Below are 1026662 nucleotides of genomic sequence, written 5' to 3'. Positions count from 1 at the left end.
CAGCTGTGGTTTATTAAAAGGAAGTTTGTAGCCCTTGTGGTTGCAGAGAAAAGCTTGGATATGTGACTCGTGCAGAGGACAAGTACAAGTGAACTCCAAATTTATTATTTTAAAGATCTCGTGCTTTTTAAGCCAAACTCATTTTTTGAGGGCTGACTCACGATCTTTGAATGCTTGGGGTAGCACTACTGGAGGTGTTTACTGCTATGCAATGTTGCATAGCCCATCTTCTGGTAACTTGTTTATACATCCGTCAGCCAGTGCTGCTGCTGATTTTGCAACAAGGTGCAATTATAGATCAAAACAGCTGTTTTTCCAGTGAGCTGGAGGGCAAGATGATATAAGGAATCTCTGCCCATTCCCTCTGTGCTCCCTCCAATTTATTTTAATTGTGCTCTGATGTGCTAAGCCAGCAATGTTCTGTTTCCTTCCCAGCTGCTTTCGCAACAGCAGTGAACACATCACTGAAGTGACCTGGCTCCCTGGAAAGGATCGTAGCCTTCTGCCAACAGGTCTCTGTGCTAAGCTGACTGCAACTTGGAGGAGGCAAGGAAAAGCAGAAATGAGGCTTTTTCCGCTTTTTGCCTTCTTGCTGATAGTTGCGTAAATATTTCTTTCTGGTTTGTTGATTTCATATTGAACAACATCGGTTACCCGCTGAGCCACCTCTTTGCTGTATCAGCAGCCAAATCCAGGGTAACTTTGCTGCAAAAACTACACTGATTTCCAGAAGAACTGAGCGGAGGGTGCGCGACACGGCTGAAAATCGTGCATACCTGCATCAGAAGTTGTTTTTTCCTTTGTCTTTGACCTCCCTTCTCCACACCACTCTGCTAACTGCCTCGCAAGGAGGAAGTAGTCTGAGTTTCCATGATACTGCAAAGAGAGAAAAAAAGAAACACCTGCTGTAAGGTATTCATTTGGCTTCATACCATAGTACCTGACTGCATGTGAGCCACACTGCCTTCTGCTCACGTGTGTAAAAAAGATAGAGCTTGTTTCTGATATCCCTTAGTCCATAAATAATACTATGAAAGTCAGTTGGATCACATGGCAAGTAAAGTGCTACCTAATCTGAATAAGGGTGTCAGAGTCTGCCGCTCAGTGTGTAATTACTGTGCCTGCCTTATTATGTGTGCCACCAGAGCATATTGGTCACATATTCGGTACATTTTTAAAGGGCTTTTGGAAATTTTGTCCTTCAAGGTGACCTGAAAAGAACCAAATTCTTTTTTCCTTTTCAGGATGTGAAAAGGATCCTAAGAGGTAAGTTTCCCCTCTGCATGTTTTTTATTTTAGAATAAAAGATCACACCATGTCTTCCTTATCTTTTTTTCTGAAAGACTCTTCAGGGTACCAGAGAACTGAACAGAATCAGTCCTCAGTTGGCGTGGAAAGAGGAGGGGGGAAGTGTTTGAATCACAAAGAGAACTTTTCTCCCAAAGCTCAGTTAGGTCTTTGAGCTAAATGGGTGTGAACAAAAAACAAGGTATTTTAAACAGTCTAGCTAAAAATCCCTTCCCCTCTCAATTGCTCAGATTTCAGTCTCTTATCACTTGTCAGAATCCCTCTAGTTCTCTAATCATCCACAAGGCCAACCATCCAGAGCAGATTAGACAAGACCTGATATGATTAATGTTAAAAACAATCCCCAACCAAGCCCAGACTTTCTCTCCTCCCAGACAACCCACTTGTCAGGCCTTCTTCATGCATCTGAGAGGGAAAAAACAAACCACCCCCGACCTAACTGTCACCTTTAGAGTAATTTGGAGGTATTTGGGACTCAGCTGTGTTGGGGCTTTGCAGTTTTGCGTCTCACCTCCAGGTGGAGGTATACAGTAGCTGATTATCTGCATTTTTAGAGATGTCACCTTGTGAAATAAGGCTGTGTACACAGAGCAGTCCATGCAAAAAACCAACCAACCGACCAACCATCGAAAAAAGCTGCTACAGAATCAGGGCTGTTTAAATAATTATTTCCCAGTGCACAAAGAGATGCTCTGTAATAAAGAGTGGAACAGTTAATAGAATGAGTTTTGTTCAGTTAACACATTCTCTGTTCCAAATCAAAACACATTTCAAATAACAAAGGAAAGCCTAATCCCTGGTAAAACAAAACAGCTACTTCTATGCAACATGATTTTATTACTTCCAGGTTTCTAGTGAAGTCATTAAAACCACCTATGGTTTAATATAAGGGCCGTAAAGTGTAACTACTAGCGGTGACCAGCTTAGCATGGCTTCTTTTGTATGGAGGGACACAGCTCTCAGCTAAGGACATTTCCTATAGTCTCACCAACAGAAGGGTGGGGAGCAACTCTCAGACAAAAGCTGGACCAGATATCAGATCCCATTCAGCTTCAGGTGGATGTGGGGTCCAGGGCAGCCTGGGGGATTAGCTGGAGACCTGGTGCCAGCAGCAGCGAGCGACCTGGCCCCAGCCCGCCCCACCTCTTCCAGCCCTTACTCCACCCCTTCCCCCAAGCCCCTGCCCCGCCTCTTCCCACCCCTGCTCCACATCCTGCCCCATTCCACCCCTTCCCCCAACACCCGCCCCACCTCTTTCTGGCTTCTACCCCGTCCCTCGAGCAACGGACTCCTTAGGCAATCATGGAGACTTTGAAGTAAACCTATTTCCTAAGCATCACTGGTAATTAACTACGCAGATTAACATAAGGCAATTTATCCATTAACCAGTTTAACACAAACTTTAAAGAGACATATAGACAATGACATTATTTCACCCAAGATTCATCTAAATGTTACTATTCCATTTTGATCTCTGAATCAATAGCTATAGTGACAGAAAGAAAAGGAGTATTTGTGGCACCTTAGAGACTAACAAATTTATTGGAGCATAAGCTTTCATGAGCTATAGTTCACTTCATCGGATGCATGCAGTGGAAAATACAGTGGAGAGATTTATATACACAGAGAACACGAAACAATGAGTGTTACCATACACACTGTAACAAGAGTGATCAGGTTTCAGAGTAGCAGCCGTGTTAGTCTGTATTCGCAAAAAGAAAAGGAGTACTTGTGGCACCTTAGAGACTAACAAATTTATTAGAGCATAAGCTTTCGTGAACTGTAGCTCACGAAAGCTTATGCTCTAATAAATTTGTTAGTCTCTAAGGTGCCACAAGTACTCCTTTTCTTTTTTTTAAGAGTGATCAGGTAAGGTGAGCTATTACCGGCAGGAGAGCGGGAGGGGGAACCTTTTGTAGTGATAATCAAGGTGGGCCATTTCCAGCAGTTGACAAGAACATGTGAGGATAGTGACAGACAGGAACTGTCTATTTACATAGGTAACATCTAACCAGATATAAGTAAACACATAAAATTAGTATCACCTTTAATTCTCTAACAACACAGGTTTGCATTTCAAAGTTCTAGCCTATCTAACATGGAATGGCCCTAATTACCATTTACATACTTTTCTAACATGTCTCTGAAGGTTGAATCTGGGTAATTTATCCTGCAGAATGCTTAAGCCTTTCTGGCCTTGCATCACACTTCGTATAACATTTGTTGCAATTATATAACGGTGGTAGCAACGGTGATTTGCCTGGTCATACTCTAATCAGATAAAGTCACAGGGCCGTGTGCCCAGTTAGCAGCACGGCAGAGTTCCTGTCACCTGCTTTACCTTCACACTTGTGCTCGCTGGCATAGAATACAGGTTGCTGATAGGCCTTGGAGCACCATAAAGCACTGGAATCCTCTTACATATGCCTTAAAAGAATAATCCCATTAAACAAATGCCTTTTCTCCCCATCACACCAAAACACCGAGGAGAGAGTGGCGAGGATCCAACACCTCTAAGAGGCTGAGCTCCTTAAAGAGCTAATAGCAATTAGAGATGGGAAAGAGACTTAATAGGCCCCATCCTTCCGGCCAACACAGGATTATTTCCCAAGGCTATGTGCAGCCCAGCTGCAAATGACTCAAGCAATGGAGATTTCCACCACTTCCTTTAGTCAGACTGTTCCATGGTCGCATGGATCTCGCTGGACCAGATTGTGACAACCTTACAGCATGAAGTTGTATCTCATCCTGCAAGAACTCTGAGTGATATTAAGCGAGCTACTCACAGGGCTTGCTATTCAACGAGCAAGGGATGGTCAGGCGTAAGTCTTTGGAAAAGTTATCTGCTCTTCAGCCTAAATTAGAGCTGCGTGGCAAACGCCAGGATTTCAAAACTCGTTTTGTTCTGAATCAGAAACAAATTTTGCAATGTCCTATAAAATGAAATTTCAGAAAAAAACCCTCATTTGAGGTAGATTTCAATGTTATCAAAATAAAACGTTTCACTGTTTGGCTTCAGTTTGGACATGTCATTTTTTTACAGCGTAAAATAAAAAATCAGAAGGAAAACTTGTTGCAAAACAAACAAACAAATAAAAAAAACCACATTTTGACCTTATCAAAATGCTCCCCCTCCCCCGAATGTTTTTCCTATCCACACATTCCTGAACGAACTTTTGATTTCAACAAAACAGCACCGTCCAGCTGAAAATGTTCAGCCAGTTCTGCTAAATATTTGTATGCTCATCTGACTCGCCAAAGGGGACTAGCCTTCAACAATTCTCTCTCCTTAGTGTTTATACGTATCCTTTAAATGCTGCTGACAGGCATATCCCACTTTAGCTATGGTTCAGCCATGCTCATTGTATTTAGTTCTTATCGATCTTTCCTCGTATCTCAGTCCTTCCCACTCCTTACCCATTGCAATCAGCTATCTAATTTGACATCTATGGTTACTCTCTAGGTTTTTTGTAGCCTCACCATTCTCCTACTTTTGCTCTCCCATCGAGACGCTGTGATTTGGATTATTTTTTCCCCTGGGTTATGTTAGTTTGTCTTTTTTCCAGGCTGAATCACATTTCATTTCTTGCTCATATTTTTAACAACTTCTGGGTCCTCTACAAACCATTGCCCCCTTCTGTGCACCAAAGATAAAGGGGAAAACAATGTGAATTCAAAAGCGCTTTTAAAACATGACAGTTACACCAACCCAGAGCCGGCACTAGGCATAAATTGCTTAGGGTCCTGAGCAGCTCAAGCCCCCCCCCTTTGCTTTTTATTATGTGTTGTGCGTGGGGGGAACCCCACCCAAATATTCCTGATTAGGGCCCCCAATAGGCTAGCACTGTCTCTGCACCAGCCTCTGACTATGCAGCCACTTAGAGCCCAATCTTTCTCACACTTACTACAGATTATACTCCTACGGTGAGTTGTCTGGTTGCCTTCAAGAATCTTATTGCTGCTCATTAGTATTTGTACTTAAGGAGACAAATGAAGCCCTGGCATGAAATCATTAAAGTTACACCCATTTACAGCCGGGATATGATTTTTATGCTGGTCTAATCCACGGATGCGTGACATTCTACCAGCCCTCTACCAGCCTGTTTGGGGTTGGAGTTCCCCAAATAGCCCTCCCAATATATAAAATCCCAGTCCTTCTTAAACAGTCGGCGTTCATTAAAGCGAACTACAACTATAGATACAAATAAACAGGTTCCACGCAGCTTGAGTTCTAGTTTTGCCTCACTTGTTTACCAAGCAACCACACCTTGTCTGGAGCTCTGTAAAGGACACCGAGATATCTAGTGGCTGATACTATATTACATCTCAGATCCTTCATGCAAGTTTGACAGGCCCCCACGCTTCGCAGCCTGGGTGTGGGTTTGACAGGGTCTCTCCCAGGTCAGTGCTTGCTTGCTCCCAAGACTCATCAGTGCAGGTTTGATAGGCTCTTGGCAGAGTGCTCCTGCTAGACCTTAGTGGGTGCTTCCCTAAGGAGGTTTTAGGAACTCTCCATATGGCCTTGAGAGAGATACCATGTTCTCCGTGTTATTTTGGGGAGTGCCTTCCAATACCGCATGGGCTTAAATTTCAGATATGGCTCTGAGATGCCCAGCTGGGCCCTCCCCTCTTCCCTTTGCCCAGTCCCCATCCTCTCTGCTCACATCCAAGTGAAGTAACTGCCAGGAAGGACTGGTACATTCGCCTGGACATGCAACATCACAAACTGGAGTTTCACCTTGTGTTCACAGCCTGCTCTGATTATTTATCTGCTCAAGTGGCGGAGGGGCAAGGTACAAAGGACAACATGTGCCCCCAGTGAAATGGAATAAAACAAACACAGGCAGGGATGGGGGAGAGGAAAGCCGGTGTAGCCTTATGGAGAGGAGAACTCTCTGCACTGACACGGGGAATGGTTTCTGGGCCTAGAACTGCAGGTTGCAATGCACCTGGTCTGACTCCCAACTTTGTCCTGTTGGATGGTACGGTTGCAGATGCTGCATCGGAAGAAGTGGGTTTTTTTTTTACCCATGAAAGCTTATGCCCAAATAAGTCGGACTCCACTTTGTTTTTGTGGATACAGACCAACAGGGCTACCCCACTGTGGTTCTGCATGGACACTGAAAAGGATGTGGTGACTTACCTCCAACTAACTCTGTAGCACAGACCAGACCCTAGTGCGACAGCAGGCCCACTGGCATCAGTCCCCCAAGGTGTGAAGCACTTTGGAATTTAACCTGGGCCGGTGGGCACCAAAACTGCCTGTGGGCGGAGAAACAGATGCGGAAACCTTGTGTGTGTCTTTGGAGAGTAAGGGGCTGAGATACTACAGTGACAAGTGTGGAAAAAGGAGGAGTGCATTGAGACGGGTCAGAAGGAACTGCCCTAAGAATTACCTATCCAACCCCCCAAAGAATTACCTATCCAACCTCTGCCATCCCCCAATTCAGCTAAAAATGGGACCTGGATGCGAACTGGGGCTGGTTTTCTCCAAAACCCAGTGCGTCAGAATACCCCCCCCCCCTTCTATCCCTACCTCCATGTGCTGGGGGTACAGACCCCACCCAGTGGCAGGCAGGGGAAGGGTTAATCCCCACCTTGGAGCACCGGTGCTGGAACTAGGGGGGCGCACCCCTGGCCTGAAGTGGTTTCCATCATATCCAGGGTTTACAGTTTGGTTCAATGGCTCTCAGAGTCCCCACTATAAAAATGGTTCCAGCGCCCCCGGCTTCCAGGCTGGAGGAAGGAGGGGGCCGTTGCCTGCCTAGAGTGCAGGGCTGGGCCGGCTGTGGGGGATTCATTAACCCCTAGTCGCCTTGTTGTCAGCGGGCTGGTGCTGAGAGCTGCCCTCTAGCAAGCGGGGGAAGGGGACCTGCTGCTGCTGGGAGTTTTCGTCCCCTTGGGCATTTGGCTGCGGGCAGCCACGTGTTGGAGGGAGGCTGGGGTTGCGGGAAGCCGGGGTGTGACATGCGGGCAAAGCCCCATTTACAGCGGGCTTTAAAGTCGAGCCAGCCCCTGGCCCAGGCTCGCCTCGGGGCGGTGGAGGGGAGCTGCAGGCTGAACAAAGCGCGGGGCGCGGCCGGGGTCCCCCCCTCTCCCTCCGGCCCAGGCACCGCGCTTCCCCGCCGCAGGACCTGGAGCCCGGCCGCCGGGTGCATCAGCGGGGGCCGGGCCAGGCGTCCCGCCAGCCTGCGGAGCCCAGCCGCGCCCTCCCGTCCGGGGTCCAGCCGCGGAGCGGATCCGAGCAGCCTTTGGGAGCCAGGTGAGTGGCGAGCGCCGCCCGGCCAAGGCGGAGACCTGCAGCCCGGCCCCACCTGCTCCTGGGGGGCCCGGTCAGTGGCTGGAGTAGGGCGGGGGGCCGAGATCCCTGGGCTCTATTCCTGGCTCTGCCCCCCTCCTTGGGGGAGCCCCTTCGCGGCCGTGCCTTGATTTCCCCTTTCCTGCAAAATGGGGGGGAGGGGTGCTGGCAAGCGTCCAAGATTCCTGCCTGAAAGGGCGCATGCCAATGGAAAGTCCGAACTCCCAGCATTTGCTGGGGCCCCCCTGGCAAGGCAGGGGGTTAGTGGTCCCCGGCCACCTTGGCTCTGGCATTGCCAGGGCCGAGCAGTCCCTCCTCCGGGGAAGGTGATGGAAGTGAGTGGCACCTGCTAAGGCTGGAGAGAGCTTGAGCGGCACCTCTCTCTTAGGCTGCCCTTGGGCACCACCGCCAGCTGCTCTGAGTGGGGCAGGGGAAGACCCTGGGGAGGTGTATTTGTGTGGGGCATAAGCACAGCACTCAAGCACGGCTGCATAGGAAGCATTAGACCAGGGACACGTGCGTGTGACCATTCTGAAAGGCCCTTTGCTGGAGCTCACTTCTTGGGGTGGTGGGTGAGATAGAAGCGGGCGACTGGTCGGTGTACGTGGTCTCCTTGGTGGCTTCTCTTTCCAATGATGAGGCAGCTCAGTCCGGCCGCCTTGAAACTCCTGGGTAGAAAAAGGTCCAGCAAAGCAGTGTCCAAGGAGTCTGGGCTCTGCCCAGTTAAGGCTGTTGGAGTTGAGGGTTTTGGGCTACATCTAGTGACCTCTCCGCTCCTCTGAGAGGGTTCGAGTTGTTGGCATTGGGCAGCGTGGGTGTGTCCTGCCCACTGTCCCCGTTCCCAGCCCAGTGATCCCGTACCAGTTGATAGCTGTTATAGAAAGGAGAAGAAATCCAGGCATTTGGCTGTGGGCAGCCACGTGTTGGAGGGAGGCTGGGGCTGCCGGAAGCCGGGGTGTGACATGCTGGCAGAGCCCCGTTTACAGTGGGCTTTAAAGTCGAGCCAGCCCCTGGCCCAGGCTCGCCTTGGGGCGGTGGAGGGGAGCTGCAGACTGAACAAAGCGCGGGGCGCAAAAGCACCGTCCACTGGAGGGCTCTCTAGCCTCCACACTAGGCAAGAAGCCTCCCCCCCCCCCGCCCCACACACACCCTACCCAGTTGTGTAGGGATTTCTTCCAACTGGGATTCTGCCCCATTGTGCAGTCTCATTCCCTGGCCTGAAGGGACCGTGCATGCAGTTCCCAGTTCAAGATGTAGCTTTACCTCCCATGCCCTGCTCTGTGACTGATTGCACAGGGGTGTGACTACAGGCATTCACGTATAGGATCACTTTACACCCTCTAACTTACTCTGTCATTTTGTGATTGCTCACCTTGCACAGACACTGGACACGGCTATGTCCCTTCCCGGCTTTCACGTACTAGCTGCAAGTGGTTGGGTTTATGTTCCCCGTGCTAGAAGAGGCTTATTGAGAATGTCTCTGTTCCTATTACCCATTAAACCGGGTGAAAGGGAGTGGCATCAGCTCCCACCAGATGAGGTGTGAAGGAAGCACCCGTGGAGCAGGCTAAGTTTAGAGCTGCACCCTCAGGGGAGGGCACAGTCTCCTATTGTGGCCTGATCCTGCCAAGGAGTGAGTGCTCCCTGAGTTTTGTCTGCATAACACTGGAGCCCCTAGGAGTTGAGGTCAGAGACACACAGGGTTGGGCTGTATGGTGCTGAATTTTAGGGGATGCTATTTGTAAATAAGTTCTGTTGTGGTGGGCTCTGGAGTATCCTTTTTCCTCCCTGTGAGAAACCTGGCTCTGACCTTCCAAATACACTCCTGGCTCTGTCCTGTTTGTCTCTCTGGAGATGAAAGAACCCTTCATAAGTGACCGGCAACAAGCAAGGGGTTAAAATCCTGCCTAAAGGCAGCCAGAAGCCCTGCAGCTGCTGCTTCCACCCATCTGCCAGTTAGGCTTAATAAGGCAGTGGCAATCCCTTAGGGGAAATGTGGGCAAGGCTAATTGGTGGCAGCAGATGCACCATTGCCTGGAATGCTGGGAATATAAATCAGCAGCAAGGGGAGTGTGCCCACCCCAGGAGCAAATTGGAAGGATTGGGAGGGGTACACACCCTCCTCTCCCTCTGTGGCTTTGATCCAGAGCTGTGGGAAGCTCTGGGCTTTGTATGGAGATCACATAAGATGCTTCTGTTGGAAGCTTCCATGTAGATGCGTTGGACACGTTTCTACATTCCAATGGAAAATGGTACCCCCTGCGGTGGGATCTCGGACTCCCCGGTGCAGGTCCCCCGACTAAACAGACACGCCAGTCTGCTTGTCTCATGCCTACATACAGATAGAGCCCTGCAAATCTGCTTCATATCCATGGATAGTGGACTGGATGCAGATACAACCGCACAGGGCTCTACTTGCTGGCGGTGCCTGGCCCACGGTATCTGGCTCAGGCAGCCTGGGGGGTGCAGCGTGCTCAGGACCGGTGGCTGGGCGGCTGGTTGGAATCGGGGCTGTCCAGTACCTGCTTGCTGTGTCGCTTCCTGTCCAGCAGCTTGGGCCCCCTGGGCAGTGCCAGCATCCCCACCATGGCCCAGCACACTGGCAGCGCTCCTGGACCCAGCCCGCTGGCTCTGGGGCAGCAGGGCCTGCCCCCGGCCTGGGGAATTGGAGAGGGTGGGACCCCAGCACCTTACCCCTCCACCCGAGTGTGATGCAACACACACTGCTGAGGCATTCGTTCCTCACTGGAAGAATCACTTCTATGTGATGGTGGAGCCCTGGGGGTGGCAGCTTCGTTACAATGAGAGCTGGGTACAGTAGTTGAGTAGCAAACCGCTTATCTGGCAAATTTCATTCCTCCTTATTTGCACACATGACATTTAAATACTTCACGTCCCATGGATTTGTTTGTTCAAGGCTCTTTGACAAATGGCTTATGCAAACAGGGTCGCGGGTGCCGCGCGGTAATTGATCATTTTAGTTACATGCATTGTTTTGCCACCCTGATTGGTGGACTCCTCCTAGACAAGAACTTTCAAGATGGCTGCAGGAGGGCTTGCACTGGTGCAAATGTGCACAAGAACGATTAACGCTGCCCCACGGGCGCTGCAAATTCCTGAATGAAAGTTTGTCGGTGCAAACGGTGATGAGAAGCAAACAGTGGCGCCGCAGAGACCCTGGGTTATTGTCTGAATGTTGGAAGAGTCTTGCTGTATTAGCCAAGCTCCTGTTAGGATATTAACGGGAAGGCTGGACAGAACCCCGCAGAGTGCTCTCTGCTCCCGCTATCTGATGAGGAAGAATTTAAAGTGGTTCTTTAAGGCCGAACAAAACAATTAGCCCTGAGCTGAATTGCATCATTTGGTGCATGGGGAATATTCCATGGGCCTGTGGTGGTTTTATTTAATTAGTGCTGAGCAAGAACATGAACTAGCCTGGCCTGCAGATCCCCTCTTGCCAAGGGGAGTAGATGTCTCTCTTCAGCTTCCGAGACAGAGCATCAGCCTCACCCCACTGGAGTGCTGCTTTGTTTTGAGAGAAGAAAACAAGGATTCAAAGAATCCTTGCCTCTGTTGAAGGGAGCAATTCTGCCCAGTGAGCCCAGATGCTCAGGGGAGCCGAGGCCCCTTTGTGCGGCTCTGGCAAAGCAGAGGGATCGCAGAGTAAGTGAAATCTGTCCCCTAGGGATGGGTGGTGTGCCGGGGCTCTCCAGACAGTGTAGAGCTGGTGCAAACTCGACACTGGCTCAGCTCCCAGCATAGAGCTTGGTGGAGTATCCGGTACCTGGAATGCCCTATACTATGGCTCTTCTGCTTCCCAGGGACCACATGGGGCCATGGAAAGTAGTGTTTTAGAGGGAGTAGGCTCAGGGCTGTTCCAGCTTACACTGGAGGGGAGTCAGGAAGCATGGGAGTGGCCTTAAAGTCCCTGTAACCCCCACCACTTCTGCAAGTACAGGACCAGGGTAACTGACAATCAGGCCTTACTATTTGTTCACTTGATTTGCCTTGGTGCAGCCATATGGAAATGGTCACGTTGTACATGATGCATTTAGAGTGTTATGAACATGTCTAATTTTCCAGCTGATTAAAATCCAGGAAGTGTGGCGCCGTGTACTCAAAGCCGTTTCAATGCGCTTAACATATTGTGTCACAGTATCTATCTTAACTAGCAGGGAAACCAGCTCGCTTAATGGTTTTAAAGTGATTTAGCACTGCCGTGACAGGCAAGGTGATGGCCTGTTCCATCCGTGCTGTGAGTGCAGTGCAGGCTCCTCGACATGACTGGTCTGTCTGGGCGATGGGATACTTTGTCCTCATGTTGGGGCAAGTTGCAAATGGAAGAGACCTCTGTCCCCACCCAGCTCCCATTGAAGCCCAAGGCAGAACTCCCTATTGACTGCAATGAGAGCAGGATTGCTTGGACCCATGCCTCCCTTTACCACCTGTGAGACGGTTCTGTCCTTGGCCTCTGCCAGGTTCCTGCTGTGACAGCTTCTTGCGACAGGTTCCAGAGTAGCAGCCGTGTTTGTCTGTATTCGCAAAAAGAAAAGGAGGACTTGTGGCACCTTAGAGACTAACACATTTATTTGAGCATAAGCTTTTGTGAGCTACAGCTCACTTCAAGCTTATGCTCAAATAAATTTGTTAGTCTCTTCGCTTCTTGTGAGCCTCCTGACCTAGAGGCTGCCGGAGAATCAGCACCCGTCATCAGCTGATAATGTCTCCTCCTGGTCACTAGTGACCTAAGCTGAACCCTGGGGCAGATAGCTTTATATCCCATTACCAGCCTCCCATCTAACTCTTGCAGGAACAGTTCTGAGCCACATGCAGAGTTCTGGACCATTAAATATCCCCCCTCTTCCATGTAGCAAAGGCAGCCCTCCTTCCCAATGTCTGCTGCCCCTAAAGACAAGACCTAGACTTTTCCTCCCAGTAGGAGCGAGGTCTCGGGGACGCTTAGTTATTTGTTTGCATTCAGCATGTATGGGTAGCACAACCCTGCAAGGAATTCTCTCCCAGCCAGCTTCAATACTCCCAAAGGGAGGCGAGTCTTGTTGATGCTGCTGCATTGCTCTAATGAAGCATGAGCGGCTGGTCTCACATCAGCCAGTGCCTCAGAAAACTCTCCAAGTTCTGTTTGAAAAACTATTCTGCTTTCCTGGATTTTTCTGCTACGCAGGCTAGATATATTTGTAAGTTTCCCTTTCTGAAACGGTGGGGTTTTGTCTTCCCCATACCATAAAGCAAAGAGATGCTGCTTTTTAACAGGCCGGGAGCTGTCAACATCAGGACATACTAAAACAGTAATATTGTGGTAGTATCTAGCGCCCTCAATTAACATGAGCCCCTGTTGTGCTACGTGTTGTACAGACACAAAGTGACCGTCCCTGCCCCAGAGAGCTTGTAATAGTCACCTTAGGGATTTAAGGAGTTAGGCAGAGAATATAAAATGATTCATCATGCTGGAAACATCTGACACCCCTGCCCCCACCCACTATCTCCTAGGCTGTGGAATAACCTCCCTACGAATGAGGAAAAGACCAGGAAAGGTGCAGACCAGGGAACAATCCTGCATGGATAGACTGGATGATCAACAGGTCTCTGTACCTCTAATCTCTACCTTTTACAAGTCTCACGAGAGCCATCTCGTCCAGAAGCTTCTCTGAACCTCTGGGATCTTCTAAGCCACTCTTTGGAAATCTACTTTCTCAGGCAAAAGTTACTGGAAGCCTCGTGTCCCTTAATATAGAAGAATGTTCAGAACTTTGTGCCGTCTTCCATTTCCATGAGGCAGGTGGCTCCTGGTCTCTCCCATTTAGAGAACAAACCAACCAGCTGCTGCGGCTACACAGAGTTGAGCAGCAATTAACAATTAAGTCCTCGAGGCCAGCCCACAGGTGTGTAGATTCTTTAGGCCAGGGGTAGGCAAACTTTTTGGCCCGAGGGCCAAATCGGGGTTGCAAAACTATATGGAGGGCTGGGTAGGGAAGGCTGTGCCTCCCCAAACAGCCTGGCCCCTGCCCCCTATCTGCCCCCTGACTGCCCCTCTCAGAATCCCCCCACCCATCCAATCACTGCTCCTTGTTCCCTGACTGCCCCCTCCTGGGACCCCCACCCCTAACCGCCCCCCTGGGAGCCATCCCCTATCCAACTGCTCCCTGTCCCCTGACTGCCCCCTCCCGGGACCCCACCCCCATCCAACCCCCCCTTCTCCTTGTCCCCTGACTGCCCCGAACCTTATCCACACCTCCACCCCCTGACAGCCCCCCTCGGGACTCCCATGCCCTATCCAACCGCTCTCTGTTCCCCGTTCCCTGACCACCACCACCCCGAACCTCTGTCCCATCCAACCACCTCCTGCTCCCTGTCCCCTGACTGCCCCCCGCTCCCTTACCACGCTGGAGCCAGCCACACCGCTGCACTGCCCGGCAGGAGTGGTGGGCCAGAGCGCTGGCGGCACGGTGCGCTGAGGCTGCAAGGAGGGGCTGGGAGCTCAGGAGCTGGGCAGGACTGTCTTGCGGGCCATAGTTTGCCCACCTCTGCTTTAGATGGATCCCAACAGTAGCCCAAAGGTGGGCAAGCATGGGATATAGGCTGTGGGGAAGCTTCAGGAAACAAAGGACTCACTGGACATATTTCTGAATCCATGGCCCTTGCAATAAAAGTCTACACTTACCCTCAGACTCCTGGGACCTGCATGTCCATACAGCAAAGAAAAACCCACGGCTGGCCCATGCCAACCAACTCAGGCTTGCAGGCCTCGGGCTGCAGGGCTGTTGAATTGCAATGTAGACTTCTGGGCTTAGGCTGGAGCATGGTCTTTAGGACCCTTTGGGGCGGGAGGATCCCAAAGCTCAGGCTCCATCCCAAGCCTAGACATCTACACAGCAATGAAACAGCCCCACATCCCAAGCCTTGCGAGCCTGAGTCGGACAGCTCGGGCCAGATGTGGGTTTTTCTTTGCTGGCTAGATGTACCCTGAGAGATGTGCAGCTTGGGCAACTTTGGTCCCAAAGAAGACTAGATAGAGAAATCAAGGAACTTCTACCCACGCGGTGAGACTGCATCCACTGAGACGCTACATTGTAAAGCTGAAGCTTTGCGAGATGCCCATTGCTGTTTCTACACTAGAAGCAGAGCTGCCAGCGATTGTGGGGGTTCTCTGCCTTGAGGCTGATTAATCCCACAACAAAACTTCACCCCTGATTTGCAAAACCTAAGCTGTACAAGCTGGTTTGGGCAAAATCCAAACCACCTGGGCTTAGTCTCTTTCTGATCCTTTCAGATCCCAACTCAGGCGGGGAAGCCAGGGTCAGTTCACGTGGTTTTACATTTGGAAGTGGCAATGTGCAGAACAAATGCTTGATTCAAATACGCCCTTCACTTAATCACAAGTTGTGTTGTCAGCCTACTATTACCAGCATCAACACTAAGCTGACATGGATGGAGGGTCTCAACATTTGAGACACATGGACATCCAAATCTGTGCCCTGTCCCAACTCTGGCAAGCAACTTCCTCTCTTAAGCAGCCACCTTCAAATATCCTCATTCCTCTCCAGAATGATCCATCCCCAGCCCCTTGATAGGGAGGAGGCAGGTTGTTCCAGTGAATAAGGCTCTAGGCTGGAATCCAGGATATTTGGTTCTATTTTAGCTCTGATGCTAGCTGCCATCTGACCTTGGGCAAGTCCCTTCCCTGTGTTGTGCCTTGTCAGCTTAGATCGCAGGGCCTTCAGGGAAGGGACTGCTGTTTACTAGGTGTATGTTCCCTGCCTAGCACAGCGTGGCCCTGATCTCAACTGGGGGCTCCCAGTGCTATTGTAATACAAATGTCTCCCCTCTCGCCAAGGCAGGTGAGTTTCCTGCTGGCCCCTTAAGCAGCTGCGCTGTGTTGTTAGCAGTACTTGCGTTTATAAAGCCCTTAAATAGTCCAATGTCAGTCACTTCCTGTTGACTTCAGTGGGCGCTTAGGTGCTCAGCAGTGGCGGAAAGCTGAGGCTTGTGTGTGGCACAGAGAGGCTTGTTGCGTGCAGGTTCCAAGCTGCCTGAATAGGGGGATCAGGCACTGAACTGCTGTCCCCACTTTGGCCCCTGGAGTGCAGGTGGTGGCCGGTGCCAACTTATTTCCTTCACCTTCATGCCTGCTGCTGGAGTGGGAGCTAAGGCAAATCCGAGAGGAGCCCCGTCCCAATGCCCACCTGCTTTCTTTTTTTTTGATGGCAGCCCTTGCCATGCCTAGACGTAGACCGTCCAGCCCTACGCCTGCCATTTGGACACCTGCTGTCTCAGGGGAGGAGCACAGCAGCTCTGTAATCACCACACAGCAACGCTGCCAGTTTAGGAGGGAAGTGGAGGAATGCTAGATCCTACATTCCCAACCTGGAGTCTGCCCAAGACCTTTACGGCTTTTGCCCCTCGTGTTCAGATGGTACATAACAGGATGGAAACTTGGCAGGGACGAGGGTGGTGGTGGTTGCAGGATAGGTAGGGAAATCAGATGTTGTTCTCTGCAAGAAATCCAATGCTGGTAGGAGCATCCGAGAGGCAGGAAGCGAGAGACCATCCCTTCCCTAGAGGAAGCTGCTCCATGAAATATTGATAGGATTCGCACACAGCAGCCTCTGGAATGGTGTGAGCTGCATTGCAGAGCTCAGAGCCCCGCAGCAGCGCGAAGCCAGGGGTTGTTGGATCTCCGAGGAGAAGCTTCTTTTGTAAAACTCATTTATGCCAGGGGATTCCATGCTGGCCTCCACCCTGCTGGAGGAAAGCGGCCCCTACCCCTCCACCCCCATCGGCACCCTTGTTCCTAGCTCTGCGACTCACCACACGGTGACAGTTCAAGAACTGAAGTGGCTGGGAACTCTCTTCTACACAGCGGATGAGGGACTGGTGGGAGCTTGAGGGACCAGGTCACTTGGGGGTAGCAGTGGGATCCACTGCTTCCCACCTTCCAGAAAGCTGAAGCTGATGGCGACTAAGAGCTCCCACTGCCCGAGTTAGCTGCCATCTCTTGTCTTCCTCCTGAGACAGGCCTCAGCACTTGGAGGGGGTTTCTATGCCTGTGCCTTCTCCACTAGAAATACACTGAGACAAATCTTTAAAATAAGATTCAGCCCCTACCAAAACAAGACACGCCACTGCTCATTCTCCTGCTGGGGAGAGCGCGAGAGAACATGTGATGTGCAGTTACGTTGCTTAATGTGATCCTGGAAGGCACTCTGATACCACAGTGATGAGCATGGGATAAGAATATGTATAACTTGTTCGGTTTGCTCCAGGGGGCATCATTGGTTAAGAACAGAGGCTCTGCGCGGGTGTTAGACCTTGTGGCCCTTTTCACATGAAGGAGGGGTCCTTGGCCAACATAATTCTTCTTGCAGTGCTGGGTAACATGCCACACCTCCTGGGCAGACAGCTGGGGCATTGAACTGATTCCCGCTTCTACTGGGACATCGGTAGCTACCCAGGGCCTGGGTAGTTGACGGTGTACTGTATGCTGTAGCCATCTGAACCTTCGTGTCCATTGCAGGGATAACATCAGGCCCTCCTACTCCAGAAGCCCAGGCCCTTGCCGCTCGTGCTAGAGAAGAACTTCCTTTAGCAGTATAGGGGCTATGAAGCAGTTCTGATTCAATCCAGTCCAGAGCAGCAGTGCCTACGTGCACACCAGCCAGTTCATTAGTGTAGAGTTTGCAAAGCATTAGACACAATGAAGATGAGAGTTGCTGAACTATTTAACATTTCCTCCCCTCTGTGCAGTGGGAGAGCATTTGTGTGATAAGATCAGTCTCAGGAGCAGCTTTAAGGATGCACAAAACCAATGGCCAAGGGACCCAAACAACCCCCGCCCTTCCCATTCACGAGAGGGTGCCCCAGTTTGCAGGACCATGGGCTTGAAGGGGGTATGTGTATGTGGGGGGGGTCTGAATAGAAAGGGAGTGAGGACAGTGAGTGAAGGAGCGGGGAGGAGGGCAGAGATGAGGCCCTCCAAAAGCAGACCTGCTGAGATGCCCCCAAACTCAACCCCTCCTCCTGCGAGCCCCAAATTCGGCGCTGCTGTCCCCTTTGCTGACACAGGTGAAGTCCCAGCCAGTTTACATCTTCAAGCTAGTGAAACCACAGACCAGTTGCTTTACTGGGGGAGCTTGACCTTGTGTGATGGGTGCTGGTTATTTAGACGTATTAGGCATGATTGTTCCATTGTTACTTTGTCATTGAAGGGATTAGCCCAGCAACTGGAGATGTTGCAGTGGGGGTGGAAGGCGGGTGGGCAGCAGAAGTCTTCCTGAGATTAAACACCTCTCCCCCACAAGCAAGACCACCCCAGCTACTGCAGGGTCCTGCGGATGGGCCATGGAGAACCAATCCGAGTAGCAGAACCAATGCACCCATTGCATTATTTCTAGTAGAGTGGCAGCTGGGGCTCACCGTGTGCTAGGCACAGTATGGCAGTAGTCCCTGGCCTCTAGAACGTAGTCTAAGGGCCACAGACAAGGGGCAGGCCTGCCCACGGCCACGTAGCAGGGCCGTGATTAGAACCCGGGTCTGACTCCCAGTCTGCTGGCCCGTAGCCTCTGCACACGTGAGCCATTGTAAAAGGCAGGTTCCGCGGCCAGAGTGAGGCCAGATCGTATGCTGCCTGCTAGAGGGATGCCATTTCGGAGCCTTCTCTTCTCCATTTGATTGGCTGCCCCACAACTCCGCCCCGACGCTGAGGCTTCTCTGCCAGCGGCCGGTTTGTAACGAATGTTTCTGGAGACTGATGGAGCGTTTGATGCTGCGACTGAGCCCAGGGAGGCTCGTGCAATGGGCACGTCTTTTATGGAAGCAGGTCATGAATAAATAACCATGCACGTGACTCAGATGGCACATGGAAACCGCTCCGCATGCCTCATGGTGCCTCAGAGCTGGAGATTGCACGCACTCTCATGACGCAATCAATAATCACCTTCTCTGTCGTCTCCACTCAGAGTGCACTGAGACCCTCCTTACAGCCCTTCGGAGCGAATTATTTATTGATCCCGATTGCAGCTTCCATTAGGCCCAGTGTTCTTTGCCTTGCCTTTGCCCAAGGATGGAGAACACAGCGCTGGCTGAGGAGGAACACAGCTCGGCAAAAAGCACAGGCTTCCCGTACTGCCTGTTTTCCCAGCTCCAAGCAAGGCCCTAAATCCAGCGTGTGGCTTGGAAACCGCTTCACGATGCTCAGCCCTTAGAGTCAGACAGGGCCTGAAGTATCAAAGGAAGTCAATCTTAAAGAGGCTTCTGCTAAGAGAGCAGTGGCTTAATTTTCCAATATCATGTGATACGTCTATGTTCCAAGGCATCACCCGCTGTATGCACAGACTTTGTTGAACCAGGGAAGAGCAGGATTTATGCAAATGTTTGATGGGGAGAGGGCTTCCTCACTTTATTTTGTTCCGCCATGGAGCTGAAATAGCCACTTCTTTGCACCCTGTAACAGACTGCTGGAGTCTCTGCCGCAGACAGACCGTGGGCTTTGTGGCTGCCATAGTGGTAAATCCACATACACATGCTGATGGAGCTAAGGCAGGGGCAGGCAAACTTTTTGGCCTGAGGGCCGCATCGGGTTTCTGAAATTGTATGGAGGGTCAGTAATGGGAGGCTATGCCTCCCCAAATAGCTAGACATGGCCCGGCCCCCGTCCCATATCCGAACCCACCCCCGCTTCTTGCCCCCTGGCAGGACCCCCCCAGGACTCCTGCCCCATCCACCCCCCTGCTCTCTGTCCCCTGGAGTCCGTGCCCCTAACTGCCCCCTGCCGCCCCATCCAACTCCCCCCTCTCCTTCCTGACTGGCCCCCCCCGAGTCCCCTGCCCCCATTCAACCATCCTGTTCCCCGCCTTCTGACTTCCTCAACCCCCTATCCACACCCCCACCCCGACCGCTGGCGGAGCAGTGAGCTGAGGCTGCGGGGGCAGGGGAAACAGCGGGGGAAGGGCCAGGGGCTAGCCTCCCAAATCAGGAGCTCAGGGGCTGGGCAGGACGGTCCCGCGGGCAGTAGTTTGCCCACCTCTGAGCTAAAGCATATGGAAACATGAGCCAATCCCTGCATTCCTGATCTGCAGCTCATCTTTCCTTTCCGAGCTTCGCAGAAACCAGTTTGGCCAGGAGGCTAACATCTCACATTAGCGGTAATAAGAAAAGGAGTACTTGTGGCACCTTAGAGACTAACAAATTTATTAGAGCATAAGCTTTCGTGAGCTACAGCTCACTTCATCGGATGCATTTTCATGAAGTGAGCTGTAGCTCACGAAAGCTTATGCTCTAATAAATTTGTTAGTCTCTAAGGTGCCACAAGTACTCCTTTTCTTTTTGCGAATACAGACTAACACGGCTGCTACTCTGAAATTAGCGGTAATGGAAGCCTCCCTTCGGTCCACTAGCTGGATTCCATCCTCATTCCAGCATTAAGGAGAATGAGTTGCTATAGGAACAGAGAGCTCTCAGTCCCTGGCCATTTTCACACCAGAGATCCAGGATGTGCTCTGCTCATCCACTGAGCAATGAAGTCAGATAGACTCAGGCCCGTGGTGGACAGCGAGCATAACTGTGGACACAGCAAGAGCAGCACAGTTGCAAAGCGGATCAAAAGTGCGCTCATGCTTCTGTCCCTGTCTGTTTACATACAGCATCCACTGCTTTCCCAACCCGACGCGACTCCAGATATTTCCAGATAGACCTAATGGTTCAGGCAAGTCCAATGGCCCATGAAGCTATTTGGGACAGAATAAGAGGACTACAGGAAGGGTTCAGAAGAGACGAAGGCACCATCAGTCTTGGGCAAGATTCAGATCTAGACAGTGGTTAACGATGGCCCTGGATAAGCATTGAATTGGGCGAGTCACATAAGTGGGTACTTCTTAATTAGCCTCTTGCAAGAGTAATGGATCATGGAATATGGGCATGGGTCAGAAGAGCTGTGGCCAAGGCAGAATGCCGGGAGAGAAAAGTGAAGTAACACCATCTCCCAGGTAGTAACAGTGTCTCCAACCCAAGAGCTCACAAGTCATGAGTTCTCCCCTGCTCCCAAGTCGTGATGGGCGTAACAAATATGAGATTTAATTCATTTTAAGATCTTTATATCTGCTCTCTGGTTTTGAGCTTTTTTTTGCAGGGATGGTGGTGGTCACATTTTCAAGCTTTTCACTGCAAGCAGAGGGTAGATTCCCACCGCAGTCCTTGTTTTAAGAAATCCAAGAAAATCCATTGGGTTGCCCTTAATTCCCTTGGGCAATACCATTCCAACCGCTAATAGATCTCAATTGCCAGGGATCAATTCCATAATTGTCTGTTTAAATGGTCCTTCAGATGATTTTAATCCAGTCCTACTCCTTGTTACATGAAGTGGCTGGATGTCCTGCTTGGGCATAGTTGGAGAAACAGCTGCTGGCTATTGGGAGAAGCTATTTCTTGGGTCAGTCCAGGGGAGAAGCTATACTCAGCCCTGCATTCAAGAGGCTGAAATACAAAGCCTGGGTATATGCCGGCATTACCCGTGTTTCAACACGGCAGTGAAGAGAGGGTTGTGACTCAGTCCTGTCATCATGGCTTAATCTTGTATTTGTGGATAGAGTATTAGTAATTGATGCTTTTGCCTGGGTGGCAGCATGAGTCCCATGTGATCCGGCCGCCCCCAGGGCTATTTTTGGTAGTGTATACGGAGTGGGCTAACAGCAGATACTGCTTGATATCTCTGCAGGGGAATCGTTCCAACAGGCTCTGACTCCCAGCTTCAAGAAGGGAGATTTTTCTTTGATAAGTTAGGAACAGCTTGGGGAGGGAAGAGTAAGGGAGCATTCATAAACTGCTATGCTGCTTCCGTGGATTTTAGACTCGTAGTCTGTACAACACTGATTTGAGGGAGAGCGAAAATCGGGCATGTTACGCCTGGACTTAGATTCCCTGCCAGTCTAGTCCTGTTTCCAGCTGCCTCTCCCCTCCCTTTTTGGAAGTAAATTCTCACAACCCAATCCAGCATCCTCTGCCTAGTCCCCTGCACTGCAACACTGGAATTAGCAACGGGCACCATCATTTGCATCCTCCCATTCAATTGGGTGGCACTCTTTGCATGATTTGGAGGCCACCCAATTAGATGGCAGCATGCAAACTGCAGGCTCTGCTCTTGTTTCCATGTCCAAAGTTTGATACTCCAGCAGAGCAGCACAACTGTCCCAGATTTAAGTTGCTTAATAATTTCAGATGGATTTTAAATGCTTCTTTTGGGGAAAGGCGCTGACTGAAACACAGGGCCAAAAATCTGCAGTCCTTTCTTAAGCTTCTATTGCAGTTTTGCTCAAGAAAGGATAATGATTTTGGAATCACACACACACACACACACACACACACACACACACACACACACACACACACACACACACACACACACACACACACACACACACACACACACACACACACACACACACTCCCTCCCCCCCTCTTACTTTTTAGGTAGAAGAAACCACTATAGCTTGTATTAGAGAAGATTATTTTCCATAAAAATTAAATTAAGGATCTGACTGAAACAAGTTTCATGCACCCAATTTGTGAGCAATTAAATGTGCAGGACTGGTCATTGCACTTGCAGGTTTTTAATTCATCTACATTCAGTTATTCACCTTGTTGCACAGTTAATTGCTTGCTCAAATTTGCTGAGCAATTGTTCATCTAACTTTAAAAAAAAAAAAAAAAAAGAAAAATCAGGTCTGAAGGTGTCCAAATGGGGTTTGTTGGACAGGGTTCTGGAAAACTCAAACTAATGTGGGCTCATGAGTTTTCACACACAATCAATGTTTCTTAACTTCTAATCTAAGACATTCTTTACCTCACATTAAGAAATGGCAAGGATCACGGACTAATAGTTCTTAAAAGATACGTCTACATTGCAATTAAAAGCTTGTGGCTGGCCTGGGCCACTTGACTCAGGCTCACGGGGCTTGGGCTAAAAGGCTGTTTAATTGCGATGTAGATATCTGGGCTCAGGTTTCAGCCTGAACCCAAACAACTACACCACAGCTCAACAGCCCTTTAACCAAAGCCCCGCAAGCCCGAGTCAGCAGGCATGGGCCAGCTGCTGGTGTCTACTTGCAGTGAAGATGTACCCAGAGCTTTCTATTTTCATTCAAATTCTGAGATTCCCCCCCCCCCAGGGTTTGCACTATTCTGGTGCTCGGACAGTGTTCTGGATCCCCCCCAGCTTCAGTGACCCATATGGGCATTTTAGAACCCTGAAAAAAATACCTGTTCCAAATTTTAGGATTTTGTCCCAAGTCTCTTGCATTGAATCCTACCATCTGTCTGATCTATGGACGCTGAATTTACGCTCATGCTACAAAGGTCTCACCACTTACCTTGCCCAATAAAGAGGGGCCCAAACAAAACCCCACAATATGGATGTTGCATTCCTCTGTGGGTAGATACTTAAATAGTCATGGGGAGGGTGGGAGAGCGAGAGACTGATTCTGTAGTCCAGCAGTAAGGGCATCCCCAGGAAGATAGAAGAACCTGGGTCCAGTCCCTCCGCTCCAACTATTCCTTCATTGTGTATCCACAGTGGAACAGAGAGAGGCTGAGGGATCCCTGCATCAGAACATCCCATAGCTCAGTGGTTACCCCAGCCACCTGAGAGGTAGGAGAGTTCTGTTCAAACTTTTTCTCCCCTCTCTGCCCGATGGGGGAATTGAACCTGGCTCGCCCACATCCCAGGTGGGCATGCTTACCGCTGAGCTAAAAGTTATATGGTGGCCTTTTCCTCCTGCTGGATTTTGAATAGGACCCAATCCACTCTGTGGCCTCTGGGCATGCTAACTGGATCAGGCCCCACAAACAACTCAGGCATTTGTCTACCAATCTTCCCCCAGTTCATGAATTGCTGTGGGGCTCAGTGGGGAGATAGGTGCCCAGACACCTAGAGGGAGGCTGCAGTGCATGTGCCCAGAGGCAGGAACAAAGACGCCAAGGGAACAAATACTTAGCTGCTGAAGGAGTTTAGGTGCCCCCGGGGGTCGGCGGGAGTTCTGTGGATTGCAATGGAGACAAAACTGGGACATAGGCATCTAAGTCCAGGGCTTAGGCACCTAAATCCATTTGTGGATTTGGCCATAGTCTCTCTGTCCCTCAATTTCCATCTGTAAAATGGGGCTAATAATACTTCCTGTGTCGGTCTTGTCTATTTAGATTTAGAAGATCTTTGTGGCCAAGAATCTGTTACGTGTATGTACAGCACCTAGCGCCATGGGCCCTGATCTCAGCTGGAGCTGGTAGGCACTGCTGGAATACAGATAATTACTATTAAGACAGCAGGAGGTCTAAAGCAAATGATCAGAGCTTTCTTACTGCCACCCATCCCAACTAGTGATCAGCTTATTCTGCAGCAGGAAGATTTAGGGGAAAAAAACAACTTTCAAACTCAAAAAGTAGTTAAGCTCTGAAACAGGCTTCCAAGAGAGGTGGTGGAATCCCCCTCATTGGAGGTCTTTAAGAACAGGTTGGAAAAAAACCTGTCGGGGATGGTCTAGGTTTACGTGGCCCTGCCTCAGCACAGGGGGCTGGACTCTGTGACCTCTCGAGGCCCCGCATTTCTATGATGGTGCTTCTTCTAGGATCACCATCCACCACCTTTTGTTCAGCTTTGCTTTCTTCTTGTCCTGAACCAGGCACTTCAGCTCCAACGTAGCCCATCAAAAACGGAGGCCCTGAGCAGCCATATTCAGCTCAGGTTCCAGATTGTCCCAAGTTTTTGGAAACTGGCTCTGGTGCTTTCACGTGCCCCCCATTATAAAGGGTTAAGGGCTGGATGTGGGGGTCAGAATCCAGGTTCGCCAAAGATTGGGAGTATTTGGCTTTCAGCCCCATGCCTAGTTACAATGTTGTGCTATTACAGACCCCAAACAATGCCTTTGCATCCTGACGGGAGTGAGGGAGAGAAGTGGGACCCCAAACCATGGATTATGAGGAATAAGGGGAGAGGGAGGGAAGAGATGACATAGTAAAGAACCATCCTCCCCACCCACTCAAAAAAAAATTGCTTGTGAAATAACGGTGATGACTGGTCCCCACATGCCTTGCATCTCACTTCTGAATTTCTTGCCTACCCCTGCTTTTGGCTGTGAGGAGAATTGGGTCAGGGAGGTAACCATGGAGATGCTTAAGCAAAGTCTACAGCTCCGCTCCTGTCTCTCTCCAGAAACCTTTAAAGATTAACTAGATTGTCGTCTCCTCGCACTAGGGATGGGATTTTGGGTTTGAATCATTTGGGGCAGATTTCTTTTTTAGGGGAGGGGGAAGGAAGAGGTGGTGTTTGTGTGTTTTGGAGAAGAAACAGGGGGGTCTTTTATTCCTGTTATACCTGGACACCGTTGTCGGACTCCTCTGTTTGGTAAGATGCATCATTTTTTCTTATTACCCCTTTTCCTTAAAGGTGTGTGCATGGGAGGAAGGAGAGTAGGGAGTAATAGCCCCGTTTCTCTTTTCAGGAGCATTTGCAGAGGTGAATATTTAATCAAATGCAACAGAGAATTAATTTTTCCGGACAATTGTGCCGTTGCATGTTGTCCATCTGCTAAAGCACATATAGGGATATTTCTTTCCATCTCTCTGTGGGTCTGTGTGTGTTTCTATTAAAGTGACAGATCAGCAGGAGAAATGCTACTGACATGACATGTTTCTTTCATTTTGATTGCCCTTATTTGATTTCCTGCTATTCCATATGTCCTGAAGCAATTTTGCCAACAAAAGCCCTAGCACTGATTCCAGTCTGTGCAGAGAAATGGAGCTCGTTTACTGGAGAACTTCTCAAAATGCTTTATTTTTCTCAACTGTAAGAATGGTGAAGGTCACTGATAAGCAACCACATTAGGTTCTACAAGCTTGGTATCCATCTCCTCTCTTTTCTTCTCCCTACCCTTCACTGTCTTAGAGCAGCGATTCATGGCAGAGAAGGAAGGAAGCTTTAACGTAATCTAATCACTGATTGAGCATTGCAGTAATTTACTCTAAGAACGTTTAGTATTTTGCAATAAAATAAATAAAAATAGGAGAGAGAAAGGAAATTGGAAATTGCCTTGCAACCCCCTGCTTGGTTAAAGTGAGTGTGTGAGAGAGAGGGGGCACAAACCCCCTAAGTGCTGCAGATTTTGGACCAAGGATACTCTTGTGGTAATATGTTACATTTGACATGTTGGTACCAGTCAGAGCCTATAGCTTCTGTGTATGCCCCCCAGCTACTTGGGATATGTTCTGTAACCAAGCTTGTCTTGGTACAGCAGACAGCACGTCCTTCCAGTTCCCACCCCTGACTACTCGTTCTCCGAGGGAGCCGTAAGAAGATGGGGAGAATGGACGGAGGTGAAATTAACAGGGTAACGAATACCCTTCCTTTAAGCTCAGTAATACAAGAGCATGCTTTCCTTGTCCTTTGTCACAGATTATTCTTTGTGTGCTGTATTGCAAGTGATCCTATTAGCTGTAATGATCTAATTTGTGACCACCGGAGTTTAGCAATTCTCAGTGGTGGAGGAAGAGCAACGTAGGGAAAACAGCAGCAGGATCCTGTGTTTTTTCTGGCTTTATAACTATTAAGGATACTTAGCTTTTTAGCTGTAGTTCTCTTAGGAATGATGAAATGGAGGTAAAAGGGAACCTTAGAACCCCCTCATTTATCTTCCGAACTCAGTTTTGAGCCGATGCCCCAGCATGTTGCTAAGGGGCACTGTGTTCCCAGGGGTACCCCTCTCAAATGACATTAAAAATTATGACTCTGTGTGTGTGTGTGTATATATACACATGTGCACGTGAAAAAGCTAGGGTGTTGCCCTTGTTAAATTCCAGTTGGGTGATTGCATTCTGCCTTCCCAAATTTTCCGCTGCAGTATCAGTTAATACTGTATTGTTTACTTCCTGTCCTAACTGAGGTCCCAATCCAGCAAAGGCTCACATGTATGCTTAACTTGAAGTACATGAGTAGTTCCCATTGAAGTATTTACAGGATCAGGGCCTGGTTTTTGTCATATTGCTCCTGGGTGCTGTTAAACAGCTATTACACTCCACACCAGAAGCAGTTGCAGTTCAGTGGCAGGTAAAATTATCCATATTTTTTATAGGAATTTGAGATCATGAGATTTATATACACAAGATTTATAATTGAGGAGTTTGTTTCTGTTTAGTGCGGAGAGAGAACAGTCTCATAGTTTCAGAAAAATTCAAGCTCTTCCAATCCCCTACATGGGAACACTTCCATGCCACTGTAGCTAGGCATCACTTCTGTTGTGCATTATTATTCCAATTTTACAGATGGGGAAATCAAGGCACAGAAAGGGGAAGCAACATGCCAAAGGCAACAGAGGGAGCCAATGTTGACACTGGGATCAGAGTACTATTCTCCTAGTGCTTTAACTACCCAACTGAAGTGCTTCCCTGTTCTAGAAATATTAGAGAATTATTTGGCTTGCTGTAGCCCCTAGGAGCCCCATGCCTGGTCCAGGACCCTGTGGTGCTGGGTGCTGAACAAACACAATGAAAGGACTGTGCCTGCCCCAGAGAGCTCAGGGTGATTCTCCCAGAGCCATGGTTGAAGCCCCATCGCTGGTAAATAACAGCCGACCTCCATCTCCGTGATTGGTAGAGCTGTATTAGATAACTGGTGAGTATTTGCAAAAAGAAAAGGAGTACTTGTGGCACCTTAGAGACTAAAATTCATTTGAGCATAAGCTTTTGTGAGCTACAGCCACTCTACAAAGGAGAAAGCTCACAAAAGCTTATGCTCAAATAAATTTTAGTCTCTAAGGTGCCACAAGTACTCCTTTTCTTTTTGCAAATACAGACTAACACGGCTTCTACTCTGAAACCTAGTGAGTATTTGAACATCCAAGGCTTGAGTGAAAGTATCTGCCAATCCCCAACATTTTACATAGTTTAGCATGAATGATTGCTCACCTGAAGTGTCCTATCAAGAAGTGCGTTGTTCTCTTATGGAAAAATGTCTGCCATCCCAGTATGGACAGAGAAAATGTCATTCGGTGTTTGTATGGGACCTAGTACAATGGGGTCCTGGTGGTCCATGACTAGGGCTCGTAGGTGCTATAACACAAATAATTAATAGTGCTGTGTGACCGCAGTGGACACACACATCTGGCCTATTCCCTACCAGATGACTGAAGAGAATAGTTCGTGAACAGTCTCTGGGTTGAAAATTCTTGATACAAATTACATAGTAACTAATGAACAGTCTGAAGAAGATCAGCATCGATTCACTAAGGAACAAGGGGGGTAGGGGGGGAATGAACATATATTCATTGTGCCTGACCCAGCAAAAACACTTAAGTATGTGCTTAACTAAGCACAGGATGCCCCCCAAGGACCGCACTGGAGCTACTCCCCATGTCAAAAACAAAGCCCACAGTTAAGTGCTGTGCAAGATTGGGGCCTTCACAAAGAATTCAATGAGCTCTGCTCAAGGCATTTAAATCCCTGGGAAATAAGCCAGCAGGCAACAATCCTGCACTGGCCCCCTGGGGAATGGGCTAATTTGGCCACCTAGGTCTCTTCCATCTCCGATTTCTATGCTCCAGTAAAATGAAGGGTTTGTAAACCTCCAGAACAGGGCAAGGAGAGCCCATCAGGATCTAGCCATCCCAATATCCTCTTTAACATGGGTGATGCCACCCAATTTCAGGCACGATCCATTGTGCTCCTTCAGCATTGCCAGGAAAAGAGGCCATCTGCAAAGCAGTTACTGCTCCCCAGAGGGGAAACTAATGACTCGGCAGCAGCACCTGACAGTCTTGAAGCTTCCTGAAGTCCTGAATTGTAGATTTCCTTCCCTGGCAGCAGCTGTTGCCCCTTCCCCCCCAGAACCCCAGCTGGGGAGGTGTCAGGACACAGGCACTGGGGCAGCAAGCCCCCTTTTTAAAAAGCTGTGACTGGGTGTCAGATCATGTCCTTGCCATGTAGGTTTCAAAGGAATGGGAAGCTGTAAGGCAGAACCCTCCAAAGGCTTTCAAGGCTGTGGCCATTCCAGGCTGCATGGCAGCCAGAATCTCTGTGTGTTGGACCCAGAAACCCAGTCCAAGGTTTACCTGCCACTCTACAAAGGAGAAAGCTGAGCTGATGAAGTCTGCACTGGTGCCAGACAGGTAAAGGGCTCCCCCATCTGCTGAATTAACGTGCAGAGAAGAGACAAACCCGGTCTGGAGTTCTGCGGTCTGGGCTGTCTCCCAATCAAGTCAGTTCTGAAATAAGTAGCGCCGCTGGGTTGAATTCTGCTCTTGCTTACACCAGTAATTTTACCTCTGAGTTACACCTGTATAGTAGGGAGGACTTTGGCCCTCTAGTTTGCACATACAAAGTACCTTTTATCCATCTTATCTTAAAGAGGTTTGCAAAGGAGCACCACTATTTTACAGAGGGGGAAACAGAAGCACAGAGAGAGAAAGTGACTTGCTCCAGATCACATGGTGGGTCAGTGGCAGAGTTGGGGATAGAGCCCAGCCCTTTGCTCTGGCCAGTGGCTGGGTTGCCTTCTCTGTTTCCATAGTGGGTATTGCCTGTAAGTTTGAAGGGATTTTTGACTGAGAAATTGCAGGTGAGAAGTTTATAAGCAGCAGCTTGTTTTTCAAGGGTCTTGAATATGGTCATTTCAGAGTTATCCTCTTTTTTGTCATGTCTGAAGGCTTATTGATAGTAATCCTTAGCAATGATAGAGCAACTGTCTTCTGAGGATCTCAAAGCACTTTGCAAACCTTCTGCTCATGGTATCAGGATGGGAAATGTTTGTAATAACATTTGCATATAGAGTTGTTGCTAGACCTGAATGAATAATTGATTCGGGGGTCAAGCTATAAAAATCTGGGGAAAAAATGTTTTGGTTTGAACTGAAACTAATTTTTCTAGGTCCCCCCCCCATTGAAAAATAAAAATCATTTTGGGTCAACCGAACCATTTTATTAGACACAAAATGAATTTCTCATTTGCAGTCATTTTCAGCTCATTCATCCCTCTTTTTAGCTGGCTAAATTTCTAAATGAAATGCTGTTTCAAAATGAAAAGGAGTACTTGTGGCACCTTAGAGACTAAAATTTATTTGAGCCTAAGCTTTCGTGAGCTACAGCTCACTTCATCGGATGCATTACTGTATGATGTATGCTGTAGCTCACGAAAGCTTATGCTCAAATAAATTTGTTAGTTTCTAAGGTGCCACAAGTACTCCTTTTCTTTTTGTGAATACAGACTAACATGGCTGCTACTCTGAAACCTGTTTCAAAATGAAAAATCATTTCAAAATGAAAGGTTTCAACTTTGCCAGAAACTACTCACCAGCTGCAGAGACTGTCCTAGATTGAGGCAACTTGGATATGGGGGGGGGGAGGGACAGGGTTGAGTCAAGGATGATGCCCAGGTCATGGGCCTGCATGTGGTGCTGTCCATAGCTTTACCTGGAGTTCATCTTGCAGATTGTCTAGGAACTAAATGTAATGGGAGCTCCTTGGCATAAAGGGGAGGGAGAATCTGGCCCTGGAGCAATAAACCTCATGGCTAGGTAGCTCATTGTTGAGTCTCAGGGCTCTGAGGTGCAGAGGGTCTAGTAACCTGGGAGCTGGCTCTAAATAAAAGGGCAGGATTGAAGCTGAACCTGGGAGAAGGAGATGGAGGTGGATTGGGAAGTGCAAAAGGCAGAACCAGTAGCAGCGGTGCACATGGGAGGGAGCTTACGCAGGGCCTTGAAAAGGAGATGGAGTAACTCCATCTATCCATGGGAGGAGATGGTGGTCCAGTGCAGGGATTCCACTGGGGCAGAGGGCAGGCTCAGAAGGGGATCTTTGTAGAGGCATTTTGGGTAGGATTGGGGGGTGGGGAAAGGCCAGGAGATGAGCCTGAACACATTTGCTCATTTTGTGCCAACTGAGGAACCTCCAATAAAAGGGGACCTCTTGTTTGTGATGACCTGTGGTAGCCCCCAGAATCTGCACCCTATACGTTTCCCTAGTGCAGCAGTTCTCAGCCTCTCATATCCCATGATCCTTTGTTACAACGAACCAGAGTTTCAGGACCACTCTCCCAGCTAGTTATAAAGAAAGGGAGGTTGAAGTTGGGAGCCCATATCCTCCACTACTTACTAGCTACAGACCTGATCCAAAACCCGTTGAAGTCACCGGAAAGACGTCCACCAATTTCAGTGGGCTCTGGCTCTGGCCTGCCATTCATCTGTAAGGTCAGAAGACGTAAAAGTCATATTACAGGGCACTTGTAAAACTGACATTTTTATTTGAAAGATCTCATTTTGTGCATTATGTTCTCCTTCAATTTTACCCTGGTGCTAAGTATTGCTTTGGCAGTTATGGTCTGCTTAGCAAACAGCGCCCCTGCCATGCACATCTGTAGAGAAGGGGAGGAAAAACAACTCGCTAACCTGTTTTTGTGTGCGTCTAATGGGTTAATAGTCTGACTTGCTGCTAAATCTGCTTGCTGTTAGCTCCGGGCTCCTTTAAAAAAGGGAATCAGGAAAGGTCTGCTTATCCAAATTTCCCTGGGGTTGGCTGAGTCTTAGAGTTGAGCATGTACCCTTTAGTGGCATTTGCATTTCTTTAAACTCTACATGAAACTTCTCTACAAAGCCTGTGTTTAGAAAGTGTCTCACCACATGTCTAACAGAGAGGAGGTACCCTAACACGGAAGCATGCTGAGTCAGAACCCACAGGCTCTAGTCCCACCTCTGATATGGATGACCTTACCCTCCATGTGCCTCAGTTTCCCCAAATAGGAAAATGAAGATGATCCTTATCTCACAGGGTGAGATGAGGATGAGCTGACTAATGCATCTGAAGCACTGTTGAGATACTCAAATGGAATTTGCCTATCAGAGGGCTAATAAAGAATAATTAGTTAACTGGAGTCAAAAGCACATCCTGGCTCTGCCACTGATGTGCTGTATGTCCATGGACAAATCACTGGCCCTCTCTGTGCTCCTGTTTCCCTTCCCACCCTTTGTCTTTAGGTTCCATGTTCTTGGGGCAGGCATTGCCTCTCACTACATGTCTACACAGTGGGCCCTGCTGTTCAAATAGGTACAATAAGAAGAGTAGGCCCCTGCCCCATCAAACAGGCTATAGTTCCAATGAAATAATGCACTTGCCATTTGCTGTGCAAGTTGTGTATCCTGTTGGCATAACAGCCGGACACCCAGGACTAGGGTCCAGTCTCAGTTACTTCCAATTTATCCCAGTGGTGTTTTCTCTGGGGGTGTGACCAAGAGCAGAATCTGGTGCCCAGTCTAAAATCCCTATAGTATCTTGCAAAAAATAAAATGAAATGAAATTGCCTTGACATTACTAACCACAGCTGGGCAGTACCTTAGTCTCCCGTCTCTCCACTGATGCAGCATTCCAAGCAGTAGAGCAATCCCAGAGGACCACAAGCAGGCATAAAGTCAGCACTTGCTTAGAGCTACTGAATGAAACACCAGCATTGCTTCTTGCAACAGCTGGGCAGGGTAGACAATGAGAAATCTCTCACCCATGTCTTGACCAAGCCTGCCTCTGCTGTACACCCCCAAAGGAGAGATGCAGCATCTGCTTTAGACATAAAATAGAATGGCTAATTCTGTGTCATTCTAACTAGGTCTGACTATTTTTTGATCCTAATATATTTGTTGGCTTGGAATTCACATTTCTAAATGCCATTGCTAGCTCTAGTATCCCGTTGACATGTGGGAGATCCTTAGTTTGTAGTAAGGACCGAGGACACACAGGTACTTGGATACCATGGTGACGAGCAGGTGATAAGAAACCACGCAGCTGAAGTCAATGAGGGCTCAACTCTTGTGAAAAATCAGGGCACAGACCTCTAAATTTGGCACCCGAAAGGAGGCTGGGATTAAGTGACTCACCCAAGATCATGCAAAGAGTCAGTGGCAAAGCTGGGAGCAGCACGCAGCCCTCCCCCGTGCCTTAACCACAAGCCTCTTCCACGAGGACATGTCCTCTGACAGCCCTACTCACTTCAGTGCGGTCGCATAGGCCTGACGGAGGGCAGAACAGGGCCTGTGCAGGGGACAACTGAACTTGGTTTGGCTAAACTCCCACAACGGAGCCTGGAGGTCAACACAACGAATTCGGCTGACATGGATGCAGCCAGAAGAATGCTGTTACCCCTACGAGCCAGCTGTCTGTCCCCTTGAGGAGTAACCCATCTACTTTCCCTCCCCCTGCCCCCGTCCTTGAATCTTCAAGCCGTCACATAAAGTCCCCTCGGGAAGAGCCTTTTATTACTCGCTGAAAGCGCCAGGGGCAGGATCAGGCTTTGTTCTGCGTCTGACTCTGACCAGCGCCCGGCACAATGGGGTTCTGGGCCATGACCGAGGCTCCTATGGGCTGTTGTGATCCAAACCATTCTAGGAAGGTGGCAGCAGGCAGGTGCGGTGAGGGACTAGCAGAGAAAGCATTAACAGGGAAGCTTCCTCCCCCCCACACACCCCCCCACTCTGTGTGAAATCTCTTCAGCACAGAGCTTGGAGATCCTGTGACACTGAGTCAGTGGCTGGGGGGGGGGGAGAGGCAGTTTACATGCCCGTGTTCCTCTTCCACCCGTGTTTCAGGCACGTGGCCAGCATCGCTTCCCAAGCAAACCCTTTAATCTCTTGCCTGCGCCTACTGGAAGGGCAGCAGGCTGGGGGTGGAAAATAGCAGCCAGAAGGTAAATATTGAAATGCTGCCATGCTCCAGGAGCGGGCTCTAATTAACGATATTATGACTAATCGCCCAGCTTGTCTGCGAACCTATTTACATCCCTTTATAATTGATAAATGTGCGAGTTCATGCAGAGCGGTGTGACAGCCCAGCCCCCCCTCCTCCCCCAGCTCCCCGTAAGGTCTCATTAGCCCGGCAGGCAGATGCAGGGAGCACCGGCAGGGTCGCCCCTCTCAACTGCCACCCACGCACTTCTGGCTCTGCACGGGGAGGAGCCAGGCAGGCAGGCGTGGAAGTGGTTTTATTTGCCGGGGTGGAAACCTGTGTCCTTGCAGCACCTATGCCACTAACGAGCCAGGCAGCCGCGAGGGAAGGCGCAAAGGCCCAGAGCCAGGGAGGGATTTAGGCGTTTTGTGCGGAGCTGCACATGCTCAAAGCTTGCCTTCCGGATCGGGCCCTGCAGGCGAGGGAGGACAGGGAATGTCTGCCTCCACGGCTTTGAGGACGCTGGGGCTGAGGCGGGAAGGAAGCCTGAGGCAGCAGCACCCACACCTAGAGGTGGAAACTTTGGTACCTAGGGGGAACTTTGACAGCCGAATGAGTTTAGGCACCAGTTGCGTGGAAGCTTTGTGGATCCTAGTGGCACCCAAATCTTGGACTTAGGCATCTAAGTGGATCCGGGCGCAAGTATCTCTCTGAAGCAGCAATTCTGAACAACTGATCCATGGACCAGCACCAATCCCTGAGATCGCCCTGACACAGTATAGGAAGGCAGCAAGCTGCTCTCTGGTATTGAAAGGTTGAGAAATGCTGATCTAAAGTATTTATCTGGCTTCCATCCCTATAGTATCTGGGTACCTCATCCTATCCCTCTGGACAAGGGAAGCAATAATAGTACAGATAGGGAAACTGAGGCACAGAATGGCTAAGTGACTTGGCCAAGTCTGTGGCAGAGCTGGGACTTGAACCAAGGTCTCCCCATGTCTTAGGCTTGTGCTCTAGCCCCTGGGCTATCCTGTCTCTATTACAGTAGAACTTAAAGGCCCCAAATGAGATTGGGAGCCCATTGTGGTGGGCACACATGGATCACGAGAGACTTTTCCTGCCCCAAACAGCTCGAACTATACAGGCTGGAAAGCTGTGGGGGGAGACGGGAACTGAGGCACAGAGAAGGGAAGTGATATGCCTTGGGCCACCCAGCAGATCAGTGGCAGTGCTGGGCACTGAAATCCTGTCTCCACTCTGTGGTCCTCTGCCTGCACCATGCTGCCACGTCAGTCAGCTATAAAACACAGGACCATTATCAGGGGTGTAAACTGGTGCAGTCAGTTGTCATTGATGGTCAAGGCAGAGATTGCTAAGGCACTAGGGGATCTGGATGCTCTGTTCCCATTAATTGTAATGGCAAATGGATGTCCAAGTGCTTTCATGCAGCTTTGAAAAATCTCTGCTTGTGTTGGCTGCTGCCCTCTGAATTACCTCCAGTTTGTCAGTCTCTTGGTCAATGAGGTGCCCGGGACTCAACAGGTGCAGACGGGCCTATGCCAAATGCAGGGGGCTGCGGAGTTCCCTCTGCTGGGATTTTGCCTTTTCACATGCGCAGCCCAAAGGATCATCAGCTTGTATTGCTGCATATCCCTTGCAAATGAGGATCTGGAGTGCAGACTCTAATGGCCAAGAGACCCCTAGGTATCTCCCTTCTATTAAATATGGGATTTTACCCCAGATGTAGCATATACTGCACTGCAAACAATGCACTGCCAGATGTGTAATTAACAGTGAGAAATTATGGGCCAGATCCTCCGCTGGTTTCAATCCAGCTATGCCAATTTACTTCAATGGCACAAGGCCAACTGACACTAACAGAGTTGTTTCAGAGTAGCAGCCGTGTTAGTCTGTATTCGCAAAAAGAAAAGGAGTACTTGTGGCACCTTAGAGACTAACAAATTTATTAGAGCATAAGCTTTCGTGAGCTACAGCTCACTGCTCTAATAAATTTGTTAGTCTCTAAGGTGCCACAAGTACTCCTTTTCTTTTAACAGAGTTGTGGGCATCATTTTGGCAAACCCACTTGCAATACTCAGTTATGTAGCAGAGATGGGGAAGGGTGATGGGGCAAAACAGAACCATTTACCCTATCTCTGAGCCTGGATAATTTGGAATAAATTTAGATAATTTGGAACCTGGATCTTGAGGACGGGGGGCCAGGGTGGTTTGTTTGCTTCTGAGTTTGTCCTGGAAAGTAAATGTCTAATCCAACCACAATACAGGTCTACTGAGGGTCTGGTCCATATTATTCACTGACCATGTAACTGGGAGTAATAGCTGGCCCCCAGTGTGTAGGAGATAAAACAATTAGAGGGTGTAAGTCGAAGCAAGATTGTTACTTTAAATTTACACCTTTTCCTGCCCCGGGCACAGAAATTATAACAACTCACAGACTGCTGATTCGCCATTGCCCTGCACCTGGTCTCATCATTCACACCAGCACAAAGCAGATCTAAGACCCAGGCATGCTGATTTGGTAGCATTTTACCCTCACGGATGTAAATGCCAACACAAGGTGCAGGGTACTAGTGAATCAGTCCATAGAGTCCATTACACCCACTTCCCATTATTCCCGAGTGGTGCACCACTGACCCAGCCAAGCCAAGTTATTGTTCTGCTCCTCGGCAAAAGACAGGATCAGCTCCTCAAAGGAAAATAAAGAAAGTTGCTGAGAAAATCAAATGCTGGCAGTCAGCACTAAATCGGCTCACTGTGGCTGAAACTGCGGCTTACAACAAATACAGCTGCTCTGGGTAGGTCTATGGAACTGGGATAGAGCGCGACTGGGTACTGGGGGCACCTGTATCTCTCCACTCGCCAGCATGCCCAGTCGCTTTCATCCTATCCCATTTGCGGCTGCTTCTCTTGAGAGAGAAACATTTTTCCAGACGCTGCCTCTCTCTATTATTATAAAGTGGCTTCACTTGGCAGGGAGTTAATAATTTACCTTTCCCTGGAAGATGGATGCTTCCATCCCCTCGGAGTTTAAATATTCATGGGGCGAAAGAAATATCCATTAGGCTCTCTGGCTGCCATTTCATACCTTCCTCAAACCCCCTGGCTTTGTGAATGGAAAGCCAGGCTAGGAACAGGCTGAAGGCAGCATGGCATTGGGGATAGGGTGTTGGGTTGGGAATCAGGGGACCTGGGTTTTCTTCCCAGTTCTGCCACTGTCTTTGCTGCATCATTGTGGTCATATCACTGCCCCAATCTGTGCCTCAGTTTCCTTATCTGTAAGATACTGACCCCACCTTTCTAAGCCTCCGAGGGAGACTGGATGGTTTAAGGGATTAGTAAACTGTAAAATAAGGAGCTATTTCAGATGAGATTCATAGTATTAAGCCAGAAGGGGGACCACTGTGATAATCTCATCTGACCTCCTCTATAGCACAGACTGTAGGATTAACTCCTGTTTGAACTAAAGCAGATTTTAGAAATAGATCTGATCTGGATGTAAAAGTGGCCAGTGATTGGGAACCCAACAAGCTCATGGTAAATTGTCCCAGTAGTTAACTACCTGTGTCAAAAATGTGCACCTAATTTGGCTTCAACTTGCAGCCCTTGGATCTTATTATACCTTTGGCTGCTAGATTAAAGACAATCTCCCTCCCCCCCCACCTTGCAACAAATGTTGGTTCTCCATAGAGGTACCGGTACACTATGATCCAAGTCATGCCTTAACTTTCTCTTTGATAAACTAAATAGATGGAGCTTCTTGAGTCTCTCACGAGAAGTCATGTCTTCCATTCCTATAATTATTCTCGTGACCCTTTTCTGGACCGTCTCCAGCTTTTCAATATCCTTCTTGAAGTAGGGACACCGGCTCTGAACACAGTACTCCAGTAGCCGTCACACCATTGCCAAAAAGAGAGGTAATAGAACCTCTCTATTCCTACTTGGTATTCCTGTTTATACATGCAAGGATTGGATTAGCCCTTTTGGGTACAAGGTTACTGCAGGCAGTGGCGTTCAGCTGATTATCCACTATGATCTCAAAGTCTTTTTCATGTCACTGCTTCCCAAGATAGAGCCCCCCATCCTATTGGGGGTGACCAAATTCCACAACCTCCTAATGTGGACGAATCTATGGAAAATGAGATCTCACCACAAAAACCACCCCTCCACCCCGGGCAGGGTTAGCGGAGAGGCCCAGGAAGGAGTGAGCTTTAGAAACAAGGAGCTCCTCTTTGCCCCTTAGGGGCAAATCTTCCAAAATAGTAGGCAATGTAGGGGGCTGGGAAGGGGAGATAGCTGCCCATGTCATGCACATTCTGGAGAGAACGAGGACATTAGGCTCCAGGGCTGTTGTGTGGTGCTTTTCACCAATGGGAAAGTGAGTTTGGGGTGAAATTCACCTGTGTGCAGAAGGGCCAGAACAAGGCCTATGCACCATACAAGTCTATTTTGAGGGCTCAGTGTAGGTGCTGGGGCCAAGTGCCGAGTCCTCTGCGCAGGGGGTGAATTTCACCCTCAAGAGAAATTAAGGGGTGTCATATCTGCTGCATGAACTCAAATAACAACCAATCTGATCTATCTGCTCCAACTCAAGGGGTATGTCCATGGGTGTCAACGGGACAGGTTTGGGCTTGGGCTTGCAACCAAAACATCACATTCCTAGGTAGCACCACTTTGTGGATTCTTGACTTCTCACTCGCCCCCTTCAAATATTGTGGCGCGAATCGCCAGGTGGCACTGTAATATTGTCTTACAGGTTCTTTTTGCGGAGGTGTGAGCACTGCTCAGTCTTGGCAGACATGCTATGCGGTTAGTCTTTTGATGGATTTTCTCTTTGGGGGAGCAGTTGCAAGCAGCAAGGCAGGAGTTTGCTCTCTGCCCTTATCTGTCTCACTGGAGTTGAGTCTTTGGGGCAGAGTTGTTCCCTGGGAACTAGATATTGGTATTGGGCTGAGATTGGTGGATGAAGGAGTTGCCTGCATGCAGTTTGTGACCATCTCTGTCCAAGGACTGGTGCATATAGGGTGAACAAACAAGTTTCACTACAAATACACCCGGACACACTGATTTCTCCTCCAATGGGAAACTGGGCTGCAAGATTGAAAACATCTGAGACCACTCAGAGGGGGGTGACAAGATCTGTACCGGAGTGCAAAGCAAAGCTCCAAGCTCAGGGACCAATCCTGCCGTCCTCTCTTAGTTTGCTGCAGTATCAACACCGTATCTCCCAAATGTTGTCAGCTCAGCATTAAGTTAGTGATTTTCTAAAAACAACGTGGCCCAGATCCTGATCCTATTACAATGGGGGGAGGAAGGGTAACTCAATGGAAGGCATCATTTCTCCAGCGTAAATAACAGCAGCATTTGGACCAAAATATGCTGTTCTCCTTGTGTATTCATGTGCATCTTTGCGATTGCAGCTCCAAAAGTTAATTAAAACAGCAAAGATGTTCACTGCACCTGTGCAAAGACCCATTTAATCAATCAATTACCACTGTGTAATTCGGTTTTTTCTTTGAAGTCTGGCTGTATGCAACATTTCAAGTTATTAGGATTTGAGCAATTCACGAATGATCAATATGTCACAGTAGCAGCCTGAAGCCCCAACTGAGACCGAAGCTCCCCTGTGCTAGGCACAGTGCACACACACAGCCCCAAAGAACTTACAGTCCATGCAGACCAGACAGACAAGTGACAGGAGAAAGGTGCTTTTGAAAGCTTTACCCAATAATTCTGCCTAAGTACCACTTTCAAAAGTGATTTAGGAGCCAAAGTTTTAGTTAAAGTCCATGGTATTTAGACTCCCAAGTCACTTAGATGCTTTTGAAAATTTTCCTTATCGTCTCTGATTTACAGATGGGGAAAAGGGGACCCGAGATTAAATGACTCACCCATGGTCACACAGGGAATCTGTGGCAGAGCCAGCAGTTTAACTCAGGTCTCCTGAGTTCCAGTCTAGTGCCTTAAGCACAAAACCATCCTTCCTGTCTTCCATGAAGCAAAAATAGTCTTTGGATAACTGTAATCCAGCCTCCCCTCCATCCTCATACACCCCAGTGACAGCTCAGAAATGGCCAGAAGGATTTTCCTCAAACTTTGATAAGATTTCCTTTTGGGCTAAGTTCCAACATGGAAAGTTACAGCCCGGAGAGTAAATTTTTAATTCTCAGAAAGTTATGAGCCACTGAAACCGGTGGGTCCTAATGCAAACTGCACCAAAACCCTGGGCCCCAATCCTGCAATCGGATCTGCACGGGCTGGCTCCTGAACTCATGTTATTCCTGATGATTTCACTGGGTCTCTGTAGGATCTGCTTGTGGGGATCCAACTGCAAGATCAGGGCCTCCGTTAAAGCCGTCATGCACATATACTCATTATTTCGCATACCCCTCCTCCCCGCATGACTCCACCTAGCTCAGCCACTGAAAGCTGTTAGCTGGTTTGAACACTAGGGCTGGCTTAGCTCATCAGCCCAGCGTGGATTAAATTTAATAGTGTCTGGTAGATGGCATTTGTCACAGAAATATTAAAGCACGGAGCAGTACATGTGGAGGGGATTTTTAGTCAAGCGAGATGGTTGCATTTTCAAGCAGTAATTGGTGTTTCTTTATGTATTAGGAGGGTTGGGGGATTATTATTTTGTGTGTGCGCTGGTCTGGTCTTGATAATTAAAGCCAGCCTCTGCCATTGCCTACCTCCTTCCTCTCTGACCTCTGGGGGTGAATTTGGAGAATGGTGGTACTTATGAACGTGAGGAATTGGCTAGAGGCAGCAATTAACCAGGAAGGTCTGTGGTACCTTCCTCTCCCGCACCCCCTCAAGGTCCACTGACGTCCTGACCTGTAGCCCCCTGCTGTTCCAGCTCTCTTCCCCCCCCCCCCCCCCAAATGCACCTCATGCCTGACTTGTAGCCTATCTGCTATTCATAGATACTAAGGTCAGAAGGGACTATTCTGATCATCTAGTCTGACCTCCTGCACAATGCAGGCCACAGAATTTCACCCACCCACTCCTGTGAAAAACCTCTCACCTATGTCTGAGCTATTGAAGTCTTCAAATCGTGGTTTAAAGACTTCAAGGAGCAGAGAATCCTCCAGCAAGTGACCTGTGCCCCATGCTACAAAGGACAGTGAAAAACCTCCAGGGCCTCTTCCAATCTGCCCTGGAGGAAAATTCCTTCCTGACCCCAAAAATGGTGATCAGCTAAACCCTGAGCATATGGGCAAGATTCACCTACCAGATACTACAGAAAAATACTATTCCAGTACTGGGCTCCTCCCCGGCCATGCCCCTCACTCTGCCGTGGCACTCTTTGCTTTTCCAGCCCCCAGACCACCTCCAAGTATTAATTCCTGCAGTTGGGTGCTTTGGGCAACCCTCCAGGGGCTAGACCAAGACAACGGCACTCGTTTCCCCTGTGATGCAAGACAGTGGAGTGGTGCCCAAGTCTCCAGAGATGAAAGGCTCACATTTCTAAGCCACCCTCCCTCATAAACCTCCCTGATTACTGAATTTCTGTCCGCCTACACGGCCCTGAAGAGGGCTCGGAAAGACGGGTCTGGAACTTCCAGGCTGTGAGATGCAGACTGCTATAGAGGTGCTCAAAGGAAGCTGGTGCAGCACGGATGGGTTGCTGTGATCAGTGTGCCCTGGGCAGCAGAGGTTAAGGGGAAAGGAAGTGGTGTTTCCCAGTCAGCTCTCCATGACCAGCACAGCAGCAGCAGGTCACACCTGCCTTTGCAGTGTCCATTTGTGTTAAGCCAGGAGCAAAGACCCAGGGGTGGGGACTTGTGCACAAGGCTTCACAGCACACTTCAGTCAGTCGTGGCTCCCTGCAAATACTGTTGTCAGACCAGAACTCCCCACCTCCCCAAAAAACCCATTAGCAAAACCGACATGCTTTCCACAAATGCGCACACATGAGTTGCCTCCTGTCCTACTGAAATGTAGCTCCTTATCATAGAATATCAGGGTTGGAAGGGACCTCAGGAGGCATCTAGTCCAACCCTCTGCTCAAAGCAGGACCAACCCCAACTAAATCATCCCAGCCAGGGCTTTGTCAACCCTGGCCTTAAAAACCTCTAAGGAAGGAGATTCCACCACCTCCCTAGGTAACCCATTCCAGGGCTTCACCACCCTCCTAGTGAAAAAGTTTTTCCTAATATCCAACCTAAACCTCCCCCACTGCAACTTGAGACCATTGCTCCTCGTTCTGTCATTCTGGTGTGGAACAAGGCGACTGGTTTATCAGTGCACAGTAACTATACCACTTTTTTTTTTTTGGCGGGGGAGGTGTTGCAGACATGAAGCAGGATGCAATTTGGCCAGGACACTGGGTTAACAGCAGAATCTGTGGGGTCAGGAGGATTACAAGAGTCCATTAGTGATGGCTAGTTGTCAGGGCCTTGGTTTTGCTTCTTGCTCAAAAGACAAATATAGAGGCTGCACGGAGGTAAACTCTCTGAGCCTGGGAATTTCTTGTTTACAGCCTCCCTGAATCTTGGCCTGAGCCCCAGCTTCATCCCCCTGGCATGCTGGGGCCCAGCCTGGTAACAAGCCAAGGTGTACTTGGCGCGGGGCTGGCAGTTCTCACTGAAGTTGCAGAAAGCCACTTCCCCATATTGCAGGTTTTCATTCTCCCCTGACAATTTCTGTTGCAAAGCCGCTGCGTCTAAACAAGCTCTCACACGCATACAGTCCCTTGCTCACCCCCTGCTAGCCCCGTGCAGGCTCCTTCAGCCAGTGCTAGGCTTCCCTCCCCACATCTGCAACACTGAAGGTGATGGCATCATAACACCCTGAGCTGGGGGGGGGGCAGATTCACACTGTCCCCTTAAACCTAAGCCAGAGCCTGTTGGGAGGCAGCTGTAGGGAAGTTAAGAGGCAAAAAATCCCAAATCCTGGCCCACTTCCCCCACCGCCCAAAATGCTGGGCCACACCCCAGCTCCAGCTCTGTTTTTTGAGCCTATGGGCTGGACTAGCAGCTGCAGCCCCTGTGAAATGGGGCTGCACCGGGTAGGTTTTTTGCACATCCCTGATATGATGCTCCCGCTCCCTTCCGAGCTGTGTCGTGCTGATGTCACTCTCTGAATCTGAGCTGACGCCCCTGGGCCAGCGTAACTGATTTTCCTTTGCACAGTCAGGTGTCTTTCTGCCAAACAGACCGGGGGCAGGGGGATGCCCCTGGGCTGCAGCCTGCCCTCCCCAATACTTGGAACAACCAGGCTGCTGCCTGAGTGGAGAGCACATAACAGACTTTCCCCTTTGTCTCCTTTTCCTCTTCCTGCAGCTGACCCCACCCAGGAACCCGCCCAAGACAGAGAGTGACTAGCTGACCATGTTTAACGGGGAGACTAGTTCCTCCTCGGCTAAAAATGTGGTCCGCAGCTCCAGCATCAGCGGCGAGATGTACAACGTCGAGAAGAGCAATGGGGGCAACCCGGACTCGGCCAGCATCACCTCCAACAAGAAGAGGCGCTCTAGCCTTGGGGCCAAGATGGTGGCTATCGTGGGGCTGTCCCAGTGGAGCAAGAGCACCCTGCAACTCAACCAGCCTGGTAAGAGCGGGAGATTTGTGCTCGCTGGAGGCAATGCGTCAGGAGATCCCGCACTTCCTGCCCGGCACCTTGTGTATCCTTGACTGCAACTCTGCACTGGGCACAGTCCCGTCACTCACACCCAGCTCGGGATCAGCTGCTGGCACAGGGCACGCAAACTACGCTATCATTACAGCTAGCGCATGTCCCTGGCACCTGCCCTTCCTTCCCTCTGCCAGAGTAGTGCTCAACTGCTGTGTGTTTAATGAGGGGAAATCCTGCTCGGTTCTGTCCCCTCTGACCTCGGTCACTGTATCCATGGGGGTGATGCAGGAGGGATGCTGGAGAATGGACCCAACTCACCATTTCCTCTTGGTCACCGTTGGCCCAAACAGCTGTGGCTTTCGCACCTGTCCTTGCAAAGGGCTGAGAGACGTGTGGTGGGAACTGAGGGTTCTGGGGACATTCTAGATCCAGCATCTTAGAGCCGGATCTAAACCCCATTGAAACAAATGGAAAATCTTTCCATGTACTTCAGTGTATTTTGGATCAGGCCCCTTGTCCCTTCTGCTCTAATCCCATTGCATGAGACTGGGGGTAAAATTTTCAAAGAGTGTGTCTAAGGGAAAGATGTCCCTGGTCACAGAAGGAGGTGGGGCACCAAACTCCCATTGATTTTCAGTAGCATGAGGTGTCTAACTGCCCTTTGTGCCATTGAAAAGCCTTCCCCAAAGTGATTTAGGAGCCTACGTTACATTGACTTTCACAGAAATTTAAGTGCCTGAATGCCTAAGTCACTTTTGAAAATTGGACCTATAGTCCCAATCCTCCAAGGTATTTAGGCACCCAACTCATATGGAGAACAATTTAGGTGCCTAAACACCTTTGAAAAATCAGACCGTTAGGCTCTTTTGAAAGTTTAACACCCCCTCTCACCCCTCAGCACCATCATTAGTAGCTCTGCCTCCTTGGTCTGTTGCAAGTGAGCTTGAAATGAAAGGGAAGAATGAATTGGATGGAAGAAGCTAGGGACATTTCCCTCAAACCCTTCCAGAACCTACACTGGAAAAAAAATTAAATGAAACTTCCCACTCGCATTAAAGATCATGATAAATCTGTCCAAACAGCCTCTCCTTCCAGCTGTGGGACATTGAATGGAGACTACATGCAGGTCACTGGTTTTTAAAACCATATGATAATGTAGACAGATCCAGTGTCGGGAAAGTCTGGAACTCTTACCATTGTTGGTATTAAAACCAAGCTGGGGATTGTTGGAGGCTTAGAGTTATGGTTACACACAAAAGTTGTACCACTTTAACTATCTCGGCATTGCTAAAGCAGTAGCTCCCTGCAGCGTGAACATAGTTGCGTGGGCATAGAGGCGCCTTCTGTTGGTATAGGCTATTCCCCTAAATGTACCAGTTTAAGGCGTCTTTATAACAGCACAATTGCATCCACACTAGTTGTGGCATTGATCTAGCTATTTCGGTAAAGGGCCAGGGAAGGTGCAGACCAGGTTATGTCATCTAAATGGGATCAGGGCTCCAGTGTTCTATGCCAATGGCTCTCAATCTTTCCAGATGACTGTACCCCTTTCAGGAGTCTGATTTGTCTTGTGTACCCCCAAGTTTCACCTCACTTAAAAACTACTTGCTTAGAAAATCAGACATAAAAATACAAAAAAGTGTCACAGCCCACTATTACTGAAACATTTCTCATTTTTACGGTATAATTATAAAATATATCAATTAGAATATAAATATTGTACTTGTATGTCAGTGTATTTTGTGTAGAGTAGTATAAACAAGTCATGGTCTGTATGAAATTTTAGTTTGCACTGACTTCACTAGTGCTTTTTAATGTAGCCTGCTGTAAAACTAGGCAAATATCTAGATGAGTTGATGTAGCCCGTGGAAGACCTCTGTGTAACCCCAGGGGTACGTGTACCCCTGCTTGAGAACCACTGTTCTAGGCGCTGTACAGAGTAAAAAGACAACTCCTAGTCCAAAGAGCACTACTCACATTAGCTCTGACGAGTTTTGTGCCCCATAATTAAAGCTGCATTTCTGTTGAAAGCTAACTTTTCTCCAAAGGCCTCTAAAATTCCCATGCAGAGACAAATTGCCTATGAAATTGCTATGGAGCATTAGGAGCTGGGGTAGAGTTTATGCTGCAGATTGGAACCCCTTGACCAAACGACTCAGATAAATTTTGGGCCAGATCCTGGGATGTTTGCCCTTTGAGGGTGGGACAACCCTGTAGAAGTCAGTGGGAGTGTTGCCAGCATAAGCCCGGAGTAAATTGCTCAGGATCTGGCTCTCTGCATCTAGTTGTTTCTCCATGAAACCTTCATATAAAAGGTGCTAGTGGGAGGAAGATGCTAATTCAGAGAAAGCACTAGTCAAATATTGTGGCTACAGGAATTTTTAAGTGCTTGAAATAGATCTTTAAAAGAAGCTGGCGAGCCCATCTTAGCCCTGGCATTTTCTCGGAGTTATTGCTTTTTAATTTTGGTGGTTGTTGGCATTTCATGGTTCAGTAAAGTGTGTTATAGAGGGAGAAGGTGTTAATTTAGAGCCAGCAAGCCTTGCACATCTGAGATGCTTCTGAAGGGTTATAATTATTCTAGAAAGCTAAGCAAAGAGCATCCAAAAAACAAAGCTGGGCAAAACTCCACCCAGAGACAACAGACTCCATACCTTCTCGGGTCCCCTAGGACTGAGTGAGAGACAGTCTAATCCATGCAACAAAACAAATGGTCTGGAAGCAACTGACTCTAAAGGCAGCGCCCGTTCCCAAAACAAATAGGGGCTCAATTTTTCACCGATGTCCTAAACTGAAAAATTTGTCAGTGCATCTGTGCTCCACCCATAGAGCAAAGAGCCAACACGCAGCATCAGCACCACTTAAACCCCTGCCCCCCCCACAAGCCCTATTTTGAGGGGAGACTGAAATGGCGCAGAGACCTTGTGCGGGCCCCTCATTTGGGGGTGAATTCCTCCACAGTCACAGGCTTTGTGTGCCTAACTATGGGTCTCTTGAATGCAGAATGGATGCGCTTGCAACTTTGGCGGACAATTCTCAAGGCCCGCTGAACCATGCAGCCCTGCGGGAGCCTTCCAAATGGGTAGATCTGAACCGGTGATACGCACACATGCCACCCTTCCTGAATAGCAGGTGCCATTTCACAGATGGACTCTGCAAGGTGGGAAAAAAAGCTGCAATTGACTGTGAAAGTCAGTAAACAGGCTGGGGCGTGGGTGTGCTCCGAGAGAGCCAGCCCTTTTCCAATAGACCGGCTCCTTCAAAAGGACCAGTTTATACTGGTCCAGAATAGGCCTGCCCGCTGCAGGAGCAAGGTGAGAGTGTTCGGAGGAGCCTGCAGCCCTGAGCACACTGTCGCTTTCAGCACCATGGATAAGACTCAGTGACACAGGGCTTAGCAAGTTAGGCAGGCGGAGGTGTTTGCAGGCTCTACTGTAGAGAGCTTCTGGGAGGGCTGCTGGAGACCTAGGTCCAGATCCTTATGGGTATTTAGGCTTATGGAGCCAGGCCCTGCTCCCTAGGAAGAGGGTTGGGTTGGTGGGGCCCATGTGCAGAGAGGGTCACCAGTGGGAGGCTCACAACCAACCTAGGCAGCAGGATCATACTGTGGAGGTGATTTGGGTTGGCACCTGGCCTATTTGTCCTAGTGTGTGCACCTGTCTTTCCCATGCATGCACACAATCTCTATGGAGCAATAGATCTCTCTGCCTGCCTGGCAGACCCCACTCCCTTCCCCACCCCTACAATCTCTTTGTTCTAGCCCTTCCAGCAGGGAAATCTCTTCGTGGAGAACCTGGCCTGAAATTCCTTTACAAGAAAACGTAAAAGTCACAGGACTGACTGGATTAAGAGGAGCTCAATTGTCGTGGTTTTCTCCCCTAACATCCAGGGAGCTGTCTATTAGAAACCACCACTCTTTGGGCTTAGTCCAGCACCCACATCAGAAAGCCATGCCACACCTGGCACTATCCTGAGCCCCCTGATTGGCAGCTTCAGAGGAGCCAAGGGTCATGGAGAATGGCCTGACCTCCTGGGCAGGGGAGGGCTGTGGAGTAGTTTCACTCCTGCTACCTGGGTTTTACCTGCTCTGGGCTGGAGAGAAGACATCACTATCCAGGAGTGTTGATTCAGTACCTTTCTCCAGCACTACAAGTTCTCTACACCACACCCTGCTGCTGGGGTTTTTCCTTTAAGCCCCAAGGGTGCAAGAAATTGGGGGGCAGGAAGGCTGTGGATGCCTTTACTGGCATCCTGATAGTATAACTGGCTCTGTTGATAATAAAAAGCTTTAATCTTTCTGAGCACATCACAAATCTTAATGCAGATATCCCCACAGCACCTCTGTGCAGTAGAGAAAGGCCATTATCTGAGAGACTTGGCCAAGATCATGTAGAGGGAGTTTGTTGTCAGAGGATGAACTTGAACCCAGGTCTCCCAACTCCTAGGCTAGTTCTCTAACCATTGGGCCATCCTCCTTCTGCTTGTTTGACAGGGCAAATCTCAAATCTAGTAACGGGGCCAGGGGAACAGGCTTGGCGGGATGCACACAGCTGGAGAACCTGTTCTGCATTGATCGCTCTCTCAGAAATGCTATAGCAGAAACAGAGGACAATTCGGGTTGGGCATCATAAATGGGCAAGACTTGCCTAGGAGGAGGCTGAAAATAAAATTGGGGCTGTTTATGGCTGAGAGAGGAAACAAAGCTATTGAATCCTTTTCTCCTCTGCTGAGATTGCCATGAAAGGGACCCACTGGAGCTTTGCAACAGGAATACTTGGAGCTAGGCTGAGATCCTAGCAACTCATTTCAGATGAGAGGGTGGATCTGACAGCAACAACTTTTACTCTCCCAGCCTGAGCTGGGTTTGATCTTGCAACCTGAGTGAGAAATAGTTCTCTTGTTCGTAATTCCCCAGCTCAGCCAGGCTCCTAAACTAACCCCCTGACCACAGGGTTTGAGAGTCCAACTCTCAAGTCCAGTTTTGAATATGGGCAGTAGGACTAGCTCATGTCCCTCCTGATGAGCCACTGAGCTGTAATTGAGGGATTTCCTCTTCCCCTATTTACTGGGGGAAATTCTCTGGGCTGGGTGGTGCAGAAGGGCCAACTAGATGATCATAAATGATCCCTGAGAGCTGTAAAAAAAAATATCTATGAAACTTCAACACAACTCAGGCTGAAGCCTTTTAGTCTGTTTCTTAGCCCAATTCCGCTTAAAAACTGCTTAGTTTAAAACAAAATGAAATAGGCCCTCAAAAAAAAATGATGAGTTCCTGCATCCCATTGCTCATAGTGACTAGCACTCGCTCATGGGTGCATTCCCACAGGAATCAAGGGTGCTACGTATAAGTATGAACCCATGGGAGTAAGGGTTGCAAAACCTGGCCCTAAGTTAGTAGGATGAACGTGATCCATTCCAGGCAGCAGCCATGGTGCATCTCCAAACGCACACTAGACAGAAATCAAGTTGTCGGGAATGACAGTTCCTGGCTGCCTCTCTCATCTGTTCTATTCCCTGCCATCCATCCCACTGCCTGCATCCTCCTGCTGACGCCTTCTGACCCTTGGCTCTAGCCAGGATGTAATTGGGTGGAGAAAGGGAGATTTAGCTGATCAATTAGTGTATATATATGCAAAAAGAAAAGGAGTACCCGTGGCACCTTAGAGACTAAAATTTATTAGAGCATAAGCTTTCGTGAGCTACAGCTCACTTCATCGGATGCATTTGGTGGAAAAAGCAGAGGAGAGATTTATATACACACACACACACACAGAGAACATGAAACATGTGTGTGTGTGTATATAAATCTCTCCTCTGCTTTTTCCACCAAATGCATCCGATGAAGTGAGCTGTAGCTCACAAAAGCTTATGCTCTAATAAGTTTGTTAGTCTCTAAGGTGCCACGGGTACTCCTTTTCTTTTTGCAAATACAGACTAACACGGCTGCTACTCTGAAACCTGTATATATATGAGCAGAGTTATATGGTATTCCTGAGTGTATATATATATCCTTGAGTATATATATATATATATATATATATATATCCCTGCATCACAGGCACCAACCCTCTGCTATACTTCAAGGGAGATAATTATGGGTAATGAAATGTACCAATCCAGGCTGGAGATGTTTCAAATGCCAGAATAGCAACAGGTGGCCTGGGAAAGAGATTGTCCTCCTGCATTTGTTTGCTCATAGGAGCTCTAATTCAACTAAACAAAACCCCCATAATCTCCAAGTCCCCTTCCACAGCTTTACCCATCCCACTGCCTCCTCCCCAACTAATTTCAGAGGTGTCAGGGAGCAGGGGGTCCAGAACACAACAGTAAAACCAAGGCCAAGGATTGTGAACCTGCCTGCTTACAGCGAGGACTAGCAGGCTACAACTCAGCTGGTTCATTAAGTTACTTCTGCCCAGCTCTGCCTGATTTGGGAGCAAAGTCTTTCAAATAAAGAAAACTTGAAACAAAAACCTTCATAACAAAGGGTTCTTTTCTTCCCTTTGGTACCTCAGCAGGGCTGCAGCTTTCCAGGGTTCCTCCATAGCTTGAGCCCAAGTTGGTCTGGACTCTGTCTCTATTCTCCTGGCTCAGGAGAGACTAACCAACAATTCTCTCCACCACCATAAGGGGGACAGGCCAACTATATACCGCTCTGCTTCCCAGAATTTGCCCTGATTGACAGAGAGAGAGAGAAGCCTTGCCCCACCCCACACTAAAAGGCTCCTAGTCTTGGGCTCTAAAAGGAACAGTGGCCTATTTTTTCCCCAGATGCCAACTGTTATCCCTGGATCATTTCCTCTCTCCCAGCATCTGCCTCTGTTGTTCCCTCAGCCTCTGCTTGCCCCAGAATGCCTGAAACATGGTAACCTGGCCCCAAGACATCCCCATTTTGCCTTAAAGGGCAAGCATACCCCATTTCTCAATGCCCTACTCATTTTAGGTAGGAACCTCTAGCTTCCTATTGATGTCTGTGGGATTTGTGGGTGATTGGCACCTCTGAAAGTCAGTTCACTTTTATTTAGGTGCTTACATTTGGAGTTAGGAGCCTAACATTGGGTACCCAAGTTAAAACAGAAAGTTGGCCTCACTTTATATTAGAGCTAGTCCATAGAGAGTGAGTATTTCCAGAGACAACTTTTTAAATGAAAGATTTTCCCTGTTTTTCCAGGTTTTTTTTCATAAATTTTTTTCCATCTTTTTAATGGAAAAACTGAATTTTGGGGGTAAAAAATCAGAATATTTCAAAGGAATTTTTTTTTCACAAAGATTTCATCCCATCCCCCTTATACTGTATATATATAAAAAAGCCTTTTTTAAAATAGTCAGAAAAGTGTGTGAGTTGAAAAATGTCACCAAGCTGTACTTCTAAGAAAGACCAGACACATGGGGCCTGGTTCCTAACAAAGACCCTGGCTTGGGGGGCATTTATTTAGAAAGGAAGGATGGGCTAGTGGTTCGAGTGTTGGACTGGGACTAGTGTCAGTTGCTTATTCTGCCAGACTTCCAGCGGGACCCTAGACTCCATTCCCAATCAGTCACTGGGGAGAATTGCATTGTCGTACCTCACAAGGGTGTGGTGAGCCTCAATCCATTAGAGAGAGTGAGGTGCTCATTCACTATGATAAGGGGGCCGGAGAAAGCGTAGAAAGTGATTTATCAAAGCTGCCCGTCTCACTCCAGACAAAGAAAATGAACCTAAAACCCCAGGTACAGCCTGAGTTCATTCCCACCAAATGGACTTGTCAAATCCAGGTCCGCCTCAGTTTGCAGGAGAAAGATGGCCAGGGAACCCCATCTGTCTTTGTCCAGCTGAGGGGAGGCCCCCTCTGTTAGGATAACAGGACCTAGCTGCTCTTCCAGGCTTCCCTCTGGGTATTATTTGTATTTCAGTCATGCCTAGAAGCCTCCCTCAAGATCAGGGCCCCATTGTGCTGCTGGGGAGGAGGTGGAGAACTCGGGGCTCCTGACTTCCATGCTAGTGCCCAATCCACTAGGGCAAGCCAAGAGAAGCTGCTCTGCTTTTTTAATCCCAGCCAGAGGCCTCTCCTTTCATACCCTGCAGGGTTTGAGCTGAGCAGTTGGGCCCGGTGTGGGGCTGGCCCCCTGTGAGCCAGTGCTCCCCCCAGGACAGTGGCTGACACTTTCCCAGTGAGTGGGTGATGCAGATTGTTTGTGGGCAGGTGGTATGCGGACATAGGCCCATGCTTATTGTCTAGTCATGGGAGCTGAATCATGAATTAGCGGCATACAGGTACTGCCATATCAGATCAGCCCAGTGTCTCGTCTAGTTTCCTGCCTCTGACATTGGCCAATGCCTTGCGCTTTAGAGGAAAACAAAAAAGGGAAACAATCTCTTTCCACTCCTAGTCCTATAATGCATCTGGCTAGTGGTGCAATGCAGTATATGGGAGGGGGAGGGCAGGTTCCTTCCTGACCCTGGCAGCAATCATTGTAGGCCCTGAAGCATGAAACTGGTTTGGCCTGATCATTATCTTTACTTGTGTAGATACAAATAGTAATGGTTCAAAATATGGAAGGGTGCATGGTCTAAAGAGCAGAGTAGGAGCCAGGGTTCTGCTGTGACCAGGTTTAGGAGACCCTGAGTGGTGGTTCCAGGCAGCTCAGGCTGAGCACGTCAGCCTGGGAAGCAGAAGACCAGAAAGCACCACTGGTCTGTCTGTGTCCAGCAGCCTCTGCTGAGAGGCCCCTATAATCATTACAACCACATCCTGGTCTCCTCTGTGCTACAGGTTCTCTTCCAGGCTCTGCTACTGACTCACAGTGTGACCTTGGGCAAATCACATCCCATTCAGTGCCTCAGTTTCCCCATCTGTAAAAGGGGGATAGTGGTACCAATCTATTTCTCAGAGAGATTGTGAGGCTCAGTTTGCGCCTGTTCGTGAAGAGCTTTGAGACTCGGCTGAAAGGTGCATCGAATTAATGTGGTGGGGTGTGGGGCTGTGTGTCTTGTGGGGACAGACAGACAGACTTGGGGGGGGGGATCAGCCATTGGGCAGGGAGATGGAGGAGGGCATGTTGGTTTTCATTTGCTCAGTACACAGAACTGTCCACGTGTCCTTGGGCCTGGTTCTCTCCCACTGGCTCTGAGTAACTGGAGCCCAGCGCAGAACCGGCTAAGGGTCACGCCCCCTCCCCCCATGCACCCATTGGGTTCACTGCAGTCGGGGCAAATTCAGCCCCACTGAGGCTGCAGTACAGCTGGCCACCTTGCACCCCTTGGGTGGCCGCACAGCCATGGCCTCTTGCCCCCGGGAAGGGGCCCTCCTTTCCTTGCCGAAGAGGAGGCTTCGCAGCCCCCCCCCAACCCCCCCATGTACTTTTTTCCTCTGGCTGGGACAGGGGCCCAGGTGCCTGATGAATCACTGGCCCACCCTGCGGGTGGCTGAGGGACGCCAAAGCGAATTAGCATCAGCGCGGGGAAGGCAGAGCGTGAACCAGCTCGGGGGGGGGGGGGGGTTGGCGGGAGAGGGGAAGGGTTGCCATGGTAACCTGTGACTGGACCATGAAGGTGGTGGGGGGAGCACATGTAAAATGCTGATCAGACATCATCTGGGAGCACGCGGGGCCGCGGGAGTGCCAGTGGGGAACGGCGCACCAGCCGCCTGGCCTGGCCTGGCTTTCAGCCACCGCAGCTTCATCGGGCTTGCTCCTGATTAGCCCCACCTGGCCACCTTGCTTTTTTCTTTTGCGGGGGTCTCGCTCGCCCTCTCTTCCCCTCTCCTCTGCCTCAGGCTGCAGGAGCTAAGGGAAAACTGAGCCCCAACCCCTCCGCCCCTTTCCTGCCCCTTCTCCTGAGGCTTGGGCAGCGAGGCGTCCCTGCAGCTGGGGAGGCCAGAGATCAAATCCCCTGCCGCTGTAACCCCATTTGCACCAGCAGAATATGGGGTCTGGGAGTCTGAGGCAGCCAGGCTCGCGCGGGCTAGCGAGCCTAAAAACGGCAGCATGGGTGTCGCAGCTCGGGTGCAGCTCAGGAGCTCAAGCCCCCCCACCCCGCCCCGCCCCACCCTCTGGATCTGAGCTCAGGTGGCTCCAGCAGAGGCAAAACCTGACGTTCCTCTCTCCAGCTTACAATTCTGCAGCCCTGTGACACCTTCCGGCCACGGATCCTCCCACCCACCGTCGCGTTCCCCTACTCCTCGCCGCCAAGGGCCTCGTAACCCCACTGCAGTGAAACCGGAGTCTCCTGGACCTTCACCAGCTCGCTACGCTTCCCGTTAACAAAGCCCGACTCTCCTCCCGCGCCCAGTAGGGGCACCCCACCCCAACCAGCTCGGCTGCCGGTCCAGGGGCAGGGCTGCCCGATAGGTCGCGGGACATGGCAGAAGAGCAGCGGATGTGCCCATCACGCTGAGACGAAGCGTCATTTTCTCCCTGAGGTTCCAGCCATTCCTCGGAGGGCGTTTTGCTTTGTGTTGTTCCTGCCCCGCCTCTCAAACGTGCTGAAGCATGTGAATAATCCATGGGTCGGAACGGGGCTGTTCCCTGCGAGTAAGGGAGGGTGAATCAGACTCTTCGCTTTTTCCACCCAAGGAGTTCAGCACTTTCGAGACCCGGATTGATTTCAGTTCTCACTAACTCCCGGTGTGGTAGGAAAGGACAACCACCCCCATGAGATAGATGGGGAAACTGAGTCACAGGGTGGTGCAGTGACTTACCCCAGGTCATGTGCCGAGTCAGTGGCCGGATCCCGGATTCCCAGCTGCCTGCTTTGCTACACCCTGCTTCCTTCCATCTCGCATTCAGGGTACGTGGCCCCATCAGGCTGCTGATTGCTTGTGGCTGTTGAGCTGCAGGAGGGCTACGCATGTGAGTTGGGCACAGGGAGGCGGCTCTCTAGGGCTCCGTGAGTTCCCAAGGGCGCGGCGGAGTGAGAAGCCAGTATAACAGAGGAATCCCAGCATGTATAGGGCTATGCCAGCTATATGCCTAGCCCAGCCCTGCAGCTGCCACAACAGCAAAAGACTCACCACCCCGGGACACCTCACTGGGTGTGCATGATGCCGCCTTGCCCAGGCAGAGGGCAGGGGTGTGGCAGCCAGGAGGAATGATGCAGGCAATCGTCCCGTGTGCCTGCATGCGTGTTCTCCCTGGCATCCTCTGGCTCTGGCAAACAATACGAATCAAGAGCCTCAGCTGAGCTCAGCGGACCAAAACAAGGATGCACTGGTTGTCTACGCCAGGGGTAAAGGCTTGGCACCCGCCGCCTGCGCTGGGGCGAATTTCACCCCAGATGAAAGGATAAGAGCACCCCCTGCCCCCAGCCAAAGTCAAAAGAGCTGTGGCATAAATGCAGGGCCCAGCCTTTCCAGACCACCCCTCCCTGCCAGCACCTGTGACCCCCGCTGGATAGCGAGCTGCCCAAGCCATCCAGCCCGAAAAAGCAGAGCAGAGCAAGCAGCCCCTGGGTGGCTGCTCCCATGTTGGCCTGATGGCCTCTCAGAGCTGGATAAGGATCCAGCCATATCCAGTTCCAAATGAGGGGTGCCACCACTTGCAGAGCCAGCGCTCCCGGCCCTGCTGCATCAATAAGTTTTCTCAGTTGCTCCTCCTCTCTCTTGCGTTTCCAATCGATCCATGTTCCTGCCTCTCTTGAACCCAAATCCATCCCAGCAGGGAGGAGACTCTGGGGCTGGCTGTAGGGGGTCCCACTGCATTGCAGACAAAATTACCATGGCAACACTTGCCAGGAAGATGCTGCACAGAGGCAGAGTCAAGCTGGAAGGGAAGGGGGTGGGGGGAAATGAAATCAGCTCCAGGCTTCTTTGGGGTGTCCTCTCCCATCTCCCTCTCTGGCCCCGCTGCAGGCACTGGCTTCCACTCCCCTCCTCCTTTAAGAGTTTACCGGGGAGAACTGGCTCTACATTTGCTTCATCTCAAAATAAAATAAAACTGTCATCCAGGGAACAAGATTCCCCCATATTCAGTGCTGGCAGGGAACAGGGGACCCAGGTTCGATAACAGTCCCCTTCTCCAGCCTTGCAAAATTGCTCTGACAGCTGGCCAACCCAGGTATAAAAATCTCTTCACCTACCCTTTGCCTTGGTGACAGTGGAAAATTGAATGGTGTTTGACTTGCCCATCAAAAGGAGTTACTAGCCCCGGGCAAGTAGAATTTTGCAAGGTATCGGGCTCCGGAACCTATGTCTATGTCTGTTTATTTATGAGATGGATCTGAACCTTTGCTGAGACTGGGAAATGTTCCCCCGTGTTTTGGTGTCTTTGCTCTTCTGCATGCTTGGGGTTCAGGTGCTAGACTGGAGTGGTTTGGATCAAGGCTTTCAGTTCAGCCCAATATACTCACCATTTGCAAAGTTTAGACCTGGATTTCGGACAGGATTTCAGACACTCCTCCAGCTCCAGCAATTTGGTTTGGATTCAGCTCAGCTTTTGCCCAACACCAAAGTGTCTGGGAGTTTAGTGCAGCATCTGAACCAGACTGGGGACTTTTGGAAGGGTCCCATAAAACTCCAGGTGGTTGGGAAAAGCCCTCGACTGTAAGTGGGTTCAACCCAGCAGCCAAAGAGCTACATCTCCACAGAGACAAACTGGATCCATTAGATCGGCTGCGGGATGCATGGAGGATGCTCCTAGCTGCATTCTAAGTTGGGGGCATTTAAATATAGCCCCGTTTATTTTGGAATCTCAATCAGTTTGTATGAGACTCCCCAGGGCTCGACTCACAGGAAGTGCAGAGTAGACGCTGGGCTTGTGTGAAGTTGTCACACTTGAGCTGGGTTTGGAGGTCTTAGCTCAGCCTCTGGTCAATATACCAAGAGAGTGACTGATGGGTGCTTTAGGGATGAAGGGGTGAAGCCCGCCGGGAATAGGAAGAGTACAGCGCTGGTGTGGCCACACATATCCTCACAAGCAAGCCTATGATGGAGACAGACTGGAGGAAAGGTCTGTGTATTCTAGTGCACTGGTTCTCAACCAGGGGCCTGGGGCCCCCTGGGGGGCCGTGAGCAGGTTTCAGGGGGTCCGCCAAGCAGGATCGGCGTTAGATTTGCTGGGGCCCAGAACAGAAAGCCGAAGCTTCATCACATGGGGCTGAAGCCCAGGGCCCCGAGATCTGCCACCTGGGGTTAAAGCCAAATTCTGAGCAACTTAGCTTCACGGGGCCCCCTATGGCATGGGGCCCTGCACAATTGCCCTGCTGGCTACCCCCTAATGCTGGCCCTGGCTTTTATATGCAGAAAACAGGTGTTGTGGCAAAGTTGGGCTGTGGCGTTTTAACAACATGTTGGGGGGGGGAGGGGCACAGAAAGAAAAAGGTTGAGAAGCCCTGCTCTAGTGCATGTATAAAAGGGACAGCAGTCAGAAGTGCAGACACCTGGTGCAGAGCTTCCTGCTCATTGCTCCAGGTGAGAGAGGTTAGTTAATGATGCCTTCACTGATTGGCAGACCGGGAGGAGGCTCCCTGGGACTGGAGGGTCAATGCTGGGGTCAGACAGGGAGGGGGGCTCTGTGGGGATAGGGCAAGTGTGGATGGGGCCCGTGCTGGGCTCACGTTTGCTCACGCAGCGACACCTTTCTCGGTGAAGAGGCGAGTGAGCACATGAAAATCAGCCCGGATGGCTTTTTTTTTTTTTTTTTTTTTTGGCAAAGGTTGCATAAATCCCAGTGAATAATTTATCAAAGGCCCAAGAGCAGCGTGCTGGGAGATGGGGATCAGAATCTTGTGGTGGAGGTCTCACTGTGTGGAGTTCTTTGATTCTTTCATCTGCTATAAAGTGCCCCCCTCCCTTAGGGTCTGTAGGGCAGAGAGCATTTCCCATTGGACAGAGCAGCCGCCCCCCACTCCCTCTCTCCGCCGGAGAAGGAAAAGGTCAGTTGTAAAGGGCAGGTAAACAGCAGATCTGAAGCATCTCAGCTTGAGCGTGATATTTCAGGGGAGCATTATCCATCATGTAACTGGCAGAGAGCTACAGCTCTCCTGCTGGGGAAGGGACAGGCAGGTGGGAGCCAGCGTTTGCCCGTCTCACTCCTTGGCAACATTACCTGCTGTGTTCCACCAGCCAGCCAAGCGACTGGGTGCTCCTGGGAGTGAATTCCATCTCCTGCTTGCTACTTAGGAACCCGGGCAGTGCCAGGCTGCATCAGACCTGGGCCCCATGGCTCTGATTGCCCAGTACCAGCTGCTTTAGAGGAATCATAGAAATGTAGGTCTGGAACGGACCCTGAGAAGTCATCTAGTCAAGCTCCCTGTGCTGAGGCAGGGCCGAGTATTATCTCGCCCATCCCTGACAGGTGCTTGTCTAACCTGTTCTTAAAAACCTCCAGAGAGGGAGATTCCACGACCTCCTGAGGGAATTTGTTCCAGCTCTTAACTACCATGACAGTTGGGAAGTTTTTCCTAATGTCCAACCTAAACCGCCCTTGCTGCAATTTAAACCCATTGCTTCTGGTCCTATCCTCAGAGGTAGAGGAGGACAATTTATCACCTTCTTCTTTAGAGCAACCTTTTCCCTACTTGAAGACTATTATCATGTGTGTCTCCTCCTCCCCACCCCGTCTTCTCTTCTCCGGACTAAAAGACCCAATCTTTCCTCGTAGGTCATGTTTTCTAGACCTTTCATCATTTTTGTTGCTCTCCTCTGGACTTTCTCCAATTTGTCCCCATCGTTCCCAAAGTGCTGCTTACAGTGCTGAGGGGAGTGGAAGAATTACTTCTCGCATCTTGCTTACCACACGCCTCCTCATACAAGGCACAAGAAGCCTCTAGTGGATAATTCCGTGCTAATCTGCCCCCAGGAGAAGCTCCTTTCCAAGGCCCAACCGGCAGAGATTGGCCCATGTCCCCAAGCAGGATGTTCACATCCCTTCCAAACAACTTGCTTTTACCCCTCAAATGTACCTGTGGGTACTCTCGCTAGCCATGGAAACACCCGTCCTTTGGTTTAATCCTGCTGAGCCCCTGGTCCTCAGTTATTTGACTCTGTTTGAGGTTTTTATACTGTGCTCATCTCCATGGCATCTGAGTGCCCTAGGCTCTGGCAGTGCAGCGAGAGAGGGGATGAGTATCTGCTGTGGGTGGTTGATTTGTTCATTGCTTCCTTCCTAGAGGGAAATTGCATGTGGATTTAGGGGTTTTTTTTTTTTTAAATGACAATTGTTATTTGTTTGCTGGGAGGAGCAAAGGCGGGTTGCACTAGGAGCAGAAAGTGGCGAGCTCTGAAGTGGTTCCTGGTTGCTGGGGGAGTGCGTTCCAGTCCTGGAGGAGCCCCCAAGGAAATTTGGTCTCCTGCACAAATGAGCGTTACCGTTTTGCCATGCAGTTCCCTTGGGTCGGAGGAGCAGAGCTGTATTACAGTTGCACCTCCAGGCCCCAGCCAGGGACGGGGCCCTAGGCACTGTACAAACGCCATCCCTGCTGCAAAGAGACATCTGCCGCTTTGTATCAGAGCTCAAAGTATTTGGCAATCAATTAACCCTAAACCTCACCTCAGAGGGGGCTATGGTCCTCCTCACTTTAGAGATGGGGAAACTGAGGGGGTAGTGACTTGCCTGAGGTTGATGACAGAGCTGCAGCTAGAACCCAGGAATTCTGTCTTGCTATGCTCCTGCTCTAACCACTAGACACAACATCCCTCATGACACCACCTGGGGTGCCTGTCCCAGTAGGGTGGTGTCATGTTGCATGCCCATGTACCATCAAGCCCTGAAGGACGAGGATGCGGGTGCAAGGAGCATTGTGCTGATTGCTCTCTGACATCTTGCTGTCCAGGAGGGGGAGTTTCTTTAGTTCCCAGCCTACGATTCCCCAGCCCGGCTTATCTGTGTGTTTGCTTCCAGATGGCGGCCCAAAGAAACCGCGCAGTACCATCCGGCGGAGCACGGAAACTGGCATCGCTGTGGAGATGAGGAACAGGGTTACCCGGCAGGGCAGCCGGGAATCGACCGACGGCAGCACCAACAGTAATAGCTCCGATGGCACGTAAGGCCCAGGGCGCGGGGTGACCGGCCCTTCACTGCATGGGACCAGAGGGGTGGAGAGCAGGGCACAATCCGAGCACCCAGACTGATCCAGCGAGGCACAGAAGCCCAGCTGCAGTTCTCCTTTTGGAGGCGACACTCAGGCTGTCCCAGTGGGTTGGAGGAAGCATGTACTGCCCTGAGGCTGCTCTCCTCACAGAGGGGGAGGATGCTGGCAGCTCTGCTGTTCTCCCACGGGGCACAGCTTCAGAGTAGGACTAATGTCAGCTCTTCTGGTGCCCCAAATCAGACCGAGCCACTGGGCCCCCAGGTGGTGTGCTGAGCCAGAGCTCTTGGTCCTGGCTGTCATCTGTGCCCATCAGTATCAAGCCAATGCTCTCTGACAGAGCCTCACGACCCCTTGGAGTGATGATTGCCCGGCTTTCAAGCACCCCAGATCCCTAGGCACAGAGTGTCAGATCAGTCTGGAGGTTCCTCGTGCTGAGTTCACAGGGTCCTGTAGAAATCGGAGGTAGCGATGGTCCATTGGGGGCTGTCTCCTCCAGGGCAGGGTTGTTCCCTGTAGAGTCTTCTGTGCTTTGTCCAGCCGCATTTCTAATCTGTATGCGGTGGGTAGCCTACCAGTACCCTGGGAGGGTCCGTTCCGCAGCTGATGCCACTGTCAGGAAATGGTAAGGGAGGTTTGGTTAATTCATGTTCACTCCATGCTTTGAGATCCTCGCGCAAGGCACATTATCTCTGTGCAAAAAACTATCGGCTGGGAAATTCAGTGCTACCCGGGGGCTTGTCTCACCCATACTGTCCCGTCTCCTCTCTCCCCCCCAACCTTTATCTCAGATTCATTTTCCCCATGACCCGGCTGGGAGCCGAGAGCCAGTTCAGTGACTTTTTAGACGGGCTCGGGCCGGCGCAGATAGTTGGCCGGCAGACACTGGCGACGCCTCCGATGGGTGAGTGCTCACAGCTGGAGCGGGTGGCCCAGCCAAAGGGAAGAGGGGAAGTTGTTACACTGGATTAGGCTCCAAACCCTGTGCCTGGCCTGTGTCTCCTAGTGGATGGAGTTGAACAGCCGGATCTCACTGTAGGACTTCTGGTGACTGGCACCAAGGTCAGGATCAGGCCCTGACCCTGCCTCCCACGGGTTAAGGGAAGTGGGTGTCTGTGACCTGCCTGGTAGGAGCTGGGCTGGAGCTGGGGGGCTGATGCATGCTTTCTCAGTGAAGAGGCGAGTTAGCACATGAAAATAAGCATGGATTGCTCTCCAGGGCCTGAAGCGAGATTTTAATTTCACAGCTGTGCCCCACAACAAAGGAGGGACCCAGCCCAAAACAACAGACAGGAAGGCCCGATGGGGTTCATTTCTCTCACTGGGTCAGGTTGGGATTTGAAAGGGACCAAAGGGGGCTAGGAACCAAAATCCCAGTTTTATAACCTGCCTCAAGATCAGCCATTGCCAGGGTCACTGACAAACCAGCAGCGGTGCAGGAAGGGCAGCAAGATGTCCGGGCTAGAACACAGGTGCCACAGGACAGACAGGTGGCCCCTTTGGGTACGGAAGAGAGTGCAGATTTCGGGTATACATGTGGCAATGCCCAGATACTGCAGAGAGACCCGTCTTACCCCAGTGAAGTGTTCCATAGCTGGGATTTCTCTTGAGATGTTAAGCTGGGAGGATCACTGTGCTAGGACAATTGCAACTGCAAATAAGGTGAATACCGGCCTTATTCTGTATAAAAGAAAATGATTCTTTCACCTTGAGTGAAGTAGGCCCTTTTCTCTATAAGCCCCTGTCTTAAGTTCCACAGTGCCTTTGAGTCCTAAGGATCCCACAGCCTATACGCAGCAGCCCCGCAATGCAGCCACCTCTGCCGGGGAGGGCAAAGAGGGCAGAAAGCATTCTTCAGAACAGTGGTGGGGTGATTTTTGAGGAAGGGCAGTGGAACAAAACTCCTTCCCCAGATTCAGCAGATCTTTTATGTACGTACAGAACAGACAGGCCTTTGATTTAATTTGAAAGAACAAGGGTGGGGGGGTGTATGTGTGTGTGAAATTTCACATTTTCACTCCCCCTCCCCGTTTTCTTTTAAATCAAAATTCCCATTCAAGATTTTTGCCCCAGATTTTGAATGTTCAAAATACAGCTGGTGGAAAAGTTCTAAAGACCAGTAGTTGGCATGGTGCCTGTTTTCCACCTCAGCAGGATGAAGGGTCGAGCTGAGCTGGGTGGGGTGGGAAGGGGAGGAAGAGGTGTTTCACGCCTAATGTTTGGAAGGTGAAACCCTCCCCTCCCTGGTTTTAAAAAAAAAAGAAAACACACCATGAACAAACTGACCCTGATTCTGCTTTCGCTGAGCCTGGTGTAAATCCGAAGTAACCCTTTTAAAGTCAATTGAGTGTCACTGGTGGGAGGGAGATCCGAATCAGACCGGCTGCATTTAAAGTACTTTCCTGGCTTTTCTATAGCAAGTTTGGGGCCGGAGGGAGAAAGGAGGCATTTTTCTTTTCCTTAAGGCCATTCATGTGGTCAGTGTTTCTCAATGCCCACTGCGTGGACCCATGCAGGTCCCTAAGGTCTCCCTGACACGGTTTAGGAAGGCAGCAAGCCAGACCCTGGTATCGAAGAGGTTGAGAAACACTAGGATAGGTGACACCCCCAAACCATAACTTCCCCTCCACCCTGGGGTTTTTCAAGAGATGAGACCCTGCTTTGCTCTCAGCTCATTCTTTGTCCTCATCATCCCATTCCTTATGGTGTCCCCTGCTCCGAGTCAGACGCGTTTCTGAAATGCAAAGTGTGTCTGAGAATTTCCAAGTTCATCTTGTTTCTCTTAAACTCCGGCGTGCCACCAACAGCCCCCCGTCCCCTTGCGCTGCCCCCCACTCCCTCCCCTGGGCCGCGCCGGTGCGACGGGTGCAGGCTGTAGGCCTGTCACACACCGGTGGAGCGACGGGGACCTACCTCCGTGCACATCCCAAGGGCTGTACCTGCTGGGACTGCTGCGGACGACGTAAGTGGGAGATCGAATCCGTGTTGTGAGCTTAAAACAACAAAAAAAAGTTCATTTTCTTTTGTTTTCCTTCTGGTTTTTCTTTCTTTCTCCGTGGTCGTTTCTGTTGTTCATGTCGTTCTGGGCTTTGCCAGCCGAGTTGCCACATCCTCACACCACCAAGCTGAGAAATCACATAGTCTTTGCTTTCCCTTTTTCTTTAACAAACCCAGCCATTTCCCACCCCCTCCACCCCCCCGCAACCACTGTCATGGTATTTCGTTTTTCTCCTTTGGTGCCTAATGCTTGAGAACACGCTTTCCTCAGCTGCCCTCTGCTGGCCAGCTTTTTAGAAGAGGGTGGGGGAGAGGTATCTGGGTGGAGAACTTACTAACTTACTTCCTGACGGAGGGAAGATTCAGGGTTTGTAAACAGAGGGCTGGGGCTTATCCCTGGAGATGCTACTGTAAAGTGTATGACATGGAATCAGGGGCATGCCAAGGGCCCATCAGAAATATCTTTGAGCCCGGCCCAAAAAGACACGGACCATCTCTAGGGTTGCTTTCATGGGACTCAAAAAGGGCTGGAGGAACTGCATTAGAGGCAGGGAAATCGCCCACCCCACATCTGAAGGGAACTAGTTGCTGGGTACTCAACCAGGCTTGGGCCCACAAGGACACACAATGTACTGAAGCTAGAATAGAGATGAAACCCATGCTCTCTCCACCTCCTCAACTTCTTGGGGCAGCCCTAGTACGTACATGCCATGCTGAGGAACTCCCCTTCCCAAGGCACGGCTCTGCTTAATCCTAGCATATTCACCCTCTGGCAAGGGGAAAGCTCCCAAAGGGCTGATTCAGGGTTCAGAGAGGGCGTATCTCAAAATGGCCTGACAGATACAAAAGTACATGGACAACTAATCGAGTTGTTGGAAAAGCAGGAGGAAAAAGCTCTCTCTTAAACCAAGGAAGCCTCATTTTTAAAATGCTACAGCCGGATTTCCAGAGGGTACAACTCAACTGAAGTTGTGGACGCAGAGCCAGCCATTGATGTCTCACTAAGTTGTCCCAGTACCCTGACAGCACGCTCATACTGGCACTCAGGTGCATAAAGCCCATTGCATGTCGCTCTTCTCTGAATTCTCTCCAGTTTCCATGTCATTCTGGTAACAAGATGCCCAGAATTGAGTTCCGGGTCCTAGACACATTCCCATCAAAGCTCCCTTGATGAAGGGGTTAGATGACTCTCCTGTGATGTCCTGTCTTCTCATCAGCTTCACATTCTTGTTGCTTTCATTTTGCTGTCCCCGCCACCCCCTGTTGCAGCTGTTTTAAAACACTGGGTGCTCTGGGACTTGCTCTGCAGTGCCCCGATGCGTTAGAACAGGGTCCTCAGAGCAAGGGAGCAGAGGACAGTGGAAGCCCCAGGCCAGTAGGCAGGCGAGTAAAGGAACGATATGGATGCTAACTCGGGGACGGCCATTTGTCCCCGGCACAGGATGGGACCCCTGAGTCTCACCTCTCCCCTTCTGTCCTAGGTGATGTCCACATTGGGATGATCGATAGGAGTGGGCAGCTGGAGGTGGAGGTGATTCAGGCCAGGGGCCTCACCCCAAAGCTGGGTTCCAAGTCCATCCCTGGTAGGTATCCATGCCAACAAGCCTTAAGGAAGAGCCAGTGGAATCCAGAAGCTTTGGGAAGGTGTGCGGTGGGGGTGGAGTGGTATGGGAAGGAGTTAATGCCTCTATTTTGCTCTCGATAGTGTTGCTTTATGATACACCCCAATAACAGGCAGATGCCGCCCCATCCCTTGGGGCTCCCCCTCCAGTCATGCTATGGTTAGTCCCTTGAGTCTGGCTCTGCCTGGAGTGGGCAGCAGAGGGTCTGGCTGGCTGAGTGCACCGGTGTTTCACCACTGCAGAGCCAGGCACTAACACACAATAACCCCCGTGACAGGGGGCAGTTAAGGTTGTTTGACAACCCACACACCTAACACAAAACCTACCCAACAAGGAAGTGAAAAGTCAAAGCTCACAGCACAGCACAGCCCCTCTCCTCCGTGAGAATGCACCACAATACAGCAGGATGCCAATAATTCAGCACCCCTTCCCGAAATTCCTGCTGCCCATTCCCCCCCCCGCCCCACCAAACAGACCAGACGTCCCTCACCCATCCCTTCTGCATAGCTCTGGGAAACTACGAAACACACACACAGGGCTTGGGGAGGGAGTCCTGGCAGGCCAGCATCCTTGCGGGAGGCAGAGCTCTGGTTGAGGTGTGTTCCTGGCAGTGCTTGCCTTAGAATCACAGAATATCAGGGTTGGAAGGGACCACAGAAGGTCATCTAGTCCAACCCCCTGCTCAAAGCAGGACCAATCCCCAATTTTTGCCCCAGATCCCTAAATGGCCCCCTCAAGGATTGAACTCACAACCCTGGGTTTAGCAGGCCAATGCTCAAACCACTGAGCTATCCCTCCCCGCCTTGGTTTCTCCCGCTGCAGATGAGGCCCATTGCCCAGGTGGTTCTGCTGATGATCGTCACAGCCGGTTTGCATCTGTGCTTCTCTCTCTTTTTCAATGCAGCGACTTATGTAAAAGTTTATCTGCTGGAGAATGGGACCTGCCTGGCCAAGAAGAAGACCAAGATGGCCAAGAAGACTTGGGACCCTTTCTACCAGCAGGCGCTGCTCTTTGACGAGGGCCCACAGGGCAGAGTTTTGCAGGTGAAGTAATCCCTTTTCAAGGGGAGGTGGACAAAAACCACTTCTTAAAGGGAAAGTTGAGGAAATGCCCCCAGCAGCAGGTGCCAGATCCCCTCTATTCATTGGCTGTAAAAAGACCCAGTCAAACATCTGGTCTTTGACTGGGGGAGCAGATCCATGAACACTTCATTTGAGGGAAAGGGGAGGGAACTAGGAGTCTAGATTCCTGGGTTCCGTCCCAACTCTGCCCCTCACTTACTTCCTGACCATGGGAAGTCCCTTCCCCTTTCTGTGTCGCTCCTTGGCACCAAGGGGCAATAGTTCCTGCTGTATCATACAGGGGCATGCGGAGACCTCATTCATAGAGGTTTGTAAAGTGCTTTGAGATCCTGGGATGGAAGGGACTTTTGACCTTTCCCTTGATCAAGTTGCTCGTGGGTACACACATGGCATCATTTACCTTAGTGCCCACACCTTATCAGTGGCCAGGATGGCTGTGCGCTGAGGTGCGACATCAGCATCCAACTGGGTGAGCATTAGGCTGAGTGAGGGAGAGCTCAAATATTGAAGATACTGAGATCCTGTGGGTCCCATTGGAATTGCAGGTACCCAGCGCTTCAGCGTGGCAGGTCTTGAACTGTATGCGTTCATATTATAATAGTGCCTCATCCAAAGGCAGGGCCTGTACAGACCGGGCACCACACGGACACTAAGAGATGTTCCTCGCTCAGAAACGGCAGGCAGCACCTTGCAGCCAAGATCTCACATTGTTTTACAATCGTTTCTCAGTGGGGTAACATCTTCACAACATCCCTGTGACATTAAGGCTATAATGCCCCATTTTGCAGTTCGGTAACTTGAGGCAGAGAGAGGCTGAGAGACTTGGTCATGGCTGCACAATATAAGGAGTCAGTGTCAGAGATCGGAATATAGCACCCCCATTGTCTTCATTTTAAAATTCATTGCTCATGCCCCTAGCTCAGATCCCCCCTCAGAATAAGACCAGACGCCTTTCTGGTGTGACGCACCTGGCTTCCCCCAGGTAAGTGCTGGGGGACGGGAGAAGAGTCCCAAGGTTTATATGATGCATGGAGCCCAGTCTGGGACAGGTTCAATTTAGCTAATGAGGGTTCTTCCTTGTAGGTGATTGTCTGGGGAGATTATGGCCGCATGGACCACAAGTGCTTCATGGGAATGGCGCAGATTGTCCTGGAAGAACTGGATCTCTCCAACATGGTCACAGGCTGGTACAAACTCTTCCCCACTTCCTCGCTGGCGGACTCCACCATCGGCCCTCTGACGCGTCGCCTCTCCCAGTCCTCTCTAGAGAGCTCCACAAGTCCTTCTTGCCCCTAAGGGTCAGGACTCAGGGCGGGGGTGGGAGGGAGGGAAGGAAACAAGCTGGCCTACCAAAACGTTCGGTGGAACGGCTGTAAATATTCTGTGTCTGGTTTTGTTTTGTTTTTTTCCCTCCCTGAAACGAGCTGCTCTCGACATGTTCTTCGCCAGCTGCAATGTTCCACCACGCAGGCAGGGGACTTTAAACGAGAGGGGAAGGGGGCGGGAAGGAGAAACAAGAACAAACTTGTGATGCAGAACAAGCGACGTGACTGACCAACAACCGATCCCAAGACTGTTACCGCATCTCATCGAGTCATATTCAGAAAGGAGTCAAACTAAGGACCGTATTTTTCATCTGAACAGCTGGCGGGAGCGTCTTGGATCCGATTCATTCAATCCCACTGCAAGTAGCATGTTAACTCTATTTTGTTTTGCCTCCGTTTTGTTTTCCTGATCATTGGGAAAAAAATAGCTTTTTTTTAAAAAACAAACAAACAAGAAAAATGAATATATTCAGCACTACTACTTTTTTTAACGGAATGTAGCATCTTATGATATTATGTAGCCTGCCATGTGCTAATTTAAAACACATTCTCTCTCTGCAATATCTAGGAGGGACACTCTCCCTACCGACAGGAACCATCCGCCAGTCACTTGCTGTTTTGGTAGATTCTTAACACAAATCTTGCAAGGTTGAGCAAGCAATCTGTTGGTCACTTTTTTTCTTGGTAGCATGTAGCCTGTGACAAATGACTCTGCCAAAGCAGTAGGGGAAGAAAAAGGTGCATTTGACCTGACTGTTATTTAAGTGTGTTATGGTTCTGACTTGATGTTCCACTCCCAAAGTGTAATAGATACCATGCCTCATACAACAGTTCCAACTAGGAGGAGGTGATGCAAAGGGAAGATTGCAATGATGGTTGAATTGAACTCCTAGTCAGTCTCATCTTTGCTCATTCACCCCCATGCGAGGTCCAACTTGTAGCTGAAAGGTTTCCATGCTCCATTACTGCATTTCAGGGAGCAAACAGAGGGTTTGTCAGAACATATACAGCCCATAATCAGAAAGAAGGGCTGAATGCACCTTTTCCCAACCCTCGATTCATTGGTATGCTGCAGGGAAACATCTCAGTTGTACCCACTGTGGATCTGGCGTAAGGGTGACGGATAGGTTACAAAACAAACTAGATGTTTTGAATTTATTACGATGAGTGTTGTTTTTGTTTTGTTTTGTTTTGTTTTGTTTTTAAAGCAGCATTCTGGTTCCCAAAGAGGACCAGTTCTTGTAGCAAAACCGAGAATTATGGAAGCTTTTTATGAAGGTGCCTAATGAAATTTGCCGAAAATACTCAGGGGAGACACCACTAGAAACTGCGGTTTCTTCATTAAAAAATAAATAAAAATTACACAATGACTGTCCTGAAGGATCAGTTTCCAAAACCAAGAGGTGGACAAGTGGTCAGACTGGAAAAAGACATGAGATTAATGGGGTATTTCTACCTAGCAGATATCTCTGACCTTCAGTCTTTAATACCAACTAACCAAAATCAAGGTTGAGTGTTTGTTTTTATTAGTATTGATTGGCAAAAAGAGAATTTCACAATGCACAGAGCACAAGGAATATCCTATGGTTCCTCTTGCATTGCTAGCAAGGATGAGCCAGCAAGAAATTATTACCGCAAAGAAACAAAAAAAGTAAACCTGAAGGGTAAGAACTTTGCTATGAAACCATCCCCTCCACAAAATGGAAACTGCCAGTCGGCAATGTACTTACTCTTTGGTGGCAGTCTTATGACACACAACCACCATCAAGATTTCAGCAACTTTGTGTCAAGGAATTTCAGCTGCTATAAATGTACATTGAATTTGCAACTTCACCAAACCAAAATATCTTGGGGTCACTGAGCGGGGACCAGGCTGGATTCTGCTTATTACAGATAGAGATAGGTCTGTTTGCTCCGCAGTCCCCAGGATCTCATGTTTTTCTTCCAAGGAACCAGAGCCTGGTCTGCTATGGTGGAGGAGTGATTGTTCAGTACAAGCAATATACACTGATTTCCAAGTTCAGACTTAAAGGCGGTCCTGCTGGTCCACTGTACGGTTTTACCTTAGAGACGGAGTGGGTTATTTGAGGAGGCCCATTTTGTGCCCGGCTTATTGGAACTGGAAGAAGGTGATGACACGAATTTAGGTTCCTTCCAGAGCATGATCCTGTTACCTGATGTCCACCTTGGCTAGCTGGACTCGGTTTCTTTGCTCCTGAGTGCTGGATTTTTGAATATGTAGGAGGGCAGGTGTCTGAAGAGGACAAGCTTTCAAGGAAGTGATCTTCTCCTTCAGATGAACATCATCTCTGCTTTTGCTTTGGCCACTCAAGTTTTAGAAGGGAAAAAAAAAGGACAACCCAGCCTTTCTTTGCTGGACAAATTAGCAGGTCTGATTTGAGTTGGAAGTTGAGCTGAGCATTGAGAGGCCAGCTTGGACACAGTATGAAAGCTTGTTAGATGTCTTGTTCATTAACTTGGACTCAAGTAAGCAGGTTCTTTCCCTTTCCTTCAACACACATCATGCTGTCTCTAAATATCTGAGTTAGTACCGTAGCTTCACAAACAAACAAACAACCCATTATTTTCAGAACCAATGGAAGGGATGTGGCAACTTCAACCCCAACCAACTCTTAGCATAATACTTTGCTGAAGATAAAGTGGGGACGTCTGCAGAGACTTTTCCCAGGATAGCACTCTAAGGCCACCTAGAACAAAGACAATTGGGGTTGTATATCCACAACAGCGTACAAATCGTACAGTCTCCAATACGGTCTGCCACTCTCATGTGAGCAGTAGCTGGAAAAATCTACTCATGTTGATGTGTGGAAAATCCAGTGCCAGAACAAAAGAACTGTAATCTGAAGGACATGCTCGGATTCTCTGGGGAACAACCTGGACACTCCTGAGTGTTTGGGGTTTTTTTTATTATTATTATTAATAAACATTCTATGCTTTGGAAGATAACAATGTAACTAGAATCAGAACAAATTTCACCCCGGATTCCTTTTCAGTATAAACTGAAGTCTTGCTGCTAGGCAGTAACTCTGAAAAGCAAAGCACATGGATTCGAGGGAATGATTCTTTCTGCTCCCCAAGATGGGTTGGCATAGCAAAGCCACCATGCTGAGGACTTCAGATGGCTGCCATCGTCCTCTACACAAACTGTAGCCCCATCAAATCTTTTGTTGCTTCACTCTCAGCGCTGCCTGGCCAGCCCAACCCCTGGACCTCATTTACATTGGGGGACTTGTAGAGGGACAGGGCAAGTTTTAATTTGGGTTGCAAAAAAAAAAAAAAAAGACAATACTCAAGTATCGTGTTTACACTGTGACGTCAGCTCCTTTTTTATTTTCTTACACATGAGATCCAGTGTCAGACATTTCCCTCACTCAGACAAAAAAACACTCAGTCCGAGCTGCTTTTCTACACGCTACATAAAAGTCCCTACAGACCTAATAGAGAACAAAGTTTCAGCTGAGGGGAGCAGGAGGAAATGTTCTACTGCAAAAGGGCATTTCTTGTCTGTTACGTGGTTTATGATGGCTGGCTGCAAGCATTACTCATCAGTTACTCATTGCACTCTCTCCCCATCATTTCTTTGGTCAGGAAAGGAACCTCAAACCCACCCACATGCCTCTACTGCCCAGGGGCACTGCTGAGGAGGGCATTTGCAGACTGTCTGTTTTAGTCTGGGCATAACCAGTGCCCATGCCCCCCCAAAAAGGGGGGGCCAGATGTGAGGATAATAAATACTTAGGACTTCTCGCTGAGCTCACGTACACCAGGAATGAGTTGGCAGAAGTCAGTGGGGTTACATATTAATGCAAGTGAGATCAGAATCCAACCCCAGACATCCTGGTGGAGTTAAAAGGATAAGCGTGGCCCAGAATGTTTCCCCTTTGAGGTCTGGTGCTAAAAACCTGCAACGAAGTCCAAGCAAAACCAGTTATAGCCATGTAACGCGGCGGGAGCACTGCATCGTCTTGATGTATAACTAAATTGCTGGAAGCTAGAGACAGGCCTGATGTAGCAAATTTAGATCGGGAAAGTTTTGGTCCCTGAGTCCAGGAAACTGGCTCAGGCCCTTCTCACCTGGAAATTAGCTCCAACTTAGCCTGAAGCATTCCCACAACTGCTGGGGCTTGCTCCAAGCTCGTAACAAAACATGAAGCTTTTCATGCAGCTTCAGCTTTTGTTGCACACGTTTCACGTGGCCTTCTTGCGAGCCGAGGGCATTATTACACTGAAAGGCCAGAGCTCGTGCTATGGCTCTGAAGGCACCTGTAACCATGAGAAAGAAAGCACACCCAGATGTGATGACAAGCACTGGCTCACCCCACTGCTGCTGGAAGATGCTGCAAAACACCAGTATGTCCAAAAACATATACTCAATGCATGGGCCAGTGTAGCAGGTGATTTCTGTCCAGCATACCTGGTACATAAGGCAGTAGCAAACAGGGAGGAATGGCCTGACAACCATCACAGTTCTGTCAGCTTCATGGTATTCTAAAAGGGAATGAAGAATTGGGGGGGGGGGTCATCCAGCTGCTCTGCAGTTGCGTTTCTAAGTCCATGAAGCTGTACCAGAAAAAGCCATAGGCAGCTGAGATTAGACTAAGTGCTTCCTGTACAGGTATCTACCCCAGATCTCCGCCCCCCTCTCTGACATCAGGAACAAATGTGTCACCTGGGGCACGCTTCTATAGATGAAGCTGATTGGTTTTCAAAGACTGCGACGAAGCCATTGGTCAAAGGAGTTGGGTCTGGGTTACCTTTGCTGATAGGAGGAATCCCATTCTGTTGAGTGTCTTGGAAACTTGTTTGGTTTTAGCATTGAGTTGACATGACAAAGCCACAGCATGTGTGTTTTTCTAATGCACTTATAATTACCTTTGTATTACTGAAAAGGGTGTTGGCATACCCAGGAGCAGAGGAGGGCCTTGAACGGTACAAAGCCATCTATATAAACAGCACTGGCTTTACTGATTCAGGCTTAAATAATCCACCTCTGCTCGACTCTTACAAACCGCGTACAACTTTTGTGGATTGGTGGGGCAGTTTGTGGAATACGCACTCGTATGCTTCCTCTGAGGAATGTGTTTAACTGTGCTAGAAAATACCAGCATTTGAAGGGTTAAACAAGAGCTTTCAGCCACCATGCCGCTTGGTGGTTGCATTGGAAGCACAGAAGGACACCTTCTACATCACAGAGGGCAGAAAGACATCCCCTGCTTTCCAAAGGCTTCTGTAACAGCTGTTTCAGTTGACAGCCCGTTTCACAAGGGCGAGCATAGGAAGAAGCAGTAGGGGCTAAACCAGTTGTTAGAGGGTCACGGTGTGCTAGAAAAGTTTGACTGATTGTAGGGAAGCCTGCCCGGGGTGGCGGGGAGGGGGAAGAATCTGCTTTACATGTAATTTGGAAGCATGTGTGGCAGCTAGGAAATAAAACAGGTGTGCTAGAGACCTGAAATTAGAACCTTCACCACCGCAGTGTAGAAAGGAAATTATGTAAAATAGAATCTTAAGCGGTCACACCTATAACAACTGTTCTCTGTGAAATCAATTACACCAATCAGCATCAGCCTGGGCCCAAGACTTGGAAAAGCAGGTTCTTAAGGCGAGATCTGAGAACTGAGGAAAAGTTTTGTAAACGTTTGTCTCACTATTAGAGTAAAGCTGTCGTGTCTTTAAAAAAAAAAAAGTCTTAGATCTTGTCTAGTGTATTTCCCTGGATCCTGGAAGGTAACATAGTAGCATCACAAAGCTGTAGAACTTCAGTATGGACACTACTTATGCCGATGGGAGGGGTTCTCCCATTGCTGCAATTAATCCACTTCCCCAAGAGGTGGTAGCTGGGTCAACAGATGAATTCTTCAGTCGATCTGGCATTGTCTACACCAGGAGTTAGGTTGGCATAGCTACATCTCTCAGGAGTGTGGATTTTTCACATCCGAGAGATGCAGCTATGCCACTGTAAGCTGCCAGCGTAGACCACCCCCCAAAAAAGCAACTCACAGTTTGGCTACAAGCACAAGACCCAATGACTGGTGCAGGCTCTCTACCCTTTCAGAACTCAGATCATTGGTATACCTCATGTTTTTATAATCAGGGTTTAGCACACAGTCTTGTATTCTGGATGGGTTTTTTATTTTAAATGTTGGTGACGAAGGCTTGCTTGTAGTAGGTCTGGTCCTTGCTTTGATTGTCAAACTAGTGATTGCTGAGCTAAATGGGAAATGATGCAAGAAGCAGGAAGGTTTTCAGGACTGTTAGAATTCAGCTAGATAGTACACCATCACTGCAAAGCTGGTTTTAATTTCTCTTCCTTTCATCTACCTGGGCATCTCTAAAAGGTGTAGCCAACCCTGCATCTTATCCAGAAGGCTGCTGCTTAACTTGGCATACAAGGATGTTAGAGAAATACTGCTTCTCTGCCTAATGAGATCTCCCCCCACCTTTTTTTAAATAAAAAGGGCCAGGCGTGAAGTCAGTATGTCTCCGATGTGAAAATGAAGGCACTCAAGTAGCCATTGAGAAGCGAGGGTTTTGCTGGGATCTTGCTCCATCATTGCAGCATTTGCATTTAGTTCAGATGGAAAAAGGAAGTCTCAGAAACATGCAAAAAGGGGTTTTATTGAGCTCTGAAGAGTGTTAGCAAATGACTTGGTTGTTTCTAAAGGGATTACTGTCAATTCCTGGATATTGACAAGACTTCCTAGCACTTGCGAGAAAGGTGGATTTTTGTCTTATGTTTATTGCAAGGAACTTGATGCAATGTTTTCTGATGCCAGAGATGGCATCTTATTTTCTCGGGTTGTAGCTGCACTACCCTAATCTGTAACCGACTGGCCAGGTGTTCTGGCATCGAATGCCTCTCGGACGTTAGCACTTTGATGTTGGTGGCCTTGTTTTTCTTAGAAAAGGGCTTGATCTTTTCATGCAGTTAAAGCTAAATAAATTTCCCCCATCGTGTTGTCCCACTCCCCACTTCAAACAAAATATTGACTCTAACAAAGCACATGGAGCACTACAGCCGTGTCCAGCACCCACTGAGTCTGTCATTAATGGCCAGAGTTTATAGCTTGACTATAAAAACCTGCCACCGGGGGGGGGGGGGGGGGAAGAGTTGCTCGAGCAGCCCTGATGCAGAATTAAAGTCAGTCTTTGACATTTGGCTATTTTAAAGCTACAGCAATTAAGAAAGAGGGTGGAGTTTTCAGAAAGACCCAAGGCCCAGATCCCCCAAAGGTATTTAGGTATCTAACTCCTATTGAAGTTAGTGGGCATTAGGCACATAGGTACTTTTGAGGATTGGGGCTTACTTCACATAGGAGCGCCAATCCCCTCAAAAGTCAATGGAATTTATATTTCGAAGTTGCCAAGGTCTTTTGGAAAAGCAGATGTTCACTTTCAGCTCCTACAATATTTTCAACTTGTAGCCATATAGGCCATCCATTTAAATCTGGTCTGGGCTCTTAATTTAAAAAGCAAGCAAGGGATAGAGATTCAAAGGGCCAGTAGCACACACTGGCAACAAGGAGAGAGTTTTCATTGAGGGGGGTCCAAAATTAAACACTCTTAAGCAGACCAGGTGGTATCTTAGAGCGCTTCCTAATGCCCAAGAGCCCTGCCTGTACAGCTAGTCATTGCTTTAGAAAGTTGAAAAGAAAACAAGCTTTTGTTGTTTAGGTAGGTGAAGCATTATTTGGTTTATAGAGGTATAGGGTGAATCAGTACCACCTTATATTCAGATTATCTAAACCTGTACTGCACCAGTTGTAACAGATGGTTTGGATCACGGACACCAATATGAGCATTATGTACGGACAGCCCAAACACCATCTCCTGAACTCAGTACAGTAATAGAAGGGGTTAGTGGTCCACTTGCAATTGGCACTCCACGGTTTAAGAGGTTAGGCATGCCTCAAATGCCTATTAACCATGATTTAAGAACTGTACAGAAGCTTTTTAAAAGCAACAGGCATCTTGATTAAATGGCAGATGGCACAAAGGACATACACCCTATTTTTCATCTGAAAGTCAGAACAGGTATGCAGTCTGTAACAGAACCTACTGCCCCTCTTCAGTGCTGGGATGGCTTTATTTTGATAGGGAAGAACTAATTTGCTAAAATCAGATAAGTAGGCAACAGGTTTGGGGATTCCTTACTAAATTAATCAGTCTTATTGGTTTTATAGTTTTGAAATAAGCTGTCTCTTAATGACAGATTCATAACAGCAACTTTGTATTGAAATAAATTCACAGAAGGGGTGAATTACTGATTTTAACCCCAATTCCATTGTTTAAGACAAGGGGATGGGCCTAAGATGGGTACTCAAGAAAGGTAATAGATTAAAAAAGCAAATGGCAATTTTATACCTGTGCTATGTAATGTTTTATATGTGTGTGGTCTTTCCTAACGTAAAACTCTTGTATTTTTGTGGTTTATATGCAGCAGGACTGATGGATTTGAGGGTGCACGTTATTTTGTAAAATATTCTTAGCCAATTTGCAAAGAAGAAACAAAAATAAGATGTTCATATTCTTCATTGGCTTGTACCTGCATGTACAGTATTTGGGCAGCAAGTAAAGATGATTAAAGTCAGTTTGAAAACCTCTTTGCTTCACCTACATTTGGGCTGCAGAACCTTTCATATAGGAAACTCCCTTAACCTTTGACTTCCAACTACATGTTTGAGGCTGTTTGCTAGATTCAAAAAAGTGAGCTGAATTCTGCAAGACTCTTGATACAAAGTATGGATTTGCTACTGCTGTTTTTGAAATGGTCACCATTGTTTGATGCACAAGCTTAATGGCCACAGTTCAGAGGAAAAGAAAATGCAATGCAATGCTGGACATGGTATACTATTCATCTCTCAACAGCGATGGCAGAGAATACTTTAGTGGATTGGGAAAAAAAACATATGCAAGTGACTAAGAACACTATATAGCAAGGTAGATTTCTTCCTCACCAAGCCATTGTTCCGGTAGCACCCTAAGGCATGAGAACTGAAACCACTCAAAGTTCTCATCTGGAATAACTGCATATTCTTATCAAGGTATTTGCCTTTATTATCCAATACCAGAAAAGTATTTCATTTCGTATCCATGTCATTTAGGTTAGGTGACCCCTTTGGTTCTTGTACTACAGGATAAAGAAAGTTTCAAGAGTTTGCCTTCACTACATTTTATACATTTTCTGATGCCGTTTCTCATTTTCCACAAACCTTATGCTATCAGCACAACAGGCTCTGCACCGACCCTGCTTCTGTAGAAACACCCTGAAATTTAGGCTATTTTTCATTTCTACTGTATATATGTGCAGTTGACTAAATACAGAAGCAGCAACTGCTGACCGAAGTGGATGATTTCACTTCGCATTCTCCACCTGCCACTTCCTAGGTGCAGAGAATTTGACACCCTGCCATCTACAAGTTTAATAAAAATATTAGTTCAGGATGTTTTCCTACAAGGGGTCCTTGCTCTGGAACATTTCGCCACAATAGGAGTGCATGCATTATCCATGAATCTACATGACTGACCAGCAAAAATGTAAAACAAGTTTTGCAAATTCAGTGTGTCAATTTCATCTGCAAAAGACATAGTAGCACTGTTGACAAACTGAGCAGAGATGTAATTTAAAGATCACCTAAATTTATCCATTCTTGAGAAGTTGTGGGAAACCAGATTCTTTAAGATTTATTAAGATATTAAAAACTTATCAGAGGATCTGGTCACAGCATTATAACCCGACAGTTAAGACTGCTGTATGGCGGAGAGAACAGAATTGTGTGTACAGTGTTCAAGTTTTATTTGCCTTGCTGTATGCACAATTTAGTTAAGATAGATGGATTTTAGTTAACCAGGTGCAAACACTGTTGATTTGCAAGTCACTTTTAATTAAAAAAGTTCAAATTTGCATGTAGACAAGTCCTTAGAATCCTGGGCCAGATAAGCAGTACAGTTGTGTTCTAGTCTAATAAAGTGGACATGTTCCCATGGACTAAAGGGAGAGCAAACATTTGATTAGGTATCTGACCCCTGAACCCAGAGGTGATTAACTCGTTGTATCACTGATGATTTGACAGATTCCAAATGAAATATTTAAGAGCCAAAAAAAATATAAAGTCAACTGATGTTTCACTGCAATCTTTTATTAAGGAATTTACATATACACAGGATAAAGTAAACCAAGTATGTCTCACTTTTTTGCTCACGCTGATGAAATCTTTCAAATGTATGCTTTCTAGTGAGGTGGCTGTGAAGGACAAGAAAAACCTGCCCCCTCGCCCCTCCTTCCATGCTTCGGTATCAGAATGTCAAGAGAAAGCTGGGAATGGGGACTACACAAGAACAAAACAGATATGAAAAAAGTATAAATTAGAATGTCATGGTAATTTTAAAAGTGTAAGAAATACTTGTGATGGGCTCTTGGCCCTCTATAAATTAATTATCTTGGTTAGTTCATTAAAAGATTTTTTTTGTTTTAAATTACATCAACACCACAGATTAGACAGAAAAAGCCACTCTGAAGAAGTGCAAAGTTTCACATTCCAAACACAGTGTGTGTCCCATCTTGTGTGACACTCCTGTTTGGTTCCAGGAGGGGTCTTCAACATGACTTTGGTTCCAATGAAGATTGACTAGACAAGCACAGAGAGGCCTCAGCTCGAAAGAACGCCACAGCAAGAGAGAAGAACAGAGGTGGCAAGATTTAGGTTGGATTAAAATCCAGCTCCTCAGGGGCTTTCCCTTAGCAAACAAAAACCCACCAATACAATTTTCTTTAAATCCAACTCCCAAAAGCCCGATGTGAACGTAATTCACAGCTACCTCAATTATCCCTCCCCTGAGATGCCAAGGAGAAGGGGGAGACCGTGACCCCAAGAGCATTTGCATTTCACCGTGCTTAATGCAGGAGTTGAAAGTGGTGTTCTGGTCACCGAGATTTCCCTGTGGTTTTGACAGTGAAAGGAAGAGATGGGTCTCAGTTATGGGGAACTGAAAGACTCAGGCTGAACAGAGAGCCAGAAACAAACCCTGAATGTCTCATGGAGCAGTTTTAAAACAGAACAAAGGCAAAAAAAAAAAAAAAAAAAAAAAAAAAAAAAAAAAAAAAAGTGGTCATAATACTGGGGAGGAAGAGGGTTATTTCCACATCTGAGAGCTGAGGGTTTGATTGGTTCCCTGAGCACTTCCTCCGCCCATTGACTGTCCATATCCCATCATGCCATTAGCTCCATAAAAGTTCATCCCAGCCATCTGCTGGGTCATCTGAGAAGGAAAGGAGACAAGCCAGGTCAGGGAAACCATTCTAACACAGCAGGAAAAAAAAAAAGAAAGAAAGAAAGAAAGAAAATCTAGACCCCAGGCCAGGAAAGCACTTGGTACAGGCTTAAAGTTCAGCACATGGGATAGTCCTATTGACTTTTATGGGACTAAAGCACAGACTTCACATTAAGTACGTGCTGGGGATCCAAGCCTTAGAGGGGGAAAAGCCGTGTAACCAAAAGGTAGGTAAGGAGTCTGGTTCTTGCTGCTTGACAAGTCGCTTGCCAGAGACTGCTGAAGTGACAGCTCAATCTAATGTATTTTGCTGAAACGAAAGGCCAAAGACAAGGCAACAGTCTCATTTCCTACGGTATCCTAGAGGCCTGTTACATACAATCTAATTAGAGCCAGATTGAAAACACACCCTATTTATCCCAGTACAGAAGCATCATACCCTGCCAACTTCTTATGAAGTCAGAAATAAGACAGGCAATGAGGCTTAGAGTATAAGCATGCAGGAAGATTCATCTAGAGCCAGCTCCCCTCTTTGCAGTTCTGGGTGACGTGGTAGTCATGGAATAACTCTCGCCTGTGCCTTGTGGCATCTAGGCCACACAGAGTTGTGAGAACTTTCCAATGGCAGCAATTCAGTCTGCTCATGTAACACCTCCTATTCCAGCCCTGGGTTAAATGACTGAGCTCTGCCCTGGAGCACGTTTATTTCAGTTCTGAGGTTTGGTGGGCAGGGTTTTACCAAACTGCACAATGGTTTTGCAATTTGGACCACTACAGAGAAAGCTCTGATGCTAAGGAGGACACGACAAGTGATTAGAATGGGGCTTAGCTGCCAAGACTCCTGGCTCTCCCAGTGTCCTAAGATACCCTGGGCAAGTTATAGCCTTTCCATCCCTCCGTCTGCCCATCTCCAAGAAGGGATCCACCTTCCAGGCTGCTGCCATCATTCATTTCGTATTTGTGAAGCATTTTAAGATCCTCGGAAGAAAGGCAAATACTAAACCTTGATTCGAGCAGGAACAAATCCTTCTCACCTGCGCAATGTTCCACTGAAGCTGCTGAGCTGGCTGCACACCATACACTGGCTGTGGAACCGTGGCCATGCCAGCAACATACCCGGCCTGCTGTGCTGACATCATTCCATTGGGGACGCCAATGACAGCTGTCTGCATGCCACCCACGTATCCAGCTGGGATAGCCATGGGGCTCACCATCCCTGGAGCTCCTGGTTGTGCCATCATTCCTACTGGCGGGGCCATCATGCCTCCAGGCATGCTGCTGGGTGGGGCAACACCTGGAAAGCCAGTGTACGCTGGAGGGTATGCCATCGGAGCTGGGGCCATGAACATTGCTCCTGGAATAGGGAAGAAGGTAAGTGGTCATAGGGGGGGAAAAAAAACTCTCAACGCTGATTTTTGGGAAACTGGGATTTGGCTGACACATGCCTTGAGCACAATTGCCACACACTTATTTGGTATTGCAAGAACTGAAATAGGTCCTTTTAAAAGAAATATAGGGCTGGCCGACTGCTAGTATTCTGCAGACTGGAGTTCCAGTTCTGGTCCATTACTCCCCAGGCCAACAAACGCAACGTAGATGCAGCATATTCAAACCCTGGGACAAGTCCCTCCGATCACCATGACTCCTGAGCAGGAGGCAGTGCACCAACTGGATCCAAATGTAATCTGTCCTCTGCCAGGAGACTGGCAGTTCTGGGGAGGAGGGGGGTATTAAAGCATGCAAAACAGGATGAATAAAACTCAAGGACTAGAAGACGCAAGAAATCAACAGGGGAGGAAGAGGTATCCATGGACAAAAAGGCTCCTCTTGCTAACTCTGAAGGAGCTAAATTGCAATTGCACTTCAGTATTGTCACTGCATAGCGATACCCTTGCTAGAACGAGGAGACATCATGAGCATTTTAAATGCAAATATCAAGAACAGGGGTATAAGACCTACTTGGAGGACAGGGCAGAATTCCCCTGTAATTACTGCCCATGGACGGCAGTATAAGGTGGTCTACATACAATTCTCAACACTGCAGAAATCCACAAGGTCAAAGGGAAGTCTGCACACAGATCAAGGGGCCCGTATGCACAAACTAAACTGGGGGTTATTATTCAGGACCTTATCTCACTCAGTAAGGATCAGTTGAGAAATATGTTCCCCTTCAAAGCCACTGCTCTATCTGCTTGGTTTCTTTCCCTCCTTTTGTGAGTCTCTAGCTCTTCCCTCCATTTCCTTCCCTAAAACACAATTCCCACCTACTGGTGGGCATCCCTCAAGCCCTTCCCCATTCCACCCACTAAAAGGATCAGCAAGTGAATACCTAATGCTGGCAGTGAAGTAGAGTTGACACTGAGATTAACAGAAGACAAGGAGTCCATCCCCTAAAGCTGCCTGAAGATATCACTGCATTGGCTCACACCTGAAAGGTTTTCTTCACAACCATGAGAGCTAGATTTTTATTTAAAAAAAAAGAAAGGAATCTGGACAGTCCAAATACATTCTGCAGGCTACATAAATACACCGTGCAGGCCAGAGCGAGCCCATAGATTGTACATTTTACACCCCAAAACAAAAAGGAATTCCTCAAGGAATACGTGCTCTCTTGTAACAGGTCTCATTAATCCAAAAAGATTGCACTAGAAGGAATTCAAATCTGTCAGTTTAAAGCTCTCAGGACATCCCAATCAGTGGAAGAAACTTTTAGCTCATTCCCTCCTTCCCCGACAATATGCAGTACCTTGGGCAGGCATCTGGGGTGTCTGAGAACCATACAGGGAAAGAATAGAGTCTTTAGAGAGTTGTTTCTTTCCCGTTTCCTCCACTTTACTTCCTGGCTCAGGAAAAAGGTTCAGGTTTTCAGGAACAGACCCAGCGCTTCCAGCTGTTGGCATAGAGCCAGTGACCTGGGGAGAAAAAAAAGACGACCGTGACAGGCTCATCTTTGTGAACACTGAGGATGAAAACATGCAGGCCTTCTCCATGCTCAATGTAGTCACCTAACAGTGTTTGGGGAAGTCTATGACCACACACTACTCACCTTGGAGTCAGAGAGTGAGTTAGATTCCACAGAACCAAAGAGATCTAGATCCTTCTCTAAACTGCTGCTGGGTCTTCCATTTGGGACAGTGCTGGTCACAGGAGCATCTGAGAGACATTTAAAGGTTAGATGCCTAATATGGCTGCCAGCTGAGGTAAGGTGGCAAGTGGTCCGCCAAATAAGCTGCCCTGTGCAGGGACTGCAGATTAAGGTGGAGCCCTACATGACCCAAGCGGCCCACTGCTTGGCTCTTTGCTTTGCTTCCCCACCCAGTGCAGCAAAATTCCTTTTGGTACAAAAAGCATCCTGCCGTATGCTGAGCCACTGCCACCCTTCCTGAAACCCAAAGCAGCAGGCACGGGTGGAAGCAAATCACTGCTGCAAACATTGTTTTGCTACCGTAGCACAGCTGCTGCGCAGAGGACAGCACATGAATATTTCTGCTACAACGTCAAGTGCTGGAGCTACATTAGGTGCACTGGAGGGCTTTGCTTTGGCTACTCTTGGGAGTTACATTTCCCTCATTCACTTGCAGCAGGAAATAAGCACTACAAGTCTTATTAGAACTCACGTTTCTATTCAGACCCCTTCACAAACCACCATCTGCGGCATTCAGAGGCACATTCTGCCCTGAACTTGATTAGGAATCACTGAAGCATGGGTTTTTAGCACTACCGTTTGCCACCCTGAGAGAATCTTACGCTGGCAGGAGTGCCTCATGCACAAAGCTATTCAAAGGTAACCTGCAAAACATTTTTTAAAACCTGAACCACAATAGACTCGTGCACCAAAGAGCAAGAGTAGGAGTGCTCTGCTGGTGCATAGGGCCATACGATGTCAGTTTTAGGTGGCATATTGTTACTGGGATAAATTTTCGCAGGGAGGATTATACCCCTCTGGGATAGAAAGTTGACTTGTTTAGTTTCACTTATATTTAAATTCCTAAAGAATCAAACTGCTTGGAAATCTAAAATTACATCCATAGGCTACCTCTATGCTCCAAAGGACATCACAAAAGATGGCATCTTTAAAAGGAAAAATGTTTGTGTGCTGAATGCCCTAGATACCAGGTAATTTCCATAGCTGTAATCCTCACCCACTGTAATATAGCATGCTAAAGTGGATTAAAGGATTTTTATTTAATTTGAATTAAATACAGTTTCCTTTTAAAATAAAATATTTAAAATTAAATATCAAATTATGACAACCCATATTAAGGCCTAAACTTATATTAGGTCTATTCAAGTCAATTACATAAAAATATTCAATGTTTACTGCTGAAATTTTAAAGAAACTGAAACCACTGAACTGGTAAAAGTCACTGGCTAAGTAATTGGAACCAGAGTTGGCTAAGTCCACTTTTGACAGAAGTATCCTCTTCTGCAGGTACAGAGAATATTTTTTTCACTGCAGTTAATTTAGTTCAACTAGTTCCTGGAAAGTTGAGAAACTGACTGGGATTTTAAAAAAAAGCACGAAAAAGCAGTTCCCCAGCCCCACCCCTTCTAATCTATGAAGAGAAGAGGATGGGAGCTACTAGTTTTTAAATCTTTAAGGCCATGACGACCAGACACACTGCTCAATACACTGATGACAGATATGACCTTTGTTAAATAAATCAGTTATATAAAACAACCTTAAAATGTGCTGGATAATTTTTTTCTAATAAAATGTAAAAAATTAAGAATCTGAATAAATGTTTGTTAAGCTGCAATTGTTTAAATAAGTGCGTATGCTTAAATGCTCATAGATATAATGTAGCCTCCCGGTTAGCAAACAGTACCAAATTTAGTGTAACGGCTACATTTAATTGCAAGTCAACATGTTTGAATGGTATCAACCAATAGGAATCAACCTCTTTATGAAAATAACTGAAGTGCAGACGCAAAACAAGATTACAACTGATGATTTAAATTGAAATTTCCAGCGAGCAGATTTAAATCACTGATTGCAATCAGGATTTGAATCAATCCACCCTGGGATAGCTACCACCTCCTCAGAGCACTATTGGCAAGTACCTTTAAGAGCCTAAAGTCAAAGAGACTCTTCCTGCATCATGTCATGTCCGATTTTCCAGTTAGAAAGTTCCCTTCACCTTAGGGATTGGTGGGAGAAGTGAGCTTTTAAGGCTGCTCTAACCCAGAGAGACAGCAAGTATTCACTGAAACAGGAAGGTGCACTCATTCCTAGAGGCCATTCAACTATTTACTTCCAAAAAGGTTGTTTGTTTTCCCCCTCTTTTTGGGGGGGAGGCGCGGTAGAGAAGAGAGAAAAAGAAAAGTGTAATTTAGATTGCCTTCTAGATTGCCTTACTAGACTATATCCCCAAAGGATTATGGGCTTTAGCAGCTGCCACCTATCTATGTGCACCACATTTAAGACCATTCTGTACTACTCAATACTTTTCAGAGAGTCACATGCTTTGGAACATTCTCTTACCAAGTCCTAGCAAGTCCATTACAGGTTCAGTAGATTTAGGGGGACTTTTTCTTGGTGGCTGCATTTCATCTTTCTTTTGTGGCTTTAAAAAAAAAAAAAATATTAAAACTCAGAAATCTTGCAGTTGTTGTTCAAACCTTCTACTTAACCTTTGTGGAAAAGTATAAGGATTCTGGGCTTGAATTATGACTGCATTGATCCAGTTCAAATTGACAGGGTTACACACTTTGAAAACTGCAGTTAAAGCAGTGGTGAGTCAGGCTCAGTTTCCTACAAAATCAAGTAAATGAATCTGAGTGCTGTGTTTGTATCTTGAACTGGGATATCTCTTCTGCCATACTCAAGCGAAGTCTAATACACAATAATACTAGACAAAAGTCGTTAGATCTAGTTACTTATCTAAAGAGGAAAGATAGGGCTGAATCTCTAATCACTGCTGACAGAGATCCCTGGACAGCTCAGAGTCCCATATACTTTATACATTTTATAAAAATCAGCCACAAGGGAACTTAAAGCTTCCCAGCATTTGCCCCTTCTACTCTAAACTATTACCAGATGAGATATGATATTACAAGATTTGCATGTTCACATATGAAGTATCTTCAGAAGACCCTGAGCAGGCTCAGAGAACCATTCTCGTATTATGAGGTTTAGTGTGAACACTAGGATTTTCTGAAACATATCCCATCCCAAACCTCCAGAGTATCGTCTTGCATTTCCCATCTTGAAGTTAATGGGAAGGACAGTCAAGACACACAGCTTATCTTGACAAGAAAGCTACATATTTGTGAACACTTGCCCAGTACGCACTCTGAACTTCAGCTGATAACCCATGCTCCAACTATACTCCCGCATCTATGTATGCAACTTATCATTTAAGTGACAGGCATTATCGCTTAAGAACAAGCATCAGGACTGACAGCCAAAGATGGAGTTTGACTACTTGCTTCTGCTATTCTGTTTGCTTGTGTCCTGGAAGTAATTGCAATAGTGTTAAGATTCAAGTGGAGGAGAATTTACCCTAAATTGGAAAAGGATTAGTCTTATGTTTTCAGTTTCCATTACTGAATATATATGTAGGTTTTATCATCAAACTAAGTGGCTTGTGGTATACCAAGAACCACTATAAATTCAGTTTATTAGCTAGTAAAATGCAGTTAGCCAGATGGGAGAAGAAAAGACTAGGTCCCTTGAAAAAGTCATTGTGGGGTTACACAAAATTAGATGTCACATGCCTTTACTGTAAAGAAGGGAGCTAGAATTTACTATATGCTTATTGGGGGTACAAAAACAAGGATTTCATTGTTTTGAGCAAAGTAAACTGATCCAGGAGAAACAAGCAGCCCTTATTTGGAGATGAAGCACTACAAAAAGACTGGTTTCAGAGTAGCAGCCGTGTTAGTCTGTATTCGCAAAAAGAAAAGGAGTACTTGTGGCACCTTAGAGACTAACAAATTTATTAGAGCATAAGCTTTCGTGAGCTACAGCTCACTTCATCGGATGCATTTGGTGGAAAAAACAGAGGAGAGATTTATATACACACACACACAGAGAACATGAAACAATGGGTTTATCATACACACTGTAAGGAGAGTGATCACTTAAGATAAGCCATCACCAACAGCAGGGGGGGAAGGAGGAAAACCTTTCATGGTGACAAGCAGGTAGGCTAATTCCAGCAGTTAACAAGAATATCAGAGGAACAGTGGGGGGTGGGGTGGGAGGGAGAAATACCATGGGGAAATAGTTTTACTTTGTGTAATGACTCATCCATTCCCAGTCTCTATTCAAGCCTAAGTTAATTGTATCCAGTTTGCAAATTAATTCCAATTCTGCAGTCTCTCGTTGGAGTCTGTTTTTGAAGCTTTTTTGTTGAAGGATAGCCACTCTTAGGTCTGTGATCGAGTGACCAGAGAGATTGAAGTGTTCTCCAACTGGTTTTTGAATGTTATAATTCTTGACGTCTGATTTGTGTCCATTCATTCTTTTACGTAGAGACTGTCCAGTTTGGCCAATGTACATGGCAGAGGGGCATTGCTGGCACATGATGGCATATATCACATTGGTAGATGCGCAGGTGAACGAGCCTCTGATAGTGTGGCTGATGTGATTAGGCCCCATGATGGTATCCCCTGAATAGATATGTGGACAGAGTTGGCAACGGGCTTTGTTGCAAGGATAGGTTCCTGGGTTAGTGGTTCTGTTGTGTGGTGTGTGGTTGCTGGTGAGTATTTGCTTCAGATTGGGGGGCTGTCTGTAAGCAAGGACTGGTCTGTCTCCCAAGATCTGAGAGAGCGATGGCTCGTCCTTCAGGATAGGTTGTAGATCCTTGATGATGCGTTGGAGGGGTTTTAGTTGGGGGCTGAAGGTGATGGCTAGTGGCGTTCTGTTGTTTTCTTTGTTGGGCCTGTCCTGTAGTAGGTGACTTCTGGGTACTCTTCTGGCTCTGTCAATCTGTTTCTTCACTTCAGCAGGTGGGTACTGTAGTTGTAGGAATGCATGATAGAGATCTTGTAGGTGTTTGTCTCTGTCTGAGGGGTTGGAGCAAATGCGGTTATATCGTAGCGCTTGGCTGTAGACAATGGATCGAGTGGTATGATCTGGATGAAAGCTAGAGGCATGTAGGTAGGAATAGCGGTCAGTAGGTTTCCGATATAGGGTGGTGTTTATGTGACCATCGCTTATTAGCACCGTAGTGTCCAGGAAGTGGATCTCTTGTGTGGACTGGTCCAGGCTGAGGTTGATGGTGGGATGGAAATTGTTGAAATCATGGTGGAATTCCTCAAGAGCTTCTTTTCCATGGGTCCAGATGATGAAGATGTCATCAATGTAGCGCAAGTAGAGTAGGGGCATTAGGGAACGAGAGCTGAGGAAGCGTTGTTCTAAGTCAGCCATAAAAATGTTGGCATACTGTGGGGCCATGCGGGTACCCATCGCAGTGCCGCTGATTTGAAGGTATACATTGTCACCAAATGTGAAATAGTTATGGGTCAGGACAAAGTCACAAAGTTCTGCCACCAGGTTAGCCGTGACAGTATCGGGGATACTGTTCCTGACGGCTTGTAGTCCATCTTTGTGTGGACTCTCCTTACAGTGTGTATGATAAACCCATTGTTTCATGTTCTCTGTGTGTGTGTGTATATAAATCTCTCCTCTGTTTTTTCCACCAAATGCATCCGATGAAGTGAGCTGTAGCTCACGAAAGCTTATGCTCTAATAAATTTGTTAGTCTCTAAGGTGCCACAAGTACTCCTTTTCTTTTTACAAAAAGACTAATTTCTTATTGTTAAACTAGGGTTTGAAGGCATCAACACAGGGCTATAGTCAATAGATAAACCATGACAAGACAGGAATGGGAGAGAGGAGACAAACAGCATCCCAGGGTTGGAGAACATAGAAATGGCAACTGGGATTGAAAGCTCTGTAAATTGTGGGGGGGGGGGGGAGAATGAACCCCTCTAAGCAACTGGCATTGGCCTGTTATAGACAAGACACTGGAATACACAGAGCACCAGCGTGATTCAGTGTATTAACTTCTTAATAGGAAGAGACCAGAAAAATCTCATGTTTCCATAGTAAGCTGTACCATCTCTACTACACTTGAAAAACACCTGTATCTTTCCAGATAGACCTTTACAATTGACCCATGACCATACTTTTTGCCTCACCATTTTCACTTTCTCAAAGATAACAGGTTCCAGTTTCTTCTCTGACGCTGACTCAGTATTCCTTTTCCATTTGTCATCTTTTTCTTTCTGTACAAAGAATCAAACAGAAGTGAGGGTCAAAGCTCAGGCCATAGTAATGGGGAAGTTAAAATAAAAATAGAAATAGAGTTTTTCCAAGCAAGTTTGTAATGAACTGCACCTTTTACCAACATGAAAAGTAGAGGCTAGTTAGATAACTACTTTGGCTTATAAACACCTCCCCTTAGCCAGCAACCAATTTTCCCCAGTGCCTTGGTTAATGGCAAAACTGGTTTTACACTATGTGTACATATGGTAATTTAGAGCTGTAACAGAGGATACAACCGCAGAATGGCCATGAGATAGTCCCTGCTTTTGGAGAATGAGTAGAGTTCCAAATAGTTAATAGTTCCCAATGAGAGAAATACTTCCAAAAAGTCTGTGACCCTATTGAAATTACAATTTACTCAGCTGCAGGTTGAGGAATAAATCAAGACGGCCAGTCCTATACATTTGTCAGTTGATGGTTTTGGAGACAATTTTATAACAACAAGTAAATTCAGGATAAGACAGATATCAGGTCCGTGTTTACAAGCTTATGATTGGTCTTCTACACAAGTTCTTAGGAATTAGAGACTAACCCTAAGAGCACTGATGTCAAGACTTCGATCCATGTATTTCTTCTTTTCATATTTGTCTCTGATAAAGCCCTCCACGGCTCTGCAAGAGGCTGGTTAAGGATGAATGACTCAAAAGCTGAAGCTGTCTATGTAGACGCATGTTAAATAGTTCTACAAAACACTTTGTGACCACAAAATAATGGCAGTTTTAGGAAGTTCTCTTGCAACAGTAATTTTAATTTTTGTTCCTTTAAATTAGTGTCAAAGCTGGCACAAATCATTCTGAGATACGGGATCCCATGTGTCTGAAGGTCTGTCTACACAACAAAAAAACTCAGAGCTAACTCGGGCTTGCACGGCTTAGGCTGCAGGCTGTTTCACTGCAATGTAGACTTCCAGGCTCGGGTTGGAGCCTGGGCTCTAGGACCCTGCAAGGTGGGAGAGTCCCAGAGCCCAGGCTCCAGCCTGAAAGTCAACACAGCAATGAAACAGCCTGAGCCCTATGAGCCCAAATCGGCTGGCACAGGCAGGTATCTAGTTGCTGTATAGACAAAACACTGCAGACAGGCTCCTAGGGTATCTTTTATATTACAAACGGGCCATTGAGCAACAATCCTGCTTCTCGCTCTATTTTCAGCGCTATGCCCCTGCAGCCTAGAAGACCTTCTCTAAACTTAAAATGTTCAGACATTTTCAAAAGACACCAAACACGTGCAGCTCCCACCAGCTTCAGTGGGATCTCAGAGTGCTTGGTGCTTTTGAAAGTCAACCTTTCAGTTTGTTAGCGAACTGACAAGGCATATGCCATGCAAGAGCTTCAAGTTATAAGAATTAAGTAAAACCAGTCTGTTACACTCTACAGAGCTTAGCAAGGATCACTCAGAGCTCTTCCATTGAAGACAGTAATGTACCAAATCTGAAGCATTGCACAGAGGGTGCCTAGCTAGGAACTTGTTTTCAGGGCTGACACTCAGGCACAAAGATGAGCAGTTGCCCTCTTTGTAGAGAAGCTTTTTATGTTTTTAAGTCTCCTATATTCCCAAGTAGCAAGGAAAGAAAGGATGCTGGTCTGTCTGAGGCCGTCTGAAGCTCTCTGGCAGGTAGGCTTCATAGAGACGATTCGCCTTTCTGTTTCCCATCTCCTGCATACACTGCAATTCAAAAGAGATTGTAAGCCATTTGTTTCAGCATACGAAAGTTCTGTCATACAGACCTATGGTGCAAGGCCGCCCTCCAAGAGTCTTAAGCTCCTCTGTTAAACTAGCAGAAGTATTTTTAGACAGAGCTTTGAAGCCTGTTCCGTGCCTTTGCAGCAGACTGAAAACCCAAATATTGAGAGAGCTCAACATCACTTAACTGGAATAAACTGAGCCTTAAACTTTTGAGCAGCCAGAAGACCCTGTGGATTTAAAGCTTCCTTGCACAGAAGGTGCATGAGGGATGTTTTCATCCTTGGGGGAATTTCATACTCAGAACATACAGAAGAGAAAACTCCATCAAGTCAGACAGTGTATCCCCTGAGCAGTGCAAGACTGGTCCTTTCATCTCCAAGACTCACCATTTTCCTTGGGAGACTATTCTGTATCTCAAAGCCTGACTGGTAACATTTTCCGATAGTCAACCTACACTTTTTATCCCATGCCATTGCTCTAGTTCCACCCCAAGTAGTTCTCCCTCACCAGTATTTACACGCTTCCATGTATTAGGGTTGTGCCCATCTTGCCTCCTGCTCTTTAGCTGTCTGTATGCCATGTGATACATATAGTGCTTATGTCTTTCCTTAAGACAGTCTTTCTAGGTTGGAGGCCTTACAAGCAAAGGCATTATAAAGTCTTAGAAATAAGCTTTGAGATCCCAATTAAAGGAAAAATAGCTATAAGACTTGAGAATTATCTAATGCTAGAGTTTATGAGTGAGAACAAGAGCCGGTTGAGCAGAGGATTCCTATTGCAACAGCTGTTAGCCTCCAGGGCTAACCAAACTCAAACACCACACCGGCGCATAGGGGTGCATTTGTGCTAGGGCAATGAGCCACCTTTTCAGGCTTGGCTAATTTGTGATCTCCCTTTTGTACAGCCCAAAGTAGGTGAGGCAGATCCAGCAACTAAAACCAGAGACAAGTGCATGCTTATCTAAGCAAAAAGAAAAGGAGTACTTGTGGCACCTTAGAGACTAACTAGACTAACAAATTTAAATTTGTTAGTCTAAGGTGCCACAAGTACTCCTTTTCTTTTTGTGAATACAGACTAACACGGCTGCTACTCTGAAACTTATCTAAGCAGTTACTTGTTTCAGACAAATGTTTTATCAATATAACCAGAGCCTGTTTCTAACTCAGGGAAGTCTGTCACTCTCCTACAGGCCATTATTTTAGTCAGTCAGCACAGTGTTGTGTGTTTTTTTTAAACTTTATAGGGAGGAAAGCTTTGGTGATCATTTTAAAGAAGGCTTTCACTCTCCTTCCACTGGACTCTCTCAGACAATTTAACATGTATTTTAAGATTTACTGAATCCTATTCTGCCAGAGCAACAGTTCTGTTCACATTATATAGTCCAGTTCCATTTTTACTTGTATCTGTGCTTGAGTCCACTGGTCGAGATTGACAGATTTCACCCTGGATATGTGAACTCCTAGATTCCGGTGGATCCCAGCACAGCGAATACAAATGAACACGCCAATATTCCAGGATGCCCATCGTGGCCCTGCAAAAGGACATCAAAAGAGGTAGTCATGCACACGTTCATAAATCCCTATGGCCACGAACAATCTCTTATGAGAAACTGCACCAAGTGAACTGTGGATTGATTATTTTGCATTTTCATCTCGAATGGAAATTGGGATTAGACACTAGCAGTGTGTTCTCTTAAAAAAAAAAAAAAAAAAAGAGGTCCAAGTGCAAGACTTAGGGAACAAATGTTTTATGTTTCCTCCTTCCCCCTCCAATCTGGGTTATTTGTATAACAAAACAGAACGCTCTCAAAGTGAAACCAGAATAATCCCGGGGTGCAGAGAGAGGATGCACAGCAAGAACATCCTTTCGCTTAATCCCCATTCTTTTTAAGTGACCTTTTTGATATCGTGCAGCTAGTGTCCAGCCACTAGACCTGTACTGGAGGGTGGTTTCAAAATCTCAAGTTTGGCATGGAGCAAGACAGTTAATGTTACTGGCAATGTTACCTAAGAGCCAGATTTCGCTATCAGACTATGCCAGACAAACACCACTGCTCAAAGATGAGCTGCACTTAGCGTTTGAGTTATTTGACCTGAAGACAAGAACATGACTACAAGTCTTCCTCTACTCCTGGAAAGAAACAAAATGTATTGTACGAGATATAGTCATGTTGCTCAGGTTACAGCAGATGACGAATACAGAACAGTAGTTTATTTTTTCTCCTGATTCCAATAGCCTAACTGATTCTCCACCTTCGGCAGAGTGAATGTTAGGATTGTGATCTGAGAGAGAAGTCGATACACAGTTTACTCTTCAGTCTTTAGACAGTTTTGATTTCAGATGCAAGGTTAACATGCAGCTTTCAACAGACAGGAGAGCTCCAAGGTTTGGAGGAAGGGAGGTCATGCTGGGAAAAAACAAGGGAAAGCTTTACAAGTTGAATTTCACTCATTGTAAACTAGAACATTAATCTTTCTGTGAAATAAGCATGGAGATACATTGCCAAGTGAAATACAGAGCTTTGTGAACTACTACTCATCGCCACCAGGTGGCACACTACTGTTCCCATCCCAACTCCTCTCCAGAAAGATTAGCATTTGAAGTTTCTGACCATCACTGCCAGCATGAAGTGATCAGGCCAGTTTCAAGGCATGAACAACTGGAAATAACCTTCCTTTGTTGAGCACAGCCAGTTCTCCAAAATCCACAGATGGACTTGACCCAAGTTTCAAAGGCCTGCTGAATATTTACAAAAGCCTAGCTAGCCTATAGCTAGTTTGGTTTGCAAACTGTAACTCATGCAATGTAAATTCACACACAATATCAAGGCTGGCAGGCCAAAAAAGTGATCAACTGATACAGACATGCATTGGAGTACTTAGAGTAGATACCCATACACTTAGTAATAACACCTGCTCAAGAAACACAGGAGTAGATAGAAGGCAATAAGGGAAAGTTGTGTAATTTTAGAAAGCAGAAGAAGTGTTCAAGACTTGCATGTACAGTTGTGTGCCAATGTAGATACTTTACTATTTAAAACCTTTTATTTTTCCTCCCCTTCTGGTACTTCTAGTCACGCTAATGCTCTTCAAAACTGAAGAAAAGTTAAGGTCGGGCATACAACCAGTGCTACACCTTGGATCAAACTCAATACCCTCCCTTCCCTCCTGAGAGTTTTCATATCTATCAGATTTATTTGAGACAGAATGTATAAATAAGAATTGGAAGTTTAAAAAAAATCAGTTGAAAAATCAGGATTCTGAATGGAAAGACATTCCATGTTTAGAACAGACTAAATTTAGGATTTGTCTTTTAATCGGACCAACTGCTGTTGCTGAATAGGAGACAAGCTTGAGGTCTGAAGAGCTCTGTATAGCTCAAAAGCTTGTCTCTTACCAACAGAAGTTGGGCCAATAAAAGATATTACCCTCGCCCACAGCGTCTAATATCCTGGGACCAACAAAGCTACAACAATGCTGAAAACAAATTTAGGACTATCATACAAAGTTTATTGGCCTGCCCTACATCAAAATGATGGATGCAATACAAAATCTGGTATTTTACTTGCTCATTAAAGAAAAAGTCTGCAAAAATGTCTCCTTGCCCTGGCCAAGCAGAGCTATGCTAGATATAATGGAAGGTATCTTCCACTAAAAAGTGGCCAGATTAGCACCTAACAGATGACAGCTCTCTGAAGAGCTCTCTAAAGTAGTTTCCACTTGGAATTAAATGAAGCATACAGAAGTAGATCAGTGAGCCATTCACTGGACAACTATAAAGCGTTTGATTTCCCATTCCGCACCCCTGCAGGAAAACAAAAAAGTAGGCCTCATATACACTAACTGTTTTATTGGCCTGTCTGAAAGGGGAGAGTTTTTTGTTTTGTTTTTAAACAAACACCTATGCTTGTATAAGCCACTTATTTCGCTTTGCCAAAACTGGAATAAATACCACTACAAGCACTTTTATATAGGGCATAACAGCACCTACACCAGGGGAGTTTGCTGCTTTTAACTGTGACAACATAGTAGCAAAACTTAAGTTTAGACAACGTCATATACGCCCTATCCCCCAGCAGCTGCTAGCCCCCTTTCAATGCTTTAGAGAAAATGCAAGTTATAGGTGTGTGCAAAACATGGTTGCCATTTTCCAGACAGAGGTAGGCAGAGTTCCTGCCCTGAAGAGCAGACAGTTTTAGTCACTGAACGCCTTCATTTAGAAAACTGCAGCGTACACTTTTGGATAAGAGGCTCAACTCCATCAAGGTATCTGTTCAGGGACAGGGTAATTAACTCCCTTGCACCTGGTTAGAAAGCAGGACCTGAAAGGTCAGCGGAGATTCAGGAAGAAGCTTGTCAGAGGAAGGGGAACTCACGGAGAAAAATCCTTCAGAAGATGGAATTTCTCACCATTGTTAGGTAGAGTCGGCCTTCAGGGTTAGCAGCATTTCCTTATTCTCTGGCCTCCCCATGGCCACACACTGATTGTTCGTTATCCTGCTTGGTTGACAGCAATCAATATGGAGGAGTTTACCCCACAGAGAATAGTCTGAGAACCACATATGAAGAAAGGAAAGCTAATTTTTCAGCTGACATCATACGGTTTAATCAAAGTTCCAAGGACAATGAGTAGGAAATCTCTAGTCTACAATACCATTGCTCTCTTAACTGCCTCTTTAAAAAGGCCATTTCTGGACTTCACATCCCAACTCAAAAAGTAGCTCCTGAGGAACCCCTCAATGTGAAGCAAAGTGGCTTTTGACACCCAATAGCCATCACACAATAATGGCATAGAAGGACCTACAGTGCACGATGGATATATTATTCGGGAAGGAAAGCCCACAACCACTTTGCAGTAGGTAAGTATTCTGGTATCAGAGAAAGAGGCACTCAGGTAAGTGATTTGCCGAAGGTGTTACAGTAGTCAGCAGTAAAACTAGGAAGACTGCAATCCCAGTGCCCAGTTGCCAGATTTACAAGTGCCTCTTATTTAATAAAAACTGTCCCATTTATAGATTTCATTTTTCTGTCTCATTTCAGACAGTTCTAATTTAGGGACTAACTTTGTTCAACTGAGGTAACTACCAATAATTTTTCAGGGTTATACTTAAGTTAAACTTAAACCCTAGGCTATATTTAGTGTTTATAGGACTAAAAGGATTAATAATAAACTAGATACTACATCAGGGGCCATACTAACCTCTAGTTACTGTGTCCCATGGAGCTAGTTAAGGCCATTTCACCTTCTACACAATTATACCAGATGAGAACAGAGTGCTCTTGTTGGCAGTACCATGAGCAGTGATCTATGTCCCTCACTCATTTTTTGTGTTTCATTTAGGAGGTAGGATCAGAAACAGATAGGACTGGGTATTAAAATGACAGCCGTCTGCCACCATATTCTGAGTTCCAAGCTCAGGAAAAATCCAGAACACATACAGAGTTAAAAGTTTAGAAGCATTTTCTGCTAATTGACATTTTCTAAATTAATACTTAAGCTATAAAAATCCTGTTAGTTGCCAATATTTTTGCTTGGTAGCAGCAGATGCTGTCCTCTGAGGTAACAGACTTGTTTCTCCTATTTGTTGCTAAGAGCACAGAAACTAACAATGAAATGAGATGAGAAAGAGAAGCAAATGAAATGTCAGAGGGGAAAAAAAAATGCAGATCAAAAAAGCAAAGCAGAAACGTTACAAAGACGTTCTACTTTTTAGAACGAAGACTAACATTTTGATTCAAATGCATTGTTAGGAACCTTGATGCTCCAATACTATTGTGATGGAGTTACAAGCATACACGGACATCCCAAACACACGATACCTAAATATTTTATCAAACATCCATTCCATTTTTCCTCCAGCCCTATGAGGATGTTACATCCAGATAATGTTAACTCTTCAAAGAGAAGGAAGATGATTTTGCTCCCCTTGGGCAGAAAGGGCAACACTGTAAACTGAGAGGCTGCAGTGTGCAGGAGGAACTGTCTGCTTAAAGAGCTGTGATGGGTTGACACAGGCAAGGCTCAGTACAATGGAAAAAGTAACTATAAAAATAAAGCATTAGTGATTGGGAGAACACAAGCATCAGCCTATCAATAGCAATTAAAGGGCAGCTTAGACTTGCACAATTGAAGCAGCAGCCACACAGCAAAGTATAAAGTGCCAAAGGATATTAAAGTTAGTGTCAATCAGTACCCTTCCTTCTCAGGTAGTAAGGAACATGGAAGGAATTACATGACTTCTTGCTTGGGAGAGTCCTTGTGTTAGCAACAAGGCCAAGTTTAGGTTGTTCTGAACAGCCTACCCTTTACAAAATGCTGGGCAAAGTCCAGCTGTTCAAACAAAATGGAGTATGAATATGCAAGACTAAGTATATTGCCCTCCACATCCTCACTGATCCTTCAATTGCAACAGTCACTACTTACTCTTTAAAGGGTAATAAAGGTTTTTGTTTTGATGTTTCTAATTTCCATGACATACTTAGCTTTGCAAACATTTGGGGCTAAGGTTAGCACACTAATGTAAATACAAACAAGTCATACTTCCCCATGCAGATTTTTGTAATCATGGGATTTTAAAAAAAAAAAAAAAAAGAGGAAGTTGTTCACATGAAACATCCAGCTCCGAAAAAATGGTGCAAGAGAATATTGTTTATATTCTGTACTTCTAGCCAATTTCAAGAGTGCTGCTGCTGTTTATGCAACTTGATTAGATCTGCAAAAGCGCCTTTATAAACTGGTTCAGAGAATATTACAGAACAGAATTAGGTCCTAGAAGAATTTAGTTTTTAGGAAACTAGAGGATGCAAAGTTAAAACTATCCTAGTGACCTGCAATTTCAGTTGGGACCTTAATGCAAGAGGCATAGGATTAGATAGGTTATGAACAACGAAATTAAGACGTATGCTATTTTGGGATAACGCTTTGCTTCTTCTATCTTAAACAACTTTTTTGGGGGAAAATGCAAAATCTCAGCCCTGGAAGCTTTTGTCAATGTAGCCACAAAAATTGCTGAAGTAGTGGTATGCCTCTCCTTCAGCCTTTATCCACCCAAATGCTTCCTACTAATTGCTCCGTGTGCAGTTTGCCGACCACTATCCTAACTTTTTGGCCTAAGGGCCACATCTGGGTATGGAAATTGTATGGTGGGCCATGAATGCTCACAAAATTGGGGTTGGGGTGCAGGAGGGGGTGAGGGCTCTGGCTGGGGGTGCAGGCTCTTGGGTGAGGACGAGGGGTTCAGAGGACGAGAGGGGGATCAGGACTGGGGCAGGCTCCAGGTGGCGCTTGCCTCAAGTGGCTCCCGGAAGCAGTGGCATGTCCCCCCTCCAGCACTTACGTTACGTTCCTGGCCAATGGGAGCTGCGGGGACAGTCCCAAGTTAGGAGTTGGAGCATTAGGTAAGAGGCCACATTTTATCCTGTCTACACCTGTAGAATCCCATTGTTTTCACCAGAACTACAGAAGACACTAAAGGTAGAATTTGACCTAGCGTATTTATCGCAAAAGCCCTTTAAAAACCAAAATTAGTAAGAAACAAGTTTGACTTGCCAAATAATTGAAGAACATTGAAAGAAATGGTTCACATGAATCATTCAGATGGACAGAAAACAGAGCGATCAACACTATTGTAAACATAGGTCCCTGCAGGTTGGCAAAATTACAGCCACCAGATGGCTGTAAAACTTTTAAGATCTTAATGAGCACCTGCTCTCTTGTGCACAAAGTTACAAGCTGGCGGCACTATCATCTAGTATTATACAAGGAAGCCTGGTGCCATGATCAACTTTTATTTAGCGTTTTGAGTAACTTTAGTGTTCACAGATGTGATGGACTTGGCACCTGTTAGAGCCAGGCATACTCCACTCAGATGCTGACTAGGTTTCCCCAAATACTATCCTGCATGACCTCACACATGTCCCTGGACTCTCCTAAATGGAGGCTGCTAATTGTTGGGAGATGGACAAAGAATTAAGGGGAAATTGGCAACTTGGCATTATGCTGATTAGGGAAAGGGAACTGGATCAAAATGGAGCGAGATGGCTAAAGGAAGCCAGTCCATACCCTTTTAATCATGCCTACGCCCCCTCCCATGACAGCTGGGAATACCAGAGGGCCTCATTCTTGACCCAGGGATGGGTTGCATGGAAAGCCACCTCTAGGAGTGAACTGTAGGTCTCTATAGTTCATTCAGTCCTTGGCAATCCCAGAAGAGGGCACCACAGAACCCAATTAGTCCTAGGTGTGAAGGGGCATGTGGACCACTAGAGTGGCCAAGTTTCCCATAGGATAAAGAGCTACTACTAGTGGCATAGATTTGAAGCCTTAACCTAGAGGGTTAAAGGCTCCATGTTCCTTTACTAGTCTTATCAGCCAGTGCCCAACCTTCATCAAAATAAATATTGACTGCAAATTAAGAGTTGTGCCAGTTTTATATTAAAAAACCCTAACTCCAACACCCTCCTTCACACACAAGAAAACACCGAAGCACTATCCAAGTGAACTGCTTGTATGTAGCACTTTTCCAGAAGGCTCCTTAAAAAAACAAAAAACCCTCTTTAAAAGCTCCCTAGCTAGTTAAGTTTCATACACATTTTACTGGTTTTTATCATTTGCTACACACACGGAGAATGCCATTTGAGGGAATTTTCATTTTAAAATCCTAGAGGGATTCACTTTTTGCCCTCCTCTATTCAGCACATGGCATTTTGGCTCAAGCTGCTTATGCAAGCTTCCTCTGTAATAACCCTGAAGGCATTTATGAATAAGCAGAAATTGACTGCAGAGAAGGGGAGGGGGAGAGGGAGGATGAGGTAAAATAGATGCTTTCATGGGACAGGAAGGAGAGAGCTTAGCTATTCAACTCCTAATGAAACAATCTCTGTGCGCACAATTGTTCAACTTGCCAGCTCCCTGCCTGCAATTACTCCAGCAAAAGCCCAGCTGTAAGAGGGAAATGTGCTGCAAGGACTGAATGATCCATGCCAATGCTATTGCATGTGTTGGCCTAAGACATTCTGCAAGCATCTCGCTCAACAGTATGTGTGGGAGAGACTATATGGGAAATTGTGCAGGCAGCGGGATAGATCCCAGTAAGACGACACCCACATCAACTAGTACAAGACATCACTGGTAGCCAGCGGGAAACTTTCCCTTGAGCTAGAACTGAGAATAAATTCCCCTTCCCTGCTTTCCAGTCAGCCAACTGATGAACAGAAAGTTTTTTATTTTGTTTTTTTTTTAAAAAAGCCCCCAATACTTTCCACTGACTTATAATTTCTCTTCTGGAAATGATATTGCGTAAGAGGACTGACTGGAATTCACTCCCTTCAGGGGAAGTCATGATATTACGGATTGGAGCTTCCTCTTGGTTTCCCCACCTCACACATGCAGACACTCACTTTGCACCAGTCTGGTATGCTATACAATTCTGCCCAAGGATTGAGAAATCTGTCACTGTTCTACAAGGACAGTCAATGCAGTCTCACCAGCTTCCCACAAAGGCACTAGATGATTAAACTATGTCCTTAATGCAAGCCCATTAGAATTTAGGAGTCACCCTACCTTAACTGAAAGAAACACACTTATACAAGTCCCTCCCCCATCTATGGATAGGTGGTTTGACGAATGATGTGACCCATGGTAAATTGAGGTAGTGACACTTAAAATCCAGATATTGTAGAGTCAGAACTGGAAGGGACCTCAAGAGGTCATCTAGTCCAGTTCCCTGCCACTATGCATCTCAGCTCCTGTCTTCTCTTGCACAAAAAGTGAACTTGCTGTTATATGAGGAAGCAAAAAGCAGAAGAGTCCCTGTTGACAATGTGGTGAGCCAGGGATACTTTGCAGACTGAACAATAGGGCCATTCAGGAAGCTGGCTAAAACATCTAGAAGCTTGGCTTTAAGAAGCCATGTTGAGGAGCTCTCTTCCTTCGCAGGTCAACTTCAAAAGGATTTTATTTTTTAAACTGCACAATTGTCACAAAATTTACCTACTGGCACAAACAGCATCTCCCAACCCTTAGCAGGATGATACAAGACAATGAGATTTTACTCAACCATCAAAAGTTGTTCCAGGTGCTAACACTTTGGAGCACTGCCTTAAACCAACTAATTGAGGAATGACTAGTTTACTAGCAGCATGAACTCTTTGTTCCACCCCAAATATTGTGTAGGGAGCCTAGGCATCTAACTCAGACTTTGTGAATCCCAGTGACTTCCTAGACACTTAAAATGTTATGCTGAGTGTTGCGGTGCTTAGCCATGCCTAAGTTCCTTTGCTTACAACAGCTTAGATTTACAAGTGTGTCATTCACTATACTTTAACACATTTATTCAGTTTCTTAACTTGTGTTTGTTAAACTACAAAATTCCTTAAGTGCACAGATGTATTTTCCTGGTTAGTAAAGAAAGTACCAAGTTTAGTTGCAAATCAACATACTTTAATAGTTATGCCCAGGAGAATGAACCTCTTTAAGAAAACTAAGTACAAATGCAAAATGAGATTTAAGAAACCCAATGATTTAAATCAGATTTTAATCCTCCCTGGGTGGATCTAATGTCAAGAAGGGCTAATGGGGAGAGTTGGGCAACATAAGAACAAGATTCAGGGCTTGTCTGTGGAATTTATAGTATGCGCCAGCGGGATCTATACAGGCCAGTTAGAATGTGCACCAACATGTTGTGCACTAATCCCCACCACAGAGCTGTGCGTTACTGCACTGTGTAGATGAGTGGTAACATTTCAGAGACGTGGTTTTCTATGGACTAGTTGTTTATGCAGCATGAAGAACACTAAGCAAGTCTCATTTCTAGACCAGATTCTTGTTTGCACATCTATCATGTTTCACACCTTGTTGACATAAGGGGCAAGATTTGGGAAGAACAGCTACTAATTTTAAGGTATATCAGAAGTTCTCTGCTGTTTATTACATACATCCTAGGTACTCCACTACCATCCCCTCCACCAAAGAAAATTCTTCACAGAAGTTCCATGGAGTTCAGATTTGTTGGCGTTAACACAACAGTTGGTTGAAAGTAACGTTCCCTGGTAACGTGAGACATAGTGGTAACATTCTGTCATGAAGAGCTCAGCCCACGACTACAATTTTTGCAGAATCAGAAATATTACAAGAACTCTGCTCCACTGACTTATTCTTTATCGCACCGTTATGTATTTAATCTTAGCAGGACAGTGGAGCTGCCAAGTAGTAATTGTCTTCCTAAAACAATTGCTAGTACAGCCCGGACTCTCCCCCCTCAGGATACATTCACATGGTCATGTCCAATAACGGATCAGATTTTGTATAATTGAAGGTCTCAAGCAGATAGAGCCAATGACATGGTTTATAAAGAGAATCTTGGTAACTGGTGGAATTTGTCCTTGTTTCAAAACTGAAAGAGACAGGTAAGAAGCTGACAATCACCCAGGGGTTAGCGACGCTAGAGAATTTAGTTGATAGGGGTTATGCATTTTTTCCACCTCAGAAGAGACTTTAAAAATTTTAGACCAAAAGAAGTGACTAAATTAGTGGAGAAGTTGGATTAAGCTGCACTCATATTTCAACACTTCTGCTTCATTTACTTGTTAAGTGGCAATAGTTCTGGCTCTTCTCAAGTATTTGTGCATTTGGTATTGTATACTGCGATCTACTGAAGCTATGCACTAGTCCTCTAGCATCACTATATAGGGATTCAAGCACTCAGAAGTACACCTCTCTGGAAAGATTTTCAGCAGCTCACAGGTGTCTAGCACTCCCCACACACCTGTAGTTGTCACATGTGGGTTTGGAGGTGGTTAGCAGAACTGAGCCAGACAGGTTCTTTTCCTTGCTGTTGGAAGTGGATAGAAGCAAGAAGGGGCTGTTGCAATACAGATATTTCTTGGTAAAGATCTCTGCTGTATTAAGAATGTAGTTTCTTCCTTTGATTTTAACTCTCATCCAATGCAGCCTTCCTATATGGACTTCATCAATAAAGTCAGCCCTTCCGTCAGTCACTCCAGCTCTGAAGACACCACATTGTTGGTGTGTGTTTGAATTCAGATTTTAGGGCACTGAGGCTGTTCAAAGACTTCTTCCTGTTCCTTCCCCTTGTTCCTGCTCTGGGTCCCCCCACCAGAGCTTCTGCCCATCCCCTTGCTCTGCATCTCCTCTGATCCCCCACCCCCTTTCTTCACCCCTCTGCAGTCAAGTCAGGTTTCTTCCTCTCCTGCTGTGTGCAAGCAGGAGTAGCAAGGACAGCAGATGAGAGGCTCTCCCTGCTCAGTTCTGGTGCCCAGAACCACAGCTGTCCCTAGCTACTTGGAAGGGCAACAGCCAGCCAAGTCTAGCTCAGCCTCTGCAGCACCAGGTTGGAGCATTCTCAGTTATTCTGTGGAGACAGGCACGAACAATCAGTCTGTGCATAGGAGCTGCTCAGTATAAACAGAATCAGAATTCACCTGCCAAACTCTAGCAAGTTTCTACTGAGCCTGCGGGCAGTTTTCAAGGTGACAGCAAAAGGCACAGACACCAGGGACCTGTCAAGTTTCATACCCTTGCTTCAAAGCGTGAAATTGCTAGAGCTTCTCAACGAAAGTGGATTTTAATTTTTTTTTTTTTTTTAAAAACATGAGCAAAGTGTATTTCCCTAATATTGTTCTTGGAAACAGCTCAAATGTTTTAGCTAGAATTTCCCAGCAAAAAAGTCAGCCTTAGGCAGACATTTACTGAGAAAGTTCAGCAAAATTGTTTAAGTTTGGCAAAGTTACCAGCAACTGAAAACATGTATAATGGAAAGCACTGTGAAACTAACAGGGGTTGGTACCAGTTTCACCTATAAATATAGGACTTGGTCACTAATCAGAGGGGAGAAAGATATTACAGCATGTTCCAGGGTCAGTTTCGTTCCAGGCCCTTTTTTCCCCATCCTAAATTTCAAGGGACATACGAGATAACTGCTGTTTCTGATCAGTCTCCCCTTCCAGACTAGGGTTATGGAGTTAGTTTTTGTTCTCTCTTTAGTGTCAATAACCTACTTGTATTAAGATGAATTATCTTTAAAGAGCAAAGATGTTGGTGAGATCAACACCTTCACAAAACCAAAACCACAGTCTGACATCTCAACTAATTTGTTTGTTACTACAGTAACCAACCACTATTTGTACTTAAATTGCAGTGCAAGTTTCCTGAAACCAAGCAGAGTAGTGTATTTTTACAAAAACTGGGCACTCGGTCCTTTGTAAAACTGAGCATCACTGGATTTATATCGTAATTAAACGTTGTATGACGATTACTTTAGCTATCAACATCCCCCATTTTACAGATGGAAAAAACAGTCTCAGTGACTTGCCCAAAGTCAAAGTTAGAGACAGAGATAAGATTAGAAGGCAGCATGTTTCTCTCTAGATATCCACTGCTCAGTGCATTTTCTCACACCTGCCTCTATTTCTTCTCCCCTAGATTTGCATAATTAATGCACCTGTATGCAGCACAGAGATGTTCCAGGCTCCCAGGTCTCCACACCTCATTTCTGAATAATGCCGCTGCTGCTGCTGCTGCTGCTGCTGCTATCTCAAACATTCCTCTCACCATGCACAGCTATTTCCAAAATAGTTTCCCCTCGAATGCTGATCTTTCCATACCCTGGCAACTACAATGACAGCCATTCCAACATTCTCTTGGACCCATATTTGCTGCTGGCTGTTCAAACACAAGAGTAAAGCAGACCTGTCGTTATAGTTGTGTCCCCACCAATACTGACAAGTCTCTTTAGCGTACAGTGGCAGTTGTTAGAATAGTAAATGCTGTTGAAAAAGGATTCTAAGAACCCTTTTCCTACAGAATGATCTTGATCAGATTTAGCTTCATCTGGAAGAGGACAGTGTGTTCACACGAGTTGTATTGCTGTACCTAAACCACTATTAGACCTATTTCATTCTGTTGCAAAAAATGCTCAGTAGGCCACCATAGAACTGCAGAGTTTACCTAATTTTAAAGTTTACCATGACTGGATTTGCTATTTTTCTTCCCATTTCTAACCCTACCACTTACTGTGATCGTAGAAGCAGCAGAAGCATAAAAGAGGAAAACACATTCTTGATTTTTCTGTTTAAGATGCTGCAATTTCAAAGGCAGAAGTACATTACAAAAATGTCATGCAGGGAGACTTACTGAATACACCAGTATGTACCCTATACACATCAAGATCAGATATCCTCTTTCCACTTTGTAGATGTTATGGGTTTAAATTAATCCAAGAACTCTTCACCAGTTTCAAGCATAACATGTTGTAAGAATTCAAAAGAGAATGTTAACTCTCACTGCAGGCAGCTGTAATTGTAGGCAGGCAGTGCAGATCACTGCATCTGCTATTTAGTTCTGTGTAAAGGTCTGCTGACGCAAGTCTTAACACACAGGAGAAAACTCTGCAGGGCTTATCCAGTGCCTCATCATGCAAACAAGTAGCATTTAAAGACTGTTCTTAGGGAACCATAGGTTAGTTCTCTCTTCATCACAAGCAGCTATTACACAGGGCAATTTAAAGAGAAAACACCATGCACATTGCCCTTACTGAAAGAGGAAGCTCAACTGTGATTCAAGCAAGTTTAGACAGTGGTTTAGTAGGGAAATTCCATTATTCAATAAAATCCCGACATATTTAACATTAACCGTTGTTTGGCAGAGTGAGAAAAACTTAGATAAAAACCTGTTTGCATTTCTTGTTGTATGTTAAGCCCTCTTCTTCATACGTGTCACCAAACATTCACCACTCTTGCTCCACCCATGCTTTGGGCCACTGTCTTGCCTTCTTTGTCTTCCTAGCTCGACGGCTTCTCCCCTCATCCAATGCCTCTAACAGCCTCTCAACTAGTGTTCACCAGATTCCATCCCTTTCTTTCAAAAGCTATTTGAACTACTTATTCCATGAGTCATTCTAGTTATGACAATGATGTACTTGTTTTCTAGCTTCATATTGTTTTCCTGCCTTGCACCTGCTCTAGATTCAGCTTTTTAGAAGGACTGGTAACTTGTTTACCACATTTCACCTATTACAATGCTGTATCTAAAATCCAACACTGGTTTCCTGTACTTCACAATATCTTCTCAATTGCGGCGCTTTCGGCATGGGAAGTTAATTAGTCCTTTTACCTTTATTACAAGCACTACTTGATATATTTAGAATTTAGATATTTTTAAATCTTACTTTTCATACACTTCTCGGCTTGTGAGTACAGGGTTATCAGTTTCTTTTCCTTATTCTTGTATATTAGCACAATATTTCTATTGCTAACACTGCAAGGCAATGTTTAAATACAAGAGTGAAGCTCTTTGAAATATTAGAAAGCAGTGAACATTTCTCCATTAGTGAGGCTTAGAAAAAAAAATACTTACCATTAATTTCAGCCCAATAACTTGACGGTCATTTTAGAAGCAATATGGAGATCATTATAAGCTAAGTATGTCCATTGAATTCCAGTAGCTAATATCAAATACTAAGGACAGAAAGAAGCAAGATCTTTCAAGACAGACTTTGCAAGTTAAGTGCAGCTTTTAACCAACACCTTTAACGTTCTGCATTTGTACAGCACATTTAATCAGCACTGTATGTACTTAAAAGTCCCCAAGAAAAAACCTCTGTATTGCAATTCTGGATGAGGAAATACTGAGAACAGAGAAACCCTGACCTAGCTCTGTATGTAGATCTATTTTATGTCAGAGTCAAGAAATAACGCACAAGTACAAATTTTTTGCATCTAATTGGCAATGAGTTATACGAAAGGGTTGGACTTCAAAATGGAACTCATGGCAGAGCTCCCATAACACACAGGGGAGGGATACTCAGACAAACCAAAGGAGGAGTGCGGGGCAACCTTAAACTGATGAGTGGATGCAGGAGAAGTTGCATAATGGTCATCGCTGGGGTACTCCACTGTGGAGGAACCTGCAGTTCTGCCATCAACGATACTGGATCCAAGGAGCCTGTGGGAAAGACGGGGACTGGAAGAGTAGAGGGGAAGAGTTTGGGAGAGGGAAGAGAGTCAAATACAGTATCTTCATGTTGTAAAAATTCAGAGAGTTAGAAATGCATAGCAGCTCCTTGGTTAATTTAACAGCAATTCTCAGTGCCCACATTTACCACCTATAATAGTTGGAGACAATTAACATGGGCTAGTTTAAAACAAAAAAGTTTCCAGTCCATTCAAATCATGGAGTCTGTATCATTGCCCAGATTGAGACCTCCCTCACACACTTGTACTTCACAAATTTACAGTTGTGGCATTAAATAGCTTTCTTATCCACACATATCCCAACCCATTCAATATCTCCGTTGGTCAACGTGTTTTGTCTGCGTAGGCAGGTCATGCCATACAACTCAGCTCTCTAATAACGATAACAAAACAACTATTTCCCAGAATGCCCACAGCAACAGCAGCAGTGCACAACAGATGGAAGAAACCTCACCTGATGGTTGGGGAATGTTTTAATGACTCATTCATCAAAAAATTATATACATGTACACACACTTAAAAGAATGACAACCTCACAGTTGCAATACAACTGGAGTGAAAAATGTTTCTTCCCATGGTTCCAATCTGGCAGTCCAGTAAGGAGAGACAGCTTTGAGTAAAATCCCACACACTTGGTTGGGAAGCAGATCACAGCCTGTTTTGGCAGCATCCTTTTTACATAAGTATACCCAGCTGTCATTCATGCAGCAAGATGAGAAGAAATCATGAGAAACCAGGCTTTTTGGGGCAGAGCCATGTGTACACCACCAAGTTGAGGCTACAGTCCAGAATGGGGCCTTTGATAATCAATATTAGGCATTGAGGTCATGCCTAATAGCTGCAGGTATGTAGCCACTAAACCCAGTGACCTAAAGAAAGTGTTAGCAAGATAGAATCTACCATTAATCTTGTGATTTGGTATCTATAGCATGTCATGATCAATAATTATAAGTCTGATATTATGATCTCATGTCACCAGAGCCCACACATTTGTTTAGACAGAAGCAACCTCATTCCCAAGCTTCTGCTGCCAGAAAACACAGCCAAGCTTTACTTTAAAAGAAGGGTGTATCTTGTTCGCTCCTCTCCCCAGATTGTCTAATTTGATTCAGATTAAAAAGTACTCCATATATGTATACACGGCAAAAAAACCCCACAGCTGAGAGTCTCGGAGCCCGGGTCCTCTGATTCAGGTTTTCGCTACGGGGCCAACGATAGCAGTGCAGACTTTCCTGCTCAGGCTGGACTGTGGGCTTTGAAATCTGGCATGGAGGCTGGGTCTCAGAGTCCAGGGCCCAACCTAAGCAGAAACATCTACATAGCCCCATAGCACAAGCCTGAGTTAACTGATCTGGCCTCTGAGGCTAGGTTTACACTACAACTTACTTCGGTATAACTTATGTTGCTCAGAGGTGTGAAGAAGTTGTCCCCCCCGAGTAATACAAGTTACATCAACCTAAGCGCCAGCGTGGACAGTGCTACATCGGCCGCTTGCGCAGGTGAATTTATTATGCCAACAGGAGAGCTTAGAATGTCTTCACCAGACGCAATGCAGCGGTGCCGCTGCATCAATGTAGCGTGTCTAGTGTAGACTAGCCCCGAGACTTGCTGCAGTAGGGTTTTGTGTTTTTCAGTGTAGAAGTACCTCATTCTTCTCACAACTGTAGACATTAAGCAGCATTTTGTAACTTTTTTCTATCCCACACTGCAAAGCTTTTGCTTAATTTCCTCTCAGTTCTCCAAAACTGGACATCTGCAACCACTGCCTGCAGTGTTTATCAGCTCAAGGCAGCTTCAGCTCTTCAAACCTCTCCCCATTTTCACCACAGAGATGATCCTCTTCCCTCCATAGAACCAGGACCAAGCATTATAGTTCTAAAAAGCTATCCACAATTCCCAATCTTTGGAGTATCTCTAAATATAACAGATCATGTTTGCTCACACTTTAGGCCAGTGCATCTTCTCAACAAGCATGTTCTCTCTATCATGCTCAGACTCTGCTAGCTAAAGCTTGTGTTCCAGTACTTGAGTTCTCCAGGGGCTAGGGGTGGGGAACAGATCAGAAGAGGTGCTGATAATGTCTTCAACCGCTCTTTTGGAAAAAGAAAAAAAATTGAGAACAAAGATTTCTATGTAATCCATAAACCTCAGTAGTTTGAATTTGAGAGACAGTGAAGGAGAAGCTAAGCAGCATAAAGTTTGCCCTTTCAGAGATTTCTACGACCAAGATACCACTAAATAGAATACTACATGGCCTGAAAGGGGAGGGACAGTTGCGTTTTATCCCCACTGATTGAACACTATTGCAGCCAGAGACCTAAACTTTTTTGTAAAGCATGAGAGTGAATAGGGCCTTGGTGTTATGATCATGTCATTCAGACCTCCTCCAAGCAGTGTGGTAGAAGAGACAGTGCCTTGTCTACACCCGCACTCCCACTCTTGGTCTGACCAGTGGATCTGCACAAGAATAGGAGATCTTCCAGAGAGTTTAAGATGGACAACTAATGGGTTCCTCACTTGTGCTCTCGGGGGTTTTCAGACTAAAGCAGGGGCTCGCCGGAACTACTTGATCACTTCTTGAAGGAAGGCCAGATTCATGAGAGAGTATCAAGGAAAACTTTGCTCTCTGGGACACTAGAAGGAGTCTGACTAGGATGCAATCATGCTATGATTGGGGCCTATGCACGAAGTCACTGGGGAGGCGATACATTTCTCTAAAGTGTTTGCCCACGGAAGCATGCCATCCTGCTCATTAGAACAAAATGGTGTGCACCCCACCTCTCAGGTACTGTGTATCTATAGTGATAGGCACTACCCAGACAAGTGGTGACAGATATTACACCCCATGTTGGTACGGGATGTAGTATTTTACCTGTGTCCTATTAAGGCACAAAATGAGTAGAGGTTCTGAATCAAGCAAACTTGGCTTAATCTCTTGCATGAAATGCATCTCTTCACCAGGAAAACAAATACTATCACTCTCTGCAGACCTAAAACTTTTTAGACAGGCAAAGAGGTATGCCTACTATTCTGAAAGGAGGCATTTCCTGTCCACAACAGGCAGAAAAACAGGGTTAGAATCCTCAAGACAAACCACCGTGTTTAAAAAGTTGTAGGTATCCTTTGGGATATGGTGTTATAGAAATCTAAGTTGTTCTTAGCACAGTTGTGCTTCTAGTGTGGATAGGACCAAAACACTGATGTTACTGAGAATGGAGGTTATTATTGACATCCCAAGTAGCTCTTTTCTGCTGACTGAAGTTAAGGAAGAGGTGGGTACACAACAGGACTCCAGGTGAACCAAACAGCTATTTTGCAGCATTGGGATGTCATTCAGTTCTTATTTCTTTCCTACTTCTACGGAAAGAGGGCATGACAACTCACAATCCAACTTGTAGAGTGATGTCATCTGAAACATCTCACAGAACTGGAAGTGTGGTTGTCAGCTGAACACTATCTTGTAAAGGAGCTAGATACAGCCTAAGTAGCACTAAATTGCAAGAAGCCAGTAAGCTGAGCATAAAAGCAAAGAGACGGGAAACTAAAGTGTAGTGTTATATGCCCACAAATACTTTTTATGGTAGTTTATCTGGCTAGAAAGAAAATTTTCCCCCTCCTCCCCCAAATCAGTGAACAATCTTCCCTTTCATTCCTTAGTCATCTTTCCTGGACTCCATCTCAACATCTAAGTGTTGCACATCTCCCAAATGAAGGATGTTGCACTGAATTGGTCGACAAGGAAAATGAGCACAAAAATGCCCCTAAGTCTCAGGTTTAATGTGAAAGTATAATCTAATGGGAATCTTGATAAATTACTTTCCGCAAAACTGCCATTTTCAGCGACAACTGCTGCAGGTCAGCAGTAATGGCTACCAATGGAAGAATTTATTTAATCTTGAAGGGGATACAGAATTTGTCAGCTAGAAACTAAAACAAGATTTTTACCACCCTCACAACTGGGCAATATGTATTCATGCATCGCACAAGTTCAATTAATATTCTTCTAATCATATCAAAATGTCATGGTGCAAGATTCTCCATTCGCTTGCACTCTATTTGAGTGCTTTCATGGAACAGAAGTCAGACTTGCAACTGATTAGAAGCATACAAAATAGCCTACTGTACTTAAGACCAGGTAAGTCTTTCTACCAAAACAATCAGTATGTTACAAGGAGAGAAGTAAACCCTACAGAGGAGTTAGAATACACCAGCTGGTCTTTTCTCATTAGAAGTCATTTTTACTTAAGAGCTTTAAATTACCTACACAGAAGAGGTGTGTGTCAAACAAAAAGTGTTTTTTATGCTGCGCAAACATTAAAGGCCTACTCCCACTGAAGGGGAATTCAGCAGACCTCAATATCATCAGGCCTTAGGTTAGTTTCTGCAGCAAGTGCCTGATGGTAAAAAACGGTGATGAGCAACCACAATTTCAACACAGTGAAATTGTGGGAGCCCCATGCTTCATGAGCAGGCCTTAACAGTGGCAACAGAAAGAAAGATATACAGTTACAGAAATGTAATACAGCCTATGCCTGGCTGGCAGTGTTCACAGAAATACCCAATAACCACAAAGGAAGTGTGTTTGGCTAAAGAGAACTATGGACTTCTTCACTTAGGGTTCATGAGAACTGAGGCTCCCTCCACCCTTTCACTGTTAGTACAAATGACAATTCTGTTGCAGAAACAGCAGCTACCATTCAACGCAACAGAAAACTGGTTCAATCTTGATCAATTTAAGTTTGTTCATTTACAAAAAGCTTCTTCCTGTCTCATGACTGATTTCACATTACCAAGTAACTCACCATCTTTGGTAATAATGTTGGACTGTAAAAACCTCACTTCCTGCACATCAGTGTAGCTGGAATTGTAACATTCCAGCTATCTACAAACAGGATAGGCAGACACTTTAAAAAAAAAAATCACACTTATCCAGGAGTCTTCTCTGCTGGGACAGCTTGTTTGTTTATACATTAACAGGAGAAAGTACCAATCCTCATTGTTCAAAATGCAATTATGAGATCTAAGAATAGCTTTTAGATGCCCAGTTTTATTTAACAGCTGAAATATACATCTAAGATCTAGCAAATGGGACAATGACCTCTACCCCCTAAGAAAAAGAAAAAAAGGCCACATTCAGCTTACATGTCAACTCTCCCCCCCCCATATATAATTGGAATATAAAACACTTCTTTAAGTTGTGCCATCTTCTCTCCAAAATGTGCAGCTTCATCCATTTGTGCAGTTTGCTACAGCTCCAATACACTCAAAACCAAAGATATGGATCACTTCAACCCAAATACCTCCCACAAGAAAATAAAGCAGTACTTGTAGAAATGCAAAATTATTGTTCTACTCATTTTCTCCACAGATCACAAAAGTGCTCTTTACAATTGTTAATTAGGCCTCAGACTGATCAGATATACACAAATATCATCCCTCTGTAGAATGGAGATAGAGAGGCAGAAAGGTATAGCGATTAACCCAAGATCAGTTATTGGCATAACTGGGAACAGAATCCAGATTCCAACCCTCTACAGAAATTCATTAGACAAACATTCCAAGAACCACAAGGCATGTGTCCTTAAGTTACTGTCCTAGCAAAAAATAGCACAGAGGGCACAGAACAATAGGCCATGTGAAAATACACGGATATGCAAGAGGATGAGTAGGGGAGAAGCTGTTGCCTTTTTGCATTTGATTGGTTTGCCTTTGCACTTTTGAAATCAGATCTTTAACAGTTTATTGCTCTCCTACAAGAGTACTTAAAAGAAAACTAAAAAAAACCCCACCACATTGAACATACTATCTGGAGCCATTGCAATGTGATATTCTTCCAATGACACTTAATCAGCTCTAGGGCTATTTCATAAAAGGTCCATTTCCATTCAGGTACACACAGGATCCTACTATTATGTGCTTCTTCAGACATTATCCCATGCCCATGCCACAGCTCCAATTTAAAGTTAGAGTCTGAAGGAAGACAATAGATGATATGCTTTGGCTGAGAATGTTTTGCAAAGTTATGTAATCTAGTTTTTAAAGTTTCCCTTAAAGATAATTTTATCTAGCAAAAGTCCAGTTCACACACAGGGTTAAGTGTTTGCAAGTTGTCAGTATTTGAAATTCAGCCACCATTTACTCAGGGTGTTTGAGGAGTCCTTACAGACAGATTTTAGCTATATTTTCTATTCAACTCGTTTGCCAAACAACATGAACAGCAGAGCTACAAAATTCTGTTTCTCAGGAAACAATCACAGAAATGGCATCTGACTCTTGACTGTAGTGACACTAGCGTAGGCCACTGTAATTCAGGATTTATTAGCTAACCACAGCATGAAGTTTTGCTAAAACCAAGCAGCTTTTAGTGCCAACACTCTTCCCAATTGAACTGGAAGCATCCATTGCGGTATGAAGGAGAAACTAAGAAGAAATTGGGGAGAAGTTTCCAACCCACACACTTACACAAACTGGGCAGAGTAGCAGCCGTGTTAGTCTGTATTTGCAAAAAGAAAAGAAGTACTTGTGGCACCTTAGAGACTAACAAATTTATTAGAGCATAAGCTTTCGTGAGCTACAGCTCACTTCATCGGATGCATCCGATGAAGTGAGCTGTAGCTCACGAAAGCTTACGCTCTAATAAATTTGTTAGTCTCTAAGGTGCCACAAGTACTTCTTTTCTTTTTACAAACTGGGCAGGTATTGCTCCTTTGTTTGCACTAAACTGGTATTTAGCATCTGCTCAAGAGGATTGAATACATTTTCGAATACACAGCAACAGCCCTAGACTACAAGATTTTAGACCTCAAACTGTCACATATTGAGATGTTATGAAGTTTTCAATAGCATTTCATCTTTCTACCCTCATCCTCAAGAGCAGAGGGTAGAAAACCTCCACTGAAAGTGCACCATCTACCTGCTTCCCTCAAAAAACTCTTTAAAGAGCTTTCATTAATAAGAGTAAGGTAACAGATGGAAGCCTGGCTTAGTGACAATGCGTGTTCCAAAATATCATGGAGTGCAAATAAAGTTAGCACTTTAGGATTGACTCCTTATGTTGAACACCTGTGTTATCAGAAAGCGTGTCAGGTGATAATGAGATTCAGTTGATGTCCAACATCCACCACAAATGAATCTCACCTCCGCTGTCAAGGAAAGCGTGTGGCACCGCCATGGAAGCCTCATTTTCCCCTGACGAGGGCTGGGTTGTCAGAAAACTCCGACAAGACAAGACTTTTTTGGCCTACTCAAAACCAATCCCACACATTCCAGAAGTAAATTCCCTCCACGCCCCAAGGCCTCCTTGATCAAGCGCTGATGTATGATGTCTTGTTCAACAACCTTCCCTCGACAATGGCTTGTATGTCAGCATGCAAATGAGTTCATGCCTCTTCATCTAGCAACCTACAGCATTTATAAATACACCAGCTGCTGAATGCTAAGTTGTAAAGTTGCCCGGTTGACACGGTTACATAATCACCGCAGCGAGCCACCCCTAGACAGATGTTCTTTCTACGGAGGCCAACAATAAGCTAGTGACTTTTCAACCGTCCCCCCACTTCCTGAGCCAGGGATCATTTTCACAACCTGCTTGCTTCCCCTTTCCCCATTCAAGAGGCCACCTGCACCCAGATACCATGTGTGACTCAGAGACGACAAGAGGGGGACCCGGCACAAGACATCACCCCATTACAGACACCCCCCCCCCAAAAAAAAAAGAGAGAACAGGGAACCCGCTAAGAAAGTCACAACCCATGCTGCCCTGGGCAACACCCACAGACACAGCCCTTTTCTTCTGGATTGCAAACCAACCCCCCCCCCCAATAACCTCTGCAGGTACAAGCCCTAAAGCGCCCCCCCCACACACACATACACCCCCTCAGCCCCTTCCCAGGGGACCAGTACCAGCCAGATGCCCTCGCACGCCCCCAGCCCAGCTACCGGCGGGGGGGGGCCCTGAGCATGCCCCCCCCCGCCCCGCCCCGCCCCGCCCCGCCCCCGCTTACCTTTGGCCTGGCAGTCGGCACAGTACTTGTTCTCCTCCTCCAGCAGCAGGCTGGCCAGGACGGCCTGGTACCGGTCCACGTCCCGCACCGACTTGCCCGTCATCGCGGGGGGGCGGGGGACGGACCCTGCTCCCCACCCCCCAGAAATAAACCGCCCCCGGGGCCCCTGTAAGGGTGGGTCGCCCCTCAGCGCTCGCTCGGGATCCCGCCCCCAGGCCCTCCTGAGGGGGGAGAGGCGGCGGCGGGGCCCGGGCGCTCGGGTCTCCGGGAGGCGCCTCAGGCTCAGCCGCTTCCTCTTTCCGGCCGCAGCGAGCGGGGCGGGGGAGGGGAGGGGAGGGGACGAAGGGGGCGGGGCAACGTGCCAGGCCGCGCCCCCTTGAGCCGCCGCCGCCGCCGCGCGTCACGCCGCGGCGGACCAACCGCGAGCCAATCAGGGGACGGGACGGAAGCCGGGGACGGGGGCAGGTCACGTGACTGAGGCCGGGGGAAGGGGCCGGAGGGATGGAAAGATGCGGGACGGAGGGGGTGGGGGGCAAGAGGAGGGGGAGGAGGTATGGGGGATGGGGAGGGGTTGGGGGAGGAGGTATGGGGGATGGAGAGGGTGGGGGGAAGGGGAGGAGAGTGGAGGGGATGGGGGGTGGGGGGGAAGAGGAGGGGGAGGAGGTATGGGGGATGGGGAAGGGGAGGAGAGTGGAGGGGATGGGGGGTGGCGGGGAAGAGGAGGGGAGGAGGTATGGGGGATGGAGAGGGGGTGGGGGGAAGGGGAGGAGAGTGGAAGGGATGGGGGGTGGGGGGGAAGAGGAGGGGGAGGAGGTATGGGGGATGGAGAGGGGGTGGGGGGAAGGGGAGGGGATGGAGGGGATGGGGAGAGGAGGATGGAGAGGAGGTATGGGGGATGGGGAGGAGGTATGGGGGGATGAAGAGGGGATGGAGGGAAGGAGAGAAGAGTGGAGGGGACGGAGGGGGTGGCGGGGAAGAGGATGGGGAGGAGGTATGGGGGATGGAGAGGGGGTGGGGGGAAGAGGATGGGGAGGAGGTATGGGGGATGGAGAGGGGTTGGGGGAGGAGGTATGGGGGATGGAGAGGGGGTGGGGGGAAGGGGAGGAGAGTGGAGGGGATGGAGGGGATGGGGAGAGGAGGATGGAGAGGAGGTATGGGGGATGGGGAGGGGGTGGGGGGAAGGGGAGGAGAGTGGAGGGGGCGGGGAAGAGGAAGGGAGGAGGTATGGGGGATGGAGAGGGGGTGGGGGGAAGGGGAGGAGAGTGGAGGGGATGGGGGGGTGGCGGGGAAGAGGAGGGGAGGAGGTATGGGGGATGGAGAGGGGGTGGGGGAAGGGGAGGGGATGGAGGGGATGGGGAGAGGAGGATGGAGAGGAGGTATGGGGGATGGGGAGGGGTTGGGGGAGGAGGTATGGGGGATGGGGAGGGGGTGGGGGGAAGGGGAGGAGAGTGGAGGGGATGGGGGGGTGGCGGGGAAGAGGATGGGGAGGAGGTATGGGGGATGGAGAGGGGGTGGGGGGAAGAGGATGGGGAGGAGGTATGGGAAATGGAGAGTGGGTGGGGGGAAGGGGAGTAGAGTGGAGGGGACGGAGGGGGTGAGGAGGGGGGATGGAGGGAGGTAGCAGGAGGGGGATGATGGAGCGGGAGGCTATAAAGGGGAGGGAGGGAGGGAGGACAGGAGGAGGGGAGGGGGTGGATGGAAGGAAGGAAGGGAGCAGGAGCAGGGACAGGGACAGGACTTTATGCAGACTCTCAGGGGAGTTATCACACAAACCCAGATCGCTTTCAACCTAGCCAGGACTTTGCCCTGAACTCTTTGGCAGTGTCTCTCATCTGACTTTCCGTGCCCAAGGGCTCTGCTCCCTCTTGGACAATGTATCTATTGATGTAAGGGGAAAGGCCAAGGTTTTAATTTCCTGAAAGCCAGGCTGTTTATTAACACAACTGTATCTCTCTAATTGCCCCATACATTCACAACTACCTGGGACGTTATGGCTAGATCGGGGCAACAGGTTGGCCACTGTATACACAAATTTTCAGCAACATGTAAGTCCCTTTAACAATACTGGGGGGAGGGGTTTATGCATGTACCTGTAGGAAAGGAAGATAAATGCCACTCAAGCTGGAAATGCAGTGAGATAAAACAAGCAGAATGTCAGGTTCAGCTTCTCCACAGCTTTGCCACTGACTCAAGTGGCTGACAAATCTCAGAAAAGAATCAGATCAAATGGGGAAAGAAGTGTCCTAGTTTAAATACAAGGTAAAAATAACTAGAGAGAAAAATGACAGGTTTCAGAGTAGCAGCCGTGTTAGTCTGTATTCACAAAAAGAAAAGGAGTACTTGTGGCACCTTAGAGACTAACAAATTTATTTGAGCATAAGCTTTCGTGAGCTACATCCAATGAAGTGAGTTGTAGCTCACGAAAACTTATGCTCAAATAAATTTGTTAGTCTCTAAGGTGCCACAAGTACTCCTTTTCTTTTTAGAGAGAAAAAGATTTAGTTGAGGCTTTTTAACAAGGACATGTGTATTATAAACACAGGCTTCCCAAATCCCTGAGGCCTCATCTGGAGGTGCTAAGTGGAGTAATTAAGCAACCACACTATGTAAAAAGTTGTGATCAACTGAACAGTGGTTTTGGGGAGAAAATGTAAGCCGCATGCAACAGTCTATGAGACATTTCAAATTACATGACGCTTCCTAAAGTGACACTCCAATCCCAAACACTTACATGTACATAGCAATATCTATGGAATTCTGTTTGCACTGGCACAAAATAAATAAAAATCACAACTGGATGATGAGCTTTAGGCCTCAGTTTTCAGTGCTGTGAAAACAAGGTGTCCTTAATACTAAAGTCTTGTAAATGCAAAGAACACCCACTTTTTTGTTTGTATGAATGAAAACACTTCAATGCAACCAAAACATTATAGCTATACTAGTGCACAAGTGAAACTGACTGGAAACTAATACAGTGAAATTAACTTGTCCTTTCCATTGCTGAAATGCAAAGAGTAAACAGCAAGAATGAAAAGTGAAATTTTAAACTTGCTCCCCAGTTTCATTTAAGTTAGCTAGTTGGGCAAACCACTTCACATAGAGTCATGCAAGAGCCCATAGTTTCTCCAGTTAGTCATGGGGTCAGCAGATAGATTTTCAAAGGCACTGTGGGAATGACTTTTAGTGCGAGCTGGGTTTGTGACTGCCCTTTTTGCCTTTGAAAATCTTCCCCTCAAAGGCTAATTACCTTTAAGAGTTACTCAGAACTATCATAACCAGTCATGCCCGGTATCTAGGTGTAACCCTGCAAAGATCAAAGGCTTTCTGACACTTGAACCACAGTACAAACAACGCCGTTGAATAATACAGGAGAGCCACTAAGAACTATGGCCCAGATTTTCAGATGGTGTAAATCAGCATAGCTCCAATGACTTCAGACCTGTCTTATATCTGTGTAACTCTACTGACTGTCATGGAGTTACTCTTAATTTACACCACTTTCAGTAAGAGGAGAATTAGGCCCAATGATTTCTGGGAGACTAGTGGATGTGATTCAGAGTATTAATGAGTGTTAATTTGGTCCAGGCTTGTTGAAGTGCTTTGTTGTTGATATTACTCAAATACACAAAACCTCACAGAGGAGGGAGCTGGGAAGGAATCACCAGGATGAATCACCAATGAATTCCCAAAACACACTCTGCATGTGATACTTGAGATGGTGCATTCTAGGCGGTGAATTTAAAGGGGGTCTGGATGTTAAAGTAAAAAGCAAGACTTAGATACCAGGGGGACCTAGACTCTAGGGAGGCTGGCTATAAAATGGGCAAGGATCAAAAACGGAAAGGGCAGTTAATTATGGACAGTTCCTTTCATCCAGGGAATTCGTGGCATTTTGCAAAAGCCCATTGCACTCATTTGAGGAATTGTTATCCCCATTTCATAGCTGGATAAACTGAGGGATAATGACTTGCTGAGTCTCACACAGTGAGTCATAGGTAGAGCTGGGAATCTGATCCAGGAGTCCTGCTTCTCAGAGTTGAGTGCTCTAATCAATAGCCAACACTCCTTCCTTTTAGAAGACAGGATACTAGTCCCCTTAAAGCAGGCAGTTTTTTATGCTAGAGGACACGGTGAGGACTCAGTTTCATTTATTCCCCCCTCTCCTTTTCTTAGCTCTCTTAAGCAACAAAGGGCCTGATTTTCCTCTCACTTACACTGGTGTCAACCAGGAGTAACTCCACCACAGCCAATAGAGTCTCACTGGTGCAGGTGAGAGGAGAATCTGGCCTTAAGTGGGGACTGTGGTGCTGAATGAACACAGAGACACACAGCAGAGAAAATAGGCTCCATTCTGTCACAGGTGTGTCTTTATTCGATGAAATTAACTCACTATGAAGTGAATGGACAGTCCTGTACTTAGTGACACTGAAGATTTAGTCTGTGGCTCTTTTGGTTTTCTTGTTTTGCCTTAGAGAGTCACAGCTGGTTTTAACTAGTTTGGATTTGTGAGGTCTAATTATCCTCAGGACTTCCCTCTTGCATTGGCTTCCTTCTGGTGGAATATGGCCTAGCGAGACAAGGGAGAGGTTGACAGACCCCAAGTTTTGACCTACTTATTGCTTCTATGAGTCTATGACCTAGTGTGAGATTTGAATACAGGAGGGTCGAGTGTGCTGACTTTGCAAATGAGAAACTCTCTCACTGAAGCCAGTAGGAATTGCTGGTATGCTGCAAAAAGAAAAGGAGTACTTGTGGCACCTTAGAGACTAACAAATTTGTTAGAGCATAAGCTTTTCTTTTTGCGAATACAGACTAACACGGCTGCTACTCTGAAACCTGGTATGCTGCGTGAGTGTATTAAGACCCAGGATCTCTGGATTGCAGATAAGGATGCTGTTGGCTGTGCAACACTGACCTTTAAAGAGCCACTGTCTTAGATGCTATTGAATGCAATGAAGAAGGGAGGTTTAATAATTGACGAGGTTACCAGCAACAGCAGACAACTGGACTTGATGACCCAGGAGGTCCCTTCCACTCCTGTGTTCCTATGTTCTATGGCCCATCCTCAAAGGTTTCTAACTGCACTCAGGTGCCCTGCTCTCTGCTGTGTAACCAATGCTGCACCAACTATAAAGCCCATGGTAAGAACAGCACCTTCTAGAGTGCTACAGGAATATTGCTGTTGACAAGTAGACAGCTCAGTATTTTCTCTCCAATATTGGCCAACAATAAATAATGCCTCCAAAATAGGTGACTTCTCCCTGCAAAATGCATACAGAGAATTGTGCAACAGTCATCACCATGAAGGGAAATTTCTTCCCAATACCAGATGGGGATCGGCGCCTCTGATGACTGCAAAAGGAACTCGTCATGGGAATATCTGGTGTACTGAGTGGAGACAGTGTGGTTGGACAGAAGCGCCTTGTTTCAGAAACTAAAAGACTAGACATCTATGAATAAGTTAGTAGGAAAAGCATCTTCTTGCTTCAAGGTATTAGCCGAGGTTAGGAAGAAAATATCCACTGCAGCATTGCAGTTACGTGCAAGCATTTGGTATTGCTTACTCTCAGGATACCAGAACAGATGAGCCCACTGCTCTGTTTAATAACATGGATCTCAAACTCTTATTCTAGCTGTTTGACTAGGTACTTATATGGCCCCCACTTCCATAATAAGCAAGCAACCTTCAAACATTTATCCTCACTGCACTATCATGAGGTAGGGAATTATTACTATTCCCTCTTTACAAATGAAGAACTGAGGCCCAGAGACACTAAGTGACTCGCCCAAGGTCACCCAGGAGTCTGCGGCGGAGCCATACATTGATCTCCTGAGTTTCACCCAGTTCCTGTACCCCACATCTGTCCATCCTTTTTCAGCTGATCTCAGATGTTCTCTGGGAAACAGCAGTTAAAAGATGATCCCCACTTTCCATGCTGCTCAAAGTAAATAATTCATTGGAAACGCAGCTCAGTCTCCAGGATAATCTTGTCAGTTGATTTCAGCATGCGCTGAACCTTTAGCTGCACACCTTTGATTGCCAGAGATATCAGCGGGGTCTCTAAAACAATGCAGTGCTTGTTTAAACGGCCCAAATCTGGCATGCCAATAAACAGTGCCGGTTGGATGGGACCAGTGGCTTTGTAATGGGAAATTCTAGGGGGGAGACTCTTTAGCTGCCCACAGTGCAAGTTTTTCAGTTGGGACCATATGACAAGAGATTTAACAGCACAAGTGATCTCCTGGAGCCTAGCAGGTAGTTTTTCTCAGACAGGGAAACTGCAGAGCGGGGTGACCCTCCCAATTCATGTACAGAAACAGTTGCTTTGCTTTCTGCTGCCCTCTACCGTTCCCTTTCCCCTCTGCATGGTTCTGTCCTTGTCTTGGCATGCTGCTACCAAGGGCCAGATTCAGAGTTGGTGTCAAGCCACATCCCTCCATTGGTTTTGATTTCCACCACCTGAGCATCTGGTCCTTAATCTCCCAAGGGCCGTATGCTCTCCTCTGTCACGCAGCATGGAAAGGACCACGGAGAATGCCAAAATGTGGTTGAAAACTGTGGGAAAGGGGACTAGCAATAGAAGATATAGTACTGCTAAGTCCGTCTCTGCAACATCAAAAGGAGGTCAAGTGCAACAAAGTGCATTCCCATCCCTTGTAATGTAATGTAGGGTGGAACTTTTTTCACCGAGGGCTGGAATTTTAGGAGGTGCTGCACGCTTGCGCTGTGCAAGGTTGCACAATAACTTTGCTGTCACCAGGTCTCCTCCCTTCCCCCACTTTCCTTGTCTCCCCACCTGGTGCATCTTTGCCATAAGCTACATCTAGCTTTTGGGGGCAGGGACTGTCTTTTTACTCAGCATCTGTACAGCGCCTAGCGCAATGGGCCCCCAACTTGATTGGTGGCGTTACCGTAATACAAAATAATAACTGTTGTTTGTATTCCAAAAGGGCCTAGAGGCTCCGAATAAGGTCAGGGCCCCATTGTGCTAGGTGCTGTATAAACACTTAGCAAGAGACTGTTCCTGCCCCAGAGAGCGTTCAATATAAATAAATAAGGCAGGGAAAGGGCGGGAGGGGAAATATAGGCACCGAGAGGTGACATGACTTGCCCAAAGTCAGAGGCAGAGCCAGGAATATTCAGGTCTCTGAATAATTAATACATAACATAATTTAAATTTGAGACTTGCAACCTTCCCCCATCCCAGCATCTTCCTTTGATTAGGACAATAAGCCATCCACTGAGGGCTCCCAATTAAGTGACTTCTATTGCTATGAGCTACCCACTGTGGTTAGTAATTAGCTGCACCACTGACTTCCAACAGAGGCCAGTTCTGTGATGTTGAATTAAACTTTTGAATTTGTTGGGCAATCACCCCTTGTTTCTGTGTATAGACCCTAAAGGGAAAGGGGCCATAGTAACACTTAAGGTAGATAGAGAAGATTATACCCCATCTCCCCACTGCACTGACCAGTTCATGCATATTTTGTTTCCCAGTGCTAGTCTTTTTCAAAAGCTGGCTTGCTAACAACAAATATTCTGATTACAGTGACCAGTGCAACCTTTGAAGGTGAACAGCAAAGTGCCAAAACACACATAAACGGCTTAAGATTCTGGATCAATAGCAGAGTGTGTGCACAGACTGCAAAGCTAAACACTCACATCCTCACAAAACCCCTTTTAAAATAAAATATTCCTCCTTTGTTTACCTGCAACAGGCTGAATTTTGGCAGGTGAGTAATCAAGGGGAGTGTGATCTAGTGGTCAGAGTAAGAGACTGAGAAATTAGATTGGTTCTGTTGCTGACTCTGGCAAGGGGTGCAGAGTGGAGAATGAGAGAGATCTCTTTTTGTATTAGTAGCATATGTGCCTCAGTTTACCTGCTTGATATTATTCCATCTGACTACATGGTGTTCAATCAAAAGAGGGAAATGAACCAATGACAAAGATACCTCCAGAGAGATTACCAAGTGTCCTTAAGACGACAATGAGGGAGCTATTAATCAGGAAATGTCTACCTACCTGGCTCCAGCCAGGTGTACAGATTTATTTTCCCAAGACCAGAATTTAGGATCAAAGGACACGAAACCATTAAAAACCTCCGCCTACAGAGGAAGTTAGGGAGTAGCTGCTGGAAGTGACACTGGTCAGAGAATGCAACAGCACAGGTTGCCTCTCCCAGCTCAGAGGTGGAGGTAGCTGGGTTAAGTGAAACTTACCAAAACTTAAAGAAAGGATAAAGTTAGGTGAGACCAGATGCATCCAGACTTTTGTTGTTTTAACCCTTTCCTCTGCTTGCTATGTACCTTTTGGTGAATAAACAATATGTTTGTTTGGAAGAAGTTGTGGTTGGGTCACTTTAACCAACAGCGAGTCCCAGGCTCCCGGAGAGAAGTTTTCTTGCAGTTGCCAAATACAGCTGGGCCTATCGTGTTCTCATATTTGGGAAATGGGTTGGAACCCAGAGATCCAGTCCAAGAGGGGTTGAATTGCGGTGTTCCACCAGAGAAAGCGGAAGGAAGCCACACCAGCCATCCAAACAGTGCACTTAAGAGGAATTGCAAAGAAGTCTAAAACACAGTTCACCTGTAACGATGGCATGTGGCCTAATCGTTGGAACTAATTATGTGCTGTGTAAAAAGATATTCTGTTGATCGGTTTTTAATGTTAGCAGGTATAATTACTCTTGGGTAAGCCAGAAGTAGTTCTCACTACTGCCAGCCCCAAGCATTCAAAATCCTGAGTCTGGCCCCCCAAAATCGTGAGATGGTCTTAAAAGTCATGAGATTGTTTTTTTTAAAATAATAAATGTTGGGTTCTGTTTCTTTATGTTCTGTTTTTTGAGTCTTAAGTTACTCGAGTGCATGTTTCCCAACTTTTCTCTGGAACCATCAGGGTAGAAATCCTTTTTTTTTTTTTTTTTTTTTTTTTTGCACAAAAGGAGAGATCTGAGGGTCTCAGGACTGCAGCAGCTGAGGCTTTAAGGAAAACACTGACGACCACAAGCATTAGGATAAAATCATGAGAGTTCACAACACTGACTTCCACTGCACTTAGGACCTGGGAATTTGGGGCAGGCTGCTGGTTGTGGTGGATCTTTGGCCAGACCCAATTCCATGTCTCCATGCGCAGCAAGAGTGTGTAGCCAAGTGCTGGGCTACTCTGAGCACCTCAGCTAGATAAACCCCCCTGCTGGTGTAATGGCTAGGCCTGCCGCGCTCTCTCTCTCTCACACACACACACATGTACACGCATGCGCGCGCGCGATTGAAGCAGGGAGCTTCAGAGCTTAAAGAGAAAAAGAGCATAGGCAAGTCCAGCATGAGCCAAAGCACCACAGATCGTGGCTGTAACAACTCATATGCTTTACGGATCAGCACCGACCAGGACTTGTAACACAACTCATCAGTGGGTTACACAGGCACCCTGTGAGATCTGTGATGAGCACATTCTTTCTACAGAAATTGGCCCATCTCTTCCTTTCTACTCGGAGCATGAGGTCTGGGTGAATTCCTAGCATAGCTTCTCTCCTTCCTTTCCCTACATCACTCAGAATCCAATGAGGAATTTCTCAATGACTTTCTGGCAGCCTTCCCAATGGAGAGGCCTCTGCTATTTTAGTCCCCAGGAAGTCTGTTTTCTTACTGATTCCATCTGGACAGTCAGTGGCTCAATGTGTCTGTGGCAGATGGGTCCAACAGGCAGCTTTCAGGTCTGAAACTGGTTCGGAGGGCGAGTGTTAGATTAGAAGTGAGATCAGGAGTGAGCGATTGGGTTCAGATTAGACATTGTGCAGATGCCCAGAGGGACAGAAACCTGCTAGATACACTGACCTCGTGGGCGTTTCACTGTCTTGGAACAACATCTTGTGCGTGAACTGCAGTTCTTGGGACGTGTCAGCCCCATCTGAACCAGAACCAGGAAAAAAGGGCTCCCCTGTTCAACCCACAATGAAACCAACAGGGCAGATTAAAATCTGGGGATTTGGACCTGATCACCACTGAAATTCAAAGGGGGTGGAATCTGAACTGTGGCCCATTTCTAGATAATATGGATTTTTGTGGATTGGACAGACTCATCAGGAACCAGTTTTACATGTCAGCCAAAAGATAGCAGGTGCTGCAGCCCCACATTGAGGTCAGCACTGACTCAGAGGGGAGAGCACCCCTTTTCTGGAGTCACACACCCCCCAATCATGAGGAGAGATCACGCCTCAGCTCAGCATTGATACCGACAAGAGATCACCCCCTATTTAGTCCTCCCCACTGCTTCCGCAGAATTGGGACCAGCACTTACTCCAAGGCAGGAGTCACTCTTCCCGCTCCCTGGAGCACTCACATGCCTCTTACAGATCTCCCATCCAAGGGCCAAACAAGGCCCAACCTGCTTAGCAGGTATCTGTCAGTGTGATGCTATACAAACACCACCTTAGCCAGCAGCCTTAGCTGTGAATTTTCTGTCTAAGCTGTAGGCTTCTTTCACAGCCCTTGTGCTATTTTACAGCCTTTTTATACCAGTGACTCTCATTCAATTTGAAAGCACAAGATCTCGGCTAGACTCTTTCCCCTGGCCTGCCCTGCCTGGAAGAAATTCACCTTCACCTGAGCCATGAACTAGAGCTAGTTCCCGGGGTCTCATGTGACAGAGGAGGGCGTGAAGGGGACTCCCAGCCAATCTCTCTGCCCTCACCTAGGAAGCTGCTCCATATTAATGAGTCTGCCCCACCTTCTCTCCTCCTCCAGGCTATTGCAAAAGTCTGTCCAGCTGTTGGATTTGCAAGCTTCTGCATTTGAGGGCTGGCTGGCTTTACCTGGACTTTCAGCTAGCAGAAGGGGAAACTGCCCTGCTTCTGAGCTAGCCAGAAGCCCTTACCATGGCTAACTGCTTTGGTAGCCTAAAACTCTGCCTTCTCCTCCAAACCATCTGCCTATGCCTGGCTCAGCTTGTAAGTGTTCTCCTTTATATCCTTATGCTTTGAATGTATCAGGGTTGGGCTGGGGGGCTGGAGAACTGTCCACTGTCTGCACCCCATTGTAAAACATTGAGCTCTTTGTCAAATTGCTTGCAATGCTGAGCTGCTTTCTGATTCTTTGCCTTCTCTTATTTTTCTATGAGCTTTTAGCGAGTTTCCCATTCCGGCAGTGCTTAGCCCAGGGAAAATCCAGGGGACGCCCAGGGAAAATCCAGGGGACTCCCAGGGGGAATCCAGAGCCCCCATACCCCGAAATAACCTCTAAATACTTGAAACCATTTTCATCTCTGTTGGGAGGCTGAGGGGGCCCTGGAGAAAGGGAGCGCCTGTGTTGGCACCTGAATGGCACGGTTCTTTTGGAGATTTTCAGACTCACAAGGTTCTCTTTCATTCACCATCTGTGTCTTTTGCCTCCTGTCCCCTCGGGGCCATGCCTGCATGTTTCTGGTTAGGTGGACTCCTGCTGCAATTGAGCCGCTGCAGAACTGCTTGGTGTCAGCCGGACTCGGGGAGGAGGGCTGCGTTCATTAGCAACTGCTAGGGAAGGGTTTGAATAGAAGGATTTGCAGAGAAGCAGCAGGCCTTTGTAGGTCCCTGGATAATTGTGAAGAGGGATAATGGGGATAAAGCCCTAGCAGGGATGAAGCCAGGTTGGGGATATTCTCTCCCCCACCCTCATCCCCCTTAACGATTTTTGGAAGCATCATACAACCTGGGGCATTCTAAAGAGAAGGAAGGTGCTCCTTGGTAGTGTCTTTAGGCACCAGAGATAAGCTAGCCCTGCTAGGGGATGGGTTAGTAATGGAAGGAAATACTCCCTCTGCCCCCAATTTGAGTGCTACAAAGGGACACCCCTGCTGAGCTCTTACCCCCAAGACTAGCTTTTTTTTTTTTTGGACAACAAAAAAAAATGAAAATTAGTATTTTTTTAAGTGGAAGTGTCATTTTCCAAAGAAAGGTTCCAAGCCGTGAGTGGGAGAGAAGACGGGACAGAGATGAACAGGGCCGCTCTGAATGAAGCTCTCCCTTGACAGAGAGCTGGAGCACACAGTTGCTTGCACAGAAGAGGCTTGCGGTGGATGCACAGTGGTTTGTAGTAGCCTGGGACCAAGCTGAATCCACTACAAGGGGCGGACTTGAGTCCACAACAGCGCCTAGGGCTTGGGAGCCCTCAAAACAAAGAAGCATTTGGCAAGGACAAAGGTGCCTATTCATTGGGTGCTTCCAGGAAACTTTGCTCTCTCCTGCTGGCTGGCTGCTATTTATGTATAAGGAGCAATGCTGAGCTTTTTTCTTTTTCTTTCTAACAAACGTACAGAACCAACTGGCCTCTTCCCTTTAGAATAAATAAGCACTGACGAGTGAAGAACAAAGCCCCAAGCTGTTGCTGGCCATGTCAGATGCAACCAGCCCGTCTGATTTTTATTTCCATGAATCCCTGAATTCCATCTCTGCTTTTCATCTCTCTTTCCTTAGCATGCCCCAAGAGAGGAGCAGGGATTTATTTGTGGAATTCCTACCACAAAAGCCTCAAGGCTGCAGATGAGGCTGCTTCTGTAAAGATCCCTATTCTTGACACGGGCTAAATAGCATGTTGTGAGATTGCAAAGATACTTTGGAACGTGCCTTAAGTGTTTCACCAAGGGGCTGGCACAATTAAGTCCCCTAGCAGAGTTTAAGACTGTGAGATTTGCAAAATTGCCCAAGGGATTTGGACACTCCATTCCCTTTAAAATTATTGGGACTGGGGCATCTAAATCCCCATAGCAACTTTGGATAGTTCAGCCTGAATCTTTAACTCTGGATCAACTAAGGTGAGCTGCAAAAACAGAGGCTACTTTAAAGCACATCCTTAAGATCGAAGTTGCCTTTTGGAAGTGGGATGGGTGGGTGGAAGCATGATTCTGATCTCAGACACACACACCGCTGTAATTCCACTGGTTTCCATGGAGTTACTCCTGATTTACCCCCGTGTGTCTGCTCAGAGTCAGGTTCTGGGTTTCACTCTATAGAGGAGAAAACGCAAACCCTGGCTGGGCTGTTCGAGAACAAGGAGCAGAATCAGGGACCAGCTTGCTTAGACACTATCCCTGGCCTGCCCATTCATCCCTATATAAACCCCAGCTATGGGAGAGAAGCCTCGTGCCTGCTTCCTTTGCCAGTCAGAACAAAATTGCTCCTGGATGGGCTGTTTTGCAAGGGCAGCTCTGGACGGGGAGAAGCAGCTGTTGCTTTCCAGGCCCTGGGCTGTCTGCTGTGTGTCTCGGGGAAGGGGTCCCCATGGCACAGAATTGTTCGCATGGCTGACGGTTGGAGCTTTACACCAGGCCTCCCTGTCGCTCTGAGCGCCCCGCCACCCTGCTAACTGTGATCTGAAGTCCAGATGTCTCTCCGGGTTAGCAGGGCCCTGAGCTCTCCACTTGAGGCATTCTCCTGACCAGGAACGTGCGCTTCTCTTTCCTTTTCCGCAGCAAGGTCCTCCAGGAGAGCCTGGCCCCCGGGGGCCCCCGGGTCCGCCAGGAGTGCCAGGATCCGACGGCACTGATGTGAGTACACAGCTCAGGAGCCAGAGCAAGGGATGGGGGGAAGGAGGGGGGCAGGGACAAAGAGGGGCATTGTGTCAGGGTACATAGTTGCACTTCCCAGCTGTGGCCAGCAGAGGGCGGAGGTGTGCATAGTCTGTGTGCTGAACCCCTGGTCTCTGTGTGCGGTAGGATGGGGCTCCTTCTGCAAAGATCCCTCCTCTCCTAATTTAGGGCCCCACTTGGCTCCAGTTAAGTCCATGATAAAATTCCCCATAGCAGCAGAATTGGGCTTGACATGCACACCTCCGCAGAGTCAGCCTTTGTCATGCCACTGGGCTGGCTGCAGGAGTCACTGGGTGATGTTTTCTGGCTTGTGGTATGCAGGAGGTCAGGATCATGGGGAACAAAGGAGTGGATGGGACCCCCTGGCTCATCCAGCCCTCTGCCATCACAGGCCCCCCGGCCATGTAATTCTATTCATGAAATTACCAAGCTTCGTCCTGAAACTAACCAGGTTAGTTTTCTTGTGGCTTTCACATCTATGGGTCTCTGCAACTAGCAGGGAGCTGCTGTTTTGCCTAGTGGTGGAAATAAAAGGCACAGACCCTCTTAAACTCGGAGAACCCAAACCCCTTCATTCCAACAATGCAGGGCAGGTCAGGGAAGAGAAACGGGAACAGTTATATTTTAACCCTCTCATTGCCAGCTCTTCTAGATTCGCCAGCATGCAGCTGCCTCTTTCCGTGTGTTTGTGCAGCGAGCAGTGCAACAGGACCCTGGTCCTGATTGGGGCCTCTGAGTTCTGTTGCAATACAGATAAAAATAAGGGCATCCACCATTGTGTCCTAAAGAGACACAAGGGCTCAGCATCGTCTTTCTTTGTCCGTTTCAGAGTAGTCTGGGCAAGAGTTGTCCCTTCTGAAGTCACTAGACTGTAGATCTGCAAAGGCTGTTTTTTCTGGGATACAAATTGATAGCCAGGAGGGACAGACTTGTCTCCAAGGGCCAGATTCAAGGGTCTTTAGATGCCTAAAAGTGCAGCTAGTCACCCGGTGAGATTTTTTTCAAAAGCATCTTGAAATCAATGGGAGTTAAGGGATTTTCCCAATCCCATTAGATGCTTATCTGCACCTTTAGGCGCCAAAATACCTTTGCAAATCTGGTTCAGAATGGTTAATAATTAAAATAATAACTGTATTTGCAAAGCCCCTCTTCCCCTGCTCCCTGGAGCCCTGGCCAAATCGCTCAGGGCGCTGTCAGAAATGAGTAAAATGTCTCTGAAATGTACCGAAAAGCAACAAGCCTGGAGTAAAGCCATCTGCATCAAGTGCCAAGCAAAGGGCCCGATCCTGAGGCTCCCCCACTCAGGCGGCTCCTGTCAATTTCAGAGGGAGGGTTTTGTGGGATTGAGCCCAAACATGAGAAGTGCAGAGGGTATCTTAAGGGAGGAAGAAGGGGTGGAGGGAAAGGGTCTACACGTGGCTCCTGCAGGGAGCATGATTGCAAATGCTGTTGCGGGAGACAGAAAGGGTTCATCTGGGGTTTGAAAGTGCAGGGGAAGGGATCGGGGCATTTGGAGCAATGGGGTGATTGCCTTCTCACTGGGGATGCAGTGGTGAGGTTTCTGAAGGGCGTGCGGTGCCTGAGGCTTTCCACCCGAGGCTCAGGGAGGGTTCCTGGAAGATAGACCAGGCCTGTAAGTCATCAAGAACTGACCTGTTCTCTGGGCCCAGCCCCTCCAGAGAGACGCACCGTCTGCAGTGTGGGATTTTGGTGCTATTTATACACTGAATGTAGCTGTGGCCTTCTCCTTGGGACCCACCCCCTGGAAGCTGGAAGCCAGGGTGGGGGAGGAGAGTAATGGCTTTTGATGAGCTGTCTCTCTTCCAAAATCCTGTGGAGCATTTGGACCAAGCCTGCTCTAGTCTCGACAGGCTGAATGCGGCCTGATTTGGGTGGTGAGCGTCATCTCCAGACCAGTGTGATCATGTGAAGCCCATGAAGGCTTCTTCTCATCTCGGGCAGCTAGGTAACCATGTAGTGCTGCTTAGGGCTAGCTCATCGGAGGGCTAATGATGCACCTTTCTTGGCAGGTTTAGAGAACCTGAGGCCTCCTGAGGGCTCTTTGCAGAACTGAAAGTCTGTTTCTCTTTTTGGGGCCCCAGCAGGAGTGGGTGAGAGGGGCTGGTTCAGACATTCAGAGGCCTGGTGCCTGTTGCTGCCATCCCTTAAAGCAGGACTGAAGTACTAAACTTCGCTTCGTTCCAATGCAGGCAGCCCCCTTGAACTAGCCAGCCCAGATCAAATCTGTGTTTGCCCCAGTGTCCTCGTGTTTAACACACCGGCCCTTGGGTGAGAAATACGAGTGAAGCCTGGGTTGTGAGGCGCCTTGTTACCTCGTCAGACAGGCCACATTCCAACTTCGGTCATTCTGCACCCCCTGAATTCCTCCCCCTGGTTTCAACTGACTAGAGCTTTCTTCTCACCCGGTCCTAAGCTGGTGCATTGTGTTCTGTTCCACAGCTGCCACATTCCATCCCAGAGGTGGCTGCCCTTCAAGGCAGGGTGGAGCAATCCCTTTAGGCCAGCAATTCCCAAACTAGCCCACAGTATGGCTCCCCTCTTAAAGTTAAGATACTCTTGAGCATGAATCCTGGTTCTAATCCCCGAGGCACCCAGAGACCTTGGTTGCAGAGCAGAGGGATATTAGAGCAGCATGCGGAGAAACCCTGGAGACAAACCTGCTTTACTGCAATGGGCAGGTGGTGCAGCTGGGATACACCCCCCTAGCTTGTATGTGCTTAGTTCCTCTCTCTAGTTGCAGCATTTGGGACCAACTCTCCCCTCCTGGCCTGCTGCTCCAACCTCTCCAGCTCACTTTGCCCTTCAGTTCCATCCCCTCCCCGTGCGTTCATTGCTCCTCCTCCGTCAGTTTTTGAATGACTCTTAAATGGGATCCTGTTTGAATTTTACACCGAAGAAGCAGCTCGGCAGCAGACCTGAGTCCCTGTGTGGTAACCCAGATGGGGAGAGGAAGCTGTTTGGAGACTGACACCTGCCTGGATAGAAATCTTCCAGCAGGGCAGATCTGCCTCCAGTCTTGGGGGTTGACGATTCTCCGCTGTGGCGGAGAAGGCACCTGGATGTGCTCCGCAGACCATCCATCCGGCACTCAGGAATGGAAGGCTCTGCAGATTCTTGGCTGTTTATAACGATCTCTTGTTTCCCTAGGGTGACAAAGGCCCGCCAGGCGCTGCTGGGACCCCGGTGAGTGTGCCACCAGCTCTCTGACATGCTTTGATTTCCATGCCTTTTCAGGACATTGACTTTAATTTTTCCCAATGTCTATTTTAAAGGGCTCCAAGGGGGAACCAGGCGTTCCAGGTCCGGATGGGCCCCCCGGGAAGCCAGGCATTGATGTGAGTACAATCCCTTTCTCTTCTTACGGCTGCTTACTAGATTACAGAGTTGCCTCCCATTCTGCACCTTTGATTAGTTGCTCCAGACTCCCCTGTTCACGGCTGTGCTTCGTGAACTTAGCCCTCGTCCTGAGCTTCCAGATCCCATCCCATCCTCAGGGATCCCGTTGTGTGCATGGGATGCAGGGGCTGGAGTCACAGATCCGCCTGGCTTATATATGAATATTCACAAACTGGATTCCAACCGCAAGGCTAAAAGGAAGAGGGTCCTGATGGGAAATGTAGTCTTTAAGGTAGAAGAAACAGCTGATCTCAGAGGAGGAAATGATCCTTCCTTCATGTGTCGGGGCAGGAGGAGGGGCGATGGGGATAAAAAGTGTGTGGGGGGGGTTGAACATTGTCGGAGGGGGAGTTGTTGGTGTCTGGAGCACCTCCCATAGGCCAGTGAGTAGACAGAGGACTTGTCTGGGGAGCAGAGACTTGTCTTGGCTCCCGCCTGTATGACCTGTGGAGGGGAGACCCACAGAAAAGGGAACGTGCGTAGAATGGCTGAGCCCGACGGAGAGCCCCAGGGGCCATCAAATAGGCGGCGTCAGGGCTCTCTGAAACAGCCCTCGTCCCAAAGGTGGGAGGGCCGGCTCGAGAAACAAGTAGCCCAGAGGGTGCTTTATGTTTCCAGCCTTGCTCAGATTATGCAAAGGCAGATGTTTGTCCACAATGCTCCGCTCGTGTGCTTCAGCACCCAGCCGAAGCCTCCCTGCTGCTCCAGTCATTCACCCGCTCACAGCTCTGCCAATGCTCCGTCCCAACCTGCAGCAGCACGAACCTGTTGCTAGTCCACGCCTGCCTCCTCACCCACCTCAGCTCTGCCCAGGCACCTGGGTCCTGTTGTGACGGCCCCCTGCTATTGCAGCCCTGGGCTCCCTCCTCCCCAGCTCTGCCAATACACCTCAATCCTGTCCTGCAGTCCCCTCCACGGTTCCATTCCTGGCCTGCCCTCTCATTTCTGCCATGCCCCTCGGTCCTGCCTTGCAACATCTGCTGCTGTTGTAGCTCTGAGAGCTGACCAGAGGTGGCAAGCTGTGCTGTGCAGTGCAGTGTGTTTACAGCCTGGGGAGATAACCGCTGACCCCCCCTGAACCCGTTCGGGAATTGGAGCAGGATCAGAGCACAGTGAAAGTGGAGAGGAATGGCTGGTGCATCCGCTCACGGGGCCAGCTCGTCCCTTTGTGCTAGACCCTGTGTGGGGCCCTGCTCGGTGGTTCTGAAGTGATGCAGCCACCTCATCTGAGGCCCCAGATCATTACAGGGAGATCAGAGGGCTGGGAATTCTCCAGCTGAAGGTCTTTAATCTGAGTGGGATCTTAGGCTATCTCTGATTTCTGGCAGCAGGATGAGGAGGAATTTGGCTGGGACTTATTCTACTGAATCTGAGCCTATTATTGCACTCAGCACTGTTTGTTATTAACTCTGTCGTGAGCCAGAAAGGCCCTTTAGAGACCCGAGAGGCGTCTTCTTACGCAGAGTTGCTTCCCACAGTCCAGCGGGGGCTCAGCCCTGCAAGCTGCTAAAATCCTTTGGACCCCATTCTGTTGCCTCCAAATCCCTTTGCACAGAAGCTCACGGTGTCCCTATTTGCAATGAGAAATCCAGGCTGACTGGAAGCTTCTCAGGCTGCTGCTGGTTACCAGTCTACCCGCCCCAATCCACCTGCTCCCTAAAAGGGCACATGGCCTCATGAGTTCCCCGTACAGGGCCTGGTCTCACTGAAATCAGACATCAGTGAGCATTGGATCAGGGTCAGAAACCCCCAGAACATAGAGGCACCAGGTACCAAGCCAGCCTACAACGCATATTTCTCTAACCACAGCTGCTGTGATAGGCCCTGATTTGGATCTCGTTTACTCCAGTGTAAATCCACCGGAGTCACTCCCAATTTACACTGGTGTAAATGAGATCAGAAGCCATCCCATAGGCTTTGTCTGCACTGGCAAAAATGAGATCTCTAATTCTCCAGCAGGACGGCTCCTGAGTGATAGCATCAGTAGGAATTGTAGTGTAGACAGGGCTCAGGGGTGCACCCACATTTTTATCACTGGGTTTTGGGGCTCACAGGGGCTGTTCATAATAACTGCAGGGTTTGTGGCTTTAAAAATGCTTTAAGGACTGAAGGAAAAGTGTGTATGTGGAGGGTGTGCACCTGTTTGCATGGTGTCTGTGTGTAGAGTGCGTCTAAATACAGGGATGGATGTGCTGGGGAGGTGGGTGTATCTATGTGTCTGAGAGCATGTTGATGTTTTATGCTGTGAGCAGGGCTGAGGGTGTTTGGGGCAGAGGGGAGATGGCTGGTATTAAGATATGTGCATTGAGGTGTTTGATTGAACTTGGAGGGGTACTGAGGGGAGTATGTTGATGGGGGGCAGGATAAGTAGCTAGCAGGGGGGTGTGGGTGAATGTACGGCCTGTTGTCTGAGCATGGGGTGTCAAGGGGTGTTTTGAGTTTGAAGCGTGGGTATGTATCTCCAGAGGGCAGTTGTGTTTGTGACTGAGAGGCAGAGCTACACAGACAATTACAGACAGGCAGAAACAAACACAGTTAAAGTATACAGTCCTATATATATATACATATATTTTGCAATTGGAAGCAATTTCTTAAACCTGTTGACTTCAATTCATGCCTTCAATAATAAATGAATAGAATAATAAACCTTATTACAACAATGTTTTATTCATCCAGACTAATTCTCCCACTGCAGATTTCAATTATTAGAATAAAATAGAAAAGAATTGGGCTGAATAGAGAGTCTTTCATATTCACTATGTAAGGGTGCTTTACAAAGAGCTAGGAATTAGACCTTGCAAAGAGTGTAGCTCAAACAGTCAGGGGTGGGTATGAAAACCTCCTCAGAGTGAGCCAGATTCAGATCTCAGTGGCCCATGCTGGTGTAAATCTGGAGTCACTCCAGATTTACATTGGTGTAACTGAGATGTGACTATGCATATTATTACATCTGTCATGTGACTCTGGGTGGATAACTAATCTATCTGTCCCATCTCATTGCAGTATCTGAACACCAAGTTAATGTTTATCTCAATAACAACGGACACTTGATTTGATTATTTTTCTAACTTTTATTTTATACCATTTTCGTTCCCTGTTGACTGCGGAGGAGTGGGGACCTTTGGAGCTGGGCTGGTTTCTTTACTCTGAGGACCTGATCCTGAAACCCTCAATCCCGTAAATAATCCTTGCTCACCCAAGGAAGGATTTGCTCCCAGAAGGGTTGCAGGATGGACCTCTAGTTTGTAACTTCCTCTCACCTGCCCTAGTTGCTCATTGAAATTTAATTCTCTGGTCTCACTGACTGTTATATCCCATCTCTCTTAATAAATAGGAGCTCCCCACTCGTCTGAAAACACACACACGAGTTATAAGGAATTCTGTCTCAGCAAGAGACTAACAGCCTCATTTTCAATACAGGAATGATGTGATGGCAAGTCATTTGCTGTGCGTTGTGTTTCTCTTCCTGATCCTGCAGCCCTCACACAGGGGAATAAATTCCTGCAAGCAAGACTCCAATCTCATTCCTAAAGTGGTATAAATCCAGAGTAACTCCACTGATTTATACTGACGTAAAGGTGGTTAGAATTTGGCGCAATGATTTCACTGGGATTACTCACATGACTGACACCTGTAAGCCAAGCCTGCTCATGTTTGATGCCTTCTTTGATGTGGACAAATATCCGCTAAGGTCTCAGTGCGGGATGCAATAGAGGAACTCCCACGTGGGATGGGAATACAGCACTCCCGAGGGCAAAGTCCCTTCTCTGAGACCTGTCCCACTGAGCTTGTGTCATGGGCAAATGCCAAAAAAGCTGAAATCTGTGGCCATGTCAACAGTACGTGGCACTGCAGCTGGGCTGCTGTACTGGTGTAGCGTAGACATTTCCTGCATTGATGGATGGGTTTTTTTTGTTGTTGCTGTAATTAATCTACCTCTCCGAGAGGCAGTAGCTGGCTTGATGGAAGAATCCTTCTCTCTGCCTAGCTGTGTCTACCACTGGGGTCCGGTCAACATAACTGCAGTGCTCAGGGCACGAGGGAGTAGCTAGTCTAATTTTGTCTAAATTTGTCTAATTTTGGCTTGAAAAGAAGGAAGGCTTGATGGGTAGCAGCAGTGGCATTGCTAAGAGGCAGGACAGTGGTTTATTCCCTGTGTTTCGTGGCACCACAACTTAGATCTAGGGCAAAAGCAACATTTCAACGTTTGCTGCCTCTTGTCTTCAGAACAGATGGACGAGCCCTTAGTAGCTCGTTAATAACCCAGCAAACCAGGTGGCTAAAACTACCCCAGCATAAATCCAGTTGCATGGAGAGCCCTACGGAATGGAAAGTGACAGGGAAGAGGGTCTAATAATGAGAATGACTGTCTGCCATCTCTCCTCCCACAGGGCCTGACTGGCGCAAAGGGGGAACCAGGGCCACTCGGGAGACCAGGGACTAAAGTAAGTAACTGGGGCTCTCGAGCTCCAACTCCAGCGCTGTCTTGTCCCGCCCTCCCAGAGGAGATGGGCGCAGAAGGGGGAGTTGGTGGGGGTGGTGAGGCCTGTTGGGTGGATGCCCAGTTTAGCCATGTGCTGGGGTCAGGGAATATTTGGAATCTAGTCAGGTGTGTCCAGGCCCTCAACGGGTGTAAAATGGTGCAGCCTCACGGATTTCAGCTTTGCCTCAGGCTAGGATCCTGGGCTGAGACCAACATGAAGGTGAGATAAGAAGCCACCCTACTCATTGCACCGAGAAGGCCCAGTCAGGATCGGGCTCCATTGCCCAGCCCTGTACGTGCCCAGAGTAGGAGATGTCCCTGGGGGTGAGCTTTGGTGCTCCCAAGAACAAGGGCTTGATTGGGCCAGTGAGATGTGGACACGCTTCCTGAAATGAGCGGAGAGTCTCATTGGTGCCAATGGGAGCTGAATCCGATCCAGAGTGAGACTAATCCTCCACTCCTGTGCACTATTAATTATGATTACAATAGCCGCTAGGTACCCTAGTGCTAGCCACTGAGCAGGACCCATGGGCTAGGCCCTTTGTAAACACACAACAAAAAGACAGTCCCTGCCCCAAAGAGCCAACCGTCTGCACAGCCCTGCTGAAGCCAATGAAGTGCTGCTGATTTCCGCCCATGGAGTGAGCCTGGATGCACATTTTAAAATGAATCTCCCCTGCCCCCCATGTCCCATTTCCCACCCTGACCTAACATTGACTCTCTTCTTCTGCCCTGCTAGGGCCAGCCTGGACTGCCAGGGCCACCGGGACTCCCCGTGAGTATCAGCTTCTGCCACATCAGCTGGTCAAAGAAGTCTATTGTTGTTGTCGTCGCCTAGTGGCCTGAGAGTAGGAGCCGGGGAACACTTGGGTTCTAATCCCAGGCTCACTTCGTAAGCGTGGGCAAGCCAACAAACCCCTCGGTGCCTCAGTTTCCCCCATGGATAGGCTCACACGGGCCCACCTCGCCAGAGAAAGGATTGCGACAGGCTTCCCTACGCTCCCCTCTCCCTGTGCCTCACCCCTGAGCTTAGAATGAGAGGGGATTTCAGTGTCCATGGCCCTTCCAGTCTCTGGCCTGCCTGCTGAGAGGGCCAGCCAGAGGGCTCGCCAGTGCTAGTGCCCGTCAGAGGGTTGGTTTTGTGCTGTGAGCCCTTGTCTCCCGGAAACCAGGCTGAGACCCCCAGCTGGTTCTTGCAGCAGAGGTGGCTAGCTGGCCCCTGTTGCTCTGTGGAGGTCGTAGAGGCCACACAAGCTGTCCAGACCTCTGTGGTTTTGTCGACTAAACACTCTTCCCCCATCACTAACGTGGCCTTCGTTGAGGGAGATCCCACTGCCACTACCGCCCTGCTCCATGAGCTGGTGCCTTATGAGCTGTCCAAACCTCCGGCATCTTTCGACAGACATCCCCGGGGGGGGGGGGGTCCACCACAGCTGTCCCCTGCAGTGCCCCCAGTTTGGCAAGAACATTGGAAGCCCCCGGTACCTCTGAGATCCATGCATGGAGGGACCCTCAGCATACAGATCTCCCCCTCCAGCAAGGAATAGGGGGCTGTAGGGAAGGTCAAGGAGCAGGCAAGCCAGAAGAAATGTATATTGTTCCCACTCTCGCCCTGTAGAGAGTTCCCCCCAGAAAATTAACACAGTCTTGGGCTGTGTTTGGTCTGAGAGGAAGGATGTCCCAGTGGCTAGGGTGTTAGCCTAGGATGAAGGAGACCTGGCTTCCATTCTCCGCTCTGTCACTGACTCTCTGTGTGATCTTGGGCAAGTCACATAGTCCTTCTGTGCCTCACTTTACCATGTGTAAAGTGGAGACGATAGCCCTGCCCTACTTCTCAGGGGTGTAGGGAGGGTAAATACATTGAGGGCAAGGTGCTCAGATGTTATGAAGGGGGTCAGCTGAGTACTGAAGCTAGCAATTGTACTTCCTGCGTAGTGGCAGGTCAATGAAGTTGAAGCCAGTGGAATTGCTCTGTAATGGGGAGCAGGGTGTGCCCATGTCCTTTGCTCTCTATAGAGTGAGAACCAGAATCTGACCCCCCCATGGAGTCACTGTGTCTCCCCCAACCCCGGGTGGGCAAAGTGGTGGTTGTGTTTTCTCAGCTATTGGCTCTGAGTCAGAGAATTTCAGCCCATTGTAACTTTCTTTTTGTTTCAGGGCCCTGGATTGTCGGGACCTCCTGTAAGTGCCGTGCTGCCAGGGCTTGGTTTGTGTCTTTGGCTGGGACGGGGTGGGGCAGAGAGTTTTAAGTAAAAAATTCTCAGCAGCTTGTGAGTGGGGAATTTATCTGCTCAGGGGTGGGAGAGATAGCTCAGTGGTTTGAGCATTGCCCTGCTAAACCCAGGGTTGGGAGTTCAATCTTTGAGGGGGCCATTTAGGGATCTGGGGCAAAAATTGGGGATTGGTCCTGCTTTGAGCAAGGGGTTGGACTAGATGACTTCCTGAGGTCCCTTCCAACCCTGATATTCTATGATTCTATGACTCCCATTAGCATCAATCCAGTGCTGTGGCTCTCCCCGGCCGTGGGAAAGATTTAACCCCCCGGTGTCTTAGTCTGGCCCTGCACATTAATACTGGAGTGGATCTAAGGATCAGAGATGAGTCCCAGGAAACAATGTAAATACAGTCACGTTAACGCTCTCACTGCCGGCCCATTATTATTCCCCTAAAACCAGAGCAGGGCAAGTATATGGCTGCTGCATTCAGCAGCAGATTGCCCCGTATTCCCATTCTACCCTGGGCAGGTACAGGATACATTTAGCATCACAGCAGCCTAAGTTCCACCCTGAGGTAACCTGTTGCCCCAGTAGCAGAGCAGGTGCTATCTACCTGCCTGGTCTGATTCCACATAGAAGGCACACCTACCGGCAAGCGCCCGAAGTGACCCTAATACATTCATTCTTAGGCAAAGGGCTTAAATCTTCTTGTGCAACAAGCACTTTGCTCTGATGAAAGATCCGCCTGGCTAATGGATATTGTTTCCCTATCATCAGCACATTTTGAATCCACCACGTGTGTAATGAAATGACTGTCCTCCTTTTTCCAAGGGGCCTGCGAGGGGGTTCAGGATTGGACTTCCTGGTGAATCGGAGTCTTGGGCCCTAAGGTGAGGAAGCACCTATCTGCGCATGCACCGGCTTGTTTCCTCTGACCCTACCTAGGGATGAGCCAGATTCTCAAAGGTCAGTTCCGGCTGCAGGAGCTCAGCCCCCTGATGGAAACACACCGTTATGGAAAGACTTCTACTGGTGACAGCCCTCTCAAATAGCTGGCTTCAGGGGGCTACTTGCTTGCTGTTCAGCAAGTTACTGCTTCAGTTCAAGAAGTAGGGGCAGCTGCATTTGCTGCTGAAAGTCATGGGTTCAAGCCCCATGAATGACTGAATTAGTGCAATCTCCATGCTATGTAGCCCCTCAGGGATACTGCATTGTTCTCCCTGACCTACTCTCTTAGTAATTGCAGCCTTTTGCATGTTAACTTTATTTTGGGGTTGCTTCTTTTCAGGGTGAACCTGGACCTGATGGACCACGAGGCCCCCCAGGTCTCCCTGGGAAACCTGTGAGTGTTAACCCATCTCCCTTGGAATTTCTCATCTGAGGTCCTTGAGTGAAGGGTGGATTAGGGGAGAGTCCTTGATCCATGGCCCCAGGATTGGACAGAACCATATGCATCAGAAAGGTCCAAATCAGAACTGCAAAGTGGCGGTTAAGAGCCTGATCAGGGAGGACTCAGCACCCCCGATCAGGCCTGTAATGCACTGCTGAACCCTGCTCAGCATCCACCTGCATGGGGTGGAGATGACCTGAGCTAATCAAGGCTCATGTTCGGGGTGTAAAGCTGATCTCTATGAGGGTCAGGAAGGAAATGTCCCCGTGCGCAGTCCCTCTGGAACCTCAGAAATTGTGCACTGCCTTAGACAGGCTGCTAGAGTCTTTGTGGAGTGGTGAGGAGCAGGATACCTGGCTAGACTTTTAGCTGGTATGAAGGGAGGTGGGTTAATGGATGAGATGGGCCAGTGTTTGGGGCTAGGTCTGATTAAACCCTCTTCATTTAACTGTGGACAAATCACAGCAAGGTCTGGTTTTAGCCAGTCAGCTATCAAGGTTAATATTTGGGCTTGGGCTAGATGTGAGCTTCATGGTTTCCTAAGGGACTATTTGCAGATGGAAATGCTCCAAGGGCTGTAGCCTGGGCCAATGGTGGGCAACTGGCAGCCAGGACTCCTGGGTTCTATTTCCTGCTCTGACAACACAGGGTATCTTATGGTTAGAGCAGGACAGGACTCCCAGCTTCTATTCCCAGCTTTGCCGATGACTCAACTGTCTGACCCTGGGCATGTCGCTTCCCTGCTCTGTGCCCTCAGTTTCCCCATCTATAAAGGAGGGTGCCGTGTTTACCCACCTCTGTAAGCTGTTTTGAGATTAAAATGCTGTGTATTGTTACTGTTACGTTAGGGTGCCTGATGGTTTTATTTCATTCCAGGGCCCCCCAGGACACATCCAAGGGCTGGAAGGCAGTGCTGATTTCTTGGTAAGCACTGCAGTTACATTAGGCTTTAACAGGACCCTCCCAGTGTACAGCAGCTGGGAGCCATTCCTGGGAAATGCCTTAACACGTGTCATTTGGTAGCAGTGAAGAGATGTTTTGTAGCAACTTCTAGTGCTCAGACCCCTTCAGAGATGCGATGTTCCTGCGCTGGCTGCCCCACTTTGAAACACCTGTGCTGCTGGGAGCCAAGGTGACACTCACTGGGCCATCCGCATGTGCAGCCTTTGGGCCTCATCCTGGTCTGATCTCTGGGAGCAAATTGTATCTGCCAGCTCCTGCCTTTCCCTTCATGTGCCATATGCAGACGGTTGCCCTTTGGACTGGTGTATATACAGAGCCGAGCTTCCCTTTGGGGCTGGCATGTAGTGCCAGGTCCCTTTTGGGCTGCTCATAGAACCAGGTCAGGCCCTGCTGTGGGGGCTGACAGTGCGACTGGTCCCCTGGGGTGGGTTTACAGAGCCATGTCTGTCCCTACAGAGCCAGCTCTGAGTTGCCCCAGTGGCATGGGCTGTCCCCAGTCCTTTAGTCGCTGGCAGGTGGCTGGTTATACAGCTCGGGTGTCCCTGTTGTAACCCGGCAGTGGCTCCCTGCCTTCCTTCTTGTCTTCACTAGGGTGGGCCTCCTCTGACCTGCAGGCAGACCCATGCCATGCACAGGGGGAAAATGTTTACTTCCTGGGGGGTATTTCTCATGGTGACTGCCTGGCTCTCTTTGCACATCCCCAGCCCTGTTATTGACTCATGGCTAGGTCTCTCCAAGGGTCCCAGTCCGATTGTCAGTGAAGTCAATGGCAGGATTTCTTGTTGATTTCAGTGGGAGGCGGATCAACGATTGGAGAGTGTGTGATGGCAGGTCTACCGCTCTGAGGGTGAGGGCTGTGGATCTGTGGCTCAGACTTCCCCTACCCCCCCCCCCCCAGCCTGGGATCGCCCCCACCTCACTGGTCACCTCCTACTCTGCATTCTGCTTGTGATTTCACGGAGCAGCACAGACCCCCCCGGAAGGAGACAAGCAGGGAGCGTCTCTCCAGAGCAGCAGGCAGGCTCAGTCACGGGGGCGGAAGGACGTGCAGAGCATTTGCTTTGTGCTGTGCTAATAATACAGAGCGAGGAAGGCCTGGAATTAAATGCCTGCAAGAGGCAAGTGACTCTGCAATTTCCCTCAAGAGCTTTATTGTGCCAGCCCAGCAGCCCTGCTCCAATCATGCGAAGCCCCAATGCTGGGCGCACCGCAACTGCCACTTCTCTACAGCCTAATACTGTTTTCTGATTAAAACAAGCCACTTTTCTTTCTCCCACCCACTAGTGTCCAACCAACTGCCCGCCAGGGCCCAAAGGCCCCCAGGGACTTCAGGGACTGAAGGTAAGGTAACAACACCCCTGACCCAGGTTTGAACCGGGGACCTCAACGCATCAGCCTTGAGTTTTTGAGCTCTTATTTGTATTATTGCAGCACCTATGTGCCCGCGTTGTGGACCAGGACCCCAGTGAGCTAGGTGCTGTATGGACATAAAGGGTCTGCTTCTCTCTTAGCTTGGAGACCATAGCGGATGCATAAACTGCTATCCAGGATCTGGCCCCTAGCAGGCTAGCGTGTTACACTGAGGACACAGGCTTGGGGACCTCCCCTTCACACTCCTGCCAGCCCCCACCTCCAAATCGGAGAGCAGCTTCCAAAGGGTCCAGTGCTTCTGTCAGGCTCCCCAAGCCCGGCTTGCTTTGCACAGCCCCCTCCTGGCATATGTGCTGGAACTAGAGGTGCAGGGGTGCTGCTGTGCCCCCTGGCTTGAAGTAGTAACAACAACCCAAATTACATGGTTTCTGCCTTCAGCATCCCCACTATATAAATGGTTGCAGCACCTCCGCCTCCTGGGCTGGGTAAAAGAGTCTCCCGGGGGTGAGCTGTCTACTGCTGTCCTCTGTGGTCCTTGGCTGCCCTCTGTCTTCCTCGTGGATGGAAGGACATGGTGGGCTGCAGCAGAAAAATGCCCACCTTAGCTTCTGCCAGTGTGCAAACGCCCTGTGGTACCTGCCCATGCGTGCGTGATACCCCACAGCTGGGGGATTTACAGGGCAGACGCTGAGTGCGCCGCCGGGGGAACCATTTGAGTGCGGGACTCGGGGGAGCCTTAATTGCCATCTCTTTTCTCCTTTAGGGACACAAAGGCCGCCCCGGTGCCCTCGGGGAATCTGGCAGACAGGGCAGGCCGGTGAGTACAGCTCCCCTTGCCGGGCGTCCCAGTCAGATGGAGAAGGGTTGGGGTGCGGGGGAGGGAGGACGGGAAGGAGCAATCTCTGCTCTGTCCTGTGTGGAGATGAGATGGGGGGTCTGGAGGGAGAGAGACCGAAGGATGGAGAAAGGAAGGATGGGTGAGGAGGCAGTGAGGAGAAAAAGCACCAGGAGAGAAGACAGAGAGAGAGAGAGAGAGAGAGAGGGAAGGGGATACTGGGGATTAGGAGGAATAAGAGTGATAGGGGAAAGAGGGGGGTCCCTGCCCCCAGGCTTGCATCAGGAGGGGCAGTAAATGGAGCTGGAGGTTCCCATAGTGTGTCCCAGGCTGCCTGCTCTCCCAGCGCTGAGTGGCTGCTTGGGGACTGGTCTCCATCCTCCCCAGGGTATTCAAATCCCATCCCCCATCACCATCCCTCCCAGGGTCCCGCACGCAGGGATAGAGGGGCTCTGGGCAGTTTAGACCACAACAGCCAGGGTTCGGAGCCAGCTCGCGGAGCCTTTCCTGCACTGACGTCTCTCCTTTCTCCTGCTCCCCACAGGGCCTCACGGGCGACATGGGCATTTCCGGAGAACAAGGCATCCCCGGCCCTCCAGTAATGTATTTACTGTTCTTATCGCTTGGTGCTTTTGACCTAGATTCATGACCCAGGGGATTCCTTTATTTGTCACATTAGGTGTTTAGGGAATGCCCCCCACCAGTCCCTCCTCTGAGTCCAGCACAGCATAGCTCCCCATGGCCCAGCTGCTCCCCACAGTCTGACCCATCTCACTGTTAGGGGGGTTAGTCTGCCTCAGTCTCCCTTGGCCCTCTGGGGCAGTGCTGAGGGATTCTGCAGCCTATTCAAGTCCTGGGATGCAAGGTGGAGCCAACAAAAGCCCCACCCCCTGAGAGGGCAGGGCCACAGAAGCCAGAACTTCGCTGATTACAGGAGACAAAGGGTGAAAAAATGAGGATGTCATTCATGGGGACAGAGCAAGGGATCCCACGAGGACAGTAACCACAGCGCCCATGGCCATGAGAAGGAATCGAAGGAGTCAGGATAGGGCCCAGAGGAACTCTGCAAACCAGGGACTGGAAAAAAGGCAACAGCCACAGAGAGCTTCCCCCATCCAGTTTCCTCCTCCTGGACGGGCATTTGGCCATGCTGGCCAGTGCCAGGAGGGACTGAAGACGTCTCGAGCAGCTCTGGAGTCCGAAGTCTTCTATTTACACCCAGCACAGTGAGAACAGGCGAGGTTCCCACACAGAGTGTCACCGAAACACCTCCAACCCCGCCCTAGGGAAAGGATGTCTGGCTCTGAGGCCGGTGCAGTCCTTGGTCTCCCTGCTGAGCCTACCACGAAGGGGATAAATGAAAGAAGCCAAGGGATAGGCACTGGGCTAGGAGTCAGGACATCTGGGTTTTATTCATGGCTCTGCCGCTTGCGGGCAGTGGTTACCCTCGGCAAGTCTCTTCCTCCCTCTGAGCCTCATTGTCCACCCACTGTAACGTAAGGGGATAAATGATACTGACTCTGCTGTGTAAAGTGCATTGAGCTCTATGGATAAATGGTGCTGTATAGAAGCGATGTGTTATTAGTGCTTCGCTGTTCCAACAAGGAGCCAGGTTCCTTTCTTATTATTTCATCTCCCACTCGTTTTATCCAAGCTGCTGAATAGTAATGCCGTCTGTTCGCTGCCAGTCCAGGACAGATCTGAGCCAGTGTCTTGGCAGTGACAGGCTTTGTAGCCAACTATTCACCGCTCCGGGGCCATCTAGTTTGCTTTTCCTTGATTAAATTAGTGTGATCCAGTTCTGATCTCAGATATGCTGCTGTAAGTCCCTTGAAGTTAATGGAGGTGCTCTGGATTTATGCCAGCGTAACAGAGATCAGAATCTGGCTCTGTGTCTTACAATCATGCTAATGTGGTGAGCCGTGAATATGGAAAGCGGTTGTTACTTTGGGCTTCCCGTTCAGACACAGCCTCAAACGAGTGGAGAGATGGGAAGACTTGAGAGGGCAAATACGTTCCCTCAGGAGGCATGAATACAACACGGTGATTCATCAGAACTTGAGAGGACTCTGCCTTCCCCCTCTAACCAGTGAGGCAGATGGAAGTAAAATGCGTCTCAGAGCCAGCTGATAACGTATTGCTCCCAATGTAGCACATTCACGTTTGTCATTGTGCTGCACACCACCGCCACGGCATATTCTCCTGCTCCAAATGTACAGAGTCCTGCCACTTTCATTAAAGGAGAATCTCTGGCTGCGGTATAGGTCCTCTGACACACAGCTGAGATGTTCTGATTCCACCCAGTAGAGGGCAGTGGTGCATATGGCCAGCAGCCTGTGCATTGCAATATGTTTCCCTGCATCCAATCACCTCTGCAAATCCTTTATACAACCCTTCCTTTCCTAAAACTTGTGGGTTGTTTTTTTTTTTTTTTTTTTTTTTTTTTTTTTTTTAGCAAGCAAATTCCTCTCACTACCTGTGTAGAGAAGACAGGAATGTATCATCCTGGTTATGTTGTTTATAACCAGGGAAGAAATGTGCATGAACAGCTTGTATTTTATATGACCAGTAAATGGAAAAATCAATAGGCTCAATTTTCCAGCTATAGTGTGGGGGGTTTTATAATCTCCCATGAAATTGATTGGGAACAGTGATTCGCCAGAGAGGTGGGGTCTGAGCACAGATCTGAGAGCCAGGAACTCCTGGGTTCTGCCTCTGATCCTGGCACTGATTCCCTCTGTAAGCTTGGGGAAGTTGCAAATCCTCTCTATGCCTCAGTTTCCCCCAATCAAAAATGGGGATAACACCTACTCTCAGTGGGGTTGGGAGGACTGATTAATTCATGATTAACTAGCACTTTGAAGAGGAAAAGTAATTAATGGCCAAATCCTTCAGTCCTGAAGCAGGTGAAATCCCTCTGAAATCAAGTGGGAGCTTTGCTGAAGTAAGGACTACAAGCTCAGATCCATTAATAATAATAAACTGATGGCCAGGAAGGGGCATGGGTGGAAATTGGCAGCACTTGCAGGGAGGGGAGGACTCAGCCAGTGTTTCATAACTAGCACTAAAATAGTATTTTCCAATAACACTTCTAAAAAGAATCACTTTATTCCTGGGAGGAGGTTTTCCGCAGAGAGACGCCCTGTTTTGGGTACAAGATCTGACCAATTCTGACTAATCCTGCTTCTCCTCTTGCTTTGATAGGGTCCTCAGGGCCTGAGAGGTTACCCTGGTATGACGGGAGCAAAGGGCCAGACGGTAAGGATGCCAGGGAGGTGTTAAACAACTCCCATGCTTTGCTCTAAGGAATAGAGCCCTAGGGATGGAATGGGGTCTGGTGGTTAGAGCAGGGTGATTGGTTCTGGGAGTCAGGGCTCTGCTTGCTCTGGGAGGGGCATGTGATCTAGTAGTCAGAAGAGGGGACTTGGAGTCATGACTGTTGGTTTCTGTTCCCAGGTCTGCCGCTGATCTGCTGTTTTGCCTTGGTCAAATCCCGTTGCACTATGTGCCTCAGTTTCCCAATCTGTAAAATGAGGGTAATGACCCTGACCCATAGCAGGGGGTGTGACACAGAGTATTATCATCATCATCATTGCTTGTTTCTGAACTCCCAGCCTTCAATACCCTAGTGAGCATCACTGACATCCATGTTTGAGAGCATCAGGGGAAGGGAATTCACACACTGACCTGGCTCCTATGTGCTTGGGAAGGACAGTTCATAACATGTCAGTAATCTATACTTGTGCTCTGCTTTTCAGGGTCCCCGTGGCTATAAAGGAATGGTTGGGTCTATCGGAGCTGCTGGCAGGCTGGTAAGTCCTTTCCCCTCTCTTCCTGGGCTGCTGCAATGATTGCATGTATGTGTTGGATCACGTCCCACCTTGCATCCATGGGGAGCGTCTGTGTCGCCCTGTCTGACTCGTAGAGAGCCCTGTTGTTATCCTTCCAAAGGGTAGATCCTACCATGGTGAGTGAAAGCTCTGGGCACCCATGCAGAATAAAACCGAGATTCCCAGCCTGGAAAAGCAAGGCCGAGTGCGTTTCCTGACATCATCGACTGCCCCCAAAGTGCCAATTTCTTCCAGAGTATCCAGCGCAGCAGCAGCCCCTGTCCCAGTGAAGCGTCTATGAGTCAAACCCTTCTCAGCTGCATCTGTGCAAACCCTTTGAATCCACTGGCCTAAATAGGAGCAACATTCATCCCCATCTGTGTACGTTGTTACAAGGGGGATGAGTTTAAATAAACAGGCTGCAGTGTGGCCTAGTGGATGGAGCACCAGCCTGGGGACTCAGGACACCAGGGTTCTCTTCCTGGCTCTGCCTCTGGCCTGCTGGGTGATCTTGGACAAATTGCTTCTGTGCCTCAGTTTCCCCATCTGTAAAATGGAGGCGATGGTATTGACTTCCTTTGGAGATCGGCTGATGAAAACTGTCTTGGTCTTGTTGTTAAATACAAACCCTTGCTCTAGCTGATCCGCAGTTTTGTGGCTGAGGCTCTTCTCTCCCCTTTGGATCCCTCCTGCTCACCTGGCGTTGTCTATGCTCCGGGATGGATTGTGAGGTGGGGTAGGCCTGTGGCATGGAACAGCCCTGTTAAGCCTTTGTGTATTTCCCTTCTCCCGTAGGGCAAGGAAGGCCCGAAGGGGCCACCTGGTGGAGCCGGCGAGAAGGGAGACATCGTAAGTTAACTGTTTCATTGATGCGTGGACAGGTACGGTCCTAGAGGGAAGCAGTTTAATGCCTGCGCTGTTTCCCTGGCGTGCGCTGAGCCGCCCTTAAATTTTACCCCCATGCAGGGTGTGCTCCGTGCACAGGTTTCTGCATTGGGTTTAAAAGGCAGGTATGGTGGCCATGCATTATGCCCAGGTCATATTTCACATCCCTGGAAGTGCTTTAAACCCAGAGCGCTTCATGCTTCTGTTCCATGCTTCACCTGTGGGTAGATGTACCCCAGCCCTGGTGTTCCAGACCTGTTCCTCACACATGGCTCTGCCAAATGCCCTGTCCTAACCCACGGTCCCCCTTGCTATCGCAGTCTGGGCTCCCCCAAACAGCTCTGCCAGTGCACTCCCAACCCTGAGCTGCTATTCCCATCAAGCCCCTCTCCCGAGCAGAGTGGCGGATCGTTTGAAGATATGGATGAACATCCAGCAGGGACTCCTCTGCCATTCCTAAGCCCAGCTCATTTCACAAGCCAGGTGATAGCCCTGATTCCATATCTTCTGGGTGGAGGGTCAGTTAACGTACCGGACACAGGCAACATGTAACTCGGTGGCCAGACTTGACTCCAGGACAAGAAAGGAAACGGTCTCTGTCAGGAAGTTGGTGGCTTCACATAGCTTTCCAAAAGCTGCTGAGTGCATTCCCTGAATGGAGAGGCTGTCGCAGCTCTGAACCCCTCCGGCCCTTCCCAATACCTCTACAACCCAGAAATGGGGCAGAAATGGACTGGAAGGACTGCAGATTGCAGTGCCCCTGCCCTGCCCCCCCAGCCCATTCCCTCAGCCTGATTCAAGGTCTTCACCCACAGCCACAGTGTGACCAGAAATGCCATCCACTCAGATCCCATGCAAACAGGATTAGGGGATTAGAGGACCCCCGGGGGTAAAGTCCAGACAACGGAAGAATCAAAATAAGGATTTGTGTGTTTGAAATTGCTCCAAGTCACCTGACTTCCTTCACTGCCACCCTAAGCCCTGCCTGTGCAGGTAGCTTGGGAATGCCATGAATTGCAGCTCTCAGATATTCAGTTTCCTATTCTTGCAGTCACGGAGGCTTCAGCCTCCAAGTGGGTGGGTGGGCGGGCTGGGAGAATCGTTAGCCACCTAGCCCCAAATCTGGTCCAGTCTCCCCTGCTTTCTCACCCACTGTGACCCAGCTGTGCTGTGATACCTCCCTTTGATTCCGCACGAGTTAACACTCCCCCTAAAGATAGGGCGCAGAACCCCCAACCTGATCCACTATTGTGTGCTGATGTCCCCAGAGCCAAGAGGGATGGTAAAATAATACTTATTCTCCTTTTTTTTTTTTTTTTTTTTAGGGTGCCCGTGGCTTCAGGGGTCCCAGGGAGCAATGGGGCCCAAAGGGGATAATGTAAGTACAGCTGTCTCTGGATTTAGGCGAGAGCCTTACCAAGAGCATCTTGCACCCCTGCATTTGTCCTCTGCTCCGTGCTGGGCAAGGGCCTGGCAGAGATGTTCCTGCCCTTATGGCTGCCCCAGCTGCTCTGGATTCAGGGGTGAAGCTCCTCAGTCAGACCTGATTTGCTTCTTTCCCAAGGGGTTAGGGGTTCCCCCTTCCCACCTGTCCCTCCACTCCCCCTTCCTCACAACCTGCAGCCACTTGCATCTCTTTGTTTGAGCTGCCCTCTGTCCTGTCCCCTCCCTGCGAGCTGCCACGAGGGGCGGAGAGGACTGCTATAAGATGGTGTGGCCACATCGCATCCAAAGGGCATCAGTCCCATGGCATCTGTCCCCATCTCCTCTTCATGGTCCGCCTGGCTTCTTCCATTGGGAGGCTCTGCCACTTCTGGGCTTCCATCAAATTTGTCCTAACCTGCACCTCCCCTCCACCCCCCCAGCAACTTTCTCATTGACTGTTCCTTCTCCTTTGCAGGACTCCCTGCTCGATGGTAAGACGCACCCCCGGCATCCCAGTGTGAAGTGAGAGGGCCAGGAGGGATTGTGGGAGATGGTTGAGGACCAGGATGTCTCCATCGCTCCTCCCTACTTCCCAGTGTCTCTCTTTCCCCTTCCATATCAGACAGTTAATTTCCCCTTCTCCTTGTTAGAGTCCCTGTGGCTGGGATCAGGCAGTCCCCGACCCCCTCTTCTCTTGCCTTCAGTCTGCCATGACAGTGGGGACCGAACGTGCACCGCAGGCCGTTGAGTGCTTGCTGGAAACCCTTTCCGAGTAGCAGCCATGTTAGCCTGTATCCGCAAAAAGACAGAGGACATTGTGGCACCTAGAGACTACACATTTTATTTGAGCCTAAGCTGTTGTGAGCTACAGCCCACTTCATCGGATACATTCGGTGGAAACCAGGGGCGCTTGGCTGGCACAGCAGGGCACTGCTACTCCTGGCTGCAGCCTGGGCCAGGATTGCCTCATCTTTGACCTTGATGGGTGCCGGGGGGGTTGCCATCATCGGATGGAGTCTGATGCGGCACATGGATGGTTCCCAGGAGAGCACCCCCAATTGGTGACCTCAGATTGGGGTCACGGCAGGTGGGGTTGGGTGTTTATAGGGACCCAGAGTTTTTCTGGGTTGCTGGGAGTGCCCATGCCACCTCCTCTGTGGGGCCATTTCAAGTGAGGGACACTCTTATAACTGCCACTGCATGCTCCTGCATTGCAAACTCTCCCATCTTGGGGTGCTCTCCCCTCATCCTGCTTGGAGCAGCAGAAGCTCTCGGGCCCTATCCCCAAATCAGCCCAGGTGCGCTGTGCTCCGCCAGCCCCTGATTGCCTCCAATTGCTTTGTTCTTTGCTGCCTCCCAGTAACGACTTGTCATGTCCCTTGCAGGGGAACGCAGGGCAGCCCGGCCGCCCTGGGTCACCGGGCCACCGAGGATTAGCCGTAAGTATCTGAGCACAAGAGCTATCCCTAGTGAGACATTTCACTTGGGGCTGACGTCCCGTAACTGCTTCCCTGCTGCTGAATGTGCTTGGTATGCCAGGTAATGCATCTCTCCAGTGTTGCCCTGGGCATTAGTGTTGTACAGGATGCAGCAGCACTGAAGGACCGGCAGTGAAATGGTTAATCTGGAATCTCTTTTAACTACAAATCAACCGAAGCTGCCAATTTTGGACCCAGATCTGATCTTTCCCTAATCCAGCGGTGCTCAAATACGGCCCACGTCTTGTCTGAACTCCCACCTGAATGGTTACTCCATCTCTTCCGGTGCAGATGTTGGCGTAGTTGATAGTTGGAATTCCACTTGTTTCATTGTCCTGAGATTTCAGTCCCATCATTCTTCCTGCTTCACCTTCCTCAGACCTCTGTGCACTTTGATCCTGAGTCTGCTCTCACTTACACTCAGTGTAAACGAAGACTAACTCTGCCAAAGTTAGTGTAAAACTGATGTAAGTCAGATCAGAAGGCACTGACCTCAGTGGACTCACTCCTCATTCACACACAGTGTAAGTGAGAGCAGAATCAGGTCTCAGTGGAGTTATTCTGATTTACATGTCTGTGATAGGAGACTTAAGCCCTTGGTTGAGACTAGCTCAAAATTTGGCCTTGAATTTTGAACAGGGGTAAACTGGTTGAAGTCTATGTCCAGAACTCAAACCAAACGTTTCTAGAAGTCCAAAAAAGTTCAATTTAACTTTTTCATCCTCCTTTTTTGCCAATACTTTGGTACTTCTGGATGACGTTGGGGACTGGAAGCAGACGTGGAAAGATGCGATGAGAGAGAACCTTTCTTGTGACATCTGTGGCCCATTCTGTTCCACCTTTATCAAAAGGCCACCTGGATTTTGTTGGTCCCTGGTTGTCCAAGACAGGATTCATTGTACAGGAAGGCTGGTCTCAGAAGATTTCAGCTCAAGAGGTTTAGAGAAGACTCTGAACTTTTGATCTTATTCAACCCAAGCCTTCTGAGATTTGCCTGTCCCTATGTTTGGCTTCTCATTATCTTTTGCCAGCTTTTGGCTTCTACACCCTGTGTACTCTATACATTAATCCAATCCTTAATTCTGTGGGGGGCTGGACTAGGTGACCTCTTGAGCCTTCATTTCTATGAGTCTGTGATTCCTGGAGGCTGTAATAACCCTGTTGCCCTGCAGGCTGAATTCTATTGACCACGCTGAGCTCCTGTAAATCTCACACTTCCCTTCCTTCAAGGGGGATCTCGGAGCTGCCATGACTGTGTCTCAGGAACTGCCGATCCAAAATGCACGTTACATACAGGCGGTCACTAATACAGGCAGTCACTAATCTGGTTTTGTTTCCCCAGGGTTTGCCAGGCCAACCTGGGGCCAAAGGTGGCCCAGGAGTTAAGGTGGGTGAAAAGAGCCTCCTATGTAGCGTACTGGTACTGTCACCCTCTCTTCAAATGATATGCCCATCTGTATGGTCTCTGCAAGTTACATCTGTACACTTCTGGAGAATGTGATGGCATCCTTTATGCACATGGGAACAAATCGACCAGTAAATATAAATACAACCCTGCTGCAAATATCCTTGTCCTAGCTCATCGCTTGGACCATGTCACCCCTTCATTGGTTCCCCCTTCTCCATCACCTCCAACATTACTTGTATTTGGCCTCACAGCCTATCCCTACCTATCTTTCATCTCGTATACTACTGAGCTGTCAATTTCTACCTCCAATCTGGCCCATGCTGCCAGCCTCCATCTGCCACTTGTTACATTTCCAACCAAGCCCCTTTGTGTTTACTCCCATGCTGCTCCTCCCACTGAGGAAGAGCTCCCCTGTGAACACCTGCAAAATTACCTCATTATCTTCCCTTGGATCCCTGCTTAAAACTCTCCTTTGCCTTAATGGCTACAAAATCTTTGCAATGATTAAGCCACGGGTGTGCTGAGCCCACCGCCTGTCATGGTTGTCTCATTGTTTCCTTGGGTTCCCCTCTTTGTCGGTCTGCCACTTGTCTTATGCTTAGACTGTAAACTCTTCTGTTCTGTGTCTGTGCAGCTCCTAGCACAATGGGGCCCTGCTCCATGACTGGGGCTTCTAGCCAGTAACAAGATACAAATAATAATACATACAATGAATCTTGTCTCTGGCTCATTGACAGGGTGAACCAGGTGCCCGTGGCCTTCCAGGAATCACCGGAGCCCCTGGGAAAATTGTAAGTAAAGAGACTCCGTCTGTTTATCCCTGTGACTCTCTGGCTCCCGTCCCATCAGCGCACGAGGGCGCTCTCGTCCGTCTTTGCTCGTGTTCGTTTTTCTTTGTCTCTCTATTAAGTTGACAACAAAATTGGATGCTTCCATCCCCACCCCCTTTTGCCCCCTCCTTCACTATTTGCAAAAGATCTGGAGCTGTGGCTGTGGCTTTGGCTGCATCTCCAACCCCTGTGTGTCGGTCCCAGGGGCTGAGGTAAAGCCATGGGGGAGGCAGGGTGTACAGTGGCTTTTTTTTTTTTTAATCCTACACCAACTTATAAAAAGAATGTCAGATCGAGGTCCAGTGCCATGTTCTCTGTTACCCTGAGCCCCGTGGGCCCTGCCCAGCCCCAGTGCCAAATTCTGTGACCCAGAAGCCCCTGTGGCCTGGTCATAGATCCAGTTTAGCATTCCCTGATGCTCTGAATTAAACAGGGTGAATTAAAGGTCTGGCTTTGCTGAAAATGGCAGTGCAGCTGGCAAGGAGGGGCAGAGGGAAGTCACAGAATGCCACCCCCCCCACCATGTGATTTGCCTGTGGAAAGCACCCAAGGGCAAATGATTGCATCTGAGTACCAAGAGAGGTGATAGGCAGCTGCCACCCCTGTGTAACTCCAGCAGATCTCTAGCTGAGTGGCAGGAGGCAATGCTATTCTAACACAGTCCAATAGTCAGACCCTGCTCTGGATTCTTTTCTTAGGGTGAACTTGGAGCTCCGGGTGAGCCAGGGCCACAAGGTGTCCCCGGGGTGAAGGTAAGTCTAGAAAGTCGCAAGGGAATGTGAGCCAGAGTTCCTGAGTTCTCTGCTGGCTTTGGCAGGAAGTGTCATGTTGCGTAAGAGAATAATAGTTAGACCAGGAACGAGGATTCCTGGGTTCTATTCCTCGATCTGTGTGGGAATGAGTTTGAGTGTTTAGACAATGGAAGTCGGGACTCCTGGGTTCGATCCTTGGCAAGTCCCTGCCCCATCCATGCCTCAGTTTCCCTGTCTGTAAACTGGGTCTAACCCATACCCCTTCACATGGGGGTAATGAGGTTTAATCCATTAATGTTTGTACCTTGCTTTGAGAGCTGCAGATGAAAGGGACTCTAGAAGGGCAAACATTTTTACAGTGTCTGGCAGCCATGCAACCTGGGGGAGTCCCTGCATCTGGGATCTGCCTGTGGGAAGAGTGGGACCAGAATGGGGAAAGGGCAATAGCTGAGGGCATTGCAAGCACAGGTGTGGAACCCAGCCTGCTCATGCAAACTCGCCCCATCTCCCCCTCCTACAGCCTTTCCCCAGAGTGCCCAGGCCTGGGGAAAGGGGAAGGCAAGCTGGAGTGAACCCTGTGTTTGTGGGATGCCAAGTAGCATCCCTGCACCCTCTCCTGGGTATTTAGGAGGGTGCTGTGGGGGTGGGGGTGTAGGCAACAGGGGTGCAGGCAAAGGAGGGTTGCGTGGAAGGCGGGGATGAAGTGATGTGGAGAGAGAAGCCAGGTGGTGCAAGAAGGGCGCAGACAGCCCTGGCTATTCCAATTGGTTCTGTTTTCTTTCCTCACTGCAGGGCGATCGGGGAGAGCGGGGCCCGGTGGGTCCCCAGGGCCTCCAGGGGAAAGTGGTGAGTGTGGCTTTGATGCGTTTTGTGCTGCGGTGTTGAGATCCGAGCCAGAACCTGGAAAGGAAACGCCCTTTACCCTTCCTCCTTCCCGACCCGGGTATCCCCAGCAAAATCCTAGTGTCCAGGGCTCGAGCTCAGGGAGCCGCTTTTCGGAACCCCCCGGATGCCTCAGGGCTGGGGATTGCACTGCTTGGATCGGGTTGGTAGCCAAAGAAGGGTCATCATAGGACACAGTGGGCGTCCCCAGTCAGGTCTGCTGAGATCACCAGTGGAAGGGAGGTTTCTTACCACTCGCTGCAAGGCCAGTGTAGCGGCAGAAGGGCCTGCAAAGTGAATGGCCAGCAAAGCCGCTCTCCGGATTTGGGGTCCAGAATCAGCAGAGCAGGTAGAGTCCAGCTCGGTTTGCAGCTCCCAGGCTGGGCTGGGCACTTCGGTATCTCCGTATCGTTTGGAAGCTGCAGAGGTTTCCCCTGCATTGCTCAGAGGGAGAAGAAATCGGCAGTGTGACCCTGGCACATCTCTGATGGTGGTCTGCACTGCAATTACCTTCCAAGGCTGTTTGCCAAGGTAGGAGTTGGGCATGTTCCCAGTGAATCCCTCAATGCCACACACATCCTGCTTGTCCCTGCCCAGCACACGTGCACTATGCTGCACACAGGAGCACAGGGTGGATGGGGACCCAGATGCTGAAGCATGGCAGTTAAGCTACTTATGGAAGGGAGGAACGCGTTAGCAGGAAGGGGTTAATCCTATGTCTCCTATCATAATCCACCCACATCTTGCCCCTAGGCACTCATACCCCTAGATGGTGTGGGCTACAAGTTAGTGCACTGGACTAGGACTCAGGAGCTCTGGGTTCCATTCATGGCCTTCTCGGTGACCCTCAGCAAGTCACAGCCCCGCTCTGTGCCTCGTTTTCCCCATCTGGGGATGCTGCTGCTGATCTGCATAACTTGTTTTGAGATGTTCTGATGCTAAGTGCTGTTTAAGAGCTAGGGGTCGTGACTAGTATTTTATGCCCCCAGCACAGGAGAGCAAGGAAGCCAGACATGCAATGGACTCGTGACTTCCTATGGCTCTGGGCAGGGGGCTGCGCTTTGTGGTTATCCACACTTGTGCCTACATGTAGGTGCCAAGTAGCACTCGGAGATGTGCTGGAGGGCAGCACCCAGATTGGCTTCTCTGCAGCACACAGATGTTTTGCATGTGCCACGGAAGACCCATGCCTGGAAAGGTTTGGCCTTTGCACACCAGGGTGCATTTTGAAAGAACCAGCATGTGCACTAATTGGGAGGGAGGCATAAATTTGGCTCAGACCCCAGGATGATCCCCCCTCTTCCCCCATGAGCAGTTTAACAAGAAGGAGCGACTGAGCCAGCCCCGCCCCTGCTGCGAGTGGCCAGACAGGGTGAGGGGATTAGGCAGCAGGAGAGAATTTAACGGCCCACAGGAACCGACTGTGTGTTTTCAACCAAAGCGGGGAGTGGTCTCCTCCCCAGCCCAGAGAGACAAGGACACACAGCAGGGAGTGTGTTTTTCTGCTCTTGGGCAGTTTATAACTGCAGGGTGGGCTCTAAAGCACCCCCCCCTCCTTTTTCTGAGATAAATCATTTGGGAGCAAGAGCGTCCCCTGCTGGAGGACAGACTCCATCCCTGCTCTTCTCCCTGTGGGGTTTAACAGAGACTGTAAGAAAAGGCTATTTTGGGAGAGCAGAAGAGACCTTCCCATTTCCTGGGCTCATCTCAAAGACACATGTTGAATAGGATACTCTGTTTAAATGGGGCTACGGCTGTTAAATGATTGACAGGGAACCACAGTGTCCTGCAGCTGCTAGGATCCACGGCCCGGAAATGAGAGTTAGGTGCTAAAGGCCTGTGAGGATCTGGGCTTCATCGCTTTGCTTGATCCGGGAAGACCCAGGATCATGCTGTAAATGCCCAGCCAGCCGGAGCTTGGGTGACTCTAAGAGGGAGGCCGAAGGATCTTCTCCCTCTCAGCATGCAAGAGGCAAAGAAAACACAGGCCATGCCACTCACAGGGGTCTCTCCTCCTGTCAATGGTCACTAGAGGGTGAACACATGCATGGAGGGGTGGATTAGCCTCCCCTGGGCACATCAGTGTGTGGGGCTGTGTTCATGGGAGTTACATGTGCACGCGGAAAGGAGAGCAGTCCCCTTGGAGTTCTGTGCCTGAGGTTTCCACAAACACATCGTGGTACAGACTGATGGGCTCCCTATGTCTGGGCAGCATCTGGGACACGCTGCACTGGGTGCAGGAGGCCCTGCTTTACTGCTCCCACCAGCGCAAGGGGGAAAGTTGGGTTAGGGGGTCCAGTGGCTCTGCACTCTAGAATACACTCATTCATTCACTGTCTACCTTGCTGTAGCCTCAACATAGCTGCACCCAATTCAAATGAATAGCCACAAATTACTCTTGGCCCTGTTCTAGTCACCAGAGCTGCCACCCCCCTTCCCACTGAAGGTCTGTGTCTTTCCTACTGCTGGTTTCACCCACATTCTTCTTCTTTCTTCTTTCTAGGGATCGAAAGGTGAGCAAGGTCCTCCAGGGATCCCAGGGCCACAGGGCCTACCAGGTGTCAAAGGAGACAAGGTAATATCATGAAATTCCTTATTGGGGGCAAGACGGTGATGAGGGCTGAGGCTAAGAGCAAAGCTTAGAAGGGAGATGAGATCCATGAGATCCATATGGGACCTCCCCATGAAGATTTAATCTGTCAGCAAAAATTGAGATTACAGTGATGGGGACTGTAGAAACCCTGTAGATAGATACAGTGAATGTGGTGAGTGGGTGGATGCAGCTGATGGATGAATAGATGGATACTGTGGGAATGGGAATATCTGTGGCCCGAGGATATGCTTTCCCGGCGCAGGTGAAGGCTGGGCTCAGATCCCAGCGCCAGCAGTTCTTCCTCTCTTTGCATCCTGCGGTTTGACGGGCTGGGTCGGCTGTCCTGCCTCATGCAGTGGAATGGCAATGAACTTGCCCAGGCAGTCCTTTACAGTCACATTTTAGCTCAGCTCATCCCTGATTTACGAGCCCAGTCAGGAAAATGGAGGCTTGATCCTAAACCAGCTGGAGTCACGGGAAAGTTTCCCATTGGCTGCAGTGGGCTTTGCGTGGTTCAGGTACATACACACCGAAGTGGCTTAAAATGTGAGCGCAAATGAATGCTGAGGTAGCCCTGAGCCTGCAGTTGTTTGAACCCACAAACATGGAGACCCAGTGAAGACCTGGCTGAAAAGTTGGCCCCAAGGCCCAGTTTTAATGGAAGGAGTAAGTGGCTTTATTGACAACATTCAGGCTGGCTAGATAGCTAGGAGGAACCAGCCAAAGCACTTGGTCTGGTATAACCCAGGAGGGAGATTTTAGAGAGGCTGTTATTTTGGTTGTCCAAAGTCCTGGTTAGAAAGATGTTGAGCGATCTTTCTGCCCCCCACGTAGTGTGTGACCACCCCCACCCCCATTCTGCCTCTAATGCAAAACACCGATGGTGCGACAAACCTTGTCTTCTTGGGTGAAGACACAGCTGTGGCATCCCCGGTCCTGATTGTTCTCTGCTCTCTTGTCTAGGGCTCCCCAGGAAAAATTGGATCCAAAGGTGACATCGTAAGTAATTGACCTTCTTACTGCTCTGGGAAGCTGACTCTGTTGGGGTTGGGACTGTGGGCTGGAGAGATACCAGCCAGTGTGTTTCCCAGGTGGGGAGCGCATTTGTAATGACCTTTTCTAGAACAACCTGAGCAATCCATAGCTCAGTGGCTTGGATCCCGTGTCACCATCATTGTGTGTTAAATCCTAAGTGGCTCCCTGGAAGTGTGGCTCTTAGCTGTGTATCATGCTGGGGTTCCTGGAGCCTTTAATACAATACATGCAAACTCGGCAGCAAACCCAAGAGCCTAGCCAGTTTGCAGGATTCACTTGGCGTTGCTGAGCATTGAGCAGAAATTAACTCTGTTCCCACCAATTGTATCCCAGCATGCACTGAGTCTCATGTAAAATCCTCTCTGGGAGTTAGTTTAAAGTCTTGGTCAGGAAAAGGAAGGGCACAAGGGTTTAGGACCTGCCACACTGGCATTGGGTCATCAACTTCTGGTGTTCTCCCAACAGTGACTGGTACCAGATGCTTCAGAGGATGCATCTGGCCAATTATTCAGTGCTGCACCTGGGGGTGGACATTTTCCTTCCTGACCACTGTGATGCTTGACTTTCTCCCTACTGTCTGAGGTGTTGCCTATCACAACATGGCTAATCCTTGAGCTAGACCCATGGAATAGTTTCCATTTCTTTATAAGCTTCACGCAGGGCCAGGCTTTTAAACACTGGCCTCTGGTTTGCTGCTCATTTTATGGGTGCAGCAAATTATTGACTGTAATGTCGGTATTTTAGATCTCCAGCGACTTGATTGTATCCACAAATCAGGCACTTGCCCAATTCAGTGACCTAGAGCGTCTGCAAACGATTGGAAATGCAAAATTGCAGGCCTCAAGCCAGAGACTTGGTTAAGCTGAAAAGATGGCCCTGGATGCATGACTGAGATTGTTCTCACCAGGGTGGGAGGGAGAGGAGGAGGAATCGCATGGACTGACTTGGTTTTCCTTCCCTCTAGGGAGACCCTGGTGTGGAAGGCCTTCCCGGGGAGAAGGGGGAGAAGGTAAGGTACCCTCTGGACAAGGCTTCCTCCTGGCCTGTGTGTGTGTGTGTGTGTGTGTGTGATGCCATCATGATACACCAACATTACTGAGCCATGCCACAGCACACATTGCTACACCAGAATGCAGCATCCTGATGTTACATTGGCCCCACAGGCTGCTTTAGGGTATGGCAGCATTTCCGGAGGCTCCCTCTTGAAATCTAGAGGATCCTTCAACACTCAGGGCAGATGCTGACCCAGTTGCTGCCCTGGTACTATTCAATATTCTCATTAATGACTTGGATAATGGAGTGGAGAGTATGCTTATAAACGCTGCGGATGACAGCAAGCTGGGAGGGGTTGCTAGCACTTTCGAGGACAGGATTGGAGTTTGAAAGGACCTTGACAAAGTGGAGAACTGGTCTGATATCAACAAGATGAAATTCAGTGAAGAAAAGTGCAAAGTACTCCACTTAGGAAGGAAATATCAAATGCACAATTACAAAATGGAAACTAGCTAGCTAGGTGATAGTACTGCTGAAAATGATCTGGGGGTTCTAGAAGATCACAAATCGAATATGAGCCAAGAGTGTGATGCTGTTGCAAAAAAGGCAAATATCATTCTGGGATGTATTAACAGCAGTGTCGGAGGTAAGACACAGGAGGTGAGGCCTCGGCTGGAGTCCTGTGTCCAGTTGTGGGTGCCTGACTTTAGGAAAGATGTGGACAAATTGGAAAGAGTCTGGAGGTGGGCAACAAAGATGCTAACATGTTTAGGAAACCTGACCTATGAGGAAAGGTTAAAAAAAGACAGAGGCGGGACCTGATAACTGCTATAGAGAGGATGGTGATCAATTGTCTTATCTCCAGTGACAGGGAGAACAAGAAGTAACGGGCTGAATTTGCAGCAAGGGAAATTTGTTAGATCTGAGGAAAAACTTTCCAGCTCTCAGGAGGTTATGGAATCCTCGTCATTGGAGGTTTTTGAGAACAGCTTAGGCAAACACCTGTCCGGGAAGGTCCAGGTTCACCTGGTCCTTCCTCAACACAGGAGGCTGGACTTGATGACTTCTTGAGGTTCCTTTCAGCCCGACACACTCATGGTTCTGTGATCTCTCCGGGGAGGGTGCTGAGCGGTAACACAAGGGCTCATGGCTGTATCTGCCAACCACATTCCCTTTCTCCTCTATTCCTAGGGGGAGTCAGGCGAGCCAGGACCAAAGGGTCAGGTGAGTAACTGTGAATTTAGGAGTTAACAACTCGCCGCCCCTCCGCTCTCAGCTTCCCTCCGGATAGCCCTTCATGGCTCATTCGATCACTGGATGGAGTCTGTGTGGGTTGGTGGGGGTCAGGCAGGAACTCTTCTCTCCCTGTAATTGTTCTAAGAGATTCCGAAAACTGGGCAATTATGAGGAACCAGGATGGACTCAGCATGGCATGATCCTGTTTCGGTTCCATGGGCCAAGCTTCTTAGTGGTCTGTGGATGATCCCAGTCCAGGGCCATCCCACATCACCAGCCGAAGCTGCTGAAAGATCCATAGGCAGTTGATGTCCAGGTCCCACTGGAGAGAGGCCTGTGTTGCATAAACCTCCTTGCTGGAACTTCAGCAGAGAGGCCAAGGGCCGAAGGGGCAAAGGCGTCTGAGCTCCAGGCTGGGTCCTTTTGGGTCAGGGTTGAGAAACATGTCAGCAGAGGTTGGTTTGGGGGAAGTGTGTCTCTCATGTAGACACACAGAAGACGTCATGCTTCAGGCTGGCACTTCTTGGGAGCTGTAGATTCACAGGGACAGGAGAAGAATAAGCCTAGACACCTGATTTCATGAAACCAGCTGTTCTAAAGAATAGAAGGCCCGATCCTCAGCTGATGTGAATGGGCATAATTCTGTGGAACTCAGTGAAGCTTCATGGATTGATGCCAGCTGAGGACTGGACCCAAGTCCTGTGTGTTTTGCTCTCTGGTGGGAGTGTGAATATGTTTCTGCTAGCGAGAGAGAGACCTCAGCCACCATATTCAGACCAGGATCCAAATGCCCCCCACAGTCAGCTTCAGGCTTTTAGGCCAGCCTGTTGTACAGCCAGCTATCAAATCTGGATTCCCCTAAAGTGCTGACCTTTAGGATTGGCTCCCTCTTTAGCGTCCAGACCAATTGGCCTGAGATTATCCTGTTGCTGACCCCCTCCCTCTGTGTGCATCGCAGCAAGGTGTCCACGGTGAGCCTGGCTTTACTGGCCCCACTGGGGACGCAGGGTCACCTGGCGTGAGAGGTTACCCAGGACCCCCAGGCCCTCGAGGGCTCAACGGAGAGCGCGGTGTGCCAGGAATGCCTGGGCAGCAAGGCGTGCTGGTGAGTAACTCCCTGTCCCATACCCTGGTGGGGCCCCCTGCATGTCCCAGGGTGAAATGTGCCTGAAATCCATAGGGCCATCATTGAGATTAACCCCCTGGTCCCCTGGTGGGGATGGGGTGTAAGAGGACGGTGGTGGTGGTGGGTGGGGAGATGCAATGAAACCAGCCAGAGCTTTGTCTCATCATTTAGCTCTACAAAGGGGGGCGGGATCTGGGCCTGACCCCGCTCCACTGACATGAATAGCCAGAGCTTCACTGACATCAGTGGACCAGGAGCAGCTGCTGCTTGGCCACAGGTACAGGCTGGAGAGCCCGAAGCAGTAGGAGCCAGGCAGGTAGGTATCTTTACTAGGATTTAGGCAACCGTGCCCTCTTGAGGCCAATACCGAGCACTGCAAGGACAGGCCCAGCTGGCTGAGTCATTGGGTTACTGGAGAGATCACCAGGGTCGGACTCCCCCCCCCTCGCCCCATGTCTCTTGAGCAAATGCTCAAATGCTGGTTTTATGTGGAAGGACTAACTCCGGGAAGGCTGGGGAGTTGTGTTTCCACCTGACAATGTGAGCTGGTGCCAAAGGTTTAGCTGCTGTTTGACTTGAGGCTCCCTCTTTCCATAGGCAGTGGGTTAAAACTTGCTTCTGGTAATAATAATAGCAGCTATTATGGATAGTACAGGCCCCTTTGGACGGAGGGGAAGGGGCTTTCTGGTGTACAGGCCTAGTCAATAGGGTTAAACAAGGGATACGTTTCCTCCTCCCTGCCATGTGCACATGTTCAGAGCACCTTAGAAATGTCTGTTTATTGTTGCTCTGGGTGGATCTGGGGCTTGCCCCTTAGCTTAGGGCTTCTCAGCCTTTTCCATATCACGTCCCCATTTCCACCACTGGATCTCCATTGCATTCAGCAGCATGAGATGGACAGGGTGGTCATGATCCCTGACACCTGCTTGGGATCCCCAGGTAGAGACCTCCCCCTCCCTAGCTAGCAGCAGGTCATTCAAGGGGCAGTGATAGTGGCATGGAGCCAGGTTTCCACTGCGCAATGCTCCTCACCAATAGGTGTGTTCGGTTCTATTCGTAGCCAAGCACGTGGCATGTAGTGTGTAGGACACATGACTGGTTTGCCAGCCACTGCATCTCTGGGCTTGCAGTTACAAGCCCCCCACCCAGACCCTGAACGCACACAAATTCCCTACAGCTGAAACCTATGTGAACAAAGAGGGGGGTTGGGGAATGGCCGGGGAAGTCCTTGTGGGCCCAGTGGAGAAATCCTGTGTTAGAATACTACAGCCCTGCTAGGGGAAATGATCCGGCTGCTGGATTACCAGGCTCCAGAACAATAGCAAACCCTCTTGATCATGTTAGTGGGGGCAGCCTAGCCAGTGGGGCGCCCCATGCAATGTGACTGAACTCGCATCACCAGGTAGGGTGGGGTTGGCTCTGCAGCGAGCAGCTGGGAAAGAGCACTAGTCTCTGTTTATCAGGCAGCCGAATCTCTGAGCGTCTCTCCTGTCTCCTGCTCTCAGGGCCGGGATGCTGGGGACCAGCATATTGTTGACGTGGTCTTGAAGATGCTGCAAGGTGAGTAGAAGCATGGGCCTCACCCCCTCCCACCCTGACATGGGGAACCCCAGCTGAGCCCCCCGCCACAATGCTCCCTGCGTCTGCCTTACAGAGCAGCTGGCAGAGCTGGCAGTGAGCGCCAAGAGAGCAGCACTGGGCGGAGCAGGCGTGTGATGGGGCCGCCTGGGCCCCCAGGTCCCCCTGGACTCACCTGGTGAACAAGGCCCACATGGGCACGCTGGACCCCGCGGCATCCCGGGTATTCTAGGAGCCCCGGGGCAGATCGGCAATACCGGACCCAAAGGTGAGTGAGGCACCAGCACTGCTGCCTTGAGACGGGGGATCATTGGGGATCAGAGGGAAGGGCTGCCTCTTCGTGCCCCCTCCTCTCCTGATTAGAAACTGCTGTTGCAAATAAACATTGACAAATTTGGCCATTTTCCCCCCAAATTTTATTTTTTTTTTTTTTTGCTAAAACACTTTTCATTCCCCCCCCCCCAAGTTGTACTTTGTTTATATAGTCCCCAATGGGCATTTTTGATTGGTCAGCGTAGTCACGTGATGGGATTTTCAAAACCATTTCTCCCCCCCGAATGACCCCTGTATATTCTGCTAGCTGGACCCTGGATCTTACTTTGCTGTCTCTGTGTAGACTCAGGCTCCCTTGGGACAAACATGCACACGCATGGGCTGACTTCTCCTCTTCCTTCTCGGCATCCCATCGTCACTGAGTTCTCTTCTGGCCCTGCACAATTGCTGCCTCCCAGGTCCTCTCCTTGGACACATTAAGCCATCACTTTTACGCTGCAGTCACAACAAATCTCCCCCTTTTTCACGCAGGGAAACGAGGGGAGAAAGGAGAGCGTGGCGAGGTCGGGCGTGGACATCAGGGTATGCCGGGGCCTCCAGGCATCCCAGGTAGGCTCGTTGCTGAACTCTGACATCCCCTATTCTGATGTTTGGGAGTGGAAGGTGAAGAGGACAGAGGCTACTCCCTGTGGCATAGACACATTCTCTGTCCTGATCAGTGGCACCCCCAGCTGTTGCAGTCCTGGACTCCCTTCATGCCTCTCTGCCACTGCCCCTCCATCCTTATTCACATTCCTGACCCCTAGTTATCCCAGTCCTGGGCCCCCAACAGCTCTGCCAATGTACCACAGTCCTGACCAGCAGCCCCTCTACTATTCCCATCCTCAGGCCCCCTCACACAGTTCTATGGATGAACCCCGGTCCTGACAAACTCATTGACAACAGCCAGTAACTGCCTGTCCTCCCAGCTCAGCAGACATTGTCTTCTTGCTCAGGGCAGGGCTCAGGTATAGGAACCTGTGAGGCCTCCAATGGGAAGATGTCAAGATACTTGGTTGCTTAAAACTTCACTTGATGTTTATGGCTAACAATCCCCTGACCAGTGAGAGAGTCCCAGAGCCTGACTCCCCCCCCCCCCCCCCCGCCCCGGCAGGAAGTTCATTGATTTCAGTGGGAGTTAATTGTACCCTGCCTGGGAAGAACTGGACACTTTCCCTAAGTGCAGCCCAATCCGAAGGCTAGTGAGAATCTTTGCATTGACTTCAGTGGGCTTTTGAGTCAGGTGAGAGGGACCTGTCCTGGAATATACACCACTGGACACTGAGTGTTTCCTCTCATTCTAGGTCTCCCTGGCATTTCTGGACATGCCATCAATGGCAAAGATGGAGATCGAGGGTCCCCTGGAATCCCTGGAGAAGCAGGCCGGCCTGGTTTACCTGGGCCTGCTGGTCTTCCTGGATTCTGCGAGCTGGCTGCCTGCTTAGGAGCCTCTGCATTCACCTCAGGGCGCCTGACCGAACCAGGCACCATCAAGGGGCCTTCGTACTGAGCGACATGTGCCAGCAGTCTTGGGGAAAATGAAAACGGGAACTTTTATAGACCAAGCTGGCAACACATCATCAAGACATGGCCAGGCCGGGGCTGGGAACCAAAGAAATGGGGAACTCCGAACACATGAAAACAAGATAGATGATACGCCTATATGCTTGGGTATCATAACAATCCACGCTCTTCTGGTATGAAGACGGCACTTGGCCAACCTGAGAAAACCCAAACAAGGGGAATAAAAGGCACCAATGGGGATTTAATTATAAATGCTCAGATACCTTGGATTGTGGCAGGGGAAAGATCCAGAGGAACAAAGGAGTGGGGGGAGAAGGGGTGGTTTACGCCAATATTTTGTATTTAGTATTAGGGTCCATTAATTACCTCATTATGATTTTCCACACCCTTCTAAAGTAAATAAATGGCCTTTTATTAATATTCTCTTATTCTTTGATGTTATATTTGGAGGGGAGGAGGGTTTATTGTTGTGTCTGTCCTTTTTTGGTGCTATTTTTAAAAGACAAAATAATTGTGGTTTAATATTTAACTGAATCGCCAGATCAATGTCAGGCGTGCCCCGAGCTGTAAATCTTTGTAAAATAGGATTGTTTTATAAATAAGAATGAATAAAAAAGACCAACTTTTAAAAAAACAAATGGACAATAAAATCAAGATGGAACGTTAATGAACTTAATCAATGCGTTGATTTCTTTGAACAAAATAGGGGTTTGTTGGTTTGTTTTTTAAACAAAACAAAACACAACTGTTTTGTTATTACTGCTATTTTATTATTATTTTTGGTGGGTGCCTACAGGGTTAAATACCATCCCTGTTGAAATTATTCCAGCCTCTTGATTAACTTCATTAACAAGAGTTATTTATTTTGTGTGTGTTGGGGAGATGGTGTGGCTCTTTTTGTGTGTGTGTGTGTGTGTGTGTGTGTGTGTGTGAGAGAGAGAGAGAGGTTGAGTTTCAGGAGCTGTCCAAGGTGCCGACCCAAAAGAGTCTCAAATTCCAAGTGGCAATACTGTTTATATTTGATACCCTGTGTGTTAGACTGTAATAAACTTGCACAGCTGTCCACAAAATAAAGGTAATTGATGGAATTATTTTTTGTTGGATTTAGATGGGCAGAAGTTTAATTTTTTTTGTTTCTAGTCCTAATTTTCCCTGTTATTAAGTTGATTCTTGTGCTGGTGACAGATCCCTGGAGACTAAAGTCCTCCCTTCATCCAGAACAACTACAGAGTCTTGGCATCAGCCAGGCATGCTCTGTTCACACTGCCCCACCACTGTCCCTCAGCTGCAGGGATCATCTCTAGGAGAGAAAGGGCCATGCAATCTCCATGACCCATTCAATGACTGGTCTTGCTCCCTTAAAAAAATAATTAAGGTACAAGGCCCAGATATGACAAGGTATTTAAGCACCTAACTCCCATTGAAATCAATGGTCACTTCCTTCTTACCCTGTCTCGGAGTTTATCTGGCTCCCATTCACATCTCTTCAACATCAGTGGATTTAATCCCACAACCCGACTGGGATGTCAGGAAGCATTATTAGCTTAAATGGACAGATAGGGGACCAGGGCACTGAGAGATTAAATGATTTGCCCAAGGTCATGCAGAGAGCCTGTAGCAGAACCAAGGCTCAACCCCCTGTCTCCCACAGACCACGCTGGTGCTGCAGGCACCAGACCATCCAGCACTTGACAATGTTGGCTCTAAACTAAAAGGAAAACAAGTTATCATGTCCGGCACATGGAGTAGCCTAACCCATGCTGGCCTGAGCAGCTGTACATTCGCCCTCTCAAAGTCTGTGCCTTCCGTTATTTAACCCTCTAGAGCCCTGGGGGATGTGGCTGGTATGTGCGATGCTACGCTCAGCACAGTCCGGGAGTGTTTTATACACACCATTTGTATGCATTGTCCATCTGGCTCACCGCTTTCATTAGTCGCAAACCCAAAGCACAGAGCATGAATCCAGACTTTTCCCGAAGTTTGGGGGTATCTGCATGTGTCCCTGGTTCCCATCAGCTGTTCTGTCTATGGTAAAAGCATTGACCAGGCCCCTTCAAAGGATCAGGCGGCAAATGACTGACAGGCAGATGTGGGCAAGTGAGACTGTCGGGGGAACAATGTAGGTGACAGGAAGCAACGTGGTGCACAGGGAGAGCAATGCTGACAGGAAGCAACGTGGTGCACAGGGAGAGCAATGCTGGCAGTACACCTGCTACAGAACAACACAGCTCCTCACATCCTGCAATCTGCCTCCTCACACCTGGGACATCCTGGTGTTAAAAATACCTCGGCCTCGGGGCCTGAATGAGCTCCTGGGAGGGACATCAGCACTTCTTTGGACCGGCTCTCCTAGCTCACAGCCACCAGGGGGCAGTGCTGGCCTTCTCTAGCTGTCTCTGCCTGTAGGTTCCCTGGCACAAACCCAGCACAAGCTGAAGGTGATGGAAAGTCTCTTGCTATGTGAAAGCTGCTCAGTGATGAGGTTGTCAGGTCTCAGTCCAGTCGCCTGTGGATGGGTGTCAACGTCGCACAAAACACCCACTAGACCTGCTTTCCTTTCCCCTTCCCCCACCCACGCTGCAGCAATCCGAGCAGAGAGGCTATGGAGGGAGTGAGCCCAGACCCCTAGCTCCCCTCTCGCCCCGTGCAGGAGGTGGGCAGGGAGGAGGTATGCTGACGGACCAGTGAACTGAGCACGGCTGTAGACGTGACTCTACAGGGACTCACCCTGCACCAGTCTTTGGCTAAAAAAATATGAGCAAAAAGAAATTGCCTCTGGGGCTGTGCGTGGGAGGCAGGTGCAAGTGTCAGGAAATGGCAAAGGCTGTAATTTCAGTGCATCTCTATGTACAGTCTCTGTCTCCAGCTAGGTGATTAGCTACACACACAGGCAGAGCTATTACCTAGTAGGAATAGAGGGAAGACCACTGATAGCCAGGGTGACAGCCAGTTACCCAAGGCAAACCTGGATGATCATTGAGTAGATCTAGAGCTAGGCTCCTGCACAGGGAGCTGCGCTGGGAGACAGGGAGAAAGACAGGAACAGGCAAAATATCTCTGGGGCGGGAGAAGGTGCATGCCCCCTAGCAGATGCCTGTTCTATAGGGGTGCTCAGGGCTCCCCAACAGCTGAAGCATTAGGGTCAGGGTGGAGTTATGGCTCTGCCCCCAGCCCTTCCCAGACACACTCTCCTTCTGTTGGTGCAGCACCAGATAGCTGCCTCGGCCCTGCAAAGGGGCCAAAATGAGGCCCTGTTCCATTCAAGCCCTGTGGGACGTAAGTGATGCCCAGGCCTTGGTTGGGGCATGGCACCCCTCAGGGAATGAAGCCTTCAAAGGTGAGCTCTAAAGCTGAAAGCTCTCTTGAGTACCTAGTTGATAAGGCACTAGAATGGGTATCAGGAGACCTGCATTCTAGTCTACACTTGGCCACTGAGCTACTACAAGATCTTGGGTGAGTGCTTGCATGTATGTGCACCCACTTATAAGATAAAGACCTGCTGGTGTTGCTATCCAACAGAATTATTCCTGTAGCTCAGTGGTGGTGTGGCTGTTTTCTGCTAGGGGAGTGCCTAGGTTCAAATCCAGAAAGTGGCTGATAGAGGGGTTTGCAACAGAGTCTGGTGGACCTTTTAACAGCAGGCCCCACCACCAAACCTTTCATTTGGCTGACCCAAGTGAATTCTGGGAGATGTAGTCCCCAAGGGAAATGATGTGAGTGGTAGACCCATATCATGTGATCGCAGGAGCATGTGACTGACAGGCTATATAAATAGCTTCCTGGGACAGAGAAAGGAGCAGATCTCTCTGAGGTAGGGGAAGATTTAGACTATGGACTCTCCCATGAGTGAACTGGGAAAAAGGGCAAGGTGAGAGAAAGGTTTCCCAGGGAGGAGTTAGGCATCTGTGGCAAAAGGCCTGGGGTAGTACAGGGGTGTGTAGTGTTGTTGATTCCAAGCATTCAAAAATCTTGAGCTTGAAAAGAAAAAGACATTGTGGGCTCATTTTATTTAGTTTCTGAGCCTTTAGGCTGCATTCAGGTCACATTTTCAAGCTTCCTGCTGCATTCAGGAGGGCTAGGAATTTACCTCTCTCTTTAAAAGAGAGAAGGGGCTTTTGGGTAATCTCCTGACTCCAGGAGCCTGGGCTTTGAGAAGAAGACCAAATATCATGAGACTTGGTATGGGAGTGAGGCCTGCAGTTGGCCACTTGTATTTCTTTAGGGGCCACAAGAGTGGGGCTTAGGGCTGGGAGGAAATCTTTAAAAGACTTTTACTGAAAAGAGGGTGTTGTGGGGGGGTTGGTTGTTTTTTTCATAAAATTCTTTGGAGGAAAAAATAAGTCTTCCTTTCTTGACCAGATCCAGTCCCAGCAGGGGTGGGAAGAACCCCCCTCCATCCCCTTTGCTGACCAGGCTATAGTCCTGGGGAAGGAACGTCGGACAATGCGAACCCTGCACCAACTGTCTTAAGGAGCTGCCCCGCCTCGGGCAGGGTGATGGGGCTATCCTGGGTTGTGCCTGGAGTGCTGGAAGGTAAGGACTCTCTAGCTTGGTTGGAGAGTCAATTTCCTCTACTAGGAGGGAAATTTAAGCATCTCCTAACCCTACCTCACAGGCAGATAGGAGGCTGGAGAGGTAAGAACCAGTTGCAGGGTTGCCAGACAAGCACAGGTAGTGAGCATTGAATTCACATAAAGAGTTGGGTAAAGAGTTCCCTACAAGTCTATTCATGATGAGTTACCTTGGCCAGCTGGGATTTTGCCTTAAACTCTCTGTTGCACGGAGACCTCTTTATACCACAGTGGCAGCATAAAGGGACCTTAATATAACTTCTGCCCACTTTGTACTGCCAGGGTGGGGGAAAGGGGCATTGGCATGAAAGAACTGAGACCCTAATTTCTTAGTGTCCAAGACCTGCCTTTCTCCCTAAGGAGCAGCTGGATTGAACAGGGTAGAATTGCTGTAGGAAAGCTGCTGGGTGCCATTCACCAATCTGGAGTTCAGCTGAGCCCTCTTGCTGTGAGGAGTGCTGGAAAACTCTTGGCAATGCTGGGGAGAGCTACTGATCTTTTAATAGTTAAAAAAGAGACCTGTGACTCTAACCAGACCTGCCGCTGTCTCGCTATTTACATGGTCAAATGAAAGCTCTGTAATGGAAGGTTTGGGGCTGCAAGGAAACTAAAAATTGATATTTTTTTTATTAGTAAAGTGTGGCTTAAATTTGTCAAGGTAACAAATCTAGTCAAGCTGTAGAGGTCACGCTTAAAAAGATGCATGGTCCCCTTTGAAAGGCAACTAAAACCATTCTGATTGATTTGTACAGGTGCTTAGATCCCCACACACAGAGCATGTCCAACTAAATTCTCCTTTCCAAGTCTGGTGCCATCATTATGTAACATGTGAGTCACGCAGCGCAGGGGTGTCAAACTGTTTTGGAGGGGAAGGACAAATTGCATGTTTAATTATGGGCTGAGGTATAAACTCAGAGCTGCTACTTTCTACTCCCCATGGCAGAATGCGCATAGGAGGCTTGCAAAGAGACCCAGGTGTGTGGAGATGAGTATAGAGGGTGTGTGTGTTGGCCTCTATGTAGCGACTAAATCCCACCTCCCCTTCATATGTGTTGAGGGGATGAATGAATGCTCACAAAGTGCTCTGAGATCCTCAGATGCAGGTCGCTGGAAAGAATGTGAAGAGTTACTAATAAGCTCAGCCGATGGATGGGAACAGGAAGAAAGAGTGTGGGAGTGAATGATCAAAACACGTCTCACGTCAGCACATGCAATCCAAAAAGCTCTTGTTCCTGTTGGAATTGTATAACATGCCCAGAGGAGTACAGTGTGGGGTTCCCGCCCCCTGCCCAATGTGCTCATCAGAGCAGTGTCTCCCCCCCCGCAAGTTCCTTCATCTCAGTTTAGCCTGGATTCATCTTCCCCAGGCTGTGCGAAGGCTTCTCCTCAACTAAATTAATTCTGTTTTTCATATCAAATCACAGACCCGCTTCCAAGAGCCTTTCACAAACTGCATCCCCATGCCTTATTATGTCCAATCATCCAACTTTAATAGGACTCTCCCTTTTTATATGAAAGGTGGAAGTTAATTTTAAATATTTTATTTGTAAGACAAAATTTAATCAAGAAATTAAGCAGCCTGAATACTAATTAGGGTCTGGACTCAATGCACCTCCACCAAGTCGCAAATAAGATCAAATCTGTCTTCCTCATCAGAGCCCTCATAAATATTCATCAAACAAATAGAAGATTGGATGCCATTAAAGAGAGGAGAGAGATTGAAATCGGAATATTTCTGTGGAGTTGAAAGGGTTGGATGACATCCAAGCTTTGCCCCAAATAATAATTCATTGCTATGAGGAGGATAAAAAATGGGCCTGTCAAATGCCTGTTGTCTTGGCTTTTGGACAAATCAGAGAGCTATCCTAACTTTTTCAGCCTGCTCCTTAATAAAAATGGACAGTTTGAATAAACTGTTAGGAATATTAATCTTTGTGTCCCAGCGGGGATGGTGGATGAGAGACAATGGATGAGTTGCCCAAGCGTAGAGCATTACAGCTTAAAGTTGGGACCTAGATTTTGGTGCGTCTAGACCCACTTGACTGGATTCACCCATCAATTTTGTGTGTGTCAAAACACTACCAAATCAGAATGGTCCATCTTGCGCTCTTTGCTCTAATGTAAATGACTGTAAAGGCAACAGACTCAGGCCTAGGGTCCTGGTTGGTTTGGTTTTTTGGGGGAAAGCAGGGCACATAAGTGCTTTAGTGTACATGTGACGAGGTGCTGGGCAAAGGGTTGCTGATTCAGCCCTCTGTCATGCCAGCTCCCATTTATGGGGATAGATTAGAGCTGGCTGGAGATACTGGTCCCTAATTAAGGAGGTAGAGAGAGCTGCTGCCTAATTAGAGTGGGGCTGTATAAAAGCCTCAGGGGGAAGGAAGCCAGGGGGGAGCAGAAAGAAAGGGAAAAGGCAGGGAGTGGAAGCAAGGAGGTAGTTCTTCCCTCCCGCCTGCCTGCCTGCAGATGATGAAGGGCCAACTGTATATGATGAAACAGTGGTGGGAACAAGCCTGTGAATAAACTGCACTGGTGGATACTAACCCCAGGGTCTCAGAATGACTTTGTGGACTTGGCAGAGGCAGGAGCCAAGGGGGCTCTGCTTCAGTACATCACTGCCTTGTACTGGATACAATCAAAACTACTTGCCTGTGTGCCATGATTTGCATGTGACCCAGGATCTCTTAACAGCTAATGGAGTTTCTCTATTAGCTCACATGGCAAGGGCCAGTGACTTTGGAGCTGGAAGGTCTGAGGTCTGTTCTTGTAAAGGCCCAAGGAGCTATGTAGAGACAAACAACTGTAGCCTCTGGCCACAGATTTGTTACAATAGAGGTCAGGATGTAGGGTGGTGAAGTATCTTTTCTTGGACAATTCTCTGGATGCTGTGGTGTGTGGAGACTGACACCCCCAAAGTTAAACTGGGAAACATTCTTTCCACTTGTTGATTTTTCACATGCTCTGGGGAACTGTTTTCCGCCTTCACTTTGAAAAAATGTGAACCCTGCAATTCTTAAAATATCAACCCTTCTCAGATTCTGAGCCACGTCAAAAGTGACTTAAACTGTCAGCTAAATAACTATGCGAGGGCTGATTCCTGGGCTGGAAGGTTTGCTCTGTGAGGTGTCCTCCTTCATGGTAACATGACTAGCTGTTAGCAAGGTGCCCCTTGCATAGGAGGTATCGGGATTCATATTAATACCACTCTCCCTCCTGCACAGGGCTGCACAATAAGAGCAAATGAACATAAAAGGAAGAGGGGAAAGGATTATTTCTCTGGGGGGAATCTCTGGGGCTTTAGTAAGGAGTTGTGGGTCAAGAACAAAAGCCTAAATTGTTCTGGCCTAGTTAATGTGTTATTGCAGTAATAATATCTAGCTATTCCATAGCACTATTTCAAAAGCACTTTACAAAGAAGAGTATCCTTAACCCTGTTTTACACTTGTGGGCACCAGGAGGAGAAGTGACTTGCCTAAGGTCACCCAGCAGGCCAGTGGCAGAGCTGGGAATAGAACCCAGGTCTCCTGAGTCCTAGGCCAGTGCTCTAGCCAACACTGCCTCTCAGTGGATTCAGCACTGTACAAATAGACAGTACATGATAGCCCCTGCCCCAAAGAGCTTCCAATCTAAAAGCAAAGACATCTCTGCTGGTAGAGACCATGAGCTAGCTGAGGTGGGAGAAGCGGGCCCTCAAATAGGGCTGACTAGGAAACAATTTTTTTTTTCTTTAAAGCTTTTTCTAAAATTGAATAAATTGTAAAAGCGGTGTCATGTTGAACAGCTTTGATGAACACATGAGACCAGCTGTAGCTGTAACACTAAGCAGATGTGTGCAATTCTTTCTGAATCTCTTGCCCTGTGCAGTAAGGAAGGGTTCTATGATATGTGTGATCTGTATCTCGAAGCATTCCTAGAAGGACCATGGGATCTTGAGCAGTCTTGCCCTTTAAATCTCCGCCAGCATTTCCCAGAGATGCACTCATTAAAAGACAAGGCATGCTGAGGGTTTACAGAACTGCCTTGTCAGTCAGTTGTGGAGGCCTGGGGTGGGGGAGAATCAGGCTCCAATCATGACATTTTGCAATTCCAAGTGAGGATTTAGAGACAGGGATTGTTTAGTTTGCAAAATACTGTGGCGGTGCGGACAAGATGCTGATATCAACAGACCTCTCAAGGTGCCAAGAAATCTGCGGGTGACACCGGTCCATGACACAGCCCTTCATCCCTTTGGTCAGGAGTAGTCTCCCAATGTACCTGATATCACCGGGGGTGGGGGGAGACCACTCCATGTTTGAAGAGCAACTTGTGGCACTTTACATGTTTGTTCCCTTCCCTAATCATCCTTTGCTGCCTTGCCTGAGGGCGGCAGGGGTTGGAGTTAAAAGTTGAAAAGTCACTGACGTTTTAGTGGGAGCTTTAGAACAACTTAAAAAAAAACAAACAAAAACCCCACCCCAGGACTTTGGCCTTTCAGATCAATGTTGTAAATATATAGGGCCAGACAATGCTCAGATCAGTGCAGATATGGGGAAAGGTAGAAGGGGGCTGATGCTGTAGAACAGTCGTTTGCATCAGTGCAGAACACTATGGAACCAGAATTTTGCCGCCACTTTGTACTAGTGTAAATGACTGCACTGGATACAACGTAACAATGCATTGGGCCCAGAGGAGTCTTGGCTCCATTCGTCTCCCTAGCTAGGTACGAACACGGGTCTGGAGCTTCCTCACACACACACAGAGGAGGTCTAATAGTGGCAATAGGACCAGCAAATCTGACTGAGTAGAGTTGGATGACGTGCTGCTGACCCCAACTGACCTGCTTGGAACAAGGTTTAATTACAATTAGCTGGATGCTACTTGTCCTAGTCTGTGCTGCCATCGGTCCCATAGCAACGGATCTACCGGGCCCTTCACACTGGCCACCAAGCAGATGTCACATCCTACGTACCATAACATTCTTCCAAACTGCTCTGGGGTCTAAACAGGCCACCTAGTGGTGGCATTTCCCTAATATAAGATAGTTACCTCTAGTACAGCTGGTATTCAGCGTGCTAGAGAAGTGAAACCCCTCCTGGTGCTAGTCTTGGCCACCATCAGCATGTTGACAGGTTTCAGAGTAGCAGCCATGTTAGTCTGTATTCGCAAAAAGAAAAGGAAAACTTTTCCACCAAATGCATCCGATGAAGTGAGCTGTAGCTCACGAAAGCTTATGCTCTAATAAATTTGTTAGTCTCTAAGGTGCCACAAGTACTCCTTTCCATCAGCATGTTGTGTTCTGCTCCTTCTGCTTTTTCTCTTGTCTTCCTGCTCCCCAGGGCAGTTTGAGCTTAATTACCCCCGACCGAGGCCAGGCTGCCGAGGAAATGTGTGAGAAGTCGCCTGACACGCTGGTTGCTGTTGGCTGGTTCTTTGAACTTTGGAAATGACCTTGCTGCTGGTGGTAAGTGTTAGCCAGTGCAGTGCTTGGAGCAGCTCTGGGTAGAGCTGATAGGAGGAAGTCATTTATGGGGTCTAAGAGTGGATTCCTGCTGCAGCCCCTGGATGAAGAAGAATTGTATCTGGATTCCTGGCCTTGCCCAGCATGGGTCATGGCTGTAGCCCATAGTTGGTGTAGTTCAGGATTGGGTATGGGGTATCCCTTAGCATGTAGGTCTTGGATGCAGCCCCTGGCTGCAGTAGAACCTATAATTTAGATTCTTAGCTCTTTGGGGCAGGGTGTGACTTGTACAACCCCTAGCACTGCGGGGTCCCGGTCCATGACTGGGCTAGCAGCATTACTGCAATACAAATAATAAATAACACGATAGCAGCATTTGTCCAGATCTGTGCCAGATAAAGCACCGTTCCTATTGTGATAGCCTGAGAGATGCCAGCATGGTGTCTCCCTCATGCGTGCATGATGGGCCTCCAACTAGGTCATGATAGAGGTTGTATATTTAAAGGGCACTATCCTGCAAGGTGCTGAGTGTCCTAAATTCCCATGGGTGCTGTGAGGAATCTGGGGATGAGAGAGAACCCAAGAGCTCCAAGCCAGAGGAAAGTGACCTCTTGGTGGCACTCCAGTGTGTGTCCTCCACTGTTGTTTGGGCACCCAGAACTGGGCAACTTTTAGAGGAGACAATGCCGAGAAATGAACCAACATGGTCACTGATCAAACAAACAGAGGTGCATCAGGAAGCATGTCAGAGTGAGGCAGGGGAAGCAACCTTCTCCTGGGACCAGCGACACCCCAGTTGAGCTGCTGATTTCTGCAGAGCTACCGGTGAAAGGTATTAATTGCAGTGGCTGCTGAGCCTGGAGTTAAGCAAAGGGAAGCTCTACCTTCAGCTGTTAATCTTGCCTTTAACAGGTCCAGCCAGTAAAGCTCCACACGGCAATCCCAATTAAAGCCGGGTTCTTGCAGCCTTACAAGTCTGAGGCTGGTGAGGCCAGTGTCTGGGAAGATTAGACTTTAATTAAAGCTCCAGCAAAGCACCTGTCTAGGTCTCAGTCTCTTCTTTCCTTCCTATGCGTGCTTGTAGTTCACATTGTAGGTTCTCTTCATAGCCTTTGTAGATCCAGCCCCCAGTGTTCTTATGCTTTGGAACATAGGAGCTGCCCTACCGGATCAGATCCACCTAGTCCAGTATCCAGGCTTTGGTGGTGCTGACCACTACCTGCTTCTGAGGAACCTGTCCCTGGGAACAGTCATAGAATTCAAGGCCAGAAGGGACCACCAGATCACCTTACCTGACCTCCTCATGTATAACACAAGCCACTATATGCTACCCAGCCACTCCACCTTAGCTTTGCCCCAAAGTGTGACAGCTCTCAGGAGGCTAAACTGTTCTCCACCACAGATGGAGAGCAGGGGAGACTAAGGTGCACCAATGCCTGTGCAGGGGCAAGGAATTGATTTAATGAGACCCCCACTCTCTTCCTGACATCTGTTAAAGGTTGGCTCCTGCCTTGAAGCACAAGGGTTTCAATCTCTAGTCAAACTCTTGGGGACTTGGTGGGGTGTGTGTTTTGTTTTTAAATCCTCACTGATCTAACCCTGCATATTCTCGTTATCCATGTATATGTACAATCCTTCTTTGACTCCTCCTGGCCTCTTGGCTTCAGAGCCCTCTTGGCTGCTTGTCTGCTCTATTGCACCAGAGAACCTAGTGTGAGTTTAAAAAAAAAAATAGGACATGATTTTAAAACTAAACTTCAAGGGAACCACCTTGAGTTTTGGGTTTTAACCTTTCCCCTCTGCTGTTTGTGAACCCTAGCGCAGGAGAGCCAGTCAATAAAACTTAGTTGTGCTCTGAAGGACTGCGTCCACAGTGGGAGCAGTTTATTGTTCTTGGAATCCCAATACACTATCCTGGCAAATGGCTCCTAGAGCTGATACGGCTTGTATTGGCAAAGCCGGGCATTGTGCCAGTTGAGTTAAAACCACCACAGGGTTGCCAATTAGCCCCATTATTTACTGGCCATCTCGAGCTTTTTTGGTGTTTCTCTTAAAACCCCAGCTTCTGGAGTTATGGCTCTGTCACAAAGACAAGCTTGAAAATGCATCTCCCAAAGGCTCCAAAACCAGAAAGTAACAAGTCCCAACATTTATTTATATATACTTTCAATCTCTTGATTATTTTGTGGCCCAACTCCTGATTTTTTTTGGATGCTTGGGGAGTGACAACACAGCTGGTCGAATCAAATGATTGTCTCTCTGCTTGGCTGTGCCCTGTTTCCTCTGATGCTCTGTGCTGCAGGTGAAAACATCATGCCCATCTTGAGAGTAAGAGATGGGAAATAAGAACAGTTTTTTGCAGTGGGGGGGAAGGGGAATCAGTATGTGGTGCAAAGAAAAAGATCTCAGCCATGTCCCCCATTTATTTATGTATTTATCGATCTAACTGGACACTCCGTGGGGAGAAAAGCCTTGTATCAACCTCATCACCTGCAAGGTAACCTTGGGAGAATCTTATTGCCAAATTATAGCTGGGCATAGTCAAAACCCATAAACAGCATGGCTCCATTTTGCCTTGCTCCTCCAAGAGAGGAGAGTCAGCTGCATAGGGTTTAAAATTCCTTGCCTTAGTTAGGGACGAGCGCCTGGAATATTTGAACTGATTTCCTTAACTTGTGCCCTTTCTTTACTTTTTTGTCTTCCGCTCAGGTCACGTCTACGCTTGACTTCTGCCAACCAGCTCTGTTGGTGTGGGGTGCGGCAAGGTGTGATTGCTGACCGACAGAACCCTGTAGTATAGACGCAGCTCTAACGGCCCATCCACCTTATTGGTTCTCTCTGCACAGCTGTCCATGTTGATGTTAGCTGCTGCAGTGATGGCCACTGGTAATAAGAACTGGGAGCGGTAGATAGCTGGCAGAAGCATTCACCTCTTTCTGAGTTTGCTGCAGAATCAGGATCCCGTGTCCCTTTGCATGTAACTGCCAGCTTTAACTAAGACCAAAATTGGCAACAGGCTGTCAGATTCCATTTGAAAACATTCAGAACAGATGGCTCCCTTTCTGAAAAACCGCAACTCGGAGAAATGTGCTTTTTGAATATGGAGACAGCTGCTAGGTCTGAATGAACCAACCAGCTCTGTTTGGGTATGAAAAGTCCCCTTAATGTCTCATTTGTCACTGTTTGTTTGCTCCTCCCCATCTGAGATGAGAAGTGAGTGTTGGGCTTGTATCTCCTTCTGGCTATAAGGGCCCTGTCCCCCTTTAGTGACTGAAGTCCATATTGCTGCAGTAAAGCTTTTTAGCTTCCTAAGTGTTTCTGTTGCATCTCTTCTGTTCAGGGGGCAACTTGGGTGCTATGTCCAGGGACACAGACTGTCTGGGGGGAGTAGAGACCAGCCAGATGCAGGCAGTTGTGCTTCTAACAAAGAAAATAACCTCCTACCCAGAAGTGCCAGGCTCTTGTTTAGTTGCCCATGAAAAAATTCCTGGTCTTCTCTAGGAATTGGAGGGCCAAGAGCTTTATGGTTTTAACTTGTCAGGCTGAGACCTTTCTTACTTTTCACCCAGCCCACTGATGAGTTGCCATCAGAGAGTAGTGCATTCTGGCCAAGTCTGGATTGGAGCCAGTAACCCAGAGGAGAGGGCTCTGATTTCAAACCTCCTGGAAACTCCAGTCACCCAAGGGTTAATGTATTATTTTCCATTGTGGTTGAGTACCTTGGAAGGAAGGGGGAGGCTGTTCTGAGCTGAGAAACAAACCCAATGAAAGAACAGGAAATCAAGGCAGATGCTCCCTGTGTCTGAAGAACCTTAGTAGCCATATTCCTGGCAGGCCTGTCCAGCCTTCTTAGAAAAGTTGCAGTTTTTATTCTTTCACTTCTCTTGCTCTGTCTCTTTTGAAAGCTGTGTGTGTGGGAAGCCCAGTTTCTGAAGCCCTGAGTAACTGTGGGGGCCCTGATTACTGGCAGTCAGGGCTGCCGCATGGGACTGAAGTTTGCATTTTGGCCAAGTACCACTTGATCCACTCAAGGGCCATTGTTCTGTCTGAATGCACCGGTAACACTACCTCGGCCCATCCCAGGCAGGAGGCGAAGGAAACCATTTGCCTTCCTATGCGGAACTGTACGTAGAATCAAGACTTTTCCCTCACTGAGTTAGGAGAAGAGAAATCCACTGTCGGTATATAATGATCACTGGAGGGGTTGCCAAGGGGAACCCCCCCAACATAACTTCTGTCCGGTCTTTTAGCAGCGCCATCACCATAGTATCTGAGCATGCAATAACTAAACAACTAGCCAGGTGCATTACGGGTCTTTCCCTTCCTTGAAACATCAACTATTGGCCAGAGACAGGACATTACAATTGTTGGACCAAGTATGGCAAGCCCCAAATGTGTACAAATGTTAATTAAACCCTCCACATCCCCCTATTAGGTACAATAGGTAAAGGATAGGTGTATATGTACTCCAATAACCAGTAATATGCAGTCACCTCTGGAGTGGAGTGTGGCACCTGTTATAAACAGTACAAAACAATGCTACCCAACAGCTAGGATGGGACACAAAGCAGGAGGGGAGAATATCATACCAAATTGAACCTGCGCAGGGAACGGACTCAGGCAAAATACATTTACTCTGACAGAAATTGAGCTAGGACCCCTGGGTTCACTCCCTGCTCTTATGAGGACTGCCTTTAGTAGACAAAGTTCATTGTAAATCAGGAGCTTGGCTTGGCACCCCATCTCAAAGACATCAGGCTCAGCGACAGAGGGGACTGAGACTCTGGCCTCACTTTGTGTTAGGGTGACCAGATAGCAAGCGTGAAAAATCGGGCTGGGGGAGGTGAGGGATAATAGGTGCCTATATAAGGAAAAAGCGCCAGAAATTGGGACTGTCCCTATAAAATTGAGACATCTAGTCACCTTACTTTGTGAGGCATAGAGCATCTTAGCACCTTTCTTGGCCTTTTGCCTCAGAGGGAAGAAGACCACTGCATAAGCACTCGGGCATAGCTGGCCCCCTGGGAGAAGCTGATATTTTGAGGCCCTATCCTTGAGTTTATGATTTCTAGGATGACTTTAGGGCCAGATTTTCCAGGTTCGGTTCAGTGGCTACACAAGACCCTAGCCAAAGCCTAGCTGCTGAGCTCACACAGCAAGGTGTCCTTTCCTCCGAGGGAACGTTTCCCTTCTTGCAGGGATCTTCCGGATCGCTTTTGACAGCAGCACAAGACCGGCTGTGAGACCAGGGGTATGTGGGTGGCTGTGGGCAGAAGGCTCTGGCTTTTGCAGGGAGGGGCTGATCCAGCTCGTGTTGCAGTGAACAGAAAGATGAGTGTTGTTTCTGGCTCTGGGTGGGGAAACGTAGCCGGAAATGGGGGTACGGAAGGATGGAGGATGTGTATGGGTGGTGAGATGGGCGCTATCTTGACATGAATAATTCAAGGGGCTCAGATAAAGTTTCCTAGTGCAAGCTAATGTATTGATTGGACCAAATTGCCTCCCTAACCCTAAAGGAGGTAAAAATGAGCTAATCACCGTTTGTTCTCTCTTGATAGATGATTAACCACAAATTAGAATATTAAACAGAGGACTCTGGGTATGTAAATTAATGGCTGAGAACTAAGTTAATTAACTGAAAAAAGAAAAGGAGTACTGGTGGCACCTTAGAGACTAACAAATTTATTAGAGCATAAGCTTTCGTGAGCTACAGCTCTGAGCTGTAGCTCACGAAAGCTTATGCTCTAATAAATTTGTTAGTCTCTAAGGTGCCACCAGTACTCCTTTCCTTTTTGCGAATACAGACTAACACGGCTGCTACTCTGAAACCCTTAATTAACTGAGAAGCCATAAAACTGGCTTATTTTTATCCTCAGATTATTGTTCAATTTTTTTTTTTAAAAAAGGGTTTATTTTAGAAATTGCTTTTTTTTTTTTCCCTTCAGGTCATGACCATGAGCAATATTCATAGCTGCGCCAGCTGCAATGGGGCAATTAAATCTCATGCTTCAGGGCCTGGCATTGATAAGGATCAGGAAGGAAGACTGCCTTCATCTGTCCGACATTGCACAATAGACTAGGGGAAGCTGTTTTCCAAGGTGCTGAGAACCTGCATCTCCCATTGACTGACTGTCATTGGAGCAAAGGGTGCTCAGCATTTCTGAAAATCAGGCCCTAAGTGATTGTCAGGAGTTGGTGAGGATTGTGAAGAGAGCTTATCTTTCGCTGTAGTCTTGGGGATTGGAGGCAACTGGGCTAGATAGATCAGTAATCTCAATAAATGCCCTTTTAATATTAATGATCACCACATGCTGGCTAGTAGCCAGGATGGGCAGGGATGGTGTCCCTAGCCTCTGTTTGCCATGGGGGATGGATCACTTGATTCCCTGTTCTATTCATTCCCTCTGAAGCACCTGGCATTGGCCACTGGGCTAGATGGACCCTTGGTCTGATGCAGTATGGTTGTTATGTTCTCCTTCTGCAACGGGCATGACGGTCTGGAGATTCCTGCCTACACTGGGAGCTAAATATTATCATCTTGAGTGTGCTGTTGATGACTTCATTCTGGGCATTAGTTTGGAGCACTCAGAACTGGGGTCGTTGGTTAATTTTGGCTGCTAAGCTGTTCTCTTGCAAAGCACTCAGAACACTGACTGACCCTACCCAAACAATTCCCAGTTCAGGGCTGTCAATTGATTCTGGGCTCCTGCCCATTTTAAAAATAAAAACTGTAATAAATCATCTTCATCTGGCTGGGATGTTTGTGCAGTCCACGCCCATCTGCCTTGGTATGGGCGTGAGAGTTTGAATGTACTTCCAATGTAAAAGACTGAGTTTGGGTCTAGTTATGGAAAGGGACAAAAAAGTGACAAGACCCTCCTAAATGGAAGAAGGCAGGTATATGATGTGAGGAAGGCCCAGGCTTCAGAGAATCACCTTTGCTAATAGCATATTCATTTAAATTTACATGGTGAGCATGGCTGATAATATAATGCCGGGAAATCTTATTAGAGGCAGAAGTGAAGGGGTTGGGGTGGGGAATGAATGTGAGCTTTGGGCATCTGTTGCAAAAAGAAAAGAGACATGCACAATTTCTAGCTTGTTATAAAACCTGGCTCTAGCCAAAGGAAGCATGATTGCATGTTTAAGGCACTGGGTGAGGAGTCAGGGGAAAGGGGATTCAATTCCTGGCTTTGCCAATGACTTGCCGTGTGACTTTGGGCAAGACACTTCATCTCTCGGCACCACCCTCTGCTTGTAGGTGGTCTGTGTTGCCCGGGGCAGGGACGCTCCGTTGCTCTACCTACAGCACCAACCCATAGGACCCTGATCACTGTTGAGATCTGCGGGCAGTACTGGAATAGGAATAAACTTCCCAGACAGAGCGTGGGTGTGTAATAAACAGCTGCTTGCAGATCGACAGCTCCATGAAAGGGACTGAATGCAGGACTCCCAAGTGCTGAACACCCAAGTCTCTACTGCTTGAACTAAAGGAAAACCCCTTTATCTGTGAGAATGCAGTAGGCTGTTAGTCTAGCGTCAGCCACTAAGGGGAGCCACAATCACACTATATTACAAGAAGAAGGGCAGTTCTGCTGAGTGATATGATGCAGCGTGTTCCTTCTGCCTGGGTGGAATTTGGCCAGTTTGATAGCCATTAGACCTTTAGGTCTGGCTTTTTGCAGGAATAAAAGGCAGGCATTGAGGAGCACCAAGATGCATGCAAAAGCTGCATGAAAACTCTTCTGCACTAAACAAAGATTCATAGATACTAAGGTCAGAAGGGACCATTCTGATCATCTAGTCTGACCTCCTGCACAGCGCAGGCCACAGAATCTCACCCACCCACTCCTATGAAAAACCTCACCCATGTCTGAGCTATTGAAGTCCTTAAATCATGGTTTAAAGACTTCAAGGAGCAGAGAAACCTCCCTCAAGTCAACCATGCCCCATGCTACAGAGGAAGGCAAAAAACCTCCAGGGCCTCTCCAATCTGCCCTGGAGGAAAATTCCTTCCCGACCCCAAATATGGCAATCAGCTAAACCTGAGCATATGGGCAAGATTCACTAGCCAGATACTACAGAAAATTCTTTCCTGGGTAACTCAGATCCCATCCATCTAATATCTAATAAAGAGGTAGGTGCTATGCACGCTCACGATGCTTGTGATGTTAAAGGATGATGAGACTGTGTGTAGCACATGCAGCAGTCCCCTCTGCATGTGGCATCGGACTTGCATGCTGACCTTTGCACTCTGCACATGTGCCCCTTTGCACCTGTGAGGCAGGTGTCATCCATCCAACTTTGCATGGGTGCAGTCGTGGGGTGTGTATGATCCAGGCCTCTGTGCTGCATGCAATGCTTGCAAAGTTAAGCCATGTCGTTTGACTTGGGTGCTTTTTAATTGCATGAGATTGCTCTAAGCCAGATGCACCAGGAAACACACCACGCAGCTAGGAAGCAGCTCTTTGTGAGCAGCCTCTCTCTCGGATTTCAATTAACAGTACCAACTGCAGCGAGGTGGCGCAGGGCCATGGGCATAGTGAGTGCTCTCTTGAGTGTGCACACTCCTCCTTTGAAGGGGTCCTAATGTGCTCCTCTGTCACACAATAAAGGGGGAAGAATAATGCTGACAAAAAGCTGATTTAATTATTGGAATTGTTCTGATTACAGCCTGCAAACACTGTTATCTTGTAATTATTGCTAAGAACATGCCATTAGTACATGATTAAACACAAAGTCTTGTGGGCTTTTGTCTGATTGTCTGATGCCTTACGAACTTAATTAGTTCGTGCTGATAGGAAGCAACTGGGAAGATGGAGAGAGGCAACCACGCTACAAGGCGCAGGGTCTCTTCCTGAGAGACCTGGAGTAGGAGGTCTGCCTCAGCATGAAGGACATCTCCTTAGCTAGGCTCCCAAAGGAGTCTCTTTATCACTAATTAATAATAGCTTCTTTCATCTGAAGATCTCAGATCTATTTAGGTTCTCCTGCTGCGCTTGCCCCTGGAGCATTAAAGCACTTGGGGCCGAATCCTCAGCTGCGGTAAGCCAATATAGCTTCCGCTGACTTCAGTGGAGTTGCGCCAATTTGCAATCTAGCCCCACTGCCAGAGAGGGGCTCTCCCTGGCTTCAACACGTTTGGAAGGTGCTTAGCGCCTCTCTGGATTTGGCCTTCCCGAATTACATTAGCACCTTCAGGCCTCAATCTAGATAAGAGTCCTGTTCCTGTCAGAGACTGGAGCAGAACCTGAGCTGCAGGCCAGTGCTGTACCCATTGGGCTATACTGCCTCCTGTTTGTTTAAAGTCCTCCCCCTTGTAATAACATACCCAGAGTGGGATGAATGTTGTTCCCATTTAGGCCCTTGAATTCAAAAGGTTTGCACAGGGTGCAGCTGAGCAACGGATTTGACCCAGAGGCTTTTCACTGGGACAGGGGCTGCTGCTGTGCTGAATCCTCTGGAAGAAATTGGCACTTCGAGGGCAGTCAATGGTGCCAGGAAACGCACTCAGCCTTGCTTTTCCGGGCTGGGATTGTGGTTTTATTCTGCACGGGTATCCCTGAGCTTTCATTCACCATGGTCGGGCCTACCCCTTGGGAGATAACACGGGCGCGCTCTGCAAGTCAGACTAGCCTGCAAAAAGTTGCAGTTCTGCCTCCTAGCTCAGTGCCACACAATGGGTCAGAATCATGCCCACCCCCCGCAGATGAGAGGGGAAGGGATCCGGCTCATGGTCACACAGCATGTGAGTGAGAGGTGGGTAAAGACTCCAAGTCTGTTGTACATCTGCGATAGGATCAAATTAGTTCATTGGAAAGTGGCTTGGATTCAGTTCTCCTCTCACGTTGGTTTGATGCTGATGTCACTCTCCCGACTGTGGGGGGAATGACTCCTGACGTACCCTGGGATAGTCAGATTCTTATTCATAAAGGTACAACATTCTTTTCAAACAACTGTTCTGCACTGCTCTTCACTCTGCAACCCAAGGCAGCTAAACCCAGCCAGGCCTAGCCCATCCCTTCCCTGTCCTCCACGACACCGAGACCAGAATCATCCAGGAAATGCTTTATTTTCTTCCAGGAAACGCTAATCGCTTTCTGCATAGGGACCTCTCAACCCCTCTCGCGTGCCGTCGGCCTGACATGGTGACAAGGGCATGCAAACTCATCCTGACGTTTCATTAGCAGAATTAATTCACAGCCTAATTCTCCACCCGTGTTGAGAAATCAAACCTTCCATCAGACGGTGCCCTGGGACCCTCCCTGTCCGGGCCCTGAGGCTTGGGTCTGAGCATGTTATAAATGCCCAGCCTGGTTCTGAATGATAATAGACTTAGAGGAAAGGCTTGGAAAGCTGGTTCTCTATCATTTGCTTATTGCAATACACACACCAGTGCTTTTCAAATGGCCCAGGGGTGGTGCGATCCAGCGAACGGGGCACTAGACTGGAACTCACCTGGATTCTAGTCCCCACTCACTGACCTCCTCTGTGACCTTGCTTCCCCTCTCGTCTTTGTCTCTTTTGGTTGTAAGCTACTGTCTGTGCCTAGAGCAGTCATCTTGCTTGGAGGCCCCCTAGGTACTACGGTCATACAAATAATTAATAATAATGAAGGGAGTCCTGGGGCAGGCCCCTACTGTCCATTAGGAGAGATTGTAGGTGCCCTGATCAGGAACCAGCTGTATGTTCTGTGTTTGTACAGCTCCTAGCACGGTAGGGTCTTGGTCCACAAGTGGGGCTTCTAGGCACTGCCATACTACAGATACTGAATAATAACTGAGCCCCACAAAACACCTGGGGATTTTCATCCTACATCCTCATTCATCTAGTTGGAAAAAAGAATTCTGCTGCAATTGGTTTTAAGCCCTTGGAATGATTCTGTGATGGAGCAAAAGGATAAGGTGGCCTTGCGCAAACAGCCCTGAGTCAAGAGACTGGGATTCTGTTCCCACTTCTGCTGTTAACTTTCTGAGTAAGTGGCTGTAGCCTTTGTGTCGTTTCCCCATCTTTCCCCATTCCCCAGGATGGTAAGATTTGCCCCTCTATTTAGTAGGGGAGTTGAGAAGCTAAATTAATGTTTGTAAAGTACATCCTGGCCCTGATCGCAAGTCATTGGAAGTCTTTCCACTGACTTTTCTATGGGCCTCTGAGTCAGGGTCTAGTATACTTGGATGGAAGGTGCTATATAAATGCAAATTCTCTATCTACATACTGTGTGAAATCCTGCCTCCTTTGAAGTCAGTGACATAATTCCCAATGTCTTTCAATGGAGTCAGAATGTCACCCAGGGTATTTAGGAAGCATAGATCACTGCAGCATCTAGACAACATTTTAACATTCAGTTCCACTCTGCCAACTACCGAGCTGGCTTCTGAATTCATCCATGTTGCTCTAGGCCTTTCCCTGGGGCAGGTGGTGTAATCTGGTTTTCCCATCCTTTCTGCACTGCATGGCTTCATAAAAGAGGTGTGTGTGTGAGAGAGAGAGAAACAAATTAGCCCCATGAAAGGCAAAGGAAAAAGGGGAAATACTTTGGAAATGGATCTCTTAACCCAGCCCAAGCTCACTAAAGCATCCATGAATAAAATATGAAAAGAACGAATTTATAATGGATCATAAACATTTAATCCCCTTACGTGGCACATATATATATTTATATACAGCCACACAGCCTGCAGAGCCTCTAGTTATGGAAGCCCAAGCCTGGATAAACAGGTTTGTGCTCTTGTGACTACAAATTGGCTGGTTCTCTTCCTAACAGAGGCCAGTGGGGTGGGGATCAAGGTCTGCATGAGGGTGTAGAATTGGATTTCAGCAGGTCCCAAGGCACCAAAGTCTCATGAGCTGTGCCCGGGAAAGAGCAGCTCCAGATTAATCTAGATTTCGGGCCCATATCTGAACCACAGATGGCAAATTGGCTCTTTCACAGTTTTGAATCTAGCCTGAGACCAAGACAATGCAATAGGATTAAGCTGAGAGCATAGTGAGCAATGGATCCTGTATGCAGAGCAATGCTGGAGTTACACTTGGTCCATGCAGGGGGCAGCTGGACGGTGCAGACGACACTGGCCTTTTCTGGACCTTCCTCACACGAGGTCACTCTTCTGTCCCTGTCATCCAGATCCGAGGCTTTGGCTGGGTGAGATTATTCGGCCGTGGGTGGCGGCTTACCAGTGGATGCCCTTTTCCCCTCTCCAGGAGCAAGGAGCTCCTCTCAGCTGGCTCGTGAGCCCCTGGTTCAGGGACTATGGATGGCAGCTTCACCTCCCAAGCCCTCCCTTGCTGAGGGGTCCCTGGGCCGGCGCTTTTCACCTCAGTGCACCTGTAATGAAGGGTAATTCCTAATCATTTCTGGCTAATGGAGGCTCTGAGGGCCAGGGCTGCTGATGGACGCCTGCCTTGATTGGAGGTGACACCGAACGCCGCCGGGGCCCGCGGCGGAAACGATTCCCAGGCAAACGTTGCTCAGAGGAGCTGCTGGCAGCTGCTCCGTTCAGAGAAAACGTGGCTCCATAGGACCAGCTGCCCCTGCATTGGGCCTGAGAGCTCTGCAGGGTCCTTAGCCACAGTGAGGGGCAGTCACCGGGCCATAGGGATCAGTGTTAGCGGCAGGGAGGGGCTTTATTTGAGACTGCGGTGTGCCTAGAGCTCCTATGGTAACAGGGAGGTGGGACTGACTCTGGCAGGGAGCAAGTTACCACCTCTTGCAACCTGGATATTCCAGCCATAGGCCCCAACCTAGCTCTGCTGATGCACCTCCGTCCTGATGTGCAACTCACCCCCCTACCCCTCCCAGCTGTTCCCGTCCCAGCTCCCCCACACAGCTCAACTAATGCACCTGAACCAGCGTTTAGTCCCCATTCTGTGCCTCGGCTTTGTATTTCCAAGGGATTTTTGTGCTTCCAGGACACTTTCTGTCAGTGTTCCTGTCACTCTGGCTGCCCCAGGCTGTGCAATACCTGGCAGGAAATCTACAGCCTGTTCTGTTGCATGGCTTAAGAAATGGGAAAGGCAGGAGTGATTCCAGTGGATGCTCATTTTGCTGGGTTGCATTTTTAAACCAGTTCTCTCTCGGTTTCTCTGAAGCTTTGGGTGCGCCCCTCCTCCTGCCCAACCTCTTTTTGAGTGGAGGAATCGCTGACCCTCACCCGATTGCATTTAGAGCCAAATTTTCACCTGCTTGAAATCAGTATAGCCCCGTGGGCTTAATGGCGCTATGTCAGTTTACAGCAGTGGAAGATCTGGCCCATAGCGTTGATGTCTGTGTCTGTAGCACAGGGAAACTTTGTAGTCCTCCGCATACCCTGCCCTGCTCCTAGCATGGGATGCAACTCACCAGTACCAACCTCGAACCCTGAGAACCCTGCTTCTCTTTCAGTACTTAGCCAGAGACCTTGCTATGGGAGGTGGGGGGTCTCCCAGGTCCAGTGTGGCACTATGCAGAGCCCCTCCTTCCCCCTCCCCTCCCCCTGGGTCTTTCAGGCAGAAAGAGGGGTGAGAATTTCCCATTCTGCAAAAAGGAGATATTGCAAAGCAGATGCTTAGTGCTGCAGCCCTCATGCTGGCAAAATTACCATTGACTCCTAATCATTCTCATTGATGGACCTAGTGAACTGTATTCCTGATCCCTGGGAAACCCATTGTGCCACTGGATTTCAAGGGTGCTAGGCAGCAGCCACATCACTCAGCGCTTGGCTCTGCAGTTCTGATACAGGCAAAATTCCCATGGGTTCTTCAGCCATTCACCTATCCATCCATTCACCTGGCTGCCGAAGGCATCTCTGTGTCTACATGGTGTGCGTCTCACACCTGAATGCTGTCACCTCTCCATCCATCCATCCCCCTCATTTGGTGAATGATGTCCTTGGCAGCTCAGTGAAAAGTGCACCGGGACAGACATGCTCCCCCTCCCCCAATCTGATGCTGTTTCCGTGCTCTCTGTTGGGACAAGGAGTCATTAGCCTCCCAGACTAATCCTAGGAGATATGTTCATGTTGCTAGCTGTCACCTCGCTGGAACCGGCGGGACACGGGACCTCTCTGAATGACACATACTCAGGGCCTTCAAGGCAAATAATGTCTCTTTGCATCCATGTAAACTGGAGAGTTGTAGTCTGATTTCGGCATCTAGGGTTTCAGCAGCTAGCACATGTTGGGATTTGAGCAGCAATATTGGTGCTGCGGTCAGGGATACCTGCACCAAAGTGTAGATCTGGAGCTACCCAGTCATAGTGGAATCACACCAATTTTATATCAGTCTAAGGGAGAGCAGGATCAGGCCACTGTATATTTTGAGGCCAGATCCATAGCTGGTATAAATTTGGCATAGCTCCTTTGGCTTTAATGGAGCCATGATGGTTTACGCCATACGAGGATCTGCCTCATATCGTGCCCTTTTTTCATATAGCATGTGAACAATGGACTAATTCTCTTCGACTTGCACCAGTTCCACATTAGTGCAGATTCAGGAGTTACTCCTGATTTTTACCCCTATGTAAACATAAATAGAGAATTGAGCCCAATGTGTAGAGTAGGCTCGTTCTGTCACAGTTTGGAGTACCGCCAAGGCAGTGCATTTGGCAGTCCAACAGGTCTGGTAGACTCTTTGGTGGGATCTTGGGCAGACTGTGGTAACCTGTCCTCCTGGAATTCAAGCAGTGTAATGTGGGAAGCCAAGATAACAATGAAAATCCAAAGGACAGATTTATCAAAGCAAAAATGGCTGAAGGGCTATCCCCGGAGTGGATTCTGATCTAGATAGGTAGAGGCTGGGATGACTTGGTTGGGAGACGTGGGTATTCAGTAACCAACAGGACCAATTGATCCCTGGTGTTTAACCCCGGGCTTCAGTGGAATTACACCAGGAATGAGCCTAGGCTTGCTTGTGGCTTACACCTCCCTGTACTCACTGCTGAATTTGGCCCTCCAGTTTCCATTCCAAGTAAACTTTTTTTGCACCAGATTTTGCAAATCTGGAGTTGCTGCATTGACTTCAGCAGAGTGACTCCGGATTTATTTCAGGGTAACTGAGAACTGAATCTGGTCTCCTGGTAGTAAAAGAATAATGGAATGTGAAACACAAAAAATCTATAAGGGGTAAGTAGAATTGTCTCAGTCGAAATCTGAGAACCAGATTCACAGCTCGTGTAAATCAGTGTGGCCCTATTGTCTTTGGCAGTGGTCTGCTGACTGACACAGCTGAGGACCTGGTCCTTAGTTCCCAAGAGGAGCTAGCATCTCTTTTAAGAGATGATTTCTATTGGAATCATCTTGCTCCCATCAGAAAGCTTTGTGGATGACAAATCCATTTAGATGGCTCCCTGAAAATGATTTTTCTAATCTGCATGGGAGGTACCTGTTCCTTTCTTTCCTTCTTCATTCTCTGTCATGCAGGAAAAGAGAGAAAATCCCCTGATGATTTGCTGTTTCTAGAGTCCTGTTCAACATGAGCAAATCAATACAGCAAAGTGTACAATGTGATTCTAGGGTCTGAATAAACAAGGCCTCAGACAATTTAGCCAGGTGCCTGTCATGTCCAGACACCTGTGGCAGGAGCGGGGGCGGATTAGAGTTTGAAATGAAACTGAAAGGTCTCTTTGCAGAAGTTAATTACACCTCTACATGTGTCATTCCTTTCCCCCTTTTTGTGCTGCATTGTGTTTCCTCGGATCAGGTGCAATTTTGGCTGGATCAGGAAGGAGGTGCCTAGATTTTTATTTGTGGCCACCAAACTTTGTGTAAAGGGAGGTGGGAGCAAGGCTAGTGGAGAGGAGAGAACTGTCCTCCTCAGGGAAGGCTAGGCTTAGTGCTGACATCATCCAAGCTGGACTGAGACTTCACCATGATGCTTACAACCAGGAATAGTTCTGGTTGGAAACAGCACTGCCTGGACGATGGGGTCCTGGAGTGGCGACCAGGAGCCCTGGTTTCTATGCCCAGCTATCCCACTGGCTTGCTGCTTAAGCTTTGGCAAGCAACTTCCTTTCTCTATGCCTCAATGTCTTCATCTGTAAAACAGGGAAAATGATCCTTACGTGGGTAAAACACTTTGAGATCTGTGACTGGCAAGAGCTAAGTGTTATCGAAGACAGGCCTGAGTTGCAACATTTGGTTCTGGATGGCAATCTACCCTTGAGTTCCAAAGTGTTTGGATCAGGGTGGCTTTGGTTCCGTTCCATTTCTAGTTGTAGTCTGACTGGTCCATCACTGATTTGCAGTAAGAAAATGGAAGAGGTCACAATTCAAAGGTTACGAATGGAGAGCATCAGTGAGGCTATATTTTATAATGCCACACACCAAGCACTTGTCTTGCTCAAGCAATGTGTATTATGCAGCCGAGCAGTCAAGTGAGCAATAGAACTGTGAATTATACCAACAAGAGGTATTTTTGTTAAACAGAAACAGTTCTTCTGCGCCAGCATGGAACAGATGAAAGAGAAAGCATTTAACTGCCTCTCTCTCTCTCTCTCAAGGGTCCCTCTTCTCTAGGAAAGTTACTCACAGTCAGCTGTGGAAGAATACATCCCCTGGATTCTGTCCCTGCCTCTACCACTAATTTGCTCAGTGATCTGGAGTTAGTTGCTTACCCTCTGTGTATTGCAGAGGTGCCGTAAATGTTAGTTCATCAATGTTTGCAAAGCATTTTGAGATCCTCAGAAGAACATCGCAGTGTAACTGCAAAGTATTATTAAAGCCCCAGACAAGCTGCCAGTCCCCACGCCCCAACTGTTGCCATATCATATTTCTCATTGATGGAATTAGCAAAGCTGAACTCTCTCAGCCTGATCAATAGCCTTAATAATTGCATCAGGGTCATGTCAGCTTTTATTTCCCAGGGTGCTTTCTCCAAGAGAAATTCAGTTTATAAAGTAAAATAAAAAGCTATAGGGCTGCTAGCATTCAACATGGCTCGTGTTCTGAAAGGAGACTTTGGGCAGTATTGAGTGGTGGGAGCATGAATGGACATGCCGGGGTCTGCAATAAATCAGGAGACCCATTCTTATGAAGGACCCTTTCAAGTGTAGTAACCCTGTGAAGGTTCTGAAGCATCAGTCATAGGAGTTCTTTGCTACCCGTAGACTTGAAGGCCAGAAGGAACCATCGTGATCATCTAGTCTGATCTCCATCACGTCTCCGGCCACTGAACCCCAACCACCCACTCGTTTAATAGGCCTATAACCTCTGGCTGAATTACTGACGTCCTCAAATATTGATTTAAAGGCTTCCAGTTTCAGGGAATCCACTGTTTCCTCTAGTTCAAACCATCAAGTTACCCGTGCCCCACGCTGCAGAGGAAGGTGAAACTTCCCCCAGCGTCTCGGCCAATCTGACCCGCAGGAAAATTCTCTCTTAACCCCAATTATGGTGATCAGCTAGGCCCTGAGCATGTGGGCGAGACCCACCAACGAGAGCACCTGGGAAAGAATTTGCTGGAGTAACTTGGAGTCCTCCCCATCTAGTGTCCCAACTCTGGCCATGGAGAGGTTTGCTAATAGTAGTCGCGGATGGGCCGTGAGCTGACTTAGCACTTAGATTCTATAGTGGTGGGTGCCTCAGACATACCTATGATGGACAGACAGACAGATGGTTAACGACTGGATAGTTAATATAGCGCCTCTTAATGTCTCTTATTGCTGGGATGCCTTCCAGTTTAAACCCCCATGTACCTCCCTCCCACACAAACCCTGGCTTCCAACCAGGTTCAAAGTTGCCTTTGCACTTGACAGGCCTTTCCTTTCGACACGTGAAAGGTATGCTGTTCTGTTAACAGAATGAAGTAGGACATCCTTAGTCATCAAGTTCAGTCCCCGACAGGCACCCCTGTCATACAATCCTGCTCATAAACATATCAAATGACTTCTTAAAACTATTTAGGTTGTTTGCCCTCCCACTACTCCAATTGGGAGACCTTCCCAGAACCTGCCGCCTCCTCTGATGGTTAGAAACCTTCTAATTGCCAGCCTAGCCTTATTCATTGCTTCAGCGTGAAGTTACTGCTAGCGAAAGATACCAGATAACAGCCCTGGAGACAGAAGCCCCCTAGCCATCTGTAAAATCATAGCCTGAAGCCATGAAAGCCTCCCACTTATGTACTCAAGCATGACCTCCACACACCAGCTTTATGGTTAAGAAGATGACCCACTCTTTATGGCCCATTCAGTCCTTGGCCCTTTGATGCGACTGTCAGTAAAGGGACCAGTTCGTGCCAGCTGTCCTGATGGCTTTGAGGCAATGGATCCTGCTCCTACTAGGAGAGACACACTACTTATTTCACGAAAAGGCACGTTGGTTACCATTCTACTGGGCAGAAGTTCCACAGTTGAGTTGACTGAAAGATGAAAAGCTCCAGAACCCCTTCCCCCACATCACAAGCCATTCAGTCTCCCATAAGTTGAGTAGGATGTGTTTCCATGTACTTGGCTTTCTTTTGTCGCATGGGGTCATATCCTCAGCGAGTATAAATGACTGCAAGGGAGTGTCACCGATTTACACCACCTGAGGGCTGGCCCATGGTGTTTCAGGCATGAAAGTAACAAAAATAACAATTCTTGCTTGAAATTTCTTAGCAGAATTGCACCATACAAAGGGGTCAGTTGCTGGGTGTTGTCCTCTTTCCCATTCTATCCAAGCAAATGGCCCCAGTTGAGAATGTCTATAGGTAGACAGTGGTTATTACGGGAATACTGGAATATCGGATGATATGGTCATTATATTTCAAAGCTGTAAAACAGCCTCCATAAGCTACTCAAGCTTCAAAAGTCTAATTCCACAAAGGAGCCCTGTATTTACCGGTCACACTTTTAAATTCTGTGTGTAACGTAAAGGATTTGATTGTGATTTAATAATGGGAGTGATTGTCTGCTAAGAGCATGCTAGTTCGTTATTAGAGACCTATTTATGGAGGCTTAACAAGCTTTGTTCCGCTAAATCCTCCTTCAGCCCCATAGAAATAGAGTTCCAAACCAGTCAAATATCACAGAGCTGAAATCTCCCATTCTGCTGATTGCTTAAAGCAGTGGGGATCCAGTTTGCTCAGCAGACGGCTCTGAATGTTGGCTTGGTGGGGAGTCATCTGTGCCAGAGAAAGAAGACTTGATTTGAAATTTAAGGGTTCTGATTCAAACATTTCTTACCCTCCACCTTCTGGTACGGAGTATGGAGCAGGTGGTGCCGCCATTGCATGGGAGCCTGAGACTAGTATACAGTTTGGTGTTACTTTGCAAACTATAGTCTGATTCTCCTTCCAGGGCAAATCAGGAGTAACTCCATTGCCATAAGCCTGGTCAGCTAGCTATGTACAATGACAGATATCTGTGCATAGAGATATATAGGCATGTGGGGCAATACATAAGCATGTATGACGGTCCATACGAACAATGATAGGGTGATAGATAGGTATGTGCAGGGCTCGATGGGTATATGGTGATGGATAGACACAGCAATGGCTACAAGGCAAAGGAGTGGCTGGTGACAGTGCCATTGCGTTTGTGTTTAGATTAAACAGAGGTTGGCACTGAGAGAAGCCAGCTCCTTGCGGTGCCAGAGCTTCTGATCTGGCAGAACAAAAGCAGGATTAGGAAGTGCCGTGTGAGTGGCTTGATTAATAAGTGAAGGCTTCTCTCCGCGTCTGGCAGGAGGACTCAGTGCAGTTGGAGTTCTGCTAAAGGCTGTTCAGCGCTCAGTCAACGGCCCTAATCCCCTCTCTCAACAGGCCCCCGGCATTGTCTGGGGGTTGCAGGGCCCTGAATCCACACTTGAAACTTTCCATGTGTATTATTAATCCTTGCTTCCATTGCTGCAGAGATGGATTTAATATGGGTAATTATGATTTGCAAGAGAACAGCTACTCCAGCTGCAAATGGTGCCAGCAGTTTGCTCTCTTTGCAACATTAGCCCTGGACACCAAGATATATGGGGCTTTTTGTTTTAGCCAAGACTAAGGTTCTTTAGCGCTGCCTCGGGCAGGAGCCATCTATTGATGGTATCTTCTAGCAGCCTCATTGTAAAGCCAGTGCCACTGCAGAACTAGCACCTCTTCTGCCTTTTAAAGCAATAGCTCCTTTCCAGGGGCAATTCCCCTTCCAGTTGTGCATGAGCAGACCCCAGAGCCAGTGCATACAGGAAGAGGGAGTGGCTCCATCTCCCTAGCCTGCTCCAACCTCTCTGGAGCCGGGGGTATTCCCTCTAAGTGTTCTTGGCAGCAACTGGATTGCTAAACCAGGGCTTCTCTGCCTCGGAGTGCCACCATCCCCTGGGGCTTATGAGAAGTGAGTGCACCCAGACCACTTAGGGATGTTTGATTTCGCCACCAGAGCTGGGCCTGGGTGACAGCTTCAGTTGCACCAGCTGGGTGCTGTAGGATTCAGTGGTGTGGCTGATTCAGCAGAGGATGTGTCTGTCTTTGGGTCTCCCCAGCAGCTGGGCATCTGCTGCCTAGTGCAGGTGGACAGGAGTGCTAGCGCCGAGCAAGCGTGCTAAAATTAGCCATTTGGCTGCAGTGGCATGAATGGTGGCTCAGGTTGGCCACCCGAGTACATACCCAGGCATCATGTGGCACTGCTCTTTTTAGCATGTGAGACACTCTTTGAAATCAATTCTGAACCAAGCAGGGAGCCGTGCTGCTAGAGCTGCCATTTTGGGATGAGATGTGAAACTGAGGTCACTCGTAGTCCTTGAAGATCCCATGGACTTTTTCTGCAAGACAAAGGGATTTTAGCCCTGTTGCCCTGACTCATGTTGTCTGCGAAGAGACAATCTGCTGTCCTAAACTCCTCCAGCCATTGCGATCAGATGTGTGAAGTTCTTCTTTCCTGCCTTAATTTGGCTACAGAGGTGGTTGCATTTCAGTGACAGGCCCATTGATTCTAGTCCATTTGCAAAATGCTATGGGGTTCTTCTAAAGACATGGTGTTAAGGAGGGTAAGTCACTATCCCAGAGCTGGCAACAATGGTAACAGACGCTAGCCAATGTTGTCACATGTTTGAGTTTAACAATCAAGATTGTGGAGACAAAATACAAGGAAAGCCCTAACTGATGAACACCTCCCTACATCTCTGCTCTTCTTCCATGAGTTATGGCCACTGCTGGTCCATCCCTCCTGGCTCATTTCCCCAGCACCAGCAAGCCTGAGTCATTTTTTCCTGCAGGGTGATTTACTTTTATTGCTAAGAGAGTGTCCTCCAAGACAGAAAATCATCTCTGCTCGTTGCTCCGCAAGATTTTGTTTCAAATCCAGCCCCGTATCTCTCTCTTTACTTTCAAGGCAGTATTTTCTGCTTTGCAGCTTGAAAAATGGTAGTGCTTGGCATTAACTTCCATGTGGGAAAGGGTCAGGTCTGCTGAATTTTTCAGCTCAAAGGTTTTTTTTTGTTTTTGTTTTTTTGAAGAAAAACAAACCGTTTTTGCAAACTTCGAAATGTTCTTCATTTCTGCATTTTTAAATTCAGATTTCCAGTTTAAAATGTAAGCTAATAATACTAATTAAATTAATAATGGGCCAAATGGAAGAAAAATGGTTCAAAATTTCTCAAAAGGACACATTTCAATTGAGCTGGGCCAAAATAATTTTTCAGATTTTCTGTTGGTGAAAATTTTCAAGATTTTGACTTTTCGTCCCGATTTGGGACAGGATTTTTTTCCCATAATCTTAAAAATGTTTGCAGGATGTGCAATGTGGCTTTCCATTCTGTCTGTCTCAAAAGGTGAGGGGGAATTCAGACTTCATGTCCCATTCAGTCTTAGGCGTCTGCTCAGATACCAGTCTGAGTTTGTTTTTTTGCTAGGGGATTATGCCACAAGACACTACCCCAAGTATCCCACCCTTCCATTTTCATTCCCTAAGTGTGGTTTGTTTTGTGTTTTACTCTTCCAGGAAGCGAGAAAAGAGGATTTTATGAGACCGTTCAATCTTCATTTACTGCCACTTATCATTTTAATGGCAATTCCAGTGCATTAAGAAAGAGTTGGCATTAAGTGTAATACAGTGTCTTTCAGTAACTGCTTCTTGCCCAGTGGAGCCTAAGGAATATTTGGTATGAGTTTCTGCTGTCGGTCTAGGTTGTTCTCTGCCCCATGCAATCACCATAATAGCTGAGGAGCTGCAGTGTGCCAGCTGGAGAAGGGATTGTGGTGCCCAGAGCTGTAATAATGGATAGTGAAGAATCAGGCAAGAGTGTATCAGCTAGTTGTATCTGAACAACAAGTGGCGTGTGTGTTGTGATGATACTTCCTTTCACGCAACTTGTGTCTGTATTGCCTTGTTCCCGCACCGGTCAAGTCATTGACTTGAGTGAACATAGGGTCAAGCCTGTAGATTGTAAACTCTTCAGGATGGGCCTATCTCTGACTTTGTGTTTGTTCAGTACCTGGCACAATGAGGCTCATTTCTTAGTTGGAGCCTCTCGGGGCTACTGTTATATAAATAATAATGCAGCAAGTTTCTAGAGTGATTTAGTGGTCAGAGCAGTGGTCTGGAAATCAAAACTCTTCGCTCTGCAGTGGTCTCAGTTTGGGCCTAGTCAGTAACATAAGCATCATAAGAATTAGCTGTGTTCGAGTGGATGGGGGTTGTGAGACCTAGTGAGCATTGTAAAGTGCTTTGAGATCCTTAGATGGGAGGTGCTTGAGAAAAACAAAGCATGGTGTCAGTGGGGGAAAATCCAACTGCACAAAGCTGCAGATTCACACCCCAAAACAACACAACTTTCCATTCAAATTAGTTGTTTCCCAGTGTAAAGGAAACCACAAAATAGTCTCTCAAAAGTGGAGATAGGTAAATTGTGGAGAGTAGATCAGGCAGAGATTGAATCTGACTGAATACTCCCAAAGTTTGGACCTGAAGGTTTGGTTTGGCCCCTCTCTGATCTATTTGGCTCAGGATCTGGCTTGAAGGTTTCACACATCTTAGGCCCATCTCTTCTGAAGTCTCCAAAGAAATTCTCCAGCGTGGAGTATTAATAGGCAAAGTGCTAAAGATTTGGTGGTTGAAATGAATCCTTCACTATTCATCTGTTTATATGGGATGAATTTCAGTGGATCAGCTATGCAGTGGATCAGTGTAAAACCCGTGCACCACTTTCCTCTTGCTTACCCCTTCCAGGGTCTATTTCATCTGTATGCTTTACCCAAACCACTTGAGTCTGTAAAACAAGACTGAGAATCTCAAGGTAACAGGCTCTGTCGGCATGAGATTCTTGGTCCTTCACAGTGGCTAAGCTAGAAATACAAGGCAAACACCTTCTCTCTCATGGTATTTCAGCCCTTTTGCTGCTGGCCAGGAACTGGGAGAACATTGAGGCAGAGACATTGGAAAACAAGCTTAAATAAACAGTTCAGACCCTTCTAAAAGGTCCTGAACTGAGGGGGGACAGTGCCGGAAAGGGATGGTACTTGAGAATGAATGCTGCAAGAGGTTTGGTGGTGTGGTCAAGGCACAAACTAAGTATCCAGCTCTCTCCTAGATTTTCTGTGACTTTTTACACAGCACACGAGCCATGATCCACAGCAATCTGAAATTAAATGGAGTCTTTTCATTGACTTCAATGGGCTTTGACACAAGTCTTCAATCTCTCTGAGTTTGGTTGGCTGTCTCTCAGGTAGTGATGATAGCCCTTCCATTCCTCACAGGATGGTTGCTTGTGAGAATAAATTCATTCATGTTTGGGAGGTGCTTGGTACTACAGTGGTGGGCACTGGAGATCCATTAAAGATCCATTAAAGTCAGCATTTTTCAAGGAGTGGGAAGTAGAGTGGGCAAATAATGGGTTTTTGGGTTTGCTGGCAATTTCACAAATATATATAAATTTTTCATTGTTTTGGGTTTAAACGAAAACTGAAATTCCTTGAAATTTTCAGCAAACCAGAAAGTGAAAAAAATTGTTTTGGGTCAAACAAAAGGTTTTGTTTCAATTTAGATTATTTTAAAATATATTTGATTAAAAAAAAATCAAAGGAAATGTTGAAATGAAAAGTCGTTTCAAGCAGAAAAATCAAAACTGTTCTTAACATTGAAACAAAATGTTTTTATTTTATTTTATTTTTTTTTTCAGCTGAAACAATGGGGCAAAATCGACACGCATTCAAAAACCGGTTTGGTGTCTCCAAATCTGCATTTTTCGCTTAAAAACAACAACAACAACGTTGTGTGTGGAAAATTTTTGCCCAGCTCCAGTGGTGAGTAGAAAGGCCAACCTAGTAGAGTTTTGATTCTCATCAATTTATCTCCATCCTACTTTGGCTGGTTTGACGAGCAGCATGATTAACCGCAGCTGAAGATTGTGAGAAGATAAATATTTGCAGCAACATAGAAATGTTGCAATTGCTTGGGTGGGGTGAGGGAGGAGGAAGCAGCAGCAGCAAAACAAAATAACTGCCCCCCCCCCCCGCTCATTTCTTTTCTAGTCTGGGTGATTATTACCGGCTCAGACCCAGGCCCCAGAGATTAAACATGCCATTTAAACAGAAAATTGCAAACAAACTCAAAGCAAATGAGCTTCTCAACCTGAAATTTAGTTTAGATTAAGGGAAGAGGTGGAGTACAAATGCTGCATCTCCTAAAGGAACCTGGCATCTTCTGGGGGCCATTGAGTTAAACATCTGCACTGAATTCTAGTCTCGCTGTGTAGAATCAGCTGAGCCATCTGATTAGTGGCTGATGTTAGAGCTGGGCAAAATAGCGTGTGATTTTGTTTTTTGTGTGCGGCACCTGTAAATTTCTAGGGGTGTTTGTTTCAAATGCAGCACGAGGGGAAACTCTCCCAAAGAGTCAGATCCCCAGCTGGTGCACATCCTCCTGGTTCCATTGACTTCACTGTAATTACTGGCCTAGAGAATTTACTTCTGTACGTTCTTGCATTGTTTCCCTTAATCTCAACCAAAAACCATTTGGGCAGAAAGGATAGACAGCTTCAGCGGCACAGGAGCTAGCAAACAGAGCTCTAAACAGGGAAGTTTGAGTGGGAGTTCTGTTGGAGGAGAAGGTAGTTGTACTTGGTTTTGTATTTTTAGTATTTGTATTTGTGTGTGTGTGTGTAGGGGTTTTGTGCTGGGAGAGCAGCTGAGCCTGATTAGGGGGTGGGGCTTTGTGCTGAGAGAGCAGCTGAGCCCTGCCTAGGGGGTGGGGCTTCTGACTAGGGGCCCTATAAAGGTAGCCAGCCAGTCAGGCAGTGGCACAGGAGCTAGCAAACAGAGCTCTAAACAGGGGAGTTTGGATTGTGGTGCTTGTTTGGGGTTTGCTTTTGCTGGGGGGTTGTGGTCTTTTTGGTGTGGCTTGTGTTTCCCAGATTAACAGGACTTAGGTGGGAAGGAGATGACAGATACAGAGGCAGCTGTGGGAGTGACTCCTGCAGTGAAAGACGCATTGAGGATGACTGGATGTGGAAGCTGTGGTATGTACATGATCCTGGAGGGGGGAACCGGTAAGAGTTTTTTCTGCACGAAATGCCGTCTGATAGAGCTGATGGAGGAAAAGATCCGAGGTTTGGAGATGCAGGTGGAAAGTCTGGTTGAGTTTAGGAAGGGTTTTGAGCAGATGATGGAGCAAAGATATGAGGTATCTGAAGGGAAAAGCTCAGACTCTCGGATGGAAGCAGGGCTGGGGAATTTTGAGGAGAGACTGGGTGAGGAAAGTGGTCAGTGGAAACATGTGACTCAAAGAACCAGGCAGAGAAAAAGACGGGCTAGTGAAGGAGAAATAGAGCTTAGGAACAGGTTTGCAGAGTTGGAAAATGAAGAAGGGGCTCAGCAGGTACTTGTTGAAGGTGGAAGGGTAAGGAAGAAGAGAAGAGAGGCTAGTCCTATAGAAAAAGGGGAAGAGTCAAGGGAGACTACACCAAATATGAGCCCCAGGAGGATACAGGATGGGTTGAAGAAGATTGTAAGGGAAAATAGGAATGGAAAGAACTTGCAGCCAGAGGGAACAGGGGAGAGACTGGAGAATAGCACCGTCACCAAGAAAAGGCAGGTCTATGTGATCGGGGACTCTTTATTGAGAAGAATAGACAGGCCTGTAACTAGAGCTGATCCTGAGAATAGAAGAGTGTGCTGTCTTCCGGGTGCTAAGATACGGGATGTAGACCTGAGGTTGAAAAGGATCCTAAAGGGAGCGGGAAAGAATCCCCTAATTATCCTTCATGTGGGAACAAATGATACGGCTAGATTTCTCGCTGGAAAGTATTAAGGGAGACTATGCTAGGCTGGGGAAGACGCTTAAGGAAATTGAGGCTCAGGTGATCTTTAGCGGGATCCTTCCTGTTCCTAGAGAAGGGCAACAAAGGTCTGACAAGATTATGACTGTCAACAGATGGCTTAGGCAGTGGTGCTATAAGGAGGGCTTTGGGATGTATGACCACTGGGAGGCATTCACGGACAGAGGTCAGTTCTCTCGGGATGGACTTCATCTCAGTAGGGAAGGAAATAGACTTCTAGGATCGAGGCTGGCACAACTGATAAAGAGAGCTTTAAACTAGGAATTGGGGGGAGATGGATGGGAGATGTCCAGAAAATCTCCACGCCAGATTTTAGCATTGAGAGGGAAGAAGATGAAGTAAGAATGGATACAGCCGTGGGTAGGAGAATGTATATAAGGAGTGAGGGCGGTGTGGATACTAGTCTAATAGGTTATACTGGCTGTAGAATGACTGTGCCTAATAGGGTACAAAATGTGAGCGAGGCCAAACAGCAAAAATTAAGATGTTTGTACACCAATGTGAGGAGTCTAGGTAACAAAATGGAGGAACTAGAGCTACTGGTGCAGGAAGTGAAACCAGATATTATAGGGATAACAGAAACATGGTGGAATAGTAGTCATGACTGGACTACAGGTATTGAAGGGTATGTGCTCTTTAGGAAAGACAGAAACAAAGGTAAAGGGGGTGGAGTAGCATTGTATATCAATGATGAGGTAGAATGTAAAGAAATAAGAAGCGATGCAATGGATAAGACAGAGTCTGTCTGGGCAAAAATTACATTGGGGAAGAAAACTAGTAAAGCCTCTCCTACGATAGTGCTTGGGGTGTGCTATAGACCTCCGGGATCTAATTTGGATATGGATAGAGCCCTTTTTAATGTCTTTAATAAAGTAAATACTAATGGAAACTGCGTGATCATGGGAGACTTTAACTTCCCAGATATAGACTGGAGGACCAGTGCTAGTAATAATAATAGGGCTCAGATTTTCCTAGATGTGATACCTGATGGATTCCTTCATCAAGTAGTTGCTGAACCGACTAGAGAGGATGCCATTTTAGATTTAATTTTGGTGAGTAGCGAGGACCTCATAGAAGAAATGGTTGTAGGGGACAATCTTGGCTCAAGTGATCATGAGCTAATTCGGTTCAAACTAAATGGAAGGATTAACAAAAATAAATCTGCAACTAGGGTTTTTGATTTCAAAAGGGCTGACTTTCAAAAATTGAGGAAATTAGTTAGGGAAGTGGATTGGACTGAAGAATTTATGGATCTAAAGGTAGAGGAGGCCTGGGATTACTTTAAATCAAAACTGCAGAAGCTATCGGAAGCCTGTATCCCAAGAAAGGGGAAAAAATTCATAGGAAGGAGTTGTAGACCAAGCTGGATGAGCAAGCATCTTAGAGAGGTGATTAAGAAGAAGCAGAAAGCATACAGGGAGTGGAAGATGGGAGGGATCAACAAGGAAAGCTACCTAATTGAGGTCAGAACATGTAGGGATCAAGTGAGACAGGCTAAAAGTCGAGTAGAGTTGGACCTTGCAAAGGGAATTAAAACCAATAGTAAAAGGTTCTATAGCCATATAAATAAGAAGAAAACTAAAAGGGAAGAAGTGGGGCCGCTTAACACTGAGGATGGAGTGGAGGTTAAAGATAATCTAGGCATGGCCCAATATCTAAACAAATACTTTGCCTCAGTCTTTAATAAGGCTAAAGAGGATCTTGGGGATAATGGTAGCATGACAAATGGGAAGGAGGATATAGAGGTAGATATTACCATATCAGAGGTAGAAGCGAAACTGAAACAGCTTAATGGGACTAAATCGGGGGGCCCAGATAATCTTCATCCAAGAATATTAAAGGAATTGGCACCTGAAATTGCAAGCCCATTAGCAAGAATTTTTAATGAATCTGTAAACTCAGGAATAGTACCGAATGATTGGAGAATTGCTAATAGAGTTCCTATTTTTAAGAAAGGAAAAAAAGTGATCCGGGTAACTACAGGCCAGTTAGTTTGACATCTGTAGTATGCAAGGTCCTGGAAAAAATTTTGAAGGAGAAATTAGTTAAGGACATTGAAGTCAATGGTAAATGGGACAAAATACAACATGGTTTTACAAAAGGTAGAGCGTGCCAAACCAACCTGATCTCCTTTTTTGAAAAAGTAACAGATTTTTTAGCTAAAGGAAATGCAGTGGATCTAATTTACCTAGATTTCAGTAAGGCATTTGATACCGTGCCACATGGGGAATTATTAGTTAAATTGGAGAAGATGGGGATCAATATGAACATCAAAAGGTGGATAAGGAATTGGTTAAAGGGGAGACTGCAACGGGTCCTACTGAAAGGCGAACTGTCAGGTTGGAGGGAGGTTACCAGTGGAGTTCCTCAGGGATCGGTTTTGGGACCAATCTTATTTAATCTTTTTATTACTGACCTTGGCACAAAAAGTGGGAGTGTGCTAATAAAGTCTGCAGATGATACAAAGCTGGGAGGTATTGCCAATTCGGAGAAGGATCGGGATATTATACAGGAGGATCTGGATGACCTTGTAAACTGGAGTAATAGTAATAGGATGAAATTTAATAGTGAGAAGTGTAAGGTTATGCATTTAGGGATTAATAACAAGAATTTTAGCTATAAGTTGGGGACGCATCAATTAGAAGTAACGGAAGAGGAGAAGGACCTTGGAGTATTGGTTGATCATAGGATGACTATGAGCTGCCAATGTGATATGGCTGTGAAAAAAGCTAATGCGGTTTTGGGATGCATCAGGAGAGGCATTTCCAGTAGGATAAGGAGGTTTTAGTACTGTTATACAAGGCACTGGTGAGACCTCACCTAGAATACTGTGTGCAGTTCTGGTCTCCCATGTTTAAAAAAGGATGAATTCAAACTGGAGCAGGTACAGAGAAGGGCTACTAGGATGATCCGAGGAATGGAAAACTTGTCTCATGAAAGGAGACTTAAGGAGCTTGGCTTGTTTAGCCTAACTAAAAGAAGGTTGAGGGGAGATATGATTGCTCTCTATAAATATATCAGAGGGATACATACAGGAGAGGGAGAGGAATTATTTAAGCTCAGCACCAAATTTATTATTATTGGCACCAAAGAACAAATGGGTATAAACTGGCCACCAGGAAGTTTAGACTTGAAATCAGACGAAGGTTTTTAACCATCAGAGGAGTGAAGTTTTGGAATAGCCTTCCAAGGGAAGCAGTGGGGGCAAAAGATCTATCTGGCTTTAAGATTCTACTCGATAAGTTTATGGAGGAGATGGTATGATGGGATAATGGGATTTTGGTAAGTAATTGATCTTTAAATATTCAGGGTAAATAGGCCAAATCCCCTGAGATGGGATATTAGATGGATGGGATCTGAGTTACTATAGAAAATTCTTTCCTGGGTATCTGGCTGGTGAATCTTGCCCATGTGCTCAGGGTTTAGCTGATTGCCATATTTGGGGTCGGGAAGGAATTTTCCTCCAGGGCAGATTGGAGAGGCCCTGGAGGTTTTTCGCCTTCCTCTGTAGCATGGGGCATGGTTGACTTGAGGGAGGCTTCTCTGCTCCTTGAAGTCTTTGAACCATGATTTAAGGACTTCAATAGCTCAGACATGGGTGAGGTTTTTCATAGGAGTGGGTGGGTGAGATTCTGTGGCCTGCGCTGTGCAGGAGGTCGGACTAGATGATCAGAATGGTCCCTTCTGACCTTAGTATCTATGAATCTGCACTGAATTCTAGTCTCGCTGCGTAGAATCAGCTGAGCCATCTGATTAGTGGCTGATGTTAGAGCTGGGCAAAATAGCGTGTGATTTTGTTTTTTGTGTGCGGCACCTGTAAATTTCTAGGGGTGTTTGTTTCCCAGCGGGGACAGCAGAGCAGCTCACAGCAGGAGTTTGCCTGGGACTGGTAAGTATCCGAGTGTGTGTGTTTGCTTGCTGAGGAAGTATCCGAGCGTGTGTTTGCTGGGAGGGCAGGGAGAGAGCCTGAGTGAGTGTCTGATTGGCTGCTAGCCTGCAGGGGGCGGGCATTAGGGTGTCTGTGTGTTTGCGTCAGGGAAGCCTGGCTGTTTGAAAATAGCCAGAGCCTCGCGAACCAGCTGAGCAGCGGGGACAGCAGAGCAGCTCACAGCAGGAGTTTGCCTGGGAGTTCGCCTGGAGTGAGCCCATTGAGGCTTACATCTTGCCAACGTCTCTGAGGAAGCTCATAGTAGGTAGGTGATATGGAAGGGGGGGGTTCAGCTGTTGTGACCTGCACTGGATGTGCCATGTTTGTCTTTCTTCCACAGGACAGAAGCGACTTTGTCTGTACAAAGTGCAAGCTGGTCTCCATATTGGAAGAGAAGATTGAAGGTCTGGAGCAACAGGTAACGACCCTGCGTTGTATACGAGAGACTGAGGATTTTCTGGACCAAACTCAGGATAGCCTTCTAGGGGCACAAAGCTCTAAAGATATAGAGCAGGTTGCACAGAGGAGCCAAGAGGCCAGTGAAGAAGCTTGGCAACATGTGACCTCCAGAAGAGGTAAGCGGAATGTCCGGGTTCCAGTAACACAGACACAGGTAACTAACCGCTTTCATGTTCTCTCCACAGGTACCAATGCGGAGAGTGGACCAGATGATATGTCTGGGGGGAGAAAGCAGAAGGAGACCCCGCTGGTTGGGAGGCATGAGATGCGATGTCCTGAGGTTGGGGGTTCCACGACCACCACTCCCAAGAGGAGAAGGCGGGTGGTGGTGGTCGGGGACTCTCTCCTCCGGGGGACTGAGTCATCTATCTGCCGCCCTGACCGGGAAAACCGAGAAGTCTGCTGCTTGCCAGGGGCTAAGATTCGTGATGTGACAGAGAGACTGCCGAGACTCATCAAGCCCTCGGATCGCTACCCCTTCCTGCTTCTCCACGTGGGCACCAATGACACTGCCAAGAATGACCTTGAGCGGATCACTGCGGACTACGTGGCTCTGGGAAGAAGGATAAAGGAGTTGGAGGCGCAAGTGGTGTTCTCGTCCATCCTCCCCGTGGAAGGAAAAGGCCTGGGTAGGGACCGTCGAATCGTGGAGGTCAACGAATGGCTACGCAGGTGGTGTCGGAGAGAAGGCTTTGGATTCTTTGACCATGGGATGGTGTTCCATGAAGGAGGAGTGCTGGGCAGAGACGGGCTCCATCTTACGAAGAGAGGGAAGAACATCTTTGCCAGCAGGCTGGCTAACCTAGTGAGGAGGGCTTTAAACTAGGTTCACCAGGGGAAGGAGACCAAAGCCCTGAGGTAAGTGGGAAAGCGGGATACCGGGAGGAAGCACAGGCAGGAATGTCTGAGAGGGGAGGGCTCCTGCCTCATACTGGGAATGAGGGGCGATCAACAGGTTATCTCAAGTGCTTATATACAAATGCACAAAGCCTTGGAAACAAGCAGGGAGAACTGGAGGTCCTGGTGATGTCAAGGAATTATGACGTGATTGGAATAACACAGACTTGGTGGGATAACTCACATGACTGGAGTACAGTCATGGATGGTTATAAACTGTTCAGGAAGGACAGGCAGGGCAGAAAAGGTGGGGGAGTAGCACTGTATGTAAGGGAGCAGTATGACTGCTCAGAGCTCCGGTATGAAACTGTGGAAAAACCTGAGTGTCTCTGGATTAAGTTTAGAAGTGTGTGCAACAAGAGTGATGTCATGGTGGGAGTCTGCTATAGACCACCGGACCAGGGGGATGAGGTGGATGAGGCTTTCTTCCGGCAACTCACGGAAGCTACTAGATCGCATGCCCTGATTCTCATGGGTGACTTTAATTTTCCTGATATCTGCTGGGAGAGCAATACAGCGGTGCATAGACAATCCAGGAAGTTTTTGGAAAGCGTAGGGGACAATTTCCTGGTGCAAGTGCTAGGGGAGCCAACTAGGGGGAGCGCTTTTCTTGACCTGCTGCTCACAAACCGGGTAGAATTAGTGGGGGAAGCAAAAGTGGATGGGAATCTGGGAGGCAGTGACCATGAGTTGGTTGAGTTCAGGATCCTGACGCAGGGAAGAAAGGTAAGCAGCAGGATACGGACCCTGGACTTCAGGAAAGCAGACTTTGACTCCCTCAGGGAACAGATGGCCAGGATCCCCTGGGGGACTAACATGAAAGGGAAGGGAGTCCAGGAGAGCTGGCTGTATTTCAAGGAATCCCTGTTGAGGTTACAGGGACAAACCATCCCGATGAGTCGAAAGAATAGTAAATATGGCAGGCGACCAGCTTGGCTTAATGGTGAAATCCTAGCGGATCTTAAACATAAAAAAGAAGCTTACAAGAAGTGGAAGGTTGGACATATGACCAGGGAAGAGTATAAAAATATTGCTCGGGCATGTAGGAAAGATATCAGGAGGGCCAAATCGCACCTGGAGCTGCAGCTAGCAAGAGATGTCAAGAGTAACAAGAAGGGTTTCTTCAGGTATGTTGGCAACAAGAAGAAAGCCAAGGAAAGTGTGGGCCCCTTACTGAATGAGGGAGGCAAGCTAGTGACAGAGGATGTGGAAAAAGCTAATGTACTCAATGCTTTTTTTGCCTCTGTTTTCACTAACAAGGTCAGCTCCCAGACTGCTGTGCTGGGCAACACAAAATGGGGAAGAGATGGCCAGCCCTCTGTAGAGATAGAGGTGGTTAGGGACTATTTAGAAAAGCTGGACGTGCACAAGTCCATGGGGCCGGACGAATTGCATCCGAGAGTGCTGAAGGAATTGGCGGCTGTGATTGCAGAGCCCTTGGCCATTATCTTTGAAAACTCGTGGCGAACGGGGGAAGTCCCGGATGACTGGAAAAAGGCTAATGTAGTGCCCATCTTTAAAAAAGGGAAGAAGGAGGATCCTGGGAACTACAGGCCGGTCAGCCTCACCTCAGTCCCTGGAAAAATCATGGAGCAGGTCCTCAAAGAATCAATCCTGAAGCACTTAGAGGAGAGGAAAGTGATCAGGAACAGTCAGCATGGATTCACCAAGGGAAGGTCATGCCTGACTAATCTAATCGCCTTTTATGATGAGATTACTGGTTCTGTGGATGAAGGGAAAGCAGTGGATGTATTGTTTCTTGACTTTAGCAAAGCTTTTGACACGGTCTCCCACAGCATTCTTGTCAGCAAGTTAAGGAAGTATGGGCTGGATGAATGCACTATAAGGTGGGTAGAAAGCTGGCTAGATTGTCGGGCTCAACGGGTAGTGATCAATGGCTCCATGTCTAGTTGGCAGCCGGTGTCAAGTGGAGTGCCCCAGGGGTCGGTCCTGGGGCCCGTTTTGTTCAATATCTTCATAAATGATCTGGAAGATGGTGTGGATTGCACTCTCAGCAAATTTGCGGATGATACTAAACTGGGAGGAGTGGTAGATACGCTGGAGGGGAGGGATAGGATACAGAAGGACCTAGACAAATTGGAGGATTGGGCCAAAAGAAATCTAATGAGGTTCAATAAGGATAAGTGCAGGGTCCTGCACTTAGGATGGAAGAATCCAATGCACCGCTACAGACTAGGGACCGAATGGCTCGGCAGCAGTTCTGCGGAAAAGGACCTAGGGGTGACAGTGGACGAGAAGCTGGATATGAGTCAGCAGTGTGCCCTTGTTGCCAAGAAGGCCAATGGCATTTTGGGATGTATAAGTAGGGGCATAGCGAGCAGATCGAGGGACGTGATCGTTCCCCTCTATTCGACACTGGTGAGGCCTCATCTGGAGTACTGTGTCCAGTTTTGGGCCCCACACTACAGGAAGGATGTGGATAAATTGGAAAGAGTACAACGAAGGGCAACGAAAATGATTAGGGGTCTAGAGCACATGACTTATGAGGAGAGGCTGAGGGAGCTGGGATTGTTTAGTCTGCAGAAGAGAAGAATGAGGGGGGATTTGATAGCTGCTTTCAACTACCTGAAAGGGGGTTTCAAAGAGGATGGCTCTAGACTGTTCTCAATGGTAGCAGATGACAGAACGAGGAGTAATGGTCTCAAGTTGCAATGGGGGAGGTTTAGATTGGATATTAGGAAAAACTTTTTCACTAAGAGGGTGGTGAAACACTGGAATGCGTTACCTAGGGAGGTGGTAGAATCTCCTTCCTTAGAGGTTTTTAAGGTCAGGCTTGACAAAGCCCTGGCTGGGATGATTTAACTGGGACTTGGTCCTGCTTTGAGCAGGGGGTTGGACTAGATGACCTTCTGGGGTCCCTTCCAACCCTGATATTCTATGAATTCTATGAATTCTATGAAATGCAGCACGAGGGGAAACTCTCCCAAAGAGTCAGATCCCCAGCTGGTGCACATCCTCCTGGTTCCATTGACTTCACTGTAATTACTGGCCTAGAGAATTTACTTCTGTACGTTCTTGCATTGTTTCCCTTAATCTCAACCAAAAACCATTTGGGCAGAAAGGATTATGGCTGAAGAAACGCAAAAAGTATGTATGCACGAATGTCTGGGAGATTGCATATAAATTGTATGTGCAGTATTGCCAAGGCCAAGCAGTCAAAGATAATACATCAACCCCCAAAATCATGAGATTAGCTTCAAAATCGCGAGGTTTTTAAACAACTATCCATTATGGATTATTTTTATTTACCTCCTGGATTCTCTTAGCCTTTACAGTGGATTCAGTCACATTTCAAATTTTTCTCTGTACCTAGAAGGGCTAGAAACTTACTTTAAAAAAATAAATCAAGCAAGCCGAGACTCTGATGTCATCACTCCAGGAGCTGGGACTTGAAGAAAAGCACCAGATAACATGAGATTTGCAATTAAATGGCCGGAGTTGGCGACCCTGTGTGTGTATGGGTGAATGCAAGAACAGCTGTGTATGGGAAAGGTGCCTATGGAAGGAGGGAGGTTCTGCTCATGGTGTGGGTCTGTCTGAGAGTTGATAGGGGAGCCAAAGTGGTCCTGAGGCTGGGGAACAAGCCCTGGGTTCTACTCTGAGCCCTGTCTTGCGGTATCAGCTTTAGCAAGTCACTACCCCTCTTGGTGCCTCAGTTTCCCCATTTGTGAATGGGGAACATACCACCCAGTTTCTTTTGTAAAACACTGTGAGGTCTGTGGGAGGAAAGTGGTAGGTGAAGGCTAGGCATTACAATGTGGAGGCATTTGTACAGGATGCTGATTTAGGGGACTGTGAGCCTGGGGAGGGGTCATCTGTGCATTGGTGCAGATGGAACCGACCATGCAGTTAGGCTCTGCCCATTTATTTTTCAATGCACATTTGTTTTACGGTGGTGCTCACTAGTGGCACCCTGCAACAGGACAGGGCACCTCCTGGTCAGTTCCCCACCCTTTTCCACATCTGAGCTGCTTCCTAATGACACCCTGCTTCTGAGGCTGCCATGTAGCAAAGGAAATCTGGATTCTCTCTCCTTCAGCTCCTTGGACACTAGGTGGGGAAAGAGAACTGTGAATGTAGCACGCTGGCCCTGCTGGTCCAGACAATCAGCTCTTCCAAAGCACAGAGTCATGCCTGGCCTCATATGACAATCCAAGGCATGCAAGCCCCTGGAGTCATTCGGGAATAGCTATTCCGCTTTAAATTCACACCCTACCTTAACCCTAATTAACTTTCAAGGCTACACAAGCCCTGTGGGAGCAGAGGAGCAAGAAGTTGGGTGCTTCATCAGTGTGAGCGGCTGAGATAATATTGGTGAGATTGCGTGCATCTCCAAAGCAGCATATAGCCCGGGAAGGTATTATTAATGCTATCATCACTGCTCATGCACCTCAACACAGCTCAGGAAGACCGAGCGCGCACGGAACAGAGAGGAGACCTGATGTTCTGGGAGCGTCCCCAATGGAGCATGCCTGGCATGGGGTGAGACCAGATTTCCTTTAAGGAGAAGTACCTAGTGAACACAGAAGAGGTGGAAAGCGGACAGGTGCATGTTTGCAGGGAGAGCTCACCTGGAATATGCACTCTCTAAAGGGGCCAGTTGTGAGACACCGGTAGTGAATCCTCACTTAGAAACCACTCAGAGCGGGGAACTCTCCCAGCAAGTGTGCATCTGAAACATCTGAATCCCAGAGACAGCTGGAGAGAGCACACCCTGATCTCTGAGGCAGCTGCCACATCCCAGTAAGGTCCTTTCACCCTGTCTCCTGACACCATATGAGAGGCTGCACCTGCTCCTGGGATGACTAAGTTGTAGACTCTGCTCCCCTGGCATCGCTGTGGGGACGAGCCAGCTCTGTGCCGCTCCCTTGCTGCTCCAGTTCTTCACTAGGAGAAACGTACCAGCTCTAGAGAAGCAGAAACGGCAATGGACATTTAAAAGGAAGCTTAATTCAGATGCAAGACTCCATCGTGTGTCCATGATGCCAATTAGTGATGGTTTTAGCAATCTCTGTGCCTTAATCCCTCTTGGCCTGCTGGGGAGACGGGGCCATCTGCTGCAGCATTGAGACAACTTGATCACACTGACATTCTCTGTGCCTCCGCAGCTATGGATTTGTCAGCATGGCTGCTATAAACCCACCTCTTCTCCCTTCCAGGGTGAAACTTCGCATGGTTGGGAGGCAGAACTAAGGACAAGATGGAGTTGGCAGGCAGGAGAAAAAAAATCAGACCAGAAAAATAACTCCAAGTTGCAGATCACCAATTTTAGATGCTTTTTTCTTGGCTCCAACACCCCACCCAGTTTATTGTAAAAGCAAAGATAGGTGAATTGGTTGGGCTCATGCATGAAGCTTCTGAGTGCTTTAGTGTAGCATAGATAATAACAGCAAGCCGCCTGTACTGGAACGCAAACCAAATCTTTGTGGTGGTTTGAGAAAAGGAACTTAAAAAAAATCAGTTGGTTTTCACCTAGCAATTTCACCTGGCTTTGGATTTATTTATCCAATCAGCAGTCACAGAAGATGGAATTCAGCCCTCTGCAGGGAAATAAAGCTAGGGAGCGGGGAAAAAGCTAGGGAGCACTTAAGTGCTACTAAGATAATAAGAACAGCACCTAGCACAATGGGGTCCTGCTCTCATTTGGGGCCCCATAGGTGCTACTATAATAATTAATAATCAATCATACATAGTGGTTTATTGATACATTTCTTCTTTCCATGCCCATGTACATTGTGTACATCGCTAGTAACTATATAACTCTCATTCACCGTATGGCAAACTAAAGAGAGTTTCTGTATGTGTCCTGGTATATAGGTTTTATTTTCACATAAAGATGCTTTGACACTGCTCCCTGAGGGGTCTCAGTTTCCCATCTCAACTCACAGACTTCCTCCCGTCCCACTTTAGATCCCAACACATAATTATGTATTTCATTCTGAAGGCACCAGCCTGACTTTCTTTTATGCCTTCAGAACTTGTTTCCCTGACATGAAATATGTATCTCCTTTTTATTTTATGATTTGTTAGAAAAATGAATAAATAAGAGAGGTGCTAAGTCCATTCTCAGAGATGTGAATTACTCACTCTATTCCATATTGACTTTGCACAATTTAATATTTTCCTTCCTGCTTAAACCAGCTCTTTAGGCAATGGTGAAATGCAACTACAGGTGGGGATAGAAAATTCATTTTGATTCTTAAAACCATAGGATTTTTAAATAGACTTTGGCAAGGCTTGGGAGCATTATTTTTCAGCCCCTTCGAATTACAAAAGCAGCACAGAAGCTCTCAGGCTCTGCTCAGTAACCTGTAGGAAAGTGAGTCATGATATTTTTTTATTAAAACACACACATCCGCACAGACGTATACTTGTGCAGCCACATGCTTACAAATGTGTGTGCACACACAACTATACAAGTATTTCATGCACATACATTCTTAAATGTAAATCTGTGTGCTGACACACTCCTACACATATTCCACATACTTCCATGTACACACACAATATACCCACAGTTAACACACACCTGTACACAAATACTGAAATATGCATACATATATAGACAGACAGATCCGTGCATTCCACATATTATTATTTTATTTATTATTTGTATTACCATGGCGCCTAGAAGCCCCAATCATGGACTAGGGTCCCATTGTGCTAGGTGCTGTACAAACACAGAACAAAAAGCTGCTCCTTGCCCCAAAGACCTTACAATCTAAGTATAAGACCAGAGGCCACAGGTGGATACAGACAGGCTGACAAGGGAGCACGAGGAAAGAATGAGACAGTCCTGGTCAGCATGATGGGCGGTGGTTTCCACCGCTTAGCTGTTAAGTTTTTTGTCATTATCCCGGCAAAGGAAAGTTTTAAGGAGCAATTTGAAGGGGGGTGAGGTAGCTCTGCAGATATTTTTGGGGCACTCCTCCCAGGCTAGAAGGGCAGCAAGGGAAGTGCTTGTTTGAAAATGTAACAAATGGACGATGGAGGCTGGCATCATGGGCTGATAGCAGATGGGAGTGGACATCTTGGTAGTGAATGAGAGATGATGCATGTACATTCGCACTTGGACAAGAGCGTGCGCACATGGACAGATACATTCACATATTCCACATCCATGTCAATCTTTAAATACACATCCATATTTAGATGCATATGAATGCACCGTCCCCCCCCCCCCCCAAAAAAAAAACCAACCAACCAAACACTGGCCAAGTTTCGTCTTGAGAAAAGAAGTCTGAGGGAGGACCTGATAAGTCTTCAAATATGTTAAGGGCTGTTGTAAAGAGGATGGTGATCAATTGTTCTCCATGTCCACTAGACAAGAAGTAATGGTTAATCCGCAGCAAGGGAGATTTAGGTTAGACATTGGGGAAATGTTTTAATTAGAAGGGTAGCTAAGCTCTGGAATAAGTTTCCAAGGGAGGTTGTAGAAACCTGACCACTGAGAGTCTTTAAGAAAAGGCTGGACAAACCTCTGTCAAGGCTGGTCTAGGTTTACTTGGTCCTGCCTCAGTGCAGGGGCTTGGACTTGATGACCTCTCAAGGTCACTTCCAGCCCTGCATTTCTTTGATTCTCCATCCCCAATATCCATACTCACACAAACACATATGCTTCACAGACCCACCCACCCACATCCTCTGAAATTCAGGAGCAAGGGCTGCCCAGCAGTAAAGAGCGGTGAGATGTTTTACAGTATTTCCTCCTTTTTATGACTCTTTCTCTATCTTCTAACACACTGAACTATGAAATTAAGAGACTGAATGGCAGGTGAGTGAACTCGTGTCATTAGAATCTCTCCTGAGCTATCAAAGATGTTTACCAAAGTTAGGAGACCTAGAAAATTCCCAACTAAATTCCTTAGCTTATTTGATAAAAACAGTCGGTTACTTTCTAAATTGTCCCCCTCCCCTATTCATGTTTTACTTTCCAAGGTTCCTAACACCAGAAACTTGAAAATGATTTTTCTCCCTGCCCATTTGGTGTTTCTCTCTTTGCAAAGTGAGCTGCACTTCCTGCTTTTCCAGTCCTGGGCTCCTCCTACATAACTGTGCCAATGCCCCTCCGTACTGCCTGGCAGAATCCCTTACTATTCCATCCCCGGGCTTTCACCACTGTTCTGCCAATACACCCCAATCCTGATCCGCAGCAACTCTTGCTCTTCTAGTTTTGCACTTCTCCTTAGCAGAAATTGCCAGTACAGGTCCGTATTTGGTATTGGTTTGCTAATATGGCCATTCTCTTGGTCCAACGAGTTGAGCTGAGACCACTTTTAATTTGTGATCTGACCTGGCAAAAATGCATGTGAAGTAACAGATTCACTCATCATCCATTTTTAAATCACACGTTCTCCCAGCTCTCTGTTCTCAATGTGATATCTTAGTGGATTTCCTAGTTTCCTCTCTCCCATCTAATGATGGATTTCAAATGCATCCACCACAGTAGCATCTAGGCTCAAAGCATGAGGCATCATTAAAGGAATCATTACTTTGAGCATAGATGATCATTTGCACAGAAACAGTATGTGTCATGTGAGGCCCTCAAAGTGCACTGCAAATCTGGATGAGCATATTTATCCCCAGTTTTGCAAATGGAGAAACTGAGGCACTGTGGGTGTGTGGTGGTGGGGAAGTGACTGCACGAACACCTGGCTTGTTCTGCTGGTTTGTCTAGTTGTCTGGCTCTTTTCTGGCTGGCAGGCGGATATTGTGACCTAATTTCCCTCCTGCCAACATTAATGTCCTACTGATACAAGTGTTGGGGTTGGTCCTGCTCCTAATACAGGTTTTTGCCTTGACTGTAGTAGGGGGTAGAATCAACCCTTGTGAATGCATCTTCTGCCTTTTGCTTTCTTTGGTCCTGTTGCATAAATAGCACAGAATATCCAGCCATTGGCTGAAGAGCCCCAGGTAGATGATTCTGCCTCGCTGCTGCTGGAGCAAAGGGCTCATTGATTAGCTGCTCAAAAGGTCGGTGTGATGCTGAAGATGGGCGGAGCCTAGCTCCTAAGTTGTAACCCCCCCTTGAACTGTGGGGAAAGTCAGATGCTGGTGGGGGGTTGAACTTCATAGGTTGGCCCCAACTCAACTGGAGACAGCCCTCCCAGAGCTCAGTTGGTGGAAGGATTGTCCAGTGGTTAGGGTCCTAGCCTGGGGCTCAGGTGACCAGGATTCAATTCCCTGTTTTACCAGAGGCTTCTTGTGAGAAACTGGGCAAGTCACAGGGTCTCACTGTGCCTCAGTTCCCCATCTGGGTTAATTGCATTTCCTCACCTCACAGGCCAAGGTAAAGATTGTGAGTTGCTCAGGTACCATATTCATGGGGGCCAGATATGTACTTGAGGTAGGTATTCATGCATGTCATTTCATGTGACTTATGTCGGACTTGGAGGTGGGTCTCCAGAAGGGCAAAGCCCATCCCCGTGGAAACACCAGTTTCCACCCATGGATTCACTGTCTGTCCGCTGGAATGGTTTACTTTCCATGGAACTCTCCTCCCTGTTAACTTTGCGCCGGGGCATTCTGCTGTGAGCAGAAGGAATAAGTTAAGTTTCTCATTAATAATTGAAACCTGCTGAGTGATGCAAGGAAGTGCTTTGTGCTAGGGGAGATGTCAGCCGCTCAGCACTGAATTTCTCCTGCCCTGCTTTCTCCTTCCAGTCATAACAATTAGGGTTAGACATTGCACACTCCCTTTTGGAACATCATTCCCCTAGGAGACAGGGTAATAGCAGGCAGCCTGCCCTCCTGTACAGGCTGTTATTACCGCTTATCTGCAGATGCAGCCTTGCACACAGCGAGCGGCAAGTTAAGCTCCGTTGATGGGACTTGTACAGTGCCACACCAATCAAAGAAAGGTGGGCGAAGGGAAAGCAATCTTTCTTTGTAGACACTGCTGTGTCCTTCATCACAGTAGTGTCTGCGCTCCTGGTTAGTGTTCTCTGCCATAAGTTTTACTGACCCATCGTTGGCCAATGGTTCCTCCTGGAACTTCACTGCGAAGATCATGATCTTCTACTGTTTGTGATACAGGAGTAATTCCGTTAGCTGGCAGCTGCAGTAGACTTTTATCCACTTATGTAAAGCAGCTATTAGAGGAGGACAAAGAACCCACACTCCCCTAGTGTGGCTTGCAAGAGAACATAGTATATTAGGTATACTTGGTCCTTGCCTCAGCTTGGGAGGATGCACTAGATGACCTCTCGAGGTCTGCTCCAGCCCTACGATTCTGGGATAGTTTAGTGGTTCTAGTCGTTCTGGGTTCTGTTCTTGGTTCTGTCTCTTGGCTTCTTTTGGTCTCCATTCACCCAGCTGTAGAATGGTTCTAATAATGCTTACCAGCTTTGGGTTGAGAGTGTGAGGCTCTTTTAATTCATGATGGGAAAGCACTTTGAGCTCCTTGGCCAAAAGGGGCTGCCAAAGGGCAGAGTGTTATGTTACACCACTGACAGCTAGAACTTCAGCAGCTCTCCTGAACAGAGCCTATGGGAAAAGCTGATTTTACTCCCCTTAACTCTGAAAAGTCTTCTGTGCCCACCAAGCCCCCAGGACCTTACCAGGGCAGGGAAGTGTTGTGCATCATTATAATTTCTACAAAGGAAAAAAAAGTCAACCCTCATGTTGTGATCCCAGTCACAACACATCCTGCATTGCAGATGTCTTTGACATTCCTTTGTCTTTGACCTCATACCCAAATACACTGTCCCCTGGGTGTCAATTGCTTAGGCAAAATGCGGTGTGCCACTGAGCAATACACTCCCAGCTGTTCCTAGTGCCTGCTGGGCTTGGAGTAGCTTCCTGTACACTGCAGGGTTCATTGCAATATAGAATTGTTGTCATTTACCCCTCAGTTTCTCCATTTGTCTCACGCTAGTCTCAGATCAGCTGCTGCTTCTCAGCTTTGGTCTCCTGATTTGTATTTTTAACAAGAAGCAACTTATACTGGGCTAAAGGGCATCGTTAAAAACTCCTGCAAGGAACCTAAGTAAACAGATCCGTAAATATCTCCATCCCTACGCTGCTCAACTTGCCGCTGCAGATGTTTATGGCCGCTAGAACTCCTGTTGGTCCCTTTCAGTGTATACATATTTAATGGAAAATCAGGTCTTAAATCCTGTATCTCTTGGCCAACCATGTGCAAACCTTGTCTTTAGCTGAATAAAGATGAAATTTGTCTCCAGTCAGCAGAGAAGGAAAGACCAGCATCTCCAGTTTTATTAAAGTGCCATTAGGTCAGTCCCTTCAGTGATCCCAGGGTATGAACTATTAATTCCTTTTAAATGGAAAGCAGGGTGATGGCTAAGAAACCATTTGGACATGTGGCTTCCTTGACAAACTCTGGACTTGCTCCTGCATGGCACTGTTCCCATTGATGTCAGTGGGAGACGTAATCTAATCTATCTATGATACCTTGCTAAGGCACCTAAATAACTAGCCTGTTTTTCAGAAGTGCAGAGCAATTGCATCTCCCATTGAGGTCAGTGGTAGCTGAAAGCACTCAGCACACCTGAACTTCAGGTCACTTATTTTAAGAATCTAACTTTATTCATCCAAGTCTGGGCCTAGGGGACTTGTCCAAGGAACTTCCACAGGGAATCCATGGCCAGTTTGGGACTGGAAGCCAGCACCAGAAAGCCCGAACTTCAGCACCAAGCTTTGGAAAGCCTCCTTGCTCTGCCTTTTCCAAGCCCTTACCATCTCCGGCAAGCATGTGCCGGTGGCGACGGCCTCAGAAAAACACCACCTGGTGAGCACAGGTTTCCTCAGCCCCATGACGTGGATAATGGGCGCATTACCAACTCCATTTCCCCCAATTGTTCACCTGCACATATGTCTAAGTATATCATCCTGGCAACCTGTAATTTTGTGCTTTGAGAGGAGCTGCTAAAGCCGATATTTACTGGCCTCTGAGTTTTTTTGCACATTTACACAGCAAATTATACACCTCTCAGCTGTATGTAGGGTGCCATTAGGCTATTATTTCCATTTCATTAGAAGAGCAGTGAGGCTCCAGCTTGTTGGGAGACAGGTTACTGAGTCACAAGCAGACGCTTCCACTGTGTTGTTTTTCTTTCTGCCCCTTTTCTGGTTCTGACACGTGGAGAAGCAGCTGCCTGGTTGTATTCATTTAGTTAGTTTTTAGAGACCCACAAAATAAATACATTGAATTGGAATCTGGGATAAAGGCACTCATTGCAGCTCCATCCTGAAGGCTGAGTTAAAATTTGCACTTTAAGCAGGGATTCATACTCTAGATCTGTGGCCCTCAACCTTTCCAGATAACTGTACCCCTTTCAGGAGTCTGATTTGTCGTGCATACCCCCAAGTTACACCTCACTTAAAAACTACTTACTTACAAAATCAGACATAAAAATACAAGTGTGTCACAGAGCACTTACTAAAAATTGCTGACTTTCTCCTTTTTACCATATAATTCTAAAAATAATTCAAGTGGAATACAAATATTGTACTTACATTTCAGAGTAGATTATATGGAGCAGTGTAAAGAAGTCGCTGTCTGTATGAAATTTTAGTTTGTACTGACTTAGCTAGTGCTTTTTGTGTAGCCTGTTGTAAAACTAGGCAAATATCTGAATGAGTTGAAGTACCCCTGGAAGACCTCTGCATACCCCAGGATACATGTACTCCTAGCTGAGAACCACTGCTCTGTATTATGCATGAATAAAAAAGCGTGGCCTCCCCAAACTCACAACACTTAGCTCTCTGTGTATAGAATCAGTTTTCGGAGAATTTACAATTTAATCCATTAATGAGCTAAAATTATTTTAGGTGTGGAGTTTTTGATTGTATTCCAGTAAAACCTGGAGACCCCAGTTGAAATCTAGGACCCTTTTTGCTAGGCATTGGACATACATAAGGGTACAGGTTGGGTAGACAGACATGCACTAGCTCAGACTAGCCACCCTAGAACATGTCCAGGGGTCCAGGCAGGTTTGTACTCAGACAGCAAGCCTGAGTCACCCATGCTTCCCTTGGCTATAAGGCTATTTTTAGAGGGGTAAGCTCGAGCACAGCTAGCATGTGTCCGCCTACCCAAGCTCCCAGCTGCAGTGTAAACATACCCCAAGAAGCAGTCCGGTGCCTCCCCTGAAGAGCAAACAGTCTAAACAGAGCTGCCAGACCCAGGAATTCTCTTTCCCCATTGTGCAGGTGGAGAATTCCAGAGATGAGAAGGGACTTGCTTGTGGTCAAGCAGGGAGTCTGGGAGGGAACCAGGCACTGAACTGAGATCTCCTGAGGGCTAATCCAGTGTCTTAACCCCCCGACCAGAGTTACCACAGCTAGCCTTGCTTTCTGTCCTGAGAGCCTGTTCCCCCATGCCCTTTTCATCATCCAGGCTTCTCTGCCTCCATTCTTGCGCAGCCCCCTGGGTCAAGTACTATATCCTGTTCCTCTGCTGTCTTCTAGTGGGATACACTAGGATACACTAGAATTCAGGCCCAATCTCCTTCCCAGGGGGCCCACCGTCACACCTGGACAAGAGCGTGTGTCTTAAACTGGCTCAGCCTTGGAGACCGGTATTCTGTCATAATAAAAGACACAGACTGCAAGAGCTGCATGGGTAATGGCTCTTTAATTTCTTCCCTCAAAAGGATTTCACTTTGCAATGTCACTTAGGGGGTAGCTCTCCCACTCACTTACTCCCTCTCCTTCTTCTCATTCTATCCTCCTCTCTTTACCCTTCATCCTTTCCCTTTTCTCCTCTGCCTCTCTCGCCTCTCAGTTCCCATCTCCTCTTTGTTATGTTGCTTTCTGGATTAGTGGCTGCACTGTACTTATCAAGTGGAGTGGGTCAGGGGAGTGAAAGGGAGTGTTATATTCCAGGAATTCTGGACCTCTCCGGTGCGCTGCTAAATCGTCCATGATCCATGCATCTGCAGCCACCGCGTTCGTGATACCAGCAGAGCTAGAAGAGGTGTAGCCACACACACTGCAGAATGCCTTCCAATTTACTGTGCAACAGGAAATGGTTCCCTACTCATCCTCCACCCTGGAGTCAAAATCTGAGCAAGGAATGGTGGAGAACCAAATCCATGGAGCACTGAGTTTTAGCAGGGACTGACTTCCTTTCCTTTGTGTGTCTCCAATATGAGAGCAGCTCCCACTTCCTGTGCCTTATCTGTGAACCTTCCTCGCCTCCTTAGTGACCAAAGCTTCCAATCGGGTCTGTCCAAAAACAAATATCCAATCTACTGCAGCCACAGGAAGCTCCTGTACCTTGGATGCTGTTGTCCAGCAGTCTTGAATGCTGGCCTGAGGGATGAATACTTTTAGAGTGTCCTACTTCACTGCATTGATAATAACACACCTGAACCCGTGGCTGTAGGATCCTGGTCATCCAAAGTTAAACCATAGAGCAAAGAGGTCAATAGCTGAAAAGAGGAACTAGAGGAGACACCTGCAGAACAATGGAGCCACCTGCACTTCCATTCTCCAGGGATTCTCTCCTCTTCTGCTAAACCCCAATGTTCCAGCCTGAGGAGGTCAGCGTGACTGGAACACCAAGGAAGGTGGGCCTGCAGAAGCCTCCACTCTATCCGAGCAGCGAGCGAGACAGATTTATCCAGGGTCTGCATCAGCTTCTACCAGCAAGGGAAAGTCCACCCTGCAACAGAGCCCCCAATCTGCCCTTTCCTAGGAGTGAATTTCTCCACATTCTCCTGCCCTCCCTGGGTGTGAGTTTAGTTTAACTCTCCTTTGAGCTTTCACCTCTAGTCTTGGCCTCCTCTAGCAGCATGGGCTGGCAGCTCCCCAGCTATTAGCTGGAAGGTGCTTTGGAGCATTTTCCTCCACTCGGTGGCATAGTCTTTGGAGACTGTCTGCTGCAGTTGACGCACATCGCACATCGGAGGGGATGTTTTTGAAGCTCTAAATGGCTTCATTTGAATGTATCTTTTTTTTTTTAATGAGCTCTGATCAAAGGGCCTGGAACAAGCAGGTTAATCAGTTTTTTGCATGTGGAGAGCGATGTAGAGACACAAATTGCATTGTCGATGGCCCCACATTTGCATTAGAATTACCCTCTTTTGCCAGCACACCCGCCCGTGCACACACATTTACAGATACTCACTCCACTTACCAACACCATCATCTAGGTTAGATCTCATACGCATTAGAAACCCGCACAGACACACACACAATATGTGGGCACAGTACGCTCAAGACACTCGCAAGCAGTCATAGACACCAAAGCTGTGTCCCATAAACAAAAGCAGAAAGTTGATATTACATCACGGTGCTGGTTAGGGTGGGATTTGTGGTGCTGCTAATGGAGGATGAAGGGGAATTGATTTGATAATCTGCTACCCCAGCTAGGAGCCACACACTGTCCTTGACCCACTCTCAACATTGCATGGGTTCCACACACCGATCAAAGGCTATACGCCATGGCAATGTTTGACATGGCAAATCTTGGAGTCACCAGTGGGGTCTGGATTAGCCAGGTGCCACAGTGGTGGGCGAGGCGTAGAAACCTGAATGTAGCAGAGCTGGGCATTTTACTACCAAGTCTGTGTTCATATAGGATCTTATGTCTGACTATCTCAAGGCGCTTTGCAAAGATTAACTGACTGAAGTCCAACACCAGGCCAGTTTTACAAAAGGGCCAGCTGTGATACAGAGAGGGAAACAGATTGTCCTGAGGTGAGCCAGGAGTCCTGGCTTCAACATACCCCCTTCCTTTCTCAAAGTGAAGTTGATGTAAATGTTTGTAAGCTTTGCCTACAAAAAGGTGGCAAATGCACAATCGTCAGATGTTGGCAGCACTTGTCTCTTGGCTGGGGCCCTGCTAAGCTGGGGCCCATTCTCACCCCTAGAGGCTAGAACAGCCGTTGCATATCTCCAGTAAAATGGACTATTTTTTTTTAATCCGTTGCTGATGAGCATTGTTCAGGTACAATCCGTTCCACCGCCTCCTAGTCACCAATGCAGCAGAAGTGGCCGTTGGAAGATTGATAAACAGGGTTTACCTCGGGGGAGACTTGAGGATGTTTTAATGGAAAAAGCTCTCCCTCGGAATGGCTTCTCAAGCAGCTGCCAAGTGGAGCTGACAGGGAGATAACGCAGAAGAATTTAGCAGACAAAACAAGCGGAGATCCTTTTGAGAGCTGGCGGGTTTTGTTCCAGAGCAGGGGCTCTATTTAAACAGAGCTTTCAGCAGCACAAAAGGAGCCAGCAGTTCCACTTACACTTGAGGGGTGGGTGGGTCATCCCAGCCAACCTGTTCATTAATCAGCGTGTTCACCCCTCACCCAGCTATGCCGAGAGGGGGTTGAACCGAGAAGTTGCTGTGGCGAAAATGATATTATATTTTTCTATTATCTGTCTTATGGTAGCTTCGAGAAGCTCCAGCCGAGATCAGGGCCTTGTGCTAGCGAGAGCCAGTTAGGAAATAGTTTTTGTTCCCATGAAAATGTTTGAGGAAAACTAAAAAGTTTTCATTTTTGTACAAAATTTTCTTCAAGCATTTCTGAGTTTTCCATAAAAAAACAAATAACCAAAACAACCAAACCCTCCCACACTCAAGATTATTTTGTGTGTGTGTGTGGGAGGACGGGGTTCGCGAAACCTCCCTAACATCTTTTTTTTAAATGAAACCCAAAATAGACCACAGGAAATGGACATTTCTTGCTGAAATTTCCATTTTGATGAAAAAAATCATTTTTTCATAGAAAACAAATGTTTCAAACCAAAAAAACATGTTATCCAGTTGTAGTGCTAGGCACTGCATGTACACATACGGCATGTCTTCACTTCAATCAGGGTTATGGGGATAGATATTAGAAAGCTGGGAAAGATTCAAAGGAAAATGCAAACTTCTCAAAAAACAAGGTTTTTGCAAGAGCTACGAATTGTGGGATTTGAGGAAATTCTGTTGTCCAACCTACTTTTTTTTTTTTTTTTTTTTTTAGTTTTTTAAACAAAGCATACCATTCTGTGAGAGGGAAGTGCTTTTGAAATTTTAAAATTCACCCTTTCCTTCAGGCAAAGATCTATTTACATGAAAAGAAGATGCATTTTCATTTCAGTGGGCAAATAGCACATCTCAAGTTTGCACAATGATGAAATATTTTGCGATTAAAGGGCTCTGGTGTTTGACAAGAATCTAAGGTTTATCTAATCTATCTGTCTGTCTATCTATCCCCAGAGCTCCCTCTATTTATCTCTCTGTCTATTCTTCTACGATACATATTACATCCAAAAAACTAAGTTTAAAGAAAGTTATTTAAGTTGCAAAGTCAAGCATTTGCAAGTGAGGAAATACCAGATTTACAGCCTCCGCACCCTTATTTCTGTCCCCGTGTACATCTAAATTATGCAGTGATCATAATGCTTGCATACAAGGGGAAACTGAGAAACAACATTGCTAAGGCTATGTCTATGCTCTGCTGTCGTCTGGACTATGGGGGTGTCAACTGCAGAGTGCATGAAACTGTTACACACTATCTGGCCCATGTGGATGCTGCTGCCACCAACTAAAAGGTGCCTAGTTTACATAAATGTCCTTACAGGACTAAGTGACTTGTTCAAAAGCATGCAGCAAATCAGGGGCAGAGCTGCGAACAGAACCCAGGACTCCTGACTCTGATTCCAGCAGCTTTATCCAGTAGATAACACTTCTTATATGGACTCCATTGGTAATCCTCCCCCCCCCCCATGAAAATCAGATTAAAATGCTGCGTACAGAGACTCTGGTGACGTTCACAGGACTGCAGATTACCACAGTTCTCTGCAGAATACTTCCCATCCCAGGAAAACTGTTCATGAAAATATAATAAGCACCCAAGAAGGCAGCTGCTCCAATTATCACTGTGGTTAGACAAAGCAGCAGCAAACCCTTTGCCTTATGGCCCTGCAGTTTCCCGTCCCCCAGGGGTTTTCTGGATGGGTTTCTCTTTGCTGCAGCACTTGATTCTTTCCAGCTAGTGAAGAAAAAATGTCTTGGTATCCTCCCCTGCCTCTCACGCACTTACACATGTGGAGTCACAGACAACAACCCAAGCGAGGGCAGTTGGCAGCTGCTAATTGGCGCCAAGTTTACTCAAAGCAGAGTCTAGTTTGGGATGCAAACACCGGCAAATCCTTGGATAGAGTGGGTGTTAGAGCCGAGGTTGTATAACAACTGGGCTTCATGTTGGTTTCAGGCAGAAATAGGCCCATTGCATATACTTGCAATTAACCCTTTGCCAGTTGCAGGCCTCACTGTGAGCAGCCTGATTGAGTGGACACGGCATTGGGCTGGGAGACCCAGGCACCTGGTTCTATTCCCAAGTTGGGCATTGACTTGCTGCATGAGCTTGAGCCAGTCACTTCAGTTCTCTGGGCCTCTGCTTCCCCTCCCACTCTTAAAGTTTGCCCTAACTATTTAATTTGTAAGCTCTTCCAGGCAGGGATTGCTTCTCAAGTGATGTCTATGCAACAAAAGCTGGGCACAGCCCAGCCGACCTGAGTCAGCTTGAATCCAGCTACCGTAACAATAGCTGCAAACAAAATGCAGCGTGGGCTTCCGCACAGAGACTACAAGGCCAGCACGGACCCAGGGTTCACTAGCCCGCTCAGAAGCCGGCAGTGCCCTTTCTTCCCTGCTATAGTAACCCGCGCCAGCTGGATTCAGCCTGGGTAGGTTGGCCCATGTACGGTTTTTGCTGTACAGACGTAGTCTTTTGCTGTGTGCCTGGCACAATGGGGCCTATTGTCAGCTGGCTTTGTCAGCTCTAGGCACTAATACACCTAGATAACAATAACAATAATGGTTAAGATTTTCAAAGCCAGCCAGGGGTGCTGGCAGGGCAGCCATTAGATGCATACTGTGTGCTTAAATCCCTTAGACAATCATTTCAACCACATATGCTCTGCTAAGGTTTAAGGAAAGGAGGCGATGGGGTGTGCGCACTTACAAGCTGCACATATATCTTTGGCAGGTCGAAGCAATCATTCAGTGCAGCTAGAAGTGCTTAGGGTGCCCAGCATGGCACCTGCCACCCCTTCTGATGGGTGCACGCAATCCCAGGGACATGGTTGGGGGCAGCGCCCACAAAGGCGACAGAAAGGCGGTGCTAGATGACCACTGCTTTGGAGAAACGGAACCCCGGCTAGGAGTCACGCTGTGCCGAGCCAAACCAGCGCTGTGCCCCCTACAGGCTAACTCTTGCTATTGCATTGCAGGATCAAGTCGTTAGTTGGGTGGGCAATTGGAAAAGCAGAAAGGTTCAGAGAGTTAATATCATCCAGGAGTGGCTGGATTCCATAATGAGATCTCCATGCTAGCTGGGATTACGTCTCCCAATCTGGTAAAAGCCAGGGTTTTATCCTCTCTTTGATAGGCAGCCTTTTCTCTCTCTGCTGTTTTAGCAATGAACTTCCCGCCCACTCTCATTGTATTTTATCATCAGGAAATCAGTGTAGGGAGAAGGCTATTTTAAACACTGTGTTAACATACAAAGGTAAAAACTGAATGCCCTGCAAAAGCGGCATAAATATGAAGAAAAATACCAGTGCATTAATGCTAATTGGAAACAGTGAGGGCTCCACTTACACAATTTGAATATGCATCCATTGAACAAAGAATTAATGGAACCTTCTTTCTTTTTTTTAAGCAGCCCCCACGTCGCTTCCATCCTCAATATTGTTAAAATGTTTTACATTTCAAGAATAATTGTCTGCGTGTGGAGTGGAATTAACCCTTGAGTCACCAGATCACTTCATACTATTATTAATTAATTTATTAATAGATGCTTCACAGAAACAAACAAACAGAAGGCCTAGAATGTTTACAACTTCATTTCAGCAGGACCTAGTGAGGGAGGTTCAAACATGGACTCAAAAGGGAGAAGTGGAAAGGAAGAACACGGTTAAAGCAATAAGATGGTTCTGTTACTCAATAAGGCTCTTGTATGCTTAAAATTAACTACATGCTGAGGTGTTTAGCTGAATGGGAATCTATGGTATTTACAGGTAAAGAGCTCTTCTGGTCACGTGACAAAGATTAAGTTGCTTAGTCTCTCTGTGTGTCTCAGTTTCCCATTTGTAAAAGGAGGCTAATGATGTTTCCTTTCTCCTTTTGTCTGTCTTGTCTCTTTAAATAAGTTCTTCAACGCGGGGGCTGTTCCTTGCGATGTATGTGTACAGGGCCTAGCGTACTGGGCCCCTGATCTGTGCTGGGGTCTCTGGAAACTGTTGTAACATACCTACATAATCATGAAAAGCCAAAAGTATGCCTCAGCAGAGTTGTGTGAGATATCTGCCCAGCACCTGCTCCGGAAAAGCAAGGCACACCTCTGAATGTTTCAGGGCCCAGGATGGCCAAACCTGCCTCTCTTTGCCTTCCATCAGCAGTACCCTTGGCTCCATGTCTAGATGCAGACAAAGAGAGAGAGAGAGCAGGGAATATGGCACACGCTGGCCTCTTCCCCTTTCACCTTTGTGGATTCAGTGTTCAAGGAGCCAAGTACAGAGACACCAGCAGATGATGGTTTCCAGCCAAGTGAGATGTGCTTATTTATCGCTTGATACTGGTACTGAGATGGCCTCCTGGATCTCATTATAACTGACATAGCGAGCGGATTTCATGAGCTGAAATTATTCCAGTTGAGCTGGGTCCCCTATCCTAGCCCAAGCTGCTGGCTTTGCCTTTGTGTGCACTTCTGTTCCTTCCACTCTAACAGCATGGCCTCTTGTCTCCCCTCTTTCCTCGCTGGGCTCTGGCTGCACTTATCTAATGCGACAGGTGAGGCTACCAAGGAATAATAAATCAAAATGCACAAAGTCTCCGAAATTGTTATCCAAAATGGTTACATGATCACAGTCTTTTGGGCTCCACTTTTCTCCCTTATCACTCCTGACTCTCCCATTTAAGGGTGCTGGATCAAGCGCTTATTTTATCAATCTTTTTTTTCCCCCTCCTTCTGTCCTTTTCTGTCACAAGCAGAAGCATCGGCAATTGCCAGACCAGCTCCGTGAAACATTTTGATTTTGAAACCCCCTTCCCCCGACTCAGAGAACCAGGCCCTGCATTCCTAGAGCCTAAAGTGCTTCACAAACGTGGCGGCTAAGAATTATAACCTCCCATTTGACAGATGGGGAACCAGAGGCAATGAGAGGGGAAGTAATTTGCCCAAGGTCACACAGTGAGTCACCGGCAGAATCAGGCCTGATTCTCTTCTCACTCCAGATTTATGCTGGTAAAACTCCAGTGATTTAATGGAGTAACTCCTGCTTTACATCAGCATAAGCGGGGCACCGAGGCTCCATGTACTAACTCCAAGTCCTCTGGACAACAGCTGCCACATGCATATCTACCATGGCTTGGGTAGCAGCCAGTCCATCATCTCCAATGAGGGGCTTTCTCAGCTCATGCTACCACTCTGAACTGTCTGCTGACGCAATAGAAATTCTGCTGAAATCTAGCTTTACTTTCTGTTGAAACCCAATTGCCTTGTGTGTGCATGTGGGCTTCTAATAGTTTAAGGAGCTGAAGCTGCTCCTGGTATTGTTAAATTACCTTATGTGACCCTGAGGTCTAAGTATTCAATTAAAATCACTGTATACATTACTGCATATGCTAATGGTGATGGAACAGGTTCAATAGACTATTAAAGCCTCTGAAGGCATCAATGGCAGAGTTCAAATGGGCTCCTTATAAGTAATAAAATACTAGCTCAATCTGGAGTATAGGTGATAATGAAGATTTAAAGAGAAACACCTTTGCAGGGGGGAAAAATGGAGGGATTTTGGAAATAATGAGCAACGCATGAATAAACTATGAGTGGAGTGGGCAGAAAAGTGGGTTATGATGTTATAAAGTGCCCTAATTTAATTAAGGTGCCGAACAGAGCTGTCTTGAGCCTTGCAGGTTTTTTGTCTAGTGGACCATTGGCTTCCTTTCATGGGGGTTCACAACCTGCATGTTTACTTTTGCATCACAATTTCTAATCAAGCCTGAAAATATCTTAAAGCACAACTCCAGTGGAAACAGATGAGTTTTAGAACAAATCAAGGAGCTTATAATGGGCTGAGTTGACACCCCAGAAGTACAGAAAGGATTGCCATGCCAGGTCAGACTGCAGATCCATCTAGTCCAGTATCCTGTCTCTGACTGGGGCCAGAGGGAAGTGCAGGATACCAGGTAGTAGGAAATTACAGAATAGCCTGTCCACAGGGCAAGCTTTTCCTAAGCTCCACTGAACTTTGTGGAGAGAGGGAGTGGGGGAGGGGGAGTAGTGGAGAGGGAAGGGTCCAGAACCTGGATCTAGATCCACATTTTGGGGCTTCTGCCCAATTTTAGCGTTAACAGGAAACTGCAGAATTACTTCAGGTTTGCTTGAAACTGCCCCAGGTTTATGTGAAAGACTCATGCCACAATTTCAAAAGTGACTAGTGATTTTGGGCTTCCTGCTTGGAGACCCCTTAGAGGGGTCTGATTTTCAGAGGGCGGGTGTTGAAGAGCTGGTCACTTTAAAGTGTCTCAAGTCAGGCACTGAAATCACTAGTCACTTCTGAAAGTCTTGGCCTTCGTTCTGTCCAGGACTATCACAAAAGATGTGAGCCCATTACCAGCGGACAGGTAAGAACGCAGACACCAGCCACTACTTATTCCTGTAGCAGGTGCATCTCACATACATCACAGAGTTGTTCTGGGTGGGATACTCTGATATGAATGACCTGAACCTCCCGTATCTGTGAAACTGGGCTAGCAGGCACATGATGATAATGCTTCCTATTGGCATTTACTAGGTTTTTCTGGTCATTCAAGGACCACTCCCTGGTGGTATTTTGGTACTTTTACTTCTGGTCCTGGTGGGAAACTGAAAATGCAAAGTCACACAGCAAACACCTGTGCAATACAAGGCAACTTTATTTTGTATCCTGTCTCCTGTGACCTGCATCCTAATCTGAGATGGGTCTGAACCACCCCATTCAGAGTTGAATCCTGGTCTGGATCTGAACTTGAAAATGTGGAGCGTCGGGATAGGTGTGGGGTTTCTGCGAAGTGCAGGCTGCAGCTCTTTAAGCTGCATTTGTGCGGAAAGATGCAATGTGCAGGAGGCTTGGCCAAAGCACTGAAGAATATGCTGCAGAGAATAATCCAGAGATGAGCTAGAGGTGTCCACTTGTGTCCCTGCTTAGACGCAGATCGTGGAGTTTATGCAGAACCTGCTTAAATCGTGGCTGTGAAACTGGAGTGTGGAAGATGTAACTACGAGCATGACTGACCATGTCTGCTGTGTGTCAGTAGGCACCTGGAACTCTCAGATCCCTGGCCCAGAATGAATAAGGACCCAAAACCCAAGATAGATTCTCTGGAGGAAATCCTGGTGGTGGTTCCAAAGTCCTGGTCAGGAACAAGGAGGGGGGTATTTTCAAGTTATCGCACATAATGGTTATAATTAACCTGGAATGAGAGCTTCAGCTCGTGTAAATCAGCAAAATTCTGCTGGAGTCATTGGAGTGATGTGGACTGAAAGATCTGGCTTTAGGTCTTTCCCATCGCTGATTACTTTGATTCTCCGAGTTGTTTTGGGATGATTTTGTTGTACAGAGACTCAGATGAAATATTCCATCACTTCTGTCATCTCCTCTTGAAAACATGATTAGATTTCAGCCACCCACACTAATTTCTCTCTTCCACACACAGAGCTTTTTTCTTTGCAATCACAGCTCTAATTCTTTTCTTTTCTGTTCCTTGTTTGATTTCCCTCCAACTCCAGAGCCCCAACCGCACAGCTGGGATTTCAAAGGCCATTTTGCTGCTCACTACATGTCTAGTATCTTGAGGCCTCTGATGGGACCGTAACTAGGAGAAAGAAGGAAAGGAAAGGAAAGATGTTTGAATATAGGATAAGGAATCTTCAGGCTTTAATTGTCTCGAGTGTTATAAATGGGGCAGAACCAGTAAATTTCCGGTGTAGGACTTTTTAAAAAAGAACTTTTATGAAACTTGCACTGCATCTTGAGTGGGATGTAAAAAAACCAGGCCCTCTTCGGACAGGCCTGGATGTTAAAGCTTCTCCTTGTACCCAAGACCATTTCAGGGGGAAGCCAGACTACTTCTAATGGGCTGAGCAGCAGATGTGACTTCAAGATGTCAAAAGCTGTAGGTAGAAACAGTGCTTAATTCAGTCCAGCAGAGCATGATGGGCCCCATCACATATTGTTAATATTTACACTTCCTGGGAAGAATAAGATAATCCAGCGAGGGTCAGTGTCTTAGCAATCAGCTCATCTCTCTTCCCCACCCTGCCCACTAGCTCTGCTTCCCTTCTGCAGCCAGCTGATTCCTGGCCAATACAATCTCCACACCCTTCCCCTTGCTAATGCCTTACATGGGGAGGGGAGGGCAGAGTTTCCAGGCATCTCACCAAGCCAGGTTTGTCTGCATCTAAGCTCTTTGAAGCTGGTGTCACTACCTGGAATGTGTTGAAAAGAGCGAGAGCGAGCGAGCAAGGAAGGCATTTGGAGCCCACTCGAAAGGCACAGATGGTGTTTATCTGTCAGGAGCAACCCAAGCCCAAATTCTGCTGCCTGTATTCCTGAATTCTAATCATGTCCCTGGCAATCTGCTGAATTTTCCAAGTGGGACCCACACGCTGGGACCGGAGCGCAGCCTTGTCTGTGGGTTTGATATCCATTTTCACAGTTCTGTCTGGACCAAGATACATTTGTGGGTGCTTGGGCCAAACTTTAAGACAGTCCCTAACTGTCAGGGATGCTTTGTGTGAATGTGAATATTTGCTTGAGTAGCTGTTGGATCCAAACTGGAATTGAACAGCTCTGGTTCATTTCTGTGTCCTGGGTTGTGCTGATTGACTCAGCCTTGGGCCCCCGTTGCACTGAGACATCCCTTGCCTGCTGAAAACACACCCTCAAACTGCCATTATTCATCATTCAAATGCCACTACTCCCTTGCAAGGCAGAACAGACTCTTAGGCTTTAAGGTCAGAAGGGCCTATCGTGATCAGCTAGTCCGACCTCTTGCACATCGCAGGTCACAGAACCTCGCCCATCGGCTCCTGTAACAGACTCCTATCCTCTGGCTGAGTTACTGAAGTCCTCAGATCAGGACTTAAAGACTTCAAGTTATAGAGAATCCATTATTTACTGTAGTTCAAACCTGCGAGTGAGCCAGACAGCAGGGGAAAAAAAGCCCAAGGTCTCTGCCAATCTGACCAGGGAGTAAATTCCTTCCTGACCCCGAATATGGTGATCAGTTAGACCCTGAGCATCAGTGTTCAGAGAGTGTAATTCAGGAGCCTCTGGGCTGTGCAGCAAGTCATGAAACTGCAGTATTTTTCAAGTGGGTTAAAAGGGGCTGCTGAGGATGGCGGCTATGAATCCAACGCATAAGGTGAAGGCCTGCCCTAAGCTTGGGACTCAGCAACTCTAGCAGTAAACAGGCTTGTAAAGTTTCCAGCGGAGCTGCAGTGTGAAGACTTAACTCCCTTCCATGTCTCAGGCAAGACGCCAGATTCCAGCTGCCTTGCCCTCGCTGCTGTCCTGGGACACTGGTGTCCATCACCCTGGGTGTTGAGTTTCAGCAAGAGGGTAGGACTGAAACGAGAACTGCACCTGAGCTGGGAATAACGACCGGAAGCTTTGACTGCCGGCCCTTTGCAGCGAGATTTCTCTCCTCGCAGCCCTCCGCTCGAGTCCCGCATTCCTCAAAACATTGCCCAGCCACACGTCTCCATCTCTCACTCGGGGGGCTCAGTGGACGGCAATATAATCTGACAGACCGCAGCTGGGAGCCTCCCCCGGAGCCCACACCAAGCAGGGATGCTAAGATTTGGGCAAAGCAAAAAATGGGACCCTTGCCACCGCAGGCATCAATGCCGTGCCCTGGGAAGAGATGGGACACATTTTTTCCTGGATGGCAGGCACCAGTGACCTGGGCTGGAGAGCAGAGAGAGCCGCCAAGGTTCATGACAGTTCCACGGTGCAGGACAGATTGCCAGACAGGGATGTATGGCTCCCAGCAGTTTACACATTGCACCGAAGTGTTTAGAGAGTTAATGCCAACGGACTGGGCAGAGCGGCGGGAGCAATAGGTGAGGCAATGTGGGTGACGTCTTTCCTACCGCAGCTGCAAACCCGATTGCCTTTTCCCCGGGGGCATCACCCTGGAAATCAAAGGCCTTGACTTTCAGTTATATTAAGGTCCCATGATATCACTCTGACAGTGTAAAGAGCTTTTAGAGGGGCAGAAATAGCGCCCCCCCGAGAATATCCTCTGTGTTGTGAATCTCCTTCATGGTGCAGAGCTGGTGCTCTCCACTGATGCTGCACCTAGGTCCTGGTGTCTGGAGTATGTGCTGCTACAGTTAAGTTCTGCTCTCCTAAACCCAGAAGGCAGCAGAGCAGAAGTTAGAGTAGCCCCAAGACTGCTCTCACTCACACCAGGGCCTGACACAGTCCCAGAATGCAGGGAGCACACAGGTGGCTTGAAGCAAACTTATCCTCCCCTCCCCTGGCTCCCATCCTTACCCTACATGCAGGAATGACATTGTGAAGAATTGTGCACAAAGCATAGCCGTGGACAGATGCCGTGCTCCTCTTCTATGGTACTAATGCCCTTCGGGCTGTGAAAGGCCCAGCTTGTAACACCAGCTTGTTAGATCTGAAACAATGTGTCCTCTGGACAGCCTGGCTGCAATAATACATATCGAACGGGCTTTGACAGTGTCCCTTTGAGATCTCTTTCCGGTGTTTCACTTTCAGACATCTCCCTGCAGAAACTGGCGCTATCCCGCACTGCCTCGCCTGTTCCTCTTCCCTCTTGAGGAATGTATTGGGTTCTTGGGCTAGCTTTCCATGGTGACTTATTGGAAAGCCCTTTCCACGTGGGCCCGAGCTCGTGTTTACCTGTTTACTCCAGTGGAGCATGAACGTGGCTGTGTTTTGCCAAGACAACCAGGCAGTGGGAGTGCAGCCCACGTTCAGACCCCATGCTGTGTGTGCTATTTCACTGGGTCTAAGGGGCTTGGGGATCAGGTATCGGTTCATCTCTTTAAGAAACGGCCGTTGTGTTGCAATGGAGAGGACGAGGGCACAGAGAACCATGTGAACAAGAATCTACCTCTGTCCCTGTATTTTTTATTGCACCAACCACAAAGCAATAATTTAGAAACGTATTTAAGCTGGCACTTTCTGTTGCTGCAGCAGAGAGTGTTTCTGCTCTGCCCAATCTGCTCCACGGAAGCACTGTTGTCTAGAGCCAGGACTCTAGGGTTCTCAGCCCTGTCACTAACTCACCGTGGGAATGTCTACATTGCTATAAAACACCCCCAGCTGGTCCACGTGAGCTGACTAGGGCTATAAAATTGCAGTGTAGACGTTCGGGGTTGGGCTGGAGCCTGAGCCCTGGGACCCCGCAAGGGGAGAGGGACCCAGAGGCTGGGCTCCGGACCAAACCTGAATGTCTACACTGCAGTTTTACAGCCCCACAGCCCAAGCCCAAGTCAACTGACTCAGGCCAGGGTGTGGGTGTTTAATTGCAGGGTAGACACATCCTTGATCTTGGGTAAGTCACTTCAGCCCAGATCCTCAAAGGTATTTAGGCTCCATTGATTTCAATGGATGTTAGATATCTAAATATCTTTGCAGACGTGGGCCTTCCCCTCTCTGTGCCTCAGTTTCCTTGTTTGTAAAAGGGGATAATAATATAACCTATCTCACAGAGGGTGGTTAGGAGAATGAATGAATGTTTGAAAGCACTCTGAGATGCTCATGTGGCAAGCACTAGAGAAAAGGTCAAGTTTTATGATTGTTTCTGAGCTCTTTGGTGTTTAGGAACATAGGATTTGCCAAACCAGATCAAACCGGCAGTTCATCAAGTCTGGTATCCTGTAGCTGACAGAAGCCAATGCCAGCTGTTTCAGAAGAAGAAATCCTGCAGCTGTGGGATAACCTGCCACCAGTGAGAATTTCTTGCTAACCCCACCAGTTAGAGGTTGACTGACTAGTAAAGAGCGGCTCATAGTTAGTCTTCATAACCATGTGTTCCTAGTACTATCCTTCCCTACCCCTTATCACTTGTTTGCTTCCCCTACTTGCCTCTCACTATGTGTCTGCAGAGCACCCAATACAACAGGCTACTCTGATCCTGAATGAGGCCTCTGGTTGCTATTGCAATACAAACAAATCATAATAATTTATAAAGCCCTTGGACAAAGCCTGGGGGAGATTCCTGGAGCCGAGTCCTCCATTGGCTGTACAAGTTAATAGGATGATGATGATTTCCCGTGCTTTTCAAAGAAAGCTGTCACCAGTATTTCACAGCTGGTTGAAGGCGTATTCCAGATGGCTCCACTTGCAATTGCCAATCAAATATTTGTTAATAACCATCTGATAGACAACACCTTGAGAGTAGGGCACTGCAAGTCAAAACTCCTGGGTTCTAGTCATGATTACTTGCTAGCTGTGCAGATCTCTGTGTGACTCTGACTACCCATCTGTAGGTTATAGGGCCGGTTAATCTTCATAAAACATTGTGAGAGCCCTGGTGAGAAAGTGCTGTAACTGCAAAACATTATGATTATTATTTATTATTATTCAATTATTGCTGTAACTACAAAACATTATTATTTATTATTATTCAGTTATTCCTATTAATAAGGCAGGGGGCTGCAGGAGGGCATAAGGCCCATGTTCCAGGAAGAATGACTGAGCATTGCGGAACGAAATGTGCCAGATGTTCTTTTTGAACCACTTGGAGTCTCATTTCGTTACTGCCCATTTAATAAACCCTTGTATCACGTTGCTGAGTCTCTCTTATGGTTTCAGTGAGGCCAATGACACAAAATTGATGCAGTCACAGCCAGATCCCAAGATTTTAAAAAAATTTTTTTTAGCTAACTGGAGAACATTCAGAACAGAGTCAACAAACACAATTGATAGACCAGAGACAGGTTTATGAGAGGAGATTAAAAAAACGAAGGGCCTGATTCTCAGCTGCTTTAAATAGGTATTGCTCCATCCATGGAGCTGTGCCAATTTTATACCATCTGAGGATCTGGAGCTAAATGTTTAGCCATATCAGACGATGACTAGAGAGTGGCTGCGATAAACATCTGCAGTTATCAGTTCAAACTTTCTCCCAAGGTGTGCAACTGCTTATAGGGATCCTCCTTCAAGGCTACCCAACCCACACCCTAGATACTCTTTCCCTCGAGAACCCCTCCCACTCCCTTAAATCCAAGTGGGGTAAGAACCAGCTGCTTCATTGACTCAGCCGAGCCCACTTCACCTCTTCCCCAGTAGGATCAACATATGCTAATAGGGTGGGGGCATTTCAGGCTAACACTGTTAGCCTGGGGAGTGGTGAAATCTTCAGCATTAGAATAATCTGAAACCAGGCCAAGCCTGGAGAATATACTGCAGGGAACAATCCTTTGTTGACCAAGGATCATTAGATGATTGTAAACAGGTGGAGTGGTTCAGCACAAAACATATCTCTATAATCAGCAAGGTCTTTTCCTCCAGGGAACAATGTTTATAGCAGCAAAGTAGGGGGATAAATGCAGAAACAATAAACAGAAAATTTCTCACCTTGGGGTTCAACTGAGACCTATGGTCCTGGCTATGGAGTCTGTGATGCTGTGTTTACTTGCAGCATATTATTCAACTGATAGTTATCTGTGTGTGTTGCACAGTGGGCATATAGTGTGGTCCCTGGTAAAGAAGACAGAAAAGCTGGAATTCAAGCTATGTGGAAGCCTGTAGCTAATTCTTTGTTAAACGCCACCTGTTAAAGAAGATCTGAAATTCCACACATCATGACAGGGCCTGACTTCCGCAAAAGCTTCTATCTCCTATTTTTAACCCAGCGACCAATTTACAGTCCTTCCCCACTTGCTTGTTCCAGGGGAAGGAAAGTTGAGCTAAGACTCACCCTTAGGTCAGTGGGGACCAGATAGCACCTCTGCAGACCTTTCCATCCTTTTACTTTGGTGGCCCCAAAGGTGTGCCACCTCCTCTCCTCACCCGGCAGGTGCTCTGCTCATTGCATTGTGCACTGTGCAATGCAGGGGCATGTTGCTTTGAAAGCAGAATGCTCCCTGAGTCGCTTGATGGGCATTTGCATAACACACTCAGACAGCACAATGTCACCTAAGGTTACACATCAGCAGTGCACTTCTTCCCCCAGGTAGTCTTACAGGGAGGGGTTAACACATTTTTAAATTAGTTCCATATACAAAAAAGGGGGCAGATGTTTCCTGCTTATAAATGAAATAATGTTGTTTGTGCCTCCTCACGTCTGTTTGCTGTAGAACTAATTAGATGCCATAAGCGGAACCTCAGCAGATGCCAGGAATGGGTTCTAATCAAGGAGAGGTGCTGTTGCACAGGAAGGCCCCTTGCTGGTGAGAGGGGGCAGAGGAGAAGTCAGGGACATTTCAAGAAGGCCCAGCTCTCTGGCTGGTTTCCACACGAGCCTGAGTTCTTGGCACTGCTCCAAATTAAGGAATTTCTGGACCTGATTCTGTTCTCACTTACACTGAACTCACTCCATTGATTTCAAAGGAGTTACCTTGGTTTGAGTGAGAACAGAATCATGCCCTCTCTGGGATTTTACTCTCTGCCCGTTGCAATCATTTGCAGAAGGAACTGCTGGAAGATGGAAGCTGCCTGTCTTTCTGTGGCACTGCAGATGAGGGGTTTTTGTCTAGTGCTTAGAGGAAGTGACACGTTGTCAGGGTTCCTGGGTCCTCTTTTTGCCTATGCTATTGGCCCAGGGTTCGAGGAAATCAGTTTAATCTCTCTGGGCCTCAGGTTTTCATTCTGTACAATGGGTACAATAATTCCACCCTCTCTTACAGGGTGACACATAGTAGTCTTTTGGGCTTTTGGGATCTCCATATCGCCAACCCTAAGCACTCAAAATCATGAGTCAGCAAATCATGAGTTTGGCTTAAAAATCATGAGATTTTAAAAAATAATTTTGGAGTCATTGTTCTTTGTCTCCTACTTTCTGAGCTTTTTGGGTGTGCTCAAGTCAAGTTTTCAAGCTTTACTCCACAACTATTTCCTTAAAATTTCCTTAAAAAAAATGGAAGCTGAGATTTTCACGACTCCAGGAGCGGGGGATTTAAGAAAAAAAAAATCACTGAATAAGGTGAGACTCGCAATAAAATCATGAGAGCTGGCACCAATGTGCATCTTCCATCCATCTGAGTGTAACATTATTAAACCAGGATATGTCATGTTATTCACCCAGTCCTTTACCAACTAAGGTCTACATTTTCAAAGTTGACTGGTGTATATTAATTGCCTCAGTTTTGGGAAATCCAACTTGAAACACCAAGAGGGCTAAGTTCCAGAAGGGCTGAGTTTCAGAGCGGTGAGCACCTGGCCCCTCGAAAACGGAGACATGCAAAATCACTGGTCACTTTTGCCACATTTAGGCCTAGACACCTACAGGTGATGCACATCAACCCACTGAGAACAGCTGGAAAAGTGCATTGTTTTGTTTTGTTGTATATTATAGATCTTGTAGTGAAAGGAACTGCAGGAGCTAATCAATGTATCAATATCCAGCTGTTCCTTAGATTCTTCCTCAGGCTGCTCTTGGTCTGTCTTCACTAGTTCTGGTTTTGCTGTTAGCCATCAGCAGAGGGAGGCAAGGCAAACACCTAAGTTTGTTCTTGCAATTGACATTGGTGTGGAACTGGATGAGAACATAAACATAATTAAGAGCAGAAAGCAGATTTGTAAGTCAATGCCTTCTGAAAGGTCAGCAGTGCCAACAGGTATTGTTTTTCTACAAAGCATTGTAGACTAGCTCCATCTAGGTACTGAAGAAGAGCTGTGCTTAAGCTCAAAAGCTTGTCTCTCTCACCCGCAGACATTGGTCCAATACAAGATTTTATCTCCCTCACCTGGTCTCTCTGAATACTTCTGTGGCACCCAGGCCAATCAAACATGAGCGCCTCGCAAACATTAATGAATTCACAACCTGCCAGTGAGTTAAGGAAGTAGTATCAGCCCAGCCACAGAGGTTGTTTAAAAAAATATTGAGGCCTTGTGCTACTGTTTGTCTGTCTGCCAGTGTCCACCTTTTGTCTCACGTTTAGATCATAAGCTCTTTGGGGCAGGGACCATTTTTAACCCATGGTGAGGATCTAGCTAGCTAGTTTCTTACAGTGGGGCCCATGATAAGAGTAGCTAAGCATTGTTTTCCTATTGTGTTCCTATACAGTGTGTGTGCACGCGTGCTTCTGACAATACTTGACAAGTGCGCTGGTGGACAGCTTGAGTGCATTGATCTGAACTCAGCCATCTCAAGATTGCCCAGGACTGGCAGTGAACTGCTACAGACGTGCTTTCAAGGTAACTGGCTAATGGTAGAAGCTGGGGGAAAAAATCCACTATATGCATCCCCATAGCCTCAATTGTACCATAGAACCATGCTTTGGGTGACAAACCTTTCCACGTAGCAGGATATTCTATTATGCAGCCAATGGCTGGCCAGCAAAGCTTTATTTTATTTGGCTGTAAAAGAAAATTAAACCAGAACAATCCTAGGTTAAAACATCCATCAGGTTCCCAAAAAACTTGTTCTAAAAACTCTGCAAACGCTCAGGCTGACTTCCTGGTCCTCTCAACTCCTGCGCCTCTGGGCACTGTCCCTGTCAGGCTGATCCTCCTTGCTTTCATAGGCCTCTCTACACAACCTGTAGAATTGGTGACTCCCACTTTGGAAGAGTAGATCACTTTGGATCTATGCTTTACAAACCCTGAAGAGCATTTGGGGTTTTAGGCCGTCTGGGGAGATGCTGTGGGAGATTTTGATGATTGGTTTCTAGAGCCGGGGAAAGCTTTCTGCTGTTTGTCAGCTTGTTTTTGTCTTTGAATCATTTCACGGCAGTCAGGGAAGAACTGGAGCTGACAGAGAGCGAAGAGCAGTGACATTGGTTCCTGGAGGCAGTGTGGTCAAGTGGACAGGAACCTGGCCTTGTAGTTAGAACTGACTCTGCCACTGACCTACTGTGTGACCTGGGGCAGGTCACTTCCCCCACTCTGTGCCTCAGTTTCCTCTCCCACATGCTGTTTAGATTGTATGTTTTTTAGGGGAGATGGGGCCATCTCTTACTCTGTGTATGAGCAGCACCTAGCGCAGTGGGGATCCAGTCTCAGTTGGGGCCTCTAGGGGCTAGCAAAATACAAACGAGAAATAATAATTACAAAGTTACAGGGACAGAAGCCATAGGCCTGCCTTCCGCACTGGCATGAGGCAGAAACCCCTGGCAGTGGGTTTAATGATTGAGGCAGTGGGTTTAATGAATGGCAGAGCAGAGCTTGGGAAATCAGGATTCTTCTGCCATGGTGCAGTTAATCATTGACTCTCCTTAGGGCCTGGACTGAAAGAGAGTTATTCCCTTGTAGCTTGGGCTTTGGGCTGCTCAATCATTTCTCGGCTGCCGTGCACAGACACAGAACGGGGGAAACAGTCCAAGTTCTTCAGAGCAGGATCATCAATAATGCACTAGTAATATAACCTTCAACTTTCTCAGAGACTCCAGTCATTCACCTGTCAGTGGAACCTATTTATCCAGAGAAGCAAGCGCTCTGCTGGGGAAGCTGGACTTGCTATAAAGTTATAGGTGGCGAGCAAACTTTCCGTGTATGGTGTCGCGTGACTCTCCTTCACTTGCCAACATGCTCCCTCTGTCCTTGTGTTGCTTTTCTCTCCTACTTTTGGGCACTCATAATGAGCAGGGCACCCATCTGATGTGCCTACATGCCCACTGTCTGAGTTGGGCAAGCAGCTTCCCATTTAGGTGGCCAAGTCTGAAGACAGGGTTACCCACATTCAGTTCAGGGTCTGTGTCCAACTACTTGTATCTACCTGAGTGTGAGCTGAGCAAGAAGGTCTGGGTCCTTCTCTACCGATACTATTCTGGGCAAGAGGCCAGTATGTGAGTGGCTTTCTGTCTTCAGGGTCTCACTCTGTTCCCTCTCTAGTTCCAGGACAGGGCTGGTGGAGGGGATGAGAAGCTGTGCTCAAAAGCCAGTTGCATTGAATAAAAATGCATCATGCACTCAGCTGCTGCTAGGAGAGGAATCTGACAGTTCTACTCTAGCCTTTGCAACTCCATGTCTTTTCAGAGGAAACGATTTCACCTTGGAGAGGTGACAGGCCTGGCTGATAGTCCTTTGCACTGACAGGTTTTAGGGCTTTCACATCTCTAAATCTCCAGGCTCTTTGCAAAGATAGAGTCACAATGTCTAAGGCCAGAAGGGACCAACCGATGATCTTATCTGATCTCCTGTATATCACGGGCTACCACCACTGCCCAGCACCCTACACGAAACCCAAATTAGAACCTTCAGGAGACTAAGCTATTATGTGCCACAGGCAGAGAATAGAAAGGACTGAGGCACATCAGTGTCTGAGACCTCCACATCAGAATGGAAATGATGCATCTGTATCATTACCCCCAATTACACAGATGGGGAAACTGAGGCACTGAATGGGGAAGTGACTTGACTAAGGTCATATTGAGAGTTAGTGCCGGAGTTGGAAATGGAACCAAGGAGTCTTAGTGCCCAGGACTCTTCCTTAGACCACCTTCCCTCCTTTCATAGAACGGAAGTGGGGCATTATGGAGGGTGTTGGGGAGTCTGATGAAAATTCCATTTTCCCCTACTTGTAATGAAGGGTCAACCCAGGCAGGCAGCTCTTTGTAGGCAATGGAGAGCCAGACAGGCGGCACCAACTCCGGGAGCCCAGCATTATAAGGTCAAGGCTCAGGTGCTTGAGAAGTGAGGGAATTAGATTCTCTTCTGCTCTCTGTTGCTCATGGCTACCAGGGCAAACTCCAACTCACCCTGGGAACGTGACCCTCTATACAGCTGTCCTGTTGAGCACAGCACAACATTCCTGCTGCTTGTCTTAGCTGCCGGTGCAATGGATTGTATCTTCACCCTGTCGCCTTCCACCCCCAGCTCCGTCTATTCCCAGCACACTACTTAATAATTTCCTGTCTGCTTCTCTTCTGAAGCAGTGAATAATGAATAATAAACTAAAGTCATTGGCTACAAGCTGGAAGGGGGGAAAAATTGCTGATAGTAACCTGGGAAGCCCAGCTCACATTTCTGAATGAGACCGTGGCTAGCCAAGCGGGTCTCCTGGGGACAGATCTATTTAAAGCCACTCAATGCCATCAGAATCCCAGCAGAGGGTAAAAAGAGCTGGTCAGAGGACACAGGGGACAGTGGTACAGCTCGTCTGTGCATTTGTGCACCGGCCCAGTATGTGGCCCTATAAATGCGCAGTTGTCTCCATTCCCCAATGCAGTTTGCAGCCGAGGAACAGCAGCCAGGGAAATACCCTCAGATCCCATCAATCCCCAGCTTTAATGCTTACCTGATCCAGTTTATACTAACATTGCAGTTGGTTTTGCAATGTTATGCAAGCCAATACCAGTCACATCCATAGTCATACTTCACGGGCCGTGCTGGTCACTAGAGGGGTCAGGAAGGAATTTTTCTTCTCTGTGCAACAGGAGCGAATGTGTTCGAGGCAGCTATCATCAGGATAAACCTTCCTCTGAAGCATCAGGTATTCCACTTCTGGGGTGCAGGATACCAGTTTTGATAGACCAGTGGTTTGATCCATAGTGACTAATTGTCATAAGTGTATGAATAGTTATCAAATCCTCTTTGTTTCCACTGAAGCATTCCTGAAGAAGAAAGACACTGCTGTAACCTTCAAGCCAAAAAGCATATCAGTTTATTGCCCCTAAATGCTCTGCAATAGCCTAAACCTTCCTCACTTGGTAGGCTACAGTTTACCAACCAGCCATACAAAAATGTCTCCATGGGGGGTCCTCTGCAACTCCAATAAAGGGGTCGGTGTGACCTCAGAATGTGGGAGGAGTCAGGGCAAAGCTGAAATCCTAACCTGGGGAAAACAAAGTAGAGGGAAGTTTCAGACTCAGTGTTTCATGTTAAATTATTTACGATTCAATCATTATAATCCCATGGAAATAGAGGATATGATAATATAGTGCAGTGGTTCTCAACCTTTCCAGACTACTGTACCCCTTTCAGGAGTCTGATTTGTCCTGTGTACCCACAAGTTTTGCTTCACTTAAAAACGACTTGCTTTCAAAATCAGACAAAAATACAAGTGTCACAGTGCACTAGTACTGAAAAATTGCTGACTTTCTCATTTTTACCATATCATTATAAAATAAATGGATTGGAATATAAATATTATACTTACATTTCAGTGTATAGTATATAGAGCAGTATAAACAAGTCATTGTATGAAATTTTAGTTTGTACTGACTTCGCTAGTGCTTTTTATGTAGCTTGTTGTAAAACTAGGCAAATCTCTAGATGAGTTGATGTACCCCCTGGAAGACCTCTGCATGTACCCCTGATTGAAAACCACTGATACAGTGTTACCAGAGTTGGGCTCACACCACGTTCTGCTTCAGCACTAGAGCTATTTGCAAGAGTAGTTTTCCCATTCCATGAAAGTTTAAGATTAACAAAAAAAATTCCACCCCAAATTTGGACAAAAAGTTGAAATCTCGACAATTTTCACAAACCAACAATCTGGGGGTGGGGATGGAATTTGGATCAGGTCAATTAAGAGGTTTAATTTCAATAATTTTGAAATATTTTGAAACAAAAATGTGGTTTCAAACCAATAGCATGAAACTTTTGTTTCACAAATGATGAAATCAGATGTGTTGACAACTTCAAAACTTCTCACTCTTTTCAACTCAAAGGAGGAAATTTGTCAAAACAGGTTCTTCCTTGTTCTGATGATTCAGCATTTTCCGATGAAAACACGTCTGTCTGAAAATTCCCTGACTACCTCTAACTGGGTCGGGTTCAAAATCCAGCGCCGACGTTTGTGTCTCGGTCCCATCTCTACTTTTAAATTTAAAACCTAAAATTCTATTTTTGTTCCTCAACATTAAAAATTAAGTGTTCCGGTACCCAGCAACGGGAGCAGCTAGAAACACTGAATGAAGAGATGTAAGATGTAGATCACAGTATTACCAACCCCACAATCATAAGATTGGGGTAAAAATCATAAGATTTAAGGAAAATAATGAATTAGGGTTCTTTGTATTTGTCTTCTGGTTTGTGTCTTCAGGGGACACCCAGCTCACATTGATCAACTTTCCTCCACAGCCATAGGGCTAGAAACTTTAAAAAAAAACAAACCCGAAAGCCGAGATTCTTACCTGATTACTTGGCTTCTGTCGCTGGGGCTGTAACAAAAACACTAAACCATCATGAGAATCGTGATAAAAATCCTGAGATTTGGCAACATAGGACCCATGAGATTTTGTGACCCAGAGGACCCCGCCCATAGTAGAGAGACACAGCATTGAATGTGCAGGCAGAATTTCTGAGCTCCTGGCAGTCTTCAGCTGTAACAGCATACAACAGCAACAAAAATTGCCCAGGCCCACCCATTGCAGGTGGACCCTGCAGGGGTAGCCAAGCCACTGAAATGTTTCTCTTTCTCCAGAATGAGGTGGAAATTTCTGCATGAAAACCAGACCCATTGGCTCAGTTTTTGGTGCATGGCTGAGGGAGGCAAGCAGAAGCTGCTTAAATATCAATAGCGCAGCAATAGGGCGAGTGGCATGAGCCTAAGGTCAGGGATGGCCACGTTTGCCCTCTGGGAGCTAGACTCTATAACAGGCCCTCAGCCATTTGGTTTGCTGGATACTTAGACTTTCACAATATTACAATTTGATTTGATATTAGTATTAGCAGGGGTGCCCCACTTGAGAGCAGGGCCCATGGTGCTGTACACACACAAAGGTGCTGGAACTAGGGGTGCTGCCACACCCCATGGCTTGAAGTAGTAATAACAATCCAGATATGTGGTTTCCACCTTCCGCACCCCCACTATAAAAAATTGTTCCAGCACCACTGCACGCATGTGCACACAGAAGAAATTCCCCGAAGAGCTTGCAATCTAAATAGACAAAATGGACAATGGATAGGAGAAAGGAGGAATTCCCATTGTACAGATAGGGAAAGCGAGGCCGAGCGAGAGAAAAGCAACTTGCCCAAGATCCCATAATAAATTGGTGACCAGAAGCAGGAAATGTACTCTGATCTCCTGATGCAGTGCACTGCCTTAACCACAAGGCCATTCTGCCTCTCTAGTTCTTGCCCACAGTTACTTAGCGATTCCACAGTGTAGTTAGGAATTGAACTAACCGCTCTGGAGACCCAGTCTAATGCCTTGGCCACAAGACCGGCCTTCTTGGAAAAACAACTCTCCATGCTCTAGAGAGGAAGGAAGGGGCATAGACGGGGAGAACAGAGATGCTTCCGGCCAAGATCCTGCATCTTGGCAGGGGGGTTAGACGAGATGACCTCTGTGGTCCCTTCCAACCCTATGGTTGAGATGGAGGGAGCTGACGGAGCAGAGCAGCACAGGGGAGGGCAGTCTGAAGTGCAGGAGCCGGCTCTTGCGTCTGCGTGGCACGAAGGGACAGAAAGGCAGTGGAGGCTGGAGAAGTGAGGCGGGAGAAGAGGATGCTGGGTAGGTTGGTGCAAACCCATGGGGAGATTTTGACTGTCATCTGTGCAGAGACATGGCAGAGGCCGTAGAGCAGGAAGGAGAAGTAGCTAAGGCGAGAGACACGATGCTCATCCCCCCGCCCATGCCCAGCACCGCGCACACATGTAGCTGGCACGAGCACACGGAGCCTGATGGCTGGGATGGGGGACAGCCACAGCCGAGGGATGCTTAGCAACATGACGGTTATCGGTGCTGGCAGCAGGCTGGAGAGGAACAGATGGGAGGGAGCAGCATGCACTGCACCTCCTGTCCCCGATTCCTCCTAAAATAGATGCTATAGGAAAAAGTTTACTCTCCAAAGGCACGTGGTGGGTGGGCTGGGGCCAAGGCAGAAAAGGGCAGAAGTTTGGAAACACTGTGCCTTGAAGGGCGTAAAGGTGTTACTGAAAGCTCAGAGCCTCCTTAAGAGCGTGAAGGGAGAGTGAAAGCCGCAGTGTGGGAGAGATGAAGGGGGCTCCCAGCTGGGTAGAGCAGTAGCCAGCACAGCTCCGAGGTGATAAGGAGATAGGGCTGCACAGACGCTCCTTTATGGGGCCTGGCCTGGCCCGGCCCAAGCAGCAGGTGTGGATGGGGGAGGGATCTATTTAATATATCCCATCTATAATAGTTTTCCATCAGCGGGCAGGATGGGATTAAAGGTTAGCCAGCAAGCAGCCTAGTCTCCATGGACCACAAACAGAGCAGTGGCAGGCTGAGTAACAATGTGAATGGAAGACCTTCCTGGAAAACCCAGACTGCTATGGGAAGTGCTGTTAGAGAGTGTGATTCCCACATGGTGCAGCTCTTCCTTTGGAGACTTCCGGGCAAGCACACCAACATGGTGGTGCTAAGGGAAGATGGGGGCTGGAGGCGCTGACTTTAAAGATCTGACCACTTCAGATCCTCGAAGCTTCCATACAATGCCTCAGATGCTTTCCAAATATATATATCTTGAATTGGAGCAAGTGCTGAAAGGATCGTGAATGGCAGGAGAAGTGGGTTCGCAGATTCACATAGAGGGAAGGAGACTCACATGGCCATGAATGGCAGGAGAGGCAGCCACTAGAGAGTCTGTCCCTTAAGGGGAAGGATGACCCAGTGGTTAGGGCACTTGCCTGACACTGAGAAGTTGCAGGATCAGATCCCTGCTCAGCCACAGTCTGCATGTGTAACCTTGGGCAGCTCACTAAGGGTCTGTCCACACTGCAGTGTGAGCCCAGGTTAGAACTCAAGTTAGTAAACCCTGGGTTTGTTAACCTAGGTCTTGAGCATCTACACTCATTTGTAATCCCAGGTTAGGAATTGTTGAAAGCTGGGTCTCCAGCACCTATGCTGCATTATGTGGTCCTAAGTCCAACCACTCATATTCCAGACGGCCTAGCGCCCTCCCCAAATATGGCCACTCTAGCCCTTTGTTCATGGTGTAGTGTGGGAAAGCTTGATTGTCCACCAAACTTGACTGTCCAAAGGAAAAAGAAAGTCAGCTCGTGGGATACTTTTGGCAGACTCCCAAAGTATGAGTGCAATGGGGCTGCATCTATACTGCAAAGCAATAGGGCTGGAACCCTGGCTTGACTCAGGCTCAGACCCTCCACCCCCATAGGTTCCTGGGACTCTGAGCAACACAGCCTTCAGCCCGGGTCATACAAGTCTGCCTGGAACCCTGGGTACTTACACAGGCAGCAAGCTCATGCTTCTGGAGCTTTATGGCTCTGGTACCTGAGCTAGCGAGATTAAAGCTAATTTAGGTCCCTCCACATGAGCTGCAGCCACACCTAGCGACTGCCGCACAACTCTACCCCAAGCCTCTCGGTGCCTCGGTTCCCCATGTATAGAACAGGGATAATAGCACCGCCCCACCTCCCAGGAGTGTGTGAGGATAAATACACTAGAGTGTGAGGTGCTAGAATAAGAAAAGACATGCCCCTCACTTTGTGAATGGTTGAGCTCGCTGCACGAACACAACACATAAAAGAAAACCCCCTAAAGGTTCAAAGTTTTGTTTCCAATCAGAAAAGCCCCCCCCTGTTCTTTGTCTCCCTGCAGCGAATAAGGTGCCTAACCAGCTATTTATAATAAACTAATCTGCACTGTTTAAAATTTGCATGAGGATGTTACAGGGATTGAGTAGGAATCATCTATCACTTAAATTACATTTCTAACCAGGAAGATGTTGGACAGGTTGGGGGGGGGGAGGGCAGGGGGGAGAGACCACTCAAAATTCTCTCTACATTTTTATATCCATTTCATTTTATAGAGCTGAGATGTCATCAAATTCTGCCCTCTTCCCCAGTAGTCTTAGAATCAAGTCTCTATATGGGTGTTCTCCATTCACCCCCCTTTTGGGGCACAAAAGAAGAGCCCCAGACCAACCCATGTTTGCTACAGTTGAAGTGTTTGCCCTCACCGCAGCCTCTTCTGTCTATTACAGTAGCACCTTGAGGCCCGAAACTGAGATTGGGGCCCCATTATGCTAGGTGCTGTACATACACATAGCGAGAGACAGTCGCTGCCCCAGAATCCTTAATAGTGGTTTGCCATCTTTTAACTAAGTCCTTCTGCTTCTGGGCACAAACTAACCCATAACTGTTAGGGGTCGGGAAGAAATTGCTTCTGTCAAGTTATACAATAATTATCTACTTCAGGGTTTCTTGTATCTTCCTCTGAAGATGGGACTGGGGAATAATAGAGATCGGATAGTAGACTAGATGGACCATTGGTCTGATGCATATGGCAGTTCCTACCTTCCTTTTTTAATATATGGCTTCACTAGGCCTAAGGACACTGGAAAGCAAAGCTCTGGCGTGTGTATTGTTCCACACAACATGTCGCTGGCCTCATTTGAGAGCGTGCAGAAAGCTATTTACAATAACAAAGTGACTGGGCAAACTGCACTCATGACAGTCAAGTGCCTCATCTGGGGCTGCAGTTCAGGCACCCGGCAGCTTCTCCCTGCCATTAGATCTATTTCTGCCTCTGGTGAGGGAGCCGACCCCGGGCAGGCGGGGTCTGATTTAATGTGTCCATTCAAGGCTTGTGGCTGGCTTGGTGCTCATGGGAGTGGTGGATATGCCTAAATAGATGGAACAGCTCCCATCCTCATTACATGTCTGAGATTCATTTGCATAACGTCTAATAAGTTCCCTGGGCCTTTTTGATACTTGGGCAAAGTCCTGGTCCCTCTGAAGTCAGTGGGAGTTTTACCCAGACCATCAATGGGGCCCAAGGTTTCAGCCTGGGTCTTGTTAAGTCTGGGGTTTAGCTAAAATTGTTTTCAATTCCCCCTCTGCCCCTTACAATATTTTGTTTCCAGGGAAATTTAGTTTAAAAACCAAGTATTTCTACAACTAGCTAGAAACCTGAGCTCTAAGGACCCTGAGCCAGCTCCTCAGCTGGTGTCAGTCAATGTAGCTCCCTTGCGCTCTGCTTTGAAGCGGATTTTTGTTCTACTTCCAGGACTTCAGGGGAAGGGGCAGTTAAATACCCCACCCCAAGCAGCAGCCTAGATCCCATGTTTTGCTAAAGCTAGACAGAACCCAAACCTAAAAAACTCGTGTCAAGTCCCCTCTGAAAGCAGGCAAGCCCCAGCCTGTAGCCCTGAACAGCCATAACTTTGGGAGGTGTCTGAATCCTGATCTGATTTTACAAATATTTCAGTTATCTTCATCTTCGGCAGAACCAAAACTCAGGTCCAAATACCTGGTGGAGGAGCAATTCACCAGCCAGCACACCCCCCTCTTGCAGTCTCTCCTCCTTTGGCACTCCCGCACTGACAGGTACTCCAGCTCAGCAGTGGTCGGCTTCTTCTTGTGACTCGGCCCTCTAGCTGGATTACATAGTCCCAAGCCTTGCAGGGTACCCAGATGCTAAACTAAATGCAAAGGAACAAACTCGTCCATCCCTCCTGGGCCCAATCCTTAGCACCCAATCCTAGCCACACTTCTGGGCCCTGCAAAGTTCTTTCCCATTCTGCTGTGAAGTGCTACCTCCCTGGGGTTTTCCCCTGGAGGCCTGGCTCCTACCAAGCCACTGACCCTCAAGGCTTCTTCCCTACAGGCCCTTCCCCTAGGCTGGATTTTCCAGCTCCACCCTTCTCCCACAGGCACCTGCCTTTGGCTCGGTCTTGTCTTAGGGCCACTTCAGGAACTTTCTTCACCCCTGCTGCCCTCTCCCTTCAGGGCAATCTCATGGTCTAAGGATGCTCCTGAAGCTCCTCCATAGCTGACCACCACCCAGGATTTCTTCCCTGGAGGTCCTGCCTTTTAGCAGGACTCACTGCTGGAGCTTGCTGTCCTCTACTAGCTGCTCCATATCTCACTGTGCTCCACTCTCTACTGCCTAGAGAAAAAACTACTAGAGTCTTTCCCTGTGTCCCTGCAGCCCTCCTTTTATGTGGGGCTTCCTCTCTTTATAGTAAGCCCCCAGCTGGGATCCATCTTTCACTAGGCTTGGACCAGCTTCCAGGTGCAATCGGGGGCACTTATTGAGCTCGTCAGGTTCTGTAACCCTTTCAAGGCCAGTGTGTGTGGGAGCAGAGGGGGGACATCAAAATCTGGATCTGAATTTAATGGTTTGAGCTCACTTCTAGTTTGTTCCCAGAATCCAGCCTCTGTGATCTTAGAGTGGCATCTACGTGCAATCAAACAAATTCTCCCACTTCTAGGTCCAAGGCCACTACTTATAGCCCACTCTCTAGGGGAAAATGACTTCACTGAAGCCAGTGCTGGGGGAGCCTCATCCAGTTCAGAGGTTTGGCTAACCACTCTCTGATGGGTTTCCATTCGAGCTGGAAATATCACGCAAACAGAATCTCATAGGACATTGCCGCCATGCCCTACTAGAGCCGTCAAGTACAGTGGTGTGCAGTGTGGCTTTATGTGTTTTAGCAGGTAGCTGTATTATTTTTTAAGACCCTCACAAAAGGTTCAGGCTGAGGGTAGGAGTAGCAAGTGACAGTGCAGGGTGGTTCTTATTTTAACCCAGATCCTGAATTGAAACTCTGCCTATTTCTAACACCTCAGACTAGCCCAGTTGTTTGGAAGGAGGTGTTATGAGTGAGAATGGAATATTTAACTTTAAAGGCAGGAACTGCTTTTTGAGCCTTTTTGTTTTAAAGAAATGCTTGGTTCAGAATCAATTTTTCTCCCTTAAAAATGCACTCACCTGAAAACTCGCCCAACTTCCAGTAACCCCAGGTTTCGACCATGTTAGGCTGGAGAGACACTCTGGGATGTTTTAGGGTCCTCATTTGCCTGACCAATTAGATGCCTTCTGGAAGATGTTTTAGTCAAACACAAGTGACTGGGTTCAATGCAGGAGGAACTGGGTGAAATCCTATAGCTGGTGTTATGCAGGGGGTCAGAGCAGATGAACTAATAGTCCATCCTGCTTTTGAGATAAACCCTAACCTCAACCCATTCCTCTCACCTTGCACCTGTGTGTCTCCTGACCTCTTTCCTACACCACCACTGGGGACTCTGCCCTGTGTGACCCCTTTCCCATTGGGGGCCTGATGGGGAGGGAATTCCTAGGGCAGTAAAATTATTATTTAAATATTTGTAGAGCTGGTAGAAAAATGGGAAAACATGCATCAATTAGCCCAACATGAGATTTTGTGTTGGAAAAAAGCCCAAACTTTTTGATATATAAGTTTCTAAATTCACAAAAACATTTATTTTTGTATAGGACCAGGTCCTATTCCCTTATTACATGAGATGTCTTAAAGCCTTCACTTGAGAGGCAGGGTGAGCCAGTGGCAAACGTACTAGCCTGGGAGACTGGCTCTGCCACTGATCTGCTATATTAATCTTGGTCAAGTCACTTTCACCACAAGTCTTTATCTGTTTAGACTGTAAACTCTTCAGGGCAGGGCATGTCACCTACTATGATCTTGCCAAACTTTATAACTGAAGGACTGAATTTAAACCAATATACTTACTTTGGTGCAAACCTCTGTCCTATTTTGGTATGAGTGGCTTTTTCAGTTTAGTTTAAGTAGCCTGGAAACAGGTTTAAGTTAAATTGAAATAACGGTGTTTGCACAGAGCTTAGCACCAGTTTAACTATATTGGTTTCAAAACTGATTTAAATTAAGCCAGTGCAACTTTCTCATGTAGACAAGGCATGAGTGTCTGAACAGTGCCTGGCATAATGGGGCTCTGAGCTTATCTGGGACCTCCAGGCCAGAGTGAACTATAATATCTGACTGAGTAGCTCACAACATTTATTTAAGTGAGTGATCTATGTAGAGACATGGTTCTACGCTCTGCTCCCTCAGTACAGGGGTGGGTAGCATTGACTGCAATGTTCATTTCACTCATCTCCTTCTGCTCTCATCCTTCCTTTTCCTTCTTATCCCCATTCTCCTTATCCCCAATTCCAAGTGTAGTGATTTTTTTGTGGGTGCAAATGCCCTGGGAACGGTTTACCTCCTCTTGGCTGGCTTTGTCTTCTTCTGCATGGAAGCTTTGGTCCCGGTTCATTCCGTTTGACTGTGGCAAAGTTGTTTAATCTCCCAGTTGCTGCAGCTTTCTCACCCTCCCCTGCTCTTCCAGGTCAATCACTGAGGTGAAGCAGACAGCAAGAGCAGGCTACGCGGGGCTGTGTCAACTATTATCTTAAGAAGTCAGGCGAGCGTCAAGGCCGCTTGGCATATGCATTTTAAATTGGCCTAAAAATTACTTGGCTATGGACTTAATGAAGTGTTAATGTATGAAAATCTCTCATTAAAAAGCAAAACTGGAGGCTTTTGATGGCTGGATGGCTGGACTCTGAACTGAGACCAATTAGATATGCAAAATTTTCTTGAGACCTCTGCTTCTCTGCCTGTCAAATAGCTTTGTTTCAAAGCTACCTTGCTTCTTTTCTGTTTTCTTAAAGGCATCAAGTTGAAGAGAGAGTGCCGTGGAAAATACAGATTTTTGCTATTGCACCAGGCATTGCCATCCTTCTCTTCAAACACAGCCTTGGGTTTTATTTGTGGCCTTTTGTTTTTAGCTTTGGGTGTAAATTGGGGTCTCTTTAGTCTTGGAGGTGATCTGCAAAGGAAAACAAATAATTAGATTTATGCCACTTGTGGTTCCTCATGCAGGATAAAGGCAGTTTGAAATGTTTGGTTAATTTCTTTCTACTTGGATTTTTAGCATTATAATTTGTAACAGCCGGCCAGGTAGTCTCAGACATGAGAGCAGCACAGAGGGAAGACTGATCAAAAAGAAGGATAGCTCAGCAGTTAGGGTACTAAGTCTAGGCATTGGAAGACCTGGGTTCAATTCTCTGCTTTGCTACAGGCTTGCAGTGTGACCCCGGCTGAGACACTTGTCCCCTCTGTGATAACAGCACTGCCCTAACACACAGCGGTATGGGGAAGATAAATATGATCCAGACTATGTGGCACTTGGATACTTTGGTAACAGGGGCCATGTAAGCCTCTGAAGTAGAGGAGGAAATTTGCACAGCAGACTCAGGTGCATCCTGGCTCTGATACTCACCCAGAGCTCATGTCACCAGTGAATAGCTCCACCCCGGCTGAGGTGGGAGCTTTGAGGATGAATGGCCATGATGCTGGTGCTCCATTGAGCCCATCCTGACAAACAGCCTAAGGACCTCAGTCGCAGACACAAACTTCTCGCGTCCAACCTGAAGGGAGATCCCCTCCCAGCTCTGCTCTTAAAGGGCCATGAGGTCCCAGTAGCACAGAGCTCTTTTCATGTTCATGGAAGGGTGGCAGCTGCAGGTGGAATATGAAACAGGGTCCTGTCTTGTCCCACACCGCCCCTCCCCACCCCTTGTGAATAATTTATCCCCACCATCCCGGATAGAAAATGAATGGGAAAGTGCTATTGTTCAGCATGTTTTTATGTTCTGCTGCCCAGAGAGGAAAATGGCACATTTACTTTTAGTAGCCATAATAAAACACACTCTGAAATCCTCCCTCATCAATATTCAAGCCGCTTAGGCCACTAGTGTTAGCTGCACAGCTGCAGATAATTGAAGGCCATAGCTACAGCGCTCCATGGGGGACTCCATCCACTTCTGCTGGTGGCTTGTGAGGACCTGCCTGGAGATTTTCTCTACAGCTGTCTCCTCCTCGTCCTCCTTCCAGTCAGGGGGAGAGAACCCCCGACTAGGGCACAAGCAGCAAACACGCGTGATAAACAATGGAGGCATCAGGCGATGTAAATGAAAATAAAGAGGTAGAGGATATAAGGCTGGGAAATAAAATAATGATTCTTCTCCAGCATGCCCCACCAGTGAGGTGCTTTGCAAACGTTGTTATGCGTATTACACTTGCCCTCCAGTGAGGTACTCCCAAAGAATAAGAAAGAGGCTCAGCCCTGAAGAGCATCCACTCTAAGGGCATGTCTACCCTACAAAATTAAGTTGACCTAACTCATGTCAGCATGCTTGTCTACCCTTTGCTCCTTGGGCTAGCTGTGCACATCCTCACCAGGAGCACTTGCACCGATTGAACTGTCGCTGTGGGGCATTGTGGGATGGCTTCTGAGAGACAGCAACAGTTGATGTAAGCAACACAGTGTCTACATTGACACTGCTTCAATCTCACGACATTGGCATTGACTCTACACCTCTTGTGGAGGTGGAGTTATTAAGTCGGTGTAGCGGGTGAGTTACACTGGTGGGAGCGAAATTTTAGTGTGGACACTTACATAGTTAGGTCCACATAAGCTGCCTTGCATCGACTTAGCTCTGTAGAGTAGACCAGGCCTAAATAAGCAAGGGTGGAGGCAATAGCTGCTCTTATTCCCATTTTACAGATGGGGAAGCTGAGGCAGAGAGGTTGAGACTAAGCTTTTCAAAAGTGATTAGTGATCTCAGCTACCCAACTTGAGACCAAGTGGCCTGAAGTAAGAGAGTGGGAGTTCAGCTGGGCACCCAAAATCACTAGCCACTTTTGAAAAGCTTGGCCTAAGTGACTTGACCAAGGTCACATGGGATTCAGTGGCAAAGCAAGAAAATGAAGTCAGATTTCCTGAGTCCCAAGCTAGTGCATTAACTACAAAATCATAATCATAGAAATCAGAACTGTAGGAACGAAAGGCCGAGAGGCCATCTATTCCTGTCCCCTGCACCGAGGCAGGACTAAGTATTATTTAAACCAGTGAGTCTCAACCTATTTACCATTGTGGGCCACATCCGATACTACCTGTATGGCCCTGAGGATTTCACATGGGCTGCAACTCTGTGCTGATTGGGCTGCAAGCGCCCTTGGGCTGCAGGTTGAGAACCACTGATCTAAACCATCCCTGACAGGTGTTTGTCTAACCTGTTCTTCAAAACCTCCAATGACAGAGATTCCACAACCACCTTAGGTGATTTGTTCCAGTGTTTACCTACCCTGACAGTCGGGAAGCTTTTCCTAATGTCTAACCTAAATCTCCCTTGCTGCAATTGAAGCCCATTACTTCTTGTCCTGTCTTCAGACCCCTCTCTCTTCCCGCATTGGGTAGGCGGACATTATGCTCCCTTTTTTGCATATGGGGCAAGTGAGAAGTGGGAGAAGTGAGTGACTCTCCCATGTCACACAATGAGTCTGTGGCAGAGCTGGGAATAGAACCCAGGAGACTGAGGGTGAACACCTGACCCCATGGAAGTCGATGGTAAAATGCCCACTGACTCCAACCAGGCCAGGATTTCACCCTCACTGTGCTCAGGCCGTACGAGCATGCTGCCAAATAGCTCAGTGAAGTAATGTCCATCTCTACCGGGAGCCCAGCAAGGAACAGCTACTGAATGAACCAATAATAATTAATGAACAGATAGGGGCATTTATTTGGGTTGGGCTAACACTGGGATGTTTGGATCCCAATTCAGGTCTGACCCCAAACGTTCCTCAAATTTGACGGCAAATGGATTCCATGGTTCTGGATCAGGAGCATTTCAAAGAGAAGCTGGGTTTGCTACAGTTTGGATCTGGCTCTGAATCGGCTCCCTTGTTGAGCTGCGGCCTAGCAGTAAAAGTGGGTTGGGCAGAAGAGGTCTGAGGGGAGCTCAGGGCTGGAACAGCTCAGATGCTTTGCAGAAATCCAGTTCTGTCTATCTCTGGCAATTATGAAGCACCCATCACCACAGTATCAAGACACTAATACTGCCTGGAATAACAGCTGGGTGGAGTGATTGGTACACAGGCAAGATAATGCAAGGGAAGCTTGCACAGCATCGTCTCATAATGCTCCTGCTTCTGCAGACTGTTGCATTAGTCCCTCAGTTTCCTGAGTTTGAAATTCACGCCGAGAAAAGTTAAAAGGAAGCCACCGTATCTGGGAACTGCACAGATCTGTGAATTCAGCTTCCAAGCTGGTGCAGGTACTGAGGCTCTCTCACGTCAAGCAGCGTATCGAAGGCTGTGGGAGAGTTGGCGTGGCTTCTGGGAAGTGAGAGCAAGTTCCAACCCCGGAGTAATCAGAACTGGGGCCTTTCTAGCGAGACTGTCAGCAGCTATAATTCACCTGCATTTCAGAAAGGCTGCTGGTACTGCCTCACAAGAATGATTGATCTGTAAGCTCAGCAGAAGGAGGCGGGAAGGGGGAACTGCCAGAGCAGATTCAAAATGGTCTCAGGGAGAACTGGGGTGAGGGAGGCATTTAGATGAAGCCAGTGACTCCAAAAGTTCCTGGCTGAGAAACAGGAAATTGGGCCCCTGAGCAGGTTGACTCAGTTTCTGTTTATTCTTTTCTATCCAGGGAGCTGCATGGCCCAATGGTTAGGGCACGAGCCTCGGACTTGAAAGACTTGGCTTCAATTCCCTGTTCAGCCATAGACTTTCTGCTTGACATTGGGTGAGTCACTTAGTCTCTCGGTGACTCGGTTTCCCCATCTGTACACCAGGGATAACAGCACTGCCCTGCCTCACAAGAGTGTGGTAAGGATAAATGCATTAAGGAGTTACTCAGCATTATAGTGATGGGGTCCAGGTAGATGGCATAGAGAGATCTGCTCTTGTATGGTTGAATCTTTACTACAGTCAGTGTCGCTAGGCCATGCTGCTGTTCTCACGCTGCTATAGATCAGTGCAGTTACGCTGGTGTAAAACAGACAGACTCCTGGAACCATTCTTCTGTGAAGTGGCTCTTTGGTTTTTAATGGCTGGAGGCTGTGGCTGAGATTAGTGTCTGTCCAAGAGTTGGTGCATCAGTGCATGTGGGTGTCTGAGTGCAACCGTGCTGGTGAGCATCTCTGTGAGCACATGTCCCTCCATGTGACTGGCTAGACATGTGTATTTCTCTGTGTGTTGGGGGGGCTGTTTCTCTGGGCAGCTCTGCCAGTCCTTGCACCTGTCTGTTGTGCTGTTTCTCTGCGTTTTGGGTCTCAGTTGCTATTCTCCACCCCTCCCAGGGTACTGTCCAACTCTAGGCACTAGTCTGGGGAAATATCCACCTGCCAGGGTGCTGCAGGGCCCAGCGGATAGTGAGGGGAGATTCTGCCTCTGCTCTAGATCTACCTGACTTTGGCTGGCACTAAGAGGCTCTTCGAATCCCTCCATGCTCTGACACAAGGTCCCCTCTGACACAAGGTCTGACCATGACACAAGGTCCCCTCGCCACACTGGCTGGTGGGAAGAGTAACCAAGATTTAGTCGGTTCCCCTCCGTTTTTATGTGACGATCCTCTCAGGACTGGGGCGAAGAAAGAAAACACCATCCATCGTGATTATCAATCCGTGCGGATGGATGCGTCAGGCCTTGAGCCTGCCGCCGCCTCGGGAAGCCTGCCAAAGGGTGGGGAGAAGTAGGGGAGGACTGTTTGCTCCACCAGCACTGGTGAGACCAATGCACTCCAGCTACACAGGCAGAAATATGCATGCCGGCGGAACAGACTGCCAGGTCCCTGCAGATGGCAGCAGCTCCACACGTTTGCCTTTCTCCTCACACCCCTAACTGAAGGTCTGAGCAGAGCTGGCCCGGCTCCTGTCATGTAGGCATGGGCTCCCCCTGCTCCTTTCCTTAAAGAGCACAATCCTGATCCTCAAGCTGCTTTGAGCTCATTACGCCTACAAGGGAGAAACTTCCCTTTGAATGAGTGCTGCCAAGCCTGCAAAGGGCTCCATGGCATCTCTAGGACACACCTCCAGTGTCACACTCAGACCTGCACCCCAACACATACTGACATGCACACAGACTCACACAGCCCCCCCCAACACACACCGGCACCAACAGAGACTCACATTCGTCCACACCTAGACCAATACTACAGACGCCCACTCCCACACATACACATGTGCCAATGTAGACTCCCATACACACACACACAGAGGCATAGATATCATCTCCCTCATACACACCCCAATGTGCACACACACACATACCTTTAAGCAGAAACTCATCCCTGCACACACACCCGTTTACATTTACACACTCAAAAACAGCCCAACACACAAACGTGCTCCTGGATCCTCTCTTTCTGACACATCCATCAGCACATGAGCTGTCACACCCACCCACACCCACACACAATTCAATTCAATACCACCTTGTTGCCATGACAACTGTTGCTAAGGTGTAAAAGAGGCAGACTTGTCAGGTATGTCAGTAGCAAGTAGGGTCTGCCCAGGACGGAGCTTCATGAGGTATTTGGGATTTGAGCTGTTTCTACTTGTCACCGGTGTCCTCTCCTGAGCCAGTGGCAAGTTGCTGTGGAGGACGATCCCATGATTGGCTACCTCCCACCAAAATAGACTGATGTCCTAAATCCTGATCTGCCGCCCCCACTGCTATTTCAGTCCTGGGGGCCCAACTCGGCTGATGCATGCACTTTTCTCTTGGCCAGCACCATTCTCCTCACTTGCTGTCCCTTACTCTCTCTCCGCCTCCTGGAAAAAGATTTAACCAAGTCGATTGCCTTTATCTCACGCACGGCAATAGATATTACAGATCCTACAGCCAGGAGACCCAAATTAAGAAATATTCTTGAGACAAGCAAGTTATTTAAAGCCTAATTCAATTAACTTACCGCTTTCTATACTGGTTAAAGGTGTAAAAATACTATTCCTTGACAGTAACAAGCCCGTGTTCAACAAGCTGATGCCAAACCTCTACAGCAGAGATAAAATGAGAGGCCCTAGTGTCTGGAGTTATAAAAGCACGTGCATGATAAATAAAGTCTGGCCTGGAAATAGCAGCCTGAAGAATATTTGTTGCCTTGAGCTGAAAGGAAGACACGTTATGTGGGGGGTAGCCGTAACTAGCATCCAGCACAATTAAACTCCGGGAGTAAATAATGACTTGCACAAGGACAGCAACCCCATTGAAGTGAATGGGCCTGATTCTCCTGGCTCACTGGCATAAATCAGGAGTAGGCCCATAATGTCAAAGGGAATTGCATTTGATCAGCACCTCAGGATCCTTCCTGTTCCTAGAGAAGGGCAACAAAGGTCTGACAAGATTATGACTGTCAACAGATGGCTTAGGCAGTGGTGCTATAAGGAGGGCTTTGGGATGTATGGCCACTGGGAGGCATTCACGGACAGAGATCAATTCTCTCGGGATGGACTTCATCTGAGTAGGGAAGGAAATAGACTTCTAGGATCGAGGCTGGCACAACTGATAAAGAGAGCTTTAAACTAGGAATTGGGGGGAGATGGATGGGAGATGTCCAGAAAATCTCCATGCCAGATTTTAGCATTGAGAGGGAAGAAGATGAAGTAAGAAAGGATACAGCCATGGGTAGGAGAATGTATATAAGGAGCGCGGGCGGTGTGGATACTAGTCTAATAGGTTATACTGGCTGTAGAATGACTGTGCCTAATAGGGTACAAAATGTGAGCGAGTCCAAACAGCAAAAATTAAGATGTTTGTACACCAATGCGAGGAGTCTAGGTAACAAAATGGAGGAACTAGAGCTACTGGTGCAGGAAGTGAAACCAGATATTATAGGGATAACAGAAACATGGTGGAATAGTAGTCATGACTGGACTACAGGTATTGAAGGGTATGTGCTCTTTAGGAAAGACAGAAACAAAGGTAAAGGGGGTGGAGTAGCATTGTATATCAGTGATGAGGTAGAATGTAAAGAAATAAGAAGCGATGCAATGGATAAGACAGAGTCTGTCTGGGCAAAAATTACATTGGGGAAGAAAACTAGTAAAGCCTCTCCTACGATAGTGCTTGGGGTGTGCTATAGACCTCCGGGATCTAATTTGGATATGGATAGAGCCCTTTTTAATGTCTTTAATCAAGTAAATACTAATGGAAACTGCGTGATCATGGGAGACTTTAACTTCCCAGATATAGACTGGAGGACCAGTGCTAGTAATAATAATAGGGCTCAGATTTTCCTAGATGCGATAGCTGATAGATTCCTTCATCAAGTAGTTGCTGAAACGACTAGAGGGGATGCCATTTTAGATTTAATTTTGGTGAGTAGCGAGGACCTCATAGAAGAAATGGTTGTAGGGGACAATCTTGGCTCAAGTGATCATGAGCTAATTCAGTTCAAACTAAATGGAAGGATTAACAAAAATAAATCTGCTACTAGGGTTTTTGATTTCAAAAGGGCTGACTTTCAAAAATTAAGGAAATTAGTTAGGGAAGTGGATTGGACTGAAGAACTTATGGATCTAAAGGTAGAGGAGGCCTGGGATTACTTTAAATCAAAACTGCAGAAGCTATCGGAAGCCTGTATCCCAAGAAAGGGGAAAAAATTCATAGGAAGGAGTTGTAGACCAAGCTGGATGAGCAAGCATCTTAGAGAGGTGATTATGAAGAAGCAGAAAGCTTACAGGGAGTGGAAGATGGGAGGGATCAGCAAGGAAAGCTACCTAATTGAGGTCAGAAGATGTAGGGATAAAGTGAGAGAGGCTAAAAGTCGAGTAGAGTTGGACCTTGCAAAGGGAATTAAAACCAATAGTAAAAGGTTCTATAGCCATATAAATAAGAAGAAAACTAAGAAGGAAGAAGTGGGGCCGCTTAACACTGAGGATGGAGCGGAGGTTAAAGATAATCTAGGCATGGCCCAATATCTAAACAAATACTTTGCCTCAGTCTTTAATAAGGCTAAAGAGGATCTTGGGGATAATGGTAGCATGACAAATGGGAAGGAGGATATAGAGGTAGATATTACCATATCAGAGGTAGAAGCGAAACTGAAACAGCTTAATGGGACTAAATCGGGGGGCCCAGATAATCTTCATCCAAGAATATTAAAGGAATTGGCACCTGAAATTGCAAGCCCATTAGCAAGAATTTTTAATGAATCTGTAAACTCAGGAATAGTACCGAATGATTGGAGAATTGCTAATATAGTTCCTATTTTTAAGAAAGGAAAAAAAAGTGATCGGGTAACTACAGGCCAGTTAGTTTGACATCTGTAGTATGCAAGGTCCTGGAAAAAATTTTGAAGGAGAAATTAGTTAAGGACATTGAAGTCAATGGTAAATGGAACAAAATACAACATGGTTTTACAAAAGGTAGATCGTGCCAAACCAACCTGATCTCCTTTTTTTAAAAAGTAACAGATTTTTTAGATAAAGGAAATGCAGTGGATCTAATTTACCTAGATTTCAGTAAGGCATTTGATACCGTGCCACATGGGGAATTATTAGTTAAATTGGAGAAGTTGGGGATCAATATGAACATCAGAAGGTGGATAAGGAATTGGTTAAAGGGGAGACTGCAACGGGTCCTACTGAAAGGCGAACTGTCAGGTTGGAGGGAGGTTACCAGTGGAGTTCCTCAGGGATCGGTTTTGGGACCAATCTTATTTAATCTTTTTATTACTGACCTTGGCACAAAAAGTGGGAGTGTGCTAATAAAGTTTGCAGATGATACAAAGCTGGGAGGTATTGCCAATTCGGAGAAGGATCGGGATATTATACAGGAGGATCTGGATGACCTTGTAAACTGGAGTAATAGTAATAAGATGAAATTTAATAGTGAGAAGTGTAAGGTTATGCATTTAGGGATTAATAACAAGAATTTTAGTTATAAGTTGGGGACGCATCAATTAGAAGTAACGGAAGAGGAGAAGGACCTTGGAGTATTGGTTGATCATAGGATGACTATGAGCTGCCAATGTGATATGGCTGTGAAAAAAGCTAATGCGGTTTTGGGATGCATCAGGAGAGGCATTTCCAGTAGGGATAAGGAGGTTTTAGTACCGTTATACAAGGCACTGGTGAGACCTCACCTAGAATACTGTGTGCAGTTCTGGTCTCCCATGTTTAAAAAGGATGAATTCAAACTGGAGCAGGTACAGAGAAGGGCTACTAGGATGATCCGAGGAATGGAAAACTTGTCTTATGAAAGGAGACTTAAGGAGCTTGGCTTGTTTAGCCTAACTAAAAGAAGGTTGAGGGGAGATATGATTGCTCTCTATAAATATATCAGAGGGATAAATATAGGAGAGGGAGAGGAATTATTTAAGCTCAGCACCAGTGTGGACACAAGAACAAATGGGTATAAACTGGCCACCAGGAAGTTTAGACTTGAAATCAGACGAAGGTTTTTAACCATCAGAGGAGTGAAGTTTTTGAATAACCTTCCAAGGGAAGCAGTGGGGGCAAAAGATCTATCTGGTTTTAAGATTCTACTCGATAAGTTTATGGAGGAGATGGTATGATGGGATAATGGGATTTTGGTAAGTAATTGATCTTTAAATATTCAGGGTAAATAGGCCAAATCCCCTGAGATGGGATATTAGATGGATGGGATCTGATTTACTATAGAAAATTCTTTCCTGGGTATCTGGCTGGTGAATCTTGCCCATGTGCTCAGGGTTTAGCTGATTGCCATATTTGGGGTCGGGAAGGAATTTTCCTCCAGGGCAGATTGGAGAGGCCCTGGAGGTTTTTTTGCCTTCCTCTGTAGCATGGGGCATGGTTGACTTGAGGGAGGCTTCTCTGCTCCTTGAAGTTTTGAACCATGATTTAAGGACTTCAATAGCTCAGACATGGGTGAGGTTTTTCATAGGAGTGGGTGGGTGAGATTCTGTGGCCTGCGCTGTGCAGGAGGTCGGACTAGATGATCAGAATGGTCCCTTCTGACCTTAGTATCTATGTATCTATGAATCTATGAATCTAGGATCAGGCCCCAACTAAAGGCATGTCTATGCTGCAATCTCTGGGTGTGATTAAATCTATTTTGGTTTTGTCTGCTCAAGCTGCCCTGAGACCCTGGGATCGCATATAGATGTACCCCCTAGACAGAGTAATAAACTGGATGATTTCTGATGAACCACAAAACAAGAACCTGACCCCACACTCACTAGTGATCCCATGGGGCTTTTTTGTTTTTTGTTTTGTTTTTTGCAAGAGTCAGGTGTTAACACTGTCATCCGGACCAACTTTTAATGTGGGTACATTCTACTTCTCTAAAACCCCTCCCTGCACTTTCACCTGGATATGGGATTCTTCTTCACTTCCTGTCCTAATCAACTCACTGCAACATTAGCTGTGAGCTGCTGTGTGACACTCCAGAGGTGGGCGCAGTTTGGTGTCAGAGGTGAATCCCGTATACGTAATTCATATAGAATCACTGAGGTGGAAGAGACCATCCACTGCATCTTCCTGCTACTGCAGGCTTGAAAGACATCAGGCCTTCTCAGCTCTCTGCCCTGTCTTTAGTTTGCTACCTAGCTGGCTTCTCTCATGAAGCATTTTTCTATGTAGAAGGTACATTACTTATTATTATTCCCTGTGCTGGGCCACCTGGCATCCCGCAATGGAGAAAGGCACTATGAGGAGCAAGGATGGAGGAGAAAGCAGCTACTGTTAGCTCCTGGTAGCCAGCGGCCATTGGATCCACAGAAAACAACTTGCAGCAGTAACAGGGCCCTGTGCAAGACTGCACGCAGCGTGGTGGTTATGCTGTCAGCTCTTCGCAGTGAGCAGGCTGCATTTCCTCCTATTGAGGACCTCGCTTATCTCCTTTTGCTTGGTAGCTGCTGCCCTCCCCTCCTTCTGCTGGGGGATGGAGAGGGAGACCAGATGCAGCCAAACCACCAAATATGTCTCAGGATCTGGATTTTGGTGCTGTTTGAATGTTGGGTTTCAGTTTGGCCCATTGCAGAAGGAATCAAACAACAGATCTGGATTCAGAGTCTAGCCCTCCCTCCCCCGGGTCCTCAGTGATGAGATCAGAGCTCATTTCAGGATTGCTGTAGTTAATCCACCTGCCCAAGAGGTGGTAGCTGGGTCAAAGGAAGAATTCTTCCATCAACCTAGTGCTTTCTACACTGAGGCGTTAGGTCAGGATACTATGTCTCTCAGGCCTGTGGCTATTTCACACTGCTGACGGACATGGCAATGATGATGTAAGTTTTCAGCGTAGACCTGCCCTGGATTATTCGTTACCTAGATTCGTTAATCTAGCCCTTCTTAACAATATCTTTTCTGTTTGTGAATCATCAAGCCTGTGTTCTGCATTTTGCCTACTTTTGTTCCACTTTCTGCTATGCATGGGGGACATCGCAAGAAGGCATTAGACATGTGAGTAGCTGCTACAATGCAAAAATTTGGCTTAGCCCAGGCTTCAGTGTGCCACAGACGGTCAGACATGTGGTAGAGGAACGCACAATCAGAAGACTGGAGGGTGGACTGCATTACCTGGCTATCCTCGATGATGTAGCAGTTAGATGGATGAAGAATCTAGATATCGACGTGTAGGGTGACCAGACAGCAAATGTGAAAAATCGGGATGGGGGCAGGGGGTAATAGGAGCCTATATAAGAAAAAGACCCAAAGATTGGGACTGTCCCTATAAAATTGGGACATCTGGTCACTCTGTCGACGTGTGACGTGTCTGAAAGAAGAAGATGGCTTTAGATACCCAGATGGTAAATGCTAAAGGAAACCATAGACAGATAGAGGGGTGTGTATGAGGATAGATAGACCAACCATGCACTGCTAATTTGGCTACGTAATGTGTGACTGGCCACATGAATCACATGGGATTTTTTTCTGAGCCCTAATTGGATGACAAACTTTTTAAACAGGATAACAAATAATGACTAGCAAATCTGGTTGTTTGTATGCAAAGACTGATAGTCATCTGAGGCCACTTCTCAAATATACACCCACTCACACAAACAGCAAAGAACCAGAGCATATAAGGACAGCTGAATCAGACAGCCGTTTAGCAGTCAAACAAATGGTCTTGTGTGTGAACCAGAAACCTAGAGGTGAAAGGCCACCTAGCCCCTTTCCCATCCTCTGAGCCATCCAGTTCCTCCAAGCCTAGTTCTTTGTGATCCTAAATTATACAAGGGAAAAGATGTAGCTTGTTAAATTGCTTCTTTCTCTTCAAATGAGTTTTCCCTTTTTTCTTTTCTAATTATGCATGTCTTTGTTTTGGTAGCTAATGTGTTTGCATAATGCATGTTTTGTAGCAATTGTTTCATTTCTGAAAGAAATACATTGAATATTTGTTGGCATCCAACAGTGGCTCGGCACTATATTGTACTGCTAGAGAGAACGACTTACTGGGCTAACCTAACTACCGCTCATCTGTCTTCCGTATTCTTCCATACTCACCAAAGGAGGCAGTTGGTCCAAGGGAACTACTTGTCTTACAGCACTGGTCAGGTTTTTGCTGCCTCTGTGTGTGGGAAGCTATTTGCACAGTTAACATGTGGAGTTAAATAAAAACATTACCTGCTGTGCATGTTGTTTAAGAACAGGAGCATTTACAAGTAAATGCTGCTTTTAAAAATCTAGTGACCTCTGTCGGGATTTGACTCCAAATCAGTATTTTGCACTTGTACACTCCTCTTCATCTGAGAATTTCAGAGTGTTTTGTACAAACAGAAATTAATTCTTGTGATATCCCTTGTCACCATGGATCTGTGGGTCACAGCTGAGAATGCCAGATTCAGGACAAACTGCTGAGGTAATCTATCATTAGGTTATACCAAGCCAGTAACAAAAGTAAACTTCTGTCTCATCACACTGAAGAAGTCAAGAAGAACAAGAAGTCAAAAATACTGTCTCCTTAACCCTTATTTTACCACCCAGACACTGGACTTTATGATAAGTGGTTACTGAAAACCAATTTAATCAAATATAGGGTTCTTCTAATCTCAAGAGGTCAGCCACATAGCCAGGTCAATCTGTAACTCAGATCTTACCCAATAATCACACTGGTGCCAATCCTTTAGTAACTAAAATCTAAAGGTTTATTAATAAAAGAAAAGAAGAAGAGAGTTAAAATGGTTAATAGATCATATAATTGCAATGTTGTTACATGAGGTTGGTAGCAGTGATGGAATAGACTGCTAGCTTGTAAAGTTTCTCTGATAACTTCCAAAAGATTGGAAGGTCCCCAGTCCATAGTTTAATCTGCTCTTTTTAGTTATAAATCCACAGTCCAGAGAATCAGGGCAGGAAAGAGGCAAAATGGAGTAATTCCACGGGTCTTTTATAGCCTTTGTCATATGCCTAGACATTTTCTGTTTCAAACAAAGCACACAGACCAGTCTGTGGAAAGTTATTGGCACAAATTTGAGTCCAGGGTCACATGAACATATCACATGGCTTGATGACTCACAGGAGGTAGACATTGGCCTCTTGGAGCCTGGAGCATCTGTAAGAAGAACTATCCGGGTGCAATGAGTTTCTTCTGTGGCCCATTGATAGAAGTGTTCTTAATGGGCCATCCAGCTTGAATAGTCCATTCACAATGGGCTGGCTAGACTGGATGTAAACCATCTTGTGGGTGTTACCCCAGGAACAACCGCATCTGAGACTCAGATATATAGCCAATATCCATAACTTCAGATATAGTGATGATACATGGATTTAATCAGGAGAATCTTATTTAACAAATCATAACTTTTCCATTGACTCCTTTCATGATACGGGCTTGCTGAAAGATTTGTTGCAATTGCATAACAGTGGCAAATACAGACTAACACGGCTGCTACTCTGAAACATAACAGTGGCAGTATCTCTAATAGATATGGTCATATTTCAATCATACACCATCATAGCCCTCTGGGGTGAGTATATTGCATAGCCAAACCCTACAGTATCTACTCAACTTATATTCAGGGAAAATTCCCCCAGATTCCAATGTTCAGTGTTGGCGACATATTCTGTGAGTAGGGGAAAAAAAAGGCTAAATACATCGAGTAAATGCTTCATTGCTGGTTAGACCCTCAGCGCAACTTTAAAGTAACCTTTTCAGTTGTTGTCCCAAACAACACGAGCCAGATGTTCAGCTGGCATAAACTTGTGTAGCTGCACCAAATTCAACTGGTTGTGTTACACCAGCCCATTCTTTTAGCTCATTTTGACATCTCTTGCTTGTTTACTGTATTTGCCTCAAGGCTCCTCTTTCCTCCATCACTCCGCTATGGTACACGGTCACTCACGGGGGGTGTAACTAGGAAAATAAGGATGAAAACAAGCAAATAACTACTTCCCCCAAAGATCAGTTAACGCCCCCGTGCCCTCACCCCCCAGCAAGTTCCCAGTCTCCTCGGTAGGAATGCAGATTGGCTATCAGGAAAAATGTCCTAATAGCAAGGTCTGGTAGGCTTGGGAACGGTCTCCCAAGGAAAAGTGATAAAAACGCCCAGTGCCCCAGTCATGTCAACCTGGACTGTGCAAAGTACTAGAGACCATACTGCAAGGAACAGTCCTGCCCTGGCTGAAGGAAAGGACTGGACGGGGCACCAAATTTGGCTCCAGAATCCGGGATTTTGATTCTCCACAAAAAGGGGCTTGGAGAGAGAGGGAGGCCAGAGGCAAAAAGCAGCTCTTCATATTGGCTCCATCTGTCTGGGCACTCGTGTGATTCTCAGCATCCGGGTATCTGCACACCTCCCAAACATGAACAGATCTGGCCTCACCCATATAAGGAAGGGAAGTGCTATTATCTTGGTTTGAGAGCTGGGAAACCGAGGCCCAGAAGGGTGAAATGACTCATCCAGAATCACACTGGGCAACCATGGCAGAACTGGGAATTGAATTCAGCTCTCCTGAATCGCAGCCCAGCACCAGAAACCTTTGGGAATCGCACAAAAAAACATCCCTCAAAAATCCTTGGGTGACCAGCCCTCCAGGTGTTAATCTGTAGCTGCTTGGGGCAAGATCCTCAGCTGATGTAATGTGGCACTGCTGGTCTGAAAGCACTCAGTTGATAGACCTTTGGCAGATTATCCAGCTGAGGACCTGGCCCCTAACATCTATCGGTGAAACCCAAGGAGGTCCTCTGTGACTACCACTGGTGTCTCTGGGAACTGCAGTGTCTGAGCAACTCTCCAGCTTTGCTTCTCAGTTCTGGCTTCTGCTTTCTTTGCTGGCTGAGCATGGTGTATAATTAAACCAGCTGGAGGAAAAACTTGTTGGAGTTTTAATAAGCCAGAGAAGGCCCATTCTTCTTTAAGGACCAGTGAGACCACAGGGAAAAGTTTTCCACGGCTGAGTTGCATTTATCTCTGGCGCCGGCTTGTGCAGGAAAAGCCCCTGGCGAGACTAAAAGATAAGGAGGTTTCAATCAAGAAGCCTCAGCTCTTTGCAGAAAGAATGGAAATTGCTTTTGCTGCTGCTGGTGTTATGTTTATTTATCTGGCGAGGCCGCGACCTAACTTTAATGGTTTCATTAGCCTAGCTGGAGGCATTGGTTTTTATTTTATTTTTTGGTAACGTAACATGGCAGAAAGATTCTATCAAAGGCCTCAGATTGTCCATCACCGAGGAGTGCTGCAGGGGACGGGGAGCCAGCAGTGACTGAACTGCATATGGAGAATTACAGGGTTTTTCCCCTTAGTGTAAATACGGCCTTAACAGGCATAAACATTAGGGTGGTTTAGTCTGGAAATAGAAGAGCTAGATGGGATGGGGCTCACAGCAGTGTGCGCTTATGGGTCTCTTTGAAAGGACTGGAAACGGAGCATTGGGTTGGGAGTCAAGATGTATGGACTGATCACCATCCTCTTCATAGCAACCCCTTATTTTTAAAATTCAGGGGTGGCCAGCACGAGAGTTTGTATCTGGGCCCATGGACCCAGCCAATAGACAGAAGCACCTGGGGTCATAGTCTCATCTGATATAAATCGAGCAAAGCTCTGTTGAAGCCAATGGGAAAGAAACATTGAAAGCTTGAAGTTAATGGAGATGATGCACAACAACTAAGTATTCTGAACAGCTGACACCTAGAACCACATATAGTTCAGTTTCACGAGCGATTTTGAGATTGGTGCTTCATTCCGAACCAAGAGAAAATTGAAATTGTCAATATTCTCTGCAAAGGAATGACTTTAGAGAACTCTGTCATTGTGCATTATTCAGAATATTTTGGTTTGACATAGTGTTTCGACTTTGACTTTCAAAATATTGTGTATTATAATACAATATGCAATATAATATAAAACAAACAAATTCAAAATGAAAACTAAAAACGTTTAATTCTGAAATTCTTGAATTGGGACATCTCGACATGGGAATTTTTCCCTCATCATTTTATTTTAAATAAAATTCTGGGGAAATTAATCTGATTTTGTGAAACGTTGCTATGTAACCACATATTCTGACTGAAAATGGTACCATCAAAGCTTCTCTGGCCCGCTTTACTGACCACTCAGGAGTCAATCAGGTTGAAACATTTGAGACTGAACAATTTTCCATTAGAAAATACAGTTCTGTGAATCTCAAAATGATTCATGGGAACATGCTGATTTTGATGAAATTTTCAGTCACAAAGTGTCAAAATGAGCCATTTTGACTTTCTCATTTAATTTCATTTTGTTTGGACTTTTATGTTATATTAAACTGTTAATTTTAATATTTTATCGATAATATTTAATAATATATCATAGACATGTAGGGCTGGAAGGAACCTCGAGATGTCATCTGTTGCAGCTCCCTATTCTGAGGCAGGATCAAATAAACCTAGACCATCCCTGACAGGTGTTTGTCCAGCCTGTTCTTAAAAACTTCCAGTGACTCGGATTTCACAACCTCCCCTAGAAGCCTATTCCAGAAGTTAACTACCCTTAGAGTTAGCAAGCTTTCCTAATATCTAACCTAAATCTCTCTTGCTACAGATTAAGCTCATTACTTCTTGTTTTACCTTCCGCTGACATTGAGAACAATTGATCACTGTCCTCTTTAACATATTTGAAGACTGTTATCAAACTTCTTTTCTCAATAAAATCAGGCCCAGGGTTTTTTAACCTTTCCTGATAGGTCAGGTTTTCTTAACCTTTTATCATTTTTGTTGCTTTTCTCTGGACTCTCTACCATTCGTCCACATCCTTCCTAAAGTCTGGCACCCAGAACTGGATCCTGTACTCCAGCTGAGGCCTCATCATTGCTGAGTAGAGTGGAACAATTACTTCCTGTGTCTTACATACAAGACTCTTGTTAATACACTCCAGAGTGATATTAGCTTTTTTTCACAACTATCATATTGTTGATTGCTGTGTAGTTGTAGCCATGTTAGTCCCAAGATATTAGAGAAACAAGGTGGGTGAGGTAATATGTTTTATTGGACCAACTTATTGTCTCTTTCACCAACAGATGTTGGCTCAGTAAAAAATATTACTTTACCCACCTTGTCTCTCTCTTATTGTTGACTCATATTCAGTTTGTGATCCACTCTAACCCGCAGATCTTTTTCAGCAGTACTACTGCCTAGTCAGTTATTCCCCATTTTGTAGCTGTGCATTTCATTCTGTAGTACTTTGCACAAGTCTTTATTGAATTTCATCTTGTTGATTTCAGACCAATACTCCAATTTGCCAAGGTCATTTTGAATTCTAGTCCTTTCTTCCAAAGTGCTAGCAATCCCTCCTAGCTTGGTGTCATCCACAAATTTTATAAGCATACTCTCCACTCCATTATCCAAGTCATTAATAAAAATATTGACTAGTACTGGATCCAAGACAGACCCCTGTTGGACCTCACTAGATACACCCCCGCCCCAAGTCTGACAGTGAGCCATTGGTAACTACTCTTTGAGTGCGGTCTTTCAACCCATCTTATAGTAATTTAATCTAAACCACATTTCCCTAGTTTGCTTATGAGAATGTCATGTGAGTCTGGCAAAAGCCTTACTAAAATAAAGATATATCACATTTACTGCCCCCCGCCCACCTGCCCGCCCCATAAGCTAGGACGGTAGCCCTGTGAAAGAAGGAAATTAGGTTGGTTTTGCATTAATTGTTCTTGACAAATTCATGTTGGCTATTCCTTGTAACCCTATTATCCTCTGCGTATTTACAAACTTATCATTTAAGAATTTGTTTCAGTATCTTTCCAGGTATCCAAATTAGGCGACTGGTCTATTGTTTCCCAGGCCTTCTTTATTCCATCTTTTAAAGAAAGGTACTGTGTTTACCCTTCTGCCTTCCTCTGGGACCTTGCCCATCCTCCATGAGTTCTCATAGATCACTAACAGTTCTGAGATTGCTTCAGCTAGTTCCTTAAGTATCGTAGGGTGAATTTCATCAGATCCGCTGACTTGAATACATCTAACTTATACAATATTATTCCATACATATATATATTAAAAGGGGAAGGAATGCAAGCCAAAATCGGGAAAGAAAAGGTAAAGAATATTTTGATATTATATTATAATATAATACGTAAGCCTCTGACTACCAGATGCTGGGACTAGATGGTGGGGGATGGATCACTTGATGATTACCTGTTCTGTTCATTCTCTTTGAAACATCTGGCATTGGCCACCGTTGGAAGACAGGATACTGGGCTAGATGGACCATTGGTCTGACCCAGCATAACAATTATTATGTTCTTATGATCTTATTATAATGTTTCATCATTATCTAAATGAAATCATTCAATACTACCAGAACAAAGCAGTTTGATATTTCCTCATTGACATTTTTCAGAATTTCTGTTCCCTGATACATTTTGAAATATCATTTTTTTTGTTCTGGTTTTGGAATAAACAGAAATTTTGCAATGTCGGTATTTCCCATGAAACAGAAATTCCATTTCCCAACCAGTTCTACTCAGCAGGCTGCAGGACTGGAGTTACAGGCAACCTGCTATTGACAATAAAGTATAGCACTGAAGTTTGCTTCATGTGCCCCTCTCTGATCTGGGGCTAGAGCTTGTGTGAAAGACTCTATGCAAAATGATGCTGCATTGTACTTGGTTCTAGGCGACAGGCTAGCGGGCAAGCTTCCCAGGGCTGGCAGCTCAGAGGTTAAGACTCTTGATCATGAAAGGGCGGGGAAGCTGCCCCTTTGACACCATAACCGTTCTGCTGCATTGCACCCACCAAATACGGCATCATTAGTTTTCCCATGCCCGGCTGAGGATTATTTCTGACAGCTGTTTTATTTTCATTAGGAAATGCAGAGAAGCAGGTCGAAAACTCGGTGTTTAGTGCTGGTTGCCATGGAGAGTAAAGCAGCAGAAAGCATTTCGCTGGGGGAGGGGCCAGTGGAAAGGGTCTGGGGCATCGAGGATTTGGATTTCTGTCAAGGTTGTGGCTTTGACCCCAGCCCATGGCTGGTGCAATGACTCTGGTTATATGAGCATGGTGGAGAATGAATACTGATGACATACTGGCTGGGAGCTAGCTGGCATTCAGAGGTCAAAACCAGACTTGGGTTTGAACCTTTCAAGGCTTCCTTGGGATAAAAGATTTGAATACATTGATGGGGGGGGGGAGCAGGGGGAAATGTCTAATTGTGCAAAGTTCTTTTTCTCTGAAAAAGGAAGTACTGTCATTTGATATTTCCTTGGGATTGTGTTTGCATAACATTCCCTTAAGGAGTGCTGGTCCATGGACTTTGGGATGTTATTGTAGCATTGCTATATCCCTGTTTTAGGTCCTTATATGACCCCCATTGCCATAGTATCTGAGCACAATCTTCAATATATTCATCCTCGCAGCATTCCTGCTGAGCAGAGCAGTGCTATTATCCTCAGCGTGTAGATGGGGAACTGCGGCAGAGCGAGACTAAATGACTTGCCCAAGGTCACACAATGAGTCTGTAGCAGAACAGGGAACTGAACATCAAGCTACCGCCTTCACCACTGTGCCATCTGTTCTTTGAGGAGGAAAGCTATGGACACTGGTATGTTATTGTAGGGTTGCTGGGGACTGCTGGTATGTTATTGGTTGGTGGCTGCGGAGTGCTTTTGGACTGGTCTGTACAACGATTACACTAAAACTGAGAACACGAGGCTAGACATATCTAGACTCAGACTCAGGAGGGCAGTAGATTCTGTATTTGCTCCAGCAGCAACTGTCATCTAAACCGTAGAGAGTGTTGCTTTCTCTGTATCTCCCCCAGGAGTAAAGCTGTTAGAAAGCAATAGAACAAACACAACCTTGCTTTAATTCCTGAGCAGAGACAACACAGGCAATGACAACCAGCTATCAGAGAATCAAGCAGATCACAGCAGCTGATTTTTGAAAGAAACGAGACACACTGGTTTCTGAGCGAGTGCTGGATGCACCAGTGGCTATAGAACGAGTGGGCTCAATCCTCAGTGGCAGCTGAGCTCTGGCAGATACAGCGGAGGTGGGGCTTGAGGGCAAACGGGGTTCTAAGCCACCTTCGAAGCTGCCTGATCTGGAGTTACTTGAAGCAGCTCTATTTCCTTTGGCCACGCCCCTCAATGCGCTTCCTTTCTCCCTGGCCCAACCCCGCAATGCATCTCCTTACCCCAGCCATTCCTGTAGTGCATTTTCTTTCTCCATGACCACACCCTCAATACACCTTCTTCCCCTCACCATGCCCCCAGTGCACCGCCTTTCCCCTGGCCACGCCCTCAAAACTCGAGATGATCGAAACTCGGCATTTCAATTTCTGACTTTTCAAAGTTTGTTTGCATTCTGCTCTGGACCCAGCACCAAACAACGTTGACATGTCCAGCTCAACAGACTTCTGAAAAATGTTCATCTTAAAAACATTTCATTTAGAAAAAAGTTCTACATTTTGCTTTGAAATGAAAATCTCCCTTTGAAATGTCTTTTGTTTTATTTATTTAATATTACTTTCATATTATTTTACGCTATGTCAGTAGTGGTAGTGCATAATATGACATGTCATGCACATTATATATTAGTTCTAAAATGATTAAAACTGCTTCTCTTATTTGTACTGTGCGCTTATCTTATTTTCTTGTTCAAAGTGTCAAAATTGTTTCATTACAATAAACTAGAGACATTTGAGTAAGAAAATAAGATGGTTCACTCTGTACTAATTAGAGGAGCAGATGTTTTCAACACCCTAGAAAAGTGACTCCAGGCTAGCAGTTCTGATCAGCCTGACTCAACACTCCCTCTACACCTGGGGTTCTCCCAGGCCAGAGGACTCTTCAACTGGTTGGTTAAGCCAGTTTTATGGCCCCATTGCAATGTCAAAGCAATACAAAGAGTGCAGAAACTGGTCTTTATATTTACAGCTTTCTAGTAATACGTGTGTGTGTGTAGATACATACATAAAGCTACTCACACTGAGTACCTATAATGCCTGTGACTTTAGTTTCCTTTTGTTCAACAGGAATTAGAATATATATACTGGCACAATACTAGGGCAGGTTATGGTAACACAATGATGTGCCTTAGAATTCAGGAACTAACACTAATTTACTTCTCCTGCACATGAATCAAGCTCAGACTGCATAATCCTTCTCTTCAGGCCATTAAAAACATAGGAGTGGCGAGAGAAATTGAATCCAAGCCAGGGACAGTAGAGGCTATTAGAATAACACTGCAGAGAAAATCAAACCAGTCAGGGTGAAGTTGATTCCATTGTCCCCTCCTGAAATGTTATTCAAGCCCTGCATTTCAGGGTGAGCCTCCGGAGCACAAAGTCAGAGAGTTACATGGAGAATGGGAGGTCTATCCAGTTCAATATTCTGCTTCCAGCATCAGTCACCAATAGTCCATGCTTTAGAGAAATTTCAAAGCCATATGTGCAAGTGTTCAAGGCATCCAATCCAGGGCTTTGGAGCTGTGCTCCGGCTCTGCTCCAGCTCCAGGCAAAAACCTACAGCTCCATTGCTCCGGAGCTGCTCTGCGCTCTAGCTCCGGGCTCTGCTCCAAAGCCCTGATCCAATCAGGGAGCAGAAACAGCTCAATCACAAATAAGCAACACTGCTCAAACTTGCCATACTCACAGTCAATCCAGAGGAAAATAAAAATTGAAAAAGACATTCAAAGAAGCAGTGATTTGCCTGTAGAGCAATAAGGTAAATCCACTGAATGAAGCTCAAATCTTAAAGCAGATTGTTTGCTCAGCTCTAAAGACACTGGGTATAAAGTGCCATAGTACTGTTAATAAACTCCCAGCACCATCATCTAAACACCCCTAAAATGTAGGATTGTTTTGTTCAGAGGAGGGAGGGGTAGTTCTGCTGATTATAGAAACAAGGGTAAGGCAACATTTTTCAGACCCACATTCAAGTATCCCTTAATGTCAAAGGGTCAATTTTTTGAAAGCACCTAAGTGTCTTAGAAAAAAGAAAAGGAGTACTTGTGGCACCTTAGAGACTAACAAATTTATTAGAGCATAAGCTTTCGTGAGCTACAGCTCACTTCATTGGATGCAGTGAGCTGTAGCTCATGAAAGCTTATGCTCTAATAAATTTGTTAGTCTCTAAGGTGCCACAAGTACTCCTTTTCTTTTTGCGAATACAGACTAACACGGCTGCTACTCTGAAACCTAAGTGTCTTAGAGTACATCTCCCCTGCCAAAAAAGACCCGCATCAGCGAGTCTCAGAGCCCAGGTCAACAGACTCAGGCTGGCAAGGCTCATGCTTTGGGGGTGAAAGTAGCAGTGTAGACATTCAGGCTGGAGCCTGGGGTCTGAGACCCATCCCCCTTGCTGGGTTTCGGAGCCCAGGCTCCAGCCCAAGTGGGGAAGTCTACATTGAAATTTTTAGCAGCGTGAGCCCAACAAGCTGGAGACAGTTGACCCAGGCTCTCAGCCTCACTACCACAGGTCTTTTTTGGCAGGTAGACATATCCCTAGATTATGTCTACGCTTACAGTAGCAGGTAGAGGGCAGGCACTATACATGTAGCTATATGCCACCATGAAAGGCTCCAGCAGTGGGTAGGCAGCAGTGTAGATGTGGGAGGCACCGCTTGGGTGTGCAAAGAGCCATGTGGGATACATACTCTGGGGGTTCAGGTTTGTAAGGGCACTTGCGCGATTCTAATCCAGGCCTCATTGTCCACACTGTTATTTAGACCCTTGCTCCCTGGGCGGGCAATGTCTATACTCTACATGCTACTGGGAGTGTAGACGTACCCTTAGAGGCCAAAGTCCCATTTTCAAAGTGACTTAGGCAATTGGGAGCTTAAACCCCACTGACTTTCACTACGATTTATGCCACTCAGGGCCAAATTTTTAAAGATATTTAGGTGCCTAATGATGCACATGGGAACTTAGTGGGATTTTCTGACAGGCCCAGGTGCCTAACTCTCATAAAACTCAATAGGAGTTGGGCACCTAGGCACCCATCTGCACCTAGCTGAGAGTCAATGGGACTTAGGTGTGTAATTGCCTGAGTCACTTTTGAAAATGGGATGTGGGTGCCTAAATCACTTAGGGGCTTGTTGAGAATTTGCCCCAAAGTGTTTGGACCTGGGGGGTCTAGAATGAATCTGTCTTTAGCATTATACCGCCAGGAAGTTTAAGCCTGTATCCCATTCACTTTAACAAGCATCAGCTCATTTCATGCAAGGGAACTATGCTCCTTGGTGTCACATACATTGGCACCTGGGCTCTCCTCGGCATGCTGGGTGTAGTATCTCTGCTCCTCTAGAGTGCAGGGTAAGCCACAAGGTACCCATAGATTGCTTCTTAGCGTTCTCTCTTCAGGACAGGAGCTGACTTGACTCCTGTATGCTTTGTACAGTGCTGAGTGTAAAATGTATGGGCTGAGATTGTCCATGCTGTCTAGGGGATTTGGACACCTGGGATCTGATTCTCATTTACACTAAAGCTGCCTTATACTGCTACGTAAGTTGAGTGTAAATGTAATCTTTACCCACTTCAAGACCCTTTACGCTACCAGAGCCGTGTACAATAGCCTAGGTGTAGCTGGGAAGCATGCACAGAGGGCTCATTAAAATGAATGGGAATTGCGCTTCCAAATCAGTTACTTCCCTAATTCAGCAAAGTGGTTAAACACGTGCTGAAATCCCATTGAAGTCAACTAGACGTAATCAAGTGCTTAAAGTTAAAAATGTTCTTAAGTGCTTTGCTGAATCAAGGCCTGTTGTAGCTTAGCAGATTTCAGCCATAATAACAAATAATAATAGACCTAGTGTACAGCAAGGGCAGCAAGCTAACAGACACTGAAAGCCACCAATTTCCTTTCTGCTTTAAGTGGCGCTGTTGGTTCTGGTTCTGAAGAATAAGATTTCCAACCCACATCCATCTCTCCAAAACCCAGCTTCTGTATCAGTCCTCTAGGGGATGGACAGGTCTACACTGTGAATGACATTCTCTTAGTGTCTGCTGTCCCACAGCCATCCCACTCAGCCAGCGATGACATTTATTTTTAGAGCAAATAATCTTTTAATTCTCCCATTTCTTTTTTTCCCTTGTGACCAGGCTTCTCTGTGCACTGGAAACCAATGTGGAAAAATGAGGGGGGAAAGAGAGGCAATAAAGGGATGTTTACAAATGAAAAAGGAGGGTGGCAGTGGACAGACGGAGGGAACTCAGCCAGCTCAAATGCATGCGCCGTGACTCTGTTTAATGAGCTAGGAAAGGAGGATAGCTACCAGTGACCAATGCCTTCTACTTCTCCGTACGGTTCCCACCGTCCCCTTTTGAGTTCCAGGCATTCATATAGGAGCCATAGTTGCAACATAGGAATACTACAAAGGACAAAAGTCTCAAGTGCTCCAGGATTGATATGTTCCCCTCCCATCTCAGCAATAGTGGGGTGACTTCCCAAGACCTTCAGAGCCTTTCGCCAAACGGAAATAATGGAGAAAATTTGTATCTTCTAAAGCAGCTCATCCTTTCAGAGGCTCACAGAGCATATTCTGTTAACCCCTTCCATGCTGCACGCTCTGAGAACTCAGGGAAGGTGATCCACAAGGTTTAGCTTGGTGTTTGCTATGCCATAGTGAATGTCAGTGAAATACAAGGTCCTTAGTGATGTATGAATGCTGATGTTCCAGCTCAGTGCAACACAGAGCACCTAAGGGTCAGTAAAGATGAACTTTAGACTTTGATTTTTCAGCACAGCTCCCCCACGCCCTCCATTTTGCATTTGCAATTTACACCTCTAGATAGCTGAGTTGTAGTCAGAAACGGGGATCTAAGTCAAAAGGAGCATGGCTCGTCCCTATGGATATTTGTGTGCGCCACAGAAAAAACTCCCTAATGATACAACCTGATGGGTCCTCTGTGCTCAGGAGAGGCCAGCACTGGAATAGAATAGCTATCTAGATTGGAGAGTCTGCCTGATATCTGTTCAGCCAGGTCCCTGACTCATCCTCTCTCCCCTTGGATCCCAGCATTACAGTGAACAGAAATTAAATGCACTCCACTAGAAGCAACCCTTGCTGTAAGGCTGGCAAAGGGACTTTTTATCCCCAATGCACATTTGATTTTGTTTTGTTTTGTTTACTTTTTGTCTTCCTCTGAAGCCTCAGAGATTGGCTCCAGCTGCAGCTGGAACTCCAGATAGGGTAGACAGTGCTTTGCATTGATAGCAGATGCCTGACTGGTGTTTTGCTCACATGCTCTGGGTCAGACTGATCATCAGATTTTGGGGCAGGTAGGACTTTCCTCACAGGTTAGATTGGCAGAAGTCGTGGGGGAGGGGTGGTTTCACCTCCCTCTGCAACATGGGGCATCCCTTGCTAGTATCAACAGGGCATGTCTCACCTAATCAATTCTCCTCCATTGCATTGGCCTCCGGCATTGGTAGAACTTTGGTCTCTCCTGGTCTCCAGCTGTGGCATATGACAATTTAGTTGCATGACCCTGAAATATTTTGATTTAACTAAAGTCTTTGGGCTTAAGATAGGGGTATCTGGGTGGAAATGAATGGCCTGAGCATGTCAGACTATATGATCTGGTGGTCCCTTCTGGCTGTAAACTCTGAAACTATGAAGTTAGCAGGGCTGCCATGTGATCACCAAATAACCTTGTAGCCACTTGTGACCCATGGGAATATTTTTAAGTGGCTGATTTGCTGTTGAAAGATGCTGGGTTGTCAGGTAGGGAAAGGGACAGACTCCTGCTGGGCCCAGTCCTGTCAATGCTTCAGTGGGAGTTGAAGGCATCCAGCACATCAAAGATAATGCTCACAGAAGTGGACATTTGACCTACAGATCTGGGATAGCACGTGCAAGCTGTAACCAGCCTGTGGTGTCTGGGCACCTGACCCTGAGCCCAAAGGACCAGAGGTCTCTAGACATGACAAGAAAGGTCAGCCTCTATTAGTGAAAAGGCCTCACCTTGTCACTGGACCTGATGCCCACCCTCAGCCCTGCTCTGCTACCGTGATCTTTAGGAACATTTTTAGCTGAATCCAGGCTGGTGAACGTGGTCTCATCTCTGTGGCCTATTTGGCTGATAGCCCTTTCTCAACAAGGACACATCAGCCATGATGGGGAATATTTATCTCACTAGGGCCTCCAGACTGTTGTCCTGTTATTTGGCTTCAGGATGAAATAAAATCATCCCAAAATGCAGAGAGAGGCACATACTTCCTAGTTAATTCTTGAGGAAAATGCTTATGACGGACATGTGGCTGTAGTACTGTCGACAAGGAAATGTTTCAATGGGTTTATTGCAAGAGGCATCCTATCAAGCTTCCAATTTCTGAAGAATTGTGCTTTCCTTTGAGGAGGCAGAGAAGTGCTGCATTCGAAAATGACTGTTCTCCTCGATCGGAGAGCTATAGGTCTAATTATCACCCAGATTTTCTGTATCTGGGTGGCTTGTCAGTGTAACGCTGCTGCATAATTAAAGTCCCAAGTTTCCACAACAGAAACAAGCAGTTCCTCATTAAAATGGGATTTTCAGATTTTTTTTTGTACTCTCCCTCCAGACCTTCTGGGGTGAGGGGAAAAAAAACCATGCAATGAAGTCACACATTGTTGCTAGGTCAGGTGCAAAAGATGAGGACCCAGAATGGGGAAGATCATTATTCCTCGATGCCCCAACCAAAATTAGTTCCCTATTGTGCAAGGTGCTGTATAAACACATAGTAACAGATCGTGCCTGCCACAAAGAGCAGACAGCCAAATAGACAAAGCCTAGGAGAAGAAAACAGAGGCAAAGGGACGTGCCCAAGGTCACACAGAAGCTTAGTGGCAGGGCCAGGACTGGAAATCACATCCCTTTCTGGTGTCCTAGCCACTTGACAACACAGACAAATTAAAGGAATATCCCCAAAACATCAATCCTCTCTTTAGGGGGAATATAAAATGTATGGGGGGAATTTTGGTGTTTGGTCACCAGACCAAAGCTTTTGGTAGCAGGGACGATGTCTTGCTATTTCTTTGTGAAATCCCTTTTATTTTACAGGGGTAGAGAAATTTTTTCCTTGTTTGTACAACACCTAGCCCAGTGGGGCCCTGATCCTGACTTATACAATAATACGCAAAATAAATAATAACAACACATGCATGGGCACAAATAAATATGACTATTTAAAAAGAAATTCAGCAAAGAATGTCCATAATAGAACCACGCAGGAAATGGTTTTCCTGTCCTCCAAAATGTTGAGGTCTCAAAAATTTTCCCGTTACACATTTGGACAAAATCAAGACATTTGGAAATTTTTCAAAAATATATCTGCAATCACCCTTCCCCTGGGTAGCCAATACTCAGACTGGGGACTTGAAGCTGGGTATGTCACATCCCAGGTGTGTGTCCTACGCCCAAGACCAGTGGCTATTATGGGGTGTGCTGATCAGAAATTTTCCTCACAAAAGGTTTGTCAAAACTGGTACAGTCCTATGAAAAGTTCTGGGTTTGACAAATCAGCATTTTCCAAGCAAAGAAAGTTTCATTGGAAAAGTCCCAACTGCAGTAGTCCATGATAGACATTTATACAGTTGATTAAGAAACATCCTGAATATTGGTTCAGTGCAGGAAGTTGGGTTCTGAACTTACTTAGATTTGTGCCTCCTGTTGTCCATAGCTTCAGATACTTATATAATAGATGCTTAACTGACTCTCTTTTCTATGTATTTGTACCATGGGGCCTTGATCCTGAGTCAAGCCTCTGGGTACCACAGCCTGTAAGACAAGCAAATCAACAACAGTAACTCATACATTATAGAAAATGTTTGTTTCTAGAAATATGTCAGACCATGACCCACGGTTACAGCACTACACCTAAGTGCGATGAGGGCATTCCAGCTAATCAGAACCTAGCTTTAGACTCAGTCATGTGCCCTTTAATGGTTTAATCATCCTCTGGAAATTTCTGAGGCTTGCAAGATCATTCCTGATATTTGACCCAGTCATGTGACAGTTATTTTGCATTCTCCAGCCCAGAATGAAAGAGGAAAGGCCAGAGTTTAATTCCCTTACTCACACTGAATACTCATCATACACCATGAGTAGTCACATTGACGTCAGCCGTGCTACTTGTGGAGTAAGCTACTACGTGTTTTACGTAAGAGTATCACAGTCGGCCTTATAATAGCACTAAGGATTTTAAGTGATCCCAGCCTGACTTTATCTGATGCATAATGGAATTTAGAAGCCAGTCGTGCTGCATAAATACTCACCTGTAAATGGTGAATAGACACTCCTTCTACACTTTCATAGGGGCTGTGTTATTTTTCTTCATTTTTCTGTCCTAAACTGACCTGTCAGATTTCTGTGAGTTGTTCCATGCATTTTATACTCCAAGCTCACAATTCAGTGGCAGTGAGTGATGTAGTTATTTATATGTTAGATATATAAAAATTTTATCCCAGGTAAAAAATAATTATTCTGTTAGCATTGTTTCCATATAAATCTTTAAACCTTCTGTTTATGTATCCAGCTAAGCAACTAATTCCTGTGCAAACATTTCCCCTCCAGCACTGGAACATCTCTGTGTTGCATTACCACAGTAAATTTGCTTTGGTTTTTGTGTTTAGGGTGTTGTAATTAGATGTACTAACCTATGACCCAGATGCTGCATTCATCTGATAATGCCAGAAATTGGACAGTGGAACATCCCCCCTTTGCACTGTTGTAGTCAGATGACACAGTCCTCATGTCATCAGAGATTACCATTTCAGCCCTGGTGGTGGCAGTCTGGATCCCTATATTCACCCCCTTTACAAGACTATGATAAATTTTGTACAACATATGCCCTGTGAGGTATCATTTGAAAACTCATAATTCACTGATCAATATTGTCCTGGTAAAATATGCGTGGGAATGTTGTATATAAAGTTATAAGATTCTACTGTATAACATTCCTGAAACATGTTCCAAGTTCTTGCCCTAGCAAACTCCCTTATGTTCGCAAGGTAAAAAAATCATCATAAATGTAAAATGGACCCTTTAAGTTAATTTATTTGCCAAAAAGAAGTTTAAAGGGCATGATGGAAACAGGCTGCCATACATTTATGGGCCAGCCTGTCACTCTCTTCAATTTCATTGATTAAGGGAAGACAAAGGGACTTAATCCTTAATTTAAAGTCCTACACAGTGAAAACAAAAATATTGTAAAACCAATTCGATAGGTAAAACTCTCGGCGTCAGATGTTTCTTTTGGAAAATATCAGGGAATCCAATTAAACTCCTCAAATTAATTTTGTAGGACCACTAGCTCTTACACAAAAGGCAGGTGATGGTGACTGGATTTTTCAAAGTGAGTAAAAGCTTTTCCCTTAAAGGGTGATGCAACTTCTAAAGCCCTGGTAGAACAGATGTTTTCTCATTGGGGGTTTGCATCAAAATTAGCATCCAAACTAAAAAAATACCCCATTTTATGGGTCATGTATTTTACAATTGTTAACATAATTTAACAAAAGTTTCGGAGTGGTTAGAATTGGCCTACGTCAATAAAATAAGAATTAAAATAATTGGAAAGTTGGAAACCACGTCATGCTCTTTCATATGATATATCAGAGCATGTTTGCTGCCAAAGATGGTGGTTAAAACCAGCTCATCTTATAAACAAGCTCAGTTTGTTTGTATGTAAAATGTAAGCCATTGGTAACAAAACAGGTACCAGGGAAAACGCGTATCTTTGCAATCCAAGATCCTCAGAGAAGACTGAAGTTGGAACTGGCTCACAGCAAAATGGGACTGGCAGCACCATTCCTCCTTGGTGGTAGCCTTGATGTCCTGACCGTTGGTTCGGTGCCGCCAGTCAATTACATGACACTTGATTTCCAGGAGTTTACCCCTATGTGGAGGAAACAGGAAAAAATGGACTTGCGTGCAAAAACTCCAGATGTAAACTCTCATGCTGTAGTAACTGTGGACTGAAGCCAACAGCAGCAGTCTGCTGTAAGATTACCTGTTGCCATCCTGGAAGCAGCATGAGCCCATCCCCAGATGGCTGTACACGGAGCTGCTGAGCCACTTGAAGATTGCAAAGCTGCTCAATCTCATCAGAGTCCAGAGAGGAGAACGATGGTCCAATGGTTATGGCTCTAGCCTGAGGGTTGGATTCAATTCCCTGCTCTGCTATTGACATCCTGTGTGAGCTTGGGTGAGCTTGGGTCAGTCACTCAACCGCTCTGGGCCTCAGTTTCCCATATACACAGTGGGGTCAATGGCTCTGCCCTGCCTCACGGGGGTTGCTGTGAGGATAAATACATTAACCGCTGTGAGATGCTCAGATACTACAGTGATGTGGACAGATAAATTCGTAAGATAGATAGGGGGCGTTTAATGGCCCATGTTATATAGGAGGTCAGACAAGTTGATCACAGTGGTCCCTTTTGGCCTGGGAATCTATGAGTCTAGAATTCTGATCCAACACCTAATTAAATCAATATGAGTCGTTCCATTGACTTCGGGGGTTGTGAATCAAGCCTCAGGCTGAGTATTGCAGCTTGGTTAAAAGGAGACTATGAGAGAGAACATTTACAAGTCATCGCAGGAACCAGAACCACTGGCTCCATGGTTGCAGCTGCACCCACAACAAATAGCTATCACTGCAAAATAAATCAGGGCTTTTCCTTTCAGATTTTTAAATAAGGGTAAACAGTTATTCACATGAAATATGTATCTTATTTTATACAGCCGTGAAACACCACCCCCAGCCATCATTACCAATGCCCTAATATACTGTTATGTGTTTTTGTAACAATGATCGATAAGGCAGTCGGGCGGGGTGCGGGGGAGAACATATCACCAGAGATCTAATTAGTTTTTATTACTTTAATAACTTACCATGTGAACCTGATAATATTAAAAAAAATGGAAGCTTTATCTCAGATATAATTATTTATTCTTTGAAAGCATGTGTGGATGTGCACATGCACATGGATCAAAGATAGGTGGATGAGCTCCACTGATTAACTCCCTGAATATGAGATCTGGATTTATTTTGGAGCTTAACTGTTAGGCAGAGAATTTAACAGGGTTATGTGTATCTCTCTCAGCATTATAACTAAAAGACAAGGAAAAAGCTGGTCTCTTTCCCACTGGGTCCCTTAATGCTTTTGGGCATGCTCTTTTCCAGCTCCTGAGCCTCACAGCCAGATATAAGATAGCTACAGCATAAAGAGACATAAGCCACAATGCAACCAAAGTGTGTTAATGGAAGACTCAGCTAAGGGTTTTGTAGTTGCAGATACCTGGAGCATCGGGATTATCACTTTAAGTGAGGGACACATGTACTAACACAGGCAGCACAGTTAAATGGCTTGAGGCCAGGCCAGGAAGGGGATTGTCAGGAGAGCTTGGTCTATTTCCCGCTACGGCACTGATCTGATGTGTGACCTGGAGTGAGTCTCTTCATTCCTGTTTCCCCCCCACCTTTTATTTGTCTTGTCTAGTTAGACGGTGAGCATTCAGGGCAGGAACTGTGGTTCGCTACAGGGATGGCTTCACTGCACAATCAACCCGAGCTGTAGCTACTCTTCCAATGCCTTCCTACCATTCCCCCCCCATTCTGAAGGCCAGCCAAATTCTCCTGTCATTCACCCAATTGCCTCAGAGCATCTCAGCACAAAGAACGATGGGATAGGCCTCCAGACACTACAGGTGAGCGCCAATACCACGAGGCCACAGGAACATGGGTGGAGTTTGCAGCGGGGGCTGCTCACATCCGGGCTAGGAAAAACCGGGTGCCTGGACCCAAATTAACTGTACAGTACAGCACTCAGCACAATGGGGGTCTTGCTCTCAGCTGGCACTAGAGGAGCACACGCAATGAGTGATGATAATAATTGCCAGGGTCCTTCAGAACTATAAAATCCAGGAGCATTTGTTCTAATTACATTTCCGTGAAAGAGATTGGTGAAGGCATTTCTGGGCTGGAGCTCAGGGTGCATCTCAGGCATTAATACATAAAGTGCCAGGAGATGAGAAGGCAAATTAATGAGAGATGGAGGTGGGTAGAGCGCTAACACAGCTGCCTCATCAACCAAACTGGCATTACGTGCGTTATGGAATTTATTCTGACCGCACCCAGCTACCTCCCGATCAAAAGACAGAGCAGCACATGACATTCTAAAGCAGGCTCCTCCTGCCCCTCTTCAGCGCATGAGGGGTCTAAGAGAAACCATCATTGAGGCAGACAACATGTCTATTGAAATCAATGGGAAAGGACAGATTCTTTTACCTATGAGATTAGAAAGATCAGACGCTATTTGGGTCAGAGGAATCTTTAGTCTCACAGGTGAGCTGGAAGAGATGAGACATCTCTGTACCTGTCGGCAAACTGATTCCTGTGGTGGCACGGGAGCGTCTCTCTATCAGTCTCGCTCAATGGCTTGTCAAATTCCTCGATGCCCTGTTTTCTAGTTGGAAGTGGCTCCTGCCAGGCATACCCAGCATCCTTCATTCCCCCTCCCCTCCACACAGAGGCTGCTGGGATTCCGGCTGTGCAAGCCAAAGGACTTTGCTGTTTGAACATTAAAGTTTGCTTACGGACTAGCCCATCGGTCAGGCCAAACTGCTGCTAAGCTGAGCGGGCGTTAGTGCTGTGCCACAGGCCAGAGGACTGGACACAGTAAGAACCTAGTTAAACAAGTGTCTGCATTGCCCTGAAAAGTGAGCGTCAAAAGGGCACGGTGGGGTTCTCGGTGGTGCAGGGGCTGTGGAAGGGAAAGTGCAAGAGGTGGCAGTGGTGAAACATAGAAGCCCAACCACTGGAGACAGGCCATTTGCACCCCTCATCTAGGGCAATGGATTTTTTTTCTTAAGTAGGAGCAATGAAATGTGTGGTGCAATTTCACGGTTGCTGGTTGGTTTTACTGTTGGAGGCAGGAGCTGGGGCAGCTCAGACCTTACAGTGGTGAGATAGATAGATAGATAGATAGATAGATAGATACAGGGTGTATGAGGATAGATAGATTTTTTGCTATTTACTTTTTTTGATACAGCAAAGGAAACTACATCAAGTAAAAGCAGCATCAGAAGCTAGATTAGATTATTGGCTCCATCTATTCCAATTTCCCATAATGGTGCAATTCCTTCTAGGCCTCTTAAGATGCACATATTGCAGCATGAGTTCAAGGCACAGCCATTTACCCAGCTCCCCCTGTGGCTGCCTCTTTGTTCATCCTCGCCTCTCCCTCTCAGAAAAAAATTGCATCTTTTTAACTGGTGCAAAATACTTGAAATGGAAAAAAGACCCTGTTATGCCTGCCTGCTCTCCCCCCGGGATAAATCCAGCCTTGATCTTCATCCACCTGATGAGCCCAAGGAATGCCATTCCAGACAACGAGCAGCAAAGCTGGCACTGAAGCTTGATCTCCGCGGTGACCTTGGCAAGAGAATCGCATGAAGGGAAGCTTTTGCTATGTGAGGTGTTCATGCACCGAGTCTGGGCTTTTGTTTGCCTGCTGACATGAGTGCGCTGCAGTAGAACACAGAGGAACACGCCACACCGCTTAGCCTCAGCCCCGGCTTGTGACAAAAATGCAGAAGCGAGATGCACGTGCATCATACACACACACACACAAACAAGGGGATGCAAGCAGGATTCGATGGCACACAGGCCTCATTCTAAATCCTCTGCTCAGGGTTGAATTTCACCCACTCAGAGGAAGACGCATGGCTCTGCAAAGCTCTGGGGTTTCCCTCTACGGCCACAAAGAGCATCCCTCAGCCTCCTGGCATGACTGGAAGCCAGGGCCAAGCACTGCCTGATGTGCACATGTGCTGTTTAGTGCTGGGCAAACCTTTCCCACCAAAACCTTTCCCCCCCGACAGAAAACTGGGTTTTTAACTACATGAACAGTGACTGCTTTCATAGATTTCAGAGTAGCAGCCGTGTTAGTCTGTATTCGCAAAAAGAAAAGGAGTACTTGTGGCACCTTAGAGACTAAAAAATTTATTAGAGCATAAGCTTTCGTGAGCTACAGCTCACTTCATCGGATGCATTCATCGGATGCATTCGATGAAGTGAGCTGTAGCTCACGAAAGCTTATGCTCTAATAAATTTGTTAGTCGCTAAGGTGCCACAAGTACTCCTTTTCTTTTTGCTTTCATAGAAAAGTTTAATTTTTCACTAGAAAACTGAAAAACATTTTTTTGTTTTGTTTTATTTTCAGCTAAAATATTTGGGGTTCTCTGACAAAGTCAAAATAGTTAATGGAACCAAACTCCATTTTCCAACCCACGCTAATAATGGCCCCCCAAGTGGTTGCCAAGCTGCTGAAGGGAGATAAGGATGGGTTAACATAGGCTAAAGAGGCAGGTGACATTAACATTGTGGGTGACCTCGTGTCTTCGGAACTGGACATGCCCCAGTATCTCCTTTTGCAAAAGCTGTATCTCTGCAAACCAGGGGAACAAAAGAACCCATTCTTCTCAAGGCAGCATCACCATGACCCTGAAAACACAGACCTGTTTCTAGAGGGGCAGATCGGTAATGGGTGGGTGGAGCAGAGACTGGGAAACCATCCCTGGATCTCTCGTGCCTGTACACTCAGTGCCATCTCAGTCAATGGGGATGCAGGATGAGCTGGGCGCAGAGGTAGCAGTGTGGAATAAACAGCAAGAGCCACTGATTCCTGGCAGCGCTGGCTGGGGAATGATTCCCAGCCCTTGCCATGCAAAATACTTTGATGAAAATGTTTTTGTTTTTGTCAGCACTTGCAGGGGGCTTTTGTTGAAAACCCAGAATTGTTTAAATTAAAATGGATTTTTTTCTGCAAAAATTTCTGTTTTATTGAAAAATAACCCCACAATGTTCTCTCCCCGCCCCCAATTCCAACAGGAAGTTCTAACCAGGTCCACTCTCTGGGACATCTTAGAGCCTACCGCTGGCGTCTTTTCATGGCATTCTTTATCCTCTACTCTCTCCTGAATTCCTCCACCCCATGAAAAATCAGTGCAAGTGACACCAAATTCCCACTAACCACCTGGTATGTAACCTCCATCATCACTCAGCCACCATTCCACTTGGCCTAGGGACCCATATGGGCACTGAACTTACCTGCTGTCAGGATGAACCTGGCCCATCACCCTGATGATACTTAAAATATCAGATGCTTTTGTAAGGCCAAGCCCCTCAGTGAGCCATCAGCTGTGAGGCTCAAACCGAGGACCTGGAGAACCTAAAGCAAGAGAGTTGACTGCCTGCACTACAAGAAAGCTGCCTGCTGACATGGCTGTAGCAGGTTTTATGTGTGGCCTAGCCACCAGTAGCAGCGGACAGAGTGCCACCCTGCGTGAGTGTGGGTTACACATTCCTCTCTGCTCATTCTCCCTTTCTCTCTCTCTTATTCCACTCACCTAATTTTCCCTCCCTGCACTGGGCAGAGATATGACCTTATATCATACCATATAAAGTGCCTTTGCTTAACTGCAACCTGCCTCCAGCGCACAGACGCCAGCGGGCACGGCTACGGACGTAAGGAAGATAATCCACTGGCCTATCAATAGCTACTGACACGGACTGATTGGAATAGGGATGGGCTCATCCGAAGCAGCCCAACTGGAAATCTGGCTGAGCCGGACTGAGATTACAAATTTCTCCTGCTCCAGGTTTAGTTCGCTGAGCTATAGGCTCCTGTTTGGCTACCTGTCCCTCAGGGACCAGACTTGATTTAAGAGAAAATGCTGGGGAGAAAAATGCAGAAAGGTTTTTCTTTACTTTCCCCACCGCTTTTCTACCAGCCACAGAATGTATTAACAAGGAGGCACAACTGGGGACTGGGATGGTTCCAGTGACTGGGGATGGACTCTAGACACCTCTAGGCTGCTGATTCAGACCTGGCTCAGGGTAGTAGTGATGAAAAGTTGTCACCATGGCGCTAGGATGTTCCTAGTGCACAGGTATTCATGGAACAAAAGCTACTGCATTATCTGGCTCCTTCACTGGCAAGCTCAGCAGAGAAGCCAAGGATGGACTGGACCCTGGGGACTGAAGCATCCTTAGCCCTAGATATTGGCCCTCTAGGTCTGTGCTGGGGTATGTCTAGGGGGAGAAGCTTGCAGTTCTTCTGCCCATTCTACCTGTTGTGTGCATAAACATGGATCATCTGCCTCCAGACCAGTGAAGCTGACACCTTTCACATTAACATTCACTCTCTAAAACCCATTAACTAGCAAACCCGGCTCCCAGAGTCAGGTACGTTCCCCTGACGCTGTTTGCTCCTGCAGCACTAAATAAAGGACAACATGATTATTCTCCAGATTCTGTTGTAAAAAAGGAACTTGTAGCCCAGCGCACCTTTGAAGGTGCTGAGTAGGAAAAGAGTTCCCAGTGTATTTCCCTGCACCCCCCATACCCTTAGGAAAGGCCAGTTAGTGGCTCCTAATTAACAAGCCATCTGGCCCAGTCAGTGTCCTGTTATCAGTGCAATGGGGCTGCTTCACACAGAAAGGCTGCAAAGAAGAATAAAAGGTAGTTAATCAGCTCAGCAATTAATCCCAGAGTGGCATAGAGCAAGGGAGCATCTGAGTCATCTATCTGCCGCCCTGACCGGGAAAACCGAGAAGTCTGCTGCTTGCCAGGGGCTAAGATTCGTGACGTGACGGAGAGACTGCCGAGACTCATCAAGCCCTCGGATCGCTACCCCTTCCTGCTTCTCCACGTGGGCACCAATGATACTGCCAAGAATGACCTTGAGCGGATCACTGCGGACTACGTGGCTCTGGGAAGAAGGATAAAGGAGTTGGAGGCGCAAGTGGTGTTCTCGTCCATCCTCCCCGTGGAAGGAAAAGGCCTGGGTAGGGACCGTCGAATCGTGGAGGTCAACGAATGGCTACGCAGGTGGTGTCGGAGGGAAGGCTTTGGATTCTTTGACCATGGGATGGTGTTCCATGAAGGAGGAGTGCTGGGCAGAGACGGGCTCCATCTTACGAAGAGAGGGAAGAACATCTTTGCCAGCAGGCTGGCTAACCTAGTGAGGAGGGCTTTAAACTAGGTTCACCGGGGGAAGGAGACCAAAGCCCTGAGGTAAGTGGGAAAGCGGGATACCGGGAGGAAGCACAGGCAGGAATGTCTGTGAGGGGAGGGCTCCTGCCTCATACTGGGAATGAGGGGCGATCAACAGGTTATCTCAAGTGCTTATATACAAATGCACAAAGCCTTGGAAACAAGCAGGGAGAACTGGAGGTCCTGGTGATGTCAAGGAATTATGACGTGATTGGAATAACAGAGACTTGGTGGGATAACTCACATGACTGGAGTACAGTCATGGATGGTTATAAACTGTTCAGGAAGGACAGGCAGGGCAGAAAAGGTGGGGGAGTAGCACTGTATGTAAGGGAGCAGTATGACTGCTCAGAGCTCCGGTACGAAACTGTGGAAAAACCTGAGTGTCTCTGGATTAAGTTTAGAAGTGTGTGCAACAAGAGTGATGTCATGGTGGGAGTCTGCTATAGACCACCGGACCAGGGGGATGAGGTGGATGAGGCTTTCTTCCGGCAACTCACGGAAGCTACTAGATCGCATGCCCTGATTCTCATGGGTGACTTTAATTTTCCTGATATCTGCTGGGAGAGCAATACAGCGGTGCATAGACAATCCAGGAAGTTTTTGGAAAGCGTAGGGGACAATTTCCTGGTGCAAGTGCTAGGGGAGCCAACTAGGGGGAGCGCTTTTCTTGACCTGCTGCTCACAAACCGGGTAGAATTAGTGGGGGAAGCAAAAGTGGATGGGAATCTGGGAGGCAGTGACCATGAGTTGGTTGAGTTCAGGATCCTGACGCAGGGAAGAAAGGTAAGCAGCAGGATACGGACCCTGGACTTCAGGAAAGCAGACTTTGACTCCCTCAGGGAACAGATGGCCAGGATCCCCTGGGGGACTAACATGAAAGGGAAGGGAGTCCAGGAGAGCTGGCTGTATTTCAAGGAATCCCTGTTGAGGTTACAGGGACAAACCATCCCGATGAGTCGAAAGAATAGTAAATATGGCAGGCGACCAGCTTGGCTTAATGGTGAAATCCTAGCGGATCTTAAACATAAAAAAGAAGCTTACAAGAAGTGGAAGGTTGGACATATGACCAGGGAAGAGTATAAAAATATTGCTCGGGCATGTAGGAAAGATATCAGGAGGGCCAAATCGCACCTGGAGCTGCAGCTAGCAAGAGATGTCAAGAGTAACAAGAAGGGTTTCTTCAGGTATGTTGGCAACAAGAAGAAAGCCAAGGAAAGTGTGGGCCCCTTACTGAATGAGGGAGGCAAGCTAGTGACAGAGGATGTGGAAAAAGCTAATGTACTCAATGCTTTTTTTGCCTCTGTTTTCACTAACAAGGTCAGCTCCCAGACTGCTGTGCTGGGCATCACAAAATGGGGAAGAGATGGCCAGCCCTCTGTAGAGATAGAGGTGGTTAGGGACTATTTAGAAAGCTGGACGTGCACAAGTCCATGGGGCCGGACGAATTGCATCCGAGAGTGCTGAGGGAATTGGCGGCTGTGATTGCAGAGCCCTTGGCCATTATCTTTGAAAACTCGTGGCGAACGGGGGAAGTCCCGGATGACTGGAAAAAGGCTAATGTAGTGCCCATCTTTAAAAAGGGAAGAAGGAGGATCCTGGGAACTACAGGCCGGTCAGCCTCACCTCAGTCCCTGGAAAAATCATGGAGCAGGTCCTCAAAGAATCAATCCTGAAGCACTTAGAGGAGAGGAAAGTGATCAGGAACAGTCAGCATGGATTCACCAAGGGAAGGTCATGCCTGACTAATCTAATCGCCTTTTATGATGAGATTACTGGTTCTGTGGATGAAGGGAAAGCAGTGGATGTATTGTTTCTTGACTTTAGCAAAGCTTTTGACACGGTCTCCCACAGCATTCTTGTCAGCAAGTTAAGGAAGTATGGGCTGGATGAATGCACTATAAGGTGGGTAGAAAGCTGGCTAGATTGTCGGGCTCAACGGGTAGTGATCAATGGCTCCATGTCTAGTTGGCAGCCGGTGTCAAGTGGAGTGCCCCAGGGGTCGGTCCTGGGGCCCGTTTTGTTCAATATCTTCATAAATGATCTGGAGGATGGTGTGGATTGCACTCTCAGCAAATTTGCGGATGATACTAAACTGGGAGGAGTGGTAGATACGCTGGAGGGGAGGGATAGGATACAGAAGGACCTAGACAAATTGGAAGATTGGGCCAAAAGAAATCTAATGAGGTTCAATAAGGATAAGTGCAGGGTCCTGCACTTAGGATGGAAGAATCCAATGCACCGCTACAGACTAGGGACCGAATGGCTCGGCAGCAGTTCTGCGGAAAAGGACCTAGGGGTGACAGTGGACGAGAAGCTGGATATGAGTCAGCAGTGTGCCCTTGTTGCCAAGAAGGCCAATGGCATTTTGGGATGTATAAGTAGGGGCATAGCGAGCAGATCGAGGGACGTGATCGTTCCCCTCTATTCGACACTGGTGAGGCCTCATCTGGAGTACTGTGTCCAGTTTTGGGCCCCACACTACAAGAAGGATGTGGATAAATTGGAAAGAGTACAGCGAAGGGCAACAAAAATGATTAGGGGTCTAGAGCACATGACTTATGAGGAGAGGCTGAGGGAGCTGGGATTGTTTAGTCTGCAGAAGAGAAGAATGAGGGGGGATTTGATAGCTGCTTTCAACTACCTGAAAGGGGGTTTCAAAGAGGATGGCTCTAGACTGTTCTCAATGGTAGCAGATGACAGAACGAGGAGAAATGGTCTCAAGTTGCAATGGGGGAGGTTTAAATTGGATATTAGGAAAAACTTTTCACTAAGAGGGTGGTGAAACACTGGAATGCGTTACCTAGGGAGGTGGTAGAATCTCCTTCCTTAGAGGTTTTTAAGGTCAGGCTTGACAAAGCCCTGGCTAGGATGATTTAACTGGGACTTGGTCCTGCTTGGAGCAGGGGGTTGGACTAGATGACCTTCTGGGGTCCCTTCCAACCCTGATATTCTATGATTCTAAGTCCAAGCAGCACTGTTACTGCTGTTTTCAACAGTGCACGAAAGAGAGTGGATGTTGAGAAGCTGACAGGAGAGCTTAGTCCTCCTGGTTTTATTTTTTTCCTTTAATTTTTCTTTTAGTGAAATTAGCATTACTGGATGCCAGAGGTGTGTCAGAACTGGAACAGACGGGGCTAGTGCAAGCAGGTGCTGGACTAGCTCTCCCTACCGGTTAGGGCACTAGCCTAGGATTTCGGGGATCTGGGTTCAAGTCCTTCTGACTCCTCAAGTGAGTCACATAGCCCCATATTCACAAAGGCATTTAGGCTCCTAATGTCCAGTTAAATCAATGGAAACTAGGCACCTTTGTGCAGCTGCGCCTCAGTTCTCCCTCTGCACAGCAGGGGTAACAGCACTGTCCCGCCTTCCAGGGGTGTTGGGAATTAAAGATCGTGAGGGTAGTCTGCTTCTGGGGTAATGGGGAGTCATATAGAGGAGCGAGCAACTTACCTTTGCCCTCTTTTACTTTTCTTGACAGAGTTTACACCGAGCAAAGACGGGCTGGGTTGGTGTGGGGAGGGGGTGGTTTGTTTTTGAAATCAAGCAAAAAATGTGTTTTAATTGGAACACAGAGAGTGTTCAGAAGCTGGAGATGCTTGTCAGCAGCCTCAGACATCCACCGGTCAGCAAAGTGAGTGGTAATTAAAGGAGCAGCAGGAGGGTCACCCCTGCCTTCACTTGTCCTGACCCCCAGTTTGCCTCCATCACCTGAACTACATGGCAACTCAATCTGGGCTATCAAAGCCTCTTCCTTCCCTCTTCCCTTTCCCCCGCTGGCCGAGAGCCTTGCCGGCACCTGCTTTCATGCATGTAATTCTCAGCGTCAGTCAAAGAAGGACGCAGCTCTGCTCCTTTCTGGCTCATGGCAGGGAAGCTGGGAAGTGGCTCTGGCAGCACTGGCGTTTGGAGCTTGCAGGCTGGTCAGTTTCCCATGGAAACAGGGAATTTGAGATCCTGTCTTGCAAGCTGATCTCCAGTAATGATTTAACGAGGACTGAGTAGGAAATGAAGCCGGGTGGGGAAGAGTTGGCTACTGGTGTGCAGGGGGCGGAGGAGCTCTTGTGCGAGTCTCTCTCCTCACCCTTGTGCAGGCGTTTCACTCCACAAAACCTCCACAGGACAAGCAGGAAATCCCCCCAGGAACAATGCTGAGACAACCTGGAAACCTCACTTGGTAGGAGGGCCTTGTGGTTACAGACCTGGACTAGAGCCCAGAAGACCTGCATTCCACTCCTGGCTCTGCTACAGACTCCTTGTGTGACCCTGGATTCCCAAGCCAGTTCATCTCTCTGTGCCTCAGTTCCTCATGTGTAAAACGAGAATCATGGTCCTTCCTTCCTCCTCTGCTTTGTCTCTCTTGGCTATTTAAAATGTTAACTCCTCTGGGATGACACTGCCTCTCGCTGTGTTTGTATTCAACATGGGGAGAGATGGGGTGACCCTGTCACTACATAACAGGAGATTTAAATTCTTGAGACCTTCCCTTTGATACGTCATTTAGGCCCAGACTTTCCATTGATTTCCGCGGGAGTTAGGTACCTAAATATCTTTGAGGATCTGGCCTTAGGTCCCGATCCAGAGAAGTACACAAGCGCGTGCTCAACTCTGGGCACATGAGCAACCTCCTCCAAGTCAATGGGACAATGTATCACCTGAAAGTCAAGCGTATGTTTAAGTGCTTTGCGGGATCGGAGTCTAAAGCTCTTTGTGACTCAGTTTCCCCCATTCTGCATAATGGGGAAAATGAGACTTACCACCCTTGGTAGAGCACTTAGAGATCTTCAGAGGAAAGGTGCCATATAAGGTCTGGTATTGTCTCCTCCACCCACTTCATGAACAGTGTAAATGTCACCTCCACTCTGTATCTGAGCTTCACAAGCCAGGGAGTATGATACAGTCAGAGATTCTTAACTGCCCACCCTGATCTGCATCTGCTTCCACCCTGCAAAGCCATTGACAGCCCCAGTCTGCCCACTGCCAGCCTCTGATGGCAGAAGAGCCCCTTTTCTCAACCATCATTTGATGTGTTTGTCACCTCCAAGATTCCCACCAAGAGGAAAGAGCCCTCAGCAGGGGTGGGCGAGAAATCTACCCTGCAGAAGACTATTAATGTCTTCAGAGCTGCATTGCGAGGGCTGGATTGGATTTACACTGCACAGGATTAGTACATGGTAGGAGGGAAGTCAAATGGGTTCAGCAAAATGGCCTTCTTGCCACAAGCTGGAGCATTACTAGCTTCATTTGAAATGACACCACTGGGAAGAAGTCAGTGCTATATCCAAGGCTGCCCTCTGACTTTCCCCCACCTCTTCTAATGTAATACCTATTGCTATGCTTACAAGCACAAGGGCTGATTCAGCCTGGCTCCCAGCACCCCCAGGAAGGAGACACCCGCTGGTAGAAACCAGCAGTGATCTCAGCAGGGGCCCCCACAGTGGCAGGGCAGCTTTATGTCCCATCCAGACTTTGGTGCTTACTTGGAATGAGCTATCAGTACAGGCCAGGGGAGCATGGCCAAGACCTCCTGGCATTCAGTGGTGATTTAGTTCAGATAAGCCCCCAAGAGTCTTGGAGCTAATACTCATTCTGGCTTTACTCTGGCTCATGCTATCATCAACTCCTGGCTATTCATCTACAGGACACAGAAAATCCATGACTGGTTATGTCAGCCCAAAGCAGCTGTAACCACCTTCTCCCCATGGGCCAGCACCACCCAGGAAATACACTGACTCAGCATCTCATTGTACCCCTGGGAGCAAAGTCAGAGCCTTATTAGAGTAGGGCAGAGGCCTCAATATAGCTAGGATCCCATTGTGCTAGCTATTCTTCTTAGGATTCCTTAGCTGCCCAATATCCAGCATCTGCGCCATCTCCTTGGTAAGTGCTACGATTTCGGCTGCTTGTGGACAGCCCAAAGCACATATTCCAGAGAAGGATTATCTTGTTCTTCAGGATGTGTTTTCTGAAGGGCTCTTTTATCCAGTATTTCTTCTCATTGCCCTATGCTCCTGCTTTGAGGCAGCAGGTCCCATTTGGCTCACAGTCCGAGGTTTCTGTGGTAATCTTTTCTTCTTTGTTTGTGTGTCCAGTCCAACCGTTGGCCTAGTGCATTGTCCTGCTCTGAACTTTTCTGAATATTGCACCAAAGTTGCTTAGAGTTTGCCACAACAACAACATTGGATTTTGCCAGTCTAAGATGGCTCAGATGGTAATTTCTGTTTTCCATCAATGTCCTCTTCTTTCCAATCCCATGGGAGGTTGCAAGGGTTTCTTATTTTTATTTTAGAACAAAATTGATTGCTGGAGAAGAATGACACCCTTGGAGAATGAAGTTCATTGTCTCTCTGCGCACACTTTACACATGGGGAGCAGCAAGGCAAGCATTGCCAGACTGCCCCTTGCAGAGGCATCTCCACCGCTGATCTGGAGGCACCACTTCTAGGGACTGAAAAGGGAGTTCAGATTCCTTGGTCCAGATGCTCAGCTGGGGTAGGTCAACATAGCATAGAAGAGAGAAAATCCATAGGCCCAAATTGTACTCTCATTTGCAGCAGTTTAAATCCAGACTAACTCCATCAATTTCAAATGTTACTTCATATTTAAGCTGGCATAGCTGAGGGGAGAATCTGGCCCATTATCTACATTTTTATTCATCTTTTTTGTCTTGGAATTGAGAGGGGAAAACCCAACATGCTACAACTCCAATCCCTCTAATAACCAAAGGAGACCAATCCCAGATATCTCAATACAATGATAGGGGCCTGCTAATGTATACGGTACAACACTGACTTCCTAAAGCAAGTCTACATTTGATTTTCCCATAGTCCACATCGATCAGCAGCCTCACCTACCATGCACAGGGAGTTAGCTGAGCAGAACAGCCTCTGTAGGGTTGAAAAAGAATCTAAGTGGGAATAAGCAAGCCATATCACAGCACAAGAGATGCACAAATCCCAAATGCTGCTCCCCATTAACTTGTCACCTTTGATATTGAATCCTATGAAGTGCTGAAAGACTAAGTTCAATTTCTGCCTCGAATAATTCATGGGGGCCTTCAAAGAGCTGGAAGAAGTGGTTGAAACTGCTTCTCTTTAGCCTTGTGGTCTGCATCGGGATCTGTCAAGAGCTCCTTCTGTTGGAACTCTAATTGCATGTGCAATGTAAAAGCTCCCTTGTGACCCTTTCTCCATTTCCTTTATTGGACGTGTCCTGAGAAATGTCCATAAGAAGGTATTTTTTGGTGCTACATTAAATCTGTTAGCGGAGGTGAAAATGAGGGGCTGGATGAAGCCAAAGTGATGTGTGAGCTGGACTTGCATAGCTCTGCCAGTGCACATGACTACAGTCCCTAGATCAGCTCTGTGATTCAGGTCCTGCCCCCTGGACACAGCTCTGTCAAGGCACCTGTTCTGAGCTGCAGCATCCTTTGGATTTGCCAGGGAACCCTGATATGGCCCTTCACCCACCCACCCCCACCTGCTATCCCACTCCATAACCTGGCACAGGCCCATAGTCTAAAGAGATGTGATTTGGGAGAGACCACAGCATAGTTCAGAGACAAGTCTTCTCTCCACACAGTTCCCCCTTCATGTCCTTCTTCACTATGAGCTATTAGTTGCACTAAGCTCTGTCCATGGTGCTAGGAGGACAGTTTCAGATTTGTAGAAGAGACCACTGGGATCATCCAGTCTCTCCTCCTGCATATCACAGGGCACAGGACTTCCCTGAAGTAATTCCTGCTTCAAGTCCAATAGCCTTTGAGAGAGAATCCAAGCTTTCCAATGGTTAATTGCCCTCACACTTAAAAATGTCTCTCTTATTTTGAGATTGAATTTGTGAAGCCTGAGGCAGCCAACACTCCATCTCCTCCATCTAACATCTCTGTGTTTTAGGTGTTTCTAAACAGCCTATCACCCTGGTATCTACATTTACTATCAACACCCCCTCCCCAGGTGGCTTTGCAATAGAAGAGAAACAGTGTAGACTAATGCCTAGCGCATTGGCTTCAGGAGACAGGTGTTCTATTCCTAGCTCTGCAAGTGACCTGCTGTACGACCTTGGATAGATCAATTCTCCTCTCTGGTACTCTTTTACCTCCTACTCTTTGTGTATCTTGTCTATTTAGATTATAGTCTTGTTATAGCAGTGTTGATCCCAGGATATCAGAATTTGGTCCAATCAACCAGAAACTGTAGGCTCAACATCCATCAGCACTGAGATTCCATCATCCTGTGGAGAAAAGCAAACAAAGGCCAATGGACCATGTAGGTGAATCCAAACACATCAAAGCAAGGAAGACCCAAAGGAGATACTTTCTGGTCCCCTCCTATCATCCCAGGGCCTGTCTTAATTCATATGACTAGAATGGGTTCAGCCAAACTGAAAATGTTGCCACAGTAAAGACTATCATGAACAAGGCTCGACACTTATGCAGCAGCTTTCAAACATGGTGTGTAACAAACGTGCAACAAGCCCTTGTCATCCCGTTTACTAAAGAATGGAGAAGTCAACAGACTCATCCAAAATTCACACTAGAGCAGTAGCAGCATTGGGAAGAGACCCCAGGAGACCTGCCTTCCAGACGTATTGTAATTGCGAAATAACTCCCACTTTCCCACTCACCTGTGTATCTAGGTGTTTCTAACTAAAGCTGGTTGGGAATTTTTCAGTGAAACAATTTTTCATAGGAAAACACCAGTTCATTGAAACTGAAATTTTCTTGTAGAAATATATCAGTTTTGATGAAAGTTTCTCAGGTCCAGGATAGAATTTCTGGTCAAAACCCAGAAGAGACAGACAGAGCTTCCAGCTGATTCCAAACCCCCGCATCCTACAGTAGAACCCCTTCCAAATGATAACGTTGACCATTAAGCCAAAGGATCTATTCCTAAGTAAAGGCCTCTTGTCAAGGGAACCAAAACCCTAGCACGTCTTAAGAATAATTTATAATAATAATAATAACAAATTGTAAAAAGAAAAGGAGTACTTGTGGCACCTTAGAGACTAACAAATTTATTAGAGCATAAGCTTTCGTGAGCTACAGCTCATTTCATCGTTTGCATCCGATGAAGTGAGCTGTAGCTCACGAAAGCTTATCGCTAATGAATTTGTTAGTCTCTAAGGTGCCACAAGTACTCCTTTTCTTTTTGCGAATACAGACTAACACGGCTGCTACTCTGAAACCAATAATAAATTGTGTAACCTTTATTAAGAATGGAACAACTTAGCTATTAAGACTGGACAGTTTAGTTGCTTAATCTTTAGCATAATATCCTGTTTATCAGAACCAGTGTTCTAACTGCAAACTGCATGAACCACACTAATATGGAAAGTTTGGATATTTGAATATATGGTTGGAAATTAGCAACATGTACCAGACAAAAAGGGATCTGCATAATTGTCATGTGTCTGACAAAAGGGAAGTTATAGATTGCCTATAGTGCAGACAATAAAAAAGAAGAGAAATTTGACCAGACTGGGACCAAACTGTCATTCGTGTCATTGGCTGCAAGCTTCGGTTCCATGAATATTGGGCACTGTATATCTCTCCTTGTTGTGCACTATTCTTAAATAATAAGGGCAACTTTATTAATTAAGCAATCAAGCTTGATTACTCCTGTCTTACTATTTTATTGTTACTGGCTAAGACTGGACCCGCTAATCAGTGTATATATAAAGGGTGGCACCAACGATTTAACTATATAGGCCCTTGTGCCTGCACAGAATCCGAGCAAAGTCCATGATGAAGTGCACACCATCATGGCAGATCTGATTGCAGGACTGGGGGCTACATTTTCAGTAACTCCATTGATTTAAATGGATGAGGGTTATAATCCCAGTGCAATGGCCCACAGATCTGGCCCATATCACCAAATCCCTGCTCTCCTTTTACTGGTGTAAATCTGGAGTAACCGCACCACTTGAACCTGAATTATTCAAAATGGAGCCATCAAACCTCATGCTTCAGGCCATCAACCCGGGTCAGGTAGGAATTGCCACTGTTAAGAGCTACATGTACGAAGCTGCTAAAAGAAGCCTTTTGCAGAGCACAGCATCAAGTTTTATTGGTCCTATATAGCCCAGGAGCAATGCTACCTGTTTTTGAGTGCACATCGAGTGGCACCTTATCTATTATCTATAATGTAATCTATATCTATACCTTATATCTACCTTATCTATAATGTAATCTATTTACATATATTCAGGCAGAGCTGGTGTCCGATACCATTATAAGACCCTGTTTTCAGTTGCTTATAATTTTGTCAAATTTTAAGTATTCAGGCTGAAATTTTCCACTCTAGGCATCTGCCTCAGTCTGAATTATTTTGGCAAGTTTCAGCTAAAACAGTTCATCCATTTCCAAGGAAACAATTAGGGGAAAATATGTTGTTCTTTCCAGGTTAAAAAAAACCTAATTCTAATTCTCCTAATTCTTTCATTCATTCTTTCTTTCATTCTTTCATATTCCTTCTTGCTTTGGCACAAGAAGTTGAACGTTGGAGGTGGGAGGAGGGGAGCTTGCTGGGATGGCAAGGATGTGTGTCCAATTTTGGCCACGTTATCACAGCCTTTGAAATCACAAAAAGAAAAGGAGTACTTGTGGCACCTTAGAGACTAACAAATTTATTAGAACATAAGCTTTTGTGAGCTACAGCATCCGATGAAGTGAGCTGTAGCTCACGAAAGCTTATGCTCTAATAAATTTGTTAGTCTCTAAGGTGCCACAAGTACGCCTTTTCTTTTTGCGAATACAGACTAACACGGCTGCTACTCTGAAACCTGTCATTTTGAAATCACAGTTCACCTATGCTCCATAGAGGCTTTTTTAGTACATCTGGTCAGGAATTATCTGATGATGCATTTTTTCTTTTCATCAGAAATGCAGTTTAATCAAAAATAAAACTATTAATTTCCAAATGACTGAAATGTTTCAATTTTAAATTTAAGCTGATTCCAGTAAAAAAAATAAAAGTGATCAAAATTTACAAAAATTTACATGAAATTTTTCAAAATTATAATAACAACATTTTTTAATTGGCTGAAACTGAAAATTTTTGGGGGGAATGGGGGATTTTCACTTTGCAAAAATTGTTGAGATTTCAAACTTTTTCATCCCGATTTGGGATGGGAAAATGTTCATGGGACAGGAAAACCAGTTCCCACCCACCTTTACTTCTTAGAGTTTGGCGTTTAAAGTCTCTGACTATTCCTTCTGTACCGGGCATGCTCAATCTCTTCACAGCTCCTACCTATAGAACCTTGTGCAACTGGCCAGCTTCACTGGGGTGCGGATCATCTGCCTCTGAAGTATCAAAGTTTAGGCCACTTCTGATGCCGACCTTCATGGACAAATTGGTTTCAGTTACTGTGAAATATCCTGATGCCTCTACAGAAGCTGATCGAGCACATCACAATGGAGATTTCAGGCCTCTCTGCTATGCAAATCGATTGAAGAAACTCATTAAGCAACCTCAGTGGCATAAGCAGGTCGTGCAGACATGTAGGTATATAAGCATATCACCTTCCAAGGAGAACCAGAAAAAGAAATAGGATTTTGCCCAGTTGGAACTGGAGTGGTATAACCTAATTTTGTACATTAAATTGTGATTAGTTAATACAGTGATGATTCTCACCTAATTTGGATGAATTCAAGGGAAAAATTCTCATTAAGTTGTCCAAGTGGACATGGAAGTTTGTTGCCAATGAGCACACCTAGTTCTGTAGCGTATTTTTATTATTTTTGAAGCAGAGCCTAGCACACAAATGTCAAGAAGTGGAGATGGCTGTTACCTGATTTATGACACTATCCTGACTAGCTGAGGAGCCATCATACATCGGGGTGAGATAAACACATCAGCTGGCAGTTGTGGGTTTTCTGCATATCAAGTTATCCCTTCACCATTTCGAGGTGCGGCATGTGCATATGGCAACTGCCCTGAGCCGAGAGCAATAAACCACGTGTGAATTGATGCTGAGGAGGTAGAAAGCAGCAACCACGAAACCAGAAAAATCAAGTTCCAGCGCTTTCTGTCAGAAGAGGGAATGAGCAGAAAGCTCCCCTTGCTGCAGCCAGCCTCGGGTTTATGACTCTGCGGCAGAAACGCAGGTGAAATGAAGAGCGTAAACAAATCATCTTTCCCCCACTCCCTGGAGAAACCTACATGAGCTCTTGACTAGGGCAGCTGGTCACCTGGTGGATGATTTAAAACAAGAAAGTCGGTTTTGACATCAGCAGATCGTGACCTTACAACTTGATTATGGCCCTCTTCTAATAGACTCCGGTTCCTCCTCTTTGAAAAGGAAGGATTAGCTCAGCACAGGCTAGGGCATCAGGACTTCTGAGTTCTATTTCTGGCTCTGCTACACCCTATAGCAAGATCCTCATTTTCCTTATTTATAAATTAGGCGAACTGTGAAGCTAAATCTACTATATTGAAAGGATTTTGCACACTTCAGATGGGAGGTGTGATAGGTCGGTGAAGTATTAGCAAGCTCTCACCATGCCCCTCCTGAAGAATTAAAATGCCAGCAGCATTGAGGACTTGGCATATCCCCATGTAGCTGGGGTGCAGGGCCATGTATGCCTGGAGAAATGGAATCTGCTACTTTGTTCCTTCCAGTTCAAAGAGGGGGGTTGGGAAGAAGATTTGGTCTCTTGTTGTGATGTATCTTCCCTTTGGGAAAACATTTGGCTGATAAAAAAAGAAAAGCAGATGGGAAGTGTTTCTTATATATATATATATATTTTTTCAGATAACTAAGAAGGTATAGATCTTTTTGCCAGAGTTTCCCCTTCTCTGCGAAATTAAAGTGGGGAGGTGCCTTTTATTCTTAAACACCAAGCACAAATTAACATGTCAGTGAAAAGAAACGAAGAGGAAAAAAGGGGGGGGGAAATATGTGCTACGTAAGAAACTTCAATAAGGGAAGCAAACTCAGAGATATCAGCCTCTTATTTATTTTAAAAGACATTAGCACTGAGATGAAGATTCCATGTGCAGGAAGTGTCCTAGGGCAGGATGAAGGGTTGAGGAGCTGGTACATTATTCATCGTTTGATGACCCATTCTAGAACAGTTCAGAATCTTCCTCACAGTCGGCTGCAAAACCTGCTTCCCCTGCTAGGGGACACACAGGTGGCCCTTAGAATCCAGGTGAATAAACTTGCTCGCGTTCCAGCCGCATGTCTGGCTACAGAGAGAAAGCGTTAGCGATGTAACTGGCCTCAAAGGGCAATCCAGTAGCTACAACATCCATTTCCTCAACAGCAGCTCTTGCACCGCCTTGGAAGCTGCTTTACTGGGAGAAGGGAGGGCCATTGGTCAGGACATTCTATCACCAACGCTGCCAGCAGTGACTGGAGATCATTGGCACACAAGAACCCAAATGCAAAATATTCAAGAGGGTTGGAAAAATGAGGCGTGAGAATAGGAATCAGAGCCACTAAACAGGAGTTTTAGTTCCAGCTCTGACACTGACTCATATGGCCTTGGGCATGTCACTAAACCAACAAGCGCTTACCATGGGCTTAATGCTGAGTTCTCTGGCCCTTAAGCACCTCTTCAAAGCACGTGCTTAAGTGCTCTGCTGTAAAGGCCCTGATTTAGGGTGCCCAGATAGAATCCGATTTTCAGAGGGGTGCTGGGCTCCTGCAGCTCCCATTGACTTCACTTTCTCATGTAGCACCTCACAGAATCAGGCCCAGGATGTATCAAGTTGGACACCCAAAAACTGGTGGCAGCCAAACTTCCAAGAGTATGGCTGGGTTTTGCTAGCTACTGGATGACAAGTGCTAAGGGCCTCCTTTAGGAAGTCATGTTGGTTCATGCCTAACTTGACTTTAGAGAGACAGCCAGGCTTAGAAACCAAAAGCAGAGCATTCAAGCTCTGGCCCTCAGAGAGTGACACAGACTCCTGCACTGTCTGGTCTCTCTTTGCAGAAAGTTTTCTGTTGGAATTAGGTCGTTTGAGTGTTTCTGGCCGATGAACTCTCTCCCAGTGATTTCCCTGCAGAGGTTCATATATTCTCATTTGATTCCAATATCCTTTACCAGGGAGCTAACTGTGACAAATGGCCGGAAACGCGAGCATCCTTCCAACCGCTGCCATCACCAGCCTCCAGCCCCAGCTAGCGCCTGCTGACCAGAACCAACAGCTGAGAGAAGGGTCTGATGACATGTGGGGGGAAAAGGAGGAACAATGCTCTTATCCTTGAAATCTCCTCAAAGGAAAGGGGCCAAATACCAAACCTCCTGCAAAGGGGAACATGCTGGGTGGAAGATAACTCACACCCACCTGTTTCTGCAGATGTAGAGAGGAAGGAATCTTACTCCTCTGTGGGCAGAGTTCCCACTCATCAGCGATCCAATCTTCAGGGTGCTGACTGCCCTCAATGCCATGGTGGGGTGCAAACTTGGGAACGTCAGTGCTAAAAGCACGAGCTTCTATCCACTTTAGCTAAAGGAGTAACTCTGTCAGCTGGCAGCGGTAGCAGACTCTTAACCTCTTATGTGGTGTAGCCACTAGAGGGAGAAAAAGATCGACACTCCTAATGTAGGTTCCATTGAGAGGTTTGCTCCTCCCACCCCCCATCCCCACTGCTGTGGGATGAACATGTTTGTCAGGATTTGGGGGCAGAAGAGTTAGAAAATTGGAGGGGAGGTGCAAAGAATGAAGATTCATGCTAACAGCAGCAGCTCAGCAATCTGCCCTTCTGCTATTAACATCCCGCCTCCTAGAAGCAATAGCCAGGGACCTCAGAGCTTGTCAGTTTGCAACAAAGGGCACTACCAGCGTGGCAAAGGAGAACTCCACCACAAAGAGGACATGTGACAGTGAAGGGCATTGATGATAGCTCTGCTTCCCTCGTTTGTTCATCCCAAAGTCAGGCCAGCCTCTGCTCCGGATTGAGTTACTTGTTGCTAGTGTTTTTTGAGATATATTTAAGCAGGCAGCATGGCAAGAGGCTGCGGGGGATAGGGGATGCAGCTAAATGTACTGAGGTCTGGAGTAGAATTTTGCTCAGGATCTTTGAGCTAATGTATGAAATATCACTGCAGAGCAGACAGAAGCTTGAAGTCTGAAAGGTCCCACCCAGAAGAACCTCAACACAGTAAACCACTGAACCTGCCTTGAAAGGACGAAGAGCTGAGTCAGCGATAACAGAGATCCATCCTGGGATCATGGCCACTGATTTCGTCCCACCATGGAGAAGAGGCTTGGACAGATTCTCACCTGGTGTCAAACGGTGTAGCTCCATTGACTTCAATGAAGCGGCATCTATTGGTACCGGCTGAGGATCTGGCCCTAAGAGAAAGCTTTGGGGGAAAACTTGCAGCACTTGCATCAAGTCTTGGAAGCAGAGAATGGAAGTAAGAGACAAAAGGAGAGAAAAAGCCCCCTCTCCCTTGGGAGAACGAGAACAGGCTCAAGCACAAGGAGCAACAATATGGGCTGGCAGATGAGGCACTGCACTGGGGGTCTGAACGCTAATCCCTGCTCTGCCACTGACCTGCTGGCCGACCTTGGATAATCCATTTCCCCTCTCTGTGCCTCAGTTTCCCTTTCCACCCTCTATGTCTTGCCGCTTTTGCTCATAAGCCCATTGGGAGCAGTGACTGCCTTGCTGTGTTTCTGTGTAGCACCTAGCACAGTAGGTGGGGGTCTGAGCTCATTGGGGGCCTTGATGTGCTACTGTGATATAACAAAGAATGCTACCAACTATAGGAACAACTGCAGTAAAGCCTGGTGGCTCCCCTGTCCCCCGACTCCTCTTTTTTGGTTGGAAACACTGCCTTTTTGTGCAGAGGTGACCGGAGAAACTATGATGGAGAACAGCTATTAAAGGGTCACCATGCCCTTCTGCAGTGCCCAGGAGTTAAATGCACCTCCAGTCACCAATGCACTGCTTCCCAGGCTTCCCATCCTTCATCTTCACCCATGACCAATCAGCTAGGTTACAATAATTCTCCAGGTTTCTGAGTAGCAGCCGTGTTAGTCTGTATCCGTAAAAAGAAAAGGAGTACTTTGTTAGAGACTAACAAATTTATCCGATGAAGTGAGCTGTAGCTCACGAAAGCTTATGCTCTAATAAATTTGTTAGTCTCTAAGGTGCCACAAGTCCTCCTTTTCTTTTTAATAATTCTCCAGACGCCCTTGGGGAAAGAGGCTCTCTCTCTCAGACTTGGCCCTGGACCAGTCAAAAGCTGTCCCGCTGCCACTCGTAGCATGGAGCTGTTCTGTGTCTTGGGGCCCTATTCTGCACTGCTGACAATAGCTCTGTCCAGCACAAAAACAATTCATTAATTAAGGCAATTACTCTTGTATGGCCAAAGAAAAATGGCTACTCCTGTGCTGATTTTGAGGCACTGAAGTAGGCCAGAGGTTTATAGAATGGCCAGGGGTTGACAGAATCAAGCAGCTTGCAGGAAAGTGTCAGCTTAGCCTCCCTCTTCAGCCAGTGCATCTCAGTCCTGACTTGCAGGCTCATGCTCAGTTCTCCTGACCTGCAATCCCCTATACATCCCCCCAGTATTCTAGCTTTGGGCTCCCCACACTGGGATCTGCTAAGAGTCAGTGTCATAACCTTCAACATCACTGCCTTTCCAGACCCCTTTGCTCAGATCTGCTGATGCCCCTAAATCCTGACCTGCACGAAGTACTGCTGTTCAAGCGGTGTGCTCCTGGCTCTGCCAATGCACCTCCACAAGTGATCTGCTGTTCTAGTCCTGGTCTTCTCCCCACAGCTCTGGTGTCTCATTTGTCTTAATAAATCCAGCTATTGCTATTTTTCTAACTCACTTCTGGATTAAAACATTTTGTTTTCCTGAACACAATGAACTAAACTGACTTGTCAAGGTTTAAATTGCAGCACTCTGGTCCTTCCTTTCTCCTTCCCCAGGAGATCAGAAAGCTGGCATTACTGCTCTGTATTTTTTTAAAATAATGAACTTTACAGTCTGATCACATTGGGTGAAATTCACCGCTGTCAGCACAAGCCCTGTTCACCCCATAAATAGTCTTTGTGCTGGCTCCTCTGCCAAGGGGTCAATTTCACTCATGGCATTATTGAAGAGGTGCTATTAGAACGTCACCTTTCCTGTCCTTTATTTCGCAGGGAGAACTAATGGGGGGAAAATCGGCTGGTGCTGAGTGACAGGCTCTAAAGTTAGCTGGATCCTGATAGAAATATCACACAATGCCATGGAAGTTGCCAGATATTAAGTCCAAGTCCCCCACATGTGTCACAGCTTGGCAGTTTTCAGGTTATTTATGGCCTTGTATGCAGAACAGGCTGGCTGCCTCTGCAGGCCTCCCCATCAGCCGGCCAGCAAAGCAGCTGACATGGAAAGCTTGATAAATAACACATGGAAACAGAAAAACAGATAAATAATACAAGGTGGGGGTGGGGGAAGAGAAAGAAAAGTGCCATTTGAATAATTCAGCTGAGCTGCCACCAGTCATGTATTATTGAGAAAGGGATGCAGGCAGAGGTGAGGCCAGGGCAGCAAGTTCAGAGGACGATACATATGGAGATGAAACTTCAGTAATCTCTGACCTCAAATCCGCTTGGCCCTGGGATTTCACTGGCAATTGGCCTGGCTTGTTTGAACTAGTCTTAAGGTCAGCACAGCCATGTTTTGGAGGCAGAAGGTCTGGCTTTTGTTGCAGGTGGCAAGTCAGCCTCTTGTGGGTCTCTTATTTATGATACCTGCTCTGTGGCTTGTCAACCTTGCCCTGCAGGAGAAGATCTGATGCTGAATACCTCTCCCACCTTGTGCAGTGATGTGAGGAGCACAGCTCGAGACTCAGCTTGCAAACAACTACATGAGCCCTTTATTTTCTGTCAAAGACAAAGTCTGGGAGTTAGCTTTGCAACCCTGCAATGACTGCCAAAGGCCAGATTTTCCAAAGAGCTCAGCTCCTGTGTAAGTACCTAAATAACTATAGTTCCTTTCATCCTACAGAACTGCAGTGAGCTTTCTCAACTAGATTTGCACAACCATCACACACACATTACATTTCTCTTGCTCCTTTTTTCCCCAACTGTAAAGAGGCGTAGTATCAATGCACCACTGAAGCTGAGGAGATAACTGGTCAACAGTCAGAAAATTCGAAAAGGTTGAATGCTTAACCTTAACCCTGCTTTCTCGTACCTCTGCTTTAAAATAAAATTTCTATATATATCGTGTGTGTGTGTCATTGCCCCCTGCTGGATGGACTCAGACCTACTCAGCTGTGTGTCATAGGTCTTGTAACGCTAACCATTGGCAGTAAGCCTCCTTTGGCTCAAGTGGAAGGCCCATGTGCTTTTCAAAGATGGATGTTCTGAGCGCTCTCACTGTTGCTATGATGTTGTACTTGGCTATGGCACAGCAAACTGTGAAGTCCACAGTGTGGGCATAGAAAAAAAGCCCCTTCTCCACCCATCCCATACCTTCCTTAATCGACCCCTGGTGATTGCTTTAAAGTGGTGATATTTCATCGTATTTTGTCATCAAAAACAGTTCTGTAGCAGAAAAGGCAAAATTCCAGAGTGGACCAAACTTGTGGGGTTCTCATGAAAACATATTTGTTTATAAATCAATAAGAATATCAACAGATATCAACAATATCAATAAGAATAATCAAGAAGATCAATAGTTCTGAGTGCCTCTAGGCACAGGCATATACCAGGATTAACTTCTCAGGCCCTTCAGAGCCTCCCAATCCCTTGCTGTGGAAGTGAACTGGTTGTATTAATCTATCAAACCATGCTGCCACAAGAGATTCATCACAATATTCTAAGAGCAAGTTATATGCATGTTTAAGCACAATGTATGTCCATCAAAGTGGCAACAATGTACCTAGATACTACTGTGATGGGTGTATTAGAAATGTTTAGATAGGCAGTGAGGTAACGTGGCTTTGCAGATAAATGCCACATCTGCTCACATTCTATTAAAATCTGTGTCACTGCCTTATGCAATAATCCAGACCTGTCAGCACCTCTCAAATGGCCTTTTTACAATATTTATTATCCCTTACAACCCTGCTGTAAGGGCAGTATTAATACCCCTCTTGGAACAAATGGGGAAAACCAGGCACAGAGCAGCTCAAGCAGCAAGTCCGTGGAATGTCTGGGAATAGAACCCACAAAAGAGACATAATTGAGAGTTCATTCCTCAAGGATAAAAACTAAAATGGTTAAATGAGATTATTGTTAATCACCTAGGCAAGAATTGATCATAATTTGCATATGGAGATAACCTCTTTTTCCTTCACCACATAGCTAAAATGAATGCTAAAAGTTAGCAGGCAATGGCTTTCCCATGCAATGTGACCCCTTTGCACAGTGTGAATGGATCCAGAGATGGCTCCAAACTAGAAATAACTTGCTATGAGAAGGTCAAATAGGGCCAACTGCCTTTTATCCCAAGATATCCAAACCACATGCTTTCACCCCCAAATGTTAAACTATACATTTGTTTACCTTGTAAACCAAATATACTATGGCTAATCTATTTCCCCCCTTCCATATGTGTTTCACCCTCCATTGGAAACTGCACATTTGCTTGCCTTGTGAGTCAGATGTGCATCCCTGCATATGTGGATGGTATCTCTTGTTCTGTTGAAAATCCTGAATGCCATGAAATGCTGATGTACAATCAAAGAGTGTAGGAAGCATGCCCATCAAATCTGTAAGCTTACAGAAGAGTTTGTTGGTTTGCGTTGTGAATAATTGTGGCACTCTAGCAGTAATAGGAATGATAAGGAAGGAAGAATGTTGAAAGATATAAAACAGGGCATAATTTTGGATTATTAAAAAAATTGCTTAAAAAGGGGGAAATTCTGATGAATAATATAGGTTACTAAAAAAATACAAACCTTGAAATGAATCAAACAAAAAAGCCTCCGATAAGAAAAGAATTGATGATACTTGTTACACAACACCACTGATAGTAGCAGCAGAAAAACAAAACTGAAATCGGACCACTCTGTTGGCAAATGTGCAATAGAAATCAAAGGATGTCCCCTCCCCAGGAGCCCTGAAACCAGGATAGATAGATAGATAGATAGATAGATAGATAGATAACACCGGAGGTTACCATATGAACCCCAGAGTTGGCTGTACCCACAAGGAAGTTGCAGAACCCCGTGTGTAATGAATGACCAGACTGACTGTGTGGAAAGAATTCTCCCAAGATCCCTGGGCTAAGAGAATAAGAAGTGATGAGATTCAATTTCAAAGACTGTATTTCCCCTTCTGTTCCTTAACACAAAAAACTGAAGTCTATCTTGAGAAAGTCTACACTTTGCAGTGAGACATCAAGTAAGTAGATTTTAACTAATTCATAAGCTCCTTTTTAAGTTCAAACAAGTCAGCCTGAGAGAGATTTCAAACATTAACTTTAAGCAATTGCTTTTGATATTCTAAACTTGTCCCTTTTGTACAAATCCATTGAAATAACAGGAACCATGCTCTTAAAAATGCCTCAAAGCCAAATGGATCCTTGGGCGTGTGATAAATGTGTTAGGTACGAAAGAATTGATGATCAGAAGTAAATGCAATAAGAAATCTTGATGATCTACAGTGTTCCTCTTATAACTGCTGAGTCTCAACTATAGTCTGTGAAAATTGCTTGCAAGATTGTATTGTGTGTGCAGTGCACACCTAGAATTCTGGTTTGTGTCTACACTGGAGGGTGAATGTGTTGATTGTCTGCTCATGTGGTTCTGGGTGAATTAATACATTGTTGATTATTTAAGAATAACCAAGTGTCCTGATTTGAAAAAAAAACCTCTTCAGCTTAAAATTTGACCTGCAAAGAACCCAATATTAAATTACTTAATGCACACGCCCTTTACGTAATAAAAAAGGGGTTATCCAGTCTATAATACTTATTCAATTAGCAAATCTAGTTTGTTAGAGTTCAGCTTTAAAATCTAACTGGCATCTCTGGCAAATTCATAAAAATTGACCCCCTTTCACACTTTCAGTTGACTTCCAATCCTTTGCTCTAACCACTGTAATACACTACCTAAACACAGCACCCTGGCATATGAGGCACGCATAAATGTATCATGCTTATTATATATAAAGCATCTTTTAATTTTATAAGTAAGAATATGATCGCTATAAATGACAATTTCAATCTGAACTTTTACAGCATATAGTCACTGGAGGGCTAGCACAGCCCATGTCTACACTGTAATTCATTAACTTGTTGACTTCAAACTCCCCCCCGCAAATCGTACGCGACAATTTTATTATATGCAAGTAAATCTGTTTGTCAGCCATTAATAGTCCCCTTCTATTCTATTACTCTTTCACTAGCCGGCTTCTGTATATAAATATTTCAGATCATCCCCCTGAATAAAACCAATTCAAGGACATCACAACCTGATGATTCCAAATTGTTATTGACACATTTATTGGCCACCGTTGTTTTGCCAGGACCCAGGCCAGGGCATGAATAAATATGCAGTTGGCAAGCGGAGGGAAGAAAGCCAGGAACAATGGCCTAACGAAAGCGGTGACATTCTCTGTTTGTGGGGTGGCAATGATCAAAGATACGTTTCCATATTAGCATCACTAAATGGCATTCAAATGAGGGACAGAAATAATTTCCCATTTGAGTACCATCCTTTTTTCATTGGCCTCTAAGTTACTGCGGCTGTTGGGGATTCTTGTTTAGACACAGGTAACATTTGGGCCTTTTTAAGAAGAGAGACAGAGGCAGATTGCGGAGGAAATGTCAGGCAGAGTGATAGATGTCACGTAAGTAGGTGTTCCTGGCAAACAGAAGTGCAAGCCACCAACAATGTGGAATCACTAAAGTGAGAGAGAGACAGGCCTTATGAGATCCCATTTAGTCCAGACCCGCGATGACCATTCCCAAAACTGAGATCTGGGCCCCTATGTGCTAAGCATTATACATACACACAGCAAGGGATGGCCCGTGCCCCAAAGAGCTTATGGCCTGAATAGACAAGACCAACACAGAAAGGGCTAGGGCCAATTGACAGGTAGGGAACTGTGCCACAGAGAGATTAAATGACTCAACCAAGGACACACAAAGAGTCTGGAGCAGAGCTGGGAACTGAACCCATGTGTGTTAAAGCCCCAATGAGTGCCTTAACCGTCTTCTTCTCCCTACGGGTCAGTCTCTGCCACTAAGGCACAATCTTAAACATGGGGACGTGGGGGACAAGGGAACAGAGCAGAGCCACAATACCCCAGGGAGACATTGTTGCTCAAGAAGGCATAATGCCTCCCCGAGCAGTTAAGAAGCCACTGCACTAAAGAGGATGCTGTGTGCTTTCTGCCTGCTCCCCACTCCTTTTGGAGAGACTGGTGCTCAGGGAAGGGAGGCTACTGCCTTTGACCCTTGCACGGGGGGTCCACAAATTGGGGAACGCTCCACAATCTGTCCTCCAGTCCCAGCTGGACTCAATGAGAGCTGCGGGTGCTCAGGGTCTCTGTAAACAAGTCCCCATTGCCTATGCTTTGTACCATCTAATTCTGAGTGTCTCAAGGACCAGAGCTTCCCATATTTATGTCTGCAATTCCCACTGCAATATCCCCGTCACTGGATTTTTCACCCTTAATACCAGGGTATAATTGGTGCTAATTAATGTAAAATGTAATAAGCAAAAAAAAAAATCAAAGTGTTTTCCTCCTGCTGCTTGAGCTCATCATTTAAGATTCACTGGTGACCATGGCTGGTTAATAATCTCCAGCGACTGTCACTGCAGAGAGTGAACTGGCTGGCCCCCGCTGATTGGGTTATTTCAAACTATTCCACCTGCACAAGTCAATAAAAGCAACCTGAACACGGAGCGTGATCAAATTCATTCTGAAGGGCAAGGCTGCCTCTCTCCGCTGCGGAGAGGTTCCGCTGGATGGACGTGTGAAACTTGCAAGGTGAAATGTGCTTTCATGTCCTTGTGCAAAGACTAGAATGTTTAAAAGGTACCCGGCTCACTAGGTCACAGGCAATCACAGAGCCTGGTGTGATGCATTCTGAGAGCTCAAGTCCTGGGTGGAGGATGATTCCTGCTGAGTGAGCATCATCATTTATTTATGTTGCTGGGTGAAAGGAAATAAGCAGCTTTAAATACCTCCCCTTTCTGCCTGAGTGAGCAACACGGAAGTTATTAACAGAGAAGTCTAGATTCTCCCCAGTGCTATAGCTGCTTTGCATAGGACCAAGACCAGAATATTGGTGATGTTCAACAAGGCTGCACCACACTATTCAGTGCACAGTTATTGTGGCTTGCTCGGCTCTGAATTCTGAATGCAAAAGCATCATCTACTGTGCTGTGCCTAAAGTCTTGCTACCTTGACCTTGCGCCCTGGCCTCATCCGAGCTCACAAGCTAAGCAGGGGCCAGCATTTGCCATGTGTTGATGGGACACAGAATGTGCGGCAGAAAGAGGTTTTGCAGTTCCAGTAGGTGGTGCTCTGAGCCAGAGTTGAACTAGTGTTGCCGCATTGTTTTCCATGGCGCTGTTGCGGCTGACTGTGCCATCCCTCATATGAAACGTATTCCCTGAAATCGAGGCCTATTATGGTAATTTAAGATCCCCTTGACACTTTCTGTATGTTAGCAATGGTCACCTGGCTAAGTTCCAAACTGAGTAATTACATTTTTCCTGCCTGCATTCCGCATTTCCACTAGACAGAGCACACCTCAGCATTCCCTGTCCCATAGATGCGGGAACTACGGGTGCAAGGGGTGCTGCAGGCCTCCCCCCCCCCGGTTTTAGGTGGGGCTCCGCTCCCAACCCCATGCTCGGGGTCCCAGCTGAGAGTCCCAGCCTCGGTCCCCCCCCTCTCGGAGACACGGCCCTGCTCCTGGCCCCAGCTCGGGGGTGGGGGCAGTGGCACGGACAGGGGTAAGGTGGCTGGCTTTCAGCACCCCCACTCTTAAAAGTGTTCGAGCACCACTGCCCTGTCCTATATAGTGTCGTGTTGCTGTGTGCTGTTAAAACTAGCTGCTGTGCTGCACAACCCCAGAGGTGGCGGCGCCTGAGATGTGGGTAATGTGGCCACTGAGAATAGTTTGTAAAATGCCTTTGGGTCATTCAAGATGAAAGGCGCTGCAGACAACCCAAACTGTGCATTTAGTACTTACCCACCATTATGTAGAGCAATGTCTGCGCTTCCTCGGTCTGGATTTAATTTAGGGTGCTGGAGAGGAGTGAAAAGTCTAACTTGTTGATTCAGCAGTAGAAATGGTTTATTACTTTTCTCTAGCTTTTTTGTGGGGGAGAAATATGTCACAACTTAAAACATGTTACCATGGAGACCTCTTACGGTGAAATGGTTTCAGTCTCTGAATGAAGGAGACGGTGGTATTATTTGACTAGCTTTGCTGCTATGACTTTGCAATTGCTGTTTTCTGAATTTATTATCACTGTTTGCACTGCAATAGCACGTAGAAGCCCCAGCAGAGATCAGGGCCCCCTTCTGCTGGGTGTTGTGCAAACACACTAATTGACAGTCCCTGGACACAGGCATTTTGCAATGGAAGTAGACAAAGGAAGGATTATTATCCCCTATGTTACAGATGGCACAGAGAGATGAAGGCCCAGATCCTCAAAAGCATTTTAACAAGTTTCAGAGTGCCACAAGTACTCCTTTTCTAAAAGCATTTTAGGTACCGAACTCCCATGGGAATTAGGTACTTAGAGGATCCAGGCCTAAGCAACATGCCCAGGGTCACACAGAAAGCTTGCAGACAAACATCCATTGCCCCGCAACAAGGAATTCTTACTAACTTTCTCAAAAAGGAGGTCAGCATTCTCTGCCCTCCAAAGAACGCATAGAAGATTCATTGCAAAATAGCCAGTGGATCCTGCTGGGTGCTGAGTGCCTCTAGCCAGCAGCCAAGCACTCTTTGCTCCCACTGAAAGCCAGGAGGCTCTCAGCACTGCACCAGATGAGGCCACCTGGCTTTGAGAGTGCTGGGGAATCCTGACGGCTCTAACGAGATACCGATCTATCAGACCAAAAAGACCATTGACCTTGCCTTATGAAGGCAGAGGTCCAGGGTTATTTGTAAGCACTTTTGCTCCATCTCTGTCTTCTTTTGTCACTGGATCAGCTGTACCAGGTTTTAAAATAAGCCTTTGTTTAAAAAAAAAAAGGAAATTAGGCTCTATTTTGAGCTACCCATCCATATTCAGAAGCTCCCATCTCATTGCCATTAGAGTCACAACTGCTGAACACGGGAGAAGGTGGAATAGTACAGATAGTTATTTATGTATATTTTAATGGATTCATGTTGTGAGTTTGCTGTTGTCACACCTGAGGTATCGATAGGTCTTATTCCGCAGGATTTGGGTTACCCCTGGTTTATTCCTGACTGTGTTTGGGAATCCTGAAAGTTTCAAAGGTTTTACCAAGAATGATGATTGGGTTGAAAACTTGTACCAGAATTTGCATATTTTTTAGATCCAAAAGAACTTTGGGGCAGGGACTGTCTGTGTGTGTGTGTGTGTGTGTGTAGCACCTAGCACAATGATCCTGACATGTGAGCGTAATGCAACTAATTAAATAATAATCATAATAACTTGTTATTCTCTTTATAAAATGTCAGTCACTGGAACTATGCCATGTGACTCAAGTAACCAGTCTCACACCCAATGAGCAAATACTCAAAAGCAAATAGTATGTAAATATCCCCTAGAAAACACTTGAAAGCCAATATTGTGGTTTCCTGTGTGTTTGTAAAACCTAACAAGGAGGGGACCACTCCTGACTTCACCCTTTGAGTGCCACTGCACCCAAAATAAAATTGTATGGATCGTTTCAATCATTAATAACTAACATTTGGTCACACAAACTCTTGTGTGAAGTCCCATGAATAAATGGATACATTCATATCCATCAGGATCAGTTTGTAGTCACAGGCAGAAAAACAAGGGCTAAACTCATCTGGAAACTGAATAATTCAACCAATTCAGCTGGAAAGCTCTGAGTGCACATTTCCAGTCTGCTTTGTCCCTAGCACACTAATACCTATGTAATACGATTGCAATCACATAGTACCTGTTAGAAATGCCTCCAATTACTTCCCTCTTCTGGATTAGCTAGAAAGTGAGAGTCGTGAGGACCTAAATTTTCATGTAAAACAGCAATTGGTTGCATCACTTAGCAAAGAGCTTCAACTACCCAGTTTTCAGAGTAACAGCTGTGTTAGTCTGTATTGGCAAAAAGAAAAGGAGGACTTGTGGCACATTAGAGACTAACACATTTATTTGAGCATAAGCTTTCGTGAGCTACAGCTCACTTCATCAGATGCATTCAGTGGAATACTACCAGTGACTCGTACGTAGGGCATGTGATCACACTGTGGTTTTCCCCAAATGCCAGCTGCTGTAAAGTTACCACATGGCCAGGTCCAGGAGCACATTACTCAGCCTTTACTTACGTGAATCTAGTTGGAGTTTGCCTCAGTAAGAACAAGATCTCAGCTTTGGATCACAACACTCCTTGGATCAATGAGGAGGAGGTTTTATTGAACACACAATGTTCATCAAAATTAGGTGGTATGATCATTTGATTACCTGCAGTTGTCTGGGTCACAAGGCAGCAGAAGTGTGGCAGTAACATGTAGTATAGTAGGTATAGACTCTAGTGAGTCTAACTTTTAAAATCCAGATGCCATGTCTGAGATCCCTGTATGAAATTGACTTAGGGCTGCAGTATGAACCAGCCTTCCAGGTCTCTAGTCTTTCTTACGGCAGCTGTAAAGTCAAACAGGCACCAAGGACTTCATTTGAAATGTCACAACATAAACAGCTGTAAAGCTGGTGTGTGACACGAAATAGGGAGGCAGGCACTGCTCCACTATGGGGATGTTTTCGCAAGCTGTGCCTGCAGCCCTCAGCCGGCAGAGGTAGCTGATCATGCCCCAGGAATCCTGGCAGGAATTTCCGGTTACATCAGCAGTTTCTGACTGTCATTTTGACCTCAGTAAATCTTTGTTAGAGGCAGTGGTGATCTGGAGCCGGTTCGCACGGGTTCGCTAGAGTTGGTTGTTAAATTTAGGAGCCCTTTTAGAACTGGTTGTTCCATGAGGGACAACAGGTTCTAAAAGGGCTTCTAAATTTAACCGGCCAAAAGTGGTGCCTTAGGCACCGACTCCATGGGTGCTCCAGTGCTGGAGCATCCAAGGGGAAAATTTGGTGGGTGAAGAGCCCCCACCAGCAGCTCCCGGCTCTGGCCCCAGCTCACCTCTGCTCCGCCTCTGGCTCCTCCCCTGAACGCACCACCCCGCTCTGCTTCTCCGCCCCCCCGGCTTCCTGCGAATCAGCTGTTCGCGCAGGAAGCCGGGGGGGCTGAGAAGCAGGCAGCGGCTTTACACTCAGGCCCGGAGAGGCCGCTACCCCTGCTCCCCACCAGCTACACTCCCCTGCCCCTAGGAGCCAGAGGGACCTGCCAGATGCTTCCTGGGAGCTGCCCCAGGTAAGCACCTCTGGGAGTCCCCACCTCGCTCCCCGGCAGGTCCCTCTGGCTCTTGGGGGGGGGGGCACCCACTACAGTGGCCACGAGACCCTCCTGCCCGGTTCTGGGGGCAGTCAGGGGACAGGGGAGGGGGGTGGATGGGGCAGGTGTCCGGGGGGGGCATCGAAGAACGTGGGGGGTTGGATAGGGCAGGAGTCCCGGGGGTGGGGGTGGGCAATGACCCCCTCGTGGGGTGAGAAGAGAACCCGTTGTTAAGATTTTGGCAGCTCATCACTGGTTAGAGGATACCACTGTGCACTATTACGGGCCATGGAAGTTCTATTCTCCACCACGCACACTGACGGGCTCTCCTGAAATGTACGGAATACAGAATAAGAGACTGCTCCCTAACCTCAATCCTTAGCTTAGAGTCTAAACAGCCCCGATAGGGAAAAAGCAGGATGGGAAACAGAAGCACAGCGTCAAAGTCACACTGCAAAAAGCTCACCTGTTCCCAACCAAGATGCCTATCAACTAGACCACACTTCTGCAGCAGCTGCCTCTAGTGGAAGATTCACTTGAACCTGCAAACCAGCGCAGGCTGATCAAGGTGCAGCCAAGAACCCTCTCTGGCTGGCGGGGCTAGTGGGTCACTTTCACCTATGGAAAAAGAGGGATGGTGATCAGTAGCCAGAAGCATGGCACTCTGGGTACAACATTCAAAAAGTACGCAAATGACCAACAACAACACACCCACGTTCTTTTCATGTAAATGCAGCTGGCTCCTAGTTTGGACCAGAACGACAGGAAATCTGCCCCCTCTGCAAATTGCATTTCAGCAGCTGCAGTTCCCAGTGCCCCTGGAGGGGCTTCTTCTGCCTCAGTAATTCTTCCAGACTTTTTAACTTCCCCCCGCTACCATCCAAAAGCTGCTGGGATTTATCAAGAGATGAAAGATTGAAGGACATGCATAATTAATGGCCTGGCTTTATTTCAATAATGTAACTTTGCCATCACATCTGCATGCTCCAGGTATGCCTTTAATTCTTTAATTACAAGATAGCATGCCATAGCATTTTGCCTGATTAACTGTTGGAAATTAAGGCTGGATTGGCATGGGGGAACGGGGAGGTGTAAACACAGTTATACGCATATAAAGTAGCTTGATAAAGGGATAGATATAAAGTGTTTCTTTGGATAGACGGAGACATCTGCTTTAATGGGCCAAATCCTGAACCACTTAGTGAGACAAAACACCCATTAAAGTCAATAGACCTAATTCTGAAGTCCTTACTTAGGCAAAACTCCCATGGCGAGTGGCGAGACAACAAAACCGAAGCTCTGACATCCTTCATATTTCAGGGACAGTGGGATTTCAATCCCCAGGTTAGAGCCACCCACAGCACCCCATGCTTTTATTGTCCCGGTGGATCCAAAAGCAAAAATGGCCATTTCTTCCAGATCAAATGCACCAGAACTCACCCAAAATGTCAACCCTAAATGATGGAAATCCTGCAAATTCAGTATGTTCTCATGAGTTTCTGGTGTCATTGAATGCAAACATGAAGCGCAGCCCTGAGCTGTCCACTATCTGGGTTCTCATATGGGCACCCGTCACTGTACTGTCTGTCTCAACCCCAAACCCTCACATGAATCCAGTCTGACCCAAATGTTGTCTCCTTGGTTCCTCTGTAGAGAAGACACTGCACTGGCTATAATACTCTCCATTCCTCTGTCATCTGAGATTCTCAAGGTGCTTTGCAAACATTCATAAACTAAACCTCGCCAGCTTCTTGTGAGGTGGGTAGTATTCCCCCCATCCGCCTTTAATAGACAAAGGCCCAGAGAAGTTCAATGTGACTTGTCCAAAGGCATAGAGTAAATCAACAGCAGAGTTAGGATTAGAATTCCGGCCCCATGCTCAGGACACTTGATGTTATGTATTGCCTCTCTGATTGGGAGTGCTATTGAACTAATCCAATCCAACTATTCAGAGCATTAAACCAGGTTGTCAAAGTGTCAGTGGGGTTTGTGGATCCTCAACATCTTGGGGGAAAAAATCAAGCTCCTTATTTATATGTATATATATATATATATATATATATATTACAGAGAGAAAGAGAGAGAGAGAGAGAGAGAAGCTGGTCAGTTCTTGTCACTCAGTGCATTAGTGCTTGGATTGTAGTGGTTGTCTAACAGATTGTAACTTTTTGCGCTGGGATAATGTCTTCCTCTGTTTGATACAACACTGAGCATGCTGTCAGCTCTCAATGAGCCCCAGTTCCCTGCTCTAACCACTAAACAACCATCCCAGTCTAGGAGAAGAATTTTATTTCAGTGGAAAGTTTTGCAGAGTGCTCTGTAGTCAAGCTGTGCTTTGCAAGCAGAATCCAGGCTTTGGGATCAATAGAAGCTGATTTCCCTCATAACGAGCTATATTCTCACCTTCTAGAAAGAAAGGAAGAAAAAAAATCAATGGTCAGTTCAGGCAACTGTATTTGCTGGCAATTATTCAACGAACATTTTTGATGCCCTCTGCAAAAGATACCATTTCCATTTGGTTCTGTTCCCAGCTGGGCTCAGAACAGAAAGAGGCAAGTGACAACTTGGCACAGGTGTATCAAATGGGACAAAAGAAGAAGAAGGACAACCTGGACCCAGAGTATCCACAGATAAAACATCTTAAAGGACCAAGCAGTGGAGTTTCAAGTTGCTGCATGGGAGAATGATAAAGGACAAGACAAGTGCATCCTATTGGTGTGCCTTCCAAGTTAAAGGGCACTGCTGTTAGCTCTCTGAAGAAACACACAAAGGCAGTACTCTGTGCAGTAGATTTACAGCAGAATTGTTTTTGCCTGCTCCCCATCCCCTTTGGTTTAAGGTTTTTTTTAAACTTTCTTTGTGTTACTTTAATTACATTTTTAATTTAAAAAAAAGCAAGAATGGAAGCCAAAAATCTAAGCGCTGAAACAGAAAAACTGGCATAGGGAGAATAATCGTGGTGAAATTCTCAAGCACAGAGCCTCACTCAATAGCAATGACTCATTCAACCACTCTCAGACTCTGCACAGCAAAACCTTGAAACAATGGATCAAATTTAACCCTTGTGTCACTCCACAGACTTCAGTAGAGGAAAAATTTGGTGTGTACTGTGCAGAGAAAATCAGATTATGGATTACTTCTTCCCCTGCCTTTCTTGGGTCATAACCCCAGAGAAGAGCTAAATATCACAGAATCTCAGGGTTGGAAGAGACGTCAGGAGGTCATCTAGTCCAACCCCCTGCTCAAAGCAGGACCCATCCCCAATTTTTGCTCCTGATCCCTAAAGGGCCCTTCTCAAGGATTGAACTCACAACCCTGGGTTTAGCAGGCCAATGCTCAAATCACTGAGCTATTCCTCCCCCCTGAAGTATTATTCAGTGAAGCTGCTCTTAATTTGGAAGGGATATAAATCCACCTACATCAGGGCAGCAGCTAATCTCTAACTCAAGGGGGCAAGGAAGAAATTTTCCCTTGGTGCATATTAATCCATAATTGCCGACTGCAGGGTTACTTAACACCTTTCTTGGAAGCAGCTTATACTAGCCCCTGGTGGAGAGAAGATACTAGACTGTTCCAATGAAATCAGTGCAGATATGCCCCCTGTAAAGCCCAGGGCATATCAGAACCATGTCCTGTGGCATGGATGCTGCTCTGGGGTTGCCATGAAAGGCTGTGGTCTAGGTCCTCAGCTGGCGTAAATTGGCATAACTCTATTAACTTCAGTGGCGCTATCCTGCTTTGTGCCAGCTGAGGATCTGGCTCTTGTGTGTTTGCATAGGAGTGATTTCTTCCTTATCTGTGGGGAGATGGATGCCACCAATTAACTGACATCCTCAAAAGGGAATAAACGGATTCAAAGAGGGAGGGGTTTAATCAGTGTTGAGTACCGTCTGCTGCTGTCAACATCTGTCTGATAAAGGCTATAGCGCTGGGGAATGCACAGAATTCTGGAATATTAAATCTAATGGTGAGATGATAATGATTAATTATCCCACTTGTCTATGAGGGGAATAATTTCCTCTCAACTGAATAGCTAAAATATCTCTTGCACGAATACCAATTTGCTGCCATACAGCACCTTAAATCCAAGCACTTCACACCTGTTGTCTAATTAGGGCATAGCACCCCTTGTGGGGTTAGCTAAGGGATATCTCTGGGATCACTTTGCCCACCACTGAAATGCAACCAACTCTGGAGTGGAACATGGCAGCTGTTAAACAGCAGCTTTATGAGACTCTGGGTCAGGGGTTAAGAAGAAGAATACTGTATGCAACTGGAACTGCAAGAAGTTGGAGAGGCAGGATGTCATCACTTGAGTTGGACCTTGCTCGGGACATTGGTCTAGTCCAATGTCAGCTTGGGGAGGAGGTCACAACCTCCAAGGGATGTTGTAAAGTGGTCCAGGGGAGTCAGGACCAACATCCCATTCTTTATGGCCAGATATGGCAGAAGGGTCCTGAAACTTTTTCCTGCCATAACATGGGGGGGTCACAATATGGAAAATGTTGAGAACCACTTGAGTCAAGTGGATTGAGTCTGTAGGTAAGTGCCAAACACTCTTGGGTTCAAATCCTGACTCTGCAATTATCTCATTATGTTGTTTTGGGCAAGTCACTTCAGCTCACTGTGCCTCAATTTGCCAGTCTTTAAAATTGGCCTAATAATTAGAGCTGGTTGAAAAATTTCCAGCAAAACTGTTTATACCAGCAGAAAATTGGTTTTTTGAGAAAAGTGTCTGCTCTATGTGGACATTTTTGACATTTCATTGGAAAAAAACAATGTCCTCAAACCAAAATATATATTCAAAATGATACCACAATGCCTCATGGGAGTTGTTGTATGAGTTCCTTATGCTCTCACTCTCCTCTGTGAGACAGGCTCTCTAGCCAGACCACATTTCCCATGATGCAACATGGTCAGTGACTCTTATGACATATCCCTTTTCCTCACCAAGTGAGGAGAAAATGGTATTTCATAGTAGATGTTGTCTGTCCAGAGAGTCTGACCGTAGAAGAGAATGGGGGCAGAAGGTACCCAAACTACAACTCCCATGAGATACCAAGGCACTATTTTGAATAGTAATATTTCAGGTTTTGGTATCTCACCGAAGAGTTGAAATTTTCAGTGGAAGCACCCTCTGACTAGCTCTGTGAATAATACTAACCAACCTACAGCACTTGGCAGTGATACGAGTACGAGAATTTAAGTGACTTGCCCAGGCTAACACAAGAAGATGGGGAATTGAACCTGAGATGTCCCAAGTGCCCCTCTGGTACCTTAACCAAAAGTTGTTTCTTTTGGGGTACTGCTGGGAAGTAGAGATCTCTGATAGGTAGCCACCTCTCGGGTGAAACACGGCAATTGTTAAACAGCATGCAGCAACACTGCACATGGGTAGTAGGCAAAAAGGCTTCTATGTATTTTCAAAATCACGTTGTGATGCTTGTAGAGGAAAAGAACTACATACCCATAACACTATGGCCATTCCACACGTTCCCAAAGAAACCCCAACCACCTTCCCTGCTTTGATGAACCACAGCAGAGAGGTCGAGCTACAACTTTGCATGACTCTCAGGTAACTAACAGTTCCTGGCTAGTATGTCAGATACGGGAAGGTTGGTGTGGGAAGGGCTCTATCTATAATTCACAAATGAAAATGCCATTTTTTTTTTGTCTTCCCATGTATGGAAAATGAATTACACATTCCCCTGCTCCCCTCAGGGCTGAATTATAAATTCTGCTTTTAATGCTTCGAGTGTTTCTGAAAGGAAAAGAAACCTGCCTTCTCCTCTTCCTTCATTCTCTGGTTTGTTCCCTCACTCCTCCTTGCCCCCAGATGTAAGAGCTCAGTTAAGTAACACGAAAATAAGTCACATCTGTGTTTTTCATTTAGCTGCAGATTTACTGTGGATGCCTCTCATCCATCATCCCCTGGTGATGGATTTTACATCACTTGTCTGTTCGCGGCTGTGTGGAATTTGTATAACCTTGCAGTCATCTCAGGGAGATAACACAAGGCATGTGTACTTCAAGACTTGGATGCTACTCAAGGAGGGGCGCCATGATTTAGTGCAGGGGGACTCAGGATCTGCCATGAGCTCCCCGCATGACCTTGGGCAAATCATTTACTTTCTCTGTGCCTCACTTCCCAATATGTAAAATGAGGCTAACACTGCATTTATCCATCCAAGGTAGGTATCTAGCCCCAATCCACCCCCTGCTATAATATCTGAGCCCCCAACAGTCTTTAGTAGGGCTACAGAAGTGCAGTTATCCCCAGATGAGGAACTGGGGTCCAGAGAGGCTAAGTGAGGTCCAAAGTCACACACAGAGAGGTTGTTCCACAGCAGGGACTTGAGCCCAGTTCTCAGGCTAGTGCTCTAACCACTGGACCATCCTTCCTGAGCTATCTTGTTTCTTTAAGGTGTTAGCTCTTTGGGGCAGGGTCTGTCTCTACTAGGTGTGTGTAGATGGCCTAGCTCAGTCAGGCCCTGATCTCCGTTGCAACTTTCAATGTTACTGTCATCACGGGATTCTGTTTTGATCAGTAAAAAGAAAAGGAGTACTTGTGGCACCTTAGAGACTAACAAATTTATTAGAGCATAAGCTTTCGTGAGCTACAGCTCACTCAGTGTAAAAGCTATGTGCTGTCCTCCTGCATTGCCTTTTGGCCAGGTGCGGTGCTGTGGGTACATGCTGCCTTCACTTCTCCACTTGAATGGTCAATAAGTTCACTACAAAGGATCTGGGCAAGGGGAAGCCAAAAACCAACCAACAAACCACATCTCCTCTTCACTAAGGTGTCAGGGAAGGAGTAATTGTAACAACAGTTCAAAACACCCTCACCTCAGGACCTGCGTTAGAGCTTCCAAACATTAGGCCCAGAGACTTTGTTTGCAGACCTTAGCAGGCTAGTCCCATGGAGCCTGAGCGAGAGAAAGAGACCATTGTCCATTGCAGCCTGAATGGCTTCTAGTCCCTGCTCTTCTGTTCAGCTTTCTAGCCATGTTTAAATAGCTTTGCCCCATGTGGGCATCTCCTTTATTACACCCAGACCCTCGTGGTTGCAGGCCCCAGGGGTAATACACGCCTTCCCAGCCAGCTCATATAACTGTGTATTTACCTGCCTAAAGCATGAAAATCCTAGTAGGAAAGGAAGGTCATTCATCTACAGGAACTCCGCCCTAGTCCATGGAATTCTCTCTACAGGTGAAGAATAATTTTGTGACTCCATGTCTCTAGCAAATGTAACTACATTGAGCACTACCCTGGCTGGCTCTAGTACTCGTCTTCTCTGCATGCAGCTGAACCACCAAACCTTCACTAAACACTCACCTATAGTGGCAGAGAGGCATCATCCTGATCTCTGGGGCAAGTCATCTTGAGTCAATCTGTGCTACACCATTACTTGCACAGAGCTTCAAGGAAGGTTCAAATCCAGCATTCTGTGGGAACTGGGTGCCTGAAAATCCTAGCTTAGAGCTATAACCTGACTGGAAATTCAGCACCTCTTAGGCAGAGAGAAATTTTCTTCAGCAAGAACCTGTTTCCCAGCCCCTTCATGACTGTTCCCAAATGAGGTCCACAGACAAACACAAGCTATGGGCCAGAGCCATTATATGTGTGTGTGTGTGACAGGCACTAAAGGCAGAAACCTCGGATATTAACTGGTGCTCCATTTGATTTCAAAGTCACTTTAACAACAGCATATGGGCCTCAAAACAACAATACAACTGGTTCAGCGGACGTCTGCAGGTCCCAAGCCAGCATAGTTCCTCCTGACTGAAAAAGTGAATACATTGGCCTCCAGCATTGGTACTGCACCACTGATAAATCGAAGGCCAGGACAAACAGGATTCTATCTATGGTGCTTAAGCCCCCCCCCCATAGCTGTGGTGTCTGACCACTTCACAATCTTTAATGCATTTCTCCTCACAGCACCCTCATGAAGTAGGGCAGTTCTATTATCTCCATTTTACGCATGGGGAACGAGGGCACAGAGCGAGTAAGCGATTTGCCAAAGGTCACACAGAAAGTCTGTGGCAGAACAAGGAACTGAAGCCAGGTCTCTCGAGTCCCAAACCCTAGGAGATAAAGGATGCCCCCAACTACTGGGCCATCCTTTATGTCCTAGTTTGCTGAGCGAGGCTTCCCACCAGTTCAGGGTTTTCTGGGAAAGCTTCAGTATCAGTGGGGCGATCGTACTCCTGGTGTGGTGCATTTCCCAGGTCCCGGATCATTCCCACATCCTTTGAAAGGTGGACATGGCACTGCCAATGGAATGATCAAAATCTCAACCTGACGATGTTTGGATGCAATGTCGTCACGACTTGGTGATGTTCGACATCTCTCTCATGGCACGGTTACTCAGTGCGATACCATCAGGGAACACTCGCCAAGATAGCAACCATCCATATTGCTGCCTTTCTGGGAGGTCAGTGATCAGGCTCAATAGAGGGGTAACTGGATGGAGTTCTGTGTTGTACAGGAGAGTCCCTTCTGGCCTTAAAATCTATTAATCTTTGTGAGGAGAAAAGAGAGAAGTTCAGAGAAATGAGACACACACTGAGCTCAGTGTCAAGTAAATCCTACTCAGCCAGAGTACAGGTTACAGGCCTATTTTCCTCGTCTAGACAAGGCCAATTATAAATACGTGACTTGATTTTCAAAGGGACTGGGCCCTCACAATTCCCATCTGTGGGAGTTAAAAATCAGGCCATTTAATTCTCCAGAGAAGCAATGTTACTATGACTTATTCTCATGTCTCTGTCAGCCCCGGCTGCATCACTATCCCAGTAGGTAAAGCCATGTGAAGAGCTGGTTTGTGGCACCATTACACAGCTAATGTGGAATCGCAAGCTATATTGTTAGGGTGCCAGCAGCCCTGGGATTATTTCATTCCTTTCAGCTATTCTTTTAGTGCTTCTTAGAGTTGTGGGGTTTGGATTTTTTTTAAATAACCAGTGCCCTGGTAGAGAAGCTGATTGTTTCCAAGCCCTAGGAAACAAGACAAGGAGGTAGCCTGCGTATTTTGTATTATTATGATGACATCCCGCTGTGATAATGCAATGGGTAAAGCTGAGTTAAGAGAATCTGCAATTTACCCATATGGTGGGGTTCTCTTGTCTGGAGCTACAAATTCAGACAGAACAATATCACTTGACAAAGACAGTGACAATGGGTAGAGCCTGCATCTGTATGATAAAGTTAATGTGGAGGATGCTGTTAATTATTTATTTTGCAGTGGCAGTGCTTAGGCGGAGATAAAGTGTCTCAGGGATTTGGCCTTCAGCAATGGGAAGACACCTAATTCTTCACCCAGTGCACATAGCAGCATGACTGGGTGGGAGTAACAACCAAGGCCTGAAGATTAGCACTTGCGCCTACTGCCATGTCCATTGCCACAGTGAAACAAATCAAGAAAAGATCATGGATATGAACACGTCTATACACGCCAGGATTCGCTAGCTTCTTTTATGGATGTAGAAGTGCATGCTATTCACTGGTAAAGCTGGAAAATGACACTTGCAGGAAGACATTACACATTCCAGAATAAACGCACAATGGGGTCCAAGACCAGACACGGAAATATTCTCTTTATGTCTTGTAATTAATGCGCTAGAGCTGGGGTGCATGCTGGAAAGATAATTGCACAAAGTCACATTTTTTGAAATTCAAATTCAAATTTTGAAATTCACCTGGCACACTGAGATCCAGATCTCAACTGCAGCCTCTAGGTACTAACATAACATGATCCACAATAATAATGAAATCACAAGTTTTAAATCGAGGTTGACACTCATTAAGCCTCTACAATTGGCCACTGTCCTGTCCTAGCAGTAAAGAAAATAGCCAATGACATTTGGTGGTTGATTAAAAAAATTCCAACAAAATTTTAATTAAAAAATAAATGAATGGCTACAGTTTTCCTTTTAAAAAATAATAAAAGTCTGGAAAGAGGGATGTACAAACCAGGATCATTATAATGAAATTTAAAAATTGATGAGGAAAATTGGAAAGGGATAAAATAACATTCACCAAGTAATTAGGCAGCATTAAGGCTGCAGTTTATCTCATGTATGTTATTAGATGGCTGTAAGCCATAGAGCCTTTTTTTCTCTCTATTATCTATATAGATATAAAATAGAGGGTAAGTGTTGCATATGCCTGGGGCTAGTTCTTTGCACAAGGATGAATTTCACCCCAAGGTCTAATTGGGCTCCCATTGACTTAAAAATTGCATCAGGGATTCGCCACGCAGAGAGCAGTACTGGGTAGCATTGAAAAATTCTTTAAGGAACGTAATGGTCTCTTAAGTCAGAAAACAGAAAGGAGATTGTGGTTTCAATGTCAGGTGTAGAGAAATAGGTCCAGATTCTCTGCTAGTGTAAATCCATGTAGCTGCACTGACTTATACCAGCTGGCTCATGGATACATAAATGCAACTGATTGGCAGTCAGCCTCCCATAGATGAGGAAGAACTTGAACCTCCAACCCAAGTTAGGTGTTGGAGATTTCTGCATCCAAAACCACCTGCTCCTGGCTGGATACAGTAGGAAGGGGTCTGTTATGCAGGTCCATGGTGGATGCAGATGAAATTTCTCCAACCATGCCAGGTAACAAAAATCTCACCCCATTAGTTGAGCTTCTGTGAGCCAAGTGAAATCTTGCGCCATTTCAGCACCAATTAATTTGAGCCCAAAACTAAATCTTGCCGTAAAACTATAAATGAAGTAGGGATCTGAGCAAGTTTTCCTCAGCCCTTTTCCATGCCTCCATCTTCTACTTCTCATAGCCTGGCTGATTTACCCCTGAAGCTAATGATCACAGCACTTAATTACCCACCTCAGTTGGTTCCCCTGCTCTACAATAAATGAATTTCCAGGGACTCTCTGTCCAGTTTTACTGTGTGAAATCAATGCCAATGACTGTGCTTCTATAACTCACCTGGACAGCTATACTGTACTTGCTCAGAATATACAGTAGCATCTTGGAGTTGCAAGGCAAAGGTGTAACCCACACCTACAATATGTGTTACCTGTCCATCTCTGTGCCTGATCCACAGAGGATATGAGTCTTAGAGCCCCCACTGGGAGGAGACTTGGCTGTTTAGCTCCAGCAGTGGCAGTTAGGCCCTCATCCAGGATGCTGCCTGATCTATGTGACAGGCAAGGCAGGGATGAATCAGGCCCACTGGCTGGGGAAGGGTGAGTTTGTTTTGACACTTGCACATTTCTGCAGTAGGCTAGAGTCCTCTGTATTGGTGTCAGCAAAGCAGCTTTGAGGAACTATTTAAGTAGAGCAGCAGTGTCCCCGCCGACAAAATGACCTACCTTCCAAGATGGGGTCGGAATTGTTTCACTGCTATCTCCATTACATTTAGGTTTACTGAAAACATCCGTGTCATCTTGCAGAGGGGAAGGTTCAGAGACACGTGATGGTCACACAAGGCACTCCGTACCTGGCTCACTTTCTGTCGAACTGGACTCCTGGCTGTCTTTTCCTTGATGAATGGCACAAGCACAACAAAAATCCCACAGAATGGCAGCATCATGATGAATGGGGTGCAGTCGGGAAAGCAGACAGTACCTACACTGCCAGAGCCAGAGGGGTCTGGCAATTGAAAATAACAGATACATAAAAATAAACAAACTCCTTGCATGGAATGGGCCTGAAAGATAAACTAAATAGGAAACAGGGTGACCGCTTTACCTAATTGAAACCATTAGTATAAAATTTCTTTGTAACATGCTGAATTCTGTTGGAAAATGCAGGGGGAGAAGGAACCATGGTGGATTGTACATATGGGATACCCCGAGTATTAACCACTCATTGACAAAGCACTGATATAAATTGCTGTTAATTACCTCTGTAAATGCTTATTGTGCCTTCTAAATTAGAAGCTGCTGGAAGGGGTTAGATGTGCCACCATCCTGATTGGTTTTGGTTATTGGGTGTTTTTGAAGGAAATTGTCGATTAGGGTGTCTGGAACTGACTGAAATGGGGAACACTCAAAGGCCACTGGCCTTGTGACAGTCAGTTCTTCTCTTTCACTCTCGGCTTCCCAGGCTGTATTTCAAAATGTTGGCTGATGCAGTAGCAACCTAGATCTGACGGAGTTGTTTGGCTGGTTATGATGTTAAAAAGCACCAGGATAAAGCAGGGGACTGGCACTCAGGAGACCTGGATTTTCTCCCCAGCTCTGCCACTCACCTGCTGTTTATCACTCCCCCTCTCAATGCCTCTGTTTCCCCTCCTTCCCCCTTTCTCTGTATAATGTATTTAGATTCTAAGCTCTATGGCAGAGACAGTCTCTCACTAGGTATATGTACAGCGCCTGGCATGATGGGGCCCTGACCTGAGGTGAGATCTCTAAGTGCTACTGTCATGCAGCTAATATGAATGTCATATCAAATGCAGATGACTTCAGCAACTACCCTAAGGACGAAGCACCCTAATGAATTGAGAGTAAATCCTCTTACAAAAACCTGCATTCCAAACCTGCCAAGAAAGAGAGAAGTGGGGATGAAAAGTCAGTAGCAATTTGTTGCACTATAGTGTGATTAGCTGAAGCCCCACCTCTGAAAGGCACTGGCTGAGTCATGCATTTTCCCCATCTAATCCCATAAGTGAACAGATGCCAATGGTCTGATCCAGCTTTAACTTTCTTTAATGGATCAGGTCTTAATACCCTGCATAGTGATGCAGGACTTTTCTGTTGAGACACCCTCGGGACTGCTGTTAAAACATTGCATTAAAAAATTCAGATTAATTGCTGCTGAATCATGCTGGCAGGTGGGTCCAATTAAATCCAACCAGGACATCAGGGAGTAGGAATGTCTCTCGAGTTCAGAAGAGGAACCCTAGAGACAGCTGAGCGTAGAGAAGAAGCTTAGGCTGGTGTTCCTGTTTATGTTTGTGGGTTACCAATAAAACCAAATCCCAGCAAGAGGGTGAGTCTGGGCCCTATGTCCGAAATTGTGCACTGATATTGATTGGTCTATTCATGCTTCCATTGCACATGTTCATGGGGCTGTGAAACCTCATATCCATAGAGCTATGGACATTAGAGATGGAAGAGATTGATTAGTTCTTGTCTGTTCTCCTCTGTCAGAGCAGGATAATCTGTTCTCCAAGGCTTTGGCCAATTTTAAGCAACCCAAGCAATGGGGCTTCTGCTACTTTCCTTGGGGAAGAGTATTCCATAGGCAGATTTCAGTGTGAGGAAACTTAGCAGCAGGTTGTTGCTAATGAGGCTCTGCAAGTCTGAAAGCCCCCTCTACAAATGAATGAAGAGCAGGTCTTATCACCCCCACAGAGACCTACATGAAGACCTCAGTCTCCTATAATGGCATAGTATGGTATCCTATGGGACCTCATTTGGCCAGTGCTCAGAGGGTAGCTGAGTGTGAGTTGGGTGTCTAACTCCCCTTAGGCTCCGGCCAAGAGGTCCCAGTTGCTACTTGATAGTTTTAAAGGTGTTTCTTTAAATCTTAGAATATTCAAAAATACCAGGCCAGGTGCATGTGGGGGATGATAGTTTAAATAACTTCTGTTTAAAAAGCAAATATTCTGAACATGACAAGTACTTCCAGCTCGGAGACTAACTCCAGTATGCTAATGATTCCTAGTTCCAAGGATTCACTCTTGCCTGTCCAAATCCCATGTGTATACAGCAGGGGTGGGAACTCCCAGCGCAAGAGACGGAGTAGGGGAAGCAAAAGGGTGGCAAAACATGGAGGCTGAAAAATGTTAGCTCTGATTTAACATGCTTTAACCCTGAAAAGCCCAGCTCAGAGCCTGCTACTATAGCTAGACCACCACCAACCAGGTCGTACTCCTCACCGTCAGATATGGGAAGTGAATAAGAATGTTACTCTGAGGATCTAAGCTGCAATAGTGTGCAACAATGGCCCATTCTGGAAGTTTTTAAATCAATCCTGCATCAGGACTCGGCAGTTCTCCTCCAGCAGTGCCCTCCCAGATCCAACAGGACTATTGTTAGTTCCCTGAAATGCAAAGCAAAAAGACAGACCGCTCTCAGCATGTGATGGATGGTCTCTACCAAACTTCAGCACAGTCAGGTCCTTGGCGTAAACCATCTGCTGAAATCTTCATAGCCAAAGGAAGCTGGGAGTTACTGCCTTTGACTGCTGGCCTTATTCCAGCAAACTAGCTAGAGGAGGAGTAAACGAAGTGAGAGACAGGTGAAGTACCCTCTGATTTGGAAGAAACAAATAGAAAGTTAAAGGAAAACCACAGGGTGAGTTAAACTTGTATCCAGGGAAGTCAGTGTGGGTGGAGTGGAAGAAGGCAGCAGGATATCAAAGGCAACATAATGCACTTTTAAAAACAAATTTCACCAATGGAAGCCAAGATGCAAGCTAATTGCAGTCAATCAATGGCAAGAGGAAAGCAAGGAGGCATTGAAGAGAGAATGCCAGGCCCATTCAAGCAAATTGGGGCAGCCAGGGTCAAAATGCTAGACCAAGAAAGAAGCCTTTGAAGGGACAGAAAAGAGGAATAGCAATGTGTTCTGGAAAACAGCCCAATTCTGCAAGGTGCAGCACCCTCAACTCCCAGTGGGAGGCACTCCGACCCTCACAGGATTGGAGTTCTATGTCTGGTGCTGAGTTTGTTGGAAGGAAGCTGGGTAGGGGACCTGGAGCCCAAATTCGCAGCTTATTGCTCCAGTCACCACAGCCAGGATTCAGGAATCCTGTTCCCAGACCTCTGCTCTAACCACTATACCACACGCTTCTCCCAGAATTGGGAATAGAACCAAAGGGTCCTGACTTCCAGACCCCAGTTCTAACTACAAGGCCACACTTGAAACTAGAAATAAGAATAGAATCCAGATTCTTGTGCCTCTGTGCTAACCTCTACACCCAATTCACCTCCTAGAGTTGGGACTGGAGCCAATGAATCTTATTCCCAGTGCCCCCTCCCCCAACCCATCCCTACTCCCCGTGTTGTACACCCCTTTGTTAGTTTTGAAAGTATATTCTGGCAGGAGTGAGGTATCATAGTGACAGCTCCCAGCAGGGGAATGATCACTTCTTCTTGGCAGGGACTGATCTGTCCCAGGTGCACTGCTTCCCCTTACACAGGAGCAGTAAATAAATGAATTGTTCCTCCTGGAGCCAGCCCATGGAGTGCAGCACTGTGCCAGTAGCCTGGTGCATACCAGGAACCCCGGATCTCGAAGCGGGGAGGAGAGAGGCTTCCCCGATATAGAGTAAAGTGAGAATGAATTATTCTACACCAGGCACTTTCTTCCCGAGTCACTGCCTGGGGCTTTTAGTTTTTTCTTGCCTGCCAAGCGTTCCTGCGATCCATCCTCTTTCCAGCAGGAAGCCAAAGGCTGGAGCTATTGGCTCGGGAGGCAGACAGGAAGGAGGGCGGATGATGGAAGTTGGTGCATTGAGGAACAAAGAAACAGGTAACGAGGGCAGGAGGCAGGGAGAGCAAGGGGCAGAGAGATATTCTGAGAAGAAAAGCAAAGAAGGGGCCAGATGCTGCACCAGCTGCCCCTCCTTCTTTGGGGATTGGTATCTTGGCCGCCATTTCGCTCCGACGTCTAAACTGACTCTACAGCCGGGCAAAGGGCAGAGTTAAGGTCAGGGTGCGATTTCCCTGCAGTGCCCCCTGTCGACTGCCCACTGCTCAGTGTGACAGAGCGAAGGAGGCGATTTCCCTACAGAGCTCCCTGCCCAGTGTAACAGGACAAAGTCCGAGCTTAGGGGAAATGCCAGTTTCCAGGTGGTGGGATGGCTTCTTGTGCCTTCTTTGCTTCCCTAAGCGATAAAAGAGACTGAAAATACTTGCAAACTAAAAATTGAATAGGAGGAAAAAAAGGTCTCCCTTCCTCCTCCTGTGATTTTGATTCTATCCTGTCTTGGGTCTCTCCTGTTTGTTGCCCCCTCCCCTCTCATGGGGGACTCACACCTAAGGGGCCTGGGGATTAGACGTAAAAGGTTCACTTGAAAAAAAGCAATACTTCTGTTTTGATCTCACAGGTGATCAACTCTAGAGAAATTGCTTTTCTCTTCTATCATGAGTGTCCATGACCTGGAATGAGGCTGAATTCTGATCAGTGACACAGTAAGATCTGGGCGAGAGGGGCATGGAAACCAATTGACAAGACGGGATTGCTGGATTTGGCTAAGCAATTGACTCATTTTATTTTAGTTCTCAGCTACCCCACTCGTCTCTGCTGTCCCTCCCGCACACAACCTCAAACAACTTTTAACCCCTTCTTCTCCGAGGAAAATTTTGTCTCTATTGACTGAATTTCTGTTGTAGGTTTTATTGTGCCGTGACTCATCATACTCCTTAAGAAGAAGCTTTATGTGTAAGGGCATAGTCTGGGGAACTCAGGAGCCCAGAGTTCAATTCCTGGCTCTGATGGACTCCCTGTGTGACCTTGACTGAGTCATTTAATCTCTCTCTCCCTCAGTTCCCCCTTCTGTCAACTGGGTATTTGGTTGCCTTGTCTATTGAGCTTGCAAGCAATTTGGGGCAGGGAATATGTCTTATTACATACAGCACCTAGCACAGTGGGGCCCGGATCCCAAACAGGATCTATAGGCACTACAGGAATAGAAATAATAAGAATTGTACTCACACAGGAACCATTCAGAATCCTCCTCTAACCTTCCCTGAGGTCTCCAACTCTTTGCTGCTCTCCAGATAAATCCATTTCACAGTAGCAATTCCAGTTAGGCCACCCACATGGCTCTAGTTAGCGTCACTGTAAGCACCTGGCTTTGCTCTCAGAGTGCTGTTGGCATGTGGGGTTTTCTTGGCATGAGAGATAATTGGTCAATCGGGAGGATGGAACCTGTTCCTCCAGGGCTCTGTATCTACCTCCACTATGCGGGGCGGCAGCCAACCCCTCACCTGCAAGAACATAATTCCCACTGGGGAAAAGGTCTCCCCCACATATTCTTTCCTGTGGGGCTCCCTGGACTGCAGGCTATAGGAGAACACCTGAAGCTGCAATTTGTTGGGTCTACATGAGGAAGTGCGAGCAAAGGCTGTAACTGCTGGATCAGCTACCATCCGAATGCCCCACATCCAGGCATGCCTAGTTCCCCGCCCTTCACCTCAGCCCCCTAGGTGCAGATGGGCTTGAGTAGACCGGACATCCCCCATCTACTTCTCCTCCCTGCCTGCTTCCCTTGGGCATCTGTTCCCTGAGCAGAATGCGGGTCACAAACACACAGGCTAGATGGTTTGTCATGACCTCCGGGACGTGGGCTGTGGACTGGCACCCCAGTGCCATGCGTGACAAAGACTGAGATGTGCCAGGACTTTCCTCTGGCTTATTCTTGGCTCAACATGGCACCTGCCCCTCTCCAAAAGCTGCCAGGAAGTGACAGCGTTAAGAAATCCTACCAAGAAAGAGGCAGCAGGCCTGGTGCCAGACTCAGTGTAGTGTGCAGGTGACAGAGAGAAAGCGAGCAGAAGCATGAAGGAACCTACCGGTCTTTGCTTTCCGTTTGGAGCAAGAGGTAAAGGTAAGAAGGCAAATATCTCAAAATTTCTCAGCCTGGATGGCCCCTTATTGCCAACTCCCAGAACCAACCACGGAAGGGAATCCCCCATAGACAAGTCATCTCTCCATGAACTGGGCGAGGGATCTACCTTTTGTGGGGAGGGAAGGAAGAAATTTACAGTGATGGGCTTAATGCAAACCTGCCACTGGGATTTACAGTTCCACAAACGGCTTTCCCACAGGGAAAGGGCAATCTCTTTGCTGCACCTTTTGACAGCTGCATAAACAGAATAGTAAGAAGTCACTAGTGATTCTGGATGCCAGATAGAAGACGCCCTAAAGGGTCTGATTTGCACGGGGGAGCGATTACGGGGCGAAATTCGTTTGTCTACACAGCAAAGTTGTATAGGCTTAATTTAAGGTGCGATATTAAACTAATTTAGTTAAACTGGTGCCTAACGCTGCGTGGACACTTACTTAAAAAACAGGTTTATTTAAGTTTAAATTTGCAGTGCTGCCTCCAAAATACCCCCACCCAAATGTGACAATGGCTGTGCGGCAGGTGGGCTGATCCGCTTCCCATCCTGCTGACCAGCACCGGCTTGTTCTGTATGTCTGCATATGTCTGCAGAGCTAGTGAGCTAAAAATAAGTGTCCCTGCAGTTGTGTGAGGCCCAGGGCACAATCCTGTCCAAGACCCTAGGCACACACTTGGGTAGCTAGCCCCTCCCACTACTCCACTTCTATTTTTAGGGTGCTGTCTGCTCAAGGTGGGAATTTGACCATCCAGCTCAAATGTAAATAGATGCACCCTTGTTTCCTACCACAGTGCAAATAATAACAATAGACAAGGCCTAAGTGACTTGCCTAAAGTCACGCAAGAAGCCTTTGTCAAAATCAGGAACTGCACCCAGGTCTTCAGGATGAGTCGCCTTTGTGTAGCCCTGGCAGTGCAAAGGGCCTTAAAGTGGGTGTGAATGGAGCCCCTGAGTCCCAGCCTGAGTGTCCTGGCTCCCAGTCATGTGTCATGCCTGGCTGCCTTTCCCTGCGGGGTGATCCAAACTGCGGAGATGCAGGCTGGAGAAGGAGGGACATAAGATCACATGGAGACGATCCAGCTGAAAGGAGTGTGCAGTTTCCCAGGAGCACTGGCGACTTTCCATGTCTGATTTTCCCTCTGGGAGTCAAACAATTCCCTTGTTATAGATAATGCAGACTCGCCAGGAGCAAATGACTCAGACCGGTTAGCGGGTGGAACTGAATTACTGTGGCTGAACTGAAGGCAGCACCAGGTTTATACGTTTTCTTTGTCACTGCTTTGTTTCTGCTTCCTAGCCCAGGCTGGGAGGAGGGTGCCCTGGGCCTGGAATCAAAGTGGGAATGTTAAAAGGCTCCAGGCTCGTAAAAGCCCAAGTCAGAGGCAGGCTCCGTACAGGCAAGAGATGTGTAAGGTGTCCCCCCAAAAACTACCCTGCTGATTATTTAGACCTCAAAAGTGCTAGCCATAGAAAGTAGCCAGCCAGGTATGGTCTCTTCCCCAAGGAATGGGCAGGCTTTCTGCTGTGAAATCCTTACCTGCAGCTCTCCTGCTATTCCAGCCCTATGACCTCCCCCAGCTCTGCTGGTGCCCCCCAGTCCTGCTCTGCAGCTTACTCCAGCTTTGCAGATGTTTTCAATCAACTGCCCCACTGATATTCCAGCCTTGGGCCCCTCTCTCCCACAGATCTCTCAACCCTGCCCTATGACATCTCTATTCCATCCGTTTGCGTCTCCTTGCCCCTCGGTGTGAAGGAGACACTTACCAGCTCAGACAGAACTCAAGTGAGAGACATTTCCTTATCCCAGAGTCTGGAGTCCCCAAACGCACACAAAAAAGCATTGCAGCCATAACACAATCCAAGCCAAAAGGAAAGTAGCTTCCCTTTCTACGGGGCCTTTCATTCAATGGGATCCCGCTGTGCTTTGTGCAGATAGATAATTTCGCCTACTCACCACCTGAGCGCAGCCACTTCTGGGGGATGTCAGCTGTTCTAAGAGGGCCACTCCTCAGTTTGGGACAGGAATTGATGAAGGCCACGTCCAGTTGAAACTGTGGCAGCAATTAATGAAGGAGGAATGGCACTGCCCAGATTGGACTTTTTGTCCCTGACACCAGTGTTAGCACCACAGATCTTGACAGAACAGCACAGAATATTTAATGTCCACAAATGGTCAGTTCTTTGTTTTACATCTCACTTGAAAGAAACCTTAGCAGCACAGCACCGCCCCCCTTGGCCCCCCAAGCTCATTGGGGTCAATACTTGTAGGGAAGTGCCCACCTAGTGAGTCAACTACATTGCTCCCTGAAGCACAGCGTCCCACAGCACTGCACTGAGGTCAGTACTGACTCCGTGAGAAGAGCGCCCCTATGGACTCACCCACACTACTGCCTACACCCATTTCTCCATGAAGATCACCCCTCCGAGTGCTACCCAGGACCTTACCCTGCTGAGCTTGGAAGCTGGTTTGACCACAGGGCCTAGAAACTGATTGGCCTTTTGCTCTTACCAGCTGGCTGCTGGCTTACAGCCTTTCCCGTCTCAGTGCACTGGGAGAAGCCCAGCCTGCTGCACCTGCCATCCTGCAGCACACATTAGGAGAGAGACACCGAGTCCCATCTCCGGGGGCTGGACTTGCCATGGGTGTATTCTGTATGGACAGCAGCAGAGCCTCTCACTGGGACTCTCATGGGCTGCGGCAGCTGGGCTTTTAAAGTTGCTTCCACTCCCAGCCAGGCTGAGCCATGCAAAGCTTGTGCCATCTCGGGAGCCTTTTTGTGCACATCTGAATCAAGTCAGAGAGGCTGCAGCTGGCAGTTTTCTGCATTGTCCCCGATCACGTGCAGAGAACTGGAGGGCTTTTATTTGAGAGACAGCCTTAAAAAAATAATTCCAGACTGCTCAATTTCCTGCCCAATTCAAGGGGCCGTTTGCCCACAGAGATGCCTTTCACGTCCGAATTTTTCCACCTCACTGTTCACCCCCTATTCTGTTCGTATTCATATATCAGGCACCGCTGGTCGCAGTCTGGTAACAGACACACATTCAGCTGCTGTAAGGATTCTGCAGAAAGACTCTCACTCTATAGGTCAGTATTTCCCAAACGGCCGGTCCAGACCCACCAGTGCTTGCAGACAGGTTCAAGGTGAGGAGGAGAGGGCAACTGGGCCAAACCTGAGTAATGCTATGAACCCATGTGCCAGGTGGCAAAGTCTGGAGCATGGAGCTGGGACCAGCCCTGTGCAACAAGAGGCCACCTCTCTGGGGAGACTGTGGGCTGGGCTTGCTCTCCAAACACTTCCCGCCTCCTGTCAGACCATGACATAGACCCCTTTACTTCCCCCCCCACCACACACACAACCCCAAAACTCCTGAGGAGCCCTCTCCCTGTCCAACATCAGCACAGATATTACCTGGCATGCCAGCATATGAAACATAGGTGCAAGATTTTTGTTCCCTTCCTGAATGGATTTGGCATTTGCATTGACTCGCCCTGTTGAAATGCCATGAGTGCTCAGAAAGCTCTCCGAGAGGCTGTTGCTGCTACAGGCTGTTTGCTACCAGTCATGAGATTAAAACCCACCTGTGGGCCATTAAATTACTGGTAGAAAGGAAATAATGTCTTTGGCCACTGCATGAAGAAGAGGAAGAGAAGAGCTGGGAGAACAAGGCATTAATTCAGCTGGGGCAGTTTCCAGCCCGGGACCCAGCCCAGCCATTGTCAGGAGCTCACTTTGGGGGCTCATGGTTAGAAATGTAATACCTCAGCAAACAGCTTTTTGAAGCAATTCTGGGGCCGGGTGGACTGAACCATGTTGGCAGGGACATGGGGCTTTTTCTTCCAGGCTGCTCAGTACAGCAATTAAATTACTAATTTGTTTTTCTGCTGAGCCTTTCTCCAGGGGGCACAGGGATTAAAGTTGTGCACTGTTACAGATGTCTCACTTTATGGTCTTGATTTCATACCGGGAAATGGTTTATTTAGCGTTCTGCCTTGAGGTGTGGAGGAAAGACATGGGCTGGGGGGAGAAGAGGAAATGCCTTCTCTACCTACCCATATTTGCCCTCTGTGCATTATTCTCCCTGACTTAAACTGCTGAGGAACATTGTAGCGTGTTGTTGAACAGCTGCCATGCTCCTTCCCAGAGGGGGCTGCATTCCAATGGTTGGCAGACGTGATCCATGAATATGTGGTTTGCAGATGCTTTGGGATCCCTTCCAAATACAAAGCACTACATCAAAATAAGTTATTCTCCATTTGGGCCATGATAATGGGCAGAAATGCCTGCCTACAAACTAAAAGAGGTGGTTTTTTAAGCACTGCTAATAACACACGGGTGCCACATATACAACCCTAGGAAAATTCCCTGGGCGTCAGCTGAGACTGTGCTGAACATAGCTTAAAGTCAGGATTAGACTGAAAAAAACCCCATGATCCAGGTGCTTTTTGGAAACCGTGGTTAAAAATATGCTCAGTTTATGAAAAAATTCTATGGGCTTATAACTTTCCCATATGCACCCAGTTAGGCATGTAATTCCCCATTTATATTCCCATCCAGCTCTGAAAATCACACACAGGAGCATTTTAGACTTCATGAGCCTGGTTGTCTGAGGAGATGAGCCCCCACAGCTCCAATTCACAGCAACATATGTTCAGCACTATCCCTAGACAAAGAAACAGTAAAATAGTTTATAAATATTTTGGAACCCCCCGCCCCCTAATTTTGCAAAAGATTAAAACACTTCAAACCAGCTAAACTGAAAAAAAAATCCGATGAAAGATTTTGTTGATATTTTGGGTTCTCTTTTCTGCCAAATTTTTGATGAAAAATTGGGTTGAAAAGTCAAAATAGTTCAATCAACTCTTCTCAACCCTTCTAAAAATCTGGCCAAATACGCATGGCAAGGCTGAGTCTGCTGTGTAGTAGCTAAGACCCCACCCTCCTTCCGATAGGCACAAACATGTGGCACAGGGCAGTATGGCCAACATTTTAGTTCTGTGTAGTTTAACTGCATATTCTGTGCGTTAGGGACCAAGTTTGGCGAATGCTTCCTCGTCTAACCAGCATGGCTCCCTTTAACATCCGGAGTGCTATTAATTCCCATAAAACCATGGTTTAGTTGTAGACTGAACAGTCCCTGTACCCAAATCAGGATTAAAATGACGGTTCTAACACTTTGTACTCCTTTGACACTGTTTTACCAACCATCGGAGTTTGCTGTTGTCTATAAAGCACTTTCAGTCTCACAAACACCTTGTGAGGTAGGCGAGGAATATCAAAGGATCATTTCATGTGCCAGTAAACCGCAGCCACAGCAATGCCATGCAATGGTCTAGGGCCTCAAGTGAAGAGCGACACATCTGGCTGAAACTGCAGGTCGACTTGGGGGAGGAAGAATATGGTTTTTCTAATAATTTGGCCAGGACATAAAATTCTAAAACCTCTGATCTACAACATGTCCTATGGGATCTTCATTGAGCACCAGCTGTCAGCAGGATCTTTACTTTGTCTTCGCATCTTTGAGGAGCACAAACCAATTGACACGCAGGCCCACCTAGCCCTATGCTACGGCACAGACTCCAATGGAAAATGTCTATCAGCGCCAATGGGGCATTTGAAGGTAACCAATAATTGCTGAGCCAGATGAGAACGCAGCTTCCCCAGTGGAGGGTGAAGTCCTGGAGCTGTCTCGTGTCCTGAGGAATAACTGTGCTAAGGAGCTGATTTCATTTCACAACCTCTCGCTCACCTGCCTCCCCTAGCCCCACTTTCTTCCCTTTTGTTTTACTGACCACACTGAAGGGCAAGGGGCTTTTCACGTGAGAGGGGGAACACAGGTCCCCACTCTTCTGATTGGGAGTAGGGTGGATGAATCAAGGAGGTGTCAGATTTAAATCCATCACTTTTCATCCAGCAGCTCATGCAGCTCCTCCTAATTTCTAGGCCAAGTTCCACAACCAGGGTAATTCAGTACCGCTGTTAGCTGTCGTAAACAAGCATAGGATCTGACCCTCTTTCTTTCTATAATCTCACCGAATCCCCCATCTGCCTCCCCTCCCCCATGGATGAAATATCAACAGCTTGCTAATGAAAACCAAAAAAGGTAAGGGTTACAGGTGGAATATCATCCCACCCTGTTAGCAGAGCAATTGGAGAGAGAGGAAGTCACCTCAGGGGAATAGAGGACAGGTGTTGGATCAGTTTAGCTCCTTGCCTGTGAATCTGCTGCAAGCCAGGAAGCATGGACTGAATCCAAATTGGGGAGGTCTTCCAAGGATTCCTGATGTCTGCTGGCTGTGGTAGGAGAGACTAATATGTGAAGTGGGAGGGGGAAAGGGTCTTGTCCCTTTCCCGCCTTTTGCTCCTATTGTTCACTTTATGGGTCGGTGAACATGGTGCTCAGGAAGGCAAGGGAATAAAGGCCTTCTGAAGAGCCGGGCACAGAGCAAGAAAGGTGGCTGGCGTAAGTGTCTTCCTTTTTCCTTTATTGTCCCTCTGCCAATGCACCTCAGCCAGATCGACAGTGCCCTTCTAAGACAGCCCTTGGCTTCTCCCCCAGCTCTGCCAACACATCTTTTGAACCCCACTGCTATTCCAGTCCTGGGCACTCTCTGCGTTTGCATCTAACTCCCACTCTGCCGCATTCCCTGCAAGGCCAGTCTCGGGTTTCCCCTCCTCAGCTGTGCCAATACTGTTCAGTTCTGATCTGCAGCCTTCCCCCCACCCCCATTCTAGATTAGAACTGCATGAAGGAAAGACAGCAAAGATTCAGTACAGCAATGAGACTCCTCTGTGCTCTCAGCCCATCCATATCCATATCAAGAAGTCATATCTAGGTTTATCTACAGGTTGTCTGAAACCTCCTGCTCTCAGGAGATGTGGAGAGGCCTTTCCCAGGTTCTGTGGTTGGTGTCCATAGCCTCTGTTCTCAGGAGATAGGTAGAGGCCTTTCCCAGCTTATGTGGCTGGTGTTTATAGCCTCCCTGCAGAGCAGAATGAGGAGATCCTTGGAAGCATATGAAAAAAATGCCAGGAAAATGTAAGAAAAGCAATGCAAAAATTTATATTTTATTTTAATTCAAAAATTTAAAATAGCTTTCAAATTCAGTAAAGTATGCCTGGACACAATGAGAAGCCTCATATACAGAGACAGATAAATTAAATTGAATATACTGCAGACAAGCCAAGTGTATGTATAGATTACATATTTACAATTTTTTAATGTAAACCATATTTATACATTGTATTACATTTACAAAAAAGCCAATCTTCCACTACTGTTTACTACAATAATGAAAAAAAATTTACATTGTGTCTTTTTTTAACTGTACAAACTTTTGTTTCATAAAAATATATCTCTGTACAAAAGAGGGATATTTTTTTTCTTTCTTTCTTTCTTTTTTTTTTTTTAAACATAATGCAAGTCCGATGGGCACAAGAATGAAAAATATGTCACATTTCATGACCTGGCCAGCTTGCAAAAAAATGGGGCAGAACCACCCTTGAACTGTTGCATGAACAGCAATGAAAACTGGTACATAATTGGTTGAAAGCAGCTAGTGCCGTGTTTAAATAGAGCCACAGTTCATCCTGCCATGCTATTAAAAGACATCTGGTGGATTCTAAACCTCTATGTATTTCCTGTACTGTTGCATTATGTGAACGAATCATAAAGGCTGAGAAGTAGAATGTGGGGCTCTTAATTCTTTTGTTAATGGAGCTTGCTTCTGTGTGTGTGTGTGTGTGTGTGTGCGCACGCACCACTGCCCTCTATTGAACAGAATCAAATATGTGTCATATATCCTGTCCTGCTCACAGCTGCCGAAGATTCTAACGTAGGTCAAGTGGCAGGGGGTCTGTATGCTGGAAGCAGGAGGAAGTCATTTCTGTCCCCACTGTTGGTCTGAAGTTCTGAAGCAGAATAGTAAGTGTCAAGGTCAAGATGGCTGCCAATTCGATACAATAATTATCAGCAGAGCATGAATGATTGCAAGAGGATGCTCTCTTGCTAAACGCACAGTTCTCCTTCTAGGGGAGCTGGGTCCTCACACTATACCATGGGGTTGCTAAAAAGGATAGGAATAATGCTCTGTGCAATCAGCCAGGGATCTTATTTGATTGAACTAGTGGCTGGGATAACGGAGGGAGACCAGAGAGAGGTCTCGAATCTTCAAATCTGAAGCTGGTCACCCATTTGCAGGCAAAATTAAAATCACTGGGCTGATCCTTATCTTGGTTACACCTGTGTAAATGGGAGACAACTTCTTTTAGCTCACAGGAGTTACTTCACATTGACACATGTGCAAAGACAAGAAGCGGGCCCTGTGACTAGGATACTGAATGCTGCAGCACACTTCAGTCACACGCTGTGGTGTTCTTTTCTTATACATCTGTCTATCTCAATTTGCAATTGGATCCAGACCCTCTATCAATCCACACAAGTGGGACAGGGATGGAATGGGGACAATAACCCACAAAGTCTTTGCTTTAGAGGGAGCTCCTCGTCACCCCTTTAATCCCCACTTAAAAGGGAACTCCCCCTCTCCCAGTAGCACCAGGATGCTGTCTTAGCCTCATCAGTGCATTTGGTATGACTTGTTGCTAGTGTCCTGCTGGGGGAGCTGCTCTTTGTCAGCATAGGCCCACTACCCAAACTGGCAAGGAGCAATATATGAGCAGCCCCGGCACCTAAATGGCATCTCACTGGCATCACTGGCATTCATTGCAGGATTGGTGCCTTGGTTTTTCAGAGATTCCAAGGCCAGAAGGGACCACTGTGATCATCTCGTCTCACCTCCTGTAGAATGCAGGCCAGAGACCTGCCCCAAGTAATTCCTAGGGCAGATCTGTTAGAAAAACAGGCCCTCTTCCTTTAAAAAATTGCCAGTGATGGAGAATCTACCAGAACCCTAGCTAAGCTGTTCCAGTAGTTAATCACTCGCACTGTTGGTACACCTGTTTTCCAATTTGAACGTGTGTAGCTTTGACGTCCAGTGATTGGCTCGTGCTTTGAATACGCTCACATACACAAACACACATGCACACATGCGTCTCTTCCAAATCAATCTGAGCAGCATAATTCTGGGAGTGCAACTGGCCTTTTTTTGCAGGCTGGCTATTCAGCAAACAGGCTGTAGATCACTGCTTATTGTAAGACAGATGTCTACATTATAGACAGATGTAAAAATAAATATATATACCTCCAGTAAAGGGGAAAAGCAAAGAAAAGAACTACCATGTGGTTTTAATCAGACAGAACCTAGACAATATTAGACAGGGAAAAGATACTGTTTAAAACCAAATTTAAATGTAAATAACACTTTTTTTTTTAAGTTTTGTTTCCTCTTCAGTAACGAAAAGCTTCTTCTTCTAAATTCATTTGACACACACTGTTAAGCGGTCGGCTCACGGTGTGATAAAATGGCACGGTTACTTTCTCTGACTTCAGCCCTGTCTAAGGAAGTTAGCTTCTCGAACTAAACAGAATTAAATCCTGAATCAAAACCTAAATCCCTTTATTAGAGCCGATCAGTCTCATCACCAAAGCGTCATTCTTTGAAGGGAGCAATAATAACATCAAGTCTTCTTATCTGCTTTCATAGAGACCAAAAGGTTGTTTTGACCGCAGAGAAAAACAGCCCGCAGCGCTGCATTTGAAATTAAAGCCCTTACTGTGTTGCCATGTGGAGGATCAATATGGAAAGGGCAAAGGTTTCTGAACTCATGAGGGGAAAAAGTTATCTGTGTTTGTCAGGTCTATTTTGACAAAGAAGTTTTCTTTTTTTAATGTCCCCCCTAAATTTTTGTTTGTGTGGATGTTTGTGTAAAGAGTTACAGAAGATTAGCGATCATGAACCACCGGGACAGGAGGGAAAAAGAATCATCAGTTGAGAGATTCAATTCCTATTGGCCCCAGGGTGACCTCCGAGCTTTCAGAGAAAGGAGGTTGAAATTAACAGCAGCAGCAACCGAAGAAAACAAGGGAAAATCAATAAGGAGAGGAAAAAAGAGAGTTTCCTTCTCTCTACCAAAAGAAAAAACAAAACAAAACCCTTGTTCAGAACTTTTGCATCACTAAAAGCCCTTGCCGAAAAACCAAACAAAAATCAACAAATAAACCAACCGTCTCTCCCTCCCAGAAGTCAGATGTCTCAGTTACACCCATATGCATTTTGTGCTGCACTACCTGTGTCCATCCCTTTGCCAAGAAAGCTTTTTCCCAAAAGCAATGGGTTGCTGGTTTCACAGAAGCCCCCAACAACTGTTTCCTCCACTAGAAAAGACCTCATCAGGCATTAACTGTTTCTCTTGAGATAATGAACAGCAGGTTGGCAAGGCAATTTAGAAGGAGATCACCTGCCTTCTAAGGCTCAGCAGCTGGGCACTGTCTGATTTCTGAGCAGCAACACTGGGATCTTGAAGTTGGCCCGGAGGAACTGGAATTAGCTCAGTGGAGGGGAAAAGGAAAGGTTCTCCCGAGCTGCGCTGGAGGAGACACTTTGGTTGGCTTGATTATCCACTGCAAGACATGGTGGGTGGGTGAAGATGATGAGGATGGATGACAGCCTAGCAGGCTCTCTCTGGAGTAACTCAAAGTCCAACAAAGGAGCAGCAGCTTTTCCACAGCCTCAGCGTGATTGGGGTAGGGAAGATAATGACCGAAGACAAATGAGGTGAAACACAATCATCAACAGGACACCTACCCCTTGAGAATTCTGGGCCAGTGCGGGAGGAAAGGAGAGAGAGAAAGAGAGAGAGAGCGAAAGGAGAAAGTTATTATTAAGACATGCAAAAACCAGAGAACCAGAGGCAGTTTCACTATCTTTCTGAGGCTATGGCTACGCTAGAAACTTTTGCTGATGTAGCAATGCCAGGTGGGGATGCAACTTATGCTGGCAAAATTAAGTACTTTTGCTGGTGTAACCTATGTTGATTGCCAAACCAGTCTAAGATATACCAGCAAAAACACTTTTTTGTGATATTTTCTAGTGTATATACCTGGCCTAAGATGTACCTTATCTTGCTCCCATAATATGTGAGCACCTCACCATTTGTAATGTATTTACCCTCCCATCCCCACCTCCACCCCCTGTGACATAGGGCAAGACTATGATTCCCACCGTACAGATGGAGAACTGAGGCACAGAGAAGCTAAGTGACTTGACCGCGGTCACAAAAGAGGTCAGTAGCAGAGCAGACCTGAAGCCAGTTTTTCCAAGTCTCAGGCTCCTGCCCAAACCACTGGGCCACCTTGCTCCTCTCCTCCCACTGTGCACAAGGCAGTGTCAGAAACAGCATCATGGCCTCTGCTTAAAGATGGAACCAAACTGCAGTGATGACATCCAAAGTGTTTGAATGTTTGGATCTAGGGTGTTGGGGACTATCTCAAATCTCTTCCCCTGTATAACAATCTGGTATATCTGCCTGCCAGTGATGGGTTCCCAAACATTTGAGATCACTGACTGACTGAACCTGTCGCTACTTCCCTTAACAAAAGCTGAGATGAGTCACAGATCTGACTGTAATAACTTTCTAACTTGTTAGGTGCTTATCTGGGCCCCACCGCTGGCATCTGAGCACCTCACAATCTTGCAATGTATTTATCCTCCCAATGCCCCTAGGAGGTAGAGCAGGGCTGTTATCCCTATTGTACAGAGGGAACTCAGGCAGGGAGAGGTTCAGTGAGTTGGTCACACAGAAAGTCTGTGCCAGAGCCAGGAATCCAGTCCTGATCTCCTGAGTTCCAGTCCAGCGCCTTCACCACAAGGCTAGTCATGCTCCCCCAATTCCCAAGAGACTAGAACTCAAGCCTCCTGCTGAAACCAGTAGGCAAGATTCCCTGCCTGCAATTTTTTATTTTTATGAAGGGAATGATTCCAGTTTGAATTTTGGACTCACTTGCCACCCCTCACCCCCCGCACAACCACCAGGTGTCTGTTCTCCTCACTGGCGGAAAAAGGGCAGAGGAGGAAAATGAGGGGTGAGCATGTGCCTCTTGGGGGAAATGGACTTAGAATTCCAAAAGATGCCAATTAAATGTTAGTTTTTCACAGGCAAATAGGGGTCTGTATGGATCAACACCCATTTCAACCCAGCTAACATCAAGGCACTTGGGTTGAAGTAAAAGCGAGGCTCTGTATAAACTGCATGTGTGGATTACAGTGGGTCAGTTTAGACAGACAGTGGTCACCATTAAAGAGACCCTATTTATAATAACATTGGCATTTTAATGGTGACTGCTGCAGCCCGGCTGGGCCTACGAAATAGATGGAGGTAGACAGATCTGCGGGTGCCTTCAACAGCCTAGTATCAAAGTATTTTCTTTTCTCACACTCACCGCATGAGAGGATGAGTGCTATACCGCCGTGCACACGGTGCTGACAGTGAAATCCGCCTCGTTGGCCGTGATGTCCGTGGGTTGTAGGTTTCGATCATACATCGGGTTTTCAAATGTTGCTCGGACGTTGGTGTTTTCATGGCCGGCATAACCGTTGAATGGTACTTTTGGTCTTCTCCTGCAGGATGCCAGAAACAGAATCCAAAGAGATCACAGCTAGTTCCTCACAGTATCTGGCTTGTGACCATTTCTCCCAGCTCAGCTGCTAAGCCAAAATGACACTAAAAGGTCTAAGAGATGAGCCTGGGAACTTAAATTAAATAGTGTCTGCTGGATGCTAAAAAACCATGGATTTAACAGAGACCCTGGTTTTATGATTCATTACAACAATTTGTAACACACCCCACTGCCAGCTGACTCTCCATTATCCTATGACTGCAGAGGTGTTTATTGCCTACTTCATTTTAAGTGGTCTCCTGCAGTATATGTGAACCTCTTATGCTTAACAATCTGTCCCACCTTGTATTTAGCTTAGATATACTGGTTAACCACCGCAGACCTGAAGAAGAGCTCTCTGAATTTCAAAAGCTTGTCCCTTCCAATAAAAGTTGGTCCAATAAAAGATATTACCTCACCCACCTAGTCTCACTGAAAGATATGCATGATGAATAATGAATTCACTACACTTGAGCAGGGTCAGATGTGCCCAAATGGCCTGCAGGGTATCTATGGTGCTTCCTTAGTTGTATCAATATTACCTCATTGGTGGTGCCCCAATGGCATTAAGCAGGAATGGAGGGCCAGATGCTTAGTGGGTGTAAATCAGCATAACTCCATTGACTTGCATAGAGCTGTGATTTACACCAGCTGAGGTTCTGGCCCAGAATCGCGAGCAGGACAGGTCTGTAAAAGAGGTCTTGCTATCTGAGCGGGACTTGAGGTTTTTCAGAGACACCCAATTGCCTGCTGTAAGGCAAAACAAGACTAAGCTCTCCCATCCACCACATTGTTCATCTGGTTCCTCTCAAGACAAAGGGTTGTGAGGAAACGGTAATGGATCCAAAACAAAAAAACAATGGAAGGTGAAATCTGTTTGCATGCTGCTGAGCCTGCAAGGTCATCCTGAAAGGTGCCAAGCAACTGGGACTTCCACTGTCCTCAGCTGGAGTTGTGGGTAATTCAACTACTCTTAACCAGGCCAGGTTCTCAAGCATTCAGTGACACAATTTTCCACGGTTGTGTCTCAGTTCAAAGGAGTAAGCTGCATGTGCAACTGAGTACGACTCATCCCCGTATGGTGTGCAACACTAGCATTACCAAGATGTAAATATCTGTCATTTGCATAAACGAGCCAGCAATGACGCTCAGGTCACTAGCATATGGACTGAGGGGGAGACATTCAAAAACACCCAAGATGATTAGCAGCACAAATCCCACCAGCATTCTCTGAGATTTGTGCTTCTGAACCCCTTTGGTACTTTTGACAATCTCACCCTTAGCTTTCCTATCATTGCAATGCCCAGATTCCCAAAGGCATCATTAACATGGATTGGCCATCCTAGACCAGACCATGGGGCAGGCAAGTCCTGTATCATATCTCCTGCAGTGACCAACATACATGAAGTTTCAAACCAAAGCAACAACTCTCACTGTAAAGCACCAATCCTGAGAAAAAAAATTATTTGCAACACCGGCAGGATCAGTCTTAAACTCTGAAGCATGAGATGTGCTTGCCTTATCTAATCTGGCATTGCTACAAATCTTCTTAGAAATTGTTAAATTACCCAGTCCTTTGCAAATATGCTGCTACAGTATTTCCTCACCTTACCAACCACATCAGAAAGCTGAACTATCAGGAGTTCTCTTAAGCTAAGCTTGCAAATATTAATATTCCCCTCAGCACCTAGCTCTTTTCGATCCCATTTTCTCCATACATTGCCCCTCGCAGTCCAGCAATGAAACAGGTTTTTTTAATCACTTTGCTCCTGAAACCTACCTGTGTTTGTAGAGATAAAGCACAAACCCTGCAATAATCAGGGCTATGAAAGGCACAAGAATGGCAGCTGCCACAGAACTGCTGTTTGATGCAAAATGATGTCCTATTGATTCTGGATCATTTTCAATTATGCTGATGTCTGAAACACAACGAAAGTAAATACATTTAAACCACAGCTGCTGGGAACTGGGGTTTGCTCAAGTTATGCTAGAACAAGTTCATTCCATGCTTCAGCATAAAGGTAACTTAAAGTTTTGGATTCATATGCAGGCTGGACCGCAGCTACCGTACAATGCATCATGTTGCCTAGTTTGAGGTTTCAACACTGACTTCATGGTTAAAAAAAAAACACACAGCAAAGATCTAAGTAAAGTAAAAATACGAACACCAGAATGCTCGTGTCAGTGCCTAAAGGCAGGATTCTGAGGGGAATGCTCAAAGGTACCAATCACGGCACCCAACACAGGCGAGAGGAATGAGGGGGAACATTTTCTAATGCACCTCAGTGATTTAGGCTAAGTCCCATTTTCAAAAGTGACTTAGGCACTTAGGAATTGCAATCCCATTGACTGCTCAGACTCCTAAGTGCCTACGTCTCTCTTGAAAACGAGACTTAGGTGCTTTCTGTAAACCAAACCCTAAATGCAATTGGAAGCCAATGGGACTTAGGATCCTAAATCATTTAGACATGTAGGATAATATTTTCAAAAGTGCCTAAGTGCCAGGTGTGCCTTCAAAAATTAATCTCCCATTTGAAAAGAAGGCTGTTCATTTCAGTGCCTTGCATTAGCACCAGAGCTTTGAAAATCCCAGCCTGAAAACGTTAAGAAGAGTCAGTTGTGTCTCTCAAACCATTTTCTGTACTCTCTAAAGTACTTCTCTGGCACCCACAACCGTAGCATCTGAGCATCTCACAACCTTTAATGAATTTATCCTCACCTACCCCTGTGAGGCAGGGCAGGGCTATGAACTGCTTTTTAATGATTATCTGAGGCACAGAGAGGCTAAGACCCAGATCCTCAGAGATATTTGGGCTCCCATCTTTCACTGATTTCAATGGGAGTTTGGAACCTAAATGCCTTTGAGGATTTGGGCTTAAGTAACTTGCCCAAGGTCACACAGGAGGTCTGTGGCAGAGGAGGGAATTAAACCAGGTCTCCCAAGTCTCAGGTTGGCACCCAACCTACTGTCAAAGAAGTATTTTGTTAAATGAAAAAGGTAGAAAAAAGTCTAAAAGTAAAGGCCACGATTTTCTAAAGCAACTAGTGACTCTGGGAGCCTCAAGTTCAGGGGGTGAACATGAAGCACCAAAAAGGGCTTGGTTTTCAGAGGAAGGGGTGTTTCCTAAGAGCCCCTCCAAAGTTCCCCTCAGGAGCCAGTTTCACCTGTGCCCTCAACACCAATCTGCCAGTCACTGCTTATTAACGTCTTCTGGGTTTGATTGGCGAGCAAGTGGTGGGAACTGAATGCAACATATTTACTTTCAGAGAGAGCTGGCACCTGGCCATGGAAATAAACTGCAGAGTTTTCAAAGCGCTGGCTTAACGCTGCTCTGTACATAAAACAGCAATGAAAATCGCTGTAGCTTGTTTTTAAAAAAAGAGAGAAAGGAAATAGCTGATGCTCTCGAACAAAGAAGTTTTGAAGGAAACCTGGTCCAGAAACAATCCTGCTTCATCATTGGACTGTCTCCTTGCCCCCACCGGGGGACTGTATGACAAGAACTGCTTTGGTTGACCTGTTCGCGGAGGACTTTGCACAATGCCCCTGGACTGGTTGTGTCCCGAGGGCAGGCTTTTATTTCTGAAGGATCTCCTAGCACACTTAGAGCTGAGACCTTAAGGGCAGGGAGTCTGTTTGTCTCTCTCCTATATAGATCCCTTAGGGGGAAGGGTATAGCCTGCTCAGAAGAGGATGGGGTTCCAAAAGGAGCCAAGGAGCTATACAACCATAAATAAAATTGCCCTGATTTTCAGAGGCACTGGGCTGTTGGAATACCCACGGCAATCAACAGGCGTTACAGGTACTCAGGGTAAAATTTTGAGAAGTACCTAAGTTATTGAGGAGCCACTAAAAGTCAACAACACTTGGACTCCTAAGTCAGGCACTTCTGAAAATGTTACCCTTCATCCTCAATGCCTTTGGAAAACCAAATCACCTTTCCAGGTTCCTCAATATGGATTTAGGTAACTCACGTTAAGCATGAACATTTGAAAACACTGGCATCGAGTTTTAGTCTCAAACATCACCTGCTGTGGGCTGGTGCACAGAAACTATACCCCCAAATTTTCAAGAGACAAGTTTCACCCCCAGAGGTAGCTGCATTTCAGTGGTGGGAGGAGTGATTTCTGTTATGGGCCCATCTCTAATGCATAGCGTGAGTCTATGTATAGTGTATAAAGTCCTTTGGGTGTCTGTGGAAGGAAAGGTGCTCCATGTAAATACAAGATAATAAAATTGGCATATTACAATAAAAGTAAGAACCCCCTTGTAAACTTTCCTTAACGTTTTACTGACGGAGCCCTCTGGACATACAACTCCAGAAAGGAGCCAACTAGCATCTGCATGGAGCACTTTGTACTCTGGGAAAATACAGAGAACTATAACGAACAAACAGCACACGGGTCTCTTGAGCGCGGTGTAGTAAGAGGGGAGAGGCAGCACATCTCTCCGGTACCGCTAATGTTCCCTGGGCTCCCATGTTAGTGCTGGCCCGCTAGCAATTGGGTGATTGCAGACGGGGCGGAAGAGGAGCAGTGGGGCGGCTGCTTATGTTGTCATGCATGGAGCTGCAGTAACAGCAGGCTAATCATACCTCAAATACGAGCAAGCAACAGCTGATAGAAAACCTAAGAGTCAGTTCTCTAGCAGGTAGCATTCTGAAAAGGCTGCAGCTCCGTCTGCTGTACCCAGGTACTCCAAAGGCCCCCACCACTACAGGACATTAACATGTCAGAAATAGTCATGAATGTGTCCTCAGAACACCCCCACGAGGCAGGAAAGTAGTTTCATCCCCTTTAGACAGATGCGGGAACTGAGGCTCAGAAAGGTGGAGTGGCTTGTCCAAGGCTGGACAGTGACAGAGCCACACCTCAGGACTGCTGGTTGCCAGTCCAGTCCTCAATCCATTGAGCTTCACTCCCTGGGCTGCTTGACTAGGTTGTGAAGGTAGCATGATTTCTGGCTGGCAGTGGGGAGTTTTGCTATTGCTTCCAATATAGCCGAGATTTCACCTACAGGAGTCTTGGCTCCACAGTCTCTTACTCTAACAACTAGACCACATGGCTTGTCTTTTCCTTTGGCTTCATGACCGATATTTATCTTTCTGCTACCCTTAAAGAGGTATGTTTTGCCCTCATTGACTCTGCCAATCCCCCTGCCATAGTGAAAGCTACCACCTTACGCCGTGGATGTAAGGGGACGTCTACACTGGAAAAAAGTTGTGTTCTTAACCTGGGTGTAACTCAGGTTACAATAGCAGTGAAAACATGGCAACAACTTTTAACTCAGGTTAGCAGCACAAGTGAAAGCCTACAGGGAAGCCTGGGTTTCAACTCAAGCTGCTAACCTGAGTTAAAAGATGAGTTTCCATGTCTTCACTGCTATTTTAATCTGACTAAGCTAACCTGAGTTAAGAACATACTTTTTTTTTGGAAAGGCAAGACATCCTTTGCATGAAATCACCAATGCAGAGGTGATTGCTTCAGGAGGAGGCGGTTGAGAGTAAGGGACGAGGCACGGATGTTTAAAAGATGGACAGATCAAACAGCCAAAGCAGCGAGGAATATTGGGCCAGATCCTCAGCTGGTATAAAATAAGTGCAACTCCACTAGCATCAGTTGGATTAAGCCAATTTACACCACGTGAAGAAAGGGCCCGGTATATTTGAAAACCAAAATGCAGGAATGGTAAAACGCTTCATGTTTCCAAACTTTCACCAGTGCCAAAATCCAGCTGAAACCATCTGGACATTGAGATAATAATAAAATAAAATTTACCGAGTCTCTGAAGGCCAAACTGCCCAAACCCTTTGCCGCGTACAAAGCCCTGGTATACAAAAGTGCCGCTTGACGACTCAGACGAGACCTGTAATCGTGGGAGCCCAAATAAATCATATTTACAATGAAGTCTCAAAAATTCATTGCATCTTACTGCAGATGTAACACAACCCTGGTGGTTAGGCCATAAATCTGTTCAAAGCACACTGTGCGGCAGAAGCATGGACACATTTACTCACACAAAGGTCAGCTTAGCTAAATAGCCGATATTAACATTAGTGATATGCTTGGTTAACATTAGAAGCGTGGCCACATACAAATGACACTCTCTCCTGTTCAATGTATATTCTTTCTGAGGGTGAAATTGACCCCAGTGCCGCATGGGGAGCATAGACGTAATTTCAATTGAAGCCTTATTTTGAAGTTCAAGTGGTGTAAAGGTCTCATGCTGGCCCTTTGCACAGGGGTGAATTCTAATCTTAGCATCTTCAGCAGCTGACTTCATTGACAAAACCAATGGGTTGTTCCTTTTGGTCTTGCAGAGCCAACACAGCTTTGTGTGAATGAGCGGAGTCTATTCTGCTTTGGCTAGCATCAAAAGAATTGCCAGCTAAAGTTTCAGACTGCAGAACGTTTATAGTGAGGAGAGGAGATGCAGACAGGACCCAGCGTGATTCTTGGATGCCAGATGGAGTCTGTAGCAATGGCAGCTCGAAACATAATCCTGTTACGTGTAAGATGAGCAAATTTACCACGGTAGCTATCGAGAGAATGGAAGCCCACCATTGATTTTCTTGGTAGTCTTGCTCTACTCTCTAATTGCATAGAATACTGGCATCCAGCAAGATGGATGCCCCGCTGGATGTCCTGAAGGCCTGCAAAGTGCTTGTTTGTTAGGAGGTTCTAGCTGACGGCACAGAGTGGCACTAATAACCGTCTGTTGAGTCTGCCCTAAAACAAGACCAGCAAAGTACCCAGACTCTTGTAATGCACTGTTTGATGCAGCATATGAAGTTTAGTACTTGGCTCCCAACAGCAGCTTGAAAGCACAGCAGCTGGGTTTTACCCGAGACTCCACATTAGCCACCTGTTTACGAGCAGAACTTGCTTCGTCTTTGCAATCTCTTCCAAGTTTATGCATAGCATTAATTTAGTTCAATTGCACAGAAAGCTGAAAGCATTTAAAAAAAAACCCCAAACAACCCAACAACTTGTCCCTCAGGGGGGAAATTTTGTTTGTAATAACTGTTGCACATACTGCAGATAACAGAGGTAGCCAGAGCCAAGGCTGCATCTGGTCATGGGTCAGTCAGATGAAGCTTCCTCCTAAGCTCCAGGAGGCCTCTGAGGCTCATGTGAAGCTAGCAGAGACAAAAGCTGGTGTGGGAAGCCAAGTCCTTAGGGAAAGATTAGCTCTTTTGGATGTTAAACCAAGACATAATGCTGAGCTGGAATTAACCCTCTTGGCTACTCCTTTTGTGTTATCTGGAGAACATGCAGATTGAACAATACTGGGCAATGAAAATCCTTATGCCCATAAGGGATAGGAGAAAAGCTGCTTGTGCAATGTTAATCTAAGGCCCTGGCAGAGAGCGTTGCATCCCCTTTTAACAGCAGAGGATAACAACCTACTACTGCTACCAGTTAAGTGAGTTACTCTTTCAGCTCAGGTGGCAGAGGTCTGTGCTGTGGTTCTCAAGGTCAGACTTTGCTGATAACCCACGAAGGGGCTGCTACACTAACACACACTGCCACGCAATAGAGTTTTGTACTTACAGTACACATTTGCACATGTGCCGATATACTTACGTGCCCATCTAAAGCCCATTTATCATTCTTGAACTTGTTAACAAAGATCTCCACCGGTCCTGTTATCTGATAAACCTGGAGAAGCAGGTGCATGTCTTCTCTCTTGTAAATGCCTGGAAAAGAACAGAGGGGTTTTACCAGTCAGCCATTCTTGGTCTAGCAAACCTGTCAGGTGCCATATTTCGATATGGAGGTGCGGGGGCTCAGCCAGTGATACAAATAGTCTGAGATGACAATAATGCTTGGATTTATAAAAGTAGCTTAAGAGAATTTTCTACCTGAGCCAGAGATGGTGGCACAATAATTGCTTCTTCCCAAAGCAAGAAACAACTCCTGCACCATATAAAAGTGTCACTGCGAAGTGATAAAACCAGAACAAAACACCACCCCACAGACCTCCACAGGATAATAAACCATCTGGAGGACGGGAAGAACCTAGCCTGTCACTGTTTAAGCTTTATAACCAGTTCATTATAAGAAGCATGGAATGGAGGATAATGAGGCAGGAGGTGTTTATGCCTTTTTACCTCATTTGTATTAACTAATTGTGAATCTGCCACTGCAGTGTGAAGGGACCCAAGCATAGCTCAGGACTGGCTTTCAGCTGGAATCAAAGTGAACAAAAGTCTGTATCTTATATACAAGCAACTCCAGGTGCAGCAACTCCTTGGTTTCAGCCTCTTTAACGCTATCAAAGAGCAGAGGTTTCAAAGCTCAGCTGTTCTGTTGAAGATCCAGCAGGCAATCAATATTATTCACAAAACAGAACAACGCTACTTCAGTTTGTGACTCCAAAGGCCACCGTTTCAGTGTGAGAGACTGACTGCACCTGCCATGGTGAGTGTGGATCCATACAATCTGCTGTGCTAAGACTCCTTACCTGACACCAGCAATTCCACGCCACTGTGGTCTATCAAAGTAGCATTGACTTTACTGGTAGTGGGATCGAAGCTAGTGACAGAGAGCATAGCGGGCTGCTTCTTTCCCATGTATTCATAGGAGCCTTTCCATAGGGAATTCTTTGCAAACACATCAGCGGGAACTGGAAACAGTAAGAAAGAGGGGTGGGGAGGAAAGAGGGGTTTTGAGCAGAGCTGAATGAATGCAAGGTATATCCTATCATATTGTTGGATGATTGACAATATTGTGAATATATTCCCTTGGGAGGAAAAGAAGACAAACAACTGGCAGAAAAAAAGACAAACAACAGGCAGATCCGCAGGAATGAATTTATTTAAAGGTGCAATTTCAGCTGGGTTAAAAATATATTTAAAAAAAAATCTAATATGAATAGAAAATTGTTTGTCATGTTTGGAAACACAGATGCACAAAGATCTCGCTAAACACATGAGAAACACAAAATGTAACAGACTAGAAGCTAAAGGGAAACTGATCTATCTGGTTTCCTTGTTCAAGTGGGGAAAGAGTAGAAAGAAAACAAACAGCACAAAATGTTAAAAGTATTAATAATATTTGTATAACTGTAGTGCACAGAGGCCCCAGCAGAGTTTGAGGACTCATCATGCTAGGGGCTGTATATACACATAGTAGGAGACAGACCTAGATTTTTAAAGGTACTTATGTGGTGCTGTGCTCAGCATTACAAAGCCTAAGTGATTTATGAGCCTAAATCTCATTTCCTAAATCCCATAGATTGTCAAAGGGATTTTGGCTCCTAAGTGCTAAATTTCTTTTGCAAATGAGTTTGAGACTCCTAAATTAGTTAAGTGTTGCAATGCTGAGCAAGGCAACACTGAAGTACCTTTAAAAATCTGGGCCATAGTGTATTAGCCAAAGAAATAACAATTTAAAGACAGACAAAATGCAGGAGAAAGGAAATGTTATTATGCCCATTTTACAGATTGGGAACAGAGGCACAGAGCAGTTTAAGTGAGTTTGGTCCAAGTCACACAGAGAGCCTGTGGCAGAGCTGGGAATTGAACCTAGGAGTCCTGAGTGTTACACTAGGGCCTTAATCATGAGACCATCCTTCCTCTAAAGAGAACATTTGATTTTTAAAGTTCTCTCCCAAAGGGCTCATGTAAAAAATGGAAAAAAAAATGTGAAAAAATGTATTGTTTCCATTCTGCAGGATTCGAACATGGACCCATCTGTCATGTTTTTAAAAAATTATCACAATTTGTGTTTTGAAAAATTTAGAATCTCCCCTTCTTCCTCCTTTTCCCCCCTCTTTCATTTTCTGCCCAGGAGCATGAAAGGAAGAGTGAAACTGTTGCTCTGATCCATATTATATTTCCAAACTTTTCACAGAGTTTAAGGCCAGAAGAGATCATTTAATCATTTAGTCTCATCTCCTTACACAGGGCCATTCAATTTCACCCAGATACCCCTATACCAACACAAAAGATTTCCATTAGACTAAAACATTTCATTCCTTGAAGCCCTAACTTGTGTGCCAGAGAGAGTAAACAGGAGAGATGAATGACCAAGGCCCCTGGAACTTCTCCAATTTTTGAAAACTTAAGTTTAATTTGTCCCTTTGCCCCTCCGTCTGCAATTTGTCCAGTGTTGAGGAAGTTTTGAAAAGTGGCAAAAGGAAAATGAAAAGAAAAACATAGTGAAAAAACTCCCAAACCCTGGTTCAGTCTATTGTATTTGGTGGCAGAAAGGAATAAAGGAAAAAAGGAGGAGAGAGAAAGGGAAAAAAAAAACAAACTCTGATATTTTGAAATTTCCGGTTTTGACAAAACACTGGAAAATAAAAAATAACTCCCCACCCCCAAACAATACAGCTTTTCAGGTAAGTTTTCTTTATGAAAAAACAACAATTTTTCATTAAAAAAAGTTTCTGACTCAAAAATTCTGACCAGCTCTACTCCGAGGGGAAATATAGGGCTGAGATTTTCAAAGGTGCCAAAGAGAAATTCAATAGAAGTCAGGTGCCTAACTCCCTTGGGCTGTGATTCTCACAGATGTCTAAGTGTGGTGCTACCACAGAACCCAGTGGTTAGGGGACTCTGGGTGTTTCCACCAGCCCTATAGTTTAAAGAACTGCAGGGAACAATCTAAAAGCTATTTGTTAGCCTTCCGATCGATTTGATAACAGGAAAAGGCAGGGGAGCTGTAGATTGCTTCTTGCTACATTCTATTTCCACGTTTCTGTGTTAAGACTGAATATCAATTCTTCCAACAGAATAAATAGCCATGCTACAGTACCTGACGCTTTAGCAAGGGGTGGATCCCTGGCAGTGCCAACCGGTCTTCCACTAGGTCGTATATCAGCTAAAAAGAATGGGCAAAAATGCAGCAAATTAATATTACGGGATGCTGAAGTATGGTTTAATCGCTTCCCTTGTGGCAATCCATGATTTATGCGTGGGAGTCGCTTCACACTCGTTTCCCAGTGCTTGGATATTTGTTACAGCTCAGAAAGGAGCAGCAAGAGAAGATAAACATCGAGCTAACATTTCTTATGCCCAGTGTGTGTGCTCACCCCCAGTAACTGGTACCCCAAATGGCTTCCCAAACTGCTTCCCAAACAGCCTGTTGATAGCTGGAATAGCTCTGGGATCTGGAATTCCCCTCCTATCCATCTGCATCTCTGTGAGGAGTCTGTTTCTGTTAGGACTTTAACTAGGGTTCTTCAGAGCCAAATGCCAATGTAGGTAAAACAGAGAATCTCCATTAGCTGCTAGCCCTGGTGTCAAAGAGCCTGATTCACCTGGCTTTGAAGCCTATAACAGTGTTTTCCTTGACAACATCACAAGTTGGATCAGGCTTTATATGTTTATACAAGACCTGCAGTCACAAAACAACAAGACTATTGCCAGCTTCTCTCAGATGTATCCTGGATGTTGTGAGACAGCAAATTCCCCTTGGATCACAACTGCTTATCCCTGTGCCTTCAAGACACAACCCAAGCCAATCGGTTCCTTCCCTCCCTGTGGGTTCAGGGCTCTTACCAAGGCAAATGGGCGGTTTCCCTGTCCAGCTGCCATCCGCTTTGCAGGTTCTGTGTTCGGATCCTCCTGTGAGATAGTACCCACTCTGGCAGGAGTAGATCAAGGTGTAGCCCAAGGAGGGCAAATCTAGGGCACCTACATTAGCATGGGATGGGGTCTCTGGCTGTTTGCAGTGATGAGCTGGAAAAACAGAAAGGGTGGAGATGAGAAGACCTGCCTGGATATCGACACAAGGGGTGAAATCCTGACTCCACTGAAGTCAGTGGGAGCTTTGCCATTGACTTCAGTGCGGTCAGGATTGAACCCAAGGAAGTTTTGTACTGCTTAAAACTCTCTCAAGCCCTTCAGTGAAGATGACCAGGTTGGGCATGTCACAGATACAGGGAATTCAACAGGCCAAAGACGCCTGCCTCAATAGTTGGACGCCCATTTCTTTGAACGCAGAGCGCCACTTTCAGCAGGTCTCCTGAACCAGAGCCTGTGCACTCCCAAACACTTATGCAAACGGTGTCAAGGAACAGTTGGATTCCTCAGACGTGCACATCTATGGGCAGAAAAAGCCACACTGCCGGGTTTCAAGTTCACTCTCCGATATGCGATCAGTTTATGAGTCAACGAACGAGCTTCCCAGCGAGCGGTGCCTCCAATTCTACCAAGGATTTGAGAGCTGAGCCCTGTTCGTCCCACACCTCTTAGGTCCTCCTCAGTACAAAGATCCCCAAATTGAAACTGTGCTGAAGAGGCCCTTGCCGATGCAGGAGGCAGAATAGAATTTAGCTCATTCTCCCGCCACTCTGCAAGACCTTGCACCTTGAAGTCAGCAGGCACATGAGCGAATACATGGGGCAAGAAGGAGCCATTTTTACACAGTCCCCTATCTGAACCTAACTAGCCAAAAAAGCCAAGAAAGATAATCTTCTTATCTCTCTCTTGCCTCCTTTGGCCGTAGTCCCAGCATAGTGTCACTGTGTAAACATGCAGATAGAAAATGGCCTGAAGGCAAATCCTGCTTTAATCTTGAGTTACTTTTGCAGAAGAACATTGAACCCTGCTAAGGCTGTGATCATATCAGTGGAGCTACACGGTGGCCATGTGATGGATTCTCTCCTTATTTTGCCTCTGTTCCAAGGATTGCTATTGACTGGCCTCCTAACTAATGATTTATACCTACTTGTCTGCAGAATCACAGGGTCAAATCTTCTAGGGTGACCAGATGTCCCGATTTTATTGGGACAGTCCCGATTTTGGGGGCTTTTTCTTATATAGGCACCTATTACCCACCACCTCCTGTCCCAATTTTTCACACTTGCTGTCTGGTCATCCTAAAATCTTCAGAGGTGCTGACTACCTGTGTTCCCATAGTTACTCAGAATCTTTCAGGGTTTGGCCCTTAGATATTAAAAATCTATGAGATCTTGTGTGTGTATGTGATTTACTGCTCTATGCAGCCCTGTTAAACATACCACATTTTCCTAGGGGCAGGGGGTTACTACACAAACCTAATCATCTCATTGGTAGGAAACTTTCCCCAAACCTCTCACTGATTTCTCCCTTTCTATGGATCTCAAAGCACTTTCCAAACATGAATGAATCCTCAACAGACCCTGTGCGGTGAGTATTATTGTTATTATAATCTACATTCTACAGATGGGAAAACAAAGACAGAGAAATGACTAGCCCAAAGTCACCCCTAGAATCAAATGGTAAATCTAGGTAACTATGTAGGAGTCCTGGCTGTATGCTAATCAATAGATGATAATTCAGCTTTCAGTAAGTTAGAGTAACTGCATCTAATTCTACTCCTGTGAATTGCACTGCCAGAGGAAGCTTTAAGAAGAACTGATAGATGGCAACTTGCTATTTCTCCTTGCTATAAGCAAGCAACAGAAACATTTTTGCTTCAACTCTTGTAAAAGCAGCAACTAACTGCCACTCACACCCGTAGCTGCTTTTCATTCTCAGTGTCTTCCAGTCCAGCAGCAAGGGAGGTGAATGTGTGGTCTAGTCTAATTACAAAGGTAAGCTAAGGAGAAACACTGCTCTCTGCCAGTGCAAAGCAGCCACACAGCACACAATTGCATCTTTCTCCTCCGATTCTCCATGTTAGGAATTTTAACGGCTGATGCCCAATTAAGCTATGTCAGGCAGGCACACTTTGCTCTAACGACAATAAACCTCTGAAATAACCTACTGAAGAAGGCCAAGAACACATTCAAGAGAACTCTAGGAGCAAGGGAGTGAGAGAACAAGACCTTGGGATTAAAGGGAACTGGGCTATGAATGACATTTTCCTGTTCTGTAAAGGGCCCGATCCAGCTCTTGCTGGGAATTTTTCCATGGACATCCATGGCAGCGGGATCAGGCTCAAAGCAATTTATGGCTTTGAGTAAGTCCACTGGTCTGAAGTTAAATTCAGTGTGAGGCCCAGTGTTTGAAGGTGTTCACACACCACGGTAAGAAAAGTAGTGTAATGAGCTGAGTAGAACAGAATAGCACAAAATCCCAATCCACATTTGGTAGAAGATTCTCCACCCCCATCCGTAGCTCAAAGGAAGAGTAATAAGGTTCTCCATGCCACAAATTGCCAATCCCTACCCCATCCAAGGACCTGCTTTCACATAACCCTGATTGCTTCCATTGTCAGTTAAGGGCCCATGCTTACAGTATAACTTTCAGTGGGGCACCTCAACATCTTCAGAGCTCAGAGAAAGAGACACCTGCATTAAAGTCACGTGTCTCCAACCATGTGTTGCAAAGCCAGCCCACCAGCACCACACTAAGCGTATGTCTTCACGGCAAGTAAAAGCTGCTTTCTAAACCTGTGTGAGCTAACTTGGGTTAAAACAGCAGGGAAGACACAGCAACTTGGCTTTTAACTGGGGTTAGCAGCTTGAGTTCAACTCCAGACTCCCCAGTAGGCTTGAACTGAAGCTGCTAACCTGAATTAAAAATTGAGTTACTGGGACTTCAGTGCCATTTTAACCTGAGTTAAGAACACACCTTGTTTTTGCAGTCAAGACATACCCTCAGCAGGTTTAGTTCTTGTAGATTGTGTAGCTTTTCAGTCGACATTGGGCCAATACAGAGTTATTAATTAAATGTATGTAGTACATGCACTTACAGAATTACATTAACTGGATAAGATCATGGTAATAAGTCACCCCAGAAGGGGAAAGGAGAAGAATTCTAATATTTCTGATGAGGCATTAGATGCCATGATACCAAATTAGAGCTCAATACGTTGAATTAAATTCCTCCCTGTATAACAGGGAGAAGATGGTGGAGAACTGAATGAGATAAACTACAATTTATTCAAGATCTACAGAAACATCATCCCACTGAAGTGGTCTTCTGGCTGAAGAGTATTACTTGGGCCCTCCAGCCTGAGATTTTGTGTCTTGGCCATTAAACACAGTTGCAAAACTACGAAACACACCAAGCCTCATCTCGGCACAAGATCCGAGAAACTCTTTGGCTGTAGGAAAAAAAAATCACCAGAAAACAAATCTGGCTGTTCTCATCTGCTGTATCCATGTCAGCAGAGAAGTGTTCTGCAGTTTTGCAAACAGAGAATCAGAACATATGATATTTCAGTGCCCCCTGGCCTCTAACGTGGAACAGCCAAAGTTTCGCTGTGTAAAGCCCGCTGACATGGACAAAGGAGTTTGTAGTACAGACAAAGCTTCCCTGTGACACTTACGAACACAATCCGGCTGTACTCCACTCCACGTCAGGTTGGGGAGGCACGTTCTAGTGGTTGAGCCTTGCAGCAGGTATCCTTTCTGACACTTGAAGAACATGATGCTTCCCACCTATCACAACAAAAGATAAAGAGCTGGATTGTCCAGTGTAATCGACCAGTTGACACACACTGTGTTCTACACCAATCCCAGAGTGTTCAGAGCTCTTGGGAAAAACTGCATTTGCTAAATGGGCGCAGTGCTGCTCCATTCACATAGGCGAGTGTGGCTTTTTTGTCATACAATTACCCCCAAATTAGCAGCATCACAAGTTATTTACAACTGATCAAATTTTTTTCAAAATGTTGATTACAGTGTTCATCAAAATTGTGTCCATAAAAAAATCCAGGAATAAAATTTCATTAAAATGTGTAGTCCACGTTTCACCTACTCTGGTGTTATTTATTACAGTAGCACTCAGAAGCCCTGATCAAGATGAGGCCCCATTATGCTAAGTGCAGTGCAAACACACAAGAAGATATATGGTCCTTGCCTTAAGGAACAGTGTTTATTTCCTTATGATAAATGTTTAAAGGGACATTCAAAATAAATAATGATAATAGGAAACATCCCTTACTTACATTGTAGATACCACCTTGGCTTATGGACCCTGAAAACAATTCTAAAAATCTAATTTACTTTGCACCATTTTTATTTATTTTTCACATTTTGTTCTACCGGGACAGCAAAGCCAGACTAGTCAGTTTCAGGTCCTGTTTTCATAGGCTGCTAGCATGATGCTATTTCTTTTGGGTTTCCATCATTGCAAGCAAACGTTTCCTTTTAAAGACAGAATAAATTAAAAATAAAAAAAAAGTGTGAGAGCACTTTTCACTTCTAAATTCCGTATAAACTCTGCTCTTTTTTAGTTGGTTTTTGCTGTTGGCGGGTTTTTGTTGCTTAAATGATTTGATCATTAAAGAAACCCCCAAAACTAACAAACTATCAGAAACATTATTTCAGTTTTTTACATGGAAGTTCAAGATACATAGTGGGGTGTAATCCTAGCCCGCTCTTAAGACAAATGGGCATGTTGCCAGGTCTTCACCCGTGATCACAGGGATTAGAGGGAAATGACTGATTGAGATGTACACACCTTTCTGACTCCAATTATCACAACTTCCTGGCATTTGCACGTGTGGGTTCTTACTAAGCTTTTCTGCAGGCTAAACATTCAAAGACAGCTGGAAATTTGGCACATTTGATCATCTTTCCGCCTCTCACAAGGGCAAAAGTAACATAAGATTTTCCCCTGCAGTTTCTCCCACACAGTACCACCTCCTCATCAGCCAATCTACAAACATTCTGATTTTGTGATGTTTCACCATGTGCAAGCTCTTGCGGGTTTCCGCCTGGCTGATGATGACCGGCTCTCCTTAACACAGCCCAGGAGTGCAGTCTTATTCACAGCATGGGTACCAATGCGGCTCAGCAATCTCACCAACACCACTTACCAAAAAAAAAAAATCACACTTGCGGTCTCTCCGTATTAATGAGGACCTAGAATTAACGCACTAACCCCTGGATCAAGGTAACAAATTAGCAGCTTTACTCAAAAAATCCACTTTCGGAGGAAAGCCCACATTGAATTAACTAATCCCTCCTCATATCCCACCCTAGCATGTAAGGTGTCTTGTGTAAAACACAGGATGGGAATGCACAGGTGGAACATGGAGGGGATCTCTCCATGACTTTACATTGATTTCTTCCCCCATCAAGCCTGAGATTAGTAAAGCCACTTAAGTGATTTGGATTTAAAAGTAAGGGAAACAGGGCATGCAATGCTAATACTAATTCCACTAATAATAAATCTTAGTTAGCAGCGTAATTAACAGCATAAATCTAATACTTAAACACACTGAAGGTTCGCTGTGGAATCATTGCACACTCTGGCAAGAGCCCATATGCGTGAAGTCTAATTGAGATCCCAGGGACTTCTTGAGCAAGTCAGCGCTAACCGACAACAGTACAGGTTGCAGAGTCTACACAACTTGTACTTGTGTAATGGAGAAAGTGACATGGGAATATGATGGTAATTACATTACCTGATAACCTTGGGAATTGTTCCGCATTCCAAAGAGTGGCACACCAGGGTCTGCACATGTAGTGAGAGTTGGATCTTAAATAGAAAAAAAATGAACACACAATATTAAAAGGACTCAGACACGGAGGGTGTTAGTGAAATCCATTCCAGAGCTACGCATCCTCCTGGCTTGCTCTACAGCTGTTTCACTTTCCTTTTCATGTGGGACTTATGTATTTTGCGACAGAACCAATATGTACCATCAGAGAGAATTAAACAGCTATTTCTGTCTCTTAGTCTGTGGTGGGTCCAACACAGTGTAACGGGAAGCACTGCACCCCTCAGGGAAAAACAAACAAGACAAAAATCCACCAGTGAGGTATATTTCCCTCCCTTTTCCAGTTCTACACACCATTCGCAACAGTTAATTCAATATATTATTAGACCTGGGATCCGTGCAGGAGCAGGTACTGTGGCATCCCAGGCTGGCCTGGGTGCATTCCAAAAGCATGCACCAAAGCTGCAGCAGGGGTTCCTAATTCACCTGGCCGTAGTTGAGGAAAGTGTAAGAGTGGTTGGAAAAATTTAGTAACTTAAAACAGGAACCATTTTTTTGGGGTAAAAAATCCTCCCCCAAATCCCATTTTTCAACCACCTCTAGAGAGTGTCTTTAAACCCATGAGTAAGCAGGACCCAACCCACAGTCTTAATTGAGAGACACAGACAGTTCCCCCAGCTGCACCTGGCACTAAGGAATGTCTAACAGTCTGTTTCATTATCACTGTCTGGGCGGGATGGGCATATTGGTAATGTCTCCCCCATCTGGGTATTTCAAGTATTACAAAACCCCTTCCCAGGCCTTTTGGACGATGCCGAGACGTTGTCACTTTGCGCATTGATGTGCAGCCTCTTGGTTTATTGGTCATTTTCTCTCTATCAACAGAGTTGTTCAATCTCATTTTCTAATGCTCCAGGCAGGGTTTACACAGGGAATAATAGAGTGGTTAGATTCCAAGTTCCATGCACGGCCCTGGAATAGCTGGATTCTGCTACAATAATCTGCAGTGAAACAGGTCCCAGTCTTGTCATGTAAGTCCCATCTGTGCTACAGTTATTATGGTACTGGGTCACCCATGGGCAACACAATTGTGCTCTGACATGATCTTTTGGTTTTCGCCTATGAGAGGTGCTAGCTCCCTTTATATCTTCTCTGCCTTGCTGCGGGGGACAAGCAATGTTATGAAAGTTACTCGGTGTGGTTTTCCATCAGGATTCCGCTTGGCTGCCTCTGTCACCAAACGCTCATCTCAGAACCCTGCTATTTCATGGTGATTGATGGTGACTGGAGATGTTAATGCATCTCAGATATATAATCTCTCTTTATGCCTAGTTTGGTCTCAATCCATCAGAAGATGGATACATGCAAGTCAGGAGAAATACCTGCCGTTGCCATTACAGCATATATCACTTTCTTCTTCCAGTGCGAAGACAAGAGCTGTGAATCAGTTGAATGAAAGCAGAAATGTATCAAGTTTGTCCTCGAGTTCCAAACTGATCAAAGAAGTTGTAATCCCTGCCTGATAGGTAGCAGCAGCAAGGCTGATTGGGAGATGAAAAAACAAACCGACCAAACACACAAGCAAAGATACTGAGGATGGACAGTCCCCTGCTGGATCCATTGGGGAAGCAGTATGGGCTGACAAAGTGCCATTTCCTTGCAAACTCTGTGTGCTTTTGTGAACCTATGAGCTTGATAGCGCAGAGTGAAGCTGGAAAGCCCCCTCTCCTGCAGTGGGCTGAGAATGGGCGAAATGTTTGGAACAGGAGGAGCAGCTCTGACTAAGACTCTGCCCAGCAATGGGCTGAGAACAGTGGCTATGGATGGATCAGTAGGTGACCTGGCTATGGGCAATGTACATGGGCACTGCATTCAGGCTTTGATCCCGAGTCCTTGAGCTGGGCTCAGCAGGAACAGGCAGTGCACAGATGCACCGAAGTTTAAACACTAGCCATAGCCGTGTGCACAGAGCAGAAGTAAGTCACAAGCTCCCTGGGTGCTGGGTCCCTCATGTGCAAGAGCACAGGATAAAAAGAGGGAGTGTGATTGTGACATTAGCAACACTAGCACTAGTAGGGGCTCAGACAGTTTGGTGAGGGGCCTGGTATAAATGCACAGGACTGGCAGATGTCAACAGACAATGGGAGTGCATGCAGACTCTCCACAATGCCGGATCGGGGTCTCCTGTGGCCACAAGCCTGTTCTTCATGCCGGTTTACACTGAGCTGCTATGTGAAGCACTCTCCACCGCACTGAACAGGATCAAACCTTCCCTGGTAACTCTTTCCCTTAGCTAATAAGAGACTCAAATGAATCGGATGTATCCAGACATAGGAAACACACACAGTGAGAAAAGCCCTCACAATCAAACACACAGCAGGAGCAGAGATCACTTCCTCTCCTCATGGCAGTTAAGGGGAAAAGGGCACACCAATGCTGTAACTAACAGGCCCGGATTTTTATTCCTTATGACCTGACTAATCAGCCTCTCCATAAAGCATCCTTACATGCTTCCCTGAGCTCTCCACAGGGTCCTTGGGAACTGCACTGAGTCAGTAAACAAGGGATACAGAGTGCAGCCAATTTGGGGCTGCAACACACAAGCTAATTCATTTCACTTATTCAGCTCTGCTGACCTTTTGTCATTTATCACCAGTGCGGTTTCCATGACATCTGATGGAGGCCCCCCAGATAAATCAGAGTGTCTAAACTCACTAACTAACTAACTAACTAAAATGAAGTCCCATCCCACAGATGAGGTGGGGGCTGACGGATCACGCCAGGTGAGGTGTATTAAATCTGGATCTCCAGGCTGTATTTTGGGACCTGACAGCCCGGCCATCTAACGAACCTCAAGATCAGATGGGATCTGAATAAATAATGCTTTTTTATCGGCTGCCTGGACTGGAAATAGACATGTTGGATCAAGGTTTTCACAGGCTGACAAGTTTTTTCCCTTCCTGTGATTTGTACTAGGGAGACAAACTTGAAGTATGAAAGTAAATTTCTTTGGCAATTCAAACGACTGTTATTGTGCTCTTCAATGCTACACTCTTCCAGAAGTGTGGATGCCACATCCTGAGTGTATATTACAGGGCCCTGAATATGGACTCGTGGAGAAGTGATGAAACATTGGAAGCGAACCCAACTGTGGTAGTTAAATGCCTACATGCATAGCTAATGGTACATGTGTACTTGGCTAACTTGCTAGATTGAACATCATGAATGGTCGAATGAAATCTGATTAGTCTTTCCTCATCACACCATCCCACATATGAGACCAAGGATGTGATTGATGGCAGGTAAATTTAGAATAATGCAGCTTCTTTGTTCTTGGTGCCCGGATAATAAGGTGATCGTGGCATTAGAAATGAATAGTTAGATGGACAAGTTAGAGGGATAGACGGCATGTCATCAGCCCGTGGAATTCATTGCCACAGAGGCCCAAATCAAATACCGAAGCTAGAAACGGATGAGAATGGTACGACTACTAGTGATTATGTACTGCTCTGAGCTTTTGTGGGGCCTTAGAAACCACTGAGACGTGACAGACAAGGAATATGTGAGGGATATGGGGATTTGTATCCAAGTCAATACTTGGCTGTGTATTCTATGGACAGCACCTTTGCCTTTCCAGAGGTCTCCTGTTCTGCTGGGAGCAGCTGCCATTTTGGGTCCCATTCAAATGCAGCATGTTACAGAGGACACACACGCTGCACTTTACTTTGTTCCACCAGGAGCTCTTGTGACAATTTGGCCCCAGTTGTGGGTGCTGAGAACTTCTGGAAATGTGGCCCTGGGTCCCAACAGCAAAAATCTCCCACAGGTTCCAGGGACTGGGACTTTGCCATGAAATACGGACGGACGGTGTGGATGGCCAATAGGCAGAGCAAGCATCTGGGGCCTGGGAAGCTTGCAAATGAGGTGAGCCCACACCCAGATCTGTTCTGAGATTTAATGGAGAGGAGGGTCTGACAAGTTAGCAGAAGGAAGGCGAGTTTGCCATGTGCTGGTCTTCTCTGCAGAAGATCCACTGTCTTCCTCCAGCTCTAACCACAGGGGACAGGGCTGAGTAAGTAGATGAAAGGGGGTAGGAGAAATTGTGGAAGAGAAACTGAATAGATTGATGAGGGAAGGGAAGGAATGAGAAGTCAGATTCAGGATGCCCCCTTACCTATGCAGCTGGGCTGGGTTCCACTCCATGTCCCATCAGACTGACAGAACCTCCGAGCTGAGCCCACCAGCACCAGTGGGGACAGGCAGGAGAATGAAACCGATGAGCGGTAAGTGAATCCTCTGTCTTCTCTCCTGCCCTGAGCTGGTGTCCCGGGATCACCACAAAACACAGCTAGAAAAGCCAAAGGGTAGTCAGAGGATGGCGATGAATAGTGTTAATGGGTTAAAGACAATTCTATTGGCCAAAATCTCCCAACCCCGGCTTTCAAGCGCTGCAATGGCTCAGGAAATTACTAGTGGCAGAAGGTTCGCTGGCTGCTTTCTGCTCACTTCTGTCTTTTTGTCAATTACTGTTTAATTAACTTTCACTTTCCAACATCTCCTGGCAGGGAAGAGGAACAGACGGTTTGGATCCTTTTTTTTTTTTTGGTCTTTTTTCTGCACAATGGTGTGCTTAACTTTGACTGTATCTTTAATTGCACAATGTCAAATTGCTATGCAGAGCCATGTCACATGTAAAGCCCGTTAATTATATAACAGCCGGGGAAAGGTGTAAGGAACGTGGTCAGGTCTTTGTGCTGTTTCATATGAAAATGGCTATTGTGCAGCTGCCAAATACTCAAAGCTAAAACCCGGCTTTATCATTATGAGCTGTTTCACTAATCTGTGTTGAATCACGCACACAGGTTTTCATCCAGCCACAGGGCCCTGCCTTTGCTGCACATTCCAAGGCTTGCTGTAACACTACGGGGCTCTTTTCATACAAGGCCTTCGCACGCCACAGGGGCCAGACTTTCAGAAGAGCTCAGTGCATTGGGTGCATGATGGGTGCTGGGGTCTTTTGAAAATCTGGCCCCCGTTTTGCATGCTAAGCGCTTGGAAAGCTGGGTCCTGATCGATTATCTTCATACCACTCCTCTAAGGTGGTGATGAGTGTCTCCATGTTGCCACAGTAGGGGAAACTGAGGCACACAGCAGTTGGTTAACTTGCAGAGCAAGCCAGTGGCAGGGATGGGGAGAGCACCCAAAAATCCTGGCCCTATCATTCAGAGCACTACACTTCTTCCTTTTTGCCAGCATGCTGCCATCCAACTCTGTCCCGATGGGGTGACACCCTTGCCTCACTGAAGTCAGTGGTAAAATTCCCATTGATCTCATTTGGGTCAGGATTTCACCTGGGGTCAAGAATCACTGGAGTTAGGTCTCCAAACCTATATGAATGTTTAATGCCCCATTGGGAAGTCCTTGTCTTGTGAGGATGGGACAAGGATTTCCCAGTGAGGCACAGACATAGCTGTGAGGGATTCGGGGAGAGGGTCTCAAGCCTGGGTCCCCAAACAGTCCTCAGACCACAGCCACCACCCACCAGCTCACTGGTACTAACCGGGAGTTTGGGCTGGTGAACCCTACCTAGGTCATCTTAGGCACCGCCCACAAAGCTCCCAACTTGCCTCTTTGATTGGCTCAGACTCATTATTTAAGTCAGAAGGAGGCACAGTAAGTTGTCTGAGTAACTATTTGAATCCTTGGCTGGTTGCAACATTGGACTCCTGTCTTCTTGCCTGACTCCTGAGACCTGCCTTTTTCCTGATTCCTGACTTCCGGTTGTGTTCTTGACCTACTTGCTTGTTCCAGATCCCTGCTTCTACACCACCTCCCTGCTACTGATTCCGGCTCCGATCCTTGGCTTGGTTCTTAACTTTGCCTCTGACCTCCGGTTCCTGGCATCAGACTCCTGCTCTCACCGCTAGGTCTGACCACCCACGTCCTGATCTATGGCAATAGCTAATTCCCATTATTTGAGAAACAATGTATAAAATCCCACCATGAGTTTCATCTCCCACCAGGCACACCTTTAATGGATGGTATTAACAACTGGGTCACTATCTCTAATATCTCCTTCCGAGGTGCAATTAACTCTTATGCACCAGGCAATTTCCAGACCAGCAGCCAAGGTTATGCTTTGTAGAAAAGTGTTTTGCCTTTAATCCAAAATATTTCCTGCTACTGTGGGTGCATCCATGAGCCATCATGCTATCTAAAGGTTGGGGGAATAAGTCTATCACTAATTGTGTATGAGTGGGAAAAAACTTCTCCTATGGGCAGGTTATGCCATAATTGTCCATTATTGAGATTTCATACCTCTCTCTCAAACGTCTGGTACCAGACATTGCTCGAGAGAAGATACTAGGTTGGACAGACCATTAATTGGATCAAGAAAGACTAATCCTTTGGAGGTGGTGGGGAACAGGGGGGTTGGACTTTAAGGCTAGCGCTCCATCCCATTTGCACATGAATACATATGGATGTCTGCTTACGAAAACACTGTGGCAGTTCTCCAGTCCACGTCCCATTCCCTTCACAAGTCAGGACAGCAGGTAGTGAGAGCTGGTATCCTTCCAGGCAGGCATAGCTCACGCTTGAGCCCCAGCTGAAATCTGAGCCAACGACTTTCCCATTGGGGATGACTTGTGGGGATTTACAGGTGATAGCTGAGCAGCAAACAAAAAGCATATTCAGTTCGAATGACTTCTCAGAGTATTTATTTCGATAAACAAACAAATCCACATAGGATCAAAGTTATTTCCTGTGAACTGAATGCATCACAGGGAATTTAGCTATAGGGGGGTCTGTACAAACTTTCTGTTATATGCATGTGTGTTTATGAATCCTGGGATTTTGCTTTGAGTTTTAGGGTCAATCAAATCCCAAACCTCACAGTCAGATCACCAGGCTTTTGCTAGTTTCCACCTAAGATTATGAATCTGATTCCAGCTTAGTTGGAACATCACCCCACGTTCTCCAGAAGTTTCATAGATTTTGGAAAACCTAGATGAGTTTCAAGTTAGTGATTAACTCAACAACTAGGTTGAATTTTGCCTGGCTGGAAAGTTTTATAATACTGTGCTTTCAAGTGCATATGAGCACTAGGCCAGATTCTCAGCTGGTCACGTAAATCAATGTAGCTCCCAAGTGAGAATCTAGCCACATTGTTTCTTGCTCTTGCTACATTAGCTCAAAGTGGCAAGAACAAAAAAGAAGGAAGCATTTATCTTCCCAGCCTTGCAGGGGAGTGAAGTATTTATGGAAGATCCCAAGTGACCTGCATTTCTGACAGGTGGACCTTAAGAACTTTGCAACTGAGATCAGACAAGCATCCAGATGCTGCTTCACATTTTGTCGGCACCCCTGGGTCAGCAAAACACTGACAAAGAAATCAGCCTCTCTTGCAAGATGCCCAGTGCATCTGCCTTCTGAGCAGAGAAGCAGAGGCAACCACAGCACTGAAAAAATAATACAAGCAGGGGGTAGAAAAGCTTTCCAGACCTTTTGGGAGGCCGAAGAAAATGCTTCATTCAGGTTTGATTTGAGTTTGGGGTGAAGACTTGCATATTTATGCAAAGTGTTTCATCCATTCATAATGAGGGAGATTCACATTTCTGAGCTGTAGCTCACGAAAGCTTATGCTCTAATAAATTTGTTAGTCTCTAAGGTGCCACAAGTACTCCTTTTCTTTTTGCGAAAACAGACTAACACGGCTGCTACTCTGAAACATTTCTTTTACAATGATGTAAATCCCCAATAATCCCACTGAAGTCAATGGGGTTACTCCAGAGTTACACTGATGCAAATGGGATCAGAATCTGACCCTTTGAGGCTACCCCAGTTAGGAGAAAGCTCTGTTTTAGAGGGCACTTGCTGTCCATGTTTGATTTCAAATAAAATGTGGCTTTCATATATACATACTTTTAATTTTTAATTGGACACATTTTGATCTTTAATAGGGGACACAGGTTCTTCAACTCTCCCTTTCAAACCATGACATGTCCAAAAGGAAGCCAGGCTGGTTCTGAGATTTGTTAAGAATGGTTTGCATTAGCTCTACCATCACAGACTGTTACGTTGATTGAAAGATACTGAGTTGCAGATTTAGGCTGGGATTGTCAAAGGAACCTTGGGTGTGCTAGTACTCAGCTCTGTGCAATACCGAGGTGTTGAGAGTGGGTCAAGACAGAGTGAAAAACCATTAAACATCAAACACCTCTGATCACTAGTAAATGTGGCAAAGAGGAAACTATGGCAAACACACGAAAATGATGTGATTCTTAAATCTGAGTTCCTGTAGGCTGGATGGATTACCCCAGTGTGAAAGTTCCTCTGCAGACTAGGGTATATACACAGCTCAACAGAACTTTAAGCATGGCAGAGCTATAATACAATCAATCATTTCTACAAGAAGTACTTACGAGTGTAATGCAACAGTTATTGGAACCTGAGATATTCATGCAACTGGATTAGTAAGTCATACTTAAGAAACCATAAACTGCACAGGTCAAGCATTTTGCAGCGGCTGGGTAATTTCAAAGTATATCACTACAAGGTAAAGGCATGGATTATTTATATCTTCTAAACCATGGTGCAGGTTCCACACTGTGGTGGCTACTTTTGGATCCTCTTGTGCATTGGGATGTTTACAACGATAGACTCTGTAGCCCACTTTTAACCAGGCTGGGGACGATCTTCCCTCCTACTGCACATCATGCATACAATTGGGCTGCCCAGAGGAGCCGGAGTGGGTGCTACCTTTAAAAATCATTTATTGCACATGCTCCTGCAAGCCTTCTGTGTTCTGTGCATCTTGACCTCCTGCTATCTGTCTGGTGACACTAACAGGGCAAATGTGACAATATGCCAAGTTTCCCTCCACTAAGGAGAATGAGCTGCATGCAGTAACCATTTGCAGCCATTTACACCAGGGCAAAGGATGTGTGTGAGGGCGAGGGAATAGCAATGTGCTTCTAACTCAGAATGGAAACACTTTGCCCTGGTGCAGGCCAATGGAGAATCAGATCCAGGTTCTCCTAGGAAGCAGACGATTTACCTTCACTGGCCATGCTGAACTGCAGTCCAGTGAATGTCCTATTTGTGACTATTTGGCTGCATGTGATGTATCATACAGTGCCTGGGCAATTTCAGAGTAAACGGTATCCCTGCAAGGTAAATATAGGAGTATTTCTCTCTTTCAAACTACAGTACAGGTTAGATGGTCATTATTTTTGGACCTACTCAGCATAATTTGTTTGAATGAATCAGGAATTGCTATGGTTCAGAGCATGAGCCCTTTAACTCCCACTGATGACCAGTTACTCACCAGTAGTTACAATGACTACTCATAAAATTGCTTCATCAATAAGAGCAAAGAGTTCAGAGTCTGGCCCCATGTAGCGGTAGGGCACTTTCGCAGTAAAGCTTACTAAGATATCATTAGTTACAGGAGCCTTGAGGCCTGTAACCTAACATCCTCAGACATTTATAGTAAATGGGGTCTCACCCTTGCAGACAGGTTTGGTGCCGTTCCAGGTTCGGTCTTTTGTGCAAATCAAAGAGGACGCCCTGTCCGACTCCATCACGTAGCCAGGTATGCACTGAAACACTACAGTTTTATTGTAGTTAAAGTCATTTCCCAGCCTAAAGCCATTGGCTGGTACACCAGGATCCCCACAGTTTATCACTGGGAAAGGAGAAGATGCAATGGTTAAATTTTTCTGGTGCACGTCGCCTGTCTCAAGCATATGGATATGCAATGGCTAGAAACCCCACAGTCCCCACGGACTTTCAATGGATGATCGTGATCTATCAGCCACCGAGATGTATGGGCTACAGCGCAAACCAAGGAGCTGGATCAACCAGGGCAAAGTTTGGAAGAGGTGTGTACAGAAAACTTTGCCCATGCTCAGTGGAGTGGACAATAATGATAACAAATGGCACTAAGGCCTAGCACTGTGCAAAATGATGTGTTAATTAGCACATTACAGGGGCCCTGAGGTTTAATCATAACCAGTTAACATGCCTTTACGCATGACTTGTCCCTTTTCGTCCTAGATGCTGTATGTTGTTTGCTGAGAGAATACATTTCCTTAACACAGGCCTGGCCTCATGCAGCACCTTTCATCCGTCATTCTAAGGACCTAAGTGAACACACTATATGTTCAACAAAAGCTTCTGGGCTATGGCCAAATCAGGGCACGTTCTGGGAGCTGACACACCATAGGGCAGGACTACTCTGTAGTAGAGCTTACGTCTAGTCATGAGATTTATGACTGCAGAGCATGTAGCTCAGCTGAAAAGACCACCTGAAGCTGCAGTATTCCATGAGGCACTCAGGGGCCTCAAGGCGTTTGCCCTAAGAATTATTTCCACTGGCAGTAGCTAGTTTTATGACACTTCTGAACACAATGGGTTTACATGTGCATGCTGATGCCTGCAAGTCTTAAACTCGAGGCACATGAACTTTTTGAAAACCTAGCACCAGTGCCTTATGTTTGTTATTGACCTTGTCTTCCAGGAATCCACTCAGATGCTCACCTGTACACTCAGGAGTGCTGCCTGTCCAGGTCCCATTGACAGTACAGTGCCTGCTCAACACTCCTGTGGAATAATAGCCTTCCCGGCACTGATAAATAATGGAGCTGGAGAAAACCAAGCCATCATTAAATACAACTCGTGCGTTGCTTGGAGTCCCTGGGTTTCCACAAGATATAACTAAAAAGCCAAAATAGCAGAATTAGAAAAAAATTAAAGACGACCCTAGTCTCAATGAAAGCAATTTAGCTGCAAAAACCTCTGGATTTAATCAGTGGACTGCATGCTGTTTTGGAGTGAAAACTGTACCTACCAATGCAAGTAAAGTTTCCCAAGAGCAATGGATACACCTTGCCCTGGGAAAGCACAAGGAAGCACATCTCAATGCTGTGTGACTTCCGTGGTAAGCGACTGAGAAGTTCTCCTGCACCAGAAGCTAATTTCTCCCGCACAAGATACTCCGGCACATACCCATTGATTTCACACTGGGATTCAAGAATGCACCCTGGCTGCAACCTCTGGATTACTGGTCTCTACTGAATTGAAAGAGGTGCAGGTTTTATGCCCCTGGATACTGATCACTCTGCAGGATCGAGCCATTAAATTAGCCCAACCTGACATGCAGCTCAAAGAGATAAAGCTGGGCTCTAGGTTGAATGATGGAGGCAGTTCTTATAAAGCACCTCAGGGGAAGAGGAGATGGCACCTAGACAGGTCAGAACTAGCAGGTTATTGGAGTCTCTCATTGCTAATTTGAATTCAAACCCAGATTGGTAGTGACCAAAACTGATGACCATTGAATGATGGCTCAGTGAGCTGTGTGAAACAAGGTGGGTTCAGCCCAGTTTCTAGAAGTGGCTGCACAAACAGAGAACCTGGCAACGATTGTCACATTAGTGTCAATAGAGGGGCTGACATGGGCCATGAGACACCTTGTTTTCCCTTCAGATGCTTCTTGCAGCTCAAGATTATGACACATCTGGGCCTGGGAATCAGCACCCTGATCTGGCTCTGAATTTCACAGATGGCCTCAAGTCTCTCTCATGAGTTGAACCAAACCCTTAGGTCCCAGCGTCTTTAGACAGTTGCATTCTTGGGATCTGAGCTTCATAGCTGGGGCTCATATCTGCTTTGGAAGTCTATCTTTGCAGACTTCAAGGGAATCGAAGCAGCAGGGGACACAGCTTCCTTTCCATAACGGCAGCCGCTCCTGCTTATTGCCTGCGTAGATCCAATTATGCTTTCAGCTGGAGGGGAATATTGCAAGGATACAATTATAGGTTTGTCAGCACCCAGGTTTTATGTCTAAACTGCCTTGGTAACACTGCAGTAAAAGGGCATCAAACTGAATGGCAGTACGCAGAGCCCTGTCATGGCAAAATAAGTACCTGCAATAATTGCATCCAGCCCTCATTTACTGTGGAATTACAGTACATGAAAGAAAATCACATGAATCAATAAAAGCTTAAACCGTTCGTCTCTGACTATTTGACAAGGAAATTCCCCTGGCAATGCAGCACCATCTCACATGCTGCAAGAGCATCAGTTTGGAAATAACAAGGCCCCCAAGTCTCCATGCTCTATCGCTGCCCCCCACACCAGACACTTGTGGGAGTGGAATATTGCCTGCCACTCTGCACAGGGAAATGACTCTCACTTGGGTCACGGTGTGAATGCACCGTGCACAGCTGCTCAATGGAAGGAGAGGCCCCCTTCTTCCTTGTTACTTGGCTTGCTGACAGCAGGTTAACATATGAGCTTGTCGGATGTGTATCTGTTTGACAGGGAGAAACGAATAACCATTCCAGCTTCTGCGTGCAGACATTTTGCATGGCATGAAAATCATGCAGGGTGCTCTCTAGTTACAGATTCCTCATGCAGCCAAAGTCTCAATGATACACAGTGTCATTTCCAATAAATGTGAGGATAAAAGTCAGATTCTATCACTTTAGGAAAAACACTGGATTAATATTTCACTGTGTGTCCATGCCTCTCTCTCCCCTCCCCGACCTGCCTCACGTACGCATACACCAAAATGTACACAGCCTAAAAGAGTCCCTTCTACAAAAATGAATTGTGACTCCGGAAAAGGTGTCCATGGGAAAGGAATGACAACGGTGTAATGTTACAGCACAGCCGAGCATGGGAATATAGAATAGTAATTCCAATCGGACGTCTGCCAAAAGCCTGCTTTGCCCTGGATATGAAAGAGACCTCAAACTTATGGCCAAGTGCTCAGACTTGCAAGTCATATTTAAAATAACTCAGAGCCCAATCCAGCAAGCCATGATCCATGTAAAGAATTTCCCATGGCATGAATGGGAGCTGAGAGCGCCTTGCACGATCAAGTGACAGAAGAAAAGTGAGCGGCATTGGTGTTTGGAGGAAACACATATCAAAATCAATCCCACTCCCCCCCAAACTAGAAAATAATTTGACAAGCAAAATACACGGGTTGTAACTGTTGGTCTTGTTCCTTTTTTAACTGGAAAATATTTCAAGGGATGAGACCCATATAAAATGATAGATTTTAACAAAAAGGGTCAGATCCTTAGCTGCAACTAAGGAGTGCAAAGGTGTAGGGAACCCATGGCCCTGCCCCCTTTCCCTTGGTCACACCCTCACACTGGGGACAGGAAGGGGAGCTGTTGTGATTGCTTTGTACCACCATCTCCCTAAACTGCGGTGAGCCTCCTGTGGCTTGTTACGGTGGCTGGATTGTTGCCAGGAGTGTGGTGCGAAGCAGCCATACTCCCGCTCTGAATCTGGGTTTATAAATCTTCACCTGCATTACTAACCGCTTGTCAGACTGTCAAAACGGAGAGGAATTTAAAGATCTAATTCACTTTTCACACTTTATGCTGATTATTTTCTTGAACTTCCCCTCAGCCGTGGAAAGTGAAATTAGATTGATCTGTTTAGTCAGTTTCACTTTCGGGTTCAAGCAATAATGATACCGTGCTGTTCTGTAGCGCCTTTCCTCTCAGGGTCTCAGTGCACTTTCAAATGAGTAATGAATGATGCCCTCAAGGGAGGCATTATTATGCTGATTTTAACAGATGGGAAAATCAGATAGGGCAAGATGAAATGATTTGGCCAAGATCACCTAATGATTCTGTGGAATAGCTGGAAACTGAACCCAGAAATGCTGACTCCCCATTCTCTGCTCTAACCACTAGGCACCTTCTGCTCGCAGAGCTGAGAACAGAACCCAGGAGTCCTGACTCCTGATCCCCTGCTCTAACCACTAAGACAGCCTTACTGTATTCCAGAGTTAGCACAACACACTCTGGTTTATGAGCAATGCAGTGGAATGCTTACCACTAAAAACGATGTATATAGACACACACGTCTAATTGCAAACATTTCTATTAATAACTAATTGTTGTCAATCTCTTTACCCCATATTTTTTGTTTCCGTAGCACACCTATATTTTGTGCCTATATTATTATGATGGAGTCCCTCTGAAGCCAACAAGATAGATGTGGCTGTTAAAAGTAATCACCATTGCTGCTAAAGATAAGGAGAGAGCCCTGTGCCGGGGGGAGATCAGGCCGAGAATTACAATGAGGAAGGCAAGCATTGCTTGGGAAGTAATGGGATTTTATCATTTGTGGTGGTGCATGAGATTCACTAATGGGGTGGCTAATACCATTATGCAGGGAGACAGCAGCTCAGTTGTGAACCTGGCTGTGTCCCTATACAAGACAGTAACAGAGCATAAGCAGCATCCTTATTTCCCACATGAGTTATCTGCACTGGCCAGCAAAGTCAGAAGGAAGTCGGGGCAGCTTAGAGAATCCAGATCAACACACAGACAAGCACCAGACTGTGGCCAGACCCCGTAACACACCTCTGGACCAGGATTATGAAAAAAAAAACCCTCAGCACCAGCTCAGGTTTTCAACAGAGCTCAATGCATTGGGTGCAGAGACCTTTTGAAAATCTGGCTGTAAATGGAGCAATGGGAGCTGCTGGGAGCTGGGCACTTGCAAATCTGGCCATGAGCTCTTCTGAAAATTTGCCCACTGATGTAGTTTGGAAGTTGTAGATCCTTTCAGCATGTAATTGTTTTCACTCGTTGCTGTTAAGTCGAGGGCAAGTTTGATTGCTTTCCTGCATGGCTTCCTACCTATTCAAGTTGCAGTTATTAAATAAAGATGGCTACTAATCAAGAGTGACTTCAAATGAAGGTGAGTAGTAACAGTTATTGGCATAGAAGTTTTCACCAAGTGGAGCTTGTGATATTTAACTCCATATTCTTTATGAAAATATGCTTATGATATGAATATGACATAACAGGCATATTTTATGCGAGATGGGTCTTGTAAAATATAATTGGAAAGGTTATAATTTACTTAATGTGATTATCCATTTTGTATGCATGTATCATTTCGGTATCTAAAGTTAGGAATATGAACTATGTAACAATTACAACTGGGTGCGTATTGGGAAGACACCCACCACATGACAGGCCATCAAATTTGATGAGCCATCAGGAAGGAACAACAAAACCAGGATGATACTAATATCTCTACCTCCTGGGAGATGTCCAGGGACATAACTGTGACACTACTAGGTCAGGTGGTCCTGTCACCTGCTACTATACATTACCTGGGACTTTCCATTGGAAGGGAAGGAAGGTCAAGTTTGGGAAACAAAGGATTCCCATCTTATGTAAATCCTAGTTAAGGATGGGGAGGAAGGCAAACAGGACTCCTCCTCTCCATGGCCTGTCTGCCCAAGAAGAAAGACTGCTAAAGCCACCTGAAGGGAAGGCCGGGGAGGGGGAGTCCAGACTGAGATGGGTCCAGTCTGAAAAGAAATATAACTGGAACTCGAAACCACAGAAACTTTGCAACCGCCTAAAATAATATTTAGGGTAAGAAATTACATTTTGTAACCTGTTTCTTAAGTATATTGAGCTTAGTTTGCGTACTTTGGTTTGTTTGCTCAGTAATCTGCTTTGTTCTGTTTGCTATCTCTTTAACCATTTAAAATCCACCTTTTGTAGTTAATAAACGTATTTCTTGTTTATAACATAACGCTGTGTGTACAGTTCATAACTAAAGGGGGTGGGGAAGATAAGAGGCTGTGCATACCTTCCTCCACATGGAGGGAGGTGGCAGATTTTATAATATATCTTTGGATCTTCACTCCAAGGCAGGTGGACACCTGAGTGCTGGGGCAAGTCACTTAAGCTGAACTTTCCCAGAACTGATCCCAGTGTCTGTTTCATTCTGCAGTTTGGTGTGGTCCTGCCTGTGTGTGGGCTGGAGGAAGCTTACTAGCTTGGCTCAGCAAGACAGGTAAAAAGGGTGCCCAGGTTGGCATAACAGACAGGCTCCGTGGTATCTCAGCACATCAGGTGGCATCCAAAGGGGGACAGCCCATCACAGCACTGTCACACAGGGGAGTTGGGATGAGATTCCCAGAAGAAGGGAGTGTCCTGTGGACTGCTTGACCATCTCAGTTCAGGACTGAAGTCTGTGCCTAAACATAGCAAGTTACATTTAGATAACACTCAGACCATGTCGCTGATTTATCCTCCCCTGGGAAGCCAAGCTACAAGGCCACAGGCACAAGCTACCATTTGGCCTAAGGGGCATCACAAGTATCAGAAGAAGGGGCCACATTATTATTTATTTACTACAGAGGCTTCTAGGGCACGCGTTCTCATTACATACCGTTACCTACAGTGCTGCTCTTAATATTCCATCTGCCCGGCAGGGTGAATCCCACTGAATTACATGGAGTGGTGTTTCTTTTTAATTTTTTTTTAAAAAGGTTCTTCCCCTTCAGAACTGGTGGCATTTTAAGGCTCCATGATTGTTAAACTTGAAGCACAGCAATTCCTTCCAGGAAGAGCAATAAAGCTTCTCTTCTCCTCTCCTACAGATTAAAGCTGTTTACTAAAGAGGATTCCAGTCTAGGTAGCATGTAAATAAAATGTCCCACACATGCCCCACAGTCTAATCCTTACAGCAGACAGAATTGTCCTTTTGGGTCTTGCTGCCATTCAGCAGACAGGCTGAATTGGTCTCCTAACAATGCCTGACACATCAGGCAAAATCCACTGTGGGAATAACACATAGCTGAGAGCCTTTGGAGTCCTAAAGCCTTCACTTTGCAGATGGTAATTTACATACTGTTTAAATTAAATAGTAGCCTACATTCCACCTGACATGCAGAGGGAAAAAATATCCTGTTACAAGAATATTCTCAGTGGTCAAATTGGGATCAATTAAAATAAACACATTTCTGTTTACTTAAACTGGCAAACACCAGCGAGAGTCCTGCCTCATTCTGGCTGTGGATTTTGTTTAATTCATCTGGTGCGATAATAAATACGCTAAAAGCAAATGTTCCATTCAGCTTTTCAAGGAAGGGGAGAAACTATAAAGCTTAACGGCAACTAACAATGCAATTGCAGCGTCTATTGTGAAGGAGAGCAAGTGTTTTTTGTTTTGTTCCCCCCACCCCCTCATTCCTTAGCGCTGTGCATGGAGAGATGGATGGTGAAAAAAGCAGGGGGAGGGAGGGGAGCCTGTAAATTTGCATTTACATTTTAAAACTTGCTGGAAATTAAAGCTAAATGAGGCTTGAAACCTGATATTTTAGAAAGCCTGGAGAGCTGGTTTTACTGGAAATGATGCTGCCTCTACTGTCTAACACAGTCAGCAGCACTGCGGAGTTCTAGCCACTACCGATAATTGACTCGTTTGATTTCAATCCATTTGTACCTTATGAAAAAATGATCGTGGATTTTTTAAAAATAATTCCTCCTCTGTTTGTTTGAACTTTAGAACAGGTGAAAGGCACCTGACAGCTTGATAGTATAAATCCTCTTCCTTACCCAGCTGAGCACTCAGAAGATCTGGATTCGGTTCCTGGCTCTGCCACACTCCTTCTCTGTGACCTTGGGTGAGTCACTTTGGTCCTGACTCAGCAAAACACTTACTTTAAGTTAAGCGCATGTTTCAGTTCTGTGGTCTTCAAAGTGAAGCACATGCTCAGCTGCTTTGTCGGACTGGGATATCGCCTCTTTCTGCTGCAGTTTTCCCACTTTTTCCCCGCCCGGTCTATTTAGATGGTAAGACCTGTAGTGCAGGGACTGTCTTGTATTACGTGTCATTCAGCACCTGGTGCAATGGGGTCCTGATCTCAGCTGGGGCCTTTAGGGACTATAAACAACTTGCACCCACACCACTTGGCAGTGGCAACAGAAGATTCTGCCCAGTGCAGTGCCTGTAGTGAGCTAGCGCAACCTTGCTTTGCAGGGGGCAAGATGGCAGCTTGATCTCTGCCCCCTTTCATTTCTTGGCCTTTCTGGCAAAATTAACAAGGATGGCAATTAATCAACAGTGCTTTGTTTGTGCCATAGATCTTGGTCTATTCAAGAACGGACAGAGCTCCTCCACGCTCATTTTGCATCGCGGCTAACAGAAGGGAAGGATTTTCACTTGCTGGGCAGGGTCAAACTGAGGCCCTGCAGGCCCCGCTTGACTTGATTATGCTTTCTGTTCCTAGCCACCGAGCCTGAGGTGTGAGTCAGAGACAGACAATGCCCTACAGAGGAGTTGAATGGCTGTGTTGGCATGCTGGAGCTTTGCCACTCCAATGCTGAATGGGGTTCCCATGGAGACTTCCATACATTCAAATGGGCTAATTCAGAAATATGGAAGGGGAGATGCAACTTAGCAGGTTTTTAAATATGATTAGCCCTGATTTAGGGATATGGAACATATTAATCACTCTGATTCAGATCACGCCTTGGAGACCTTTAATCACCAGGTTTTAACGAGTCGGGAAATATGGAACTTGGGTGCTGGGGATATTCTCCCTCCTCTCCTCCAAAAAAAATTCATCTTTTTGCTAATAAAAGACAACTCTGGGAGTTCTTCTTGGACCTGGCCTTATTTACAGAGGGTCTGCTGAACCCGATCCAAAAGTTATGCCTTTGATGAAGTTGCAATTACCTACAGACATATGAGCGGCTGGGTTGGAACAAGCTTTTCAATAAGATTTCATTAGTCTGGGAACTTGGTTAATTACTGAGAAACCATTATCACATTCTGCAGAAGCTAAAAAAGCCCCGCACTGTGTGTGGTTTCTAAAGCAGACCAATCAGTTAGTGACATGTAGAGTATGCTGGCCACAAAGGTCAACGTTTGGGCTAAAATGCAGCAAAGCAGTTAAGCATATGCTTAACTTTAAAGCACATCAGAGGGACTGAACCATGCATTTAAACCTACCGCATTTCTATAAAGCAGGGAAGTCCGTGTTTATGTCCCATTGACGCCAATAGGTCTTAAGAACATGCTCTAAGTTAAGGATGTGCATTGCCAAATCAGGTCCTTGGGAACTAAAGTCAAGCACCTAAATAAGAGGCCTGACTTGCAGAGGAGTTGAGCACCTGTAGGTTCTGTTCAGTATAGTGCTTCTGCTTAAATATGGATTCACGCCCCATTAGGCACTGAAAGCTTTGGCCTTACCCACTACATGTATATCCTTAGCTAAAAATATATAGAGCTGATTAGGGGTCAGAGAGATTTGGGGGTACTGAGCGGGGGACAGCACCTGCAGCAATGATGGAGGCAGGCACCATGCCTGGATAGGGCCTACTGGCTTCAGGGACACTGGCAGAAACAGAGCAAAGAACAAGTTTTGTTTCACTTGCCTGCGCTCTTCCCACAATTGCAACCTGGTGGTTTGGGGTCAGGGCTCAGCCCCCATCCTGCCCAAACATGCCTGTCTGGGTAGATAATTGTGCCAGCTGCACTGGCTGCCCCCCCCCCCCCCCGTGGGGGCACATGAGGATGGGAGAAAGGACTTTGCCACCTGCTTTCCACACCTTCTAAAATGCTCATGCCCAGGGCAAGCCATAATTCAAGCGCTGCTGGTAAAACCCCACCACCATGCGGTGTGGGGCAAAAATGATCATGCACAGGGGCTATACACAGTGGCCGTGGGTATGCCAGGCTGGGAAGCAGAGTCAGCATTGTTGGCTCAGTTCTCAAACCTTGGGTTCCAAGCCTGACTCAGGTCTGAAGCACCAGTGAGCCAATGGCCTAAGTCTCCGATCAGGCAATGTTGCAAACACCTTGCCCTTCCCCTGCACCATTTGGCACCACTGACAGTCTGCTCAGGAGACAGGTCTGGAGTAGCCGGCGCAGGGGAACTAGGGAGTCCAAGACTGGCCTGGCAGAGGGGCTGCAAGTTGCATGTGGCGAGACCTTTACTGGAACAGCCAGGGATGCTTCAGATTAGGGCAGGGATGCTCTTGTAGAGCTGTGTTGGTTCAGGGTGTTGGGGGAGGCTGGGTCTTGAATAGCTGGCTGTGCTGCAGGTCAGGAATAAGAAGATGTGAAATAACTGCAGGTGAAGAGCTTGCATAACCCTACCTGTGCCATCTCAATGCTGTTAGTCCTCACTCCTGCCTGCCTTAAATGTACTCGCAACATTAAAATAAAAAGATAGAAATCCCTGCTCCAGAAAGTTGAATCTAAGACTCGGAGAGTACAGCCCCACGGATACCTGACCGTGTTTGCACCTTGCCATGAATACAAACGGCAGAGACACAGCGCACGACTCAACACTGAGAATGACTTGCCTATTTCGGTCGGCGAGGGCCTAACACTAAACCACCACATTATAGGAATAATGTTACTATTACTCATGAAGCTGTGATTCAAAAATAAAATAACCCCACTGCATCCTGGTGCCTTTTGAATTTGAGAGGTTATTTATTCCAATATTAATATACAGCCCCTGCGGATCCCCTCCACCAAAAAAACAAAAACAAAAACGGGAAAGAAAAAATAATGCCCCTCCCGCCCCAAGGCGTCAGTATATTAATAAATGTGACGCGGTGTTTTCAATCAAGGGCTGCATCAATCTGGAATAAATTTCCAATTCATTTGCAAACTCTCTCCGAGCTCTTGGCTTTCAAATCAGCTGAGGAGAAGGACTTGCGCAGGTCTCCTTGCTCATCGGTTTCCTGCCTAGTTTGGGGTTTTTGTTCTTTCGTGGATTGATTTTTAAATACTTCTGTAATAGCAACAGAGTGGCTCGCAGGAGCTGGCCCGGGGTTTATCAAGTTGGATTAGGGGGTTTTATTCTTTTTCTTCAAACAAAATAAAAGGGATTTTTTAAAATAAACAAATGTTTATTTGGATTTTAATTTGCATTATGCACTGGTGTGTCATGTAACTTACTCAACCATTGTCCCCTCAAAGATTGGCAGGAAACCTTGGAGCAAGCTAATGAAACAGGTTCCCCTCGTGGTTTCCTGCCAACTAGAGCAGCCGGGTGCTCCCGCCCCCCCCCCAGTAGGGGAGGAAGGGAGGCTTTGGTATGCTTTTTGCCCTGCCTGCACAGCAAGGCTGGGTGTGAGGCAGCCCTAACTATCTTACCGTGATGGCTCCACTAAGTAGGGCACTACAATGCCCATGAGCCCCCTCCCTACTGCACATCCCCAATCTCCTGGCCAGGCGAGGGGAAAAGTCCTGCACCAGAAAGTAACTGGGCTCCGTCTGGAAGCAGCGGCTGCCTGGTGGCAGGGAGCTGCAGAGAAGCTGAATACAAAGGGGAATCTCCAGGAACAGGATACAGAGCCAAGTGTGGACCAGGCTGTGAATGCCGTACATGATGGCGGGGTGCAGGGCTGTATGGGACCTTACTGCACAGTGGCAACGGCTGGGCAGGGAACCACTGCAGAGAGGCCCCAGTGAGACACAGTAACTGAGTCTGACCTGGAAACCCACAAGGTCCTATTTGCTTGAACAGAGTGGATTGGAGAGGACGCCTGAGACTCTAGGCCCTGACTCTACATTGGATGGCTCCTAGGACCCAGACATTTCTTGCTATGGCTCACTTTGAACTGTAACTGTTTCAGCCTCTGTACCTAGGGTATTTGTAACCTTTCCCTTTCCTGCCATGCTTAGTAAAATACCCTGGCCCTTCGCCATGTGTCTGAGTGGTTACTGGGACCCATCAGGACTAGCCCTCACAAGGCCTCACCGATGAGGCAACCACGGTGCTTGTCTCTGAGTTGTGGTACATGGGGCACACACCGGCAATGTAAGGGGTGTGGCGTACTCCATGATTGAGCAGCCTCAATTGTTCCCCTGAAGAGACCAGCCTGTAAGGAGGGAAGCGGTACCTTCGCACTCCGGCTGCGTGCCACTCCAGGAGCTGTTGGCGTGGCAGGTCCTCTCCGACGAACCCCGGAGGGTATAGCCTGGTTCACAGCTGAACTGAACCATGCTGTCCACATCAAACTCATTGCCCAGCCTGATGCCGTGCGAAGGGATCCCTGGGTCACCACACATTCCCTGGCTGCCTCCTGCTGAGTGGAGAAAAACACTTTGTCAGCAACAGCCAGGGGCAGCAGTGCAGGGGGCTGTCCTGGCCCATCTTCCCCGCAGTGGCAGAGAGGAGTTACCAGTGCTACACAAGAAGCTACCATAGAGTAGCCAGTCTACACCCTGCATCCTCTCATTAACCTTCTAATTATCCACTGGGATCATAAAACCATAGTTATTGGAGACTCATAGATTTTAAGGTGGGAAGAGACAACTGTGATCTTTAAGCCTCATCTCCTTCACAGCGCAGGCCATAGAATTTCTCTTGGTAGGGGGAAAACCACCTACTAACCCATACACTCCCTCTCCCTGCCGTCCCAGGGACGGATGTCTTCCAGCGTTCTGCCCAGTCGGTTTGCTCTAAATACCCCTAAATGATAAGGCTTCCACCCTTCCCTTGGGAGACTATACACAGCTACTGTTTTTTCTCTTATAGCCAGTCTGAATTTTCTCCCTCAGTTTCACCCCTCTGTTCCTGGTGACTCCCTTGGAGACCATGTAGCAGAATTACATAGCAGGCCAGTGAGCTCCAAGTTCCCTTTTTGCCCATCAGTGATGTGGCCGGGGGGGAGAGGGGGTGCCTAAAACTGCTCTCCCACAAGTCAGCCAAGCCTTGAAACATGTTGGCCATTACAGCCCTGGCATGGTACATTCATCATACCGCACGCATCACTGTAGTAAGTGGGGAGGGTGAAATTCATCCCGTGTGGAAAGGCAGCAAAGTCCGAATTTAGCCCTTGTGCTGACCTTCTGCACAGATGGTTATTTCATCCCATGTGTCTACTGGCTTTGGAAGCTCATTGCTTTTTAAGCACTTGCAAAAGAGGTCCCATTACTCCCGAATCTCCAGAAAGAAACCTAGACAGATGCAGAGACTTTCTGCAGCAGCTGCTTAGGCAGCAAGAGGTTTCTTTGCCAGCATCAGTCAAGTGGATGGTTCCCCTCCAAGCAGAAATGATGAGATGCTCAAAGTCTCCTGCCCCAACCCCGTTATCCTTGCAGAGCAAGGAGCTCTTGGCTTTGAAGCACAGACATGGTAGGAACCCAGCCAAGAAACATCCGCTTGCAGAAATCGCTAACGCCCGGCACTGCTGGCGGAAAGTTAGGGGGACATGAAGAGAGAGGCCACTGAAAAGGTTGCCTTGCGAGGATTCTTTGAGAACATGTCTCCCCACATCCCAGGCTCATGCTAAGTCTGTCTGTTATTAGCTCTTTCTGCTAAGGATCACTGTAAACACACCAGCCCTAATCCAGGGAGCAATATTTCACTCCTACACTTAGAGCTGAAGCCCCTGGCTCCCAAGCCCTCTGTGATTTGCTACAGTAATGAGCTTTGTGGCATCATGTCGGATGTAAAAAGTAATGAAGACATTTGTCATCCAGGAAAATACTTGCTTTTAAAAGGGTGAAGGGAATCCCTCTCTCTGGCCTCACTGCTCTCCTCTGCGGGCAACTTATTTCAAAACGGCTTGCTCTGATTTGCTAAAGCCACTGTCGCAATTAACAAGCTGCCTGCATATGGCAAAACCCTTTCCATTGGAAACAGCTTTGACTGGATTCTGGCCTCTATGCATCACTCTGGGCTGTAAAGGATGGCCCTGGAGGAGAATCCCCCCAGTGCAGGAGCAGTGTAGGGGTGGCATAGATGGCCCTGTGCTGCCTTCAGTGTAGGGGGTTGGAGGTGGCATGCTGGACAATGGAGAATCAGGCCCTCAACTGATGTGTTTGCATTGCTGACTATTAAAGCACAGGGCACAAGACAAAAGATCTGATTCCCTATCACCTTGGTCCTTATTTGCACCAGTTCAAGTTGAGTTTGGTGGGAAAAAGTAGCAAATCAGAATCGTTGGCCGACGCGTACCAGTGGTCATGTTTCATGCCCATGTTGCGGGGCTGGAAACAACTCACATAGGGTGCAAGGAAGCTGGCAGGGGTAGCGGGGAGGAAATCAGGTCCCAAGTGGTTTGGAGTTTGTGGCAGAGAGTGGAGTTTTCAAAAGCAGGTGGCACTGGCCTAACTGCTCCCTCTGAAGTCACCGGCACCCCACTGGTTTCAATAGGAGCAGAGTTAGGCTAATGCTGAAGGCTTTTGAAAAAAATGGATATGAATGAAAGAAGAAACTTTCCAAGTGGCCATAAATCACTAAGCAAATCACCAATTGTTCTGTAGATACGTCCTTCAGAGAGGATGAAATTGCCTCTTAATATTTTTCCCCTTTTAAGTCAGGTTAAACTTGGTCAAGTGGAGCTGCTAAGTCTAAAGTGGCATAAGTAAAGATTAACCACTTGCTCCCATTGCTTCTGCTCCATCTAGAGTCCCATCTCCTTGGTGCCTTGCTCTCAAGGGGATGGAAGGCTGCATGGGGTGGGAGTGGGGTTTTACTCAGCTCGGGCAGTTTTTCAGTTCCATTGGGGAGGGAATCTGCTGATTTTGTGACTGAAGAGACTTGGATGTCGGTGAGAGACAAGACTGGAACAGGGATGGATCCCCCTCCCTGATGCCCTATCTCAGATTCTCATAATCACATGTGATGTTTGCGTATCAGGACATTTCTTAGCTTGGGGGGTGGGGAGAAACCCCACTCTGGTCCAGAGTTGCAGAACAGCTCAGCTCTCCATGAGGCACCAAGATGAGTGGCCAGATCTTCAAAAAATCTGCCAGCAAGTGTTGAGATGGGAGCTGAGGGTTCTTGTAAATCTATCCCTTATTTTGACACCTAAGCTCTTTTGAAAATATGGCCCTGATTGCAGGTGATGAGCACTTGGAAATCAGTTACCGAGAGTCTATCCTGCCTGTCGTGGATACGGGACATCCCATGTATATGTGCAAAATCCAAACTGACGTGCGGCACATGGGACAGCGCTGCTGCATGAAGCAACAGACCAGGTGTGAAGCCTGAGATGGGAGCATCTGACTTATCTGAATGTAAGAGAGAGGAAGGGAGAATCTGAAGTTACACTGTGAGGAGCAATTTGTGGGTATGAAACTTCCCCCAAACCAATGCTCTTCACAGAAGCACAACAGGATCCATTGAATAGCAAAGAGCAGGCTGCAGTATTGACTTTGCTGTATTATTTGTTATGTTTAGGGCATTCGCTGCAATGATTTATTCACTCTGGACCACAGGAAAAGGTTTACTCGTTATTGGCACCCACTGTCCAAGGTGCTGGAGGCTGGACCCCTGAGCTCCAGCTGGGCTTTCCAAGTCCTGCAGGATCCAGATCCCTCCTTTGTTCAGAAGAATATAGATCTGAGAGGCCTCATGACTTCTCTTCTCCAGCTGGAGGCCGAGTGGAAATGTGGTGGATTGCCCCTATGTGGGCCTATGAAGAAGCAAAGGGTCATCGCACTAACCCTGGCCAAGTCTCCTGGCCTTCTCACCTGAGCAGTGAGGGAGGGAGCCACTCCAGTGCCCGTCCAGCTGGCACATGCGAGTGGAGTTGCCAATCAGACTCCGCTTCCCCAGGCAGCTATAGCGGACGACAGACCCTACCGTGTACCTATCGCCTGAGATCTGGGAGTGGGGCGGGGAGCCAGGATGGCCACAGGAAACCACTGAAACAAAGAGAACAACATTATGGCTTGTGTTATTATTTAACTGCAGGGGACGAGTGTTCAAAAGGAAGGTGCAATGGATGCAGCTGCAAAACACTCCCCTTTCGCACTCACAAAGTGGAATTTGCAGAGACAGAGCAATCAACAGTTATGGGCCACATCCCTCGGTGTAAATCAGCATAGCTCCACTGACTTCAATAGAGCCTTACCAATTTACACCAGTTGAGGGTCTGGTCCTATGTGACCTTAGCATGAACTGCCCATTGAAATCTTGCATACCCTTACTCCCTACTCAGAGGAGCTGGCACAAGTGTCATGCACCATTGAGGCGCTTAAAATAGAGTTTCAATGGTGCACAAACCTGGCATTGGCCCCCGGGGTGGATTTCACTGTGGCTGGTCGTGTAAACATTTGCACAGGGGCTGTCCCAGGTCTGTGCATGCAAATACCCAAATGCACAAGCAAAAAAGGATTTTCCAGGCATACACTTTGCACATTCCCATGAACATCCATCCCCTATTAAAAATGAATATTTACACACACACACACGCACACACATTCCTTGGCAGTATGGGATTCTATCAACACATAGCCGTATTAGATGCAATGTCACACCTGATGAAATTACTCTGGCAGCTTGTAAGAACCTCTCACCCTACGATTGCTAGTAAAAACACTGTTAACAATAATCAATAGGCTTATTTAGCTTAGCTATTAGGGTAGATGAAACTTGGCTGTTCACAAACAAGCTGACAGCTGTAAAGGCAATTAAATATGATCTGATCTAAAAGAGTCTTTATGTGAGGGCCACATGCCATTAGAATTTCTGAAGGGATATATCAGCAATGGATGCATTTCCCCCTTCTGCGTAGGTGGAATGCATGATATATTCTTCAAGTAAAAGAAAAGGGTGTGGATGTTTATATAGAGTACGTGGGCACTGAAAGATACTGACACAGAGCTGTGACTAAAACCAGTGACTTTTGCAAAAGAAATGAGTTTGATAGCTAATAAACTTGTATTGCAACTAACAATTCAATAACGGAAACTCCAGCAGACACATCGAAGCTAAAAATCTGTGACCGTACTAGGGGTTGTAAAGCATTTGTACAGACGGTTGGAACAAATTTTTTCTGTTGTGCTAGATTTTGCTGTGGTAAATCTCACTTAATGTATCAGAGTCCCTCTTCTACCCCTTAAAGAACAGGTTTTTTTCCTTCTCTAAAATACTCACTAGCCAAAATGTTCAAACCTGGGTTACCTGAAGGTAAGATTCCTGGATCTACATTTTAAAAAATGAGTAGTGATTACAGGCACTAAATAAAATTAGCCTGATTTTCAAAGGTGGTGAAAACACCCATAAAATCCTCTGAAGTCAATGGAAGCTGTAGGCGCTCAATGTTTTTAAACCACAGGACTACGTTTCTTTAGCTCCTTGGCTATGGATGTAAAGAGCCCGGCTTGAGGCACCGAGGTATGAGAAGGTTGGCTATTTGATTTGAGTGCCTATAGATTCTAAGGTATGTGGTTATCACTTGTCAATTTCCCATGGCTTGTGCAGCATGCTTATAAATGTAAGATGGTGACATGCTGGTAACAAAGGAAAAGAAAATGTGCCAAAAAACTAGTTTTTATGACTTGGTGGAAAAAGGATAAATAAATGAATTAAAAAAAAATAAAAAGATTGAGGCTTTGGAACAGCTCAGCTGAATGAAACTTAAGGGGCTAGGTAGGAGAATTGATTGTCTCCCTCCATTTCTGACTGTTTGATCTATTTGTCCTGCAAGGTACAACTCCTGAACAGCAGATGCACCAATTGCAAGTAAAAGAAATCCTAAGGATTTTACTCTTGAAGAAGGAATGTAAACACGAAAATCAATAACTATCGTTCATCTGGAGCTGGTGTGTTTCCTTTTAGCCTCACCCCGGTCCCTACCACATAGCCTTTCTTCCTTGTTAAGTGCTTTGTGTGTTTCATGGAAAATTGACTGGTTCCACTGCGGAGACTTTAACTGAAAGGTTATGTCTAGCTGTGCAGGAAGTGAGCACATCCATAGAGAGGTTCTGCTTTCTCTATCTGCCTGAGCGGCTATAGAATTTGCAATCACCTTTACCGGGTTACAATGACCCATTTAGCTGCTTTGGATTTTCTGTTGGGGACCATTAGGTACATGGTGAATTATGCCATTTTCTCAGGGCCTAATCCAATGCCCATTGCAATAAGCGGAAAGACTCTGCAGTCAGGCCCCAAGTGCAGTGTGAATTAGTTGCTAGTGCACTGAACTGGGACTCAGAAGACATGGGTTCTATTCCTGGTTCTGCTGTTGGGTGACCTTGGGCAAGTCACTTTGCCTTTCTGTGCCTTGGTTTCCCCATCTGTAAAAAGGGGAGAGTGAGACTGATCTCCTGTGAAGTGCTTTGAGATCTACTGATGAAGAGCTAGGTATTACTATCATTACTAGTCCAGTGTCCCCAGCTGCCTGACTAGTATGAACCTCCCGTACTGTATTACAGATCTTGTATCTATGGGTTTTGTACACTGCCTCTCCCCCATTGTACCTAAGCACCATAGGATTGGATGATGGTGTACTACTTGAAATTTGTCATTATTGTTATAAAATGTTTTTCTTACATGGTGTCTCATCCTTCCAAACACCAATTTTTGGGGTTATATGGGTCCAGACTTGGTTTGGGCTCAGAGTTCTTGGGTCTAATATGCTTTTAAGGTGACAGTAATGTGTGTGTGAGCACACATACATGTGAGCTATAAAGCACTCATAAGCAATAGTACACCACAGGGTGCATTACCTAGGCTGCACTATAGGCATGTCTCATGAGACAGAAAGAGTTCTCCAACACCTGAGCAGTGTACTTAGAACCCGAACTGCACATCCTGGAGTGTATTAAGATGGTTGTTTTGATCAGTTCTGAGTGGTGCGGCTACTGGCTCAAAACCACACAGCTCAGAGTTCCCATCTCCCAAATCAGACTGTTCCCTTAACCCAAGCCTTGGCACATAATCTCCCATCTTTCTTCACTGTGCCTTTACTTATAAATATCTGTAACTAACTTAAAGGCAGAAAGCATTAACGCTACTTTAAGGGGAAAAAAAATCTACAGCACGACTCAAGAAGCGAGTCCTCTGGAACATGCATTTTGCAAAAGAGTAAAAGCAATGAAGGTGTTTATTTTGATACTGAGCTGACGTTGCCTTTCTCCAAAGACGTGAGTGAGTGGGTGTGTGGAAGTTCGGATGTGTATGAGCTGTGCTAAAGCTACTGTGGCTAAATTACATGCTGCCTTGCTATAAATTCCCTGTGTGGTATCTACTGGAGAACTGATGCTTCTCTTCGCCACCTACGATATTGTCGCTGGAGCGGAATGGGGTCAGGAATCCAGACTCAAAGGCGTCTGCATTTCATTGGTGGGTGAAAGGATCCCCACCTAATCTAATCTCTCCCTAGACCATATTTTTTCCCTTCTAGGGGCACCATCCAAAGCCTGGTGAAGTGGATAGGAAGATGACCACTAACTCCAATGGGCTTTGGATCAAACCTTCTAGGCATCATTCAGCTAAAGAGTGATGGAAACCCTTTGAGATGAAAGGCTGCAATGGTTCATTTGAGTATGACTTCTTTAGCAATGCCCTAAACAAAAGGGTTATGCTCTGAACAACTTACAAAGACACTGTGGGAGGGACCGGTCCCAAGTGCCATCCCCCTGACAGGAAAGTACATGTGTGCCCAATAAGTAATATCCATGGCTGCATTGATATGAGACAGTTGTTCCAAAGCTGAATCTGTGAGGACCACTTGGCTGCACTTGACGGATGCTGTTTTCCAGGTGCCCGGGGTCAGTACAGTTTATAACTGCAAACAAATAACAGAAAACAAAAATACAAAACAAAGGGTGTAACAAAGAACAAAGGACTCTCTCAAACAAGGAGGAAAAGGGGAAGAAATCTCAAGTCACACATTCTGCAGTTTGGGTTCTTTCTTTTTTCTGTCTTTTAAAAAAAATCAAACAAAATAATTGGATTTAAAAGAAGAGATCATCTTCTGGGCCTGATCCTGCCATGTGATGTGCAGAGACAGAGCCTTGCTGATTGGCTCACTGCAGGATTGGGCAGTTAGCGAGCAGCTGACAAAGAGCTGACTTTGCCATTGACCGGGCAGCAGTAGAGACAGAGATAAGTGGCTTGACAGAGTGTAGAGGAATGGAGGACAGGGATGGGGAGGGGCGGGAAGGAGGGAATTTGGTAAGTGAACTTTAATGCTAATACTGAAGGAGGCAGGAAGCCCTGGAAATGAGAGGGAAGAGAGTTTAGCATATGGGAACATGACTGAGTGTTTCTGAGTCAGATCCTTGGCTGGTATGGATTGGTGTATCCCCACTGACTTCAAAGGGGCCTATCCTGATTGAGACCAGCTGCAGATCTGGCCCAGTGATTTTTTTTTCTTATTAGCAATTCACACTTCGATAGGGTTGTGGGGAAGGGGGTGAAGCCTCAGGATCGGGATCAGCTCTGAGGTGAATAGGTGCAGCGCCCCTGAATTTGGGGGGAAGGGTTGTATCTGCTTATGCCACATAGGAATGTTTGGCCTTCAAACATCACTCTTATGTTCCCACTGAGTTGCAAACTGCTTTACGTTGACTCATGTTGGCACCTAACTGGATTTCAGGAACCAGGAGAAACCAAGGATGTGGCACAGAGAGAAACAAAGTCCAACTCATCTTGATCACAGGGGGTGGCATTTGCACCATTCCTTCATCAGCAAAACCCCCATCACATCCTCTTTGTGCTTCCCACTTACACTCCCCCTGCTGCCTTCATTGCACCATGTCAGCTGAAGGAATGACTAAGCAGGAAAAACAAAACCCAGCCCCAGTCTGCAAGGGTTTTTCCCTGGACCAGAGTCACAGCTGGTGAAAACTGGTGGAGTTCCACCCACGTCAACAGACTGACGTGACACTGAAGGCGACGGCACTGCACCAATTTACACCAGTGGAAGATCTGGCCCAGGGTTGGTAACTAGAAATCAAAAGTTCACGATGAAAATAGAAGAGGAGTACCCTGTTGGTGCTTAGCCCAGGGGCTCTGCCCCGTGCGTGGAACAAACCCTTCTTCTATCTCCATTTCCCATGCAGCCCCTCTAATGCACCCAAGTGCTTGAGGAAGGAGAAGACGAGCTGCTGCTATTCCCTTGTCACAACCCAGTTATGCCTGAAGGCATTTCTGATCCTTGGACTATAGCTCTAGCCACCTTCTACCCCTTCCAGCAGCAGCTTCCTTTGAAGGGACTGAGGCATTCATACACTCCAGGCCTCAACCACAGTGGTTGAATGAGGACCAGGGGGAAGATGACTTACTGCGGCAGGTGGGCAGGGAGATGCTCCACTGGCCGTTCGCCAGGCACTGTGGCTGGGATGCCCCTTCCAAGTGGTACCCAATGTTGCAGACAAACTTGGCCACGTCGTTCAAGTTGAACTGGTTCCCCTGCGTCAGGCCGTTGGCTGGGTTGCCTGGGTGACCGCAAGTGATGGCTACAATCAGAAAGTGGAGACATTACTTCTGGGCCCCCCATGGTTGCAGAAAGTGAGCCTGGAAGGACAGTTCTCAAGGAATAAGGTCACCAAGAAAATACCACCATATTCCACAACAGCATCAAGGTCCAGGTCTTTGGAATGACATTCATTTACACCTGCTGTGTTGTTACCGCTGGGGGCATTTCCTAAGGAAGTTCAGCACCCAATTCCCACTACATTTCACTGTGGTTTGGGCACCTAACGCCCCTAGGCTTCTCTGAAAATCCCAGCCATTATTATTAATTCATCCTTGGAGCACCCACAGATGTGCTAGGCACCACCCAGACATTCAAAGCCATGAGGCCGGATTCTTCTCTCGCTCCCCCTGGTGTAAATCGGAATCAACCTCACTGAAGTCCATGCAGTCACACTGGGCAGGGCGGGGCGGGGGGGGGGGAGGAAGGGGAGAGGAAATAGATTTAACAGTAAGAAGAAAATCAGGTACCTGGTACCTAGCTCAAAGAGCTTACAATCCAAATGGCATGAGATGAGAGAAAGGAACATAAATCCTCCGGCTCCAGGGCATAAATCAGCTTTTAACTGATGGGGGTTAGGAGGAAACCCATCAGCAGAATATCCCAGAGTGTCTACTGCGGGGTTTTCTCATACTTTCCTCTGGCGCAGATAGGCCCCTGTCAGAGACAGGTGCTGGGCTAAATGGACCAGGGCTCTGACCCACTGTGGGATGCTTATGTTCTGAAGACAATGCAAGGGGTAGGGTGGGGACAGAGAGACAATGGACACAACAATAGGATTATGTGGACAACCAGTAGAGACAGGGCTTGGATTTAATACAGGCTTGGTTGGCTCATGGCTGGTTGGCCTCCTACCCCCCTGAGAGAAGCATGGTTGGCTCACAGCTGCTTGCACACCCCTACAGAAACAAGTCTTAAAGAAGGATTTAAAGCCATAGCAACCCTACTGGAAGGAGTGAAGTTGGGGACCTTTACTCCAGAGTATAGCAGTATTTTCGGTTTCAAAGGAAGCTTGAGGATTTTCAGCTAAGAGCCTTCTGGCCACATTAAGAACATGGCATCTTTAATAGTCAATAAGAAAGCAACATTGATTGGAAGACACAGGAATTGCTATGGTGGAACAGACTGATAATCCATTACCAGAAGTTTTGTCTCTGACAGCAGCTGTGCCAAATGCTACAGAGGAAGGTGAGAAAAATAATGTACCTGGTCAATTAAATTAAAATTAAAATTTAATTTAAAAAGGATGAATTCAAACTGGAGCAGGTACAGAGAAGGGCTACTAGGATGATCCGAGGAATGGAAAACTTGTCTTATGAAAGGAGACTTAAGGAGTTTGGCTTGTTTAGCCTAACTAAAAGAAGGTTGAGGGGAGATATGATTGCTCTCTATAAATATATCAGAGGGATAAATACAGGAGAGGGAGAGGAATTATTTATGCTCAGCACCAATGTGGACACAAGAACAAATGGGTATAAACTGGCCACCAGGAAGTTTAGACTTGAAATCAGACGAAGGTTTTTAACCATCAGAGGAGTGAAGTTTTGGAATAGCCTTCCAAGGGAAGCAGTGGGGGCAAAAGATCTATCTGGTTTTAAGATTCTACTCGATAAGTTTATGGAGGAGATGGTATGATGGGATAATGGGATTTTGGTAAGTAATTGATCTTTAAATATTCAGGGTAAATAGGACTAATCCCCTGAGTTGGGATATTAGATGGATGGGATCTGAGTTACCTAGGAAAGAATTTTCTGTAGTATCTGGCTGGTGAATCTTGCCCATATGCTCAGGGTTTAGCCGATTGCCATATTTGGGGTCGGGAAGGAATTTTCCTCCAGGGCAGATTGGAGAGGCCCTGGAGGTTTTTCGCCTTCCTCTGTAGCATGGGGCATGGTTGACTTGAGGGAGGCTTCTCTGCTCCTTGAAGTCTTTAAACCATGATTTAAGGACTTTAATAGCTCAGACATGGGTGAGGTTTTTCATAGGAGTGGGTGGGTGAGATTCTGTGGCCTGCACTGTGCAGGAGGTTGGACTAGATGATCAGAATGGTCCCTTCTGACCTTAGTATCTATGAATCTATGAATTGGGCAAGACTATACCACAGGGAGAGAAATTTCTTCTGGACCCTAGCTGGTGACTAGTTTAGGCCTTGAAGCATGAATATTGACAGGCTTTTGGTGCTAAACAAAGCAGACGTCATGCTCTCTCCGAGGTATCCATGAGTCATCATTAGGGTCCTATTATAGCAGTTGTGAACTAGGTGGTGGATTCTTTGTCAACATAAAAAGGAGAGTCTCTCCAGACTGCACCTATTTCAAATTCCAGTTCATACATAGCATAGCAACTCTTGTGGAGCAGGTTTAAGAAAAGAAACATTAACAAGACAGGGAATTATGATCGGATAACACAATGCCCCGCTTCTATACAAATAATGACACAGCCTCAAGGCATCTATTTTCAAAACCCAACATTGCTCCATTTTAATTACTTTAAATGCATGTTACCCCAAAGGACTGCTGTAGTTTTAATTACTTTGAGGCCATCTTTTGAATATCAGGCCCCTGCACAGGATACTCCGAATCCATGAGCAGCCAAATCAGCTTTTAATTGCCAAAAAAGGAAATGAAACTAAGCTAAGCAACTGAAAGTCCCATTAAGGCCCCTGTGTTTGAAAGGTAGGTCACCAGTGTGAAGTGGATTGATGCAGTCAGGCCATGGGACCCACTTCATTCTAATGGGCTGGGCGTACAGATCTTCTGTTGGATTCGTTCCATGAGAAACCAACTGATCCATGAAAAGGCATGGGCTTTACAAATGCTGTGGTTTAATTAATCTAACTGGCTGAAGGTGTGGTTTGAAAATTCCCGCCAGTCAATAACAGTTGGCTACCCAGCAATCTGACTTACTGGCCCGGGCTCATTACACACCTCGCGGGCTAAATGTGTTTTCTGCTTCTCATTGTGGTTCACAGATGGCTAGTAACGATGAACCAAAATGTTGCAGCTAAACACTCACACTTTGGGTGTATTCGAAATCTGGTATCAGAGCCTGAGCGCAATTTTCATATGACCTTTATCCTCATAACAGAATGAAGGGAAAAAATGGGTGCAAACAGCTCTGAATTTTGGAGCACCCATAAAGTTTTGCAGTTTGAGCCCATCGCTAACCAGTAAACTTGCATCGGTATTATTTATTGTTTTGAAGAACAGCTACTGGCTGCTCTGTATCTTGCTCTGAAATGGATGGTGCTATCACATCTGAGCACATAAAGCTATAGCAGAGATAGGGGAGGTTGGAAGCAAACAACTGGCAAATCAGGATATGAAATATATGGACTGTGTCATTTGTTGATAGGAAGATATTAACATGATAGTCAGATATCCAGTGAATTATTTCATTAGCTTATTTACTGAAAAGAAAAATTAACATTCTGGGCAAGGTGACTCCTAAAAATGTGTCATGAGATAGGGACTAATTCTCCTCTCACTAACACCTGTGTAAATCAGGAGCAACTCCATTGATGTCTATAAAGTTGCTCAGGTGTAAATGAGGTGAGAATCAGTATTTTGAGCTAGATTCTGGCCTCAGGCCTAAACCCAGACTAGCATCATACATTTTAAGGCCAGAATGGGCCATTATGATTTTGTCTCCTGCAACACACAGGTCCAGAGAATGTCACCTGGTCACCCCCACATCCAGACCGATACCCTCTACTTCAACCACAAGTTATCTTTTAGGCAGAGATCCGCCCTTGCCATGGAGGTTTTTCTATACGACTTCAATACAGTTTCTCCAGTTTGATACCAGTGGAACTGAGATCAAAATATAGAATGGTATTATTCCATTCCAATGTACCGCCTAGGACATGGTCTTCTAGCACAGACACAAGTGCAGCAACTTCATAAGCCCTCATCAGTTAAAAATATATGAAGAAAAATAAAATAAACCTAAGAAAAAGGTGAGAGGGCTTGTGGATCTGACACTGAAATGTGCACAGAAAATCAGCGGTCAATATTTCAAATCTTGCTACTCACACTACACATACAAAGTATTTTCTTGTGCATGCAGGTGAGATATTTGTGCATACAAACACACATTTTGCATTCACAATAGTTGTGTGCACCCGAGGGAGGCAATTTGTGAAAATCTGGCCACAGGTCTTTTAGCAAGGAGAAATTCTTTGTGCAGTAGGGATCTCTTGAACGGATGGTAGATTAGAGGCACAAAATCAGCAGGTGGACAGCTCATGAGAAAGCCCATAAATCACAAGTTAGCAAAATGAGGATGCTCGCTTACACAGTTTGCCAGTCCGATTTTGTTCCCAGCACAGCGGCTGAAATCACTCTCGCTCTTTGGAACGCCCTGAGAATTAATTTGTTTGCTTCCAATTCAGGGCATCTTTTGGAAACCCGATTACATTTTATTCTCTCCCTTTTTGAAATGAGTTTTAATGCTTGTGAAAGGTGCCAGATTCACAGCCCTTGAGGCTGGTGCTTAGCTAAGGAGAGGACAAACAGTACAGAATGGGCTGCAGCCAACATTTCTCATCCATGTGTCTCAACTTTGAGCTGGAAGGACCGGCTGCAGGCATGAGATGGCAAGTAGCCTCCATGCTGACTTAACTCCTTGGCAATGCAACACACCAGTACCAGTTCAGAGGGGCACGGGGGATTTTTTTATTGTAGGAGATAGGAACAAGACTGAGACTATCTTCCCAACCTCCAATCATTAATACAAGCCTAGCTGGCAATCATTTCACACTAGGGCTGAAACCTCGATTGATCACCTAGATGCAAAATGCTCCCTCCCCAACAGGCTCCAACCAGTCCTTCCTTGCTTGTTCAAGTGACTTTTCCTCCAGTTGCTCTCTCAGTCTCTGAGCTCCTAGATGAACAATGGCCTGATGCTTCTGCCTCTGTCCCTTCAATAGCAGGGCTAAATAAACCTGACAACATACTTACGCACACAGACAGGAGTTTTTCCAGACCAGTGGTGGTCCTGCTGGCAGATCCTCACCGACATCCCAATGAGGCGAAAGCCAGGGTTGCACTGGTACACCACGCTGCCTCGGTAATTGTAGTTCTCTCCATTGATCTGCCCATTGACGATGGGATTGGGTATGCCGCAGTGTCCGGCTGGATGGGACACACAAGGGAATCCTTTCAGAACTGTGTGCATGCATGGGCTGGTGGCAACAAAGCAAAGGACTTGCCATTTCTGGATATGGGGCCTGATCCAAGGCCTATGGGGCCAATTGGTGTCTTTCCACTGACAGGAATGTGCTTTGGGGTCAGGCCCGGGGGCATTTCCTAAGAGGGTGAAGGGGCCTAGTAAATAAAATAGCAACAAATAAAAATAATGCATCAGTTTTATAAACCACTTTCATCTTCACAATCCAAAGTTTGTTACACTCATCGATCAGCTGAGCCTCAAATCCCATTTAAATGTGCTTAAACCCCTTTGAATTCAGTGGGAGTGAGATTTAAGCACATACATAAATTCTTGAATGGGGTTCTGGTCTCTCATTCCTTTGTGAAACATAATTCATCACTTTACACAGATATCACTCCAGCACCTACCCAAACATTTCACTTCAGTTCCACTCCAAAGCCCATTAGCCATGCATTCCCGCACACGCGACCCCACCAGGGTATAGCCAGTATTGCAGGAGAAGATGGCCGTCGCGCCATAGATGGTTAAAGTCCCAATCCTGTTCCCACTGGGAGGCGTTGGCAGGTCTCCACAGGAGATAACTGAAAGAAATCCCAAAGTATGCAGTAAGGAAGAGCAGCTGGGGGAATGCTTTGGAATGCAATGTAGTCTGTGGAACTAATTGTCACAAATTATTACTAAGGCCAAGAATTTATCAGGATTAGAAAAAGAGGATTAGATGTTTACGTGGCTAATGAGAACATCCACAGTTACATGACACAAGATGAAAACATATGGGGTATAAACCCTCATGCTTCAGGACATAAGCCAAATTCTAACTGATGGGGATCAGGAAGAAACATCCCCTATGGACTGGTATTTCCATAATTGTTCAGTATGGGATTTCTACAGCATCTGGCAATGGTCAAAGTCAGAGACAGCATACTGGACTAGACAGTCTGATGCAGGTTGGCAATCCCTATATTTTTGTATTTCAGATGCCTTTTGGGTAGATATACAGAGGTAGCTGGGTGACATTTAATGGCCTGACATATACAGGAGGTCAGGCTAGATGATCTATTGGTCCCTTTTGGGCTTAAACTCTATGAATCTATGAACGTTCGGGCAACCAGAGTTCTAAAGAAACTATGAAGTTGACATCAGAAGTGTGACCCCAGAGACATCCGTATTTATTCCCTTCAGGTGACTGCCAGATTGCCTTAAAAGTCAAAAGATATATTCCAGGGAAGGTGCCCAAACTTGACACTCCAAACTTCCCCAGTGATTGGGGGGAATGTCTGGATTCAAAGTTTAGTTATCACGAGCTTTAGACTGAGGTCCCGCCCATAAAGTTCAGATCTGACCCTCTTCAAGCTTTCTGTCGGGCCAGTCTCTAATATTTTCAAACTCTCTAATGCTTCCAACTCAACATGAGATTTGAGGATTGAGCTGGGTTCTTTCAGCCTCCTCTCTTGCCACCAAGATTCTGCAATTGGAATTTAGCTGATAATGCTCCCGATGAGGCAGAATGGAAGCTCACTCATTCCCAGAACAGGTTGAGCCCTGAAATGCCAACAAGAGCAAAATCTTGCATCTGACAGTGAAGTCGGCAGCTGCATCTCCAGACACAAAGGTTGAGTAAAAGTGCCATTTTGAAGGTCTAATTTTTCTGTCTCTAGCTGCACTTAAGGAGAGAAAAAGACCTTTCACAAAGGAAAGATCTAAAACACAGCAGTTGCATCAGGATAGACAGGGTGCCTGGAGGAGTCACTTCATTTGCCAAGAGCATTTTGATTTACAGATCTACACAGTTTGCTCTTGTAAACTTGGCATTTTTGTCAGACTGGAAGCTCAAGTATGATTTTAAAGTAGGGGTTTTTTTTTGGTTTTAAATGCAAAGTTCACTATGGCGCTAGTGACAGCTGGCTGGCTGGAATCTGACAGCAAAGGATGGACAATTGCATTTGGGTCCATGTAGAGCTGTTCCAATTAAATTAAGAAGCAGATCAACATGTGGTCCAACCCTTGCTCCTAGCTTCCTTCTACTTGAGGAATTCAGCAGCTCAGCAACTAAGGCAGGGGTAAGGGTAGGGGTCGGTGTGAGTGTGCATGCAAGGAAGGGGGCTTGTGGGCTTGGTGGGGGGGGGGAAACAGATTCCTCTGTAAGATGTTTAACACTGCAGTCTGCCCAGGAATAGGCCACTGAGATTTGCCATCCTTACTTTTACACGTTGGCATAGGGTCACCTATGCTCCACGTCCCATTGGCCTGGCACTTGATGACCCGCTGGCCCGTGTAGTAGTACCCAGGGTCACAGATCAGCATGAGCTGGGCGTCGTACTGGTACTGGGTCTCGTAGGTCAGCCTCCATCGGCCATGCTCCACCATGATGCTGTTGATATCGGGGCAGGTGACGGCTGAACAGCCACCACAACAGTGGGGGAGCAAAGTGTGGGGGGGAAAAAGCAGAAACACGGAAATGAATTAATGATTTCACTTTGGGGCTCCTTCTGCCTCACGGCTTGCAACAGGGTGTGCTGCTCCTTTAAGGAAGGCTTCAGCCCCACCGTTTACAGCCCAGAACCAGGAAATTCTGGGGGACGTAGTTTCTAGGTTTGATTGGAGTTGGTGGCTTGGTAGCAATGGATGCTGGGAAGGGGAGAGGGGATACCTGCTAAGAGAGAGGTCAGGGGAAAGGAAGCTCTTTCACGTCTCTGTCCCCCACTCCCAGCATGCATTGCTGCCAAAGCCTACAACTCCCAGGCATTATTCCTCCCAGAAGTGCCTTGGCGTGGGCGGAAACTGGACAGACACTAGACTGGGCCTGCAGCCTCCCTTAAAGGGCCACCACACCCTCTTTTTACAGGGCTTCTTCTGTCCTTTGCCTGAATATCTGATTTTAACCTCTGAACAGAGCTAATTACAAAACAGCCGGCAATAACCTGTGGAACACAGTGGGGTAATGTTAGGGCTTTGCCACTCAGGGGCTGTCCATAAGTTATGTAAGACATTGGGGTGGGTCCTTAATTTTTCTTGTTTGTTTTGCGGTTACAGAGTGTTACAAGGGGCAGGTGGGTCTTGAAAAAATCATCCCAAAAATGCACTGTGGAGTTCACGAACAGCCCCTAGAGGGCGACATTGTAGCGCTCACACACACGTTCCATCCAGCAGAGAGGAGGGCAGTGATGCATATTTTAGAAGACCAGAAACAAAGCCATAATGTAACGTTCCCTTGGCTGGAGAGCCTTTTAAAACCACCTCGCGGATAAGGTGCCCGGACCCAGCTGGGGCTACTCACCCACACACTGTGGAGGGATGTTGCTGTTACTCCACTGCCCTGTTTGCAGACACTCTGTGGTGGACTCTTCTCCAGCCTGCAGGTGGAATCCCTGATTGCAATGATAGACAGCTCTGGTACCCACAGTGTACTCCTTGCCAAAGACGATTCCGTTCTTTGGGGCTCTGGGCACTCCACAGGAGATAGCTGGGAAGAGGGAAAAATATTGCCCGCTGAGCTGAAATGTTGATAGATGGTTAATTAATAGAACTGGGCCCACTCCAGGTGCCTCCACCGGTGGGGATTTCAAGCCAGATCAAGGATTCATAGCTGGGCCATGATGGACTGAGCTAACCTCCCAGATCCAAACCACTCCTAATTTTGAGATTTCTGAATCCAGACTCAAACTCAGTGCTGTGGCCCATCTCTAATAAACACAAAAGGCCAGATCCTCAGCTGGTGTAAATTGGGGCCGCTCCATTTTTTAAAGTCAATGGCATTACACCCCGACCTACGTTTTATACAGTGCCTATAATACTAAATATATCACAAAGTGCTCCACCATTTAAACAAACAGAGCTGCAAAACTAAATAAGAAAATGACCTTTGTATTTAGATCCTATAGCACCCCGGACCTCAAAATGTATTCCTAGCATTAATTAATTAAACTGTACGACATGCCGGGATTATATAATACAAAAATTGTATGGTTTAGTGTGGCAGAGGCAGGACTAAATTTAGAGTTACAGGCAAGATGGAAATAATGGTTGTCAGATGACGGGTGAAATTAGATGGAGTCAACAAAGTGGAGTGAGGCAGGGAGGCTGTTCAAGGTGACTGGAGCTGCAGAGGAGAAGGCTCTTGCACTGTTATTGCTAAGAAGCTCACTGTAGTAGCCAGAGGGAATGGTTTGGTGGTCAGTTCAGTGTCCAAGAAACAGAGATTCTAATTAACCCTTTCCATTCAAGAACTTGTGGGGCAGGAATCCACACCCTGAGTTAAGACAAGATACCTAGCTTGAAGGGGACACTCTGATTCCACTTCATTTCACCTATCCAAGTCCAGGCAGAAAGGGGCACCCATCCAAATTCTTCCTGATGGGGCCCTGCTTCCCTATGGGTCAGGTTCTTGAAGCATCAGGAAGAGGAAACCAATCCAAACGTAGCTCCAGAACCTCTTGGCTCCCGGGATGAATAGGTCACCACAGACAAATGCATTGTGACTAGCCTCTGTCTCTATTGCTGTGTTTTGTAAAGGGACCTGTTCAGTGCCACAAAAATAACATTTTACACACACAGGACTGCAGAATGGGGGACTCGCTGCTCTATTCAACTGCACCACACCTAATGAGTGGGGGGAAAGCTCCCACTGAAAACCAGAAAGTAGGGATGGGTAGAACATGGCTCCATCCCCATGTACTCTGGGTAACCCAGTTAACCTTGTGATGACCACTTTACTACACTAAGCATAACAGATCGTTAGAGGCGAGGCTGCCCTTGACAACTGGGTGCCGCAGTGTTGAGAACACTTCCTGAACGAGTCTATTCCAACTGATTTCTGAGCACTCCCCCGTGTAAAGCGAGAGGCTGCAGGGATGGTGTCCCTAGTCTCTGTTTGCCAGAAGCTGGGAAGGGGCGACAGGGGATGGATCACTGGATGATTCCCTGTTCGGTTCATTCCTCTGGGGCACCTGGCGTTGGCCACTGTGGGAAGACAGGATACTGGGCTGGATGGACCATTGGTCTGACCCAATATGGCCATTCTTATGCAGTGTGGTGGGCTGGAGTCCAAGGCCCTGAAAGTGTCTGGCTTAATGGGGCAGCAGGGGCAGGGACAGAGAGAGAGAGAGAGAGAGAGCGAGAGAGAGCATGGAGGGTTTAGAAAGGGGGCTGATCCTAGGGGACAGAGGGGAGTGGACGCAGAAGCTTGTCACACAACAAAAGGCAGACTGGAATGGTGTGTGTCCGTGCTCCGAGCTTTGTACAACACACTGCACGTCATGCTGACCTCTTCCCCCGCCCACAGAGCTGGAAAATTGGGCGAGCAGAGGCTGTCTCTCAATCCCCTTTTCTTCATCAGCATTCACAGTGGCTGCAAAAGTGGTCTGGGGCTCGCCTCCAAATATAACAAGTGGGTTCCCGCCCCACTCCTCTCGAGTCCGGGTTAAGACGGCAGCTGGTCCATTTGGATTGATGACTCAGAGCCCGCCCGTCTGGACTGGCATAGGACGGCAAATGGGAATGGAGAGCTTGTGCAATGTTACCCTGCCATTAGAAAGCAGCCAACAGATCCTCACCGCAAAATGCTAGGGAGGTGGAAGAAGATAACAGGCTAGGGAGGTGGAAGAAGAGAACAGGACTTGTAGGAACTGCCGCTTTGGGGTGGACCCTGCACCAAACAATGGCACATGTGGGTATCTCTTTTTAAAAGGGTCTAAAGTTAATGTATTACGGGAGTGACCATCCCTAGAGAAAGAGCTTCCTCTGCTCAGCCATTGCATGGGCACACTCAATGCACCTTACAAAGGAGGGCTTGTAAAATGTAGAAACTGAAGCACAAAGACTTCCCCAAGGTCACCCAGTGGCAGAGCCAGGAATAGAACCCCAGTTCCCTGAATGCCACAGCAAGGCTCTAGCCACTAGATCACAGTTGCCACATTCAAGCTTCACCAGGATGGGTCCCCCTCTAGAGGTGAGAGGAATGTCCAGTCCTCCTCGACTGTGATAAGGGCCCTGCTGTGCTAGGTGCTGTATAAACACACAGAGAGAGACAGCCTTAAAGAGGTTAAAAGCCACGCAGACGAAGCATGTAATGGGAGAGTATTGATCACCATCCTACAGGTGGGGAACTAAAACACAGAGAGGTGATGTGGTTTGTGTAAGGTGCCACCCAAGGGAGTCTGGAAGAGCAAGTCATAGTCCACCACTTCCGCCACACAACCAGCTTTCCTTTTATTCACCCAACAGGCCATGAAAGGTTGCAAAACTCAGAGCCAGTCAGGAGAGTGGCTTTTTGTGATATGGGCCCCATCGGGCATTGAGTGGACAGACCCATCACATTTCATTCTGCATAGACCTGCCATTGGTGGCATGGCTTTCCACCCTTACAGGTGCAAAGCACTTTCATCTCATTACCAGCACCTGACAAGTCTGGAATGCTCCAGTCTGGAAAGCAATTAAGCAGCACCTAACATAAGCTGGTCTCGCTAATACACGTGGGTAATCCAGCAAACATGTATTAGCGGGATCAGGCATATCCCCGGTTGAAATGATAATCGCACGTATGTCACTTCAGCGAGCTAAGGAGCTTGATGAATCTGGCTAGGAGACGGGGTGTCTAGACAAGTTGCCATGCTGAATACCAATTTCATTCAGAGGTGAAAGAAGATGGTGCTAGAAATTCATATCATTCTTAGCCTGTTAGCTGTCATTTGGTAATCACTTTTTTCCACACATTATATCTGATCAAAGCAATTGAAGAGATAACCACCAAGCCAATAGCTTTTCCTCTGGTGTCGAGCTCACCCTGTCTGCCTCTCAGAGTCTAAGAGAAAGAGGAGACAAGGAGATGGTGGTGTTTAGGGACTTTCACTCTCAGAAGTGAAAACACTTAGGGACCAATCCAAAGCCCATTAAAGTCAGTGCAGGTATGTCTACACAGTAAAAAAACAAACAAAAAAACCCCCCACGGAAGTGAGTTTCAGAGCCTGGGTCAACTGACTCGGGCTCGCATTCCAAGACTACCATCAGCAGTGTAGACATTCCCACTTGGGCTGAGCCCAGGCTCCAAGATCAAATCCCCAGGCCGGGTTTCAGGGCCTGGGCTCTCACCCGAGCCCCAACACCTATACTGTTACTGCTATTTTTAGCTGCTGCAGGGTCTTGTTTCTTTGCGATGCAGACCTCCCCTGAAAGTCTTTCTATTGACTTCATTGGGATTTGGATCTGAGCTTTAGTGTGTATGGAACCAGAGAGCAGAGACTGCTCCGTGCTTTCTGCTGGTGCAGGTATCCTTTAGCACCAATGCCATTTGCAAACCAGAGGACCTAGTGGCTGAGGCAAGGTACTGGAACTGAGCAAAACCAACTTCTGCCACAAGCCCCCAGCATGACACAAGGATTATCATCCCCATTTGGGGAAACTAAGGCACTGAGCGCTTAAGGCTGGGCTTTTCAAAGGGGCTGAAGAGAACTGGGTGCCCATTTTCCATTGAAACTCCATGAGACTTGGACACATCATTCCTTAAATTTCCTGTGAATACCTTAAGCTGGGTATCCCACTTCCCCCATCTATAAAACAGGAATAAGTATCCCTCTTTCCACCCACCCTTACTCTTGGGGGGTGAGCACCATTTCCTGCCATGTGGGCGCACAGCACCTGGCACAATGGGGCTCTACGAGCTACTGTAATACACACAATAAATAATACTGGAGAAGTGACACCAAAGCAACTAGCAACATGGACATAATATTGGAGAGGGGGTAATGACAAGAGAAGAAGCACTAGAACAAAGGGGCCAGACTTGTCTCTCTGTTATGCTAATTTTACCATGGGGTAACCCCACTGCAGTGATACCATGCGACCCAGAGAAGTATTAGTCCCATGCTATTTATGGGCTTCTAGCACTCCAGCCAGTTATTTCTTCTTGTTATGCTGGTTTCTTTGTGTCTCTGTAGCTGCCTGTCTGATTTTGTTTGGACACCTGCCATTGCATAAACCTTATGTTGACACAGAGGGTAGTCAGCAATAATCCGGGCCATTCAGGCCAGATGTAGTTAAATAAAAAGTTCATTACGCTACTAATCCTCTCTGTTCCCCACAAAACCCTCTTCACCTGCAGATGGCCAGGCTGAAATGTGAACAGTCCATCACAGATGGCGGGTTGGGCCTTCGGATATTCTGCTTGCTGCACCACATGGGCTCTGGCGCCCTGCGCTTTGCAGTGGAAGGATGTCCCTATTTGCAAATTTGGTATCCTTGAACAGAATGTGGGATTATTTAGTCTTTATTTACAGACCCAGCGTGGAGCAGAGAGGCTTGGTTTTTGGGATTGCAATAAACTTGCCATCTGCTCCAGCAGTGCATTACCCAGGTTGAAATGCAAGTGCTGCAATCCAGGAGAGTCAGAGAAGAGGACGAAATATTGGAACTCTTCCCAGGGAAAGCAAAGTCAACATTTATCTTTGAGGGACCGATTCAGAGCCTAGCTCTCAGGATGGGGAGGGAGGCACTGCCGGGGAGGGAGCGGAAAGGTATGAGAGCGGTGGTTACAGGAAAAAGTGTGCTAGGGAAGGACACAGGCTCTGATGGCAAACATGAAGGTGTGACTGCAAAAACAAGGCAGCTTAAAAACAGACAGCAGAGGTAGAAAAGATGCATTAGATCATCTTGTATTGTCCCCTCTGTGCCAGTGCAGGATTTTTCCCTGCAGAATGTTCTGTACTAGTTCCATAAATGTCAGCCAGGAAAGAACAGGCAATGAAGATTACTTGGAGAGGATGGGGAAAGGAATGGAGGATTCTGAGCTGGCAGAAGGGGGCTATGGGAAATGTCATTGTTAACTAAACCATGTATTTATGGGGACCCCAGTTCCCATCCTCCCGATATGGCTGACTGTATGAGCAATTTATTCCATGTTGTGGGACGAGTTCCCAAATCCCTGCTGTGTGATGCTAGCTACTGGAAAAGAGAGATGCTGAGGACAGCCAAAAACAAAAGGTTGCCAGTTGGCTGAAAGAGAGCAACAAAAAATACGCGCTAGAGTTTATGTAGTTGTACTGGGCCACATAGACAAGCCAGCAACTGATCTCATCTCATCAAGGCCAGATGGGGGAGCTGCTATCACTGTGAATTACAGTGATAAGTAGCACTTAGCTAGTGCTACTTATCCAGAACTACAGAGCTCAAAGATTTTGATAATGGTGGGGAAATATGATTTGTATTTTAAAAATAGGGGACAAACTACGGCACAGAGCGGGGAAGTGACTTGCCAACAGTCGTACAGAGAGACAAGGAGAGAACCAAGGAGTCCTGACTCCCAGTCCTGTACTTCACCCACTAGTCCCAAAGGATGAGCTTTCCCCCAACTTCACCTATCTAATATTTGTAAAGATACCGGGCCATACGCATTCCTGATGAAACTCTACGGAGTTGGTAGAGTCACACCGGGGAGGACTTTCGCCTGCTGTGCATTGATAAAAGAAGTAATTCAAATGAAGGCCAGATTGTTCACCCCATCATTGCTGGGTCTCCCTGCACACTCCTGCTGCTTTACCATGAGTGTTTCACTGGAACATGCCAGGTGGCTACAGGACAGGGTGCATGGCTGAGTCACACCCAGTAAATCAATCCACAGGCACATGCAATTGTTATTGGTGAAGCAGCTCCCAAGCGAAACTCTGCTTGCAGGCAGCACTTGACTTTCCAGAGAGGCCCCCACTGCTTTAGAAACAGCTGTAGGCCTGGAATGACTCTGGAAGGAGCAGGCTTCATGCAGGGTCTGAGCTGCCAAGCTCTCAATAACACCACAGGGGTTTTCTGGCTTCCAGGCCTTGTAGCTGTAACTAATGGACCACACAACACAGAGTCAGGTTCAGTGCAATCACCAAGGGAGGCCGAATGGGATTCGGGCCCCCCATCCCACTTTTATTGTCTTGTTGATGTCCACCTCGGTGCAGCTGCAGGACATGTCCCGCACAACCCAAGAACCAACACACTCTCTCCGTATCAGTAAAATCTCCCTGATACTTTAAAATTCCCCCCGTCTTGCAGGAAGGGAGGAGTAGATCCTCAAAGGTATTTAGGCACCTAACTCCCATTCAAACCAATGGGAGTTAGGCTCCTAAATACTTTTCAGGATCTAGACTGGAGGGTGGTTTTGTTTTGTTTAATAGGAATGCGATCCCCAATGTAAATCGCCTTTTAGGACAGGTAGCATCTCAAGTGGCCAATCTAGTAAATGCTCAGCAGCGTTACTATCCTCTGACGCAGCAACAAGGATGGTGGGGCTTTCGTTGAGAAAGATTTCAACAAGTAATTCCTACTTTCTCAGGTACCAGACAGAAATTCTTCACACATGGTTTAATGTCTCATTCCATCGGGATTCATGAACTATAGTTGCTATGACAGCCTGCTGCTAATATAACTGTGTCGTACGCTCTAATTCAGCTGATCTATTCAACAAACCGGCTTTTAGCCCAGTTGGTATTTTAGACTGGGGTTATTCACTTGTTTGCCCCAGCCCCATCCCTTATCCGCCTCTCGTTAACAGCACTGCTTTCCATGGCATGGATTGCTGTACCCCACTCGCTCTTCTGTTAGTACAAACTCTAAAAAGGAACTCAGAGCAACCAAACACAGAGCAGCCCTTGCAATTGGAGAGGGTGGGTCCCAGTGCAATTCCTAGCAGTCTGGAGTGTCCTGCCCTCTGCAGTTGGTTGAAAAAGAAAGAAAGAAGTTAGCAACATTTTTGCGAATTTTACTCCCAAGTTTTTTGTGTCGAAATTTCAATCAAACAACATCACCCCCGAAATGCTATTTATTGAAAAATGGTTAAAAATAGAATTTAATTTAATAGAATGCAAAATTTCCCCTATCCTCCCCACGCAGCAACAGTTTCCGTCAGAGTTTTGCATTTTGAAAGATGTAGCCGTCTGGGTTTTTTTCCCAAGTCCTCAGAGAAGCTAAGGTGTGAATGGACAGGATTTACAAAAGAGCCTAATACCCAGGTTTTTAATGGGCATTAGTCACCTAAATACCTTTAAAAATCTGGCCCAAAGTAATTTAGGAGCACAAGTGTACCTTACCCTCCTAAACACTTAAGCATCTCTTGAAAATCTCACCCTGAACTATCTTGCTACTCCGTGGGGTGAGGGATAACGCTAGTATGAGAACATCTTACCTACATGGTACCTGTTCCTTGGCTAGTTTCCTGAGCCATCAATACAATGTTGATTCCCCAGCATTACATTCACTTGGATTCTTGGAACATTACAGGAAGAAACATTCGGAGCTATTGGAAAACCCGTCAGGATAAAGAGGAGTGTTTTATCAACAGAGAAATGCAGGGATGATTGTTGGACTGAAAACAGGTACAAATACCAAAAGCAGTGAGCAGGGAGGAGAGAGCTGGGCTTAAAAAAAAAAAGGATGGAACATGGTGGATGCAGCAGGTGATGTTCCGGCGGGAGTTTTCCCTCTGATGCATGTGCAAAGCGCCGTGTGCTTGAGACACATGATCAATAAGAGAGAAATTCACAAAGGACCATTATGTGTCCAGCTCCTACTGAAAGCCAGTTGGAGCTGGGCACCTATCTGTCAGTTGTGCCTTGAGAAATCTCCCCCTTAGCAAACAATTATTAGCCTAGGCTGGGGTTTTTAGATGTGCCTAAGGGAGTTAGGAAGCACAATCCTGTCACTGAAGCCACAATCCCATTGCAGGTCAAGGAGACCCATGCTCCTTAGGTGCTTCTGAAAACCTCGCCCCAACCCCTAAAGCCCTCGCTCCAGGCTGGGCTGTACCATGACCCAGTTCCTCCACAATGGTACACATTGTGGTGCAGGCTTTGAACCCTGCCCCCTCTTCCCTAAGGCTTCAGAGCCTAAGCTCCAGCCGAAGCCGTAACATCTACCCCACCTCCTGGACCCTTGCTCGCACTGAGTGAACATTTCCCGCTGCCCCTACCTGCAGCCAGAGGCACCCAGCGAGCAGGGGAAAAAGGGCCGCAGCAGTGCAATTCTACCAAGCCCAAGCCCCCAGGCAAGCCAGCGCTTCATCCAAGCTCAGACTTAGGAAGAGCTCAGGGGATTGGGTGTCCCCTTAGTACAAAGCCACCAAATGAGGGTAAATCCATCCTCATCATCGTATCCATTCATTATACTCCACACCTGAACATAGCCATTATATGAACAACATATCCCCATATCTCAATGTCTGTAATTTGACCCATTAAATTTTTACCCCCCAATCGGGGAGATTGCAGATTATGTATTCCTTACGCCATCCGTTCCTAAACTGAATTTCACACCCCTTGATAATCTCTACCTTATTCCCTGATAACCAGAAACTTCTATGTTTAAAACTCTGTACCATTTTCTTTTTACTTCAACATCATCTTAATAAAATAATTCATTTGCCTTCTCCCCACCTTGGCACAGAGGAACCGCTTCGCTCCAGTGGTAGTAGCCTTGAGGGTGCCTTGTGCATATGGTACTGCTGTGGCCAATGAGACGGTAGCCCGCGTCGCAGCTGAAACGGATCTCACTGCCTGGCTGCAGCCCGGTATGGCTGAGAATCGAGCCGTGGAAAGGGGGCAGAGGGAGGCTGCAGTAAGGAGCTGGAAAAGGAGGAAAATATGTCACACACACACACACACACACACACACACACACTCACACACGGACATATCCTGGAACAAAAGAGGTGCCATGTCGAGACAAATTCTCCTCCCTGTGCTTAGGTGTTAGACAGGGTTTGCTTTGGTTTAAGAGCTTACAAGGAAAGAGACGGGTTGCAAAAAAATATAAAGCCAAAGGGGGAAATGTTACAATGGCACATAATCAGGAATGGGCATTATTAACAGCAATGCAAAGAACCTGTCTGCTCTGTGAGTGATTTCCAGCCATATTTAGGGCAAGACTGTACTGCTCCAGCAGCAGATCAGGGAGGGAACTGTGACTCAGAGACACACTTCCATCCCTGCTCAAAGGGGAAAGTAACGTGCTACACTGGTCTATGCCAGATGACTTCCCCTCTTTGCACCAGCTCAGCACCGCTGGCTGGCATGTTGGGGGAATGGAGTCAAGGCTCTGCCCACCTGCATGGGAGAAGGAGCAGCTGCTCACAGAGATGGCCCTTACAGCACCGTGAGATGCAGCACTGGAGTAAGGGCAGCTCACAGTCTTGCCCTCAGTAATTAAGGGCCTGACCCTGAGAGGTTCTGAGTGCTCCCAACTCCCACTGGATCCAATGAGTGTTGTGGGTGCTCAGCACTGCTCAGGATGGGGTCTTGAGAGAGCTGTGCACAAGGGGTGGGGGTATTCTTGAACACCGAAAGCATCTGAACACGGCTGATTTCAGGTTCTGTTCCAAGCCGGCAGGCTTGGTCTGACAGTCACATGCCCTTTGAGCGAACTGGGGCCGGAGCCGGAGCCATTGTTACAAAGCACCACAGCATTGCAGAGTAAGCACTGAAAACGCTGCAGGTGACAATCCAGATGCTGCAGTGCTTTTCGGAGATTCCAAGGCCAGAAGGGACCACCATAATCATCTAGTCTGACCTGCGGTATAACACAGCCCGGAGACCTGCCCCCAAACCGTTCCCAGCACAGACCTTTTAGAAAAACATCCAATCTTGATTTAACAATTGTCAGAGATGAAGAATCTACCACAACCCTTAGTAGATTGCGCCAACAATTAATTACTCTCATGGTTAAAAATGTGTGCGCTATTTCCAGTCTGAATGTATCTAGCGTCAACTTCCAGCTATTGGATCATGTTATACCTTTCTCTGCTAAATATTTGTACCCCATGTAGGTACTATGACATCACTGCTTACCCTTCCATTGTTAAGCTAAACAGATTGAGCTCCTTGAGTCTATCATTAGAAGGCATGTTTTCTAATTCTTAATCATTCTCCTGGCTCTTCTCTGATCCCTCTCCAGTTTAATCAACATCCTTCCTGAACTGTGGACACCAGAACTGGACACAGGATTCCAGCAGTAGTCACACCAGTTCCAAATACAGAGGTAAAATAACATCTCTAGTCCTACTCGAGATTCCCCTGATTATGCATCCCAGGATCATATTAGCCCTCCTGTCATTGGGTCACAGTGGGAGTTCATGTTTATCTGATTACCCACCACTACCCCCAAATCTTTTTTACAATCACTGCTTCCCAGGGTAGAGTCCCCCACATCCTGTAAATCAGGTTGGGGCTATCATTCAAATACGTTTTCTTGTATGGGAAGCTGGGCAAAACTCTCAATTTTGCAAGTCTTTTGGAGACAAAATCAGGTGAAACTCAGTGAGCTCGAATGAGTTTTGCTTTGGGTTTTTATGTTCTCAGTGGAGGTCCAGGTTAGAAATCAAAAAGGAAATGTTCACAAGCCCACCCCTAGAGGAGCAAAACCACCAAGATTTACCCAGCTCTGGAAATTAGGAGTAACGTCTAGTAATTAAATATTAATTGATTCATTTACTGAGTAATGGCATTTATTTATGACATTCACTCAGGGTCACATTCTAGTTTTATGGCTTTCATTAAGTAATTGAAATTTGCTAGCTTCCAAAAGATGTTAATTAATTTTGAGGAATTCTTAGTAAACGGTCAGTATCCAGTAATTGGTTTATGTTGGATGAGACATTAACACTAACCCTGTTCCCTCTGACAGCAATGGCAAAACACCCCGTGGCTGGAATGAGAGTAGGATTTTAGTCCCAGTATTTCCCTTTGGGTGCTGTAATACAAGAAGTCACTCCTGAGTCACTTCTCATGCACCAAACAGATTCTCACACAAGTTCCAAGTGCTGTGTTTCTGATGCTACACACCAGACAGCTCTGAGCAGCCACAGGGCCTCCTCAATATTAGGATCCAATAACACACCATCAAAGTGATCTTGAAATGAATCAAAGCTAGGGAAATGCTGTTTTAAGGACTTAGCAGTTGAAGCAGCTGTCCAATCAGGGATTCAGATCCACAAAACAGGTGGTACCTCCTTAGGATAAAATTCCCCCACCCCGATGCCAAGAGTCTGCAAAAAGCCTATACTGTACGTTGGACTTCAGTGGGACTCAGCTCTACACCTGGTCGAATTTTGTCTATGGACAGCTGTGTGGAACTAGTTTCGGATCACTGAGATCATGCAACAATTTTCTGGTTTCGGTTCCCCAGGAAGGGTTCCCCGGAGTTTTTGCTCCCAACACCCCGCAGCCCCCCAAAAATAACTAAAGGTTTGATGCCCAGATATCACAGGGATGGGGCATCAGAAATACAAAATGCAGGGTGAACCACAGGCAAAAGCTGCACGGTTCCTTTGGAAACCCCAAACTGACCCAGTTTCCCAAACATCAGTGACCGGTGCAGTGAACTGAAAACTAGGCAAGCTTTGGGCTGCTCTAGAACGCTCTGTACAACTCCATTCGCCCAACCCAGCCCTGCTTGGCTCATGCAGCAATAACACTTAAATGGGAAAAGCAAAGGGAGTTAGCCAAAGGAACAGCCACATTCTCAGGGGCTGGTTTCCAGTCTCTACTACGAACTCACCTGAGTAGCGGATTTTAAAGCCCTTTCTGTTGTATGCATGGTCGGAAGACCAGCGGAGATAGACCTTGTTCCCAGTGCTGGTTACAGTCAGAGGAGTAGAGTAATTCCCATTTAGAGACAACAGCAGTGGGCTCTGGCCAGCAGGACCTTTAGGGAAAGATCAGACAAGTGAAAGTTGGGGCTGGAACATTGCAACCCCTCCCCGGGGTAGAAACTTCTGCACACTCACTGGGACAATGGGCAAGGCGTTTGTGTTCTGGGTTCAGCCATGTGGCTGCATTTCTGAGTGCATTAACGGAGCCGCTTAGCTGTGACACAGGAGAACCTGACTGAGTACAGGCTTCTCAGCTCTCCTGCAAGGTGACACGTCTGCCTGGTGTGTGGTTTAAGGAAATGTCCTTGGATTGCTTTAAAATCCTTTCATTCCCCCCTCTCAACCTATCCTCCCCAACGACCTTCCTCATTGTTCTTCAGCCTTACATATCCTCCAACTACTTCCCTTTCTCCGAGCAAAGCTATCCCAACTACTTCACTGAGCCATCCCGCCCCAATGAAATCACAGCCCCTCCCTCACCTGGAAGTGAAGCACAAAGTAGAGCTTCTCACTGTGCTGCATTCCCAAGTAGAATTGCTCCCCCAAGGTATGTCTACACTGCAGCTAAACACCCTGTGATTGGCCCGCGTCAGCTGACTCCAGCTTGCAGGGCTTGGGCGACGGGGCTGTTATAATTGTGGTGTAGACTCAGGAAGGAAACTGGGCTCTGGGCCCTTGTGACAACGGAAGATCCCATAGCCTGGGCTCCAGCATGACCCTGAATGTCTACGCCACACTTACAAACAGTTCCGTAGCCCAAGCCCAATGAGCGCAAGTCAGCCAACACAGGCCAGCCGCAGGTGTTTAACTGCAGTGTAGACATAGCCCCCCTAAGTGGGTTTCTCCAAGCACAACAGGGTGATAGGCATGTTGGTGGAAAGAACGCCCTAGGCTCAGGGAAGACAGCATTTAGTGACTAACAGCAACACTCACTGCTACGCGGTTGTGTTCTTTCCCCCACCCCCAACAGACATTGTCCCTGTGATTCACTCGACAGTTACCATCAAAGATCTCGAACTCGTCATACTGCTTCTCGCTCAGGAAGTACTCGATGGTGAGGGTGATGTTGTATCCAGGCTCTACTTTGATCACCCAGGAACAGGTCTGGAAATGGGGGTAACGCCCCAGGTGGCTCTGGCTGAGGATCACGCCGGTGGAGTCCGTCAGAACCTCATTCATCAGGCAGTGCACTAAACAAAACCCAAACAAGGGTCCACAGAAAATGAGATCTCATTTCAGGGGCCAGAAGAAAATGAAGGCCAAGGTTTTAAAATGCAGGAGCTTAAAGTTAGGCTACAATTTCCAAAGCAGTTTAAGGGGACAAGGCTCCCAACTCCAATTGACCTTTATTAGGATCTAGGCTCCTAACTGTCTTGGGATCCTTGGAAAATTCCAAACCTAAATCCTGATTTAGGCTCCTCAGTAAGTGGGCTGCTCTTTAAGAGTGTTGAACATCCAGCCACTCTAGCTGAAGTCAAGAAAAAATAAGCACTTTGCAGGTACTGGGTCCAATTGACACCTCTGTGTCACTCCAGCTTTGTGTGGGGAAACTGTCAAAATCGATGGGAGTTGCATGGGTATAAAACTGGAGTAATGCAGGGATGGATCAGAGCTTCACCATATCTTTTGACTGACTAGCTTAAAGCACTGTGCAGCCATTCTTTTATCAAGCCTCAGAATATTCTCCCCAAGACCAAGCAAACTTTATTATCCTCATTTTACTGACTGGTAAACTGAGATATAGATCTTGTGAGACTTGCCCAAGATTACTAGGCATGTCAGTTAGACTAGAACCCAGGAGTCCTGAGTCCTAGTTGCTTGCTCTAATTACTAGATCTCACACAATCTCAGAAGTGCTTATACCAGAAGCAAGTGTTAATTAAAAGTTTGGTGTAAAAACAAACCAAAAAACTAACCCAAGAGAAACTGAAAGACAAACACACAAGAGGATCTTTATTTATCTGTACATCCATCCATCCATCCATCAGCAATTGTGTCTAATGCTGTAGTGAGCACTATACTTGGATTACAGAAAACAGCAAGAGATGTCCAGAAGGGACAGTGGATTCTTTCCAAATCCTTAATCTCATTAATGATTTTTTTACCGCTATAAATTGGTGACCAGTAAATAACTAAATGATGGCTCCCTCCCACCCCGTTCTTCCCTTTAGTTCACACTATTAGAGAGAGACAAAGCTATAGAAAAATCTCCCATTATATAGCAAAAATGTTCAGATGGAGAAAAGACAATGAAGAGATAACCATGGTTGAAGTGGAAAAAAAACTATCACTAGGAAGTGATAGGATAAATAAGATAACAGGGTTGCATCTTTGGCATTCCTCCTGAGTAACAGGAAGGGGTGTGATGCATCACACTCAGGGCATTCAATTTTCTCTTCTTTAATGCACTATGTAGTACTAATCCAGAAACTGCACCTCACAGACTTTGCCCTCAGGAGGATTGTACTTAGCTGCAGTCAGTTCCTCGGTGCTATGGGGGTTCGTGAATCACTGGCAAACGGTCAGAGAGGGCTTTTTGTGTCTCCTAGGATAAGGTTGTTTGGATTGTGGTTTTAATGACTTCACGGATGTAGCCAGGTGTCTGCTGTGTCAGAACAGTGCCCGGAAAGGCTTTGTTTGGGCTGTGACTCGGGGAAGTACTTACACTTATGCTTAAAATTAAGCATGTTCTGAAATGCTTTCCTCAACTGAGGCCTCAAGGCATAACACAGCGCTCCCCAAGGCTAGACAAATTCTACCAGGAGGGGTTGAGAGCCATCAGCTCCCACACATAATTTCTCAAATCATTTCTCAGATGGATACTGTCATAAATTAACTGATAAATATTTTATTATTCATCCTGCTTTGCTCAGTACCTGCAGCTGACTAGACTGAGTCCCATGGCAGGAGAAGAGCCACTCCCTCACTATGGTCTTTCAGGGAGAAAAGCTTTGCAAATGTGTTGGGACCCAGGCCAGTTACCTTCGCAGGTCGGGGGAGGCCCTCCAAACTGGAGATGAGTCCCCAGCTTGCACGTCAGGATTTTGGTTCCAGTCAGGGTGAAGCCAGGGAGGCACTGATACCTCACGATGTCACCTGGAAAGAAAGACAATGCTCTCAGCTGGGCAGAAGTTTGGTTTATTAAGGATTAAATTCACAACCCTATGTAGAGTGGCTAGTACAAGGCTTAGGTACCATTTCATTCCCACGGTAGCCATAACACTTCCCTCTGCTATTTCAGGAGATTGCTCAAAGGGCCTGATTGCAGGGGACCCAGTGCATCAATCACACAATTCGCCTATTCTATAGCCACAGACTACCAATCCACAGGGGTGAAATTCACCCATGTGCAGCTCCACTTAATTCCCACTTCAACCATCTTTTAAGTACTTCAGTGAGACACGGATCCACTGCACATCGGTGAATTTGACTGAGTGCCTGCAGACATACCATGACCTTTCTAATAACCAGTGCTGCACAGTGCCCCAGGATCTGAGAACCCAGCTCTTTCTGGCTCTCACACCAGTATGGATCCTGCAAACAGAATTTAGCTGGCCATGGTGTTCATAATGTGCAAGACAGACACAAATCCAACTGGATCCTCCCCTTAGCTATATGGGGATAATATGTGCAGTATAGATAGACAGATTATACAGGGCAATACAAGTAAAATGTGGCAAATGCGGGTCATATTCTGAGTGGGGGTAAAGCAGTATCACTCCACCGATTTCAGTGGAGCTATGCTGATTTACACCAACTGAGGATTTGGCCCAGGAGGAGTAGATACAGTGAATGAGGTAGGTTTTGATCATGGCTACTTTTCTGGCTGCAGACATACTTTAAACACAGACACGACACTGAAAATTAAAAAAGAGGAAAACTTTTGTTTGAAGACTTGTGGCCTGCTGCCCAGTGCATTATTTTAATCACCTTAAACATCTTAATGAGGCAGGACTGGGTTGAGGCAAATAGCTCTGTAAGTTTCTGAACACGGATGGGGCTTTCCTAGGAGAAGCGTCCTGGCAGTTACACTAGTGAGGATAAAAATCCTAAAGACTATCAAATCCAGCTGATTCAGTGCATAAGCCAGTCACCAAACTGGGGCAAGTCCTCCAACCCCCCATACTGAATACTGCAGAATTAGATGCATTCCGGGGTTCCTCTGAAGCATAAGCATTGGAGCCAAGATACCAGCTAGAGGGAGCTCTCATCTGTTCTGATGCAGCCTATCCTATGGGGATGGGTGTGGGGGAGAAGATACCTATGTTAAATTCTTCATTCTCGGTGATGATTTCGGCATTGGGAACAATGGTCGGAGGGCGGCATTTGAAGAGCTGATAGGCTGAAAAGAAGGAAAACCAGTCAGTGCATGGAATTGCTTCCAACGGGATGTGACTCGTTGGGATAAGGCAGGCACATGCCTAATAACAGCTCAGTGTGGCATAAGGATCTACTTCTCTGAAACAAACTGCCACCCTGTGGTGTGGGAAAAGGGTGGAGAACCCAGCAGTATTGATCTCAAGTTACTTATCTGGTCCCCATTACCCTGAGCAGCTCACAATCTTCCATCCTCACAGCATCCCTGGGAGGCAGAGCAGTGCTATTGTTCCCATTGTACAGATGGGGAACTGAGGCACAGAGTTGCTAAATGTAGTGGAAGGTCCCACAGGAAGATTGCAGAAGGACCCACATCCCCCTAGTCCCAGGCTAGCCCCATAACCCCTGGACCATCCTCCCTCTTTCTTGGTAGGGTCATGGCCGAGCCCTAGTTTACACTTAACACCTTATGAAAATATTATCTACTCCCTCCCTCCCCAGTATGTGAAGCCCCATTATCAGGACTGTACAGTTCTGGCTCAGGCTACCTACATTATCCCAGCTTTATTCAGTCCCTGTCAGTGCCTGGTACATCCAGAGCCAGTGCTGAAATAGCCAATGGATTCCAACCTATGTCCAACCTACCTGGTCTGAGAAAGGCCAGGTGAGGAGATGCAAGACCCCCCCAGGTATTATTACAGTGTTGTTGTAGCCATGTTAGTCCCAGGATATGAGAGCAGCAAGGAGGGTGAGATAATATCTTTTACTGGACCCACCTCTGTTGGTGGAAAGAACAAAAGCTTATGAGCTTCACAGAACTCTTCCTCAGGTCTGGAGAGGGTAACCAGAATGCCTAAGCTAAACATAAGGTGGGACAGATAGTTAAGCATAAGGAGTTCACACATATTGTAGGAGACCACTTAAAATGAAGTGGGAAGTTAACACCTCTCCAATCATAGGACAATGGAGAGTCAATAGGCAGCAGGACACTAAAAAAAATGGACTTGTTTTATGCCTGGTTTTGTGCCTGTTACAACAATTTCTAAAACACCCTGCTGTCTACTAACTCACCATTGCCCATTGACTGCAGAGGACCCCTCGCCCACCTTGTCTCTCGCCGGTCCTTGCGATGGTGTCTGTATTGAGAATCAGCACCATGGAGAGCACGCAATGCAGCACCTCTGCTCCCAGGAAACAGGTGAATGGGAGGAGAGTGAAAGGAAGAATACAAGAAACCCTATATGATGTTGGGCTGCAGCAATTTGTTCACAAGAACATCTTCCTCAGCAGTCTTGGTCTGCCTAGAATGTCATCTATAGCACACTACACACCTTCCATGCCCAAAGTCACTGGGAAGAAAGCTCTTTATTTGTATGCACAGAGTAGAGGGCTTAGTTCATGGACAGATGACGGGTGACTGGTGTTTACTGAGTGACTCCTGTGCTGAGGTGATGGGATCATCCACACAGTCAGGGATATTTAGTGGAAGAGACTGGGCAACCTCAATCGGATTAGGTCAATCTGGGAATAACCAGGATGGGTGGAAATCTTGTTCTGCTCTCCAGCTAAGTGAATAACTCACAATGAATAATTATTCTGAGAATTTCATCTCTGGTCCCTGTCCTTGAACTGAGATCGCAAAATTCACTGATTTGTCACTTGGAATTATTCATTATTTTATTCTGCAAATAATTCCTGGGATAGCTGGATTAAACTTCCAATTGAAAATATTAAAATCTAAGAGGCAGGTTGCAGTGCACAGTGTAACTTCCCTGCTATGTGATGTAAAAAACAATAGTCCAGGTTTGAACCAGGTGTTTAATTCTACATTTCTCAGCTGGCGCTGTGTTGGTGAAATAAAGAAGCCACCCAGACAGGGAACAAAACCAAAACCATTTGATTTATGAGCCAGGTCAAACACAACAAAGAGCAAATTTTACAATCGAACATACAGCCTGAAATGAACTATCAGCAAATATTCTAGAACTTGAGCAAAATAATTTGCTGCTCACCAACAGATGAGCTCATAATGGCTTCATGCTCTAATCCCTATGGAGATGAACACACAAGGGATGTGAACGTGGTTAAAACATCTGCTTTTGGATCTGAGTAACTCTTATTGGAAAGCATTTTCTGAGGTCAGTCCTATTCTATTATACCCTTCCCACTGAGCCTGGGCCACCATAAACTTCTCTGCAATTGGCATCAGCCTGCTAAGACCAGATGTAGATGATCCACTTACTAGAGAGGAGCTAATTTTCACTAATTCTAGAAAGCTAGTGGAAACGGCAGCAGAAGAACAGTGTTCCAAAGACTTTATTATAATATATTTAGATGCCTAAATTAGGATTTAGTTGCTTAACTTTAGACACCCATTCACCCCTCTCTGTGCCTCAGTTTCCCCATCTATACATTTGGGGTACAATAACCCTCCCCACTTCAGCAGAGAGGTTGTGAGGCTCAATTAATGTTTATAATATGTTTGGAAAGAGTTGGATGAAAAGGGTGATTTATTTTTACCCATGCACAGCCTAAGGGCAGTGCATGGCCCAATGTTTGCAAAAGAAAAAAAAATCTTGACATCATCATAATGAGCTAAGCTTGAACAGAGAAGATCAAAGGGAACTGTCAGCTCTGTAACTCTGTGAGATGCCTTCTATATAAGTTCTTTGCAACTTACCAAAAAGTTACAGTAAAACGATGAGCTAATGAGCAGGAGAACAATCCATGTTCCAGAGATCTGGGCAGTTTAACTGCCGAACCTGTCACTTCTCCTGCAAAGCTTCTTTGGTCATGGAGGAATAAAAGGAGTGGGGAGGAAACGGGAGTGAATTTCCCATCCGCCATTTTGTCAAGCTCCCAGAAATGAACAGTTGATTGAAGATTCCAAACCTTTGCTCCCCTGAACACTCTGCCTCTGGATAAACAACAGGCGCTTTATTATGGCCAACACAAAACAAGGAAAGAGATAAAAAGCCCCAGAAGAAAGAGCAAAGGTCGGATAACTGTTTTAATGGCAGAAGTATCTCTGCAAAGATTTATTTTCATTTAAATAAAACTCCATGCTAGTGGTATGTCTGTATTACAATCGGGGAGTGTGACTGCGGCTCTTGGACACACCTGAGCTAGCTTTAATCCAGCTAATTTGGGGTACCAGAACAGGGAAGCAGTGGAAGCCTGGGTGCTTAACTCAGGAGGCGAGCCCACGCTGAAGTGTGGGCTGCAGCTACTTCACTGTTCCAATATCCGAGCCAGCGCCATTAAAGCTAGCTCAGGTATGTCCACCCTGTTGATCTCAGCGTAGACATAGGTGGCAGACTGGGCTTTAGGCCAAAATTTTCAACAGCGATAGATTATTCCATTTTGGGGAGCTCAATGTGAGCCACCATAAAGGGGCCTGATTTTCAGAGTCTGGGTACTCAGCACTTTCTCTCAGCGTCCCCCTTTAAGTAGGTGGTACCATGGTGGGACTCAAAAATCCCAGGTTCTAATCTCAGCCCAGCCACTGACATGCTATGTGACCACAGGAAAATTTCTCTGCCTCTGTGTTCCCTCCCAACCTCTGTCTTCTCTATAAAGACTATGAACTCTTTGGGGCAGGGACTGCCTCTCACTAGGTATGCACAGCACCTAGCAGGAGGAAGCTCTGATCTTAGCTCTAGGTGATATCGTAAAAGAGAGAATAATTTCCTTCCCTTTATGTCAGAGTGAAATAAAGATTCCAGAGTCCAAGGATGAATTAATCCCCTTGATTGTGGAATATAAAAAAACCCAAACCTGGCGGAAATCCAAACAACACACCTAGGAGAGAGACAGACAGAAATGCTATTTGCAAGCTTTAAAATGGATGTTTGACAGTGGAGAATAAAAAAAAAACCCTGACAAAAATTAAATTAAATGCTATTTTAAAAGTGCTTGACAGCATCTATTTAAGTAGCGAGATAACCTAGCAATTGGAGCATCAATCTCTATTCCTTACTGGGCTACATTTCAATACAGGGCCATGATTAAGATGGTTTCAGCATCTGGATAACACAGCACTGATAAACCTTCCTCTGAAAGCACCCTGATGTGCGTGCACCACAACAAAGCGGAGTCTTTTTTCTTTGAAACACCACTAAGACCCACCCTTGAGTTACTGTACCATAAAAACCCTTTCCCATCACATTCACACATCAGGTTCTTGGGCTGTAACCTGAAATAAGCATTTAATAATAGGTGCAACATCATCAAGTTTCAAGGGATGCTGCCAACCGTTCAGCCTCCCTGAATCACTCCTTTTCCAGGAGATGCTTCCCTGTAGGTGTTTAAAGGGGGGATGGATGCTCATCATTGCATTGGGGAAGATATTTAATGGGATGTCTTGTGTGCCCGATCTAAGCAAGTCTGTGCATGCACAAAGAGAAAAATTCTGATCTCAGTTACATTGTGGCAGACCCAGGAGAAACGCTATGGAACTCAGTGGACTTTCTGTAGACTTACACTGGCATATGGTAGGCACTGTCAATGAATCCACTCACTTTGGTCAATCAGGGAGCCACCTGTGAGCAAATTTTCTGTGGTACCATGTGCAACTGATCCACTGAAGTATACAAAGCTTGAGCAGAACCTGACCCGATGTCTTTTTATCATGGTGTATACACAGAGAAGAAACACTGCTGAGCTGTGGCTAGGCATTAATAGTAACAGCATTTAGTCCCCCAGAGAGACGGTTGCAGAGCATTAAACAGAACCCAGGCCTTGTGCCTCCCACCCCCCCCGCACACCATGATGAAGATTACCATTGGAACGGAATGACTTGGAGAGGTCTAAACAGCCAGCAGTCAATCTTTAAATACTTTGTGGAAGTTGGGTGCTCAGGATGCGGGTGAAGGCATGAGCTGGTAGAAGGAAGGTGCCTGAGGCTGAAATGGGGATCAGATGAGTGGAATGAATATTCGGATTCAACTGCTTATTTCCTTGTTGCTTTCTGGTTAGCTTTGGTGGGATAGGTGATCTAAGCAACCTTAATTCCATGAACACAGCTGCAGACAATTTCTGATAGATCATTTTAAAAAAAATGAAAATTCTCACTGAAATTTTGAATTTCAATGGAAAAATAATGGATGAAATGTATGTGCTTTTTTTGCATTTTTCAACCAGCTCAATCAATGAAGTTTTTAGCCACAGTTTATAGTGAGGTTCCATTTTTATGTATTTAATAAAGGGGTTAATAAACTAGTCATAGATGCTATAATAGATGGTTAAGCAACTGCTCCTGAGTCCAATTGCTCACAACCACAGTTTATTACTAGGCTTTGCACAGTTTGATTATTATCAATTTAAATATTCACAATTGTGCAATATGGGCATTATGATTTTCTTCTGATTTGTATTCATTTAAATTTTCACAATTGTGGGAAATTATGGGGGGGGGTGCCAGATGATGTGGGGCTAGACACTAGTTATTTGAGGATAGCAAATGCTGAGATTCAAAGAGTTAATGCTTTACAGCTATTAAAACGCAAATGGCCAACATCACATGGCAAAATAATCAAAGACAATATCCTTAAATCAAACTCTAATAAGTTGTATGTTTCTTACTTTGCCCAACTGTAACTTCAATTATTATCAAAATACTTTTTAATCTGTGTACGGTGAAATCGACATTTCGTGACATTTACCGATAAAAGTCTAATCCTTCCAAGCCTGCTTATAACCATCTATAGCATCTTCTGCTGAAGATATACTACTCATGACTATAACATGCTCCTTAGACATCTGCTTGGGCCTAATTATTAGGCCTGACCCGGACCCAAGCCCACCCAACCTGATCCAAGAGGGTAGAGTCATTTTCCAAGCTGACTGAGCACTGACTCTTGTCCCTGAGCCAGGGTCAGCGCCATGGCTGCCTGCTGCCCATGGGGTCGGCTGTCCTCCTGTGGCCTTGGCGTGGGCAGCGGCTGCGTGCCCTGCTCCTGCCAACTACTGCCCCTTGCTGTGCTTTGCATGTGCTGCAAAGTGAGCGGTGCTGGGACTCCTTGGCACACTCACTGTGCACATTCGTACACACAGGGCACAGAGAGCGCCCGCACATCAACCCCCCAGGCTGCAGGAAAAGAGCCGAGCTGACCTGAGCAGGTCTGATTGTTTTCCCAACCGACTCGCACCTGACAGTTATAGTTATAGTGGGTTAGGATGGGTTCAGGTCAGACGCAGGGCTCAAATGCTTATGACATCTTATTAATCGCTTACTAGTCCTTATAGAATTATAAGGTTGAAAGGACCACAAGAGTTATCTAGTCTAACTTCCGCCAAGATGCAGGACTTGTTTCTAAACCATGTTTAATAACAATACCTGACTCTTATGCAATACTTATCTTTAGATCACAAAGAACATTCAGAAAAATAACTTTAATATAAAAGTGAATATAATATATTCTGGTGGGCTTTCATTCTAGTAACCCTGGTCTCTAACTCCCAGTAAAAGAAGTGTCAATTGAATTGCAGTGGGATTTATGTACTGCTCCCTTCCATTGTCAGATTTTCTGTGTTTTTTTTTTGCATAACTGTTAAACACACATCCCTTGTGCATTAATACACACCTTATTGTGTTTTGCAGTAATCAGGCAATTCCCCCAGAAGCCTAGCAAAGATTCTTTAAACTTAGCCTGGCCATGTAACACTGGCCTTTCCATTATCGTACATAACATTTGGTGTTCTGTACAGACTGGCATGTAACTGATATTAGACTTTGTTGCAGTTGTTACAAGTGAATTATTGTGGTGAGTGGAAGGTCCTGTTCACATTTTCCAAAATCCCAGAATTGTCACAGGTTCTTGTTTGCTAATCCAATTTAAAGTTGGACTCTTGTTTAGTGATGGGGTGAAAATGCTCTTATTTCAGCGTCATACCTAACATTTCTCGATCATGCACCTCACTCAGACGCAAGAATCCCCAAATAATTTAAGGAATCATTTCTTTCACTGAGAAATGAAGCCATCTCTGGGCTGGAACATGACTGTGGTTTAATAAAGCACATCACGGCTACCCAACCAGTTTAGTCTGGGATTGGAAGAATTCCAACATATCCAACTGAAATTGCAAGCAGTGGGAGTATTAGGGACCAAAATGGATTTTTACAGAATAGAATTTGCCAAGGAAAGCAGTATTAACAGCTGTCACCTTGTGAGATATGCCATAGGATCTTTCATGGCTGCTAGTTTGCAGGAGTTTGATTTGTGTTCTGATTATCAGGAAGTTGCTGATATATTTCTACTTCTGCATGGTGTATGCATGCTTCCTTTGCACGTGCAATTATAAGTGTGTGCATAAGGCAGGCATTTGCACATGCACAATTGCACAGAGACTGCAGGTCTCAACTCTCTTTATGACCCTTATGATAGGTCTCATCTGAAAGATGGTGCTTCAAGCAGCAGGGTATTTTCTGTATCTTGCACTCTAAATAGTTCCCTTTCACAAGCATTATTCCTCCTCCTGATGACCTACAACTGGCCCAAACCCCTATACATCCTACGAAATTGTGGGGCAAGAAGTTAAAACACAGGCTGCTCAATGAGCAATACAGACCATAGAAATAGATAGCAAAGATCCCTCCATTGGCTGCGTCACTGTGGAATTTCATCAAGATCTGATTAGAGGAGCTTTGGACAGATTTCTTCACTGAGTTCCCCGTGAACATGCCCAGCTGTGGGGCTGTTTGCTGTGGTCCATCCCTGAAAGCACAAGTCAGAAAGAACACAACCACATTACACCTTTCCCTGTTATCCCAGATTGGGACCAGTCTCTTGGCACTCCGATGCACACATACACCCAATCTCCTGTTCTTTCCTGACCTATCTTTGTTTTCACCACCCCAATCTGCAACATTAGGTTTTCCATGACTCCTTCGGCAGCCAATAACTTCACTTCCAGAGTGGTGCAAGTGGATTCTTCCCAGGTTGGCCCATATAATTGCAGGCAATAGGGACTCCAGATGTAACCAATAATCTGCTTCTGAAGAGAGGGTTCATCTCAGCCTTCTGAACGTTCATCACCTGCCTTTGGAGAATTAAGGCCAGATGTTCCAAAGAGCTCTGCACTTCGGTGCACAGTGGATGCTGAGCTCCTTCGAACATCCAGCTCCAACAATGGGCACTGAGCACTTGAAAATGTACCTCTGAGCTCTTTAGGAAGTTTGGCCCCATGTGCCCCCCTCAATGGACCAATGTGGATGGAGTTATTGTTGTGCCGTGCATGATGTATCCTCCCATCTCCTAAGGGGAGATGAAGATCCTACCCTGCCATGCTCCTGGAGCCAAATTCTCAGCTGATGTAAATCAGTGTAGCTACACTGACTTTGGTGGACCTATGCCCATTTAACACCAGCTAAAGACCTGGCTCCCGATCTCTGGGAGCTTGCGTTTGAACCCAGCTCTCCATCCCTAATGCAATGCTGTGCCCTTCCTCTGAATGAAAGTGTTCTTTGATTTCACTTTGGATTGTTCAGCTACTTATGTCTGATGACAAAGCAAAAGCTAAAGAGGACACCAGCAAATGTAGTATTTCCCTCCTGTTCTATATATATCTAGTACCACAAAGTCATTCTGCAAAGGAATAAACAAGCCTGGGAAAACGTCTGCTGGGGAAATCTGAAGCAAAAGGCAATTCCTATTATGCTAGTTTGAACCAGATTCATTTCATCTAAATTCAGTTTGAAGTAAAAACCCCATTTGCCATTCATAAAAGTATCCTCTGTCGAAACCCTTTGGCTGCCAGAGAGATTTTCTGTTATTCCGTTCAGCAGAGCATTTCAGAGATGAAGGACCGGGCTGAGGAGAGAATCCAGCAGGAAGAGGTAATCTGTAATCTAACAATGTCCAGTCTCAGCTGGGATGATGTCCTGCATTTGCCCCCAGCAGAGATGCAGCATCTAGAGAGAGTAATTGGGTCAGACTGGCTGCAAGAGGGCGGCATTTGTTTAAACTGCGCACAGCATGGGTTTGATTTCTTTGTTTTTGAACAGGTGGTGATCACAGAATTAGGACTCAGAGACTCATTGCCACTCAGTCCCTAGACAGTATTTATCCTCCAGGGGCCAAATCTTTGGTTGGTGTAAACAGTATAACTCTAATGAAGTCAATGGGAAAAAGATGGTGAGAGCTCAAAGTCACTGGAGCTATAGCCAATGTACATCGGCTGAGGATCCATCTACAGATCTTTGTCCAGTCCCACATGAAGGGGGTTTCCACCAGTTCCTTTAGGAAACCAGACCATGTTCATTCTCATTCCCCTTGAGGACTTTTCATTTGAAATCCAGCCTAAGTTTTAGGTTAAGATCATAGAAGCTAAGTTTGGAGAAGATCTCTCAGCTCATCTTGTCCATTCCCCTAAGCCAACACAGCACAAGGTTCTATGGAGAAAAGGCCTACCAGATACAGAGCTGATACTTACTAGGCCAAATTCTCATCATTCCTAGCTATATTCCAAACCCCTTCCTGAAGCATTCTTCTCCCCCCTGAATGCTTCATAATGGCCTGGTCCAGCAAAGCACTCAAGTACATGAATAACACTATTGAAGTCAATGGAACTATTCCCGTGCATGTTTTGCTGAACGGGGGCCCAAATCCCTACAGATCAGGCAGACAGACCAACCAAGTCAGCTCTCATGCTCCCGCCGAGGCACCCACCAGATAGTGATGAAGTCATTGTAGGGCTCCGTTTGCAGCAGTGTAAAGTTGAGATGAATCCCACACCCTACAGGCACCGTGATGAGCCAGGCGCAGTCCTGGGAATTGGGGTACTGGTTGGGGAAGCCCGGGGAGTAGATGGTGCCATTCTGGGTGGTGATATTTCCTCCACATGGTACTGCATGGAATTAACAACGAACAGTAACACAAGTACAATTAACAAACCCCTCCTGGATTCCCTGCCCCTCTTTGCCTTCCCTCCCTTCCTCCCCCTGCGGTGAACCTCCTCCCTCCAGTTGAGCAGAGATGGATGCATGACTCATTCCTGTGCCCAATGATGCTGATCTGCTTCTCAGCTCTAGAGGACGATTCAGGGGTGATCTGAGAATCAGAGGCTGATCCAGATCTCTAACTATAGCTCCCAGCTCTCCTCAGCCCAGAGGGCTCAAGATAAAGGCAAGATTTAAACTCCACAGTGTCAACAGGGAATAAGCCAGCACTGAGGGGCTGCAATGACTGGTCTCAACAAATACAAGAGATGACAGAGCTAGAGCAACTAGACAAGACAGTGGTTCTGATTACACATGGATCCAACCCAAAACCCTGGACTGAACCCAATATGCACATTAGGAATCTGTGGATCCTGTCCCAAACTTTGCAGCTCCATCCTGTTACAGTAAACCCTGCTTAGTGCCTCAGGGCTGGGCGGAAACAATCAGAGGCTTTTGGTACCCAGTTGACAGCCAGGTGCACAGAGAAACCACACCTCATGCTCCAGTACAGGGACTAGAGCTCACCAGCTGTGTGTATCCATGGGGAAACAGCATGCTCCTGAACCTGTCAGTGGGCAAAACTATCCAACCATAAATATCACGACCTGGGCCAGAACTGCTGAACAGCTGATGTTTTAGAGAGCGGATCTGAGAGCAGGGGTGGGGATTATTAGTAGTTATTATTTGCATGACAGCAGCACCTATACCCTAATTGAAATCTGGGACCCACTGTGACGGATGCTCCACACACACACACACACACACACACACACACACACACACACGAGCTTGTAAGCTAAACAGTCGAGACAAACAAAGAATGGGAAGGAAACAGAGAGGTGATGTGACCTGCCTAGAGACACACAGCCGATGAGTGACAGACAGGGAATAGACCCCAGGCTTCCTGAGTCCCACATCTAGGCTTTACCCACTGCATCATGCTGCCTCTTTAGGATGCACGATTTCTGGTACAAAACGTTTTCCAATCTGCTTGGAACAGCGCTGGTGGATTTGCAGAGCGTGATTAGCCCCCTGCAGACAGGACTGTCTCTCCACCTTGTGCGCCTGATCCTCCTCAGTTACACACAGCGTTTCATGCCGGAGTCGCTCCATTGACTTCAAGGGAGTTAGTTCTAATTAATAGTGTAAATCAGATCTGAGGCAGGCCCTGTGTATTTAGTGCCTAATCCCGCTTTGCCTATTCACGTGAGCAGTCCAAGTGAGAGTGTGCATGTACACACACACACACACACACACACACACACTTACTTTATATAACAAGGATGAGATTTTCAAAACCATCTTGGAGATTGGGATGCTCAATTCATCTCAATTGTAATAAAAACAGTGCAACCCAGTGATTCCCAAGGGAATCCCTTCAGTAGCGTTAGAAATCTCAGCCTATACTGATTTATTTCAAAATCACTACTTCTCTTACAGTTAAATGGACTTTCCACTGTGACCTGCATGGGAAGGGGAGATTGATGGACTAGGGCAACTGTTACTCACGGACAGCTTCTATGCAAAAATAGAAGCGATTGGTGGTTGTGTTTAAGAAAGAAAGCATCTGGAAAGGGAGCATTTGCAATGATATTAAGAGTGCTAACAATCCAGTGTACACAGTGACTCCTCAGCAAAAACACTCCCCCCCCACAACTGGACTTAACCACCTCTTACTGTGCCTAAGTATGTAGCCCCTGAAGCATCACATTTAGAAGTACTGTAGGACATGCCAATTGCTTTGTATTCCCTTCCTCGTGGTGTAGCAGGGTTCTTGCTAAAGAAAGCAAGCAGGGATGAAAGACAGGGCTGGATGGAAAATGTGGGCAGATTGGTTATTTAAATACCTTAGGGGCTCGCTCTTGCTACCTTCAAGGCACAGTGAAGTCAACAAGCGTTGAGGGTGTGATGCACCTGAAGCTAGAGCTCAGTACCTTGCAGGACGGAGCGCTAATGGGTGGATATTCAGCCACATCGGCAGCAGGTGTATATTACCAGAGCTCCATTGAAGTAAACTGACACCAGCTGAGGATGTGGCCCTCTACATTTTATGTCCTCTAGGGCTAAGGAGTCTTGATTCAAAAGAGAAAAACAAACGCAGGTCCCCAATACAAGACAAGTTTGGGAGCAACTGGTCCAAAGAGACTGGTACAAGCCATCTTGCTTACAGGGGGAATCTTCAATAACCAGGCTTGCACTTCTTAAGGTTTCATATAAAAGACCCCTCTACAGTAAACTGCACAGAACTCAATCTCTCTCTCTTGGAACGATGAAAGGCCAAGATAGTCTTGCTGGGGTTTGAACAGAGAAACTACACATTTCAGACTTGATGTCAAGAACACCAAGCCATTCGCTCCGGCTAACATCCTGAAACCACTCTTGGAAATCAGAGCTGCAGACACAGGTCTTGCAAATGAAGACTCTTGCTAAGATCATTAAAGAATTCTACCTCCAACAGGGAAAGATTCAGCAGCATTTTAGTGATGCAGCCATCGCTGCGCAAGGGAGACCAGACTGCGCATTGACACAATCCTACCACTGAAGCCTGATAGCTGCAAGGATCTTTTCTCAGCAGGGGCTCAGCACAGTGGTGGTGATTAAATTTACTTCAGCACAGTACTGGGTGTTGCAAACACAAAGTGCGGAGCTGATCAAAGCCCCAGTTCTTTACCTTATTTATTTAGCTGCTCCGACACATCATAAAGTTCTGACTTTGATAGGTGTTTTAATGGGAAAAAGGCAAAACTTATTTAGAATAATAAAACACTGTTCTAATCAGGCTCAGTGTCAGCATGAAATAGCAGGCTGGGAAAGAAGGAAAAGTTAAAAAAAATAGAAAGAAAATGAGGCAGAGAATGCTGGCCGTATGTGGCCATAAACCTGTCCAAGAGCCGGCAGTAATTTCTCAGGGGTTAATAAATCAACAAAACGATGATGGTTTCTTAGCATAAGCAGGGAGCACAGATTCTGAAGTTGCCACGTGGCAGCGCTCAGGGAAACGTGCTCTGTGGGGAGCTTGCAGAGAAGACAAATCAATGCATTTTCAATGTGGAGCCATTGTCCCTGGAGAGGTTAAGAATGGATGAGATCTGGGTTCTAATTTTTGTCTCTGCCACTGCGTTGCTGAGTGACCATTGGCAAGTCACTTGAATGCTTTGTGTTTCAGCTTCCCTCAACTGTACAATAGAATTAATAATAATACACAAGGCAATGGAGCTGAGAGGATTAGATAATTATTATCCATGAAGCCCACTTCTATCCATGGAAGACAGGTGCTATGGACCTAGTTCAAAGAGGATCTGACAATGGGCGCTTTAAGTGCTCAGCACTTTCAGCACTGCTTCAGTAGGCATATTTTTCTCATGGCCATATACTGCCTTATTGCACAAGCACTACTCCCACTGACAGTCTGCAACGGAACAAGCAAAGAACAAAATTCTGCTAGCCAGAGATGGGCTTGAATCATAACCCCAGCTACAAACACACCCTAACTTTGGAAGATGAACCAAGGTCTGGGTGTGAATTTTGCCACTCGCCCACACCTCCCAAAGTGGGCTGACCCCAACTCACTGATCCTAACACTACCAGGGTCGAGACCTGTATCTGTACGACACAGCTCAGGCCTGTCTCTAGCAGCAGCTTGTGTTTCCAGAGAAACTTGCATCCTGTAGGATCACAAAGCACTTTAGGTTTTACAAATGTAAAGGGCCATGGCCTGTACAAACTACAATGCAATGTAGCTGGCTCTGGGGTGAGACAAAGCAGCTGTTAAACAGTGCACAGCAATGCTACATAAAGGCTTAGGAAAGAAAGAGCTATGCCCTCGAGGACCACATGCATATAACATAAAGAAACTGCAGACCATATTTTTATCTCTTCTATTGGATCCTCCAGAGCTGCTGTTCTGAGCTTCTTCCCTTCCCACTAATCAGCATCGGCACAAAGCCAGACTGCATACGAGTTTGAATGAACCTGAGTCAGCAATCTGGGCTTTGACCTAGAAAGAAGGTGGATTTAAAATACCAAGGCAATGTCATTTCCTCTTTCCTTCCAGCTGATCCATCAAAATCGAAGGCAAGCAAGTTACAAGAAGCCAGTACTGAGCAGACTCCTCAGGCTACCCAGAAAATCCCCATGATATTCAAAGATGACCCGATAAAGTCGTACCTTCACACCTGGGCAGTGGGTGGTCCCAGTTCCTATTGGTCCCATGCTGACATGTCAGGACTGGGTGGCCAATCAGCTGGTATCCAGGAAGGCACTCAAAAGATACAGACTGGCCAACGTTGTAACCGGCTCCTCTCACAATGCCATTGGCGAAAGGCTCAGGGTCGGGACACTCTTGGAGTTCATAGGCTGGAAATACAACAAGGAGACGTTCTGTATTTCATGCTTTCCTCTAAGGGCTGGAGTCATTTTCCCCTCCTGCCAAGGGTTTCGTAGTGCTAGAGCCACCGTCCTCACCATATCTTGGCTGTTGCTCTAGAGGATGGAGGTATAATGCGTGCAGAGGAAACAGGGCATGGGAGTGACGGCCAAAATGTCACCCCAATGGACAAAAATCCCTCGATAAATGCATGTCCTATGGCAGTAAATACCCCTTTCCTCCCTGCCTCATAGCTGGATTTAGGACCAGAAGGACTTGAAGCTATATAAAAGTGTTCTGATCCGGGATGGCAATTCTCACATAAAAAAATCTACCCCTTGGCATGATTAGGGATTTCGGGTGAAATTCTGGCCCCACTGAATTCAATGGGAATTTTGCCATTGACTGCAGTGGGGCCAGAATGCCACCGTTAGATTCTTCACAATGCTTGACGTTTTTGGTTTGGTTTCGTTTTTTTTTTGTTTTTTTTAAGTGTGGTGACTCTATAAAGGGTTTAAAGAGCCAAATGTTCTTCTGATCGATAGTGATTAGAAAATCCTGCTACTTGTGGCAGGCGTGGTCACGAAGCAATGGGCCCCACTCTTGGTTTATCCTGTCTCTATGAGGCCTATGTCCACAGAGTCAACCTATAGCTCGCTTCTAATGGGGGAAATCTACCTGGTTTTTCAACAAAATGGAAGTGGTTTTGGTGATAAATGGATGGCAATTGTCTAACATGCGCTGCCTGACACAATGAGTTATTATTGATCATCACAGCCAGATCTAATTTTCATAGCCATTTCCATGAGATTACCCATGGTGCTTTGGACTGTGCTTTTCCCCTAAATCGTACAACAGCGCATGAGTTATATGGTACACGCACGGGAAAGCCAAAGGAAAATTAATGTTTTCAATTAGGTCTGAGTAGCTGCTTTTAGTGCTATTTCTGGGGAGTCTGCCCTTTGGCTGCATCGCAGGGACAGAGAGATATGCTCTGCCTTTTCCACTCATAGTTTGCCTCTTCTGTGGTGGCAGGATCACTTGGCTCCCAGCTGCGGCACATTGAAGTCCATCTCCTTTGTTACACAACACACAGCTCCCCTGCACAACACCTGGTCCCTTCAATGCTCTAATTCCCCAAGGACGGGGATGCAGAGAAGGCCGAGTGTTTTGGGAAATGTAGTACTCACGAGAGCTCCGGATTGACAGCCCTGCAGACTCAGATATACACTGACCCATTCCCCTTGAAGTACATATTGAAATGCGGCTGTTTCTAGGTATATAAATGGAAATCTGCTTCTTTGGTCTGCTCAGCTCTTGGCTTCTTTTAGTGAGGCTGCCAGTGTATTGCAACGACCAACATGCCCCTCAGCAGAGAGGCCAACAAGCGAATGAGCCATGATACTCAACAATCTGAGAGACAGCCGCTCCAAAGGCACATTGGTCAAGGGACATTGTGAGGGGAAACAGCACTGCTGTTGCCCATGCTGCAGCTGGACGAACCAAGGAGCCCAGCATCCAGGGCTGTCAACCCAGCGCCTTCCGAAAGCAGAAAATCCACTCTGAGAAGTTTCAACAAGAAACACCCAGAGAGCTCCTGCCCAGAGGGTTTCACAGACTCACAGGAATTCACTGCTCAGGGGCCTACATGTTTAACAGCAACTAGGGATCTGGGGTGCTCAATTTTTCAGGTGCCTGACTTAAGACACCTTAAACAGGGCTTGATTTTGAGACAGTTGAGTCCTGTTCCCCTGAAAATCAGGACTCCCTGTAAGATGATCTCAAGCTGAGGATGCAAAACCAGAGGCTCTTCAAATTCACTGGTCACTTGTGAAACTTTAGGCCAGGGTTTGCTTATTATTAATTGGTGCTAATTTCTTTCTCTGCCCCCACTCTCATTCTCGGTTAAGATTCTCAAACCATGCCCAGCGCCATGGCATATGAATATTCAATTAAACTATTGCACCTCTTTCTTTTAAATGCCCAGTTCCCCTCTCCACAACCCATCTCAGCACAAATCAAGAGCGCATCACAGCTCTAGGAAACAGAGAGGAGCTTTCAAGATCCAAACTTGACTTTTGACCCTGAAAGACGAGCACCTACAAAATTCCAAGGCAAAGTTGTGTCCATCGGGGACGACTTCTTACGGCGCATGACAGTCTAGAGAGCCAAGATCAAAGTGAGTCTGGCCAGAATTAATTCTGAGGCATTTCACTGTTACAAAGCACTACGGGAACATTTGTTATTTGCCTTAGGCAACAGCAGGATAAACGGAACCCAGCTATTAGGATTAAGTATGGATCTCATGTAACACCTTTCCACTAATTTGGATTATGTCCTCATGGTACTAATTCAACACAAGAGCAGCTCTTGTTTCGTCTGCTCCCTCTCCACTGCCAGCCCTGGGGACAGGACTCTCCCTCCCTGCTTGTTTAGTGGCCTTGTTACCTTGGTATTCCAGCTTGAATCCTGGCTTGTTTTGCGAATGGTCGCTGTGGAAGTACACGGTCGTCTCGTGTGACGTCGACAGCAGGGAGCCTGGGATTTCAGTACCACTGAACCTGCCAATCACATTACTGGTGTCGTAAGGTCCATTCCGGATTTCAATGAAGTCGTGGTTCGGTTCGGTGGAGAAGTTCAGAAACTGGATGTGGGTGCCTGAGAAGGAAAAGAGGAGGAGGAGGAGAAGAAATGAATGCAACGGTCAAGCCAGTCTGCTAGTTCGGAAATCGGCAAATACTGGTGGGTCAAGCAGCAGGACCTGGAACTATATTCATCAAGTGTCTGATGCCAGAATGAGCCTGATGGTGAATGTACCAGGTGCATGCAGGTGGACTGAAGGAACCTGTTTATATGCAGGTAGAATACATTTGCTGTGCTGCTGAATGTCCCAGGAACGTCCAGACAGAGAGCATCTGCTATACTGACTGTACCAGCTAAGCTCTATCATTCCTGTTATTTCAGTGGGGTGCTGCAACAGAGCAGGCCAAGTGGACACTCAGCAGTTGAGTGTTGGAGCGTTGAACATTCGTACTCTTTTTAAAAATCATTCACCCCACTGTTTCAGTGGGAACGACTGCTTAAGAACATAGGCCCTTTGGGTATGTCTACATTGTACACTAGGCTCAGGCTCTGACTTGGGTGTGAGCCCAACTACACACAAATCCATCGGACTCGGGTCAGCAAGCACGCAGGACCCAGGTCCTAGGATCCGGTTAGCTGGATGGGTGAGAGCCTGAGTCCAGCTGTGACTCGGATCCAAGCCCTGTCACTTTGTAGTGTGGATGCAGGTCACGCTGTAGACCCAGGTCAGTAGGTCTGTGCAGTGCAGTATGGACATGTTAGCATGGCTGAAAGACCCAGGTCCAGCAATTGCAAATCCAGATTTACAAAGCAGCCTGGACGGTCAAGCCTGGGCATGGAAACAGTGAGTCCACAAGCCCGAGTCTCACAAACATGGCTTAGTGGACAGTGTATGACACACCCTTTATGTCCAAACCTCTAGCCACACACATCGTGAAATAGGCTCACACCTTACTTTACCTCCATCCAGAGAGAGAGAGAGGAGTCCCTCTATTACTAGTAGTTCTCAACCTATTTATCAGTGTGGGCTGCATATGTGGCCCAGAATGTGTTACGTGGGTCGCATCCAATACTACCTATATGGCCCTGAGGATGTCACATGGGCCACAGCTCTGTGCTGATTGGGCTGCAAGCGGCCCATGGGCCGCAGGTCGAGAACCACTGACTCAGATTAATGCTCTCTCAGGGATAAGTTCAGCTTGGGGACTGGATCATCACTTCCACTGCCTTGTGAAGACCAGGTTTCTGACAGAAATGAGTCAGACAAACTCTCCCAGCTTGCACAGAGAGCGTGAGAGTTTAGCATTCAGGCGTCGCTTAGTGGGAGACGGTGATCTAATTGTATCTTGATTTGCCCTTTAAACAACTCAGCTGGCTTCCAATTGTTCTATAAGGGACGCTTCTCAAGCTAATAGCCGAGTGCTGCTCGGGTTCCTACACTGCACTATTTGGGGATGGATTGTGACTGTGTCCTGAGCAGATGTGCTATGAGGAAGGGAGAAGGAGAGCACGAGGCAAATCTCTCCCCCTTTCCGCATGCTCTGGTGTGTGGCCGAGCCATGATCTGGGGGATAAGATGGGGTGCTGGGAGAGGCAAGGCTGTTGCATTCCTGACTGCACCCCAACATACAGAGGCATGTGTGATAACAAGGGGGAAAGTTTCAGTCCAGAAAACTCAGAAGTGACCCAGAGAATCAGCTGTATTTGCAGGTGCAGTGAGACCTTCCAGATTAACCCCTGAGTGTCTACCATCACTTAGGCCACAAGCAGAAATAGGCACCCAGAAACAATAGTGTTCATCTGAAGAACCGGCAGCCTTACCGAACCCTACAGGCAGAGAGATCCTCCAGCTGCAGTCCATGTTACTGGGGTAGTTTCCTGGGAACCCAGGGCTCAAGATCACTCCTTCCATCTCTTCTGCGGTCCCACCGCATTGGGCTGTAAGATTGACAGGGGCCTGATGTTAATGGAAAGGATCTGGGGAAAGGTCACTTACCATTTACACAGGGAGACAGCTACCACCATAAATTTATTTTATGGAAAAGAAAATAAAAATTCACCATAGAGCTAACATGATATTTGCCAAGCATCACCCTGATCACCCCCCTAGTACGTTGCATCTTTTTCCTGCCCTCTGTGTCTGACCTATTATAGCTCTAATCCTGTGACTGGATCGATACCTCTGAGCAGCTCTGGTCACAGCATTATTGTAAGGTGTTAGAAGCAGGGGGCACCTATTACCATGAGTATGTGCAGTATCAAACCCAATGGGGCCTGTGGGTGGTAACAATTTCATTTCCTTAAATAAGGCACAAAATACAGCTAAGAAATCTGTTTAGCCCCTTACGGTGATTCTGAATGCCTCCGTTTGATCCAAATCAAGATGGAACAGTTGGTATGATATTTAGCAAACTCTGGACAATTATAAATACAAAACAATTTGTATATGCAGTTGGTTCAAATGAAACCTCTACAAAAGCCAATGCACAAACATCAAAACAAACAAGATGTTTACAGAAGACATCAGATTAAATTTCAACTCAAGACACCATCTTATCTGACTGACCTCTGCGTTACTCTTGTAATATGTTCCAATAACATGCACTCATATCCCTAATCCAGTCTTTCAATGAAGGTACAGATTTCCTTTTGTCCAGCATCTCACTATGCATGCTCACATCTGACAATGCTTCTTTTGTAAGGGTTTCCCCCACCTTGATGTCTGTTTAACATAACTGCTCTTAAATTATGTAAAAGGAAAACACCTGGATTAAATAAACTGACAGCAGTCAGCAAACCTTGCCAGGGAATTAATATGTTTTCTCCAGTGCTTTGGGGGCTTTTGTATATGGTCTGGAAATGAGAGAATGAGGAAGAATCCAATCTCTGGTTTTACAGTGAGGTGAACTTGGGAGATGCTTGGGGCACGCACACACACACACACACACACACACACACACACACACACACACACTCACTCAGAAAAAAGTTGCTTGATTTTCACTCAAGGAGGTGCAGGTGCTCAGCATCTCCGAAAACCAGGTCGACACAGCCTGTGGCAGTGAACCTCTGAGCCCGAATCGACACACTCAGGCTCATGGGGCTCAGGATACCACACTAAAAACAGCTGTGTAGACACAGTGGCTTGGGCTGGAGCTTGGACTCTGAAGTCTAGTCAGGGGGTGGGCTTCAGAGATTGAGCCGCAACTTAGAAGTGCTGTCTCCGCAGCTGTGTTGAGTGTGGTAAGCGCAAGCCCAAGTCCGTTGACTTGGGCTCAGAGACTTGCTGTCGTGGGCTGTCACTGGCTGTGGAGATATACCCTTATTTAAGATGCTTAAATATGGATCCAGCTTTAGATTCCTGGGCTTGAACAACCCAACCCCAGAGGCACACTGTGTTCCTTTATTAAAACAGCCGTGACCGGGTCCTGCAAAGTGGTCGCCCCCCAGTGACATCACTGGGATTTGGAGGAGAAGAGAAGTGGGGAGGTAGGTAGGTAGGTAGACAGGCATGTGTAGGGATGGACACACAGACATAACTTTCCAGCACTACACTAAAGGGACAATCTGGATCAAACTCCAGTATTATTTGCATTGTGGTAACGCCTAGAAGCCTCAGTCATGGACCAGGGCCCCGTTGTGCTAGGCACTGTACAGACACTAATGTCTACAACAGGGTCTTGGTCCATGACTGAACTCCTCGGTGCTATGCCAACACAAATACATCATAGAAATGATAATATAAGATTTTTTTGTTCTTGCATTAATCTTGGACCTCCCTGTGGCTGCAGATCCTGTTCCCAGCGCCTGAATTCCTTGACTATAATGCTGAGCCAAAGGGGTTCTGGCTCCTTTCTAAGCAGCTCCCATTGGCAGGAGTCCATCCGCTCACTTATTTCTGCTGTAAGGATCTCTCTATTTATTTCTGGCCTGTAGATCATCAGATGAAAGAGCCAGCAGCTATTATAATTACTTTAAAGCTAAATGATGTGAGCTGGAGCAGCAGGGGCCTGAAATAACTGTTAATTAACTAATGCTATTAAATGCATAAATGTCTCTCTCGCAAAGTCATAAAGTGCAGAATATGAATATTAAACATCTAGAGTTGTTAAAAAGCAAAATATTGCCTTAAAATAACCCAAAATGTCCTGCAAGCTGCCTTCATGCCTCTTTTTCTGCAGTATCTGCTCCTGCCCTGTGTCAATGGCCTGACACTTGTTCTCCTCAACAGGAGCAGGATGAGCTCTAAGGTCCACCACCTTTCATGCTGCTGGCCACTCATCATCACCTTTCCCCAGGGCATCACCCTAGGCGAGAATGGTGAACGAAGCATGGTGAGGGTCTGGTTCTTTAACATTCTTCTTTTCCTGCAGGGTGAACACCACTGAATGACAGGTGGGGGGAATGGCTCTCCCTCTACGCAGGAGTGATGGTTCTGTGATGTAGATTCATGGATGGAGGTTTTGTGAATCAAACCAAACCAGGTTGTTGTTGTTTTGGACACCAGTCCCAGTACTACCAGTCCTTCCCTTTTCACCCACGCTTATTCCCCCACATTTTAAGAGGACACCATATAGAAGCAACTAAACTGGGCACGAATCCTACCGATGCAAAGTGGAGGTGGATAATTCCAGCGCCGGACGGTCCCTGGCATGCAGGAAATGTGTGAGTGCCCCTAAAAAATAAATAAGATGTTTAGGAGATTTGGGGCTTCTTTGTTTCACAGCAATGTTGAAGTCCAGAAAACAAAAACCTTCTGGATTTGCAAGTGTCTAGTACCTGGAGTGCATAGCCTGGCTCACACTGAAAGGAGATGACATCATTAACCAAGTACCTCTCTCCGATCTTCAGGCCATTCCCAGGCACTGCGGGTTCCGGACAGCTGGACAGGCCGACGGCTGTGAAAAAGAAAGAGTGAAATTGAAAGCTCAAAGAGAGGGGAATGTGAACTATGGCAAAGGCAGAGAAGGAAGAAGCTTGGGTCTCAATGGGACAAGGACATCATATTTACAGACACACGACAAACATGGGGGAGAGAGACCACAGGAGCAAACACTGAGAAAGATCCAATGCAACTGAGTGTGTGTGCTGCCAGAAATGGGCATAAACCACAGAGGGGAATCTGAAGCTTAACTCACTGTGTCCCTTCAATGGTTGCTAATGACCTCCCCCATAGAAATCAGATGGAGAATCTCCATTTTGCCATCTCCATCTCCCTATGAAATCCCCCCCAAAGAATAATGTATCATGGCATGCTTTGCTCAGTCCAGCTTTGAATGCCTCTAGTGATGGGACTTCCATCACTTCCACTGGGAGACCATTGCAGGGTCTAACAGAAGTCACCACTGCCGTATTTCCCCGATAGTCACCTCAAATTCACCCTTCTTCCATTTTACCCCATTGGTCCTAGTTCTAAACCCTCCTCTACACAATCCCTGTACCTCTGGGCTGGGAACACTTTTACCTGCCAACACCTCTTCCCAAGGGCCATTAGCAAGAAAGATGGATCCCTAAAACGAAGTTTGTGCTGCATCCCGTGCGACTTTCTCTTGCCACCAAACCTGATCTATATGCCCATGCCATGGTGCCCGTCTTCCTAACACCACCCTAATTGCCTTTCTCCATTCTTCAGCATCTCATTTACACTCCTGGCCTTGGCAGCTTTCTCTGGTATCTTAATAATTCCCCACGCTCTATTCTCTAGTGCTTTATGCAGTCCAATTTTATTCGTCTTGCAAGAGCGGGCTCCCAACACTTCCCTTGGGGAGAGTATTTGTCGGATATGAATAAGTAAGATGTAACCTTCTGGTTGACAGGCATGAATGCTACTGATCAGACCTCACTGACTCAGGGCTAGTCAGCAGTGTAATAATTGCTGTATTATACATAAGGAACAATACATCAGTCTTTAAAGTAACCAAGAGTAGAAAAGCAAAGCACTGAGGCAACGAAAGCCCCCTTGAGAATGTTAAATTGTGTTTGTATTCATGTTGCTGTACATGGTTTTGTATCAGATTTTGTTTTGTCTGATTTGTAAGAGGAGGGAGCCAATCCCAGTTGTCCGTTGCTTGACAAACTCCAGTTTATTTGAGTCACGCTTGTAGTACAAAAAGTACATTATTTTTCTTGTATGTAATTTACCCTTTTTGGGGACAGAGGCAGTACAATCGCATTTTTCCCTTCTCTCTCTGCCCCCTCCCCCCTTTAATTATGGAATGAATTTATCATTTGAGACAGGTAACAGTAACAGATCTGGGTCTCTGATAGTGTTTAAATCGAATATTCCATGAGGATTTTACTCAATCCCGTTTCCTTACAGGCTACAATTATAATGGGAATGAGGCCCACTGCAAACAGGATTAGCAACCCTAGAGGTCATATGTCTGGTGAGGTGCTCTCCTCTTTATGTATTCCCCCGTCTCCCACTTCCATGGCGCCGAATGGAGATAACACTAAGACAGTAGTTTGCAGTCACCTCATGCCCACCATAGCTCAGCTCTCTGCCAGAACCTCCCTCACTCTCCACACTAACAGCTGTCACTAAAAGATAACCTTCAGCACCATTCCAAGAGCTAAAGTTCTGCTTCAATACTACATTCTGGAGGCTGAACTAGAAAGGGGGGAAAAAAAAGAAATAACTTTGACATGGGTTTGATGGCAACTCCCCTTCTGACATCAGAGTCATGCTTTCTGGCAAGAAAACACGCATGGCCACATGTGTGGCTGTATCTCCAGACCTTCAGAGAATAGTGAGAGCAGATTTGAATAACTTCTCACACAGAGCAGTGGGTGACCGAGTCATCCTCGGTGCTAAAGTCCACTAATTTCCCTCTGGTTTTTGGGCATGCGGAGATAAGGGTTATTTCTCAAGGGATCAGATTGGGGGAGAGGTGGAAGAAACACTACGTATGAGCTCATCTCACGCTGCTTCCTTCTGGTGTTCCTAAGTATACAAGCTGGAAACTTCCTGTCCCAGTCTGGAAACCTGACCATAAAATGTGGCACCCAGTATAGTTCAGCCAATGCCTCAGCTGAGAACCATGATTATCTATCCGTCTCAGGGTTTTATACTGCTGACCATCACCGTAGCATCTGGGTGCCTTCAATGGCAATAGCCATATCGTTGCTGGACTTAGATTCATAGATTCATAGATACTAAGGTCAGAAGGGACCATTCTGATCATCTAGTCCGACCTCCTGCACAGCGCAGGCCACAGAATCTCACCCACCCACTCCTATGAAAAACCTCACCCATGTCTGAGCTATTGAAGTCCTTAAATCATGGTTCAAAGACTTCAAGGAGCAGAGAAGCCTCCCTCAAGTCAACCATGCCCCATGCTACAGAGGAAGGCGAAAAACCTCCAGGGCCTCTCCAATCTGCCCTGGAGGAAAATTCCTTCCCGACCCCAAATATGGCAATCAGCTAAACCCTGAGCATATGGGCAAGATTCACCAGCCAGATACCCAGGAAAGAATTTTCTATAGTAACTCAGATCCCATCCATCTAATATCCCATCTCAGGGGATTTGGCCTATTTACCCTGAATATTTAAAGATCAATTACTTACCAAAATCCCATTATCCCATCATACCATCTCCTCCATAAACTTATCGAGTAGAATCTTAAAGCCAGATAGATCTTTTGCCCCCACTGCTTCCCTTGGAAGGCTATTCCAAAACTTCACTCCTCTGATGGTTAAAAACCTTCGTCTGATTTCAAGTCTAAACTTCCTGGTGGCCAGTTTATACCCATTTGTTCTTGTGTCCACATTGGTGCTGAGCTTAAATAATTCCTCTCCCTCTCCTGTATTTATCCCTCTGATATATTTATAGAGAGCAATCATATCTCCCCTCAACCTTCTTTTAGTTAGACTAAACAAGCCAAGCTCCTTAAGTCTCCTTTCATAAGACAAGTTTTCCATTCCTCGGATCATCCTAGTAGCCCTTCTCTGTACCTGCTCCAGTTTGAATTAATCCTTTTTAAACATGGGAGACCAGAACTGCACACAGTATTCTAGGTGAGGTCTCACCAGTGCCTTTGTATAACGGTACTTAAACCTCCTTATCCCTACTGGAAATGCCTCTCCTGATGCATCCCAAAACCGCATTAGCTTTTTTCACAGCCATATCACATTGGCAGCTCATAGTCATCCTATGATCAACCAATACTCCAAGGTCCTTCTCCTCTTCCGTTACTTCTAATTGATGCGTCCCCAACTTATAGCTAAAATTCTTGTTATTAATCCCTAAATGCATAACCTTACACTTCTCACTATTAAATTTCATCCTATTACTATTACTCCAGTTTACAAGGTAATCCAGATCCTCCTGTATAATATCCCGATCCTTCTCCGAATTGGCAATACCTCCCAGCTTTGTATCATCTGCAAACTTTATTAGCACACTCCCACTTTTTGTGCCAAGGTCAGTAATAAAAAGATTAAATAAGATTGGTCCCAAAACCGATCCCTGAGGAACTCCACTGGTAACCTCCCTCCAACCTGACAGTTCGCCTTTCAGTAGGACCCTTTGCAGTCTCCCCTTTAACCAATTCCTTATCCACCTTTTGATGTTCATATTGATCCCCATCTTCTCCAATTTAACTAATAATTCCCCATGTGGCACGGTATCAAATGCCTTACTGAAATCTAGGTAAATTAGATCCACTGCATTTCCTTTATCTAAAAAAATCTGTTACTTTTTCAAAAAAGGAGATTAGGTTGGTTTGGCATGATCTACCTTTTGTAAAACCATGTTGTATTTTGTCCCATTTACCATTGACTTCAATGTCCTTAACTAATTTCTCCTTCAAAATTTTTTCCAGGACCTTGCATACTACAGATGTCAAACTAACTGGCCTGTAGTTACCCGGATCACTTTTTTTCCTTTCTTAAAAATAGGAACTATATTAGCAATTCTCCAATCATTCGGTACTATTCCTGAGTTTACAGATGCATTAAAAATTCTTGCTAATGGGCTTGCAATTTCAGGTGCCAATTCCTTTAATATTCTTGGATGAAGATTATCTGGGCCCCCCGATTTAGTCCCATTAAGCTGTTTCAGTTTCGCTTCTACCTCTGATATGGTAATATCTACCTCTATATCCTCCTTCCCATTTGTCATGCTACCATTATCCCCAAGATCCTCTTTAGCCTTATTAAAGACTGAGGCAAAGTATTTGTTTAGATATTGGGCCATGCCTAGATTATCTTTAACCTCCACTCCATCCTCAGTGTTAAGCGGCCCCACTTCTTCCTTTTTAGTTTTCTTCTTATTTATATGGCTATAGAACCTTTTACTATTGGTTTTAATTCCCTTTGCAAGGTCCAACTCTACTCGACTTTTAGCCTGTCTCACTTGATCCCTACATGTTCTGACCTCAATTAGGTAGCTTTCCTTGCTGATCCCTCCCATCTTCCACTCCCTGTATGCTTTCTGCTTCTTCTTAATCACCTCTCTAAGATGCTTGCTCATCCAGCTTGGTCTACAACTCCTTCCTATGAATTTTTTCCCCTTTCTTGGGATACAGGCTTCCGATAGCTTCTGCAGTTTTGATTTAAAGTAATCCCAGGCCTCCTCTACCTTTAGATCCATAAGTTCTTCAGTCCAATCCACTTCCCTAACTAATTTCCTCAATTTTTGAAAGTCAGCCCTTTTGAAATCAAAAACCCTAGTTGCAGATTTATTTTTGTTAATCCTTCCATTTAGTTTGAACTGAATTAGCTCATGATCACTTGAGCCAAGATTGTCCCCTACAACCAGTTCTTCTACGAGGTCCTCGCTACTCACCAAAATTAAATCTAAAATGGCATCCCCTCTAGTCGGTTCAGCAACTACTTGATGAAGGAATCCATCAGCTATCGCATCTAGGAAAATCTGAGCCCTATTATTATTACTAGCACTGGTCCTCCAGTCTATATCTGGGAAGTTAAAGTCTCCCATGATCACGCAGTTTCCATTAGTATTTACTTTATTAAAGACATTAAAAAGGGCTCTATCCATATCCAAATTAGATCCCGGAGGTCTATAGCACACCCCAAGCACTATCGTAGGAGAGGCTTTACTAGTTTTCTTCCCCAATGTAATTTTTGCCCAGACAGACTCTGTCTTATCCATTGCATCGCTTCTTATTTCTTTACATTCTACCTCATCATTGATATACAATGCTACTCCACCCCCTTTACCTTTGTTTCTGTCTTTCCTAAAGAGCACATACCCTTCAATACCTGTAGTCCAGTCATGACTACTATTCCACCATGTTTCTGTTATCCCTATGATATCTGGTTTCACTTCCTGCACCAGTAGCTCTAGTTCCTCCATTTTGTTACCTAGACTCCTCGCATTGGTGTACAAACATCTTAATTTTTGCTGTTTGGACTCGCTCACATTTTGTACCCTATTAGGCACAGTCATTCTACATCCAGTATAACCTATTAGACTAGTATCCACACCGCCCTCACTCCTTATATACATTCTCCTACCCATGGCTGTATCCATTCTTACTTCATCTGCTTCCCTCTCAATGCTAAAATCTGGCGTGGAGATTTTCTGGACATCTCCCATCCATCTCCCCCCAATTCCTAGTTTAAAGCTCTCTTTATCAGTTGTGTCAGCCTCGATCCTAGAAGTCTATTTCCTTCCCTACTGAGATGAAGTCCACCCTGAGAGAACTGACCTCTGTCCATGAATGCCTCCCAGTGGTCATACATCCCAAAGCCCTCCTTATAGCACCACTGCCTAAGCCATCTGTTGACAGTCATAATCTTGTCAGACCTTTGTTGCCCTTCTCTAGGAACAGGAAGGATCCCGCTAAAGATCACCTGAGCCTCAATTTCCTTAAGCGTCTTCCCCAGCCTAGCATAGTCTCCCTTAATACTTTCCAGCGAGAATCTAGCCGTATCATTTGTTCCCACATGAAGGATAATTAGGGGATTCTTTCCCACTCCCTTTAGGATCCTTTTCAACCTCAGGTCTACATCCCGTATCTTAGCACCTGGAAGACAGCACACCCTTCTATTCTCAGGATCAGCTCTAGTTACAGGCCTGTCTATTCTTCTCAATAAAGAGTCCCCGATCACATAGACCTGCCTTTTCCTGGTGACAGTGCTATTCTCCAGTCTCTCCCCTGTTCCCTCTGGCTGCAAGTTCTTTCCATTCCTATTTTCCCTTACAATCTTCTTCAACCCATCCTGTATCCTCCTGGGGCTCATATTTGGTGTAGTCTCCCTTGACTCTTCCCCTTTTTCTATAGGGCTAACCTCTCTTCTCTTCTTCCTTACCCTTCCACCTTCAACAAGTACCTGCTGAGCCCCTTCTTCATTTTCCAACTCTGCAAACCTGTTCCTAAGCTCTATTTCTCCTTCACTAGCCCGTCTTTTTCTCTGCCTGGTTCTTTGAGTCACATGTTTCCACTGACCACTTTCCTCATCCAGTCTCTCCTCAAAATTCCCCAGCCCTGGTTCCATCTGTAAGTCTGAGCTTTTCCCTTCAGATACCTCATATCTTTGCTCCATCATCTGCTCAAACCCCTTCCTAAACTCAACCAGACTTTCCACCTGCATCTCCAAACCTCGGATCTTTTCCTCCATCAGCTCTATCAGATGGCATTTCATGCAGACAAAACTCTTACCGGTTCCCCCCTCCAGGATCATGTACATACCACAGCTTCCACATCCAGTCATCCTCAATGTGTCTTTCACTACAGGAGTCACTCCCACAGCTGCCTCTGTATCTGTCATCTCCTTCCCACCTAAGTCCTGTTAATCTGGGAAACACAAGCCACACCAAAAAGACCACCCCTCCCCCCCAGCAAAAGCAAACCCCAAACAAGCACCACAAGCCAAACTCCCCTTCCAAACTCCCCTATTTAGAGCTGTGTTTGCTAGCTCCCGTGCCACTGCCTGGCTGGCTGGCTACCTTTATAGGGCCCCTAGTCAGAAGCCCCACCCCCTAGGCAGGGCTCAGCGGCTCTCTCAGCACAAAGCCCCACCCCCTAATCAGGCTCAGCTGCTCTCCCAGCACAAAACCCCTACACACACACACACAAATACAAATACTAAAAATACAAAACCAAGTACAACTACCTTCTCCTCCAACAGAACTCCCACTCAAACTCCCCTGTTTAGAGCTCTGTTTGCTAGCTCCTGTGCCGCTGCAGCTGACTTCATGGAGTTGCTGTCATTCTCGCTGTTGTACCTCACATTAATGTACTGCTTCACTAATGAACCCATTAGGAGCGAGGTGCTTTTATCCCCGTTTCACAGAAGGGAAAACTGAGGCAGAGGGTGGTGAAATGACTCAAGGTCTCACAGCAGAAGAAAACGGGTCAGAACCCAGGAGTCTTCATACCAAATGACCAACCTCTCTTGGGCTATCAAAGCTGTCAAACCCACCCTTTCTAATCATGCCTCCAATCTCACCACCACCACCCGAGTATGCGCCAGATGGATCAGGTTTGACAGTTCCTGGCCCGCTGGTCACAGCAGTCCCAAAGAATGCAGGTTCTCTCTACAAGCAAGTCTCCTCAAGTAAAGAAACAAAAAGTCCGGTGGGAAGAAAGTCATGGGATATGGGCACATCTGGTGACATGATGTCCTATTGCTAGGAATAACCACAGCTGAATTTGGTGGTGACTGGCTGGATTAGCACATGCCTACAAGTGAGTTGATAGGCATGGAGGAGGGGTTAGAAGTGCAATGAGGGGGGCCTGGGATCCCCTCAGAGTTCTGACGATCTCCCTCAATAATCAAACAAGTGCTAGGAAGCACCAGGGTGACCTGCCCTGGAGAAGGAGAGGGCACATGTGGGAGACTGATGTATTCCACAACAAGTCGCTCATCTGCTGATCCACCCAAGCCTCTTCCCTGTGCCTGTGTGACAGCATTCACCACGGGGTGCTCCCAGGCTGAATGGAGAGAGAGAGAGAGGCATCTGGCTACAGATGTGTACACTGCTAGGAACAATGGGCTGGATGGAGAGAGGAGGAAACAGATGGGACAGAAATCTGCCAGGTGGGCTGGTGGCCCAGCAGATGCCTCACACCACTGTCTCAATGTCAAAGCATGCCTGCCCAGCCCCTTTCTCATCGTGCCAGGGAGCATCCTTTGCACCCTCCTTCCCAGGCTCCTCGCAACTCCACAGCAGACACGCCAGCCCAGAGGGGATGACAAGTCCCAGGCAGCTGACTGCGTGGCAGGTCTCACTTTCACAGACCCAGAGACAGCGTCTTTTGCGGACAGGCAAGCCGTAACAAGAGGAACATTGGGCTTCAAGGAGAGAACATGGAGGAGGACAAGCGGGAGAGGGCACATCGGTGCAAGACCTTGGGGACTAAGAGAAGCAGCAGGAAATGGGGGTGAGGGTGGAGGAGGCGGCAGGACATGCTGGACCCTTCTGCGGTTACTATGGAAGCTTCTGTAGTGGAACATGTTGGTCAGGGATGGAAGAATGGTGAGATGACGTGCTGGGAGCTTGGAGGCTGTCCCATTTACCACTCTCTGGGCAATTGTAGCTGGGCCAGGAAGGGCCTGGCACAGCTTTTGGGCACAACTGTGGTTTTGCCAGAGACCAAAAGACACAGAAGGCAGCCTTGGGGCCAACTGGGACCTTCACATCTCCACCCCAAAACTGCTGAGGCCAGGGCCCTCTTGACCGGAGCAGGTGGCATTGAGCTCTCCAGCTTGGCTGGCTGTGTGGGAGCTGCCATCTGGGTTAGACAATGGGAGCCAGGTTGTGGACAGAGCAAAGTTCTGATGCCAAACAGTCTCCAGGTGAGAGAGAGAGAGAGAGAGAGCGAATCTGGGTAGGGAACGGCAGCCAGATAATACGTCTTATTATTTGTATTACTGTAGTGCCTAAGAGCCACCCTGATGGACCAGGCTCCCTTGTGCTTGGCACCGTTCAAACACAGAACAGAAAGCCAGGTCCCTGCTCCAAAGAGCTTAGAGTCTCAGCAATGGAATGCAATACGGAGGTAATTTCCTTTTATGAGCTACCATCTAGAAATCCACCTTGAATGCTCACACTCGCCCAGCCCACCTCCACCAGCTCTTGCTGTGGTTAACAGTTCACTGAAGCATCTGCCGCTCTGGGTTCCACCTCTGGCTGTGCTCTGAACAGACGAGCGGTTCCTGACACAGTAACCAAGCTTCCTGGAGCACAGTGTTGGCCAAGACACTGGCGAGGAATACTCTACAGATCACCACCCCATGGAGGGAGAAATAAACAGCCTTACTACCTACCCATAACAAGCAAGCAGAAACAGTGAAGCATTATACCGTGCCAAACACCAGGCAACACAGGGCCGTTTCTGCTCCCAGTGGGTGTCAAAGCTCCCTAACTGGCACAAGGGATTGGCCCCAAAGGAAGATCTCAAACAATTTCAACATGCACTACACATATTAACTGATCCTCATAGCAAACTGCCACTCCCATTTTACAGGTGGGGAGCTGAAACACAGAGAAATTAAGTGATCAGCTCACATAAGTCACAGACAGAGCTGCAGGACTCCTGGGCCACTACATTGATCCCTTGGGATCCCAACCATGGAGCAAGCCAGTGGCGTGGCTACAAGGAGAAGCTATTCAGATGGTAAGCTGTTTGGGGCAGGGACTGTCTTTTTATTATCTGTGTGTGTAGCAAATAGCACAATGGGGCCCTGACCACCTGATCTGGGGCTTCTAGTGCTGCCACAATGCAAATAAAATCAAGACTCATTTATGTGCATTACAGTAGTGCCTAGAGGTCCCAATAAAATCAAGGTGGTGTGGTGTAAACACACATGGTAAGAGGTGGCTCTGTCCTGAAGAGCTTACACACTAAACAGACAAAAGGTGGGAGGAGACACAGAAAGGGGAAGAGACTTATGCAAGTTCAAAACCTCCATCTCCTGAGTCCCACTCCAGGGTCCTAGCCTCTCCCAAGCCCTCCTCCTTTCCTGCAGTTTTGCTTTAACCATTAGCACACACAGGTTTCTGATGCATAAACAGAAGCAACCTGGAAAGTCTGGTGCAAGCAGACATTTCTCAAGGGCGCAGAGTCTCTACAGATAGGCACCTGTAGAGCACAGGACCTTATGCCATTTTGTGGACATTTTGCAAATGAAAGACAGTTGAAATCTATCTGCGGCTTTGGGGAGAAAAATCCCCACAATCTGTTGGCTCGAGATCTGAAGGCAAGAGTCATGTTTGTGAGCACCTGTGAAAACAGGGTGTCCAGCAAGAAACAATTATGTTCACATCACCCACAGGAAGATTCCATTAAAGGAAACAATAGTTCCAGCACATCTTTCATCAGCTCAGTGCTGCTGATACCGACTCAGGCATGAGTCAGAGAGTGGGAATATCTCTGTACATTAACCTCTACACACGTAGGCAGTGGAGAATGCCCTGGATTGGTTGTTGCAGACTTCCACTGTAAATGCACAAGCCTGCTTGCTTCCAGTGCTGTTACAGATGCCTTCAATTTCATAACAGTGATCATTCTGCTACCTACAGCTCCTACGTTGTTGGACTTTGCTCTAGCTGTCATTCATACACCCACTGCCATCCTGCTGGAGAGGTAAAAGCAACCACCTCTGCATGGTTGCCTGCTGTAGCTTTTCTGGATTGACCAGGTCTGGTCATAGATGAGGAATCAAAGTACAGGCAGCAGGAAGAACGAAGCCTTGGCTTCATGATCAAAACCTGCCTGTTCTCTTTAATGAGAATCTCTCCCACCCCCACTCTAGTCAGACACAGTGTCCTGCAGAGATACACATGATCCAGGCCCCCTTTCATATGGATGGCTCTATGCTCCTTGTCCAAACCCATGTGATGTTCCCATATCCTCCTGGAATGGAGGTCCAAGAATGGGAAGCGAACCTACGTCACATCTGGTTGATGGGTTACCACCAGATCCCTAGTGGTCAGACCCTTTAACAGTGATTGGGGATGCATCAACACTTGAATCTTTCCAATAAAAGACTGGGAAATAGCAATGGGACACTCTGTAGATTGCCTGGGGTAGCAGCTGCTTTGACAAGAAAGTCTTCTTCAGGGCTTTCTATTAAGTTCATGCTAATAAGCCTCCCAGGTCTGATGTCTGAGGCTGTGAAAGTCATTAATGAGCATGCCCCTGCCATATTCACCTACACATCGCTGCATTGCCAGCATCTAACTTGCTGCTTCACAAAGTTCATTGGGATGGGAGGTGGGTTAAGACAGACACTGTCACAAGCCCACATTCATTTCTATTCTTTCATTCCATGTAGGGCCAGGTGCTATTACACAGCAGTGCCCCCTCAACAATCTTTGCATCCTGGCACAAGGAGGAAGTCAAGGTGGGAGGACAGCTGTGCATGTAGGCTCACCAAAAACATTCATGCACTGGGGGACTGACACTGTGCAGCAGCAGTAGACTACAGTGTGTGTAAGTGCAAGGTATAAAGTGCCGAGCAGGATAGGAAGTGCAGGGGACCCCGATCTATTAATCTGCAGTCTGCCAAATTACTCCTGCCTTGTAACAGAGGCGACGCTAAACTGGGTTTGTCACAGCTAAGCACATCAGCAGCAGGGTGAGGGTCACATGTATGAAAATATCTCCTCGGCCATGTCCATTCTATGCCCACATGAATACCTCTTTTACACCCTGTGCACTTGACTATAAGAGAGCAGGTATGGATGGTGTTTGAGCACCGGGTCAAAACCTAGCACTTAACCTCACTTGCACCACCCACCTTATGTAGCCTCCACTTGCACTGAATTGTCACCACCTTACACACCATGCTAGGACCTGCAGGATCAAAGCTAGAGCATGTGCTGTTCCAGGAACCCATCTGGGAGCTGTGCTTACTTTTGTATTCCAAGTGAAATCCTGCAGCAGACACGCTGATATCTGAGTAGAAATGCAGATAGAGCTGGTTCGAAGTGCTGTTCAGCAAAGCAGGCACCGTCGTACCTGGGAAAAGAGGAGGGATGTATGGTACTGAAAGGTGTTTTTTCTCCTCCCCTTTATAGTCCGAGATTTGCTGCATAAATCTGAGAAGAATCTGAGAACAGAAAGTCCTTTAATTTAACGGCCCCGCTCAATTTGAACAGGTCCTAATAAGTCCAGCAGAGGAATAGCCAACGCCTGACAGAAAAGACGTTTCCCAAGCCTAGAGACACATTTCATCACATAAAGTCTTATCAGCCAGAAAGCAGCCGGACTGAGGGATTGAGAGGTCAATTTGGTGATGAGGATGAGTGGGAACAGAGCTTGAGTCACTGGGGAAGCCAGGGCTGCCCTAAGTCTGTTAGCTATTAAAGTGGCAGGTCCAAGTGTTTCTATCTGATACGTGGGACTGAGCACAGCCCTGGATGCAGTGGCCACTGCTCTTTATGAATCTGACCCAGAACCTTTCATCTGAAGATCTCAAAGCATTAAAAATATTAATCAATTAAATCTCACAATGCTGTGAATAACTGCCGGCAAGTTTTTGCCAGAAACACTGCACCCATGTGTTGATTCTGCAGGGAAAGGGTTAAAAGGGTTCTAGTGACTCAGTGATGCAGGTGACTTGTTACCCCCACTTGGATGTAAGGTAATCTCATTCTCTGGGATGAGAGGATCTAGGGTGATGGCTGAGTGGTACCGAGGGAGAAACCATAGTAGCAACCAAGTCTAGAGAGAAAACTTGAGTTAGTTGTGATGTTCTCTTTTTCCTGTTTTCACTGTTAACAAAGGTGGTGGCAATCTCAGACTTTACAATGTATAAGCACTGGGTTGGTAGAGCAGTTTAGGGAAAGTGCCACAGTACTGTACCCATTTTACAGATGAGTAAAAATGAGACACAGAGGCCTTATCTACAGCACAACTGTTTGCACCCAGCAATGGTGCATCTTAGGAATGCTAGTAATGGTGAGAGTGCTAGTGCAGGCAGGATTTATGGCAGGTTTGCATAAGCAGGGTGGTACAAACACCTATGCCCGACACTAGCGTTGACACTATTGCTACTGCACCACTGGAGCATTGCTGGAAAATGGGTACGACGCTCTCTAGTGTGAACACACTCAGCAATACTAACTGACCTTTTCAAGGTCACCAAGTGACAGATCAGTCCCATCACTGGAGCGTAAGAGTCAAGAGTCCAGACTCCCAGGTCCTACTTACTAGACCACGTTCCTCCATTTTCCCTAAGACGACATGGTACTGCTGTTACCAACCTAATAACACTACAAAGGTGACCAGCCAGTGCCATGTTTAAGATTCTCTGCTGGCATCTTCTGAAGCCAACCATAGCCCAAGGCCTCAATTCAGCAAAGCACATGTGTCCCATTTAAGTAGATGCTTAAATTTGTCCCGAGTCTGTAAAGCATTTAAGCATGTGCTTATCTTTTAAGCAGGTGTTGACGTCCAGTTGAAGTCAATGGAAATTAAGCTGGTGCTTAAGGGCTTTGCTGAATACTGCAAATAGGACTTTAAATAGTCACCTACCAGAGAAACTTCCCAGCATGGTGACAGTATTATCCCCTCCATCAAACACTTCCAGGGAATCCCAGTTCTGCTCAGTAACAAAACTGACCACTTGAATCTGAAATATTAAAAAAGAAAAGAGTATCATTCACTTCGTATCTATGTTGTTAATAGGCAAAAATAATACCAACCACAGAGCCATTAATAAAGATAACAATGTGTCCTGTGGTTTGATCTCACTGTCATTCTGCCTGTGATGATGCATTACCGAAGTTAACAGAACTACAATCTCAGAATGTCACTGAGTGAGCTGGGTGAAATTATTACAGTGAAACCGGAAACCAACAGTCCACCTGCTGGGCCTGACCATCAGCTGGTGCAACCTGGCACATCTCCTTTGACTTCAGAAGCTGATTTACATCAGCTGAGGATCTGGTCCCTTGCTTCAATTTGGTAAAATTCCTGCAGTTCTGTATGTTTTCACACTAAAACATGATGTTTTCAGAAGGAAGATGCTCCCATGTACAGTAGTGCCAACGCTCCATGATCAGAAATCATGAGACTGGCTTGAGACTCATGATACGATGATGATTATTTTTAATTGGGGGTTCTTCATATTTTCCTTCAGTTTCTGAGCCTTTTGGGTGCACTCAAGTCTTGTTTTCAAGCTTTCCCCTACAACTAGAACTGCTGGAAATTTACTTTAAAAATGAAAACTGAGATTCTTATGTAATCACATGACTCCAGGAGCAGGGGCTTCAAAAATCACCAAATAAATAAAATCGCTACAGCTGGTGATACGGCATTTGCATTCTGAAATAGCTCCTATTGTTCAGCAAGAACACCTCCAGTAATTACCTGCGGATTTTTTTTTCCTCTTGATGCCTTTTCAGACAGATTCTAACAGTATTTCTGGGGACAAGGAATTCAAAGTGCTGGAGAAACAAGTTGCTCTGTGCTTCTAGGTTGGCATTTTCAAGGCAGCCTAAGAGAGTTAGGGGCCCACCTCCCACTGAAAGTCAAAGGCAGTGGGGCACCCTTAGCATTCTTTGACTGTCCCTGGCTTAACGCTTACCCTATGGCTACAATTTTCAAAAGTGGGGGCCTAAAGTTAGGCACCTAAATGCATATTTAGGCACTTATACAAGAGGCCTGGATCTTCAAAAGTGCGGAGTTATGTGCCCACAACTGCTATTCAAATCTACGGGAGCTGTGGTTGCTAAGCCCCTGACAAAAATCAGACCATTTATCTAGGTGCCTAACTCCATGGAATTTTGTACCCACATTTTGGCATTTTAGCTGGCTAGATAGAATCGCTCTCATTTCCAGAGCTCTTGCATATACTTATTGCTGCTATTCACTTGGATGATGTAAATACTTCTTACCAATCCCAATGCTTATGATCAGTAGAAGTCCCGTTAAATTCAATGAAATTACTCTTTTAAGCACTGAGCTCAACAGGAAGCAATTGGCAGGACTAAGCACTTGCAAGTACTTTTAGATACGACAAATCCTGATTTATATATAATCACACAGAGTCCCAGATATCCCTCCCACCCCCGCCCATCTGGAAATCCTACGAAAACACCCCCATTTCCTCTAAAATGCCCACATTCTGCGTTTAGAAATCCAGTTCAAATGTCTGAGTTCCTTTTGCCTGCTAATGCAAAGTTTTTTTTTAAAAAATCAAACCATTATTTCTGGCAGTTTAACCTGTTTTCCTGCTTGATTTACTCTGAATAATAAAATAACTTTGCAGCCTTATTTTTTTAAACAAACGGCGTCTATCTAGCTGGAATACTAATGACCCCGTGGAGTCATTACCTATTACACTGACAGAGTCAATACCTGTCAGCCTGCATAATTGCACCCCAATTATTACTTATGTTTTTACAAAGGAAAGTGGGTTTCCTTTGCTTTCTTAAAATGCCTTTATTTATGTTTATAAAGCCATAAACATGTTAAGGTTCTAATTCTAGACTGATGTGGATTCATGAGAGATCTGCATCTATTTTCTACCATGTATGAAAATTAATTCACAGGAAGGTTTGCTCCCAGAATGAATAATTCATGGCAGAAGTGCAAGCTGGTGCATTGATTACATAAAAACCCCTGCCGTTGACTCACTGCTGCTAAGAAAGCTTTCGGTTCGCCACCTCCTCTGATTTGACAGTTGTTTAACCTTTAATTGTTGTACAAAATGGGGGTAAACTGATACTTAAATTAGTATCTAATAACTCTGAACATGTCACACACAAAAGGAGGTAATTGGGGGGTGGGGCACATAAGGTGCTTAGGGCTAAGTGACTCTGGTTACATTGTGGTCCACCTCAGTGCAGAGACAGCCTTGGGGTGCCTAAGCATAACTAGATGCCGGCTTTGCTTCTATGTGGGTCAAACACAGAGTGATCGCTCTTGTTCTGCATCCCTTTCGTGCATCCCTTTTCTTGACAGCTCCCAGAGGCAGACTTCATTGGTGACATGATCCACCTATCGAAGCCCAGTGGCTCTTGCAAACTTTTCTTCAGTTCAGAAACTTCCAGCAGAGAAAAAGAATGACAAATCAGCACCAGCCTCCTCAGCAGAAGGGGTCACATCACCTAGATTCGCATCTCTGCCCCTTGTTCTGAGTGCATCTTCCTGGGTAAAACTGAAGGGGCTGTGGATCTATCCATCATCCATATCCCCACTCATACCATAAATGCACTGTGGCTCCCTCAGAAGACTGGCATGGACAGGAATGCTGCTCCAGTCTAACGGAATTATTTCTTTAGCTCAAGGCGCAGAGGCCTGTCCTGAAGGGGAAGGACCAGTCCCTTCCTGATGACTCATCACTAGGGCCCTACCAAATTCACGGCCATGAAAAATGCATCACAGACCGTGAAATCTGGTCTCCCCCCTGTGAAATCTGGTCTTTTGTGTGCGTTTACCCTATACTATACAAATGTCACGGGGGAGACTGGTGTTTCTTAAATTGGGGCCCAGACCCAAAAGGGAGTTGCAAGGGGGTTACAAGGTTATTTTAAGAGGTGTCCCAGTATTGCCACCATTACTTCTGTGCTGACTTCAGAGCTGGGCATCCGGAAGGCAATGGCTGTTGGCCGGGCACCCAGCTCTGAAGGCAGTGCCACAGCAGTGCAGAAGTAAGAGTGGCAATACCCTACCATGCCATCCTTACTTCTGCGCTGCTGCTGGCAGCGGCTCTGCTTTCAGAGCTGGGCTCCCAGCCAGCAGCCACCACTCTCCAGCTGCCCAGCTCTGAAGGCAGCACTGCCACCAGCAGCGGTGCAGAAGTAAGGGTAGCAGCACCGCAAAACCCCCCTACAATAACCCTGCGACCCTCCCACAACTCCTTTTTGGGTCAGGATCCCTACAATTACAACACCATGACATTTCAGATTTAAATAGCTGAAATCATGAAATTTACTATTTTAAAAATACTATGACTGTGAAATTGACCAGAATGGACCGTGAATTTGGTAGGGCCCAACGCATCACCCTGGTATTGAATGCTGAACTGTGTTGGTTAAGCTTTTGGAAATGACTGACTTGATGCGCACTTAGAGGCAAGATGATTTTTGTTTCTCATGTGCATAAACCCAAACTTATTTTTTTTCCTCTTTGCAGGTCACCTTTAGGGCTTGTCTACACAGGGCACTCAGGATAATTAATCCAAATTAAGGAAAGGGGTGAATTTAAATTGGATTATTTAAACCACATTAAACTCCAGTGTGGACATTTTGTATTCAGAATTAAACTGGCTTTGTTCAATTTAGATTACTTTACTTCCAGAGTGAATTAAGATAAACTGAATTAAGGCCACTTTAATTTAGATAAGAGTGTCCACATGGGTTTAGTGAGGTTTAACTAATCCACTTTAACTTTCCTGAGTATCCCCCTGTAGATAAACCCATAGTGGAAAAAGGGCTTTTGGATCATTTCCTGATTTCCCTCATATTACTTTTCCTAGTTTTACCCACTATGGTTTGTGGGATGGTTTATTAGATGCATTATGATGATGGGGGGACGAAATCACGGGGAGAGCTCTTATGAATGAAATACATGTTATTTCTTATCAGCCTACATTATTATTCACTTCCTTCCATACCCCAATATAGGAATGTAAAAACAATGATTGGCTACACATGCTGAGAACATTCTCACTGAAGCTTTGCATTAAAAGTGGTGGAAGGAAGAATCAATCAATTGATATCACTTTAAAAAAAACTGTGAATTAATTACCACCTCTTGATAATGTGAGTCCCAAACATTTTGCAAAATGCATCAACTGTTTAAATGTTTAAACGGAGCTTCCTGCAATTTGGTTGTATTAATGGCTAACATTTCAGATGAGTGGGAAGGAATCTGTGATGCATTTTGCAGCTTTGCAAAACATTCTGGTAATTGGACTTAAAATACAAAACAAGAAGTAGGAATTTGCCAGTCTGGAAGCAGTGACAGCCCTATTAGAAGCCACAGAGCACTTATTCCCTCCATTCTGCCTGTTAACAAACTGTCACTGATGTGACAGGCCATGGTCAGGCAAGATACTAATTTCAGTGACACGACTGTAGATCTGGAGTAACTCCACTGAAGTCAATGGAATCATTTCAGATTTACACTGGAGTCACAGAGGTCAGAATGCAGCCTGGTCGCTTCGTGTCAGACACAGATCTGCAGCACGTAGGAACAGGGTAATAAAAGTGTACCTGAAGTCAGAACAAACATGTCATAAGACATACATTTACTGTGTGTGCCAACAGCTATGACTGCTGCAGAGAGAGAGAGGAAAAGCCCTCTATTAACCTATTGCCTGATAGAAAAATAAGAGCTTTTAATAAACAAAACCCCTGCAGATAAAATGGTGTAAAGAAGAAGAAAGAAGCCCATTGATTATCAGTCTCTTGGAATGAATGAACCTATTAAATGAATCCATCTTATCTGCATCAATTGATGCCAGTGTTACATGTAGCGAGATACCTTCCTGTAAGGATGGGAATTTTATCTAAGGGACTGCTCTCTGTGATGTGTTTTGAATTAATTTAATTCTCAGTCTCCTCAGGTTTGTGGCAGGTTTTCTGTGGAGGACGGATAAATGCCAGAGAAACCAAAACACTACATGGAGAAACTGACCACTAGAACTACAGTGGTAGAATTATACCACTCTAGCTATGTCAGTATAGTCCCTGTGCAGATAATCGAATCCAGACTAAAAATGATTTATTTTGGATTAAATGTTTATATGACTTTAAACCTGCATAATTAAGCACCATGTGGCTGCTTTAGGCAACGTAAGCTACACCAAAAAAGACTCACTTTTATTCAGAATAGAGCATCCACACAGAGAGTTATATTAGCATAGCTACAGCGGTTTAATTATCCCTCTGTAGTTCTGCCAGCCAACTTCCCCATGTAGTAATCTTCCCACTGAAATCTCACCCACCTTGGGCAGCCTTGGTGAAAATGAATGTCTGATTCCAGAAAAGAATGACACATTACACTGATCTCCTTCTTCTGAGTAGCAGCAACTTGATGGTACTTGACCTCTACAAGTGCACTAGATACAGTATGTGCCTTCTCTCAATATCATGCTGCAGTGACAGCTGTTTAATATGGTACCTGTATTCCTGCTCCTTCAGGGACGGTTATCTTCCACACACAATTGAGGCTATTCAGGTAGGGCTCAGGGAAGCCAGGGGAAAGGATGGTGCCTTTACGCTCGGTCAAGTTTCCACCACAAGGTACTGAAAAAAAAAAGCAAATGAGAACGTGAATGTGTGAGAGCTCAGCTTTAATACCAACACTTCACTGGGTAGGGGCAGAAAAGTACCTGAGACTGGGGGATTACTTAAGAAAGTGAAAAGAAAAGGAGTACTTGTGGCACCTTAGAGACTAACAAATTTATTAGAGCATAAGCTTTCGTGAGCTACAGCTCACTTCATCGGATGCATTTGGAAGCTTATGCTCTAATAAATTTGTTAGTCTCTAAGGTGCCACAAGTACTCCTTTTCTTTTTGCGAATACAGACTAACACGGCTGCTACTCTGAAACTTAAGAAAGTGATTTTCAGATAAAACCCTCAGGGTTGCAACTCTGTTCCTGACAGTACAGCACAACGGGAACCTGATCTTGGCCCCAAATCGGGGGTTGGTGGGGATGGGGAAGGAGTGCACCACATTTCAGCAATCCAGATCAGTGGACAGATCTTGTGGAAACCATGATCTTTGGGCGCAAGTTAGAACAGCCTTAAGGCTGGTCTAATTTACAGGAGGGCCTGGTTAGCCACCAGCATTGTGAAGGGTAGTAAGAAAGGTGGCATAATGCCACTTAGACCTTCCCACTTAGGCCAGTTGTGCTGGGCACTACACTGGCACACTTGGCGAGCAGGAGCAGAGTCCTTAATAGAGAATGATATCCGCTCTATTGGTGATTATAACCTTCCCATAGAATTCAATATTCTGTTAAAAAACCCCTAAAGAAAGGGAATGGTTTTCCATGACTTTCTATAGGGCTTTCTGACAAGCAATACAAAGAGCTAGGTATGCAGAGAACCTTGCTTCCCCTTTTATGCCCCACTGAACCAGGTTTACTAACCAAGACAGGTAGGCACGGAGACATTCCACTGAGCTAACGCTCCCGGCATAGTCAGGCATTCAATACTCCAGGAGCCCTGGAGAGCATATCCGGCACTGCACTCGAATCGGACAATGGCCCCGACAGAGAAATCACTGCCAATCCTCCTCCCATAGCGGGGTTCTGGCACGGAGCTGCATTGTGTGGCACTGGTGCGAGGAACCGCTTTGAACACAGAGGGAGGAAATTTTAGTGTGATGCTAGGAGACCCCGAGCCAGCTCATGCCAAGGCCCCGGGGCTCTCTGAACACAGACTAATGCTTAGTTGGAAACCAGTTGGGTTCGCCTGTGGATTAGTATAATTACTATAATTAGACTTTATGGTATGCTTGTAGGATGCTGCTTGTATTAGTCCTACTTATAATATCTGTATCCCATGCTATAAGGTAATTCTCAAGTGTTCGCTCTATAGCTGTGAACTGTTTGTTCTGAAACTATGTAATTCACCAAACGGGGGGGGGGGGGGGAAAGCTTCAACTAATGCAAAATGCTGGATTCCCACAGAAGGTGTTATCTCCTGGCCACTAGGAAGGACTACTGAATCCAAATGGGCCACTGTGGAACAAAAACTTTGTCAATTTCTCCTCCCACCCATCCATGAAGAGTTTAGGTGCAGAAGTGCTCATCTCATGAGCTTGGACTCCCTGACCAGAAGGAATTAGGGTCTTTTTATGATATTTGGACTCTAAGGGACAAAGATTCCTAAACATAAGCAAGAGATCCCCAGGATTAACCTAGGTTAGCCCTAATGGACATATAAAACTGGCATATTTCAGCAGCTCTTTACCATCTGAAACCTAAGACAGCAACTCATTTGTGTGTGCACATTTGTCTGTTTTAACCTCTAAAATAACTCATTTCTTTTTCCTACTGACTAAATCTTTAGCTAGTTTATTACAGGATTGGCTACAAGCGTTGTCTTTGGTGTGAAATCGAAGGTGCAAATTGACCTGAGGTAAGTGACTGCTCCTTTGGGACTGGGAGTAACCTCAATATTTTGTGCTCTTTGAGTAAAGTCACCATCTGTCACAGAGTCAAGCTTGTCTGGGTGGCAAGATAGATCAGTCCTTGCACACAATCATTCTTTGATTAGCACTTAACATGTTCACAGTGATGTATGGACACCATCAGCTAAAGATTTAGACTTTTTAAAAAAATGAATTTAAAGTAGTTCCTGGTAGAACACAGGCTCCTGAGTCCCCCTGACAAATTGCTGTGGTTTTACAATCACCTTTTCCTATTAGTTCAAGGTGGTTTTTCTCTCCTGTGTGAAAGACACACACAAACAACAGAGAAAACTGGCGATAGAGGGTGCAACTGATGCTGAAAAGTGCCGTCATATCCAAACGTGAACAAAGAAGAGAGATCATTTTTCACTTTAATCTCTTTGTTGTCACCATATCAGGTGTTACTTTTGCTAATGTGTTTCCCCTCACAACACCCCTGCGAGGCAGGGCAGTATTGTTACCTCTCTTTTACAAATTGGAAAACCGAGGCACAAAGAGGTTATAGGCTGAGTTTTTCAATGGCACTCAAGGGAAGAGGGCACCTAACTTGATTAGGCTCCCTGGCAAATTCCACCCTTAGTGTCCTGCTCATAGCCACAGTGAGCTAGCATTGATAGGGTGAATGGGACGAATCATTTTTGCATTAGACAGACAACCAACCATGTGCTTGGCCTCTCTCCAAGCTACCGAAACAATTGCACCTGTGTGCCTGACTCCACTGATCTCCTGCCCTTAAATCTACTGAAACAAGAGCGATCAAAGATGCTCAGGACTTTGCACGTTCGGGTTCAAATCTGGGCCACCTATTTGAAAATAAAAAAGTGCTTGCCAATGTCAAAGAAATATTTACTCATCATGGAGGTATCTCTAGACCACAACTGCACCTACCTTGGTAGACAAAATGAAATCCTTTGGCAGTTGCTTGACCCTTGGCACTGAATTTGATGAGGATTTGATTGGTGGTGGCTAAGGGCAATGATTCACCTAGATAGGGAGAGAGGGAAATAGACGGCAGGCATACATGCATTACAGCATCACCCCGCAAACTGGTTTACTCAGGTCTTTCTACTAAGACCTTCTCAACGTGGAAAACTTTTACAGTATAGGTTTTTCTGAAGCTGGCATGGAGGAGTCTTCTTTACACAGAGAGCAATTGTTAATTGTACCAAGGCATCAGTGAGAATCTATCCGTAGAAGCACATGGCTCTCACAGCTGGGGGTTGCCTTTGGTGGGTTTCTTTCAGGAAGGAAAAACGCAATTGCGGCTGCAATTTAAAAAAAAATTAATCCCCCCCCCCCTTTTTTTTTTTTTTTTTAAAAGACCCAAACTCAAATTCTGGAGGAACAGGAAAAGGTCAGATGCACATCTTACAAAACCACTGTTCTGAGAAGTCTAGTCCCTGGTGAAGATTTTCAGAAGCGATGAGGAACGAGGACAAGTTCTCAGCATGTTTTGAAAATCAGGCCCCTCTAAGGTGTCTCAAGCTGGGCTTCCCAAAAATGAAGCACCCCATATCAATGGTCAATACTGAAAAATCTTGGCCTAGATGGATTTCGCCCACTAATGGGGATCTCACATCACACACGTGGCAAGGAAACAGGTTCCTTAAGTACAGCATTGGGGAGATAAAGCCAAACAAGGGATGAGTGGGTCCTGAAAATGAAGGGAAGGCAATGTTCAGTTGGACAATAACACCAGCTACGAGGGAGAGACACTGCAATCACTTCCTGCAGGGAAGTGTGATTGTGTGTTGGCCAAGAACTGAATCAGTCTCCAGCATCACTTCGGCAAACCAGGAAGATGGTCTAAGTTACAGCAGCCCTGCAGGGGCTGCCCATGAAGAGCTCAGCAGCCTGGAACTGCTCAGGATCTACCATCATGCTCTGCATTATGGCCTCTTTCTTCCCTGACCTTGCCACCCCCTGTTTTGCAAGGGCCTGTGAGGGGCTGTGCAAAGGGCAGGCTACGGCTGACTCACGCAATGCCTGCACAGGAAGAATTCTCCCCTGGCTGACTAAAGGGCTTTCACATCCCCTGTATGTCACCGCACTGGTGTACATGGTGTTTAATAGAGGGAATTAATCCCTCTCTGTTTCTAAATAGCCATTTCCCAGCATGCAACATTTGGTACTTCCACACTGCAACCTGAAGTGAGCTTCCCAGCCCAGGTTCCCGGTCAAGCTGGCACGAGTCTGTGTACCTGAGCTGGGAGGCTCACTCCCAGCTGCAGTGTAGACATACCCATTGGGCCTTGCCCAACTTACCCTAACTGGCTAGCCGTGCTGCCATAGTCTCCATAGCCTGGTATCATTGCTTGCCATTGATCAGTCAGTGCAATGACATTTTGAGAGGGAAGGCCCCATCGATGGTTACGGGGCGTCCCATCTCTGCCAGCAGCGGTGACTCATACGTACCTGTGTGAGAGCCTGAGAGCGAGCTGAGGAGCCGGGAGAGCTGGTTGGGTCCATCGTGAACTTCTATGACATCATTGAGTGCTGTCTGGAAGAAGGCGAACTGCCCAAAAACCACTGTGAATGGAGAGAACGAAACCAGTAAGGGCAAGAAGCAGGGAACACACTGCATTTCAGCGAAAGCCAACCCTCAACACTGAGATGCTTCAGCTTCAGGTACCTCCGGACTGTCTTGAGAACCCAGAGGAAAGTGCCTGATTGTTAGCCCTCCAGGTAGAAATCCCTTATTTATCCATAAAGTGGGTACAACATGGGCAGCAGCAAGCTTCCAAAATGCTGGCTCACCAAGGATTCATAGATCAGAAGGGATCACGTTATGGAGAGCCTAGCCTGACCTCCTACATAACACAGGCTATATAATATACAGCCTCCATCATGAACCAGAACTCCATGGTGCTAGGTGCTGCAAAAACACAGAACAAAAAGGTGGTCCCTGCCCCAAAATGCTTAGGGCGAGATTTATTTCAAATTTAAAAATTGTGCCCTTAATTAAGAACATAACATAAACATGGCCATACTGAGTCAGACCAAAGGTCCATCTAGCCCAGTCTCCTGTCTTCTGACAGTGACCAGTCGCAGGTGCCCCAGAGGGTGTGAACAGAACAGGTCATCATCAAGTGATCCATTCCCAGCTTCTGGCAAACAGAGGCTAAGGACACCATCCCTGCCCAATTCCAGCACCAAGCCCATCTGCCCTGGAAGTGATGAACAAATATTTGAATTTCCAGTCAGTCCTAGGCACCTCTGCTAAGACTGCCAATGAGGAAGTCACTCTGCATTCCCCATTTTATTGCTTATTTTGTAAATGAACCCTGATGAACCCAGATTCCATCCCTGGGAAAACGATAATGAGATGATCAGGCCATTTTCCAGTTAGTGTGTGCGGGTTTGAGTTATTTTTGTATATTTTTTAAAATACACCAACAGTATTTTCCTCAAGACCCCAAGGCTCTATTTTCCCCCCTGAACTGTGTATCGGTATGTTGTAAACATTCAGTTACAGATTCACAGACTGTGAGGTCCCTCACTGTGAAATTCATCAACAACCAGGCTGCAATGTTTGTTACTTGCAAATTCAGTTTTACAGCATGGCTTCCATGCTAGGACATGAGAGGGGGCTGGGCCAGCCCCCTGACACCTGCTGTCCGGAGAATCAGGAAAGGAAAGAAAATGGGATTCCTACAGTATTTGCTACTTGCAATTTCCCACTCACTTTTAATGAAGCTATTGAAACATGGTGGGTGGGGGAAAGAAACAACTTAGCTGTCATCATACTGTAGATAGGAAGTCAGGCCACTCATCAAGAAGTTTTGCCTAGGCCACTAGATGCTTTACTGATTCAAGCATAAGGATCAGCAAAAGTAGCAACAGTAGCACCTTAACAGGGCTGGATGGCACTGTGGTATGGTAACCACCTATGGTGTATTTCACAGCTTGGTCACAGGTCTAAATCCACCTCAAGTCAGTAAAGAGTGAAGGTCATTGCTGTGTGCTAGGTACTGAGGGGAAGAAGTTGGTAGCCCTAATTCAGTCCCAGATAGAACTGAGTGTCCTTATCCCACCTTGCTGTCTCCAGGGCTATGGGGACTGACTCCATTATAGATCAATATAACATAGCAGCCTACAGAAGCTTGCCTTGTGGAATAAAATTTACAGGGCTTCACTCTACAGAGCTGTCAGTGCAGCAAGTTTCATGAGCCCTAAGTTCACTTTGAAAAAGAGAAAATATGTTAAACAACATTAATACCCATCCATCTAGCTGTCTCAAGAGTTTCCAAGGTACATATCATGCTGGTATCCAGGCACTGTACAAAATTAAGCAACATCAGAGTCTACAACTAAAATGTTGGTGCATGGATTTAATCTGGCGCTGATGCCCATTTACGCCCTGATTCAACACAGTACTTAAGCACACGAATGCTCCCACACCTATTCCGCCCAGCTTGTTTTGCTGAATCAGGGCATAGTGCTGTCGTTATCACAGGATAATCACCAACCCTTCCCCTGCCCACTAGATAGAGTTTTCCTCTAGTCTCAGATTCCAATATTCCAAACAGTAGCTTCAGCAAAACGAAGGTCACAACAAGTCCACAGGAAAAATAACATCTCAAAAGGAGCTTTGCACAAGGGAGATAGCTTTTCTCATAAGACATTATAAATATGGTACAAGTGACTGCACCTCCTCATTGTGCATATTAGAATAGCAGAGAGCATTATCATTCTCGCTGGGACAACATTTCTATCTACTGCCTATGACAGTATTTCACTTGACAGTGGCTGAATTGCAAAGATCAGTTCTAACAGCTGTATGACATTAATATTTACCTTCTAAATATCCATTCAACAAACACTTATTTTCTGAAAGATTTTTAAAGGGCCGCCAGATTGATTTTTACTCATACGTCTTTCTCTCCCTCTCTCCGTCTCACACACACAGACTGATTATTTTAGCACAACATTTAGCATATATTTGGGCTGAATACATTTGCACTCAGACATCTTCTGAAGGAGAAGACTGCTGCCACTGCTCCATTGCAAAAGTTAATCACTGTAAATTAAATTTTCACTTTTTTTTCTTTTTCCAAATCAGTAACTCTCAGATTTGATTGAGCAACTAAAAAAAAAAACTTCACAAAAATGTTGTCATTTTTTGGGGCCATTTTCCAGGTAATTTTTAAATTAAAAAATTTCCAATATCTCTGTACATGAAATTGAATTTACAGTCAATAGTGCCACTTCTGCCGTATTTCCCTTTCCTCCTCCTCCTGCTCCCCAATAAGAATATACTTGCACTCAACTGTAGAAAAGAGACTGTGGGGAACATTTTCAGCTGGTATAAACTGACTTATCTCCATTGGCTTCAACTGAGCAATGCTGATTTATACCAGCTGAGAATCTAGCCCACTGACTGCATGGCATATACCGTAGTCCTTGGGCACGACGACAAAATACAGGCAGATTTGTCCACTGGTGTAATTCCGAGGATAATTTGGAGACAGGACTACTCCATCTGATCCAGTGTACTGACCACCACATGGCGCTGAAAGACAAAGTCAGGAAAAAATCACTGGAGCAGCTGTCATTCAAGCCCTGGCTTCAAGCATTACCCATTGTCTCCACTGCTTCAAAATACATCCAGCCATGTGCTTATGATTCTGTGCAGGGCCAGCTGCCCAAGTCTGTGATCAATTCTACATTTCAGGTGGAGCAGCACTCACTGCAAGTTCTTATTAAGAACAATACCGCTTATCCTAACTCGAGTTCATGCTTGCTTCACGTTAAATTACCACCACCATACCAGGAACTGGGTGGATGTCGAATACAGTATGTAGCCTAATGTGTGATCTCCAGCACTATCCATTTGATTCTAAAGCCCAGGCATTGGAGAGATGGGTTCTTAATCTTTTCATTGTTTCTCAGCAACGGGAGACTGGCTCAGGGACCAATGCAGCACTCCCCATCCGAACATTTTCAAACCATCCATTTCTCCTGTCCGCACTCATTTTCGAGCCTCATATTTGTCTCTTGTCCAGCTCCCGTTAGCAAATAGAGATGGTCGGAAACATTTAATCAAAATAATTTTCTGATGAAAAACAGGAAAAACTTATAAGAAAAAATATTTTCCTGTTTTCTTACCAGCTCCCACCCTGGCTAAGGAAATCAATTAAGCACGTGCTTAGGTACCTTCCTAAATGAGAATGGATTTCAGCACAGGCTTAAGTGGCTTCCCGAATCAGACACTGTCTTAGGATTGCAGAATTTGTCCTGTTGGATGCGATAATTGGTTTATTCCAATACCCTGTCTTTGTCAGATGCTTCCAAAGAAGGGGCAAGAAGCCTCATAATGGACAACTATGAAGTAATTTGCGTACAGAGTAAGTTTCTTTCTGACCTCAGACAGCGAGTGCTTTCATTTTTCATTCAACATGTTGTACAGGAATAAAAAAAAAGCTCCCCCCATCCCCATCCCCCAACGAGCTGTCTATGAAAGGAACATCTGTGCATCTGAATGGTTGTATCATAGCGAGGCTCGGCAGCCAGCATGGACATTTCGGAGCCGGTTCCTTGCTCATCCGGCCAGCCTTACCTGTGCATGTTGGCCGAGGTTTGTTCCACACGGGTTTCCCATCCCCTCCCATTATGCATGTCAGGGTGGAGACTCCTTCGATCTCATAGCCACCATCGCAGTAGTAGGTAATTGTCGATCCCAGTTTCAGGTCTGTGCCCACTCGGGTGCCATTCTTAACTGCCCCAGGATCAAAACAAGACTCCCTGGGATTTTCTGCAAAATAACATTGCAAGGAGGGTTAGTGTGTTGATTTGACTGTTTAAGATGCTCATCCTGCAGGTAAATAGTACGTGGCACCAGCCTATCAGTTACAGCAGGTAACTGGGAATCAAGACTACTAAGTCCTATTATAAACAGGTGTGCCACTAAGGCTCTGACTTCACTACAGAATCAGCCTGGGATCCTACCCACATGTTGCCCCAGTCCCCCCATTGTCTGCACACTAAAGCCTCTCACTTGAGTTTAGTGGTACTTTCAAGCTAGCAAAGTTGGGGGTGTGGGTGAGAGCCCAGGTTCTGCTTTCACTCAGGTGGAAACTACCCATTTTGCAGTGGCTAAATCACTCGAGTGCTGATAGTCCTCCAGTGCCTTCCCACAATTCCCCCCCCCCTTCAAAGTGCCCAGAAGGACAGACAAGATCTCCGACAATTCACTCAGAAAGAGACATAGAGCAGCTCAGCTTACTGCGGCATGCAAAGAACCACAGGATATGCCACCAGGAGCCCTAGCAACACACATGGGGAAGTGAAGCACCAGTGGGGACCCACTAACTTGAGTACGGGCTTTGCAGCATGGCTGCTCGCACCTGTGCTAGCTAACTCAGATGCCAGTCACCTGGGCTAACTCTGCACTGAAGATAAACTTTCACTCACTGGGTGTGTTTGGGAACATCACTTAGCCGCTTTATGACTCACTTTTCCCATCTTTAAAATGGGAGAATAATATCACAAGGATTTTGTGAGCCTTATTTACTATTTGTAAAGTGCTTTTAGATCTTCAGATGAAAAGCGTTTATTACATGCAAGCTCTGGAAATGCTGTGGTCTTGCTGATATTACAGGCCATTTTTTATAGGCCCTCAACTGGATCACTAATTTTGCACAGACATTCCCCTGTGGGTACCACAAACCATAGTCATGGAGTTAGACACTCAGGGCAAAATTTTCAAAAGTCTCTAAGTGACTTAAGTGCCTAAATCCCAATTTTAAAAGTGGCTTAGGCACTCAGAGAAATCCCAATGAAAGTCAATAGGAGTTAGGCTCCTAAATCACTGGGGCACTGTTGAAAATTCCCCCCAAGTCCTATAGTGTGTCTCTACAAGTAAGCCTGGACATAAAATGATGGATGATATTAAAAACATGTCTCTGAAACCATCCCTAAGCAACTATGCTCTTCCACACAGCAGGTAGATCCCAATTTCAAAACCAGCTTTTCTGATCTGGGATTCCGCTTTAGCCCATTATAACAGATGGGGGTCATCACAAGATTTGGATCCAGATCCACGCCCGGATTTCAAACACATTTTCACACACGGAGGAATCTGGGGATATTCAGATCCCAGATTTTGGTCCAAACACATCTCTAAATTACCGGAGAAAGCACAGAGTAGTGGAGGAGGGGAAATAGTGACGGTACAAGTATTTACCGGTACCAAATCAGGCACAAAGGCAGAGCTTTTATTTCAGTAGCTGCACACATGCTTTGGTGAACTGGAGACAGAATGCAATGAACTTTGCAAATCAGAGCATGTAATTGCACGTGCGGCCTGCAAATAAGGGATCTATTCCCTTAATGTAGTTTGGATGCACTACATCTATCCACAGCATCTCTCAGGCACCTATCAGTCTAGCATCTAACAGCTTAGTGCTCTTACCCACAGTGATATACAGGGCCATGTGCTAGCTGTTTTTTTATCCAGATTACTGCAGAATGACTACATGCAATTAGACAAAATGAAGACTTTTTCATTCTCTTTCCCATGCTCTGCACAGTTAAAGTCCCCATTTATATATGAAAATTCCAGTAAAGATTGCAGATCTGTCAGGCTGTGCATATTTTTCTTCTGCTTCAGAGGGACTTTTTTTAATGAAATATAATTAGGTGTCTTGATTATTCCTGTGCTTTTGTGATTTAGAAACTGCTGATTAAAGCTCAGGGCTTTTTGGTGATCAGTGGGATCTGTGAACAATCACAATTGCCTAAGAATTATATCGTGCAGTTTTAATTTTGTTTGAAAGAAAAAAGACTCAACCCACTCCCATCAGTCCCTGCCCTGGCTTCTTTTTTTGTGGAGAAAAGCAGGATTAGCTTTGTGGTCTTCTTCTTGTGACAGCTGTGCCATTAGACAGCGGCTCAGGTAGGCAGAGAACAAAGAGTTTGAAGTGCTTCTATTAGGAATAGTTGAACTGGGCCACAAGAGGTAAAACCTCTCTTCTTTTCTACAGGAAAGCACTGTCTAGTGGTCAACGCACAGGATGAGGAGCCAGAACTCCAGGGTTCTTTTCCTGGCTCTGCCACTGGCTTGCTGCATGACCGTGGCCACCTCACTGCTCCTCTCTGCAACTTTATTCTCTTAACTGTAAAATGGGAAAATGCAATTTAATTGCCTCCTGGAGGTGTGTGTGCTGTGAGGCATAATTAGCCATCTGTTTGTAAAGGGCCTTGATGCTCAGACAAAGTGGCAGAATAGTTCTGTTCTCAGAAGATATAAAGAACGTTGTTTTTATTCCATCATTTCATGCAGTTCCAGCCTGAGCAGAAGCTGGATGCAATAAAGAGACACTAGCCATGCTGAATAGGAAGAGACCAGGCCTGGAGGTCTCATTTCACCCATGGCAATGGAGAGCATGACCAGGCTATGTACTCAGACAAGGAGCCGCCATTTTGTCTTCTTTAACCCTTACTCTTTGGATAATGACCACTGCTGCTCAGCCAGGCTATAATAGTGAGCAGGCAGCATTCAACAATACTAAGGTTCTTCTGTATAATGTTTGGACGGTGCCAAATTATTATGAATTACTGTGGCTGACATGAATAAGTGCGGTAAGCATGAGTTTGGTATGGCTTGGTACGTCTGAATTTGCTAGAGGATTCTGGGAGCAGGATTCTCTTAGCATCAGACAGTTGGTGTGGAAATTTACTGAGAATACTGAAATTGCACTTGAATGGTTAATAAAGGCTCTATCTGTGCGTGTGTTTCAACATGAGACTTTGAAACCTGCCAACCAATTGACCAGCTCACAAAGTAAAGAAAAAGCAAAAACAGGCCATCAGTGAGCTTGGTACAGTTGACTCGGGTCAAAATAACCCCTTCTGGAGAACAAGAGCTTCTAGGAGCTCAAGTGAATGATTGATGAGAGGGGAAATGTTGATTGAGCTTTGGTCTGTACCTGTTTTGCAGCCCCCTACTAAAATTAATTAAAGAAAACCAGTAATGAAATGCCAACAGGGCATATTTCTGGGATATGTGACTCCTGTGAGAACAAAAGGTATAAATATTAAGCAGAGTACATTAGTTAGTTAGTTCCCCAATTGACATCTAAAGAGATCTGTGACGCTAAAAGACAGAGGGTCAGGGTAGCCGAGATCCTGCTATGAGAGACTTGTGTAGGACTTTTGAATCAGAAGGCCTTGGGGTAACCAAGACCCTGCATTGGGGGACATGTGACAGACCAAGTACCTGAGGTGGGAAAAGAAGAAAAGAAAAAAAAGTCTCCCTCTGGGACTGTAGCTATACCTGCTTTGTTTGCCAATAAGGATACTGTGTAGGGCCAACACAGTTACTGAGGGTTTATCCTTGGGGAATTGAGGCTTATTAGTGAGACGTGTATTCTATAATCTTTACTGCTCGTGTAAATCTTTCTCTGATAAACTACTGTGCATTAAGCATATTGAATCTGAATTTTCACTGGTACCGATAACAATCTGCCCAGCTGTGGGCCATTAAAGATGTGTTTTAACATATCCCGCTCAAAAAACACTTGCAGGGCTGAGCGTAGCAACCCAGACCTGGAGCTGAGGCCAAAAACTGGGCCCGGACCTCATCGCTAGAACCAGTGCCAGACATTGGGGTCAAGATCAGAAGCTGAGCACCCCCCTGCACATCTGCAGTGCACCGGTGGCTCCATCGGCCTGGGAGTGAGGGGCCACAGGCAGTGCCTAAATTTGCGTCTTGTGCCCTGAACAAGGCAGCAGTTCTGCCGCCCGGCAAAGCCAATCCAAGTACATCACTGCTCAGGAGACATTTGCAAAAGTAAACGTTGCACGTGCTTTTTCAAATTGTTTCTCAGTTCTGCTGGCCTTGATGCCTCTGAAATGCTAGCATTCGTTATTGGCCTCTTCCCGAATAAGGCTGCACCTGACAGGGTTCCTCATGACCACGTTATGCCTCTCTTGTGACTCTGAACCATTTCCCTGCATTTCAACTCACACATTGAAGTCACCTCAACCTGCCAATCAGCCTCCCAGCCAGCTGTCAGGTGCCTTAGCCATACGCTTTATCTCAGTCTCTGCTCTCGCTTTGAAAAATCATGATGTTCCACGCTCCAGTCACTCTGCTGACGGGGGCTGGCGGCTGATTGCTGAAGTGTCCCCCTGCACCTCTTTTGTTTTCTTCCTTCTTGGCTATTTTTCTTTTCCCCAGAGAGACCATGCCTCTAGGGACAGTGTGTACCTTAGCCAGGTGTGCAGAAGATTCCCCTTGGCATGCCGATAATACCCCCGCCCCAATCCACCACCTCCTTCATTGGCAAGTCTCTGTGACCACAGCCAGCTCTGACCTATGAATGTGTTCACAGAGCAAAATGGCAGGACTTTCTCCAGTTTAAGGAGGAGATTGGTCCAGTGGTGGCCGCAGAGATGCAGGAGTCAGGACTCCTGGGTTGGATACCCAGCGCCACCACCAGACTCATCATGTGATCACGGGCGAGTCTTAATCTCTCTGTCTGTTGATTTGCTCGTCTGCAAAATGAGTGTCGTGCCTCCACAAATTCCACGTCTGTGAAGGAAGTGGTGATTGGTTCAAAACCAGTCCCAGGTGGCAGTGACTGAAAAGCATTTGACATCTTGCACAAAGAGAGTTTGGGTGTCTCATTCCAGTTTCAAAGGGACAGCTGTCCACATCTCTCTCTCACACACACAGATAACTATTCACAACCAAAATTGGCCCTCTGCCTAGCCAACTTGGCACTAAGAGCAAAGAATGAATGAGCCAAATGGGGCACGGATATAAACCTGTCCTCTGACACCTAGAGGCAGTCCTTCCCAGCCACAGACTGGACATGCTGGTGGGACATTGTGAAGGAAACTTCTGCAGCAGCTGTCTACATTGCATCTGTTCTGCAGACAGAGGACAGTAGCTTCTAAGGCTGTTGATACGGGGCTCTTCGTGAGCACTAAATCCCCAGACAATGCTTTGAGAAGTTGCCGAAAAGAAAATAATCAGCATGAAGTATCATTTAGCAAGAAAAAAATAAAATAAGCCACAGTATTACCATGCTGGGCTCCTTGGTTCCACACATAGCCCTCGCTGCTCAACTAGAGCCATTAGTGGGGGTGCCACTTTTCCAGTGACAATGCCAATGCTGCCTTGAAAGAAGCACGGCCTCCATTCCTTTGATACAGCAAGATCACAAGACACAAAAAAGCCGGGTGCCTTTACATTGCACATACCCGTATTTCCAAGTGCAATACAATGAATCATTCTCAGGGGGGCAGTTTGAACCATTCCCTCTCTTTGGGTCTCTCTGAATGCTAAACACAACTGGATGTTCTACACCATTCCTGCCGTATATTTCTAAGCGTGCTGAAGCTCAGTGGGAATTTCCATCTTCAAAAAGGGAACACAGAAATTGTTGAAAGAATCATCTTGTGTGTTATTTATAAGCCTGGTATGGGCAAAGCCGCTTTGATCAAGTAATAACTGACTCGCAATGGATGGTTTGTGGAAGGGTGAAAAATAAACAGCTGTACCTCATTTATTTTTGGTTCCATGCCTCTTCACTTCCAGATTCCAGCCAGGAACAAGAATGGGAAGCACTCAAAGAGTGTGAGAAATATCATTAAATGTCTAACCATGACATTCTATCATGCCTCCTGTACCAAAGAGGTCTGGATAAATCTGGATAAGCATCTAGGGTCAGATGCTGTGCTGAACTTCCAGGAGGTATAGCCCAGGGAGAGGAGGAGGCTAATGCAGCTTTAACCCACCTTTGTGTTAAGTTCCTGGCATAATTTAGCCAGCTCTAGGGGCTGCTCTAAGTTATGTCAGCTTCCTCAAGCCTGCCTATACCCTGCAGCGCACAAGCCAGAATTGTTGCAGCAGCAACATGTGCTACAGCCCAGCCTCTCCTGTCTCCAGTTCTACTCTGTGCTTTTCCCTGAGCTAGGGATGCAGTGAGGGGGGGCAGAGGAGGAACCACCTGTGTAGGACTGCCTATAGTAACCCAACAAAGTGCCCTCCCTCGGAGATTTTTCCTCCATCCCCTTGCAGGATGTTTATATCCCTTATATCCTGCCAGAGCTACATATAGAGGCAGAATCCCTCCACCGAATTTTGGGGCACTCCTCTGCACTAAATCTGAACAGCTTTAGGACTGATTTCAGCAGGGACTTGCTTATCTAAATTTCCTATTTGGAATGCGCCTTTCCCTCCCCCGTTATCCCGAAGAGCATCCTTGCCCTCCAATATTTATGTGTTCACCTGAGACCTACAAATAATGCACACACTTCATTTTGGATGTCACAAGCCATCATATGTTCTATACAAGCAAGATATGACAAGCTGGCACTTTGTCCATTTTAGTTACTGGAATTACTGGGTAATGCTCAATGATTCCAACAGCCCTTCATAGTGTCACTGCAAACGAGTGTCTTCTAGCTTAGGGATTCATTTTAAATGCCGCTTGAAACTTAAATCCACTCATCACGGGCATATTTTTCCATAGATTAACTTTCTCTCTTCCTGATGGACAATGATATAGCTTTAAGTCCTTTCTTATTCTTCTTGATGCTGCATTTAAGCTATCGTTATAGAAGAGCTAATCAATATAGATAAAGAAAGAATGGATCTCAGCCATTGCCCAGACTGCAAATCAAACCTCTCCTGAGGTTCAAAAAAATGCAGTTACTTCCCCAAAATCCCAGTTCAGCACTTCCTGATCCCAGCTGGGATGCAAAGTAAAAAATGCCACTGGGGTACAAAGCAGAAAGATTTGACAGCAGGCTGGCTATCTGGAGGGACTGTGCTCATGTGGTCACCAAAGGCTCAGAAGGTTTGGAAAATTCAGATAAGCATCAAAACATCCAAACTACTGGAGTGCTTACTAAAACCCAGTGCAACCTCGGATCCTTTTGAGGTTCAGCAACAGCTATGAATGACCAGTGTCTTTCTTCAGTCCTCCAGAAAAGTCATCATAATGCTGAATGTGGGACAAAAGCCCTTTGCAAGTCAACAGCTTGTGATGCCATCTCTACCAGAATGTGACTTCAGAGCAGGGTCTTGATGAACAAGCAGAGACACAGGGTAAATTTTAGTATTTGGAGGAAAAAGACCTAACAAATAGCAATAAGATTTTTTTTTTTGCTTTTTTTTATGTAAGGGGTTTCTTCTTCACAGCAGTGTGGTTTTCAAGAGCATGCTGGGTGCATCCAGGATGTTGAGCTCTTCTGAAAATCTGGCCCCAATTGTGGATGCTGAGCACTGGAAAATCCTGCTATGGGTTCTTTGGAAATTTAGGCTCCACATTTAGCTCAAGCTAAAAATGTAGTCAGTTGAATGGGGAATATAGGGACACTGGGTCCTGTGTTAATGAGAACAAGTCACTCCTGTCTCGTAGCAAGAGTGAGAGTGGGGAATAGGGAGTGTATAGCAAGATGCACATTAACAGGATGATGGTTGCTCTTAAAGCCATCTCCTCAACCATGCTGATCCTGTCCCCTAAGCCCTGCCAACACACAAAAGTTGTGCTGTTTTAACTACACTGGTATGGTGAAACCAGTACCAATCCCAGTGTGGAAGCAGTAACACCAGTATAAAGTGCTTAGACCAGTATAGCTTGTTCCTGTGTAAGACAAGGGGAGTAAACTATACCGGCACATACATTACAGACGTCTGCTGGCAGAGGTGTATTGATCAGGAATCAGAGTAGCAGCCGTGTTAGTCTGTATTCGCAAAAAGAAAAGGAGTACTTGTGGCACCTTAGAGACTAACAAATTTATTAGAGCATAAGCTTTCGTGAGCTACAGCTCACTACCCGATGAAGTGAGCTGTAGCTCACGAAAGCTTATGCTCTAATAAATTTGTTAGTCTCTAAGGTGCCACAAGTACTCCTTTTCTTTGATCAGGAATGTAAAGCAAAACAGAGTGAATAATGGATTTTTCAGTTTGGGGACAGAAATGAAAAATCTGGGGTGGGGGAGGGAATGTATTTTGATTTGAACTGAAACAATTTTTTTGAAAATTTTTCACCAAATCAAAAAATGACAGGAAAAAAGGAGTATACCAAAACTTTTCAATTTACTAATATATATATATATATATATATATATATATATATATATATATATATATATTGAATTTTTTGTTTCAATTTGGCTGTTTTTGAGGTGCTTGTCATGCCTTTTTGGGTATTCTTGTAAAAAATTGGCCACATTTGAATTAGAAACACCATTTTGAAATGAAAAATCAAAACAAAACGTTTCAAAACAAAAAAGTCAAAACATTTCAAAATGGTCACAAGTAAGCAGTTATACTTTAAAAAAAATTTTTTTTCTCAGCCAAAGCTTTTTGTTGAATTCTGCCTGATTTTACAAATTGTTTCAGTGCACGAAAAAATGGATTTTTGGAAGAAAAATCTATTTGCCCAAATTATTTGTCCCAGCTCTAGTGTGAAGAAATGGGATCCCTGACCAACATAGCTGTGTCAATGAAGTATTCCTAATATAGAAACATTGCGTACCAGCAAAACTGCACTTTTAGCTTGCTTCGCTTGGGGGAGGGTGCGCTGAAATAAACGATACTGGCAAAAGCACAGTTCGTTGGGATAAGTGTATAGCTATGCTAGCAAAGCACTCCTCGTATAGATCTGGCCTAAGATAACTTCATACCTATATGCATCCACATTTTGCTCTCTCCCTGCTGTGCCCAGCACAAGTACTGGCAGAATCAGAACCAAAACGATGATGTTTCTACATGTTTTTTTCCCTTCCCCTACCCACCATGAAAGTTGCCCTTTCAGAGCCATCGGTCCCTGAATCAATTTAACATGAAGAGCTGGGGCTGTTTGAAATTCACCTGATGTTTTGTAGCTCAAGGCTAGCAATCTGATCCCAGTCCCCGAGAAGATGTTGGATTTCCAAAAGGGGCTGGTGGATGGTTGTGGCGTCTTTCCCTGCACATTACTAGTGGAGGATTACAAAGTCCCCGGTAATTGGACTGATTCATCTGCGGCTGATACCCTTGAGAGATGTAGCTTGGGGACTACAGTGAAGTCCGTCTATGGACTGTGGGACTTACCATATGCATTGAGATGTTACAAACAAGCCAGCATCTTTGAACTGTATTTATCATTCTGCTCCGGCAATAAGCCCAATGAGATACTTGATTTCTCTTTCATTTACTCTCCTTTTTTTCCCCCCTTCTTTTTCTTCTTCCTCCAATTCCCCAAAGTTCCATTTTCTGCAGCTTCTCAAACTCTAATTGCTGTCTACTTCTAATGCATGGGGAAGTTAATGAGAAAAGTTAAAGCCTCATTCTTTTCTCCCAGCAGTTTGGCTTTGTGGGAAGTATAGGCGTGATTAACTCTGTAGGCATGTTTAGGGAAAAAAATAACACTGTACAACAGCCCTAATTTAATGAGGCCACCTTTTGTTCACTATATTTTGGCTGCCAAAAAGGGGGGTAATGGAGACAAAACCAAAGACCTTCATTTATACTAAAAGAATTCTAATTAAAGGCAGAAATTTTTTTAATTTGTTCAATATTAAGAGCCACTAATTACTACTGTCTTATTAGTTTATAGCTAGTTACTGGAGACACGTCCATTCATTGAGGATGAGAAATGGACAGGCTTTGCTATGTCTGACTATAATATTACTTAGCTTTTCAGCTGTAGACCTCAAAACATTTTCCCTAGGAGGGTCAAGTATCATCACCCCCATTTTACAGATGGGCACACAGAAAGGGGATGAGATTTGGCCCAGGACATTTGGCAGATCAGTGGCAGCATTTGTATCCCAATCTAGCACCCTATTCACTAGATCGTACCACTTCCATGTATAGGTTTGGGCCAGCAAGTCTAGCATTCTGTCTCTGATGCATCTGAAAGCGGGCAAGCCTTCCCAATGGTGCACCTCATCTGCATCTGGTGGAGGTGTGTTTGAGGAGTCATTTCTTTTTAGCTCCTACTTCTACCATGTCCTAATTACCCCCCTCTGCATAGGCCTGGCTTCCGCTGTCTGTCCCCATCAGCTACTGGTGAGCAGCAGGGTGCTTTTGGAACAGCAGACTCACTGTAGCTGGGCATGTAAAGCCCATTGGCAGTCTAAGCCCTTTCTTTCCATAGACGCTTGAATCAATACATCCTCCCAGGAATCCATCATCACAAAATAACAGCCTGGCTTGGACAGGGGACCCGATGACAAAAATGTCCTAGGAGAGGCAGCATCTCAGCTTGAAATTTCACAGGAATGAGTGAATGGGGCAGGACATGTTCTATTATTGCCAATTGTTGCATCCCTGGCAACACCCTTTCACTCCTTGCTCCACCTCTCAAACCATTCATGTGCTCTGCAAGAACTGGGCAGTGAGGTTCTCATTCTTCCGGGCTCTGCACTATAGAGAAACATTCCATGTTTTCTATACATCATTTCTCTGCCTTTGGCACAGCAGACTGAGTTTTATATTTTTCTCCCCTGACACTTCAACTAAAATACAAGCTGGTTGTGATGGAATACTCTGAAATGACAGGTAGGCTGTGATGGCAAAAAAGAAATCTCATGGCCTTGTGAATTGTGGGAGCCAAGGAGAGGATCCCAAATGCAAATGCATTGCTGTCACAAGGATCCACTTGACTTGTAGCACTGTCTATACTAGTTTCAGTCATCATAGAATCATAGAATATCAAGGTTGGAAGGGACCTCAGGAGATCATCTAGTCCAACCCCCTGCTCAAAGCAGGACCAATCCCCAACTAAACCAGGTCCATTCCCATCAGAGAGGGGATGAACCTGAAAAGACTGGGTTGGCAGGGAGGGAGGGTGTTCAGTGCAGAGAACTGGGCATCAGGAGTATTGTGTACTATTCCCTGTTCTCTCATTGACTCAATGTGAAGCCACTTAGTTTCTCTGTCCCTTCGTTTCCCCATCTGTAAAATGGAGATGATCGTGTGGAGGGATTCTAAGGTGACAAAGGTCGCCTCAGTCGCAGCAGGGAGAGGTGAGGCTAAATCACCATTGGCTGCGAGAGCCCCAGCTGGAAAGCACTGAAGAGATGCAAAGTATTACGGGCCCAGTTCACTGCTGCCCTGCACCTCATGCAGTCATCAACACCGCTACTAAGGGAGTGTTATATGGGTATAAAATGCCATCCTGTCAGAATGGGACCCTTTCACATTCGCTCGGCATGGACGTGAAAAAGTGCACAAAGTGCGGGGCAGGGGCGAATTGGGCCCTATATTTTGACTGAGCTCCTAGAGAATTGATATGGTCACACTTGCGGTTATGCAAGCTGCCGGAGACATAAGTGCAGACCACCACGGACATGTATGAGAGTAGTACAATGGTCGTGAGAAGCAATTGCAGCAACCGTGATCCATTCACTGTGAGGGTAGGTCTACAGTACACCCAGGCTCAGCCTTAAGCCTATTCCTATTGGTGATTTAATGGACACCTTGACACAGGGGATTAAGGGACAGGCTCCATGGAGCATGCTTTTCGCTGAGACATTACATTGTACCGCGAAGATAAATACAAACTGGAAAGTGACTTAGAACAATGGAGGGCCGCATGAGAAGAAAATAGTTTACAAATCAGCTGACAAAAGGAAGGATACAGATGGTACTTTGTTGAACGGAGCACGGTGAAAACAGTAAAACAAGATGGTACAGAGCTAACGTCTGTGCAATATTTCAGATACTTTGGTCTCAGTGTTGAGCTATGATGGGACTGCAGATGCAGATGTTAGGAGTTGCATGAAGAGCATTTGGTGCAAATGTAAGGGTTGATGGGAACTCTCTGAGATAACAAGATGCCAAGTAAACTAAAGAGCAAAGTATATAAGACCATGATTAGGGTGGCCACGATGTATGGGTCAGAATGCTGGCTAACAAGGAAGAAAGAAGAACAGCTATGACACAATACCAAAATGAGAATGCTCAGGTAGATGCTGGGTAAGACAAGAACTGATAGGCTGTGCAGTGCCATGGCATGAGTCAGGATGTAAGTAGCCCCCATCATAGAAAACTTGAGGGAGTATCAATTGAGCTGGCTTGGTCATGTGAGCTGATGAGATGGGTGATGGCCAGAGCCAAGACTGGGTAGTCATGGGACAAAGACCATGAGGAAAACCTAGAAAAAGGTGGTTCTAGACACCAGAGGAGGACATGAAGAAGGTCAGTGTTAGCTTAAAAGAGGAAGTTGATAGGAATACTTGAAGACAAAGAACAAGAACCACTGACCCCGACTAATGGGACACGGCAAAGTCAAAGAAGAAGAAGAATTTTGATGGCAGTTCAGTTACTTCTATGAAGTTTAACCAAACTTTGCCAACCTCTTGGAATTCTAAATCTGAGCTGGAAGTCTCAAATGAACAACACTACATTCACAGAGTTTCTTGTTTCTGATGGGCCTGAAATAACCACTAGAAAAGCCTTCCTGGAATGTTACTGCATATTTCCTCAGATCCACAGGAGATCCCGATCCCCATACCACTCGAATGGCCCCACCACAAGAAAAATGCATTAAGCCCACAGTGCAACTCCTATTGGCTCATGTGGCTCTTTGCTTGGGTTCAATCAGACTGTTTGGCTGTGGGCATGACTAGAAGAGGTCTGACAAACAGAGAAAACCCAGAATACCTGAAGGCTAAAGCAGAACAGACGCTTCACTGGTGGGCACCAGTACAAAATCTCATGATGGATAGATGGCCTGGCTCCAAAGAACTTAAGTGACGAGAGAAGAACAGGAAGATGGCTTGTTCAATGTACTTTCCTGGATGCCTTTTTATTTTGCCTCCCCAAATTGAATCCAATTAAGATACTAGTTAATCTTCTGAGAGTCAAATTCTCATCACATCCTACAGTGAATCACATTTGTATGTATGTAAAAGAGGGTATGTATGAGAGAGAAAGAAAATCCAGGTCCTTGTGAAGGTGGCCTAAAAAGGAAACTTGGAAAGCTTTCTTTAGCTCTGAATGACTTTCTGGGCATGTGTTAGTCTCATGTCTCATGCTGCTATGGGTATGTCTAGCCTGAAATGCTCCCCCCCTGCAAAAATACCCAACTACACAGCAACGAGTCTCAGAGTATGTCTACACAAGGATAAAAACCTTGTTGGTGGCCTGGGTCAGCTGACTCAGGCTCACGGGGCTCAGGCTGCAGGGCTTAAAATCGCTGCATGGACATCTAGGCTCAGACTGGACTCCAAGCTCTGGGCCTTCCACCCTTGCAAGGTCTCTGAGCTCACGCTCCAGCCTGAGCATGAAAGTCTACCTAGCAATTTTTCAGCCCTGGACCCTGAGCCCCGTAAGTCTGAGCCAGCTGAGCGAGGCCAGCTGGGTTTTTTAATGCCCATGCAGACATACCCCAAGATTGGCTGCTGGGTTGTTTTTTGTTTGTTTGTGTAGATTTTGCAGAGTAGATATATCCTCAGACAGTACCAACACCACACAGCATTTAGACATTTCTTTTTATTCAGCAGCGGCTAGCCTTCCCCCAAATAAATCCACGCTGCCTCTAATCACACCCAGTTTCTCAAACTGCATCCCTTACCAAACCCTGCCAAATGATTTCTCTCATTCCACCCTCACCCTGCACACTCCAACAATGCTAAGAACAACAGTCTGTTGGGGTGTGCTTTAATTTCAAGTCTCCCTGAATAACTGTGCTGGCTTTGCCACTTCCCAGTCTGGCTTGAAAGCAAAGAATAGCTAAAAAGACCAGCTTAAGACTTTAATCAGTTCTTATACCCCTCGCCTTTAGAGCTGAATCCTCCAGAAGGTATGTTTTACCCTTGATTCCCTGGAGAAACAAATAAAATACTTTAAAGGGCATAAAGCCACTGCTTTAATAAGAAAGGACACCTGGCTTGGCAACCGGTTCCCTTTATAAATACACTTTGGGGCCTAAGCTCTTTCGTCTGATATGTTTGTGCCACTCCGATGGGAGTAGTTCATGCATAATGGAGGGTACAATTCATCCAGGGTTTAAAGCCAGATGCTTTCCTGAATCAAGGCCTTAAAAAGGAATCTGCGAATAGCCCTTTAAAAGGTGAGCTGCCGGGATGGGGGTGGGGAATTGGGTTATAATGCTGGTTTCTTGCTTCCTTATGATAGCTAAAAGCTACCCCAATCAGCCACCCCTCCTGCCAAGGAATCTGCTTTTTTTTTTTTTTTACATTACTATTTGGGGTCTGGTCTGCCCTAGAAAACATGAGGGAATGTAATGTCAACAACCCTGGTCGGTGGTGGGCAGGATTGAATCCGGGGCCTCTGGAGCTTAGTGCATGAGCCTCTACCACATGAGCTAAAAGCTAACTGGCTGTTAGCTAAGGCTGTAGAGTATATTAATCTCTCTAAGTGGTCTCGGTTCCACTGGATGGGAGAGCGCTCCGTACCCAGAAGGTGTGTGGGTTACAGGAAGATCAGAGAACTGGTAGCTGTACTGCATCAGAGGCCAAGGAGGTGGATCCTCATTAACTGAGATGGAAGCACTGGGCTAGATGTTCAGCGGCAAAAAATTGGCACATCTCCATTAACGTCAACGGTGCTACACTGATTTACCCCAGCAGTGGAGCTGGCCCTCTGACTGCACATTGTTTGTGTTAACATCTACTTAACTAAAACTCTCAGAAGAAAATCTCTTCCTGTTACAGACATTCCCATGCAGCTCTGGGAACACAAATGCCACCCCACTGTCTGAAGGCTCCATCTTGCAAATGCCAGGTGAGGCCACTTAAGAACTAACTGAAGTGCTTGGACACTGGGCAGGATTCAAACCCTCGGGGCCAGATTTTCAAACGGGCCCAAATAAGGGTCAGATTGTCCCGAGCTCAGCTCCCAGAAACTCCCCTGGAGGGATGTCTCAGCAGATTGTCCCAGAAAACTCAGCACCCAACACATGCAAAACTCTTGAAAATCTGCTCCCAATTGTGGGTGCTGAGCCCTTTTTAAAATTCTGAGCTGAGGGGGTAAGAACCAGAGAGTGAAACTGACTAGGAACAGAATGTGAAACTCACCAGACTAGTTCTGCTTGCCCCATTTCTAGAACGCTAACCTGGCTTGGGTATCTGGGCACTACTAGTTTCATTGGGAAAAACGAATGGTGAAAAGCAAACCAGACTATTTCCTTCTGCTCTCCCAAAAGACCCATGTGCTGCTCTGGCAGCATGCAGGGACTGTAAGGTAAGGCTAGACACATGTACCTTAGCCTTGAGAATCCCCCCTGTACAATGGGCCTCCAGAGAAGTAAGGACTCTACGGGTACGTCTACTCTGCAGTAAAAAACCTCCAGCACGGAGTCTCAGAGCCTGGGTTAGCTGACTCAGTTCGTGGGGCTCAGGCTGCGAGGCTAAAACTAGCAGTGTAGAGATTTGGGCTCAGGCTGGAGCCTGGGTTTGGAGACCCTTCCCTCTGGCCAGGTTTCAGAGCCTGGGCTCCAGCCCCAGCCCAAGCCCGAACATCAACACTGTAATTTTATAGCCCTATAGCCCATGCCCCATGAGCCTGAGTCAACTAATCTGGGCCAGCCGCAGCTGTGCCGTGGGTCTTCTATTGGAGTATAGACGAACCCTACACGGTCTTTTCTCCCAGCCCCCAGTGCAGGGGGGTGGATTGGAGGTGTGACCAAAAACTACATCAGTTCTGTGCTGCCCAGGCCACACAAGGAGCAAAGAGTAAGTTAAAGCACCCTGAGGGTGCCCTAGCTTATAATGGATGGTGGACAGGTGCCTGCATGGCAGAGTACAAAGAGTGCAAAGGTGGCTCAAAACCACCCGAAACCCATCTCCTGCATTCCTGCTGAGAGCACAGGGAGGGAGTCACTTAGCATCAGGCCCTACATTTCCAGTTTAGGGAGAGGAGACATTTTTTGAGCTTTGATCTTCAGGAAGTGCTGGTGCCGAGTCTCATAAAGCATTCCCTCCACTTCCTAGAGGCTGACTATGCTGCCATCTCAACCTTCCAAGTCCTACTGGTGCATGAAAAGCAAGCCTGGCTCTCCTGCACTTGGCAGAAAAGAGCACAAACCAGAAGCTAACACAGCCAGCCCCAGCTGTGGGGAATATCACATCACAGAGAACAGATGTCAAACAACAAAGAGAATCCTTGAGGCATACCCAGCCGACTGCAACGTAACGACAATTCCCTCATTGCCTTATCCATGTCCCACTGACATAACCCGCGTCTTCTCCTTGAACTGCAGCCACACACAGCCTGTGCACCAGGCAAGGTCTGTGTAAGGCCCATGCAATTCAGCATAGACAAATAATTCAACTGGCAACATTTCAGCAAAGGAAAGCCTGGCAAGCAAACATCCAAATTGTTCAGCGCTGGGTAAAATACGATGTTTGGAGGAAAAACAACACTGCATTAATTTAAAATGAGAAAATGAGCAAAGACAAGGGGCAAAGGGAGCAGCATCAAGCCCAGCTCACTAGCAGCTTTTTTGTGAATGTTTCGAAGTGCAGGGCTGGGGAAATAAGATCTTGGAGGCAGGGGCTATTTTTCAGTTTGGTGTATGTTCAGCATCAAGTACAATAAGGCTGGGCCTTCTTGGGTCTACTGCCACACAAATAATACTAATAAAAAATGACCTCAGAAGAGAACCCGAAGCTTAGTCCACGCAAAGGGGGTTGTTTCTGTTTGCAAAATACAGGTTCTGCTGAAACGGACTGGGTTCAGACCAGTCCACATAACTGTTTGCCCAGTTCTTCTCCAATCAGGGACCTGAAATGTCCCCATGCTCCCATGTCAAACACGAGGGTCTGTGTAATGGTGATGAGAAACTGGAAGCACTGACAGTGAAATCCTGGCCCCAGAGAAGTCAGTAGGAGTTTTGCCACTGATTTCAATGGGGCTAGCATTTCACCCTGGGAATCTAACATGGAGCTTTACATTTAAATCTCAGAGTGCTGGGTAAACTGAAGCACAGAGAAGTTAAATGACTTATCTGAGGACAGGAGCATCAGTGGCAGAGCCAGCTGTTCCTAGAGTGTTATATAAGACAATGCTCATCAAAACCCATTCCCCCTCTCAGCCTTCCTTGCCCTTTCTTTGCTGCTGATGCTAATGTGGATGCCAGAGTCAATTCTGCAGCCAGTAATGAAACTGAATCAAAGCATTGTACTTTGTGGTGAGCTTGTCCACTTCAGTTAGGGAACCTCTCTGAGAGCTGGAGTACTTGTGGCACCTTAGAGACTAACAAATTTATTAGAGCATAAGCTTTCCTGTAGCTCACGAAAGCTTATGCTCTAATAAATTTGTTAGTCTCTAAGGTGCCACAAGTACTCCTTTTCTTTTTGCGAATACAGACTAACACGGCTGCTACTCTGAAATCTCTGAGAGCTGGCACCTTCCAAAGCCTCCAATGAAGCCAGGCCCCTGGGTCTGGTCCCACCTGATGGTAACTGAAACTTTACAAATCAGCTAGTTTAGAGCCCTTGATTGACCTCAAACCAATGTGATGCAGCTGTGAAAAAGGCAAAGGCAATCCTAGGCTGTATGAGGCAAGGAATTTCCAATAGAGGTAGAGAAGGATTAATACCATTGTACCAGATACTGGTAAGAACTCACCTGGAATACTGTGTGCAGTTCTGGTCACCCGTATTCAAAAAAATTAATTCAGACTGAAATTCAGGTGCAGAGAAGAGCTACTGATGATGATCAGGGAAATGGGGGGTCTATCTGATGGAAGGAGATGGAAAAAGCTTGGCTTGTTTAGCTTAGCAAAAAGAAGGCTGAAGGGATAGGATTGCTCTCTGTAAATACATGGCGTGGTGGGGTAAACCTCAGGGAGGGAGAAGAGCTATTCAAGCTAAAGGTCAATGCTACACAGGAACAAATGTCGATATACTGGCCATGTACAAATTCAGGCTGGAAACTAGAAGGTTTCTAACCATAAGTGGGGTGAGGTTCTGCAACAAACTCCCAATAGGAGATGTGGGGCAAACAATTTAATTAATTTTAAGAGAGAGTCAGACCAATTTGTAGTATTGCGTGACGGGGCTAATTGAGATGGTGGGGGGCAGGGCTTCCACTTTATGTCTTATATTCCTAAAGCTCATGCTTCAGGGTTTCAGTTGCAGGGGTCAGGAAGGGATCTTTTCCCTACACTGTATTCTGGGTTTTTCTGGTGTCCTTTCTCTGAAGTATGAGTGATGGCCCTGGCTGGAGACGGGACACTGGACCAGTGCTCTGAGGTGGCACTGAGCGTTCTCTCTCTCTCAGGTGCTTGGCTGGCTGGTTCTTGCTCACATACTCAGGGACTAACTGATCACCACATGTGGGATCAGGAAGGAATTCTCCCTCTCCCCCAGTTAGATTAGCAGAGACGTTGGGGGGTTTTCACCTTTCTCTGGAGTGTGTGGGTGCGTGTCGCTTGCAAGGCTTACCTGGGTCTATCTCACGTAATCATTTACCTGCCATTGCGGGGGCCTCTGGCACTGGTGCACCTGGGTCCCTCCTGTGGGCTGTAATACCCTGGTCTAATGTCAGTTGCGGGGTTTCGTGTACGCATACTGGCTGGTGTTGCTGGCCTGTACTGTACAGCGGAACAGATGAAGTGATCTGGTGTTTGAATCTCGTCCCTATTCCCAACCATTCTTCTCGACAATTTTTCCCTTGGAGAGCAATCGCCTGCTTTCCCTGCTGGCCTTCGCAGCAGACACATAGACTGCAGGACTGATGATGGGAGGGTTCCTATAGCTACCAACCGGGCAAGCATCCTCCCACTTATAGCTCATCTGGGACGCCTGATCGAAGTGGGGGTGGTTCTGCCATACTCCACTGGGTCGGGCTGGGCTGAAGAACAGCACAGTATGGTACACGCTACGGCCGGCGGGTTACCTGTATAATCGATCACGAAGCCTGCATTGCTCACGGAAGCATCGCTTCGGAAAGCCAGGAAGAGATTGTTGCTGCTGCTCTCTATCCGGTCGGGCAGCTGGGAGCCGTAGAAGCTCCCGATCAGGGGGCTGAGTGAGCTGGGGCCATCATAGATGTGGAGGAAATCGTACCCGGGCTCCAAATTAAAGCTGGGAAAGAAACAAAACAAGCAGAGCTTGAACTATTACGTGTATCGTGGGAGCACCGGGAGGCCTAACAGAACATCGGGCCCCAATGAGCTAGGTGCCGTACAGACACGCAGTAAGGAAACAGTCTCGCCACCAAAATTTCCAATTTAAGTGGGCAAGACAGACAGGTGGAGGAAATGGAGGATTGTTATCCCCATTTTACAGATTAGGAACTGAGGTCCTGAGAGACTAACCGACATGCCTGAAGTCTCCCAGAGAGCCCATAGCAGTGGTAGGAATTGAATCTAGCTCTCCAGAGCCTCTGTCCAGCCTTAACCACAAGGCTGCTCTGGTGGCGGGTGGGGAAAAAAAATCCTGCACAAATCAACATCTACTAATGCTGCCATTCTCTGCTCTTCCATGCAGAGAGTCTCTCGAGATGCCCACTACCACGGTTACCGAAAAGTGCAAATTAAAGGTGAGGAGCCCAAGAGGACGGCTCTTTCCCTTGATGTACTGGGGAAGGTTTAAAGGTGGAGAGGGCATAAGCATTAGACAAAGATTCCAGCAGCACAAGCAGCTGTTGCTTGGAAGGACAAGGTCTGGCTCCTGAGTCTGCCACTCAGGCCTGGGAAGATGCCCCTTTCAAGTCCCTTTCACCTCAGGGTTACTATAGGCAGAGCAGAGGGCTGAGCACCACAATGCTTTAACTCCAGTCTTGCTCTAGATCCAGCCTAAGCTTTGTACCAAGTGTAGCCTGAGTCTGATTCTGTCTTTCACTAGATGCTGTCCAGGAATTACAGGGTCAATCTCCTCAGGCGATACAGGGCAGTATGGCCCAACAGACCCCTCTCCTTAGGTGGCATCTACACAGTGGAGATTGGTTGAGATACCCTGGCTGATTGTCCCGTGATTTGGGCTCTTGGGAGACGGGGTCAGGGCATTTCCAGTGGAGCCTGAGTGTCTCCAGTGACTCTGACCCAGCTCACGTTTCCTGACCTTTGGGGCAGGCTGCTCGACCTCCTCTGCTGACACGGGCATGGGTGTGAGCAGGAAGAGGGAGCTCTCACTGAGTTCTCCATGCACTGGAGGGCAGAGGAGTCCATAAGCTTCTGTGCAGATTTTACATAGGGGCCACAGGCAGCGTGGCCCAAAGGATTAACCTGTTGATCCAGTCACACTTTGGATCCAGTCCTTTGAAAACACCCGCTAATGAATTAACAGGAGCTGGAAGGGACAGGGGGCTCACAGGGGGCATGGCAGACACTCGCTCTGCAATAGCTCCAGGGTTTATGCTCTTTAAATACATGCACAAATAAAGCAGGACTGCGGTTGGAATACACGTATCCTCTTCCCAACAGGGGCGGATCGAGGCTAAACATGAGAGTAAATCAGTCAACAATACAGGAACCAGACTCCATCCTTGGTGAGACTGGAGGGAGAAGGGGCTGGCAGAAATAAGTGGTTTTCTTTGCTTTGGAGAACCTTTTTTTTTGACACAGGTTGGGACACAGTTGCCAACTTTCATGCAGTAAATAAGCACCCCGACTTTCACAATAAGCCAAAAATCAAGCAAATCCCATTTCAAAACAAGCCCAAAACAAGCCAATCCCTAAGAACCCCAGTACTCTATGTGACTAGATCCCCCAGCTGTGCAGTCTGGGACTGTGGTGGGCCTGCTGTGCACCCCTGACTCTCTCCCCCCATGTCCCTGCTTGCCCCTTGCCCCTGCTTGCCTCCCCTTGCTGCTGCTTGCCAGGAGCCCATAAAAGAACAGAAGCAACAAGCTACAACAAGCTACACACTACCAGCCAAACAAGCACAAGCCAAAAACTAGCCAACAAGCAACTGACAAGCCTATTAAGCCAAAAACAAGCCCAATTTCTGCATTTTTTTTCACAGGTTTGGCATGTCTGGTTAGGGGCTCTCTAGGATACTGATCCATGGAGCCCTGGGACAACCCCTTTAGAGAGCAGGTGATGCAAATGACAAGCCCATTACCTCAGGCCTTGCCCCACCTCTGAGCTCCTCCCCTCTCCCCACAGGTCCAGAGAGAAGTGAAAGGGAACAGCTGAGCTGCTCTTGGGTACATACATATTAAATACCAGGGCAATGACATAATCGGGAGAGACCGTTAACTTCCAGTCACACTCCTTCCCTGGGGGATAGGGCTCCGGGTACTGCGGTGACAAGATGACCCCGGCCGGCCCCGTCAGGATCCCTCCACAGGGAGCTGAAACAAGAAAGTGAGAGGTGGGGGAATAGTGATATCTGTTCTGCCACACGGGGAAAACAACAGACAATGGTGGGAATTAGACTTGTGGGTTGAGCTGTGGACTAGGTGCACCTGGAAGTCATGGGGAGGGTAGATTTAGAAATGGATGGATGGAGATTTGGGTAAAGAGATAGATGGAAATATGGATGGGTAGATGGCAACAGACAGCCATATGGAGAGAGAAAGATGGACAGACAGCTAGATTGCCAGAGAGATAAGATACTATTTGCGATACAATAGCCCTGAGGGACCCTAACCGAGACTGAGGCCCTGTTATATTGGGCATTGGACATACACATAGCAAGAGACAGTTCAAGCCTATTACAATTTTCATAAGAGATACAAATGGATCACCAGAAAGAAAAGATGCCTTGAGCCTTCCTGTTTCATGTATCTAGGCAGCTCCCAGTCAAAATCAAGGCTCCTGCTCAAGAAGTGAAAACACGTGATGTCAGGGACTAACAATTAGTTTGCATTGCCAGAAAGGCTAAACATTAGGTTGAAAAATGTCCAATTAAACTTGTTTTATGTCAGAAAATTGGGCTTTCACGAAAACAACATTTTTCGCAAAAAGTGTCTGCTTTCCAGGGAGATTTTTGATATTTTTGTCAAAAAACTGAACACCCCAAAACATACATTTATATAGATATGAAATGCTGCTGCAGTATCTCAAGGGAGCTGTAGTTCAGTTGCTACATACTCCCATTCTCCTCTATGAGCTAGACTTCATCTCCCAAGATGCTCTACCTCCTCTGACCAAAAGGGGAGACCATGATGCATCATGAGAGATATAGTCCAACCAGGGAGCCCAGTTTAGAGAGAAGAATGGAAGCATGAGACACCTGAAGCATGATTCCCAGGAAGCACCGCAAAAGTATTTCAGAATCAAAGTATTTGATTTTTCACCAAAACTGGAAATGTTCCATTGGGGGAAAAAAACTCCCAACACTTTTCAACCAGCTCTGATTAGGCAACATAGTGTAAGGCTATTGTAGAATCATTTACAGCATCTTACCACCAAAAATTCCAAAAGCCCTTTGTCACTAAAAGAGAACCTTGTTGCTGCACTTTCCCCCCAGTTTATTGGGAGATCTTCTAAAAAAGGATCAACAGGGCTCTTTCGAAAAGCAACCCACCATTATGGCTGTTTCTTGACCTTCACTGAAGAGAATTCCCTATGAGAATTCCCTTAGCCCGGATCATCTACCCTCAGTTCCACTCCCTGGAAAGAAGAGCTAAGATCTCAGCTTTCAATGTGAATGAGAACTCAATGGGGATTAGCTAGATACCTAGATATGCAACACTGTGATTTTAGTTACAGCTCCACGACAACTAGAAGGTCTGTCAGCATCAGAGAGAAATGATGCCATGTGAGATTATTAACAGAGTCTTTCAAAAATCAAGATGTCCTGCAGCAAACAAATTCTGGGCATGTCATAAAAGTTTCCCATCTGGCTTTAAATCTGTTTTAAGAAATGGAGTTAATTAATTTAAGTTGCTTGGGGTAACATTGCATAAACATGAATAAAGGTTACAGGATGACTAATATCTGGCTAATATTTAATTAGCTAGCTAATTTAACATTTATTGCTTTTATGTGCGTAGCATGACAATTGTTATATGTCCTGGCCGTATTGAAAAAAACATGAGCTTCTTTTATGACTTTATGAACCCATGGACAACGTCAGATAGTTTTCTCTTGTGATTCAGAATAAGTTAGCTCCTTGCACAAAAGTCACCCAACCAAGGTCCTTCCCCAGCCAAAAATAATTGGCTTGCCCAGACAATCCCCTGCTTCCTAGCTAAGATCTCACTCTCCTTCCTCTCTGTGCTCAGGGATCACGAGCACGCTGGGCTCTGTATGCCAGACTGCATGCCAGACCTCTTTGGCAAAACCGATTGCACAGTGTAGCTAGGTGATAGGTTTCCCCACTTCTATCTCCTCACCCACATGGCAGGACAGACCCCTGATGATGTCCTCATGTTCAGATACGGATTCTAACCCCTTCCTTGCCACTGGCTGTGTGAAGCCTATGTACGCTGTTGTACTTATCCACCAAACCAGTTGGGATTTCTACCCCTTTCAATATGCAAAATGTTCCAACACACCCTAGCAAGGGGAACCTAGACCCCTTGCTGTACAATCAGAGAAATGTTGCATGGATCATACCTATGCAAGAGGGAGGGTCAGGTTGCCAGAAAAACCTGTTCTCAATCTGCACGCAGCTGATTTTGGCCTCCCCTTGCAGGGTGTATCCTGGATCGCACTGGAAGACAATGGAGTCACCTGCTTCTTTGCTGTCTGCGCTCCGACTCCCATTCTGGGGAATCCCTGGGTCATTGCAGGAGGTGGCAGTGGAAACTGGAAGTATCAAAAAACAAACAAATCTATAAATACAGGTTTGCATACCTCCCCATGCCTCGCTTACCTTTCTATATGTTGCACATTCTATATGATGCCTAAGAAAATGAAGTTTTGGTTGAATTTTTTCCATTAAAATTTTTTTTGGGGATGTGAGGGAAATTCTTCAAGAGCAGTGTTGACAACTTTCATGCTTTTCTCAAACTATCTGGTATTCTTCTTAAAGCCCCAGCACCTGGAGTCATATGATCACATGATATTCTTGGCTTTCATTGATTAAAAAAGCATAGGAATTTTCTAGGTCTTGTGGATACAGAGAAAAGCTGGAAAATGCAGTGTGAGTGTGATCTAAAGGCTCACAAACCAGAAGACAAAGACGACCCCCAAATGCATCTTTAAAAAAAATATTTCATGATCTGTTAGCCAATCTCATGATTTTAGAAGGGCCTGATTTGTGAAGGCAATATGGCAGTGCCACCAATTGAGATTTTTCCTTCCAAAACATTTTTCAACAAAAAATGGTGTTTTATTCTGAAGTTAAAAAAAAAGCTTCACTGGAAAATTTTTTTTTGTTTGATTTTTTTTTAATCCAAAAAATGGAAAATTCCAATCTCTCCTCCTCCCCAGTCTCTTCCTCCCTTTTCAATTTTGTCCCTGGAAAAAGGTTAAGGTGGCGGGGGAGGTAGCCGGAGGAGTAGGAACAATTTTAATGGAGAATTTTGATAAAACAAACTTTTTAAAAAATTTCTGCAAAAAATAATGACAATTTTCCAAGCAGCTCTACTATTTAGGAAATTATATCCCAGTCTTTCAGGAAATTATACAGCTAATTAACATTTTTCAAATTTCACAATTTTGGATTTTTGAATTTTTTGGGGAAAAATTGGGATTTATTTCTACCATGTCCCTCTCCCATCATTTTTGGCTAGATCTAGTGTACACAGTTTATACTGTGACTTTAAACCCTCCTTGTCTTATCCTTGTGGCAATCTGTTCATCTCTCAAGCACTGACATCTGCGAACTCTTAACCTACATCGCTGCAAATATTGGACAAAAAATTATCCAGACTTTTATAATAAGGCAGCCTTGTTATTTGACCTAATGATACGCCTGCGGCAGGGAACTCTGCTAGCTGCAAATGTTAATTTTCTTGCTGCATCCAGCGTAAGTGCAGATTCCACAAAAAGAGTGGGAGGTGAACATCTGTTCTGCTAGGATTCAATATGGTACCCACTGCCATATTTTCCTTGTTCTCCATGCACACTAATATATTTATCCCAACACTATCTGTAAGTGGGAAGAAAGTAGCGCTGCCCTGGTTTTACAGATGGGGAAATGGAGGCACAGAACGACTAAATGACTTCCTGAAGGTCACAGAAGAAATCAGTGGCAAAGCCACGAAATAAACCTCCACCTCCCAAGTCCCAGACTAGCGTCTGAACCCCAAGATCATTCTTCATCTTGTGTTGTTGACTCAACTGCAGTAACTGGGTGATGGGAGGGGAGAAGAACCAAGATGCATTATGCAGATGATGAGTGATGACTATACTATCCTCTTTAAATACACTGTGCCAAGCAATGACTTTTCTCCCTCTTTCTTTTCTCTGTTTCCCCTTAAAGTTCTCTCTCTCTCTCTCTCTCTCTCTCTCTCTCTCTCTCACACACACACACACACACACACACACACACACACACACACTCTCTTATTTTGCAGTGAGCATCTGTTCCTCCAGCTGGGAAAGGCTCCGGGGAATGGCAAGTTCAAGTGTGCAACAGAGAGTGCAAGTCTGATGTATAATCATGCATTGCACATACATATTTACTTAATACATCCAGACATTCACTAATCTTACACGGCATTTTTATACGCTGCGACAAACATATGCTGTAAAATAAGCTGATACGTTCGCAGCTTTCACTGTCACTGCGCGGAAGTGGAATTTAGCCTGGGAAGCATCAAGCCTGAACTTTTAGAAATGGATGTGCTCACCTAGCATGCTTGCAGCTGTCCTTACGAGGCAACAGAAAAAAAATACAATGGGACAGATCCTCAGTCCTTGTAAATCAACATAGTTCCATTGACGTCCTTGCTGATTTACACCAGCTGAGAATCTGCACCGTCATGTCCCCACAGCAATAAAACTATTTAGCCTCATGCATTTTAGTGTTGGAGTTGGGAGGGAGAGGAGGTTATATAAATATATATTTAAATTATACCAGATCCCAGCCTGTATGTTTGAGCTCAGGTCTCTGGCTACATGATCACGCCCTATGAACAAAGGCTGTTAGAAGAAGTCGTAAATAAGGTTGCAGCGCTACATCAGACAGCTGCCTGGAGCTTATTTTCTGCTAATTGCACAGAGCCAGGTTATGGCAAGCTCCAGCATAGGGAGCTGGAGGGAGTCTGTATCTCACTTTGTTACCCTGGTGCAGAAGCTGGCCAAAATACTGCTGGGGAGCATAGTCCCTGCTCTCTTCCAGCACCCCACAGCAGTTAGGGTGAGTCAGGAAAATCTGCCTGCTCCACTCCAGCCCATGCAGCAAGCCAGGCATAGAACAGAAGATGCAGCATTGTCTCCAAGGGCCCTGGGCCACCCCTCTGCCCTCTGCTTCCCAGGAGGAGTTCTGACTCAGGTAGGATTCGCCTGCAGGGCTCTCCCTGCAATGCACACCCCTATCCAGCCCACACTCGGGCACCAAGAACAGAATCGTACCCTCAGCTAGCAAAACAACTTGGAAGCAGAGACAAGAGCTGCTGCCTAGCTACCGAGGAAGCCACCACTCAGCTATCCAGGAACACTGCTGCCTGGCTACTGCAGTAAAACTGAAACATCCCTGCCTTGCTGCTAGAGCTACAGACTATGGCCCTCACTCTTTGACAAGTCCATGCAGGCTTAATGTTACTAGCCTGAGTAGCCCTAATGAAATCAACGTGCATCAGGGTTTGCAGGCTCAGGGCCTGTTCAATGAACACAGGGTCAGTTATATACGTTATACGTTATATACAGTGATACTGTACAAAACAACAATTCTGGGCTATAAACAGATTAAGGCCAAGATTTTCAAGGCTGACTACTGATTTGGGTTGCTTCAATTTTGGGGGGGGCCCAACGTAGGTCATCATAAAGGGCCTGATTCTCAGAAACTGCTGAGCACCCACACTCAGAAAATCTTGTCCCTCTAAGATGTCTCAGGTTGGACACCAAAAAAATGGAGGAAGCGAAAATCATTAGTCATTTTCAAAACTTGGCCTGCCTTCCCATCTGCAGATTTGATGCAACACCTAAGGTGCACACGAGACACCATATTTATGGCTTGATTTTCAGACATGTGGTAAGCATGCGACTCCCATTGTTTGGGGGCATAGTGCCTCTCAAAATCAGTCCATTAATATTTTCTGGGAAAAGCAAAATCCCCTTTGGGCTTGTCTAGCCTAGGGAAATTTGCACTGGTTTAATTACATCACAGTGCAAATCCCCTCAGTGCAGACACACTAAACTGGTGCAAAATGGGTTTGCACTGGTGTGACATACCTTGCACCGGTGTGACATACCTTGCACCAGTTATGTTTTCAAAATACAATGCATAGGTCTTGTGCTAGCCTCCACCCCTCACTGCATGTAACACTACAAATAGGACCACCAGACTGGACACAACTTCTCAGCCTTGTCTACACTCTGAAGTTGCACTGGTAAAGTTCCATCAACCGAATGATTTCCAGTGGAGTGCACTCACACTTGGCTCTTTGTGCTACTGTGTTGTGTCCACACAGCCCCAGGAGCACTGAGAAAAGCATGGTGCACTATGGGTAGGCATCCCAGTGCCCTCCATGCGGCCTGCAGGTGCATCACCTTGCAGAAAATTTTCACTGTGACGACCATAATGTAATATAACTAGGAAGAGCGCTGCATTCCATTGCGCCATATCCAGATTCACCGTGATAAGCTTGTAAATGGCATAGCTGATCATGGGAAATACGTTAGGAGGAATTGTGGGTATTTGGAACTGTGGGAATGTGCGGACAAATACCCACAATTCCTCTTAACGTATTTCCCATGATCAGCTGTGCCATTTACAAGCTCATCACGGTGAATCTGGATATGGTGCAATGGAATGCAGCGCTCTTCCTAGTTACATTACAGGTAGTCACACAGCAGCATCATTTAATGGAGTGGCCAGTCCAATGAATGCTGAGTGGTGTGCGTGTCTGTTCATCATCAGCCCCGTACAACCCTGAGGAAACGGTGTCTCCGTGGTGCCTACCTGAAAACTGAATTGCGAAACCCTGCTTGCTGGTGAAGAAGTCGGTGTTGAACTGAAGGACGATGGAGTTAAAGGTGCTGTGGACGTCGCTGGGCAAGCTGGAGCCACTTATCTCCTTTAAGACAATCCCGTTCTCCACTGGCCCATCCCATATCCTCAGAACGTCATGGAATTCCTCCGTGTGGAAAACCATGAAATGGAGCCTGCGTGGAGGAAAAGGAACAAACGCTCATGAGAATCCTTTGCAAACTAGGGGGTAGGCATTCAGGGGTGTAGTCCAGAATCGGCAACTACTAGAACACCCCCATCAACGTTACCTCACATGCAAGCTAAGTGAGGATGCCATTTTGCTCTACCCAATGGAGTCCTCCATTCTATGTGTCCTCGCACACCCCATGCTGAGTGGAGGACACCATTTGAGAACAAAATGGCATCCTACATGAGGGCAAAAGTACTGGTATGGCCATTCCAGGGTGATCCGGCCTGACTATATCACAATCTGTGTCCTTTGTGCATGCAGCTAAAAATGGGCTTGATGCCAATAAGAGACAGCATGTCTGAATGGACAGGGAAGCCGATGGGAACTCGGGTGACCTGAGCTCTGTTACAGGCTCTGCCCCTGGCCTGATGGTTAACCTAGGGCAAGTCTCTTCTCCTCTCTATTTCTGAGCTTCTCCATCTGAAAACAGAGATAAAGTGTTTCACAAAGGAGGTTGAGAGCTACAGATGAAAAGTGACTCCATGGGAGAGGGTATTCAGCACTTTATGAAAATCAGGCCCCTTCATGGTATGTCTAGCTGGGCATCCAAAATCACTAACCAATCCTAAAACTCTTCTCTAGAGAGAGGAAGGGCTCGATTCAAACCCCACTGAAGTCAGTGGGAATGTCTCCACTAGGGACTTCACTACTGCCATTGATTATACCTGCAAGGTGCTCAGATACTATGGTGACAGGCGGGAGGCTAAAACCCTAAGACAGACTAAAGTTAAGTTGACACAGAAAAGTGTAAGGAAATTGTGGAGGAGCAGTAAAGGGGCAGCCAAGGTACATTAAATAATGTTTTTTTGAGCTCTTTTTGTTAAAGATAAAGACAAACAGAGTAAAACAGGGAAGCTGTTCTAAACCCAGAGGAAATGTGCTGGGACCCTTTAAGATAATTGACGTGCATGCATCTAATTCACATATCATCCCTATGTTGTGTGAGTCAAACTTGGCTATCCTTTTGCTTCCCAGTGGAAGAGCTTTTTGTCACATGCCTGCATCTCTTGATAAAGGTGTTTGTGGGGGGGGGGGAGGGATCCTGAATGCTGGAATGCAGATCTGAAATGGGGAGCAGGGGAGATGGGAAAGGATCTTCTGGAACATTGTAGGGCAGGGCTGAGCTGGGAGCACCGTGGAAAATAGGAAATGAAGGGAATTCTTGTAAAGGTGCAGGGCAAGGCTGAGTTGGGTAATAAAGCACTGGATTGAGTCAGGGGACAGGAAGTGTGACGCTGCAAGGTGGGTCTGAGCAGAGCAACACAGGTGTGAGTGGAGTACAGAGTGGAGAGACAAAAGTCAGGGAACTCTTGTAATAGTGCAACTCAGGGCTGGACTGGGAAGCAGGGCACAGAAGGAAATGGGCAAGCTGGGAAGCTCCCATTAGGCTTCAGCACGGGTCTGATCCAAGTAACAGGTGATTGTGGAAATTGGAAACCATGGGGGAGCAAACGTACGAACCTCTTTCTAATCTTCCTCTCTTCCTGCTTTCATTCCTTCTCCCCTTTCATTGTGCTACTTCCATCTTTGAATCCTTTGCCACACTCAAGTGAAACACTAATACTTTAGGAATTGCCCCACATATGGTCAGGGCAGGTATGTGCAATGGACATGGGCGGGGTCGCTGGGGCGCAATTGATTTTTCCCCCCTTTTCTTTAACTCTATTTTTATTGTTTTTATATCAAATACCAAACACGTAACAAAACCTAACCCCCTCTAAATATATGCACAAGAGGGAAACAGCTTATAAACAACACAATTCAATGTCACTATTTGTAAAACCTGGAGAGAAAAACAAAAAACCCCTGAACCTATAGAGATCATGCAGGGCATCAGTTATTAAAGTGATTAAATAAAAAAATAAGTCAGAACACAGCCTGTGAGCATCAGGGACTAATACACATCAAGCTGCAAATGGAGGCAATCGTTTCTTGCGTGACCAAATGTCCTCATATTTTTTTCCAAGCATTTCTCTTACGCAGTCATTTTCCCCAGTAGTGTAATGCAGCAGTCGAGAGCTCACTCAGCTGGTCTGTGTGTGAGGAAGGAACTGCAGATTTCCATGTTCTCAAAATAATTGTTCTGCCCACTAAAATAGTTACGGCAATCCATTTCTTAACGCTGATTGGTAATACCAGCTCCTCCAGCGCCCTCTCTATCCACCAGCTTGGAGAAGGAACAATAGCAACACTTAAAGTTTTTGAGAGATTTTCAATCAATTGATTTTCAAGGGCTTCACTTCCTTTATTTGTTTTGCTTTATTCATTTCTCCCGAGGTAGCGGCACCTGGCTGCTGCTTTAATATTTTAATTCCCTATACAAGATAATGGTTACTACTATAGTAATGCATTATATATGTTAGTCAGTGATTTGATATTATTAATTGACTACTCAGGAGGGTTCTGAATTTTAGGCTTTTATTTAATATGCTTGTTATGTTTGTTTTAATGTAATAATTTTGTACAGGAAAAACAATGAAATATTTATTAAAACACAGAGGAATTCAGCTCCTGGGCTCTCCTGCTTATTTATTAGGCAGCATGTCTAGCTTACCTTACATTAAAGCCAACAACCACCATTTTACTGGCTTCCTCTTATAACTTCTTAGCCTATAATTCTGCTCGCCATGTAATGCTCTGAGAGGTGACCCCCAATTTCTCCTCATTCAAATTCCCTCCCATCTAAACCAATTTTGAAGGCTTCAACTCCCAGGTGAGGAGGACTAGGAGCGGTCCCTTTGCATGCCAGGGAACACCCCAGGGAGAGAGGATTGGAAGGTGTGCAGTGCCCCCCCTCACCTTGACTTCCTTGGAGGGCAAGCAGACAACTAGGAGCTGGGTGAGGAACGATGGTCTTATGTTAAGGGCACCGGCTCGTGGAATCAGGGAATCTGGGTTGTGTTCCTGGCTCTGCTGTGTGACCAGAGGCAAGTGCCTTAGGTTCTGGAGTGAAGTAAATGGCAGTCTTTCCACTGACTTTTGTGGGCTTTATATCAGGCCCATAACTCCTGTGACTCAGTTTCCCCATCTGCAAAATGGAGACAAGAATACCTCCTTGCAGAGGTGTTATGATGCTTCTTTGAGACCGAGTTCTGGGATGCTCAGGCAAAAGATGCCATAGCAGATGAGGTGGATTTCTGTCCTAGATGTACCCTGTACTGAAGTTTGCTTTGGACATCATTGTTTATAAAAGTTTAGTTATTACAAAGCTAAATGCAATCAGCTGATAGAATAAGTTCCAAGAGAATATCTGTATAGTAAGAAATTATGACCAGCTCTCCAAAATATACAGTTAGAAGGGAATGGAGAGGAAAGAGGAGAAGCAATAGCCATTGAAATTACACAATGCTCTCAGTTTTGTATTTACTGTAATACTCTGAATGCAGATCACATTATTCTGCTCCACCTGCCTTGTATCAAAGGTTTCCCAGTATGCTACTGCCTGCACCACTGCCACTGTGGGCTGTTATCTTGCCTGTCCTTGTAAGGTAAGCAGGGTCATGCCTGGCAAGCACTTGGAGCGGAGACCCTGGGAAGAAGTGAGGTCAGTGAGTCAGTAGATGGCTCTCCACTTCAGACTCAGGACTGAACTAATGGTCCAGTGTAGTGGCAGAGGTGGTGCTGCTTCCCATGAGAGACAGAGGTTCTGTCCACTTGTCCTCGTTAAAGTTCCTCTGGAACTTTGCAGAAGGGTTAACTCGTGATCAAATTCCATTCTACTTATCCAACGCTTTCCCTTGTTGCTACAATTAGATATGGGATCCCTCTTCACTTCCTGTCCCAAACACTTGTGTCAGATAGCAGCACACTTTTCAATGGCCATCTGCCTTCTGCTTCAAAAAGATGTGAAATGACTGCTGCACACACACAGTTTGCAAAGAACTTTGGACCTTCCAGGATAAGAAGGGCTATCTAAGTGTAAGATATTGTCATTATTATTGTTAACCAGGGGAGCTGTCAGCACAAGGTGACAATACATCAAGGTTCAGCCCCTTTCATTCCTTCATTTAAAATGGAAAGCCAACAGGCGCAGAGGAGAATCCCTTAGGGGAGGATCTATAAATGGAGATTCCCTTTGTTCCAGTATGGAAGATGATAAAATACAGGTAGGATCTGATGAGAAACTATCAAATGAAAAAATGTCCCATTCAATTACATCATGTAATGGCAGGCAGCTAAAAAGTGACAAGTTTTTAAAGGGCTTATATACCAATGTTAGAAGTCTAAATTATAAGATGGGTGAACTAGAGTGCCTCATATTAAATGAGGATATTGATATAATAGGCATCACAGAAACTTGGTGGAATGAGGATAATCAATGGGACACAGTAATACCAGGGGACAAAATATATCGGAAGGACAGAACAGGTTGTGCTGGTGGGGGAGTGGCACGAAATATGAAAGAAAGCGTAGAATCAAATGAAGTAAAAATCTTACATGAACCAAACAGTATCAGAATCTCTATGGATTGTAATTCAATGCTTGAATAATAAGACTATAGCAGTAGGGATATATCACAAACCACCTGACCAGGATGGTGATAGTGACTGAGAAATGCTCAGGGAGATTAGAGAGGCTATTTAAATAAAAAACTCAATAATAATGGGGGATTTCAACTATCTGCATATTGACTCGGTCCATATCACCTCAGGAAGGGATGCAGAGATAAAGTTTCTTGACACCTTAAATGACTGCTTCTTGGAGCAGCTAGTCCTGGAACCCACAAGAGGAGAGGCAATTCTTGATTTAGTCTTAAGTGGGCACAGGATCAGGTCCAAGAGGTGAATATAACTGGACCGTTTGGTAATAGCGACCATAATATAATTAAATTTAACATCCCTGTGGTGGGGAAAACACCACAGCAGCCCAATACTGTAGCATTTAATTTCAGAAAGGGGAACTACACAAAAATGAGGAGGTTAGTTAAACAGAAATTAAAAGGTACAGCACCAAAAGTAAAATTCCTATAAGCCGCATGGGAACTTTAAAGACACCATAACGGAGGCTCAACTTAAATGTATACCCCAAATTAAAAAACATAGTAAGAGAACCAAGAGAGAGCCATAATGGCTAAACAACAGAGTAAAAGAAGCAGTGAGAGGCAAAAAGGCCTCCTTTAAAAAGTGGAAGTTAAATCCTAATGAGAAAAATTGAAAGGAGCATAAACTCTGGCAAATAAAGTATAAAATATAACTAGGAAGGCCCCAAAAGAATTGGAAGAACAGCTAGCCAAAGACTCAAAAATAATAGCAATTTTTTTTAAAGTACATCAGAAGCAGGAAGCCTGCTAACAACCCGTGGGGCCACTAGACTATCAAGATGCTAAAGGAGCACTCAAGGACGATAAGGCCATTGCCGAGAAACTAAATGAATATTTTGCATCTGTCTTCACGGTTGAGGATGTGAGGGAGATTCCCAAACCTGAGCCATTCTTTTCAGATGTCAAACCTGAGAAACAATCCCAGATTGAGGTGTCATTAGAGGAGGTTTTGGAACAAACTGATAAACTAAACAGTAATAAGTCACCAGGACCAGACGGTATTCATCCAAGAATTCTGAAGGAACTCAAATGTGAAATTGCAGCACTACTGTCGTCTGTAACTTATCATTTAAATTAGCTTCTGTACCAAATGACCGGAGGATAGCTAATGTGATGCCAATTTTTAAAAAGGGCTCCAGAGGTGACCCCGGCAATTACAGGCTGGTAAGCCTGACTTCAGTACTGGGCAAGCTGGTTGAAACTATACTAATGAACAAAATTGTCAGACAAATAGATCAACATAATTGTTCGGGAACAGACAACTTTGTGTTTATAAATGGAAATCATGCCTCACCAATCAACTAGAATTCTTTGAGAGAGTCAACAAGCAGGTGGACAAGGGGGATCCAGTGGGTATAGTGTATTTAGATTTTCAGAAAGCCTTTGACAAGGTCCCTCACCAAAGGCTCTTAAGCAAAGTAAGCTGTCATGGGATAAGAGGGAAGGTTCTCTCATGGATTGGTAATTGGTTAAAAGATAGGAAACAAAAGGTAGGAATAAGTAGTCAGTTTTCAGAATGGAGAGAGGTAAATAGTGGTGTTCCTCAGGGGTCTGTACTGGGATCAATCCTATTCAACATATTCATAAATGATCTGGAAAAAGGGGTAAACAGTGAGGTGACAACATTTTGCAGATGATACAAAATTACTCAAGATAGTTAGGTCCAAAGCAGTCTGCGAAGAGATACAAAAGGATCTCTCAAAACTGGGTGACTGGGCAACAAAATGGCAGAAGAAATTCAATGCTGATAAATGCAAAGTAATGCACATTGGAAAACATAATCCCAACTATACACGTAAAATGATGGGGTCTAAATTAACTGTTACCACTCAAAAAGGAGATCTTGGAGTCACTGTGGATAGTTTAATATAGAAATATCCCTATCTCATAGAACTGGAAGGGACCTTGAAAGGTCATCAAGTCCAGTCCCCTGACTTCACAGCAGGACCAAGTACCATCCCTTATTATTGCCCCAGAATCCCTAAATGGCCTCCTCAAGGATTGAACTCACAACCCTGGGTTTAGCAGGCCAATGCTCAAACCACTGAGCTCTCCCTCCCCACTAGAGTTATCTGAAAACATCCACTCAACGTGCAGCGGCAGTCAAAAAAGTGAACAGAATGTTGGGAATCATTAAGAAAGGGATAGATAAGAAGACAGAAAATATCATATTGCCTCTATATAAATCCATGATTTGCCCACATCTTGAATTGTGTGTGCAGATGTGGTCACCCCATCTCAAAAAAGATATATTGGACTTGGAAAAGGTTCAGAAAAGGGCAACAAAAATGATTAGGGGGATGGAACGGCTGCCGTATGAGGAGAGATTAATCAGACTGGGACTTTTCAGCTTGGAAAAGAGACGACTAAGAGGGGATACGATAGAGGTCTATAAAGTCATGACTGGTGTGGAAAAAATAAATAATGAAGTATTATTTACTACTTCTCATAACACAAGAACTAGGGATCACCAAATGAAATGAATAGGCAGCAGGTTTAGAAAAAACAAAAGGAAGTATTTTTTCAGACAATGCACCCTGGGGAACTTCTTGCCAGAGACTATAACAAGGTTCAAAAAAGAACGAGATAAATTCATGGAGGATAGGTCCATCAATGGCTATTAGCCAGGATGGGCAGGGATGGTGCCCCTAGCCTCTGTTTGCCAGAAGCTGGGAATTGGTGACAGGGGATGGATCACGTGATGATCACTTGTTCTATTCATTCCCTCTGGGGCACCTGGCATTGGCCACTGTCGGAAGACAGGATACTGGGCTAGATGGACCTTTGGTCTGACCCAGTATGGTCATTTAATTGCCTGTTTTTCATTGCCACATTATCACCAGGGAAAACACTGCATGATGCAATGAAATCAGACTAAAACTGGACAAACTCTAGTCAAGCCATTCTATGTGCTGTGCTGAGGAAACCTCTGAAAATAAAACAACCAGATATTAGGCTTAAAATATCGGCGAAGAGTCTGCTGAAGAAAACAAGGAAACGTTAGCTGTGTTCCCATTTATGTAGAGCAACAATAAACAAACAAGGTAGAACAGAACTCCCGCAAAACAGTCCAAAACAAAAACAAAACAAAACAAAACCCTGCAATGTACTCAGCAAGGAAATGAAGTCCACAGAATCAGACAGCAGCCAAAAGAGCTGGAATCATAAATCTATCTAAGCAGGGACCTTGAGCAAAGTGAAAGAGAAAAAAAAAAAAAGGACAGACTCAGGCAAAGTAAGAATGGATCACACTGGAATCACTCTCACATATCTCAGCGCAATAGCGTTTGCTTCAGGGCTAATTTACCAGCAATGAAAACTCATCAGTGAATTCACAGGAGCAATTGGAACACAGAGCGGATGGAAAGACACATGTAAGGAAGCGGCGGGGGGGAGGAGGAGGAGTATAGCCAGGGAAGACTTTGGAATTCCTATAAACATCTTGTCCTACCAGCTGTTAAAGGAAAATCCCAACAAGCTCTCCAGTTATCGGGAATAGTGTCTTACTTCCTAATGGAGCTTTAAGAAGCGACTCACAAACCATCAACCAATAAGCAGGGAGCCATCAGCATGACAACCTGATGATCTAATGACAAGGGACCGGCTGACCAATGATTGCAGCGTCTAGGACCCCTAGTCATGGACTCCATTGCACTAGGCACAGGGAAACCCCAGAACAAAGAGGCAGTCCCTGCCGTGAAGAGCTTACAATCGAAGTATCAGACAAGAGTCAACAGATGGATGGTTGGTTTGTGCATCCGTCAGGGATAGCTGATTTTATGTATTAATTTAAGAGATTAGGTACCTTTGGGAACAATTGATCTACACAACAGGGGCTCATGTAACTTCATGCCCTTACTTTCCTTACCTTCACCCTCCCCCCTTCCCTGTGCCCCAAAGAGCTGACAGTGTCATTTACGGCAGGACACAACAAACAGGTGTAGCAAACGATATGGAGGAGGACAATTATTTTTGCATTCTGACAATCACTATTAGATGTATTAAAATTCAGCTAAAATCAAATGAGGCAGTGGTTCTATACATGAACCACAGTACAGTTATCTCCTGCTGAGGGGAAGGAGGTGGAAGGTAGGACTTTTGGGTCCTATTCCTAGCTCTGCCACTGACCTGCTGTATGGTCTTGGAGGAGTCATGTAGGCCCCGGTTTTCAAAAAGTGCGCAATTCGTTTAGCAAGCCCAATTTGAGGCACCCAGGGCCTGACTTCCAAAGGGTGCTCAGCACCCACAGCTCACACTAACTCCCCGTGGAGAGGTGGGTGCTCAGCGGGAATGAAAGTCAGGCTGTAAACACCCTCCGGTTGGACACCCCAGAACTGAAGCACCTCAAATTACGGGATGCTATTGCAAACTTGGACCTTATCCTCTAGGTACATCAATATTCTTAGCTGGAGAATGGCATTCATAATGAATTAGCCCCTATTCAGGTAGGCAAATCCCATTTATAAGGGGCCTTGAGATCTTCAGATAAACGCCACCAAGTAGCACAGAGTTATTACACCGGCTACTTCCTTCTTTCTCTCAATCACTGTTGTTAAAGAATATAAGCCAGTGAAAACTATGGAGCCCCGGGAGCAGGCAGGGTATCTGCCTCATTGAGCAACAACTCCAGGTGTCACCCTTTCTGCTCCAAGCCTCTCCCAAATATCTCTGAACCCTGGATAAAATGGACAGAAGGATATGCCATACACAGAGAACCGGCTTTTGCTGCTAGGTATGTAAGGCAGCCATGATTAGAGATGCTGGTCAAAGAGGCTTTCCACACCAGAGTGACATAAGTCCTCTAAGAACAAGTGAAACATGCTGTACTCTATTACCTGAATGTCTGAAAGCATTAAGGGATTTTTAAGAGGGTGCAGAATGGCAGAAAATTGCCCTGGGTACTCACTCAACGAGAAGGAGAGGAAAACCTCACCTGTACCTGCTGCAAAGGAGATGCACTTTGAAATGGAAATGGCAGGAATCCGAGCAAACATGAGGGGAAGAAGTAATGATATAACAAGGTGGATCTAACATTAAAACTAACCCCTTCCCCTAACCACAAGGGAAGTCCCAGAGGGAAATCCAGCCCTGCTCAGGGGTGAGACCTGCCTGCAGTGGAAGAGGGGCACTCCTGTAGTACAGGGAGAGAGGGGTTCAACTCCTGGCTCTGCCATGGGCTCCTGAGATGACCTTTGGCATATCACCTAATCTCTCTGTGCCTGACTCCCTGAATCCCTATAAAGTGGGGATACTAATACAGCCTGTTTCCCTCCTTATGTCTATTTAGATGGTAAGGTCTTTGAGGCAGACACTGCCCCTTAGTAGGTGTATGTGCAGCACCTAGCGCAGTGATATCCCAGATATGGCTTTCAGCCTTTAGGCATTACTAGAATACAATTAATAATACTGAGCCAACACCTTCACTGACTGCAGCCGTCAGGGTTTTCCATTAATGTCTCCCATTCAAGCACTGGCCCTGCCCAATTCTGCTCAGTTTACACAACATAAAATCAGGTCCTGAACTGGTTAAGAAGCAGAAAGATTGTAATGCTAATGATTTATAGCCCATCAGCCAAAGGTTCAAGCCTCAGTTTAAGACTAGGACCTTCAGAGTCAGTAGTTTGGGGCTCCTCTTAACCCCCTGAAAGCACTATACCAACAAAATAAGAACTGCTCAAATTCTGTGCCCCCAGAAATCTCTAAGGAAGCTGATCCAAGCATACAAATATTTCTACTCATATTTTTAAATGAGACTTTGAAAAATGGACCTGTCAGTATAGTGCCATTCATTAGGCCAGGGTTAGCAGTAACAATAAACTCTCTTACAATCCCGAGATGGCTGCTAAACAATAAAATACCATCGAATCAGCATATTCACAGACAGTTCTTGGGCATACAAACAGATGTCGGAGACAAGTTTCATTTGTTTTACAATACTCCCTTCCCCCACCCCCACCCCCACCCCCGCACCTCTTTACTGGAGCTAAAGACATTTTACTTGCAATTTTATGGTGGGGGAGATGGTTAATCCCCTTTTAAAGTGCACCCCTTTTAAAGTGCACCCCTTTTAACATTTGCTACAATAATGGACATTCCATTTTCTATCTTCCTCCTTTTCTTCTCCCCCCTCCTTGCCAAGAGATACAGCTTTATTCAAAAAACTTTGGTGATTAATTTTAATGGAAGTTATAAATGAGAGCTTTATACAATTGTATCATGAGTGAAGAGGATTATTATTCTGATGGATTACCATAAAAATTAAGTTGATGGAAATTCGCTCTCCCAACAAACCAAAATTCATCTGTTCTGTTTGAGTGCACAAAAACCAGATGTTCAGAGGAACAGAATAGGGGGCTTAATCACTGATGAAAGGGAGGGTCACAATTTGTATTATCACCTGGCATAATTTCATTCCATTCTTGAGCCCTTCCAAACCATTGGTCTGATCCTACAAACATTAGCATATAGCATGACTCAAATGTATTCCCATTGAATTGGATAGGGATAGGTGTGGGAATAAATTTACTCACAAGCTTTAGTGGAGGCAGGATCAGCCACCATTGCTACACTCTTTTGGGCTCTGTGCAGGTGAATTATACTCACAACCACTCTAAGGCCCCTTTGCACAGATACAATGGTGTAGAAAGGCTTTGGGATAAATGAGAATCAGATCTCTGGGCTTCAAGAGGACGTCGTGTGGGTGTACAGGTCTGGCAGAATGAATCCCATTGACAATAATGGAGCTCTGATAGGGTCAGAAATCTGTCTGCATGGATCAGGCTGCAAGACTGGGACCTTATATTTTATTTGTGCATGTTACATGCAGAGCCATATTCATCTAGGGCACTGTATTTGCCAGTTTATACTAACTACACATGCAGTCTTTATTCCATGAATAAATACAGAACTCCGATCTTTTTGATTGTCAAGCCAGTGCCATCCACGAGTACTAAATTCACATTTATTTTATTTCTCCCTAGATTGATTACCTAATTGGTACCTAGGAATCCAGCAAGAACCACTGTTCCTACTGCTGCAATTTAATGCCCGCTTCTACCACTGCCAATTTAGAACAAGGACCATGGGTCAGATCATCATTTAAATCAGCAAGAGGTGATGCAAATAGTTCTAATAGTGAAAGAGCATGTAAATGTTAATTGGAATACATCAGTTGCAACAAGGATGCGAATAAGACATCAGTGGAGATAAGCTCAATCAAGAGACATCATTCCAGGATGGGAGCCAAGGACCATTAAAGATTTGCATGGGCTATTACAAAGTCCTTTGCAGGGGGATGAAAAAGGGGAAGAGCTTTTTGAAAAATGTTCCTTTGAAAATCCCCCCCCCGCATCCATTAAGAGTTCTCATGCCAATTTCCCCAAACTATCCATCACTGAATCAGTTTGAGAAGACTGAAGTCATGCAGGAATTTCTGCATTTAAAAATACTGGACCAAATTCACCCCGGAAAAACCCATTGAATAAAAACACCACACAGTTCAACGTGTTTTACCGTCTCTAGTAAAGATCAAATCAGTGCTGCTGCAACAGGTATGTTGTGGGTCAGGATAGAGGTGCAGGGACAGAGCAATGTGAGAACACTGCATTGGAATAGTAAGGGATTCTGCAGATCAGTAGAGATGTATTACTGCAGAGCTTTTTATAGGAAGCAACAGCAGTAGGGTGAATAGATTGGCAATGGAAGAGCTGGTGTAAATAACAATTTGTTGAATAAATTCTGCACACTTCCCCATCTACTCGCAAAAAAAATGTATTTACAAGTAGTTGTTGGTTTTGTATTGAAGGCAGCTGTAGCTGGACTGGAATATCCAGTTAAGTACAGGGCTGTATTGAGGTGGTGGGGCAGGGCTGTGGGGGAATTCAGTGCTGGATTAGGAAAGCTAGTGGCTGCACTAACTCTACGAGCCACTTTTCTCAGCCCCACCTACCTCAGTGCCAAATTCACGTAACTTAAAATCTAGAATACCTTAAATTTTAAACTGCAGTGAAGCAAAGGGTAGGAGAGCAACAACAACGGGTGGGGGAGAAGCAGGAGGAGGAAGCGGTTTCTGGTCTCCCTACTCGCCAGATGTTTGTGAACTATTTCAATCCTTCTTTTAGGGAGAATAATTCCCTTTTGTATGTTGCTTTTTATTATTAAAATGATAAAACAGTGAAGTTATAATAAAAAGATGCCATGTGTTGTGATCTTATCCTTCTAGCTCCTCCACTCACTGCTCACATCTGGGGACCCACTCCCTGATTCTTTTGTCATCTAGAGCCGAGCATTTCCACCCCCTTTGGATGAACTATTCCTAATTTACACTGGTGGTGTGAGCGGGAGATGGCTCAAGCCCCTAATTGCCTAGGATATCACCTTGCAGGTGCTTGGATCTCAAATAACAAGCCTATTTGGTAGGAAAAAACAACTGGAAGCGCATTGGACTGAATGGGGGAATCTCAGTGCAGTACTCTGGTGGCAAGCCTGTTTTCAACTCCAAAATACACACCAAGAGGAAACAAAATCAAAGTCTCTTGCACGGCACACAGATGCAGGATTGAAGGCTAACAGATGAAAGTTTAATAAAGCAATAATATCAGGCAACAGCAGAAGGAGCAGCAAATTACCTGACCTTCTCCACAGTGTGGAATGACAGATGTTTCTGACAATAAGGTGTGTTTCAGAGACAGGCCATACAGGGGATATAAATTAACCAAAGCTAGATTATGTGTGTGTGTGTGGGGGGGAGAGTTAGAAAGGTGCCACTTTTAACAATCCCGGCAGGAGAAGAGCAAGGGTTGGCGGCTCATTTGTGACCCGCAAAGCGAAATAACGTTCTTTCTAACCTCTTTAAGTAATTGCTAGCCGGCTTCTAGCATCACCGACGCAGGAAATGGGAAAACAACAAGCCTATAGTAACCACCACATAATCCCAGCATAACAAACAAGACTGCACAAGAGCACATGGTAACCCAGCCTCCCTACAGCAGAACTAACTGTCACATTTTCCACGCTGTCTCGGGGACTTGGATGTCTAATGGGAACTGGACATTCAAATCCATTGAGCAGTTTGACCTCAGCCTATTTGTAAAATGAACTGATAACAGAGAAAATAGATAATGTAATAATAGATAAGAGAGCAAACAGGGCTGATAACAGAGCAAATAACTGATTTTCCAGTTAAGAGGCCAAACCCTCCTCCCCTCCCCAGAGCCTCTCATTTTGTTCAGGTCAAGCCAAAGCTGTTTTTTTTTTTCCCTTGCTGAAACAGAAGACTGAAAAGATTTAGTTTGGGGTTGAATGAAACAACATTTATTTCAGCTTTTATGTTTCATTTCTGGGCGTCTTCCCCCCACTTTCTTCTTGTTATTTTTTTAAAGAAATCGAGCTACATTTCAAAACAAAATCTCGTTTTAAAAGGAAATGTTTTGATTTTGGGGGATTTTTTTTTCTTCTTCATAGTTTCCGAGATTCAAAGCCAGAAAGGACCATTATGATCATGTACTCTGACTTTCTGTATAACACAGGCCAGATGACTTCCCCCAAAATAATTCTTAGAGCAGATCTTTTAGAAAAACACCTTTACAATTGTCAGTGATGGAGAAATCACCATGACCATTGGTAAATTGTTCCAATGGTTAATTATTCTCCACATTAAAAATGGATGCGTTATTTCCAGTCTGAATTTGTCTAGCTTCAGCTTCCAGCCAATTGGATCATGTTACATCTTTCTGTGCTAGATTGAAGAGCTCATTATTAAATATTTGTTCCCCATATAGATACTTACAGGCAGTCATCAAGTCACCCCTTAGCCTTCTCTTTGTTAAGCTAAATAGATTGAGCTCTTTGAGTCATCACTTCTTCTTCTTCTTTTTTGACCAAAACTATACACCAAATTTGACCCTAATTCACAAATATTTCTGTCAAACCAAAACTGCATTTTTAGCACATAAACAATTAATCCAAAAAGTTTCGCTCAGCTTTGCTGGCAAAAGAATGCAGTAAACCAAAGCCTCATCACAGAAGAGCTATGAGTAAAAACAAGCAACAAAACAGCCCCTATATTTGGCCCCCAACTCACCCTATTGTGCAACCAGCTTCTGCCTCTATTGTCCAAATGCAGTTGAGGTTGTGATCATAGGGTGTTGGGTATCCTGGAGACAATATCCGTCCTGATGACTCTCCTCTGATAGTGCCTCCACACTCAGCTGAAAAAAACCCCATATGCACTGGTTAGGAAAAGATTATTGATGTTTTGTAGCTATATACATGCAACAACCCCTAACATGGCTCACACACAAAGGATGTTGTACAGATGCATCTCCTTCCTGGGGTCCCTAATGTAACTAATCACAGATGCAAATCTCAGCCTATAATTACTACATCTCTTGGCAGTTCCTAGGCAGGAATCTCTCTTTCTCTTAGAGAGATTCTCAACCTTGTTATACTAAAGCTAAATGAGACTCACCTCACCTGGCTTGCAGCTTGAGTCAGCAGAATAGCTCTGTGCCTCTCTGCAGGACAGCTTCCTATAACCTGACGTGATCTCACAGCGGACCAAAGATTATTTCATCCCCCTTTGGCTTCATAGTGCACAAGTTTAGAGCTTATTAGCATTCAGCTTTCTTTAATTCATGCTTCGTGGGGCGATTTGAGAGAGCATTATATCTTTGCCACGCATATGCAAAAATCTTTAATAATGATTCACAAGTATAATAAAGCCAAGTTATCTACATATCTGCTTAATTGGCTTATAAAGAACGTAGCGCCCCCCTTTAATGTGTTTTGTTAAACATTTGTTAAAATTCTGTGAAATTTCACACACACACACACACACACACACACACACACACACACACACACACACTGCACTGAGGAGATGATGAGAAGATCAGCAGATTATAAAAATGTGGCCTTTTAATTTTAGCAGCCAGAGCTAAAGTTCAGCGTAAGGTCATTGCATAAATTGAAGCCAGTTTGCTTCTGACCCAACTCCTAGGGTGTCATTTCTGAGCTTGAAAATAACCCACCAGTTGTTGAGACCTTCCTATGGAACGGTGCTCCAAGAGATTTCATCATGCCCTGGAAATATAGGTTAATTATGCAGCTATCAGTTAACAGGATATTAGGGCTGAGCTGATCATCACTGAATTACAGTAGTTAGAGGCGGAAAAAAATCTATTGGATATTCTAGTCAATACTACATGCTTCTTACCATATATTTCCTAATGTTTTGTCCAGCCTAGTTTTAAATGTCTACAGCAGTTTTAACTGCTATAATTTCCAACTGAGTTATCTTGCAGTTACTGTGTAATAACTTTCAGAGTAACTATGCAGTGACTCTACTGTATATCTTCTTTATTAGAAGATGGGGATATAAATCTTTCCATTAAGAAAGGGGTCTCCTATTTTACCTTGTTTAACTAGTTTGCCATGATTGTGTACACATACACATACACCCCCCCGTTCATGGGTGTTAAATTTTTTTTATCGTTTCCAGGGGGCGGGGGGAGAGAGAGAGAGACAGCATGCGTGCACACACACATTTTTGTTGCACACAGTCTGGTCTATACTCCATGTGGACGTTAAAAGTCCAAAACACCTGGTTCACAAAGATGATGTTGATGACAACAAGCAACCAACTTTCTTTACTTGGAGTCAAAATGACTCCTTGTATTTAGCAGATCGGAGGAGTTTTCTTCCCACAGTGTGGGACTTTCTGGGCTTAACTTTCAATTTCATCAGGTGAGGACTCTCTTAGCTTTGGCCTAACCTTGAACCTACTGAAGCCAAATGGGAGTTTTACCACCAATGAGAATTTAGCATGAAATCAAAGAAGAGTTAAGCCAATGCTGAAGGGTTCTGAGGGTCAACATTTTGATGGCTCTCCTTAATTGCATGCACTGTATTTGCAAGCACAAAGACCATGACTTGTGCATGTACATGGACATTGGCTATAGCAAATAAGTGACTGGCTGCCTATCTAAAATAAAGAACTAAAAATGGTTAGGTAAAGGGCTGTTGAGGTTAGTGTGTACAGGCATGGAACTAATCAGACACATGCTATTTGTCCACTGACCACTCCTTGTATATTGTATCGTCCTCCTTCATCTATATATATTATAGGATCTTCGGCATAGGGACATTGTCTTCGTATGTGGTCTGTACAGCATATAATATCTTTTGAGCACTTCAATCTAAACAACAATGATCTGTTTGTGCACACAGCTCTCCATGTTTCATGAGCAAATGGATGCCACTGAAAATATCACAAGAAGCGATAAAGTCAACACTGCAAGTGAATTTTAAGAATCCTCCTTGAAAATGTAGCCTGTGGGGGACATTTTCGCATTTTGGATACTAAGGTTTTAATTTCAGACTTGTCTAGGCAACAATGTACTGCTCTTGTGGGGTAAGAAGGAGAATGGACCACTTGGGAGTTGTGGAGAGGAGGCAAATTAAGAGAGTTAATGCAACAGAGTTAAAACCGCTGAGAATCTGGGATTAAATCCTGTGTCACTCTCAAATTAAAGTGATTTTGGACTGTTGAAACTTAGATCTCTACTGATGTTTGCCATCATCGGAAATCACCCCTCAGCTTAGCACATTTAAGAGAGGACAAAGGCGGGAACAACAGGAGAGGTGCAGATGAGGAATGAAGGACATTAGCAGAGATGTGCTGAAGGGACCAGAGCTTGAAGATGACTGCAAGGGAGTGCTTCAGGTCAGGATTGGGGCACATTAAACAGGGGGCTGTTTGTGGAATGCTGCACAGCCCGGTCCTCTCAATCTATCTAAGTCACAACATGAACATAAAGACAAAAAGTCGTGGGGAAGGGCTCTACAGTGCTGTCTCTGTTAGTGCAGATGGGTGTGATCAGCATGACTCCATCTCAGCTAGTAGGCTGGCTATGCAGGCCAAAGGAGCATTTGGGATGGGAGATGCAAACAGAGCACTTAGCTAAGAAAGAACCGAAAATGACAGTGGTCGTACCTACACAGACCGGCAGCGGTTGGTCCCAAGCTCTGCGTTCTCCTGTCAAACAGACCAGCGCCCTGCTGCCTCGTAACGTATAACCAGGGTCACAGTTAAAGGACACAGAGCTGCCTGCAAAGTGCCCTTCGTCATGGACCTTGTAGCCAAACTGTGGGATGCCAGGGTCCTCGCACTTAATGAGCTCAAAACCTGGAAGCAGAGAAGAGGAAGCTCTTTTCATCAGATATTTAACAGTCAGCTACACTAATAAGTGGGAAGATAATAGTTACTGCTTTTCCTGGGTCACCAGATGTGAGAATTTTCTTCTCCTAATGTGGATCTCACGGCTAGTGGGAAAGAAGGAATGTTAAATGAAGCATGGTCTTGTGATTAAGGCACTGGACTGGGAATCCAGAGATTTCAGTGCCCAGCTTTGTCAGACTTCCTGTTTGTCCTCTGGCAAGTTCCCCAGGCCTTGTCTCCACTAGAAAGGGTTTGCCGGTATAACTATCTCCATACAGCTATACTGGTTCAGCTGCCTCGTGGAGATGCAGCTTATACTAGTTCCATGAATGAAATAAGCTACACTGGCCAAAGTATAATTTTTTACCAGTATTTTACCAGTATAATTCCATCTACGCTAGGGATGACTTTGTGACACTTCTGACATGGCTATGCCAGTAAAATGTTTAAGTGTAGACCAGGACTTAATCTCTTTGTCTCTCAACTCTCCATTTGCAATATGAGGATAAGAATGCTTCTTCTCTGCCACACTTTCTCTGTGATGTCTATTTAGGCTACTGGCTCTTTAAGGCAAGGATTCTCTCTCAGTATGGGTTTGTACAGCGCCTCGCGCAAAGGGACCTTGGTCTCAGCTGGAGCCTGTCAGTGCAATAAGAAACAACAATGACAGTCCGGGTTTGTCGTCTCATGAGCCAGCAGGCCTGTCACTTACTAGAAAACTGTAGCTCAAAGCCTTTACTCGTGTTCTCGCTGTTGGAGATAAATTCAAGCCACATGCTGCTGGAGGTGCTGTTGATAGTGGTGCCCAGCATCTCAGTGCGGCTGAAGGAGCCCAGCAAGCGAGCAGAATTATTGTTACCGTCATAGACCTGGAAGATTAAAAAAATATGAAAACATTGAATATTTCGTGCTTGAAGGGTCTAGCCACTAGAGGGGGACAGAGAGCCACCCTGTATTATCACGGTGGCATTCATTTAATCATTGATCACGCTAATGACAACATCCACAAGAATGCCTATCACTGGGCTATTGACTGATGGGCCAGAATGACTGGACCACGGCGGAAATGAGAAGGAATGGAGTCAGTGGAGGAAGCTGGGGAATGCCACACTTCTTAAAAACTGGTGCATCTGTGTTTATTTTATCATCATCTCCCCCCATTCGCTTTTAGGTCCTTTTCCCCACAAGTTCTCCCTCCAGGCTCTGTAAGCCCAAAGTGTGTTCAAAATCTCTCTTTCCTCACTGGTTAGTCCAATGTCTTTTATAGGAAGGCAGGTCTCAGGCTGTGCCCAAACTCTCCTGAGTTAAGTGTCTTCTTTCCAAGGTATTGATTCTCCCCACACACTGATCTGGTGCTGCTTTGCTTCCTGACACCCTTTGGAATGAGCTGGGTCAGGACTTACATGGGACTCCAACCCCTCCCACTTCCAGCAGACTCTGAGAGGATGGGGGGCTGATTAGAGCCAGCTAGGTCACATCCTGTGTGTCATTTTCAGGAGTAGATCACCAGCTCCAGCTGCTTCCCCCACGGCCCCCCACCCCACCAGGTAAGAGTTCACTCTGTCACAGTGACACTTCAGTGGTTAATTTGGAGGATGGTTTTTTTGACTGGAGTCACCCGTGTAGTAGGAACTGGTCTGAAACCACCAAGTATTTTCACTTCGGCCATCAAATGGCCACGTTAATTAACGACCCAGAGGGGAAAGTTTCCTTACCACGTTTGCCAATGACCTCAGCCATCCATTTCACCCTGGCAGTGCTTTGGAAGTACAGACACAGAATCTAGCCTTGTGGCTAACCTAATGCACCTCCATTTGTTGGGCAAAAACATACACACACATCTGCTGCCTGGTGCTACAAGTTGTCATTTGCCATGATACAGACAATCAGGGATGAAACAATGGATCACTTTCTTGATGTCTGTCAGTAACACCTGTCCCTGGGTCAGCAGTGAGGAAGGATGCCCTGGGATTAGGGCACTAACCTGGGACTTGAGAGACATGGGTTTAATTCCCTGTCCTGATACAAGCTTCCTGTGTGACCTTGCAAATGTCACTTAGGGATTGTCTACACTTCAAACGCTATAGCAGCAGTAGCGCTTCAATGTAGACACTACCTATTTAGATGGGCAGGATTCCCCCATCAGTATAGGTAATCCACCTCCTCAAGAGGCGGAAGCTAGGCTGATGGAAGAATTCTTCTGTCGACCTAGCGCTGTCTACATGGAGACTTAGCTCCACCACTCATGGGTGTGGATTTTTCACACCCCTGAACAACGTATTAAACCGACCTAGTTTTCTAGCGCAGACTAGGCCTTAGTCTGTCTGTGCCTCATTTTCAGACCCGCAAATGAGGAGTGAAATACTTCCCTACTCATGAGGCATTGTGAGGATAAATACATTCAAGGTTATGAGGAGCTCAGATCCCATGGTAACGGGGGCCATATAAGTACGACAGAGAGATTAATGAAACATTTACGTTTCCTGCTCTGACCGGAATGTTCCCCCCAGTCCAGGGTATTGCAGTGGAGCTTAACATTGTGTCCCCATCTTTCTGCTCAAATCTTTCTCTTTCCAGCATACAAGCGCTAGTCGGTAGAGAGCTGATGTCAGAACACGTTAGGATAGGCCAACATTCCAACAACTGAATCCTGCTTTGCGCAAGTAGGAAATCTCTCTCTTTCCAGTGACTCTGTGAATAGCATGTCAGGGGATTCTGCTCACCTGGCACCGAATAAATACAACACTCAAATAAGGACAGTTGTTTTCCTGGGAGATGGCTTAGCACAGTAGCAAGGAGCTTGCAACAATGTTCCCTACAAAAGGCAGTTCTTTGTGGTTAATATAATGCGGCCTAGATTTGTCTCCCTCTATACGAGTCCTGAAGCTTCTAAATGCAGATGAAAATAACACCGGGCGCTGCACTGCTGAAGAGCTCGGGTCTGGCGTTTTGCGTTAAATGATCTTTTTTTTTTTTTTTTTGGGCAAATCAGCCTTGACACACAAAAATCATACGAAGAACCTCGCGCATCCTCCAGGTTCGTACTTGCTGCTTTACAGCGATGTGGATAAGAATGGAAGTTTGGCTTCAGGGAGTGACCCCCCCATAGCGTTCCAGCAAGTTTTTCCCCTCTATTAATGGATGTTTTTAAATATTTCTGCACATTGTGCAGTGTTTGCTGCTCTGTGGGGTGTCTGAAGCTGCCAGATTAGAGCCCCATCTCTATCCATCTACCATAAGACACAAAATATTTTCCTTTTTTTTTTATAGGAAAAAGTACCCAGCCTCTTAGCTAGTCTGCGCAGGATATTTCCATTACCTTTTATCAATCTAAACAGCACACTACATCATTTACATAAAAGTGTCTCCATAAATTCTCCAAAGTGTTACTTTCCAACAGAGGAGAGAGAGGCATTACCTTGAGAAGATCCCCTGACTCCAGTTCAAAAGTTCTGGCTTTCAGCTGGATTCCCTTTCCTGGCTGGGTCTGGATGGAGTAGATGCATTCATGGTTGTTATTGTAGTTTATTGGATAGTTGGGGGACAACAGAACTCCTTGAGTCCCGGTTACAGATGAGCCACATTCAGCTGTGGGAAGACACAAAGAAACATTTTAATAACCACATGGAAATACTCGCAATATGGTACACGCATACAATAATATCTGAATCCCTACATGTTTGTGTATAGGGCACTTGGTCCCTTACACACACCCCAAATCCACATTGCCTTGTGCTCTCTCTTCAAGTGCAGCTGGCATTTCAGCAATGAGCAGGGCTGAGTGAAGTGTTTAGAAAATTCTGCAAATATTCAGATTAAAAATTAATCCTAATTTGACAGCGTATGGACTATGAACATTCAATGAGCAGAGCTTTACTAGCACAAATATTTGCAAAAATTAAAAAATATCACAGTTTAAGCTTGGATGTACCATTACTCACTGAGGCCCCGATTCAGGAAAGCACCTATGCACCTGCCTAACTGTGAAATCAATGGGAGTTAAGCACATGCTTAAATGCTTTCCTGAATCGGGGCCCGAAAGAAGATTTTGAAATGCATGTTACACTGTGCTCTTCAACCATTTGCCTGTGTGCTTCTACAAGTCACCCAACACAAAAAACCCCAAACCAGACCCCTTTATTTAACTAACCCATGCAGAGAATATCTCCTAGTTCAGCCCTTGAATATTGGTAACTGTTACAATGGTAAAGGCTAGATGCGCAGGGAAATATGCTGAGGCCGAAATTCACAAATAATTTCAAATCATAACTATATCAGTGAATTTCACAATCTTCCCGAGAATAAAGTTGAAGACAAAAGAACAGGCAAAATTCGAGACATTGTTCATTGTTAATCATGCCCTTAGCTCTAGTGATACAATAGCGGATGGGGGATACACTATATGACATTATTTCAAAACCTCCTATTTACTTACTGACCCAGCACTTCTTTCCCCCACCTTGCAGCTGCCAGCTCTAGTAATTTTAACAAGGAATGGGAGACGTTTGTGGAGATACAGTATGAATACAGTTTTACCCCTCCCTCATATTCATTTTTTGTTTCGCAAACTAGACCGAGTTCACGCACGTTTGTTTCCTCCCAAAATTTAAGCCCAGAGATTTTTCAAAGGTCAGTCACTTGAACCCTACCCCGTTTTCTGTAGCTGAACAGAATCCAGCACTCTTTATTAGGGAGAGAATTGCAGAAATGCTCAGCTGACCCTGACGGGCAGACGAATAGACAGGATATAGACTATATTTATTTTGTCATTAGAACTTCTCTTTGCTCCTTTTGTCACAGTCCATGTTTCCACTGTTTTCACAGTCCATGTTTTCTCCCCTATCCCACCTACTTGGATCCTTTGTCTACACTGTCTCCTAAGACAAACATGAACACTGTAGCATTTGAGTTCAAGCCAAAGGTTGGATTCCACAGTGTCTGAATGGCTCAAAATTTTCAAAGCAAGCTACTTTCTAGAGGAAGAATGGCCTTGGCGTTAAGGCACTGGATTGGGACTCAGAAGAAGTGGGTTTAACTCCCAGTGTGACCCCTGGGCAAATCTCTTAATTTCTCTGGGTCTCAGCTCCCCATCTGTAAAGTGGGGATAATAATACTTCTTTTGGCTGTCTTGTCTATTTAGATTGTAAACCTTTCTAGGCAAGGTGTGTCTCGTATTACGTTTCTGTACAGCGCATGGCACAACAAGGCTTTGATCTTGGTTGGGGGTCCTGGGTGTTACTGGAAAATAAAAAAAGCACTTGAAAAAATGAGGCACAGAGGAATTAATAAACCTGATTTTCTTGGGTCCTGAACAATCACAGCTTCTACTGACTCATAGAATCATAGAATATCAGGGTTGGAAGGGACCTCAGGAGATGATCTAGTCCAACCCCCGGCTCAAAGCAGGACCAATCCCCAACTAAATCATCCCAGCCAGGGCTTTGTCAAGCCTGACCTTAAAAACCTCTAAGGAAGGAGATTCCACCACCTCCCTAGGTAACGCATTCCAGTGCTTCACCACCCTCCTTGTGAAAAAGTTTTTCCTAATATCCAACCTAAACCTCCCCCACTGCAACTTGAGACCATTACTCCTCATTCTGTCATCTGCTACCACTGAGAACAGCCTAGATCCATCCTCTTTGGAACCCCCTTTCAGGTAGTTGAAAGCAGCTATCAAATCCCCCTTGTAGTGTGGGGCCCAAAACTGGACACAGTACTCCAGATGAGGCCTCACCAATGTTGAACAGAGGGGAACGATCACGTCCCTCAATCTGCTGGCAATGCCCCTACTTATACATCCCAAAATGCCATTGGCCTTCTTGGCAACAAGGGCACACTGTTGACTCATATCCAGCTTCTTGTCCACTGTAACCCCTAGGTCCTTTTTTTGCAGAACTGCTGCCTAGCCATTCGGTCCCTAGTCTGTGGTGGTGCATAGGATTCTCAAAGGAAGCCGTGAGCATTCAGTGCCTCTGAAAATCAAGCTGTAAGTGGCCTGTCTAATAGTGAGCCAGTGGAGGAGGAGGTAGATATAGAACCTGGGAGTCCTAATTTCTAGTCCTGTGTAGAGCAGGTCCGAAATTTTCCTTGCAAAATGCTGATTTATGAAAATTGAAACAATTTGTGGGAAAGGGTCAGTTTCGATGAGCCTCCCAATTCGAAAATTTAAACATTTTGAAATTGTCAAAACATCCTGTTTGACTTTTTCTAAACAAAAAAAAATAATCATTTTTGGCCTTGAAACGACTTTTTGTTTCAATTTGTTTGTTAACTTACACTAAGAGAAAAGTAAAAAATATTTTTAAAAGGTGAAAACAAGAGCAAACATTTTGAAACTACTGAAATGAAACATTTTGACTGACCCAATTAAAAAAAAGGAACAGCAGTCTGTCGGTTGGTGAAAATTTTTGAGATTTTGACTTTTCAGTCCAATTCAGGACAGGAAAAAATTATTAAATCTCAAACCTTCTCACTATCCGAGAAAACCATTTCCCACCCAGAGCTAGTCCTGCGCTCTCACCATCAACCAAAGCCCTTTCCTTAGAGAGCCTGTCACTACACAATACCCAGACATTATTATTAGCTCCTAGATCCCTACCTACTCTTTGCCACACCAGCAGCTGTTCCAGCATTGGATCAAGTAGCCTGCTGTGAAGACTCACTAGGGCAAAGAATTGGCCTTAGCAGGCTGCAGTGAAATCACATTGGCTTTTGTTGTAATCTAATGCACATGGCTTTCAAAGTTACTTTTCTCTCTCCAGAATTAAAAAGAACCTTTCATTTACACATCCAATCTATTGTACAAAGCAATTTAAGAGCCTGGAGATGTGATGGTTTCAAGATTCTGTGCATCAGATACCATTAAGAAGCTAGGTTCCCTCCCCTCTGCCCCCGACCCTTTGAATACATTTCAAAGCATTAACAACCATCCAGGCTGGCATTCACCTTAGAACAAAGCATCTCCCCCGCCGCCGTATCTTCAGTTATGTCACAATGAATTCACCAAAGACTCTCAGATGGAATTGATCAGGCAAATATTGATTCAGACATCTGCATGCCTGCTAGGTATCTTTATCCTGCGGGTTAAGTCTGTACCTTCACAAGGGCACCAGCTTCTGTGCTCCCCACCTCATCTGATCACTGAAGCTACTCTGTTCCTTGGCCGGCCTTATGGTTCATGAGGTCCCAAGATCCCAGTGAGGGTGGTAAATCAAGCAAGGTGCTGCCTTCCCTCTTTGACCCTGCTACTCAGGGTGAGGGGGATGAAGTTTGGCAGGGGCTTGATTTTTCCTCCCCTCCAAACCTACTACTGGAGAGCGAGATAGGACAGAGCCTCCAAGGAAAATGGGGCCTACAAAAGAACGTTGTTCTAAGTAGCCACTCGCTTTGCTTTACTTGTGTCTAAGAACCGCTAGGCCTCTTTTGCATCACTCATGGTGATCCATTTTCAGCATGTCTCTCCAAAGCTAGCAAGGCACAAGCAGGCTCCTAAGGGAGCCAACAGCATAAGAGCAGGTAGATAACATTGAGAACAGACTGACGTAAAGCTCATGTCCGTGCAGAAGAGAGGACCAAATACAGGTTGAATAAGACAGCATTTGTTCAAGGCAATGTGTGAAAACCAGTACCAAACCCTTCCCCTGTAAAGGAGAAAGATGGGCAAGGCTAACATGATCTTCCCTGAGCAGTGAAGGCCCCAAGGGCATCCTGAGACAGTTACAGAAACCACAGAGCCTCCTATACAACTCAGGATGAAGTTTACATGGACATGTGACTAGAGCAGTGTCCTATTACTTCCCTCACCTCCTATTAGAGGGTGCTAGTAACACTAACTAGGGATAAGAAGATTGAGAGGGGGCAGGCTAACAATTTTCAAGTACATACAAGGTTGTTACAAGGGAAAAGGAGTAATTCTTAACCTCTGAGGACAGGACCAGAAGCAATGGGCTTAAATTGCAGCCAAGGCAGTTTAGGTTGGACATTAGGGAAAACTTCCTAACTGTCAGGTTTCAGAGTGGTAGCCGTGATTTAATGAAGTGCGCTTCAGTCCATGAAAGCTTATGCTCAAATAAATTTGTTAGTGTCTAAGGTGCCACAAGTACTCCTTGTTCTTTCTAACTGTCAGGGTACTTAAGCTCTGGAATAAATTGCCCAGGGAGGTTGTGGAATCTCCATCATTGGAGATTTTCAAGAGCAGATTAGACAAACACCTGTCAGGGATGATCTAGACTATACTTAGTCCTGCCATGAGTACAGGGGACTGGACTAGATGACCTCTTGAGGTCCCTTCCAGTCCCATGATTCTATAAGAGCTCAGAGAGCCAAAGAACTACTAGGTCTTATGCACTTGCCATAGGACAGTGAGTCCTCTTGGGCAGCCCCAGTTTTCAGCGAGAGGGTTGGTCAGTTCTGCTGGGCTCCTATCTGTCCATCCTATTTACCTTAACCATAGCCTGGGGAGCACTTGATCACAGTACAAAGGGCTGGTTCTCCATGGTGCTTGCTCCTCTTTTAAAGAGGTGGTGGTAGCATAGCCAAAGGAACCGTGTTATATCATTCAAGCAAATATCCATGGGGAATGTCTGGAGATATTTGCTCATTTGTACCTGCTGACCCTAGTCTCTCTCACAAAGTATTTCAGTGCTTATTTCTTGACAGGAAAAGGCTGTTGCATGCACTCTGAAAGCATGTAAAGTAGTAGCAGGTGATGGAAGATCAGGCATAAAATTCCTGACTCTATTCTTTTACACAAGGCTAAACACAGAGTTGAGAATCTGATCAGCAGCATCATGGAACTAGTCACCCAAACACCAGAGTTTTCTGCAAACCTTGAGACAGTAAATTTGATCCATTATTATAAAATCAACATGTTAATTTAAAACCAGGGGAACTGGGTAAGTGGAAGCCATTATGTTGGCTTAGTGCTGATGTCCGTGGATCGAACGTAAAGCAGTATTATGACTCCTTTCGTTTTCTATTTCCCTGATTAGCTTTCCCTGTAACCTGATTATTAAGCGTGCCCCAGAATGGCTGCTGGTCATGGCAGGATGATGTGACCTTGTGACCGAGACATTACGCAGTGCTAGGAAATGGATTCAGCATGACAGGACTCACAGGCAACGCGCTGCAGACTGCAGAGACAGCCTTGTTCTCAGTGGGATGCCCTCTCTGCCTCGGCCACAACAGGCTACTCATATTTATAGACAGACTCAAAATGGCAGGATTTGCCAGACTGGAAGTGGCAGAAAAAATGGATCAGGGATTCTCTCTAAAGCAGAGGGCTCTCAAACTGCATGCTCTAGCCCACTGGCGGTTGGCGGAGGACTTGCTCATGGTCTGCAGGCAGCTTGCTGATAACACGGTGCTGGCTGTTTCTTTTTGACTGCCAGATTGCTTTACAAGAAACTAAAAAATGTACATGAAATACTGCCTTAGGATCACTTCTCTATGTAAATAATTGCTGTAGGGCCCCAGAGATGATATGCAATGGCCAATGGGAAGGGAGGGCAGGGACCAATGGGAGGAGGAGGAGTTGGAAGCTGGTCAATGAGTGGCGAAGGAGGGGTCAATGGAAAGAAGAGGTGGGAGGCGCTGGGCAAAGGGAGGGGAGGTGAGAGGCCAATGGGAGGATGAGGTGGGGACTGGGCCATAGGAGGAGGTTGGGGGGCAGGACAATGGGATAAGGTTGGGGGTGGGGCAACGGGGGGGTGAGGCAATGGGAGGGCAGGGCAGGGACATAGGAGGGGCAGTGGTTTCCAGGAGACAGTCTCTGTATGAACTCCTGGTCCGCTCTCTAGTGGACATCTCCTCTGAAGTCCCCCGTGCTGCACGTTTCCTTTCTCTGGGAGGCGGCGGAAAGGGGATCATTTTCTAGCCATCTTCACGAGACTTTTCATCAGGGATGCAGGGCCCTCCCACACCCTACGATTTACTTGCCTCTCCGTGGACCATCTCCAGAGCCGCCGCTCGTTCCCTCCCCCTCCCCGCCCACGCGGCAAGCACAAAGACGAGGCCCCAGGGCAGGGGAGGCCGCACGCTGCCAACGCACGCCCCTGTCCATTTCACATTACGATAGAATACATCGACCAAGCAAAATGAAAGCACATGACCACCTACCAACACACCTTGGCAGAGGCGAACTCCACACACGCCGTCTACCCCCCAAGCAGGTGATGCGTGAGACGCCCTCCAGCCGGTATCCGGGGAAGCAAGAGAAGGTGAGCACGTCCCCCACGCCGAACTGCAGGCCCTTCCGGATGCTGTAGGCCGGGACCTCGGGCTCGTCACAGGGCTCCAGGTCATACTCTAAGAAGGGGTATGAGGACGTTGCATTAGGGGGGTGACTCATCAGGCTCCCCACCCCTGCCCACAAGGAGCTACAGAAATGATGCACTGACGACAATAGTCGGGTGACCAGACAGCAAATGTGAAAAATCGGGATGGGGGTTGGGGGTAATAGGAGCCTATGTAAGAAAAAGACCCACAAATTGGGACTGTCCCTATAAAATCGGGACATCTGGTCACCCTAGATAATAGTGCTCAATGTTTTGATTGCAGCTGGGTGTAATTCATGCCGGGGCAAAGGGGCCGGCACCAGGCCAGTGCAAGTTCCTCAAAACAGGGGTGAGTTCCATCCTAGGGGAGCAGTCAACAGGGCTCTAGATTTAACCCGACACTGGACCTCATTCTCCATCATTGACACCAGATTACTGTGAGTGAACAGCAACGCCAATGGTACCAAGTCAGAATGAAGGCATTTTCTTCTCCCGTTGGACGGGTGTCAATGACATGGGAAGTCAACCCAGTAGTTCTCTCCCATCTTCTCTTCTTTCCAAGAGCCCTTAGCACCCCATGTTGTATTCAAGTCTTCATTTCTCTCTCTCAAACCTGCTCTATTCAGTCAGCCTTTGAGAAAGCCCATACCTTACATTACTGTCACATCTTTTATCCTGAAATGATGACTGCAGAAACCACTGAAATGCACCCACCTCTGGGGTGGAATCCAGAAGCCAACTGAGTGTTGCACCTTGCAAAACAGGATGTGAGGAATTTGAGCCAAGGAAACCAAGGGCAAAACAGCCACTTCTGTAAAATGCCATGGAGATTTTTGACTTCCCGTCTGCTCCATTTAGAGCCAGCTTTTAAAAGTGTCATCCAAAAAGACTCACATACAGTAAGTTGCTTGATATTCACTTTATTTGCTTTAATGGAATGAGGCTGGATTCACGGGACTGGGACTTCTGCTGCTTCTGAGTGAGTGGGACACAACATCCTGCTAAGGGACCGTGGGAGAATGGCTATGCTGCTAACCAGAAGGGCATTTGCTGTTAAAGCAGGTTGGAAAATATATTTCATTTGCTGCAAAACATTCCGAAGACAAACATTTTTCAACGAATTGTTCAGGTTTTTGTTAAAAAAGAAACCCCCCAAACCAAAAGTTATTTAGTTTATGACAACCAAAAATTAAAAAAAATATAGTGGATTCCCATTTTTAGCTGACATAAACAGAAAACAAGCAATTTTAACAAAACATCTGAAAAATATCAATAGAAAGGGACATATTCTTGTGCAAATTTCTGTTTGGTCAAAAGCCATTTTTTATCAAAATGTGAATGAAAGCTTTTTTGACTAGCTCTGTTTGCTGCGGGGATTGCTGCCTAGAGAAATACATGCAAGCACAGCATCAGGCATTATAACCACAATTTTTGTCACTTTTCGCCCCAGTGCTTTTGTTCTGTACAGAGTCTACCATAATGCGTGAGCATCCTGAAGAGCCAGACAGCAGTGACTGTATTTTCAAAATGCAGTGCCATCAAAATGCACACCTGGGCAAACACGCCAGACATCATGGGCACATGTTCAGATTGGCGAGTGCGAAACACCCACCTACACACTGTAAAGGGAGCTTACACAAGTCAAATGACCATTTGCATGAGCACTCACCTGTTCTGCATATGCAAATATGCATTTGCTTAGGTCTTTATCTAGCTGCACCACATATATTTTGTGGGCAGAACAGATGTTTGCATATGTGAAATTTGGTCTTGGGGAAACCAGTCTATTGTACAATTACATGGGGCCTGAACCTGTGAGGAAGGTGGCATGGTCCGGTGCGTAGGGGACTGAACTTGGACTCATGAGACCTTGGTTCTGTCACTGATCTACTGTGTCACCTGATGCAAGACATGTCCCCTTTCTGTGCCTCAGTTTCACTTCCTGTCTTGCGTCCCTCTTGTACGGATTGTAAGCTCTTTTGGGTAGGGGCTGTCTCTTACATGTGTTTATACACAGCGTAGCACAATGGGACCCCAGTCTTGGTTGGAGTCCATAGATGCTACTGTGATACAAATAATTAATAATGCAAAGCGCTTAGAAACCTGCAAGCTCCACTGAGATGAATAGAAGTTGAGGTGCCCAGCATCAGGCCCAAGCAGTTTCAGAGCTCTACATTCCTTAATGCCCTCCTAGGCTCCAGGGTGCCAGCTTCTATCAGCAACTCTTTAATTACAGCATCTTGAGCAAAGGAAGCCCAGCAAGCATGTACCGTTTCAGCTTCCCAGCAATGCTATCAGGCTATTCTAAAGGCTGAGGCTTCGCAAAGCATGTATTCTCTCTAAGATCAACCAGAGCCAGCTGCAGAGGCTGGGTCACGGGATGAGCTGTTTGATGAAGTGCCCTTGGCATAAGAGCAGGGCACAGGACCAATGTACAAGGAGACCAGCCAGGCGACAGGAGTGACCAGCTATGCTCTTTTCTCCAAAGAGTCCAGATTGCTTGGAGTCTCTTTCTAAGGCATCCCATCTGCCACAGCTTCCTGGGCTGAGTATGGAAATGCTGCGCAGGGAATGGAGGTACTTGGAGCAAGGAGGGCTGGCAAACCCACAGAAAACGAGAGAGGAAACTGGGTTCCCAGGAACAGAGGAGAAAACAAAAAGCCAGTTGGGAGGGGATGATAAATACCAGTGCAGAGGGATTTAATTTCGCAGATTTAGTCCACTAGCTGATGCTATGCAAGAATGAAGAAATATAATTACACAGGTACATTTTTATTAATGTTGTACTTGCATGGATCAGAAGACATGGAATAAAATTTAAAAAAGCAAAATATCCCTTAAAATTCCTGATTTAAAATGAAGACTGGATGGATGGATGGATACTGGTCCCTGTCTAGGGATCCTAGGAGCTACAGTAATACAAATAAAATTAATAATAATAATCATCATCAGATGGCTCAGGGGAATGGGCCTTTTATACTTGGTCATTAGTTTGATCTTGGCTCAGGTCACCTTGACTGCAAATTGTTCAGAAGCCAGGACTGAATGACCATGTGGAGAGTGACCCTATAGAAGTCCTCGAACCACTTCAATTCAGGGCTTAGGTGCATCAGTGGCGTCGATGTGGCTAGGCAGAGGATTGATCTCTGAGGCACTCAAACTGGCCCTTCCCACCAGCCCTCAATTTGTGACAAGAATCAGTCTTTGCTCTTACCCGAGAAGGTGATGTTGAATCCCTCGTAGGACATGGAGAAGTCTGAGACGAAGCGGATCTGAGCGGAGAAGTTCCCAAAGAGTCCGGCGCTGATGGGGGGAGGCAGGCGGGACCCGGTAAACTGTTTCAGCGGCTGGGTGAAGCTGCCGTTTTCGGTGATGAGCAGGTAGTCATGGCCGCTCTCCAGATGAAAGGTGTGAAAGGTGAAGAACACACCTGTGGGGAAGAGAAGAGAGGCGTCCAGCTCAACAGGTGTTTCTACAGTGCCCAAACACCCAGTGCAGCCTGTTAACCTTCCCGCTCCCCAAAATAGCAGTTCAACACCCGCCTCCCAAAAAAAGAAAAAGGAGACTGAAAAGACTGGGAGCGTTTACTTTAGAGAGGACAGAAACAGGCGGAAAACAGGAGAGACCTAGGTGCCACCAATGCCGAAGGCTCCTGCAACAGCAGTGAACTGATGAGGTGAGGTATACCCAGATGATCACAGCGGGTGATCCCAGGCCCCATGCTGCGGAGCAAGACAGAAAAACTAATAGGGGTCAGGAAGATGCTTTCCCTTGCGGGAGGTTATACCAAATCCCTGCACCTTTCTCTGAAGTAGTAGTATTAGTCCCTGTGAGTGACAGGATACTGAATTAGATAGACCCTGACCTTATCTCATACAGCAATTCCTATGAGCAAAAAGATTCTGCACTCTCATCCTGACAGCGTACGGCCAAAAGAGAAATTAAACTGAACCAACAATTACTAAAGCCAGCCAAAGAAAGAAAAGCTCTCCCCTCTTCCCCCTAAAAATCTAGGTTTCCATAGTTTGAACAATGAAGCTGGAAGGGTTTGACCTGGCCACATTTGTTAAGTATTTAGAGTCAGCAATGGATTTTTTAACATCTCCCTCACACCTACACACTCTACTCAAACAACTACTATTTCTAATTTCCACAGAGGCCTGCAGCTGGGTGATTTCCACACTGGAATTCAAACACAATTAGAAACCCTTCATTTATGAGAAAAGCTCTGCTACAAAAATGACAGCAGCAGCTTTTGTAGAGACAGGAAAGGTGGGCTCCTAGACCTCAGTGCTTGTCACATAAACCATCCAATGATGTTAATAGGCTAAAGAAACATCAAGCAACAAATAAACCCCTTTTGCTTTTGTACAGCTTCTTTCATCCAAAGACCTCAATGCACATTCCAAACTTTAAGGACCAGACTGTGAAATCCGACCTCATGTTGACTTCTGCTTTACACTAGCCATACACTGAAATCAGTGGGACTCCTGGTGGATTAAGTATAAGAGTATCAATCTGGATTCTAATCAGTTACAGTTGAACTGTAACCCCTTTAGTGACACCAGTAGCACCCAGTGGCTCAACAAAGGTATTTCATAAAAAAACCCTAATTGCCAATGTATGAATTGCCAGACTGGATCAGGTCTGATGTCCATCTAGTTCTGTCTCTGACAGCGGCCAGCACCAGATGTGTCAAAGGAAGGTGCAAGAACTCCACACAGTAGCAGATGCGGGATAATGTGGTTCCCATGTTACGTCTCATCCTGATTTCTAACAGTTCAAGACTGGGTAAAGCCCCAAAGCATGAGATTTAACATCCCTTCCAAATTTTCTGTTGGCATTCAGTACTATTATTCTGGATATTAAGAACATAAGAGCAGCCAAACTGGATCAGACCAAAGGTCCATCTAGATCACATGAGAGGAGTAGCTGTGCACTGTCTACACTGGCACTTTACAGAACTGAAACCTGCAGCACTCAGGGGAGCGTTTTTTCACACCCCTGAGTGAGAAAGTTGCAGCACTGTAAAGTGCCAGTGTAGACAAGGCCATAGCCTCTAATAGTAGAACCTGTTAACAGCTCTATAACTAAAGCCACAAGGCTGACTACAGACTCATTTAAAAGAATTTGCAATTCTGACTACACCTTTGCTCTGATCTGAAATTTACTGCAGCACAAAATGTGTCAGCCTGAAAGCCAATTTCTTTTTACCAAATGAGGGGGAAAAGAAATCATTTTGGTCACTCAGAAGTTATCAGATTAAAAACAAAAAAATCTTTTTTCAGACTTAAGTATCTTAAATATTATACTCTTTTAAAACTGAAATTTTACAGCCCATTAGTCTGTAATGTAAATTAGTGCCTTTGGGCACCTAGAAAAAGCCATTACAACAACCCAGCTGTTTCCTTTAGAAAACGAGTGTATTGCTCACATGCAATAAGCAGAGCAAAAATTCAGAAAGATCTGGGAGCAGATGACTCATGAAATTGGTATTTGTGCTGCAGAATATTTCACTGCTAGTTTAGTGGTCTAGCTGACTGGGAGTCAGAACATTTCAGTTCCCTTTCTAGCTCTGCCATTGAGTTGCAATACCCTTCACTGCTCTGTGACTTGGTTTTCCCTTCTGTAAAATGGGGATAATGATCCTGAGCTCCTTTGTAAAGTGCTTGGGATCCACAGATGAAAAGGCGCTTTATGAGAGCTAACTGTTATTTTCAACCCTGAACACGGCAGGAAGAAGGACTAAAAGTTACCACGTGAGAGCTGTTCTGTGGCCTATCAGAAGAACTGGTGTTCCTCAGACCAGCTTCGCCAGGAAATCGTTAATGCAGTTGGCCTCAACTGGCATAACGTTTGGCAGTCTCACCACAGTGGCTCATAAATAATTAAATGGGCATCAGGGTCAGAGTGGGAAAGGGGAAAAAAGGGGGGTGGTACTCTTCCAGACTCCACCCACAAAATGAGCCCCGCCCCCACATCAGAGTTACCAAACGAGACAGTACATTGTGAAGATCTTTAGAATATGATTGTGTTTGCTGCTTGGCATCGCTGAGGTCCCTGGGCTTGGCTCCCCTTTGGGGGGAAAGAATGTGCCCATAAGTTCTGCTGGACAATTTAGGCTTGGATTTTAATTGACTAGAAGGGGGAAAATTAAGTGTCGGCCTCTCCCAAATGCCATGCTTTTGTAAATTGCACCCATCTGTGACAACTCTCCCCCTGATACATACATATTATATATATATAATCATTGGGCATCTGAGTTAACCCCTTACTGAGGTGCATGGGGCAGCTCACTCTTCTCTGAGCTATTCTTCCGGTCTCTTTGAAGACTCAGCTCTGCCTCAGTCACACTCAAGCCACATTTTAAAAGTTTTGTTTGCAACCATCACAGCTAGAGACCAACTTCTTTTTTTTTAAATTGCAAACTGAGATTCTGGAGAATAAGGCTGCATCTTCAGGGAAGGGCTGGTATGGCACATGGGTGCGTTCCTGATGGTTTTAAGCCCTGATGGATTTAGGAAGTCAACCTGTCCTTGTATAGAGACTGTCCCTCCCAATCTTGGACAGCCTTGGCTTTCAGAAATCATGGCAGCATGCTGAATGTCCTTGGAGAAGCAAGGGCGAGCCTTTTAGAAGGACGAATAACAAGGAAGACAATGGGAATTGTGCCTGTTTGACACTAAGACTCGGTTACTTTTCACTGATGCTCACATGTATGGCTGGTGAAACAGAGCAAAAAAGATGCTCCACGTGGCCCAGGCTATAGTTTAAATTAATGAAAGGGGAGGGTCAGGGACCAATCAGCTCGCTTCCTCCCCCAGCTGACCAATAAGTGGCTAGAGCTTCTGGAGGGGGAGGCGCCAGGCCTGTTTGCATACAAGTGCTCTCCTCCCCAATTCACCTGGAGCCATCGCCAATCTCCCCTGGCCCCACCAAGTTCCACCCCCCATTGAGGTGGGGGTGGCATTAGCACCAATGTAAAATAACTGTAGAACCTGAATTATGAAAGAGGCTCAGATAGGGCAATTTGTTTGAAGATGCATTATAAAACAAGGGCTATAGAATTTCATGGCATGACAGAAGTGCTAAGTTTGGACTTAGCCTGGGGCGAGGGAGAGTTTCAAAGGGGATGTAGTGTGGGAGGAAAAAACCGTGATCAGAGATGGTGAGATCCTTGATGTTCAGACTAGAAAGTAAAACCCCTATGATAGATCGGAAGATCAAGGCTATTGCAGCAGATGTGAGCAGGAAGATGGAGAGTCTAGGTAAGCCCCAGGCAATGTCTGAGTGAAAGTGAGCCCGCCCCACAGGAGAGGAGGTGGGATTGATATGTCACTGAAAATCATCCATTATAAATATTTCATTGGGGTCAGTGTGAATCAAAGACCCAATCCCAGGGAATACAGAGAGAGAAAGAGAAGGGTTGTGCCCTTGGGGGCACCGTGCAGAGTGGAGAGCTGAGGGGGAAGAGGAAAATGTGCTTGCAAAGCAGGAGAGAGGCCAGAGCCATGCTCTGGCAATGAAATTAAGAGTTTATTGCTGGTGAGAGAGGCCAGACTGACGGCTCCTGAAGAGGACACTTGTGGGAGGTTGGCACTAACCGGGGCAAGGCTAACTGCCTTGGTGCTGTGCCACTGCCCTGAGCTAGGAGTGGCAGCTTAGAGGGAGCAGATGGCAGTTCTGTCTCTCTGGACCATGAAATCCTTTTCTCTCCACTGAGACAGCCAACATGGGAGCTCAGCTGGCCAGTTGCAATAAGAGTTGGAGAGATGCCCCACAAAAAAACATGGGACTTCTGCAACTGACTTCCATGGGAGCAGGAGCTGGCTTGAGATTTTCACAACTGATCTCAACAACCCCTTCCTCATCCCAAAACACGGGAGTTTGCCTTAAAAAGAAGGAAAGAGAGGGAATGAAAAAAAAGAAGGAAAGAGGAATAAAAGCAGGAGAAAACAAAAGACAAAAAGCAAGTGAGCGAGAGAGACAAGCGAGAGTGGGCTCTCCGTGTCAGCTCTCAAGGAAGGAGACAGAAAGCAAGTCAATAACCTTGCAAGAATCTCAAGATGAAAGTGGCTGACACTGCAAGTGTTAAATCAGCAGGAGAGGTGTGGAAAAGAAGAGCTCATGAATGGAAGTGCGGAAGGTGGTTACGGAAGCAACCCATCAACCAAACAAGGAATCCTGAAGACAATAAAGAAAGGAGTAGTAAATGTCCAAAGCTGTGGTTTTCAACCTATGCTCTGCAGACCTCTGGCGGTCCGCAGACTACGTCTAAGATTTCCAAAGGGGGCCCCACTTCTGTTTGAAATTTTTTAGGGGTCCGCAAATAAAAAAAAGGTTGAAAACCAGTGATCTAAAGGATGGGGCTTAGCAGGGAGGGTGCATTTAGGAACATTCAGAACAACATGCAGACTGGGACACATTTTATAATCTGGCGGTGCTGTGGGAATGGCGGGACAATGTCCTCTCACACTGTTAGAAATGGCAAGACTGTATGTTACTGGAAAGGTAACTTTCCATGGAGTTGCTACGTGGTCTTGGTTTTGACTTGTGACCTGTGGATATCAGGCTGATCTCATGTATAAGACCTGGCCACTCTGTAGCTATCAGTGCACACAGCCTTCAACTCCTCCTAACCTACATCAGAAAACTTCTCTCCCACTCACAGACACAAGCTGCTTTGTGAAAGACAACATGGAAATAAAAACAAAATGTCAGTCACGCATTAGGAAGCCCAATTGCAAAGAGATGGCAAACACGCTCTGGAATACAGGAAAAGATCCCTTACTTCAGCATCTTATCAGAAGCTGGACCATCCCCCGAAAGACTCAGTAAATATCCAAGCAGAACCACTGCAAAGCTCTAGGAAGTATAGCGTATTGTGTCTCCAATGTGAGCAATCCCCATGCAAGATGGCACAACAATCTCAAACAGATTCAGAACCTGGCAGCTGGAAACTCCATCAGTTCCCAGCCACGAGTGCTGCCATTCCAACAATGGGACAATGAAAGCTGTGTCAGCTCCCCAATATGGATACAGAAGAAGATGCTGGACTGAAATGCACTGGCAGAGCTGTGTATGAGGGGGATCAAAGCCTGGAACAGCAAGAGGATGCTGCAGGTTTGGGCTGGGGTGCATTGGCAGAGCTGTGAGGAAGCTCAGTTCTGGAGTGAGGTATGGACTGAGGTATGCTTTAAGAGCCGTGTTGTGAGCCCAGGACTAGAACAGTAAGACGTGGTGCAATTCTGAATGGAGATGCTTCAGTAGAGCTCTGAGCAGCCCAAAACTGGAATAGCATGGGGTGCTGCAAGTCCAAATTAAGCTGGCATTGGTCAATAAGTGAGTGTTGCAAAGGGGAACTCATCGCATGCCTGTTGGCAATGCTGCTCACACCGGAGTGGTTAACATTCTGCCTTTAATGAGCACCAAATTCAACCAGATGTTCAGAGATGAGGATGTAACAATAGACAACATTCTGCAATAAGGGGGTGGTGGTACTGAAGTCAGTGAGGCTACATTGGAATAACTAGGAGCAGAATTTGCCCCAATTTCTGCAAGCCTCTTCACTTCCCACCAACCCAAATTCATCCCATCTCCATCTCTGTTACTTTCACCTGGGATCAATCAGCTCCATTGCTTCTTACTGTAGGTAAGAGAGAAGTTGCTGAATGGGGCTGGGAGATCTCCGTGTAATGCCTTATTCTGCAATTTAATGCAGTAAAGCCTAGCAAAAACAGATCATTAAGAAACTGTGCACAGCTTCAATAGAAACAGAATGTATATACAGCACATCACAGTCCGGCCTCTGGTTACATTCTGTTGCCTTTCACAAAATCATTAGATAAAAGAAAAACTTCAGGCATGCTCCCCTTTCCTTGTGTCGGTAAATAAACGCGGCTTGTCTGAACTCCAGGAGCAATAAGGGAGTGGACTGGCTGACATAAAAGGCGGCTTAGCACCAACTTCATATAATTGGGTTATGTCCTCTGTTGTACATTCTCCTTTCCCACCCAACTCTAATCTGGTTTCATGTTCTCCCGATTTCCCCCCACTAACACAGCAGCATGCCCCCTGCATGCCTAATCCAGGGTGCTGCTGAATTCCAGGAAGGGTGACTCAGGGAGGCACAGGGGCAGAGTCCCAAACTGCTGAGTCAAACCCTGACAAGCAAAGTGCCTTTGAATGCAGACAGCCTGCTGGGGCAAGGAGAGAGATTCCACTGCTCGCTGGTATTTATTTCCAGCAGGTCGCTGGTAATTAGCATTGGAGGAAGGATCCTAGCAAGGGAAAAAGGGGAATAAAAAGACAACCCAACACATACATAGTAACACAGAGTGTCTCTTCCCTCTGGCCCATAGGCTGTTTTTACACTTTATATTTTCCCATCTGTGATCAGATACTATTGTGGACCCAATGCTGGCGGGTACGCGAATTTTAACCGTGAGCCAGATTTTCCAAAGAGCTCAGGCTCCCGTGTGCATTGCTGAACCGGCTGTAGCAATGGCAGAACACTTTAGGAGAATTTAAAAAAAGAAAGATTAGTATAGACACAGCCCCACAGTTTGAAAATGCAGCTTGTCTTGGGCAAGAGATATTCTTTTCTTCGGGGGTCGGGAGCATATCCACTGTCTGCATTACCTCTTACGAGAGGGTGTCAGGTCTCTGTATTGTGCAGTAGCTTAGCAACAGGATAATGCTTCGTCTCTCATCAGAAGAGCTGAATCCAGGGCAGAGTGGATTAATGAAGAGTGGATTGGCATTGCTCAACGGGAGACTTTTCACAGCACATGAAGGCTCCCAAAATGCCCTGTGCTTTTCACTGACACGTTTATATGCTTTAATAAAAATGGGTCTTACAAAATTGGCTGATGCTAGCTCCCATGTACTGCTACCTGGTATGAACAGAGGGACATGGTTATATAAGGGATATAAACCTTCCCCCCTGTCACCCTTAATCCAGGTTCCAGGTTGGTTTAGGAAGAAACTTCCTAGTGAGCCAGAGCAGCATGGGTATCCAATCTAATCCCATTTCCAGTAAGACGCTGTCACAAAGTAAACCTAGGCTTGGAGAAAGAAAAGGAGTACTTGTGGCACCTTAGAGACTAACAAATTTATTAGAGCATAAGCTTTCGTGAGCTACAGCTCACTTCATCGGATGCATTCGTAGCTCACGAAAGCTTATGCTCTAATAAATTTGTTAGTCTCTAAGGTGTTACAAGTACTCCTTTTCTTTTTGCGAATACAGACTAACACGGCTGCTACTCTGAAACTAGGCTTGGAGGTATCTCCTTGCACACTGGAGCCAGGCACCTGGGGGGCCTGACTCCTGGCCTCCATGTCAATAAGAGGCAGAAGAGTGAACATACATGATGGAATGACAGAGTATTTAGCAGTCGGACCACAATAATACTTTGTATGCATGCAGTGGTTTTCATCCGAGGATCCTGACATGCTTTCAAAAGGTGACTTTGGTTTTTTGCTCTAGATTGACAGGTTGGGAAGCAGAAGCACAGAGAATCGGACTAATTTGCCCAAGGTCATGCAATGATTCAGTAGCAGAGCTAGCAGTGGAACCCAGGAGTCCTGACTACCAGTCCTTTCTTGTGACCACCAGACATCATTGCTGTCTCTTCTGGAATGGCAATATCACTTCTGAGCAGACATGGGTCTGCTAGGATGTGGCGCAAGGCCACTGAGAATGATTTCACTTCCTTACACAGAGGGACCTGAGCAGTTCAGTTCAGCAAAAAGGAGCTGGACCCAGGGCCCTCTATTATGAGGATCTGTTCAGATATGGCATTCTGCTTCAGGCCATATGGAAGACCAGTATCAGAGGTAAGGTTTACTTATGGATTGGGACTTCACCAAAGCTTGCAGAGCTTGAATGTGAGGCTTTGGGTCCACCTATCTAAGTTATTATGCCACCTCTCCCCATTCCAGAGGAAAGATAAGGTGCTTCTGAGAAAGCCTTGGTTGTTTTACCCAACCCTCGGGGTCATTCCCATATCACTTTTGCGAGGACTGACGGGAAACAAAAGAGAGAGATACTAACACATGCTGGCTATTTTTGGGTTGCCCTTGTCTCTTCTGCAAGCCAACCATCATCTTTACAAGGGATGCTGTCCCCCCACCATCCCACAGCATTGCCTCTTTTCCAAACCACCCTAATCTAAAGGTGTCTCACCTTTGCCGTGAGAAGTTTCTATCACCCAGGTGCAGTTCAAGTTATTGGGATAGAAATCAGGAAAACCGGGGGATAAGATGGTGCTGCTGGAGCCGCGGATGTAACCTCCACAAAGAGCTGCAAAAATCAAACATGGTAAAATCAGACAAGCAAACGGAGTGACTGTGAAAAAGGAGAAGAGCTAGAGAGAACTGGGCAGGGGTATTTAGGACAGAAAAGGCTCTTCTTCCCTTCCCCTTGGGGACAATGTGATGAAATCCACACAAAGTACATTTAGAACATACAAAGGAAATAATTCTCTATGTGGCATATAGTAGTCAGCCTATGGCACCCACTGAAGGAGGGGACCCATGCTAGCTTCAATGGATGACTAATTTTATGACCAGTGATACTACCCATAGTCATGGCTAATCTAAACTCCTGCATCAGGGCATACACTTGATTATTACACAGCTCAGGGGAAATAACCCTCCCCCTTCCCTATGCATAGCTTTGCACTGTGGCCAATTGCATTATACGTGCCTTCATTTTCTTGCATCACCTGCACGCTGGGCATTGCCAGAGACAGAATGCCAGAGCCAATGGCCAAGGACTGAATGGGCCATGGGGATTCAACTACCTGTTTGCTCGCCAAGAAACTGTCCCAGATCAGACTGGGTGCACACTCAGGGGGCAGTATGGGGGAAAGTGTTCTGCTGCTGATACGCAGAAAAGTTACAACAGAGACCTTTGTTCTCCAGATCTGTAAATTGGACACCTCTGATGCAAACTAAATTCAGCCTAAAACCCATCACTACAGCCCCTCCAATAAACCACAGACATTCAGAAGAATATTTATTCTTGGTGAACACCAATATGCCTCCCTCCCAAGGGAAACTCTGCTTGTGAAATCACAAATAAGATTCACAGAGTAGGTGCTGTTAAAACTCAACAATCCCTACTCCGGGCCCCTCTGGTACTGTGGTAGCTACAGTGAAAACTGGAGACACACAGCATCACGATCATTGCCCTGGATACCCGAGGTACTGTGGTATTCCAGTCACTGCAGAGTTTTAATCGTATTGATTGTACATAAAGATCAGCTTGTAGTGCCTTGTGCTTCAGCCATGTGATTCACATCAGCCCTACACAGGACTCTGAGAATTCACCATTCTTGGGTTCCCCTCCTCCGATGTTCTTTTCCAAAACCCTTACCCTCACAGCTGGGCAGAGGCCTGCTCCACTGGAAGTTGGGCTCACACTCCAGGGACTCTCCATCGCTCAGGGTGTAGCCTGAATCACAGCTGAATGTCACCAGAGCTCCCACATAGAAATCATTCCCATGGCGCTGTCCATTTACGGGGATCCCGGGGTCCAAACAATGGTCTGACTGGAGCTTCACAGCTGCAGCAAAGAAACCATCAGAGATTTAACAGGAGCAACCAGAAGGCGGCTGCATGAGGAGGAGAAATTTTATTATGAACTTTAAATCACTCCTATGTTATCTGAGAAATGTGCACAAGACCTGGGCTGGCCCCAATTCTGCTCCCCAGACCTAGATCATCCCTGGGCTAGAAAGCACTCAGACAACATGGTGTTCACTGCCTGGAATGGGAAAGTTTGGTGTCACTCAGCTGTTCAGGACTGGCAGTTAAAGGGTGGGGTGGGATACCCAGGATTGGTGGGGGTCAGGGCTATCTCCACCAAAATTTTGACAGTGGCTGCAGCAAGGCTGAAGATTGCCCTTGAACTTCCCACCACAATGACTGGTGCTGCACCTAGTGGAAGGGCTTCAGCTGGATCCCTCTCAATTTAAACAGGGAGCAGCAGGCAGGTGGGTTTCTCTCTTCAGGTCCTTGGACTACGGAATTTGCTTCCACTTTGGAATGCCAAAGCCTAGAGCCCGTACCCTTCCAGGCATGCAGCAAAGCTCCTCAACTGAGCAAAGGGGGGAAAGGGGTGTGAAGGTTTTGTTGAAGGAGATGATGATTGACAAGGGTTATCATTATCAATAACATTGTGGGGTGATTATTCTGGACCGTACCTGGTCTCAGATAGCAAACGTATTCCTTGCTTTTGTTGAGTTCGTTTGTAGTTTGTTGTTGGATATAATTTAGCTCTGTGTGTGAGACGTATTTATTTACATATGCAAACACCCACATATTTTATATCTATTTATATAGATAGACAGACTGATAGACAGACACACCAACAACTTACAGCATAACACTTAGAGCAACTGACAGGTGGTGTTTGAAGGGAGTAAACAAGAAAAAAAGACTGCTGCTGAAGTCAATAGAAGATGCATGAGTTGCACAGACAGTATCTGAGAACACAGCTTGCCCATAAACATGTGTTTCACTCAGTCAATGCATACCCAGATGCCATTGCAATGGGCATGTTAATCAATGCAGGTAACAATAGCCACCGAATAATAATCACAATGCTTAACAAACCCAAGTTCCTCTTTCTAGCCAACCACCTTCCTCTGACTCCCATACAAAAACTTGAATGTCTGCAAGGATTGCACAGTCATGGGTAGTTGACAAGCTGGGATTCTCACAGGCTGTTCTTCTGAGGTGCCACTGATTAGTCTCAAGGTGAGGGGACAACATAGAAAGAGGAAGTCGAATCGGCTTCCTTACAAAATAATTCTATTCTGAAGATGTTGTTTTAAGTTGTTGCAAATGACATAAAATAAATACCAATAAAGATTGGGGGAGGGATAGCTCAGTGGTTTGAGCATTGGCTTGCTAAACCCAGGGTTGTGAGTTCAATCCTTGAGGGGGCCATTTGGGGCAAAAATTGGGGATTGGTCCTGCTTTGAGCAGGGAGTTGGACTAGATGATCTCCTGAGGTCCCTTCCAACCCTGATATTCTATGATTCTATGATCCTAATGAAGAGGCTGTTATCAGATTGCAATAGCTTCAGGTCCTCAAAACACTTAGGAGTAACAGCGCTAACTGCATGGCAGAACAGAGAAGTAGCTCCAATGGGCTTTTGATTGAGTCCCTTGTGCTGCTAGATAGTACACTTACTTTCATATCGGATCTGAAAGCCGATGTCAGAGTGGCTTTTGTCAGTAGAGAAGAGGAGGTAGAGGTAGTTGCTGGTGCTAATGAGAAACTGGGGCACTTGAGTCCCATCATAGACTCCTATCAGTGGGGAGGAATAGGACCTGCCGTCTCGCACTTCTAGGGTGTCGTAATTCACCTCAGTCTTAAACCTGCCAGGGACATAAAGAAATTGGCATTTTCCATGTTATAATTATGAAAAGACTAATAACAGAGAGGCAACGTGGTCCAGTGCACAGAAGACTGGACTAGGAGTCCTGAGCAAAATTCACGGTTCTACCGCTAGCCTCCTGTGTGACCTAGATAAAGTCATTTCCTTGCTCACCTTTTGTCTGTTTTGTCTATCTAAAAGCTAAGGACCTGATTTTTAAAGGTATTTAGGCAACTAGGCACTTAACATCCACTGAAGTCAGTGAGTTTTAGGCCCCAAGATACTTTTGAAAATTTCATTAGGCCTTTAAAAATCTGGCCCTATGCTTGTTGTGGCAGGAACTGTCTCTTACTATGTGTATTTGCACTTTGTTGTGTTGATTTAAAGAGATGGTGTGGCTCAGTGGACTGAGCACTGTGCTGGGATTCAAGAGAAATGTCTCAATTCCTGAGTCTACCACAGAGCCATTGTGTCATCTGGAATGAATCAGTTCTTTCTTGTCTTTCTCTGCACCTTTCTTACCTCTCCCGTTTTTTCTCTGTCCTGTGTTAGCTCTTTGGGCTAAGGAGTGACTCCTGCTAGGTGTATGTGCGGTGCACAGCCCAATAGAGCTTCTAAGTGCTATTGTAATAGAAATAATAATCATAATATTCAGAAGCATGATTATCAGAATGACTGTGAGAAGCAGCAGCCACTATAAGTATCAATTCTATAATCCCAGACATATATGCTCTCAATGGGCCAAACCCCAGTCAATTCCCTCACTGAGCAACATTCCTGTTTGGGGTCAACTGGAATTGCGGCTGGTCAGCCTCTCTGAAATTAGCGACCACTTTGGAAGATTTAGCCCTAAAATAAGGGCTTTGATTTAAATCCGTTGTGTGTGAATTTCTCCACGCAGTCCCAACTCAGGGGAGAGACATGTAATGAATGTGCTAAATTCATCCGTGATGTACATGGAGTTAAACCAAACATCTCATTTTTGGAATATGGAAAAAAAAAATATGAAAATGTTTCCACAGGTTTTCAAACAGTTCTCTGTAATACATAAGGAAAAAGGAATTTGTTGCAGCATTTCTGAAGCAAAGTCACATCCAGAATGTAATGTATTTTAAAAAAATTGTATCCCAGTTATTTCTCTGGCCCTCATTAACATAACGCACGAGTACCTCACAGAATGTATTTATCCCCACAACACCCTTGGAGGTTTTACAGAGAGGAAACTGAGATACAAAGTGACTTTTCTTAAGTCACTGTGCTGGAGCACAGAATTGATTCTGGAGTCTCCCAAGTCCCAAGCAACTGTCCTACCCACAGCACCATGCTTCCTCTCATAAGTTTGAAAATCAGAAACAGCTCAACTTGTTCTTAGCTCTGGCTAAAAATGTAGGTTAGTTCTTATTTTAACCATCCGAACCAGTTGGCTTACTCATCCTCAATGCTCTCTAGATTTTAGTAAATGGTGGTCAGAGTGCAGAACTGGGAAACAGGAGCCTGATGGTTCATATATGACTGTGACACTGAATCCATTTGCAGCTCTATGACCTCTCGGCCTCAGTTCTCCTATTTGCAAAATGGAGGTAAGAATACTTATTTACCCAGCTGGTAGGGCTGTGGTGAGGATTAGTTCATAGACAGAAAGGAGAGCGGATTGAAAAAAGGGAAAGTATTTCCTTTAACAATAAAAAACAAAACAAAACAAAAAAAACTTTCCTGATTTATTAATTTATTTCAATTTCAAAATTTCACATTTTCAGAGGAAGGTGGGGTGGGGGAAGAGATTAGCCAGCTGTAGAGTTGGTTGAATGATGGGAAAAATATCACAAAAATACCTGATTGTTATGCAAATTTTTGAAAAAATGTGCAAAATAAATCACCTGACTATAACAGAAAGCCTAAGTGCTACTTTTTAGTGCTGGATATAAAGCCTGATGAAGGACCTGTCTGAAGTCAGTGGGAATCTTTCCAATGACTTCAGTGAGCACAGGATCAGACACACAGGCAGTACTAGTTAATAGAAGCCACGCTATTTTTTATCCTCAATGACCACCTGTCAAATGTAATTTTGATGGGATATCCTGGCTGCGCCTCTATCACCCACACACAGTTCAGAGAGTCCTTGTAGAAGCCGGGCCAACCCGGGGACAGGATCATTCCACTTGGAGAAGTCAGATGGCCACCACATGGAGCTGGGGAAAGAGAACACGAGAATCAGGTGAAAGGTTTAATTAGTGGAGTTTACTCCCTTGAGTCCCCTGCAGACAGTAAGGATGCTGATATAGGTCATGCCAGTTCCTAGACTGGTAGGGTCAGTAATTTATGTTCACAGTGAAGTTAGGGCTCATGAAAGTGGACTGTCTGGGAGGCTGAAATCTATGAATGCAACATTCCCCATGATACTCCCCAACTTACAGGCCTCAAACCTGCTCTGCAGGCATGAGGACAGCACGGTCTTCATGGCCCAGTTGGAACTTGATGTCTCTCTGTTGTGACAGCCATCAAAGCCTTCAGTCAGTTCCAGCTCTGGCAGCAGCTTTATGAAATGGGCACCAGGGCTGAGACCCAACAAACTCACTTCCCACAGGCCAACAAACAGCTACCAGGCGTTAATGACTCTCAGTCACGAAGGACCAGAGTTACAAAGGTGTTTAGGCACCTACAGATGCAGATTGGGGACCAGTGGGAATTTAAGAAGTGACTATTTCTGTTAGGTGCCTAATTCCTATTGGCTTTCAATGGATGTTAGCTGCTTAACTTGCTCAGAGGCTTTAGTAAAGCCCACTAGGTGCCTACATGACTTTGCAAGTCTGACCCCAAGGGCCTGATCCATTGATTTGACAGGGCATTGGATCAGCCCTTTCCAAGCTGGGACCTGATCAGTAATCCAAAAGCAAAAAATCAGTTTCTCAAAAACATGAGCCATCCAGTGTCTCCCAAACATCCCACCTGCTGTCCACCTTGTTGGTTTTGTGGGAGAAGATGCTCTTTTTCCAGATATGGACTTGATGTCTAGTAATTTTCCAGACATCAACCAGTATTTCATGGAGACAAAGTGGGTGAGGTGACGTCTTTTATTGGACTAACTTCCGTTGGTGAGAGAGACAAGCTGTTATTCACTTTTACACATATACTTTTTCTTTTTTAAGAACTAATTAGAAAATTTGCATTTAATTGAGCACATACTGGAGGGCAAGTCAAAGGCAAGCCAAGAGATCACACATAGAGAAGTACAAGTTAATAGAGCTGGGTTATCAAAGCTTACACAGATAGAAGTCGATAAAAATATAAATTTATTTATATATTTCCCCTCCCCTGACCAGCTAGAGACATGTGCAAAGTTAAACACTCAGGCTCACAAAGGGAATGGTAATACTGAGCCAGCCCCACAAATATTTTATTTGCCAAATCCCTGCAAAAATCAAATAAACACAAAACAAAAAAAGCAGTTCCCTACTGAATTACAATCATTCTGGACAGCAAGTACCCTCTTCTCCCTTTAATGGAAAAGACAATAAAGTATCCTCCATGCTATTTGCAGACTGGCTTTAAAGCACGGATGGCCAATTGCTGAAATTATTTCTCAATACTTCAGCACATCTGTAATTCAAACACTTGCAAATATCACTTCCTGGCATCTCTTCTCTGAGAACAGAGAGAGAAAGAGGCCTTTTAATTTCTAACAAGCTCTTTTCATTTCATTTCTGTTTTCCACACTGGAAACTTTAAAGCACCAGAAGCTGCTTTGAAATCCATATCAGAACCTTTAATTTTATCCCCACTCCCTTTTGTGTGTGTGTGTAGTCATAGACATATTGGCATGGAGCTATAACTGCAAAACATCCAATTCCAGAGTTCATTATAGGGGTCTGATGTACTACACAGTCATTGATAGACTGAAGATTCATTGACAGATCTGAATTTCTATAGCAAGAAATTCATTGTTCATTTCACTACAAAGGCCTTTTGCTTCTTCTATTATTCAAAGAATATATAAGATTTTTGGTCTCATCATTTTCCTTTTTCTTTTCTTTACATCTCACCATGATACTTGTGGTAAAGAATTTTATTTTTGTTATTAGCAAATCAAAGCTCTGTGTGTGTGTGTGTGTGTGCGCGTGTGTGTGTGTGAAGAAAAATACCTGTTGTAGACAGATCTGAACTAATAAAAAATCCCATAATTTATTTGAAAAAAAAAAAGTCACAGAATTAATCACTCAGTGATTATTTGGTTTGTTTAAGTTTCTAAGGAAGTTATAGGGTGAAGACAAAAGTCTAATGATACATAAATCACATCTGGAGCTGGGGATTAGAACCCTGGTCTTCAGCTCGAAATAATACAAGCTTCTATGTGTGAGACAACAGAAGTCTCCATTAGGGTCCAGTGCTGCAAAGAATGATGCATAAATTTAACTTTATCCATGGTGTGGTGCCCTTTGATGTCATTGGGGCTCTTCACAGTGTGTAAAGCATGTAAGAAAGCTTTGTAGGATTGGGGCATCGGTGGGAAGTGGTAGAAGCTTCCTTCTCTCTCGGCTGCAGCCACTAGTGGGAGATTTCTCTCTCTCTCTAACACTAACACCCCTCCCCCCCGCATTAAATTGTGTATTTAGGGTTTGATCTTGCAACATGCTAAGCACTCAGGCCCTGATCTAACAAAGAATTTCATCTTAAGCACATGAGCAGCGCATGTTCTTCAATGAGATTATCCATGTGCTTTAAAAGTTAAGCACATGCTTTGCAGGATCAGGGCCAGAGTCAAGTCCTTATGTATTTAATCTCCTATCCAAAACAGACTGTCCCGGCACTAAATCATCCCTGTGGTCAGGGAGGGGATACAGCAATTTACCTTCACATCTCAGCACCGCATTGTTCCAAATCACATTGCCTTCCTTCAAGATGCAGGTGATGGTCTCCGACCCGTGGGTCCGTATGAAGCCCTCATCGCAGAGGAAGGATACGGAACTGCCTAGCTGGAGGCTGTCACCGAACCGCTTCCCATTGACGGGCACCCCAGGATCGGGGCATTCATTGTGCCTGAACGCTGCAGGGTGTGACAAGATGGTGGTGAGTCAGCAGCTTCCCCACCCAACCTCTTGCCAATGTAGAAACAACCAGGTCAGACCCAAATCCAGTATTTTCACTTTCACAGAGCTTCATGGTGCTTGATCCTGCACCACTGAAGGCAACATTGACTTCAATGGGAGCCGGCCCAAGAAGAGACAGAACAGCGCAGGTGGTCAGGTGCTACCCTAAAACTTAGAAGACCTGAGTTCAAGTCCCTGCTCTGCCACAGAATTCATTTGTAACCTTGGGTAAGTCACTTAGCCTCTCTGTGCTGCTTCAGTTCTCCATCTGTACAACAGTGTTAATAGCACTTACCCACCTCACAGAGATGCTATGAGGATAGTTATGGTAAAGATAACGAAGCACTCAGATGCTATGGTTATGGGGCCCTCTAAGCACCATAGATGGATAGATCAGGTCCCTCAATTGGAGGTGAAGGGTAGAGCTGGTTGAAAAACAGCATAAGCTTATGCCAAACTTCCCCCTCCTAGACATTTTTGGTCAAAATTCGAAACAAATTTTAAGCAGCCCTAGTGGAAACAATAATACTATCTAACTTTTACATTGCGCTTCTCAACCATAGATCTCAAAGTGCTTTACAAAGCAGGTCAGTACCATTATCCTCATTTTATAGATGGGGAAACGGAGGCACCAGAAAGGGATTTCACTTGCCCAAAGTCACCCAGCAGGTCAGTGACAGAGCCAGGAACAGAGACAGAGTCTCCTGAGTCCCAGTCCAGAGCCTCCATCCTATTCTCCCCATGCTGTGGTCTCTGGCAGGCCCTCCCATAGAAAACACCACTTTTTAGCTCCTCGAGCTAAGTAAATCATACAAACACAAAAAGAAAAGGAGTACTTGTGGCACCTTAGAGACTAACAAATTTATTAGAGCATAAGCTTTCGTGAGCTACAGCTCACTTCATCGGATGCATTTGGTGGAAAAAACAGAGGAGAGATTTATATACACACACACAGAGAACATGAAACAATGGGTTTATCATACACACTGTAAGGAGAGTGATCACTTAAGATAAGCCATCACCAACAGCAGGGGGGGGAAGGAGGAAAACCTTTCATGGTGACAAGCAGGTAGGCTAATTCCAGCAGTTAACAAGAATATCAGAAAGAAAAGGAGTACTTGTGGCACCTTAGAGACTAACAAATTTATTAGAGCATAAGCTTTCGTGAGCTACAGCTCACTTCATCGGATGCATTTGGTGGAAAAAACAGAGGAGAGATTTATATACACACACACAGAGAACATGAAACAATGGGTTTATCATACACACTGTAAGGAGAGTGATCACTTAAGATAAGCCATCACCAACAGCAGGGGGGGAAGGAGGAAAACCTTTCATGGTGACAAGCAGGTAGGCTAATTCCAGCAGTTAACAAGAATATCAGAGGAACAGTGGGGGGTGGGGTGGGAGGGAGAAATACCATGGGGAAATAGTTTTACTTTGTGTAATGACTCATCCATTCCCAGTCTCTATTCAAGCCTAAGTTAATTGTATCCAGTTTGCAAATTAATTCCAATTCAGCAGTCTCTCGTTGGAGTACAGACTCCAACGAGAGACTGCTGAATTGGAATTAATTTGCAAACTGGATACAATTAACTTAGGCTTGAATAGAGACTGGGAATGGATGACTCATTACACAAAGTAAAACTATTTCCCCATGGTATTTCTCCCTCCCACCCCACCCCCCACTGTTCCTCTGATATTCTTGTTAACTGCTGGAATTAGCCTACCTGCTTGTCACCATGAAAGGTTTTCCTCCTTCCCCCCCCTGCTGTTGGTGATGGCTTATCTTAAGTGATCACTCTCCTTACAGTGTGTATGATAAACCCATTGTTTCATGTTCTCTGTGTGTGTGTATATAAATCTCTCCTCTGTTTTTTCCACCAAATGCATCCGATGAAGTGAGCTGTAGCTCACGAAAGCTTATGCTCTAATAAATTTGTTAGTCTCTAAGGTGCCACAAGTACTCCTTTTCTTTTTGCGAATACAGACTAACACGGCTGCTACTCTGAAACCAAGAATATCAGAGGAACAGTGGGGGGTGGGGTGGGAGGGAGAAATACCATGGGGAAATAGTTTTACTTTGTGTAATGAGTCATCCATTCCCAGTCTCTATTCAAGCCTAAGTTAATTGTATCCAGTTTGCAAATTAATTCCAATTCAGCAGTCTCTCGTTGGAGTCTGTTTTTGAAGCTTTTTTGTTGAAGTATAGCCACTCTTAGGTCTGTGATCGAGTGACCAGAGAGATTGAAGTGTTCTCCAACTGGTTTTTGAATGTTATAATTCTTGACGTCTGATTTGTGTCCATTCTTTTACGTAGAGACTGTCCAGTTTGGCCAATGTACATGGCAGAGGGGCATTGCTGGCACATGATGGCATATATCACATTGGTAGATGCGCAGGTGAACGAGCCTCTGATAGTGTGGCTGATGTGATTAGGCCCTATGATGGTATCCCCTGAATAGATATGTGGACAGAGTTGGCAACGGGCTTTGTTGCAAGGATAGGTTCCTGGGTTAGTGGTTCTGTTGTGTGGTGTGTGGTTGCTGGTGAGTATTTGCTTCAGATTGGGGGGCTGTCTGTAAGCAAGGACTGGTCTGTCTCCCAAGATCTGAGAGAGCGATGGCTCGTCCTTCAGGATAGGTTGTAGATCCTTGATGATGCGTTGGAGGGGTTTTAGTTGGGGGCTGAAGGTGATGGCTAGTGGCGTTCTGTTGTTTTCTTTGTTGGGCCTGTCCTGTAGTAGGTGACTTCTGGGTACTCTTCTGGCTCTGTCAATCTGTTTCTTCACTTCAGCAGGTGGGTACTGTAGTTGTAGGAATGCATGATAGAGATCTTGTAGGTGTTTGTCTCTGTCTGAGGGGTTGGAGCAAATGCGGTTATATCGTAGCGCTTGGCTGTAGACAATGGATCGAGTGGTATGATCTGGATGAAAGCTAGAGGCATGTAGGTAGGAATAGCGGTCAGTAGGTTTCCGATATAGGGTGGTGTTTATGTGACCATCGCTTATTAGCACCGTAGTGTCCAGGAAGTGGATCTCTTGTGTGGACTGGTCCAGGCTGAGGTTGATGGTGGGATGGAAATTGTTGAAATCATGGTGGAATTCCTCAAGAGCTTCTTTTCCATGGGTCCAGATGATGAAGATGTCATCAATGTAGCGCAAGTAGAGTAGGGGCATTAGGGAACGAGAGCTGAGGAAGCGTTGTTCTAAGTCAGCCATAAAAATGTTGGCATACTGTGGGGCCATGCGGGTACCCATCGCAGTGCCGCTGATTTGAAGGTATACATTGTCACCAAATGTGAAATAGTTATGGGTCAGGACAAAGTCACAAAGTTCTGCCACCAGCTTAGCCGTGACAGTATCGGGGATACTGTTCCTGACGGCTTGGAGTCCATCTTTGTGTGGAATGTTGGTGTAGAGGCTTCTACATCCATAGTGGCTAGGATGGTGTTTTTAGGAAGATCACCAATGGACTGTAGTTTCCTCAGGAAATCGGTGGTGTCTCGAAGATAGCTGGGAGTGCTGGTAACGAAGGGCCTGAGGAGGGAGTCTACATAGCCAGATAATCCTGCTGTCAGGGTGCCAATGCCTGAGATGATGGGGCGTCCAGGATTTCCAGGTTTATGGATCTTGGGTAGCAGATAGAATACCCCAGGTCCTGGCTCCAGGGGTGTGTCTGTGCGGATTTGTTCTTGTGCTTTTTCAGGGAGTTTCTTGAGCAAATGCTGTAGTTTCTTTTGGTAACTCTCAGTGGGATCAGAGGGTAATGGCTTGTAGAAAGTGGTGTTGGAGAGCTGCCTAGTAGCCTCTTGTTCATACTCTGACCTATTCATGATGACGACAGCACCTCCTTTGTCAGCCTTTTTGATTATGATGTCAGAGTTGTTTCTGAGGCTGTGGATGGCACTGTGTTCTGCATGGCTGAGGTTATGGGGTAAGCGATGCTGCTTTTCCACAATTTCAGCTCGTGCACGTCGGCGGAAGCAGTCTATGTAGAAATCCAGGCTGCTGTTTCGACCTTCAGGAGGAGTCCACCTAGAATCCTTCTTTTTGTATTGTTGGCAGGAAGGTCTCTGTGGGTTAATATGTTGGTCAGAGGTGTTTTGGAAATATTCCTTGAGTCTGAGACGTCGAAAATAGGATTCTAGGTCACCACAGAACTGTATCATGTTCGTGGGGGTGGAGGGGCAAAAGGAGAGGCCCCGAGATAGGACAGATTCTTCCGCTGGGCTAAGAGTATAGTTGGATAGATTAACAATATTGCTGGGTGGGTTACGGGAACCATTGTTGTGGCCCCTTGTGGCATATAGTAGTTTAGATAGCTTAGTGTCCTTTTTCTTTTGTAGAGAATCAAAGTGTGTTTTGTAAATGGCTTGTCTAGTTTTTGTAAAGTCCAGCCACGAGGAAGTTTGTGTGGAAGGTTGGTTCTTTATGAGAGTATCCAGTTTTGAGAGCTCATTCTTAATCTCTCCCTGTTTGCTGTAGAGGATGTTGATCAGGTGGTTCCGCAGTTTCCTTGAGAGTGTGTGGCACAAGCTGTCAGCATAGTCTGTGTGGTATGTAGATTGTAATGGATTTTTTACCTTCAGTCCTTTCGGTATGATGTCCATCTGTTTGCATTTGGAGAGGAAGATGATGTCTGTCTGTATCTGTGCGAGTTTTTTCATGAAGTTGACAGATTTCCACTCTATACGGCTAAATTCAGTGCCTTGCATAATCACAGGTTTCAGAGTAGCAGCCGTGTTAGTCTGTATTCGCAAAAAGAAAAGGAGTACTTGTGGCACCTTAGAGACTAACAAATTTATTAGAGCATAAGCTTTATAAACCTGGAAATCCTGGACGCCCCATCATCTCAGGCATTGGCACCCTGACAGCAGGATTGTCTGGCTATGTAGACTCCCTCCTCAGGCCCTTCGTTACCAGCACTCCCAGCTATCTTCGAGACACCACCGATTTCCTGAGGAAACTACAGTCCATTGGTGATCTTCCTAAAAACACCATCCTAGCCACTATGGATGTAGAAGCCCTCTACACCAACATTCCACACAAAGATGGACTACAAGCCGTCAGGAACAGTATCCCCGATACTGTCACGGCTAAGCTGGTGGCAGAACTTTGTGACTTTGTCCTGACCCATAACTATTTCACATTTGGTGACAATGTATACCTTCAAATCAGCGGCACTGCGATGGGTACCCGCATGGCCCCACAGTATGCCAACATTTTTATGGCTGACTTAGAACAACGCTTCCTCAGCTCTCGTTCCCTAATGCCCCTACTCTACTTGCGCTACATTGATGACATCTTCATCATCTGGACCCATGGAAAAGAAGCTCTTGAGGAATTCCACCATGATTTCAACAATTTCCATCCCACCATCAACCTCAGCCTGGACCAGTCCACACAAGAGATCCACTTCCTGGACACTACGGTGCTAATAAGCGATGGTCACATAAACACCACCCTATATCGGAAACCTACTGACCGCTATCCTACCTACATGCCTCTAGCTTTCATCCAGATCATACCACTCGATCCATTGTCTACAGCCAAGCGCTACGATATAACCGCATTTGCTCCAACCCCTCAGACAGAGACAAACACCTACAAGATCTCTATCATGCATTCCTACAACTACAGTACCCACCTGCTGAAGTGAAGAAACAGATTGACAGAGCCAGAAGAGTACCCAGAAGTCACCTACTACAGGACAGGCCCAACAAAGAAAACAACAGAACGCCACTAGCCATCACCTTCAGCCCCCAACTAAAACCCCTCCAACGCATCATCAAGGATCTACAACCTATCCTGAAGGACGAGCCATCGCTCTCTCAGATCTTGGGAGATAGACCAGTCCTTGCTTACAGACAGCCCCCCAATCTGAAGCAAATACTCACCAGCAACCACACACCACACAACAGAACCACTAACCCAGGAACCTATCCTTGCAACAAAGCCCGTTGCCAACTCTGTCCACATATCTATTCAGGGGATACCATCATAGGGCCTAATCACATCAGCCACACTATCAGAGGCTCGTTCACCTGCGCATCTACCAATGTGATATATGCCATCATGTGCCAGCAATGCCCCTCTGCCATGTACATTGGCCAAACTGGACAGTCTCTACGTAAAAGAATGAATGGACACAAATCAGACGTCAAGAATTATAACATTCAAAAACCAGTTGGAGAACACTTCAATCTCTCTGGTCACTCGATCACAGACCTAAGAGTGGCTATACTTCAACAAAAAAGCTTCAAAAACAGACTCCAACGAGAGACTGCTGAATTGGAATTAATTTGCAAACTGGATACAATTAACTTAGGCTTGAATAGAGACTGGGAATGGATGAGTCATTACACAAAGTAAAACTATTTCCCCATGGTATTTCTCCCTCCCACCCCACCCCCCACTGTTCCTCTGATATTCTTGTTAACTGCTGGAATTAGCCTACCTGCTTGTCACCATGAAAGGTTTTCCTCCTTCCCCCCCCTGCTGTTGGTGATGGCTTATCTTAAGTGATCACTCTCCTTACAGTGTGTATGATAAACCCATTGTTTCATGTTCTCTGTGTGTGTGTATATAAATCTCTCCTCTGCTTTTTCCACCAAATGCATCCGATGAAGTGAGCTGTAGCTCACGAAAGCTTATGCTCTAATAAATTTGTTAGTCTCTAAGGTGCCACAAGTACTCCTTTTCTTTTTGCGAATACAGACTAACACGGCTGCTACTCTGAAACATACAAACACAGTAAGTCTATTAATCAGACTGAAAGCTCTAGAGACAGGAATTTTCGAAGTAGCCAAGGGAGTTAGGAACCCAACTGCCAGTGACTTTTCATGGGATTTGAGTGCCCTACTCACATGGGCTCTAGGAAATCCTAGCCTAAAATTTTTTATCCATATGACAGGTACAGGCTGAGCAGCGGCATTGCAAGCTTCCCCACCAATGTGTCTCAGCCTTGGAATTTCAGGTGAAGGTGTCCAGTTGCCCTGTCCTTTTAGGTTACCAGCCTCTGCATCCAGGGATGCCAATGGTGCCAGTTAGGGCCGGCTGCACTGGTCGGTCGCTGAGGTGGAAACTGAGGGCTGTTCTACACTAGAAAGTTAAGTCAACCCAGCTACATCGCTTAGGGGGTCTGAAAAATTCACACCCTTCAGAGACATAGTTAAGCTGACCTAAGTCCCAGTGTAAGACAGCGCAAGGTCAATGGAAGGACCCTTTTTACTGCTGCAGTAAATGTCTACACTACGGCGTGAGTGCTAGTGCTGCAGCTGTGCCGCTGTAGTGTTTGCAGTGTAAACATAGCCTCCGACTGCAAATTTGTTCCACATAAGCAATGACCAGCTATCAGACAGCAATGACTTGTGCCCTTCTCCAACCTGTACTGCATTCAAACCAGTTAACTAGGGGCTACCTGTGTCCCATTGCCACTCTCCTGAGCCATCCATTCTCTCCATATGCACACTGTTTTCATGACTCCAGCATCACCAACACAAACAGTATTTTTCACTTGGTAACAACAGGCAGAATTAAGGGTGGCTTTATGGATGAGGCTCTGTCTGGGACTTCGGGGGTTGAAATCCTGGCCTCCCTGAATCTGAATGACCTTGGGCTAATAACTTCATCTCCCTATGCCTCAGTTCCTCACCTGCAAAGTGGGGATGATAATTTCTCACCCTCGCAGCGGTGCTGTTAGGACAAAACTTAAGGTGCTGAGATAATACAGGGATGGGAGCCCTGGAAACACCTGCAATAACCCCCTTTACAAATCTTCACTTTTGAATGATTTGAAATTGCACAAAAACGTTGCCTGAGAGAATTTCCCTGAAGCTCCGGAAATGCTACAAAATAAACAGCCAACAAGGGGCATGTGTGCACAGAGGGGCAATAAACTGACAGAATATGAAAGGTTTGAGGACCTGAGGCTAATATGAAGGGCACTTGAACCATGGTCTGCCATGAAATATCTGACCTCAGTCATTACTGCTATTATAAAATGAAGGAAACAAAGTAATTACAATTTTATGTATTGCAAAATTGAAAATGGAATTGCATGTACCCATAGATACAGGGTAGTTTTCAGCACTGGCCTTTACCAGCAGTTAAAAACCAAGGCAATCAATCAGAAAGCAAGAATTTAATCTTAATGTTCCATTCAGTTTATAATTATGTGTGCCATACCTGAACAAAGTTTGTGGTGTTCTTCTCTGGTTAGCACCATGTGAAAGGCAGCAGTACACAGATCAATTGCACACCTATGCTCTTACAAGTGTAATGCTCTTGTCTGACTGAGATGAGTTCTGGACTATGTCTGGAGCAATCTTATCGGCACAGCGCTACTACAATCTGTGAAGACTGCTTTGAGTTAAGAAAGGGGGAACATTTAGGTTGAATATCACAGTCACCATTTCCTTGTGCTCCCCGACTGTCTATTGTATGCATCTGTTGTCCCTTATCAAATCCTTAGGTTGTAAGCTCTTTGGAGGGGGGATGGGGAGGGCAGGTATTTTGTTACATGTTTATACAGTGCCTACCACACTGGGGGGTCCTGGTTCATGACTGGGGATCTTAGGTGCTAATGGAACATAAATAAATAACAAGGACACCCTTGCTAACAGCGGTATCTACTGGACTGTGAAACATAGAAACTTGGGTTCCATCCCTACTTTTTTATCCTGTCAACCAGTGTCAAGGAAGTGAATGGTTGACAGATTTAGAAAAGATGAAAAGAAAGGGACAAATTCTTTGCTGGTATAAATGGGCAAAAAGAATTAGAGTTGACAGGATTCATTTACAACAGCAGATAATTTGGCCTACACACCTCTTCATACAGGGAGTAGCCAGCATGTGACTTTCCCTTCCTCAGGAGTTCATGACATAAGAGACTTCTGTTTGGGGGCAGAATGCTGCAGGTCTTGCCTTCAGTTCATCATTAACGGCAATGCAAAGCAGCACAGACAGAGGGGCTGGTATGCCTTTTCTTCTGAAGCACCAAGTATTAGTCATGGCCCCAAGCAGGCCACCCTACCTGAAAAGCCTGATTTGAGGTGGCAAATGAGTTCTAAAGACCTGCATTTTTTTAAAAATGGCTGATTTGCAGTCATCAGCAGGAAAGACGATTAATTTAGCAGTGCCACTAACTACTGTTATAACTTGAATCATTTATCGTTTCTGCTGAGCGGGTTTAATAAAGTTCTTTAGGACATTACAGGGTAACATGACGGTCAATCGTTATGGTCATTTGCATTCACTTGAACATGGAAGGCCTGAATTTATGTAAAGCCAAACATAACCCTGTCTGTTTCCTTCCTTCATTGTATATAGTGTCTCTCTCAATGTCCTCAGAGGCTCTGCATACCTCCCAGTGAAAAACGATAGCACGGAACATTTATACAGCACCTTTCAATAAAAGAACTCAAAGCACTTCACAGGGTTTTTTTAAAATCAACCAAACCTCTGTCAGATAAGCATTCCTATGTTACAGATATGGAAACTGAAACATGTGAGATCCTGACTCCCAATTCCCTGCTCTTATCCTAGACCCTGCTTCCTTTCCGGGAAAATTACCCATCCTGTAGTTATGGCACCAGCCTGGGACTTAGGAGACCCAGGCTCGATTTCCTGCTCCACCATAGACTTCCCACGTGACCTTAGGCAAGTCATTTAACTTCTCTTTGCCTCAGTTTCCCATCTGTGAACAGGGATAATAGCACTGTCCTATCTCACGGGGAGGGTTATGAGGATAAATGCATGAAAGACTGTGAGGCCCTCATATGCTGCAGTGATGCAGGCCAGGTAAGAACATTAGGAAGACAGATTCCTCGTTCACTCCTCTCAACATTAGATCACCTGCATTTCCAGAGCCAGGAACCAGAACCTGTGACTCCTGTCCCTGAGTTCTGTGCCTTAGACTCAAAGGCCGACATTCTGACCTCTACTGCACCATGTGTCAATCCAGAGTAACACCACTGATATCAGAGTTACTCTGGACTTACTCTGGTTTCCATTTGATCGGAATCTGGCCAAAGATGGTAATTCCACTTGGCAAGACGCCTGTCCACCAAGTGCCAGCAGAAAGGAAGGATTCTGCACTTACTGGTGAATGTGATGTTGAAGCCCCTCTTCTCCATGGAGTGGTCGGTCTGGAACTCAAGCCTGGCTACGTGGCCGCTGCTGGTCAGAGAAGAAGGGATCTGGCTCCCTGAGAAGGTCCCCAGCACCGGGGACTCAGGGGTCCCTCCATCTTTCACGGCTAGGAAATCAAACTGAGGCTCCACGTCAAAATCATTGAAAGCCAAGTGGATCCTGCTCTCAGGCTTAGCTATAATTAACCAAACACAGTGCAAGCTGCTCCCATATTCTTCAGGATAATTTGGTGACAGGACAATCCCAGACGGGGTGGTGAAGTTGAAAAAGCAGGAAACTGCAATGAAAAATCACCATCAATCATGCAGCACACAGTTCCTATAACTCTGACTTGTTACTCCCCCCACTCACCCATATGCAAATTCATAACCTTTTTGCTTCTCAAATAATTTAGGATGGGAAGAGATCAGTGCTCCATTCACTGCTGGACATCAGTGATTTATTTATAAAGGGGAAGAAGAAATATCTTCAATAAAAAAAATATTCTCTGGTCTTTGATTCCGAATGATCAATAATTTTCCAGCCAGGGATTGCATTGCCCCCTTCTTTATACTATATGTAACTCTGAAGCTTTAAAGTCCCACCACTCCTGCAATGGATTTCATGTCCCCCCGCCCCACCCCACCACCCTTGCATGAAGTAGCATGTGGGTTTGTTTGTTTTATTTAAACAGCTCAGTGTTACTTAATGGAATTCACCTTGCAGGGTGAATTCCATTGAATAACACTGAGCTGTTTAAAAAAACAACCCTCAACCATCCCCTTCCCAGCAGGATGGGGGCATTTTAAGGCTTCAGGGTGCTATTTGGTTTACATGATCATTTGCTAAATGCAGTTCTAACTTAAGCCTCAATGCTACAAATCCACATAATTCGATGCACATAAGCAGCCTCACTGAACTCAACAGGATTTTTCTTATGTATAGCATTACTCCCATGTGTTAAATTCTTGCAAGACAGGGCTACAAATTGCAAGCTTCTTGCGGAAAGAAGCTGTGGGCTCGATTCACAATTGGCCTGCCACTTCTGCAGTCATTTGCACCAAAACAATGTGGGTATAAAACAGTGCCCTTGTGATTTGATAGCCACTTTGCACTGGGGTCAATCACTTCCCAGGAAATAGGCCCAGTGACTCGATTTTCTCTGAAAAATGCCATGCATACTCACACTGCTTGGTTCAAACAGACATGGCAACATATGATTGGCCAAGTTCTACAGTGCTGAGTGCACTGGACAGTTCCCTTTCCAATAGGAATAAATCACTGACTTTCACCGGACTAACACGATGTCAAGAGGAAGAATCATACTGGACTCCTGCCCCTATGAACATAATTAAGTGTGTGGGACCGGGGGGGGGGGACTCAGGGGATGACTGTTTTCAATATAGGCTGTATTTTAGGTGATAGAGTTCATTAGTTCTGAGGTGCAATGCTCCTATCTAATTGATACCTACCTGATGATTGTTATGCTTTACGTACATCTTTCTTGTTCCTTTCCCTGGCCCCACCACATCTCCTGATATACATTTATTAAAAGCTATAATTCAATATACTTTTCACGCTAATTCCTGGCACGAGGCTATAACTCGGAGGATGGCTTTGGGTTGGCATTTATACAATTATTTGGTCTGACGTTTGCCCTCCCCCTAGTATGAGCTTCCTTTATCTTCAATACCTAATGGTCTTAAATCAAATAGAATGAACATTACCGGGCATTATTGAGGCTAAGAGCTACAAGCCATTTCCTGCTCTTGATAACAAAAAGAATAGGCAGCTAGATTAAAGAGAAAAGAAACAAGCTGCAGCATCTACCAAGGATTTGGTGTATGTAGGAATCTTTATTAAAATGAATGCTGTCAAATATTTTTGACAACTAAACCCTATTGTAATGTGTCTGGGAATATCTGTCTATTAAAAAAACCCCACGCCCACTCACTGAAAAATATGGAGAATCACTACTGTGGAAGTATGAGATAGGTGACTCCTAGGAGGTCCTATAAATCCAGATAAGACCATCTTTTTGTTCTGGGTTTGTACAGAACCTAGCACAATGGGGTCCTGGTCCAAGACTAGGGCTCCAAGGTGCTACAGTAATACCAATAATTATTTAATAGTAATGTAGGACCTATAACATTGTGATCTGCTGATCCATGCAACCAGCAGCAAAAGTAAATGGATGTAAATGGAGCAATGCTGAGTTACACCACAGACTAGATTATGGCCCACTTGCACACCTGCACTGGCTACTGCCATAGTAGGTAGTAGTGTGTGTGTGTGTGTGTGTGTGGGGAACAGCCCATGCATAGCTGGATAGGAGTGGGCATAGGTGGGCTGGGCATGCTGGAAGACCTGCGCTGTGCCAGGTATTGGGCTGACACAGGATACATTAGCCCTGGAGCAGTGGGGGAAAAAATGGATTCAGACTGACTGAGAGTCACAATCTTCCTCCTGATCTGCTCCTGGAATAAAGCAACTATACACCATCTCAGACACAGGTTAGCCTCAAGTGAGGATACGGCTATATATATTAATAGACATGCAAACTGAGAGTGTCCCTTTACTTAGCAAAACATTGAGGTAATGCAATATAAATGTTAAATAATGAGAAGAAGAAGAATCTCGAGAGATTGCAGTCCGCTGCTTCTGGCACTCTGCATCATAAAGAAACCAATGCAAAGAAGAATAATCTCCTCAAGCTACAACAGTAGCAAAGATAAAATATTCGGTTACAATATACCGTAAAATTAGGACAGGCAAACAAATGCAAGAGACATGAGAAAATCACTCCATGGTCCAGATTAAAGACAGGCATGTGATGCACTGGACACTTCCTTTTCTCCGGGGGTAGAAAATCAAAGATAAAGGCAAAGGTAAAGGTAAAAATCAGATAAACCACTAGTAAGGATCCCACCGACCCAGGTACACAGAGAGACATATGCAGCAAATAGCAGCACCATCAGGAATAAGGAAAAATCCTCAGGCCAGGGAGGCTCAGATGCACCGGTGTAAACCAGCCACAATCGTGATTCCAGACCACTGTATATAAGAGCAGAATTCAGCCCAGGAAATGGATCTTAAGTCACCGGAGACCTGATTTTCAAAGGCGTTGAGCAGCCAGCCCATAGTTGGTCAGCACCTCTGACAATCAGAATGTGCAGCAACAAGGCTATTCAAGCTATCCTAATAGGCAGGGTCCACTATTGGAACACCATACTTGCTGGTCTTCTAGTTAAACTGAGAGTTAAGAATCCAGGAGCTCAGGTTCTCATTATGACTAAGAGCAACACAGTGTCTGTTGGGCTTAAGAGCTTCCAAGCCAGGTCTGTTGCCAGTCTGGAGACACTAAAGAAGTATATGAAAAAACTGTCCAAGCCCCCAAAATGTTGTTATGGGTCTACAAAATTCCACTGCTGGGCAAAGACAGACCTGGACAGTCTTTGAAGGCCACCTGAAGTTCTATCCGAAACGAAAGGTATCCGCTACAGAAACAAGAAACATGGTTCCCGCTTGACCTGTGCATACCAAAGCCACTCCATATAGATGCTAAGAGAGCTACAACAACTGAAGGAAGTGGTGTGGTATTGGACACTCTGCGACTTCCCTGCTGGATGGACACCATACACCCACACTCAAAAACAAAACAAGAACCCTTCTATTTAAAGCTCTATCGGAAGGGTCTGGCCCACCAGTAAGCAACAGAGCAGGTACATCCTCTTGAGTCAGAGACGGGGGAAACAGAAACATCCCTGTGGATCATAATAAGAAATGGATTGGGAATGAACCATAGGACAATAAACCCCAGTTCAGCAAAGCACTTAAGCACATGGTTAAGTTCATACCTAGTCACCATGGCACTTGAGCACATGCTACATTTAAGCATGTGCCTAAATCTCAGTGTTGAAGTGCTTTGATGAATTGGGGCCATAATGGAGAACAAAGACTTTGGATGCAGAATGACAGCTTAATTTTAAGAACAGGACACTCTTACATGGCTGCAACTGCGAAACAAGGTTGGTAATAAGAACTACAAATCCCACATGTACATAGAGATCAGAGTAATCCAAGAAACAATGGTCCAAAGGGATCAGGGGAGCCCTCAGAGGATTCAGAGCATTTCATCAATAATTAACCTCTTTGAACCTTACTCTGGTCAACAGTAACCAAAAGTTATTAATGAGCCTTTGTGGATACATGTTCATATCGCACACACACGTGCATGCACACACACACACAAACACCATGCCATCACTCAGCAATAACTAGTCTCACTCATGGCAGTCTCTGTTGATTGTCTGAAGCCAGAAGTTGCCTTGATGGCCCATAGCAGTCAGAGAGGAGGCACACAGGCAGGAGAGCTTGCCCTGCCAGTGCCCATCCTCTATTTGTTTGGTGGATAAAAGCAGATCTAGGGATCTCATTCCAGCACCTTTCCTGAGCATATAAGGCAAAAAAGGCACCAGGTAAACTCAGCCCCAAAACAACAAATGTCCTATTACTCGCCCAAAATCCACTAAACAAACTGAGTCTACAAACATATGAGCAAGTAACATCCACAACAGGTATAACCTAGAAGAATGGTCTCACCCCTTAGTAACAGAGGGGTGGAGCAGCCTGCAGATGCAACATACGCTATACACACCATATTCAATCAGCTCTGAACAAAGGAAAAAGAATGATAAAGAGGAAACATTACACGGAGTGCATTGGAACAATTTCCATTAGAGAAAGGAAACAGCTTATTCCATGGCTGTTAAAATGAGAAAACCCTCAGTGCCTGTAAAGATTGAACTCCTGGAGATTTGAACAACCCCAGTTGCCTTGAATAATTATTTGAAATTTACCAAAGGTTTTGGAAGGGATGTGATTCTCTCTGCTTCACTGCATAACCCAGCCATTAATGAGTGGCAGGGACAGGAAGAAACTAGCCCCCTTCTATAGCTGCCCTTTGCACGGTTTGTGCACGATCCTCTTTAGAAGCTGGTGCTGGCCTCTCTCATAGACTGTCACATGTCAGCAAGTGGGTGTAAATAGGTCTAGGGAATTTAATGTACCCTTACGCAGTCTAATTACACACTACCTCTCAATTTTGCTCTTAGGCCTTTTAGTCTACTCACAAATTTTGTACTGCTTTAACTGTACTGGAATAGTTAGAGCACTCGAGTTATCCTAATGTGGAAATATGCTTGCATAAATGTGTTTTTACTACCATATCTTATTCCTGTACAGGAAGGGGAATAAGCTATTCCAACCTAAGCTCTTTCATACTAGTATAACCACATACACACTTAGGGTTGTACTCACATAACTATTTCAACATCACATCCCTCCCCCAAACAGTCAGACTGGTACAAAATCTGTGTGGAGACTGGGCCTTAGAGTCCAAGTCAGACTGTGCAAATTCTCAGATGCACAAAAAACCATCTACTAATGACCCCATGGCACTTATCTGACCTTCAGCTGGACTCAAGCCAAAAGCCCAGAGCCAAACACACACAGACTTTTAGAAAATTAGAATCCAGAGTCAATTTTGTGGTTTGACCCCCCTTTTGTGGTTTGACCCCTTTGCTAAGATTCAGGTCATTTTTTTTGATTTTTCATTCAGGAGAAAAGTTCAGGTTATTTATTTTATCCAACTATTTCTATCCATGCTGGGTATTGGCTGGATTTGCATATGCACAAGTTAGGGGAACTGCCTTTCTTCTCAAATAACTTAACAGGAGCTATTTACCTTTTCTTTAATAGACCTAGAGTCAGACATGGGTAACTTTTAAAAAATAGTAATATTTTATTTTATATATTTTAAATGAACGACTGTATAACTTGGGGGGGGGGTAGTAAATGTTTTCTGTGAAACAAATTTTAAATTTGGGGTGAAAAAAGCTGTGTTGAAATTTTGAAAATTTGCATACGCAAAAATGGCATCTCTGTACTTCGAACAGAACTGGATTTCCTACCCCCACCAGACCTACTCTGCTTTTGACAAAGCTTAGCGCAACTAAATTCAACAGATTATTGCTGCCTTCTGGAACCTGGCTGTCTGGGTTCCCCAGTCTCAAAATAAATTTCCATAATTTAAAATAAATAAATACAGAGAAGATTTTTTTCCTCTTATTGCCACTTATTGAAAACCCGCAAATTGTTTTTTGTTAGGGTGGTTCCATTTGCTGCCATGAATCATGGGCAGCGAGAGCAGGACAGAGAGAAAGAAAGAGTAAACAACTGACAGGTTAATTTAGAGCTAAAAGTGAAAATTTGTTGAGTTATACAAAATTACATGTTGCTGTTCAGTACGGCGCTAGGAAAACATCTATCACAGTTTGTATTACTGACTCATAATCTTATATGTATGTATCAGGAAGTGAATGCAAAAGGTTAGCCACTCTGTTTCAAATTAGAAAACGTACCATTTGCAATGGGGGGGGGGGTTAGGATTATTCAGCAGGTATAAAAAGCTAATATGGGATTAACAAGAAGAGTAATTACCGCTAAAGGGGAGAAAAATGATACATGAGGCATAAAACATCAGGTGCACAGATGGGCTGAAAGGATTCACGAAGAACAAAAACAAAACTTTAGTGCTGTATAACTGAATGGGAGTTCAGGCTAGGAGCTCAGACCCAAGCTGCTAACTGCACTCAATGGCTGGTACTTTTGCGGGACAAATTCAAAATCGCCACAACTAGCAACAGGCGCAGCTGATTCACTCCATGCTACTTTATAAGAGGTTTGGGGCACAAATCGCCAGTTCTAAAACATCTAACGAATAGGCCCCAGTATCAGGTAAGTGCCCATTTTACAGGGTATATATGTCAAAGCAATCAGATACAGACTGGAGGGAGGTTTCAAGCGGTGAATAGGAAAATACGGTTGGGTAGAAAAAAGCATTTCTAACCATACAGTGTGACGACCCTAAGTCTCCTTTCCAGTCAGCTCCAGGGCACAGGAACTTGCAAGTTTGCAGTTTGACACACACACTGTCACTACACAAAAGCACCATGCCACATCATAACCACCCAGACCCATAACACAACCATGTGAAGTTGTGCTATAAACCAGCACCGCACAACTAGAGATGGCAGAAACTTTCACAATTAAAAAAAAAATAGTTTCCACTGGTGTGTACAGGATTCTTTTAAACCTGAAACTCAAGGAACTGGAGGAGTGCACCACATGGACTGCAACTAAGGAAAAAATAAAAGACGCAAGGACTATAATAAAAGAAAAGGAGTACTTGTGGCACCTTAGAGACTAACAAATTTATTTGAGCATAAGCTTTCGTGAGCTACAGCTCAATTCATCGGATGCATTCAGTGGAAAACACAGTGGGGAGATTTTCCACTGAATGCATCCGATGAAGTGAGCTGTAGCTCACGAAAGCTTATGCTCAAATAAATTTGTTAGTCTCTAAGGTGCCACAAGTCCTCCTTTTCTTTTTGTGGATACAGACTAACACGGCTGCTACTCTGAAAAAGGACTATAATGTCACTTGTTAAACTCTTTGGGGAAAGGAGCTGTCCTGTGTTCTGGGTTTGTACAAAGCCTAGCACAATGCGGCCCTTGTCCATGACAGAGGCTCTAAGTGCTACCACAATACTAATTAATTTAAAAAATTAAATAACTAATAATAATAATAAAGGAAAAATCACTGGAAATTAGAGATGAGCCTGAACTAAAACCCCAGATTAGAACCACCTGGAAACTTTGGAAAAGTTTGTATCAGGACACGGACCCAAGCTTTCTGGTTCACCCCTACCATATCTCAAACAGGCCCAAAAATATGGATCCTCCAACAAAAACACCACTCTTCATTAGGTTCCACACATAACCTATAGGGCAATTGTAGCAGAACTTCAATGTAAAACCATAAACTTTGCCCCCATGTCCTCTTCACGCACCCATGATGATAATCACCTATAGCTACATGCACACACACACAAACACACACTTTATATTTACAGTGCTTGACGGGTCCAGCAAACTACAGCTCCATGAGTGTGAATACACTGAACTAACGTGCCAGAAAAGTATTCCATTTCAGAAATAATTCTCCTGAGACACTCACCAGCACAAGTGATGGAAGAGGGGGAGTGGAAGGTAAAACCATCACCCATATTCATTGGGATTTGGTGTCAAAAGGTATCACTTGGCAGTTACAGCTTATTCCATAATTATCCACAGCGTAAAATGATCACACATTTGGCGCAATTGAATCACTTGCTCATAGCCCAGGATTGGCTCATCGGGCATTGCTGGTCCGGGTTTGGCTGCTTTAACAGGACCGTCCGGGGAACCCCAGACTAGAAGAGCAAAGAATTTGGAGGACAGAATAGATCTGTGCAGGGGAAGTTGTCAGGGAATCTTAGACACTAGCTGGCTCCAACGAGGAACCCTAGTCCTTCCCTTTTCTTTAGCTCTGTAATTCACACGCTGTAAAATCTATACTTTAAATGCAAAGCCTGGCCACGAAATCTGTCTTGAATCAGGGCCTAGGATTGCAACAGTCGATCTAAAATCCAGATAAGAATTACAAAATGCCTTATTTTTCATAATATAGATGTGTACATTTAAGTAGCAATACGGACATATAATTGAAAGTTACACTTAGTGCAATGGAAAGGGCCATTCCAGTCTATCTGGCCATACATTTATACCAGGCTCATCACTGTGGTATATGAACAACCAGTCTGCTTCTTATGAAAGTTCTGTTACCGTGGAGCTATTTCCCCATTCTTAAACCTGCTTATCTATTCATTCACAAGTAACTACAGTTTGATTATTGCCTCATATACACATCAGATCCCACCAATGCACCCGGATGCAGCACCTCCTAAGAATAATTAACACAACTGCATGTCTGAGGTACTAATTTTCTCCCTTAGACACTTCCTCACCCTGTTTTCAATATTTTTAAGTTCCTGAAGGACAACCACAACTTTATACCGAAGTGATGACCTTGGTTCTATGGTGCTATGAAATCTGGATCACACCTGCTTGTGAAAACAATACCAACCCTGGAACGATTTACAAACAGTAGCTTTCAGAACGCACATCAGGGTGATTAACTGTAACCATGAAGCTGGTTTGACACTGCAAATGTCATGATGGTCATGGCTGAGGGCAACAATGACTTTCATCATCAGCTAACAGCAAACATGTGGATGGATAACTGCACTCACCCCTTTCAGCTACAGAAACACAGTGAGCTAAAGGAACCATTTCCATTAGCTCAGTGCAGTCAGAGGGAACCTATATGCAATCAAGGCCAGACATACTCTGTTCCTAAGTGAGCAGTACAGTGCATGCATGGGACAGTCTGGTGAAGATCCCCAAGGGACCCACGTACATAGCATGAATGGTTAAGAAGTGTGATGACAATCACTAGGAGGATAAAGATGGAAGGTCTTTATCGTGAAGGCACAGACAATCGTGGATTCAGGAACCCCTCACAATAAGGCAGGTACGTGATGGTTTTGTGAGGCCTCATCACTGGAAGCTCAGGCCATGAGTTCTCTGAGATACATACAACATGGACATAAACCATTTGCTCAGGCCAGCAGATGCTGCTTTAATCTCCTTCTACATTTGTCATGCGTTTGTAGCTAAAATTGGAGGCACTGAATCATTTGCATATTCCAACTAGCAGCATATGAAACAGGTTACCTTGTTTTTCCACCTGATGCCCAACACAGGTACAGATACAGATTTTATGCTGAGTTATGTTCTTATGCCATTCTATTGTGTCACTTCTGCTGACACACATTCATGTGATGGTGTCTCGAGTAACCAAACACAAGAGCAGCAGGGGGCAGACGGGCAAAAGAGATGCAAAACTTCTTTGCACTATCTATACGTTTTGCCTTTTTGATTAGAAAATATCCAAGCTGGACCAGAGAGGGTGGAAGGTGCTGCATGATTTTAACTGGTGGATTCATGGCTCCTTAGTGATCATGCTTCTCTTCCCCTGCCCCGGGCAATACGGGCTTTGGTATGATGCCCCCTCCCCCCCGTAATTCTGTATCTATGGACAGAGTAGGTGAAAAATCCACACCTTTATTGGACTGAAGGTGGGGAAATTTTAACCGTGATAACATTTTGATGGAGTTGTGTCACTCCGGGTACCCAAGATGTGAATAACAGGCATCTTGGTTGTGTCTATCAATTGTAGTTGGGGGAATCTCAGAAACAGCTGAAGGTTTTGTTAACAATCCCAAATTCCGAATGGTTTTGGGTAGAAAAAAACTGGTTGGAGAGTCTCACCAAAAAGGGGCTGTCTCATGAGAATTCTAGCACTTCTCATGTTGATCAGGAGCAAAATGCAAGGGGGACTATTTCCCTCAAACGTCTCAGGCCGTGTTTGCTTCTGGACAAAGCCAAGCAGTGCAAAAGTGCATGACACTTAGGAATGGGCAAACCTTGCAGCTTTCACAAATTGTGCAAGTCGCTTAGAGGTTTTACAAAATTTGTTAAAGCATGTGAAACATTTACCCTATAATTTAAAAGAAAGCTTACTTATTTGCAACGGTTATTCTTCCACAGTTGCCTCTTTATAGGATTTTTTTTTGCAAGGGTAATTCAATTTTGAAATAATATATTTGTTTTTCTAGGCTTTGCAATGTCTTTGGTACAGAAGAAACCTATGTAAACTACAAGTGAGCACCTTGGACAGGATGCATGTGTGCATTTATTGTATTATAATAAATATACACACACTGTATTATTTTATGAACATTTCTGCTGTCTCCTCTCGGCATACTCTTCCCCACACTCGCCTTTCCTCTGTATCTGTTATTCACTCCCAGCTCCATTTTATCATCCTGTTGTTTCACTGACTTTCCCTTCTCTTCTCCTCAAAGCTGAACATTCAGATCTTAGAGTGCTCAAGTGGGTAAAGTATTAGACACAATGAGTTCACTCGCCCTCAGCTGGGGAACAAAATACTTTTGTGAGCCTTGTTAACAGTTTCCTTTTGGGTGAAGGTTCAGATCATTTATTATTGTGCTTAACACTGTCAGTTAAAGGGGAGATTTTCCAAGGTCAGTCAGGACTACTGAAAGCCAGAAAGAACTGGGCGCCTAACTCCTCCTTATGCCTCTGAAAATCTCCCCCCCACCCCAAGTCACTACTGGGAGCATCAAACCCTATTTCTGCTCAGATTTAAGACATGAAATTTAAAGTTGAGATTTGGATGTAGGGGACCTGAGAGCTGTCAGGTTACAAAGGAGAATTAAATGGCCAAAAACTTAATTTAATTTAACGGGTTTTTACCAGCATGGAAGATTCCACTTTCTCTCAGAGATGAACATGAACCCAAATCCTGGAAATAAATACCATCCAAAAAAAAATTGTGAGGAGAGATTGGAATCTGAAGCCAGATCCAAATTTTGAGGATTCAAAATGGACAGAACCAAATTCTCAGATTCAAACACTCTCAAACATTGGGGTAGTTGACATCTTGATCCATATTGTGCAGTTTGGCTTCCATCTCTCTATCTCCAGTATTTTCTGTATTCTAGGTACTAAATCCAGTGCACAAATGTATTGTCTATGTAGCTACTTCACTGGACATTGCAAACACTTTAAAGCAGTCTCCTCACTGACTTACAAACACAGACTGGTTTCTGAGCAGACCACTGGCTACTCTTTTGGCAGGTAATTGTTTTCTGTCCCTTCAACTCAAAGGCGGGCTGGCATTCAAACTTCAGAGTGTCCCCGTGGCGAAATGTTGAGCCTCCTCTCTTGCCGTAGGCTGGTATCCCAGGATCACCGCAACTTCCCTGGTCAATTTCTGAAAGAAAATAAAACAAAAGTGGGGGGAAAAAGGTTCTGGCAACTGGATACTTTGTTGTAATGTTTTTATTATGCTTTTGCTTACATGCTATCAACAGATAATGTGTGCATTACCCTTACATAATGACACACCCCTGGGTGGGTTGTTGGCATGGGGGATTGAACTTGGAGCCTCTGTATCTCAGTGAATGAGCCTCTATCGCTTGAACTAATAGATCCACCTCTATTATCTAATGCACCAGCAGCTTCATGGTCCCCTAGCTATGTCCCAGCTGCCACTAAACGGGGGAAGCATGTTACGCTGACTGGGTGAATGGCACATGTATCAGTGTTGGGACAACAACTAAAGCAAGTAATTATTTTAAACAGCTGTATTTACAAGCACGGTGATGGGTTTCCTGGTTGATTGATCTGAATTGCTAATCCCTTTCCATCCATCCTTGTAACTGATCTATTTCCGATTGCCTTTCTAAATACGAAAGTACTACAGGGAAAGAGAGATTGATTGTTATACTGATTTCCCATGCAGCTGAATATTTAATCCAGGTGGCATAAGAAGTGGACACACAGCTACTGTGAAACCTTTGGGGTGGGGGAATCTAATTTGTGAACCTGGCCGTTGAAATACAACAAACGATTTTAAAATCCATTTTAATAAAGAAAAAAAAGTTGTATAGATCTCGGTAAAGGAACTCTCTGTCTCCATCAACTCTCGTTCTATCTCAGGAGTAAACAAAAACATCTATACTACTCATCGGAAATTAAAATTCACATTGAGCCTGAAGATATTCATTTGCTTCTCAAAGGCTAGATTCTGTCACACTTTCACTGAGTATAAGGCTCAGGCAACGGGAGTTAGTTGCCTGTATACCTTTGAGGTTTTTGGCCTTATCAAATACAGTAGAACTTCCGAGTTATGAACACCAGAGTTATGAACTGACCAGTCAACCACACACCTCATTTGGAACCAGAAGTCCGCAATCAGGCAGCAACAGAGAACCCCGCCCCCCGCAAGCAAATACAACACAGTACTGTGTTAAATATAAACTACTAACAAAATAAAAGGAAAGCAGCATTCTTCTTCTGCATAGTAAAGTTTCAAAGCTGTATTAAGTCAATGTTTGGTTGTAAGCTTTTGAAAGAACAACCATAATGTTTTGTGCAGAGTTACAAACGTTTCAGCAACCTGCATTCCTGAGGCGTTCGTGACTCTGACGTTCTACGGTAGCCCCATGGGAATGAGGTGAGGTGCTCTGATGAGTAAAGCAGAATGTGGCCCTAAATTGAGGGTCTTTATCGCTACAGATTCACTACGCTGGATACTGAAATCCTAGATCCACAGACCGCTGGTTGAAATAGGACAAGATTCCATCCGGATGCACCTGGACTTCATGCATCTGCAGGGAACACCGATAGCAGCATGTCACAGGGTGAGCTGGCCCCTTTAAGAGAGTCTGAACTTAGCCTCAACTGTGAGCAGTGTCCCTCACAGACACTGGGAACTCCCTTGCTGAATTCCCAGTCCTATGGTCAGGAAGATAAAATAGTCACAGGTAAAGCTGAGCCCAAAGTCCTTTGAAGGGGCTACACACAGCAGATTCAGTCCTCTGCCCCTATGCTGAAACTAACAACAGTGCCAACCGTGAGAGCGGTTTTATTATATGGAAGGCCATCAGTTCAATCAACAGACAGGACTGAGGCCGGCAGCCCATTTCACAGAACTCAACAAACAGGGGGCAACGAGTGATCGATCTTGCTTGTTTCAAAACAGTGACCTGAGAGTTGTAAAGCTCTGCATCCCATTTACCATTCCTAACTATGTAATTTTCACTCCCTTTTCTGATCTGAGCTAATAAAAGGAGCAATATCTCAGGTCACAGATGGAACAGTTCAACCCAATGGTAGTTCTGGAAATTTGAGAGTAAATCCCATCTCCTGAAGCAATTGGTGACACTCCTTCATGAAGATACGAATGCCTAGCACATCTTTAATGCTTCAGGAAAAGCATCTTGTAATGACTGTACAAGAGAAACTCTGCAAGTCCACTTTAGTAAAATGTTCAGTGAGATGGGGTCTGTCTCTCTACTTTCTCCACTCCCCAACTAACAATGACCAAAGGAAAATATGGGGTTATCCTGGAAAGATCCTCTTTTACATTGCACACCGTGACTTTGGATTCTTTGATCTCCAGACAGTTCCCAAAGTGTCACCTGGTTTTTAAACAAGAAAACTTGAGCATGCTCTGGTCCAACAGGTTCTATATTCACATCTTGATCCACAACCATATCCATATCCACAGCCTGCTGAGTCCAGATCAATTTCACTGCAGTCTTCCAACCCCAATGTGTTTGTTTTCCTTACTGCATCACAGAACCACAAAATGCCACAGTGATTCCAATAAGGAATGAAATACACTTAGTCCAACTTCATAGTGTTTATGATCAGCTAATTTGACACAAACCACAGAAAGTAAATAAGTTGCAGAACTGGGATTCAAATCCAAATTTGAGTCCCAGTGCCTCAGCATAAATCCATCCTGTCTTCTGTATTTATCCTTTTTTTAACTTTATGTTATAGGCAAAAGTATCCCTCGATACCCCCTGCTACCAAACTATTCAATACTGACTGAAATATAAAGAAATAAAGCAACCATGCATTCCTTTTTACCCTCTGATAATACAAAAACGAGGGGGCAGTTCACAAAATTAAAAGGCAATGCACTTAGAAAGAATAAGAGGAAACAGATTTGGTGTGGTTTGATGCAGTGCATAACCAACCCATGGAACTCTCTGCAATAAGACATGTATATGAATAATAAGAATATCACCAAAAAGAAAAGGCGTACTTGTGGCACTTTAAAGACTAACAAATTTATTTGAGCATAAGCTTTCGTGAGCTACAGCTCACTTCATTGGATGCATTCGGTGGAAAATACAGTGGAAAGATTTATATTACACACACAGAGAACATGAAACAATGGGTTTTATTGTCCACACTGTAAGGAGAGTGATCACTTAAGATGAGCTATTACCAGCAGGAAGGGGAGGGGGGAAGGAGGAAAACCTTTTAGGGTGATGATCAAGGTGGGCCATTTCCAGCAGTTAACAAGAACATCAGAGGAACAGTGGGGGGTGGGGGGGGGGAGAAATAACATGGGGAAATAGTTTTACTTTGTGTAATGACCCCATCCACTCCCAGTCTCTATTCAAGCCTAAGTCTCTATTCAAGGCTGCTACTCTGAAACCTGTCACTATGCAAGGCACTGAATTTAGCCATATGGAGTGGAAATCTATCAATCAACTTCATGAAAAAACTCGTACAGATACAGACAGACATCATCTTCCTCTCCAAATACAAACAGATGGACACCATATCAAAAGGACCGAAGGTAAAAAATCTATTACAATCTACATACCACACAGACTATGCTGACAGCTTGTGCCATACACTCTCAAAAAAACTGCGGAACCACCTGATCAACATCCTCTACAGCAAACAGGGAAAGATTAAGAATGAGCTCTCAAAACTGGATACTCTCATAAAGAACCAACCTTCCACACAAACTTCCTCGTGGCTGGACTTTACAAAAACTAGACAAGCCATCTACAACACACACTTTGCTTCTCTACAAAAGAAAAAGGACACTTAACTATCTAAACTACTACATGCCACAAGGAGCCACAACAGTGGTTCACCTAACCCACCCAGCAATATTGTTAATCTATCCAACTATACTCTTAGCCCAGCAGAAGAATCTGTCCTATCTCGGGGCCTCTCCTTTTGCCCCTCCACCCCCACAAACATGATACAGTTCTGTGGTGACCTAGAATCCTATTTTCAACGTCTCCAACTCAAGGAATATTTCCAACACACCTCTAACCAACGTATTAACCCACAGGGACCTTCCTACCAACACTACAGAAAGAAGGATTCTGGGTGGACTCCTCCTGAAGGTCGAAACAGCAGACTGGACTTCTACATAGACTGCTTCCGCCAACATGCACGAGCTGAAATTGTGGAAAAGCAGCATCGCTTACCCCATAACCTCAGCCATGCAGAACACAATGCCATCCACAGCCTCAGAAACAACTCTGACATCATAATCAAAAAGGCTGACAAAGGAGGTGCTGTCGTCATCATGAATAGGTCGGAATATGAACAAGAGGCTACGGCAGCTCTCCAACACCACTTTCTACAAGCCATTACCCTCTGATCCCACTGAGAGTTACCAAAAGAAACTACAGCATTTGATCAAGAAACTCTCTGAAAAAGCTCAAGAACAAATCCGCACAGACACACCCCTGAAACCCCGACCTGGAGTATTCTATCTGCTACCCAAGATCCATAAACCTGGAAAGCTATCTTCGAGACACCACTGACTTCCTGAGGAAACTACAATCCATCGGTGATCTTCCTAAAAACACCATCCTAGCCACTATGGATGTAGAAGCCTCTACACCAACATTCCACACAAAGATGGACTACAAGCCGTCAGGAAAAGTATCCCTGATAATGTCACGGCAAACCTGGTAGCTGAACTTTGTCCTCACCCATAACTATTTCACATTTGGGGACAATGTATACCTTCAAATCAGCGGCACTGCGATGGGTACCTGCATGGCCCCATAGTATGCCAACATTTTTATGGCTGACTTAGAACAACACTTCCTCAGCTCTCGTCCCCTAATGCCCCTACTCTACTTGCGCTACATTGATGACATCATCATCATCTGGACCTATGGAAAAGAAGCCCTTGAGGAATTCCACCAGGATTTCAACAATTTCCATCCCACCATCAACCTCAGCCTGGACCAGTCCACACAAGAGATCCACTTCCTGGACACTACGGTGCTAATAAGCAATGGTCACATCAACACCACCCTATATCGGAAACCTACTGACTGCTATTCCTACCTACATGCCTCTAGCTTTCATCCAGATCATACCACACGATCCATTGTCTATAGCCAAGCTCTACGATATAACCGCATTTGCTCCAACCCCTCAGACAGAGACAAACACCTACAAGATCTCTATCATGCATTCTTACAACTACAATACCTACCTGCTGAAGTGAAAGAACAGATTGACAGAGCCAGAAGAGTACCCAGAAGTCACCTACTACAGGACAGGCCCAACAAAGAAAATAACAGAACGTCACTAGCTAACATCTTCAGCCCCCAACTAAAACCTCTCCAACGCATCATCAAGGATCTACAACCTATCCTGAAGGACGACCCATCACTCTCACAGTCCTTGCTTACAGACAGACCCCCAACCTGAAGCCAATATTCACCAGCAACCACACACCACACAACAGAACCACTAACCCAGGAACCTATCCTTGCAACAAAGCCCGTTGCCAACTCTGTTCACATATTTATTCAGGGGACACCATCATAGGGCCTAATCACATCAGCTACACCATCAGAGACTCGTTCACCTGCGCATCTACCAATGTGATATATGCCATTCTGTGCCAGCAATGCCCCTCTGCCATGTACATTGGTCAAACTGGACAGTCTCTATGTAAAAGAATAAATGGACACAGATCAGACGTCAAGAATTATAACATTCAAAAACCAGTTGGAGAACACTTCAATCTCTCCAGTCACTCGATTACAGACCTGAGAGTGGCTATCCTTCAACAAAAAAACTTCAAAAACAGACTCCAACGAGAGACTGCTGAATTGGAATTAATTTGCAAACTAGATACAATTAATTTAGGCTTGAATAGAGACTGGGAGTGGATGGGTCATTACACAAAGTAAAACTATTTCCCCATGTTATTTCTCCCCTCCACCCCACCGTTCCTCAGACATTCCTGTTAACTGCTGGAAATGGCCCACCTTGATTATCACCACAAAAGGTTTTCCTCCTTCCCCCCCTTCTTCCTGCTGGTAATAGCTCATCTTAAGTGATCACTCTCCTTACAGTGTGTATGATAAAACCCATTGTTTCATGTTCTCTGTGTGTGTATATAAATCTCCCCACTGTATTTTCCACCAAATGCATCCGATGAAGTGAGCTGTAGCTCACGAAAGCTTATACTCAAATAAATTTGTTAGTCTCTAAGGTGCCACAAGTACTCCTTTTCTTTTTGCGAATACAGACTAACACGGCTGCTACTCGAAAGAATATCACCTGCATTATACCAGCCAGGGTAAACACTTTTACATGTATCAACCTTCATTCTTCAGGTCACAAGTCAACCCCCAAACACTTGGGTTTAGGAACAAATTACCCCAGGGGACATTACCGCATAACTGACATAATTATGGGTGTTTTACACTCATCTGGAATTGGCCACTGTCATATACAGGGCTGGATCGACCACTGGTCTCACCTAGTGTGTATTCGCTATGTTCCTAAAGCTCTCATTTTGCATATACTGTATGGGTAGGCAGGGATTCTCTCTTTTCTATGTTTGTACAGCACCCTGCACATTAGGGCCTCGATCCTGACTGGGCACTACCATGATATGAACATTTAATCCTTGTCATAATAAGGAGATCTAGAAGTTGTTCTGCATGAGCAGAGTCTCACTGCAAGGTCCCACCCCTGGAGAGCTTATTGCATGACAGGGGCTGAAGTCTCCGTCGCAGTGGAGGGAGATACCTACAAAATGCAAATTGGGCTGCTAAATTTGTGTCGACATTATCTCTCTGCATTACCGTATTCCATTTCAACATTAATTCCCCCATGCAGTTCTAAAGTAGACAGATGACACCTTCTCATATGGAGATGTACAGGTAGCAAGAGATTAATTGTGTTCTGACTTTGGGAAAATCACGTATGCGATTTTCTGTTATCTGCTGTCATACAGTTTCATTTCTAAAGAGTTCCCTCCCTCTCTATAGCTATTAGCGATGAGACTTTATTCCTTTAAAGCCTTCTTCAGTGCTTTAGCACTATTAATCTGTGTTGCATTCATCTCATCTTCCACGTTCTCTGGTTTTTATCCCCATCATCTGTGATCAGCCTCACTGTCTTTTCTCCCAGTTTTCAATTTCTAACTCCAAATTGGAAACTTCTTTTATGGCATTTCCCTTAAAGACAAAATCACATAAGTCAAGATTTGTATTAATCCATCTATTCCGATGTGATTTGAATATCAACAAGTTTCTCTCACTGTTATATTGACTCAAGGCAACTTTAGATACAGGTATATTTTCAACAGAAGCCACAACAGAGCATCTGGTTTCTGTTATTGCATAAAAAGTCATCGTCAGGTAGTGGGGTCCAAAAATATGATCTAACAATTTAATATTAAGAGAAAAGTTTTCATGAAGTGTATTTCTTTTCGGCTTTTCAGTGAAAACAGTTTGTATTGCCCTGCAGCCTTTGCAAATGCTAAGAAACAGAGAGTGAAACAGACTAGATACAACAGGGAAATTGACCAGTTTATTGCTATTCTCCAGACTCTTTATGCACATATTTATGCACAAAGAGGACTGTATTTCAAATACCTATATTAGATTGACATTTCTAGGCTTCTTTATGAAGTTTGGACCTCAGTGTAACTTTGAAAACAACATCCTGGGCCTTGTTTAGTCTCCTCATAAAAGAGATCCAACCTAGAAGTCCTCGCAGACTCAGACTCGAAGGGGCAGCAGTCCCTCAGAGAGTGGGCCCAGGATACTCTGTCAAGATACTGGCTTAGCTAACATAGTCGCATCCATGCTTGGCCTACCCAAATTTGCCAGCTATGAGGAGCCTGTGGACAAGCGCTCATGCAGAATGGATATGATCTGGGCTGACAAGTAGTGGCTTAAGGACTGCTGTATGGGATTATTTGATTGGAGTGCTTTGCAGAGGGATCTGGTAAATGAGAGAGGTGATACGAGCAAGTGAGGTGGTGAAGAATCATCTTCCCCCCCAGAGGAATGTTTGCTCTTTTAAGTGCAACACTATTAGATGCACTCTGGTGCATTCCAACAGCAGAAGCGTCTGCATTTCAGAAACATCTTTATGAGCCAGAGATAAAAAATCATCCCTGGGCAGGGATAGCTTCACTGCATCCAAAAAGGGTGGTGAACTCCATTCCCTTTCCCTGCCCAGATGCGGCTGACAGGTGAATGCATGCAATTCATGCACTGTATGCACACTGGCAATTAAATTCATAGATCCCAAGGCCAGAAGAGATCACTGCGATCATCTAGCTTGACCTCCTGTATGACACAGGCCATAGAACTTCCCAAAATATGTTCTAGAGCAGAGCTTTTGGAAAAATCCTCTGGTCTTGGTTTAAAAATTGCCAGGGATGGAGAATCTACCATGACCTTTGGTAACTTGTTCCAACGGTTAATTGCTCTCGCTTTTAAAATTTTATTTCCAGTCTGAATTTATCTAGCTTCAACTTCCAGCCACTGGATCATGTTACACCTTTCTCTGCTAGATTAAAGACCCAAAGATTAAAGATTCAATATCTGGTCCCTGTATAGATACTTCTAGACTATAATCGAATCACCCATGTACCTGCTCTTTGTTAAGCTAAATACATGGAGCTCCTGGCATCTAAAAGGCATCATAAAGCGATCATTTTACAACGGTCTCCTCCAGGGACCCGTGTCACAATGACCTCAGCTGGAAAAGTCACAAGGTATTTATATTCATACACAAGTTCTTGGCCAGTTACTGCTGGCCACTTCTACAATATTTAAAACCCACACCACCAATAAATGTACTGACTTGCGTGCGTGCTGGATGGAGCATCAGGACTGCTCAAATGTGTGACGTCAAGGTATCTTCTAGTACTTGGATTAGCTGCAGAGAAGAGCTCTTAACACTCCCCCAGCTAATGGCAAAAGCCTTGTTTAGCACAGCTAGTAAAGGCCTGTCTCCTTGGGTAGGAAGCTCCATGTTCTATCTTTGCTTTTAACCAGGAGTCCTGTGTCCCTGGAATTGTTGCAATAGGCCAGAATCCACCATTCAAAGCATCATGCCCGAACCTAATGGAAAAGTCCAATGCAATGTAAGGAAAATGTTTACTTTTCCCTTAGGGTTTTTGAAGCATCCTAAATAGAGAATTCTTTCCCTGCTTTGCAGAGTTTCCAAAAAACCCTAGAAACGAGCAAATTCTCTCAAATTATATACTACTTAGAGTAACTACTACAAAACACGCCCACATTTCTATAGAAGTTCTATTGATTTCCACCATTACTTCAGTTCTGTAGAACTCTCCCACGTGGGCTCACACACAGCTCTGACAACCAACAACCCATCCAAAGCTGCCCGTGGAATATCCTGTGTTGATGTTTCCTCATGCATGCAGACAACCAGAAATATTTTTCCATTTGTAGACTGCACCGCACTGAGTGCTGAAGTTGTTAACAGAGGTCAATAGCAGGCAGTTAGAAATAATAGAAAACAAAGGTGGAAGGTAGGAGGGATTTCATTAACAATAAACCCTCCTCAAAATGTTCTGCAAACATCCATTAGGAACATATGTGAGCTCATAAAACTATGTCTACAAATAGCTGATAGACAATACACAGCACCCAGAAAGCAATCCATGCTGACGTACTTCCTTTTAAAAACTGGTAATGTTAAAGTGTCTGATACAGAGGAAGAACCTATTCAGAGATTAATAGGAAATAATGTAAAATAAATAAATAACCCACACAGCAGTTGGGAATAAAACTAATGGCTACAAAAGGTGGATGTGCTACTTATATGATGCTGGGATGCCTGAGTTTTATTGAGTCTTCTGGAACTGCTACTTCAAATACAAATCGATTATTGCTTCTAATCCGTCATCGGGATTGAATGGGTCAGCTCTTTGGAGGCTCAGGATTTATATATAACGCAAATACCGCACCCACTGTACATATAGTAAATAAACACCCACACCCACACCCACACAATGAACACTTATGAATAGGTATTCCACATACTGTATAAAAACACATACCTGCTCTCCAAAGCATGTATGGACATGCACATACAGACATGCAGAGAAAGAGAGAGACTCAATGCCATGATGTAGCAGCAATGGGTTTTAGTGGCATGAGTTCGGAAGGCCTCATGGCTCACTAGTGGAAACCAGCCCTCCTGACTCACAGCACTGGGCTTTTAACCACAATACCATCCCTACCTCCCTTTTGTTGTAACAGGTTATATCCCAAACCCTGAAAGATGGGCACCCCCTCTATAAATGCCTCCATTTACTGAACCCTCCTCCCAACTCGCATGAAAGCCTCTTGCACACACACCTCAACCATCCTGAACATGATCTTCTTAGGATTCATTAAATCCTATTATCTGCAGCACTGATATAAACATCTTTCATCAAGACATCTGTGAAAGCAATTTCAAAGATTAAGGGCCAGACCCAGCTGAGCATTTAAGAACGAGCTTAACTTTTGTCATAGGATTATTCAGCAAAGGAGTCAAGCATCCTTGAAATCAAGCGCTTCATTGCATTGGGACCTAAGTAATGAAGCTGCAGAGAACCCAGGCCTAATTCTCCCTCTCTACATGACACCATTTACTCTCGCTAGCATACCTGTGGTAGGAGACACAGCCCTTTGAAATACTACTAAAATGCCCATTTTAAAACCTCAGCTCGGTGGTTTCTTTCAGTTTCCTTCTGTGGGTGAATGTGCTAAAACCACTCGCCATGTTCCTTGCTGTTGTGGTTTGAACATCCTTGGGACTGGTCGGTGAAATGTACACCTCACTGCAGGGTATGTGTCACTGAATAACATTGTGTCCCTTTAAAACAGTCAGTTTGCACAGGGGAGGTGACGTACAATCCCTAGGGGTGAAATTCTGACCTTGCTGAAGTCAACAGGAGTTTTGCCAATGGACTTCAATAAGGCCAGAATTTCACCCTAAGTTGATTTCTGTTTTTTTCTTAACCATCTCCCATATGTTCAGCTCTGGCATGGGAGGCACAGGGCATTAGGAACCCTAACACAGCCAGGGGGCTGCTGTCAGAAGCGCTGAGCAAGTCCACCTGCCACAGAAGTCAATGAGAATGCAGGTGCTCATCATTTTTGTAAAACCAGGCTATGATTAGAGTGCGGGATACTCAGAATGAGGGAGGGAAAAGGGAGAAGTGCAGCCACACAAAAACAGGAAGAAATTTCTTCTTTCTGAGCCAACAAAGGGAAAGAACGAAGCTCACACAGACACCTCCCGCAAAGCTGAATGAAAGGTCTCTGCAAGCTTCTCTCTCGTTCCTATTTGCTTGGGCAGAAAGACTTTCCTTCTGCACACTGGCACATAATGTGGTAGAAGTAAGCCTGGATTTTCAAAACTACTAATGACTGCGGGTATTTCAGCATCCAGGGGTCCAACCTGAGACATTGAAAAGGGACCTGATTTTATGAGCATGGGCAATCAGCATACATCCTTTATGGTATCTACAGTTTTGCTGTCAAAAATGAGGTCCCCAAAATGTAAGTCACTGTTTTCTTAGAATCCAATCTCAGGTCAACATGGGATCCTTTCCCTTAACTTCAATGGGTAATGGGAATCAGATCTTTAAAAGAGTGCTTAACCCTGGCACAAAATAGTTAATTGCCTCAGCTGTCTAGCCTCTTGGTGCAATTGCACAAGTAGTTAAGACTGGAAGAAGCTACCCTCTGGAGAGAACTGCAGCATGATCCAGGATGCACAAGCTGCAAGAAGCCTATCTTCTTTTGTTGGTTCCAGAAGTGGGGAAAAAATGTCAAGAGAAGAAACAAAACAAAAAAAGAAAAACTCCTCTGCCCCCTGGCCTTATACCTCCCCTCATACCCACTGTCTAGGCCAGAGCTCCCAGGCAAAAATAAAACCTGTATCCAGCAGGCTGTCACTCGTTAAAATTCCTCATGGCATAATGTCAAATCACTCCAGCGAAGTTTTATGCTCATCTTTAAAGGTAAATAGGAGACAGGTTACTCCGAATGCAGCTCAGATCAGTGGCACTTATAAGCTAAAAGCCTGAATGTGTGTTGGTTCAGCAGTCTCCAGCCCTCCTGCTTTATGACAAGAGTCAATATGTTTAATGGAAATCAGGACGGGGAAGAAGTAAACAGAAGCTGTTTTGATAGACTTCAATACCAGGCAGACTGGGGCGGGGGGCGTTTCTATAATGTAGGACCAAATAAAAAACAAATATGCACATCCAATCGATGGAGAACATTCAGGAAAAGAAACACACAATAAATATGATGCATGGCCTCCCACGGGAGCTGGGACCTGGTGTGGAATTCTAAGAAACACGTAGACCAGAAGATGCCCTTGGGCCCCGGTGTTTCTGTGGCAGTGCCAGATGTAGTGCCTGGGAACAGCTCTTTGCACAACAAAGACTGAGATGCAAAACAGATCAACGGGTGTCTGTCTCTAACAATGAAAACCTGTTAATAGCAACCACAAGAACAGTTATAATCGGGACTCCTGAATACAGGAGAAATGCATCATACACGTATGTGGTTTGTACAGGGGAACCGTCAGAGGGGAGGGGAAAAGTTGATCATCTCTTGCGGCAGGTGGCCATTTGCACTGATGTAAGCATGGACATCTATCACAGGTATTTATCTAGCCCCCATAACTGTTGTATCTAATCACCTCACAATCTTTAATGTATTCATCCTCACAACCCCTCTGTGAGACAGGGCAGAGCTGTTATCCCATGTTATTGATGAGAAACAGACGCACTGAGAGTCTACATGACTTGCCCAAGATCACATAAAAAGTCTGTGACAGAGTAGAGAATTGAAACTAGAACTCCCAGGATAGTGCCTTACTCACTGGACCATCCTTCCTCCCCAAAGCCCCATGTTCACATTATGAGCCAGATTTTCAAGAGTGCTCAACTCCCATTCAAGAACATAAAAAGGGACAAATTTTGAATAAAACCTTTTAGCATACATCAGTTCCCATTGTGACATTATAGTATGAGTGTGATTCCCCACTGCACCTTGCGCAGACTTTTGCATCAGTAGAAAATGAGTGTTAAATGCTCCCAAAGCAGAATGGTAGTGTTTTGTTCTCACTTTACACTGGTGTAAGTGGCATGACAAGGTGCAAGACAATGAACAATCAGGCTCTATATTAATTATGTTATATTAATGCATATACACTTAAATACGTATTGATGTGTATATTACATACAGAATAATTACATTCAAATAACATTCCTTAGGTTCCAAACTCAAACATGCAAAAGTTAGGAAAATATTTGATAATTTGAAAGCTTTATGCAATCTAAATATAGGGGTCACTATCAGCTCCCCCTATAATCTATGTGCATGTGTATAAATACTTGCATTTGCATATAGATACATTCAGATGTGCATATTTACATACATAGTGTGTATGCATACACAGAGGTAGGGAAACGCATAGAAACCCAGTGATGCAAATTGCTTGGGTAGCCGGATTTCATTGAAATACCCAGGAGCATGGTACAGAGGGAATCTTATGCCTTCAGTTCTGCAGAGCTCCTATATTTCTTAGCTCCATGGGGCTAAAGCTGGCGCTAAAGCTAAGCTTCATCAGGGCTCTCCAGAGCCAAGCGCTGAGTCAGAATTTAAATGATCGTAAATACTATTCATTTTTCATTCGACAAACTCCTCCACCTGCAGCACACCATTAGCTGGGGAAAGAGGCCTCAGTCAGCCTCAGATTTGAAACCTAGCATGAAACCTTTTTTGAAACCTAAAAACCCAGTCCAAATTCAGATCCAAACACCACCTTTTCAGGGTTTGTGTCTTCCTCGGAGCTGAACCAACAAACTCGGTGAGTTTGAGTTTGCCCATCATTAGAACGTAGAGTTTCCAGAAGGAAAGGATTAATCATGCTGGCGAATAGCCAGCCATAGGGGGCACAGGCTCTGGCCAACCTTCCCTTACACATCTCTGCCAAGATACCCTAATTTTGATCCATCAGAACTACAACTCCTGGGATCTGAAATTCAAGCAATGTTCTGAAGCTGTACGTTGTCGCCAGGAATAAAGATCTGCCAGTGGGTCTCTACTGAACACAAAATACAATGAATTCTGGCTCACTCTCCTGTAGCTCTATTGGGCCGACAGAAGACTTCATCTTTGTAGCAATAAAAGGAGATATAAATTGAAAGACACACACATAGCCTGATCCAAATCCCACTGAATTCAATAGAAAAACAAAACACATTGAGTTTAATGGCCCTTGGATGAGGCCCATAGGTATTGAGTAAGAAAGTGACTTACTTGTTAACAGCCACTTTCCCGACTTTACCAGCACTGCCGTTAACTTCCCTAGCCTCAGTTCTACAGTCCATCATTTCTGATGGCCAAAATGCACCACATGCTAACACAGTGTGGACACTTCTTCTCTATGAGTGGTTAAACCACACACAGATATGCACAAGTTGGTCTTTTTGCTCAGGCACTAGAGACCCATACTCTTGGATTCAGAGATCTCAGGTTCAATCCATGTGCACGATCTGTCCAGGGCATTGTTACAAGCTCAGTAAAAAGGACACAGGGGAATATAACAGGTCTGTTGTGTGGGAGATGGGTCAAATTTTGACCAACTCAGAATTCTTGCAAATACAGCATCGGTTAATGTCATTAAAATTTGTTTATTCACTTTTATGTAGAAATGTAAAGGAAGGCCCAGTGAAATGAGCACTAGATTAGGAGTTAGGAAACCTGGCCTCTATTCCCAGCTCTGCCACTTGACCTGCTCTGTGGCCTTGGACAAGTCACTTCGCCCCTCTTTCCCCTCTACTCTTGGCTATTCAGATTGTGAGCCATTCAGGGCAGGGATGGTCTCAGATAAATTCATGGAGGATAGGTCCATCAATGACTGTTAGCCAGGATGGGCAGGGATGGTGTCCCTAGCCTCTGTTTGCCAGAAGCTGGGAATGAGCGACAGGGGATGGATCACTTGATGATGACCTGTTCTGTTCATTCCCTCTGGGGCACCTGGCACTGGCCGCTGTCGGAAGACAGGATACTGAGTTAGCTGGACTTTTGGTCTGACCCAGTATGGCCATTCTTATGACTCTGGATTTGCCGGATCTCCTCTGGAGGTTCACTCCATACCTGGATCCCCTTGACTGAGATCCTTTATCCCCAGCTCTCACTTCATCTTGGGCTGCATGGTCTGTGGTTTCCCAGAGGAGCAATGGTTCATAGATTGTGTTTCCGTCTTTGATGTAGCTGGGGTTCGATCCCTTAATTGCTTTGAAAATTAGAACTCAGGATTTAAACTGGCATCAGGGCTGACTGGGAGCCATTGGAGGGGCCTAAGCCATGGAAAAGGCAGGAGCCACATTTTGTACTAGGCAGCGCATCATTTTCACATTCAGCTTCAAATACAATGAATTACAGTAATGTAGCCTGGAGGTGACAAATGGATAGATCACTCTGGCCAGATCCTCATGCTGGAGGAAGAGATGTTTCCTAGCGAGATGGAAGTGAAAAGACATTTTGGAAACAGATATCTGATCATCCAAGCTTAGCAAGGAGTCAAACAGGACCATGAAACCTGGTACCACTTTGATGAATGGGAGCTGTATGCCTTTGATAGAAGGTGGAGACAATTTCTTGGCTAGTTCTTCAAAGCATTTCCCCTTTTCAACAGGCATCACTTCACTCTTGCCTGGGTTCAGTTTGAGCCAGTGGCATTTCATCCAAGAGCTAATCTCCTGTATTGTTTCTGACATGCTAGTAGTAGTGGTTGTTGCATCAGTAGTGAATAAGAGATAGAGTTGAGTGTCATGGAAATTCACCCCACTGAAGACTTAAATTAGGGGAAATTAAACAAGGCACTCATCTAATGTAATGGTGTCCAGCCAAGAAGGCTGATCATAAAGAATTATGAAGGGGGTATTTGACTAAGAGAACTTCCTTCCATAGGAATTTTCCTCCTTTCCATCTGCAGCTGGATTTCTTTAGATTTTAACCATAAGAAGAAACCGACAGATATTACACAAGGGGATCTAGACAGACAGACTGCAATAAATGAAAACGACATCCACACAGGGGACTTGATTTATTGGGAAGGGATTGTGCAAAATGAGTCCACTCAGTGCTTCATAGAAAGCTCCAAGGGACGCCATGCTGCAAAAACTTGTGAATCCAGATGTGTGATGGTTTGTGGGAATCTGCTGGATGAGATTAGACAGCCAAGCGCCCTGTGAATTTGAGTCCGGAAAAGAAAATATTGCAAACAGACATTGATACCATATTTGAAAGACACAACAAAAAATAATTAAAGGGCTAACACGCTCAAAATGGTGTATTTTGGAAAAAAAAAGTTTATTAGTTTTGATTGACAGTTTCAGGATTACTGGGGAACTATCAATAAGGAATTCATTAACAATATTCTTAGCATTATTTCTAGCACCACTTTACATTATGAAAACTGAATGAGTTTCTAAAATCTCATTCCTCTCTCTTTCTAGGTGCCTATTCTATTCTAGATAGGTTCTTATACTCCACTCCTCACTGCAGTTTCTGATTGCCTTCCAACAATGCATTAAACAATGTGATCAACATCTGCCATATATCTGTTCTCTTGTCCGCTTCTTAGGCAGAGAAGCACTTGCAGGGGACTGTCATGTTTTGGTAGGGTTTTAGGTGGAGGGTTTTTTTTTTGGTTGTTTTGTTTTTAAATTGATATGTTTTTATGTTAGAGAAAGGCAGGTCAACAAAATATGCCTTGGACTTGGAGAAGAAAACGATGAGGTTTCTGATGTTCACTTGAGGCACTTCATCACCACATCAGTGATTTATCCCCACAACGCCTCCGCCAGGTAGGGAAAGATTACCATCTCCATTTTGCAAATGGGGCACAAAGGGGTTCTCTGTGGAATTTTGGAGCATGAGTCCCAATGACATGGGGCTTCTGATACGAAATTTCTTAGACGCTGTCAGTGAATTTACCCCAAACAGTTATGAGTGGCAGAGCTGGGAGTTGACCCCTGAGCTGTGAACCCCCAGCTGAGTGCTTTAACCACAAGACTCTCTTCAATCTCACCCTTAATGCCGAGGGCTTACTTTCCCCCAGTTCACTTTTTCCTATTTTCACTTTCTTTCTGTAGTCACTTTCACTTTCTGGTTTTCTCATGCACTTCCTGATAGCTCACTGGCATGTCTTTTTATTCCCAGCTCCACAGGGATACATCTAAATCAGAAGCAAAACCTCTTTTCAATGACTTTTTTTTAAAAAAAAGGGAGGGGGGAGTTTCTGTTTGCTTATTCACGGGTGCCTCTGAACCACAAGTTTAAAACACCATTAGAAGGTCTGCTTTGCTAATTTTTTAAGATGCGCAAAGAGCCTGTTTGCCCATTTTCAAGTGACAGTATGTGGGCCAAAGTCATCCCTCAGTTAGGACCTGATCCAGTTCTGACTGAAGTCAATGGCCAAGCTCCCATTGAATCAATGGAGCAGGATCCAGCACAATAACGCACAGAGAATTTGCAATGAATTTCAATGGTAACTGTAAATGACCCAGGGTCTGGTTCCTCCCATTCTAAGGGAGGCATCATGTTTTCACTCTGTGTTCTGCAGTGTCAGCTCATGCCAGTCTGCTTCAGCTTTCAAAGTTAAGTTATGGTCAGCTGTGATGTAATCCTGAGATGCATTAATGGACACTGCAGATGGGGTTTGAAGTCTAGTCCTTCAAAGGGTATTGGAACAGGCATGCAGCCCTTTCATACATCAGGTTCTCACATAGGGATGTCATGGAGCGGGCTCCTAGGAGCACATGGTAGAATTCTGCCTGCAAATTAAAGGATGAGTCAGAAGGGGACATGATTCCCGCTACTCATGGAGTTTACTTCCTCTATGGATACTGTCAAAGATGATTTCTCTTTGGAGCTCAGAAAAAGTCTTCTGAAGAGCAATGACTGTCTTTGGGGTGCACCAGCATGCAATGAATGTCAAAAGACCCTATGTTGGATAGAGGGATGGGAGGGAGAAGAAGAAGACATCCACGACCCCCCTATAAGACCCAACCCCATTTCGCAAGTAGAACACAGCACTGTGGCATCAATCAGCTCCGTACCATTTTCAGAGACAAAGGATGTTTCCAGCAAACTGGAGCTTAATATTCATTTCTCTGACAAACAGCAGGGCCGCCTTCCTCGTGATGGTCCCAAGAGAGCGTCTTTGTTTCCGGGGAAAAGAAAGGCCAAGGTTCAGACGTTCGGAGTTGTCTAGTGGATTCAGACACACAGTCTCCATCGCCCTGGAAAGGCCAGCTGGTATAAACGGGCATACCTTCATTGTCATCAATGGCATTACACCAATTTACACCAGCTGAGGATCTGGCCCAACATGCTTTGAATTCAGGCTAGATTCACCGTCCTTCTTTACTGTGGGCACGTGTATCCCTAGGACATGGCTAAGAAAGGTGACGGGTTTTTCAGGGAGCTCCTTCTTAAAACACTCAACATGTTCCTTTCTCTGAGTCCTGAAACACATGTTTCAATACATCCTTAGGAGTAAGATTAGCACAGGCATTTGAATACCGGCAATAGATGCTATGATTGTATTACACTTCAAAGGTACACTAAAGCCAAGAACTATGTTAGGATATATAGCTATTTAAACACACTACATAAGCAATACTAACTTCCTATTAGGCAAATTCTTCATCTTGACTTTATACAGAGCCGTTAACTGTGATTTCTTTCTTGCAATTAGGGAACAGGGTGGCTGTAAAACTGGTGATGAAACTTGTTAGTAAGTGGTGTATAATTTCATTTGTATTTGCCAAGCACTAATTGTCTCTTACTTGGATGTTTTTTGCTTTGTCATTTGGCTCAAAGCGTTTGCAAAATGAAATGTATTTTTATGCGACTGGCTGATTAGGGGAAAGCCAAGCTATGGGATCGTTCCAGCATAGGCTTTCAGGACAGCAGACAGAGGTGCTTTCTGTGGCTCATGCACCGGTGTTTTTCAGCAAGACCAAAACCAAATTGCTGCCCTAAGACAAGGCAAAGCGCGTAGAAAAAGGACATAGGACACTAGTCAGGGAGTGGCTCTTCACTTGTAAACCATGCAAGGGTGGATTACAGCTCAGAAACAGCTTGGGACAGGGGCCACTCATAGGAAGGCTCTCTGTCTTTAGGCTCACGCTGGTATCTAGTGAGTTTAGGCTACGATGCACACATAGTGAGTCTGGCTATGTGGTAAGGAACTAACTTGAACTCACTCATGCAGCTTCTAACACTTGAGCAGAGATGGTTAATTTGGGCTATTAGCCTACAGGACCTATTACCAGGTAATCTTGCTGCAATGAACAGCTTGGGGAAGGTGGCTTCAGTCTCTTCTAAGTGAGGTGCAGTTATAGAGAACGTGCATCTTTCACTTAGGTGGGAAGGGGCATGAAGTTCACACCTGGCTACTTTGTAGGGACACATTAGCCTGGGACTTCCTGGCTCCTACTGCCCAAGGGGCTCTTGGTCAAGCAGCCTCTTCCATGCTGAAGAGGAAGGTGCATTCACGCTGATGATAGGACGTTTGTCACCTCCTCCTGCAAAGCCACAGTGCTCCCCTTTCTCCTCCTGCTGTAAGGTTCTGGGAAGTAAATGAAGTAGCAAAGTGTGGAAAACTATGGGAAACCTTGGCATGTAACTCACCACTGGAGTGAGCACCCAGTTAAAGGTGCAGGGAGTGGGAGGAGGAGAAGCACCAGCAGTGTTTGTTACAGAATATATTAGAACTATGTGACCAGCACTGTGGTCCCAATCCTGAGAGGCAAAGGTCACCCTAACCCCAGCCAGAGGCCAAGCAGAAGGTGCTCAGTACTGCCACAGATCAAACCATCTGTAATGTTTAAGCAGGTCAAAGACAGTAACTGAACCTAGGAGTAAAGACAGGTTCATTCGAAAATTTCAGAAATTCCAGAGGGAAAGGACCTATTAGATGAGACAATGTCACCTCTACCAGTGCAGGATGGTCTCTACAATACGTACGTATGATCTTTATATCCCAAGCAATGGGGCTAGTACCACTTCTCTTGGGAAGCTATTCCAACAGCTAAGTTCTCATCATTATAACTTTGATGTTCAGCCTCTATTTTCCTGTGTTTGGCTTAATAACATTATTCCTTGTACCTCTCTTTGCAAACATGATGTTGACATCCTGTAATCATAAACCACTGTGCCCCATCCCGCCAAGGCATTGCTCAACCAAGCCAGACATACTGATATTTAGCTCTATTAGGTTTTCTTGTATGTCAAGTCCCTTCATACTCCCATACATTGTTGCTGGACTACTACAATCAGCAATCCTACCAGAAGCAGCTCTCAGCCTGAAAGCAATATGATAATTTCTCCACACCTAGGCAAACATTTTCAAAGTTGGGGGAATCAACTATAAAAGTAGCCTGATTTTTCAGGTTTCAGGCACTTAAAAACTGCTACTGCAGTTAATGGCAGCAGCATGCGCTCAGCACCTCTTAAAATCACATATCTATGGTCCTAGATATGGGTTTTGGTGTCTGGTTTTAGATACCACATTTTAGTGTTGGCCCCAGTTTAATATGGAGCTGAAATGGTTTTAACCAATGGGATTAAAAAGAGATTAATCAAGATGCCTGGTCTACAGTGAAAAGAGCTTTTTAAAAAAGTTAAAATGAAATTTGTTCAGCTACGACTACCTGAGTTCCAACCTTGACACTTCTACAGTTCTGTACTGCTAATGCCCGGAACAAGGACTGGCAATCATAGACTTTAAGGTCAAAAGGACCATCATGTCTGACATCCTGCACATCGCAGGCAATAGAACCTTCCCCACCCACTCCTGTAATAGACCCTCTAACATTCCTTTCACTGATTGAGGATATCAGACTACTAGACAGAGACCTCAGGGCCAAAGTTTGCAAGAGTGACTAGTGATTTTGGGCGCTCAGCTTGAGACATGTTAAAAAGACTGATTTTCAAGAAGTGCTTAGCACCTGCTCTCTGATGTTCAGGCCTCTTGAAAAGGTATTTCAGGTTGGGCACCCAGAAATGGAGGCAGCCAAAGTAACTAGGCACTTTTGAAAATTTCTGAGCTGTTTTTAAGGTAAGAGAGGAAAGAACTGGCTTCAAACAAGTTGGGAAAAGAATGCACTTTTGGGGTTTTTTACATGTTTTCTAATGATCTGGGATCTACAGACCCAATTTTGCAAACACTTGTGACCATTGCAAAGATACAAAATCCTGGATTTTTATTTATTTAAGGCTGGGGTTTTTAAAGAAATTTAAGGGAGTTCAGCATTCCAATCCCAATGAATTGCAATAGTCCACTTGAAAATCCCAGGCTTCCTTCTTACCTTTCTTTTTCACACCTTGCTTAGATCATTACAATTTAAATATGTTTATTCTGAAAATTCACTAGGCCTTATTGATGAGATTGATTATTTACACTTCACACAAGGAAATCAGGCTGGTTATTTTCACTCCCACTTGTTTTCAGAAATGTACAAGATCATTGCTACAGCATTTGCACTCCCATCAAAGCAAGGGAAATGCTCAAGAAAACCTACCCTGGCCATTTTCATAAAATATTATGAAATGTTTTCTATTCATATTGGGCTAAATCCCTAATTTCAAAGAGGACTGCAGGTCCTTAGCATCTGCAGCTGGGAATCTGACAACTTCCCTCCTCCACTTTTTTTGTTTAGAGAAGGTATTCTTTGACATTGTCTTAAAAGACCCCTAAGCTTTTCAATTCCCTTGTAAAAAAGTTACTGTCTGATAGCCATGTTATACTGTTGTGAAAAAAATAAAACAAGAAACAAGGCAACAAAAATCGAACCTTCAAAGAAAACAAGAACTAAAATTACAAGAAGGAAGCCAATATTTTCCCAGTGCTGAATTATGCTGCATAAAATCATTAGAGAGAAAAGCCCTCACAACTCTTACAGCTTGCAAGACAAGATATGTGACAGCTATGACTCACCGGATAATCTCCTGCTTATTTGGAACTTAGTCTGCCATAAATTTTCCATTTTTCTTGGTATGTCTCCCTTTGTAATATGAAGCACATTAACATATTCAAATACACTATACTCCCTGTATAGAGTCAGGTTTCAGAGTAGCAGCCGTGTTAGTCTGTATTCGCAAAAAGAAAAAGGAGGACTTGTGGCACCTTAGAGACTAACAAATTTATTTGAGCATAAGCTTTCGTGAGCTACAGCTCACTTCATCGGATGCATGTAGCTCACGAAAGCTTATGCTCAAATACATTTGTTAGTCTCTAAGGTGCCACAAGTCCTCCTTTTGTTTAGAGTCAGTCATTCAAAGCCCAGATCACAGCCCCCTAGCACCTAGTCTCAGGAATGTATCACACTCTAAGGTGCTTTAAAAATAAATATTCAAAAGCTCTGAGTCAGAATCCTCCAAGTGCAATGCCCACCATGAAGCTGTCAAAACTGCAGCGGGATTACATGTCCTGAGACGACAAGATCCACACGAGACCACATCCCTGCTTCTTCTGAGGCAAGCAAATGCCAAGAACTGAACTTAGCTTACCTTCATAGGTTGCTTTGAATCCTAGTAAGTTGCGGACGCTGTCTGTCTGGAAGAGGAGCCACATCTGGTGATTTGTGCTGACAATCAGATCAGGAACTGTCGTACCTGTCAAACTGTCAAAAAATAATAATGCTTATTTCCCCTACAGGGTATTTGGCTTGCTGTCCATTTGAAAGACCACATACCCCTTTTCTGTGGGGTAGACAATAACTTGCATCAGTGCTATCAAATCTCACTTTTAAAAAAAAACAAATTGAGCAAATTTTAGTGCTTCTGAAAGTAAAATAATGACACACTCTCTAAGCAAAGGCTGAACAACCTCAACTCAGCCACATCTTTCTCTCAGTCCCAACCCACAGCACTGCTCCTTTTCCCTGGGCCAGTCCTAAATGACTAGCAACAGAAAATGATAATGGGGCCAAGGTTTGCAATGGTTTATTTTTCCTCTCTGAAGGGTAGCAAGAAACAAAAATGTATCAGAAGACAATGAGGTGTAGTGGATAGGGCACAGGTATGTTAATCAGGAGACTTGGGTTTTGCTCTGCCTGTGACCTTAGCAAACCACTTAAGCCTTGTCTACACTGCAGGCAGCATAGCTACGGCACTGTGGCTATGCCAGCATAACCCCGTGGTGTCAATGCAGCCTACGACAGAAGGGGTTTTTCCATCACTGTAGAATACCACCTCCCTGAGTGACATTATCCAGGTTGACAGACACATCCTTCCATCAACCTATTCCATGTACTCCAGGGTTAGGTCAGCGCATTTTTCACACCCCTGAGCATTGTTGCTATGTCTGCTAAAATTGTAGACCAGGCCCTAATCTCTTTCCTCTCCCACCTACTGTCCAGTTAGACTGTAAGCTCTTCAGGACAAGAGTCAACCTCTCACTAAGTGTCTGCACAGTGCATAGTTCAGGAGAGCCCTGATCTCAGTTGAGCCATTGAGGCAATATTGTAATGTGAATAACGGCATCTTCCTTTGTCACTGAAACAGGACACAAAACCTGCAGGTGAGGGAAGCAGGTAACTGAGTGACCTTCATTGCCTCTCCCCCCTCGCAGTTACTTATAAAGCAAAAAAGTAGTCAAATATTAGAAATTTAACTTAATCGCATTTCATGCAGAACTTCTCTGCTGACAGGAAAGTTTTCACAGGCACCACAAACAAACTGCAGACGGGCACAAACTCTCATGCGTCTGCTGATCCTAGGCAAACCCTTGACAATGCCATGATGCCACACCCTATGGAAGCACTGGAGCAAGACTCACCCTGGAAAGACATTCTCAGGAGAGCTGAAAACAGCAGCCCATTAGAGAAATGCCACAACAGATCCATAAAAAGAAAAGGAGTACTTGTGGCATGTTCATGAGCTACATGGGGCCTCTTATCTAGCCACCGGGACTATTCACCTTATCTTTGTTCAACACACAAACACACACACACATATTTGATAATGGAGTAGGGGGTGTGGATTGTAAAGGTGAGGAATTCACTTTGTTTAAGGGCAGGATTTGAATTTTTAAGTTGCCTGTCTTATAGGTGGTGGTTTATATTAAATAGTACTGTTGCAGCTAAAGCATTATTTGTGATGTATTTTAAAGTCATGTTATTCATGTATTTTTAAATCCAGTGCTTACAATGGATAAGTAGGTAACTTTTTGTATCAATTGCATAAATGTGTACACACACACACACACACACACACACACACACACACACACACACACACACACAGAGTTGCTGTATGTCTTGCATCATCCACAGATCCAGCCATAGCAGTGCCTGAAAGTGTTTTTGATGAAATTGATCCCAGTGCTCTTGAGGCAAAATTATTGTAAGCCAACACTGCACGTGAGCAAACACAGTGGACGTGCACCGACAGCACCAATTCCTCTTTGGAGTTTTTGAAAGAGGCAGGCACAGGAAGGGAGATAGAAGATTGACCAAGAGGAAAAGATCATTGCCTCAAAGTTTCACACAGGCTTTCAAACTCCACCTTCCCAAAGACAGTCAGGCTGAGATGTTCACTGTTGAAGGAAGAATTTGTATGCCCAATTCCAATTAATGTTAATGGACACTGGGTAGCTGAATCCCCAAAATCTCAGCCTAAGAGTCTCCATCTCATCTGAAGGACAGGGACGTCATACTGGGGTGCAAGAAAGGAGAATGATAACCACCAAGCTCCCACAGCTCAGTTTGGCACTCCGATAGTTTACCATTCTGTACCATTAAAGTCATTCGGAATTTTCCTCTTGGCTTCAGGGGAGGCGCAAGACAAGAACTGGTCAAGGCTAGTGGCAGAAGCAAGGCTGGTGGTGGGTTCAGAATCAGACTCTGGACTCTAGCTTTCACAGCCAGTAGCTGTAGCCAGCAGGTATGCATGCCATGCAGGTTTCATTGATTGCACTAGAGCTGGGTGAATGCTGCAGCACATCACCCCCCAAATATTCATTCACGTCTGCTGCCTTCATGCTCCCTTTGCACCTGCGCTCATCAGTGACTTTTCAGCTCGCACTCTGGGATTGAAAATTCACTCCTTGGGCATCTTTGCACCATTCACTTGATGGTAAGAGTTACACTCCTTCAGGCAGGAAACAGAAACTATACCGTGCGACTTGTGCAACCAATCACTGCTAGGCAACAGAGATTCCAAATATTTGCAGTAGCAAGGTGCTGAGTATCTAATACTAAAAAATGTGGCCGGATTAAGCACTAAGATTAAATCTGGGATGATCTTGATAATAATACCATTGCCTGGCTCTTACATTATGCTTTTCATCAGCACATCTCAAAGTGCTTCATGAAGTAGGGTCAGTATCATCACCCCCCTTTTACAAATGGGGAAACTGAAGCACGGAGCGGGGAAGTGACTTGCCCAAGGTCACCCAGAAGGCCAGTGGCAGAGCCAGAAACAGAACCCAGGTCTTCTGGGTCCACATAGTACTCTATCCACTAGATCACACGGATTCCAGCTCTACATGGACATCTCACAACGCCAAAATGAGGGACTATCCACTGACTAAATTATTTATTACAGACTATTTCCTCTGCTCTAATTTCCATGGTCAGTCCAATCAGCTGTGAAATGTTCTGCGACACTTTAATTACAAGTACTTTCACAAGTCATACTTCAGAGTTATATATACCATGGGTGAGAAACGGTGACTCAAATGTCACTGGAGTTTACTCTCTGCTGCACAGAGATAGAGCAAAAGAAGGAGAGACGGCAGAGAGAAATTCCAGAGGAAAAAGAGTGAAAAACTAAGCAAAATGAAATCAGAGAGGCAGACAGACAGACCGACTGTGACAAAACAAGAAAAAAAGAGAGAAAAAATTCAAATATAATAAGAAATAGGCTATATACAGTAAAGAGGGCAACCACTTATGCCGGCCTAGCTTTTGGACAGTTATTCTACTCATATTTATTTAGCTGTAATACAGTAGTTCTGAAACTTCTGTACTGGTGACCCCTTTCACATAGCAAGCCTCTGAGTGCGACCTCCCCTATAAATTAAACACACTTTTTTATATATTTAACACCATTATAAATGCTGGATGCAAAGTGGGGTTTGGGGATGGAGGCTGACAGCTCATGACCCCCCATGTAATAACCTCGTGACACGCTGAGGTGTCCTGACCCCAGTTTGAAAACCCCTGCTGTTATATATCTACATAAAGAAGGAGAGCCTAGTTGTTAACGCACTGAACTAGGACTCCAGAGAACTTGGATCAGTTCTCACAAACACTCTGCAATCTTGGGAAAGTTATTTAAACTCCGCGCTCCAGTTCCCCAATTATAATATGGAGATGATAACCCTTCCCTGCCTCTGCACATGAACTAATTTTGTAACCTCTTCCACGCCCAGCCCCCTCCCGGCCCCAGCAAAAAAACAGAGTTAAAGAAGTTTTCAAAACCTCATACGCAATGAGGTTCACCAGTCCCGAATGGTCAGGTGCGGTTACCTTCTCCATGTCAGAGACAGGAAAGGGATGCAACAAAAAGGTTAAAGGTAAGACTTGCAGAAGAGATCAGTACCCGTTCCGGCACCTCAGGGTAGATCTACACTGTAATGTGAAGTATAATTGCAGGTGGGTAGGTGTACCCAGGCCAGCTTTAATTTAGCAAGTACTGCTAAAATATCACTGAACACATGGTGAAGCAGGCTTCTGCACGGGCTGCAGAAGGCTGCCCAGAACCTTGAGTACACACTGCCATTCCTAACTCACATCAGGGTCCATGCTGCAGTGTCTTCACTGCTATTTGCAGCGTGCTAGCTAGATTAAAACTAAAGCTCCCAGTTGCCTGCTCTTACCATCATCACAGGCTGTTTCTCTCTACAAAGCAGGGTTTGGAGCTGTGCTCCGGCTCCGCTCCAGCTCCAGGCAAAAACCTGCAGCTCCACTGCTCCGCGCTCCAGCTCTGGGCTCTGCTCCAAAGCCCTGCTACAAAGCTACACTGCATTCTGCTTCAGTGTATCATATGATTACAGCTTCTGCTCTTTCCATATACTGGAGCTGGATTTGAACTGATGTCGTCTTCAGCAGTTGGTGCTCCCCCTCGTCCCCCATCCTTCAGGCTGTGGAGGTGAGATGAGACCTACTGGAATAAGATCAGAGGCAGACCATCAGAAATTGGTAGATTGGAGACGGGGGCTTCCAGGCCTCATTTTCTCCTTCAGGTTTGTCCCATCCTGCTTGATGTTTGAGAAGTCGACTTATCTTCATGTTGCAGAAGGGTAGTCAAAGCCTGCTATGCAGTTATTTATTCACAGGCGTACCCTGCTTCAGTATTTACTGTTGCACTAGATTTTTGACTCCACGCATTCAGCTTCCTAGCTATTGCTAGTCTCTCTCTTTCTCTTCTCCTCTGTCAAGTGTCCAGACACAGAGACATTCCAGAAGGAAGGAAGCAGCCGGATGAGGGAATAACAATTCTGAAGGCTTCCCTGGATGGGCCTGAAGATAATGTGACTAGGAAGGAAATACAAGGCGCCAGCAAGAACATTGCATTAATTCTCTATTGCAGACCATGACATAAAACATTCACTGGCTTCTAGCAAATAGGCCCTGGACCCTACAGAATGCAAAAACCTATGGTAAATATCCTGATGCAAAATTCCTGTATTGATTTGCACAGTGCTAAAAGAAACTACTTACACATAGAGCACAGTTTTCTGGTCTCCAACCTGCCCTCCATCACCCACTGTCAGCGTGTCGTATCCTCTTTCCAAGTCAAATTCTTCAAAGGTGAGTTTGATAACCTAGCAAAGATACAGCATATTAATACGAATCAACCACTGAGGCAGCCTGCAGGTCCTCTTGTTTATTTCTGTGTGTGTCTATTGAGGAGCAATTTATAGGTGCATTAAATCTTCTGGACAATGGAAATAGTGTCTGGTCTCACTTTTTATTGCATTGTGGCATTTCTCCCCAGACGCACACAGCTATTACTGAAATTATCTTTCATTTCTCTGCTGTGTCTATCGATTTTCCAGATGCATTTACTGTTACAGAGATGCCCATTGAGCTTACAGCACAGGGGTTATATTTGCTCCGCTGGTTGGTCACTATTATCATTTGATTTTCTTTGCAAATTGGGGATTTGGATTTGGATGATGGATTTGAATGCACATGTAAGTGGCATTTATCAATCAAACGCAATGCAGGCAGGTTTAAAGCAGCTTGGGGCCCTAGGGTAGTCAATTTGGTGGTGGGTGTGAACTCAGGGGGTTTCCTCCATGGCTTTAGTGGCTGCTGTTTCTCCCTCTGCTTGAGACATCACTGCATTGGTTACACTTGGGGCAGCTCCCCCATCTCAGAGCAATGGTTTCAGGCTCTCTGCAGACTCAGATGTCACTACATTAGTTTACAGTTAGTTCAAGTTTTCAGACTTTTTTCACATAAACATTGGATGGGATTTCCAAAGCACCTGTGCAATTTAGGAGCACAAGTCCTACTGAAAGTCAAAGAGAATTGTGCTCCGAAGTCACTTAGATGCTTTTGAAAGTTCCACTCATTTTTTTAGGAAAATGAATACTTCATTCTGAAACTGGGGACTGGGGCCATAGGCACCGGCCTATTTTGGCTAGACCTAAATTCTGCTCTGGGCAAGCTCTGTAACCTGATGCTAATAATGTGCCTGATTTGCAGAGGGGCTAAGCATCCACAACTCCAACCAAAGGCTCCCAATTCAGGAAAGTAAGTAAGCAAGTATTAAATGCATCCTTATTTAGAGATACACTTAGGCATGTGCCTATATGAAAAATACCTCACTGTGATACTCATAACTCCTTGGATTATCAAATACGAATTTATTTATTTATTAAATCTAACCTGTTTTTCAAGTATTTATGATATTTATTTAATGTTGCATTTCAGATTAGAAATAATCTCAGATCATAAAGACAGGAACCTGGTCACCCCAAATGTCGGTGCAACACCACACAAGCACTATGCCAGTAAATAAATAATTTCATCCGGATTGGGACAGGGGAGTTAGGTATGAGATCGTCAGCTGGTGTAAACTGACAAAGCTCCATTGACACCATTGGAGTTACACTAATTTACATCAGTTGAGGAACGTTGCCCATAGTCAATTCTCTATGGGAAGTTATTAGACACTGAAGCCAGTGTAGTATCATCAATTGAGTATCTGACCCTAGGTTGGTCAATTTCACATTCTGACTCCTGTCAGTTTCACTGTCATGCACTAGCCTGTTACCAAAGATGATTGAGGAATGTTTAAACCCGATTGCCACTGAAATTTAAAATAAAATGCTATTGGATGCGTCTATTCATATTGGATTGTGGGGAAATAATAATTATTTAAGAAGTATGTAGGGATCAATTATATTTGGAAGCATCTCTCCAAAGGGACACCACTAACATTAAAAGAAAACAAACAGATGTCTGTCTAAACATTTTCCATCTACTATAGTTAAAAGTAGCATTTAAGGTTCCAATCATACAAGGACTTAAGCACATGAATAAATTTAAGCACATGAGTAAGCCCACTGAATTCAAAATGAACAAGGTTTCAATGGCAATTAATTTAAGTGGTACTACCCCTATGTTTAAAGTTACATGAGTGTGCCAGTATTTGCGGGACCGGGGGCCTAAGATTACTATAATTGCAGTAGACAAGAGAAAACTGTGTTTCTCTTTTTTCCTTTTCACATTTGACAGAACTTTGTTAACACTCATTTTGTTGTATTTCCTGTTTTCCTTCATGTTATGCGGGTCTTTCACACAGCAGCAGGGAGAGGAAAACATTTTAAAAATACAGAAAAAAATGTGATTGCAAAATCACAATTATTGGCTCAAGGGAAGAAGTAGCATCTTAAGCCACTTCTAATTTTATCTATCTATCTATATATTTATTTTAATTGACCAGGCATCCAAAGGACAATACCCTTTTAAGAACAATGGGTATATATATGTGCGACGGGGTGTATCAACTCCATACTGGGCCAACAGGGGCTGACCAATCACTGTGGGCCCAGGAGACCACACGCCCTCACCTCTGCTGTGCATGCTCCAGGTGGAAGGGACACATAAAAGGAAATGGCCCAGCTCAGTTGGGGCTGGCTGAGGAGGAGGAAGGATGTATGCTGCAGGCTCCTGCAGAGGAACCATTGACTCTCCACACTACTGAGGTCATGGACCTAGACCACGTGGAGGAGGCCCAGCTGATCGCAGAGACTGACAGGGATGCCATGCCGCTACCAGCAGAGGAGATGCCCGAGATGGATTTTATGATAGGAAGTTAACCAGGGAACGTGTTGGGGGCCGAGGCTTGAGCCCTTAATAGGGAGTTTACTGGCTTCATGGGACTCTGGGTCGGAACCCAGTGGAGTAGGGTGAGCCTGGGTTCCCCTATCCCCCTGCACTTGCCACTAGGCATGGCTGCCAGGGACTCTTAATATAGACTAATTGTTTGCTCTGCCCTGTTCAGGGGGGCAGAACCCCTAAATACTATTGTTTGCCCTGGCCAGGAGGCCCAGGGGCTATAGATGGCTTGTTTGCTCTGCCCTGACCAAGGGTCTGGAGTTCCTGATTGTGATCACTTGACTTAGCAGGGAATCTCAACGACTGTGTGACAAGGTGTATCAACCCTGCACTGGGCAAATGGGGACAACACCCACGGGACAGACTGAGCTCCCGTGACACCATGATTCAGGCAAAATGTTCTTTGTTCCTTTCTTATAACTAATCTCTTTAAAATGTGTAAATCTAGCAAATCTAACGAAATTAGACACTGTGGCTATCACATCTTGGGTAGAGCAGAGCATTCAAAAGCTTTTGGATTCTAAAACAAGGGGATTCATGGTATTTCATGGAGGTTAAGGAACTTGTATACATTTTAGTACTGATGAACTCCAATTCCTGATTGTGGCTTAGAGTAAATGTTCCTAAAATCCCCAATCTTCATTTTTTTATGTTAAATAAAAAGCTACTAATATTAGCAGCAATGCTGAAATATTAACCAACGCAGAATATTATTGAACCATGTAACAATGAAATAATGTGATTAATACAAAGAACACAGGGCTGTAAAATGGCACACATCATTAGTTAAACCAGTCATGCAAGTAAACTGCATTTTAAAGAGTCTGACCCTCATTAAATAGCTAATTACATTCTAATATACTGTAGACCATAACCTTGTTGCACGAGAACAGGATAACGAGTGTAACATTTATTTATGTATCTTTCCCTCACAGTTTATATTGTTTTGCTTTTGGTTGAAGACTGAACATTATTTAATGGGACAAACACCACAAGACCTCCTGGCACATGCAGGAACAGTAATGCCACAAAACCTCATTTTTAACTCATTGATATGACAGGAAACAATTGGCCAAGTCAAAGAAATGGGCTCAAATATGCCTCATGATTTCAAGGCTTGATCCACTGCAATTTCTGACATGAAGGAAGGTCACATTTGGAGAACAAAATTACAATAATAATCCTGTCCATGTAGTATAGCACCTTCAATGTGCTCATCTCAAAGTGCTTTACATATATTAATTAAGCCTCACGATATCTGTTTGAAGTCAACAAGTAAACATTGCTATCCAGTAGATACGATGACACAGCAGGGGATGTTTTTGCAGCTGGAGAAAAAAAAACCCACACTGAGGTCAAGGGACTTGCTCAAGGCCAAAGCGTGAGCAGGTGGCAGAGCTGAGCACAGAAACTCAGGCATTTCTGGGTCAGATCACTAGATAGCTAGCTCTTTTGGAGTACAAATATTTTGGCTGGTTTACCTGAAACTGAATCCCATGCCTCAGTTAATCAGAAGCCAGTTTAGCATCTCAAACCTGGAAGCTGCTGAGCAATTTGGCCTAATTTGAGCAAGCCACATAAGCACGTACTTTTATTTTAAGTATGTGAGCGATTCCTGCTCCATGTCTTGTAGCACTGAGCTCTAGGAGTCCTTCTCAGAAGAAACATTGACAAATGAGCTCAGTTTTATTTTAAGAAGGGGGGAGGCATCATCAGCAGTGGGCTCAGAAATGCCAATTTTAATTCAAATCTTGTTTTTCCCCCAGACACTTCTCAGTTTGCTTCTAGTTCAATGGGCTACTCACCACTCGAGAAACCAATGCGTGCAGCCCAGGGGCCAGCACAAAGTCCTCAAAAGAATGTTTACGGAGAGTGGTCCCATGTGGTACACGGGCCCCATTGTACACAAAAGTTTTCAACCAACGCTGCACTGTGCCCAGGGTGTCTAAGCACATCCCAGGGCGGATTATGTAACTCAGCGGTTTGGACTCATGATAGGTAGGTTTACACTGTTTGGGATAAAGAAAAGGAGTACTTGTGGCACCCTAGAGACTAACAAATTTATTTGAGCATAAGCTTTCGTGAGCTACAGCTCACTTCATCGGATGCATTTGGTGGAAAATACAGTGGGGAGATTTTTTTTTATATATATAATATATATATATATATATATATATATATATATACACACACACACACACACACACACACACACACACACACACACAGAGAGAACATGAAACAATGGGTTTTATCATACACACTGTACGGAGAGTGATCACTTAAGATGAGCCATCACCAGCTGCGGGGGGGGGGGGGGCGGGGGGAGGGAGGAAAACCTTTCATGGTGACAAGCAAGGTAGGCCATTTCCAGCAGTTAACAAGAACATCTGAGGAACAGTGGGGGGTGGGGTGGGGGAGAGAAATAACATGGGGAAATAGTTTTACTTTGTGTAATGACTCATCCATTCCCAGTCTCTATTCAAGCCTAAGTTAATTGTATCCAGTTTGCAAATTAATTCCAATTCAGCAGTCTCTCGTTGGAGTCTGTTTTTGAAGCTTTTTTGTTGAAGGATAGCCACCCTCAGGTCTGTAATCGAGTGACCGGAGAGATTGAAGTGTTCTCCAATTGGTTTTTGAATGTTATAATTCTTGATGTCTGATTTGTGTCCATCTATTCTTTTACATAGAGACTGTCCAGTTTGACCAATGTACATGGCAGAGGGGCATTGCTGGCACATGATGGCATATATCACATTGGTAGATGCGCAGGTGAACAAGCCTCTGATAGTGTGGCTGATGTGATTAGGCCCTATGATGGCATCCCCTGAATAGATATGTGGACAGAGTTGGCAACGGGCTTTGTTGCAAGGATAGGTTCCTGGGTTAGTGGTTCTGTTGTGTGGTGTGTGGTTGCTGGTGAGTATCTGCTTCAGGTTGGGGGGCTGTCTATAAGCAAGGACTGGCCTGTCTCCCAAGATCTGTGAGAGCGATGGGTCATCCTTCAGGATAGGTTGTAGATCCTTGATGATGCGTTGGAGAGGTTTTAGTTGGGGGCTGAAGGTGATGGCTAGTGACGTTCTGTTATTTTCTTTGTTGGGCCTGTCCTGTAGTAGGTGACTTCTGGGTACTCTTCTGGCTCTGTCAATCTGTTTGGGATGTGATTTTCCCAGCTCGTATGGGCATACCCACCCTAGCTTTCTTCTGGTTAGCTCGCTAAAAATGGAACCAGTGTCTTAGCACCACCGGCTTCAGTACAGGCGGCACAAGAGAGTACATACCCCGAAGGGGGGGGGGTTGTCATGTGGATTTGGCAGCTAGTACTGAGACTCATGCTGCTGCACCCTCACTTCCATTCTTAGTGAGCTCGCTAAACAAACACACCCTATAGCTAGATTCTGCAGAAGAACATTTTGACAGATAATTGTGAGGGATGGCAGGTCTAGAATCATAAGTCGTCCTCAAACAGCAGCCACCACCCAGCTGCTCACTGGTACCAGCTGGGAGCGCGGGCTGGTGGACCTAGCTCACCGGCACCACCATGAAGCTCCCGATTGGAGGAGACATCCAGCCTCTCCGATTGGCTCAGACTTTCTATTGAAGCGAGAAGGCAGCACAGAAAGTTGTCTGAGTAACAGGATGAATCCCTGGCTTGCTGCTACATTGGACCCTGCCTTCTTGCCTGACCCCTGGGCCATGCTTTGTCCCTGATTCCTGCTTTCCTGTCCTATTTCTGGTTCTTGCTTCTACACCCTAACACTGGCTACTGACCCTGGCTTTAACTCCAGTTCTGATCTCCGGCCCCAGTTAACCACTATTAGGAGCACTAAGATATGTCCCCATGTACAGCAATGACATTGATGGGGCTTTAAAGCTTTTTTTAAAATTTCTGCCGATTTAAATTTTTACAGGTTTGAGAAATTAGGAGGGGGTCAGAGAATTATTTAATGACAGCAGATGCTGAGACTTACAAAGTTCAAGTTTTATAACCGTTGAAATACAAATGATCAATATCACATATCAAGGTATACAAAGTAACTATCCTTAAATCACACAAATTCTCAAGCAACATTTTTCTTACTTTGGCTGTTCAGAAATTTAGATCCCCCCCCCCCCTTGGTTTAGCATGTACAGTGAAACTGACATTTACCAACACTGACCAAAAAAAAACCTGCATCCTTCCAAACCTGCTGATATCACATACTGAACATCAACCTTGCAAAATGCTACTGTCCCATGTTGGTTGTAAACTATTTAATACCTTCCTTCTTGAGAAGAAAAATAAAACTTAAAAAAATGGAGCAACCCAGCTCTCTCCTTTTCCCAAGCCGAAGGACACTTGAACCTTAAAAATATAGGGTCAGATCCTCAGCTACTGTAAACTGGAATAGCTCTATTGAACTCAATAGATCCACTTGATTTACACCAGCTGAGGATGTGGCCCCTACAGTTCTTTTCTAAATACAGAACACATGATTTTCAAATGAGTTCTGAGTTTGCCTCAGTGGGTTTTTCCCATCCCTAATATTAAGAGCTCATGTAGGAGCTCATCCAAAACCCAGTCAAGTCAACAGGAATCTCCCACTGAGTTGGATGGGCTTTGGATCAGGCCCATAATGCTTTTATCTCTAAAGGGCTTTACAGAGATGTACTTAATCGATCTTCAACTCTCCCACCTTGTGATGGAATGCACATAAGTGTTCTTATCCTTATTTTACAGATGGGAAACGTGAACCCAGGAGGTTAAAGTCCCAGTTCAGTAAGGTATTTAAGCATGTGCCTAACACAGTGAATACTCATGTGCTTGAGTACCTTGTTGAATCAGGGTCTACATGACTTTCTCAACAACCCAAAGAATGTCAGTGCCAAAACTGGGATTAGAAATCAAGTGCTCCCAGTATAACAGACGTGCTGTAAGCCAATGAACTAACCCAGACGGTTAGTTTCTACGGGACTGTGAGTGGGCACCGAATGACTGGCCATGCTAGTCAATCTACTTGCTAGATTGGGGCCTTTGTCATCAGCACATGTATTTTATTCAGTGATCACGCTTTCCTGTTGTTGAATTCAATGATTTGGAGCTGTATACATGTGTTTTCTCCCTACTGATGAGCTCTCTTCTTCACAGCTTGGGGTTTCTGCAGCCTCAACAGATTCCTTCAGTAGCAGCAAACGCTAAACGCAATTGATTTGTTTTTGCTGTTTGCCATCTTCCTGGGGAATGTCAAAAGGCAGCCCGCTCCTTGGATTGGCCCCTGGGACCTCGCAGAGCATTCTCTGCCATTTTAACAGGGTGCAAGATATCATTCTTTGGTCACGAAGTGCATCTCAGATTAACGTGAACAAACTCAACTGTTCACACGTGACAAGCAGGCACAGTAAGGGCTTTTCCGAACACATCAGTGCATTTCACCTAACCCCATGTGCTGCAAAAAGATGGAGATTATTCCCTACCTGGAAATTGTGTCTCTGGGATGAATCACTCAACAGTCTGAAGTCTTCCCAGAAACCCTTTATAGGCTGATAATTATCTAGTTACTTAAGGGAAAAAAATATGTTTATTCTCCATGGGCTGGTGTAAATCGATATAACCCAGACATTAAGGGAGTTACACCACTTGAAGATGTGGCCCATAGAGAACAATGTGTATTCTCTACAGGAAGTTATTAGGTATTGAAGTCAGTGAAGCTACACCAGCTGAGGATCGGGTCCTATGGATCTGTTATCTAATCAAGGTTGTTTTTTTAAAAAAAAAATTATTAATTATTAAAGTATGTTTAAAAGCTAAGGAAGATACCAACTGGAGAAAGAACAGTGGGGATGGAGGAAGCTGCAGCAGGGTGGGGACAGAGTCTGGGAAACATGCAATCGGCCATTCTGCCTAGCAATTGGGCATAGCAGAGGGAAACCCATGAAACAGATCACTGGAGGAGAAGCAGAGAAATTCATTTACCAGCTTTTCTGTGCCTGGTGAAAAAGCAAATGGGAATGTCTGGAGTCTGCCCATTCAAGCACTACGGGGAAGTGGCATGAGGCAGTTCTCTTGTTTAGGGTCACTGAAGCACCTGACACGGCCATAAATACGTAATTCGGTGCCCAAAAGTCATGCACCCAAGCTCAAAAGGATTTGCCTATTTGAAAGCCAGTGCAGACAGGGCCTGGCTGACTGCAACTTCCTATCCAAGCCCAAGAACAAAGGGAACTGTTTTCTGAAAATTTTATTTACCAAAATTTTGGGTCCATTTTCTTTTTTTAAACAAATAAAGATGCAGAAAAATAATTAAGAAAAATGAAGGAAATACATCGCTTCTCTCCTCTTCCCTGGCAATTTCTACTATGGCCCCAAAGTCCTTGTGTCCAAGGAGAAAAGATCTAAAGTGAAGCCAGGCTTGACTTCTGAGCAGCTTAGCTGGCGATCAGCAAGTACAAAGGGCACAGTCAAAAAGCTGCCAGTACCAGTGACCAGCTAGTACTGCTGTGTGTTTCTCCAGGGGTCTGAGGGTTGTGCTTTCTCAATGAACGTAGTGTAAACCTGTGTGCAAGCCCTTCCATGCACCTGCCCCACTGCTGCACCCTGTGTGACACATGCCAGGTGCAACACACAAGAAGCGCCATCCAGGGTGTCCGAATCTGAAGGGAGGATGTTCCAGTGGAACATTAATGCTTTAAAAGACATTCCACTGCAGCTTGGAAGCTATTGCCAAGGTGCAGCAGAGGGATTAGATATAGCTTGTGTGAGTGACAAATAACATCATGCATTAGCTGTATAATGTGCTTCAAACCCCAAAGCACAGGAAGGATTGGCCAGTATTAGCGGTGGAGAGAGCCAGTTCCTCCTCCTCTCTGGCTCGCCTTCTGCCCTTTAGACTGTAAATCCCAGTTGGCTGGGGGCCAGGTATCAGTTAAAATCAGTGAACATCAGCATTCGCGGCACGGACATTCCATGCCCTAACTGAAAGCCAGTTTTAATGAAATGCTTTGCTAAGCTGTTTGGCATTTCAGCACCGTTCACATCGAGATATCAAAAAGGCTTTGATTAAAAATAATTACATTGACTTTTAATTACATCCCTTAAAGAAAGACATTTTAAACGGGAGGTACGCAAAGTGTCACAGCCTCCCTAAGTAGTTGAGACGCACATTGTAGGTGGAAACAACAGCACCAAAAACCTGAGCAGCTTTGAAAGAGAGAGAAAGAAAGATGAACGGTGACTTCAAAAAAAAAAAAAAAGGAATAAAGATACTAAGATCGAGACATCTCTGAGAGACCTACCTTGGCTGGATTGAGGGCGGTGATCACCCACACGCAGTAAGCATTGTTATCATACTGTATGGGGTAGTTGGGAGAGGTTATCACTCCGCTGGGGCCCCGGAGATATGTATCGCACATCCTGGCTGCGAAGAAGAAAATAAGACAGTGTCTGGGGGAGGTTCATCAGCCTTGGGATGTACATTTGGCTCTTTATTTAGGGAGGTGAGAGAGTGCTTGCATAAAATCAAGAGGGAAACAAACTGCTTCACATTGTCTTCAGCAGGTAGGGGCTGTTGCGCCCCTTGTAGTACAGAAGACACAGGAAAATGCTGTGATGAATAGAAAGGGGATTCTTGATTAAGGCTGCTGAACAGAGACAGGCCCTGTGGCTCAGAATGATTTAACGGAGCCTGTGCTACACCTAAGACCACTGCACAGGGGCTTCTGTAAGCCCTGGTTCACGAAGGGTACTGCAACACACGCTGCAGAATCCAACTAGGAAGCACTGCTTCTTTCCAGGCGGGCCCTGTTTTCCTTTCTCCATGCTCCTTTTGACAGCCTGAGCAAAAACTAATACAGCAAACGGTTAATGAGGAGAGGCTGAGTTAAGTCCGATTTCTCCACGGGCTGGCAGCTCTGCTTAGCTTCTTAACAACAGTGTAAGTGAAGCGGAGGTGGGAAAGTGCATAAGGGTAAAAGAAAGGAAAAGGCCCGTGGAATCCTTTTGTCAGAACCAGCCCCCAACTCCCTCTCCACTGGCAACCATGAAGTGCAGAGTCATGGCTTTGTATCGGCGTTTGCTGTTGAGCTGAATGTCAAGTGGGCCTGGCCCACACACATCAGATCCGGGAATTGTACCTTCCTGATGTCCGAAGGGGCTGCATGTGTACGTGTTCTGTGTGAGCAGGTTGGTGTGCATGCATGTGCCTGTGTTCATAGCCAAGGTTCTGTTTTGGGTCCATCGCTAGACAGAACAAATACAGCTACACAGAGCTGCTGATTAAGGGCTATGCTGTATGAAAAACACAAACAAACAACACCCCATTCTTGAGCTAAACTGTTGACCTATCAGTACAGTTACCCAGAGTCTAAGCCCAGAGCAACCGACTTTGGGCCAAATTTCCTGTAAATGGTGGTGTTAAAGAGTGTAACTTACAACCCGAAGGCCAGAAAACTGGGGGGTGCAGCAAGTGAAATAACCATGAAACAGCGTAAAATAAAGCAGGTCCCTCCTACTTCACCTGATCTGTATCATTTCATGCTGACATATATTTGGGGGCATTCTGCTTCCTGATCCAAGTCTTACCCCTCCCCCCATTTCTTCCCTATGGCTCCCCGGTCAGTGATTTGACACTGCAATGCTGCATCCTGTCACTGATGGAGACAAACAGGCCTCCTGTTAATGGAACAGGTTCACAACAAGGCTCCTCTCTTATTCCAAATGAGCCCCATAGTGGTCAGTCTCCTGATGTGAATGCTGTATCTTGTTAATGTGAGATCGATGGGCACCCTTTGTACCAGCCTTACCGGAGGCTGCTCCCTTGTGACTGGTAAGTGGCAACAAGGAGGGAAACACCTTTGGGTTAAGCACTGGTAGATTGGACCCAATCAATAGGCTCAATGGCTATGGCCCATGAAATTGGAAGGGATCATACTGGTTGCTGTTGGCAGGAAGGCATCACCAGTAGGGGGCCCCATTTAGATAGTGGAGAAGCCAGTAAATACTTTTGCAAGGATATGATGGTCAGGTCCAAAGTGGGAGCTCTCTGGGTCTCAGAAAGCACATAAAAGAACCAAATTAAAAAAAAAATTCTGGGGGCCTGACTTATTTTTGAATGCTTGAGGTTGCTAACACTGTGAAATTCACCTCCAGTGATCAAGAATCCTTAGTGCACACTCTCTCTAGCTCTCCCATGAGTGTGGGTGTCCACAAAATATGCACATGCAGACAGAGCTGTTAACAATGGCTGAGCTAGAATCGTAATGGCCCCACTGGACTATTTTGTGACCCTAAGCTACCTGCAGGTTTGGACTCTGCACTTTGATCTGACCAACCTACTCCTACTTTTCTAACAGAGCCCAGTCCCTGGTGCAGGTCTTTCAGCAGCTTTTGAACACGCATCCCGTGTCCCAGAGTACCACAGAACAAACAGTTACGAAGGCCAAGAGCTAACACCACTTCGGGCAGCTCAGAGGAGCTGTCCCTGTAGGCCAGCCCCAAAGACCTAGCACTGCTGCATGCTGAACTAAGCAATGGAAACAGCTCTTTTCATCACAGCCCAGAGAGGCCTCTCAACACAGACCACATCCACGTACCTCTGCTGAATGTGTCCCCTGGCGGTTTGAATCTAGAAAGTGGATACTTATAAAAGAGTTGACATACACAAAGGGAACAATAACTGGGTAGAGGTTATGTGTCTTGCTTAAGCATCCCCAAGCACAGCACAGCGGTCAATTTTTTGCTGATGGTTAGACAATGGAGTACTTATGAGCATTGCTGGAAAAATACTGCCCATCAGAGACCTGCCATTCAATCAGATATCCTCAAACAATAACACATATTAGAGGCATTCACTTCCATGCAGGAAAAGAAACAACAACGAAGACTACTACTTAAAAATACAAACAGCCTATGTTCCTTTGCCTCCATTTGGAATGAATACTTTGTGGGGCTGATCACAGAAGGACAACAAGCTGGTTCATCAGTATGTATGGCATCGCTAATTTCAGGACAGTCTTTATTACTGGGGTCCATTTTTCCCAGGGGCATTGTTCTATTGTTGAAAATAAGACTAAATCATGAACTTAAGACTCTGATCCAAATCCTAACTTCCCCCGCGTGTGGCCATTTTCCTGTCTCACCTGTTAGAGTATGTGTACATTGGAGTGGGAGGTGCAGATGTACCTGCCCTAGCTGTCATTAAGTGAGCATGCTAAAAAGGGTAGTGTAGCTGTGGCTGCACGAGTTATGAAATGGGCTAACCACCCCATTCCAGAGCAACTATACTGGTGTTTTTAGTGCACTAGCTTAATCATAGCTGGGGGGTACATCTCCTCAAGCTGGAATTTATGCCTCTAACTCCAGCGTAGACATGCCTTTAGAGACAAAGGCTCAAGTCACATCAGAATTGCCAAACTGGATCTGAACAATGGTCTGTCTAGCTCAGTATTCTGTTTCCAATACTGTCTCATACCAGATACTATCTCTGAGATGTAGGCCTAGTCTATACCTATCAATATAACTATTTCAGTTAGTGGGGTGATTTTTTTAAATTTATTTTTACAGCAATAAAAGCCTTAAGAGGACTCAGTTCTAACGGTTTAAAAGTGCTTATACCGATATCACTTACTCCCCTTCTGATACAGGATTTAACTATACTGGTATAAGTACTTGTAAACCAATATAACTGTGTTCACACTTTGTGTGCGTGTGGTTCTACTACTTTAATTATACCAGTATAACTAAAGTGGTAATAATTTATATGTGCAGGCAGGCCCAGAGTAATGAAAAATTATGGAATAACCTGCCCATAAGGAAGATCCCCCCCCACTCCCAACAATAGTCAGTTAGTGGCTAGCTTATGTCCTGAAACACGAAGGTTTATATATCCCTTATAAATATTTTATCTAATGTAACTATGGATGTTTTATTATTCATATAAAAACTTAATTCTTTTTAAAATGCTGCTAAACTCTTGGCTCTAATGTCATGCTTTAGCAGTGAGTTCCATGGGTTCTGTCCCAAATATAAAAGAAGCATACATTACCCACTGCAATAGCATTGGATGAACTCATCCAACCACATTCAGTGAGTCAGCTGACATACTTAGTGCAAAAGGGGGGCAATTCTGTAGCCTATGAGCATTAAACAGCCTTCAAAGATACTATAGCACCGTCCATTACTTTTGAAATGGCAAGTCTAAAGGGCAGCGTGCAGAGAGCTATCAGTTATGAGAGGAAAGAGCCTCAGGTACAGTAGCTGGTGGTTCAGAGAAAATACCGGACATTCTTGTTGGGATGAAAGTCAAGTCTATAACATAAGTACAAGTCATCATTTATTAACTGTTCTGAAGCTACCAAAGACAGCAAATCGACAAGCCATTCTCACGTCCTTCCAGGCATAGTGATCACTTAAGATTTAAACTATCGGGTTGACTTTACTTGGAATCGTTCTCTAAGAAATTGTACTAACTAACAAACATAATATCTGCAACCATGTTAATGGTATTGCAATGAATCTGTGCCCATCTACAGCTTCACAGCTGTCAACATGTGGCAGACTGAGAACATATTCAGAACAGTGGGGATAGAACTTGGATCCTCCTGCTCCAGAAGTCTAAGACCCACCTTATTGAGCTAAAGGAGACTCGCCTTTACGTCCTCTAAATGTTTATAGCACACCCAACACTGTGATATCTCAGTACATACAGCAGTAGAGTGCCTATGAAACACAGTTGAGCCATTCCCATTCTCACCAGTAAATGGCAGCGGTACACATGCAAACTAGCAAGTTCATTGAAATTACAGTTGGTTGAAAACTGTTGACAAAACAGAGCTATTCTTCAAACTGAACATGTTTTGCTTCTTTGAAAATGTTCTGGTATTGCAATAAAAATGTCTCTATTTTCAAATTAAAAAAACAAGCAGAATTCTTTTCTGGTTTCAGTTTTTCATTGAAAAAAATGAAAAAAGTTTTGGATTTTTTTTAAAGATATTTTTCACAGAAAATCCTTTCCATGTTCCAGCCAGCTCTGAGTGCAGTATTGATCTATCGCTGTCACACCAGAGACAGGCATGTGATTTTTGCATGGTTGTCACCTGCTCCCAACTACTATATATATAATAAAAAGGATGTGTGTGTGTGGAGGGGGAAAAGATAACTTCATTCAGTCATGACTAAGCAAAAGCTGCTTACAATGCTGACCTCAAAGGCATAATCCTACTAGGCACTGAGCAAGCTCAGCTCCTACCATCTTAAGTGGGGCTTGTTTAGCACTTCTGAGGAGACCCTTCATGACTGGGCTATGAGGGGCTGTCATTAACCCCTCTCCTCTCCCCTTGCATCAGGCTTTCCCCATAGAGTGGGCTAATCCTATCCTAAACTGTATTAGCTACAGACTTTGGGGGCCTGATTCGCCACTGCCCAGCATCTCCTGCTGCCATTCGCACCCGTGCAAAGGGAGTGCAAAACACAACTGTTCTGATTGGCTGGTGGTATGTCCCCACTTTGCACTAGTGTAAATGATGGCAATCCTGAAGCACTTAGAGGAGAGGAAAGTGATCAGGAACAGTCAGCATGGATTCACCAAGGGAAGGTCATGCCTGACTAATCTAATCGCCTTTTATGATGAGATTACTGGTTCTGTGGATGAAGGGAAAGCAGTGGATGTATTGTTTCTTGACTTTAGCAAAGCTTTTGACACGGTCTCCCACAGCATTCTTGTCAGCAAGTTAAGGAAGTATGGGCTGGATGAATGCACTATAAGGTGGGTAGAAAGCTGGCTAGATTGTCGGGCTCAACGGGTAGTGATCAATGGCTCCATGTCTAGTTGGCAGCCGGTGTCAAGTGGAGTGCCCCAGGGGTCGGTCCTGGGGCCCGTTTTGTTCAATATCTTCATAAATGATCTGGAGGATGGTGTGGATTGCACTCTCAGCAAATTTGCGGATGATACTAAACTGGGAGGAGTGGTAGATACGCTGGAGGGGAGGGATAGGATACAGAAGGACCTAGACAAATTGGAGGATTGGGCCAAAAGAAATCTAATGAGGTTCAATAAGGATAAATGCAGGGTCCTGCACTTAGGATGGAAGAATCCAATGCACCGCTACAGACTAGGGACCGAATGGCTCGGCAGCAGTTCTGCGGAAAAGGACCTAGGGGTGACAGTGGACGAGAAGCTGGATATGAGTCAGCAGTGTGCCCTTGTTGCCAAGAAGGCCAATGGCATTTTGGGTTGTATAAGTAGGGGCATAGCGAGCAGATCGAGGGACGTGATCGTTCCCCTCTATTCGACACTGGTGAGGCCTCATCTGGAGTACTGTGTCCAGTTTTGGGCCCCACACTACAGGAAGGATGTGGATAAATTGGAAAGAGTACAACGAAGGGCAACGAAAATGATTAGGGGTCTAGAGCACATGACTTATGAGGAGAGGCTGAGGGAGCTGGGATTGTTTAGTCTGCAGAAGAGAAGAATGAGGGGGGATTTGATAGCTGCTTTCAACTACCTGAAAGGGGGTTTCAAAGAGGATGGCTCTAGACTGTTCTCAATGGTAGCAGATGACAGAACGAGGAGTAATGGTCTCAAGTTGCAATGGGGGAGGTTTAGATTAGATATTAGGAAAAACTTTTTCACTAAGAGGGTGGTGAAACACTGGAATGCGTTACCTAGGGAGGTGGTAGAATCTCCTTCCTTAGAGGTTTTTAAGGTCAGGCTTGACAAAGCCCTGGCTGGGATGATTTAACTGGGACTTGGTCCTGCTTTGAGCAGGGGGTTGGACTAGATGACCTTCTGGGGTCCCTTCCAACCCTGATATTCTATGATTCTATGATTCTATGATGGCACCAGGCTCAATGCAATGGCAAATCAAGTCCTGAGCTTGTATTTCTTCCAGAGATAAGGAAGGGACATATTTAGATAATGCCATTTCCTAGTCATCTCTCTGCAACAGGCTCCCATGAAAGGGGAGGCAGGGGGAATTCTGGGTCTTTGATGAGACCTTGTGGAAATAGCCTGCGGGAGGAAACAAGATCAGGGACCTTATCTCGCAGTGCACACTTATGCGCCAATAGTTCTTTTCTGCTAGAGACCTAACAAGATGTCTTTATCATCATCATCATCAACACAGAACCTGGTAACTTAGACGGAAACCATTCTAAGAATACAAGCTCCCATAGAGAAAACCACATGCTCCGGAAGGAAGCAATTAGAGTGACCCAGGTACCATGGAGGCAGCACAAACTGCTCAGTTAATGGCCAGCCTCAGCAGCGCTAGGCTGACCAGGTATCAGGGATGCTATCTTGAAAGCGATACCCAACAGGGGGTTGTGCATAGCTTCCATCGTTTTGATTTTTTTTTTTACTTGCTGTTTATAGTGACCCACTGGGAAAGTGGGACCAACTTCTGGGACCAAACTGGGTTTTCCACCTTTGGGCTGAGCTGATGGCATTGGCTTCTCCCCTTAACAACAGTACTTTGCTCTCCCCTAATGCCTTGCAATCAAAGATTTCACTGCACTTGACATGCTTGAAATAATTAAGCCTAACAGCCACTGCATGAACTAGGTAGGCACTATGACCCCCACTTGGCAGGTGGGCAGCTGTCCGGGGTGCCAGAACAGGGGGACAGGGAGGGGCAGGGGGCCATGGACCCTTAACTTTTAAAAGTGGGAGACAGAGGGGGGAGGGAGTGAAGAGGAGTGAGTGGGGGGCAAGCTCCCAGATGGAAGAGGCAGCACGGGGCCAGGGTCTTGGGGGAAGGGGCCATGAAGGGAGTGGGGCCATGGTTTGAGTGCCCAAGGCCCCCAGTTTTAGGGAGCTTTCGCTGTCCCTGGGAGCTGCCAACTTTCCTTGGAGCTAGACAGTGGAACGAGGAGTCCTTGCACCCACTCCTGGGCCATCTTTGCTGGGCAACAGTTTCTCTTTGCAGAGTGAACAAGCTGTGAGCCAAACAAGGAGAGTGTGAAGATACCACCAGACCCCCTAGATAAGAGTTGCATCAGCTTTGCCAGAAGATACACGACAAAGGGCATGGCTCCTTTGGGTCTTAGCAACATGAAAGCATCCCTTTAAAGGCCATTACCAACAGTACTCGTGAGAGTGGATAAAGAATTTCGATGTAAGGAAAGGAGAAAGTTGAAAGGCCAAGGCTTTATCAAACACAAACGTAAGGACAGAATGGAGGATTAAGAAGATGAATTTTTCATCAATCACCATAGCTAGGTTAACTCCTAATGCTCCCTCACCTCTGCACGCCGGCCTCTGGTCACTCCACGCAGCTATCATTTCACTCAGTTTCTTACAGGTGATGCTTTTGGACCCCTGTAAATCATAGCCTTCATTACAGGTGAACTGGATGCTGGATCCTAACCTAGTAGACAGAACCAAAGGGAGCTAATTAGCATTGGAGAAACTACTAAGGCAACAGTTTTGTCCTTTGCCTTCTTTGACACCTCAGTGATTCACCATAATGTGAATAATAGTTCTCTGGCTTCCAGGGCATAGGATGGGATTAACAAAGGTCAGTCTCCTTTCTCATGCATTTGCTTGTGTTGGGAGCTCGTTTCCTAAAGCAATTATAGTTGAATAGGAGATCAGAGCTTTTAACAGGACTTCAGGAGACATTTCCTCAATGCAGAAGCATAGGTTTGCACCCTAATTCGTTACATGTTCAGCATTTTTATAAATGAGAAAATAAACAAGAAAAAAAATCACTTAGTACTGGAAACACTTGTTAATTCCATGGTTTTAGTGCCAGAGACTCAGCTGGTGTAAACCAGTGCAGCCCGATTCACAAAAATGGAGTGATGCTGATTTACACTAGCTGAGAATCTGGCCCATAGTATTTAAGGACTCCGTTTGGCGCCTCTTTTCTTCCCTCGCTCAGAAATCCATTTTGTGGATTTCAGGTGGAATTTGATGGTTTCAGGTTAGTCATTTTTAGTGAACAGAACAGCAATCGACAGAGAAATAAGATTAACTATTGCTAATCTGTCATTGCTAACAGCTGGCTGATTTACTCGTGCAAACTTCACATGAAGGCCAGCTACTAAAGTAGGACAGGCATTGTTTTAAACGTTAGATGAGAACAATTATCCAACAGTTCATATGCTTATTGACAAAGGGTTGACACAGTGTTCTGGGAAGCCGTCTCAGAAGCCTCTATGGACTGAACCCTGTGGTGATTCATGCTAATGTAAAACAGGGCCTTTTGTTTGTTTGTTTAAAATATTTCTTTCTGCACTTAACCAAAAGGAAAAAATGAATTACAAAGAATCCTGATTGCAAAATCTTGGTTACAAGGCTGGTTTTGACAAGAGAAAACATTCCTGAGGAGGGGGATTCCTTATAATCTCTGCTTGTCATATTATCGCATTGTGTATATATATAGATATATATATATAGCTATATATAGATATATATACACACATATACATACACATACATACACACAATTTTTCTGTGTCACTTATCATTGCAAGATTTTCAGACACAAACCATTTATAGGTGTACAGTGGGTCGCTAAAGAAAGAGTATGTAACACACAGAGCCCATTATGATGGTTATGAACAGTAGCTTTGTTGCATGCAAAAGAAACACATACAAGGTTCTTACCTAAAATCGTTGCCTATTCTTTTGCCTCTCTCTGGAATCCCAGGGTCTGGACACATATTATGTCCCTGGGACACACCAACCTGAGTTACTACAAAGCAAAAACAGCACATACAGAGATAGAATAGCACAGGAAATCAACATCTTACATCGACTGTGTTGGGGTAGGTGGATGTGAAGAGAAAATGGGTAATTGCTAGTTGGAATGCACTAGCTTTTTGTTTTGTTTTAATTTGGAAAAAAGTGTAACTGAAGTCATTTCAGCTCAATTTATGCACCATGTTTCTCTGCTCAATGCCAGTGAGCAACATGGCTTTCCCTTCGTTACACTACAGAAGCACCATTGTAAAAGAAGTCTTGCATTTTTCAAAATTATACCAATTAAAGAGAATGTTTGTTTCCAAAGACCGTTATTAAAAAGGCCACCTGCAGCATGACAAGGTGTGTCCCTAATGCCCGTCAAACTCCCACCTGACTGGTGCCAGTGAAAGAAAGCAACTCAATAAAAGGTGGATGTATGATACAAACTGCCCAAAATAAAAGCCAGTCTGAAGTTTTAAAGCAAGTCATTAAGTTTGAATATGAAAACTTTTATGGAGCAATCTTGATATAGCTGCTTATAAACAAGAGATTTATAAAGAGATAATCAGCACTGAATAAACACATCTATATGTTTGACCCCTTTCCCATTTTTCCCCGCAAATCTGTCAAATGGCGCAAACAAGCATAGACGCAGAGAATGCATAAAACACAGATGGTTCCCAACGAGAATGAAATGAGCTCTGGCAATATGTTGATTTCAATTTTACATTTTGATAACCACCAAAAATATTTTTTTCATGTATACGAATATCAGAAAAGGGACAGTTTTGTCATGGAGTGGCTGAAATCTAGATGATTCAATTTTCTCACGTCGCAGAGGAAAAGATGCAGGGGGAAAATGTGGCATTTCTCCGCAGTGCTGCTGAAGCGATGAAGCATGAAACATAAATGAGCATGCTTCCCTCCTGCCTCGGCCTAAATGAAAGGAAGCCAAACCATCCTCTCAGTTACATGCCAGAATTTATTTAATTAGAGCAGTGGCCTTCAGAGCACTCAAGATTGGATGGCAAAACGATGGAAAGCATGCCTTTCACACAGCACATGTGTACCTGCTGCATTAGTGCCATGTGATACTGCGCACACTGCAAAAGTTGTGGCAGTGTGGGAATGTGACTATGGAACAATAGATGCACATGCACTGTCTGTGGAGACATGGCCCTGTGCGCCGCTGAGTACACTAAAGGCAAGAAAGCTGCATTTAGCAATTTTTCACTGTACAGTTAAACCCCACTTTGTCGTTAGGTACTGCGCTTGCCAAGCGTGGGACACTGCTGCTCTCAGACGGATGGAAGCAACCATCTGCTTCCAGGGGTTCAAAGCTTCAATCCCAATGCCTTACAAGGAGCTGCTGCTGACACATGCTGGAAGCCTTAATATTAGAGCAAATACAGGTTTCCTCTTTGGGTCCAGTGCTACCGGAGCGTGACCTTGGAGGGTGGAGGTCTCAGCTGCATGCCAAGGTAGACACATCTCTCTTTCTAAAGGATTTTCTATACAGCTCATCCCCGTAGTATCTGAATGCCATGCTTTCTTTGAGAGGCAGGAACAACAAGGCCCTTCTCTTCCCTTTCCTTAATCCTGACATCTTACACTCTTCGCCACTGCTGCTCTACAAGGATTTAAAATATATAAAAAAACAGATACTTTACCTTCTGCCTCAGCCACAATCCTTTCACTAAACTGCCCCCTTCACCCCAACATGGCATCTGCCTCCCTATCTTCAGGACCCAGATGCTTGCCAGGATCTTAGTACAGGGCTTTGTACCCAACTCTTTTGAAACAGTGCAGGAGCTACACAACCACAAGGGGAGATGTGGTGTCCTGCCATCTCCAAGTGGCCTGTTTCACAGGGAAGACGCGGCTTTAGGAGCAATCTCTCTTAGAAGCATCTTTCCAACCTTGTGGGTACCGGGGCATCCTCAGAACTCTCTGATTAATTCATACCCACAGCCTCAGGAATGCCAGAGCAGCCAGGGAAACAAGCAAAAGAAACAGCAACAATATAGCGGTCAATGCTTTATTTCCTGTTGGCTATAACAACACAATTTGCTGCCACCTTTTCTATATCCTGGGGACTCTGAATGTGTGGAGAAGTTGAGAGGGAACTTCTCCTTAGAGAAGAAGATTGTGCCATATATATTTGCAATACAGTGTCAGATTAGATAGCAATTATCTGATAATGTAGGCAGCCATTAAAAAAACCCTGTTTCCTGAATGGGCACCTCCATGAGTTAACAGAGCTGCCAGATACCCAGTGGTTTTTCCTTCGCAGAGATTTATGAAAATATTTCCTTTGGTTATGAGATGTGAGAATTTGTACCACCCGTTTCCCGCTCCCCCTATGAACATCATGCTCAAACACACACAGCTCCTCAAAGCAGAACACAGATGAAAGCACCATGTTTTACCTAGATTTCAATGGAAATGAATGTGGCATAACTTGGATTTGAAATCATAAAGAGGGCCCAGAGTTGCTGGAGGGGTCTGCCAGTTTCAAGAAATATATCAAGGCAACTGGCCTGAATTTCAGTCTTAAGCAAACCCTGAACTAGGAAAGCACTTTGTATTTTGGTGCAAACATTTTGCACAGCTCTGATAGTCTGAAACAGGGCGCAGAAGCTTTAGAATAGAACATGTACACAACCTGGAAAACCAGCTGAATGACAAAGGTAATTTCTCTGAGACCTGAAGCCAACTGACGGATGCATTAAAATGCAACCCGGAATAGTGTCTCAGACAGAGGCAATCCAGCCAGACCTGTGTTCTTTCAGTCTTAATACCATGCAAGTGTTACTTATGTTATAGTGAAAATCAGGCTACTAAATGGACCATGTGCTGCTAAACGAGATGCATTTCTGGGCTGCTGATCTGCTATGATGCAGCGCACCTTGAAAGTGTAGCATGTAACAAGACACTAAATTGTGTCTAAATTAGCTCTGTTATTACACAGTGGCAAGAGAAAGGGTCAAGTGGTGTCTGGGGGCCCTTAGGCAAGGCCCACACCAGCAGGTACAAGTACTTATCCCCACCATCTCTCTACATTTTTAGCAGAACAGGAACTTGAACCCCTCTGTCTCAAGTCCCTAGTTACTGTCCTATCCATTATACCACCTTTTTTTGACAAATTATCCTAGGCCACCCCTTTTTTCAGCTCATTGAAGCCTCTAGCAGCTGTGATCCAGGATCATCTTTGCAGTCCAAGAGATTATCCCCGGCTATTAATTATCTTTGTGGGGCAAACAATCCCGAGGTGTCCACCTGCTTATGAAAATATCTTTGGCAAACACAGCTCAAAAATAGCCAAGAAGGGCAAATAAGCGGCCAGTGCTCTGTTTTTAAACATATACATGCTTGTTTTGACTGTCCGGAAGTGAAAGAGGAGCTCACTTTGTATTTCAAGCCAGAGACTGCCTCTGCTGAAGGGGATGAGGGATAGCTCAGTGGGATTTGAGCATTGGCCTGCTAAATCCAGGGTTGTGAGTTCAATCCTTGACGGGGCCATTTAGGGAGCTGGGACCAAAAAAAAAATTAATTAAATTTGGATGATTGGGGATTGGTCCTGGGTTAGACTAGAGAACTTCCTGAGGTCCCTTCTAACCCTGTGATAGTCTATGAAAGTGCTTAGTGTGTGCCTGGAAAATCAACTGGAATTAGCAGCAAGGAAAGGTGGACATGGGGCTCCAGCAGTAAAGGGGTTCTATGGCTTCTGCCAAAGCAAACAAACAGAAAGGTCAGGGTAAAATGTCCTCCAGGAACAAGGGAGCATGTTTTAGGAAAGGCATTATTTTCACTGGAAACATTTCATAAAAAACAAAACTAGCAACAAATATCTGCCTCCCAGAGGGACTCGTGAGCAGGACATCAGCTCTTTAAAGACTGAGGTGGTACTTGTGGGAATGACTTCACCCTTCAGTGCTACGCAGTGGGGTGATGCAAGTGCTGGAAATAACGAATCACTTCTGGGAAAGGAGAGGTCTGTAGAGTGGGTCAATCAAGTCACTTCATTTTCCTTTGGGTTTCTTAACTCTACTTTGTCTCCCAGCACCCATGTGATATGAATTACCCACCTCAAGGCAAATCTGCTGGGCCGAACTTTCATGTGCAGAGATTTTGCGACGATGAAGAATAAATGGTCTAAGGCCCGGGGGTGGGCGGGGGGAGAGTGGGTGTTGACCATATTTGCAGTGTACCGATCACAAGTGTTCAAGGTGTTCCCAGACCAAAAATGCATTGTTGTGCAGATATGCCACGTGCTTTCCAATACTTTTACTGGGAATGGGGTCAGCATTTAAGCACTCGAGTTCTCAGAGCATCTAGCAATGCAGATTCCAACAACACAGGCAACACGTATCCCCCTACCCCATCCTCTTCCTTGCAGCTCTCTAAAAAGACAACATTATCCATGTATCCTCCAAAGTTACTTATCCCAAACAGATTTCAAATCCATTCCATTGAAATTACTGAGCCCCATACAAGATGGCGGTGCAACTGGAAGCCAGCGGCCCATCGGAATTGATACGAGGAAGTGGGGCACCAAACAGAGTCACGTATAACCCAAAGGCACCAGAGGAGCAACACTCAACTATCCATCACATCTGTGACTACTGGAAATGGTTATTTCCCTGTATGCTAGCATGTTATTCACATAGTAAAGGACAGATATCCACATAGTAAAGGACAGACAAGCCAGCAGGTAGGGTGATAAAATAGGGAGCAGGGAAAGAGAGAAAAGTCACCCAAATGTTGTGGTAGTTGGATTATTATAAATGTAAGCGTGGGAGTGACAGAGAAGGAGGGGAGAGGATGCATTGGATGGCTCACCCACAACTCTTGCTTCTGACTATCATGCACAAACCTTCCCTCTTCTGTTATTTATTTATTTTTAAATAGAGAGAAATGCCTTGATTTAACCCTGCATGAGGCTAAAATCCATATTTGCCATGCTGACAATTTGCTTTCATTTTACAAAAGGCTTGACTGAGCTGAGCTCCGGGCTCTGGCATTGTCAATGAATTCTTCAAGGTTACTGGGGAAACAATAAGCCTCGATCTTAATGAACTGTTGACTTTATAAATTACAGACTCAACAGTTTTCTTCCCCAAAGGGTTTCTTCAACCCCTCCTTCCCTCTTCTTCTCCTTATGCCAACTCTAATTTCTTTCCATCCCTTATTCAGAAGCAGCCAATTGTGATTGCATTGTTTGCCAAAGTAATTTACTCCTTCTACTGAAAGAAGAGCTAAAGAGGATGATCCCTCAATTTTTTTCTCATGTTAATAAAGGAATTTCATTGATGCCTCTCCTGGGGGCAGCTTTCTATTGAATTTAGGATTGTTTAATATGAGCTACAAGATAAAAAAAAAGTATTTAATAGAGAGGTACAACCTCCGTTCCCTGCCCCCGCCTGAAAGTTTCTCCGTGCGAGGAAAGCAGAGAAGAGATGCAAGCAATCTGTTCTGTTTAAAAATAGGATTTCAGTAGCCATCGTGTTCTGAAGAGGTTAAAATTAAGGGTATGACTACATGGAAAAAGGGGGGTATTTTTAACTTGGGTTAATTAACTTGGGTTAAAATAGCAGTGAAGACAAAGCAGCTCAGCTTTTAACTTGGGTTAGCCTGAGTTCAAACCCAGGCTCTTCTAAACTATGTCCACACTGCAGCTGGGAGCATGAATCCAAGTCTAGGTAGACAGACTTGTGTCAGCAGGGCTCACGCTAGCGTGCTGAAAATAGCTGTGTAGACGCTGCCATTCAGGCTGGCGTTAGGCTTGAGAGCCCAAGCTCCAGCCCCAGCTATTTTTAGGGTGCAAGCATGAGCCTGCCCACACAAGTTTGTCTCCCAGCTGCTGTGCAGATGCACCTCTACAGGCTTTGATTTGAGCTGGTAGCCTGTGTTCAAAGCCATGCTGCAGTGGCTTCACTGCTATTTTAACCCGAGTTAACTAACTCAAGTTAAGAATACCCTTTTTTTTTCAGCCCAGAAATACCCTAAGAGGCAAACTCTGCTTCAGTTACTCCCATGCACACCTCTGTCCGATAACAGGGTGAAGAATTTACTTCTCAAATATAAAGAGATGATCCCCTGATAACATACTCTAGCAAAACAAAGCAAATGCTTACTGTGGTCCCAATCCAAGAAAGCACTTCGGCACTTAGGTATCTTTAAGCATGTGAGTGGATCCCACAGAAATCAGTGGTTCAAGATCAGGCATAGAACTCTTCACATGCTTCAAGCTATGCAGGTGCTAGTAGGTTTGAAGGATTTGGGACACAAGGGTTTGATATTGTGAGGTGCTGGCCACTTCCACCAAGGTTCTGGAAACTTTCAGCTTCATGACCTTCCAGGACCCCCACCCTGTCATTCCCATCAGGGTTCCAGGGCCAGAGGGTTCACAGGGACTCCAGCATGTAGACTGCAGAGAAGGCCTCCATTACAGCAGTGAGCATGCAGCATGCTTAAGATACAGATTTTGAAATCAGCATAGAAAAATAAGGGTAGAGGATAAGATCACACAACCCACATATGATCTCACATCACATGACTTTGACATGGCTTCATGGAAAGGAGACACCACTGTCTGGATGGTTTCCACCCGTGTCTGTTTTGTTCCAAATCTCCAAAAGGAGCCTGCAATTTTAGTCTGTGTTTACGCGGAAAGGTGTCCATGTGCTACACACAATATCTGGTTACCCCAGAACAGGAGGGTCTTCCAAACCCACGTCACCGCCCTCCACTCTCTCTCTCTCTAGAATAGATCAAAGTAAATGCACGCAGATCCAGAGACTCTTCTGAACTCCAGGGATCCAGAAATCCAGAACATCCAGAAATCCAGCATCACAAATGTTTCCAGCTTCAAACCATCTCAGACTTTGATGAGAAACTGAATTTACTCGTAATTTACAAGAGACACATTTAGAGTATTCCTCCCTTCAACCTCTATTTTCAAAGTTGGATGCCTACCACTAGAAATCCAGAGTCTGATGCTCTGGTGCTTCTGCAGTCAGTTATGTCAGTGCAATGCGTCTGTAGAATGCTCCCAAACCAGAATGGTGATGATGAACATTTGTATGGCATGCACTTTGCACTGGTGTAAATGACTGTTCACATACAGGTAATGGAGAACCAGACTCTAAAATTGATAGTTAAGCACCTAATTAAGTGAGTTGTTTTTCACAAGTGATGAACACCCAGCAGCTCCCACTGACTTGGCTAGAATCTGGGTGCTGCTCAGCACCTCTGAAATTCATTTAATTCGGAGCTAAGCAAGTTGGAAAATGCCCTTACTGCACACACCTCTTTCCAACAAGATTCAGCAGCAAAAGTTTAGGAATATCCCGCAGACAGATCAGAGAAACTTACTTCTGTTATTTTTGTATTTAGGCAGCAGAGGAAGAAAAGATGCTTTCCATGCCAGATAAACAAGGACAATATACACATATTGTACACAATATCCATTCTACTCCACAGCTTCGGGAATGCTGCAGATACTGAAAGAAGTTTCTCTCTCAATTAGTATCAGTGACAGAAACACAACTCCGAAAACATAATCCCCTAAGTGAAGGCTCAGTTTTAAGCTACATTTCTTCTGCTTATTCTGCAAAGCAATTTAAAAAAGCATGTTTAAAAGAAAGATGTCCAATTCATTTTAGGGGAAGTGGACAATAGGTAGCCTATGTAAAATTTCACATTAAAATGTTCCATCATCATTCAATGCAATACAATTTGCACCAGGACTTATAGATAAAATTATTTCCCATTTTTATTTCTAGGCACACAAGAGACATGTTTAAGGACGTGAAATACATTTTGCCTCCAGTGGGTCATGTGAAACTTGCAAGCTTTAATCTAGCCAGTTGGAAACTGGCAGCCATCCATGGCTATGGTTCAGCAAAGCAACAATTCTCTGAAAGACCTGCAGGATATTAAGAACATAGCTGTAGTCTGCCTTATTCCTTGGTACGGGCTTCTGTAAAGTGGAATTACTGGAGAGGTGCAATGTACAGCAGAAAATATTACCTGTAGGAAAGGGATTAGCACTAGCCTTCATATAGATACGTTATTAGAAACATCTGAGAAGCAAGCCACGTGAAATTGTAGTGGCACCAAAAACAAGCTCTGTGGTTCTTTAATCATCCCTTTCAACTGTACTACTGTCCCTAATAAGTTAATTATATATATGAGGGGAAGGTGGGAGAGACATGGTTAGGTATGCAAGGAAAACCGCCATGTAAGGAGATTGTAATGGTTTAGAATCCATTTCCTGAAGGTAAACAACACTTCCTGGTGCCACAGCCTCTTGAGTCAGCATTTCTGAAGTTGAGAATTTGCTAAAACTAAATGTGCAGTAGCAGCAGGCTGTACTAGTCCAAGTAAATCTGAGGCAATGAACAAGGCACAGTTGAGAGCGATTTACCCTGAATGGGCTGAATACCCAATGCCCGTGGCAGACTCCAAGCTGGTAACGGAAAGGAATTTGGGTCATAGTTTCTGACACATGTATTTTTAGATCAACTGCTTGCAAGCTAATCTGCCTCCCATGGCTTCAGGGGGCAGCTGTGCCTTGTGCAAAATTGGCACCATCTAAGGCACTGGACTGACAGCCCTGGTGACGAGTCACGTATCCACTGGATGGGGACAGTCTGAGCCGAGCCTGCATAACTCTCTATTTCCCACTTATTTCTCAGCGCTTCTGCTGAGATGGCCACCTAGAGGGCCAATGGCGGGGGTAGCCTTGTATTATGGAAACCAGAGTCGGAACCAGCCGTCACTGGATCACTGATCAGGCAACCACAACATTCAATTCTTAGCCCATGCCTGGATTCATCATTATTTTGCTATTCTAGGTTTTCTGAATCACTGTAATGATCAATGATAACTGGTAGAGTTAGGGAGTGGAGGAAACCCAACGCTCTTGACCATGTCAAATGGGGGAAGCCCTGCGCGCCCCTTCCATTAAGAAAACCAATCCTTTGTCTGGAATACCTGTGTGTGAGCAAATAATGATTCCAATCCAGGCCAAGGCTTTTCTCTAGATAAGGACCCCCACCTCCTTTGAGGTGTCCAAAACAAAATGTATCCCCATTCCCACATCCCCCCTCAACGCCCACCTCTCTGAGAGTTCCAGTGTCCAAACCAACACCAAAGTGAATGGCACCTTCCAACACACGTTAACCATCAATGCATAGACTAGAATGTTGATGGTAGCTTCTTGGATCAGGCAAACTCCTCTTGGCTGGAATCTTTCATAGGGCCAGAAGTATCTTGGGCACATGGATTTTCCATCCCAAAAAAATCCCACTTGTTTTCTCTAACGATGCCTAACTAGCCCATTTCGCATCCTTCCAGAGTAACCAGAGGGCATCAACATACCTGTGTTAAAGCTAGAACTGAGCCAAGGAGCAGAACTTCATTTCTGATAGATGCTCAGTGATATTTTATATTCTTTTCATTGTGTCCATTTCTCTCTTAACTGAATTTCCCCTGCTGGAATTATAGATGCAATATATCAAAATGGTTCATCTTGGATGGGCATTGTGTATTACGCAATGGATGAGCAATTATTTTTTCTCACAATGATTATTTCATTCCAAAAGGGCTAAATCTTGTCAAGATCCAAATTTATCAAAAATTCAGCTCAACTCTGAACCAAACCTTTCCTACTTAATCTCAAAAAGGGTAGAGAGGGAGGCCCTTTAAGAGCACAGTCATCTGTCTAAAAACATAAGCCTAACAATGTTCTGAATGTCACTTCTGATTTACAAAGTTGGAAGGACCAGATGGGTTCACTTACTGGAGCAGGAAACTGGGGACAAAATGACATTCTAGACACCTCTCTAATAGACTTCATCCGCTATACACATTTTGCATAAGAAACTGACAGAGATGTGGGATGCAGCTGAAGTCTGTATTTCAGCGACTAGTCCTTTCATATGATTTTTTCTGCAGGGAGGTATAATTAAGTCAAATAACTTGCAAAAAGAGCAAAGATGCGATTAGTGTCACAGTTATTGTTACGTCTTCACTAAAGTTTCTGTCTGTAGTCTCCTCATTGCAGCTCTGACTCCTCTTACTTTTACACTAGATACATGCATTTGTTTTTAAATTCATTTGCATTTGGATACTCTTAAGACTAAAAGAAAACACAAAAGTAATGAATCCCTACCTGATATTTAGCAACAGATATATGTATACAGTATATATACACATACACACATGCACCAGCTCCCCTGCAGTCCCAGTTTAAGGAGTTAGTACATGTTTGTGAATAGAGCACTGGAAGGAGGTGATGCGGTAATGCCAGGGGGAAGGAGAAGGGATACACATTAAACCTTTTAGGAGTGACAAAATTTTAGAGATTATTGTCATATGAAATGTTCAGGGAGATAATCTTGCAAAGAGTGCAAATCTAGGAGCATCGAAACTTACACACTGATGTCTTCTGATTATTGTCCTTGCTGGGCATCAGCTTCACTCCTCTGGATTTCAGCTCAATCTGCTTCTTGACTGGAAAGAGATTTTAACCAAAAAAAAAAAAAGGTTTAGCTAGATTTTAAGGATTACTGATTTGATTCAGAGACTTTGAAGCACCAATGTTTTTAGGCATTCCCTGCTAACACAGTGTTTGTATAGCACCTTGCACAATGTGGCCCTGATCCTGAGTAAAACCAAACAAAATAATAAAATGTCCCCAGGTCCCAGAATTCACAATAACCCTAGCATGATTATTTATATCAACTTCCATAGCAAATAGTTTGATGTTGCCTATTTATTATTCCCATTTAATCGGCCAATCAGGAAGCAAAATCAATAACTTGTGATTTAGATGACCAAGAGACACAGTATGAACAACCAACAGTGAATAATCCATATGCCAGTAAATGCATGTGGGTGGATCCAAAGGAATGAAGCTGCACCATTGTAAACTCTCTAATATAGCTGCTTGAAGTCACCTTAATTAATCCACCCCCAACTATGTCGGTGGGAAAACTTCTCCTGCACAAATAGCACCGTCTCCACTGGTGCTTAGGTCAGTGTAACTATTGTATCTTGGGGGATGGATTTTTCACGAGTGGTAGTGCCATGTTTGGGGGCTAGGAGAGCAGATTTTAGTGGGGTTTTGTTTTTAGTATGGGAAAAGCGTAATCTTGCCTCTGAAAGCAAAGTACCCAAAGTCATTTTACAAGATTCTTTCCATTGTAGTTTTATTTTCATCTATTCAGTCAGTTTATATTTCATCTCTCAAGTGGTTCCCTTTGTGTACTTTATTGTTTCATGCTTTCATCTCTACACTAGCACATTTCTAAAGGTTGTCAAGAAAAATTATCACTAAAACTAAGGGGAATTTTAATCAACGTGTGTGTGTGTGTGTGTGTGTGTGTGTGTGTGTGTGTGTGTGTGTGTGTGTGTGTGTGTGTGTGTGTTTTAAAACAAAACCTGTTAATACATCTGTGTGCTAGAACTTCAGACAGGGAGATGTCAAATACCTTTTCTTGAAGCTTACCCCAAGTAACACGTTTTCTGCTCTACATGTTTGTTGGCACCTTTTCACTTTATCATGTGCCTATAGCATTTTGAGGGATTTTTTCCTTATCTTTAAATAAAGCAGTCAAAATATCGAGCTGAGATCAGGTCCATAGTCATAAATATATATGTATGGGGGCTTAGGCAACTCTTGTCTTTCCTACAAGCATTAATGGCTTTCATCTTTTGGGTGGGGCAAAATAATGAACAGTATGCTGAGTTGAGAGGAAAACTTAACACACACAAGTCTTGTTTAAATATAAACCAGTTGCAGATATGCTAAGGAATACGCCTGTCTCAGAATGCCTTAACTGACAATACTCCTCTAGGGTCATATAGCATACTGACGCCTGGATATAGGGATCCAGTGTCTCCTGAGTCATTAGTTAACATGTTACATGCCAAAATGCTAACTTCATCTGCAAAATCCCAGACTGTTTTGGGGAGCCAAGGAGCTATTTTTAGCTCAGCGAATCGGTAACTTTCCAAAATTTCCTCAACTTTGGAAAAATCGCAGTCTCACATTTAATGTTTTATTCGTTCTTTGACCTGTACATTTTACAACATTGGAGACATTTGGGAAAGAAACAGACGAAAAAGGGGAAGGAGGATGGTGGGAGAGGGAAAAAAAAGCAACAGGGAAAAAAAACAAAAAAAACAACCACCCTAGACATTACTCGTTTGATTGCAATCAGTGTCAAAAAGGAAAGAATGGGAAAAATGAAAACCTTGAATCGTTTTGGTTTTCAAAAACTGAAACTAAATGCAAATTTCCAGCTAGCAATGAGAACAGAAAAAGCATGAGGTGATCTAACACATTCCAGGCACTAGAGGGCAGTGGTATATAGATACACTGTTAAAGGCACAGGGCAAATTTCATTCTGATGTAAGAAAATGATTGAAATCCTGTTGCATTTGGTCTGGGTTTTTCCCATAAAACCTTTTCATATAGAAGCAGGTCAAAAGAGGTCTAATGCTAGTCTCAGGGGACCATGATGGTGAGGGAGGGAAGAATCTCTTTGGAAACTATACGTGGAGTAAAGTCTGTGTGAAGACTGCAAAACATCGAGTGGACACTTCACAAATGGCTAGGAAACAAGCACAGCAATTCAAAAGCATTTGTTATTTACACTAGCCAGTAACCCACTCTTTACAGATCCATATTTACCATCATTCCACAAAAACTGGAGGTAATTCCTATCAGCGTAAACTATTCGCAACAGAAATGCAGATCCATTTAACCGGATATTATTTATACTGAAGGAATTAATCCTTTGTCCCACACTGAATCCCATGTCAGAATCTTGACTGGCTAAGGAGCATGCAAATACTGGTACCTTAAATCCAATCTTGCAAATCATCTCATGGATGGAATATACACCTATATAATATATGACATTGGGCTACAAAGACTACCTGTGCCCTCTGTATAGATGCACACTGTACACTAGTCAGCAGTCCTTTCCATAATGCTTTTAACCAGGCCAGGATTTAGGGGAGCCCTTTGGGGTGGCACTGTGCTGTATTTAGTGAGCCTGGGAGCTAGAAAACCGGAGAAAAAGGCAGGCTGTCTCTGCAACCTGCAGCCTCAATGAAGAATCTCTTTCATATACCTTACAATGGAGTCCTTTCCCATCTCTACTGCAGAAGAAATTCCTACACAATTCTGCAGCATCACAACAGAACTGGAGCTCTCAGCTTGAATGCCAACACCGCAGTGCAGTAATGAAGGGTTGATGCATGGCTAGAAGTGCTATAATTTGGCCGAAATTTAAATCGAAGTCCCAAATCGAGGTCCCATTCTACCTGCCCCAGCTGACTCTGCAGGCAGAAGTTAATGATCCTCTAGCACTTACCAGGCAACTAAGGGACAACACCATAGTCCTGGGCAACATTCCCTCTCTGTCAATAAAATATAGTCAAGTCCAAATGTCTGCGGTGCCATTTGAGCTATTACAGGATGCATAATGGCTCTTGACTTTACGAGATCTAACTCATTGCTTTGTAAAATGCTTTGGGGAACCTTAAATATGAAAGGAGCTTTATAAAACCAAATTCTCCTCTACTCCCAGCACGGCTTCATCGTGCATCTTATTGTGTGAGTGACATTTGAAGATTTTTTTTTTGTAGCTCTAAAATGCACACAGATAAAAATGAATCTTCTGCCTGTCATATGCTCGCAGGGAATTGATCAACTGATCGAACACATCTTTTTCTGTCCTTTGGCTTTGAAAATAAATTTCTAATTTTATAGGGGCATTTAATGCTTTTCATCCACAACTTCACACCTGACTGACACCAGTAGGGCAAACAGCCTTTATGGCGGAATCTGTGGGCATGGCTGGGATATTCTGTTGTTAGCTCCTTTTGACCCAACTAGCCCGTCAAAGTTCAGGGCCTTGCAAGTGTTCTAGATTAGAACAGAAATGGATAATGGAGTCTTTTAATGCGGTCTTGTTTATTTACAAGAAACGTACCAAGTCCTGTTTCTCTGAACACAGTAGGAATCAAAGCGCAGAAGACAGTTTCTTTGTTCGCTGTCCCAAGCCTGCCTTTCCAGCTGACGCTTTGTACCCAAATAGACTTTTCCCTTAGCTTTACTTTAGGGCAACATTATTGTGTTTCCACCCTGTGGCTGCTTAGCTCTCTCTCTCTGCTTCTGTCTCTTTTGGTCCCTGTGTATCTCTCTGCTTGTGCTGCCTCCGTCCCACCACACACACACACACACACACACACACAAACAATGCCCTGTGGAGCTTCCCGTCCACAAAGTCCAAAATTACTGGGCAAGTTCACAGAACCCCTTTGGCTGAGGAGGGACTGTTTTGCTGTCTCTCACAGCTATCGTACATGAGGGTTGGAGGTCACAGATTTAGACAAGGTTTAACCCAACACATCTAACGCTTTACAAAGGATTGACAGTGCTTCTGATTGCAGCATATTATTGAATTGCAGAACAACTGCAGCGCCCAATGGCTTCAAAGGAGCAATGCACACACACAACAACAACAACAACTGAAGTCAGGGGGTGCTGTAGGTGCTCATGACCTGTGCAAATCAGGTCCTTGGCTGTCTCGAATTGGGCATTTAGATAGACCCCGATTCAGGAAAGCAATTAAATATATGCGTAAGTCCTACTGAAGCTGATGGAACATCAGCTATAAGTGTAACTTGAAGAGCGCGCTTAGTGCTTTGGGGCCTTAAAAACAGAGCCAACCCCAAATTAGTGCGCGCTGTCGAAAATTTAGGCCTAAATGACTCACCCAAGATCACAAAGTGCGTCACAAAATGGGCAGAACCACATCGCCCTTATTGAGGCCTGGTCTCATGTTCTAACTGGAAAGCCACAGTCTCTCTCCCATGACTTCAGTGCCCTATATTACACAAATTGCATTCGGCCTCTAGGAATAATAACTGGAGAGAGATTCCTATATGTTTTCCAGTTAATCCTTTATTTTGTTCATTACATGGAGACAGAATTTTGAAAGTCAAGCTTCACAGGAAACTTTGGCAACATCTTAAGGCATTACCAGTAATAAAGGCGTCAATTTAAAAGAGGACAATTCAAGAGATACATTTTCTCTCTTGATTTGTTTTGTTTTAATGACTTGGATAACTTGAAAGCAAGAACAACCCCCCCCTTCCCAAAAATACAAAATCAGATTGTGGAAGGCCCAATGTTCTTCCAGGTTCAGATGCGGGACAGTACCTCAAAGGATCATGTCAAGATAATTGGCCAAACAAAACTTGTACTGTTTTCTGGAGGGTTTTGCTGTACATAAACAACTGATAGATCTAACAGAATATTCAATTTCTTGTCAAATTGAAGTGTGACATTACAAAGCGGTTATGGCAAGCAGACAATCTGGTGTATTAAAAGCTGTTTCATGTTGCTTTTGAATAGAAATTTCTCATGGGGGAAAACTTTTAATAAAAGAAAGAGCATTTAAGCAGAAATCTGTTCCTTGTGTCCATACTATCCCCAATTCCCCTTGCTGTGGTTGCTATTGAAGAGCTCTATGTCGGAATTGGAGATTGTTTCCTTCTTTCCCTTCTGTTGATTCTTCTGGCTGACAAGTCCAATACTGTATTTGCTCTATTATGATGTGTTGCTTAAAAGGTGGGAGGAATCTTGGGGGGAGAGGGGGCTAGGGGATTTGATTTGATTTTATAACTCCCTGAACCATTTTGTGAGCTTGCACAAATGAACTTGTGTTTTAGGACTGTTGTTTCACCTATAATTTAAACTCATTTCCCCCTCCTCTCCTTGACTTACTTTTTAATAAAAAACAAACAAAAACTAACAACTACAACAACAACAAAAATACACCACAGCTCTTCCAGCTACAGGGGGAGTTTGCTTTGCCTTAGGGACAAAACCATCCATCGCCCCCCCTTAGAACTCAAACAATCCCAAATCAATGCCAGATCATGATCTGCACGCAGACAGAGGTGGCTTGCCAAGAAACCTTAAGAGAGAGTGATTGTAGGAATCCCTGTGAGCAGGGATGACTCACTCTCTCTGTCCCACAGATGGCAAGCCACTACGGCTCCATGCTACCCCTTGACCACAGTCCCGAGGTACAGGGCTGGCATACTAGGGCTGCAATCTGCACTATTCAGATGGCTGAAGCTGATTATTTGCTGGTTTGGGTACTCATGGAAATTGTGCACGCAGAGCAGAGTATGCAGACATGCCTTCCACCTGCATGCATTTCTGCCTGCAATTAACCAATCCGCAAGAGAAATGAATCTGTATAAGCACCATCCTCAAACATTAAAGGCTTTGGAATCCAAGCTGAAATCCATATGTAAATTTTCTGACTATCGCAATGAACAGCCAAATTAAAACCTGTATCTTTTCTGTAGGGTTGAGGATTCAAAAGCTGAATTAAAAGATTGTAGCCGTCATTTATAGCTAAATTGGGTATTTGCATATCTGTTTTTCAGAGCTGCTGAATACTCAAAATCCCCATTGCAATCAATGAGGGTTCTGGCATTTCAGCACCTCTAAGTCAGGTTGGGTGTTTGTAGTGGGCCTAACATTGAGCAGGAGGATTCTGAGAGATTACGGAACTGGTTTGGAACTCAGAAGCTCAGGGTTCAATTCCTGGCCCCACCACAAACCCCAAGTGTGACCTTGGGCAAGTCACTTATCTCTTTGTGCCTCAGTTTTCCTCCTTAATATGGGGACAATAATCCTTCCTTTCTCTCACTCCTTCTTTTATCTGTTTAAGACTGTAACTTCTTTGGAGCAGGGAGTGGCTCTCACTATGTGTTTGTACAGCCCCTTTAACAGTGGAGCTCTGTCGTGCAATGGGGCTTTGAAAAGCTAGTGTGAAATTATTCTCCTGTAGGATTTAATGGTTCCTATTATTAGGGTTCTGTATTTTAAACTCCCAGGGCTGGCCCTCCAAAGTGGATTTGGCAGGTCAATACAATGCATGCTGTATTCCTTTGCAGTCTAACCCAGTTATCTGGGATTCAGATGGACAGATCTGATGAAGACAGAATAAGAATATCTGAGGGCACTTTGTTTTAATGTTGTGTCATATTTTCAGGGCTTCTCTGAACAGTTTATCAACCCATTATTGAAGATCACAGTTCATTTGCCCTTCAGAGCAAGGCAGCGGCTTGATTGGACCAAGACTAGACCGACATTTATTTCCTGAAGAGGGAGGGGGAGAGAATAAAAAGTAATATAGGAAGCAATAATGTGCTGGTAACAATCAGCTAAAAAACAATTTGGGATCCTAAAATAGGTGCTGGTGAGAAGGCCAGATCATTAGTTAGATCCATTTAGCGCTGTTTTAAACTCAGCAGCTTTTTCATTAGTTCACTTTCAACACTTCATTCTTGAGCACAGGACTGAGAGTCAGGACTCAGGGTTCTAAGCATTGAGCTGCCACTGACCTCGGACCAGTACTTATGGGCTGGTATTCAGAGTTGCAGGCGCTTAGCACATCTGAAAGTCAAGCCGCTGACTTCTCTTTGCTTCATTTTCCTTTCTTGCTAGGGGTTTTGGAAGATGTAATTAAGTTTTGAAAAGCATCTGGGGAGACTTCACGTTGAAAGGTGCTGGAGAAGAGCAAAGCCTGATTATTACTACTGAAAGGAATGTCTACATCAATAGAAAGAGCACTAATTTATGGCCTGATTGTACGCAACTTTGCTTGTACATTTATAGAGAGCAAGATCTCAAAGCTAAGGCCTGGATTATGAACATTGGAACAGAAGCATACAAGGAAAATATTCTGGTAAAAGTTAAAATCATGTTTAAGAAGTTGGAATGGGGAAAGGCTTCTCATAGATAATCTAAAAATGCAGATGACAATCACAGAGAGGGGGCATCTCAGATGCTAATAAGTTACATCCCTACCCTTGGAAAACAGACAACAAATAAAATCTATGCATTTCAAAACCCAAGCCTGGCACTACAGCAATCCCCCACTCAGTTTGCATCTCTGGTGATTAAAACTATTTGCTGTGTGCTTCATGTGGATTGATGACATGTCCTATTTTGCATGTATTTATTTATCTTTAATATTTGTGTTAAAACCACCTTATAGTTTTTTTTTAAAGGATGAGGTACAGTCTTCTGAGGCCCCACTAGGGTGGAAAATGGTTTCACTAACTCATTTTAAAAAAAGGACAAAGATGGGATCTTTGCACAGTTTCAGATCTTTATTAATAGGATGCAACTAACTCTACAATGAAAACCAGGCTGGAAGCAGAGTGGCCAGCTATCATGACCTTACTATGAGTCTCAGGATATTCTGTGTTTTTTCTTAAAGACTTAGCTTTTGGAGTCATTGGAATATGTAAGAATCTCCACTTTTGATTGAAAAAATAAAGTAAGTTTCCAGCTTGCACAGTTGCAGAAAAAAATATTGAAAATGTGACCCTTAAAGGCACAAAAATCAGGAAGTAAATAAGAGGGACAAGATGAGGGACAAGTTAACTTATTTTATTGGAGGAACTTCTGTTGGTGGAAGAGCCAAGCTTTCGAGCTATCAGGACCTGAGGAAGAGCTCTGTGTAAGCTCAAAAGCTTGTCTCTTTCACCAACAGAAGTTGGGCCAACAAAAGACATTACCTCATTCACCTTGTCTCTCTAATATCCTGGGAGCTATACAACTACAACAACACTGCAAATGGAAAGTAAATAAAGAGACTGTAAAATTTATTTTTTTTTCTAATTCTCATGACTATTAAAGCAAAACTCATGATTTTTGGACCCTAATTTTTGATTCTGAATGTTTGAGGTTGACAAGATTGTGGAAGGATGAGAGTAGGTAGCAGGAATTTGTGTGGGAGGGGGCATATGAGAGGACTGGACATTAATCAAACTAAATTCTCTATGATCCAAAGTATGAAAATTTGCACCTTTCAGAGAACTGGAGATGTGTGAAAATCCTCAAATTCCCTTCACAGAGGTTCACACATCAATGATTTCTTCAGTTCTGGCCATGGGTGGGAATCGTGCTGCAATGAACCCAATAATTCCAAGTGAAGTTCAGATAAAACTGCCAAGGGTCATGCCATCAGATGTTGGGCCTGTGAATGTGGTATTAATGCATAACTTACAAGGAGGAACAGAGTTCCTGCAGGGCAGAGAGCATCTGAGATCCTGTGATTCTTATTATTTGTATGGTGCTCAGATGATGATCATGGAACAAAAACCTAGCTGGGTTAGCTAGCTACGTAGAGATAGATTTTAGAGAGAGAGAGAGAGAGCGCGCGCGCGCGCACTACTTGGATTTTTTTTTGACAAAACTATTTTTAATCAAAAAACACCAATTCATCAAAACACAAACTTTTCCCGCAAAAGGGTCACTTTCAAAGGGAAGGTTTCTCAGATTGAGGGGAGAATTTCTGCCCAAAGCAGCGAGCGAGAGAGAGAGACCTACTCTAGAATAGCCAATAGCCCAGTAGTTAGGGCACTCTGTTAGGATAAGGGAGATCTGGGTCCACCTCCCTGCTCTAGAGAACAGACTTGAACCTGGTTTGCCCATGTCTTGTGCATCCCAGGTGCCATCACCACTGGGCTCTTGACTAGCTGGGGGGTGGGGATCCCTGTCAAATAAATAAATAAATACATAAATAAATATGGAAAATCTTGGTTTCATCCCACTGTGGATAGCAATACTGTTTCCCACCCAGCTCTAACTACAAACTAGCTTCCACCAAACGTTCCACCAAAGGTTCAGAACTATTTCAAGGGAATCAAATATAACTCTCTCTCTGTGGCTACATAGCTAGACAAACCCTCTCTTTCCATGATGAGGGGCTGGTCTACACATAGTTTTGTACCACTATAACTACATTGGTGTAGAAACTGAAGCTATGTATGACAGATGGGCTAGCTGTGTAGTGATTTCAGCACCTTTCTTCTGGTACAGCTGCATCTAGACTAGGAGAATGTAAGACTTCATCTTAACTATTTCAGTTTCTAAACCAATAATAATTATACTGGTTAAAAAATGTGTAAAATCAACCCACACAGTGAAAGATTTATCTCGAGAGAGATTATCTGAGTACATAGAGAGAGAATTAGATCACAAACTGTGACAGAGACCTTCTTTGCCCCCTGATGGAAGTATTGGGACCCTGATACTCACCAGCTCAGACCAGGCTACCAACAAGTTAATCTTCCAGAAGCCTAGAAGGGCCAGGAGGAGATACTAACCAATTGAGCGCCAGCAGGCCAGTTAAAAGGGCGTGTCTGCTTTTTTGGGGTTTTTTGTATGTTTATTTAAAAAGCACAAAGGGACAAATTTTGAGTTTGTTATTTTTATTTAACTGTGATGCCAACCTTAGGCAGGTAACCAGAACTTGCGGACTAAAGCAGGGAGTGCCCGCAGTTACCATGTGTGGCCTTACAGGGAGCGCCATGGAGCAGCCCCATTTGCAACACAAACCTTCCAAAGGAATCAAAATGCGTCATCACAGGCAGTGCAGAGTTTGTAGCAAAAACCCAACCCAGGCGATCTTGATGCGTGTTCTGGATTCCCAGAGCACACTTACCTGGCTGTAATTTTGGACACATATTTCACCCATTGATTTCTCAATTCACTGAAGCATGCATAGCAAAATCTCCCAGTTCCCCACAGAGGATAAAAATGCCCACTCACGAAGCCTCATTAATACTAATGGCTCCTGCACTGAAGTCGTAACACAAATGCACCTTTAGAGCATGACATGTGCAGCAGATGGGATGCACTCCACCACCTCAATTGAGGTCCTGCCTCATTGCCATTTTGTGAAGGGTTTTTTTAAGTTAATCTTTTAAGCACTTGACATGCAAACGCAGAGCTCATTATATCCAACAAAACGTTTTCCGAGGAGCTCGCTAGATTAGAACCCCCTGACATTTATCTAATCAGAGAAAATTATAACATTAATCGTTACTTTTCTATTTGAGAAAAAAGGCATGATTCCGACAGGTGTTTTAATAGAAAGCAGCAATCATGACTGTGGAAGGAAAATGTCAGATCAAGAGCCATCAATGGCGTGCAGTAGTCTATGTTAGAAACAAAAAGCTACGGCAGAGCTTTTTGATTTAAAAGTGTGGCTATGTAGTGGGGGGAGGAACTGAAAAATGATTTATAAAAGAAGGCCCAGATTAAGGCCACTAGAGTGATTTCTGGAGCTATGCGAAGGGAAGGATTTTTTGTGTATCTGGGACTGGGAATCAAGGCATCTGGGATCTCTTGCCCCTTTGCAGCCTTAAGTACAGTTCTTAACCTCAGTTTCCCTTCTGTACAAAAGGAGGTAATAATGAAGAGGGATTGTGGAGTTTGACTCACTCATGTCCATACAGTATTTTGAAAACCTCAGACTGAGGTTTTAACAAAGGCCCTGATACTAGAAGGCACGTGCTTAAATCCATTCCTATTCAAGAAAATCCTTCAACACTTTAAGCATGTATACAAGTCCAGTTCACTTCAAGAGGAATTAAGCACATGCTTATAGTTAAACAAGTGATTTCCTAAATATAGATGATTTCCTGAATTGAGTCCTGTCAGGAATATGTCCCCATGGGGACGAAGCCAGCAGTGTGATAATACCTCGAAGTAGCACCCTGGAACTCCCATATTCATCACTGTGATATGATTATATGTTCTGTACAATGCATGCCTTGTGAAGTATCATTTCAAACATCTTGATCTGTTGAACATCAATATCCTGTTGAATTGCACATACCATCATTGTACACGAAGTTATGAAGTATTGCTATAGGATCGTTACTGAAATATGTGGTAAGTGGGAAAACCCCACAGCCAGTGGCAACAGAGGAGCAACTATCCCTGGCCAGACAGGCATTGATGGCCCATCAAGAAGAATCCACTCTCCCAATGGGGGCTGCCTAACACATCACAGCAAGGATCTTTCTAGCACCTGGAGAGCAAGTATAAGTGAGGGTCAATGACGTCGCCACTTGGCCTCTCTCCTCCCCCATCTCAACCTCTGGAAGATCACCTGGAAGACAAAGACTCAGAACTGGGGAGATTGGTCCCAGGCTGAGTGGGAAAACCAGCCTGTGTATTAAGAGCTATGAGCTGCCCGTAACATCTATTAGGGTGAGAAAAGCTGCTTGATTCAAATCTTGCTTAGTCTGTTAAAGTTAGAATTGCGGTCTAAATTCTATTTTTTATTTCTTAGGTAACCAACTTTGATCTCTACACCTACCGCTTATAATCGCTTATAATCTATCTTTCCGTAGTTAATACATCTTTTTTGTATTTTATCTAAAACAGTATGTTTTTGGTTGAAGTGCTTGGGGAAATCTCAGCTCAGGTTAACAACGGCTGTTGTAGGTCCACTCCCCTTTGTTGGGGTGGCAAACTAATTAATGAGCTTGCATTGTCCAAGGGAGTCTTGAGCAGCGTAAGATGGTATATTTCTGGGGTGCAAAGCTGGGGATGATTTGCTGGTGTCTGTCTTTGAATAATTCATGAGTGCTGGAGAAAGTTGGAGAGCTTTCATGCAATTTAGCTGGGTGTGGGTCCCCACATGCTCACAGCTGAGTGATCACGCCGCCCGGAGGAGTTTGCTGCTTGTCACTGGCATAGCTTTGTGAGAGACAGTCCAGGCTGGAGAGTTAAGGGGGCACAGCAATCCCACAGTTCCAGGTTGAACCCCGGGGATCCTGTCACAAGCAGCTCCCTTTGGTTTAAGCCAAGGTCACAGGTGGTCTGTTGGAGATGATCATTGCCTTAGAGGCAAATGGGTAGAGTTGTATAACCACCGTTTTGCTCCTTATGTCAGGCAAGCCCTTCGTCCCCAAGGGCAAGGCATGTCACTTGCTTAGCAGCAAAGGGAAAACCTCAGAAGATTTGGGAGGGTGCCGTTTGGATATATCTCAGCAAGCTTTCTGCTTACTGAGGGCCTACACCTCGGCTATGTTTATGAGTGGGAACCGCCTCTCTCCCCCCATTTATTTATCTCATTGATTTTTTTTACTATGTCTATTTTGCCCACTAATAACCATAAAACACCCTGCAGTGCAAACCAATAATAGCATGTTCTTAACTATTAATTCTGCCCTTTTGCTGCAGCACCTTAGGTGATCCTGTTAGGCTGCTGCTATAGTGCTCAGTTTTATTCTGTTTATCTTGGGCACTTATCTGAGTCCATCACTGTAGTATCGGAGCGCATCCCAATCTTTAACTTACCCTCACAACACCTCTGTGAGGCAGGGCAGTGCTGTTATCCCCATTTTACTGACCAGGGAATTGAGGCAGAGAGAGACTAAGTGACTTGCCAAAGGTCACACAGGAAGTGTGTGGCAAAGAAGGGACTTGGAGTTGGGTCTGAACTCCCAGGCTACATCCCTAACCACTGAATCCAACCTATTCCCACTCAGTAACACCCTAAGAAACCCCCGGTGAAATTCAGCCCCCTACAGAAACCCTGCATGTCACTTAAATCCCACTTAAGCCTTCAAAATAAAGTTTTAGTGGAACACAAGTGGCATAGGAGCCTTGAGCTGTTCCTCGGAACAGGGTTGAACACTGCACCCCCAATGATTATTTTTTCATACAAATCCCTGCTCTGTGCTTTGATTTAAACAAAACAAAAAAGCTCAACTCATTGGGCATCTCTTTGTAAACATGACGAAACTCTATCTCCTTCCTTAGCACAAGTGGACAGTGTTCTTTACATCCCATGTTGGCCTCCTGTAACAGTCCCCAACCCTGGCTCATTATCAGGATTTGAACCCAGGACCTTCAGCATCAACCTCTGCCACATTAACTGAATTAGCAGCGATAGCAGGCTGATCTCCTATGTGGATCAGCCACTAGAGGGGGACATGACACACATTTGACATCCTCTACACATTTGTAAAGCTCTCCAGCCTCCACATGCTGCTAGAGATAGTCCCACACACTGAGTGCACTAGCCAATGAGAGCTGGACATCATGACACGAGTGTCCCAAAAACTCACGTTGCTTTGGCTGGATGATTGAGTTGTCCATCATACCCCCGTGATGCAGCTTTTGAGCTTCGTAGCTCTGTAGCGAGCAGAGAGGCTTACCACCAACAAAATTTAAATCAGGCCTTCAACACAACCGTTTTAATTCTCATCTCCATTGTACCAGTTTGCTACTCCACCACCTTCAGTACAGGAACTTCTGATTTAACCAGTGTGAGATTTAAATGAGGATCAGTCAAAATAAATCTGCACTCTGACATTATGACTGAGGGCTGGTCTACACTACATTTAAGTAAATGTAACTTACGTCGCTCCGGGGCAAGAAAAAGACACATCCCTGAGCGACACAAGTTACATCGACCTAAGTGCTGTCCACATCAGTGCTAAGTCGGCGGGAGAGTGTCTCCTGTAGCGCCGATGTAGTGCAATAGTGTAGATTTGCTCCGAGCCAAGTAGAAAGCAGAAAGCAATAGATAGGATCATTACAGAAAGATTCACTTAGATGGACACTTATCGAGGCAAATTAGGTACCCAACTGCACCGTGAGGAGAAAACGCATCCTGCAGACACTGTCTCCCTACCTCTTCTGGATGAGGAAATAGAACTGATTAACTTGCTGTTTTCTATTGACAAAAAGAAAATGTGCCAAGGCCAGAGCCAAGTGCAAACAGAGCAAATGGATGTGTGTTTCTATTTTTTATTTTATTTTATACATATGCATGTTTATTTCCCAAGTAGAAGCAGCCGACATGCTTCCAGGCCCTCTACACTAAAAAACGTGGAAGAAGGAGGAAGTACCAGAGCTAACCTGTCGAGTGTAGTTTTGAAGCTAAAGCATCTCCCCCTAGAGCTGAAAGGAAGGATGTTAAAAAAATTGGTTAATTATTCAAAATGGTGAATAAGCAGTTACCTTGATACTGGGCACTGAACCCCTTCTGCCTGTGGTTGCCGTCCGACGTAAAGTGAAGTCGCAGCCAGTTTTTACTGCTGATTACTGGGGCGGGCAGATTCATTCCAGTAAACCTGTAAGAAAATCAACCAGTGATAGTCAAATGCAAGTGGCTGGAAATGGTCTTCTGTGAACTTAACCGGAAAGTTGCCCTTCAGATGTCCCAGGAACTGTTCCACACTCAGGGCATCCTGCCCCACTCTGAAGAAAATGGAATGAAAATACATAGACAGTATTTTCCTACATAGTGTTACCATCTTCCACCTCAAGGACTCGTGCAGGATCAGGACTGCAAATTGTTCAGCATGCATTCCAGAAGGGGAAGTCAAAGGAAAAGCATCCCCATTTCAAAGGAACAGCCTGGCAGAAAAGCAAGCTGGAAAGCTTCCAAGAGGCATTCTTAGTTGATGAATGAGCCAGAAGAAATGCAGGGCCCGATCCCAAATCCTGATCTAGGGCCACCCACTGGTGCTACCACTTGTTCCCCTTTCTGGGCCTTTCAACTTCTGCTGAATGCAGGATGATACAGTGTGAAACGAAAGAGGAAGGTCATTAAACCATTTAGGACTGCTTTTTGATCCCACTGTAAAAAATAAAAAAAATAAAAAATCACCTGTCTTTCCTGTGAAAGGTCCTAGGGATTTTCCCCCTCTCTCACTTAGAAGGGTTATATTCATAACTGGCTATGTCTCCCTCTCTCTCGTATTTTTAGGACAAGGAATGCAAGTGACCAAGAACTGAGCATGTCTGGAGAGGCCAAGGATCCTTCACTAAGGACACTCTGTTCATGTCCTCAGAGCTAAGGAACCTTGCTTGTTTTGTGTTAGATGTGCACTTCTGGCACTGTGGGAGTGGCAGAGAAGTTACTCAACGAACATATCTCAACATGAGCTGCTTCTAGGGCAGATGAGGTTAGTCTGAGTTCCACGTCATTTGGTTCCTGGCCTCTTAGTTCAGACTGCTAACAAGAGTGCCGATTTTAATTGAGGGGAGGGGAGGGCAGGTGCGAGGAAGGCTACTTCTTGGAAAGAAATGAGCCAGGTCCACCAACTGACTTCACTCAGGCCACCGAACAGCTGTTGTGCAGTGATAACATGCAATCCACACCAAAGTGGAAAAGACTGGAGCCCTCAAACTACTGGTGGAAAGCACCATATCCCATTAACAACCCATTGAGTCACCTATTCCCCCAACTCCTTGTTTAATGATAAACTGATTGCTTTAATACACTGCAGGAAAAGAAAAAAAACCCTCTTGGCTAAGTTGTCATGTGCCATGTCTTAGCCTGGAACAAATGTTTACATAAAAGAGTCATATGCACGAATGCACCCTTGAAAACTGGCGTTTATAATAGGATTATTAACAGTCTTTACTATAGCAGTGCAAACAACATTGCCATGATATCAGCTATTACAGAATCCAATTATTTTTAACCGAAGCCCATTTAAAATATTTTATTATAGGACTATGCCACTTATTTAAAAAAATTCAGTATTCTAACATCAGTTCTGTTCTGGACGAGAGGAAAATAATCCCAGTAAATCAATTCCGTTCTCAGAGAGGCTGCACGTTTTATAGCCAACACGTCCAATAACAGACCAGATAGCCAAAGCAACATAAGAAATCCCACCCCAACGTAACACCCCAAAAATAACTTGTATCTTTCCTTCTAACAAACAGCAAGCTGCTGGGATGACATTGTGCAATACATTTACTAATGATGGTGAACTTCAATACAACCCTGTTCTATGTGTTAATGAAGCAGCCACAATGAATTTACTGCATAGCTAACACTTCTCTGCCACCTACTGTACAGCCTTTAAACAAAGTTTAACCTTCAACCTATACACACTCAGGTGGCGCAACTCCAGGCAACGGTGAAACACACTTGAAAATGTTTCTCTTACAATAATTCTTAAGATTGTTCCTGGTCATTCATCTATTGCTTATTTAGATTTGATTTTTGCAAACCTGGGATGTTATAGAAATGGATCACATATGGCATTTTCCCACTGATGGATAACTCAAAGAGAGCCGAACCAATTTCATTTAAAACCTTTCTAAATAAATAAGTTCAAACATAACCATCTTTGGGCTGAGATCAAACATGGGCTGTTTATTACCAATTTTGAGAAAGTTACTATGGATAGTTACAATGGCAGCACAATTAAACTTAATCCCTGTCTTAACCCAGAGGCTATAATGTTATTGTGTATTCTGAATCAATGGTCCGACAACTTGACCCTGTGTACGTAAAGTTAAATGCCAGAAATCTATCATAGAATCATAGAATCATAGAATATCAGGGTTGGAAGGGACCCCAGAAGGTCATCTAGTCCAACCCCCTGCTCAAAGCAGGACCAAGTCCCAGTTAAATCATCCCAGCTAGGGCTTTGTCAAGCCTGACCTTAAAAACCTCTAAGGAAGGAGATTCTACCACCTCCCTAGGTAACGCATTCCAGTGTTTCACCACCCTCTTAGTGAAAAAGTTTTTCCTAATATCCAATCTAAACCTCCCCCATTGCAACTTGAGACCATTACTCCTCGTTCTGTCATCTGCTACCATTGAGAACAGTCTAGAGCCATCCTCTTTGAAACCCCCTTTCAGGTAGTTGAAAGCAGCTATCAAATCCCCCCTCATTCTTCTCTTCTGCAGACTAAACAATCCCAGCTCCCTCAGCCTCTCCTCATAAGTCATGTGCTCTAGACCCCTAATCATTTTCGTTGCCCTTCGTTGTACTCTTTCCAATTTATCCACATCCTTCCTGTAGTGTGGGGCCCAAAACTGGACACAGTACTCCAGATGAGGCCTCACCAGTGTCGAATAGAGGGGAACGATCACGTCCCTCGATCTGCTCGCTATGCCCCTACTTATACAACCCAAAATGCCATTGGCCTTCTTGGCAACAAGGGCACACTGCTGACTCATATCCAGCTTCTCGTCCACTGTCACCCCTAGGTCCTTTTCCGCAGAACTGCTGCCGAGCCATTCGGTCCCTAGTCTGTAGCGGTGCATTGGATTCTTCCATCCTAAGTGCAGGACCCTGCATTTATCCTTATTGAACCTCATTAGATTTCTTTTGGCCCAATCCTCCAATTTGTCTAGGTCCTTCTGTATCCTATCCCTCCCCTCCAGCGTATCTACCACTCCTCCCAGTTTAGTATCATCCGCAAATTTGCTGAGAGTGCAATCCACACCATCCTCCAGATCATTTATGAAGATATTGAACAAAACGGGCCCCAGGACCGACCCCTGGGGCACTCCACTTGACACCGGCTGCCAACTAGACATGGAGCCATTGATCACTACCCGTTGAGCCCGACAATCTAGCCAGCTTTCTACCCACCTTATAGTGCATTCATCCAGCCCATACTTCCTTAACTTGCTGACAAGAATGCTGTGGGAGACCGTGTCAAAAGCTTTGCTAAAGTCAAGAAACAATACATCCACTGCTTTCCCTTCATCCACAGAACCAGTAATCTCATCATAAAAGGCGATTAGATTAGTCAGGCATGACCTTCCCTTGGTGAATCCATGCTGACTGTTCCTGATCACTTTCCTCTCCTCTAAGTGCTTCAGGATTGATTCTTTGAGGACCTGCTCCATGATTTTTCCAGGGACTGAGGTGAGGCTGACCGGCCTGTAGTTCCCAGGATCCTCCTTCTTCCCTTTTTTAAAGATGGGCACTACATTAGCCTTTTTCCAGTCATCCGGGACTTCCCCCGTTCGCCACGAGTTTTCAAAGATAATGGCCAAGGGCTCTGCAATCACAGCCGCCAATTCCTTCAGCACTCTCGGATGCAATTCGTCCGGCCCCATGGACTTGTGCACGTCCAGCTTTTCTAAATAGTCCCTAACCACCTCTATCTCTACAGAGGGCTGGCCATCTCTTCCCCATTTTGTGTTGCCCAGCACATCAGTCTGGGAGCTGACCTTGTTAGTGAAAACAGAGGCAAAAAAAGCATTGAGTACATTAGCTTTTTCCACATCCTCTGTCACTAGCTTGCCTCCCTCATTCAGTAAGGGGCCCACACTTTCCTTGGCTTTCTTCTTGTTGCCAACATACCTGAAGAAACCCTTCTTGTTATTCTTGACATCTCTTGCTCATCTATCATTGAGTCCATCCTAGAACATTATCATTCTGCAAAGCTACGTTAAAAATGGGCTAGATTCCCTTTTGTCTTGCACTGTGTGTAGTTATTGATAGGAGTGTAAAATGCTAGTAAATCAGGGTGGTAGTGTTTTTTATGCACCTCACACTGATGTAAACGATTATGTAAGACGTGGGTCGAAAGAATCGATTAGTATATATTTTGTGTGAACTCATCAACACCTTGTAACATCTGCCAAATCCATCTACAGGATTTTGAAGGCATTAATCACTGCCGAATCTGAGTATCAAACCCTGACTTCAACGGGACTATGCATGTGCTTAAGGTTAAGCACCTGCTTAAATCCTTTGTATTCTCTAAGGCACCAATGCCACAATCTGCCACTTCTCAAAACATCCTCATTCATCTCTGCCCGTGCCCCACCCCGGCCAACTTCATTTTTATTTTCTAAACAAAATTAGACTTTTAATTTAAAATGTTGCATCATAGCGGGGTGGCCTCCTGCAGCATTATGTCCGATCACAGCTATTGTTGGTCATTAGCATCCACCTAGTATTTGTGCTGCAGGAGCACCAATCAGGGATTAAGGCTTCATAGTGCTAGGCACCATACCCACACACAGTGAAGAGACAGTCTTCCTTGAAACACTTATATAGCTAAAGCTAGAATTTAAGGACACCCAGAAGTGTCTGTCTATCTATTTAATGTGCTTATATAGCCACTGTAGCATCTGAGCTCCTCCCAATCTTTAGTGAATTTATCCTTACAAAACCCTGAACAGTAGGTCAGTGCTATTGTCCCTATTTCACAGATGGGGAACCGAGGCACAGAGAGGCTAAGTGACTTGCTCCAGATGACATAAGATGTTTGTGACAGAACAAGAATTGAACCCACATCTCTGGCTATCCACAACCACTGGGCTGCTATCACTAAAGATGAGCAGTACTTTGCTAGATGAATAGTGCCATTGAGATCATGAAGGCTGCGTGTGTCTCAAAGTACAATTCAATGTGAGTGTGTGTTACATAGCTGGATTGAGTATTGCTTATGTGGGGATATGCGGGTGCACACATGTGTACATACAAAGATTTGCAGTTAATGAAGTGTGAGCATCACAAAGCCATTGGTTCATACCCTCTTGCCCCCACTTTTTTTTTTTTTTTTGCTAACAAGTCAGCTGAACCACTTTATTAAGTTGTGGTGAGGAAAAGCTGGTAGCATTATATCTGGATTCTGAACATTAGCAGAATTTTTCCTATTTTGTCTCGCTTCTTTAAAGCAAAAAGAATAATAATCCTCACCCTCGCTAGGGTTTCTGATCACATTAACTTCCCAACAGGTGAGGAGCATTTCAAACCCCACCACCAAATTGCTTTTCCAACACCACATAAGGAGTAGTTAAGCAATTAAAGTGATTTTTTTGATTTGGTTCCAGTTAAATAGGGATTCACTAATGGAAACTGGCTCAAGAACCTGAAAGCTTCATCTTATAATTAGTTTAATTGCATAAAAATATAACTTGAAGTTATACATGTAGACTGTGCTCCACTTATGACCCAAAGAAGGGAAATCCCTACAAGATATACAGGGACATTTTGTCTATGGGTGCTGCTGTTAATTATAACCTTCCTGGGTGTTAAAGCTTAGATGGAACGAAGTGTCTTTGCACAAACTTTGGGCCTGATCCAAAGCCTAAACTGATGAGAATCTTTCCACTGGCTTCCCTGGGTTTTGGATCAAGCCTTTCATGTCTTTGTATCACCATAGCAATTTTTGATTGTACCAGACAAAGGTCCAATCCACTGTGTTACATTCTGGGTGATCCTGGATGCCAGTTCTGATTCGGTTCATTATAATGAAGCTTGGTGCTAGCAGTGAACTTGGATCTGGATCTGAACTTGTCCCAAAACTTGGAGATACACAGATCTGAGGTTAAGGTTTAGGACACAGGAATGTTGTCTCTCTCACCAACAGAAGCTGGTCTAATATCCTGGAACCAACAAGGCTACCCTCCACACCCCCCCCCAAAGACTAGCCAGTACTGACACTGGTGGCTGAGAATACCAGGGGTAGGAGGGGGTGTCAAATTACAAGCAAATACTTAGAACCGCAGCATTGGACTGGACAAACAACAGTAACAAGAAAGGAGGGAGGAGAATCCTCTGAAAAAGAAATGACTGACTGGAACCATGTATTTAATGGGAAATATGTTCCTTGCCAGCAGTTAATAACTCATTTTTCACTCTAACGATGGGATTCCACAGGTTTCAGATAATCACTAGGAAGCATTAACGGTTAATTGATAATGGAATAATTCATTACAATTAAACACATATGGAACAGAAGTAGCTGCACGGGCCCTGAATGCAAATGCCGTGGACTACAGACACACAATCTCAGATGCAAAAAGGCCAGATGCTCAGCTGCTGTGAAACAACATCGCTCCATAGATTTCACTAGAGTTATGCCCCTTTACACCAGGGGAGGATCTGGACCCAAAATGTCTTTCAATAATTATATGGCTTAGCATTTGTATTGAGGTAGCACCTAGAGGCCCCGGCCAGGATGCTAGGCCATCTAGCAATTCCTTCTCCAAAGCGGAGTGAGTGGCGTTTCACTGAACTGTGCAACAGGAAGCCAGTTCTGTTTGCGGTAGATGGAATTTGGGAGCAGAGATGCTGCTAGACTGGCATGGGGCAGAGTTTAAGGCTGTGGCACATATTCTGCAGTGTACAGTGGTTGTGCTAGACAGGGATTTGAGGGACAGAAATGTGATTAGCCTTCAATTTTCATTCCTTAATTTTTCAGGGTTGTTCTTGGTGTATAACCCACAGAGCACCCCTATCTGACACAAAATGCAGGGCTATTGTCTATTAAGAAAGGGGAAAGCAAATTCTAGAGGCTTAACCACACGGAGCTATCCAGACAATAAATTATGCCTCTTCTCCTTTCTGCGTTCCCAAAGATATATTTCTACTATATGATGCACAATGAATTTCACACCCCTGCCATTAGCCCAATAAATGATTGCATTTCTAATAGCTCAGTGAGTCACTGGAATAAATGAAAGTCTATTTTGGATCCTTGCTACTGAACCTTTCTGGATCTTATCTGAAAAAGACAACTACTCGCAACTTTGAAGCCTTTTTAACCATTCCCAAGTTTTTCCTGCCATCATCATCAGGAGATATGAATCACCTGATTAAGTATTCAGATTCCTGAATACGGAGACGTGTTAACTGGAAATTCTAAGTTTTGGATGACTAGCTGGCTACATATTAAAAAAAACCCCAACATTACTCACTCATGGAGGTACAGTGTTCATTCTAAATTAAACCCTCTTTTGAATACAGGGAGCATTCAGACCAGGCCGTGGATGAGAAAATGATGTTCAAAGTGCTGAGGCTTAGAAAAGACTGGATCATTTTTCTGGATGCAAGGCGCAATGGAGGCCGGGGGTGGGGTGGGGTGTCAAAGTCATGTGATGGTTTTGGCTGGAGCAGAAGTGGGTTTTCACACTTGTTATTTTATTGCCCTCATGTTCAATGATTCTTGGTGGGAGAAAACAAACAAACAAGTCAGCTTGATCATTACTGCTTTCCTAAAATGATGCTTCACTTCAGTGCTGTGAGGGCCGTATTTTCAGACATCGCAATTTATGTCATGCCTAAACACAAGTGCCTAAGACAGGAAACCCGGAAAATGCAAACAACCATTTGGAATAAGAAAAGGAGTACTTGTGGCAAGTTAGAGACTAACAAATTTATTAGAGCATAAGCTTTCGTGAGCTACAGCTCAAAATGCAACACTAGGCGCTTCTCATGCAAAACAACCTATTAGCATGTACCAGAGCCAGCCTACTACTGAGCACATCCTGTCAGATGTTGAGCACCCTCAATTCCCACTAATGTCAACCAGAGTAAAGGACATTCAGGATCTGATTCTATTCTCACTCCCAATGCGGTGAATCAGGAGTCACGTCCTGGGGAAGAAGGCTGCTCTTGTGGTTAACAGCACTAGACTTCGACACTGGGTTCTGTTCCACTCCTTATGTGACCTTCAGCAAGTCACTTAAACTTTGTGTCTCAGTTTCCCATCTGCAAAGTGAAGATAAGCATACCGCCTTTACTGTTTAATGTCTTGTCTATTTAGAGGCACAGGGTCTGCCTCATATTGCATGTATGTAGATCACCTAGCTGAAGCAGTTGCCCATCTCAGTTGGAGCACCTAACTGCTACTGTAATACTACTATAAACAACAGGCAACTACTCCTTTGAAGTTAATGGAGTCACAACCAGCGTAAGACTCTTAATTTGAACGTGTTTATTCCAGATTTACATTGCGGCGAGCAAGAAGAGAATTGGGAGAAACAGCAGTGTTTTCCAGCAACTACTCAGCGGCTTACAAAAATGGCCTGTGAAAAATCTATTTGTTAAAGTCAGAAGAGGGGCAAAGACTTTCCCAGGTTTCATCCCAGAAGCCTCCTAATATTGTTTATAACCACAGCATTAAAGCAATTTCCCTTAACTGGAATGGAATCCTCCAAGTTCAATACAGCTCATCAGCATCCTTTCTTACATACTACAGAAAGGTTAATGCCCCCAAATATTTGCCTTTCAAGCAAACTCAACGAAGTGTGGTTCCCTGCTCTAAACTATTTTACTTGTTTTTTTTCTTCCATTCTTGTATTTTACATTGGATTTAGTTATTAAATATTTATACTGTTCACTCAGCCATTCCTTCCTCAGCATGATCAGTATTACTGTATGCATACCGCATTGATTAATCTCCGGCTCTCAGGCACCATTATCCATTTATAATACCTGATTCCTGTTTTACTTAGTTTCCATTTTTCCCTCTAAATAAATAAAATGTCAAAACGTAAATCAGAAGCAATAGAATACTAAAAGGAGAGTATTTCCAGATAAATGCCAATTTACACTCCCCCCCAAATTACTGGCATTATTACATTATTAACAATTTGTATTATGGTAGCCCCCAAAGGCCTCTGATGAGATCAGGTGCTGTACAAACAGATGGTAAGAGAGACCCTGCCCCAAAGAGCTTACACTCTAAGACTCCAATTCAGAAAGCAACCCTATTTAGGACAGCACGGAAGTAAGTGTCTTGTTATAAATTAATGGGACTTAAGTACATGCTCAGCTTCAAGCATATGCTCAAGTGATGTTCTGAATAAGAAGAATTAAACCCAAGTTGAAACCCCTTCGTGACTCGGGCTCCAAATAGGGAAGACGGATAAAGGATTGGACAAAGGCAGATCTTTGTCCCTGTTTTACAGACTGGGAACTGAGGCATTGAGAGCTGAAATGACTTGCCCACCATCACAAAATATGTCTGGGACGGAGCTGGGAATTGAACCCGGATCTCTTAAGAACTAATGGGGATTATAAAGAAACCTTCCCTGTAGACAGGGTATTATATACTTGGCCCCTCTGGGGTTTCTTGCACCTTCCTCTGAGGCAGTTGGTGGTGGCCACTGTCAGAGGCAGTATATTGAATGAGACAGGATCAAACCAATAGTCTTTCTATCTCTCTGTTCCTACATGCATGAGCCCCTGTAGTCCCAGACGCCTGCATTTTACAGAGGCACACCTAGAATTAATGCCTCCTAATGCTTAGTATCCCATTCAAGCAGGGCTGCAACACAGGTAGTTAAAAGCTGCCAATCAAAGAAGAGATCATCTGAGCTGCCAGCCTTTGTGCTGAATAAATCAAACACAAGAAACCCCATTTCATTTGGTTAATTGACAATTCGATAGGAATTGTGCAAAGCTTTCCCTCATGCAAGGGTCATAATGAACCTCTTAACAAAGTCTCTCATTTTCTAACAGGCTTGTATCTTCAGGATGAAGCCTTTAATGGACTTCCGTTTATGCCATTGCTCTCGGGTCCCTCGGGGATTCTGAATCCTTCATTTAAATGGGCATGTCCAGAGTGCGAGAGCTCCTAAAGAAATCCTCATGTTACTCTTGTACATTAAATTCAAAATTTCTCCTGCACCCTTGGAAAAAGAACATTGACAAGGGGCTTGCGTGGTCTGGTTTGCAAAGTCACTCTGCTATTGTAACCCACACACCTACTGGGTAGTGAGTTGCATGTGTACACACACACAATGTTGGTTAGAGAAGGCAAGGTGAAAGAAACATGCCTTGCAGAAGGTGGTGAGATTTCTGATGGTCCCTGGACGAGTTCATTCCAGTCTTGGGCCACACCCTAGAAAGCTTTGAATCCTGCACAGCTGAGTGTTACCCTTATTTAGGGTCCAACTGTGCCAGAGGAGCAAAGCTGTTGACCATGGTCTTCATCCCAGAGGTTTAGTTAGGCTTTTTGCTACCCTATGCCCTGTAGCCAATTGAAATTGCAGGCAAACAGAAGTTAGCTGACTGTACTTGCTGCAGCTGGGATGTAACTAACACTGTTTCCTCTTGTGAAGAGTACCATTAGATCTTAAACAACTATGAAGAGGCAGGAGGATCTGTCTTTTCTGCAAGATGGCAATCCCAACAGCACAGCACTCCCTTGCACCACAGTGGGTTAATCACTGACTCAGAAAGAAGAGCACCTGCTCTTTAAATAATCAATACTACTTTCTGAAGCATGAGATGGTCTTCCCTAAAGGCCTCTGTGAAGCAGCCAGTAAAGGGTTAAGGGTACCTGCCAGTCAAGTGGCCCAGCAAGGGGTTTAACAGTCCTGCGAGCCCTGGAGACAGAGAAGCAAGAGAAAAGCCTCTGCAGAGTGCAACCTGCGTTGGCCAAGGGAACTGCTTTGCTTTGGTATTGCAAGTTTTCTGTTTAACCAATAACTCATGCCCCGAGTCACGAAGCAAAACATCACTGCTGTGTGCTGGGTTGGTCAGACCGCCCACCAGCATCCAGTCTCCCAGGCAAACTTTGGCCCAGATGAACTATGTTTAACTTATGAAACATGACAACCACAATGCAAGGTAGGACAGCATTAGGTTGGATACGCTACCTCGAACTGCACATTAATCAATCTTTTCTGTAGACAAGGGGCCATATTTCCTAAGCTCTTCCTATCTTAGTGCATTATTTATTATTATTCCCTTCATCTGTACTTTTACCTTTTCAGCCAAACTTCTACTCAAATGATCTTGACAGGTGAACGGTCATTAATTTTGAACATTGTACTTTAGGGTATTCACCCTCTTATGGGAAAGCATGCAGTGAGAACCTAACACCTCATTCACCTGAAATCAGAGCAATTTCGTCAGGATGGACTTCCACAAAGATAACAGATAATTAGGACAAGTTGTTCGAGAGAAAAAGCCAGGAAGTGGGGAGGACAAAACAAGCATCCCTAAATACACCTACATAATTTGGAAAGAGAAATAATAAGCCTGGAGGTCTGCTATCGAGCGTGATGTAATGCTGGGTTCTCATGCTGAGCTTAAGTCTTTGACAGTCCCTAGATATTAACATTTGAACTGCCATTGAGCACGTGACTCCTGCCCACTGCAGCACTAAGGGAAAAAATACACGGATAAGACTAACAAACTAGCAGCAATGCCTTTCAATAGCACCATCTATCCAAGGACCACAAAGCGTTTTACACATATGAACAGAGTCTCCTGGCTCCCTCATCCCACCACCCTGCGAAAGAAAGGAATTAAATTACTTTCTCATTCTATAGACAGGGAAACAGAAGCACCAAGAAGTTATCGGTCTGATCTTCAAAGGTGCTAAGCACCCACAAATCCAAATGAAGCTAACAGGAGCTCAACATCTTTAGAAAAAACAGTCCATATGTGACTTGCTCTAGGGCATTCACTGAGACAGAGGCAGAGGCAGGCAGCTCTGGTTTCCTATTCCAGCCTTACAGATCTTGGGTGAAATCCTGGCCCTGCTGAAGTCAATGGGAAATCTCCCATTGATTTCAATTTCTCCTCTGAATTTTGCATCCTAGACCCAACTCTAGGGCCATACCCTCCATTGCTGTAAATTGGTCATAACTCTACTGACTTCAAGCTCTCACCATCTCCCTGTTTACATAAATGGAGCAACACCATCTGTGGATCCAGCCTCTACTTTCAAATACTTGAGTGTTGAGTCCTTCCTAGATCTGATGATGCATCCGATGAAATGAGGACCCTTATAAAAGCTGATGCTGGAAGTGGCACCAAGTTCTTTTATCATTAGGTTTGCACTCTTTTTCTGGTTGTATTCCCTTGAAAGATGACAGTACTTCCGCATAGCAGCAAAAAATCAGCCATGACCGTCAACTTGAATTACGGTCTGCTCCCAGATAAATTTGCTGGCTAAAAACAATCAATACTTTTTGCAAGAGAATTACATTGCTGTTAATTTTTTATTTTTAAAGTGACACAGGATTTGATTTCCCCACCTCATTTAAAATAAAATTATAAACCAGAGCCTTAACGGGTATATATCGGTGTAAAGGAGCTACACCAGTTTACACTAATTAAGGATCTGGCCTTACCTATTTTCCCTGGAATTTATTTTCCTGACCTACAAAACGTTTTAAAATTAGTTCACTCCCACTCAGCCTACTCTTTATTGGACCCCCTCATACCAAACTGTTTCATTAAAATGAATCAAATAAATATATTTACATGCCCACAGGCATTTTTGAAATTATTAAATGGCTTCACAGTAACAAGGTGAAGTCTGGATGCTAAAGATTTCTTGTTTAATTTAACACAGTTTGTGTACACGCCCTCTCCCTCCCCACACATACGTGTTAAAGCAAACGGTCCAGTTTACTTCTAAATACTTCATTCTCAAGGTGGATTTTGCTCCCATAAGTGCAACTCTCAACTCCATTCAGAGACAAGAACTCGAAAGATGCAACTATCCTCTACAGAAGGATTTTCTGCTCTGACGGGTGTAAGATTTGGGATTGTATATAGATTTAGAGCACTTACAGAAATCAGCTGTTAAACAGTAAGCGAGCCTCAACTTTGAGTATAATGGTGCTATAGCCAGTTATAAATCAACCAAGAAACTTTACTCAAAACTTATCCTGACCCTAAACTTTGAAGTTCAAAAATTCTGGATAACTCTGAAATCTCTCTTAATACACAAAGAGTCTACATATCCAGTGGCACAGTCCCTAAAAGAGCATTATCACATTCTGCTGCAGGAGAAATGCATACCAGCGATGAAGGTGAAAACAGGACATCTGCTGCTAATATTTCCTTCGGCCTGTCCAGGTACCAACAGGTCGGGAAATTGCATGTATAACTAGGAGGAAAAAATCCTGCTGCAATAATACTTCTGAAATGGACCCAGCAGAGATGGATCCCCACCCAGGGTCATTCAGGAGGAAAAGAAAGAGACTCTTACTCCTGGAGAAGAATTTGTTTTAATAGGTGGCCAGGGCTATTCTAGCTATTATCCAGACAGCTGTAGCTGATACAGAACCTCCTGTGACCCTGCTCATCATCTTGCAAAAAGATTTGTACTGGTGACTTCAAAATAAGAGTTGTGCCCAATACCTCAGATATTAAAAATAGATATTCCATGCCCTGGCCTTTGGCAATTTTTTTTAATATGTAGCAAAACTTGGTGTTTATATAGTGCTTTTCATTCCTTGGTCTCAAAGCCCTTTACAAAGGAGGGAAAGTATTATTACACCCATTTACACAAGGGAGGTGGAGTGAATTACTGATGACCACACAGGGGGCTGGGAATAGAACCCAGGTCTGCTGAGACTCAGATCCCTAGCCACTCAGTACCCTGCCCCATCCTTAGTGTATTTAATACGGACGAAAGGTTCATGAGGGCCATCACAGCCTCTGTTCATCCAAAAAAGACCTAGTAGATGAAGAGATAACTGCCTTGCCATTGTGCCTCAGGATATGTCTGCACCACAATCAGAGATGTGACAGCGGCACCTGTAGGCATACCTACTTTGATCCAGCTAGCTGGAATAACAATAAGTGAAGCCACGGAAGCATGGGCTAGCCACTAGAGAACATACCCAGGGTACTGAGCAGGCCTGTATTGCAGTGACTTCACTGCTATTGTTATTTGAGCTACCTGGATCAAAGCTAGCACAGGTATATCTGAAAATACTTCACTCATAATTTATTGCATTGTAGACATACCCTCAGGCATGAGAAGTGATGTTCCGTGAGCAGTCCATGGCCTTCCTGGTTACACACCCAACCCAGGAGCCAAACACTGTCCATTATGGGGGGATGATGTTGTGATGTGGTCACATGTACAATAACCTATGGCTATTGGACAGACATCCGATGGAAATGGCTTTCCCTCACTACTGATCTGTGACCTGAGAACTAGAAATGAAAGTTGCACATCCCCTTCGCCAATTAGCTGAACTAGTCTTAACGCAAATATTCGTACAGTGATTTGATACAAGACAACCCCTGTAAACAAGACACAGGCTTTACAACAGAAAAGAATGGGGAGTCTGTACAATGCATAGACACAATAACCTGCAATAAGAATGGTCACAAAAGGAGGCTTACTAAGGTGCCACAAGTACTCCTTTTCTTTTTGCGAATACAGACTAACACGGCTGCTACTCTGAAACCAGCTAATAGGATGGATGGATCAAATTATATATATAAAAGTGCTTGGCCCTGGTATTTCTATTACTTCAATAACATTAGGTTCAAGTCATAGAAAAAGAAAGGTAACTAATATGATTATCTTTATTCTATTCAGGAGAAAACAAACACTAATTTAACCCAAGGCAAAATAGCTAATGCATTTGAAAGCTGCTAATGCCATGTGCAAATCCCCCAAAGAAATTTGCTACAGTTTTATTACACTTCCCTGTAACCTCTTTCCACCTTATTACCAATGCTACAGAGAGTGCTTTTTCTCAGGAAACACACAGCTAGTGTGATGACAGCAAAGAGCCACTACATTTTATTAGTTATTGTTTTAAATAATAAATGCTCTCTCTGTGCGTGTGCGTGTGCGTGTGAGAGAGAGAGAGAATTTAGTTGTGATTTCAAAAGGACCTAATCATATGCTTAAAGTTAAGCACATGCTTAAGTGCGTTGCTGGGTGGGAGGCAGTGGTGCTGGACTGATAACCGAGGAATCAGAAGCTCTCTCTTTATCAATAGATTAGGCAGAGCATGCATGACAGCAGGGCATGTATTTACACCCTGAACTCCGAAGACCATCCCCAAGGAGTAGGAAGACAAGTCAGTCTCCATGAATTCTTGGTTGGCCTCTCTGCTGGGACTGCCCACGTCGGTTTTTATGATCATGTTTCTTTGGGAACTGGACCTTGAACATTCAATTTAAGCCACTACTGCTTTCAAATACACAAAACTAACTTACATAGATCCTTCTGAGCATTTGCTGGGGTAGCAGTTCACTGGAAAATGCTAGGGTCCAAAGGGTCACTAACCTTCATCCAACTTCTGAGTGTCATATCCACAACTGGAATGCTCCAAGCCAGGGGTCAACACATTCTCAGGGTCCTACTTAGGGCCTGATCCAAATTCAGCTGAAGTCCCTGGGAGTTTTTCCACTGATTTCTATGAGCTTTGGGTCAGGCCATTAATAACTGACTTGAGATCATTTTACCAGCCATTGTTCATTGACTATTTATGGACATTCAGGCCCAGTCTGAGAAGCTGCCAAAACCTGGAAGGAAATGGTTTCAACAATAAGATGGGGAATGAGGCTCTCACTTACATGAAGGATTAATCGCCTCCTTAAAGTTGCAAAGGATGCTCCCCAAGGCTTGCCTGGCATGTGCAGAGATGCTAGCCCCAGGGAAGTAAGACATTGCTAGTGACTCAGATACCAGGGGTTGCCACTAAACCAGCTCATGCACTATTTAGGACTGGCTGCAAGTGGCTTTCTTCCAGCATCTGGAGCAGCTTTTGAAGTGGCTTAAGATTCTCCTGCAACTTCTCAACTATGCCACAGAGGTAAATTAAACCCCAAAACATTCACCATTTGAGCCCTGCATATAGGCAGTCCCATGCAAACATACTACGCAAACAATAAAATAGCCACAGACATTGCAGTCACAACTCCTGCTAACTGGCCTCAGGGATACGTAGCAGAGCTGTGGACCAAGAGCAGGAGAGTGTCTCTGCAGGCATGGTGCTTCCATCAACACCTTGAGGATGAAAGGGACTGATGGGCTATGCCAGGAGAGGAGCTGAAGCCTCCTGAGGAAGGCACAGGTCTGGCCTAATGGTTTCTGCCTCAAATCAGAAGTCTTAACTAATCAAGTGACAAACGGCATCTCTGGTGCTGGTAGTCTGGAGCAGCCCATCCCTTGGATTACCCTCACCTGTTCCTGTAGTGAGACGCTGACTGATGTAAACAATGCGGCAAAGCTAAGGGATACAATAAGCTGCTCACCTTTCCCATCACATTAGCAAACAGAGGCTGGGAAGACTTTTTTAATTTTTTAAACATACGGTCTCATGAATCTTGGGACTATTACAACGTCCTTCCTAGTATAAAACCTGTCCAGACTGCTTATACAGTGCTAATGCATTATACTTAAAGAATAGCATAATGATAGCTACTCAGACCATCCCGGGCTACTTTACACTCTAAAGGGACGATACATATGAGCACCCAACACCATGTCTGCACCTTTGGGTACTTATATGAAAGGATTGAAACTCCAACCCTTTCAGCAGATGGCAAAATCTTGTCTAGCTGTTTAAACAAGGGCTATATGGAATTGTCTGTCTGGTTACATCTGGCAACATTACAGGACATACTTTCTTCAAGTGAAGTCCAGCACTGAAGGAGAATGACAAAAATGGCATTGTCTTATTCAGTAGAAGCCTGGTCTGAAGCCCACTCTAATTGCCTTGTCCTCTCTGCTGTGGAACCAACCTCGGCTACCATGCCCACAGATCACTAACCTTTTGGGGGCAGAGACTGTCTTTTTATTCTGTGATTGTATAGCCCCTAGCTCCCTAGTCTGAACCCTGAGTGGAGCCTCTAGGACCTACCACAATACAAATAAATAATAAAATACCACAACCACCTGGCATTGGCTGGGCAAGGGCAAGCACCTCACTTGATGATTACCTGTTCTGTTCTGTTCATTCCCTCTGGAGCACCTGGCACTGGCCACTGTCGGAAGACAAGATACTGGGGTAGATGGACCCTTGCTCTGACCCAGTAGGGCCATTCTTATGTTCTTAATTTCTTTTTTCTAAATTGTTTATTGTTGTCCTTTCCCCACTCCCGAAGCCTTGCCCCATGCCCATTTCTCAGTTTTGTCCTAACACCTAGATGATAAACTCACCAGGGCATGGCAGTTTTCTTTGTTATTTTTCTTCACAGCGCCAAGAACAATGGGGCTTTGTTGAGCACCAGCTTGACTGGGGCTCCAAAAAGGGCTACTGTAATATGAATAGATCTTTCCATTGGCTTCAGTGGGTTTTTGATCATGCCTCAGAGCTGCTCTCTGAAGGTATTCCATGTTTTATGTGCTTGCTTTAGTGACAGAAAATAAGTGTTTACTCCTTTGCTCTCCCACTACCCCTGCGCAGCCAACACAGCTGGTTGAGAGCTAATTGGATTCTAGTCTGACCTGTAGAGTGGCTACGTTCACAATCCTAACTCACTACAGGGCCAAATTCTGGCCCTCACTTCCACATAGGCAACTACACTGAAGGCTAGAGCCAGAAAGTTTTCATAGCTTCTTTCATTTCATTCCCACTGTGCAGCCTTTTTGGCTTTAATGTCTCCAGCTGATGCTGATTCAACATGGCCCTCTGGCAGCTTGTTCCATTGCCTAAAAATTGTCCTGACAGCTGTAAAATTGTTTCTTATTCTACCTTCGGCTACTACAGAGAATAAGCCTTCCCCCTTCCTCTTTGGTATAGTCACACTTGGTTTTATAGTTATTGTGTCTGCCTCCATCATCTCTTACATGCCTCTCAGTGGAGATCTCATTTTCCAAACCATTTTTGATCGCCTGTCTGGGAATTCCTTTCCAAACTATTATTTATCCAGAACAGGCATCAGCCCTTGCGATAGCTGCCAGGGGAATGAAATGTGTCCCTCTAGCAACCAACAAAATAAACCCGAAAAAATATATATATATAAAAGCTTGAAAAGGTTTGCTGGACATTGAGGTTCCAGGTTTGTTGGACAGTCAACTCTCCAGAGTCCTGCATAAAGAGAGAGACCGGGTGTGGGGAAAGGGCTCTTCTGAAGACTGTGTCTTGGAGGGCCATTTCAGCAAATGGTCCTATGAAACGCCAGGGGGCAAGGGAAGATGCGACACAATATTCCATTATTCCACCCTTCATCCACTACCCCTTTCACTCCGGCTTCCCTCTCTTAGTTACACTGTGCATTGTTGCTGTTATTTTCTACCACCAGCGATCAGACTCTGGTAATTGTCATGGCCACAAAGTTGAAACTTCTTTATTATTGTACAGTAGTTCCTCAGTGAGATCAGAAACCCAGCCGTATACACCATTTACATATAGTAAATAGTCCTTGTCCTCAATGGAAATTACAGCACAAAACAGAACCGGTACTGGAATGAAGCTGCCTTATTCTCATGGTGACAATTACAACACAAGCATGTTTTGTAGTCCTCTTCCTAGCTCAACAGGGAATCATTAAGAAAGGGATAGATAAGAAGACAGAAAATATCATATAGCCTCTATATAAATCCATGGTACACACACATCTTGAATACTGCGTGCAGATATGGATGCCCCATCTCAAAAAAGAAATACTGCAATTGGAAAAGGTTCAGAAAAGGGCAACAAAAATGATTAGGGGGATGGAATAGCTGCCATATGAGGAGAGATTAAGAAGACAGGGACTTTGCAGCTTGGAAAAAAGACAACTAAGGGGGGATATGACAGAGGTCTATAAAATTATGACTGGTGTGGAGAAAGTAAATAAGGAAGTGTTATTTACGCCTTCTCTTAATACAAGACCTAGAAGTCAACAAATTAAATTAATAGGCAGTAGGTTTAAATCAAACAAAAGGAAGTATTTCTTCACACAACACACAGTCAACCTGTGGAACTTCTTGCCAGAGGATGTTGTCAAGGCCAAGACTATAACAGGGTTTAAAAAAGAACTAGATAAGTTCATGGAGGATAGGTCTATCAATGGCTATTTGCCAGGATGGGCAGGGATGGTGTCCCTAGCCTCTGTTTGCCAGAAGCTGGGAATGGGCGACAGGTGATGATGACCTGCTCAGTGGCACCTGGCACTGGCCACTGTCGGCAGACAGGATACTGGGATAGATGGACCTTTGGTCTGACCCAGTGTGGCCGATCTTATGTTCTTATGTTGCCTGTGTGACTGCAGCAAATTCTCTTTCCAACAGGCAAATGGGGAAAGCAAATGGTGGATTTTTGATCTAACGATCATCTCAGAACAAAGCATTTTGGTTTAACTGACACACAGAAACAAACAGTGGACATTTTTTGCCTTTGAATGCACTGATTGTAAAGGGCTGACAGATTGAAGCAATCACCTGTAATGACTCAATGTTTGAATAAAACATGCTAAGTAAATAAACACATTCAGATATTGTGGTCATTTGCTAAGGTACACACACAGAATGGCAAAGAGAACACAGGACCTTCAGGTTAAAACCAACACAGCTCTCTGCTACGCTGTACTAAACAAGATTGCCCATAAGCTGTGTGCATTAGTGGCAGCACTTATCGGCTCTTTCTAGACCTCCAGCCATCAGAAACATTATCACAGTCCTATTTAGGATTTAGGGCCTGATGCAAATCCCACTGAAGTCAAGGGGAGTCCTTCTATTGGCTTTGGATCAGTTTATTAGTATTTATCTTGAGTTAATTTTACCAGCAGTCCTTTGTTGGCTATTCATTCTCCATGCACTAAATATATTGATAGATATAGATATAGATAGGTGATCATTCTGGCCCTGTCTGATGAGCTACCAGTCTCTTGGAGGAAATAGTTTTCGAGAAGAGGAGGAGAGGCTCTCATTTTACATGAAAGTTTATTGTTGCCTCCTTAAATTCCCAAAGGGTCAAAAAATTGCATACGCACACACGACCAATGCAGACCAAAGCCCAGATTTTCAAAAGCAACTAGCAATGTTGGGTGCCCCAATAATTGTTTGGGTCGCTAATTTGAAATATGTCAAAGGGGCATAAATTTTTGGAACCTGCCGTCTGATAATCAGGCCTCTTTCTTAGGAGTTTCAAACTGGGCACTCAAAATTTGGGGTACTCAAAAATTACTAGCCACTTTTGAAAAGCTTGACCCAGAACCCAGCAGGGTGAGCTGCTGAGCCACATGCAGCTTAGAGATGTCTGATTTGCCTCTGTGCACAATGTGTCCCTGTTTGAAAAGCCAGAGAAACAGTTAAATGACAGAGCTCCAGGTACAAAAATGCCTCTAATTGTAATCAGCCACTGTGCAAAGCCCAGCTTCAATGAGAACACTTATTTGATTTTCCAATCTCTTTTTTTTTAAACCTGCGCTCTCTCATCAAGCTTAATGAGGCATTCGTCTATCCAGGCTCATACTGGGTCTATGGAACTGAAAACAAAGCCAAAAGGTCAGCGGCAGAGATGCTTTGTGGTCCCAGAGCTAAACCCACTGTCAGCATGAGAATTTTGACATGCCGACCATGGTCCGAGTGAGGGGAATCTGCTTGCACCCTGAGATTCACAGCTATAACGGGGGCAAAATAGGTGATCTGTGGGGCAGGGAGAGATGTGCAGTATTGTATCTTGTACTCAGTTTTATGATCCCTCCACTTTGGAGCCCCCTCTTCTGGATATTGCCAAGTCCTCTCAGCAAGGTGAACAGGGACTGCCCCAACTCAGGGCAGCATCGCATGTAGTTAGCAACTCCCCTTTCGTCATCTTTCCCCATTCACCACTGTGACACAGTCTGTCAGTGTTAATGCCAACAGTGTTTACTTCTGCGAGGGAACTTCACCGGTGATAGAAAGATCTACCAGGGCACTGAAAACACAATAGCATGCAGAACACACTCAACCAATGCACGCAAACTTGCTTGACTAAAAACTCAATAGGGCAAGCAAATTAACAGGGCTAATATTTTACCTAATAGTTAGCCTGAGGGAATTAGCATTCAATAAATCAGGTAAATATAGATGTGAATGCCTTGGAATGGTAGTAGTTGGGAAAACAACCCTAGATCTTCTTAGAAACAGAGCAAAGTTTAGATCATCATCTGGATTAGAGTCTGATGCTCATAATCCTGGTGGGAAAAGGATTATCCATTACTGTTCTTTGAGTACTGCCTTTATGTGGATAAAAAGAAGAGAAATCCCTTACTTCAGAGCCGCAACATCTCCAACTGATACACACAGATGCAAACCCAAACGCAACCCATTTTGCCACCCTTATTTTTCTGAGAATGATCTCTTAGTGATTCAGTGATGAAGGGTGGTCCGCCTGAAATGCACGCAATTTTGAGCTCTTCTTGAGAAGGTAACAAACCACAATAAAACATATTTCCCCAAACATGAGGCAAGGAACTGGGAAAGCATTTCAAAGCGTACAAAAAGAGAGAACATCTCTTGGATGGAAACTACTATTTCATGCAGGAGCAAGGATCTGTTTTGCTTACGCAGTGTGAAAGAAAGTGCATTCCTTTTAACTTAACACATACATTGCAATAAGAAATCCTATTAAACAGGGAGTTGAAAAACACCCCAACATCCTTAAGCATTATTGTGCTTTTTGATAGTCAGACATCTACCAATTTACAGAGACAGGTTCTTTTCTGGAGTAGGTATGATTATAATTCTTTATTAATTATCACATTTCCACTGCACTGTGCATCACAGCAACTAGAAAGAGCTAAGAAGAGTATACCTCAGATTATCTGTGTTGGAATAATCCCTTATTGTTATGCACCTTTCATCCTCAAACACTTCACAGGCTGTAGACAATGGATTGCACTTTAAATGTTTCTACCAGCATGAAAGTTCATAGCAGCTCAAGTTTGTTTGTTTTTGCACTTATTAACAAATCGTGGGAAAAAATAAAACAAAAACCTTTAAAAAAAAACAGTAGAAATTTTACAGTGCATCTAAGAAACCAGGAAAAAAACAAAAACATTAAAAGCTTTTAAAGTGCCTCTATTATATATACTACACTGTCTCACTCAGTTACTTCTGGGGCAGAAAACGACAGCTGTTTTGGAGTGCACAGCAATGCTACACACCCTAAATCAAGAATACTGTATCCAGTTGGAATCACAGGGAATTCTGGAAAAGCAAATTTAGTTACCATAACTGGCATTTACCTAGCTTACTAGGGCGAATCTGTCTACTTTTCCAGTAAGAAACATGAGATCTTTATTTTTAAAGGACTCCATTCTTCATTTCTTCCAGAACACAGCACCTCCAGCAGCACATATTTCCTAGCATCACCCAGGGGTGTTGGTTTACTATTGAATGAGAGAGAAGAGAATCTCCTATTGAATAACCATTACCACTTCCTACAAGGCCATGATGTTCATTGTATGGGGTGCCCCACTTGGATATTATCCAGGCCCAAGCCTGCTTGGCTTGTGAGTTCTACTGAAACCACAGAATACAGCGGGATAATTGCAGGGCATTGGGCAAATCCTTTGCTGGTATAAAGTGGCACAGCTCCACTGAAGCCAATTATACCAGCAGACAATTCGCCCCAATATTCCAGTTTCCTGCAAAGATGGATCTAAACACCCCAGAATATATGGGATAGTTTGCATTCAGATCCAAGCTTTGCAGCTAAGGTTCACATCTATTTTTGGTATGGGTAAGGGATTCCTTCCCTCCCCCCATTATATCCAGAAGTTTGGTTGGTTGGATGGTTTTAAGCATGCCATCTTAGTTTTACATAAGTAACAAGGCTGGGTTTAAGATTCTCAGAGGCATTTCTGAGAATCAGGCCCTAACCTTCCATCTCTCAGAGAACATCGCATTACATGCAAACCAATTGCAGTCTGCTCTTTTCTAATAGCAGCACTTAAAGCTTGTCCTTAGACATTAGCCTCCAGTAACGGCTTACTCAATCACAATTCTCGCTCCTCTGCTAGCAGCTGCCCAAGTACCGTTTTCAAAATTCTTTGATTGGTATCCGTCAGTTGCAATAACCTACCGTAGGAAACAAGGCAAAATAATGCTTTTGTAAATGTTGGATTTCAACAAAAACTCTTTGTGGCCACAATTCCTTCAAGACTGGACATGCTGCCACGCTAAGGCTGTTTTGTACATTAATGGCATCAGATTTATTAAATATCCACTACAGAGTCTCTGCTGTGGTCACTAGAAAATGGATGTCAGGCATGTGACAAGATGAGGCCGTTGTTTTGCTCGCTCTCCCAGCAGATAGAGGAGCAATCTGGCCAGCTGCAGCAGCTGGAAATGGGATGTGCTCTTTTTGCAGCAATAAAAACATACTTAAAAAAATTTAAGCACGAACCTCCAGAGTTCTATTATTTAGGTTTTTGGTTGTTTAAGTTTGGAAAGGAAACAGACCCTAAGCGCAACAGCCAGCCTGTGAGTTAGGAAGGAGAGATATCCATCATGGCCTACTGCTGAGTTTTTTCACACTGTCCTCTGAACCAACCAGCATAGCCACTGTCAGAGACAGGACCCCGGATTAGAAGGATGGATCCATTATGGTAATTATAGTCTTATTTCTAAGATCACCACTAAACTACACACAACACAATGCATGTTCCATCATTTTAAATTAGGATGGTCTCATGGGTCAGACAGTGTGCTGTCACTCAGAACATCTGGGTTCATTTCTCTGCTCTGCCACAGACTCCCTGTCTGACCCTGTGCAACTCACTTAATCTGTAAAATGGGATAATGATGCTTCTTCGACAGGGGTACTGGGAGGCTAAACACATTAATAGCTGTGTGATGTTCAGATGGTAAGAGGGACCATCTAAGGACGCAGATAGACAAAAAATACCTCTCCTCCTCCTGGGAATCCTGGCCTCTGAAGCAAATGAGGGATAAAGTCTCAATGAGGAGCATCTTCAACAACCACAGTCCCACATGGAACACCTGTTCCCTAGCCTCCCGTGAAATTCTTGAATATCAACCCTCTTTCGGCACTTGGACTTGGCTGGTATGCACCATGTATCCTACCTCATTTTCATGCATTGGTTCTAACTTTCGTTACTGCTGAGATGACAAGCAGCAACAGAGACTGTTGCTCAGATGGCTCTTGTTAAGGGAAAACAAGAGGATTATGACCTGCGTCATCAGAAATAATTTAAGTGCACCAAGAGGTGCACTGGGAGCAGATAGAACTCAACTTTTCTGTAATGGAAACAAACAGGATAAAGACAAGCAAAGTGAGGATTTTTTTGCACCCAAGAGAAGGGACAAGCAAAACCACACTCCCCAAAAGACACATGTGAGCGAGCAGCTTATGGCTTGAACATAGCTATGGCTAGAGAAAGGCCAATCTTTGGGCAGCTAGTTCTTGTGCTTCCACATAATAGGTGCTGTGGTGAGTGGATGAATGTCTGCTACCATGTAAGGTGTAGAAAACCATCAGCGAGAGAGGTGATGAGCAGACAAGACAGAAAGGGGAACAGCAAAAGAGAAGCAAACAAAATTAATGAGGAACGTTGTAGAAAGGGAATGGAAGGAGAAAGACCAAAGAAGGCAAAGAACTGAGGGGAGAGAGAGCGAGAGAGAGAAAGGGAGAGAAATATAGACTGGAGGCCTGGTTTTCCATTGCCTTGCACCTCATGCAGTCAACTTATGCCAGCACAAAGTCAGCGCAAACTGATATTCTGATTTGGGTAGCACTTAATGACCACTTTGCCCTGGTGTAAATGACCGGAGAAGGTGCTGGGCAATGGGGATTCAAGCCTAGGGAGGGGGCCGTTAAAAGAGCAAGGTAGACAGAAGGATAGGTAACAAGGGAAAGGGAAAATCAAAGGAATGAAAAGTAGGACAGAAAATAGGAAAAGGGAACCCAGGCTTGGATGGTGTAATGAAAGTGAGTTGAAAGCAAATCAGCAGGGCTTTTATTCCCTCTTCGAGTTACTGAAGGGAGACCAGGGCATTGGGATTTTCCATGTTTCATTTTCGTTCAAGGATTGAAACTCTTAAGAAAAAAGCTAAGACTAAAAACCAGCTCCCTCAGCTGGTGCAAACTGACATTGTTCCACTGAAGTCAAAGGAGCTCCAGTGATCCTCCAGCCTAAACATCTCATCAGCCTCACTCAACTCGCACTACTGTTTGGAAATGTCATGAAAACAAGAGGCGCTGGTGTAATTCCATTGATGTCCACCACGTGGGAGACTCCAGATGAAGTTGACAGAAATCACTGTCCATGCAAAGCTGTGGCCAGAACACTCACAAACCCTCCTGAGTCCAAAACCATGAGGATCACCAGTTTCATAATCTCCAGTCTCCTGCTATGCTAAGGTAATGGAAGCACTAAAAGGTCACTCGCAAATAGACGTGCAAATCAGGACCCCTTCCAAGGCCAATGGAGTTACACCAATGCCCTCATCAGCTGAGAGGAGAATCAGAACCCAAGGCCAACCTCTTTCAATTTAGGCCCCTAAAGTTAGACACCTACATCGGGGCAGATAAAAATTGACAATATAAAAAAATCTGTTATTTTTCTTTAAATCAGATATTTTTATTTAAATGTTGAATGGTTACCAACCAATAAGAATCAACCTTTCTTCAGGAAAATAATTAAGAAGTACAAATGCAAAACAAGATTAAAATCAGTGATTCAAATCAATCCACCCTGACCTAAATCCATATTTAGACACCTAACTAACAGTCTGGATTCTCAGAGATATTAAGCACCCACAGCCCCCACTCACCTCTCTCCTCTCCCCTATTACCTCTGCCTCCTCTATCTCTCTCCCTCTTCATATCTCCTCTCATTAGAGTTGTTCCCCCTCTTCCACACTCCAGCCCCCCTTTCCTCAAAGGATACGTCTATACTGCAAGGGAATCTGTGTTTCTAGCACAGGTAGGAATACCCATGCCAGCTTTGATCTACCTCGTGTGCAGGTGACAACACAGGCTTCCACATGAACTGATAACCAGAGTTTAAACCCACTAGTAGCTTGCTAGCCAATGCTATGACATCTACACCCCCTAATGTTACCTGTACTAGCTGAGTTAAAGCCTATCCATGATACAATCACACTGTCATTTGCAGTGCTGACGTACCTAAACTTTAGGACCCAAGCAAGGCTGAAGTATCTGACATGGTCAGACTGACGAGGCAGACAAAAAGGAAACCAAAGCTCACACTGCAGCTTTGTATAATTGTAGACACACTATCAGCAAAATCTCAGTCACTTCAAAACTTTCACCAATAAATAACTTTGTTTTATAGGCATTCCCTTCACTTTTAATGAGAAGGGGCACAACAGCTTCCTAGTCTCCAGTATGAACCATCCTAATCTTTTATGCCTGTAAGCTGGTAGTGGGAAAAAAGGAATTATGTCAGCCTCCAAGGTCACTGTGACAGGCTCTCAGCAAATGAGGCCTTTTTGTGGATTCATAAAACTGAAATATATATGCCCTGTACATTAAAACATTAAAAAAAATCAAATGTTATTAAGCCTCTGAATGAAAGCCATAAAAGGCTGGAAAACCAGAGTTAAGCCTGAATCTCTGGATATGATTCAAAAGAGAGAGAGAGAGAGAGAGATACAGATAAAAATTGTTTCAGTTTATGAACATTTGTTTAGTTTATTAATTTACGAAGCTCCCATTCTCCAGATGAGTTGTCTGGGATTATGCACAAAATTAAACAGCTGGGCACGATTCCCAGAAAAATGGGCAAAATCAGATGAGAGACTGAGAAGGAAGAACGAAAAAGGAGCAGGGGGAGGAAAACAGGCAGTGATCCAAATATGAAAGCCTAAGACTAATGGTTCTCAGGTTTGAGACCCAGTGTACCACACTGAGAACTCAAAGGAACTTGGTGAATCTCTTTAAAAAAGTATTTAACAATCTCAATAACATACAAAATAATTCTTAGCTTCCCCTCTACATTCATGCAATTAATCACCTTTGGAATTTTAATTTTAATTGCTGCAGACATAATGCATTCTTATTCCGATGCTATACTTTAAACCAGCCAGATCAAGGCCCACCTACCATCAGCGGTATATGTCTCATGGCTTGAGAAAGCTGCCTTAGTAACGACTACAACGAGCTCCTACACAGCAGTTTCCACCAGTAGATCTCAATGCACTTTACAAAGGAAGAAAATATTCTTGTTCCCATTTTACCGATGGAGGAACTGAGGCACAGAGAGGGGAAGTGACTTGCCCAAGGTCACCCAAGTCATCCTCATAGGTCAGGTTTTCTAAACCTTTTATCATTTTTGTTGCTTTCCTCTGGACTTTCTCCAATTTGTCCCCATCTTTCCTAAAATATGGCGCCCAGAACTGGACACACCACTTCAGTTGTGTCTTTACCCGTACTGAGCAGAGAGGGACAATTACCACCCATGTCTTACACACACCATTTCTGTTAATACACCCCAGAATGATATTAGCCTTTTTTGCAACTGCATCGCATTATTGACTTTTATTTAATTTGTGATTTGCTATGTCCCCCAGATCTTTTTCAGCAGAACCTACCCAGTTATTCCCTGTTTTGTAGTTGTGCATTTCATTTCTCCTTCCTAAGTGAAGTATTTTGCGTTTATCTTCATTGACTTTCATCTTGTTCAATTCAGACCAATTATCCAATTTGTCAATTTCCAATAGGGTCATGCTGCCTTAGACCAAACAAATCTGGGGTGACATGCTCTGGAAGACAGCACCATATATATGGGATACCTGAACTAAAGGGACACAATACACATGGGGATTACAGCTCTGAGGCCCAGCACAGCACGGAGGTCCCTCAACTACCCCAGAGGAACTGAGTGGGAGAAGCAGCCACTCTAGCACATTAGCCATAGATAGTTAAGGATTTCCTCATTAAATTGTAAAGCCCTTGAACTAGACTGGCCTTACCTCTGAGTCACACACTGTCTCTTCCTTACTGTATGGTGACTGCCCCAAGAATAGAGAAGGACATCAGACTCCAGGGGTTCTCACCGCCTAACTCCTTTAGACAAATATACTGATCCAATTCTTACAAAGGCAAGTTATTTCCAGAGCTTTTCCTTCTCTTCAACACCACTACTAATGTCACTCGGGTAGGATAATAAAATACAAGATAGGCAACAAAAAAATATCTGTGGGATGCCCCAGAGAAATGTTGCCAAGGGAGTAACAACACAGTAGTGATGATGCTGAAGAAGCAGGAGTGGGTACAGAGTGGGCCCCAGGATAGTTTCTACAGGGACTAGAGAGTTTGACACACAGGATCATGGCAGGCAACTCTTTGAGAATGAAGCAGGTTTTCCACTCAGCTGGATATGATCATTATAAGGTTTCAGAGTAGCAGCCGTGTTAGTCTGTATTCGCAAAAAGAAAAGGAGTACTTGTGACACCTTAGAGACTAACAAATTCATTATAGCATAAGCTTTCGATGAAGTGAGCTGTAGCTCACGAAAGCTTATGCTCTAATAAATTTGTTAGTCTCTAAGGTGCCACAAGTACTCCTTTTCTTTTTGATCATTTTAAGCTAATTCTTAAAGCAAGTCCCATCAAATATTTTATTTGGTCAGGATATTAAAATCATCATAAGACGTGCTGTCTAATGGTTAAAGCAAAGAAACCCTGGGTTCCATGCTCAGCTCTACCAGTGAGCAGCCTTTGGACAGGTGCTTCGCTGCCTCAGTTTAATGCCTCTGTATAATGCCGACGATAATTATCTACCTATCTATAGGGGTGCTGCAACGCTTAGCAAAGAACTTTGAGACCCTTGCATCACTAAAAATGAATGTGAGATGTATCCTTTGAGGAAAGGAGGGCTAGAGTGTGGAAAGAGGCAAAGGGAATGTGAGCAGGCTGGACAGCCCAAGAGGCAGGATAAGAGGGTAAAGGACAACATTTCCGGAAATGGTCACTGATGTGTCAGTTTTGGGGTGTTCAAGCTGGCACCTCTACAGCTTGATTTTCAGAGGTGCTGAGCAGCATTAGCTCTCACAGTCTTCAGCTGGGTGCTCAGCACTTTTGAAAATTAGACTTAAGGTGTCTCGAGGTGGGCCTGGAAACCCCAAAACCCCTGGAGTGAGTGGCCATCTTTTAATATTTGGATGATAGAATCTTGCTGGATAGGTTCTCCAGGGCTCCAGTTCATCCAAGTGGTTAAACAGGTGGTTAACTCCATCCACTCTTCGGCAAAGCACTTAAGTACATTCTTACTTTAGGCATAAGCTCACATCCTATTAGGTCACTAGCAGAAGCAGAAACACTGGAAAAAGGAAGGATCTTCAACAGCACCAATTGCCAAGAAGTTATGAAGCAAATGAGCTGCCTTTCTTTGCTCAGTCTTCCTATTGGCCCCCTGCCCTACCCACTGTTAATGGATTCAGCTCTTTGTGGCGAGAGACAGACTGCAATCAGGCACTCGTGAGATCCCATGTATTTACTTAGCAAGAGCCGAATAATTAGAGCAGAACAGCATAAAACAAGCCTGGCTCCAAACTCTTTGGTGAATTATTTAGAGAGTCCATTTTCCAAGGGATGGTGCAACAAAATGGTTGGCTGTTGACAGAGCACTCCAAGCATTCGATCTGAGTAAATAAATCATCTCTTCCTAGGAATGGGTGGCGTGTTCTGGTCAGTGAAATTGGGACCCCGGAGTCTCTGCCTTAATACGTTTGTGCGCCCAATAACTCCTTGGCAATTTTAAGTTGGAGTGTTTCATGCAGAAAGTTTTCAAATAGAAAAGAAAAACTAAATTGTAATGACACCTGACAATTTCCTCCTGTTTCTCCAAGTCAGCAAGATACTTATTTAGAGTTAGACTGTGCCACTGAGTCAAGGTGGGACTCCCAGCCCACCCAGTGAGGGTGTAGCATGCTCTCCTGGCCTTAAGCGGTCACATCTCACAGGCTGATGCAGAGGGGTTGTGGGATATGGCATTACTTCCTCCCAGTCCCCTTTGGAGAGGCTAGAAGAGCTCAAGGTCGTGATGATGTGATTATGGCCACTGGTGCAAGGTGCAAGGGGGATGGCAGAGCCTCTATAGGCTCAGCCCCCTTTGCACAACCTGGCTTTTATTGGACAGGCATTTGGACTTGGCAGTTGGGACCAATGTAAACTGCAGTCAGAAATCCACAGGTGGCCCCAGACCTTTCTAGATATGTCCTGCCTCCCTTTCTAGTCAGCAACTCCCCCTAAAGGGAGATGTGGGGTGCCCTGTGTCACAGCCACTACTCACCCTGCAGACTCTCCACCAACATTGGCCCTGGATTACAGCTAGGAGAGCAGCACAGATGAGGGGCAAACTCGCCTCATATTTTATATATAAATAAAGCTTTTCATGAGACACACCCAGGACTGAATGAGCCATGGAAACAGATTTTTCCTCAGTCCCTAGAAAGTGTGTCCCTGCGCTCAATGCCCACTAGCTGGGGATGACATGGGGGAGCTTTGCTCTAACACTGTCTGTGCAGTCCTGGCTCTCTGGATACACAGGGGACTTCAGTCTCCAGAGCTCCAACCTGGCACCATTCATGAGCACTCGCTTTAAGAAAGAAAATGCTTTTCATCCTGTACCACGGCTGGCTGCCAAAGGCATCTCTGCATTTGTTCCACGGAGAGCAGAAATGATCAGTATTGTTACTGCAGTATTGCCCAAGCATTGGAAAAAATGAGCATCGGGCAGCAAATAAATCATTGCACTTCACTTAAAATTATGCAATTAAAAATAAATGACAGATTTAGGGTTCTTTTTATTTGCATTCTAGTTTACAATCCTTTAGGGTCTCATTTTCATGCACTCATGAGACTTAACCCCCCCAAAAATAATAATTTAGTTTCTCCCAAAGTCACTTGATGCCGCATACTGAGGCTTTAAGAAAAATAGCAAAAAACAAAACAACCCTCGAATCACGATAAAATCACAAGAGTTGGTGCCACTGGTATTAGCTGCATCCAAAGACCCAAAGATCCAAGATCAGGACCCCATTGTGCTAGGGCTGTACATACACACTGTTCTAAAGAGCTTACAGTCTAAACAGACCAGACAGACAAAAGGTGGGAAGAGAAATCAAGGCACAGAAAGGGGAAGTCATTTGGCTAAGGTCACGCAGCAGGTCAGTGGCAAAGTCAGGGCCAGAATCAACCCAGCAAGAGACGTTTTAGCATGTATGGAGTGTGCAATACAGAAACACAACACTCCTGTGCGATCAGCCTGGTATTTATAAAGTAACTTACTTTGCATTCTCTCCCTTTTGCTGCTTTGTTTTGTTTTATTTTTTAATGCAGGCTGTTATTTACATCAGGGCTATTTCATGCTGTCTGCTCAATATCAATGGATTTAAACTTGTCTATGTGCTAGAACCGGATAGAGAGAGCAATGCAGAATCCCAAAGTAGGGCCTGCCAGAAACAGCTGCCTTCTGTCTGGGCAAGATCTTAAAAAAAGAAGTCCTGTAATGTAAGGCCAGAGAACGCACCATGGCTGGGCACAGCGCACTGCGATCCAACGGGCTGCCGAAGGCTTTAGGTTAATAAACACAAACAGGAAAAGGCTGAAAAATGCATGTCATTGCCGGGCACACAGCAAGGAATGAAAAGCTGTTGCATTCCAGTATGAGGATATGTAGAGACTACACATGGGCACAAGAAGGCTAAGCAGTAGGAATCCTTTACACTGAGCAGCTGCATGTCTCAAGCATCTTGAATGCCCGCTCCTTTACTCTTCAGGGCACAAAGTATAAAAGGAATGAGGCCAGGGCAGGGAATGGTGGAGAAGGATCATCCAGTGGTTAGGGCACTAGTGTGGGACTCTGGAGACCCAGATTACAACACCCAGACCTTGGGCGAGTCTCTCTGAGCCTCAGTTCCCTATCTGCAACAGTTAAACACCGTGAAGTGCTCCATTATTATGGTAATGGAGGCCATAAGTATTATATCTTTACCTACGATAGGTTGAGAGATAGGGCATGTCTGTGGAAACATGCTCATATCAATCCCCATTCTGCTAAGGAGGCACTCCCCTCTCAAGCCTCTCTCCTGCCGGGCTGGGAGGTGGGTCTCAGTGGCTGCACAGTGTCTCATTAAGGTTGGACTGTGCTCTGCCATTCTGCGCATTCATAGATTCATAGATACTAAGGTCAGAAGGGACCATTTTGATCATCTAGTCCGACCTCCTGCACAGCGCAGGCCACAGAATCTCACCCACCCACTCCTGTGAAAAACCTCACCTATGTCTGAGCTATTGAAGTCCTCAAATCATGGATTAAAGATTTCAAGGAGAAGAATCCTCCATCAAGTGACCCGTGCCCCATGCTACAGAGGAAGGCGAAAAACCCCTAGGGCCTCTTCCAATCTGCCCTGGAGGAAAATTCCTTCCCGACCCCAAATATGGCAATCAGCTAAACCCTGAGCATATGGGCAAGATTCACCAGCCAGATACCACAGAAAATTCTTTCCTGGGTAACTCAGATCCCATCCATCTAATATCCCATCACAGGCCATTAGGCCTATTTACCATGAATATTTAAAGATCAATTAATTACCAAAATCACGTTATCCCATCATACCATCTGCTCCATAAACTTATCAAGTTTAATCTTAAAGCCAGATAGATCTTTTGCCCCCACTGCTTCCCTTGGAAGGCTATTCCAAAACTTCACTCCTCTGATGGTTAGAAACCTTCATCTAATTTCAAGTCTTGTCACCCTGTGCTTACACATACAACACTCACCTTTGCTGGACTGCACCAAGCCCTTTTAATGCACAAATTACCTACATCACAGATACCTGAGTGCGTTAGAGGGCGGACACATCTTCTAAAACTGCAGCCACAATTTCTCTCACCTGAGCTCTTCCACAAATAAAATAGCTGTGCATGCAAATGGCCTGGGTGCAAACTGCAATAGAATAGTTAATCGGCTGGTTGGCTGATCTGTGCATGCAAACACACAGCTGGAACCATTTAAGGTCAGAAAATTTGACTGTTCACAACTGACCTTCAGCTCTGACAATACAAACTACACAGATCTGAGCTCAGACATATTCGGGTAGGGCAGGAGCTGTCCAGTGACTAGCTAGCAAGTGTAACACTTGCTCCTCTGACCATAATCAGATACTGACAGGTAAGCATGGAAGTTTTGTATAACTCAAGACAGGCAACCTCCTGAAACTATGAGACATTGATGGGACGTGCCAAGGTTGACTAAATGTTGCTCTGCGTTTAAATTAACTGCATCATCCATAACAATAATTAAAGATAGTTAATTCTAGACTGACTCGACTGTCTCAGAGTTGCTCAGCATCATTCCATGTGGGAAGCAGAGTTCTGAGACAGGCAGGCAGAAAAGGGCTGGGTGCAACCGTGAGGCAAACTATGCAGCCCTGGCGTTTAGATCCTATGGCAAATGGCATATATAATATCCCTTAGACTAACAGACAGACTTGGGGGGAAGGTGGTGATGCACCTCACAGAATGCTTAGAAAAACCCACCCCCAGGTGCAAAGGGCAGCATTGCTGTTCCCTCTGCTGGTTGGCATGTCATCCCTGCTCAATGTCTGTGTGTCAGAGGTGGCACTCAAGCACCTATCAGCATTAGTATTGTTGCAGCTAACGGAAATTCTTGGTCAGCTCACATGGCGGGGCCCTGAGATTTGGGGGCTGGAATGTAGTGAGTTCTGTCCCTGCTGATGACTGCAAAGCCTGATATGGCAGCTTTAGACACAATGTAATGCAAGTCTTAGGCAGTGCAGCCCACAGAATCTGTATGCACAGCACCTCTGGTAACCGTGATGCTGGGGGCTTCATGGAAGGAAAAGAATAAGTGGGGAGGGCAGAGGACAGGTGGTCTCTGGGTTTGTGTAGCTTTAAAACAAAGAAAGGAATCATTCCAGGAGTGTCATGTGACCACCGACAGGTCCCATTGAGGATAGCGAGGCACTGAATTGACTGCAATCAGGATTTACCCTTTTGTAATTAGTCACTATCTGAAAAGATGTAGGAATCCTGGTATCTTCATTTCCAGCCAGCTGTTTGCCACTGGCCAGCGGGGTGTCCTTGGACAAGTTCTTCCCCTCTCCGTGCCTTCATTTTTCTATTTGTTAAACAGAGCTAGTGACACTTCACTCCTTTGTAAAGTGCTTTGAGATCCATGGATAAAAATGTTATGTAAGAACTAGGTGGTATTATTACAGCTCACAGGCCAATCAGAGAGATTCCAGCCAGGACTTTTAAACAGGCAACATTCACACATGCTAAAGTCTCTCTCTCTCTCCCCCCCTCTTTGACATCACCCCATCATACCGAACATCCTGCTGTCCTGCATGTTGGTTCATGAATACTCCTAAGGCAGCAGTTTTCCCACATTACCGGCTTCTGGGAACTCACAGAAGTTACTAGATCGCAGGCCCTGGTTCTCCTGGGAGACTTCAGTCACCCTGATATCTGCTGGGAGAGCAATACAGCGGTGCACAGACAATCCAGGAAGTTTTTGGAAAGTGTAGGGGACAATTTCCTGGTGCAAGTGCTGGACTAACCAACAAGGGGCAGAGCTCTTCTTGACCTGCTGCTCACAAACCGGGAAGAATTAGTAGTGGAGGCAAAAGTGGATGGGAACCTGGGAGGCAGTGACCATGAGATGGTCGAGTTCAGGATCCTGACACAGGGAAGAAAGGAGAGCAGCAGAATACGGACCCTGGACTTCAGAAAAGCAGACTGACTCCCTCAGGGAACTGATGGGCAGGATCCCCTGAGAGAATAACATGAGGAGGAAAGGAGTCCAGGAGAGCTGACTGTATTTTAAAGAATCCTTATTGATGTTACAGGGACAAACCATCCCGATGTGTAGAAAGAATTGTAAATATGGCAGACGACCAGCTTGGCTTAACAGTGAAATCCTTGCTGATCTTAAACACAAAAAAGAAGCTTACAAGAAGTGGAAGATTGGACAAATGACCAGGGAGAAGTATAAAAATATTGCTCGGGCATGCATGAGTGAAATCAGGAAGGCCATATCACACTTGGAGTTGCAGCTAGCAAGAGATGTTAAGAGTAACAAGAAGGGTTTCTTCAGGTGTGTTAGCAACAAGAAGAAAGTCAAGGAAAGTGTGGGCCCCTTACTGAATGAGGGAGGCAACCTAGTGACAGAGGATGTGGAAAAAGCTAATGTACTCAATGCTTTTTTTGCCTCTGTCTTCACGAACAAGGTCAGCTCCCAGACTACTGCACTGGGCAGCACAGCATGGGGAGGAGGTGACCAGCCCTCTGTGGAGAAAGAAGTGGTTCGGGACTATTTAGAAAAGCTGGATGAGCACAAGTCCAGGGGGCCGGATGCGCTGCATCCGAGACTGCTAAAGGAGTTGGTGGATGTGATTGCAAAGCCATTGGCCATTATCTTTGAAAACTCATGGCGATCGGGGGAAGTCCTCGATGACTGGAAAAAGGTTAATGTAGTGCCCATCTTTAAAAAAGGGAAGGAGGAGGATCCTGGGAACTATAGGCCAGTCAGCCTCACCTCAGTCCCTGGAAAAATTATGGAGCAGGTCCTCAAGGAATCCATTCTGAAGCACTTAGAGGAGAGGAAAGTGATCAGGAACAGTCAGCATGGATTTACCAAGGGAAAGTCATGCCTGACTAATCTAATTGCTTTCTGTGACGAGATAACTGGCTCTGTGGATGAGGGGAAAGCAGTGGACGTGTTGTTCCTTGACTTTAGCAAAGCTTTTGACACGGTCTCCCACAGTATTCTTGCCAGCAAGTTAAATAAGTATGGGCTGGATGAATGGACTATAAGGTAGATAGAAAATTGGCTAGATTGTCGGGCTCAATGGATAGTGATCAATGGCTCCATGTCTACTTGGCAGCCGGTGTCAAGTGGAGTGCCCCAAGGGTCAGTCCTCGGGCCAGTTTTGTTCAATATCTTTGATAATGATCTGGAGGATGATGTGGATTTCACCCTCAGCAAATTTGCAGATGACACTAAACTGGGAGGAGAGGTAGATACGCTGGAGGGTAGGGATAGGATACAGAGGGACCTAGACAAATTAGAGGATTGGGCCAAAAGAAATCTGATGCGGTTCAACAAGGACAAGTGCAGAGTCCTGCACTTAGGACGGAAGAATCCCATGCACCGCTACAGACTAGGGACCAAATGGCTCGGCAGCAGTTCTGCAGAAAAGGACCTAGGGGTTACAGTGGACGAGAAGCTGGATATGAGTCAAAGTGTGCCCTGTTGCCAAGAAGGCCAATGGCATTTTGGGCTGTATAAGTAGGGGCATTGCCAGCAGATCGAGGGACGTGATCGTTCCCCTCTATTTGACATTGGTGAGGCCTCATCTGGAGTACTGTGTCCAGTTTTGGGCCCCACACTATAAGAAGGATGTGGAAAAATTGGAAAACGTCCTGCGGAGGGCAACAAAAATGATTAGGGGACTGGAACACATGACTTATGAGGAGAGGCTGAGGGAACTGGGATTGTTTAGTCTGTGGAAGAGAAGAATGAGGGGGGATTTGTTAGCTGCTTTCAACTACTTGAAGGGGGGGTTCCAAAGAGGATGGATCTAGACTGTTCTCAGTGGCAGCAGGTCACAGAACAAGGAGTAATGGTCTCAAGTTGCAGCAGGGGAGGTTTAAGCTGCATATTAGGAAAAACTTTTTCACTAGGAGGGTGGGGAAACACTGAAATGCATTACCTAGGGAGGTGGTGGAATCTCCTTCCTTAGAAGTTTTTAAGGTCAGGTTTGACAAAGCCCTGGCTGGGATGATTTAGTTGGGGATTGGTCCTGTTTTGATCAAGGGTTTGGACTAGATACCTCCTGAGGTCCCTTCCAACCCTGATATTCTATGATTCTATCACCATAAGAGGGGTGGTATCTGAAACCAAACAGGCTCCCCATGGTGGGAGGGATAGCTCAGTGGTTTGAGCATTGGCCTGCTAAACCCAAGGTTGAGAGTTCAATCCTTAAGGGAGCCATTTAGAGATCTGGGCCAAAAATTGGGGATTGGTCCTGCTTTGAGCAGCGGGTTGGACTAAATGACCTCCCAAGGTCCCTTTCGACCCTGATATTCTAGGATTCTACGACACTGTCTCACAGCTTTCTTGAAAACAAAGAAAATAAAACCAGGTCCATCTCCAATCTCTAAAAGTTTTAATTACACTTTCCAAATCAGCCCGTGACTGGATGAATGCCTGGAATGTGAAAGCACTTAGAAACTATTTACGGAAGGGGTAGATTTGCCCTAGAGATTCCCTGTAGAAATGTACCCTTTATGATTGGAAACTAGACCCCTTCTCTCCTCCCTGTGCCTCAGGCCTTTACCAGAATTGATTTCTCTGCGCTGTCTCTCTCTCCTACTTTAAGACCCACAAATCCGCCACTTGGGACGCTAATTCCATTACCTTATCTGAATGAGCCTCCGCAATGGGATTTTTGGTTGGGTGGGAGAAGGACCTGCCACAGCCCAGTGGACCACTATTGAAACTGGCCACTGTGGAGGAGATGCTAGCAAACCAGGGCTTTGTTACCTTTAGTCAGAGCTGTGATATCAAAAATGTCCTTGAATTGTATTGGGGCAGGGACTTGTATTCCTGAACATGCCTGAAAAATGTCCTGAAAGGGGACAAAAATAGCCCTTTACCATTGTGGAAGGAATGATTTGAAGTAGCAGTAGATTAATGTTTATTATTATGTGTATTACAGTAGCACATAACAGCAACTGAGAATGGGGCCCCAGTGCATGCACAGAGTAAGAGACAATTCTAGCACTGAAGAGCTTACAAACCAAACAGATAAGACAAAGGAAGGAGTATTATCCACATTTTATGGAAGGGAAAAATTGAGAGACTGAATGACTCACCGCAGGTCTCTTACAGGTAATTTAAGGCACAGCCAGGACTTGAACACAAACCTCCTGAGTCCCAGAACAGCACCTGTACCACAAGCCCATCTTTACTCTCTATCACACACTTACACATATCAGTCATACAAAGCCTGATTTTCAGAGGGGCTGAACACTTCCAGCTCCCGTAGACTGTCCTGGTAGCTGTGGGCACTGAGCACTTCTGAAGTCAAATCCATAACTCTTAAAACTCTCCAATGATCCACAAATCCAGATGATTCTTTACACTCCTTGCAGGTGGAATGGGCAATAATATTGCAGGACACAGGACAGACCCCTGTCACGACAGGTGAGGATCCAGGAGTTGTTACCTGAGATGGTACACTGTCTACACTCAGAAGTCAAAACATCTGCACGCTTGATCTTCCAAACTGTATATGAAACCAACTCAGTATTGCCATTCAGTGGTGCCTTTCCTCAAAGGACCCACTACAGAAACATTTCTTGGGCCATGTTATTCCCCAAAATATTGCTGTTAATGCAGATCACATTTAACTGCACCCCTAACCACAAACAGGTAGGGGCCTGAAGCAGGGTATCCAACATAATCCTATCATCCTAATCTAGTTATTGGCTCTCTATAATGTATCATCCTAGTATCTAATCATCTGCAGCTATAGGAGGCAATGTCACCCAGTTGCTTGGCCCCTAGATTGGACTCAAGAGATCAGGATTCTAGCCCCAGCTCTGCTGGTAACCTTGGGAAAGTTGCTTCTCCTGCCTATATGTACAATGGAGAGAAAGATCCTCATCTCCTTTATAAAGCACTTTGAGATGTATGGGTACAAAATGCTGTACAAGAGTTGAGTATCATTACAGGTTGGCTAAAGCTTTTTAATATTTGAAAAATTAATACAGCAATATTTGGAAACAAACTATTGCTGTAATTGTTCATAAATAAAACTTACTCTAGCTAGTGTTATACATTTAATTTATTAAGCTGACTTAATTAAAGCTGAGCCGGGTCATTTAATATTTGCTGTGTCACTGTTAAACCATTAACAAATTCAGCCGGGAATGAATTTTCACAGCTACAACATTCATTCATTCACAGCTACAACATCCCACTCATTCCACTCCTCGCTTCCCACTTTTCCAAAGCAGACTGCTGGTGGGAAGAGAAACAAAACTCCAACCCCTTTAACAGAACACCTCTAACAAGACTAGACGCAAAAAAGAACAACCACAATCATTTCACACAATATAAAAGACAAAGAGCTACAGTAGGGCAAGTTGTTAGTGGGCCAGCAGGGAAACGTTCTTAATGGTAAGAGCAAACAGGCAGTACCCCTGACTCAAGCAAAATGGCATAGACACTGCAGAGACTCAAGAACAGGAGTCCTGGCTCCCAGGAAACCAGACTGCTTGCCCAGAATGGGACGACTCAGCAATTGACCTGATGTTTATCGGAACATTTCAATGCCATGTCGTTAAATTACTTATTTACTCTTCTAAATCAAAATGGGTGCCCGTTTCACCAATGTCTGTTTCCCCTTTCCTTTCTGGACAGGTGACAATGTCTTATGTTCTGCCATCCACAAAGAGTCACCATTATACTTTGCATTAAAATCACCCATCCTTTAGGTTAAACAGACAAGGATACAAGTAGATTCTCCTTTCGAGCAGTGTGTGTGTGTGTGTGTGTGTGTGTGTGTGTGTGTGTGTGTGATTCCTCTACAATGATCTATGCTGAAACTCTGCCTCTCAAAAAGGCGGCCAACAGCTGCAGACAACTCCTCCTAGGCATCTCAAGGTGCAGACCGCAGGCAAGAGAACAACAGCCCCATAGCTATAGGCACCACAATGTGAATCGGACATCTTAGCTCCCAGAAATAGGATATGAAAAGAGCCTTGATATCATAAGAAGCTGGTTATGGGGAATATACCCACTTGACCACAATAAGTGACCCCACTCAGTGCAGCAGAATAGGGTAAACTCGTCACTGAGTTGGCCCCTGGGCACAGGGGAGAAATCCCCTTCATGACTCTACATCCAGGGATTGGTCAGATGCCTGGTTCTGTATGTTTACAGTTTAAAGTGGGAGGGAAGCTGATTTCCAGAGGTGCTGAGCATCTTTAGCACCCACTGAAGTCAACTGAAGGTGCAGGATGCACAGAGCAGCTGATAAATTTGTCCCTGTCTTAGTAACAAGTACATCATAAGGAGGGTGCTGGAATAAATACCTGTGTTGATTCCCTTATCAGGGGTCAGACTTTTGGAGGTCATGAAAACAGCACAGCCCCACATTACCCACATCCACCCACAGCCACTCACACAGAGCCTGGAGTAATACATGGCCTCATCTGATCATCTAACCTATGGTACATGTGCCACACAGGTCTGTAGGTGGTATCACAACTTAAATGGAACTTTATATTGCAATTACTTCGTTTAATATTGTGTAACAGCTGAGCAAACTAATCAGCAACCTGAAATAGTGAAAAGTTAAATATGGTATTAAAGCAGAAAACACTAGCTAATAACATAAAAAAGGATCAGGAATAAAAAGGCAACACAGCGTGCATCAGAGAGGGAAAATAAATACTTTATTACACACAGCTGAAAGATCTGACATGTTTTAGCAGCCTCTGAAAAACGAATTCAGCACTTCAGGGACTGTTCCTTTCTTAGCTGTATGGGTTTATCACATCATGGAAAATAAAAGGGAACAGAGGAAGGAAAGAATAAAAATTAACTGTACGTTCTTCATGGGAACTCCATGAAATTTGATAAACTGGTCTCCCTTACGCAGTTAGTAGATCAAGGACAAGGTGCTCCAAGAGATATAATTTTCCTGAGGAATAATCACAAAGATGGTGCTTTAGAATCATAGAATATTAGGGTTGGAAGAGACCTCAGGAGGTCATCTAGTCTAATCCCCTGCTCAAAGCAGGACCAACCCCAACTAAATCATCCCAGCCAGGGCTTTGTCAAGCTGGGCCTTAAAAACCTCTAAGGATGGAGATTCCACACCTCCCTAAGTAACCCATTCCAGTGCTTCACCACCCTCCTAGTGAAATAGTATTTCCCTTTAAAATATCCAACTGAGACCTCCCCCACTGCAACTTGAGACCATTGCTCCTTGTTCTGACATCTGCTACCACTGAGAACAGCCAAGCTCAATCCTCTTTGAACCCCCCCCCCGCTTTCAGGTAGTTGAAGGCTGCTATCAAATCCCCCATCACTCTTCTCTTCTGCAGACTAAATAACCCCAGCTCGCTCAGCCTCTCCTCGTAAGCATAAGTGTCCACTTAAATATGCAGCACCTTGTATTATTAATTATAACATCATCATCAACACTTAGCATTTAGATAGCGTGCCAGCCAAGGGTCTCTAGGTTTTGTGTGCACATTCACTATCCATTGTGCGGTACAATAGTCCGTATTATTGTCTCAATTTGATAGATGACTAAACAAGACACAGAGGTGAAAGGGACATATTTTGGAAAGTGACTGTGTATTTCTGCATGCCTCGACTTGCATGCTCTCAAGCTTTGGTGCGTGTGTGCAATCCTGCCTAAGTGGAGTGCACGCCTGCCTAATGTGTGAGAGCATGGAGACTCACAAGTCGTGAGGATAATAGTGCACCGTTCTCTTTTTTTAAAAAAAAAATCTGGCCCAAATTGATTTCTCCAGGGTTGCACAGATAGCCAGTGGAAGATGTAGGAAGAGAGCCCAGCCTCATGTTCCCTACTCTAACCACTACACAGAAGATAAAGCAGCAGTACTTTTCAACATGCAAGGGTCTTCCATCTACATGGGAGGATGGTAGCTTGTGGCTCGGAGGAAGTTGTAACTATCTCCCTGCCTTTTTCTGAACTGGAACTAGGAACTGAAGAGAGGGGAGGGGATTTTGGAAGGGCTTCTGAATGACCATCAGAGGTCAATAATGGAGGGGTTCTCAAATCCCCTTCTGATCTACCTCATCAGAACAGCTCAAGTCCTCTGAAGAGAGATAACGAGTGATCAATATCATCTTCATTTCCCAAAAAGCATGTGATCTCTATGGTAAATTTAAGATCCTCCAACTTTCCAGCTTACTGGAGATGGAGCTGTGCTGAGCTCAATGGTCTCTCTGCACAGGGCTGGGCAAGAACTTTCCCTTTGACCCTGGCGCCCAGCTGTTCTCACGTCCAAGCTTTGCTATGTACTTTCAGATGAGCCAAGGTACAAACCGTGAAACCCAACGCAACCTGCAGAATATCACGCCAAAGCCACTCAGAGATGGTGAACGCCAGCAGGCTGTGAACATTCCTCCACAAACGGACCCGCGAGCTCTTAAGTGAGCCCGGCTCCACATGTCTCACTGAAACAGAACCACCAACCCACTCTGAGATGAAAATGCCAAATCCCCAACCCCAGGAGGTTCTGCCTCTGAATGCTAAATGGAGCAGGATGGAGAAGTAGATGATCAAGTAAACTGCACCTGCGTTTCAGGCTTTGTGGTAAATGCTCCAGGCAGCATCCTCCCTTGGCTCCTGATTCATTAGCACCTGATCTTCAGAGGAGCTGAGCTCCACATTTGAAAAGCACCTCCCACAACTGGACCCAAAAGGATGGGATTCACTCATGGGCAGAGGGACCACAAAAGGCCTATACAGCTCTTAAATCCTCGTCTAAGACACAGCACCTCCAGGGTTAACTGAGAATTAAGTGGTGCAGAGGTCTCGGGCTGGTTCCCAGCACACTGGTGAATTTCATCTAAAATTAAACGTGTCAAAAAACAGCTTAGTTTATTGCCTTTTCAGTCCCAGGCAGACCCTAAGGTGTAAATGGGCATAGCTTCACCCAAGTCAAGGGAATTCTTCTGATTTAGACCAGCTGAATAGCCAGGCCTTTAATTTCTATAATGTGAGGAAAACATTCACAAACCATGAGACAGGCACCAAAATATCAAGACATGATAAAAATAATATATTTGGTCTTCTTTTTATTTTGCTTCTGGTTTCTGAGACTTTAGGTGCACTCAGGTCACATTTTCAATCTTTTCTCTGCAACTGCCAGGGCTAAAAATTCACTTTTCTTTTTAGTTGAAAGCCGAGATCATCATATAATCCCATGACTCCGGGAGCTGAAGTTTTAAAAAGAAACCACAGCAAGTGTTGCATGAATCATGGTTAAATCATGAGATCTGGCAACGCTAAAATACACAGCACAGAACTTTTAATGTTTTACCACTCTTCTATAAGCACAGAAGGTTTCAGATGTTACATAGCTCTGCTTCTCACTACATCAGATTGTATATGGATCCTGTATGCCCAAGTGGGTTTCTGATCTTTTCAACTGAATGTCAACATTCATTTTCCTTATAATTAACATCATTATCAGCAGACACATTTTTCTCATCATCTTCCTGCTTTTTTGTTTCTTGATGGCTTCTGACAGGGAGCTGTTTTTCCTTTTTTAAAAAAAGAAATAGTCCAAAACTGTTCTTTCAAATTAACAGCTAATGTATGTGGCGAAGGTGTCTCAGAATTAATTTGTCATCACTGGTTATACTGACCTTTAAAAAACATTCAGGCCACAAGTGAATGCAGCTGAAGATCACCTTTACTGGGGCAACAAACCAGGGCACGGCCTTCTGGTTTTTTTCTTTTCTTTTATTATTTTCTCCTCACCACCTTGCATATCTTTCCCTTCTGTCAGGGATTTCTGTCTTCCATGGCAGATCATCTCAAATTTCACCGCTTGGTGGAACTCAAAAGGGCTCCAGAGCCAAGCAGGTCAAGGACTGAAGTCTGGATACTTATCTGTTTATTACATGCATTATATGAATCTCTCAATTCTAAACCATTTAGCTAGGAATCTAACAAGAACAAGCTGTGTCCACAACAAAAATTTCCTGCTACAGGTCCCAGCTGGCAAAGCTGTTGATATGGTGTTTTGGCATTTTTGGTCCTGGAAGGAACCTGTAAGTATGCAAGTGGCTAGATAAAGACATTAAGATGACATTTTAGAACCTCCCAAGGCTTTTGCTCAGGCTCAGTTTTGGAATTGACAAAGATTCAGGGGTTTTGAAACTTTCTTTATTGAACCACTGCAACATGTCTTCTTCATGCACATCCACTGAAATAAAAAGACCTTCACTTCTGAAAGCCATGGTTTCCCAGGGAGGAAACGTGCCAAATACTTGGATGAGGGGGAGTGGGTGTTAAAGGCCAGACTAGTCCCCATCTTCCATGTACTCACTGGGTGACCCTGGAATGGTCACCTCCCCTCTTTGTATGGCAGTTTCCCCATCTGTAAAAGAGGGATGATGATTCTTCCACAATTTTGAGATCCTTCCCCCAGAGATGCACTTAGCATGGCTCTGTTGTGTTAACTGGTGACTGGAACACTTTATCCACTTTCCCACAGTTAGACTCCTAACTGGTGCAGGCCTACAAGGCCCCAATTATTGCAACAGCTCCTTATAACTCAGGCCAGGGGAGAGGCCTCTCCAGCATATCCCGATGTCTCATTCGAAGCCAGTGTTCATGTGCAAGATGCACACACTACAGAATAAGTTTGAGGACACCAAACTGGACTAGTCTTCTCTCACTCACTAGCAGAAACAACATCCCATTCTAACTTTGAAGGGCAGAAACCAAGTCAGATGACCTGGGTTCAACATTACTAAGGGCCCTGGAGGAACAAGCCATCCATATGTGTAGTTCAATACAGATTTGCCACATGACTTCTGAAGCTAAAGAATGTAGAACAATCCCAGAGATTTAATATCCCACCTGTCCTGCAGGAAAAAAATATGTGATTTTCATACAGTAGCCTAATGTTATTCAATGGAATCTCCCTTCAGAAATGGTGTGTAAGTCAGTGATCAGAAATCCGTATCAACCAAGTCCCATCATAAGCACAGGTAAAATATGGAGATCAGAAAGGTTCTTCCTGTTAGACATAAATAGCAGCAAATAACCGCAGTCCTGGGATAAAAAACAGCAGCCTTTTCTGTTCAAGTGATTATCGTGTGCAAAACCCCCTCAAATACCGTAATTATGGCTTCTGTTTTTCAACTCATAGTTGTTCCCCTATTACAACCCTTTATGTCCTCTGCTTCCAATCTGCCTACACTTAGAAACTTCATCAGCCTCCTTTGTGTGATACTAATACAGGGGACCAAGGCAAGAACTGATCCCATCAGCAACACAATGGAAAGGAAGAGGGGAAGCAACTGAGTCCCAATGCACAGAAAGACATTCATTTTGTAAATAAGAGGCCGGATTCTTAACAGAGATAGAGTTCAGCTTTTAAGTTCAACAAGGTAAAATGAAAACGTGAATGGGAGCATATTAAAGCCCCAAGTATTTGGTGTCTTCAACACCATCAGTTTCCCTATATGTCAGAACACAAAGCAGACTCGATGTACCTTATTTTGTTATCAGGTAGGGACAGTTTTTAAATTATAGCTCCCTATAAGCTGCTATCAGATAACTCTTGTGCTATTTTATTGTGGTATTATTGACTTATCATATATGACAGATGGGGAAAAACAACACAAACTATTCCTAGCCTCAGCCAGCTCTAGAAGTGCTAAGACAAGTATTAAGTGTTTTGCTGAGATGAAAGAGAAGCTGAGCTCCAGACACAAAGATATGGTGTGTACATGAGCAAACATACCATGGGAATGTCAAGATCACTGTCACCACTCAGCAGATGAGCTGCTTTTATGTGAAAGAAAGTAGCCATTCCAGGGAATTTAAAGATGGTCAAACTATTCATTGTCAATAGCTTATGCAATGATTTAATCCATTTTTTTCCTGTGCACTGAATTACTAGCAAACAGATCACGATTTTTACACATTTGTTGCTTTAAATCATTAGGCAAAGAGTTTTCAATTAATGTATTCGAGCACATAGATTGTGCATGAGCGGTTTGCATCAAGTATTCAGTCTTATTTGGAAGCACAGTTGGTGCTTTGTGATAGGGCAGCTACTGTAAACCTCAGATGGTATTGCTTCTCTTTCCCTATTGGATAATCCCAACCTTTATAAACTACTCACATTTCCGTTCAAATTGAATTTTGTTTATCAGACAGGTGAGATTCACCCCTGTGCAGAGGGCCAGCACACAGTCTATGCACCAAAACCTTCCAAATGAAGATTAAGTGAAATTTAGGTAATTCATAGTCATTGTGCTGGCTCCATTCCATGTGGGTGAATACCAGCCTTGACAGATTTCATTTTTTCTCTAAACAAAGCTCGGCTACAGGCTCAGAATTAACTGTCCATGAATATTTGAATGAAAAAAAAATTGCTCGTACAAATGTCCATGAGCAGTGAGTAAAACATGCCAAATCAAAACCAAGTTTCTAGTTCAGTGAACAATCCATCAACAAGTATTTTTTTATTCAATTAACACAAAGTGGAAAGCACATTAAAAAGCTATATTCTAAAGGGGAAAATACTCTCTGGCCACCTAGGAGAAATTCTTTCAAAACTGTAAGATTAGTTACAAATGACTGTTAATCAGCCCTGTATCTGTACAAATATAGAGGATGCAATGTTAATGATGCAAGCAAACCCAACCATCACCGAGACACCCCATAAAATATACTCTAAATTTGGAAAATCAATCCAGAAGAGAGCAAGTCAATTATACATAAGCAATTTAAGATCTTTTAATCTTTACTTAGGTCTGGTCAACACATAGTTCTTGTATTGGTATGACTCTGGTAGTTAAGGGTATCATTGTTTTCTTTTCTCAATAGAGTTATATGGCTACAGCCCCTAGTATGGACATAATTATACCAACTTAAAGGCACCTTATGCCCGTATTTCTTATTTTCCTTCCCATACAGGAATAAGCTATACTAGTATAAGCATATCTATTCTGATCTAATTGCACCTGCACAAGCCGAGGGGGTGCGGAGTTGCAGCCCTTGAATTATATCAGTACAGCTTTTCTGTCTAGATTAGCCCTGAGAAGGTCTTAGGTCACCTTTTAGGTCAAGTCAGTTTCACCGCCACAAAATAGCTCTTCAGAAATTTAATTTCTAGAAAGTGTATGAACAATACGATAGGTGTTCAAGTGTTTTTATATTTACATCCACATAGCCATGTGGAGGTGAAACCGGCACGATCGACACAAGGACTGGTTCTCAGGCAGTCTGCTTGTGAGGATAAAGAGATGTAGCTGGAGTCTGGGCAAGATCAGCCTTCCACTCCCTGGATCCAACACATTTCTTGCCATACACCACCATTCCGGCCATCTGCTGTTCTAGTCGTGAAGCCCTTCCCCAGGTTCTGCCAGCCAGCTCAGTTAAGAATAATAATATTAACACATCTCTTGTGTACAGAGTTTTTCATCAGTAGATCTCAAAGCGCTTCACAATCTTGGTTGCATTTATTGCCACAATGCCAGGCAACGCTATTATCCCCATTTACAGATGGGGAACAGCCACAACGAGGCTAAATGTCTTGCCAATGGGCACTCTGGAAGTCTGTGTCAGAGCAGGGAATTAAACCCTCTTCTTCCTAGTCCCAAAAGAGCTTCCTAACCACTGAAGCTATTCATTCACTGCCTACAATCTCTGCCATTCTAGTAATGAGCCTTTCACACAGCTCTGCCCATCCCTCCCAACCCTGACCTGCATTACTCCCTGACATTCCAGCCCTAGGTCTCTCTTGAGTAGAGGCTGCCTATCATGCTAAATTAGGTAGGTAATTTGGGGATTTGAGCAAATGTTCGATCGGGATTAGATTAACAGCCTCAACTCAAAGTGATTTTTATAAATGACCTAAACCAAATGTGAGTTTGTCCATCTCAAGTGCATTTCAACACCACTCGCTCCTTAAGATAATCACATTGAATATAATCAATTCCACATTTAAATGAAATTCCTGGGGAAGATCTGGAAAGGACTCAGATAAATGAGGCCAAATAAATGAAATCAGGAAAGGAGCGGAAGAGCTTTATTTGCAGCTCTCAAACTCTGGGAACTGGGAAATACAGAAAGTTCCCCAGGCTGAATTAGTGAGATAATAAAGCACCTGCTGAAGAGACCTCCAAGTGCAGTAATCAAATTATTTCACTGCCCCAGAATAATCACAAATGCGGGTTCCCTTTTCAGAAGAAAGAATCAACAGAAGGAGAAGCAGGATAGATAAATGGAATTCAAATCTCCCTCACAAGGCATACGGTAAACTAAAATGACATACAAGAAGTGAGCCTTATGCTAATTCCAAAGAAACTGGGAGTTTATTCAATTTTTATTTCCGACTGCAAAGTCACTGCTAAAAGGTAAGCACAGTAATGGAATATGCTAGAGATCACCTGACATGTTTCTGTTTTGCTTCGTAAACCACAAAACTGACTGAAAAGAAACCTGTTCAGCATTGCACGCCCCAAAACATCTCAATACTTGAATGGGCTGAAGGCTCATCTTGTGTTTCAGGCACTTGATGGAAATCTGGGTTCAGTTCCAGGCTCTGCCTCGTTTTCCCCATATAACCGAGGGCAAATCACTTAATTTCTCTAAACCTGATTCAGCGCAGCACTTAAGCACGGACTTTACTTTAAGCACCTGCTTAAATCCCATTGATTTTAAATAGAAATTATGCAGGTGCATAAATGAGTCAAGTCTCTTGTGCCTCAGTTATCCACCTGCAAAGAGAGATAATGTCACTTCCCTTTTCCCTTCCTTTATCTTGTATAATCAGGACTTGCCTACAAGGCGATGCTGTTGCAAAATTAGCTAGGGCGTGTACTGAAAGCACACTAGCCATTCTGGAACTGCTCCACATACGGACAATCTTTTTCTGCATTTAGTGCCTTTTTGCAGTTTAGCCTGATCCACTTTCTGGGCTATTCTCCCATGCAGGCATATTCTCCCCTTTGATTATATGCTCTTTGGGGGCAGGAACTTTCTCTTATTATGTGTACATCGCAGATAGCACAATGGGGCCCTGACACTGGTTAACACCTCTAGACACTACAGTAATACAAAGAAGAAGTGGTGCCCCTGCACACAAACTGCATGGCCAAAATTTCAGTCGGCTTCATTACAGCGATTCATAAGTTTGCTCTTGGCAGCAGTCAGACTCACTGTTCTGATGGGACCAGAACTGGGGTCTGTTTTCTTTGTGTGGATTTTTTTAACCTTAAACAGACCAACCAACCTGGGAAACCAACTAGTTGTCAGCCCACCCAAAACTGTAGAACCTTCTCACTGTTTCATTTACAAAAAATACAATTAATGAAGGCTTTTAAACCCTCAGAACCCTTTCAAATTAATGAAAAGTAAATTAGACTGGTAGGCCAAGTGCTGCAGATTTAAATTATGGTCATTATCCTGACAGGAACCAAGAAACAGCTGTCAGATACAATTATTTTTAGGGCCGCTACTAAACCATTCTCACATTATGAGCCACCACCTCTCAGAGGCTAACAGTGGCTTCACATTTTATCATGAGAAAGAATTAGAGTCATCTAGTTCTCTCTCTGGATATTATATACATTTATAATATACTGTACATTAAACAGATGGAAAAATCCTATCCTAGTCATGAGGTCTGTAGAGGACTACATTGCATAACTACAATTATGACTTCAGCTCAACCTTTTAGCCAATCAAACTGGAGTATACAAATGACCAAATTCAGCTCTAGGTTGACTGGAGAGGTTTCACTTGATGTCACAGTCAGACTATGTACCAAATAATGTCAAGAAACCTGAGTACAGCATCAAGTTTGCCTTCTGTAACACCAGACTAGGCAGAACCCTCTCCCCGTGATCATCATGCCACAAGGAGGAGGGGACGGTCTGTCTAGCATTTAAAATCATGTTTATTCATTTGATTTGCACCAAAGGAGCTCAGAGCAGATCACTGGACAAACTTAATCATTATGTAAGATCAAACATTTGAAATAATGGTCGGGCATGCTGCAATAAAACCAAAGGGAAAATTATCTTCCTATTTGCTCTTTTTCATATCTTTCAAAGAGCAATACAAGACAAACCAAATAGACCCTGCCTTGAACTGCATAGAATTATCCAAGAAGTGCTCGGAAAAGTGGAAAACCATCTCTGAGGAGGAGAAAAAGAAGTATGAAGAGATGGCACGGGTGCATAATGCCCACTGCGTGAAGAAGCAAAAACCAGATCCTCTGTGGGGCATGAGGAGATCGCAGAGAAAGAGACATGGGAAGAGAGGTAATCAGACCACGAGGAAGAGGCCACTGTCTGCTTTCTTCCTCTTCATGGCTGCCCATCGCCCAGCACTCAAGAGGTCAAATCTAGGCTGGACCATGGTGGAAATTGCCAAGAAGCTGGGAACAATGTGGCACCAGCAGCCTGACAAAGACAAAGAGAAGTACAAACAGAAGGCAGCTCAGCTGAGGCAGAAAAAACGAAAGGGCAAAGCAGGAGGTCGGGGCAGAAGCCGGGGGCGATCGAGAAAGACAGGAGGTTCACAGCGCAGGGGATCCAAGAGGATGGAAGCAGCTGATGACTTTGATTGTGCTATTTGTTGCTAAGCCTATAAAACTCATCAAGTTCAGCTCCTCATTAATGTTGGTGCAGCTGAATGGGAAGCTTGAGTGCCCCTCCTTGTGAACTTAAGTAAAAATTAGAGCAGACTTATGGTAAGTGTGATTCTTTACAGGAGACAATTCAGAACTAATAGAGTGAAACCTGTGCTGGTGAAAAGCAAGTAGTTCCTGCTGCCCAGAGACAGAAGTCCTCCATTTACTCACAGCACAGGTACAGCGTGGAGAATGGCAGTGCGGGCTCCCCGGCCACAGCTTGGAGTGAGGTCCTTCCATAAGAGGAAAAGGACTCTGGCCCCCTTGGCAGAGGCTCAAAGAGGTGCCAAATCACACCAACAGAGGGAATGATTTTTATGACATGAACTCTTGCTCCTTAGAGCAGACCCAGAAATTTGCTTTGCCGAGGCTACCCGTTGGTAACAACTTCTTTAGCAGAACCAGCCTGGGTGGTGTATGGCAGGGCAAATTTATCCTTGGAATAACTCCAGTGATGTCATTGGTGTCTATGCCATTTCCCGTGAGTACCTTGCTATCACCTGCCCTTAGTGTGCCTGCCTTGGGTCAGCTCCCCAACTCCACTGGCCATAGGCAATATAAGCAATCCCCTCTCAGCTTAGCAGGCCCTGCTGTTACTCTACAGGTTAGCAAATGACATGCCCCTATCCTCAAGACATCCGAGTGGTTCAGCCCCTGACTACTGGACATTCCCAATATTCACAGATCCACTACTCCCACAAAAACAGTATGCCCTCTGACCAGTTCCACTTCAGATCACAGCATACTTCACACACAACACTCAGATATGTTTACAGTGAAAACAAGTAGAAGTTGATTTAACAAAGCACAGAGATTCCAGTAACAGCAAGTAGACTTGCGGGAGACAAATGGATACCTATCAAATAAACTCATAACATGCATTCAAGAGCCTTAACTTAATTCATGAGACACTCATGTCTTGCAGAATATAGCTCACTCCTAAGCCATGCCGGAGAGCAGACTGCTGTCAGCGTCTCTCTTTGGTGAAGGATTCCATGTGTCCCTCTGCATTCACAAACTAATCCTTTCTCTTTATTCATAAACAGGACACACCCTGCTGTTTGTTTCTTCCTGTAGGTTTCCCCTCTTGTACATTATGCAATCTCAATTTGCATCTGGCTTAGTTTGCAAATAGGCCTACAATGGGAGGCACACAACAGGCCCCAGACAGGGAGATAGGTGTTAGTGACTGCCTGCCTGAAAGGAACACCTTTGAGGTCTGTCACTGCCTGGTAACGTGCCTTTACTCCAAAATTTAAGAATATATTTTTCAGTATAGATACATAACTCCTCAAACATTATCTGTACATACATTATGCCATGCGTATGATCATAGAAACATAGAAGAATAGGGTTGGAAGAGACTCAGGAGGCCATCTAATCCAACCCCCTGCTCAAAGCAGGACCAACCCCAACTAAATCATCCCAGCCAGGGCTTTGTCAAGCCAGGCCTTAAAAACCTCTAAGGATGGAGATCCACCACCTCCCTAGGTAACCCATTCCAGTGATTCACCACGCTCCTAGTGAAATAGTTTTTCCTAATATCCAACCGAGACCTCCCCCACTGCAACTTGAGACCATTGCTCCTTATTCTGTCATCTGCCACTACTGAAAACAGCTGAGCTCCATCCTCTTTGGAACCCTCCTTCAGGTAGTTGAAGGCTGCTATCAAATCCCCCCTCATTCTTCTCTTCTGCAGACTAAATAACTTCAGTTTCCTCAGCCTCTCCCCATAAGTCATATGCCCTAGCCCTCTAATCATTTTAGTTGCCCTCCACTGGACTCTCTCCAAATTGTTCACATCCTTTCTGTAGTGGGAAGCCCAAAACTGGATGCAATATTCCAGATGTGGCCAGTGGGCTACTGGCTCGCAATAGAGACCTCACATTCTACTCTTTGGTGAACTATTATGTACATATCCAACCCAGGGAATCCCTGTAAAACCCTATGCACTCCCTCTGGCAGCTGACACCAATGGGGCCCCAGGTCACAGTGTTACCTCAAGGATTAAGTTGCTGCGGTGGTTTTATCATTAGATGTTTAGTGATCTTTATGTTAATACATAGTATGTGGCAATCATTATATCAATACACAGCGTGAGTTAAAAACAGAGTAAGACATAAGGAGGATGTAATGGCATATTATACTTCAGTGTTACTAAATGACTGAGGAGCAACTACATTTCAGTCGTAATGAGAGCCCAACACTGGAACAAAGTATAATCTAAAATACAGAGTAGCAGATTTTAAATTCAGTGTTTTCACATCTCTCAGGCTCTAATTCACTAGCAAGACGTGACAAAGTCACATCCACAGGCAAAAACTGTGACATCGACAATAGGTTGCACTTCACAGCCATACCAGCCAAGCCACTAGTTTTAATAATCCAGTAATAACATGGGATGTTTAGGGCTGGATTTTCAAAGGAATCTCAGCTCAGCCTCTAAAACTGCATCTGAACCTACATATTTTGGCTCCTGGATTTTTTTTTCCATGTGCAAAATCTCAGAAGTGGTTGCACAAAGTGCATTTGAAAGTAACTTTTTGTGCATCTACCCCCAGACTGAGCACTGCACAATGATGCAGGCCTGCAATATTAGACATGCACATTTTGGGAGACTGTTGTGAAAATCTGATCTATAAAAACTCAACCAAACAAAGTGCTACAAAGTATATTGAAAGTATATATCTCAATTAGCTCGGGACACAGTATGGGAAAAAATCCTGTAAAAAAAAAGTTACGAGGAAATTAAAAATGAAATGTGCTAAAACCAGATGGCATGAATGTCAAAAAGCTTTATTCCAATGATCTGATAGGTAAAGCTCATGCAAAGAAAGGATCCAAAGATCCAAACAGGATCTTGATACTTATTCAATCAGCCATTGTCACAAGAAAACAAAAAAGAGATCCAATTAGTTCAGATTCAAAGCTCACGGGGCTATAGTTCTGGAATCCTCAGGATGGTTTCCTTCCAAATTCCTGAATCAAAGATTTCACCATTATTACAAAACAAAACACCCCAAAACAAAACAAAAACAACGCCCGTTCCCCACAAACCAAACTGAATCACAACAACAAAATGTCCTTTGCACAACTCACTTGTTCCCACTGATAGGGCACAAGTGGCACCAAGGCGCATTTTCCTTTCAAAACCTCTGTTAGCACATTGGTTTGGATCTATAGCGAACCAAGGCATGAGCCGCTCTGGCACCATCATTTTCATCAGGCTACCAACATATGCACACCATATGCATATGTGTGCATACAAACGCAACCCCCACCTCCCAAATAAAAACAGAAAAGCAATTTTTTGCTTGGCTTTTAAACACACATTTTCTAAATACATATGAAATGTGGACAGGGATCAGCTTGATCAAGAAGTAGATGAAGGGAGTTTGTTTCTATTAAAACTGTTATAGTGAAACAATAGCGCCTCAAATAAAGGAAGTGGGCAGGAACCCTCTCTCCCCACACACAAACAAACACACACACACTTTCCACAACTCTAAGTAGCTTACCTGAATATCTCAAAAAACTAAATATTAATTTATCCTCACAGTGCCCTGTGTGGCAATTAAACTATTCTTGGCCCCACGTTACAGGTACAGAAATTAAAGCACAGAGAGATGAAATGCCTTAATGGTCACACAGCAAGCCAGGGGCACATTCAGGAATTGAACATGGAGGTCTCGATTCTCAGTCCCCCTATTCCAACATTGCTGGCTGTTTATAGGGAAAGTGCACCCTTCGCCTTGTTAAATGTTTGTTGTCCTAGCACTGTAGTTTGTATAAGTATTGGGTTCAGCTCCATAGGGCAGATCTGAATGGGACTGAACATTTCCCTTGGTCTGGTGGAGGAAGGGTGGTTTTGCAAAACGGTCTCTATTCACCATTTCCCAAGGCTAAGGTGACTTACAACACTGTGGCAAAGCAGGAAAGCTGTTCCTCCCTTTATGATTAAAAAAAGCCAACCTGCTGTTTGATTAAGGTGGAAAAACTCATTTCTGAGTGCAAGTTCAGTGAGGATAATAAACCATCTTTTAAAACTCTGGAGACCTCTTAAACCAAGGATCTAATCCCAGCTCGGCTGCCTAAGTGAAAACAAGTTTGATTATTTTGCTCCGGACTCCATTTTTCAACATCCTGGAATCCAAGCATCATTTGGAAGGGCTGTCAGTTTCTATTCTGGAGGGAGGAAGAACTAACAGTGGGTGTTTGCGGGTTGAGACCGTTAGAGGAAGGCGAGGGGAGCTGGGTGTGAGCAGCATGGGGAGCACGTTGGTACTATGCTCCTGAACACAGCATGAGACCCTAGATACAGAACACGTTAAAGGGCAGGAATGCTACTTAAAGACAATGGGAGTCTCTCCATTGACTCCAGTGGGCTTTGGATCAGGCCCCAGAAGAGCAAGAGGTGCTGCTGTCAGGGATTGAGGTTGAACTGGCAGAGATTTGGGAAGGTGGCGTTTTGCTTGGTACCCAAACACCCCATTATATTCTATACTGGCTCTTAAATCATCCTCATCTTCATAGTATCTGAGTGCCTTTCATTAGTATATCGAGGGTATGTCTACACTGCAGCGGGGATATGTGGATGAGGTAGACGGACTCATGCTAGCTCAGCCCAGGCTAGCGTGCCAAAACTAGTAGTGTTGCAAAATATTGCAGCATGGACAACAGCTCAGGCGAGCCACCCAAGTCCAAGCCCACTTGACACCCTGGGTCTGAGCTCAGGCAGCTAGCCCACCCCAGCGCCCATGCAGCAACATGCACACTGCCAGGAATCACACCACCTAGCCACAGTGCAGACATACCTTATACAACAAGCCTAACCACTGTCACATGTGGCTCACTCTCCCTCATCCTCGCTCCCAGGGGAAGAATTCCGCGTGCAGTGTCGTGTTTTGTTTTGCTAGGGTCTGTGTTTGTTATAAACTCAGTCAAATCCCATCCTCACCTTCCCTCCAGACTCATCCGGAAAATCATTTCAGTTCCCCAAACTCCAAACAAAACTGGCCCTGGTGGTGATGGGATCTTTGTCCCATATTCCACCAACTGGACTTCTTTGGGATCTTAGCACCATCTGCTGTAATACCAGGAGAACAAGTCACCATGGCCAACCACTTTCACTGCATGTAGAGGAAAAACTGAGAGGCATGGCCCACTAAATAGTCAGTATAGACACTGCTGACATATTAAGTAAAAAATAATTCTCGACTATAATTTCTCTGACTCAGTGGCGGAGTGTTTAACTGAGCAGAGACAAGAAAATATCACATTAATGGCTCTCATCCCTGCATGGTCACTAACAGCTTGACAGGCCCCATCAATTAAAATCTATTTCCAGCTGCACCAGTGAGCGTGACTCCAGGCTGTCTAGCTATTTTTGTCCCGTACAGCAAACACAGAGAGGTTAATACACACGCTCAAAAATGCACAAGGCATCATCCATCCAACCAAACTTTTAAAAATAAAGAAATGTAGGAGTCTGATTCTTTGAGTCACGTATGTCACAAAACGCCAGGGCATGACTGGTATGCAGGCAAAATCAGGCTCTGTGAAGATGCCACATAGGATCCACTCAATTTAACGCATCGGCGTCTGCTCATGAGTAACGTCTCTAAATTTCTGCAGCCAGGCCTCCATGCACACACACCTTTTTGCAAACGCACATGCTCCAACAGAGTCTCCATATGGCTGCTGTTACCAATCCTCTACCACTGAAATGCATCCTTCAGCCCCCCATGACTGCAAGCTCGGGGAATTTGTGATCAACAGAAGAGGATTTATTTTTTAGCCATTCCATCTGGTTTTCTGGAGTGTGACTCAAAGTAAGAATAAGAGCAGTTCAAGGTTTATTGCATATATTAATAACTCCTGGGGAAAAAAAAGCACTTTACAAAAGGTAGGTATTATCCACATTATGCAAATGGGGAAACTGAGGCACGAAGGTGAAGGCCAATATTTTCAAACTTGAGTTCCGAAAGTTAAGCAACTAAATCCATAGTTGGGTACCTAAATAAAAGTTGTCCTGATTTCCAGGGGGAGCTACCAGCACTCAGAATCTCTGAAAGTCAGACCACTTTTATTTAGATGCCAAACTTGAGCCACCCAATTGATTTGGCCAAAGTCAAAGAGATTAATGAAAAAATCCTGGGTTTCGAACTCATTGAGTTCTTCACTTCCAATTTTTTTTTCTCAGGACACTGGGCCACACATCTCAATGAAAGCGTGAGCCAGGACAGACTGACTATTAGAGGGAACTGGCAAAAGAAGAAGTGACCATAAGTAATTTTAGAATCCTGAATGTTTCAGAGTTCCACGGAGCATCAGTAATCACACTAGCTGGTTTGCATTAGCAGATAGCATTCATCTCTCCGTTAAATAGCTTCCCTTCACAGTAGTCATTATTAAGGGAAGCAGTGTGATCAGATGAGTAGGTCTCTAGACTAAGGGAAGTGTGTTTTAATTAGAACAGGGTGAATAACTGATTTTTCAGCTCAGTGGCCAAACAGGAAAATCTTCCCACACTCAAACCCCAAAATTGTTTTGGTTTGAATGAAACATTTCGTTTGATCTAAAATGAAATTTTTGTTTAATTCCCAGGTGATCTTTTTAAACTGTTAAATCCTGCTACATTTTCAAAGGAAATGTGTTTCAAAATGAAATGTTGAAACATTTTGTTATGAAAATGTCAAAACAAACATTGGGACTTTCTTGGAATTTCCCCATCTCCCCCCCACCCCTCGTTTTTGGCCAAAACTCTTTGCCGAATTCGACCTGACGCTGCCTTGCTGTAATCCTGACTCTGCCGTGCATTTGCTATATGACCTTGGGAGAGTCATTTCACACCTCTGGGCTTCTATTCCCACATCTATCAATGGGGAGAATGCTTCTTACCTTCCTTTAACCGCTTTGAGAGCTACAGATTAAATGCACTATAGAAGAGTTATTAACAAAAACAAAAACTCCTAACACTTTCTCAGTTGCCATGTAGCATTATTGAATGAAGCAGTTCTTTCTCAGGACCTGCTGACGAAATTTTGAAGTTAGAGGGAGCTCTACATTGTTAGACTTATTCAAATGAAGACTCATAGCATTTAAGGGCAGAAGGAACCATTGTGATCATCTAGTCTGACCTGCACATCACAGGCCACAGAACCTCCCCCACCCACTCCTGTGATAGACCCAGAACCTCTGGCTGAGTTACTGAAGTCCTAAAATCATGGTTTAAAGACTTCAAATTACAGAGAATTCACCATTTACACTAGATTAAACCTGCAAGTGACCCATGCCCCAGGCTGCAGAGGAATGTGAACCCGCCCCCTCCAGGGTCTCCGCCAATCTGATCTGGGGGAAAATTCCTTCCCAACCTCAAATATGGTGATCAGTTGGACCCTGAGCATTTGGGCAAGGCCCACCATGAGGATACCTGGGAAAGAATTCTCTGTAGTAACTCAGAGCCCTCCCCAGCTAGCACTAGTCACCTTGAAGACCATGGACAGATTCCCCCTCCATCCAGTTTCTATGCACCAGTAAAAATAGGCAATCAAATCGTATCTGAAGTCCATGGATTCTTTCAATATTGAAACAATCCAGCTCAGCTGAGGCTCATTACAAGCCTTACCATGAAAGCTGTTCCACATGCTTTTCACATACTCAAAACTAATGATAATGACATTATAATAGATCTCGTAATAACATTTTTACACAGCTTAATGCAGCCTTTGTTTCCGTTGCTAAGAGAAAGATGGGTAAAGAATACCTTTTAAGTTTTGCAGAAGAAAATTAGCTGGAATGCCACTTTCCTTTAGTGAGCCAACTAAATGGATTAATCTGGATTGTTGGCAGTGGTACAAAACTAGACAAGTGTTTAGTTTTCTTGTCATCTTGATGCATAGATATCAAAACGTTTAGGATTCAGCTTGGAGAAGCAACCAGAAGTTTTAGATGCTTATCCAAACATCAAGTCTGCAGAAATCTGCTTTCCTTGGCAGTTTCCCACACTTCCAGTTCTAATTACAGGCAGAAATACAGAACTACTGCCACTTTTCTGGCGGTACTTCAGCACTTCAGATGTCAGATTCATTACTTCTCTTATCTGAAAACTTCAGAGCCTTACAAATTTGGCTAAAGTTCAAACCATAAAAGACCAAACAAGTTTCAAGAACTTTTCTGGAATGCTCTACACCAATGGTTTTCAACTTGTGGTCCGCAGACCCCTGGGGGTCTACAGACCCTGGGGGTCTTAGACTCTGTCTAAGATTTCCAAAGGGGTCCGCACCTCAATTAAAAATTATTAAGGGTCCGCAAATGAAAAAAAGCTTGAAAACTGCTGCTCTGGACAGAAATGAAAATGTCTGAATTTACAGTGGAGAGACCTGAATTCTAATCCCAGCCCTTCTGTTGACTTTCTACCTGGCCTCTTGCAAATCATGTAACCTCTCTCTGTGTCAATTTCTCCAGCTACAAAACAGGAACAAGAACACTTTTCTGTCACTCCTTGTCCAATCTCAAGCTCTTCAGGGTAGGAACTCTCTTACCAGGTGGTTGTACGATGCCAGGCACAAGGGATCCCCCAATCTTGGTTGGGGTCTCTTGATGCTATCATAATATTGATAATAGAAGGGAACGTAAATTCCTTTCAGCGCTGGAATTTCCCCAAAACAGATTAGGTTAGTGGGGTTCCTTCTCTACTTTAATGACTTCAGACACGTTCCTTATCTTTCCTGAGTTAGGCAGGAAGAAGAAAACTCAAGTCCACTGAAGCTTTCTGAAACACCGCATCCTGCATTGCTGCATTTTAAAAAAAAGAAAGAAAGAAAAGTCTTCCAGGACCAAACATTTTGATTCCTAGTGAATGTTGCAAAACTGATGAGAGAGCATGTTTTTGAAAGCACTTGTTTTATTTTTTTGAAGGTCAAAACAATCCTGCAATGACATTAAATAGATTAGGATTCCCCTGGCAGGCTGATTAAATAAACGTTATTATTAGCCTTATTGGCATTTCAGCAAATTATAGTAAGTATTAAATGGTAGAAAAAAATTAAAAAGATTATAACAAAACCCCAACAACCCTGCAATTGAAGTAATCTGTTGGCTGGATTTGTGTTCCTATCGCGTGTACAGAAGGTGAATTACTTCAGCAGGAGAAATGAGCAAACTTCTGCCAGCTTTACGCTCTCTTTCCAGTAAGTCCCTTCTAATGGAGGTTATATCTAGCCAACATGGGAGCTAGAGCTGTGTCAACAGTTTCTGTTATAAGCCTCTCCACTCCCTCACCCCACCTTGGCCAGCACACCACCACCCGGAGGGTTTTAAGAACACAGTACACAAAAGTTCCATCCAGGCTGAGCTCTTGCCGAAAACTTGCTCTGTTTAGAACCCTGGAGTCTTAAATCCTTGCTCTACTCTGGTCCTTCTACTGATTCAGTGCAAGAGCTTAGGGACCTTACTTTACCTCTCCTAAGCTCCAACAAAGCAAAGCACATAACCACAATCTTTAGTCCTACTGAAGAAAATGACAGCGTCTAAAAAACTGACAATGTTATAGTTTGCAGAATGTGAGAAACTAGGGAGGTTTCTGTAAAAGGGAAAAAAAAAACGTTTAGGCAGTTGGAGCATATCTTAAAAAACAACAATCAACTGAGATTAAGCTCTCCAGAACCTTCAAATTAATATTCACCCTGCACAGCCCTTTTAGGAAATAACTGCTCACAAGTTAATTCACATCTGTGGCAATCAGAGAAACATTTTTCCTACTTACAAAGAAGATACGAGAGGTTGCTTAGGTACCTTATGTGCATAGGCTGCCTGGCAAACCACCAGCCATTTTATTGGAAAAGATCAGTAGCCCAATGTGCTGGCAACATGACCGTAATTCGACCACCAGGTATCTGTATTTATTTATTTAATATATAACAAAGCTGCCAGCACTCCTTGCAGAAGGAAGAGCAGTAATTGGCCTATTTCAAATCAATCCAACTGTGCATCTTCCACCAAACATTAACACTATTCCTGTATGTTTATTTAATCTCTGTAGATGTATAGGACAGATAAATAAAGGTAGCAGGATCCCTGTAGTCCCTCTGTGTCTGTCTTCAGCTTAGACTGAAAATCACGGGAAGAGGGATGGCTTCCTCTGTATGTCTGTACAGAACCTAACACAATGCAACCCCGATTTACCGAATGCTGCCCTGTGATACAAATAATATATTTTATTTATTAAACCTAAGCATCACTGTTCAACATGGTGAGTTGTTTACCATCCATTCCTTCTGTCAACCTTGCAGTCCTTAATGCAAAAGCATTCTCACTGTAAATTGGAGTTTGGTTAATGAAACACAGGTCTTCATGAGTGCATTATTATTACCTAACCGTGTAACCATCTGTTTCATTTATTTGACAACAATGACAGCAACAAAAAGCCAGATGCTATGTTATTAAAAGTGCCATTAGGGGAGGTTTATGTTTTTGCTTTTTTTTAAACTGATCTGATTCTCTCTCCCCCGTAGATGTTTCAAGACATTACCAACTAGACTGATAAAATAAATATTTGGTTTTGTTCCTTCCAGCCTAAATTAAAACTAGGACAGGTATGGTAGATCATTAGAGACATTATTAACTTGGGTATATGAGGCTAACTTTCTTATCTATAGTGGGATGGAATTATGACTAAGACATCAAGTTAAATATAAATATATACATACACATATATGTAATAATGTATATGTCTGCCTTTTGCTATCTTCTCGTATAAAAAAGGAAAATAAATTCTGCATTTAAAATAGACCCTGCTAACAGTTAATTAAGGATAGGGACATTACACATTGTTAATAAGCCATAGCAAACATTCCCAATCTAATTCTCTTGAACTTTTTTTTTTAAATTTCAAGGATTTTTTTGTTCTTCTAAGAACAGCAAACAGCACAAAGTGCATTTACAGAGGATTAACTGAATTAATAATAATTCACAAAATTTACAGAACATAGGAGAAATTAGTCAACACCAATCTGAAATGAAATGCTTGCTACAGAATCCCACTGGTTGCTTGTAAGCAATTGGTTAAGGCTGGGACAGTGTACATGCTAGCCCCCCACACACCTTGTTTCAACCACGTTTGAGTTTTAAAAGGCAGAAGGAGAGTTTATGATGACCTTGTTTCTTCAGAAAATCAATAGAGTTCACTGCCTGGCTTAATTCCAATGCTGGATGAAACATCAGGTAACTGAAACTCAGCCCTGCATCAAGGCTCCCCTAAAACAAAGCAAACATATTAATCCTTCCTTTCTGCACTCGAGAAGAGCTTTATCAGATTACAGCTAGCTCTGCCAGCAGTCACGGCAGGGATCTAAGAGTCAGAACTCCTGGCTAAGCAGCCACTCATTGCTGTGTGACCTTGGGCAAGTCACTTAACCTCCCTGTGCCTCAATTCACTCATCTGAGGATACTGTGACCGGTCTGCCTCCCTTTGAAGGTTATGAGGTTTAACTAACATATGAATGGGCATATATTAAAAGGTCTGCTGAGATCCTTGGATGAAAGTTTGTATAAGTACAAAACTAACATTACAACTGTCTTATTTCTAGGGACCAGGGAATCATTTGGGATGATTTTAGCCGCTCCATGCAGGCTTCTACCCTAGTAATTGTTGCCTCTTGCATAGTCTCCCTGAAGGTATTACTACCCCATCAAAGTCTTCTGCCACCTTCCCTGAGAAAACATCAGCAGCTCCTCACTTCCTCAGTGTCTTTCCCTCCTTAGTCTAAATTCTCCAGATGGATCCATTACCATCTGCTCTGTTGGAATTCCTTGAAAGGGATTGGCTGTGCCTGGAGAGGCCTACAAGACAGACCTTATTTCAGTGGTTCTCAACCAGGTGTCAGGGGCCCCAGGGGGGTACACAAGCAAGTTTCAGAGGGTCCACCAAGCATGATTGGCATTAGACTTGCCTACGTGCCAGGGAAGAAAGCCAAAGCCCCACACCACAGGACTGCAACCTGGGCTCCCAAGCCCCACCATCCGGAACTGAAGCGAAGCGTGAGCATCTCAGCTTTGCGATGCCCCCTATGGCATGGAATCCCAGGGCAATTGCTCTGTTTGTCCCTGCCCCTACCATTTTATAGAAGAACTGAGGCACAGAGAGATCAGGTGATTTTCTGTGGTAGAGCTAGGAATTGAATTAAAAATTCCTGGATCCATACCAAGTGCTTTAACCACAACACCAACTTCCTGAGAGAATGTTTTGCAGATCTGTTTCCGTCTACGGTCCCTGCAGGATTAGGCCTTTTTAATAGAAGATATTTTCCATATTTTCACTGGTTCATAGAGTAGCAAGACAACTTGGGTTAATGGGGTAAAGAGCACAACTCTGGTAAATGCAGGAGCTTATGCAAAATTTCTTCGGTAATTACATTTCACACAGGTTTGTCTAGCAACAAAGGAAATCCCAAAGTTCAAACTTGGGCCACAATCTCCTAACTCCATCTTGCATCACACTGGAAACCCAAGGTTTTCATAAACTAAAATATGCCTTCATGCTGCCTATATAATCCAAAACCCATTGACATTAGCTGCAGTCTTTCCATTGACTTAATGGTCTTTGGCACAGGGCTTTTGCATAGGAAGGTGATTGTCCATTTGAAGCTGGAAAAGATGACTTCTAGTAATTTGGTATAAAAACTTAAATAGGTTTTTTAGCAATTTATGAAAATCAGGAGAACTTTCACTAAAGGAAAAGTGTCAAAATCAAACTGATCATTGGCTCTGTAGATGAGGGGAAAGCAGTGGACATGTTGTTCCTTGACTTTAGCAAAGCTTTTGACATGGTTTCCCACAGTATTCTTGCCAATAAGTTAAAGAAGTATGGGCTGGATGAATAGACGATAAGGTGGATACAAAGCTGGCTAGATTGTCGGTCTCAACGGGTAGTGATCAATGTCTCCATGTCTACTTGGCAGCCGGTGTCAAGTGGAGTGCCCCAAGGGTCAGTCCTCGGGCCAGTTTTGTTCAATATCTTTGATAATGATCTGGAGGATGATGTGGATTTCACCCTCAGCAGATTTGCAGATGACACTAAACTGGGTGGAGAGGTAGATACGCTGGAGGGTAGGGATAGAATACAGAGGGCCCTAGTCAAATTAGAGGATTGGGCCAAAAGAAATCTAATGAGGTTCAACAAGGACAAGTGCAGAGTCCTGCACTTAGGACGGAAGAATCCCATGCACCGCTACAGACTAGAGACCAAATGGCTCGGCAGCAGTTCTGCAGAAAAGGACCTAGGGGTTACAGTGGAGGAGAAGCTGGATCTGAGTCAACAGTGTGCCGTTGTTGCCAAGAAGGTCAATGGCGTTTTGGGCTGTATAAGTAGGGGCATTGCCAGCAGATTGAGGGATGTGATCATTCCCCTCTATTCAACATTGGTGAGGTCTCATCTGGAATACTGTGTCCAGTTTTAGGCCCCACACTACAAGAAGGATGTGGAAAAACTGGAAAACATCCAGCGGAGGGTAACAAAAATGATTAGGGGACTGGAACACATGACTTATGAGGAGAGGCTGAGGGAACTGGGATTGTTTAGTCTGCGGAAGAGAAGAATGAGGGGGGATTTGTTAGCTGCTTTCAACTACCTGAAACGGGGTTCTCCAAAGAGGATGGATCTAGACTGTTCTCAGTGGTAGCAGATGACAGAACGAGAAGTAATGGTCTCAAGTTATAGTGGGGGAGGTTTAGGTTGGATATTAGGAACAACTTTTTCACTAGGAGGGTGGGGAAACACTGAAATGCATTACCTAGGGAGGTGGTGGAATCTCCTTCCTTAGAAGTTTTTAAGGTCAGGCTTGACAAAGCCCTGGCTGGGATGATTTAGTTGGGGATTGGTCCTGCTTTGAGCAGAGGGTTGGACTAGATGACCTCCTGAGGTCCCTTCCAACCCTGATATTCTAGGATTCTATGATTGGCATATATACCCTGGCACCACATAGATAATCCATTGTTTAGTCCCTTTGGACTTAGTCCAAATTTACAAAAGGATGACACCAATAAAGATACTAAACACTAACAAATCTTCCGTTAACTTATTTCAAAAGGAAGTTTAATTGCAAGCCTTCGGTTTTACGCATATTCTGGTGCTGTATAATTTAATGGGTTTTTTATTCCTTCCACAAAACGTCAAATATGTGAATTTCATGTTAAAACCCATAGTTGTTTAAGAAGGTTAAACAAAGGACCAAGCCCTTTGAATGAGTTCATCCTCTTGACGTCTTTTTCCTTTGGTGACATATTGGGACAAGTTTTAAACAGCAGTGTCCCAAATCATCTACTTAAATATCTGCCATCTCATTTCCCCCTACAAATACAAATAAATAATTTATATGCATATGTCCTATTTTAATTACAGTGGGCCCAGACCAGAAACCCCAGATCTAAATGCCACCTGACTTTGATCCAAACTTAATTTTAATTCAAAGCAATTATGTACATAAAACAAAGTTGAATAACGTAAGAAAACATATTATAACAATAAAAGAACCTACACCCATGCTAATAAGCTTACCAGAGATCACCCCCAACTCTAACAAGGGCTTTGGCAGGTGATCAGTCCTTCAAACCCCACCAATGTGGGTTTTCTGTAGTTCTAAATCCAAAACAGCTGTTAACTCACAGCTCCACCATGAATCTGTCAGTCGCTCCTCATATAGTTTAGGGCTTTGATCTTGGTACCCTGGGGACAGGTCAGCAGCAGACACTGACATGTTTCTCAGGCCATAGTTTCAAAGGGCTGGGGTTTTGCATAACCAGAGATGGTGTAGGGAACAAATTCGCATTCCCTTTCCCCTAGATATTTCCCAGGAACGCTCTTCACATGCATGATCCCAAAAGTTCACTCTTGTCTGCCACAAGTCCAATATAGTCCTTTGATCCTCCAGGACCAAAATAATACAGAACCTATGCATTTAATACAATGGACTCCAAAGATACTTAAACTTAATTCAATAATATCACAAAGATATTGCGGGAAATTGCCTTATCTGTCACACAAATGCCTTAAGGGTCCTATATTTGGTAGGGATAAATGCCACGTGCACCCATGGCACCACTTAAATAATGAGCTCCAACCATTTGGAGGCCTCGCTGTACAGAGAAATGCATCAGAAATGCCTGGTTTCATACCAGGACACGAGTACAGGAATTACCAACACCATTACCCTTATTTATTTTATAGAATTAGTGCCCTGAAGCTTCAGCCAAGATCCGTGTCCCATTGGGCGAGGCATTGTGAAAACAGACACAGTAAAGAGCTTGCAATCTAAACAGACAAGGCAAAGGGCAGGAAGGGAGGCAGAGGAACAGAGAAGGGAAGTGACTTGCCCAAGTTCACACAAGAGGTCCGTGCTAGAGATAGACACACAACCTAGGTTTCCTAACTCCCCATCTAATGTCTCATCCATTAGACTATGCCCTTGTGCAGGTTTCAGCTTCGCTTCCGAGTGCTACCAGCTTCATAGCACCAGGTGATTTAGCTGCAGGCCATTAACAGTAAACCCAGGGTAAGGCTTTCTCCATTATCCTCTATGGAGCTGGTGCAAGGTGATGCAAAAATCCCATTACACTGCTTCATGATTAATGACGGTCTTTACAGTGGAAATTGTTGAAATCATGGCAGAATTCCTCAAGGGCTTCTTTTCCATGGGTCCAGATGATGAAGATGTCATCAATGTAACACAAGTAGAGTAGGGGCATTAGGGGACGAGAGCTGAGGAAGCGTTGTTCTAAGCCAGTCATAAAAATGTTGGCATACTGTGGGGACATGAGGGTACCCATAGCAGTGCCACTGATTTCAACAATTTCCATCCCACCATCAACCTCAGCCTGGATCAGTCCACACAAGAGATCCACTTCCTGGACACTAAATTGCTAATAAACAATGGTCACATAAACACCACCCTATACCGCAAACCTACTGACCGCTATTCCTACCTTCATGCCTCCAGCTTTCATCCAGATCACATCACACGATCCATTGTCTACAGCCAAGCTCTACGATACAACCACATGTGCTCCAACCCCTCAGACAGAGACAAACACCTACAAGATCTCTATCATGCATCCTTACAACTACAATACCCACGTGCTGAAGTGAAGAAACAGATTGACAGAGCCACAAGAGTACCCAGAAGTCACCTACTACAGGACAGGCCCAACAAAGAAAATAACAGAACGCCACTAGCCATCACCTTCAGCCCCCAACTAAAACCTCTCCAACGCATCATCAAGGATCTACAACCTATCCTGAAGGACGACCCATCGCTCTCACAGATATTGGAGACAGGCCAGTCCTTGCTTACAGACAGCCCCCCAACCTGAAGCAAATACTCACCAGCAACCACATATCACACAACAGATCCACTAACCCAGGAACCTATCCTTGCAACAAAGCCCGTTGCCAACTCTGTCCACATATCTATTCAGGGGACATCATCATAGGGTCTAATCACATCAGCCACACCATCAGAGGCTCGTTAACCTGCACATCTACCAATGTGATATATGCCATCATGTGCCAGCAATGCCCCTCTGCCATGTACATGGGTCAAACTGGACAGTCTTTATGTAAAAGAATAAATGGACACAAATAAGATGTCAAGAATTATAACATTCAAAAACCAGTTGGAGAACACTTCAATCTCTCTCGTCACTCGATTACAGACCTAAAAGTGGCAATACTTCAACAAAAAAACCTTCAAAAACAGACTCCAACGAGAGACTGTTGAATTGGAATTAATTTGCAAACTGTATACTATTAACTTAGGCTTGAATAGAGACTGGGAGTGGATGGATCATTACACAAAGTAAAACTATTTCCCCATGTTTATCCTCCCCCCCTCCCACCACTGTTCCTCTCGTCAACTGCTGGAAATGGCCCACCTTGATTATCACTACAAAAGGTTTTTTCCCCCCGCTCTCCTGTTGGTAATAGCTCACCTTAAGTGATCACTCTGGTTACAGTGTGTATGGCAACACCCATTGTTTCATGTTCTCTGTGTATATAAATCTCCCCACTGTATTTTCCACTGAATGCATCCGATGAAGTAAGCTGTAGCTCACGAAAGCTTATGCTCAAATAAATTTGTTAGTCTCTAAGGTGCCACAAATCCTCATTTTCTTTTTGCGGATACAGACTAACACGGCTGCTACTCTGAAACCAGTCTTCTAAAAGATACTTGCAGGGGCAGGGGGGGTGGGAAATGATAGGAATACACTTTTAGACCTTGCAGTTTAACCACCTCAGGGTATTCCCCTCCCTTGCCCTTTCCTTTAATTTTTGTTCCAGGATCCAGCAATTCTAGTAAGGCTTTTGAAAGCTGCCTCCATGCTGGTTCCATGCATTTTTATTCTGCTTTTATTAGGTGCTAGTACTTTTCTTTCCATCTGCCATGGCCCTTTAGATTTTGTCAACGGGGGTCTCCCTTGTTTCTTGCTCTGAGAAGTTTCCTTGTGCATTTAATTTCTTTTCTCCTTCATCTGCTTTTGCTGCTCTGTGTTTGCCCTTTAGAGGATTTAAAAAAAAAATACTGATAATCTTCCATGCCAAAAGTATGGCAAATCAAATGACAACTCCCTACACTAGTCATTATTCTGTCTCTCATTATTAATTATTCGCACCGAAGTGGTGCCTAGGAATCCAAGTCATAGATCAGGATCCCACTGGGCTAGGAGCGATATAAAGAACATAAACACAGTCCCTACCCCAAAGAGCTAGCAGTCTAACTCCTAACCTCAGCCAACGGTCAACAGAATACATGGAACGCAGCATTCCACATTATGTCTCAGGGGTCAGGAAAACAATACAAAGCTATTCCAACCCGGCCCCAACTAAGCCAGCTAGGGTCAATGTAGCACGTTCTAATGGTGCAACAGTTCCACACAGACACCATTTAAAGCATCTTCTCACAGCATGGGACGTGTTCCGCCAGGAAGAGCCCCGCACTCTCGAAGGATAGAACTGCAGCCTGCCCACTCCTGGTACCCTGCACTCCATCCCAAAAACATGGATGATACTTGGCATGATGATACTGCAACATCAGTGTCAGCAGCCTTGTGTTATGGGTTTACCCCATATTGGGAATAACTCTGCCCTCCCCCCAAAATAAAGCAGAATGTTTAAATAAATAAATAAATAAACAAACAAACCACCCCCATGGTTCATCTCTCAGGACAAAGGGCTTGCTATGGAGACTGATCAAACACTACTATGGCAATGACATGGTGCACAATGCACATCCAACAACGGGAGAGAGGCAGTATGGTCTAAGCACTGGACTTGGAGCCAGGAGCTCTCGACTTCTAAGCATAGCTCTGATACTGACTCCTTTTCTTTTTGTGAATAGAGACTAACACGGCTGCTAGTCTGAAACCTGACTCCCCTCTGTGGTCTTGGGTCAGTCCTTTCCGCATCCGCAGAATGCACGTTAAGCCCTGCATCTCTCCGAGAGGACAGAGGGTTGTGCGAATTAATGAGTTAATGTTGGCAAAGTGCTCTGCAAATTCCAAATGTCATTAAAGCCCAAGTAGTATTAATATGCAGTGCAGATAAATTCTTGTGTTGCTGTTATTGTTACAATGGCAAGCACAGCTGTGTTCCCATTAATGCCTTGCTTCCCTAATTGTTTTGATCAGAGGAGGGGCAGCCCATCCAATGATTTAAATCACATCCAGTTGAGCCTTTTTCTCAAAATAATTAATACTTTTTTTTAAAAAAAAAGCTGTTATCTTCAGCACCCACACAGTATCTGGGATGCTGTTCAAAAATGTGCAACATTAATTTAATAAAGCTGGGCCAAATGGTCCAGAGACCAAGGGAGAATGCGCCAAACAACATAACAGGCCATTTAGGATAAAAGGCTAATGCAACACCTAACAGGCAACACTGACAGATTTCAAAGCGGTTTATCAAGGTGGGTATTGTGGTTGGAGTTTTTTGGGGGGGGGTTGGGTTTTTTTCTTTGCGCAGATTGGGGAAACTGAGGCAGAGGTTAAGGAACTTGCCCATGGTCCTGCAGCCAACAACCAGAATCCAGGTCTCTCGACTCACAGACCAATCCCACATCCTCTGGGCCATGCTGTTTCCAGCACAAAATAAGCCAAGAGGCAAGGGAGCACTAAAGGTGAGCTGACTCCGAATTTAAAAAGTCTCAACAGTGACCCAAGACAGCTACAGGGCAGCTTTGGTGGGCATCAAGGCTTGGACATGGCCTGATTCAGATGGAACCATGGGAAGCAAGAACACAACCAATCTCTACTCCCCTGGCTCGACAGGGGCAGAAACAAGTCTGCCAAGTAGGGTTGCCAACCCTCCAGGATTGGCCTGGAGTCTCCAGGAATTAAAGATTAATCTTTAATTAATTAAAGATCATGTCATGTGATGAAATCTCCAGGAATACATCCAACGAAAATTGGCAACCCTACCACCAAGCCTAGATGACCGATTGTGAAGAATTCCACTCATGCACAGGGCAAGCACACTCTCCATGAAGTATGCATATGTGCTATTGATGTGTGTGGACAGGAGTGTATTAAAGATGATACTTATACCAGAGTCCACATAAGAGCCAATACACGTAAAATATATAAAAGTGCCCATGTATTAATTTACTTCTCTTTAACTTCTTTGAGGGCAGCTAAAATGCCCACCTGCCACTCTGTCACCTACCAGATGTGTTGTGTGCCCATATGATCTTCCATCACATGGTACCCAAGTTGGGACGAAATTTAGACTGTATATTTTGATGGATATTTTGGACCCATTATAGAACATCATGGACACTTTCATTGCTGTACCACATAAATAATCGTATAACATAGCACCAGTACGGCCTGAACAGGATCTGTTGGCTAAAATCACGCCGAGGTTTCTATCATGGTCTTGAGGTTAAGGCATTAGTTTGGGAAACTGGGCTCAATTCCTGGCTGTTATTCAGCATGTGCGTATCTGACCTTGGTAAGTTACCTATGGGCTAGTTCTCCATTGGACTGCCCTCTCTGCCATCTTTCCTGCTGGTGTAAAATGCTGCCATTTCGGAATGGCAGTGGCTCACACCCATGTGGCACCAGCATCAGGTGACTCCACAAGATCAGGCCCTTAATCTCTGTACCAACTATAACTGGAATAACTGCACTGCCTTACCTTACACACATGGAGAAGATGAATTCATTAAATGTCAGTGAGGCACTCAGATATACTGAGAGAACTGGCAACCTGGACTAATCAAAAGTCAGCTAGGCAGGAGGTTTTGCTACGTTCTGAAACTCCAAAAATTAAACATCCATGCAGGTTGTGTTGTGGGAGGAATGTTTAGGTCCCCCTTTGGGCAGCTTTCCCAGCATCCCACCTAGCACTGCAGAAAGTCCCACTGAGTTCCTCTGAGCCCAAAGACTCTGCTTGCTCACAGCCCAGAGACCCCAGTAGGTTGCAGGCTGCCAAACAGAAGGCTCTTGGTGTGGAGAAAGGAGGGACTGACAGATTGTGTTGCTGCCCTATGGAGTTCCCCCTTGGACTGTAGCCTGCTTCTAAGAACACCCCCAGGGGAGTGCAAACTGTAGGAGCCAGTTCAGTTTCACTGTCATGATACAAGTCCTACACACACAAGAGGAGGATACCAAAGTGATTCCAAACACAAACATGCTGTTTGAATAACAACAACAAGCCTAAGGTCTAAAGGCACAAAAGCAAAGTAATCCAGATGAGTGGAAGAGCAGCACTCTGGGCAAGGGGAGACCTGATCTCTCTCTGCACACAAACTACAATTTCTAGGCACAAGCTGGTGAGCAAAGGAACTGAGCACCATCAGCCTTTGTTCTCTGGCCCTTCTGGTAGCGTACACTGTAAAATCCCTTGATTTGTTTGAATTGTGAATTGCCAAGTTTCATTTAAGCAATTAAAGATTTTTATTTAATAATTTTGCAAGCACAAATACACTACAGTCCGCTGGCAGGGTTTGGTTCTTTTTATTTATTACGATTGTCTTATTTTTACCATATAATATGTGTGCACAGTGGGGAGTAAAGTTTGTCCTGGTGGATGGTCCTGTACTGGCCACTCGGGAGAGTGCAGCACTCTGGTTACTCCTGACAACAGAGAGAACAATACAAGGAGCAATAGCAAAAGCACACACTCATGCACACCCTGTAGTGGTGAGAAGAGCTGTGCAAATAACAGACTTTTTTGGTTTGCCAGCAATTAAAAAAAACAAAACAAAAAACCCTGTTTTGGGTCAACCTGAAAATGATTCTTTTTAAAATTTTCATGGAAAAGTAAAAATCATTTTGGGTTGAATGGAGGATTTGAATTGAGCTTTTTTTAAAAAAATACTTGCACGCTTTTTCAAAAATTAAAGGAAATTTTGAAAGTCATGTTTTTATTTTTTTTCAATTATTTTTCTTCTGGCCAACAAACCATGTGGTGAATTTTCAGTGATGGGAGGGTGGGGGAAAAGGGGCGTGTGTGATTTTAGTGCCAGGGATCACAATCTTTTTCACAGGGAGACCCTGTGTTACAACAGAAATAAAAGTTCAGGATCCCACCTCCCCTCCCCATCTAGCCATGAAAACAACACCCAGCTTGAGAAACCACTTACTAGGGAACTGACTTTCAGCAATGCTTTTCTCCATCCACTACCGGAGAGCAGTGACTTCCATGCTGCTGGTCAGAGTTTGAAACACAGGCTGCATATCTAATTGTATGCCACCCATCACCACAGCATTCCTGATTCATACTGAATGCATTCTCACAGCCCTCTCTGAAATGTAAACCAGCACCATCATCCCCATTCCATCCCTACCTCTCTCCCCTTCCTATACTGCCATAGCTGAGGTCAGCAATGGCAGGTTAGCTGGATCACCCTCACTATAAAGGAGCAGGGACAGCTAACAGGACACCACCCTCTGCAGACTCTGAAACTTGTCCTCCAGGTCTGAGACAGCCTGAATTTGAGGACCTTCTGGGCAAGCTGCAAAGGACCCACTGTTTTACAGGGTTCTTGGGAGACAGCGGAAAGGTGGAAAGGGGATTTCTTTTCCCCGTAGTGGCTCGCTGGCTATGCTCCTGTTTGAATGACTGTTTTTACGCTGCTGGGATTTTGTTGTATGGGGAATTATGTATCAGGGTAGCTAGAACTTTACACATGTATTTTTTAAACTACTATTTAATTAATTTATTGTTATTTTAAATGAGGCCCTTAAAGTCACGGCTGTTGTGTACCCAAACACCACCTGTGCCTTTGATATGGTCCTCCAACTCGTAAATGATTCATGGCAGGAGTCTGCAGCAAAGCCAACACATGAACCCAGGTCTTCTGCATACTGAGCCAGCACTTAGATCACAAGGCCATCTTTCCTCTCTAGCCTGTCACTGACAAGGGGAAGGCTCCACATCTCAGCACCAACTCCTGAGTCAGATAGTCTATATATTACATACAAATCTTTTCCCTTCAAAGGTTCCTAGATCAAAACCATTTCAACACCAACTCTCTGCCTGGAGCACTTTTTTCCCTTTTAAAAGAGCTGACTTATCAAAACCAGATTTTATAATGAGAAAACTAACAAGCTAAGCAAGATTATTATTATTGATGCAATTAATTACATTTATGCTTTTTGAAAAGAAAAGAAAAGAAAAGAAAAGAAAAGAAAAGAAAAGAAAAGAAAAGAAAAGAAAAGAAAAGATCCTTAATGCAGGTAATTTTGGCTAAAAGTGCTAATTTGAATCGTTCTATCACATAGAAGATAATTATCAAAATTAATTTAGAAAACACATATTGAATAAAGATGGGGTGTGGAAAAGAATGCAGGGAATAGGAAATTGATCATATGATCTTCAATTGTGACCTATCTAAATAGGTAGTTTTATATTGTAAATAGTATTGCTAATCTGGAGTATTTTCTAATGGAATCTCGGCTATCTAAGCCATTGAAAATCACACTACGTTTGTATATTGAATCATTTATATTTAACAAACCAGCCTGCCACATATTAACAAAGGTTCATGGGAGTAAATAATGTCATGCAAAAGCATATTCAACACACACAAAGAGCCCAGTGGTGTTTTTGTACACAGTGCACAACCCAGTTATTTTATGAAGGAATGCAGTGTTGTAGTCGTGTTGGTCCCTGGATATTAGCGTGGCAAGGTGGGCGAGGTAATATCATTTATTGGACCAACTTCTGTCTCTCTCACCAATAAAAGATATTACCTCACCCACCTTGTCTCTTATTTTATGACAGCACTGGCGGTGGCATACCTTGCTGACTTTTAAAGGCTTTCATATCACCCCAGCCTATAGCAGTCTCCAATGCAGAATAAGACCAGAGCACAGCTTAAAAAATTTAAAACGTATAGCTCATATTGGTTTAAATGGACTCCATCTGTTCTGTGTCATCTTCAGGCTATTTGCCCTTGTTTGTTTATTTGTGTTTAACAGACTGCAGCACTAAGCTGGAAAATCATGGAACTAACATGATGTTTGCTACTACCACATTGCTAACTCTCCTTGTGGGTTAGACCCTTTTCCCCTTAGACCCTTTTCCCCTAACATGTCTCTCTCTTTTAGTCTATTTAGATTGTAAACTCTTCAGGGCGGAATCTCTATCTGCTACTCTGTGTTCATATGGTGCCTAGCACAGTGAGGCCCTGCTCTTGGGTGATCCATAGGCAATACTGCAATAAACATGATTAAGAAGAAGTTGGTGATGTATTCAGAATTGTCAATCCGGTTGAGGGCTCCTTTATTTTCTGAGGCATTTAAACTGACAACAGCTCTTCAACCTGACAAATCAGTCTCTCTTTGGTTTGTGGCAATTCAGAGTTATTGCTTGGGAGGGAGATTTTATTTTTAAAGACATATTCCAGTGACAGTCCGAAATCTGGGCTAATGTATAAAGCTCTGACGGTAATGAAATGCATCCTCAACAAGATGATAGGCCAGGGTATCTGTGCAGCATTAAAATTCAGAATACAGATCATGATTGAAAAAATTAACGCTGTTGCCAGCTTTGAAGAGACAAAGGCGGCTGAGGGCCCCTGCAGTAACGACAGCTAGATTATGCAGCTTGGAGCAGGGGGCCATTCTTAGGAAAGAGTTTCTAGCAGTAACGTGGTCTTTGAAACAAGTGCAGGCTTGCGGTGCACAGTCAAGTAGATGTTGAAGCAAGCACACTAGACAGAAGTCAGGCAGTGATTCCCGAATGTATGAAAGTGAAGCCCTCTTCAGGAAACTGAAACCAATCGTCCTCACACAGTACCCTGGCAATGACACCGCCTCTTGTTAAAGGTCTGCCCAACATGAGCAGTCACTGAGATGAGATTGTGTACATCTTCACAATGAGATACACTTCCTCTCCTTTCTTGTTTGCACTGAGTCGTGAAACAGCAAACAATGTTGACATTTAATGTATCATCACTGGCATCCAAGGTAGCACCCGCTGAAATGAATGGGGAAGTTCACACAGCAGACCCATAGTTTCAGGCTCTCTGCAAACTGAGGCAGGCATTGCTGCAGTAGGTACACTCAGCTTATGTTTTCAAGGTTTCCATCACATGCCTAGCAGCTGCTGACTTCTTCTTTGTAATGAAAGCTGAGGTTCTGAAGAGCAAGTGAAAGGCCTATCTACATCTCACTCAGCAAATCCTTCAGCCCCACACTGTTCAAGGGGCCCAACTCTTTGGGAAATGCTGAGTTAAGGACAGACTGTCCATTTTAGCTTCATTTCCCAAGGCTTCCCTGTCTTTGCTTCAACCTTCTAATATTTATTCAGAACCAGAATCATTTTTTCACCGTGGGAATTACCATGACAACAGTACCAGAGATTTGCTGTGATGCTTGATCCAGCTTAGACACACAAATGTGGCCCCAGCCGCCTTGCCTACCTTTTGTGATCAGTGTCCATCCCACAAATACTCACTGCAGAATCCAGCCTGCCTTACCCTGATCTGATGCGACATCTGTGAAAGCTGAATCAAAATGCCTGTTCTAATGCTAACTGGTTATTATTTCTGGATTCTGGATATAACCTTTGAGAGCTCTCTCATACCGTTAGCTCCTGCTCTTTCTTTTGCTGCCAGAATACACTGAGGAAAAAGATATTATTTACCTCCCAACAGTACCGTCCAAGGGGAGAGCCCTGCTGTCAGAGCAAAATTCAAGATGAAAGCCACAAAATGAGAGGACACACATGTCCTAGTGAAGTCTGGCATTTAAGGAGATCTTTAAAGACCATTAGAATGAAGACTGTAAACTTTGTGGCATTAGAGAGATCAAACATCATCAGAAACACCACCAGAAAAAAGCAGCAAATAGACTGCAGTCCATCTGAATCAGAAAATCAGCTTCTCCCTTTGCTGCCCGCAGTGCTGGGAGGTCACATTACAACTGAGCATTTGAGAGGGGCTTAGAGATTTGGAGTTGAGAGGTTTACATTAAGGAGCAACTAAACCACTAAGAGCATTGATAAGAGCTGTATACATGTTGGTCAAGAGGGATGTGAGTAGCAGGGAGAGATGGGAAATACCTCCTAATCACTGAAACATATCAGCATCCATTTGCCACCCGCTGAAATAAGATTGAATTTTATTAAACACATCTGGTCCTCCACCTTGCCAACCCACCTTTCACTGTCCTGCTGCGTGGTGGTATAATTTTGGAAGATGTTTGGATCGGCTCATTGTAGAGAAAGGGATTAGACTCAACCCTTAGAAATGGATTCAGAGTCCCACAAAGCATGTAGGGTTTTTTCCAGTCTGGCAATTTGCTTCAGTGCCCATTTCTAGATGGGGGTGGTGGGAGCTTGCTTCTAGATATTGAAGTGATGAAGACATTTGTTTGAATCAGCAATAGGTCCCCATGTTACTGTCGAGAAAAAGGAAGCATGAACTGATCACGTACCAAGAGGAGTCAACAAAGGAAGAAGAGAAAACAAGTGTGGCCAGAAAAGTCCAGTTGCAAGCCAGCTCTATAATCTTTCAACGAAGAGAGGAAGGATGCTCTGTGGTGAGGGAACTGGGCTACAACTCCATAGACCAGGGTTCAGTTCTTGGGTCTGACAAAGTTCTTGTGTGATGTTGCTCTCTTCCTCCAGTGCCATCCTTTGACTGTCTTCATAAAAAGAAAAGGAGGACTTGTGGCACCTTAGAGACTAACAAATTTATTTGAGCATAAGCTTTCATGAGCTACAGTCTCTAAGGTGCCACAAGTACTCCTTTTCTTTTTGTGAATACAGACTAACATGGCTGCTACTCTGAAATTTGACTGTCCTGTCATCTTAGAGTGCAGGCTCTTCGCAGTCTCTTGCCATGTGGGGTATCTAGGTGCTACCATAATAATAAACTAACAATGACTCCATAAGGGCAGTACAGATGGCAAACCATTCTCTCACCTTGAATATCTGTTTTATTTCTCCTGTTTATATGACTGGGACTTTTCTCTTATGAACCACTGACTTTTCCAGAGCCATCACTCAGAGACATACAGTGGAGAGCCCAACCCCGCCCTCCAAAACAGGTTGATCGTTAGCAGAATTTATTCCTTTTAAAAGAAATAACAGCTCAGGCCTGAAATAAATCAACAGCAGGAGCAGATGAATAATTTTTCACTCTACCTGAAAGGTTGTTACTCAAGGACAAAAGCCCTCCCTTATTTACAGCATATTTGTCAAGCTAAACTTCAGAAGACTGGCTAGAGAAAACACACACCTATTAAAAATATCTTGAAATAAGCACAATGGACTGGCTCCAAACACACTCTCTAATCCTTAATCTCAAAAGTGTCTCTCTCTCTCCCTGTACTGTTGCAGAGATGGCTATGATAACAAGCGCCTTTGTTTCACTGCTTCTACAGTAGAGAGCTTTGCATCTGATACATTTAATTAATGTTTCTAGTTCTTTCAGCACCGAAATGTTCCTTTTTTGTCCTCCCGTCTCATCCCCCTTCCTGCTTCCTGCTTCTTTGAGGATACTTAATTTATGAGCAATTTCTGACCCTGTCTTCCTCTGAAACCTAAAACAAAATTTAAAAAGAAATCTCTTTCCATTTCAAGTGGAGGCCATCTAAGGAAAGACATTCAACTGGGAAAATAGCTCAAAAGTATTAGAGATATGCAGCCTACACTAGCATTGGAAGACCCTCAGAAGACAATAGTTTGGTGGGAGGAGGAGTTGGTATCATGACCAAATGTTCTACTGATATTGAGCAAAATCACAATAAGAACAGACTCTCTCTTGGTCTTACTATTTATATTATTGGAGTGCCCAAGAAAGCTCAGCTGAGGTCAGGGCTCTGTTGTGCTAGGTACTGTGCAAACACCAAGTAAGAGACAGCCCTTGCCCCCAAAGAGCTTACATGCTAAGCAAAGTGGGAGGGGAAACTGAGGCACGGAGAGGACTTGGCCACAGGCTCATATAGGTCAGCAGTAGAGTCAAGAATTGGGTCACAGGTCTCCCAGCTCAACCCAGCAATCCCATTAATATGTTGGCATTTCCAACTCCCAGCAGAACCAGAATGAGCAGGCAGAATAGCTTGCTGACTATTACAGAGGGGAAAGGTTTGTTGTAGGAGCATGGGAAGTGAACAGAAAGAACATGCTCTTATTCTGTTCCGGACTGATTTGCCTGTCCCTGGTATATGCACAGCCCCGTAGCTATATCAGAGGCACGTGGAGGCAGAAGGGCATCTTTTGCTCTGACCTCACTAGCACTACTGGCTTCTGTTCTGACATGCCCTCCAGTTGTCAAATCCCATTTGATTACATCCTGACTAGACAAGACAGACAAAGGGGGTGCTAAAGGGCTAGAACACAGAATAGAAAAGTAGGGCTGGAAGGGACCGCAAGAAGTCATCAAGTCCAGCCTCCTGCATTGATTTACATATATACAAGCAGAAGAGGAGAAATTAAGTGACATCCCATGGTAAATATGGGCAGAGCCAGGAATTGAACCCATGTCTCTTGAGGCTCAGTCTAATGTCTCAAACGCAAGACCTCCCCTATCTAGATGCTAGTCTGCTGCCAACTTGCTGCTTTTTATGACTCTGACCCAACTTCCATTGATATAGAAGAGACTTCAGTGGACAGCTGGCCCCAAGTCAGTATTAGAATATAGAATCCTAGAATATCAGGGTTGAAAGGGATCTCAGAAGGTATCTAGTCCAACCCCCTGCTCAAAGCAGGATCAACCCCAACTAAATCATCCCAGTCAGGGCTTTGTCAAACCGAGTTGTAAAAACTTCTAAGGATGGAGATTCCACCACCTCCCTAGGTAACACATTCCAGGGCTTCACCACCCTCCTAGTGAAATAGTTTTTCCCTAATATCCAACCTAGACCTCCCCCACTGCAACTTGAGACCATTGCTCCTTGTTCTGTCAACTGCCACCACTGAGAACAGCCGAGCTCCATCTTCTTTGGAACCTCATTCAGGTAGTTGAAAGCAGCTATAAAATCCCCCCTCATTCTTCTCTTCCGCGGACTAAATAATCCCAGTTCCCTTAGCCTCTCCTCAAAAGTCACATGCTCCAGTCCCCTAATCATTTTTGTTGCCCTCCTCTGGACGTTTTCCAATTTTTCCACATCCTTCTTGAAGTGTGGGGCCCAAAACTGGACATAGTACTCCAGATGAGGCCTCACCAATGCTGAATAGAAGGGAATGATCACGTCCCTCAATCTACTGGGAATGCTCCTACTTATACAGCCCAAAATGCCGTTAGCCTTCTTGGCAACAAGGACACACTGTTGACTCATATTCAGCTTCTCGTCCACTGTAACCTGCAGAACTTCTGCCTAGTCGCTCAGTCCCTATTCTGTAGTGGTGCATGGGATTCTTCCATCCTTGTTGAACCTCATCAGATTTATTTTGGCCCAATCCTCTAATTTGTCTAGATCTCTCTGTATCCTATCCCTACCTTCCAGCGTATCTACCACTCCTCCCAATGTTGTTTGGGAACCTCTGAAGACCTCTTTATTAGTTTTTGTAATTGTCTTTTGATGAGCACCCCACTGTCTGTAAAGACCACTGTCTTCCACAGCCGCACGGCTGCCCTGGACATCAACGTGGGGTTCTGTTTAAAGTGCTCAAAATAATACACTCATGCACCGCCCTATGATTACTGCAACAATGATAAATGAAGCTCTCCTGCAGACACTCTGCAGCTACGTCCTCCTTGGCTTCCATGCACTTGTAAAGCTCAGATGGGACAGATGTATATGAATAAGAAATGAGACTTGAGAGATTCTGCCAGAAAATTAATGACATGTCTCCATAATTTCAGCCTGTGCAAGGCATGGTAAATGCTATTCTTCTCCCCCTCATGAATTAACATGCTATGGAAATTAGAGGAGAGTTTGGAGTTTGGACTTAATCATGGTACATGATATACATTAGCATTTGACATCTAAAATGAATTTAAACAAACAATAACAATGCGAATTAGCCTCAAACTGAATCAATTAGTTGTGACTTCCAACTAAGGCACAGGAAGAAAAGCTACAGGGCCAGAAGATATGTAAAGCGGCATCCTCCTATCCTTTCATACGAGGAAAAGCTGTAACAAACCAAGAGGGGAAAACTAAATTAAACATGCAAAATTCATTAAATATAAAAGCTGTAAAATGGCCAGAATCTACTCTCGTCCAAACAGGAATTGTTTTGGACCTGTGTTATATAGCAGGGCAGATGAGATTATTACAGTGTTCCCTTCTATGAGTCTCATGTACAGATGACACGAACCAGCCTCAACCAAGAAAGAGCTGTCCCAAATTTATACCCAAAGCCTGAGCAGTGGGCTGGGCTGGGAACTCTCTCTCACCTTAAATGACTCAGGGATTATGATGCGATTCCTGCCCCATCAACAATAACTCAAAGTCCTAGGTGGTCAAATCCTCAGCTGGTGCAAACTGGCATAGCCCCATTGACTTTGATGGACTAATGTCAAACTACAACAGCAGAGGATCAGGCCCCCATACATACAAAGAGGTCCTGGTTCCCCATCAGCTTGCAGACTGTGTAGTCATTTATACTGGTACAAAATGGGTGTGAAATGCCACCCCCAGCCTAAATCAGTATCATAGTGGTTTACACCCATGTTGCCCAAATGTAAAATCCTGCACAAGGTACAAGGCAGTGGAGAATCCTATCCAGCATATCTTCCCTTCATCACTAACCCACTGCTCACTTTGTAGCCCCATTTCCATCCAAAGATTTGTCTTACCCAAGTTTGTACACAAGAGCAATCTTGCTGAGACCTCCCTTTAGCCTGTGAGTAACAGCATTTTTAGAAGCAAGCTTTAGCTTGTCCTCTTCTTTGGGGGGAAGAGGAAGGGAGCAACCATTCCAGCTATCTGACAGGGATTTCTGAAAGCTAATTTCTGCTTGTTGGAAAGCCTGCAGGTCCTTCTCCATGTCCTGCAGTCTCCTTCCCACCAAACAGCTACCTTAGTTACTCAGGGCTCTCTGTGCTCAGGGGAGGTGAGCATTGTCTCAGTTAAATGAAAGACGGACAAAGTAAGACGATAAAGATAATTAAAGGATGATTAATGTAGCCTGTAAACTATGAGAGAAGATGTTTTTAGGCTGTGAAAATTGCCTGAATATTCATAGAAATGCCCTCTACCATCCGGCAAATGGAATTAATCATATTAATGCATGGAAAAATAAGATTAGTCAGGAAATGGCATAAGAAATCTAATAATGTTTTATTGCATGAAACAAAGCAGGAGAGGTCAAGGGGCCCTTTCATTGTAATTTGTTACAAAAGTCTCTCTCTCTGCTATGCTGTTGGCAAAGGAGTTGGGCAGGGCTGGGCTTTCAGAAGCACGGGGAACCCTGCAGTCCAGATGAAATCACTGGGAGCTGCAAGGGCTCAACAACTTTGGAAAGTTTGGAAAGCAAATCAGAGTTTAGAAGCTAATCGGGGAAGGAATGGGTTTCCAAGAGCAGCATTCACAGAAGGGAAGTGACCCCATGTTACCAAGGAGTCAACATGAAGTTTGGCCAAACGTATGGACTAGCTGAGCGAATGTGGCCCGTTTTGCTATTGATAAGTTTAAGTAGTACAGTAACAATATCAGAATCCAATTGCTCTAGCAGTGGGAACAACTGGCCAGGAGACAATGTTCCCGAGTTCTATTAATAGCCAGGCATTAGTCTCACCATGTGACCCTGGGCAAACCACTTAGGTCCTGATCCTGCAAAGATTAAACCATATGCTTAATTTTAAGCACGTGCAGCAGTTCCATGAGTCACTGCTCATAGGCTTAAAATTAAGCACATGCCTAAATCTTTGCAGGATTTGGGCTTTATACCTCCTGTGCCTTAAGGCCCCTCTGTGGACCGACGCTCAAAGGGATTGTTGTGAAGCCTCCCCCCACTCTCCATTCAAACTTGATCCTGCATTGCTTACTTGGGCAAAACTCCTGTAGAGTTCAATTTTTTATTATTATTGTTTATATAGTGCAGTAGGCCGACATGAAGACAGACAATATTAAACCCAGCCCATAAAATACCCCAAGTTATCGCGCTCTCCGTCCTCCCAACTTTGCTTCTGTATTGAGATGAGAAGGCTCAGTTGCATGAGATCCTCCTGGGCGGAGCGTTTTAGATGAACTCCAACTCCAAACCGCAACCAGTAAAACGAACACACACAAGAGCCGTGCCAGCTACCTCCCACTGGGGAGAGTTCAGTTCACTGACCTGCAATTCCTATTTTAACATGAATCTGCTATTTGAAGAACAAGGGCCAAAGCACAGCCCAGCAAGTGGACGCATGCCTGCCAGAGACAAAGAGGGAATATCACACAATAGCACAAACCTGCCTGCAAGGTAAGTTACTAGCATTTCTAAAGCTGGCTGTGGGCCCAGAGAAGTCTTCACTTCAGATAGCCCTCCTGACTCTCTCTCCAGATAGCTGCAGTTTCACAGACTCACAGTCCAAAAATCACAACACAGACCCCACCCCCCAAAAATCAGTGAAAATCATGAGATTGAAGAAAATCATAACAATAAAATAACATTTCCATTTCCAGTCAGTCTTCCTGAGTTTTTTGAACTCTTAACAGACAGCACCCCCGCCTGATGCAATTCAACCTTGAAGATACACTAACTATCGAAAGTCACTCTGGCGCAAACAGAACCGGCATGATGCCTAGGAGTTTGGGCTTAAGTGGTACTTAAATGATGCACAGGCCTTGCGCAGGATCTCTGAGTAGAGTGAATTTCTCCCCATGCACACACAAATTGAGGGATCTTCCTCCTCTTGATGGGAGAAAGATACCTTAGACAACTGTTTCAGAGTAGCAGCCGTGTTAGTCTGTATTCGCAAAAAGAAAAGGAGTACTTGTGGCACCTTAGAGACTAACAAATTTATTAGAGCATAAGCTTTCGTGAGCTACAGCTCACTTCATCTGATGAGGTGAGCTGTAGCTCACGAAAGCTTATGCTCTAATAAATTTGTTAGTCTCTAAGGTGCCACAAGTACTCCTTTTCTTTTTAAGGTATCTTTATATCCATATAACTGTATCTACACTATGCTTGTACTGGTACAACTGTATTGGTAGAAAATCACATCTCAACTGACATTGTTATACTGGTACAAAACCCGCGTGTAGATCAGGCATCTCCTGGGGGACATCTGGGGTCAGTCCCAAGGGGCAGAGTTTTCTCCCTTTGATTTTAGGTGTAAAGGTAATGTTTACCACATTGGTATGCTTGTCTCTTGGAACCCCTAGGGTGATTTAAATGAATGTTCCTCACTGCAGCATTCACAGATAAATCTGTGCTTTGATATGGAAAATTTAGTGTCATTTGCTATAGGGACCATCACAATGCAGCTCTTTTCAGCTGTCTCATGTTATACCTGCTGTAGCTCAGGAAAGCTTATGCTCAAATAAATTTGCTAGTCTCCAAGATGCCACAAGTCCTCCTTTTCATGCATCCGATGAAGTGAGCTGTAGCTCACTAAAGCTTATGCTCTAATAAATTTGTTAGTCTCTAAGATGCCATCTATAATGGTATAGTTAGAATGTTACAACTTGTGTGTATAGACAAGCCCCAAAATAATTCCCTTGGGTCTAAATTCTCCATTGCTTTTTTACCATTTGTGGTTATTTATACCAAGGCAATGAGAATGTAAAATGTTACCATTCTGATCTGACAGCCTATTTTATACCTGCTTTGCACTGGTGTGAATGAGTGAACGAGGTTCAAAGCAATGGAGAATCACCTGTCTTGAGTTCAGGATGATAGGAAGTGTTACCCAGCGATCATAGCCTCTCTCCACTGCTTCATTTACCCACCTAGGAGCTGGGTATAATAATACTCACCCAATTCACAAAGGGGTTGTAAATAAAGTGGTTAGTAAAAAGATGAGTGTGTTGTGGGGGGGAGGGAGAATCCCTTTAATAAAAAAAAAATCACAGAAAATGTTCCTTATTCTTCCTCAAAATTTCAAACATATCCATTTTTTCTGACCAGTTTTTTAATATCTATAAAGTGCTCTGAGATCCTTAAATGAAAGGTGCTGTATCTCTGCAGAATATAAATTCTAAGATTAAAAAAAGGGAGGGGGGCTTCCTTGGAGACATTGATTTGCCATGCAAGAAACAACTTATATATCACTGCTAAAATAAAAAGCCATCTGTAGAGTATTTGTTTCCAGTTTTAAGCATTACTGAGCTTTTTAAAAAAATTAAAAAGTGCATATACTGAATAAGGAAATCTGTTTCCACACCCTGATGAAGACGTAGCTGACATTTAAACAGGGGATTAAAATTAGCCACTGCACATACACTTTTTATTCATTCCCAGTCCTCTGAAAAATAGGACCAGGGAAGAAAAGCATCCAAATATTACAAATAAAAATATCTGTTATTTAACCAGCTCTTAAACCTAATTCACTGCACAAAAAAAGGAAACTTTCACACTTGCGTTATCGGGGCTTCAACCCATGATGAAATAGGTTATTTCAAGGAGCAAAATAACTAATCTCAAGTTTTCTGCCTCTTGTATGCAGTGGGATGATAGAACGCTTGTCAACTTTCAAATAAAAGTAACCACTGGTAGGACAAATCCCAAGGAAAGCACAGTAGATAGGTGTAAGCCATTGCTACTCAGCGATATGGCTGTATAGTTTACAGCCTCTCTGTTGCGACTGGCAACTAGCTAGGAATCTGAAATGAAAATACACCAGGAGGCTTAATCCTCTGCTGACCCGCACCTCGTGTAATCATTCACACTAATGCTGAGTGAATGCAAACCACTGGCAACTGGAAGCATTCTTAAACACACTCTCCTCTGGTGTAAAACAACTATGCAAAGTGCAGGGCAATGGAGGATTAGGGCGGCTGAGCTGCAGCAGTGACAGAAAAGAGAGAAACACTTCAACAGGCAGTGGGCTATCTGCTTAACTAAGGAGCGGATCCAAAGACCAGTGAAGCCAAACGTCATTCCATTGGCTTCAACAAAATTTGGATCAGGTCCTGAGAGAGAGCTCAAATGCAAACTCTCTTTAGAAAGCCCAGAAGTTGGAAGTCGGGGATCAGAAAGCACTTACAGACATAAGAAAATAAACCCATTCCACGCAATTCATTACAAGTAGCTATGTAAAACAGCAATACTAATGGCTATGAATCCTCATCATCGTTTATTATACTTAGGAGCTCTAGTCAGGGACAATAGGACCCCATTGTGCTATGCACTGTACATACACAGAACAACAACAACAAAGAGTGTGCTTGACCCAAAGAGTTTGCAATCTAAGTATCATCATGAAATGAAACTGTAACCACCCACCCTCTGAAGAACAGGTACTCTGCTCTTCTCAGTTTGCTGGGTAGACCATGACATGTAGTATTGAGCTAGCCCATTCAGTGGTTTTGAATGTCTGACATCAGAGGTGAGCAAAAAACAGATTTGATACTGGAGAACCAGTCAGATAATATTAGACACTAGTTAACATGGTTTTGCATCCCTGCCCATCCTGGCTAATAGCCATTGATGGACCTATCCCCCCGTGAACTTACCCTGTTATAGTGTTGGCCTTCACAACATCATCTGGCAAAGAGTCCCCCAGGTTGACCGTGCATTGTGTGAAGAAATATTTCCTTTTGTTTGATTTAAACATGCTGCCTATTAATTTCATTTGGTGACCCCTAGTTCTTGTGTTATCAGGAGTAAGTAACACTCCCTGATTTACTTTCTACCCACCAGTCACGATTTTATAGACCTCTGTTGTATCCCCCCTTAGTCGTCTCTTTTCCAAGCTCAAGAGTCCCAATCTGATTAATCTCTCCTCATATGGAAGCTGTTCCATCCCCTTCATCATTTTTGTTGGCCTTTTCTGCACCTTTTCCAATTCCAATAGATCTTTTTTTGAGATGGGTCAACCACCATCTGCACGCAGTATTCATGATGTGGGCATCCCATGGATTTATATAGAGGCAATATGATAAATATGAGGTGGGGGTAGGGCAGGGAAAAGACATGTATTCCACCCACTGTCCACAGGACAATTCGGGGAGTAGGAAGAGAAGGAGGACCCTGTTAAGAGATTTTAGCCAACACATCAAACTAAGCAGAAGATTCTTATGTACCTAAGGGCTGCAAGGTACCTGAGATGCCCAGCTTCCTCATCCTGAACACCTGAAACACAGCAGAGATTCCACATCCCATTCTGGTTTTGTCATGGCCACAGCCATTATGCGATTAAAAAAGAATTCCTAATTCCCCCACCTCTCTGAAGGGAGGTGGGGGACTGAAGAAAGGGCATTCAAACATTTTGTGTTATAAAGTTTTGTCTGTAGTTTAAGTTGGGCACTGGGAATCAGGACTCGTGGGCTCCATGCCCAGCTCTGAGGAGGGCATAGGGTATACTTGTTAGAGAAAAAGCCAAGGGTTCAGAACTTCTGGATTGTCTTCCCAGTACACCACTGGCTCAAGTACAATTGCGCAAGTCAAAACCTTCTGCACCTCAGTTTGCCTATCACCTGGTGACCATAACATCCTACTGGGGTTTTGTGAGCATCCATGCTTGTACAACATGGACTCCCTTAAAAGAGAGGAGCTACGGACAGTAAATGTGATGTTTTGCTTTACAGAGTTTATTTTTAGCCTTTTCAGCTACCTTGACTCACATGGGACAGAAAAATCAGAATTAAAAGCTGTCACCACACTCCTTTCAATGCTGGCATCTCACAGCAATATAGTGCAGGTTACATATTATATAGCTGACATAAATTATGCCATGTCATATAACACAATTACTTATACATTCAGCCTTTTAGCAGACATATCATGACAACTCTTGGGAAGCTGTTATGCCGTATCGTGTCACTGCACCCTCCCAGGGCCGTGATGTTACTTGGATGTGTGTGTTATTTCAGTGAGCCAGACCTTCTGCATTCTGCTCTATGGAAGGAGATATCCAGGGTGCTCCTTGCACTGGGTTAACACAAGCAAGGCTTGCCCTGTGCCCTCTAGCCCCACATGTCTGGGCTGCTAGTTTCCCCTATAGTTCTTTTGTGTCACTGCTGGAGTTGTGTTTAAATTAGAGAACATTTCATAAAGAACCAGGTACTTCAGTAAGTTCACATGTTTTTTGTTTACCGCATTAATGAGTGACATCTCACAACTTCCCTGTTAGCAAAGAAGAATTACAATCCCCAGTTTGCAGACACAAAACTGAAGCACAGTCTGGTTGAGGGAGCCTGGCAGAGCTGGGAACTGAACTCAGCACTCATGACCTAGTCCAGTGGTTTCATCACAAGACTTTTTCATTTATAAATTCAGACCAAAAAAAAGTACTTTCTTTTAAAAAATCATTGAGGCTAATTAGCCATTGGAATAATTTCCCAAGAGTTGTGGTGGATTCTCCATCACCTGCAATTTTTAAATCAAGATTGGATTTTTTTTTTAAATCTGTTCTAGTTCAAACAGGAATTAATTCAGAAAAGTTCTAGGACTTCTGTTATACATGAGGTCACACTAGGTGATTACAATGCTTCTGGCTTTATCAGCTATGAATCTATAGTAAATCTAAATATGATACTTACCCACAGATTTGTACAATGCACCGAGAGACACACATGAAAAGCACTATATACAGTCAGTGTCTATATACCTACCTCTCTAAATGAAAGCCTTCAGGGAGGTTTTGCCAAACCCATAACAATATGGTTTGTATAGTGCCTCCTACCCTCTAGGTGAGATCAGGATCTAATTATGCTGGGCACTGTACATACATATGGTAAGAGAGAATCCCTGCCCTGTAAAGTTTACAGTCTAGATAGACAACGGGTAGAAGGGGAAAGAAAGGTACAGAGAGGTGAAGTGACACAGCAAGTGGATGGCAAAGGCTAGTCACTGGACCATTCTCTCAAACCAACAAAATATGTTCAAAACCAGGCCAAAATTAATATATAATTCTAAATAAATTTATTAACATATAATCAATAAATATAATACAATTTATAGTTTTGCTTAAAAGTATATGTTAATTTATTTATTAATATAATATATCATTTTAAACAAAATAATAAAATTTACCAAACATTTTTTGAATTCTCAAAGCAGTTTCAGGTTTGGTTTCTCTGTTGAGTTTACTGACCTCATTATTTCCCCAAATACACAGCTGCTCTCAAAAGTTCAAAGAAACGGAAGATTTATTTTTAATTTTGCCACAGAATATAAAAGACTTTTTCCACCTACATCTGAAAGTAGAAATCTCTGATTCTCCCACCAAGCTATATGAACGTTAAGCACTAAAATCAAAAGCAGTTTGTAACCATTAGAGGAAATAACATTTGGCTGTAAAGCAATAATTAAATACAGCAACTGGGACAGATTCACATTGCAGGGATAGAATAGTTGTAAAAATTGATCATTCAGGAAACTTTTGTTTCGTATAAATGTTTAATGATGATCAGCTAATATTATAAAAAAAACTATCCATTAAAGCATATCACACTTTTAATCATTATATTCATCTTCCAAATGTCCAAGAGTGGCTACATTAAACAATTGCATGCATTTTAAAATTATTATAGTATATTTATTACTCTTGTAATCATCATTATTTAATGACAATGTTTGATTAAAAATTTCAATTGCAAATACTCAAACTCTACCTGGATAATATTTCTGAGAAAAAAACACCAATGGGTTTTCATTACAATCATATCAGAATGTCCATTTCTTACATTGCCCTTGTGAGCACTGAACTCTGGATCTCTCGATGTAAGCACTTGAATCTGTTTCTTATACTAAAATAAAGCACCACTAGCTTGCCTAGCATTCTTGTGAGTCAATATTATGCAATTCCCCAGCATGGCACTAAGAGGTGCTGTGCTATCAGAAGTTCTGATTTTCATATGGGACCTAAACCTAATGTCCTGAAGACTTATAATTAAATTTACCCTGTACAGAAAACTAACCCAAGGGCTATGCACCACTTGCATCCTATTTTGAGTGCTCATGTGGGACTTGAGTGGTGCATATCCTTTTTGCTGCCCTTCCATATAGGGATGAATTTCGCTCTACAGGAACACACACTACTTTTTGCAGCAATAGGAGGGGGACAGTAAGGACACATCCTTCCGGCTGAATTCCAATCTGGGTTATTACACTTTCTTGCCTTCCTGAGTTCCCACAATCTAGGAATTCCACTTACCTAATGTCGTTTTTAAAAAGGAGTTTGTCTTTCATAATGAACATTTCAAAATTCCTTACATCTTAGGGCTAATTCTCAGCTGAAGATTAGGCCAGTAAGAGACACACAATCAATCAAGAAACACTGAATCAACATCAAAGCATTCCAGACAGCATGTTGCAGTCAAACAAATGAACGTTAGTGTTTTGTTTTTTAGACACTACTAATTCCTTTTGGAGGGGATGAGAATAAAGCTTCATCATTGAAATGAATTGGCATGGAGTGACAAGTCATTTGGTTCTAGGGAAATCTACGTTCAAATTCAGATTCAGGATACAATTTGGCACTAAGTGGCACCATTGCTAGCAGACTCTGAAGAAAGGCACAAAATTGGCAGCATCCTCTTTCACTGCTACAGGTGCTTCTCACAAAGCAGCGGGGGGGGGCACGCAGATGATGCTTTTGTTGTCACACACTGGACAATACACATTCTGTTGATATTATTCATTATTTGTATTACCATCACATCTAGGAACCCAAGTCATGGATCAGCACTCCTTTGTGCTAGGCCCCAGTACAAACACAGAACAAAAAGAATCTCTGCCCCAAACAGCTTACCATCTAATAGAAGCTGTCTGTCTCTGGGCTTCAGTCCCTATCTGTAAAATGGGATAATACTTACTTTCTCCCATACTTTGTCTATTTTGTCTGTAAGCATTTTGATGTAGGGCCTCTTTCCTTGCTATGTGTTTGTAATTCCACCTTGCTCAATGGAGTCCCGATCTCACCTGAGCAGCCCAAGCACATTGTGATACCACCAATAGACACTAGCAATTTATATCTCCTGTCTTTACATTCTTGTCCCTGAGAAGTTTGGATTTAATTCTTCTCCCAGTCAAAAAACAGCCTGATTCTAATGTGTTTCCCTCCAGATTTTCTACCTATAGAAGACTTTTTTTGGTTGTGTGGGAAAGCAGTGTAAAGTACTCGTCTCCCCCTCAAGATATTTAGTCAGTCCAAGCACTTTGCCTATTAAAAATTAATCAGAGTTAGTTTAGTGTTAGAACTCAGCAAGCGTCATCGTTAATTTGCAAGAACCTTCCCAGAAGATTATCAGCTCCCATTCACTCCTTCATGATGTCTAAAACATAGTAAAACTGACATATCCTTTTATTAACTTCTATTACTCCACGGTTTTCCGCATTGTTATTCCTGGTTAGCTGTATGTCAGCAGTGCACAGAGGCCTCATTGTGCTGGGCGCTGCCCAGACATATAGCATGACACAGTCATCACCCTATATATTACAATCTCAGCAGACATTACAGAGAAAAGGGTCGGGGAAAGAAGTATTATCCCCATTTTACAGATGGGGGACAGAGGCAGCGAGATTGAGTAACATGTCCAAAGGCACATACAGTCTGCAGCAAAGTAGAGAATCTAAATCTCACAAGTGCCAGTCCAGTGTCTTAGTCATGGGACCATCCTTCCTAGGCCAATTTAACCAACTGAGCTAAATTATATTCTTGTTAAGAGAGATGTAGCTCACATTCACTTTCAAAGCATTTCCTACAGACATGCACTGTGAGCATAAACTGCAGAAGGTGGACTTGCACAGAAGCCCTTGAGTGATTTAAATTTGCTCTCCCCCACTCTTTGGCAGAATCTCAACCCAGGGTGGAACTGGTAAGAAATGCAGTCTGTCCCACAAAGTCTCAAATCTATTCTCTGGTACAATGGTTAGCACCTTTGTGCTGCCTTTCAATGCCTGAGTGCTGCAGAATTTGGCTCTACATGTGCAGCTCAATCCATTCTTGGAGGAAGATAGCAGTAACAATGGCACCGGCCCGAACCAAACTCTCATAATTTGCATGGCTTGGTGCTCTTGTACATTTTTTTATTGTAATATTCTGTAGCTTGAATGAGACATGAGTGATTCTGTGGGAGAGTGGGCTAGATTGGATTTTGTTTATTTGTGTGCATTTCTGGACTTGATTAAAACAGTTTATAATACTTGTTAAATGAAATATCGTAGTTGCGATGTACTTACATGTAATGATTTATTTGGCCAGGAGTTTATTTGCCACATTACCAATAATTAAAACTAGGTTTTCATAAAGCAAATTAAAAAAAGAAAGAAGAAGGGGTTTCTAGCAATATTTTCAAGCTGAATTATATCAACATATTTAAAGAGGAGATATGAGCTTCAGTTTTTCCCCACAGGCAAAAATTATTTAAAAATGGGAAAAAATGAGTCATCTGAATTTAATTACCAGGCTCAGGGTAGTGACAGCCAGCTTTGAAAAGTGAAATTTAAAAAGGACTCTGTAATTCTGCCTATGGAATTGACGAGTTTGCTTCTGGAGAATACTAAATTGGGTCCTTCAAATTGACTGGAGCCTATAAATCTTGCCTGTGTGTATTTCTCAAATACAGGAAGAGTGCAGAATGCGCCTTGGAAAACAAACCTTGCCATAGACTCTTAAGAGTGAAATTCACACCTGCACAAGTTCAGAGTGTCTTGAGTGTCCTGCTGTAGTGACTGATCCACTGGAGACAGCTAATAGTGTTGGTCTTTAAACTAAACCCCAATGGCAGTCCACTGAGGGAAGAGAGTCACTTGATATGTACCACCTATTTTGAAGTCCTCAGCAGAGCACAGGCCACATGTGGGCCTTCTGCTTGGGGGTGAGTCTCACCCTTGAAGAAGTAAATGTTGGGGTAACATTTTTGAAAGGGATTTTGGCAACTGTGAGCCTAAGTCACGTAGATGCTTTGAAAATGTGTGTCTATGGATTATGAATGCATTCCCTGTTATCATTTGGTTTTAACATAGATTTCCTCAAACAAGTGTGGTTTTACTTTTAGGAAGCAACACGCACAAGTTGAAGAATGTTTGTCTTCAGAGTCCATCCGATAACTTCCAGCCCTGCTGTATCGCACAGCCTACTGATCCTTCATGAAGTGCCGAATAGCTAAGAAGCAAGAGCACCCTCAAATATTAATGTATGCTAATACAAACAGTTTGCTCATAAAACTGCTATATCTAATTTTCAAAGGTGTCCTGGGGAACAGTAAACAACTGGTACATAATAAATGGCCGCTACCTAATATTAATCTTAATCCCCCATATTTGCCAGGCAAGTATAAATTACATAAATTAATGTTAGTGAGACAAGGTGGGTAAGGTAAGATCTTTTATTGGGCCAACCTCTGTTGGCGAAAAAGACAGGCTTTCGAGCTCACACCAAGCTCTTCTTCAGGTATTGTAGCAGCGACAGGACCCTTGTAAATCATTGTAATTTAATCTTATAGCTGGTAATCCCAGGTGATTTCTTTAATTATTTTAGACATTTAATTCTTCCACTTCCTGAGACAAGGTGGGGTCCCGGAGAACAGTTATCTCCATCAATCAGTATCTACAAGTTTTAACTCCTTGTTGAGTGAGCAGAAAGCGGTACATGAATCCACCAGGCACTGAGCACTTGACTGCCTACAAGAGCTGAGGGACTCAGTGGTGTGGAGGAGAAGGCTGTGTGGGAATAAGAAGGCTGTGTGTTTGGGGCCATCTAGTCTGACCCTTTGTATATTTAATTGATGTTCCCTACATTGTTCTCCTCTATAGCAACTGCAGTGATGAGTTGTTTTTGCCATGAAGAACCTCCACAGTAACCTCCAATTTAAACTCTGCCCTCCTTATCTTCAGCTCTCCTATTACCAGCCGTTTCCAATACTGGGTATCCCTTATGACTTCTATTTCTGCCCGTCAATCCACCAGCCTTTCCTTCAGGTGCACGAAATAATGGTTCTGCAAAAACGCTTTATAACTCTGAAACTGACTCAGATTAATTCTCTCATCTGCTCCTTCCACCTGGAACTGGTTAAGAATTCTCTACCCTGTTGCCATTTCCAATGCCTAAAATTACTCCACAGCCTCTGGAAGAGTGCTGAACACATCTCGCAGGTGCCCCTCATTTCACGGGACTTCACTCATTTTAGTGACAAAGTGGCCTCTATTCCACACTGTCAAGGTTCCTTCCCCACTCTGAACTCTAGGGTACAGATGTGGGGACCTGCATGAAAACCCCTAATCTTATTTTTACCAGCTTAGGTTAAAACTTCCCCAAGGTACAAACTATTTTACCTTTTGTCCTTGGACTTAATTGCTGCCACCACCAAGCGTCTAACAAATATATAACAGGGACAGAGCTCACTTGCAAACGTCTTTCCCCCCAAAATCCTCCCCAAACCCTACACCCCCTTTCCTGGGGAAGGCTTGATAAAAATCCTCACCAATTTGCATAGGTGAACACAGACCCAAACCCGTGGATCTTAAGAACAATGAAAAAAGCAATCAGGTTCTTAAAAGAAGAATTTTAATAGAAGAAAAAGTAAAAGAATCACCTCTGTAAAGTCAGGATGGTAAACACCTTACAGGGTAATCAGATTCAAAACAGAGAATCCTTCTAGGCAAAACCTGAAGTTACAAAAAGACACAAAAACAGGATTCTACATTCCATTCAGCACAGCTTATTTTCTCAGCCACTTAAACAAAACAGAATCTAATGCATCTCTAGCTAGATTACTAAATTCTAAGACTCCATTCCTGTTCTGTTCCTGGCAAAAGCATCACACAGACAGAGAGAACCTTTGTTTCTGCCCCCCCCTCCAGCTTTGAAAGCATCTTGTCTCCTAATTGGTCATTTTGGTCAGGTGCCAGCGGGGTTATCCTAGCTTCTTAAACCTTTACAGGTGAAAGGGTTTTTCCTCTGGCAAGGAGGGATTTTAAAAATGTTTACCCTTCCCTTTATATTTATGACACACACATATTTGGTGTGTGGCCCCCAACACACACTTTTTCAGAAATTATTTACACCCAAAATAACAATCACGAATCTGAGGATGCAGGAAGAATCAGCTGCACTAAAGAGATGAAGCCCACAGCATTTTAAGTCTCTTGCATGAGTAATGTTTCTCCCCTCCTCTTTTGGGGGCCTTGCACACTGTGCCCCACATTTGGGCCTTGACAAGTAGAGAGGTACAATGTCTAAGCAAGCATGAGGATATTGAGCTAACTTCTTCATCACCAAAGGAATCCAATGAGAAAATCTCAAGTCACTAGTGAACTAAACCACTGCATCTCTGCACATAGATGTTGGAACTACGGGTGCTGCCGCACCCTCTGGCTTGAACTGGATTCCATGATATACAGCATTTACAGTTGGTTCAATGGCTCTCAGTGCCCCCAGTTTACAAATTGTTCCAGCGCCCCAGCCTTTGCAACTCATAGATGGCGCTCTCTCTCTTATGAGTGGCACAGTGGGCTATGACAAACCTCATAATTTAATGTCCCTACTCCTTAAATGAATCTTCCTTAAGCATCACTTTTATTCTAATGCTCTCCAAAACTGGGAAGGAAAACCATGAAGATCTCCTTCCTTCCACTCCTCTCTTCTATAATGATGCTTATTTCTCTTTCAGTCATTCTCAGAGCGGAACACAAAATCAAAGAGTTTATATTTATAGGAGTTTATATGTCTCGTTTTCAAACCACACAAAAGATAATTCTCTTATCACTAAAGATGGGCCTGAACCACAAAGCTCAGATTTCAGTCCAAACTTCTTCAAAATTTAGGGTTTTCTGTAACGGGCTGCCTCCAACACCCTGAATCCAAAGTAGGAACCAGCTACAGAATTAGATTCTGGACCTGAACTTCCATTGGAGATAGGAGGTGATGGGATCTGGAGCTTTCACATGTGTCCATCTTCATTTGTTACGCATGCATCTGAAGCCTAGTGTCTGCTACAATGTTTTCCTAGCATAGCTATGTCGGTTAAGAGTGTTTTTAAAAAAAACCCACAAAAAACCCCACAGCTCTAACTGACATATCTATGTTCGAACGCGCTCTCTCTCTCTCTCTCTCTCTCTCTCTCTCTCTCTCTCTCTCTCTCTCTCTCACACACACACACACACACACACACACACACACACACACACACATAGCTGCAGCTTACACCAGCCAGAGACCTTTTACCTGTACAGTTTATGTTGTTTGGAGTGCCAGTTTAACCACACTTTGAAAATAATTCCTATTGTCGGTACATGCCAGGTCTCCACTAGGGGGCTTTGCCGGCATAACTATACCCACAAAGTCTTCGTAGTGTACACAAGACTTCACACAGTGAGCACACTGGGCTCCTCCTTTTTACATTCCATTCAACTAAGCAGCAAGGGAATTCAAAATGCAGCTGAAATCTCAAGAGATTCAACCACCGGCGAAACACTATTAATGTCAAACGAGATCTTTATAATGTCATCAACTGCTGAACCCAAACATTAACAAACCTAAATCATCAACATGGGGTATCCTGCAACTTTTTTTTTGATGGACGCTATTGATGGTCAGCTATCAAATTTATTCTACGACCCCCGACCTGTAATTTCGCAGCCCTGACCGTGGAGACATCATTGTTACCTTGAAGAAAGCAAAAGAAATGGAATGATTGCAGCGGAATAAATTTCTTACCAACAAAATAAACCCCGTTCTCTCAAAGCATGCACATTTGTGGAGTAATCAAACTAGACTTAATGGGATGAGAGAATAGGAATACTTAAAATCTGTCTGCAGCCTGCTGTACATAAAGCAAAGCAAACAGTAGCACATTTGCCACAGGGTCGTTAACAGTAAAGTTAACTTGTCAGCAGTAGATTTACCAATAATCAGAAAACAATTGAGCAGAAAGCAAGTTCAAGATTTCTACATCCACAGGTTTTTAATCTAGTTAACCAACTACACACCACGGGACTCTAAGAAAGATCATGCTTCAAAGCAGACATCAATCACTGTAAAACTCAACTAAAGCCATAAAAATATATGCAGAGATTTTTCATTACAATGTACTTTAAAATCTCAAATTGTGGCCTTAACTACTGCTAGTGCTGACCGTGACGTTTCCAGTTCAGGTATGAAGTGAAGTGCACACTGGATCCCACTGCAGTTAATTTCACACCTAAAGTTATATATGTGCAGATATAATTAAACGTGTACAGCCATAAAAGGACATACAGCCACTCACTTACCAGAGTGAGGATCCCTCCGTTCCAGTGACTTCTAAAAAGTCATATCCATCTTCTAATTGAAAATCCATGAAAACCAGAGCAATGGTGTCTCCAGGCTCTGCTAGGATAGTCCACGTACAGTCTGCATTATTGCCATACTCTGAAGGATAATGAAGACTGGAGATAATTCCACTCTGTCCCCGTAACGTCCCTCCACAAGCATCATCGGCTGAAAGGCAGAAAATGCACATCATGGGTGTTTTGCTGGAAGGGAGCATGATGCAAATATGCCACCAAGGCATTGGAGCAACACAGCCCTGAGGTTTTTTTTTATTCTTCCCTTCCATGTGTTAAGGCTTTCAGAGGGGGTGGGGGAATGACTCATATGCCACATTTGAGACAACGGAGGGAAATCGTGATCAATAATTTCTCCAACACTCAAAATAGGTGAAAGGAGATTTTAAAAGGCCATTGATTGGTACATAACAATAACTAAACCAATGCTGGAGAGAGTAGCATAAATCAAAAAGGTACTATGCAAAACATAATGCCAGATTAGGGGAGATTGGAGTGCACTGCAAAGATCAAGGCTGAGTTCTTAAAAAAAAGACTTTGGTATTTGTTTTTTTGTTGTTTTCAAGTGCTGTGATTTTTTTATTGGCACATTGATCAGACACATATGGGCACTAGGACATTCAGCAAGTTCATGGCATGTGAAGAGATGCCTCTCACCAGAAGACACAGAGGTGACATGTTTACATTTCCCAAACCAGCTATTCAAGCCTTTATCATTCTGTAGCCATGGGCAACCCTGCAGTAGCCAGGGGCAGGAGTGGAAAAACATGATCCAACAGACCTCTGACACCTCTAGCTTCTACAACTCCAGTGCTCTTCACCATGGTGTGGAAGAAAAGACCCAACATGGCTGGCATGAGTTTTGATGGAGATGTGGACCAGAAAGTGGATGTGTCACATCAATAGCATACCCTGCTCTTTCTCCCAAACCAGAAGACCTTTCCAGAGGTGGGAAAGTTAGAGCAGGGAACACCCACCAAACTTCACAGGGTTCTCACCCCTCTCCAAACCCACCAGAGAAACCAGTGTTATTGCAAACATCCACCCAGATCCCCAGGGAGGTCTCAATCATCACAGCTACCTTGATTTCAGTGGAACTATGCTAATTTGCATTAGATGAGAAGCTGGTCTGCTGCAGCTCTACAAAACAACTGATTTCTGACATGTAGGTGTCTATTATACAGAGGATAATGACAAGATAACTATAAGAGTAAAGCTTAAGTTCCTCCTCATGCCAACAGAACCCTCAGATAGGTAGACAGAATAAGCAGCATGTGACATGGATATTACTGGTATGTATACAGCACCTGGGAAAACAGTGATTTAGAAAACTGTGCTATTATGCAGTGACACCCATGATGATATCTGTCAATTGAGAGTTGCATTTTATATATTTGGTGGATCACAACACCTTTAAAACTGAATTTCTATGATTAATAAAGTCTTTAACAACATAGGACTGCATAGCAATTGAGAGACCAGTTAGAGACAAAGTTTTTGCATCGAAGAACTGTGGGTGTTTAGACACCATGGGCATGAGTGCAGGATAAGATGATGAGAATTGTGAACTCTATCCATCCGTCCAATCTCAGATTTAACACAATAAACGAGAGCTATGAAGGGGGTGAGGGAAAGATAGTACAGCGGTTACGCCAATATGAAATCATAGGATTGCATTGGGTAGTCATACACACATTGCTGCGTCTTCTTAAAATACCTGTAAATATTTTTCTTCAAATCCTTTAAAAAATCCTATCTGCCTTTAATGGATGTTGATTTATTATTTGTAATACTCTGATGTCAGATATTTGCCCCACTCCAAGAAGAAAACTTTTACAGGAAATGTTTACATAGGTCAAGATTTTTGAAAACAGGTAGCTAATTTCAGCCACCTAAATACATCTTAGGCATCTGCCTGATTGAAAATTCCTCACCACCCAAAGAAAGCAATGGGAAATGTTGGTGCTCAGGGCTTTTCAAAATCTAGGGCAGATGCCTAAATTTGGACTTACAAACCTAACTTGGGGGGGTGGGGTTGTTTTAATTTTTGGCCCTACATAGAATAAATGACTCTCCCTGAAATTAAGACCCTTTATACAAGCTTAACTGTGGTCTCACTACCGCTCCATCATGATATCTGTATATATTGCACACACCAACTATACAGACACACCTTGAGCTCCAGAGTTACAGAACCATCCACTGCGCTTGATCCTGCCACAAGCTCTGCACGGGCAAACCCCTGGACCCATGTGGAGTCCCACAATGAGGCTAACGTAGCTCAGCTTGAATGCCGGGATCTGCCAATATGGGAACTCATTGCAGGACAGGGGCCACTGTTTGTGGAGGGATTGGGACAAAAGAGATGGTTCAGAGCACAGCTGAAGTTAAAACACCATAAGAGTGATGCAGCTTTTTTTCTTCTCCCCCATCACACTTAAAGTCATATTTCAGGATTGTGATGTTAGAACCATTAAAATATAGCCTTTGGGTGCCATCATAGCTATGAAATATTAATTGGCTGTACTTTACTAGCTGGCAGTGGATTTGTTTTTTGTTTTGTTGTTTTCCATACCCATTAAGATACAAAGACGTTACAGGATACAATGACCTATTAGGTCATCCAGTCCATCTGCCTGCGAGCGAAAGCTTATTCCCTATTGTACACTTACTAGTGATTTGTTCCGTCTAATTTTAGACATCCCAAGTGACAGAGCTTCTACCACTTCCTGGGGGAAGCAGTTCCACGCAGCCTAATACATCAAGTTCTTTCCTGACATTCTATCCGAGTTCTCTTTCTCAGTTCTTACTCTTTACTCCTAATTAAGCCCCCTTGAGTCATCCTCAATAGCTCCCTCTACTTGCTGCCTGCTAGGGATGGATGAACCCTGTGCAGTTCAAACGGAATTTGTGGGTTCACAAAAATGCATGAAACCTTTTTTCTTCCCCTCCTGTCCTTTGAGCCATTGTTTCCTTCAGGAGGAGAGCGGTGTTAAACACAAAGGGTTTCCAAACCAAAGGGATGCTTGTGCCACATACATGGGAACAGAGTTCTGCAAAAGCTGGTACAGACAGGTGGTGTTGTATATACTACGAGTGTGCACTTTATCAGCAGAATCTTTCTTCACCTCTCTGCTCCCATTTTCATTGTCCGCTTCTCCATTCTGCCTGTCCTCTGCTTCAGTTTCCCCCATCAGCACATCTTTTCCCCAGTTAAATCTGTCCTAAGCAGGATGCAAATCCAATGAAGTTTACATCTGAGTCAAAGCTCTGAACCCATGTCTGAGTTGAGAATTAAGCAAAATTTATTCATTTTTCTCTTTTGTTTACAGCTTTCAAACTTATATTCCCTCCCACAACAAGCTCCCGATTTTGACATTTGTATACTATATAAGAGCATTGACTGTTTTGCCTTTAAGGGTCACATTTTCAGAAACTAAAACTGCGTCTGCAATTTTTCATTGTTCTCGTTTTCTCCATCCAAAAGCCCACATTTCAGAGCACAGGCTACTATTTGCATATAGCAATGGGATAAGGAGATGCCCAAGTACCTAAAGGGCACAGACAAAGCCAGTTTTAATGATTACTCCATTTGCCCTGCCAACTGCAATTTTGTGCATGTGAGCCACAGTTCGGGGGAACAGAAAAACACATGCATAAAAATGGGGGTGCAATTTCAGAGGCTGCATTTTAGTCCCTTTGAATGTTTGGTCGTAATTCTTTACCCTCTTGGTATTAGCAATCAGCATTAAAACCAAGCAGACTGGATACGAACACTTGCAGCCTGGAGTTGAGTAAAACATTATGCAGTAATTCATGCATGCTGCCCTTCTATAATGAGCTATGAGCTTATGCTACTTAAAAATAGGAAAGTAAAACCTATAGAAAAAGTTGATGTGTCATTAAAGCTGAAGGCATTTACTGGTTGGAAATGGGAACTGCTGTTTGCTACACGTAATCTTCTTCTACAACTAGACTCTATTAGCGGAAGCTATTAGAGCAAATAAAGGAGGAGGATCAAGAGAAAACATGGGCAGGAAGATAAAGGAAACTGAGAATGAATTTGACTTGCATTGTGGCAGTGTGTCAAATTGTATGTACAGCATTGTCAAATGCCTTGCTATTTATATGAAATGCACTATGAAAAGCCTGTTAACTTTACAATGCACATTATAGAATGGCATTTCAGATGCTTTTGTCAAGGAGCTCTCAGGCTTTACATTATAAACACCTATTTTCAAGTGTTTAAAACTCCAGCATAACGCTATAAAAAAAATCCTTCGAGACTGAAACTCAGCAGAGGGATTCTCATGTGTTTTATGCAGCAGTTGATGCACTTTTCTGGGAAGGTGGGACAGGAGGATTTGGGATACTGCTCCACAGGAAATTCTTAGTGTGAAAGTATCAGAACCTTTTCAGGTCTGAGCCTTGCTGACAGTACAAGCCGCTATCAGCAGGGCTGGGACTTGCAGCATCTGACTGATGGAGCTGCAAAAGCAAAGGAAAAACAAACCTCTGGTTCATGACAACTCTTATTTCTCATGGCCATCTGCTACCCAACTGCAGCCAGTCAGCCGAACATGCAGAATGCATCGCACAAACACATGCTTCCTGGTGAGTGAGGGCAATCACTCAGGTTAGAAGTAGTTAGACTCCCAGACTCAAGTGATATTCCCTCCTAGTCTTCAACTGATCCACCCAGCCTCCAATACCTTTTGGCCTGGGGTGTCTTAGCCCCACCAAGTTCTGCCATGTAAAAGCTCCACCCTGTCCAGCCTACCCAAAGGCCAAAATAAACACGAAGAAACAAATTCTTCCATCACTTCTGGGCTCGACCCTCAGCAGATTCTCTGCCTCTCCCGGGCTCTGCTGAGTACCAAGAAAGCTAATGCTTGTACCCCACCTGGGCTCGGGCAAACCTGCAGTAGTTGGCAGCCAAAGGAGACAATCATCTCCAGACAGGCCAACTCTACCCCACTCCAGGGAGGCCGTGACAGGCACCAATCTTCGTCAGCTCCTACCCCCACCCCAGCTAACCTGATCTCCCACCGTGACGGTTAACAGCCTGCTCTCCCTCTCAGCCAGGCAATAACTGAGCAAGGCCCCACCGATTTAGCTCCTTCCTTGCAGCCTTACCCCTGAGATTAGTCATGGTCCAGCTGCCCACTGACCCTTCCCCATGTAGGGTTTGCACACCCTGTCAGAGTCTCCAATTTCAAGATATGATATTCCCATTGACCTTGCATGTCTGGTTCTCCTGGGTTGTTTTTTTTTTTAACCCAGAGGATCCTCTCTGCTACATATTAACTCATCCGAGATAAAGGTACAGGGGTAGCTTTGATGGCCCTGGCCCATGCAAGAGGCATGAGTCTGTCTTACCTCTGATTCCTGGAGATGGGCAGCCATGGTGCTAAAATGGCCGGAATAAGGGGAGAAGCATAAGGATGTTTTTTTCTTCCCAGTACATTGAGATACAGGAGCTCTTCTTAATTCTTGGTGTGTGAATGGGTTCTGGCCACAAAGGATAAGCACGATTCACTCATTTGCTGGCATGTGCAGATACGCACAGACTTATTTCAAACTATTCTCTTCAATAACCCCTTGAGGATGCTGGAAAGGCAATAAATGTAGAAGCGATGCTGCTACTCTCAATCAGCTAGCTCTCTGCAAGCCACATGCCCAGCAGAAAGGCAGAAAGATACAAGGAAGACAGGAGGAGGCCATTAACTGCTTCAATAATGTATGCAAAGGTCTGAGCAGAGGCAATTTATTGCAGAGAGGCATTCCTGCAGAAGGACAGCCACTTCCGGCATGGCACAGGTTGCCTTTTAAACATTACTATTGCCTGACAGGAATATGGAACATTCATGGGTCTATTTAAATATTAATGCCCTGGAGGAATTATACATGCAACAGTGATGAGCTTTTTCTATGCGCCCAGGTAAGTCTGGCAGAAAGCACTGACTGCAAACAAAGCCAAGAGCCGACACCTAATTTACACCTTCTCCAATGTCAACCGAATGACCCAGGCAAAAGCAGGCAGCCTGGAGGCCTGGCAGTGAAAAGGTTAATGAAAGCTGGGGCCTACAGTTTCTAAAGTGATTGGTGATTTGGGGAGCACTTTATTTTTTGGATACGCAGCTGGAGACTTTTGATTTTCAATAAGTGCTGAGCTCACACTCCCTGAAAAATATAGGCCCCTTTAAAGGTGTCTTGAGTTGGACCCTCAAAAATTGAAACACCCAAAATAACCAGGTTTCCAGGATGCAGAGACTCTAGGCACCTAAAGGAGAGGGATTGCCCTTTTGAGCAGGGACTGTCTTTTTGTTCTGTGTCTGCCTAGCACAACATGGCTTTGGGCCACAACTGGGGCTTCCTAAGAACTAGGGTAAATAAATTATTAATAAATTAATAAAAAAATTTAGCAAGACGAACATCCAGGTGAAACCAGCCTATAACTGACAGTAGTTTGGAAGAAGCTTTTCCTATAGTCAGGTTATCTCCTAGCTGCCTCCTGTGGGGTCTTGAAGATTCATCTGAAGCATCTAGTTCATTGTGAGAGAGAGGATGGTGGACTAGAAGAACTTGACTCATCCAGTCAGCCAATTCCTAGATTTCTCTGCAATTCAGAATAAAGCAAAATGGGACAATGTTCTTTCTCAGGGAGAAAAGAAAATCCTACAAAATTCTGCCTCTTGATGCTGCATCAATCTTAAAAAACATTCTTTTAAAAATCAGCTGGTGGAAACTGGTGTAGCTCCATCAAAAAAACTAGCCCCCTATTTTTAAAAACTTTAATTAAAAATCTTTTAAAATACATTAATGACTTCCAACACTCATTAGATATAGATAGATCTGTAGTTTGACCAACTTGCTCTTCGGCTTGATGAGCTTGATATTATTGTTAAAACATTTTAAAATGCTCTTGAACAGCTCTTTAAAATGTTTTGGGCACATCGCACTCTAAGCAGCTGTTTGAATTATAATAGGACAGGACACTTTTAATGACCTAATGCATATTTGATATGCTTAAAATAGAGCATCACAAATGTCTTGACTTCTTCAGCTGGCTTACCGATTTTTTACTCAACCGCCTACTAAAGTCATAAACCTATCAATTCTATTTACACTCAGCAAACAAGCTGGGCAAGACTTTTGTCTCTGAAGGCATGCATGCATTTTAGCAAACAGAATCTACTGAAACATATTTCAGAATATTCTACTGGAGCTATAAATGGGAAATCCCACTTAATATAAAGTTAACTGACCCAAGTTTGCACCCAGAATTAGATCTGAACCCAATTTGACCTGGTTTTAAAGGTTTAAATTTAAGAAGTCTGTTATGACTAATTTAGTTTTATTTTTAAACACTCTTTTTCCATGTTCACGCTTCCTCTGAAGCTCATAGGCGTCTTTGAAAATTCCAGGGAAATTCTGAAGGAATGCAGCACTCAACTCCTAGTGAATTTCAATGAGATTTAGCCACCTAAATCCCTTAGGCTCCCTTGAAAACCCACTCTTTAAGGCCAAAAGGGACCATTTATTGCTATTGGTAACAGTATTGCAGAATTGCCTTGGAGCTCTCATGACACACCAGGATCCCATTGTGCTGGAGGCTGTACAAACACAGAACAAAACCAAGACAGTTCCCCCATCCCAAAGACCTTTTATTCTAATCTGGTCTGCATAATACAGGCTGTGGAATTTCACCCCATGATTCCTTTAATGGAAGGAATTATTCTTCGCTGCTTGCTAAGGGACACTATTGAACCCAGAGAGACAAGGTAGGTGAGGTAATATCTTTTGTTGGACCTTCTTCTGTTAGAATCATAGAATATCAGGGTTGGAAGGGACCTCGGTAGGTCATCTAGTCCAACCCCCTGCTCAAAGCAGGACCAATCCCCAACTAAATCATCCCAGCCAGGGCTTTGTCAAGCCTGACCTTAAAAACCCCTAAGGAAGGAGATTCCACCACCTCCCTAGGTAACCCATTCCTGTGCTTCACCACCCTCCTAGTGAAACAGTGTTTCCCAATATCCAACCTAAACCTCCCCCACTGCAACTTGAGACCATTACTCCTTGTTCTGTCATCTGCTACCACTGAGAACAGATCCATCCTCTTTGGAACCCCCCTTCAAGTAGTTGAAAGCAGCTATCAAATCCCCCCTCATTCTTCTCTTCTGCAGACTAAATAATCCCAGTTCCCTCAGCCTCTCCTCATAAGTCATGTGTTCTAGCCCCCTAATCATTTTTGTTGCCCTTCGCTGTACTCTTTCCAATTTTTCCACATCATGCTTGTAGTGTGGGGCCCAAAACTGGACACAGTACTCCCTGCCGATCCTAGGTGGAGGAACAGCCACGAGAGCTCCGTGCACTGCCCCCACCCTGCTCCAAACGCTGGCGCTGCAGCTCCCATTGGCCGTGAGCTGCAGCCAATGGGAGCTGCGGGGGCGGCATCTGCGGGCGGAGGAAGCCGCCTCGGTGCAGAAGGAACATGTCCCCGCTTCTGGAGAGCCATCTGAGGTGAACGCCATCCAGATCTAGCATCCTGAAACCCCTCCCACGCCCCAAACTCCTGCACCGAGCCTGCTCCTGCACTCCTGTTCAGTGATACCCCGTATGGGTTCCAGTGGATTCCAAGAATCAGTCTCAATATAACCATGCTTTCAAAACCTCTGCTTTACTAAGTACTCGCAGTCATCTCTGCAAAAATACTTCAACAACCCCTTCTTCCCACACCTTGAGTCTTCTCCTGCAAGCCTGACTCGTGGAAGTAATGCTTACTCAGAGGTGCAGCCCCACTAAATTCAACGGAGGTTTTTATGCAAGTCAGGACACTCACATGGACTATGGATTGCAGGGATCTAGATTCACTTTAAGAAATGTTGCTCTTCTGGTGTGAATTCAGATCAAGTATCTTGCACACATCAGCCACTATTTTATTTCTATTCAGGGCACAGTAAATGTGCTTCACTAAACAACTCGGGTGCACAGCAGTGCCAGCTTGCTCCTGAGATGCGCACAAATACAGACCTATCTAAGTAAGAGTTTTGGAATTTGGCAACTCAATTAACAGGCTCCTCTCAGAAGGTAAAGACAAAAGAGATCTATGTTTGATCATCTGAGTCCACCACCTTGGACAGGGCAGGAGAGTTCCCTTTACTCTATCAGCTCCGGGTTAATATAGGATTAATTCCCTACCATACAGTTTTTTCAGCCTAGTTTTGATCATTACAGAGTATGAGGCTTCTTGCTGCAAGTTATGATGCTACAATAAGCCAAAATAATGACATGTTTATTAAAAAGGTTTCTGGTTTGTACAGCCGCTTAGCAAGATATTGCCAGGATAAGTCATTTCCAAAGACGCACATTTATTTCTGCTACTAAAACAGCAACACCTTAGACTGTTAAAACAAGGACTTGTGATGGAAGAAAGATGATCTGTTAGAGCACTGAGTCAGACGAGAAGGGTTCAATTTCCCGGTTGTGGTAGGGGCTTCCCATGAGAGCCTGGGCAAGTCACTTAACCTCTCTGTCCCTCAGTTCCCAGTCTTTAAAATCAGAAAATCCATCATTTTGCTCCCTCACGGGGACATTAGGAAGAACAATTCAGACATACTTGTGAGGTGCTCAGACAGTGATGAGGGCCATACTAGCATCTAGAGAGAAAATGGAGGGTACATTCATGATTTGTATGGCAGTAGCACCTAGAAGCCCCAGTAAAGGACCAGAATCCTATTGCACTAGGCACTGTACGGATACAGGACAAAAAGTCACTACTCCAAAGAGCACACAATCTAAATATAAGATAAGAGACAACAGGTAGACCAACATCAATGAGGGAGGAACAATGAAACGAGACAACATTGGTCAGCTTGATAGGTTGTGGTGGTTTATCTCCTCTTTTTAACTTCTGCTCTCCCCTCAGGCCCTTTTGATGCTTTTAGGACAACAATATTTTCTCTTAAGCCTGGGCTCACTTGTTGTACATTATAGAGACAGCAACATTAGATCAGTTTGCTCTCAAAGCAGCAGCTTCCATAATTACAGCGTTCTTGTATCTGGACCTCCAATCCTTAGAAGTTTTTATGGCCCAGCTTGACAAAGCCCTGGCTGGGATGATTTAATTGGGGATTGGTTCTGCTTTGAGCAGGGGGTTAGACGAGATGACCTCCTGAGGTCTCTTCCAACCCTGATATTCTATGATTCTGTGACCTGACACTTAATCCTGAATTCAGCAGCCTGACCCATCTCTAATGTATCTGTTATAGAAGGGAACAGGCTAGAAAGATTTCCAGAAAATGCACTTAATAAAGGTTTGTGTCCCAAGGAGAATTGTTTCCTCCCTTTTGTTGTGAGGAAGCACTGACTGAATGGAATAAGAACAAACAGATTCTCCCCAGTACATTTATCCCTTAGGATATAGGGAAAGGAATTTAATTTTTGTAGGAACCTCTTGTTAAAATACTGGTGCCACACTGCTACAAGGCATTCTAAAGAGTAAAGTGTTCCTTAGATGGAGGGTTAAAAAATATCCACACAACATTCATTTATGTAAGACTAATATATCATCAGATATGATGCAAAATATTCCAACAGCCCTGGTGATGCCTTCCCCAGTAAGTACAAACTGCTGCTGACATACATTCTTATTTATCTTCTACCGCAAGATGATGATACAGTATAGACTGGATGTTGGGGCAAGCAGGTCCAGAGCACCGTGAATCTACTTGAAAGAGAGAATGTGGCAGGAAGAGACAAAAGACTGAATTGGTAAAATAAAATAGAACCCAACTCACAGACTTAAGGGAACATGCTTCCAGTGCCGGCTGTGCAGGGATGTGACTTTATTTTCCAGAACAAAATGTGTTACTTAAGACTATTCCACCTCCTAATGGAGCTGCAGGTGTTGTTACACGGTTTATGCTCAATTTGATTTACCCACAGAACAAAATGCTAATGTTTACATAAAACGTGGAAAGAGTCGTAGCACCAGTGAAGCAAAGCATTAAAATTCTCAGTATGAGCTGCTGTTCCTTCCTTTCACTTTATAGCATCCTACTTAGAACAAAACACAAGATAAGGTAGCAGAAAGTGATACTGAGTGAGATAAGTCTGATTTGGGGTCTAATTTTGCCCCCGCCACACACACCCCATCAGTGAATATCTGGTGAAAGACAAAGGATGTCAGCCTATTTCTAACATTACCATCTCATACTCCAAGAGTCATTTGCAGGGTTTGAAGATGGGGCTTTCCGCATGCAAGAACAGGCCTCCAGCACTTAAGCAAAAGGCATTAGCTAGCAGTAGTAGTAATATGTTATATTCCATGTTGGCCAACCACTGGCAAGGGACATGACAGATTTTATAGGTGTGTTACATACACAGCGCTTTTCTTTTTCTTTTTAAAGGGTAATCAAATGTATCCTACTGTTTCACAATACTTAGGTTGTAACGTCTCTGGGGCTGGGACCATCTTTTGTTTTTGTTTGTACGGAACCTCGCACAATGGAGCGCTGATGTGTTGCTGAGTCTCAAATTATTCCACAATCATAATAATAAATAACAGTTCAAAAAACAAAGCATGCCCTTGGAGCTGTCGGACAGTTGAGGTTCTCAGCAGAGATAAATGGCTTCTTTTCTGCTGCCCATCATATTGATCCATAGTTAGAATCAAATAAATAGGTACAATGGTTGCTATTAAAAAATAATCCACATTTGTCAGCAGATACCACACGGCAATATTTAAGATAACTACAGCTTTTCTCTGTAATTGTAATACAAAATAACTGCAACAACAACAACAAAGTGGCTTCCATTTGCAAATGTGTTATTCATCTAGCAGATAGTAACAAATTTTTGGAATCACTCTCACAGTCTAGGTGACACTGATTCCTTTAGAAATACATTAGTTCCTTAATAGTTATAGGAGTATACACAGTGCTATAGTAAGATATGCAGCATCCGGTCACATTACAAATGTCTCAAATACCCATCTGTGGCCACTACCAGATGCATTAGAAATTATACGCTATCTTTTTAAACCTAAATATAACCCACCAATTGTGCAATGTTCTACATGGGAAACAAATTCCTTCCTGACCCATGCAACAATCAGTTTATGCCCTGAAGCATGTGACTGACTTATTTTAGCTCACACAGCTAAAAATATTGGTCATAAGGTTATCCATCCATTTCAAAAAAGAATCCAGATACAGTATTTGACTGATTTCCCAAGGCAAGGAAATCCACAGGCTGAATAAATGATGTGCAGACATTGAGAAGGTCTAATTTCTATCAAGGAAATAAATATTTCTATTCAGGCAGTAGGTCTGAAGACACATTATTTTCCCAGCAGAATGAGACACTAAAACCCTTTTGCCTGTATGCAAATCTTTTGATCCTTGCAGTCATTACAGTCTGTAGTGCCAGTGTAACAGTCAGACATGAATTTTAAATCTGATCACTGAAAAACCTATTATGGTAAAATCAGTTCATATGCCTGGGCAGGTTCTGAGTTCTCTATTGTGTCAATTTCTTGTCAGTTTTTTCTGCTTTCCACATTTTCAATTGTAAATATTATGGGACTAGACCCCAGAGGGTCTTATGTTTGCTGCCACTACATTCAATGAGCATTTACCATTAACTTCAAATGGTGCAGAATCCATCCCAAATTCTTAAGTCTACTGAAACGATCAGCAAACATCTGACTACATGCTGTACAGAATGGTAACCTTTGGAACACATCACCACATGATACTGCTTGAGCAAATAAACTGATTTGTAATAAATTAATACTTGCCACAATGCAATGTGACCATCACAGTATATTTTTATATTTTTCAATCATAAGTATATGAAATATCAAGAAGATGGTGGTAATTTATGGGCGGGGGGTTAATTAGTAACTTTAATGGCTTCCTGAACAAAAGAATTGCACACAGGTAAGAAGACCATCTACAGCAAAATCAAACAAAAAGGATCATTTATTAATCCTTATGCTCCAAGGTATCAGCATCTGCTGGGGTCCGGAGGCATTGCCTCCCCTATGGAATGGAATTGCACAAACACCTGTAAATACTGGGGCAATGTTTAATCTCTCTCTCAACCACCAGCCACTGTCAGAGATAAGATGTCAAATTAGATGGAGCACTGGTCTATTCTTGCATGGCATTTCCTTTAATCTGAGAGTGATCTGACATTTTATACCATGTTTCAGCCTTGAGGGTGCTTTTCTTTTTCCTTCTCCTCTCCAGCCTAGTTGTAAACACATTTAAGAATAAGGGTTTATGATGGAAGCACCGATTTAGCATGAAACTTGAAAGTCAAGACTGAGAATGCACTTGGAGATAAAAAATGAAGGAGGTAAAACATCCTTCTCTGGCACCAACCTATGCATCAACCACTCCTTTTATTAGGACCATGGGTTACACACAAGAACAATAGATAAGCAATAGAGTAACAAACACAATAAGCAGCAGGAACCAGGACTGCATGACTCATCAAGGGAAGTGTGAGGAATATATATAATCAGGCAAACAATATTTTTGTATTTAAAATTCAAGATGTATGCTCTGGCTCAGGCTTGCTAATTGATTACACAAGCAAAGGGTCAATAAAAGGATCGATACTAGATGGTCTGCTGAAGCACACAAGGAATTGAACAGGAATGAAGTTGGGAACCAGCAACTATTTTGGTAAAACAACCCAGACACTTGTATATTTACTGACAAACTAGTCCCCTGAAGCTCCCTGAATCCACAAAGGATTATCAAGAAGCAATTCGCCATAATCATAAAGAAACTAAAATTCCACTAGCTTCCGGAGGCTGCAGCCCTTTACATAAGCAGTGATTTAAATCAAATTTTACCCCTGTATAAAACTTTCTCCAGCCCAGAGACTTTATGCCTATTTCTCTGCTGTCCTCTATGGTGTGCAGCCTGTAGCCAATGCAAAGTGGGTGTCCAACCCTACCCAATCAGAATGGTAGCATTTTATACCCACTTTATACTGGTGTGAATGATGGCACAAGATGCAGGCAGCAAGCCCAAAGTGCAAAGCAGTGGCGAATTAGATCCAGTGGCAAGCTTTCTAAGTCAGCCTGGCCTACCCTGGCACTGTTTATCTGCCACTTTAATAAAGCTGGCCTATTAAAACTGGCCACAATTCATTCTGCTTATTAAAATACATGTAAAAAGCAAAAAGTCACCATGCTGGATCTACAAGTCCCTAGACTCTAAGCTTCCTTTAACACAACAAACTAGCTGTTCTATTGTGGGCTTCCAACAAAAACTCTCAGCCTGCTGTCCCAATAGGTCACCTACCCTGCAGAGCAGAGGGTATTTGGGCTTTTTAAATGACCCTTTTGAAGCTTTTATTTTGGTTAGAACGCACAATAGGAAATAGAAAATGGTCAGAAAACATAATATATGAGGAACATGAGGAAGAGAGGATTCCATGATGGAACCTATCAACCAGGGTCAGAGAACACTAAGATGGAAGATAACTATTACACTACCTTGCTTGTGTCCCATTCCAGGGCAGGATTGTTCCCCATGGTTTATTCTCCAGCACAGTCTGAAACAATGCAGGCTATGGACCTTCCACCATTTCCCTTGAGAAGACTATTCCAACATCTTACAGTCAATCAGTTGCAGAAACATACCTCTGAACACCAAGGGCACCCCACATTTGAAACCCATCTGGAGATCTCTATCCCTTGCAAGTCTGCTTTACAGTTCCAGGGCATAAGGATGCATAAAGTCTTGTGCAGGCCCTCGGCCTCGGGGTGAATTTCACCCCCTAAGCACAAAATGAACCCAGTGACATGCATGCATGCCCCCTTCTAAAGATGGGGCAAAGCTGGGGCCATGTAAGAAGCTGCACCGGAGAAATGAGCATGAGGTGGGGAGATCAGGAGGTCCCAGTTTCTAATTATGGCTCTACCACAAAGCCTCTCTCTGGGGCCTTGGGCAAGTCATTTAATGTAACTGCCTCAGTTTCCCCACATGGGGATGATGATGGCAATGACCAGGGATTGTAAGAATCAGTTAATTAAATGGTTGCACACATTTAAAGCACTGTAAAGCACTCTATAAATTATAAGTATTATTGTTCCTCCACATCTCTGGAGCTTTAGGGATTCTGTTAAAATGAAGCCTGGCTCTTAACTGTATCTTATTTGGCTTTCACTTGGTTTTGTTTTGTTTTGAAACCAATATCCCACTGAATGCAATGTTGCCAGTCCCATGTAACTGCTCATTCTGCAGCATCTCTGATTCCATCTACAGCTGGAGGATCTTTCTAGCTATAGTTTTGTCATGATCATTAGTTTGTGTCCACTGATCTAAATATTAACATAAGGAAGCACTTTACCTCTGCAGGATGGCAGTGGAAAATCCCAGGAGGCACTGGTTTCTGAATTGGCATGGCAAGTGAGCAAGGCATGTCCCTCCAAAAAGAAGCCCGGGTTGCAGCTATACCTCACTTTGTCTCCAACGCTGAATGTCGTCCCTTGCTGGATCCCATTCTGGAGTCTTCCCGGGTTTCCACATGTATGACTCAGTAAAACTGCCAGAGAGAAAATTGTTCCTGGTTAGTGAGAGATGGCAAATTCCACTGCCTCAATCCAGTTAAAACACCCTCCTTCTTTTTTTGCCTCATGTATTATTACAAGGTTCATCACATCAGATACAGAACCCAATTATATAATTAAATAAATGCCCTATCAGTTCAGCACCATTCCAGTACCAAAGTGAATGTATCACTTAAAATGCAAAAAGCAAGCTCACTGACCATAGGATTTACCATATTGATTAGTTCATGGCCCATCAAGTCTGGTATGTTACCTTCCCTAGTGATAATGCTTCACAAAAGGGTAACCTCTTCCAGTAACTCACCTAAACAAATGACAGGTTTCAGAGTAGCAGCCGTGTTAGTCTGTATTCGCAAAAAGAAAAGGAGTACTTGTGGCACCTTAGAGACTAACACATTTATTAGAGCATAAGCTTTTGTGAGCTATGAAGTGAGCTGTAGCTCACAAAAGCTTATGCTCTAATAAATTTGTTAGTCTCTAAGGTGCCACAAGTACTCCTTTTCTTTTCTCCTAAACAACTGTGCCAAGCTCTACATAGGAGAAGCATATTCCTTCCCAACTCCTACAAGGAATCTGTGACATTCTGTACCTTGGGGGAGTGCCCTGTAACCCCCCTTTTTCTCCTTTATATATGACTGTGATCTTACATATAAAGCATGCCTTGTAAGATATCAGAGGAAAGGTCATGATCTGCTGGAAGTCATTTCTCTATCCATAGATGTGTATCATAAGTGCATATGAAGTTATAAGAATTGTATTGTATGGTTGTCACTAAAACATGTTGCAAGTTTGGGAATCAGCCAGATATTAGCTCCCCAGAGGCAACAGCCAGGAAAATAACCAACACCCAAGGCGGGGTGTCAATCAAACCATCAACCACCATTGTCCACAGCAAGGGAGCTACAATGCAATGATTCACCTGCACGAGGACACACCAGAGGTATCGCTCAACCTTGCCTGGAGACTCAGCAATGCACCCAGATATGCCTGGACTTGTGTTTTATATCCTCAGTCCATGTGCTTGGAAAACAGACACAGTGGCCACATGCTGGGCCTTTCTCCTTCACCCACCTACTCTGCAAGCAACAAGGACACTCTGAAGACTCCAAATGAGGGGACTAGCCCAGATTTCAAGGGTAAAATCTGTATACTATGGACTGCAATATCCAGTGGGGTGAGAAAAACTGCTTAATCTAGATGTTGCCCAGTGTAATAGGGTTGAGAGATTAGACTGCGTGCTTATATTTTATTTTATTTTGGTAACTAACTCTGACTTTTTGCTATCACTTAATATCACATAAAATCTATCTTTTGTAGCCAATACCCTTTTTACTGTTTCTCTTTACCAGTGAGTTTGTATGAAGTGTGTGGCAAATCTGCTCAGGTCTTGCAAAGGCTGGTGTATATCCACTGTCCATTGATGAAGTGGTGAACCAATTAATAAATCTGATTGCTCGTCTTGAGCAGTGCAAGATGGTATATTCCCAAGGTACAGTGCTGGGAGCTGAGGGGGGATTTGACTGCTGCCTTTCCTTGTCTGATTCATGAGTGGTTCTGGGAGCATTCACGCAAGCTAGCTGGGTGTTGGGTTTCCACATGCAGTTGTGCTGAGTGATCACAGCTCCTGGAGGGGTTTGCTGCTGGTCACTAGCAAGGCATGTGAGAGACAGCCCAGGCTGGAGAGAGTTCAGGGGGCCCAGTGGTCCTAGAGTTCCAGGCTGCATCCTGGGGATCCCAACACAGAATCACGATATTTTCTCTATCCATTTTAGGTATTTACAGTATGAAAATCTCAACTGATGATGTTTTACTCAGGAACTCAATGTTATTCAATGGCATTCACCAGGTGGGGCACAAAATCTTCTGCAATACAGGTGAAATTGTGCAAGTCTTTGTGTAATGGTATATAAAATGGCAAAGTCTTGAATTAGCAATTATGAGAGACAAAAAGGCTCCAAAGTCAGCACTTTAGGTTTCACATATATGGCTAGATCCTCAATTAGTGTAAAATTAGCGTATCTCCAATGAAGGTAACAGAGTTACACCGATTTACATGAGCTAAGGATTTGGCCCACAGTATCCAATTTTAATGTCAAGTAGGCAGCAGCAGCAGAAACTGTAATAAATCCTACTATTTTTCACCAATGCCTCTGTTCAGCAGCCCTAGAGAATTAGTATCAAACTCTATAGGCTCCCATAAAACACTCCAAAAAGATCAAGTCTATTCAGGTTTTTCGGGCCTGATGCAAAGCCCAACAAAGACAATGAAAAGACTACAACTGGCTTACTCAGCTTTGAGTCAGGCCCTTACGAAGCAGGAAATATAATGGAGAAGAGTTTCTGTTTCAGAGCTGATTTAGTGTTTACTGCACATACAGGAATTTTGTCAAGGGCATGCACAAAAAGGATGAATTCCTGAGAGCATAGGGAAGTTTAGTCTGAGATCCTGATAAGGAGAAGAGCACGAGTAACAGCAAAATGAGAAGCTAAGTAGAGGTAGCAGAGGAAAACAAACCTAGAACTGTGCACAGCCTGGTGAAATGAAGTGAACATTCATCACGACGTATTTAGCCGCTGTAATTGGTGTAATGGCATCGTGCTACCGCCCTGCCACACGGAAACATTTTAGAAGAGTGACTCAATTTTCTGCTGTGCCATGCACAGAAAGCGAGACCCAACTGGTAGAACCTGCATCAAATCACTTTAAACCTCATTGCATCTAAAACAGCCAAGCCACTGCAGGAAGGGGTTCTATGCCGCCATCTATAAATAGACACTGCCCATTGTGGTAAAGAAGAGGTAAGACTTGGCTGTAATGAATATAAGGGGGGATTCTTTTATTGAGGCTGCTGGACAAACAAAGTGACTGACTGACTGACCCTGTGGTTCCCTAGTGCTCCAGTTCCCAGGTTAAACAGAACCTGAGTTGCCGAGGGTTCCATTAATTCTAATGGGAGATGCAAAATCTTTTTGGACTGTTTTGAAAACCTCAGCGCTGCCTGTTTTCCCTCCCACCCTTTTTTCCATCTCTTCTATTTTAATTATAAGCTCTTTGAGATAGGGATCGTCTCTTACTAGGTGTCTGTACAGCATCTAGCACAATGGGACTTATTGTAATACAAATACTACTTCCAATAATAATGGCTTCCCCTCCCTGTGCCTCAGTTTCCCCCAGAAAGCCTCTTAGATACCATGGTAATGCTTACCTGTATTGAAACCCAGATAGGGCAGAAAAGAGAAGATGATGCTTATATGAGAGTCTTTGGAAAGCGCTTAGAATTAAGCGCTTTACATTAAAATTAGTTTCAGAGTAGCAGCCGTGTTAGTCTGTATTCGCAAAAAGAAAAGGAGTAAGGTGCCACAAGTACTCCTTTTCTTTTTATTAAAATTAGTGCCTCTGTGGAGTGCATGAATAGGCATTTACCAACAACTTTGGGAGACACACATGGAGTTAATAACTATATTAAAAAGAAATTCATAGGCGGGGGGAGATATTGTTAAATATGCTGAACAGGTTGAGAATTGGTGTAGAACTAATGTTTCATTTTCTGCAATGATACTCAAAGACCCAATTTAATTAAATTACTAATGTAAATTTTTTTTAACGAACCCACTCCTGTTTTTGTGCTTTCTCCCTTTAAAATTAATGACTGGAACTTCGCTATAAATACGAATCTATCATTTTTAAAAGTCACTCTCTAACACTAGCTGCTCTTTATTTAATGAACTGTTAAGAATCGGACAACCCTGACCTGCATCATATCTTGAGATCATCTTTGAAAAATGGGATCTCATTTAAAAATTCTGCTTCATTTGTCTACATTAACTAATGTCGTGTTACTGGGCAGACGATGCCCAGAGGCCTTTTGCGCATTGGAGATAAGACGGCGCTAGCTCATTGTTCACTTCGAGTTTAGTCGTGAGCCCTTGCCGCATGCCTTCACTGGGCAGACAGACACACCCTGTCACCATGTACCAGAAGGAGAACAGGCTCCACAATGCTGCTTCTCCTCCTGCCTCATGTGGGTTGGGGGCAGGCAGGCGCACCAAGTGGCTGGATCCTTTGTCTGCTACATCCATGAGGTCATGCTGGGGCAGAGAAGGAAGTAAATCTGTTCCAAGACAAGGGCTAGTACAGACTACTTCCTTCAGGAGCAAGGGGAAAGTCAAGGACCAGAACGTGACTCTCGCTGTCGCAATCGGCTTACTGCCCTACTCCTGAGCCATATGCTGCTTCTGACTAGGACTGCACTGTCTGTAAGGTCACAATAGAGGCCTTTGAGCACCATAGCATTTAAAAAAAAAAAAAGTCCTTCCAGGTCTCCCACCTGGTTCATTCCAACACAACACAAGCAAAAGCCTGCCTTTGAGTTCCGTGCATGACTTATAGGGCCCACTTCAACAGAAACACTTCTGCAGCAATGAATTTGTGTTTCTATTTCAAAATTTCTTAGAGGAGATATTATTGCTCATACTTGGCTGTATCTAACAGCCAGCCGCTTTGATTGCCCTGGAAGGTTAACAGAACGGTATTATTTACCCAGATGTCACATGGAATAGTATTATTGAAGCTTTGTCCTGCCCATTCACCAATTTCACTGTAAATTGGCAGCATGGATCTTTCTCCCCATAAAAGCTGTGTTCCTAACCATCAACATAATATTTTCCAGTGACAGTATGGAAATGAATGCAGCCACAGACCAGATTGATACAGCTGAATTAAAGCTCCTGGCTTTTGTCTGTCTGTTTGAACCAAATGCATCCGATGAAGTGAGCTGTAGCTCACGAAAGCTTATGCTCAAATAAATTTGTTAGTCTCTAAGGTGCCACAAGTACTCCTTTTCTTTTTGTTTGAACTAAAAGTCTGTTTCTCTGCATGATAAATTGATGGCAGTTTGGTTTATTTATCTTGGTTTTAACCCAGTGTCAAGTTGTATTTGCTATGGGAGATGGGGGTGAGGATTTAATGTATTATTATTTTTTATTATTAATTATTAATTATTATTATTATTATTATTCCAATAGCACCTAAAGGGCTCGGCCAAGATCCAGGCCCTATTGTGCTAGGTGCTGTACAAACACCCAGTAAAAAGACAGCCCTGAAGAGCTTACAATCGAAACAGATGGAAGGGGCAGGAAGGGGATGGGATTTGTACATACAAGGTGACACAACAGGGCAGTAGCAGAGTCAGGAACAGCAGCCAGCTCACCTGAATCCCAGTGAAGTACCAATTTCCACTAGACAGCCCTGCCTCTCCAACTCAGTCCAATTACTGCTTAGGTTATGTGCAGCGGCTGTGAGTGGCTGCTGGTCACTTGCCAGGATTACCTGGGTCTCTCTCACTTATTCGTTTTCCTGCCATTGTGGGGTCCTCAGACATTGGTGTCAGTCGGTCGCAACAATTGTCTCCCTGCAGCACATAACAGTCTGGTCTCCTGTGGGCTGTAAAACTTGGGTCTAATTTTGGCTGTTGGGCTTGGTGTGCGTGTGCTGTGTGGTGTGGGCGGCTTGAGATGCGCCGGGGGGGGGGTCAGACTAGAGGGTGGTTTCTTCTGGCCTTAAACTCTATGATTCATCTCATAAGAAGAAAAAAAAATAAACTTCTGAAGACAAGATATTAAACTTCAGGTAAGGAAAAGGTGAGCCAGGCCTAAACATCCAATTGTAATTCCCTGCAACCGTCCTACGACTTTGCAGCATATCCCTCAAAGTCCCCCAGAAACAAGCTTCAAATTAATTTGTACATACCGGCTGCTCCCTGTCTCTGACCTCTTCGCTGGCTTCCTCTCTCCTGCATTTTAATACAAGCTCCGCTGTCCTCGTCTCCAGGAAGCCAGACTGGTTTCCCCACCCCGCATCCCACCTTCCCTCATTTCACTCTCACGCCCTGCATACTGCTCTCCCTTCTCCTCCCCTCTTCTTCTGGAACATCCTCCCACATCCTGTGCACTACGTGCCCTGCATTCCCACCTTCAAACCCTACCTGAGGCCCACTTCCTGGGCAAAGCCAGATTCCACGAAGTTGATCACACCCCAGGTACGTAAGCCCCAATCCAGGAAGTCGCTCTCTGGTTCCAGTCGCACGTGGCCTGGAACGGAGCTACAGATTTGGAGGGAGCCAGAAGAGAGCTGAGCACCTGCCACTGTCTATCCTCACTGCCAGCTAAGCACAGCACTTGCCAGAGCTCCCCCCAGGCCCAGAGACACATTCGTATTTCAGAGACCCCCAAACCCTTCCCTGTCTTCACTCCTCTTGGGCGCAGCTCCCCACTCCTTTTTGTGTTCTGTGATTCTCAACCGGCTCCACTTGGTTCTCACCCCATTTCATCCCTACATTAAGCATCACTGTGCTGGACAATTGCAAAAGATAGTGGGAGGCACAACTACCACAACTTGCTGCCTCTCCTCCTCGTTCCTGCTCATTCAAAATTAATGAGTAGTTTTGAAGTCATCAAACGTGACTCGGTGCATCCTTGGACAGAATCCCACCATCAAGGCGTATTCAGCCTAATTGCATCAGCCTTTCCTAAAACGCCCCGGCTCCCTTCATCAGCTTTAAAAAAAAAAAAAAAAAAAGATGCTTCCGGTCCCATTTGTTATGTGAAACGTTTGAGCTATTGCACCATTTCAGGTAGCTTCAAACACAAACAACAACAATCTACTTATTAGCCATTCAGAGTAAATGTCTTTGCTGGCTCCTATTCAGATTAATCTACAGACTTATTTACCCCTTTATATTGCTCGAGTGTAAAATAACTCCAACATTTAATAGATCTAGGTACTATCTCCTACTCTATTTACATGGCTAAAAGAAACATTTTTATGGCCTGAATTATCTATGGTTGTTTATAACAGCAATATTTTAATGCTATTGTTGTTCTAACCTTGAAGCCTTAACAAGGAGGACAACTTTTATGATACAGGGCCTCATGTAATCTCTGTCCCAATTAATTCAAACTCCCAGCAAAAAAACAAAGCTAATGCATTGGTGGGCTCCAGAATAAAATGAATGAAGCAAAACAGGTCTTCAAGAAGTGTTAGAGGGAGCTGAGAGAGAAAGTGAGATGGGCAAACCTGTCAGGATACAAGTAACTCAGACACTTCTGCGCATCCTAGAAACATTTTCAGAAGTTTCATTTCAGTTGCTTTTTTCCAGCTTCCTTTTGCATTCCCGTGTGCCTCCTGTATCCATTTGCAGTTGGAAGTTGAAGCCCTGAAATGCCATGGAAAAGGCAACTCTTCTCATTCCAGTCCAACCCAGGACAGGAAGTTGCAGGGTTCTTCCAAGAAAAACAAACAAAACGTCTGCACTGTATTTTTCACCATCCCAGAAACAAGCGGGAGAGGAAAACCTTACAGGAGAGCGTGTTCCCATCAGATCTCCACCTCTGAATGGCAGTCACAAGAGTATCCAGGCATCAAGTGGCTGCCAGGCCCAGACCAGGACATGCTAAGATTTGCCTATCACTGGCTTAGAGGCATGGGGTTCCTTTCTTTTCCCCAGAATTCTGGAGGATCATAGGAGGGGCAGGCTTGAGACAGAATAGAAAGGGCGGGCTACACCCATCATGCCTCGTCAACAACCTTCCCATGCTGACAAGTTGATGACCGATCAGGTGCTCTTTTTCCAGTGGACAATGCCTGCGCTGTAGAATCCCCTTTCAGGGCTCCACAGGAGGCAGTGAGTGGTGAAGACTCTGGAGATGTGCTGCTGAGAAACGAGAGAGGGGAAGAGTGCCCCAGACTTTGGAAAAAGGCATAAGACCTCCCACATGGATGGCCACAGTCTGCAGCAGATTGTAAGTACTGGAATGGCTGAACCCGCTGCCCACTGCATAGCGGGGCAAGACTTCTCCTAGAGAAGGATCCACCAGAGAGAACCGCTGTCATTTTCCACCCTTCCCATTCTTATAGATTTTTCCATGGCAATCTGGCCCAATGAGCTTGGGATCTTCCTAATTTATACTCACATCAACATTCTTCAACAATTTGCTGCCGACAAAGCAAAACCCTGGATCCAAACCACCTGCAAGAGCTGATGTGTCCAGGCAGAGGTTGCAGAACCCAAACCAAGAGCCAACACCTGATTTAAAAAGACATCCTTAATTGTATTAATTAATTTATTAATTAGCTCATAACATGTCATTGCTCTGCCACGCCAGTACCGGCCACAGTACGGGGGGGGAAGAGGAGGCTTAAAAATCATTAGAGACAGAGAGGTTTTGTTTGCAGGGAAGAACGCTTTTATTTGGCTTCCTAAATGGTCTGTATCTACGTTGGCAGAATCTCAGGAGTGGAACCTTGCAACTGCATTCTTGTTCCTGATGGACCCAACATCACCAGAAGCCAACCCAGGGAGTAACCCAAATTTACGATTTCATATGTTGTTTTTTCCCTTTCTACAGGGGTGAACTGTGATAAGAAAGCTTAATGCCAGCAGAAACCTATGCAATACTGAAGTATTACACAGACCTTTTGCTGGAACGGGGGTGAATTTTGACTTAGGTGAAGAAATACCATTTTCTCCTTTCCCTGCCCATAACTTTTCAACTAAGTGTGCTGGGGATGCCCTACAGTCCTTTATAATCTGTGTTTTAGTGTGATCCGTTTTAGTTCAGGACATTTTTAACTTTCAGAATAAGTGTTCACCATGTGCTCCAAAAAAGGAAATAAATGGTTTCTTTTTTATGTCGTGATTCATTTCCAGTACAGCCAAAAGAGATAAAGGTAAATGAAAAATATTTTCTCCCTCTAATATTTTTTTGTTCGCTAAAAAACAGTCAGATGCTTTTGGATAGTAATGAACTAGGATACTTCATCATCCATCTTATTTGTGGTAGTAGTTTTGGTGCTTTTTTGCAGATCCACTTTCAGTTTTCAATTTCCCTTGTTGTAGTGTGCTGGTGCAAGTTTGCCATTATCTTCCAAGAGTACAATGCAGGCAAATAAGGAGCCTTTAAATCAGCCAAACAAAAGGAAGAAATCGTTCCTTATGGAAGTAGGAATATATCTGAGCCCCATCTATCTCATCTTACCATTTCCATGTTCTTCAGTATTTTTTCTTCCCTCAGCCCTTTCACATCGAGAGTATGGACAAACCTGTCAAGATAGAACAAGTGACCTGGACAGCTTTGCTCATCCTAGAAACTTTTGGAGGTTGCCTTTCAGTTGCCTTTGCATTGTCTTGTGCTTTCTGGATCCAGCTGGAGCAGGCACCAAAATGCCACGAGACAGGCGACTCTTCTTCTTCCAGTCCAATTGGGGACTGGCAGTTCATCAGTAAAGCATCAGCATATGCCAACATATCACACAATAGTATCGGAGACACTACATGTTTTCCCTGTACTTTGAATAAGAAATGATTGTTGTATTCCAGACCCACTGTTAATTGAGTCTATCTAGACACTTATAGAACCCCAATTATAGTAGTATTCATTGCCTACCAAATATGTATGGATTTATCCTCACAACCCCCTTCTGACATAGAAATTATTACTGCCATTTACAGACTCAGGAATAGTACCGAATGATTGGAGAATTGCTAATATAGTTCCTATTTTTAAGAAAGGAAAAAAAGTGATCCGGGTAACTACAGGCCGGTTAGTTTGACATCTGTAGTATGCAAGGTCCTGGAAAAAATTTTGAAGGAGAAATTAGTTAAGGACATTGAAGTCAATGGTAAATGGGACAAAATACAACATGGTTTTACAAAAGGTAGATCGTGCCAAACCAACCTGATCTCCTTTATCTAAATAATCTGTTACTTTTTCAAAAAAGGAAACGCAGTGGATCTAATTTACCTAGATTTCAGTAAGGCGTTTGATAGTGTGCCACATGGGGAATTATTAGTTAAATTGGAGAAGATGGGGATCAATATGAACATCATAGGGTGGATAAGGAATTGGTTAAAGGGGAGACTGCAACGGGTCCTACTGAAAGGCGAACTGTCAGGTTGGAGGGAGGTTACCAGTGGAGTTCCTCAGGGATCGGTTTTGGGACCAATCTTTTTATTACTGACCTTGGCACAAAAAGTGGGAGTGTGCTAATAAAGTTTACAGATAATACAAAGCTGGGAGGTATTGCCAATTCAGAGAAGGATCGGGATATTATACAGGAGGATCTGGATGACCTTGTAAACTGGAGTAATGGTAATAGGATGAAATTTAATAGTGAGAAGTGTAAGGTTATGCATTTAGGGATTAATAACAAGAATTTTAGTTATAAGTTGGGGACGCATCAATTAGAAGTAACGGAAGAGGAGAAGGACCTTGGAGTATTGGTTGATCATAGGATGACTATGAGCTGCCAATGTGATATGGCTGTGAAAAAAGCTAATGCGGTTTTGGGATGCATCAGGAGAGGCATTTCCAGTAGGGATAAGGAGGTTTTAGTCCCGTTATACAAGGCACTGGTGAGACCTCACCTAGAATACTGTGTGCAGTTCTGGTCTCCCATGTTTAAAAAGGATGAATTCAAACTGGAGCAGGTACAGAGAAGGGCTACTAGGATGATCCGAGGAATGGAAAACTTGTCTTATGAAAGGAGACATAAGGAGCTTGGCTTGTTTAGCCTAACTAAAAGAAGGTTGAGGGGAGATATGATTGCTCTCTATAAATATATCAGAGGGAAAAATACAGGAGAGGGAGAGAAATTATTTAAGCTCAGCACCAATGTGGACAGAAGAACAAATGGGTGTAAACTGGCTATCAGGAAGTTTAGACTTGAAATTAGATGAAGGTTTCTAACCATCAGAGGAGTGAAGTTTTGGAATAGCCTTCCAAGGGAAGCAGTGGGGGCAAAAGATCTATCTGGTTTTAAGATTCTACTCGATAAGTTTATGGAGGAGATGGTATGATGGGATAACATGATTTTGGTAATTAATTGATCTTTAAATATTCATGGTAAATAGGGCTAATGGCCTGTGATAGGATATTAGATGGGTGGGATCTGAGTTATGCAGGAAAGAATTTTCTGTAGTATCTGGCTGGTGAATCTTGCCCATATGCTCAGGGTTTAGCTGATCGCCATATTTGGGGTCGGGAAGGAATTTTCCTCCAGGGCAGATTGGAGAGGCCCTGGAGGTTTTTCGCCTTCCTCTGTAGCATGGGGCATGGGTCACTTGATGGAGGCTTCTCTGCTCCTTGAAGTCTTTAAACCACAATTTGAGGGCTTCAATAGCTCAGACATAGGTGAGGTTTTTCGCAAGAGTGGGTGGGTGAGATTCTGTGGCCTGCGTTGTGCAGGAGGTCGGACTAGATGATCAGAATGGTCCCTTCTGACCTTAGTATCTATGATTCTATGATTCAGATGGGGAACGGAGCCAGAGAAAGTAAACAACTCAAGCGAGGCTGCAGAAGTCTGTGCAGATCTGTGTACAGAACTTAAATCTTTTGAGTTCCAGTCCAACGTCTTGATCACAAGCCTCTCCTTTCCAATTGTTGACTTTTTAAATATATAGTGAGTATACTCCTGTACAGAGCACATCACAAATAAACTGTGTACGTCAAGGACCAAGAAGTTAATGTCCACTTTGTTTATCTTTTCTATGGTTTCCTAAGACTACAGACTATAGCTTTGATTCAGCAAAACATTTTAGCACATGCTTAACACATATTCTGTGGGACTGGAGCGCATACTTAACCTTAACACATAAATGATCAGCTGAATCAGTACTTTATTTCTGAACATCCATTCTTCAAAGCTTTTCCTTAAGAGCTTTTGAGGCACTGAAAGCTTCACTGAACGTAACACTGAAACGTGCCATAAGAGATGCAACCCCTGACGTATTTCTACAGTCAATTTTGCCCAGAAGCATTAGACCCCTATGTGCTTCATTGACTACAGACTTGAAAGAAAACAATGTAGAACTTGAGCTTCCAATTATTTTCTCATGAGCAAAATTTTGCTAGCATGGGTCCCAATACATCAGTCCACCCTTCTTCTACAAAGCCCTTCAGCACATGTTTTATGTTAGGCAAGCGTGTAAGACCCACTGACTTCAATGAGATTTAGACACGAGCTTACCTGCTTCACTGATCTATGGCCATGAACAATCCCACTGAGCTATGTGAGACTGAGATTTTATGAGAGTTATGGATGTTTGCAGTTCGAGGCCATAGGCTTCAAATACAAAGCACAACAATCAAAGATGAGCTCTAGTAGGTGTACATATTCAAGTAGCTTCCAAGGGCTTATGAAAGACAATGCATGGACACAGTGACCACCCTGCTCTTTTTTTTCCTCACTACACCCTTTTTATTGACAAAAGAATGGTATCAGAGTAGCAGCCGTGTTAGTCTGTATTCGCAAAAAGAAAAGGAGTACTTGTGGCACCTTAGAGACTAACAAATTTATTAGAGCATAAGCTTTCGTGAGCTACAGCTCACTTCATCGGATCGTAATGCATCCGATGAAGTGAGCTGTAGCTCACGAAAGCTTATGCTCTAATAAATTTGTTAGTCTCTAAGGTGCCACAAATACTCCTTTTCTTTAAAAGAATGGTAGAGATTTTCAGACATGGGAGAAGGAAGATATGAATCACGATAACAGGTAGAAGCTCCTACTGGTCTTTCAATTCCTTCAGTCTTCTAATGGCAGATTTGACTGTCACTGCAGAGATGGTGTTATAGGTCCAGGCTCATACAGAGCAGTCCCTTACTCTGACTAGTCCCACTAAAAATCAACAGCGCTGCGTGAAAACAAGGTAGCTGAATTTGGCCTGTTATAATTAATCAAATAATTAAGGAGAAAAAAAAAGTCACAGATTTCCTACAATCAGTTTGTCATTACAAGCAGAATTAATTAAAGTGGCTTTTATGAATCACATTTTTTAAAATCATCTGTTTTGAGCACTGATAGCCAGGGGGATTAAACATAAATAAAATCACATGCAGAAAGGTCTCCAGATAAGTGACGAGCTGGGATCTGCAACATTTGGGACTTTATATTTAAATTTAGAAGAATAAATAATGAATAGCTTAATCACCTTGCTGAGTTCAGAAGAGAAAATGTGGCCAGGATGAAACCACTGACCGAGGTGCCAATTCAACAATCCATACGTAGGCCATGAATCAGGGCACATTATCACTGCATGAGCTTTAAGTTGGTGCTTAATTCCCACTGATTAAAGGGCTCTTACGTATGCTTCCTGAATCAGGATGCATTCTGGAATTGGGACCCTATTCAGCAAAGCACTTAACATTAAGCATGTGCTGCTGTCCTACTGCCTTCAATGCATCTTAAATACAAGCTTACAATTAAGCATTTGCTTAAGTGTTTTGCTGAGTATGAACAGACTTAAGCAGGGGTTTAAATGCTCTGCTGAACTGGGGTCTAACAGCTTTTATGCTAAGATTAATAAAATTAAATGAGTTTGCTTTTTCATTACTTCTTTATTTTTAACCCTTGATCAGGACCAAAAGTTTCAAGATAAAAAACAAATCCTATGTTCTCTTCATAACATCAAAGGCCAGTAACAAAAAACAGCTACACAGAAAGTTATCGATATAGGAACCAAACCACCACACAGGTACCACATAGCCCTAGACTGCAGGTGCCAACTCTGCATTTAAAATGTTTCCCTCCTTTATGCATAACACCAGCGTGGAAAAAGGGTGCGAAAACTGGAAATCCAGATCTGAAGTGATTCTATCTAGACACTGGGTGACAGTGTTGATCCACTTTGTAATATGCTGGAGAGTTTCCTTTTTGACAAGGGACACTTTTCATTTTGTAAAGAAACCACTTAAATACTTCCAACTGTAAGGGTTACAAAGTTTGTCTCCTTATCGACCTTCTCTAGCTATTGCCCAGTTGCAGAGAAATAAAAACCTACTGCCAAGTACACTGATAAATAAAGTGAATGAAAAAGTAATTTCAGAGAGAGAGAGAGATCAGATATGATTTTTTTTACCCTCACTCTTTCTTTTTTCGGATGGGGGAGGTGAAGCAGTGCATGTCACAGAAAGTGAAGAGCAATAACAATGCTTAAAGCTGGGCACCCCATAGACAGCAGCTGTATAAATTTCCCCACACAGCTCTGCCAGAATACTCCCTGCTATTCCTCCCATAGACAGATCTGGCAATGTTCCTCAATGCTAACCGACTGCACTTGCCATTTCAACCATTAGCCTTCAAACAGCTTAGAGAACGCTCTGCAATCCTTTCCTGCAGCAGCCCCTGCTTTTCCAGTTCCACCCCCTTCCTCCTATACAGCTCTGCCAACCAGTGCACCTCAATACTGGCTCACAGTATCCAAGCTGTTCCAGTCATGGGCTGCCTATATCTCTGCCAAAGTACCACATTCAGTCCTTACCTGCAGTCCTCCTCTGGTAGCAGACCTTCTGGACCAAGAAACAAAAATCAAGCTGAGTTTTCCCATAATCTGTGCTGCCTTTGGGATGGGGATAAATTATCCTCTTAAAAGTAGGCCCTGAAACCTCCACAGTCCAACACATCTGATGCTTTAACTTCCGTTCAAGTACCTAGTCCAACAAATTATTTCATTAAAAAGGCAAAGCAGGTCATGCCAATACCATCCCACAACTGCATGTATTTAACCTGCACCATTTTCTGTTTCAACCTGCCTTCATATTATAACTCATTCTTTCTATCTTCACCATGAGCCTTCCTGCCCTCCTGGGTACCTTTTCAAGTGCTGAACAGCTGTTTTATGCAGTCCAATGGCCAAAATCGGAGGCATTACTGTAACTGCAAATCTGACTGCAGCATTACAAAATTGCTATATTCGCTGAATTCCAAATCAGGGAGCATGTACGTTTGGAAGGGGTGGAATATTATACTGCACAGTAGGAAAGCCATTAATAACAGCCCGCAGAAATGCTGAGCTCATAAGTACGAACACCTGACACTGAGATACAGGAAGCCAAATACATTTCACCGAATGGGCCAGGACCCCACTGTGCTCTTATAGCGATATGTAAGCATCCTCTGTCGTGGCACTGGGGAGATTCATTATTAATGTGTGATCATAAAAAAAATCCAGAAACAAATTCTATTACACTACACTACAAACAAAGCTAAAACAATATAATTATGTCACAAAAAATGCCTAGGTTCTTAGCTCTGTTTCATGGATTCATTCACAGCAGTCTATGTTGCAAAATTTACCACAGGCACGATTTTGCAAGCCTCGCAGTAACATGTGCACCTGCATCTGAGAACAAGTTTGAGCCCTGCATGGGTTCACCACCATCCCTGCAAACCTTTACACACAAGCAGGCAGTGATTCTATCCAATTTCAAAGCTTATTCTGGCAGCTGCTCAGATACGGTAGTTGTAGGGCTGAATGAAGGTGTTTTTAGGGGCGCCCTTTCCTTTCAGATGGTCATTTTTTAATCAGACCAAGCTATTTTAGGATCATGAACGATATTTATGTGAGCTAAGGCAGGAGTAATCAAACCTCATGCTTCAAGGCATTAGGTGTTCACTAGAAACACCTCTCTGACCCACTAAGTAAAGCACTGAAAAAATCTAGGCCTCAGGTGAAGAGAGACATCCTTAGTTCCAGAGAAATACAACAGAAATACGACAGATTAAAGTTGCGGCCTGGGTGTAAATGATCTCTGGCTTTGATCCCACATTAAATCCTTGTGTCTCCAAGCTGGAAAACTACCTAATATATAAGCAGCTGCAGAATGCACGTGGACTACATATTTGGAGCTACCAAGCACTATTCCACAAAGGGTCATGATTACAAGGACAAGGAACTTGATTTGAAGGTTACACAATAGATACGACAGAGGTGGTCCAAAGATAGGAGGCCAATTGGAAGAGGATTACAATATTCCTTTAGGGATCCCGTTCGCTCCATTTTAACCCTCTCAGTATCATTATTGCATATTCCTTGTATTGTGGTAGCCCCCACAGGCCCAGAGTCTGGGTTGGGGACTCACTGGGCCAGGAGTTGCAAAAACACACGGGAAGCGACCGTGGAAAGGAAGTTTTCATACTGCTGATCCAGAAACATGCGCTGCAGTTTTATTCAATGATGCAAATAGCTATCTTGTAACAAGAAAGGTTTCTTCAGGTACATTAGCAACAAGAAGAAAGTCAAGGAAAATGTGGTCCCCTTACTGAATGAGGGAGGCAACCTAGTGACAGAGGATGGAGGAAAAAGCTAATGTACTCAATGCTTTTTTTGCCGCTATCTTCATGAACAAGTTCAGCTCCCAGACTCCTGCACTGGGCAGCACGACATGGGGAGGAGGTGACCAGCCCTCTGTGGAGAAAGAAGTGGTTTGGGACTATTTAGAAAAGCTGGACGAGCACAAGTCCATGGGACGGGATGCGCTGCATCCGAGAGTGCTAAAGGAGTTGGCAGATGCGATTGCAGAGCCATTGGCCATTATCTTTGAAAAAACTCATGGCCATGGGGGGAGGTCCCGGATGACTGGAAAAAGGCTAATGTAGTGCCCATCTTTAAAAAAGGGAAGGAGGAGGATCCTGAGAACTACAGGCCAGTCAGTCTCACCTCACCTCACCTCAGTCCCTGGAAAAATCATGGAGCAGGTCCTCAAGGAATCAATTCTGAAGCACTTAGAGGAGAGGAAAGTGATCAGGAACAGTCAGCATGGATTTACTAAGGGCAAGTCATGCCTGACTAATCTAATTGCCTTCTATGATGAGATAACTGGATCTGTGAATAAGGGGAAAGCAGTGGAAGTGTTATTCCTTGACTTTAGCAAAGCTTTTGATATGGTCTCCCACAGTATTCATGTCAGCAAGTCAAAGAAATATGGGCTGGATGAATGGACTATAAGTTGGATAGAAAGCTGGCTAGATTGTCGAGCTGAACGGGTAGTGATCAATGGCTCCATGTCTAGTTGGCAGCTGGTATCAAGTAGAGTGCCCCAAGGGTCGGTCCTGGGGCCAGTTTTGTTCAATATCTTCCTTAATGATCTGGAGGATGGTGTGGATTGCACCCTCATCAAGTTTGCAGATGACACTAAATTGGGGAGGAGTGGTAGATATGCTGGAGGGTAGGGATAGAATACAGAGGACTCTAGACAAATTGGAGGATTGGGCAAAAAGAAATCTGATGAGGTTCAACAAGGACAAGTGCAGAGTCCTGCACTTAGGACGGAAGAATCCCATGCACCGCTAAAGACTAGGGACCGACTGGCTAGGCAGCAGTTCTGCAGAAAAGGACCTAGGGGTTACAGTGGACGTGAAGCTGGATAGGAGTCTGCAGTGTGTCCTTGTTGCCAAGAAGGCTAATGGCATTTTAGGCTGTATAAGTAGGAGCATTGCCAGCAGATTCAGGAACGTGATCGTTCCCCTCTATTCAACATTGGTGAGGCCTCATCTGGAGTACTTTGTCCAGTTTTGGGCTGCACACTACAAGAAGGATGTGGAAAAATAGAAAAGCGTCCAGCAGAGGGCAACAAAAATGATTAGGGGACTGGAACACATGACTTATGAGGAGAGGCATTTGGGAACTGGGATTATTTAGTCTGCAGAAGAGAAGAATGAGGGGGGATTTGATAGCTGCTTTCAACTACCTGAAAGGGGATTCCAAAGAGGATGGATCTAGATTGTTCTCAGTGGTAGCAGATGACAGAACAAGGAGTAATGGTCTCAAGTTGCAGTGGGGGAGGTTTAGGTTGGATATTAGGAAAAACTTTTTCACTAGGAGGGTGGTGAAGCACTGGAATGGGTTACAGGGAGGTGATTGAATCTCCTTCCTTAGAGGTTTGTAAGGTCAGGCTTGACAAAGCCCTGGCTGGGATGATTTAGTTGGGGATTGGTCCTGCTTTGAGCAGGGGGTTGGACTAGATGACCTCCTGAGGTTTCTTCCAACCCTGATATTCTATGATTCTATGATTCTATGATTCTATTCCCTTATTATTACGACTTCATCAATGGTAGCATCTACTCCATGCTGGGAGCTTTCCAAAAACTCCAGGAAGATTGTCCATGCTCCGAGGAGCTCAGAATTTAAAGGTGGGAAAGTGCCAGTCAGAGCAACAATCTCAAACATATACACGGACAATATATCAATAGCCACGAAGCAGCACGTAAGACTGCCATAATATATTCTGTGATGACTGTGTTTGCTGGAGACAATCGGACTGAGATCTAACAGCGTGTTAAAAACCTACTGATCAAAATGAAGTTAGCAAAGGAAATTAAAAATGCACTCTGTGGTCCATATGTCGCATGCATGCCTAAACCCATAGTTCTCCTTGAATGTTCCCTCAGAATATGCGCTAGCAATTTATGCTAAATTAACTGTTTGATCTTGTATTTAGCTGTGAAACGTCATCCCTTTCCCAGGCCTTAAGAAGAGCACTGTGTAGTTTGAAAGCTCATCTCTTTCACCAACAGAAGCTGGTCTAGACGCATGGGGGACATACCTACACAGAGGTGCTGAGAACCGAAATTCCACTTAGAACCAAATGGGAGCAAAGCAGGTGCTCAGCACCTCTGACAAATTAGCCCCATGCTATCTATTTAGCGAAAAGGAGACTAAATATAAGTATTCTAGCTGGGCTGAGACTATTTAAACCACATATTGAGCATTTTATCAGGCCGTACCTGAGGAAAGGCAACAAGATGGAAGTGTTGGTCATTTGGAGCCTTACTGAAAAACATGCTGTATCATGTGCATGAATCTATTACCCAGAATGCAACAGGGTGAGGGAAGCATTTGCAGGAGTTTGCATACCAAAGCCTGAGTTTTAAGAGAATCTTATTTGGACTGCTAACAGTTGTTTTTGGATATGGGCACATACTAGTAATACAATAGTACTGCCTGACAAATAACCACACATGCCCTGTCTCCCTCAATTAAGTCCGTCTTTCGGAGGGGGTTGGGGGGCAAGGCACTTGAGTTCTTTCATGTTGACAGGTAAGTTCCCTATCACTTCTGAGCACACAGCCTGAAGAATGTTGGTATGATTTCATGTGATTTTTGGACAATGCAGATGCAACAAGCACTGTGTATCTTTCATAAGCTGTCAGCCCAGTTGTGTGGGATATTATAAGACACGTCTTCCAGGGGCATCCACAACCACCTTGCTGATTTAGATTGCTAACAGTTGTTTTATGACGTTTACAATGAAAGATCTAAAATGTGGGAACATCCATCCAGCTGCCTAACACTTCTGCAACCAAAGTGGCTGATGAGAGTTTACTCCTTATTTCTGCCTAATTCTCACCTTCATTCTCAACAAATTTCAAAACAGAAATCTGCAAATGTGGTCACCAGAATAAAATACCCCTTGTATGCCCCTACATTGGGAGATATGTTTGGGCCAATGTAAGCTAGGCCCAACAGAACAGAAATCCTTGTCTGGAACATGAATGTCTCTGACAAAGCTACATGATCCCTGATGGAACATAACGTGTTTGCTGCTCATCTCAGATCCAAAGGCAAGTCTGGGCACCAGAAAATGAAAAGTCTAGATGGTAAATGAAGTAAATGCTTTGGATCTTTTGATGCAAAGGCATTTAGAGAGGTTAATCCCATAGAGACAGCTTTCAAGGGTAAATATATTTGAACGTAGCATGCAATACAATTCCTTTCACTATCATCCTCCCCATCCATAAGGGCGTATTTTCAGTTAATTGCACTCTAATTGCACCTCTAGGATTCATGAGGCCTGTTTGGAAAATGCTAACTGAGTTGGTTCTGAATTTTACACGGTGCCACTTTTTGTCAGGGGGTCGGTACAGAACCACAGAAAAATACAGTTAGAGTTACAAAGCCTGAAAGTGAATATATAGGAGAGGTAATACTCGGTGGTGCGATATAAAAGCTTGTTTTGTTTTTCATTGGCATGACTTTGGCATTGCTCATGATTCTTTAGATTTTTGTTTTTAATTACAACAGAAAACAGCAGCATTTAATGAATTACCACCCAGAAACCAAAAGTGCTCACGTGACCCAATGATACACATTGTACATCAGGAAAGCCTTTTGGCAACAGCTAAAATCTTAAGAAGAGAGAAGCTTTAAGGAGTGCCTACAGCAATGCCCCTCTAGATTAGATCTATCTTGCCTTTGACTAATTGCAGCACCATTATGAGAAGCAGCGTAGGCCAATTGACAGGCCCTGACTTGAGCATCAGGAAACCTGGGTTCTATCCCCTGCTCTGCCACAAGGGTGACCTTGGGCAAGTCACTTCCCTTCTTTCCTCCTCCCCCACCCTGCCTTTGTCTTATCTGTTTGGTCTGTAAGCTCTTCAGGTCAGTGGCTATTGCTTACAATGTGCATGTACAGCCCCTGGCAGAGTGGGAGCCTGATCTTGGTTGGGGCATCTAGGTGCTATTGTAGACTCTTTGGGGAAGGCTCTGTCTTTGTTGTGTGTTTGTACAGCGCCTATCCCAGTCACAGAATCCTAGGTCTTGAAGGGACCTCGATTGGTCTTCTAGTCCAGTCCCCTGCACTCAGGGCAGGATTAAGTATTTTCTAGACCATCCCTGACAGGTGTTTGTCTAACCTGCTCTTAAAAATCTCCTATAGAGTATCCAAGTCCAGTGAAGATTATTGGTTCCATTAGCAGTAGGAGGATGTGTATAAAATAAAGTCTGCCATTACAAATCAATATGAGACTGGAAAACACATTGGGCTAATTCTATTTTTTTTTAATGTGAAGTTCTTCAGCACTCCTTGATTCTGGATGAGGCATATGAAGAATAAAGGCTGAAAGAATAAGTCTGCAAGAAGAGATATTCCCAAGGAATATGTTTCAGAGTAGCAGCCGTGTTAGTCTGTATTCGCAAAAAGAAAAGGAGTACTTGTGGCACCTTAGAGACTAACAAATTTATTAGAGCATAAGCTTTCGTGAGCTACAGCTCACTTCATGCATCCGATGTAATGTATCCGATGTAATGCATCCGATGAAGTGAGCTGTAGCTCACGAAAGCTTATGCTCTAATAATTTTGTTAGTCTCTATGGTGCCACAAGTACTCCTTTTCTTTTTTCCCAAGGAATATGTAGATTGACCAGAAGAACAAAGCTCCAGCTACCTCAGGAGAAGACCTGGTTTTCTACCCCAACGGGCCAGAGGAAATTGCTGATGTGGGAGGATTCCCTCCCACCAGTCAAAAAAATCTACCACCAATATACACCCTTCTGGGCAGCATTCTCCATCAGAAAAGACCCTTTCACTAAGTAGTGTACCAGACTTTTGTTTTATTATGTACACAAATGCCCTCTGCCAAGTACCTAATTTTGTCATCCATAGGTCAAACTCCTTGGGTCACTCACAGTTTTAGAAGTGAGAAAATACCCGCCCTATTCGTCCAGTTATGCACGTAACCAGCCACTGTAAATGCACGTGCTCACTGCTGTTACTCTCCTGTTCCCTTCCCCTCTCCCTCCTATGGTTTGTTACACTCATTTGATGGATCTTATTTCAAATTTGATTCTATGCTCTGCGGGGGAACCATGGCCCAACTTTTCAAAAATAACAAATGATTTTGGATGCCTCTGTTTATGAGGGAGAGGGCCCAACTTCAGACAACTTTAAAGAGGCTGCAATAACTTTCTTCCCCCAAAGGAAGAGCTTGATCCTATGCTCAATGAAGCCAACGGCAAAAGTCCCATGCACTTTAATGGCACAGCATAAGTGCTTAGGAGAGGAGCAGGGAAGGAACTATGATTCAGAAAGAGGTTTGTGTCAGAATGCCTCCAGACCTATTCCTAAAGTGGTGCAGATCAAGAACCACGCCCCACAGTTAGGGCTAATGATACAGGCTAGGCATAAATTAATTGTTTTTGTTCTTTCCAAACCTTTTTGTTCAGCCTTTCAGGTTGGCTGGCTACATCCTGTATTTTCAATGCAAAGGATGTCACGGGCATTTAGTCACACACATGCATACAAATTGTATGCAGATTATATATATAAGATCAGCATGAAGTCAAGCACTTTCTGTCGGCCCCAGAACTTTGAAATCAGTTGATCCCTATCTTTAACTCCAGAACTTTGTCTAGCAGCAGGAGGTATGTAAATTGGAATGCAACACATAGATCAGTTGAAGGGGAATTAAACTCTGTCTTCCAATGTAGGGACCAATGCCCATAATCGGTACCAAGCAGAGTGCTTTACTGCCCTGAGTAGCCCCATTGGCTCTGTGGTGTTTTGCATGATTGCATCTTAAGTGATCACTCTCCTTACAGTGTGTATGATAAAAACCCATTGTTTCATGTTCTCTGTGTGTGTATATAAATCTCCCCACTGTATTTGCCACCGAATGTATCCGATGAAGTGAGCTGTAGCTCACAAAAGCTTATGCTCAAATAAATTTGTTAGTCTCTAAGGTGCCACAAGTCCTCCTTTTCTTTTTGTGAATACAGACGAACACGGCTGCTACTCTGAAACCTGTCATCACAAGTTAGTTCAATCACCATTTTTATTAGGCTGTCAATCATGAAATCATAGATCTCTCATGCACTTGTGTTTCCATCAGAAGTGTCAGCAAAGTCCCCCCCCCACTTCTTTTTTTTTTAGGTCACCGAGCGCCCAGGCTGGTGGAGGAAATAAATTCATTGTGAATGAAATCACAGAAAAGACACAAAGAGGCCTGAGCCATAACCCCCACATCCAAACCCAGAACTGGATCAGAGTCTGTGTCCTGAAACGCTTTACAAATTATCTGAATCCAAACACGTCAGCACGAAGCACGTCACAACAATCCAAATCAGCTTGGCTTTGAAACGGAGCGGGAAGGGAGGGAGGAAAAAAAGTATCCTTGCAAGATCTCTTCCCTCTTACCAGAATCCCGCTGAGGTCACTTCCAGAAGCCCCTAGTCTGTGTGGAAGCAGAATGAATGTATTTGTCACATCTCAGAAACTGCACAATGCACAAATTATCACTCAGGGGATTAATCGTCTTAGAAACCATCAGCCACAGAAGTAACAAGGAGAAGTGCTCAGAAACTAAGTCCACTCGCAGCAATGAACTTTAATGGATTAGCTGGAACCAGCGTTTTCACTCTCTGCCCCCCTCCCATTTATTTCTTTGAGTTTTTGTGCAAAGCTGAAAATATCCATGTGTCCTTACTGCTGCTTGTTCAAGTAATGACAGAGCTGCCAAATTTCCCACCCCAAATACACTCAATTACTTATGAGCAGGAATGGAGGCTACAATATCGGAGAAATAATACATATTTATACCATTTTGGCAGAAAGACGTAGTTTGAATGAATGAGGCTCATTGTTCCCTCTCTCTGCCCCCTTCCCCTTTTAGAGATGGATCTGAGCAGGAACCGAGGAAGTGGATTCATCTTTATTTTTTTAAATAGCTGAATGAAAGCTGAAGGGTAAAAAGTAGGCTGAAGGGTAAAAGGAAAATCTCTTTTGGATTAGAAGATTTTGGGGGCACCTTTCATCCTGGCAAGTTTGTTCCTAGGAAATCTTATTTCCCTTACCTGACGTTTCAGAAACCTACCCAGCGCATGTTATTGCAAGAGTTTGTGTTTTGTTTGATACAGTCTAACAAAGCATTTAGAGCCTTGGATAAGCACTGGAAAAATGGAGCTACAAAATAAGTGAGATAAACAACAAACCTGGTGAAACAGCACCGGATTTTTGATGAATGAGTCCCATATGAACTGCACATGAGCTGCTCTGTTCTCCTGGCAAAAAAGACTTACATCTCCATTTGCCTAGCGCTTCCCTTTCTGGGCCTTCCCCAGAGCTGTCAACACACAACAGAACATAGTTACAATCCTCCCGCAGAATAGCAGGCTTGATAAATGAGCAGATTCAGTCATCACAAAATCCTGTGTCCTCCCTCTCTGTTCGACTTTATTCCCAGGTACAAATTTTACTTCCACCAGTGACCAAACGATTCTACAGTATGTCTCCACCTGACAAGTCCCGTGTCTCCATCCCAGGACCGAGGTCCCCTAGCGTTTGCCCAGTAAGCTTGACTTCTGTCCTGATGGCATTGGTACAATCCAACTCCAACAGCGGATGTATATAATTCATCCATCTACAGTAAGGGCAGCTTGTAACTCCTTTTTTCCCCTGCATTAAAAAGAAAAGTCCGCATTCCAGGGCATAGAAGTCCAAGGACATCTCTAAACAAAACATGTACAATAGAGGAAAACCAGCAGAAGTAGATACTGCAAAGTGTTCTTGAAATATCAGTGTCTACCCCAACACACACATCACACCCACACAGGACACCCTCTTTTGAACTCTCTGGAGGCAGTTTTACACTAACAGGACTCCAGTGACTTAACTGGAGTTTCTCCTGGTTCAAACTGATGAAAGATCAGAGTAAATCTCTGATCACAGCACCCGCTACAACAGAGAAGCAGAGGAATTTGAAACTGAATGATGTAAAGCAAGTATGTGGGCATCACAGGTGGCAAGAGGTACACAATGGAGAACATCAAGAGCTTCGGGGTATTGGATACAAAATTTAGCAAAATAAAATGTATCCAAACTTCTGTCCACACCGTTCTTGAATGAAGCAAAGTAATCAGAAAGGCATCCAACACGAGTCTGGCAGAAGTTGCTAATGGCATTCAGTAGGCTGCAGCAGAAAAGGAAGCCAAGCGGTCTTGCAGTTAGAATATAGGAACCTCAATCCAAGAGACCTAGGTTCTAATCCTCTCTCTACTTTGATTTAGACAAGTTATTTCACTTCTCTGTGCCCTAGTTTCCCTCCCTATAAAAATGGGAGTTATGCTTTGTGAACTTCACAGAGTGTTTTGAAATCCTGGGATGACAGGCGTAATATAAGTGCAGCACAGGTAGGTTCAGATTTCCACTGAGACTGCACGCCCAAGCTGAGAATTCATATACCAAATGATGAAGTCCAAGAGGAACCTCTTTACTATATCCTGGTCCAGTCTCAGATACTACAATGCTGGGTGCTGGTACTAAACCCCAAGACAGGAATAAAGTTACATCCATATCAGAACAGCATCCACATCTGAGCTAAAGTCACAGTTAAATATTGCTATTAAGAAAGTAGACATTTAATTCTGGAATTCAATTTCCAGGCTGTTTCACTGCAGAATTCAGAACCCTTTGATGCAAAGCTCTGAGATTTCAGTTATGTCTTTCTGATCACATAACTTGATCTAGATGCAAGCCTAATAACAAAAAATGGCACTCAGTTCCCCTGGAAAATTTTGATGTCAGCATGCTCAAGAGGATACATCTCAATGTCAAGCAATGCTGATATGATCTCACCCTAAGAAGCCTTCATGCCATCTGTGGAAAGGACTGTAAAACAAATTTAAAAGGTTGCATTTGATGAGGAGATGGCTTCAATGTTGTTATTCCTTGTGGGACAGATCTGAGTTCAATTCCTGGTTCTGCCACAAACACACCGTGTAACCTTGGCCAAATCATGGAGTCCCTCTGTGCATCAATTCTCCATCTATAACAAGGGGATAAGCCTTTTTTCTTCTGTCTTGTCTATTTAGATTGTACGATCTTCAGAGTAGGGACTGGTTCTATGTATGTACAGTGCCTAAGACAATGGGGCTTTGATTTTAGTTATGGTCTGTAATACAAAAAGTAAAACTAAGTCAGGGACGTTCACCCTGTTAAACATGGAGTAGATGAGATCTTTCACTGCAAAGTTTCCAAGATAAAGACGTGTAAATCACTTCGCTGGGGGCAGATGGCTGCTACCATCACTTTATCAAGTAATGATTTCTAATTTTCATGCAAATAACAAGAATAATGAACTGACGGTTTGGCAGCCATGGCAGCCCAAAGAAAGTAACATCCATGAGCGGATCAAAGCAAATGGCTGACCTAGCGGAAAGCCTGTACACAGTGTTATCTACTCACATACAATTCCTCTGCCACAACACAGGCTACAAATAAACAATTACCTCTGAGAGTAGACCCAGCTGAATTTAATTTGGAACTTTAGGGGCAACCCTCTGTTGATTACTGTATGTGTCAACCACTTTGTAGGAGTGCACATTAAATGTATTGGTCTATAAGAGTGGTTGTATGCGTGCATGCGTGAGTGCGTACACACTTGCCATCCCTCAAGGGGAAACTGCAAGACGAGGTTTTGTGTTAATGAATGGATAAGGCTATTAAACAAATGATGTCATGGAGGGTTTTGTTTTGTTCCGTTTCGAAACCAGAGGTTGTTTTGTTATCTCCTTTGATTACAAAGCCTCAGGATAACATCATGCGAAACTGAGCTTTTAGACATTGGAGGGTGCATTTCCTTACTCTTTCAGCTGGTAAAACTTGGCCTTTCTAACTTGGCACTGCTATGGGTACCTGCATGGCCCCACAGTATGCCAACATTTTTATGGCTGACTTAGAACAACGCTTCCTCAGCTCTCGTCCCCTAATGTCCCTACTCTACTTGCGCTACATTGATGACATCTTCATCATCTGGACCCATGGAAAAGAAGCCCTTGAGGAATTCCACCATGATTTCAACAATTTCAATCCCACCATCAATCTCAGCTTGGACCAGTCCACACAAGAGATCCACTTCCTGGACACTATGGTGCTAATAAGCGATCGTCACATAAACACCATCCTATACCGGAAACCTACTGACCGCTATTCCTACCTACATGCCTCCAGCTTTCATTCAGACCACATCACACAATCCATTGTCTACAGCCAAGCTCTATGATACAACCGCATTTGCTCCAACCCCTCAAACAGAGAAAAACACTTACAAGATCTCTATTGTGCATTCTTACAACTACAATACTCACCTGCTGAAGTGAAGAAACAGATTGACAGAGCCATAAGAGTACCCAGAAGTCACCTACTACAGGAGAGGCCCAATAAAGAAAATAACAGAACACCACTAGCCATCACCTTCAGGCCGCAACTAAAACCTCTCCAACGCATCATCAAGGATCTACAACCTATCCTGGAGGACAACCCATCACTCTCACAGATCTTGGGAGATAGGCCAGTCCTTGCTTACAGACAGCCCCCCAACCTGAAGCAAATACTCACCAGCAACCACACACCACACAACAGAACCACTAACCCAGGAACCTATCCTTGCAACAAAGCCCATTGCCAACTCTGTCCACATATTTATTCAGGGGACACCATCATAGGGCCTAATCACATCCGCCACAATATCAGAGGCTCATTCACCTGCACATCTACCAATGTGATATATGCCATCATGTGCCAGCAATGCCCCTCTGCCATGTACATTGGTCAAACTGGACAGTCTCTATATAAAAGAATAAATGGACACAAATCAGATGTCAAGAATTATAAAATTCAAAGACCAGTTGGAGAACACTTCAATCTCTCTGGTCACTCGATTACAGACCTAAAAGTGGCAATACTTCAACAAAAAACTTCAAAAACAGATTCCAATGAGAGACTGCTGAATTGGAATTCATTTGCAAACTGGATACAATTAACTTAGGCTTGAATAGAGACTGAGAGTCGATGGGTCATTACACAAAGTAAAACTATTTCCACATGTTTATCCCCCTTCACCCCCCACTGTTCCTCAGACTTTCTTGTCAACTGCTGGAAGTGGCCCACCTTGATTATCACTACAATAGGTTTCCCCCCCACACACTCTCCTGCTGGTAATAGCTCACCTTAAGTGATCGTTCTGGTTACAGTGTGTATGGCAACACCCATTGTTTCACGTTTTCTGTGTATATAAATCTCCCCACCTGTATTTTCCACTGAATGCATCTGATGAAGTGAGCTGTAGCTCACGAAAGCTTATGCTCTAATAAATTTGCTAGTCTCTAAGGTGCCACCAGTCCTCCTTTTCTTTCTATACCTGTCACTATCTCTTCTTTGTAGGCTGTGGCTCCAAATGTTCTCTCAGGCTCTCTGATCAATCCATTGCACCTTCACCTCCTGCCCCCAACTATCAGCCAGTCTGCCCCACTCCATCTACTTTCTTCCCAACCATGTCTTCACCTTACACCATCGCCCCCCCATCCCACCCAATTTTGACCCACCAAAGGCTGCCAGCTCATCAATCTAGCCACGAAATAACAACACCACACCCAGAGTCTTTTCAGGCCTTCCTTCAGGGGAAAGTTTTACCCTGTAAATACAAGGTTTCAGAGTAGCAGCCGTGTTAGTCTGTATTCGCAAAAAGAAAAGGAGTACTTGTGGCACCTTAGAGACTAACAAATTTATTAGAGCATAAGCTTTCGTGAGTTACAGCTCACTTCATCGGATGCATGTACTCCTTTTCTTCCTGTAAATACAAAACTCTTTTCCACAACTCTAAGGTGGGAATATCGTTGCCAGAGCCCAGTTAGCCAGGGATTTTGGTTTTTTGGGTTTTTTTAGGTAGGGATGGTCTTCACTACAGAGATGGGACCAAGATGCATCCATTCTGCGAGCTGCGTCCAGAGCAGGCTTTGACGCCTGCCCATGCTTGTGAATGCAATATTGTAAGGAACGTGATGCTCTTCATATCTGACACCTTGGAGCTCACAAAGGGTCCTGTAATTCATTCTCGAACGTCATGGCCTGGAACGATTATTGTGGAACAACACAACAGCAGCGACTTAGGCAAAACCCCAAAACAAAACACGTCCTCTGCCCTCCATAGGCTACAGCTCCCCCAGAGGCTCCTCCCTTTGCCTCCCTCGGTGCTAAAATAAAAACCACACATCCAATCCCACCTGTCCCATCCCTTCAATAACCCTGCTTCAGAGCTTACTGCAGGAGTAGATCTCCCACCTTCAGCTGCTTCCAGCTCAGCTACACTAGCCTTTCATGTGGATCACCTGACCCTTTCCCCAGCTAGGGCCAGATAATTGAACAAGGCTTGCTGGCCCCAGACCCCCTGGCTCTTAAAGAGAACACCACCCAGTTTCATCCCTCCTGAAGACTCATTACTTATAGGAAACCCACAAAAAGTCAAAATTATGGTAACCTATACATAATTCTTACCCCTTTTGGGAAAAAAAAATCACATTTAGGCTTCTAAATCAGTTAGGCATAGAAATGCTGAGCATGGCAATGCCTAAATACCTTAAAAATATGGGTCTTAATGTCTTTGTGGCTCAGTTTTCCATCTGTAAATGGAGATACTACTCTCTCCATCTTACCTATTTAGATTATAAGCTCTCCAGAGCAATGACTGCCTCTAACTATGTGCTAGCACCATAGGACCCTGATCTGAGTTGGGGTTTTTAGGTGCTACTATAAACACACATAATAAGAATATCTCCTAGTAATAACCAGGAGCTCTACTGAGGAGACATTCTAATAAGTATTTTCATCTCTGCCAAATCTTCCATTGCATCCGAGCAAGCCACACACCAAATGCTTCAGCTCCTTCTCCTAAAACCTGAGAAACTTCTAACTCCGCTTGACCTTAGATTCAAGTACATCAGAAGCTAGACTTCTCAGCAATAAACAAATTTTCAGAGTGCTTTTCTTGCTGAAAAATATAATTTGAGGAAAAGCATAACCTTAAGAGTAATTTTCTTTGCCTCTAGGATTGCTTGGGCCCAATTTTCTGTAAGGCTGCACCATGTATAATGTGATGGAGTCAGACCAGAAGGTTATAAGAGAGTGGTGGAAGGCAGGTATATCAGCCTCAGGATGAGCAGGTCTCTGTTCCCTGGATAGCCAAACAAAGGCTACTCCAGGCCAATCAAGACGCCTGACGCCAATTAACCAGTTAAGGTCGTTAGGCTAATGGAGACAGGTGGAACCAATCAAGGTCTCACTCAGACTGCTTAATAGCTCTCCTTTCCAGTTCCCTCAGGAGAGTCCAGGTGAAAGGAGCTGAAGGAGGAAGCATTGCTGTATCCTGAGGAAAGGGTGATGCTAGGAAGAGGGGACCACGGGGGAAGTGGCCCAGGGAATCAAAGCAGCATTTAGCGGTGGAGGGAAAGCCACCAACAGCTGCTACCATCCTGGGGGTCCCTGGGCTAGAACCCAGAGTAGAGGGCGGGCCCGGGTTCCCCCCCCATACTCTACAGAGATTCCATTGAGAGGGGAAGCAAGACTCGGTCCATTCAGGAGGCCGAACTGTGCCTACTGGGCTCTACGGAGCAACACAGACTGTGGGGTATTTCCCCTTCCCATCTCCCATACTGGCCTGTGATGAAAGTAACAATATGCTGTGACTCTGGCCACTACACTGTGAAAGGAAGGTCACATTGGGACCTTAGTGAGTTTCTGAGGCCCCTGGATCCGCCAGGAAGCGCGGGACCCACAATTACAGGCTCGGAACTTTGTTACAGTAGTCATATACACCAACACAGCATGCGTGGAAAGCATTACCGTCTCAGAATGGTTGCATTTTACCCACATTTTGCACTGGTGTAAACGAATGCACAAAGTGCTGGGCAATGGGGTAATCAGGCCCTTTGCGTTCTTATGCAAGAAGTGGCTCTTCCCTTGAAGGTATTCCTCTTCTTGCTGTTGCAGGAGATCAGACCCATGTTTAAACATTAAAGGCATAAGTATAGTCATCTTAAACGTGGTTCTTCTACCTTCAGGTGTCACTAAACATGATAACATAAAAGATGCAAGAATTTAATAATTGTGGTGCTCTGGGAAGAACGAGCGCCAAGGAAGCTAAGTGGCTATTTTTCACACCCAGGTTTTCTAGTGTTCATGCCACAAGAACTACCAAAGAGACATGTAAAAGCAACTGTTTAACAAGGTTAAAGGCAGGTTATTATTACCCCAGCACCATTTAAGCAATGGCAATGGATTTCCAAGCTTATATATTTATTACAGAATTTTCAAAGACTTCCACTCCGAATTAGACACAGCAAAATAGAACTTTAGTGCTGAAAATGAACAAGACCAGAGCTGTGTGAAATATCCACCTCCAACCTCAAACTCATTCAAACCAAGCCCTTGGTTCGAGGGCTCAGTGAAGCTTGACTGGCAGTGACAAAAGTTGGCAAATAAGGGCTAAAATCATGTGCCCACCTGGAAAGCTGGCAAATGTCCCTCCCCACAAACCCTTGATTCACTTCTGAAAGTGTGGATGGTAGGTACAGTGGAGAACTGAGGGCTACTGTTGGGGGCTTCTCTTTGGACGACTGAGTGAGTTAGTCAAGCTCAAAGATCTAAGCACACCTAGTTCATTTCCAGACTCTGTGAAACCACCTGCAAGGTTCAGCTCACAAACCAAGTGTTCTCAGAGCCTTATCTAAACCACACCTGGGCTTCCATCCATAACTTTCACTGGGGACACCTAACAGCCACATTCCTCTAAGTCATCTACATCTTGAAGTCAAAACTCAGGCATACCATCCAGCTACAAAACAACTAGTTATTCTCCAGTCCACCAAACTGTAAACCGACTGAAGGCAGGCAAGTTAGCAAATACATTGACATGAGTCCCAGCACAGTATCTGTTCAAGCAATAGCACTTAGCTTTCTACCGAGGAGCCGAAATAAATGTTTAAACATTAATGTTAAAACATCTGACTGTTATAACACCTTCTGTCTGAGGCTCTCAAAGTGCTTTGTGAACCCTCACAGTTCCCCCAGAGGGGTAGGTTGTGTTCTCTTCATCTTACAAATGGGGAAAGTGAGGCAAAAAGTTGAAAAGCAGCTGGAACTTCCACACCACTGAAAATCAGGTTACTTCCTTTCACTCACACACCGTAGAAATTTTAGTATGCTATTTACAACAAAAGCCAGACGGCATGTAATGAATTCCAGCAGGGATACGCTCTTGGATAGCTAATGAAAATTTAACACTTGGAAAAATATATTAGAACATATAAATGCTAAAAAGGAACCTATATTCTAAATACTGCATATACAAGATGTCATATACTTACACATATAAACTAAAGTAACTCCTACCCCATGATAAAGTCCACATGCATAAGTGGTACAGTATGTATTAAAACACTAAGCCAGATCTTAAGCTGATGTAAATTGCCATAGCTCAATTGAAATCAACAGAGCTTCACCGATTTACACGAGCTAAGTGTTCAGACCATTATGTTCAGTACACCCAAGACAAATGTGTTCTTTATATATGGGTCGACTTAACATGAACCTAACTGGATTGCCAGTTGTCTGGCAAGTAAAAGGTTCAGGATACATGGAAATGCGAGTCAAACTTGCCCATTTCTCCCATTTATCTTTGGACACATCTGGTTTCTTGTTGTATTTAGACATCCAAACAGGGCTCCCTGATTTCATTTAAAAGTTTGGTGAATGTATATATGTGCTGGTTTTTAGTGCTTGATGCAATGTCTATTCAAATCAATGGGAATATCTCGGATGATTTCAACGGGCACTGATCTCAGGCCCAGAGTGGCTAATAATTAAGAAACATTAAGTAATTAATTAAACATTGCTCAAAAAGTGCAGCATTAATAGAAAACCCAAGGCATAAAATATTCCCAAAACAGAGGAGAATGTGTAAGCTGTTTTTTCAGTAACAATCAAAAATTTTTGCACAATTTTCTTCCATAGAAACATGGCTTTTTCCACCCAAAAAAACAAAATGAAAAACTGTTGACTTTTCTATTTTTTTCATTTTCCAAATCATTTTTCCACCTTTCTTATCAAAACTGTTATAGGGTGTGAGGCCGAACCAGGGAAGAATAAATGGCAATTTCTCTCTACTTGAGTCACAGACAGATTGCAACTGACCCAAAACCATGCAACAAGTCAGGGAAAGGCTTGGATTCCAATGCATGTTTTTTGGCTCTCAGCTCCATTTCTTATTCTAAGAAGACACTCTACCAAATAGAACACATTAGCATCATTACTTGGTCAGATTGAACTTCAAGAGAAGCCTGCAGTTTATACTGGCCTAGCAGTCGCAGAGAAAAGAGAAGCTTGTGGGGGGCTGGGGTATTATGTTGGGGAACTCCACTGGCCATTAAGTCAGCTATTCCTGCACTCCATGTCGGCCTGTCCCACGGAAGTCAGCAGGAGTTTTACTGTCAGCTTCCATGGGTTCAGAATTAGGTCAGCGCTGATGGCAGTTTTGAAAAACCCACCCTAATTTTGATTTTTCTTCTAGCCCTTTAAGACGACTCATTTCACTAAGGCGCAGCTGTCAGCCTTCCTCTTGGGTTCTTTGAGATGATTATTTTTCCTGCAACATGCAAAAGCATTTATGCATGTGAAGATGCAGACAGCGTGTCTGAAAAAATGGCTGATATAGACATTTTAGGCAAAGCAGATGCACTGGAGCTTCATTCAGTGTGCGAGCCACTGATATGTGAAGAGATTATTAATGTTCAACAGTTTTTGTAGCTCTGTTAGGATCAGGCTGAAAATGCCATTTTATATGGATAACTGCTCTGCTATTCGGCATTGAGACAGGCACAATCAGGCGTGTACATGGCGGTCTGCACTATGGGGAGTCTCGATGTGTGTAACCACCATGGAAAGTGCAAATTGGTTCTTTTTTAAGTATGAGAGATGTCGAGATGAAATGTGGTTAAAAGGGGGAAATCCATGACTCCTTTTTGCCATCCGTTTGCGTCCATCATTCCGATTGCATAACGTTGTGTCTGGAGGTAAAACGGCAAGAGCATTCTCTCAATTGCTCCATTTTTATAAACTGACACTTTTCAACATCCTCTTTCCTGGTGTGAAAGGTCACCAAAGGCTCTAAGCTCTTCCAACTTTTCTATCTACGCCTTATGCAGTCATCAGGGAGAAAATGATGACTGACTAATCAAACTATAAAAGAGCTAGGTGCTGGTCGTAGTAGCAGTGCTTATTTACAAAACCTGGAGCTGTCTGTCAGTGATCTGGGAAACTTCATGCAGAATAAATATAACCTGTTACTCTTTCTTAACTTGCTTGCAGAGCTCCATATAGGTCAGAAACTGGTTTCATTTTTTCTGTTCTTATGCCAAAACTGGCTGCTGGAAAATAAAGACCTTTTTTAGAATTGTTGTTTGGAAGTAATAAAAAAACCCAACAAATAAAAACCAACCAACCAACCAAAACAAAACAAAACAAAAATTGTAATGTTGTTTCTGTTTGTCTGAGGATTTTGGTATATGATAAACGTTGATAACTATTTTTGACAACTATTTTTCCAATCTATCCAACCACCAGCTGCAGCATCTAAATATAGACCAGAGCCACGCTTTCACTGTGTGGGTGAAACTGAACGAAAGGCTGCAAGGAGCAATTGATTTAACTCATTAGCATAGGGTAGGAAACACTAATTAGCCACTCAGCATATGGTAGGGACACAATGGAAATGCCAGCCATACAGAAGTTGGGATTAGCAGCCACACCAACCTCAATATCTCATTGGAGATGATGATAGCCAACCAGGCAGAATGTCAGGGTGAGCGGTGCCAGGAGCCACAGGCTGTGTTTCTATTCCACTGGCTTAGCAGCTAAAGAAAGCAGCACATCACCTTCACAAGCATGGGGATGGAGGGCACCAGAAGCCCAAAGAGTGGAACCTCGCTCCCTGTCTAGCCAGCGCCAGCATGGCCTTTGAACCTAATTTAACCATGGCAGATCACAATGGGGTGAGAGAGGGACCCAATTCCCAAGTGATACATTCAGCTCCCACTGATTTGAAGGAGAATTACCCATATCAAATGAAATTCACTCCTGGGCAGAGTAAGCACAAAGTCCATGCACCTCTTACATGCGATTTTGAAGGTTTAAATGGTGCACAGGTTTGCGCTGGATGTATGCACAGAAGGGGAATTTCACCCATCCTACAGCAGGAGGATAAGAGCTCTGATTCTTCATATCTCAGCAAGTGCATTCAAAGAGCTAGCAGTACCCAGAGAGCAATATCCCAATATATCCACTTGCTCCCAGCACACCTGACCTGCCTCTTTCCAAGAGCTCCCATTCGGTGTACGTGTGAGCAAGAGACCACTGACAATATTCAATCCCACTGACTCAGCACAGCTTGTGGAGCAACTTTGTGCAGCTCTGATACCTTAACATGGATTGCGGGCACGGCTGTCACTTCATTTTCCCTTAACCTGCATTCACTTGGCCAGGGGGGAATGGCCAGAGTCTTGACATGCTTTGATGATCTGCTTCAGGCCTCCACCATGACTGCAAGGTAGCCAACACCTCCATGGGAACTGATGGCTGCATATGTCCTTTTTCAGCCGCAAACAGCTGTCACTGGGAACAGAGTCTATGTGCTTTGATTTTATAGTTACAAGAATAAGTTGAGTATCAGAAGAGTAGCCATGTTAGTCTGGATCTGTAAAAGCGGCAAAGAGTCCTGTGGCACCATACAGACTAACAGACATTGGTAGTGGGAAAAGGGGAGTTTGGCCCGATATTTTATCTTAAATTGCTGTCACCTAATCATACTGCATTCTTCATTAAATATCATTCAAGGTAAGAAGGTGCAGTAATCAGAGACACGCACATGAACATGCAGCATGTGAACTCACTTCTGGAAGTGGAGATATAGTTAATTAAACAGTCATTTAATTTAAATTAAGATATTTTCATTCCACGTGAGGTGATCAAAACCTACAAGGAAAGGTATATTGTATATAGGAGTAGTCTCGCTGTCATTTACATTTTATACAGAATGCACTAATTGCATAGTCTAATGTACACACTCCGACCTTTTCACACCATCTTCTAGTGTAGCTTCCAACTCTTCCTCTTCGGCTACAAGGAGGAGCGTCCCAGTGGGAAAAGTGCATGACTGGGAATCAGGAGGAGTGGGTTCTGTTCCCAGCGTGCACTCCATCTGGTCACTCGAGGGAACGCTGCACAGCCGCCGGGGTCCTTCAGCCTCAATGTGTACTCCCCATTCAGCACAGCTCACAAGGCTCTGACAGCAAACAAGAGCTCCACACCCATGCACATCTAAAAAACACTGCCTCACGACTTGTCATCCCAAGGCATCAACTGGCTGCTGCATACGGGACAGAAGCTTACGGGGGGGAGGGAACTGGGAGGGTCAGGGTGTGAAAGGACTGTTTCTCAATGTGGAAGAGGGTGGGGGAAGCCTGAAAAACATATATAGACTTTAATCAACAGTGCTATGGTCTATATGTGGACTTCAAAAAGTCTGGAGGAGGATCCAAGCTTATGGAATTCTTTGAACCTTTCCAGGCTTCTTATAGGCTTTTCCACAGCCCCAACCTATGTCTTACCAAGGCCCTTATCCAGCCCCCATCACCGCAGGACCTGAGCACCTCACTGCCATTACTAATAATATATCTTCGTGTATTTTATTCCTGTTTTGCAGATACGGAACTAAGTCACATTTCCTGATCCAAAGTGACACAATTCCCACTGATTTATGGCTTTTGAGAGATTCAATGAGCCCAGAGAGATTAAGGTTAGGATTTCCAAAGAGGCCTAAAATTCTTAACTTTCATAATTCTTTTAAACCCCTTGTTTTTAAGTGACTTACCCATAGTCAGACAGGAAATCTGGCTGAGCCAAGAACTGAACCCAGACTGCCCAAATCTAAGCCAAGACTATCCTTTATCCATTATTAACTGCATACCACGTTTTCACCCCTGCCAGTGATGTATCCAGTAGTCTGCATAGCCCCAATCTGTTGGGAACTCTATGGCTCAGAGGGGGGCAGTGGTATCTATTTAGCACCTAACGAAGAGCCCACATTTTTGGTCAACATTTTTTAACCATTAAAACCAACAGATTTTAAAACTTTTTTTTAAACCACCACCACTTATTTCATCTATTAAATTTTTAAAATCAATTACTCGACAAGGAAAGTTTTCTCCATTCCCGTTCCCCGTTGTTCCTCGGCAGTGATTTCAACTGCATTTCTGTTGTGATTTTTCTCTCTTTAAGGACTGTCCCAGTGAGACAGAGGAAGAAGTTTCCACGTGGCTCTTAAAATCAATGATATTTCTGCATCCCCATCTCAGACACAGCAAACTAACAATCAAGGTCACTCTCTGCCCATCTCTGATGTAGTGAGCAAGTAGGACGCAGCTGTAATGAATATAAAGGAGATTCTTTATTAAAGCTGCTAGACATAAGACTCACCCTGTGGTTCCCTCTGTCTCTCTAGCTCCCAGACTGATGGCAACAGCCTGTACTGCACACATGGTCTCCCCTAAGAACCTAACTCTACAGTGTACAAGGGGCTGAGGAGTATACTATATTAACCAATTTTTTAACCCCCAAATTTCTACCCATTTTCAGGCAGCTATGGGCTTTTTTGGTGGAGAGGGCTCTGGTGTTCAACTATTTTTAAGCAGGCAGATAAGCATGAGTTAGGGACCCAAGGTGATGGGGTATTCTATCTGCTACCCAAGATCCATAAACCTGGAAATCCTGGACGCCCCATCATCTCAGGCATTGGCACCCTGACAGCAGGATTGTCTGGCTATGTAGACTCCCTCCTCAGGCCCTTCGTTACCAGCACTCCCAGCTATCTTCGAGACACCACCGATTTCCTGAGGAAACTACAGTCCATTGGTGATCTTCCTAAAAACACCATCCTAGCCACTATGGATGTAGAAGCCCTCTACACCAACATTCCACACAAAGATGGACTACAAGCCGTCAGGAACAGTATCCCCGATACTGTCACGGCTAACCTGGTGGCAGAACTTTGTGACTTTGTCCTGACCCATTACTATTTCACATTTGGTGACAATGTATACCTTCAAATCAGCGGCACTGCGATGGGTACCCGCATGGCCCCACAGTATGCCAACATTTTTATGGCTGACTTAGAACAATGCTTCCTCAGCTCTCGTCCCCTAATGCCTCTATTCTACTTGCGCTACATTGATGACATCTTCATCATCTGGACCCATGGAAAAGAAGCTCTTGAGGAATTCCACCATGATTTCAACAATTTCCATCCCACCATCAACCTCAGCCTGGACCAGTCCACACAAGAGATCCACTTCCTGGACACTACGGTGCTAATAAGCGATGGTCACATAAACGCCACCCTATATCGGAAACCTACTGACCGCTATTCCTACCTACATGCCTCTAGCTTTCATCCAGATCATACCACTCGATCCATTGTCTACACCAAGCGCTACGATATAACCGCATTTGCTCCAACCCCTCAGACAGAGACAAACACCTACAAGATCTCTATCATGCATTCCTACAACTACAATACCCACCTGCTGAAGTGAAGAAACAGATTGACAGAGCCACAAGAGTACCCAGAAGTCACCTACTACAGGACAGGCCCAACAAAGAAAACAACAGAACGCCACTAGCCATCACCTTCAGCCCCCAACTAAAACCTCTCCAACGCATCATCAAGGATCTACAACCTATCCTGAAGGACGACCCATCGCTCTCTCAGATCTTGGGAGACAGACCAGTCCTTGCTTACAGACAGCCCCCCAATCTGAAGCAAATACTCACCAGCAACCACACACCACACAACAGAACCACTAACCCAGGAACCTATCCTTGCAACAAAGCCCGTTGCCAACTCTGTCCACATATGTATTCAGGGGATACCATCATAGGGCCTAATCACATCAGCCACACTATCAGAGGCTCGTTCACCTGCGCATCTACCAATGTGATATATGCCATCATGTGCCAGCAATGCCCCTCTGCCATGTACATTGGTCAAACTGGACAGTCTCTACGTAAAAGAATGAATGGACACAAATCAGACGTCAAGAATTATAACATTCAAAAACCAGTTGGAGAACACTTCAACCTCTCTGGTCACTCGATCACAGACCTAAGAGTGGCTATACTTCAACAAAAAAGCTTCAAAAACAGACTCCAACGAGAGACTGCTGAATTGGAATTAATTTGCAAACTGGATACAATTAACTTAGGTTTGAATAGAGACTGGGAATGGATGAGTCATTACACAAAGTAAAACTATTTCCCCATGGTATTTCTCCCTCCCACCCCCCCCCCCACACTGTTCCTCTGATATTCTTGTTAACTGCTGGAATTAGCCTACCTGCTTGTCACCATGAAAGGTTTTCCTCCTTTCCCCCCCCTGCTGCTGGTGATGGCTTATCTTAAGTGATCACTCTCCTTACAGTGTGTATGATAAACCCATTGTTTCATGTTCTCTGTGTGTGTGTATATAAATCTCTCCTCTGCTTTTTCCACCAAATGCATCCGATGAAGTGAGCTGTAGCTCACGAAAGCTTATGCTCTAATAAATTTGTTAGTCTCTAAGGTGCCACAAGTACTCCTTTTCTTTTTGCGAATACAGACTAACACGGCTGCTACTCTGAAACCATCCATTACAATAGACAGTCTAAATGTTTTTCCTAATCAAATACAAATATATGTCAGAGCTCTGTACAACAGAACAACTTTCCTCTTTCAGACACTGGTGTGTAAAGTGAAGTCTGGGTGAAAAGTACTGGACTGATGGCCTTTGAGAGTGATGCCCTCAATTTATCTACAAAACAGGCAGTGGCTGGGCAAGTTTTCCAACATAAGAACGGCCAAATTGGGTCAGACCAAAGGTCCATCTAGCCCAGTAACCTGTCTTCCAATTGTGGACAGTGTCAGGTGCCCCAGAGGAATGAACAGAACAGGTAATCATCAAATGATCCATCCCCTGTTGCTCATTCCCAGCTTCTGGCAAACAGAGGCTAGGAACACCATTCCTGCCCATCCTGGCTAATAGCCATTGTTGGACCTATCCTCCATGAATTTATCTAGTTCTTTTTTTAACCCTGTTATGGTCTTGGCCTTTACAACATCTTTTTGGCAACGAGTTCCACAGGTTGACTGTGCATTGTGTGAAGAAATACTTCCTTTTATTTGTTTTAAACCTGCTGCCTACTAATTTTATTTGGTGACCCCTGGTTCTTGTGTTATAAGAAGTAGTAAACAACACTACCAATGCTACCGCAGCAATATTATCATTGATTCTTTTTATCCCAGTAGCACCTGCCAACCTCAGCTCAGAGGAGAGCCCCATGGTGCTAGGCATTGTACAATACCCACAATAAGAGACAGACCCTGCCCCAGAGAAGTCATAATCTATTTAGACAAGACAGACAAAAGATGGGAGAATGGAAGTATTATCTCCATTTTACAGATGGGGAGTGGAGGAAGTGATTCACTCAAAGTCACACAGGAAATGCATGGCTGAGCTGAGAAGTGATCATACAACTCCTAAAGTTGAGTGCAGTCCCTCAACCACAAGACCATCCTTTCCTACGCAGAAGTGTTCTTCAGGGATGAAGCCTGCTAAAGGATGACAGAGCACTTCTGTCTCCTTGAGCCCTTAAATTCTCATTTCTGCAGAGTCTCAATCAATCATTGGAGGATTTCTACCCCTGCCTTTCATTCAAAGACCCAAGTAATCACCATAAACGCAAATAAAGCAAAGGGCGTGTCACCCTAGAGCACACGTACACATAAAGCGAAACAGAGCTGTGACTTGTGCTTGTAAGACAAGCTTCAGCAAACTGCTTTGTAGTTATTTACTTCTTCATAAAGCAGGTTCTACTTGGACAGATGACATTTTAATCTCATAACAGGAAAGAAATGCCACAGGGTGAAGAAGAGGGAAAAGAATTACCATCCACAAGCCAGGCAGATTTGAGCAGATTGAGACAACATGTCTCACAGGGGCTTAGATACAATCAGCTCAGGTCAGCAGATTTCATGGGATAAATTCTTCCCTTCATTACTCACAGCTTCAGGCGCCATTTGAACAACCTCCCTGCAAACTAGCAGGTGCTTCCCACTTATTTTGTTCAGCAATGAAAGCCCCATTTCAGGGCAGGCCACTTAAGAATTATGCCCATTGCTCCAACCTGTCCCTCTTTGCATTACATGCATTGGACGCATAATCCCTCAGGTATCATCTCCTCACCAGAGATGCTGGATGCAGCCTAGAGTTAGGCTCTTCAATACAGATTTAGGCACACCAATAAGTACCTGAATTTTCAGAAGCTCTGAGCAACTCATGACTTCCTTGAAATCCATGAGATTCTATAGAAGCTCAGCAACTTTTGAAAAATGAGGCAGGCCACCTTAGGTGCCCAAATCTGGATTTAGGAGCCTATTTTCAGAATTTTTTTTTTTTTTTTTAAAAAGCTGGGACACTGAAAGCAAATTAAATTACGAGCATTCTCCCTCTAGCAGGGCCGGAGCCTCAGGGTTTGTAAATCCCTGTAGCCCCATTTAAGTCACAGCTACACAGATTTACCCAGCTGACGATCTTCACACTAAGAGTATGTCTGCACTGGAGTAAAAGAGCCACAGATGGCCCAAATCAGCTAGTTTGGGCTTATGGGATTCAAGCTGTGGGGCTAAAAATTGCAGTGCAGACATTTGGGCCCAGGGTGGAGCCTGGGATCTCTCCATGCCAACTCAGCTTACCTGGGCCAGCCACGGGTGTTTAACTGCAATGTAGACGTACCCTTAGGGTTCTTTTGTCCATCACAGAAGCCAGTTGATTAAATTTATTATCAGAAATTAACCTCTAAAATTCATTTTGGGAGTCCTGTGGAGCAAGGAGCACTTCCCATACCGGTGAATTTGTGCGGGAGTTCTGGGACCAAGCTCGCATTGAAATCTCTGTTCACGTCAAAAGACCTAAATAATAAACACCGTTGTTATAAAGAGAATTTGCTCCCCTGCTGGGGTGCACAGAGTGCTGTACAACATCGTCAAAGCCAATTAAAATATAATTAAACAAAAAGCCCTCTTGGAATTCAAAGCAGAGCGTGAACTACTGGAGGGAGCTCAGGAAGCAAAAGTGAGGAAATTGGGGAAAGGTAATAAATGGAAAACCCAAGAGAGGTCATTCTTATAACAAACTCTCCTTAGGGGAATGGAAGGCGGGTCAAATGGTTAAGACAGCAAACTAGGACACAGGTGATAAACCCTTGGCTCTACCATTGACTCTCTGTTTGAGTCCTTTAGGGTAACATTTTCAAAAGAACCTGTGTGACCTGCTTTCAACAGGGACTTAGGCACCGAGGCCCAGATCCTTAACGGTGCTTAGCTCCCTAACTCTCTCTGAGTCAATGTGAGTTAGGCTCCTAAATACATTTGAGGATCCAGGCTTTAATAGGCCAAATTTCAATAAGGGTGATCAGAACTGAGGCTCCTAACTTACTTTTGAAAATGGTACCTAGGCTTTCAAGTTACTCAGGCACATCTGAAAATGTTATCCTTAATTTCTCTGTGGCTCATTTTCCCCACTTGTATAACGGGATAATACTACAGATCTACCTCACAGGGATTATAATAATAAATTCATTCAATAGTACAGTGCTGGAATAGAAATAAATGCATAGATTTGTATATAGATTTGCATATAAATACACAGATAAAAATGGGGAGCCTGAAGGTCCCTGTGAGTGGGAGGGCGAGGTGGGGTAGGAGGCAGTGAGGGGAGGTACTGAAACTCAACCATGGGAGGAGGAAGGAGGAGAACATAATAAGGGCCATGCTGGGTCAGACCAAGGGTCCATCCATCCCAGTATCCTGTCTTCCGATGGTGACCAATGCCAGGTGCCCCAGAGGGAATGAACAGAAGAGGCAGTCATCGAGTTATCTGTCCCGTCATTCACTCCCTGTTTCTGGCAGTCAGAGGTTTAGGACACCCAGTGCACGGGGTTGCCTCCCTGCCATCTTGGCTAATAGCCATAGATGGATCTATTCTCCATGAACTTACCTAATTTTTTTTTTGTGAACCCTGTTATACTTTTGGCCTTCACAACATCCCCTGGCAACAAGTTCCACAGGCTGACCGTGCGTTGCGTGAAGTAGTACTTCCTTTTATTGGTTTAAAACCTGCTTCCTATTAACACAAGAACCCAGGGGTCACCCAATGAAATTATGTGACCGGGGTAATTAACACTTCTTTAGTCACTTTCTCCACACCAGCCACAATTTTATAGACCTTGATCCAATCCCCCCTTTAGTCGTCTCTTTTCCAATCTGCAAAGTCCCAGTCTGATTTATCTCTCCTCATACTGAAGCTGTTCCATGTCCCTCGTCATTTTTGTTGCCCTTCTCTGTACCTTTTCCAATTCCAGCGTATCTTTTTTTGAGATGGGACGACCAGAACTGCACACAGCATTCAAGGTGGGGGCATACCATGGATTTATATAATGGCAATATGATATTTTCCGTCGTATCATCTATCCCTTTCCTAATGGTTCCTAACATTCTCTTAGCTTTTTTGACGGGGCCGCTGCACACCGAGTGGATGTTTTCAGAGAACTATCCACAATGACTCCAAGGCCTGTCTTGAGCAGTAACAGCTAATGTAGACCCCCATTTTGTATGTATAGTTGGGATTATGTTTTCCAATGTGCATTACTTTGCATTTATCAACATTGAATTTCATCTGCTGTTTTGTTGCCCGGTCACCCATTTTTGTGAGATCCCTTTGTAACTTCGCAGTCTGCTTTCGACTTAGCTCCAGGCTATGAAGCAGGGTCCTGGGGTTCCTACCAGCTTGAGGGCCCTGCTTCCTGGCCTGATCCCAAGTGGTGCAGAAGGTCCCACTCCCTGTTCCCCAGCATGCTACTGGGCCCTGCGAAGGCAGCTGCAGCCCCCTCTAGGTTCTGCTCTCACCTCTGCACCCCTCCACCTCCAAGGGTATGAGAGTTTATATGGGGTGAAACCCCCACAATATTTCCACTGAGAGGGTACTAGCCTCCCTGCTTCTCCCAGTCCCACCACCTTCAATAAAAATAGAGGGACAGATCCTCAACTGTTGTAAGTCAGCAGAAATCCAATGACTTCAACAGAGCTATATTGATTTGCACCAGAGGAGAATATAGCCCAGAATATCCATGTTTTATAGAACTTGGGGAAGACATACATTTAGATATCAGGAAGCAAGTATCATGTCTTATGAACAGTTTGCCTGTTTTAAAGGGACTACATTCCTCCCTCCCCCAAGCCCCAGCCCCACTACCATTGCACTGCCTTAAACCCTCTAATTTTATAAAGAGGAGGAAAGAATTTTCATCTTCTGGGATATTTTTTGGAATAACTCACAATGTGCTTTGTTTATTTCTCAATCTCTGTCAATTTCAGAGATAAAGTGACATAAGAAGACTTTTAAAATTTTTCAACACTGGCTATAATTAGAAGAAAAATCAGCCAATTCTAACTATGAAAAGAAATTCCACAGGCTTTGAAAAGCAGTTTCTAATTCTCATTGCCTGCTTCCACTGATGAGATATAAACCCGGAACCCAGCATATGGAGATTAAAAATAAAATTAAAATAAAAACAAAAGTAACAGCTGCATGGAATTTTTCAAAGATCTGAGATGTCAACATAAGCATCTCACCTTCCTTTTTTAATCACTGCGGTTGTACCTGTTTGCGTGCATTATGCATGAATAAGGATCAAATGGCAATGAGAGTCGGAGAGGCCTTTTAACCAAATTGGCTTGGCAGAGAAGCTGAAATTTTTTCGCAGCTCATTAGTGTGACTTTTTATGGAAATGAGCGCTAAAACAAAAACCAAACGCATCTAACGACTACATGTTCTGCAAATAGATTCCCTGCTTGAAAAGCGCACAACTGTCTAGTATACCTGAAAGAAAAGAAAGGGGGGAGAGAGAGAGAGAGAGAGAATCATTGAGGTATTAAAAGCACTGACTAGAGACAGGCATGGAGATCAGAGATCCTTTGCAAGATTTCCTTTGACAGCTTTGTAAAGACTTCGAGGTCCTGAACTGCAACACCCCCCACAAAGCTAACATGGCTCTCTGCACACAGGTCTAACCAACACATCTCAAGTACAAAATCAACCTCTTATTCCACTCATGGGCCTCCTTGCACTTTTTCCAATGTACATCAACCCTGACTTATACCCCCTGTTGAGTTAGTCTTGGGCTCCCCCACACAGCTCTACCAATCCCCCTGCAGTCCTGACCTGCATTGCCCTCTACCATTCCTGTCCTGGGCTCTCCACACACAGGTTCAATTCCCAGCTCAGCCACAGATTTCCTGTGTGACCTTGAGCAAAACACTTAATATCTGTGTGCCTCAGTTCTCCATATATAAAAAAAACAGGAAAATTATATCCAGTTGCCTATCTATATAGGCCACAAGCTCTTTGTGGCACCTACTAGGTCACTAGCACCATGGGACACTGATCTCAGTCGGGGTCTCCAGGTGTCACTGTCATGTAAATATCAATAGAGCTAGAGGGATGGTTCATTAAATCTAGGCAAATTCACACATCTTCTGGTCTCCCGGCTAGCACTCACCTTTTATGTGGGGCTGACCAAGAACAGGTCAGCTAGATAAACAGCATGGTGACCTTCTGGACTGCAGACCGTCCATGGATTGCTGCTGAGAAAGCATCACTTGCTGTTTGTTCAAATGCTTAATACTGGTTCCTAGTCACAAGGCATTATTATTCCTGCTCTCTCGAGTCAGATTAATTTAATTTGCATATGCAAATCACACTCCAGTACGATCCACTTAATAGCCCCAGTCCTCAGTATTTCGTGTTGCAACTAACAGAGGTAGATATCTCAGACTCCTTCCTCCAGTACCCTGCTTTTCTCTAGCTGAGTCAGCACATGCTAATTAGCTACGCTGCTTTCAAGTCTTAAAATCAATTAGTAGTATATTAAGCCAGACTTGCTGGGAGCTCGTTTAAGTAATAAAAATCTTTGGAAGAGCTTTAGAAAAAGAAGTAGGAGGCTCCTCATCCCAGGGTCCCCTGGAAGTTGTTCCAAGCTGGAGTCCTAATGGAAAGCAAGGTGTCTGCCAGGGACTGCCCGGGGGAAAACTGTAACGATAATTTGAAAAACTCCACTCTTATTATCTGTTTCTGTTATACCTAGCTCAGGTATTGCTACACTCAGTGAATGAGAACATTCCACACCCTCCATTTGGGTAACAGCTGAAGGGTGCTAGTAAAACCCATAGAAATAGGAATCTGGAGCAATTTATGCCCCACCACAAAACCTCCATCCCTCTGTTTTGTGGCTTCAGTCTTTCAGAGCAACTGCATTTCCTCTGCACTGATATCACAAAGCAGATCACTTGCAGAGCGGTGCCCCTAGGCTGTTCGCATTGTCACAACACAGGCTCTCTGACAGTACGGTATTAGCATTCCAATGATAACCACCACCGGCTTCCCAGGAAGGGTGATGTAGTGTAAAGCTGCACAACAGCCCAAACAGACAAGCCACAGGATGCAAAACTAGGCCAGTATCCATTTCTAATCCTACCAACCTCCCAACTTGCTTTAGCGAGGTCTTCTTTGGAAGCCTCCCATACAAATACAGACCAATCTGATTCTAGTTAGCTTACAAGAGCTGATGGGCACAGAGTGTAAAATGTCCTATTTGCAAGGTTACCACAAGCGGGCTTGGCTCTGAAGCCCCAGATCTGCAGTATGCCCTGCCCCTCCTCCCAAATATGCAATGCTCCCTGGATTTAAGCTAATTTTCCTACAGGCTTAATGGGTCAGCTCCAAAAGCTATTTCAAAGACTGCCATGGAACTCCATAGCCTTTGTGTCAGGCCCTACTTCAGAGGGATGGCTAGTTGTATATAAGGCATGGATTTTTATTTATTCATTTTTAAAATTGTAATTGATTTTATGCAAAGGTTCCCAGCTCCTCGATAAAGGTTCTTATGTCATATTCAGCCTAGTATGTGAGCGCTTCAAATGCCTTGGAATGGTGGATGTACAAAACTAAAATCAACAAGAACATACATATAATAGGCCACATCCTCACCTGGTGTAGAACAACTCAGCTCCATTGACGTGAACAGAGCTATGCTGATTTACACCAGCTGAGGATCAGGTCCAGTATTGTTACTCTACATGCTGCTTTCACCATTGCAGGTCTAATGGGAGATGTAAATGTTGACAGGATGATTGTTTGAAGTGGAACTTCGAAGGCACACACTCTGAATCAGAGCCAGCCTATATGAATCGCCAGGCCCCAGAGCTCCCTGGTTTGTTAAGCCAATGCTACCATCTGCGCCATGTGTGTAAGCTACTTGACCCTGCAACTATCAAGAGAAGCTCTCATTAGCTACAGCAGAACTGCATCTTATCCCTGAAGAGAGAGAATTTAAGTTCTGTGCATCCATAGGTGCTCGCACCTGAATGCCGCCCACATCCGCAAGAAGAAGAAAAAAAAAAGCATATTTTCATAACAGGTTGAGCGCCTCTATTCATGCATCACACCAATATGGGAAAACACAGCCATTGCAGCTACTTACAGTTATTTCCTTGAGGCGTTGAAATGTCCACATCCAGATATTTTTGCTTTACCAGCCCCTAACTACTTGAAGTATGGACAAGCTCGTAACGGCACAAGGAGCTAAATCCTGGCTTATTTGTTTGATTTTACTTCACCAAAATTATTGGGTAATACATGCAAGAATCAGACTCCAGAGCACTTACTGTTTCTTGCCAGGGCTGAGAGACATGACTGACTCGCCACTGTCTCACCAATTTCTCATTCATTTCCTTCTGGTAACTGATGTGCCTCTGCTAACTAGGTTGCTTTCTTCCTTTGATACCCACCTTTACACTCAGTGCTGCTCATAGAGGAGACAATTGTATGGGAGATGAGAGAATTCACCAATAATGAAGAAATATAGTAAACTAAGATTTGCAAATTGACCTTACATACTGCATGCTTCCTTTTAAAAAAAGTTTTACTTATTTTAATTACCTGCAGTCTTCTGTCACAGGAAGTTTCCCTCCACCCAGGTCCCCGACTCGGTTTTCTGGACTGCCCCATCATAAACAGGAAAACACACATGTTGAGAATCCAATATTCGTAACTGACATTTGCCTGTTAACTATTTCAAGGAATACAACCTACAGCATCAAAAAGTTTTTTTTTTAATAGTAAATGCAGGAGCTGTTCAACCGTGCATACGCATACATGCACACACAGAGTAAAACAATTTTATCCCATGACCAGTGCCCTCTCTAAAGTGAAAATGAAAGCGAAATCTCTCTCTCTGTGTCAGGGAACACACTTTTGTGGAACTCCTCAGAGAACCATATTTAGCCCTGCTATCAGAGTCAGTAGCTCTTGCATCTTTAACTTGACAACAAATATGTCAGATGTTGTTCAGCTATTCATGTATCTGTTGATAACTACAATATACACAAGAGTCCTCCTAGCCTTCCAGTGCTAGAGTTGGCCAACAGCTCAGTCTACACTTGGCCAATGATAGAGTTTAACATCAAGATTTAGCAGGAACTAAGACCAATTTGGGATACACAACCCAGCTGAATGACTTTGACCAACCAAATGGGTTACTGTTTCTCTTGTCAAGTTTCCAAACATGAATGTGAGTGCAGAGAACAGTTGACTGTGAGAAATCATTATTATTCCCAATATGCACATGGAACATTACATAAATGTTGCATCTTGTAAACAGCTGATGATAGAAAGGGAAAGAACTGTACAGCTGATATATTCCGGATACATTTCAAAAGCAGTGATGAGATAAACCAAGACCATATGTTATGCAAACATGTTGCCGAACTACATTTTTAGAGGTTAGGTAGAAAACAACACTTAAATTAATTAACTGACAGCAGAATCTATCCATTGATATGTTTTCAACCTAATTTTACAATGACTTCTCTTTCTGATAGACTATGTAAAGCAATCCTGTCACTCAATATTATTGACATTTCATTGCTATAGTGCTTATTGTGTAACACTGTGTTTCATGAAACCCAAATACTGTTACTTTATAACCGAGAAATAAATTAAAATATATTGTCCTCAGTTGCATAGTTACCTAGGTTTGCATGGCACCAGTAGCATTATGTGTATGAACTACATAATTATACCGTGAGCCCTAAAAATCACAGAACCAAACAGGAAGGAATCTGTAAAACACTTTTTTCCAAAATGTAGTAATTTGGTCCAAATGTAATAATTTTGGACATTCCCATTAAGTGGCAATGAGTCTAAGAAAGAGTTCATTATAGTCAAGTCCCCATGTACTCTGATCTCATGAACACAGTCATTTGTTAGCTAGAGGTAGTCACTGAAACGATAGGAGACTGAGTCTGAAATGTAATAAAGGCGTCATTTTTGACAGCTTCTAGCTCCTCAACAGGTTCTCATGTAATTTGTCTTGGAAATTCAGTCTTTCCCTTAAGAACAAATGTTATGAACACATTCATTCTCAAAGCAAAGCAGGGGGAATTAAATCCCCAGTATAACTGAAATCTCAATGCACCCATAAGTGAGGAACAGCTACTGATGTGTCCACAATACATGCACTCACAAACTGTGTTGTAAAAAGAAAAGGAGTACTTGTGGCACCTTAGAGACTAACAAATTTGTTACTCCACAAATACTCCTTTTCTTTTTGTGAATACAAACCAACACGGCTGCAACTCTGAAACTGTGTTGTGTGTGTCCAATATGCAAAAGAAACAGTCAATTTCTTTGAATAAAGTGTTGCATTTTAGCAAAAGAAATATAATCAGAATACGCTGAATATGTTTAGAGAAAAGCAGAACTGGGGTAAATGAGGTCAGGAACGTCTTGGAAAAGGCTGGGAGCCGAAAATTAAGAGGAAAGCAGATTAGCAAATCCTCTAGGACTTGCATGGTGATTATGTGAATTTAAACTACGCCAACATGGACAGAGATGAAAATCGTTCTTCAGCTAGGGAATTCGTAAGCATTTCAAAGTTAAAACTTTTGTCCCTTCTATACTCATAGATTATAAAGCCAGAAGGGACCACTGTGATCATCTAGTCTGACCTCCTGTTTAACACAGGCCCTGGGACTTCCCTGAATTAACAGTAGGTCTGTTAGAAGAAACATCCAATCCTGATTTTAAAATTGCCAGAGATGGATATAGAAAGCCATAAACCAAATCAGATTTCTTAAAACCAAGCCTGGAAGACCACAACTGAACTACAAATAAGAGAATCCCCTGAATGTTCAAAATACCTGTAATAAATCTAGATTATTGGAGCAAATTTTAGTTCTCAGGAAAATGAGAGGTTGGTGTTAAGGCCAGGACATGAAGACAGAAAGGAAAGTGTTTTCCCCCTACTGCTCTGCTAATTAGCTCATCCCTGCCCGGCAATACCCCAACGGTTACTGTGCCTCTTGCAAACAGACTCCCCAGTCACGCCAAAATGTTTCAGACACGATGGAATACGTATAGGTTCTGGAACTAGGGGTGCTCCCGCACTGCCGGGCTTGAAGTGGATTCCATTAGCTAAAGGATTTACAGTTTGGTTCAACGCCTCTCAGCACCCACACTATACAGATTGTTCCAGCACTCTTGGGCAGAAGGTGGGGGAAAGGAAGGGCCCACTGCTGAGTCCCTTCACTGTCTGCCAGTGTACAGTACGCATTTGTCACCCTCTCGGGCAACTCTCAAGCTTCTTCTATTTCCTTTTCAATCCATGTAGCTTGTTTTTTGCCTCCTGGTGGGTAGGAATACCAGTGAGGAGGGACAATGGTGCTTTCTGGCTCCTGCTCTTTAGTTTGGGCATGGTGCCCATTATGATTAATTAGTCTTTCAATCCATGGGCATTAGGGTGCCCAAGGAGCTTTTGGGCACAGGGACACCGATTTTCACAAATAATCACCTGTTGAATTTTTTTGGCTGGTTTTGTTTTCAATCCATCAATTCTCTTGTTATCATCTGTAAACCGTTACACAGCCCACTGCAATCCAATGTAGCCCAAATCCATACAACTCCATTAAGGTAGCGATTTTAGAAAGGGGTTGAGGTGCAGTAGAGCTTAGGGACTATCAGAAAGTAAGAGGCACCAGGACAATTCATTTAGGACAGGACAGCCACTTGTGTCTCATTTGGGTGTTACCGTGGCAGAATCAACAGAGCAGATGTTATCACTACTGGTTCCTCCAGAAGCATGCTGTGCACGTTTTCATATCAGAATCCAAGTGACAGGTACAGCATCACCCTGCGCCTTCTGCAATCATTTCAACATAAAACATGACCGTGTCAGAATAGCTGAGGTTTATACTGACTTTGAACTGGTGTCAATGACAGCACGAGGTTCTGAACAATTGAGAACCAGACCCCTAGCATCAAAGTTATGGATGAATGAATGGGTTGGAAACCAAGCTAAAGAACTGAAAATAGTTTGCCACCAACACACGATAACACAGATGCTGGAGATGAAATGAACCATAGGGAGGTCTGCACTGATGCCCTGTATTGTATGTTGCGCCACAGCAAGAGAAATAACATGCATTCATTTTCCAATGTATGATTTCCACCTGTCTTCCCAAAATACTTTATTTCCTTTACATGGCAGTAGATCAGAATACAGAGCAGGAAGAAGCCTGGCCTGATTACTATATGGAGGACTGGTTGAAAAACAAGAATGCCATTTTGCAAAACATGTCGCAGTTTTGGAAACACACTGCTTTCTGTATCTGAATCAAACCAAGAGATTGCAAAAGTTCAGAGTTAGGTCACTCACCTGGGATGTGGGGGAGACAGGTTCAAGAACCTGCTACAAATCGGGCAGACTAAGGAACTAACCAACTGGCTATTCTGGGGTGGGTATCTCTCTCTCTCTCTCTACCCCTCTTCCCCTCCCCCAACCCCCACAAAAATTTAATCCCGGCCCTGAGAAAGTTTTGTTGAAACCAACGCACTTCCATAATAAGTTTTGGTTTCGACAAATTGGCATTTTCCAAATGAAAAAAATATATATTGTTGAAAAATTCCTGATCAGCTTTAATCCCATGCTATTGCTGTGTCCTTGTGCAGTTTCCCCTTGGGCCCACTAGCCAAACCCAGCACTGGTAAGAAATGCTAAAAATCAACCAATCGCAGCTGTCCTAGCCAAGGATGGGCCACTGTTGGTTGGCAGGTGCCACAGAGCCACCATATTTGTGGCCCATCCTGCCCTCACCTTTTTACATATACAGAAGACTCCACATATTTTTCAGCAAGCTGGACCTAAATTCTAAGCAAGGTTCTGGTCCTAAGCAAGGCCCCTGCACTCTGCAGCACTCTGGTGTGGCAGATGGGAAACTTGTCAGATTCATTTAATTACAGCTTTTAATGAATTAAACAGAAAAAAAAATAATTCAATGGCGCACAGCACCCCCCACGTGAACATGTCTATATTCCATTAAATTTAATTAATGATATCCCCGTGTTTTCTGCAGGGCAGCAGGTTTCTCACAGCCATACACATGGCGAGGGTTGAAGTTGGAGGTTTTGGCAGCTGTATGGGAGACAGTTGGGTCTTTTGGCATGTGGGGAGAAATGAGAGGCAGTCGGGGATGCTGAGAAGAGCACACAAGCTGAATGCGTGTGCTTAAATTCACCACTGATCATTTTGTTTAATATGACATTTACCATTAGCATCTTTAGACTTCAGGGTTAATACCCCCTTGAGACAAAAGGGGCCGTTTGAACCGATTATCTCAGGGTGTCGGCATTGTGAGACATCACAGTTTCAGTTCCCAGGCTCACTTCCTCTAGAAATTCTTCTCTATGATCATAAGGGCAAGAAACTTTTTTTAAATGAAAACTTAAATCCTGGAACAGAATTCCACACCAAAGAGGGAGAGTGAGGAAAGGCACATTTAGAGGCACTGTGGAGTACACAGGGATCAGGACTATATTCAGACGTAGGAATGACTTCTCACACCACTAGAATGCAGCCATTTATGGAGTGGAACATGGATATTATTTAACAGTTACAAATCAACAGCAAACTAATAGTGTAATACAGGAGGGAGGAAGAACACTGGATCCGCTTGAAACTCTGGAGAAATTTAGAGGAGTGGAATTGAAATTGTCCAAATGTGGAAGTTGACCAGGATCACCAGATTAGCACACACCACCCCCAAAATTCTAATGAAAATGTTATGGGATCTTTAATGACCACAGGTAGCCAGAAGCTTGGACTGCATACCGCAATCAAAAGAAAGTACTCACAGCAGCAAAATCTAGGCAGTTATACCATGCTCCTCATGCCAGTAGTATGCATAGTCTCCTCTTTTGGAAAAAAAAGAAAAAAGACAGTCAGTCATGTCTGGTTCAATACTGACTCACAGTGCCACCTGCTGAATCACTACAACTATTTCCATCAACATCATGGGATTTCCCTCTGAGATTCCCCTTCCAGCACTGAGCCCAGCATGACCCTGCTTAGCTTGTAAGATATAAAGAAATCACAGCCTAGGGGTGGCAATGCTGCAGCTCTCCCAGTTCACACAGATGAAGCATAGTAAACAAAAAAGCAGGGCAGGCAGGCAAATAAAAGGGTCTGTCATTTTTAGCACGAAAGCCAAGACATGTTAACAGCAGCAGATAATTATGAAATGACGACCCCTAGAATAAAGGACATGAAACATATGCCATGATGGCCGTGCTGCCTGCCTCAAATATCTCCAAGACAATGGACAACACTCATCAGTCGCTGTCCTCCAAGGAAACCTGAACAATACATCAAAAGACAACCCTGAGATCTTAAATTTATAGATCAGCTGGACACTAAAAAACAGACTGAACAGGGATGCTGGTTTCGTGGCCCATTACAATTTGTAACATACCTGCAGCCTACTAAGCCTCTATCACGCTGTCCACTTCATTTTAACAGGTCTCTTATAGCATGTGTGAACCCCCCTTATGCTCAACAATCTGTCCTTCCTTGTATTTAGCTTGGACACTCCTGTTACCTTCTCCAGGCCTGAGGAAGAGCTCTATGAAGCCCAAAAGCTTGTCCCTTCCACAACAGAAGCTGGTCCAATAAAAGATATTGCCTCACCTACCTGTTGTCTCATGAAATGTAGTAACAGTCACCTGAATGAGCTGAATGCACAGAAGTCCTGAAAGGCATTGCATATAGCTCCTTAAAGTTTCACACCCAGGCTGATACTAAGTTGCTCAAAGAACTATTTAGAGCCTAATCAATCATTTAAAGCACTAAGAGCTATGCCTCCAACTGCAGGTCATTTGGTTTTGACTAGATTCCAGTACTTCTTTAAGGGATTCTACCATCAGGCAAATGAAATGACATCAACCTTCCAAAAACGGAAGAGCAAGACAGCTGCATTGTTATTCTTCCCCACACCAGCAAAATGAGATCTTACCTGTTGCTTGCAATAACTCGGGCCATGACTACACTCCCACTTGTATCAGCAACACTTATGTCGCTTGGGGGTGTGAAAAAAAAAACACACCCCTGAGCGACATAAGTTTGCTGGCACAAGTGGTCGTGTGTACAGCACTATGTTAGAGGAGAGCTAATGTCTCCATCAGCTGGAGAGCAGCAAATAGGACCCAGGAGTCCCAGTTCAGGTTTAGTTAGAGAGATAGGAGGAAAGGGGGCTAGAACCTTTTATTTTATCATCTAAATATTCACGCCTAGGTCTACAAACAAGCACTGTGAAGAAAAAGATATTTGTACATGCGAAAGAGGAGGGTATTTATTAAGGAGGAAAACAGTAGCATTTACTTGGGGCTGTTTCTCTCTGTATTTAAACACTTCTAATTTCTTAAAATAAGCAGTGATCTTCTAGGCATAATTGTTTCTTTTCAGTCAGGCACTTAGTGTTTGCAGCTATCAAATTTGTCGCAGCTGTAATCAAACACAATGTCTCAGAAAAGGAAATCTTCACCTACTGTTAAATCCTGTTGCATTAGGGACTAGTGCCTCTGTAGCCAAAGACCCCAGTGTTTGTAATGGTATGGTACATGCCCTAGGCTTGGTGGCTGACCAGACTTTGCTTCCATGAAGACCTTGCCTTCACTTAACATGGATGAAGATGAATATAATATTTCTAGAAAGATTTAGACATTTTCTTCTATTAAGAGCTGTATTTGCTTTTTCTCCCAATAGGGCAAGTCTGGAAACAATTGTCCTCAACAAATTCTAATGTATAGGACTACAGCGCTGTATCGTCTAAGTATGTGTCACCAGAGGGAGGAAAGCTAAGGCATTTGCTTGGCACTTAAAACTCAATTTCAATTCCTCGATCTGCCACAAACTCCTCAGATCTTTTAATGTCCGTGTCCCTCAATTCCCTACTTATGAAATAGGAATACACAATTTTTCCATTCTCTATTTAGACTGCAAGCTCTTTGGGGAAGATATTGTCTTTTACTATATGCATGTACAGCACAACGGGGCACTGATCTCATTCGGAGCCTTGCAATAATAACACAATGCTACTCAAAAGTGGGAGCATTGGAGAGCAAATTGGAAAGCATTGCAAAGTAAAGTAAATTCTAGCTAAGTGGAGGTGCAAATATGAGCATGGAGGTTGCAGAAGTGAAGTGACATGCCCAAGGTCACAGAGCTAGCTTGTGGCAGAGCCAGGAGCAGAACCCAAGGCTGCTGATTCCTGTTCCTGAGATTTAACTATTTGCCCATAATGCCTCCAAAAAGCTTACAGTCGTGAGAGATTTCCAGCCCATTCATGCAGAACAAAGGAGCTGGAAAATGTAAGTGCCAAGTTCAGCACCTGAACTTTCATATACATACCTCAGCCAAAACCTCCAACTCAAATCTTGAGCCCATTCTTTTGCTCAGCACCCTCAACTCCCATTGATTTCAGTTTTGGGCACTCAGCACCTTGCAGCATTGGAACCCTTTATAAAGTTGTCCAATCACTACTAGCTATCAAAGAATTTTCACCTTCTAACAGAATTGTTAATACACATGTCTAGATAGAAACAAGTTTTATGTAGGATACTCGGCACCTGACAGCATAGTTAGCATTTGCTAAGCACTTTGAGACCCTCAGACAGAAGGCACTATTCAGAACTGCGAAGGACTATGAAAGTTTTATTAAGCTCAGCTCAGTGTTTTATAACACGGCTTTTGTCTTTATTCACGTACGATGAAGAGCAAGCGTTTATAGCATTCTGTTAAGTCCCTTGATTGTTCTTCATGCCCTTAAAACTAATGACAACACAGCCAAGAGGTAGCAGTTTATAAATTATAATGGTTTCAGAGTAGCAGCTGTGTTAGTCTGTATTCACAAAAAGAAAAGGAGTACTTGTGGCACCTTAGAGACTAACAAATTTATTTGAGCATAAGCTTTTGTGAGCTACAGCTCACTTCATTGGAATGCATCCGATGAAGTGAGCTGTAGCTCATGAAAGCTTATGCTCAAATAAATTTGTTAGTCTCTAAGGTGCCACAAGTACTCCTTTTCTTTTTTGTAAATTATAATGCAGTTTCATCTTTCACCTACATTAATTCACTAAAAACAAAACACCTTCCACTCATGATGAACTGTTGATATTATTGAGGATAGGATGTGGAATTCCTACTGTTTTTCCATTTACTGTAAAAGGCTCGCCCAATTTATTTTAAACACCTTACTATGTAGTCATCAGGTATGCTGATTATAATTAATTTCATATTGTAGATACCTATAATACTGGCACGTGCCATCCCAAAAGCATGTCCTAACATTAGTTTAGCACCTGTCTTTCAGATGAGACATCAAACCAAAGCTCTGATCACTTGTGGTCTTCAAAGATCCCATGGCATTTTTCACAAGAGTAGGAAGATGACTTGGCCAATTCCTAATTTGGATTATTTATAAATGTGTCTCCATAATTCCCCCTGCAGGTACAATGAGATGCAGTGGTTGTCACATCCAATCCTAACTTGTTGCGTTGCTGTGTGTGGTTAAGTATCTAACACCTTATACCTCTTATTGAAGAGCACAAAGAATCAGGAGTTCTGGGTTCTGTTCCATGGATTTGCAATTGATTTACACTGTGCTAGGAAGCACAGTGTAAAAGGGGATAATATCTAGTCATGGGAGTAACAGAGAGGTTTATTTAGTGCATTTTTGCAGACTTGAAGTAAAGATGCATTACTTGTACTACTACTTGTATTCTTTTATTATCACATGATGAGCATGCAAAACTAGAGTGTAACAAGTTTTCTATTTGATCTGTTTCGTACTTACGTTGCCCTAGTATCTGAGTGCTTCTCAAACATTAAATGAATTTATCTTCACAACACACCTGTAAGGGAGGGAAATATTACTGGCCCTATTTTACTGATGGGAAACTGGGGGAGCAGAGACACTGAATGATTTACCGAAGATCACAGAGAATGTTTGTGTCAGCACTGGGAACTGAAGCCAGATCTGCAATTCTAATATAGCACCTTAGCCAAACGAGCATCCAGCCTTGCTAGTATCATTTTTAGTAGCAATTATTTGCATAGTGCCAACAGTGTGCAGTGGAAGTTATGGGTGATCAGCAGCTCTGAAAAACCAGGCCTACAGCAATTATTATTATAACTAATCCCATTAAATTTAATGGGCAAAAGAAGCAGTATGCCTGGTAATAACCATGTGTGAGTTTCTGCTCTACAGAAAAAGTAAAGTGAAAATTACAGCAGATGTCAATTTTGTCCTTGCATTGATCACTGTGTGTTTGGAAAGTTTTAAATTGCAGAACAAACTTCCTTTCTTCCAGTTTCAGTGCATTTGTTTGCATAATGTTCCAAAACAGGAGTCTTAACAGGAGACATAAAAGGAGTTTGGCATAGAGCAGGAGTAGTCAATAGGTGGACCATGGCCAAATCTGGACTACCAAACACTTTTGAACAGACCCTGAAATCTTTTAATTTACTCATTACTGTTATTCTTTTTTATTATTATTTTTTCTGGAGTCTGGACCTTGATTATTCATTAACCAAGAAATCTGGACCATGACAAAAAATAATCCACTACCCCTGGCATAGAGTACATCCAAAATTGGTGCACAGGGCTGCATACAAAAGAAAGCTAATGCAAGTTCAGCTCATCTTCACAACCAGATGTTGAAAATCCTTTTGGACCAAAAGTATTAGCAGTCAGTACTGTACAACGCCAGACAAAACGAACTATGTGCTGTCTGCACAGTACTAAATCTTGTCAGAAAGTGTACAGAATAGAATTTAGCTTATATTTTACACATGCATGTACACACACACGGGGAACCTTTCAGTGCATCTGCCTAAGCTGTACTTGGGCTGCGGCAGAAAGGTGGCTTAGTCTCAGGGAGGACAATGTTTCTACTTTTCACCAGCTCCATATTCACACAGCTAAAAAATAGAGAGACAGAGCAAAAGAGCTTTTCCTTGCACTTCTTGGAGCTTAAAATAATATGTCCAGCATTAAAAACACAAGTACCATAAAAAAAGGAAGAGATTAGGAAACAAAAAGAAGCAAGGAAGAATGGAAGTGGATGAAAAATAGGTGAGAAAAAGACCTGAGATGCAAAGCAAAAGGAAAGAAGACAGAGGAAGATGGGAAGGGAGAAAAGAGGAAAAAACAGAGATGTAGCAATTAGGCAGGTGAAAGTAAGGAAGATTGAAAAGCATGAACGGAGGGGGGGGAAAATGTGCCATGATCTAGCAGTATGGAAGTCAGGTATTCCTGAATTCCAATCTCACTCTCACACCAAATTCATCTGTGGCTTTGAGCAAGTGACAAACTCTCAGCACCTCATGTTCCCTATCTATCATTAAATCATTTCTAAAATGGACTACTGTACAGATTACCCAATTTATGTTTTTAAAGCAGAAGACATTATTGGCCAGTTTCTGCCATCTTTACTCACATGTAGTGCCCTTGAGCTCAATGTAAATACGAATCAGTAAGAGTCCCTATAGAAATATTATTTTGATATAAAGAAAAGGAGGACTTGTGGCACCTTAGAGACTAACAAATTTATTTGAGCATAAGCTTTTGTGAGCTACAAATAAATGCTCAAATAAATTTGTTAATCTCTAAGGTGCCACAAGTACTCCTTTTCTTTTTGCACATACAGACTAACACGACTGCTACTCTGAAACCTATTTTGATATGAAGGGTAATAAAATTATTTTTACACATACAAATATGAAACATCTATTGTTTTCTAGCACAAACACCATGGTAACTAGATAAATGAAACATATCTTATGTTAGATAAGATTGTTTGTACAGCACTTAACACAATGGGGCCCAACCTGATGTGAACTTTAGGTGTAAACTACAATATAAATGTTAAACAACAACAAAAGCTGGATACAATGACCTCATTCACCCATTTTCCCAGGGACCAAGGCAGAAGAGAGACTTGTTAGTCTCTAAGGTGCCACAAGTACTCCTTTTCTTTTTGCGAATACAGACTAACACGGCTGCTACTCTGAAACCTAAAGTAACAGGAGTACACTTTTTATATCCTTTTTGATGCATCCACCTTTGCCCTTGCTCTTCCTATAAAAACTAATTTCCCCCTTTCAATAATAAAATTGCTGAGAAGTGTTTTGTTCCAATTTTCACATTCTGTTTAGGTGGGGTTTTTTGGGGTTTTTTTTGCATTTTACAGAGATTGTTTAAAAAGAGGGGGAGAATACCAAACATGCTTTGATAGCAAATCATAAAAGAGCCATTTGCCGCAAGGACTCTCATTTCTGTCTTTAAACACAAATTGTCGCATCACAAGCTATTCAGTGAGTCGTAGATTATGAATGGACCAAAACAGAACAATATCAACAACATATTCCCTTTCATCAAAAACATAGTTATCTCCTTCTTTACTCTTAACTAACTCTTTGAGAAAGGTGTATAGCTGAAGTGTTAGTGGGTGTTCCTCCCTTACCTCTCAGGATTAAGTTAGTTTAAGATTAAGTTAAGTTTTAATTAAAACATGAGTTCTCCCTCATGTTTGGTGGCACAGGCTGGGTTTTGAGTGGTTTATTTTTCTTCCCTCAGGAGATAAACTCAGTCACTCATTTTGGATCTTTGCTATCTCAGCAGCTGCTCATAGGCTTCTGCATTTGATTTTTTAAAAACACCATCAATTACTTCAGGTTTTGCTTTCAGAAAGAAAACCTATCTTTTTAAAAAAATATCTATTAACAACATTAGCTTTATCTCAGATTGTTCTGCATCACAGAGAAACACAGAACTAGAGAACATTATAGTAGAGGGGGGAAAAAACAGCGTTAACCCATCTAGTCCTTGATTCAGCAAAGCATGTTCTAAACTCAGTAGACTCACTGACTAATTATATTCTCCCCCACTCAGCACGACCTGAAAAAACTGCTGTCCTACCCTGGTGTTTATATCTTTGAAATATACATCAGCAGAGGCCAGAATTTTCAAAAGTGCTCAGGGCTCAACATTGGCTACAAATGTGGGTACTGAGCGCTTGGAAATCTGGCCCTTCCACCCCAGTTTAGCCAAGCTATACATACCTATATAAACTTCAGGCAATACCTACACTCAAGCAGTATTACATCTAGGCTACGTGTCAGATCTCATAGTAACCCAAGAAACCTATGCCTCCATGCCCAAGCATCAGACAGCAAATCTATGTTACAGCTCACTCACAAAGTAAACAGTTTTCAGAGTAGCAGCCGTGTTAGTCTGTATTCGCAAAAAGAAAAGGAGTACTTGTGGCACCTTAGAGACTAATAAATTTGTTAGACTCTAAAGCAAACAGTGATCTCTTCTAGTGGCTCATACTTGCTTCTCTCTCTACATAGCTGTGGCCTGGAGCTGGCCGTGCAGGCTGGTAGTAGGGAGGCACAACCACTCAGGAACTATTGATCCCAGCCCCCATGAACTTTAGGGTGCCTGGATAAAAACACTGCCTGGATCCTAAACACCCCTGGCTTGGGGTTTAATTATTACAAAACAAAAATCCAGCTCAAGAGATTTTGCCAAGCCAAAACCCCTACATTGTGTAGTGCCAATAGTGGGGCTATAATGGGGGGGAGGGGGAATTTTCCCTGTGCAGGGGCAGAGCAGGGCAAAAGCAATTGGCTCTACCAGGTCCTCCTCATAGTCATTAACACAGGGGACATGCCTGGCACAATGGCAGCAGAAGGCAGACAGGGGTAAGTCCAAAGCAGTGCTCACAACAGGGCTTCTGACCTGCAGAGCAGCTCCATACTAAGCTATAAGAAAAGCAGTGTAGGACTGCTCTAAACTTACATCAGGGGCTGCATTCACCCCCACAGCACACCGGAAGCCAAGAGGCGCACAGGTGGCATGAAGCAACCTCTGCACCAGCTGCTCCTGGGCTGCCCCTCCGAGGAGTAGCCCAGAATCCCATCCAGACTATTTAATTGCCCTTGCTTGAGGGACTGAAGAGCTGTGAGCAATGCAGGAATCTGAGAGCCAGCTGCAACACACCCCTCCTACTCCACTTCACCTGCAGGTCTGTGAAGGAACACTGCCACCCAGTGGCCAGGTGAGTCCCGCACAGCCCTCATGTTCCCTCACTTCCAAGCCCCAGGTCCTTCTTTCCAATTTCCAATCCAGAAATGTGAGTAGCCTTAATCCTAGCCAGGATGGGACAGGCAGTCACCACTACAGCTCAAATACACAGAGGCATGAGCATGTATGGACTAAGACCTTGTCACGGCAAAATAACATCCACTCATTGACCCAAGGTTTCTTGGGTTGTTTTCTTTCCAGTTTTCAGAGTAGCAGCCGTGTTAGTCTGTATTCGCAAAAAGAAAAGGAGGACTTGTGGCACCTTAGAGACTAACAAATTTATTTGAGCATAAGCTTTCGTGAGCTACAGCTCACTTCATCGGATGCATTTGGTGGAAAATACAGAGATTTATATACACACACACAGAGAACATGAAACAATGGATTTTATCATACACACTGTAAGGAGAAAAGAAAAGGAGTACTTGTGGCACCTTAAGGAGAGTGATCACTTAAGATGAGCCATCACCAGCAGCGGGGGGGGGGGGGGGAGGAGGAAACCTTTCATGGTGACAAGCAAGGTAGCCTATTTCCAGCAGTTAACAAGAACAATTGAGGAATGGGGGGGGGGGGAGAAATAACATGGGGAAAGTTTTACTTTGTGTAATGACTCATCCATTCCCAGTCTCTATTCAAACCTAAGTTAATTGTATCCAGTTTGCAAATTAATTCCAATTCAGCAGTCTCTCGTTGGAGTCTGTTTTTGAAGTTTTTTTGTTGAAGGATAGCCACGCTCAGGTCTGTAATCGAGTGACCGGAGAGATTGAAGTGTTCTCCAACTGGTTTTTGAATGTTATAATCCTTGACATCTGATTTGTGTCCATTAATTCTTTTACATAGAGACTGTCCAGTTTGACCAATGTACATGGCAGAGGAGCATTGCTGGCACATGATGGCATATATCACATTGATGGATGGCAGGTGAACGAGCCTCTGATAGTGTGGCTGATGTGATTAGGCCGACTCAAGGAATATTTCCAACACACCTCTGACCAACATATTAACCCACAGAGACCTTCCTACCAACACTACAAAAAGAAGGATTCTGGGTGGACTCCTCCTGAAGGTCGAAACAGCAGACTGGACTTCTATATAGAGTGCTTCTGCTGACGTGCACAAGCTGAAATTGTGGAAAAGCAGCATCTCTTGCCCCATAACCTCAGCCGTGCAGAACACAATGCCATCCACAGCCTCAGAAACAACTCTGACATCATAATCAAAAAGGCTGACAAAGGAGGTGCTGTCGTCATCATGAATAGGTCGGAGTATGAACAAGAGGCTACTAGGCAGCTCTCCAACACCACTTTCTACAAGCCATTACCCTCTGAGAGTTACCAAAAGAAACTTCAGCATTTGCTCAAGAAACTCCCTGAAAAAGCACAAGAACAAATCCGCACAGACACACCCCTAGAACCCCGACCTGGGGTATTCTATCTGCTACCCAAGATCCATAAACCTGGAAATCCTGGACACCATCAGCTCAGGCATTGGCACCCTGACAGCAGGATTGTCTGGCTATGTAGACTCCCTGCTCAGGCCCTACGTTACCAGCACTCCAGCTATCTTCAAGACACCACTGACTTCCTGAGGAAACTACAGTCCATTGGTGATCTTACTAAAAACGCCATCCTAGCCACTATGGATGTAGAAGCCTCTACACCAACATTCCACACAACGATGGACTCCAAGCCGTCAGGAACAGTATCCCCGATAATGTCACGGCTAACCGGGTGGCTGAACTTTGTGACTTTGTCCTCACCCATAACTATTTCACATTTGGGGACAATGTATACCTTCAAATCAGCGGCACTGCCATGGGTACCCGCATGGCCCCAAAGTATGCCAACATTTTTATGGCTGACTTAGAACAACGCTTCCTCAGCTCTCGTCTCCTAATGCCCCTACTCTACTTGCACTACATTGATGACATTTTCATCATCTGGACCCATGGAAAAGAAGCCCTTGAGGAATTCCACCATGATTTCAACAATTTCCATCCAACCATCAAACTCAGCCTGGACCAGTCCACACAAGAGATCCACTTCCTGGACACTACGGTGCTAATAAGCTATGGTCACCCTATACCGGAAACCTACTGATCGCTATTCCTACCTACATGCCTCTAGCTTTCATCCAGATCATACCACTCGATCCATTGTCTACAGCCAAGCGCTACGATATAACCGCATTTGCTCCAACCCCTCAGACAGAGACAAACACCTACAAGATCTCTATCAAGCATTCTTACAACTACAATACCCACCCGCTGAAGTGAAGAAACAGATTGACAGAGCCACAAGAGTACACAGAAGTCACCTACTACAGGACAGGCCCAACAAAGAAAATAACAGAACGCCACTAGCCATCACCTTCAGCCCCCAACTAAAACCTCTCCAACGCATCATCAAGGATCTACAACCTATCCTGAAGGACGACCCATCGCTCTCACAGATCTTGGGAGACAGGCCAGTCCTTGCTTACAGACAGTCCCCCAACCTGAAGCAAATACTCACCAGCAACCACACACCACACAACAGAACCACTAACCCACGAACCTATCCTTGCAACAAAGCCCCTTGCCAACTCTGTCCACCTATCTATTCAGGGGACACCATCATAGGGCCTAATCACATCAGCCACACTATCAGAGGCTCGTTCACCTGCGCATCTACCAATGTGATGATATATGCCATCATGTGCCAGCAGTGCCCCTCTGCCATGTACATTGGTCAAACTGGACAGTCTCTACGTAAAAGAATGAATGGACACAAATCAGACGTCAAGAATTATAACATTCAAAAACCAATTGGAGAACACTTCAATCTCTCTGGTCACTCGATTAGAGACCTGAGAGTGGCTATCCTTCAACAAAAAAACTTCAAAAACAGACTCCAACGAGAGACTGCTGAATTGGAATTAATTTGCAAACTGGATACAATTAATTTAGGCTTGAATAGAGACTGGGAATGGATGAGTCATTACACAAAGTAAAACTTTCCCCATGTTATTTCCATCCATTTCCATGGATTTATTAAATGCATCCGATGAAGTGAGCTGTAGCTCACGAAAGCTTATGCTCTAATAAATTTGTTAGTCTCTAAGGTGCCACAAGTACTCCTTTTCTTCATGGGGAAATAGTTTTCCTTGTCTGGGAGGTAACTATCTAACTATCTCAATGTAAAACCCTAATGGAGACAAAACCCTAGTCAGCTTTTGCCTTCATCTATCTAGACAAGGTCAACATTATCCCTCTCTCCTGGGGTTTACTCCAACTAGCCACCTAAAGATAAAAACTACAGCACCCTCTTCACTAGTATTTTACACTGAGATAGATAACCATGCAAAAACATGTGTCTTTCAGCAGTGAAGGCATCGCCCTAGAGTCTGAACTAGCCTCTGAGCAGAAATGTGGCCCTATTCCTATTATGTAGCAGTGATCCCAGCACAACTCAGCTGTTTTATTGAAAAGGCAAAATTCTGCTGTAACCCTAGTTCCCTTTCAAAATACAGAACTGGACAGTGTGTGCCTGTATATTCAAAACTTTTTTTTTCCAGTGGCTGATTAGGATCTTTACCAAAACTTTCCAAAAACACTGGAATTCCTCATGCTTCTCTCTTTCAAAAGCAGGACAGAAAATACTTTGGTGATGATCTAGTCCACCCATCTACCATTAAATATGGAAAATATTGACATTGTAATATAAATAATAAACACCCTTAAATACGTCAACGTTTCTGAAAACTTGCAGAGGAATTTAAAATTTAGGGTTGTTGCACAGTTAGATAGATAACTACACCATGTAATCCTCACAAGTCCCTAGCATAGAGCAAAGGGTCCTTTTCCCTGGTATTTTTTGTGTCTATGTCACTGATGAGATGATGATTTTAAAAATTAATTTAAAAAAAAATCACACGAGGCTATGTAATAGTCTCCCAAAAACTTATCAGCTGCAATGGAGAGGCAGGCAGCCAGGAACTGCCAGTTGCAGAATGGCCACTTTAGGGCTTCAGTTGCATGTCTCTGCTAAAATCATTAAGCCTGTCCCAGAAAGACTTGCTTGGGGGAAAGGGGTGTTTATTAAAGAGACCAAACTGCATTGCAGGGAGCTGGTACAGTTCAGGCCAGGCAGTAACCTAAAAAGCAATCCTAGGACTGCAATGCTTGGGGTTGGCCAGGTATGGAAATAACCTCCTATTTCCAGTGAGATGTACTGGATGGGACCGGATAGGGGCTTTGGCATTTTCCTTCCATACCCTCTATGAGTTCACAATAGTAAAAGCTATTGAAAAAGCTGTTGGCTTGTATGTTTCACCTTCTTGTGCTGAATTCCTCACATTTTCCTCCTTGAAACATAGGCATCAAAACAAGCATCCTCATAACTGAAATAAACCTTGGGACTGGATGACTCAGGAACGGATGATGCAGCTTTTAAAGGAAAGTGTGTGTGGCGGGTGGGAATGTTTCATACACCTAGGAGCACACTGTTGTCATAAAACAACTGGGACTAATACGCTCAGCTGGTGGCAAATACAAGATATGTTTTGCATCACTGAAGGCTGTATAATGTATTTAAATATTACTCCAGGCCCACTCTGATAATGAAAGCATTGCAGCCGAAACACCCTACTTTACAATGCTGGTCATATTTTTTTTTGGTAATTCCATTATTATTATTATTATTTTATTATTATTATTATTAATTAATGATAAAACAATTCATATCCAGCATTCAGAATAACTATTAGAATGAGGATTGCAAACCTGAAACCACTGGGATAAACAACATGCCTGGTATATGTAATGAATTCAGTCGTCACGTAAGGCAGCAAATGGAGAATTCATGCAGAAGCCAAACAGCAGCGAGAGTGAGCAATGCATTTCATATGGAGTTGAGCCCAGAGTGAAATACCTGCTTAAAACTAAAGCCCACAGCTCAATCCCAGAAAAGCTCTTGTGTGGTGATGATGTTGCCTGGTGAGTCAACAAACAACAATACCAAAAGAGTTTGAAGGCAGATGAATTGTAGCCTTGCTGCAATTTCTGAATATGTTTAAGATGAACTGGAAGACATTCCCAGCAGTTCAGGGCAAAATGCAAGTTCCAAGGACAGATATTTGGCTTTTCCTGAACTCCAAATTTGTTTGGGGACAGAGGTGCAACCACTGAAAGAGAGAATGCTCTTGTGGTTAAGCAACTTGCCCAGGACGCAGGAGATGTGGGTTTAATTCCCAGCTCTGCCTCAGAACTTCTCTGTGACCTTGGGCAAACAGTTTTCAAAGCCATCCTGGGGAACTGGACACTCAATTCTCATTCATTTTAATGGGCCTAAGTTTCAAGATTGTGTCCCTAAGCATTTCAAAGCGCAGACTGGACAGGGGAGATTTGTGTTTCCAGTTGCCAATACTACAAAGACCCCAATTAGGAAAATGTTTCTAATTTTAGTTAGAAACGGAAGTTAAAATTAAGCTTGCATAATGTGAATATCATACACTGGTCCCACTGGACTGATCAGCAAGAGGGCGGTGGATCCATTCGTGGGGTTCCCCCCATACACACATAAAATTAAAACAATTTATATGCAATGGGAACATTATGGTTCTGAAAGGCAGTGAGACAATAATGGTATCTAGAGACAGGCATTAGTGTGTGCTGCCCAAACATAAATGCACCTCAATCTTGATCTGCTGCACCAGACATTATCCAGCCCTGGGCTCCTCGCAAACAGGTCTACTAATACACATCAATCCTACCTACACCCGCACCCCCTTTCCCACTCTGTTCTTATCTCTGGGCCTCACAGACCTCTACTGATTCCCTTCAATCATAACAGTGACCATACTGGGTCAGACCATAGAATCATAGAATATCAGGGTTGGAAGGGACGTCAGGGGGTCACCATTGGTCCATCTAGCCCAGTATCCTGTCTTCCGATAGCGGCCAATGCTAGATGCTTCAGAGGGAATGAACAGAACAGGCCAATTTATCAAATGATCCATCCCATCATCCAGCCTCAGTTTCCAGCAGTCAGAGATTTAGGGACACTCAGAGCATAGGGTTGCATCCCTGACCATCTTGGCAAATAGCCATTGATGGACCTATCCTCCATTAGTTCATCTAATTCTTTTTGAACCCAGTTATACTTTGGGTCTTCAAACATCCCCTGACAACGAGTTCTGTGGGTTGACTGTGTGTTATGTGAAGAAATACTTCATTTTTTTTGTTTTAAATCTGCTACCTATTAATTTCATTGGATGACCCCTGGTTCTTGTGTTGTGTGAAGGGATAAATAACACCTTCTTATTCATTTTCTCCACATCATTCATGATTTTATTCATCCTCAACCTACTCTTCCAAGTTACAGTCCCTCAGCCCGCTCAGTCCCCTTACGCAGTAAGCCTAAATATCCCACGAGCAAAGATGGCCAGATGTATCAAACAACATAGCAGTTTTGCAACGTGCACCAACACAGACTTAGAGTGAGACCTTACAACTCATTTTTTGTTTGCCGCCTGAGCCAAGATGTGAATCCAGGCCTTCAGAGGCAAAAACCCTGAGGGGTTTTCAATTAGCCCCAGTGTCCCTCCTGCCCTGTATCCCCCTGAAATTTCATATTTCTGATTAATTCAATGACTATGAAAACCAGTTTGGCTAAAAATAAAACCTTCTTGCCTCCAGTCAAACATTCCTCAAATAATTTAAAATATATGTAGGTGCAAACCAATCCTGGATCAAGCTTCTTTACACAGTTTTCTACTATATCAAAGGAATATAAAATGAATGATCAGGAAGAAAGGTATCAGAAGACAAAAGCCAAGGAGGGGATAGCTGTATAAAAATGGAAATTATATAAATTTGATCCTACTTAAGTGGCCAGCTAAACCTTAAAACAAAAACCTATTATTAGCTCTCCATCCTGAGTAACGTTCAAACATAAGAGGGGCAGAAAGGTGATCCTCATTCTTCTGACATTCCCAGCATGTTGATTCTCACTCAAAGACTCTGCAAGCAACCCAGGAGACATGGCTATGCACAAACGTTTGTAGTAAAAGCCATAACCAAGTGTGACCCACCTCATTCTCTTGTCTTGCTACAAGTTTGGCACTAGGGACAGGTTCATACGATGTTTAGCTAGAGTTCATGAATGCCCAAGTGCACCCACGGGGCTAGATTTGAGGGAATCTAAGAAGATAAAAGAATGAGGAGTACTTGTGGCACCTTAGAGACTAACAAATTTATTTGGGCATAAGCTTTCGTGGGCTAAAACCCACTTCATCGGTTGCATGCAGTGGAAAATACAGTAGGAAGATATACACACACACACACATACACACACACACACACACACAGAGAACATGAAAAAAAGGGTGTTGCCATACCAATAATAGTTATAGAGATCCAAGCATTTCTGTAGCTGGACAGACTACCTCCACAATTTTGAATAATACAGAACATTTTACCCCACCTAAAAGGAATGTACAGCAAAAGGTTTAAAATCTATTGTTTGGGGGTTTTAAGAAAATGCACATGGAACTCATAAACAAAGCTCTGAACTTTTGAGGGCTACCTTCTCCATGCAGCCGTACATTCCCCATTAGCTCATCGTCCTCAGTCCCGTTGTCCAGAAAGAGAGCTGCATTCTCTGTGACCCTGAGGAGCCCAGAGCTAACGTTCTACATTCTCTTCCAATCCCAAAGCAGCACTCTGCCTTTCTTTACATGGTAACTGTTAAAAAGATTTTGAGTAGAGCGGGTGGACAACATTCAAATTTGCACCGAAATATTTTTTTCCTTTGGTAATTTTTTCCCCAAAATTTTCACACACATTTTTTCCACACTTTGCAACACGGGCTTGTTTTTAGTTCCAGCTACAGTATATGGAGCAGTAAGACAAACGGAATGGGGCGGACCTACCTTCATAGTTTGCCTGGAAGCCTTGAGCACTGACAGCATAATCGCTCACGAGCCATAAAGATAACACAACTCCAGTGCTCACAATAGGAGCAGGCAGCTGGAAACCTGTTAACCTGAAAGACATCAAGAGAAAGGTTATACTGGCAAATATAGGACAAGCCTGCAAGTCTAGAAAGGCTCATACTCACAGCGATAGCCATCACCTTGAACCAGGGATTTCCAAACCTAAAAGCATGAGCATCTACAGCTTGAGCTCAAGAATCAAGTCTATTTAACTAGGGTACAACGATCTATAGCCTCTGTGGATTGAGCACCAAGTGGGGCCTCTTACACACTTACCAGTGGGTTACAATGGCTGTTACCAATATCTTCATTGTGTACATTAACAACCATTCTGTCTACTTCTGGTCAGATTTTATATTTACCATTTTGTTCATTGGGGACAGCTTCATGACATTTAAAAAAAACAAAACCTCACACTTTTTAGAAGGTACAGGGAACATAACAATTGTCTATTTATCTGCCTGAAGCTTTTCAAAAGCAACCTGCACAGCTGTACCTAAGCACTAACCACACTCGCTTAGATTTGTAATGGTCACATATTCTTTCCCCCACATACTCCAAAGAGTGTAGTCCAGATGCCAGAGAAAGGGACAAAGTCCAAATTCTGATTCCTGGTTCTTTTTCTGAGCCATGCTGTGACCTAAGGCAAGTCACTTAGCCTCCTTGGGTCTGTTCCCACCACCTGTGACATGAGAATGATATTCAAACTTCTGAAGGTCCCAAGGCTTCATTCATTAATATTTATAAAGTGCTTTAAGATCCTTGGAGTAAAGGCACTACCTAAGTGCCTAGAATGTTATATGAATAATATTAAGTTGGACTCTCAATCTAAAGTAGCAGAGGATGAGAAGCAATAAAACCAACATTACCATTTAGCTGGCTGGATTTACATCAACTATTTATTCTGTATATCTACCAGAGATGAGGCTTGTGCTATAAGCCTAGTGTTCTTAAGGCAACAGAACTGCCAGCTAACCCCAAAAGGAACTCTCCTCTGGACTAAGCCAATAAAGACATAACTAGCTCTTGCTTGTCATCAGCAGATCTCAAAGTACTTTACAAAGAAGTCAGTGTAATTATTCCCATTTTATACATGGGGGAAGCAGCTTGCCCAAAATAATGCAGAGTACCAGAGCAGAGCTGGGACTGAATCCAGATCTCGTGAGTTTCAGTCCAGTGCTCTATCAGCTGAGCCAGTGGGTCACCCTGAATGCCTTAAAACAGAGCTTTCAAGATCTTCAGATGACTGACTTCTTGCAAAGCTCTCGTATGCAATATATGGAGGGAGAAAGGGACAGAAAGAAGAAAGGGAAGGAGGTTACAGTCTGTGATAAGGGAAAATAGGAGTGAGACAGAGTGTTCCCTCCAAATAAAATAATAATACCTATCTTTCATACAACACTTTTTGTCAGTAGTTCTCAAAGCGCTTTATCCCCATTTTACATACGGGGAAACTGAGGTATGGTGTGGCAGTAACTTGTCCAGGGTCACCCAGCAGGTCATCAGTAGCAAAGCTGGAGACAGAGCCCAGGTCTCCTGAGTCCCAGTTCAGTGGGAAAGAGACATGAGACCGATACTCCACACGAGAGAGAGGTGACAACAGTATCAAAAACATGGGTACAATTAACAAAGCAAGAACAATCTTCCACGACGTTTCCTCAGCCTAATTACTTTGAGATTTTTTGACAGATTGACTCTGAGTTACAAGGTAATTGTTAATTTTAATACAGAAGTTTGTTCATCAACATTTTTTAATTGGTATTATAGGATCCCAGGCACTAATTCCCTGATACTATATTGACACAGACGGAGAATAGCTAATGTACATTTCTGACAAACAATTACAGTTTTATGATTTATAATCCATCCCCCTGCACTTGGCTAAAACGAATTACATAATAGATTTACAGAATGAAAAAAATGTTTTACAACCACTCATGTTAAATTCTTGCCTGCCATTCCCAAGACAAATCCAAATACAATCTCTTCTGTCTGATAACACTCAGAAAAATCTGGCTGCTGCAAAAGCATGTAAGAAAGAGCAATTTAGCGTATGGAACTCATTGCCACAAGATATTAAAGTCAAGAGCTGAGCAGGTTTGAAAAAAGAATTCAATATTGATTCAGATCTTGAGAACATCTACAGTTACAGTAGAGATGGTATTTTAAGAAGCTCTGAAGGGATATTCAGAGTATGAGCCAACCTCTCATTAATGGGGATAGGAAGGAATTTTCCCTTATGGGCAATTTAAATGCCCACTTCAGAGTTTCTTGCACCTTTCTTTGAAGAATATAGCCTCGGTCAGAGACTGGGCACTAGACCAGAGAGACCACCCCGATCTGATTGAGTCTGACAATTCCTATAGTCCTATAAAAAAAACTAAGAATTTTATTCAGAATATTTCCCCTTCCTTGTATAACATTAGGTTTGAAACAGAAAAGCTCTATCATGTGTTCTACCACAGCCCCCTAAACACACTCATGACATACAAACATACCTATTTTAAGAGCTTTCATCAAGATAACACTAACCATGCAGAGTCATAAAAAGCATCTAATATATTTAAATGACCCCCAACCCCATAGCAGCTAAGCACGTCACAATCTATTTAGTGTATTTATCCTCACAACGCCCTGTTAGGCAGGGCTGTGACATTATCTCCATTTTACAGATGAAGAATTCATGCACAAAGATATTGAATGACTTGCCCAAGGTCACACATAAAGTCTGTGGCAGAGCAGGGAAGTGACCCCAATTTCCCATGGATCAGACTAGCACCTTAGCCCCTGCCATCCTTCCTCTCTGAGGACAAGAAGTAAACCATTAGGGCTAGGATTATTAAAGGAATCTATAAGAGTTTGGTGACCAACTCCTCCAGGTGACTTTGAAAATTCAAGTCTAAAAAACAAATGCAGACTCTCCTCCCTCCCCCTGCATTTTAAATATGTCTAAATATTGTGCCAAAAGGACGGAGCCCTGACTGAATAATGAAATTGGACATGCCCTGCCTGAGACACTTAAAGAGAAACTCCGCAGTTATCACTGGCAAAACCCTTACATTTGCTAAATATGATAGTCAAGTCTTAACGTAAGCTAGGAAATATTGAAGGGCACAGACGTGAAGAATAAAATCCTTTGTCTGCAGTATTTTAAGCCCGTATTTCTGTTGAATAAAAAAATCAAGTTCTATGTTAAAGGGTTTGTACCCTTTCACTACGTACAGAAGGGTAGAAAAGTGAGGTGGCTATTTTTAGATTTAATTAGAAGAGCTTATTGAAACCACACTATTTTTTACAATAGAGGCACGTACAGAAATGTGGAACAATTTTAATGAAACCATGCATTGCAGATGACAGACAATTGCTTAACCCTCTCTCCTCCCCACCCCTCTATATAGACAGATAGATATTATGGTACCTTGGGAGCGGGGACTAGAACTCTGCACCCTTATCTCCAAGACAGATCTGTACCACCTGAGCTAAAGAAGATCACCCCTTACCTCACTGCAGTAGGAAGTCTTTTATCTTGTCCATGGGTCCACAACTAGAGGGTGCCATCAAGTAGAGTATTTTACACAGTCTCCACAAAAAGCCCCACAACAATTAAAAACTCCCTCTTCCCTGACACTCCCCGCCCCTTCCCACACACAAACATTTGCCCCACTGTCTGAGGGAAAGCTTAGAACAACAGTGTCCCCCGAGGGTCAAAAACTCTGGTCACTTTCAAAGCCGGGTGGCAGAGCTGAAGACTCTTTGCTGAGTATGTCAGCTCCCCAGCCCCCTCCTGTTACACAAAGGTAGAATACGCCATTCAGACAAGCTATCCTGGGATCAAAGAAGAATAAGGGAATATAGACATTATGAAAGACACTGACAACCACCAGCTCATTTCACACAGACCACTGGGCACACAGGGGTGACTATGGGTCTCATGCCACCAGAGGCAGAATTGTTCTTACATCTGCTCAGCACTAAAATTGACAGACAAATAAAGGCATTAGGTAAGCCTGCCACTGTGCATTGCAAATCTCCAATCACCCCCTGTAAATATACCAAAAGACAACTGGACTTGCCCCAACCAGCTTCTCCTATTATTACTTCTCATAATGATGGTGCATAGTAACAGCAGCTCCCAGACAGTGCCAAATCCCCTTTGCTCCCGTTTTGCAGTAAATGGGGTTTTTGAACTGCAGATGCATAAATGTTGGCCTGAGACTGAATGGCCAATATGTCACAAGGCCAAGGATGGAAAATCATAGCACATCCAGGGGTACTACGACACTAAGGGGCATTCTGAATTCTTATAGGCACAGAACCTTTTTGGTTTCACAGCATCGTGACGCAGGAATATTGTGGCACTGATACTTGGGTGGTAGTTTCTGTCAGATGGAGACAGCAAGAGAAAAGCCTGTTACAACACTTGAGCTCAGGCTCATGTACGTAATCCGAGCGTGCTCAGATAACCACAGCTTGCAGCTTTAGGCCCCATTTCAGGGCAGCACTTCAGAACATGCTTTTCTTTAAGCAAGCATTTGGACTAGGACTTGGGAGAACCTGGATTCTGTCTCAGCTTTGCTACAGATTCAGTGTGTGACCCTTGACACATCACTTAATCCTTCACTAGGAGTTATGGATTCTCAGTACCACTAAACAAATCATGCCACTTATTAGGTGCACACATATTTGCCTAGTATCTATATTTCACAACGAGAAAACAAAGCAGTGAAGTGACGTGCCCAAGTCACAAGGCAATTCAGTGGCAAAGCTGGGACAAAATGCTCAATGCTGCTTTCCAGCCCCTAGCTCTGCCACTAGACAACAACCTTCCTGCAAAAAAATGCCATTATTTGTGTGATAATTCCTGGAACCAAAGGACAGAGAGGAAGGAGCTATTAGGTCACCTAATCCACTCCCAGATGATACAGGTTTGCTTTCTGCAATATATTTCTTTGAGCACATAAGTAGTGTACCTGTGTGCACATGCATTTGCACTTTGCATCACCATGCCTACTTCCTGCACCTTTCTCTGCCTGGGAGAATATTTCCTAGGTGACTTAAAAATTCAGCCCATCACTGTTCTTTGTTGCACAATGCACATACACATCCATTCCACCACTTGAGGGATACTACAGTCACAGATCTATTATGCTAATAAAACGCATTTGCTAGTAACTGCAACACACTGTAGTAAGGTTTCAGAGTAGCAGCCGTGTTAGTCTGTATTCGCAAAAAGAAAAGGAGTACTTGTGGCACCTTAGAGACTAACAAATTTATTAGAGCATAAGCTTTCGTGAGCTACAGCTCACTTCATCGGATGCATTTGGTGGAAAAACCCCCTCAGACAGAGACTTGCACCTACAAGATCTCTATCATGCATTCCTACAACTACAATACCCACCTGCTGAAGTGAAGAAACAGATTGACAGAGCCACAAGAGTACCCAGAAGTCACCTACTACAGGACAGGCCCAACAAAGAAAATAACAGAACGCCACTAGCCATCACCTTCAGCCCCCAACTAAAACCTCTCCAACGCATCATCAAGGATCTACAACCTATCCTGAAGGACGACCCATCACTCTCACAGATCTTGGGAGACAGGCCAGTCCTTGCTTACAGACAGCCCCCCAATCTGAAGCAAATACTCACCAGCAACCACACACCACACAACAGAACCACTAACCCAGGAACCTATCCTTGCAACAAAGCCCCTTGCCAACTCTGTCCACATATCTATTCAGGGGATACCATCATAGGGCCTAATCACATCAGCCACACTATCAGAGGGTCGTTCACCTGCGCATCTACCAATGTGATATACGCCATCATGTGCCAGCAATGCCCCTCTGCCATGTACATTAGCCAAACTGGACAGTCTCTACGTAAAAGAATGAATGGACACAAATCAGACGTCAAGAATTATAACATTCAAAAACCAGTTGGAGAACACTTCAATCTCTCTGGTCACTCGATTACAGACCTAAGAGTGGTTATCCTTCAACAAAAAAGCTTCAAAAACAGACTCCAACGAGAGACTGCTGAATTGGAATTAATTTGCAAACTGGATACAATTAACTTAGGCTTGAATAGAGACTGGGAATGGATGAGTCATTACACAAAGTAAAACTATTTCCCCATGTTATTTCTGCCCCCCACCCCCCACTTTTCCTCAGATATTCTTGTTAACTGCTGGAATTAGCCTACCTTGCTTCAGAGTAGCAGCCGTGTTAGTCTGTATTTGCAAAAAGAACAGGAGTACTTGTGGCACCTTAGAGACTAACAAATTTATTAGAGCATAAGCTTTCGTGAGCTACAGCTCACTTCATCGGATGCATTGCTTACTGTCACCATGAAAGGTTTTCCTCCTTTCCCCCCCCCTGCTGCTGGTGATGGCTTATCTTAAGTGATCACTCTCCTTACAGTGTGTATGATAAACCCATTGTTTCATGTTCTCTGTGTGTGTGTATATAAATCTCTCCTCTGTTTTTTCCACCAAATGCATCCGATGAAGTGAGCTGTAGCTCACGAAAGCTTATGCTCTAATAAATTTGTTAGTCTCTAAGGTGCCACAAGTACTCCTTTTCTTTTTACACTGTAGTAAGAGCCACTACAGAGAAATACTTTTCAACACCTACACTTCCTCATTAATGTTCCCATTCACACATTCTTACATAACAAAACCCACTCAGAGGGAAGATTTTTTTTTAACAACTATCAGCAGCTTGTCACTATAGCAGGAGTGGGTGCAGTGGTAAGAGATCCTGCCACTTTTCACCCCATGAGCCTCCCCACTACCTGCAAGGACAGCTGCAAGGACATCCTTAGGCCATTACTCCAGTGTACATTGCTAGATAAATCAGACTGGTGTTTTTCCAGGCCCCACCCCCCATGCTGGCATCGGCTGTGGCCAGCTCAGAAGTCCTGAGTTTCCTTCAGTTGCAACTTCTCTCTCCTTGGCTTAGCCAGAGCAGAGGCAGAGGTGGTATTTGCTTTGGGAGGTGATAAATATGGCATATGGAGTGGATTATTAGACTAGGACTTTTTCAGGAATGAAGAGCAACTAGAGCCGGGTTAACGCTTCAGTATAAGCAGAGGGGAAAAATTACTGTAACTGTAATGAAGCCATTTGGGATTCTCATTCCACTTCTGTTCACTGTCACTGAAACCACTGTAAGAAGAAAAGGAGTACTTGTGGCACCTTAGAGACTAACAAATTTATTAGAGCATAAGCTTTCGTGAGCTACAGCTCACTTCATTGGATGCATTGGATGCATCGGATACAGACTAACACGGCTGCTACTCTGAAACCTGAAACCACTGTGGATCAAATACTGCAGTTCTCCTTCGGTTTTCATTCAGGCACAGCGTGCAGGGGTTCCACTCGGATTCTGCCTGAATAAGGACCAAGTATAAAATGAGCAAGAGGGACTTGGCCCAGTTGTTGGTCGTCGTTCTCCCCCGCCACACACACACACACACGCACACACACACAAGGAACAGCAATGTGCTTTCAAGCTGAATGGCTTCTATTTTAAAATTAAGTGCAAACACCAGGAAAGAAACTATGTCAAATCTCCAACTCATAGACCATAGTGTGTGTCTCTCCTCTGCGACATAATACAGTGCTGCACAAAAGTTCCAGGCGCACACGGCTCTTCGTGCAACAGAAGGGCAGGATTTGCCCCAAAACACAGCTACCCCAGCACCAATTTTTGACATGAATGAGTCATTATTGCACCCGATGCCCTTTCGTGGGGGCTCTGTAGGGCCACGCACACCAATTCCTAGCAGCGTGCCAGTCCTAAGCAAGGACCGCAAATCCTTCGGTTACTATGGGGTCCTAACTCCTGGTGGGTCCTAGTACGCTCTCCGCCAACTGCTTTCAACGCCCCACTCCTCAGATATCTCTGGGACCTGCTCCCGTCCTCCCCTGCCAGAGACGAGTCACCTTTCCCAGACATAGGAGAAGAGCACGGGCAGATTCACCTCCATGCTGACCTATGGCTGTTCAGCAGGGCCAACACATTCTGTCCTTATTGAAGGTTTACAACACAGTGCTTCAACCAGGTTGGGGCCCCAATCTGCTGAGCAGCAGGCAAACAAAGGAAATACATAATGCCAAGGGGGAGTGCTTCCCAGGCAACCCTGCTCAGCTTGCGAGAGCTAAGACGACCACAGCCAGAAGTGGTACGGCCACAGGCATGCAGGACGATCTATTCTATGCTAGTTCTTATATCATCCTCATCACTGTAGTATCTGAGCCTTCGATTAGGGCATTTCAGCAAAGTGACTAATTTCTGTCTCATGTGGTTCCTTCTCTCATCCTTTCTCCATGGGTAAAATTGCACATGCAGCTGAGTGCTTTCTTCTGCTCGGTTTTCATCCCCATTTTCTTTGTTTTGTTTAAAATAGGACCTAGGTCATACACAGCACAGCATCAAACAGATTTACAAAAGTGGCATCATTATCCCAATTTTCTAAATGTGGAAACTGAGGCACGGGGAAGGAAAGTGACTTGCCCAAGGTCACCCAGCTAGCCAGTGGCGGAGCTTGGAATAGACCCCAGACCTCTGGAGTCTAATCCAGTGCACTATCCACTAGGATTCAGAGTAGCAGCCGTGTTAGTCTGTATTTGCCAAAAGAAAAGGAAAAGGAGTACTTGTGGCACCTTAGAGACTAACAAATTTATTTGAGCATAAGCTTTTGTGAGCTACAGCTCACTTCATTGGATGCATTCACTAGGACTCACTTTTAGACCAGCTCTACCTTGCGCTATGTGTTCATGTTAGCAACAGCAAAGTCAAAAGTGCATTTGGGAGAGCAAAGAGATGCTGGGGAAGTGAGGAGATGAGGGAATTAGCTGCTGAGCGAGTTCATTCTACAGTCTCACACGGGCCCCTGAAGGATATCTGTCATCTGCGCAAGGCAAGTTTTACCCTTGCAGTGGTCAACTCCATTGTGCCTAAGGAACAGAGCTGTCGACGACCATCTCAGTCCTTTAAATGTGTTCATCTCCCCACTTTGCATGCTATGCTTTTCCAGTGCATCAAACCAGACTGTGTCATGTAACACAACATGGGCTCCATTTTGCAACACAGGTACCATAATTAAAACAGCACACATTCCTTTTTCTGGTAAGATGCCCAATGTCAGCTTGGGCTGCAATCAAAAATGCTATTGCAGCTGGCAATCCGACACCCTTTATAGCACAAATGCGAGAGAAATGCCTCAGAACCTCTTTTCACACCTCTAATGAAAACTACTGGATTGCATCGTTTAACCCAGCTTTAAATTACACCACATCATACTTCAGTGATTTTTTTCCTGCACGTAATTTAAATGCACCCATTAAAGAGAATTTCTCATCAAATTAACCACTCTCTTACTTTTAACCATACACAATTAAGATGATTGGTGCCAGGAGGGCCAAACTGATTTTCCTGTCTGACACATGACAAAATGCAAGCTAAGCCTGTTGGAAGGAGCTCTGTTAAAAACAGCACCATGAAGTAAGAGAGGTGGCTTGGAATGTTTGGTAAAATACTGTCTGAATGCTAATTAATATCTGAACTCTTTCTTCAGGTGCAAGGCAGTCTCACAACTGATATGAACATAAGTCAACCTGAAGCCAAGGTATTTGAAACTTATATGGAACTGATCCAGAGACAACTGACATCAGTGGAAAGACGTCAGCGGGCACTAGTGCATGTCCTACAGGCCTGATTTAACAAGGTATTTAACTTCAAGTGCAGGTTTCAGAGTAGCAGCCGTGTTGGTCTGTATTCGCAGAAAAGAAAAGGAGGACTTGTGGCACCTTAGAGACTAACAAATTTATTTGAGCATAAGCTTTCGTGAGCTACAGCTCACTTCATCGAATGCATTCGGTGGAAAATACAGTGGGGAGATATATATACACACACAGAGAACATGAAACAATGGGTTTTATTATACACACTGTAAGGAGAGTGATCACTTAAGATGAGCTATTACCAGCAGGAAGGAGGGGGAGGAGGAGGAAAACCTTTTTGTGGTGATAATCAAGGTGGGCCATTTCCAGCAGTTAACAAGAACATCTGAGGAACAGTGGGGGGTGGGGTGGAGGGAGAAATAAAATGGGGAAATAGTTTTACTTTATGTAATGACCCATCCACTCCCAGTCTCTATTCAAGCCTAAGTTAATTGTATCCAGTTTGCAAATTAATTCCAATTCAGCAGTCTCTCATTGGAGTCTGTTTTTGAAGTTTTTTTTGTTGAAGGATAGCCACTCTCAGGTCGGTAATCGTGTGACCGGAGAGATTGAAGTGTTCTCCGACTGGTTTTTGAATGTTGTAATTCTTGATGTCTGATTTGTGTCCATTTATTCTTTTACGTAGAGACTGTTCGGTTTGACCAATGTACATGGCAGAGGGGCATTGCTGGCACATGATGGCATATATCACATTGGTAGATGCGCAGGTGAACGAGCCTCTGACAAAATCTACTTCACAAGAGTGTGATGAGCACGTAGGAATAGGTTAAAACCCTTTCAAACATGCTGGGATAAAAGGTGTCTTCGTTACGTGCAGAATGTGATGACGATACAGAGAAGGGATGAAATGCTCCTGACATGACAACACGGATTCAAACTGGAAAAAGCCAAGGGAAAGGTTAGTGTGTATAGAATTCCTTACTACTTTGCAGTTCTATAATGCCTTACAACCAAGGATATCAAACTACTTTGCAAGCATTAGCGAATTTAGCCTCACAAGCCATCTTTGAAGTAGGGAAGTGCAGGTAGCCCCAATTCACAAAAGTGGAAATGGAAACACAGAGAGGCAAACTGATATGCCTAAAATCATACAGGAAATCTGTGGCCGAGATGGGACAGCAGCCCCCTGACTTCTTATGAGCCACAAGCCCATCTTTCCACAGCAGGACACAGCAAGAAAAAAAACTAGAAGAGAGGCTCCCCCAAGGATGCAGCACATTCATCCAGTGCTGCCACCAAATGGCAGGTCACTAAAAGAAACATGAGGGAGCTTCTCCAATTCTGCTAAACCTAATAAACCCGATAAACCTAAAGGTGTCTCCTGAAGTGCCCTTGGAGAAATTGCACTGCCCTGGCAGAGAAAGGAGTCATTAGATCAAAGCCTGTCTCCTCACTAAAACAGCTGGGGCAGCAGCTCTTCACATCAGCCCTGGTGCAAAGATCATGCAGAGGGGAATACGAAGACCAATTACCAAGGAATACACAAGGATCTTGGCTAGCTAAGGGACATCGTCTCACCTCCTCCACACGTGCTCCTTTCAGTACATACGTGCAATCTTCAGACTTCGGCTGGTTTGCCCATGACACCTTCAACCATATCTCACAGCGTGTTTGAAAAATAACAGCAGCCTCAAGAGACTGTAAGCCAGCCCCAGATATGAAAGGCAATGACTGCTCACAGATGTTAAAGTTAAAGTTAACATGTCGCTCCATGCTTTTTTTGCCTCTGTTTTCACTAACAAGGTCAGCTCCCAGACTGCTGTGCTGGGCATCACAAAATGGGGAAGAGATGGCCAGCCCTCTGTAGAGATAGAGGTGGTTAGGGACTATTTAGAAAAGCTGGACGTGCACAAGTCCATGGGGCCGGACGAATTGCATCCGAGAGTGCTGAAGGAATTGGCGGCTGTGATTGCAGAGCCCTTGGCCATTATCTTTGAAAACTCGTGGCGAACGGGGGAAGTCCCGGATGACTGGAAAAAGGCTAATGTAGTGCCCATCTTTAAAAAAGGGAAGAAGGAGGATCCTGGGAACTACAGGCCAGTCAGCCTCACCTCAGTCCCTGGAAAAATCATGGAGCAGGTCCTCAAAGAATCAATCCTGAAGCACTTAGAGGAGAGGAAAGTGATCAGGAACAGTCAGCATGGATTCACCAAGGGAAGGTCATGCCTGACTAATCTAATCGCCTTTTATGATGAGATTACTGGTTCTGTGGATGAAGGGAAAGCAGTGGATGTATTGTTTCTTGACTTTAGCAAAGCTTTTGACACGGTCTCCCACAGCATTCTTGTCAGCAAGTTAAGGAAGTATGGGCCGGATGAATGCACTATAAGGTGGGTAGAAAGCTGGCTAGATTGTCGGGCTCAACGGGTAGTGATCAATGGCTCCATGTCTAGTTGGCAGCCGGTGTCAAGTGGAGTGCCCCAGGGGTCGGTCCTGGGGCCCGTTTTGTTCAATATCTTCATAAATGATCTGGAGGATGGTGTGGATTGCACTCTCAGCAAATTTGCGGATGATACTAAACTGGGAGGAGTGGTAGATACGCTGGAGGGGAGGGATAGGATACAGAAGGACCTAGACAAATTGGAGGATTGGGCCAAAAGAAATCTAATGAGGTTCAATAAGGATAAGTGCAGGGTCCTGCACTTAGGATGGAAGAATCCAATGCACCGCTACAGACTAGGGACCGAATGGCTCGGCAGCAGTTCTGCGGAAAAGGACCTAGGGGTGACAGTGGACGAGAAGCTGGATATGAGTCAGCAGTGTGCCCTTGTTGCCAAGAAGGCCAATGGCATTTTGGGATGTATAAGTAGGGGCATAGCGAGCAGATCGAGGGACGTGATCGTTCCCCTCTATTCGACACTGGTGAGGCCTCATCTGGAGTACTGTGTCCAGTTTTGGGCCCCACACTACAAGAAGGATGTGGATAAATTGGAAAGAGTACAGCGAAGGGCAACAAAAATGATTAGGGGTCTAGAGCACATGACTTATGAGGAGAGGCTGAGGGAGCTGGGATTGTTTAGTCTGCAGAAGAGAAGAATGAGGGGGGATTTGATAGCTGCTTTCAACTACCTGAAAGGGGGTTTCAAAGAGGATGGCTCTAGACTGTTCTCAATGGTAGCAGATGACAGAACGAGGAGTAATGTTCTCAAGTTGCAATGGGGGAGGTTTAGATTGGATATTAGGAAAAACTTTTTCACTAAGAGGGTGGTGAAACACTGGAATGCGTTACCTAGGGAGGTGGTAGAATCTCCTTCCTTAGAGGTTTTTAAGGTCAGGCTTGACAAAGCCCTGGCTAGGATGATTTAACTGGGACTTGGTCCTGCTTTGAGCAGGGGGTTGGACTAGATGACCTTCTGGGGTCCCTTCCAACCCTGATATTCTATGATTCTATGATTCTATGTCATGCTCAAGGCTGCTTTGGAGAGTACGCCATGAAGAAAAAGGAGGAGCAGATACAACAGAGAGAAGGAAATTTATCTGTCAATCCATTTCACCGTAGATTTCATAACTAGGGGTTGGTTTTCCTTACAGACACAATTACTGGTGTGTTCTGAAGGGTGAAGTACTTTATGGAAGTACTTTATGGAAATAACATCTTGGCATTCAAAGTAATATCTTATTTTTACACGGTGCCTTTCATTTGGAAGAAGCTGAATGCTCTTTTCAAATTATGGGCCAAATCCCAGATCCTCTTGGGATCTGGATCTATATTACAAGTGAAGGAAGGAAGGAAGGATTAGCTTTCTTTCAGTAAACGTCATTTTCACCACATGCACAGAAGCTGACAAAAATGTTTCCATTGATAATAATCCAAATTTACAGATAGACAAAGTAAGAAAAATTCTACTCGAGAACCTATTAGAGATCCACTTAAGGATATTTACTTTGAATCTTTTAACATGTGAGGCTGATAGTTTATAACTATTAAAACACAAATTAATTTTTTGAATCTCAACGTATACTGTAATTACATAAATTGTCTGACTCCCTCAATTTCCTGCCCCATGAAAATTTAAATAAATAAAATTGGGGGGAATGCTTAAAACCCATAAATTTTGTGCAAATGTGAAAATTTAAATAGATACAAATAAAAAAGAAGCTTACAAAGACTCTGCGATTATCTGTCAAAAATATAAAAAAAAAAATACAAATTGAATTCTACCAAGCCACAAACACAATCATCTCCTGGGCGAAACACAGCAGTTCATTTAGATTTATTGAGCGCTAGCTATGAGGAAGTGAAGACTATCCTATCCGCTTAAATTCCACAGTGAATTTAAGCGGGGAGCACACAGTCCCATGAACTGGAATTTGGCTAGGATGAAAGGCCCAACCCTTGCATACGTAATGTGTCATGACCTCAATCGACAGAGGCTTTGGGAGGTATCACACACCTGAAAGATGGCACCTCGAGCAAAACAGAGCCTGCAAGCTCCAGGTGCGGGCATCGGTTAGCCTTAGGGAGGTGAATTTTAGCAATGCATACATCACACCCGGCACCCAAACCTACCGCCTGGTGGTGGCGAGCTTTGTGAGGTACATAAAGCATGCTCCGAAATGGATGCCCCCTTCTAGATGTTTAGTACCATGCTTTGTGTACCTCTCTAAACCCACAGACATTCCCACATTTCAAATAGTCCTTAACTAGAGCTGGCCATACAAAGGGAACAAAAACCCCAGGCACAAGAATTCCCACAATAAGGAGTACAATAAGGCTCAAGCCAACAGTTCCTAGCCCAGCGCCTAAGGGCAGCCCGCTACAGGGGTATAGAAGTCAGTGTGTCTCGTTGGGTTCCTCTCCATACCACCATCTGCCAGTAGGCCCTGATCTCTATCCTCTCGCAGCAGCTAATGCCAGCAAAGGGTGCATCTCTGTTTTCCAGTCCCAATTTCCTGGCCTTCCTTCTGCAGCCAGCTTCCAGACAACCTTGCTTTGATTCTCTCCCGACCTGATCTCCGGATACAAATTCCTTTTCTAGCTATTTGGAAATTAAGCCCTCTATTGGTTGTGTCAAGGTTCCTTCCCCACTCTGAACTCTGGGGTACAGATGTGGGGACCTGCATGAAAGACCCCCTAAGCTTATTCTTACCAGCTTAGGTTAAAAACTTCCTCAAGGTACAAACTTTGCCTTGTCCTTGAACCCTATTCTACCACTACCAAGCGTGTTAAACAAAGAACAGGGAAAAAGCCCACTTGTAGAGGTCTTCCCTTAAAATATCCGCCCAAGCCCTACACCGCCTTTCCTGGGGAAGGCTTGATAAAAATCCTCACCAATTTGTACAGGTGAACACAGATCCAAACCCTTGGATATTAAGAACAATGAAGAACAATCAGGTTCTTAAATGAAGAATTTTAAATTAAAGAAAAGGTAAAAGAATCACCTCTGTAAAATCAGGATGGTAAATACCTTACAGGGTAATCAGATTCAAAACATAGAGAATACCTCTAGGCAAAACCTTAAGTTACAAAAAGACACAGAAGAGGAATATACATTCCATTCAGCACAGCTATTTTACCAGCCATTAAACAAAAGAAAATCTAATGCATTTTTAGCTAGATTACTTACTAACTTTTTACAGGAGTTCTGGGATGCATTCCTGATCTGTTCCCGGCAAAAGCATCACATAGACAGACAGACAGACAGACCCTTTGCCCCCCCCCCCCCCCCCCCCGCCACTCCAGCTTTTAAAGTATCTTGTCTACTCATTGGTCATTTTGGTCAGGTGCCAGCAAGGTTATTTTAGCTTCTTAACCCTTTACAGGTGAAAGGGTTTTGCCTCTGGCCAGGAGGGATTTTAGAGCACTGTGGACAGAAAAGTGGTTACCCTTCCCTTTATATTTATGACAGGTTGCATGATAACTAGGTTACAGCCCCATCCAATGGCTCCATCCTTTACCTTCTGTTCAGCCGGGGTTGAGGGAAGGTACCTATCTAAGGAGCTAGCAGCTCTATTGCATGTATTTCGCACATACTCCTACTGCTTTCTGGCTTCAGGGGGGTTTTCAGTAGCTCTGCCAACAAATTTTTTTCCCTCCTCCTGTTACTTGTAATTCCTTGTTTTATTAAAAATTAAATGAGAAATGCTTGACTTTTTGTTTTAATATTGGTAGAAACACAATTGATATTTTAAATGCCCTCATTAATCAGCCAAGAAAATGAGCTGTGTATAAACCGAGGACAAAGCTGCAGCATGCCGTATCTTGGAACATTTAAAGGCCAGCACTGACTGTAAGGCAAGACTCACCAGCACTTACTTAGATGGCTGTCCTTTAATTTGGAATCCCTGCAAGGCAGGAATGGTGCTCCAAGCCAAGAAAACTCAGCCAACTTAAAATGATATTGTAATGAAATACAAAGGCACAGTTTCAGTTCAAGTCTTGGACTTCAGTTCGTTTGTCTTTGTGCAATGGCTTTTGTTCCATGTTCTCGTGATTAAATAAATCCCCCTCCCCCTTATCGCTAAGACAAATTAGATCCATGGGAAGAACCAGAAGTTTAACAAGTGAAACGGCTAGCATGTTGTTTTCAGTGGGGTTTTTAGGGCTCAATCTTGCAAGATACAAGACGCAGAGCCCGAATCATGCAATGCACTTATGCTCAGGCTTTGCTTTAAGCACACAAACAGTCCAAGACACTTCAGTGAGGCTGCTCATGTGCTTACATGTTGTGGAGGATCAGGGCCAAAGTGCTCAGCACCTTGACAGATCAAGCCCTGAGGCTTTTCAAGACACTATTTTATTTGGGGGGGGGTATCTTTTGGAGGGGGGGCAGGGCTGAAACACAACACAGAGCATACTCTTGACAAGCACTTAAGAACAACATCGCTGAAGACTGGAGTTCTCCATCCAAACAACACAAATCTACTTAACAGAATCCAAGCAAGTCTTCCCAGCCATTGTGCAGCTCCTCAAGCACACAGGGACCAACTTTTAAGGCGTAAGGTCAGCCTACTTTCCACGTCCATTAATTATACTGGAGTACCACCTGCAGGCTCCAACCAAGGTCAGATGCCCATTGGGCTGGGCACTGCGAATACACATCCTAAGAAACAGTCCTTGTCTCTAAAAAGTTATAATCTAAAGAGACAAAGAAAAAGGAAAAATTTATATCCCCATTTTACAGGTGGGGAACTGACATGCAGAGGAATTCAGTTACTGGCACATGATTACACAGGGAGTCCATGAGGTCCGCTAAGGAGTTTGCTATTGATTTGACATGGAAGGTGCTCAGATGCTGCAGAGACGGGCAGTAGATAAAACCCAAAGATAGACAGTCTGTGGCACCCCCCTCCTTAGGCTTCAGAGGTCGAGCTCCAGCCTGAGCCACAACTTCCAAGCACTGTCTACACAGCTATTTTTACAGGGCTAAAGAAGCCTCAGTCTATCGACCCAGGCTGGGAGGCTCGCTTCTGCAGGCTGTGAAGACATACCTTTAGTCCCTAGTTTTATTTATTTTTTAATTCTGTGCACAAGACACACATTCGGCTCAAAAGAGAATGCATCACTGGGATGGCGGAGATGAATGCTGATTAACTCGGCTCATTGGAATGATTTATGATCAAAATCAAGCTGCTTTTATTTTCCAGTCAAGCTACAAATAGATCCCTGAGCAAACACCTTCAATCATGTGCATGTTGCAAGCAAGCACCACCCAGGAGTTCCTTGTACATTCACAATTCATACTTCAGAGCACAACTCAAGTCTCCTCTGCTGCCAACCAAAGCCAAAGATCCTATTTTATTCTGTGACACTTTACGATCATTCTGTCTGCCTAGCTGGTTGATAATTAAGTTGTTTTTAAATAAAAGCATCAATTCACTCCCTGCTTGCTCTGAATTTGATTATTATATATTTTTCTTAAGAGGACAGCAATGGGCATTAAGAAACCCACCATCTTTCTCGGTCCCTTACACTCACTCCCTTCATAATCAGTCTTTGCCAGTAGAATGTGTCCACTTTGTTTTTACCGTAATACAAGAGTAAGCTGCTAAGTCTACAAAAGTCCATACACTGAATCATCAAAAACATATGGTCAATTTGAACAGATGAAAGGGGATTTGATGACAGAACATCCACTGTAAATTCAACAGATAGAAAACCAGTGCTGTTTAGTGGGTAAAGGCTAGTATGGACCCTGGGTTTTATTCCCAATTCTGTTGCTTACTGACCTTAGGTAAACTGAGGCAGAGAGAGGTTTGCCTATCTGTAAATCGATCTGAATACTTACCTACCTCAAGAGGTTGCAGAGAGGAGGTCATGATAATGAATGAGTTCCTGGCCATAATTTTCAAACATGATGGCTAAAGTGCTCTTGAAAATCAGAAGTACCCTGCCTATGACTGTTTCTGTTTTGAGTGTTGCAATTACATCAACTTTCAGATCTTGTTGTTATATTCTGGATGGGCTTGTAAGGTAGCCACTTCTCTCCAGCAAGCTCTGCACTGAACTGTTACATAACAAAGCAATAGTATATTTGCAGCACCACAATCAATTATCTCCTCCACCAGAGAAATAGCATCCAGCCTTCCCAATGCTGGAAACTGCTCTTATTCTTGCTAACCATGTGGGGGGGGGAAGAGGGAAGAGAATCTCTTATTAGATCAGGTTTCCACCGATGGGACAACCTATTACAGCCTCAATTCAGGAAAACCCTTTAAAACACATGTCCCTTGGGCTCTTTAGGAAATACCATTTTAAGGCTTTGCAAATACTGCTCAATCTAATTGGAATATGCAATCAAAGCCCATGCTTATATGGCAGAGAAATCACCTGCATTTTCTTCTCTTCTCTTTCCTGAGCGTAACTGATGAAGCCAAAAATGAGTCCTTTGCTCACCTGACACTGATAAAGACTTCATTAACTAACACAATCTCTAGGGACAGTCACAGGGATCATAAATTGCAGAGTGGATGGATTTCCATGCTCATTTAAAATGGGTTTTGGTGAATCCCTGCTAGTCAAGTCTTTATAGGGCTTGAGGTCTGCACATCCACACTAGATATATTAGTCCTTCACATCTCTCACATCCATAAACATCAGAGGCTGAGCGTCAAATCTCAATAAATCTGATTTTCACGCCATGTAACCATCTCAGTACAAAATCCATGGACTCAGATTTTTATCCTATTTCTCTTCCACGTTCATTTTTGCCTCTACTTTCTTGCGGCGGCAGAAGCAGATCTGTGCCAAATTTTGCCAGCAGTGTCCTTTGTTTCACAGTGTGTTAGTTACAAACCTAACAAGGAAACCCAGTTTCAGAAGCGTTTTGGTGAACTAGAGCCAACTTTTGGGCCTACCTCAACCAATCTAATGGAAATCAAGCAAAGCTCAGAAACGTGGTAGTTTCTGCCTGTTTTCTTGCTCTGTTCAAAGTGAAATTCAGGGGTGTGAGCCCAAGTGAATGAGAAAAAAGTTCTCACAAAACTCTGCAAACTCAAAACCACACAGGCTTGAACAATAAGTATCATCGACTATATATGGCTATATATGTAAACGAAATGTGCGGTAGTATTACCGATACGCCTAAACTAGACTCAGTCTGAGATCAGACCTCCGTTAAGCTAGGTGCTATACAATCACATAGGAAGAGACATCCCCTGGCAAGCCTATAATTTAAATAGACCACACAAAGAGCGGGAAAAAGTATAATCATTCCCACTTTACCAATGGGATACTGAGGCACTGAGCAATTAAGGGCATATGACTATGCTGCAGCCCCAAGTATGACCGAAGGCTGGGGTAGATAGACGTCGCTAACTGTGCTTGAGCTAGCATGCTAAAGAACAGCAGTGTGGACCAGTGGAGGAGCTAACACAGCTGGAGGGGGACAACTTCCAGCCCTTCATCCAACCCCCGCCCAGCCAGCAGCCTTTGGTTGTACATGTGGCTCCTTTTCAAGCCAATAAGTATAAGTGAAAGGTGGCATCTCCAATGAACCATCGCCTCCATCACTGCTCAAAGCCTGGCTTCGCTACTGGTGCGGACATTCAGCATGGATGATGGCTTGGGCTAGCCATCCAAACCTGGACCCATGGGGTTGAGCAGGCTTGGACTTGGGTAGCTAGGCTGCGTCACCGGCCCTGCAACAACATCCACACTGCTATGTTTAGTGACTTAGCGTGGGAGGCATGCTCTCCGCTGCCATGTAGACAGATCCTAAGTTACTTGCCCAGGGTCACAGAGCAAGTCTGAGAAAGCCAGGAATTGAATCCAGAGTGCCTTAGCTACAAAACTCACCTTCCTGTCAAATGGCACCATATGAGTGCAAAGGATCAGTAGGGTTATTATCCAGCATCACAGAACCACAGAAAAAGGAGACGAACTAGAAATCATTTTATCTGACACCCCTGACTTTTATTATTATTATTTATTATTATTATTATTAATCATATTTATCATGATAGTGCCTAAGAGTCGAACAAGAACTGGGCTCCACAGTGCTAGGTGCGGTACAAACACAGAATGGTAGACGGTTCCTGGCCCAAAGACATAATAGTTAAAATAGACAAGACAGACATAGGGTGGGGGAAGTGATGGCAACATTTAGACAGAATTCAACTCAGAGCCTTAAGAACTTAGAAAGTGAAAATCAAAACATTATCCCCTGACCAATCCTTAATTTTTATAATTCTACACAGTTCCTCACTTACTGAAATTGGGTAACTACTGTATGCAGTAACCAGCTTTCCTAAAATATGATAATGTCATAAAATAAGTATGTGGCCACCTGCTGGCTCGGAAGCACCAAAGCTATGAATCAGAATGATTAACAGCAGAGAAATTGGAGGGACTCAATTTGCATAGAAGAATGTTCTTTTTCAGATCACAGGTAACCGTGTAAAATGTACAGTGAAATATACAAATTGAAACAAATTCTGTGCTGACAATGTTTGTGGGGGAGAAATTTACTTCTGGTTATACAAGTCACTTAATATCTGCAAATGGAAGAAGGAAAATGAAATGGAATGAAAATAAATTACATTGTTAGTGGTAGAGCAAACCAAAATATTAGGAAAAATTGAGTAAATAAAAAAATCCAACATTTAATCCAGATTGTGCCGAGACAAGGATTTATGGGATGATTGGATTGATACGGATTCCTTGTAAGTAATGCAGGCCAGTATTTTCAAAGGTGACTAGTGATTTTTAGGTGCTTAAGAATGTTTGGATGCCCAACCAGATACTCCTTAAAGAGGGTTTGGATTTTCAGAAAACATCCCCATCTAAAAATCAAGTCTCTTTAAGGTTGCCTCAGATTATGCTCCTAAAAGTTGAGATGTCCAATATCACGAGAGCTGCTTGAAAACTTTTCATCAATTCTTCCCTTCTCCCCCATGACAAAACTTACTTTTTAATTAAATGAAAATTTTTGCAATGGCAATTTTTGTGCTTTGAAATTTTTGGGGTTTCCATCAAAACAACAAAAATTTGAAAACCAAAAACCCAAACCTTGCAAATGGAAACTTCATGTCCCCAACCCTATTTAATATTGCCCGTCTGGGTGGTCACCTGGGTTTGGCTTAATGCACAGGCTTGACAGTCAGGAATCCATAGTTACATTCCCAGATTTGCTAAGTGGCTTTAGGCACACCACTCAACCTATCTGTACCGGAGTTTCCTCTGTCTGTAAAATCGGGATAGCAATGCTAACCACACTACCTGCCAGGGCTTTGAGGAGGCTTAATTAATGTTTGGGAAGCACTCCGAAACCCCCAGATGGAAGCATTATCTTTATGACCACCATGTGAACTGTAGAGAGGGCTCCTTTGAGCCATCACCAGTTCTATATGCTGCAGGGTGGGTGCGTACCCAACAAGCTACAGGACTCCGCTTTCAATAGCTAGGCATTTATGAAAAGAATAGTGAATTAAGAGGCATTACTAGAAACATACAAGCTATTCCCAGGGATACTAAATCAAGGAAACGGCCAGTGATGCAAAGGCAGCATAAGTCAAACAGGTGCCTTTCCACAATGCTGTATCTAGAGAAGAGAGAGCGCTGAGGGATTTCTGAGCCTTCATGTGTCAGGAAAGGTTAAGTGGTCTGATGTGGAAGATTGAGTGAGGAGATCTGGGGTCATGCTGTAATAACTGTACACACTAATCAGAAGAACCAGACAACTCCATGTTACAACTAGCATGTATTCAATTAAATGTATATAGTGTGCAAAGCAAAAGGTCTTTTTTATTCTGTGTGTGGCTATTTTCTTTTTTGCAGCAACAAAATGTCAGTTTGAAAAGATTCTGACAGCCTGTTCCATCTAGCGGGCATGACAGAATGGTTAATTATGTTTCTTGCCAGAAGAATATGCATTGTGCAAACAATAATGTCAAAAGAGAATATTATTCCCTTCCAGGCATTGCTGCAAATGTTGGGGTTGGTATTTTTCCCCTTCTTTTCTTTCTCTCTTTTTTCAAACACTGGTTCGGTTACATCCAGTATATATATTTTTAAATCATTCTGATCAACAATTTAAAGTCATTTGGGGCAAGTGTCAATTTAACATTCTTCTTTGTGCCTGCCTTTTTTTCCCTTTCTATTTCTACTTAATGGTTTTATAATGCATTCATTTAGAACTATTTTCTGTCTTAAAAGCACCTTTATTTTTGATTTGCCCAAATTACCATGCGTTTCCCTCTGTGACACCTGGCATGTCACTGAAATGGAAGTTGCCTGTTTAATAAAGATGGGCTGCTCGGCTGCACAAATAGAATAAGTGTCACTTAACCAACAAAGACCTTTGTTGTAAAACAGGTGTAGTTGTCGTGCACACAAACACAACACAACACAAGCAAGTTAAGCCTAGTACCTAGCAATACATACCCTTCGGTCATCCAGCTACCACCATCTTATACCACACACAGGCGATGGCATAAATTGTGCTCTCCTAGGCTGCAGGCATTCCAGCATGCCCATATTACCCCTCCTACACCAATCATCCACAACTAGCATTGGAAGATGGTTGTTTGGTTAAAAAAACAGCATGCAGAAAGGATGGTGGAGGCCTAGAACATCATGGCTGTCACAGTGGGGGCTACTTGTAAATTCACAGTGATGGCATGCTCCTGCTCCAAAATCGCAGCCTCTGCCACCAGAGCTAAAGGAGAATCTTCATCAGCCATAAGGAATCTATGACACACACACAGGTACACAGCTCTGATTCCATCCAGTAGAGGCAGTGGTGTACATACAAACGAAGAGTTATGATACTGTACAAACAATGTGAAAATCTGTTCTTGGGCATTTCAGGGACCCTGCTTCTGTTTCCATGCAAAAAGTCAGTCCAGCTACTCATCATACAGCTTTTTAATAATAATTTCCTACTCCTTATGCCCCTAATTCTGGTGCCTAATGTCTTTTCTGCTGGTGGTACATTTACGTCTTTGGCTTAGGAACCAGAGCCTACTACTGCATTTGATTTAGCTTATATCCATAGTGTTCGGTCTGCTTCTGAAAACAGCAGGACAATACAGAACTGTTAAGGGCATGATTCTTGCCCATAAGCCAACGCCAACATCAAAACGGCCAGGGACTGGATATTTGCCAAAGCAGCATTAATTATTTGCCAGACCTGTCCCCCACTGAGGCAGGAGCTCATAGCTGACCTGTGTGTCATGACAGATAATCAAGTCACTGCTAACTTCCCAGCAGTGCAAAGGGAGCAGACTGGAGAGAAGACTAGCACACCAGAGTTGGTATCCTATGGAGATAAGGTCCTTTTACCAACACCTAACACTGGAGACCTAGATGCAGGTTCTAGCTTAAATCCTCACACACATACATCCCCCTCCCACAAAAACCCCACCAGCACACAACAGGTTGGGAAGCAGCATTTTTACTGGCTTTTTTGCCCCACACAGAACAAGTGAATTGTACAGAGGGTGGGCAGTTCCAGGTGCAGCGGATAGCCTGGGAGAAGGAATGAAAGTGACAGTGAAAACAAGAGAATCAGGCCCCCCGATCAGAATCGGCCACAGTCTCTCTCTCTCACACACACACACACACACATACACACACACACACACACACACCCCTACTTCACTTCAACTACACGGGTAGCTCCTCTGAAATCATTCTTTACTTTACTTGGTCAAAGTCAATCAGACTGCCTGTGTGTTTAAAGTTCGGCATGTGCTCAAGCAATTTGCTGGATTGGGGATGGAGGGAGGGAGACAGCTTTCTGGGTGAACAAGTATCTGGAAGGAAGCCCAAAGGGCATGCTGAGTGATTTAAACCGCAGAGCAGACAGCGCTGTAAGAGCAGGCAAAGGACAATTAAGAAAAGATGTTCAAATACCTTCCTCCCCACACCCCAAGGATCCCGGTGCATCTCAGGAATAGAATGGGGAGAAACCGTGTGGAGCCCAAAGTCAGAGCTCTGAATAGATACAGGATTATTTTTCCCCTCAAGGATGAAGCAGAAGCAAAGACAGGGGAGCACATGCCAGCCACATCCACACACCTCTTCTGACAAAAGCACAGCTGAGAGCGCATGTGAAGGCCTTCCTTGGGAGACATCTGGGAAGGGACATTTTACTGCATCCTGCAAGCAGGCATTCCACTGGCAGAATCAGGGCAGGACCCAAGTGTTTTTTTAATTGATAGCTCAATGTCATCAATGAGAAACAACCGTGCCTTGGATCTTGGCTCACAGGGTTTGATCCTGCACCAATGAAGCCAGTGGGCAGCTTAGCGATCAACTCTACCTCTGTCAGGATCATGCCCACAACACCTCCTCCCCCAGACCTCCTCTGCTCAACCAGGGAAGCCAGCCATGATGCTTCTGTCTGCTTCCTTCCCCCATGGCTGCCTCCGTGCGTTTCTTCTTGCTGCCACCTTTGCGCTGGAAAGCTATCCCAATCATGACTCACCAAGCTACCATCTTCTTCCAAGAGACACTCAATTAATATTATGGTAACCCCAAAAAACTCCAGTGAGACTCAAGGCGCTCTCATGTGCTTATTAAAAAGACAGTCCCTGGCGCAAGGACTTTACAATCTCAGATACAAACAGGCAGACTAAGCAAACATGGGGACAAGGCAAAAGGAAGTAGATGACAAGGCAACAGTAAAACAGGATTCCCTTGCACAAAGTGCCTCAGTGATGGCTTGCCATCCACACGGACATTGTTCCACGATGACCATTGTACAAACATGTAAAACCAAGCCAGCCCTTGCCACGGACAGCTCCCTGATCTAGGATTGTGCTGAGACAGAATAGGTAGATAAGCAGAGAAATGGGGTTATGTTGGGAGAGACAAGTGATGGTCAAGATGGGTGTGTTTGTATAAATTAGCAGACCCAAATTGCTAGCCTAGCCAATGTCGGATGGGAATGATCTGCAGTCATCGCAGAAGAAGGAAATTTTAAAGAGGGATTTAATACAAAATAAGGTGGTTGGGTAGATGAATTTTGATGGGCAATTTGGCCCATTGACAGGCAAAGAGATGCTTAGAGAAAAAGGTCCTTGCAGACAGAGCAAAGCCAACCAGAGATGCAGATGGTCAAGGCTAATCTCTTATTACCTCGATTTGTGTCTCAGTGGCGTGCAGCCGGCAAAATTTACCCCTTCATCAGTGTGCCACAAATGTGTTATGGAAGGTGGGAGAAGAGAAATGAGACCCACTCAGGCAATTGTAATCAGCAGCCAGAAGACAATGGCTCAACAGGACAGGTTTTATTTCAAAATATCATTCCGCTTTTCATGTACATGGCAAGTTTCCATGATATACAGGCATTTGGACCATTAGAAACAAAACTGAAAAATATGTGTTTACTGTGTGTCTGAGCACAGGCCATTAACTGCAGAAGTGGGATTAAGACAAAAGAATGCTATCTAGCAGCGATAAACAGTGGCTGATAACCGATATAAATATGTATAGACAGTACAAATCTGCACAACAAATGAGGATTTCACCTGCTATTACAGGCTTGCTCCATAAATATTTGACTGGCGTGGGAGTATCTCCATTTTCAAAATATTCCCCCTCTCTGTTGTGTTGGCCACAGTAAATGTGTTTGTGCGCAAGAAAAAGATACGAGCAAAATGAGGTGGTTGTGTCTGCTTTATAAAGAGGCATCTCTTTGTCTGATGCTCTAGGGATAAATCAACTCCTGAGATTCCTCCCACTGACTTCAGTGAGGTCAGGATTTCACCCCTAGATTTTAAGACAGAAGGGATCACTGCAATAATCTAATCTGAATTCCACATAATAGAGACCCTAGAATTTCACTCCAGAATTCCTGCAGTGGAAGAAATTATTCTTCCCTGCTCTATAAGTGAAGAGTAATGTGCCCAAAAACTTGCTCTTGAAAAAGAAAAGCTGCTGCAAGTGGGATTCGAACCTGCTTGCTTCCTGGATCTTAAATCCAAAGGCTATTCTGGTGATATCCAATTTCTGAGATACCTGGAAAGATATTGGAACAAAATAATGAAAAAAAGCCCCAAACAATTTGTAAGCACCTAGAGGATAATAGGGTTATAAGTACTAGCCAGAATGAATTTATCAAAAACAAATCAAACCAAACCAATCTAATTTCCTTCTTTGACAGGGTTACTGGTCTAATGGAAGAGGGGAAGCTGCAGACATGATATATGTTGATTTTAGTGAAGCTTTTGACACAGTCCCACATGTTATTCTCATAAGTAAACTAGACAAATGTGGTGTAGATTAAATGACTAGAAAATGGGTGCAAAATTGGTTGAAAGGTTGTACTCAAAAGTAGTTTTTAATGGTTCACTTTCAAACTGCAGGGGGATGGGAGATAAAGAAGGTGTGAGGTCCCACAGGTGTGTGTCCTAGGTCTGGCTCTATTCAACATGTTAATTAGTGCCTTAGATAATGGAGTGAAGAGTATGCTTATAAAACCTGTGGATGACAGGATACTGGGCTAGACTGAACCCTGAGTCAGTCCAGCAATTCTTATGTTCTGAGCATCATCTCAAGGCCTTTGTCTCAAGACCAGCTTTATTACCACAGAAGGATCTGAAATGAGCAAAAGCATCTCATAACACTCTATGCCTCCGCTCAGGAACCTGTCATCAGCAACCTTTCCCCTTGGTTAGCCTTTCATAGCTCCAAAGCTTCTTGCCCAGGTCCCCGCGCAGTTAATAAAATAAAACATTTTTTTTAATCTTTACACTCAACTATGACTCTTCACAGCCACAGACAGCAAATATGGTGAGCTGGAAGCTGCTATCTGTAGTCTTTTTTTTTTATCCCCAAACTTGAGCCGGAGAAATTAGATTGAGAAATCAGAGATTGAAAAGATCTGGATAATCGAAAATCCATCTTGTCCCTGCCTATGCAGGTACATCCAGGAATTCTGCATTGCTAAACGTTTCAGACCCAATTCTCCATTGCCCTTCACATGGTGCAGCCATTTACACGTGTGCACAGTGGATGGAAAATGCTATCAAATCAGACCTGCGGTTGTGTGGTCCATTAGACAGGCCCTAGTCCAAGTGGAGAGCACTAGGTTCTGTTCAGGTTCTGTCACTTGCCTGCCGTTTGATCTTAGGCAAGTCATTTCCTCTCTCTTTCCTCTTTCCCCCTTTATTTGCCTGGTCTGTGCAGAATACAGGCTTTTGGGGACAGAAGCGTCTATACGCTGCTTAGCACAATGGAGCCCTGATCTCAGTTGGAGCCTCTAAGGACTGGTGTAACAACACCAACAAACATCACTAATAAATAGAATGGCAGTATTTTACACTTATCATTGCACAGGAACAAATGACTACAACAAGGTGCTAAACAAAGCGGGAGAAAAAAAAATCAGATCAGCTATGGGCAACGGGATAGATTGAAATCAAGGGATAGGATGCTGTTACGTTAACAACATGCAGGCATAGCAGAGAACTAGCCAACCAAAGGGGTGAGGATTTAAGTGAAACTTCCCCCGCCTGGCTCTCCTTTTAGCAAGCAGAACTTTTTTTGTTTTCCAAATACTTATAAAAACTGAAGCCAGACAACGGCATTCTTTACCTATGAAAAGGATCAAATGTTTGCAGTTGCTCTCCCTACACGACGAATACCAATTCTGAGTATTCAATTGAGAAGACTCACCACCCTCTGCAACGCAGCAAGAGTAATGAATTAAAGTCAATGGGCACAGAAGAGTTGTCAATTTTCTATTTGATATCTCTAGTAATAGCACTCCACAATGTCATTGTATCTCCCTTGATCTACTAAGATTGTATCGCTTCTTGCAGACAGTCATTAATTCTGATAAAAGGGAAATACACCAACTGAAGAGGTGCCCGGCTTCAGAAACTTTGAAGGTCATCCCTTAGAATCAGATACAAAAGCTGCACTGTCCTAAAGATTAACTGAGTTCAGAAGGTTCCCTCCCGCCGCCCACACACACTCCCTCCCCTGCTCCCCCCCCCCCCACTTTTCCTGCCTTCAGGAAAAGAAATTAAGACTCCTGTTTGCAAATTCTCTCTATCTTGCACCTCTGTTACATATTTTCACACCCCAGCAAATAATCCTCTTTTATACCTTCTCTTCAAGCACTTTGCAAACCACAGCTAAGTCCCGCCAAACCTCTAAGTATTATCAGAGACATTTTACAGATCAGAAAACTGAGGTTAAGTGACTTGCCCAAGCTCAGAGAGCAAATCTGTTCTGGAGCTAGGAACAGAACTCAGGACTCCTGTCTGAGGCTCTAATTCTTACCAGGCAGTGCTGTCTCACCTACACATTCTGCCTATACTTCCATTATGGGACATACATTTTCCATGGCTTGTTGCACTGCTCAGAATGTATTCTTTGCGGAGAATAGCCACTAATTTTTGGTGAGAAAAGTGTCAATATTGGTGCAAACTGTGAGCAATACCCACAAACTACTGGGCAGAAGAATTTAAGGGTTTTCCTTTATGGCCAGATCCCGCACTACTGAAGTCAAAGGGACTTCTGCCATGGACTCCAATAGGTCCAGGATCAAACTCTTACCCACCTCCTCTTATCTGGCAGCCAGAATGCAAGGTGGGAATCAGAAGACTTGGGTTCTATTCTCAACTGCCAATGACTCACTGTGTCACCTTTGTCAAGCCAGCCTCTCTGTGCTGCATTTCCCCATCGGTAAACAGAGGCAATGCAGTAAAGTAGAACCTCAGAGTTATGAACACCTCGGGAATGGAGGTTGTTTGTAACTCTCAACAAAACATTATGGTTGTTCTTTCAAAAGTTTACAACTGAACATTGACTTAATACAGCTTTGAAACTTCACTATGCAGAGAAAAATGCTGCATTTAACCACCTTAATTTAAATGAAATAAACACAGAGGCAGTTTCCTGATCTTGCCAAATCTTTATTTAAAACTCCCCATTTATTTTTTTGTAGTTTACATTTAACACAGTACTCAACTGTATTTACTTCTTTTTTTTTTGGTCACCTCTGCTGCTGCCTGATTGCGTACTTCCGGTTCCAGATGAGGTGTGTGGTTGACTGGTCAGTTCGTAACACGGAGATTCTACTGTAGTCTATACTACAGCTCTTGCACAAAGCCTTCCAAATCCTCCTGATGAAAAGCACCATGTAAGTGCTAAGTATTATTAGTACCATCTCTCTCCCGCTTGTGTTGGAAATTTAATCTCACTTGCTATGACCCCAAATACTCACCAACCGGCTTTTGTACATTGCCATTTTTGATAAAGGAATAAAAGAAACTTGCGACTCAACCGTTACAAAGGTGTGGCTGCGTTTTTAAAGAAACATTTTTTTTTATTTTAAAAATCAAAAAAGGGGATAATGTTCATCTTGGGAGAACTCATCTCATGATGTAGCAGTTAGCGACCCCAACCCCGTAACATTTTCTAATCTGGAAAATGAGCAAAGCACAAGTCTCATGAGGCTGCTCGTGACCTCATCACATCCAAAAGGCTTTGATACAGTGGTGTTGGGCACTACAGGAAATGCTAAAGCAGATAATGATAATTGGAACTTCATTAGGATCTAGAATATTTTTTAAAAGCTAGTAATTACTATATTAAAAAAGGTTTCAGAGTAGCAGCCACGTTAGTCTGTATTCGCAAAAAAGAAAAGGAGTACTTGTGGCACCTTAGAGACTAACAAATTTATTTGAGCATAACTGTAGCTCACGAAAGCTTATGCTCAAATAAATTTGTTAGTCTCTAAGGTGCCACAAGAACTCCTTTTTTATATTAAAAAAATTAACTTGACACTCAAATGAGCCCCCACTTTTACCATCTGTAGGGATGAACATGGCCTAGTGACTCAATTATTATTTTGAATTATCTCAACATGAGATCAGGGTCCCATTGTGTGCAGTGCTGTACATACACGTGTAAGAGGCAGTCCCTTCATCAAAGAGCTTGCTACCCAAATAGACAAGAGGGAGAAACTGTAGGGTGTGAAAAGTGACTTGCCCAGCCAGGTCAGCAATAGTACCGGGGGTCTCCTGACTGCCACTAGATCTCATCACCTCCTTAAACAGAGCAGCCTGACATCATCTTAGTTGGAAATGTAAAACTAAAAAGATGTCCTACTGCACAAGGAATAACGATGCAAATACAATTTATGGGCATCCCCAGCAACTCCCACTTTGAGCTGTTGCTAAACATCCAGGGAATCAGTCTCTTGCTCACATCAATAGCTTGAACACAGGAAATCAAAAGACACTCTTAATTTCCACACACCTCTAAAATCTACCTCCTCAATTACTATTGGCATCCAGAGCCGAGAGACCAATCAAAGAAAATTCCACCTTATACCCTTAACTAAATATTTCAGGTACTATCTAATTAAAGAAAATCTTTCTTTATTCAGCACACCTTAATATTGGACAAGCACCACTGCCAGGATTTTTCTTGGAGTCTTCCCCCCCACCCCATGCTTGTTAACAGTTACTCACAGTGTGGAGGGAAAGGATGAACAAGAAACCAATTACAGGCAAGAGCCTTACTGTTGTTGTTATGGTCTCACCTTCAGGCTCCAACAGAGATTGATGCCCCATTGTGCTATGCACAATGCAAGAGACAGTCCCTGTCTGAAGGAGATTACAATCTAAATAGACAAAAGGCAGGAGACAAACAGAGGGGAAGTGACTTTCCCTGTTATTATTAATTATTAATAATTACTATTATTAAGAGCTGTGACAGTGCCTAAGGACTACGACCCCTTTGTGCTAGGTGCTGTACAAACAGCTCCCTGCTCCAAAGAGCTTACAATATAAGTAATGTCAGAAAGCAGATAAGTGGGAGAGCCAGGAAGAGAATCCAGCTCCTCCTGACACTCAGTCCTCTGAACTATACTACCTCTCAGTTTTCCCATGCGTGTCAACATCTAAAGTGCGGAAGGTCAGAGAAACACCCAAGATAAGCCTTACCTAGAGACTCATTCAAAGCCTACAGAAGTCAATGTTACATCAATGTGAGAATCTGCTATTAGCTCATGCCCCTTCCTCTGATCTTTACATCTGCTAAATGTGAGCCTAACACAGAACAGCAGCACTAAAAGTCTCTCAAACTTTAAGGACATTTTGCCCAAGGCAGAATTTCTTCAGAGGGTCATTTTTTTTTAGTTCCTGACTAATTTTTCTGGGACAACCTTGACCTTCACATCTGGCACCTGCCTTGTGATAGAGATGAGGTTTGTATACTCAGCATTTCCTCAGAGTCTCTAACAATCTTCTCATCGCTGGAGCAGCTCAGGTGAATATCATCTCAGAGAAATAAAACTGTTTATTTTATTTTATTTTATTCCATTTAGAGGGCATGGATTTAAGTGCTTTTTATTCCTGCAGGGTTAACACAACATGACAAACTGCACTGGAGGGGAAAAAGAGGTAAGATTCTGAAGTAAAAGTTCCCCAGGATTGACAGAAGAATTTAGTTGACCCTGATTTTTTTTTCCTATTTTAACAGAATGAACTAAGGTCACCTTGAAGTCCTGAGGTGACTGCAGAGGGCTGTCTCATGGGACCAAGAGTGATCCCACAGAGATAGACAAAGGGTCCTGTTTCCTGTATGCCAATGGTCAATGACAAATGCTATCCATCCAGGCATTTATGCAGCTCTCACAGTACACTTAGTTCTGCAGTGCTTATTCAGTGAGAGCGTGGTCCAGGTGAAAGGATGAGGAGTCAGAAAACTTGGATTCTATCCCCCAGAACAGCCACTGATTTGTGGCAAAGCCTTCAGTGATCCATGTAATCTCCCTGTACTTCACTTTCTCATCTGTAAAATGGGGATCATATGTATTCTACATGTAAAGTACTAGATGCTGACAAAGGATGATAACTTCACCTATGAGAAAAGACCAATTTTTGCCAACACTTTGGAAGTGAATTTGTCTTGGATGGATTTTTCAGTGCAGGAAGCCTGGATTAATTTGACAGCGAGTTATTTTAAGCAAGGAGTTATTTTGGGTGGAAGGGCAAGGAGGAAAGAGAGTGTCTTATTTTCCCCTTACTTACAGGCTTGAAAGTTTTGCTTCCCTCACTGGCTCTCAAGTACAGATTGCCCAATCCAATTTTTCAGAAGGGTAATTAGATCATCAGCACAAAATAGATATTTTTGAATCATCTGTAAATGGGTCACCCGAATAGGTAACTCACCTCCCTTAAGCAGAGCCCTGCAAGCTTAAGATACAGTATTTTGTTAAGTCTTTCAGTCAACTAAATATGGCCAAAGAGACTGGGCATTTTGCAATTATATATGCACAGTACATTGACACCAATCATTCCTCTCAACCCCACTTGACAGTTATTCAGGGGGAAAAAACAGGTGTCTCCCTACAATAAGCCTTGTCAATATTTAGCATTATATACAGTGGTTGCCATTAAAATGGAATCTAGTGCCAGACAGTTACTCAGTGACACTGTATCTGAGATTCTACAGATTGCCTCTGTACCTTGAGTAGGAGGCTACGGTGGTAACTCTTAGCAATTGTTTCTAACACTACAGATTCCTGAGCTAGATTAGAAACAGTAAAATATTGTGAAAATATCAGATCAGTTTCTTAAGGTTGTGTAAGTTCACATATCTCATTGAATTCCATGGATCTACACCTCTTTATAGCAGTTTCAATCAGCCTCATAATCTGGATTCGCTCACTTTTCTTGAAACATCCACCCAAACATTTTCTCAAACAACTGAATTTAGTACAATCTGAAGACCTACCTATACTGGGAGAAGATTGAGAAAAGTGCAGAGAACCAATTAGTTAGAACAAGACAGACATAGCTAATTATATGAGTATAGAATAGATCTTTCCCAACAGTAATTGTAATGCATCCAAAATCTCTGTGACCATGAATGGTGATAGAGTGTCTCTGGAAGAGTTACAATTTTATGGATACTTTTTAACAGAGGACACAGCTATGATTATCAAATATGGGCATCTTAACATGATGTGCAAACACTATATCTGAAGGCTCTCATCAGCACTTAGTAAGCATCTTTGCTGATTTAAAGGTCCAATTGTACAGCATATTAAGGCAATTTATATTTTAAAATTGGGTTCTTCATCTGATACTGGTGCTTGGAAACCATCTAGAGTTAGGGTTATTTCGTTGCTTCAGAATAAGGTTAGAGTTTGGGCCACTGATGGCCCAGAGTTAGAATTAGAAATAAGAACAGGAGTACTTGTGGCACCTTAGAGATTAACAAATTTATTAGAGCATAAGCTTTAGAAATGGAACTGGTTGGAGAACCCAGGTGAGGGTTATAGTCACTGGGAGTCAAACTCTCCATGGTCCTGATCTTTCTCCATTGAAAGCAATGGGAGTTTGCCATAGGCTTCAATGGGTACGGGGTCAGATTTCATTTGGGAGGAAATATAAAGCACCTTTATACCAGTTTAACTGCATCCACGGGGGGGGGGGAGGGGGGAATTACCATTTTAACTATTTCAGTTCCTAATCCAATATAGTTACAGCAGTATGAAAACTGTATGTATACCAGCCCTTGGATGCATGAGCAAGACACGAGAAATCCAACGTTAAAATTACGCCATTAAAGACCAAACTTACCTGGTAACAACTATAATGACTATCTAGGTCCTTTTGAATTCTACACTTCTATGATTCTATGATCAGTCCCCACCCTTTGCCAAGCATCTAAATACTGAACTGCAGGCCAGATTTCCATGATCAGATAAAATGTCAAATAGCTCCAGCTGGGCTGCCAGGTTTTTTTTGGGGGGGGGGGAAGGAGTAAGAGAGAATCATCAACATCCTTTGTGAACAGTATATGGGACAGTAAATCTTGACCAGGCAAGGTGGGAGATATCTCGAAAAGCTCACAAGAATGAGATGGTATTCATATTTTAAAAACTGCTGCATAATGGATCTACTGCAAAGTATTCATTAACCTAAGAGAAGCCTTTAAGTGATCAAAAAGGCAAGAGATAAAAGGGAAAGGGTGTTTGCCATTCATTTATATATGGAATTATTGAAATATTTATCCTTAAATGACTCCTCTCCACATAAGTGCTACTTTATCCATTTATTCAGTGTACTGGTGAGAGAAAATATCAGGCTTTGTATTTGTACTGAAGTTATACATTTGCTCCCCCTTTTTAGGACAACAATATTTAAAATGGCTAAAAAGAAAATAAGGAAACATAATGGAAATAACATGGAGTGTCATTTTCCAAAGGGATTCACCATTGAGGACAATGGAAAATTCCCCCCACATCAAGAACAGTGGAAGTGCTGTGTACTAAGTAAAGCTGGTGAGAAAAACTTTGATGAAGCCATTTTGCATGGTCAAAATTGAAACACTCTGCGAAATCACATCAATATTGTCAAAATGTAATTTAGGAGAAAAACGGGAAGTAAACATTCCAACCTCCCATTTCAGCATTGTCAGAACAAAACATTACGACTTTTCATTGTGAAATGATCTTTTATTTAGTTTTTTGTTTTATTTTGGATTATGCTATAAAAACAGAAAACTGAAAAGCGAAACAAAACATTTCGATTGTGTCAAAACAACTTTTCAATCAATCCAAAACTTCATTGTTTTTTCAAAATTTTCTTCTGCTAAGAATTTTCCAATGTTTGGAAAACTTGAAATCCTTCACGAAACAAGATTTCCATTCTCCATACAACTCTCATGCTAAGACCCTTTGGAAATCTGGCCCACCAATGAACTAAATACTATTACTATGCATCAGAGGGACAAGGTGATCTGGTGGGTAAGACACTCTCAGGACTTATCCTTGGTGCCACGAGTACTCCTTTTCTTTTTGTGCATACAGACTAACATGGCTGCTACTCTGAAACCTTAACACAGAGTTAGCTTCAGGTAACGCGAGTGCTGCCCTTAACCAGACTCCTGTCCATACTCAAAAATCTCTAGCTTGAGTTAACTGGTAGTTTAAACTCAAGCTAGCTGCTTCCTCAGAGATGTGGACTGACGCCCGAGTATAGCTGATAATGCAGTGGGGACTCGGGAACTCTGTGCTGCTAATGCAAGAATTCCATGCAGCTCCAGTGTTTTGCAGTGTGAACACTCTCTCTGAGCTAAGTTAACTTGCAAGGAGTTAACTCAAGATTACCATGCAGCGAAGACTCAGTGGGTCCTAAATTTAACACAATACTCACGTCAGATATCAGAGTCTCAAATCATTAATATCTGCATAGCCCTTAATGATCTTTTGGGCAGGTACTATAAGGGCACAGAGTACTGTCCTCCACTTTTACCACATAAGGATATAGCCCCATGGTATTGTGCCTTGGAACTCTGCTCCGTACAGCTAACTTGCTCTAAGAGGAAGCACAATTTAGCAGATAGGTTGCTGGACTGGGAGTCCAGTGACATGGGTTCTATTCCTGGATCAGTCACTGACCTGTGCAATCTTAAGCATGTCACTTCCCTTCTCCGTAACTCAGTTTCTCCTCTCATCCTTGATCTAGACTGTAAATTATTCAAGCCAAGCACTGTTTCATACTATGTATTTATACAGCACCTAGCACAATGGGCTCTCTATCTTGAGATCTGCAGATACAGAAACATGAAAATCTGGCAGAAGAATTCTCCCTTCTCTGTGCCGGTCTTTCCCCTTATGTTCTTTGTCTCTCGTCTATTTAGAGTGTAAAATCTTGTACTATTTAGAATAATGAGATTGTGTCTTACAAAGAATTAATACAGCACCTAGTGCTATGGGGCCCTGATCTAAACTGCAGCCTCCATGCACTACTGTAATCTAGATAAAAGACAACAGCAACATATGGTTTAAACCCTTGAATATGCATAAATTTATCCAAAGGGCACTTATCACAACAGCCTATTAAAAATAAAGTACACTAACATGAGCACTGTAGCTTGCCTTAAAAGACCTCTTGGCAAGTTACTTTTACTGGCTGAACAATCAGAAGAAAATGTTTCTGTTTAAATATTTAAAGAAAATGTTTAATGTTTAAACAGAAACACTGTTTTCTTGATTGCTTGAACTGATATTAAAGGAAGTATTGAAAACAGTCGGTGTTCTCGAACGACAGGGTTTTCACTTATTGTCATCATCGTCTAGGTTCCAGTTGCATCCACATTACACTAGGCTCTTTCCAAACACTTAAGGCACCACATTCTTCACTCCAGAGTTATACAATGCCACTTCGCCAACATCAAGATAGCCAGGTACATAGGTCACAAGAATGGGAACTAGGAGATATGGGATCTATTCTACTCTAGTCCTCCTTATTCTGAAGGCTGGCATTTATTCCCAGCTCTGTCACTGGGTTACTACTATGTGACCTTGGGCAAGTCCCTTCTCTTCTCTGTGCCAGTTTCCCATTTTCCTCACTATGTGTTTGTGCCGGGCACTGAACAAAGGGACCAGGATCTAAGATGGATCTAAGCTGGACTAAGATGGATCTAAGCTGCACAAAGGGACCTGGATCTAAGACAGGCCATCTAAATGCTACTATAGGACAAATAATGTGGCAATTTTGAATTAAAAACTGTCCTCTTAAGAAGCAGTTCTCAGTATGACCAAGTGTGGACCTTCATTCTCCAGTCCTGAGGAAAATGGAATCACCTTATATTTTAATGGCAAGTCTTACAACTAATGTAACCAAGCAAAATTTATCATGGTAACATCCAACTGAAGAACTTTCGGATCCATCTAATAGTAAGGTCCTAGAACCTGGAACACTAAAAAGAAGGACCTGAAATAAACCCAAGAATCAAGCACCCTTAGACTTTGGGAAGTTCAGACATCATGTGTGGTATGAACTGTACAATTAGAACCCATTTCTGATAATGCTACACCCATAGCACCAGATCTGCAGCTAGTATAAATCATCGTATTTCCACTGAAGTCAGTCAACTAAGTTATGGTAATTCATACCAGCAGAGGATCTGGCCCATAAACTCTTAATTGTACCTTAGTACAAGCTATATTATCTGCTACACAATTCTCTCTCGAAGGGCATTGGGCATTTCACTGGTCCAAATCTACTTGGTCAGTTGACCAGCCAAATATTGTCAAATAATGTAAAAAATGGTCAAATATTTTAAAACATTAGTTTATCAGAACAGTAGAAGCAGTAACAAAAAAAAAGAATAAGACTTTATGGTAGTAGCCTTAGCCTTAGATAGATTACTTATGCCTAATTACAAAAAACAAGTTACTTAATGACTTATTTTAACTCAGGAAAATGTGAAACAGTTAAAAGTTAAATTTCTAAAAACTGAAAGAATGGCATCTACATCAGGACATGTTGTAATAATCGGGCCTACAAATATATACTGATTGTATATTTAACTGTAGGCAGTGAGTGTAAGTTCATAAAATGTGGCAATAACCTAGAACAACAAATGTTAATAGGAAAAGGTACAAAGGGGAGACAAACTGAATTAGTCCAAACAAAATGGCCTTCTGATATATAGCTCATATTAAAATCATGCTTGGTAAACAAGAAAAGTGTAGAACCAAAAAAAATCAGTAAACCAAAATTGGTGTGTCGAAAACTAGGCCCTGGACAAAATAATAAGGGCATGAACTGTTCTGCCCATCATTCCCTTTTGAGGTCCTTAAAGAAAGAGACTTTGGAAGAAAAACTAGGTACTGGAATGAGCTTCACCATCATGACTGCCCAGCAACAAAGACCCAGGTAACATTGCCACCTTTACCAACCCCATTTCATTTCCAAATACCACGTGGAATAAAATGGGACCAGATGTTAACAACACTAGCACTACCAGCCCATCTCAACTAACTTCTTCTCTTTCGCCAGAAAGGACAGTTATCGCCATCTTTGATATGATCTAAGAGACTGTCAGACAAGGGCTTTTTAGTTCTAAGATCTCTCTCCAAATACAGGGAAAGGGACAAGGGACGTTGGTAAAATAAAAGCCTCACTTAATATTTTACTTTTCAAATGCTTTAACTGTTGTTCTTTCTTTTCTTTATCTTGAATAAAAGTTAAAAAAAATTAATAGTATTTTGCCATGAGACTAAGCAGGCTAAAGTCTCTGTACGCCAAACCCCTGACCCTGGTTAGCATTGTTCAATATTAGATAGTAATTGGATTATACTAATACCTTTGGCTCATATAGTCTATCTAAACACATACAACATTTCAGCATCCAATCATGGGGCCTAACAGGTTAAATACATAATCAAAAGGTAATACATTGGCAGACAAGCAATTGGGCTAAGTGGCCAAAACAGCCACATTGTCCTAACAAGTGTTAGTGGTAAAGCTGGTGGGCAAGGTCTGTCAGACTAAAAATGCCTTTGCATTTTTACCACATCGAGCGTTGCAAATCGCTCATCAATGCAAGAGTATTTCAAAAAGATGTAATTTTGTTGCTTCTTTTTCAAGGAAGCAACACATTTAGGTAAAATGCTATCAAAGCTAGTTTTTTCCTCCAAGTAAGTAATCTTAGCCACTGTTGCAGCAAATTTTCATAGTTGATGTAGAAATATGATTTTACCTACATAAGCAGAAAAAAAATCTATCCTAAGAATACAACCAAGAGTAATAAATGCCAATTTGTTCGTCAACATTTTACAAAACATGCAACTAAAATAGTTTTAGTAACAAATAAGTTGCAAGTTCTTAACTTTATTAAGATCTAAAAAGGTAAGTATTTTATAACATCTAGTCAAATGAAATTTATAAATTCCAACTTTAAAATAAAAAATGTACAAGTCTTCATATAACCAAATATTTTTCCTCCTTTCCTCTAAATGCTTAAAATTAAAATAAAGGTGGGATTTTTTTGTAATTTTATGAACCAATATCCAACCCTCGGTGTAATTTGTCCATTAATATTTATTATAATAATTAAGCGTACAAATGTATCCTAATTATAAATAATGAACTTAAATTAATAAAATATCACAATAGCCTACAATAAAAAATACAAAATCACAAACTAAATCTTTCCAAACAGAAAAACCTAATAGAGCTTAAAAAACACGTTTAAGAAAATATAAATCCAAAATAAATATAGCAAAAAATAAGCTTAATTAGTACACAAAATAATACAAATAGTTATTCCACCCATCACTCCTGTTTAAAGTCCTTAATATTTTTTTACTAACCCCCAATTCCTAAAGCAAGTTTCGCCATCACAACTGCTATGCACACAATCTCCTAAACACTGGCCCTTCTTTGTCTAATCCTAAAAGGTGTCCTAACCATCATCCCAGGCCAAAAAAAAAAAGGGGGGGGGACCCAACAGACACAGCCCCTTGATTGGCTCCTGCTAAATCCCAGACACCATCTAAAATAAAACCAAACCAAACAGCAACTCTGGCCTATCTCGGGTAACTTCTTTCCCCCCTAAAAAAACAATTAGCATCTTTAACACTGTCCAAAAAAATAGTCAAACAAGGGAACTTTTCTTTCTAAAAACCTGTTAAAATAAAAGCCTCCCTTAATATTTTTACTGTTTTTCCTTCTCTTCTTTATCTTTAATAAAAGGTTAAAATAATTTTAATAGTATGTTCACCATAAGATTAAACAAGCTAAAGTCTCTAGATATTAAACCCCAACCCTCCTTTAATGACTGAGTTATGCTAACACCTTTAGCCCATATATTCCATCTAAATTAAAACAACAAGCATTCTTACTGGTCTATTTGAGAATTTTTGACTATTGTCAAATAGGCGGTCAACCTACCAGCTTGCCAAGTCTTCTTACATCTGCACATTGTTCCCTATTGGCTCAGCTTTCAAGTGTAGTTTGTAAAATGGCCATCTAATGAGACATTTACATGTGCAAATACATGCCCTAGGTAGCAGAGTGCCATCTGAGACGTAAAATAAGGAATTCTGCTGCCCAATTTTGGACTCTTAAATTTGGAAAGTCATTGGAAATTATTAGCACCAGTGAAAATTCTTTAGAAAACGTTACATGGATGGATGCACCAGAAAACACTGCGGCAAAAGAGGAAGCCTCAGCCTGGGGATGCCATGCGCAGACAGCCAGTTCCTAGAAAGTGCTAAGTTCCCTCAACTCCCTTTGAATACTTCAGTCCCATAAATAGCTCCAAGTTATTACTCAGATTCAGTTGCGTTCCTGCATAGCCCCACAGAACAGAGCTGTGAGAAATGAATCATTGCGAACTAAGCTGACTGGAGCATCCCTTTAACAAGGATATATTCACCAAAGCATGACTGGGGAACTGGGACTATAGCAGCTTTAAATTAGAAAACTCCAGCTGTATTCCTCTTTCCCATCCCGACGATTTCAGAGGGAGTTAGAACACTTAGCGCCCTGTAGGACTGGGACTTAGGAAGACCAGCATAACACATTTGGCTCTTGGAGAATGGAGGAGAGTTTTGTCTGGCCTGATGATGCACAGACAAGTCTCACTGAAGCCACTGGGAGCTACTCACATACATACGAGAGACGATCTGGAGCGTTTAATCTGAATTATTGAAAACATGCCACTCTCTCACTCTGGTCACGGAAGAAAGTGATCTCTTGCTATCAGCATTGCCTAGACCCAAAGAAGAAGAAGGAGATTCTATTGCCACATTCCCTCTGAAGATGAGCCCTGGAGATATGTAAGGTGTTGGGAGAGAAAGGAATCTGAGAAGGTCACATTCATGAGATGCTACAGGAGTAAATAAGGACTCAACCCCTCCCCAAGAGTCAGCTCTGCTGATATCACAATTCTTCCTTGATTGCTATCTCAGGACAACAACCGCTCTAGATGGTTTAAATTAAGAAAACACTGAGATGCATTTATACTCATGTTCTCATCACAAACACATGATGCAAATTTCCCAACATACAGTAAAGCAGTTTATAGCAAGTGTCTCATTGAATTAAGTTTACTTCTATGTATGTAAGGGAACTTTCATACCACATTAAATCGCAACACAATAGGGTGTTTGCTAACACAAAGAATAGAATTACTAACTCCCTCTCAGAAATTCACTTAGACGTGACGCACAAAGCCCCACAGCAGAAAGAGCAGGGGGGAATTTCTCAGTAATACAGAGATTAAATGCAATAGTAGGGCCTTGTAAAGTTTCTCCTGCACAAGGGTGAATTTCACCAATAGGGAATACATTAATTTCCACCAAGCTCATTCTTCCGCACCAAGAAGTTGAGCAAAGAATGACACACTAAGCAAGCCAGTGTTCCTACATGGCTACAATACAAACATTCATCCAATCCCCCCCATGAACCACTATTTTCACGTATCGATTTGTGTTGAATTTGAAAGAATCAATGCACAGCCAACCAAGCGCAGAATTTGGCCCCTACTGAGAGAAGACTATATTCCCTCCATTTAAAAAGGATCTTGTTATTAAGGTGAAAATAAAATGAACACCCAGAGGGCCAAAAGAGAAGATTCTTGTCCATCTGTTAACTATTTATCTGATGGCCCCCATTATGGCAAATGGAACAACAGCTACATTCTCTTCACAGAGGCAGGTTTTTTTCCCTCCGTGCACTTGCCTATCACTTATTTGGCCAGCTTAATGATGCCTTTGATAATGAAGTACAGTTCATCCATCTCCTAGCGTAGCACTTAGATGATGAATGGACTACATTGGAAAGCAGAAAAGGAAAAAAATAAATTGATATCCTAGAAAAGCAAGAAAACCAAGCGCTGGCAACAGCTGCAAAGCTTAATAAGGAAAGATTGATGCACAAAATATTAGCTGAACAAAGACCGAGATATTGAACAGCCAAGAAACAGCGAATTCTAATTTCAAGAGCCATTCTGTAACTATGGGCAATTTGAGAAGAAACACCAAAATCATTTAGGACTTTCGGCGGGACTTGAGCTCCTAAACCTTTTGATGCTTTTGAAAAACTCACACTAAATGCCCATCACATTGGTTTCAGAAGTTTTATTATGAGTGGCTCCACAATTGTAGACATGGAAACAAATGACAGCTAAAAAATTAGAGGGTGAAATTCACACTCACTTTTTATTTTTGCAGGTGGCAATAAACCCTAGCTATACTGCGACACAGTTGGCGACTGAGATGCTAAGGAGGGAAGACCCCATCAATTTCTCAGATCCCAAAATGAGCTTGCAGGGCTGGTAAACTAGAAATTTATCAACTGAGCAAATTATAACTGGGGTCACTGAGAAAATCTACGTAGAAACCCTCTGATAAGCTATTTTTGCAGTCACATTTCAGAATGATGATGATGATTTGAACTGCGGTAATACCTAAAAGAGTCAATCGTGGACAAGCACCTCATTGTGCCAGGTGCTGTACAAATCACAGAATGAAAAGAAACTCTCCCTGTCTCAAAGAATTTACAGTGTAAGAAAGAATGCAAACATGCTTTTATGTGAGTGCTCTAACATTTGTAATACCCAGATTTCCAAAGGCAACCAACTGCCATTGAAAGCCACTGGGAGTTGGGAACCTCACTATGCTTTTTGCCATTGAAAATCTCCCCCATTTGTATTTTTGATGCAAAATTTGCTGATTTGCCATACAATTTTTTTGTTCGTTTAAACACACAACTGCTCTCCAGGCCATTTCAAAGCCAGATATTTTGCTTCTCATGAAGTAGTCAGTTCACAACGAAGCACAAGAAAGTCGGACTATTCACTAGTTTCCCTAATAAGAAAAAATTCTTTTTTCACCCTTTGAATTAAATAGTGATTTTTTTTACAATAAAGAGATTTTTCACTCAAAACAGGACTATCAAGTAAAAATGTGCCAGTCACTCAAAATATTCCTAGCACTCAGCAAAATCACAGAAAGTCTGCTCATTTAAAAAAAAGGTTTATGTAAATTCAAACTACAATTCAAAAAAACTTAAAATGTTTTTACTTGGGAATTTGTTCACCCTCTAATGATATCCATCAGTCCAGGTACCCTTTACAACTCTAACCACCATAGCATCCAAGCACTGTGAATCCCAGAGGTTTGTTAGCACTGATGGCTTACACTCAGATTTCCTCGCCATTCTCTCTGTCTGGAGTCATACTGTGCTTGGCAGTAATTAGCAGTGAACAGGAATACCTGGTTGTGATCTATCTACAGTAACCTTACTGATTCACTCCACCATGACTCCTTCCTCCAATCTAAGCTCATTTATGGATTCTGCATCCTCAGCAGAACCTCCCACCGACTTCCATAATGTAGTTATGCCGTTGCTGCTGAATGCATTAATTTGCCCAGGGGCCACTTGGGATGAGGCAAATCACAGCATTGACTCTCCACCACTGCAAAGCTTGCCTCACAAGAAGTTGAGCCTAGAGAAGACTGAGCATATGTGGGTCTCCTTTATACATTACCAAGAACAAAGTAATGTTCTGCCTCTTGATTAAATAAGAGCATGAGAACGGCCATACTGGGTCAGACCAAAGGTCCATCTAGTCCAGCATCCTCTCTTCTGACAGTGGCCAATGCCAGGTGCTTCAGAGGGAATGAACAGAACAGGTAATCATCAAGTGATCCATCCCCCATCCATTCCCAGCTTCTGGCAAACAGAGGCTAGGGACACCATCCCTGCCCATCCTGGCTAATAGCCATTGATGGACCTATCCTCTATCCTTAAGAGTTCAAAAAAGAACTAAGTATCGTCTTGGCCTTCACAACATCCTCTGGCAGAGAGTTCCACAGGCTGACTGTGCGTTGTGTGAAAAAAATACCTCCTTTTGTTTGTTTTAAACCTGCTGCCTTTTAATTTCATTTGGTGGCCCCTAGTTCTTGTGTTATGAGAAGGAGTAAATAACACTTCCTGATTTACTTTCTCACCAGTAATGATTTTATAGACCTCTATCACATCCCCTCTTAGTTGTCTCTTTTCCAAGCTGAAAAGTCCCAGTCTTATCAATCTCTCCTCATATGGCAGCCACTAGATATCCCTAATCATTTTTGTTGCCCTTTTCTGAACCTTTTCCAAGTCTAATATATTTTTTTTGAGATGGGGCGACCACATCTGCATGCAGTATTCAAGATGTGGGCATACCATGGATTTATATAGAGGCAATATGATATTTTCTGTCTTCTTATCTATCCCTTTCTTAATGATTCCCCACATTCTGTTTGCTTTTTTGACGGCCGCTGCACATTGAGTGGATGTTTTCAGAGAACTATCCACAATGACTCCAAGATCTCTTTCTTGCGTGGTATCAGCTAATTTAGACCCCATCATTTTATATGTACAGTTGGGATTATGTTTTCCAATGTGCATTACTTTCCATTTATCAACATTGATGAAATGATGAAATCCCATAATCAAGACAATTCTCTAGCATAGCTGCAAGGTGAAGACATAATTTATCCACCCACCTGAACTCCACTGTATACAACAGAGTGTTTTCTTTAAATGTTTCTGTTTCTCTAACCCAGATTTTCCAGATGGGTTAGCTGAGACATCAAGAGGACTTGCCCTAAATCACACAGTGAACAAGTGGCTTAAAATGAAATAAAACAAAATCTTTGAGCACCCTCCCCGCCCAAGATCACAGCCTTCAGTCCAAGTTCTTCACAAAGCAGCCACTTCATGTCACTGCATTCATTGTGCAATGCCAACACCAAAATTCAGTTTTATTGGTTAAAACCTGAAATAAGAAGCCTTTGAACCTATTATCATAATCAACAACCTAGGAATAAATCTAGGGTCTTGTCTCTGAATCGTAAGATCCAGTTGACATATCTGTCTCTATCTCTCTCGCACATGCATTTTTAATTATCTGCATCTCTGTCTAACTTATTATTCATAATATTAGGACAATTAGCGGTCTCAACTGAGACAAAAGCGCCATTGCACTAGACATCGTACAAACACATTATCTGACAGTTCTCAGCCCCAAAATATTTACAATTTAAACAGACATTACAGAATCAATGGACTATTATCCCCAGTGTGCAGAGGGGGGAAACTGATGCAGAGAGCTTAAGTGATTTACCCAAAGTCACACACAGAACCTGTGGCACAGCCAGGAATTAACCCCAGCTCTCCTGAGTCCTGGTCCAATGCCTTAACCACAAGGCCCCCCCATGTCTCTCTAAGATAGTAAAGCTTTGGGTTTAAGGGAAAATCTTCCTCATGTCAGACCTCCTCTCTTCTTGCTCCATTTTCTAAATTAAATTCTCCAGATGTCTAGGCTATATCGATAAGCCATGTTTGTCAGGCACCCTCAGCAGTATTTAGGATCTTATCAAACATAAGAAATCAAAACAGCGACGAGAATCTCTCTCACAAATAAGCTCCTGATTCAGTTCAAGCCTCCCACCTAAGTATTTTAATCCCAGTGGCAGAAATCTTGAACATGCTTATAAAGGCCACCAATTGTTATAGCACACACTGTACCTTGTTCTCAGATTCCCCTGCAGAGGCAGTCCGTCATAGACTGATAATACATCAAAATCTTCCTCTAAGGCGAAGGACTGGAACACAAGCTGTATTCTGTTCTGCTCCTCAGCCGTGATTGTCCACGTGCAGTTTGCATAATTTGGATATCCGTACGGAAATCCTGGACTTTGTACCGTCCCGTTTGGGCCTTGAAAGACGTAGCTGCAATTCTGGGCTGGCGAGAGAAAAGACAAACATGTTATTGTAGCATACTTTATAATTCTACACCAACATCACCATTGATACAGATTTCCTCCTAGCAGAGCCAAACATGTAGGTTGTTCATTTTCAAAAACTTGCTGGAGAATAATTTTTGTTCAGGTTGGAAATACACTTGCACAATTAGAGCTGCACTCATCACATACAGATCATAAAATAAGCCTGAGTCATCACGAGGCAGATTGGCTTTGCACTTATTGAGGCCTGGGCTACACTTAAATTTAGCTCGAGCTAGCTACATCATTCAGGGGGAGAAAAATTCACATTCTTGAGTGCCATAGTTAAGTCAGCGTAACCTCTCCGGACAGACGGGGGTAGCTCAACAGAAGAATGTTTCTATTGACCTAGCTATCATCACTGCAGGGTGTGAGTGGGTGGAGGGGTGGGGGTGATTACCTATATCAATGGAAAAAATCCTTCAGTTGACGTCTGAAGTGTCTACACTACAGTACTTCAGTGGCACAGCTGCAGCGACTGTAGTGTAGACATGCCCTTAGAGTAGGCCAGGAACAAAGGCGATTGCCAAAGCAGGCTATTTGATTATTAGTATCATTACATTAATGCCTAGAAGCCTCGACCAATGTAGGAGGAAACAAAGGTTGAGAGACATGGAAATTCTCCTTAGTCTACTTCACTTTCCCTTTGGTGTTATTTTAAAGCTTGCAGACTATATTATCAAACACTCAAGCTTTGTGAAACACGGGATTTGTAATCACTGTAATGCTAGTTTGAGGTAGAACTCGAGTTTGGCCCCTGCTCCTGTCCACACACACAAGTCTCCAACACTTTGAACTGAAGCTAGCTGGCCCATCCGTGGCACAGGCTGATGCTCCAGTGCAGCTGATGCTCCATCTAGCAATGCAGTGGGATGCAGCAGCTTGATTTGCAACTCATCAACTGCTTGTCTGATCACTCTGCGTAGCTCTGGCACTATTTCGTAATGCAGTCAGCCTCACTAAAGCTAACCACTGCAGTGAAGACAAGCCTGGGGAGGCAAATTCACCCCTTGCTATGAAGGGGTACAATTCCTGCTGGAGTTAGTGGAATTGCTCCTGTTTACATCAGAGCTGAATTCCAGCCTCACCATTTGCTGGGGTTGCCAACCTCCCAGTTTCGCCAGGAGTCTCCCGGAATCATGCTCTATCTCCCGGAGACTAATGTAGCCAAACCGGAAGATTTTGAGCGCTAAAAGTTTGGCGGTGCAGATACCTGCCTTGGTTCTGAGCCACTCCCAGAAGCTGCCGGCACATCCCTTTGGCTCTTGGGGGTGGGGATAGGTAGTCTCTGCACACTGCCCCGCCCTGAGTACCGACTCCGCAACTCCCATTGGAACTGCAGCCAATGGGAGCAGCGGGGGCGGTGCCTGGGGGCAGGGACAGCACACGGAGACCCCCTGACCTCCCCACCTAGGAGCCGCTGCCAGAGGGATGCGCCAGTCGCTTTCCGGAGACACCTGAGATAAGCACACCCAACCACCCCATGTCGTACCCCTCACCTCCTGCCCTCCCAGAGCCAACACCCCACACCCTCTCCTGCACCCCAACCTCCTGCCCCAGCCTGGTGAAATTGAGTGAGGGTGGGGGAAAGCGAACGAAGGAGGGAGGGAGGGACGATGGAATGAGCGGGGGCGGGGCAAGGGAGTTTGGGTTTGTGTGATGAGGCAGTTGGCAACCCTACCGTTTGCAGGGAAACGCAGTGCAGAACAAAAGCTGTGCTACCTTGTTATCCTGTGATCAAGCTGAGTTTGACTGGTTTCAGAGTAGCAGCCGTGTTAGTCTGTATTCGCAAAAAGAAAAGGAGGACTTGTGGCACCTTAGAGACTAACAAATTTATTAGAGCATAAGCTTTCGTGAGCTACAGCTCACTTCATCGGATGCATTTGGTGGAAAATTCAGAGGGGAGATTGATATACACACACAAAGAACATGAAACAATGGGTTTATCATACACACTGTAAGGAGAGTGATCACTTAAGATAAGCCATCACCAGCAGCAGGGGGGGAAGGAGGAAAACCTTTCATGGTGACAAGCAAGGTAGGCTATTTCCAGCAGTTAACAAGAACATCTGAGGAACAGTGGGGGGTGGGGTGGGGGGGAGAAATAACATGGGGAAATAGTTTTTCAGTTTTTCAGCCCCCCAACCTGAAGCAAATACTCACCAGCAATCACACACCACACAACAGAACCACTAACCCAGGAACCTATCCTTGCAACAAAGCCCGTTGCCAACTCTGTCCACATATCTATTCAGGGGACACCATTATAGGGCCTAATCACATCAGCCACACTATCAGAGGCTCGTTCACCTGCGCATCTACCAATGTGATATATGCCATCATGTGCCAGCAATGCCCCTCTGCCATGTACATTGGTCAAACTGGACAGTCTCTACGTAAAAGAATAAATGGACACAAATCAGACGTCAAGAATTATAACATTCAAAAACCAGTTGGAGAACACTTCAATCTCTCCAGTCACTCGATTACAGACCTAAGAGTGGCTATCCTTCAACAAAAAAGCTTCAAAAACAGACTCCAATGTGAGACTGCTGAATTGGAATTAATTTGCAAACTGGATACAATTAACTTAGGCTTGAATAGAGACTGGGAGTGGATGGGTCATTACATAAAGTAAAACTATTTCCCCATTTTATTTCTCCCTCCACCCCACCCCCCACTGTTCTTCAGATGTTCTTGTTAACTGCTGGAAATGGCCTACCTTGCTTGTCACTATGAAAGGTTTTCCTCCTCCCCCCCCCCCCCCGCTGCTGGTGATGGCTTATCTTAAGTGATCATCCTTACAGTGTGTATGAACCCATTGTTTCATGTTCTGTGTGTGTATATCAATCTCCCCTCTGTATTTTCCACCAAATGCATCCGATGAAGTGAGCTGTAGCTCACGAAAGCTTATGCTCAAATAAATTTGTTAGTCTCTAAGGTGCCACAAGTACTCCTTTTCTTTTTGAGTTTGACTGATCACTGTTGAGATTCCTGAGCTCTACAAAACAAGTCTGGCTTCTTCCATTGATGCTGGTTTGTTTGCCCTTATTTATGCTGTTTACTGAGGATTTCAAACTGAAGTAGTTCAGACTGGAAATCATGGCTTTGATTTCTCCTTGCTGTTTTCCAAATCAGTAAAGTTATTAGCACTTCTGAGTGCCAACCAGCCACAGGTAAAGAATATAGTAGCATTCATTAAAGCCAGTTATAATTCAATTGGCCTAGCTTGGAACCCAAACGCTTAGTAGAACCTGTTCTGTCCCTACAAGATAGAGTTCGTATCTTTATGGAACTGCAGCAGTCAATCAGATTTACCAGAAGGAGAATATTTTTGTACATGGCTTATTTTACAAATAAGAGTTAGGATAGCCCTATAATCCAGAGCGGTGGAGTAAATCTGACCCATTCACATAAACTCATTAACAAAGATAAATAACAGAACTTTGCATTTCTACAGCACCTAGCGTTTGTGGCTAGGTTTGCTTTGCAAATACCAATCACAGAGCACATGTGCAACCCCTGTGAGCAAAATTCATCCCCATGCATTGTTAAATTGCACTTGTTTGTGGACTTGGCTTATGTGATGTATAAACCTGGTGCTGGTATTCTGGGCAGAAGCGAATACCTGTGAGCCTTGGAAAAGCAGGCGACATTAATCCATTTTACAAATTGCAAACTGAGCACAAGTCCACAGTGGGAGATCCATAAGCTGCCCTGACTCTCAGTTCCCCTGCCTAGCCACTAGATCATATTCCCTTTCCTTCACATAGGCTGTTATTCAGCAGGCAAAGTGTGAATACATAATTTTCTCTACAGAACACTTTTAATTTTAATCATGAGTAAATGCTATCTGAACGATTTGGGAAAATTGGTAAATTAAAAAGGCTGTAGCGATGTAATTGTTGCAGGTATAAAAACTGTTGATGCTACTAGCTATCACGTTAACTAAGCATATTCAAGGTCAGACACTCTGTGTTCCAAACACTTCAAAAGGTCATCGGAAGGACAAACAAGATTTAATCAATCTGGTTATGCCAGTGTGGCCCTAGCTCAGAGATTAAAACCATGAACAAACAACAATGGCTACAAAAATCTATATCCTCCCAAACTTATAGTAGCTGAAGAAACACAATAAACGACAACAGAAAAAGCTGATACGGTTCCATAACAAACTAATCTACTGAAATAATTCCAGATTCATGATTCCGGCCCAAGATGAGTTTATGCTTCTTATGGACACAGCTAACAGAAAATTGCTTAATGGACACAAATTAATTTCTCGAGAGCTGACAATCTACAAGGCAATATACCTTCATCAGAAATAGCCAGGAACTTTGTTTATGTTGAAAACTGATGAGAACAGCTGGCAGACATGGGAATAGATCAAGGAACCACAAGAGTTTTGCTCATACCTAGTAATCTGGTTTAAGGTCTGAGTTAGTTCATTTCGGCTTTGATCACCAAGACTTGATCTAAAGTCTATGTTACAAGACTATCAAATGTTGCATTTCTCCTTTGAAGACTCATGGTAACAATTCTCTTTATCCCTTTGGCCCCGGGGCATTAATAAATACAGAGGAACACATATATCTTGAGAGCTCTCAGGGCTGTGTTGTCAACGGGCCTTCTCGAGTGTGCCTGCCAATGCTGTGCTCAAGAAGAAATCCATACTTCCTCATGCAAACTTGAGCCCTCGGGGGAAAACAGGAGCACATGTCCCGTGCAAGGGCAAAGGAAAGTCCCTGAACTCAGGGAAAGTCAGGGGCTTCTCCCGCCTAGTGCTCCCCAGTGTTCTGGTGCACATCACCCCAAAAGCAGTGCAGAGCTGGCAAGGCATGACATGGGGAGCATAAGAAAGAATAGTGCAAGTCAACAGGCTCCCACTGGTCTGTACAGTCCCACTATGCACTGGGAAGGCTTGAGATGGGGGGTACACCAACCCCTTCTCAGGGCACTGACTAAATGACACAATCTAGCCAATCCCCCACCACCACCACAATTAAAAATGATAAAAAAATAAGAAGTTAGAGGCTCCCTCCCACCCCCCATTTTTCAGGTTACAAACCCTTAAAATCAGGTGATCATATGTTGAAGTAGGCTTAGCCATGACGGCTCTTCTACAATGTGCCAGCTACCAGGATGAACTTGATGGCATGTGTGGTCTCCCCAGTGCCCCCTACTGGATGACATTGCAATCACTTAACTCTTGTGACACAGGTACCCTACACTTAACAGATCTGCCAGTAGTTAAACCCAGATCAAGTCTGTGCTTTTGGAGAAAGAGGGTCTGAGGTCTGTCCCCTCTCTCACTAGGAAGTACAGCTCAGTGATGACCATGAAGACTTGGGCAAAAGCCATTTTTTATAACAATACTGTAGTGTGCACAGTAACCAATTTCATTGTACTCTGCATACGGGACCAGCCCTTAGCAACTGCAGCATCCTGAATCGGGGCTAGATCTACGCTGTCCAGGTTTTGTAACATCCGCACTCTGCTTGCAAAATACACTATGGGCCGAGCAGCTATTTGGAGTTCAACTGCTGCCTAGTATAGCTACATGATCAGACCCACTCCCTAACCCTGCGCACAGCCACGTAAGACACAACGGTCATCTGTTAACCCGGTTGCTTGCATTTTCCTTAATGTAGCAAACATTGCTGCAGCCTGTGCTAGGGAGAGTCACATGCGACCATGCACCATGAAAGGAACTCTGAATGGAGAGCAATATTTCAGTGATAGTTCTGACTTGCTTTCTCCAGCCCACAGGTTCTAAATGAGACTTCACTCCTCTCCCCCCCCAATACACATGGAAACATAGGAAGTGCTAGAGTGGATCAGACCAGTGGCCCAACCAGGCCTATACCTTGCCTCTGACCGTGGTCAGTGTCAGACGATTCAGAGAAAGGTGCAAGAAACCCTGCAGATATTGAGCAGCCTGTACCAGGAAATTTCCTCCTGACCCCCATTAGTCAGAGGTTGGTTAAGCTCTGAAATAGGAAGGATTAGAACTTTTCCAAAATTGTTATATTATGGGACGAGGAAGGTAGTATTTTTAAAGCACTTCCTCTTACATGTTGTCACTCCTAATTCAAGAGCCACAACAGTGAATGAAAAAACGGTAAATAGATAAGGCTAACAGATTGGATGTCATCTGCCAGCCAGCCCTATGTGGCAGTGTAAATATTTATGTACTCCATTTCCAACTTCTAATACTACATCTCATGGACTAGAGCTTCATGATAGCACTGCAGCTGCAGGAATCACATCAGCATACACACATTTGGATGGACATGACCGGTTTGTGATGGAGGTAAACAAGAAAAGAGCCGCTTCCACTCATGTTCTTGAAAATGGCAGCTGGCATTGGAATTCTGGAAAGTGTTCTATTATAAGGATAATGACAGATTTAAAACATGCATCTTATTAAAGGAATGTATTTAATTTTATTGTAGTAGCACCAACAGACAAGGAGCAGGACCACATTGTGCTAGGCTCTATATAATGAAAAGATAGATTCTAATCTCTTTGGGGCAAGGACTAAGTAAAAAATTAAGGGTAGATGGCAGGATTCATACCTGTGCAGAGAAACCTCAATTAGTATTAGTATCCTCAGCTGAAATTGAAGACTCTAAAAGTCTCCTTTACTCATCACCATTTACTTCTTGCCTATTTTATCCACTACACTGAGCTTGAACAACGTAAACAGAGCAGTCAGTTTCATGGTCTGGCTCTTGTGCACTTGCAAAATGATGCCATGACTGGGTTACAAACAAACATGGGCCTGATTCTGTAATGCCTCATCATAAGGGAGCGGCTCCCTTGACTCCAACATGGCTGAAAAAGCAGCATGTTTTAAGTCAATAAAAAGAAATACTCCATAAAAATCACACACACACACACACACACACCCTGTCTATGGGACTGACTCTACAAGTTAACACTGGAGCCAAAGAGTTTAGCAGGTTTCAAAATATGACTGGCCACTTAAATGGAGAGAGAACAGCCAGAGTTACATTAGACAGAATTATTTTTTTTTAAATGATAAGACCCAAGCTTCACAGCATAAACCAAACTAACAGGACTTAGGAGGTAACCTCCCCATAAGCAAATGATTCCATAACTGCATCTTCCTCTGAAGTATCTGGTACCAGCTACTGTTGGAGACAGTACTCTGGACTAGATGGAAGGCAGGTCTAACCCATTAGGTTCCCATGCTCTGAACCGTAACAACACTCAAACTAAGGGTTGCAGAATTATCATCATTGCAGAAGGTTTCAACTGAAAACAAATGAAAAAATCATTTATCACATTTAAAAATGAAAAGAGCCAGAGAGAAGTTAAAATTTTTAATTGACTTTAATTTTTTTAAACAAACATTGGGGGCAAACCCAGCTGGAAACACCTTTTCAATAAACTTGACTCTTCAGCATATGGTTTCCCCTCCATCCCATCTTAGTGTTTAGGCAGCATAGCTGAGTCAGACAACCTACATGTCCCAACATTGTCATTACAAATGTTCTCCTAGCTGTCAGATCAAACTAAAATCACAGACACAGCTGAAACCTGACATTGCCAGTTCATGAAGTACAAAATGCAATTTCCAACATTTTATTGTCTTCCGGCCTCTTCTTAGGGCTGAAATTTACTGGGCTAGATCCTCAGCCAGTGTGAATCAACGTAACTATTAACTATGCTGATTTAGACTAGCCAAGGATCTGGCCCACTATATGGCAGAAAGGGGAAAGTAAAATTTATTTCTGCAGTTTCTCATAACACAAGCTGAGGCACTTAATGTCTCAGCAGAAACAAAAACTAATTTAACAACACTGAAATATGGCAACAGCACAATTTTAAAAAGGACAAAAATCAAATCATATGCATTGCCTCTCAGCAATATAATCTATGGAGGATACATAGCCATCTTTTCTCCTTATTGCAGTAGGCGTTTAATGTTTTGATTTTCCTTAGCTATTGTTATTTACACTCGTATGTTTTTCTCTGGTATTGTTCTTTACTAGTCAATAAAATGTGTGAGCTTCAAAAAGACACAAGTAAAACTAAAGCCACTACTCTGCACACTTTACTTTCACACATACACGTTCCACTCGGACATACAAGAAGGGAAAGATTCTGCCAGCACTGAAACAATAACTTTACTTACTAGATCGCCTCATGTTACTACTCACAGTCATTCACACGCAGGTTTTGAAGGACCAGAATCTTATAAAGTAACTCAAAACTCCTGTAAAACAAGTAAATACTAAAAGGAGGTAAAATTTTCCCAAGCTGGCTTTTTTCACAGATTCTTAATCAGAAATTAATTTTTCTTATACATAACACACTGGAATCAATATATACGTATACCTAAATAGAAAGCTTAGCTTACTGGTGTGTCTATGACTTTTGCCAACATGTATTCACACACAGAGCACATATACACATTTAAGTCTCTTTTCAGTAAACTTTCAACTTGCCACAGCCCTTAACTTAGCGTACAGCCTCAAAAGCAAAGCCTGGTAACAAATAATGCAGAGAGATTCCATTTGCTATAGAACTGTTAAAGTCCAGCAGTACTGAGGAGGACACGTTCTAAAGAGCAGACTGCCATCTCCGATGCTCAGCCCCCGCCTGTCTCTGGGTAGGGAGAAGACTGCAAGCATAGGAAGCACATGGCTTTGCCTGAATCCTGGAGGAGGCACTCCAGTGCCTGCCCCAATGGAACTGAGAACGTAGCCCCTGTGGCAGTGAGGGGGTTTCAGACTAGCACCATGATGCAGCAATATTGTAAATCGAGCCGGCTCACCCAGATGTTAACTGAGCTCTCAGGGGGAACTCGGGAGACAGGCATTACTTCCCATCTACCCCAACCGTCTTTCACTCACATTCAGCATCATTGCACGCTATCTCACGTCGCGCTGCCTGGACCTTGAGAATGGAACCCATGTTCTTAGAGACTGGCTACTATCTGAGAGACCAGTCCCATATGGACACTGATGCAATAGTCAGATGAAGCATTCAGTTCTAAGGATTTCCCAAGTAGAAATGCAGGGCACAGGAGATGAAAAGATAAAGAGCAATAATTTGCCATTGGTTGATAAAGATGGATGAATGAGGGGTTTATGCAAAATAAGATCTCTCCCTTGCACCAGAAGCTGGGAATGGGTGACAGGGGATGGATCACTTGGTGATTACCTGTGATTCCCTCTGGGGCATCTAGCATTGGCCACTGTCAGAAGACAGGATACTGGGCTAGATGGACCTTTGGTCTGACCCAGTATGGACCCTCTTCTGTTCTTAGGTACCCCATCTTCAGCCTCAACTGAAACCAAATTATTTCACTAAGGTTGATAAGAGTTTGAATTTTTCTTCCTCCGTAAGTGCCTCTGATTGTTGCGAATCAAGAGGGACACGTGCCAGAACACCTGATCGCAACCATTAGAACAGTTTACACATGAATGAAGGGGATCCTCCATCAGATGGAGTCTTTTAAGTCCCTTCTGGCCTGATAATCTATGGATAGACTTTAGATTTCATCTGTCTGACATCTTCTATGATATGGACCACAGAGCTTCCCTGAATTAATTCCTGTTTGACCACAACAGATCTTTTAGAACATCGTCCAAACTTGATTTTAAAATTACCAGTGATGGACAGTCCCCCACAATCCTTAGTAAATTTTTCCAATGATTAATTACCCACACTGTTAAACTGCACCTTTGTTTTCAGTCTAAATTAGTCTAGCCATGGGAACTTGCTTAAATAAGACAAACACAAGACATGACACAGGTTCAAGGGAGAGAGCCTGCAGATATGGTGGGGGAGGGGATTTAGGGGTTGGCCAACGAGAATGGTCCAGATATGGAACACATGGAGTCGGCCTGATAGAAGTATCAAGTCAAGAGTTGGAAAGGGAGAGAGAGAGATGCAACTACTCAGATTGTAAACTCTCTGGTGCACAAACTATCTTTCTGTTCTGATTCTGTACAGCACCTAGCATAATGGGGTCGGGTCCATGACTGGGGCTCCTGGGTGCTACCGCAATACAAATCATAATAATGAATGGGGAAAACATAACAAGTTATAGCAGGGGGGAGCAGAGATGTAGGCAGGGCTGAGATTATGCAAGGCCTTGTACATAAGGAGGAGGAACTTGAATGTTCATCTCTACCCATCCAGACCATATCTACTCTAGTGCCAAGAAGCGAATGGCTCCTTTGCCCGTTCCCAATCCCCCAAGCCAACACAATGCAGCTGTGGGTTAACTCTGCACAGTCAAGTGTGTCCCTGACTGCGGATATACTAAAACCACCAGGATTCTTATTTAAGCCACTTTATTTATTTGTTTATTTTAAATAAAAGTCACTCCAAAAGCCCTGCCTCGAGAGAAGTCAGTTTGATTTGATGGTGTCACCCACTGCGACTGCTGCACCATAGCTGCACAGCCCGCAATTAGCCAATCAGAACGTTTGAGCACGTAAGCCCCATTTTACAACAAATAATTGATGAGGTTTGTAATGTTTCACGGTCAGTTGTTCTGTGAAGAGTTCAGGTGCTCATCTTTTCATCACTCCAATGGGTAGGGACAGCATTTCTCTACCAGAGTACTAATTCCTTGCAGCACTGCTGCTATAAAAGTAACTGCCAGAGCAAGCTATTCATCAGTAATTTCATTATCCTATTGAGTTCCTTGCATTAAGCTGATCTCTTCTCAGGCACACAAACAAGCAGATAAAATTGACCCATCTGCAGACAAAGAGAAAGGCTTCAGAGTGGCTTTAATGAACACCAGTATCAAGAGCAGAACTCTGCCTACATTATGGAGGCATTTTCTTGCCCTAGAAAAGGAATTCTGAAAAAGGTTTGGCCATTGACAGAAAACACAAAGGCAATAAGTATCGCAATATGATGTGAAGCATCTAAATTGCTGCACTCAGTTTGATGGTTTCAATACAACTGGTTGAAAAAATGTTATTTTCTGGAAAATATTTAGAATGAAATGGAAAAAAAATGCTTTCCTTCTTAATTCTTCCACAGACTTCTCCCTTCCTCCATCCTTTCTTTTTTCCACTGGGACAGGAGGTGGAAGAAATTAAATGAGACAAGATTTTTGTTTTCAATCAAAAATACATTGGAAATTTAGAGCCTTCCCCACAAGGAAATAAAAGTGAATTTAAAAAATAATAATAATAATAATATAGCTATCGCTGCTCAAAGTTCCAATCCAATAGGTAGAGACCTGCAAAATGTTTATCCACATCCAATTCGCGATTCACAGACTTGTCCCGTGGATATCTGCAGATTTGCTGGGCCCAATCCTGCAACAAGGCGCCCAGTTGAGCCCCATTTCAGGCAAAGGAGACTGCCTGTGAGAAGCCCATGTGGAATTCATTGCAGAGGATGGGCTGAAAATCACCGTCCCAGGAGGCTGTATTGGTGATCTCTACAAAGTGAGTTTAGGGATGGAGGGTCTCCAACAAATTCCTTATATATCAGCTTTGCAGAAATAAATAAATAAATAAATAAAACCCACCACAGTTGGTACTAACTTGTCTCCCTTCCTGTCAGTCACAGTACAGAAGCCAAGGATTCAACAGGCAACCGAAGGCTGAATGAACTCTTCCATGCAATGAATGCAGCTAGCTGGACAAGGATTGAGGCATGCTAGTAGCAGCCAGCCAGGGCTGGAGGAAGGGGAGTTAGCTTTTACTCTTGCTACCCAAGCTGTCAAGTGGCAGAAGACTTCACTCTCCAGTGCTGCTAGTCTGACACCTTTGAGGACAGCACATTTACTTCAAATTTGCGATTTTGTGTTAAATGAATGCATGATGTAATTAGAGTAGAGGGGAGAGTCTCTCTCAGTATTACAGCAGATCCCTTCCGTCGCCTAATCCAAGGCATATATGGTTATATATAGACCTTGCCTAGTGTCTAGTGAAAAAGGGTATATCATATATAGAAGAACGATGGTCTAATAGTCAAATACATGGCTAATTTTGTACCTGCCAAAAAAATTAAATGGAAGGAATAACTGGCAGCTCTCCTGAGGACAGAGCTCTCCCCCGTCCCCCACAGCAACCATGTGGCAGGTGCAAAGGAAAAAGAAATACCTTCTCGATAGGCCCACAGATGTACTATTTACTGTTTCTCATTCAGATGAGCCTTCACTGTGTTTTCTGTGCCTGTTGCAAAAATCATCCATCCCCAAAGCCAATAGTCCAAACTTTGCAGCAGTTCACATCTGGATCTAAATTTGTATTTCCACTGGAAACCCACTTGTCTCAGAGTTTAATCACTGGAATGGGGCAAACACAAGTGGGTTAAAAGACGACTCCCCCAATCATTACTCAAAAACTTGAACCGAACTTTGTGAGTTCCAGAAAAGTTTGATTAATCTGTTTTTCTCCTTCAGTCTTTCTACATGTCTTCATTCTGCCTTGGAAGCCCCAGAAGGTACACCAAGAAAAAAGCTTGCTCTGGATGTTTGTTCCCCAGAAATGAAAGGAAGCAAAAAAGCATGGGAAGTCTCATCAGAAAGCCTGTCAACAGGTCTCTGTTTTGATTTTTCAGGCTCTAGGCTCAGTTTAGATACAGAGGAAGGTCCTCAACTGGCATAAACCATCCTTAGTTTCAAAGATGCTAAGACAATTTACACCACTTGATGATCTGCCCTCTGGATTTTTGGATGCTTATCCCACTTATGGGCCTGATCCAAAGCCCAATGAAGCCATCAGAAAGACTCCCAACAGGCTTTGGAGTAAGTCCTAAGTGCCCAACATGGGCAGATGCAGAGCTTCAGTGACTGTGGTGGAAATCCATGCATGCACAGGGGTATGCTCATAGGGAGTTCATTACCACATCGGGGCCTAACATCACAAACTTTTCAGGTGTTGCACACACTCAGTACTCACTGAAGACACCTGCAGTGGGAAGTCCTCACAGTCCCCTACCAGAGTTTGAAATATTGCTAATGAAATGCAAAACTACTCGGGATTTCACGTTTCATCACAATCTCTACAACAGACCCTTTATTGGGAGGGGCGGCTAATTTTGCTAACGTGCACACTTTTGCCAAGCACAAAATAAGCAAAATTAGACCTACTTCTAAGTAAAGAGCGATCTGTAGTGAAGCACAGGGAAAATGGCTTTCATCCATCTTCTATGCTAAAATGGCTCCTCTGTTTAAACTACAAATAAGGCAAAGCTTTGGGCTATTCCCCTGCATTCAAAGCTGAACAAAGATGTAAAAGCTTCTCTTAAAACAATAACCAAAAAAATCTTGCACAGCTGGAATGTGAGTCAAACCTAAAATGTTATTACCATAGTAAGATCAGTCCATTGGTTCAATGAGACATGACCAGAAATTGCAAGAAATTAAAGAAAAAAGCTCCTCTTAGTTTACTGGATGGAGGCAAAATATTTCAGTGAGCAACTAAGATGTTAAGCTGGTGGATCATTAGCAGGCAAAAGCCAGATTTTGCTCCTGAACAAACTGGTATAAATCCAGAGTAACTCAATTGCAGTCAATGGGTAAGCAAGAATTTGGTCCTAAAGCTGTAACTTATCCACACTGGTTATGTGTCCCGATGCATGGAATCACTGAAACGTAATAGGGTATGGCAGGTACTTATAAGTTACACAAATGGCAACTACCATATTTCTTAGGCACAGAGAGGTGATGGCGTTTCCTATGAAAGGAAGATAACGTGCCCAGCAGGCTGGAAAAAGTGACAAGCCCACTTCCTCCCAACTCTCACAGATGGAAGGAAGACAGCACTGATGGAACCAGCACATACGTAACAACCAGCTCCATACCTTAACTCTGGACACTGCAGACACCCTTTTGCCTTGTAAGCATTATGTCCCCAAGCATAGTGCCAGATAAACTTCGGACCCTTCACGGTAGTGGCTCACCAGGCCTCTGCAAATGTTTTTCCTTGCTGGGGATTTAGTGTTCTCTGTCCTGGCGCAGATTAGCTGCAGCAAACAGACAGATCTTTTTACTGCATCGTCACCGCACTCAGACAGGCCTGAGGAAGAGGGACTAGGACAGGTCAGTTCTGGATTGTCAGAGCAAATCCAGGGACCCATCACTAATACTGTCACATAAGAAATAGCCGAATTGTCTCCAGTCCCCTCCTGAGACTCATAGGAGAAAGCTGGCAGCAGGCTAGATAGGGGTCCAAGACCCTGGAATTTGCTGCCTTCTCTGGAGAGGACTGGGAGTTCTGTTATGCTGATTTTTCACTGATATAAATGAGTGCAGCCCCTCAGCTGCTCTAATGCCAGGGTGGAATTAGATGCAAGGGAGAACTGAGCTTAAAGGGGAAGGTGCTTGTAGGCACCCAGGAACTGAAGAAATCTAGACATTAAGGAACTAAAAATAAAATCACATCAAATAAGAACAACATTTCTCTTACATATTGTATCTCCCAAAGCCCAGCAGATAAATACTTTGACACTTTGTTCTTTTGTCAAGATTCTCTCCCCCACACCCAAATCACTGCTTGACTTCAAAGAAGCCTCAAGCTACTCTGGAAAGACTAAACAGATTCCCATCGGAAGAAGCTCTGTTATCAGAGGGTTTCAAAGGCAAGAGTGTTTCTACCTGCATTAATGCTGCTGAAGCAAAGGCTTGTGGCGTTGATGGATCCAAGAAGAAAATTAAACAGGACATATCTATAAAAGATGAGAGTTTGTCCTGTGAATACAAAATCTAGGGGAAGAAAAATAATTCAAAAACTAAGGGAAAATACACTACATGGAAAATACAAAGCTAATTAATATCATAAGCAAGGAGAGCAGGGATGGATGGTTTTGTGGTTAGGGAATATGAATGGCACTATAGAAACCTAGTTTCTATTCCCAGCTCTGCTACATCTATGACACCTTGGGTGAGTCACTTAACCTCTCTATACCTCAGCTCCCCATCTGTCTTTCTTGTCTATAAACTCTAGGCTCTTTAGGACCAGGGCTGTCTCACCACGTTTGTACTGCACCTTGCACAACAGGGCACTGATCTGAGCTGCTGCCTCAGTCTAGGCACAGCCATAAGACACATCATGAGAGGGAGAGAAGAGCATCTCAGTAACAAAATGTGAACTTTAAGAGTGAGCAATGTTCCCTCTGTGCAGAACCAAGGACAAATCCTGTGAGGTGCTGAGTGCTCTGGTCTCCCACCAATTGCAGAGCAGAGGCAGCTGGCACCCTGCAGGACTGGGCCCTTACAGGGGAAAAACCTACAATTCCACTTTCAGAATACAACAATTCCACAATCTTCCCTCCACCATGTGTACGTGTGTGTGTGTGTGTACACAAACAGCACAAGACACACACAAACAGGCCTAAATGTTCACCTCTGCATACTGATGAGACGATATTGGATGGAGTGGGGGGGAACCTCCATCCAACACGTAACTACAATCATCCAAATAAAAAGATTTTGTGCTGATTGCAGCAGACAGAACAGCCTTTGCAAGAGGACACACAATGCAAAATAAGAGAACCTCAGTGACTGTTGATATGACAATGCACAACACCCTTGCACCTGTTCTTGTGCCCAACTTTCTTCGAACAGGGATAAGCGTTACACATGGGTTATTCGGTGCTACAGCCTATCAGCACACAGAGGACTTGCTCAGGTTCCAGGGGACAGACATCAAAACGAGGTTAGTTTCTGCCCATATGTACGTGAGTGTTTGCAAAGTATAAACAGAGTGTGAAGGAAACAGCTGAGCTTTGCTTCCAGGACTTAAGATCGCAACTGCATCTGGTAGATCGTTTATCAAAGATTTCACTGCTGTTCTAATAATGACTATACAGACAGGGTATATGTGCAGTATATTCATTAACTCTATTCGGATTAAGAATAACTGGGGGAAATTCTATGCCCTCTGCTATGCAGGTGGTGAAACTAGGGGTATGTTTACGCTAGAAACTTAAGTCAACCTCATATAGGTTGACTTACAGCCACCGCAGTAATTACTGCGGTAGGACATGTCCACACTATCCTCCTTGGGTTGGCGGTACACAGCCTTCACAAGGAGGTCTTCCACGACCTAAGAGGGGCAGCATGGGGAGCCGAGAGCCTGATCTCTCTTCTCTGCTGGCAGCTCCTTGCCGGGAGCCTGGATGTCCCACTGGCTCCAGGAGGGCTGCCCAGGGCTTCTCACCTCCCCTTTCCTCACTGGGCACAGGGGGGAAGCCGACCAGGGCTTCTCATGCCAGCTCCCTGCTGGGAGTGGGATTCAGCCACCCAGCTCTACAGAGGAGCAGGGAGCAGCTGGGCTCTAGCTCCCCAGCTTTCTTGTCAATTTCACGACTCCTGTAAGTAACACATTGTCTACACACTAACTACACTGACATAAGCCCTACGCCTCTCGTGGAGGTGGTGTTATTATGTCGGTGTACTAGGGCACTTACATCGGCAGAAGCAAGGCTGTAGCGTGTACATGGACATAATTAGGTCAACGTAAGCTGCCTTAAGTCACACTAACTGTGAAGCGTAGGCCAGGCCTGAATCATCATAGTGATCCCTAATAACCAACTATCCATGAGTCTCTCTGATTGGGAGGAGAGAACTCTGCAGAAGTTTATTGATTATAAAAATATTTTGATGAATACAACAGGAGTGCATTTGACTTCTAAGACACATCAAAAGAATATTTTTGCTTATGCAAGCTTCGTAATGCAAGTAGAAAGAAAGAAAAACACTAGGAAATCCTTGTTTATTGAGGTATAAAATAAATACCTATTTCCCTGTATATTATACAGTGCAACTCCAACTCAAAGAATATTGCACTCTAGCTTTGCTATCTCAAATTTATATGCGCACACATGCGCATGCACACACACACACACACACATTCACTCCACTCAATTCACCATTGGCTCAGGATGTGATATCCCTTAAACTAGCCTAGAAAACAGTTTAGGGCATGAAATGAAGATGACTTTATTTAGTTGATGTGGCAGGGTGACTTTAAGGAGGCAGCCTAAAATCACCACCACAGGAATTAGGCCTGGACACTAGTGGTATGTTTATACTGCAATACAATACCTGTGGCTGGCCTATGTGAACTGACTCAGGCTCCCAGGGCTATAAAACTGCAGTGTAGACGTTCGGGTTCAAGCTGGGGCCCAGGCTCTGGGACCCCATGACGGGGAAGGGTCCTAGAGCTTGGACTCCAGCCACAGCCCAAACATCTCTACCTCAATTTTATAGCTCCACAGCCCAAGCCCCGTGAGCCCAAGTCAGCAGACCTAGGCCAGCCACAGGTGTTGTATTGCAGAGTGAGACGTACCCTAGGACACCAGGGTTACCCTTTCCCACCCTCGGTTACAAAGATACCCTGGGATGTTTATCAGAACTCAGTTCTACATTTCACCTGAAAACACAGTGGAAGATGACAGAGGCCGTATTGATCATGTCATTTGGGGAGGCTCCTAGCACACACATGCAAAACTGCACCATAAGGTAAAGAAATAGGCTCTGCCCATTCTGCAGAAGTAGAGATTGTCTCTCCGTTCTACTAGTCTGCACAGACTGAACTTGGCCAGACAAGAAAAGCTCGCTTGTTGGGAGCCTAACAGAAGAGCCAGGAGTGAGTGCGGACTTGATTGTAACAGTGTTTCTCCATCTCCTGAAACCCACTCTCGTTTGCGTTCTTCTTTGCCCTATCCTTTTTCTGACCTGGTCTGCAGCATTGCTGCGTGTGACAAGCCTGGCTTACATCTCCTGAAAGCTAGGCCAATGAGGAGCACCAGATACATCTTCCTCCGCTGGGAACCTTGCTCCCCAGCAACCATGCTCGGCTGCACATACACGACCTCCTGAACATTTATGCTCGCAGATATCTGCTAGCCAGCAAGGTCCCCACAAAAAGGCCCTAGCCCTAGGGCACAGGCAACGGAGTATATATCGGCCAGGTAGGCAACGCGCTACGCCAGCTCTGTGTGGCCTGTCTACTGTAGGAAGAACTTCCTCTGACAGGAACGAAGCATTACCACCTCCAACATCACCACGCCTCATAACAGTGATGCTGCATGCAGCGAGGAAAAAAAAAAAGCACCCTGAATCTTTTCACAAGGGAACAAAGACTCAGAGTTTATGGATACTTGGCAACTGTCAACAAGGCCATATGTACCACAGCTCACCCCAGCTTCAAACAGAACAGAGGTGTACCAGAGTGAGAACCTAGCATGAGCAAAGCAAGCCACTAACATCCAGTGCTTTGCACCACTGCACCAGCCTGAAAGCACAGTAAGCAGCATTAATACGAATCACAGGTTTGTGCCTCCTCCCACGGAAAGCAACAATTTCACCACACATCCAAAGGCAGAGCTGTGTCTATGCTAGGGGTTTACACAGGCCCCTGAATACCAGTGGGTGTAATCAGGGGAACCCCGCCCTCACTGCCACAGTGCAGACAAGCCCCAAACCTGTGCTTGCACCACAAGATCATTTGCACTGCTGGAATGACGAACAACCAGTCCACGCAACACCCAAACACCTTTCACAAACCTTGGTGAGAATTGCAGGGACAAAAACAAAAACAGGGTTGGGCTTCTCACTTGAAAATCATATTGAGTTCAATTCCACCTTCGTAGTGCATTCAGTGGGAGCAGCAAAGGGACCATGTGGACCCTAAGGCAGAAGCCGTCCCAAGATTCATGATAAACTATTAGCTGAAACATCATGGAGTTGAAAACCAGAGGACAATCAAAGTCAACTGCTGCCTCCGAGAAGGAGTTTGAAATGCATTCGTACTTTGAACATTTTCCAAACTTCCAGTCAAATGATTGCCTACGAGGATGGATGCAATTTTCTGCCACTTCCAAAGGGTTAATCAGACTCAGAACTTCTCTAGCACTTTACATTTTCACAGTGTTATACCGCCATAAGTGCATAAACGCCAACAGCCACCTGGGAGGTGGATAAGTGTTATCCCCAATTTATAGACAGGGAACAGAGGTTACATAAGTAGCCCTAGGCTGCTTTACAAAGTCCAGGGCAGAAACAGGACTAGACCACAGGAGCTCCTTCCTCCTCTACTGAACCCGCTAGACCACTTGCCCTATAGGTGACAAGAGAGGGAGATGTAATAGGCAGGAGCCTTATGCTAACGATGTAGTCAGTCTGCAAGAGAGACGAGCTTTCATCTGTCCAGGAGCCACGCCCATTTTAAGATCCACATATCTGCTGCATAACCCACCACCCAGCGCTCTGTGCCAGCAAAAGGCTTTAATTATACAGGCCAAGCCAGCCAGGTTAGTTTGCTCAGTCTCCTTGCTGCCCCCCACATCCATACTGCTCAAGTGTTCAGGTTACTATACTGTCTCCTGCTACTGCAATACCAAAGGCTCAGTACCTCCGTCAGGTACAAACTGTATCTGCACTAACAGGGCATCGTCTCTTCTTACACTGATCTTCACAAGTCACCACGGGCTTGTCTCAGCTGGGAATACAAGTGGTCCTTTAAAATGTGTTAACTAAAATGTGTTGATTAGAGTATTTTTAAAACACCACAGAGCAACTAGTGTAGATAGGGTTTAAATGTTAGCCCTAGAGTAGACTCTCCACACTCTGACTGCATCCTTAGGCTTCCCCTAGAGTAGACCAAAACCAGTTAACACATTTTTAAAGGTGTCAAACCCTGTCTACCCTGGGTGCTGAGTGGTAAAAGTATGTTAGCACATTAGCGAACATGATTTAAAATACCACTCAACACCTAATACAGGCAGAAGTGGTATTTGCAGAGCCGTAGGTTCCATCAGCTCCACTGGTGCAGAATCCAAGTTGTTCTCTGGGAAGTGTGAAAGGTTTCACACCTTCAAATCCCTGTGGACAAGCATCCAAGGCCTTGTCTCCACTAGAGGGGGTGGAGGAGGCATAGTTTTAGCATGTTAGTTGGTTGAGGTAAACCTGGAGCTCCCACCCAAGGGCTTACTCTGACCAGCTGATGTGTGAGAATTCCAACTTGCACTATCTGTACTAGGATCTTAGCAGGTGTTAAAATACACCTATTTTCCTAGCGTAGGTAGGGTCCAAGAGTTAAGACGCTGGCTCCAATCCCCTAGGGACCTGCAGCTGCAGTTCAGAATGCACTCCATACCTTGAAGAATTTGACCCTACATTACCATTGCATTAGGCCTGCAATTATGAGACCATGACTATGTCCACACCAGCTGTGCTTTACTAGGATAGAAATACCAGTCTACTATACCAGCAAAGCACTCCTACTGTGGACACAGCTATACCAGTTAAGCTGTGCTTTGTACCAATACAGTAAAAACACCCTTCACAACAGAAATAAGCTATACCAGTAGAACTACAGCTTAGCTGGTATAGATGCATCGGCACTAGGGACTTCTGCCAACATAGCTATGTCAGTTGAGGATCCCATCTCTTTACACCCCGGACTGACATAGCTATGTTGGCAGAAGTCTGTAGTGTAGATCTGGCCTGTTAACTTATGCAGATGCACCTCTGGGCCCAATTTTCCATTGCCCTACACCCTGTGCAGCCATTTACACCCCTGGAAGCAAGTTTTGTATGCTCCCTTTCTCCTTTGGCAGCATTTTATACATACTGAACCCTCACTTTGCACTGGTACAAATGGTCATGCAATACACACACACATGGAATAAACTGCCTAGGGAGGTTGTGGAATCTCCATCATTGGGGATTTTTTAAGAGCAGGTTGGACAAACACCTGCCAGGGATGGTCTAGATAATATTTAGTCCTGCCTTGATGACTTCTCGTGGTCCCTTCTAGTCCTATGATTCTATGATCTGGTAGCATTTTATATCCACCTTGCACTGGTTTAAATGACAACACAAGGTGCGAGGTAGGGAAGAATCAAGCTCTCTCCCTTTCCGGCTATAGCCTGGTCCACATCTTAGTTTTATGCCAGCATAAATACAATGGTAATGATTTTTTTACCGATATAGTTATACAGGTACAACTCCTAGCTTGGGTGCAGATATATCAATAATAGTATCTTATTCTGGTATCATTTATTCATCCCATATGGGAATAAGATATGCTGGTATAAGCAATTTTATATTGATATAATCGCATCTGCACCAGGGGTTGTACTGTATACTGTTATAGTGGTACAACTTTTGAGTGTCGCCATCCGATGAAGTGAGCTGTAGCTCACGAAAGCTTATGCTCAAATAAATTTGTTAGTCTCTAAGGTGCCACAAGTCCTCCTTTTCTTTTTGCCACAGCCTGAGACACTCTGGCTGGTGTCCAGCATTCCAAAACGTTAATATTTCTCTCTCTTCAGAACAATCATATCAGGCTGCAAAAAGTTCTCTGAACATGAGGGCATGCTATGCTCTTAATAAAAGGTCTTTTGGTAGCCGATAACAAAAGAGATCTAAATAGACAGACAAGCACTTTCATCCAGAGGCAAAGGGTTTTTAAAGCCTGAGAAGAAACTCTGTGGAATCTACCAGAAGAAAATGACGAGACGACCAACCCTCACAGTTTGCACACAGCCCTCCTGCTAAATTTTGGTCCTGTTTTAAAAAAGCACCAAGGAACATTTCATGAAGGTCTAACCCCTGGGCTGTTCTCATCCTGTCTCATCTGCCAAGGGACAGTGTCGAAAAGCTGTGTGCAGGCATTCAAGGAAGCCTGAAGGTCAAAGAACTAGAAACAAGGCTACGCATGCTTCATATAGAGAGGCCCTAGTATCTTTCATCACAAATTACCGTTCTAACCAGCTCCTTGACAGCCAGCAGCTCAGTCCCTAATGTTGGGTCCTCTGAGATGCTGCGAAGTTGCTAGGCATGGTTGCTAGGCAAAGGCACACATGCAGTTGCTTAACTGCAGTTCCATCATAGGGCTGGCGATTTAAAAAAAAAAAATTAAAGCTACACATTTAAAAAAAAAAATTTAAAGCCAAACAACTAGCCACCAGTTCGGAACATACTTCGTTTGAAAATGACCTTCCACGACACAGGTTTCCTAAGGTTCACAGGTAACTCTGTTCCCCCTCTTCTTTTGCAGCATCCATGCCATCAGAATTCAGCAACACAGATTGCTTTCCGCTGCACCGCAGGGCACTCGGCCACTGCAGGAAGCCAAGGAGAGCATGGCAAGGAAGAAAAGAGACAGCGCCTGCCCGAAGTAGGCATGACTTTTCCAGCAGTGGGCCTGTGCCTCAAAAATTGGACCTAGATTTTGAGTTTGGGGTACTCTGCTCCAGGGCTTTGGTTTGGGCACATCTGTAATATTATAACAAATCTAGTGGTTGTATAAGTTTTCCCACTTGACTGAAGCAACAAGGATAGCACTTACAGTCCTCAACTCCCACCTGTCTTGTTGCAAGCAAGCATTTCTGGGTTTTCTCTTTCACTCACACACACACACACACACACACACACACTATCTAAACTCAATGACACTCACCCTACATGGCAGGAAGCCTCCTGCAGGACAGGTAAAACATTAAAGCTCCTTAACTAGATCTTCCTGTTCCAGAAGCATGAGCCATTTCCACATGAACTAAAAGGGAGAGTTATATTCAGCTCTAAGAAGTGTGAAAGCGACATGGTTGAGCACTTCCCATTTCATCCACCACAGGGCAGTGAGTGCTCAGATAGCACCGCAGTGGACCTGATTCTCCATTGCCCTGCGTATCTTGTGCAGTCATTTACATCAGCACCAAGTGAGAGTTTCACATCATTCCCATGCAAGACTTATAGGAGTGCAAATGAGAGTCAAACACTAACCTTCTGGTGTGGTAGTGTTTGCACAGGTGTGAATGACTGCACAGGGGGCAAAGCAATGAAGAATCAGGCCCAATAAGTTAAACAACTTCTTTGGAAGAGTTGAACACAAAATGAATATGCTCCCCCAGAGCTAATCTTCTGTGGCAGACAAGTCATGCAGGGCACTGATGCAGGCCAGCCTTACACAGGGAATATTTCAATATGGATGAATTAAAACAAACCACAAAAACAACCACCAACACCTCTTCTCCTCCATCCAACCTTCTCCAGACACTGAGACTTCTCTACTCTTAAAAGAGTTCTGACAAATTTTTAAAAAGTTATCTCCTTTAGCCTAACCTCCAACCACTAGTCAGATAAAATAAGAATGAACGTAAACCCAACTGAACACTTTTTTTTTTTTGAAGCTCTGAGCTTGCTGTGACTCTTCTCGGGGTTCCCAGGGCTGTGAGCTCCCTTGCTGCCACGTGCCCTCTGTGTGGACATTTGCAGTGTTCACAGATTCACTGCTTCCAAAAGGTGCAGTGCACCCGAGCTTGCTAGTTTCATCTCAGACCACCACTTCACTTAACACTTAGCACTTAGATATGAGTTAGTGAAAACAAGTATACATTTATTTAATGAAGTACATAGGGTCAAGTGATAGCAAGTGTTAGACACAAATGATTACATTTAAAATACAACTAACATATGTTCTAGATCCTAGACTTACTTAACTAGATAGTTTTATTTCTTATAGTGCAATGCTCATCCAAAGTCCTTCCAGCTTTTTACAGCTAGGCTTGGCTGTGCCCCTCCGTTCATAAGGCAAACCCGCAATTCGCTTGCCTCATTAATGAAGAGCCCAGGGTGTACCTTAGTTAAGAACCCCCCCGATGTACACCACCAATCCATTGCCTTTACCCCTAATCAGGAACATCTCCTGCCATTTGTTTCTCCCGTAAAATGTCCTCTTTTGAAGATTTCACAATGTCTTGATTAGCATTTGGCTCAGTATACAAGCAGTCATTCATTGAGGTAGACAACACCCAACCCACATGACCAGACAGAGATAAGCAACTGTTACCTCTTGCTTGAAAGGAACCTGTCCGAGATGTGTCACCTCCTGGTTACCTGCCCCTATGAGCATAATTTTCAGTACAGACACAGAACTCCTTAAATATGAGCCATACACACATTTCACAGTGATTACGATGACCAGTGGGCTACTGGCATGTGCCACGCTTTAGTGAATTATAATGCATGCATCTGACCCAGGGGATCCTTATGCAACTCTATGCACCTCCTGTGCCCTCTGCCAATTGGCATCAAAAGGTTCCTGGGTCACACTGACCTAAGATCCCCACCCTTTCCACCAATCATAATTTTTCGTTTTTGCTTCCAGGTCCAAGATGGGAACGGCATGCTGATTCAAGTTGCTTCAGGAAGGCAAATAACCCGTAGGATAACTCATCCAGGGAGGTAATGAATTCTCCAACACTTGGAGCCTAAATCATTGTTGGATGCTTTTCCAAGAAATATGGTCTAATTTAGTGGTTCTTTACCTCATCCATACGCTGACCACAAGTTACAATATCCTCCTGGCATACATTTCAAGGAAGTGGAGGGTGGGCATCATCTAGCTACAAACAAAAGGAGAGTGGTTGCAACCCCCTAAAGCCCCCAATTGGTCAACAACCAAGGATGAGAATTCAGTGCTCTTGTTCGACCACAAGTTGTTGGGCTAAATGCAGGAATCAGTGGATGAATCTCCATGGCCTGATTTACTTAAGGGCATCTAGTCTGACCTTCTGATGTTCCTTTCTGGTGTTAATACCTGTGTAAGCATTCTCTGATGGAAAGGCACAGGAGAATACTAAGGCACTATGCTAAGGTTACAAATGGAGGAAGTATGGTCTGATACTTGAAGCAGAAGTCAGGACACTGGCTCATCAGCAATTGGCTCTTCCACAGAGTTTCTGAATGACCTTAGGCAGGTCATTTTCCTCTCTACATGCCTCAGATTCCCCACTGCTAAAGAGCTCATACTCAACTTTCCTAACTCACAGGGCGGTTGCGTGGATTAATTAATGTTTCTCAAGTATTGCGATATCCTCTGTTGGAAGTTTAAAGAATGTTTAAAAACACCACTGATGAGACTATTTGGCATTAAAATCCTTAATGTTTGATAGAACTTCCTAGAATATGGCAGAAGCAAGCTAGCATGGTGGTGATGTTCTGACCTAACTACAGAACATAACATGTGCAGGTGCTAAAAACTCCATGAAAAAGGATGTTCTCACGGTTTCTGGCCCACTAGGAGGCACTCCTGAGGCTGCAAATGCAACCAGTTCAGAGAGCTTGGATAATGTGCAGAAAAGCATCTGAACACAAGAATGCTCATCTGCGCCCAACCTTTGAGCCTTCTGAGGTTCACCATGGACAGTGACAGCTGGGTGAAGACTCCAAAAAGCTTTCAACAAATAAAATATAGTTTGCCGGTTTGTGCCTTCTGAGTTTGCTTTCCATAAACTCATTTACTACAGTATTCATCGTGCAGGAATACCCATGGACAGCAAATTTTAAGCAATAAATCAAACACTCAACCAACAGTTTGAAAACTACCAACAGTCCCGTAATGATTTGAAGAAATAATTTTGATGAAATTGTGAACTTTGCATGGACAATTCACACAGAGGGGGAACAAAAGTCACTCACTACAAGTTATTTGCTTAACTACTGACAAGTAAGGCAGTTATCCCAATATTCTGCCCAAATGGCCTTTTCTCAAGAGATGCAATTTTTTCTCTTCAAAACTCTTTCAGAATTGTCTCTTAATCAATTCTGACTGCTCCCTTAGCTCCATGACTCCTTCCTACATAGCCTTTGTCAGCATAATAGTAATAATATCAAGTACTTATATAGCCATTTTCATCTTCAAAACACTTTACAAGCATTAACCAATTAATGCACATTCTTCCCATGCTGTCTCCAGTGTTACTCAAATCCTCATTAGTTTTTCTCAGTGATTTCCTGTCACAGTTTTTTAAATGTCCCTGGTTATCCTCTAATGGAATGCAATAGTCAGCAGCTTCATTTGGCGTTTCTTCCATGTCTTACATTTAGAACCGGGCCAGAGCTGGCAGAAAGTTCCTACATTCCACCTCATGATAGCACGATGGCTTTGAATCCAAACTCATAGGTTCAAATGTTTTTGATGCAAAACCAGAAGCTGGCCCACGAGAGGAAAGACAAACTTGTAGTTAAGGCACCAGGCTGGGACTTAGGAGGTTTGGGTTCAACTCCTGCCTCTCTATACACTCTCTGTAAGAGCTTGGATGAGTCTTTTAGGGTCATTTTCAAAAGTGCCTAAGTGAATTAGAATCCTAAGTCCATTTTTGAAAGTTATTTTGGCACTTGGGGCAGATTTACAAAGGCATTTAAGAACCAGAAGATGCAGGCAGGTGTCTAGTAGGATTTGCAGAAGCGCCTGAGTTTGGCACCTACCCTGTTTATGTGGTATTGTATTTCCCACTTGGCATCTTGAGGCATCAAAATACCCTTGTCAATCTGGCACCTACAAGGCTCAGTCTCGCTGGTAATCTTAGGAGCTTTTGAAAAATGTCATCTCTCTTCCATCAGTAAAATGGAGACAATGATACCACGCTTTGTCTATTTAGATTTAAGTTCTTTGGGGCAGGAACTGTCTCATTCGTCTGTGCAGCAACAAGCATGCCGGGGCCCTGACGTAGGTGGGGCTTCCAAGCCCTTCTGTAATACAAACATTTTAATAAGAATAGTACAATCCAATTTCAAACATGGTTTGCCTTGAATTGTGTGATTCATTTCAATTGGAGAGGGAAAGCAAAACTCAGAGCTGAGCACCATAAAAATTAAAATGAAAAGGTTTGTACAAACTCCCGCAAACAGATTTTATGCAGCCTCATTTATAAAGGCACTAATTATTATCCCCAAAACAAGTTTTTCTATTTGGATTTCAATTATTTTGCAGCAGAAGGATATTTGCATTTAAATGGCTTACACGCCATACTCAAACATATAAAGTCACTTTCAGCTCAGGTGGTGGGGGTTCATTTCTCTGAAAAGAAAAATAGAAAGGGGGGAAGAAAACAGGATTTAATTTTGAACCACCTCACAAATCAAAGAAAAAGGCTAATTTACAGATTCCTTCCTGTTAGATTCTCATTCTTGCTTAGTTTTTGTACTCTTATTTTCAATAAAAATATGTCACCCAAGGTGGGACAGATCTAAAGCTAGGTGCGATTTCATTCATCTCTATTAACTATGAAGCAAAGTGTCCATCTACAAAGGTCAATGAACTCTTAAGGTCAGTGGCAATGGAGCTCCCCATAAGAGCAGATATCTGACCTAGTTCCACCTACCATCTAGCTAGCTATGTATATGGCGTCCATATTAATAAAATTATGTCACTCTTTTCATCAGCAGTTCTCAAAGCACTTTACAAAGGAGTTCAGTATCACTATCCCCATTTTATTGATGGGGACATTGAGTCACAGAGCAGTGAAGTGACTTGCCCAAGGTCATCCAGCAGGCCAGTGGCAGAGCTGGGAACAGACTCCATCACTTTGATGCTTGAAAGTCTCAAAAATGTTTTATCCTCGGTGAGGCAGGAAAGTGCTAACAACTCAATTTTATAGATGGGGAACTGTGTACAGGGAGATCATCATTTTGGGAATACATTCTTATTTAGAAATGTGTCTGACCTGACCTCAGATGGAGTTGCAGACATTGTTCTGATTCAAGTCTCAATCGCTGGTAGATGTCCCTAAACATCCATGTAGCAATCTGATTGTTTCCATATCTATGCAGGATTTACCATTTCCAAAGCAAAAGTCTTGCATGTCCAGTTTCAGTCTTAGACACATTTACAGACCGTTACTATAGCATCCGAGCATCACACAATCTTCATTTATTTATCCTCACAACTCCCCAGTGAGGCAAGGCAGTGCTGTTATCCCCATTTTACTGATGGGAAATGGAGGCACAGAGAGAGTAAGTAACTTGCCTAAGGTCACACAGGAAGTCTGTGGCAGATCAGGAACTTGAACCCAGCTCTCCTACACAGTTCTAGGCTAGCATCCTACCTACTGGACTACTTTTGCCAGTGATTAGTGCCCAGTTTCTCGATGTACAAAATTATTGTCCTTGGCAAGCTCAAACACCACCCTCTTAAAAAGCACTCATTTATTCGCTGCTGCAATTTTCTTATTTTCTCATCTATACAAAAGCACAAAGGACATTTATGAAGTGCTTTGAGATCTTCCACCAAAAGGCATTACCATAAGTACACAAATGCTAATTATTACAATACACAAACATCTAAATTACAGAGAGACATGCAAACAGTGGAAAATATTGCCTGCAAATATTTGAGATATTAATCAAATTTTGTCTTAATTCTATTCAGGACATTTTTGTGTTTGTTTTCTGAAAATATTCCAGCACTGGAACTTTACTAGCAAATAGGAAACATCCACATCTAATAGTCACTGAAAGTGAATCTCAAATTGTATACTAAATTGCAAAATTCACAACTCACTCTGTCCAATCTGGGAACAAAAACAAGAGCACATGACTTATGTGGCCAAACAGCACAGTTCAAAATTTCAAATTGAGAGTATCTGCAACAAACTTTTTGTGAACAGGCTAAGAACTGTTTGCAGAATAAAAAAAATATTTAATTGAATGTTTGAAATGATTGTGGAAATTCCCAGTCTTTTCATGGATGATTCACACAAAGTAAAATTTGAATTTTCATTGCAAACTATTAGCTCTGCTCTAAACGTAAGTGCTCCTCTGTTCAAATTCTTTCTTCTTAACTGACCGAGGCACTGAAATTTGGCTTCTTTTTAGCACACAGGAGTCAGTAGATCCTTTTAAAGAAAATTCTCGCTTTTGGTGCTCATCTTACAGTTTATGCACAAGTATTCCCACCGATTTCAATGAACTACTCACATGTGTGAACTGTAAGTGCATGTTTCAGGCTTGCTGGTTTATGGCTTACATGTAGGTCTAGGAATCTGTTTCCACTACCATTATTTTTCCTATCCTTAGATCATTTAAAGCCTCATTTTCCTCCTTAGACATATTCTATTTAATCCTAGTTCTCAATCCAAAAAAAAATCAATTGCTCTCTTCTTGAATTTACATAGCTTTCAATTGAATAGTTAACACAGGGTGAACTTTTTTGTTTTATATATATAGTCCCATTTTCTACCTGTGCTCCTATAAAGAAAAATAATATCCCTGAGTTTGATGTTCCTAGGGGGGGAAAAGGCTATAATTTGTTCTCTTGTTTAAGACTGTCACAGTAATTAGCAGGAATAAGTGACAGACCCTTCTGTAAAACATTAGCTGCTTGCTCACTTAAAATCCTCTGAAATAGACTCACTCTTCACATGGAGACCGCAAGCTGGGAACTGATTCTGCTATTCATCCACACCGCCTTGTGCCACATGGACTGCACAAGATTCTGTCCCACACCATGCCCATGTAGAGGAACCACAGGTAGGATTGAGGGAAGGTAGTTGAATCTCCTTGGCTTCTCTGTCAAATGCACTGCTGCTCTTTTTCCAAATGCTGAGGGCACAAGGGCTTTATTCAAAAGCCACTAAATCCACAGAGACACATCGATGACCTTTGGCTCTGGCACCAAGTGTCCATTTGGAGCTGGACTATCTAAGGTACTGCTAAGGATCCTGTTACCTTAGTATCACAGAAATTTAGGATTGGAAAGGACCTTCTAGGTAATCAAGTCCAGTCTCCGGCTATCACAGGCAACCATCATATAAGCCGATCTACAAAGTTGTCAAGCTCCATCTTAAGGCCACTTAGGTTGGTGGTTCCCATTACTCCTAGTGGAAGAACATTCCAGAACCTCCTTCCTCTGATGATTGGAAACCTTCTTCTAATTTCCAGCCTAAGTTTACTCATGGCCAGTTTATATCTATTTGTTCTTTTGCCAACATTGTCCTTTAACTTAAATAGCTCTTCGCCTTCCGTAGTGTTGACCAGCCTCTGGCATTTGGACCATCTTGTTGCCTAACCCAGCTCAAAGCAGATCTAGATGACCAAGGGGTTAAATGGTTGCTGTTGTGAAACGTTACAGTGACAAAGTACAGACAAAGCCTTAAGTGTCAAGGGTGACATGAACGCCAGCCCCCTACAAACCGATCTGAGAGCACCTACTAATTTCATGCGGCCTTCAGGACAAGAACCGTTTTCTGACACTATTCACCTGGGATAGAACCAAATGATCTAGAAGTGAAAAACTCCCTCAGTCTTCCACCAACTTGAACAACAACAAAGTTGCCATGAGCTACTTTTCTCTAGCTATTTTAGCCTATCAACTAGCCTCCTACCACTATGTCCCATCCCTGGTCTCCTTTCATTTTTAAATCTATGTCAGTCATTTTCTCTAACAGACCAGCTGGAAGCACTCTGCAGATGACTGTAATTTTACATTTAAAAGCAAGTTCTATTTACTATTGATCTACTAGCTTTGGCATAGCCCATTAACAGAAAATACAATGTTTTATCTTGGCTGCAAAATTGGGGCCTAATTCTGCAGAGGCTTAAGCATGTAAGTAATGGGGCTGCTCATGGCCTTAAGTCTTTTCAGAAGCTTTCCCTTGAGTGTAACATTTTAAGCATCTGATTAAAAATAAAATATTGCCATCAGGTACAGCTTTCCCACATCTCCAAAGCTAAGCATTTCAGGAGGTAACACCATTTTATTATTAACATGTTGCATCTTTCTCTGAAAGATGCTTAACTTTAATGAAAATATTCCCAGATGGTTGCTGACAGATGTCCAGGGTCCACAATCACTGCCTAACCTTTACATAATGGATACACGAAAAACAACAGAGAGGCGATCAATACTCTGTGTGATATGAGCATCATCTTTAAAAATGCTGTCGGTTCTCAAAAAGCATGAAGATTCATTACCTTTAACAGGAAACATGCTTCCTATTTGGAAGGAAATATATTTTTCTTGATAGTATTATTCAGTATATCCAACGGGAAAGGAACACTGAATTGTGCCTTTGTTAGAGTAGAAATGAGCTTCCACTTTTCTGTACCTACAACTTGGCATTAACATCTTATCAAATGTCAGATCAAACTTCGTTCTAACAATGGGCCTGATTCTCCTCTTGCAAACAGTAATGTAAACCAGGTGTAATTCCACTGAACCCAATGGAGTTTCAGAGACATAAAACAGGCAAGGGAGAGAACAGAGTGAGGCGTAGCTACTCTCTTACATTTTGAAAATGCAGGGCTAGCTTTCCTCAGTGATGATTAAAACCAAGCTGGAGTGTTTAATTTCAACTAGCAGAGCCTTAGCAAAGGATTCTCATGGTAAGTGATTAGATCTCTTAAGATTGGGAACGCTGATTCACATACTGCTAACAAAAGAAGAGGTTGGAAAGTGTAACAAAGTCTAAGAAACTGCACAATGGTTTTAGACGGAGTGTTTTTCCTCACCAGAAAGATACCTTTTACAGTGATCCTGTACCAAAAAATAAAAATAATCCTTAAAAAGGCTGCCTCTCCACACAGCTATGGATTTATGCAGTAATCTCCAACACAAAACGCACTCGTTTCTGTCTCCACAGAAACACTGGTTCATCCACAATCAATCCTAATTCTATCATACTTTAAAACATTCTTGTATTTTCCACCACCAATTTAATAAAAGTAGTTTCTAAACCTTCTTGTCTTCATTACTAAATGAGGGAAAACTTCCCATAAATATCTATGGTACCTATCTAGCTACAATCACCGTAGTATAACTGGATTAAAAAAAGAATTAGATAAATTCTTGGAGGATAGGTTCATCAATGGCGATTAGCCAAAATGGTCCCGGATGCAACCCCATGCCCTGGGTGTCCCTAAGCCTCTGACTGCCAGATGCTGGGACTGGATGACAGGGGAGAGATGACTTGATAATTGCCCCGTTCTGTTCATTCCCTCTGAAGCATTTGGCATTGGCAACTGTCAGAAGACAGAATATTGGGCTACATGGACCACTGGTCTGATCCAGTCTAGCCATTCTTATGTAGTAATGGTGTTTCACAATCTTTAATATACTTAGCCTCACAACATGTAGGGAAGTGATCTTATCCCCATTTTACAGATGGGGAACTGAGACACAGAGATAGTAAGTGACTTGCTCGGGACCATAGAAAGTCTGTGGCAGCACAGGGAATTGAATCCCAGTCTCCTTCAGACTAGGATACTGCCCTAATCACTGGACCATCTTCTCTATCAGTATCCTGCCACGGCAGTGACTGGAACCCAGATCCCTGATGTTTAAAAATTCTTGCCCTTGACAAGTTCCAATCCCACCTCTTAAAAGCACTGATTTAATCTGTAACCATTTTCTTATTTTCTCACCAATACTAAAGTGCATGGGACAATTATGAAGTGCTTTGAGATATTCCAGCAAAAGGCACTACTGTAAGTACACAAACATACAAAGAAAGAGTCAGGCAAACAGTGGAAAGTCTCACCTGCAAATATCTTTTGGGATAGTAACCAGATTTTGAACTGATTCTATATTCAACCCTTTTGTGTTGGCTTTCTGCGAATATTCCAGCATTTGAGCTTTACTAGAAAACAGAAAACTTCTACTCTAAATAGTCATTGAAGGTGAGGTTCAAATTGTTGATTAAATTGCAAGAGTCGTAATTCACTCTGTCCATTTAGGGAACAGAAACAAGAGCACAACTGATGTGACTGATTAACAGTGCAAATTTAGAACAGTGAGTATCTGCAATAAGCTTTTCAAACCAGCCTAAGAACAGCTGGCAGAGTAAATTTGACAATCATTTCAAAAGCCTAATTAGTTTGAGAATTCACTAACACTGCTGTCCCCATTTTACAAATGGGGAAATGAGACTAAGTGACTGGCCCAAGATTAGACAGAAAATCTGTAGCAAGTCCCAGATTAGCCATCTAACAGCACCATCTTTCTTCCCTGTGCAATTTATTCAATAGTTATCAACTTCTAGTTTTCCTTGTACCTTTCTCTGAAGCAGCCACAATCCGAGACAGGTTAGCAGACTAAATTGTCCATTGGTCTGACTTGGCCTGGCAAGAAGAGATCTGTGTAGCCTGAAAGCTTGTACCTTCCACCAACAGAAGTAGGTCCAATAAAAGATATTACCTCACCTACCATGTCTCTCAATTCCTGTCTAGTCAGTGTGAGAGGCAGCTGCACGATTTATACTAGAAGAAATCTATGGCTTTAAAGATAGGTGAGGGAAATCCAAATAAAGTAATTTAATTAGGATAGAACAGGCTTAACTTTTCACAGAGCAGGTACAAACAGCAGCCAACCGCCCTGATCTTCTCCCTTTTCTTTTCTTTTAAAAAATTTGCTGGATAAAGACATCTTCACTTGATATTCATTGTTGTTTTATCTGCCTTGAAACCAAGACTGCAATCACTTTGATAAATGGATTGAGAAACTTTTCGGTTTCACCATAGCTCCTGTAAATGCCTCCAGATCCGCTAGCATGGACACAATATTTTCATATAGAGACAGTGTCTCATGAACATCTCCTCTCCCATCAACAGCCTCATAACATCCCTATGATGTACTCCAGTGAATAAGATACTGGACTCTAAGTCAGAAGACCTAGGCTCTATTCTTTACTCTAAAAGAAAAAAGAAAAGGAGGACTTATGGCACCTTAGAGACTAACAAATTTATTTGAGCATAAGCTTTCGTGAGCTACAGCTCACTTCATCGGATGCATTCAGTGGAAAATACAGTAGGGAGATTTATATACACAGAGAACATGAAACAATGGGCGTTACGATACACACTGTAAAGAGAGTGATCACTTAAGGTAAGCTATTATCAGCCGGAGAGCAGCCGGGGCGGGGGAGGGCTTTTTGTAGTGATAATCAAGGTGGGCCATTTCCAGCAGTTGACAAGAACATCTGAGGAACAGTGGGGGGTGGGGATAAACATGGGGAAATAGTTTTACTTTGTGTAATGACCCATCCACTCCTAGTCTCTATTCAAGTTCTCTGTGTATATAAATCTCCCCACTGTATTTTCCACTGAAAGCATCCGATGAAGTGAGCTGTAGCTCACGAAAGCTTATGCTCAAATAAATTTGTTAGTCTCTAAGGTGCCACAAGTACTCCTTTTCTTTTTGTGAATACAGACTAACACGGCTGCTACTCTGAAACCTGTTATTCTTTACTCTGTTAATTTGGGAGAGTCCTTTTGCCTTTGTTTCCTGTTCAACTTTCCGCTAACGTAGATGTAAGTGCTGATCGCCTCTCGATGTCGGCATGCTGCCTAGCACAATAGGACTCCATTCCTGGCTGGGGTCTCTAACTACTAGTGTAATACAGTAGTAAGTGTTAACAACAGTGATGCTTTATATGGAAGAAAAAAAGACTCCCTAGCAAAGCATTTAAGTTATTGTTAGCTTCTTTCAAAGCAATTTTGCACCTGGAAACAAGGAGCAGCAGCCAGGACCATGTGACCAGCTAGATCTCCCTGGACCACCAGATTAGTGGCCCATACACCAACATACACCATACACTGATGGGAGTGTCAAAAACTTCTAACTATGCGCACACAGAACTACCACCAAGGCCTGTAGCCGGTACAAGTTACACATACTCCACACAGAGAAATATTTTAATGGACAAATCAGAGAAGGATGATCTTGGGGTTAGGACAACCGACTGGGACTCTCAAGACCTGCGTTCAATTCCTGCCTCTGACAAAGCCACACTGCGCAACCTTGGGCAAGTCAGTCTCTCTGGATGTACATTCCCCATCTGTAAGATGCTGATAATCATCCCTCCTAGCTCGTCAATTTAAAATGTAAGCTCTTTGGGGTAAAGACTGTCTTTTACTAGGTGTACATGCAGCACCGAGCAGGACCCTGATTTTGGTTGGAGCCCCAGGATTTAAACATTGAAGGGATGAATTATGGTCTCTGTATGTTGGTGCTCATTAGAAGGTACAAGGGGGTCTCTCTTATTCCCCAAAAGGGCACTTCTGCAGGATGCAGCCCTTATTTCGCTCCATCTCCTGGGGTGTGCTGCAAGTCAGGACCAAGATGCGTGAACAGTGCTGCATAGGAACCCAGGAGGGGAATAGTCAGCAGAACAGAGAAGCTTGCATGCCATTCATCCAAAGAAGACCTGACTCTAGCCATTGCTGTGATGATTATTACAGCACCCATGAAGTGCTTTCCAAACACTCAAGAAGGGACGGTCCCTGACCTGAAGTGCTCACAGCCTAAGGACAAAGGTAAGGGGAAAAGGGAACAACCTGTCAGGGGTGATCTAGATAATACTTAGTCCTGTCTTGAGTGCAGAGGACTGGACTAGATGACCTCTTGAGGTCCCTTCCAGTCCTATAATTCCATGAAGAGGCCATTTAAATGAGTCAGCTCATTTCACATGAAGCAACATGGCAGAAACAGGTCTTTAAGAGGGACTTTAGCAGGGGCCTTCTGGCAGGAGCCTTCTGAATCAGTTTAAGGAGGTGGTGCCAGTACTATTCTTCCATCATTTTCATGAACCCTAAATTCACTCACTCACTAAGATTAAAGGGTGAAGCAGAGGGTGGAAGGGACAGAATAGGAAAATAGGAGTTGCTTGGTTCCAGGTATGTATCTTCTCCCAAAGAGCCTCCCAAGAGGTTTGATGGTATTAGAAGAGCTTTATGACCTAGGCTTTGCTCTGTAATTGCAAGAAGTCAAATGCTTTGAGCACATATTGCTGGATTTCTCACTTCCTTGAAAGGGAGGGAAGACCAATAAATACATTTTGTATGTACACTGTACCTATAAATAGCATCACAGAGACTTCATTAAGCTATAGAGCTAGAATATAAAACCCCCAATTAATATGCAGGATTGATAAGGCCATCTCTGCTTTTTTATTGCCAGGGTTCCAAAGGGTGGACTCAAAAATTTTCCTGTTTTTAATACTTAGCTGTCTGTTGAACTTGCTAACCTTCTGTCATACATCTTCATCAGCCAGAGACTGCCCTTGGAAAAGACGGTCTCCCCCTTCTGCCTGAACAGTGATAATATTATCTCTGACATTTGCAATCACTATAGACTGAACAAGCAAACTGACTGCTGAACTGACAGATTCAATGAATATAGGATCATTGTGAGTTAACTTACCAGTTGCTGTCCTATTCTTAAGGGCTATAGCTTTTATCTAACACTTTGGGAGCTCCGTGCTTTGTATTTGCACAAGTGGATACATTTTAAACCTTGGATCATTCCAGATATTGCCAGACCAACTAGCTACCAGTGTGAAGGACAGACAAAAAGCCTCCCTATTAAACCTATTGGATAAAATACAGCCTTGATATAATGCCACTGAAACCAATGGAAGATAACGTTGGCACACTGTCTTGGGATATCTTGATACAAAGGCAGATTAGCAGGACTCTGTTGAAGTCTTACGTGCTGTTGCTATAAAACTGTGCACTTGTATAGCAGTTTCCCTCCAAGGCTCTTAAAGCACTTTATACACAACATTGGCATGTAGGCATTATTCCACCTGCTGTACAGATGAGTAAATGGAAGTCAGACAGGAGAAGTTCTCTCTCCCACGGTCAGCTGCGGAGATGAAACAGAATCATAGAATCGGAAGTCCCCGTCTGACCAGCAGACAGCATTTCCTTATTTCACACTAGGGCTCCACTGTGAAAAAGGCTATTAAGGACTTGCCTTCAGCTGAAGGAAGCTCAGAGATGAGACACTTAAAGGCCATTCCTGAGTCAGCTCTCACAAAGTTCTTTATAGCTACAGCTGAAATCTCCACAGGGCGTATGTTATATGACCGATGCTAAATAAGGTTAGACTGCCTGAGTTTTTTCAGAATACATCTGACCATTAATATTGTCATCAGTTTCTTCTGGACAAGAATGATGTATATTTCACATTACAATCATCTGAGGGGGTGATCTGCAAGAGCACTTAGTGTCACCCTAACTCAGCTCCTGCTGAAGTCTGTGGAGGCGGGGGGTTATCACTGTGTGGGGGTTACCTCTGAGTCTGATCACAGCTGCACTGGACCAGTGCTGATCACTTACAACACCCCACCTAAAAGGGTTAAAAATGAGTAATGTACAACAGAGCACCACTCTGCAACTATTAGTGGCCAAGTGCGTAGTACTAAAGTCACTGCATATTACAGATTTTTTAAACTAGTCAACGTAATTCCAAAGGCGATATCTACATACAGCTTATGTTGGCAAAATCTATGTTGCTCAGGGGTGCCAACATTCCACCCCCCTGAGCAACGTAAGTTACACCGACATAAGCGTTCATGTGCACAGCACGCACCCGTCGGCATAGAGCGTCTTCACCAGACTCGCGGCAGTGGTATCAGTACAGCAGTGCCACTGCAGCACTCAACGTATACACATGGCCTATGTGTCTTTAACAATTGGTACACCAGTTGAGATGCTTATCTATTCTCTCCATAGCAACATAAGAATTATCACCCTGCAACAGATCATCTAAACCAGTATCTTGTCTCCAACCAGCTGCTGCAGAGGGAGATACAAGAACCCTTTCAGTTAAGGGATAACCTGCCTTCAGGGACAGTTTCCTCCTGACTGCGATGAATTAGAGGCTGGTTTTGGCCTTGAAGCAGGTAGTTTTATATCCCCCTTCTAAAAACTCATGTTTATTTTACAATAATCATGACAATAGACTGTCAAGGCCTGCCAATCCTCAATAAACCTCCCTGGATGCTTGCACACTCTAGCTCTAATGACATGAGGTCTTTGTGAGTAATTCAAGCATTCAAGAATGGGATTGATTTTTTTTTTTAACATGGAAGCTTCTTAGATACTATGGTAATGAGTACCATGATAAAACCTTAAAATAAAAAGATGTTGCCTATACTCTTGATGACAACCAACTTGAAAATAAGTAACAGCCTAGAACAAGCCATCGGTAGTGTTATTCCAGTTACATTTATTGAGAGATAACCATTATAGAATTTCCACGTCTTACAGGACTTGCTCCTGCTCCCACTGACGTCAATGACAACATCCCCATTGATTTCAGTGGTGCAAGACCAGCCTCAAGACCCAAGACCAGTATCAAAAAGCCAGGGATCCCCTGTACTCTTCTTCATGGCACCTTTCTTTTGTCCATATGGTAATCCAAACTTTAGAGAAATCTGAGGCTTCAGTTAGTCCAATGTCCTCATTTTTCTTGCCCACAGCCTTGCAGAGGGGCTCTCAAACACGCATTAGGGAAACAAAGCCGGAACTGATCTGTGTGTCAAGCCTGCCTCAACAAGATGGCAAAGCAAGCTCAGATTTCACATCCGGGCCTAGCAAGCAGTTTAGAATTTATTTTTCCTTGGTGGGAGGAGGAGAGAAGAGACCAGAGAACTGGTAGCATCAGATCTTTGGATCATGGAAGAAACCCCAATAGGGTCTCATATATTATGGAGACTCTCCTTCCCCTCGCTTCCCACCTCCACATACTCACCGTCTTCTGAGGATTAAAAACAAAAGCATCTTTTCAGGATGTGCTTGTACAATGCCTGCCATACTGGGGGTCCCAATAACTGAGTGGGACCCCTAGATACTACCACAATCAATAACAAGCAAGATTTACGGCTCAACATGGTAAACCTTCACCTAACCTTCACCTACTCTCCATCGCTTAACCTATGACTGCTGGTGCTGCAGCCATCATTCTAGAGGACCAAAGACCACATCCCTCTGTCCTTCTGGTGCCCAACAGAATGCAGGAGTTACACTGTAAACTCTTTGCAGCGGGGACTCTCTTTTTGTTCTGTGTTTGTGCAGCACCTAGTACAATGGGCTCCTGGTCCGTGACTGGGGCTACGAGGCGTTACTGCAATACGTACCGTAAGTAATAATGATGATGATGACGTCAGGTCAGGCTCACGCCCCAAGAAGTGCAGACAATGGATGCTACAGACTGCGAGTTTAATTCATTTATAGAAATGTGGAGAACAGATATGAACAAATTATTGAGGTTTGCGGCTCTGGGCCCTCGTTTTCAATAGACAATTCTGGACTTAACCAGTGACACTGACAAATCTGAGACACCAAAGTTCTACATTTCATAGACAAGTGGCTTCTCAGGAGACAGTAGCAGACAGTGAGCAGCACAGTGTGCCTCATGGTTGGCAGCTGCCAGGAATACAGGTGAAGGTGGTGAACAAGGAACTACTGTGCCCTCTCCCAGCAACTGGACTAGCCATTTTTGCAGAGCAAGGAAAAAGGGTTTCTTATAAAGCAGGTACAGTACAAAGGATCCTGCAAAATTGCTCAGTGATAGTCTCAGAAATGAACCAACTTGGCACTAAGTACAACTATTGGGATCCATGGCAGATTGCCTGGATCATGTTCCCTGCACCCATTTTGATGTGTATCTCCTTTGGACAGAAGCTCCTAGACAATTGGAAGCTGGCCACTCAAGATTAGTCTGATTCGACACCTATTCTCTGTAGCACTGCAGCTGGTAGATGGCTCAACCCGGAAAATAAACCATTTCACCAGGAGATATTTGGGGAACTACAGATATTTCTGGCAAGGAAGGAAATTAAGGTCTGAGATTTCAATAGCTACATATTTCAGAGTAGCAGCCGTGTTAGTCTGTATTCGCAAAAAGAAAAGGAGTACTTGTGGCACCTTAGAGACTAACAAATTTTTTATAAATTTATAAAATTTATAAACAAATTTATAAAAAATTTGTTAGTCTCTAAGGTGCCACAAGTACTCCTTTTCTTTTTGCGAATAGCTACATAATTATTTGTATTTGAGTAATGCGGAGCGGTCCAAGCCCAGCTGCGCAAGGTGCCGCACAAACATACAGAAAGTGGCAGATCCTCCCCCAGAGAGTCCAGAATCTAAATAGCCAAGGGAAAAGGGAAGTGACTTACCCAAGGTCACACAGAAAGGCAGTGGCAGAGCATGGAATAGCTCCTGGGTCTCCCGAATCATAGGGCAGTGACCTAGACATTACACCATGTTGTCTCTCCAGTAAATTACTTTCTCCCATTCCCATCCTGATCCCCCAAACGCAAAGAAAGCCAAAGCTTCAGGACGTATAGTGAACATTCAAGGAACATTTCCCCCAGCGTATTCACTAACAGTTTATACTTGAAGAGAATCCATGAGACTCCCTGTGCAAAACCGCATGCAATTCTGTACCAGCATCCTGGACCAATTGGCTCAGGAAATGGAGATATATGGAGTCTGCTCTGAACTGGGCTGATACATCCCCCAAGATTCGAGGTTGTTGTGCTCCATCTGAAAGCTGGCTCAGAAGGGTTCTTACCTGGCCAGCGGGAACTGCTTCTGTGCTGCCAATGAGAAAGAGATATCCCCCGGGAGGATCATTACTTCTCCCAGCCTAGTACACTCCCAATTCCCAAGGCTCATTCCCAACTCTTAGCTTCCCAGCACAAAACTGAGCCAAACCAAGAGGTTTTTCCACCAAAAATTCTGCTTTGAGATTTTGGGTCTGAACCTGATTGATGGGAAACTGAGGAGCATGAACAGCGCATGGATGGAGAAAAGGAAACCTTTGCATGAAGCAAGTTTATTACAGCCCTAGCAGTGTCTCATGTGGGAAGGAGGAGTCACAGCTTAGACCGCACTCCCATGAGGCTGCAGCCATGGTCCCCACACTGCTGGAAGGAGGGAGAGCAGAAGCAGTGCGCCTGGTTTTCCCATCTCTCACAAGCAGGTGGGCAGGAAGGATGTAAGGAGGCAGAGGGATTGGCTGACATCCTTATTCTGCCTGGCCCTCTACCCATTAGCCAGGGTTGTCCCAACATGAAGGAGGAAATAAGCTGCACCCAGTAAAAGGCTGGAATAAAGGACTGCTTCCCCTCCCCCAGGAATAAGGGGAGAGCAGGGAATTCATTACAGTTATATCGGACATTGTTTACAGGCTTAGTCTAGCCCTAAACTCCATTGCACCACGGTTGTTAGCAGGACTCCTGTTGCAAGCAGCAGCATCCTAGGCTATTGCTGTACGAGGTGCCGGCATAGCCGACGAAAGAAACTCCCTTTAAAATGTTCTGTCGGCTCTCATATCGGTGGCTCTGCATTCCCATCCCTCCCTTGTCAAAACATCCGGCCAGCTTTACACTGAGTAGTACACACTTCCCAAGGCGATCTGTGGGGCTACTTCACCTGTAAGGAAGCGCTACACAGCTGGAGTACAGGTACCAGGGATTAATCCACATTCTGACTTTTTTTTTAAAAGGGGATGATTAATAAAATGAATTATTTGTGTGCCCATACAGCAGCTCAAAATGAATACTCAACTTTCCTTCCCCACTCCCATCTTTTCAGAAAGAAATCAGCCAAAACTACTTTCTATCAGGACAATAGAAACTAAAATGTCTAGGCCATGTCTCAACCCAGTACATCTTTGTATAATCCACTCATCAACAGGAGGTTAATCACCAAAACACAGTCTTAACTATAATGGTACAAATGACCTCCATTACAATAGCTTTTTTAAAAAAATATATGCTGTATGTTTCTGTCCATATATATTATCCAACGTATGCACCCCAAATCCATCTCAGAGACATCTTTCATTAACAATGCATAGATAGCTTAGGGTGAAAAATCATCATTACAAGAACATGCCTTTGAGGGATAAAAAAAAAAAACTATAGAACTATTAAGTGGTATGCCCTCTCTCTGACTAGCAGCGTATTGCTAGTTGCCAGCTCGCAACCACAAGAAAAATCAGTATCTTCTCGAAACAGACGACAAACTCTGCCAGGTTATTCCTGCACCTCTTTTTAAATTCAGCGAGTGTGTAAGAAATTTATTGTTCTTTGAAGAAAAATGCATGTCCCCTACCTTATAAAGAGAATAGCTTTAGCTACAGTTGGTTCAGTTCCTTGCAGAAGATTAAGACAACTGATCATGCTTGTAATTTCCTGAGAAACACTTGCATCTGTAGAGATCATCTGCAACAATCTGCCATTCCCCCACCCACCCAACCCCCGAACTGTATCAGGCTGTAGGAATATTGACAGCTCTAAATAATTAGATAGAGTAAGGTTAATATAATAACAGTATGATTTCTCAATTTTCCTTTTTTGCTCTTTTTCTTTTTTTGAGACAGGCTAGAACTACTAACTGATAGCTTTATATATATATATATATATATCTCTAGTGCCACACTATGGGAACTCATGGTTATTGCTAGCCACGCAATCCCCAGGAAAAGGCTAGGCTGAAGAGATAGCATGTTGAGGACCTGGTCCCATAGAGGCTCATTATTACGACCAGCGAGTCCAATCCTAGGCTAACCTGAAAATATCTGATCGGAGGATTGCAGGAAACAGTAGGCACCTTCACCCACACAGGCACAGTTATAGCATCACTGTTAACTAGCTGCATTTTACTAATCTCAGAGTTGATCCCTTGTTTTGATAAAAAGCTTGTTCAGAATCTCATGAAGTGGTGGTGTGCAGGGAAAAAACCAAAACACACACACACACAGATAATTGCCTCATGGTCCTACTGCAGCTAAAACAATGACGGACTTCTGGAGAGCTTTCGCAGAGCTGGCACTTGTGTAAAAGAAGAAGGGGGTACAAATCAATTAACAGCCCAACAGTGAAGGATCCTGGATAGGTATAATTTTAAATGAAGCAAAAATTGAGAAAAAAGAAGGGAGCTGTGCTAGCAAGAAAGACTAAATGCAAAACAACCAGGCACTGAAAGAAAACCAACAAGATCTAGCATGAACGAGTCAAATATAGGTATGGGGAGCAAGGGGGAAAGGAGAGAGAAAAAGAGGAGAATTGTAAACCCCTGAAATAGTAAATCACTCATTTAGGTATGTATCCAGCACTCCACTCAACCCAGCCAAACAGCTCAGAGCTGGGGGGGAGGTTTCTCTGTCCTCAGACAGACTCAATGCTTTTGCTGAGGGGGGAAAAAAAATCAGGAAGATATCTACCTATATATTTACTCCCAATGAACTGATTTCCTCCTACCCTAATTGGTGCCCCCAGTTAGTAAAACTCTTTGGTGTCCATTGTAAGATACTTCAGGAGGATAAGGTGCTGATGGTCTTTCTGAGTCTCCTTGGAGGAAGTCTGCCTTACATAATAAAATCAGTGTTGCATTTCAAATACAACATAGTTTACCAAAAAAAAAAAAACAATGAAAAAAAAAAGGCAGTTTTCCACCCCTATCCCCATGTGCACACACACACACACGAGTCTTTTGGCCATGTTGCATGAGGCACATTTGGACAAACCTTATTTAGAAACATTGGGAAATTGGGAACCCTTCAGCGTTAAAGGAAGAAAAGAGCAATGTTTTTCTTCCCCCTCCTTCCCCCCCCCCCATTACACAAAGCCAGACTCTATACAAGACCACAGCAGAAAAAAAACCCTTCAGTTTCAAACTGAATCCTTTGCTTTGGATATGTTGCAAAGGCAGTTTCAGAAGCAGGGGGCAGGGGGGAGAGGGTTAAACCTCATTTTTAAAATCTATTTTGACCTTTCCTAAGAACAAAACTATATTTGGCTAAAATATATATCTATATAATGCTGAGGCCAAACAGGTGATGCTTAAAAGCACTGCAAGCTGAAATATTTGAGGAGAAAGGAGGAATAAGAGTGCTTCCATCTGCATGTAAGAAGTCCCTCAATCTATTTTATAGGCTGTAGGCAAACATTGGGGTAGAGAAATAATGAACTAAGATGCAAAAAAAAAAAAAAAGTGATGGCATTTTTCTTGGTCCTCTCACATTTGGGACACAGCGATCTGATCCCTGGAAGATGGGGAGTAAAACAAGAAACAAACACACCTTTTTATGAACCCAGACTGTAAAATTGTTGCCCCCATAAGATATACAGTACTGGCAAACTTTATCTTCCTATGGAGATATACAGCAACAAACGTGATTCTTGCATGGGCTATAAAGGAGGATCCCCTCCTCCCACCCAAAGAGAGACACACAAACACACACATATATATATGTGTATATAACCCCCCCCAAATGCAAGAGAATTACATCTGAATCAAGCAGCAAGGGGGGAAGGGGGGGAAGCTCCCAAAGTTGCCAGCTTCCTCCATTGCACTCACCGGTTGCTGATGCAGCCAACAGCCCCACAGAGAGCAGCAGAATCCGGCTCCAGTAGCTCACTTCCACCGTCATGAGAGCAAAGATCCCCAATTTTCCCCAATTCCTTCTAAAGCCGCAGCTGCATCCAGTCCTGTCCCATCCCAAAGAAGGTTGCATGTCAAGGGATCGTGGGATTTTGTGGTCCTCTCCCCTTTACAATTGGATGGTCCTCGGATCGGCTGGAGGAAGAGGAGGAAGCAAGGGGGGATGGGGAAGGTCAGGATGATGATTATGATTATTATTTTAGCTCGGGAAAAAATCCCAATGCATGGAAGCCTCTGAGCTTCTGCAGCTGGAATGAACCAACTCTCGCACTGGCTTGGGGAGAGGAGGGCTGGCTTTCTTAACCCCCGTCTTCTTCCCCCCCCCCCACACTTAAAAAATGACTATCTTGGATCAAGCTTTTCAGGATTAGCAGCAGAAGGTTCCTAGGGAATTATATTTTTTGATCAACATCAGCAGCATCCAGGTGACTAATCACCTCCACATCCTTGTTCTCTTCTTTCTTAAATCCTGGGAAAGGGAGCACTTCAACTGTGTTATTTTGGCGGAGGGGTTGTGTGTGTGACACACACATACACAGAGTATCTGATGCAAGATTTTTATTCCACTACTATCCCCCTTTCCTCCCATCCTCCCAGAAACAACAAACACCACCTTATGTTTTAGGATCCCCTTTATTTGTTCATTTTAATACCCACCCCAGGTCTCTTCTGCTTTAGAGAAGCAATTCCCGCAGATTCCTCTTAATACACAGATATGATGTCCAACCGGCAGCTCTCCTTGGCGTTTACATATCCGATAGAATAAATCTTGCATGCATCATCCACAATTCCCACCCCCCTCCCGTCTATTTGGGGGGCTGTGTAAACACCTTGATGATATGGACACTTTTCGTGACCAAGGAAATTGCGTTACGAACTCAGGCGGGATTGCAAGGCTCGGGGAGGGGGGAGGACACCCCCCACCCCGGAGAAAGCTTCCCGCTTTGCAATTGTTACTTTTCCCAGTACCATGTGTTCCTGGGAAGAGATTAGGTTCTGACAGGTGGGACTCGTTGTAGGGGAGGAGAGGGAGAAATGGTTTTGGAGATGGGGGGAGCTTTGCGTCACCCCTTCCCAAATCAGCGCATGCTTCTTCTCACTGGGCTGCTGCTTTGCAGAGCTGGCAGGAGGAAGGTTTTGGCTTTTTTTTTTTTTTTTTTTGTTGCATGGACTAGCACATTTGCCCCTACGGTTGCATGCAAATAAAAAAAAAATCCAGCCTGTTAAAGCCACATTCAGGCACTTCGCAATGATATTCAGCTCCGTGGGGACGCGTCCGCGACACACCAGACATTAGAAAGCCCACACACCTTTGCCCCCTTTTGCATTCACACAATTTTAAGCTCAGTCCCTTTCGGCAAACGCAAGAGACACCCCCTTCCCCCCTCCCCAGTTTTTTGGGGATTCCGCTCAGCCATCTGCGCGGAAGGGATGGGACTAGATCCGAGGGGGTGGGATCCTAACTGCAGGTTTTGCCTGCCCCCGGAGAAGGGGGCGCGGGTGCATGAGAAAGGCAGAGAGACGTGCCTAGAGAAAGGAGGGGAGACGCACACAGCAGATCTGAGGCTTTCACACCGCCTTGGCATCCAGAACATGCACCACTGCGAAAGAGGAAGGGCTGCTGCTGATTTTCTCATTGCAACCTCCTCCAAAGCTGCAACGCATTGGGAGGGGGGCGGTCCAGCGGCACCACTGGGCGGTCTGCAATGCCAGATGCAAATGAGTGCTGCTGCTCCAGAATTAGCTGCGATCCCTGCCTCCCTTGGCTCGCCCTAAAGCGCCGGGGGGTGGGGGGGCGCGTTTTTGAACTACCCACTCATCCCCCCCCTCCTTACTGCTTTGCCTTTACTGCAAAACCCCCTTCCTCAGACTTGTTACGGTTGCCCTGAATTAGCTCATCTGACAGCTAGAAAACAATTTATACCCAGGGTTGGTAACTCTCCCCCTCCACCCCCGAATCAATCCTCTCTCTCACTCCGTCCCCTCTGCTTCCCAATCCCTCCACCGGGAACCGATGCCAAGAGCCAAAGCAACCAGGGCTGGTACATGAAAGAGTCGCTTTATGTCTGTTTAAACCGCAGTGTCCTATTCAAATAGACCTTATTGTTCAAAGGCATGGCTCGAGATATAAAAGGATCAGAGAGGAGGGTAACTCCACTGCGCAGCTCCTTCTATCCCTTGCCCCCCAGATAGTTCTCTCAGAGAAACCCCCCCGACGTTGCATTCAGCTGAATGTGTGACTTGGTTGCTCCTCACAAGCTACAGGGTGAGACAAAGACAACAAGCAAGGGGTCAAGAACAATATGCAGGCGTAATAAAGTTATTGGGGAGTACAATCCCACTTTATTCCTGCTTAGTAAAATCATATCTTTTTCTAAGTCAACCGCTTTAAAAAAAAAAAAAAGCCTTCCTCACAGCAATGCTGGGCATAAGGTCTCCATCTCTCTTAAAAGATTTGCATAATTTGGTAATGGGCATGACTGGTAAAGACAAGTTCTTTTTTGTGGCAGAAACTATCAGGGTTCTCAAGGTTAATTTTTCTTGCCCTTCATCTGAGAGAGAGAGTGTGTGTGTTTTCTGGTTAACTCGGCTCTTAACCTCCACTACGCAGCTGATCGACTTGCTAAATTACCTCCACAGTAGACTAGACACAGGATTTTGCCTTTCTGACCAGCCACTAAGGAGCAGGGAATTTTTGCTCTGCACTGCCACCCACAGTCAGACCCCAGGCTCAAAACACCTCTTGTATCCCATCATTTCCCCAGAGCCAAAGCCATGTAAATGACTATAATTATACACACACACACACCACACCCAAAACACAACAATAAACATAATATTTCTGAACGTCTGTAAGCCAAGGATCTTGGCATGATTTACAAATGTTAGGACTTGTCTTCATGTACAGTGATGAAGCTGCACTCATGTAGCATGTTAGTGAAGATGCTACTACACGACAGGAAAGCTTCTCCCATCAACGTAGTTAATCCACCTACCCAAGAGGCGTAGCTATGTCAATGGGAGGCATAGCGCTGTCTACACAGGGGCTTAGGTGGGTATAACAACCTCGCTCAGGGGTGTGGATTTTCATCCCCCTGTGCAATATAGTTATACCAATATAGGTCTGTAATGTAGACTTGGGCTTAGTTAGTCCTCACAATGATCGTCTGGAGGTAGGTAGGAAGTATTTGCTCCATTTTACAGATCAGGAAACAGACACAGGAAGGAGAAAGAACTTTCCCAGGATCACAAAGGGAGTTGGTGCCAAAACTGGGGACATCTGGGAGGTCTGACACCACGACCCCTTACTGCTGCTAGACGACACTCCAGCCTGTATATACAGTCCCCGTGGCTATGAATGAGGATTCCTAGAATTCATCAAGGCTCATGATCTTAGAGTGTTTCTCCAAGATAAAAAGCAGCACAATTAGCAAGTTTCCATAGGGATACGAAAAGTGTTTGAATAAATAAAAAAAATTCCCAACATGTACTTTGTTAACCAAATAGTTGCTGTGGGTGAAAAGAGCAGCATTTAGCTTGGCATAAAGTATTAGCCAATAGCCGCATACATAGAATAATCTCTCTGTTTATACAGAGGCTGGAGTCGCTGTGACTTTGCATATGTATTATAGAAAAGTCCACTTTTTATATTAGACTGCACATGGAGTAGAGATTTCAAAAGAAGGTGCAACAGCTGCAGTAATGAAAAAAATCCACGCCCAAGTGTTGTGCCTGCAGATGTTCAAAGGCACTTTTACATGTAAAAATTTTACTTTTGCCTGCCTCCCCCCGCCTTTTTTTGGGGGGGGGGCACACGGTGCACACACAGACATAGGGGCGTTGGACTCACAACTGCCAAATGAATTTTTGCAGATATAACCAGTGCTTCTGAAGCTTGGCCTGTGCTGGCTTCCTTCTTCCCAGTCAGATTCCACCACTCTCCCCAAACCAAAATGTGTTTTAACTATAGTGGATAAACCTGTCCACAGGTACAACCTAGTTTAATAATTCTCGTGCCTCATGACCTTAAGTATCAGCAGGAACATGGCTTGGGAGCAAGAAGAATCTTCATTAGCTGGAGCAATATTAAGGATTGTCTCCTTGTCAGGCTGTGCCACTACTACACTGGGAAGCATGCTCTCAGCTGCAATGTAGTAGATGTACCTTCATGGGTGGCAATCACAAGGTTGAGCCAGCAAAAGGCAGTGGTGACAAACATAAGTCAACACACGGCAACAGGAATTGCTGGACCAGATCATGCTATACAGCCCAGCATCCTGCATCAGTTAGTGGCCAGTGCCCAATGCTTCAAAGGGAACGTTAAGAAAAAAAATAGTTCCAAAAGCAAAATCCCATATCCAGACATCCGCAAATGTTGGCAAATTCTGAAATGTTGTTTCTTGGGCCCATCTGCAGAACAAGAGGAGACTTGGCCAGCTGTGCTCCTGTTCCTTGGATTGGAGAAACAGAGGTAAACAGCAGGACAAGAGATCCATACCTCCCTGTTCTGAGTCCCACACATGCATACCTTCTCCCTCTCCCAAGTAAGTCCTTCGGTCTCTTTGCTTCAGTTTATCTCTGTGAGAGAAGGATAAGGAGGGGACCTGATATGGGGTAGGAGAAGGGACACATGGCTAAGGGGAGGCCCCTCACAGTCAGCGGAGACACCTTGGAGGTAACTCCCTCTATGCACCAGGGGTACATTAAATAAAGAACAGACAAAGAAAGGAGGAGGGGGAGGTTAATGTATGGACCTGAGAATACATGGAGTCTGGAAGTAGTGGCGATTACATGGAGACTGGTCCCAGAGGCTGCTCTCAGCCTTGCTTGGCGAGGAACACGTGGCTCCTTCTTCCATTTCTTCCTTTGGTGGTGCTGGCATCCCTAGAGCTGTTTCCGCTTGTTGTCCTTCATACTAGTTGCCAGGCCGCAGGGGTTCTATGGTTACCAAGTTACCATGGTTTGTTGCTTTTCATTCCATTCTGTACCCACAAAAACACTTTGTTTAAAAAAAAAAAGTTGTCTTTTGGTCCCTGGGTGGGAAGAAACTGAAAGATGCTCACAGGTGGGAGTGGGCTCCAGGGTGCGACGATAAGCCCCAAAAGCCCATTTCCTCTAGGACCTTTCCCAAGACACATCTGGATCCACCACAACACTCCTCAAGACAGCTTGGACAAAGCCTGTCACGAGATCTGGAAACGGGTTCAAGGTCTTTCTGAAGAGCTCCAGCCTACGTCGACGTCACCCGTCCTGCAGCCTATCTGTCACCCAGTCTTGTCATCAGAACCCCTCAGAGGAGAGGGCAGCAACTACCTGAAAGAGTGAGTGTTCTCAAAATGTCAGAGAGGAGATCACTGACCAACTCCAAGTGGAAATTCACCCCTCTCTTACACCTCTTCTTCCCTATAGCAGCTTTGGGAACATGTGTACAAACAAAAAGAAAATGAGTACTTGTGGCACCTTAGAGACTAACAAATTTATTAGAGCATAAGCTTTCATGAGCTACAGCTCACTTCATTGGCTGCTACTCTGAAACCTGTGTACAAACAGAGTAGGTAAGGTCTCAGACTGGGTGAGATAAGGCACTGTGGTTGTTTATTTTCACAGTACCAACCCAGAGGGCAAAATGATCTCCTTTCGCTCCAACACATTCATTTCCTATGCAAAACACCCTGTGATGCCTCGCCACATCTGTAATTCCAAGCACAGTAAGCAGCTGCTGCATTCAGTTCCCCACCGCAGCTTTTTTTAAAAAAAAAATCAAAATATTTACAGTAAGAAGCAAAAGCAGCATTCAAAAGAGCAAAGCAGAAAATTAAAATGTTATACTGTAAACAGCGGATCTTTACAAAGGAAAGCTGAATTTGGCAGAGAACTTTTTTCTACCAAGTCTCTCTCCGTGGGTTTCAGAGTAGCAACCGTGTTAGTCTGTATTCGCAAAAAGAAAAGGAGTACTTGTGGCACCTTAGAGACTAACAAATTTATTAGAGCATAAGCTTTCGTGAGCTAAAGCTCACTTCATCATGCATCCGATGAAGTGAGCTGTAGCTCACGAAAGTTTATGCTCTAATAAATTTGTTAGTCTCTAAGGTGCCACAAGTACTCCTTTTCTCTCTCCGTGGGGTAAGTCATAGGAAGGGAAGGAGGTACAATTTTCAAATTTAAGAGGGAAGTATTTATAGTATTCTCTTGAAGCAGGGTGCGGGGGGGGAACAAACAACAAAAAGTAAAATTTGCAAACCAAGCAATGATTAGCAGAGATTGGCAACTGTCCTGGTCTTAAGGCAAAACTGCAATACACCAGTCAGGGTTGCACAGACTGGGCCCAGCCTGCTCTGATGCAGTTAATAAGTAACATTAGAGCTTAAATTGCTTTATAAAGGTGAGGTAGTATCATTTCTCCCTTTATACAGATGGGGAAACAGACTGAAGGAAGGGATTTAACCAAGGTTACATAGTGAATCGGTGATATGTATCCAGGAATAGAACCCAGGAGTCCCGACTCCAAATCCAGTGCCCCATCCATGTTAAGTGCACTAAAATCTTGAAGGTAGGCTCCAGAAGCCATGAAGAGTCAATCAGGCTCATTTCTCCTCTCACAACCATGTGAATCTGGAGTAACTCCATTGAAGTCAGTCTCCAGTGCACAGCTGAGGTAAGTGAAAGGAGAATGCAGACCCAAGAGTCTTTATAAGCCAGATGTTCATCACAACAGTTAATGCACTAGTGGAAGGCGCTCAGATATGATGATGAGAAAGGCTGCACAAGAGCCTGTGTAGAACAGAATTAAATACTACTAAATCTGAATTTTAAGTCCTCCCCTATTTTAATAAATGAAATTGATCCTTAAAGCACCAGAATTTTTATTAGCAGTGAATGTAGTTAGTTCTGCAAGGGCAACCAACCTAACATTATCCCTTGCCAAAGTGCCTCATAACTGCCCTGAAACTATCATACCTAGAAGAGAAGACTAGAGTATAGTTCCATACTCTCTCTTTCCTTTGCATCTGTGCTGTGTGACAGTTCACAAGAGCACCAGAGCTGTGATGGAGCTTCTGAGGAGGACACCTGAACAAACAGAAACTGAGACTGAGACCCATCAAACTCGTTTTTCATGCAATGAGAGAGGCAATGAGGGCCGGTGGACAGGGCGTACTAAGCCTCGAAATCAGGAGATCTGGGTTCTACTGACACCTCTACCATGGAGCTGCTGGGTGGCTTGGGCAAGTCACCTCGCCATTCCTCACAGCCTGTGTCTTGTCTGTTTAGGGCAGGGGCTGTCTCTCACTTTGTGTCTGTACAGCAACTAGCACTATGGGACCCTGATCTTGGTCCCTGTACAAGTAATAACCGAACTGCCTTCAGATTGGTCAATGGTAACCAAAACCTAATGCCAAGACCTGCTTTGGCTCTACTCTCCGAAACTAACGCTGATGCTCAAATGAGGACGGGGAGAGGATTCCAACCTGGGCCATATTTTACAATTGATCTGGAGGTATAAGTGTCCTTATCCAACTGCCAGGAGATCCGTCTCCTGGAAGAGATTTTATAAAAACCTCACAGTCTATGCTGTGCATAGACAATAAAGGTCCATGTATTACCTGATTCATCATCTGCAACAACACTGGGGGCCAAGATTAGTCCTAGTGACCTGCTTGATTTAGCAAACTAATTATTTTAAAATATTGACTTATGCAAATCACAACTAAGTTCATTTAAATGCATCTGGAATCTTTTGAACAGTTTCACCTTCCTGGCTTTGTTACCTGGAATAGTTAGACATAGGAGGATGACAAGTCACATGGAAACATCCAGAGCCCTCTGTTCTGTTTAGTTCATATTGTGACCACGCCTAGTAGACCCAATTGAGATCAGGGCCCCATTTTGCTAGGTGTTTTCACACGTCTAGTAACAGACAGTTCACTACCTTGAAGAGCTTACAATCTAAACAGATGAGGTAGACAGGAAGGATGGCTCAGGAAGGATGGTTAAGGCCCTAGTTTAGGACTTGGGAAACCTGGTGTTCAAGTCCCTTCTCTGCCACAGACTTCATGCCTGCCCTTGGGCAATCACTTGGTTCCAGATACTCAAAGGTGCCTGAATATCTTTGCGGATCTGGGCCGTAGTGTCTTTATGCTTCAGTTCCCCATCTATAAAATGGGGATAAAGCACTGCCCTGCCTCACAGGGGTGTTGTGAGGATACGTACATTACAATATTGCAAGGCGCTCAGATACTATGGTGATAGATGCCATCTGAGTACTACGACAGGAAAAACAAAAGCTGAGCCAATTTTACAGATGCTAAACTAGGACTTATGACGATATTGCAGCAAAGAATTTGCATTGTATCCAAGCCCCCTTATTATTATTTGTACTACCTTAGCACCTAAGAGACAACCCCTTAAAATCTCAACAAACAAGTCCTCCCAGTGGCAGAGCATGGGATAGAACCCAAGCCTCCTAACTTCCAGTCCCTTGCTGTAGCCACTAGCCAACGTCGCGCCAGACAATTATACCTATATATCCCTGTAGGTATCACACAACACTAGCTGAGGATCCTTCTCTCTCCAAAGGACTTCCTCTTTCACCTCCCTGACCACATACCTTCCCTGCATTGTGTGAGCTTTCCCCACTGACAGATCCTTGATTCTCTCCATTTTCAGCTTTTTGGGTCACTATGGTCTATGTCCAGTACAACCTCCCTTCCCAACCCCTTGGCGATCCTTCTGGGATTAACATTCCTACCCTCTCAGGTTTGAAAGGACACTGCTGTGTTTGGCTCATGGAGCCGTTTGCCCGTCTAGGCTATTTTACATCTATCCAGTGGGATATCTACACGTGGTCATTTTCTAGCTTTTGTATTTTAAGCATTAAAAGTAACCCGAGGCCATGCAACTTCACAGCGGCACCATGTTCACCTGAAACAGGACAGCAACAGCACAGACAGAACTCAGATCTTTCTCCCCAAAACGTACAAGTTCCCCACCACTTGCACAAAAGCAGCAGAGTCATTAGCCATATAGGCTCTAGGATAAACAGTTGATCAGTTCCAGTTCTATCCAGTAGAGGACAGTGGAGTACACATGCACTTACCTGTCTTATATTTCACTGATGTCAAAATTTGACTCAACTTAGGCACTGAAACCAGATGGGACATTCTCTTCTTCCTATACACTCTTGTGTGTGGCAACACACATTTTTGGATGGGCCTTTGCACCTTTTTTAAAGGAGGCCTGAAACACTGCAGTAGAGATTCATATTTGCGTCCTCATCCAGCACTAACAATTTTTCACCTGTAGTTTGATTCAGGGAGATCATACTAACTTTGCCTTATTTCGGTGTTATGTATACTGAACTACTGAGCAAATGATGTACTGTTCAAGAGTTGTTAAGCTGAAGGCCGAAGGCAAGCACCCCATGCACACTGTGTGTGTATACACATGCTCGCATGCACAGAGTCCTATATTCCACAAAAAACAGATATCCTACACTGTTTGCTGTTCAGAGATTGGATGGATAGGTGGCAATTTTTCCTCAAAGATCGTGTTCTTGTAAACACACATGCTTAATTGTACATGGGGGGGGGGGGGGGCAGTATAAGTGGAGTAAATGACTCTGCTCATTTGTGAAAATGTGTTTGCAGGTTTAGGGCCTCCGTCAATACTTAACCCAATATCCCAGCATGGTGTCAGGGGTTACTGTAATGCTGGAGGTCCTCACCACTAGTGAGCATTAAAGACTCTGTGGACCTTTTTGAATAGGGTGACCAGATAGCAACTGTTAAAAAAAATGGGATGAGGGTGGCGAGTAATAGGTGCCTATATAAGAAAGTCCCCCAAAAACGGAACTGTCCCTTTAAAAACGGGACACCTGGTCACCCTATTTTTGAATGACTAGGGTTCTTAAGTCTAGTGTGCAAATTCATACACACATACTCACAGTTTGTCTCCCTTGATTTCTTCTGCAGTTGTAGGTGGATATGGCAGTCTTCACTTCCAGCCCTTAGCTTTTATGTAATGTTTCTGGGTGTGATTGAACAGGAATTGCATTTCCTACTCCAGAAGTAGCTGCATTTTAGACACGATTGAAACAATACTTCAGACACTGTTGTGTGATTTAACGTTTGTGGTACAATTTGAACTTGTTGGATGAAAGGCATTGTAGAAATGCAGAGCATTACTGAAAAACACTACATGCTACAGTCAGAATTTAGAGGCGCTCATCTGATATTGAAGATTTGTCTGCATCTCCGCATTTCTTTACAGATGGTTGGATAAGAATTGGTGAACGGGTCATACAAGAGTAGAGGGAAAGTCTTGGTAGCATCTTATAACTCTGAATTTTCCAAGGGGTGGTGTTTCCCTTCCTGTTTGAGTGTCTTTTCACCCCATCAGCTCTCAGTGCTGGCTCATGGTATTTGCTTGATCCTTTATGTTGTCCCAGCTACACAAGACTCTATCCCTTTACAGTACCTAGCACTTACACAGACTCTTGAACCACGGATCAAAGCAACCTCACCTTCAATTTATGGATGAAGAGTCTGAACCAATGTGGTTACATGATTGTCCGAAAGTCACAGAGGAAGTCAATGGAGAATTGGGAACATAAACGATGTCTGGTGACTTCTAGCCCACTGCCCTATCCACTAACCTGCCACACCTTTCAAGTTCTTCCCCACTTTTAAAATCTGGCTGTAAAACTTTCCTTCTGTGTTTGCGTTAATTTGATTCTGAGAACTGATGTGCCATATGAAGAATGCTTGAAATAGTTTTAAGGAAGGGGAAGTTTTATTTGGAAGCAGCGATAATGATAAACCATCATAGAGATCAACATAGATTTGTAGATTTTAATGTCAGATGAGACTGTTATGATCATCTAGTCCGACCTCCTGTAGAATACAGGCCAGAGACTTTCACCAAGCAAATCTCACCATCTCTGCATCAAGCCCCATAAGTTCTGGGAGAACTAGAGCATCTTTTTTAGAACATCACAGTCTTGTTTAAAGGCTTCAAGTGATGCAGAATCCACCACACCCTTATGTAAACTGTTAATCTGGTTAATTACTCTCACTGTTAAAAATATGAAGCTTATTTCTAGTCTGAACATGTATCTCAGCAGCTTCCACCCACAGGAATTGGTTACGCCTGCGTCTGCTATAATAAAGAGGCCCCCTGCTATCAGAAATCTCTCCCCTACATAAGTACTTCTAGGCTATGATCAAATCACCTCTTAGCTTCTCTTGGAGAAACCAGATACAGCAAGTGACTAAAGAAATTCAGTGTAAGGCAGGATTTCCAGTCATTGAATCATATTTGCAGCTCTTAATCCTTTCTAATTTGTTGACTTCCTTTTTGAAGTATTGACACCAGAACTGGCCCCAGTATTCCAGTAATGGTCTCACTAAGATACCATAAAGAATGGTTTTAACGCCTCCCTACTTCTACTCTGTATTGCCCTGCTAATACGTCCAAGGAACCCATCTTTCTTCTCCCAGTGCAACGTACTGGAGCTCAGGTTCAGCTGGTTATCCACTATGAGCCTTAAATGCTTCTCTCAGTCAATCTCAGTTAAAGATTCTGAAAAAGCCTCAGGTTGGAAATCTCTGATGGCCCCATTTGTGCACCAGGTGTGATGGGAATTGCACCAACTGACCCCTCCCTATTCTCCCAGCACATTCTGGGATACCTAGATTGACCACAAGACAACAGGACTGGATGCGATCAGGGTACTTGACACACCAAACCCTTATACAGATGCTTACCTTTACTCACATGAGTAGTCCCACTGAAACCAATGGCTCTACCACATCAGTAAAATCACATGTGTACATGATTGCAGGGTCAGGGCCCTAATCTGTACTGCAAAGGTAGCTTTGAACTGGAATGGAAGTCAGAGGCGGGGAGGAAGGTTATACCTTTTTAAAATATTAAATAGGCTGCACTTCACCACCTCCCAAAAACACCCCTGCCAAAACTGACCAAATCCACAGTATTTCACTGAAATTTCTTGGTTATTTGATTTTCGGACGAGAAGAGCCAGGCAGTTTAAAAACTCTGATAATTACATAGTGAGTCCACAATCAGACATAATTAGAGGTTTCAGAGTAGCAGCCGTGTTAGTCTGTATTCGCAAAAAGAAAGGAGTACTTGTGGCACCTTAGAGACTAACAAATTTATTAGAGCATAAGCTTTCGTGAGCTACAGCTCACTTCATCAGACCCACATCCGATGAAGTGAGCTGTAGCTCACGAAAGCTTATGCTCTAATAAATTTGTTAGTCTCTAAGGAGACATAATTAGGTGAATTATAATTGATGATTAAGAAGTTTGGCAAGCTATTTATATGTACATGTTTATAACCCTGGCCATCCCGTCCCACAAGCCAATAAGGATAACCAGTTTATGCATTAAGTTACTAATCATATTTGGTAATAAGTGAGCAAACTGGGTTCCTCATCACACAAGTAATCAACAGAAGGCTGGAGAATTGTGAGCAGGCAACTATACTGGAAAGATCTATAATTAAAAAGTTATTGAAAAGAAACCAATTTCTGACCATGAATGTGCCCTTTTCACCTCTGTCCTGCACCATATGCTATCAATAGATTGCAAGCTCTGTGGGACAGGAACTGTCTTTTTGTCCTGTGTTTGTACAGCTCCTAGTACCTCAGAGTCCTGGCCCATGACTGGGCTTCTAGGTGCTGCCACAAAAACAAACAAATAGTAACACAGGACGCTAGGGCAGAATGGGTATAAAACATTACCATTGTGATTTAGAAGCATTTCATACTCACTTTGCACTGGTGTGAGTGGTTGCACAAGATGCAGCTCAATGGTGAATTGGGCCTAATAGATTTTAAAATTGAGTCAGTCATGCCCCGTCATCCAGTCCCACCATCTGGCAGACACAGGCTAGGGACATCCAAAGCATAGGGTTATATCCCTGACCATCTTGGCTAATAGCCATTGATGGACCTATCCTCCATAAACTTATTGAATTCACATGGAACTCATTCTAGGACTGGGATCTTTGACTGCAACTGGAGCTGTGAGTCTAAGCGCCTCTGGAGATCAGACCACTTTTAGGTCAAGAGTACTGATTTAGGAGCCTAGCTTTGTGCACCCAGTGTGTGCAGTTTGGATAAAGAACTTGAGGAGAGAGAGAGAGAGAGATTGATTTGTATTGCATGTAGCAGGTGATTGTGTATTCCCATTAGACTTCAAATTCAGGGCTCTGTTCTCAGAACATCAGCTTGACTCTGACATTGAAGCCATCTCATTGCAAGCTGCACTAAAAGACCAAGCCAACTCTGCCTTCACTGACCTCTAACCTACCCCCAATGCTTCCAGTAAACATTTGTTCTACCATTAGTTTGACTCCCTCTGCAAAGAAGCTAGTCAATATGTATTGGTACCCTAAATTCCAAAGGTAGGGAAAGACAGTCTAGTGGATAATAGGCTACTGGACCGACTGGGAGATATTACCTCACCCATCTTGTGTCTCTGGAATTCTAGAGACATTATTATTACTAGCTGACAGTCTGTGATGTAACACGGGCATAATCCATAAACTGTGTAAAAAAAGCCAAAAATGACTGAACGTAAATTGGATGGTATTAGACTGAGCGTCCCAGTGATGATTGAGCCTAGTGATATTCTAAACAATAAAAAGCTCTCTGACATGCTTCTAGAGGTTCCATCACTTCACACTGACTCTACAGAGATTCTTGTCTTCAGAGTGGCACCCAGACAGAGAGATAATCCTGGAATTTTATTATAAAGATTATCATCTGTATTACTGTAGCATCTAGGAGCCCCATGCATGGAGCAGGGCCCCATTGTGCCAGGCGCTGTTCAAACACAGAATAAAAAGATAGCTCCTGCCCCAAAGAGCTAGGTTCAATTCTCTGCCTAGCTGTGAACTCTCTCTCTGATTTGGGGCACGTCACTTAATTTACCTGTGCCTCAGTTTCCACATCCGTGAAGTGGAGAGAATTTGTCCCTAGCTCAGAAGGGTGTTGGAAGGATCAAAATTTATTAGTGATTATGAAGTGTTCTGAAACTATAGTGATGCAGGTCATTTAAATACAGTAACACAATGTAGGCTTCAGTGGAACTTTATCTATACTAGGGCTTTGTGGTTTCCCCCCCCCCCCCCCGCCAAATTGTGATGATTTCATCAACATTTCAAATTTCAGTTAAAAAGGAGTGGGAGTGGAGACAATTCTCTCTCCCCATTTTTCAACTGATTGTCAGAAAAACCTCCATTGCTAACAACTGGTAAGGCCAGGTAAACTGATGCTGAACTCAATATTGGCTGCAAGCATATTGGGCTTGGCAACTAATTCATACGCCCCTATTGTCAACAGTCAGTCATTTTCCTAGTGTAGACAAGGCTTGGATTTCATTTTGTAGCAGAAATATATTTATAGACCCAGAATTTACTTTGAGCACCTCTCTCATAATAATTCTTTGCGTTCCCACAATGTGTTTCATCCAAGTTGTCTGCAGATATCCTTATTGAATGTGCATTATCCGTGTTAGATTTCTCTCTTTCATGTAGGTCGTTGGAACAGAACTGTGTCAAAGATGAGATTTCCCTTCTGGTGGAACAGGAGTACTTGAGTCTTACCCAGGAGAACATTAGCGGGACAGATATGCAAGGTTTAGAAGAAAGCAAAAAAACTGCCTCTACTTTAAATCAGAGTTCATCAAACAACAGCCTTTTCCTGCTTTCCGATAGGGACCAGTTGCTAGATGAAACAGAAGCAATAGAAAGCATGTTCCGAGCAATGATGGGAAGCAAAGAAAGGGAGATGAAACTCAGATCTCTCTGCGATGCTCAGCTTTCTACAAAATCCACCATTGCTGGGATTCTGTGCCCTGCAAAATGCACCTTCAAGAATGCTAGAGGAGTGGACAATGGGAGCAGTAACCCAGTGGCTTCTAACAAAGAGACCAGTAAGTCACTGGTGCCATGTCCATTGAAACACACAGAGGCTGCCAAAGTGCCAGATAACCAGATGGTGGCGGAGGAAACCAGGCTGAAGAAGGACTACCTACCAAGTAACATGTTCAGTTCCCCCACCCATAAGGAGAGCGCAGTGGTGCCTCCGCCTTCGACGACAGCAGAAAGCCAAGCCCCCGGGCCAAAGAAGCAGCTCCCGGTATTTGCCAAGATCTGCTCAAAAACTGATCCTGACTCTGTTCCTGAGGGACTTCAGAACACAGGTACGGGGTGTTTGGGAAGCATAATTTGGGAATGATTGGCAGGGGAAATAAAGTAAAGCAAGAGATGTTTAAATTGCAGCCAACATCGAATGGAAAGGGACCTCCTGGGTCGGGTCCAGTGCCCTGTGATTGCAGGCAGCCATAGACAACAGGTATGGTATTCACTGCTATATACAGAGATGTCATTTCATAGGGGACAAACTCAGTGGTTCTTAACCTTTTCCATAGTGGGATCCTCAGTTCCATACCAGGACCAACTCCCAGCATCCTCCCTGTCATCAAGCAGGATCTATGCGACACCCTTCTCCCACTTAAAAAGATGGGAGGTGACCCCAATATTGAGATCCCATGGACTGGCGGATATGGCTGATAGCTTTTTAAAGAAGCCAACTTGAAAGTCTGTATGGAACTGCCTTACTATCTGCAGCACTTGATGCCAGCCTGGTCAGAAATAAATCTTGCACATATCTCTTTTCTTATGTATTAGCAAGGGTACCATTTTCATGGTAGGCAAAACTGAGATGATCAAGGTTATCAGATAAATACTGAGTTTGGTTCACTGCCAAGTGAAAACAATAGGACTCTTTCCATTGACTGCAATGGGCATTGATTGGGTTCATAATGCATTATCTCACACTTTGTGAGGTAGAGTTAGCCCCTACGGCCCAAGATTTTCCAGAATTAACTCAAGTATTTTGGGGGCCAAAATTTGTTCATGGCCCAATTTAATACACTTTAAAGGGGCCAGAAAGTACTGAGCACTCATCCTCGGAAACTCCCTATCAGATGTCTCAGGATGGGCACTCAACATCAGTAATCCATTTGAAAACCTTGGTTTAGGTTTATTGAAACCCAGAGATGCTAAAAAATTAACGCAAACAACAAGCTAGTCAGTTTCCCCCCCCTAACCTTAAAGAGATTTTGAATGCAATGCAAAGGGTCTTGTTCCATTCTTATTCTAGCTGAACCATTTCATTCATCCTTATCCCTCAGTTACATATAATTTCAAGTCCACTCGTGACTGGATGGATGGGTCCTACTAATTAGAGAATTTAAAATGCTAATTGTTGAACTTGGGTCTCAATACTGAAAGATTGTAGCCAGTGGAAGTAGTGGAGATCTTCAGTAAATTTTGTTTGTGGGCAAAGGACACCCTTTTAAGTTAGGCTGATCCACTGGAGCAAAGAAAAGCCTGGCATGTCTGGTGACCAATGTGTGTAACCAACTTTTGTTTTATAGTAACTACGGCAGCATCAGAGAAGAACAACCTCAAATACAATGGGAGCATTTTCACCCCGCGTTTTGCCACCACTTCAATGACCACTTCCTTAAACCAGCCAGTGTGGCTCAGTCTAAACTATCCTCCGCCCCCGCTCTATCCAAACCATTCAAACTTTCCACAGTTCCAGGTAACAGAACAATAAACATACAGTGGATCTAAGCCTGGCAAGCCTGTGGTTGCAGCTCTCACTGTTTCTAAACCTCCTTTTTGCTTTGTACCATTGGAAGGATCTGAAAGGAACTGGACTGCTATCCAACTCTGAGCGCTTCGGGGGGAAAACGGGAGATAACTTTGCGGGGCAAACAAAACATAAAGAGAACAAGTAGTTTAGTGCATCGGGGGTGTTCATGCTTCACTGGGAGGGTGCTGAAATTGATGAGACATAGTGAGTTATGACTGACCATGCTTTGTACCTGTTTTCATTCCTAGGTTAGTACCAGTTTACAGTTTTCATTTGCTAGGATCCCCAAATGGATTTTTGATATGACTGCCAAGTTTACAGATAAGGATGCCAAAACTAGGGTTGCCTGTACAACCTTAATTTAGTCTCAAGTTGCCGTGTGGGAGGTCTAGGTTGGATATTAGGAAACACTATTTCACTAGGAGGGTGAAGCACTGAAATGGGTTACCTAGGGAGGTGGTGGAATCTCCATCCTTAGAGGTTTTTAAGGCCCTGCTTGACAAAGCCTTGGTCGGGATGATTTAGTTGGTGTTGGTCCTGCTTTGAGCAGGGGGTTGGACTAGATGATCTCCTGAGGTCTCTTCCAACCCTAATATTCTATTCTATGATTCTCCTTGTGTGTATACACTATGATATAGTCTTTAATTCCATGATGACTGACTATTTTGTCCACGGAATCCCGGCCTCTTTCAGTGCACAGAATGGATGATGCTCACTTAACGAGCAGCTAATCAATATTTTGTTTTCTCCTCATTCTGTGCATGGCCCCAGGCCTTATTTACTGCACACTATTACAGCCCACATCTGAAGATGGAAATGTTAATTTCCTCCTGGGCTTTTCTATTGTGCTCATCATCATCATATTATCTAGGGGCCTCACAAACACGAATGAATTCATTTTCACAATATCCCTAAATGATCTGGGAAGGGTTCTGATGGGAAACCGAGGCACAGAGATAAAGGTCAGAAGTATCCATTAATTTTGGGTGCCCAATTTGAGACCTCCAAGACCTGATATTTCTGAGTGTTTAGAACTAAATAGCACTTCAAAGCACAGCTCCCATTGACTTTAATCAGCACTTCTACAAGTCAAACACCAGGGTCTCAAGTCAGGCACCCAGAAAATGAGGAATACACAACTGGTGACCCCTCTCTGAAAATGTGGCTTAAGTGACTTGACTAGCATCACATAGGAACTCTGTGGCAGAGGTAAGGTATTTAACTACCTTAACCATGAGACCATCCTCTCTCTACCTGAAATTCCCTGCCTCATTCAATACATATGTGGAATATTTTGATTTATCTGTACCAAGATTTTCTGGTGAGGGAAAAACGTTCCACCAGGAAAAAAAAAATCAATCAGCTCTATTCTTCTCCTTTCACTTAACATGTGGAATAGTTTCTTCAGTCATGTCCCACTTCCACCAATCTTATCTCTGCATTTCTCTTATCCTCAGCTCACTCTGTTAGATTTAACACTAGATACCACCTTAGCCACATGGCAGAGTCTTATCATTCCTCTGGCCTGTTCACACTGGCTCACCCTATCCAATTGCAATGAGATTTGACCGCCCAGCTCCCTTAAACCACTTTGAAAATCTCATCCTTAGGACTAAGTTCTTTGACTAGCCTCAACCCAGCCTATCATTTTGTGGGTGCACTTTTGCACTCTGTAATCAACTACAGTTGTATTTAATAGGCATTCGCCAGCCGCTTGATACGTTCAATGACAAGTTAGCTATCCTCTGCATGCATAATTAATCCTTCTCTCCTGGAGGTCAACGGGAAGTTGAACTCATTGCAAAACAGGATGGAGAGTGCAGAATCTACCACAGAGAGCTGTAATGTAGAGAAGAAACCTAGACTTGTGGAGAATCTTGGCCAAAGATATTAACTAAATTCAGCTGACCTCCATTCCCTTGAACAAATAGCATGTCCTTGAAAAGACAAAGGAACGTACTGCACAATACAAATAAGACCTAGTCAGTCATGTCTTTTGTATTTTAACAGGGTTTGTATCAGCAGAGAGCACGGATCCCATACCAGCAAACTTTACACCCTCCCCCAGCATGCTATTCAAGACAGGTGTGTCTAAATGGTTATAAATATGCCTTCATTTGCAGAACACAGATGCTAAGTATCAAAAATTAGACAGAGCTGTTCGTCATGTGGCATAACTGACATTGGTAGCTGTGCAAAAAAAAAAGATTTGGGGGCCAGATCCTCAGATGGTGTAAATCAGCATAGCTCTATGGAGTTACATCAGTTTACATTAGCTGAGGACCTGGCCCCAAACCTCTAACCAAAATATCCAATTGCATATGCTCCATTTAGCGTTAACTTAAGAAAGTCTTTTTTTTCTTTGTAAAGAATGGTACAATCAGCATCATGAAATGGTGCATTTCTATTGTGAGTTAATGTATGAATGAGGAGGAGAACTCTGGATGAGCTGCAGTGAGATAAGCTATGACAGCAAAAGGCACCCCAGAGAGCTGGAGTGGCTTGGATGTCACCAGGAGAGTCTCAACAGAGCTGATTTTGTGCGTGTCACTGCAGCGCTTCTGGTCTCAGATCCAAATTGGTTTCTCAAGTTGGGGCTGGGGAGCTAAAACATTAATTAGGGAAAGTGCCATCACTTTGAAAGGGCAGCAGTCCCGGAGAATTTTGCAGTGACCTGCAACACCCACAGTATTATCCCAAGGGGCTGGGGGCGGAAAAGAGTATAACCATATTCTACAGAAACGTTATCAGATGGTGTAGCAGTGTAGTCTAAGGCCCTGGTCTTGACAGCCAGAGGCCTGGGTTCTCATCCCAACTCTGCTCTGTGACCTTGGATAAATTTTCCTGTATCCCCTCCCACCCTTCACCTGTCTTGTCTATTTACATTGCAAGTTCTTTGGCCAAGAACTGTCTTTTCCTCTGTAACTGCACAGCATCTACCATAGGTGGGCCCCAATTTCAGTTGGGACAGTAAAACTGCTAATAAATAATATAGATGGCATAGATGGTTTTGGGGGTGGCCAGGAGTCAGGACTACATGGGTCCAATAGCCTAAATTCTCATCTCTGACAGTGGGTCCATGGTCATCACTGCAGCCTAAGGACTATGGAGTGGCTCTCTCCCTGTTCCATATGCTGACTCTGCTATAGATAAGGAAAACAGAATGCTGTGTCCGATGCCACATAAACTCCTCTGCCAAGCTAATGGACTTCGGGGGTTGCCCAAGAGGTAGTTTACTTTTCAGCAACCACATTTCTGTCCAAGACAGTCAGTATGATGCTTTGACTCTGCTTGCTTTTTCCATCTTTTCCTTCTGAAGAGCGGACAAGACTTTAAAAAAGGAGGATGGGACTTTTGTTTTGAAAAGGAACCAAGTCACCAACTTGTGGGCCTTTCTCTGGGCAAACATGAGCTGGGTCCCTTGCAGCCACTAAATTAGCTAATCCCTTCTGGGCATTCTCTCCAAGATAAGGAGGCTTCTATAGCAAGATGCAACTCACCCAGCACTCAGACACAGCAGCTTTTTCCTCTTTCATTTCTGTTCTATAGGAGAGTGGGGTGAAGGGGAAACCTCATCAGATCAAAATTTAAAAGCTGGGCATACCACATAGCAGACATCACTGCAACTCTCTCTCCAAACAGAGACATGGCTGAGAAGCACTTTCATCATGCTGAATGCAACTGAATCAGATCTGAATGACACCACAATTTCTTTGTATGATGAACAATAGGAAGTAGAATGAGGAGCTCTTGTCAGCTTTGATATCCTTGACATGTTTTGTGTCATTTACAAGGGTTCTATAGGAATGGATGCAAAAATACCTGTTGTTGTAGTTGAGCTGATTATCATAATGTCTTAAGTTTCTTGAGAGCTAGATTTTGGGAGGTGCTGAGTACACTTTCAACCCCTTTGACATCAGTAAGAGTTGAACGTTTAAATTCATCCGGTCAAAAATGGTGATGGGGCAAGGGAAATATTTTTTTAAATGTCCCTGTTTTATCAAAGTTAGAAAATTCACTGATTTAAAAAAAAAAAAAACAACAACCCCCAACAAAACACAAAACTGTAACGAGACCCACAGTCATTAAAAAAAGTAGAGGGGAATTTTTGTGCAAAAATGTCATGGAATATTTTCCCTTTTTAGTATAATTTTTGCATTTCAAAATTTGAAATATTTCATCCATCTCTAGCTCCAACTGGCATCTACAGATCAGGCTGTAAAAGGTTTTATTTCACCAACTTCTTGCTCTTTGTTTCTTTACCATCTGTAGGTAACTCCATACAATCCTCAGCAGATTTTCCGGTCACCTTACACCCCTTTATTGAACTATATCCCTCTGGTCCAGCCCGGTTATTCATACCAGCAGAGGAACCCCTCCAAAGCATCTAGCAGCGTACGTGATCCACCAGCAATGGCGGGTGATGGACCACAGTATCATTTTTCTCATTCATATGGGTACGTCCACACTGATGTGTGGTCTAGTTCTCATAGCACATCATGGGAGGGTTTGGTGAGTTACAGTAAAGCCACATGGAGCTACTGACTGGAGCTAGTTGGAAAATGGAATTTCCATCCAGCTGGAATTTCTAACTTTTCAAACTGCTTTTAATACCCAATCAGAACAAAAAGTCAAAATTTACAACCGAATAGAATTTCCAAAAAATATCAATTCAGAAACGTTTTGTTGTGATAATGTTCACTTGTTTTATTTCTGTAAGGTTGGAACATTATAATATATTATAGAAAATTCAATGCAAGTCCAAACAAATGAAATGAAAGTCAAAACCAAATATTTTACCTGATCTAAAAAAAGTCAAAATAATTTATTTCATTTATTTTCCAACAAAAAGTGAAAGTTGCCATGTTCCTGCAAAGTGTTTTGATTTCAACAAAACTATACTATCTGACGGAAAACTGCTCCATCTAAAGTTTCCCCCTGCCCCATCAGCTCCACCCCTGACCTTCACTGCATGTTCTGAGATGAGTTGTCTTCCAGACACAAAACCATTCATCTTGAGTCTTAGTTTAAAGAAAGGGAAAGTCGTAAGAACAAAAATCAAAAAAGAGAACAGTGTATGTGTGTCTCCTCTGCAACATGCAGCATCAGCCCTGCCTTGCAAAAATGACAGCTGTCCCTGCACACAGACAGACTTCGAAATGTACATGGTCACTACTCAGGAAACAAAATGTTAATGGTTACACAGCTATATCCATCAAAATAATGATAGAACATTAAAGGGGAGGTGGGAGTTTTTTGAATTTCTAGGACATTTTTCAAGTCATGACAAAATTTTCAGTCACCAAATTCAGGGTGGGGTGGGAAGAATAGGACAAAATTAGATGAGACTTTTGTGAAAAAAATGCTCCCCCTTTTTCAAGAGGAGGCCAATCTAAATGTTTTGAATTTCTATTTTTTGTAGAATTTATGGAGCCCAGCAAGGGCTAGCAACCCAAGTATGAATCTAAGGTCCTTGGTGGACTTGTACCAGGGCAGCTGGCCCATGCAGAGGTGCACACCACTGCATCTTCACTCCTATTGTTACCCTTGCTAGCTAGATTAAAGCTAGCAGGGGTATGTCAACCAGCTACATTTCACCTTAATTTGCGGTATAGGCACATCCCTAGACATGATGGTTAAAATGCTGAGGACCACTTGTTTGTAACAAGAGTGGGAAAGTTTAGGGGGAAAAGACAAGTATCTATACAAGACCTATGACTCTTAGGGCTGGATTTTTAAAGGTATTTAGGCATCTAACAATGCAGATGGGATTTTCAAAAGCACCTAGCTGTATCTTTAGGCATGTAAATAACTTTAAAAGTCTGGCCCTTCATCATGATTTCAAAAAACCAATCTCAAAAGGAAGTGTGTGTGTGTGGGGAGGGGAAACTGTGGAGGAAATCATAATGAAACTGGATTTAATTTGAATGTTTTTCAGGTTTAGTTCTACACCTGGTGGATCTGTGAGGACAAACCCATATTTCTCTTCCAGTGGGAGTGGTATAAACTTTTAGAACATCTAACTTTTTGACGCATCATTTGGAGACCCTGAAGCTTCAGTCACTTAGGAATTCTGAGGTCAAATAAGGACTTATTTTGTGTTTCCCACAGTGAAGATTTCTGACTAGAATGAGCCTGCATGACTTATGCATAAAGAAACAGCTACACAACAATTCATCCAAAAGAGGAGAGTTTTGTTTAGCAGAAGCAAATGAGATTTGGGGGGGGGGGGTGTAAGATGGAGGGAAATAATAAAAAAAATGTTTTATTTATGACAGATGCCTGAGCTGCTTAAAATTGAATTTTGCTGTAATGAAGATGGCTGATACAAAAAAGATCATGACCACAAATTTCAGAGGCGATAACTTGAGTCGTGTATTCAAAGCGAGATTAACACAGAGGCATTCAGTAGCTACGGGGCTTGATTCTGTGGAGCAAATGCTTGTGTCTTGTATCTGGAACCATGATACTGATCTACGTTTTAGCATTAAGGAAGAGGAAACCAGAATGCCTGTACAAAGGAACTTATTTTACTATGTTCCTTTATTGAATTCAGAGTTTCAGGCTCTAACATTTGAAAGTGAGCTTTTGCCATTGCAACATAGCTCTTGCTTGGGACTATATCATTAAAACAGCCTCAGAGTGGTAGGCAATCTACAGACAATTATGATGGATGTCTTTCTACCCTAGTTCAACAATAAGCTGTTGGTTTAAATGCAGAAAGGACTGAATGGAATTATGTGGCCTATTATGCTGGAGGTCAGACTCACTAGGTGATCATAATGGTCCCTTCTGGCCTTTAAAGAAAAAAAAAGGTAATAACGTCTCTCTTGCAAAGAGTTTACAATCTGCAATTGTAAGGTCCTGCAACCGATAACGTAAGTGTCTGCCTGTGCACTAACTTCAGTAGGTCTTTACTTAGGGCTTGTCTACATAGGGAGTTATACTGGTATACGGTTAAGTGTGAATACCAATAACTAAAGTTGGACTGGTATAACTCCGCATGTGAACACTTTCCAGTATAAGTGCCTTTTTTGATTTAGCTTATGTTGCTTTCAAAGCAGTTTAAGCTAAACCAGAAAAAGCCGCTCTAGTCTAGAAGACGACTGTCCACATAGGGAATCTAACTATAGCTGATTAATTATACCAGTATAATTTCCTGGATAGATAAGGCCTTAGATTGTAAACTTTATGGGTCAAGTACCTTCTTTTTGTTTTGTGTTTGTACAGCACCCACCCAATGGGGTCCTGGTCCATGAAAAAGTCTTTTAGGTGCTTCTGTAATACAAAGGATAAAATAATGGGGCTCTGTGCAGGCACTGCATTCTGCTGAATGATGAGGGGAAATTGATGCAGAGAGGAAAAGGATTATCTGGAACATAACCACAGTGGAATGGGATATCAGATTAAGCCCACACTATGACAGCTGTATAATTGCCCCATATTTGAGCTTTATGAGCTGCACATTTGGGAAGAGCAATACGTTCATTTCTAACAGAAGGAAGCTGATCTCTGCCATCACAGTTCTGGGACAAGAGAGATAAGAATATAAGAAAGGCCATACTGGGTCAGACCAAAGGTCCATCTAGCGCAGTATTTTGTCTTCCGACAGTGGCCAGTTCCAGGTGCCCCACAGGGAATGAACAGAACAGGTCATCATCAAATGATCCATCCCGTTACCCATTCTCAGCTTCAGGCAAACAGAGGCGAGGGACTCTATCCCTTCCCATGCATTTTCAAGACTTGTTCCCTGCAAGGCAGAGAGCACCCTACACCCATAATAAATTCAACAGGAGTTAAGGGTTTTCAGCCCCTTTCTTAGGGCCCAATCCAAAGCACTTCGGAAGATATTTGGCATCTCTACGTTGTCATCCAAAGTGCCTTGGACCAGCCCTGGAACACCCTTGTTTTAACAGGCTTCGGATTGGGTGCAGAATGCTCAGTATCTTGCAGGATCAAGCTCCCAAATACAGATGGCAGTAACTTCTGGGTAGCCCACTCCACAAAGCCGACATTGGGAAATAAATTCAAACCTCCCTTCCCTGTACACCACGTAATGTGCTCCATGGGATGTTTTTTTCCCTGCCATATTTTACAGGCTTCAGATGAGTAAGGCCTAAGTGATTTCAGAGCTGCATCGTCCATATTGGCTACACTTGACATCTAATCTCACAGCAATCCTTCAGGTGACATTTCAAACATACTATTAACCTACGTTTTCTCTTTCTCCACACTGTGTCAGCATTTTATTTCAGGTTGTACAGATGATTGATTCTACTGAGGACAATTTATGATAAGAAATACATGCTACTGCAGGGGGAGGGGTGCCACAAGCCAAACCACAGGCAAAGACTCTACCAAATACAATTAGGCCAACAATTAAGAACCTCCAGTGTTTTTGTGAAATATCAATGTCCTTCACTATGTATGGCTTGTGGGTAACGTGACAGCTTGATAATAGAACACAAGCTGAAATATTGCTAAAGGAATGCCAAGGCAGCAGGGGGGAAAAAATCAAAGCCATGTGTTGCCCTAAAAACTCTCATTGGCGTCGGTGACAATTGCTATAGCATCTTTCATCCAGAAAGACTTGGAGCACTTTGCACATTGATATACAGGCTATATAGAGGGATCATTTCACCCACTTTTGGAAGGAACATGGCAGCTGTTTAACTAGGTCCATTAACATTATACCACAGTTTAGGATAGGAAGGAAGAACCCATTTGATACTTCAAGGGCAATTTAGATGAGAGGAATGCAGTTATTCCAATTGGAATTTAGCCAGGACACGAAGGTAACTGCCCTTACAGTACTCTTGGTCCAAACTTCTGATTTATCCCTCAACCAATAATCATGATTCATCTGTAATACAGTATTCAATTCCATGATCATATACTCTTTTTCTTTTTGAGAATACAGACTAACACGGCTGCTACTCTGAAACCTGTCTTTTTCCAACAGCATCCCAGCCTCAGCCAGGGCACAGGACGGACAGGACTCAATTAATGATTCAATATTTTGTTTTATCCTCATTGTTCAATGTATTTACTGCACAATATTCAAACCCTGCTCTGAAGACAGACTTAATCATTTCCTCATAGGCTTTTCAATAGCACTTATCACTGTAGTACCTGCCTGCTCAACAAACATTCATGAATTTATCTTCATAAAACCTCTTTATGCTGAGGGGGTGGAATTCTCTATCGACCTCCGGGATCTAATTTGGATATGGATAGAGCCCTTTTTAATGTTTTTAATAAAGTAAATACTAATGGAAACTGCGTGATCATGGGAGACTTTAACTTTCCAGATATAGACTGGAGGACCAGTGCTAGTAATAATAATAGGGCTCAGATTTCCTAGATGCGATAGCTGATGGATTCCTTCATCAAGTAGTTGCTGAACTGACTAGAGGGGATGCCATTTTAGATTTAATTTTGGTGAGTAGCGAGGACCTCATAGAAGAAATGGTTGTAGGGGACAATCTTGGCTCAAGTGATCATGAGCTAATTCAGTTCAAACTAAATGGAAGGATTAACAAAAATAAATCTGCAACTAGGGTTTTTGATTTCAAAAGGGCTGACTTTCAAAAATTAAGGAAATTAGTTAGGGAAGTGGATTGGACTGAAGAACTTATGGATCTAAAGGTAGAGGAGGCCTGGGATTACTTTAAATCAAAGCTGCAGAAGCTATCGGAAGCCTGTATCCCAAGAAAGGGGAAAAAATTCATAGGAAGGAGTTGTAGACCAAGCTGGATGAGCAAGCATCTTAGAGAGGTGATTAGGAAGAAGCAGAAAGCATACAGGGAGTGGAAGATGGGAAGGATCAGCAAGGAAAGCTACCTAATTGAGGTCAGAACATGTAGGGATAAAGTGAGACAGGCTAAAAGTTGAGTAGAGTTGGACCTTGTAAAGGGAATTAAAACCAATAGTAAAAGGTTCTATAGCCATATAAATAAGAAAAAAACTAAGAAGGAAGAAGTGGGGCCGCTTAACACTGAGGATGGAGTGGAGGTTAAAGATAATCTAGGCATGGCCCAATATCTAAACAAATACTTTGCCTCAGTCTTTAATAAGGCTAAAGAGCATCTTAGGGATAATGGTAGCATGACAAATGGGAATGAGGATATGGAGGTAGATATTACCATATCTGAGGTAGAAGCAAAACTGAAACAGCTTAATGGGACTAAATCGGGGGGCCCAGATAATCTTCATCCAAGAATATTAAAGGAATTGGCACCTGAAATTGCAAGCCCATTAGCAAGAATTTTTAATGAATCTGTAAACTCAGGAGTAGTACCGAATGATTGGAGAATTGCTAATATAGCTCCTATTTTTAAGAAAGGAAAAAAAGTGATCCGGGTAACTACAGGCCAGTTAGTTTGACATCTGTAGTATGCAAGGTCCTGGAAAAAATTTTGAAGGAGAAATTAGTTAAGGACATTGAAGTCAATGGTAAATGGGACAAAATACAACATGGTTTTACAAAAGGTAGAGCGTGCCAACCTAATCAACCAACCTAATCTCCTTTTTTTAAAAAGTAACAGATTTTTTAGATAAAGGAAATGCAGTGGATCTAATTTACCTAGATTTCAGTAAGGTATTTGATACCGTGCCACATGGGGAATTATTAGTTAAATTGGAGAAGATGGGGATCAATATGAACATCAAAAGGTGGATAAGGAATTGGTTAAAGGGGAGACTGCAACGCGTCCTACTGAAAGGCGAACTGTCAGGTTGGAGGGAGGTTACCAGTGGAGTTCCTCAGGGATCGGTTTTGGGACCAATCTTATTTAATCTTTTTATTACTGACCTTGGCACAAAAAGTGGGAGTGTGCTAATAAAGTCTGCAGATGATACAAAGCTGGGAGATATTGCCAATTCAGAGAAGGATCGGGATATTATATAGGAGGATCTGGATGACCTTGTAAACTGGAGTAATAGTAATAGGATGAAATTTAATAGTGAGAAGTGTAAGGTTATGCATTTAGGGATTAATAACAAGAATTTTAGTTATAAGTTGGGGACGCATCAATTAGAAGTAACGGAAGAGGAGAAGGACCTTGGAGTATTGGTTGATCATAGGATGACTATGAGCCGCCAATGTGATATGGCTGTGAAAAAAGCTAATGCGGTTTTGGGATGCATCAGGAGAGGTATTTCCAGTAGGGATAAGGAGGTTTTAGTACCATTATACAAGGCACTGGTGAGACCTCACCTGGAATACTGTGTGCAGTTCTGGTCTCCCATGTTTAAAAAGAATGAATTCAAACTGGAGCAGGTACAGAGAAGGGCTACTAGGATGATCCGAGGAATGGAAAACTTGTCTTATGAAAGGAGACTTAAGGAGCTTGGCTTGTTTAGTCTAACTAAAAGAAGGTTGAGGGGAGATATGATTGCTCTCTATAAATATATCAGAGGGATAGATACAGGAGAGGGAAAGGAATTATTTAAGCTCAGCACCAATGTGGACACAAGAACAAATGGGTATAAACTGGCCACCAGGAAGTTTAGACTTGAAATCAGACGAAGGTTTTTAACCATCCGAGGAGTAAAGTTTTGGAATAGCCTTCCAAGGGAAGCAGTGGGGGCAAATGATCTATCTGGTTTTAAGATTCTACTTTATAAGTTTATGGAGGAGATGGTATGATGGGATAATGGGATTTTGGTAAGTAATTGATCTTTAAATATTCAGGGTAAATAGGACTAATCCCCTGAGATGGGATACTACATGGATGGGATCTGAGTTACCCAGGAAAGAATTTTCTGTAGTATCTGGCTGGTGAATCTTGCCCATATGCTCAGGGTTTAGCTGATTGCCATATTTGGGGTCGGGAAGGAATTTTCCTCCAGGGCAGATTGGAGAGGCCCTGGAGGTTTTTCGCCTTCCTCTGTAGCATGGGGCATGGTTGACTTGAGGGAGGCTTCTCTGCTCCTTGAAGTCCTTGAACCATGATTTGAGGACTTCAATAGCTCAGACATAGTTGAGGTTTTTCATAGGAGTGGGTGGGTGAGATTCTGTGGCCTGCGTTGTGCAGGAGGTCGGACTAAATGATCAGAATGGTCCCTTCTGACCTTAGTATCTATGAATCTATGAATCTCTCTGTTTTACAGATGGGGACCCACTAATTTTGGGTGCCCAGTCTGAGCTCCCAGGACCTGATTTTTCAGAGTACTTAGCATTATATAACTTTATATGCTCAAAGCACACTGAGAGATTGACTTCAGCTGCAGATGTGAGTGCTCAGATGCAAGGCAAACCCCAAGGTCTCAAGTCAGGCACCCAGGAAACGATGAACACACAATTAGCGACCAACTCTGAAAAGTTTGCATGCCCAGCACCACCCAGGAACTCTATGACAGAAGCAGGGATAGAATCTGATTCTCTAGGGCAGCGGTCAGCTGCGTAAACCATGAGATGGTCCTTCCTTTCCCTGCAATCCCTCTGCCACACTCACTACACACCTTCCAACTTCTGGCAACAAATGAGGCAAGGGTCCTACACACTACAGCCTCCTTCACCACACACCCTTGATTCATATCCAGTGTAGGTCCGTTCTGTGCAGTGAATGAGGTGGGCTCTCATGGAAAAAAATAGTTTGTGATCATGTAATTAAAGTCTGTATCGTAATCAACTGTGCAAGGGAGCGGAATTAAGGTTGTCCAGGCAAAAATGTTTAAAAAAAAAAATTCCCAGCTAGCTCGATAATGAAATCTCAACACCACATAGAAGTGTTATTACCCCCACTTTGAAGATGGGGAAATGGAGGGTCAATAACTAACTTACCTGTACCGTGCCTCAGTTTCCCAATGGGTAATAGTAGGATAAAAACACAAGCACGCCTTTGACAAAGCAACAAATAGAATCTAGACCGTTAAAGTCCCAGGGTACTGCTATAACCACTGGACCATATTTTCTCCCACTTGCAATTTGAAAGGATTATTCCATATATGACAATTAGAGCAATTACGTTTTCATTACAGGATGGGAATAACTTGGAAAGTTCAGGAGATCTGGTTCCCATCACAATCAGGTGCTTATATCCAACAGTGGGCAGACAAAAAATATCATGAGATTTCTAACACTACCTAGTCTCACCCAAGTCAGAATATCCCTCTCATCCACTAGTCTAGCCAAAACTGAAAATGTGAGCAAAAAGTTTAAAATGGAACAAAATAAAAACCAGCCACACCTTTTTTCCAAGCCGGAAAATGGGTTCAGAATTTGGTTCAGTTCCATCTGAATTAACTCACCCTGAATTACAATACATTGTAGGGTTCTCGAGTCCTTAAACCCACTGTGAGGTTTTTTTTCAATATTCCTAACACAATTAATGTAACAAGATGAAAGCATCATCAAGTCCTATTACATTTTTCTTCCTTAGTAAAGGACTGATGACAAACTAGGAATCAGAAGCTAGATTGAATTACATTTGCCACAGAAGAGTTCATTAAGTAATAGTATGTAATAAAAATCCTCATCTGTCAACTTGAAGGAGAGACAGTCTACTTAGGAAAGCTGCGGGTTGTTTTCTACAGCGTTCTGTGGCATATAAACATTCAACTGAGGCATGGGGGCAAAAGGGCACCAGACATGAAGGCTGGTCCAGCGCTTAGAGCCTTGGAAATCTGGCTTTATGTCCCTGCTCTGCCAGATTTCCTGTGTGCCCTTTGGTGAGTCATTTAGGCCCAGATCCTCAAAGGTATTTATGTGCTTACTACTAATGGATTGTTTCAATGGGAGTTAGGTGCCTAAACACCTTTGAGGATCTGGGCCTTTGGCTTTCGGTGCCTCAGTTCCCCATCTGTAAAATGGGGATATTAGCACTGACCTACAGAGTGTCGTGAGGATAAATACATTTAAGGCTGAGCGGGGCTCAGATACTACAGTAATTGATGCCACATAAGAACCTTTGATAGAGTTAACGTCCTTTCCTCTTCCAGAGATCAAAGGGCCCTGATTATTACTAATATGATATAGACCTTTCATCCAACAATCTCATGGCCCAAACAAGAAATCCCACAGTGCCCCCGCAAGGAAGGCAAGTATTCTTGCACCCACTTTTCTGAGCAGGGAAACTGAAATACAGAGATGAACTGGGGGCCGCAGAGTGAGTGGGGAATCCAGGAAGAGAACCCAGGAGGTCCAACGCTCGGTGCCCTGCTCTGACAAGCCACATCTTCTCCTTTGCCGAAAGTCTAGTATTCCCTACGCATCTGACACATTCAGCCCAGGAAGACAGCGATTATCCAAAGCCATGAATTTGGCTGTAGAGCCAAAGTTCAGGGCATTTAGCCTTCGGGTTCTGGGTCAGGATACATGAAACCCAGCCCTACAGTAAATGTGATAGATTACGAATGCAATCACACAGACTTTCCTTGCTGGGGAGAAGGGCACCATTCCCACAGTATTGTTTTGTTTCTCTCTTCCCCTTGCAGTGCCTAAAAACATAGTATAGTCTGAGAAGAGCCTGCTTGTTAAACAAAGGTCTGTTTAATTTACCTTACCAAAAAAATTGACTGTTTGTGGCATAGGGATTTCTTTTTAGGGAGGAATTCTCTAACCATGCTTTTTCCCCTTAATCCATCATCACGAGGTATTGTTCTTTAATAACTGTATAGGACTGTGGCCTCACACCTCAGTGGTTTACAGAATGTGTAAAAAGAAAAGGGGTAAAATCCTAGCCTTATTAAAGTCAAATGTCATTAACTCCCATTGACTTCAACGAGGTAGGATTTCACCCCGTAAACCCTGTTGTGATGAGCATCCAACCTGGCTCCCCAAAAAAGGTCCCTCTTTAAAACAAAACCCCACTCCCATAAAGGATAGCCCCCCTCCCACATTCCTTCCAGTTCCTTCACATCTTTCATAGTCCCTGCATTAGAGCAATAGCCAGGTTAGGGAACCTAGTTCCAATATTGACATGTTCTAACTATGTTTTTCCAAAAAGATCAAATCAGGTTATAATCACATGAAGGCAATTAATCAACCATGCTAAAACACTGATCCTTTCCCAACCACATCATAACGGGATTCCTGCTCACCGTTTTAACTGTAGCATACACAAGGCCTAAAAGGGCAATTCAACTCTGATATTCCAGCACCAGCGTCTATTCTCCAAACCCCGGCTGCATTGTTTTTCAACCAAAGACAGCCACTTTCCTAAAGATAGGTTAGTCTCCAAGGAGGGGCTAATTACTTCTCTACTTACCATTCATCTTGAACTGTTACTCCCCGCTGTCTATTCTTAACGCACGCTGAAGTTTCAGGAACCTTGGGAAGGTTTATGCAGCTTTTCAGAAAGCTGATGTGCAGAGACAGGCACACGAGCTACTGGAACGTGACGGGCTTGGGGAAAGCACTTTGCTTATGTTAGTTATTTGTTTTCTGTACCTCAGCTTACCTCTCTCCAGGGGTACAGACCACAGTTTAGTCTTTTCAGGACTTCAATTTCTCTCTCTCTCTCTCTGTGTCATACACCGAGTTAAAACTCAGAGAGAACAAAAGTGACACTAAATCTCTTCGTAAATGTGTAACAGTTTACTTAGAACTCATGGAACAACTAAGACTCTTGTCAACAACAACATTTTAAAGATAAAATGTTCGGGGAGCTTCCCCAAGTTGTTGAGCTCATTATTACCATAAGCCCAAATGCAACATAAAATGTACACTCTGTTGAAGGTTATGTCTCAAGGGCCAGACCCCTCCCTCACCCAAAGGAGGGGAAGCCGCTGTTCAGCAAGTCTCAGCTTGGTTTAGGGCCAAGAATTAGTTCTGGGGACTTCAACAAATCAGCCCATCACCTTCTCTCCGAAGGCTGGAGCTGACAGTGCACTCCAGCCATTCCTCAGCAAGTGGCCCTGGGCTGGGAGCTCTCGCTCGGTTTGCTTCAGAGAACCACCCACCACACCTGGGCTGAGTTCCTCTCCTTTAAGGGCCTGGCCCCAGGCCTGACAAGCCTACAGGTGCATCGGGTGGGGGCTGATTGTGACCACAGAAGTTCTTTACCCCTTTCTTGACTGATGTGGGTGTGTGGCAGGGGAGGTTATCTGCCCCACCACAGCATGTACATACAGAACTCCCTCCCCTTGGGCTCTTCTCTGGGAGGATTGATCCTTCTCAGACTCTGTGGAATGGTGCCCACACCCTCTGCAGGGCATGCCAGCTCTTTAAGTTGGGGAGTGACTGCTAGCCCCACCGGCTCCTTCAGACTCCCACTGAATCTTTGCAACCTCAGTCTGCCATCTGCACAGCCTGAAGCAAATTCTAGTCCTCTTCTTCTCCAGTGGGTGAAGGAGCCTGCATTGTAATTCAGCAAAAATCCCAAAGCCCCTGGAACACAATCCTTACCACAGAACCTTCTGGTCCTCGTGCTGCTCCACTACCGAATACTCCAGTAGCTCCCACTCCCATTCTTCCTATTTATAAACTCCTCCTCCTCCTCTTGAGTTCCCATTGGTCAGTGACTGAGTCCTGCCAGGCTGCTTGCCCACAATGGAAATCACCTAAGTAGCTTCAAACAGATAATGAACATGCCAATTTTTGGATGATTTCAGCTCATCCCGCAGAGTTTCACCATGCCTGGCTCTGCCGAATCTCCGGGCAGAGTCCCCCAAAACAAAACTAAGAAACTATATATCCTCTCCAGTTTTCCCCCCATTTACACCACTAAATGCTGCAATACAAGCATGTGGGTTACAGTAGCAAATCCTCTGATCTCAAGGTTGGTAAACCTCATTCCAGACAGAAATGCCAGTCTGGATGAGAATGCTAACTCTGCTGTCTTTCTCCTCCTTCTCTGTCTCCTTGAAAACATACTCAGGTAATTCTCTGAGGTTACATGACTTCATCCAAGAACCTCTCAAGATTAATGTTCCTCTTAGGTTTTTATCACTTCTAATTCATCACAGACGGAAGACAATTGAAATGGAAACTCTATAGCTGGAGTTGCAGAGAGACTCGGCCAATATCATCCCACTGGTAACTCTATAGCATACAGTCACCCCAAAGTACAATTCACTGTTATTCCAGTCTTGTCCACCACCGCCGCTATTAAGGAGTAAACAGTATGGCTGGTAACTGCATTGTGTTACAAGAGTTCTATATAAAGGAGTCGATCTCCATATGTAGAATGTTAATACAATGAGCACTACCTTCTGGCACATATGAGTATGCATCACTGGTCATATGTTTGTAGGTTCAATAAAATTGTTATGCACTGCAAATCACATCCCAAGTCAAGCTCTTAACAGACCTGAGGCCAGTTGCAGCGTTAACAACTTTGCCCTCAACAGCCTTCTCCCCTCTCAAATTTCCCATCGTTGCTACCACTGATGCAGTTTCAATTCTAAATATATATCTTCAGAATTTCTCTCCCTCTCTCACCATGCTGTGATTCTGTTCTTCTGGCCATTGGATGAAATCAGAATTTTTCCACTATGTTACATATGCCCTACACTACTTTTACCTGATGGTGAGTTTCTATTAGTTCTTGTGATGGGGGTCCCTATGCTTTTTGGCCACCCAGAGGGTCTGAAATCTATCCTTGTTTCCTGTATGTGGGTCAAAGTGGCCATGTTGTGCAGCATAGTGACAACTGAGAAGTCTGAAGTTTCCATAGATTTGTTGCAATGTTACTGGGGTGAGATAACCATCTACACCAATTGGTCTGAAGCAATTTCCCCCCTCTCTCCTCACCTCTTAATGACCTGTAGTTGCCCTGAATGGATCATGTAGCCACCACTGTAGATTTTGCAAAGTCAATGATTAACCCCTCTGTCCAAAGCAAACTTTTTTTTTAATTTGCTTGCACATCTCCCAAATCCCTTACACTTAAGAGAATATGGAAGGAGGGAGGGAAGGAGGGATTGATTGAATGGCTATTAATCAAAGAATAGGTTTTATTCTCGTGATGTCATAAAGTGCAGTAGCAGAGCTCAAGCAGTTTATTAAATTATTGGAATGCCAAGAAAAATAGATAGCTTTAATAACACATTTCTGCCTATCTGTTATATTTATATATGTAGCTAAGAGGGGAAAATTAAAAGTTCCCTACTGTATAAAAATGCAATTAAAAAAAAATAAAACAAAACAGACTCATTGTCACTGATGCCAGGTTATGCCAGGCCAAAAAGTTTATACTCTTGTTGACATTAGATCCTACTGCAACGGGTGGAGAAAAACCTAAGATAAAGGCTTTTCTCTGTGTATCTAAAAGCCTGAACCTCTATGCTTTGATCTAAAGGATCAAGTCCATTAATTTGGAGACAGTAGCAGACTCATTGACGGATTACACAGTCTACCCATTAGAGGGAGACAAAAAGACACCTGGCGCGTTATGTTAATATCAGACACAATCATTGGTCCAGATTCTTGACCCCATTGTATCACCTTTGTGCTGCGTTGTTGGTGCATGGTCCCAGAAAGATGTCCAGCTGGTCAGCTGGGGATTCTAACAGTGGGCTAGAATCTGTGTAGAATAACACGGGCATAACTACTCGGTTAGGCAGCATGGTCAAATGAAGAGGGGACGTGGTCAGAACACCTCTCCTCTTTACCAATATCCAGCTGATGTAGTGACGCTGCTCTGACATGTTCCAGGAAAGCCCAGCAGGACAGGAATATTGTGTTTGTCAAGGCGATCAGCAGATTTTTGTAAAAATTGGTGTGTTACAGACAGCTCCTGGGAAGAGAGATCCTCTCATCTCTCTTCCCCAGCCACATTCTTATACTCTTTAGCTATCATCCACTTCTCAGGAGCCTGGCATGTCAAGAAGCACCCCTTCCTTTAAACCCATATTTACCCCAATCCTGCTGTTACCTCATTTTTCTATTGTCATTATTTTCCCCCAGGAATGCAGTGTCATGGAATTACATTCTTAATGTGCCCTGGAGCCAGACCACCCCAGCTATGAATTCAGCTCAGCCCACAAATCAACTGGGTGGAATCTAGTTAGTGTTTGGATGGGAGACCTCCAAGGAAAACCCATGTGTGCAGTTGATGATTCAGTAGCTGACTTTCTTCCCTCTGATTAGGGGATTCACTAGGACAGTGCTAGAAGGCACAGCAAAAGCAACATCCATTATAAGTGATAACCGGAGCAGCAAAGCAGGTCTGAATTGTGCTTGGGGGTTCCCCCTGGGGAAGTTGCTTAGTAAGTTTCTTTTGCTTCACCAACACTATTTGATTTTCCAATATAACTTAAAAACCCCCAAAAAACTGTGCTCAAATCAAAGATCTTGAGATCCATGTGTCAGCTCCAATAGCAGAAGAGAGGAGTCCAAATGACAGGGTGTGCAGTGCAATCAACGGGCAAAGCCCTCTGGTCTAAAAGCACCATGAGGGGCTACCGTAATTAGGGATAGCTTCACTGTAGAGCCCTAAGAAAGAGAAGAGGCCTCTTGAATGCCATGGAAAATGGAAGTCAGAACCAAGGAAATCAAGACACTTTCTGCAAAAGTTAGGGGAGCTAACTGTACAGCATTTATTGTCTGCTGGAATACAGCCATGTGCACTTAAAACCACTTCTTTCTGAAGGAAGGGCATGCCTGATTTAGAGGAATGCCCTAATATTCTGCAAAATTCATTTGACAAGACAGAAAACCCTAAAATGAGAAATTAGGAGCTTTACCTGAAGAGGACTGTCAATTCTCCCTGCAGCTGGTTTCAACTGGATTCTGCCACCAGGTCCTGTCCTAAATCCTCATACAGTGTTGCTATGTGCTGTTAAACAGCGGACATGCTCCACTCCATAGCTATCAGTCCTCTTCTGGTCTTTGAAAAAGTGTATTCGGATCACTGCAATGCAAAAGTCACTATAATGAAGCAATAAAATTGTTTCTTTTACTGCTATTTTGGGGGCAAAAATAAGGAGAAAGTAGGAGGATTGGGTCCATGTCGAATTCCCACCAAAGCCTGCCACCTCTATATCAAGAGAAGGGAAACTGAATGATTTAGGGAGGAGAGAGAGCATACATAATAAATTACGTTTCTGCATAAAACATTATCCCCATTATAAGACACTATCTCCATTAGACACTATCAAGCCTTATTTGTTTCCCATAGTGGTTTTACACGGGATTAACCCCACCGATTTCAATGGAATCACTCCTGATTTACATCTGTGACAGAGTAAGGTCCATTGTGCAGTCATTTCCATCATGCCTTGCCCCAGCTATTTTAAAACAAGAATTTTATCACCCTTTAAAGTGTCGAGAACAATAAATCTTATACATTGGGAGCAGCTCATTTATTTATGTTGATAAATCAGAAGCATGCTTCCATGCCTTTAATTCTCTCAGTCTCTTAGCTGTGCTTTATACATTAACCTCTTAACACTCTACCTTACCATGATAGACACAGGTAATAAGTGCATTGTACTGTTAGCAGCCCCTTGGGACGAGATCACACACAAAGTAGTTATTTATCAATCTGTAAGTGTAATTCCACTGGGGCAGGGAAGAAGGCTGTCTACAGGATTCTGCAGGTAAATCCATCTCTGTGATTGAGATATAGGGAACATTGTCACTAGTTATTACCCAGAGTTAGAGGAGAAAGACTGAGGCCCAGGATTGTATCCAATGGGTTGATATGAAAACTAATTCCATCTGCATATTCACCTTTTACCAATGTGCATCTCAGTTATTCTCTGCTGGATGCTTATGCAAAAAGAGGACTTCACCAGAAATTAAGTGTGTCGTTGAATTTGTGCTCCACTCTTACCTTAGAGCAGAGTTCAGATCGCATCTCCTGGGAGGAGAGAGGTAGCCACCAGAGCAGAGCAAACTGCAGGAGACGGTCAACACAAATTCATGACTGATCATATTCGCAATTCTTCCATGTTATCTTTCCACTAGCACTGAAGCAGTTACCCTGCCCCATATGAATAAATGCGAAGACTGGATTTTTAGCTCAAATGCCTTCAAGATTCGCCGACAGCGAATTTCAGTTTGCTCTGTTTCAGAGTAGCAGCCGTGTTAGTCTGTACCTGCAAAAAAGAACAGGAGGTTTCGTGTTCTCTGTGTTTATAAAATCTCCCCACTGTATTTTCCACTTTATGGATCCAGTGAAGTGGACTGTAGCTCACGAAAGCTTATGCTCAAATAAATTTGTTAGTCTCTAAGGTGCCACAAGTACTCCTTTTCAGTTTGCTCTGTGTTCATCAGTGGAATAAGCCATGTGGTGCAGTTTCTATTCTGTGATTGATCATCTGTGTCTATAGTCAATAGTGTGCTGTGAAAATTCCAGTCCGACATACCATTCAAAAATTGCACCGAGTCAAGTTATTTAAGTTTATAAACTACAAACGTCTTAATAAATAAGAAAGAAGAAATGAGAAGTTAACCAACGGATGGTTTCATCACCATGAATTTGAATTCTTCCTCCCCAAACCTCTGTTGTATTTTTAAATGCACCTGACACATCTTGTCTCTGCCTAGACTATAAATTGTTAGAGCACAGACTGACTTTGACTTTACATTGGTACAGGGTCCCGCACAACAGGGACTTGCTCATGGTTGGCTCTTCTTGGTGCTATTGCAGTATGTATAAGAGTTTGTGTTACAGTGTTGATAGTATATTCATTTATAATATTCACAGTCTGAATGATTTCCAGAGATGAAGAATCACCGTCAGAAGAAAGCTCACTCATAATTTCAAAAAACGAAGAAATCAGGGAATTTTGCAATCTGCGTGTGGACAATTTGCAAACAGAAAAAAATGAATCACTAGAAATTATTCATTTAATGCTAATTACAAGTATCAGGTACCTCAGTGCAAGCATTTATTCACAAGTTATAAATCAGTTTAATTTTCTTCGAAAGCCAAATGGGCAAAAATAAATGTTCTTACAGTGACCCAAAATATAATCATTGTGACTTCCTTCTTGTCAAATATATCAGCCTCTATAGATGGGTGGTTTTCCACCATTCAACTGCACTTTTATTTGGAACAGGAATGCCTTTTAGTGACTATGATTAAAAAAAATATCAAGTGTTTCTTATTTTTAAATCCTTGGCTGCTCAAAATTACCAGTCTGGGCCTGTAGAGGGAGTTCATTTCCTGGGGGAAATGTATTTGCTATGCATCAGAAAGCGAGCTTTGGATTGCTTTGGCTTTCTCTGGTTTAGGGAGGCTCAAAGAACTGATATGAACAAGACTGTTCTGCTCGAAAATGTGCAGAGTTAATCCTGCTTAATATCTACCATCCATTCTTTGGCCATGTACATTGGAGAAATGTTAGTTTCTATCTGTAGTACGAGCTTTGCAGAGACATATAGGTTATTTAAGGGGACTTTAAGGCTGTTTTGTAAGCCTATACACTTTTGTGTATCTGGTTTTTCACCCCTTTCCCTCCTGCTGGTGGTTTAATACAGTAATTTACTTTCAATCCAGTCATCTTATGTATGTTTGTAAAGGTCACCCTAGACGCTTGGTCCACGCAATTTCTTCCCTAGGACACTGATATCCGTCCATTCCAGGAACAGGGGCAGAATAGCAACATTCTCCCACTTATAAAACTTACCAAGTGCTGTGTTGGATTCTCAGTTGCAGAAAATTTTTAAATTGAGATTGGATGTTGTTCTAAAAGATATGCTTTACTTCCATCAGGAATGAGTTTGGGGAAGTCCTATGGTCTGTGTTATGCTAGAGGACACAGTGGCCTTGTAATCCATGAGTCTATACACCACTTGCTCTAGGTCATTACCTGTTCTGCTGCTATAGCAGAAGCATCTCTGCAGAATGAGCAAGAAGCGGACAAGTTCCACAGTTTATGGAGCTACCCATATTGGAATTTGCCCAGGACACTGGGTTTAAAACTGCAAGCGGAGGTGTGCATGCAGCACATGTAGGCATATCTGAGGCAGCTTTGATCTACCCAGCTCGAGTAATGATAGCAGTAGTGAAACCAAAGCACCACACATGGCAGCACAAGTTAGCCACACAAGTATATACCCCGGGTCCTGGGCTGGGTTGTACAGCCCGTGCTCTGCAGCTTCATGGCTATTGTTATTCAAGCTAGCTACATCGACGCTGACTCACGTCTGTCTACATGTGCTCCAGACACACCTCTGACTGCGGACCATACAAAGTCTGAAGGCTTGTCTACATAAATACTTCATTCGCAGCTAGCTGGTTTGTGAATCTACCCCATACCAAGGACAGGTCTCCGCTGCACCGATGCAGCAGTGCCTCTGTAGCACTTTGATGAAGACACTCTAAGCTGACAGGAGAGAGCACTTACTTACGGCTTAGTTACTCCACCTCTGTGAGAGGCGGTAGCTATGTTGGCAGGAGAAGCTCTCCCGCCAACATAGTGCTGTCTACTCAGGGGGTTAGGGTTAGTACAACTGCAACACTCAGGGACCCTTGAATGACATAGTAAGTGTGTAGAGTAAGTAAGTGTGTAGTGTGTAAGTAAGTAGTAATGACAAAGTAAGTGTGTAGAGTAGACCTGTCCTAAGCATCTGTGCGGATCCTGCTGTCACACATTAACTGTTTGTTAGGGAGCACTGAACTTTGAAACGGGACTAGATCAAAGCACACTAACAATCTATTAATGCACATCAGCAAAGTCCACTCGGACACTTAGTGTGCAGTAGATTCACACCCCAGCTTGCCACAAACTAAATGTGTGTGCCAACAAGCCTGAGTTCCCCTGGAATGCCAGAAACACCATAGAGTGGTCAACATCCAGAAGCAGTCAACGCCTTGGTTTTCTGTCTCATCATGCCCGCAGCTGCTCAACAATAGTTCAGTTTTGAGGGGGCAAGACGTTCCCTTCACTATCATCACTTCTGGCACACCTTTTTCTAGACACTCTCCCTTCTAAGTACTGACCTGGCCCAGCTCTGCTTAGCTTGCAGAAAAACTAACACAATCACAGAATAAGGTGCAAAAAGAAAAGGAGTACTTGTGGCACCGTAGAGACTAACAAATTTATTAGAGCATAAGCTTTCGTGAGCTACAGCTCACTTCATCGGATGCATTTGGTGGAAAAAACAGAGGAGAGATTTATATACACACACAGAGAACATGAAACAATGGGTTTATCATACACACTGTAAGGAGAGTGATCACTTAAGATGAGCCATCACCAGCAGCAGGGGGGGGGAAAGAGGAAAACCTTTCATGGTGACAAGCAAGGTAGGCTAATTCCAGCAGTTAACAAGAATATCAGAGGAACAGTGCGGGTGGGGTGGGGGGGGAGAAATACCATGGGGAAATAGAAAAGGAGTACTGGTGGCACCTTAGAGACTAACAAATTTATTAGAGCATAAGCTTTCGTGAGCTACAGCTCACTTCATCGGATGCACTCCGATGAAGTGACCTGTAGCTCACGAAAGCTTATGCTCTAATAAATTTGTTAGTCTCTAAGGTGCCACCAGTACTCCTTTTCTTTTTGTGAATACAGACTAACACGGCTGCTACTCTGAAACCATGGGGAAATAGTTTTACTTTGTGTAATGACTCATCCATTCCCAGTCTCTATTCAAGCCTAAGTTAATTGTATCCAGTTTGCAAATTAATTCCAATTCAGCAGTCTCTCATTGGAGTCTGTTTTTGAAGCTTTTTTGTTGAAGGATAGCCACTCTTAGGTCTGTGATCGAGTGACCAGAGAGATTGAAGTGTTCTCCAAATGGTTTTTGAATGTTATAATTCTTGACGTCTGATTTGTGTCCATTCATTCTTTTACGTAGAGACTGTCCAGTTTACCATTTACCAGTTGACCATCGCTTATTAAACACCTAGGATGTCACATAAACACCACCCTATATCGGAAACCTACTGACCACTATTCCTACCTACATGCCTCTAGCTTTCATCCAGATCATACCACTCGATTCATTGTCTACAGCCAAGCTCTACGATATAACCGCATTTGCTCCAACCCCTCAGACAGAGACAAACACCTACAAGATCTCTATCATGCATTCCTACAACTACAATACCCACCTGCTGAAGTGAAGAAACAGATTGACAGAGCCACAAGAGTACCCAGAAGTCACCTATTACAGGACAGGCCCAACAAAGAAAATAACAGAACGCCACTAGCCATCACCTTCAGCCCCCAACTAAAACCTCTCCAACGCATCATCAAGGATCTACAACCTATCCTGAAGGACGACCCATCACTCTCACAGATCTTGGGAGACAGACCAGTCCTTGCTTACAGACAGCCCCCCAATCTGAAGCAAATACTCACCAGCAACCACACACCACACAACAGAACCACTAACCCAGGAACCTATCCTTGCAACAAAGCCCCTTGCCAACTCTGTCCACATATCTATTCAGGGGATACCATCATAGGGCCTAATCACATCAGCCACACTATCAGAGGCTCGTTCACCTGCGCATCTACCAATGTGATATATGCCATCATGTGCCAGCAATGCCCCTCTGCCATGTACATTGGCCAAACTGGACAGTCTCTACGTAAAGAATGAATGGACACAAATCAGACGTCAAGAATTATAACATTCAAAAACCATTTGGAGAACACTTCAATCTCTCTGGTCACTCGATCACAGACCTAAGAGTGGCTATCCTTCAACAAAAAAGCTTCAAAAACAGAATCCAACGAGAGACTGCTGAATTGGAATTAATTTGCAAACTGGATACAATTAATTTAGGCTTGAATAGAGACTGGGAATGGATGAGTCATTACACAAAGTAAAACTATTTCCCCATGTTATTTCTCCCCCCCCACCCCACCCCCCACTGTTCCTCGAATATTCTTGTTAACTGCTGGAATTAGCCTACCTTGCTTGTCACCATGAAAGGTTTTCCTCCTTTCCCCCCCCCCGCTGCTGGTGATGGCTTATCTTAAGTGATCACTCTCCTTACAGTGTGTATGATAAACCCATTGTTTCATGTTCTCTGTGTGTGTGTATATAAATCTCTCCTCTGTTTTTTCCACCAAATGCATCCGATGAAGTGAGCTGTAGCTCACGAAAGCTTATGCTCTAATAAATTTGTTTGTCTCTAAGGTGCCACAAGTACTCCTTTTCTTTTTGCGAATACAGACTAACACGGCTGCTACTCTGAAACAGAATAAGGTGGTACAGCTTAAAGACGCACGCTATTTGGGAAGTTGTATACATTCCTGGTTCTACTTTTATACTTTTTCTTAGACACAAGGAAAGGTTTAGATGCAAATATCTTGCATTGATTAGGAACTGTAGGTAGTTTGTTAATTTCTTGTCTAGAGAGTTTAGCAATGCTACGGAATTTTTTATTTTATTATTATTTTTATCAAGAGATATGCAACACAAGTGTTAGCTTTGGTTATTCCATAATTTCTAAATTGGTATTTAATTTTGCAAACCAAGGGTTCATTTGGATTCCAAGTCCCATTTTCCCTAAGTCCCAAATGTCTGTGGAATAGGGAAATAGATGGTAAATTGTTCTGGCTTGGGTCCATATTACAATTTTTCTCTTATGTATATGACAGTAGCTCCTAGAAGCTCCACTGTACTAGGCACCGTACAAACATAAAATGAGACAATGCCTGCCCCCCAAGAGCTTATAGTCTAATAGACAAGACAAATGAATGGTATATGGAAATATCCTCTCTCTGCCTACCCAAGATCATGCAGTAAGTCAGAGGCCAAGCTGGGAATAGGAGCCAGGACTCCTATCTCACAGTTAGCGGCTGATCCATTAGTCCACACTCTTTCTTTTTGTTTTCATCATGTACCTGTAACGTCCTGTCTTAAACCAAATGGTAAACTCTTTTTCACAGGGACTGCCGTTTTCTCTGTGCCTGTATAACACCTCACACAATGGGACCCTGGCTCTGATTTTAGGAGCTACTCTAGACTTCTCTATAATAAGCCTCTCTGTAGTTTAAGTAAAGTTGCCTGGGATGAAAAAAATGTTTGCCAACTCCGTGAATTGATTAGAAATGGTAGGAATTTAGTAACCATCTCTTCATCAGTGTCTGCCAGCAATCCATCACTGTCACACAGTGATAGGGCCTTGAATGCTATCGCTTTAACCCATCAGCTCCCTCACAGAATGGGGGAGATGAACTCCAATGATTTACTGTCAGTGTCTTCTCCATCTGTGCAATTAAAGAGAAGGAGTACGGCTGATAAGACAGAAAGTTCCCATGATGGAAGCTGGGCCCCTGGTGACTTGTTGCTTCTATATATTTTGTGCTAGCTGTGACCTAAGCAAATCTTGTAACAGGGAAGAAAGTGAGCGTGGGTGGGGGAAGACGACAGAGGGGCAGGAGGTTGGGGAAAGGCAAAGCTGAGGGGAATGACAAGACAGCGCGGCCTGTTCTGATTAATGACGTTTTGGTTGAGAGCAGTCGTGTGACCCCTCCACCCCCACTGCAGAATCGGAGCATTTGATTTTCAAGTGATGTGGAATTGAAATGCCAGGCTTTCTACAGACTTCTCGCCACTGAAGCCACTTCAGATACACGAGCAGGAACTTTGGCCCTAAAAAGTCTACCCTTGATAGGAACATTTAAAGTAAAATAAAATAAAATAAAATAAAATAAAATAAAATAAAGAAAAACCCTTCTCTCTGTAGGGATCATGACATCCGTGCTAGCTGGGAAAGGCAAGATAGAATAAAGCAAGATAGTTTCAAAGCAGCCTGAACGACAGAGAGTATTTGCCCCCTTTTCAGTCTGAGGATGGTGCTGTAGATGAGCATTAGGGTGATCCAGGGGCTTGAACTCAGGACTAGGAGCGGAGATATTTTAGGTGCTGAGGTCAGCTCTGACACAGAATCCCTATGTGGCCTTGCACCAGCCACTTAATTCCTTCATCTTCATTCGCTGAGAGGTAGAACAGGGGCAATGCTGACTTCACAAGGTGATGTGAAGAAGAGCCAGTGTCTGCGGAGCGTTTTAAAGAGTACAGCCAAGAGTGATCCTCAGTGAATGCGGGCTGGATACAAAAAGGAGGCTAGGCCTAAAACTGGGCACATTTGGACAGGTGTGGACCCCATCAGAATGTGCCTGTCTTGGTGCCACGGTTAGAAATGCAGTAGTAGTATATATCTGGGATGGGCACCCCGTCTTCATCAAAAGGTCGCCACTTCCACTGGTCTGTACACAGGCAGAAGGGCACCTTTGGGACTCTCAGTATGTGCCAAAATATGCAAGCACGATTTGCCCTGCTGGAAATTAAGAGGAGGGACGGACCTATTTCCGTGTAGGACACATTTTGATAAGACGCCACCTCACTTCATTTAATTTCTGTAGTACTCGGCTGACTCCACTTTCTATTCAGTTCAGTAGTCCTCTTCCAAGTGGGTGCCCTCTGCTCTCATTTATACTGGTTGAAAAGAACAGAGCTGAGAATTCTGATGTGTGCACAGTTGTTTCCCTCCTTCAGTAAGATATCTTGCTTATTGGAATAAGGGACTCATAATTGCCCATGCATTGCTGGTTATACTTCACTATTTCATGCTGCTGAATGCATCTTATGATGGAACATAATATTCAGAAGGGTTTTTCTTACTTCCTTTCATTTGTATAAACACGGCCCTCTGTTCTTTAATTACTTAACATCGGTCATAAGGAAGAGGAAATAAAGATGTTGTGGCTAGAACAAACTCTAGTTCCCTTTTTAAAAAGTGCAAATACAGAATGATTAGATAGTGAGCTGAGCAAACTGGGAAATCAAAGGTAAAAAAGGCTTCCATGTGGTCTGTCGAAAAGCATCGAAGGTGTGAGTTGGTGTGTTACAAGCAGATTGCAACACTGGCACCTAAACCAGGCAATTTGCCGAGTGTCTGATTTTAGCATTTGGCTAAATATCAGGTTACTGGAAATGGTATTTGGCCAAAGCCAAATACATGTGAATATAGGAAATGTGATATAGAAATAGTTTCTACTCACCGAGATTCTGCAAAGTCCTATGCATTTGTTTACCTTGATAAATATGCCCCATCCCACTGCCTTCACTGGGACTGGTCACGGGTATAAAGCTAAACCCTAATTTGTGGTCTTTAGTGGGATGTAAGAGGTGCTTAGGCCTCCAGGCAGTGAATTTCACCTCATTACAAGGGCTGATGGTCATTCTCCATAAACAGAGACTAATTATCTCCCCATTCCCTGAGCCACGTTTATCTACTGGGTGTAGTCACCGAGTCTGGCACTCTGCAGAGGGGATTGGATACATGGCTGGGGCATGTGAGAGGGAGTCAGCCAATAGACAGGAGGAGAGCGACCACCTGCTGTCTGAGCAGGGGATTTTCAGAAATGACTCGGGGGGTTAGGAGCGCAAGACCCATTGGAAGTCAAACTAAAGAGCCCTTAGGCATTTTTGAAAGTCCCTCTGCGTTGTTTGCTAAGGGGCTCTCTGATGGGCAACTCATGTACATAAAGGGCCCCCCTATGGAAGCTCTGCCTCATTCAAACTGGAGAAAACATCCAGAGTAAAATTACCCCAGGTGGGTGTGCCATTTGCAGTCCTTACTTGGGCAGGCTCACCCTGGGACATGAAGCACCCACGCGGAGTTCATTCCAGAACCGTGCAGTGCACGCTTTCCAACGGGGGGGCTCAGAAACACCGGCTCAGCAATAGCTTAGCAGCAACAGCACTAGGGGCACTTTTCAAAAAGTGGTTCTAAGCAGTTCCCAAGCAAATCAGCCTCTGCGCCGCCCACAGTCGTGACCTAGGTTTTGCCTACACTAAAAAGATTTTATGGTAACCCAGGGGATTTCTGTAAACCAGGCCCTGGAGTCAGCAATGAGTGCTGGTAGCAAAATTTTAACAGCGCTCACTAATGATTTTATAACAGTAGTAAGGCTTTCCAAAGCACTTCTTATAGAACTGATACAGTACTGCCAATTCTAGCCATTCAAAAATCAAGATTGAGACCCCCACTTCCCCAATGAAGCTGTCTTAAAAATCAGGAGGGTTTAAAAAAATACATTTGGTGTTCTTTTTATTTGCCTTTTGTTTCCTGCATTCGCTTCACATTTTCCAGATCTTCTCCACAATCATGGGGCTCGAAGCTTCCTGTTTCGAAAATGACAGCTGAGATCCTCATGAATCCAGCTGCTGGGACTTTTAAGGAAAACACAGCTATCCCGAAACTCACAATGATGTCATGACGGCTGGCAAGATTGCTGATCAAGAACAACAGTGGCAGCCTTTACTTCTTGAAGGAGGTCATGTAAATGGGGCTGTAAAGTTGAATACTTTGTAGATGACAAACAGGAAGATGTTAAATAAACACTTCGCCCCAATTCATTTGGTGTTGCCTAGATACAACTTTTATAGCTGGAAGGTCTTGCTCTCGCAGTATTGCCAGCAATCTTTCCCTTCTCCCAGCCTCTTGTTTAAAAAAATAAAATAAAATGCAGCAACTGTATAAAATATTATTGACATTCCAAGATGTATTCTGCTGTACCTTATTTCTGGCCTCAATGTCACTCTGACACAGCAGAAGATGCAGCTAGGTTTATTGAATGATTTCACGAATGACTCTATTAACCACAGGAACCGAGTCCTGTAAATGGCATGTCACTTCATGCAAGCTCTTTCTTTTATGACTCCTCTACTATTGCTACCCTTTGCTTCACTTTAGGGAGTAAATTGTGGGTAATTGAAGAATGATTTGACTTGAGCCTTTTTTGTTCCCCTAAAATTGTGAGTTGAATTCAGTCTCGTCATGGAGACAGATGCATCTCCTAGAGGAATAAACACACGTCTGTTTCTAAGGCCATGGATTCACTATCACTTATGACGGCAAAACTCATGTTGCTTATGCGAAAAAAACACCCCCTAAGTGGCATAAGATTCACTGGCAGCAGTGGTGATGGGCACAACTCTCCCACCAACATAGCTACCGCTGCTTATTGAAAAAAGAAAAGGAGTACTTGTGGCACCTTAGAGACTAACAAATTTATTAGAGCATAAGCTTTCGTGAGCTACAGCTCACTTCATCGGATGCATTTGGTGGAAAAAACCTGCTGCTTATTGAGGTGGTTTTATGATGCCGACGTGAGAGCTCTCTCCCATCGACATAGAACGTCTACATGAGTGATCTTATGGTGGCGCAGCTGCCTCGGTGTAAGCTCGCTCATGTAGATATGGCTTAAGAGATCCCATGCAAAATCTTCCTCCCGGAGCCTGCTTCCCAACTGCCTGGCACCTTCTGTTTTAATTTACACCGGGGCATGGTGGGTGTAAATGAGAGAAGCAGTATTCTACACCCATGTAAATCGTGACAGAAGCCACTTGGTGGCAGTGAAGGAGTCCGATCATCTTTTAGACTAATGGGTTCTGTTCATGCCCACTCTGAAACTCTGCATGGGACAAGTCCCTGATCCCACCAACTCTTCTACATGCAAACAGCCCTTACTCAGCCACCCAGTCCTACCGAGGGCAATGGGACGATTGAGAGGAGTAAAAATTTGCAGTTCTTACCTCTCGCAAAACATCCCGGGGCCTGATCCACCATTGTTCCCCATCTTGGGCCTGATGCCCCATTGCTCTGCCCCTTGTGTCATCGTTTACATGCAAGGTGGGAGCAAAGGCTAATAAAAACTCACTTTGCAAGGATATCGTTCTGACCCTAGGTGCAAGGGCAACAGAAAAACAGGCCCCAAATGTGTACCTTTAAACCAGAGCAGAATGAGTGCACATTGGATTTAAAACACTAGCACTCTGATTGTGCAGCAATTTGGCATCCACTTTCCACTCACTGTGAAGCAGTAGAAAGGAGGACAATGGTGTATTAGGACAAAGGACTGCAGTATTTGAGCTTATCTATTACAGGATTTGAAGGCTGCCGCAAGGATCCATGATTTCTTTTGTCTTGTTATGGAGTCTCTCTCCTCTATAGCCTCAAGTTTAATAACCAGCTGTATATTTTCCTATTACTTTTCTATCACAATTATTTTTACATCCCTCAGACAGACTCTAATATTAACTTAAGTAATCACTTTTGTTCATATAGGGCTGTTCATTTTTACTGATAAATGTTTAAACAAAAGTCTAAATTATTAACATGAAATCCCTAGCTCTTTCCCAGATTGTCTTGGATGCTGCACTGAAGACGAGGTGATCCACTGCCGAGCTTGGGAAAGGGAGTTCATTACCTGGTTCCATACGTTCGGGTTTGATGGTTTAACTTGAAAAAAGCCAGTTTTCTGCTAAATCGGTTTTAGAAGCAAAGTGATCAGTTCTCTCCATTAAGGTGCCAATTAAATGCATGGCTTCCAGTAAGAGAACACCAATAATTCTTCCTTAAATTTCTGGGAAATTATGGTAAACATATATAACAATTTCTAATTGCAGTGCATTACCATGGCATCCATGCCTAGCTGTATTTATCCTTTCCCAATCAGGTAGGCATCACCCCATTTATACTCTTTCGCCTAAGTAATGGGGTGAGAAAACTGTTTGTTTAAATGGAACAAAGATCGAGTGCACAATTTATCGCGTCCACTAAAACGGCTCGGATTAAAATCTGACTTTAGAACAGCATATTGATTAGTGACAGACGTGCCCAGACTATTATTATTGTTTATAACATCAACAGGACCCTGCAATTCATAACAGAGGCCCCATTGGGCTAGATGCCTACAAACCCAGAGAACGAGGCCAGGGCTCACAATCTAACTAGATAGGAGAGACAAGGTAAACCAGTGACAGAGGTGAAATCCCTTGTTCAAGGTCATATAATAGGCCTAGAGAGACATAGGAATGTAGCTCAGAGGTGAAATCCTGGACCGTTGACATCAACAGAAGCTTTGCCATTGATTTCAAAGCAGCCAGGATCTTGCTTCAGGTCACTAGAGTCCTGGTTAAGTATCATGTCCCCTGGAGCGCATTACTGAGTAGCTGTGCATCCTAAAACACGCAGAAGTGCTGAGCATCCACAGCACTGACTGAGGTCAACCAGAGTTGTGGGTGCTCAGCCCCTCTGAAAAAAAATAATAATGAGGCCTTCAGTATTTACAGGGATGTTGTTAGCCAGGCTTAGGCCCAACATTTAGTTTAATCAAGGCCCAGCCAAATCTAACGAATTTAGAGCCAGCTCCTCAGCTGGTGTAAATTGATGTTCCTCTCCTGAGGTGGATATAGCTACAACAATTAACACCTGCTGAGGATCTGGCCCCAAAAGTTTCCAGTTTTCCTCAATTGTCAATTTAAAAAAAGTGTTGTCAAAAAAAAAATTAAACAGAACCTCTTGCCGCTTGGGGAATCCAAACACAGCATCCATGCAGCTGCCTGAGATACAGAAAGCGGCCTTTATGGTTCCACTGTCCAGCAGAGCTGGTTGATGGTAAAACCAAACCAAAAGACAAATATTTTTCATGAATAAAGCTCTGAGGTCCTGATCGCTCTGGCTCATCCATTCACATTTCATTGTCTGTGAAGGATTAGATATTGCAGGGCAATTAATGAAAAGAGTTCCCAAATCCTGAATGTTTCACCAGTTGGTGGACAAGTGGTACACATTCATACCAGCTAGTGTGTTATTTGACAGTTCTTATTCTGTTAAGTGTTTAATTTTTCCTTTAGAGATCAGAGGCAATACCATGTGAACTAAGTACCATACTATATCCCACCAACTGCTGACACAAACAATCAGGCCCTGTTTCGACAAAGCACTTAAGCATGTGCTTAATCAAACAGGAGTTAAGCAAATCTTCAATTACTTTGCAGAATATGGGCCATGGTAAACAACACACATAGCGAGATTTTCAGAAGCACCTGTGTGACTTTTAGGAACTCAAGTCCCATTACTTTCACTGCTCTCAATCCTTCAGGTGCTTTGAGAAATCCTATCCCATGGTCTGGAAATAATTCATTGAAACTATTTGGCGAATAATTCCCAATAACATTTGCTGAAGTCAGGGCCACTTTGTGAATAATTGAAAAAAATATCCTCTTAGTGCACCTGTGGCAGGGGCCATGTCCTCCTCTCTTTGTGTACAGCACCAAACACAACAGGGCCCTGATCCCCATTGGGGCCTCTTGCAAATAATTAATAATATCAGTAGCACCAATAAGGGATTTATATCATTTTAATCATAGCATTCTCCTTTGACAGCTATTTTCAAGTATGTCTCTTTCTTAGTTTCAAGACCAAGGGCCATTCTCTAAGAAAATGAGGTGAGAAAAGACAGATCTGAGGGTAGACAATGACATTTTCCTGTGTGTCATTCTGTTTTGCAAATAATTCAGCTGAAAATCTGTCGGAAATACACAAAATAGGTTATTACCACACAGTGAATAACAGCTCGCATCAAAGAGAGAATTGCATGATGGTAAGAAAGCCAATTTGAAGCAAACTGTCATTCTTTATACACTCATAATTGCCATGGGGAGAAAATGCCAATTGTTCATCAGATTATGTCCCGGCTCTATACAGAGAAGGGCAAATTCTGGATGGTACTGCACATAGGTGTACATAAGAAACTTGCAGCTAGCACAAGAATGGCAGAGCTATGAGAGGGACTGTGAAAAGGGCATTAGAGCACGGAGAACATTTCAACATGTATATTTCATGACTCAGCAATGGCTGTTATGCACAGCCCACCTAGCAGAAAATTCCTATGTACGAGGGTGAAATTCACCCCCTTTAGACTGACACTAGAAGGGCTGTGCATCACTTAAGTCCTAAAAATAGGGCTTAAGTGGGACTTAAGTAATGCATACTCATTTGTGCTAGCCCCTCTCTGTAGGGGGTGATTCTGCCCTCTAGTTATTAGAGATAGGTGAATAATTTACAGGGAATCATTGACATGTTTCCCCTCATGTTCTGCTCATGGATCGTTTGCAACTTGAGTCAACAATTCTTTAACTTAGTTGCTATTCAGAATTGTGACTCTCTTCCACCAGTAGTTCCTGGTGTCCAGAGCAACTTCAATTTCCAAATATTCACACTGCCCTGGGAACCTGCCCAGGTTACATGGTATTGGATGATGTATGTAACTAACAGCCCACCATCAGCTGTGATTGTCAAATCAGATTAGTACATGAGCTAAATTATGGCTTAACTGGTGTCACAGAGATTTGATGGGACAAGTCTCATGACTAGAATATTGTTATAGAGGGGTACAGCATGTGAGAGGTAGACCATTTGAAAGTCTCTGGTGAAGATAAAAGGGAATAAAGGGATGGCATCATGGCAAAAGTCTAACACAGACCACCAGATCAGGAAGAGGAGGTGGATGAGGCATTTGTAGAACAAATAACAGCAATATGCAAAACTTAAGACCTGGTAATAATAGGGACTTAACTATCCAGGATAGCTGTTGCAAAAGTAAGATGGCAAAATACAACATTTTCCAAAAAGTTCTCGGAATGTGTTGGGGACAACTTTTTATTTCAGAAGGTGGAGGAAGTAACCATGAGAACAGCCATTTTAGACTTGACTTTGACTAACAGGGAGGAATTGGTTGCAACTTTGAAGGTTGAAGGCCATTTGGATTAAAGTGATTTGAAACGACGTTTTCATGATTCTAAGGAAAAGAAGAAGTGAGAGCAGAAGAATAAGGACAATGGACTTCAGAAAAGATGACTTTAACAAACTCAGAGAACTGGTAGGTAAGGTCTCATGGGAGGAAAATCTAAGGGATAAAGGAGTTCAGGGGAGCTGGCAGTTTCTGAAGGAGATAATATTAAAGGCATAACTGCAAACTATCTCGATGTAAAGGAAAGATAGGAAGGATAGTAAGAGACCAATATGGCTCCATCAGGAGTTCTTTAATTACCAGAAAATCAAAAAGGAATCTTACAAAAAGTGACACATGGATGGATTGCTAAGGAGGAGTTCCGAAGAATAGCACACGCATGTAGGGAGAAAATCAGAAAGGCTAAAACACAAAATGAGTTACACCTGGCAAGGGATGTAAAAGGCAATATAAATAGACTCTTTAAAACATTAGGAGCAAGAGAAAGATAAAGGAGAGCTTAACTGATGACATCAAGAAGGCTAAGGTGTTTAATGTCTATTTTACTTCAGTCTTCACTAAAAAGGTTAATGATGACCAGATATTCAACACAATTAATATTAACAACAAAGGGGAATGAACAGAAACCAAAATAGAGAAAGAAGAGGTTAAAGAACATTTAGATAAGTTAGATGTATTCAAGTCAGCAGGACCTGATGAAATTCACCATAGGGTACTTAAGAAACTCACTGAAGCAGTCTCCAAACAGGGATTATCTTTGAGGACAGCTGAGGTCCCCAAGTAGTGGCCAATCATAGTACCTATCTTTAATAAGGAACACAAAGAGGACCCAGGAAACTATAGATCAGACAGCCTAACTTAAATACCTGGAAAGATATTGGATCAAATTTATTAAACAACCAATTTGTAAGGACCTAGAGGATGATAGGGTTATAAGGAATACTCAGCAAGAACAACTTTTGTCAAATCAACCTAATGATGGATAGCAGGGAAGCTATAGACATGATAGATTTTGATTTTAGTATGGCTTTTGACACAGTCCAACATGACAGTCTCATAAGCAAACTAGGAAAATGTGATCTAGATGAAATTACTATAAGATGAATGCAAAAGTGGTTGAAAGACAGTACTCAGAGCGTAGTTTTCCATGGTTAGCTGTCAAATGGGGAGGAATGTATCTAGTGGGGTCCTGCAGGAGTCAGTCCTGACTCCAGTACTATTCAATATTTTCATTAATGACTTAGATAATGAAGTGGCAAGTATACTTATAAAATCTGCAGATGACATCAACTTGAGTGGGGTTGCTAGGACTTTGGAAAGTAGGATTAGAATTCAAAATGACCTTGACAAGTTGGAAACTTGGTCTGAAATCAACCAGATGAAATTCAGTAAAGACTATGGCAAAGTACTACACTTAGGAAACAAAAATAAAATGCACAACTCCAAAATGGGAATAAGTGGCTAGGGGATAGTACTGCTGACAAGGGTCTGAATCACAAATTGAATAGGAGTCAACAATGTGACGCCATTGCGAAAAAAGGCTAACATCGTTCTGGGGCTTATTAACAGAAGTGTCACCTGTAAGACATGGGCACTAATTGCCCCGTTTCTCAGCACTAGTGAGGCCTCAGCTGGAGTACTTTGTCCAGTTCTGGGTGCCAGACTTTAAGGAAGATGTGGACAAATTGGAGAGAGTCCAAAGGAAAGCAACAAAAATGATAAGTGATCTGAGGAAAGGTTAACCAATATTCTTCATGTTTAGTCTTGAGAAATGAAGGCTGAGGGGGAACCTGCCAGGAGGTGCTGCATCGAGCCAGTTGTGGGACAGGCTTCATGAAATCTGTCTTTGTCTGTATCTATGCGGTTGGGTAGATAAAGTGATAGATGGGGACTCAGAAGACCACACCTCTGCCTCTAACGTCAGCCTGCTGGGTAACTGTAGGCAAATCCCATCCCATCTCCATGGCCTCTGTGAAATGGAGTTACTGATACCTGCCTCCCTTTGAGATCTCTGCATGAGAAGTGCTGACTTACTGAGGCGTTGTTGTCTTTCCACCCAGAACTAGACTGAGCCCAAAACCTCAGAAGTCACCACAGGAGAATCAGATGAGGAATGACTTTTTCATTTGCTACTGAATAAAAATGATACAATTCTACCCACAAGTACGCCCTGCCAATGCATTCATTTGTTGTTGTGTTACAGTAGCACCTAAAGACCCAAAACCAGCATCCCCTGGTGCTAAGTGCCACACATACACATAATGAGAGACAATTCCAAGCTCCAAGAGCCTGCAATCTGAATAGCCAGGATGGAAAATGCATTGTCATCCCATTTTACAAGTGGGGGACCGAAGCTCGTAGAGATTAAGTGATTTTCTCAGGGTCACACAGGGGGTTTGTGGCAAAGCTAGGAACCAAACACCAGTCTCCTGACGTACTGATCCAGTGCCATTACATTTTTTCTCTCAACACACTTCGGATTGGTCAGTCCCCAAGCCTGTGTAAAAGGGTTATTGCCTATTCGGGTCTATAGGTCTTGCTCCGCCACTGGGAGGAAGATTATATCTTTTTAGCTATTTTATCAGTAAATAAGGGCTCAGCCATCCGGAAACATGAGTGGATATTGCTATGCTGGAGTATGTATTGCAAATTAAATACACTCTTAAAGCGGCAACTGCAGGCAGACAGAACAAACAAACAAACCAAAAAAAAAAGTGTATTAATTTTTTCCAGTTGGGCTAGTGGTTTATTTTCCTCTGCATCATAAGGATCCCGCCGGAGAGAAGGTGAGGTAACGCTGTTTTCAGACATTTGTTTTTAATAAGTGAAAATATTTTGCCTGCTCCTAAGCTTTGTGGACAAAGCCTCCAGGGTAAGACAAAGAGAATCTTGCCTGTATAGTTTAATAGCTTTTTGTCAGGAGAGACAAATTAATACATTCTTCTAAGAACAGATACTGCATTTATAAAGAGAGTGCATCCTTTAAGACTGCTGAATTCATGAAGGAGAGGAGGATGTTGATGACTCCTTCCCCATGTACTAGGGAAAGAGAATGGCTAGAGAAGAGCAGCAGGAACTCAGACTCCTAGAACCCCTTCCTAGCGTGGCCACAGTCTCACTGCAGTGCTGCCAACTCCAGGTGTTCAAAACAAGAGCCAGGCAGGCTCTATATCAGGCGCTCCAAATTCCTGAGATTGGCTTAAAATCAAAAACAAATGTTGGATTCTTATTTGTCCTATTTAGGGGTCACTTCCTCAAGTTTTCCTTTGCAATCACCAGGACTAGAAACTTACTTTACAAAAACAAACAAACAAAAAACCAACAAAGTACAGAGTTTCACACAATCGTATGACTCCAGGAGCTGGAAGTTTTCAAAAGAGCACCAATTATCACAAGACTCATGATCAAAATAGTGAGATTTGACAACACTTCGCTGAGGGACCTCGGGCAAGTCATGTCACCTCTGGATGGAGAAACTGAGGCACGTGCTGCCTCCACAAACCAGCAGAGGACAGATGGTCCAGTGATTAGGGGAATAGCTTGGGAGTTGGGAAACCACTCACCACCATTCCTAGCTCTGCTGCAGACTTTGTGTGTGACTTGGCAGAGATCATTTCGTTTGTCTGTGCCTCCGTTTCTCACCTGAAAAATAGGGATAAAGGGTTGCCCTACCTCACAGGTGTATTGTGAGGGTAAATAAATTAAAGACTGTTTAGATCCTGTGGTAATGGGAGCCACATAAGTAAATAGACTTCCACGTACAATCCCAAGTCCTCCAAATTGAAATTTGCCCCCCAGAGATCTGGTTTACTTTGTAGAAGTGCAAAGTATGCTGACTTCTTACCAACCCTAGAGTCACCAACTATCCCTAAATTGCAAGTTCATTGGGGCACAGATCTTGTCCAGCTGTGAGCACATCTGTGATGTATCAAACAAATTAATAGCATATTAAACAGAAACACAAACAATATAAATACGATACATAAGTATGAATGCATAAACAAGCCTTTACCTGCAGGAACATTTTGCTTTTACATGTTGAGCTCTGACTTAAACCATTTCAGTTTACCTTTTAAAAAATATTTATTATAATTCAACACAATGTTTATTTCCTGTGTATTTGCCTTCCATAAATCTTCAGGGAGAAAAATAAAGGTTTGAACAAGAGGCTTTTTCAAGTGATTGCAAGTGAGAAACATGCTGAAGAATGTGTGAAAGGTGAAAACGATTTATGCTTTCAAGCCTGGTAGATTAGAAATGCTTTCCTAATGTGAAAGTCCCTTTTCTAAACAGTTAAATATTGATGATGACTAAACTATTGAAATATTTAAAGTCAGCTAGCAAGACAGATGTGGTGCCTTAACTGCTATGGTTCATTAAAGTCAACACACCCTTTTTTGTTTTTTTACTCCAAAGTTTGTCCGTAACAGAAGCAAATCACCATAAAAATCATGAAAGTTCATGGGGGAACAAAAGCCACTGGGGTCTGCTGCTGCATTCCTGCGCAGAAACAAAGGTGGCCTCACCCCACCTTTGCCATCCCGTATTTTGGGGCTATTCAGGAATCAGTTCATTCCCCTGGTATAAATCATAGCAGCTTTAGGGATGCTGTAACTTATGCTCAGACTGCCCATGTCCCCATAGGGCCATTGGTGGCTGAGAACAGATGACGTGCAATGTTCTATGGATAGATTCCCTCCCTCCCCGGCACACCATACTCTGGGGAGCTGGTGCAACAAAGCATGGGGACCCAGTGAATGAAATTTATCAGGCTGCACAAGTTCAGGACTCAGTTACATGAAGCCAGCAGCAATAAGAGGTCAGATTGCAATGTGTAAAAGCCACTCCAACAAAATAAACGTTATTTTCAGACTGAAGGAATGAAGTTTCCAAATCACCCTCCAAGGTTTGTCCTCTTCTTAAGCTCAAGAAGAACAGATTGTGCAATTCATCTTCAGTTTACAAACGGTCACACAATGGGGAAAAAAATAATGAAGCATTAACCACAAAACCCGTGTTTGAATTGAGCCATTAAAGAGCAAAGGAGACACAGCTGGATCCATTTCAAGTGCTCTTAGCCAGATTCAAAGTGCATAAAAGCACCTGATTTGGAAGCTGGGACAGAAGCAAAACAGTTCAGAGAAGTGAAGAATTGAATATAACAAAATACCTGGCACCAAATTATCTTCTGGTGTAAACTGGTTCCATGGAAGGTAAATGACTTCAAAAGGTGAAGAGCACTGGAATGACATCAGTTTACACCGGATGAGATTTGGCTCCTGGCAATAAACATAGGAGTTAGGGAAGGGGAATAGGGCCAGATTCTGCTCTCAGTTACTGCTGTAAATCCAGAACAACACCAATGAAGCTATTGGATTCATGCTCATGTAAGTGAGACTGGAATCTGGCCACACGTGGCCTTTTGCAGTTCAAGGGAGAAGGAAGATACAGAGTGTGATTTTTCTGCTGCTTCTTAGTCACTTACTTCTACACCTCTTTTCACGGGGTGCCAGTCAATGTCAACTGCAGAGTGTTGGAGAATCACGCCCTATGTTTTCATCCCACCTGATATAGAAAAATATTGGTGTAAATCACTACCAAAGAGAAAGTGGCCCTAGAACAGACCAAATAAGAAACCTCCAATCACTGACACCAGCCCACTTTGCAGAGGTGTCAGTAGCTAACCAAGGTGAGCCAGGCTGTGGAGAACCTGGCGCTCCATTTCCAGTGGGCTTTTCCTATGCATCCAGGAGGAATTTCACCTAGGCACAGAAGCGCTAGTGCAGACAGGCTATGCACCACTTAAGTCTCAGTTAAGCAAGCAAAATGGGGCTGGAGTGGTGCATGGACCTTGTGCCAGCCCCTCTGCATGGAGGCTGGGAATAGAGAGGGTGCAGAAGTCTCGAGTCAGCCCTGCACTAGCCAGGGAGGCAGGGCATCAGGCCCACTGGGGAAAGCAACAGTAAACCAGCTATGCAACCTCCAGCTGCAGAGACAAGGTCTCATGGTGGGGACTTATTCAGATGTTGCAGTCAGAGGAGGGCCAGAAAGAGCAAGCGGTCCTCCAACAAGTCATGTCCATTTACTATTACAGGAATTGATTCGCCATGAAGCCGAGGCGGATGCAGCTGTTTGGATCATGACTAGTCATAACGTGATTGGTTTCCCCCCCCCCCCGGCACATCATCATGGCACTTTGGGAACTAGAGCAGCCTCCAGCAAATGGTCGTGACTTAGACCGTCCTGTGGAGAAGAGAATTTTATTTTATTCCTTACATGGATCTGATGGAGTTTGCAAATGGAAGGAACGGGGCATCTGGAGGCCTGATCCATGGACTATCCATGGTCTACTGAAGTCATTGGACAGACTCTCAATGATCTCCAGGGGGGTGGGATTAGCCTGTCTGTGCAGAACCTTTCACCTTTGCACCTGTTCTGGGGCCTTCCCAACCTCTGGCGTAAGTTAGAACCGCCTCAGGGCTGCTCTACCTTTTGTTCTGATTCCCATGTGGACCCTAGGAAGCAGAGAATAGCTGTAGTACTGTGCCATGGGGCCACACCCTCAGTTTGCTCACTGTCCTGGAGGTTGGGAGCAGGGCTGGAAGACAGCCCTTATGCTGGTAGTAAACCAGCCAGGGTGGGATGGGGGCATTGCCCCAAAGAGACATTTCCACCTAAACCATTTTGCACCGTCACGGAATGTCACGGAGGATGAGGCCCATAGATACATATATGAAGTGTACTGTTAATCAGAATTGATTCACAACCCTTCAAGCTCTTTGTATTTCAGACGTGGCTTCCCATTCTTATAGCAAACAGCTCTGCCTACCTGCTGTACTGCCTATTCTGGAAGCAGATCAGAGATCAGCTATCAGTTGCAGTAGCAAGCATCTAATTTGACTTTGTAGGCAAGACAGCAGTGTCTTGAATGCTAAATTGCATCTGCAAAAAGGTCAAAGCCCATAGTTACCTGTGCATTTACATAAGTCAGACAGCTCATCATCAGTTGCCTCTATTTCATTTATTTATTTATTTATGTTTTAAAAAGCTGCTCCCTGGCAATAATTTTGACATGACTTTTGGGAAAGTGACTTTTATTGGGTCTCGTTCTTGGGTTTGACCTTGTTTCCATGGTGTCAGTTACTAACTGTCATTAATCAACTGCTTACATCTACAGAAAAATTTTGCAATTAGTCGTCGGAATTAGCCCTCCCTGGCAATCACTGTAAGAAACATGAATCCCTTTCTTAGAATGAAAAATGCTCTTTGATCTGGGGTCACCACACAGTTCCTTGACCTATCCCTCCCACACTCACTACTCCCCGCCCCAGCTCCATTCTAAATTATCTAGAGGTGTTCAATAGACTGTGTTACAGATAGTGGGCCAGCTTATCAGTGGTGTAAATGGGTGCAGACCGACAGAAGCCAGTGAAGGAAGATAGTATTGCTGTGAAGGCAATAGCCTGAATACCAGGCAAGCTGGATTCAATTCCTGGCTGTGCCACAGACTTCCTGAGTGACCTTAGGCAAGTCATTTAATTTTATTGTCTGAATATGGAAGAGCTGCAATAGAATTGAAAGGACTATTCTCCACTGAGAGCAAGGACTGGAGTCAGGACTCCTGGGTTCTATTCCCAGCTTTACACTAATCTGGTGTATGAGGTTGGACACATCATGGCCTGGCTCCATGCCTCAGTTTCCCCATCTGTAAGAAAGGTCTATTAAAACCTACTTGACAGTAGGATTGTGAACCCTAGCGAATTACCATTTGACAAGTGGATTTAGGTCCTTGGATGAAAAGTACTATGATAAGTGCTTATTATTACTGCTGAACTGTTCAGATTTCCCTCTCCCGGTCTATACCCTCCCACAGCTGAATTACAGCTTTACAATTAATCTCCTTCCCCTAGCGCTCTATGTTATTACAGTACAATGATTGTTTCTGGTAATTCCATTTGATAAATGCCCCTAAAAAGTGTGAGGCTCTGGCAGGGCAATCTGAAATGAAATCTCTTCTTGGGAAATGCAAGAAGAAGGGGGAGAGAACAGGGAGCAATTATTTAAGACCTTTAGGTGGAGGTCAAGATAGCAGAGGGATATATATCCAAAGGGTTAGGGCCCACTTGTGTATACCAAAAATTCATGCACCTTTGCACGACGACACTTACCGCATTTGTGCACTCAAACCCAGAGAGCTGTAATCCCCATCAGCATGTCCCAAATCCCTTGGAGATATTATCCCAGTGGATTTCACTCCCATTTCGATTCCTGCCCTCAGGTCCCCATTGGATTGTATTCCATTCTAGGGAAACAGTAAGAGACAGTCTCTTCCCCAAAGAGCTTGCAATCTAAACAGAAAGGACAGACAAAGAGTGGCAGAAAGGAAATATTGCAAACTCCTAGTCTGCCCCCCATTTTAAAGATAGGGAATTGAGAAAAAGAGGGATTCGGTGACTTGCCCAAAGTCCCACAGAGAGTCTGTGGTGGAGAGAATCTTGAGTCCCAGACCTGTGTCTTAACTCCAAAATCACCCTTCATCTCTAGTCCTCGTTTGATACAATAACCTAGTCAGATCTTCATATAATGCAAGCAAGAGAGACCTGGCCAGGTTGGCAGAGTTGAGAAAATGTGGCGGCATCTACCCACAACACACCCTCAACAATAAATTGCCACTTCGGTGTCCTTCCTGGTCACAACTGTTTTGCCAAGTTCATTGCCAGCAGGATAAAAAGCCCAGGGAGTGACAAACAGCTCTCCAAAGTTTAGATACAGAAAATTCAGAATTGATTCCCAGGTGTGGCGCTGCAGCGTGGCAGCTCCATCTCTATATTAAAGGAGGTTCAGGCATGGGAGTGGGACTCAAAGCGATTTGGGTTGGATTTCTGGCTGTGCCGCATTATTTCCTTTGTGACCTTGGGCAAATTGCTTCATCTCTCTCCGTGCCTCAACTCCTCATCTGGAAAATGGGGGGAATAATACTTCCATTCTCCCACCTATCTTGTCAATTTAGACTGTAAACTCTTCAGGGCAAGGATCATCTCTTCCTGTATGTATATACAGTGCCTAGCACAATGGGGCTCCTTTGTATAAAACAATAATATTGTTATAGGTTTAACCGCTGCCCTTTATCTAAGATAGCTGTAAGAGACAGTCAAGCACATTTCACTGCCCAGAACCAACGGATATGTGAATCTGCTCAGGAATTCAAACCATCTGGGTGAAAGGGGTGCACACAAGGGGACAGACACAGAGAGGGCAGAAAGCAAGACACAGCCTGAAGCAGCAGCTGGTAGCGCAATCCTTAGAAAAGCCTAGAGTGGGAGTTTTAGCGGGTACTGGCTGAAAGAAGTTTGATGCTGTGAGCAAGCAAACTGCCTCCTAATTGTTTGGTTCCTCCTGCATTTAGGGGATCATGACTTTGTACGTTCTTTGTACACAAACAAGATGGCAGGAAAGGAAAAAGACTCCATGATCAATTTCTCCTTCCAACGGGAACAACTTGCAAGACCCCAGATTTTAGCTAGCCATGTGGGCCAAAAAGAAGGTGCATCAACACTGCACCTTCATAAAATAGAAAAAAATCTATTAAACTAATAAACCCACTTTGTTCTTTAAATGAGTGGTGATAAGATAAATTTAACTTCTAGTGAGGGGCTTCATTGCTTGTTTTGGAAGCAAGCTTTTAAAAAAGCAACAACAACCCTACACTGAACATCTGCATCATCAAAAAACACGAGAAAAAAAATACTGTCATCCAGCTGTCTCCTCTCCCTCTGCTTATCATGGTATGTATCACTTCCTCCCGAGCGAGCAGTTGAACTTCAGTGGTCTGTCTCATTAGCCAGTCAGCTACCTGCCTCCCTGCTCTTCCTTTCACCAAAATTCAACCCCCTTTTATCTTTGCTGCTCAGGAGACAAATTTTTTGTTTGAGGTCTGAAAGCGAGATGGGAAGAGACCTGGTTAGGGTAAATAAATCTCTCTATCCACAGAACATGCAGTTGGTATAAATAAGCATCTCAGATCTCCCCACCCCTTTGAGTGATTGCTAAATTACTTCTAAATATAGTCCTTGAAATCTGCATTAATCCCCTGCTTGCCACAAGTGAGTTGGGTTTTATTGATAACATGAAGCTAGAAACCAAGCACCTGCATAGAACACAAGCTCATAAGGGAGGGAATGAGAGAGATCCAGGTGAAGTGTGATTGGGAATGGCCTCTCCTCAGTTTGGCTTCTTCTCTGAAAGCCATGCTTGCATCTGAAGATTGGTCTCCTTGTGCTCTGCTCTGTACTTCAACCTTGGCTTCTGAGCTTTATAATAGCACCATTTCTCCATGTGTGGAAAATTCAGCGCGCGAGTTGAATTAGAACCAGAACTTCCACTTCAAATATTAAAAGTTAAAAAAAAATTCTGTGGAGCTTTCGATTCATGTTTTCCTACAAAAGGATTCAGCTCCCTTCCTTGGTGTTTCCAAGCACTACCGGTAAATGAAGCTGTTTAGTTTGATTTTCCCGAATACCAAACACAGATATTACCTTCACAACCTTTGAGGAGTACTCAGAGGGGGTTAGCAGGGAAGTGAATTCAGTTGTTAATGACTACATATTCCCTGACGTTAAGAGTGCTTTGTTCTCAAGAGCAGGTTCTTATAATTATTTTTAGGTGTGTACAATAATGGACATCAAAATGTAAACTCTTTGCCGCTTTTATCAAAATGTAAGTGTTTCTTCTGTCTGCAGTGTCACCACATTATCTTCAGTAATGAATGGCACCAGGATGGCATCCTCTTAAAGTGCCTTCGCATCTTCCACAAGGATATGACGTTTGCAACCTCTTCCAAACACAGAGATGAAACACGTTGTCTCCCCAGCTGAGTTGAAGTGGCAAAGTCATTCTGCACATCTGCCAAGGAAACCATGGGAAGTTAGATGCATTAACGTCCCGTGGTGATGGGAGTATGCACCCAGCCAATAATGCTAGCGAAACACTGTACAAACATCAGGTGTGGATAGGTTGGCTTTGTTGTTATTGTCTGTATTACAGTAGTTCCTAAAGGCCCCATCGTGCAAGACACTGCTCATCACAATCCCTGTCTAAGGGAATTTAGAATTTAAACAGGCAAGATAGACAGGGAAAACATTACTCTATGTGGGGATAGGGGCATTGAATTAGACTAAATGATGTGCCTGAGATGTTTGTGGCAGATCTGGGAATTGAAACCAGATCACCTGAGCCTTGACCACCAGAGCTCTCCTTCCAGTCCTATTCCAAGCTCCTGGAAAATGTAGCTTCGCTCTGTTTTTCCAAATCCTCTTATTTTCACCTTTCTCTGCTACTCCAACCCTTTTACCTAACTCTGTGGTCTCTGCTATTACTGCATTTCAAGCTCACATTAAAATACGAAGATCAGGATGAGCTCAGGTCTTGCCACATGTGAATCATCTCTCTGCACAAATCCGTCCTAATTAGGACAATGGCTGCAGTCTCAACTAGATGCTCAGGCTACGACTACACTAGGGGTCTGATTCCCCGCACATGTATACGTACCTGCTCTAGCTCAGTGAGAGCTAGCGGGAGTATAAACAGTATGGGAACCCTGGCATGGGCAGTGGCAGTGCTGGCATGGCTCAGCTGCACTGAGCACAAACCCTGTGGGTATGGCTGCTCCTGCTGCCTATGTGACTGCAGCAATATTATACTCACACGAGTATGTGTACCCGAACTGTGAAATCACCTTCCTAGATCAGAGCATAGATGTAGCCAAAGTGACAAGAATCCTCTCAAGCTTACGGACAAGCAAGTGATGGAGAATTACAGCTTCTCACCTGGAACCAATGGAATTTGTGCATGTGGCGTCTACATGGATATTGCAGTGGTAAGAAATTCATAGCCTGGACTGGGTGAAATAAAACCCGGTAAATTCTACATGATTTTCATTTTCATGGTCCAAATCTCCGAAAACTGAGTCTAGTTGGGAACATTTGCCCAGTGGAAAGTTTGTTATATTGGCCAAAATTTTCAAGAGACACAACTGATTTTAGGTACTTTCATTATTGGGTGTCCAAGTTAAGAGCCTTTACAGGGCCTGATTTCCAGAAAGTGCTGCGTACCCACCCTCTGCACATCAGGCCCCTTTAAAGATGTCCCGCATTGGATTCTAGGAATGAGGATCACTACAAATCACTAGCCCTTTGAAAACCATGGGGTTATGTGTTTCCATCCCATGTGCACAAGATCGGCTTTAAAAATAAGATCTTCATGAACCTAGTTAATTCCCATTTTGCTTTGCCCATTTACATTTTTCAACATGATTTATAGTGCAGCAAACAATAGGAATCTTTCATGCTGAACTGTCTCTTTTGGAGCAAGCCTCTCGGAAGGTGAGTGGAGAAGCTGGCAAGATTCGTGCATTTGGCTATGGTCCTCAGTGCTGTTCCACTGGTACTCTTGGTCCAATAGGCCCACCGCAAACCTATAAGCAGAGATAGGGCCTGATTCTCTTCTCTCGCTATCTGGTATAAATCAGGAGCAACTCCATTAACTCCAGTGGAGTTACACCAGTGCAAAGAAAGGAAAATAAGGCTGTTAGCACATTCTCTTTAAGGGCACCCCATCCCTGTTTGGTTTAATTCATTTTGCTGGTAGTTCTGGGCTAGTCGCCATCAGCAGTAATTGGATTTCAAGAAAGGCAGCTATCTGGTTCCAAGACACATTTTTATGAATATCTGTCTGTTTACAAGTGTCTGTCATAACCTTCAAATAAACTTAAAAAGCTCATCCATCCAAGGATTGAACATATGATGGGAAGAAAGCAGGATTCACAGACCAAAGCCACAACTCCCACATACGTTTTTGCCGTCTCAGTGTGGTAACGCAAAGAGCCTTTCACACCCAGAAATTATTTGAAAGGCAGCATGGAATATTGGCTTTAGCCAAGAAGTGGCACTGACAACTCCAGATTAGATGAACATTTTCTGTTGAAAGAGTTTTTTGACCAAAAATTGGGTTCTAGATTAAATGAATGTTTAAGCATCTGTTCTCCATGGAAAATTTATATTTTTCATCAAAAAAACAAACTCCAAAAATATTATTTGGCTAGGATGCTGCAATATCAATGGAAGTTGCAGTTCACATTATATCACATTCCCATTCACCTCCATAGCCTGGTCAGACTAAATCTGCCAAGATGAACCACAAGTAAGGACTCCCATGATGCACCATCTCCCCTCACCAAGAAGGGAGGCTGTGTTGCATAATGGGAAATGTAGTCTGACCCAGAAGTCCATCTTATAGAAGAGATTGGGAGCATGAGTCACCAGACACATTTCTGAATGGAAATATTTCAGTTTCTGGCTGAATGGGGTGGATCACTTGATAAAGTGCCCTCTTCTCTTCACTCTCTCAGAAGCATCTGGCATTGGCTGCTGTCAGAAGACAGGATACTGGGCTAGATAGACCATTGGTCTGACCCAGGATGGCCATTCTCATGTTCTTATGCATGTTGTAGTTCTCAAATATTTGCTGAAAGGATCAAATTTGTCCTAGAAATGCCTCCCCCATGTTTTCCATCCACTTCTAGCATGTGTATTGTTAATGGATTTGGCATTCCCAAGAGAAGGACTAAGCAATTATTAATTTCTTCCTTCCAACACCACGTCACTTTCCATCGAGACTTCGGAAAGCTACTGTGTTTGCAGAGGCCAGTCACAAAATGGATGGGCCAGTGCCATTAAAACGTGAATTGGTCTTATAAAGAGAATTGAACTTTATTTCAGTCATGCCCCTGAATCAGGCTGAGAACATGAATTACCCCCATGGTTTTTAGAATGTGTCAGGGACACATTTAAAATCTACTTTGGTCGCATCTGCATGCCAGGCTAAGAAACGTATTGTAACCATATAAGGTAACTGGGGCCCACAGCTTCTGTGACTGGGGGCCTGTGATTCTCATACACTGATCTACACATTCAGAGGAAAAGTAAGATGCACTAGTTGACCTGAATGCATTTCAGAGGCATTGTAAAAACAAAAAACTTGATTATAAGTAGGGTGATTGCCCTGGGACTCTATGTCAATTAGTGTTAGAGGTGCTGCAGAATTACAAATACAGAGCAGACTTGTGCACTTAATAATGTATGAACATTAGGTTACCTAAGTACATTTATTCATTTCAAAACCCTATCATTTAATCCACTCTGGGTTCTAAAGAGTACATGGTTTCCTTCTATTTTTTTTCTTATGCCCCACTTAGCTCGAATGAATAGGCCAATCTATCAGAATTCATAACCTATCTCAGATCTTTTGGCCTCTCCTGCACTAGAGTAAATCAGACTTTCTAATCCTTCGCTCATTTAAAGATCTGGTGAACCTAGATAAACCTGCAGCTGAACCTTCAGTGAGAGCTTGACAGAGTCTGTCAAAAATAGTCCTCAGGCCAGTACAACCTGTACAAAAAGGGCCTTTCTTATTTTCAAAATTAAACTGTGAATGATTTTCCAGCAGTCCCTGGCGCCTTACATCTGTTCTGAACATGAGAACATCACTTATGCCTGTAAGGTGCAGAACGGTGGTGCTATTCCGGGTTGCCATTTAATCCTAATAGAAAAGTTGAGGTTTTCAATACATTTGTCCAGTCTAACTGAACGGATCAGTTTGATGCGACTCCTGTCTTTAACCACAACACCCAGCAGACAGAATAGTTTTGAAATGTTGGGCTGAACACTGTGTATATCAAACAGTCCTGCAATTGCACATCTATCTAGGTACTTATATGGCCCTCACAACACAGTGGGTCTAAGCACCTCATAGTCTTCAATGGATATAGCCTTGTAACCCTCTGATGAAGTAGGGAAGGATCATCATCCCATTCTCCAGATGGGAAACTGAGGCACAGAGAGAATGAGCACTTGGCTCAAGGTCACAGTGAAGTTGTGGCAGAGCTGGGAACAGAAGTCAGATGTCCAAGCTCCATGCTCTGACCTTAAGATTGACCCACCCTGCCTTATGTAGCAGAAGTGATTAGCCATGTAACTTACACTGAGAGAGCCTCATTTGCATATTGAATATATTCTTTCAATAATAGAAATTGACCCAAACAAAACTTGGATCTAGATGGGAACTTTCCACGAGTTTCAGGGGTGCTCACATAATATGCTTGAGAAGAGCATGGCATCCCTCGCTACTTGCTCAACGACACACAGGGTAACAGTCTGTGGCTACAGCCAGTGAATGGGAGCTGCTCTTTTATTTCATTTAACAGAGTCTGTGCTTTGGTGCTCAAGGTCCTGGAGTCAATCCCAGCCGATGGCCTGTGGCTGTTGAAATTCAGGCCTCTGATCTAGCCCATTGTACAAGGAGGACCCAAAGTATGGATCCAGATCTTCGCCATCTATTATTGATATTATGGGAGAACCTAAGGATCCAAACCAGATCAGGGCTCCATTGGGCCTGGCATTGTGCAAACACTCCAAGAAAGACAGCCCCTGCTGCAAAGAGCTTACAGTCTAAAAGATCTGAATCCAAACCTCTCCCAAAGCCCCAGGAGCTCTTGATTCACTGTCAGTCTCCAGTCAAAATTAATCACAGCGCTCCCTGGTCAAGATCTCATCTTTAGAGTGACCAGATAGCAAGTGTCAAAAATTGGAAGAGGGGGGGTGCAATAGTAGCCTACATAAGACAAAGCTCCCAATATCAGGACATCTGGTCACCCTACTCCTCTTCCCAACCAATGGTTCTAGAGAGAGACCTTGCTTATTTCCTGTAGCGTATGGAAAGTGCATACTATCCCTTTAAAGAGTTTGCTCCCTCGTGGGCCTCCCTGTCTTCTGGTGCAGAAGCCAGGGCAGCCATGTTTTTGGGTAAGTTGGCCTTGCGTGGCCAGTGATAGTTAAGAAACACAGATGCAGTTGGATCCAAATAATCATGCTTTTCCTAACTACATAATGCTTCCCATTTAAGAAAGATTTATACGGGGGGCAAAGAGAGAAGGAGAAATGTGTTTTGCTACTTCCGGGGAAGTTACGCAATGAGAAAATGTGGGAGACTCTACCTGGTCTAATCAATATCAAATGGTTCTTGACAATTCTATCTTTTTCTTTAGCCTTTGAAAGATCCCAACCTATTCTATCGCCTGCTCTGTTTGCTCTACTCCCATGAGACTACTTTGCTCAAAGGTTATTCCAGCAGCTTGCATGGAATACAACCATCTTCACCTCCGTCTCCACCCCCCACCTCCCCATTCCAGCCTTTTTTCCTTCTCAAATGTAATCTCCATAACAGTTCAGACTTTTGGTAACTTCACTTCACTAGTTGCAATTAGCTCGATGAGCCGACGGCAGATGCTCATTGATCAGTTTATTGTTCGAGACAAAACAAAAAAATGAACTGAACAGGGCAACGGGGGAAAAAAATACAAAAACCAAACCACCCCCTTCCACAGGTTTTGTTCCATAAAACTCCAGCACACCAATCCAGTTCTGCAGGTGGAGTTATTTGGTGCCGTCACTGCAATTAAACCAATTCTCTTTGAAAAATAACAATGCTTATTCCAGCCTGGTGCATCTCTCTCTGTAACAGTACTTCGAGGGCATTAACCTGAATGCAGTCATTAAACTCAGAGGGGTGGGGGGTACTACAGGAAGACACTCCTCGTTATAGGAAAGAATCAACTTCTAAGCAATCGCAGAAGCTAATTCAGGGACAAAGGCAATGCAGCTGGGGCATCCCCTCTTAAGGGACCATGGGAGTCGGTATAAACACCAGGGCACATCCGAGTGACCCTGCAACAGTGTCTCCTATTGATCTTTGCATAGGCATAGAATGGCTAGGGTGCAAGTCTTCTGCAGCTATGCCCCTTCCTCCTTTGGTCCTACCTGGCCTCTGCTCCATTCCCACCTCCTCCAGAATTCCCCCTCCACCCGGGGCTGTTGGTGGAGCATTCCTTGGGGTCTTACCCTACATCCCCTTTGTATCCACTTAGGTGGCACACAGAGGGCCACAATGTCATGTTGAATCAGACCCATCGGATGCAACCTGCCATATGAATAAAGAGCCAAGGGAAGTAATGTATTTAAAAACCACCTTTGAGCATTAAAATGGCATAGGCAATCTTGCAGTTTACAGAGTGATTTTGCTGGTTAAAGCGGATTTTCCCTGCCCAGCACTGTCTGCATGATGTACCTTGTTTTTCTTTTCATCTTACAGCTGGTTCGATCACCCAGCTTTTTAATACCTTAGCAACAGCCAATGGGTGCACACACATACAAAAATCCTTCAAAAACCCAACTGTCTGGGGCACTGTCAGATGTTCCAGCACGGGCTGCAAGGCTGGCAATACCAGCCTGAGCAGACAGGTGATCGGCTGCACTGGGCATGCCTATCTGTGCATTTTAAAATATGGATTAATTTGGGGGATGCCCTAAAAAGTGCAGAAAGCAAAACAGTTTGTTACTGGACACACTGTGCTCTGTTAGCTCACCTTCTACCATACCAGCAGCACCCCTGCTCTGATCCTGGGCTGCCTTTGAACTTGAAAGTAAAAGAGAAGCCTAAATATTATTTTGACTTGTCGGATGGCAGTACCCAGAGGATCTGAGACTGGGGCCTCATTGTGCTAGGGGCTGTACAAACACACAGTGACCGACAGGCCCTACCCCCAAAGAATTTGTAGTTTAAATGGTGAGGCGGATAAAAAAGGGGGTACTATACTTATTTCACAGATGGGGAATTGATGCACAGACAGGGGGCTGGAACAATTTGTATAGTGGGGGTGCTGAGAGCCATTGAACTAAACTATAAACCCTGTATATGATGGAAACCACTTCAGGCCAGGGGGTGCAGCAGCACCCGTAGTTCCAGCCCTGATGGGTACGGAGAGACTAAGTGACTTACCCAAGGTAATATAGGAAAATTGTGGGAGAGCAACACATTTTCTGAGTCCCTTTCCAGTCCTCTCACTACAGACCATCCTCCCTCGGGTTACCCACTCACTTGCTTCTGTGATTTACATATCCTGTATCATTTGTGTGTGCGGGAGGGCGGGGGGGGAGGCAGAGAAAGGGAATGGATTTGGGATTTTGGTTCAGGCCCATTGTACATTCCTCCCTATTCTCTTCCAGTTTCAAGGGGAAATGGATGTGCTGAATAGGTACTTCCAGGTTGTGACCAGAGGCACAAAAATCACACCAGAAAGCCTGCTCTTGCCAGATTTCCACCCCAGGTGCACAGGGAAGCTGCTTTTAACGAGATGTGCATTCAAAGAGTGGAGGCCTGATTTAGATCACACCCCTCCATGTAAATCAGGAGTAACTCCATCGAGGCCAGTGGAGTCAAACCTGTGAAAGCCTGGAATAAGCAAGAAGAGAATCAGTCCTCCTTGGCCTGGATTCAACTCAGGTTGCTGCAGAGCTCAGTGCCGGGACAGCAGGGAGATGATTTGTCCCAGCCCCTTTGTTCTGGGGCTGCAGAGGGATAGCTCATTGGAGTTCCTGCTGCAGGTTAAGGCAGCCGTGAGGTCACCACCAGGCCATCTGAATTGCAAGGGCACAAAAAACATTCAGCCATACCTTAGAACACCCCCTGCACCACTGCTTTCTGGGGAAGAGCACACAAGAAGAGGGTCTCCACCAGGGGAAATTCATGTGGGGAGGGGGCTCCTGCAGCTTTTTGGGGCGTCTTTTGCACTGGAGGCTGCAGGGAGCTGTAAATTGGGCCCCCTGCATGTTTATCTCTCTTCTGTAACAGGTGTCACATGAGTGCTCTGTATCTGGACACACACACACATACACACACAGTTAGTGGATAAGGTGCCAGTAGACCTCACCTAAAAATAGGTAACAGTTTCTGGGTTTTGAAGGACCAATACAACTTAGTTGTGCACTGAAAATGGCTTCCTCTGGCAGCTCTTAAGATGCTGTCCGAGTGGGATTTGTATGAGAGCAAAATGGCTGCAGTCCCTGCAGCTAGGTAGCATATTACCCGCTCTCATAAATAATACTTGGTGTTTTACTTAAAGCTCCAGTTCCTGGAGTCAAGTGATTACATGAGAATCTCATCGTTCATTTAAATAAAAGAAGTCCACATTTTACCCTCCTGGTTGCAGTGAAGAGCTTAAAAAATTGACCTGAGGGCCCCCACCCCCGCCTCCAAAGGCTGAAAAACCAGAAAGCAAATTAAAATAAACACAAACATTAATTTAAAAAAAAAAACATGATTTTTAAGCCACTCTTGATTTGAGGGTCCTGACTCACTATTTTGGGAGGTTTAAAGATGCATTTCACTGCACCCAGAACTGCCAGACATTTCAGGAGCATAAGGCCTAGTTTAATATGCTAAGTCCACTCTGAATAATTTAAACTCACTTGCAGAGAAAGATACAAATATGTTTATTACTCAGACCTCTAGCAACTCATCCTCCATAGGCTCGTTTATACTTATTTGCGTTACGAATGCCCTAACAGATTAGATAGGGAGTTATAAATGTCTAATTAAGTCTATTATAGTATCTTTAATGTTTTACCTTGATATTTAACTTAATTAGGGCAGCAAGGGGGAGGAGGGATTGGAACCTGGTAAGTGTCACCTGCGGCTCCTTTTCAACATCTGAATTGGAAGGGTTGTTAGCCAGATGTGCAATTACACTGAACAGCAGACAGTAGCAATCCGTATATGCAAGGGGCCATATGCTTCAGCCTAGCCCTAGCAAAGAGCTTTGGGAAGTTCTGTCACTTCCCAACCTGTTTCTCCAAGATGCACCTTCTACTCATAGGTTTCAGAGTAGCAGCCGTGTTAGGCTGTATTCACAAAAAGAAAAGGAGTACTTGTGGCACCTTAGAGACTAACAAATTTATTTGAGCATAAGTGAGCTGTAGCTCACGAAATCTTATGCTCAAATAAATTTGTTAGTCTCTAAGGTGCCACAAGTACTCCTTTCCTTCTACTCATGGCATTTTCATGCAAAGCCTTTTGAGATGCAGGATCTTAATAAGAAGAGAACACGCCCCAGATCTCTAGCCCTCAGCGTGGCTGCCAAGCACTGGCTGATGCTCAGAGGAGAGAGGCAGGGACAGAAAACTGGCTCCTGTGATCTCCACATGCCACAGCTCGGCAGGAAAGAAGAGCTCTCAGTTAAGAGCATGATTCTTTGTGTAGGGTTCCTTCAAAGCCAGGCAGCAGGGGGCCTGGCGTAAGCAGAGGATCAGTGTGACAAATAGGCCACCGTGTTGTGGGGAAGTGACAAGCCTTTTTTATGCTGATGACTGGGGAAAAAAGCAGCTCCTATGAGGCACGATCAGAAGTTCCTTGCAGCAGAACAGGGGAATTTTAATGACATTGCAAACAGAGTCCATTACAAATGACAGTGCAAATCCCCTGTATGCACCTTCATAGGAAGATAAAGCTTCCAAGATGCATTTTCAGTTACTCCATTTCTGAGCTTGGGGTGTGGGCCATGCAGAAGCAGTACGGAGGTGACTGTGACAGCAGCCTTCTTGGTCAACACAATGGGGAATGAACCAGTGACCTCCAGAGCTGAATGGGTGAGGTGCTGAAACGTAAGCTAAAAAGCCAAGGCTCTGTAGCTCGAGGCTATAGCAATGCGTGTCCTCTGTGGATTAGCACACAGGGGGACTTATAACAGACACTCACCACTGGGTTACATGACTCAAAGCCTCCTTTCCACTCCCTGGTGTCAGATAGAGCAGGCCTGAGGCTGCTCTAACTTACACTGTGCTTCCAATGAGCCCCGGGAAGCAGAGAGTAACTGTAGTGCACTCCAGCCACACCCAATCCAACCCTTACATCAAAGAGAGGAAGCAGTCAGAAGAGAGCCAGACACCATGTCTGCACATGTTGGGGAGAGAATCTCCCAGGGCCATTTCCACCCACTCTAAGTCCTTTTATGTTGCCAGAGTGAGGCAAATTGGCCATAAGTGCAACTGAGAATCAGGCCCCAATCTTCTCCTTTTGGCAGGTGTCACTGCGATGACTCGCACTGGTACTGGTCTAGGGTTACTGTCTCTACACAGCTAGAATAGATAATATTATGAGTAATAATCACATGTTGCATTTATACAGAGCCTTTCATCCAAGGATCTCATGCTTTCCAAACCTAAATTAATTAAGCTGCGATCCCCCTGCCCTCCATGACTTCTATAAGTGCTCGTCAGCATTTCTAGGTTGCAATGTTCTTTTACAGTGTTTATTAATTGATTGCGGGTCTGCAAATTTCTCTGCAGAGAGAAATTTAATTCTTGCAATTAAAACTCCAAACTGGGAGTCAGTTCTAATTCCAGGTTTTGCCACTGATTCATTTTTGTGACTTTAGGCAAGTCATTTAACCACTTGGTGCCTCAGTTTTCCCCCTCAGCAAAATGGAGGCGTGTAATAATGCACTGGGGTGTGATGAGGTTAAATGCATCCGGGGTTATAAAGAAATCCCACTTCTCCCACCTCCCCCGCTGTCTTTAAAGTCCCTTCAGAAAAGTAAAAAAAAAATGTGAGGGCCAAGTTCTGCTGTCATTTACATCAATGTAAATCTGTAAATCAGTGGAACCCCTGTTCCTAAATGGAGAGAGAAGAAACAGAGAGGCAGCCTGCCCATGTGGCAGTCCCTGCCTCTCTGCATCCCCTGCTCTATACAAGCCCAGAACCCATGTGGTTAGAGGCGCTGTTCACTCCTCACTCTGTGTCCTTCTGTAATGAGGACCTAAAAACCCAGCAAGGTAAACTTCAAAGCCTCCTCATTCTCCTGTCCCTTGTCTGTAGGTTTTTTTTTTTTTTTGCATGAGGACATAAAGCGGACATTAATTTCCTGGTGTGTTAATTTGTCTAACCCTTAGGAAAGCAGCCAATTCTCCAGGTGCATAAAGTAACAAAAAAGGGTCTGACAATCTTCCATGATGTGCTTCCCAACCCAGAGCAATCACTGACAAAAATCACCTCCCTTCACCATTGAAATGCAGCCACCTCTAGGGTGACACATGGCAGCTGTTTAATAGCACACACATAAAAGACATTTAAGGACAAGAGAATGAAGGTGAACCCTGTGGACAACCAACAGTAGAAGCCAAAGGCTAAAATCCCACTGGTAACACATCTGATGTTCCATGACACTGGAGCCTATATGCAGAGGTAAAAGTAAGCTGGTGCACCGTACTGGGGCACCCCAGCTTCCCCAGAGGGCAATTTAAAGGGCCTGGGGCTCCCAGCAGTAGCTGGAGCCCCAGGTCCTTTAAATTGCCTCCAGAGCCCCGCTGCTGGAGCCCTGGGGTAGCGACTGTGGGGCTCCCACGGCTATTTAAAGGGTCTGGTGCGCCCATGCTTCTACCGCCCCGACCCTTTAAATAGCGGCCGGAGCCCCGCTGCCACTACTCCAGGGCTCGGGGGGCTATTTAAAGGACCAGGGCAGTAGAAGCAGGGGCTCCGCAGGCCCTTTAAATAGGCCCCAGAGCCCCGGGCTGCTGCTGCTACCCTGGTAGGGGAAGGGATGAGAAGGGGAGGCACTTACCTTACAGCGTGGGCTTGGGCTGGCTCTGACCCCCTCAGCCCCGCCCCTTCCAGGGGCCAGAGCTGGCCCCAGTGTACCGGTAAATCACTCAACTTACTTTCACCCCTGCCTATATGATACAAAAGGTCTCCCTTGGTACACCCCTGCCTCCTGTATCTGAGCATATCAAGAGATATAATACAAAGGGGTGGGTTTCTGGAAGGCACTAAAGCCTGGGGATTGGATTTCTCAGCTCCTGAGAGTGGAGGTCAGGCCTGATTCTGTTCTCACTTGCAAACATGTAAATCTGGAATAAAGTGGAGTTCCCCCCACGCTGGCATAAAATAGATGTGAGTGAGAGGAGAATCAGACTCTTGAGGTTAATTTCACGTAGTTTCCCCCATTTTATTGTTCAGCCTGCCTCCTGGCCTAGCAGAGGGCTAGGGCATACAATCATGACACCTAAGAGAACAGATTTGTCAGTGCAATTGGCAGACATACTTGACTCAGCCTGATATAAATCCCCAGAAATCTGGAGCGGGCTGCTTCTGCTCCTAGCTTGTTTTATATATTTATTTAAGTGGGATCAAGTAACCAAATAAGATTAGACTGGGCTATTTCACTGTAGTATGGAGCCTCCTCCTCTGCCCCAACGCATTAACACATTGGATAATCTTTTCAGCTTTGCCTTTATAGTTATTGCAGTAGTATGGTCCAGTGGATCGGGTACTGGACTGGGACCCAGAAGGCTTCGATTCTACTTCTGGCTCCGCCACCGACCTGTACGACCTCTGGTTTCCCTACTGCCTCTGGTCTAGTGAGAATATCTGCTCTTTGGGCATGGGACTGTCTCTCCCTGTGTGTTGACAGAGCACCGAGCATAAAGAGGCCTCCTAAGCCACTACTGCTGTGTTAATAATGAATCATCATCATCATCATAGTTAACAAAAATAGCAAACAACCTTATGGCTATGGTTTATCCTTACCCCTTGTTCCCTCTGCCTTTGGAGGCCTCTCAACCCTTGTACCCTCCTTTATGGCAACTGTCAGTCTCAAAAGACAATGGAGTAAGTGCCAAAGCAGCTCAGTTACTGTGTGTCGCATTGCAGCATCGCGAGTGGCTAAAAAGTCTGGTGTGACACACAGTAACCGCTGACAGATAATGCAGGCGTAAGGCACAAGGTCAGCACATGAAGCTGGCACATTACTGTATTTTTCCCCTTTGCTCTCTTTGCCTTCCGGTTTCTCAACCACCTCCCTTCAGTCGCTTTGACCACTCCTGGCGCAGCATAGCCATCCAATGTGGCCTGTTAGTTGCATCTTCCCAGTTTATGGAATTGATGTTGAAAATTTTCAAATCCCTCTTGCAAACATCCTTGAACCTGAGCCTAGGTCAGCCCCGGGGCCTTGGAGCATCTCCAAGTTCTCCATAGGTTCTTTGGAATGCATGAATTACATCCCTACATTGGAGCTAAAAAGTCCCACTTGATCTGGCTACTGCAGTAAGTCAGCAAAATAGCTCTGCATCACTATTCCATAACCCGCGGGTATCCGGTCACGTTAAAAAAACAACAACATATGAATCATTAAAGAGACTGCTGCAAAACAGCCACCTTCACATCAAACACCTTGGTCTACTCATTTAAATTCTCCATGCCTAATGCTGCCATTCGATACAAACATGCCTACAGCTCCAGGCAATCAGTGGGATCTGCACTGTGAGCTTTTAGGCTTTGTACCTCATTTCCTGCTCCACCCATAAAAATGGTGAGAATGCTGTTGACTAACCTTTGCAATGCACTTTCAGATCCTCAAACCAAAGGACTTGTCTATATGCCAGGTGTCGTAGCAGCCCTATTCTTTGCAAGAATCCTGTTGCCTCCTGCAGAGAAGAAGATCCAGATAGGAAATGGATGTCCCTTTGTCTTCATCTTTCATGGAAGGAAAGAACCAGATCTTTTGATTTTTGTGCCCGCCAGGGGAGGTCAGGGTAAGTTGAATCCACGGGCCTCACCGGAAGATTTCTCCTCCATTGAAGTGACTGCAAGAGACAGACTATAAATGGTGGATGCACAGAGAACATCTGAGAACACTTGGATGTGCTGTGGGTGGGGGAAGGTGGCATAAAGGTATCAAAGGGAAAGGTCAGACAGTGCAAAAGAGTGCCCACTGCTGCAGAGTGTGCCCAGAACACAACTGGCCCAGTTCAGCCCGAGTGTAACTCCATCTTGCCATTACACTAGGGACTGAGTTTGGCCCAGTGGAAAGAAGGCTGCAGATAGGAAGTCTCCCAAAGGGCTCCCTGCACACTGAAGCACAGAGGGGAACCAGGCTGACATACAGAAGGATCAAAGCTGGCCAAAAATCATGCTCCCGCTACACTGTGATGCAGCAGACAGGCCCCTGTTTTAAATATATAACCTCATGCTCAGCTCTCAATAACCTGCTGCTATGACGAACAGATGCTGTGCCGCTGGGAGAAAAAGGGTTACAAAACAGAGTTTAAAAATAAATCAACCTCTGTGCCGCTTTGGAAGTAATCTATGAAAAGGATTTGGCTGAAAATGGCACCGTAGAAATGGCATGCATTATTATTTTTGACAATAAAAAAAAACCCCACAACCAACCACCCACAGTTTCCTTTATTTGCTTGGGAATAAAACCATTTTGCAGATGTCTCCAGACAGGCTGCTTAACTGCTTCCAGCATCTTAATTTTCCCTTTTAAGTTTTTATTACGTTTAAATTAAAATTATGCCCGGGAGGAGGGAAGGGCAATTTTAAAAATCTATTACCATTGAGCTTTCCACTGCTTATGACACCTTCACTCAGAAACCTGAAAATCAAATGACTTCTTTCCCCATTAGATCTCATTATTCTCTCGGTCTTTAAACTTACATGTCCTTTCCCACCACCCAATGTTTCAGGGCAGCTCATTCTAAGCATATGTAAGTGGGGGGAATAGTCCTGCTATTGTGGGAAACTTTCCTGGCTTCTGTACTACCCCGGTGAAGTGGGCTAGTGAAAGGATCTGAGTCCTCGCTCCCACTTCCTTTACCCAGTGGCCTCCCTGCCCTTGAGGACGCCCCTTCCACTCTCCTGTCTGGCAGAGTCCTCGTAACCCCAACAAGGCTGAGGCCAGGATTCCTGGGAGGCTCGACCACCAACCCTGCTGTGGTCACTTAGGATAGGGTGTCCCCACTCCGGGGTACTCTCTCTTTGCACTGGGCACTTTTCTGACCCACTGACCATTACATACAATTTAAAGCAAATGCAAGTTATTTAATCAACAATTAATTTTAAAAAGAATAAGGAATAATGGGAAAGGTTAAAGGAAACACATCAGCCCGCTCTGTGGTGGGGAACATCACAAACAGCATCTCTGGAATGTCAGGGCAGTTCACAGTCTGTTCCTTGTAAGTCCCCGGCCTTCTTCTCCGGCCCTGGCTGTGCTGCAGGGATGCTGTGGGTTGGACACTTGCTCTGGGGGTGGCCACACGCTCTCAAGCTCTAAGTGATAGGACCCTTCTTCCCAGTGTTGCCCCTGCCCTGTCGGGGTTACGATCCAAGCTTGGCCTGCAGAGCCTCTTGGCTGAGGCGTCTCCCTGTGCTGGGCCCGCTGCCCAGGGTCCCCCTTGCTCTCCCCAGCTGCTCACTGCACCCAGCTCCGGACTGCTCCAGCCCCAGCTCCACCACTCAGTCTCTGCACTGCTGCTGCTGCTCTGCCTCCAGCTCCCTGGGCTGCTTCTTTGGCCCCTCTGGCTCTGGTTGCTGCAGCTCTGCTCCCAGGACAGGTCTGCTCTCTGGGCTGCTTCTGTGACTCTGCTCCCAGCACTGTCCTGCTCCCTGGGCTGCTTCTCTGGCCCCTCTGACTCTGGTTGCTGCCGCTCTGCTCCCAGGGCAAGTCTGCTCTCTCTGGGCTGCGCCTCTAGCTTTGGGGCTGCAGCTCTGCTCCCAGGACGGGGTCTGCTCTCTCTGGGCTGCTTTTCTGGTCCCTCTGGATCTGGCACAGCTCTGCTCCCCAGCTCAGCTCGGGCCCCTGCTTTCTCCTTAGCTCGGCCCCACTCTGTCCGACCCAGGCAAATCCAGCTCACACGGAGGATGGGACCCCCCTGGCCTCCTGATTCCCTGATTAGCCTGCCCGCCCTGTCATTCAGGCTGACCTGGAGCATTGGCCTCTCCCCATTGTACCTGGGGGCTGTCAGTCTCAGGGTCCTGATTCCTCATCGACCCTTCCCCCTTTTTTAGTCCTGGGAGCTAGCAACTAAAACACCCCCACTGAATGTTAGTAAGGGGGCAACAGTCCCTTTACACGTATTATTACCATAGTATAACCTCACTGTCATTATTATTAGTGTCAAGGAACCACTGTCAAAATCAAAGGCCCATTGTGCTAACCCATTTTAAAAAACACTCTCTGCCTCAAAAAGTTTACAATTTAAGTTTACGTTAATAAAATAATAATAATAGCGATTCCTTAGTCCTATTTAGCACTTTTGGTCAGTCACATTTTACTTCTTTTACCCTATTTATTCTTGCATCACTCAGTCAACATAAATGCTCTTTAGACTGCAAGCACATGGCTGCTTTTTGTGAAACATAATGAATGCCCTGATGTGCATTCCCAAAACCAAAATGAGGTAAGACTTGGGATACGTCAAATATTCCGAGTTCTGAACTTCCATGTCTGGATTTGTTCTTGTTTTCTCGGTCAAATGTGTCTGTTACATTAACTTTAACTACACCGCTAAGCTAATCTTCAGATAAATATATGTTATGTATATTTAACATTAACATGAAGGTTCCTTGAATAGAATCTCTTCGGCCCAGCATGCACTAGAAAAAAAAAGAGGCTGGTTTATATATTTAGCACTTCTATTTTCTATTGATGCATAGCCAGATCCACTGAGATGCAAAACATCTCAGTCGCAGGGACGCTCTCTGTCCAACAAGAGGAACATCCACTACAGAGAAAGCCTGCCCATTTTGCTCAGCTCAGCCTGGTCACCTTGAAATTCACAGAAAGAGAAGCACTTCACACCATATACAAGCTGTGAAAGATACAGAATTCTCAATGACAACTGGCATTTCTTAGCCATCAGATGGAGGCGATCTTGTGTAAAGTATTTTAGGGCCCGTGTACACAGAGAAGTCACTGGAATAGTTATTGCCAAATAAGGTAAAAGTCACATTATTCTAGAGTGTCCAGGCTGGAAGCTATTCCAGGATAGCCATTTATTCTATGATAGCTATTTTGGTCAATTTCCCCATATAGACAAGTCCTAAAATATATTAAGTGACACCACTCCTCAGACTCCTACATCTAAGAGCCTGTCTACACAATGGGAATTTTTGCACTGGTGCAGCTATACCGATTTAGCTGCCCTGGTGCAAAGAGTCACTTGCAAATGATCAAACTATAATGACATCTACTTTTTACATTGATGCAGTGCTTCCATACTAGGAGTTTGTACCAGTGCAAGAACATCAGTCTAACTGTGCTGGTGCAAAAAAATAATCCCTGGTGTAGATGTGATGGCCACCATCTTGGCTGACACAGGGAACTGAGCCAGGGTCTTCCAGACCTAAAAGCATGAGCTTCCACAATTTGTGCTAACAAACTAGGCCGGGGTTGGCAACCTTTCAGAAATGGTGTGCCGAGTCTTCATTTACTCACTTTAATTTAAGGTTTCGCGTGCCAGTAATACATTTTAATGTTTTTTAGAAGGTCTCTCTCTACAAGTCTATGTATTATATAACTAAACTATTGTTGTATGTAAAGTAAACAAGGTTTTCAAAATGTTTAAGAAGCTTCATTTAAAATTAAATTAAAATGCTGATCTTACGTCACCGGCCCACTCAGCCCGCTGCCAGCCTGGGGTTCCATTCACCTAAGCCGGTAGCGGGCTGAGCGGGGCCTGTGGCCGGGACCCCGGCTGGCAAGGGGCCGGCAGCAGACTGAGTGGGGCCGGCGGCCAGGACCCCAGACCGGCAGTGGGCTGAGCGGGGCCGGTGGCCGGGACCCCAGATCGGCAGCTCAGCCCGCTGCCGGTCTGGGGTTCCATCTGCCGGCTCCTGCCAACCAGGGTCCCGGCTGCCAGCCCTGCTCAGCCCGTTGCCAGTCTGGGATCCCGGCCCTGCCCACATAGAGCAGGCACCTACCTTCTCCCTGGTTATAGCCCATTCTCTTCCTCTCTCTCTGCAATGAGCTGAGGGTGGGAGTGCACTGAGCACAGGGCTGAGGGTGAAGGAGCGGGCTCGGGGTTGGGGTGTAGGGTCTGGCCAGGAGCTAGAATGAGGGAGGGGGCTCAGGGTTGGGGCAGGAGGTTTGGGGGTGGAGCGTTTACCTGGACAGCTCCCATTTGGTGTGAGGGGTGCAGGAAGGAATGTGGGGGGGGTTCAGGAGCTCCCATTTGGTGCTCAGGGTGGGGGTGAGAATGTGGGGGGTGCAAGAGTCAGGGCATGGGGTGTGGGGGGGGCTGAGTATGTGTGGGGAGGGTGCAGGACTCAGGGCATGGGGTGTGTGGGGAGTACTGGAGTAAAGGCTGGGGTCGTGGGGAGGTGCAGGGGTCAAGGCAGAGGGCTGGGGGGGTGAGGGATGCTGGGATCAGGGCAGAGAGCTGGGGTGTGTGAGGAGGGTGCAGGAGTCAGGGCAGAGGGCTGGGGGCATGTGAGGGGGGTGCTGGAGTCAAGGCTGGGGTTTGGGGGGGTGCAGGGGTCAGGACAGAGGGCTGGGGGGTGAGGGGTGCTGGGATCAGGGCAGAGAGCTGGGGGTGTGTGAGGAGGGTGCAGTAGTCAGGACAGAGGGCTGGGGGTGTGGGCTAGGGTTGTGGGGGTGCTCCCAGCCCCCTGCCCAGAGCGGCTCACGGCAGGGGGCTGGAGGGGATATGCCCTGATTCCCCCCCCCTTCCCCAAGGCCCCATCCCCACCTCATCTCCGCCTCCTCCCCAGAGCAGCGAGCACTCTGCGGCTTCGCTTCTCCCTCTCCCGCAAGGGTCATCAGCTGATCGGCCGCAGGGTGGGAGAGGAGGAGGGGCAGGAACACAGCATGGCGGAGGAGGGGGGACCTTGTCTGCCCTGCAGCAGCAGCCTGCAGGACCAAGCTTCTTCACTCTGCCCCCTTGGCGGGGGGGCAGAGAAGAGCAGGCTGGGGCGGGCAGGATTTTGGCTCGCTGCTGCCTGCCGGGGTCCTGGCCTGGGTTCGGCAGCGGGCTGAGCGGGGCCGGTGGTTGGGACCCGACAGGTTGCAGCAGCATGCCATTAAAAATTGGCTCACCTGCCGTCTTTGGCACGCATGCCATAGGTTGCCGACACCTGAACTAGGCTTTGCAGGCTGATGGTAACATCCTCTGTGGATTGGCCAAAGCAGGGGACACATAATGCATACATAACATCACACAGAACAACTTTAAGAGATTCTTGAAATGGTATTTAAGGAGGTAGAAAATTGGTTCACAACCATAGGAACAGAGCCAATAATTTGCAATAAATCATTTAGCTTGTCTTATTGCTCAAAGACTGTTCAGAGGAGATCAGTCACCCTGAACTTTCCCCCCTGTTATTCCAAAGTATTTGATTAATTTTCATGGGATTTTTATTAAACCAACAGTTCTCTGCAAGAATTTGCAGTTTGCCTGGGTTGATTAGTCATGATTGGGCATATAAATCACATGGCATTATTTCTGTTCCTTGACTGGATGAACACGCAAGCACTTCTGGCCATGAACGTTAGCAGATGCAAATCTAACAAGTCCTTGGCCCATGCAGCTTGGAAATTTTGGTTTCTGAAAATATTTGTGCAGATATTAGCAGATCATAGAATTATTGATGGAAAGTAAACACACAGAAGACACTCAAGAATTCCTGGAGTAAATTTATATTACAATGTAAATGAATATTCATAGAATTTTTGTTTTCTTTTGCAGTATTCACCCAGCTGTGATGACAAGATGCTTAATTGCTACAGAAAAGGCTTTATTATCAAAGCCACTATGTAAATGTGCCTGTAAAACGCTCACACAATTGCATGTCTAATTCACATGTAGAGTTAGCATCATTGTAAGTATAGATGAGATAACGGACATGAAGACAGCCATTTGGGTGTACACAGTTTCTTAGTTTCCTGCCATTACATGTGTACTTGTCTACTTAGATTAGGTATACAATTGTAGGTGCTTTGGAGTTCCCAATGTTTTCTACAATTTGACCCAATTGCCATTAAAAAAAAATGGAAAGGCTTCCATGAAGTTTTTTTTAATTGGTACTAGAAAGTCAAGAACCCAAAGAGGAAATCCAGGAGCCTGGGAAAGTTTAGATTCCCCCCTATCCGCTCCCTCCAGTTCACAGTGCGGAAGGATTGCCCAGTGGTTAGGGCACTAGTCTAAGACTTCTGAGAGCTGCGTTTGGTTCCCTGTTCTACCACAGACTTCTTGTGTGACCTTGGGGCGAGTCACTCAGTCTTCAGTGGTGCAAGGGGGATGATACCACTGCCCTGCCTCTCAGGGGTGTTGTGAGGATTAATACATTAAAGATTGTCAGGTGCTGAGATACTACAGTAATGGAGCCCATCTACGTACCTGGGCTATTTAGATAGCCTGGCCTGGGCACTTCAGATGTTGAGAACTGCTAACATCTGAAACAGGGATGGAAGAGTCAAAAAAAGCAAAACTATTCTGAGCTTCACAGGTCCCCATAACCACTCGGGAAGCCACCTGGAAGCCGCTGTGGAATGCACATGAACCCATGAATACAAAACAGATCCTTTACTAATGATTATATATTCCTCCATAGGCCCATCCCTCCTTTCTCAGCAGTTCTCGGTGTGGAGGAGACCCAACAGGGATGCAAAGACCTCTTGCTTAATGCACCTCTGCTGAGTCACCAGAGCCTAGGAAAAGCTTGGCTGTTTTGGGGATACAGTGAGGTTAGGAAGAGTAGGTAGCTGTGTCCTTTTGGGAAGGTGACTGTGTGAGTGTTAGAGGCAGAGCTGGCTTTTCAAAGCCAGGTGTCTAAATGTTGGCTCCTATGTCCTTATTTAGGCACTTAAATCTGATTTTGGAAACAACAAGCATCCAGCAACTCCCACTGAGGTCAAAAGAGTTATTCTGGATTTGCACCTGTGACACTGACTGCAGAATTTGGCCCCGTGTATGAAAAAATGTTAATGTATACAAAATACATATATATTTTGATTACATCCCTCTTCGTCAACCTTTGTATATCATGCAACTTCTTAGGACCTGATCCAAGGCCCATTGAAGTCAATAGGAATGGTTCCTCCATCTTCAATGGGCTTTGGCTCAGGCGTTTAGACTGAGATTTTCCAAAGTGTCCTAGGAGATTTAGGTACATGTCCACTCAGTTAATAGTGTCTAAATCCCCTAGATTGCTTGGAAAATTCCAACCTTCGACTGAGAATTGTTTGATTTGAGGAATGTGGAATTTTTCAAGAGTGTCTAAGAGATTCAGGAGCACAAATATTCCATTGAAAAGTGATTGGATTTGGGCACCTAAATTCCTTAAGCACCTCAAAAAAATCCCTGGTTTTGACTTTTAATGGGACTTGTGCTCCCGAGCCAATTAGGCAGTTTTGAAAGCTCACTTTGAGTCTTTCAATGTGTTTGTGGTGTGCATGCAATGTCTTGCAAATTGTAGGCACTACTGGAATACAAATAAATAATGATGGATGTAATCTGTATACAGAACAGTAAGAACAACAAACTATATTATGCAGAAACAGACCATCTGCTGGATACATATCATTGCTAGAATTACAGGTTGCCAGAGTTATATCTGATAGTGTTTGGCTGAACCTTAAAAAAGTGAGATTCTACCTACAGCCTTATGAACCATCATCTTATTTTCATATCAAGATACAAAATAAAACGCCCATCAGGCATTCCTTCTGATGCTTATATTTTTCCTACAAAGTTCTCTAAGTGGAATAAGCCATGCAGTGAATTTCAATTTTAAAAAAATATTCTATTTAAAGTGAAAAGCACTAACATTCTCCCTCTATTTCCAGATTCTAACACAGATGGAGTTTAGTCCAAGATTACTGAGGGATGATGGGTTAGAGAATTTCACCTCAGGGCTGTGGGTTCAAATCCAGCCCATGTTTGGAATGACCAAAACTTTGCTATTAAGTGATGTTTAGTGGCTTCTGTCTTGTATCAGTTCAATTTGCACCTGCAAATATATGAGCAGGCTGTGCCCTGTGTAGGTGAATGGTATCCATCCACTCACCATTGATTTAGAGCCTATGTCTGTGGCATGAAACTCTCCTTGACTTTAGGGGTGCATGACTGAGCCCTCAGCTCCAGTGTTCTGTCTCCAGATGCACTGAGCTCAGCACAAAACCAGGAATGGATTCTCTGAGGCTGGGAGCAGTTTCACCTTTGGCCTTGTCTACACTTGTGGTGACATGTAGAATACATTTTTCCACCAAATGCATCCGATGAAGTGAGCTGTAGCTCACGAAAGCTTATGCTCTAATAAATTTGTTAGTCTCTAAGGTGCCACAAGTCCTCCTTTTCTTTATGTAGAATACATGTAATTGCTACATGCCACAGAGACAGGCAGGCTACATCACAGAAAGGCTCTGGCAGCTGCGCTGGCCACAGCCTTTCCACACTGTAGACAGAACAACTGGGAAAGGCTCTGGCAGGTGAGAGGCAGCAGACACTACACTGCTAAAAATAGCATTTTTAGGTGGGAGGCACAACTTGGGTGTGCAGAGAGCTGTGTAGGGGAATAGCCCAGGGGTTCTGGCATGTTTCTACTCAACTCACCTAAGCAGGGCCTCCCTGTCTACACTGCTATTTATAGCTGAAGGTGCAGAGCTCTCTATACTGCCAAAAGTGTAGATCTAGCCTGTCACTGAATCAAGCTCCTGGTCAGCATGTTCCCAGTACATTACAGTGACTCCATTTGAGATTTGTAAAAGGCTAGTCTGTTTTTTAATCATTACTTGATGATTTCCTTTTTTTTTTTTTTTTGGTTACAAAACACAACAATACATTAACCCTCGGTGAACTGCAATCAGTCCCTGGATTTCCCCTTGCAAACTCATTTGCCAGGCACATTGGAAAAATACCAGGTGTGGTATTTATGGAGCTTTGTTTAACTCTCCAGTGCCATTTCTTTGTTGAGATTAGGCATGAAGCGCACAACAGCAGTCACTAGTTAGTCCAACAGATTGAGGGGGAAAAAATATGTGCCCAAGTTAGCAGATTGTTTTGATGGCAAATGTTGACTCTGAAAGGTTTTGGTTATGAGGCGATCCATTAGCTCAGAGCGGAACCTTTCGCTGTTTACTTTACTTATTAACATTCTAGATCCGTGTTTGGAGAGGGCACCATGGTGTGTGTATTAACGATTCTGTAATCTCCTTGTGTGAACTGCCCCTGGATGCAGTTCAAGAAAAAGAAACAAGGATACTTCCCGATCAGAGCCGGTGATTCTTGCCAATTAGCAGGAGGATGCAGAAAATGGAATCGGTACCTGAGCAGCACAAATACGTAGAGTACACTGAATGATGCGACTTTATCCTTTAGTAACTAAATGTTTGGTCACTTATTCAGCATCTGTTCTTGGATCATAAATACGTTGTGCTTAGCATACAGTGGTGAAACCTCTTTGATAAGCCAGCCACCACCTTCCAGCCATTAGCAGCAGGAAAGCAGGCCATTTGCATGGCTCATTACTAACACAACCATATAAATTAGCGATGGGCTCAAGAGAAGCGAATAGCTCCTCATCTGCGGTAAATTGGCCTCACCCCATTTGCTTCACTGGAGCTAGTATAACCCATGCCCACTCTGGCCTGCTTTAGTGGTGGCGAGGCCATAGCTCGAAATTAATGAGCCTGCTGCAGCATTGGCTAAGACCCTGTCCATATTCTGGCTACTATAGCAGCACTGCTATGGTGTAACCATGCCACCTCAGGGCTGCTCTGTAGATACTTTGTACAGCAACGGAAGAAGCTGTTTCATTGCTGTACGTAACCCATCTCCCTGGGCAGGTTGGCTAGGTCAATGGACACGTTCTTCTATACACCTAGGCACCTCTACCTCAGGGTTTGGTCAGCATAGCAATTCCTAAGAGAATTCATACCCCTGAGCTATGTAGCTCTGTTGCTCTGAATGTGAAGGGTGGAGAGGCCTAACAGATAAGGGTCTTTTGGAACCAGAGGTTCCAGATTCACTCCCACAGGTGAGGATACACCCAGGAGGATAGCATTACACTGTGCCAATTTGCATCATTGGAGGATCTGGCCCACAAAGCCAATCCAGATTTCAAACCCGCCAGTCGGTGGGTGAGGAGAGTCAGAGTTTTGGGTCAGGCCTATGTGGAATATAAACGCTCACAGAGTCAGTTCTAAGGGACAGGCAAACTGATTTCATTAAAATACCCCCCCCCCCAGTGAACCATCATGCCAAACTAAAGCTAAACTCAATCCCTTCCCAGGCTTTTGAAAAACTTTAGCTAACCTCTTTCCTATTGCTTATTCATTTTACACTGCTGCCCCATATTCTGCTTCCTGAGGGGACCGTGAGCAGGAAACACCAGGAAGCTTGTCAGAAACACTCCTTTTCTCACAGCACATCACCTGCAGGCTTGCCTGCTCCACTTTGCCTGGTTCACAGAAGAAGCCAGACTCGTTGGCTAAACAGGCCCCTTAGAAGTTCTCCTGTCAACCAGGATCCTGCATATAGCTATTTGCAGGAATCCAGGCAGAGTTTAAAACACTGGGGCAGAGCCTCAGCTGGTGTGAATCACCATAATAGTTCCATTGACTTCAGTTCAGCTCTCCACATGACACCAGCTGCGGTTCTGGCCCACTTTAACTCTTGGCAAGCTGGAGCAGCAGAGGCTAGCATCCACCTAGCAAAGTACCTAGGCCAATGGTTCTTAACCAGGGGTCTTCTGGGGGTACATCAACTCATCTAGATATTTACAACAAGCTACAGAAATAGCACTAGGGAAGTCAGTATAAACTAACATTTTATACAGACAGTGACTTGTTTATACCACTCTGTATACGACACACTGAAATGTAAGTACAATATTTATACTCCAGTTCATTTATTTTATAATGACATGGTAAAAATGAGAAAGTCAGCAATTTTTCTGTAATAGTGTGGCTGTGACACTTTTTTGTATTTTTATGTCCGATTTTGTAAGCAAGTAGTTTTTAAGTGAGGCGAAACTTGGGGGTATGCAGGACAAATCAGACTCCTGAAAGAGGTACAGTCGTCTGGGAAGGTTAAGAGGCACTGACCTTAGCCCCATCCTTAGTTGGTCTCAATGAGTGAAGACAATGGAGACCTGCTGATTGACTCCATGCTAAGGATCTGATCATTAGGGTTTGAGCCACACAGGGACTGAGGCTGTGCAACACTAAGCATTGTGGTGTCTCACTTTTAGCCAGGACTCTAGGCAAGGAGCTGCCTAACCTCCAATTTAACCAATAGGACATGCCCACATGGGCAAAGCTTGGCCCCTCTCATGGAAATAGATACCCAAGTCCAGGCACCTGTCTTTGTTTAGAAAGCCACTGGGCAGTACTGGCCACCTGGAGTCAGGTGCCTTAGGTATCTAGGCTGCTTCTTGAGAGAATGAATTAGGTTCCTACCTAGCTCCATGCAAGATGGCTAGAGACAAAGGGGCCTACCTTAGAACTTTTAGCCCAGTGGTTAGAGCACTTGCCTGGGATGGGGAAGACCCAGCTTCAATTCCCGCCTCCATCTTCTCAGCTAGAGGTGGGGAGAAAGGATTTGAGCAGGGGTCACCCACCTCTCAGGAGAGTGTTCTAACCCCTGAGCTATGGGACATCCTGGTGCAGGGCTCCCTCAGTCTCTCTTGTTGAAGCCTGTGGGGACACAGTGAAGGAGTAGGTGGAGCAGAGGGACTGGAGGCAGGATCTCCTGCCTCCCAGGTGGGTGCCCAATACAGAGTCATTCTTGTGCTCCTTGTTATTCTATCCACAATAGAACAGACTTTGGGCCCAGCAGAAAGAGAGAAAGAATGAGTGTTCTAGCCACTGCATTAAAAGTTACAAGGAGGGTGTCAACACTCCCTCCATCCCCTTGGATTTTGAATGGGACCTGATCCGGTAGGCATGTGCACAGACGGGGCAGAGGCGCCTACAGAGTTTTAGGTGCCGAGTGAGTTTAGGCACCTATAGTGTTCAGCTGGAATTTTGTGGATTATGGTGGAGCTAAAACAGGGACTTAGGCACCTAAATCTATGGTTTCAGAGCCTACGTACCTTTGTGAGGACCATTCTCACTGTTCATGCTCCTCTGTAGAATGACACCATCTCCTTGGGTCACCTTGGCCTTTCTCGGTGGGGTCTTTTCTTCCTCGTTCTTTTCTCAGTTCACTGGTATCTAATCTCAATCTCTCCTTTTTTAATTTTTTTGTTTACATTCTCTCTCTTTGCCATCTGATCAGTCCAGTTAATTTCCTGCCTAATTACTCTGTGTCTCAAATCCATCTCTAATTTCAAAGGAATGTTCTTCGTTTAGACCCAAATTTAACTCCAGCCCATACAAATCTGCTGCAATCTGGTTCTTTGCTAAAGCCTGATCGTTCTATTTATGGCTGTGAAGGGAGGGGGAGATACATGAATTCTGGGCTGAATTTCAGCAGATTCAAGTATTCGATGCCCAGAAAAGATCCAGCATGGGTGGCAGTGGGGCAAACTTCCCACAGGCTACCCTGAGCCAAAGCCCATCAAAGTCAATGGGAGTTCTTCTATTGATTTCAAAAGGCTTTAGATCAGGCCCAATGTGCCTTAGCCTTGATGTGGAAAGAGCATCTCCAAGGGCAGTAGCTTTCTATACCCGTTCACCCTTACTGACACTGCTGGAACAAACAGAAATGGAGGTGATTTGCACATTTGCCCATTAGTAAATGGACTGAGACCCAACCAAACTCATTGCACATCTACTAGTTTTCAGATTGCAATGACGTTCATTCTTAACCAGTCTAGACTGGGTTTGAACCACTGGCCGAGAAAAGAAAAGCTCGGGATCCCATTGTAAGTCCTTGCTCTGGAGCTGTTAAATATCTATGGGCTTCACCAGTCATCAGCGCCTGTGAAAATCAGGTTCTTAGATTGCAAACTCCTCAGGGCAGGGACTGTCTCTCTCACGTTTGTACAGCACCTAGAACAGTGGGGCCCCAATCTCCTTTGGTCCCACCATAATGCATATAGTAAACAGTATTCATACTATTTGATGAACTTTTGTCCTACCCACGATATTCCTGCCAGTCGGGGAGATTAATATTTGAGGAAACTTATTATTTATATCATGGTAGTGCCTCGAGGCCTGAATCAAGATCAGGGTCCCATTGTACCGGATGTGCTTACCCTCTAATTATGAACACAAAAGGGTTGTGCATGTTACTCAGGGATGTGTGGGTGTCACAGGCCTCCCGCTATGCCCAATCCACAGAGGATGTGAGCCTGTTACAGCTTTCACTTTGAATGAGTGGTTCTTTAGCTGAAGTTGTTGAAGGTTGTGCATTTTAGCTCCGGAGATCCCTCGTTCAGTTCCCTGTGTGTCCACCAAGCTGGCGGGTGTCAGATGAACAAAACCACACTAAAGTTCTGAGCGAGTGTGGTATTTGCAATATTCACACAGCTGATGACTTACCAGCCTGTGCAAAGGATTGAAGCAGTGACTTAGATTTGAAAAGCTCAATAACCATGTCCCTAAGATATTCACTTCTCCCACCTTGTTCGGGCCAGTCAGGACTTTCCCCCCAAGTTTAGTTTCAATGGAAAAAAACATCTGAACAGCCCTGCTTGTATCCTCCTGGCCACTCTGAATAGCAAATGTGATGTTGAGCAGTACGTTTTTAGTGCACTGCATCAAGAATTAGATGCACAACTCCTGTTGCCATAGCTTTCATCCCTCTGACACTCCCATGCATGACACATACCCAGTGTGAGGTGCACAAAGAAAGGGGATGGGCAGAGACCAGGAGTGGAGGGAGCTAGAAATGAGGCAAGAATCCTTTCTTTTAACCTCAGCCTCAGGATTCAACATTTGTGATGTCAGTAATTTGCAGCTGTAAACAGCAAGCTAACGCCAGATCTGTGTGGGAGGGAATTAAATCTGAGCTGAAAATGACTGGCAGCCTTCATAATCACCAATCAAGCACATTTAAGAGATCTGCCTGTCGCTGCTAATAAGAATTCAGTAATGAACAATCTTCCCATAGGAGCTGCCATATCGGAATAGACCAATGGTCCGTTTAGTCCAGTATCCGGTGGCCAGTGCTGATGCTGCATAGGAGAGGTATAAAACTCTCCCATAATACACCTAATTATGCAGTATAGTTCCCAGCACACACCATTAGCACTGGCAACAATCAGAGGAAGTTACATACGGGAGCTGATTCATTTCACTTTTGCAGCTGCAGAATGTAAAGGGAAGTTCTGTTTCAATAAACTGGGCTTTCTTGGGATTCTTACAGGCGAGTAACAAATTGTTTTCTTCAACAGTGTTTGTAAGAGGTGCCAATCCACTTCCAGGCTGTGCTGTAAATAAACAGCTGTGATGTGTTGGGTTTCTGAGCAGCTTCGGTTTTGCACAGAACGAATAATCTGCTGCAAGAATTGGCCTTTAAAACATGATGGACCCCTGGAATTTGTGCGATCTGTAACCAAATGACACGGTTGCTGATGTGCCACTAGCATGAGAGAGGCTGTTTATGTTCCCAACTTATAAATGGACAAAGATCCATCACTTAACTTTGTGGAGGCCGCAACTGGGATTTGCAAAAGGAGATTAAGGGGTTAGGTGTCCAGATCAACTGCACATATGTAATGAACTGTGACTGCATCCACATATAGAGACTGTGGTCATAAGAGAGGATCCAACTCAGGAATGACCAAGGTGAAATTGTGTAGCCTGCAAGATGCAGGACATGAGTCTAGATGATTATAATTGTCTTTCTGGCCTTAATATCTATGTATCTTCTACCTCCCATGCTGAAGGAAAGCTTATGTTTCCTTCCTGCCCTTTTTTTAGATTCTTCCTATGCTCTGGACCTCAATGATACAGTGTGTCCATGAGTTCCGCAGACTAATTGCTTCTTGTGTATAAGGTATTGCCTTGTGCTAGTTTTAAATTTTGGTGTCACCGAATGTTCTGGCGCTATAGAAACAGGTGAACAGAAGGGCCTGGATGGTGACAGAAATTTCACAAAGAATGCATGTCCCCATGCAATTTTCATCTCACTCCTGCATTCAAGAGGTTTTGAATAAGCATCCAAAATTAAAGGCTGAACGTTCTGAGGGGCCCATGCTAGCACCTAACCATCATCTGGAATATACATATGCTCCATCAAGTTTCTACACGCAGGAGAGTTAGGCTATAGGAAAGGACAGTTACTGGAGAGGCTTTTCTGTGGTGCTATTGAGCAAACTTTGGAGTAGAGTAATCTTCAGTGAAGAGCCAAGGGGCTTGGGCCTGAGAGGGCAACAAGGTGTTCCGAAGGGCACAGGGCGTTCTAAGGTGCTTGGAATCAGAGAGGGGCAGCAACAAAGCTGGGGCAGGGGGGACTCAATTGAGTTCTCTGGCATTTCTTTTGCACAGTTCCGGCCACCTCTGTCAAAGCTGAGCAGGATGCATGCACAGGGTTTAAATAAAGAAACGGCACCATCCCTGCATCTGTCACCGATGTCTCTAGTGATAGAAACTCAGTTCCCGCCACTTATTGTTGATTGTCTTCATTATGGCAATGGGCTGGGACCCCTCTGTGCTAGGGGCTGTACAAACAGAAAAGATGACTGCTGTGCCAAAGCCTGCCACTGTGTGGCCATAGGACAACAGTGACACCTAAACCTTTTCACCAGCAAGTCTTAAAGAGCTTTCCATCACAATCCCCATTGGCGCCTGAGGCACAGAGACTTCCCCAAGCTCACGCACTTGCACAGCTGGGACTAGAACGTAGGCCTTTAGAGTCCTAAACCAGGACTTTAGCCACAAGGCCACAGTATACAAATGTTATTAATGCTGATGTTGTAGAAGTGCTGAGTCCCATTGGGCTAGACACCGCAAACACAGAGGAAGACCCCATCCTGGCCCTACAGTGCTGCCACCTTCTTGCATCTCACTGGAGCATCGTCTTCAATAAACCAACCCCAGAAGGGACAAACTCCTGCTTGCCTTGCTTGCATGAGTAGTGTCATCAAAGTCCATGGGGCTCCTTGTGTGAGTGAGTCCAGCAGGCTATGGCCCAGCATGGGCTCACAGAGGTAGTTTTATTATGCCAACCGGAGAGCTTTCTCCCATTGGCATTGAGCATCTTCACCAGATGCACTGCAGTTGCCCTGCTACAGCACTGTATGTGTCGATAAACCCTAAGTGAACGGCACTGTAAGTTTATAAAAAGAACAGCAGTACTTGTGGCACCTTAGAGACTAACAAATTTATTGCGCACAAGCTTTCGTAGGCTACAGCCCACTTCATCGGATGTATAGAATGGAACATATAGTAAGACTATATATACATACATACAGAGAACATGAAAAGGTGGTGTAAGAGGCTAATTAAGTAAATAAATTTGTTAGTCTCTAAGGTGCCACAAGTACTCCTTTTCTTTTTGCAGATACAGACTAACACGACTGCTACTCTGAAACTTCCCTGAGAGGCTTTTATTGACCTTGGCATCTCACAAGAGACTGAGGCCACATTTTAATGGTGCGTTGCTTGGTTATCTGTGGAATCTTTTATCACAGATCCATGCTTATCACTTGCCACCATTGTCATTATTAGGACCTTGGAACCTTCCCGTGTGAAGCCCCTCCTTGACAAGGGATGTGGAGCTCTGGCAGTGGGGCTGCCACAGAGCAGATGGAATCGGCTGTGTTTGGGTGGGTGGAATTATTCAGAAATGGAGACATCTCTTGGAAAATAATTGTTAAAAAAAATAAAAGACAAGGCTGAATTGCTCCCGCTGCCTTATAATTTCACGATAAGACCACCAATTAGCTTATGGAAACACTCATCTTTTAAATATTCCCTGGGCTGGTGTGCAATTGGCTTCGATTCCTCTCATCCATTTCAATCCCGCAAAAACCCTTTTTTTAAGAGGGGGGAAAAAGGAGACATTTTAGTGTCGACTTTTACTGCTTCCAACGTATTCCTCCCCTAAATCAAAATCAATCGGGCTTTTGTAAATGCTGCCTTCCTTCCAGAATGACTTGATCCTGAGTCAAAGTGTCATATGGTTTTATCGACAACGCAGGAGCTGAATTTGAACTGTGTTTTATTTATTTGTCCAGTAACATAGTGAAGAGCTGAAGAAAAGCAATTATTCTCAGGTATTTCAACAAGGCTGTATATTTCTGAGAGGCTGGTTTCTCAGACTATGAAATAAGATGCCCTGCTTTCAGAAATAATATTCAGTCCATCATGCTCTCCATATAAAGGAAAGCTTCCAATCTAACATCTTTCAAAATTAGCACTCTAAAGTGTTCCTAAAAAAGAAAAGGAGTACTTGTGGCACCTTAGAGACTAACAAATTTATTAGAGCATAAGCTTTCGTGAGCTACAGCTCACTTCATCGGATGCATCGGATGTAGCTCACGAAAGCTTATGCTCTAATAAATTTGTTAGTCTCTAAGGTGCCACAAGTACTCCTTTTCTTTTTGAGAATACAGACTAACACGGCTGCTACTCTGAAATAAAGTGTTCCTGACACTATGTATTTGCAAGCGAAGATCTTCCATTCATGTCCTAGTCTGACCTGCCATCTCAACACTGCAAACAAGTTGTAGAGCTGCTAGACTACAAAATTGGTTTGTGATTTTGTTGCCAATTCAGCTCTCTGAGATATAATCAAATATCACTTGAGTACAACAGGAGCTGTAAATTGCTTGTGTTCAACTTGCATAGCTTTGTTTAAGCAGGGAGTTGCTGCTACTGTTGTATTATTGTAGGACTAAATTTCTCTGAGCAAAGTTGTGTCAATTCTGTCAGTTAATCACCATGGGGACAAAAATCACCTGCTATTTGCTCACCTCATTTCTGGGGACTTTTACATTAATGGATGCAAGAAACTTGCTTCCAACATTTGGGAATCCCCGTTATTACTGCAATCTGTGAAGAACAAAGAACTGACCCACGAATAGAAATTTAGCATTTTTACTTCCACTGCTGTCCAGAACAGACATGCTAGCTGCAGCAGTGTTTAAATGTGGTGTTGCTAGTAGAATTCTAGCAATATTTTCCTGACCAGAGTGTGGACAATTGAAAGGCGTCCTAGCCATACTGTTCAGTAGATGATTCCCATTATCCTGTCTTTTGCATGGTTTTATAACAGTTCTCCACCATCTCAGGTGGCTTCAAAAAGATGCCCACATTGTTCAAAGAAGAGCAAAGACGGTCTCTTTTCCAGTGTGAAATGGGTGTTAAAAGAGAGATTTCTACACATATAATTTCCAGTTTGTATGTTAGAAACAAGCTATTTGCTTGATGTTTCAACCAGTGGAACTTTTGTGAAGTCACAGACCAAAGTCTCTAGTTCTGATTCATAGATTTGAAGGCCAAAAGAGACCATTGTGACTATCTGGTCTGGCCTGCTGCATAACACAGGCCATTTTCACCAAGTCACTGCTGCATCAAGGCCAAAACTTCTAGTGGAACTAGAGCAGATATTTTAGAAAGATGTTCAGTCTTGATTTAAAGACTCCAAGAATCCATCCCATCCCTTGAGAAGCTGTTTCTGTGGTTAATTACCCTCACCCTTGCAAATTTCCATCTTATATCCAGTTTGAATTTGTCTAGCTTCACCTCCCAGGCATTAGATCGTATCATGCCATTTTTCTGCTGGATTAAAGAACCTTCTGGTTTCAGAAATTTTCTGCCCTATGTGATACAGCATGGCCAGAAGGCAGCAGGAGAGTGATATAGGAGAGATATGTAAGTCCCAGGATGAGGAGAAGCCTTATTCCCTGTAGAGGGAAGAAAGGTTTCAATAGATTAATTAAAAGCACCTGAAGCCAAATAGAGCACCTGAAGCTAGTCACCTGATAACCCCCTCCCCCCCCCCCCCGCTTCAATCAGCCAGGAGAAGGAGTTGGAGCAGAGAGCAGTTTGGAGGAGTTGAAGTAGAGGAGGGTTTGGAGAAGTGCCGTGGCTGGCTAGAAAACCAAAACCCTAGGTAAAGAGACACCTGGCTTGTGCAGAGAGAGAGGGCAAGAAGCCTCACAAGCCGAAGAGCGGGAGAGGGAAGTAGCCCAGGGGAAGGAAGCACTAGTTCAAGTGGTTTACTACTATTCCTAGGGCCCCTAGGCTGGAACCTGGAGTAGAGGGCGGGCCCAGGTCCCTCCCTCTCCACTACCCTTCCCTGGGTTACTAATGGGACAGTAAATACCCTAGTTCAGGGGCAGGAAACTGCACCCTGAACCCTCCCCACCCCCCAAGAAGAGGAAGCTCAGGACCCATCATAATTGTATTGGCAATTTGCCACATGATGTACATATTTTTAGATTTTGATCAAGTCAAACACAGCCATGTGCTAGACAAACGTCAAAAGGATCAGTGGTTCCGTTGGGATGAATATGCAACATTGTGGATCCGTATTCAGAAGTTTACAAGAAATATAAATAGCTCTACTGAATTTTACAGCCTCTTGCGTCTTTTCAACTGTCAATTTTTTTGTGCCATGTTGTTGTAGCTGCATTGGTCCCAGGATAATAGACACACAAGGTGTGTGAGAAAATATCTTTTATTGGATCAAAGTCAGTTGGTGAGAGAGACAAGTTGTCAGCTTGAAAGCTTGTCTCCTTCACCAATGGACATTGGTCCAATACGAGAGATTACCTCACCCACCTTGTCTCTCTCTCTTTATTTATCCTGGTTAGTGTGTTTCTCCATTGTGTTACTTCTGTTTGAATTTTGCTGTCCGTATTTGGATGGTCGGGGTTAGTCTGTAGCTCAGCTCCAGCAAGGCCCCTCCGATTCCCAGCTTGCCCCCTCGGGCCCAGTCAGCTATAGTTCTTCTAAGCATGCATGTGTCAATTACTAGGTTAGGACCTGATCCACTTCCCAAATTAATGTTAAGCCTCATGTTAATGTCACAGGAGCTGAATCATAGAGAGAAAGAGCGTCAGAGACGATGCATAACTCTTGATGAGGAGGGGGCATAATTTAAAGTTTGTGGGGGGCGGCATGTGACTGCCCCTGGGCCGAGGAGCAGCAGCAGAGCCAGGCACGCCAAGGCAGAAGGAGGCCTTGGGGAGCATCTCATGGCAGCCGGGCTCTGTGGGCAGGGTCTGGCTCCAGGAGAGGCAAGAGGGCGTGAAGGTTGCAGCTCGGAGCTGTGCCATCTCCTGCCTGGGGCGTGCCTGGCTGTGCAGAGGTGGCCTGGCTCGGGGAACAGGGCAGGGAGGGCTGCCAGGCAGCCAGCCAGCGCCCCAGCTCCCACCGCGTGGAGAGCCAGGGGCCAGGTGGCTCCCACCAGCTTCCGATCCACTGGCTCCTGGCTTGAAAACCTCTGTGCTATATGGAAGGCAGAAATTGGGGGAGGGTGGGAAATGATCTGCCATGGCCCCCCACCTCCACGTTGCCTCTGAAGAGAGGTGTGTGTGTGTGTGTGTGTGTGAGTGTGAGAGAGAGATCATAGGCTGTTCTAGTGGTGAAACCTAGTGACTACAAAAGCCTGCTTCTTACTGCTCCAGAGAAAAATGTATCCCTTACCTCAAGGAGGAGAAGCCTGCGTATTGGGTAACAAACGGTGGATGTTCAGATCCTACTGATGACTGTAAGTATTTTTTACATATTCTGCCCACCCTCCCTTCAGTTGATCGTAAGGAGGAACCGTGGGTGCTTTTGAGGCCTACGCTGATCATTACAGAAGGCAACGCATCAGGTCAGATTCTAACTAAGCTGAAGCACCCCTGGCTTGTTCTGAGCCCTGCGGGGTCAGCCGAACACCCGTCCGCCTGGCTCTTCGTGTCACTATTGATGGCAGTTGAAAGGGCCTTATTGCCAGAGCTGTTCCCACGACACGCTGCATGTTTTCGTTTTGTTTTTTAATCCGTCTCGTTTTCCTGTCCTCGCCACTCCTTTCGTTCCCCGCTTTCCTGAAGTTGTGAGGCCGCTTGACATAACCAATCTTTTTCAAACCCTGGCTGTCAAACTCGTTACATCTTCTCTTGTCAGCTCCCGTTAGGGCTCCGGGATACAGAGCGAAGCTGACACCACACAGCTGCTGTGTATACTCTCCCCCACCACCCTTATTTTTCTATTTTTTTTTAATTTCGTTTTCTTACAAAAAAGGGAAAAATAGAGGCTTGAAACACACACGATTCTTACTGCTCTCTTTTGAGACCCTTCTTGCCATGGCAGGGGCAACAACAAGAGCAGACAATCATAGGCTGAGATTTTTCAAATGTGAGTAGCGTATTTGGGGATGCCTTAATTTTGGAATGTCTGATTTGAGACACTTTAAGGGGGCCTGGTTTTCAGGAAATATCTGAGCATCCTTTATGGCATCTCAAGTTGGGCTCCCTGCAATCAAAGACACAAAATATCACTAGCCCATGTGAAACCCATGGCCAAATTGTCTGGTCTCTCATTTTATTGAATGTATTACTGTGAGACAGCATGGTGAATTTGAGTCACAGAGAGGGGTCGGGTACCTGTGCAAGATCACAGGGACTTAGCGTCAGAGCCAGGAACAGAACTCAGGAGTCTGGTCTACCATTATTATTCATAATGGTTTATATGACTTTCAGGTCATGATGCAAAGGACACCAATTAAGAGTCTCTGGAGAGGGCTGAGGGTGTGTCTCCTAGATGTTGAAGGGGGTAGGTGGCTAGCTGGCCAGGCTCCTATGGAACTGATTTCAATGCTGCTGAAGTTTACGTTTGCTGTCTGATTAATTAAGGTACAGTACCTTGGACAGGTGGCTTTTATTATTTTTTTTCAAACGCTAAATAAATAAATATGCACAGCATCTAATACAACAGGGCCTGAGCCCCGCTGGAGCTGCTGCCATAATGTAAATAACAATCATGGTTTCATATGATTTTTTTTTAATGATCTGCTTTGCATTTCCATAGTGCAGCAGTACAATCTATCCAGCAGGACTGGGGCTTTTGTTAAATTGTAAGCCTTTTGGAGCAGGGGCTGTCTCCTTCCTATGTGTCTGTGCAGCGCCTAGCACCATGGGGGCCCCAATCTCAGTTGGTTCCATAATTTCTGTCAATAACAATAGTGACTTCTGAGCCCATTTGAGAGGGGAGGTCAGAAAGGCAACCCACACTACTCTTTGTCGCTCTCTAGTTGCCATACCACATATAGATGTTTCTATGAGTCTGCTACCACCTTTGAGCTAAAAGGAATGATTCTGTCGCTGGAACCTCTGGGGGTATGTCTACACTGAGATTAGACACCCACGGCTGGCCGATGCCAGCTGACTTAGGCTAAATGGCTATTTAATTGTGGTGCAGACGTTCCGCTTAGTCTGGAGTCTGGGCTCTAGGGGTTTGCAAGGTGGGAGGGTCCCAAACCTTGGGCTGCAGCCTGAGCCCGAATGTTTACACTGCAATTAAACAGCCCCTGGGCCCAAGTCAGCTGGTGTGGGCCAGCCGTGGGTTTTTAATTGCAATGTAGACATATCCTGTAGGTCCTGCTCTGAGGTCTCCGGTTCAACCCCTGCACTTGTCCTGAATAGGCCTAACGCACCAGCAGTCTCCTAAACAATGCATACCCACCCACTGAACATGCTGCCACTTCCTCCCATTCAAAATACAGATCTGGTTGTCGGAGGAAGAGGCTGAGAATGAAATGAGAGGAATACACATAAAATTGGAGGTGTTTCAGTCCCTACATCCTTCCCAGAAAGCAGGCCAGACCAGTGATCAGCCAAGCAGAATCTGAATTGTAATTGAAAAAAAAATATTGTTTGTTCCCCTCACTGCAATTTCACTTTTAGGTGCCAATGACAACCAAGAAACAGAAATATATAGATTCATCTATTTTACACCTTCTTCACATATAAGCTGTCTCTTGGTGGAAGTCCTGCTTGAGTAGATGCAGGAAATGGAAGGCGATAATAGATCTGTAGCTTAACCAAGCCCACATGATTGACTGAGGTGCACACTGTGCTGAAGAGAGATGTGGGGGATGAAAACCCCCAAAGCATTTTTTTTTCAAGTTCACATCAATTGCATACATTTCCAGCGGGATGAATTTAAATTAGGAGGGTTACTGTAACCGGCTGACAAGTGAAAGTGAAGCAATCATTGCTAATCTTTACTGATGTATCACGCATTGGGTGTTTATAGGACAGAGACATCTAAAGTGGTGCGCGATATGAAAAAGAAAGGAGGAGGGGGGAAGAAACTCAGCTGTAGTCAGAAAAGTTCCAAAGGATGTTAATTGGATACCTTCTGTACCCACCAGTTGCTAAAAATAAAGCCGCCTGCCCTCTGTTCTGCACATGGTTGAGTATGATCCTGATTCCGCAAACAATCTCTTTTTAGCAAGGCACATAAGCCGATGCTTAATTTGAAGCACGTGCTTAACTTGAACCACATACTTAAGTTCAGTGGGATGAGGTTTAAAGCACATGTGCTTTGCTAGAAAGGAATGGATTTAAGTATGTGCATAATGCTTTGCTGCTGAATCAGGGCCTCCAGAAACTACAGTAGTGGTGGCCACATAAATACCTAGACTGAGAAGTACTTAGGCAGATTCACATTAAGTGGCCAGATTTTCCCACGCTGCAACAAGATCTCTATGGGATCAATAGGGTGCTGAGCACTTTTGGAAATCTGGCTGCTTCATTTAGGGAGCTGAGCTCTTAGGGAAATCTGGCACGAAGCGTCTGCAGCATCAGAGCCAGAATTCTGCTATACGTTGAATTCTACATGTCTCCATTTACCTAGGAACATGAATGGTGCACGCAGAATAGATGGAGCGCAATGCGCCCTGGCCACTCCGTTCCCTAGCCACACCATTCCTCCTTGTGGGCGAAGTCGTGTGGATGGCGGCATTGGGCTATTTTGCTGGCCGTGTACCACCTAAGCAAACCTCCTGAACCCAGGAATGCTTGAGTGGGGAGATCCAGTGCAGTGTTGCCAGCTCTGGCATTTTTATTGCAAGTCTCACAATCCTTGTGGTTTTTTTGTTTGTTTGTTTGTTTTTTAAAGCCCCAGGTCCTGTGGTGAGGTGATTACACCAAAATATCACTTTGCATTGAAAAAGGGGCGTTTCTAGCCATCATGGTTGTGGAGAAGTGCTAAGACCCCTGAATGCTCAAAAATGAGAAAGCAAAAGAACAAGAACTCAACGTTTATTTCTTTGTTTAAGTCTCGTGATTGGCTGAAAAACAATCTCCTTATTTCTTGGGAGGAGTGGGGGCCAAGGAGGTGTAATTCAGGATTTTTGACCATTTGGGATAAGCAATACTGCAGCAGCTTTCCAGTCTTTTATGCTACAGGAGTTTCGCAAAGGGGCAGGAATACGAGCCAGAATTGAGGCCCATTTATTTATTTTGGTCTCCTGTCCTGAGATTGGTTTTGAGGGAGGCTTCAATCTCTTAACATTGAGGCTTAAAAAGATAATAAGAAAGAAAATCTCACCTACTCATTTCACCGCAGCGCTCAGTTGCGGCAGAAATATCTGTGTATAATGTACCAGGGGGATAACAACACTTACTTATGTCACAGGGGGTTTATAAGGCTTAATTCACCACTTCCAAAGCGCTGTGAGTGCCACCGCTGAAAGTGCAAATAATTACTATGATTATTGTACATAGTTAAAAAGACATTGTCCATGCGTTTAAAATACACACGCTAGGTAAATGCTTTATCTCTCAAACTTTTATTGGCAATGGGGCAGGAGGGAAAATTCTCTCTCCCTCTTTTCTAGTCTGTGATTTCAAAATAATATTTACATCCAGTGGGAAGCTGAGTAGGCTTCCTGTATCTTATGTTGTTGTTGTTGTTTGCATTAGGGCAGGGTCTAGCAACCCTGAATTCAGGGCTCCATTGTGCTTGGCGTTGTCCAGGAAGATACAGTATCTGCCCCAGAGAGTTTATGATATAAATGGACATGAAGTAGACAAAAGGAAGCATTATGATGGAACGGTGGTACAGGGAGAATAAGAGTCTTGGCCAACATCACAGAGGGAGTCTATGGAAGAGAGAGGTTTTGAACCCAGAACTTCTAAGTCCCTTGCCAGTGCCTGAACTGTAAGAACATCTTTCCCTTCTGGCTGTAAAAGCTGCAGCCAAGGACAGTGGCCACTCTGCGCTGGGTGCTTTACACATGTGTCCAAACTTTGCCCAGCTGAGGGCCAGGATGGCAACTCCCCAGAAACATGGACCGCATTTTCAATCTGGCTTAGCAACAGTGGACCAGATCTCCAGCACAGACATCCACTGAGACTCAGCTGCCTGCATGCAGTGCACCGTCTCAGTGCAGTGGAAAATGGAGCATCGTGAATGCTTGCAGCTGTAATTTCCACGACTTGCACTTTGGGCATGAAAGAAGGCAGCCACAGTGTCAATTTTTAGGACCTCTGCCTCCTTATGGAACCTGCCACCACCTTCATCTAGAATTGGTTAGGTGGCTATCAGCCATAAACATCTGTGTCTTCTAAACACATTCCCTAACTCTGAGCAAACGAAACGACCTATCCTGAGGGGCTTGATATTAAGACCGTTGGGGATTTAATTAGGTTTCTGTAACCAGATGGCTTCTATTTGTTTTTAATTTCCTTCTGTGTTGCACAGTAAGTTGCTTCTATTGCATCTTCTGCAGGATCAGGCTTTGTGCAAGGTTTATGCAGAGAACTGTTTCTGTTTTCTCTTTCTGGCTGATGTTCAACTTTGTTTGCATTTCTGCTGGTGAGTTTAACTTGAACATCAGTGTGGAATAAAGCTTGACAGTAATTGGTATGTTTATTTGTTTGACTCGCAGTTACAATAGACCCAATTACTGTACCGCTAACACTTTCTCTGTAGTATAGTATAATGCTGTTATTACAACATGCAAAAGAAAGGAGAAAGCTCTCTTTTGCTAAGAGTAGATTTTACACATGATTGTATTGAAATACAAAATAAAGAGCTCAGTAGGGCAGCCTCAGCCGGCAGGATGGTCTTGTGGTTCATGCACTTGGCTGGGGTTTAGGAGATGTGAGTATAAAACAGCTTTCCTCTGACGTGTTGGTTCAGATTGCTCAAACTCTGTGTGTCTGAATTTCCGCATCTGTAAATGGCGTTCTCTCGAGAGGCCCAGACGGAGTTGACAGAGGAGCGGTAGCAGTCGACTCACCGTGGTGAAGGCACCACGGCAAGTCGATCTACGTACACCAATTTCAGCTACATTATTCACGTAGCTGAAGTTGCGTAACTTAGATCGATTTTCCCCCCGCCCCTGCCTGTTCCAGTGTAGACCAGGGCTGAGAATCGTAAGGTAAGTCAGCAGGAGAGGGTCTTTCGTTGACACAGCGCGGTGTAGATACCGCGGTAAGTAGATCTATCTACGTCGACATCAGTTAAGTTATTCATGTAATGGAAGTAGCGTAACTTTGATCGATTTACTGCAATAGCGTAGACCTGGCCTGAGTCATGTGATGTTTCTGTTCCCTGCTTGGATGACTTCGTTCCTGTTTGAACAATAAGGTTCACAAACATATAACAATAAAAATGCATCTTGGATTTAAGCAAATCTCCACAGTTTTCTTGCACTCTTTGCTCATCTTCATTTAAAAACACATTCAGCATCAGAAAAGAGCTAGAGATCTTGATTAAAACTATTGATGAATTCAGCCCAACTTTCTGGTTTGGATCAAGATGCTAATCCTGGTACATTTCATGTGCTGTTGGGTTTCTTAAACAGGTTTATGCATCTTAAGGCATCCTCCTCTTTGCTCCTTTAAAATGTGAGAACCAGGAACATACTTGCAAAAGGAAGAGTTGTGTTAGAAGGGAAACAAGATGAAACATTTAAAACAAATTAGGAAGGGCAGGTTAGTGGAATCCTGGCACCCCGATGATAACCTTGGCAGAGAAACGGGCTATTTGCCTCTGGCATCTCATTAAAAAGCTCCGTTATTGGAAATGACAGGTTGGGGAGTAGGAGAATATAAAAGTAGTAAAGTTAAAGCTGACAAACTGTTCCTACAACAAGTCTTCTTTATTACCCTGATGCAAATCCTTCATGCAGTAAAGGTTAACAAGTGGGATTTAGGAGCTGGCAATTTTCAGAAGTAATCCCCACAGTGAGACAGGCGTTTACTGCTAGAGCTCTAGGCACAGGTGAGTGATGGCTGCTCTTTCCTGGCACTTTGTAGCCACTGGAGAGACTAAAGTGACTACTCGGGGGCAAAGCTAAAAATCAGAGGTGGTTGAAAAGCAAACCCTCAAAATCCAAACTCTTTTGGATTGAGCAGTGTGGGTTTAGAGCCATCCCTACTATTTTGGTTCTAACACAGCAGGTACACAATGCCCCAAACTCACCCTCTCCCTCAGTCCCGTGGTCTTTAAAGTAACGGATTTAGGACAGGACTGTACATTTTTCCTAAGCTCCCTTTGGAGGGCGTTCATTAGTGTTCCTTCCTGCCCTTTTCTATAGCTTTTGCTTGCTTCAGAAAAGCTTTCAGCTTTTTATCTTCCTGAAAAGAGCTAGTTGGCTCCACCTGCTTTGTCTACTAGGATGAGTCAGTAGAGACAGCTCTACACTGGCATACAGGTACTACTAGGCTAGGCACTGTGTGACCAATGGGAGCCTAAAAAGACCTATTGAGTCAGCTAGCCCAGTGGTTCTCAACTGGGGGTACATGTACCCATGGGGGTACGTAGTGGTCTTTCATGGGGTACATCAACTCATCTAGATATTTGCCTAGTTTTACAACAGGCTACAGAAAAAGCACTAGCAAAGTCAGTACAAACTAAAATTTCACACAGACAATGATTTGTTTATACTTCTCTATATCCCATACACTCAAATGTAAGTACAATATTTATATTCCAATTGATTTATTTTATAATTATGTGGTAAAAATGAGTCATGAGTTCAGTAATAGTGCACTGTGACACGTTTGTATTTTTATGTCTGATTTTGTAAGCAAGTAGTTTTTAAGTGAGGTATAACTTGGGCGTATGCAAGACAAATAAGACTCCTGAAAGGGGTACAGTCTGGAAAGGCTGAGAACCACTGAGCTAGCCCATACAATTGAGAGATAGAAAGAGGTCCTAGGAATCAATGGCTTTGCAAATGCCATGTGTGCAGGCTCAAATCCTCCATGGTATTGTACAGTACTGAAACACTTCTCACGGAAACCGCTTACACTTGTTGGGCTTGACGGATGACTTCATTTACAACACTGAACAAATGATGGGACTCCAATTTCCTCCCATAACTTGTTTTTCAAACTAGAAACCTTCATTCCAGTTTGCTTCCAGCTAAGCGGCTAAAGAACAGCAGGTGCGTTAGCGGCAATCAGAAAAGCAACAGCAGGTTTAGCTAAGGGAGTTCTTCTCTCTGATCTTTTCTGGCTCTGCCAGGGCCTGAAAAGCCCTGAAAGCCAAAGAACGAATTGCCAATGTAACAGGGTCTTAGTGCACCCAGCATCCGACCTGGCTGCTGCCACATTTTCCCCTTCACTGAGGTCTCAAAAACTGCACCCAGACTCTTACGAGTCAATCTCCCTTTCCCATTTCATGGAATCTGGCTAATTAAAACATCGCAGATGAATTGTCCACTGAAATCAACACAAATCTTTCCCCTACTCTACTGGTTCCTCAACAGTGTGCTAGAATCAATAGTTCTTTCCCATAATCCTGATCTGCTATCTGACTTTTTCTCAGGCTCCCGCCAGGCCTAGCTCTCTGGCTGGCGTAAAGAATGCCTATCACAACAGATTTCTGCCCTCACCAGAGCAGAGCAGACTCCCATTTAGCTGAGGTGAGCAAAGAGTGCAGGAAAACTGTGGAGATTTGCTTAAATCCAAGCTGCATTTTTACTCCCCCCATTTTTAATTTCTAAGGCGGTGGGGATATCACACTCCTAGGCTTGCTGTAGCAAAGGGGTCACCAATACAAAAAGTCTAAGAATCACTGGTTCAACTCTGTTGGTGGGGCAGCCCCGCCCTGTGTCAGCCAGGATATTTGAAAGAACCTACAATCTGGGCCACGTTTTTCAGAAGAGCTCCCATTTGGGCACGGGGACAAATGGCCTCATTTTCAGAAGCGCCCAGTGGGGTGTGGGTGCAGAGCCCTCTGGATAATCTGGCGGGGAGCATCACAAGGCGGGCAGCTGAGCGCTTCACAACCTGCTCCTTGTTTTGAACTCTCAGTAGGAGACGAGCTCTTTTGAAGATCTGCACCCGGTTGTGGGAACTGAGCCCTTGAAAAGGTACCTTTGAGCTCTTGTGTAGCTCCATGCCTCCACTCCTCCTTGCCCTTGTTTGTCTGCACTTTTATCTCTCCGCTCTTTCATGCGCTTGCCTCTGTGCAGGTGATTAGGCTGTTTCTCTGGAATTTTCCAAATAATTTTTTTCCCTCTCTTTAATTTGCAATAACCTCTTGTCAGCTTCAAACTGGAATCTGCTTCCCTGATGAAATTCATTTCCCTCCAGCACGCATTGTTGGTGCCGGCTTGTGCCCTGGAGCATGGCTCTGGATGGTTGATCTGTATTGCAGCACGCACTCGGTTGAGTGTGCATGGGTTTGTTGTAGGTTTGCAGGTTTGCACTGAGCTGTGCCTATGGGTTTTTCATGGTGGGGTTGTACATGCTGGGCTGTGCAGACTAATTTGTAATGATAGCATTATTCATGAAGGTGAGATGGGCTCTTAATACCATTTGGCCCACATTTTACAGGTCTCAGTAGTGGTTTCAGAGGCCTCCATTTTTAGGAGCTCTCCTTCAGACACTTGAAAGGGGCCTGACTCTCAGAAAAGATTGAGATCCCGGGGTGGGATCCAGGAAGTGACGTAGGCTTTGCAATGCTGAGCATCGTGACGCCGAACTTCTAGGCATCTAGAAAATCACAGGAGTGACACTGCGAGCGGAGCCTTGGCTCCACGTACAATGAGTAGGAAGAGACAGGTGCCTTGCTAGAATGCAGTCCCCAAAAGCCAACGGGGCTCGGTGTGGAACTGCCTAAGCTAGCCCATGGGAGAAGCCGATGTGAGGGGCGTGTGCTGAGTCCCCCGAGCTACGTGCAGAGATGTCTAGGCTGCTGGGAGGCTTCTATCTCCGCTTAGCGATCCAGGTGCCTAAGCAGCTCCTTGCAGGAATGAGTGGGGCACCTGCCCCATGCTGCACAAAATGGGGGTAGTGAAGGGGGTACGGGTGCCCAGCTTACGACTTCTAGCCCGGTTATTAGTGCACTTGCCTGGGATGTGGGAGACCCCGGTTCAATTCCCCCTTCTCTGCCAGAGGGGGAGAAAAAATTAACTGGGTTAGGGTGCCCTAAGCATTGGACTAGAATCATATTCTCTCTCTCTAGCCCAATGACGGTTCCATTGTGGATAAATACTTAAAGATAGCCATTGGGTGGGAGAGAGAGAGACTGATTCTAGTCCAGTGGTTGGGGCACCTGGGTGGGAGGAGGGAGACCCTGGGTCCAGTCCCCCTGCTCCAGCCACTCTTTTATTAGTTATCCACAGTGGAACAGCTTCAGCAGGAGACCTGGAGGGAGCCCAGCAGCCCAGTGTCCCACAGGTCAGTGGTTAGAGCACATTTCTGAGTGGTGGGAGACCCCTATTCAAATTCTCCACCCCCCTCCAGGGTGGGGATTGAAGCTGGTGAGAGCTCAAACTGCTGAACTAAAAGTTATAAGGTGGGCACCACCATCACCTCCTCCGGCCAGATTGGGAATGGAACTGATTGAGTAGGCAAGCTCAGAGGCTGCCTACCAACATAGGCCCACATGCAACATAGGTAGCCAAATGCCTGTCTTCCCCCCATTTGTGACTTGCTTTGTGGCTTCCCTGGAGGCAGGTGTCAGACGCTTAGAGGGAGGTAGCAGTGGGTAGCGGGGTCTAAAACACAGACATGAAGGGAACCCTTATTGCGGAAAGTTAGTCACTGAGCGAGTTTAGGCACTATGAGGTTAGGCAGCAGCTGAGTGGGAGTTTCACACATCATAGCAATGGTGTGCTCGGGGACTTAGGGGCCTAGCTCTGGAGGTTAGGCACCTATGTTGCTTAATGGCTCCCACTCTCTGAAAATCAGAGCTCTTTCTGTTGTCTCAGGGTCATTGCCCAAAATCAGTAGTCAGTCTGGAAAATTTAGGCCACTAACTTCTATAAAGACTTGAAAGGATTCATTTGGAAAGCAAACACACGTTCACAAGTTATACAGAGATATTTATCTGTATCTGAACTTGAAAAGGCCTGTGAACAGATCTAGCAAATGAAATCTGGGTCTATTGTCCGAGGAATCAGTCAGCCTTGATGCCTTCCTATTAAGCTCCATTCATAATTTGGATTGTGGAAACCGTGGCATTAGTACCTTGGGAATTCATTCTCTGCTGACTGCTGATTTCCTGGGGCTTAGTGAAATAGCGGAGGAATTCTCACACATCCCAGAGTGGCAGAGATGAGCAGCAGCAATGATGTCATGGGGAGGGGGAGAAGGGGAGAGAGAGAAGAATTCAAGATCTCTTTGAAAACTTTTCATAGTTTTACGCCTCCTCGTGCCCCCCTAATTCTCCACATGTGCCTTACACACTTATTTCGATGAATAGCAAGCTACAGACAGAGCAGCTGCCGCTGCTCAAAGAAATGTGCGCGGGGAGGTGACTGTTTAAAACTGATGTCAGCAGAACTGTGCTGATTTACATCAGCTAAGGATCTGGCCTTTATGCTGTGAAGAAGTTACACTGGCTAATGGGACTCAGAAGGGACATCAGATTTGGGGGAATGGAGAGATAGAAAGAAGCCTTTCTTGGAATGCAAGAAAGTTTGGGGAATTGCCTCTTGGTTTTTTCCTGGGACATTTGATTGCAGCAGAAAGTTCTGCTGTCACTTGTGACTGCAGAGGGTGGTTCTGTCGCTCATTGCAGTCTAGGCTCACTAGCTATGTTGGTTCCAGTCTCTACCTCCTACACTCTTTGCGCAGTGTGGGCGGGATGTCCTGAGGAGGAAAACACAAGATGAAAACCACATGAAAAATTCAGGGGGATTTTTTTTATTAGTAATAAAAAATCTCCCATATGTTTACATTATTATTAGAACCAAACAGTTGCATTAGTTTGAAGATACTGGGTGTTCAGATGCTGCTCTGGATGTGAAGGAAAAACTGATATTTTTTAAAATGAAAACAAACTCTTTGGTTAGACCTGACCAAGCCCCCTCTTCCACTCAATGGTGTTACTCAAATTCATCTGGAGATGGGGAAGGGACCTAAGGCTCAAACTCTGGCCTGACACTTGAGAGATCCAGGTTCAAGCCCATCATCTGGAGTTCTTGTTTTCTATGTTAATTATGCACACTCTTAAGCTTTTCAGGGCAGGGACCATCTACTTGTTCTGTATTTATGAGTTCCAGGACGTGGGTCCTTAGGCAGGACCATCATACAAATAACAGCAACAATACTTTTGGATTTGAATGCAAGTAGCTTAGCCCTCCTGTATATTATATACTTCACGTTATTCTAGGGCTATGTCTACACTTAATATGCAACAGTTGCACAGCCACGGTTGCACCGTTGTAGTGCTTTAGCGTAGACACTTACTGCAGTGATGGGAGGGTTCTCCCATTGCTGTAGCAAATCCACTTCCCCGAGAGGCAATAGCTAGGTCAACAGAAGAATTCTTCTAAGCACTGTCTATGTGGGATTTAAAGGGCATAGTATCAGAGCGGTAGCCGAGTTAGTTTGGATCTGTAAAAGCAGCAAAGAGTCCTGTGGCATCTTATAGACTAACAGATATATTGGAGCATAAGCTTTTGTGGGTGAATACCCACTTTGTTGGATGCATGTAGTGGAAATTTCCAGAGGCAGGTATAAATATGCAAGCAAGAATCAGGCTAGGGATAACGAGGTTAGTTCGATCAGGGAGGATAGGCCCTCTTCTAGCAGTTGAGGTGTGAAGACCAAGGGAGGAGAAACTGCCTTTGTAGTTGGCTAGCCATTGACAGTCTTTGTTTAACCCTGAGCTGATGGTGTCAAATTTGCAAATGAATTGAAGCTCAGCAGTTTCTCTTTGAAGTCTGGTCCTGAAGTTTTTTTGCTGCAGGATGGCTGCCTTTACATCTGCTAGTGTGTGTCCAGGGAGGTTGTTCTCCTACAGGTTTTTGTATATTGCCATTCCTAATATCTGATTTGTGGCCATTTATCCTTTTACGTAGGGACTGTCCAGTTTGGCCGATGTACACAGCAGAGGGGCATTGCTGACACGTGATGGCGTATATTACATTGGTGGACATGCAGGTGAATGAATCGGTGATGGGGTGGCTGATCTGGTTAGGTCCTGTGATGGTGTCACTGCTGTAGATATGTGAGCAGAGTTGGCATCAAGGTTTGTTGCATGGATTGGTTCCTGAGTGAGTTACTATGGTGTAGTGTGTTGTTGCTGGTGAGAATATGCTTCAGGTTGGCAGGTTGTCTGTGGGCAAGGACTGGCCTGCCTCCCAAGGCCTGTGAAAGTGAGGGATCATTGTCCAGGATGGGTTGTAGATCACTGATGATGCATTGGAGAGGTTTTAGCTGAGGACTGTATGCGATGGCCAGTGGAGTTCTGTTCGTTTCTTTCTTGGGCTTGTCTTGCAGCAGGAGGCTTCTGGGTACACGTCTGCCTCTGTTTCCTTATTTCCTCATGTGGGTATCCTAGTTTTGAGAATGCCTGGTGAAGATCTTGTAGGTGTTGATCTCTGTCTGAGGCGTTGGAGCAAATGCAGTTGTACCTCAGCGGTTGGCTGTAGACAATGGATCGTGTGGTGTGTCCGGGATGGAAGCTGGAGGCGTGAAGGTAGGCATAGCGGTCGGTGGGTTTTTGGTATAGGGTGGTGATAACGTGACCGTCATTTATTTGCACTGTAGTGTCTAGGAAGTGGACCTTCCGTGTAGATTGGTCCAGGCTAAGGCTGATGGTGGGGAGGAAGCTATTGAAATTGTGGTGGAATTCTTCTAGGGTTTCCTTCCCATGGATCCAGATGATGAAGATCTCATCAATGTAGCATAGGTAGAGAAGGGGCATGAGTGGACAAGAGCTGAGTAAAGGGCATAAGCACTCAGCATTGGGGAAAAGACATGAGTACATGGAACAAAGCAATGGGTAAATAATAGAACTGGGTGAAACTTTTTGGTCAAATAGTTTATTTGCTGTCATATGCAGTTTTAGGGCCACTGAAACTATTAGTGAATTTGGGTCAAATTTGGTGAAATATTTTTGGCCAAAAAGCCTCAAAAGAACAAAGAATCTTTTTTGAGAAAGTTGAAATGGTTAGGGTTTTTTTAATTTTTTTTGTGTGTTTTAAATTAAATGTTTTGACTTTCTATTTTGAAACTACATTTTATTTAAAATTTTAGTTTAATAAAAGGGTAAAACCTATCCACAAATATAGAAACGAGAGAATTTCATTTGGGGGAGAACAAATTGCTTTGTTTGACCCAAAATTAATTTTGGGGGATGATGATGATGATGATGATTATTTTATGAGTATTATTTTGGTTCAGCCACCAAACTGAAAAATCAGCTATTTGCTCAGCTCTGGTAAAGACCGCTGATTGCCTCTGTGCAGGAATAACCGCCTGGCTCACAGTCTCTAAATCAGTTTGGTTTGCAATATTTATCAAGTGTTTCGGGACACCTGGACGTAAGATGCTAAATAAATGTCAGCTGTTATTACGGTTTCTTGCTTGGGTTATTGATTTCTCCCACGCTGTTCTCGCATGGTTGGAGTGATTTGATGCCCCCAGTAGACCGGTTTGCATGAGATACCCTTTTGCTCCTATAGCCCGTGTGTCTTTCTCTCTTGCACTGTATTGCATTTTTGAAAACATCAGAATGTATTTACATGTCTTCTAACCAGATATAACTTCCTTGCTTTGACTTCTCATAACTCTTCAGCTGCATAGATTAAACAGTGCACAGATCTCACCTGCATACCATCCATGCTATCTGGGCACACAATATCCTTCATGATCCCCTGTGGCAATGTGCTGTGGATTTTCTATTCTACTACTCCTCCAATGCGCGCACACAGCTCCACTTAGCCTTTATCCTACAAAATCTGCTCTTGTTTGAATAAAAATGTGTTCTGCTCTGTAATTTTAGCCTGAAGGACAAAGTTATCATTTTGTCTCCTAGCAAATATGTTGCCCTAACCTTTGAAAGAGCAGCCGTGAAATATGAACCTTTGGCAGGATTTGATCTCCTGGGAGGCTGTCTGGTGCTGTAGTTTTGCATGAAAAGCTGCTTTGGTTTGAAAAAGTGGCTTCCCCTCCTATTAAAATAATAATAATACTAATGATCAGGATTCCCCTTTCCCTTCTGTTGCACCCAGGAGCTGTCTCAGCTAGTCTGGATAATTCAGAGATTTTAAGGCTAGAAGGGACCACTGTGATCATCTAGAAAAGAATTTTTCAAAAGCTCCTAAGGGAGTTAGGAGTGCATATGACCTTGAAAGTCAATGGGACTTGTGGGGAAGATTTTTTTAAAGGTGACTAAAGGCTTTAGGAGCAGAAGTCCCACTGACTTCCAAAGGCATGAGCAGTCCTAATACCATGTTGTGATTTATTTATTTTGGAAAACCTCTCCTTGTGCTCCGAAGTGACTTAGGAGCACTTTTCAGAGCCCCATCACGATCTCACCTCTTGCATAACACAGAACAGGGAATTCCTCCCAGAAATTCTTGCATCAAGTCAGTGACTTGTTGAATAAGATCAGAGTTGAACCTTCAGCCAAACTTGCATTGATTTTTTTTTTAAAGTCAGGAAAAGGTCAGATGCCTTTTTCTTTTCTTTTTTTACTAAGGACTGAATTTTTATCCCAGTGAAAGGTGCTGAACTGAAGGCCTCTGTTTATCCATAGAACAGGGCTGACTGCAGCATGAGCTTCCACCACCACAGCCCTGCTACCAGCTGGCATACAAGGGCATATCTCCATTGACTTCAAGAAGAGACTTCAAAGGAGTGACGTCCATTTACACCTGCTGAGGGTCTCACCCAATGTTGTCATTCCGGATAGGATTGAGTTCCATCTAGGGCAGCTGAGAGGGGGCTGAGTCTCCACAGTGCTCATGTAATACTACTAATACTCACTTAGCGTTAATTGCTCATCGTTTGATCCAGCTATTTTCCTGCACTTGTGCCTCTGTGGAAAAGGTCCCTCACAAAAAGCAGCTTTGAAACAAAGCTTATTTCCCATACACCAAAGACCCAAAGACTAAACAGCAAGCCAATGAAGTGCTTTTAGAAGAAGACCTGCTAAGCTTTTTTTTTTTTACAGTCTCAACTCCCTTCCCCCCTCTAGCACTTGTCACTCCACTTTGAATATTAACTAGAGTTTCTTTCTCTCTCTCTCTCCCCTGCACTTAGGGTAGGATTGTTAAGGTCCAAGCAGCTCTTTCCTGGCAAGCAAAATTGACAATTCCCCCAGCTGACAACAGTTTCTCAAAGTGAATTACTACTTTGAGGATTACTGAAGTTCTGCCATTCCTAAAGAATGTTCCTAAAATTAGTTCCTTTCTCTGTAGGCTGGCAGCTAAGGAGATGTATCCCCAAGACTCGGGGTATACACTCTCACCTACAAATTGAACTATCAACTCAAACTGCGATGGGCCTTGGTGACAACCAAACCATGCATCATAATTTCTTTTCATTTTTAACTTGGTGAGAATTATTGCCACTTCCAAAACCCTGAGCGAGTCTGCCAGTCTTGCATGATATACACAGTATAATGTCTTCCAGTTTGCTAAGATTATTATATCAGGCTCAGGTTGATGGTCAATTTTTGATTCAGGACATAGAAGTGTTTTAATGCTTTCGTCATCCCGTGTACTCTGTGATAGCAAGGGGGCATTCATGGGCTGTCATGCCAGCTCTTAAAAATAAGGAGAGAAGGAGTTTTTTTTTATTTTTTCCTTAATAGAGTAAATCCCACTTAAAGGAATTATTATAGAGCAATTAAAATATTGATGAGAATGAAATTACTACTACTTAAATGGGGAAATCCACTTGCAGTAAAATTGGAAAATTGGTTTGCATGCAAGGGCAAAATAACATCTCCTTAGGATGGGCCAGACCCAAAGTCCATTGAAGTCCAAAGGGAAGGCTTCTATTGACTTCTACAGGTGTCTGATCGGGACTCAATGCCCATATTAAAAAACCTAACCCCATTCAGTTAAGTATATACTTAACTTTAAGCATATGCCAAAGTCCTGTTAAAATGAACGGCATGCTTTAGTTCTGTGCTGAATGAGTGTCCAAGTGAATAGATCATAGTTGGACCATGTAATGTGCCAACAAGCATTGACAGAAAGTAGTTTGGGATAGAAATATCCTTGATGATCATCATTAATTCCATCTTTCAGCTAGTACAGGATATAATGCCAGCCCTGCAAACTCAGTTAGGAATCTGAGGATCAAGCTGAGTTCCTTCCTGCTACTACATCTTCAACAATAAAGATTCTGCAGTTGTCTACACTTACAGCGCTGCAAAGGCACAGCTGCAGTGCTTAGTGAAGATGCTGCCTATACCGACGGGAAAGCTTCTCCCATTGGCATAGGTACTCCACCTCCCTGAGAGGTGGTAGCTGTGTCGATGGGAGAAGCCCTCCCATCACCACAGCACTGTCTACACCAGGGGATTAGGCTGGTATAAAGACCTCTCTCTGGGGTGTGGATTTTCCACACTCCTGAGTGACACAGTTAAACCAACATACATCTGTTGTGCTGAGCAGGGCCCAATCTAGCTAGCACAAGTAAGAGCAGTGAAGATACAGCAGCATGGGCTAGCAGTTAGAGTACAAGCCCCCTGGGAACCCTGGTTGCTACCCCAAGCCACCACATCTACACTACTATTTAGATTGAAGCTCACACAGATATGCCTATCCATGCTACAGTAACACCTTCAACTGCAGTGTAGAGATGCCCTTAGACAGAGCAATGGATACAGAGGCATAACATAGCAGAGCAGGTCCGCATAAGAGCCAGGAGTAGAACCTCAGTCTCATAACTCCCCATCCAGCACCCTGTCTGCTAGACTGTGCTGCCTTGTTGCTTGCAGGAGTGGTATCACATTTTAAGCCTAGTGACTTTCTGTTCAGTGTAGTTCAGCTGATACCAAAGTCTGACTGATTGCAGCCGAACAAGGAGGGCATGTGGCTCCTTCATCCTTGGCAGGGAGTTTGCGAGAAGATAGGGAAAAAGAGTAATTTTCACCTAAATGTGAATAAGAGAGACACTTTTATGTGTTCCTTTCCTGTTCCATGTGTGCGGTGGGAGCAAGAGGCGATATATTGGAGGATTTTTATAACACGAAGAAAAACTGACATTGCTAAAATATCACATTATCACAAGCTGCCATAAATGAGCTCTTCTAAGAGACACAGCTGGACATCTTGAATATGGCAGCAAAGTGATTACCAGAAGCTATCAGCAGGCACTAGAAGAACTGCAGGAAAGTCAATAACTTATTAGTGCTAGTTTCTGGATTATCTGGTTTCCTAAAGAGATTTTTCCCCCCCATCACTCAGCTAAATGGCCTTTTCCATTATGGAAAGCTAAAGATCATCCTTCCCTTTCTCAACTCCTTGCTTGGAGTTTCAGCTTCGGAGCAGAGAGGGAATAGGTATAATACCTGCCTAACACTGTGTGATCTCCAGATTGGGCTTTGTTGGATGTGGCTCTTGTTTTCTCCAATATCTTTACTGGAGTAGAATTATCCTCTGTCTTAAAGACGCCATCAAAGGCCAGCAAGGTTGTTAAAAGAAAGTTGCAGAGACAGTCATCTTTGCTGGTGCCTTTGTATTTTTTTCTGGTAATGGTTGTCACAGTGGTGAATATAAAGCTTTCATATATTAGTACCTTCCAGTTAAAGATTTCTGTGCACTTTGTAAAGGTAGGCATTATTAATCCCAGATGGGGAAACTGAGGCACATAGCAAGGGAGAGGGTTGCTTAAGGTGACAAAGCAAATCAGTGGCAAAATGGGGAATGCTACCCTGCTCTCCTAGCCCCACAGCTGTGCATTGACTTACAAACCAGGAGCCTCTGGCTGTTTAAGTAACACTTCTAATGTAGCAATGAATAAGGATCACTTGCCTCCCAAAGTGCTTTGAAAACTGATAGAGTAAGAAAGGCTTGAAGGAGTGGGATGCAGTAGACTCCCCACACTAGCCCAGCAAGAGCTGAATTGGGCCAGGTGGGCCCTATCAGCTAATTAGGCTGCAAGCAGTGGAGATTTAGTCTGGAAACAACTAATTAAGGACAGGTTCACCTAGGCAGTTTAAAGTCAGGGAGCTGGCTGCAGAGTGGTCTGCTGCTTTTGGGAAGTAGAGGGTGGTTATTCAGAGTGGAGGGAGTTGGAGGCTGGCAAACCCAGAGAGGGGGGGAAGCCAGCTATGTAGGCAGAAGCTCAGGGAAACAGCAGCAAGAGGTAGGACTGTACAGAGATTGTGGCTGATTGTTATATGGTCCCTGGGCTGGAACCCAGTGTAGAAGGCATGCCTGGGTTCCCCTACCAGCTACTGGGGAGTGGCAAGGGGGTGGGAGATGTAAAGCAGGTAGTGGATCTGGAAAGACTGAATTCCTTGGAAGGGGAGGACTTTAGTGACCTGGCCGGAGGGCCAAGCCACAGAAAGAAATCTGCAGACCTGGGAGTGAGCAGGGCAGCGCAGTGAGACAAGATGGGAGAAGACAGAGCCCAAGCTGGCACCCCCAGGATGGCCAGCAGGAGGTTCTGTGAGCAGTGAGTGAGCCCCATGACAGGCAGCAACCATCTCAAAAGGAAAAGTCCAAGATGTGTATATAATCCCTCTGTACTTGGAGCATAATGCAGCATAGAGACTCCATGTATAGTAGAAAGGTTGCCCCTCTCTCTAACATGGTCTGTATCAGGGTACCCAGAATAGGCTCTATCCCCAGTAAAGAACTTTTCATAGAAATGTAGGACTGGAAGGGATCTTGAGGTCCTCTAGTCCAGTCCCTCGTGCTGAGGCAGGTTTAAGTGCATCTTGACCATCCCTGACAGGTGCTGACTCTCAAAATCTTCAGTGACAGGAGGGCACAGCCTCCTGTGCTAACCTCTTCCAGTACTTCACTGTCCTTAGAGTTAGAAAGTTTTTTCTAATGTCTAACCTAGCTGTAGAGTAAGCAGACTTACTTCTGGCCCTTCCCTCAGTGGACAAAGAGAGCAATTGATCACTGTCTCCTTTATAACAAGCTTTTACATATTTGAAGACTGTGTTTCCCCCCGGTCTTCTCTAGACCAAACATGCCCCATTCTTTCAACCTTTCCTCAGGGGGGATGGTTTTCTAAACATTTTGTAACTATATTTTGTTCTCCTCTGGCTCTCTCCAGTGTTTCCACATCTTTCTTGAAATGCGGTGCTCAAAACTGGACACAGGACTCAGACCTCACCAGTACCAAATAGAGAGTAACAATGACCTCTCTTGTCTTACATACAACACTCCTGTTAACCTACCCCCAGAATGAGATTTGCTCTTTTTGCAGCGGCGTCACACAGCTTAGCTAGCTGTACTGCTCTTGCACGCTGAGTTGTGAGGCTGCTCTAGCTTACAGGTGACCTTAACCCTATCCTAAGTGCAGACATGGAGTAATCAAATATCAAATGACTTGTGTGCTCATTGGGGAAGAGAAGTGGGAACCTTTTTCATTTTCATCCCATCTGGTTCGTTCACCCCTCACAGACACACCTCCATGTAGAGTGGTGTGGGGTAGGGATACTGGCTATTTTAAATAATAAGCTGCTAGGAGCTGTATAAATGCAACTGCTTAGAGAGGCTTAGTCCAATGCATCAGGTTCAGTGTTTGTCTGTAGTGACATGTTTAGCCTTCATTCTCCTTGGCCTCTGTCCTCAATCCCATCTATAGTAAATTAATTTACTTTCTCGATGGACCATGATACCTTATCACCTGTAAAAGAGAGTGTATACATAT

At 44.8% G+C, this 1026662-nt stretch overlaps 5 protein-coding genes and 1 long non-coding RNA gene across 10 annotated transcripts; 4 read left to right on the top strand and 2 right to left on the bottom strand.

Annotated features, from left to right (window-relative positions):
• Positions 1 to 24658: 24658 nt before the first annotated feature.
• Positions 24659 to 76681, top strand: RIMS3 (regulating synaptic membrane exocytosis 3). The gene is made up of 7 exons (XM_038377517.2): positions 24659 to 25010; positions 42606 to 42873; positions 58714 to 58855; positions 59692 to 59804; positions 63379 to 63480; positions 64424 to 64563; positions 65686 to 76681. The coding sequence occupies exons 2-7, from the start codon at positions 42654 to 42656 to the stop codon at positions 65896 to 65898; spliced, it is 930 nt and encodes a 309-aa protein (XP_038233445.1). The 5' UTR covers positions 24659 to 25010; positions 42606 to 42653; the 3' UTR covers positions 65899 to 76681.
• Positions 76682 to 76981: 300 nt separating this feature from the next.
• SMAP2 (small ArfGAP2) lies at positions 76982 to 112473 on the bottom strand. 3 transcript variants are annotated; one of them, XM_038377515.2, is made up of 11 exons: positions 112172 to 112466; positions 104031 to 104157; positions 89577 to 89710; positions 88073 to 88158; positions 87029 to 87107; positions 86370 to 86456; positions 82702 to 82783; positions 80263 to 80369; positions 79963 to 80128; positions 78251 to 78570; positions 76982 to 77204 (listed from the first exon to the last, which is right to left on the bottom strand). In XM_038377515.2, exons 4-11 carry the CDS (start codon positions 88153 to 88155, stop codon positions 77079 to 77081), a joined length of 1050 nt encoding a protein of 349 aa, XP_038233443.1. In that variant the 5' UTR covers positions 88156 to 88158; positions 89577 to 89710; positions 104031 to 104157; positions 112172 to 112466; the 3' UTR covers positions 76982 to 77078. The 3 variants fall into 3 exon arrangements, with proteins under 3 accessions (XP_038233443.1, XP_038233442.1, XP_043361861.1); XM_038377514.2 differs by lacking the exon at positions 104031 to 104157 and having other exon boundaries at positions 112172 to 112473; XM_043505926.1 differs by lacking the exons at positions 104031 to 104157; positions 112172 to 112466 and adding an exon at positions 102481 to 102622.
• Positions 112474 to 117085: 4612 nt separating this feature from the next.
• COL9A2 (collagen type IX alpha 2 chain) lies at positions 117086 to 163458 on the top strand. The gene is given in 35 exon segments (XM_043505925.1): positions 117086 to 117312; positions 125616 to 125690; positions 128901 to 128936; positions 129026 to 129088; positions 133541 to 133594; positions 134372 to 134407; positions 135790 to 135813; positions 136680 to 136716; positions 136719 to 136738; positions 137137 to 137190; positions 138115 to 138162; positions 139486 to 139542; positions 140336 to 140389; positions 140952 to 141005; positions 143612 to 143665; positions 144166 to 144219; positions 145033 to 145086; positions 146448 to 146500; positions 147022 to 147068; positions 147931 to 147986; positions 149368 to 149412; positions 150171 to 150224; positions 150962 to 151015; positions 151808 to 151861; positions 154401 to 154472; positions 155454 to 155489; positions 156490 to 156534; positions 157710 to 157742; positions 158713 to 158859; positions 160386 to 160440; positions 160535 to 160590; positions 160593 to 160628; positions 160630 to 160726; positions 161263 to 161340; positions 162075 to 163458. Coding segments are annotated over 35 exon segments (2202 nt in total). The 5' UTR covers positions 117086 to 117108; the 3' UTR covers positions 162281 to 163458.
• A 2606-nt stretch (positions 163459 to 166064) lies between these two features.
• On the top strand, positions 166065 to 177022 carry LOC119845337. Of its 2 annotated transcripts, none has more exons than XR_006278213.1 (4): positions 166065 to 166105; positions 166654 to 166827; positions 172181 to 172305; positions 175012 to 177022. It is a non-coding gene; the product is annotated as an uncharacterized LOC119845337 (long non-coding RNA). The 2 variants fall into 2 exon arrangements; XR_005289569.2 differs by having other exon boundaries at positions 166091 to 166162; positions 175012 to 176709.
• Positions 177023 to 341634: 164612 nt separating this feature from the next.
• CSMD2 (CUB and Sushi multiple domains 2) lies at positions 341635 to 909205 on the bottom strand. 2 transcript variants are annotated; one of them, XM_038377510.2, is made up of 71 exons: positions 908885 to 909205; positions 864731 to 864947; positions 819191 to 819303; positions 750001 to 750195; positions 734572 to 734779; positions 638190 to 638302; positions 623747 to 623824; positions 613226 to 613313; positions 611857 to 611981; positions 603915 to 604036; positions 594012 to 594115; positions 588853 to 588965; positions 566217 to 566399; positions 554568 to 554894; positions 544227 to 544421; positions 541431 to 541569; positions 539194 to 539381; positions 537370 to 537558; positions 536176 to 536292; positions 527203 to 527418; positions 523831 to 524019; positions 517133 to 517302; positions 514427 to 514583; positions 513490 to 513681; positions 510577 to 510703; positions 495697 to 495899; positions 491241 to 491432; positions 488890 to 489028; positions 486629 to 486816; positions 467372 to 467566; positions 466208 to 466324; positions 463228 to 463341; positions 461701 to 461796; positions 459767 to 459970; positions 458792 to 458916; positions 453194 to 453290; positions 451571 to 451675; positions 439520 to 439638; positions 439346 to 439415; positions 436562 to 436678; positions 434606 to 434815; positions 431959 to 432147; positions 427520 to 427697; positions 425421 to 425566; positions 417796 to 417876; positions 416517 to 416630; positions 414536 to 414724; positions 413441 to 413587; positions 410323 to 410511; positions 401199 to 401384; positions 400123 to 400317; positions 398329 to 398502; positions 397711 to 397884; positions 392559 to 392732; positions 390869 to 391057; positions 387015 to 387188; positions 383432 to 383614; positions 372270 to 372446; positions 371236 to 371415; positions 368222 to 368395; positions 365902 to 366075; positions 361692 to 361765; positions 359607 to 359718; positions 355907 to 356086; positions 355161 to 355226; positions 352864 to 353025; positions 351984 to 352096; positions 350175 to 350262; positions 346177 to 346315; positions 344181 to 344358; positions 341635 to 342558 (listed from the first exon to the last, which is right to left on the bottom strand). In XM_038377510.2, the coding sequence occupies exons 1-70, from the start codon at positions 909039 to 909041 to the stop codon at positions 344199 to 344201; spliced, it is 10794 nt and encodes a 3597-aa protein (XP_038233438.1). In that variant the 5' UTR covers positions 909042 to 909205; the 3' UTR covers positions 341635 to 342558; positions 344181 to 344198. The 2 variants fall into 2 exon arrangements, with proteins under 2 accessions (XP_038233438.1, XP_038233440.1); XM_038377512.2 differs by lacking the exons at positions 566217 to 566399; positions 588853 to 588965; positions 594012 to 594115; ... (1 more) ...; positions 611857 to 611981; positions 613226 to 613313.
• Positions 909206 to 913718: 4513 nt separating this feature from the next.
• On the top strand, positions 913719 to 931675 carry C19H1orf94 (chromosome 19 C1orf94 homolog). Its single transcript, XM_038377246.2, has 6 exons — positions 913719 to 914289; positions 923531 to 924198; positions 925438 to 925607; positions 927672 to 927746; positions 929934 to 930118; positions 931600 to 931675. The coding sequence occupies exons 1-6, from the start codon at positions 914024 to 914026 to the stop codon at positions 931673 to 931675; spliced, it is 1440 nt and encodes a 479-aa protein (XP_038233174.1). The 5' UTR covers positions 913719 to 914023.
• The last annotated feature ends 94987 nt before the right edge of the window (positions 931676 to 1026662 follow it).

Source organism: Dermochelys coriacea, chromosome 19 (assembly GCF_009764565.3).
Source record: "Dermochelys coriacea isolate rDerCor1 chromosome 19, rDerCor1.pri.v4, whole genome shotgun sequence".
Lineage (NCBI taxonomy): Eukaryota > Metazoa > Chordata > Testudines > Dermochelyidae > Dermochelys > Dermochelys coriacea.
Note: the sequence above shows the minus strand (reverse complement) of the source record. Positions and strands in the feature narration are given on the sequence as shown.

What these genes read in the sequence shown, in the direction of transcription:
- SMAP2 (XM_038377514.2), bottom strand. Translation starts at nt 112,274, where the DNA reads ATGACGGGCAAGTCGGTGCGGGACGTGGACCGGTACCAGGCCGTCCTG. An exon ending in TCTTTGAGAAAGTGAAAATG is followed by an intron (nt 82,784 to 86,369) that starts GTGAGGCAAAAA and finishes TTTTTTTTAAAG; the next exon opens with CCACAAAAGAAAGATGAAAT. An exon ending in TTCAGTGGAACATTGCGCAG is followed by an intron (nt 77,205 to 78,250) that starts GTGAGAAGGATT and finishes TTTCCTTCTCAG; the next exon opens with ATGACCCAGCAGATGGCTGG.
- C19H1orf94 (XM_038377246.2), top strand. Translation starts at nt 914,024, where the DNA reads ATGCTCACAGGTGGGAGTGGGCTCCAGGGTGCGACGATAAGCCCCAAA. An exon ending in TGAGGGACTTCAGAACACAG is followed by an intron (nt 924,199 to 925,437) that starts GTACGGGGTGTT and finishes TTTGTTTTATAG; the next exon opens with TAACTACGGCAGCATCAGAG. An exon ending in CAAACTTTCCACAGTTCCAG is followed by an intron (nt 925,608 to 927,671) that starts GTAACAGAACAA and finishes GTATTTTAACAG; the next exon opens with GGTTTGTATCAGCAGAGAGC.
- RIMS3 (XM_038377517.2), top strand. Translation starts at nt 42,654, where the DNA reads ATGTTTAACGGGGAGACTAGTTCCTCCTCGGCTAAAAATGTGGTCCGC. An exon ending in AGTAATAGCTCCGATGGCAC is followed by an intron (nt 58,856 to 59,691) that starts GTAAGGCCCAGG and finishes CCTTTATCTCAG; the next exon opens with ATTCATTTTCCCCATGACCC. An exon ending in GGGTTCCAAGTCCATCCCTG is followed by an intron (nt 63,481 to 64,423) that starts GTAGGTATCCAT and finishes TTTTCAATGCAG; the next exon opens with CGACTTATGTAAAAGTTTAT.
- CSMD2 (XM_038377510.2), bottom strand. Translation starts at nt 909,041, where the DNA reads ATGCAACCTTCTTTGGGATGGGACAGGACTGGATGCAGCTGCGGCTTT. An exon ending in CTCCCTCCCTCACTGCTCAG is followed by an intron (nt 383,615 to 387,014) that starts GTGAGAAGGCCA and finishes TCCACTCAGCAG; the next exon opens with GAGGCAGCCAGGGAATGTGT. An exon ending in AGTACAGCCGGATTGTGTTC is followed by an intron (nt 356,087 to 359,606) that starts GTAAGTGTCACA and finishes CTGTTTTTCCAG; the next exon opens with CTCATCACTGCAAACAGCCA.